This window comes from Lycorma delicatula, chromosome 3 (assembly GCF_047948215.1).
Source record: "Lycorma delicatula isolate Av1 chromosome 3, ASM4794821v1, whole genome shotgun sequence".
In the NCBI taxonomy this organism is placed as follows: Eukaryota; Metazoa; Arthropoda; class Insecta; order Hemiptera; family Fulgoridae; genus Lycorma; species Lycorma delicatula.
This window is the reverse complement of record NC_134457.1, coordinates 45,437,037-46,456,704: the sequence shown is the minus strand read 5'-3', so window position 1 is coordinate 46,456,704 and position 1,019,668 is coordinate 45,437,037. Positions and strand designations below refer to the sequence as shown.

At 30.2% G+C, this 1,019,668-nt stretch overlaps 11 protein-coding genes across 24 annotated transcripts; 6 read left to right on the top strand and 5 right to left on the bottom strand.

The window, feature by feature from the left end:
- Nucleotides 1-2,686: 2,686 nt before the first annotated feature.
- On the bottom strand, nucleotides 2,687-66,131 carry LOC142321563 (uncharacterized). 5 transcript variants are annotated; one of them, XM_075359745.1, is made up of 7 exons: nucleotides 65,553-66,131; nucleotides 34,874-35,012; nucleotides 30,360-30,583; nucleotides 22,678-22,825; nucleotides 15,567-15,713; nucleotides 12,784-14,576; nucleotides 3,889-5,226 (listed from the first exon to the last, which is right to left on the bottom strand). In XM_075359745.1, the coding sequence occupies exons 1-5, from the start codon at nucleotides 65,775-65,777 to the stop codon at nucleotides 15,643-15,645; spliced, it is 807 nt and encodes a 268-aa protein (XP_075215860.1). In that variant the 5' UTR covers nucleotides 65,778-66,131; the 3' UTR covers nucleotides 3,889-5,226; nucleotides 12,784-14,576; nucleotides 15,567-15,642. The 5 variants fall into 5 exon arrangements, with proteins under 5 accessions (XP_075215861.1, XP_075215863.1, XP_075215860.1 ...); XM_075359746.1 differs by lacking the exons at nucleotides 3,889-5,226; nucleotides 12,784-14,576 and adding an exon at nucleotides 2,687-3,276; XM_075359748.1 differs by lacking the exons at nucleotides 3,889-5,226; nucleotides 12,784-14,576 and adding an exon at nucleotides 2,687-3,249.
- A 21,545-nt stretch (nucleotides 66,132-87,676) lies between these two features.
- Nucleotides 87,677-109,333, bottom strand: LOC142321561 (mitochondrial import inner membrane translocase subunit Tim23-like). The gene is made up of 4 exons (XM_075359741.1): nucleotides 109,171-109,333; nucleotides 97,964-98,210; nucleotides 91,951-92,120; nucleotides 87,677-88,031 (listed from the first exon to the last, which is right to left on the bottom strand). The coding sequence occupies exons 1-4, from the start codon at nucleotides 109,208-109,210 to the stop codon at nucleotides 87,913-87,915; spliced, it is 576 nt and encodes a 191-aa protein (XP_075215856.1). The 5' UTR covers nucleotides 109,211-109,333; the 3' UTR covers nucleotides 87,677-87,912.
- Nucleotides 109,334-109,695: 362 nt separating this feature from the next.
- On the top strand, nucleotides 109,696-259,999 carry Nak (Numb-associated kinase). Its single transcript, XM_075359740.1, has 15 exons — nucleotides 109,696-110,216; nucleotides 123,950-124,068; nucleotides 150,391-150,524; nucleotides 155,749-155,860; nucleotides 158,381-158,584; nucleotides 160,707-160,839; nucleotides 165,704-165,807; nucleotides 172,571-172,913; nucleotides 177,874-178,081; nucleotides 190,797-190,950; nucleotides 192,679-192,850; nucleotides 196,230-196,334; nucleotides 198,270-198,368; nucleotides 246,383-246,634; nucleotides 258,068-259,999. The coding sequence occupies exons 1-15, from the start codon at nucleotides 110,060-110,062 to the stop codon at nucleotides 259,780-259,782; spliced, it is 4,011 nt and encodes a 1,336-aa protein (XP_075215855.1). The 5' UTR covers nucleotides 109,696-110,059; the 3' UTR covers nucleotides 259,783-259,999.
- Nucleotides 260,000-299,091: 39,092 nt separating this feature from the next.
- Nucleotides 299,092-361,196, top strand: LOC142321559 (putative pyruvate dehydrogenase E1 component subunit alpha, mitochondrial). Of its 5 annotated transcripts, XM_075359734.1 has the most exons (9): nucleotides 299,094-299,278; nucleotides 322,646-322,809; nucleotides 325,010-325,122; nucleotides 333,815-333,892; nucleotides 337,117-337,290; nucleotides 344,499-344,717; nucleotides 346,482-346,730; nucleotides 357,338-357,583; nucleotides 360,815-361,196. In XM_075359734.1, exons 3-9 carry the CDS (start codon nucleotides 325,063-325,065, stop codon nucleotides 361,001-361,003), a joined length of 1,215 nt encoding a protein of 404 aa, XP_075215849.1. In that variant the 5' UTR covers nucleotides 299,094-299,278; nucleotides 322,646-322,809; nucleotides 325,010-325,062; the 3' UTR covers nucleotides 361,004-361,196. The 5 variants fall into 5 exon arrangements, with proteins under 5 accessions (XP_075215854.1, XP_075215849.1, XP_075215851.1 ...); XM_075359739.1 differs by lacking the exon at nucleotides 344,499-344,717 and having other exon boundaries at nucleotides 299,092-299,278; XM_075359736.1 differs by lacking the exon at nucleotides 322,646-322,809.
- A 7,130-nt stretch (nucleotides 361,197-368,326) lies between these two features.
- Nucleotides 368,327-372,021, bottom strand: Pfdn1 (prefoldin subunit 1). The gene is made up of 4 exons (XM_075359733.1): nucleotides 371,864-372,021; nucleotides 371,614-371,736; nucleotides 370,214-370,342; nucleotides 368,327-368,882 (listed from the first exon to the last, which is right to left on the bottom strand). The coding sequence occupies exons 1-4, from the start codon at nucleotides 371,897-371,899 to the stop codon at nucleotides 368,784-368,786; spliced, it is 387 nt and encodes a 128-aa protein (XP_075215848.1). The 5' UTR covers nucleotides 371,900-372,021; the 3' UTR covers nucleotides 368,327-368,783.
- An 11,995-nt stretch (nucleotides 372,022-384,016) lies between these two features.
- Nucleotides 384,017-553,665, top strand: spz (Spaetzle domain-containing protein). 5 transcript variants are annotated; one of them, XM_075359728.1, is made up of 9 exons: nucleotides 384,017-384,243; nucleotides 507,226-507,392; nucleotides 514,770-514,825; nucleotides 517,589-517,739; nucleotides 520,371-520,437; nucleotides 532,152-532,187; nucleotides 543,011-543,076; nucleotides 546,564-546,667; nucleotides 547,647-553,665. In XM_075359728.1, exons 1-9 carry the CDS (start codon nucleotides 384,187-384,189, stop codon nucleotides 547,963-547,965), a joined length of 1,023 nt encoding a protein of 340 aa, XP_075215843.1. In that variant the 5' UTR covers nucleotides 384,017-384,186; the 3' UTR covers nucleotides 547,966-553,665. The 5 variants fall into 5 exon arrangements, with proteins under 5 accessions (XP_075215843.1, XP_075215846.1, XP_075215845.1 ...); XM_075359731.1 differs by having other exon boundaries at nucleotides 384,018-384,243; nucleotides 507,226-507,380; nucleotides 514,773-514,825; XM_075359730.1 differs by having other exon boundaries at nucleotides 384,018-384,243; nucleotides 507,226-507,380.
- A 5,296-nt stretch (nucleotides 553,666-558,961) lies between these two features.
- Nucleotides 558,962-624,323, top strand: LOC142321556 (dnaJ homolog subfamily B member 12). Its single transcript, XM_075359727.1, has 9 exons — nucleotides 558,962-559,278; nucleotides 568,378-568,464; nucleotides 575,113-575,179; nucleotides 585,460-585,605; nucleotides 589,334-589,474; nucleotides 596,114-596,247; nucleotides 602,258-602,370; nucleotides 614,667-614,830; nucleotides 623,205-624,323. Exons 1-9 carry the CDS (start codon nucleotides 559,146-559,148, stop codon nucleotides 623,321-623,323), a joined length of 1,104 nt encoding a protein of 367 aa, XP_075215842.1. The 5' UTR covers nucleotides 558,962-559,145; the 3' UTR covers nucleotides 623,324-624,323.
- Nucleotides 624,324-633,158: 8,835 nt separating this feature from the next.
- On the bottom strand, nucleotides 633,159-665,223 carry LOC142321123 (putative pyruvate dehydrogenase E1 component subunit alpha, mitochondrial). The gene is made up of 6 exons (XM_075359114.1): nucleotides 665,161-665,223; nucleotides 652,509-652,682; nucleotides 648,135-648,353; nucleotides 644,146-644,394; nucleotides 641,671-641,916; nucleotides 633,159-633,350 (listed from the first exon to the last, which is right to left on the bottom strand). Exons 2-6 carry the CDS (start codon nucleotides 652,596-652,598, stop codon nucleotides 633,159-633,161), a joined length of 996 nt encoding a protein of 331 aa, XP_075215229.1. The 5' UTR covers nucleotides 652,599-652,682; nucleotides 665,161-665,223.
- A 5,901-nt stretch (nucleotides 665,224-671,124) lies between these two features.
- Cks30A (Cyclin-dependent kinase subunit 30A) lies at nucleotides 671,125-685,927 on the top strand. The gene is made up of 3 exons (XM_075359725.1): nucleotides 671,125-671,317; nucleotides 672,433-672,560; nucleotides 679,803-685,927. Exons 1-3 carry the CDS (start codon nucleotides 671,250-671,252, stop codon nucleotides 679,856-679,858), a joined length of 252 nt encoding a protein of 83 aa, XP_075215840.1. The 5' UTR covers nucleotides 671,125-671,249; the 3' UTR covers nucleotides 679,859-685,927.
- A 4,285-nt stretch (nucleotides 685,928-690,212) lies between these two features.
- Tsp (Thrombospondin) lies at nucleotides 690,213-885,205 on the bottom strand. Its single transcript, XM_075359724.1, has 23 exons — nucleotides 885,071-885,205; nucleotides 852,137-852,307; nucleotides 805,886-806,109; nucleotides 798,716-798,878; nucleotides 791,518-791,547; nucleotides 788,126-788,199; nucleotides 782,922-782,979; nucleotides 779,141-779,317; nucleotides 774,769-774,888; nucleotides 766,721-766,821; nucleotides 763,819-764,040; nucleotides 759,494-759,643; nucleotides 736,356-736,460; nucleotides 730,214-730,321; nucleotides 728,939-729,107; nucleotides 724,578-724,755; nucleotides 717,690-717,865; nucleotides 716,580-716,685; nucleotides 712,376-712,497; nucleotides 704,255-704,342; nucleotides 701,317-701,500; nucleotides 697,605-697,842; nucleotides 690,213-690,517 (listed from the first exon to the last, which is right to left on the bottom strand). Exons 1-23 carry the CDS (start codon nucleotides 885,132-885,134, stop codon nucleotides 690,420-690,422), a joined length of 3,126 nt encoding a protein of 1,041 aa, XP_075215839.1. The 5' UTR covers nucleotides 885,135-885,205; the 3' UTR covers nucleotides 690,213-690,419.
- Nucleotides 885,206-921,950: 36,745 nt separating this feature from the next.
- Nucleotides 921,951-1,018,871, top strand: LOC142321552 (uncharacterized). Of its 2 annotated transcripts, XM_075359723.1 has the most exons (6): nucleotides 921,951-922,055; nucleotides 923,025-924,112; nucleotides 968,228-968,344; nucleotides 996,800-996,916; nucleotides 1,012,137-1,012,503; nucleotides 1,018,575-1,018,871. In XM_075359723.1, exons 2-6 carry the CDS (start codon nucleotides 923,030-923,032, stop codon nucleotides 1,018,727-1,018,729), a joined length of 1,839 nt encoding a protein of 612 aa, XP_075215838.1. In that variant the 5' UTR covers nucleotides 921,951-922,055; nucleotides 923,025-923,029; the 3' UTR covers nucleotides 1,018,730-1,018,871. The 2 variants fall into 2 exon arrangements, with proteins under 2 accessions (XP_075215838.1, XP_075215837.1); XM_075359722.1 differs by lacking the exon at nucleotides 921,951-922,055 and having other exon boundaries at nucleotides 922,527-924,112.
- The last annotated feature ends 797 nt before the right edge of the window (nucleotides 1,018,872-1,019,668 follow it).

Here is a 1,019,668-nt window from a genome sequence, read left to right as displayed (position 1 = left end):
AAGTTAGGGTACACCACTGTATGTTTTGATTTTGACATAATCCCTTTAATGTCTGTTAAGCAGAAATAACAGTCAGACCTTGACCTTTGGGTTCCCTCCAAATCATAGGGATAGCAAATGGCATGTGCCATTTTTCCATACAGTGAGAAGCCAAGAACACTATAAACAACAGATATGAGGGGCTAAGGCCCTGTTTGGACCCCGACTTTACACCCAAAATAAAGTTCATAATACTTTTTTACTATTGGAGTAAGGTCTCATTTCACTGTCAGAACTTGAGTGTCACTTCACCACATACATAACAAAAATTGTTAGGATGATTTAAACAAACTCCTAGGCACTTTGTAACTAACGACTAGTTAAAAGAAATAAAGTTGTAGATATGTAATACAGAATAATTCAGACACAAAAAGCATTCACAATGACATGTTTACTGGTTCACTACTATCTCACAACTGGTATCATTCAGATGAATGTGTGCTACACTAGATCACCTTTATACATGTTTGAAACTGCAGAACAGTTCCAATGCTACCCTTTGAGTTAGCTCATTTGGTTCCATCACATTTACAATGCTCCAGGAGTTTTTACTTGACAATGGACAAAAATACATATAAAACATTATTAAAAATTAAAATAAAAAACTGGAGTGATGGAGAAATTCTGAAAACATATTTGAAAACAGGATAAAAAACCAACTTAAGTACACCTCATGAGACAAAAATAATACTGACCTGTGTTATTAACGCAATTATAAGCACATTACTTATTTGACACTATGTTGTTCCTCAAACTACATGATCACAGTCAGCATTACCCTGTTATATTTTCTATTTGTAAATATTGACACATTTATTCTGACAAAACTTCATTTGGACCTCCAATAACCCACAGGACACACTAGTAAGTTAGACGCACAAATCAAATGTAAACAATTCTTCTAATTGACAATTGTATTATGATTGAGACAAAGTTCTTTTTCACAGAATTTAATGATTGTCAGTTCAGAGGATTATGTATAAATTTTAAAATGATTTAAAACAACAATCCAGATTTTTGTAATGATGAATTTGAATGCAATTGCACGTCAAAATGACACATATGTTTATGATATCTCCAGTGCTTCTCTCTAACTCTAGCATTAAGGTCATTTCATAGCATTCGTTTATTTGTAATTAGATACTGAACTGTAACAGAAATCTTACAGAATGGTTTAACCAGAGTATAAATCATCGAATGGAAAAATGTTGGCAGTAGAGCCATTTCTGTAATCTAACAGTAACATTACAACTTCTACATAGTATGCAATTTACTTATTTATCTGAGTAAAGTAGCCTCTTTAAATTTATTATAATTAAATAGATAATATGGTTTTTAAACGGTAAAAACCCTTTAAAAAATCCTGTTTGTTACTTGAAATGATCTGTCTGATACTTATATGGGAGAAGTTTTCAAGGCGAGGGACAATTAAGGGAAGTACTAAAAGTACAGTTACTGCTCAGTAATATGATTTCAAAAGATAAACTGAAGCCTATAATTTATTTCATGACAGTCGCTCAGTTTTCTGCTTATTTTCTCCAGAGAATGCTTGTTTTCAAACTGCAACTTTAAATGTCTTTTTATCATCTTTATATGCTTTTAAATTTTGACTCCAGCACTTAACTACCTGATTAAGGAATTTGTAGAAGAGAAGAAATCCAACTTGAATGAGGCCATGAAGCATCAACATGGAACAAGTGCACTACAATGGCAGACTATAAAAAAATAATGAATAAGTAAGCTTATCCATTCAAAGTAAATAAATCATAAGAATAAATTCCTGTTAACATTTGTATGCCAACTTAGGTAGGCAAATCCTAATAAAACAAAATTTCAGGGTTTCTTATAAGTCTATTAAATAAAAAAAAAAAAAATAGTAATTATAATTACAGCCAAAGAGAAATACTAAATTGAAAGTATAATAAATAATGTGTTTTTATGATAATGGTGTCACAATATGACATCCAAGATTGTGTTACAAGCGAAAATAGAAAAAAAAATTATTAAATTTCAATTCATTAATTTAATAATTTTGAGAAACATGCATTTCCACTTAGAGGTAGCATAACAATTACTTAGGGCATATATTCATACAACAATAGTACTGAAGCATTTTGTGCTGAGCAAGTATGAAGTCATCAAACCAGCTTGAAAAACAGAAAGTCACATATTTTATCCTGCAAATATTCAGAAGCAATTCAATAAATTTAGATGGGTTTGGTTAAATATGCACCTATTCTGTAGTTTCCATCTAAAAATCTATAATTCACTGATAAGGATTATATAATGCTCAAAAGTTTGGATTAAATTGTTGACTTTCAGTCAAAACAGGTTCCAAAATAATGAAACTTTTAAACATACATTATGTACTAGCCAGATATGCCACAATTTGTAATATAAATAAGTACCTGGCAATTCATTTTCAGATTGTATGCAACAAAATAAACAAAAAAAAAGCTCTTGTGTACTTCTGTACGTATGTAATAAGTTACACTTCTTTGGCGAGAATAAAAAAAAAGAATTTTTTACGCATTCAAATAAATTTGAATTGAGTCAAACGATAGATAGATGACATTAAATACCATGAATAAGTTTGAATAAATAACAAATTAAATTAAAAGTAATATTTATTTTATACAATTTAAAAAGTATTGAAGTGTTCATTGTCATATAAAACAAAGTTCATTGAATGCATTTACATTAGTTAAGTTCCATTAATTCTTTAGATGTTAATTGAATAAGCATGAGGGTTATCAGTGGCTTGTGATATGAAAAATTTGATACAAATAGTTTTATTCTACAATAGTGTATTTATCAAAAATTTTGTTTTTAGGTAAATTTAAAATTATTTATGCAAAATCAAGAATTTATCTGATATTTGCCATTTTCTGTGTCATTAAAAAATATAATTCTACTCATAAAAAATAATACTTATATAAATATAATTTCAAATCTTGATACACAATTTTCACAAAAAAAAAATTAACACTACAATATAAATAAAGTTTTATGAATATGAACAACATTCACAGTTTAAAATATCCATCTTCAGAAATCTGTGTATATGTTTACAACACGTGCTAATCACTTAATTGCACTGAACGACTGACTGAATTAGACACTACACATATGTGCGTGCAAACTGATCCACTTGGGCATACGCAAATCTTCATGGTGTGTTACATTGGCGCGCTCAACTTCCGTAACTTGCTGAAAATACACTCTGATCAGTTTCTCCTATGCACCAAAAAAGTATAACTTCAAAATTTCTATGAAATAAATGCCAATTTCTTTTATTTTTCTTCTATTCGTTATTTTCTTTTTAAAAGAAATTTACATCTTAAGATTACATTTCATAATAATATTTGGTACACTTGTTCAAACAAACTTTCTCTAATAAATGTTTAGGATTAAACATGTTTAGTAATTTAAAAATGGTGGCCCCATAAATTTTAAAATCTTTTATAACTCAAAATATTAAGTTTTTCATTGTAAACAAATAGACTCCTCATTTTTGAAAATTGTCAAAAGCCATCATAGTTATTGCAGAAAATTTATGATAATTTTTCAGCAGAATTAAATTTCCACAACAATAAAATTAATTTGAATAAGCTTGAATTTTACATTTGAAAATTAGTAATGACTGATGTAAATAACTTGTGAAACATTATTTACACTGCAAAATGGATAGCTAACTACTAATTAGTAATACCATTACTAATAATGTAGTAGTACATTACTAATTAGTACTTGTTCCACCATTTTACAAGATCTGCTCTTAACAATGACTGAACGAAGATGCTTTGTCATTATATGAAAACAATAGGAGTTAATAAATTTTACACAATATAATAAGCAGCAGATTTATTAAAATATGAACAATATTAAACAGGTATAAATAACTGTAACAAATTTTACTTTCAAGCCCAGGATTAAACAACTGTCTCGCTTTTAAAAATCCCTACTGCAGCTCTGATATGTCAAAAAAGTACTCCAATTCTCTGCTGAAAATCTTCTACACCAAGCATTAGTGTACTGTAAACCTAATTTTTAAGTAATCCAAAGATATGAATTTACTGGGTTTATATCAGGTGATTTTGTGGCCAAACTACTGGTCCCCCACAATTGACTCACCTTTTAGGAAAGTAATAGTCCAAACATTGGCAGACATTGATACTGACGTATGGTGAGGCACCATCATGCATGAGGATGTTCTTTGGTACCAGAGTAACTTTATCCAAATAATTTGATCAGAAGTTTTCTAGGAAATAGTATAATTATCATTGTTCAATCATGAAGGAAACATGGGTGGTTGATGTTCTGCCTGTCTGGGTTCAGTGCGCTCTACTGCGAGCGACTGGCAAGTTAGACACTCGGCAGGAGGAGGTTGAAGGGTACGGATCATATAGTGTACGCATCAGATGGACGTCAGCTCAGCCCCTTTTACGGGTCACATCAAAATTGTCGTAATGCATACTTATAATTAGTTTTCTGTTTTCATTAGCTTTCAGTTTAATGCATATTAATAGTGTATTGTTTGTAATAAAATATAACTAGTTCACACATCCAGTGATGATTTACCACACTTTACAGTCCACTTAGACTTTAGAGTAATTACCTTGCATATCCAATGGGCCAATAGTGAATCATTGATGATACAAGCTCAAATGTTTATTAAAATTAATTGCTGAAACTGACTGCATTACCTCATGAGCATTTCAATGGTTTTTATGAAGAATGACAATTCCATTTTGGCTGAACATTGCAGATTAGCTGTCAGTTTTTATAGAATTACTTCGCAAAATGCTTTTTAGCAATGATTATTTTCATTAATCAATTGCACTTCTTGAACAAGATACAGATGGAACTGTTAGCTTTGAAGAATTCTCCCATCATCAACTTGTTAATCTAAAGCAACCCTTCTTGTATTGTCCTTTGACTCTCCTCGATATAGTTCAATATCCATTCTTCCAATTCCAGAATTATTTTGCTTCATTGCCTTCTTCAATCACGAGCTTCTTTAATCACAGATCTGGTTTCTTTTAACCTTTCATGCAGAATTACATTCTACATACAGACAATATATATCAGCTCGACTGCAATCTACCAGTCATACATATGATGATTGCCATTTCAATGAGAAAATAAACTTTCATTTTCAAAATGTAAATTATAAGTAAAGAAAACCTGTGAAAAGAAAAAATGTAAAGTAACAATGAAAATAAAAATAAAATAAATTAGTAGAATAGAAATAACTGATTATTGTTTCTCTCATTACAACACTGTTTTCAGTATGACTATTATGTTACTGCTCTAATTAAATTTAATTCTATTTATTAAATAATAAAAAGTTATTAAGTAATTGTATTATTTCAAATTATTTTCATTATTTCAGTTCAGTTAATTTTTAATAGTGATGATTAAATCTGGCTGAAAATGATAAAATCTGTCAAAAAAAATCATTTTTTTTCATAGAACATTTTTTGTTCATTTTAATATGTTGATTCTAAAAATGAACTGCCAGGTACATTTTTTGTCACATTTGTATTAAAATGTAACATTTTCCTGTGACTTATTTTGTGATTTTTTTTTTTCTTCAGTCATTTGACTGGTTTGATGCAGCTCTCCAAGATTCCCTATCTAGTGCTAGTCGTTTCATTTCAGTATACCCTCTACATCCTACATCCCTAACAATTTGTTTTACATATTCCAAACGTGGTCTGCCTCACATTTTTTCCCTTCTACCTGTCCTTCCAATATTAAAGCGACTATTCCAGGATGCCTTAGTATGTGGCCTATAAGTCTGTCTCTTCTTTTAACTATATTTTTCCAAATGCTTCTTTCTTCATCTATTTGCCGCAATACCTCTTCATTTGTCACTTTATCCACCCATCTGATTTTTAACATTCTGCTATAGCACCACATTTCAAAAGCTTCTAACCTTTTCTTCTCAGATACTCCGATTGTCCAAGTTTCACTTCCATATAAAGCGACACTCCACACATACACTTTCAAAAATCTTTTCCTGACATTTAAATTAATTTTTGATGTAAACAAATTATATTTCTTACTGAAGGCTCGTTTAGCTTGTGCTATTCGGCATTTTATATCGCTCCTGCTTCGTCCATCTTTAGTAATTCTACTTCCCAAATAACAAAATTCTTCTACCTCCATAATCTTTTCTCCTCCTATTTTCATATTCAGTGGTCCATCTTTGTTATTTCTACTACATTTCATTACTTTTGTTTTGTTCTTGTTTATTTTCATGCGATAGTTCTTGCGTAGGACTTCATCTATGCCGTTCATTGTTTCTTCTAAATCCTTTTTACTCTCAGCTAGAATTACTATATCATCAGCAAATCGTAGCATCTTTATCTTTTCACCTTGTACTGTTACTCCGAATCTAAATTGTTCTTTAACATCATTAACTACTAGTTCCATGTAAAGATTAAAAAGTAACGGAGACAGGGAATACCCTTGTCGGACTCCCTTTCTTATTACGGCTTCTTTCTTATGTTCTTCAATTGTTACTGTTGCTGTTTGGTTCCTGTACATGTTAGCAATTGTTCTTCTATCTCTGTATTTGAACCCTAATTTTTTTTAAATGCTGAACATTTTATTCCAGTCTACGTTATCGTATGCCTTTTCTAGGTCTATAAACGCCAAGTATGTTGGTTTGTTTTTCTTTAATCTTCCTTCTACTATTAATCTGAGGCCTGAAATTGCTTCCCTTGTCCCTATACTTTTCCTGAAACCAAATTGGTCTTCTCCTAACACTTCCTCCACTCTGCTCTCAATTCTTCTGTATAGAATTCTAGTTAAGATTTTTGATGCACGACTAGTTAAACTAATTGTTCTGTATTCTTCACATTTATCTGCCCCTGCTTTCTTTGGTATCATTACTATAACACTTTTTTTGAAGTCTGACGGAAATTCCCCTTTTTCATAGATATTACACACCAGTTTGTATAATCTATCAATCGCTTCCTCACCTGCACTGCGCAGTAATTCTACAGGTATTCCGTCTATTCCGGGAGCCTTTCTACCATTTAAATCTTTTAATGCTCTCTTAAATTCAGATCTCAGTATTGTTTCTCCCATTTCATCCTCCTCAACTTCCTCTTCTTCTATAACACCATTTTCTAATTCATTTCCTCTGTATAACTCTTCAACATATTCCACCCATCTATCGACTTTACCTTTCGTATTATATATTGGTGTACCATCTTTGTTTAACACATTATTAGATTTTAATTTATATACCCCAAAATTTTCCTTAACTTTCCTGTATGCTCCGTCTATTTTACCAATGTTCATTTCTCTTTCCACTTCTGAACACTTTTCTTTAATCCACTCTTCTTTTGCCAATTTGCACTTCCTGTTTATAGCATTTCTTAATTGCCGATAGTTCCTTTTACTTTCTTCATCACTAGCATTCTTATATTTTCTACGTTCATCCATCAGCTGCAATATATCATCTCAACCCCAAGGTTTTCTACCAGTTCTCTTTATTCCGCCTAAGTTTGCTTCTGCTGATTTAAGAATTTCCTTTTTAACATTCTTCCATTCTTTTTCTACAATTTCTACCTTATCTTTTTTACTCAGACCTCTTGCGATGTCCTCAAAAATCTTCTTTACCTCCTCTTCCTCAAGCTTCTCTAAATTCCACCGATTCATCTGACACCTTTTCTTCAGGTTTTTAAACCCCAATCTACATTTCATTATCACCAAATTATGGTCGCTATCAATGTGTGCTCCAGGGTAAGTTTTGCAGTCAACAAGTTGATTTCTAAATCTTTGCTTAACCATGATATAATCTATCTGATACCTTGCAGTATCGCCTGGCTTTTTCCAAGTGTATATTCTTCTATTATGATTTTTAAATTGGGTGTTGGCAATTACTAAATTATACTTCATGCAAAACTCTATAAGTAGGTCCCCTCTTTCATTCCTTTTGCCCAGCCCGTATTCACCCACTATATTTCCTTCCTTGCCTTTTCCAATGCTTGCATTCCAATCTCCAACTATTATTAAATTTTCATCTCCTCTTATGTGTTTAATTGCTTCATCAATCTCTTTGTATACATACACACTCTACCTCATCATCATCATGGGCGCTTGTAGGCATATAGATGTTAACAATCGTTGTCGGTTTAGGTTTTGATTTTATCCTTATTTCAATGACTCTATCGCTATGCGTCTTGAAATACTCCACTCTTCTCCCTATCTTCTTGTTCATCACAAAACCTACTCCTGCCTGCCCATTATTTGATACTGAGTTAATTACTCTAAATTCCCTTGTCCCTGTCCAAAAGTCGCCTTCCTCTTCCCACCGAACCTCACTAATTCCTACTATATCCACCTTTACCCTATCCATTTCCCTTTTTAAATTTTCTACCCTACCAACCTTTTTTAAGCTTCTAACATTCCACGCTCCGACTCGTAGAATGCTATTTTTTACTTTTCTGGTGACCCCCTCCTTAGTAGTCCCCACCCGGAGATCCGAACGTGGGGCTATTTTACCTCCGGAATATTTTACCAAGGAAGGCGCCTCCATTATTATTATTATTATGTGAAAATGCAGAGACCCACATTTTCTTGGAAAAAAAAACAGCTGTAGTTTTCATTGCTTTCAGCTGCGCAGTACTCAGAGGACTGAGTGATGTTGATATGATATGTTTAAGTCATTGTGACTCACGCCCCTAACAACTACTGAAAGAGCTGCTGCCCTCTTTCAGGAATGATTCCTTAGTCTGGCTCTCAACAGATACCTCTCCGATATGGTTGCACCTTCGGTCCAGCTACTCTGTATCCCTGAGCACTCAAGCCCCCTCACCAACGGCAAGGTCTCATGATTCATAGAGGAGTTTTTTTTGTGATTAAAATCACAAAAAAAAACAACAAAAAACCGATGAATATTTGGTCAGTTAAAAGAAACTGAATTAAATAAAAGGTGCATTGCATTTTTCCTTGAACAATATGTGTATTTACAACATATTAATATCATACTTTATTTTAAATAAGAACAAAAATGTATGATAGTAATTCAAACTAATTACATCAACTACACCAAAGCATTCATTACTACTTTTGTAATTTATGGGAAACAGTTTATCAGACAAAGAAAAATTTATATATCACTATAGATATTTAACATTTATAAAAATTGATTTACATCTCTATAAGAAGATTTAATTTAAAAGAAAGTATCTTAAGTGTAAAAAAACCATTTATCAAACTTTCCAGAAGAGAATAAATATGTTTGAGTGCTTTGAAGCATAACTGTCAAAATAACAAAAGATAATATCTGAATCCTCATGTATTTAAAAAAAATAGTAACAAGGTACTTTTTACACTTGCATGTTACTAGTATTACATCAATCAGGCTGAGAGGGCTTATGCAAATTGAACTGACTTTTACAAGACAATGGAATATGATATGAATTGAATATATATGAGGCACGGTTCAAAAGTACGGCCAATTAGTTATAAATAGTGATTGACAACACTGAACGGTTCGTGCATGCGCAACAGCTTTAAATGGTCTGTTGGGCATGTAACTAGCACATTGCCATCATTGTTCATTGTTGTCTGCCTTTGCGAGACAGTATGTTAAAATGAGTGTAGTAAAAACAACAAATCCTGTCAGTTGTGAAGTTCAATCAGTGATTAGATTTTTAAACAGAAGAGAACATAATGCTGTTGAAATTCACCGTCAATTGTGTGAAACATATGGACCTTCTGCAATGATGAACAGAGAAATGGCAGGCCTAGTGTTCGAACTGGCAATCTCACTGAACGAGTGAAAAGAAATTGTTGCTTTGCAATTAGCAATCTTATTCAAAATTTACAGAAGTTTCAAAGACAATTAATTTTTTTTTTATCCTATGTTGAGAATCATGACTGACACTCAAGGGCAGACTTTTTCAACCTTGGTGTTACCTGGATGATATGAAAGGGAGGTTGTGAAATTAACCAGCAACTTTGCACGTAAACAATAATGAAATCACTTTATGAGAAAAAAAACATTTATTATAAACACTTAAGTACACAAGTCAAGAAAATAAATTGATGAGATGGTTGCTTTTGTTTTGCATTTAACAGTTTCTCCATATATGGATCTATGTTAAAAACACACAAATGCAAATTGTTTTCAAGTGATAAAAGATGATTCCTAGATAGCTTTTGGTGCAACCACAGACAAAAAACCCTTTTCACAAATGTGATATGGCAGAAGGAATTCATATTTTCAATGCTTCTTGACAAAATTTCCTTAATCACTTTGACCAAAACATATTTAAATCTTCAGATGTGAACTGCAATTGTAACATTTTATCGGCAGACATTTTGATGAGCTGGTCGTGAAACTCACTGCTTGAATTCAAGATTTAAAATTCTAATGAGTTCAATGTAATACATCAAATAAGACCGTATTTCTATGGTGCACTTTCACCATAACTTTCATTTATGAAGATTTATGCACAAACAAATCTAACAATGTAAACCTTTTTCACAAATAATTCTAATGTTTAAAAATTAGTTCGTGAAATCCTTATGTATGGAAGCTCATAAGAGCAAACGATTTTAATAAATTAAAATACAAAATTTATTCAATATACAATACAGGATTTTGTAGTATCTCATTTTGGTTGCCTTTTCCTGTTCATTTTTTAAAAATTATTATAATTTTATTTTTATTTTGATTTTATTTCAATATTTTAACCTTCGATGATGAAGAATAAATCTTATTTTCTTGAACAAAATTAGGTTCAAATACTTATTTGTTTTTATTTAAAAGTTTAAATACTTCCTACTCCTCAATCCAATTTTAAAAATTCAAGATAGTTAACTTTTTGTCATGAGGTAGTGTATTTGCTGATCACAGGGTTTCCTGTTTCCAATTTTGTGATCTCTTAAAGAGTTTTCAAAAAAGAAAGAAAAGAATTGATTCATTTAATCACTACATTTCCATGTCATAAATATTTCTCTCTCTCTCTCTCTCTCTCTATATATATATATATATATAAAAGGGCTATTAATATAATTAAAATTTTCAAATCTAAAGATTTTAATAAATATCTGACTGATAATCATCATTCAAATTAATTGGTTTTTAGAATTTTCTGTAGATTGATTTAGTCTTCATTTTTTCTACATTCAACTTACCCTTTTCATATAAAATAATAAGGAAAAGAAAATTATTTTAATGAGATAAAAATATTATTAATTAAATACTTTAATATTGCATAAATATTTAGGTCATTATCAGATGCATTACCCAAATGGTTCTATTCTAAATCATCTATACATCTTAAATTTTATACTTTACAATTATTATTATTGAAATAAAGCATTATCTTGGATCACCTTCAGCATATTGGTTAATTTAAGAAGGAATTTTTCTATTACCTCAGTAAATTTATTTTTCCCTTATTTCTAAGTTTGCAATGTAATTTTTTTCAAATATAATATCTATATATTCTCTATTTATATATTCCTTCAATAAGTTTCTTAGAGTTTTACCAAAACCGCTATGCCTCAGTTGTGACGTACGAAGGAAGGTATGTCAATCAAACCTCACCATAATTCACAAATTATACTCTAGCTTTCACATAAGTAAGAAAACTACCACTTATTGTGAAAAATAAATTTATGGAACTTCTACAAAAATTCCCTATAAAATTTTAAATCTATAGATGACTCAGAATAGGACCTTATGGCTAATGCCTCTGGTAATGACCTAAACATTGATATGATATTAAAATATTTAATTAATATTTTTATCAGATTAAAACAATTTTTTTTTCCAATAACAAATAAAACAAATAATTGCCGCTCCTGACTTCAGGTGTACTATACAAAAATTGTTGGATGGTGATCACATATTTTTGGCAGCTTTATATTGATATTTATGTAGAAAATGGCACCAATGTAAAAATCTTTTTCTACCTTCTAATAACTGAAAATAATTAATTCAGATGTTTTATAAAACGTTTTGATGTTAAATAAATTATTTTATTATAATAAAAAAAAAATGATTTACCTTATTCCTATTTTTGGCAGCATCTTTTCGCCACGACTTTAAATTTCTTTCCCAATTTTAAACACAAAAACTAATTTTACCCTGTATTTTTTTAACACTTAGAATAAGTGAATGTGTGAATAAAATACAGATAAATAGGCTGTTACAAAGACAATACAAAAGATGCATATAAGTTAGATGTGTGCCTAATCAGCTGTAACAGCAAACATTTCAAACATCTTTAGGCAAACTGAAACAGTGTCACTATTGATGCTTTACTTATGTCTTATGTCAAAAAGAAATTATTTTCTAAATTACATGAGAACATTTTCATTCAAAAATTTTAAGTCAAATTCAAAATGGCAGTGACCAGTTGATATACACAAAGATGGCTGCCCCTGGGTGTAACATGTTTGTGTCACATCCAATTTTGTCCAACATTAAGGAAATTTATTTTCACATGGTTGTAAAACAATTAATGCCAGTGTATTAACATAGACTAAATGAGACACAATAATAATACATTAAAATCATATATCACTGAGTGGAAGATGACCCCAAATCCAAGATGATTCCTCTTTTTTTAACAAGGGATTACAGAAAAATGTGTACACCACATATCAAGTATATTTTCAAAACTTACAAATAGTTACCTTATTACAGGATACAATAAAAGTAAAAGTTCTACTACTGGTATGCATAACATAACATCAGATACAGACCTCCCTTACTCAGATGATCCCACTAAATCATCCTCGCTATGATGGTTCACAGAATATGCAGTGTCACTGTCAACGTGATCTTGCTTTTCTTTCTGTAGCAGGTTGTTTTCACTCCCATCTAATGCATTTGTTACAGAGCACTTCTTAAAGCCGTTCACAACTGATGCTCTGAATATGCGTGTCCAACCAGCCTGGATCCATCTTGCAATTAGAGATAATGAAGGCTTCTTCAACTTCCCAGTAGGGATCAGGGTTTGATCACCTTAAAGCAACAAATTGTTGTACAACTGCTTCAAATGGTCTTTAAATAGCTTATTCACCACCACACCTGACACTTGCAGTTGTAGTCATCTCTCTTGGAATGACAAAATCAATGTTTAATTTCAGGATAAGTTCCTTTGTTTTGGTGTCAGATGCCTCTTAAAAGCATCAAGGATCAACATCCAATGTTTCTTTAGAAGAGCACCAGAACTCCTGCTCTGAATGTGCTGAGCCAATCTATAATCAGCTCGTAAGTCATCCACCCTTTTCTGTCACAACAAAATATGAACCAGGAAGCAGCTTTTCCTTTGGTATGATTTTACGACTGAGGATGATGTGAGTCATATCTTTGTTCATTTATTCATCTGGTCGCATCTTTGTTCATTGGCAAGCACACATATCACAGCAATTCATGGTTTCTTGTTGCCTGCAAGGCAAACCAATACACTTTTGACGCCTTTCTCTTCAAATGTTGTACTGGATGGCATGGAAAAGTAAACAGGAGTCTCTTCAACACTCCTAATTTGCCCTAAGAGGTAACCATGTTCTTTTCCCAGTATTGTAACATGTTGCTGATACTGTACCAACTTCTCACACAATGCTGGAAGAGGCTGGGCAAGAGATTTTTATGTTGCAGCACAAGTCCATTGCACTGCATTATCCCTATACATGACTGAACATTTTTTAATGTCCTTTGTTCTTTCACCACCTAACATTAGCTTCTGCGACTATACTTCCTCAATGCCAAACAATTGTTTGTGGCTTTTACATGCTAAACAACCATGAATTTGAAATTTGCATCATAGTAATGCCTGCACCCTGTTGTAAAGTATGATGCTGAATCACTTGTTCAACACTACAATCAATTACATATGGTATTACCGTAAAATCCGTAAAGTCAAGAAGATAACATATATGTACAACCTTTGTATAGAACAATATATCATACTTCACTACGAAGTTTAGAAGCAGAATCTAAATGTTTCACAATTGATAAAATGTTTGCCAAACATTCACTACATGCTACTGCTCAAAGTGCATACAAATGTTCAAGGCCAAAGTGGTAAACGTGGCACAGGGTACAGTTAGAGATTAATGGAAGTTTGCATAGAAAAGAAAAACTCGCACATCATATGCCACGAAAGCAAGACGACCCCGTAATTCTGGGCACGAAACTGCAGCAAAAAAGTGCGTCTTGGATTCAGAAACACACAGTATATATAAATACAAGTAATCCACAACTGCAGTTTAAATCTAAGTATAATCATAGAAATCGACTGAGATTTATCAACTGATATTGCTTGTGACAAACCCGTAACACAATGCCACTGAGAATTGGTAATCCTAATAATTAAAATGGGAGTAGTTTTCACTGATTATGTTACAATTACTTCTTTTCTTTTTTTTTAATTAATGTATTCATAATTCATACATCAGATTTTAAATTAATATTTATTGTTCATAATCATTTAGTACAGAGATTAGCCTTTACACTCATTCCTTTTCAGTTAATTTGTAATTCCTTTTTCAACCTGAAAAAATTTTTAAATGTAAAAAAATAAATCATTAAATAAATAAAGCAGTTATCAGAGTTAACTGTTAAAAAAATATACATACAGGAGAACCTAAATTAGGTATATAAGAATAATCTTTTTTACTTGGTTGCTGTGAATGGTGAGTGAAGGAACTTAAGGTAAGGTGTTGCGATACAACCGAGAAGTTGGTTTGCATTAATCAATAGCAAACAAGCATCGATACTAACAGTAGTGTAAAGAAAAAAAAGAAAAAGACAACAATAAAAAAAAAAAATACATGCAAGATATATGAGTTCTTGTTTGAGTTATTAAAATTACTTTTAAGAAATAAACTGTTGGTCATCAATGTGTATATTTATTTAAAGCAATATGCAACAAATTATGGGCCGAGACATATAACTGAAAACACAGGTACGGAGGTCGTGAAAATTTTGTTTAGTTGTGACCACCTGGATAAATATATTTAACAGCAATTTATGAAGTTAAAGAAAAATAACTGGAACATCTGGAAATTCCAGATGAGAGTAGTATTGATAGCTAAAGATCTGTTTGACATTACCGATGAATATACAAAAACCAGATCCTTTGAAAGCTGCGGAATTGAAAAAGAATGAAATTTATAATGCATGTGGACAAGAAGTGTTAGTAAAATGCATAGAATCCAGCAGGCCTTTGTCACATATTTTATTGTGCAAGACTGCAAATAAAATGTGGACCAAAGTGAAAACAATATATGAGCATCAATCAAATATGACAGAATAATATAACTATAATGCAATATCACAAAAATTAATTCTAAAAATCATTTGATTTTCTGGATGACAGTTACCTGATAGTGTTTTGCAACAAATACATGCTGGGTTTGTGAATACAAACAAGCCTAGTACTCACAATTTGTAACTGCAAATGGAAAATTTTTTTTGCTAATATTTTGTATTATTTGTAATCCTGAGATAACAAAATACTAATTTAAACAGCTTTACATACCTCAAATGATTTTCTCTTTAGAGATGAACAGTTCAAAACTTCTATAGTTAAAACAATTCCAATATTAATTTAATTATCAAGAACTTTTTGCCATGTATTCCCCTTCATCCATCACAGATAATAAATAGTTTTCAATTACTGCTAGAACTAGAACAGAAGAATAACGATTTTAAAAGGAACATATGAAAAGAAAACGCAAATCACTTATTTATACAATAAAGATTTGTTATACTTTACAGGCTGGTATCACTACATCAGCGATTCTCAACCTTTTAACTCCACAACCTCCAAAAAGTGAAAAATATATCATGAATATTTTGTGAACCCCCAACCCCAACTCAATGAAACCTAGTTAAAGCTATTTAGCTGCGTTGATAGCAACAAGTATGAACATGCATGTATGACTTGTACAAACATGAGCAATTTACAGGTTCCTAATTGTGTATGTGCCCCTTGTAATTTGGTTTGCTAGTATAATATTTGCTGTGAGAGTGTCCAGTTCAAACATACATATGATATGTTCAAACACGTCATGTTCTCAGCAGTATAAAAGAGACTGCAAAACATCAGTTTAATTTTGAATGTGAAGTGTGCATCTGATGACTTTAAGCTTTTAAAAGTGTAGTTTCATTGAAAATAATAATAATTATTGAGGTTTCAGTTTATTAAAGTGTGGTATAACAGTTTTTTTTAAATTAGATTCTTAAGCAAAATGATTTATAAAAAATGAACTGAGCCATATACATTCAGTGAACGATTGGTAAAAAGACAAGATTGTACAATGACAGTTATTTAAATTATGGTTTTACCTCATTCAACACTTGGAAACCAAACAACCAGATCATACAAGCACACCATTGGAATTTTCTGAAAGAAAATTATGTAATGATAAATGCAATTGAAGTATCATATCTCATAGCATTAAGAGTAGCTAAGATATCCAAATCCCAAACAATCACAGATAAACTAGTATTGCCTGTTGCACTTGATATGGTCTGTTTTAATACAGGTGGAAGAAGCAAAAAAAACTGAAAAAATTCCACTTTCTAACGACACAGGATCAAGGGAAATCGATGACATGGCTGCCAATGTTCGAGAACAAATAATTAAGCAAGTGAATTTTTTAGTATTCAGTGTGATGATAAACAGATGTGACAAACATTTCTCAGTTCTTATGTTTTGCGAGATAAGAATGCGATAGGGACAGATGAATGAAAGAAAATATGTTGTTTTTTAACCTGGTTAAAACCAGGTCATCATGAATATTTTGTGAACCCCCAACCCCAACCCAATGAAACCTAGTTAAAGCTATTTAGCTGCGTTGATAGCAACGAGTATGAACATTCATGTATGACTTGTACAAACATGAGCAAGCACGTACAAACATTGGCAAACATGGTTTAACCTGGTCATGCAGTAGGACAATGTCTTTTTGACGAAAATTTTTCTTTATGAAGCTACTTAAACCTACAACATAGATTGGACAAAAGGTATTGCAGTATGTAGTGATGGTGTAATGTTGATAACAGGAAAGAACAGAGGATTTCTGAAAAAATTAAAGATCATCTTATATCAAGGGAGGAATGTATGTATTGCTTCTTTATCAGACATGCTCTTGTCACATAAAAGATGCCGGAAAATCTCAAACAAATTCTTTGTACAGCTATAAAAATGGTTAATTTTATTAATTAAACCCATTACAGAATAGGTTGTTTGCTAAACTATGCAATGAAATTGACAAAAAGAAAAAAATCTCTTCTTTTTCATCAGAAGTTAGATTGTTATAGAGGGGGAAAGTGTTATACCAATTATTGGAATTGCGGGATGAATTAATAGTATTTTCCCAGGATAAACAAACACCATTCTCAATGGATTTACCGAATAATGAGTATATGTTGTTGTTGGATTAATTATATCTTATTCAGTTATAGACTTTAAATAAACAAACTGCGGTTACGAGTTTTCAGGCAGCTGATTCACAAGCATCTCCTTTAAATCCTGATGCATATTAAGGAAAATACATAACATTAACAATCAGTAACTACATGCTATTATACTTTAAACTTATATATAAATAATAAAAATAAAGACATTTTATTTGAGTTTTTTAGAATTATGAAATTGTCAATTGTCCACAGAGAATAAAATTTCACTAATATCTTAAGACTAAATATCTATGATAATAAGCAAATAATAAATTCAATTCAGTTTTCGTCATCTGATTACGGGAAACCCATAGTGCTGTCAGTATTAAGAGATACAACAGAAAGCTCAATTTTGTTTTTTATTATATTATCCAATTCCCAATAATTTGGTTCAATAGTAACCATTCATGTTTTATACAGTTTTTCCATTCCTGCTGGCCTGTTTTATCGATGGCTTAAAAGCATAAATTTAAGTTTAACATCAGATATTTTAAAAGCAGTATTTTCTAACGCTGCGTAACTATTGATTTGTCTACAAATTAACTCATTTGGATTGAGTACACAGTGATAGGGAGGTTATCGAAGCACTGTTTTGCCACTGAATCTAGTTAACTCATAAACTTAATACACATTAAAATTACTTTTAATATGTAAAACCCTTTATAATAATTGTACAAGACGTTATCTCTAAGTAAAAAAAATCCATTGTAAAAAAAAACCATTGTAAAAAAATCAATTCTGAAAACTTTATAAATATATTTTTATTTCTCTTAAACTATATACAGTATACTACTTCTCTATATAATCGCGGCATGAATTAAGACATTTATCGTAGTGATACACCAGCTTCAATACACCTTGTCATATTCTCTGCCACCATTCATTTAGCCACTGATTAACAGAATTTTTTAATTCATTGTTACCTGCGAATTGCTTACCACTCAAAAATTCTTTCAATTTCTCAAACAAATTGTAAACAGAAGGAGCTAAGTCTGAACTATATGGTGCATGATCGTAAATTTTTAATCCAAATGTTCTCAGTAAATCACATGTCAGACCTGCAAGATGTGGACATGCATTATTGTGCAGCAGAACGATGCCGTTGGTCAGCTGCCCATGTCACCAATTTGGAATGGCACACCGTAACTTACGTAGAGTTTCACAGTAGGCTTCTGCAATTATAGTCGTTCCAAGTGGCATGAAATCAATCAGCAGTATGCCAAACTGATCCCAAAAGAATGTTTGGGATCACTTTGCATCCAAATGACTGTGGCTTGATCTTTGTTGGTCTGGCTGATGATTGAGGATGATGCCTTCACTTGACTGCTGTTTTCTCTCTGGCGTGTAATACAAAACCCATGTTTCATCACCGGTAACAATTAAATTATAGAACTCATCACTTTTTTTTTTGATGCGCTTCTGTGTAGTGCATCAAAAATTACAAAGCAGATCCCATTCAGAATTTTTTGTGACATTCCATTAAGACGTGCGGCACCCAACCTGCACAAACCTTTCTGAAGCCTAAATGGTCATGAACAATGTGACCAATAACAGTTCTTGAAACACCATGAAAAAGAAGGGCCAGGTTGGAAATCGTTAAATGACGATCTTTTCTGACTTCATCATCTACGCATTTCAACAAGAACTCTGTGATTATCAAGGGCCTCCCCAAACGTTTTTCATCATGCACATTAATTCTGTTATTTCTATACCTTTCATACCATTTTCAGACATTTCCTTCAATCATTATCAGTGTACACAGGAACCAACTGCCTATGAATTTCAGCCGGCTTAATGTTTTGATAGTTTAGAAAACCATTTTACAACGATTTTCCTATTCTTTTTACAACGCAATAATTCACATGTTATCAAAGTTACAACAATATAGTATGTTACATTACTAGCATGGCCATGAATGACACAGGTTCACCAACCTTAAGGAGAGAAATTTCCCAGTGGTCTTTACTTTAGATATTCCTCGTACTTTAAATTCATCCTCTTCAAAAATCACTCCTTTTGAATTAAGCCACATTAGTTTGATACCATTTTTTTTCCAAGTCATGGCTGGAATTCTTCCCTTTTTACATGAATGATAAAGGGTGTTGTCCAAGACAATAACTGAATTATCTTTCAGAGGAGGTAACACATAGCTAAACCATTTCTCAATAAATAAAATTTGTGTACTTTTTTGCAAATCGTGTTATCAAAATTGTCAACTTTTTCTTCAACTAATCAGCGAGGTTTTGTTTTTTTGAAACCGTAATTCATTAGAAGATTCATACTCCCGAATCTCACTGTACACTGAAGCAGCACAGCTTCCACTTATATTAGCAGTATATTAATGACATCCAAAATCAATGCCGTTAGATTACTCTGTAATTTGCTTTTATAAGAAGCATTTAAATTGATGTGTTTTTCCATATAACTTAAGGGCTTTTTTCAGAGAGGATATCAGTAATTATGCACTATTATTAACTGAATCGGTATCAGAAATGGTGTCAAAATAATGGTATAACTGAAGTCACACAAACACAAATATAGGAATACACTACACTTACATTCCAATACATCTAAAAAAAAATTGCATTATATTAACTTTAAATAACATTAGAGCAAATAAATAACAGAAACACAAAAACTGAACATGAAAACAAAAAAAAATGATCATATGAAAAGATCAAGGGTTTTAACAAAACTGAAAGGCATAATATTATAAATTTATGAATGTTTGATTATAGGAGTACTATATGACTAATTAATTATATGGCAACTAATAGGAGTAATGATTATTGTTTTGTATAAAGATATGGCCGTGTTGTGAATTGGCACTGATGCAAGGGACGTATTGACATCATGTAGATAACTATAAAAAATGAATGAGGTAAACTTTGAAATGGCAGGTCTATTAACTAATCATCCAATATGTTAACATATTATCATGGTAACAACTTCACTTCATTTGGAAGAACTGAATCATCTTCATAATGAAGTTCTGCAAACGAGACCAGACCTCTGGGAATCACATAAGTGGCAGCTTAGGCACATTAGGATACTGCCATTTTTCCATGTCTAATTCAAGATTTCTTGATGTAACACTGCACTTCCAGGTTCACGATACTCATCAGTGATGCTCTTATGACTTTTGGTTGTTCCAGAGTTGAAGAAGCTGCTGAAAAGATCCTGATTTGAGAGGTAAAAAACATAGTAAATACCAGTACATCTTTGGTATACTATGACCTTTCTTTTTCCGTTTAGTCTCCAGAACCACCATAATTCAGAGGATGAATGAGGATGATATGTACGAATGTAAATGCAGTCTTGTACAGCCTCAGGTCGACCATTCCTGAGATGTGTGGTTAATTGAAATCCAACCACCAAAGAACACCGGTATCCACGATCTAGTATTCAAATCCGTGTAAAAATAACTGGCTTTAATAGGACTTGAAAGCTGGAACACTCGACTTCCAAATCAGCTGATTTGGGAAGACGCGTCCACCACTAGACCAACCCGGTGGGTTGGTATATTATGACCTCAAAGTATTTAATTAAAAATTCCAAAATTATTCAGAGTTTCAAACTGCATATATACATATATTTTTTTTCTTCAGTCATTTGACTGGTTTGATGCAGCTCTCCAAGATTCCCTAACTAGTGCTACTTGTTTCATTTCGGTACATCCTACATCCTACATCCCTAACAATTTGTTTTACATACTCCAAACGTTGCCTGCCTGCACAATTTTTTCCTTCTACCTGTCCCTCCAATATATACATATATATATATATATATAAATTATTAATAACTAAATTCATGTAAATATTATTCTCTATGCAGTTAATTAATTACATCTTTCTTGTGAAAAGTTTTTAAAAGCAGCTGAATAAATTTCCATTACGTTAGAAATACATATGATCCAAAACTAAAAATTTTTCAATATATTTGCATAGGTCTAATAATATTAATAATAATAAAAATAACAATCTACACAAAAAAAAAAAATTATCAAAAAATGGTAACAAAATTTCAAAATGTGAAATTAACAACAAACTTTTCATATGTACCTGTTGCTATATTATAATGTAAACTTTTCCCTACAAATTATTTTTTAAATGTTATTACATACGTAAATAAAATAATTCATTGAACTACTGATATAATTGAAATAAAATTTTGGTAAATAGTTGCTGCAATGTTCATAGCACATTGTTGAGGTCATTTGTAGTTTCCTGCATCTCCACAAAGCACATATACTGAGTATCAAGCAGATATATTCATAATTGTGTTGTTAACAGTCACTTGAGGCTTTCAAGTACTTGAATCATGAAAAAAGGCAAAAGAGAATTTTGTGGAGATCAAACATTACTCTTTGAAAGGCAAAACAGAACAGGAAATTAAAGCTGATTAAATATTACAATGAATCAGCTCCATAAATTAAGACAGTTTACAAACAATTTGGCTATTTTCAGAACATTCATATTAGCACAAATGATGCTGAATGTTTTGGATAACCTGTTGAGATTACAATAGGAAAGAATTTTTTTTAAATCTGCGTTTGATATTGGAGGATTTAAAGTACACAAATCGCTAAGATATTAGGAATCTCAAGCAATGAGTGCATCACATTTTACACAAATATTTACGTATGTGAAAACTATTTGTAACGAAAGTGCTGCATTCTGTCACAATTAACAACAGTATGAATGTGTAAACCATTTCTAAGATTTTTGAAGCTGTTTCAATGTAATTAACAGGAATTTTTCCACAGCTTCAAAACAGGTGATGAAAATTGGATACATTATTACTGATCAGAAACCAATAACAGTCAAACAAGGGATAGTAATAAAAAAAATTACTCCCTGGAAAAAGAAAATAGTTTTATCAGCAGAAAAATGATAAAATGATAAAAAAAATTACTCCCTGGAAAAAGAAAATAGTTTTATCAGCAGAAAAATGATAGCCAGTGTCTTTTGGGATGCTTACATGGATTCTTTGTATAGTACAACTTTTCATTTAAACAAGCTAGTCACTGTCCAAACAACACTGGATTATATAAGCACTAGTATACTTTAAACAAACGTACATTAAAAAGAAAATAAATAATTCCCAGATTAATATTGCAGTTTTAACCTAATTGTATAATTATATTTACTTTACCATTACAAAATAAATAAACACAAAATAGTTACCTAGTCTGTTATTTTTTTTAACCGCCAATCCATATGCTGAATCTCCAGCATTATTTTTCATCATCAGATCAGCACCATTTAGTAACAATTCATGAACACAGTGATGGTGATTATTAAACGAAGCATATATCAATGCAGTATTTCCTTTCTAAAATTAAAAAACATAAGATTCTTAATAAACTGAGACTAGTTATATCAAGGACAAGATGGTCATTAAAAATACATTTAATGATAAGTTTAATCTTTATTATAATTATACCAATAAATATTAAGAAATGTGTTTAATAGGGCTATACAAAAGTAAAAGACACAATTTTTCAAGATAACCTTTTTTATTTCTCAACCAAGTATAGGAGATATAATCTCCTATCACGACTTTACTCTTAATTTAATCACATTCAAGTGTTTTGTTTCCATCCTTACAGAATGATCTATTCAAGCTTTCAAATTAAATGGAATTCTGTATCAAACAAATATAAACAAAATATATTATTAGATTTTCACAAAATTCATTTAAAAAAAATCACAACAGTTGTTTCGATATACAGCATTTTCCTCAGCTGTTACTAAAGCTAAGCTTCTTTAGTATTCTGTTCGTAACAACTGAGAAAAATATCTTAAAAGAACAGATTTACTAAAACTAACCTTTAGAAAAATGAGCAAGTGCATTATGTTGGAGAAAACAACCACATTATTTCTACCAAATGTGGTTGTTTTTTCTTTATTTTCTCTTTTATATAACCTATCAAATATGCATAATATTGTCTGGTTATCATTTTAGCTTTCTCCAGAAAGTAGATGAAGATTGCATCCCAAAAGACAGTAACCTTTCCTGCTGATAGAATAGTTTTCACCTTCCTTCAAGTGATTTTCCTGACTGCAACCCACCATAATGGCAATTCTCGGTTTCAGGTCAGTGGTAATGTATCTGAGTTTCATCAACTTTTATGAAACAGCACAAAAATTCCTCTGTATTGGGGTAGGAAATATTTATTCGTTCATAGTCTTGATTGACTGGGCAAACATAAAAAGTATTTGTGTAAAATATGACACATCCACTCATTTGAGATACCGGTTATCTTAGTGACTAACATACTTTCAATCTTCTATCCTCTAACACCATACACAGATTTTTTTTAAATATTCTCAGCAATTAAAATTTTAAAAAATTGTTTGGAACATTCGCCATCATTTGTGCTCATATGACTGTTCTGAAAATAACCAAACTACTAGTAAATTGATCTAATCGAAGGAGCTGACTTGCTATAATATTTGTCCAGCTAGGCTTTAGTTTGCTGCGCAGTTTTGTCTTTAAAAGTAATGCTCATCAATACATGAAATTCTCTTTCATCCATTTTTCACAAATCACAAATACTGATGGACTAAAACGAACATCAACAACAGTCTGATAAAACAGAGTGTATGCTCATAGTGGAACTGCAGGAAAGTAAGAATATCAACAATGTATTACAAGTGCTACCCATGATTTTTCACAGATTTGTAACAAAATTAATAATTAGAATTAATTAAATTCAATATCTTTAAAATTCTTTCTAATTAAAATAATTGAATTGTAAACAGTGCATATTGCACATGACTTATTTACTAATAAGTAAATTATTTAATATAAGAACTACAAATAAATTTTTTTTAAATATACTTCTTACATAAATTAATATATAGCGTACATAATGCATCTGCATTTAAAAGTTAAATTACTTTTAAACTGGCAAAAATAAAAATGTTATAATTCTTACTGGCATAAAAAAAATAACTTTTATACAACATCAGGGAAAAAAGGTTGAATCCATTGTATATTCTGAACATTAATTTAAATTGAATAGTAGAAATTACTCACTGATCAATGGTTGGTGACATGAGTTTGCTTGTACAATTTAAAAAGATTCAACCAACTGTATTCCAACAATAACTGCTTACATTTACTTACTTGAGTATTTCCTTTATTTAAATAAATTTTCCACCAATTAGCACAAATAATTTTAGAAATTAATTTATGCATTCTCTTTTGATTCATACATATATTGAGTGACTTATTTGAACAAAAAAAAAACTGTGTTAAGCTTGGCAAACATTTTACCAAAATACAGAAAATGATTCAAGAAGCTAGTGGGGAGGACTCTGAGCTGCATTTAATGCTATTAGTGATTCAGGCAGTCAAAAATTTTCAAGACTCAACCACAGACTTTTTCCAAATAACCATTGACATCAAAGGACACATCCCATATTGCCTAAGTAAAAAATCTTGTTGGTAAAATTGACATTTAACAATATACAAGATAACAAAGATTTTTGTGGGTTCTTGTAATGAAATCTTAACTAAAAATAAGGAATGCGTTGTATCATTGTAAAGTTTATTGCAAAACTCTTGATGCAAGAGCAGATAAACAATCATATAATGATCTTTAAAGAAGTTTTGACTATGTGATTCAAACAGAATTTTTTACAATAAATTAAAATATATAAATAGCTTTTCTCCAACATCCACAGCTTTTTATTTTATATATAGGTAAACACTGTAAGAAATATAAGAATTTATATGCATGCAGGGAACTATTCAACTTAGTTAAAATGTGTTTTTTCCTTTTATGTTTGGCATCTGAAATATTGCTCTTTAGTAGTGTCCAATAACAATTTGTGATTCTTGCACTCTACTGTTGCTGGTACTGTTTTCCATGACAGATTTGCTGATGGAAACATTCCCTGTGATTTTCACTGTCAGCACTAAGATTGGCTAGCAAGAAATACAATCTGAATTCAAGAAATACGTAATTAGGGACGATATACTCTATATGTTTGTATAAGTAATACAATTCACATAAAATGTCTGTAGTTGGGGGTTTATGATTTCCTAAAAAGTTAAACACAAAACTTTTAAAATGACCTACCTCCACAATGATTTTTCGACTTAGCCTAACAGTTCTTCAAATTGTCCATCTCTAATCAGTTCTTTTTTTGCTGATCCACAAACATTCCTTCCTTGATTTTAAGTGTCATTAACACACAAAGTTTTTTCTAAAGAAACCCAGCACCATTTTTATCCATCATCAAACAGTTTTTGAAAAGCCCTAACTTTATGTGGAGTGGAGGTAGAAGAATAATTTCTGAGTTATCTAGTGGAAGTTATACAACATTTTTTTGTTCAGGCTTAAGCACTTCAAGCTTTGACCAATGTTTTCTAATATGATTTTTTTTTGTCCCTGCTGTCCCTTTCACACAGAAATCAACAAAATTAAGTGTAGCTGAATTGCAAATCAATTAATAATGTAATAACTTTAAAATTGCAACATACCATCCAAAATTTAAGTGAAATTTTTCTAAAAGGATTTTCATATTGTCATATGTTTGTTTCTTTTACATTAGTCACATAAGTACAGACAGAAGGAAATTTATTACCACTGTGTACAAGGACAGCCTTTAAACTAGTTTTTTGAAGAATCAATAACTCTACAGAATGGTCTCCACTCTGTCAGGAGTTATACTCATGATAAAATACATCAATGACAGCACAAATATTGTTGTGATACACTAGATTACTTTCATCAGAATATAAATCTTGAAACTCTTCCTGACAGTAACAAAAGAAATACACTTCAGTGTCAGAATGTTAAAGATTCCAACCTTTCAGCCTAGATATCAAAAGCTTGGTTTGCTTCTTGGACAAGTTCAAATCCTAAACAAGATAATTTAATTCACCTTGAGTTATCAGGCAAGTTTCACAGGAAGAGGATCTTGCTTCAAAAGCAGGATCATTTTGCTCGTCATGTTAAACTTCAGTGGCTACCTCATATCCCAATTCATCTTCTAAAATCAGATGTGTTTGAGGATGCGGTGCCGGTTAAGTCCTCACAATGAGGCACTGGCCTTAGAGCATATGGTAAATCCAGGTACTACACTGCATATCTGAATTTACTATTCCTACCTTTGTAATTCAGAAACAACAGACTGACAAACATTGTGGTTCATGCCTCACTATTGGTATGGCAAAGCTCACATGCTAATTATCCCTAGCCCAGTCTGCAAGATGTTTCACACAGGTCAGAGATATAAGGACAAACATTTCTTATCTTGATCTCCAAATTTACACCAAAATATAGCTCATAACATTTTTTAACTGGTGTAGTTATTCTTCAAATATCAAATCCCTACACACACACACACAACAGAAGTTAGCCAAATTATTTACGTACTTCCTTCGCATATTTATTCACTAACAAAACACACTTCCCAGAGTAACTGCAAATCACAAAATAGAATAAAACCACAGTACATGCATACATGCCAAACATTTAAGAAATACTCGTAAGTTGATTATATAACTAAGAAGAATGCTTTGTTCTAACATATCAGAACCTAAAGTAAATGAATAAAATATGTAAAATTCTGCAAAAGCAATACTTTAAAAATATTATCTACAAAAACTCTGGGTGATGAAAAAATTCTGATTATATTTTGAAATCACTATAAAAGGTTACATTAGGTGCACAATAAAACTTTCATCATGTATCAAAAACTGTTTATTAGTGTAAAATAATGATGTAAAATATGTAAAAATAGTGTAAAATATGAAATATAATAAGACATATTTTACTTAAAAATATTATCTTTATTTATCTCTTGGGTTAACCAATCAAATTCACTATGTTTCACTTAGAATTCTCTAAGCTTCCTCAGGCAACAATACACATTCATATACACACAACATACTAAGAAATTAATTCATTCTTACACACTAAGAAATTAACTGGTTTACCCATCCTAGATAATATTTTATCCTCACCCTGCTTGTATTAGATCCCCCTACTCATATATGACTAATCTTATATTTAGATATAATTATATGTATCTCTTTATATAACCTGACTGCTATTTCCTGTGTATTGAAACCTTTACAATGCACAAATATTTTTCTCAAAAATTACAAACATTAAACATTATTTTCCTTAAAACTAAACTTACAATATAAATATGATTTTTTAAATTAAATTAACATATATGTTGCTTAATCCGGCTACATCCGTACTATTGTTGACAGCGTTTGTAGTTTTCTTGATGTACATCATTTCTAGAGTGGTCTTTTTATATATGCATGAGGATCATTCAATAATAAACAGACAAATATTTTTAGTGAAGGAAATGCTTAATGCAAGCAATTGAAACTTTTTTAAGTCTTGGTTGGCAACCTTGTGAAGAGCGTTAGTCAGCAGTTCAATTAATATTTACGTAAACATAACATCTAAAGTCTTAGTTGCGATGGCAATACTTTTGAAGAACAGTGTTCTATGATCCTATTTTTATTTTCATGATGCGTACAACCATCAGAAATATTCTATCAGATGAACAAACAATACTGCAGTAGTTGCATGAACCGTGTGAGTTTTTATGCGTGGGTGGAAATTTTAAAAGTGGCCACAAAAATGTGACTGACAAGCACCACTCTGGGCCAAGTGGTGACCTTGGCATTAGATTCTCATATTGATTCACTTATCCAAGAAGACTGAGGGCTTGCAGTTAAACAAATTGTTCAAAAATGTCAAGTAAGTGTTGGCACAACTCATTCCATCATTCAAAACAAACTGAACTACCATAAGACTTGTGCAAGGTGGCTTCCTAGAAACCTTAACGTTCATCACAAAGCCAAGAGATTTCACGTTTGCACCGAACTCAAAAATCGTTTCAATAACGAAGGTGAAGCATTTCTGGACAGGATTTTAACCTGTGATGAAACTTGAGTACATCATTTTGAGCCAATGTCCAAGCATCAAAGCATGCACTGGAAATACTCTGAATCGCCTGTCCGTAAGAATTCAAAACCCAACCATCGAAGGTAAGATCATGTTAACCATCTTTTGAACTGCCTGTGGTCTTATTTTCTGTGATTATTTGGAGGAGCAATGCACTATCAACAGTCTATACTACTCAGCCACGATTGAGAACAAAGTCATGCCTGCATTGAAGAGAAAATGTCCAGGATGGCAGAGGAAAGGCGTGCTTCTTCTTCAATACAGCACTCGACCTCATACAGCACAACTGATGCTGGAAACCATTGGCAAAGTGGGTTGGGAGCTCCTACCTCATCCTCCTTACAACCCTGACCTTGCCCCTTAGGATTTTTATCCATTTGGTCTGATGAAAGAAGCTTTGCGTGGCATCAAGTTCAATGGCAATGAGGAGGTAAAGAAAAAAGTACAAAACTGGCTTCAAGATAAAGGTAAAGAATTCTTTACCTGAGGAATAAGAGCTCTTTAAGCTGAGGGAATAAGAGGACATGTAAAAAGACGGGACAAGAGTAGAAAAGTTGTTGGGGATTACATGGAAAAGTGGACAAAAACAATTGTACTTATTTAATACACCATTTTTGCTCTGTAGTTATTTGTCTGTTTAATTACTGAATCACCCTCATATATACTGACCACTGTGTAAATAATATTTAATATTATATGAAATATAAACCACCAAAACACAGTAATTAGATTAGTTAAACTTACCATATTAATTTCTAATAACTAATTTTCACAGTACTTCCTTCATTTGGTATTAAATTCTACATCTATTGCATTAAAACATATTCTTTTAATTATTTGTCATTTTATCAAAATTATGTTTTATATTTTGAAATTTTGAATAATATTATGAACATAGATGTAAATTTTGCTATCCAGTACTGGTTTGATTTAATCTTTACAAAATTTACATGTATACTCATAATATTATTCAAAATATAAAATATAATTTTGAATAAAATTAAATAAATCTGTTTTAATGTATAAATATAGAATATAAATCATCAGCTGAAGATGCGTGCTATCATGAAAACTAGTAATTGGAAATAACATAGTAAGTTTAACTTATCTAATTACTGTGGTTTATATTTCATATAATATTAAATATATATATATATATATACATATATATATATATATATATATATATATATATATATGATTTTCATGTCAAAATTCAATAAGTATTGTTGGAAAATTTATGATAAAAAGTGATATTATATTACTCTCTTGCCTTAGTGCATGCATAGTAGCCATCTTTACCTGACACTTCCAAGCACTTACTCATCTTTCATCATTTTTATGCATCCAAATCACCACATTTTATTTCTTTCTATTATTCTTCTTACACTTTTTGCTTTTAACTGTTAATCTATCATGTTCACTCAAGAACTTGACTTCAGTATTTCAGACTCTTTCAGTAACAACTGAAATCTTAAACACATAAGTGTCTATGAGTAAGTAACACAATTTGTATAATAATAGATTTATTTTTCTGTAGCTCTTTACTATACCAAAGAAGGTAGAGATATTTTGAAATAACCTTTCCTTAATATTTATTCTTTACCAGTGACTAGAAAAAAAAATCCCAAATTCACAACAAGTTTAACTAATACTACGCTGTGCTAACCCCTACGCCTCCCAAATTAATATACACATTCCTTGCCCACGACTGCAGTTTATGTTATTTATTGGTCATAGTATAGCGAGATGAATTATAAATACATTGCATAATGTACTGAATTCAACAAAAAAAAGTTAATTATTCTACACCATTATATTGAAAAACATTTAAGAAGAAAAAAATATGTAAAACAGAAAACATGTTATACACTTGTAAAATAAAAACATTAGAGTAAAAGAAATACACTATGTGAATACCTTGTCAGTATGATTAACATTTGCTCCATTAGAAATTAAAATTCGTACTACATCTAAATGACCCTCGGATGTAGCTAACAATAATGGTGTTTCATTTTTACAACCAACAGCATTTACTGATGCACCACTCTTTATAAGTAACTGGACCGATGAATACTGACCATAGGCTGAAGCCCACATCAATGCCGTTAAACCTTGAGAATCTATTTTGTCAACAGTATTATCTAATAAAAAAATAAAAAATGAATAGATGAGAGATAGTTAAACTATATTATACATAATGTATATAACAGAAATTAATATCATAACACTAAACTATAGTTCCTGCAAAACTAAAGCATGTACTCTGTTAAGTGCAAAATCACAACAATTGTAGACGACTTAAAATGGACAACTGTCATTGGTAAAACTGACACAACAAGAACAACAAACAACCTGTCTGTGCTAACTTATTCAGTGAAGTGTTTCACATTCACTTCTTCACTGAACCAAATATACTGTTCCATATCAGCTTACCAACCCAACTGAAATAGACCAAATATTCCACTCCATAAGTAACATCACTCAGTTTACCACAAAAGAAGCTGGTTGTATGATAAATAACACTATACAGAAATAGCTACTCTGAATAGGCCACTTATACGTCAAATGCTTTACATGCATCACAGTTGAAAGAAAATCTGGAATAAACAATATAAAGCAACAAATTAATATATTCCTTTATGTAAAAAAACAACACATTGTCTCCACTCAGTACAGGGTTAAAATTAGAAATTAGTATAGAAGCAAATGAGTTACATTCACTTTTATAAAAAAAATCTGATGTGGACACTACATGACTTCCTTGTACACCTATTAAATTGCATATACACATTTTTTTTAAATGAAAACTATATATAATTTTATTTCATTAATAACCTCTGATATTTTTTATTTATTTTTTTTTTATTATTATTGAATTATTATTTATCCTCATTTTCATCTTGCCTCTGCCTCTAACCACTAAGGCCAGGGACACTGGGCCCAGCTATACTTGTTTGCAGGCCCTGCCCCAGCAGCCGGGTCTCAGTCTTCTTAAAGTAACTCCTCCCACTTCTTGTAATCTACTTCCTTTGCTCATATAACCTCAGCCATGAATCTTTCTATTGTCAGCCATTTCTCTTTACCTATCAACATATACTTAGTTGTAGTTTACGGGGTAATCTCTTTTATATTATATCTTTTTGAGTTATGTGAGACACATATGAATGTACAGACGTCATGCTGAGATTAGACAAAATGGATTCAGGGATAGTCAAAATGGATATTTCTGTTACAATCTGAAAACGGAAATTTTTCACGATCTCTATAGTTCCTTTACTTTGTACAAGGAAGTAAAAACAGCTTGACAAAAAAAAATAAATTTCCTTCATAAACCCAACCATAGTAATCCAATAAAAAAATTAAAAAATGTTTGACTGTTTAGAATTACAGAATGCGTGATTCAAAGCTTTACTTTAGTACAGAATTCAGTGAAATTTATAAGTTATGTATTAAATACAGTAATTGTTAACAGTGTCAAAGATTAAAATTATTTGATATTATTGTAAATTATAAACTACCATTTACTTCATTTTGCTTTATTTATCTAAAATAATACTGAATTATATAGAGCTCTCCTGGAAGCTTGAGGGGTGGTGGTTTTGAACTGAAAATTAGTTTGTTTCAAGGTAAAAGCAGTTGCTAAGTTTTATTTTTTTAATTTAATTTTAGAAAAGTTACTTATAGGTTTCAACATTTTAACAATATAAATATTTAGGGAACCCCAACAGTTCCCTGAAGGGGAAAAACACAAAAAAATTTTAATGGAAAGGATAAGTTTGAGATATACCATCCTTAAAGTGCATAGAGAAACAAAGATTTGGTGGAAAAAACTTTGAGGTGTAACAATTTAAATGGCGTTATTTAATATTTTTCACTTCTAGTTTCAGATGTGGCCTACAGTAATCTCCAAGCAAGTGGTTTCAAATTGAAAAATAAATTGCTTCAAGCTAGGTCATTAACTTAATTTTATTTTTGTAGTGTTTCACTATTGTACAATAATTTAATAAGTATTGTAGACAACTTTTAAAACTAGCTGTATAAAACATTAAATGGCTGCAATTTTAGCTTCTAGTTTTTATGTTTTTTTAATTTTTGTTTTTCAATGCATTTTAAAAGATGTGTCAACCTACCCTTCCAATTAAAATTTTTGAGTGTTCTCTTAAGGGAACCCCTGGAAATTTGGGGGTGTGGTAGTGTCATACTGAAAATAGATCAACTCAAGGTAGAAGTATTTGCTAAATTTCATGTTTAACGATTAAAAAGTTGTGTAAAAGATCCATAATTTATAAACATTATAATTATCAAACTTCTTATAAGCAGGCATGCATTAATCTTTACTGTAAAGATATGATGGTAATTTTTTTAGAAAAGAGAATGTAAGTATGGTTATAATTTATCAAATGTAAAACTCAAGAATGTCCTAAGACTGATCCCATCCAATGTGACTTGTGTCGTGAATAAAATTTAAGAAACTACTATGAGCAAAACTTAACAAGAGCCTATTGTATTCACTCATGGAAAACGACTAAATTATCTGAGTAAACGAATCACAATGCTATGAAATTGTAAATCAATAGATATCTTGAATCACATCATCAATTTTTTTAATAGATTTATCATTCAGATTTGCTCAGTCACTTCTCTTTTCATCATGAATATCAGTCTACTTCTACGTATGTTACACCACTGTCTCACACCACCCTCACTCAAACTCTACCTACAAACTTTACAAAATGATAATGGATTTTAATTACTTTAAAGCTTTTTTGTCAACAGGAGTCCTATTACTGAAAGTACTTTTCATCAGATGCATTCTCACATTTTAAACAGTAGTTATTTACTGGCCCTCAACAACATGTATTTTTCTTGCACTGTGCATTGTTATGTCAATGCACTAACACAGCATCAATAACTCATTCACTTGCATTGTTTCAAGAATAAGTTAGTTTTCGGAAAACCTCATATAAGTTAAAGGAAGGAATATATGTAGAATAACTTCTGCATTACAGGATAAGCAACTTTAACCTATCCACACAGTCAATCACATGATTTTATGAATAAACTAAAAAAATTAAAAGAGAAAAAACAAAAATACTTATATTTATTTGTGAAAGTTTATGTATTTATTTTTATATTAACACTCACTTCCTACAAATTTTGTAATTTGTAGGAAGTGAGCACCCTCCTCAGCAATACATTTTTTTTCTCGAGTACTAATGCTGAAAGACACCATTCCAAAATGTCTCAAACAATGGCATCAACAGCATTGAATACTCACCTTCAGTTATTTCAAAGTGTAGAGATTTGTTATATAAACTTTATTCTTCAAGTAGTTCACAGATAGACAAATTTTTGGGAACATGGAGGCCACAGAACTTTGTTAACTGTTCATTTTTCTGTAAAAGCTATATGAACATTAGTCAAAAAGGACTGTGCCATGTTGCACCATCTTACTGAAAGAAGCAGTAACACAGTTCACCATCAATTAATTGAAAGTAAAATTCTTTGAAAAATTTTGAGGTACATTTCTCTATCGTCAGTTATATTAAAAATTATTGAACCCATGATATGATTGCCAGATACACACACGTCATACAATAATTTTTCCATCATGAAGAGAATTTTAAACGATTAGGAGGGTTCTCAATTTGCAGACCCAATACCTGTAGTTTTTGTGAATTGACTTGCCCAGAAAAATACAACCATGCTTAATCAATCATAAGATATACTATCGGATCTAATTCACTAAGCAATTTTATTGAGAACCCAGAAGCACGTATCAGTTTTTCTGCTTCCTTAAATTATTATATGACGTGTACTTTTACCACCTGTTATGAAAATTTTTGCATTGATTTTTTTGATGGCCAAAATACTTTCTTGAATATCAGCTGTAGCTTCTGGAGTCCTAACAGAAGATAGATAATTCACTTTGTATTTCCAACTGATCCTGTTTTTTTAAGAAAATCTTTGTAACTCCTTGCTGGCATCACTCAGAACATCCTAAACACATATGAGCATCAACTCTTAACAACCTCTTTCTATACAGAATAAGGCATTTTGTAAAAATACATCTACAAGACAAAATGTAACAACCTGAAGCACATCAGTGTTCAACTGACAACAGAAAAGATTGGTAACAAAAGAGCTAACAATGATAATTGTGTTTCAATCACAACACGGGTGGTAATAATCAGAAATGGCAATTTGGGACTAGTTTTAATTTACAGCTTTTCTTACCTTATATGCTAAAAAAGTTAACTTTCCTTTTCTGAACAAAATATTTTTGGGCTAAATATGTTTATGCAATAAACCACACAAAGAAGTAGTCCGTAATCATACCCAGAGCTATAACTTCCAAAATTACATTTAGCTTTCATTATAGAATTGACAAAAAAAAATAAGCTAAAAAATAAGATATACTTATTACACACCTGGTGGAATATCATGAGATGTTACATCCCCACGACCAGCTTTCTGATGCCAAGTAAACTGAGAAAAATCTTGTTTCAAAGTCTGAGTTTCAGTATTTCCTCTTTGTAAATTAGTTAACACAGTAGTACATAAACTTGGCTGAAATTATTAAAGTAAAATGTAAATTATAAATTTAAATTATTAGTAAAAAAGTGAATTAATTTTAGCATAAAATAATCAGAAATATGGTACAATAAAAAACATATACACCAGTATAAAATTCGTTAAGAAATTGCACAAAATATTTGAATTCCTAATCAATTTTTGAAAAATTATATTCAAGTAGTAAACCTGTTCATACGTAAAAATTTCTTCCGATAATTATTATTGATTTCATCGTGACTTAAAATTTAACCAATAAGATACTTTCATTTAATTGTACCAAGACAAACACATCAATTTAAAAATAAATCCTATGCATAATCGTTCTGCCCGAAGTAAAATCATTACCAGCAGATATAAGTGTTCACTCCATGATCCAATTCTTGACAATAAGAGAAGTTTTTTCACATGTTTTACTATAGTATTATTTTTTTAAAAACTGATGATGAATTCAAGAAACTTAAAATCATTTAGTTAATATCATATTTAGTATGAATGTGGTTTAGTGTTCTTTAATCGAATCATATCAAGTGAAAAGGTTTAAAAACAAAAATATTTTTTTTTATTAATTATTTATTCTACATTAAAATTATATGCCATAGCTGCAATAGTCTTGCGCATAACCCTTAGCAAAGTTTTGACATTTTTTAATCATTTCAAACTTATCATATTAAAAATAATCTGTGAAACTGGGTGTATGAGTGTTAAGGGAATAAATAAACATTAAATAGAAACTGTTAAAATCTTTAACTACAGTTTTAGATAGAGACTACAGGTTTGAGATCTTAAAAGAGAGAAAAAAACATTAGGTAGTATTTCTACACTTAAATTAAATACATATGTTAATCTAGAAATAAACATTTTTTCTATAAAGATTTCTTAAGAATAGTTACTAAAAAAAAAAATATAGCTATCATGTAAGGCCTATATTACCTATTAGGTTTAACAGTTAATTTAATGGTGTCTCAAATGTAAATGTGTAACTACACAAAAGAAATTGAATCTTGATCAATAATAAAATACAATTAACAGTACTGAATGCTGAATCAACTGGACTGATCTTTGCAAGGCCGAATCCAAGTAATTGTAAAATTAAAAAATGTTTATCACATGTACTGAATAAATTAATCATATCATTGTGATGTCTAGTGGGTATTATACTTATTAAAAATATATAAATATAAAAAAATAAATGTAGTTCACTAAAAATAAAAAATACTCACTACATGTACAATGTAATCAACAACAGGTACACTAATACAACACAAAAATTCCATTGGGTAGAAACATACTAATAAAAGATTGGAAATTATAAAAATTATCTAAAAGAAATTACAATTTATTACTTTTTAATTGTTACTATTCGAAAATCTTATTCCACATTTGCGGCATTCCATTTTAATTCAACAAATAATCAGTACATCACTATTTTTGATTTTGATTCACTGCATCAAAACATTTTTATGATGCATTTTAATCCAACTTGTAGTGGCTGAAAAATATTTCTCTTGAGTAATAGACTATTTTCTAACCCGCCAACAGGTAAAAAAGTCATTTAAGTCACTTTTTCCATGAGCTGCAGCATTTTACAGGGGGTCAAAAAATGCTTTTTGGAAAGAGTAAAGATGGAACTTCATCATAGGGTACTCAAAATTCAGTTTGTTAAATAACCAAATCTTGTAATGTTTACTGATGTTATGTTTACATATTGTTGTTTTTTCAAATTTTGGAACCAAAATGAATAATGAATGGCTTAGAGTAAGAGGCCTGTTTATCACCTTTTAACTCTTAGGTACTAGTAGTACTAAGAAAAAAAAATTGGACTGTTACCAAGAGTCCTTTATAAAAAAAATATATGGCCGCCAAATCGTAAGATTATGAAAGTTTCTAATTTTTGGGGCCCACAAAGCAAGTGAGACAGCTGACAAAAATCTGACATTTTTACAGCAGTATTTTTTTTGTACTTTAAAACCATATAAAATTTATTTTGTTACTTAAAAAGGTTGACAAGTAATGAAGCCAACAAAGCAGCTAAAAACACTGTTCCTTCTAACAATCACAATGTATCTATAAATAATGATGTTATGTATTTTTTTCACATTATAAAAATTACAACTAAACTCATTAGAATGAATAAAATGATAATTAATAATTATTCAATTACTGAATGATAAATAATGATTATAAAATGGTAAACAATTTAAGTATGTTTACAAGTGTTTAATTCATTTTTCCTTATTTTATTGCTGCTAATGGAAGTTATGAATAAATCTTGGACTTTTTGTTAACAAACTAAAGATGACAAAAACTTTCATGTCCATGCATATCTATTCACCTTCATGTTTAAACATGAGATTATGTGAATGAGTCGTACATTAAATGACAAATTATATGGAATATATGCTATCTCATAATAGATATATCAAAATGTTTTGTATCGTAGGGCTACATTGTTATCTAAAAAAAATACATGCTGTGAAGTATGGATACATTGTTCACAGTTAGAAGGAATGGCGTTCTTAGCGGTTTTGATAGCTTCATTACCCATCAACACCTTTAAGAAACAAAACAAATATTATATGGGTTTAAAGCAAATATGTACTTACTGCTGTAAAAATTTCAGATTTTTGCCAACTGTCCCACATGTGGTTTTTGGACTCCAAACATGAGACATTTTTAAAATCTTAAGAAACTGCGGCAATTTTTTTTAATGAAAGACTCAGTAACAGTCCATTTTTTTTTAGAAGTACTGCAAGAACCTCAGAATTAAAAGGTAAAAAAAAGAGGCCTGTTACTTTAAGCTGTTCATAAATATGAAAAAACAACAATTTATAAACGTAATTTCAGTAAACATTACACGATTTGGTTATGTAACAAAATAAAATACACATACATGCAGTTCTATTTTTCTTCTTTTTAGAAAGCTCATTTTGATTTCTGTAGGACATAAGATATGAATGCTACAGCTCAATGAAAAAGTGACCAAATCGGCTGTTTTTATCTGTTGGCAAGTAAGAAAATAGTCTCTTACAAAAAAGATTTTTTACAAATATAAAAAAATATCATTTGGCAACTACAAGGCGAGTAGTTATCACATACAAAATATAAAAATCAAAAATAGTGACAGAATAAAATTTTTCAAAATTTGTTGAATTAAAATGTGATAATCCTCATCGCTCTCAAAGATTACTTCCGTAACTATCTAAACAGAACTGGAAAATAAACCAATGACCACACAAATTCACTCATTAATACCGCAGACTACTCTTAACATTCAGTGCCCTCACAGATTACTTCCGTAACTATCTAATCAGTATAGGAATACATTAAAAACAAAACGAATGACAACACACTCACGCTTCAAGACCAGAGATTATTCTTAAAGATCACCACCCTCACAGATTACTTCTGTAACTATCTAAACAGAACAGGAAAGCTGATAAAAACAAAACCAATGACAACACGCATTCACTCTTCAATACCACAGATTACTCTTATCGTTCATCGCCCTCACAGATTACTTTCGTAACTCTAATTAGAATCGAAAAATAAACCACTGACAGCACGCATTCACTCTTAAATACTGCAGATTACTCTTAACATTCATTGGCCTCACAGATTACTTTCGTAACTATCTAAGCAGTATAGGAAAATTAACCAATGACAATGCGTGGTATTCCATTTTAATTCAACAAATGATCAGTGCAACACTATTTTTGATTTTGATGATATTTGGTATGTGATAACTACCCACCTTATAGTGGTTAAAAAGTATTTTTTTCTTGAGTAAGTTTCTAACTCGCCAACAGGTAAAAAACACCATTTTCATCACTTTTATCCATGAGCTGCAGCATTTATATTTTACATCGTACAGAAGATGAAAAAAAGCTATTTGGAAAGAGTAAAGATGGAACATCATCAAAATGTACTCAAAATTCAGTTTGTTACTTAAACTGGAACATTGTTTTTAGCGGTTTTGTTGGCTTCATTACTTGTCAAGGCCTTTGAGTAACAAAATAAATCTTATATGGTTTTAAGTGACATAAAAAGTACTTACTGTTGTAAAAATTTCAGATTGATGCTAACTGTCCTGCTTGTGGTTTTTGGGCCCCAAAAATTAGAAATTTTCAAAATCTTACGATTAGATGGCCATTTTTTTTTTTTAATGAAGGACACTCAGTAACAATCAAATTTTTTTTAGAAGTACTGCAAGGACCTCAGAGTTAAAAGGTAAATAAAAGAAGCCTGTTACTTTACACCGTTCATTATTTATTTTGGGCCATAAATATGAAATAACAACAATTTGTAAAAGTAATTTCAGTAAACATAACACGATTTGGTTATGTAACAAAATGAAATTTGACTAGACTTAGATGAAGCCCATTTTCCTCTTTTAAGAAAGCCTGTTTTGACTTCTGTATGATGTAAGATAAGAATGCTACAGCTCAAGGAAAAAGTGACAAAAATGGCATTTTTTATACCTGTTGGCATGTTAGAAACTAGTCTATTACGAAAAAGATTTTTTATAAATATAAAATATTTTTTGGCCACTACAAGGTCAGTAGTTATACAAAATATCATCAAAATCAAAAATAGTGATGCAATAAAATTTTTCAAAATTTGTTAAATTAAAATGGAATACTCTGTTTTTGCCAATGTAATGCATTTGAAAGAATTCCATGCATCGACCACCATATAACAGCAGTCATTCAAATTAATGTCATTGATTGCCTTAATCATGACTTATATCTTCATTATTAACATAACTCGTACTTTGCAGTAAAAGTGTATTGTTCAGAAATTTTGAGGTAGGTACAGAACTTTGGATTTTCCGTTTTCTCTTTTTAAGTAGCCTGCTGAAGCATGAATATGTGCATTATCTAATATCAAAAGAACATTCCCATTTTTACCTGTAATCTGCTGGTATTTTTAACTGCCAGTATAAAATAACTATCATATCAGACTGACAAAATATTGTAAATCATCCATGCTTTCTTTTAGTTTATGTGTATAACTGAAAGATTTTTGACACTAAAAGCATGATGCTGTCTTTTTGATTTGCCAATCAGCATAAGATTTAATCGTTTACCTCCAGTTGCAATGCCATCAATCAACAATGTCACACAATCTTCAAATTTTGCAGCCTGGAGTTGATTCTTCTTTGCGGGAAACTAAAGTTTTATTAAGAAGAGCTTTCCATTTAAGACTCACTTCATCATCATAATAAACAAAATATTCATCATAATTTTTTTTAAAAATCATAAAATTGTTAAATAAATTCATTTGTTCATGGGACATTTGCTAATAATTCTTTCCTTTTACTTCAAGTAGCTAAATTTCATTATTCAATTTAATAATTTTGAAGCTATCCCACGAGATAAGGGACTCACAGAGCTAACTAAGGTATCACTTATAAACAAACATCAAAAAGAGCCCGATCTATTTCTTTGTTTTATATTTTATTCATTGTCTCCTGGAAAAACTTTGTTCTTTTTCAGGTTGCAACACAAAATTCATAATGGTGTTACCATTTTTCTTAATGTCTGAAATAATCTATGTTCTTACAGAGTATTTATCTGCTGACTATTTACCTGATATTTCATTTTTCAATTTTTTAAAAATCAATACTTTTTCTTTCATTAATAAAACAACTTGTTATAATTTTGTTGCAGAAATGTTGTTAATTAACCCTAATGATATAGACAAATATGTTAACACCACTAGATTTAAATTAGGTATACATATGGGTCTCCACATTTTTTTTAGTTGAAAATGTATTTTGTTATGTTAGTGCGTACACATGAAAGAAACGTTTCATCAATGAGTTTTCCAACATCGATGTTCCAAATAGCAATGCTTTGTGGAACTTGACTGATGCGGAAAACTGGATCTGTCAAAGAAGCACCTACTGGAAAAAAGTTTATCCTTTCAGAGAAGTGAAAGGATATTGTGATATTTTGATTGCAGAGCTTTTAGAGACTAAACTAATTGAGGAAGAAATTACTGAATTATACTTCTATCAAAATGGAGTAGTGGCACCCACTGCCTACATTTTGCCAAATTTATTGTATAAAGTTTGAGGTTATGCTCATCTCAAAAGCACAACTGGCCACCAAGATACCCTACATCTTACACCTACAGATTTTATTTACACACAGTAATGAAAAAATCTGGTTACAAGAACAATCCTCATGTCCTGGATGAACAGAAAAATAACAACTCAATTTTTAAGTGCATTCACACCTTTTGTACTTCAGCATATTTCAATATGCTGAAGGTCATACTACCTTCTACGCATGCATGCTTGGAGTTTGAATGACCGCGGTCAAATGCGCTAAATTTGATCCCGATCATGTCATTTGCTTTCCTACTATTACAGTGTTAACATATCCACTCCGCAACCAGTTTGTACTATTAACAAACAGTGATCCAATTTCTCTAGTCAAAGGGTGTGAAAGGGACTGAAATTAATTGTAGACTTACTGGAAATTCATTACAATATTGGAATAATGCTTTATCATGTAAGAGGTTTTTTTGTGTATTGAGAAGTTTAAAATTGGCAGGATGAGTGTGATATACAAAGAGGAAGTAGGATGCCTGTCAAACTCCACCACAGACGACAAGATTTAACAAACTCAAGATATGGTTCTAGTGAATAGGCAAGTTACCATAAATAGTGTCTTCTTTGAACAACAGTCATGGCTCTGACCATCAAATCATAAACGATGAGCTCAGCTTTCATAAAGTCTACTGCCAAAGAAAGTGTTATTGCAGCAAGACAATACCCGCTCGCTTCGAATCACCAAGTTGAATTTTGCAACACCCTTCCCTGCAGCCCAGATCTTGTTCCCATAGACTTTCATCTGTTTGGGTCAATCAAGGATGCTTTGTGAGGTCGTCAATTTTCCATGGACTGATTTTCAAAAATTTTTCACAGGAAGCAATGCAAAACTGGTTTCACATACAACCAAAAACCTTCTTCTTGGAAGTAAATACGCAAGCTTGTGGACCACTGGACCATGTGCATTGACAAGAGAGGTGACTATGTAGAAAAATGTTGTACATGTTGAACCTCTACCTTTGTGTAAATAAATTGTAGAACGAAAAGTGTAGAAAAGTTTTGACTAGCCCTCATAATAAACAACTTAGAATAAAAAAATATTAAAACTGTAAGCAATATTTTAAAGAACTACAATTAATGACAGTTCCTTCATTTATTTATTTCATTATTTGCAAATTATACATAAAGCTGACATCGCTCATCAAATAAATATAAAAATTGTATACACAAAAAATGTATAAATACCTTTAGAGATTAATACATTCATAATTGCAATAATTAACTAACTGTAAGATAATTATTATTTTATATCGGTATTTTATTATCAGTAGTCATAAAACACATTTAAAATAATCCTAAGCTTTATTAATTCAATTCATGCATAGTTGAAAAATTTACAACTAAATTTATTACAGAAGTCATGAACAGTTTTTATAGTGATATGATTTAAGTGTTCTTTAAAGAATTAAAATAATTAATTTTAGTTTGCATTTTTTAGTAAATATTTAAAATGTGACGGGCTATAAAAATGCTGCCCAAATGAAAAAAAAACATCATTGACAAAAACACAAAGGCGAGGAATCTGAATATTTTATAGATCATAAGCTAAGGATCTGTGGAATCCATAATAGTATACATATATTTATACCCAAAATTTTCTACCTAATTTTCTAACATTTTCACTGAAAAATATTTTGAATAGCATTATGTTATATTAATCCATATTAAGAATGATGACAAAAAAAGCTTATAAATTATGTTAAGATTTTCTATGTATAAAATATAATTTTTTATTTACAATATTTTTAATTTATCTACATAAAACCAGATTTCCTTTATGATGTAATCAATCAGTTTTCAAATTTATTCCATTTGGTGAAGAGTAAGGCTAGAAGAGACATTCTTTATTTTTCTGTTTAGTCTCTGTAACCACTGTAAGGTACAACTTCAGAGGTATTATAATACTCGTATCTCTCAGAAGAGATATTAAAAAATAATAAGCACATTCCAGTCAAACTGAAAGCCTCCTCCTTTTCTTAAGTTTATTTAGTTACAAACAAAATAAAAATAAATAACAGCTGGTAAAAAAAAAAATACATAAATAAAAATAAAACAAGTCATTTTTATCATCTGTAATATAAAAATAAAACTGTAGACGTTATGTAAACAAAAACAATAAATTGAAAAATTATAATTGTCTATGATGAAATGTATTATAAGAAACAACAAAATTTTTAATTGCTATAAATTAAAGACAACTTAATTTGTAATGTTTTTAAACCGAGTAAATAATTATATGATCAAGTATTTTCAATAATTAGAAGATAAAATGATTGTAAAAGCATGGATAATAATTAACATAATTAACCAATATATTATGGAATTTCTCTGCACTAATACCACAAGTAAATGTAAGTGCATTATTTTTTTTACATGACTATTTTATAAGGCATTACAAAAATAAAATGATTACAAATAAAGAATGATGTTAAATTTAACAATTCATACTACAAACAAAAAAATGAAATACTTATTCTAATAAATTTTTTAAATATATATAATTGCAGATAAAATATGATATTAAAAAGAAAAAAAACATGCAAAGCTTTTACAATAAAAAAGTAGTATAATAAAATAAAGGTAAAAAAATATACCTGTCAGATTAAATTGAGGAGACATCATTCAAAATCTGTAATATCTGTACAGCAAATACTACAAAGGTTAAAACCTGAATATGGACGTTTTTTAAAATAAACTGAAAAAGGTAGGCCACAGGGAAATACAACCATAAACAGTAAATTATTAAAAAACTAATATATAAGTGAAGCAGAAAAACCTGACGAATTTTAATTCCTTATTGCACGCATGGGGAGAATCGTGAGATCTCCACGATTGGGGTGATCGTGGTGGGCTAGTGGAGACTCCAATACTCATTAGCAGTCGTTCAATCACGATGGACCAATAGAATTCTATGTTCCACGCCGTTGTGGAAAACGTTTTTCAAAAATCAAAATTTCGATGTCGGCCGCCACGGTACTGCGCCTTCTCGTAACACGATCATGTTGCAGGTGGAAAATTTCAGAAAGCAGCCATCAGCATCAAAATGGAAACCATCGGAAGGCCGAGATCCGTACAAACACCGCACAATATTGAACAGGAAAGGCAAACTATTAAAGTTAGCGTTCGGCCCATCAACATTCATCTGCTACGAACATTGTCACGTCAGAAAAATACTGGAATCTGACTTCAATTTCCACTCCTACTATCGACGGTTTGTTCAAGAATTGATTCCCGTGATCGGTAACACCGCTGAGATTTAGATGATGTTGAAAATTATGACGGAAAACACACTAATCATCACAAGCGATGAACCTATTTCTTCCACTTGCCGGGTAGATCTTCCCTTGTTGAATTAATAAACAGAACTTCCGGGATTGAGCCGATACAAATCCAAAAACGCTAGATGTGCGTTCACTTCATACGTAACAGGTCACACTGTGGTGTGCTGATGAAGTTTGGGAATGTTCAGCTTATTTCTTTGAAGATTGTGGTCAGATAGTTTTGATGAATGCATAACTACACACTCTGACGCTGCGAACATCACAAAAGGTGCGTAAACCGAGCCGAACTAAGTGTGGTTCCAGCAGGATGCAACGGCTAACCTCGAGCTAGGGTTTCGATGAGGGTTAAGGAGGTTGTTTCCGGAGTGTTTAATTTCCCTACGTGAAGACGTAGGATCATCCCGTTCATCCTAACTTTCGGATGCAATTTCTTTTAACGGGTTTAATTAAAATCCAAATTGTACGCCCGAAAACCACGCTCACTGCCTGAACTAAAAGCGATACAACGCAAGATGGCCGCCAAACCGGGATGCATGCCACGAAATGTAATGAAAAGTTTCGGCAACAATACCCAGTAGTGTGTGGACCAAAATAGATGACAATTGCTAGATGTTATTTTCCGCACTTAATGCTAGTATAAATCAAACGGTTGGTTTTTTAACAATAATTGTACACGTGTAGCTTTAAGTCTAGCACACGAATAAAACCAGCTCTTTAAAATTACTGTCCTATTATCCTAAAAATCGTTAATTTTTCTGTCCCACCATGTACGTAAAAAATCTTTCTTTTTTTTAAATTATGTCCTAAATTTAAGAATTTGTTTTTAATAAAGAGGCTAGAGAGCGTGTAAAGTATGTAGTATGACCTCTTCAGTATCATTACGGGTTTAACTTCTTCACGTAGATAAGACACATTTTGATACTGGTTTACGATATCAATTTAATTCTTCACAATTTCAGAAGCTCAAGGGATTAGGGCACTCAGGGATCAAACTCTACGACACCCCTAAATTACATCCTCTTCAACCACAAACATCACTTTTTGTTGAACCGTAGGTTGAAATTCCATTAGTTTTTGATACAGTTGATATAATTCTATTTTCAGTAAGCCACCAGCTTATCTGCATCGAATCGGATTCAATGTATTTTTGTATCAACTCATGGCTTTTTGTGTTGTAACAAAGAGCTTTGTCATTCACAAATGAAACTAACTTACCAAAAACATTTCCATTACATATATAATTTATAAATAATACCGGGCTTAATACCGATTCCTGTGATGCTCTACGCTTAACAGATCTTTTAAGAACATAAAAATACTTTTAAATGTTCTTACACTTAAAACTTTTCCACTAATTCTAACCATCGAATTCTAGAATTTAGTAGAATTGAAACTAATCATATACAATTATTTTATCTCCATTTCTTCCATTTTAAATTATTTATGTTAACTCAAGTCAAAAACCTTTTGCAGACCTAGACAGAGAGCTGCAACTTTCCCAATTTTATTTATTCCCATACTAATAGATATAAGCAACCTTATAATTGCCTTTTAGTATCAAATCCATTAGAAAAACTAAATTGATTTTTACTAAAGATTACTTTGAGATAAAATCAAATTTAACCCACCGGGTGGTCTACTGGTAAACTCGTTGCAAATCAGCTGATTTCAAGTCGAGAGTTCTAAGGTCCTTGAACCTTAGAGTTTTTATATGGATGCGATACTAGATCGTGGATACCGGCGTTCTTTAGTGGTTGGGTTTCAATTAACAGCACGACTCAGGACTGGTCGGTCTGAGTCTGTTTAAGACTATACGTTTCCCGGTACATTCACACAGATCTTAACGAATCGCTAATGACTTTTTTGATGCGACTATAAATAAAAATATTTTTTAAATTAATTATTTCGTTTTTTATTATCCTTTCAGTAACTTTTGATATAGAAAGAGTTACAGGCTTATAGCTGGAAATAGCGTCAAAATCTCCATTTAAAAAAGTGGGAACTACAACAGCTTGTATTCATAAGTCTGGATAAGCTCAGTTTTAGAAGGATTTTTTTTTTATAGAAGGAATCTTATTTGCTTATTAGTAAGCCAAATGAAATATACTGCTATCACACACATATGCCTAATGTAACATCGGCGGACGCAACGCGCTAGCAGCTCAGATGTTAGCAGGAGTACAGTATACGTACGCGCTTGCACGCGTCTTCAATCACGTAATTGATCACGCACGTAATTGATCTGACCACACCGGGGCTGCCCTCCCTCCACTCAAAGGCTTCAATAAGAGAGCATACACCAGAGGGAATTTTCATTTCATCGTCGACCACCGCCTGAAGAAGACCAAGAAGAAGAAGAAGTTGGAAAAAGACAGAAGAAGGTTCCTGGTCGCCTAAACGTGGTACCTGCCGGCGGATGCCAACATCCCCGCCGGAGCAGCAGGTCTGGTCGGCCCACCGAGAGAACATTTCTGAAAGCGAAGGGCGCAGATCTGGCAGTTCTGCTCCGCTGGTCAAGGCAGTCCAAGAAAATCTGGACTACCTGGTTAAGTTTTTGTCTCCACAAAAGCGTTGGCTCAAGCGAAGAAAACCATCTTTCCCAGGTTGGAAAAAATTCGCGAGGTCCTTTCTTCTGTGGTGGAAGAGTATGAGAATTTAGCCTCCAAGCCCAAGGAAGCGAAAGTACTTCCTAAAGTTGTGGTTCAGGCCCCAGTACAGCCCAGGCGCTATGCTGATGTGTTAAAATCTAAGCGGGAAGCCAGCAAGACGGCCAAGAAGCCGTAGGTGATCTTTTTGAATAAGACGGAGGGCCTCAAAGACCACGAGCCAAGAACTAAAGCTAGACTTCCAGGTTGCCCTTCGTGACAACCGGAAGCAGCTGAAGATAAGGGATATCAAGGAGACCAGCAAAGGGCAGGAAGTTGTTGCCGAGAACAAGGAAAGTCTTTCTTGATCACGGAGTCTTCCGCAGTCAAAAAACTTGAGATCAAAGTCGATCCCAAGCGAATGCGTAGCCCCCGAGTCGTAGTTCATAACGTAGATCGGAGCCTCTCTAACGAGAACGCCTGTCTCTCATTTGAGAGCATAACATCGAATTAGAAGAGGCCCCGTTCAAGAACCAGTGTAGGTTAGTTTTCAAAACCGGTAGGCGTGATACCTCACGGTATTACGGTGTTTTTGAGTCAGGTGCTGGTCTCCACCAGAAGTCTGTGTCCGAGGGAAGGATCTTCGTGGATTTCACATTCTGTCGCGTCAAGGAGTACCTTAACATGCAGCGATGCTTTAAGTGTTGTCGTTTCAGCCACAGGGCCAAATTCTGCAAGTATGCGTCGGTCTGCGCGCATTGTGGTGAGGAGGGCCACAAGCGACTGTTCGCAAAAGAAGGAGGCTCCACCTTGCATGAACTATAAAAGGTTGCGCAAAAGTCATAGGCACTCGGTTAATAGTAAGGAGTGCGGTTGAGATGTATTTCAACTCTCTTGATGGTTAGGTTCGGTCAACTAAATGCTCAAGGTGCCCATGTAGTCCAAGTTTAGTTAGGTGAAAATAAGTTTTGTCGAAAAACGGAACCTCGATATTCTGCAACACGCGTACGTGGTTAATGGTGATCTGCCAGATTTTCCAGGTTGAAAGAAGTTTTTCGTTGGCGACAGCAAATCCGCCGTTCTGTGCAGGAAGTCTTTAAATACAGTCGTCATACAGAAAGCCTCTGATACGGATACTGTTGTTGTCAAGCTAGCTGTGATTGGTCTGGTCCTAGTTGTTGTTAGTTCGTACTTTCAGTACAGGAATCCCACTGAACAGCATTTGAAAAGAGGGCATAGGATTGTTAGGCTGATAGCAGATTGTCCGATTCTTATAGGTGTTGATGCGAACGCCACATCGCCTCAGTGGCACAGTGAGATGACGATGGCGGCAAACTGATAGAAGGCTTCATCGCACAGCATCAATTGATGTTTTTAATGTAATTGTTGAATTGTCTACTTTCGCCGGTGCAGTCGAAGGGCGGAGGACCTTCCGTGGTACTAGCATTGATGTTACCACTGGTAAGGATATCGCTAGTAAAATTCAGAACTGGTCTGTAGTCGATGATTGCGTGAGTGATCATCGACTAATAGTTTTTGATTTGGTAGGCGGGCTGCGCCTACCAAATACAAGGCCTATAGGGGTGCGTCCCTGTTCAGCAGGCGGGCTGAAACGAGTTTTTGGTCGAAGACTGGACCAACTCCCATTCGAAGTCCTGGCAGAGAATTTTTCTTCTACGGTAGTTGAAGCCGCTGATCAGTCGATTCCCAGAGGTACGGATCGAGAGAGAGTAGCTGGATGGTGGACTCCGGACTTGACCGCGATGAAGCAGACTGTGGGCCGGCTCAGGAGAGCCGCACAGCGTGAGGATGATCCTGATCGGCGTGCAGCCTTGCTTGCGGACTATCGTCGGAAAAGGACTGAGTATTTTCAAAAGATTAGGTCTTCTAAGCATGATTCCTGGCACTCTTTTGTGCAAGAGCAGGGAAATAAGGACCCATGGGGTGTTTATGGAGTTCTTGGTCATAAGAAAAAAACATTCTTCTATCGGCTCTCTCGACCCAGGAAGGTGTTGTAATTGACATAGATCGTTTCCTCACTCTTCTGATTAACAATCTGCTTCCAGATGATACTTCTTTCTTTTTCCTGTTTAGCCTCCGGTAACTACCGTTTAGATAATTCTTCAGAGGATGAATGAGGATGATATGTATGAGTGTAAATGAAGTGTATAGTCTTGTACATTCTCAGTTCGACCATTCCTGAGATGTGTGGTTAATTAAAACCCAACCACCAAAGAACAACGGTATCCACAATCTAGTATTCAAATCCGTGTAAAAATAACTGGCTTTACTAGGACTTAAACGCTGGAACTCTCGGCTTCCAAATCAGCTGATTTGGGAAGACGCGTTCACCACTAGACCAACCCGGCGGGTTTTCCAGATGATACTGAGATTGGTGAAACTCCTTATCATCGACGAGTCCGAAGGGAAGTTGTAGGTAATCGCCCTGAGATTTTGTCTTCTGAGATTTGTCTTACTGAGGCGAAGGTCCGCCAAGTAATTTGTAGCCGGCTAGGAATAAAGCCCCCCGGATATGACTGTATCACAGTGGAACTCCTTGTTCGCACGTTGCCAGCAATTCTTGGTCCCCTGACTAGGGATTTTAATAGGATGCTATTTGCTGCACATTTCCCAGCGTATTGGAAACGTGGCGAGTTGAAACAGCTTTTCAAAGGTGGCGACAAGAACCCCACTGTAAGTTCTTCTTACCGACCTCTGACGCTCTTGCCTATAGTAGGTAAGATTTTCGAGAAGGTCTTGTACCTCCGCATCAGTAGCAGGTTGACTTCTAACCATACGCTGATGGACGGCCAGTACGGTTTCCGCCCTGGCAAGGGCACAGAGAACGCTATTCTTAGGTAATGGATTTAGCTTCGACAAGCGAGTGCAAATATATACTCGGCGTCACTTTGGATACATCCGGAGCCTTAATAATAAAACAAGGCAGAGGCCTTGTTTCAGTTGCAGCGTGGTTGCAAGCAAAATGAGATTGACTCTCTTGAGCTATTTCAGCAACAGAACCGTCGTCCTTCGTGACAGCGGCTCGGAAGTAGAAAATTCCCTGTCAAAAGGTTGTCCACAGGGCAGTGCTTTAGGTCCACTCGCCTGGGGGATCGTTGAGTTCGACTCTCTAATGCGGTTGCGGATGCCCAGTGGTTGCCGCATCCTGGCTTATACCGACGATGGATTGCTGCTGGTCGAGGGCAACTCGCTTGCTGAGATAGAACTCAGAGCGACACAGGCATGCAAGGTACTAAGTTGTGGAGTCTTTAGCGTAAGATGGGTTTCAATGTGGAGAAAACCATTATGATGTTTCTTAAAGATCGTCTAGCCGTGACCCGTCACCCGCGGGTCGTGATGGACAGCCTTCCGATTAGGTATGTCACCGTTCAGAAATATCTGGGTATCATCCTTGATGAGAGACTTCAATTCTGGGAGCAACTTCAGTTTGTCGTCAGGAAGACTATAGATGCTTTCTTTGGTGTCCGTATAGTCATCCATCCCGATTGGGAGTTTAATTATCGTACCATGCGTATTCTTTATAAATTATCTGCGAGGCCATAATGTTGTACGCTGCGCCCGTCTGGGCTCATCGTTAATAATTCCAATGTTATAGGGGTATTTTATTCCGAGCCCAGCGTCTTCTGTTGTTAGCTGGAACGATTCTTCTACTAGTCGATACACGTATGGTGTTTTTCCAGATGTTAGGGAGCTGCGTGCAGTTAAGTGGGTCTCCCGCAATCGGTACACAACTCAATTCCTTTTGGAAGATGGTGCATTTAGGAAGAGTTTGGCTGATTCGGGCTTGTGCCCGGACTGTAGGGACGATGACACTATGGACCATGTCCTTTAAGTTTGTCCCCTGTACGAGGCTGAACTACCATAGCCGTTACGGAACTTGAGAGTAAATTCCTTTCTTGATCTCCGAGTCAACTGGAAGACTCGCAGAGAATGGACTATCCTCAGTTATCCACTGTGGACAACTGTGAACTGAGGAAGTGACTGGCTTCCTCAGTTTCCTCGCCCTGAAGAGAATGTCTGAAGGGGTATAAGTAGAGTAGTACCCCGGGTGGCTAGAGACCGCCTGGACAGTTGATTGGCCGAAGGTAGGCGTGTTGGCATCGAACCACGGTTAGTCAGAATTTTGTGGTGATAATTATTAATGTTTGCTGTCGGCGAAACGACGACTGCACTGCGGTTAGAGCTAGTTCAGAGGACAATGGTGTAGGACATTCAAGATGTCCGGATGAGGCCTGCAGCGAAGGCAAGAGCTGGGTTATAAATCACTGATGTAAATGTCTACCGAGACATTTACATCGGTGTGGCATCCCAACAGGCCTGGCTTATTACTATGAGATGAAGAAAATTAGAGGGCGAAAGACGACTCCCGTTAAAGCCCATCAGGGTTAGAATCGGGACGGGGTGGTGTGGCGAACGGAACGTCACAAGGCGGGTGTCTTCGTCTACGGAGTTGGGATCATCACACAATCTCCCACCATAGCGGTGGGCCCCGGCACTCACAGGCTCCAATTAAACTGTAGTGAATTTTCAATTCATCGTATACTATCACCTGGAGAAGACCAAAAGGAATAAGATGGAAGAAGACAGAAGTTCCCTGGCCGCCTCATCGTGGGACCTCCCGGCGGATGCCAACATCCCCGCCGGAGCAGCAGACCTGGCCGGCCCGCCGAGGGAACCGCTAGACGCGGATGCTACCTTCCCGCTCCAGCTCGCCGGTCTTCAATCCCCCTGGCCGGCTGACTCAGCAGCAGGAGCAGGTCCAGCGTGGATCGCTCGGGGAGAACCGCCTCGGCCGCGCCGGCGAGACGACCGACGACGAGACCGACCCGTCACTGCGGGACTCTGGAGACCACAACTGCCACGCTGTAGTGGGGACCCAACTGCCGCTGAGGGGAAGCCCAGTCTGATTTTAATTATAGAGCCGCAACTCCCCGCTAACGCAAAAATGGCCCCTTTCAGGGCTACCACTCCAGAAATCTCAGTGCCCTTCTCAGGGCTACGGGGATAAGGTTTTAAGGTACCACGTGCCGTCGAAGCCATTCGGCGACAATCAAAAGTGATATTTAAGAGTGGAAACAGCTTTATAGTGCATATCTAATAGGTATTTGGAGGCAGAAAGAAACGGGGTTCTATAGTTAAAAAAAAAAATCTGCATTATGGTGGGTTTTTAATTTTTTTTCTGTCATATTGGATCCGCCACATTGAACCAAACTTAATTTTTTTAAATAGGAAGGTAGGCATATGACACATGATTTCAGATCTAAACTTTTACAAGAAAAACAATGTTTTCCTGTTAATGTCTTCGTTATCGAGTTATAAGCATTCAAATTTGCAATGACGTAAAAATCGTGTTAAGAATAAAACAAAATAAAACACGCTGCATGAATAATCTGATTACATTTTACATTCATAGTGCGTACAATAACGAACTTTAAACAGAGCTATAATACTGATAATAATTAACAACACAAAAGAATTAAAAAGCTGCATGAACAGATATTTATTATTTTAATATTATTTTATAAATAAAAGTTGACTTCCAGTGTTAATATCAACTGATATTTATTACTTATCGTAAATGAAATAGATTAGCTAGAAATATTTAAAAAATGTATTATAAATTTAGTTGAGTACATCAGCTCTTAATTTACAACAATGCAGTTTGTATTACGTTAAAAATTGCAATTTATTAACGTCTTGTTTCACCCTTTTACTTCAACATACTAGTAATGGTAAAATTTGATAGTGCCAATAAAAATCAAGTTGTAGGCCTAGTAGTTCAAAATTGTTTTTTGGTGAAGTTTTACTATTAGTTTCGTTTATTTTGTTTTATTAAACATTAAAACATTTAAATGTATGTGCGCGTACGCGTACATACATATTACATATTACTGTACAATATTAATGATTGTTCTATTGTTCATTTATATTTGAAATTAGGATTTTTCTTTCAGATGATAATTTTCCTTTAATATATAATGAAAATGTTTCCATGCCGAATAACAATTTAGAATTTCAGAGAAAAAAACATGTGTTAGGCATTTTTAGAAATAATAACAATAATATAAAACAGAATGTATTAATATCAAAAGCAAGAGTTATAAGAGAACAAGATACAAATATTAATTTACAAAACCCAAATAAAGAACAAAAAAATTATGTTAGAAAAAAGAAAAAATCCACTATATACAATAAAATTAGAAACACAGAAACAAAAAATTTTTCAAATTTTCAAAGGCAATTTAATCGGTTGAAAAAGAACAATTTACTTCAAGAACTAAGTGACAATAATAAAATTCATTACATAGTAAGGCCAAAAATAATTAATTCAGAAGAAAGTATTTCTTTATATAAAGATACTGATAAAAATGAGAATAAAAGTATGGAGATAAAAAACCTTTTTAAAAATTATTTACTTTTCACTAAAGACATATTTGCAGGAAAAACTGATCATTTAATAAATCATAACGAACTATTAACTAACAGTGAAACTATAACAGACAATAAATTATTGGAAAATATGAAAGAAGTTAATTATTTTAATCATAATCCACCTAAGTTGTGGTCAAATAAAAACACTATTAAAGATGACGACTCAGAAAATCATGAAAACAATTTGTTCTACGTTTCAAATCTGTGTAAGAAACAAAAACCACCACAAAAAAGTATATACAATTTTAATTTATATAAATGTAATATAAATCGCTTAGAAATATATACGGACCGAAAGAAAAATTGTTCTGACACTGAAAATGATGGCAGTGATACAAACTGTAATATCAGTAACTTTAACATACACACTACCATATGTGAAAAACAAAAAACAAACAGTACTTGTACAACAACTGGAAGATATTGTATCGATATTAAAAATAACAAAAAAATAACAAATTGTGCACATCCTTCACATAATAAATCCTTAAATAACCCTTGTTTTTTTCAAACATTTTCTACGAAATGGATGACACTTCGACCTAATCAATGGAAGAAAAATAAAAATTTAAATAGCATTAATAATGATACAGACTACTTAACAGAAGAAATAACGACTCAACAATCCGTCGATGAGCACTGTAATCAAGACAATATTCCACAATACAAAAATACTTTTTACACACAAGTAACTGAGGACAAAGATTATCAAACAGACATTTATAAAATTCAAGAAACTCTACAAAATGACAACAACAATCACAATGAGATACTCTTTAGAAGTAATCATATAAATGACAAAACAAATAATAATAGTGAACGGCAAGATACAGCTGAAGTAACACAACCTTATAACAATCTTAACCAAAAAAGCAAACTAAGAAAAAACTTTTTTTTACCCATACATTTAATAAATAAAAAATACTGTCCAGAAAAAAACACAAAATATGAAAAAGATTTACAAGAAAAAATTTATTTTTTTAATATAACTTGTGATGAAGGTGAAATAAAAGAAATTGCAAATACTATTCCGCTTAAAAAATATTTAATGAAATACAAATCAGAAGATATGACAACAGCATACCAAATAAATAAAATTCTTGATACAGATTATAAAATTGTAAATCATTATAATAACAGTTTAAATAATCTTTTTAAATATAAAAATGAGGTATCGATTATTAATAAGGACAACATTTCAAATGAAATGCAGGTAGAAAAATCTAACAGCCGATCTGATAAGAGTGGATTTTTTTTTTTTAACTATGATAAAAAAAATGAAGAAAATCAATCAAATAATAACAATTTTTTAAATTCAGTGAATAAAGAAGAAAAAACCAGTGTTATAGACTTCAATAAACAAATAAATAACCCAAAAAATGAAATAACTAAAATAAAAAATTACAAAATACATAGTTCATATTTACTGAAATTACCATCAAAAAATGAATCAAACAAAAATCAAAACCCTGTGATAATTCAATACAGTAATATTCTGCCGCTTCAGGATATTCAAATAAAGAAAGTAATCTATAATAAACCAAGAATTTATACGACAAAAAACAGCATGTTTATCTCAGAAAAACCTAACTCTATAATGCAAACAGGAATACAATCGTATCATAAAGACAGTCCAAAAAATAATGAGCTTATAAAAGAAAAAAATGGTAAATTTTATGAAAATAAATTTCATGAAGAACCAAACTGTGCAACTACCCAAAATCATAATCTCATACAAGACGGCACAGATAGTTATCAAATGCCACTTTGTTCCGGTATTCAATGGATATAGTCTCACTTCACTGGTATTATCACTTCACTATTAACTGGTATAGTCTTCCGGTTATTCACTTTTCATTTCATGAATAAAAAATAAGATAAAGGCTACACAATAATTGTAAAATGTTAAAAATATTAATGCAGATAAAATATAATCATAAACAAAAATTGTGAGATGATTAAATTTCAATGAAAAAAAATTATAAGAAAAAGTGTAGGATAAAACAACCACTTTCCTATAAGATAACCAGATGTATCAAAAAGAAAGAATTTATGTAACTTCATAAAATCTTTTTAAAATGTGGAATAGGCAACAAAAAATAAATACTTGTAAATATTAATGATACTTTAATTCAAATCTAAAATGATCAGAAAAACTTTTAGCTCTTGCACCGGGGAATTTATTAAAAATAAAAATTGAACCTTAACAAAAAACAACAGGTAGTTTTTGAATAAAACTGTTATTTAAATAAAATGATCCTATTTATTAGGCTATATAACAGCATGATCTTTTTTAAAATACTTTCTCACAGGCCAAAGTATTACGTTATGAAACACAAAAATAGTTCCGTTATCTGGTTAGATACAAATGAATATTATTTTTAGGAATAATCATTTGTTAATATTAGATTTTCAACTTTCTAAAAATCTTGGTACCTTATGGTGCTTTATGGACCCTGAAAATTTATTGAAGTTTTTTCAAGTAATCTGAAGATAAATTATTTTAAAAACAAGTACAAATTGTATAATAAATATTTTTGAGTCTTCACAACTTTTAAATAATTAGCATCACTGACCATCAGGGGTAAAAATATTTTACATAGCAAACTTACAGACTGAGTAAGATGTCAAACGAAAAAAATATGGTGATCTTCGTTCAAATGAAATCAATTTGGTCAACCCATAAAATACTTATCCACATCATGCCAAAAAATTATAAGGGGGCATCAGACACACTTCATAGAAATATTAACCTATATCCAATGGATTGATATTTGAACTTCAGGCACAGAATTTTCTAACCTCTGAAAGAGTAGTAAAGAGGATAATGGTAGAGGATTATAGAAAGAGTTATGTATTTACAAAATTGTTTATATACTTACAAGGAATGAGCTTCAAAACTGTGAAGGATTTTTTTTCAGCAGTTGTTAAGATTATCAAAAACACACAAAATCTGTTTATTTATAGAAAATATATAGATTATCACATGCATCTTTTTAAATTATGAATAACTTTCAAATAGATTTTTTCTAATTTTTCAATTAATTTTGGAACATTGACTCTTTGGAAGGATAACTTAATTTAGTGCAACATTATAATTACTCTAATACATGCAAATTTTTTTGTACAAAAAATGTTTCTTTCTCACTAAATGATAAGCTAAACTGAAGACTAATTACTCATAAAAAATAAATTATTATTATTGTTGTAGACAAATTACTCATAATAATTATTCTTTTTGCAATCAATTTCTGTTAACATTTAAAATTTTTTTATTGAAACTTTATTGAACTTTTTATAAGTTCAAAAGAAATCATTATCGTTACTTTTTATTTATGATACTTCAAAATTTTGATAGTTCTGACGTAAAGATAATAACATACACAAAAATACAAAGAATTATCTTTATATAAAAATATCATTAATAAATACTCCTATTTATTGTATAGAGTGGGCCAAAATAACGCCGGTTTTAAAAATTTAACCAAACAAATAATTTATTTGAAAATCAACAATATTTTTATATACACTCATAGCACATGTTTTCAGATTATGATAGAATATAATGTCAGACAAATGTTCCTTAACGTTCTGCTGGCATTTGTCATTCTTTTCCTGAAGTTTTTCATCATTTTCAAATAGGTCTACCTTGACTTCTGCAGTCACTTGAATCTCCCGCTTAACTCAGGAATTGTTCGTGGAAAGTTTTCATAAACCTTCAGACTTCAAAAATCTCCAGACAGTAATCACACAACGACAGATTGCACACTCTTGGTAGCCACCTTTGGCCAGCATGGTTTGAAATTATGTGGCCTGAGAATTTCTCATGTAACAAATTGTGTTTCTCCTGCAGTGACTTTCAAACAATTACTTTCAGCAGATGCAACTGAAGCTACATGAAGAGCTAGAAGATTCTCTGTCTGTGTTCTCTGCTTGGGGATTCTCTCCCAAAATTCAAAAATTTTGCATAACGTTCAAATCAAGATGGAAGTGTGCTGCTTCATCACTAAAGATTACCTTGTTTGCAAAATTAGCAAATTCTTGGCGCTTAAGATGATTCTTCGGGTTAAGTTGTTGTGTTAACTGTTTTGTATAATGCATATACAGATAAATCTTTTGTTTGAATTTTGCTTAAATGTGTTTGATTATAAATTCCAAATTCTTGCAAAACACTTACCATATTTGTAAAGAGTTTTAATAACAATGCAATTCTGTTTTATATGCGATCCATGTCTACTAATCAGAACTAATGCAGACAAGATAAGCAAAACAGTCAAGGTTCACAATCCCTCCAATAATGGTAAGCAATTTAAAACTGGTATTAGTTTTTGGTTTGGTAATAGAAATAATTAGCCCTGCTAGATCAAAATGAGTTCTTACAATGGAAATGTCTACAAATTTAACACAAAATACTAGCCATATCGTACTACACATTAAATTTACTTGGAATTCTGCTGAGAGTTTTTGATAGTTTACAAAAGCCAGATGTATAAACAATTCCACTACAATCAAATTTAAATTAGGGCACTGAACAGTACATCACTCAAATTACATTTCACTGATGAATTCAAAGTAACATTAAACTTTATCAGAATATGAGTCTTTAACAAAGTTTGATATTTCATAGTGTTCTATAACTGTACAATTAGATAAATGTTTTTAGGTGTACTTTCATAATTTTGAATAAAACTTATCAAATAGAATGTGTAACCTTTTCTTTAAGGGATAAATATTCTATATGGAAGGATGTATTCATATGTGGTATGTATTTGAGAGAATTGGAAAGTTTCGAGAGGAAGGGACACTCCAAGTTATCACTGATGCAATCCTTTTGATAAAATTATTCCTGAATGAAACCTCTTTAGACTGATTTTATTTTTCCCTCAAAATATTTTAGGATTTTCGAGTTACAGCAATTATTATAAAATAAGCAACACAGAAATTTTTTGATAAATCTGTTAAAAGTCATAAAATAATTCATATTACCATATACTCTTATATTGTGTGAGTTAATATATAGAGCATAATAACAAAAAGAGTATGGGAGCAATTCATTTCACACTCCAAATATTTAAAGCTTTATTTGAATAATTCTTAAGAGCCAGGGACAAGCAACACCCCTGTCTCAGGCCTTTATGTACTTTAAAACCTTCTGAAAAATTTCAACCTGTTTTAGTATGCTCATTGTGCTTTTATACAAACTTTAATTTCATTTACTTAGATAATTTATTTACATTAATCATCTGATACTGGCCAGATTTATCACCTTCCATCAAAACCCATTTACACAGGGACACTATCATATAATTTCCTTAGGTCAATATGTAACTCCTTTCTATATTAAATAAACTTTTCTGCCAGTGATTTTAAACAAAGAATATTATTAATGCATGTCCTTCCTGCCCTGAAACCAGTTTGTTCTTCTTTCTTAACCAACTCCCTCTAATCTAAATTTTGATAACACTTGAGAGCTGAATTTAGGATACAATCCTAAAATTATGTCATACAAGCAATTAAAGATATTAAGAATGGAAACTTTTAGGGATAGATGGACAATAAAAATTTCTTAATGAAAAAGCATATAGAAGGTAGTGAAATATAAATTATTATCTATAATGGAGTGAAGTGGCCGGAGAATTTTTTTTTTAAATCCTGATTCTAATTCCAAAATAATCATGGTCTAGTAAAGTGTCAAGAGCATAGATCAATTAGTTCAATTCCACATTCACTTAAGATTCTTCTGAACAGAACAATGAGTAAAAAGAAGAGCAATTTTTTTGGAAAAAGGAAAGGAAACAGGAATAGCTAATAAGAACTATTTGAGAGAAATATAAAGAAAAAGGTACAAAGATAGATATATATATTTTGTAAATATATTAAAAGCATTCAACTGTGTAAAATGGAATAAATTTAATAGAAATATTAACAAGCCAAAGTATAGATTAGAAGGATAAAAGATTAATTAAGTAGTGAACCTGAATCAATAGTTATGAAAACAGGGGCTGTACAAACTGAGTGATTTGGTTTGACCAAAAAAAAGGAGCAAGGCAAGGTGTTGCTTATCTGCAACCTCGTTTAATATATATGTTGAAGAAACAATCAAATATGCTCAAAAATATGAAGCACAGGAGGAAGTAAAATAAACTGCATAAGGTTCACAGGTGACATGTATTTTAGAAAATGAAGCACAGCATATTCAACAATGATTTCAAAATTAAACAATTTGCTGGAATGCGGAATAAAAATTAATGTTACGAAAACAAAAGTACGAGGATATCGGAACAATCAAAGAAAGAACTGAACAACTAAGACATATACTTGGGTAGCACGTCGAGAAAATTACAAAAGGAGAAAATAAAAAATCGGCAATGGCTAAGGAAGCAACTGCTAGAAAGAAAAAATTATATATTAAGGTGCAATTAAACTTAAAGCAGTGTCTTTACATGTCTGCCACATGTTGTAGAACGACTAACAGAATCTTTTCGAAAAGCCCGGGTAAATCGACTCGTCGTGCGAGTTTAGAATCGAGAATACCGCAATCGACAATTGTGAAGGTTCTACAAAAGAGCCTAAAACTTCATGCGCACAAATTCAATCGGTGCATCCAATTTAAGATGACTGTAAACCACGACGTTACAATTCTGCCGTCAACAATCTTGATAAAGTGAACGAAGATAATGCGTTTTTCGAAAAAATAATCTTAATCTTTTCTGACGAAGCTACGTCCCATATTTCGTCACTTTAACCGTCATAATCGTCAGATTTGGGGTAGTAGCGAGAACCTTCATGCTGACGTGAGATAGCCCGAAAATTAACGTTTGGTACGTGTTGACTGCTTATGAAGTGATCAGAACATTCTTTTTCATCAAGCCAACGGTTATAGCGGACGGCGAATAGCTGTGCACATTGCGTGCGAGAGAGATAAGAACGATAGGACGGGTGGAACAGTTAGTCATTTCTTTACGAAAACATCTCATACAGCTCTGTATACTTATATAGTATGCAGTACATTGTCAGAGTTGTTCAGGATAGTTAATAGCGCAGTAGTTATCTATACATGTTATACGAATATGCAGTATGACACATTGAACATCGGCAAACCAACGTTTACTTCAAACAAGACATCGCACCACCACACCGGGCATTATAAGTTAGGGACTACCTACATCGTTGAATTGGCACGATGGACCAATCATGTGGAATTTGTCTTAAGTTAATAAGTGTTGTAAACAAAACTGTTTGAAATGCCCTGTTCTACAATAAAACATGCATATAACTGCTTTGTTATCACGTGATTTTTTTTAACTTAGAATGGTTCAACCATGTCCTCAATCTTGCAACCTTAATTAAACTCATTTCCCGTCATAAAATAGTGAAATTTTACACAGCGACTTAAGTCGGGTACATTTATATATAAGTTGGCGATACACGACGGACATCTTCAGGAAGGGGGGCTGAATCGATAAGCTGTAGCAATCAATCGATTGATTTTGACTGTCGATTCAATATGATCAGATGACTGTTGAAGCGGATATTAGACATAATTTTTAATTAATATAATTGGTGTAAATTTAACTTCTAAAATTCATTTGCGCTAATCATGATTTAGTTGTATAAATAATTGGTATCATTTATAATAATGAAAATTAATTCTCCAGGTTATAGTACAAAAAAAATAATAAATAAAACTCCTTACATATATTTTTCTGTTTGCTAAAGAATTAAAACAACTAAAAGTAAAAACTTGTCAGTTTAAATACTCACAGAAATAAAAAAAAAATAGTGAACAGATTTTATAACTTAAGAGAATTTAATTTGTGAAGGAAATAAAAGTAATGAATTATATAATTCCTCAGAAATTATTTTAAAAGGAGTGTCGAGACACCGCATCTCTGCAAGCTTGTAAGAGAGGTAAACAAAATTTTACAACGACGGAAAAAGACAGCAACTGTGCGGAAAAGACAAACCAAAAAGTTAATCGGCGAAAAAAAAAAGTTAGTCAGCGAAAAAGTTAGTTAAACGCGTCAGAAGAACCGAGAATAGAAAACCAAAGTAAAGAAATAAGCCAAGCGGGCAAGTCTGAATATTCATCACCAATAAAAAACACAATCAAGAGCTAACGTAACAACAGAACTGAGTGAATTTCTAACTAATGTAAAATTTGATATTTAATTTATTTACTAGATTAAACTAGTAAATAAATAACAAAAACAATTCGTACTAAAAAGTAATTTTGTTTTCAAGAAAATTAATTTAAAAAAAATTTCTATTTTTGCATGACTCCAAATATAAAATCTTGTAGAAAGTAATTTTCTTGACAAACGAGCATGATTCCGAGAATAAAATAATGAAATATTCTTCGAGTAATTTTGGGTCTACCAGTACTGAAGTAAATGAAGAAGAATGGCCTCGAGTGTCATTTGCTCGAAAATGTTGGCAGCAGTCAGCATGAAACCTAATAAACTTAACATTTGGAAACGCTTTATAGTGAGTACGTTAGCAAACCCTGAGAATTCTTTGAATTAAATTTAAAATAATATGAAAAGCAAACATCATTTTAAAAAAATAGTCTTAAACTTTAAACTCGATAGAATCAATGTGGCGACAAGTTAAAGGCTACAATGGGAGTAATAACACAACATTTAAATTAGGTGATGTAAAAAATCTATTGATAGAAGGTGTTACCAGAGTAAATGCAAATGTTTTCAATTAACCACACATCTCAGGAATGGTCGACCTGAGACTGTACAAGACTGCACTTTATTTACACTCTTACACATCATCCTCACTTATCCTTTGAAGTAATACCTTAAGGTGTTCCGGAAGCTAAAACGAAAAAAGTATATGCAAATGCTTGGAAAAATTATATTCAACTGTAATTAAAGAAGAAAAAAGCATTGGAAGCAGATAGATTGTGTGAAACTATTGAAGAAATTGTGATAAATTTGGGAAACTATGACAACAGTAGCTTATCAGGTATTTAAAAAATACATTGAGATAACAAATATTTTTTGCTGTTTTACTTAACAGAACTTTAATATAGCGGTAATGTCCTTTCTTAAAATTTTTATTTTTTTGATAAATATATCATTTTATCACAAATTTTTAATTTTTGTATTACAAGTTATTTGGTACTTGTTTGTTATCGCACCACCACTGTGCAAGATGAATTGTACATATATCAACACAACCTAAGCTCGATATTTTTGCTAAACTTGCCTTATTAATGTTAAATGTATATAATATGCATATTTAACAATAATTAGACGAGGTTAGCAAGCAAAGTTAGCGTAGATTATGTTGTGGTTATGGTTATGGTTATGTTGTTTATTGGTGCTTTTGCTTTTATTATTATTTTTCATTAAAAAATGTACTTTTTCTATCTTAAATAAACATTATTATTCATTTTCTTATGATATCTGAAGAAGTAGCATCAAAAAAGTGAAAAAAGAGGGTGGCAATAACAAACATGTACTATTATTTTTACTTCATTTTTATGTTAGCGGTAAAGGAAGTTTTTTTTCTTGGATGGATTGCACTAAATTAAATTATAATCATCATGCTGTTGTTCTGATTTGCTGCATGCTTTTGTGAAACAAATTATAAGTCTCAGGACTATTTCTTGACAGACTAGTTTTTATTGCACCAATCTTTGAAAAAGAATGGAGTGAACATCTTAATTTTTTTTCAATTTTTAATTAAAGGGGCTAGAAGGCCTTTGGAAGCAAATGGCCTAAATCTTTATATATACCTTTCACAACCTCTGTGGCAGAGTGCTGGTATCTCTGCTATATTAATCCTGGTCAGGTTTGGCATTTCTACATGCTAAAAAATTAATATTTTTCATAAAAGCTACAAATTTGTTTAAAGATTAAATTAAAGCTACAAAAATTGATGTATTCAATTTTATAAAAATTGTATTATTATTATTACATTCTATATAAAACTGAAGAAGGGGTCAGCTAATAAGACACATTAAGATGGTGAAAGGGCAGATGAAGGGAGAAATTGTAGGGGAAGGCCTCAGTTGAAGTTCATAAAACAGACAATGGACGATATGAACTGTGATTCTTACTGGGAACTAAAGAGAAAGGCTGATAAGCTAGAAGAATGGACGGCTGCTGCCAACCAGCCTAAGTGCTGTTAACCAAAGAAGAAGATAAAACTGAAAAACTAAGAACCAAATTTACATTTTGATTTTTGTATTAAAAAGCAGATAAAAGTCTTGGGGATATTTAACTGTTTTAAAATATAATTGATATTATGAATCAGTAATATTTTTTGTTTAAAACAATAGAACATTTAATTAAAAGAAGTACTGTCAATTCACTGGGAAATAGCTTCACTTTTATTACTTTCTAAATAATCAAAAATTAATTTATAGAAAATATGGTATTAATATAGCAGGCGATCTACCTCTGTAGTTAGTTCTTAGATGGTGCCACTGAAACAATGTATTGAAATAAGAAAATAAATTCAAAACAGAATGAATAAATGCCTTAATTTAAGAATAAATTGAATTATTTTTATTTAATTAATACCAAAATTATAAAAATAATCTAACCAAACATAACCTACGCTCACTAGTCAAGATTAGCGAGCGAAGCGAACATAGGTTAAGTTGGAACATAGGTTGGATTATATTTATAATTGTAGCATGAGCAGGGTTAATTTATTCTTACATTAGTCCATTTATTCATTCTTTTTTATATTTATTTTTTTATTTCAATATAGCATTTCAGTGGCGCCATCGAAGAACTAACTACAACAGAGGTATATCACCAGAACATTAATACCGAAAATTTCTATTAAATTACTCGATTCAAAAATGAAAATGTTGTAACTCTTACATATAATAAACAAACTATCAAATTATTTTAATGATATAATAAACTATATTTTATTGCCTTACAATGGGAAAACTTTGCCAAATCACCTCCTCATATTTGTATGTTTACTCTCCCATATTGAAATTTATTTTCCCTCTCAGTACTGCAGCTTTTTCTGCTGTTTTACATTAACTCTCACTGAATTTTTTTTACTAGACTTTTTGGCATACTTATTTGAAATCTGAATGATTTGATAATGTCTGCATATTTAGCTTCTTACCCTTGTGCTTTCCAAAATAAAACCAATTTTTTCCTTTACTCTAATTTAAATTCATCTTAATTAATTAATTAAGCTTAAAAATAAAAAATAACCCCAAAAAATAGTACACATCTGAAAACTGATATTTAAACTTTACAATTTTATTAATTAAATAATTATAAAAAAATTGAAAAAATTACATAAGATAACTAATTACTTAATGATAAAAATTAACAGGATAACAGCTTAAATATTCAAAAAATGGTAAATATCATTGCTAAAGAAAAGTAAAAACTGCATAAGGTTTATTGATGGTAGTCATGTCATCAAAATGATTAACTGATCAGTTTTTCTATTTAGTACAGACCAGCTGCTAAAACCAAAACTTCCTAAACTAACAATCGATTTGTAAGACACTGTTAAATGTCATTCTGACAACTGGGATTTGATAGAATAAATCACATCCCATTTCATAAATTCCATTCTAACTACTCTGCTGACACAGGTTGCAAACTCAACCAATTTCTACTAGAACTACTGAGCTATTCTCACAAAGATTGGCATTGCAGCTAATTTGGTTTGTCAAAACGCTTGATCCAAAAACTGATTTACATCAGAAATGTCAAACCCCCAGTACTGAGCAGTAAAAATTATCCTTCATGTACACCCAAGCAACTAAATTAATTTGAATGTTAATAATTAATTAATGTTATTAATTTGAAACTATTACTAGGGAGTGAAAAAGAACCTTCTAGGAAACAGAAATACCTTTAATTACAAAATCTACAGGTTCTTTAAAAAATTACATACCATTACAAATTTTATGTATTATCATGGTTCTATTATAATAAAGGTGGACGACCCCTCAATCTATTCAAATGACACACGTCATTCAAATCATTTGTTTGAAAAATACTACACTACAACATTAAAATGGTATATCAACCGTTCTCGTGTCATAATTTATTTTATTTTCTTACTAATAAATATCTTTTATACGTGAACTAACCCGATATGGCTGAAAAGCACTGCGACGAGTTCCATCGATCCATGAAGATGACGGCCAAGATATTCCTTTAAACGGTATATTTAATGTATTTACAGCTGAACTAGAAACTAAATCTGAATCACTTCTCACAATTTTTAATAACTGCGGTTCTGCGTCCATTACATCACAAAATTCAGGAGTAGTACTTTCCTCTGAAATGTAATCAACCTCAACCCTAACAGCCATTACTTTCCAAAGTTAATACCTTTAACTCACAGACTCACCCAAATTTAAATACAAAGGATATATTAATAAAAATGATGTATTACGAATAATACATGCGCAGAATCTATTTTGTAATAGATTTCAGAATCTTTTACAAAAACAAGCAAACCATAACCTAATACCGAACACAGACACTGATAACGTAAATTGACATAATGTCACTTGCTTGTTCTCTGTACAAGAACTTCAACCGGTAATCAGCACACACTAGCTAGCAGCTATTTACAAAATTTTTAATAATTAGAAATAAAGATATTTAGAGTTTTGACAAATATATTATAATCTTCAGCTAAATCATTATATTATCGTGTTCAGTAATGATATTTTTTACACAACTGCACTTAATAAATTTAAAAAACTATTACAGACTATAAATCCACATGAAAAATAATAACTTACTATTCAATTTCGATTTTTAGAAATCATTGCCAAATTATTCAACTATTTTTCAATTATTTTATTTTTAATTATTCAATTATTTTTAAATTAGTTTATAAATTTATAAAACTGATTTTCAAAATAATTATAGTAGACACTAAAGATAATAGTTTTTCAGTTCTTTAAATTTAAAATTTTAGAAGTCAGTGATAAAGTCAGATAAATAATAAATAATAAGACCGATTTGCTAGTTTAATTTGGGGCGCCAACTTAAAAAATTCGAATAACACGAAGTTTAAAAAATATTTTTTTGTTTTATTTAAAAATATTTTTGAAGGCAGTTCTGGTAATAGGGCTGCTTATAATTAGTTAATATATTATACTTTATCCACTGTTAACAAGTAGTTGAAATTTTATCTTTTGATAGGACATTAGATACTCACTTCAAAATGTATAATATGAAGACCCCCAGAGAAGTATTTTCAGTACCTTGTTTTTTTTATATTCTTTATTAATGATATGCCTCAAAATCTTGAACTATTCATTGTAACCTTTTTACAGATGACACAATTTTATCTATATCTGAATTTAATTATTTAAAAAGAATTGAAAAATACAGGTAAAAAAATTAAAATAAAGCAGCTCAGAAATTATCTGTGATTTTGTTAGATGATTTCATTGGTAACAAAATCAAGTTGTATTATTTTTTTCTGAAAGCACCTTAATAAAACAGTAAGCTTGTCATCATTAAATATTTATTATGCCTACATATATTCTCATATAAAGTGCAATATCATTTCTTGGCACTACAAAAAGTCAGAAAAAGGTTTTATAAGATACAAAAATGGACTGTGAAATCATTATCTGGTGCTCATTAGTATAAATTGTGTAGACCTAAATTTTTTCCCCATTTAGCCTCGGGAATCACCGTCAGGTATTACATCAGAGGATGATACGTATGAGTGCAAGTGAAGTGTAGTCTCTGGTCAACCATTTCTGAGACATGTGGTTAATTAAAACCCAACCACCAAAGAACACCAGTATCCACGATCTAATATTCAAATCTGTATAAAAGTAATTGCTTTTACTAGGCCTTGGAACGCTGGAACTCTTGAAATCATTTGATTTGCGAAGACGCATTCCCCACTAGACCAACCCAGTGGGTAGAGCTACATTTAGAATATTTAATCTCTTAATTTATCCTTGCATTTTTATCTATGAATGTGTGCACTCTTGCGAAAAAGAATAGTCTCTTATTTAAAAAAAAAAATATTCTACTCTATAATCTAGAAAACAGGACTCTTTTCGTAAAACTCAACACAATACTTTGGCTCATGAGAAAAGGCCTTATGCTTTCATTGCATTTTTAATAAATTGCCCAACCATTTGAACAATCTTACCACAGATTTAAAAACATTTAAAAGATTTTTTTAATGGAAATAAATATTTCTCTGTTAACCAATTTTTAAATAATACTAAAAAAAAAACCATGATTTATCTGGATCTTGTTCATAATATAATTAATTTTTTTTTTTCTATAGGCTTCTGAATTACTTCTATTAATTTGTTATATTTAATATATTTTTTTAACATAATTTCATGTGTTTGTATTAAAATAATTAATATGGAATTAAAACATATCTATCTTTTATTTCTAATTTGTTTTTAAAATAATCTGAACATTAGAGGATAGGAGAATAGAGTCGAGGTCGGCAATAAAGCACCTCGGCATATGGATAGATACCAGGTTAAGATTTAGCACACAAGCAGCAGAGGCAGCTGAAAGGACTGTGAGATTAATAGCCAGCCTCCAACTTAATACTGGTGAACAACTATACATCGGAGGAGATTATTAGTGAGAATAAATACAGCCTGGACCACATGATTGCGATGAGGAAGAGAATCCTGACCACGTGCATTTCTTTTGCCCGTGCTTTGATGAAGAACGCAGGGAGATGTTAAATATATTAGGCTTGGAAGATATGTTCCGTCCAGAGGACACACAAAACATAATGCTAAAAGGAGTTAAAGAATGGAAAGCGGTTGAGAGCTATGTTAAGAAGGTAATGGATAAGCTACATATTTATATAGAGTCCCACCAGGAAATGAGATGTCAGAGGGTGCTGGGGTGGATAGGTCCGTGGCTGAGTGCTTAGGGGGCCCCATGTGGGGGTCACCACTGCATAATGAGGCAGTGGGCATTTCACATTTCGGTGCCTGACAGCATGACACTCCCCTTTACCAGACGTAGTGCTCTCCATGAGCGGTCCCAAGAAGGGGAGAAGAAAAAAAATAGTCTCATAAGTAGGGAGAACAGTTATCTGATTTTTGGCACAAAACTGATGAATTGACACAGTTGAGTGTGCAGGAGCATTGTCGTGGTGAAGGAGCCATGAGTTGTCTTGCCACAACTCTGGTCTCTTTTTGCGAATTTTTTCATTTAACCATTGTAAAATGCCTTGATAGAATGCCCAGTTCATTGTTTCACCATGAGGAAAGAATTCAAAATGCACAATTCCATTAAAATTGAAAAAAGAGAGAGCATCTCTTTGACACTAGATGAAGACTGACGAGCTTTCTTGAGACATGGAGATCCGTTGTTGAACCATTGTGATGATTGAACTTTTGTCTCAATGTCGCAGCCATAAACCCAGCTTTTGTCCCCTATTATGTTCCTTTGAATAAATGTTTTATCGTCATTGGCTTGTTCAAGAAATTGCCAAAAAATGTCATTAGATGTTCTTTTTGGTGTTCGGTCATAAAACGAAGAACAAATTTTTGCTGCAACCCAATGCATGTTCATTTTTTCAGTCAAAATGTCATGGCATGATCGAATTGAGATGCTAATCTCTTCTGCAAGTTCTCTGACAGTCAATTGGTGATTTGCATGCACCAGATGATTTTCTGAATGTGGGTGTCATCCGTTGAAGTTGAAGGCCTTCCTAGTCAAGGGTCACCTTCGGTTGACTAAAGACCACTTCTAAATCGTAAAAACCATTCGTAACATTGCATACAACCCAGAGCATCATCTCTGTAAGATTGTTTAAAATGTTAAAATGTTTCTGTGAAAATTTTCCCCAGTTTCACATTAAATTTTATGTTGTATCATTGCTCCTGAAAGTAGCACATTACAAAAATTGCTCCTAACATGTTTCATTCAAATAACAATAACACAAAAACTAAATGAGATGTTAACAACTGAAGAACATATAGTTTCAGAGGAGGTTATCAGGTATACAATGCTTCCAACTGCACGTTACTAAATATCTCCATTGGCGCAAAATACATTAAAAATGTTTGGTTATTTTCTGAACAGACCACGTACATATAGTGCTGTAATTTTATTTACTCTTTTGATATTGTTTCAAAATAGCATTCTATTTTCATAATACTTTAATTTTTTGGCTAACTTTTAATAATTTCACATTTTTCATCAACAAGTTATATGATAGATTAAATTAGGTGTCCAAATTCTGCGTAAACTCATTCATTATTCTAGTTAATAAATGCAAAAAAAAAAACAATTGAGAAAATTTCATTTTCTAAAAAGTAATTTATTAATCTCTTAAATTAATAAGTTACTTTTATACAATTCACGTATTCATTATCTCAACTTGATATCATTGTAACATTAGAAGTAATTTTAAATAAAAATTCAATAAATCAACTAGAAAACTTAGGGTAAAAAATAGAGTTGATTAATTACTTATAAAATGTAGGATTAGTTCATCTACATTTTAGTTGGCTTGCCATAAATAAATACATAACTTGCTCCGACTTGTACTTAGATATGTAGAACACATAAAAAATAAAAATCTTTATTCTGATTGCATAATAATATATTACATAATAATATCACATCAATGTAAGATAAATTAAAATTTTAAAAACAAATTAGAAATAAAAAATAGATATTTAATTCCCTATTAATTATTTTAATGCAAACACATGAAATCATGTTTAAAAACTATATCAAATATAACAAATTACTAAAAAGTAATTTAGAATTCAGAAGCCTATTGAAAAAAAAATTAATTACGTTATGAACAAGATCCATATAAATCATGATTTTTTTTTACTATTATTTAAAAATTGATTAAAAGAAAAATATTTCCATTAAAAAAATCTTTTGTTTTTAAATTTGTGGTAAGATTGTTCAAATGGTTGGGCAATTAATTAAAAATGCAAAGAAAGCATAAGGCCTTTTTTCTTGGGCCAAATTATTATGTCGAGTTTTATGAAATCAGTCCCGTTTTCTGGGTTATAGAGAATATTTTTTTTATATAAGGGACTATTCTTTTTAGCAAGAGTGCACATTCATAAATAAAAATGCAAAGATAAATTTCTTATTTCTGAAATTAGAATCAATGATGACATGACACCGTTTTAAGACTATTGATGATATTAAAGCAAATTCATCATTGACCTTAAAATTGTATCTGATCTCGAAGTTCAACTGGAGATGAGGTGTAGCTCCTGCATGGTGGTGTTTAGGGGAAAACACAACACTTTCATGCCCTTATCGTCTGGTACACTGTCCAACATCGGCTTCTTATGCTCACACAGATTTCGCCCCAAACACTTAAGTAATTTTAAATAAAAATTCAAGAAATCAACTAGAAAACGTAGGGTAAAAACTAGAGTCAATTAATTATTTATAAAATGTAGGATTAATTCATCTACATTTTAGTTGGCTTGCCATAAATAAACACGTTACTTGCTCCGAGTAGTACTTAGATATGTAGAACATACATAAAATAATACTCTTCTATTATATTTTTCTAATTCCATTGTAACTTTTATTATAAAAAGAAAAATTATACAAAATTGAGAGATTTAAAATTAAAAGATTTCTAAAATAATAGCAGTAAGTTTCTTAACAATATTAATGCTACCAGTACCAGTTTTTAAACAAAGAATTTATTTTTTGATTAGTAATTCCTGTAAATAAATAAAGAAAATATTTTATTCTGATTGATATATGACAGTATCAGTCAATTTTTTATGAGCAGTAGATTAAAAGTGCTACTCTCAGTACCTCAAGTGTTAAAAGTTTAACACTTTTAATCTTGGATTTAAGAATAAGGACTTAAATCCAAGAATAAAAGTGTTTTTGAAATAAATGGTATATCCAAAAAATGTTATAAAAATTTGGGATTTCTGTTTAAAAAAACTGAAGTTGCTGCCATAATGGAAAAATGATGATTTAAACATGCCATCTGAATTTACTCAAAATTTCTTAAAAATTCCCCATTTAATATTCTTTATAACATTTTTTGCTTATAAGATTGGTGATGATACACTAATCAACAATGTATAATGAAAAAATAAACAAAATGCATAAGGGTTGAATTGAACCTTTTTCTTTTATTTATCTCAATATCTTTTTATTTTATCAATTCATTCAATTCAATATCTTAATAACCACCAAAACAAAGAGGACACCAATTTTAAAAAAAAAAACAAATTAAAGGAAATTTGAAAAATCTTTACTTTTTAGTTAAATGTTTTTGAAATTGAATTTATTCTTTAAAAACAAATTATTATATTTATAATATTTGATTTACTGTTATTTAAAATATGGATAGGCATTCTCCATATAAGGAAAAAATTCTATTTACAAGAAATAATAAGATGTGGCTGGGCTTACTTATTAAGGAAAGGATGTAGGAAAGCAATAAAAAGAATCTGCCACTGAGTTTGACCCAAGCCTCCTGAATTGTGTTAATTTTTATCTTTTAACCTTAAGTTTTCCTTGAATTTTTATATTAAATTACTCTGAAATCAGAATGACAGTGAGTTGCTTACAATTACAATAAAAATCCAATACTTACCCATCATGAAGGCAAAACGGAAAAAAATGTCTTCAGATCACTTACACAAAGTAATTTTTTATTAAAAAGCTTTGTCTTAGCTACAAAAGGCTACAAACAATTAAAGCATCAAAATAAGTTCTTTAAAATGAAAAAGGATGAAAATCAACCCATTTGATTAGACAATGGCTTGATCACATTTAAAAAAATTGGGAGTACTGATGAGAATCATCTTTTTGTTTGAAATTTTACGTACCTGATATTTAGCTAATATATATCATAAGTTTTCCATTTACTTTATTACTAGTCTCTTTTTCTGCTTAGCCTCCAGAATCCCCATAAGGTATTACTTCAGAGGATGATATGTGTGAATTTAAATGAAGTATATTCTTATGCAGTCTCAGGTCGACCATTCCTAAGATGTGTGGTTAATTGAAACCCAACCACCACAGAAAACTGGTATCCATGATCTAGATTCAAATCCACTTAAAAGTAACTGCCTCTACTATGATTTGAACCTTAGAACTCTCTACTTTGAAATCAGCTGATTTGCGATGATGCGTTAATCACTAGACCAGCCCAGTGGGGTACATTAATATTAGTCTGGTAAATAAATATTAGCTCAGGAATAAAATTATATTTGTCTAATTCCACTGTAACTTTTATTACAAAAAGAAAAATTATACATTTAAGATTAAAAGTTTTCTGAAGTAATAGCATTAAGATTCTAACAACATTATGCTACCAGTACCAGTTTTTAAACAAAGAATTTATTTTTGATTAGTAATTTCTGTAAATAAATAAAGTAAATTTTTTATTCTGATTGCTACATGACAGTACATTATAGAGGTAATGTTACTAATGAGTAGAAAATTTGACAATATTTTTCAAAAACTTTTCATTAGTATTATTTTAAAATTCAACAACAGAGTAATATTGTTTCTGCAAAAAAGTCTTTTAATTTCATGTAATTAATTGATGGGAAGATTTTTTAAGTGGTTTGGTACTTTATTAAAAATTTCAAATTAAAAAATATTTGCTCAAAAAAAGTTTCTTCTAATCTAAAAACAATAGAAATAAAAATAATGAGATAAAAATTGCTCAAAAATAATTTTCTTCCATTCTAAAAAAATATAAAAATAAAAATAACTAACTCTAGGAATACTGAAACAAAGGATTTTAACAGGTACAATAAATTGATGAATATTTTACATAGGTTTCTGCCCTGAGACAGCAGATGATCGCTGTTCGTAAGGAGAATGTTGCCCTTAAAAATGAGGTACAGCGCCTGACGAAAGCTATGTCTTTGTCACTTTCTAATAGTGACGTCGGTCATGGTGATTGCCGTCAAGTTAGCCGACGACACAGCGGTAGAGGAAAGGGACCTGAGCCGGTTGTGCCCAGGGTTCCTGCAGTGATTACAAAGAATCCTACGCAGAAGATTGTTAATGTTCCTGAGGTCACACAGTTGGTTGAGGCTGAGAGTGTTCCTCTCTCACAGGTGGTTGCCTCTTCCAAAGTTGACGATGAGGAGACTTGGAGCAAGGTTGTCAGGAAAAGATCAAGGGTTCATAAAGACAAGCCCGATGGAATAAAACAGAAAACTTCAGCGCCTAGGAAGTCATCCAAAAAGGTTATCTTTGGCAAAAATGGAGCTAAACCTGATCTTGTTGCGGCAAAGAAGAAGGCATTGTTCGTTTCCCGCTTCCATACCTCGGTGACGCCGGATGTAGTGCGTGGTATTGTTGAAGGATTTGGTCTTAGATCGGTTGAAGTTAGGCAGCTAAAGACGAAGCATCCTTCTTACAACTCTTTCTATGTGCTGGTCAATAAAATTGACTTTGGCACTGTGAACTCCGCAGACTCTTGGCCCGATGGAGTGATTATTTCTCCGTTCTATGGTTCTCCGAAAGACCTCCTATTGGATACCAACAAAGCATCCGGGGATGGTGCATCATCTATTAAAAATGGGGCTTAAGGTATACTACCAGAATGTTCGTGGCCTTAGAACCAAGATGGAGGATTGTTTTGAGGCGGTAGCAGATAACTATTATGACGTCGTTGCCTTTTCTGAGACCTGGCTTGGAGATACACATTTGGACAGGGACCTGTTTCCACAGGAATACTTTGTCTTCAGGGCAGACAGGAAATATTTTCCTGGCGTTGTTGAGCGCGGCGGTGGAGTGTTACTGGCAGTAAAACGTACCTTCCAGGTGGTACGTAGATACGACCTTGAATTAACCAGCGAGTGTGTTTGGGTCGAAATACGTCAAAAAGGTAGACCTTCTATGTTAATAGGAACTCACTACTTTCCTCCCCAGTTTCCTGCTATCTTGTTTAGGTCCTCCTTGGAGGAACTTCAGAGTAAGGTTGAAGCGTTATCTAACAACTTTTTAATGATTGGCGATTTCAACTTGGCGGGTGTTAGTTGGCTGGATAGGTGCACCTCCAACGCCACATTCTATGGGAAGCTAAAGGCTGCTGCTCTATTTGAATTTTTAGATTTGATGTATTTGGAGCAAATTCGACAATGTGATGGTAACACTTTAGACTTAGTCATCACGAATCTCCAGCGTCGTATCCTCGATGAACATTGTCTAGAGATACTAAATAAAGATAGATTTCACCCTCCGTTCTCGTTGTCTATTGATAATATACCATATTGTAGACAAGAGGTTAAGCCCTTTTTCTATTTTCCTGCAGGGGACTTTTTGGGTCTCTACCACCAGTTCCGTTCGGAAAATTTTAACATAGATAATTTCGATAATATTGACGATGCTGGTGATGGACTGAATGAGACTTTAATGGAGTGTATTCAAGACAATATTCCACAAAGGCGACCGCAATTGAGGGGTTACCCAACTTGGTTCTCTAGAGATTTAATCTCAACACTTCGTGAGAAACGAAAGGCCCATGCATCTCACAAAAAATATGGTCTTTCCATCTATTACGACGAATTTAAAAGGTTGAGAGCCAAATCGAAACGGTTGTTAAAACGCGACAGGCAAAGACACGGCATTTTGATTGCAAGTTATTTAAGGTATCAACCTAAAAGATTCTGGAAGTACGTTCGTAACAATAGGACACCGGAAAATTCTGTTGCGGCTGTGATGGTGGATGATCGTTTATGTACTGATCCTCAAATTATCAGTCGAAAGATTGGTGAATACTTCCAGTCTGTTTGTCAACCTGCTGTTGCTGGGCAATATGTCGTCTCAGATGTTGGTATGATGGAGCCACCCATTCCTGTTTTTTCGGCTGATGACGTCTCCAGAGCCATTAATCGTCTTAATGGAAAATCAGTAGCTGGGATCGATAACATACCACCTTTTATTATAAAAGGATTATCTGTTATTTTGTCTCCCATACTGGCCGATTTATTGAATTTAAGTTTGAGGATTGGGTATTTTCCCAGAACATGGAAAAAAGCTAGGGTTACCCCTATACCTAAAAAGGAGAATGACTCCAATATAAAGAACTTTCGTCCCATTTCTGTGTTAGGAGTGTTGCTGAAGGTATTTGAGATTTTGCTCTGTGAGGTCTTCCGATCATACATAGAACCTAATGTTGCTGTGGAGCAGCATGGATTTTTATTGGGTAGGTCAACTACCTCGAACCTTTGTACCCTTCTGAATACCGTAGGTCCAGCAGTAGATGGCCAGGGACAGATAGATGTAGTATATCTGGATTTTCAGAAAGCTTTCGATACGGTTCCACATAATCTTCTATAGAATAAAATGGGTTTTCCCGCTTCGCTGGTTAAGTGGACCGCTTCTTACCTTACGGACCGTTGCTTCAGAGTGCATTTTGGTGGCTCCACGTCTGGTGAATTTCAAATTGGTTCTGGTGTTCCTCAAGGTTCGAACTTGGAGGTCGAAAAAGGAGGTCCACTCCTTTTTTTGATTTTCATCAATGACATTATGGAGCGTATTAGTTGTCCTGTTCTAATGTTTGCTGATGACATAAAGATCTATAGGAGGATTTCTTCGGATGCAGATCATCTGCTACTGCAGAAAGCGTTGAACGAGGCTTGGTTGTGGTCTGTTGAGAACAGTCTTCCTTTGAATCTTGAAAAGACGAAGGTGATGACTTTCACAAGAAAGACGAATTGGTCTCGTCATGTCTATTTCTTAGACAACTCTCGAATTGAGCGAGTTGAGGAGATAAAGGACCTAGGGGTTCTTTTTGACACGAAGCTTTCCTTTATACGTCATATTGAGGCCATCACCTCATTGACAAGAAGAAATTTGGGTGTTGTGAGATGGCTTTGTCGTCGTTTTATATTAATAAGCACATGGCTATTGCTGTATAAAACACTTGTTCGTCCTCTTGCTGAGTATTGTACGGTTATTTGGAACAGGGATCGTGGTTTCACTAACGATATGATTGAAAGCGTCCAGAAGAAACTGCTTTGGGCGTTGAGATGCAGGTTTCCTGGTCAATTTGATACCACTTCCTACGCTACTCAATGCGGAAATCTGAAGCTATTGAAACTGGAAGATCGGTGAACTGCTTTCGATTTGAAGTTTGTTGCAGATCTCCTCCATGGTACCATGCCGGAATGTCGTGAATTACAACTGCGGGTGCCATTTCGGAACATCAGGAGCTTTAGGCCCTACTTCATTAGAAGAGTTTCTCAGTGTTCTCCAGCATTAAGATGCTTTGGTCTGGCAAATAGTTTCGCTGAGCTATTAGATCTTTTTTCTCGTCCATCTATTGATGACATACATCGAGCAATAGTTGGTAACACTGACTAGGTTATGCTAGATGGTGTATATGCATATATATATATATGTGTGTGTATTTGTATCCATTTTCATTCTTATTTCAGTGTCTAACTATTAACCTTTTCCTTTTAATTCACCTTCTGAAATAATATTTTAACTTTATACTGGTAAAATAGTCTTATTCAGAATTAGTTTCTGCTTATAGAAATTATTTACTGCTCTGGTTTTATTCTTTTGTATTACTTTGTAATTCTTACTGTTTCAAATATATTATTATTAAATTATGTTCTGATTATGTATATTATAAATTCCGAATTGTATAAATACTAAATGGTTATTCTTTCTAATTGTAGTTATTATTACTGGATAATGTCATAGATATCGGTTATTGTTATTAAAATTGTTTTGGGCCATTCTATTAATATTATTTTATAATTATGCACAGACTCATAACTTGCATTTATCAACATATATATATATGTAAATTTGCTATTCCTTTATAAGATGGTAAAGGCGATGGTCTGATTTTCTTGCCGCAAGTTCGTTTCTTGAACGAAATTAATGTATTTTGTAAACTTTTGTAAATTGTGAATTAAACTTTAATTATTATTTCCATTGTTGTAAATTTATAATTTATTTTTATTATTGTATACTGATATTTATGTATTTAAATATTGTATTTTCAACTTATATATGAATTGTTACTTATAACTGTTTATAGATATTGTAACTATTGTATATATTTTCATGTAATACTGTGCAACATATGAAGGCTTTGTAAAGCTGTTCTGTTGCACAAAAAACAAAAGAAATCAATAAATAAATATTTATGATCATCTTTAATTTGTAATTTATATCGACAAATATACAGTATTTATGTTTGCTTTGTATGCAATTAATTTCTAACCAAAAATATCTCAATTGTGTTGTATGAATGTATTAAGAGTACCATTTAATTCTTCAGTAGTTAATGTACCAATGAATTTAATTTAACATTATGAATAAATCTAAAGCAATAACTAAAGATATTACTCTAGGAAGGGACGAAAATTTTTCAGCAATATCCTTGGATAATGTAATAAATGAGAGTAGAATTTCTTAACATTTTCAATATCACATTTAGGTGAGGGAGTAAACTCATTAGATAAAAAATTATTATTATTATTGGTACAAAGTATTGAAGGTCTATACTACCATAGATTAATTAAAATTTCACCATCTTGATTGTGAAATCTGTTTTGAGTGGTGATACTCTAGAATTTGAATAGTGTAAGTTGGGTGAAATTTCTTACTAGAATAAATGATTAACATACATATAACTAACATGCCCCTTTAGTGATGCAACCGCAAACCCGTGTGTTTGAAAGGAATCGATAGAAATATTTTACTTAATTGCTCTATGAATAGAAATGTTATTAACTGAACTCAAATGAATGTATAGAGAGAGCCAATAAATCAGGTAAGATGTCATACCACTGATATTTAATTTGCCACAACTGTTGAATAAAGTGATTACATAAAAAATCTACTGGCCTGACCAAGCCTAAAGGATCATAAATACCAGCAATGATAGACAGAATATTCCTTTTAGTCAGAACGTTATTCTTGTGTTTGGTAAATTCAAATTTACAATGTCTGAATGATTGTTCCACGACATACCTAATGTATGTAATTTTCATCTTTGTTTAGCGAAAGATTACAATTACTGTGTAATGAAATTATATTTAAATCATTAGTAAACCATTTAAGTACTGTGAACTCATATTCATTTAATAAATAACTTGTTTGACTTTAATATGTTTAAATTGTCACATTCTGTTATAAAATCATCTACATTAAAGTCATTTATTATAGTTTGATAAGCCAGAATTTGATTCATGATATTCTTAGCAGTTTTAATAAGGCATCTATCTAGTGATCAGGAAAAATGCACTATTCATATCATAAAGTATCCTAGTGCATAATATTTTTAATTCCTTGTCAGTAAAATCTCACCATAGAATCCTTTGTAGATAACAATGTACTGTTGTGGCCAAAATTTGTCTTTTCATTTTTTTCGGCATTAAAAACATAGTTATGTAGTCTAGATCTAAGGGTTATTGAAACGAGATTTTGCTGAACAATAGAACCAACCAATAATGTGTTTGAGGATTTAGCGGAGCCATCAAAAACAATTTACAATTTAGTCATTACGTTTTCTTTGAATACAGGATGATGCAAGTAAAATACATTTGATTCTGACATTAACCAATTTTGTGAGTTCATTCAAACATATGACCTAATATTAAATATTCAAAGATAAAGTTGATACCACCTTCCAATTAAAGTTAAATTATATTAGCAAATTCAGATGGTAAACTGCTGTATACTTTGTAATACTGCACATTGTATATCACAACTGTAGTTCTTTAATGCAAGATTAAAACGGAATTTTAATGCAAGATTAATGCTATATATAGATTGACAAGACGAATTGTTAATATCTGATGTTGGAAGATTATTTTTTATAATTCCCATTCAATTTGCAAATTCAGTTGTGCAAAAATTTACTTGACTACCAGAGTCTAAAAGTGACACATTACCAAAATTATCCTCTACACTACATAAAGTAATAGATATAAGAATATTTCTATTTGTTTGCAATTTCAGAAAGCAATGTGTATTATCAATTTCAGGTTCAATTGATTTGTGGATTGATGATGTACAAAGTCTACAAACATATTTGCTAAGGACAATCCTTAATACAATCAGGACATAGGCAGTTGAAACAATAATTATTATTGATTATAAATTACCAGCGCTTACTAATATTTAGTTTTAAAAACCTTTCACATTTGTATGAAGGATGACTTCTGTAAGGATGGATCTGAAGGATGAATCTGTAATGTTACAGGGCATAAATCTGATATAATATTTAACTTACTTGTTTTTTTTATGATTTATTATAACATTGTTGTAGGTTGTCTTGATTACTCATTGTTGTGACATTAAAATTATGCAAGTTGTTGGGAGATGAATGAGATGTAAGTTTGAAATTGAGTAATGGATGATTTTTCCTACCATAACCTAGATGTAGCAGGATCTAATTTAGAAGCTTGAAATAATACATTGAGTGGTAGATTCATTGCTTTGAGAGAATCTGCAGATGAACAAATTACACTCATAAAATAAGAGATAGTGGAAATGTACTCTTTTTGAATTGAATCAATGTGTAGTATATTTTTTACTTGGTGAGTGGCTATGGATAGTTACTATACCTGTTTTTTAAGAAATCAATTGCTACTAAATAATTCCCACTTATAATGGGCAGATTCTTCATCATTTCAAATGCAGAACCTTTAAAGGAGAATAGATAGTGGAAAGTTTTTTTGTGTGTGGTAGAGATCACTCCTATCATGATTCTAAACATTACACATGGTAAAATATTATTGTTGAGAACATTTCTGCTGAACTCTGGCAATTGAATGTGATTAACTGAAGTGCAAGTGGAGAAATAACTATTGATAAATGTCCTTAATCGACATTCTACAGAACATAAATAGCTCTCTATCTGAATTCTGTCAGACATTTTCATCAGAATCTAACTGTACAGTCCCACATTTTTTCAACAGTTCTTGTAGGTGCCTCAACTTGATTTCTAAAGAGTATCTGTCATTAGTATTAGGGTCAAAATTGTTAATAAATGTTAGTATTGTAGTTATGGAAGTCTGTTTGTGTATCACCTGAGTCGTTAATCATTTTGTAGAACAATGAATAACGGTAGTTATCTTAATGAATGATGAATATATTTAACTTAATAGTTACATGTTAGTTGCAGTAGATGTGGTGTTTATCAATAACAGCACTATATCTTTAATTATTATTTGGCCTGGAGGACCAATTTTCTATGTATGAATTTTACTTCATAATACACTATAAGTATATGTAATCTTACTTCACAATATAGTGATCAGTTAATGTATCATACTTTAAGGTGCCATATAATTAATAAAGAGACATTGTTTGTAGGTCAGATACTAGTTTATTTGATTTAGATTATATATATATGTTTATCATTAATTCATAATTTACATAAATTATACAATATTTACATTGAACACTTTATAATTATTTACATTTTAAATTAGAATAAGCTATTTTATGTTACGTAGTTTGCTTAAATATGTTTAATGTTCACTCAAGTAATTTAGAAAAACTAGATTATTACCATATGTTCTTTAATAATTGTATTTTTTTGAATAAGGAGTGGCAATGGGATTTATGCAACTATTAGCATAATAAAAACTAAGTACACTTGACATTATGTCTGAAAAAAAATTCAATAAAAAGGGTAATAGAAGCCACAGTTAGAGTACTAGTTCAGCTGGATGAACAGTTACTAAAATATGACAACTTAGAGCTAAACCTGAATATTTATTTGTGAACTATCAATTTCATACTGCTATGAGTGTTAAAATACATATATGAGTGCTAATACAGTTAAAATTTTATCTTGACTGGTCAAGCCATTTCTGAGATACTGCTATGACAAACATATATCTAGCCAAAATTCTAGAAATTTTTATTATTTTTAATAATAAAAATTTCCTTTCTGGTAAGTTAAGTATTTTATCGAGTCATATGAAAATAATTATGTTGTCTGGTTGGTAAAGGTGGAAATTATTTTTTTCAAAATAAGTTACTACTCTTTTCAGTAAAGATTGCACATTCATAAATATAAACACAAGAATAAGTTAATGTAATTAACAATAAGTCAATATCCTAAATATCAGTTTACACAATTTTAAACAACACTTTAAATTTTACACGATTTACTTTCTAAAACTGGAAATATACTTTAAGATCTTTTATAAACTATGATCTAGTAGTATTGCAAACAGTGTTCAACTAGAATTGGCCAGAAAACTCATTAATGTATGGCCAAATTCTACATATGATATGTATTAAATTTTTTATAAATGTTTCACAAACAATAAATTTTATAAAAACAACAAATTGAATTAAGAAATACAATACTGATGATGCCTCATTTTGGTACCTTATAAATTAATTTTACTAATGGCTTTAAGAAAATCACCATCTAGAATATCAATAGGGCATAATTTACTGCATCAAAACTAGGAAATTATTTTGTGAAAATTAATTTCCAGTAGTTTAAAAAAGGAATAATTTGTATTAATAAATGAATCCAATACATTACATAGATCACAGTGAAGTAAACTATATAATCTATCAAAACAGAAATTGGGATGGCACTCATCTTCTAAACAAGTACAGGCCAATCAATTTGACAAAATTTTAGAGGCAATAAAAAACCTTTTTTTGTAAACAAAAATGATACTTAAGTACAGTGTCAAATATACACAATATTGTTTCGTTAAGTACAAATAACAGTATGTTTTTGCAGAAAAAATGTATGTTACCCATTCTTTAAACAATTAACCTATTGGCTACTTGAAATGTGGGAATAATTTTTTTTCACACTATTCCCAGGTGTTTTACTTGAGGGCAGTTGAGCTAGATGTTTAACTTCAGTTTAATCCAAAGCCTATAACTATCTCAACTGTTTACAAATAGAAAAAGAATGAATTCTTTAAGGTAATAAAAATATTTCTTGATTTTAATCTGGTTTAGCATTTTCTTTTTCTTTAATTACTGTTTATCGCATCTACCAATGTTGCGTGTTGATTTCTGCATGAACTTTGACCCTATATAAAGTAGCTTATCTTAAAATAATAGTTCCATTGATTTCCAAAAAGGTATGTGTAATATATAATTACGAATGCCTACATTCTTTTTTTTAATGTCTACTTACAGTTGATATTTGCTTAATACATAATATGATAAAAAAATGACAATTTTAATTTTTACAAAAAAAAAAAAAAATTACTTATTCTTTCATACTGATGTTGTCCCCTTCAAAGTAGTACCACAGAGATGAGATGCGCTTATATACTGTTTCTTCCAATTCTCAAAATCATTTTTTGTTATAGCCTTAAATTTACTGAGCAAATTTTTCTTTATTTCATCTATTGTCTCAAATCATTACACTTCAAATATATATATTACAGTTACTCCAGACTGGTACATACAAGTTTATAGGACAAACAAACATCAATTCTTGTACTAAGTGAGTGGTTTGCTCCTGACTTCATCAACTGAACTGTCGGCTGGCTTCGGGAGGTCAGGTTGAGTAGGGTTTCTTGTTAATACCTAACCAGATGACATCATCCGATTACTAATAATAGTGATGCATTTATATATAAAATGCTAAAACATTAAGAATCTTGTTGGTAACAGTTTAATTGTGAAGAAGTGTGTGCTGCATAAAATTAATTTGTTTATACTAATTTGTATTTTAGTTTTTCATATGTTGAGTGCATTATCCTGTGTTAATATTAGTAAATATTTATTTTCTTGCATATTTTTATTGTTCTCTGAATAATTATGAAGGATTTTACATCAAAACTTAAGAAATGTTTTCATGAAACTCAGGACAATATTTGATATATGCCAAAAGGGTTCTTTATGTTTCTACTGCATTTTTCATAATTAGTGACACATTTAAAAAAAATCATTTCATCAATTTGTTTTTAATCTAATTAAAATATTATGTTTAATACAGGGTGTTCAACTGGAAAGCAGCCTCATCCCTCAGTAGTTTGTACTAAATGCTACATTGGTGTGAGTTGGGTGAAATATGTTGAAATGAATGAAGCTGGACTGAGAAGCACTTTATGCCAGCACATTTGAATAATCCCAGTCTGTGTCAACCACTGGCTTTTGAATAAGGTTGCATAATTGTGTTGTAGTTTGTTAAAATGCGGTTAATTGATGAAGAATGTGTATTCTTGAAGGAAACTTATTTAGATGAGATGAACTTGATCAAGATGAGATTTCGTTATACGAAATCTCATCTTGTTGGTGAAAGTACAGGGGAAATTTGAAAAGGACCAGTGAAAAATGTTATTCAGAAGTTAGTTAAAACATTTCATGAAACAGATTTGTTGTTAGACCTGAAACTTACCCTGCACAAATCAGTTCTAATGATGCAGGTCGTACAGGACATTAAAGTAGCAGTTACAAGATCTCCTCGTAAATCTTTGCAGTGATTAAGCCGGAAAAAATATTTCACAAGGTACAGCCCAACTGCAGTGAAAAGAATGCTGAAATGTTATCTGTATTGAATGCAGGTTTTCCATGAGCTAACTAATACTGATTATGCTAAAGGGGTTCACTACTGTCATTGGTTCAAGAATTTCATTAGAGGCAACATTGGCATTTTAGATCAAATGTTTTTCACAGATAAAGTGTGGTTTCATCTTGGTGGGTATGTTAAACATCAACTACCACATCTGAGGTACTAAAAACCTACAAATTTTCTTTGAATCTCCATACATCTGTAAACAAATACCTATTTGTTTACAGATGTAACACACATACACCTGTATGGTGTGTAGTTTCAACGTGACAAATAATACGACCCTTGTTTTTTTAAGAAACTGTGGATGCTGCTACCTGCAAAGAAATTATCCAACAGTTCAGAGACTTACTGCAAGCTGATGAGCATGACTGCTGGTTGCAAACAGGACAGCACTCTTTGTCACTCAGTTTACTCTACTATGGAAATGCTACAGCATCTTTTTGGTGGAAGGATTATTTGTAAAGGATTCTGGGCACCAAGATCCGCTGATCTGACTAGTCCAAACTTCTTTCTGTAGGGTTAGTAAACAGTAATTGTTTATAGGAGCAACCATGCACCCTGCAGGAATTAAAAGTGAACATTAACAATGGCCATCTAGGAAATAGACAGGGTACAGATAAGAGTAGCCAGGAACATTGTCAAACATGTTGAAAAGTGCATAGAAATCACTTTCAACATCTGTAAATTATTATTTAAGTGTTTGTCAATAAACTAATATCTATAGACTAAACCAGGTGATGGCCTCTTTAAGGCTGAACTTCCTACACAACTAACTAATGTTACTTTATGTTTTTAAATAATAACTTAAGAAGCTGGGAATTTTTATGTTTTTCTTTATATAAATAATGTGTCTTCAAATAAAATTATCTACACTGTTTTTATATAAATTAAAAACAATAAGTGTTAATACCTAAGTTGTTATTTATTTGATATATTTAGTATCTACATATATTTTCTACTTTGTTACTTTTCCATGTACATATAATGTACAGCTACATTGTTAAAACTCTATGTAGTTATGCGGGTGATTAAAAAAAGACTTCACAACTTTAAAAGCATATAAAAAATTTATTTAGGTAACTTATAGATTTGGGTAAGGTCTTACTTCATAGCAAAACCCATCAAGTTTGGACTCATGTAGTTCATTAGTACCAAATTCGGTCACCACTGTCGTTAAAAATGGAAAATTTACTGGTGCATAATGTGAACCAGTAAATAATGCATCGCACTGTGTTTTGGTTTTACAGTCAACAACTGCAGTTCAACATAATTTTCATAGAAAGTACGATAGGGAGCCTCCTAAGTAGGCATACAATTTACCCTTGGCACCAAACCTTCGTTGAGACAAGTTGTTCTGTTAAACATACAGAATCATCAGGACATATGTGCTGGGAAGGTGCTGTGGAACAATTCAGAGAAAGCTTTATATGTAGTCAGAAGAAATCAACTTGACATGCGTCAAGTGAGACTGGCATTCCACAAATGACTGTTTAGCATGTGTTACATAAATGACTGCACTTGAAGCCATACAAATTAACTAACTATGGTTCAATACATTATAGATGACGACAAAGTTGCTTGGCTGCAGTTTTGTGTGGAAATGATTGATAGAATTGCATATGATTTTAAACAATGTAATTTTTAGTTATGAGACAACATTTCACATCACTGTCAAGGTGAACACCCATATCTGCTGAATGTGGGGTAGCAAAAATCCTCATGAAACTTTGCACATTCATGATAATCCTAAGGTCAATGTTTTTGTGCCCTAAGCAAACAAAGACTGTACAGCCCATTATTCTTTGGTACAAAAAATTCTTCTGGACATTTTTTTTTCTAATTCGTCAGTTAGAAGATGATGACCACGACGGATGCCATTACCATCAGCAAGATAATGCACCACTCAATACCTAGAAGTACAAAATTTTCTTGATACTCGAATCCCGGATTGGTAGAGGTGCAATTGCATGGTAACCTTGCTCCCCAGGTTTGACTCTGCTAGATTTTTTCTTGTGAGATTTCATTAAAGATTGGGTTTATGTACCACCTTTGCCTGCTGGCTGCAGTCTGGAATGAAATTGACTTCAGACGGGATGTTTATTGGAATACAAATGGAAGCCATATTGAACCAAAGTAAATGTTAGGTTGTTTGAGACCTCAAACATAAGTTACTTCAATAAATTTTTATATACTTTTAAAGTTGTGAAGTCCTTTTTGAATCGCCCGGTATTGTACAGCTATTGTACTCTGCAAGAGAAAGTATGCCAATTAGCTCAAAATTGCACACCAGGATTTATTGCAGATCTTGATGTTTCATTACTCTCTCTAACAAAAAAAAAAATGAAGAATTTTCACACATGAAAAATTCTGGAAGAAAGTATGTTGGCTTTATTTTGCTTGATCTCTACACTGGAAGGATTGATATTCTGGATGAAATTTGGTATGATAATTTCTGTATAAGGGGCACTAATGCCATTCAATTTGGTCACAATAAATGAAGGGGACAGAAAGGTAAGGACATTTTTAACATAATTTTAATTACTTTTAGGTAATTCTCTCTCGAATGGTGTTTAGTCCAAAAGTTCATAAAAAAAGTGGTGGCAAACCTTTTTTCCTTGTTTCTGGACTCAAAAACACATTCATGTATAAATTAGATGATTCCATTACACAAGTATGCCCCTTGACTTTGTATTTAGGTGACGTCATTTGGAGATACAGGATAATAGGTCAGACAACACAGATAATACAATAATAATACAGATAATACAGGATACAGATAAACACTACTCCTCTTTTTTCAGTCAGTTATCATGTTGCTGTTTTCAGACTAGATTAATGGATTTTTAATTTTTTAATATGGGTCACAGATGCGATTTACTTCTAGTTATAATTAGGCAAGGGGATGAGGAGTTGTAATTGGTCTTGCATCTCATAACTTTACTCAGAATAGAAAAATAATTTTTTTACAATGTATACTTACGATATTTTAGTATAATTTTTAAACAAGATTTAAAAGTATATAGATCAAATGCTAAAGAGATTAATTCTTCAACCAATCCCTCTTAAATATAGCATTCATCAAATGTGTCTCTGCTAAGGGTTCTCCTACTAGGTCATCTCTTTTGTGGCTTGTGCTAGGACCAGTCACTAATTAAGTTTGATTTATAACAATTCCAATTACTAGAACTAGCTGTACATAATTTATGAGAGAGATAATAACAAAACATGAGTACATCTTATCATACTTCCATTTGCAAAAGTAATGGCTTAAGATAAATACTGGAACCTAGTTCAGTCATAGAGATTTTTAATTAATTCTAAAATAATGGCTGCAGCAAGGACACATTGAAACATCAGCTGCTTGACCCTCGAACATAGTAGTAAAGAAAAGCGGTACAACGGCAGTAAAAACCTTTTTTTTCTAATAGCGGTATAAGAAAAATTTTAAGATCATTCATTATCATTTATTAAATTTTTTAATGTGTATGAGGAACACTAAAAACATAAAAAAATTAAGCTTTAGCTTAGAAAAATCAGCAACAAGAAACCAAGGAAGAGGGAATAACCAGAATTTTTAATGTAGGTTGTCGAGCAATGGGAATATTACATAAATTTTCTAATAAAGGTAGATTCAAGCTTAAATTGAAAGATAAAATAAATTAATTATCATAAGTTGGTTTTAATATATTTAGAAGATAAAACATATAAAAAAAGTGTGATGAACTGACAGTTAAAATATTCATTTAACCAAAGTATTTTATTTTCAAAAAAAAAAAAAAAATTGAGTTACATGTCCAACATATATAAATCTGAATATTAACGTAACTGGATGTAATTTAAGACACTACTTTCTTTTTTTGGTACAGCTAAACATGTATTAAAAGTAACATGGTAATAACAATAAGTTAGCTGGTACTAAAAATAAATTAATCTAAACGCTACATCACAAGGGAGGACTGCAGAAAAATAAATCCTTATGCTGGAGCATAATGTCGTTGCATGCTTGATAACTTGTCACGAGATGTCCATAGGCAGTAAACTGATGCTAAACCTAAACCGACTGCTCCACCTAAGCCACATTTACGTAAACCGCCTGAAAAATTTATTTAAAAAAAAGAAAAATAAGATACAAGTAATTACTTTAAAAAAATTTAATAATAATAAAAATAGGATAAAATTAAGGATATATTTTAAGTTTTACAATATGTTAACCTAACAAGACTTTTTTTTAAATTAAGTCGCTAATACAAAGTAATACATTTTAAGCATTGTCATTAAAATTGACCTTTCTTCATGAGCTTACTAATGCTGATTATGCTAAAGGGGTTTACTACTGTCAATGGTTCAAGAATTTCATTAGAGGCAATATTGGCATTTTAGATCAAATGTTTTTCACAGATAAAGTGTGGTTTCATCTTGGTGGGTATGTTAAACATCAACTACCACATTTGAAATACTAAAAATGCACATTTTCTTTGAATCTCCCTACATCTGCAAGAAATAGGCATATGGTATGCAATTTCAAGGCCAATAATTCATAGGCATATGGTATGCAATTTCAAGGCCAATAATTCATAGACTTACTGCAAGAGGATAAGCACGACTGCTGGAAACAACAGGACAGTGCCACCTACCACACAGCTCACTCTACTAAGGAGATGCTACAGAATTTATTCAGTGGAAGAATCATTTCTAAAGGATTGTAATCGCAACATCCCCTGATCAGACTAGTCCAGTTTCCAGAGTTCTTTCTGTTGGGTTTCTTAAAAGAAATTGTTTATACAAGCAGTCCACACGCCCTGCAGGAAAACAAACATTACCAATGCCATCCAGGAAACAGACAGATTACAGCTAACAAGAGTATCCACGAACATGGTCAAACCTGTTGACAAATGCATATAAGTGGATTGACATCATTTTTAATATCTGTAAGTTATTATTTACAGATATTAATAAACTATTACTTATAGACTAAACTAAGTGATGAAGCCTCTTTTAAGTTGGAACACCTCATAGTAGGATCATTTGAAAAGTGCTTGGCTTTACAAGGAGATGGCACAAGTACGACAAAATGATTATGATATTTATTAATTATGATCCCTTAGATGATGGTGCTGCAAAGTTTAGTTGCCTTTTGTTACAATTTAGTAAAGTAAACAAGTTTTTATATTTTCTGAAAAATGAATAAAATTGAGTTGTTAAAAATGCTTTGTTTAAATGGTTTAACTCGTCATCAAAAAAGTTAATTTAGAGTTAAATTACAATTTAAAGAGATTCATTCTCTTTTCAACAGTAAGAAAATTAGCTAGTGACTTTAAAAGTAGAGTACTTCCATTCAAGAAGATGAATGCTTAGGTAGCTTGCTCCAAAAACCCCTACAACCAACGAAATCATTACAAAAATCCCATCACGATTGTCATCACAAAGGTGTAGAGGCCACGGATGATTACCACGATGTTCCATGAGATATCAGTGAGGAGGGATTTGTTGACGCAGTAAGAGTTCAAAATACAGATAAGTGTGTGGAAGAATTTGTATTTTTTTAAGGTTGTATTCTGGGCTGGCTGCAGAGAATCTAATGTGGTGCATCATGTAGTTGAATGCGTGAAGCAATTGTGAACAAATTTCCTAGAAATCTAAAGACTGTTTATATACCATCAGTCATGTAAAATTAAAGATTATTTAAATGTTAGTCAATGTTTTCGATGTCAGGGCCTTAGCCACGTAGTCAGGGTTTGGAAGAAAAACTTTGTTCTTTCTGTGGGAAGGATGGGCATCTAGTGAAGGATTGTCATGTTAGAAAGGATGATGGTCCCCTACCCGCATAAACTGCTCTTGAGCCCGGAAGCTGGCGAATCATGATTGCCGTTCTGAGGAATGTCCCACGTGCAAATGTGCGTGAGAACTTTTGAACGGTAGATGATAGTAGGTGGTTAGTAGTAACCACCGGGTTGGTCTAGTGGTGAACGCGTCTTCCCAAATCAGCTGATTTGGAAGCCGAGAGTTCCAGCGTTCAAGTCCTACTAATGCCAGTTATTTTTACATGGTTTTGAATGCTAGATCGTGGATACCGGTGTTCTTTGGTGGTTGGGTTTCAATTAACCACACATCTCAGGATTGGTCGAACTGAGAATGTACAAGACTACACTTCATTTACACTCATACATATCATCCTCATTCATCCTCTGAAGTATTATCTAAACGGTAGTTACCGGAGGCTAAACAGGAAAAAGAAAGAAAAAAGGTGGTTAGTAGTAAAAGGTGGAAGTAGTTAAATGATTTCCTGGCATCGGGGTATTCATTTTGTTTTGTTGATTTATACTTTGTGTTTTGTTTAAGTTTTCAGTTTTATGTTTTACAAATTATGTTATTTTTGATGCTATGATTATTCTGCGATATTTGCTATCTTGATTTTGTTTTGCTTACGTTTTAGGGTTATGATTTGTTGATTTCAATGATAGGAGTTAGTGTAGCTTTCTTATGTTGTATATTCTTGTTTTGTTTAATATTGCGTCTATTATTTTGTTATAAGTTTATTGTAAATTTTTAGTTATTTCTAAGTTTTTTTTAGTTTTTATAAGATGTATTTAGTTTGTGTTTATTAGAGTTTGCTTATAACCATCCACACTTCTTTGTGATTTATTGTTTTATGTTTAGGTTTTGTGTAGATGTCTTATGTTGTTTACTCTTGTTGTGGTTAGTTTAATTTTGCGTTTAGTGTTTTGTTATAAGTTTATTGTAAGTTTTTAATAATTTGTGGGTATTTTGTTAGTTTTTATGTGATTTGTTTAGTTTATATTTATGACTGTCCAATTTGTGATCTCTCATTTGTTTCTCATTTGTGATTTATTAGGTTTAACTTTAGGTTTTGTTTATTAGGGTTAACAGGTTTGTTTTTCTAGAGTATTTTTATTATTAGTTTTTATATTTTGTGTTTATAGAGTTCTTATTTTGCTTTTTTTGTGTTATTTTGGTTTGGTATTTATTGTGTTTATTCAGTTAATGTTTTATATTATGGATAGTTTGATTTTTATTTATATTTTCAGTTTATTTAGTTTGTTGTTAATTATTTTATGGGTAAGTTGGATGCCTGAGTTACGTGTTGAATTCATCCCTAACACTGGGTAGGATAGTGGTTGTATCAGTTAGGGTGGTCCTGTTTGGGACATGATAAAATTATTTGATTGTAGATTCTGAGCTAGGTATGGTACACCAGTGTGAATGACAAGTTGCTTGTGACATTCGCATCAGTGGTATCTTGACAGCAGCCAGGTGAGATATGTCTTGAGGCCATGAAGATGACTTCTGGTAAAGCCCTTAATGGCTAGGTATGGAGGGGATGGCGTGACAGTTGGACCTGCACATGGTGGGTGTCTTCCCCTTGGGGTCAAGATGGGGAGTATTACATTTCACAACTGGACCAATCAAAGGGGGTGCTACTCAGGCTGAATGCCCACATCTGGCCAAAAAGAGAGTGCTCTTTCACTGCAATAATGTGCCAAGACATACGTCTTTGGTTGTTGCTGTAAAATTCCATGACCTATGCTTTGAAGTTCTTCTTCACGTGGCATATTGGGCTCCCAGCTATTACTTCTTCTCCTCAAACCTGAAGAAACAGCTTTCTGGATGAAGATTTGCTTCATATGATGAGCTTAAACCTGGAACAACTGCTTATTTTGTAGAGATGGAGAAATTGCATTATACTGACTGTATTAAAAAGTTAGAATAAACATCTTGAATTACAAGGTGACTCCATTGAAAAATAAAATTTCTGAAAAATCTTGTTTTCTCTTGTCAGACAGAGAACATTCCAAATGGCCCTTGTACATAGTGGAGTAGATGAAAAGAGTAGAAAATGAAGACAATTAATTTTAACAAAATTATAAAAAAAGTATAGATGAGCTGGGAACATTATTTTCTTACAACTTATTCACTTAAATATGTGAAAAATTTATAGGTTCTCCTATATGATCCAGCATAAGAAACGAACAACAAACATTATATAAACACACCTGTTGATCTGTATAACATTCCAGTTGATGTTGCAGCAATTAGGGTATTTAAATCATCATCAGATCCACGAGCCCATGAAAGAATTACACCTATACCACTATACATAAGAGCGATGATCCCTAATGTATTTGACGTCGCTGCACCCTGTTTCATTATGTGGTTCAGCATTCTGTAATAAGAATATTTATTTATATTACACTAAAAAATAAACTTATATAGTAAAAAAGTTCCTTTTGGCATGCTGGAAGGCGGAGGTAAATTTCACCGGTCCTAAGTAGGTTATAAAAAAAATGTCCACCTTAAAGTTAAGAAAAATATCAATTTACTCAATATGACAATAGTTACATGGGAAAAAAGTTTCACATGTTTAGCATATGAAAAGCCCCATCTTACAATTCCAGCAACATTTTGGTCAACCCTGCCATAAGGGTTGATCATATCAAAAACTGTTTCAGACAAAAGTTTTAAGTAATGTTTAGAGAACTAATGACCACTTTAAACCAATTCGATACTGTGCCCATTACGGAAGGTATGATTTTTCTTCAAAACTCCATTTCTTCCACCTCCTGGGCAAATGGTTGGTAATATCAAAAAACATTACTTACATAAGTTTCAAGCCCTTATCCAAAGAATAGTAGGAACTTTAAACAAATTTGATATTTTACTTAATAAAAAAGTTATAGCAATATTTTGTTTTTCTGAAAAAGCCATCCCATTTCCACCCCCATGATCCAATTTTAGCTGTTAACAAACTTGACCGAGATTTTCGGTCGAGTTATTTTTAGGCACAATTTGAAAGTGATTGGCAAAAAAATTATGGCAGTTATCGTGTCCACAAAAAAGGGGAAAAAAAAAAAAAAATATATATATATATATATATAAGCTTTTGAGCTGACAGTGGTTTTGGGGGTCTGCGGGATTTGAAACGTGAAGATATGTCAAACTTTTTCAGAAGTCGACTCTTTGGTACCTATTACAAAAGGTAGCTTTCTTATGAAATCTACCAAAAATACCATTAATCACATTAAACATCTCATCACAATTTTTTTTTTTTGATGAATTGATATGTACTGTTACTTTTTTTAAAGAATTATAATTCTGATGATGTTTTTAAAACTGTAACTTTTCTTTTTTTTACAACGTTAAACCTAAAACTAAGCATTACTTTGTATTCATAGCATAGTGTTTTATTAAGACATATAGATATATTTATCATTTATATCATATCAATATTACATACTTACTATGCTTACAGATAATCCCAAAGTATAATATCATCTATTAGGATGACCAGAATGAGTTATAAATATTATTTTTTTAATAATAAAAGATCAGAATAAGTTTTTTCAAGATACAAAAATAGACTGCAAGAAAATTTTTTGGTGCCCATAAATATGTGAATCATGTAAACTAATACTTAGAAAATTAAATTACTTATCTTTATGAATGTGCAATCTTTGCTAAAAAGAAGTCACGTGTTTTTAAACAATATCTGCCTCAATCAAACCAGATATCAGAACAGTTTTTGTGTAACTTGACACAATAATCTGATGTATGAAAAAGGCCTTATTATGCTTTTGTTGCAATTTTTTTTTATAAATTACTGAATCTTTTCAAAAATCTTCCACAAATTTATTTAAAATACAATTAAAAAAAATTTCTTTAACATCAACAATAATACTCAGTTGCTGAATCTTTTTAAATGATACCAATTTAAAAATTCCCTTAATTTTTTGCAACTGTTCAACATTAGTATAGATTATGCGCTCAAATAATTTACATTAATGCCTTCTAAATTGTGATTCATTTTGTAATTATTTTTTAAATACAATATTCATGTATTATCTTAACATTATTTCTTGTATTTTAAATAATTATTCTGAACTTCAATCATGTCAATTTTTTATTATACAATTAATTGTGTATTCTATGTTGCAGGTCTAATTTATTTATTTATTATCAAATTTCTTTAAGCTTTTACATATACAAAAAGGACCTATAGGGGGCACAAATACCAGTTCATAGGTTAGTCCTACAATTAAAAAAATTTATTTATTTTACACAAATTGTGATGTATCCCTCACTCAATTAAAACAGTACATAAATAAACTATACTAAAAATTTAAAAAATTAATGTTTTAGTATATAAAAATATCATAACAAACTAAAAAGTATAGAATCCATTTCTAGAAGATAATCATAAGTACTTACAATGATTACCTATACAATATCAATGTTTTTGATTTGCTCTTTCAATATTTGTTTTAACATTTTTTTACTAACATCGAGATTCTTAAATTTATTTAGTAATTCATTAAAATATTTTTTGGAATAGTAAACATAGCTTCTTTGTTCAATTGTTAACAGGTGTTTTGGTAACTTAATACTTTTAAAATGAGTGTTATTTGGATTCTGATTAAATTCAAAAAATGAGTTTATTCAGAATAGTTTATTCATAAATAGTTCATTATATACGTACACAATAGAATTCACAACAAAAACACGCCTGATGTCCAATAGTCTGTTTGGATCCTGTTCACTATTTCCAATTATTTTAAAAATACTTTTTTTGTAGCCAGTTCAAAGGATCAAACAAAAACCATAAAGACCACCCCATCCGATACCATACTGTGAAAAACACCATAGCATACTTGCAACATCTGCCTTCTCGATAATACTTCTTTCAACCTGTAGAAAACATAAACTAGGTATTTGTTTTTTTCTAACTATGTTGTTCATGTGCACATCCCACTTTACATACAGTCATATGTCACTCCTAGATATTTATTAGTTTCAACTCTCTTAAGCTGCTGACCATTCATCATGATATCTATGTTATTAGATATAGAATCTCTGTAATTGTCAAAATTAATGAACATTGATTTATTTATATTAAGTATAAGGTTTTTTTTTTATATAACCATGAGAAAATAAAATCAAACTTAGTAGACATTGAATCTGCTAGTTTAGTTCATGTATGTCCACTCATTGATATGGCCATGTCACCAGCATAAGTAATTAGATCCTTCTGTAGAATTAACAAGTTGTTTATAGAGAATGAATAATAACGGCCCTAAAATTGAGCCCTGCGGCACTCCAAAATTCATCTTAACTGGCTGATTTCTAGTACCATTAATCTTAACAACTTGAGTTCTATCTTGCAAGTAACTTTTTTAAGAGATAGGCATATACACCTCTTATTCCCATATTGTGCAGTTTGGATAGGAGAATCATATGATTAACTGTATCAAAAGCTTTACAGTAGTCCAGAAAAGTAACCACCATTGGCCTGCCACAGCATAAGCTATCATATATGAATTTGCTTAGGTGAGCTGTAGCATCATTGGTGCCGTTATTCCTCTGAAAACCAAACTGTTTGTCATTAATTAAGTTGTGTTTCATAGCAAACTTGTACAATCTAGAGAATGTTATTCTTTCAAATACCTTTTTATGGTTGGATATCAAAGCTATAGGTTGATAACTGTTGACCAGAGTTTTTGGTCCATCCTTATGGATTAGGCATATAACTGCCATCTTAAATTGCAGTGGACATTTACCTTGCACAATAACATTGTTTACAAAATGCGTAAGAAGAGGTGAAATGTAAAGTGCTGCCAACTTAATAGTGAATGCATGGATCTCATCGCTGCTTCCAGCTTTATTTCAGAGTTCATGTATAGTCTTCGTAATTCTGAAGAAAAGATTTATCTATTTATCAAAATAAATAATTTTATATGTGTATGTATATATATATATATTGATAATGGTGGTGATAGTTGTATAGTTTGCGTTTTGTTTACAGCATAATTGTAATTATTTTTTTCTTCAAAATGAACAACAGTAAACGAGTAAACTTATTTATTTTTATTTGTCATTATGACTCAAGTAAGATTCATATTGAAATGATATTAGATTCAGTCACTGCATGCTACATGAATAATGATCGGTTACTAATTAATCTGTTAGCTATTAAAACTGATATCGTCTGAGCAAGAAATCTACAAGAACGATAGATAAGATTATGTTACATTAAAGAGCAAAAAAATGTTAACTAAAAGATGTTTGTAATACTCATAGGACATACCCAGAGTATGAGGTTATGGCCCTCGATAAGCTGTGTGCTGTGTATATGATGTTGGTGCAAATCTGTTTATTAGAATAAAATGGTATTCAAAATACTCTGTAATGTATTTTATCATTTAACCAACAAAAAACAGTGCAAATTTTACAGTTTTAAATTCTATAGACAGGCTGTGAAGTAGAAGTATTTGAAAAGGAGATTTCAAAAATATACATACACAAGCTGAACTGTCTGGCAGTCATCCATGTTCCAGATTTTATTTACTACCAAGAAAAGAACTCCAGCAATTCCACAAGATGGAACTCCTGATCGAAATTTAAAATAAAAATAAAAGGTTACATACAACTTCATTTATTTTCATTTTCATTGTTGACATTCTTTTTATTGAAATGTATCCTGAGGGTATAAATTAAAAACAGATTTACCTAACAGGGAGAAAGTTTAACTGGGTGTAGTGGACTGAAAAATAGATTATTTTGTAACATGAGTATTTTCTTAATTCCATTTTTTTTTATGTTTAAAACTGTTGAGTTATTTAAAAGAACCCATACTTTATTAACAACCTGTATAAATGTAAATATTAATATTTCAAAGAAATATAAATACACAAGATTCTGAAGTAATGATAAACATGACAAAATTTGAACAGAATTGTATTATATTTACACAGTAGTTTGGTTTTTAAAAAATATTTGAATGAAAAGTATATATAAAATAAGTACACATTTAACTCACAAGATTGTGAAAAAGGCTGACTGATACAGACAAATGGGTTTTTAAACAGTTTGGAAAAAATGACTGTAAGGGATGTTTATGAAATAGAAAGAGGAGAAGACAGGTATTATTTGAACAAAACATTGCCAGTTAACTTTTCTTATTTCTTACATCAAGAATTGTTTAGATATGTTAAAATAATTTTTAATACAAGACTAAATTGGCAAGAATAGTACAAAATCTGTGGCAGCCAAATCATAACATACTAACGCAGATTAAACTGAAAGGTAATAAAGTGTTTAGAAATTTTACTCCCTTACAACTCCAATTATGCGAGTTGAGGATTTTAATTTATTTTTAAAATGTATAATCAAATTCTTGTTCTAAGGATTCAAACGATGTCACACTCCAAAAACCAATCTTAAAAATTCCAAATGGGTTATTAAAAAAAAAAAAAAAGTACTCAAGATAATATAAAATTCTCTGCCATGATACAAATGAATGATGCAATGATGAACAAGATTACAATTAAACATGATATTAACCTTCACTGGTTTTCAATGTAAAAAACTGATAAAAAGTTTTTTTTTATCAGTGAAAATTAAACAATAAGTAAGAATAGTCTTTTTTTATGTTATTTCTACTTATAATAATACTACTCACCATAACATTAAATACTAAAACAGAATGATAAAATAGTTTTGTATTACTCACTTCACTTAACTCAGCAGAGTTTTAAAGTGTATCATCATCAACTGCTAACATTTAAAATACACATAAAAGGAATGTAAACTATTATGAATATCAATGAAGTGTGCAGTCAGGCAATCAACAAATTGAGTATTCAAACATACAGAAGAATATCTGAACTTTATCTTGTAATTATCTGAGGGCACACTTTACTCAAAATACTGAACAATATTTTATGTGAACTTTATAATTTCACTGTAATTTATCTTTTTTTACACAAAAATTATTACAGATTTTAATATTTTTCCAGCACTTAAATACACCCATCTTCTACCATGATATATATGATAAACATAGCAATATTACAGAAAATCTAAAATAAAAGAAAGTGTAACAAAAGTCACAATTAGGAGTGATCACTAACATGATAATACATTAAAATAATAATAGTAATACTAGTTAGTATTGATAGTTATTTTAGTATTTGATACATTAGTCGGGGAAGTATTGAGTATAAAAGCACTAACCGCGTTCTCATCACTTTTCCTGTCTGTCCTGCCAATGTTGTACTTTTGAGTCCATTATAAAATCCAGTAGAACCACCGACCGTGGCTCCTAGAATACATGCAGCTCCTATCTGTGAAAATGCTAATTCAAAGCGACCTCTCTGCTTTGATGCACCTTCAGGGAATATATATTCTGGCTGTGATGGTAAATATGATGGATCAAAATTAAGATATGGAGAAAGTGGAGCTAAGTTACTTCGTTGAGTAGCTGAAACATCAAATTACAGTAATTGAAAAATAAATATGATAAAAAAATCATTTTCTAACAGAAATATTACTTCTGTTTACAACATTAAAAATAAATAATAAAAAAGTGACATTCCTCTACAAGTAGTTATAATATTACTGCAAATTAAAATACTACTGAAATAAATCAATACTACCATCAACAAAAACCTGATGTAATATTAGATAGGACTGACCCATCTGACATCATGGCAAGATTTCACCGAGGTATTATCACACTTTGTTGTAATGGGAGGGACTGCTATTATGTTGATACACAGATGGAATCATCCAGATTTTCAACATAATGTTATTCCTGTAGACTCACCAAAGAAAAGTAGCCTTTAAACTTTGAAACAACACAAAACATGTTTCCTTTGGGAAGTTTTACATGTGTAAAATAGCCACATGGGGGGGTTTTTGCTCCCCAAATTTACCCTTTTTTGGGGATTTGATTCACAGGTCCATACTCAATGAAAGCTTGCTTCATTAATGAACATGAGGGATTCTGTAAAGCCCCTAAACTTTTTTCCAGCATTTGATGCTGAATGAAAACATAATTCTTTACCACCAATATTTAAAAAGCCTGCACCAGTTTGTAAGATTTGACCTTTAAAATCTCATATTCTTCATTTTCCAGACAGTAGTTTGTTGTAAGATGATATGATGTACATTGCTAGCAAGATCGTATATAACTTATGTAACATGATATGCAGTCTTTCCACTTGGTCCTTAACATCCTGGCTGAGGAGCAGTATGCAGCCTTCATCTCGAATATTTTTTTTTAACCACTTCATGATATTAATGTAAACTGGCAGATTCTTCTAAATTCTAATCAAAATTGTCACTGTACTGTCACAAAAATCTATTTTTATTTTCCCCCCTATGTATCAGCTATAGTTATATAGAAGGGAAAGTATGGTGATTGGTCAAAATTGGGCGTATCAGGTTTTTACCCAATCTTAATGAATTGACCCCAAAAACCAAAAAATGGCATTGGTCAAAATTGGGCATATCCAGTTTTCACTGAATCTTGATGAACTGACCCCGAAGGACCCACGAAAACCGAAAAATGGCATCAAAATTTCTGCAACAAAATGTGTATATATAAGTATGTATGTTGGCATGAAAATCGCCCTTTATCTTAAGAACTATTAGACCGATTTTCACCAAACTTGGCTATAATATTTCTACAGTAGGGGCATTGATGATGTTAAATTTTCAATTTAAAATGTCGGTGGGGGAGAATAAAGGGGGAAAAACGAAATCGTCTCCAGATTTTGCATAATTAGTTATATTTTTTTTTATTGATAATCTTGTGAATATTAATAAACAACTTTTGTAAAAAAAAATTTGCTAAATTTCACCCTCACTCTTAAAAATGGTTTTTGGTGTTTGTCTATACATCACCTACAGAACCACTTGACCGATTTTGACCAAACTTAGTTAGATTACTTCTATACATGGGGCATTGATGGTACTAAATTTTTAGTTCAAAAGGTCAGGAGGTGGGGGATACAGGGCGGAAAAAATGAAATCGTCTCCCGATTTTGCATAATTAAGGCTATAAATATGTTTTTTATAATTTTGTAAATATTAATAAAGTAACTAAGTTTTGTAAAAAATTGTTCTGCTAAATTTCATCCCACCCCTAAATATGGTTTTAATTTTGAAGAGTTACAGAAGGCAGTACAAGGGGTGATTTTAGTTGCATTTTTTTAAAAATACTTTTGTGAACAATTATAAAAAAATCTTTAAAGATTTTTTTGCTAATTGCACCCCCAATCCAAAAAAATTGTAAAAATTTTGAAACTTTGTAGAAGGCAGTGCAGTGGGTGCTTTCCGTTTCAATTTTTTCTATTAGCAGCTCGCTGGATCCACAAATTTGTTCCCCATCAAAGTGGGTTCTTAATCCAGCCAAAACCTCCCCCCACACACCCCGTTTAGTGGCCGGACGACTGCTGAGTCTTCAGCTATGTTGTGACGTCACAGGTGAGCATTATAAATGAATAATATTTAAAGTGGCCGCTAGTACTGCCACACCCGCGCGAATGAAATACGATATGCGCGCGCACGTTAGTTAGAATAATTGATTTAAATAACACTATTGTATTTAAATAAAATTATAAATATCTCAAATTATATTGTGTGTGTGTGCGTGTGCGCGCGCGCACGTGAGCCGGTGCATCAGAGGAGCCGCGTGACGTAAATGCCCTACAAATGTGTTATCAGTTTTTTATTGTAATATAGAATACCTTTCCATGGTGACATTTTTGCTAGCTACAATTTACATGGCAATTATTTATCTACATATAATAAAAATTTGAAGAATTTATCTTCACTTGCTGAGGAATATACTAGTAAATTAAAATTTAATTATAATTTGGAAATTGTATTATTTAAAACGTTTCACTGATTTATGAATAACCTAATATATTATCCAAACATCGTACGTACTGTAAAGTTTGATGAAATCAATTTAGTGCCTGTTTAACCTTTAGACGCGTTTTGCCGTAGTAGTACGCTTCGTGTATTGCTCTCAGCCGCTGCTGTGTAAAATGACAGACTCAATTTATTTAGTAATATAGAGGAATAGTATCGTTAGGCTATAAAATGTTACTCGTAGCCCTAATTTCTCTAACAGTTGCCAAGATAAACAGCTGTTTTGAACGTTCATTACTGTAGTCTATTCCTCCCACCATGCTGCCGTCATTCCGACTTCCACCGCGTCATTCAAATTTGTTATTCAGTTTACACTACGTTTTCGCAATTTTTGTTATAAAAACATCGTATTTACATTATGTTTTCTTTACATAATGTAACTCATCTTGTTTTATAATAATATTCTGTTTATGTAACGTTTTCTTTTTCCAAATGTAATTATAAAAACATTCTGTTTATAATACGAGTTTTCTTTCTTTACCGTATTTCTTTTTTGAATTTGTATACACTTTATTTGTTGTTTTCAATTTCTGTATTAGGGATATTTTTTTGAGGAAAGGGAACAGTACAAACATGAGAGAAATTAGTGCTTACGTGATTGATAATGAAGTAGGAAGGTTATTAAGACTTAGCACCAGACTATGATTTCTCTTATGCTGAACATTTTAGATATTGTTACATTAAATGAGACTGATGAGGATGAATTTGGAAGTATAATGCGTAATGGTTCTGGTGATACAGTAGACATACAAGATAAAATGTTTAATAGAATGACCGATTTATTTTCTGCGTATGCATTACAAGTCACTGATAGTAATAACTTGGGGTTTAAGTTTGATGGCTTGTACATAGATCTATATTTTGAGATCTATCACACTAACAAATCCTTTTAACCTACCTGTATACCTACTTTTTCATACTAAAATATTTATTAATCAGTATTCTAGAATGTTTACTATTTACGTTTGAAATATTATATACATATTTTAAGCAGAAGTTAAAATAAAGTAAATTCAACTAGCATGCTTGTTTCTGAACTTTTATTTTAAAAAAAACCTATGGATAGGGGTCACAGTTACCTGCATAACTAACATGTTAAAGGGTTAATGAAAGAACACTCATATTTTTTCCTTGATGATACTGCCATGTAAGCTTGAAGCTTGTATGTGGGATATGGAAAATGGTAGCATATGAAAAATACTATTCCTGATCGGGATTCGAACTCAGGACCTCAAATGAAAGGGTGAGACACTATCACTCCAACACAGAGATCGGCAAAGTGGTACATATCATGTTATATGTAGTCTTAATAATTATATATACAGACCACTTCTTTCTTAATGCACCTATCAATTTTCTGATTAAATGGATAATATTTGGTTTTATTTGTTGGTTTTTATTAATTTTTTTTTTTATATACAAAGATTTGATTTAATTGTAAAATGCGAAAAGGGGAATAAATTATATAAATGTTTATTTTTTCTACAAACAAAATATATCAGATATATAATAGATATTCTAATTTTGACTAACTTAGCAAGGCACTTGCTCTTAATAATTCCCCATTTATTAAGAAACAAAAGTATATGAACCAAAGTCTCTACTGTTAATTTATATTGAAGTTGGGGATAAAGTTTTTTCATATTCTACCAGTAGAGGGCTTTAAGATTACATAATTTGTAATATTAATTAAATCTGGTAACACTTCCTTATTTTTGAAAGGTGACATTCAAGGTGTGGCTATTAAATAACGAGACTAATTCTATAAAATATTTTATTTTAAATTTATACATATTTAGTTATTATCCCCTTCAATATACATCCCTCCTCTATCCCTACAATGCTCCATGCGAATTTCCCATTGTTTGAAACAGTGCTGGTAGTCTTTTTCTGTGAGCTCTTTCATGACGCATGCTACGTTTTCCTTTAACAGCTTCAATGGTCTGAAATCTTGTTCCTTTTAATGCAAATTTGACCTTGGGGAACAGATAAAATCACTTGGTGCCAGGTCAGGTGAATAGGCTAGATGGTCTAACACAGGGATGTTATATTTGGCTAGAAACATCTTGACAGACAATACAGTGTGAGCCAATGCGTAGTCCTGATGAAGAACCCATGACTTGTTCTTCCACAATTCACGTTGTTTTTTTCTTATTTTTTCACAGAGTTGAGCAAGGACCTCAAGGTAGTAATGCTGATTAATAGTTTGACCTTAAGGAACCCAATGAAGGTAACAAACCCATGAATATTGAAAAAACATTCATTATCGTTTTGAATTTTGATTTGCTCATTCAAACATTTTTAGCTCTCTGTGCAGTTGGGGCCTTCCAATGCATGGATTGACGCTTAGTTTCTCAATCTTGAAATTCTGGAAGTGAAAAACCAAGATTCATTACATGTTATCACTCTTTCCAAGAAGAATGGGTTATTTTCAGTGAAATTCAAAGTGTCAAAACAAACATTTTCACGCTTCTTTTTGTTCGATTGTGAGAATTTTAGGAACCATTTTTGTGCATGGAACCACTTTTTGCATGTTAAAACTGTATGTAAAATTTGCCTACGCATTCTTTGTCAATTCCTACAGTTTCAGCAATTGCACTGACGGTCAGATTGGATCAGGTTACCAATTTTTTCAATATTTTTATCTGCTTTTGACGTAGAAAGGGTAACCATCATCTTCAACATCTTCTTGGCCATCTTGGAAATGCTTAAACTACTCAAAAACCCGCACATGTGATTAACATTCATTGGCATACAGTTTTTTTTAATAAAAGATAAGTTTCAGTAGTGGTTTTTCCAAGTTTCATATGAAATTTCACGACAATTCTTTGCTCTAATAAAACTCTTATTTTTTTCAGCAAAATGACAAAACAGATGTTATTCAATCAAAGGCCATGGCCAGACTAATATGTCTACAGAAACTGGAGTAGCAACAACCGAGAGAATGCTTCATTTTACACAGCTGTTGGTCATACAAATTTGGCGTATGCGCAGTTCTTCTGTAGCAGCATTAGTCTTGTTATCTAATAGCAACACTTCAAATCATTAAGAGTTTTTAGAAAGGTTATGATTATATATTTCAATTTATTTAAAAGGTACTGCGTCCGTCCTGAAAATTAGTTAAAATAAGGGGGAAATTTGATACATTTTGAATTATTATTAGTACAAAAAAAGGAAGGAATGTGACTAGCTGCTAAAAAAATGTGTGATATTTATGAATATGATGTGGTATCAATATATTTGGCACACAGCTGGTTCAAGCATTCTCAAACTGAAAATTTTGATGTCAATTTTACATCTTGCACTGGTGGGCCAATGACTGAAAAATTCGATGAAATCATGAAAAAAATGAGCAAACCACATATTAGTGGTTATGATATCAGTAATCAACTATACATCGATCATAAAGCAGTTTTAAAGCATTTGCAAAAGGTGGATTAAAAAAATTAATGTTTGGGCATTACAGTGAAAGATTTAATGGATCGAATTTCCATTTGTGAATTTTTGCTAAAATGGAATGAAATCAACCATTTTTGAAATGGCTCATTATAGGGGATGAAAATTGGATCACATACAATAATTATTTTAGGAAAAGACTGTGGTCAAAACAAAATGAGGCTCTGCAAATAGTGGTTAAGCCAGGATTGACACTAAGAAAAGTTATGTGTAAGTGGTGAGCTCATAGTTTTTTACAACAAGCTGCTGCTGCTGCTGCTACCCAGTCAAATGATTGATTTTAATTTCTATTGTCAGTAACTTTAAACATTACATGAAGCAATCAAGATACTCGTAAAGCCTTTTTTGCTATGACCAGCAAGAAAGGTGTAATCTTCAATCATGACAATGCCAAATTGGATCACATATGACAATTATGCATGGAAAAGATCATCATCAATGATCTTACATGTGGCAAGACCAGGAATGATGCTAAGAAAAGTGACGCTGTATGTATGGTAAGCTCATAGTTCACTATGAGCTCTTGCTGCCCAGTCAAACGATTGATTCTAATTTCTACTTACAGCAACTGGAATGATTACTCCCTGCAATTATGATAAAGCGTCCAGAATTAATCAGTAAAAAAGGGGTCATCTTCCATCATGACAACACCAGATTTCACACATCTTTGGTGACCCATAGAAAATTGGCTGGGAAAATATATCCACAATACAGTTTGGATCTTGCACTAACGGACTACCATTTGTTTTGATCTCTAAAGAACCTTTTTAATGGTATAAAGTTGGCTCAAACGTGATATGCGAAAATCACTTATCACAGTTTTTCATCTAGAAAACACAGAAATCTTACAATGAGGTATTATGATGATGTTACCTAAAAAAATGGCGAAAGGTGGGCCATAAAAGTCTACTTATTTGGTTTAATAAAATTTATTTGAAATATAAAAAAAAACTTTTTTACTTCTGCATTAAAATATGAATAAACTTTATCATGTACTCTATCTTTAATCACAATATAATAATTTAAAAGTGTACTTATAAATTATTGATTAATAGACTATTTTATCAAAATGCATCTACAGTAGAATTAAAAATTTATTATCTTATAACACGCGCGCGCGCGCACACACACACACAAAAAGTGTAGTTGAGCATACAACTTAAAAATGCAATTTTTATAAAAATAAAAAAAATTAAATATATGAGGGTAAGTCAAATTATCTGCAATTTAGTTATATTTTTGTTTATGTTGGTAGTACTTTTGTGTTGCATAGATGACGCATGCATGGTTTAATTGTTATGTCTGTGCAGGTTTTATGCTGCTAGGTTAGTTTCATTATCACTGCCCTGCCGTTAACCATGGCTGCTCCGCTTTCTGTTTGCACCAAGGAAGAGCAACGTTCAGTGATCTGTTTTTTGTGGTCGAAAAGTGTATCAGGGGCCGAATTTCATCAAAGACTTTCGGTACAGTGTGTTGCCGCAATGGAGTGTTTACGAATGGATTGAAAAATTCAAAAATGATTGCCCAAGTGTTACGCACGACGCAGGAGCCGGACGACAGTTTACCGCCACAAATGAGAAAAACATTGAACATGCACGTGATGTGATTTTCTTAGACAGATGAGTAACTATTGATGAAGTGGCACATTGTCTGCAAATCAGTCACGGTTCTTCATCCACAAAAGACTTGGGTTTCATAAAGTCTGTGCAAGATGGGTCCCAAAACAACTCGCACAACTGCATAAACAAACGCGCTTGGACATCTGCCAAAAACATTTGGATAGCTATGGTAACGAACAGGACATCTTAGACAGAATTATCACTGGTGACGAAACATGGATCCATCATTACCAGCCGCAGAGTATGGAATGGAAACATCCAAATTCGCCCTGCAAAAAAAAGTTCAAGACCCAACCACCGCAGGAAAACTGATGCTTATGGTTTTTTGGGACTCACAAGGCTCAGCACTGGAACATTATGAGGAAAGGGGCACGACAATAAACAATATGCGTTAGTGAGATGCTTACTGCCAAGTTGAAGCCTGCAATTCGAAGAAAATGCCAAGGACTGCTGTTGAAATGTGTTGTGTTGCTGCACAACAATGCCCATCCACACTGTGAAACGCTCCAGAAACTCAACTTTGAACTATACTGGCTCATCCTTCGTATAGTCTTGATCTTGCTCCTTCTGACTACCACTTGTTTGGTCCACTCAAGGAGGCATTAAGGAGCTGTCGATTTACCTCGGATGAAACAGTGAAAGAAGCGGTGCATTCCTGGCTCACAGCTCAACCAAAAACCTTCTTTTATGAGGGCATCAGGAAGCTTGTGCAATGATGGACCAAGTGCGTTGAAATGCAAGGGGACTATGTAGAAAAAAATGATGTACATGTAAGTTTTCTATTTGTATGGCAATAAAATTTATAACTACATTGCGGATAATAATTGACTTACCCTTGTATAATGAAGACAACTTTAGTCATTCACTGAGTTTTCAAATTAATCTATTAAAAATAAGTAAAAAAAAAAAGAGTTATTTTTTACCTAAAAAAGGTATAATCTTTTCATTAGATGAAGAAATGAGGTTTAAACCTTTGTAAAATAATTAATTGCAACTCACTTTTTAAATATCTGGAAATATGCTACTTATAATGCTATTTTATTTATTTTTAAATAATAATAGTTACTACTTCAGTAGTGAAGTTAGCAATATTATGTTATCAGATCTAATCATTCCATACAAACACAGTTTTTTTTACAAAAAAAGCTAAGTTACATCATCCAGTCCAAGTTAGCTGACAACTGCATTGAAGAACTTAGCACAATAAAATACCTAGTAAATGTTAACAGCTACATACCTGCATCCATGTAATACAAACACACTACCAAAAAAGTTTTAATTATAAAAAATAAATGATTTTAATATACAGGGCACATCAGTGAAAATGGGAAATTCAAAAGCCTGGTAATTCATTTGACGTTTGGCACTCTCCCAGTGTTGTTGTCAGTAATTTAATGGTGTATAGAAGAAAACAAGAAACAATGGTTAAATATACACTGTGCTTTATGTTAAATTGTTTGATAAAGAGTGAATCTGCAACAACTGTATGAAGGTTATTTTGCAATCAGTTCAATATTCTGTCTCATAGGCAGATACAAACTATTCCTTCAATTAATAAGTAGATTGAAAAGTTTGAGGAAATTAAGTTTGCATTAAATTTAAAACAAAAATGAGGAACAAAAAGTAAAATTCCTTAAAATCTTGATAAGAGTTCGAACTGCTATAACACACAGTCCAAAATCTTCTGTGATTAAACATGCATTAGTATTGAATATCAAGTGAATTATTGTTCTGTCAAATCTTACTTAAGGATTTAAGTTTTCACTCCTATAAAATTCAAATTATTCAGGAATTAAAAGATACTTATTATTTAGTTGCAAGGCTGAATCTTTTTCAAGAAATGTAGCAGTTTGGATAGTGATGAAAACTTAATTTCTGCAACTTTTTTCTTTGAAATTAGCTCAAGACAAGGTTTATATTGAGTAACCATAAATTTCAGTACAACTAAAACTGAAAAATTCAAAGCGTTACATGCATTACACCAGCCATGTTAAGACGAGTAATGGAAAATCTTTGATTAAGACAAGAGTGTGTAGATGGTAATGATAACCAACTGGGTTGGTCTAGTGGTGAATGCGTCTTCCCAAATCAGCTGATTTGGAAGTCGAGAGTTCCAGAGTTCAAGTCCTAGTAAAGGCAGTTTTATTTTTACACGGATTTGAATACTAGATCGCAGATACCAGTGTTCTTTGGTGGTTGGGTTTCAATTAACCACACATCTCAGGAATGGTCGAACTAAGACTGTACAAGGGTACACTTCATTTACATTCATATATATCATCCTCACTCATCCTTCTTAAGTAGTATCCTGAACGGTAGTTACCGGAGGTTAAAACAGGTAAAAGAAAAAAAGATTGTAATGGTACCACACTTAACAAGTGTGGTACCATTACAATCTTGTTACTTGTCAAGTAACAAGTAACATAGTTTAACATCCATGTAAACATGGATGTTAACCGATTGCCCACAATTTTAGTTGTTTTCAAAATCACAAACAAAATAAATTAATAAAATGCACATCAACAACGTAATGACCACAAGTGAACAAATTAAACTGTAGTGACTGTTTGCTATACTGAGTAAACCTAACATAAATTCACAATTAAATAGGAAGTAAGATTTACAAATCAACTGTATAACTGTGATACAAATAATAACCATGACAAGATTTAGAAACAGCAGATAAAAACGAAGATCTCAAAAAATTCGAATAAATACAAACTTACAACCAGACATACTATCTCTGATCAAAATATACTAGAAATCAAGCATTACAAATGAACATGTACTTAATAGGTGTTCGAATTACTAAAAAATGTTGGCCATTGAACAACACTGATAGTTATAAACAGGAAGATCTTTATTTCTAGAAGAAAATCATATTTCTAAATATTTAAAAAGCGAGTCATACAAATTTTTTACTTTATACACATTCAACAATATGTAAACATTTATTGAACATTTATCTGTGATGATGGGGGTCATTGGATAACCTTCATTCAACCAGACTGACTAGATACATTTTGAATACAAAGAATAATTAAAGAACATGTTAAACATATTAATAACCATTTATCAATAACAAGCAACGGTTTTTTTTTAACAATATCATCTAATCTTTAACTACAAGACTGAATTTAATGTACGCAAAAGTTAAAAACAGAAGCCGTATAAGAGAAAAATTGGAGAAGCAATTATTTAACTCAAAAATTAAACTGTAAAAAAAAATCAATAACAATTTTGTTCTGTTATGTGTACATTCATGGTCAAACATAAATTCTATGCAATCACAAATAAATGATTTTAAGTTGGTAGAGTTCATTTAAAGCTTGAAATGAGAAAATAATTTTGGAGTCACGTCATAACCCAACCACAGAAATATTTGATCACGTAATCAAGCAGGATAAAAAAAATCAATAAACTTACATGTTCCAGTAATGTCATTGTTATCCGAATATGCGCTCATTTTTGATAATCACAGAATTATTAGTAAATATACTACATTAAAAAATAAGATACGGTTAAAAATTCATTGAACTATAACCTCACTACAATATTCTTAGACACAAATCGGAAAGGGCAATTACAGCCATCTGAATCAAAGGTTTTCAAAGTTGGTAAAACTTGACATAAAATTAAATCTCTAATTTTGCTTAACTAATTTCTTTAACAAGGTATACGAATTATTGAATTAACATTATTTGTAACGTAAAGATTAAATCAATTATTTTTATTTTTACAGGAATATTCGGAAATATATTTTATCGGTTTACTTTTAGAACGTATAAGTAAATTGTAATTAAAGAGTTGTTGACATATTTTTTACTAAAATATCATAGATATTGAATTGTATCTCTGGTAGTAAATTCTTATTTTACAACAAAATAAAAATCTAATTAATTGGAAATATATTGGTTTGGGTTAGGTTTGGTCATATGTTTGGTGGTTTTATGGGATTGAAGAAATATCAAAATGGAAGTTGAGTGTCTGCTGTGACTGTCTAGTGGGTGAAGTGATTAGTTGCGTTAATTAAATATAAAATAACATTTCTCATTCTTGTAAATTTTGTATTACTTCTGGGCAAATGTAAATTTATGTACCAGTTCACAGTTTGTTAAGTCTTTTGCTGAAAAATGAATAAGGAGGACGTGTCAAGGAAAGAAGGAAGGGATAAATTGTAGGCCTACCGCTCAACTCAGTTGTTAAACGGTTAATTATGTAGAGTAGAGTAATTTTGCTATTCTAATTGGCCTAAACATTTCTCATCATCAAATCGTTCAGATTTTGTCATTAACAGTTGTTGCGCCTTCTTCTCATGTTATTTGCAAGGCACAGCACTCCCAAAATGAAGAAACTGTTGTCCAAGATTGAAACAAAAATTGATAACACAGCCAAAGAACCGAACAGTTATGTTGGGAAGGCATTCACTGTAGGAAGGATGACCGTTACTGTTGAAGATGTTTTAGCAGAAGGTTAGTTATTGATTTTTAATTTTGGATGTTTTTACTGATTACAAATTGTTTCATGCATCGCTCACTCGATCTTTCCTGTCTGTGTCTTGCGTCTGTCATTTAAATTTGTTCTAATGAGTAGCTACTATTTACTGTAACTATCAGGGAGAGTTGTATGCTGCGAGATTTACCCCTTTTTAGTAATTTGAATCTATTTTTTTTTATTTCTAAAATTTCCAGTTCGATTAAATTTGTATTTGGTATTTTATATTGTTCTCTAGAAATGATTGTCATTTGTTATTAAGTTTTAAATATTTGTAATGATTTACATTAATATTATCTGATAGAAATATGCCTAACTAGCTTAAAAAGTATTTGTTGGTTACATTATGTGAAGTGTAATAAATAATATTAACATCCATTATTTTTATAGTTTTAAAGTTATATATCTTCTGACTATTGAAAGTTATTTCTGTTAACAGCATAAAACAATATTTGTTGCAGTTCACTGTGCATTAATTTAGACTGATTTTAAATGATCCATCAGTCTAGTTAAATTCATTTAAATTTGCTCATTTTGACAATTTAACTATTTTCTTCAATACATGCAATCAACACTTATCCGTAATTACTCGTCAATCCTTATTTTAACCTAGTGAGCAAACGTTATTCTTGTTATTACATAGAAACATTATTCAAGTAATTAAATGATTTTATTGAATCTAAATGTAAGTTAGTAAATGGGTTTGACTGTTTTCTGTAAGCTTTCTATTGAGATATGAGAAGTTACTTTTTTTGTTTTTTATTTCTATTTTTAGTGGTAAGTGTTTATTTTTGTGATACATGCAAAATTCTATTACTGTGTCACAGCTATAGCAGTATGTTTTTGGTATACTGATGTACAGTTTGTTTAGTTAGCATAATTTGAATTGACAAGAACATATCTTGCTATTTTATGTCAAAAAATAATTAATATTAGAATTTCATTCATTCAAAAAAAGAATAGTGCATTTTTTTAATGGTATGGATTTTCTTGATGGGTTTGAATTTATGTCTGAATTGTTTTGCTAGAATTTCTTTGATTGGGTTTTGCTAATAACATTTTTGTTATATATTTATACTCTGAGCAACTGTATGCTTAAAATAAAATTAATTATTTCTACTTGTAATGTACTAAGACATTAATATCACCCAGATTATCGTATTTTATATTGAAAAAATGTGCAGTTTTAAGTATAACAGCAAGAAAGTCAAAGTAGTTTTATATTATCTTTATGAAATATTTTTGAGTCACTGCTTCATCATCGTCCTTCTTCATAATTATTAACCTTTTAGCCTCTAATTATGAAATCAAGTAGTGTCATTGTTGCTAGCCCGGTTGGCTAGTAATTAAATTTATGGTTACTTACTTTATGTATATGGTAAAATTACATAAAAAAAGTTTTTTTTTACAAAAACCTTCATTTATTCAAAAAAATAAGACTTTCATGTGAATTACAATAATTTTTTTTTCACTGTGGTATTTCATGAAAAAATTTTCTGAGTGTAAATCCAGGTCTTTGGGACATGTTTCACGCCAAAATACAGTCTCTCTTCTACCACCTTTAACTAAACAACTAGAACATATGGCACAATCGTTGTGTTTGTTATCAGGCATTTTATTTATAATATGAAACTTGCCATTCAATTGTTCTTTGTAATCTTTTGATGAAGGTTGACCTTGCTTTTTGTTTATGTTCCTGATGTTGCTAACTAGACCAATAATCAATATTTTTTGTGTTGTTGTTTGTGATTAGTGAGATACTCATTATACAAAATAAAATTATGGACAACTGATACCTCTAAAGACCAAAAATAAAGTTTCCACCACCATTTCAAACTTTTTGCAGCAAAACTATTACTCAAAATATAGTGATTGGCTCGGTTATCTCTATCTATATGCGATACATAGTCTAAAATTACCTTTTGCTTTTCAGTATCTATTAGTTTTTTTTCTTTTACAATGGTAGTACTGGCATTATGAAAAGTACTTCACATTATTACATACCTCTTATCTTTCCATGCAAGAATCATTACTGTAATCATCAGATTCATGGACAGTAAGTTTTCCCTTCAGATTCATTTTGTTTACTTCTTTAGGCATTTCTTGTCCGCATGGTTTGACAGTACTAGTTAAATGGACTCTCATTGCTAATAATTACTGGGCTTAAATTTACTGAATTATAAAATCTGTTCGTAAATAAATAGCAACAACCAGATTTTTGAGTGACATTAGTCATGTTCATGACCAACTGTAGATTAATCTCTTCAGTGAATGAAGTTCAGACCTCATTAATGAATCTGTTGCTACAGAACCGTAATACAGAGTAATTGAACAAATATAATCATTTTTTGAATCAAATATAACATAGATTCTTAGACCCTCCCCTGTAGGTTTATCTTTATTATACATTTTAAAAAGAAAGTGTTCCTGAAATATAGTCTACTTAAACAGTAGATTCGTCTGTGGATAAACATTGACTTGGTGAATAATAATCTAAAAGTATGATGTGTAATCTATCTTATCTGTGTAATCTAAAACATATTTTACTTTACTTAACCTTGATCTAACTTGTTTACTTATCCTCAATTTGCTGCTGAAGTAGGAGGTGATGCATGTAGAACCCAAAAAGTTTGGAGAAATGTCGTATGAGAAAATACATTTGAAAAAATTCAGATGCATCAAGCCAGGATCCTCATTATTATCATTAAACTCATTTTCAATTTCAGAATCAGTTAAAAATCTACTAAAATGACTGGTAGATGCCATGTGGCCTTAGAGAATACATAACCTCACATCGAGAACGTAATTAAGCATAAAATGATCTATTTTAGATTCTGTCAATATTACGCAGGTTTTACTATATTACAAATAGATGCCAGTTCATGTTTGAATCTGTGCATAGCCACGGTTAGTTTAAAAATGTCAGCCATACTTGACTAAGGAATGCTACACGTAAATTTCATTGTCACGTTATAAAGTAGTGGTACTGGTAAATTATGTGACATCGAACTGTGACTGCAAAGGGTTATGCTTGTAAAAATTTACTAGTGCTTTAAAATTATCAATAATAATAATAATTATTACCAAAGTCAAATCTAATAGTACTTATGTTTATATTAGATCAGTATTGAAGTTTGTGTCTAACATTATAATTGACTATTGTGTAAAGATTCTTTCTTTTCAAAAATATTTGATAATTTGTCAGATTGTATTCATTTAAAAATGTGTACTCAAGTTTTAGGTGTTATTCTGTTAATTGTTATTCAGTTTTGATATTTTTCCCTTGTAATGAAATATGTAGTTTTTTGAATAAATCTCAAAAGTGAATTCGGTAATTGTTTCATGATATACTATGAATTGCATCCATTCAAACTGATGGTTTCACATATACTTGGAATGTATCAGAATGTAGCATGGACAATGTTAGCATGTTTCCAGAATATATTACAAACGGTATTCTTTCAGTCTTTTAGTTCTACACTGAGTTAGAATAGAGACTGATCAGAATAGAGCATGAAAATTTTTAAAGGGTGTAGTATAAGGAATGCCAGTGATTGAACTTGTGTTTAAAGACTGGTAAACCAGTGTAAACTACATTAATAATTAAATGTGGACTATGTTTTTATTGAATGCATTTGGATGGTATGCTTTTTAAATTTTTAACGGCTATTATAATAGCAGTTAATATCTTAAAAAATACATTATTTATAAGTAGGAACATTATTGTTTCTTGAAAGATTTTACTTTTTTAAAATTAAAATACTAATCTAAATTAAGTTGTAAGTTCAGAAAAATTATTACACTTTAGTCCCTTAAGCTAACAATTATCCATATTTCAGCCATACTTTCAATTTATTGAGTTTGCGTGTGTTTAAATGATATGGTTGTCATAAAAATAACATTAACTTATCAACCAACATATTTGTGAGATATTGTTGGTAAACAGTTAAAAGAAGAAGTAAATAATCTTGTCCAGTACATAGAAGTGTAATGAAAATTTAAATAATATAGGATTAGATTGCCATAATAGGAGAAGGAAGGAAAGAATGAAAAGTTTCTATTAATTAGATTGAAGAAGAAAAAGACCTATACTGTCACAGTTTAGTTTAAAGTATAAACTAGTTTGCTGTAAAGACTTAAAAATACCATAAAAGAAGATTTCAGGTGTAAGATCTGGAGATCTGTGTAACTATAAAACTATGTAATGGTTAAGCAGAGATTTCAAATTATATGTTGTAAAAAATATCTAGGAGTAGACATGGATTATGATTGCATTTTAGTGTTGTTGAAACATAGGCTGGTTTTAAGGAACTAACAGTAAACAGAATTGAGGAATATAGATCAACTAAAATAGAAGGATGTGAATGTAGAATTTCAATAAATTATAGATGGGATAGGAGACGATTTTTGTAAAACATTGGATGATGAGAGGTTTGTTGAAATTGATAGATGAATTCAGAAAGTATGAATACATGAGAGGATCTTGGAAAGATTTATTACATTTCCCCTTACCACCATGGTTCTGAAACATTTCAGGGAATACTTCTTGGAGATTAAATGGTAAAAGTAACATAGTATGCTGGCCAAATCAAAGTTCAATGAATAGATATGTGTAATATACTAAAGTTAAGACTGCTGGGTCAATTATGGGCGAGTGCTAATGATGCTCTTAAATAGCTGACACCAATGCATCTAATAGTGATTAAAGAATATAAATGAGATGATGGAAGAAGACTACACGTCTTAACACATTAAAGAAATTGCAAAATACAGTTGATTGAATGAGAGTTATTATGTAGCAAAGAAAATAATTGCACATAATAAAAAAAATGATCCAGTTTGAACAAATTTTGGCAAAATGAAGCCAAAGTGCAATAACATTGTAGGTCCATACAAAAAATTGCTGTTAATGGAGAGGGGAGTGGAGAGAACTAATTGGTTATATATACAATAGAGTATATAGGGGAAAGTTATCTGGTGGCCAGGAAAGAAAACTCTGTATACAGTCACTTAAGAGGAAATTTTGCCTGATAAAACTCTAATGACTATAAAAAAAAAAATGGAAAACTTTTTTTAATTTGGTTTAGTGGCAGTCTTAGCATTAGCATATTGATTTTACAAAATTGCCTTTCCTGAATAGTTTCTACTTTCTTTGGCTTATTTTTAAATAAATTTTTTATCTAAAAGGATTTAAAAAGAACTAGGTGTAGTAAATTTGGAAAAGTTTGTAATGTAATTTATAGTATTGAAACTGAAATATTTTCAAATTGAGTTGTTTTCCAGTAAACTTTTACTTGAGTGTTTACAGTTGAGATTTTTTACAATGAATTTAAAAAAGAGCAAAAGTGAAATGTAAAACACTATTTTAACATTTTATAATATAATTTGTCACTTTATTTACCATTTTTAGAAAGAACAGAATCAGTTTTTTGGTAAAATATGATTAAAACAAGGGTGAAGAATAAGTTTCATATTTTACTCTGATTTTTGAATAAATGTATTACTGTAACCATATTTTTGTTAATGTAGCATTGACGTTTGAATGACATTGATTACATACATGTTAATGGCATCTTGGATACAATTTCTTTGGCATGTAAAGGCATCCTATGCTTCCATAACAATGATTGGTTTATACAAGACTCAGATAATAGGCTTGAAAAGCAAGAAAATGAAGTGGAAAATGTTATAAATAAAGCCCAGTACATTTATAGGAAAAAACGGGTTATTAGAGAAACATTTTTTGGCTATAAATAAAATTGAACAAATATTCTAAAGAAAGTAATAGTGCCTATAGGAGCTTGAAAAAGCACTTGATAATGTAGTTTTTGGAAAAGCTAATGTCTTAAGAAAAGTAGAATTGAAAATAAAGAAAACAGTTATCTACAGTTTTTATTGGAATCAAGTACCTGTAATAAATAAATAAATAAAATGAATTTTTTATTTTTACAGATAAATAATATGTATTATAAAGATTACATTAGGAATGTGTAGATATGTTACTTGGAGAAAAAAAAGAAACTGCTCCAGTGTTTACCTGATTGGATCAAGGGAAACTGCAAAAACCTTGATTAGACCAGAATTGTTGAATACATATAACAATAAAATAAAAAAATTGATGCAATTAAAGTCCATATTTATGTTTTTTGAGTATAAATTTATGAGATAATGTTCAGGTAAATATATGAAGATCAATATAAAAATAACTACAAAATAATTCATTACAAATTCAGAAGAAGTAAGTGAAAATTATTTAAGCACAATAATATATGTATACATTGAACAGATACTGAAAGTTCAGGATTATTTAATCAATATAATTTAAAAATTCATCGATAGAGTAATATTGTTAATGTAAAAGATTTTTTAAATAGTTCAACAATTTATTAAAAATGGCAACGAGCATAATAATCCATCTCCCATACTATATGTCGGAAGTATTGCGTTGAGTTATAAAAAACAGCTATGTTGTCTGATTTGATAGTCAGAATATTGTTATTTTTTTAAGATAAGTGACTATTCCTTTACCAGAGATAGAAAATCCATAAATATAAACATATAGGTAAGTTAACAAATTTAATTTTCAAAATATAGGTTGGTTACACAATTCATACGTAAAGGTACCAGATGATCTGACAGCTCATTTTTGTAACCTGAAAACTTGTTCTGACTTTTTGAGGGAGTCCTAAGAAATGATATACAGGGTCATTGAAAAGGTTGCAACAGTTTAAAAAAATCATATCTCAGAAACTACTAAATATAATCAAACGAGTATTTTTTTAAAAATTCAACAATCCAAAAAGTTTTTTTATTTAAAATGTTTCAATATAAGCTCCTTTTGTTGTTCTGCAAACATCCAGCCATAATCCACTTCTTCTTTTTTTTCTTGTAACTTCTGGGACCACCATTAGGTATTGCTCCATTAGGTATTAGGTTCAGAGGATGAGATGAATGACATATAGCGTGTGAAAATGCCATGCCCGACCGGGATTCAAAGCCGGGACCTCCAGATGAAAGGCCGAGATGCCACGAAGGCTGGCAGTAATTGACTTCTGCCCAGGTCAACTGGAACATTGTAGGTGTAACTGTAGCAATAGCAGCCGTGACTGTTGTCTTAAATATCCCCATAGAAAAAATCTAGGGATGTCAAATCTGGGCTTCTCAGAGGCCAAAGCACAGGATCGGTCCTACCAATCCAACAGTTAGGGAATCTTTCATTGAGACCGTGTTGGAACGCCTACTAAATTTTGGGGGTGTACCATCTTGTTGAAACATTATAACAATGTTACTTTCTTTGTCAACTTGTGGGAAAACGTACAGTTGCAGAATGTCTTAATAAACATTTCGTGATAGTAGGCTCATGAAAAAAGAATGGTCCAATCACACGATTGGACATCAAACTGTACCACACATTTATTTTTGGGGAATCTCTGACATACTCAATAATTTCATTGGGTTGCTGAGATCCTCATGTCCTACAATTGTCAATTGACACAACCACTGGCATGGAAAGTCATTTCATCCGTAAACATAACTTATTTTAAGAATGTTTTGCCATCGTCCATGTAATTAAGCATTTTACTTGTGAATTTAACAACACTTTAGGTTGATCTGTAGGTTTAATTTGATGTTTTAGCTGAATTTTTTAAGTGTAAACACATATACAACACATTTTGAATGTTGTCTTTTTTTTATGGCTGCAACTTTTTCGATGATTTTGTACTATAAACAGGTTTTTATGTTAGAATAAGAAATATTTAATAATGATGTTAAGTCTAGCATTTTAGTAAGTTGCTTCAAAGCATCTTAGAATGTAGTAATAAAAAACGTGTAGTATAGAAATGAGTGAGATAATTATATACTTATTTATTATCATTGCTTTCTAATTTTTATGTGGAAAGAAGAAAACAGGACTAAAAGGAAAATTTGAGGCTGGTATTAACAAAAGAATAATAAGTAATATTCTTATTTTGGCTAAAACTAAGTAAAAATAGGTCATGTGATGAATTGTATAGATTCATTGCTATGGGAAGAATTCAGTTTAAAAGAAAATAGGTATGAAAAAATAAAGGAATGTGTAACCCAATAGAAAGGAGAAAGATAGTAAGTGTTAAATAGTAATATAAGAACACAATTTAGTAGAATTTTGTTATTTAGGTACCAAAATTATAGATTAGAACACAATTTAGTAGAATTTTGTTATTTAGGTACCAAAATTATAGATTATTTTCCAAATACTGAAAATGGTCAAGTGGTTGATACAAGTCAAACATTTCTTATTTAGGAAACTGCTGATGTCAAATATACGACATGGTGTTTAATGTAACTAAAGTATAGACATTAGGAAAATCTGAGAATAGTGTTTTTGATGAAATGATGTAAAAAAAAAAACATTTTTTAAATCTTGTGTTTCATAAATATCTTTTTTCTATTACTTAACTTCTTAATTTTTATTATATACTTTTAAAGGTTTAATCTCTGGTTGTGTGAAAGTATTGTTAGAAAGCCTAAAGTGTTTCTTTAATTGATAACCTATCAGTTCTTGTGTGGTGATTGTGTCATTTCTAAATTTATATGAATATAGACTGATCAACAAGTGTTATATAACTACTTGGTCAGACAATCATTCAACTTTTCATATCTGTTGTACATACATATTACACAGAAGCACTGAACCTATTATATTATTAATCTCCATTAGGAGATTAATCCGTATTAGGAGAAAATAAAGACTGCTCATCACATTGATCATTGGTATTTTATCTTAGCTGTTTACTAATTTCTTTTTTGTAACTAAAAGGATTGCAGCAGTTCTACCAAATAAATATTTATGTTTCATAGCATACTTTTAATAATAGGCTAGTTGACTGTTTTTGAGAAACCGATTTATATTATGCCTCACGGCCTTATTTTATTAAATTATAAGCATTATAACACATACAATCATTTACACGATGTATTTTGCATTTTTATAAACCAAATAAATCTTTCCCGCTAAAACGATCCAAACTGTCATGGCCTCTCGTATGACGTCACGCCTTTCAGAACAATCATGTTTAGTGGAGTGTTTCGAAAATTATTAAGTCTAAAATCAATTCCAAGTTTTACAAGTACTGTGTAGTGGCTCAGTATGAAAGTGCTACCATTAGAACACCAAACAAATTGTTTGTGTAACTGTATACATCTTTATTTATCAAACTGTATATAATTTCGCACGAACTTTATGATCCGGGTATATTTTACCAACACGCTTTAGCTGCACGTTGCTTATAGCATCATCTCCATCTCTTGAGGACCTAAAATCAAATTTAGCCATTATTATAACTAATTAATTATGAGAAACGTTTTTCTTCTGACAACTAACCTCAAAAACAATACGGTCAAAATCCGTTATATGCCCATTTAATTGCTGTCCGCTTAATACCCTGTGGACCAATGATTAGTTAAGTTTGTTCTTAATTGGCGCCACTGAAACGCTATATTGAAGTAAGAAAAATATAATTATAATCTAACCAAACTTAACCTTTTTTTAACTTCCCGGGCCACCGTTAGGTATTGCTTCAGAGGATGAGATGAATGACATTTTTTGTAGCGTGTGAAAATGCCATACCTGACCGGGATTTGAACCTGGGACTTTGGAATAAAAGGCCGAGACGCTACCACTCGCCTCACGGAGGCCGGCAAACTTAACCTACGCTCGCTAGTCATTCACAGCATAACCGCATCCATTTTGGGCAAGTTACTGCTGTTGGCTTTTGTGAAGCCTGCTTCCATTACAAAGACTTGTTGTAGTCGTACTATTATAGAAAATCGTATAACACGCGAAAAATTCTGTTGCAGAGCAAAAAATCAACATAACATAGACCGCCATAAACAACAATCTGACCTTTTTGTAAGACATGACGTCATTTGCTCTGATTGGTGTTTTGTGTAATGTGACCAAAGGGCTTTATTTTTTCTTATTTATTTATAAAAAGTATTAAATAATACTAAATAAATTAACAAATTAGGTTCATTTTCAATATTTTGAAGACCAGTTGTAGAAAAAAAAATTCTTTCATGTTTTCCCTTACTGTCATCTAGCCTATTGTGCTAGGGTGGATCAAATATAGAGAGACTTATCTTTTTGAGCGTGTAAGTGTGAAGGGAGCGAGCTGCCACTTGGTGGGGATGTCAAGAGTGGAGAGACCAGGTGGTGTCCAGTTCAGTCCATTTGACAGTAGTGTTCATGATAACAGAGTAACAGGTGCATCCTTCCACTGCACAACGTATTATCATTAAATTTGTCACTCATGAAGGCGTAAAACCAGTGGGAATTCTGCAAAGATTTACTGCACAGTTTGGTGATCAAACAATTTTCAAGGGCTAGCATGTTTGCCTGGCATAAGGAGTTCAAGGAAGGACATCAACTGATTGAAAATGAGGAACATGATCGCCGTCCTCAGACCAGCATTATGGAGGAGAACATTCACACGATTCGTGACTTTATTGAAAGCGATCGACATCTGACAGTTCCCAAAATTGCATCACAGGTTGGAATAAGTTATGGAAGCTGCCAAACAATCATGACAAAAGACCTAGGAATTCGTAAAGCCTTTTGACAGCAGAACACAAGTTGAGACGCTAGCAGGTCTGTCAGGAGCTTTCAGCACAGTTTGCAGAAGAAGGGAATGCATTTTTGAATCGAATTGTCCCTTGTGATGAAACTTGGGTCCATCATTACAAGCTCAAATCCAAACAAACCAGCATCGAATGGCAGTGGAAGAGGGAGGCAGCCTCTGTGAAAGCCAAGACTTTGCTGACCGCTGCAAGGTGCTTGAACTGTTTTTTCAACTGGCAAGTTGTTTTGCACATTGATTTCTTGCATGAGTGTTGTACAATAAATGCTGCTTATTACTGTGCGCTTTTGATTGAGGTAAAGGTTGCTTATCATTCCAAAATATGTGACCAATAAATTTGAGACTTATTCCCCTCGATGACAATGCTTGGCTCCATACTGTAGCTCTAACCTGCAGAAAATTACAGGAATGAGATGGACTCTACTTGATCATCCTCCCTACAGTCCTGACCTATTGCCCTGTGATTTTCATACCTTTGGGCCCTTAAAGAAGCACTATGAGGACAACAATTCCAAGACGTGGCGTCAGTGGAGGTCTTTATGCCAATTGGTTTCTGACACAACCGTCTTTATTTTACGATGCCAGGATCAAAAATCTCCCAATCCACTGGGAAAAATGTATTTCCTAAGCAGGAGTCTACACTGAAAAGTAGTACTACATGCGTGGCTATTTGATTACACCAAATAAAACTTTTTAAAAAATAAAGTCATTTATGTTTGATGTAAGTAACGTCAACAGTTTAATACGAGGTTCTTGACATTTTTCTGCATGTTGGAACCTAACATTCTGTGAGAATTATTGTTACATAGTAAAAGAAAAAAAACCCAAAAGAATTAGTTATAAATGAAGAAAGAAAAAAAAACCTAAAAGAATTAGTCATAAATGAAGAAAGTTGTTTTATGTTTTCTTTCCCCTTTTTTTGTTTACAATCCTAAATGCATGTTGGCTGGCTGTGAAGGTACTCATATGGTGTTTTTTAATATAAAGTCATTAATAGCTAGTGTTGTAAACATAGGTGGTTATAAAATTGTGATTTCCAAAATGGATTTACAATATGGAAAACCTAAAATGTATGTTTGGAAACTGCAAAGATTGTCTTTTTGTAAAAAGCGTGAGAGCTAAATCTAGTATTGAGATCAAAACTTCACATTTTTCTGTAGGTTTAAGTTTTAAAGTACAATAACAATTATTATGATAGAATTTTTCAAAATATATTACCAGAAGAGCAATGAGTTATGATATTTTTGTGTTATTAAAAGTTTTATATTGTTATTAATGTGATTATGTTGTTCTGTAACTTAAGATCTGTTTTTTGAAAGCTTGGATGGAAGTCTTCTTGAAGTAAAAGAAACATACTTTATTTACTAAAAAATTACCAAGAATCTTGCAAACACTAACTTTCAGCCGATAGTGTGGTTGAAATTAAATTTAAATCTAATTAAGAGAGAGAATTTTTTTTTTCTTTATGAATTCATCTTCTAATGAATGCTAAAAACTACATTAATTATACAAAAGTAAACAAAAATGAAAGATCTACCAATGACTAATTTTAGAATTAGTTGATATGTTGTGAAATGAGCCAGAGAACCAGTTCTGAAAGGTTTGTAAGAAGTAGTATCTTCCCATCATTTTGATGCCCATCAGGTTTCCTGTGTTTATTTTCCAAATATGAATATATTACTTTTGACTATTGCTCAGTTTATGCCCCAATTTTTTTTTCTTGAATATATCTCTTGACAGCTGTGATGACAGTTATTAAATTGTTTTAACCAAACTGTATTTTGATATTTCCGTTTAGTGTTGCCCTTAAATTCTATTCAATTTTTATCATGAGGTTTGTCAATATTTCAGTTAGTTTACTGTGTTTAGTCTAATTGACCTGTGAATTTTGATGGTAAGGTTGCTATTGTGGTGGTTTCTAGTATGCTGAAGTTTCTGTCAAGATTTTTCACAAGTGTGTGTGTAAATTTACAAATACTGAAAAGAGTGTGAGAAAAAGATTTTATGCACATAACATGCAGAACTAAATTATTTCTACTGCAATTCCAGCTTTTGCGACCCTTGTTGAAATCTACATTATGGTAATCCAGTCATTTATTTTTCCATCCATGAATTCTTTGTTGGTTTCAAAGTGGTGAGTAGCCAATCAAATCTTAATGTTGAAAAGAGATATTAAAAAATTTGTTTCAAATCCCTTGCTTGAGTAGTGCCTTTGTAGGATTGCAGAGTTTAGTTGTGAATCATGCATTGTTGTACAGAAAAGCAACTTCATCAAATCTGGTAAGATTAATGATGCATTACTGCATTGTATTTAGCAACTTTCCACCACATTTTGTGTGTACATTTCCTTGGTTTATAAATTAATTTATGAGTGTGTGTGTGCATCAGAGGACTCTGATGCTGGGTAGTGAGGGATATAACAAAGGGACAATAATAAAATTAGTTTGATTGATTAAAAAATAATCCCCCCAACAAAAGTTATTGTAGTTATTTATTATTCAGTTAGTGGTAATTTTAAACATATTTGCAAAATATTTATATAAAAACATTTCACTTAAAATCCTACCTGGTCACAAAATACCCTGTTAAGTAAAAATTTTATTTAGAACAAGGGGTTTGTTTTCCGCTTCTTGTGTAAATTTTGTAATTTGATTATTTTATCTTTAGTGTCTCTCAGCCAATAATAATCCCTCTGATTGTTTGTCTTGAAAAAAGTGTTAGCAAGTTACTAGTGATTAGTAGAAACTGTAAAATTTTTATAATTTTAGAAAATCATTGTGTGGATGTGGTTTAAAAATATTTCCTTTTTAGCAATTAAATAAATATGTTTTTGCATTGTAAATTTTTTTAATTGTGTTACTATATAAAAAAATATTTAAGGAAGTTATTGCAGTGTTATATTTATGATTTATATTTTACTAGACTTTGTAATTAGAAAATAATTATATATTTACACATTTAAATTCATTACTAACTATAATTATTATTTAATCTATGTGCAACATTGCTAATTTGTAGATAATTTTTTTAAATTATTATTTATTATTACCGTATTATTTTCTTTTTCTTAATTCTCAGTATATTATTTTCAGGAGGATTTGCTGTAGTATTTCTTGTTAAAGGAAGTAATAATAAAAGGTTTGCTTTGAAACGGATGTATGTGAATAATGAACATGATTTGAGTATAGCAAGACGAGAAATTCAAATAGCTGTAAGTAATATACTATTGTACTTGCTCAATTTTTTATAAACTGGTAATTTTATATAAGCTTTGTATTTTGGTATATGTAAGGTGATTTTTATTTTTAGATATTACATACGAAGTGAATCAAAAGTGTGGAACTCCTCAACTTAAGACAGTTTCAGATAGAATACTGTAACTTTCAGGATGAAGTATCGATCAACTTCTTCACCTTTTGATGAGAAATAGAATTTCAGCCCTTTCTTGGGAAGTGGTCCAGGGATTGTAACTCAAGTATTTTAAATGGTGTAACACCTTGTGTTTTTGTCTCATTTTAAAGGTTTCTTTAAGACAATAAAAATGGTATAAATAAAAAGTTTGTATGATTTTTGTACCCAAAATGGCGGCAGGGATAAAGTTTGGGTTTTGAAAATTAATAAATTTAGTAAGTTCAGATAATAAAATTAAAGAAATCTGAGGTGAAAATCAATAAATTGTGGTAAATTGGCATAAAAACCAATAAATTGTTTATGTGTGATGTATAATAACTTTGTGAAATGGGTAATAAATACACAAAACTTATCAAAAAAAACTTCTCTTAAATAATTTAATTCTAAACAAAATAATGTAAGATAAGTTGAATAAAACAAAAGAAACGATAGAAAAATTCAAATTTTATTTAAAATTGTACACTACTATGTTTGTCAGAAAAATACTTGGATGTAAAAAGAAATTCATTTTAGATGTTGAAAAATTTATAAAAACAAAATTTACTGTTAAAATGTTTTAAAAAGCTGGAAACTACATTATAACAACAATTATAAAATAAAAATTACTTAGATAATAATTTTTTAATAATGACAAATACAATAAATGATTTGAAAAATTATTATTTCAAAGTTGACAATAGAAAATAGCTAGTCAAGAAATGTGCAACAGTATATTAGTGTTTAAATCATTCTATAAGGTACATTACAGTATATCGGGTTCTGTGAACTGTGCAGTAGTAAGCGAAGATCTTCTTTGAAGTTTAGTTTGAATGTCATCAGTTTTTCATTGAAGTAATGCCGTATTTATTTACAACTGAGGAATATGGTGATGTAGTATTCATTTTGGGCATGTGTAATGTTAATCTACAGCTGCTGCAGTAGAATATGAAACATATTTTCTGAATCACAGAATTTCTGATCCCAAAACAGTTACTGTGATTTTTTCCAGTCTTTGGGAAACAGGTCCACCACCTAGTATTCGTACCAGCCATGAATGATCTGTTCAACATGGCACTGTCATTGATGAAATTATTACTGATGCAGTCCAGGCGTCTGTACACGATGTCTTTCTAAGTGGATTGGAGTTTCGAATTCATTGGTTTGGAAGACACTTAATAAAAAAACAAGTTTTATCCTTACTATAAACCGCCAATTCAACACCTATGTCTAGAAGACATTCCACTTCAATTGGACTTCTGCAACTAGTAGAATACAAATCGACTACTCTACAAGTATGTCTTGTTTACAGACTAGGCAAATTCACTTGAGGGTGGCGTCAATAACGTATGCAGTGAGCATACATGGCAAGAAGCAAATCCTCATAAAACAGTGGAAGATAATTTTAAACACCAATTTAGCGCTAATGTATGATGCGGCCTTCTTCAGATTCATCTGTTTGGTCATTTTACCTGACCGCTTAAATACTGAGGTCTGTTTGCTATTTTTTCAAGAAAAATTGTCGCATCTGCTTAAAGATATATAAAACAAAAATACATTCTCGCAAGAGATTATTTGTTTGCATTATGGATGCGGCTGAGCAACTTAAGGACAGCCCTGAAGAACTAAAAAGAGCAACAAAAACAGTACAGAAGCATGCCAAGAAATATGTTGAAAATGGTAGGCTCATATTAGAACATTTATTATAAATTGGGGTGTATAATGCACTTTGGTCTAGTGTACTCTTTCTAAATAAAATTCAAATTATTTTAATGTTTCTTTGTTTTATTTAACTTATCGTATACCATTTTGTTTAGAATTGAATTCTCTATAAGTTTTGTTTAAACATTTTGTGTTTTTTTTTTCCCATTTAACAAAGTTACTGTATGTCAAACATAAAAAAAAACGGCTTTTTACCCAATTTATTAGTTTTCACCCCAGATTTCTCAAGAACTACTGAAAATATGGTTCTGGAACTTTTTTCGATCTTTCAGGTCAAAAACCGTAAGAAATTATTAATTTTGTTCCTTAATTAAAATTCTAGAAATTCCAGTACAACCTCATTTCACCAGGGTAACTGAAATCAGAGCAAAATCTTTCACTAGCTGTAACTCACCAAAAGATAATTTTTGGTCATATATTTATGCAAACTTTTTCCATTATTTTCATGAGTAGAAAAGGTTTTAAAAGTCCTGGGAGTATATATCATAGGAGGAAAAGTTCCACACACACACATATATATATATATATTTGTCAAATGGATTCGATGGCATGTTGTAATTTATAACCTTGTGGTAGCCCTGAAATGGGCAATTTTTGTTGTCGATTGGCTTTGACAGCTCTTTGTAATTTATAACCTTATGGTAGCCCTGAGAAGGGCTGTTGTCGTCTAATCGCTTCGATGGTTCATTGTAATGTATAACCTTGTGGTAGCCCTGAAAAAGTCCGTTTTTTGTGTTAGCTCTGAGAAGAGCTGTTGGGTCCAGAAGCTGGTCTCTGGTGAAGTTGGGGAATTGCGGTTCGTCCATTGAAATTAGACTGGGCTTCCCCTTAGCCGTCTGGATTTTTTATGTTGTGTAAAACATAAATTTGATTGGTATGAGTGTAGCACTGATTTGACTTGCAAATCGTTCGTTTTCTGAGGCATTGACAGTCATGAACGGTGTTGCCAAATTTATACTAGGCACAGGGTGTGCAGTCTCGGTTAGTTAGTTTGAGGGAATCATGTTAGGTTGGATGTGAAGATGTCTGTTTGAGGCCTAAGTGAAGGCAAAAATTTGATTTGTATTTTACTGATGTAAATATCTGCCGAGGCATTTACATCAGTTTCATCTCGACCGAGGCCTGGCTGATGACTGTGAGATGTAATCAGAGGGTCTAAAGATAACCTCCAGTGAAGCTCCTCAAGGCTTTGAATGGAGGGGGTAGTATGGTAACATCACAAGTGGGTGTCTTCCTCTACGGGGTTGGGATGTGGTAGCCCTGAAAAGGGCCATTTTATGCGTTAGCTCTGAGAAGAGCTGTTGGGTCTGGAAGCTGACCTCCAGCGAAGTTGGGAAGTTGTGGCTTATCAATTGAAATCAGATCGGGCTTCCCCTCAGTGGCAGTGGGTCCCCAGAGCCATGGCTGGTGGCCCCCCAGAGCCCTGCAGTGTCGGGTCGGTCGTATTTTGTCGGTGCAGCCGAGGCGGTTCTCCCCAAGCAATCCCATGCTGTGCTGGCTCCTGCTGGTGAGTCCGCTGGCCAGGGCGATTGAAGCTTGGCGAATGGGAAGGTAGCGTCCATGTTCAGCAGCTTTCTCAGTGGGCCGCTGCTCCTGCGGGATTGTTGGCATCCGTCGGGAGGTCCCATGTTGAGGCGGCCAGGGAACTTCTGTCTTCTTTCATCTTCTTCTTCTTCTTGGTCTTCTTCAGGTGATTGTCAATGATGAATTGAAAATTCACTCTCGTTCACACTTTTATTGGAGCCTGACAGTGGTCGGGTCGCAGCACCACTATGGTGGGAGAACTACGCGGTGGGAGTGACGCATGTATCAGCGCGTACATATACTGTGCTCCTGCTGACATGACATCTGAGCTGCTACCGTTGTCGTCCACTAATACTAAGTTAGATACATACATACATTTGGTAAAAGTATATACACATCTGTGTGGTTTCTTTTTAAGTTGAATCTTTTGCAACATGAACATATCTTTTTAGAAATAATTTTCTTTTCTATTAGATCAATGTGGTTCAATCTTTGTAGTTCCACCAATCTAGAGAATACGTTTTAGTGAGTCATACTTTAAGAAAGAGTGTTAATTACTTTCGTCTTTGACGATCAATTGCTTAGTTACATTATACATTTTTCATCATTACTTAAAATATTATTTTAAATAAACAAGCTCAAAAAGACATATGATCTACAGACTAAAGATGACTCAAGTACAGTCTCTGATTGAGTACATGGGATTCAGATATACATTACAAATTTTAAAATACCTACTTGTGTAAAATTTTTAATTCATAGTTTTCTTACATTTTAAATGTTTCCAGTTGACATTCTTTTACTATTTTTCTTTAAATAAGGTGTTTTCTGTGAGGAAACATTTCCCAATTTTAATAATAAGCAGTAAGTGAAATTTTTATTGGTAATTATTGTATACTGCTTGGATGCTGAATTACAAATTCATAATCATTTCTCAACATTACGATAACCCACTCCTAAAATTAGGAGTTTAATAAATTTTCTTCCACTCTCTCCCCATTCTCTTTTAACACCTTGTGATTAATTTTATATGTGTTTTTCCGGTTTTATTCTTAATATTTATTAAAATAGAAGGCAGGACTTCATTTTGAAATTTTTCTTTTACAAGCTGTCTGTAATTTTTGTTATAAATTATTGATGTGATTATATTATTATTCAAAAGAGTAAATGATTTTTTTTTTACCAAGCAATGCAGGACAGGAAGATTACCTTATTGATTCATTCTTTATTTTACAATGAATGACTGTTCTTGAGAATCTGGAGGTATCTCTATCAACAGTTCTTTTGTAAATTACACTAAATCATAACAGGATTATTATAAAATATATAAAAGCCTAATAATAATTATATAAGTTGATAAATGATAATAAATTGAAAAGTAAATCGGGTGGAGTTGATGAGAATACATACTTCTGTGATAAAGGTTTTAAGCAATGATATTAAATTTATCGATGCTGTATACTATTTATACAATTTAAGCTACTATACAGGTACATGCCCAGATTAATTGAAAATGGCTGAGCTTATACCAAATTTTAAAGTTAGTGATAAAACTAATCCAGGGAATTATAGACCTATTTCTCTTGTCTCTGTTTTTGCAAAAATTAATGAAAAACTGTTACATAATAAGATTTTGAATCTCCTGAATAAATACAACATACTTTAACTCACAGTATGGTTTTAGATGAGGTATTGGAACTAAAGATGTAATTGCTGACTTATCTGACATCATTTACTAAAAGTTTGACAAAAGTAAACCTACAGCTGCTATATTTTTGGATCTGGCCAAAGCCTTCAGTAGTGTATACCATAAAATTTTAATTGAAAAGCTTGAAAAAATTGGTTTCTGAGGTTTACTTCTTTAGTTACTTCAAAATTATTTGCTGAATAGTAGACAGTATGTTGAAATTAATGGAATAAAAGGCAGCCAACAAGATTTGAATACTGGTGCTCCTTAGGGAACTATTCTTGGGCTTTTATTATTTATATTTATGGTATATTTGAATTATAAAATCCTGATTGTAAAATTCTGTCTTATGCTGATGACAACAGTTACAATATGTTACGGAAATTCTTGGTTTGAAATTTATACTAAATTGGAGAATCAACTTGCTGAATTGAAAGTATGGTTAGATTCTAATAAGTTAGCTCTAAATGTAAGTAAAACTGTTGTTTAATTTTTAATAATCATTATGATATTTTATTCTTACTAATTTTAATGTTATTATCGGTAATGAATTTGATCTAAGAAAATGTTACAAAACTATCTAGTTAATATCATTGATCAACGTTTCAGATGGGATTTTGAAATTTCAAATAAAATTAATAAAATAAAATGTACCATTTTCATATTTTCTAGGGTGAACAAATTTCTTACTGTTCAAAATTTATTTACTACTGTGTATGGAATTTATTACAGTATTGTTAGATACAATATAATTGGATGGGGGGATCAGCTAATAAAGATAAATCTCTTTGAGTCATCATTAAGGTGAAATAGCCCTAAACTATAAAAATACTCATTTTTGTTTAATATGACATATAAATTCATTCAATTATTGAGAATCTAGAAAGAGATTTGAAGAATCCTAAATATACTGTTGTGTTTTATTTTAATAAACTGCCTCTTGAAACAAGTCAACATAAGAAAATTAAAAAAAAAATTGCAAGACTATAAGACAGATGAACTTGAATTAAGGCTGTTTCAGATTGATGAATACTTATTTAAGTGACTGTATCGGATGATATCCGAAAGGTGTGAGTGGCAGGCAGCCTTTTGAGCATAACTACCTGCCATTTGGTAATCATGGACCAGTGGCTCGGTACACAATGTGCATTTGCCATGTACAAGAATGGTGACAATGTGGATGCTGCTCAACAGGAATTCCAATGCCATTACATTTTAGGACATCATGGTTGGATTCCATGTTGCCACACCATCAAGATGGGTTGAGAATTTTGAGGAGACTTGTTCAGCCCTAAAAAAGAATCCTCCAGGAGGTCAACGAACTCAATGTATCCCAGAAAGTATTGAAGCAGTTCAGTCTTCAATTGGAAGGAGCCCATAACAGTCAGCAAGGAAACACATAGCAGCAATGAACTTTAAACTTTCACTCTTACAAAATTCAAGTTGTACAGGAACTGAAAGCGTGAAATCATTAGACTATGTGGTGCTACAACAATTCTGTGATAAAATAATTGAAAAGATTGACAACCCCAATTTTGTTGACAAACTTTTCATGCTGGATGAGGCTCATTTCCATATTAGTGTGTATGTAAACAAGCAGAATTTAGATATTGGGCAGCTGAAAATCCTCTTTAACTGCATGAAAAACCATTACACAGCCAAAAGGTTACAGTTTGGTGTGCTATATCAATGAGAGGTGAGATTGGGTCTTATTTCTTTGAAGATGATAAAGGGAATGAAATTATAGTAACGTCTAAACCATATGTTGCTATACTTGAAACTTGGAAAGATGGAGCCAGAGCATCAATGGCAGCTATTTGACAGCCATTTTGTAACCACCACATAATTTCACAACATTCATTTTTAGATTTTTTTTAGGTTTTGGTGACATTCATTGTCACCAAAACCGACCCAAGATCACCAGATTTGTTGGTGAGCGATTTTTTTTTTTTCTTGTGGGGCCACCACCTCAAAAGTACTAACATTAATTGATCAACAAGCAATCATCAATGATTGACCAATGGTCAATCGACCAACGTAGCTCACCTGTCAGTCAATGAGTTGAAAACGAGGATTCAAGAAGAAATCGCTGCAATTTCCATGGAATTGTCGTAAAGTGCCATGCAAAATCTCAGCATTCGCTTCCAGGAATGCATATGTTCAAATGACCATCATCTTATGCACATTGTTTTTAGAAATTGAAATTTTTTGTGTTGGTACACTTAATGACAAGTCATTTACTTTTTATTTTCAACAATAAAAGTTCTAAATTCATTTTTTTTTATTTTTATGAGAGTTACTTTCAAATTTCCTGTTTCCATGTGCCACACTGTATAATTCATTAATCACAAGGACAATTTTGACTTCTTTTGAAATTATAATTTAATTTTAATTTTATGATAGGTTTCTTTTTTCAACATATTCAGTGGTTTTTTATTTAAAAAAAAAAATGTAGTTGAGATATTTCCAAAAAACCTGTTAAAACATGAATTGTAAAGTAAAAAGGTTAAGCTAAGAATATTTTTTTTTGTATTTTACTATTCAGATGAATTCGTTACTTTGCATAATACTGCATTTTTAAATTAAAGAAACAAGGTGTTTGTAACACTTGTATTAAAAATCAAAGTATATTATTTTTAATTTTTTGTTGTAGAATAATTTTTATTATTTTAGAATAAAACTAAAATAATATTTTTTTCTCATAGTAATTTACTTATTTGCTTCTGTTTATTATGTAAATGTTATCCTGGTAAAATATAATAGACAGCATAATTGAAAGATAAGATATGGAAAAAAGTATAATTATTTTGACAGTGACACCTACCACATACTGTGATAAACTGATAAAAATAGTTCTGGCTTTTTATACATAATGTCTAACACATGTGTATCATTTTACATAGATTTATGGCTTTCATGTTGTTTATTTCTTTTAAATAATATGCACTAAAACCCAATAATATTTTTACTTGGATTCAAGATAAAAAAGGGAGTCAAAAAAACAATTAAAATTTAAAAATAGGAAAATACCAACTAATTTATAAAAATTAGGTTAATTTTTACTTTTACAATCACAATTAGTCAGTTTGATCTCATCATTATTTTACCATTTTCTTTGTTTCTAAAAAGAAAAGTTTATTAATAATGTGGTTCAAATTTTCTAATTTGAATGTTTACTCTCCATCTAATAACTGGACCATCTGATTTCAACTGAGGGTTGATCATGAGCTATGTCCACTTGTAGAAACTAAATATTTTTCCCAGAAAAAATATGTAATCCCAAATGTATAATGTATTATAATCCTTCATATAATTTTCATAACTTATATGTATGAGAGATCATTTGTGTCATTTGAGTATTCTTGCTTAAATATTTCATATTGAGACATGGAATATATTTCATTGTAGATTATGTAAATAACTATAAAATAATATTAATTTTTCATGCAAATGGTATTAATCTGATAGGGCTGCTATATGATTGAAAAAGAGTTCAACCAGTAGAAATAATACAAAATGTGATGGTTGGGTATGTTTTTAGTTTATGTTTTTTAAATTGCTATTTGTTAAAAGACTTTTGTCAGTGAAAGTGTGTACACAAATGTTTAATTGTATTTATGTATATTTCAACAACTGTTAATCTTCTATCAAATATTAATTTTATTCTATTACTAAGCCTGCCAGATTTTCGTAATTGAAGAGTTTGAGCCAAGGAGGTTCCATTTATTATTGGTGTGATTGACTTTTTTTACTTGCTTTAAAAATAGATATTCTAAAATAAGAAAGATTAGAAGATGAAAATATTTTTTATTATTACATTTTGATTGTAGGAAATGATATCATTTTGATTAAATGAGAACTTGAATTTCCAAGGGTGTTTTTGACATCGCTTAAGATGTGTCCATGAAGAATGATAAAAGTTCTTATATTAAAAAAAAATATTTCTTTATTAAGGTCACACGGTACCATGTAACTTGATAATGTTAATTTCTCAAATATTTCATGTTCCTTTTTCTCAATGCCCAGAAGGCCTACAAAAATGAGCTTTTACATTGACTTTTCTGAGCTCTTTATAAAGCTACTGAGTTTTTTGAAACAAATGTCTTGGAAACTTATTTTCAAAAAAAAATGTCTTCCCTAACATCTGTTTTCAATTGCCATATTTTGCTGAAATATATTTTTAATTTATTTTCTAAATGAATTTCTTGCTATAAAAAACTCAGTACCTACATCTACACCCTATAAAACTACTGTAAAAATTTCATTCACCTTCCTTCAACCGTTTTTTAAAAAAAGGAACTTAGTAGAGAATTTCTGAATTTTTGGAAAAATGCATTTAAATTAAAACATGATACTTTTTCACTTACCACAATACTAGAACATTTCTGGACCATAGAAAGGATCATCAGGATTTTCTTCTTCATCAGCAGCTTTTTTTTCATCCTTTTCTTATACAAATCTTCTGCTTTGTAAGCATCTTTCAGACATCGGTCACTAAATCCTGTACAGGCCCTTACCATGTTTAATCCAAATGCTTCTATAATTTTAATACACCCAGCATTCCCATCATTAAAACCTGATCTTATAAGGTTTACTCACATGACAATGCTTTTATCATATACTCCACATTCAGTGCTGTCAAGACAACAAAATACTGTCTTGGGTATGCGTGATCACACAGTATGATTGAAGGCCTTGTTTGGATTTTGTATAAGTCCATGCAAACATTTTAGTAATTAATCTGGATCAGCTAAAATTTTGAATGTTGGTTTAATTACTTCACCTATTACCTTTGATAAAGGGCTTTTATGAACGTAGTTTTCATTATTAATTTTACATTTATTATACTTGCTAGTTACAGTTATTATACTTGCTTATATTAGTTGTATCTTCAGTGGGACAGAGGTTATTTGCTCTTTCAATTGATGGTAAAAACAAAAAATTGAAAAAAAATTATTTTTCGTATCACATGACCTTAATGAAGGGACTCTGAATTGTTGGCCCTTGGGGCCAATAATAAGATTCTTAATGTTCTGAGAAGATAAAATAAATTTTTCTAATTAATGGTCTGAGTTTTGTAATATTTAAATGCATTTTTTATTTGAGGAAGGTTAGGACTGATGTATGTTTAGCACTTTGGAGGTTAAGAAGATACAAAAATCTGCTCCTGTGTGATTTTTAATTTTTTTTCTAGCTATTAAAACATCGTGGAATATTGTTCAACTTTAAAATTCCTTAAATTTGTACTTAAATTTTGGCTAATTTGGAAGACTGGGGAGGGAAGAGGACCATGGTAGAAAAGGAACTAAACTCCATAGTTTAGTTTAGTGATGGTATTATGATTTTGTCACGTAGAAGAATCAAGATTTCAAAATTGGTGAATTTGTGAAAGGATTTTCACTATCAGATGATATTTCTTATTTATATATTATTAGTCATTACCATGAAGGGATAAATGGGGACTGGTTACTTAATTACTTTCATAGTGTTCGACACTTAAGAAGGAATAAGCTTTAAAATAGTGTACAAATTTTTCTACATCTGTTCAAGAAGTAGTTGGTCATTATATAATAGTGTAGATTTTAATCCTGTAATATTTTAGAATTTATTAGTACATCAGTGTGAAAATCTGACGTAAATAAAGCTACTCTTTTTCAGTAAGGACCATCGATAATTTTTATGTTTAAGTTTGAATTTCTGTTCAAGAGCAAGATTAGTTCACTTCATTGACTTCATGAAAAGTATTAGTGTTTATTAAGGTTAGCCTCTGATCAAAAACCTGTTGCCTTATCTTGAATTGTTCTTGCTAGAATTCTTGTAATTTATGAATAAAATCAAAGTTTGAAAGTTGATTAAAATGAGTAAAATATAGCATCACGTAATATTTATTTATACATAAACATTGTGTGCAAGTGATTTAGTGTTTATATAACAAGTGATTAGAAGTAGAAACAGTAATTTTATAACAAATATTAACATCATCATAAGATTATCTGCTTTGGAACTCTACCATTATTTTATTTACAAATAGGGTCAGTTTGCATGAAATCAATCTGTGACTTTTGTTTATCCATGGAAAAAGAAAATCTTTTTTATGAGAATGGGCTGGCATAAAAGAAGAATCTGTTAAATTTTAATTTTATTACATTTAAAGTTATGAGTACTTCATATAGGAGAGGAGTGAGACGACAGTTCCTTTTCTTTAAAGAGTTTTTTCCTTTGTTTTGACATAAACTGAAAAATCTCTGAAATAATTGGAATTTCTGCTTAGTTGATGTATTTTTGACATTTCCTAGAGTTTTAAATACTTTGATATAAATACATGACAAACCATACAGCAAGGACATTTTCCTTAATCCTCTTAACCATCAACTTACATAGATTTCACTCACAGTTTGTATATAGTTTTATGAGGATCTTACATCTCTTCCTGATGGTTTAATATTTGGTGTTTGATTCATCCTTGCAAAGTCAAGAGATCGCATTCATAGTGCGTTGCTAAGGTCATTTTTAGTTTTCTGCATCTCATCTAGTACTATATTCCAAATTTCAGTGAAGTACACATATAACTTTGTTGTTGGCAATTGTTTTGAGTCTGTCAAGTACTGACTTATGAAAAATGGACTAAGGAGAATTTCATCCATTTCAGGGTGATCAAAGATTGTGTTTTGAAAGGCAAAACAGCCCAAGTAACTAGCCATGCCAGATAAATATTATAGAGTCAGTTCTGTCAATTAGAACAGTTTCAAGTAGTTCAATATTTTCAGAGTGGTCATGCGAGCATAATTGACACTGTTCCAGACAGCTTGTTAAAGATACAAATATTGAAAAAAAATCAGTGATATGATGATGGAAGATTGAAAGTGTGTGAGGTCGCTAACATAGCAGACATTTCACTCAAATAAATTGATGGAATATATTTAGGTGAATATTTATATTTATAAAAATTGTTACCAAAGTTGGGTGCTTCATTTGCTCATTTTCAATCAAAAAATGAATGAGTAGTAGATAGTTCTTAGCATAGTTAGGGGCTGTTTTAGTATACTGGAGGGAATTTTTGCATCATCTTCATGAAACTTTGATACGTTACTATTCACATGAAACCAAAGAACAAACAAAATAGTGGGTTGAAATCAGATAACTCTCTTCAAAGAAGACAAAACTATTCTATCAACATAATGGCCATTGTTGTTTGAAATGCTCAAAGTATAGTCTTCATTGACTTTGTGTAGAAAAGTAAAACAATAACCGGTTAAAAAAAGCAACCTTATTTAATGAAAAACCAAGTTTTTTTTTCACCAAGACAATGCACCAGCTCACTCTTCTGCAATTGTGATAGCAAAATTATTAAAATTAGCTATGAAACTCTTCTGCACTCCTTATTCCAGATTTATCACTTCCAGACTTTTACCTGTTATCAAGTTTGAAGAAGTGGCTTACTGGAAAGACATTTATGTGAAATGTTGAAGATACTGCAGAAAAATTTGCCAACTTTGAAGACTTAGATCGATCATATCATAAGGAAGGGGTTGAAAAGCTTGAGTATCTTTGGACTAAGTATAAAGATTTGAAAGGGAATTATATTGAAAAATAAAAACAAAATTTACCCAAAAATTTGTGTTTTCTTTATTTCTACAAAAAAAAAAACTTATCAAACCCATTCTATCTTATTGTAGCTTTTTTTTTAGAGACAATGTTTTTCTTTATGCTGAACTCATTCATTCATACATGTAACAAAAACTGTCAACATCATTTATGAAGTTTTCCTCATTACAGCCATTATTCAAATTTAATGAACAAACTGTATCTAAAAGTAAAAGCAAATAGGGTTTGTAAACGAAAAATATATTTATCATTGAGCATTTAAATAAAATGCAAGAAAAATGTCTAATGAGCATGTAAAAAAAATTGATAATATTAAATTATTTACAACAGTATATATACCAACAGTCTAAATTGGCTCAAATCAAACTTTTAAATTAAATTAAAAAAAAAATGAAGGGCATTAGGTCTGACTTCTATTCATTCTCTTCAGTAATAAAAAGATTCAGGCAACACTGGCTAATAAAAAAACACTTTATCAGTGTTATTTAAATGGAAATATTATTTTAATTATATTTTTATGATTTATAATCTTAGCCTCTGATTAATTAAATTAGATTTTTGTTGTTACATAAGTATCCAAAACCTGCTTTATAATCTCCAATGCTGAACAGGAGGTCATAATACTAAAATAAATTCATAAAGTTATGAAGATATTAACTATATCTACATTCTTATGTAGATTTTAACTATATTTACTCGCGAATGAATCTTTTATCTTTTCTGTTTCCTGTCTGTGAATCTTAGTCATTTAAAGTTTTTAGAAGGCTGCGTTTTATTTATCTTGCAGTGAACCACGTCATTATTTTACATAAAAACTTAACTAGCATTAGTGTTCAGCAAATTTCCTTTTATTTAGATAATTCTTTAAATTCAACCCTTTTCTCTGTTGATGAGATTGAAAATTAACTCTAAAGTTTTACCTATTTTATTATTTATTTATTCTCTTATAAAAAAAAAGTAACTAATAAATTTTTTTTTTTTTTTTTTGTCTTCAGTCACTTGACTGGTTTGATGCAGCTCTCCAAGATTCCCTATCTAGTGCTAGTCGTTTCATTTCAGTATACCCTCTACATCCTACATCCCCAACAATTTGTTTTACATATTCCAAACGTGGCCTGCCTACACAATTTTTCCCTTCTACCTGTCCTTCCAAAATTAAAGCGACTATTCCAGGATGCCTTAGTATGTGGCCTATAAGTCTGTCTCTTCTTTTAACTATATTTTTCCAAATGCTTCTTTCTTCATCTATTTGCCGCAATACCTCCTCATTTGTCACTTTATCCACCCATCTGATTTTTAACATTCTCCTATAGCACCACATTTCAAAAGCTTCTAACCTTTTCTTCTCAGATACTCCGATTGTCCAAGTTTCACTTCCATATAAAGCGACACTCCAAACATACACTTTCAAAAATCTTTTCCTGACATTTAAATTAATTTTTGATGTAAACAACTTATATTTCTTACTGAAGGCTCGTTTAGCTTGTGCTATTCGGCATTTTATATCGCTCCTGCTTCGTCCATCTTTAGTAATTCTACTTCCCAAATAACAAAATTCTTCTACCTCCATAATCTTTTCTCCTCCTATTTTCACATTCAGTGGTCCATCTTTGTTATTTCTACTACATTTCATTACTTTTGTTTTGTTCTTGTTTATTTTCATGCCATAGTTCTTGCGTAGGACTTCATCTATGCCGTTCATTGTTTCTTCTAAATCCTTTTTATTCTCGGCTAGAATTACTATATCATCAGCAAATCGTAGCATCTTTATCTTTTCACCTTGTACTGTTACTCCGAATCTAAATTGTTCTTTAACATCATTAACTGCTAGTTCCATGTAAAGATTAAAAAGTAACGGAGATAGAGAACATCCTTGTCGGACTCCCTTTCTTATTATGGCTTCTTTCTTATGTTCTTCAATTGCTACTGTTGCTGTTTGGTTCCTGTACATGTTAGCAATTGTTCTTCTATCTCTGTATTTGAACCCTAATTTTTTTAAAATGCTGAACATTTTATTCCAGTCTACGTTATCGAATGCCTTTTCTAGGTCTATAAACGCCAAGTATGTTGGTTTGTTTTTCTTTAATCTTCCTTCTACTATTAATCTGAGGCCTAAAATTGCTTCCCGTGTCCCTATACTTTTCCTGAAACCAAATTGGTCTTCTCCTAACACTTCCTCCACTCTCCTCTCAATTCTTCTGTATAGAATTCTAGTTAAGATTTTTGATGCATGACTAGTTAAACTAATTGTTCTGTATTCTTCACATTTATCTGCCCCTGATTTCTTTGGTATCATTACTATAACACTTTTTTTGAAGTCTGACGGAAATTCCCCTTTTTCATAAATATTACACACCAGTTGGTATAATCTATCAATCGCCTCCTCCCCTGCACTGCGCAGTAATTCTACAGGTATTCCGTCTATTCCAGGAGCCTTTCTGCCATTTAAATCTTTTAATGCTCTCTTAAATTCAGATCTCAGTATTGTTTCTCCCATTTCATCCTCCTCAACTTCCTCTTCTTCCTCTATAAAACCATTTTCTAATTCATTTCCTCCGTATAACTCTTCAATATATTCCACCCATCTATCGACTTTACCTTTCGTATTATATATAGGTGTACCATCTTTGTTTAACACATTATTAGATTTTAATTTATGTACCCCAAAATTTTCTTTAACTTTCCTGTATGCTCCGTCTATTTTACCAATGTTCATTTCTCTTTCCACTTCTGAACACTTTTCTTTAATCCACTCTTCTTTCGCCAGTTTGCACTTCCTGTTTATAGCATTTCTTAATTGCCGATAGTTCCTTTTACTTTCTTCATCACTAGCATTCTTATATTTTCTACGTTCATCCATCAGCTGCAATATATCGTCTGAAACCCAAGGTTTTCTACCAGTTCTCTTTATTCCGCCTAAGTTCGCTTCTGCTGATTTAAGAATTTCCTTTTTAACATTCTCCCATTCTTCTTCTACATTTTCTATCTTATCTTTTTTACTCAGACCTCTAGCGATGTCCTCCTCAAAAATCTTCTTTACCTCCTCTTCCTCAAGCTTCTCTAAATTCCACCGATTCATCTGACACCTTTTCTTCAGGTTTTTAAACCCCAATCTACATTTCATTATCACCAAATTATGGTCGCTATCAATGTCTGCTCCAGGGTAAGTTTTGCAGTCAACGAGTTGATTTCTAAATCTTTGCTTAACCATGATATAATCTATCTGATACCTTGCAGTATCGCCTGGCTTTTTCCAAGTAATCAATTAAATAATAATCAATAAATAATAATAATAATCAATAATAATAATCAATTAAATTTGTAAAAGTTAAAAAATGTCTACCTGATATTATTACTCTAAGGTGTCATAAAATAGTTAGATCTCAACTTGTAGTTTGAAAAAAAAATTATCAAAATAAATTTTAAACGTATTAATTACCTGCCTCTTTCCTCTTGCTAATTAAATATCTTATCTAACAATAAAATATTAATGTTTTCAATTATCAAATGTATTCTTTTTGAATAATCTAAATCGGAATTTAACTGGAGTAATCTTACTCTGATAACACTTCATTTAGCAAACAATTGTAGAACTATTCTAACCTTGTTTAGTAAACAGTAAAAAATTTAATTTGGTTGGGGTGGATGAAATAGCAAAAAAAGTAATTTGAGCTACAATGCACTTACAAGGTCTGTAATTTCTGGCAATCGTTCATCAGAAAAAAATGTACAAGTTCAAATACACCAATATAGTTTTTAAAAATGTACAAGTTTAAAACGAATATATTTTCCTTTAAAAATGCTGTAATTTTACATAATTAAATCAGCATTGAGTTAGAAGTTATCAAAGGATATTATTTAGGTAAATGTGAAGAAACAGTATTTCTTACTTCAAAATAAAATTTTGAAACCAATTACTAAAAATAAATCAATGTATTACATTACGTAAGTGGATGTTGTATAGTCTTGACTTAATAGTACTTACAGTGTAATTGTCAGTACTATCTTATTTGTAGGTAAAAAATTAATGTTTTCAATCATTAAATGTACGAGGTTTGTTTTTAATTACACACCGTTGATATTTTTTAGTCACGTGTGGTTGGGCAGCATTGTGTTCCGCATAACCTCCTCTATATCACCTGTGTTCTTAGATTTTGATATTTCATTTAGTTTTCATGTTATTGTTACTCGAGTGTAACGTGTTTTAGCGATTTTTGTAATGTGCATTTTTCAGGAGCGACGATTCAATGATTTTTATGATTTAAAAGTGGTCGTCAGTCAATTGACGATAGCTTTCGACTTCAACTGATGACACACACGTTCAGCAAATCAACAATCTGGTGCAAATCGCCCAAGAGAATTTGCAGAAAGAGTTAGCATCTTGATTGAATCATGCCATGACATTTTGACTGAAAAATTAAACGTGCATAGAGTTGCATCAAAGTTTGTGAACAAGCCGATGACGATGAAACATTGATGTATATGATCGTAACTGGAGACAAAAGCTAGGTTTGTGGCTACGACATTGAGACAAAAGTTTAATCATCAAAAAGTATTACATTACCAAAATTGCTAACACTTAAACATGTATTCAAATAATAATAACAAAAACTAAACAAGATATCAACACCCTAGGAACATGTTGCAGAGGAGGTTATACGGAACACAATACTGCCAACCGCACGTCACTAAATATCTCCGTTGGTGAGTAATTTTAAAGTTCGGTTACTTTTTGAAAAGACCTCGTATTCTTTTTGAATAATCTAAATTTGAATTCAACTAAATTAAACTGGGCTAAACATTGATGATTGCTAGAAATTTTTTTTTATAAATACAAGGAAAGGAGCCAGGATTAAGTATTAAAAAATGATTAGTTGTTATGAAAGGTCTGAAATGGCATCGAACAATACAATTAATCAGAACTGCTGGATGATGCAAATCTAAAATGAGTCAGAAGATGGGTTTCTTAAAAATCTTTCTTTTTCATTGTAGCCTCCAGAACCACAGTAAGGTTTTGTTTACTTCACAGGATGAATGGGGATAAAACGTATGGATTTAAATGAAGTGTAGTCTTGTACAGTCTCAGGTCGACCATTACTGAGATGCGTCGTTAATTGAAACCCAACATATATAAAACACCCAGGCCTAAAATGTTGTGGCCAAATTCTAGGAAGTGATTTTACTTATACTGAAGAAAATATTTGATAATCACCGTTCACAAATTTCAAAATGGCTGCATTGTAAAATATTTAATATCTGACGAATTACTAGATTTATCACATTATCTTGTACAGTAAAATTTTCGAGGCATTTTTTTGGTGAAAAAAACGACACCTTAATAGAAAAAACCTGACGACAAAGTTATTAAAAAAATAAGCCTCAACCGATATGGGGGCCATCTTGTTTTTTTTAATTATCGTGACATACTTTATAACTAAATCAAACTTTCTGATTAAAATTGCTAAAAATGCCCACACTTTAATACTAGAATAATCTGTCTTTTTAAGCTAGATTATCAATAAAACAAAATAATTTTTATAAATTGAGTAATTTTTATTAATGAAAAATACATCTAAAAAAAATTTTATTTTAATAATTTTTATCATTGAAACAAAATTAGCATAAATGAATCATTACATCTTTATGTAAGTTAGGTCTGTTTTTTGTCTTCAGTCATTTGACTGGTTTGATGCAGCTCTCCAAGATTCCCTATCTAGTGCTAGTCGTTAGGTCTGTATAAAATAGAAAAGGTTAAATTCTGAACTGAAAAAATAAAAAAAACAGAATTTTATCTGTATTATTTTTTAACTACATGTTTGGCAAAAAACAGCCAATGCAACAAAAAAAAAAAAATTACTTTCAGTGCACTTCAAACGCGTTTTCTTTGAATATGATTGGTAATATTTTCTGGCAAACTGATGCGTACACAATTGGCAACAAGGTGCACAGTGACTCCGTCCAGCTGTATGAATTTCACGATTCACAGAGAGCACAAGATTTTTCACTATTATATTTTCATCCTGTAATAATTCTCAACGAAGGCTCTTCTGTAATCTGCTATGAAATGTGTTTCCTGTTTGTTGCTTTAGTAAATAAATAATGTGAATTTATAACTGCTAAATTACAGATACGATCGAAAACAAAATTTACCATTTCAAAGATTTTCTTAGTGATGAATTGTAGGGTGACATTTGATCAAGTAAATCAATAGCCGATTTACTTTTGTTATAATTAAGTATAACATTTGGCTTTAACATCACCTCATTTCGTTTAATCACTTCAGACATTCCAGAAATGTCAACAGTGTTCATCAATAGTACGTCATTGTCTTTCTATTTATATACCGTAACTTTATTGGAGCTTCTCACAGACAAATTCACCTTTCTGACGCTTTTAAATAACCGTCTTGATAATTTGTTCCTGTTGGCATGAAAAGTGCCAACGAAATGAGTTTTTCTTTTGATAAGTTCATGGGTCAACTAAATACGTGTATAAAAATTATCTGTTGATCTCGCAAAATCTATATAAAGTTCAACTAAATTTTTCGCAACCTTTTTGGTGAGCTTTTTACTATTCCATGCTTGCGTACCCCGATAAACACGCACGTATTCCTAAGTTGTAAGAAGGAGGAGCGCAAAATTTTGAAAACTTTCACTCGATATCGGTGTTCTTTATTCTTTATAAATTGTTTGAAAATGAGCCTTCCGGTAAAAGGAATGACCAGTTCATCTATGCAAAAATGTTTTTGAAATGTGTAACAAAAATTGAATTTTTCAACCATATGATTCAACAATATTTACTTTTAACATATCTAATTTTATCATCGATTTCTTCACAGAAGTTTTCAGTAGTAATACGAAACCGGTTATGGTAACATATATGTTCTCATACAATTTGACCAGAAATATAATTTTTTTTTACAAAGACAACTTTATCAGAGTTTCCCTGTATGTTTCCGATCAGTTGTGTTGTGTGAATTTTCTTAAGTCACAAATTGTTGAATAGATTGAGCAGAAGGGAATAATGTTTAAAACTTTTTTCCATTCCTGTATTTGCTTCAATGCTACAGACATCGATCAATATTTTGCTGATACACCGCTATTGAAATTAACAATTTACAAAAAAGTTATAATAAACATAAAAATTAAAAAACACGCAAATTTGTTGAAAATATTAAAATTTTTTCGTATTATTTGGATGGGCCTGACTAAATTACCACCAATTGTCAGCTGAAATATATTCAAAACGTATACAAAGGCAGCACAAATTTCTTTCATATAAAATTTAATGTCAAAAGTGGTCACTGCACAGAATAATATGAACTGTTCTTTTTAAGTTACTGGCGATTCATGAATTGAATTACACTGATATTTAATAGTAATGCTGAGTTAGATCATTCAATCTTCAGAAAAATCGGGCAATGAATTGCATATTTTATGGGTTTCCATAGTCAATGGAAGCCCCCGCTTAAACCCCCCTCCTATTTGTGTCACGACCACTATGTGTAAATGCGTGTTAATATACGTATAAACCTTATATTATAAATATTCTGCAATAAATTTATACTATAAAACTGTGTACAACTACCACTACCACATATGCGCGAATGTGTAATTATGCTAAGTATAAATTTGGAGATTTCTGATTATGTACCACCACCAGCACCACTTTGTGTGAATGCGCGTAAACTGATTTGCATAAAAAACGTACTACATCACTTTGCGTGAATGTGTGATTTTGTTAAGTCTAAATCGTGTGTGAGTACCACCACTGTGTGAATATGCGCGGGTATGTAAATCTATCAAAATCTAAATGTAATCCAAAATCGAAGGTCGATTTTGGTTGGGAATTCGTTTTCGAGGGAGTCACAATCGGCAATTCGTAATCGGGGTATTAACAATCGGGAATTCGTTATTGGGAGAGTCACAATCGGGAATTCGTTATTGGGAGAGTCACAATCGGGAATTCGTTACCGGAGAAGTTACAATCCGGAAGTCGAAATCGCTAAGTCGCAATCGGAAAGTCTATATCTGAAACATAAAATATCGCATGAAAAATTTTTATATTTTTTTTATCTACATTATATAATTTATCGATATATATCCTTAGCTGATGTAAATAATATCCTTCGAAATAAAGTGACTATATAAAAAAAAAATATTTTGTTTATTAAATACCATAAATTTTATTTTAATATTTAATAACAAAATTCTTTTTTTAAAAAAGTCTTTAAAAGTGGATTTTTTGAACGAACCCCCACTATGAAAACTAATTTGTACTGTTTATCAAAATTAACCTTTTTTATGGAACGATGAAAGTTGTTTTACTGAAAAAATCATTTTTTAAAAATTTATTTCAAAGTTGCATTTTATGAATCGAATTTATATTTGATTAAAATATATTGTTAACAAATATTTTTTTTTGTTGCAAAGTTTCTCTGAAAAGTTTTTTTTTTTAAGGAAAATGAATAGTTATATTTTTGGCATTTTTTGCATAAAAACATTGAATATGTCTAAGATTTTTAAAATATTTTTGATTAATTTAAATAACTTGTAAATTAATTATTTTTGTTTAGATTTGCATGCAATACTACTACATATGTGTTTTCATAATAGATTTAAAAAAATTTAGTTTATTTATAATAATATAAGAAATTGTTTTTACTTGCTTAACAACGTACCACTCCACTGAATTGGTTTTGAAATAATGTTTGTTTTGTTTTAAATTAAATGTTATGTATTTTAATGTTGCTTGGCAACAGTCGTACTGTATGTCAACAATAAAAAATTTATTTAATTATTTATTTATTATATTTCAGAAACATCTCTTTTGAATTTTGACTATAATGCAGAAAATTTGCGACCAAACTTTCATCTACTTTCTGTTATAAAAAACCCTTCTTACATATTTGAAATCAGCATTAAAACACAAGATTCAGCTATTAATACATACAAGAACAATACCATTTATTTAATAAAAGAAATCTGAACAGAAAAATCCAAAACTAAAACCAAAATTGTATTAATCTGATTTTAATCATGCTATATTTAGGCTTAATTTTGAAAACGAAAGCCAGATGATTCACTATGTTCAAATTCAATTTGGCAGGAAAGGGAGCGGAGCATAATTTAATTTCAACATTCTAAAACTTAGTAATATGTAATGAACATTGATTGTATTGTCGTCTCGTAACGACTCCGGTCCACTTTTCCTGTAGATTTATCCTCAAATTCAGTACAAAATGTTATTACTTTGCAACAATATAAAAAGAAGAATATAACTGAATAGTCTTCAGTTTCGCCTGAAGTGATGTTTAACCATGAATATCTAAACGTGTAAGGGTAGACGCTGAAGTGGGAGGAGGTATTTCATAGACAGTTTGATGTAACTTGTTATAAAGTGAGCTTACCGAACTGTGTGTTCATTCTAGCACCTGAAAGGAAACCTGTTATTATAGTTTACTAGAAGTGCTCAAATATATTTTTTGTAATTTTCTCTATTTGTTTAAAACAACTTATTGCCTGCAAGCACTAAGCGTCAATGATCAACTAAATCTGAAGTGTACCACCATCCCAGGAGAAAGCCTAACAACTAGTAAAAAGAATTTAACAAGACAAAAATCTTCATCAAAGGAGACCAGTTGATAATATGCTGGCTAAAACATCGACCTTTAAAATATGATAGAATTTTAATAAAAATCTTTACAACTAGTGTATAGACAAAAATATTGTCGCAATTTATATATTAAATTGAAGGATTATTTACAAATTTCAAATCACATAACTATAAAAAGTTAAACACTAACAGTAAATACAACATGGTTTTATTTTGTATGAAACTATGGTTTTATTTATTTAATATGAATTCTTAATAAATTGATAACCAGATTGTACAAAATGTTATGTATATAACGTTACAAAAAAGAAACCTTAAAAATGATAATACTTTAATAACGCTAGTATACAATATTTTGATCAAGAGCACCCAGAAGTGGTTACTATTATGTATTTTCCCTTGAATGGAAAAATGTTAACAGAATTTTTCTATCACCTTTAGATTTCAAATTACACACTGTTCAGTGTTATATATATTATGCAACTTATGCAATTATGTTATGGTATTACGCATTTATAGTACATAAATGAACAGAAATATTATATTCATTAAGCTGTAAATATTTATTGAAATAAATTTGAACTTGGAAATATTCAAAATGTTTTCCCAGATTCAGCTCTAATTGTTTAGCACTAAAAAATATAATCTTTTCGGTCTTCAAATTTTTTTCTAATAGTATATTAATCATAAATTTGAAACTAGTCCTTTTAGTTGCAAGTTTATTTAAATAATAATAAGATAACTATTTTTGTACTGTATTTATTTTTTTATATATTAAATATTTGTAAAATGTATTATATATAGGGGCGTGGTATTTTTTTTGTAATATTAGTTAAACAATCTTTTTTGTATAGATTAAGTTTTATTAAAGATTTGCTAATAAGTTTGTTTATTTACCATTTATTTCTGTAAGAGAGAATAAAGTAGTTAATTGCTTAGTACACTACATAATTTATTATGATTTTTTCTTCTATGGTTTCTTCATTGTATCTAAATTGTTGTGAATTGAATTGAAAAATGTTACTGTACATAATAAGAACTCTTGACAGAATAATCAATTTCATCGCTGTACTAATTTAAACAAATACTCCCAATTTAAAAGAAAAAGAATTTGTAGATCAAATAAATTATTGTTAATTTCATTATTTATATCTATATTAGACTTTATTACTTCTGTAATTTCCAATAACTTAGAATATAATTGTAATATTTCGCTTTTCTTCACATTCATTGATTTGTTTTTATAGTAGTTCTCTTACTATATTAGAGAATAGGAAGCCGCTAACACGGATGTTGGCTTTGAGTTTGGAATGGTATTAAGCATGTCTACAAGAATATGTGTGTATGTGGTTCATGTGCCACATACTTGAAGCATTTTATTTCTGAGATACTCTGAGTACAAACTTTGAATTACAGTTAATCAGTACAAGTTCCATGCTTTTAGGCACATGCTCTTATTTTATTTATTTATTTTTTTAATGTTTCATTATTTTATGGTTGAACTTGTACTTAAAATACTTTTTTTTTTATGTTTTATAGAGCAACTTTATTATAAATAATTTCAGTATTTATTTTATATTTAATTTATTATTTTATAATACATTTAATAATGTTAATTTTTATAATGCAAATTTTTATATATATATAATTTCAATATGGATATGTGATACTGGATTAAAGTAAAGATGTGATAGACTTTATGGAACCCTACGCATGGTATCTATGTTTCTGAGAAGTGGAGAGTAAAGATTACGTAACCGTAATTTAAAAATGACAATGTACAAAGAATTGAATGAGAAGTGTAAAAAAAGTATATAAACAAATATTTTGTTGTGAAAAAAATTCAGGAAATACATGGAAGTTTTCGAAAAAAATTAAAACAAAAAAAAGTTGAACAATTATTGTCTGAATTGGGTGTTTGAAATATTTCTTTTTTGTTTTAAAAATGGTTCAAAAAAATTTAATGAACCATCAAAAACAATTTATTCTCAAGTTATTTTTAAAATCTTTAGGACTATTTTAATAAAGTAATAGTTTATAGCTTATTTAAGCATTTCTTTTGATTTACATGTTTTTGTTGTTCATCATCTGATTGTAAAAATGCCATAGCAAATGATTTTTTTTTTTACTGTTTAATAAGATACTGCTTAACATTTTCTACTATACAACCAAACCTACTGCAAGCAGCAAAAATCATAGTTAATAAAAATACTGCATACCAAACATTTAGTATTGTAAACTGGGCAGAATTCTTAGCATGCGTACTTAAAAGGTGTAAATTTCAAAGTTTTTGCCCGTAAATGAATGTGCAAATACAGGGTCATCGAAAATCGTTGCCGCAATTTATAAAATATTGTATCTCAGAAATTACTAGAGATAATCAAACAAGTATTTTTTTTTTAAATTTACAACTAAAATTTTTTTTACTTACCTAAGAATATTTCAATATGAGCTTCATTGGTCACTCTGCCAACATCCAGCTGATATTTGACTTCTGTCCAAGTTCACTGGATCATCATAGGCGTAACTGGCAATTGCAATGATGATGTGTTGTCTTAAATGTTGTATATTGCTGATTTTTTCACTGTAGACAATGTTTTTAATGTATCTCCATAGAAAAAAGTCTAGGAATGTCAAATCTGGGCTTTTCAGAGGCCAAAATAGAGGACTGGGGCCCTACTAATCCAACGATTAGGAAATCTTTCATTGAGGGCACGTCGAATGCCTAGGCTAAACTGTGGCGGCGCCATCTTGTTACAGAAACGTTAGTTTCTTGTTCAATTTGGTCAGCTTGCTGGAAAATGTGTAGTTTTAGCATGTCTAAATAATCATTCCCTGTGATAATAGGCTCATGAAAAAGGAATGGCATAGTCTCAAAATTGGACATCAAACTGCACCGCATATTTATTTTTGGGGAATCTCTGATGTACTCAATAATTTCGTAGGGTTGCTGAGATCCCCACATCCTAAAATTATGCTGGTTCATACAACCACTGACATGGAAAGTCTCTTTATCCTTAAACATAACACATTTTGTCATTGTCAATGTTGTTAAGCATTTTTCTTGCGAATTCAACAGATTTAGGACACTCCATAGGTTTAATTTGATTTATTAGCTGAATTGTGTAAGTGTGAAGGCATAAACGCTAGTGCAACACATTTTGAATAGTTGTCTTTTGAGTTCCTAACTGTTAACTTCACCTAGAAATTTATTTTTTATGGCCTCTTAAACAACTTTGGCTTATATCCTAACAGCTTTGTCACTCATTTTGGGGTGTCCAGGAGACTTTTTCACTTCCATGTTGCCAGATTCCTTAAACTGCTCACACCATTGTCTAATGCTGTTTGTATGAGGAGGATCATTGTCATAAATATACCAGAAAGTCCATTGAACAGTTGCAAATGATTTATACTTCACTAACCACAAAATGCATTCTGCTTTCTGCTAAACTGTCACCATTGCACTGACTGGCAGGGGCATTGTGCCATTGTGCACATCAGGTCAAGGTCATAGCTTGTCACCTCTAAAAAAAAACTTGATAATATCTCAATTATTTTGCAATTCCAATAAATAATTTATCTCAATTAGTTATGATTTTTTTTTTTTTTTTGTTGCTGGAACCTTTTCCAATGACCCTGTATTGCCTGTTGCAAGTATGTGAGTTTAGAATGTTTATTTTAAGCTAGGTTTGTTGGTGACAAATTACTTAGAAAACTGTATTTCAAATTCTGCAACATTGTATTTTAAGTACATGGCATTTCAAGAACTTGTTCCAAATATCTGTTAATGGCCAGCGAATGGTTACATAGGTACTTCAAACCTTTTCAATAAGAATAGTAAATAAAATTTTTCATCATTAAACGTTACTAACATCTATTAATTAATTTATTTATTAGTACTTAATTACAAAATGTATTATTTTTAATGAGAATAGCTAATATTAAAGCTAAATTTTATTATAATCCAGTAATTAATTTTTGTATTTGTTTTAGAGCAATTTAAGTGGCCATAAGAATATTATTGGCTACGTTGATTCAAGCATTACACATACAGGTAATGGCGTGTATGAAGTGTTACTATTGATGCCTTATTGCCGGTTTCATGTTCTACAAATGATGAATTCTAGGTGAGGTGATTTATTTTTATTGTTTTGTGTGTGGGTATGGGGTTGTGGGAGTATGAAACTTAAAAGAGTATAGTACTGTATGTGTGGGTAGCCACATATAAAAAATATTTAATCTTTTTAACTTTTATGAATACATATTTTTATATGTTTAGAATTATAAGTTTAAAATTTTTAATGTGTGATTTTTAAAAAAAGAATGTTTTATTAACTGATGATGAGGGAAACCATTGAAAGCGCTTTTATATAATAACAATAAGAATAAGGTAAGAAGCATTATTGAATTCTGTACTCTTGGTGGTCAACTTTTTATACTTTTGTCTTTGACATAATTAGTACAGAGGGGAATATGGGCAAATACAATAACAAGAAAAAGAATTTTTTTTTTTTTGTCTTCAGTCAAAAATTCAGTTACTAAATTATACTTCGTGCAAAACTCTATAAGTCGGTCCCCTCTTTCATTCCTTTTGCCCAGCCCGTATTCACCCACTATATTTCCTTCCTTGCCTTCTCCAATGCTTGCATTCCAATCTCCAACTATTATTAAATTTTCATCTCCTTTTACGTGTTTAATTGCTTCATCAATCTCTTCGTATACACACTCTACCTCATCATCATCATGGGCGCTTGTAGGCATATAGACGTTAACAATCGTTGTCGGTTTAGGTTTTGATTTTATCCTTATTACAATGATTCTATCGCTATGCGTTTTGAAATACTCCACTCTCCTCCCTATCTTCTTGTTCATCACGAAACCTACTCCTGCCTGCCCATTATTTGACGCTGAGTTAATTACTCTAAAATCACCTGACCAAAAGTCGCCTTCCTCTTCCCACCGAACCTCACTAATTCCTACTATATCCACATTTGTCCTACCCATTTCCCTTTTTAAATTTTCTAGCCTACCAACCTTTTTTAAGCTTCTAACATTCCACGCTCCGACTCGTAGAATGTTATTTTTTAATTTTCTGGTGACCCCTTCCTTAGTAGTCCCCACCCGGAGATCCGAACGGGGGACTATTTTACCTCCGGAATATTTTACCAAGGAAGGCACCTCCATTATTGTTATGTGAAAATGCAGAGAGCCACATTTTCTTGGAAAAAAAGCAGCTGTAGTTTTCCATTGCTTTCAGCTGCGCAGTACTCAGAGGACTGAGTGATGTTGATACGGCCGTTTAAGTCGTCCTGACTCACGCCCCTAACAACTACTGAAAGAGCTGCTGCCCTCTTTCAGGAATCATTCCTTAGTCTGGCTCTCAACAGATACCTCTCCGATATGGTTGCACCTTCGGTCCAGCTACTCTGTATCCCTGAGCACTCAAGCCCCCTCACCAACGGCAAGGTCTCATGATTCATAGAGGAGGAAGAAAAAGAATATATATATATATATATTTTTTTTTTTTAAAGCAATTCTTTTAATAACCATACTTCTCTGTACTGTACCAATACAAATTAATTTATATTTAATAAAATATTTATATGTATTTAATAAAAATTTTTTAACATAAAATTATAAGTGAATTAGTTAGATAAGTTATCATGGATTGGAAGTTTATGAGATTTTTGTAAGCTGATGATGCGAATCAAGTTCCCGCTTCTGTTTGTGTAATGAAATAAGGTAGGTCATCCTATTTCAATTGTTTTGTGCGTAGGGTTGATCTATTAAATATATATATAAATATTTACACATATCCTTACGCGTGTGTGAAATCATGTATGAAGTATTTATGATAGACTGACATACATAATTTAGTTTTAATGGGTTTTTTATGTATGTATAAAAATCCTTCTAATATTTTTAAATTTGTACAACCCTATCGTAAGTGTAGTACTAATATTTATAGGAATAACATTTTTTTTAATGTATACAGACTGACATGAAGCTTTTTAATATGAAAAGTTTTTTTTATTAATCTTCTGAAAATTGCCTCTGGTACTGAAGATATGAAAAATTAGTGCAGTTTACATAATTATTATAATTTTATTGCTTTCAAGAAATTGATCTATACATTTTATTAAATGTTTATCACATCCCCATCTTGCAAAAGTAGCAGCAGCTTTAGCATTTGGTTTTGGCTTTTTTTTGTGTGTCTTTTTATGTAGTAAAATTTAGATTCTTTGCCAACAAATTGCTTTGATCTCATGTAAAAACTTAAAATGTTTGTGGTTATGTGAAAACATGTGCAAATATAATGGTAATCTTTATTACCCCTTTTTTATCTTTAAATTCCTTCTATCTTAATATTTATGTTTACTTAACTGAATTCTCCAAATGACTGATTCTTTTTACAGCTGTGATTTGGTTATTATTTCGGGTGAGCCTGATACCTCCAACTATTATTAACCCATTTGAATCATGTGACACCTAGAGGTTGTCACACGAGTTATTGACACAAGTAATATAACGATCTCAGGTCGCAGTGCTGCAGTGCTTCATATACATATATATATATATATTTTACTTTGTTTTTTATGTATCACAGTACGTACATGCTTAGAAGGTGTGTTATCATTATTATCATCACTTTCATCACTAGACTCACTAACTAGAACTATTAGTACAACTTTCTTCAGATTTTGATTCTTCATCATAAAAATCATTATATTCATTATCACTGTTTAGAATGCTTTCTAAACACTTTGTCAATTCTACCTCATCATCACCATGAAACCTTTTCTCTGCCATGATGGCTACTGAGGTCATAAAAAAAAATACGAACAAAGAGGTTATTTTATTTCGATAAGAAGCAGTGAGTGAGGCTAGAAAGGGGGATTTATGAAAATCACATGTCAACACTTCACTTCAGAATACATTACAATTCCATCTATGAGGTACAAACTGAAATATGTATAATATATATATATGTATCATAGATGGAATTGTAATGTATTCTTAATTGTAAAGTAGTTACAGTGCTTGCATGAAAAAAATTGTGAATTTTGTTTCTTGATTTTTAAGTAAATCAAGAAACAAAATTCACAAATTTTTTCATTGTTGTGATTAACACTTGTTTTTTTGTATGAGAATAGTATTTTTGTTTTTTAAAAGACTCACTCTAGTAATGATCTGTGTGCTTAGCCTGATTGAAGTTAGATATGGGAAGAGTTTGAATTTTAGAGGAAGGTGAGGAATCGAACTTCGATGAATTGGTTAATTTGAGAGTTGTAAGTTATGGTAGGTGGTTGTGGTTGGAAGAAGCCGTATGAAGGAGAGAGTAAGTTATGTAAATGTGCTGATAGAAATGTCTGCTAAGGCATTTGCTGCCTAACATGCGCTACGTATCAGAGCTCAACGCCTTATCTCAGCTCTAAATATACAATTACCTCCAGTCCTTATTGGTGCTTCATGTTATTATCCTCTTTGGCAGCTTTCTCTCGTTAATTACTGCTTTGATCTTTGTCAGTATATTAAACAGAACACAAATTCAGTTATCTTGCAAAACAAATTTTTGTGGTATTTTAAATAGCATGAATCCTGATATTACAGTTTATATGAATGGCCTAGAAACATTAATTCTGTTAGTTGTGGTTTTGTGATTGGCAACAGAACATACATGTTTGGCTTTCCCAGCATCACCAGTATTTTATTGCAAAACTGTATGCCATTAATAAGGCCTTACATTTGGATAGCCCAAAATTTCAACATGTTCTTTGTTGCTCAGATTCCATCAGTGCCTTACAGATAATTAGTGATGTATACTTCAGATATCCTGTTGTTTGTGAGATTTACTGTCTCATTTTGCAAATGACAAGACATAATACAACAGTGAGATTCTGCTGGATCCCCAGCCATACAGGAGTTTCAGGCAATGAGCGCACAGATAGTGTGGCAAAAGAGGCTTGTTTTCAGCCTTCTTTTACCAGATGTGTTTCTTCTAATGATATTGTCTGTTTCCTGAAGAGGGTAGTTCGTGATAAATGGCAAAGTGAGTGGGATGCTACCGTAAATAATAAACTTTTCCCAATTAAGAACAGTGTTTCACAGTGTAGCTCCTCTTGCAGAAATAACCATCGGGAGGAAATTATTATTTGCTGTTTGCAAATGGGACATACTAGGCTTATTCATGGATATCTGATGACTCAACAGATGCACTAGTTTTTACTCATTGTGATTGCCAACTAACACTGCACGTGCACCATATCCTTGTGGAATGTATCTGTTATGCGGCATTGCGCCACAAATTTAAACTAGGGACAAGATGTGAACTATGCTAGGGGGTAATGAAACACAGTTATCTTATGTTTTACAATTCTTTAGGACTGTCCGTTTATATTCCAATATTTGAATTACTGTGTTTCAGCTATTTATGCCATTTGTCGTAAATCAGATGGTAATTTTATTATCTTAATTAGATATATAGCGTGTTATGTCTTTGTGTTCTTTTTGACAGATTTTTTCATTTTAAGATGTATTTTAATTGTTTTTAAATATGTTTTTTTTAAATTAATGTTAAATTTTGAATTTTTAACATTTAGTTTTTTAATACACATACATCATGTTCAGGCGATAACACCGAAGTGTTTTTTGCATAGAAATAAAATATTTGCATCGATGGCATCCAGAAAGAGGCCAAACTGATAACTGTGATGTGTAATCAGGTTTAGAAGGTCTAAAGTTGACCTCTGGTAAAGCCCATCAGGGCTAGGAATGGAAGGGGTGGTGTGGCAACCAGAATCATCACAAGGTGTGTGGTGTCTTCTCCTATTGGGGGTCAGGATGTGTAAAAAATGAAACAAAATACAAATGTACATAGACATTCTATTTATGTATAAGCTTACAGAACTGAAAATTTGTTTTAATGAACATCTGTTACTAGTAAATGGGTATGTTAAATACTATTTCTGAATGCTTGAGAAGATTGATTAATCATTCTACTTCACTTCTTTTTATCTATTAGGGGAGTGATCTTCCAGAAAAATGTAGAATGTGGTAAGCAAGTCAAATGATGGTTGATGATTTATAAAGTTGGAAGAAAGAAAATGCAGTAGCAGATATAAAAACTTCAAGGTGCTACTTAGCATAAGTTTAGAGAATGATTAGGCAGTATGATTTTTTACTTAATATGTCCTTCCTTGTAACCCATTTGTCTAAAAAATATGACATGGTAGTTGACAATTATTAATGAATGTTAATAAAGTTAAATATTAATAATGTTACTTTAAATCTTTTCAGTCACTATTGTAGGATATAAGTGTAGAATAACATAATGTGTTATTTTTCTTGCAGGCTTCAAGCAGGTTTCAATGAGACAGAGGTGTTACAAATATTCTGTGATATTTGTGAAGCTGTATCCAGATTACATCATTGTCAAACGCCAATAATACATAGAGATCTAAAGGTAATTAAATATTGTTTTCAGTACAGGCTCTCTGTTGTCTAAAATTCTAACATAGTTATGACAGTTTTTATTAGGCTGGTAGTGTATTATAATATTCTAGTAATTGATTAAATTTACTGTTCTTTGTTTCTTTTATGTTCGATTAGTAGATTTAATATAACTATGAGATGAGTTTTTTTTTTAATCTTAACCTTTGGAATGTGATAGTTTTAGAGAGAAGCATGTCCTGGTGTATTTTGAATGTAAATTATCTTCACGATTATTGAATATTTTTTTAAAGCAGTTTTGATGGAAATTTTTTGAAAAAATGATATTTTTTTTTTTAAATTATTTAAGCAGTATTAGTATTAATTAAGGTAAGCAGTTAGAATCTGTTTGTATTTGAACACCTAACAGTTTCATAAGTTCAGGTAAATTATGTTAGTGGTCTAGTGGTGGACTCATCATAGAAAATCATCTGATTTTGAAATCATGAGTGCTAAGGTTCAAGGTCATAGAAAAGACTTTTATACAGATTTGAATACTAAATCACATGGATACTGATTCTTCGATGGTTGGGTTTCAGTTGACTATACTTCATTTATATTCATACATATCATCCTCATTCATCTTCTGAAGTAATATCTTACAGTGGTTCCGGAGGCTAAACAAGAAAAAGGTTTGTGTTGAAATAAATCCTGGCAATTGCACCACGATAATGCACCTGCCACACTTCACTGTTTGTCCATGAATTTTTGGCCAAAAACAACACCGTTATGATGCCTCAGCCTCTGAATCTGCTGGAGATGGCCCTCTGTGACTTCTTCCTATTCTCCAGGTTGAAAAGAACCATGAAAGGACGAAATTTTGCTAACATTGAAGATGTAAAGACAATTGCTGAAGAAGATAAATGTCATACTGAAAATTGTGTTCCAGAGGTGCTTCAAAGACTGGAAAAAGTGCTAGAGCAATGTATTGTATCTGAAGGGGAGTACTTTAAAGGTGATAAATTCAGTATTGATGAATAAATAAAGATTTTTGAGAAAAACTAAAATTCAGTGTATTTTTTTTATCAAACCTTGTACGTATAAATGCAACTGATGATTTCATACTTTTTAAGCCTGCCTTCTAAAGTTAATTTGAGGGTCAGCATGGAAGCATGGTACCTCTGACCCTACATTATTGTTTATCTAATACACCGTGAATCATATGTTCTATTCTGTTAACTATTCTACTGATGCATGAGATTTTAGACTGATTGTGCAGACGTTCTCGCATTCATCTGCTCCTGCTTTTGGTATGATAGCAATTACACCCCTTTTTAAAATCTGAAGGTAATTTTGTCTTCTAATGTATAAATCTTATTCACTGCTATTGTTAATTCTTGTTTAAGTATTTCAGATGCTTATCAAATTCAGAACTAATAGAGCCATCTCTTCGGAAACATCAGTTTCTTCCTCTTCCTCAGATAATTTTTCTTTTATGTGCAGTCCTCAATACCTGGCCTTTTAATATTTTCTTCTCTCTGTAACAAAGATTTTCCATTTTCGCCTTTGATGATAATTTTTGTTTCATTTCCATAAAGTTTTCTCTCCCAACATGTTACATCCTCCTTCAAACATTTTTCCTTTGCTACTTATATTTCTTATTGATTCCATTTCTAATGTCGATGCAAATTTCTGATGTTATAGTTTTTTGCATTTTCATTTTTTCAGTTTTAGTTTACTTTTGTTATACATTGTTTTTCTACCTACCAGAGTTTTTTTTGTTTCTCATGCCTTATTCTGTTTTTTACTTTTATGCATTCATCTGCAACTGAACTTTCTGTCATAAAAAAAACATCAAAAAATGTACATTTATCTAAATTTTTTCCATACTAGGTTCATTTGGAAAGTTCTCGTCCTGCACATAGGTGGTGTAAATTATGACCAAATGACTGTGATATTATCAAGAGTGGTTCTGTAAATGGCAAGCTGCAAAGTTTCCAGAGTGTAGTTGCTCATCTGTGACAATTGATTAAAGCAAACAAGTTTGACATAATAATCTGAAAAATTGAAGTTTGAGTTGAATTATGAAAAGAATCTTGTCTTACATAAAGTATTTTATTTTAGACAGTTTGACCCCATCATACACATGAAAAGTTAAATACTATTTTAAAGGATTCTTCTCCTTCATTTTTTGAGTAAAAAAGCAGGCTACTGAATTTAAACACCTTACTGATTCAGTGGGAATTGAATTCACATTCAAAGAAGTAAAAAGTGGGGTACATCAGTTCAAGATAATTATGAAGAATGATGGTGTAATGCAAATCAGTTTAATAATATAAAACCTCTACAACAACAAAATTGTCAAAAAATCAACAATACTATATCAAATGATTGCTAAGTGACGTTACTTGCTCTTGAATGATATCCATTACCGTTAACCATGGGTAATGATTGCTTTTTTTTTTAATTTGTGTCAATTATATTTTAAGTATTGGTTCATGTTTGTTGTTATCAAAATGTTTATTTAATTGAACATTTTTGTAAATTTTTATAGGTAGAAAATATTTTAAAAAGTGAAGCAGGACAGTATGTACTTTGTGATTTTGGTTCGGCTACAGCCAAAGTTCTTAGTGTTAATGCACAGGGTGCTTCTGCAGTAGAAGAAGAAATCCAGAAATATACGACTTTGTCTTACAGAGCTCCAGAGATGGTCGATATTTACTCGGGAAGGCAAATTACTACTAAGGCTGATATTTGGGTAAGCCTTTAATTTTTATATTTAGTTGCAGCTTTTTTGTGGTATTGAGTTAATTCTTCATATATATATTTATACATATGTACAGTTTTAACTTTTTTCAGCCGATCGTAAAATTATAATTACATAATCCCAGCTTCATTCTGTGATTGATAATACTATGGATAATTTTTTTCTGTTTAATTAATGAACAAGATTTTTCTTTATAGTAATCCTTTTTACTTTATGAATAATTACCAACCTAAATTCTGGAATATTTGCATTACTCGGATCATTTGGAATGTTTTTGGCCTTACACAGAGATAGTACAAGTATCATTAAATGACTGACTGATATTTGTCGAATATAACGATGCTTTATATGATGTGATGCAAAATTTCAGACTGATGTATTAAGGTTTTTGGCAATCGATTAAAGGAAATAAGTTTTGAAATTTTCTGAAAAATGAATAAAATTGAAGTTTTGAGTTGTAAAATACTTTGTTTTAAAAGATTTAAACCTGATAGACATGTAATATAAAAAGAGTTAGATCCGATTTTAAAGGATTCTTTCCTTAATTTTTGAATGTAAAAAAGTGGGCTGCTGAATCAAAATGATTAATCCCTGAGACGAGCAACAAAACTGTCACAATAACCCACAATGCTGTATTAAATGATCACTGACTAAAGGTATGCAAACTTAATGAATGACATTGTAAAGATTTCAAATCATATTACAACATTTTACACAGTATTTTGGTGTGATTCAATTGTAAGGGTATCATTAAAGGTTTTTACTGTTAACCTTTCTTCCTTTTTTGCAAATCAATCTTGATCATCTGGAACAGATTTTACTCATGTAAAATCTGTTTGCATGATCCTAAGGATCCTCTGCATGGAAGAGTATTCCTTGAAAGATTAAAATATATTGTGGTGTACAAGAGTTAAAATTACGATCCCAAATTTGTTTCTTTAGTAGACGTGTTTCAAAACTTTAAAATTTTAAAATTATTTCTAAAGGAAACTCATACATTGTTTAATTGTTTTATTCTTCATTTTATAAATACAGTTATTATAATTCATGCATTACACTAAATTACACTTTTTTATGCAATGCATTAATCTTAATTAGCTTCTGGTAGGGGTTTTCTGAAATGCTTTATTGTCTTGAGGACTCCACAGGTGTCTTTGTAATATCTGGAGGAAAGATAATCTGATAGCTTATTAATATAAATTGTGGATCAGTAATGGCTGCTCCACTCTAAGTAAAGATGTCCTGATACATAGGAATTATGGACACTCTTGGACGGGGTTGTTTTGTCTCATTCTGTGGTAGATTGTCCCTTCTCACTTATTTGATTCTTTTCTTGCTTTTGGAGATGATTTTTGAGTTGTTGGGTACCCGCTAGAACTATTGCATACTTACTTTTTTATGGAAATGGACTAACTTTTAAATCTATCCTGCGGGGGTTCTGTTTTTCTTTTTATACAGTGATTGAACAGAAAGCTTAATCTGGGGTTGAGGTGCTTGGATGAAGTCGGGCCCCCAAATCCCTGACTGATAGATACATAATTATGTTACGTGTAATTAGATTTATGTTAAATTTACTTAGATTATGTTAGATTTATTTAGATTCTTGCATATTTCCTTCTCTTTAATTAAGTGTTCAACTTTTCTAATTATTCCATATTGTACAGTTAAACATATAAACTACAGTATTATGTAACTAACATTTTTCAGGACAGAAAGCTGAACAGTTTGTTAATCAGAACCATATTTGATTTCAGATGTTATAACTGTTGTTCTGATGAATTATTGCAATTCCCTTCTTTATTATCATTGATGATGCTGTTTTCTTGCAATTGTTACTTATTCCCCTTTTTCATACTTAAATCTTGCAACATTTTTAATTGTTGTTCAGGTAAATTTAAAAAAAATTGTATGTTAGCTTTCATTCAATTGTTCTGTTGCTCACAATTTTGTTAGAAAAAAATTTAGTAAATTTATTTGTTATGGATAACAGAGGTTGTGTTTTGTTATGAATAGAATATGAAAATAATAGCTTACATTTATTACTTTTCATTTCAGCAGAAGTTTATTATGGTTCTTTTATATAACAACTGTGTTTTGGTATTCTTTTTTTCAGGCTCTGGGTTGTCTTTTATATAAACTGTGCTTCTTTTCTTTGCCTTTTGGTGAGAGTACACTAGCAATACAAAGTGGTCATTTCACCATACCTGATAACTCAAAATATTCACGAAATATGCACTGTTTAATTAGTGAGTAAAAATATTATATTTATTTCATCAATTCAGTGTAAATTTGTGTGTGTGTGTGTGCATGAAATACAAACCACCAGAACACAGTAATTAGATAAGTTAATCTTATCATATTAATTTCCAAGTACTAGTTTTTGCGGTATCCTGCATTTCAGTTGGTATTGAATTCTATAACTACATTAAAAGAAATTCATTCTACAATTTGTTGAAATTGATTTGTTTTAAACAATTTTTGAAATTTAATAATGAATGTATATGCAAATTCTGGTGTTCAGTACTGGAATGATGCAATATTTAAAATGTAATATTCTTTGTTCTATTGTCATTATTGCCAACTGTTAGGTTGATTTTTATTATGGTTTTAATTAAATTGTCATCTTTGATGTGATCTGGTGGTTCATCATTTTATATTTTTGTTTATAAATGTAATATTTTTCAAGATATTCATTTTTTTTATCATTATTATAAACTTCCAAAATCTCTAAACTATTTTTGCAATCAGTAATACTATGTTTGTATTCTAAAGAATGGTCAGCAACATTAGATGTAACTGTTTGTTTTTGTATGTTTTATGCTGTGTAACCTTCTGTAAATCTTTTTTTAAATGATCTGTTGTATAAATATTACTGTACTGGAATTGTGAGTGTGCCTCTGCAAGGAATGTGTTGTGCGAGAGAGAGTGTTAGATGTTTGTACTCATACTACCAAAACGCAAACAAGAAGCCAGTTTATGAACGATCACTGCACTTACTACATTATACAAATGATTAGTGCCAAATTTTTCAACTAGAGTAGCACTAATAAGCATTGTTATGATGAGATATGCACTAGCTACTGGCATGACAGCCACATTGTTTCATCTCTCACACCACCCCCTCCCGAGACATATTTACCTGACCCCCATCCGTATTACATTTTTTGCATTTAAGTTTTATATTTTTCTTAATTCCGCTCTATTATTTTTATTATTGTTTTCTTTTAAATATTTTTTAATATATAAAATATATATTTATAAAAATATATTTAATGTTTTATAAATTATTATTAATCTTGTTATTTTTCTGCTGTTGCTTTTTAGAACAATTATTATGATATTTTTTATTGTTTTTTATAATTTTTTTTCTTTAATTCTTCCTTCAAAACCAGTAAATATTGCTATTTATTTTATTTCATCTATCTCTTTTTTGGTTTATTTCTATTGTTTTTTGTATAATTAATAGCTCTAAATATTATGTTTTTATATATATTAATTTTTTGTGACCATGAATGGTTAGAATTTAAATATATTGTATTATTATTTGCTGTGGGTTTTCTTTAAACTAATGTTTCTATTATATGTGTTTATTTTGATATCAATATCAAAAAAATAGGATTTTTCTGTTATTTTCTATTTCATATGTAAATTTTAAATTCTTATAATTGTTAGGTTTATTTAAAATGATCAAATGCTATGAATAACATTTATTTTCAAATACAATGTAATTTTGAAGACAAATATTTCTTATTATAGTGATAAATGCACTGGTGTGTTTTGTTATTTCATGTTATCTATTTTTTATTATTTCTATTGGTTGCATGTTGTGATATAACTTAACATTTTTATATTAAAATTAAATTTAATAGTACGTCATAACCATTTTTTATAGCCAAGATTCATTTTATTCTAAGTATTTTAGCTATCAAATATGCAGGTGCATGTTTAAAATTTATTAAATGTCCTATAGGATTATTTATTATTTTATGTAATTTTGGAGTCCAGTGAGTTTTGGGGGTGATGGTATATAGGGATAATCTTAGATGGTAATTTAATTTATCATAATTAATCATCAGTTTATATTTAGATATTAAATCTTTTATAATTCTTAATTAAATATTTGTTGGGTCTTCTATTTTTTAAAAATTTATTTCCTTCAATGTATTTGTCTTTGTGCCTAATAATTTTTTGTTATTAGTCTTGTCTGATTTTAATAATATTATATCATTATCATTAAATTTTTTTTTTAGTTTGATAACCTCATATTTTGTAATTATCTATTATTTATATTTTGATTTTTACTTTTACCAACCATAATACAAAAATTAGTCAACTTTTGATATCTTAACATGTAAAGATGTTTATTCAGTTATGGGTTGCTTATTAGCAGCCACTGCTACTAAGAGAGCTCTAATAGAATATTGGTAATAGGAATGCACATGCCCATTATGGTAATGACATTCATTTTTTCTAACTGTATTGGGATTGGTATGTTTTATTAAAATCACTTAACATTGTGTAATGATCAAAGTTCAATAATGTTTTGGTCCAACCAGTCCAAAACATTTTAATGATAATGGGTTCTTGATACTGTACCTGGCTATCAGTCTGTTTTGTTGAATTGATAAGCTTTTTGGTTTAATTATTGTACTGTAATGCCTGATTTTGGCTTTTACTGAGATGTTCTGTTTGATATTTTTTAAGTTTTTTTTGGTTAGTTGGTAGGCAAATTCAGTTTTTCTTGTTATTTGGTTGTGGCTTCTTCATCTAAACCATTAATTTGGATTATTTCTCTTAGATATTTTAAACTTAATCACTTTGTTGATTTTTCCATGTTTCATTTTTAGGAACCTGGGTAATCTTAGTTGTTGGTTATGAATTTTGTTTGTGTAAGAAATTTTTAGCTATACTTTCTCTATGATTTCTTTTAAGTGGTTTACTGGTTTTGCTGCCATTTTTTTTTAGATATTCTCAGATAAAATTGCAATGTTGTCAGCAAAGGCTAGACAGCTAATTGTAATTTTTGAATTTATGACAAATTTTATTTGGTGGTGTGTTCAAATTTCTTTCATCTTTTCCCATTCTTATTATTTTTTCCAGAACAGAGTTAAAATAAGTTTATGATAAACCATTTCGTTGTTTTACTTCTGTTTTAATTTCAAATTCTTCTATGAGTTCGTCCATGAATTTTACATTGGATATTGTGTTTGTCTTGTTTAGTAAAATTATTGTTTTGAGATTCAGATTGAATTTTTATAGGATGTTAAATAAGGAAGTTCATATGCCTTTTTGAAATCTACAAAGATGAATCCGTAGTTTTTTTGCCCGTATAATTGTTTTAAGGTTCTAGATTTGTTCTGTATATGATGCTCGTTTTCTGAATCCTCTTTGGTATTCTCTCATTTGTTTGTCTATGGTTAGAATCCATTTTGAAGTACTTTTGGGAGGACTTTGGTATGTCACATGTGTAGAGGGAAGTCCCTCTATAGTTATTTACATCTGTTTGTCTTTTCAATCTTGGAATTTTTTCAGTTCTCCATATCTCTTCTAAAATGTACTTCAGTTCTTCTCTTGGTTGTTTTATTAATTGTTTCCATCTCTCTGCTACGGTCAACTGAGCACATCAATTAACAACCAGATGAACACAGACTGATCATTCCTTCATCATCATTTGAGAAGATTATATTGTGCAGCAGTTGGGTGAACTGCTACATATCTCAAAAAGCAGTGCACACATTATTCTGAGCGAGTGAATGCATATGAAACAATCAAAAGACATAATAGAATTTTGAAAAAAAAATTGGTTAAATTATGTAGGATCACTAACCAAGGTAATAACACATTTTGTTGAAAAAGTTATAAGAAGTGACAAAGAAATCTCATTACTTATCTTGATGGATTTTCATTATAATCAGAGTATAACATAGTCACCAAATCGAAACATACTGTCACACTAACTCATGTATTCAAAATAGTAACAGTTACTTTACCAACCTTACAAAGCATTAAAATTGTATTTTAATGCAGTGCTTCCAAAGATAAGGCTCATAGGAAACAAAGAATTACGGGTACTGTTTGAAACCCCTGGGTATTATCAGGTTAATTGAATCATGTGAGTACTGGTTAATTAATAATTTTTGCTTCCACATGTTATTGTTACAATAACATTATTGTTATTGTTATTGTTATTGTTGTCATCTTTCAACATTGAAAGATGAAAAAACCTGACTGTCTAATATTTTCTTGTTGATTATAAAGACTGTTTCTAAATGTGGCATATTCTTCATTATTTTTTTCCAGTTTCTCTTTGAAAAATTTGTCATTTTCTGATTATTGTGTTTTCATTTGTGATTTTTGTTTAATGAAGTACAAGTATTAAGATTTTTTGTTTGTCTATTTTTTTTTTTTTGTTTAACCTCTGGGACCACCTTTAGGTATTGCTTCAGAGGATGAGATTTGTAGCATGTTTGAAAATGCCATGCCTGACTGGGATTTGAACCCAGGACCACCAGATGAAAGGCCGAGACGCTAACACTCGCGCCGTCACGTAGGCTGGCGTTTTGTTTGTCTAAAAGTTTGATTGGTTAACTTTAAATTTTGTGATTTTTAACTGAGAGTTTATGTTTAATGTTCTAAAGAGATATTTGTGTTTGGTCTTAATTTTGACTGTGGGTTTCCAGGATAAGGCTTTGATACCTTCTTGCATATTGGTTTGGACTTTCCAGAATCAGATGGTCCAAATGCATGGCACGTGTTGGTGATGCATTCTTGTATCTGTTTATCACCTGGATTAATATCTTTTCCGAAAATTTCATCATGAAATTTTTTTTGGGAAAGTCAAATCTTTCCACCAGTGTTATTGTGTTGTAAAATTGTCATATTATATATATTAAAAGAAGCTGTAGTTTACTTTGCGAAAGATAACCTATACAGTTTTAAAAGGGTAGACAAATTGTGTATTGCACCAAATTATTAATTAATATGCTAATTATTAAAGGTAGTAGTTATTTTTATTATTAGTAGTTATTAGCACATTTCATTCATTTGTTAAATTTTGTCATTGTTGCTGCTATTTTTTCACGGTACTAAGTATTAGTTTGTTTTATTTAGGATATATGCTGGAACCAGATCCGGATAAAAGGCCTGATATTTTTCAAGTATCCCATGTTGCATTTACAATGCAAGGAAAAGAATGTCCGGTTCAAAACCTTCATGTAAGTCCTTATTATTACAGTATGGATTTTAAGTTATATAGTTATACAGTACAGATTATACATTAATTATAGTAATAGCTTTAAATTAAAACTAAATTAATTGTTTACTTTTGTTTAAAGTAATTTAACTAAATAAAAGTTTGAAGCTAATTTTTTAAAGAAACTGTATTTGAATAGAATTTTAAAACTAATGATAACTAAGATTAAATAAAATACGTTATAATTAATTACTACTGATATCTTTGTAACAATCTATAACAGTTTGTCGTAATAGTTAAGTGTATTCTTAAAATTGCTGATTGCATTGTAATATGATATGCACTGTTTTTAGGAGATTAGTAATCTTGTTATTCTAAAATTAATGTATCTAAAACATTTTTTTTTTTTAAACTTGATGCGATTGAATTATTAATAAAATTATATAATTTTATTAAACATCTTATAATTCATTAATATCAAGAAGTTCGTTAGAACTTCATCAGTAAGAGTTCGCAGAAATGGACGGCATGGCGAAGTAAGTGAACTACATTTACAGTTATAAACATGACTTAAGCTAAAAGTGAAATGAAAATGGGGGAAAAAATTGAAAAATAAGCATGAAAACTATCATTTCAGTTCAATTAGATTTGTAATAAAGGATACTTTTAAAAAAAACCTCAAATTTTGTTAGTCAATGTTTCTTTCTTCCATTTGATGAACCACAGTACATGAATATGTTATTTTTTCCTCAAAAAGGTGGGTTTACGAATCGCATCGCTGGGTAACAGTACTTAACAGTGCCTTTTTATGAATGATCTCGTACAAAAACTTAATGTAGTTGAAATTATAAAATTTAAAAAAATGTTTAATATTTTTTTAAATGTTTTTCCTCCCGAAAAACAAAAATTGCTGTAATATAAATAAAGTTGTTTTTATTTATAACAAAATCATACTGATATCAAAAAAGGTAAAACACTACATTTCTATCATCAAAATCTGTTACTAATTTACAATTTTGCTTAAAAAAATTACATGTTAAATGCAAAGACAAAGACAAGTTACATACACATGACAAAAAGCATCTTGCAAATTAGCCCATTAAATTATTTCAAAACATATTTTTAACACATCCATGAGAATACAGTAAAACCTCATTAATCCAGACTTTCAGTATGAAGCTTTCATAATCCTGGGACTCGAGGTTGTCAGGATTACCTAAAGTCTGGATAACACGAATATTTGAGAATTATGGATTTAAAACACAAAAATTCGAACTTTATTTTAAAATACACTTATTTATTGTCTATATGCAGTTACATGAGATTTCACTCATGAGCATATCTGGTAAGTATATTATACTTTGTTTTGCTAATTCTCATAGAATTAATTTGGTAAGCCTGAATCCAGTAATCAAGCAAGCTAAAAACCCTTCAGTGTGATGCAGTTTCTAAAGACACTGTAATAAAGGCTATCAATTGTTGGCTTGTAGCACATTGCATTTAATTTTTCAAGCATGGCACCATTGGTAAATAAGATTATTTATATACGAGGGTAACTCAATTATTATCCGCAATGTAATTATAAATTTTATTGCAATGCAAATATGAAACTTACATGTACATCATTTTTCAACATAGTCCCCTTGCATTTCAACGCAGTTGGTCCATCGTTGCACAAGCTTCCTGATGCCCTCATAAAAGAAGGTTTTCGGTTGAGCTGCGAGCCAGGAATGCACCGCTTGTTTCACTGTTTCGTCCGAGGTAAATCGACAGCTCCTTAATACCTCTTTGAGTGGACCAAACAAGTGGTAGTCAGAAGGGGCAAGATCAAGACTATACGGAGGATGAGCCAGTACTTCAAAGTTGAGTTTCTGAAGCGTTTCAGGAGTGTGGGGAGCAGTATGTGGACGGGCATTGTCGAGCAACAACACAACATGTTTTGACAGCAGTCCTCGGCGTTTGCTTCGAATTGCAAGCTTCAGCTTGGCAGTAAGCATCTCACTGTAACGTGCACAGTTTATTGTCGTGCCCTTTCCTCATAATGTTCTAGTACTGGGCCTTGTGAGTCCCAGAAAACCGTAAGAATCACTTTTCCTGTGGATGGTTGGGTCTTGAACTTTTTTTTGCAGGGCGAATTTGGATGTTTCCATTCCATACTATGCCGTTTACGCTCCGGCTCGTAATGATGGATCCATGTTTCGTTATCAGTGATGATTCTTTCTATGAAGATGCCCTGTTCGTTACCATAGCGATCCAAATGTTTTTGGCAGGTGTCCAAGCGCGTTTGTTTATGCAACCTGTGAGTTGTTTTGGGACCCATCTTGCATAGACTATGAATTCCAAGTCTGTTGCGGATGATTTTGTAGGCAGAACCATGACTGATTTGCAGTTGATGTGCACTTCATCAATAGTTACTCGTCTGTCTAAAAAAACCATGTCACGTGCACGCTCAATACTTTCCTCATTTGTGGCGGTAAACGGTCGTCTGGCTTCTTCGTCGTGCGTAACACTTGTGCGACCATTTTTGAATTTTTCAATCCATTTGTAGACACTCTGTTGCTGCAACACACTGTTCCTGTAATGTATCAAAAGTCTTCGATGAATTTCGGCCTCTGATACACCTTCCGACCACAAAAAATGGATCACTGAACTTTCCTCTTCTTTGGTGCAAACAGAAAGCGGAGCAGCCGTGGTTAACGGCAGGGCAGCGATAATGGAACTAACCTAGCAGCATCAAACCTGCACAGACATAACAACAATAAACCACGTATACGTCATCTATGTAACACGACAGTACTACCAACATAAACTAAAATATAACTAAATTGCGGATAATAATTGACTTACCCTAATATAAATAAAATAAATTAAAATTCAACCTTACCAACAATCATCAGTAAAAGTTTACTTTCAATTTAAAAGCATTAAAATTAAAACTAACATAAGTAGATAGAAAAATTAAAATATTGAAATCATAACAACCGGTCATCATAGTGTAAAAGTAATTATGTTTATTATGTAGGAAAGTCGCAGTTGTTATGCGATAAATAAATACATACATGGTATTTATTGGAAGCAAGTGTACTTAATCAGTTTTGTTGGTTATTTGATAAAATTGATGATAAGTTTCTAATGTTCATCAAAATTAATATATCTTTACAGAGTATGAAGTCCATATTGCAATTTCTTGAAATTGCCAGCCAACACTTCTTGTTTAAAGCAATCCTTTTTTTCAAACCTAAAGAGATTTTCATGCTACTTAGATGAAAGGGTGTAGGTAAGATGACATATATAATAACTCTTTTTTACAATACTCTAATGCTTGTCTCTTTCAACATAGTCCCAATTTAGTTTTGCACACCGATACAGTCTTGTTTTTCTATGGTTAAAGACATTGAGCAGATCAGTTTCTTCAGTTCCATTTATAAATATATTTGAAAAAAAATTATTTAGAAATTAGTAAATATTAAATTTGTATTTAATCTTGGTCAAATACAAAATAAAAATAAACCTACGTAGGAAGTGGCACAGTAATATTGTTACATTAATAATTTTGTTTATATAATTTTATTTGATGTCTCAGGAAAGGTTGTCCTGAGTCTGTACAAGACTATGCCTCATTTACATGTTATACATATCATCCGTATTACATATTGTATTTTTGAAGGGGGGGGGGGGTGTATTGTCTACTAGTTGAACAGATTGCAGTGTACACATTGGAAAATAAAAATAATTTTATTTCTATAAATATAAACAAATAACAGAATAATTTTAGAATAAACATTTTAACTTTATATTATAAAAACATTATTTTTCATCTGTTATAAAAACATTATTTTTCATCTGTATGCAATTATGGCTGAACAGTCTTTTATTAATAGTGGAATTTCATCTTCACTGTTTTTAAATTTAACTGTATTTAACAAGTAAAAACTACTTGTTAAATAATAACGTTGAACAGACATTGATATTTATTTTTAACATTCTTAGCCATAAAATTCAATAATATATATATTTAAATATCTTGAAGGGAAACAGCACCATCCAGTATTGCATAACTTTTGTGATCTGGAAGAATCAAGAATTAGGCTTGGTTAGCATTTTATCATTACTATGATTCTTTTTGTTGATGCTGTTACTTGCTGATATGTCATAGTTGTGATGAATCCATTATAGAACAGATGATTTACCTTACTGTCTTGATAGGACCATTTAGTCTGTTGGTACTCTGTATATCCTAATTCCTTTTTCTTTTATGATTTTCACTCTAAGGAATAATTAAATGATTAATTTGCTATAATTTCTAATTTTTTAGTTGATTATACATAATATTGTTTTTTATTTAGGAATTACTTTATTATTTATAAAGAATTAATAATTAATTTAGAAATTTTACTATACACCTAATCAGTTTTTAGTTTAATAGTGAAGTGGTATTTCTATGACTGTTATTAAACTTTTATTTTGTACTAGTTTTAAAATGTTTAAAGCTGGCTTTGTACATAGGTTTTTTTTTTACTGTCACTAAGCTGAATTTAGATTAACTTTTTTATATGTTTTCGAACGTTTAGTTTTCATTTTAAAAAAACTTGACAAACCTACATTAAAAGACTGATATGTATGAGTATAAAAAGTTAAAAAATTAATAGTTGATTTTTTTTGCCAAAAACATATATCATTATTGTGATACAGATTTTTAGGAACTGCTATATCTTTTATATCTTATTTCTGGCAGAATATTTGTATATATTTTATCTATAATGTACCTTTACTGAATAATTTGTTACAACTTTTGTTGGTATTATAAAATTCTTTAAATAATACACATAATTAAATTGCATAATGATCTGTGTTGCATCAGTATTTTTATTTTTTTCTTGAAAATTAACCAATCAAAAATGTGTCTTAAAGCTACTCAACACTTTAACATTTTACAAGTATATCTAAATAAGTTTGTTGTTGCTGTTGCAAGTATGTTGGATTAGCAGTGTGGTTTTTTGGTTCAGCTGTCTGTTAATCATTGCATGGTCTTTTATTTAAAATAATAAATATGTATATTTAAATTATAATAAAAAGAAAATCAAATTACATTAGAGACCAATAAAACAAGGGGAGTAGCAATACACCAAACAGTTTAGTTTTAATAGAAAAATACTGCTTTTGATTATATAGTTTAGACTCATGTCAACATAAAAACAGGTCAGTGAAATATTTTAATATATTTATTTTCTACAACTATGTCCTATATTTTCCACATAGTAACGCTTAATTGAAGTATAAGTAGTGTTAATAACTAGTTCATATAGAGAATATTGAGATGTACTTTAAATGTACTTTAAATGTTATTGATGACAACAGACACCTGTCTGTTGTCATCAATAACTTTTCAGGATGAATTTGAAGCACAAAAAAATCATTAAAAAAAATTAAAATAAAATTTAGTTATATTTCAGTTTTCTCCATCTGAGTAGGGGCAGTATATATATATATATATAATGACAGTTTTTCACTAAAAAATTACAATGATTATGTAAATGCTGATCTGTGAGATAAAAAATTTCTCCGATAATTTAATTTTTGAATTCAGCATGTAGTTTAAAAGGGAATTATTTTAATTTAAATTAATTATCTGTTAATTAAGCTGACATTTATTCTTTTTTGTTTTTGATATTTAATTATTTTTCTGAAATTTTTTTGCAAAATTAAAACTAAAAGTTAATTAAAGCTTAATATTTAATCTAAAATGAATGAAATAGAAAGTGTCTTTTGTGAGAGTGATATAAAGTTTTTCAAAGGCCTCTTGACTTAATATTGCAGAATGTTTTGGTACTATTTTAAAGGATATAATGTATATGTTTAATATTAAAAAAATAATCATTTTAATCAGTTTGATAGTTTTATCTATTAAATTTTAAGCGATATTTCATCCTGAAGGTTAAGGCCATTTTTATTTTATTGTTTGTTCTTGTGGTTATAAATATTTAACTATAAACAGCTTTTTAAAATAATATAAATATTCTTAGATTGATTATGTGTTGAGGATATTATTTTTGTTACTGCATCACTGCCCCTGATTAACTAACATACTGCATTAGAGGCAGTGTATATGATGAATTGTTTCCTGTGGAAATTAATATTATTTTTTGCATTACACTCTCTCTTCCAGTCTTTATAATTACAGTGACACATGTAAAGCACGTAAAGTATAAGCTACGTCTATGATAGTTACTTTCTCAATTGTATTCACTATTTGGTCAGTACCTCTGATGAAATAAGTAAAAATGTTGTCATGGGTAGGCTGAATATTAACTGAATTTCAGTGGGTTTGACATGCCAGTGTGCAGTTGTATTTTTGGCTCTGTGAAGAGGGCAATAGTAATTTATTTAATAATTTACTTTTCCTGGTAAGCCTGGTATAGAATGCTTTTTAGTTTTGAGAACAGTTTACTGATTGCAGGAATGAGTTGTATTTCATTTGTTTCATCTGTTACGGAGCTGTGGTAAGACTCTGTTAGGTACAGAGTCTAATGGTATCTTATATGCATATAACTTCTGGACAAAAACATTTATGGTTCTGAAATATTGTACACTGCTGATTTATAATCAGTGGAAGATTTTGCTATAAAAATTCTGTATTCTTTGATAATGATAAAAGTTTTTAATACAGATAATTTTGTCTATCCATTTATTTATTTTGTATTTATCTCTCTCTATCACTAATTTACATATGCATTATTTTAGTCACCTAATTTATCTACTTCATCCCGGTATTTAATTTCTAACAGAAAGTACCTCTGCCAGTGGTCGATCAGCTGCCTCAGCCGTTAATGGAAAGTGAAGCTGCAAAACGTGCACCAGTCAAGTCAGTTGTGAAGCAGACTGTTTCTGCACCAGTTGTCGTCGAAGGAACGAGTGTCACTCCAAGACAGCGACCAAAGCCATTAATGTCTGGTGGTCTTCCTCCTCCAATTGGATCTTCCCCTACACCCAAACGGCCGCCTCCTGTTTCTCCTCCTCCTCCTCCTTCAAACCCTACGATCCAATTGGCTATTCAGCCCCCTGGTCGAACTTCTCAGGTCACCAAAAACAATAGTATCGATTCATCTGAAGCTCTTTTTCCACCCTCAGGTGAGTTTTTACCAATACTAAAAAGAAATTGTTTATTAATCATCCTAAAATCCAGTCTTAGAATGTCTAGTTATTTTTAAGTAGTTAATGATTCAGTTGCGTTATTATTCTTTCAAATATCTGTAAAAATCATTTTTTGGGGTTAGCATGTGCAGACTAATTTCTTATTTCTTAAACTGGTCATTTATAATAAAGTTAATAGTCAACATTCATAAGCTACATTTATATTAGAGTAAGTATAGAAGATAGATGAGAGGCACAGTTTTATTGTAAAGCATGAGAAGATACTTGTAATTTTGAGTCATTACTAATCTGCTTTTCAACTGCAGTTGTAAGTTGGGTGTGAGAAAAGTTACACTAATAATCTGCTTAGAATTTATTTTGTGATTTTACAGCACTAATTAAAAAAAAATATTCAGTCAGTTTTTGAATCAAAATTATTTTTTCTAAATTTCTGTTTGTTTATAGAAAAATCAATACAGATACTTCCATTGGTAATATGGAATGGCAATTTCAAAAATACAAAAGTGACTACAAAATTTGATTAAAAACATGGGAATAATTTGTTAACTGCAGGACAGTAATTAAGGAACGATAGAAAATCAATAAATCTCAGCTGTATAATTGATTTCAAATTAATTTAAATAAAGGTGTAGCATTTTGCAAAAAAGTAACAGAAAATTGGTAAAATTAAAATTGAAGATTTCAAAATTTATTTTAAAATCTAATTTATGATAATTATATTGTAGATAATATCATATTCTAGATAATTTATTTCTAGATAAAGTGGTCTTTTTTCATACCTTTTATATTTACAGTAATTTAGGGAATCCTAATGCACGTCTGTTTGGTTACAAATATTATTTTTTACCTATTTTAAAGTTTTGGCCACCATCTTATTTCTGCCTTATTGGATTAAAATAATTTTTTTCAATGGCACTATAGTCACATGACATATAATTTTCAAATAAGATTTGATGAAATAATTGATGGAAAAAATCTGTGCATTGATATCTATGTTTTCAAGATATTGGCTATTAAAAAATGTACTAACTAATAGTGCTTATTTATTAATTTTCATTATGTAGATTTTTATTAACAATAAATTAATCATGTAAAAATAGAAACATTCCTGTAAAGTCCTGAAATAGAAACATTTTTTATTAATTTTTGAAGCTAATGTTAGTTAAAAAATTGAACATTTTTATTATTTCTTTGTTATTATTATTATTAGGAGTGCAGGCCCAAACTGTAATCTGCCTCTATCCATTATTGTATCTGCCTCTATCGATTTTTGGAATACTGCTTTTTGGCAATAATTTATTCTATCCCCCTCTACTCTTCTAACATGTGCAACCATATCAGAAATAAGGGATTGACACAGGTCAGTTATTCTGTTCTTCAGCTCTGAAGAGTATCTATTAGGGCTTTGTAAACAGTGAACTTTAAATTATCCTCTCAAGTAAAACTCCAATGGATTTTTGTGTGGAACGTCTGGAGAAAATTCTGGCCATTCCACTGATCCCCTTCAACCTATTCATTTTTCTGGAAATTCAGCATTTACAGATTCTTTTACTTATTTATTAGTGAGGTAAGGTAACATCTTTCTGGAAAATGGTTTTACCTTGGAGAAATTCTTTGTGGGTTATCAATTGTAATGTTTCTAATCGTTGTTACAATTTCCTCCCTTAACATCTACAAATACACAGCTCCTGTAAGATTGCCATTAATGAATAAAGGCTTAATTGCATAATTACCTAGAATGGCAATCAAAACTTTAACTTTTTTTGGGAAGTTAACTGTTGGTTTCAAGAAATAAATTTGGATTATTGTCATCATGGTATCTAGAATTGTGTTCATTAATAAACCCATTTTTATACAAAGTGAATTCATCACAGAAGCAAGTATTGTGGGCAAATCGTTATTTGCCCACTATACTTTTCTATCTTGGTTTTCTATCATAATATTGACCATTTTTTCACAAAATTAACTTCAGCATTGAGATTCATTTTCAATAAGTTGTTGATTGTAGTTACATTTTGTAAGAATGGAGTTCTGTTTTAAAATGTTTCTTATACATTTATGACATATTTCATACTTATTACCAATATTTCTAATGGACTGTTTAGGATTTTCCAAAAACTCAGAAAAAGTACCAATTTTTTTAACATCAAATAGTAGAAGTTGAGGTATTTTCTTTTTATTGTTAGCACATTCATTTGTACTGGACTTATCTATTAGCTTTTTAAGGTAGCTTCTGGAAACAAAATTATTGGAAGATTGTTGGTTTCTTTTAAGTGTACTTGCCGTTGTGATATTTCAGTAGGAAATCAATACAAAGTGGTAAACAAACCAAATAATCACAGGCAAAAATGAAAAAAATGTGCTAAATAAAAAAATAAATTTTAAACAGTATTGCAGTTTACACCATTACTTTGAACATATTATTACTTTTTATAGTACTTACTACAGAATTTTTTTACTTTTTTCTAAATAAAAAAGAAACAATTAAATTGTAACTTAAAAATACAGTATTGTACCAACTACTGCCGTGGTATTTACAATATCGCCTATTAAATCAAAACGGATAGTTTTAATGAAAGAATTTTTAAGAGAAAAATTTCAAGAGAGAATTTTTAAGAGAATAAATTGTGATCGTGAAAAATTTCGGTTTTCAGATTTCAGTGAAAATATCCATTTTGACCATTTCCCTGAATCCATTTTGACCAGTTTCGGTGTGACATCTGTAAATACGTGTCTTGCATAACTCAAAAACAATTAGCCATAGGATGTTGAAATTTTGGATTTAGCACAGTTGTAACATCTAGGTGGATCTCCCATTTTGATTCCAGTGGAAATTAAAATTAAAATTTTAATTAATGAAATATTTGGATCTTAAAGGAAGGCCACATTGGTTCAAATCAGATTTCACCTCCTTTAGTTTTTTTTAACTTTTTTTTATTTATTTTTTAACCTTTTATTTTTTTTAATTTAAATATATTGATTTAATAATTATTAACCCGTGATTGTAAAAAAAAAACAATTTACAGTAATAATAGTTCAATGATAAATAAAATGATTAGTGAAATAACATTTTATGTACCTTGAAAAAAAAATGTGTAAATGTAATTTAAGAGGCATTACATATGTGTGTATGTAATAGATTTTGGTGAAACATCAGACTATTTAATATTAATTGAAAAGTTTAATTCAGCAATAGTATTATTTTTTAATTTTCTAGTTTAATTTCTGTTTAATTTAATCTACATTAAAGTTAACTACAAAGTGACTGAAAATAAAATACGTAAAATTAAAATACATTTTTGAGTTGCATTAAATTTAAGGTGATTGTTGAAGATTTTTTTTCACGTGTGTGTAATGTTCTTCTTGTAACAGTTGTTATACAATATACTATTCTAGATCAGTATTATTTGTATATTCGTGACTTTCTGATTAACAAAAGTTTCAGAATTCTGGTGTGTGTAGTAAATTATTCCGTTTAGTGAACTCCTTTATACTTGCTACAAATGTTAATTTTGACTTTACAGAGTTAAATAATCAGTTTTTATTATTGGATTATTTGGTAAACAATCAAAAATGAAAAAGAAACAATCATACAGGAAAAAGAAAGATAACATAAAGAATTATGTCTCAAAAAAACGACAAGAAAATGAATGTAGAGAAAGAAAGTGTTAAGAACAAGGGAAGAATAAAAAAATTAAGAAATGATGATAAATATAAATAGGAAGAAATTGTTAAAACCAAAGAAAGTATGAAAACATTAATAAAAGATTATAAATATAAAGAGGAAGAAAATGTTGTAAACAAAGATTAAAAAGATTTAGAGAAGATGTTAAATATAAATAGGAAGAAAATGTTGCAAACAAAGAAGGAATAAAAAAAATAAGAGAAGATGATAAATATAAAGAGGTAGAAAATGTTATGACCAAGGATAGAATAAAAACATTAAGAGATGATAATGAATATAAAGAGAGAGAAAATTTGAAAACCAGAGAACATGTACACAAATTAAGATAAGAAGACTTATGTCAAACAAAAAGTGATTGAATGATTTGCAACAAAAATCAAATGAAGTGATGATCAACTCCAACTTGGGGAGAATATTGTCTGACAATATTCTGGAGTAATGAACTAAAAGATAGAAATTTTTGCAATTTATTAAAGATCGAGCATTATGCCTTAGTGTATACATTGTTCTTGTGAGGGTCTATATTTCAGTCACTCTGTAGTTAACTTTAAGGTAGATATAATTAAACAGACTGTTTCTGAAGATTTTTCAAAAGTTACAATTATAGTTCAAAATTTATTTATAAAACTTGTAACTCTCATAAAAGTAAGGTAAGGTAAAATACCGAATTTATCTACTAGTAATGGATGGAAATTTGTTAATATACCGTATGATAGAATGCAATGCAGCTGCATCTTGTACCAAGTGTACAGAATAATTAATCAATTCTGAATAGACTCTCGTCAAGTAAAGTTCTATTGCAGTACTCATTCTATGCACTTCATCGTCCTATTTATTTCATCATTAACATGTACGAAAAATGATGTTAAAAGTTAATTATTTATAGTTAATGTATACCAATTGTAATAATGTTAATTGTATAAATAAAGTTCACGTGTTTCTAAAAACAGACCTACTTGAGTTTCAATTGCATATACATTAAAATGTGTATGTGTAATTTAATAGGCATACAAGGAAGTCATGTGGTGTCCACATCAGAACTTTATAGCTAATAAACGCGATTAAACAAAACTTAGAAGTAAATGCATGAAAACTCAAAATATTATAACTTGTCTGTACACTGAACTTTTATAATTTTTATATTAATATTATTGTTTTTAAACGGATTTTCTTTACTGTATGTGTGTTCTATTAGATTTAATCTGTTTACTGTTTTTCCCTGAAATCATTTAAGATTTATTTTTTTAAAAGGATATCCTGATCCATTTCGAGAAGAAGCCAATTTAGCTGTTGCTGGTACAGCAGCTACAATCACAGGAGAATCTGCTACTGCTAAACCACAATCTGTGTCACATTGTGCTATACCTCCAGGAGCTGAAACACCCCCTTCTTCACCAACATTATCAACACCAAAGTCATCCCATAGAAGAAATGTTAGCGATACATCTGCCTTTAACAAGTTAGTATATTTGTTTTGTTTACTTTATGATAAATAATAAGTGATGTATTGTGTATCACAACAACTGATAAAATACTGATTTATTTATAAATAATGAATGTAAATGTATTGGTGTTTAAATTGAATTTGATTTTAAAAACTGGAAAGTATTATTTTTTTTTAGAAGCTGATTTTTCTATTACTACATTTTATTTTGATTATTATATTATTAACAACAACTGTGTTAAAATTATTTATTGTTAATGGGTAAATGAAAACCTTGTCCAGTATTTTGAAATACTGTTAGGTAGTGTTTTTTATGGGAATAAAGAAAAATAATAAGGAAAATGTTATGTTTCATGCATAACATGATTACGTTAATGCGAAACATAAACATCCAGTAAATTACAGAATCTCATCTTATAATTTTTACATTTCTGAACTATTTATTAATGATGTAGAATATTGAAATAAAATGGTCTAAATTTGATTTAATGAGAAATGGCCTTGCTTTTAAACCATTTAAAAAATCTTCCTCACTAATCTATTTAAAATAAGACATTTTTTTTTATAAAAAGAATATTAATTCTTCTAGAAAAAATTTTAAATACACTGAAATCTCCTTATTCGCACTTACTGTATTTGCAATTTCGTTATTCGCAAGGGAATATTTTGCTATGTTTTTTCTATATTCATGGCTAAGATTTTCTGTGTTGATGTACATTACATTATGTAGTGACATAAAAAAATAAAAATATTATCACACATTAAAAACATAATAATTTAATACAGTACGAATATACTCTGCAATAGTGTATGTACTGTACTGCACAGTACAGTATTGGTTTTTAAAGATAAAGTAGAGAAATTTCTCCATTATATTTGTTTTTCAATGATGGATAGGATATTAATCACCTATGTAAATAAACAAATTGTCAACATTGAACATGTAGAGTTTCAGATTATGGCAGTACATTACGTACTGTGAAGTAAATCATTTGACCATAAGTATTGGTCGTCTAACGATTATTACTGTGTGCTTGTTGTAAACACGTAGGAAGTGTTTTTATTCATACAATATTGTTGATCTTTCCGAGTGTGATTGTTAATCTATTTTACTTTACTTTCAGAATAGTAGGCATACTTTGTATTTTTGCATGGTTTTTGTTTTTAAACTTGTATAAAATTTATTTTTTAATTTAATTTATTTTTTACAGTATAAAGGTGAGTTACTGTAAAAATGTCTTCAACTGGTAGCAATGAAAGAAAGAGGGTAAAAAAAGTAAAGCCGTTGTATAAAAAAGTTGAAATACTGAATAGGCTTATCTATATTTATATACAATGTATTATTTATTTTTATTATTTTTAATTTATTATTTATATACAAGAAGGTAAACCGATAGCTTCTGTTGCTTGAAGGTTTGCAGTAAATGAATCAACCATTTGGTGCATTAATTAAAAACCTAAAACAACAAATTGGGATCTCAGCTGCCTCTTCATCATCTCAAAGCATTAAAATAGTTAGGGATCCTGCTATTGACAAGATGGATACTGCACCAAGTATTTGGATCATCATAAGACGAGAATCAAAAACAGGTTCCAATAAGTGAACTTATTATTCGTGAAAAAGCTGAGACTTTGCAATCATTTTAATCAAGGGCCAAGTCAAAGTGATGCTGTTACCCTGTTACAAGCTCCAGTGAGCTGGCTTAATAAATTTAAAGTCAGGCAGTCTTTACACAACATAAAAATTATAGGGAAAGCTGCATCAGCAGATAGTCACTGCAGAAACCTACCCAGCAAAATTTTAAAAAGTCATTGATAATAAATATAAGCCAGAGCAGATAATTAACGCGGATGTGACAGGCCTGTTTTGGAAACAAATGCCCGATAGGACCATCATCTCAAAAAATGAACAATCAGCAATGTGGTTCGAGGTAGCAAAAGACAGAGTAACAATTTTGCTTTTTGCAAGTGCAGTTGTTGATTGTTTAATTAAACCACTAATGATTTACAGGTCACAAAACCTGCACAAATAAAAGTAAGACACTGTTGCCAGTTTTTTGGCAATCCAATAAAAAAGCATGGATTACAACTTCACTTTTCATGAATTGGTTCAATGACTGTTTTGTACTCGAAGTTGAAAAATATTTAAGATCAGAAAACCTTGATTTTTAAACTTTTTTTAGTTTTGGACATTGCTTCAGATTATCCTCAGGAAATCCAAACAGATCATCCCAAAATAAAAGTAGTTTTTCTGGTGCCAAACACTACCTCTTTATTACAACCTATGGATCAGGGAATTATTTAGTTATTTAAATTATATTACATCAAAAGAACATTTAAAATTATTTTAGACGCGATGGATTCTGATTCTGAGCTGAATGTTACAACATGTTGGAAGAATGTTGTATGTGTATCAAGTCTTCATTAGCTGAACTGAAACTCATCTGGAAGTTATGCTGGAAGAAGCTGCTTCAAACAGATACACTGGAAGGTACTGGTGACATCGAGACCCCAGGAAATATAGCAGAAAGCATGAAAGCGATAACTCATTCAATAGGGAAAAATGGGTTCAACGAAGTAGATGACACAGATATTGAAAATCACATAAACACACAAGAAGAACTTAATGAACAAGATCTTGAAGATTTAATGGCGCAGGCAGAGTACGAAGGCTAAGAAGTAGAAGTTACTAACCCTGGAAAACAGTAATGTCAAAAGACTTACCGAAGGCATTAAACTATCTGTGATCTTAGATCTTTGAATAGAAGCTTAATCTTAAAGCGCAAAATTGAAGATGCCATGCAAGAATACACAGAACTTCACACAGATTTAGCAAGAGCGAGATAAGGAAAAATTACAAATTTTTTTTTAATGGAATCAGTACTGTAGGTTATTTTTATAAATTTCCTTTACAATAATTTTAGTGTGTACGTAGTACTAAGTGCTGTTGTCTTGACTTTTTAAGGTGATTACCAAGTACAATTTGAACATGTAATACTGTTTTCTAATACAGTGTATACTGTATGTACCGTAGTGAGTTTTTAAATCAAACAGTTGGGTAAGTGCTTATGAGTAAATTAAGAAATATACTTATTTTGTTAAATATTTTTTGTATAGTGTACCTGTGTACTCTAATAGATCATTGCTTATAATTAATGTTACCATTTGTATTTCATTAGTATTATCATCTCCCTAAATAAATACGCATGATTTTTTTCCTTTTGCATAGAACCTAACCATTCTTCCTTAAATAGTATTAATTTCGTTCTATATTCACTGCATTTTTACTGTCTCTAACCCCTGCAAAAAAGGAGATTTTACTGTAATACTAATTAAAAAAGAAGTATATAAATAATATGTGCTCAAATAATTCTTATTGGTTGTGATTCATTTTGTAATTATTTTTATATTTGCTATCATCATGTATTTACCTTATTTCATATTTTATTTAATTAATATGGACTTAAATGTATATGTTTCACTTGTTCACATTACTTACTACTTTGTGTAACTTGCATTAACCAGCTGATTGTGAAAAAATTAAATATTTTATTCAAAATACACATTTTATATACACAAATATACATATTTTAATAATTATTTAATATATTTATGTAATTTAAATTGTATATTTTTACTACTTAATTACATCAACATTTGTAGTTGTTTTTATTTTGATATTTTTGAGTGTATTGAACCAAGTAAATCCAAAATTAGATTTTTCTCAGCAGATATCATTGATTTCACAAATCTTTTGCAAATTGCAGTATTTTTTCTTTTTTTGGGAATAAGGTTAGATCATTGAATTTGCTCTTCAGTTATTATTTATGAGGTTAGGGCTACTGAGATGAACACTGAGTCCTCTGATTACACTGATAAACATAATTTTTGTTTCCTAACATGTGATACGTGATTTTAATCTGTTTTTTGATACTGAAAACGATTATGAACTCGGAATCTTTCTATCAGCCACCATTTTTGAAAAATTTTTTAATTTTAATTAAAGGATTTTTCATTTTTCAATGTATAGTTTGAATTTTAAGCTCCTATATATAGTATTTTGTGAGCTCATTTTTTATTGTCTAACTTTGTTAACATAATTTGTAAGCTATAAATAAACAATACTATACAAAGAATTAAATCATATCATAGTTGTATATTATGACATCATATCTAATACTAAAGAGTGAGCCTTCATGGACAAGATTAATCATGTCTGTGCAAGTCAAAACATGTAGCTGAAAACACAGCTGTGTTGTTAGTATTAAGCACTGGATTTAGGAATGAATTAATTTTGTTCAGTTTTATTGCTGTCTTAAGTTTGTTAACAGTGCAGTCATAATGCCTTGAAATTGTGTAAATGATGTGGATGTCTTTTGTTAGTGGTGAGTTTACCGTAAAATCAAATAGAAAAAACATTACACCTTTAATTAAAAATGCATATCATTTGTACTTTCAGTGTAAAATTGATGATCAGGATAAGATGTGGACTCGTCATATAGTATGCATTAATTGTTCTGTATATTTAAGAGGATGGCTGCAAGGTACACGGAAGGCTTTGCCATATTGTTTACCTATGGTTTGGTGTGAACCAAAGGATCATGTGTGTCTGGAATTTCTAAAAAATCTAAACATACTGTAAAGTATTCTTCATTGCAATCTGCACTCAGGACTGTACCTTACAGTGAAATTATTCCAGTTCTTGAGCTATCTGTGAATGTATGTTTTGAAAGCAGCCATGAAGAATCAGGCAGTACTGAAGAAGACTACAATGATTTTAATATTGAAGTAATCTTTCAATAAGCCACATATTATATCACAAGGTGAATTAAATAACTTGGTTAGGGATTTAAATTTATCAAAAAAATTAAGCTGAACTGTTAGGATCAAGACTGCAAGGTTGGAATTTACTTTAAAAAAATACAAAAATTTTGGGCTTTCGTAACCAACAAAAAGAACTTTCTCATTACTTTATTGATTAAAATAATTTGGTTTATTGCACAAATATTGACGAGCTTATGTTGCATTTTGGACAAGCTCATAAACCTGAGAACTGGTATCTTTTCATAAATTCGTCCAAGTATAGATTAAAAGTGGTTTTACTTCACAACACTAACAAATATCCTTCAATACCAATTGCTTATGGTATTAATTTTAAAAAACATATGATGTAATGAAAGATGTTCTTGAAAAAATAAATTATAAAAAACACAGCTGGAACATATGTGTTGATTTGAAAGTTATAGATATTTTGTTAGGCATGCAGTTAGGCTATACTAAGTACATGTGTTTTCTTTCCGAATGGGACAGCTGAGCTAGGGATAAGCATTTTTTACCAAAGAGTGGAAGAAACGAGACAACTCCAAATGGAAAAAAATATTCAAGAGCTCTTAGTTGAACCCAAAAAATATTTTTACCCTCTCCATGTCATAGTCCATAGGACTAATGAAAAATTTTGTAAAAGCAATGAAGGATAGTCCCGGATTGTTGCATATCAGGCAGAAATTTTTGAATGTAAGTGAAGGAAAAATTAAAGAAGGAATATTTATTGGTCCTCAAATAACAGAGTTGGTCAAAGATGATGTATTTAACTCGATGTTAAATAATTTAGAAAGTTCAGCTTGAGCTTCATTTAAAGACATTTGTAAAAATTTTCTCGGCTAACAAAAATTAGACAGTTACCACGATATTGTTAATCAACTTCTTCATGCAGAGCTATGGGATGTAACATGTCTTTGAAAATACATTTTCTCCACTCCACATCTGGAGTTTTTTCTGGAGAACCTCGGAGATGTTAGTGATGAACACTGTGAACGTTTCTACCAAGACATTTCGATGATGGAAAGCCGCTATAAAGGGAAATGGAATATTAATATGCTAGCCGATTACTGATTGACATTAATTCGGGATGTGCCTGAGGCTATTTATAAAAGAAAAACGTCAGTGAAATTATTCTAACATAGGTATGGTCATGCAAAATTATAAATTTTACAGATTTTTAACTATATTTTCCCTTAATTTTTTTTTAAGCTTAATTTATTTAAAACTTAAGGGTGATAGAAAAATTGTATTTACAGATCTGTAATGTATGCAAAAAAACAATTCAAGAAATGGTATCTCACTTAGAAAAACATTAAAAAAATGTTTTTTGTCTGTCAGTGTTATAGACCGATTCTGTTGTTTGATTACAATTATTAGAACACAAGTCTTACAAATAATTAGAATTTACAGATATTAATAAATTAGTTTTGGAAGTTATTTACAATAAGTGTAAATTAATACTTTATGGTAAAACAATGTAAAAAAAAAAAATTGTTTTCTGAAACTCATTATTAACATTGTTAATGGTATCAAGCATTGCTGTGTAATTTTTAACTTGTACAAAAAAGTAAATTTTTTTTATTTTTAATTGTACGAGGCATATTCATAAAGTAAGTGCCGTTTGATCATTAAAAAAAATTAACCCGTGAGAAAAGGTTTTTATTTACAGTTTTAGTTTACTACAAATCTTCTTCACTTTTCCACATAATCGTAATTCAGTTCCAAGTACTTTTCATAACGCTGCACAGTTTCTTTAACAACTCTGCATAGAAGTTTGCTGCCTGGGAATAGAACCAGTCGACAATGGCAGTCTTGAGTTTGTCATCGTTTCAAATTGTTGTCCACCAAGCCACTTTTTCTATTGCAAGAAAAGGAAGTAGGTGAAGTAGAGAAGTAGGTGCAAGGTCGGGACTATATGGTGGGTGGTCAAAAACGTTCCCAACAAAAATCTTGAATCTTCTTTGTTAAGGCAATGGTGTGAGGACAGGCATTATCATGAAGGATGATTATGCTGAACAACAGTTTCCCATGTCATTGATTTTAGATCGCATGTCTCAGTTTGGTGAGCATTTCACAGTGTACACCTCAGCTGTAATTGTTGATCCACGTTCCATGAAATTAACCAAACTGATGACACCCTTTTTGTCCGAAAAAACCGTAGCCAATATTTTTCAACTTGAGTATGGAGATTGCTTAAATCTTTTCAGTTTTGGAGAACTTGAATGGTGCTACTGCATTAACTACTGTTTTGATTCTGCGTTGATGTAGGATATCCACATCTCATGCTTGTAACAATGTGGGAAAGCAAATAATCTCCAACTTGTCGATAGTGGTCCAAAAACGCTTGTGCACTGCACTTTCTTTACTCTTTGTGTTGGTTGATGAGCATTTTCGATACCCACCTTGCACGTAATTTGTGATATTCGAGCTTTTCTGTGACAGTCATGTAGATAAAGGGGCGTTCGACATATGGAAATTCATCAGTCATAGCATTAATCGTCAATCACCGATCAAATTGCAGTTTTCGGTTCACTTAATCAATGATTTCGTCGGTCTGAATACTGTGCCTGCCACTCTGCTCTTTGTCATGCACATTTGTGTGGCCATGTTTAAAGTCTCGACATCATTGTTTAACCTTTTCTTCATTCAATACTGTGTCCATACATAAGGCACAATTCCCAATGAATCCTTGAAGGTCCTAAGCTGCTAAGGAGCTGAAGATCCTTTTGCATACAAAAATCGAATCACAGCGTGCACTTCACAAGTGGCAGGAGAAATGATTGTCAATGACATTGCGATTTGCATTCACCAGAAGGCAAACGACTAGTGAATCAAAACAACTTCGGTGGTTTTGTAAATAGCCAATAGATAGTTCTGCATGCATGAAACTGTGTTCACGCTTGCCACTCTGCTCTTTGTCATGCACATTTGTGTGGCCATGTTTAAAGTCTCGACATCATTGTCTAACCTTTTCTTCATTCAATACTGTGTCCATACATAAGGCACAATTCCCAATGAATCCTTGAAGGTCCTAAGCTGCTAAGGAGCTGAAGATCCTTTTGCATACAAAAATCGAATCACAGCGTGCACTTCACAAGTGGCAGGAGAAATGATTGTCAATGACATTGCGATTTGCATTCACCAGAAGGCAAACGACTAGTGAATCAAAACAACTTCGGTGGTTTTGTAAATAGCCAATAGATAGTTCTGCATGCGTGAAACTGTGTTCAGACCCACTAATATGTAAATATAAGCCGACAACCCTTACTTTATGAATATTCCTCATACAAAAAAAATTGAAAGAAAAATGATATAATTGAATGATTCATTTAATTTGTTTAAAAAAAAAAATCATCATTAATTTAAAGAAGACCTGATAAAGTTGTAATACTTTCCTGGCATTCATTATTTATTCTTATATAGTGTAAAAATAATTATACATGAAAAAAGTTATCTGAGATTTCTTTTTTTTGGGTGGGGTAATTTACAATAATTTATTGCAAAATTTTCATTATATGTTTAAATAAACCAAAAAAACTTTTAAAAATTAAAAAAAATTCCATTTCCAGAATCATCTTTCAAGAGAATCTTTTGATTTTTCTATGTTTACCGTGTTTAAATGGAAGAAACTAAATAAAAATTTCTACTAACAAATGTACAACCAATAAAAAGTTACCTAAGATTTCTTTTTTGCTGGAGTTGGTGATTTTAATAATATTTAATAATAATATTTGATTACTTTTAATAATGATTAAAAGTTTAAATAAACTAAAAATGTATGAAAAGTAAAAAAAATTGATTTTTTGAATGTTTAAAAACTATGCAATAGATGGAATCAAAAAATTAACAATTTGCAATACACATGCAGACTACTGCAATAGTCTGTTTGCTATTACATACTCTTCTCCACCTATAAATATATTTTCCCCATTTGAAATTATTTATACATAGAAAGACTAACTGTATTGGAGGTTATTTAATTGATATAATTATGAATGATGTCCTTTGTTCTTCCAGTATAGAAGTATTATTAAACATTGATACTAAAGCAAGTTAGTGTATTTGTTAACTGCAATGTACAAAAAATTAATGTTGCAAAAGTGTTTAAGATATGGGTTTGCATAAGACAGTAAAATGTATTTATAAGGATGACTTAATTTTATCTGTGTGGATTATTTTTCTTATTAATATTTTGAAGAGATTTTTATTAATATTTGAAGGTGATATGAAAAACTTGTAGTACTTGAAGTAATACTTTCCTGGCATTCATTATTTATTCTTATATAGTGTAAAAATAATTATACATGAAAAAAGTTATCTGAGATTTCTTTTTTTTGGGTGGGGGTAATTTACAATAATTTATTGCAAAATTTTCATTATATGTTTAAATAAACCAAAAAAAGTTTTAAAAATTCAAAAAATTTCCATTTCCAGAATCATCTTTCAAGAGAATCTTTTGATTTTTCTATGTTTACCATGTTTAAATGGAAGAAACTAAAAAAAATTTCTATTAACAAATGTACAACCAATAAAAAGTTACCTAAGTACCTAAGTTACCTTGTAGTACTTTAGTATGTGTTTGCATATATTCTTAATCCATCTCTTATGACCTGCCGAACTTCCACAGTTTTTCTTCATAAATAAGTAAATAAAACATTATTACATACAAAAATCAGTTTGATATTTTTAATCAAATGATTTCTTTGATTTTCACCACAAGATCTTAAGGTATTAATTGCAAGGAAGTTCAGGAATCCTACCATAATAAATTACATGCTTTCTTTTTTCATAGTCTATCATATGTCTATTGAGATTTTTTTTGTAGTGTATTTTTAAAAATGAATTGTGCCTTATACCGCTGCTGCACATTTAACAGAACCAAGGCTGGAACATGAAATAAAATAATTAAATGAAAATAATGATATTGTAATGAAAATGTTTGCATTAAAAATATATCATATCGAGGGAAGATCCTTAGGATCTTGAACCTTTGGCTATAGTTGGCTTCACTGTGTATAAATCTTTGGATGAAAGTAAGTTAATTTGGTAAGGCAGGGTGTGCTGGCTATTTTGTAATGCAGTATTATGAACAAAACACTAAGTGCTTTGATTCCTGGAATCAAAGCAATTAGTGTTGCTTACTGCTGCATTGCTTCTTAAAATAAATAAATCTTTAACTCTGGTTGGTATGTAAAAATTATATACATGACATCTTGGATAGATATGCTGTTACGTAGATAAAAAAGGAACTTACTCAGCATTTGATTACTCAGATAAAGGGAAATCATTGTAAACCCTTAATCAGATCAGAATCACAAAATACACAGTTAATAGGTAAATAAAAAATTAATGTAATTATAGCCCACATTAATTATATAAATAAAAAAAATGAAATAATATTAAATACATGGAGATGCTAATATTAAAAAAAAAACTATAAAATTCAAAAAGTTAATGTAAATTATTTATGTACACTTTGAACAAGATACAGAAAATAAATGAGTTTTTTAGATTTTTAGTGTTATTTATTCATTGCTACCTGCCTCTGTAAAAAAATCATTTAGTTGTATTTTAAATAAATTGGTGGAAAGGTTTTTTTAAATTGTTGGTAATTAAAAATGTAAGTGGTATAATAATGCATTTTCTTGTAAGTCAAATTATTGTGTTAAGATGTATGAAAACAATTCTGTTGTCTGCTTTTATAAAAGTTCGGTTTTGAGGTAGATATTGTTTAAGAATAATTGACTTTTTTTATAGCAAAGATTGTACATTCATATTCATGTAAAAACAAGGATGAATTAACCAATATGATTTTCAAAATATTCGACTTGTACTTGTAGGTGCCAAACAGTGATCTGACAGCACATTTTTGTATCTTGAAAACTTGCTCTGACTTAATGAGAGAACCCGTAGACGTGATATTATACTTCACACAGATATATTTGTAAACATATACCTCTTTTTTTAGTCAGCTAAAAAAAAAGAGGTTGACTTTTTTATTACTGCTGATAAAAGCAATAAATTAAATCTTATTTTGGTAACTTCTAATTTTTTTTGCTCTGAATTTGTGGGATATGGTTAAATTTTATTTTTAATAGAAGTGTTCAACATATACGGACCCAACACATTCATATTAAGACATTTGCAAAGATGAAAGAGCATAAAACCATCAGAGGCAGATTTATATTTTCAGTCATTAATTTTTCAAAAACATATTCATTTTTAATGTCAGTTTTATATAAAATCGTAATTAAAAAAAAAAAAAAAAATCTGGAGTTGACTATGCTGGTGAAACCTTTACTACACCTTATAATAATTACAGGTGAATTTTGTTTAGAATAGAATAGATTCCAAATATTTGTGATTGTATCCAAATAAAAATATCTGTATAAAAAGAGGTTAATTACATAGAGGTTTAAAAAAAAAGAAAGTCACTTTAATAACGAGTGTAAAAATTATCTAGAACTTTATTAACGAATGTAAAAGTTGAATAGAAGTATCTAAGGACAAAAAGGTCATTCTAATAGTAGGTGGAAACATTACTGTTTTGCAGCCATTCTCATTTATGTTTATGTAAAAATAAACTTAATTGTAGGAAATTAAGCACTGAATATTCATCAGTCAATTTCAAATTGATTTGGAGTTGGCTTTGTGAAGTATTATGTTTGGAGTGTACTTTGGGAGAGAAATGTAGATGCTAAAGAATAATTAAACAAAGGAGGCTAGAAGTGTTTGAAATATAGTCATAGAGAAAATTAAATGGACAGATGGTGAAAAAATTAAGAAGTAAATGAGAAGAGTGAATGAGACTAGAAGGTTATTAATAACTCAATATAGGAAGGCTAGGATAAGGAGAGGAATAGGGTTAATTATAACAGTTTTAGAAGGATCAGTGTGAAGTGCAAAATAGAGTGGGCAGAAAAAGATAAAAAATTATAGGTAACACATGAAAGGAAACAGAAGCTGTCAGAAACTCAGAAATTTAATTGGAAATAGTGAAGAATAGTGAGGCATGGCACGAGGTACTGGATCAGGGTAGATCATATAATGACGAACTGGTTATTAAATTTATGATTTTCTGGCCTGTATATTCCAGATGTCACTTTAAAATTCTTTAGCAGCAGTTTGTTGACGGTGTGGAACAATGCAAAAGGTTTGCATTATTGCGTATCTTGCTAGTTCTTCATATGGCAGTCATTTGATATCGCATATTTTGCCTCTGAAAACAGTAATTGAAGGAAATTGAAGAAATAAGCTTCTAATTAAAAAAAAAAAAATTAATTGGACTATTTTGGTCGTTTCAGACTTGATTGGTTGTTGTTTTGTGTAGTTACAATCCAACTAGTTTTCTCAGATTTCTTAGGAAAAATAATTATATTAATTTTTTATATATTTGTTATTGAAGTGACTTGATATAGACAATGTTTGAAGGTTTTGAGTTGATGTCAATTGAAAGTGTTCGTACAATCGAGCAGTGAATTTAAGTATGTTAAATTTTTTCCTCTTTTTTATACTAGTAAGTGAACACATTATAATTTTCAATTTTTCTTAGTTTAAAAGTTATTTACATTAGTTGGTTGTAAAAAAATTCAGATACTATGCTTACATGTAGTTTATTCTTATCGCCTTATTATTTTTTAAGTTTGTTTATCCTTTCAAGCAAGAAAAAAGTATGACTTTGATTACTAATTATCCAATAAGATGTTTTGTTATTTTATTGCTTAACGACAGATGTATAACCTATTACAATTTATCAGTTGCTCTTATGGTTGATTCTTTAATCAAATGAATTATGTGTACTAATAATTCAGGCAATTAAGATTTAAATGAAAGCAACCATATCAGTGATTGCATATTAAAGAAGCTGTGTAGTTACATAACAGCAGTATTTATTTTTTTTTTTTTTCAGAGTGTTTGCTACTGAAACCAGTCAGTTTCTTGCACCTTATGAAGCATCAGTCAAATCTAGGTCCGGTTCTAGTTCACCTCCTGAGTCAAATGTTGATGGTAACAGTGTTTCAACTGATCAGTCTAATCGATTACTCGGAGTCTCTGCATCTCATGTCAGTTTTTATCCATTTATGTGTTAAAAGTTTCTATAATTTATGATTAGTCATATTAGTTTAGTTGCTGAATGTAATTTCTTGTGTGTGCAAATTTTTACTATGTTTACATTTTAAATTGTTTGTTGTTGAGGGAATAGTAACCTAAAGTAGATGCTTCTTCTAAATTTTTAATTTTCTTGTTTAGCATTTTTTTTTTATCAATTAAAATTGATAATCATACTTTTAATATGTGCTTCAGCAACTGCTTACAATTAGTTAAATATTTTTAGGGCTTTCATACAACACCAACTGAATGGTTCATCAAGTTCTTCTTAGGTCTCTGGCTGACTTTAATGTCGGAATAGACTCGTAGATTAGTGAGGTTTTTAAATATTTTTTCATTGTGCAGTAATCCCTTGCTATTTGCAGGTTTGGCATTCGCAGTTGCCTCATTCAATTTTGTAAAGAGTAAACTATACTAGTATAACTGCAGATAAACTAAAAAATTAACATTTAGTACAGTACTAACAAGTTTTTTGTTATTGCTATACTACTGTTATCATTTGAAAACAATATTTTCATCCGTATTTTGGAAGAGGTTATCAGCATATCAGGATAATTTATTAAATAATAAATATAACATTATTTAATAATAGTTAAACATAGTAAATTTAATGGTATATTTTTGTAGAAATGTAACTGTAACCTAATTATGGGTGATAAAGAAAATATGGGTGCCACCAGCCTCTGCTCTGTCACTGTTAATGATGTTGGCACCAGTGCTGGCTGGCTCATCTGCAAACCACAGTAGTTGGCACGTGGACTACTTATGTCATTTTCAGAACTTCAGTATGAACAGAAAAACAACCAACTAGCAAGTTGCATTTGTAATATTGAGCAGATACATTCAGTTTGTGCATGGTTTTAGTAAGTTCTGAGACACTTGTCATGGATATTGTTTTTTTGTTGTTACAAAGTCTCTGGTCTTTATTAAACAAAAATGTCCAAAGTGAACAACAAGAATATAAAAAACCAGAAAAGATATGCCTCTAATTAGGAAAGTTGACCTTCTTGATTAACTGATTATTATTATTATTGTTAAGTTGAATTTAAGACAACTGTTCTTAGTAATGTATAAAGCACATTATTGTATTTATCTTCAAACTGCAATTTATAAAATTACAGTTCCTTTGTAAAGTTATTATGGGTTTGCAGAGACAAGGAAATCAGTTTCAAAGGAAAACTTAATTATGGATTTGTACATTTGTATTAGTTTTTCAGTTTACAACTGTGAAAAAGTTGACAGACTGCATATTTATTTCGTTTCTTTAAATTACATCCATCTACAACACCTGGATTTTATATGGATTTAAATAACTAACTCTTATGAACATTTTCACTTGATTTCCATTAAAATTTTAAATATATTATTCAATTCCATATTATGTTAGTACTTCCTTGAGATCTAGAAACACTATGTAGATATCTTTATTCTTGTAAAATTTGAGACTGAGAATAGCCTCATTTGTACCACTTATCTTAAACTAAATTGATGTTCATGTATACTATATTTCCACAATCTTTGTTATTAAAATATCTCTGTCTGTATTTTCAGTCCATAAGACAGATGCCTGATAAAACAAATGAAAACAGATGTCTGATGACAGTTATGTGGTAGTTGTTCATAACATTTATTTGTTCCTGTGTTAAGTTTTTATATACAATTCAACAACTACATTTTTTCAGAATGAGCTTGCTGTTGGTGGAGGGATAACTTCTGAAGGTCGAAGTCTGTCTGCAGCTGGTCCTGCAGGATGGAATCCATTTGAAGAGCCTCCAACTACTCCGTTCACTCCAATGACTGAGGATCATTTATTTGGTGCTGAATTTGATAAAATAAAGAGAGGAAGCCAAAGCAGTAAGCAAACATTTCCTCGTTTCTCTATTATGATGCCCCACAAGATTATCTTACCCTGTTGTCTACAATATCGGTAACAAGTGCCAAAGTTTTTCTGGTCAGATTAGATGCTGGTTCCTGCAGGTCTGGTCCATACCTTAACCCCCTGGGTGGGCCTAGTGGTGAACATGTCTTCGGAAATCAGCTGATTTTGAAGTTGAGAGTTCCAACGTTCCAAATTCTAGTAAAGGCAGTTAATGTTTATATGGATTTGAATACCAGATTGTGGATACCGGTTTTCTGTGGGGTTTCAATTAACTACACGTCTCAGTAATGGTCAACCTGAAACAGTACAAGACCACTTCATGTACACTCATACATATAATCCTCATTTATCCTCTGAAGTAATAACCTGATGGTGATTCCCAGAGGCTAAACAGGAAAAAAAAGGTCTGGTCCATACCTGCAGGAATTAAGCTTACAAAATATGGAATGTGGATACTAAATGATATCATATTCATGAAGTTTTTTGCAGACTGTAGGGACTGAAAATAGTCGTTAACAGAGAGAATCCCATACTATAAAGATGTCTCTGAAGTAGTAATGTTTAGTAATGAAACCATCCCCCACCTAATCAGATGAAATATCTGAGAGGAGGAGCTTACTAAAATTATAAAGTTGTGTCTTATGCAGACTTTGGACAGTCTGATTTAATTATTACAGCGTATTTATCCCTATTACTTTTGACAGCAGTTGATTAAATTTACACTAAAAAAGGTCATTCATATATACATATATAAATATTTCCCAGAATTGAAGTAATTTAAACTTATTACTTTAAGGTCAAGTGTCTGATTATATTATCATTGTAAATAAAGGTAGACATTATTGTCTCTGCAGTCTCTCTCACTAAACTGAGTAGTGCGCTTCAAATTTGTATAAATTTTGTCCTAGAAACTTGCAGCACACTTACACAGGGAATATTCTTGTAATCATTGTATACTACATGCCCCTGATCATTATTTCTCAGATTAAGAAATAATGATCAGGGATCGTAAGAAACAAAGAACTGCTGCTACCTATTCTGAGTGTAACATTTTCTTACTCCTTTCTTTTGGGTGTGAATGGATGAAGCAATGACATACAGATCATCATTTCAAAGAAGTATTCTTAATAATAGATTCATTGCACTTTTTATTTTAATGATGCAGTTCTAGTCTCGTTATGCTGTCCCTTATACTTTATCATTTAATTGCATGTTGCCATTATGTTGGTTAAAAAAATTATCTATTTATATGAATGCATTTGATTCTTTTTATAACACTCAATAAAATCATTTAATTGATGAGACTGAGATTTAGAATAAATTGTTGTATGGTTAAAACATATGTATTGTTTTATGAGTTTAAAGGTACAATTAAACATCAAGAAGAGTGTAAGGTAGTTTGTTAAAATTTTAAGATACAGATGTTGACTTACTAAATTTTGAAAGCTACTTTCTAATTTGTCAAACATGATTTTCTAGTATTAAAGTGAATGTTAAAACCATTGTATTAAATATTTATTTATTTAATTTTTTTAGTGAATGCCAAATATTATAATTTTTTCATCATATTATGTTTAATTAACTACATAGTTATCATAAACCATGTTATTATCATGTCAGCTATAGATAAAATTACATTTTTCCGATTTTATAATTTACGTGCATAAGGATAATTAAATTACAATAATGAGAAAAACCTTTGCATGATAACATTGCGTAAAAAAACTGGTTGGTTAGCTTGCATTCCTATATACTGTATGTCTTTGAATTGAAGACTTATCCTGGATTTAGAAAATATTAGGAAATTAATTTGATATGAGTGATAACAATAGCAGATCCATTTTAAATTGAAGTTTAGATGCTTTATGAGTAACTGAGAAAAATAAACGTAAATCTTATTCATTAAGCAAAACTAATAGTACAATGATAAATAATTAAATTAGTACTACCAAAAAATCAATTATTTGAAATAATGAATTCATAGTTTAGCATCCTAGCAGTATATAATGATTATTATCAATAATAATAAAATAAAAATATCACTTGCTGCTTATTTTTTCAAAAATTCACATAATGCTTTCACAGTGTATTCCATCAAATTGCCATTTAACAAATTGACGAGGAAGAAGTAACATCCTTCTTTTACAATTTTTAAATTTAAAAAAAAGAATTTAATTTATCTGATGAAATGGTGAGCTCTGTGAAAGTGTCAATGTGAAAAAAAGTATTTGAAATAAATATAGAAAACAATGAAAATTATGTTAAGTTGGGGAATGTATATTTTTTCATATTGTTATGCTTTAACTGCAATCACATTTATTCTCATTTTCATAAAAATTATTTATTCTGTTATTTTTTGAAAATATTTCACTAACCACGCCTGAATCTCGAAATATTACACTGTCATGAATAACTTCAGGAAGGTTTCTCACTGCGTGAAAAGGGTATTCCTTTTCACTTAGTATACCCTTTCTTTCTTTCTTTTTCCTGTTTAGCCTCCGGTAACTACCGTTTAGATAATTCTTCAGAGGATGAATGAGGATGATATGTATGAGTGTAAATGAAGTGTAGTCTTGTACATTCTCAGTTCGACCATTCCTGAGATGTGTGGTTAATTGAAACCCAACCACCAAAGAACACCGGTAATCCACGATCTAGTATTCAAATCCATGTAAAAATATCTGGCTTTACTAGGACTTGAACGCTGTAACTCTCGACTTCCAAATCAGCTGATTTGGGAAGACGCATTAACCAATAGACCAACCCGGTGGGTTCACTTAGTATACCCTACACAAGACATACAATATGAAAAATAATTTTTTTTATATTCTTTCCTGGAAACTGGTCAGTGTTTTGACTGTTTTTTACTGGTTGTGTTTTGAAAGATTCTTTACAGTTACAAACCATAGTAACTGATTGTTGTTAGCACCAGATGTGTTATCCCAGTATCTTCTGCTATTTTATATACTAGGAAATGTTGATTTGACTCACTAAATTATTCACTCTGAGCAATATGGGATATGTCTATTGATGACAATAACCTTCCTGGATGAGCATCATTTTTTATAGATTCTTGACCAATTTTAAAATGAATGACCCACTCATACCATTGTGCAGGGCTCAGAGAGTCTTCCCTGATAAAAGTCTCTTAAATGATTTTGTGAGATTGATAAAATTTTTGTCTAGCTTAACAGATAATTTCACTGCATGTGTCAAGCAGCCAACTCTAGTGAAGCATCCTTTTTTATCTGCTTACAGAACAATTACTTGTTAATAATAAGTGCTTCTGAGTAGGGAAGGAAAAAAACTGTTGAGTTTTGGTATTATACATTTTTTTGTGATTTTTTTTTATAGGTATTTCAAATGTAAAAAGTCAAGAGAGTTTAGTAATGCAGTTTTCAGAACTAACAACCACTGCAGCAGATGACCCGTTTATTTCAGCACCATTTTCTCTTCCTGGTGAGACCATTATTTATTAAGTTTTTTCATGTGTTTTATGAATTTATTGGTTTTCATTATTTATTACTAAAAAATAATTAAATAATTGAGTTAATAGAAATTACTGTTTAAATCCTGGGATAATAGTTATTTGAAATAGTGAAATGGGTTTTATAATGACCTAACCCTTACAAGTTTTATAAAAAAAGTTTTTGTTGGTCCTTTAGGCATTTAAAAAATATTTAATTTGGTAGCCTGTAAATTGGGTTAATTAAAATTAAAATGGTTTCTGAGTTTATTAATGTATTTAGAAACTGCACAATTTCAAATATAATTTCATATATAGAAAGATAATGATCCCCTGTAGGCAGTAGTTTATCATAACAGTAAAGTGATGTAATTATACAAATTTTGTTAAAAAAAAATAACAAAATTAAAAAAAAAGTTTATTGAATATTTACAGCAATATACAATTAATTTCCTTCAAAGTAGTACTCTCTTTCTCATTGTAAGACTTTTTCCAACATCTGTCCACTTTGAGAAGCATTTCTAGAGTACACTTTTCAAACAGCTTTCAGTTTGTTTTTTTGGATTTTATTGTATCAGATATTTTGTACGTTTAATGGCAATTTTAATTTTGAAAATAAAAAAGAGTCTATGAGTACAGTAGGTGAGAGATGGCACTAAGTGAAATTTTTTGTATAAAACTCTAATTAGTAAATTGTGTAACTTGGCTGGTGGATTGTCACGCCTAAGTTCTGATCTTTGCTTCCTTAAATTATCACCAAGATGATGATTGCTAGCCAGTAATAGTGGTCAACTCTGTCCTCCAGGTAGAAAGTCATTCAGAACAGTGCCTTTGATGTCAAAAAGGATTGTCAACATTACCTTTATGTTTTTGAATAATCTTTGCTTTTTTTATCATTGGCAATCTTCTAATCCACTGTAATGACTGAGACTTTGTTTCCAACTTACTCATACACCTATGTCTTACTTGTCTTATCATTGAAAAGAAGGTTTCATCAACATTGCCTGATTTAAAATTTCTTGATTGAACACTATCTTAATTGCCTTTCTGCTCTTATGTCGAGAGTTTCTGAACAGGCTTGGTGGTGATATGATCCACCGAAATCCCAGTCTTGTCTGCTATTTTGTATTCTGGGGAGACTTGATTTGACCTCGCTAAATTATTCATGTGGAGCAATGTGGGATATGTTTGTTGATGACTATGACCTTCCTGGATGAGCATAATTTTTGATAGATTCATGACCACTTTTAAAATGCATTACCCACTCATAGCATTGTGTGAGGCTCAGACAGTCTTCCCTGATAAAAGTCTCTGAAATGATTTTGTCAGCTTTGATAAAATATTTGTCTAGCTTAACACAATTTCACTGCAACTCTGTTAATTCATCGTAAAAATCATTGAATGAAGACTATGCAAAATTAATGTTGGTTAAGTGGATTGTATAATAAAATAACACAGTTTGAATGCAACTAAGAATTATGATGACATCTTTATTGTGTTAGGTTGACACTGATCGTAATTGAATACTGCGGTACACTAACAGAAAACTTGTAATAAAACATAACCGACCGATGTCATGTCCACTTCGCTAACCCAAATGAACGAGCATACAGAAAAATATCCAACAGATGTAAAGAGTAATTTACATATTTATTTGATTAAAAATAAGTTTACAATTATTGTGACTGGTTCAAATTAATGCTGATATTTAATTTTCAGTGATTTATTTAGTGTGACACCAATAAAACTAAATTTTTTTCTAGGGAAATCTAGTTATTGGATTATTTTGTTTATTGGAATAATTATACCCTAAATAATTATACTCAGGATTAGTCCTGTGTTTTATTTTTAGTTAATGCTAAAAATATTATGTAAAGTAGATTAAGTGGGGTTTACTATAGAGTTATTTTTGTTTTATTTTTTCTTAGTATCAAGACAGAATTCAAAATCTGGTAAACAGTTTACAAAAAATAATTCGTTACCCTCAAGTGGAGCTGTTGGTGGGGGTGGAGGAAATAATGGAGGAGGTAAGACTTAATTTTCAACTTAATAATAATAAGAAAATCTATTTTACAATAATTATTAAATTTTAAAATTATAATTATAACCTGATTATTATTCTCATTAATGGAAAATACTTATTTTAGTGTAAATCATTTTTTTTTATGTAATATATTGTGTTTATTGTGGCCATTTTAAAACAGACAGTGATATTTATCTTTTGTATTTAAATGAAAATTGTTGGTTTAATTAGCTTAGTCATGATAAACGAATCTTCTTGTGATTTGTGTTTTCTTTTTTGTAAGGAATTTTTTGTATATTTTACAAATTTCCCGAAAAGCACAAAAATTACAGAATTTGCTTTATTGATTAAAATTTAATTTAAATTAACTGTTAATATAATTATCAACAGATATGTTTGTATATTGTTTCACATTTCTAATAAATATAACTATGTTTCCATTTTAAGACATAGACTGAGTAGGTAATTTAATTAATGAAACATTGGAAAATAATAAATAGTTAAGTTAAAATGTATTTAAATTATTAGTTTTATAGAAAAATGAATAATTACTGTATGAATTAAATGTAAGATTATTCAAAGTTAAAAATACTTAAATATATAAAGCATTTATAATATATTAAATGAAATGAATTTACAGATTTCATATTTAAGTTAGTGTGAATTTTGTAAGTCAGCAGCAGTATAATAAATAATTATATTATTTAATTGTAGCAGTAATTATATTTATCAGGTTTCCCTTATCAGGAAAGTTTTAAGTATTTATATGTATTATAATTCATAATTTTTTCTTTTTTTTCACAATATGTGAAATTAAATAGATTAATTACAGAACCCCGCCTGGGGCCTCATTGTAGGACTTGGTTAGAGGCAGGCAACTGTTATGACCAAGACTCACCTGGGTCATCTTCGTTAGGTTGGGTTGATGATGACACCTCCCGTAGCTAAATTATGCTTAATTGCGGATCTGGCTCTAGGAGGGGTGTACATAAAACCAAAGGAAAAAATTATGGAATCCTATTTAAATCTTTTAACAATTGTTTAGAGTTGATTTGTTTTTGTTAATATTGGACAACTATTTATTATGAATTAACTCATCACAAGCTCTTTGGAAAATAATCTCTTTGCTTGTAATTGCTACATATTTTTTTAAGCATATGCTGCATAATGCTATAAATTTCAGTAATTACCACATATTTTACAATTATTGTCATATTTTAATAGATACAGTAATATAATTTGCAAATTTATTGGTTTATTTTACATTATTATTATTTTTTTATATTTTTTATGAATACTTTTATTATTGAGTTTTATTTTGGTTGTAATGAATTTGTAAAGATGATGAGAAATAAATATGTTCACAATCTTCAGTAAATTTTAAGGATTTTTTTTTTTTTTGAAAATAAAAGATAAAGTAGATGATAAACATTTGATTCAGATTGTAACTAATACTGTTTGTTGTCTAGGTATAACGGGATTCAGGATTTGGTAGTTTTTACCATTCGTTAGAACAAATAAGTCATAAGCTGTAAAATTAATCTTCTTAGAAAAAAAAGATATATACATATATATATATATATATAATATATATATATATATATATATATATATATATAAATAAAATTAAACAAAAAATATATATTTTAGGTTATTTAATTACTTATTACTTTAATCACCTTTTCATTTAACAAATACATCTAGGAATGAAAAAAACATTGAAAGAATAACACTAATAAAATTTTGTATAAAAAAAATAATTTTTTTTTTTTTGTTTAAAATTTTGATGTCCTTAATGTAATTGTTTATTGGTTGATGAAGTTGATAAGTGCTCAGAAATAGAACATTATTTGGTTAATAATTTTTATTAAATAGGTCTTTATGTACTTATTGAAAAATTAATACATGAGATTTGAAAAATTAATGTATATAAGTTTGTTTATTGGAATAAAAAATTACTAACAAGTTTTTATTATATAAAAGGTTGTATTTTTGCAAAAGTTTAAAGGTGTTATTTAATTGAAAGTAGGTTAAATACATAGCAGTTCCACTGCAAACTAATAATAAACTATGTTTAAAATGTTGTGTTCCAAAGCTGGATAGAAGCAGGATGTATTAATGATTAATATTTTCAAGAACACAACTCTTTTTTTTTTGTGTTGGCTGGCTTAGACTTAAATATATTTATTTGTTGTCAGTACTTCTACTTTATTTAATAAATAAAAATATAATTATTTGTAACTTTTTAGTACTATTATTTGTTAACGTTGGTTATTACTTTTATTTTTTATAAATTATTTTATTTTTATGTAGAATACAAAACTGCTTTAAAAAATTTTGTGAAATTAGAATTATTAAATAAAACACCTGCAAGTGACAAGTTTCTTCCAAAATATATTGTTTACTTTTTGTGCATCGTATATGCATATATATATTTTTTTTTCTCAAGGGTCATTCTATGAACAAACATTTATAAATTTATTATTATGTAATAATAAAATACTAATGTTAGTATTTACATTATTTTTCAGAGAAACTTTTGACAAGCATTTATCACTTTTCCTTGTGAGATTTTGTATTCCATCAACAGAATTCTTTGAACTGATCTTTGAATGCCATCTCAATATCTGAATTGTTTATTGTGACTTTAATTCTTCATTATCATCAAATTTTCTTCCATGTTAAGCAGATTTTAACAGGCCAAAAGGCAGTAGTCTGATCATGCCAAATCGAGACCATAGCTGGAAGTAGTAATAGTAACTAACCTAATTTGGTGTTTGTGTCTTGTGTTAGTTTGGCAGTATGATGCAGGCATTGACATATTGAAGAATCATTTCATTATTTAACAATACACATTGTTTGGTGCAAAAAAATTTCAAATTGGTATCAACAGGTTTCAAATTGTTTTTCAGCATTTCTAAATAAATTAAACTTCCAAGTATGTTGAACTTCCAAGTAGTCGCAAAGAATAGCACCTGTTATGTTCCAAAAGACAGTGAGCATCACTTTGTTGGCATAAGACTGTATTTTTAATTTCTTCATTACTCTAAATCCAGCTTGTTTTTACTTTTTACTCTGTTATTCAATTTCTGGTTCATATTGGTGCATCCATATCTCATCACAGATATTAGTTAAAAAAATACCTCGTTCTGTAGATCAAAATGAGTTTTCAGTTCTGTAAAGATATGTAATCTTGATGTTTTGTGCACTTCAGTAAACATTTTCAGTATTCGATGAGCAGCATACATCTCTTAAAAAATTTCAAGTTACCGTGAATAATCTTATGCAGTGTATCAACAATTACACTGTATTCATGACCTATTTTTCCACAGTGATGAAAACCATTTGTTCAACTTTTTTTCCAAAATTTCTAACACCATTACTCAGCATCCAGAATGTACTTCAACAGCAAAACGTTTTTGATCAGTTTTAAATTTATCTATTCATATATAAAAACTTCCCTTGTTCATGCAGTTTACACTATAACTTTCGTTTGGTGAAAAATATCACTGGTTTTACTCTTCAGGTAACAAAAAATGAATAACTGCAGCTTGTGAAGTTGATAATTTTATATTCATGTTTATATGTGTATTGAGAAAAAAAAATGTATTTGGTTTGCAATCAACTACTTGCTTTGTACCACAGACTTGCATTAGCGTTGTTGATCTTCACATAGATGAACAGTAAAACTAGTTCCCACTCCTCATGAATTTGTCTGGTTAGTTATCTAATGATTCTAACGTATTTTACTATTATTAATAAGATGAAAATTTAAAAAAAAATACCCAATATGTTAAATAAGCATGATAAAAACATATATTTAGTTGCATGTTATATAAATTAATTATGTTATGTGCATGTGAAGAATGTATGTGTGTGTTTTATAATAAAAATGATTTATGATTATTTATATGCATGAGTTCAAGGATTAAAAATGTATAATTTTGTATATATTATTACTTCAATATTATATGGTATGTTTATTTTGAAAGTTACATTTCTTCCGGAGTAGTGTTTGATATTTTGCTAAAAATAAGATTACTTGTTATAAATAGCATTATTATAGTAAAATGAGATTTTGTATAATTGTTTAGTATAAGTGAGTCATATAATGCTGCTGAACAAAGTATATTTTTTGTGTAGAATGTGTTGTTATATAATCTTTGGTTAAATGTAATAATAAATCTAAACAGTATTTTTTAAGATTATTTTTTTATTACATAATGCATAGAAATAAAATATTGGCACCAAAATAGATAATACTTGCGTTCAAGGTCAAAACTTTATTATGATTTATTTATGTTAAAAATTTCAGTTTGTAATATACTCCACCGATCTCTGTGTAGAGTGGTAGAGTCTTGGCCTTTCATCTGAAGGTCCCGGGTTCGAATCCCTATTAGGCATGGCATTTTTCATATGCTTAAAAATCCCATTTCGATATCCAATGCACAAGCTTCAAGCTTATGTGGTAATATCAAGAAAAAAAAATTTCAAAATTTATTTATGAATTGTGACAACTTTATCAATATATTGTTTTTTTTTATTAATTTTATATAAAAGTTTTTATCTCTTATACTATATTAAAAAAATAATTTTTGTGTATATTTTATAATTCATGTAAAATTATCTAACTGAATATGTTTATGTTTAGCTTAAACCATTATGGATTCAGCCCTCATTGGTTATTTAAAGGGTGAAGGTATTGTTATATCAAATAAATGAACTGACCATATTCCACAGTGTTTTTTTTAAACATTTTGTCACAAGTATTAGGCAAGTCATTTAACAGTCAATTGATGATAATTTATGTTGAGGTTTTGTTTTCATTTTGTTTGAAAACACAATTTCATTAGTTTTAAGATTTTTTTTAATATGAAAGTATTTAATATTGTATATATAAAAAATGTTTTAAAAAAATAAAATCATTCCAGTACTGGATAGAAAAATTTACATGTATGTTCATAATACAATTCAAAATTTCAAAACAGAAAACAATTTAGAATAAAATGACAATTAAAATATTATGTTTTAAAGTAGTTATAGAATTTAATTCCAACTGAAGAGCAGAATACCGTTGAAATTAATATGATTGTTATAAATTAATACATATACACGTATGTGTGTGTGTGTATATAAAATGTTGAACGAACACTGTAATTAGATAAGTTAAACTTACCATTTTAATCTCCAGTAACTAGTTTTTGTGGTATCCTGTATGTTCAGTTGGTATTAAATTCTATATCTATTACATTAAAACATTCTTTTAATTTTTATCATTTTATTTGAAATTTTGTTTATATATATATATATAGTTCAACCAATAAATCAGTCATTAATGCTTATATTAAATTATATTCATACTATAATGTGAAATCAGCCAATTGTAAAATATTCTTAAATAAAAGTTAATTATTCAACTGTTACGTGATACTCATCATCCACACCCATTTCGTGTTTTACAGCATGATATTTATGTTATTTTAGAATTTGTTTTGAATTAGCAATAATTATGAAAAATAAAAGACTGGTAAAATAAGTTTTCTTATTGCATATTTTTTATATATTTTTGCAACCTTAATAAAAAACAGTCTTACATGTGGTCTGTAATTCTGTTCCATGTATGCTTCACTTCATTGAGTATGTGTGAATAGAAATTAATTAATAAAAATTAAACATTTTAATATCACTTTGTCTTATTAAAAAACATGATTATAGTCTTATACCATATATTGGTCAATTACTCTACAAGAGAACAAATTAAATATATATATTTTTAGGCAGTAGATTATTAACTCATTGTTGTGGTATCGATTACATATGTCCTGTTTGAGTATTTGTGGTGAAGCGTAATGTTCTCCTCTCGAGTTTCCTTTCGTGCGGAATGGTTTCCAAGTAGCCTGTAAAAAAAGTAAAATTAACATTTTAGTACAGTACCAGACTACAGGATTGGTATGGTCGGAGCATTAACTAGATAGGCATTTGTACAGCTCATATCACTGCTAAATAACAAATCTTTCTATGAGTGACTTGTAGATAGCATTAGAAGAGACAAAAGCGACAAGGTGCAGGTGTCATATAACTCGCTAGTGGAAACAGGAATACTGGGCAATGGGGGATTTGTAATGCACAAAAATTACATGCATTAATCAATGTTGCAGTTAAAATAATTTGTATCTAATTATTCTATATGTGTGGCTATAAGCAGCCCAAACTCATGTATGGGGCTGTAAGCCTCATAGATCTACAAAATTAATAAAAAAAGTAGCTATATAATTGAAACCTTTTCATTGTAGGGGAAAGAACAGTGGATAACATCAGTTTGTCAATACTTTGCATTTAATAATGTGGCATTTTATATTCTCCCTGGCAATTTTTCATTTTTTAACTCTTGGTTTCCTTTTCTTTTTGAATTACATATTCTACAACTGCTTATTTTGAGAGTAAATAGACATTAAGCCGGCTTGATACGATCAAAAATTTCCTGAAAAAATGATTCTTTCTTTATATAATTTTTTCTTAGTATAGCACTAAACGTATACATTTTATCTTCTTCAGCTTCAAGTAAAAGACATAATAAAACATTTTCTATAAATAGACCAATATATCCAAAATGCAACTTTGAATCTTATATGTGGGAAACCACAATGACAAAAATTGACTGTAGTGAGACGGTTGTTAGTAAACATTTTGTTTTTATTTTATAAATGATAATTACCATTTAATAGTTAAAGTCAGATGATAAAATTTTTAAACATAATTCAGTTATGTAGATAATTGAAAACTTTTATTATTTCAGTTAGATGTATGCTTATTGTAAATTATATGATAGCAATCACTCTAATATTAATATTATTTAAATCACTCTAATAACAAAAAAGAAAACAGAACAGCAAAAAATTAAATAAATTTATTTTAAATCAGCTGTTGTCATTCATTGGCTTTGTCTATTAGGATATTAATTGTGTCTTGAATTTCCATATTACATTTTTAACATAAATGTTTCCCTACTTGAAACTGAAGAGATTTGAAATATTAAGTTCCTTTCTTCCAATATTTTTTAAATCAGTTATACTATACTGTCTGTATTTACACTGTATTTATTTAGTTTTAGAAAAGTGTTTGGTAAATGTAGTAAATATAAAGTCATATAAAAAACACAAACCTGAAATTAGTATAATGGACCAAAATTCAACCATTTTATGGTTAACCCGGCTAGTTACATAATAACTGTGTGCTGTTCTGAAGTTTCTGTTGAAATACAATAATTAATCACATGAAGGAGAAAACTTCAAACAAAACACAAATAGTAAGTTAGCCAATTTTTCTTTGATTTTATTTGCATAACATCTTTTTTACAGCTTCAGCATTTATCTTTTTTTGTTAGAAGCTTAACCCTTTTGCTGGCAGAAATGGTTTTACAGGCATATCTGAAAAGTCTCAGGTTTTGGTATGTGCCAGAAATCCCAGCCCAATTTTTACAAATTTGCAGAACATTCCTTAACAACTCATAGCTTATTTATTTATGAACTAAATTAGTTTTTTTTTTGTTTTGTAGGTAATAAATTACTCTAAAATATACTGAAAACAAAATTTTAATAAGCATGCACAAGAAAAAAACTTTATATTAAAAAACTGATTTACCAAAAATATTATTTAATTTTTATTTTTCTTCAAAATTTAAAAATAATTCTTTGGAGTCAATTCATACACACTAGAAGAAAGTACACATAAAATTGAACACTTCCACAAGGTTTCATGACTTTATTGCAGTAAAAACAAAGTTATAAATTTTCAAAGTTTTTTGGCAAAATCAAGTAATTCAAATCACATTCAAATTACTATAAAGCATTGAACATTAACTGAAAACTAATAAAAATATGGCTTAATTATCATAACTTAGCTGTCACTCGTTGCTTCTTGAACAATTTTTGTTAGAAAATACTTATAGAAAAACATATTTACAAAAAAAAAAAACAAAGTGAGATTTGTGAACAAAAGGAGTTTAGCATGTATGTTCTGGAATGCAAATAGGTAGAAATCCCTTCTTATTCTTTACACAAATAAAAGTACTTTTTTATTTTTCCTCCTTCCTTAGTACTACATGCACTGCATACAGTAGTCTCTTTCTCTTTTTTTTTTGGTAATTTTTCCACAAATTATTTCAGCTTACCCGTGTCCCTGCCTCCCAACATTCAATTCAATATCTGATATAAAACCACTCATTAGCTACAGTGAATTTTAATCTACTCTGGTTTATTTGGTATTGTATTTATATAAAATATAAATATTTAGTACCATCCTTGACAGAAAGTCAAATGTTATTTTTTCCAGAACTTTATGCTTTTTCTGTCATATTCGTAACTTTGTTTCCCCCCTCTTCTTTTACCCTTCGCTCATTTCCAGCAACAGAATTTGTTGACAACTATATGACAGGTTTTTTTGGGGCTTTTTTGTTTGTAGCCTAGTAACAGTAACTCTTTTTTCCTCCTATATCTTCTTTCACCATTAGAGTAGTACTTTGCTTTTACATCAATAGGAATATTAGATCTCAGTGTGCTTGTCAAAAATGTTAGTTTTCTACATAATTCCTTTGCTAATTTATTGAAGTAAAGAAATTATTGACAAAAATGTGATGACTGTTTTATTACAACCATATGGCCTAGTCCCTTTTTCTTTACCTGTTTTCCATTGGAGCCTTTTGCCCCCCCCCCCCCTCAGTACATAAAAATATACAAACAATAGTGTATGACAGCATCACAGAGAGCCCATAATTTGACACCAAACCTGTGATGTTTGTTGGGCATATATTGCATTAAAGTATTTTTAGATTTAGTGGATATCATGCTCTATTGATAGGCACTTGCCAGGAGTAATGTTTTGATACATGGTTCATATGCTCTGTCAGTGGAAGGAACATGCACATGGGTCATAATTTTGTTCTCTTAGTTTTGGCGTGTGAGTTGTGTCTACCAAATGGAAAAAAGTATATATTTTTGGTGAACATTCACCCACACCAACTACACAACTGACTAGGACCTGTCCACCAATAGCTACCTATTGTGGGTTTATGTTTGTACACATGAATGCTTGCATTTCTAAAGTAGGCATTAACTGTTGAATCTCAGGGTGGACAATACTTGATTCCAGTTTATTCTTGGAAAGAAAATGTGTTAGTAGAAGTGGGATCACTGGTTTCATTAACATTTTTCCAATCAATAACACTGTCGTCACAAAAATCATTTTGGTTGTCATTACTTACATCTCTATAACTAGCTTCCTTAGGCCTACTCCTAGACCTGTGTATTGGTAGAGTTTGTTCAGTTGAAATGCCATTGCTATCATTAAACGATAGTAAATGGTTGTTAGGCCTACTTATGTCCAGTGGGAACCTGATACCTGAAGGTTCAAGATCGTTCGATGGGTCGTAATCTGTATTATTCACAAACGAAGAAGACTCATCCTCATTCTCAATTTCTGAATAATCACTGGAAGGTTCTTTACTTAAAAAAACACACTGCTCAATAACAATAGTTCTCACATAGAGGGAAACAAGCCCTTTTCATTTTATAAAACTAAAACAGTCATAGAACACTTGCCAGTGTAAACAAACAAGTAAACAAACACTAACCTTAGCACAGACACAGCCTAACCAAACAAAGTTCACTACCGCTATATCAGCTGACAGCCAACTTCCACAGCCATTAGATTTCATTTACATTACAAACAATGCATACTATATTAAACGCAAATAATGGCATAATCAAAAAAATTGTTTCCTTCAAATATTTTGATGTTAATATAGTACTAGTTTAAGTTTGTTTTGATATTGAAAAAAAGCTTTTTTGAAATGTCTATTTATATATATATATATATATATATATATAATATATTAGGGACATATATGCTGGGATTTTTGTGTCATATTTTGCACATAAGTAAATTCTTCGGAAGTTGGGATTTTTAAGATATATTTCAACGCCCATATACAAGAACACTGGGAATGACAGTATTAGCTGTAATTATAATATCAAGTACAATTAATTTAAATAGGTATTTATTTTTGTGTGTATTTACTTACTGGTAAATTGTTTTTTCTTAGATTATACTTAAAAGTCTTAATTTCCACAAGTGTTAGTAATAGTTACAATGCCCTTTATTTTGACAATATTTTCATTGATGTTGAAGTGTTAGAACGTCCAACCCTTTTATCGTCTTTGCGAATCTTCTTGAAACTGTACCATTCATAAACAAACTCATGGTATTGACATAAAATCTTTAACATAACATTTAATTCAAATCCTTTACTTTTGACATTTTCAAACAAAATAAATTGCAACTCATAATAAAATAATATGTCCTAATTATTTGACTGCCAGAATAGAACTATGCATCAATATGGCAGAAAATGTTTCTATACATTATAGCAAAAGTGACAGTGCTGCCATTATATGGGTAAAAGACGAACTCTGTTGAAAAGACATATTGTGCAGAATTAAAAAATTCTTGTTTAATTTTTTTAACACCGCTCATATTTAGAGAACTGATAGGCAGATTTCTTTTTAGAAAAGTAATAGAATTATATCAGACATTGATTTGACTCTCATCTATTAGAAGGAGGGTCGTATCAAATTTGTCTGTATGTAGATAAATTTTCTGCTAAGATTTAAGTAAACGTTGAGGATTCAAATTCTTTTATTCAACAAATAAAATGGGTATTATGGTGGTGGAAAATGGCAAAAGCTAGGTTTTCTGAGAAATGCGATAAAACATTGGCCAGCTTTCATGTTTTAACCCGTATATCCATATGAAAATAATAAGTGGCATGTTTGATATTTATATACCTGGAGGATATGTTGAAACAGTTTTCAGTTAGATAAATTAAAGGTATTATATATGTAGCTAGAGAAATTTTAAGCTATTGTGTTGTAGTTTTTACACTTTTCTGTATCATATCTTTCATTGTAATTAGTGATTTATATGCTTGTGACAATATCATCAGTCATTAGCCAGTATGCATGGTACTGTGACAGATATTATTTATAAGTGAAAAATTAAATTTAAATCATCACTATTGTTAAACATAATTGTAATATTGTAGATAAAAATTGTTTGAATAGCTGTATTACGGAAACTTGTTGCTGTCATGTAAATTTAAATAATATTGCATTTTAAATAATTTTTACTATAAGTAGTTTTTTTTAGCAGTAAGCCAAAGAGATTGTTTTATGTGTTTCTATTGAATTTTTGAATGGGACCATGGGTAGATCATTAATTAATAATTAATATTTTTTATTTTTGTAAGTATATTTTGTAACTAAGTTTTAATAAATAGTATTATTTTTTCAAGTGTTATATATTTTAATGAATTTTAAGATCATAATAAAAAGCATTGTAGGAATTGTAAATAGTATACAAAAATAATAATCTTTAAGTTACCACTTTTTCACTGGCATTACTTTTTTGTGTAATTAGACTGCATTATAAAATTTTAATTTGTTCTAAAGTTTTGAATCGTGTAGCTTTATTTAATATAATCATGTTTATTTTTAATTAATTATTATTGTATTAATTTTTAAATAATATAACTATATCATTAATAGTTTAATGGTGTAGTTTTTCTGCTTGTAATCTTAATTTCTGCTTAACCAATTCATTTTATACTTTACATAAGGTAATTTTTACTTACAAACCTGGTTACAATGTATGTATTTTTCTTCAATACATATTTTTCAGTAAAAATGATTTTCTCTTCATGATTACATTAATGGCTGAACCAGTAATGAAGAAAATATGAAAATTTGCTGTTAACACAATCATAGGCTTTTTTTATCAGAGATGATACATTTCTTTCCAGAGATAGATACGATTTCAAGAGGGTGACATCAAATTTTTTTCTTTAATGGTCAGCTCTCTTTTCCTCATTTACATTTTGCTAATGAAAGCCATACGGTATATTACAATCTTTTACAGTTGTATGTGTTTAGATTCAGTTCAGTCCCATTTTCTTTTTACAGTCATTAGAGAAATTTTGGCAAAAAAAATTATATCCAAGCTCTCAGCATTTGAACAATGTTGTAGAACCTTCATACCTGCAGTATTTTTTTAACACTTTACGCACCATGTGTATATATTTGATACACATTAAAACTTTTATCCAGCCTGTGTGTATCAATTTGACCTATAGGAATATTTCTATGGAGCCCGGGCCTAATTTTATCAGCCCAAAACATTTTTTTTATAAAATAAGTTTTAATGGTTATGAAATAACACAATAAATATGTAAATTTCATGTTTCTGACAATTGGGCAATTTTTAACAATGAGTAGTGTGTGTGTGTGTGTGTGTGTGTGTGTGTGTGTGTGTGTGTGTGTGTGTGTGTGTGTGTGTGTGTGTGTGTGTGTGTGTGTGCGTGCGCAGGCTGCAGTAAAAATCTGATCATTTTTATGTAACAATTTTTATGAACTAAGTTCTGGTTACTATTCTCTATAACTGAATAAATTTGCTAACAATTTTTATTTTGTCTGTTCTCAAGTTGTCTACCCAAACTAGAAAAAATTTTCAAATACTTCTCCATTACACTTTTTTTAATACAATCTCTTTATCCTAAATTTATAAAAAGAACTATTTTTCATTTCTAAATTTAAAATAATGACAATTATAAAAAAAATTGTAAACAAGCAAAATCTTGATAATTATACAGTAGATTGTATAATAATACAAATATCAATTCAGAATGATTTATTAACACAATAAAAATAAAAATATATTGTTTTTATTTTAATTTCGTTTAGTTAACTTATACATTTTGAAAAAAAGTCCATGCACATAAAACTTTTCACCACAACCTGAACAATGTAACCGCACTTGAGGTGTTCTTCGTACAGCAAACTTTCAGTCCTGGGATTTTGAAAGAAGGGTGTAGCAAGCAAAGCAGTTCATCTTCCTTGTGAGAGTTCAATCAGTTCATGAACCTAATACTATTAACTGAAATATTAAATACTGATTTATTAACTTCTGTAGCATTGTCAGAGTTTATTTCATGTTCTGCTAACATCTCTCCAAACCTAACTGCACTAACTTTATAATTTACATACTGTTTGTAAATGATATGGAAATTCATAATAGTCGAATTCAGCAGTTTTCTATACTTAACTCCTCGTCTCAGGGTACTAGAATATGATCCTATCTGGTTCGATATGTCTATAGAAGTTTTGGCTCCATTGTAATCGAGTACAGTTGATTGCTTTTTAATTACTTCCTTTTGGCGTTGATGGCTTTTTGGTCTTTTTGATTATACTATAACAATTTCTGGTGGGCTTTTAGTAGTGAGAAACATAACTTCCCTCTTGTTCTCCATTTAGCAACTATAACTTTTGTATTGCTCTTCTGTGCTATAATTTCACCTTTTCAGTTTTGACCACTCTACTGAAGAAGTTGTATGTTTTCTTTTATGCCTGAGAGTTCCAACTTAATATAATGTTCGTCCTTCATCAAGCAAAGGAATTTTCACTGTTTTTGTTTTCCTTACCAGCATATACTTTTAGGTTCCACGTATACCCACCTTTCAAACATAATTTAAATACATTTATGCCATATTTATGTTTTTTATTAGGTAAATACTGGCGAATGGAAGTTTGTCCCCTAAAGGGGATGATACTTTCATCAATACACATAAATAACTTCATCTGCATTTATGGCATTGTGAAAGTTTTTCTGTAATATTTTAAATAAGGGGCATGATTTTTAAAAGGCGGTCTTCTTTATTCATCTTTTCATTATCTGATACATGAAACATGCTCAAGAGAGCCTCAAGTCTATTCCTTGACATCACTTTTGACACTATAGAATGTTTTTTGACCAACAGCCCTGCGATTCAGGGCTAACATGTAAACCCATCCAAATAATTAAACCTAACAAGTTAATAATTTCATTTGTATTAGTATCAATCCAATTAGCTACAACAGAATTAGGTTTATCAATTTCTTGTACAATGGTTGACATTATGTCAACCATTGTACAAGAAAGGATTATATGTAAGAAAGGATTATATGTAAGGATTAGAAAAATTGAGTAGCAGTCAAAAGTAGTATTATTGCCTGACTATAAACTCTGTAATGTATTTCTGGATTAATTTTCGGTCTAAAGTCAAATTTATATGAGTTGTCATTTACTGATCCCCAAACTAAGTTATCTGCAGTTACCTCAGCATTAGCAGCTGGCACGTTGAAAAATAATTGCCGAGCACGGGCACGTCATGAGGATGAACTTCATCATTTCATGTATTCAAGCTCAGTATCTCATTTCTTTATTGGTGTGTAAGGAGGATGAATTTCATTACTTAAAATTGCATCGTCAAATTCAATATTATTATAAACATCATCGTTGGATTGAAGAGCTGCTTCAACCTTTGCAAAATTGAAATCTGGATCGTCAGAAACACTAATATCTTCAAAAATACTTAAATCAGAATCATTACTTTCCAATGTATGACGAATTTCCTCAAAATTCATTTTTAAATTATTAAAACTGAAAAACGCTATTAAAAACAATATCAAATGCAAGGTACAACAACCATAACCTGAAAACATGCATTACAATAAAATCTGTAGTGCTGCCCCCACTGTAGGTCTTTGCAAAACAATTTTATAGAAACTTTACTACAGCCCAGTTCAAAGATAATCAATGTAGAAGTTACGTGATACTGGGTATATTATTGCTACACAGTGGATAAGAACATTGAAAAACATGAGAATCAAATTGATACACACAGCCTAATTGTAAAATACAATGTATCATATTGATATGTATAGGGTGTGACATAACTACAAGACAATTTATTTGGTCCTTAGGGAAAAACAGCTATTTTATTCCTGGGGCTTAGTGTTAAAATGCATGCCGTTGTATAACCATTTAGCAAAAATAACACGTACAGCTTGTTACATATTTCATGGGCTGCTGTTAACAACTTGTGCAATTTTTTTATTCTTGAAGGTTGATTTTATTAATTCTTAACCTTTTTGGTACTGCTGTGGTGCTTATGGGACTGTAGTAAATTGTTCACACAGACTACAGTCACGTAAACTCGTTTCAGAATTTTATTGTTTGAGTACTATCATCGTGTTAACACAACTGTAACTCTTTCACTGTTATGTCTCTGTTGGCCTTAAAAAAAAAACTATTTGCACTATTGATAGCTCATTTTATTCAATAAAATTATGTTACATGTGTTCTAAAAAGCTTAGGTTATCTTGAGATACACATTTTTATTTTTTGGGTGGATCTGTTTCACTTGAAATTGTAATTGGGGTTTCAGATTCAATTTCTGTTTGTTGTTGATTATTAGAAGTTGATGTAGTTTCATTACCAATAAATACGCTAAAACTAACCTCATTCACAGACCTGTTATTATCATCATGAAAAGTATTACTAGAACATTTACTTTCACATTCATCTGATTCTTCATTTACCAAAATTTTAATTATTTCACTTATTTTATATAAAATTCTATGATTTGTCCATACAAGAAGAAGTAACAAATCCTGGAGACAAATATGACACATCTACTTTGTTTATTAACAAAGTTTTTAACCTAGTCTGTGCATGAATTAGGATTTATTATCGTTAGTCCCGAAAAGCCTAAAGGTTTCTCAACTAACTGCAGTTTTTTATATAGATTATCTGCTGAGAGGGAGAATTAGTATTTATTTTTATTAAATAGTATGAGGTGTATCAAGAAATTAAGTCTATTTTATTAAAAAGTTCACATAACTTTCAACAGAATAGTTTTATTATTACATAAAAGAACAAACGAGAGAACTACTTTTCTACATAGTTTTCAAACATCAGCTCCACCAGTGAAGATAACCACTGTTGTACAACATTTTTCAAGTTGGCATCATTGTCTCTTGCTTGTGCTGACAAGCAAGAGATCACTTGATGGAGAAACAATTTTTTATTAAAAACCGGTTTGTAAGTTATATTTTCTGATATACAAATCTGTTTTTAATAAAAAATTAATTTACAGTCTGATTAGTATTATTTTACAATCATATAAATGCAATTCACCTGTCATCATGTATTCTGAAAAATATGAAAATTTGATGCAACAATTAAAGAAATAAATAACCCCACTAAAAATTTTTTAAGAATAACCAAAAATTTAATAACAAAATACCGCAATATTTTAGATTACAATAATAATTTAACATGTCACTCTAGATTATATCCTTTTGAACCAAGTGCACCTATATTAACTGGACTTCCGAAAATACATAAACTGGTATACCTATGCGACCTTTAATTAATTTTATAACCTCTCCTTCTTACATTATCTCCAAAATAATAGATAAAACACTTGGATGAAAATGAATTTAGATTACAAATATAATTTAAAGAATGGATAAAAGTTTGTAAATAAATTAAAAGGCTTAAAAGTTGGGGATAACACAGAATGGTTAGCTATGATGTTAGTAATGTGTACCCTAGCATACCCATAGATAAAACAATTAACATAATAAAAAATAAATTAATACATATTCACAAAGACCCTTTATTTATTGATAATACTATTGTTATTAGAAATATATGCCAACAGAATTATTTCAAATTTGATGATAAATATTATACTCAAGAAAATGCCTTGCCTATGGATAGTTTGAAAACAAAATTGTTTATGGCATTACTAATGTTTATAATATTTTACTATGGACTAGGTATAATATTTTACTTTTACTAGGTATGTTGATATTTTTGTGGTCTATAATCCTGTTACATATAATGAACATTAATAATTTTGAACAAATTAAACTTTTGCTATAATGAATTGAAATAAATTACTTAAATGTTAGTATCAAAATCAACAATAAAAATAAAAATACTCATTTCATAACTTCAGTATATAGAAACCCACAACCAACAAAACTACTGTACATAGATATTCAAATCATCTGTGGTCACAAATTAATACATATACAAACATGGTTATTAGAGCAATTAATTTCACAAAGTATATTGAAAATTAAATAAAGAAATAGCTATTACAAAACAAAATGGTTATAATGAATCTTTAGTTGGTAATATATACAAAAAACAAATGTCAAAAATTAACAGTAATACATATTTAATTACAATAGAAAACACACAAAAAATTGATAAATATATGTACTAAAATATATTTAAAATATGTATATACTCATAACATTGTTGAAAATATAACAAATGTTTGTGATAAAAATATATTTAAACCTGCACACCAGACAAATAACCATTTAATAAAACATTTGAAAAATAATAAACTTATTCATATGGTTTATACAATCTGAGTGGAATTTATAAAATAAAATGCAACGGGGACCATATTTATATAGGAAAAACCACAAGGTCTTTTAAAACTAGATTCTATAAACATTTTAGATATTATAAAAACTAGTTTTCTGTAGTAAGTAAATTTAATTTGATCAGCCTTCAGAGTATGAGGATGACACAATTATAAAAGCTGCTGTAGATAGCAGCACTTTTTCAGACATTGTTAATTTCTAATATTTAAACTGTACAGTTATGTGCAGCATTAGCTAGTTACACTACATACATTTTTATTTTATTTTAATTTTAAATATAATATAAAAATAATTTTTAATTTTAATCTGTAATTCGATCTGAATATATATATATATATATATATATATTGATATAATAAATACATACAATAATACGTATAATAAATACAATAAATATATATATAAATGTATTTATTATATCAAATTCTTAATAACCATTTTTCAAGCATTGACAAACCTTAAAAAAAATAGTATCTACACTCGGTAAATCTCAAAAATAGACATTATAATGCAGTAATAGAATGCAGAATTTATATGCAGTAGAGTATTAAGCTTTAATAAAAAATTTCATCAGTAAACTAGAAAAGAAAGAAAAATATTAAGAAAAATCCTACAACCCAAGAAAGTAAACAATAAATTTGAATTTCATATTAGATTGAACAAAGAAAAATTTGATAAACTGCAAACCATCTCAAAATAATAAACTAAAATTGTATGGTCTTATCTATAAATTAATATAGAATTGCAAAAACCCTGCCCTTGATGTTTTGTGAAAATTGGAGAATACAAACAAATTGCTCTAAAGAAATTGAGAAAGGTGTCCGTAAACTATAAATTAAAAAAGAAGAAATACACAGTCCAGTCCCGTCTGAAAAAACCACTGAAATATAGAAATACTGGAATGGGCACTAGCGATAGAAATCCGTGCCAACAAAGCTAGCTGATTTAGAGGTATACCTCTCTTTGTCTACAGTCCGTTCAAAAAGTTTGTGACGATCTCTCTCATCACAAATCACAAGTTATCTTTCATAATTCAAGTTATTGTAGAAAGATTTTATAAAAACATTTATATGATACAATGATTAACTCAACATTTATTTAATATTCATAAGCATTGAAATTTTTCTATTAATTAAATAGAATTATGAGATTTTATCACTATATATTAACTTCTAAATAAGCAACCAATAAATAGTGATTTAAGAGTAAATTTTATAAAAATTATTGACTGATATTTTTAATACGATTATTTTATAACATAAACAAACAAACAAACAAACAGAGTCAATGAGTAAGTGCTGTATTTACATACACAATCATGTTGCTATGATAGTAAATGTTTCATTCACTGTAAAAATAAAAATGATTAAAATCGTGAACAATACAATTAAGTTTTATGGAATCACTTTCTGAATGGACGGTACGTTAGGTACAATGCGCATGTGCTGCACTGTGCGACAATGACAACTACACCTCTAAATAAATCTATCTGTATCACGTTCATTTTCTGCTCACGTTGGACATAGACAGTGCCCATTCCAGTATTTCTATATTTCAGTGGAAAAAACAGTCCAAAGTGAAATAGTTCTGTTTGTGCAGCCCACAGTGACTTATAAAAAAAAAGCTGTTATCATCCAGTGATCTGTTCTACATGATTCATTCCTGAATTTGGGAAAAGGAAATTTCTTATTGGGTTGAAGAATTAAAGGGAACTTGGAAGCTGAAGGTTGGAAATTTTTGATCCCTATTGTATAGACAAAATTAAAAGAAAAAAAAGAATATTGCCATATGAGAATTGACAACTTTTGCTACTAGGATTGTAAAAGTATTAAGTGCAAAATTGATCGAGTAGAAGTTACCAGAATCTCAAGCTTGACATTGTCATAAAAATATGCTTGTATTGAATGTTAAAACCACTTATTTTTATTTATAGATAAAGATAATATATTTTTACAGAAACTATAATTTTTTTTTATATTTGCCTAATTGATTTTTTTTTTTGTGAAAGATAAAATTAGTAAAGAATAAAATTAGTTTATTTTCCTAAGAGTTAGTCTTTCTTTCATTGAAAAATATTTCCTTAACCTTTGTTACATATGATTTTAAAATTCTTTACAAAGATATTTATGTTGCTGTATGTTCATTTATAGGAGAAAGTGTTTTTTAAAGTCTAATGATTGCAATTTATAAAATAAATTAAGGTTAAATTAAGGTTTTTCCAGTTTAAGTATCTGACTTAAAAATAAGCCTTGGGGTTTACCTAGTATATCTGTTTGGTCTTAAAATATTAATCTGATATCGGAGAATACTGTAATTATTATTTACACAAACTCTTAATGAATTAATTCATCCTCCATCTGCAAATCTTAGGAAAAATGTTGTTTATTATTTCATGAATATTACCAGCATATTCTAGTACAAAAGTGATTTAAGGAATTTTAGTTGCCCCTATTGTTTGCCATTGAATTTCCTATATTTTCTTTGATTTAGAAATGATTGGTTTGAAAAAATTTGATTTATATATTTTTAAATCTAATTAAAATCTTTTATGATTTAAGTTCTTTTAGTGAATTGTATTTCTGAGTTATAGAAAACAGACAGTGACCTTTTAATTTTTATTTTTAAAAGTCAAGATGTCTTCCTATGTGACGTAATAAGTAAATTGGTGTAATCATATTAGTAGTTTTGAATTGTAAATTAAATATTTTTTGTATTATGCTCTGCATGTTAATAGATATTGAGTTTTGGATAAATTGATAAATTTATCTATATATGTTATGAGTACTTAATTAACATATATTGACATACCTAAAATAATTATAAAATTCAGTTATAATGTTTATTAATTAGTAATGAACATCAATCGATCATTTGTATTCATAGATATAATAAAATAATAGTCATTATAGCTTTTTCAATTATATTTTTAAAATCTAGTCTTAGTTTTCCTTTTTAATTAATTGTATTATTTGTTAGACATGATTTTTCCATTAACTTTTGTGATAAATTGAATAACCTAATGCAACATTTCCTTTTTTTTAAGGAAAATGGTAAACATTTTAAGTTATTCATAATTAATTGGTGCCATTTTTATTTTTTTCATTTTATGTTTTTAAGGTAATTTCAAAAGAAGGTATATTGTTAAGGAATTAAAATAAGTTATGACATTTTTCTCATGTAAACAGAATTCTTTTACATTCTAATCCATACTACTGTGTTTTATTATAGGATCTTTTTCATGAGTTTTTTTTTTACAAAATTTTGATAAAAAATAAAATAAATTTAATCTTATGTTTTTAAAACTTCCTAGTCTGAAAGCTGTCAAAATTTGTTTTCTGTATAGGTTTTAGAGGTTATTCATTAATAACTTCCTTTCTTGTCTGCTTTTCAGTAGACAAGAATTATGCAATTTTTTAAAAGTAAAGTTTATAAAAAGTAAGATAATTATTGGGCCCAAGAATTATTTAGAACGGTGAATTTTTTATATGAATTTTGATTTGGATTTTGTTACTACTTAAGTACTACTGTTTGTTGTTATTTTTCTATTGAAATTTGCTGTATTATTCTTTTTTTTAGGTGGATGTAGAAACTTTTTTAAATTTAATATTAAATTTAAGTAGTTTTGCAGTTTTTGTCTACTCTGACCATATACAGTTTGCTATATTGTTTGCGACATTAATTTATTATGTACATTTTTTTAATTGTTAAAATATCATGAAAATTCAAAACTTAAATTAGACTCTCTTAATTTATGACCTTTAAAGTTAGCAAATGTTTTTTTATTAAAATGCACAATCTAGCAGTAGAATGATTTTGGTATGTTAAATTTTTCTCACTTTTTCATTGCTTTTTTTTATTTTCATAACCACATTTTCTTAGGGAACACTACACCTTAACCGGACAGTTGATAAATTGTTAATTCTCGCTACTTGCATGTATTTTCATCTTCTACTTTGATAGTTTTTAAAATAAACATCATTGATAATTTTGATCATAACTAAACAGAAAACATTATAGAACCTTCTGCTTCAACAGGTTCAGAGAGTCTAAAAAGACAACCTCCCGTAAAGCCCATCAGGGCTAGGAAGGTGGTGTGGCAACTGGGATTGTCACAACGCAGGTAGGTAGGTGTCTTCCCATATTGGGGTCAGAATGAACCTCCTGTTTTTCATGGATTTAGTATTTGCAGTTTAGAATTTGCATTAATTGCTCATTGTTGCTCTAAAATCAAAAAATTAAAAAAAAGTTAAAAAAAGTTAAAAAAAATTAAAGAAGGTGACAATGTTGCTCTGAATAAAATTCACCATAATAATGAAGGAAAGGATTATTCTGAAAATTATGTTTTCTGGGTAGATTATGCACAACAGATAAAAACTTATTTTTCTTAGTGTTTATTTGAAAGCGACTAAAAAAATTAAAAGATTATAAAAGTTCCTGCTATAAGAAATTATAATATTGCTTAACAAAAAATTTGCAATAAGAAAAAATGATATAGGTACTGTAAGTAAATTCTGTTACGGTTCTGAATAGGTATAGTTTTTATGGCATTGAAATCAATAAGTAGTGTAGAAAATTAATATATTTGTTTAATAAAAATTATTTATTTTATTGAGAATTACAAAAATTTTCTTATTGAACATAAAAACAAATGGTTTGTGAAATAAAGTAAAGAAAACTTACAATATTTAAATAGTATATCACTATTTTAATTAGCCTAACTGAACTTAATATCTGTTATTTTATATATGTTATTTTATTGTTAATTAAAGACCTGTTCATTGGAAAAAATTAAAAATACATCTTTAATTTTTCTCTCATGATTATATTATAAATTAGATCCTTAATATATAAACCTGATGAATGTATACATTAGTTTTAGAAAACGTATATTAGCCATATCAAACCTTTTTATTAGAATTTTGAAGTCAGATATTGGTTTACCCTTTACTGGTTTTTTCTTTGAATGTATTATAATAAATCATTAATATTTTAAAATTGTGTTACCATTTTATTAATGATTTTCATTTTGAATTTGAGGGTAAGAACCATATCATTAATTATATTTAATTTTTAAGTATTTCCTTTATTTATTTTAATGTTCAATTAAATTACTATATTTATTTGAAAACTTAATTTGATAAAGAATTAAACTAATTTTTTTAATATTAAATATCTTTATTTTATTTTGCATTTTATGATGTAGCAGTCAAATTATTCTTTGTATTTATTTGATTAGTTTGTCATTCAGTGCTTCATAATTGTTTTTGATTATACAAATAATCGTGATGAAGGATTATGTGTTTGATGTACTTATTACTGTACAGATGTGAATTAATTACTTAAATTTTTTTGTGATTATTTCTAGTCAGTTAGTTTAGAAATGCCAAAAAAAAACTTCAGCTCAAAGGGATTGTTTATGTCTATTTATATGTTGTGTAATATACTCGTCTTATAGCTGTCTTTTGAACTTGAGTGTTATTTATTATTTGAGTGTAATTTATTTTTTGTTGTATTGATACTTCAAAATTGATATTGTGTAATTTTATATGTATAGCACTTACTTATGTATCCCTTTCTGGTCTGTATATATTTATGGATAAGTACTTGATTTTATTTTTTAAGAATTAGTATTTAGGATTCAATTATTTTAGAGAGTTACATTTAAATCGTAAAATATTTAAGAGCTTGATTTATGTGCGAGAAAAAATGAGTTTTCTACCTTAAAAATTGATTTTCATGCAAAATACAGTAGAACTCTAAATTTTTTGCCACCTTTGGAGCCCAAAGGGTTACAAAGAAGGGAAAATAATGAATTATGAAATTCATGAATGAAACTATTACATTACATTATTAAATTATTGCACTTGAAAAACCACTTATTTTCAAATTGTAACCTAAATATAATTTTACAGAATAGTAAACAAAATTATATAACTCTTTACACTAATGTATAAAGAAATCGGTGTGATGCATAATTTTTTTCTTACTGAAGATCATAGAAATTTTACTATAAGGAATCAATGAAAAGGTACTATGTTCCAAGAATGGAAAAAGATTTTTTTTTTCTATGACACCACAATGAATGCCACAATTTGATGAGTTTAGCTTCTTTTTTACTGTTATAATAATGCAGTGCATTGTGTGGCTATTTCATTTACTTTCCTGTCAAAAGAGAAATGGAAAAATTTGCAATATCCAAAGTGAATCTGTTTTTAATAGAAGATAGGTGTTTCTTAATGATAATTACTGATAACAAAAAAAAATGCATTTCATCTAGTAATTTTGATGTTAAGAAAATAATAACTAAAAACTATCATTTTAGTTACTGCTAGAAAATTTTTCATGTAATGCTACTTTCACTAACTGAACATCATGTACTTATTCCCTCCAGGTGAGATGTGGGATATGTGAACATACATTAGGTAATCTTGTTTTTTTTTTTTTTTTTTTGAGATGAAAGCATTAAAGGAAAATTTTAGGAACTAAGTTCAGAAAGACAACAAAATTTTTACTTCTCTTTGCAGATCTTCATGAAACATCAATTTCTGGCAATAAATCCTCTTCCATAAGATGCTGTGTGTGGTCCTGAAATTTTTTAGTTAAGATATTGTACTGAAGATGTTTTGTATGAGTATTGTGAACAGGATATTTCATTTGATCATAAATTCAGTTAGTGCTTAACAAAATTGTGATTCTGGTAACCTAATTAGGCATTTCCAACTGGACTTTATACCGTACTGCCAATTTCAGATTTAACTAAATTATATGTTTATCAGATAGAAGAAAATTTTGGCAACTATATGAATGCCAAGAGTCACTAATTATTGTGGTGCCAATGTCAATATGAACCCTGATAATCTCAGTTATTACATTCTCAAATGTATTAATTGAAATTAGCATTAAAAATCAATTTGTTATTAGCAATAAAAAAAATAATAATTTGTGTTTGTTGTTAACTTCCTTCAACACATTTAACCTGAATTATTGTCCAAAAATTATTCTTTCTTCTTCAATTTTTGCCTCGCAGATTTAATTTATCTCACCAAAGGTTAAATTTTACACTATTTTGCATGGTGCTATAGATGCAAACTTCACATAGGTAAGCTTCAACTTTACACGCATCTGCTTTGGTATTTTTACTTTACACACACCCGCTCTGATATTTTTAATACACTGCATAGAATTCCAATTAAGTGGTTGAAACGAGATCCAAAATGGTACTATTTGATTTATTTTTCATGTGGTAAGTGTGGTTTTCAAACTACACTCATATGTATTTTTAAATCGTAAACTTGTGAAATCATAATGTTTTGAAATTTTTGTTTGAATTGTAAGTTGATAGATTTTCAATTTTATTGATCAGTTTTAAGCTTATGAACTATAACTGAACATTTCTTCTTTGGTGAAATAACAGATCAAAATTCTCAAAAAGCCTTCCCAATAATGAAGATGTCTTAGCTCTATTAACTTAAATCTAGATATTTAAAAACATCTTTTGTTAATCTGGTGTTAGATACCGGACAGTAAAATTGTTAATGTCTGCCTTAAATAATAAGTAGTTTGATCATTAATATTTGGCAAGGACATAATTTTTTGGAAGTTTTAACCATAGGTTATATTATCTTTGAAAATTATTATGCTTAGTTACATCTAAAAAGCTTCCAGCTCTCATGAAGTGTAGGTTTAATCATGTTTTTCACTTTTTTTCTGTTTCCATGACCCATTTAATTTTTTCATGTTGTAGACAAGTTTAACAACTTGTTATAGCAGTTGTATTAAAAGTTGTTCAGTATTATTGTACAATAATGTGGCAGTTCACATTTAAAGGACCAAACTTGAATTTTTATTCTGTATGATACAAGATAATTTTTAATTATTATAAAATAAATACTTGAATCAATTGGTAATTTTTTGACTTCAAGTCTGGCTGGACTCACCGTGCTTTGGAATAAATTCATCTTGAATGTTTGTATGTTTTACCTTATATAAATGGTTATGAAAATATTTGTCTTTTAAGGTCAGATGCAGCAGCGTACAGTTTGGGGATATAACTTACCACCATAGCACATTTATGGAATATTATACAGAGTGGTTCAGGATGAGTATATAGCTTTGAAGGATGTAGAAACTTTATCAAAACTTACAAAATCAGTTGAGGGTTAATTTATAGGAAAATTTATAGGTCAAGTTTTTCGTAGATAGAACAGCCCTTTGATTTGTTGTGATCACTATTGGTAATTACATGAACCCATCCCACCTGAAAACTATATTTGATAAGTTTAGCTAGCCTATCCAATGTCATCTCAGAAATTGCTGTAGTAATATGAGCAATTCTAAATGAACACTCAATTTTGAACGAAAACCTATAGAAAGAATGTTAAGCTGGCATCAAATCCAAGAAGTGAGGAACGAGTATTATTGGGCCAGCTCAAACAGTTCATGGACATGGAAAATGGTTATTAAGCAAATCCTGGATTTCAGTGTGGTATTGTGATGATGCCCTTCTAGCTGGAAGTGAAAGCAACTATCTTGTCCATGTGAGTCTAATTATGGAACAAGAAAATTTTCAACCATAACCATAAATACTATTGCGTTTATGGTGTTGTCATTGAAAAAGAATGGGAATCTTTATATTGTTAAGAACACAAAAGATGTTCATCTTTGGGTTCCAGAAATTCATGTATATGAATTTCTTTCCCAGTAGCTGCCATTTGGGTGTTCATCATATCACTGACATGAAATGTAAACTCATAACTTAAGATCATATCTTCCTGAGAAGTCTCATTTGTTTTTAATCAACTTTATATTTCATTGCATAATTTGTAATGATCTACTTTAGCTCAATGAGTAATTTATTAATACTGGTATAATCGTATGGTTTCAAGTTCATATATATATATATATATATATATATATATATATATATATAACACAAGCTAAATAATAGAGTTTGTGAAAATTTGTCTAATGAGAAGCACATCACATGCTTTTGAGGACTATATACAAAACTCTTCCTAAGCTGTTCCACAGCCGTATCAGAAACTTGTTTTTTTTTGTTGTGACATCAGTACAATCAGATATTTCATGTCTGATGACAAGCATAAATTCAAAGTCTTATCAGGAGACTTATCATACTGGGTGCAAAAATACATTAAACTGCAGTTCCAGATTTTATTTCGTAGAACCAAACCATACTGGTGTATGCCTATTCACCACTGACAGTAGCCATTTTGGCAGCTGAACTTAATAGACACTGCTAGTACTCACATTGAAGGAATTTCTACTACAGTACTGTGTAAATCAATAGTTGATTGCTTTGCTTGCTACAATATACACCTCAACCAATTCTTTTAAGTATTTTCAATAAATTTTCATATGCCTTCAAAGTATCCTTTTTTTGAATAATCTGTTGTATGTGTTACAAAAGTAAATGCTTGTCTCTGAAGAGTTATGACTTTTAAAGAGCATGGATGAGATAAATTAACTTTTATATATATTAAATTCTTCTCTTCGTTATCTTTACAAGTTTTTAAAAAACCTGTAGGAATTGGACATGTATGTTTTGCCTCCTGTAGTGCAATTTTAGTGTTCCATAATTTTGAAGAAGGGATGTTAATAATCAGTATTTATCTATACTTGAGAATAGTCTTATGTATTTTGTAAGTATTTTTTTTTCTTCTGTTGTCTCAATACGATGACTATATATTTTTTAAATTGTTATTTTAGTTTACTTTATTTAGGAATGAACTTGTATATTTTAACAACACTATTATGGTAAGTATTTAGTTTTATAATTTCAGATAACAGGATGGTAAAAGGAATGTGAAAAAGAGAATTTCTATTAAAACTGGTGAAAATTTTGGTTTTCTGCTGGTGAAAAATACAATCACTTATATTGTTTCATAGTAAAACAGGTGTACAGATGATTGTAAGGTTTGTACAGTGATCTACATACACACAATGGGACTAACTCTTTTCTAATAAATCACCAGAAAAATGTTAAAAGATATCTAAATGAAACAAAGCTTTATTGTTTAATACTTTTCATCCCATACCTGTGCTACGTTTGAGCACACTGAAGTAGTCTAATTTACCATACTCGTTCATAGTCGGGCATCTGTATTTGAAGCCAGTATTACTGGGTTATATTGAGCACAGGCTTTAAGAACACAAACAATGCTGTTTTCGTTAGTGTTTTTTGCACTCTCGTGCAATTTGTATGAACAATTATTGAGCAGGTAACAATTCAGTTTAACTATGTACGGACATGGTATTTACGAACATTTGTTTGTGTTCTTATGACAGCTACAGTTCTATTTGTGGCATTATACCTGCTTGCTGTTTGTTGTATGAAATGCTGCTTATTGTTATTTATTAAGCAAAATGTTTATGTGAAATATTTTCAAAGCAATGTCAACACTAAAAGTGAAATTTTCAAGTATTTAAAAAATGCATGGTAGATGATGCCAGTGAAGACCTCATTACAAAGTCAAAATTCAGCAAGATTTATTCTGACAGGGAAAAGTAAGAACAAGGAAAAAGAAAAAACATGACTATTATTTCCCTGATTGTGATGTTGAATTTTCTACGTTAAGACACTTCAAAATTTTATTTTACTAAGGTTAATTGTTTCATTTTTAACACAAACATTTATGAATCGCATTATGTATATTAGTTATAAATTTTCAAGAATAATCTTTTTATTCAATGTGTTTCTGGTTTCTTTTTTCATAAAAAGTTACATGTCTAAGTCCTGACTTTTTATTTTCTCAAAGAACTTTGTTTCTTGTTTACTTTTCATAAAAAAGTCATAAAATATGAAAAAATAAGATCATAAGTTTTATAAGCATAGTTGGGTAATGCACAATAGTTTGTCTTATTTGCTTTTTTTTGTTGTTGGTGTTTGTAAACAGTGTAGGATAGAGAAGGGAATGCAGACAGCTCCTGGTGCTTTAAAAAATATACAGGTGAGCATATGTGTATGTTTCATCCTACTCTGGTACTGCATGAAGTATAGTTCCCTTACCCACATCTAAAATACTTTCAATCTGCGTGTAAACTATGCTTATAAGATTTTGATTTAATGTAATTAATTTTATACTTGTTAAGCAAGTACTGCAAATAATTGCTAGGATTCTAGCCATCTAGCCATGTTAACAGTGTGGGTTGGGAAGTGTTAACTATATTTAATTAAATGTAATTTTCTTAATAATTTCAACTACATTTTGGAATTGATACTAAACTACTAGGAAAATGGCAAAAAATTAGTATTTTTTTAATGTAATTTGTCATAATTCCTACCAGTTCCTTTCAAATAAATTGAAATACTTAATGATACTGCTGGAAAAAACAAGATTTAATACAGTACAAGATGCAATTTTTTCATCAACTAAGTAAGATAAAAAAAGTCAAGCTTATTCTTGCCATGTTAAATATTAAATGTTAAATCTTATGTATTAGATAGTTAACTGAAGTAAATACATAGTAACAATCACCTATTTGCTTACAAAAACGCTTTATATGATATGAGATTATAGGTTATGTTGAAAATCCAATGTTAAGAGTCTCAAATTCACAGAGTTGCATAGTTTTGCAGGTACATACTAATAAGGTTTCTTTACAATTAAAGTTTAATGTAAAATGTACTGTAAAAAATATTATAGATTGTGTTGTAAAGAAGGAAAGTTGATTAATTAACCCATTTATGTACCGATAAGATTTATGTATCTTTAGATTAATAAACCGATACTGTCATCTCTCAACATTTCAGCCAGAATTTATGCAGTTTGTTTTGTTTTAAATTATTATTTTAAACAATAAACAAACATATTTGTTGTAAATTGAAAGATATTTTTGGTGCTATTTTTCTCTTTAAAATTTCTTTATTTAATGGTTTTGTCTTGAACATTTTTCAGAAAATTGTGCTTTAGAATGTCATAAATTTAAGTTATAGAATTTTCTTCACCTCTGTGTTTTTTATTCTTTACTGGTATTACATGTCGCTGTTATTTCAGACTATAAATATTTTTATACCAGTGCTCTCTATAACCTGTGATTTATTATTTTTTTTTTTTTACTGTGCCCAACCAATTATATAGGTGCTTTATGGTAAAAGCTAAAGGCAAATAAAAACCAGTATTAGAAAAAACAGTTAAATATATTTTTTAATTAATTAGACTGATATTTTATATGTAGTTGCAATGCCTTATCTTGTAAATGTATTTTTTAATATTAATAGTTTGCATAAAGGCAACTTGTATAAACAAATTTAGGAGCTGTTTAAGATAGTTGTATAAGATTGAATTCTTAAAATGCTGAAAGATTAGGGAGAAAATTAATTGATGGCAGTTTACCCTGCTGGAGATTTAGAAATTAAAGTTTTTGTGAAAATAATTAATCTATTTTTGCTGCTTTTGAATTAAGAAAATAAATTGTATAATCTTTGTTAAAATGTAATAAAATATTTACTATATTAATGTAGAATAGTAGTTTCATAATCATAGTCTATAATATTTGGTTAAGACTTTTAATCTTGAGCTTAAAATTTGTACTTAAAATTAAACCGTTATATAAGTTTTGTAAAATTGCACTTCATTTTTTGTCGTAAGACTGTTATTAGAGTCATATTTGATTTCTAATTAAACTAAATGTAATATATTTACAAAACTTCATTCAAATAAAGCAGTTAAAAAAAATAATTTCATGAACACATCTTAACACAAGAAAAGACTATGTAACAAGAACTGAGGGATTTTGTTACAAAGAAGAATGGAATATCTGAAAATTTCTTTTTCTTCAAATGACACATTAACCAAAGAATTATTCCTAAGAGGCTGCTGATATAAACATATCTGCATTCATTTGCATCTAACATTCATTCAGTCATTCATTTTATAAATTTATAAAAAAAAATAACAGTAAATAAGTCTTATTTAAAAAGTAATGTATGGGCATTTTTATCTGGCTTCATATGAAAAAAGTTGAAGGTTCAGAGCTGTTAATTTATAGTGTAGCCTGCAATCAAGTAAGAATGATACCACTCTTTTTTAATAGATTTTCGGGCGTGTGTGTGTGCGTATGTGTAAACAAAGTAATATATATGAAAATTAATTAGTGAATGTTTGTATGGTATAATGTAAAGCGAAGGTAAAGATGCTATATCGAATAATGCTCACAAAACAATGGTGTTTTCCTTTTTATTGAAAACCTGCAAATAGATGTGTATGTTTGCGTTATCTATAATTTTATTTCGTATGTGTAAACCTTTTTAGAGATTTTTGTCATCTCTAAATTTTTTTTAAAGTTACATTTATTTTGTTGTAATCGGATATTTGTTTGTCTGTTGGAAATAGTTTTTGTAAAGTTGTAGAGAATAAGCACAAAGTAAATGAATAACTTTAGGAAAAAATGTATTAAAATAAAACAGTTATTTATTTATTATTATTTAATATTATTATAACAATTTATAAAAGAAGTCAATATTTATGTTTAAGTTTATTGATATACTTAAAACAGATTAGCTTACCTGTTAGTAAATTCTATGTGATTACTTATGAAATGAATTTTCAAGGTACTTTGCAGCTTTTGGATTGGTACTGATAATTTTTTATCTTGGAATTTTTTACTATGTTATTATCTCCTCTGACCTCCTGGATGGAGTGGTAGCATCTCTGCCTTTCATCCGGAGGTTCTAGATTCAAGTTGAGGTCCGGCATAGCATTTTTCACACGCAACAGAATTCATTGTCATTGTCACATATTGTTATGTAAATAAATAAATATGTTTAAAAATTTTATATTTAGTCTAGATATATTCTTTATAAATCTGTAGTTAAAAATAAATAGTCTCAATCTGAGGTACTAGTTGGTAACACTACCTAAAATTTTATAAGATCCTTCAAATAAGTTTTAGGTGTAAGAAATACTTAAAAAGTGCTTGGTGGTAATAATTTTGCCTCATCTAATTTTTCTTGATATGAATTTTAAAAAAGTAATGTGGAATAACATGTATGAAAAATTAATTATTGTATATGTGGTAACAAAATATAAAGGAGTAAATAAAGATGCTATTCATTAATGGTGCTGGTACGAGTGATACTCGTAAATAGTAGTTGAATTGATTATTTTTAACTTTATGTAATAACTCTATTTTTAATTTTTTTAGTACTTTAAAACCCTTATAATTATAAAGAAAATTATTTCAAAGCATGAAATATTTGCATTTATTTCTTTAAGTCAACTATTTATGATGTAATTTAATTAGCACTTAAAAAGAAATAGAACCTCTTTTTATTTTGTATGTATATTTTTTGCATTGATTGTATTTTTAATTAAAAGTGTATTTTTTAAAAAAAATCTATAATTTATGTTAGCAGTTGATATATTTATTTTCAGTTATAAAAATGAATCTTGTATTGCATATTATGTTTTTCTTTTAATTATATATTCTCTGCTTATGTATAATACTTTAACACTCAATATTATTAACTATATAAAAAATGAATTTTCTAATATGCCAGATTTTATTATTGAATGTGTAAATAAAAATGCAGTTCATTTTTTTTTTTTTGTATTTACTTGTGTATATATATAATGATATTATGTAAATATAATTTTGTTTGTTGTATAATGTGTAAAAATGAAATTTTAACCTATGTACATATGATATATATGATTTGCATTTTATCTTTTTTAATACTTGTATTAATTTTAATCTGGAACAACCTTCAAAACTAATTTTTTTTTTGCGTTTATTATTATTTTATTTGATAACTAATTTTTCTCCTCTTAAATAATTAACTTTTAAATTCTTATTCATAAATGTTTTTTTTTTTTTTTAATTTTTTGGGCTGAAGTTTTTTGATTATATTATTTTTTTCTTTCCATTTGTGTCATTCTGTGACAGTTATTTACTTTTAACAATAAAAGATTAAATAATGGTATAAGTACTAATTAATGTAAAATAGATTATAAACTGTGAAACCTGTTAGAAAAAATGAATTTAGTTATTTAAAAAAAAGGGTTATTCAAATTGGTTTTTATTCAGTCTATTAAAGTATATTTTTCAGAATTAAAAAAAAATATATATTCAAATATTTAAGTTTTTATTCTATGAAAATAATTAGTTGCTCACTTTTCATTATTATCAGTTTTACATATATTTACATGACAGTAAAGTTTTATTTTTTTTTTTTCAATTTAATTGGTACTTTTTATTATTTTTAGAAAAAAATTCTGGTAGGTAAACTATTGTTGATTTGGGATTTTTGAAAATAAAATTATAAATGTAGTCTTCATGATTGCAAGCAGTGATATCACTTGAATTTGTAAAATGGGTGCCTGCCTATGTTAATGTTAGAAAACCTATACAATAACTGGCTTCTTATATAACAAATAGTTTAACCTTTTATGCCAGCACAGTGATTAATTATGAAAGTGAAATGATTATAATTCCAAAATAATATCTTCAATATTTTTTGGACAATTTATATTTCATTAGAGTTCTGTATTACAACTTGGTTGCATTACACTGTGTAAATATACTAGGTTGGGAGTAATAAATAACCGAAAGTAATTTAAGTCATGCTGAATGAAAATGAGAAGCTTCCTTTGATGAATTCAAAATGTGTAATGTGGATAGAGAAGCTATGTCATCATGTAGAGAGCTAAGATTTTGTGTTTTATACAGAAATTTTGTGGTCTATGTTATCTTACTTGCTGCAGGTAGGACATTTAATTAGTGAAAAATGTCCATGAAGTTTTGGTTTCGCCCTTCATTAAAATTATTCTGTATGGAAGTAGATTTTCCATTCATTCAGTTTACATATAGTTAATTGAAGCTTTTGGTATTATAAAGTAAATTTTTTAAGCCTAATAAAATTTCCACTTCTCTTGTAGCGTGCTAGAGTATTAGTAATTTGTTACCATTCACTTTTATTTATCTGTTTTGAAACTAATAACTGGAAAAAAGTAATATGGTAAAATTATTTTCAAAATAAGCATTTATTTTAATGCAAATAATCAGGATATTTAATTGCTTATTAAGTAAATAATATAATGGTATTATAGTTAGATATAATGTGTTGATATAAAAGAGTTAATTTGTTAGTATATAAAAGAAAAAGACTTTTAAACATAAAAAAGTTCTCATAAAAGTCATAATTATTACATAACCTTTTAAAAAATAATAAAGTTTTAAAAAATAATAAACTTCTTGAACATTGTAGTCCATGTAAAGTTCAGTTGTAAAACAGTTAAGTGATATTTTGGAACTTTTTTTAATTGAATTAAATTTATTATAAAAATTTTAATGCTATAAATAATTTGAGAAATTTTAAAAATCATATTGCTACTTAATTGAGTTTTAGTTAGTTATTAATTAAGTTAACGACAATCAATAATAATATATGATAGGTTCTTTAATTTAGTTCACTGAGTAGGAGGGACTGACTAGATAGATGTAGATTGTTTTATAAAAAAAACTTACAACTTTTGTGTCATAGATTTTAAAAACATAACTGACTTTGATTACCTTTATACGTGTGATATATTAAAAATATTTAACTAGTCTTTTTTTTTTTACAGGATAATTTAGAAGAAAACCAATTTTTTTTTACACAAGTTTATTTTGATTTTTGAGACTGTCCGTACTTAAGTAAAATAAATAAGATTAGATGAGTTATAAAGATTTTTTTTTACCTTTTGGTTTTTTTTTAATTTACTTGAATAAAATTACCTTTTTTTCTCTTATTTTGCAAATGATATATTTATATCCTTTTGTTTGAAAAGGATTTTTATGTACAGGTTTCACTGGTATACATATAGAATGTTGCCGTGTGTTACAATGCTGTTACATTATTATATTAAAATTTAACATATGAGGACAAACTTTTTGTCCAACGAGATATATATAAAATATAATTATTTATATATGTATACATTTATAGGAATAATAATATATTATAAAATACATTATATATTTATTTATGTATAATTATCATATAGAACAAATTTTATGTTAATTTTGTTGTTGAAGAATAAATCTAAAACGTGTATTGTATATTTCCCATTGTGCTCTCTATGTAAATGGATACAGCAATAAAGGGAATTGTTTAAGTCAAGATATGATGTCATTATTTTACTCTTTTCCTATCTTTTATTATCATCCTTTTGAGGGTTGTTCCAGTATTATTACCTTAGGTAATAATGTTTTCCTGAATATACTTTTTAATGATATTAATTTTTTTTAATAGTTGAAAAGTTTAGCTATATATTACTGTTTATGATTTTTTTATTTTCATTTTATTCATAGTTTTGTACCTGATATGCATTTCTGTTTAAAAATTTGTTTGGTATGTGACAAAGAAAGAATGTATATACATATTCTTTTTAGCGGTATAAAATTCTGTGTAAAATAGCAGTGAAATATTTGGTAACTATTTTAAAAGTTGTTATTGTATGTTTCTCCATGAGTTGATACTTGAGTGATGCATTATTAAAAGTTAATAATTCATCATAACCAGTGTTAGAAAAATTAACCAATTATATAAGAATTTATAAAAATACTGTATTCAAATTAAAATTTTATTTTGTTTGCATGCATAGCTGAACATGATATCAAAATTATACAAATTTTCAAAGGATACAATGTAACTTTTTTTTAGTAGTGCATAGATGTGATTAAATAAAGATCAATTTTTTTTTGTCAGAGTTAAAGTAAAAATCAATTTATTGTAGTAGAGAAGTCGCATGTTTTCATGTACTTTACACAGACTTGCACTAATGTTAACATTTTGGATAGGGCAAGTTATTTATTATCCATAATTTACTTTTCTAAGCCATTGACCTACCTGTCAGAGTAATCTAAACTACTATTGTTTTCTTTGCACAATGTAGTTATAGTTAATTTACTTATGCAATTTACTAATTTTCACTATTAACATCAAACTGCTTTAATGGCAACATCAGTGTTAAACAAAATTTGAGAAATCTGAATTCTATAATTTTTTATTTCTTCCATACAATTGTACGTAACAAACAGAAACATACTCTTATGTAGATACATACATAATTGTACGTAACAAACAGAAAGGTTGGCACTTATATTACAAAAAGACTACTATATTAATCTAAACTGCAACTTTTAAAAATACAAAAAAAATAATGAAAAAAGCAGGTCACAATGGTTCAGTATAAACTGAAAACACTGTTGCATTATTTCTTACAAATTTTTATTATACATTGCACAATAAACCCTGCACATGGAAAGGGCTATTTAGAAATTTTTCAATGTAGACGCCTAGCAATTTGATACATTTAGACTAATAACTTTCCAAATTTTTAATATCTTCATTATAATGGGATATGTCCAACCCTACAAAATTAGTTCTCTCAGCTTTTAGCTCATCGAAGTGAATCTTCATCCAGCAAGACATTTCTTCAGGTTTGGGAAGAGAAATGTGTGATGTTTGCATTCAGGTTTCAAGTTATTTGTGATGTCAGCAAGCTCATGTACCTTCAGTTGGCATTGTGGATTTCTGTGATGATTTTGTTGGTCATAGCGGTTTTTGGGAATTTTGAATGCTCATAACTTGAATAGATGTATGGCCACATTTAAATTCAGCAGCCTACGTTTTATCATCGAAAATGAAGAGAAAGAATCCTTTAAAATGAAATCTAACTCTTTTTGTACTCAGTAGGGGCTAAATCTTTTAAAACAGAGTACTTTATAAATCTAACTTCAATTTTATTAATTTCCAAAAATATCAAATTTTGTATACTTTATTTGATCCCACAAATAGAAAATTACAAACATATGAAACTTTGCAGCATACCATTTAAAGGATCATATTTGATAAATATCATATTCATTTGGTCATAATTGTTCTATCTCAATTCAAGGCTGATACATTTCCAAACACCCCCTTAAGCATACTTACACAGAGAGCTTTTAAAATAAATCTTGCTAACTTCATTGTATTAGATTTATTAATTAAGTTTCTTACCACACATTCTGCTGTAAACATTACTTAATGTACTTCAAGTAACAGTAACTAACATGTTACTAATCATGGAACCTTACTACTAGAAATTTAATAAGTAATGTTTATAATTATCGTTCATTTGTGTTCAAATTGTTCCTTCTGTATCAACTTCACATATTTAAGACTTCTTTCACATATTTGAAAATATTATTCAACTTGAGTACATCTCTAAAATCTATAATATTTGCTGAAACATTCTCATCTTAATCATCTATTATATATTTTGCAAACCATGCATTTCTAAGATCTATATAAAGTGAACATTTCAATAAAAAATTTACTTTTCGATACAAATTGCACATGTTGCTGTTGTTATTGGTTTCTAATATATATTTCCTCCTTTTAAAATAGAAAGTTGTGATTTTTCTTATGCTACTCGATGAGCTATAATTGGTATTCTTATAGTGATAAGATGATGTTCTCTTTTTAGATTTCACTTATGCTGTCAATATTTATCAACTGCATAAAATATTCTTCATGGACTGATTAAGCATCATATTTTATAATGATTCTACATCAATTTAGTATCAATATAATATTTAGAATTTTTAATAAGTGAAGAAATCAGTCTTTTTTCAGATTTATTTTCTTAGCAATTGAGAAACATTATCAATCAGAAGGTTATTTTCATTGTAGGATACAGATGTTTATCATAAAAAATTTGATCATTCACTCCCATTAGAATAATTCCACCTCAGTAGAGAAAGAGTTTTGCTTTGCTGTGGTGAATTTTAATATAATCAACAGGTTGATGATATTTAGTTAAAATTGTTCCTTATTAATAGTTGATGTCTAACTTTAGAAATTGACTATCACATCAAAAGTCAATAAACACTCTCGATTTATTACGATAGATTTACAGTTTCTTTACACAAATAAAATCTGTAACACTAACTGTATCACTAACATCACATCAAAAACTGATAGCATTTTAATAAATTTTCAGATACAATAAAACATAGCTAGTGATTCTAATGCTGGTAAACCGACCCAAAAATCTGAATTTATACTGGCTTAATACTATCTATTTATATTAAATAAAATAGTTAATTGATCTGTTTAAATATTTCTCTGCACTTACTTTTTTATTTTTTAATATATAAATCCTTTTTTTTTCTTTGTAAGCGGTCAGCAGTTGAAAAAGTTAACATTACATTATTTTGTCTCTCATCGACTGTTTAGAATACTTTTTTCAGTTGTTGCAGCAGAAGGTGATCAGGAAATGGTAGTAATTTCTTAATTGCTGTATCTTTGTAAATAAATTCAAATTACAATAAACAAGCAGTAGAAACACAGCAAAAGAACTTGCAAATATAAGAAAATCAGTTGGAATTTTTATATTTTTGCAGAATGAAAATTTATGGTTTACATTGTTAATTTGAATTTTATTCTGTAAATTCAAATTTATCTTACAATTATCATCTTGTAAACTTTTATAGGAATTTAAGCTGTGTGTGGATAATCAGGAGTGGATTGTTATTTATTTCTGTCACTGCTTATGCTTACTTCTTCAATTGCATTTTGCTGTTGACAGTATAAAGGCAGGTATATTAATTCCATCACTAAAAATTTTGATGGTTTATGTTTAATAATAACCCATAATTTATTGTTTTAGCTTCCTGATAATTTATTAAAATGTTACTTTATAATTGTGCCTTTTTTTTTAATTGGGCAAAAGTATTTTGAATTTATTGGTAGGAAAAATTTGCTATGCAAAAATTTAAGAATTTGAACATAAAAACAAAAAGAATAAGGAAGAGTTAATCAAACAGTTAAGAAACTAAATTAAATGTGATGATGTAATTCAGCTAAATCATATATGTATATATAAGATGATATTTTTGTATTTTTAGTTCCATGCACACATATTTTTAGGCCTTTGCGGTGATGTGGGTATTCACACTTTTATTTTGTATACGCTTTAATAAAAATAAATTTATATTTGGTTAAAATCTTGTGTTTGATTAAAATATTAAAATGAGAAATTGTCAGTTGTACAACTTGTATCACTATATCATGGTAGTCTGCTTTTTTCTGATTAATTTCTTCTTTTATTTTATGTAGTACTGTTAGGTTGCAGCATCTTAAGGAATAAATAATTTATAGCTTAATCAATTATCTTTGAATAGCTTCAATCACCCCTTTACTTTGTTCAACATTTCTCCAAATTTTCTTGTAATTTATGCATGTTTTAATGCCACCTTTATTGCCACTAGATTTTTAAATTATTTTTTTTTTACTCTTTTGATAGATCGGTTAATTTGTATATAAGTGAAGTATAAATGTAAGTAATGTATAATTACTAACTGTTACTTAGTAATGGGATCTTACATTCAGAAGTAGAGCGTAAAACATACCATTGATTTCTTGTGACAATTAAAATTTAACTGTTGTGTTAGATAAGTTGCTCCAATTAATGAAACTTAATGGAATTTACATGCTTTTGTTATATAATAGAGTTTTGTCAGCTTTAAATTTCATGAATTTTTGATTATATTATGTTCATCTCTTATTAATTAATAAATTATTAATTAACTCTTATTAGTTAATTGTCCGTAACTTTCTAATCTGTTCCTTAACAACAAAAAAATCTGCTCCTTATTTAAATACATATTTCATTATACATGAGGGTCTTCATCAGCAATTAAAGAGGCCAATAACTGCAAAAATATTACTCTTTATTCATTGACAATGAAGCTAATATTATTTCTCAACAAAAAACCATTGGTCCCACCTTTCTATTTTTGGTTCATATTTTGGAATAGGAAAAGTTTGTTACCAACTTTCTTATGCCAGTAATAAAGAATTGTTCACTGTGAGCTATTCTTGACCTACTTTTTCTTACTGAACTCAATGCCACATAAAATCCTGAGAGGACCAACAAAAAAAAAATGATGATGCGGCCTCCTGACCCAACTTTTTCCTATCTCTTTTGTGAGTATTGCAACAGGCATTGTCAATGACAAGATCTATGCCTTGTGAAAGAGAACCTTTTCACTTTATTTTCTAGCATGTCACTTTGTTTATGTGTGTAGCACACACAGTCAGTTGTTGATTGTTCATTGTTAGGCTAAATAATTATATCTTTAAAGCCCCAAAACAAAGTTAGCATCATTCTGCCAGCTGACGCGTAAGAAAACTAGGAAATTATTCAATAACTCTGATGTTTGAGTACTGGCTCAAAAGAATGAATCCCAAGTTTCCTCAACTTTAACCACTGTTTAAAGTTCTGTACAAATGTAATTTAAGGTCTCTTGGTGATTTTGAGTTGATAGTCTTAGATTGTATTATCACAACATGTTTTAGGATAATGCAGTTTATCATGGATAATGGAATGGACAGTGCCAATGCTCGCCCTAAACATTTCAGCAATTTACCAACTCTTTATGAGTGTCATTATGAATAAGATTATTAATTTGATTTTGAAAAGCGTTAATTGAAACTTAACACTGATTTCCAATGAAATCAGTGACAGTAATGCCAGATTTAAAATGTTCGTTCAACATATAAAAATTTGCACAATTAATACAATTTTTATCATACTGTTTTAATGTTATCATGAATTTTCGGTTTTACATCTTCAGAAAATAAAAATATTATCAAAGCACGCTGTTCTTCCATGGTACATGTTTCAACTGGAACCAACATTTTGAAATAACAAAAGTGGTTATAAAAATGGAAAACATTTTTGAAGAGCTAGTATTTTCTATACCTGGGGGCCAGCTTGAGTGTCACAGTTTCAGTTTACTGTACTTGACAGTATTTCTCCTGTTGCTTTTTGCCTCTAATTATTGAATGATCTTTGTAAATATGCCTTTATAGGTATAAAGAAACTCCTACTTATGTTCTAAAAAATAATAATATGAGTAAGACTAATATTCTAATATCTTAAATATTTTGTTAATTAATAATCAAGTTAAAAGAGACAGATATGTTTCCTTGTGATTAAAGAGAATGAAAAATTCCACTGCTGAAAGTTATATGTAGATTAATTCTCTTGTAATCTAAAGTTTGTACAATATTACACAAACAATAAGATAAAAAATATTTTTTTCACCAAGAAAGGGATGATTCCCCCTGTATTAAATGAAAGTTTTATCACTTTCCTTTTTTTAAATTATGTTTTCAATGTGGATGTAGTAAATAATTTCTATTTGATGACTGATCAGTTACACATTTCTGCTTTTATTGAATTTGTATTTGGTGCTAGTTTAGAAATGAATACATAGTTTTCTCAAGCATAATTGCAGAGTTAGATAGTAATGTAAAAATCTATTATAATTATATCTGAGGCAGTGAAAAATATAAACAATAAATAACTGATTTATCTTATTTGAGTTTATTTACTTTTTCAAGTATCATGTAACTTTTCAAGTAGTCACTATGATCAACTTAGCCAAGTCATTGTTTGTTTATGTTAAGGTGTTATGAGAATTAAGGAAATAAGATTTTCCTTTTTTTAATTATAAATATTGCAGATAAAACAATAAATTAACTTTTTGCGCGTTTTTGCACTTTTTTTTACGCTTGGAACAATTTTATTGATTATCTAACCAAATTTCTAAAATACAATTTTTTGTGATTATGTTTGGTACTGAAAATATGTATGTAAATTTAAGGTTTAAAATTTGGTGGGAAGTGTGCCAAAGCAAAGGAAAAATCTTCAATTGTTTGCTTACTAAACAAGCTGTTTGCATCTTTCTGCTAAGCTATTTCATTACCGTCTGTCAATTTTAAGAATCCATAAATTAAATAAACTTAAGAGTAATCAAAGTGATTACTCTTATTGGTGTTGGTTTTTCTTTTTAAAGGCAAAAAACGCTTTCGCGTTATCATTGCCCGGATCAAACATAATGTGATCGGTACATGTTTCAATACATCAATATGTTGCCAGTAAGATAAGCTATTTTTGTAAATAATAAATAAATCCGTAATCCTCATAGCAGTTATAATACACAAGTCACACACAAAAGCACATTTCTGAGAAAAAAATGATCATATAAACCAACATATAAATAAAACATTTTACATTGTATAAACGTCGTTCAAATTGTGTAATAAAACTGATTCACTTGTGAATATAAAAAAAAATAACCGACTTAGATGCCATATAAAATGATTTTGTAACAGCATTTTAAAACTGACGCCGTACATAACCAGTTCCAAGGCTACATGATCTGAAAAGGTTAAGGGTGCTTAGATATCAAAGAAGTAGTGAGAAGGTGCTGGTAGAGTAGGAAATTGTTTTGAATAGCTGTTTCCAATGACACTAATTGGTCAGTGGAAGATTATCCTTGTTGGAGACTACACTGTTCTGGAGATAAAAGGCCATTTCTCTCCAAATACCATGTAAATCTGTAGTTCACATTCTTTCTATTATTTTGCATAAAATGCTTGTCAAGGAGATAGGGCGGTAGCTTGAGGGGCTTGCTTTGTCTTTACCAGGTTTAAGTACTGGTACGACAATGGCTTCTGACCAGAATGAAGGGAAGATTTGGGAGGAGAATACACTATTATAAATACACAATATGTTGTAGTACTGAATTAGGAAGGTGTGAGAGCATGCTGAAATGAATGTTGTCAGGTCGAGGGGAGGTATCATGTGAGTTTTTAAGTACGTGTGACAACTCATTGTATGAAAATGAGCAATGATGTAGCACTGGCAAAAGACACATCTGGTTTAACCAAGTTCTGTGAGTTAATTATCTCTTTGTATTCTCTGTGTGCAGCTGGAAAAGGTAGCTTCTGCTTGGTAGTGATTCTGAGAATTGCCTTTTCTTCTTTAAAAGTTGGGCATTCTTGTGAGCGGGCTGTATGTGAACCACTGCAGTTCGCACAGTTTTCATCTTCTTGGCAGTTAGTGTCTTTGTGGCCTTCCTTAGCACATTAAGCACAGATCTCTGTTTTCGAGCAAGATGTAGTGTGACCATATCCTTGGCATCTGAAACATCTCCGTGGGTTGGGTATGATTGTACCCAAACCGACAGGTTTATAATAATGGTACCTGAATAATAATAATAATAATACATAAAAATAAACCGAGTACATAATATGTAATACATAATACATAAAAATAAACTGAATACATAGTAATAAACCTGAATAAATTATCAGGTTTTTCTGCCTAATACCAGTGGCCAATCAAAGAAACTATAAACTATTAATACCTACAAAGATATTCTAAGAGAGAAGTTTATATTCTGAGATAGTGATTTTGTTTCAGAAGTATTATGAAAATATACTTATGAAGTAGGTATTTCAACAGTTAGAAAAGGAATTGAACATTTGTAAGAAGTAACATTAAATTTCAAAATTGGTTTCTCAAAAAAAACTGTCCAACATTAGTCATCATTTTAAACAATAATTTTTAAATCTTGTAATTGTATGTGATTTCTCATTTAAGATGTATATAATTATGGTTATTATTGTGACCTATACAGCAGAATTGTAGCACCTTTGTCATTCATATAGAAAATTCAAATTCCCATCAGGCTTGGTTTTTTCATACGTTACAAAAATTTCATATCTTATTCCCATGCGTAAGCCTTGAGCCTTGAGCTTGGTGAATTAATCATTTAACAAAAATAAAATAATAGTGTATAAGAAAAAAGCTGGTCGCATAACTTTACCAGCTTTGTCCGTGACAGATTTTTATTTCAAATGAAGTGTGTGTAGGATTTCTAATGTTAATATAATCTTTTTTAAATTACTGTTATAATTATTTTAAATCTATCAAATCAAAATACAAAATTGAGAACAATTTTGGATACCGGTTTTAGAAAACAACTTCAAAATTAATTTTTTGGAAAATGTTTCTAAATGTGATATTTTACTTGGTGATAATGGGTGCTGAATGTAGCGATGTTTACCTTGTGTAATTTTTGTTTCGGCCTTGATTTCAAAGGATGCACAAAATACTTTAAGCCAAAAATACAAACACTGATTTCTCAGGAACAACAAAATGAAATTGAATCGGTTATTTTTTCAATCGCAGAATAAATGAATGCAACTCTTCTTTAGGAATAATCAGGAGCGATGATCTAATTGTTTTTCCTTTATGGATGATTGTTTAGCCTTAGCTAAATGGTTTAATTTAAAATCTCTTTAATGACATTAGGAGAAAATATGAAATCAGGCACCCCGTTACCAGCTTGTCTACAGCCCCCTACAACATAAGTAAAATCTCTTGTACAGAAATACTTTGGGCTAATTTGATGCATAATGGTTTGACTGGTTTAGAAATATTAAGTAAAATTAAAAAAAAAAAACAATATTTTAGGTATGACTGTACCCTATTGTTGGATGAGACCAAAAGTAAAACAAATATTTTTTCTAAGTTTTAAGAGTTTTTAAAATTGTTTAGGGTAATTGGTTATCCCTTTTGTAGATATATAACAAAACTAAAACAATTAATCTAATTATATTTTCACCCCTGTATGATTGATTTAAATTTGTCTTGTCGCAGATGAATAATCTGATCCATTTTTCATACAGGTCACTGCAAACAAGACATGTGCAGTACTTACTGCATTGCAATTTACTTTGTGTTTTCTTTCAAAATAGTGATATTGTTTTTAAGTACCTGTTTTTTCAGTTTACTTGAGTTTAATATTTTTTTTACTGTTAAAAACATTTTTGTTTATGTAGTGCAGAATATATTGGTAGTGAAAAAGTAATTGTGCAAGTGCAAAGTCATCATACGATATTAAATGTGAGTATTATAAAAATCATAATAAAGTACTATTGTGTCAGATTGGGGGAAAAAGTAATTTGTAACCCTTAGGAAACAAAAACTGGTGAAGTTATGCAATTATAACAGCTGGATAAGCATAAAGATTAGATTAAGAAGTATAGGCATCTTCTGGTACGTCACTGTACTTTCCAAATTATACTTTACCACCTCAGCAGTCTTTGTTAAATTCAACTTCAAATCTACTCAAAAGAGTGACTGTTAATGAGAAATTTCTATAGGCCATCTTTTTTTTTGTAATGTATAAGTTAATATTTTTTAATTTAAACATATATTTAATATTTGGTATTATAATTTATATTCAATTTATTATTTGTTAACTGGTTTTATACTGGTTGTACAGCTTTTTTTTGGTGTTTTACTTACCTTCAATTAATACTTTTTCTTCTATACTTGTGTCTTCCTGTGTAACAGTATTTGATTTTTGCATCTTGAATAACTGAGAGGAAGTGATTGAAAGATTTAATTGAGATTCGACAGTACTAAACAAAACTTTTCTGGTTACTTGCTTGCTTGTAATGCACATAAAAAAAAAAGTTTCTCTGTTATATTTAAATAATAATAGGTGTATCCATCCTGTAGACTTTCTTTTGCAGCATAATCTGTATCAGCAACATAAAAAGACCTGCTTTTTTGGATGTAATATTTAATATTATTACTACATTAATAGTGATTGTGATTGAACTGTTTCTGAAAAGCAGTTTGGTCTTTGGCTGACTGTTAATTAGAAGAAATATTATGTTTATATATACAGTAATTACTGCATGTGTAACCACACACAAAATATAGGTGCACTAATCAGCATGAAAATCCATTAGGACTATTTGAAGTGGAAGTGTTGGTCATCTTCCATATTCTAATGTCCTTCATTGAATCTTTTGTGCTTTAAGACACCTGGGCACAAGATTGCAGGGTCATCGTACACATGTAAGCATTTGAAAGTATTTCATTGGTATTTTGATCAGTTTTATTAAAAACCTCAAATTGACTCATTGCTCGACTTTTAAACTTAACATTATTCCTCTACAACCACACTACAAGATAACTCAAAATCATCTGATTGGCTAAGAGTGTTAATATTTTTGTCATGTCTATTCAGATACATGTCAAAGAGCTCACTGTTTTCTCACACATTCTCTTATTTAATAGACACATCTTATTTGCTGTCTTAAGAAGAAAAATGTTTTATCCTAAATAGAATGCATACAGTGTCAAATTAGCTACCAAATACTATTTGGTATTTCAAGCAATATATATATGTTCTTTAATTTTAAAGAAATATGTATTAAAATTTCTACAAATTATTTTATTAATTATTCAAAAGTCAGAAGAACTAATGTTTTAAAAATGTTAAGAAATAAGGTTATGAAATTTAAAATAATTTTAAGTCTTATCTTTCAAATGTTCCTCATCTAAACTGTCATACTGAAAGTAGATATGTAAATTATTTTTTGAAACTGTATTATGTGATTGTAAATTATATTTTTTTATAATTATATTTTTTTATGAATCATTTTAAGTGCACTACCATTAGGATCTCATAAACCAGAAAAGCTGTAAAAACCTTTAAAAGGGGAGCTTTTCCCAATTTTTGAGAGCATTAAAATACCCTGTTGGCATGTTTGAAATCTCTACCATTTTTTCAATTCGGTGGCCAACTTCATTTATTAAAATGGAAATCCACAATTTTTATAATATTTTCTGATACACAGTTTTAAGATGTTTTTTATTCTTGAACATTTTCTGCTAAACAAACTGTTCAGAAGAAACACCTTATCTCCAGTTATACCTGTTGTCAGTGTCTTCCCTCTAATTTGAATTTACAAACACAGTGTTGCAATTCATTTTATATTGCTTCAATGGAGTTGTATTTTAGTAATATTTCATTATTTTCATTAAACTTTATAAACTACACTTTTTTCATCTTAACAGTTTTATAACGCTGGTCAGAATTCGAAACTAAGCTTATTATTCTAGTAAATAAATAAAAAAACAACCACCAACAAAATAGTTATGCTTTTCTTTAATTTATGAAAATAAAATTAATTTAATGTAATTGACAAATTGTCAAATTTGGATTTAGGTTTAACTTGTAGGGTATATATTGTCAATTGGTACTGCTCATGGTAATATGTAGCTTCTGAATGCTTGTGTTTAGGAGAAAAATGTTCAAGAATAAAGATGTATTAGATTTATATGGTGTATCCAATAATGTTATAAAGGTTGGGGATTCCATTAAAAACGGCTACCATATTGGAAAATGGTGAAGATTTCAAACATGCAGATAGATATATTTTAAATGCACACAAAAATTGAGGGAAAGTTCCCCACTTAAATCAGTTGAATCCTCTGAATATCCATTTGAAGCAATTCAAAAATATGCCGAGTATTTTTTGTAAAAAAATTTAGTTCACCTAATTTGTGATTGCTAGATCTATAAAAAAGCTAAACAATAAAAAAGGATCAACTTTGTAATGATTCTTTTTTAATGATTAGGTATAGAACGTTTATAGATAAATTGGATCACGGTAGATTGGATACGTTTTTATTATTAAAAATAATAATAATGTTGTTAACAGTTGCTGTTTGTCATCAGCATTCTGTTATCAGACACTGATTAATACCATCCTGGTCTGGTAATCCATGATTTTAACAAGCTAAAATTACACATGCTTCAAAAACAAGAACAGTAAGGTTTCATAAGACATCTAGGAACTTCCAAAACATCGTAAAAACCAATCTGTAATAATAATAAATATTTTCTAGTCTTTACTTTATGTTTTTGGCTACTGTTTCTCATTTAGTGTTTTCCTTTTACCTTAAAATTTACTACAAGTATTTTTTGTCATCAGAGATAAATAAATTAAAATAATTGTAAATATATATAATGCAGATTTAAAAATGATGAGTCTTCAATTCTCTTAAATACTTTAGATATCATTTAAATTTATTGGAATACTGAAATTATTAAAAATATTGTGTATTTATATAGTAATAATTAATTTTCCCTACCTTCTTCTTTGTTACATATTGATAGAGTTTTACCATTGATTCTACCAGTTTTTTATGTATGTTTCTCAGTTCATTGTTCTTAAACCATAGCTTAATCAATAAAGTAGTTAAAGCTATTTTTTTCTGAAAATCTTGGTTTGAAAGTCTTTACTTTTTATATTGATACTCAGTAAAGTTTGAATGTCGTAAATTCTAAGGCTATGGAAGTTACTTCATTATTGATAAAAAAACTTTACCAAGGTGCAAGATTTTCTTGGTAAAAATCCCATTTCCAACTACTGGAAACTTCTCTTGAAGGAGTGGAACCAATTCTTCTCTGGAGTAAATCTATGTATTTGTCATATGTCATCATCCCTTTTACTTTTACCAAAGGTATGCTGATCCGTATGAACTCATACAGACAGCACAACTTTTTTTTTTAGGTAGTTTGTTTAATGTGAGTAGATGAAGTAATCTTGTTTAGACTTATGCAAATAAATTTCAGATTCATTGTATGGCAATGATTTTTATCAGAAAAAAATTACCACTTCCATTGTTCAACTGCCCAGCCCTTAAAAGTTTTGATTCTATAGATATTTCTTATTGTTATTTCTTGCTATTATTGATGTAAACAATTGCTTTTTTATTGGCATAGATGCTCTCTGGCTAATATCCAAGAGGCATCTTTTAACAGTACTAATTTGAATTCTAGTCTATACCAGGTAACATTGTTTTCATTTTACTTCTCTTAATCAATAGATGATCCATTTGAGGTATGGTTTTTCTTTTGTGGCTTTTTAAAAAAAAAATTAAATTGTACAATACAAATGTAATAAAATTTATTTACTGATATTAAAATTTTTTTGTCAAATTCATATAGACCATGTTTTTACTTTTAGGCATTGATATCGGAATGGTAGAATATACAAAGGCTGATGATTGGAGGCACTATTTATCGAGTAATGGTTTTTGTATTAAGAAGAAAGAGACAGAAGATGATTGTGAAGGCAGTGTAACTGAAGTTCCATTAATTGATGGTAATGGCTCACCTCCATTTGTTAAAGCACCTCTTGAAGATCGATCCAAATATGAGAAGCTCACATACAATGTAGAAGATATTTCTTCTGATGAAAGTGATTTAAATAACTTTGGTAAGTGATTTTCTTTGCTTTTAGTATTTAGTGAATATATGATACCTTGGAAAAATAATTTTTATAGAATATTTTTCATATTCACAAATGATGTAATAAAATAAGAAAAAAGTATTAATTTGGTAAATCAATAAGTACAACATGTTTATATTAAATTCTAAGTTGCATTTTTTTGTTTGACTTAATACGAAAACAGTTTCATTTTAATTAATTCATGAACAATGACATATGTTATGTTAAAAATATTAAACTATTGATTGGTAAAAACAAGATAGATCAAAACTGTCTATAAGGTCATCTCTTAATAAATTATTATCAATTTCTTCTTTAATTCTCCTTTTTTTAGTATAATTTCAGTTAAAAAACCCTGAATTAAAAAATTCTTTACTTCCTTGTACAAAGTAAAGTAATTATTGTGATTGTAAAAAAATTCAGTTTTCAGATTTCAACGGAAATATCCATTTTAACCATCCCTGAATCCATTTTGACTAGTTTCAGTGTGATGTCTATAGGTACATATGTATTTTGCTTAACTCAAAAATAATTAGTCATAGGATGTTGAAATTTTGAATTTAGGACTGTTATAACATCTAGTTGTTCACCTCCCCTTTGATTGCAATTGACTGGAACAAAAGTGTCCAAAAAGCCCAAAATCCAACAAAATTGGGATTTTTTATTTTTTCTTAAGCGCAGTAATAAGCCCACACATACAATCGGTCACCGTAACCACAACAGGAAACACCCAAACAAACATGCACTCACCACAAAACAAAACACAAAAGTCACACAGACATCAAATTAAGCCAAACGATCAACAACTATACACACAAACACCAAACATGCCAACAGATCAAGGAACAACCAAAACACACATCATACAGAAAAAACTCACGAAACACAATAAAGCTACAAGTAACACCCAACAATACTGTCAAAACACAGTACTTACCATACAGAGACTATCTGTCTGCAATGTAACATCTCGATCCCCCCCCCCGAGGGGTGAAGATCCCACCTCGTAGCGTGTCCGGTCGCTACACCACCCCCTCCGTTCCTAGCCAGTAGTGGCTTTAACGGAGGACATCTTCTCGCCCTCAAACTGATTGTGCCACACAGCTTTCAGTCCAGGCCCCGCAGAGATGCCACCGATGCAGATGCCCCGAGGGACATCTACATCGGTAAAAATTCACGCCGAGATAGATTTACGTGTTTATGCCTTCAGAATGAAGACAACGGATACCTGCAGCTACCACGTCGCCCTCAAGAACTGAGCTAGGAAACCTAACCGCGGAAAGAAGACCCCGCGCCTAGATCCAACTATTAAAGAGCCACTTTCTGAATGTCTCAGATCCGTACTAACAGCCTCAACAATAAACTTTCCCACTAAAGTTTGTAGATCGAAATTTACACCTAGTTCCCTTAAGAACCCCGCTTAATACTCAAAATGAGTTCTATCTGACTCCGCTTCGGTCTGCCCGGGAGAGGAGAATTAACGCCTTCTTTGAAATATACCGCTGGCTACGCTCTGTAGCCGAAATGTCCACTGGTTTGATGCCAGCGATCACAGTTACTGCCTCTCGCGAGACAGTCCTGTAACCGCCGACAACCGCTAATAATAGAAAACGCTGGGCTCGTAACAGGATGTCCCTATAGCACTGAAACCGCAAACGATGAGCCCAGACGGGCGCAGCGTACAACAATATGGCCTCACAAACGCCTTTATAAAGAATACGCATGGTACGGTAATTCAACCCCCAATCGGGATGGATCACCCTACGGACGCCGAAGAAGCATCTATAGCCCTCTTCGCCACAAACTGGAGGTGCTCCTTGAAGAGAAGTCTCTCATCAAGGATAACACCCAGATACTTTTGAATTGTCACATACCTAATTGGAAGGCCGCCCATCACAACCCGCGGATGATGGGTTGCAGCGAGTGGGCTCTTCAAGAACATCATAGTGGTCTTCTCAGTGCTGAAGACCATCTTATGTTGAAGACTCCACAACCGCAATACCCTACATGCTTGTGTCGCCTTGAGCTCGATCTCGGCACGCGAGTTGCCCTCGACCAGCAGCAGCCCATCGTCGGCATAAGCCACGATACGACAGCCGCCGGGCATCCGCAACTGCATGAAAGAATCGAACTCGACGACCCAAACGAGTGGACCTAACACACTGCCCTGTGGACATCCTTTAGACACGGTCTTTCCTACTTCAGAACTGCCGTCACGAAGAACGACCGTTCTGTTGCTGAAATAACTCGAGAGAGTTCTAATTTCATCTCGCGTGCAACCACGCTTTTGCAGCTGTAACAAGGCTGAGGGCCACTACAAGTTGTTGAACGCCCCGGATATATCCAAGAAGACACCGAGTACATATTTGCACTCGCTGCCTGACGCCAAATTCATTACCCTAATTATCGCGTCCTCTGTGCCCTTGCCGGGACGGAACCCATACTGATCGTCCATCAGCATATGGTTAGAAGTTAACCTAGCATTTATGCGGAGGTACAGGACCTTCTCGAAAACTTTACCAACTACAGGCAAGAGCGCCAGAGGACGGTAGGAGGAGCTGACAGTGGGCTCCTTGTCGCCACCCTTGAAAAGCAGATTCAGAATTCCTCGTTTCCAGCACGCTGGGAAGTGCCCAGCAAACAGCAACCTATTATAGACCCTAGTCAACACACCTACAATGACAGGCAGGGTGCGAACAAGGAGTTCCACCGTGATACTATCATATCCGGGGGCCTTATTCCTAGCTAGGCTGCAGATCACTTGGCGGACCTCCGCTTCGGTGATCTCAGCCGATGCAACCTCAGAATTAAAACCAACAACTTCCTTTCGGACTCGCCGATGATACGAGGTCTCACCAGCCTCAGTATCATCTGGAAGAAGATCGTCCATTAGATGAGTTAGGACCCGATCTTTGTCTATTACAACGCCGTCTTGGGTCGAGAGAGCCGACAGAAGAATGTCCTTTTTCCGCTTGTGTCCGAGAACCCTATAAACAACACCCCAGGGGTCTCTATTCCTTTGCTCTTGGACAAAAGAGCGCCAGGAATTCCGCTTGGAAGACCTAATACTATGGAAGTACTCGGTCCTCCGCAAACAGGACTGCACGCCGATCAGGATCACGCACACGCTGTGTGGCTCTCCTGAGCCGGCCCACAGCCAGTTTTACAGCAGTTAAGTCACGAGTCCACCAACCAGCTACTCTCTCTCGACCCGTGCTCCGGGGGATAGAAAGCTCGGCGGCTTCAACCACCGCCGAGGAAAAAGACTCTGCCAGGTCGTCTAAGGGTACATCGTCCAAGGTGCGGGTGTAAGCCCGCATCTTGGCCGCAAGGGTATGAGAAAACTTGGGCCAATCCGCCCGCCTGTGCAGGAAGCGTCCCTGCTGAAGAGGAACGTCCGCCCTGTAGACATTGCGCAGCCTACCCAGCCAATCAAAAACTATCAGTCGATGATCGCTTTCGCAATCATCGACTACTGACCAGTTAAGAACCCTACCAGGGATGTCCTTACCCATGGTCACATCGATATTGGTGCCACCAAAGGCCCCCCGCAATCCAACTGCACCGGCGAAGGTTGGCAACTCGCCGGCTGCATTAAAAACATCAAAGTGATGCTGCGCAATGAAGCCTTCCAGAAGTTCACCGCTGTTATCCGAGATCCCACTGTGCCAAAGAAGCGATTTGGCGTTCGCATCAACTCCTATAAGAATAGGATAGCCCGCTACCAGCCTAATTATATTATCCCATCTTTCCAAATGAAGTTCAGTGGGATCCCTGTACTGAAAGTACGAACTAATAACAACCAAGTCTACACCATCCACAGCAAGCTTGACAACGACATGATGCGTGTCAGAGGCCTGCCGTATGAAGACACTGTCTAATGACTTCCTGCACAGCACGGCGGATTTACTGTTACCAACATAGAACTTGTTCCAGCCCGAAAAACCTGGCAGATCACCCTTAATCACGTAAGGGTGCTGAAGAAGGACTACATCGAGGCTCCAGTGTTCGACAACTTCACCTAACTCTACTTGGACCGCGTAGGCACCCTGGGCATTAAGCTGACCGAATCTAACCATCAAGAGAGTTGAAATAAATCTCAACTGCTCTCAAATAACAACCGCACTCCCTGCTGGAAACTGAGTGCCTACTGTTCTTGCGCAACCTTTTACAGTTGACACAACTCGGAGCCTCTTTCTTAAGCGGACAGTCGTCGCGTTTGTGGCCCTCATCACCACAGTGCGCGCAGACCGACGCGTATCTACAGAACTTGGCCATATGGCCATAGCGACAACACTTTAAGCAACGCTGCACGTCAAGGTATTCCTTGACGCGGCAGGATGCGAATCCAGAAAAATTCGTCCCTCGGACACGAACCTCTGGAAGAGACCAGCCCCTAACTCGAATACCCCATGATACCTTGGGGCATCACGCTTCCCGGTCTTGAAGACCAACCTACACTCACTTTTGAACGTCGCCTCGTCCAAGTTGGTATTCTGCTCTCAAATGAGAGACAGAACCTCCTGGTCCGGCAGGCTACGCTCAATGTCATATATTATGACACGGGGCCTTCTCAGTCGCTTGGGGTCTACCTTGGCCTCAAGCTTCTTTACCGCGGGAGACTCCGTGATGACTCGGACAGTCTCCTTGTTGTCAGCAACCACAACTAAACCTTTGCTGGTCTCTTTAATATCCCTGATACGCAGCTCCTTCCGGTCACTGCGAAGAGCGACCTGGAAGTCGCGTTTCAACTCCGTGCTCGTGGTCTTCGAGCCCTCAGCCTTGTTAATAAAGATCACCTCGGGTTTCCTAGCCACCTTGCTAGCTTCCCGCTTATTCTTCAACACATCGGCGTACACATCGGGGCCTGCACTATTTTTGGGGCAGGAGCCTTGACCTCCTTGGGCCTGGAGGCCAGGGACTCGAACCCCTCGGACAAAGCTGCTACCGCGGACTTCACTATCCGCGGCAGCATGTTTTTCTTAGCTCCATGGCTGACGGCACCCGGGAGTGTCAAGAACTCAATAAGGTGATCCAGATCATCCTGGACCCCCTTAGCTAACTGGGCAGAACTGCCGGGTCTGCCCCTTGCCTTACGGAAACCATCTACTGCCGGCGGTGTCTTAGCTCGGACGGGTGCTCCCGTGTCCATCGCGCTCGACTCGTCGCTGGACGAGGAGGAGGACGGCACGGGTTCCGGCTTACGCTTCCGCCTGGACTTCTTAACCTCCTGAAAACCTGTCATGACCGAAGATCCCCTATCGGCCTGACTCACTAAAGATCTCGCTGTCTTACTATCCATACTTTGGGCAAGCCCACTGTGTGACGACTGCCCGCAGCGAGTACGGGCAGTTGGAGACCCTTACGTTCTCCTGTCACTCTTTGTGCCTCTTGGCTGCTGCTGGATCGATTGATCGCAATACGATTCGTACGACGAAAAACCACAAATTACTGCCCTCGCTCTGAAAAGAGCGCAGAAGGACTAAAGGCTCGGCCTGTTCTGTTACGGGGGTTAACGACCAGCAGTCGTTGCCACCTTTCAGCCCCGATGAGGCGGACACGCGTCGCAGAAAACTTTCTCCTTTCACTCCCGCAACAAAGCGAAAAAAGATGAGTCTAATATACCTCGTGCTAACTGTGGCAGCAATCCTCAATCGGCTGACTTGATACCACTGGAAGGTCCACACTCGACCAGCAGTCAAAACACCAAATGTAGACAAAACCACAGTACTCTGGACGCACTAAAGGAGACCAGAGTATTTATTCTGCAATGTAACAGCAAGAGACATCATTAGGCACCATTAACGGAGTGCCCATGGCTTTGTCGCACCAAGGTGACTCCCAGATGCTCAGAAGGCACTCAGCCACGAGCCTATCTGACCCGGCGGCACCCTCCAACATCTCCTTCCCTTATGAGACTCTTCTGCAGCATACAACAGTTTTGCCACTGCCTTCCTAGTGAAATTTTTCACAGCTCTCCAGTCCATCTCACCTTCCAACAGGATCCCTTTGTTTCATTTGGCGTAAACATATGGTCACGACCCAGCACATCTAACATTTCCAAGTGATCCTGCATGAAAGGTGGGCACCAGAAATATACATGCTATGGGGTTTCTTCTTCCTTGCACTCTCGACAAATGTCTGAGAAGTTCAAGTTGAACCTATACAGATATGATCTATAGCCGCCATGACCTGCCAGGAACTGTATCCCAGCAAGCCATGCACCCTCTCACACTATCCCTTCAAATCACCAATGAGGTGATGTGTCCACCGACCCCTCACGCTTTGGTCCCATCTCTCTTGCCATAATACCATGAGCTCACCTGTTGCTGTTTTAATTGCCAGTTTCCTGTCTACAGGCTGCAAATCCCCCAGTTCACTTACTCTTCCGTTGCAGCAATACCAAGTATATTGGGTATACATCCAGCCAGCACTTTTGCCACAGCTGATACAGTTCTGTACGCTGATAAAACCCACATACAGTACCTCCTGTGGAGGGACTTCAGTTTCCCACTGTATTTTTGGTATCTAGCTACTCTCAACCACAACTTGACTCCATACAGGAGAGAGGAATAAACAACTTTGACCAGCAACCTCCTTCTGTGTTGCTGAGGTTCACCTCTATTTGGCAAAAGGCTCACAGTCACCAGCAGCACCCTATCAGCCTTATCACTTGCCGCAATGGCATGAACTCCAAAACAGAGTCTGGTGTATATCCAGACTCCAAGATACTTAAGAGCAGATCTCATAGCAATCTTCTTACTTCCTAGTGCAAATGTCAAAGTAGGCCTTTTAGCAGTGGTGATTAGCACCACCACAGTTTTCTCCAGTGCTAACTCCAGCCCAGCATCCTCCATCCATGCCCTAATCACCAAATAAGAGTCATGTATCTTAGTGACAGCCTCCCTCCATGTGAGGGCATCAGTCTCCATTGCCAGGTCATCAGCATATTCATAAAGTTTGACTCCCTTGGGACGAGCAACCCGAACATGCCGTTGTTTGACAGGTTCCAGAGGGTCGGTCCAAGGACTGACCCCTGCCCCCCTGAGCCCATTCTGTATCTGGCATACCATCTTACATCCTGTAAGGTATAACTGGACTATCCTACACAGATATTCCAGGACACCATGAATCTCCAAGAAGTGCATAATGATAATGTGAGGAATGCTGTTAAATGCATCCTCACATCCAGTCACACCAGAACACAGATCCTGCCACCACGAGTTTTAATAATCCACCACCAGTTTAATAAGACAGTGAAGAACGTCTTGCACACTACAGCCACGGCATCCAGGACAGACCTTCCCTGCCAAATTGGCCTGCAGAGAGCCCCTCCTTGCCTCTTCCACCACCACCAAAATCTGCTGCTGGCTCATTTGTTCGTTTGGCTAACAAACTGATCATGGCAAGCTACCAGTATGAAGAGGGTAGTGCCAGTTCTCTCCCCGGCTTACGGAGCAGTACTAGCTGTTGCTTCTTCCCTAGTGTTGGAAAAATCTGTTCAGAAAGGCTTGTATTAAAAACTACCAAAAATATATATATGAATGTGTAGATCGCTGGAAATATTAACCAGTATTTCCTTGTAGGTCTCCATATTCATGTTAGGCAAGAGGTAGCATGGAAGGAAGTACACCTCGCCCACTCTCACACTCACATATCCAGTGCTCCTATGAACTTCTTGTATAGGCACCCAACCATAGTGCCACCCCACCATCTTCAGACACAATCCAGTCCACTCCAAGGCAAGAGATGTACGGCTCAAAGACAATACCCACTCCATATCCACTCCCGTGATGTGAAGTCCATATCCACTCCCGTGATGTGGACGTTTAGTAAGTTCCTTGCCAATCCAGAATGATTCACGTTAAGTATATTAACTCTCATTATTGGGTCAGGGGCTGCCTGGTCCTCCCCTGGCTTGTTTTATCGTTTTCCTTAATGTGCACAGTGCTGTCGCATGCTAAACACTTGGGGTCAGCCTACAATCAACTACACGATGTCCTTCCCTGCCACAGTTGAAGCAGGTGCCCACTTGATTCTCGCCCTTGCAATTTCTGGCAAGGTGCCCAGTCTCCAGACAGTGGAAGCATTGTTGTGGGGGATCAACAAGATCCTCTCTGCAGAATACCATAGCAAACCGTGTTCTACCCTTCTGTACTATGGAAGCAGCACACGGCGCCGGAAGGCGACATATTGCCACTCCTGTCCGTCCATAGCCTGACAACTCCTGCCCAGAGGCCGCAGACAGTCCCCATATAATGTCTTCGTGGAATATATCCTGTTCCAAGTCTCTTATATGGAGAGGAATGGTCCTAGTTTTCATGAGTAGTTTTCACACTACCTTCTTCAATTGTCGTGGAAATAGCCTGTCTGAAGGCTCCAGAGGTATCTTTTTCCTCCTTCACTCTCATCTCCATTTTATCCCCTTCCTTCCTAATGGATAAGATTTCAGTAGCTGCAGAGACAACCACCTCCGACCTGACTGTCTTAAGCAGGTCTGCATATGTTGAGCCTGTCTTAATCATGATAGTCTCTGTCTTATGCATGGATGCGTAGCAGCTAGTGTTTGCAGCACCTTACTTTCCTTCATGGCATAATATCAATGACTGCCATTGTATTAATGCCTCCTACACTTCTTTCTGGTATTCCAACTTGTGAATTACAGAATACCTTCTTCGGCCAGTTGTTTTTTATCAGTTCCGCTACCTGAGGACCCCATTGTCCAAGGCATCCACAAAAGGTAACCAGTAGCAACCACTGTCTGAGTAGCAGCCTCAGACATCTGTCTATTACAAGCACAAAGGGCGGTGTTCTTAGCCCAATTCCTCAGCTCTTTCACTGCAGTGCTAAGATCCACCTCAACATCCCTTATCGTCCTCTTGACATTCTTATCCATGTTTCTCCTAAGCTCTTTGAGCAGCTGCTCAAACCTCCTGACCAACTCCTCTACTTCCAGTGGAATCTCCTCTTCCTCCATACAGGACTGCCTGCATTGCATTTCAGCCTTTTACCCTTCCTGGTATTCGAAAAGGGTGTATGGGGATTACACTCGACCAAAGCTTCTGGAGTAGCTGCATTGGTGTTAGCCTGCATGGCCAGGGCCCCATTGTTTTCCTGCCATGAAATCAACGGCTCCATAGTAGTTTCCAACTCTTTCTCTGGAGTTTTCTCCATTATGGTGGGCAGGACTGGAATAATTTCACTGAATCTGTGATGTACATCTCTTCCTGCATCCAACAATACTCCACAAGCTAACTTTAAGGGAGGTCGGTGGGGTTAGGAAAATGTATCAGATTTGAGGGGTAAAAAAAAAATTTGGGAAGGTCCAGATTGTTGGAGAACTAGAAGGGGAAGGATAAGTAAGGAACGGTGTAGGAAATAAGAGGAAGGAAGTTTCCCCTTATAAACTAGTGCAGCACTTAGAATAATAAATGCTCACTCATCTGGTAAGTCTTTGTTTACGACCTAGAATATGAAGTAATGATGTCATACAAACTTCTCTAATGATTTAAAAAAATCTGATTTACATTTATAGGTTATAAATGCCTATATTACAATGTCTCTGAAGAGAAACACATACTAGAAAAAACGAAATTACAGGTGAATCTGTAATCTAAAACTCATAAAACTTTATAGGATGTTCACTAACTTTCCGCCAACAATCCATGATACTCAAAACAAAAATAATACACCAAAAACCTGAACAAAAAACAATATGAACGCAGAGCGAAAACATGTCTACTCACTATGAAATCCTCAACTTGACTTGGATTCAAAAGCCTGTGACAACTATAAACTGTGTGGATGTATATATTTTTCCTTACAATATTCCATACTGTCATCATCAGCATTTACTAGTTCATGGCCAGCCTACAAATTGTTTAGGATTTTGTAAGAAAGACTCCTGACATTTTCTTCAGACAGCCTCAGTCATCCTGTACTGTTCCCTTTGCAGGATTACAGTTACTTTTCTACAGAATACATGTCTAATTGTAACTATAAATTCATATTTAGCAACTGTTAAGTGGCAAAATGGGTATCAATTTGTGATCATACATGCAACTAAAGTTGTCTTTTTTCTTCAAATATTATAACAAACTAAAACCCTAATTTTTTTTTTTTTTTGTTAACCCAGTATTAATACAATTACTCTGATCACATAAAAAATAAATGTAAGTATTTAATTAAATGTAAAATTTAATTAATATTACAGTACTAGAGATTAATAAAAAGAAAAATAGAATGTGTATACCCAAAAAATTACTTATTTGAATATAATAATAGATCTCATTTCCAGTAATAAAATAAAGTTATTGCTTTGATAGTGTCGGAAAAATGTTTGAGCCAGTGCTAACTATTGCTTCTTATGATAGCCAGCTGCTCATTCAACTATCATAAATTTATGAAACAGGAAAATTAGAAAAGTTTAACTATAATGCAACAGTTTTCACAGATCCTTTAATTTGCTTTTTACACATGATCATCTGTTATTTACAATGGAATGTAAAAACAGGTTGTAAAGGTTTCTTGTAAATTTCCTCAGTGGTTAAAACCTTCTGCCATTTAGAAATAAATTAAAACCTAAACTTCACGTTTTAAAAATCTAACATTTATATTTATGATTGTACTAGTATGCCGATCAGCTTAATTGCTGTATGTAATAAAATATTAATTTTATATGCCATTTCGACCCTGTGAGTAAATTGGAAGTAATTTTAAAACTGGCCATACGCAAGAAATACTGGTAGAATAATAAGATTGTTTAGTACTTGTATATACCTCATAATATTTTATTTTATTTAATTTTAACATAATCTTTAATGGATATAGTCTTCCAGTATTTCAATTTGTTTTTGCTTAGCAAAGTGGAGAACTATGTGATAATTTTGATATCTTGTCACTTTTTTTCATCTCCTGTGTGTTTTTTCAAGTAATAAACTTTTCATCAGTTAAATAAATTTTAACAATCATTTCCAGAATTTTTCCCTAAGTTAATTTTTGAAGAAAATCGTTTTTTCATTCATGAGAAGGCATTCCTGGAACCTGAGTAGCATCTATAAAAATTCCTTAGTTGCTTTTACTATGGAGTGATATATATATATATATATATATATATATATATACATTAATCAGTAAGTGATTTTGTTCTTTTCCAAAAATTTTATTTTTAGTTTTAGTTTCAAAAATGTTAAAAACTCCACATTCCAAAACCATATCCTTTGTAGACCCTCTTATAGATCTTGAAGACTTCTTCCAGACCACAAAAAGTCCTGCTTTCCAAGTAAGCTAGCTAGCCTCCTCCTTTGTGAAATGATTGGTCATCTGTTGCATTTTTTACCATTTCATGAGGTTGGCAATCATTTGACTTGATTACTATAATAATGCCTACTGTTTGTTAATTTTTTTTTACTTTCATTTCAGGAGATGGACATAAAGAATCACTGAGACACAAAAAACTGTCTAAATGCAAAAAAAGTATGTTAAAGGCTGCTGCTCGTCATAAACCTATTAGAAGAAGAAAATCTTCAAAAAATAAAATAGATGAGGTAAGTGGTGAACTGTCTGATGATTCTATCGGTTCAGCAAGCGATCTTCGAGCTCGTGAGGATGAGGAAGAAGAGGAAGAAGATAGAAGAGATCGTGATGAAACAGAGACGATAAATGATAGTGTTCAGACTTGTGGATCTTCAGCATATCATGCTGAAACTGAAAGTATGGCAAGAGAAGAATCATTTATGAAGGTTCCAAAGATACCTGAAGTCCCAGAACGAGATGATTTACTTTTTGTTGGTCATTCTTATGGAGAAAAACCCTTGTTGGCCGATGATGAATTGGATACAGAAGAAGAAAATCCTTCATCACCTCCTTTGTTAATAAATATGGATGATAATGTTCTTTCAAAAGATGTCTTTGCTATGGCTCCATTTCAAAGACCAGAACATCGAAGAAAGCATAAAAAAGAACATATAGTACAGCCTGTTCAGCATTCTGATTCTCTTTTACAGATGTCTACTCCATCCCCTCCTCTTTTGGTCGCAATTTCCCCAGTTTTAGAAGGTTCATTGGTTGATTTAAGTCAGGAGAACACAAAACTAGAAATATTAACTGAATCTGTTGATGCAACATTTACAGACTTTGAATCCGAAAAACAGCACCCATTTCAGTCGTCTTATCATCAACAGAATGAACACATACCTGAAGTCAAAGATTTATTTGGTTCATCACCGTTCGATCGTGTTCCTAATTCTAACCCGTTCTCTCCAAGTTCTAGTGAAATTATTTCAACAAACGATGGGTTTTTTCATAGAACATCAATAGTTATCGGTTCTGATAAAAATAGTATTCCAGAAACGTCGACTTCTTCATCTGTATATAATTTCTGCGTGTCACCTTCGAATTGCAATAATGTATTTATATTGAATAGTTATTCAAACTTACCTTCAACCCAAACTAATTATGAAAATCAAGATTTATTTGGTTCTGTTCCTTTTACAATGCTACCTCAATCACAAGTTACTGTCGACATTCAACAGTTAAGTAATGTTGAGCCTTCATTTTTTCCTAGACCTACCAGTCTACCCGTTAGCAGTATTAATACTATAACTATGTCAACAACCATTATTACTAGCAGCAGTTCTACTTCTGCTATTACTACTTGTGTTTCTAAAATTCAAGATAGTCGTCAGGAAATTTCATCTACTACACAACTGACGGATACTCATTCGGATTGCTATGTTCAACCCGATTGTTCATCACCAGAGGCATTAATACTACCAACAACAGAATCTGATGATGCTTCTTCTAAACCTAAAAAAGAGCATTTTAAATCGCATAATTTATCCGATAAAAATAAATATACATTAATCGATGAAACACGACCTACAATTTTATCGACAAAACATAAATCGAGTAAAACATCTGGATCAAAGAAAATTGGGAAAGTATCAAAAAAAGTTGGAAAAATATCAGCTGCTGGATTTAGTAATATGAGTTTTGAAGATTTTCCTAGTGATCCTGATGATGGACAGGAACAAGGTAGCTTTGTTCCTTTTGAAGTGTTAAGAGATGAAAAATCAAGCACAGATAGCGAAAGAAAGTTTGGCTCTCTTAAACGTCGGAGTAACCCGTTTTCTTGAGTAAACAGCTCATTATATAAAGCTCTTTGATGAATCATTAATAAAAATAATTCAACTGTGCTTATATTTTTATTACGGATCTGTTTTTAAAATATATTTTAATATTTATTATATATTTAATACGATTAATTATATATAACAATTAGATCAGTCTGTATCAACTGTAGCGACAATATATAAGAAATGCCTACCTTTAATTGTATAAAATATATTATTTATATATGTATAGGGCAGCTTTTGTATTATAATTCAAAAACGTATAACTCTTAAAATGATATATTTTGTTACTTTAACCTCACTGTAACAAAATAAGATACTCTAAATTTGAAAAACCTATGAAATGATGTTATACGTTTAATTATTTTCATGTTATATTTTCTTCTTCTTTTTCATTCCAGTGTTAATCTATTGCCAAGTATTTATTTGTATAGTATTGTTAATATTAGTGTGTTAATTCTAATTTAGTGACTATTAATTTAGTCATTATAGCATAAGTATTAATTTATGTATTTATTATTTATATTAAAATTATTGCTATTTATTTTTATAATCTAATATACTTTTTATAAGCTTAGTTTGTGTACAACATAAAAAATTTTTAATCTGATGTTATATCACATTGATTTAATTTATTCTTATTTGGTCATTTTGTCTACAACATAAAAAAATTTTAATCTGATGTTACATTACTTTAATTTATATTTATTTGGTGGATGTTGCATGAAAGTTCAGTTATATGTACTGAAGGGGCAGTCGTTTTTTTTTGTTTTTTTTTTAGTAAACAGAAGAAGGAAGAAATTATTTGTGTATTATAAATATTTATTGCTTAAATTTTTATTTTTTGACAAACTGGTTTTTTTTTATAGAATTTTGACCAGTAAAATTCATATGTTATTGTACATTATACATTTTATTAACACTAAATTTTTACTTGTTTGTATGAAGTAAAGGAAGTATTGCAATCACGAAAAATGTCATATTTTAACAGAAATATTCATTTTGATCGTCCCTGAATCCATTTTGACTAGTTTCAGTGTGACATCTGTACGTACGTAATGTTTCTCGCATAACTTAAAAATGATTAGCTGTAGAATGTTGAAATTTTGGACTGTTGTGCATCTTTCCCTTTGTTTGAAATCGACTATTACTGCAGTTGAGAAAAAGTCCATAATCCAATGTTTCAAAATTGAAACCCCGTTTTATTTAGTGGTCTAACTATATACACATTTTTGGCCCAGTCGATTAGCCCAAAAATGTGTATATAGTTAGACCATTAAATAAAACGGGGTTTCAATTTTGAAACATTGGATTTTGGACTTTTCTTAACTGCAGTAATAAGCGCTCATTGAGAGTTTTTCAACAATGTAACATAAGTGGTACTTGTTTTCATTGGTTCCAGAGTTATAGTGGAATAAAATTTTAATTAATGAAATAATTGAATCTTACAAGGGGCAGGCACATCAGTTTGAATCCAACTTCATATATATATATATATATATATATATACACCTTCTTTTTTTTTAATATTAATAATTAATTATTAATCTTTGATTGTAAACAATTTTAACAATAAATAATAATTCAATAATAGCAATAAAAAAAATAAAATATATATATATATATATATATATATATATATATATATATATGAAAAAAGAAACAGAGTTATTAGTGAAATTAAATTTTTGTACTTTTCATTTTAATTCAAACATTTTTACAATCATAGGTTTATAATAAATCAATATATTTAAAAAAAAAAAATATATATATATATATATTGTCATTTTTCTGTGTAACTGTCCACTTTAAAAAATTGGAGGATCATATCTCACTTTCAAATGAAATAAGTGTATATGTAATTTAACAGGTGTACAAAGAAGTCATGTGGTATCCACTTCAGATTTTTAATTTTATTGTTGTTGCTCAAAAATTATTTCATTAAGAATAATAATAAATGAATGAATAATTTTAGTCATTACACAGATTATCATAAAAATTATTAGTGAGTTTTGTATATAATTACTATTTTTAATTAAATAGTTTTTCATCAGTAGCAGTATATTAAGCTATGTCCTTCATCAGTAGAATTTTTTATTTTATACAATACAAGGTAATTTTTGGTATCTGTTAATAATTTTTGGTATCTATTCTCTTTTAGCACTGATAAAGACTGATTAAATTTATATTAATCTTTGTCCAATATATTTTCACAAGTTTTTAGCACGAGCGGTGATTTTTTTATTTATTTGACCCTAATTTTTAAGGTATTGTATTATTGGAAGTAATAAACACATTTCATGTGAAGACAGATATAAAATACCCATGTCAGATAAATACATATATGTTGTGTTTACTTATATAAATAACTCAGTTATAAGAACATAATATAAAAGTATATAGACATAATAAGTTTTATATAAACTGTTTTTCAGTAAATATCTTGTTAATCTGTTCTTTCTCTTATTAAACATTTCAGTTATATGGTCTGGTACAGTTAGGTATACACCTCTAGTATTGTTTAGGGTATCACTTTTAGTCTTTTTAAATGTTTTTTTGACTTAAAGACTTCAGAAACTGACGTTTGAGAATTAATAATTATAGAAAATTAAGACATATTTTCCACAGCCAGTCTTGCAAAACATCAGTCATCAGTTTTTTAGATGTTTTAAAATTGCTCAGTGATACTCTCTACCTAATATCACTTTTTCTCTTTGTTTTACCATAATTTCCCTTTTTTAATTACATTTTTTCAAACATTCTATAAACCTATAATGAATGATGTAATTAAAAGCCAGTTTTTAATCAAAACAAATCTGAATTAGAATAATAAAAATAAAACATAAGCGGGAAAAAAAATTATAAAATTTTATCTTTACTGAAAATCTTAGTCAAAATTATTTAACAATTTTTTCATTGGCATTTCAAAAATAAGAATTGATTTTCAATTTGTCATTTTCTGAAGTAGAGAAACTGTAATTAGTCATATATCAGTTCTGATATAATTTGTCACCATAATTTTTATGTTATTAAGTGATAAAAAAATTTGTGAAACAAACTAAGAATAACAATATAATCTTAATAAAAGAAATTCAAGTTCTTTAGTGTCTAGGATTTTTATTTTTTCCAGTTAAAGAATCTTCTAGACATCAGCAAAAAGTATACTGTTTTGCTATTCACAATTTTACAATTCTATACAATATTGGTGAGCAAGTTGAAATTATTTTAAATGATGGTATTAATCAGATATTTTGTTTCTATGTATTTTAGGGTTCATTTTTTACAGCTTATTTTACAGCCTGGTTGCTGACAACTTCTTCTTATTTTGGAGATAATTCAACTTACTACTACTCTATCAGTAATAGGTTTTTCATAACATTTCAGTTTATTTATATTTTCTCTTAACCACTTACAAACATTTTTTTGCTTACAATTAAAGTACATCTTTGAAAATAGAAATAGCGTTGATGTAAACATTTCATTTGGCATGAGAGAGTTGAGACCTAGGCAAATACTTATTATGCTAGTCCCCACTCACCACGTGGTAAGCGAATTGCCTGTATCAGTACTGGAGTATTAAATGTTTGTCTGTATATTAATTGTTTTAAACAAACAGTCATGGTTTTGAATAAAAGGATGAAAGAGACATAAAGAAAACATCAAAATGTAGAGAAATTCTCTGACAATCCTACTGTTCAGTAAATTTTGATATGCTCTGCAGATTGAAGACAATATTCTATCTCTTGACATACATAACAGAAAACATCAATGTAGTATATGAAACAGGTTTAGTAATCTGTTGTTTTAAATTGTCTGTATTTCTTATTTTAATAGAAGACAATGTGTCTTTACGTAACTATATATATAGTTATATATATATATATATATATATATATATATATATATATATATACTATATATAGTTATTATATATTATATATAATATATAATATATATAATATAATATATATGTTATATATATATTATAGTATATAGTAAATGTATAGTAATATATATATATATATATATATATGTATATATATACTATATACTATAATATATATATAACATATATATTATATTATATATATTATATATTATATATAATATATAATAACTATATATAGTATATATATATATATATATATATAGTATATATATATATATATATATATAGTTATATATATATATATATATCCAATAAATATCCATAGGGGTAAAATCTGGAGACTGTAGAGGTCAGGCTAGCCACCCTTCTTGTCTCACTCATCACTGAGGAAATGTTTTGTTCAAGTAATTCCATATGAATATGAAAAATGTAGAGCAGCTGCATGTAGCTGGAGAATGAAATTCTCTGATATTTGAGGCACTGCATACCCTTCTACCACATCCAGGAAGTTATTTTCCATTATAGTTTTTTCAGCAAAAAGAATGGGTCAATTAACTCTTACCTCATCTGATCATGCATGACATTTTAACTTTTGTATTGTCACATTGATGTTCCATAATGACATGTAGAGGTTCAGTACCTTGTATTTGAACATTATGCTCATTTATTAATCCTGAAACGAAAACGTAGCTTTATCACTGAAAAAGTTTGTTTAAAAATTCCTTTTCGTGATTCAGAATGTCTGCAGTGAATTCAAATTGTCTAATTCCTCTTGTAGATAGTTATGTAACACCTTAATTTTGAACTGGTAAAACATTTTTTTTTTAATGCCTAATTATACATAACACTTATGCATTTATTTTTTTTGGGCTACCCAGATAACTTTTACACAGCTTTAGTGGTCTCATCAGATGTGATGTTTGTCCTGGATGTGACTACTTCAGTTGACTGTCTATTTTTGAGTCATTTGTCTATCAGTGCAAGGAATTTTCATGTGGGGGTTCTTCAGTGAACACACAATGCTATTCATGCCTAAATATATAATTGATTCAAAATTAGCAAGGGCAGCAAAACATTACGAATATTAGTCTGCACCATAATTATGGTGACTGATGAGCTTCATGTGGCTATTGACCTTGAAATACAGTGCAAATGAGTTGGTGCTAGAACTTGTTTGTGTATTGAAAACTTTGATGTTTCTCTTCTCTTTAATCTCGTATACTTCATCTCTCTGTCATGCCTTGTTCTAAATCTATGATTGTTTGAAACCCCTGCCATTATTTTATGGTACAGATACATAATACTATAATTCTATTATCATTTAATTAAGATTTATTAACCATTTGGTCAACACAGCGATTTTGTTTTAGAGATATTATTTTTGTATGATTTTTTTTCATTTTTTGTGTTGGATTAACTTTTTTTATTCTTATAAAAAATTATTTAGTTTTTTAAAAAAGTTTCCGATAAAATTACAGACTTTTTCTTACAATTACAATTTTTCTTATGGTTATAAAATCATTGTATCTTATTTTGTAAACTAATTTGTGAAAGTTAAAGAATGTGAGAATATTTTGATTATTAAAATAATGTTTGCTCATTTTAAAAAGTGCCTTTTCAGTAGTCTTATTACATTATGAATGTATTTATTAGAATTATTAAATATCATTAAACCAGTTTGTGAAAATAATTTAAATTAACAAATTTCCGATTGTTAATTTCTAAACTTTTTAATACTGCTTCTCAGCAGGCTACTTTTAGCCCAAACTCAATTAGGCAGTATTGTTATTTATAATATTACAGCGTTAGCTTTCTTAGTAAGAATTTGAGAGCTCCTTTTGTAATCTTATGATTGATTCTTTAAGTTGAAGTGATGACCCTTTTATTCTGACTAATATTAATATTATTGGTTGTGAGTATTTTAATTTTTTAATGTAGTTTATTTATTTAATAATAGTAAATTAAAGTATAAAATGCTAATGAAATTACAAATTTTTATGTTTTAAGTGACTTTACATATGAACCATCAAATAGTTCTTAGGAAGATTTCCCACCAATTTTAGTTGTGTTATGTGTTCAATAAAAATTATATCTTGTAGAAGATCACAATACATCACAATAAATTTAGAAAATATGAACTGTACATAGTTCACACTGATGAACATGTGAAATCATCATGTGGCAGCATCACTCATAACTAATTGTTATCTGTCATAAGCAGATAAGTGAAACAGTGGACTACAGATGTTCCATTTGAAGTAATCATGGGGATTGATATCGGGTGGTCTAGGAAGCAAGCTAAAAAATTACAATAATTATCCTTCATTCTTCATGTTACTTAATTTGGTGTTTCATGACTTACTGAACATGCGGTATCTTAATTGATGAGTAGATATCATTTAGTAAGTTTGATATCCAAGTTGTTAATACAAAAGTTTGTTAATAATAAAATATGTTTTTTTAGTAAACCCTTTACCGATTACTTTTTTTTTTCTTGCATAACATTATTGCTAAGTATTCTTAATCAATTAAAAAAATAAAATAAATTAAAATGAACTCCCTCTCTATGCATAATAGTACTTCAGTGATATTTTTTGAGCTTTACTTAATTGTCCATTTTCATACTATTCTGTTATCTCTTAACTTGGCAAAAATTATGTTATTAATTATATTTTTAATTTTTTGTCCCATGATTACAAGTGAAGGGAAAAATGATTAAAAAATTTTTCTTTTACTTACCCATGTTATAAGCCCTTTAAAATTTTGTATCTTTTTGAATGCATTGCCAGGGATGGTAGCTTTCCTCATTAATGTGAGACTGCATCCAAAAGTGCACATTGCCAGAGATATTGATTAAAGATAAAGGACAAAGCACATACACAATCAGATAATTTACAGAGAATTTACATATGATTTAAATAATTTTAAATTATTTTTAAATTAATTATAATAAATATTTTAATAATTAAACAATTAATAATGCGTACAGAATTAAAGATTTATTCATAAAATATTACTGTTAAAAGGTTAAAAAACAAAGAAAAATAGGCTTCTCTTTGTATTCATGAATACAATATTGTTTTTAACAATTTTTCTTTTATCAATGACATTTCTCAAAACCTGTAACAGTAAAAGGACCTCTAATTGAAAACTATGAATTATTTTCTGTATGTAAACAAACGGAAATTAGAATTAAAGATTAGGTTATTACAAAACAATAAATTTGTAATCTTTGTTTAGGAAAAAAACCACTAATATAATGTACTTACTCACTGAAGTAACACTTGAAATTACTGATCTTTTTTGTAATAAAGAAAAACCTTGCTATTTTTTTTCTCCATGTAATTAAATAATTCATAATCTTATTTTGTTTAAATTTTTCCTTTGAACTGCCTGCTTCTATCAAATTGTATTAAAATTTCTTCTTAGAAATTGTTGGAAGTTTTTTCCACATTATTTGAAAGGTGACAAATCTACAGGTACTGTTGCCAAAAAAAAAAAAAAACTGAATTCTTGTCACTTTTATATTGAAATTCTTTCACTTGTCAATCACATCAAAGTGTAAATTGCTTATGAAATTGCATAAAGACAAAAATTTCCATTGCATATTTCCTTGCACAAGTTGCAAGCTTGTGTTGTAAATTATTCATGAAAAAACACCATTGTTTTTCCACTTTTAATATATATCTGCAGAATTGAAACCGGGTATTATTGCTAAACAGTCTTTCATAATTTTGTGACCACTGAGAGGAGTTTTTCTCTGATTGCAGGACATGATGATGTAAGTAAGGATTTCTAGTTGATTTCTTTTTCATCCAGATTATATATTTGATTTAGCTGTTTACAGTGAATAAAATCTAGGAATTAATGTTTAAAATTTTCAGTAGCTTCACCATCTGTATTTGGTTGCTCTAATTGAATAGCTAGCTCATGAGTTTTTCTATAATGGCCTTTAATTTTGTACAATTTTTAATTCCTAGGCTTTGTAAACATCATCTTATGTGTGGTAGACATAGAATCAAAAAAGTTCTATTACTCTGAATCTTTTTTTTACATATTTCCTGTTTGAAAGTAAATGTTTACTTTACAATCCAAAGTGTTGTTACTGATTTGTCTTTCTTAATATATCTTGATCGTTTTTCTCAGATTCAGTCTTTACTAAAAAATTTTTTTTATTTTATTAAAAATTTTTCATTGACCAATAATTGTTTACAATTTTTTTTCATTTTACATTCATTTTAAAGGTGCATTAGACTACAATCATTAATTCTAAATACTTTGTAAATGGTGAACAAGTAACGTATAATTTGCCTCACGAAACCGTGTAGCAAACCAAAACATAACAGTATGATGATTTTAATTAAATTTAATTTGGCATAGTACATCCAAAAAAATAAAATCACTTTCCATTGCTTGTAACATAAAAATAATTTGTAATATAAAAATTGGAAGATTGTGATAAAGTAATGTATTTAGCTTAAAAATAAAAATTTTAAAAAAGTATGTTACTGCTATATTAAAATTTCAAGTAAAACAGAAAAAAATATGTTACCTAAATGTATTTCTTTAATACCAGATAAACTGTTTGCTGTCTTTTTTCTTCTTTAATTACATGTTGAATACAATTTTTCTAAGCATATGCACCTACTCTGTTAACAATGGTGTTAGTAAATTTTTTACTTTCTTATCTTAAATTTTGTGTTATTATTCCCAATCTAGCCTTTGACTTGGGCTCACATCAATTCTGTCAGGTTAAAATTGCAATGGTATGTAGGAAGACAATCACAATTTTTTGATTTTGTGATTTCATCTACTTGATAATGAATATATTTTTGTTTAACAGATTTTACTATTTTTAAAGTTCTACTTTTAGCATATCGTTGGTGTATGTGATATCTTCAATTTCAACCATTTGGCAATTTCTAATTTTCAGGTTAAAGCGCTTGGAATCTTTTCAATTTTCAACCAATTGGATGGCACATTATCCATCCTTCAGCAACAGTTTGGATAATTTTTTTAAGCCACTGCATAAAATTGTCACCATTCATTTCATCATGTACTCTTGGGAAGATCTAGATTCAAATACCTATGAACCACCATTCAAAAGCTCATTTTCACTTCCTAAATGTGTTACTATTAATTGTTTGCCTTTTTTAGCTGGGATTTTCACCCCAGTTGACAAACATTTCGTAAAAGGATTTTTTGCACTCTTATTTTTTTATCCATCCATACTTTTACCCATACATGTCTTGCATTAACCCAAGTTAATCTAAATTTTGTCTAAGTTATTAAAGTTTTACTAAGTTATTAAAGTTTTACTAAGTTTTACCCAAGTTAATCCCAAGTTTTATCTAGATAATGAATAGTCTTACTCTTTTTGTAAAATTACTCAACTTCTCTTCAATATTCCCTACCAATATTTCTTCAGTATTCCAAAAGCCTATGTCAATATTCTTAAATATTGAAATAATATGTGTTCAATCAATAAAGAATTATTTTTCTGGACACAAAAATTCATTGATTTTAAAATAAGTAAGTCTAGAAAAATTTGGCAGTTCAGAATCAGTATTCATGCCATTTAATAATTTGTTCAAGTTAGGAAGCTCATAACTGAAATAAAATAAATGAATTTTTTTCTGATAGCAGTTTTAGTAAAATGGTTCAACATTTCAATCATTTTATACACTTTTGAGCCTTTTTGGGGCTAACATGTTTACCATAAATTTTGTCATTCTTTATTATATTAAGTATTGTTCTTTTGTTAAAGCCTATTGCAGTACTTGCTTCCCAAGCAAGGTCTGTGACTGCAGTTTCAGGGTTATCTTGTTTTAAGGTTATATATACATTACTGATTTTTTTCAGAGCTACTGAAGGTTTTTCCCAGTTTATGCTTCACAAAAGAATCACTCATCCTTAAAACCTGATTGGCTCAATAACATAAATGAAAATAAAACTGTTATAAAAATGAACTATAAACTGTATCATACTATATAGAGTAACACAATATCTTAGACTGAAATACTTTCTTTCACTGATCTGAATCAGTTTATAAAATTGTATGAAGCATTACGAATGATGTGTTAAACACCAATAACAAATACTCTAATAAAATTTATAATTGCTTATCATCCGCTTGTCACGGTATAAGACAAGTAGTAGCTACAATACATTTTACGCATAAAGCAATAATTGCACTTGCACATGAGACTTACAGAATGATAGCCTAAACTATTGAGATATTATCATACATACTGAATACATATTTATATCTGCTGCACGGTTACACAACACAAGGATCAGTTAAATTTGAGCAGTAGACTAGCTAAAATGTAGACAAAATATGTTGTCTCTACACAAATAAGTGGAATTTTTGTAATCTGCAGTCTTGATAAAAAGTTTTACTCCAATCCATATTAATCTATAATGATACTATAAGATAATGAGAGCTTGTAAATAATCTGCACTTTCATTTTTATAATTATATGACAAGTTTCTATCATATTAAGACAATACAGTATTTATCATTATGTTTGTCAATATTTACAGAAAAATGTAATAATACAAATTATGACACAGTGAATTATATGCTTTTTCCAGTATTATATTTTACAGCTACTTTGGGATAATAACATCTCTTAATATTACCCTCTTACTAACTGTAACTGTCTGATAACTTTTGAAATCTAAGAAAATTTTTGGTAAACAGCATTCATTTCATAAAAGGAAACATTATTTATCGCTTATGATTTGTATTTCTGACAATTAATTATACTGCTTCACATTATTTTCATCTGTTATTTTAAAATTGCATTATATCTTAAATTTGTATAGGAAGAAAAGTATTAAAAAGAAAACAGTTCAAAATAATATTACTGTTAAATAAAACTATTTAAAATAAATTGAAATTGCAGCAATGGTGGTAGGATTCCCTAAAGGCTCTGCAGATAGTGTTGCTTCTGTTGGCTCTAAACAAGTGAGAGAACATTGTAATGTCATCATCCAAGCCGTATTTTCAAAATGTTGATTTAAAATAAAAAATAATATTTAATTAAAAATAAGCTGAAATTGATTAATTAAAATTAAGCTGGAGTTTTTAATGCTTATTGCCTTTATTTTCTTCTGTTAGTATTCAAATAAATTGTTCAGGTAGAAAGTACAGAGTAAAAATTTCCCCTACTGTATGGCAGGATGTGCAATGTACTGTTTCTTGACATACTGGATATGTTAATTTTATGCTTTATACTATACATTAGATTTCTTAAATATGGTTGTGATTTATGTACAACATCTGAAGTAGAGGACACATCCCACTACCTATTACAGTTGCTTTCTCTGAATGTATTGATATTCACTATAGTAGACCAGTCTCATTAGTAGATGTTTCTTGAAGGACTGAATATCACCTGCGTTTCGATAGGCCTAATATGCTGATGCACAATATCTTATTAGAACCGGTAAAGAAGGCAACAGGAAACCAAATAGCATTTAACTTTCCCAGTATCATATGTGTTTTTATTGTTGTACTATTTTCAGAAGTGATTAGTCAGATTGCAATGACCAGTCAGGTATGGCACCTAATGAACGAAAAGTATAATTATTTGACATACAGTTAAAAACAACATTTTTACATTCATAACTTAAGTTATCTTTGATCATTAACATTTACTAATATATTTTTTTCTTTATAAAAAGGAAACATTTTTTCTTAATTCTTATAAAGTATTATAACACACACTTCGATGTTTCAGCTTGTATTAGACAAATAGCGTTTCTTTTTTTCTTTTAAAAATTCTAGAAACTTCATTTAAATAGGAAGAATCAACTAGTATTAAAGGATGAGTATTTATTTTGAAGATTGATAAGATTTTAATTTAATTTTTTAATACTAATTTAAAAAATATATATATATAGTTGTGCAGGCCCTTCTTTCTGGGGCGTTTGCCTTTACATCTCTGTAGTCACCCGTTTGTTACACCACTGTATTGTTATATTCAAAACATCTAAGATTTAATTACCGATAAAATCACTTTACCGTGAAATATTTCCCTGGGATTAATATGCTTCAACCCGCTATCAAAATCAGTTTAAATAAAAAATAATCATTTGCTAATGTAAATTCTTTTTTGTAGTGTTGAGTTATTTATTCGTCTTCTGTCTAATCTTCTTAACTTTACCTATCGTAATAGTTATGAAATTAGTATGTATATTATTCTGGTATTAAATATATTTAATTAATTATTATAAACATATTATCTTATAAATTATTCTACTACTTATTCTTGGTAATTCTGATAATTTTATCTATACAAGTGATTCTACCAGTTACTCTGCATTGTATTTGTAAGTTACCTGTACATTTTTTAAATTTTATCTAGATAATAGTTTTTATCGTTTATTATCTTTATCTATTTGTGATTAATAATTTTAAATTAAATAACTTTTTTTTTAGTTTTAATTAAATATTGTTATTTGTTCTTCATGTGTAATTATAAAGAACTACTTGTTAAATTTTATATCCTATGGTATGACATGTTTATTTTTTATTTTTACCCCAGTATTAATACAATAAATGGTCTAAATACAATAAAAAAGTATTACATTTTTAAAGGTTTACTTTCGCATATACAGTTCTGCAAATATTTGGCTGGAATTTCATTCATAGAATAATTTTGTAGTGTAAAATTTTGTGTAATTTATAGACAAAGAATAACATATGTTATGTTTGCCTAACTTTAATTAGATAAATTTATGCATTATTTAAATCTATTTATAATGCCAATCATCATTTTATAGTATTATTTGAAATGGATAATTCTGGCCACTCTTCAATTGTAATTATGTATTTTATTAATTTTTAAATTTGTTAATTATAATAAAATACAATTTTTTTGTATGAAAGCAGGGGTAGTACCATTTTAATTAACTACAATTAGGATTGATCATTAATGGTTATATAATTTTTTAAGAAATATTGTTTTATTTTTTTGCAAAAAGGTAAAAGATATATTTATATATTTTTGAGCATATAAGGAAATGTCCGTGTTAATTATTAATAATAGTATTTACTGTTTGTAAATATATAAAATTAACTATTTAAATGATGTGATATCAGTTTGTTTTGTACATATATTATATGTTAATGTTTTATAAATGTATGTAAATTTATAATTTTTAAAAGAAGTTGCAAGTAGTATATAGTTTTGAATTAAGTCGTGGTGATATTATGGCTTGGTGATATTAAGACTCAAAATAAATAGTTTGTGTGTTTCATCGAGTATGTGAATATCTAATATTTAATGAGAAGTATAAAACATATTTATTTTTGTTATTTTTTAAATGAAGTAAGAATAATAATAAAAAAAAAAACTTGCAGTCTTACAATTAATTACTTGCAAGACTGATGGGAAAAAATGTACATGTAGATATTTTTTTTATGCATCATATCAACAGATTTTTTCATGTTTAAATTGTTAAAAATTATTTTTGCATTTATCATGATTTCACTAAATTTTTTCAGTAATAATGAATTTTATCACTTTATTTATTTGAAAGTTGTATTTTTATTTACTTCACTCGATAAAAATTGCACCTTATTTTGAATTGAATTATCATTGTCTTCTTATTAAGATATAACTATATTCTGTTATTCCAGTTTAAAAAATTACTTAATAGTTTGTATCCTTTTTAGCAGTAATTTTAATTTTATAGTTGTTTATAAAATTTATTCGATTTTTATAGTTTATAAAAATTTCTGTCTTTCTGTTGGGTTGCCTATTAAATATTTTCACAATTGCTGTGTTTCAAAATTCTACTACAGATCTTCAAAAACAAGACAAAATTATATAGATAACATTAGCTCTATAATAAAAAATAAAAGTAAAAATTTTTCCTTTAATCTTTTAATGTTTAGTTTTGTAAAGCCTCCTTTTTTGAGCTTGAAATTACTTTTTTTGAGCATCATTAGTGAATAGTGTTATTAAAATTTTATATTTTTAATGAAAAAATTCAATAAAACAAGATCATGCCACTTAGCATTTCCATTGTCTGTTAAATAAATTATTATTATTATTATTATTAAGTGTACTCTGCTAACTTAGAGAAACTGATAAATAGTTTTGTCTTTTTTTCACTTTTTTAAGTGAAGTAATTTTAACTTCTTTCTTCAAAAATATTCTCTTATGATTTTTATGCCTGTAACAATAAAAAAACCAATTTCTTTACGTTTAGTTAAATAAACAGTTCTTAATCTGGATTTAAAAAAAAATATTACAGTTCAGTATGAAAATAAAACAACAATTTTCTGTCGTAAGATTATTTTCTTTAATATTCTTCTGATTGAATAATATTGTTAGTACTACATCAAATGTTTTTTACTCAATTTATAACATTTTAATGCCATATAAATACAGCTAGGTAACTAATATCCATTGTAAGGGAAAGTAATCTGTCATAATCTCCTTTCATCCAGTGAATAAATTGCTTATTGTATTAGATTTTTATTCCTAGCTACTTGTGTTATGCAACAATTGATTTGATAAAATAGAATGTCAAATTTCATGCATATAACTAACTGTTCCAGTCATTACTTGTGTTTTTATTCATATTTAATTGGCATTCTCACCAGATATGAATGTAAGTTCATTGGTCCACCAATAAATAAACGAGCAGTTGCCATAAGTAAAATTCTAGAGGCTTCCATCTTATTTCCTTCCTCAAACCAATTCTCAGCTTAAAAATCTTAATGTGATACAAAAAAATATCCATTATACATATATATTTTAGTATGGCCACTGTGACATTATATAATCACAAAAATATTTAACTCATTTAAATTAAAGAAACAATACAGCAGCCTCTTCAATTTCAGGCATAGTTGTTTTAATATTTACATTTTTCAAAATTAGTATATGCTTAGAAGTACAACAATTTGAGCACTTTGAGCTTAGAAAAGCTATGAATACTATAGTTGTATGATTGAATTCATGTTAAATAATAAAACTGGTTATCTTTCAGACCCACTAACACAGATGTTTACGTGCAATTCTGGAATGGCACATGTCTTGGTGCGGGAACTTTGTGTGTCAGTTAATCAGTACAAGTTCCATGTTTTAGTAGTAAACATGATTTGTTTTATTTCATAATTTTATATTTGAACTAATATTTATTTTATGTTTTATTCAATGACTAATCTTTTATAATTGCAATAATTTATTACTTTTATTACATCTATTATTTTGTAATATATTTAATTTATTATTTTATATATATATAAAACTTCAATTATGAATATGTGATACTGGTTTAAAGAATCTATAATGGATCGTATAAAACTTTACAGATCCCATCCACGTTTAAGGAAAATGACAATAAAGATTAAGCGATTCATAATGTAAAAATGAAAATGTTCAAAGAATTGGTGAAATTACACAAAAAAAGTAGATAAAAGTTTCATCATGAAAAATATTCCAGCAATAAGTGCTGGAATAAAAGTAGTATACCTTACCTGGAATAGTATTATACCTTATACTACTCTCTTTTTTATTTTTCATACTTTATACTACTTTTCTATGTAATCGTCATATGAATTAAGACATTTATTGTAGCGATACACCAGTTTAAGAGAAATAAAAAAATATTTATAAAGTTTTCAGAATAAATTTTTTTACAATGAAACTGTCTTTACTTTAGAGATTACCTCTTGTACATTATATATTAATTATTGTTAATGCCTTGCATAATATTCATATTAAATGAAAATTTAATAATTATCTAAATTATCTATTGATAAAATAACTTGTCAAACAAAATTATTAACGATGTGAAAAAGACTTTTTAATAAATTTATGAATTTTATTACAGGCTTAAATTTTTATCCTCAACAGCTGATCTTAGCAGTTACTTGCATGAGGATATGTTTGTCTTTAAACTGGTTATCTGTTCCTCAGTAAATTTATTGGATGGATCAGTTTGAACATATTTTTATAAAATGATACTTTTCCGGGAAAAGTCTTTTTTAGGATATTAAAGTTTACTTTGTAATAAATATTACCAGTAATTTCAAGTTTAGAGAATATTGTCATCAGAAATTATACAGTTTCCTTTTCCTCTTCTTTCACAGTATTTTTTTTTTACTTTTTCTTTTTTTTGTGTTTTTTTGTGTGTGTGATATCTAAGATATCTCCAATACTGCCTTGCAGCTGACTGTATGATGCTGAATTCCTAATTACATTTACAGTAAGACCACACATTTCTGTAAATTTGTGATTACAAAATGTTTCAAAATGAAGGACCTTGAAGCAAAATACACTGATAATATGAGCTTTCAAATCGGTTAAAAGTAGCTGTAATTAACTGAATTCAGACCTTGGACTGATTAGTACATTAATAAGGTGAGTTCACATGAAAAAAGTTCACAGTGTTTATAAATACTTCGAGAAAAATAATGCAGAATGCTGTCAACCTTTGATTGAAATTATTCAAATAACAGCTAAAAATTTTTTTTGCGATGTGTAGGCATGATGTCTGATTTTCTTGTTGTTCATTACTTACCGTAATTATAATTTTTTTAATTAAGAAATACATAGTTTATTCAAATCATATTAACTATTAATAATTTACATCACTTTAGCTTTAAAGTGTTCAGTGTTAATTAGCAGATAAATTTTAAAACAGTATGGTTATGCGACTTAAAAATTTAGAATAAAATTTAATTAATATCCATTTCTTTTTAATAATTTACATCACATATTTATTTTTATTTTTTGGAGCTTTAACATCAAACCGATGATATGGTGTGCCATGCATGGGTCATTTTATTCACTCTGATTTAGGGTCATCAAAATTTTATTCCAGTATATCCCTAAAAATTAATGATATTTTGAAAATTTATAAAACTGTCTTTTCCTAAACAAAGATTCAAAAGTATGCATATTTTACGTTAAGATTATGTGTTTTCAAGAATTAGTTATCTTTTTTTTAAAGAAAAACTCAGAAAACTTCAAGTACTAAGAATAGTAGAAAAATAAGCAACTTTCATCCATTTTCCATTTATTGTTGGTATTTATTATTTCAGTATTAAGTATATTATATTTAAATATTTAATTGTTCAGTATTATACCATTTCACCCCTTTATTTAATTAAAATAAAAAGTTGATACAATTTATTAATATAAACTCAGGTATAATGAAAGAGAATAAATTTTGTTTCAAAATTGTATTAGATATTTTTAATTTATTTTTAAGTAAATTGTGTTACTGGATGGTGTAAATATTATAATTAATGGTATTTTGAAATCCTACTAGTAGACTTACAGTGAGTAATACTACTTACTGAAATCAGTATTTTGTGGTTGTATTTATTTCATTTTATAATTAATTTATTTTTTATTAGCAAAAAGAATCTTATATTTTTTAATTATTTTAAAAGTATTATTTTTAAATTAATAAATGTTTCTGGATACAAAACATTTTGACTGCTTCTATAAAAGTCATTATTTTATTTTAATTGGGTTGTGGTTGATTTAATTTATTCCTTTGTTTGTCAAAATCTTTACTTTTAAATTGATTTATTGTAATATGATTTTTTAATAAAGCATTGTAATAGCATGACTCAAGTAATAAATGTTACTTAAACAAATGATTTTTTAATAAAGCATTGTAATAGCATGACTCGAGTAATAAATGTTACTTAAACAAAAATGAATTAATTTAGAACAATTTTCAACTACATTTAAGTTCATTATATTATTGTATTTTACTTTAAGTGAATGCATTTGGAAATTCTTTATTTTAGGCAAATTTTCACATGTTTAATATGATGTTTTTATATGTAATAACTTTTTATTGTTGTAAAATATTATTTAAGGTATTTTGTTTTTTCCTTCAGTTATGTTTATTTGAATATTAGTTATAATCTGTGTTATTTGTATTTATACCTAATGTGTATGAACTTATTTTTGAGCATTTATTATGTAGCATTACAAATAATGTTTGTTTTTTGTTTCATTGTAAGTTTTATTAATTTACCTTATCCTCTAGATCCTTCAATGATCTTTTTATTATTATTATTATTATTATTATTATTATTATTATTCTGTTATTGTTACAGGTATGTGCTATAAAAATTATGTACTTTATAAGTATGTTTACATTTTTTTGGGGAATATCACATATAATAGGAATAATATTAATGTGATCTTAATCATATTATTTATAAAGTAAAAAATATTTACAAGTACTAAAATAAAGGATTAATAATAAAGGTGTAAAAGTAAAGAAGTCTTTTCTACCGATTGAATGTACCTTTGAAGTCCCTCAATTGCATTGACTCTTCCTCAGTTTCAGGTCGGTAGTGATGTATCTTAAGTTTTATCAACTTGATGCAAAAATTCCTTTTGATTATATTGAAACATCTGCAATCTGTGCTAAGAAATGTTTTCTCATTCACACTTTTGATTGATGGTAAGCAAATGCAGACCCATCTTACGGAAGATTTTGTAAATGTAAATGTTAAATCGAAATATCTGTGATTGAGCTACTGTAATTTTATAACACTTGTATAACATATACCAAATTAAACAATATTCCTTCCTGCCCTTTTGTATCAGTTTTGTAACAGTTTTTATGCCACATAATTTATAACTGATAAAATGGTTCCAGAGAGTATGTAGTGAGAATATATTAAAATATTAACTTTATTTTTACCCTCAGGAAATCTCAGCAGTGGGTAGGCTTAAGTAAATTTGTTTTAAAAATCCGTTCTCAGGTATTATGTACCTAAACCATGTTTCCTCAGTTATAAATTGTTTTATTGTATAAATCTAAATAACGCAGTCATTCTAAAAATCATACCACAATCTTTTTTTTTCATGGAGTATAAATTTACGTGCTAGTGTGCAGAAGAGAAATATATATATATATATATATAAATATGAGTCTCATTTATCTGAAATAATGTGGAACACAGGCACTTGGATTATTGGAAATGTAAAAAATTAAGTAAGCTACCAATATTACAAAGGATGGGTTTAATTTATGTAGAACAAAATTAAACTTTTAATATGTTTGACAATAGTAGTTTATATAAATTACATAAATAATATTTTTATTCAAGTGTTACTTAGTTATTTATTAAATAATCCATAATGTTTGTTTGGTGTTTGGAAGAATACAGTTTTTTTACTACAAGTTTTTGTTAGAAAGCATTCTGAAATTCAGATCCCATCATAATTGTAAATTTGGTCTAGGAAGTACTCTTCTTTGTCAACCACATTTTTTTATAAATTAACCAGCACTTTCACTATCACCAGAAAAAATTTGTCACCTCTAACTCTAACTATAATTGTTAAACTTCCATATATTTGTTCCATTCATCTAAGAAATTGATGCTGGTCAAGAAACTTTTCACCTTTGTAGAGTTGGCATTGAAAATACAGCACTTTTCCTGTAATAATTGACCAGAAATTAGTCAGCATTTTATACATATGGAAGAAAATAAATATAGTATTCGATTGAAAATAATTACAGAATTTGTGGCAAATTCATTTCCATTTATATGAGATCTAGGTGTAACACCTCTTTTAAAAACTGCCTCCTAGAATTGAACAATTCTAATTTTATTCGATTGTGTCTCCAGGTCCCTACAGTTATGACGTTGCAGATCTTGGGTGGTAGCAACTGGTGTTTTGATTTTATCTATGTATTTAAGTATGTCCAATTTTACACTTGATGGTAACAAAATTTATTTTTCTGCTTGAACTCATTTTACATTATATTAAATGTAGACAAACAAAATAAAAAAAGGGCTTAATTTAAGTTGACTAATTCAGTAAGTACAGTAAACTAATTCAGTTTCATATCACTGATCAGAAACAAGATTTCTTGTTCCAATATTGAGGTAAACTCTATTGAACAACAGCATATTCTGTCATACCCATACAATAAAATTAAATTTTAGTTAGCTCTATAGACCAAAAAAAGAAAAATCAAAAGTTTATTAAATATATTTTATGATATTGAAAAATGTAATTTGTTAATTACTTTTGTAATTTTTAAGAAATTTGGCTTACCAGAAATTTGATTATAATTTAAGCTTATAACTGCGAAAAAAATAGTTTAAAAGTTGTGTTTTTCAGTGATTCTTCTGAAAATGTTAGTGATATACTTTTATAGTTCTTAATAGCTTAAAAAAGAACTTTCTTTAATTTGGTAAATAATTTTCTTATACGCAATGGTGTTCAACAAAATTGTGATAACAGAAACTAAGGTGTTTCTTTAATTACTTGTGAAATATTCATGAACTATTACAATTTAGTATTTACTGACATAATCTGTGTAAAAGTTTATTTTTAACAAAAGATGTTCATTTTATGAGATGTTTAGAGCAGTTGTGATTGCCAGTTTCTTCACTTCATTAAACGCATCACAACCGAACAGTTATTAGAAGAATATTTTGAAAGTAATTTTATCTATTTAAGTAACTTTTAAGTACAATTTTACTTACGTATTTTATGAACAATGTAGTTGTAACTGATTATTAATTATAATAAATTATTAAATTAAAAAATAGATTTTACTATGTCCAGAGGGGTTGTATGACAATTAGGTTGTTACCAGACAGTTTAAATGTTTATGTTCTTGCTATATATGTAGTTTTTTCATTAGAAAAGAGATTTTTTGTGGTAAAAATATTTTACACTTTAATAGTTGTAATACTTGAACTTCCATTTAATTACTATAATTTTATATAGATAGCAGTGCCTGTCTTAAGTAATATACAATATTCTAAATTTATGTGGTGTAGCATGTAATGACTTCAATTAATTATATTCTGCATGTTTTTCTGTAAATTAGAGATACTAATCCCATGGCCTGTTATTATTAATCAGCTTGACAAAAAAACAGAGTTAGAGAAATAGTTTTTTAAAGTTTTTGTTTTATAAAATTACACTTTAAATCACTATAATTGTTAGAGCTTTTACAAAACATGAAGTTGAAAAACTATTTACTTTTATATATATATGTGTAATTTTACTGGTGTATGAAAAATTTATATTTGTAGTTTTCTTATCGTATACAGTGTAAAAAATGCTTGATTTTTCAAATTAAATATAATTACAATTTCATATTCATTAAAATACAGACCAAAATAGTCACATTAATTCAGTATATTTTAAAAATTATAGTATAGTTTGCAAATCTATATTATTTACAAATAATTGCTTTATAAACAGTTATATAGTATTTTTAATATATTTATGTATATAAATTCCACGTGTTCGTTAAATAAACAAAATATATTTGTGTACTTTATTGTATCTACCGTGTAGGCAATGCATTAGGTGCCTTTGTTAAAACAGTAGTAAACAGTAATGTAATATATAGTAATAATGTTGAGTTTAGTTCTCTATATAAACTCTTACATACTTTAATAACAATTATTTTGGTTATAATTTGGAATTTATTCCATAATTCTTTTTTTTTTAAATTTGATAAATTCTTCTAAAATACATTTTTAGCATTTTGGTAACTTAATAATTTATTTAATTCTTTTTTTTCCTTATGATTTGCTTTTAATAATGTCATTTAAAAAAAAGCAAAATTAGCTGTGTGATGTTACAAAAATATGAATTAATTTCAAATATTACTCATTATCATGATTTCTTTTTCTTGGATAGTAAGATGGGACAGCTGTGTACAACTGTTCTTATCTTGTTTATAAAATTAATTTTCTGTATGTAAAACATCTAATAAAATGATACAGAAAGCTTCTATAACTGTTATAATTTGATTTAAACAAACAAAAGAATGATGTAAATTATTTTTAAATATAATTTACACCATTCTTTTGTTTATCAAATAGACTAAAAAATAAAATTAATGTAATTTAAAATTAGATTTGATAATGATCTGTTTTTATGAAAATCCGTTTACCAAGTGAAATCCACATTTTATCAGTTCATTTATTAAATTATTGAACATTATTAGTGACATGCGAGTTGTAGTGACATGCCAAGGGGTTGTTTCCAAAAAAAAATGTTTGAGAAAAATGAAATCCATCTTGATTGTGCTGGAGTGCAAACCCAAAATCCAAAGATGGATTCATTGTACTAATTTATTACCCTAAAAAGCAAATCTGTATCAAAGGCCAGATTCCAAGTAGCTTAGTAATAAAGTCTGTGGCTCTGCAGTATCTCTCATTGTAAACCAATACAGTATATGGAATCCTATAAAAGTGAATGTCTGCAATGGCATTAAATTTGATGGAATCATTAAATTTACTCTGGAATTTGTTACTGATTCCAGTGTGCTATAAACTGCTGCCTTGTCTGTTCTCTCATCATACATGAAATCCAATTAATTGTTGTTGAGATTGAGATGAGATGAACAATGTTCTCTCAGCCTTAACTGCTTATCATACCCGGCTTAAATTTATTGTTAAGTAGGAAAAATATTATCTCCAGTATAATAAAATAACCATTATTTTTGTATTGAAAGGAATGAAGAGTTTAAATATAATTGATTATGACTGTTTGGAAATGCAGTATTCATATATGATGTTTGATGTCAAAAATTATATATATACTTAATTGAACTGTTGAATTAATATATAGCAAATTATGTACAATAAATCTGCCCACATATCTGTAGATTACTTTGCATCAATTTTATTTTTAATTGATTAATAGTTTTAAGTATTTGCAGGTTAATATTAATAGTATGACAGCATGTTATAAAGCATCAACTCTCTTCCTTGTAACAGAATATTTTAAGAAATAAATTACATAACAGATCCTATACGTAAAAAGAGAATAGTGATTACTGGAACCAAATTGGAAAAACCAATTACTTAATAATTGTTTACAGGGTGTTAAACTTTGTTAATATTATCTTTCTTTTCTCTTTAAAACTTAAAATATTATTACTGGTTTATAAAAACTGGTTTACAAACTGGTTTTCTTGGTGTATTTAACTTTTTATTAAGTTGGGGTATAATTATTAGATGTATTTGAAAATTAATGTATAATAATGACAATTTAATTAGTTTCTAAATTATCCATGTAAATGCATTGTTTTTTAAAATGGTTAAAATTTGATTTCTTTAAAAGGATTTGGTTATGTATGTTTTGTCTTAAAATATGCTCCATAGTTAATATTTTTGTCTTTTTCTTAAACAGGATATGTTGTGGAGAAATGTTTAAAAAAAATAAATAAAATTTGCAACTGATTTAATGGTTTTTTTTTTAATTTTAAGTTTTGTCCTATTCACATTTGATGAATAAGTATTTTTTTTTTTTATCGACTGTTTGAAGAAAAGTACAGTATTACTTTTGGTCCCATAGTAGGAATGGGGAGTGAAAATTGATTTTTTTATATTTTGAAGTATGAGGAGTATGAAATACCATTTACTTAATTTGGTTTTCCTATATATATATATATATATATAGGCATATGTACAAACTTTTGTGGCTTGAAAATTTCCGAGATATATGCTGAATTTAAGGTCAAAAAAATTTGAAGTTGAGTAATATATCAATAAATAAAACATGTTTTCTTTTACTGAATTTGCATTCTGTTTCAACTAGTCCAGTACATTAATGGCTGTTTTATAAAAAGGTATATAACAACTAAATCTTTTTTGTTGGCTTTGTAGTGGTGTATATATTCATACATGCTTATGCAGTGAGCGAGTTGAAAATTGTCTTTTTTTAATTTATTTTTTTATTGTGCTGCTTTTTTTGAAGTGTAACTTTTTATGGATAATTTTTTTTTTTTTTAATTTAAATTGAATGAGTTGATACTTTTTCAAAAGGAAACAAAACAAAATAATTGAAAGTCAATCTTTTTTTATTTTATTTTTTTGGATAGTTTCATTGTAACTAGCATCTTTAATCTTAAAAAAATGTTAAACTAGTTTGGGGTTCTTGTGCAGCTGAAAGATGATTCTTGATAATAACTACATAATTAATAAATAGAACACAAATTCCAAAATGTAATTATCAAGAATCATCTTTCAGCTGTATACAAAATGTATTTTATTATCACTAATTGTTGGTTTTTATATTATTGTTGGTTTTTGTATTATATCAGGGTTTTTCCTATCATGTGATAATAAAGTTATTTCAATCTGAATACACATGCACTCAGAATGTTTAAAAGTGTTATGAAGAAATTTAAGCATAATTCGTAAAGCGCATGTGGTGAAGTGGAAGAAGGGAGCTAACGCAACTGGTTTCAACAAATCTTACATTTTTCATCTTCAAATCTAAAAACAATTTATTTTGCTAAACAATTTAATACTCAAGAATGAGTTGATACTTTTTCAAAAGGAAACAAAACAAAATAATTGAAAGTCAATCTTTTTTTATTTTATTTTTTCGGATAGTTTCATTGTAACTAGCATCTTTAATCTTAAAAAAATGTTAAACTAGTTTGGGGTTCTTGTGCAGCTGAAAGATGATTCTTGATAATAACTACATAATTAATAAATAGAACACAAATTCCAAAATGTAATTATCAAGAATCATCTTTCAGCTGTATACAAAATGTATTTTATTATCACTAATTGTTGGTTTTTATATTATTGTTGGTTTTTGTATTATATCAGGGTTTTTCCTATCATGTGATAATAAAGTTATTTCAATCTGAATACACATGCACTCAGAATGTTTAAAAGTGTTATGAAGAAATTTAAGCATAATTCGTAAAGCGCATGTGGTGAAGTGGAAGAAGGGAGCTAACGCAACTGGTTTCAACAAATCTTACATTTTTCATCTTCAAATCTAAAAACAATTTATTTTGCTAAACAATTTAATACTCAAGTCGTTTCTTTATTTTATTGTATTAAATTTATTTTATTTTGTGGATTCACCTAGGTGAATGCACACCGTAGTGAAATTCATTCAGGATGTATTGATATCAAAAACTTTTGTAACATCACAGCTACCAGTATCGTACAGTAATTTCTCCATGAAACCCATGTAACCCCCCAAACCTATTCATTTAGTTTTTTGTATTAAAATTGAGCAAATAACATACTTTTTTAAAGTAACAAGATTAAAAAAAAGACTAAAATTGATAAATACTATGTCAAATTTGTTATACAACACATTGTTTAAGATACAACTGGGAAAGAAAGAGATTAACTCATGAACGGTTGCATTTAGGAAAAAGCGTATAAGAATAAAAGTGTTTTAGAATTGTTATATCAAAAAATTTGTAAAAATTGAGTTGGTCATGATATTAGAAAAAATAATGGAGATTTCAAATATGCTAATAAATACTCTTTAAATTGAAAAAAAAAAACAGTTTTCCATGTAAATTCTTTGTAGCTTTTCTAGTTTACAAAATCCCAAAGGTGGCACACTTCAAATGAATGTTCTGTACACTTATAAAGAAATTATAAAGTGACTTGTTTGATTTATTTATGGATTATATTTATCAAATTAATATTATTGATTTATATTTATATTATCAAATTTTACTTCACATTTTTTCAAAAAATAAATCCCATTAGCCCCAACAAATAAAAAATACTCTTTTGGAAATATATACTACATTATTTTATTTTCATCGTAAATCATATTGCAAGTTTTGTTGAATTAAAGTTTTATCAAAGATTTGTGAGGTGAGCACACAGAATTTTTTAAAGTATGATAAGCTAACAAAAGTTAGCTATGCTTATTCTTAATTTTGCTTTATAATTTATTTTTGCTTTAAAATTTATGCTTGAATGATTTAATTTACTTCAGAAATTAGACTGAATGATACTGATGTTACTTGTTGATAATTTCCATACAACCTGTTTAGCTAGAGTTCTACATACAGGTTTTAATGCTTCTAAGAATAGGTTTTTACTACTACAAAACAGACAAACTGATATTGATAAGAATGGCTACATGTGCTGTAATTAGTTGTGTCATTCTTATGGTCTTAACTGCCTGAGAATGTGGTAAATTGATTCTATTTTTCAAGCAGTTAGCACCATTCTTCTCTGGTTTAACATACATTGTTTATTGCCCTCAGTCAGAGTACTTACAGTCCTGTTGCTACCCAAATTACAATCCTATAACAATATTTCCAATATCTGTCTCCAATGAATTTTCTCCAGTACCTTGAGCCACTATGATGTTTATGACCTCGCAGAAGAAAATTGTACCATTTTTTTTTTTTATTATTAAATAAATATTAATTATAGACTGTTATCAATAATTATATCATTTAAAATAAAATTAATTATAACAGTACATTAACATTACCGAGAGCCTTTTTTCTGCTTTTATAGCATGAGTCTTTTTTTTCCCAAAGTTATTGTTTAAAATAATGAAAAGTTAAAAGAACTTTCTGCTATGCAGTAGATCTCAAAAAAATTATTTTCTAAGTTTTTAATGAGGTAACAAATAAAACTTCTTCAATTTTTCTGTCACTTATCATCAAACCCATATATTGTTAACATCAATAATAAACACACAAAATATTTATTAAATTGATAATTAAATAGAAATTAATATTCATGAATTCATATATATTCATAAACTGTTTTTGGTTATTAATTCTTTTAATTATAGAAATTAAAGCTATATTAGTGCAAATTAAAAACTAAAGAAATATGTTATTTACTAAAGAAAACTGAAGGCAGATTATAAGAACTAATAAAAGTAAAGCCACCTTCATTTGAAATTTTTTTCTGTTATCTAAAACTTTGCAGTAAATGAAACCATTGTAGCAACATAGGTAGCATACATTACTTGTATTTTCCCACTTGACTTAAGAAAAAATAGTTTTTATTGCTTGTATATGCTATTAGAAATAGTAAAATCCCTTTAGGTTAAACCTACCCTTAATTTTATGATTTTCCCTTTTAATTATGACTATTCTATTTTAACTATAACTGCAATGCATAGTTTCTGGTTATTTTTAACATTCTTGGTTTTTCTTATATACAATGTTATTTTTAAAAATGTGAAAGAACATTTTATATTTTAAGGGTTTGAATAAGTGTAAACAGTATAGATGGTATGTGTTATTACAATATTTTAATAAATTTTTATTAATTAAAATTAATTGAAGTGGTGCAATTAGATTGCCTCTGAAAAAATGACTTAAGCATGAATTCTATTTAAGTTCTTATAATCATTATACCCTGCCATCAGTCAGGTCTATGTGACATCTTTACATTTTATATTTTCCTTCCTTTATTGCATCTATCAACCCACAACTCCTAATTATTTTTATCTTTCTTCTTACTCCAGTTCCTTTCCTTTATTTTAATTATCTGTAAAGTTTTTTTTTTTTACAAGTCTTATCATCTGATTTCTCACTGATTCCACCAGATTAACCTCTTTCTAGTCTCCTCCATCTCAAAAACCCCATCGTCATTTTAATTTCATCCATCTTCCTTTCATCCATCTTTTTAGCTGAGAATTTTTTACTTTATTTTCTTGTTAACAGGTTTTTTAATTATTTATGTCCTAATTATAACATTTAAACTGTATAACATAACCTATGTTCTTTCCTTTAATCTAGTTTCTGAGATACTTTGTTGTCTCATTTAATAAGTTCTTATTGAAAATATTTACCACAACTCCAGCTAGGTTTTATTTTAAAGTAACTTTTTTAAAACCAAACATTTTATAAGTTATTCTCTTCTGTTAAAAAAATATACTTTTTAATTTTTTTTTTTGTTTTTTTTTTTTGTCTTCAGTCATTTTACTGGTTTGATGCAGCTCTCCAAGATTCCCTATCTAGTGCTAGTCGTTTCATTTCAGTATACCCTCTACATCCTACATCCCTAACAATTTTTACATATTCCAAACGTGGCCTGCCTACACAATTTTTTCCTTCTACCTGTCCTTCCAATTGTAAGCGACTATTCCAGGATGCCTTAGTATGTGGCCTTTTTAATAAATGTACATTTATTTTCTAAAGAATGCATTAAAAATTAATGCTATTTAGTTGTTTGTAATAATTGTAAAGAAACAAAATAATTATTCAGTTCATTTAATTTTAAAAAAACTTGTATGACAGTGAGATACATTTACTTTTTGCATCACTTTTTGGTAAAATCCTGATGATTATACATACATAGAGAAAGAATAAAGATTTATGTATTTATTATAATAAATAATATTTATATAAAAATAACATGTGTAAATGGAATATCTAATGTGTGTGTGTGTGTGTGTATATATATATATATATATATATATATATACTAAGTAATTATAATAATGCAGTATACATTTTTTATAGTCTCATTTATAAAATCACAGAAACATTTGTTGCAAATGCCATTTGATATTTCAACAACAAAGAAAAGTTTATACATAACTTTATATATAAGTAATAAATTAAAACAATAAGAATGAATATTCTGTATAATTCACTTTCATAATTAGAAATAAATCAGACCAAAATATTACCAGCAACAATATAACAGAAAATTTAAAAGAAAGGGGAATTAAGTAAATATAGCCAAATCAATATAAATTTATTAAAAAATAAAGAAAAGTATTTTTTAAATCGCTTAGTAGTTAAAACACTTAGGGGTGGTCCCACTACTAATTATACAACTAATGACACCCAGGTACAGAAAGTCAACAATCTGGTGCATGCAAATCACCGATTGAGTGTGAGAGAACTTGCAGAAGAGGTTAACATCTCAATTGGATGGTGCCATGACATTTTGATTAAAAAATTGAACATGTATAGAGTTACAGCAAAGTTTGTTCCTTGTTTGATGACCGCAGAAAGAACATCAAGTGGATGTTTGTTGGCAACTTCTTGAACAAGCCAATTACAATGAAACATTCATGTAAAGCATCATAACAGGAGATGACAGCTGGATTTACAGCTATGATTTTGAGACAACGTTCAATCATCACAATGTATTTGATCCCCATGCCCCAAGAAAGCACATCAGTCTTGATCCAACATCAAAGTGATGGTCTCTGTTTTTTACAATTTTAGTGGAACTGTGAATTTTGAATTCTTTCCTCAAGGTGAAACAGTGAACCGTGTGTACTATCAAGGCATTTACAACAGTTCATGAAAAGAAAAAACGAGACCAATTCGTCAGTTTTGTGCCAAAACTGTCCTCCCTACTCGCCTATTTTTTCTTATTTCTGAAATTTAAATCAGTGATGAAAGGATGCAGTTTTGAGACTTTTGATAACATTAAAGGAAATTCATCAGAGACTTAAAGGCATTTCAAATGAAGCTATCCAAGACTGCTTCATGAAGAATGTGTGAATAGGGGAGGGGAGTAAGGGGAAAAGTACCAACAATCTGTAAAATTAATAATAAAGATTAAAAAAATAAAGTTCAGTTATTTTCTAAACAGATCTCACATATTCAAGGTTTCCTCCTTCTTCCAAACCTCAAAAAACTATCAGCATTACACTCTTGTTAAGTTCTTTATGACTTGCTTAATTTTATTTCTCAATCTCTGGTATTCGATTCTGTTTGGTTGTTGCCAATCAATTTTTAGATTTTAATGACATTATCTTATTATCACCTCTTTTTTCCAATTTTTGTTGAGCAGCAATTTCAATACATATCACTCATATATTATATTCACATTATATCACAAATATTACAATATCTGTTCTCAGATATGACCTCTGTATTAATCCTATGTTCAGTTGCTTCTTTAAACTTTAACTCAGCTTGAATATCTACCTCGCTTTAATGTGTTTCAAGTTCCACTTGCTTCCAAGTTAAATCTTGCTGGATTTTATTTGGTTTGTATAGTGCCCTTTATATAATCTTAGTTGGAATTACAAGCAAGTACTGTAAAACTCAGCGACTTATCTCATCTCTCGTTCCTTAACCCAATGCCAAAATCTCCACTCTCTAATTAACCATTTCTCTAATTGCATCAATTTATAAAATAATATAAATAACAAAATTTGTAATAAAACATATATTTATTTTGTTAGATTCCCAGAATTACATGTAGGTTGAAGCTACATTTTTAATATCTAAATAGTAAACATCTCATTAAAAACAAAAAGATCAACATCATAAAGAAAGAAATCCTGTAAAAGAAGTGTCATAAATTGTGAATTTTCCATAGTTTATCCAACAATGAGGAATATTAAAAATATTGAAACCTGCTGAAATTCATAGAACATACAGCAGAATTCTTCTCTTAACCATATAAAGTATTGGACCAAGAATGTTTTTGTTACTAAACTTTACAGCACAATAATCTGTGAAGAAGAATAATTGTATATGAGAAAAAATAAATCTAAATTATTCCACAATATAGGTTTCAGGCAATAAACAAATTACTCTAGACTTAGCTTTTATCACATTAAAATGATTACTGTAGCATTTTATGATCAACCAACAATGAAAATTTTTATTCTAGATTCAAATTATTTTATAATATAATCTTTTATTTTTTCAGCAAGATAAGCATTTTTCTTCTGGTCATTGAAACATTTGTCAATAGTCTGGTCCATTGGTTGCATATACTTCTGCAATGGTGTAAAATTTTCGTTCCTGCTGAAGTAGAAGTCAAATTACAACAAATATAAACTTGCTGAAATATAAACTCAAATATAAAGTAAAACTCATAATACTAATTATTTAATAATATTACATGCAGGAAGGATTTGTTACTGGTGTCAAACTGGTATATAAATCAGGAACAACTAGCAGAAACTCATGGGTATGAATTATAACAACTTTGAGAAATGGTTGAGTGAAAAATTGTAACAAAATATTACTGATCATTGTAATGGTTAACATCCTGTTTAAATTAGAAATAGAAAACTGTCAGGAGGAATGGCTCAATCAGTTACTAGAGCTACACAAACGAAAGTCACAAAAATCAATGCATATTTGTCTATTTCTATATTTATGTGAACTTAAATTGGTTTGGATGTCTCATATAAGTTTATTACATCCACTGGCGTGAAGACAGAAGATTCTTGCTGATAGACAATCTTAACATTGTTCAAAAAATAATATTAAAGAAAACTTATATTGTCATTACGTTTGTAAGTAGATCAATAAAATATAAATAATTAATTTGTAGTTAAGATAGTAGGTACTAAGTAGATAGTAGATGGTAACAGTCTGTATTTGTAACAGTAGTACAGTTTGCATTTTGGTAGGCGTATCACCTTCTAGTGCTCTCTCTCGCACAACACATTCCTTACACAGAGACACTTATAATTCCAGTAAGTAAAGGTAATTAAAATTGTTTCTATTCAATCGTCATTAACCCTCAAAAAGAGTCACACCCATCAATTTAAAAGTAGTCATGGATTCAAATTTTTCAGTCATTACAGAGAGCTTCAATATTCATTTTATTTTTCATAATATGCTAAAATACAACAATTAGAACAGGAATTATGAAAAAAACAACAGTCCTTGTAATAGCGAAATTATGAAGGGCTCCAAAACAACTCATAATTTTAAAATCACACATGGCTGAATCAAAATATACGTACATAAAACTGTATATTTTTTGGTGCAATGAGTATTTTTACTCCATAAAATATAACGTTAAGGTATATTAATTTTTAGTAAATCTTTTTATTTCAATTATGGTTAAAATTTCACCCAAAATTAACTTTATCAAAATTAAAGTTAACAGAAATATTTAAGACTGCAATATAGCATGTATAAGAAAAGCAGAAGCTATCCTAATCACAGGTATGCGTACAGATATATCGGTGAACAATAATGTGTAATCACAAAAATTACAATAATGTTGGAAAGAACAGCATTTCTTAGTAGGTAATAATTGTTATTGTTATTTATGATATTTTTAATAATGTCTATACATTGAAAATAGTTTTTAATGAAATTTAAGCCATTTTTATGAAACTATCAAATGATGAAAATGATAAAATTAATGATAGATCATTAATGGTAAAACTGAGTAAGAGTTAATAAGACAATTAACAACTTTGAATAAACAACAAAATATGTTGTTGAATTTTGTTGTTCAATTATAAAACTCTTAAATGGTTATCACAATTAAATAAAGATACTTTCAAAATATACTTGCCAAAAATATAAAAATAACTTAATTTTGTCTAGAATTAACACTTTCATACACAAAATTAATGAAAGACAGAATTTTAATATACATAATTTACTTATTAACTGATTATAAAAAAATTGACTTCCATCATTGATTTCAGGTTTTTATTCATCAAAACACATTTAATATAAAATGCCAACATGTCATTAAACATTTTTTATAAGAGTAACTTACGGATTTACCTATCAGGCATTGTATATAAAGAAAATACATCATTAAGAAAAATTTGGGTAAAGATGAGCTTGTTCTTCAGTCACCTGTAGAAACCAAAATAAAAAAAAATAAAAAAACTGAAAGATACAATAAATAACCAAATAGATATTTCTTTCATTAGCATTATGTTAAAACTAATCATATTGCTTTTATTTCTTGTCTTAAAACTAATTAATAAAAATTATTAACGAAGAACATCTTGTGCAGTTGTAACAAATATAATAAAAATAAGCTAAAAAATAATCTAAATTTTTTTATCCTTTAAAAATACCTAATAGAAAAATAATAATAATAGTAAAATAATAAATTATTGAACACAGGACTAATAATTATGGTTAACCATAAAAATATATTTTGTTAACATTCAAAATATATTATATTGATTTCAATATTAATAGAATACATTATTTAATAAGTATTAACTGAATTAAACATATATACACCATTCAGTCAATGATAAAATAAAAAAATATTCATTTAGACCTCAGCATCAAGTAGAATAGTAATTATTTATTAAGCTTAGCTTTATGAAGCTTAGGATAAGCTTTATGAAGCTTAGGAGCCCCACAGCTTCATCATCGCCGCCCACCCGCACAAGCACGGACAGACGACGATTCCATGGAGAGCTGTTCCTCACATGCCCACTTTCCGACTCTTGACAGCTGAATCACAATCCATGACTACTTCTTCTTGGACTGCTAAACTTCTTATTTTAACTGACTGATTGTAATTTACTAGTGGACTAGATAACACAATGACTAACTACTGCACTCACCTTGACTTGTTCTCACTTTCACCTCGCTGGCAAGCTTCATTTAGGACACTGATACCACGCAACGCTCAGTCAGGGATTACCTGATTCCCCCCGCTTCAACATTGCAGTCTATCCATGTAAACACAAACGAACTGTGACTCCACGAGGGTCTATCTTTCATCCCCTCGCCACCGCTTCTTTTCCTTTTTAAGATTCTCGTCTTAAAACGAATACACACTCTAGGCTTTCTGCTCTCTTCCTCGCATGGATATTCAGGGATATTCACAAATCATTATTGGAAAAACTCATCTAGCAGGAACATTATGTCCTGTAGGAAATTTAACCCTACACCTGTCAAAGAAAAAATTAAGATGAAATACATGCACAAACTATAATAATATATATATAGTTGGAAAATGGTGTGACAAGAGAGACATCTTGATCCTAACTACCAAACTCATTCCAGAACTTACTTCTGTCCTAATTAGAAAAGGTCCTGCTATGAAGCCAAATGTCATTATTTACTACAATGCAGCAAAAACATTTATTGATATCTTGGATCAAATAAAAACTTATGTGTCACCAGTAAAGATAAATATTAAGTGGTACGGGAAAGTTGCTGTTGAGCTGCTCTGAAATACAAGTTGTTAAATTGTATTTTGTTGCAAAAGATTTGTTGCAGATCGACTTTACTGTTAACTGCATAAATTCCTATTTCTGTTCACAAGTTGATTGAAATGTAATTGTCAATATCTTTGATCAGCAACATGAAATTAAAAACAGCAAACAATTGACACTCAGATGCAGAGGATGTGATAAAGGATATATGTGTACAGAGTGTTTTTTCCACTTACACATATCAGTAAAACTCTAAAAAATCTTCTAAAGTAGTATTTGCTGTAAAGCACGGCCTATTTTATTTCGACTTATTCATACAATTTCATAAAACCTAAGATTAATTACTGTAGCGACTCTTATTTTGCTTTCCGGGGTAGGCCTACTCAAAAAACATACTAATTTTTATTATATTATTAATGTCATCAGTATATTGTATTCTCTAATTGTTTGATCGTTTTTTACACATCCTCAGTTAATTATTGTCTATATTTATCCTTTTTTTAATATTTTATTTATATAAATTTTACATTATCTTGCAATTTTACTATTATGGTATTTTTTTCATTTTACTGATCATTTTTGGGTTTTTATTTATTATACATAGCATTAATTAAATTTTAAACTATAGTTAAATGTTTTCATAAGTAGGCAATGATAAGAACTTTGTTTTCTTACATAATATGAATAAAAAATAAACACTGAACAAAAGAAAAATAGCCTTGCGTTGAATCTGATGCACGTGATCCTGTTTAAAAAAATTTTCAAAATTTGCTTCATGTAAATCACGTGCAACACATACGATCACGATTTTTTTTGTAAAAAAAAAAGAAAAAGAATATTTCCTATCCATAATTATGTTAAAGAATACTAGGTGAATTCAGTTTTAAAAAAATGATCAGGTCCGAACACGAAAGTATATATTGAAAAACTGCCTGGCAGTTTTACAATAGGTTATCACAAACTTGTACCGAAACAATAAGAGCAAATAACGTAAAGAGCAAACAAAACACTTGATATATAAAGTCAAAATGTTATCTCATTCCCAGCAATTTGTAAACAATGAATATAATGTAGTCGGTATAACACGCCATTGTCAGTATAACAAAACAATCTTACAATCTAATCTATAATCAATCAATTTCAAATTATCAGAACATTATGATGTTTCAGTAAATTAATTCATTAAATACTTCTCTGAAATACAGCACAAATAAAGACCTACCAGCTGTTACGGTTAGTAAGAGAACTAAAACAACCCTGTATTAAAACTTGTTTGCTTAAACAAATGTACATTATCTTAGTGACTTTTTTCTTTTTTTTAAAATAACAAACCAAAGTGAATTTAATACAACGCTTTTACTTGCCTTTTGTGATCAATTTCAGTGACTTTTGCGAGTACTTCCTAATCTCTTATTAATATTATTTCTGGAAGTTTTAACGAGATTATAAGATTCGCATTTATGTCGAATGATTTCAGTTTAGAGTTCTTTCAATGATAATCTGTTAACTCTTGAAAAATATATAATTTATCACATCAATTCATAAGGGGTTAAAAAGTGTTTTTACGGTTGTATCAATTACGTAGGTTGTTAATGAAGGTGGATTTGTAATATAATAATATATGCCTTAAGCATAAATTATTATATTACAATTATTATTATTAATAATAAGCTTTTGCACTACGCACCTACTATAAATATGCGGGCTGTTTATTCTGAGTCTGTCCATGCATGTTAGTATTATATGTATTGTTTTTTTTGCGTACAAATGCATCATTAAATGCGTGATTCCACTACAATTTCTAGTAAGGTTTTTATCAAAGTCTAGTTCACTCATTTTTTGTACTATAAAATAGGAAAACATTAGTAAAAATATTTTTTCTAATCTATACATTTTCTTTAAAAATCTTGAAAACCCTTTTTAACATGAATTTAAAAATATTACATTATTGAAATTATAAATGACTCATTTTCAATCACTTTTTTTAAACAACAATAACTAGATGTGTTGAATGTCGACAATTGACTTGGAGAGAAAATCCAAGAGTAGTTAACTCCTCTAAATTCAGTTTTATTTTGGTTGGCACCTTGATACTAATGGTGATAATGAAATTAGCTTTGTGAAAATTTATCATGCCTGACAGAAATAAAATCCAGAACCTCCAGAAGAAAGGTGAAGACGCTACCATTCGTCACAGAGATTAGCATTTACAAATTATTATTGTAGATTATTATTATTATTATTATTATTGTAGATTAGCATTTACAACAGACTTTTAGAGCTAATAAATCAGCCTCTTCTTCAATAGTATCTGATGGAAAAATTTTCAGAAATAAATAATGGGGAAGATGCTTTTTATTAACTGCAAGTTGCTTTAAATTGGAAACAATTGTATAACTGGACTAACACAATGTAAAAAAATATATTACACAAAGTAGTTTTAATAACCAAAATACCCTTATAAATTTAAGGCTACCTTCCTATTGCAACTAGTATTTATCTCCTTGTAGGGGGAAGAATAAAAAAAGTTGCGTTTGGTTAGTGATTTCTTCATGTTTCTGCTGAGTCACGTCCATTGTATCAATGCCAATCACGACGCGGCTCTATATATATATATCTAAAATTAGATAATCATTATTCATATCAGTCACCATATAATTTATTTTTTAAATTAAAAATGTATGTATAATTTTTGTAAAATTTAATAGCGCTTGATTACTGAATATTAACGTCGCGTAGTTTCTTTTGTATGCATCAGGACATACAAGAGATGCTTGTGAGTCGGTCGCTGGAACACTCGTACGCGCAGTTATACTTCAACTCTACAAGCTAACTGATATATAATTAGATGGTATGTAGCTAATGATATAGCGTTATAGTTGTCAGTTTACTAAAACGGGCGTTTTTAGTAAACTTTCATATTTAATCACTAGACTGTACACTGTTTTTTATTCGGTTTACTAAAACTGGATGTTTTTGTACAGTTAACATGCACAATACCTCATTTGTGGATTATTATTTATTACTTCATTTGTAAAAAAAAAAACATTGTTTTAAGAATACAAGTAATAAAAATTACACTTTTTTTCTTCAATAATTAAAGCAATAGTCATGCAAATAAGTAGTGCAACTACATTAAACATTGATTAATATTCAGTGGAAAAAGATATTGATGCAGATGATGGTCCAATGTCAGGTTATACATATAAGAAAGTAAGTCTTATTAATTTAATTTTGGTAATATGTTTTTTTGTGATTTCGTGGCGAGGTGCCTTGCCACGAAATCACAAAAAAAACATATCAAATTCATTCAAAATTAATATTTATTCATTTAATGATGTATTTTGGGTGTCGGAAAACAGAAAATTAGTAAACATTTACGTAGTGATACTAATAACACAACACAATGAAAATCGAAAAAAATACTTATATCATAGTGAAACACTATATTTAAAGATATAAACAAGAAAATAAATAATATAATCTAACAAAATTTAACCTCCGCTCGCTAACCTTGACTGATCAGCAGTAATGTTTTGATTATTTAAGTAATAAATAATTAATTAGGTTAGGTTCAGCTCTTGATGATTGCGGTTGCGTTTTTCTTGCTCCGAGTATTCGTGGTTATTAATGCAGTTTTCGTTAATAGTTCTGTTATTTTTTCGTTTTGTTGTTTAATGATGTTTTTAGTAATTCTGTTGCGTTTTTGTTTTTTTTTTATTTTTGTATCATAATGTAAATTTTTACTAATTTTCTATTTTCCACACCCAAAATACATCATTAATTGAATAAATATTAATTTTGAGTGAATTTGATAATGTTTTTTTGTGATTTCGGGATGAGGCACCTCAACTAAATAATTACCTTAATTTATTTTAGGGACATAGTTGTCAGATTTGGTTAAATTATAGACAAAATTAAGCTTAAATTTTAGAAAAACAAGAAAATGGAACGATTCTTTATTTCTTTAAGGAATAGAAATATTAAGAAAAAAGCAACAATTCATTTTTTATCATGAGGCAGTAAATAAACTTAATTCATGTTAATTTTTTATCATTAGGATAAACCTAAAAAAGAAAACGATTACGATGTACGTACTTTATTTAAGTATGTCAGATTAATAGGCATTTGTAGATTAATATCTACAAATTTTCCTTGATGTTTATGTAAAATATACCCTCTTATTTTGTCTGCTTCTTAAAAAGACTTTGCAAATGATGAATTTATTTTTTATTTATAATGCGCACTTATCTATCTCCTATTTTTTATACCATTCTATTGAGGAAGATGATTTTTTTTTGTTCTGAATAAACAAAAGACCGATTAATAGCAACCAAATTTTTACTCATGTTTCTTGGCAAAACTGAGAAGGTTTTTGGATATATTATTATTCTCGAAAAAAATATGTATGTAGTAGTGGACATTTGCCGGTTGAAGTAAAAATATTAATGAATTGAATTAATGAACTGTGAACTGCGAGACACTATCACTGAGTGAGCTGGGTTTGAACCGATTGATATGAATTTAAACACTTTCTGCTTAGCAACAATGAACTTCACAAATGGCAAATGGCTTCACAAATTGCTTCACGAATGGCGAAGAAAGTGAGCTCTGCTGCCATTGGGTAAGCCGGTTGGCTCCGGGATTTGTCTGGGCTGATCTGAGCCTGTAGGGTCCAGGTTCTGGCTACATGGGCCAGCTAGTGTTAATACAAGATTAAAATGTATAACATACGCGCGCGCGCACACTCACACATACGCCCCCCACACACACATACACACACTCACTCACTCACTTACTCAAACCAAATAATTAGAATTACTATATCATAAACTTTACAGAAATTTTTTTTCGAATTCATTAACCAAATTTCGTTTGCTCATTTATCAAATTTTTATTATTTAAGTATATATAATATTTTTCTATAATATTTGTTTTATGAAGATTATTGGAATATTCAAGAATATTAATAAAATTATCTGGGTTGTAATTATGATTATTTATGTTTACCAAATTGGATCGTTTTTTATGTCTCTTATTTACACAATCAATGTGTTCATTAATTCTAATCGAAAAAGATCGGTTTGTTATCCCGATATATTCCAGGTCGCAATTTGTGCATTTTAAACTATATACTCCCTGTTTATCTAAATTAAATTAATTGTTATGTTTTACTATTCTAATAGGATCTCTGATATTTATATTGTTAATTATTTTATTATTGGTTGTATATGAAGTTTTTAATTCAAAAGATTTAAATATTTTATTGAATTTTTTGTAATTTATATTGTATTTAGTTTTAACATAACGAATAATGAAATAATTAACTACATAAACAACAGAGATCCTATTAGAATAATAAAACATAACAGTAAATTTGATTTAGATAAAAAAGGAGTATATAGTTTAAAATGCGCAAATTGCGATCTGGAATATATCGGGAAGACAAACCGATCTTTTTCGATTAGAATTAATGAACACATTAATTGTGTAAATAAAGAAAATAAAGAACGATCCAATTTGGTAAACATATCTTAGAAAATAATCATAATTACAACCCAGATAATTTTATTAATATTCTTGAATATTTCAATAACCTTCATTAAACAAATATTACAGAAAAATATTATATACTCAAATAATAAAAATTTGATAAAAGAGCAAACGAAATTGAAAATGATTTATTATTCAAACAGATATTAAACAATAATTTTGATTCTTAGGTTGGTTATACTGCTTCATGCTAATGAATATAATAACTGAGACCTTCATACTGACATAACGGATAACATTTGCATTATTTTACCTTTTGACGATCAATTGTTACATTTATAATTTTTATTTTTAAAATTCAAGTTAGTGTAATTAATGATATCTGAAGTAAATAATTATAATAAACACATCAATGTGCCTGAGGATGGATTAATAATCCGAAAGCGCTCGAACATACTATTAAAGATTGCTGGTAAGTGGAAACTATTATATAAATAAATTATATATCAATACCAACGGGCCATGATTAATAAGATGATAAGATTTACCTGTTAGTAAATGCTATGTGATTACTTATGAAATGAATTTTCAAGGTACTTTGCAGCTTTTGGATTCGTATTGATAATTTCTTATCTTGGAATTTTTGACTACCTTATCTCCACCGACCTCCTGGATGGAGTGGTAGCATCTCTGCCTTTCATCCGGAGGTTCTGGATTAAGTCGTGGTCCGGCATAGCATTTTTTACACGCTACAAAATTCGTTAACATTATCACATCAAAACATATTGTTATGTAAATAAATAAATAAACATGTTTAAAAATGTTTATATCTAGATATATTCTTTATAAATCTGTAGTTAAAAATAAATAGTCTTAGTCTGAGGTACTAGTTGGTAATACTACATAAAATTTTATTTCTCTAGATCCTTAAAATAAATTTTAGGTGTAAGAAATACTTAAAAAGTACTAATTAGTTGGTAATAATTTTGTCTCTTCTAATTTTGCTTGATATGAATTTTAAAAAAATAACGTGGAGTAACATGTATGAAAAATTAATTATTTTGTGTGTGATAACAAAATATAAAGAAGTAAATAAAGATGCTATTTACTATTAGTAAATAGTAAGTTGAATTGATTATTATTAACCTTAATGTAACCTTAATGTAATAACTCTATTTTTAATTTTTTAGTATTTTAAAACACTTTTATAATTATAAAAAGTATTTCAATGCATAAAATATTTGCATTTATTTCTTTAAGATTTGACTATCTATGATATAATTTAAATTAGCAGATAAAAAGAAATACAACCTTGTATGTATATTTTTTGCATTGATTGTATTTTTTTAACAAAAATTTAAGATTTATGTTAGCAGTTCATACATTTATTTTCAATTATAAAAATGAATCTTGAATCGCGTGTTATGTAATAACACGTGTAATATACATAACACGCGATTCAAGATTCATTTTTATAATTGAAAATAAATGTATGAACTGCTAACATAAATCATAAATTTTTGTTAAATTCTCTGCTTCTGTATAATACTTTTAACAGTCAATATTATAGTTCATTTAACTATATAAAAAAATGAATTTTCTAATATACCAGATTTTATTAAATGTGAAAATAAAAATGTAGTTCACCATTGTTTTTTGTATATGAAATGATAGTAATAAAATATAATTCTGTTTGTTGTATGTTGTGTAAAAATGAAATTTTAACCTAGGTACATATGATATATGTATATATATATATATATATATATGATTTGCATTTAATCTTTTTTAATACTTGTATTAATCTTAACGTGGAACAATCTTCAAAACTAATGTTTTTGTGTTTATATTCTTTTATTTGATAATTAAGTATTTTCTATTAAATAATTAACCTTTAAATTCTTATACATAATTGTGTTTTTTTTATTTTTTTATTTTTTGGGCTGAAGTTTTTTGACTATATTATTTTTGTTTTTCCATTTATGTCATTCTGTGACAGTTGTTTACTTTAACAATTAAAGATTAAATGAGCTATGTTTACTAATTAATGTAAAATAGATTATAAACTGTGAAACCTGTTAAAAAAATTAATTTAATTATTTAAAAAAACAAAGGTTATTCAAACTGGTTTTTATTTTATCTGCTAAAGTATATTTAATTTTTCAGAATTAAAAAAATAATTATTCAAATATTTTTATTTTTTTAAATACAATTTTTTTCTTCTATAAAAATAATTGCTCACTTTTCAGTATTATCAGTTTTAGATATATTTACATAACAGTAAAATTTTAGTATTTTTTCTTTTTAATTTGCGATTTTTAATTTTTTTAGAAAAAAAATCTGATAGGTAAACTATTGTTAATTTGGAATTTCTGAAAACTAATGAAATAAGTAATAAAATAATGTAATCCTCATGATTGATTATAAGCAGTGTTAACAAGTTGAATTTATAAATGTTAGAAAATCTATACAGCAATTGGCTTCCTATATAATAAATAGTTTAACCTTTTATACCGGCACAATGATTAATTACCAAATCTTTGTGGGTTTTTATTTAATTTTTTATATTTTTAATAAATTGTTTTCCAGCTTTCCTATGCAATCATAACGTCTCAAAAATTATGGAAAATATAAATGAGAATAAAGTGATTATAATTCCAAAGGAATATCTTCAATATTTTTTTGGACAAGCTATATTTCAGTAGAGTTCTATATTACAAGTTGCTTGCCTTACACTGTGTAAATATAGTAGATTGGAAATTATAGATAACTGAAAGTAATTTAAATCAAATAAAAATGAAAAGCTTCCTTTGATGAATTCAAAATGTGCTGTTTTTTTCCTGCTGCCCATAAAAAATGAAGCGTGTAATATGGATAGAGAAGGTCTACTGTCATAATGTAGACAGCATTTATGACAGTAATGTAATAAGCATTATATTTTATACCGAAATTTTGTGGTCTATGTTATCTTGTTGCAGGTAGGACATTAATTAGTGAAAAATTTCCATATAGTTTTGGTTTAGCGCTTCATTAAAATCATTCTGTATAGAAGTAGATTTTTCATTCATTCGGTTTACAGATAGTTAATTAAAGCATTTGGTATTACAAAGTAAATTTTTTAATTTGTGTAAACATATTTCCACTTAACAACAATTTTTTTTAACGTATTATCCAAGCACTTTCAAAGTCATTTCTTCATCATCAGGGATTATTTAAAACTATGAATTTGTATCCGTTCATATAGTGTTATATGTATGATTATAATTAAAACTGTAATTTTCATAACAGTCGGTCGTCAATAATTAAAATAAGTTATACGTTAAGTAAAATACAATGTCATGTCACTAGGATGTTTACGACTTTTATAAAATATGAAAACCTAATAATTATTCTATAATTTGTTTTAAGAGAATATCATTATCAAATCTGATTTAATCGTTCATTAATTTATTTTTATTCATATATATATATGTATGTAATTTCAACTTTATGATAGTTTTATGATAATTGTTAATGTATTCTAATATTTTTAAAAATTCGGTTATAATTATGTCCATTCTTTGGAATGTGTTAAGCGAAGTTACATTGTTCTTTATTATTTTTAGTTATGCATCTAATATGCTCTTTAATTCTGATTGAAAATGAGCGATTTGTCATTCCAATATATTTAAGTTCGTAGTTTTCGCAACTAAGACTATACACTCCTTGTCTTTGTAAATTATATTTATCATATTTTATTGAAGGATCCTCGTTATTTATATATTTTATTATTTTGTCGGTTGTATATACTGTTTTTAATTTAAATGTTTCAGATATTTTATTAAATTTACGTTGTATTATGTTTATTTTATGTTTATGTTGTATTCAATCTTGGCGTATTTATTTATTGTGTTATTTATTAGTTTTATTTTCTCCTTTATGTATATTTTATTTTTTATTCTGGTATATAATTAATTTATTTATAGTATCATATACATTATTTAGGACAATATATTTAATGTTATTTATTTCGCTATATAATTTTATACTAATGTATTTTAAGTATTTTTTTATTCCTCTGTAGATTAATGAGTTGCCATTTTTTGATTCGAAGGATAAAAATAGTTGAAGTGAATTGTGGTATCCAGTTTGGTTGGCTTTCTACATATGTCTATATCGATTTTATTATTAATAAATTTTTTGTTGAATTTTATGTCTAAATAGTCAGTGCTATTATTATTTTCTCTGTTTAAAGTAAATTTAATATCATTATTTAAAGAATTCATTTCTTCAATTTTTTTGTTTTCTTCATTATCAACTTGTTTATATATTATTAAAATGTCGTCTACATACCTTTTACAAAAAATAATTTGATGTTTATTGATTATATCGGGTAGAAGTGTATTCTCTAGACATTCATAAATATATTAGCTAAAATAGCGTTGAGTGGAGATCACTTACTTAGACCCTTTTCTTTTTATAATATTTATTATTATATCTTTAAATAGTTATATTTAATACATAATTCTAGTAAGTATATTATTTCATGTATTATATTATTATCTATTTTCAATTTGTTGAGAGTATTATTAATTATAATTATGGTTTTATTGTTGTCAATATTTGTGTACATAACCTTTATATGTAGTGTTATAAGTATATAATAGTGTATATGTTACGGTAAAACCCCGAATACCGGTAAATATTAAGTGTTACCGGTAAATTCTAACATTTACCAAGTCACTTGGTAAAAGTCCGAAAAAATCTTGAAAACACATTTATTTCGGACTTTTACCAAATAGTTTTGGTCATTATCGACATTTACCATAAACTGTTGGTAAAAGTTGACAATTCTGTATTATCTATATTTATTAATAATTAAAAATTATTAATTTATTTAATGATAAAATTATTTATATTATTAATTATATTTATTAGTTCGTAACTATTTTTTAAACTATATTTGTTTTCAATTTTAATGTATTCTTTTAATTTATTAGATAAAAATTTTTTCTTAATTGATACGTAGGTGTGTTAATATACTTTATAAGAGGTCTCATGGGTATGTTATCTTTATGGATTTTAGATAATGCTTTTAGTATTGGAGCATTGGTATTAGTTATTTTAAAATATATTTGGTGTATTCATCCTTGAATATGTATTTACTTTTTTTAATATTAGATGTAATTTCTTATTTAATTTTCTTAGTGGGATCTTTTATTCCTTTAAATTTATTGTCTTCTATAAATTTGTTTGTGTATCTATATAAACATTATCATTGATGATAACGTGAGTGTTGGTTTTGTTTGTCTGATTTGACTATAACTGCATTATTATTTTTTAATTTGTTTTTTATACTTCTATAAATGTTATAGTTTTTATTGGAATGTTTATTTTTGTCATTTAAATTTTTATTGTTTTTAATATTATCTATTACATTTATAAAATTATTTCTTAGTTTGTTTATATTATCTATGTTATCAATGTTGAATAAATTATTTTCTACATCGATAATCGTATTTTTGATAACCTTATTCTTCTTTAAGGTTTATTTTTTCGTCTGTAATCATCCCGCCTCCCGGAGCCGGATCCGCAATTACGCATAAACTCAGCTCCGAGGAGTGCCTTCGCCTCAAACTACCTCGGTAGGTCGCTAGGCCCCACCCAGGTAGCCGGGACTCCGTCTTGTGTTACATGCCATGCCTCTAGCGGGGGAACCCCAAGGGATTCCCCCGCTGGGACTCCGGTCTTAACGCCTAGCCTCTAATGAAGAACCCCCAGAGTGATCCCCACCGGGACTACGGTCTTGCATTTCCTCTCCCCAATGACGTCTGCAAGGGAGTCCCCATCCGATCATTAGTGGTGAGACGCCGGAACCTCCCACCCCTCCCGGATGGGGCTGAACCCTACAGACTCCGCAGCTTCGTTGTGCAAACTCCAGCTGATTCATGACGTGGGCGAAGTCGCTTTACATCCACGGCCTCCAGGCGCATGTCCATGCAATTTGCATGTGAAATACCGAGGCTGCTGCATACAGTCTTTTCGCAAGTGGCCAGGCTCGCCTGAGGTAAAGCAATGGTCTCTGCGATCCGGTCCAAGACACAATTTGGCCCTGTAGCCTGGCTTCCAGCACCGAAAACATAAGTCATCAAAGGTGCGCCTTATCATCCGGCAGGCCACCCACTCAATTCGAATTCGTCCATCGGACAGAAGCTTGTTCGCCAAGAGGGCGGCACTGCCATGGTGACCACTTGCGTCGCTCCAAATTCCGGCCGCATGGATAGTATATTTAGTGAGACCGACTCTCCTGTAACCTGACGAAGTTCCTTTAGGAACTCGTTCTTTGTATTTAAGGTTCGTAAATTAAATAAAAACGCGTGTTTAATAATATTAATCTTTTCCTTATTAAATTCGATGTCTGTAGTATTTACTATATCATCTCCAAATCTGTGTTAATGATTAATAGTATCGTTTGATATTATTATGTTTTATCTGTTTATTTATTAATTATTTATTTTATTATTTAATTTAATATTCATTAATTTTTTCATTTTAACCACTTCGTAAAAAATTACATTACCCAACTCAAATATCAGGTCTGCGTGCAATATGTATAATTCTAAATTTAAATTTTGTTTTATTATACATCCATTTTTAGATAAATTAGCTGCTTTAGTATTAATTTAATTGTTTTACTAGTACAATTAGGTATTATTTTATGATTTAAACATTTTTTATTAAATTTTATATTTGAAATTGTTTTGTGTAATTTAAATTAGAAAATTTAATTGCCATTTTATGTTGTTTATGGTTTAGATTTAATTTTCTTAACGTCTGGCACCGTTGGTATTGATATAATTTGTATGAACAATATATTTTCACTTACTAACAATTTTTTAATGTATTATCCAAGCGCTTTCAGAGTCATTTCTCCATCATCAGGGATTATTTATAATTATTTATAATTGTATCCGTGCATATAGTATTATATGTATGATTGTAATTAAAATTAAATTGTAATTTTCATAAGTAATTAAAATAAGTTATACGTTAAGTAAAATAAAACGTCATGTCAGTAGGATGTTTATGAAGTTTACGAAAACAAGGAGTCTTAGTTGCAAAACTGCGAACTTAAATATATTGGAATGATAAATCGCTCATTTTCAATCAGAATTAAAGAGCATATTAGATGCATAGCTAAAAATAATAAAGAACAATGTAACTTCGCTAAACACATTCTAGAGAATGGACGTAATTATAACCCAAATGAATATTTTTAAATATTAGAATACACTAACAATTATCATAAAACTAGCATGATGTTGAAATTACATATATATTCGAATAATATATATGTAATTAAATAATATATAGTTCGTTCATTAATCTAAATTAATGAACGAACAAATCAGATTTAATAATGATATTCTCTTAAAACAAATTATACAATAATTATTAGGTTGGTAATACTTCATTTCATATTCCATAAAAGTCGTAAACGTCCTACTGACATGACATTGTATTTTACTTAACATATAACTTATTTCAATTATTGACGACCGACTGTTATGAAAATAACAATTTTAATTTCATTTTAATTTTATTCATGCATATAATTTTAGTTTATAAAAGAAAAAGACTTTTAAACATAAAGTAGTTTTTTTTACAGAATAATTTAGAAAAACAATTTTTTACATAAATTTTATTTTAATTTTTAAAACTGTCCGTATTTAAGTAAAATGAATAAGATTGGATAAGTTATAAATATATATATTTTTTTATTTTTTTATTTACTTGAATAAAGTTACCATTTTGTTTCTCTTAATTTGCAAATTATATAAATATCCTTTTGTTTGAAAAGGATTTTTATCTATAGGTTAAACTGGTATACATTTAGAATATTCCCACGTGTTATAATGCTCTTTCATTATTATATTAAAATTTAAAATATGAAGACAAACGTTTTGTCCAAGAATATATATATATATATATATATATATATATATAAAATATAATTATTTATATACGTATACATTTATAGGAATAATAATGTATTATAAAATGTATTATATATTTATTTATGTATAATTATTATCAAGCAGAAGAAATTAATGTTAAGTTTGTTGTTGAAGAATTAAAACATGTATTGTATATCTTCCATTGTGCTCTCTATATAAATAGATACAGCAATAAAGGGAATTGTTTAACTTATATTATTATCTCTTATTATCATCCTTTTGAGGGTTGTTCCAGTATTATTGCCTTAGGTAATACATTTTCCTGAATATAGTTTTTAAAGATATTAATTTTTTTAATAGTTAAAAACCTTTTATTCATAGCTTTGTACCTGATATGCATTTCTATTTAAAAATTTGTTTGGTATATAACAAAGAACGTATGCCTTTTAAGATGTCACATATTACCACATATTCTTAGATGCCACACATATTCTTCTTAGCGGTATAAAATTCGGTGTAAAATAGATGTAAAAGTCTTCTCAACTATTTTAAATGTTGTTATTGTGTGTTTCTACATGAGTTTATACATTGAACGATGCGTTATTAAAAGTTAATAATTCATCGTAATCAGTGATTAACAATTATATAGAATTGATAAAAATAATTGTATTCAAATTAAAATTTTGTTTGCATGCATAGCTGAGCAAGATATGACAATTATGAAAATTTTTAAAGAGTACAATGCAACATTTTTTTAGTAGTGCATAGATGTGATTAAATAAAGATCAACTTTTTTTGTCAGAGTCAAAATAAAAATTAATTTATTATAGTAAAGAAGTTGCATGTTTTCATGTACTTTACACAGACTTGCACTACTGTAAACATTTTACTAAACATTTTGTGGATAGAGCGAGTTATATATATATCCATCATTTACTTTTCTGAGCCATTGACCTCCCTGTCAGAGTGATCCATTACCACCTAAGTTTCTAACTACTATTGTTTTCTTTGCAAATTGTAGATTTAGTTAATTTACTTCGGTAATTTACTAATTTTCACTATTAACATCAAACTGCTTTACTGGCAACATCAGAGTTACGCAAAATTTGAGAAATCTGAATTTTATCATTTTTTATTTCTTCCATACAATTGTTCATAACAAACAGAAAGGTTGGCACTTATACTGTAAAAGATTACTGCTATATTAAGCTAAAATTTACTCTTAAAAATACAAAAAAAAAAAAAAAAGAAAAATGCAGGTCAGTATGGTTTAGTATAAACTGAAAACACTGTCACATTAGAGAACATTATTTCTACAGTTCATTATTTCTTACAGATTAAGAACGATTTACAAATTTTTATTACACATTACACAATAAAACCTGTATACGAAGAGGCTGTTCAGAAATTTTCCAACCTGATAAAAAAACCAAATTATCAGAATTTTTATTTTTCAACATAGATACCTTGCAATTCAATACATGTAGGCTAATGACTTACCAACATTTTAATATCCTCAGTATAATGGGATATGCTCAAGTTTACAAAATAAGCGGTTGTCTCAGCTTTTATCTCATCGTTTGAAGTGAATCTTCATCCAGCAAGACATTTCTTGCTATGTCAGCAAGCTCATTTACCTTCAGTTGACATTGTGGATTTTTATGATGATTTTGTTGGTCGTAGCGGTTTTTGGGCATTTCAAGTGTTCATAATCTTGAATGGATGTATGGCCACATTTAAATTCAACAGCCCACCTTTTTACCATCAAAAATGAGGGAAATAATCCTTTAAAGTGGAATCTAACTCTTTTTGTATTGAGTTGGGGTTAAATCTTTCAAAACAAAATACTTTATAACACTTTTTTTTGTTTCTGATGACTCGGAGGCACCTCATTTATGGGCAGAGTGCCGGACTCGCTACAGGTTCCACAAGATCATGTTAAAATGCGTATGTGTACCTGTGAACTACCTACTAAACCTCCTACCTCACCAACTCTCCTCCTGCGGCCAGACCTGCAATTAAGCATTACACAGCCCGGAAGGTGCCTTCAAGCTTGGGAGATCCTGAGTCCCCGTGCTTCTTCACCATTGCCCATCCACAGAAGCGCGGACGATTGACAGTTCCACAGGGGGCTGTCCGTCACCCCATCGCCCTTAAGTCTCCTACTCTTCGCCTCCGTCTTAGAGACCTTCTCTTTAGCAATAAATCCCGTTCAACAGCCCTCTTCTGATGAGCGTTCTATTAGGCTTTGCTTAGTTGTGGCCCCAGATTTTACATTCAGCTTCTTTTGTACTTAGGTCCGTCTTCTCGAAGGAGTCCCATTCATTTTGTCTGGGGTCAACCACTACAGGTTGGTTCTTCTCCTGACCTCAGCCCATCTCGTACAAACGAAGACTGCATGCTCCGGGGTGTCATCGGAATCACAGTACATACACACCGGAGACCCTTTCCTGTGGAAGCGGTGTAAGCAAGCAGCGTAATCGCTGTGGACCAAAAGGAACTGGCCGAGATAGTAATCCACCTCGCCATGCCCTCTCCGGACCCACGGTCCTACGCTTGGAATCAGACGCCTTGTACACGCTGATAAATGCGGTTGGTCACCATCCCAGTCCTCCTGCATTCTTCTGTTTCTTTTTTCCATTGGTTTGCTTGTCATTTCTCCCGCCACCAACACATTCGGTCGTCTTAAACATAAGACCGAACGTTTGTGCCACAAACGGCTATTGAGCCTCGAAACAGTTTAGCGATCAATGTCCTACAACAAAAATGGCGGCTCATAGCTACGCTCACACGCAGAGACGAATCACACGACTGACGACACGGGTACGCATGACGCCCGATGGTGCCGGAGTTGGGATAATAAAGGGAAAGCAACTCATCGAGTAACCGTTCTCACGCTCTTACAGTGTTGCCAGACGTACGATAATTATAGTGTTATAACAATAATCGTGTGTTCCAGTACAACGTACATAAAACTACGATAATTTTGAAAATATACATGCGGCCACAAAACTGAGTAAATTACATTTTTATTTTTTTAAATACAACACACCTCCCTTGAAATTATTCTACGCCCCCCAGGTTGACAACCACAGATTTAAAGGATCATATTTGACGAATATTATATTCATTTGTTCATACTTGTTCTATCTCAATGCCAGGAACACTCCCTACCCACGCATAGATAGTTTTTAAAATAAATGTTGCTAACTTCATGCTATTAGATTGATTAATTCAATTCCTTACCACACATTCAACATATTCTGCTGTAAACATTACTAAATATACTTCAAGTAACAGTAACTAAATAAACATGTTACTAATCATGGAAGCTTACTACTAAAAATCTAATAACTAATGTTTATAATTATTGTGCGTTTGTGTTCAATCGTTCATTCTATATCAACTTCACATTTTTAAGACTTCTTTCACATATTTGAAAACATTATTCAACTTAAGTACATCTCTAATATCTGTAATTTTTTCCTAAGCATTCTCATCTAAATCATGTTTTATGTATCTTACAATCCATGTATTTCTAAGATCTGTTTAAAGTGGACATTTCAACAAAAAATCATATTTAATGATTGATGCAAATTGCATATGTTGCTGTTGTAATTTTTTCTAATCTATATTTCTTCCTTTTAAAGTACAAAGTTGTGATTTTTCTTACGCTAGTCGATGAGCTATAATCGGTATTCTTATATTGATAAGAATCTTGATGTTCAAAGGCTCCAAAAGCAGTCCTTTGAGATTTCACTTATCAAATTGTCAATATTTATCAATTGCATAAAATATTCTTCATGGACTGATTAAGTATCATATTCTATAATGATTCTACATCAGTTCAGTATCAATATAATATTTAATAATATCCAATAAGTGAAGAAATCAGTCTTTTTTCAGATTTATTTGCTTAGTAATTGAGAAACATTATCGATCAGAAGATTATTTCCATTGTAGGTTACAAAAGTTTATCATAAAAAATTTTATCACTCACTCTCATTAAAATAATTCCAATTCAACAGAGAAAGAGGTTTGTTCTGCTGTGGTGATTCTAATAAAACTCATTGGGTTGATGATATTCAGTTAAAAGTTTCTTATTAATAGGTGATGTCAGGTTACGAAACTGACTATCACATTAAAAGTCAATAAATACTCCTGACTTATTGCAATAGATTTACAATTTCTTTACACAAATAAAATCAGTAACACTAGATGTATCATTAACATCAAAAAGTGATAGTATTTTTAAAATTTACCTAACACTTTAATAAATTTTCAGGTATAATTTAAACATAGCCAGTGATTCTAACTCTGGTATACTGACCCAAAAATCGGAATTTATACTGGCTTAATATTAAACTCACTTCATATTAAATAATAAAGTTAATTGATCTCTTAAAATATACCTCTGCACTTAGTTTTTTCTTTTTTATTTATTTATTAATTTTATATAAATCCTTATTTTCTTTTTTCTTTGTAAATCATTAGCAGTTTAAAAGTTTAACATTATATTACTTGTCTGCCCATTGACTGTTTAGAATACTTTTTATCAGTTGTTGTGCAGAAGGTGATCAGGAAGTTATAGTAATTTCTTAAATACTGTAATGATATTTGATAAATAAATTCAAATTACAATAAACAAGCAGTAGAAACACAGCAAAAGAAATTCGCATAACCTTGTAAAATCAGTTAGTAAAAACTATTACTATTATTATGTTATAAGAAGGCATTGATATGTACTTATTAATAGTTTTAGAAATTAAATTCCTGAACTAAATAAACATCTAGTAGTAGTATAATAGAAATATGTACTAGACAGAATTTGTTTTTAAAAAGTTGCGCATTTAAGGGTTAAACCAGTATTTAAGTTTATTTGAGGGTTCTTGTGTAGATAAAAGATGATTCTTGATAATTACATTTTGAAATTTTTATTCTATTTATTAAGTATACAAAATGTATTTTATTCTCACTAATTGTTGGTTTTTATAGTATTTCATGATTTTTCCTATCTTTTGATATTAAAGTTACTTCATTTGGACTGAAAATCACTCACAACACTTGTTTAAAAGTGTATGTAGAAATTTAAGTATAATTTGTAAAGCCCATATGGAGAAGTGGAGGAATGGGAACTATGCAACTGGTTTCACACAAATCTTACATTTTCATTTTTAAATCTAAAAACAATTTATTTTGCCAAAGTTTAAATTTACAGCTCAAGTCTATCTTTATTTTATTGTATTAACATTTTGTGCATTCACCTTCACCGTTGTGAAATTCATTCAGGATATATTTACATTAAAAATTTTTGTAACATCACAGGTACCAGTATCGTATGGTAATTTCTCCATGAACTTCAGCCCATGTAACCCCCCACAAACCTATTCAATTAGTTTTTTATATTAATATTTAGCAAAAATAAATAATATACTTTTATAAAATAACAACATTAAAAAAAGACTAAAATTGATAAATACTTCAAAATTAAAATTCACAACAATTCATGAAAACAGTTGTGAATATTGTATATTTATAATGTCACTATTATGTCTCGCTTCTCAAAAATGTATTATAAAACACATTGTTTAAGGTACAACTGGGGAAGAGGTTAACTCATGAATGGTTGCATTTAGGAAAAAGCGTACAAGAATAAAAAGTGTTATAGCCAAAAATGTTATAAAGTTGAGTTGGTCGCGATATTGGAAAAATAATGAACATTTTAAATATGCCAATAAATACTCTTTAAATTGAAAAAAAAAAGGTTTCCATTTAAATTCTTTGTAGATTTTCTAGTTTACAAGATCCCAAAGGTGGCACATTTCAAATGAATGTCTTGTACATTTATAAAGAGATTATAAACCGACTTGTTTGATTTATTAATGGAGTTGTTTAAATTTACTAAATGGTATTATCAAATTTTATTTTATTATTATTTTCATTATTTAATTTCATTGTAAATCTTATTGCGATAGGAGTTTCATTGGATTGAAGTTTTATTGAATTTATCAAATATTTAATCTGATTTGTGAGTACACACAAATTTTTTAAAGTACGATAGATTATTGAACAAAAGCATAGTTAGCTCTTTTAGCTATGCTTATTCATAATTTTGCTTTATAATTTATGCTTGAATGATTTAATTTATTTCAGAAATTAGACTATACCAAATAAATGATATTGATGTTATTTGTTGATAATTTCCATACAACCATTTCTAGGTAAGACAATCCCTCCATTATTTAGCTTGAGTTCTACATACAGGTTTTAATGCTTCTAAGAGTAGGTCTTTACTGCTACAAAACAGACAAACTGATATTCAGAGAAATCGCTATATGCACTGTAATTACTTGTGTCAGTCTTATGGGCTTACTGCCTGAGAATAGAGTAAACTGATTCTATTTTTCAAGCAGTTAGTCATCATTCTTCTCTGGTTTAACATACATTGTTTATTGCCCTCGTCAAGAGTACTTTACAGTTCTGTTGCTACCCAAATTACAATTCTATAAGAATATTTCCAATATATGTCTCCAATGAATTGTCTCCAGTACTTGAGCCAGTATGGTGTTTATGACCCCTCAGAAGAAAAGTGTACTATTTTTCTTGATAATTAAGTAAATATTAATAATAGGTTGTTATCAGTAATTATATCATTTAAAATAAAAGCAATTATAACAGTACTTACCTTTACATTACCTTTTTCTGCTTTTATAGCATGAGTCTTTTTTTTCCCAAAGTTATTGTTTAAAATAATGAAAAGGTAGTTAGTTAAAAGAACTTTCTGCTATGCAGTAGATCTCAAAAAAATTATTTTCTAAGTTTTTAATGAGGTTACAAATAAAACTTGTCTTCAATTTTTCTGTCACTTATTATTAAACCTATATACTGTTAACATCAATAATAAACACACAAAATATTACTTTTCTTAGAAAGTTTACCAACATTTTGAAAATATATCTTTATTAGGTATTAAATTGATAATTAAATAAAAATAATTAATAATAAATAATTAATATTCATGAATTCATTTATTCATAAACTGGTTGTGGTTATTAATTCTTTTAGTTATAAAAATTAAAGCTATATTAATGCAAATTAAAACTAAACAAATAAGTTATTTATTAAAGAAAACTGAAGGCAGATTATAAGAATTAATAAAAGTAAAGCCACCTTCTTTTGACTATCGGTTCTAAACCGATATGGCGGCCATATTGTTTTTTTATTATCTTGGTTTCTGATTAAAATTGCAAATTTTAGCAATTTTAATCAGAAAATTTGATTTAGTTATCAAGTGAGTCAACTCAATAAAAAAACATGGTTTTCCGATCCGGAGTTAATCAAAATAAAAGCCAACACGCTTTTATACTTTCATTTTCCGGAAATTTCTGTGAAAATATTTTTCTTTGAATTAAGGAGTGGGTTCTTGAAACGTCGGTATTTGCAAAATCATTGATAACCAAAATTTTGGCCTCCGTTATCTCCCCCCAACCCCCCATTTATTTTGTCCGTATTTCTGGCGGAAAATTGCACTAGTATTTCGGATAAAATACTTGTAAAATTCTTAGATTGTTACTTTACATTATTTAAAAATTAATAAAAATTATGAAAAAGAATTCCAATTTTTTTTAAATATAAAAAAAAAATTCCAAATTGAAGTGACTAAATACAAATTAAGGAAAGCTGAAATAATAACATTTGAGACATTAATACTTTATGAACACAACTATTTATTGCTTAGGTCAAAAGGCAGCATTATCTTACAGAATGGCTTGAAACACATTGCTATCATACGTTTTCACTTTTTTCCGTCATAATAATTCACATAAATGAAGTAGTTGTTCAGAAATGCTCTTGCTATGTCTGATTTACGACGCACTTTTTTTTTGGGTGCCTCTCATAGACGTTCTATTTTTGAGTATGCGCCGTTTTAACCGGATCGCTGAGATTCTGCAAACGTTTCTCATTATTGTGTACATAATTCCGATTCAAATTAGATTTACAATTGTACGCACCCACCGATTAGAAATTATGATTGAACCCGTTGTAATGTGCTCATTTATAATCTGCAATCTGCAGATCGATTATCTACTTTGCACATGAAACATTCCCCCTTTTTACGAGAAAGCCCTCCGAACACCCATCGCTTCTGAGGGACTCGGCCGTCGTTGTTCTTATGAATAAAGACAGAATCGTCGATCTCTACTGTCAGACCCGGGGTCCCGATTAGACGATTTGATTCTAAAAGCTTCTCGATGCACACTTCCCGTAGGTAACTTCTCGATTCGACAGCTGTGTTGCGGTCAATTTTTAATTCGCGTTCACAAAAGGCCTCAGCCGCCATTTCATAGCTCCATGAATAAATAAATAGTAAAGTTTTATCAAATTTGGTTTAGAACCCTTCAACCGATCTCATCCGATTTCTCAACCGATTTCATCGCAAAAAAGAGCATTCGAAATATTTAACGCCATGTTGTCTCCCTGATTACACCGATTACATTCTGGTAAACTACCAAAACGTTGAAAGAAATGAACACAATTCATTTTATTTCTTGATAAAACAGACGATTCAAACGCATTCGCAGGAAGATCTTGACGATGCTTAATTTTAAATACAACAACTTTAATAATAATACACTGCACGAATAATTACGATGTACTGATGTAATTTTAAAAATAATTATCGACGATCCGAATAACAGTACCCGCAGTACAATAATGTAATCGGACAAATATGTATGTGATTGCTAAAGTGTAACGTAATAATAATAAGACCGATCTCTTGGTGGGGTGTTTGTTAAACTTGCAACAGACAGGAATGAACATGCAATTGAATTATAAATTTCGTTAATACTGTTGACTGTACGTGCAGCAATAAATGTAATATAAATCGTGGTATAATGAAGTTCGAGAAATTACGGGGAGGATAACGGAGAACGACCAAAATGATACAAGTACAATTTTATTATAACTGCCTTTCAGAGCTTTAAAATTCGTATAAATAATGAAAAAAATTGCAGTTTGAAATATATTTCAATTTGAAAAGAATCAGATGTGGGTACATAATAACAGATAATTCCTTTTTTTTTTAGTTTTTACGTTGAAATGTTTTATTAGATTTAATATAATGTCCGTTATATCTATTATGATGATTAAATGTGATAAGAATTTTAAGAAATTAAAATGATTTGTTTATCAATTAAATGGAATTGTGGTTTCAAAAGATTGAATTGATTAGAAAATATTCTTCCGATGAGATTTAATTGCATAATTTATCTGTTGTATTGTGTTTTTTTCTGTAATCCATTACACAATTTTTAAGTTAGTATGATTCTTACCATTCAAATTTGTTGAGTTCATAATTATTTTAAGTTTATGTCAAATTTTCATGTGTGTGTTTAAATATCTATGTACGTTTGTCGGTTTGTTTTTTTCATAACTGATAAAATCAATCGGTTTCATTTAATAACAATAAAAATATAAAATATGACGCTATGCTAAACAATTATTGAAATAAATTTCAAAATTAGATTGATCTTAAAAACTGTTTATAAAAATTTACTTAAATTCAAAAGTAAATGACCATTGCGTTTGCTAAACGATCATCACAGCAGATTGAGGAAAAAAGTATACAGAGAGCGTTCATTTTGAAGTGTATAATAAGGATTTTTTAAGCAAACCAAAAAAGTTGCAAACAACTTTAAATATTTAATTTGTCCTCTATTTTTAATCTTTATTAAAAAAATGCAGGATACATGCAGAATTACTGCTGCGCAGTGCAGGCGAGGAAGTGATAGATAGATTATACAAACTGGTGTGTAGTATTTACAAAAAATGGGAAGTTCCGTCAGACTTGTCATGATACCAAAGAGAGCAGGAGCAGATAAATGTGAAGAATACAGAACAATTAGCTTAACTACTCGTGCATAAAAAATCTAACTAGAATTCTGTACAGAAGAATTAAGAAGAGCGTGGAAGAAGAGTTAGGAGAAGACGAATTTAGTTTCAGGAAAAGTATAGGGACAAGGGAAGCAATTTTAGCACTCAGATTAATAGTAGAAGGAAGATTAAAGAAAAAACCAACATACTTGGTATTTATAGAGTTAGTAAAGACATTTGATAACGTAGATTGGAATAAAATGTTCAGGATTTTAAAAAATTTAGGGTTCAAGTACAGAGATAGAACAATTGCTAACATTACCAGGAACCAAACTGCGACAGAAATAATTGAAGAACGTAAGAAAGAAACAGTAATAAAAAAGTAAGTCCGATAAGGATGTTCCCTATCCATGTTACTTTTTAATCTTTACATAGAACTAGCAATTATTGATGTAAAAGAACAATTTAGTTCCGGAGTAACAGTGCAAAGTGAAAACATTAAGATTCTACGATTTGTAATTAACAATTCTAGCCAAGAGTAAGAAAGATTTAGAAGAAACAATGAATGGCATGGATGAAGTCCTTCGCAAGAACTACCGTATGAAAATAAACAAGAACAAAACGAAAGTAATGAAATACAGTAGAAATAAAGTAGATGGACCACTGAATATAAATATAGGACGAGAAAAGACTAGGGAGGTAGAAGAATTTTGTTATTTGGGAAGTAGAATTACTAATGATGGACGAAGCAGGAGCAACATAAAATGCCGTATAGCACAGACGAAACGAGCTTCTAATCAAAAATATAATTTGTTTACATCAAAAAATAATTTAAACGTCAGGAAAAGATTTTTGAAAGTATATGTTTAGAGCGGAGCTTTCTATGGAAGTGAAACTTGGACGATCGGAGTACTTCACAAGAAAAGATTAGAAGCTTTTCAAATGTGGTGTTATAGGAGAATGTTAAAAGCAGATGGGTGGATAAAGTGACAAATGAAGAGGTGTTGCGGCAAATTGATGAAGACAGAAGCATTTGGAAAAATATAGTTAAAAGAAGAGACAGATTTATAGGCCACATATTAAGACATCCTGGAATAGTCGCTTTAATATGGAGCGACACGTAGATGGGAAAAATTGTGCAGGTAGACAACGTTAGGAATATGTAAAACAAATTGTTTTAGATGTAGGATGTAGGGGGTATACCGAAATGAAAGGACTGATACTAGATAGAGCATCTAGGAGAGCTGCATCAAACCAGTAAAGTGACTGAAAACAAAAAAAAACTAAAAATACGCTATTTAAATGTTTGAAATTTCCGCGTATTTTTTGCATACTGGAAAAATAGCGGATTTTTTTTTTAAACAAGCAGACCCTGCGAAAATTTAGCAATTTAAATTTCATGAAAATAAAAACAAATCAGGTTAATTGCAGCAATAATTTATTACTGCTGACCTCCGTGGCTGAGTAGGTAGCGTCCGGCATTTCGTGCGGAGATCCCGGGTTCGAATGCCGTCAGGCATGGCATTTTTTCATTTGCTACCAATTTCCAACGAGCTAATCACCTGTAGCTGTTGATGCTCACTCTTTTATAACAAAAAGATATTTCTAAACAGAACAGAAGTAAGTACAATGATTGAAATGTTACAGTAACAAAATGTACAAAACAAAAGAAAACATGAAAAATGCAGCTGCTTCAAAATTCATTAGGACTGATTCTAGTTGTATTACAGCGGACGGTGGCGATTGGACGTCAATGGTCCAGTGAAAGAAATTTGAATTTTAACTAAACTTTTGCACTTTCTTTTTCTAAATTTTTTATTTTTTTAAAAATCTGTTTGATGCACACCCGCGGGGGGGGGGTTAATCTCCTATCCAGCAATATCACATTTATGAGGGTTTGTGCTTATGATGTCTTATAAACTGTGAACAACCGTCGTTTTTGCTTAGCGTATTACATGTATGGAGAAAGTAATCCCCAATCTTTTTTTACCATTTTTAGATACAACATTTAATTGTAAGACATTTTTATTCTTGTACATTTTCCCTCGAAACGCATCCACTCGGAAGTTACGCCTCTTCTCCAGATGTACTTAACGACAATACAGAATGAATCTAAAACCGCGGCGTTGTAATTTGATTTTTTTATTGTTTCAATGGAGCTATTCAAAATGGTATTGTGTAAAAGAAATTGTTTGATACATATGAAAGACGAAATTTTAAACGAGAAAAATGACACTCATATACTTGAGATGGAAAATTAGAATCCTTTGAACATTTGATTTGTTCAACTACTTCGTTCTACTTGTAAAAAATGAAAAAAGTCATAGTATAATTTACTTTTCGAAGAGTAAGACTTGCCTAAATTTTCACGAATGGTTGTGAATTTATTTTCATAAATTTCAGTTGTGTAATATTTAAATTATTTGTCAATATTTTCCAATACATATTTTTTTGTACTGTATAAAATAATATTTGTTTTTCGAAGAAAAGCAGATATAAACAAACTGTATTGAAAAATTGTCAGTTTCATTAATAATTTATTTTCACAAATTGAAATAATACTTAAATATTCTATTCCTTTTGTGTAGATTTTTCCATGTATTTACTAGAATAACTTAGATTAGTACAGAATATGTACCTCTAATCTAAAGTGTAGAAAAAAACTATTAAGAACGAAATGAACGGAAGGTGAAAAGTCCTGAATTTCAAACATATCAATAGGATACTTTTAATGCATCCAAAAATCGGGGAAATGTTTCCTATTTAAAGTTCCTTATAGCTTTTCTAGTTTACGAGATCCCAAGGTGGCTCACTAAAATGGCAGTGTAAAAATTAACAAAAGAAATAAATGAAAAAAGAAGATAAAACATATTACTATGCTGAAAGACTGTAAAAGGAGTACTTTTAACAGTATATTTAGAATAAAAGTAAAAAACACGAACAACTTCTGCCCGTTTTAAGATATTCCTGTATAAAGTGCAAATCTAGTTTTAAATTTCTAAATCACTGAACCTCCAGTTCAGAGAACTCTCCACGCTTTGTACGCCTACTAAGATCGTTCGAAAAGTTTTCGGCCTGACAGAGAGATGGCGTAGTTGTGAACAAATGATTATGATATTTCTCAGGAGGGATTCGTTAGAAGGTGAGCTGCAAAGTTTCAGACGGGTGCATTTAGTTTCTTGACTGTGGCGATCCAGAAAAGCAAACAAATTTTGGTAAATCTGAAAAATGGATAAAACTGAATTTCAAACTGTTAAAAGTACTTCGTTTTAAAGATATAATCCGATGGAGATAAAAAAAAAGAGTTAGATTCCAGTTTAAAGAATTCGTCCCCTTTATTTGCAACGGTAAAAAAGTGGGCTGCTGAATTTAAACGTGGTCGTACACCCATTCAAGATGAATGCTCGGTACGCCCAAAAACCGCTACGACCAAATATATCGTCACAAAAATCTACAATTCATATTAAATGATCGCCGACTGAAGGTACGCGCGCTTTCTGACATCTCGAGATAACCTCTCTATAGATCGTGTCGACTACGTTTACACTGTTTTGGGTATGAAAAGTGTTTTGGGTGTTTACACGGGTTTAGTTTCCGCTCGATGGGTGCCGCGTTTTATAATATTCGATTGAACAATCCTTAAGGGTGTTTAGACTTATTTAAACGCGATTCAGCTGAATATCTTAAGTTTTATAACACCAACAGTTGAAACGTGAATTCACTACTAACAAAAATGAAACGTACTCAGAAACTAAACAGCAGTCACATCAAACATAGGATATCGCTTCGATTGGTTTAACGTTCATGTTGTCTTTATCTTTTTTGAGGTAAGTTTTATCTATCCAATAAATATAAACGTGATTTAAATAATAGTAAAAAAGCTGAATCGGGTAACTTCATTTTAATTCTTCTATATACAACGGTCGATAAGTTATTTAAGGATTCCCATACTTTATTAATACTTGATGCAGAGTACATATATGTACTTCAGAGATACATATATTTATCTGTGATGCCCGGGAATAAAGGGTTAGCAAAATTTCTCGAGTTGTATATGTTACTTTAAGTTACAAGTTTTGCACATGAAGTGATAATCATTGTTTTTTTATAATTTACAAGTCTAAATATTTGATTGTGAAACTATACTTATTTAGTAAGTATAGTTTTATGTTTGTTTAAAAAAAAAGAATAAGTTAATTTAACTTTTTTTTTCGATTAATAAAAAATACAATCGACATTTATTTCAGAATTTGAGCAACTTGCGTGTATTATAGTAGACGTAAGTATTTTTTTTTTAATTTCTTAATAATCTCAATAAAGGATACTGAATACAATATTTTTATAACATCATTACAATTATACAAATACAATAATACAACTTTATGACTCATATCCTGTTTTTGCTTTATTTTTTTTGCAAATTAAGATAACGTTTTATAGATTGTCTATAACCTGTCTTTTGTATTGTATTTTGCATAGAATATATGTTCTTTAACTTGGTTTTAAGTTAAGATCAGTTAAAAATTCGACTAGAGTCTGTCGTATATTACAGTAGGTAATTTTGGTTAATAAATGTTCTGTTTTTGTTATTATTATACTGTAGAAAGTATTTTGATATTATTGGATAATAAAAAAACAAAGTTGTCTAGTTATAAATTTTTCATAAGTTTTACATTCTAAAATGAAATAAATTTTTTGATCTTTAGAACTTAGAAAGGCTAACCAGTAACGATAAGTTTTACTTTTGCATCATGTGAGTAATAGATCCTTTCAAATATTTCATATGCCTTCCTATAGGATACCACATAATTAGATTCTAAATAAATTTTTCTTTATAATTCTAGGAATGCTTTTGCTTGTGTATGATTTTTTAATACATTATCAAAATTGTATATTAAATTATTATAACACTAGATTTTGCACTAAACATTTAGTTTTTGATTTGAACATTTTTATACCTTTATTCAGTAGCGGCTTGTAGATAAAATTAGTGGGGGTGCTGTTCCAAAAAAATTTTTTCTGGGCCTTTTCAAGGCCATAGTTAAAGTTTTTGTAAAATAAAAGAACCGAAAAAATGAATCAGATAGAATAGCTAAAAGCAGAATCTAATTCTACACTTTATTACATTCAAGAATATGGTACACGGTTTTTAAGCACAATCCAGTTTAACCGAATAAATAATAAAATGTCAATACATATATTTTTTAGTATTATTAGATAATAACTTAATAAAATGTCCGCTTAAAAACATTATAATCCAATGGTGCTTAATTTAAATTTCTGTATACACAAAAACAAATACACAATTATTTTTTATTAATTACCTTCTGTTTCGCACTTCTAGCGCGTTTTTAGACAGATTTGGCAATCAAAGAGCCCTTGCTTTCCGTCATCTTCTAATCACTACTGAAAAGTCAATTAAACCACTTTATTATTCATTCCACAGACTAAACTAGAAAAGGGAACGAACAAGGGCCATTCCATACATTGGAGGAGTAAAAAAAATCTACCTTCCACCAGCACGCCAGGGTCGGAACTGCGGGTTCGACAGTGCTCTCCCCCTCGCGTGCAGATTCCTATGTGTGCATGCGCACAGCAGCCAAACACCACGCCGCTGGAACTGTTAAGCGCATAGTTCCACATAACGATTTTTGTATCTTTTTCATAAACTGGGGGATGGCTACTGAGATTAAGCTTAAGGATTATATACCGTACAAGTATAAAGAAAGAATTGTATAAAGAACTTATGGTATAAAAAACTCATTATATTAAATGTTATCGATAATATCAAGTGGAAATAGGGGGTGCTGCAGTTCCACAGTGCCTATACGTGAGCCGCCACTACCTTTATTGATTTTCTCTTAAAGTCCTTTGAACCATTTTAAACTAAATTATCTTCATTCATATAATCCAATAATTTAACGTTGAATTTAGTTTCATATAAAAAAATGTTTGACTCCTTTAGTATATCTTTGACATTAATACCGTTCAGCAATTAACGTTACAGTACAGTTCTTGTGTTTTAGGGTTACGATCTTGAAGCCGGCTCAAAGCGTTTGTTAAAGATCGTCGAAGGCACGAGCGAATGTCACCGATAATTGATTCCGTGTAGCATCAATGGGTGCAACAGTTCACTGCGTTCAAGCTTCACAATATCTTGTATGACAACGACGTCCAAATTCGATGAGAGGTTTGTTGAGAACAATTAATGAGTTTCATTTGCTTACTCGATTAGTGAATATTAACCCTTTTCAATGATAGAAGCACATCTTTATAAATCCGTTCTGTAAATAGTTTTGTTTCGGATTTTTTAGAGCGATACAAACCAATCCCTGAGATAAATATTGTATGTTGTTGCCAATTTCACAATAAATTATCAAGGGAAGAAGAATTTCTCCCGTTCTGTACTCATTCCAAGTAAGCTTCATTTTGATATAAAAAACTTTCAGGACACGTTCTGCTAGTGAAAATAAAAAAGAGAATTTATATAAACTTAGGTTGGGAAACGCTTCGTTGCGAGTGACAGCTGGCGAAAAATTTCGCCAGCTGTCACTCGCAACGAAGCGTTGCGAATCCACTCGCAACGAAGCGTTTGGGTCGGTTTGGCATATTGCTGATTGATTTCCTGCCACGTGGAACGACTTTAAATGCAGAAGCCTGCTGCGAGCTGTACGTAAGTTACGGCGTGCCATTCAAAATCGGCGACGTGGGCGGCTGACCGACGGGGTCGTCCTGCTGCACGATAATGCACGTCTACATGTTGCGGGTCCTACACGTAATTTACTGAGAATATTTTGATGGGAAATTTACGATCACTCACCATATAGTCCGGATTTAGTTCCTTCTGATTACCATTTGTTTGCGAAATTGAAAGAATTTTTGAGTGGTAAGCAATTCGCGGGTGACGATGAACTTAAAAATGCTGTTAATCAGTGGTAGCTAAATGCACCGGCGGCAAAAGAATACGACGAGCGTGTGTTGAAGCTAGTGTACAGCTACGATAAATGTCTTAATTCATGTGGCGATTAGATAGTGAAGTAGTAATAAGTTATGAAGTTTAAGAGAAATAAAAAATATTTATAAAGTTTTCAGAATAATTTTTTTTTATAATGAAACTGTCTTTACTTTAGAGATAACCTCTCGTATATACACTTCCACGTGAACAGGAAAATGAGAAAGAGAACTTACGAAAGACGATGTGAGAATTTTTTTATAAACTGAAAATCTAAATAAATCTTATTTTAAAGTTTTTTCGAGGATTGCTGACAAAGTTCTCGAGCTGTCAAAGAAAAGATTATTCAGAATCAAAAGTCTAAACACCCTAGAAATGTGTTGAATCGAATGTGTGTCTCAGTGTTGCTAGTCTGTAACCAAACGTGGTACCCATCGTTTTTTTAGTACCCAAAATGTGGAAAGCTGTTTCATACCCAAAAAATCTTGCAAACTGTACTGGACTTGGCTTATCGAAATTTTTGTACTGTCAGTAAGCTGGTGTACTTTGAGTCGTCGATCGTTTAATACAGCATTGTGTATTTCTGTGACCATTTCGCCGGTCGTACATTTTTTGGGTGTCCTGAGCGTTCATCATTTTGATGGAATGTACGACCAAATCTAAATTTAGTACCTACTTTTTTTACCGTCGAAAACGAAGGGGGAAATCCTTTAAATCATTAACTAATTTTTTTGTTGTATATCCGTTGGTGTTAAACCTTTACTGCTCCTTTCGAGCTGCTAAAAGTACAAAGTACTTTATCATTATGAGATTCGGTAACAGTTGCGCCATCTCTGTATCAGGACAAGAACTTTCCGAACAACCCTGGTATACTGATAAGAACGAAGAGGATAAAGATATGAAAAAGTTACAGATAAGCTATAAAATATTCTGCTGTCATAATTATTAATTACAACTGTTTTAATCTATATTACTATTATTAAAACTCCTCATTATAAATTATAATTTATAATATAAATTTCCTATAATTTTTTTTTTTAAATTACGGATTTTTAGCCAGGACTATTTTTTTATTTATTTATTATTTTTTTTATTCAACAATCAGAAATGTTAAAACTGTAGTACTATTATGTATGTATTACAAATGGTTTTAGTTGTTATCATTTTAATTTTAGATAAATGTCTATCCTATCTGAAATGAAAAAAGCCGTTAACGATTAATAATCTTAATGATGTGACAATTTAATTTTTTTTATATTTGTTAAAAAATTATTTCAAGTTTAAATTTTTAAATAATTTATCGTTATTTATTATTATTATATTCATTAGTTTAATAATTTGTTATAAGTAAAATTAAATAACATTAATAATATCTGTTAAGTTGGCTATAAGAATTATAAGTTTGGAAAATTTAGACAGTAACTTATTTTCGTTTTAGAGTTTGGTTTGTCGCCAAGTGTTTAATTGTAATTGAAGGTTGTACTACGCGAAATGCTTTCCAGAACTTTGTTTTTAAAAACTAATTTTATTAGCTCTACTTTAAATGATAAGGTAAGCTTTTTAAAAATTAAATTAATTTTGTAATCAGTTTAATTTATCTTATATTTCATTTTTGTTTTTATTTGTGTTCACTGTTACAGAAGTTAATATAAGTTATCTAAAGTAAGAATGATAAACATCGTACTAATAAATATACATGTCATATAAAATTAAGTAAATTTTAATTTGTATGAATTGAATTTACTTTAAAAAATGGTAATTATGATAAATAGACGCTAACAAAAATTTAATAAAATTTAACACACCACAAAATTCATATCTCGTAAATAAAGTTAGTCTGAAACGATTAGGCGTTAGTCTAAAGCGGTTAAAATAAAATAAATCGATAAAAATGCCTGTTTACCCTCAATTATTTTATTTGGCACAAAAAAGAGCTATTTACTCGTATTATCACTAAGGTTACATTACTAACGCACTGTCATTGATATTTTATGTGTAACATTTTCACAAAGGATATCTTTCAGATATGAGTCTATTTTTATTTGAAGGGTATATGCAGGACGTTTTCATTAACGCAAAGTTAACTGAAATAAAAAAAACAAATTGTGGAGTTGTCTTTTTTTTAACATTTCCTTCTATATATTTATACTGTGTCGAATAATAAAATAATAAATAACACTTTTCCTGATCCCCGCTATAAAATAAAAAAATTAACACTGAAATATTCTGGAAGATTGAACTAGTATGTATGTTGGGCTATCTTTTCTTGATATTTGGAAACTGGATGGATCGGTTTGGATGAAATATAACAAGATAATCTTTGTGTGTGGTATTGATGCATATTTAATTTTGGGCAAATCGGTCAATGGGGCACGAAATACAAATTTTACGGGTACTATACTTCAAAATTTTATTCAAAGGATAAGTAAAATTACACATAATTTTTTTAGCTAGTTAAAATATTTACTGATGGTGTTTGGTCTTATTCAAGTCCCCGTAAAGGAATGGGGTAAAAACCACTTTTCTATTTTTTATCATTTCTGGACTCAGAGTCACATTCTTATATTAATAGATGATTCCATTACATTAGTAAGTGATATGGATTAAATATATGAGCAAATAATTTCGCGGATAAGCCTACTATTTTCCTTTTTAACATTTTTTTATCGTTTTGCATGATATCATTAGAATGGATTAACAGATTTTTATGAAATTGTCCGATGACTTCTGAATACGAGCTATTGGTGGCATCGAGTTTGGTTAAAATTTGTTAGGTGATTAAGGATATTTTTTTTTAACCAAACTTGATGCCACTAATAGCTCGTATTCAGAAGTCATCGGACAATTTCATAAAAATCTGTTAATCCATTCTAATGATATCATGCAAAACGATAAAATTGTTAAAAAGGAAAATAGTAGGCTTATCCGCGAAATTATTTGCTCATATATTTAATCCATATCACTTATTGTTAGGTTATTAAGGATAGTCGAGTGGAAGCTTGTGTTGCGGTCGGGTGTATTGTTGTGCGCTCTGTCTTACACTGTTTTTTCGGATCAACGATTTTTATATCTGATTTTTGGAATTGGGAATCGACGGTGGAAAATTTTCGGAAGTGTTTTAATATAATTTGGTGATTTTTGGTTGCGGACTGACCTTTTTATTGAATTTTTTATCTGAGTAGCCTTATTGCTATTGGCAATAAGGTTCATAGTTTACTGCTGGTCGCAGTGGTTAGTGTGAGTTAGTATGGTGTACCTTGAGTTGTTTTCAATTCGAGTGTAGCTTATCTGTAATGGATGGCAGAGACAATTGTAACTGGCATCGACTGTGGATAATATTGATTATTATTCTTCAAATGATAAACTTTTGATATTGGAATTAATGTAATTAATTTCGGTTGTTGTTATCGCTTGATAAGATAGACTGATGTAGCTTAGTTTATCAAGCTATCATTTTAAAAAAAAATATATATATATATTTTTTTTTTTTTTTTTTTTTTTTGGACGCGGAATTGTCCCCGTAGTCTGATAGTGCAAGTATGAGGCGCAGAGGTTCGCTCCCTTTAGAGACAACAGCCGCTCAAAGTAGTAGCCAATAGAGGGTGGTGCCTATCAAGAAATTAGAGGGCAAATGCAAGAAGAGACCACGCAAAGGGTCATCAGAAGAAGAGGAGGATACTTTGGGTAGCCTAATTTATCAACTGGGACACACGCTGGCTTCCCTAAAACAACATATGCGGGCTGAACTTAACAAATACATTGGTACGCATGAGCAGGAGCTCAGAGCAATTTGTGAAGGCCTGAACGCGCTGGCTGAAACGCCATCCACGGCAAACATGGTGACGCAAGCCACACAAACGGATCTGCCGATAACTGAAGATAGCATGGAACATATTCTTTCTAAGGATTTAGAAGATGGGGAGCTGTTAGAACTCCTACACAGAAGGTGGCCCGATTCCTTGAGGAGTAAGCTAAATTTGGTGACAGAACTCCCTCCTGATAGGGAAATTACATGCAGTCTAAAAGCTTAAAGAAGATGGGAGAACAAGAACAAGGCCCCAAATTAGTAGCAGGAGACATTATAAAAGATGAAGTTTCAGTCATTGGAAACAGCACTACAGAAAAAAAGAGAAGTAAATATAAGATATGCTACAACTCTGGCGTACCTGAGAGGGAAATCCTTGCTACATTGTTAAGAGCGGTCAGGAGGGTTATATCTCAAGTACCAGATGCTGCGTATATTTTGCCGGCAGGGAATATTGGAAATTACATGAAGAAGATCCTGTCCTATTTGTTAAGGAATAAGGAAACGCCAGTATACATATTGACGGTTCAAGGAGATTCAAGTGTAAGGTATGTGGGAGTGAATCATATACCCATAAAGAAAGCTATACCACCAGCGGATCAAAGTCGTACAGTAATCGTCAAGGCTGAGGGTAAGACGTATGCGGAGCTCCTTAGATCGATGAAGGATGCGGTGACAAGTGAGGAGGCAAACAACGTAATAGCACTGCGCAAGGGCCGTAACGAAGAGTTACATGTAAGGATCGAGGGTGCAAAAAATGCAGAGGACTTTACCACATTACTTAGGGATAAGACGGCGGATTTGCACGTTGATCTTAAGAGTAGAGCCACCAGAAGAGCTGTTGTCCACATCAGAGATGTAGAGTTTGAAACATCAGAACAGGAGGTGATGGCTGCAATAGCAAACAGGGTTGGTCCAAACGAAGAGTTTGATATCATCAATCAGAAGAGGCTTTGGCGAGACCAGGAACGTCACGGTTATAACCTCCTATAGAGCAGCGTGCAAACTCGTAGAGCAAAGGCTCAGGATAGGCTGGATAAGTTGCCGAGCCTATATACGCGAGGACGAAGACAGGTGCTATCGTTACTGGGGGACAGGACATAGACGTCAGGACTGTAAGGGCCAGATAGGTTGGAACTCTGTTTCAATTGCGGCGGTTGAGGTCATAAGATTGCTGACTGTCGAGAACCGAAGCAGTGCCTCGACTGCAGAAGAAGAGAACATAGGACTGGAGCTTGGCAATACAAGAAAGACCAACATGTATAAAACATTATTTGCTAATGTGAACAGGAGTATCCTCGCTCATGATCTAATTGCACGAGTCGTCGTCGAGAGAGGAGTTGATTTCCTTGCAGTTGCCGAGCCGAATAGATACGAGGCAGCCAAGTCATGCTGGATCGCTGATACTCAGGGGGATGTTGCTATTATGGCCATAAATCATAATATTCACTGGAGACTCAGGTTTAAGGGTAGGGGCGTGGTGGCATTGGAGAATGAGACCGTCATGATAGTGGGTGTGTATGTGTCACCCAACATAGAGCTTGCGGAATTTACTCGCTTCGTAGATATCCTACAGGGATTAATTACTAATTCACCGAAGAGATTAGTTATGTTGGCTGACTTTAATAGTAAAATGGTGATGGCTGGTAGTAGTTACACGAACAGGAGAGAACAGATCCTGGCGGATCTGCTTGAGACTACTGGCTGTCATTTTATAAACGACGGCACACCCACTTATGTTGCAAGAGGCCACCAGTCGGTGCTGGATTTGACCATCCTGGATAATAGATGGAAAAGTGAACAATATGACTGGATGGTCCTCCTTGACGATATAGCTAGTGATCACCGCGCAACGATACTAGACCTGAGAGATGCGAATTTTGAGCGAGTGGAGTATCCTCCCCTACCAAATTTTTCAGCGGAACAAATTGAACTAATAGTCAATAGCACAGCTGCTAGACTAAAAGATAGGCAGCAGCAGACCCCTGAAGCTTTATCAAATATAATTAAACAAGAGATAGATAGAGTGGCAAGTAATGCTGCAAGGAGACGTAATGTATATTGGTGGACGACCGAGATCGGGAATATGAGACAAGAGCTCCAGTTCCTTAGGAGAAGAAAACAGAGACTTCTCAGAAATGGTAGGGAAGATTACCAGGATATAGCAAGACTTATATTAAAATGGCGTAACATTAAATTTTACTTTTTTTTAATTTCTCTGTAACAAATGATGACATCAACCAGATTTTTGGATTGTATAATCTTCATCTAATTATGTAAAAACGAATTTATACATTTTTCAAAATTCGACCTTCAAAGAGGCGAAGAAAAGAATAAAATTTTAAAGAATGATTGCAAATTTCCGCATTTCCGATTATATAAACGAGATATTCACTCGATTTGGACTTGCAAATTTTTTTTTTTGTCTTCAGTCATTTGACTGGTCGCCAAGATTTCCTATCTAGTGCCAGTCGTTGGGCTTGCAAATACGAGGTGTGTGAGAAAAGTAATGAGACTGACTTTTTACTTACCAAAGTTTTTATTTTTTCAAACAAAGTAGTTCCTTGGGCAGCTATACACGGTGGAATCGTTGTTCCCACTCCTGGTAGGAGCGCTGGAAGGCTTCAAAACTGGTAGAGGTTTTAAGTGGTCGATCACAGTCTTTTGAATGTTCTTCAGAGTTCTAAAATAACGTCCTTTTAAGATATGTTTCAATTTCGGTAAAAGGAAAAAGGCACAAGGACAAATCAGGTGAATAGGAAGGTTGAGAATCCGTAGGAATACGTTTTGAGGTCAAAAATTCCCTGATGGAAATGGCCGTGTGACAAGGGGCATTGTCATGATGAAGCATCCATTTGTTTGCAATGTCTGGTCTCACGCCAATCACTCTTTTCCTGAGCCTTTCAAGGACACCATTATAAAACACTGGTTGACAGTTTGTTCTGGAGGAACAAATTCTTTATGTACGATACCCCTACTGTTAAAAAAGCAAATCAGCATGATTTTTGATCTTTGATTTGCTCATTCGACATTTTTTCAATCGTGGAGATGAAGGAGTGTGCCACTCTTCGCTTTGCCGCTTTGTTTCAGGATCGTACTCAAATACCCAGGATTCATCATCTGTGATCACACGATTGAAGAATTCTTGGCCATTGTCAATCCTCTCAAGAAGATCAACGTACACGTTTTTTTGTTCGATTGTCCTTCTATTCCGTTGTGAGGTTTTTCGGCACCAATTTTGCACAAACCTTTCGCATGTCCAAATTGTCTGTCAAAATCTGATGTACGGTGGAAGTGTTTAAATTTAACTGTTCGCTCATTATCTTTATTGTTAAACGACGGTCTGATCTCACTAGAACCCTCACATGCTCAACGTTTGCGTCAGATTTTGAAGTTGAAGATCTCCCTGAGCGAAGCTGGTCTTCAACGTGTTTTCGGTCTTCCTAAAAGGATTTGTGCCAGTGGAAAACTTGTGCTCTTGATAAGCAATGTTCCCCATAGGCTTGTTTCAACTTTTCAAAGGTTACACTCGCGGATTCCCCAAGTTTAACACAAAACTTGATTGCACAACGTTGCTCTAAATTCCGATGTTCCATTTTCGTAACACAACTTTACTGATGGCGCTCTCAAAAATAATGTGTTGGCTAAACGGAGTTGAAACTCGTACTGAGCATGTGGAAGGTATGAACAAACCGGTCTAGCACAGACCGGCAGACAGAGCGTTGCCAAATCGCTCGCAGTGTTACCAATCTCGTTACTTTTCTCACACACCTCGTATGCTTCAGATAAATACAGTATGTAAAAACCATTTTCGGGTTTTTTGAATTTCTTTTTTTTAAGGGTTTAATCAACTCAGCACTGCCACTATTACTATATTTGCAATGTGATTCAAGTAACCTGTGGCAGGTGCAGCTGCCTGCCTCCGATTACTTGATGGAAAAACATAAAATTTAAAAAAAAAATGAGAAACGAAGTACGTCATCTCCTATGGTATTTGTCGGGTAACGCTAAAAACCGGGCGAAATATATTTTTACCCGCACGAAGAACGAGTAACCAGCTATAATTACTATTTTTAAGATAAATGCTGACTATTTTGAAACTCGCATTCTTCAGATCAGTCAAAGTTCTATGCTGATCAAACTCTTGCTCTGAAAAAAGTACAGTACACTGATACTTTTTTAAATTGTAGAGGCTTTAATTTTTTATGAATTTAATGAATACAGAAGATACAGGGGGCAGAGCTCCCTGGCTAGACGGAAAAACGAGCGAAGCGTGCCCTGACCGACTATTTAAAAAATATTTACCGTAACATACAAATTTTAAATTAAACATATAAAAACCAATTTCTCAACACAATTAGGCATTATTGCTTTACAAAAAAATTGAGAGAAAAAAATGTTCATATTAAAAATACACACTACACAAATCAAATATCCATATCATTCTACTTCATAGCTATTTTCTATACTTTTTTGAATGAGCGCCATTAACAGTGCTTTCAGCCATTTTTCAAAGTCTTTAATTAGTTCTGAAATCTATAATTTCCACATAACTTTAAAACTTAATTGTTTAGTCATTTTTTATATTTTTCAAAAATTTAAATTTTATTTATAACGATAGGCTTTTGTTAAATGTACCAGTATTTTCATGAAGGCGGACTTTTCTCTTATAAATATCTGAGCGATTTTAAAGTCTAGGCATACACACAGAGATTTTACGGAGATTTTACAAAGATTGTGCGAATTATGTATGGCTATGAGAATGGGATAAATTTCATGCAGATTTGAACTTATCGATATTGCTTCTATGTAATGTTACACTGACATATTTATTAGTAGCAGACAAACACGTTGCAGTATATAAAATACTTTTCAGTTCCTGTAATAATAATTTGTTTTCCGTAATTAATTTTGTTTTGTGTTAGTTGAGTAAGTTAGAATTTAAAATAAAGAGAAAATGATTATACAACTACAGGTGGCGAAAGAAATCTCCGCCAGAATTTCGGCTAATTTTTCAAGCAACCGCTTTTCTTTTTCTCACTCTTTGGACTTGGGATCGTGACACCCTCACGCAGCTGCTCTTTTTTTTCATATTTTTTAATGCGAATCAGATGTTTTACCTTCCTTTTCCGACTTCGGAAATCACACTATTTATTATTTCCCGGGTCTGCTGTATTAGTTTATTGTTTTTTACGGTAGACTTAAGTCATTCATAATTATAAAACACTAAAAATACATAACCAATTTTAAAACGTGACTACTTTTTCTCAATCAAAACACGAATAAAAAGAAACGGAATTTGCGCAAATACTCTTACAGGATCAATAAATAAAAGACAACTAGTTAATTTCATTATACTCAAGGGTGATTATTTATTTTTACATTGGGCTGGCTGTATTTGAAAATTATGAGCACATAGCAAACAATATGGCAATATTGTTTCTTGGTACAATTCTAATCACTGTCATGAATTACGTCAGAGGATGAATGAGTTTGATATGTATGAGTGTAAGTGAAGTGTAGTCTTGTACAGTCTCAGGTCGTCCATTTCTGAGATGTATAGTTAATTGAAACCCAACCACCAAATAACACTGGTATCCGCGATCTAGTATTAAAATCTGTATAAAAGTAACTAGGATTTGAATGTTGGAACTCTCCACTTTGAAAAATGCAGCTGATTTGCAAAGATGCATTTACCACTAGACAAACCTAGTGGGTTAAGGTATGGTCCATACCTTAACCCTGGTACTGGTTTTTGCAGGTCTGGTCCAGACCTGCAAAAATCAGTACTAAACTGACCAGAAAAGCTTTGGCACTTGTTACCGATATTGTAGACAAAAGGGTAAGATAATCTTGTGGGAGATCATAATAGAGGAGAAATTAGGAAAATATTTGGCTTGCCCATGTTTATCTTTACGATAAATAAATCACAGTAGATTATAAACGATGTTTACATATGTCAGACAGTTATAAGTTTAGTAAATTCATCATTTAGCATTTGTCTATGATGTAATCATGCTTGTTGAGAATAGGTGTACATTTTTATAACATTTAAAAATATACATCATTACGTTCCTTTTTATGTTAAAATACTTTATAAACAACTATAAACTATGAACAACAGAATTTGAAAATATTTAAAGTTATCCATACAACCCAGTAATAAAAAATAATAAGTTGTATTTAAATGAAAGCGATTTATTTCTGCACATGAAAATTAAACTGAATGTTTTCTGTTTGGATAATTGGATACTGTCATAGTCAAAGCTTCAAAATGCATTGTGGCACCTGTAATGTATACCTTGCAAAAGCAGTATAATAAAACAAGCTGGTATCAAGCTTGTAAGCTTGTCATCATTATTAAATATTTATTACACTTACATTGTAGATACCTTTACATAGTACTATGTTACAATAACAAAACAATTTATTTTATAGGGTGGAATTCTTCAAACCTTATCAGCATTACAAAATTTGATGAACAATTATGCTACTGAAGTTACATTTGAAACAAAGGTAAGTTCATCAAAAATTTACTAATGTCTTCTGTTGCATCAAAGTATACAGCAATGTTTTTACTGAAGTTAAAATGCTCAGCACAAATAGGAAAAACCAACAGAAAAAATAGATTAAAAAAATTGACTATTAATATTAAGGGTAACAAAATACATTTTTATTTTGAAAAGTTAATTTTAATCCTATAATTAAGAATTATGAAGTAAATCCCAAAAAATCTGCAGTCCTTCTGAAACCCTAATGTCATATAGGCTGAGTAATTTGTACTTTGTAACACGTAACATATATAAATACAAATTCTAGGAGATTTTTTTATTTTATTTTGTGAGAGCAGATGCAGGGGCGATTGTAAATTAAATTAATAAAAAAAGTATAAACTGAATAATTTTATACAAAAAGTAATTTCTTGTTACTTGACCTTTTTTTTAACCTCTGGGTCTGCAGTCAAGCAATTCTTTCCACAGAGGATGAAATGAGTGTTTTGTAGTATGTGTGAAAAATGCCATGCCTGACCAGGATTCGAACTCAGGACCTCCGTGAAAGATCGAGATGCTACCACTCGTGCCACGGAGGTCGACTTGTTATTTGACCTGTCATCATAGAAACTTATTTGTGATTTCATGAATCGTGATTATCACCATTCAGAAGAGATATAGAGCCAATTGTCTCAAAAAAACTCTTTCAAAGATCTGCTATAACATCATTTAGTTTTGCTATAACTTCATCATAAAATTGTTTTCTTTGAAATTGACAGTAGAAAACACATAAGCCCCTAAGTCAGCTGAAATCTTCAACTACATATGAGATGATTAATGAAGTACAATAAACATAAGTAAATAATTTTTTTTTTTACATTGACTAAATCTGTCAGCTTAATACTATATGCTAATCATGCAGGTAATCCGTACTTTCGTTTTTATTAACAATTTTTGTTGGTTAAGATTTATTCAAGCAACAACACACGTATACACACATGCTTTTCTGTTTCTTAATAGCTCAGACTTTCTTATGAATGAATTACAGTACCAGTTTAAATAATTTAGTAAAAAATTTTAACTGATAATCTACTGAATAAATAAAAGAAATGAAAAAGAGTTAACTGTAACAATTATTATTTTTTTTTAAATATTTTTTCAATATCGCCTAATTGGGTATGAACTCTGATGAGTCTCATCAATAATATGGGAAGTGACAGCCATTAAACATGAGCTGATTGTAGCCTAACTTATTAAGTAATTTTTTAAGTATATGCTACGTACCACTTCCACAACACTACTACTATTATTACACTGTATTTGATACATCAACATTAAAAATTTCTTTTTCTTTTTTCTGTACCTCCCACTGAGACTCTGAACTAAATATAATATGAGCCAGAAGTAAAATTTAATTTCATCTTAAACATAGAGCTATCTTACTTATTACTTAGTTACAACTTGTTGTTTGGGTAAAGGAATTTTTCAATGGAGTAAATAATTTTTATCTAAAACCTGATTTAGCCTTTTTATAAAAAATCTCTTCTGTCACAGCTAACATGATAATTCTCTATTAAAATTTTGTTCAGATGACAATGGCCAAAACAGTATATTGAGTGTTACGTAGAAAATATTATCAATCTATGATAAAAGTCCTCTCATTAATTTATCAAGAATAGATGAAACTTAGGAAAAATATTTAATTTAATCTTTTTTTACGAGTTTTATAACAAAATCATTCCAAGAGAGGCTATGATGAATCATTATTTGTAAAATCTTAATTAACATTGATTGTTTTACTACATTATTATTTTTTGCCAAGCTTTACATAATGTAAACATATAAGATGTTCAATAGTTTTACCTGGTATATCAGTAAGTGTGTTAGCACTGCTAATAGTACAGTGGAGGTGATAATGTACAACAACAGGACATTGCAGGTAACTAGAAACCATTCATCGGTTCAATAATCCATCCCCACCCTACATATCAACTGAGCTTTATAAACTTTGACAAGAAATATTATTCTCATTATTTTCCAAGACATTTTCATTATTCTCAAGCATCACATTTTAACATTACCATGTGAATAAATATTTCTTTGGTACAGTGTATCTTCTTGAATACAATGGTACCAGTATAATAACTGAGTATGGTAAATTTTGTTTCTTTTTGTTACTTAATTCATTTTCACTAACCTTTTCCTAAGTGTTCGTAAAATTCAGGAATTTTATGAAAGAACAGTAATGAGGAATGAGAGAAAGTTTTTTTATTTTGATAAGTTTATAGAAGAAAATTGATCCAGAAATTTGAACATTTTACAGATTTTATTAAAAATAGTAAAATGTTTTATTGAAATCTATAAAATTTAAGTTATAATAACATTTTCATTGAATTTACATAAGTTTAAAAAATCACAATGTATACCTCTTTTACAAGATATTTTGGAATTAAATACATTTAATGCTCTTCAAATTATGAATTATAGGAAATGTTCGCTGATTGTATAAATTCCAAAACTGACTCAGCTGCTTTTAAAAGTTCAGCTCTTGTATCAGTAGTTATATTCAGTTCTATCAATATTTCATAAATTCTATTTATTTATTTGCAATTATGTGTAATTAAAATTAAAAATGATACTGAAAAACTAAAACCAGACCCCCATTTGTGGAGTGGTAGCATCTCAGCCAATGATCTGAAAGGTACTGGATTCAAATCTTGGTTAGGTATTACATTTTTGCATATGCTACAAAATTTCTTTTCCTTAATCTCACATACAGTGTTTAAGCATATGAATTAATCAGAATTAAATCAGCCAAAAAAAGGCGCATTTAGAAAGATTAAATTTAATTATTAACAGAAACATCATGCAATTAATAAAACTACCATAGGTTATTGCTAACAAAAAATTATAATTAATAAAAAAATGTTATTTTAATTAGTATAGAAAACAGAAATTCTCAATTATTTTCTTTTTTGAGGTAGGGTGCACACAGTTTGTTCCTTTGATTATTGGTATTGGATGTTGATTATTTGTATTTCTAACGCTATGCTTTTCCTATAATTTTCTTAACTCTTCATCATCATCTTTTACAATTACTGTTTAATCCTGTCATTGTCATTTATTACATTAATATTAAGAGTTATTGTTATTAAAATAGTATGTTTTTTTTTTCTATGTATACTAACAGCATATTCTTTTAATTTTTTTTCTCATTATGAAAATAAAGAATAATTAATTCTGTTTCAGCCTTTTAAGTTACACAAATTAGAATCAGGCCCATCAACTACTGTTACAGTTACAAAAAAAGATGCTATGAAATATATAAAACATCTCTTATTAATAAGAAGATTAGAAACAGCTGCTGGGAATCTTTATAAAGAAAAAGTTATACGAGGTTTCTGTCACCTTTATTCAGGACAGGTAAAGTAATGCGGTATAGACTTTAAATGTTACATTGTATTATATTATGATACAACCACAAACAAGTCTTTCATGGGAAATTGCATATCTCTGCATGTAATCCTTCCACCTCTACAATGATTTCACATTTTGAACATTTTTCAATCTAACAAATGACATTTTTATAAAAATGTTAAAATCTAACATTTCAGTATTAACAAGCTTAATGTATTACAATATGAGATATTATGTTTATAATGTATTAATTGCTCTATAACAGCAGGATTAAAACCACCTAATTTGCATCTGAGTTCAGAAAGTAAGTTTGAAAACCTGCAGTACACAGGTAATATTTAAGAATCAGTGTTAGAAATAACATTATGCATATAGCCAAATACTGTTAGAACCTCTGCCATCACAGTAAGTTTTTTTATAGCAATGAAGTCTTCAGTACTGTGTAGTTGCAGTACAAGCATACTAAGAGGGTTGATATTGCTCTAAATTCAATTTGCAAAACTATAAGATGCCTAAAAAACATCAACAACAGAACTATATTTTGTGATGGGAATCACATATATGAAGTTTCATTACAACAAATAATATAGAGAAGATAAAACCTGCACCAGTATTATATATAAACTTAAACTACTGCAACCAAGACTTAAATAAAAAAAAATGTTTTCTGTTGACAGAAATCCAGTTGAGAACAGAATAAATAAATAAATGTCCTGGACAACCAGTTATTTGTCTTGAAGATTGTTTTACTGAATATCACAGTTTTATCTTTTTCAATTTTAGTTCTGTAATTATTAAAGTATTTCATTTAGAATAAATAAAATACTTGCTTTTGTCTAATTTTTTAATAAAAGTATTGCACTTTGATTCAAATAATAATCATTACAAAACACGCAACTAGATGAAATCAAATTTTAATATATTGTATAACTAGTTAAAATAATAGTATATGTATAATAAGGTAGGACAAATCTTTGAAGTATGATTATAATTTAATTCACTGAGAAAATAAATTTTAATAATTTTTTTTTCAGTAAATAAATATTTTTTATTTGTATATAAAGAAAGAAAATAATATAATGTTTTGGTAAATAATATTTTAATCATTAGTACATAAGAAATTTTGAAATTTCTTGTACCAAATGGCTCAACAGCCAAGGGCAGGTGTTGGCTAGTAAGCAAGTAAGTAAATTTTGAAATTTGGATAATTGTACAGATAGACTCCCATGATAAAAAATTAAGGATCATTAGTATATCCTATCAAAATATGGATGGAAAGATTCTACGTTCCTAATAAGCAGACAAAACATACATAGGATTTAACCTTTAAATGTCCTTGGCTTACACCATGACAGCAGTGAATGCAAAAGAGGCAGTGAATCATGAAAATCACATTTAAGTGGAGTTGTAGAAAATTTAAATCAATTTAATTTAATCAGTGAGACTAAGTAGTCAAAAGGAAATTTCTAGACAAAGGCTTCTAGTTGGTGAATATTTTGAACAGTCCTAATTAATTTTGTGTAAAAAAATAAATTTAAAAATTTAGCTAACTTCTGAATCTTGAAAATATAAATTCAAAGTCATACAAATATTTTTTTAATTTTATTTGTATATATTAATACATTAAAAAAAGAAAAAAGGAAGATTACTTTATTGGGGTACCTTAAAGTAGAAGATTTCTGAGTCCTTCTTGAAACCGAAATGGACCAAATCCCTCAACAGGATGTTAAGATTCTAATAGTAGAGTTCAAAGCCCTAATTGGCAGACAAAATTAGAGAACCTGAAATGGAAAATATACAGCCCTCAAACAAACCAACAGAAATAGAGAAAGATATATCTCTTTGAAAAACAGAAACTCTCAAAATAATGATCATACACTTAAAAAGACTGCTGAAGAAGATGAAGGTATGAATAACATTCTATAAGAAACTAGGTGAGTTTCAAATTAATCATTTTGCTATTTCCAAATGAAACATCAGAAAAATGATGAATGTCAAAGTCAAGAAAGGTCTTAATGTTTATTTAAATCACTCATTACCTGACCACAGACAAGATGAAATTCTTCCAACAAAGAAAAAAAGTACTCAACCCAAGATGCTAAGAATAAATACCAAAAACTCCTTGGTAATAAACAAAAATTTTAAACAAGACTGAAAGATTTCAAAACTGGCAAGAGTTACAGAAAACTCTAATAGAAACAGTCCAGGAGATTGCCCACAGTACCAAAAAATATAAGCACAGACGATGGAATAAACAGTGCGACGAAGCAGTCTACGAAAGATTACTAGCATGGAACAAGTGGTATGTAAAGATGATGAAGAAAACAAAATAAAAATTCAACACACAAAGTAAACAGATTAACAAAATTTTTCAAAAAAGAAAGACAAAAATTTGAAAACAATCTTCTAGACCATATAGATTCAGAATTTCAGAAGAACTCCGAGAATACTACTGAGCATTTAAAAAGAAATTAACCAAATACATCCCACCAAGGTTAGCTTAGAACAATAAAACAGAAGGGATATAGTGACCAACAACATAGAGAATTGTGGAATCTTAAAAGATATTTTATTTGAATAACTAACTGCTTTGGTGTAACACCTCAGTTAGGTATAATTACTCTAACTCTATATTCTACTCTAACTTTGCTGGTTCATATTTTGTAATAAATAAAAGACATTGTCCAGTTAATGATTAAATATTAATTTTAATAAGTTATAATGATCAATACATGTTAACATTTAAATATAATATTTACATTACATTGTTAAAAAGATATATGTTAATGAATTTGTATTTTGACATTAAGAACTCTAAATTTATACTGAACAATGCATTATTAATAAATTACTAATATAAAATATCAACTGATAAAATAGACTAGCTAAATATACAAGTTTATTTAATTTTACAAAGAGTAAGAAGAACAAGTCAGTTTTTGTATTTATAAATTAATAAGAAGAAAAAGAGAGTAAGTCTTAACAATTTTGTGAACCTACCAACAGTGAAAAATCCAAAAATAGATTCCATGAAGTCAATGACAACAAACATAAACCTAACTCAGATACACCAAGCCTAGAAGAGATCAAAAGTTCAATCAGAGAACTCAGAAACAGCATGTGGAGACGACTCAGTAGCGGCTTCAAATATTGACGTCAAGAAGTGTGGAAATCTGCAGATGATACCATAAAACAAGAACAATGCAGGGAAAGTCATAAGGATATTAGAAACAGAAAAACTCTTGGAAGTGGAAACTAGCCCTAATTCATCCACTAAATAAAAGAGATGACAAAAAAGATGTAAATAACTAACTACAAGGCATTTTTCTGTTACCAGTAACATACAAGATCTTGAACAAATTAATCTTAAAGCAAATTGATTCTAAGCCACTTAGAAAAAAAATTAAACTTGCAAGTAGGCGAATATGAAAATGGCTTTAGAAAATGTAGGTCATGCACAGAACAAATTTAATCTAAAAACAATCCTCTGATTGATGGCACCAGCAATCAAATAAAAATATTACAGTAACCTTCATGGATATCAAGAAAGCATATGACTTAATATACAGAAAAACCTTTTTCAACACCCTTGCAGAATTTGGAGTTGAATACATAAAATAATTAATCTCATAAAACAAACACTAATAGACATGACATTCAAAATAACATTGAAAGAGGAACTGTCAAAAAAGTTCAAAATCCAATCAGAAATAAGACAAGGAGATGGATTATCGCTCATCTTTTTCTTTAATTTAGTATTACAGTATGCAGTAATTAGAGAATGATGAAAAGAGTGCAAAGAAAATAAAACTGAAAAAGTAAGATTAGGATGCAAAAGGCTTCGTGAAAGACTGATTAACAAATCAGAAAACAAATTAACACAGTGAATAGCTGAAAAACAAGCCTACAAATGTCCTTTTGAAAAAACAGAGCTCATAACAAACATAAAAAATGTATCCAAACATCTTAGCACAAGATGACAGAAATTCAAGAGATTAAAGATTAAAATCAAGAGAGCTGACAACTTCAGTTACTTTGGAGAAGTAATAAAGTTCAATGGTCTAATCAAACAAGACAATAAAACCAGGATCACAAAACTCACAAAAGCCCAAGAATATAGCAAAGAATGACCAAGAATATATGTGACAAAAAATGAGTCTCAAGAATGGGAAAACTGATGCATTATACAACATTGGTAAAACCCAAGGTACTGTACACAGCCGAATGCAAAACCTTAGAAAATGGAGAAATAAACAAACTTGAAAATGTAGAATGGAAAATACTAGGACCTAGAAAATCAGAAGATGGTTGGAAACTACAAGAAACAATGAACTTTACCAGAAGGTAGACAAATTATCAGATGTGATTATGAAACACAGACTTGCTTGCTACAAACACTTGATGAGAATGGACAAAAGCAGACTAAAAAAAACTTCAACCATGGAAACAACAAAAAGACCAAGTGGTTCAAATGAGTCAATAAAGATCTAAAAATAGCAAAAATAGAAACATACCCAAATCACAGGAAGACGCACATACAGACAGATATCAAAACATGTGAAGGATTCCAGAAGAAAAACACAAAAACCGAATGGACTCAGTAAGGACAAGAAGAACACTCACACAAAATGAAAAAGTACTTGGAACAAAAGAAAAGAGAAGGCATTAAGTGAAACTGTATATTGTGGTCCTACAAAGACAGGTGTTCATTAAAAAATAAAAAACCATTAAATTGATCACATCAGAAATGGTAGATGTGGTACACCATGGATTAAAAAGGAAACAGTTACAGTATTGTTTGGATATGGATCAAGGGAAATCGTGGTAAACCTTGATCAGAGCAGCACTACACTATACACAATTAATTATAAAATTAATGGATAAAATGTGATCAAAGTCCATGTTAATTATTTTTAATGTAAACATATGAAACAAATCAAGGTAAATACATGAAGATACAAAATATAAAAAATAACTACAAAGTAGATCACAATTCAGAAGGTATTATGGGAATTATTTATACACATATTTATGCACTTTTTGGGCAAAGATACAGAAAATTCAGGATTTAAGAAAAAATGATTTTAGTATTATTTAAAATTGAATCAAAGGGTAATATTGTTTCAGTAAAAGAAAATATTTTAATCATATTTTTTGGTGAGAAGAATTTTTAAATGATTCAGCAATTTACTAAAAAAATATCAATGGAAGCATGATAAAACCTTTTCTCTTTTGGTGAATTAGTATACTGAATTACATGAAAACAGTTATGTTGACTGATTTGATGGAAGTAGAAATTATTTTTTAAGATTAAGTAACTATTATGTTTAGCAAATATTGCACATTCACATTTACAAGCAAAAGATAAGTTAAAAATGTTTAATTTTCTAAATATTGGTTGCACAATTTTATGCCGGATAATGATCTGACAATCCATTTTTCTATCTTGAAGATTCATGTTGACTTCTGAGTATGCTAAATGATGTTATTCTTTAGGTGGGAATGTACATCAGTATTTTAAATATTTAATAATGGTGAAAACTTAGCATTTTTAAGCAAAATAGTTCTAAGAGCAGTAGGCCTTCAGTTATTTTGTACTAAATTCAATAAAATGAACATTGAAATAAAATTTAATTAACAAAAGTGAAAAAGAGAAAGTAGTAAGGTATTAAAAGGCAATACTAGTCACAATATGACAGTGCTACCTAGATTACAGCACAGGGGTTAAAGCTTGAAACAATCCTATGTAGTAAATGAGGAATGTCATACTTCCCAAGGAAGAGTGTGTTGTAGTTTACTTCATCATGTTGAAAGTAGATGAGAAACTTCTTATTCAGTCTATCAGCAATGATGGGTTGGTGAAGGATAGTTCTCTTCCACCACTCATTGCTGTCCACTTGTCTAATTATGATAGCAGCCAAGCGATTAATCCAGTAAAAGTTTTAAGCATATATTCAGGCTATAGAATTAAATGTCATGTAAAATGATAAAATTAATTGTCCCTTATTTCTGTAAAAAAAAAAAAAATAAAAAAAATAGCAAACCTTGAGAGGTGCAGAATTACCAGTAAAAAGGATTTCAAAATCTGATGAAAACAATCTTCCAGCCATTATCTTTCAAATTACAAGGATTACAGCATAACTGGCTGCCATTATAAAACAAATAAATTTATGATAAATCATTTCCCACATTTTTTCTTTCCTTCTAATAGTAAGGAACCTTCGTATAAAATTGTATAACAATTAGAAATACCTTTGGCTATTACTGTGTCACAAATTATCAAAAAGTTAAATTGAAGCAACATCACACTGCTGACTCAAAAATCTGTTGTGGTATTAATAACATGTAGTATTATTTAATTGAAATACTTTCAGTATTTAATTGAACTATTTTACATAAAAGTTGAGAAATTCATAACATCGGATAATAACAATAAATAATATAATTTATATAAAATAACATTGTATGTAGAGTTAATTTTTTTTATTTGAGACTGCTCAGTAATTGTGAAGTTTTATTGGGAATTAACTTATTTGATTTGTATAAAACTATTACATTACTTTGAATACTCTGTGTTTTACCGGAACATTTAATATAAAGAAAATTGCTTATGAAATTGTAATTTTAATTTGTTTTATTTCATTATTCTTCTTAATTGAAATATTGGCAACATCAGTGCCTAATCAGGTAAGAATAGAATTTTAATACTGATTATTTTGTAATCAATAATAAAATTAATAAGCAATAACTTTGTGTAAAATATCTATATAAAAAGAAACATATATATATGTTATATATTATTTTACTGAAAATATTTTTTTTAAATTTATATTATTCCTCTGTACTGTTAAATTACATTTAAATTCTACTAAATAAACCACCACCTAGTACAGAATATTGAGATAAGACCTACCTTACCTTAATTTTTCATTAAAGTACTTTCATAATTTTTTTAATAACATTTTTATTATGCCATAACAGAATTATTTCAATCATGACTGAATATGCAGGATCCCACGAAAGTACTATCATGAAAAATTAAGATTAGATATGTCTTACCTCAATGTTCTGTACTAGGTAGTTTATTTAAAAAAATTTTAATAAAATTTTATACTTATATATTTGACAAATTATGATATATATATATATATTTCATTTTCTATTATACTTTAAGTGGTTAATTTTAATAATAAAATAACTTTATTAATAATTAGGAAGCAATTGGTGTTGGGATTAATGCAGCAATGAGGCCACAAGATTCTATAATATCAGGATACCGTGTTCATGGCTGGAGTTATCTGATGGGAGCTTCACCTCAACAAGTTTTAGCTGAGTTATGTGGAGTCAAATCTGGTGTTGTTAGAGGAAAAGGAGGTTCCATGCATATGTATACCAAAAATTTTTATGGAGGAAATGGCATTGTTGGTGCACAAGTTAGTTCTTCTGTTTACATCCTGTTATTTAATTTTACATTCTGTACAGTTTTTATTTTTAAATTTATTTAACTTTATGAAGTAATTATTTTAAATTACAATTTCTGTAAAATATTATTTAACGTACTTAACTGTTGTTTGGCATTTTGATTTTTTTAACCTTTCTGTCAGACAATGGCAACTTGTGTATAGGCACTGTGGAACTGCAGCACTCCCTATTTCCACTTGATATTGATAAAATTTAATATGAGTCCTTTTTTCTTTAATTCTTTCTTTATATGAGAGAGTTTATATGAGAGTCCTCTCACCAATGTCTAAAATATCTCTTCCAAACTGTACAATAATTAAAACTTAGGCTTACAGTACAAAGTCCAAATATGTATGTTGTCTTGTTTTTGGTTGATATCTCCAGACTGGATGAACCAATTTAGATGAAGTTTGGTATGATCACTTCTGTATATGAGGAAATGATGGTCACAATTCAATTTTGCTCACAATTAATCAAGGGAGCAGGGAATCCCTGCTCCCTTTTTATTGACCCTACAGTTCCTGTACTTCAAAATTTTGTTTAAAGGGTTGGTCAATTTTTTCACATGACTTAATGCTCTTTAGGTAGCTAAAATACTTTCTGATGGAGTTTGGCCTTGTTCAAACCCTAAAAAGGGAAAGGCCAATATAAACCTCTTTTTCTTTTTTAATGTTTCTGGACTTGAAGTTAGATTTCTCTACTAATTAGATGATTCCATTATGTTCCCTATGTACTTTGATTATATGTTAGAGCGATTTCATTCAGGGATGGGGGATATCTTCCGACAGAATTAACCAATTTTTATGAAATTTTTTACAATGATTTCTGAGTATGGCCATTCATGCTATTTAAATTTTGTTACAAATGGTCAAACATGTGGAGAGATGCAATCACCATGGGTTCTGTATCTCAAAATTTTAACCAGAGTAGAATAATTTTCTTATATGCATATAATTCTTACGTGCATGCTTACACACTTAATTTTTCTTCTAAGTACCTTCTGTAGTAATCTGTTGTGGGCAAATCCCTCGATAACCGAAATAGTCAACTCTTTGCCAGCTTTTTTTATGTTATGATAGCTGAAGTAAATGAAATATTAATATTAATGTTGGAACTTCAGTTAAAGCTTCTCACATTAAATAAAATTAAATTAAATGTAAGAGAAAAACCAATCAATATTTAAGATATTTTGCAAAACCTTTGTTGTTTAGTATGGTAATAAAATAAATTGGCAAGATTTCATAAATAAGTTGTGAGTCTCACCAAACCATCAGAAAATAACTGGAAGTAATAATAAATCTATAAAATTAAATTATCTTGTGTAATATTTTATGTGTTATTATCTGTGTAATATTTTATTTCTTATCTGTTAATTTTGTCTGATGACATCATTGTTGACCTTCATGGTGGAGTGGGGTAGGGTCTGAAGGTTTTGGGTTTGAATCCCAGTCAGACTTGGTATGCTACAAAATTCATTTCTTATCTAAAAAAAAAGGAGTACGGTACCTGTAATTAGGCATTTACCTAAATAGTTACCAGAGAAAGAACAAAAAATAAACAAATAAAATTAAGGAATGGAACTTCCTTTTTTTTTTACACTGAAGGTTTTACTATATGCTGTAAATTTTTGAAACATAGCAGACTTAATAAAAGCAAGGCTTTATTGTACTTTTAACACTGTCAATTTTTTTTTTTAAATTGGTTGGACTTTAGATAAATAAATTTGTCTACTTTAGGTTCCTTTAGGTGCTGGAGTGGCCTTTGCTGCAAAATATTTAGGTTCAGATGGAGTATGTTTTTCACTTTATGGTGATGGTGCTTCAAATCAAGGTCAGGTATTTGAAGCATTTAATATTTCAAAGCTGTGGGACATTCCATGTGTTTTTGTCTGTGAAAATAATGGATATGGTATGGGTACAAGTGCTGAACGTTCCTCTGCAAGTACAAATTATTACTCAAGGGGTGATTATATTCCTGGTATTTGGGTAAGTTTAAAACAAATAACATAAAAAAAATTATTATTATTAATACATTCTTAATTTAACTATTTACTCTATTCATAATTAATTAATAGAACGACTTGTCACTTTATTAGTGTTTTTATTACTACATTATAAATAATTAAATTTTCAATCTACATTAAATTTATTGTGATTTATTTATGTTGAAGAGATAAAAATGTAGATTACTTTCTTGCTTCATATAATGCTAGTTAATTAATTAACTGCGCTTTATCTGTAAATGATTAAAATACTTTTAATATATAAAAATGTTTCTAGTAAAGAAAAAATGATTTGAAGATGGAATAATTTTATGTAGCTTGTATTAGCACATTTTATAAGAAGGACTTTATATTGGATTTTTCTGTAAATCTGCTTTTTCAGTGTTAACACGTTCTTTACGGTTCTTGGTCCTGAGGTCAAGAAAATTTTATTTACTAGTTTTTTTTTTTGTCTTCAGTCATTTGACTGGTTTGATGCAGCTCTCCAAGATTCCCTATCTAGTGCTAGTCGTTTCATTTCAGTATACCCTCTACATCCTACATCCCCAACAATTTGTTTTACATACTCCAAACGTGGCCTGCCTACACAATTTTTCCCTTCTACCTGTCCTTCCAATATTAAAGCGACTATTCCAGGATGCCTTAGTATGTGGCCTATAAGTCTATCTCTTCTTTTAACTATATTTCTCCAAATGCTTCTTTCTTCATCTATTTGCCGCAATACCTCTTCATTTTCACTTTATCCACCCATCTGATTTTTAACATTCTCCTATAGCACCACATTTCAAAAGCTTCTAATCTTTTTTTCTTAGATACTCCGATTGTCCAAGTTTCACTTCCATATAAAGCGACACTCCAAACATACACTTTCAAAAATCTTTTCCTGACATTTAAATTAATTTTTGATGTAAACAAACTATATTTCTTACTGAAGGCTCGTTTAGCTTGTGCTATTCGGCATTTTATATCGCTCCTGCTTCGTCCATCTTTAGTAATTTTACTTCCCAAATAACAAAATTCTTCTACCTCCATAATCTTTTCTCCTCCTATTTTCACATTCAGTGGTCCTTCTTTGTTGTTTCTACTACATTTCATTACTTTTGTTTTGTTCTTGTTTATTTTCATGCGATAGTTCTTGCGTAGGACTTCATCTATGCCATTCATTGTTTCTTCTAAATCCTTTTTACTCTTGGCTAGAATTACTATATCATCAGCAAATCGTAGCATCTTTATCTTTTCACATTGTACTGTTACTCCGAATCTAAATTGTTCTTTAACATCATTAACTGCTAGTTCCATGTAAAGATTAAAAAGTAACGGAGATAGGGAACATCCTTGTCGGACTCCCTTTCGTATTACGGCTTCTTTCTTATGTTCTTCAATTGTTACTGTTGCTGTTTGGTTCCTGTACATGTTAGCAATTGTTCTTCTATCTCTGTATTTGAACCCTAATTTTTTTAAAATGCTGAACATTTTATTCCAGTCTACGTTATCGAATGCCTTTTCTAGGTCTATAAAAGCCAAGTATGTTGGTTTGTTTTTCTTTAATCTTCCTTCTACTATTAATCTGAGGCCTAAAATTACTTCCCTTGTCCCTATACTTTTCCAGAAACCAAATTGGTCTTCTCCTAACACTTCTTCCACTCTCCTCTCAATTATTCTGTATAAAATTCTAGTTAAGATTTTTGATGCATGACTAGTTAAACTAATAGTTCTGTATTCTTCACATTTATCTGCCCCTGCTTTCTTTGGTATCATGACTATAACACTTTTTTTGAAGTCTGACGGAAATTCCCCTTTTTCATAAATATTACACACCAGTTTGTATAATCTATCAATTGCTTCCTCACCTGCACTGCACAGTAATTCTACAGGTATTCTGTCTATTCCAGGAGCCTTTCTGCCATTTAAATCTTTTAATGCTCTCTTAAATTCAGATCTCAGTATTGTTTCTCCCATTTCATCCTCCTCAACTTCCTCGTCTTCCTCTATAACACCATTTTCTAATTCATTTCCTCCGTATAACTCTTCAATATATTCCACCCATCTATCGACTTTACCTTTCGTATTATATATTGGTGTACCATCTTTGTTTAACACATTATTAGATTTTAATCTATGTACCCCAAAATTTCCCTTAACTTTCCTGTATGCTCCGTCTATTTTACTAATGTTCATTTCTCTTTCCACTTCTGTACACTTTTCTTTAATCCACTCTTCTTTCGCCAGTTTGCACTTCCTGTTTATAGCATTTCTTAATTGCCGATAGTTCCTTTTACTTTCTTCATCACTAGCATTCTTATATTTTCTACGTTCATACATCAGCTGCAAAATATCGTCTGAAACCCAAGGTTTTCTACCAGTTCTATTTATTCCGCCTAAGTTTGCTTCCGCTGATTTAAGAATTTCCTTTTTAACATTCTCCCATTCTTCTTCTACATTTTCTACCTTATCTTTTTTACTCAGACCTCTTGCAATGTCCTCCTCAAAAATCTTCTTTACCTCCTGTTCCTCAAGCTTCTCTAAATTCCACCGATTCATCTGATACCTTTTCTTCAGGTTTTTAAACCCCAATCTACACTTCATTATCACCAAATTATGATCGCTATCAATGTCTGCTCCAGGGTAAGTTTTGCAGTCAATGAGTTGATTCTAAATCTTTGCTTAACCATGATATAATCTATATGATACCTTGCAGTATCGCCTGGCTTTTTCCAAGTGTATATTCTTCTATTATGATTTTTAAATTGGGTGTTGGCAATTACTAAATTATACTTCGTGCAAAACTCTATAAATCGGTCCCCTCTTTCATTCCTTTTGCCCAGCCCGTATTCACCCACTATATTTCCTTCCTTGCCTTTTCCAATGCTTGCATTCCAATCTCCAACTATTATTAAATTTTCATCTCCTTTTACGTGTTTAATTGCTTCATCAATCTCTTCGTATACACACTCTACCTCATCATCATCATGGGCGCTTGTAGGCATATAGACGTTAACAATCGTTGTCGGTTTAGGTTTTGATTTTATCCTTATTACAATGATTCTATCGCTATGCGTTTTGAAATACTCCACTCTCCTCCCTATCTTCTTGTTCATCACGAAACCTACTCCTGCCTGCCCATTATTTGACGCTGAGTTAATTACTCTAAAATCACCTGACCAAAAGTCGCCTTCCTCTTCCCACCGAACCTTACTAATTCCTACTATATCCATATTTGTCCTACCCATTTCCCTTTTTAAATTTTCTAGCCTACCAACCTTTTTTAAGCTTCTAACATTCCACGCTCCGACTCGTAGAATGTTATTTTTTAATTTTCTGGTGACCCCTTCCTTAGTAGTCCCCACCCGGAGATCCGAACGGGGGACTATTTTACCTCCGGAATATTTTACCAAGGAAGGCGCCTCCATTATTGCTATGTGAAAATGCAGAGAGCCACATTTTCTTGGAAAAAAAGCAGCTGTAGTTTTCCATTGCTTTCAGTTGCGCAGTACTCAGAGGACTGAGTGATGTTGATACGGCCGTTTAAGTCATTGTGACTCACGCCCCTAACAACTACTGAAAGAGCTGCTGCCCTCTTTCAGGAATCATTCCTTAGTCTGGCTCTCAACAGATACCTCTCCGATATGGTTGCACCTTCGGTCCAGCTACTCTGTATCCCTGAGCACTCAAGCCCCCTCACCAATGGCAAGGTCTCATGATTCATAGAGGAGGATTCATATTTACTAGTAACGGGTGTAATTCTTGGTATAACTTAATCAAAAGCGGGGTTGTTATATTTGTTTTTTCTTACTTATTATATGTATTCCAAAAGAATAATAGGCATATAGTGTTAATTTTTTCTTAATTTTATTGACTATTGTGTTCTTGACCCTGTGGTCAATAGCCGTTTCTTTGAATAACATATTCTTGTGCATAGCGCAAAGACCCGATTTTATGTTATGAAGTTATATGTTTATAGCGACTCTTGCTCTCAGAGTTAATAATGAAAACATGCAAATATGATCATTCATGCACATTAGAAGACTATATTTTATGGCACTTACGTCTTGTGTCATATAGGGTCATTGAATACAGCCATGTTGATTCTTATCAGATCGTTCAATCAATAATTTTAGTGTTGCAGTGCTGCTCCTCAGTTTGTGTACAACCATTGATCTAGTTCGTTAGTGTTGTTTTGTTCTTTAGATAAAATAAGATTATGTCTCCATGAGGAAAGAAGTTACTTGCATTAGCTTTGATGCAACCTGACTCTGAAAGTGAAAGTGAACCATTTAGTAGTGATGATAGTGATTATGACCAGAATTATGAACCTAAAAGTGAATTTAGCAGTGACAGTAGTGATACAAGTGACTGCAAGGAAAGAGATGAAATTGTCAAAATTATAATAATATTTTGAAATCAAAACCATCAAGGAGTAGTTCGCATTAATCAACAGAGCTACATCAGGAGGAGCCAAAGACGGATGTGTTGCCATTAGTAAGGTACTTATTCGCAGCTGTCAACAAGTTACCAGCAGCAGCCGGACGATTTACCGTCAGTAAGTACTGAATCACAAAATAATTGGCAGCAGATAGTTGTATCACATCCTGACTTTCTCGATTTTCCTTTAGGCGGACAATATAACATGGAATCAATTAAAGTTGATAATCCACTCCAAATTTATAATTTGCTCGTAGATAGCGATATTTTTCAATTAATAGTTGAGGAAACAAACCGATACGCTGCAGAAAACTAACCGGGAAATGTAGTCCTAAGTTACACGTAAAAAACTGGACGGATACTAATGAAGTTGAATTAAACAGGGTTTTGTCTGTTATTTTTGTAATGGGATTAGTTCCTCTCCCTTCGGTAGATTTATATTGAAGTAAAGATAAAATGTTTAGAAATGAAGTTATAGTGAAAATCATGGATCCAGGGATCGATTTTACTACTACTCAGATTTATTAATTTTTCAAATAATGCAAAGCAGTCGTAAAACAGACTACATAAAATCGAGAGTATTTTATTTATTGTTAAAAAATTTCCAGAATGTGAAAATAACCCCGGACTGTGCTGTGTTTCAATGACTATCATAAAAATCTGAATTAATGTTTTGTGTTTTATGTATTTTTATTTTTTTAATTTCTTTCATAATGTATAATAATTTTATATAAAAGTATAAATTTTATACTAAGTTAAAATTTAAACTTTGAATTTTTTCTCGAGTTTTAGGTACGTTTTTAAAAATTATATTGTTTTACAAATTAAATTCATTTTTGATGCTTTATTATGATAACATATTTACAAGTATTTTTCTTAGCTACCGCAATTTAACTTTCACATTTTGATCTTATAATGAATGATGTAGGCCTACTTATTTTAATGAAAATTGTGTAATAATGATTTTGGTTTGTGACACTATTGCGATGACATATCGCAAAATTTCTATTTTTTGTATTGTTATTTTTTATGTTTAAGCGCTATTAATAATAATGCCAAACAAATAATCTACAAATATATTTTAGTGCTACACAGTTTTATATATATGATATAATTGTTTACTAGAATAAATTATTCAAGTTAATTTCCAAAAAGAGTCGTTTCTTTATAAAATGCAATTGACTGTAAGACGCATTAGTCAGATTATTTTCATCCAAATAATATTTTCAACAAAATGTAATTATAAGTGTTTTAAGTTTTAATTGTATTAACAATATTACATTTAAAGTTTGTTTTATTATATATAATACATTTATAAAAAATATAAAAATAAAAGTTTACGCTTTATATGTTTTAAGCTTAAAAAAATTAGTTCAAAAATCTTTTAGGGTTTCTGAAATTGTTTCTATGAATAAAAAAATAATGATTATTATTGAAATTTTTCTAATTTGATTTTTAAATGTATTTACCGGTTTATTCTTAATAAAAGTATGTTGTCAAAAAAAACAAAAAAACACTAATGATGATTACTAAAAAAACTAATGACGATTTTTTGTTTATTGATAAAAGTATTGTATAATGACAAAACGTTTTTACAAGAATATGTCATAATTTGATTTTTTTTGGAAAAAATAATAGGAAAATATTTCAACAACGTTTTATTGCCTTTAACTATAGTTTTTTTTTGTCTGTTTTGTTTGTTTTTAAGAGATCCGCGGATCTCTTAAAAACAGTGAAACTACAGCTGACATGTTTTTCCCGGCGCCTGTACTACCACAGTCTTACTCTCCGTAACCGGCGGAGTTCCTCTTCTATTCGAGGCAGATCTAGATCTCGCTCTTCCATGCTCACTTAAATTGGGGAGAACCATTCTCGGTAGGGTCTTCCCTTTTCTCATGAGGTATATCACAATTTTCTTAATTATAATACCCGATGGACCGTTGGACACCACAAAGACTGGCGACTCTGATTTTCCCACTACTCTTAGAGCTTTTATTACGTGGGCTGCCATGGCCTTTTCCCCATTGCTGGAATCAAATATAACCGTGTATTTGGTACCGCACGTTGTTATTTTTCCGTCCTCAAGAATTGTTGAATCCTGTAGAACCATAACACCTGGTATAGCCCCAGCGTAGTAGCTGCTAGGCCTCAGTCCATTAGGGTCAAAAGGTCGGGAAGTTTTTGATTCGTGGCAGTAGATTTTAATGCCAAACATGCTTACTGAATAGTTTTTTTTGTAGCCTTCATTCATTCTTATCCTTAAATGTCAGTCTTTCAATTTCAACAAAATTATTATGTTCTCCATCCTCAGTTATGATTTATAAATTACAATTTTTGTCTTTTTCTACAGTTTTTATTTTCTACAAAGAATAAAAACTTGCTTTTCTTCTATTCATGTTAAAAACTTCATTTCAGATTTTATCAGTCCTCTAATCTTCAAAACTTCTCTGTAACCTCACATTTCAAAGGCCTCTGTTCTTTACCTTATTATTAATATGGAGGCTTTTCGGAAAGTAACTTCTGACTCATTATTAAAAAAAACACTAGTTGATAAAAATTATTATGTAGATCATATAGCTACTATTCTACATAATTGTCATCCAAATTAAGGCACTTGTCATAGGTGTAAATAAGTTTTTGAAAACTCTCGTCATAAAACTCTGCCACTTGTGAATTAGGCCAGGTAGTTACACATTGTCATTTTCAAAACGCTGCATTGCTAACCATTTATTCATTTTCGGCAAAAGGTGATAATCAATGGAAGCCAAATTAGGGCTGTATCGAGGATGGTTAAACAACTTCTATTTGAAACTGTCAATTTGACATTGAGTGCTTACTAACATATGCGGACAAGCATTGTCATGAAGAAAAACGATGCCTGAATTTAGCATGTCGCGTTGTTTGTTTTGTGTGTACCTTTCTCAATTTCTTCAACGTCTCGCAGTAAGTTTCAGCATTAATTGTATGCCTCTTTCCAGAAAATCAACCAAGATGACACCTTTACGGTCTAAAAAACTGATGCCATCACCTTTTTTGAAGAAAATGTTTGATGGGCCTGTATGGGTTTTCGAGAACTGGTGTGCTCCCACTGCATTGATTGAGCTTTTATTTCCACATTAACAAATTTAACCCACGTCTTATTGCCTGTTACGATGGTCAAGGAATTCATCCTTGCCGTTATATTAACCGTAAAGTAAGGTTAGGGCTGCCCCATTCTCTTTTTTCTGTGTTCATCAGAAAGCTTAGGCATACAACGAGCCAAAAATTTGTGAAAGCCTGACTTATCGGTTACGATTTCATACAAATTAATCGCCGTATATGAGGAAAAAATTCGCTTATTTTAGTTATCGTGAATCAATGATTTTCTCGAATTTACACATCGATACTTGCAACAAGTTCATTTGTGACAATTGAGGATCGACTACTTTCATCTCAAATTCATTGTGAATGTTTGTTTGACCTTCTCGAAACATACGGCACCACTGTCTTACCGAACTGTTACTCTTGATATTCCCTCCATGTACTGCACAAAGTTCATGATGAATTTAACAGCTGACAAGTTTTTTGAAGGAAACGGATGACGGTTCACTTCCAATTGGCGGGATTTTCTATGACAGCAGCCACTTTGAACGAAAGTTTTACAGGAATAAACAAACAAGCGATGTATAGAAGAACACTACTAGAACCTGAACTATACTGACTGACTATACTATACTGACTGAACCTGGCTATTCAACTAGGCAAAGATAGAATCGCTACCCCACTCCTTCGCGCAATACCGAGGATCGGAAGTTAATTTTCGAATAGTCCTCGCATTTTGTTACCATTAGTAGTTGCAAACCACTGAAATATCTTTTTTTAAATTTTCCGATTCTTAGATCTAAGTTAAATAATAGCAGACTTCATTTCTACATAGTGTTACTTCCTTGCTGTAGCTTGCTTTTGATATGTTGTACCTAACTTCATCCATCATTTATTATTTTACCCCTAAATCAAATCTTTTGATATTATACAGGGGGTTTCAAATTGCACGGCAATCACTCGGGAGATGATTCTGTATAAGAAAAAAAGTTCATATAAACATAAGTCAGAAAAAGGTTTGTTAGCGAGTTTCAGCTCGCGAAACAATTAGCCCTGCTTCTGCTCCCTCTGTGAAATTAAGCCGTACTAGAATTCTTAGAGCACAAATCGAGGGATAAATTTGGTGCTTCCTTATTTTTTGATTTAAGAAATTGAATAAAAGTGGTCCCAGACCTCTATCTCACTTAGATTTTAAGAAAAACGGGATAAAACACGAAAAAGGTTTTGTCGGAAAATACATATTTTTAGGTTTGAAATAAAATTACTGTATTAATTTACCAATAAAGAAATAAGAATTTCTAGTTAACTTTGTAGAGAATTTAATTATGAGATAATTGATGTAAATAAGGTCTATTAGAATTAACACAAATTTGTGAAGTTCAACTTTAATTAAAAACGAAACACAAGAACTAGGTCGGAAAAGTGACACGATTTTAAACAGAACGATTTACAAACAAATGTTAAAAATTATAAAAATAATTTTGAAAGATATCCTTCTCAAACATATTAAAAATTGTTATTTTTTCATAGGTTGGCAATAACAGCTGATCAACAATTAAGTTTAGTGTCCAGCGTTTGAACATTCATTTGGGCGGTTTTTGTGCTATTATTGTTAGGTCAGCCATTTCATGGATGATACTACAAATTTTATTTTCATTTGGAGAGTTGACGGACATGTTATTAATTTGTAGTGACGTAAATAAAAATGGACTGGCAGCTGCGTGAATATCTGGAAAATTATCCAGATCCAAGAGTACCGGATCGCAATCAAGTATGTGGCAAACGTTATGAGAGCAACAATTATCCATTCCATACAACACGTATACAAGAGTTATTACCACCAGGACTTTGATAAACGAATGAAAATCTGTTGATTGTTAATTAAAAAATCTGGATATCATCCCGATTTTCTAAATACGTAATATTCTAATTGCTGATGAATGCTGTTTTACAAGAAATGACTGCTACAAGCCATTTCCAAGCACACTATGTTTAATTTGTGGAAAGATCTTCTTGGTGATAATCTAATGATGCTATTAGACGTGCCCAGCTACCATGGATTCGTCGAGCATCTATGCATTGAACAGAATGGCGGTCACATTGAGCAACTGCTTTGAAGAAATGTTTGCTGCTTTATTAACCATTTTGATATTTAATAATTTTTAAAGATTTGATTTTTATTTAAAAAATTTATTTTTTTCTGTTATTGTTAAGTTTTCTATTAGATTTCATTTACATTATGTTGTTCAAACATTGGTAAAAATTGTTGTGTTTAAAATCATATCACTTTTCCGATAAAGTTTGTAAGTAAAATTGAACTTCACAAATTTGTGTTTAATTTTAATAAACCCTATTTATATCAATTTTATCATAATTACGTTCTTTACAAAGTTGACTACAAATTTTTATTGCTTTATTAGTAAATTAACAAAGTTATTTTATTTCAAACCTAGAAAAGTGAATTTTTCGACAAAATGTTTTAGTGTTTTACACCATTTTTATTAAAATCTAAATGTGACAGAAGTTGGGAATTAATTTTATTCAATTTTTTTGATCAAAAACCATAAGGAAGCATCAAATTTACCCCTTGATTTGTATCCTAAGAATTTTAATACCACTTAATTGTATATGTTAGAACCAATATTACAAACCTGAATTGCAAGTTCACAAACACACCATAAAACATATTATGCTTTTTTGCTGCAGTTGTGCAAAATGTTTATCTTTAGGTTTTATCAAATTTAAAATTATATTATTAGAAAACTCAATTCTGACAATAAATCATGCAGTATGATTAAGTTAAGTTCATCCTGTAATATCTACAATTGACAAATATGTTAGTCATTAGCAAGTGATGAATTTGAGAAAACACCTTTTAATCCAGTATTCTTATTGTAAAATACATCTCTAGCTGCTTGGAATAACAGTTGATGGCAGTATTGAAAAGACAAGAATCTGGGTTGATATAGTCATAAACATATGTATGAGTATGTCAAACTGCAGATAAACTTAGTGATGAATTGCTTAAAATCTGAAGTAAATCCAATAAATAGATTAACATTATTAATTTCTTTTGTGATTTTTCAGGTAGATGGAATGGATGTTTTAGCAGTAAGAGAAGCAGCAGAATTTGCAATTAAACATTGTGCAGAAAAAGGTCCGATAATTTTAGAAATGGTTACTTATAGATACAGTGGGCATTCTATGTCAGATCCTGGTACAAGTTATAGAACTCGTGATGAAATCCAGGTTGTCAGACAAACTAGAGATCCCATAACTTCATTCAAAGAGAGATTAACTGGTTCAGAACTATTAACAAATGAAGAAATAAAGGTCAAAACTTTTTAATAATAGAAAAAACCTGTTATATATAAAGTTAAATTCACTGTAGAAAATATAACTAAATCTTATGCATCAATATTTAAATGTAAATACTTTTGTATGTTTAAATTCTCCTAAGAGTAGAAACAATGAATATAATCTATCAGAAAATTTAGCAGCTATAATCTAACATTCCCTGCTTTGCTTAATAAGCCTGACATAGGATGCTTGTTATTTCTAAGAATAACAAAGTCATCCTTCCTGTAATCTATCATATACCTCAGATGTTAGATTAAATCTACCAGTACACATTTAAATACTTTAGACAATGAAAAGTAACCCTGTAAAAATGCAGCTACCAAATTACATATTTTTTAACACGACACTTCTGCGAATGTGTGAAAACCTACATTTTTTTTTTATGTAAGAGTTATCCATCATGCTTGCTTGCAGGAATTATTAATATAGCAGTGTTTGATTATGTTTACATATGAGTATATAAGTACTAGATGGTTCAGTATGTTTATAATATTTCTGCTTAACTGTTGTAATTAGCAAGTTTAATATATATAAAAATCTAACTTATGTGTTAAATTAAAACATTAGTTTATCATTTACTGATATTAGATAATGATACATTATATTCAAGGTTGCTTGTATTACACAATAGCAATTGCTTACAACATTTTATCTGTAATCATGGATACAGTATAGTATTCAGCTTAATTTATATTTACAACACAGCCGAATAGTACTGAACATGGGTTTGCTTAGATTAAAAATAAATACATTTCAAATTTCCCACTTTTTAATAGCCAGTCTATTCTTTTAATTTTGAGTCTGTACAACTATCCAAGAACTTCAGTTTCCAATTCATAGGTCACATAAAAAGTTGCTAGTTTAGAAGGAATTACTTATTAGTACCTCAGCTGCTGGTTTTGGTACAATTCCTAGATAGGAAACAAAATCCTTAGGCAATTTCATAAGTACTGAGGGTAGCTAACTCACAGATTCACTGCCCTGCCATCTGAAGGTGCCAAAGTAATACTACAAATGGAACTAGGGCAAGGGCTAATCTAACTTCCATAGCACTCACCAAGGAAGAAGGAATATAGGATAAGGAAAGAGGAAGAGATGAAGAAAGGGATAATCAGAGAGAACTGCCTGAGAGGCAGTTCCTGCCTGATTGGAGAGGAACTGCCTGTAATTGGGGTAGTTTATTGCATGTCCAAGTTACAATATAAAGTAGAATAAGTTTTATATTACTGATATCTTTTAATCAAAAAGAATGGAAAAAGTAAATTTATTCTTTGCTTTAAACATGTTTCTTTAAATTTTACTTTTAATACTTAGTATTAATTTGAGTTATTTTGTTTTACACTGTTTAAATATTTTATTTATACATATTAAATTATAAATTCCCCAAAAAACCATATAAAACAACAATAGAATATTCTCAAATGTGTAAGACTACTCTAGAAAGCAGATAATTTTAAAGAATGTATACTCATTAAAAAAAGTTAAGATAAATGATTTAATTTTGTTGTCTTTAAAAAATAGAAACTTAGAAATAAATAAATTTATTTATCAATCTATTCATATTAGTTTACTCTGTTAGGTAACTGAAGTTAAGTTTTTAATATAAACAAATTTTTATTTAGAAATGATTCTGAATGCACCAGATTTAAATCGAAAATGTTTTTTAGAAATTGTTTTACTAAGTGTAATAAAGTAGAATTTTGTTGATTAAATGAAAATTATTTGTAATAATTATCATAATTATTACAAATAATTAATTATTAAATAATGGGATTACGTTTATACCGCTCAGAGAGAACAGTAAGAAGTCACTGTGATTTCATGTTCGAGTGTGCATTAAAACATTAACAATCTCACCCATTCAGTTGATTGTGAGTCATCATTTAGTGCATCTGTGTACCAGAATAATGTTAAGTTTAAGAGTTAAGTGATGTATCTATTTGAAATTTTTAATAAGATTGAACTACACAGTAATGGAATATTTTCAAATGCTTACCAAGGCTTATGAGAAGACTGTATGTCTTGCTGAATGCTCTAGGGTTTCCATCTTCAAGTGGAAGGTAGTCTAGATTACCTTCCATTTCAAGTATCAAAGATAATGTAGAACAGATTAACCTTGTTATTTGAGAAGACTGCTTCTTGGCATCATCTGAATGCCGTGAACATTAACAAAGGCACTATGTGGAAAATTTTGTGTAAGAATCTCAATATGAAAAATTTTTTTCTGAGATAGTCTCTAGGGTTCTCACATCAAAGCAAAAAAAAAATACTGTCAAACAAATCCAAATTCAATGCCATGCTCATTGTGTTTTTTAATAAAAGATTATGTAAAAATGGGTTCCAGAAGGTACAAAGTTGAATTAGCATTATTATAAAGGAGCTTTGACAAAGCTGAGAGAAAATAGAAAACCAGAAGTGTGGAAAACAGTTTTATTCTTCAAGACCTTATATACTCTACAAGCCTGCTAATATAGCACTTTCTGTGAAGCAGTATTTAGCTGACAAACACATTACTACACTGGAAATCCTTCATATACACCAGTTTTTAAGCAATGTGACTTTTTTCTTTTTCCTTAACTGAAATTATCATTAAAGGAGCTCTTTTAAGTCAGTTGATGCAATTAAGAAGGAAACGACAGCTGCATTAAAACAGATGACAAACCTTAGAATTGTAATATACAAAAATAAGGTGAGTAAGTTATTATATCAGTTTTGTTATTAAATATACACCTTGTAAATACAAGATAATAATTATAGGTAAAAGACATTTGCTTGTAATAAAAATGTTATGACAGTTAATTTCATAGTTACTCTAAGTGTTGTGTTAAAAAAAACAATTAATTTAACTATGTCATAACCAGAAATTTTTTTTTTAATTTAAACTTTTGTAATGATAAACCAAATTTACAATAAGCTTTTTAAATATTTTCAGTTGTCTTCACGACCAAGCTCAGAAACTTCTGCAACTATTTTTAAACTGGTGTTAGCTTATGTTATTGGCAGTGAATTAAGCAGACAAATATTAAAATGTGGTTGAAAACACATTATTATTCACTAGTTAAGTAATGATTAAATTTTAACTAGTGAAATTTGAATTGTGTTCATTCATTTTAATTTATCACTGCATACTAAATAGTTTAAAAAATCTACTAAAATATTTCAACCATACAAAATAATTACAATATTTTTCTGTTTATATTACAGGAAATTGAAACAGATGTAAAAAAGGTTATTGATGAAGCAATAAAACAAGCTAAATCTGACAAAGAAATTGGTTTAGATGAACTGACAGCAGATATTTGTTATAATTTTCTTGAAAAAAACATAAGAAATGTCTTACCATGGAATCATTTAACACATAAAAGGGTTGGTAAGACATTAAATGAAAACTAAATGCACACAAAATCCAAATTTATATGAAATTACCAGTTATAGATACTCGAGCTGAGTTAAATATTTTGTTTATTATAATAAATAGTTATTTATGTATTAGTTAAGTCAGATTTTATTACAAAATGTAAATAAATAGTAATTTATTATGTATATAAATTTATGGATGTTAATAAAGTTTTATTTAAAAATTTTTCATTATCTTGCCATATCAATGTCATATAGTGCCAGTGTTTTCATCTTCAGAGACATTCTTTTTGTATTTTTCATTTAATACTTCTTATTTTTAAAGAAACAATATTAGTCGGTCAAAGAATTCTTAAATAGTACAAGTATTTTTTAGAGTCTTTAACATTTTGTATCTCCGATCAACATGTCCAAAAATAATTTTCATTAATATCTTTTAACTAGTGAATAATTTTTTATATTAAGTATTTTCGTTCATTTACTTTTTACATGACCACCCAAAATGAAGTCTAATGTATTTAGGGTGTATGTATGTTTGTTCCACTATAGCAGCTCAACCGCTGAACCAATTTAGATGTATAACCATACGTTGGAATCCTTATGTTACCAGGAGTGTTATAGACTATGTAAAAATGTATGTATATCTAATTATCCTATATTAAAGAGCAATATTTGTCAGGAATTTTTTTTTTGGCAGTTGTGTTTTTTAATTTTCAATATTTATCTCTTGTTTAATTTTTGCTCCTTGAACTTTTGAATACAGAATTGTTATGTTTAACTGTTTTCGTTAATTGTTATGTTATTTTTATATTGAAAGTGATTGTTTATTTTCCTTAGTATGACCAGAGTAATTAATGTTTGTTTGTAGCATGAATATAGTGGCAAATATTCCCAAAAATGGTTCTTAAAGTTTCTATTTGAATCTAAAGTTCCTAACTGAATTTTTACAATTTTCCTCACTAAACAAAATGTTATAAACTCCTTTGTTTTACAAATAAAAGATAAAAACAATTATTTTATTATATTTATTACTTTTTTTATTAAGGTCCCAAAATAAAAAAAAATTATTTGAAATTTCCAAATTTTAATGCTTAAATCTCATTTTGGTAATTTTGTTGGTTTGACATTCTGATTTGCAACAGAATTGTCTCAGTGAAGAAGGTAACTGGGAACAACTGCATTTCTGACTCTCTTTAGTTAGCTTTAGTAAAGCTTGGATATTTGATATTTTTGTGAAATGATTGATTCATGTCAGGTTGTCTACAAACATTGTAGTTGCAGTACGTATATTTATAATTTGCCTGATAAATAAGTGTTTTGACAAAAGTCCAGAACTGTCATACATTATTACTGAAAGAGCTTTTTAAACAATTGTAGAAATTTTTTACTTTGATAATATTATGAGAAAATTTGAAAAAATGAATTAACATAGTTCTATAACTATAATATAATTTAATGGGTAGAAAGAGGGTTTTCTGGTATACTGTAATGTGTAATCAGTAATTGGTTTACATAATTTTTATAAATTAATTGTTTTACATATTATTTTTATTTTATCTTTTTAGTGGCTATAAATACAAACAATACACTAAAAAAGATTTTTAATAGTAATATAGAAGAAAACGATATTTATAACAGTCGGTACGAGTATATACAAAATAAAATGTAAATGCAATGCAACATACATTGGACAAACGTGAAGAAAATTAAAACTAAAAAATACACAAGATCTTTTAAAAATCAAAACAAGATTCTAATTATGCAATGCATTTAATAAAAAAAGGACATATCTCCAATGAAAATGATAGAATCAGTAAGATTACTTCACAAGTGTATTTATTAAAGGAAGAGTAATGAACACTTTGGAAAATTTAGAAATCTTCAAATTAAAAAGTAACAATAAAATGATCATTAATGAACAAATCAACAATCAAGCATATGTCCTTTTCAAGAACTTCAATTTACTCAAAACAGGAAATAGATAAATAAAGTCTAGTATAAAAGATAAGTATAATGCTTAATAAAAAATTAACAAGGCCACATAAGGCATGACATCAAAGATGTCAACCAGATAAGGGCCAACACCCTTCCCTTTATTAATGAATAATGTTTAGTCAACACTGAACATTACATAAAGACTAACAGAAATTTAAAAGTTCTAGTACAATAAATTTTGACAATGGAGTTATTCCATAACACAACAACATATAATAAATGAGTGAAGCTAAGAGGTAAACAGTACTCAATACAGAAAAAATAGTACAATCTACATTTTCAGTTATTTTTTGTCCATACCAATCTCTGTATCTCCCTACAGTTTTTACTTTCTATATATTACTCAATTAAAGAATAACTTATGAATAAGCATCATAGCAGTAGAATTATTACAACTATTAAAAAAAACAGTAAATGTTCTAGTTTATTTGATTGATAATTATAATTCCTTAATTATAATTATTAACTATACCTGGATGTCTTTGTACTCAAACTCAGATTTTCAGATTCTACCACAGATTTCTCTCCTGTAAGATCCTTTTAAGACCTATCTTTCACTGTAAATTTTATAAACCCTTACAGGAAGATAATCTTCATTATCTTTCTGTAACATCAGTATTGGACTATAGCCTTTTTTGTCTTTTTCTGATAGTCTGTGTTTTACTACCATAAATATCTACACTCCACATAATATTTTTAAGAATTCTGTTTTAATTCTGAGATTTATTTATGATTAAAATAACATATTGTTTGAATAAAAGCTCTCTATTTGTGTGGTAGTCTGCTTTAGACATCAAATATAAAAACAGTGTTTTTACTTTCTAACTGTTTATAACATTTCTTACTTTTTACTTTAAAGATTTTTTTATATATTTTTTCATCATTTTAACTAACGTGTAATAAATAATGATTATTTTCTGTTTGCTATGATGTTTCTATTATTTTTTGTGATTTTTATATAGAGAAAATAGTAAATTAACTGTCTCAATTTTTGAAAATTCTCAAATGTTTTGAAAACATTAACACCAAAAATTAATCTTGGCAACCTATAGAGAATCAAGAAATGTTTCTGATGGGGTGAGAATAGTACAAAGTCTCTTCCTAATCTATTTTAGAGGAAAACCAGCTTGTACTAAATTGATCACACTTGATGAGGCAACATTAGTACAACAAATATAAAAATAAGTAAATGTAATAAAAAAAATAAAATATTAATAAAAAATAAATAAAACTATATGCATCCATTTAGAGCCTTGCCCTGTAGATTAACATGTTTGCTGTGATACAGTGCATATATGTGACACAATGGGAAATTGCTGTGTGCTTGTCTTTGTTTGCATAATTCCAGTACAGTGCAGATCAGTAAGTTACTTAATTTAGCTCTTGTGCAGTATGGGCCTAATTGCTGCCATATTGTACTTGATGACTGTGCGTTACGGCACATAATGTGCCATATGTAATGAATATTTTATTTTTCTTTATAACTAACATTATTTTTTAAAACAATTTTATAGACTATGATATCTCTAGTTATGATATACTACTCTCATAGCTATGATAGACTAACTCTAGTTAAAACAGTTCTTTTATACATATTCTTATTTAATGTCTACTCATAATCAAGTCAAAAATAAATTTTATTAATTATTTAATAATTTGGATGATGTTTACAAGCCAGCATATATATTTTATGTGGAGTGATATAGGACACAATTAACTGGAAATAAATTTGTTTCATTTAGTGATTATTAAAATATACATTTGAATAGATATTTTTTTTAAAGAATAATATTTCAACATATGTTTCATTTAGGATTAATTAGATGACAAATCAAAACAGTGAGTAATGGATTAGTTGATGTAATATAATTAATTTATTAATAAAAACCAGCATTTATAAGATTAAGTAATATTACAAATGTTCTATTGAATAATTTATTTAACAACTTGTGATAAAATTACATGAAAAGGAAATAAAATTTCCTTTATAAAAAAACAATGTTATGCAGTACAAATGTGTACCAGTTGAAAATTCATGATCAAACAGTTCAGCACGTAGATTAAATCTGTATAAACACTGCACACACAGTACAAAACCTCAGGACGGGCCAATATGCGCTGTAATGCAAAGTGGGTAATTACTGTACGGTATCATAGTTCCCCATACATAAAGATGGTTAAGTTTTCCCTATGTTATCCACCACAGTGAATGTGTTAATTAGGATTGAAGCTTTCTTAAAAAAATCAAAATTGGCTCAGGAATAAACATACTTTTCAGCAGGCATAAAAATATGTCAAAAGTGCACTAAACTGGCCCCATTTTAGAGTGTATTTATTTCTTTATTTGAAAACTAACTTTTCACAGTGAGGCTTTATTAGTTTTAATTTTGTTTTTTTTTTTTATAATTTCTGTATAAAGAGATGATGTACGTAATGAACTTTCAGAAATGATAAAGATGTAACTTTATAAAAACACACTGAAACCAATAGTTTGGAGAAAGGCAAAACACTAGTTCAACACATTATACAATCTACATTACTGATACTTTTAATCCTTCAAATAGTGCAAATATCTATTGACAGAAATATTAACACAGAATTAAAAATTGTTTCTGTAACAACAGTGCTTGGAATATTATAGTCAGTAATTATAAAAGCTTGAATAAGGTGATACCCAGCTTGTACTAAATTGATCACACTTGATTAGGCAACTTAAAAGCTTTTTTTTTATATTGCCTATACTGGACATTTTTAAAAAAACATCTTAAAACAGCAGACAGTTTTCTAATCTTAATTTATCTAAAAAAAACAGACTTCCCTGTGAAAAGACCTTAAGTGAAATAGCAAAGAATTATTGTAATCTTTTTCAACAACCTTCCCTTCAAAACTAGTCATTAAGAAACAAATTAATTTATTCAATTAAAAAATTATAAGAAAAAAAAAATTAAATTACTATTTTATTTCACTACTAAAATTATTTAATAATACTTTATAAAAACAATTACAAATTTTTCAAACACTTTAACTAATATAATTAATTATATTATATTATCAATTTGATAAAGAAAAAAATTATACATCAACAAAATTAAACAAAAAAAGAATCATTTTTTGACTTTTCAGTATTTTAAAAATAATTACAAAAATTATAAAATACTGGAAAGGTGTGGGAAGTTTATGAAGTAATACTTTTGAAATATTTAATAAATCCGGTTGTTAACCTTAATTAAATTACCTGAACAATACATTGTACATATGTAACAAAAACAATTACCATTTGTAATTAACAGAAAAAAAGTAATTTTTTTAAAAGTAATGATTTATTTATTCCTGTAATTTAAAAGCACTTTTTATCAGGTAAAGATTATCGAGCACACATGTTTGATATTAATTGAATTACACTCAATTTAACGTATTTACTTAAATTTCAGTTTGTATTATATGGAAACTGAATTAGTTAAAAGCTGAAGTACTCATATAAAACTTACTATTTTAATGTTGTCAATGCAGGAGGCAGAGGTTCAGCAACACATCTGCTACACTATGTGTCCTATAACTCGATGATCGACTTCACTGTGCTACCATGTCATAAAAAAAATTATAATTATTATACTATTATATACATCAATTTTTTTGTGTAAAATATATAAAACACTATTTACATCATTTTCTGTTTTCTTTTTATTGGAATGAAAAAAGTAAAATATGAGGTTTTGGAAAAGTAGACTACAAAAAAAAATAAACCAATGGCAATGAAATTTTGATATTCTAACGCGTTCTTCATCCATCCCTTCCTTATTTATAACTAACCAGAACGAGTTTAATTAAATTATTTTTAAAACAGCTGATGACAATTTTTTCAAAGTGCATTTAGAGATCTGACAGGTATTTCGCAAAAAAATTGGGATTATTAGAAACATTAGTGCAACACGAATTCGACTATAACAATTTGAAATCAAAGTACAATTATGAAGAGAAATTGGAAACAATTTATTTATTTAGCATATGACACCACGACAACACAAATTACAAACAAATATCTAACAAATTAATATAAGCTATTGATTCTGTAGTCACCATCAGTAAATCTTCAGGAGTCACTTCATAAGCTGTCCTAGGGCAAACTTCTGTGATATGTTTAACAGTTTGATTTTCACCACACTCGCAAAGGGGCATCAGTATTTTACCCCATTTATACAGGAAATATACCTACCATGCTGAGTTCATTTTCTGTTTAACATTGACCATGTCTTATGCAGCAAGTCAAAACCCGGTGGCTTTTGAGTAATACATGGAATTTGTTATTCTGCTTTGTGGTCCATTATTGACACTAGGTGTGTCAGTTAGGTTGAATCCTTCCTCTGTGGCAGCAATTGCCGATTTGATAGATGGCTTTCTAGATCGAAGGTGACCATGATTGGCATCCTCAATATCCTCATGTATTAGTAGGTTTTGATTGTCCATAATCTTCTTGCACTCTCTTATAAGAGCGTTCATACAGTGCAGATTTGAAGGTGGTATGTGGCTCAATACTGGGATCCATTCCACAGGAGTAGAGCTGATAACCCCAGCAATCATTCTCATAGTGTTATTAAGTTGAGCATCAATTCTATGAACATAAGGGCTGTTAAGCCAAACTGGTGCACAATATTCTGCAGCCGAGAAGATGAGATTCAGAGCCGATGCACGCAAAGTGAAAACCGATGCTCCCCATGTTGTTCCACAGAGCTTATGTATAATGATGTTTGTCGTTTTCAATTTCTCTCCAGTTTTCATTAGATGTTTCGTAAATGAAAGCGTTCTATCAAGTTTCACGCCTAGGTATTTTGATGTCTTATTGTGAAAGAGCTACATATTCTCGAATAGAGTTTAAGCTCCCTATTAGTGAACTTTTTACATAAATGGAAGCACGACACCTCAGTTTTACTAGCATTTGGCTGGAGGTGCCATCTTTGGAAGTATCTTCTTAGTTTCAAACTATTTTATGAATTAAAAAGGGCCATTTAAAAATCGTTAAACTGAACTGGTTTTCAGCAGAATAAGAAATTAGGGTTAGTGAAGAACATATTAAAACATTACATTTTTTTGGCTTTTTTTTTAATAGCTGTCTAAATTTTATTTTTCTGAAAATTTCCTAAAGAAAGCTATCATTTTCTGTTTTTTCTACAATAATATAAAACAAATTGGAAAACAACACACAAGAGTTATTTTACACATTTTATGCAGAAAATATTAATAATTCTAATGGTATAATTAAATTTTTTCTATTAAATATTAACATAGTAAAGTCACTCGTCAAGTTATACATGGCACTTAGTATAACAATGAAAGTAAATAGGTTATACAGAAATCCAAATTTTCAAATAGGATTAATAAATACTCGTTTATTTATTATACTTATTTCACAAGCATAATATGAATTTAAGTAAATTTAGGAAGTGCATCTGTTTTAATAAAAATGAAAGAACTAAGTTATATAAAAAAAAAAAAAAACTAAAAATAACTTATATATTTTTATTTTCATAAGCTTTAAATATGTTAATTTAAAAATGCATCTTAGTTAAAAAGGCAAATAAACAATAACAGAAATAGACTGATATAAAACATTATGTTGAACACAAAAATCTTAAAAAGTTATTTAAAAATTTTTCAGTTTTAGAAAATTGCAATTTCAGTAAAGATAAATTTATGTTATAAGTTTTGTTAATAATTTATTTTAAAAAAATACATAAATATACAACAATAAATATAGTGTAAGTAGTAATGTCTGTTTTCACTGGCGATAATTAAATTGTTAAAATTAAATTTTTCAAATAAAAAGTTATGTGGTCTCCTGTGATGATTCTTTACGCTGTTGAACCATTTCTCTCAGATTATTTTCACTGTCTTTCAAACTGCGTTCAAGGTATCCTTTATTACCCTGTAAAAAAAGAAAAAACCACTAAAGGTGACAGATTCCACTCAGAGTGATTAATATACTACACAAATAATGAATACAATTAAAAATGTTATTATTTAATTTCCCTAACTTTTTAATATGTGATATCTTTGTTCAGTAAAGCGGCGTCCTGATGAGTGAAGACATGTTTTCAGTTCTCAGCAAATTACTGACATTGTAAAATGGATGAAAAAAACAAAATGAGTTTATCAAATTTTGTTTGAAAACTGAGAAATCAGCTTTGATGTCTTATGAATGAATTCTTAAAAACGGTTTCTGGAAATAAAATATCTGAGCCAGTCAAATGTTTTTATCTGGTTCAACAGATGGCCATAAATCATTCGAAACTGACTCAAGTCCGGCCAGCCTTTCTCCTCAAACACCAAAAAAAATATTGTGAAAGTTCATATTTAATGTGCTCTGACCATAGACTTACAATTAGGGAGATGGTTGATAAGCTGAATTTAAGTTTCTACGCATTTCAATCAATTTTAACATGTGTTGACTGTTTGCGAAATTCATTATGAGATTATTATGAGACTAGCAGAAACAACACCAAATTAATGTGTCCAAAGAACTGATTAATCAGGCTAAAACTTACCCAGATTTGTTAAATAGAGTAATTATAGGTGACAAATGGGTTTATGGGTATGACCCAGAATCAAAGGCACAATCATGCAGTCGAAGGGTCCAACTTTGCCACGACTGAAAAAAGCAAAACAGATTCTGTCAAATATGAAGACAGTGTTGATGGTTTTCCACAATTCTACGATTATCATAATCACAATTTGCTCTTATGGAGCAGACAGTCAACCAGGAATATTATAAAAGTTTTCTTCAGCGTTTGTGTGAAAATGTGCGGAAGAAAAGGCCTGCACTCTGGCGAGACATGAATTGGGTTCTCCACCACAACTCACTGGCTCATCATGCATTCTCAATTGCAGAATTATTGGCCAAATCCCAAACTCCTGTGCTTCCACAAATCCCCTTTACCCCTGATTTAGCTCCTGCCGACTTGTATCTGTTTCCTAAATTGAGATTTCTACTGAAAGGGAACTGATTTGACTCAACTGAAGGCATCCTGGTAAATATGGAGGATTCTTAACAGACTTAAGAAAGAAAATTTCCAGGAATGCTTCCAAACATGAAAGAAACACCTTTGAAGTCTGTGTGTTCAGTCAGAAGGAGACTACTTTGAAGGAAATCAGTTACAATAGCCTGTAAATATTTTGAAATTACATGCCCTATCTTAAAACTTTCCAATTACACCTCATATAATGTGTCTAAAATGCTTTATTAATAATTCTGCTTACCTCTAATGTTTTAATTTTTTCATCGCAAGTTGTAATACGACTGGAAAGATTTTTGCATACCTGAGGAATTTCAGTAAGTACAAACATTCGACCAACACTTTCATATGTCTTTGTATCAGGAGACAATGCCTATAACAAAAAACAAATAGGACACAACTGAGAACATAATTCATTAGAAACAAAATAGAAAAAAATATTTGTAACAAAAGAATGTTACTGAAGATAACAGAAACAGTGACTAAAAACATTAGGGGAAAAAATAACTTAAAAATAAATTTGATTTGGTTCTAATTAAAAACTAACAGATGTAGAAAATATCTTTTTCTTTTCAAATTAACACAATATTAAGGACATAGGTTACTATTTACTATATCACGGAATTAAAGTTTATCATAATCTTTTTTTTTATGGGATTATCTAGATTAAACACGTGAAAGTCTAGATATCCTGTCACAACAAGTAAATCTGAGAAACCTTTTCCTTTTGTTTGTTTCATGTCAAAAAAAATTTGTTTGTACCTTTTACAACATTAAATTGAAAATTAAAACCCCATGAATACTAACATCATCAAATTATTCACAAGACCAATGAGAAAAGGAATTGCATTGTACTTCTTAAAATAGATTCCATTAAGCACTTTGCCATATAATAAAAAAATAAGCAATTTATTTTCACAAAGAATATGGCTATACCTTTTTAATATTGGTAGTTAATAAAAATTTAATATTTACGTCAAAACATTTTATGCATTGTCAACTATAATTTATATATGCAATTAACCTAGACACTGGTTTATTACTTGGACCTGAGCCAAGACAGATTTGGAGTTAGGATTGATATAGATCAATTTATATTTTACTTTTGTAGCACAGATTACAACTGCTTTTTAACCTTTTTATGATCAATATTTTTCAACCTAATATAATCAAATTATTAAATTACCAAACACTGGCTGAGAATTCTTTAAGTAGAAAGCTTCAGGGCACTAGATAAACTTAACTCTTTATCTTTTAAAGTGGCATAGAATGCTATAGTTGCTAGCTTCTCGAATTGTCAACTAAAAGCACAGCATAGTACTCAAGACTGTACAATTTCATTTAAAATGTTGTACAGGAACTGGGTTTTTTGTTTAATATGGCTTTTATCATTATTACTTAAACTTACTTCGCATTCTTCGACTCCCAGCAGTCTACTCATTATTCCAAGTGTTGAGAACCTAAGCAGTAATGGATGCAACAGATCTTAACGTGATATAGTATTTATTAATCTTGGTACGATGTTAACCGTAAATAGAGCTCTGAACGTTACAGTCATTATAACACACATTATAAAATATGAATAGGATGTCATAGGTTATTAAAGAAATAATACCGAATACAATATACAACTAAATGTCGTACCTTTATTTCCCTAGTAGTGAGTTCAGCATGCTGACGAGATCTTTTAAGTCCTTCAATTTGAATGTCGGCAAGCTTTAGTTTTTGTGTGGTTTCGATCAATTTCAGCTGTAATTCGGCAAATGCCTACAACAATACAGATAAATATAAGAGAATACTCAAATGTAACCAAATTAAAGTATACAGAAAACAATAGAAATGAACGAAGAGGTTAGTAAAACTAATTAAACATAGAGAAACATATCAGACTAACCTTCTTTAATTCCATATCTACTGGCTTAGTAGACATTTTTAATGACAATAAGAATTATACTAAGAACTAAACTGTTGAGGTTAGTTCGGCTACTATACCGATGTCGCCAATTTTAAAGACAGCCCCTAATGAGTGTAAGACTACGTGATCCATTTTCAATCCCATAGGAAATATTCTCATGCGTATCGAAAAAAAAATGTGCAAGATGCATGTACCATCTGATAGAAAGGTATTTTCCACCATTATATATAAATAATAATAATTATTATTTGATTTCATGGATGTTAATATCAATATTATTTTTGACTCAAAGTTTTTCGCATCGTAAATTGAGAATCAGAATTGGCGTATGAGTAGCTTAATTTACTTTTAAATAATTTACAAGCTGTAACACGATATATTTTTTTATACTGAATGATTTCTAAAGCCTAAGCTTAACAATTATAATTTATTTTCTCATGAATTTCCCGATCTTTTGATGCAAGAAATAAGTCCTTATAAGGGTTTGCATAAAAGTAATTACTGGGACAATATTAAAGTTGTACGATTGTCATGATAAATTATATAAACATCTGTAAAAAAGAAATGTAAATGGAATACTTACTTTATAAATAACTTAAATAGACTTAAAACTTATTATTTATATTTTAGGCAACAATATTCATGTAATTTATAGCATTTAAAAGTATTAGTTATTTAAGAATGCTGTCAAAAGATAGCTAGATCATACACAAGAGCCTTCAATCATAAACCACACACATAAATCTTTGCTCAGTTTTTAAGCAACAGCAATCAAGGTTATAAATTTAAAGATTACACTTATAACATTTGCCAATGATGTAGATAGTTTATAATATGGCAGTGCTTTTTGAAGGTCAAATTTAAAAACAAAATTTTTATCATACCTTTCTTTATCAATTTCTACGTCAGTAAGATGGAGACTTTTTTGTTCTCTATTATTTTCTTTTCGTCTTCATTTTTAAGATAACTCTAGCATTCTTTGATAATTATCACAAACCTGGCAAATATCTTTGGCAGGAGGATTGAAGTGGAGATTGAATTTCATAGAAAACACATGATAATATGCTTTTACCTTCACAGGAATTGCATTTTCACCTTTACATTTCCTTTGTATAAATTATACATCTTTTTGATTGTTAACGCTGGATTTAAATATTTACAGTTAGGATTGTGAACCCTTGTATAGTGGCAAGCTGGAAAGAATTGGAACTACACCAGAATTATCTATTTTGTTGACAGGAACACATTTCCCTTGACAATCAACAACAGTGGAAATGTTACATTTTGAACAAACATTGCAAAATCTGTCACTAACTAGGGATGTATCTCTGAAGTATTTGTTATACAATTTTTCATTATCAATGACAAATAAAAAAAAATAAAATTTATTTAGTTCTAGCAGGCTCTGTTCCCAATGCTGGACATCGCCTGATTATATTTTTAGTTTGACATAATCCTCATAAAAATATATTCTGTTCAGCAAAATCAAAAAGCTTGTAAAACTTAGTAAATTATTTTTCCCTTGTTTGACTGAAATTCAAACAACAATTGAATTTGAATTCAATTTTTATTTACAGTTGCAGGATATAACTTTACTTTTACCTCTATGAAAGTTTTCTGAACAACTTACTTGGTTGTTATTTTCCTTTTTTTCATTCAAAATGGTTTCTAGCCATTTTCTCCCTCTAATGTGTTGTTGATTCTTTTCAAGCAATAAACTGATAGATAGCTTAGCAACATCATTTTGATACTCAGGTCCACTACCTGAAGTTGTCACTACTGGTAACAGCAGCTACTTCAACTTTTTCAGATAACTCTCCACCTGATATTATAAAATAAGGTTCTTGATCAATCAAGTACTGTTATCATTTATTCACTCAGTTGTTCTAAATATTATTATTAATAAAATGTGCTAAGTAACTATTTACTTTATAAAGCTTACAAAACTTAAACTTTTCTAACCAGTTAGTCATAAACACTTTTTAACACCTTGAAAAGGTTACTTGCTTGTAGCAAGTAACAATCAGTAACAGTCAGCAACGAAACAAGATGCAAGTGAATGAGTCTTACCAGCAATGATGTTTATAAATAATTATATAGAAATATTTAAAATAACGAAGTTAATATTTTAAAAACAAAAATAATGTTTTCATCATTAAAATAAATCATTGTTTTACTGCCTTTAATTATAGAAAAAACTTCATCTGTTTACATTTTGTTTGGAGTTAATCAGAATGATGAATGAAAACTTTCATAATACAAGTATGTTAAGATGAAAAGAAACTACTGAGTCTTTGACTAAGTCTTTTCACTTTTTTACATCAGTCTCTAAAATGAAATCTTTTGCTTCTTAAATTGTTTTGAACAATTCCTCAAGCTTTTTGACTGTAATTTTTTTGGATGTGTTTTGTGTCTTCTGCTTTCTTTCATCTTCTTCCTCATGTGCCTGTTGATGCTCAGTTTCAAGATCATCATTGCTAAGTTCTGTTGAATGCAGTTTCTATAATTCTTTAATGTTTTACAAATTTACTTCTTCAAAACCAAGGTCTCTTCCTAATATAGCAGTTTCATCAATGACTTCACTGATTGGAATACTGAAACCACCAGCCATTGGTGCTTTCAGGCAAAAGATTCTGCCAGACTGCTCTCATGTAGCTGTCTGTTACTTCTTCCCAAGACTCGTGATGTTTTTTAACTGCTCGTTTAATATAAAATTTTTTCCAAAATTCTTCTAGAGTGATTGAACTATCTCCATTTATCATTTTAACTGCTTGGACGAGAGTTCTTCAAATATAATATGCTTTGAATGTAGATAATACCTTGGTTCACTGGTTGCAGTAAAGCAGTTGTAGTGGTAGAAATATAATTTTTACATTACTATTTAAATCATTAAGTGAAGTAGGATGCCCAGGGGCATTATGTAGAATCAAAAGAACTTTAAAGTCTAAATTACTTTCCTTGGAATATTTCTCAACTGTGGGACAAAATGCATATTGAACCATTCTTCAAACAATTGCTTTGTTAACCAAGCTTTTTTATTTGATTTTCAGATTACTGAAAGGGATTGCTTGTTACAGCCTTAAAATCCCCATGGGTTCATTGTACAATAAGTTAGCATCTTTTTAATTTGAAGTCATCTTCAGTATTACCTCCGAGTAGAATGTTAATCAGCACTCCTCTGCTTCCCCTGTAAGTTTAACATTTTTTAAGCTTGATCAAGCTTTAAAATTTTCTAACCAGCCCTTACTTGCTTTAAGTGTTGCAGTATCCCCTTGATATTTATTTTCTTTAAGTGAAGAAAAAACACTCAAAGTTTTGATCTTGATATTCTTTTCATCAACAGGAATGAGTGTTTGATTATAATCTTCTAGCTGGGGGTGAAGTTGATCGCCTGCTTGTGGTGCCTCCTGCATAAGAGCTCTGACAATGGCCTCTGCATTATTTATTGGAATGTAGGAGGAGGCCTGAATGACAGCAAATTTTTAAAATTCAAAGGAAACGTTTCCCAGGCAGATGTGGATGTATATTTTATTGCTGAAGCAGGGGTTGCTACAGAAACCCCGGAATATTACCAGACTAACAGTTATGCTGTGACTACACTTAAAAGATTCTGCCAAATAGTATCAGGAATTATCGTAGGAGTATGGAGCAGTCTGTTTGCAAAATGCAGTATGATGCACGAGATGGAGGAAAATGACACACTAGAGCTAGTCATGGTGGACATATGGAAAAATCGGCAACACTTCACAGTTTTTAGCTTGTACAACCCTCCAGGAAATTGTCCTTACTATGAATCCCTGGAGAGAAACATTCAACCAAATACCGTTCTTGTTGGAGACTTTAACAGCTGTCTCCAAGGTGGGGTTACTCAAGACTGATGCCGTCTGGAAAGTACCTTTAGGAGATGATTGATAATAACTTTCTGGGAGTTGTGGATACACCTCCTACCTTCCTCTCATATTCAAGACAACTATCATGACCTTCTTTTCTTTCTTTTCCTGTTTAGCCTCCAGTAACTACCGTTTAGATAATATTCAGAGGATGAATGAGGATGATATGTATGAGTGTGAATGAAGTGTAGTCTTGTACATTCTCAGTTCGACCATACCTGAGATGTGTGGTTAATTGGAACCCAACCACCAAAGAACACTGGTATCCACGATCTAGTATTCAAATCCGTGTAAAAATAGCTGGCTTTACTAGGACTTGAACGCTGGAACTCTTGACTTCCAAATCAGCTGAACTATCATGACCTGATTTAGTTGTTGTCCACCCATACTTATCTGAAAAGATCAATGCCCTCTTGCTCAACGATGCCGGTGGTTGTGGTTACAGAGCGCTTCTAGTCACGTTGGCCATGATAAAAGTGCCATACAATGAAAACTGAGTTCATGTTAGAACTTTGAAAAGGCAGACTGGAGTGAATATAAAAGCTTACTGACTCTGTTCTTCAGGATTCTGTGATAACCATTGCAGTCTCTCCTGAAATAACCATTGTGGCTTTAAACTCAGCCATCCTTTTGGTGTGCTGGTGAGTGTATACTCCGGGGTCTAAAAAAGAAATTCAAACCTTTTTGGACTTAAGAGCTTACTGATCTCAAGAAAACAGGAGACAAAAGCTGTCATAAAGAGGAAAGAACAAAGACTAGTGAAGACCTTATAACCCTTAGAAGTGACCAAGCAAGAATACAGAAAGAAATAATAAGCACCAAGCGGTCTGCTTTTAGGAGCTTCTTATCCACACTAGACTATCAAAAAGACAGAATAAAAGTGCATCGATACATGTCATGTCTAAATAATGTTAATATTCAGAAAGTACAACCATTAAAATGTGGTATGAAATCCCACAGTGATCCCAGAGATGTTGCTAATGCTTTAGGAAGGCAGTATGTCAATATTAGCCATATAAAAGGAGACAAATTTGTAGCAAAATCACTTCTGAAGCATCTAAAGAGTTTATGTCATGATAAGAAAACCATGGAACGTTTTGAAGCTGATTTTACTATCTAGGAATTGGACAATGCTTTGTCTGTAACCAAGCCAAACAAAGCAGTGGAATCTGACAAAGTATTCCCAGAACTATTAGTCCATCTTGGGGAAAAAGCTAGGGAAACCCTACTTGTCACTATAAACTTGACATGACATGACATATTCTGCAGCAATGGTGAAGGGCAGAAATTTTTCCCGTATTAAAAAATGGTAGACACCAATCTAGCTGAAAGCTACTGGCCTATATCCCTAACAAGCTCTTGTTGTAAAAGGGAAGAGAAGATGGTTATCAGTCATCTAAACTAGTTTATCGAAACACATGGAAAATCATAGACAATGCTCAATCAGGTTTCCACAGACATCGAAACACTATGGATCATATTGTTTACTTTACACAACAAGTTAAAGATGGATATCTCAGAAAGATGTCTAAACTAGAGGTTTTAGTTGACCTAAAAGCAGCCAGCATATGATACTGTCTGGTGACTCATGCTCAATCACAAGTTATGTACACTTATTCAAATGGATCAAGTCTTTTCTTTGCCAAAAATTAATCACATTGCACCACAACCACAGTACTTCCAAGTTCCACCTTCAAATGGAAGGCCTGGGACAGGGTACTGTTCTGAGTTGTACACTATTCAACATTATGATCAATGACATCTTAGATCCAATCAGAGAAGTACAACGAGTCAAAGCCCTCCTGTACACATATGAACACCTCATCTGGGCTAGCAGTATTGTAAATGCATTGGAAGAATGCCTCAATAAGGCATTGCTAAATCTTGAAATCTGGGCAACATGCAACGCTGTGACTGTTAATACCACAAAAACTACATTCCATCTGTTCATGCTTTCCACAAAAGCAACGGTAATAAGTCTCTCCTACAAAGGTCAAACACTGGAAGAGAGCACTGTTTCTAAATACTTGGGACTTACCCTGGACCGATGACACCTGGAAACCACATGTTGAACAATGCGTGGGAATAGCAATGAAAAGTACTCATCTATTAAAAAGGCTCATTGCTAAAAAATGGGGAGCTAACCAGGAAGTGTTAATGACAATATATAAAACAAATATTAGACCAGTCCTGGAATACAGAAGCGAAGTGACAGTCACCGCTGGTTTTAAAACTGCATATAAGATGAACCTTGTCTAGAACACTGCTCTGAAACTAATAACTGATGCTGCTAAATCCACCTCGGTGGCAGCTATTGAGGCTCAAACACAAATGGAGCCTCTTCATGTCCATCATGAAAGAAGTGCAGTGTACTTCTGGGAACATTCAAGAAGAGTGTATAAGCAACAGTGGGACAGTTACCAGCAACTAACAAGCAGGCTCAAAACCCAAATTGCACCACTCATTGCATATAAGAACCTAAATGAGAAGTATGGCCTGACACCTGTAGATGTAACACCACTTAAAATCTATCAAGATTCTTTCAACCATCTGCCACAAGCCAAATATAACTTAAAATATCATCAACTGTGAAAACACGCCTCTTATAAAGCAGAATTGAAACAGGCTACACTCCAAACCATTCATGAAGATAATCCAGAACAGGAATGGTTACATATTTATACAGACAGATCATCAATACCAGGAACAGGAGAAACAGGAGCCCGCATACTTCTGCTACCACTTCCAGAGGCATCTTGCAATTGGCGCTCGCAAAGCAATTATGACAGAGAGATTGTTGCAATTCAAGCAGCTGCCACCCGACTTGAAATCCTTTCCACACAGGAGGCAATTTTCTTGTTAATTTGCAAGCAGCCATAACGGAACTTGTCATGCAATACTATAACTGACTGCACAAGAACTTTGGAGTAGAGAAGACTTTAAACAAACTGGGACGTCAAGGCTGGGAGTTGAAATTCCAGTGGGTTCCCAGCCATGCTAACATATATGGCAATGAAATGGCTGATAAATTTGCAAAGATGGGAATCTCTCTTTCCAGCTCTCCTTCTCTTGACTCAGCCAAAGCACAAATAAACTCTGCAGGCAATAAATGGATTGGCAAAACCGCGAAGAATCACCGGCGGGCAAGAAGTGGGAGAACCTTGTCACACATGGTCATATAAGCTATAGCCTCCCTCGAGCAGTCACAATTGCTGCATTTAGATTAAAAACTGGACAAGACTATCTGGTCTCACAACTACATCCCATATGAGTTCTGAACTCTACAACATGCCAATTTTGCAACCACGAAACTATGGATGCAGACCATCTAAGTATATGCAGAGCTCTGGACCACTCACAGAAAGATGATGAAGGCCACGTTTACATAGAAGCCCGTCTGTACTGGTCAGCACATCACAAGATGGCTTAACAGCCAAGAGTGGGCATTGGCTGGTCAGTAACTAAGTACAATCTTCTAACCAAATAAATATCAAATCTTCTATTACAATCATTAATGGACTTCTATTTCCAGTGTATTGCATACCTGCAGAAGTAAGAGTGAATATGTCCTTAGAAATCGAGTACTGGAGAGAAAATGAAGGCAATGCTGGCTATATGTAGAGTAAAAAAAAAAAATAATACTGTAAATAAAAAAATAGTTATGAAATTTAAAAGAAGAATGTCAAAAAAAATTTTTATAATAATAATAATAATAGTAATAAATATATTGTTTTTAAACTAGTAATAAATACACAAGCTGTGTCTAATTTTAAATGAAAATAAAATTATTGCTAATTATGTAACAATAAAAAATAGAGTCTCTCTTCCACTGATTATTATTATTTATAGACATCATTATTATTATTTTTTTTGTTAATGACATATTGCAGATACAGTAATAAATTATTATCTACTGTATTGAGTTGTGTCTTCTTTTTTTATTGTTAAAATTATTACCTTAACTTTTTTCTTTATTTAAAATGTTGTTTTCAATAATGCATTTAATATTTTCATAGAGTATAATTTAACTTGATTTAAAATAATAAGAAATTACTAAATTATGTGAAATCCTACATTTTCATTATTTTTTTTATTTTTTAAACTTGTTAGCTTTTGAAGTGACACCAGCTTCCCGACATTTAATTAAAAAACAAAAAACTATACATTTAGAAAAAAAAAAAAAATTAAAAATTGACTATGCTCAATAGAAGAGATTACTATTAGAGATTTCCTTGAAACTACAGTTTTTCATCTTATAAGAGGCCTCATCACTCAGTAGTTTATATTAAATGTACATTTTTGATAAAATCCATATATTGGTGTGAGATGGGTAAAATAATGTCAAAGATGTTTGTACAGCTGGGGCTGAAGTGAGGAGGACTGTTTATTGCCTGCACATTTGAATATTGGCAGTCTGTATCAAGCATTGAACAAGGTTGTGTAATCTTGTGTTCTTATTTGTTAAAATGCGGTTAACTGTTGAAGAACATGTAGTTCTTCAACAGAACATGTAAGTTCTAATGATGCAGGTCATACTGGACATTAAAGTGGTAGTTACAAGACCTCTTCATAAATCTCTAATCTCTAACCATTAATTCAGGCTAGAAGTGGGTTAAGTTATTAGTTTAGTAAACTGAAAACAGAAAAATGTATAGAAAATGCTTCTGTGCCATTACTTTTATTGATAATAAGACAATAAACTTGTAAACCTTGGTGTGATTTTTTCATGCATGAAACAGTCATTATTTTCATTTCAGTTTATTTATTTACTCTACAGCTTTCATTGGTAGTGTTCTTTACTATGGAAGTAATGTCTTGTTGCAGTGATCTAGCGTGGTGGTTGATAGGCAACCACAATGTTTTCATCGATATCAAAATAAACAACCTAAATAACAAAAGTACATTTAATATAACTAATGAAATTATTATTTATTAACAAAAACAGTTAAAAAAAAAACAAACAGGAGAGCTTGTGTTGTGCACCTTTAATAAAAATGTTATTTTCATCTTCTTAGACTTAGATCTAATGCCTTTGATCTAAAACTGGCCAAGATGTCTGCCAATCATTTTGAGGTAAATTGTTTGTTAAAAAATTATTAGTTTGCTGTAAGTTAAAAATCACACAAAACATTACAGGGTCAGGACATATAGGATTTGGTTCAGTTTGGGTGTTTTCCCAAACCAACCAAAATGTTTGCCAATTTGGTTCTCATAAAATATGCTTTTACATTATTTAGAAATGTCTTTTCATTCTCACTGAGAATGAGATTTGAAATCGCTTTGTTAGTTCTTCCATCTCTGATAATGATTTTGGATTCAGTGGTAGATCTTGACAATGTAGTGTTATGATCAATTTCTGATAGCATCATATAATGTACATTTCAATCAGACATGTTTTTACTGCTGAAAGAGAATATTATAGAATCAGATTCACTGCAAAACATTGTTAGCTGTACCTTTAATTTATATTTGGTACATAATAATACATTTTATAGGTATTAATATACCTATTCAGAATTCTGTAAATAGGCTACTCAAAAGATAAAAAAGGAATTGTGCCTTGCTGGATCAAAAAAACAAAGATCAGTGTGATCTTGATCAGGGCAGTACATAAAATATGCAATCGTTTATAAAATAAAACATATATAAGATTAAAGACCATATTAATTATTTAAAATACAAATTAATGAAATGATATATCAAGGTAAATACATGAATATATTAAATATAAAAAATAACTACAAAATAATTCACAATTCAGAAGGTGAAAGAAAATTATTTGAGCTCATATTTATGTACATGTACATAAACAGAAAAAGACACAGGGTACAGAAAAGTTAGTTCTTTAATTAGTATTATCTAAAAATTTAATCAACACAGTAATATATAACACATTATAAATATAATATATAATAACACATTTCTGTAAAAATATTTTTTAATTGTACCTGTATCTTAAATAAACTGGTGGAAAGTTTTTTTTAAAATTTTCTGTTTTATTGAAAATGGCAGTGGAAATACAATAAGGCTCTTTCTTGGAAGCCAAAGTAATGTGTTGAGTTACACAAAAACAATTTCGTTGTCTGATTTAGTAGTGATGAAATGATGAATATTATCTTTTATGAATAAGTAAACATTTTTAGCAAAGATTGTTCATTTATAAATATGGATGTCTTAAAAGTAATGCACTGTTTATCAGGATTCAAGAAAATCTATTTTGTACAGCAAGTCAAGTTTGTAGCCCTTAAATATAATGCTCCTACATGTATAATTCAGGCTTGGCAAAGGTCTGGCAGCTTTTGGATTGTTGTCAGGGGATGATCATTGTTGAGGTGTTGAATTTCCTGGGTCATGGCAGCTGCTAAAACAAACTACAAACTGCTAAAACATATTCCTCGAAGTTGCTCTTTCAGCTTTGGAAGGAGCATTAATCCAAATCAATCAGTGCTGTATGTTGGATGACAAGGCATTTCCCAAGCATAATCGATGAAAGTATCAATGACAGAACTCACAATACATGAACATGCATTGTCATACAAAATTTTCTTACCACTGTCTTTTTTTCTTAAGGCAATTCAAATTTTCAATTGCAAAACCTTCCGAATAAAGTTTCTGTTGTAAGTAGCAGTTGTACTAACATTATGTGGCACTCTGGCTATAGCATATAACACCGTCTTTATCTAACAAAATAAAAATCATTATTTTTAAAAGTTGCCTGAAACAATATTTCTTTGGTCACAGAATTTGTTGACTTTTCCAGACTCTGCTTGTGACTAGTTTAGGTTCAAAATAACATATATCTATGTTTCATCAATGGCAATTATTCAATTCAAGAACTTCTCACCTTCCCTTTCATAACCAACACCCCTTCCCCTTGTTTACATGCAGTCTTGAGACACATTGATTTTGCAACTCATTCAGTAGATATGGTACCTATCTCACTGCGACCCTTTTTTGGGCAAGTGTTCCATTAAAATGCAGTGTACTGTAGTTTTTGGTGTTCCACTTTCATTTTTGATATCGCTCACTGTCATGCGACGTCAATCATCTTGGTAACAGCAGCAATGCTTTTGTTGTTGGCAACAGTAGACTGCCGGTCAGAAGCAGTCTGATGTGCTGTACACCACCCTATGGAAAATTTTTCTGCAATCTACAAATAATCACCAAATTATTGGCTAAGTATTTTGCCTCTTAAAGTTTCGATTTTTACGCATGTGTGTTGCTCGAAATTTGTTATGTGACACAAGTTCATTTCTGCCTCGTCTTGACTGTATTGACCTCATTATGGACTTAATAAACCCCAAACATCTTTTATAGTCTGCTTTATGACACTAGGCTACACACGGACGGTTTCCACGAGTAGTTCCGTGTCTTCGTTTAGCGCGTACGTGCAATATAACTACTTTAGGGATAACCCTCATTTAAACAAAGGATAAGTTAAAATTTGAAATTTTTTAAGTATAATATATTTGGTTTATTCTTACGGGTGCCAAATAATGATACATAAAGTTTTCCTTAGAGCATTAATAAAAATTCTCTAAAAAAAATCTTTTGTAAACCTTTAATGGCAGAGAAAAATTGTTTAAAAAATTATTAATAGATAAAGAAGATTCTAAAATTCATTTCACTATTTAGAAAAAAGTATGTACTGTGATTAATTAACCAGAGTTTCTATACTGTTGGCGAGTTTTAGGTCGCAAAGCCTAGTTTTTGTGATCTTTTCAGTATTAGCTTTATTACTCCAGATTTTGTTATTAATTTAATAAGATAAAACGATTGTTAGGTTTAAAATTTATGTTGTTTAATGTGTAACTTCTTTCTGTAATACTGACAACTTATGTATCTCTTGATCGTGAAGTATAATTAATAAATAAATGAATGTTTATCTTCTCTTATTTTTATAGAAACTCATTTGAGTTAGGTACGTTTTTAGAGAAAAGATAGCGTAATATTTTTATTTCTTAAGTATATTTCAATTATATTTTATTAAAAATTACTTAAATGAAACAATCATTTTATTGTCTGCCAGACGTATTAAATTATTATAAAACCCGATTATTTTTAATGAAAAAACAAATGAACCAATCTGTTAAACTCAAACGAATTTGTAGCGACTCACGATCAAACTGGTTGTCGTTCAAATATAGCAGTTCACTTGAAATCTCGATCTTCCCCCTAAGCTAATTATGCCCACTATCGGAAAGTAGATTAGTACGGTCGATTACGAACAGATGGCAGTGTATATAAAGTTTCAAATCCGTTTGCAGTTTATCGCACAACTTACAGTTCAGCGAAGAAAGTCAGCTTTCTTGTTTAGTGTTGTGCGTTCGTTCAGTGATTTCGTTGTTGACATTTATATCTATTGCAGCCAAACCTTGTTTGTTTACTTTTAAGTAAACAGCGGTCACCGTAATGGACACTATTATTTTAAATTACTTTATCAGTGTCTTAACCGCTAGTGTATTTTTGGTGAGTTATCAATTTTTTCAATTATGATTTATTTAATAAATACGAGACCTAATTTAAATTTTAATGTACTCTTTATTAATGACAATTATTTTATGTGTTTAAGAACCGTCGAGTTGTTTTTACGATTTAATATTATTTCTGTCTGCAGTTTTTGCTTATTTTATGCGTCCTGTATGAAATTAATTTTTTATAACTAATCGGTACCTAATTTTTTATCGTTATTTCCAAACTGATGAATATTCGGTTTCAAAATTTTGTTTTGTTTGATATTTCTTGGAAGATTATTTGATTACTATGTAATAATATATTTTGTTATTTTTTTAAAAATATGTTTTATAATTTGTTTATATTTTTGATAAGATATGTTTCTTTTTCTAACAGAAGTAAGTCAGCTAACATGCTATTCTATTTGTTTCGTGCCAGTTAAATTAATGTTTGAGTAAACCACTTGAAAAAAGGTAATCCATTTACCCTATTTAAAAATTTGTTAGTTTGGAATCATGCATTATGAACACAAATTAATCTATGTTTAGGTCTATTCTACTTTTCTAAAACGTACGACTTTTTTATTACATAATCTATGATCATCAACCTAGCCCAGTTTTGGAGATATATAATATTTCCACCAGCTACTTTAAGTAAACTGTCGGTATAGTCAAATAAAAATTTAGATTATGTCAATCTAATAATCCATATCTTATTTTATGCAAAATCTACTGCTCAGTTGCACATCAAACCTTTCATAATTAGGTTAGATGATTTTATTTTTAAATAATCAAAGGTAAGTTTGCGTATAGGTAAGTTAGAATATTCGTAAGTTAGCGTGTTTTAGATCAATTATGAAATTACATTCTGTAATTTTTAATCTTTATTTACACTCTATAAGAAGGTCTGTCCTTAATTCGATTTTTTTTTGTTGGAGAATATAGAGTTGACAAATTTTAATTTTTGACCAAAGAAAAACAAGACAAACCTTTGGCGTAATTCGTACTGTACTTTGATTCGGAAGATTTTTTTATCAGCCAAGTAGGATGAGCTGTGCGGGAAAATAACGATTTATAAAAATGTAATGGGAATTATTTAAAGTATTTAAATAATTCGCGTTAATCACCTGAATAGAATTTCCATTAATGATAACGATAATATTTCCGTGCCCATAATGTGAAATTTCTGGGTGTTTTATTAGCTAATAAATTCTCTTGACACGATCAAATTAATTTCGTTTGCAACAAAATCAAACCATACTGTGTTTTTTTTATAGCGCCTTAATAAACTTTTCATCATTGTTAAATATTTATTATGCTTACGTTCCTATTCCCGTTTAAATTATATCACCTAAAAAGTCTCCCCTAAAAAATCAGAACAGTTTGCAAATTACGAAAATGGGGTGCAGTGTCAGATCGTTGTTTGGCGCCCCAAGTACGAATCAACTTGACCGATATTTAGAAACACAAAAATGTTAACATTTATGAATGCGCAGTCTTTGTTAAAAAGAATTGTGAAATACTTAACAAATCACAATATCCATCTCTATCAAACCAAATAACAGAACCGTTTTCTTGTAATTCAACACAATACTTCGGCTTATAAGAAAGGGATAATATACGTTATTAAATTCCGAATCATTTGAAAAATCTTCCCTCAGTTTATTTAAAATACAATTAAATATTTTTTTTTTTTTTACCGAAACAATATTACTCTGTCGATGAATTATTAGGTAATACTAATTTAAAAGTTATAAAAAAACTAATTTTTATGAAACTCTTTTTAACATAAACATAAAAAAAAGTCTCAAAAATTTTTATGAAGCTTCTGAATTGCCAGTTATTTTGTAGTTTTTTTTTTGTCTTTAATATCCTCAAGTACTACTGAAACGTTTATATTTCTTATCTCGGTTTCCCTTGGTCCACCCAGGCAAATGCTGGGGAATTTTCTTTTTATTATACCCGTCCCTTCTTTTTGTTATGCCCGTCTTTTTAGCCTATATACCTGTCCCTGACCTGATCTATATAATGTATTTTTATGTACTATTTAAAAGTGATATTTGTATTTTTGTATTCTTTTTAAGAAAAACCTTTATGTTTAATTTCGGGTATTAAAATCTATTTACTTTTCACACGACTCCGTTTGTCCAAAACATACAAAAAAATTGTAGAATTTTCCGGAAGATGTATACTTGTGTTGGTATGCATTTTCATTTATATCTCCGGACTGGCTCAACATAAATTCCTCGAAATGGCTCAAAAAACTGTCTTTATGTGTATATGTATGTGATATGGGACATTTAGTTTTGGAAAAAATTTAAAAAATCCCTTTCGGCACGCCGGAAGGAGGCGGTAGATTTCACCGGTGCTAAGTAGGGGATAAAAAAAATTTCCACCTTAAGAAAAACTTCATATTTACTCAATACGACAATGGTTCCATGTGAAAAAGTTTCACATGTTTAGCATACGATAAGCTCCATCTTCTTACAATTTCAGCAACATTAAGTTATATCTTGCCGTAAGGGTTGGTCATATCAAAAGTTGTTCAGGACAAAAGTTTTAGGCAATGTCTAAAGGACTAACAACCACTTTAAACCAATTTAATACTGTGCCTATTAAGGGAGGTATGTTTTTTTGTCTTCAAAACCCATTTTTTCCACCCACTGGGCCAGTGGTTGGTGATAACAAAAAACTTTACTTATATAAGTTTTAGATCCTTATTTAAAGAATAGTAGAAACTTTAAATGGATTTGATATTTTACTTAATAAGAAAGTTATAGCGATATTTTGTTTTTTCGAAAAAGCCCTCTCATTTCAACCCCCATGGTCCGATTTTTCCCATTAACGAACTCGACCGAAATTTTGGGTCGTCATATTTTATGAATCAATTTGAAAGTGATTGGCGCAAAATTACGGCAGTTATCGTGTCTACAAGAAAGTGAAATATATATATATATATATATATATATATAAACATTTGAACTGACGGTGGTTTTGGGGTCTGGGGGATGTGAAGCGCGAAGATAAGTCAAAATTTTCCGGAAATCGAATCATGGTACCATTAAAATAGGTAGATTTCTTATGAAATCTACCTAAACGGAGGAGGAGTAACTTTTGTCATTTTAATTTATGAGTTTTTGTAGAACGGTCATAAAAAATTGTGTTTTAGTATAATAAAAGTACTTATTAAGTTATTTAAAATTCCAAAGTTTTAAGTCAGTCTTATGTATATGTGGGGAAAATTCAACATTAATTCGCGATTATTTTTGATCTCGGCCATACTAGAGACACTGCGCAACACATATGCCTAAAGGGTCATTTGATTTTTGCGCTGGTTTTTATTTCGCGACCGATCGGACCTTGAAAAAAATAACCCTCGTATTTTCGATTTTTTCTACTTTACGACCTCGTTCCAGTTCCTTCATTTCTTTGCACTTCATTTTTTTGTCTCTTCTCGGTACCTCTTCATTTTTTCGTATATTGTTCTTTGTGATTTTCTCACCAATTAATTTTCGAATTTCATTCCTGACCTGTTTTTCTTGGAAATCCAGCACATCATAATTTTGATTTTAATGGTGCAGAAATATATTTTTCTGTTATGTTTTTAAATGTTAGGTTTTCTAAAATTTTTTAATTCAGTTTATTTCCTTTTTCTGTTACATAAGAAATCAGAGATTTGCTAAGTCATCCTGTTTTTACTCATTCTGACAAAGTGACCAAAGAACATTAATCAACGCTTTTTCACTGCCTTTGTTATTTGTTCTACATTTTGATATATTTCATTGTTTCTTCTAGGTTAAATCTGCCTCTCCCCTTCACAAGATTAATATTTCTCTTATTATTCTTCTTTCCTTTTCTTCTATATTTTCCATATTTGTGTTCATGTTTAAACACTCGCACATATATAACCCTTTTCGTTATATTACTATATTACGTCTCATTTTCAGATTTTTTTATAAGCGTTTTTTATTGTATATATTAATTATTTCTTTATTTGTTTTAAATATTTTTTTAATCTACTTTAATGTTTACATTTTATTTTTTATTTTTTGTTAACAGGATTTTAGCGGATTTTGTTTAAGCATTTATTTTAATAATCAAGTTAGCTTATCTCTTTTGATTGAAATAATTAAAGTAAATATCTGTATAAAATAAACAAATAAAAAAAGAGCATTAATAGTTAATGTAAAATGGATTTAAATTTTATGACTGGAAATCTTTAAAAAATAATTTTTTCATAAATTATATTTAAAACCTTTTTTTTAAAAAAAAAACATATAACTTAACGTTTTAAATTGAAATTAAAAAAGCTGGCAACACAGTTGTAGCACTTTCCCACCACATGGTATTTTTATGATGTACGGCTTACACACACAATTTAATTTAAAATATTTATAGTTTTATTTAAATACAATAATGTTTTTTGTACAGCGTATGTCAGCGCCATACTAGCGCTCCTTGTGGTAACGAGGGCACTATTGAGGCAGTAACTTAGCCATTAGTTTAGAGCATTTTTTCGGGTGGGGGTGCGATTTTGCAAAAGCTTTTTTTTGTAAATTATTATTTTCTAATTGTTAACAAATGTGCCTAAGAAAAATAAGACCTTAATTAGGCAAAATCTCCAGATACTGAGGGTGACCTTGCGCTGTAGCCTCATCCCCTTGACTTTTTAAGTTTAAAATTTAATGGGATCAATGTCCCATACACAGAAATAATCTGACCAGATTTGGTCAAAATCAGCCAGTGGTTCTGGAAATATAAGGTGTGAGACACCTTATATTTATATTAGGTGTGAACACACGCACGTACATACGAATATCCGAAAAATTTCCATCGGGGTTTTTGGCTTCCTTAGGTGTCAAAACGTCAAGATTCGGTGAAAACGGCATATGCCCAAACTGGATCGATTACAATACTTCTCTTCTGCAGATATAGCTCTGCTAAAGCACTAGACGGAAAAGTAATAAGATAGAAAAAGTGTTAAAAAATTGTAACAAAAAAGCCGATAATATTATTATTTTAATAAATAAAATTGTGTTAATAACTTTGCAAATGCGGTTTAAATATGACTTTGATCTATTAAAAATATTTGAACTTTTGCTAGCAAATACCACATTTGTCCCGTAACTGAGAATTAAAAATAACAATTGTAGACAACTTAGCATAAAATACAAGTGGCCGATAAAAATTACGCAGGCTATTTTTAATAATAAAATACATACTATGCCAAGCTTAGTAAGGAAAGTGAAGGATGAAATGGTTTCCTGTTGTCTTCTTAAAGAGCCGAATAACTAGGAAGATCAACACACCGAATTTCTAAAATGTAGTTTGTATTCAGTTCTGCATGCGACAACTTCACTCTATTTATCGTGGAATCTGGCTCAAAATTAACATTATCACTCTCAGAAATAGCAATGCTGACTCATACTACTTGTACCTGAGAGGCTTTACATGCGTCATAGCGTTAGAAAGAATACGACAGATAGTGTAAAGCAACAAAATCACTCTCAAATTACATACGATTATTATTTATCGCTAATAGGTCGCTTATTATTAACGACAATTATACATTTATTATTAGCGTATATTAAAAAGCTGGCAAAGGGTTGCATTATTTTCTTACATTTGCCCTTTTGAGTTTTTATTTCAAACACGAATTAGGGTTTTTTTTAATATTAATAACTTAATTATGCAATATTTACAGTAAAAAAATATCAAAATCTTCAGTTAGCAGATTTGGGTCTGATTTGACTCCATTAATCAAATTACGTTTTTATTTTAAAAATTATGCATTATAATTGAAAAAAAAAAAACAAAATCTTTGGTAAAACATTTGGGTCCCAGTTTACCCCCTTGACCTAATTATGTTTTTATCAATTTCTGTCATGTTTTATCATCAAAATTATAATGTATTGAAAGAGCATCTTGTTTGCTAAAGAAATCAACATTTTTAAGAAAACGTTCTAATCCCATTTTCAGTTTTAATCCATTTTAAAGAATTTCAGAAATTATAAAAAAATGTAATTTTTGTCGGTCCTATGGGACTCTTTTATATATATATATATATATATATATATATATATATGTGTGTTCTCATATCGCTTACAGAAATACTAGATACATTTTCAAACTTGAAAATTATAGTTAAAAAAAAAAGTATTATAAGTACGAGTCCCATTTAGTCCCTTTGTTTTATGGGACTTAAAAGTTTATTTATTGGAGTAATTATTTATTTTAATAAGTTGGCCCGATTTGGTACAATTTTTTTCAACAGGCTGAAATAATTATACTGCATAAAAAAATACAGGTACCGTAATGCTCCTTATCTGATGAGATCGAAAATTAGGCCATATCTGGAATATATATAATCAAAATTTCAAATTTTTCGGTCAACGAGTTTAGTATTCATGGAACGTGGCACTACCATCACTGCAGCCTCATACTGCGTGACTCTTCAACGTCTACGAAGGGCAATTCAGAATAAGCGGAGAGGAATGTTGTCATCAGGCATTGTCTTTTTCTAAACAATGCTCGGCCGCACACTACAGCTGTAACAAAGAAGCTCCTGCAGCGTTTTCGTTGGGAAGTGTTTGATCACCCACCATACAGCCCGGATTTGGCTCCATCCGATTTTTACCTCTTTGCTCACATGAAACGCTGGCTAGGAGGACACAGACATCGAGCTGCAGACCAGCGAAGAAACATGGCTGAAAACACAGGCGGCTCCGTTCTATGACGAGGGTATTGGAAAGTTGGTACCACGCTACGACAAATGTCTAAATCGGAGTGGCGACTATGTAAAGAAATAGCGTAACTATGTAAGTACTTGTTACAAATAAAAAAAATTTATTTTCACTGGTTTTAATTTCGTGACCGATCGGACCTTGAAAAAAAATTGACATTGAAACCAACTCCCTCTCTGTATCTAATGATGATGATCGTTTGCAAATTGAAATGCATTACTATTTTTTAACCGTTTTAATAATTTAGCAAATGCTCTTGCCAGTATAAGAGCATTACAAGCCTCCCCATTAGGGATCAACACAATTATTTTAAAGTAAAGATATAGCATTCTGTTTTCAAGGACATTGAAAAACAAAATTTTTCACATAAAAAGCATCGGGCAATGACAACTCTAACCAAAATAGCTATCATTTAATATTTTCCACAGCTAGTGTTAAAAGTGGCCTACTATTAAGTAGATAAAAGAGTAAAATTAAGAGTAAAAGTATACTCTTAAATAGTGATCTGGTAAAGAAAGAAAAGATCGTTTTGAGGTAGGAGTTCTTGTTAATGTAAAACAATTTTTTAATTAATTTATTGTTATTGTTTCCCTTTTGAGCGGTTTTTAAAAATCTGACACCACTTTTGAGATATAAAATGGATGCAGTTTTGGTCAGGGTTACCGTATATTGTTTTTTAACATACATTTTTATTTTCCAGTGCTCTTTAAAATGACCTGTAATAAGTCTATTCTTTCATTTTAAATATTTGAATTGATTCCCAATAGGGAATTGGGGATGTGGTGGCTTGATACTGAAAAATAGATCGTTTTGAGGTAGAAAGATTTACTAAATTTAATTTTTCTATGTTTATAAACATCAAATCATTTGCTATAAATTGTATTCAAAAGTTATTTAAGGGTTGCCATATTTTGTTAACCTTCCTGTGTGTGTGTGTGCGCGCGCATGTAAAAACAAGTTTCTGGGAACCAAATTAGAAAAAAATTGTTACATTATTTGATTGGTTTCAAATAATTTTGGGTTGTTTTCATCTTTGAGAAGAATACATTTAACGTCTGCTATTTTGTTTTTTTATGGTGTTAACTACTAGAATCAATTCCCGAATTTAGACTAATTGTTTTAATACCTATTTCTTGAAAATCGGTTTGGTTGTTTTAGATCTTAGGGAGACAATTTTAATAGATAAATTAAAATTAAAATTAATTTCTTCCTGCAGTAATCTGATGAAAATTAAAAAAAGATCTTTGCGTTCCTGTTCCTCACTTTTAAAATTTATATATACATTAGAAAGAAGGCGAAATATGTTTTTAATAAAGTTTTGATTTACAAGTGGTATAACTTTTTTCTCTTTAAACCGCTTTACGAGAAAACATTTAAAAGTAAAATTTCATTTTCTTGCCCTACTAAACCTTATATTTTCGTTTAACTGTTGCGTAATATACTATAAGAAACTATAGTTATATAGCGTGCGGCGTGTAGTTGTGCACATTGCGTACGAGAGAGAGATGATTAGTGGGACGGGTGGAACTGTTGGATAGTCATTCCTTTACGAAAACATCTCGTATAGCTCCGTATACTTACATAGAATGCAGTACATTGTAAATATTTTCAGAATAGTTAATAGCAAGGTAAGCCAGCCGTAAGCCTGTGTGCACAGCAATACGTCGGCCGCTACACAACGTGAAATGCCTGTGTAGTGGAGTGGAAGCTGCATTATCATATTAACGCTTCGGGCTATACATAACCTCTTCGCCAAATATGACAGCATTGCAATTAATGTTGAATTGCTTATACTATTTGTCTTTTCTACTTTGAAGCTAAATTGTTATTGTAAATTTTATAAGTAAACATCCTTTTTTTTATTTATCTGCATACTATTATTACTCTTCATTAATTTTTAATGATATTAAAAATTCCATTATCTCAAATAATAAATGAAGGTGAAATAAATATTTCTAATAATACTAATAAATATTTTTGCAATATTAATGAATATTTAACGCTTAAGAACTGTTTATAAATGAATTTAAAATTAAAAAAAAAACATGAGAATTTCGATCGTTAAACAGTGATCTTTAGTATTTTTAAGGGAATTAAAAAAACTAAAAAAACATCCATTAAATAAAAATAAAACACGCATGCGTACACACACACACACACACACACACACACACACATAATATATATATAATGATTAAAGATAACTATTGGAGATAATGTAAACATTATAGTGCATTATTTCCTATAAAAAGGTGTTCATTAAATTGTTTCTTTACACTATCTCAGTCCTATACGACTGTCGCGTATATAAAGTGAGGTATATAGTGAGGCATTAGTCAGTCTGATTTCTGATATTAATGATGCTGTCAGCCTCTTGTACTGTTATATTCTTTCGATGGACTTATTGTTAGCATACTGTATGGTATTCTATATAAGAAAACGTATGCTGGTCTGGTCAAATTTTGAATTTCGGGTTTTATGGAGATCTTGACGTTTCATAACCCTCTCTAACAAAAAGATCTAATTTTCCTATTAAAAATCTCGAATGGATGAGTATACGTTTATCTATTCTTTGGCTGATAACCAAAGACTGGGTGGATTGGAGCGGATGAAATTTGTTGCGAAGATCTCTGTATACGGGGAATTGATGCAGTTTTTATTTGATCAGAAGAAGCAGGAAAAAATGAATCTCACGGTTTGCGTATTTGAAAGTTTTACTCAATGGGTACGTAAACTTTTCCCATAGTTTATTACCCCACAGGTAGCAAAGTTACTTTCTGTTGGGGTTCGTTCTTACTCAAACTCCCATAAAGGGGTGAGAACAAAAAAGAATCTTTTTTCTTCGTCGTTTCTGGACTAAAAGTCACATCTTTGTGCTAATTGCGTGATTCCATTCCGTTAGTACGTTACTTTGGGTTATATATTTGGACAATTTCATTCAGCAGTGGGGGAAATTAAGCCAGTCTGTATATATATGTATGTATGCATACATTTACATACACACGAGTATATATACACAGAGTGTATCACGAATTTCTACCAGAACTTCCATAACCTATTGTACTCGTGAAAATAATGAAAGAGTTCATATAAACATATGTTCTAAAATGCTTCGTTTGCGAGTTTCACCTAATGAAAAATTTCGCTTGGATTTCAGCTACCCCGGTGAAATGAGGTCGTATTGGAATTTTTAAGACGTTAATTAAGGACTAGAATTAGTGATTTCTTATGGTTTATGACCTGAAAAATCTAATAAAATCTAATATTGAATTTAAAGGTCCCAGAAGCTATCTGCAGTAGTTTTTTTTTTAGAAATCTGGGATGAAAGCCATTAAATTGGGGTTAAAAAGCCTGTTTTTTATATTTGATGTACATTAACTTTGTTAAATGGGCTATAAACACATAAAACTTTAAAACAAAACTTGTAGACAATTTAATTCTGAATAAACAGTGTAAGATATGTTGATAAAACAAAGAAAAGTTAGAGTAATTTGAATTTTATTTAGAAACAGTACATTACTTCGTTACCAGACTTCGTACTTCGTACCAGAAAAGGTACTTATTTAATGTGAACAAAAACCAAATTCTTTTATGCTAACGTGAAGAATTTGTAAAAACAAAATTTACTGTTAAAATATTAAAAAAAAAATGGACATTACACAACAATTGTAAAACAAGATAAATAAATAAAAATTAATTAGATAATAATTTTTTTATTAATAAAAAAAAAAATACAATAAATTATTTGAAAAATTATTATTTCAAAGTTAGCAATTGAATAACAACAGCTGATCAATACACAACACTGTATTAGTGTTTACCGTAAATCATTCTGTAAGGTACATTAAGTATATCGGGTACTTTGCAATGTGCTGTCGCTAGCGAAGGTTTTCTGTGAATTTTAGTGTAAATGTAATCGGTTTACCATTGAAGTAATGCCGTACTTATTTACAACGAAGGAATACGCTGATGGTATTCATTTAGGGTATCTGTAACGGTAGTGCTGCAATGGAATATGAAATACTTTCTTCGAATCGCAGGATTCTAGTACAAAACATTTAGCGCTACTTTTTGCAATCTTTGGGAAACAGGTTCACTACCTAGTATTCGTACCAGCACGATATGTCTAACACGACGCTGTTATTAATGAAATTATTATCGATGCAGTTCAGCGCAGTCCAGGCGTCAGACATGACGTCTTTCTAAGCAGATCGGAGTTTCGCATTCTATGGTTTGGAGGACATCCAAACAAAACAAGTTTTATCCTTATCGTAAGCATCCAGTTCAACATCTATACCCAAGAGACGGTCCGCTTTGCTTGGAGTTCTGCAACTGGTTGAATAAAAATCGTCAACTCTGCAAGTATGTTTTATTTACCGACGAGGTAAATTTAACTTGAGATGGAATCAACAAATTACACAATGAGCATACATGGGCAGAAGTAAATCCTATGAAACGGTGGAAGGCGATTTTAAACACCGATTTAGAGTCAATGTATGGTGCGGCCTTTTTCAAAATCAGCTGTTTGGACCATTAATTTTTCCTGCCCACTTAAATGGAAGATGTTCCTCTAGCGCTGAGACGCAGAGTATACTTCCAGCACGATAGCACGCCTACCCACTTCTGTTGTGCCGTTTCCATTTGCTTAAATCATCATTTCCCTGAGAAATAGATCGGTCGTGGTAGTTCACATTCCTGGCCACCATGATCGCCTGATCTAACATCTTCAGATTTTTTCGTCTGGGGATGGATGAAAAATATTGTATATAAAACAAATATACATTTCGGTCGCTCCATAGCGACCGAAACTGCGTAGTAGTTTGAGCTATCCACCAGAGGTCGTCGAAGGTCAAAACTCGCCGCTAAGTACTAGAGGTTTAAAAAATATTTTTTCTCTGCTCCACTCTATATATATATATATATATATATATATATATACATATATATATACACACACACAGAGAGAGAGAGAGAGAGAGTTATTTACGAAGAATGTAACACACTTTCAGGATATGTTTACTGGTGAAAATAAAGAACTAAAGAAGAAAGTTCATATAAACTTAGGTTCGGAAACGCTTCATTAGTGAATGTCGGCTGGCGAAAAATCTCGCCTTAATTTCCAATCCTTCGGTAAAATTAAGCAAGACCATATGTAATTCTTGGGATCCAAATTAAGGGCTGAATGTAATGGTTTTATATGAAATCTGACTTGAAAAATGAAAAAAGTCTCTTAGAACTGTATTTTCAATATTTTTCGAAAAATGTGGAGTAAAAGACAAAATTAATAAATTTCGAAATTCTTATGCGTTAGTTTTTGTGGAGTTTATTCATACCATTTTACTCATAATGAAATTCTCTATAAGTTTATTTTAAAACTTATATGAGTTTATTACTTATTTAACAGTTATTTTACGCCAAATAAAAAAACAGTGTGTTTTCGACGCCGGTCTATTGTCTTTTACCCCAGATTTCTCCAGTTTTTCTTCCAGATTTATTGAGTTTGTCTGGCATTTTCAGAGAGACGGACATTTATTAAATTTTGTACGATGACTTGTGAATAAGAATCATTGATGGCATTTAATTTTTATAATTGGTCAAGGATAATGGAACATAAGGTATGTTCCACTATGAATCCCGTATCTCAAAGGTTTTTTCCGGCTTCATGGTGAGAATTATGAAATTCTTTTCCGTCTTTTTAATAAATGCAACCTCAGTGGAGGAGTGGTATATTTCAACCTTACATTCAAAAGGTCCAAGGTTCGACTCCAGATGAGACATTGTACCGCTTCATTTTTCATATGCTAAAAAACGTCCATTCCATATTCTCACGCACAAGCATCGAGGTTATGTGGTGAATTAATCATTAAAAAAACCAATAGTTGCCTCTGATAACGCCATATCCTGATTGCATATGTGATTAATAACAAAAGTAAATAAATTTATTTAGTGTATCCAAATGCAGAAATTAATTGATGAAAATTTATCATTTAATTTTAATTGTGGTTTTTTCAAAAAGCGGTGTCGGAAGTATGTCAAATTAAAAGCCACATTTATGATTAGATATGTAACAATTTCAATATGGTTAAGTTATAACTGTAATCAGTTAACAAATAGTTTTATTATTAAAATCCAGTTTACACTAAAGAACTTAACTCTGAATAAAACCACTTCCGGTGGCGGTCTATTAGGCCCTAAGTGTATGTACATGTAAATGTATATCTTATGTTGTGGTTAAAAAAAAAAAATTCACTAAAATCGTAAATCTTATTAATATTTACTTCATTTTAAATTCATAAACAATACATTTTATCATTATTAGTACTTTTTACCATTATCAAAAAAAAAAATTTTTTTAATGTATATACAGGAAAAACATAAAGATACGTAACTTAAAAGTGCATATTATTACAGATATTTTAATAATAAAAACCATTTATTATTAAAGCGATAATAGAAATATTTGCAATATTTTTAGATAAAAAACTAACATGCAAACATTATTTTTTTATAACTGATTAGGAATAAATAAAAGCTAGTTTTACGAATAAATATAAAAAATAATAAATAAATATATTTATAACTGGTTAAAAATAAGTTTTTTTTTTATAATTTATTAAAACATTCAATTTTTTGAATAAAAGATTTTAATTTACAGAAACGGTGATGTTATTAACACCAAAAATTTTTGTTTTTCTTTTTTTTTTAACGAAAAATTTTATTAAATGATTTTTAACCACCAGAAAGTATGATCAGTAAGAAAAATGTTGAAAAAATCTTTTTGTAACCAAAAACAAGATCGTCAGCATGGCTTCCGTATCTCAAAATTTTATTCAAAGAGTAGAATTACTTTTTTTTAAATTTAATTCTTTATTTGCATATTTACATATTTAAATATTTCACTTAATTTTCCTCTAAGTAGTAGCCAGGTAACCAGAGTAACTTTTCCCGCAAAAATTTATTTTTGTTTTCTTTTTTGGCGTACGAAAATGATGAAGTAAGAACAATAGGTTATTTTTTTAGCAATTTCATATTACTGTGATTATTTCATCAGATTTCAAAAGAAAACCGATGTACCTTTAAAATACGTAGTTAATAAATAATGCTGCTTAGATCACAGTTAATGTTTATTACAAATGGAAATAATATTTTCATCTTAATATTGCACTACTAGAGTTCTAAATTTTAATATTTTATAAGCCGGTTCTCGAGCATCGTTTTAATTACTAATATCGCTCCATGTAGAAGTTTGTAAAGTAATTTAAATACGGATATTAGTTAACTAATTCGGTCGAAGTAACAAGTATTTTACTTTGTGTGTTAACTATTAAATTGAAGTGATAAAAATTCCTAGCGTATTAAGAATTGAATTTTTTTAATCGAAAATTACGAATAGAGTTAATTGAATTAAAAGCTTGACTAATAAGTTATTCCATTATAAGAATTCTTACCAGAGGTGGACGAGCCGGAACGAGAGTATTGCAACTCCTACTTACTTTTTTACACTTGTCATTGAAAAAATGTTATGAATTGATTCTAAAGAATTTGATAGAAAAGAACCGAGAAGTTCGTAAGCGGTGTTTCAGGATCAGTTTTGGTAGTTTTTTTGTATTTGTATCTTTCTAAGTATATTTCATGATTCTAATAAATTAAGCCGAATTTTGTCCAAATCTTAAACTCTGCCACAAAAAAATGAAATATTTTCTAGTTATGGTGGGGGGGGGGGGGAAACACGATTTGTGAACGGAATGTTATCGCGAGATCATCTTGGTTGTTGAACTTAAGGTTCCAGTTTTACTCCTGGCTTCGGTTTGAATTTTTTTCATTTTTATATCGTATAGCCATTAAAAAAGATTGAAAGTAACATTTTAAGGAAGATAGATGAACCAGTGCTAGCTATCAGTCCATCAGCGAAATATAAGAAAAGATTCATGAAAGATCAGAAACTTTATAAAATGTCGGAAATTTCTGAAACCAACTTCCGCGTGGTAGCGTTTTTATTCGCTAAAAATTTTATATATATACATCCTGAGAACTGAAGCACAATCAGGATAATCGATATAAGTTCTTGTATCTGGATTGTAAGCTAAACGTTTGTATGACTAATTCGCTCAATTATCTAAATGCGTATGTGTGGGAATTATATTGAAACTTTTTCGTATATGATGACAAGCCTTACTGGAGGTCGAACCTGATACTTTTATGATGTAGACGAGTGAAATGAAATACAGTATTAGAATATAAAAGTTTCATAAAAAAATTGTTAAATATAAAAACTTATTAAATGTTGGTACACCTTGATGTAATAGTTTTTTATTAGACTAAATAAATGAAGCAATATTATGATAACGGAATGAACTGGTGGAGTAGAATGCATACAATTACGGACTTATTCCATATAACCTTTAAAACTACCTAGACATGGTCATAAATGTATTACCGTACTCCAACACATGCTTATAAGTGAAGCCAAGAAATATTATATTATTTTAGTATACATATTTTCTTCATATATCGTACATTTAGTTCATATTTTTAATATGAATTTATACTCGCAGTATATTCTAATATCTATTATATCTTCGCTAATGAGTTTAAAATTTAATAATTTACTTCATAATAACGATAAAAAAATTGCAGGTCGTCTTATTTTATTATGTTTTTTTACCAATTCGGTATTTTAATTAAATGATTATTTTCTAAAATTAAAAAAAGAACAAAATGGTGTGGTAGTTGTGGAATAGATTTTTAAAAATGTTTTTAAAAAATGTGAAAAACGGGAAGTTGCTGAGAATCCACCTTCATCGATGTTGGATTTATTGAAAATTTTATTCCAGCATGATTATTAATAATTTGTCGGTTGTTCATTAAGTGAACCACAACTGGGATCTCGTAAACTACAAAGACTACAAGAAAATTTAAATGGGGAACTTTTCCTCGCTTTTTGAGTACATTAATAATGTTCTATTGGAATTTTTGAAATCTCAGCTGTTTTTCCAATATGGTAGCAAACATAATTTTTACTTCCTTGAACGAAGTAAAGGAAGTATTGTGATCACGAAAAATTTCGATTTTGAAATTTCAACGGAAATATTAATTTTGACCATCCCTCAATTCGTTTTGACTAATTTCGGCGTGATGTCTGTACGTACGTATATATCTCACAGAACTCAAAAACGATTACCTGTAGGATGTTGAAATTTTGGATTCTGTAGTTAACTTTAATGTAGATAAAACTAAACAGCAATTCCAGAATAATTAAATAAAATTAAACTAGAAAATCCAAAAATAATACGATTCTAAATTATAATTTCCGTTAATATGAAATAATCAGATGTTTCACCAAATCTATTATGTATACAAGTATGTAAAAATGCTTGTTAAATTATATATAAACATTTTTAAAAGTACATAAAATGTTATTTCACTAATAACTTCTGATTTTTTCCTTATTTTTATTATTATTATTATTATTATTACTGAATAATTATTATTTAATGTAATAATTTTTTTACAATCAAGGGTTACTAATTATTAATAAATTAATATATTTAAATTAAAAAAAAAAAACAGTTAAAAAATTTAAATTAAAAAAAAGTTTAAAAAAAGAAAAGGAGATAAGTCTGATTCGAACCGTTGTGCTTTCCCTTGCAAGATCCAAGTGTTTCATTTATTAAAATTTTATTTGGCTATAACTCTGGAACCAATAAAAATAAGTACCACTTATGATATATCGTTGATAAACTAACTAATGAGGGCTTATTTGTGCAGTTAAAAAAAGTTCAAAATCCAAATGATTTGGGATTTGGGCTTTTTTTGGACACTTTTGGTTCGGTTGATTACAATCAGAAGGGGAGATGCACAACTAGATGTTATAACAGTCCTAAATCCAAAATTTCAACATCTTACAGCTAATCGTTTTTGAGTTATGCAAGATACGTACGTACAGACGTCACGCCGAAACTAGTCAAAATGGATTCAGGGATGGCCAAAATGGATAATTCCGTTGAAATCTGAGAACCGAAATTTTTCGCGATTACAATATTTCGTACAAGGAAATAAAAAGGAAAACATTGACCACCTCTATCAAAGCAGACAATAAAACTGTTTTCCTGCGACTCAACACAATACTTCCGCTTACGAGAAACGGTCTTAGTATGCTTCTATTGCAATGTTTAATAAATTGTAGAAAAATTAAAAAAATTTTCTCCTCAAATTTTAAATTAAATTAAAAGATTTTATTTGAAAAAAAGTATTACTCTGTCGATAAATGTCCAAATAATACTAATCAAAAAGAAAAAATAAACAGATTTTTTTCATCCCGTTCGTAATGTCCATAAATATGTGCTCAATTAATTGTTACTAACGCTTTCGGGATTATGAATTATTTCTAAATTATCTTTTTATTAATATTTTCATCTATTTACCTTAACATTAATTCACGTGTTTATATTGTCGCTTGTTCGCGGCTTGATCAGGATATTGAGTGATTGACAGATGAAAATGTTTATATAATTACAATCTGTTAGTTTAAAAACATAAGTAAAACAAGAGAAATCAATAAAAACAATAGTAATAATAATAAAAAAACAACTCACAATCATAATCAGAATAATAACAATAACGTCAACAGCAAACAATAAATGTCAATAATAAACAAATAATAATCATAGTAATAACAACCACAATAACAACAATAATAATGATAATAAACGTCAGTAATAATAATAATAATAATAATAATAATAATAATAATAAGCAGTGTTTACATACAAAAGAGAATATAAAGTAATCGTCAGTATTTATTTACAGGTAGTTAAATATTGAAAGCCAGAATTCTGTCCCATTGACAAAAGACATTAGCATGACCGATAATCTTAACACTTTTAACCACTAGTTTCGAATTAACAGTAATAGTGAAATAGATAAGATATGTATAAAGTTTTTTTAGTGCAAATAGCTTTGATATTCACAAATAAAACTACCCTAACAATTTACGAATGAAATTTAGTACATTATCTCTTTCGCTTATAATCTGACAGTATCTCACCGAAACAGTGTTCTATTTTATTTGTTTTCATGTACTGTCCACATTGGAATTACTTGTAACGTTACCTTAATCGCGTCGAACGTGTACGCACTAGAATTCGCTCTATATCTGACTCGCATAATAACTCCTCGCTGGATACTCTCGCCTCAAACTCACATAATCACTCCTCGCGTAGGACGCTCTTGCAGAACTCACATAATCCCTCGCTTAGAACTCGCATCTCGCAGAACCCTATCGTAGCCCTCTTTCCCAGACTGACGGTCAACTGGTCTTCCCCGGAGTATTTATACTCCTAACCTCTTGACCTGTAGGACCGTACCCAACTCGAAGCGTGAGAATTATCACCCGCTCTCACATTTTTCCATTAAATACCTACCCTGGTCCGACAACCCCTTTTCATTGAACAACATCTGTTTAGGTGTGCCAGCGAGCAGTATTACAAAGTCGATTGTAAAACGGACCTGTTAGCTTTACTAAAAACCTATTTTAGACCCTTTATGGATTCTCCCATTATTATATTTTCTACTACTTTCTCTTTAATTAGCAGGAACCTGTTGCTGAGGTTCGTTATTCCGGTCTTGTTACAATATTTTAATATTTGGACCTAAATTTCTCTGGAACAGATTGCTCTAAAACGGTTATTTAATCAGTGTGAATTTTTTTTTCACTTTTTAACATAATTTTCAGCAACGTTAATACACTTATCTCATCTATGAATCAACTTATTTATGCCTGCTGCATAGAAATCCTTGTCTTGATGTCTGAACCAATTTAGCACATTTTCTTTGACGTTCTCATTGTCATGAAACTTCTTACTAGATAGCGCCTCCTTGAGTTGACCAAACAAATGGAAATCCGATGATGCCAAGTCAGGACTGTACGGATGATGTAGTACTTCTTGATGCAATTTGTCGATGGTTTCTCGAGTTGCCTGAGTCGTGTGAGGAGGAGCGTCATCGTGAAACAGAATGGTACCTTTGCGCTGAGATCCAGGGCGTTTTTTCAATCCTGCCGACTTAACTTTTTTGTCAAAATAGTATGCGCTGTTTATTTTTCACTGATTGTCTAAAAAATTGTCATAAACGGGGCTCTTCTGCATTCCAAAAGATTGTCATTATGATTTTTCCTCCTGATGGTCGGGGTTTGGAATTTTTTTGACAGGTGAATTCGTGTGTTTCCTTCCACTCTCTGATATTTTGATTCCGGTTCATAATGATGAATCCATGAGCCATCACAGCTTAGAATACTGTACAAAAATGCATCATCTTCATCCTGAAACCGTTGTTTCAACTGTATGCACGTGCGTTGTTTTGTTCTCTTTTGGTGATCTGTCGACTCTCTTGGAACCCGTCTTACTTTTCTTTTACTCTACTTCAGCTTGTTGGTGATAATTTTATGAACTGTACCGACGCTTACTTATAATTTTTTAGCTATAATCTTAACTGCAATCCATCTGTCTTCTGGGGTGAGAGAGTCTATGCGAATTTCAAGAGCTGGAGTTGGAACTTCAGTTGAATGTCCAGCCGGTGCTCGTTGGTCACTGAAGTTCGACCGTCATTAAATTTTTCTACTCACTTGTAAAACTTTCTGCTCGGTTCATACAACTTTGTCTGTTACCAACTTATTCTGAAAGTATCATAGCCCTTTTACCAACTAGTTCGCCTCCACAGCTATTTGTGTATTTCATTATCAAATGACACTCGTAATTATATGGACTTTTAATTACATTTAATTTTTATTTTATAATTCTTTCTATATTTTGTGTTGCTGCTCTGATCAAGGTTTTACTTTTATACAGTTTTGAATAGTAGATCGTGGATACCGGTGTTCTTTGGTGGTTGGGTTTCAATTTACCACACTTCTCAAGAATGGTCGACCTGAGACTGTTAAAGACTACACTTCATTTACATTCATACATATCATGCTCATTCATTCTCTGAAGTGATACGTTACGATGGTTCCGGAGGCTAAACAGAAAAAAAAAGGTTTTACCATTGTTTCCCTTGATTCAGCCAAGCAAATGCCCGGCTAATCAGGCATAAAGGAATAGTTCTTTATGCCTTTAGTCCTTATAAAGGAATAGTCCTTTTTCTATTCATGGAGTAGTCAGGAATCGGTAGGTATACCCTAAGATTCCTGACGTGATCTATAGATATATTTTTAATTACCATTCAGGATAAAAAAAATATGTTTTTGCATTTTTTTAGTTTTTTTAAGTAACCTCTGAATACTACTTTTACCTTACTAAGCTTTCAACCGTTTCAAATTTTGAGGAAGTTTAACACCTAAAAAAAATACCTTACAGTTTATGTTATATGAATTCTGTCAGCTGAATAATAAATAAAATTAATCTAAATGTACGATTTCAAGGCTGTTTAGAAAATGAGAGATTTATATTATTACTTTTATCTGCAATAAGTCATTTTTTGCATAATCATTACTTTTATCTTTTGGAAAGATCATATTTCTTACAAAAGGTATCCTAAAGTATGACTATGTATTAAAATTACAAAGTTTCAATAATATATGGCTATTGGTTTAAGAGGTATACAGAAATAAATATCTGATTTCTTTATCCCATGAACGAATCAGTAATTAATTCCGTATTTATGTTATTTTTTTAAAGCTATATATCACATATCGATTTCGTAGTCTATTATTCGAGGTCAGGTTATGAACGAGGTCAGTACAATACATTTTTCCACTAGACTTTATAAAATATAATATATATATATATACATACACTCACCCTAAATGTTTAATTATCTTGTTTATAATTTGTAGCATCTGTACACATAATTAGTCACAGCACGTGTCATGTTTGTAATTTTCTTAATAATTAATTACATATGTAGTTGATTCTACAATACCGTCTTGAATTCTTGTTATAAATAGGCTTCACAGGAAGGATTTATTAAAGGATAACAATAGAATTTGCAACTAGATCAACATTCTTGGTTTAATTAAATATTTTAACCTCGTACTTGTTAGTGACAAGTTGTATTATTGTATCTAAAAGGAAAGAGAAGATTATTTATACATTTTGCTTAACTGATATTACAGAATGGTAATTCTTCATTGACAATTTTTTTGTTAATCCATTTTGTTAATATTGAGCTACGGCTGGCTACGATATCGTTAAATTTTCTTGTTTTTTATTTAAACTTAACATTTAAGCTTTCTTTAGTAATTAAGTTTTTTTTGTGTTTGTTAGTTCTCCACCTCCCTTGGGCCGGCTCAACAATCAAGTATTACTCAATCCAGGGGAGTGTCCTTGTGACTCACCGGTTCCGCATCTTTTCCTTATTTTTGCCTCTAACCGCTAAGGCCAGGGACACCGGGCTCGGCTATGCTGTTCCTGGGCCCTGCCCCAGCACCCGGGTCTCGAGTAACTCCTTCCACTTCTTGTAATCCACTTCCTTTGGTCGTATAACCTCAGCCACGAACGACAAGATTTCACTTCCTCTAACTATATATTTCAATCGATTTCATTTTCTTTTTTGTATTTACTGTATAACTGCTCTTTCTTCTTAAATCCTGTTCATTACCTCCTCATTCCTCGCTTTAACTGTCCATCTTATTTTCTCCATCCTTATTTATAACCACAAGAGCCTCAATCCAGTTTCTTTCCCTCTTCGTCATCCCCCATGTTTATTTCTGATATAACAAGGCACTCCATATATAACATTTTGCTAATCTCTTTTTTAACTCAAAATCTCGACATTTACTACATAGAAATTCCCTCTTCTTGCTGAAGACTTCCTTTGTCATCGCTGCCCTCCGTTTTATCTCCATTGTGTCCTTCCAGTCCTCTGTCCCCATAGTCCCCAAATATCTGTAAACCTTTTTATTTTCTACTCTTCTTTCATTTGTCCTTACCATAAAATCCTCGTTTTTGATTAATTTCGCTTTTTAGGTTTTGTTATAGTTATTTTAATTTCATGTTCTTTCATTCCTTTCTTAAGAGTTGTTGACAGTATTTAAAGCGTACTTGTGCCAACTAGAATTATCATACCAGCCAACCGTATACGTCTTATTTTTCGTCCTCCTGTAGTTAATTATTCTCATCTTTCTTTTAATATATTGCTTTTCATAGCTTTAATGTAAACGTTGAACAGTGCCGGAGAAACAGCATTCTTACCTAAAATCTCGACCTACACCCACATGGTGGTGTAGTGATCTACATATTTATTTTCATTGCTGCTGTTTGTTTCATGTATAGTTTTTTAATTAACCTTCTTTCCGTTGTACATTTTTCTCTTTAAGAATCTCTCTTCCCCCTCTCTCACTCCCTCTTTCTCTCTCTCTCTCTCTCTATCTCTCTCTCTCTCTGTGTGTGTGTGTGTGTGTGTGTGTGTGTGTATGTATGTATGTATGTTTGTTTCTTTTAATAAAGTATCGGTACTCTTAATAAACTTTTGTAATCAACTTCCTTTGGTCGTATAACCTCAGCCACGAATGACAAGATTTCACTTCCTCTAACTATATATTTCAATCGTTTTCATTTTTGTATTTACTGTATAAGTGCTCTTCCTTCATAAATTCCCTTTAAAAAACTTTTCAACAGTTGATCATGAAAAAATGAATTTTAAGTAAACTCTCCTACCTCATAACGATTTATTTTTCAGTTTGACTACCACACCCCAAGCTCATGGGGGGGGGGCAGTTCAAAAATTTTAAGTTGAAAGGTTTAGGGCTGTTGCACATCATTTTAAAGAGCGTTGAAAAATAAATATTTTAACCTAAAAATCTCTGGCTACGATAACGTAAATTAAAATCATACTTCATTAATGCACACACACACACACACACACACACACAACTACTCTGTAGATATTTAAGTATCATTACATATTACAGTTTATAGTTACGTGTATTAAGCATGTTAAATTAAATATTTTACATACGTGCATGCATGTATGGTTATCTAGTTAGTAAATAATATTTTGTTAATTGCACTGTGTACAAAGAAAGATAAAATTCGATTTTATAACCTCATACCATATCCGTATAATGTTCTACTCTGAAGTAAGAATTCAACAATCCGGTTTATAGAAGTTATTTTGGAACTGCACAGATAATACGTCGAAAAGAAAAATTACCTGATTTATTCCATTCATATAATTTACAAGTTCTGTCCAATTTTCTTTCTTATTGCTGAGACGTGTATAAAGTACCTAATGTATAGGAGAAAGAAGTTGAGAAAGGGTTGTTACTTTGAAATTAGTTGGGTTCACTGTAAATATTCTTTGGGAAGTCGAGTGAAGATATCACTTGTAGGACTAAATAAGATCTGCATATCGGTAGCTGGCATACCGATACGCGACAATGTATTTGGTTCAATAAAAAAACAACTGGAAATCGATATTCTTCCCTTAATAAGCTTGGGATGTTATGTTTATTTATAAGGATGGCTATATTATTATATAGAGATTCATGTCGGATGTTTAGAATTCCACGAACGATTATAATACTTAATGTACATAGCATACAAGCTTAATAATGTTTGATTATGGCATAATTTTGCCTATATAAAACTTTATTTCGGTCTGGTATTAAAAGCATTTTTGCACCATTCCAAAAAATGCGATGCGATGGCGGCATACATCATTTCCTAGACCGAAGAAGCTAAAACGGGAATGTTCGGTAAAGAAGCTTAAGGCTGCCATTTTAGAGGACAAAAAAGATTTCTTGTTTGTCAAATTTAGTAACCACAGAAATATTGTGAATGCCAATGTTAAAAAATTTTTTAAAAGCTATAAAAAAAAAAAAACAACTTGGGATGTTATCCCGTGGGATTTGGTTTTGCATGATGATGTCTGGCAACACACGACAACCCCGACGGGGAGTCTTATTCTTTAAGACTTTGGGGGTTGGCGTCCCCACGGACCTAGCCTCTGCAGCTATTCTTCCCACTATACAGTGAGCTGCAGAACACTTTACATTATACACATATACTACACCAAGAACACTACATAAATTACAACATACACACTTACACAATTACACAACAACATCCTACACTGATATTTCTTACATTAACACTCGGTGGTGTTGCGACATCTTACGAAACGCAACCGTAACCCAAGGTGGGAACAAATCGTGCCGATGGGTGAATGGCTCTACGTAGTGAGTCCCGAACGATGTCCTCTGGGCACCAGGGCGAACCCAGTTGTATTTAGCTCTAACTCCAGTACGCGTGCGCTCTGCTGGAGTGGTCCATTTTTCGCCGGTACTCGTGGGACCAAAATTTCAGTTCCAATAATAAACACTATGATGGTTGGTGGTCCATCTGAAAAAACCACCAATTTAAGTCTTGCGAAGAGACCTCGATCAGCTTCGTCTGACGAGGATAAAAGTCCTACTGAACAGAATTTCTTAAAATCAAAATATAAAAATATCAGATTCATTGTACTCAGAAACAGTCAGGAAGGTGGCTCCCTTCAAAAGGTCTCACCGTTTTTAATAAACAAAACCATAACAGGTGCAAGTGGCTCCCCGAAGAATATCAGGAAATTACGCGACGGATCGATTCTGGTTGAAACATTCAACGATGAGCAGAGTCGATCTATCTTACGTCTCCGTAATATGGGTGGCATAAATATAAGCGCAGAATGCCACAAAACGCTAAATACGAGCCGGGGTGTAATTTTTTGTAGAGACCTTCTGGATATAGATATCTCTGAAATAGTTGACGAGCTGTGCCACCAAGATGTTGTTGAGGTGAAACGTATAATGAAACGGCAGAACGGAACAGAAGAACCGACACCGTCTCTTATATTAACATTCAGTCTCCCTGTTCCACCAGAAAAGATCAAAGTGGGTTACCTCTCGGTTCGGGTACGACCATTCATACCCAACCCACGGCGATGTTTCAGATGCCAAGGTTTTGGTCATACTACAACATCTTGCACGAAAACTGAGATCTGTGCTCGATGTGGTAAAGAAGGTCACAACGACACTAACTGCGAAGAAAGTGAAAAATGTGCAAACTGCAGTGGTCCACATACAGCCCGCTCCCGAGATTGCCCAACTTTTAAAGAAGAAAAGGCAATTCTCAAAATCTGTACGGAGCAAAAACTATCTTTTCCGGCTGCACGTAGAGAATATAAAAAGATAAACAACTCACGGAACCTGGTTAAACCAGACGTATCTTTTGCCACCGCTACAACTAAACAAATTCCTACAAATGCTAATAATCAGCAGTGCGGATCCTGCAATGAGCTTAAAAAACTTGTTCAGATGCTATCTGATCAAGTAGCTTCACTTACAGCCACTATCTCAGAGCTGACAAAAATGAATAAAAAGTCCTCCGTCGCAGCTAGTGAATCAAACAGTATGATACACACGAAAGTTCCTATTCCCAAAATCGTACCGCCACGAATAGCGACTATCACAGCTGGCAGTAAGCCACCTAATAAGCTCCCCATAAAGGGAACCCACGTAACTATCTCTTCTGGGATGTCAACTACAGCATCCCATTCAAATAAATCTCCTCCACCATCTCCTCATATACTGGAGGATATGGTTGAAGAACCACCCGACCCTAGGGCATCGGAGTTCTTTAAAATAAAAAATTCAAAAAAGAAAAACCGAATCACGTACAACTAATTTTTATATAGTTTCCGAAATTTATTTTTTTATTTGCTTTTTACACTTATGAACATTATTCAGTGGAATGTTAGAGGTATTCGGTCCCGCATTGAAGATATTAGAGTACTGGCGCACACACATGATCCACTAATCATGTGTTTCCAGGAAACTCACCTTTTACAACATGACCGAATTACTCTTAGAGGATACTTCTGCGAGAGATACGACTGCCTAGTAGACAGTAGGGAGAGTGGTGGAGTAGCGATTTTCATGAAGAATGGGGTGTCAGCTACAAGAATTCAACTAACCACTGTCATTCCTGCTATTGCAGTAAAGGTCACTATTCCCTTCAAATTGCATATCTGCAATCTGTATCTCTCACCGAACACTGTGTTCAGTGCTTTAGATGTCTCAAATCTCCTTACACAAATACCATCTCCATCGTTAATAGTAGGAGACTTCAATGCCCATCATATTTCCTGGGGCTCAACCTTCTGCTCCACTCGAGGAAATATGATAAACAGATTGAGACAAGATTTTGACCTTTGCCTACTGAATAATGGATCACACACATTTATGTCCTTATCAACTGGTGCTGTATCTAACCTTGATCTTTCCATATGCTCACCGAATGTACTCCCTCATTTTGATTGGTCGATTTGTGATGACTATCACGGCAGTGATCATAGACCAATTATTATTAGTTTCGGTGTAGACTGCGAGATTAAAAGAATGCCACGGAGATGGATTGTTGAAAAGGCAGATTGGAACGGATACTGTAAAGCATTCCAATCTCAGTATGACGATGGAGCGAACATCCTCGACCAATATTCTTCTTTTACGTCCATGATACTTAAGAATGCCAACAGATATATCCCACAAACATCGGGTAATCCTAGACGTCCTTTCGTTCCATGGTGGAACGATGAATGCAAAATTGCTATTAGGAATCGACGGCAGGCACTACGTAAATTTAATCGTAGGCCCACAACAGAACATCTAAATTTATACCGCAGGGCTAGAGCGGTGTGCCGTCGAGTATTCTTGGACGCTAAGAGGAATTCATGGACGAAATACGTGAGCACTATCTCACGCACTACTTCCACGTCTACTGTATGGAAGAAAATTCGTGCAATCTTCGGATCACCGAAACAATCTATTCTTGGTCTTATTGATGAAGGAGAACTCCTTTCATCATCCTCGGAAGTGGCAAATAGTCTAGCAAAATCTTTCCGCTCGGTGTCTCTCACCTCATCATATAATAACGATTTTCAACGGTACAAGATACAAATGGAGGTGTTGTCGTTAAACATTGGTGATTCGGTTGGTGAATTAAACACTCCATTCGTATTTAAAGAATTGTTACATGCACTTAAAAATTCACGGGACACTTCCCCTGGACCGGACAACATTCGCCTTTCCATGCTTTCACACCTTCCTAATTCGGCACTACAACAACTTTTGAATATTTTCAATGGTATATTCTCCGAACAAGTCTTCCCACCTGGCTGGTCAGAAGCATTTATTATACCAGTACTAAAACCTGGTAAAGACCAAACGAACCCCTCAAGCTATCGCCCTATTTCATTAACAAGCGTGTTGTGTAAAATAATGGAGAGAATGGTAAACCGCAGACTTACATGGTACTTGGAGAAACATGGCTTTCTATCTCCAGAACAGTGTGGTTTTCGACAAGGACGATCTTCCATTGACCATTTAGTGTCACTAGAAACAGCCATACAAAACGCTTTCCTCAATCGGCAACACCTCGTCGCTATCTTCTTTGATATAAAAAAGGCGTATGATACAGCCTGGCGACGTGGTATTCTTAACACTCTCCAAAAATGGGGAATCAAGGGCAATATGCTTGCTTTTATCCGGGGATTCATAAATCACCGAACGGCTCGTGTTCGTGTAGATGATTCGCTCTCAGATAGTGTCATCTTGGAGAATGGAGTGCCCCAAGGTAGTGTATTAAGTGCCACCTTATTTTCTGTAGCCATAAATGATATTACCAAATGTGTTCAGGCTCCTGTCTCATGCTCTCTATTCGCTGACGACTTTGCTATCTACATTGCAAGCCGTTCGGCACCTACAGCAGAGAGACTACTGCAGAACACTATATATCACCTTGAAGCTTGGTCCAGGATTACTGGTTTCACATTTTCATCCGAAAAAACAAAATGTGTAGTTTTTTCTCGGCTGCGAAACCCTTCTATTCCGCAAATTTTTCTGAACGGTGAGACTATTACTATCTCTAATTACGTTAAGTTTTTAGGTTTAATTTTTGATAGTCGTCTTACTTGGGTCAAACATTTAAAAGAATTGAAAACAAAATGTTCCAAAATTTTAGATATGATGCGAGTCCTTACTAACACCAAGTGGGGAGCCGATAGATCATGTATGATACATTTTTACTATTCCTTTGTTCGCTCCCGTTTAGATTACGGTTGTGTGGCCTACTCATCAGCTCGTCAAACCGTGCTTAAAATGCTGGATAGTGTACATCATGCTTTCCTTCGGCTCGCTACAGGCGCGTTTAGATCAAGTCCTGTCGCAAGCTTACTTGTAGACTGTGGTGAACCATCACTTTGGGATAGACGAGACCAGCTCTTATTATCTTATTTTGCTCGTCTCAGAGGACAGCCAAATCACCCGGTTCTTGAGTCAGTCCTTAAAAATCCTAATCTAGGAAAGTATGAGGATCATCCACGTCGTACTGCACCTGTAGGTATCCGTACCTGGCGTCTGCTGCAGCATATAAATGTTGACACACCGTCACTCTTTCCTATGTACCCTTGCTCATATCCTCCATGGGGAATAAACCTCATAAATTTTAATTTTGACCTGACTACATGTAATAAACAATCAACACCATCTATCGTCTTTCAGCAGATGTTTCAGTGTGTTCTCTCCAAGGCGAAACCAGACGCGGTTGTATACACTGATGGATCGAAACAAAACGATACGGTTGGGTGTGCTTTTGTTGTCAATGAGAGAACTTATATGTTTGGTCTCCCCAGTATTACGAGTGTGTTTACCGCTGAACTATATGCTATAAATAAGGCTCTAAACATCATTAACCCTAAATATAGAAAAATTCTTATTTGCAGTGACTCGTGTAGTGCTCTCCAAGCCTTAACAAACTTTTACTCCAAACATCCTATCGTCATTGAAATTTACAACGCAATCGCTGAGTTGAATAATCGCAACACAGAATTAAGTTTTTGCTGGGTCCCTAGCCACGTAGGGATTCCAGGTAATGAACATGCGGATTCCGCTGCCAAAGAAGCATGTAACCAGCCTCCTTTCACCACCCGAGTTGCTACTTCTGATTTCATTAACTATGTAAAACAATTATTAAGAACAAGGTGGCAAGGTGATTGGACAGCTACTGTTGATAATAAACTCCGTCAGATTAAAGATTCTGTGTTACCATGGAACTCCTCATACAGAAAACCCCGGCGTGAGGAAGTAGTACTCTGTCGATTGCGGATAGGACACACGAGAGTCACACACGAGTACCTGTTTACAAGAGGACAACCACCTGTATGCGCAAGATGCAACTGCCGCGTGACTGTGCGCCACATACTCGTGGACTGCATATGTTATGCGGCATTGCGTCGTAAATTTAAAATTCCTAGTAACATCAGTGGTATCTTGCGTGACGATAAGGAGGTTTTAAACCGCATGTTTATATTTTTACGTAGTATAGGGTTAATGCAAAAAATTTAATAAGTATGTATTCTTTAGTAATTGTATGTATTGTCCTATGTATTGTTTTGTTATCCGAGTAGGGAGCCTTTTACACTCCCTATCGGATTTTTTTTGTTTTTTTTGTATGTTTTTTAAATTCGTCTGTGATATTAGTTATAAGATTTTTGTGATATTAGTTTTAAGTTTTATCTCCTTTTTTAGTTTTAAGTTTTATTTATTTTTAATGATAGTTTTTAACATAGTTTTAAGTTTTATTTATTTTTAATATGATAGTTTTTAACATAGCTTTAAGTTTTATTTATTTTTAATGTGATAGTTTTTAATAGAGTTTTAAGTTACATATTAGTGTTTTTGTTATCCGAGAATGGGCCTTTTACACCCATTCCGGATTTTGTTTCTGTGATAGTAGTTTTAAGTTTTAATTTTATCTAAAAAACTAAAATTATTTTTATTTATTTATTTATGTATTTATTTATCTTTTTATTTATTTTCCGGGCGATGATAACGTTCAACCGTTTTTCGCCCTTAAAAAAAAAAAAAAAAAAAAAAAAAAAAAAAAAAAAAACACACGACAAATTAGACAGTGAAACGATCCGAAAAATTTAGTTTGAAATACCTCAATCGTCCATCTTATAGCCTTGATTTAGCTACCAGAGATTTTTTTCTTCACATTAAATGGTTGCTAATCTTTAAAAACTTCGACAATGACAACGAATTGAGAAATGGGGTTACTGTGTGGTTTAACTCACTGGCGGCGGAATTTCTTCAAGAGGAAATGAAGAAACTAATGAAACGTTACGACAAATATGTTGAATTTGACGGTAACTTTGTAGAAATGTAATAAGTAAGTAAATGTAGTTTTTATACATAAACTATAAAGTTTGTTGTTTTTTTTAGTTTTGTTTCTATTTCAAAACTGATGTTATTTTTTAAAAAAAGCCCCTCGTATAACGTTAAAATTTATGAGGAATTTACACGAAATAATCAGAGTAATATTTACTCTAAGTTCAACTATTTCCTTTTATATGCGATCTAACGGGGATAAAGTCTTAATTTTCTAATTACCATAAGTTTTTGCTACACGTGATATTCAGCACTGATTATAATTCCAAAATTCTATGAAAACTCATTACGGGTTTTCAATCCAACCGGATCTTAAAAGGGTTATAACTGGACTATTATGGATTTCATTCTCTCCATATATTTAACGATTAAGTTGCGATAGAAGGTAAAAACATATTTCAAAAAATATTTTTAAAAAATTAAGTTTTCCTTTTAACAGTCCCCGAAAGGGTAAAATAGGATAAACCTTACATTCCGGTCGACGTTTGTGATACATCGAGTTGAAAATAAAATTTTGGAACTGATGCTAATTCATAATTCTATGAATTATGGGGATTCATCTTTAAATTATTCGTAAGAGAATTAAACTAGGGAAAGGAGATTAGCCCTTTTTGAATACAAATAAAGGGATTTACTAAATTTAATGCTTCTAAAAATAAATAAGAAAAAAAATTACGTTCCAAAAAACCCGTTTACTTAAAATGTTACTTAAAATCTAAACCTACGTACTCTTATTCGATTGTTAAACGATCATTAACAGAAGCTTCGAAACCCCCGTATAAAAAAATATTAAAAACGTAAAAAAAAAATAAAAACATATAAATAAATAATATAATTTACAAATAATCAGTACTTACCGAACACTACAAAACAAATATTTTATCCGGGATTTTTTTGATTAGAATGAGTAGAATTTATTAAAATTCAAGTGAATGTTGCTCTAGATAATTCCAATAGAAATCATAAATTATTTTACAAATTATTTAAATCATTTAAATTTATATCACGATTCCTCATCGTGACTTTGTGTACTGATTTTTTTTATGTCGGGTAGATAAAACTTATGAAAGATAAAGACCGCATGAACCTTAAACAGATCTAACAGATATCTACCATTGCACCAGCAGCTCCAAAAAAACCCACAAAGACAAACATCAGGATTCGTTAAGCATCGTTATTCCAGTGAAAAAATAAAAAAAGGATGTTTTGTGTTTCACCTGTGCGGTGTATGTTCACGATTTTCTCGGTACGTATTACAACTGTCGACTTGGTTCTTTCACAGAATAAATTTATGTTCTCATTATTTTATATATATCCGATGTATTAGAAAGTATAACTAAAATTAAACAAATAATTTATAAAAACTTAAGAAACGATAAAAGTAACGATTACCGAGCTATAAAGATTAAAAGGTCAAGGTTGCCGCCATTTTGAAATTCGTGACCATGTCATTTTTTATTTATAAGGTTGATTTTTGGTTTTTTAAATAATAATTGATTTTCTTTTCAACAAACGAACAGTTCGTTCGTTTCATATATGTGTATGTGTGTCAACACTTTTTACCTCGGATTGGGATTAAGCATATCTTTTAAGTGGTATGATTTCTCCCTATGAAACAATTTTAAGGATGGGAATAACAGTTTAATGTTCTTTCAAAGCTCATTTCTGAAAATAAAATTTCATTTTTTATACAGTCAAGTTCATTAGTTTTAATAAAAATATTACAGAAAAATAATTTCACTTCAGAATAATAGAAAATCACGATCGGAGAAAACACGCATAAAAATAGCATGCTGCCCTCCGAATACGCCATATTTTTGAAAATCGGTCGATAAACAATCGAGTTATTATAGAAAATTCATAACATAATTTTCAGATGTATTTTATTTTGTTGCTATTAAGTTAATTTAAATAAGCTTGATTATGTTTTTGTTAGGATTTAAAAATAATTAAAATATTAATTATTTAAAAGAAGTGTTATAGTCATGATACCAAAGAAAGCAGGAGCAGATAAATGTGAAGAATACAGAACAATTAGCTTAACTAGCCATGATTCAAAAATCTTAACTAAAATTCTGTACAGAATTGAGAGGAGATTGGAAGAAGTGTTAGAAGAGCAATTTGGTTTCAGGAAAAGTATAGGAACAAGGGAACCAATTTTAGCACTCAGATTAATAGTTGAAGGAAGATTAAAGAAAAACAAACCAACATATTTGGAATTATCCTAGAAAAGGCATTCGATAACGTAGACTGGAATAAAATGTTCAGGATTTTAAAAAAATTAGGGTTCAAAGAACGATTGCTAACATTTACAGGAACCAAACAACAACAGTAATAATTGAAGAACATAAGAAAGAAGCCGTAATAAGAAAGGGAGACTGACGAGGATGTTCCATATCCCCGTTACTTATTAATCTTTACACAGAATTAGCATCCGGAGTAACAGTACAAGGTGAAAAGATAAAGATTCTACGATTTGCTGATGATGTAGTAATTCTAGCTGAGAGTAAAAAGGATTTAGAAGGAATAGTGAACGGCATGAATGAAGTCCTACGCAAGAACTACCGTATGAAAATAAACAAGAACAAAACGAAACTAATGAAATGTAGTAGAAATAACGAAGATGGACCACTGAATGTAAAAATAGGAAGAGAAAAGGGTATGGAGGTAGAAGAACTTTGTTATTTGGGAAGTAGAATTACTAAAGGTGGACGAAGTAGGAGCGATATAAAATGCCGAATAGCATAGGCGAGACGAGCCTTCAGTCAGAAATATAATTTGTTTACATCAAAAATTAATTTAAACGTCAGGAAAACATTTTTGAAAGTATATGTTTGAAGCGTAGCTTTATATGGAAGTGAAACTTGGACGGTTGGAGTGTCTGAGATGAAAATATTAGAAGCTTTTGAAATGTGGTGTTATAGGAGAATGTTAAAAATCAGATGGGTGGATAAAGCGACAAATGAAGATGTGTTGCGGCAAATCGACGAAGAAAGAAGCATTTGGAAAAATATAGTTAAAAGAAGAGACAGACTTATAGGCCACATATTAAGGCATCTTGGAATAGTCGTTTTAATATTGGAGGGACAGGTAGAAGGAAAAAATTGTGCAGGCAGGTATCGTATGGATTATGTAAAACAAATTTTTAGGGATGTAGGATATAGGGGGTATACCGCAATGAACCGACTAGCACTATATAGGGAATATTAGAGAGCTGCATCAAACCAGTCAAATGACTCAAGACAAAAAAAAATTTACTTTATGTAAATAATACTTTACAAGCTCCTTTAGACCATCGAGCGCAGCGAGGCGAAAAAAGGGAGATTATGTGGTTCACCTGTTATGTGTTACACTTTTGTAGTGTACATTCACGATTTTCTCGGTCTCTAATGCAGCTATCGACTTGATTCTTTCAGAGAATTATTTGTCAGGTTCCCCGAAAGATTTGAGACGTAAATGTCATAAAATTTTAAAATGTTTAATTTTTTACTTCATTTTACTTCCTTGTACAAAGTAAAGTAAGTATTGTGAACGTGAAAAATTTCAGTTTTCATATTTTAACAGAAATATCCATTTTGACCATCCCTAAATCCATTTTGACTAGTTTCGGCATGACTTCTGTACATACTTACGTATGTATATCGCATAATTCAAAAATGATTAGGATGTTGAAATTTTGGATATAGGATTGTTGTAATATCTTGCTGTGCACCTCCCCTTCTGATTGCAATCGACTGAACCAAAATTGTCCAAAAAAGCCCAAAATCCAAAAAGAGTTGGATTTTGGACTTTTTCTTAACTGTCCGAATAAGCCCTAATTGAGAGCTTTTCAACGATGTATCATAAATGGTAGGTATTTTCATTGGTTTCAGAGTTATAGCCAAATGAAATTTTAATTAATGAAATATTCGGATTTTTAAAATGGGAAGACGCATCGGTTCGAATCAGACCATCTCCTTTTTTTTAATTTAAATATATTGATTTATTAATAATTAATTATTAACCTCTAATTGTAAAAAAAAAGGTTTGCGATAAATAATAATTCAATAATAATAAAAAAAAAAAAAATATATCGAAAGTTATAATGAAATAAAATTTGTTGTACTTTTAATTTAAAAAAATGTGTATATGTAATTTAATAGGCGTACAAGGAAGTCATATGTTGCCCATATCAGATTTTTTTAACATCTGGGGTTTTTAAAGATGTATAATTTTACATTTGTATTTACAGTTGATAGCTTAATTAACCATTATTTAATTAAGACATAGAGAAATCGGAAGTTTTAAATCAAAACGGGTAAATACCGGTCGTCAACGAAACGTGAGAAACCATAATAATGAGTATAAAATGCTGTACAATTATCGCCAACTATAAGCACCAGACGCGTATCACGGTATTTAAATATTTCACAGTCAAGCGTATGCCTGGCACTTCATGAAGCACAGTTGTACCCGTTCCACCTAACGCGGGTACAAGACTTATTACCGCAAGATCATAATAAACGGAAGATGTTCTGCCGATGGTTAACTAGAGAATAGGTAGAAATCGCAATTTTGTTTGTTGTATAATGGTAACTGTTAAATCTTGCTTCAGAAGAAACTGAATAGTAAATTTTCGTAACACCCATATTTGGGCGGATGAAAAAACACATGACACTGCTACATGAAAAATTAATGTATGGTTTGGTGTTCTAGGTGATAATTTGGTTAGTTCAGTTTTCTTACCTGATCCTTTTTAATTAAGAATTTTGTGTTGATTTTGTGTCCAATGGGACGAAACACGAAATAAAAGTGAATAAAATTTGTAATTGAATTGAATTATAGTAATAAAGTAATAAAATTGAATTATATCACATATCGACCATTTTATAATATTAACCCAACAAATTTCAGAAAAGTATATGTTCGTACGTACGCGTATAGGTTTTTGTATGTTGATCTGTTTTTTTGCTGATATTTTCAGACTTAAAGAATTGATTCGGCTGAAATTTAGCTCGATGATTTTATATATATATATATATATATGACATTGATTCGTTTAATTTTCATCGCATTCCATCATGGGGAAAGAGATTTACGAACGTTTTAGGTTCCGTATCTTAAATTTTACACGGAAAATTAAATTTATTTAGGTAAATAAATTTTTCTGAATAACCCCCCTTAGATAGCCAAGTTAATTAATTTTGGCGTTTTCTCTTATTTAACCCCCCATAAACGGACGATAGCAAAACTTTTTTTTTCTTTTTTGTAGACTGGAGTCGTATTCTTGTACTAATTGCATTAGTAAGCCTTTTTAACAGACATCATTGGGTATATATTCAAGAAATTTCATTCCAGACTAAGAGACAATAAGAGTAATTTTTTTTGCTTGATATCTTCAGTTTAAGTTAACCGATTTTTATGAAATTTTTTATGATTTCTGAATATGAATTATCGATAGCATTTAATTTTAAACACAATCGGTCAAGTATATGAGAAGATACAGCCTCTATGAGCCTTGTACCTCAAAAGTTTAATCATAAAATAGAATATTTTTTTAGTTGCATATTTACATATATTAATGTTCTACGTAATCTTCCTCCTGTGTAGTAATCTATCGAAGACGAAGACCTGGATAGTCAGACCGTAAATTTTCACGGAATTTTTTTCTTTAATTTTAGAATTACTTTTTACGTAGTTTTATTTTTATTATTTAAAAAATAATAATAAATTACTTACCGAAATGGAAAGATGTGTTTAAAAATATAATAAAATTAAATATGGAGGAAGTCTAATCGATTAAATTTTATAAGAAATGAGAATGTTGGTTGGAGTTTAAGAACGGTTATAAGAATAAATATTGAAAACGCATTGAGATAATTAAGGCTAGAAATTTAGTGATAGAAGCGAGTATTTAATTACATAACAACTGACAGTGAGATAAAAAAAGGATCATGAAGCGGTTGTGATGATGGAAAGAGAAAACTGGTCGGTTACAGAGATGTAATTGAATAGGATGTATAGATTGAAATGGGAGGATGCTAGACGTAAAAATAAAGTTAATAAATTTAGTCAAGGTTAAAGAATATTTTCTGTTGTGGAAAAGAAATACTTAAGATTGAGAGAATTGAAGATATTTGTCTATCGGTAAACTTAACTTGGAGCTGTTAAAGTAATAATCTATAATATTAAGATCGTGTGAGATAATTATTATTTATCTGATGATCAGATTCAAAAGAAATTTATATGAAAAATTTTATTCTGTAACTTATACGATACCTTCAGAATTTTATATTTCTGATTAAAATAAAAACAAGCTCAATTTTTTTTGTAAATATAGTATTATCTGATTGCGGTTTTTAACTAGTTATTAAATAAATGTGTATTGTGCAGTTGCTACCTATAAGTCTGCAGTACTGTTGAGATGAGAAACACCTTAACTTTTTCAATCGACTTCAAAAAAGAGGAGGTTTTCAATTCGATGCGTATACTTTTTTACGTATCTACATTGATTACTCTTGAATGGCTGGACATATTTTAACGTAAGGTCTCATTTGAAAGGGTATGATCTCTAGTAGGCCTATCTAAGCTTGGTTTACATAAATGAGTGTTTCTTTACTACTGAAGACATTCAAAATTCAAGCGTGTAAGTGTACTTGTTTGTTTAAAAATAATGATTATTAGAAAATCAATTCAATCCATCACAATTATTTTATTATATATCAGTAAATTAATTTTAATTATTGGTAAGTGTTAAAAAACAATTTTCCATCGTACAGCGCACGTACTCGCTTTCGCACAAATCTTTTACTTCTGTATGTAGACATTAAAAATTTGTACAAGGACAAGAATCTTTGCAATATATAATTAAACAAAACAATGTATAGTACAACTGATAATAATAGTTATATATGAATGTTATCTGTAGGTTCCCAGAAAAACAGCACAAGTTCTTTTTTTTTTTTTTTTAATTTAAGTAAGATTAAATTTTTCCTAATGTGAGGGTGCTCTTTCACCTGTTGTTCTACAAGTGAAATTAAAAATGTTTATATGAAACAATTCGGGAGCGCTTCGTTTACAACTTATAGATTGCAGAAAAATTCGCCCTAATCTGCTCAGAAGGTAAAATGAAGCTACATTGAAATTCTTGGAAGGGCGTAGATTTGATTTACATAGTTTTTGACCTGAAAAATTGAATTAAGCAAGTTTCACAGCTGGGTCGCTACTAATTTTGTAAAAAAAAAAATACAGGAAAACACTAAAATTTATGTCAAAAAGTACAAATTTTTTAGGTTTTGAATTCCAAAACTTCTTTAATTGGCCAATAAACAAATAAAATTTGTAGAGAATCTAATTCTGAGAAAATCTGTGTTATTAACGCCGACAGGACATGAATAGTTTAATAAATTCGAGTTTTATTAAAAAACAGAACAAACCGAATCGTAGCAGAAAAATACTCTGTTACAATTTTAAACAGAAACAAAAAACAACTTCAATTTTGGAAAATATCAACAACAAAATTTTTTTCCGTTTTCTCATAAGACACTCTGTATAAACGCAACGAAGTTTTCTAAGAATTAATTTTTTTTCTTAAATTTATTTCTTGGAAGTCAGCATAAAAATACTAACTATAATTTTATAATACAAAAAAAACTATCTTGCTAATGATATTTTATGGAGCTCATTAAGTATAAAAGAGTGTAACCAATCGATTACATCCATTATTAATCGATTTTGCTAATGATATATTATGGAGCTCATTAAGTATAAAAGAGTGTAACCAATCGATTAATCCAATATTAATCGATTTTGCTAACGATATATTATGGAGTTCATTAAGTATAAAACAGTGTAACCAATCGATTACATCAAATATTAATCGATTACCAATAACCAATCGATTACATCTATCTGACTGTTATTACGTCTAATATAATTAATTAAGTTCTTCTTTACTTAAATTTTAGGACAGTAATAAAAACACCAAATGATTAATGGTATAGTGCATAAAATTTGTTAGGATGTGATATATTTTTCTTTCCTTTTTATTTATAAAAAGGAAAAATACTTTATTTAAACGACTTAGGTGTAATGATTCCGTATGTGTATTGTCGCGTGTTCGCTGTTCGACAAGTTTATTGAGAGACTAACAAACGTAAATATTCCTTCTAAATACAATTTATTACCCTAAAAACATATTAAAAAAAAAAAATAATAATGGCAATACGTACCATATATATAACATACAAAATAGTAATTCAAATAAAAAGGAATAGAGATTTGTTTAATGACAGTTAAATTTTAAAAACCAGAATGCAATCCAATTTACTAAAATCGTCATAATGATCGCTAGAAACTAATATTACATTAACTACAAGATAACACTAGGAAAGTATTATCTTGTGTTATCTTATCACGAATGTGCCGAACACGGCCTCACAAAACTATTGACTGTTATTGCTTGTTATCACAAATGCGCTGAACATTGCCTCCTCGAACTGCTGACTGTTATCGCTTGTTATCACGACTACGCCGAGCCACTGACTCTGTTCGCTGTTCTCTGACAGTATTTATATCCCTGTTCTGCAGAACCAGTACCCGACTCGTCCCTTTAATTGTTGAAACGTAATGAGTTTCGTTGTCCGCGCTCTTACATTTTTTATAGTTCTTATTCTGGTTCGGTAACTCTTCTCGTTGAAAAACAGTTTTTGGAGGTGTCATTCAGATCGTTAAAGGGACCTGTTATTCTAAGAAAAGAACTCCTTTATTTATTACCTTCTAGATTCTTCTTTTCATTTTCTCTTTCTTTCTTCTTAATCGGAAGAAATCCGTTACGCTGGTCCGTTATACTGGTCCTGTTGCAGTAAAAAATAAAATATACTGGCATTAACCATTTTTATTAATTTTGACGCATACTGATACATTGTTATACTACAGCTCACGGTCTAAATTTTTCTTTGACAACGCCGGAAGTTAACAGAGTATGACAACTGTTAAATAAACTTTCAGCAGTTAAAATAGAAAAATTAAATTTAGCAAATGCTTATTTTTCAAAACAATCTATCTTTTTGTATGAAACCATTACATCCCCAAGCCACCATAGAGGAGGTACTTAAAAAAGGTTTTCAGAATGAGTAGATGACACATCATTTTAAAGCGTATGAAAATCAAAAAGTTGACATAAAAAATCCTAATCAAAGTGACAGCCATTAATATTTTTCTCCGCTAGTTTTAAAAGTGTCAACAGTGCATGGCAATTAGTGGTTTTATACCGAAAAATAGGTAGTTTTGAGCTAGGAATAATTGATAAATTTTATAATTTTTTTTTAGTGATTTTACTTTTGAGTAGTTCTTTAGGAAATATTGTAGATCACTTTTGAAACTAGCTGTGAAAAACACAGTAGCTGTTTTGAAAAACATTAAATGACCGCTATTTTAGATAGAGTTATCGTTGAAGCGCGATGATTTTTAGTAAAAATATTTGGTTTTCAGCGTCCTTTAAATGATGTGTCACAATCCAACTCTTTTCTATTTAATATTATACAACTGCTCCTCCGTGTGGTGTTTAGGGGTGTCGTGGTCTCAAACCGAAAAAAATAATAAATCGTTTCGAAGTAGAAACATTTGCTAAATTTAATTTTCTATGTTAGCTGTTGAAAATTTATTTAAGGGTTGCCCCACTTCATAAAAACTGTGTGGGTTTGTGTGTGTATATGTGCTACGGCTTCGTTCGCGTAGATTTTTAATTTGAACTTAGAACAAGATTTCAAAAGAAACGTCGGATTTTTTCTAATACTACCTTCATGGAAGAGCAGGTCTCGGTGATAATATTCTGTGTTACTCGGATGAATGGATAGTGCACTCTTCCCAATGTGTAGTCCTTCTTTACTTTGAGTCAACCTTGAGATTATTTCCTTATTTCCTCCTTTCAAAACCGTTATACGTTCACACAAAATAAATAGGAACTTTAAGGTACATCCTGATCTCCGTAGAGGAAGACGCCTTGTGACGATCCCGGTCACTATACCACCCCCTCCGTTCCTAGCCCTGATGTGGTTTACCGGAGATCGTCTTTTAGATCCTCTAAATCTGATTACATATTACAGTCATCAGTTTGGTCTCGGTCAGGACCGTTGCAAATGCCTCGACAGGCATTTCCATTATAGTGTTTACTCAATTTTACTGTTGCTTCGTATTAGAGTTCTTCCAATCTCGCTCGTCTACTTTAATTTATGGCCCTCTCAGTTGAGAGGGAAACAAATTAAAATAGTTAATCAGTTAAATTATTCACTACTTGAATTTTTCATCAGTTAGTTGACTGATTTATTATTTCGCGAAAGTGTGATCCCCGAGCCTATCTCTAACACCGAAGGAGACAAAATAATCGTTTCTATACTTCCCATAATTCAATTTCAAACTAATCTGTACTATTAAATATTATTTTTGTATCTATTATAAACATCTAAACTCTATTCTCATACCACTTAAATAAGTGTTAATCGCAACAACGACAACTTTGTTCTGTAGATACCCAAATTCATTTCTTAATTTGTCAAAGACAATCAAGAAATTCAATGAAATTCTAACAAAAAGCATTCACTAACTCTCTCTGATCTGGTCCGCAATGGGGAGCGAGGTCAGTTCGTTCACCCTCCTACACACCAGCTCCATCACAGAGTTCCTAACACAGCCTACCTCCTCCCTAATCTAAACAAAGATTACAGTCCTCGCTCTGAAAAAAGCGCAGGCAAGACTAGGATGGACACAGGGAGCTTACAATCAGCAATCGTTGCCACTTCGTCACCACGTGTCTTGTAGAACACAAATACACAACTGTTTTACAAAACACTCTTTGAGGAGGATGCACATGCAAGTCTATCGCCTAGTACAAGGAAAAACCTCGGCGAAAACTGACAAATGATCAGTGCTCAAAACACTTGATAAAGATGCTGCAAAAGCTTTAATCGGTAAAAAATTTAACATCAAGGGAAGGTACACTCTCGACTACCGGTTCAAATAAACACAAAGGCAGACTCTTTGCAAAGCTAACACTTTTTGGATAGATCGAAGAAAGCTAATAGAATGGTTTTAGATGGATTCTTTACTTTATCCACAGAGTTATTCGAGTTGAAATAAACCAGTTTCCTGATGGAAAATTTTCCCCAAAATTCTCCATACTGTCTTTGAAGTGCAAATGCACTTTCATAAACCTTTATTTTCTCATTTTCAAGAGCTCAATTCACCTGCTCACTTGGTCGTTCTCCTTGTTCACGTACATACAAATTACTTTATAAACGGTTAGGAAAGCATCGCCTTATTTAAACCAGCTTGATTATTAAATTTATGTTAAACTATAACGTAACAGTATTTCACATAGTATTATAAAATGTTGTATTTCGTATTTGAAGTAAAATTCTGTCAAGGGCCGAAGCCGGGAAAGTTATTTAATCCTTTTCCGGGGTTTTTTATTGCTAAAATTATTTAAATTTACGAAAAATTTTACGTATGCACTTGTTAGATTATATCTCTATTATTGCGTTGTAATTTCAAATTTAGCTATTATCATTCAACTGAAATCTTATCATTGGGCGTCTGGTTTCATCAGTAACACAATATGATAATCATACACGTGTTTTTTTTTATTTTTTAATATTGTTGAACATATTCAAAGATTGTAGCAAACAATAAAAAAAATGTTTCTTCTTCGAAACATATTACATATAATTTTATAGGCATTTGTTAGTATATTGTGGACTGTTTTCGTATTCCGATAACGTGTAATATTTTATTTATTTCAGTATTATCCTATTTATTATGAATAATTATTTATATTTATTTAAAAGCCTATCAGCTCAATCAATAACCAAAAAATCAAAATCCCAACCAATGTGTATCCCTGTGTATCAGTAGATACAGAGAAATCATCGTATCCAGTTTTCTTTCAAATCGTCCATCCAATCTAAATATATTATGCAAAAAATAACCGAAAATGCATATAAATATGTACGTATTTTACATTCTACGAATTATTAATGGTTAGTGTTTTTTTGGTTAGCATGGGTAGTAAAATTCCAAGATCTGTAAAACCCTGACATGCAAAGTTTGACCCGGTTAGCGTACTTTCTTTTATATCAAAAATTGTATAGCGATACATATAACAATATATAGCCGGGGGGGGGGGGGAAATTCATTAATTTAAATGTGAATTATTACGTAAATATAATTTATATTATTTAATAAAAAATGTAATAATATTAAGCCAATTAAGTGCTGTAAAAAAAAGAAATCTTTCCAAATAAACATCGCCGTAGTTTAGTTTTCACAAAGAGTAGTCCTAGACTTTCAATATACTTTAATTGAATACATTTAGATTATATTGAATCAAATATTGAAAAAAGTATGCATCTAATAAATTCAACTATTACGAGAAAATTATGCTGTTGTACATCGTATTGAACAGTTACATTTGTATGCTGTAATAAGTGTTAATTGCTTTTCCTGATAATTAATATATATATATATATATATATTAATAAAGGAAACAACCAGTAAATGAGTTTTTAATGATAGAAGTTATAATAAAAATAGATTGACGCTTTTGTGTTTTTTCTTTTCATTTATATGTTAAATAATGCAATTTGAACGCCTTCAGGAATAAATTTTTCCACTCATCATTTATACTACTTAATTGGTAAATTCTACAACTTTACGTAAAAATAATAATGGAAAATTTTATGACATATTGTAAAAGTAATAATGTTTTTTTAACCGCAATCATTATGTAAACTGATTACAGATAAGCTCAGTTTACGCTTCCATATATGATCGACTGGATACCATCCAGTTCTCAATCCCAGAAATGAAATCATGGATTTTTTAAAATATTAATCACATACAAGATTTTTTCATTGAAATAATAATGGTATAAATGACAGTTTATAAATAACAATAGTATTTATCTGTTTATTGAATGAAATAATAATAAAAAAAACCTCAACATCTGTTGAGAAAAAATTCTATAATAATTAAATGCTTATTTTAATAATTAGATGATCAGCATTGATCATCATGATTATTTTATCAGAATTATAGTTTTATTATAATGTATTACAGCTGTACTATGAAACAGAAAGTATATTAATCGGATCAGATTTGGCACAAGGAGGTTTTTGTTGTTCTTGACCTGTCTAAAAAACGCAATTTTAGAATTGAAAAATCCCGAAAGAATATATGTACATAAGTATGTTAGACCTGTTTTTTCCTATCTCCAGACTGGATAGACCGTTTCGGACGAAACTTGTTACGATGATTTTTTTTACATGAGACTATTAGTCAAGGAGGCCGAATGCAAAGTTTACGTCTTAAAATCTTACTCAAACGGTAGGCAAATTTTTTGATTTGATTTAATGTCTCTTAAGTAACTAAGACTTGTTCTGATTGTATTCGTTCTTGTACAACTCTCATATAAGGGTTAGTACAAAATATTTCTTTTCTTTTTTGTCGTTTCCGGACTCAAAGTCACATTCTTGTGTTAGATGATTTTATTACATTATTATGTCGCTTCGGTTATATATTTGGATCGATTCTTTGAGGATGGGGGATAATAAGTGTAATTTAATTTTCATCGCCGGTCTCTATGGTGCGAGTGGTAGCGTCTCGGCCTTTCATCCGGAGGTCCCGGGAACCTCCGGATGAAAGGGATTCCTGATCGAATCCCGATCAGGCACGGTATTTTCACACACGCTACAAATCATTCATCTCATTCTCTAAAGCAATGCCTAACGGTGATTCTAGAGTTAAAAAAAAAGAAAAAAAAATTTCATAAGTTACTGTTTCATTTGACATCTCAGACTGGATTAACCGGTTTTTTCGAATTTTTTTACGATTAAATACTAATATAAATGCTGTTTATATATTTAGTTATTAATTTAGAATTTTTTTAGTTATAAATAGTTATATTTATATCATTTAATTATGTTTATAATTGGTCAAAGCAGTCACCAAGGGTCCAGTATTCCAGAATTTTATACAGAGTAAAATAATGTATTTCTTTTACGTCTTTTAAGTTATTCTTTGCTTGCATACCACTTAATTTCCTAAGTATGTAGAGGTCGAAGCCCTCGCCACCCAGACACAACGTTCAAGGTAAAGCTGGGAAAATTGGATGCCTTCTTTTGCCAAATTGTTTTCAATAAACTAATATACGAATAAATAAAATAAAATAAACATTTTTAATTCGATAAATATTTAAGTTGAAAAAGTATCGTTGTAAGTAATGTATGAAACAGTACAGAATTCTCCTGTGGCACAAAAGGTTATCAATAAAACTTTATTACGTGATGTTGCTAGTTAGAGTAACAAGGAAACAGCAAAGCGGTGTAATTTAGCTAATATACCAATTAAATGCTAAGATGGTAGGAAAAATGATGAGAAAAATAAAGGCTTATTTTAATACATGTTCAAAATTATGTCGCTTTTGTACGCAAATTTAAATATACGAGGATCATTCAATAATTAAAGACACAAATTTTTCTAGGCTTAAAACGGTTTATTTAATCAATGTGACTTTTTTTAAATTTTCATCATAATCTCCAGAAACAATAATACACCTGTCCCATTTCTGATTCGGCTTATTTATATCTGCTGTAAAGAAATCCTTCTCTTGATTTCGGAGCCAATTAAGCATATTTTATTTGATTTCGACATTGTCATTAAACTTCTTACTACGTGGCACCTCCTTGAGGAGTGGACTAGACAAATAGAAATCCGTTGGGGCCGAGTCGGGACTGTATGGAGGGTGAGGTAGTACTTCCCGATGCGATTTGTTTCTCGATTTACCTAGCTGTGTGAGGCCGGGCGTTATCGTAAAACAGAATGGTGTCTTTGTGCTGAGATTGAGATCCAGGGGGGTTTTCAACGCTGCTGGTTCACTTTGTCGATAAGCATGTCATAGTAGTATATTATACCATGTTTATTGTTCGCTGATATAGAAAATCGATAAAAACCGGAGTTTTTTCATTCTTAAAGATTGTCATTGTGATTTTTCCAACTGATGGTCGGATTTGGAATTTTTATTTACAGATGAACTCGTATGCTTCTACTCCATGTTCTGTCTTTCTGATTCCGGTTCATAATAGTGAATCCACTCTCATCAAAGGTTGGAATATTGTGACAAAAGCATCACCTTGCTGGTGATACTGTTGTTTCAACTCTGTGCTCTCTGATCTCCCAATGGTAATCTGTCAACTTTCTTGGAACCCATCTTGCGCTTCTTTTACGTTACTTGAGTGTTAGTAATGTTATGAATTGTATCAACACTTACCTGGAAAGCTATAATATCCTTGTTGATTTCCGTGGCGAAGTGATGGCGTTCGGCCTTTGATCCGGAAGTTCTGTGTTCAAATCCAGCTCAGACATAGCATTTTTCATATGCTACAAGTTTTTCATTCTGTATTCCCATGCACACGCTTACTGCTTATATGGTGAATCAATTATAGAAAAAGTTTCAACTGTAATTCGCCGGTCTTCTTGGATGAGAGGGTCTGTACGAGTTTCAAGCAGTGGAGTTGAAACTTCAATTAGACGCCCAGAACGATGCTCGTCAGTCATTAAAATTCAACCGTCTTTAAAATTTTCTATCCGCTTATAAAATTTTCCGGTTCATACAAATTTTTCCTCATTTTTTGATTATAGGAGAGTAAATGTTAACCGGTTTTTTACCTTCGGAAAGCAAAAAACGGGTCATTGCGCCTTGTTGAACTAATTCGCAAACCTCAAGAGGACTCGCCATCGTTAAATGAATTTTTAATTTTTAAGTTTTTTGAATAAAAACAATTTTATTCAAACAGCTGATGAAAATTCATCACAGGGTTATCAACTTACTGTTCTGTAAGTATCGTTATCTTCTTACCAACTGCTTTGCCTCAACAGCTGTTGGTGTCTTTAATTATTCACTGACTCTCGTATATGTTTTATAGTAGGTGGAATTTTAAAATTTTCCAGGCTGTATAAGTCCGAGCTACCGGGTTGGTCTAGTGGTGAACGCGTCTTCCCAAATCAGCTGATTTGGAAGTCGAGAGTTCCAGCGTTCAAGTCCTAGTAAAGCCAGTTATTTTTACACGGTCTTGAATACTAGATCGTGGATACCGGTGTTCTTTGGTTGTTGGGTTTCAATTAACCACTCATCTCAGAAATGGTCGAACTGAGACTGTACAAGACTACACTTCATTTACACTCATACATATCATCCTCATTCATCCTCTGAAGTATTATCTGAACGGTAGTTACCGGAGGCTGAACAGGAAAAGAAAAAAAAGGCTGTATAAGTCCAATTTTCACAATTTTTCTTGTTGTGTTAGTACACTTGTTCGTAACGTATGTTTTACGGACAAGTAAAACATAATTTTATGGTGAATTTTTGGCTAAAAACAACACCATTATGATGCCTCAGCATTCGAATTCGTCAGACATATCCCCCTGCCACTTCTTAGTATTCACATAGCTGAAAAGAACCATGAAAGATGATGTTTTGCCAACATTGAAGAGATAGACAGAATCGCTGCAGGAGCTGAACGACATACCGGAAATTCCGTCCCAGAGATTCTTCGAATATTGGAAAAAACGATGAAACAAATGAATTATATCTGAAAAGGAATACTTTAAAGAATACAAAATCAGCATTGATGAATAAATAAATTTTTTTGTGAAAAACCAAAATTCCGCATATTTTTTTATTAAATCTTTGACGTGTTTGAAATCTCAGATTTTTCCAATATGGCGGCCAACTTAATTCTTTAAATGGAATGCTTGTAATTTCTGTATCATTTTTGGATACAACACATAATTCTAATACATTTATTTTGGATATTTTCACCTTCCTATGTTTTTACTCTCTATTGTTTTATTACAATTTACGAAAATAAATATTATTGCTTCAGGCAATACAAAAAAAAATTGGTAAATAATTTTTTTACAGATTAGAAAAAATAATTGTTATTTAAAAAAAAAAACTATCAATTTATTATTGACACGAAAATTATTACTTCAGAATTAAAATTTTGAAAATAAATTCACAACCATCTAAAAATCTGGGCAAGTCGTCTTTTCAAAAAAAATATGCTATAACAATATTATATATAATACGAGTAAGAATATATTTATATTATAATGCTATAACAATATTACACATTATCAGTAGGTACAACCGGTAAAGAGGTATAACTCTTTTCGTTATATTAAAGCGAAAATATCCAAAAATAAAAATATCTTATAGCTATGTATTGTATAAGAAAATGGTTTAGAAATCTGGGCATTTCCATTTAAACAATGAAGTTGGCCGCTTTATTGAAAAAAGTGGACATTTCAAACCCGCCAACAGGGTATTTTTAATGCGCACAAAAATCAAGGGAAAGTTTCCCGTTTAAAGAACTTTATAACTTTTCCATTTTACAAGAAACTAATGGAAGCACACTTAAGAATCAGTTTTTATATATACTCGTAAATATTAATGCGTGTACTATTGCGATATAATTTTCAACAATATCTACGCAAGATATTCTTTACCACCCAAAAATGTTATAAAAATGTTCCATTTACCTAGAAAATGTTTTGTTTCAATGTTATTCAAGAAAATGATGTTTCCATTTGATAAATGAAGTGGCCGCCATATTGGAAAATGGCGAAAATTTAAACGCGCTAATAAAGTATTTTTATTGCACACAAAAATTGGGGGAAAGTTTCCCATTTAAAGTAGTTAATAGCTCTTCTAGTTTAAAAGACACCAATGATCGCTCTTTTACGAGTAAAATTACTACATTGTTTATTGGGAAGCCCAGCTGATAAGAATGTTATATATAGGCTTTTAGAATAACCACTAAGTAAGATAAAGTACTTTGATAGCTTCATAGACAGAGCTTCCCACAGCCAAACAAAACGAATAACTAACTAGAATGCAGCAACTCAAACTTTACCAACGGATACAGTGTGCTTCTGGTTAAAAATCACAGATTACAACCTTGAAAGACGGATCAAGGATAATGGAAAGTGTGTAAAATGAGAAATGAACTGTGTACTACAGAGCACCATGGAACGATACTAACTTGATTTGGTTACACTGAGATTTTTGAAATATGTTAAATGAATTTACTTTAACCAATTAAATGTATTTATTTATTTACTCGTACCTTATATTTATTCATGAAACAGTAAATTTTTATTCCGGTAAGTTATGAAAAAACAAAATCTTTACAGTTCATTTTTTTTTTTAAATATTGAAATATTTATAATAATAAATGGTTTTTATTATTATAACATTTTTAATAAAATGAATTTTTAAATTACGTATCTCTCTATTTTCCTGTACATATTTTTTTTTGACAATGATAAAAACAATTAAAAAAAACGTATTTCTATGAACTTTGGGTATAAAATATTAGTAATAAACAATAAATTATGATTGTGGTGAAAAATTTTTTCCACAAAATTAGATATATATTTATATGTGCAGAAGTACGGTATAATGTATTGCTTCCGGAAGTGGTTTTGTTAGTGGCTGCGTGTGCAGTCGATAATAAATTATTTTTATAATTGATAAATATATTTTTGTAAATTATAAATTGGACCATTACAACTATAATTAATTATAGTTATGCAGTATTTTAAACCATTTTTATATAAATGTGGTTTTTAGTACAAAAAAGTCTTCCGGACTTGTTTTTGAAAAACCACAATTTAAATTAAATGATAAATTGCGATCAATTAATCTTTGTTTGTATGTGCATATAATAGATAAGTTTATTACCAACGTATGCAGTTACTGTTTGGCGTTACCAGAAAAAGCTATTGATTTTTTATATTATTAATCCACCACATAAGGGGAAAGCTTGATTGTAAAAAAACTTTACGATAAATAATAATTCAATAATAACAATAAAAAATATAAGAAAAAATATCAGAAGTTATTAATGAAATGAACTTTCATGTACTTTACATTTTTTTAAATTGCGTATATGTAATTTAATAAGCGTAAAAGGAAGTCATGTGGTTCCCACATCATTTTTTTTTTAATTATGATTTTTTTTGTAATGTTTGTATCTTCACATGTTTATTTTAGTATTATTTCGTGTGTTTGTATTTTAAATAATTAATATGGATTTTGATCTCATTTTTTTTTTACTAGTAATTGTGTAATTTATGATGGTGTTCTGATCAAGGCTTTACTATGGTTTCCTATGATCCATTCAGGCAAATACTGGCAGGTTCCATGGATAAAAAATCCATGTTGTAGCAATGGATATAAGTAGCTATTCATATCTACCTATTCCTGATATGATCTGCATAATGTATTATGTTCCGATCAGAATAAAAGATTTATTTATATTTCTGAGTGGAGTAAAGGAATTACCTCAGTACCTCCAACTTGGATCTCCTATACCTCTATTATTTTCTAGGCTATATGAAGAGGTATCTGGGTGATAGTCAGAGTGTCTGGACGGTTTTTAGGCAGCTCCGTTATTTGCGTCTCTGTTGGCGGAATCTTAAGTTTTTTTGGCTTTTTAGTTACACGGTTGTGTTTGTCTGTTTGAGTTAGTGCGTGTGTTAAAATTTCCTGCATGTAGGTTGAGTGGTTTTTTTATTTTTAGGAGTTTTTTGTGTTTTATTTTAGTTTATAATTTAATTATATTTTTCATACGGTCGAGTTTTGCCTGCGCTGGCATTATTTGTTAGTGGAGGTGGCCGGTTATATTATCGGGAAAGATAATTTTATTTTAATTTAATTTTAAATATAATTTTGTCCTTGTTTATTGTTAATATATATTGGTAAACATGTATATGTAGAATACTTTTATTGTATGCTTGTATACGTTTATAGATACTTGTTATTGTGTTTATTATACAAACTAGGGTGGTAGTAACTTTATCTACAAAGTGTTCCTTGCGTAGCTTTTTGTTTCAAACTATTATCTGGGGTGCGACTTGTGATGTGCGTCCAACATGCCTAGGAAGAAAATTAAGCGCGCTGTTAACACAAACTCTGTGAGGAGGCTTTCTTATCTCCGACTCATTCTGCTTTGATTTCGTTGTCAGATGCTGTGGACGAATTATTGCAGAAGATTGCTGAATATCCTAATACCCAGATGGATATTAAGGTGTTATCCAGACTTGTGCGCAAGAGATCTGATTTGACCACTGAGTTTGTTGAGGAGTTGGCTCCTGCACTTACTGACGTCGCGAGTACCCAGACCGATGGGGTTTTTATAGAAGGGAAGGATGGGAGTTCCCATACCTAGTCCAAATATTTAATGGAGGTGAGTAAGGAGGTCGGAACTCAGACTGAGGCTCGCGGATGTGTCCAATGAAGAGGTAAGGCAAAGGTTGGAGGAGGGTGTTGATCAGGAAGACATACCTGCTCTTATCTCTATGAGGTGGGCTGAGTACCTCTATCACAATGTGGAGGTGAACTGGGGGCTGCCGGGCCCGGGAAATCGGTGGTCATGATTTTAGACCTCAAAGGGAACAAGAATAGTCCGTTTTCCAGGTGAATGTACGATGGTGCTCCTCCCATATGTCGTATGCTCAGTGATGGGAGAATCAAATCAAATAAACGTTTTAAAAATTAAAATTTCACTGAAGAAGAAACAGTACAAAAAATAAATGAAATCACTTATTCTGGAAATCTTTGCACTCCATTCATTTGTTGTTTGTTTGAGAAAGACAGTTTATAATAGATAAATACAGTACAGTATTTAGTTAATTACTTACAAAACAGTTTTAAAACATTCTACAAAATCAGGATTTCAAGATTACTGTATTAATTGAAGTTCTTTAAGTTTATTGAAAACCTAAATTTGGCAGGCAACACAGCTCTTTTCAGAAACAAAATTTGAATCAAAGTTATTGTACAGCTGTTCAACAATCAATTTATTATTAATCATAACTGACTAGTTATGATTCATAATTGTGATTTGTGTAGTGTACGTGCGCTTTTTAAGATTTGTGTAAAGTGCTCGTGCTTTTTAAAAACGTGAGATACCATTCAAATTTTAAAATTATGACTATGCAGATATTATTTTCGTTTACAGTTTAACTAGTAGAAATAGCCGGGCTGCAAAATGTGAATATGAACGAAGATTTCCGCATAGAAAAATACTTTGTCACGAAATATTTTCTTTCGTTTTCAATAACTTGCGAACTAACAGATCTTTTGCAGCTGTTGCTTTTCCAACTGGTTGCTGGCTATCCAACGATTAGAAATAAAATAGATTGTCTGAAAAATTATTATTTTTAAATTGACAGTAAAATAACGTTGATCAATAATGAGATTGCATTAATGTTTATATGTGTAATTGCATTCTGTAAGGTATATAAAGTATATCTTAATATACCCGATATACTAGAATATATAGGGTATTGTGACAAAACAAATTTTATCCTTTTCTTAAACAACTAGTTCATCATCTACACTCAGGAGACGGTCTGCTTTGCTTGAAGTTTTACGACTGATGGAATACAAACCAACAACTCTAGAAGTATGCTTTGTTCACCGCTCAGGTAATTTTACTCGAGATGGCGTCAACAACGTAGCTGAAATGTGAGCGAAATCTTTCACTAGCCGTAACCCCCAAACGAAGCATTTTAGGAAATATGTTTATACGTTATCCATTATTTTCTTATATTATTTTATATTTTATTATTTTTAAAGTCTTGTGAGAATTTCATGATACATTCTGTATATATCATGTAAATATTACATGGAGTTGTTTTTATTCTATTCTACACCGAGAGATACCAGTAGAAACTTAGTTTTTCTTAAGACAGACTAAACGATTTAGATTTAAACCTATAATTTATAATTTTAGTTATTTCAAACGATTTAAGAGTATACATTTGTCGAATTTCGTTTTAGTTGTAAGTTGTTTGTCCTCAAGTTTCTACTTGCGCTAAAAAGAGCATTGTCCGATGGTAAATAGCGGAAGACCAATTACCTTTGACCAAACTACCCTTGGTACCCATGAAAAGTCTGTACTTTTTAATCAATAAAATGAATTCCCAAAATGGGTATTTTCCCAAACATTTTAATAAAAGAAAAAAAATTGAATACGATATAAGGAACGACAAAAATCTCCACTATGAACAACTATTGGTGAACCCTGATTTCAGTTGGGCTTATGTACGGGAAGTTTTAGTTAAGAACGTATAGACTCTGCTCTGTGTGTGTGTGTGTGTGTGTGTGTGTGTGTGTGTGTCTGCGCGCGCGCGCGCTTGTTTGCTTGCTTGCGTGATGCTCAGTAATTAAATAAGCATAAATTTATCATAAATGCCGATTTTATACGAATGTTTTTAGTTTAATTATACACCGATCGATTTATTTAATTTTTTTAGCAGTTTCATAAAATACATGACATATTTATGTGTAGAATATATAGGATTATACAGTGCAGTGAAATCGACCTGCAAACTTGTTGCTTCTCTTATTAATAAGAAAACATCCATCGACCCACTGGGCCACTGGCCATTGTGTTATTAAAAAGTAGTGCTCTAGATACAATTTATTTAACTACATATGACCTTTTTGTAATAGCATTTGGTAAATACATTTATAATTATTTTCAATTGTCTTGTGTTATTATTCAGTTACTGTTAAAGTTTGTAACGGTTGAAAAAATTAAAACATTACATATTGAAAGATTTAATTACGTAAGTCTATTTACATGTTAAATTTATTTAAATTTGAAAATCCTTACGTCGATATTTTTTTATATATTGACTTTAATGTCACTATATAGCACTCTAGCGGCGTGAAATCTTACTAATACGTCTATAATATTTCACCTTAATTGTACAAATTAACTAAATATAAAACTATACATTTTTAGACTTCTCACCATGCCGGCCTCCGTGGCGCGAGTGGTAACGTCTATGCCTTTCATCTGGAGGTCCCGGGTTCGAATCCCGGTCAGGCATGGAATTTTTACAACCTACATTGTCATCCATCTTATTCTCTGAAGCAATACCTAACGGTGGTCCCGGAGGTTCAAAAAAAACTGCTCACCAGACTTGAAATTACCTCAGGTTTTAGAAAAACATCTTTAACTACTTTAACATTTCTAATTTATTATATATAAATAAATATATATATATATAAATTTACTAGCATCACCGTCGCGATATCGCCCCCGCTATGTGGTTACTTGCGATTCCCTTCGAGGTCAGGGGATGTTTAGTCGATCAGGGGTAGAGTCTCCCTGGACTCGCCTGAGTTCATTTAACTCATCCTTTTGAGAGTAATAATGATAAAAATTAAAGCCTGTTCAATCAATAAAAACTATCAGTGTATTATTGTAATCTCTTCAGAACAGTTTGGTCAGTTCAGGATCCACTAATTGTTTTTTAGACTTCCCGTCACGGCTTCGTTCGCGAAATACATAATCAGAATTATAAACATAAATTACCATCATAATATACAGAATCTCTTAAAGTTTGATGCAATAGCGATAGGCAAAAATATAAAAAAATTATTTATGCGTTTTTACCCCCTTAAAATATTAAAAATAAAAAAAAAACCCGAAAGTGCTTTTTAGATATTTATCTAAAGAGCATTTGAAAGCCCAAATAAAGTGAATAACTTTCGTTTTTTATAGTCGGAAATGGAGAAAATCTACTGGAGAAAATGATGAAGAAAATTGAGAAATTTTTTTACCTCTCTTATTCCCTTTCAAGGTCGAGTTTCAAAAAATCTAGAAATTGGTTTTTAGATATTTACATGAAGATTACACACACTAAAAATCAAGTTGATGTCTTCGTTACCGAGAAATTAAAAAAAAAAACAGTAATGTAGTTAAATAAAAACAAATTGTAAAAACTTAATGTTACCCTATTTTAACATTTTAAAGTCGGGATTTCAAAAAATCTAGAATTTGGTTTTTTGATATTCACATGAAGATTACACACACCATAAATCAAATTGATATCTTCATTTGTTGCCGATAAATTAAAGAAAGAGTAAATTTCATTGTTACTCCATTTTAACCTTTAAACTCTGAATATAAAAAAATCCTTTCTTAATTTGCACTTATACCGTAAGAAGAACATGTATGCAAATTTTCATCAATTTATCTTCAGTATTTTTTGGTGGGCGTTAATTATGAATCATTCACGACATCGCTTTTATATATATATATATAAAACTGTTATACCCAGTAGTTCAGTTTTTAATATGTTAAAAATGTAAAAATTTTCTATATTGACTTATTCTGTAAGTATATAATATAATAAGAATTGAGGAATTATTTTTTTCTTATCTAGTAAAATAGTAAAAGTAAACAAATTTCGTGCCAACATATTGGTAGAAATATCTTTGTATTTTTACATAAAAATCTAAAAAGTAAAATTTTCAAACAACATTACGCCGAACTCGTATGGATGTGTTAATTATTTTTAAACGATAAAAAATGAGAATTTCTTAAATGTTAAAAATATATTTACATAAAAATTTGTCAACATGTTTTATTTGGTTTTTAACAAAAATATTTCACAATAGAGAATAAGAATGTAGTTTTTTATGTTTTATTTCAGCGTTGCATACGAGGTTGAATATATCCTAGAATAATTTAAAAAATTGGAAATTAAATACATCATCTAATTTTTGTAGATAAATAAAAGCAAAGGAAATAATCTTTGAATAAAATTGACGCTATTTGACTTTTCTGCTACATTTTATCTACATGTAAATACGTATATGCTAGGGATTATTAAAGTACAGGAACCCTTAAACAATTTTCTACCATTAAATGTAGGAAAATAAAATTTATCAAATCCTCCCCTACCTCGAAACAATTTTTTTTCGGTATGAGACCATCACACTAAGAACCCAGGATGAGCTCCGTAGGAGGTAACTTTAAAACGTTAACCGAAAAGGGTAAAAATAAATCTACGAGATATTAGTTTAAAGGGCATAAAAAAACAACATTTGATTTAAAAATCTAACAATAACCCTAATCAAAATTTCGGCCTTTTAATGTTTTCCATAGCTAATTTCATTATCTGAACTAAAATAACTGCTCAAACGTGAAAGACAAAAAAAATTTTAGCAAATGTTCCTACCTCAAAACGATATATTTCTCGGCAAGAGAACTCTTTAAGTGTACTGTCGATCACTTTTGAAAGTACCTGTGATAAATATTAGAATTTTTGTTACGACCTGTCGTAGTCCGAAGTTATTTACTTCAAAATTTTTTTTTCGACGCTCTTTAAAAGATTTGTCACAATTCTACCCTTTCAATTTAAAATTTTTGAGTTTCTCCCCCATGTGTCCTGTTGATGCTTGGATTGTAGAGGTCTCATATCTCTAAAACTAAATCGTTTCAGGGTAGTAGCAATTAATAAATTTAATTTTTCTATGTTTAACCTGAAAAAGTTATTTAAGGATTGTTATACTTTTTTTAATCGTGTACATACATCGTAAACTCCCTATAATAGAGTTCCTAATAACGAAAATTTTCTTCCTTACTAATCAATTTATTTTAGATTACATAATAGAAAATCCAACATTTTCCTATAAGGGCCAAAATATATATATCCGTTATATTAATTTTAAATCAATAATTACAGTATTTTTCGAGGATTAATGATCTAATTATTTGAATTACATAAATAAAAACGACTAACACTAGGTTGTAAATACTGGTTTAGTCCTTTATATCAATTTTATAAATAACTTTTTTTACCTGCTATATTACAAGGACAGGCCGATAATCTAATAATACAGTCTACCTCTCTTTGTTTTGTAGTATAATATCTCATGGTGATGCGAATTGTCCGTACTGTTGTTCTCATTAAGAAATTCTTGGAATTAAAAATTCCAATTCCAATAACCTGTCTGACAACTTATTAAATAATCTGTGATTAAAAATAGTGTACCAGTGAATTTAAATTTCAACTACATGAAGTAGTTTTTTCGGTGGCTTCAGCAGCAACGATATATTTATTTTCCAGTTAAAAACAGTTTGATTTTAAAAACTAAAGCTGAATTTTTTGCTAAAAAAGCTGATTATAGAAACTTTTAAAGGTTCCAAGGACTGCTGGCTGCACAAAATTAATCGACCTCACAACTTAACCTGTAGTAAAAATTAATAGTGAAGCATAAAAGGTTAATGTTATTACTGCGTGGTCTAGAATATGTAAAACTTATTATAAGGAATAAGACATTTATAATTGTAATAAAACGGATATTTTTTAAATACTGTCAAATAAGATGCTAAAATTTACAGGTGAAAAGTATATAAGCGGAAAATTGTAAAAAGAATTTGTTAGATGTTTGTTTGTTATTTTTGACTGTAATTTGTGTTGTGTCTTGGTGCAATATACTAAATAAATGTAAAAAGAATAACGGTTCAAGTTTGTGCCTGTATGAGATGAACTGAGAAAGGACATTCATTAGATATGGAAAATAACAAAATAATAAATCTGCTTGGATGACGAGTCCTATATTCGAAGAAGCAACGAAAAAGTGGGATAGTGTATTAAAAAAAAAAAGTATTTTATTAATGGAAAACTTTGCTGTACATCCAGACATCTAAGGACTGGAATAAAAAACAAAATCTGTTTCTTTAGTTGAAAACATAAGTGTACTCCAATAGATGGATCAGAGTATAATCAATTGCCTTAAGTGTTGCTGCAGAAAAGAAAATGTGAAAATAAATTTAACCTTCATCATGGCTTCTACATTTAAACAAATGTTTGGAACCTGTTTACAATGTCTGGGATCTGTTTACAGTTGAAGCAATAAACACTCTTTTCGGCATGGTGTTCTTAGTAACTACGTAAAAAAAAAAGTAATTTCTGAAGATGATGAAAATGACGATTTACCGTTCAACAGATGAATTAAATAATTTAATGTGCTGTTTAATGTGAAGTACTTTTAAGCATATTTATTTGATATCGATTGATATCCAAAGATTGATTTGTTGAACAGTAATAAAATTTATTGGCGATAATGCCATTGAAAGCATCTTTGCCCGTGATAATAAAAAGTTTGAAGAAGACAAAGGAACTGAACCAGATATACATATTTTTAGTTCTTTAAATATTTCAAATTTTGGTATCTATATGTGAATGATTTTTTGGTTGTTTTACCGGTAACTTGAAACAATTAAGAATATTCTTCAGTTTTATTAATACATTACACAAAAATATAGCTTTTATTTTGGAGGTGGAACAAAATAATTCTATCGTCTTTTTAGATTTAAATATTACTAAAATTAATAACAAATTGGATTTTAGCTGACATCACACCCTCACATACCAATACTGGTATTCAAGTACATCACTACTTCCATTTACACATAAATTAGCGGCTTTTAATAGTTGTATTCATGGGTTGTTAAATGTTTCGATGTCAGATAATAATTTTGAGAAAGAAATTAATATTATAAGACAAATACCGGTGAATAACAGTTTCAAAACAAGTCTAACTGATCAACTGCTTCGGAATAAATTTACAAAATTGCAATTAGTAAAGTTTTCCTTTTTCAAGTAATTCATTCCAACAAAAAAGAATTTCACTCCCTCATTTATGTAGGTAACCCCATAGAGAAAATTAGTAAATTTTTCAGAAACAAAGATGTTGATATTGCTTTCAAACTTGATAATTTTCTAGGTAAATTTATTTACAGCAAAAATAAAATTGGTAAATTTAAAAAATCAGGAGTTCACAAACTTGAATAATCTTCTTTGATAAAATTTATATTAGACAGACTGATAGATATTTTTAAAAACGTTTAAGAGACCACAAATCTTGTTTGTTCACTAATAAGAGGGTTTCTAATTATGACTGTAATTTAATTGATGAACATTTTAATTGTAATAAAATGTTTTTAATGGTAATCTCAAATAACTTCATGTTGAGAAGAAAGAACTGAAATTTTTAGTCATTGGAAAAAAATAAACTTAAAAATTCTAATTTACTTTTAAATTATCAAGTAGACTTGATAGTGCCGTTGTTGAACTTATGAATGTTAGATGAGCTTCGTATCTTATTGTAAGTACCGCCCCATGTTTCTGAATTGACCAATAGGATTTACTGTTAAATTTATGTTACTGATATATGTGTACACTCCCTATTGTTGCTCTTTATCTTTTTGTATTTTATCTGTTTTGGTTTTTATATTTACCTTTTAGTAATATACTTTTAGCTTTAGTATTCTGTTCGTAACATCTCAGAAAGGTACTGTGCACCGAAACAGCTTTAAATATATTTTATGAAACTAAAATAACATTTTTTTCTTTTTTTTCTAGTTGAATTATGAAAGAATCTTCGTAAATAACATAAGCTGGACATGAATAAAAGATTCAAGACATTTGATATTTAGTAAAAATAAAACATGCCAAAATGCGGTAGAAAAATAGTGTTACAATTTTAAACCAAAACGAGAATGATTTCAGTAAGGGAAATATCTAAAAATAAAATTATTTCTAAAAATATAGTTTTGAAAATAGTTAAATATATTTAAATTGAATTATGTTACGTTAGAAACATTAAGAAATCAAAATATTTAGAATTGGTTTTGAAAAATTTTAATTTTGTAAGTTGCCAATATTAATAATCGAAATTTTTGTATTACATTTTAATAGGTTTCTGTAGTTTCAAAATTGAAGAATATTATAGTGTTTGAATATCGTTTAAAAAACTAAAAATACCTTTTTAGTTTTCGCATGATTCGGTAGACATAATTTTTGTTTACGAGTTATGTAATAGAATACACTAGCTGTACATTGTAAATGTGAACAAAGACTCCCAAGTAGGATTCCATCATTACCGTATTACTTTGAACGCCAAGAATAACTTAAACGTAAATGAAGAGCATAATGTAATTCGACAAGTTTAACGTAGCCCTTACTTTTTCAATAAATGGAATTAATAATTCGCAAAATAACCATTATTGGGGTTTCGAAAGTCCCCATGTAACAGCATAAAATAGTTTCCAATACAAATTGTATGCTAATGTTTTGTGGTTTTATTAACTAGCGTATTATTGGATTATTTATTTTTCCCGTCACGCAGCTAAAGCAGCTATCCGGAAAAGTCGTGCAACTGTGGGTTGTTTCTGATGCACCGCTTACATACACAACTTAATCTAAAATATTTATTTTATATAATTATAATATTTTTTTGTTTATTTAATTCAATGATAGGTGCATACCGTACTTATTCACGCAAGTGAGGCGGTAGTAGCGGCGACAATCGGCACTAACTAAACTGCTGTAATTTTATAACTTATATAGAACAAATTTCGCTTGTGGGGTGAGCAGACAGGTGTAGCCGCAAGGTTTAGTGTACCAGGTACCGAATCAACCAGGCGATCGAGTTCGAGACTTAGCAAACGAGTTAATTTTTTTCACTTTAAATCTTATTCATTTATTTAATTCTACCGCTCACCTGTGCATCACAACATAGCAGACGTCTACAATAGCTGTACGTCAGTGCTGCACTACCGCTTCTTGTGGTGACAAGAGGTACTATTGTCGTAGTATGCCCACTTAGCCACTATTTTATACTTGTTTTTCTGGCGGGAGTGCGATTTTGCAAAATATTGTTATTTTAATTAAACAAATTTGCCTAACAAAAATATGACCTTAATTAGGTGAAATCTCGAGATACTGAGGGTGACCTTGCTCTACAGCTTCACCCTCTTGACCTTTTAAGTTGAAAACTTAATGACATCGATGCCTCATATATATAAGCAATCTGACCAAGTTTGGTCAAAATCGGTTCAGTAGTTCTAGAGATATAAGGTGATTTATGGAGCGACACCGAACACACATACACGTGCATACTAACATTCGGAAAATTTCCATCCGGTTTTTTTTATTTCTTAGATGTCAAAACGTGAAACTGCATATGCTCGAACTGGGTCGATTACAGTACTTTCCCTTCTAGAGCTACAGATCTGCTACAGCGATAGACGGGAAAGTAAAAATAGAAATTAGGAATTATTGGTGTAAAATTTACGAACTAGTGAACGAGGCCAGACGGACCAATTAATCGATCTCCTAGGCCATCTGACCTTACGCTAATGGATTCCTATCTTTGGAAGTCGTATAAAATCGTTTGTACATGAACGAAAAATCACTAGAAAGAAAGAATTTAAGTGACAAGAATTTTCAAAATAGTTGTTCCTTTAGAAGATCCATCCAGGGAATTTTAAATCGGGAGAAATACTATGTAAGCAGTGAGGAAGGACATTTTTAAGTAATTATTATGTTTGTAAAAATGTTTGCAATTGTTATTATGTAAATTTGAAATACACTTTTATTTATTATTTTCTGTACTGATTTTGTTTTTAGATAATTTCTAGAATAAAAACGATTCTTGCATCAATTTAAAATGATAATATATTATTTTTCTATCACATTTAGTTCAGTTTTATTTTTAATAATAGTAAAGTTTCTTAAACTCTTTTTCGTGTTTAGTTACATTATTTAAATAAATTTTCTTATAATTAATTTCTCTACAAATTTCTTTTCTTAAGTTTTATTCGTTTACTGTCAATTTAACAAAATTATTATAGGTTCAACTTAAAAAAAATTTGGTTTTGTGATAAATTTTTTATCTTTTATAATTATTTTATCAAAAATGATCAGAGATAAAGTTTTGAGAACTATTTTAGTTAATTTTTCAGACCAAAAGTATATGAAACCGTCAAATTTACTCCTTAATTGAAGTTCCACGAATTTCATTACGGCTTCACTTTACTTTCGAAGCAAAAATCAGGATCAATATTTTCGCAAGCGAAAATAAGAAAACAAAACGTTCTTGAGTCTATGTTTATATGAATTTTTTTCAACTTTTACTTTTAAAACATATCTTGAAATTCTTTTCATTTGTCCATGAGACGCATTCTATATACAATAGATCAGATCGTTTGAATCACCGCAGTAGTTAAGGACGAAGGTCTCCTGTATACTGAAATTCGCAAGAGATACTTTACTTCCTATATCCTTGCGTCCCGTTTCGATTGAGTAAAACACAGTCGTGTAGACGGGCAAATAATAGGAATATTACTTCATCCTTATATTTATTCGTTGGGAACTGCACTATTGGCCATGTCTAGGACTACATTACTATAGTTGTTTACGCCATTCTGGCATAAAGTTTTTCCGTTATTTCTACGAATTCACAGCTAGGGTAGGTCCCGTTGTTTTGTTACAAGGAATGTTTGAATTCCACTTGGTTTCGTATTGCTGGGTCGGTAAAGTCCACCTGTCTCTATTATTGTTCTCGTGCGAACCTCCCCCCGTCATCCTTAGCGACCGCGCCCCTTATTCTATCGAGTTATTTCTGACCACCCTTTTCAAACACCCGTTATCTTTTCGTCCCCTTACTAATACAAACACACAATATCCTGTCCACTACCTGGTTCTGGTTACCCCCGCCTTTTTTCGCCATCTTTTCGGCAGAGTACCTCCAACATCTCACCACTGCAGTCGCCTCGGGCAATACTCTCCTGCAAAATCTGTGTTAACATTCACGCTCAAGCAGAATTTCAAACTCATCACAACACATTTGAGATTCCGCGCCTCACTCTACCACTAAACCACATCACGCCGCTGTATTCCTGATTCACCGTGCGGACTACGCCCAGGACTACAGAGGTATTCTTCCGTACTTGCTGTTACGAGGTCATCTCTGGCAAATATTTGTTGCTACAGGCAAGTTCAGGTTTTCTTTACTCATTACGTTAAACCTTTATGTTATCATTCAAATCTGTGGAACATTCCGTGCATCCTACCTATGCCGTTCAAGTTTCAATTTCACTTCAGTACAGTCACGACAGGTCACTTACAGAAGGCTGTCAATTCAGCTGCAACCCATTTCATGTGCTCAATTAAGTTCAGTGTGATTATATTGTAATTAATTCTTTTGTACTGTAGTATTATTGTGTATTTTTCTACGTCAACTAAAATTACATTTTACATTATTTAACGTTAAGTTTGTGGTTCATAAATCAGGAAAGGCCAATGCCAATCAAGATTTACTTTAATTTATTTTTCTAAGGTTATGACATTTGTTCATTGCTGGTTTTTCAATATTACAGCATTTGTCAGTAATGCAATAGTTTTCCAGTTATATTATGTCTATTGATGTTTTGTTTTTCTAAGTATATAATTGTAAATCTCATTTTAATAATATTATTACTGATATGCTGATTTCAGTTGATATTTCTTATGTGAAATTAAGTTATGTTTAGTTCATAATTTCATTCAATTTAAGGTTATGCTTTAACATAAGTTCAGTTGTTTTACATAATTAAAAGTCCAATTTCTTTTGGCAAATACTAGCTGTGTGTTTTTTTTATTTTTTAACTTTACCCAACATAGCTAGTTGTTTTTGGTCCTCCGGCTGCCGGATATCATTCCGGATTTACAGTTCATACTACATTTCTTAAAGTAAATTTTTGTCATAAAATCTCTTTCAAACATTTTTGATCTAAACTTTTTCTATTATATAAATACGTTAAATTGTTCTTTCAAATTTAGAATATCTTATATTGTATTGGTTTTAAGCATGTTACTGAAAGTAATGATGTCATGAAAGTTGTAAACAACTACTAATTACAGTAATTATATAATTAATTATTGCTTGTGATAATTTAATATAACGATTATCGTATGTATTAATTCTCTGATAAAAAATTCTTTCTGATTTTATATTATTATTGTTGTATAATTAAGTTGTTATTTTTAAGAGTGGTATTTCATATTGTATCTAATCTTACTATTTTAAATATTTATTGTAAACTTAATGCACAACATGACTCGTGCTCAGGCCACCATCATTTCAGCTAACGCTGCGCTGTTAGCCAAAGCGCAGCTTCGTGTTAACAAACTCAGGAGAATCGTCAACTTTCACGGAATTTCCGTATCTAGTAAACAATTTGATGATATCAAAGCCCTCGATCAACAGTTTTATGGCATCCTCGATGAAATTCTTGTCAATAACTCAGAAATAAAAAACCAGTCAGAAATTTGTGATATAAATTTAATCAGCACCGAATGGGATTCATTGTTTTGTCCCATTAAACGTGTAGAATCAGAAACTCCCGATTTAAAACAGAATATCAAACCAGTCTTTCATTCCTTATTAGAGACTCCGAAATTCAAAATTCCCATTTTTTCTGGAAATTTCCACGACTGGATAAATTTTCACAATCTGTTCAAAGGTTCCGTCCATGAAAATTCACAGTTATCTTCTGAACAAAAACTGCAAATTCTAAGGACACATTTATCTGGTAATGCGCTCCTATTAATTGAATCTCTGCCAATTTCTGCGGAAAATTATCAAGTCGCTTATGACATTTTGATTTCTAGATATGACAACAACCACTTAATTCGCGTTGGTGGACGTCAACAGTCGTCACTGGCCTATGATTCAAAACATCAGCTGTTACTGCCCAAAACTTCCAATTTATCCAAACTTCTCATCAGAAAACATCATCTCGATGGCATGCACTGTGGTCCTCGACACACCCAAGCACTCATCGCGCAACGTTTCTGGGTCATATCTGCACGCACTGTAATTCGTCAAGCCATTAAAAACTGTTTGACTTGTCAACGCTTCAGACCCTTCTCAACTCAACCAATCATGGCTGATCTTCCTGCTGATCGTGTCATTCCTCAACGGGCCTTCTCTGCTGTAGGCACTGACTTTGCCGGACCCTTCCTTTATAAATCTTCTAATTTACGAAACTGCAAGATCCAAAAGGGATATTTGTGTATCTTTATCTGTTTGTCCACCAAAGCTGTGCATTTGGAATTTGTTTCTGATCTATCCACTCAAGCCTTCCTCGCATCCTTCCAACGCTTTAGGCCGACCTCATACAGTGTACTCGGACAATGGTACAAATTTCGTCGGCGCTTCGAGGCATTTAAGGGAAGTTTCGAATCTCCTTGCCAATTCCCAAGATCAAATCTCAACCAATCTGTCGTCCCAAGGCGTCACTTGGCATTTTAATCCACCTTATGCTCCCAACTTCGGTGGTCTGTGGGAAGCCGCTGTCAAATCGGCCAAAACGTTACTACATCGAACCTTCGGTGACGCCCCCTTCACCTTTGAAGAATTTTGCACAATTTTTCGCCCGTATTGAGGCAATTATGAATAGCCGACCTCTAACTTCTCTTTCATCGGACCCTGCTGAAGAATCCTGCACGCTTTCCCCTGGACACTTCCTTATCGGATCTCCAATCCTTGGACTTCCCGAAAAACCCATTGGTGTCATCTCGGAAACATTTCCTGGTAAGGATGGTATCTTCCGTGTCATCCGTATCAAACTCTCTTCTGGTTTCATCACTCCTCCTGGAAACAAGATTCCTCCTCTGGTCTTCTCTTCATGATTCTGCTCGCTCGCCCCCCAGTATGTTTACGCCATTCTGGCATAAAGTTTTTCCGTTATTTCTACGAATTCACAGCTAGGGTAGGTCCCGTTGTTTTGTTACAAGGAATGTTTGAATTCCACTTGGTTTCGTATTGCTGGGTCGGTAAAGTCCACCTGTCTCTATTATTGTTCTCGTGCGAACCTCCCCCCGTCATCCTTAGCGACCGCGCCCCTTATTCTATCGAGTTATTTCTGACCACCCTTTTCAAACACCCGTTATCTTTTCGTCCCCTTACTAATACAAACACACAATATCCTGTCCACTACCTGGTTCTGGTTACCCCCGCCTTTTTTCGCCATCTTTTCGGCAGAGTACCTCCAACATCTCACCACTGCAGTCGCCTCGGGCAATACTCTCCTGCAAAATCTGTGTTAACATTCACGCTCAAGCAGAATTTCAAACTCATCACAACACATTTGAGATTCCGCGCCTCACTCTACCACTAAACCACATCACGCCGCTGTATTCCTGATTCACCGTGCGGACTACGCCCAGGACTACAGAGGTATTCTTCCGTACTTGCTGTTACGAGGTCATCTCTGGCAAATATTTGTTGCTACAGGCAAGTTCAGGTTTTCTTTACTCATTACGTTAAACCTTTATGTTATCATTCAAATCTGTGGAACATTCCGTGCATCCTACCTATGCCGTTCAAGTTTCAATTTCACTTCAGTACAGTCACGACAGGTCACTTACAGAAGGCTGTCAATTCAGCTGCAACCCATTTCATGTGCTCAATTAAGTTCAGTGTGATTATATTGTAATTAATTCTTTTGTACTGTAATATTATTGTGTATTTTTCTACGTCAACTAAAATTACATTTTACATTATTTAACGTTAAGTTTGTGGTTCATAAATCAGGAAAGGCCAATGCCAATCAAGATTTACTTTAATTTATTTTTCTAAGGTTATGACATTTGTTCATTACTAATTTTTCAATATTACAGCATTTGTCAGTAATGCAATAGTTTTCCAGTTATATTATGTCTATTGATGTTTTGTTTTTCTAAGTATATAATTGTAAATCTCATTTTAATAATATTATTACTGATATGCTGATTTCAGTTGATATTTCTTATGTGAAATTAAGTTATGTTTAGTTCATAATTTCATTCAATTTAAGGTTATGCTTTAACATAAGTTCAGTTGTTTTACATAATTAAAAGTCCAATTTCTTTTGGCAAATACTAGCTGTGTGTTTTTTTTATTTTTTAACTTTACCCAACAATAGTTAACGAAACAATTAACCTGTATTTGAGCTGTTATAATTTCTAAACGATAAATCTAAAATACCAAAATTTATAGCAAATTAAAATCTATCAGCTTTTATGTTATTAAGAATAGTTCTTCGAAACAAAAGTACATTTTTGGGACCCTGTTTAAAAGAAAATTTTTTCTTTATTTTCACTTACAGAAGGTGTCTTGAAATTCTGTTTTTTTTTTCTTCAGACATCTTGTACATCTACTTTTCAAGCTTAATTATCAAAATACTTTTTTAAAATCGGTTTATCCTTTTGGGAAAAATTGATAGTTTACTGTTTTATTTTTTCAAATTATACTATTGCTAATGTTACCACTAAGCGAAGTGAAAAAAAACCCTACCATCGTAACATGTCAAGTAAAAGTTACCAAAAAAAATTTTAAAAAAATTATCTTCTATTTAAATTCATTTTCCTTCTAAAAACCATTCCGGTTTGCATATATTTATTTATTTTTATATTATTTTCTAAACTTAATTTAAAAAGAAAAACTGAATAGATGTATAACAAATTCGTGGGTTAATTGTTATTAAGTATGGTCATAAAAGTGTAATAAATTAGGTTGTAATACTGGAAGAATATTACAAGGTCAATCGACCGATCAGCTTCCATTTGTTTATGTGGAAGGTCACAGTCATGATCATAAACAATTTTATTCCATCTCTGTTCCGTCATTTTTATTTATATTATTAATATTACAACTACTAGAGTGATCAAAATAGATAGGATATTAGTTATGTTTTTTTGATATTTTACGAAATATCTGTCGATAAATAACTGTAATATGACTATATTTCTTTTAGTTATTCTATTAATCTTATGTGAACATTAATTGTGATCATATTAATATTCTTCATACATTTATACATATACGTTTTTATAAAACCGGTTTACAAAACAATTACAGCAATTTTATAAAGCAAAACTTAGTAATTACGTATAACTCTATGTCTATTCATAACGAGTTTTTATTAAGGACTTCGATACGGTTTTATCAGAATAAAAACCGTAAGATATATATGTACCGTTCATTGTAATAAAAGGCAATCTGTCTATTAATTAATACGGGTTAATTTGAGGACCTATTAAACCTATTTTAGAATGTTTTATCATTGTTTTTAAAAGGTACATCTTCCCGAAATATCGGATGATCTATTAAGAGGTATCATTTTGTATTGCGCGATATTTTTCAAACATCACTTAACAGATGTTATCTATGAACAGCTGTTAAGTAAAAACAAAAAGTAATTTAAAAACAATAAAAAGTGAATGGTAACAAAGCAATGAATGGAATTATAAAAAATTATTACAAATATGCTGAAGAATTCGTAGTGTTCATGGTATTTTCGGTCGTAATGAAGCACCGCTTTCAACAGATATTGTAAAACTTACTGCTAGATTTAAGACAGCCCGACGAGTGTCTGTATGAACATCATTGTAGTACCTGGTCACCTGAAAACATTACTGTAGTTGCTGACAGTGTCAGTGATACCCATTTGTCAATTTTAAGACATTCACAAAAATTAGCCGTCTCAAAGACTAGTCTAAATCGTCTTTTTGTATAATATCTTGGACTACACGATAACAAAATACAGTTGACGCAACAATTGTAGTCACAAAATCGTGCTTTTGTCGATGGAAATGCAGACAGGTAAAAATTATTTTTTTAAAGAAAATTATCCTTAGTGACGTAGCCCACTTCCGACTGAATAAATTCATTTATTAATAATCAAAATTCCCAAGTTTGGGGCGCCGAATACCGTAGAATAATGTTCGGGTGATGATTTTATTTATGAGTGACTGTTGGAATAAAAAAAACATTAAAGTTTTTTTTTTCATTGCCCTTTAAAATGGTGTCACAATCCTGCCCTTTCTATTTCAAAGCTTTGAGTTGCCCTCCGCGAGAGATTTATATATGTTGTGTTCTCCTACCGAAAAATAAATCGTTTTTGTTTAGAAGCGTTTGCTAAATTTAATTTTTGTTATGGATCCCGTACTTTTTTAATATTATGTATATATATCATGAATGTACTGGGTGGGTAGTCTAGATCGAGGTGTTAGGCAAGGATGCTGCCTTTCACCGACACTGTTCAATATTCATATTGAAGGTATGATAAGGAATATATTAGAAGAAAGAGAAAAAGAGATAAGCAGCGGAGAAGGGAAAGCAAGACGAATAAGATGATAAGTTAATTCTACTTGTTGGCACACAAACCCTTCAAAGATTGTTAACAGCTCTAGAGGAAGGAATGAAAGGATATGGAATGAAAATAAATATAGGAAAAACTAAAGTAGTGGAGGTGAACAACAAAGAGAAATTAATAGTAAGGGCAAGTAAAGAAAGAATAGAAAAAGTAAAATTTACAGGTATTTCAGGACTATGGTGACAGAGGACTGGAAGAGCTCATCCCAACTCTCGTAGGGGAAGACACCCCCCTTGAGACGATTCGGGTCGCCACACCACCACCCCGTTCCTAGCCCTGATGGGCTTTAACGGGAGTCGATTTTTCCCCTGAACGTTTTACATCTCACAGTAATAAGCCAGGTCTCGTTGGGATGCCACCGATGTAAATGCCTCGGTAGACATTTGCATCAGTGAGTTAATGACTCAGCCTTCACCTTTGCTGTAGGCTTCTTTCGGACAATCTTGACTGTCCTACTTTGTTACCCTGTGAACTAGCTAACCGAGTTCGCGGAAGCATGAACCTCGCGCCTAGTTCTACACTTTTTAGAACCAATTTGTGTGTAAATGTCTCATAAAATTCGAGGCAATTTAATAAATAACATCCCACCAAAAATGTTGGAACGAAATTTATTTCTAGTTCCCTTAGTGAACTCAAACTACAAGATCTCAATAAAAATAAGATTAGCAATGGCAAGTAAAATCTGAAGAATAGGAAATTACATAGTAGAGTTAAGGTAAATGTCAACCAAACGCTACGTATGAAGTATCTTGTTGTGTGGAAGTGATATGTGAACGATAAAGAAGAGGGAGAGGAACTAGATGTGATTTTGAGATGTGGATTTGGAGAAAGGTGGAGAAAATAAGGTGGACGGATAATATGAATAATGAGTAAATAATGAACAGAATTAAAGAAGAAAGCTTTTTCATGCGAAAGGTAAACAAAAGAAAAGGAAACCGGTTAGGATCATGTGATTTGAGATAGTGGAATCTTAACCCACCGGGTTGGTCTAGTGGTTAACGCGTCTTCCCAAATCAGCTGATTTGGAAGTCGAAAGTTACAGCGTTCAAGTCCTAGTAAAGCCAGATATTTTTACATGGATTTGAATACTAGATCGTGGATACCGGTGTTCTTTGGTGGTTGGGTTTCAATTAACCACACATCTCAGGAATGGTCGAACTGAGAATGTACAAGACTAACACTTCATTTACACTCATACATATCATCCTCATTCATCCTCTGAAGAATTATCTAAACGGTAGTTACCGGAGGCTAAACAGGAAAAAGAAGAAGAAGAAGAAGAAGAGATAGTGGAATCTTGGAAACTGCATTGGAAGGACCGTATGAAAACATCATATTTACCTTTTTTATGTCAGTTCCAAGAATATCAGTACGGCCTTATTTTAACCTTGAAATAGGAAACAGGGAAAATTTTTTCCCAAATCATAATTCGAAGATGAAGCGTTTACGGGCCCATTCTTACGTGACATGTTTCTTCATTTTAACTTGTAGAAAATGTTCTAAATATCTTTTCGTTTCTTCAAGAAACACTCTGTGTAGGTGTATACTTCGTAAAAAGAGGGTTATATGTACATATAGTCAGGTAGATCATTAGGATCACCCAACAGCCAATAATTCATTTATTATATTATATCTATATTATATTCTTTAAAAACTGTACTACGGGCCTCTCTTAGCTACATCTTTATCGACATTAGTGTAACTAACGTAACGATAAACCTGAGTTTGAACTGTTATAATTTTGTAAACAGTAAATCAAAAATACCAAAATATGTAGACAATAAAACCTATTATGATTTTTGTTAATTTATTAAGAAAAATTCGTTAAACCTAAAAAATCGTGCTGTTTATATTTAAGAAAAACGCGGGAAATTATTATCTTTCACTTCTATTTTAAAAAATTTCTTACAACTAAAAATAAATTTCAAAACTCGTAAACTACTGGGCAACGGAAATATCTTCTTTTCTAAAAGTATTGTGAAGTCATTACCAAAAACAAGCAGAAATTTGATATTAGTAATTATAGTAATCGATATTTTAACGTATCGATATTTTCTAGACTTGTTTTTAGGAAGTTGTTGAACTCGGAAATTCCACATATGAAAAACCGTATTTTTCTTCTATTTTCTTAAACATAAACTATGCGGTTTTTTTTAATCATTTGAACGAGTTCTTTATAAAATAATCTAAAAGAGAACATGCTTTAATTTGGTGTATATTGTATTTATTATCTACTTCTTGTTTAAAAGATTATAATACCTCAAACTCAGGTGTCTTAATTCATATAGCAAGATATATTTTTATCTGGCTATAGAATTTTGTGAACTAAGGAATTACGGTGAATTTTACACGTGAGTCGTGTGGGAACTAAACGTATTGTTTGTTTGTATTGAATGTTTTAAAGTAACTGAAGAACGACTGCTTTGATTTTTACGAAATAGATATGAAATTACTCATATCAGTTTTATGAATGAAATTAGTAGCGTATATGGAAGCGGTTATAAAACACAAAATTGCAGATGGTTTATCAGATGGCATACGAACATTTTAACATAGATACATTTATTAAAGAGATATAATTTCACAACATTTTACAACAATTTCTTTTCATCTGATAAAATTTCCAATTATTAACTAAAGAAATTATCCTTTCTGGAGCTTTCAAAACAGTATTCGGATGTACCCATAATTTGCTATTTTTCTTCATATGTTCGCTTTTAATAAAGCCCAAAGTAATCTTCTTTCAACATATTTTTAACTGTTCAAGTAAAGAATAAGATAAACAAATTTAGTAAACACACAAAAAATGAATAAAAAATGGTACAGTAATCATAAAAAAATACAAAACTTACACCAAGAAACTATAAATTTACAAATTTATTACGGGAACTATCAAAGAACTGATTATTTAGGATAAATAGTAGATTACTGTGAGGTCTGAGTTATTGATGTTTCTGTAGTGTACGAACCAGATACCGGATTTCGACACCGATAGCTATAAGTGTACCGTACAACGGTATCCTGTCTGTTGTTAATTTAATATTTTACCTACCATTATAGAAAAAATAAAAAAAAAACATTATGACAAAATATTCGTGAATTAAACGAAACAATTAACTACTGATCGATTACTAACCCTTAGTAAAAAAATGTCTTATTTTAATAAAATTTTCATTAATTAATATCATTACAAGTGATGTTAATGGAAAAGAAGCGTGAAAACTGTTAAAAGATCTTTAAAAATTATCATTTTATTTTGCATACATACTCACGAAAATCGATAAAATTGGAAGATAATCAATTAAACTTACATCATTATATAAAATTATCAGATAGATCTCTTTCGTATTCTGCTAAATAAAAAGTATATAATAATCTTATTTTAACAAATAACAAAATAAAGCAACTAAGATTTTAAAAAAAATAGTAAGAGCAGGATTTGAGGGAGAAGTGAAAGAGTACAGAGATACACTGGGACTTATAACGAATTATTTCACATACATTTGAAATCTTGAATCATTAGTTTCAAACCGCAAAAACGAAAAAAAAAAATTTATTACTCACGAAGATGAGAATGAAAATGCAGTCAGTTAAGCTCAATTTGGAAAATACGTCTATTTTACTTTCCTTTCTGCAAAATTATAAGTACCTTTCACTTTAATTATGTATCAAAATTTTTATTTAATAACTAAAATTTATAATATTTAATATAAAGGCATTTTCAATTAAATATAAGAGCATGTAATTTCATATTTATCTTATAATATCCTAAATTACTTACAAAAGTGAAAGGTTTGGGTAAATTTCTAGACACGACTACAACGAAAGTCTTATAATTAATTATTTAAAAACTCCTTTGTAGAACGTTATAAGATTTTACAATTCTATTAATACATGTATGCAAATGATTATTCCAGTGAAATAAATGAAATAAAAAGTTTATAAGCAGGTTTAATCGTAAAAAATAAGTAATAGACAATCTTAAGTCGAATACAAAAGTAAAAAAAAGCTTCGATTCTACCATTTTAAAATTCAACATTTAAAAGTCAGATTTTACTGCTGATGATTTTCCACAGTTATCAGATCGAAATACAAATCCACATTATCACAGAAATTATTTCCTACATCAGATGAAAAGAAATTCTAAATAGAAAGGATAGGACTGTTTCACACCCTTTTAAAGATTTAAAACCAAAAATTAAACATTTTGGCATAAAAAATTTTCCACTACGACAATCCTAACTAAAATATGACTATTAGTATTATTTATCGCTAGTTTCAAAAGTGGACAACCCATTCATACCGAAAAATAAATCTTTTGGAGTAGGAGCATTTGCTAATTAAGTACAAGAAAGTATCGTGATCAAGAAAAATTTCGGTTTTCAGATTTCAACGGAAATATCCATTTTGACCATCCCTGAATCCATTTTCACTAGTTTCGGCGTGACGTCTGTACGTGTTAATGTATGTATGTACGGATCTCGCATAACTAAAAAACGTTTAGCCGTAGAATATTGAAATATTGAATTTAGAACTGTTATAACATCTAGTTGTGCACCTCGCCTTTTGATTGCAATCGACTGAACCAAAAGTGTTTAAAAAAGCCCAAAATATTTGGATTTATAAGAGGATGATGAATATAAAGAAAGAGAAAATTAGAAAACTAGAGAACATGTACACAAATTAAGATCAGAAGAATTATATCAAACCAAAGATCGATTAAATGATTAGTAACAAAAAACAAAGGTCGAGTCAGACTTCATTTCCTTTATTATTTTTTAACATTTTTTAAAAAAATTAAATATATTCAATAATTATTAACCTGTGATTGTTAGAAAAATTGTATAATAAATAATTATTCAATAATAACAATAAAAAAAATCAGACGTTTTTAGTGAAATAAAATTTCCATGTACTTTTAAAAATGTGTATATGTAATTTAATCGGGATTATTAGATATGTTTATATGTAATAGATTTGGGGAAACATCTGATTATTTAATATTAATTGAAAATTATAATTTAGAATCGTATTATTTTTTGGATTTTCTAGTTTATTTTCTGTTTAATTTTATTTAATTATTCTGGAATTACCGTTTAATTTTATATAGATTAAAGTTAACTACAGAGTAACTAAAAAATAAACCCTCAGAAAAACAACATATACATTAAGATATTCATGCCCGATCTTTAATAAATTGCAAAAAATTCCTGTCTTTTAGTTCATTACTCCTCTATTATTGTCGGAGTTGATCATTATTTCGTCTATTTGTTTTTTGTTACTAATCATTTAATCGATCTTTGGTTTGATATAATTCTTCTGATCTTAATTTGTGTACATGTTCTCTAATTTTCTAATTTTCTCTTTCTTTATATTCATCATCCTCTCTTCATCTTTTTATTCTTTCTTTGGTTTTAACATGTTCTTCCTCTTTACATTTATCATCTCCTCTTTATTCCTTTATTCTTCCCTTGTTCTTAACATTTTCTTCCTCATCATATTCATCTTCTTGTTGTTTTTTTTTGAAATATATTTCTTCATGTAATCTCTTTTTCTTTTATGATTGTTTCTTTTTCCTTTTTGATTATTCATCAAATAATCCAATAATAAAAACTGAATATTTTACACCGTTAAGTCGAAATTAACATTTGTAACCAGTATGCAGAAGTTCACTAAACGGAATAGTTTAATTATTATTAACTTTTATTTATACGACACACCAGAAATCTGAAACTTTTCTTAATCAGAAACTCACGAAGATACGAGTAATACTGATCTAGTAATACAAGTAATAAAGGGACTTTTACTTTATCCTAATATTTCATGTAAGATTGTTGAATGAATAATTGTATAAATATTTGATGTTAATAAAAACCAATGTTTCAGCAATTGTGTAAATGTCTACTTTATTAAAGAATTGGAGGATCAAATCTCACTTTCAAATGAAATAATTTTAATTGAAGTGCAGTAAAAAATATACGTATGTAATTTAATAAGAGTACAAGGAAGTCATGTGGTGACCACATTAAATTTGTTATTTCTATTATCTGCTTCTTTACAAAGTAATGACGTGAAGAATAACCTTCTCTGTCAATTTGCCTCTATTTATTTATTTATTTGTAGCATATCTAATAAAAATAATAATTATCGGCTGCAGGAAGTGAAATCATAGCTTTAACTCTCCCAGTTATGATGTGACGAAAAACGGGTTTTCCGATTTTCATTAAATTTTACAGTAAAGTTTCTTAATCAGGCGGAACGATATAATTATAAAAATGTTTCATAGAATTTTACTTTTCAGTATGGCGTTTATTAAATAGTATTACAGTTGTTAAAGAGGAGCGCCGATTATTAGACGTCATGCATTGCGTCATCACTTGACCGGTGCTCTTTCTACAAACTATTTTGTAAAATATTAACTGTGCATTTACCTATTCTATGAATTCTAGTTAAAACAGTTTTCAAATACCAAGGATATATTATTTTTAAATATTATTCATATTAATTTTTCCATCGCTAGGTTCTTGTAAAAAAGGAAAACCTTTAAATGTGGAAATTTTTTCGATTTCGAGGGCATTAAGAATACGCTATTGACATATCTGAAATCTTCGCAATTTTTCCAATAAGCCTACTTCATAGTTTTTTAATAGCGACAAGTTTTATAACATTTTCCAATACAGTACATAATTCTTAGAGATTTTTCTCTAAATGCAACTGTTCTAAAGCTACACTCTAGTTGTATTTATCAACATTATCTAATACTGAATAACGATTTTTGAAAATTGAGACTTACTTAGATTTTCACGAATGATTATGAATTTATTTTCCTAAATTTTAGTTGTGTAATAATTAAACTATTCGTTTATATTAAGATATTTTTATTTAATTTTATTATTTTTTAAAATTAATGTTATTTATTTTTCCTAAACTGCTATAAAATAGTATCTGCTAATATTTTTATTTTTATTTTTATTTTCGTAAACTGTAATGAAGAATAGTTTGTCAATTTCATTAAAATAATATGTTTGTTTCATAAATTGAAATAAACATTATTATTTTATTTTTTTCATTTGTTTACTTGAAAAACATCAGTATAGTATTTGGATTACTGATTTAACATTTTGTAAAACTGTTAAACGAAAAAACTGTACAGTTTTTAAAAGTTAACCAAAACAATGAAATATTTTGAAAATACGTCTCCATTTAAATAATAAAAAAAAGTAAAATTACAACACTGTGGATATAGGTACAAATTATTAGGTTACACATTTTCGATAGGAACAAACGAAGATAAGATGAGGCTTTTGAAAGATTGCGTTTGGAGGAAAATTTCAAAGAATACAAAATATATTAGAATTATGAGTTGTATCCAAAATTGTTATAAGAGGTAAGAGGATTTCTATTTTTTTAAAAATGGTGTTGGCTGCCATATTGAAAAAATAACTGAGATTTTAAATATTCCAATAGAATATTTTTAATGTATTCAAAAAGCGAGGAAAAGTTCCCCATTTAAAGTTCCTTATAGTTTTTGTAGTTTACGAGTTCTCAGTGGTGGTTCACTTAAAATGAACAACTGATATATTATTAACAAACATGTTCAAGTAAAAGTTTCAATAAATCCAACACCGTTCAAGATGTGGCTTCTCAATGACTTCCCATCTTTCATTATATTTAAAAAAAATAAATTCCTCAATATATGCAACTACCATTTTATTCCTTTTTTTAAATTAAAAAAATAATCATTCTATTAAAAATAACTACCAGTTACAAAAGAAACAATAACCGAAATCAGATTTAGTGGCGGAGGGATATTTAAACTCATTCCTAAATAATCTTTGCCTCATATTTCAAAAAACCGTTGACTAAAATAGTTGAGATTTGGCTGTTTATTTATTCCCTTTTTGATCCCATTGGAAAAGGGGACAAGTTCTCCATTTATTTATTTATTATTTTAACACACTATTATTTTTATCTTTGTAAAATAGCATTACACCACATCGGGCTACTTATTGAAGTAAATAATTGCTTCAATAAAAAACTTTTAAGCACCAAAACAAGGATGCTTAAAATATTAACCGCACTTAAAATAACAATATTTGTTTAGACTTTAGTTTTCAAATTGAAAATGCAACTGCATTTAGGTAGTATTAATGAAGATGGCATGAGAACTTTGTTTAAAAAAAGTATTTAAGAATATTTAGAAATTTGCGTAACTTTTGATATTTTATCTGTTTTTTTTTGTTTTTTTTTTAAGTTGCAGCTGTCACTTAAATGCTATAAGAGATATCTGTCGAGCAACGGTGACAAATAAAACCCAAATGTTTTTGCTAAAATTTTTTTTATTTTTTAGGAATTATATTCTAAATACACAATACAATTTTGATGATAAAAACTTAATTTGGTCAAGAAGCTCAACTTTGATCCAGAACTATTTACGAAGAATTTTGATTTTTTCTTAATTTTACTATTAATTCTGCATAACTCTTAAGGTAAACTTGTCATTTGATCAAAGAGGTCTAATCGGACGCAACATTTTTTTATTAAACATGTTGATCCTTTAAGTAATGGTGCTCTAAATTTTGAATTATAAAGTTATTAATATTTTAAAACTATGGTATATTTGAATTACAGATCTGCCAAGGGCAAAGTCGGGAAAAATATATAATCCTTTGTCGGGTTTTGTTAACAAATTTTTATAAGAAGAGGATATTCTCAATTCGACTTATAAGTCTTCTTTTTTTTTATATGTTCAATCCTTATTCTTTATCAAATGGGTATCAATTTCGATTGTTTTTTTTTTTATTTTGTAAAGAAACTTCCTATGGCGGTTCAGTTGCATGATTTTTTCAATTAATTTAAAGTGGAAGATTATATTTTAACGAACAAATTTTTTTTTTTTATATAAACGATTTGAAAATATTCTTTTTCAAGTTAGTTATTACTTAATATTGGATTACTATAGTGTATAATGATGTACGCCGTTATAATTAAACTTTTATCACTAAAAAATTTTTATCTTAATTTTTCATCTAAAACTTGTAAAAAAGTTTACATTTCCGATTTCCAGAGACCCTTAGCTCATCCATTTTAGTAGTCGCTTTAGTCTCTTAGTTCTCTATATCTCTATTTTTTATATTTACTAAAAAGCGATTGAATAGATAATAATGAATGTTCCAACATTTCAGAGAACCTTGGCTCACTACTCGTAGTACTCTCGTTTCATAGTTTCTCTGCTTTACTTCTCTTATTTTTATTAAAACTTGTCTTTGATAAAGACTTATATTTTCCCCTTAAGTTTCTTATAATTTTTTTTTCAATAATGGAAGCAGTTTTTTTAGTTACATATCAGCTTTTAAAATAAAAAAATAAATGATTTAAAATAAAGTAATTAAAAAAAAAAAATGAATTTTAAAATACTGCATCTTAAATTAATAAAAAATAATTGTTCAATTCTTGTTAAATTTTCACATTTTGAAATCAGCTCCAAATTAACGGTTAGTAGATAATTTGTTGTTTTTAATTCGGTGCCGTCCCCTAAAAGTCAGGAGAGTTGAAAAATTATTTTTTAGTCTTTTTAAATTTTTTTTCTTAAGGCGGTTTTTAACGTATTATTAATCTTATTAATTAACGTATTGTTAATCTTTCCATATAATATACTAACAGACCCGGCAATGCTTTGCTATTGCTAGATTTTAGTATATATATATATATTGATTAAATGAACCAATTGAAAGGTTGATAAAACATTAAAAGCTGAACATTACGGAACCACAAAATTTAACCTTTCCCTTTTTTACTATTTCGCTATTTTCCCTTTTCCATTTTCCTATTCCCTTTCTCCTTCCCCTCTTCCTAACCCCCATTTTTCCCTTTTTACCTTTTCCATTTTTCTACTTTTCTCGTTTTTCATTTTTCCCCTTTTTTCATCCTCCCTTTTCCCTTTTTTCCCTTTTTCCCGCGCGTTAATTGGTCCAGTAGTTTTTTAATCTATAGCAGACACACATACGAACATTACCTTTTATATGTTAGATGAAGAAAGCCTGTTTGTGTATTTGTTTGTTTTTTTCGTAAATATCTCGACACCGGCGCCACCTAGCGAGTACAGTTTTTGTAAACATTTTTCTTTTTATATAATTAATATATGTTCTGAATATGAACGTAATCGGTCCACAAATACAATTTTTCTAAATACCTCAACCCCAGCGCCACCTAGCGGGTCCATTTTTCACAAAAAATATTTCTTTTCATGTATTTCATCGGAATATTAGCCAAATCGGACCATAAATACAATTTTTCGAAATATCTCGACCCCAGCGCCACCTAGCGGGTCTAAACTAATTTAGAAACCTTCGCGGGCGTGCGCACAACTCATCAAAGTTTCATTGCAATCGGATGAACGGTATAGGAACGCATACGGAACAAACATTCATTTATATATATATATATATACACTCAAAATCTAGCAATAGCGAAGCATATTATTGTTAGTATAGTGTATATATATATATATATATATATATATATATATATATATATATATGAGATTTAAGTTGACATAATTTATTATATTTGACTGTTACGTGTGGTTTCTCTTTTGTCGGGTTTTTCCAATTGTTAAAATCTTGTTTATTTTATTAAATAAATATGTTTTTATTTCTTTCAACTCCATTGATTTAACTTACTTTATATTCAAATAGGCACTACCACGTTGGTACGTTTGTTTGTTCGGTTGTTCCGCCGCTTACTCAATGAATCCTGAACGATTCAAATGATGGACATGAAATTTTCTACGCAGCATCGTTTGTCTGCACGAAGATAAACAAATCTGAACAAAATCTATTAGAAAGATAATTATATATGTAAAATACAGCGTGTATAAAAAAATGATCCGATTTCAAGACCATACTTCTAGGCAACCACGCACGGTAAATGAAATTTGTACCATTTGATTGTGCGGGTCATAGAGTTTCAAATACTGGCCGCCAGATTACAATACTATGTATTGTAATCTGGCTCAAATGTACGCTAACCATATTTGTAAACAACATGGCGTCTATGCAACAGAAGGCGTTTTACCTTCTACAATTTAACGAGATAGAGTCTGTAATTACGGTTCAGCTTGCGCTTCGACAATTTCATTACCGAGCCACAATCGCTAAGAACATTCGCCGCTGTTGTAAGCAATTTGAAAAGTCTGAGTGTTTATTTAAGCGTAAGAGTCCACGCACATCCCAGGATGACCATGTACTTCTCAGCAAAATGTACAACGATTCAAGAAGCCGAAAAAATCCACTTGTTGCGCTAGCCGAGAACTTGCGATCTCTCATATGACTGTTTGGCGTACCTTAAGACGATACTTCCATTTCAGACTGTACCGATAACGACTGGTACAAGCTTTTCGTGTTAATGACAAAAGAAAACGTAACGATTTCTGTGATATGCTGTTAGTCTATATGGAAGATGATAAGTTTCCAAACGCGGGTAATTTTCAGTGATGAAGCAATAATTCGTTTAAAGTTTTAAGTTACAATGTTCTCAAATATAGACTTGAGAATACGAACAAAATTCTATAGCAGGAGAGAGATTCACCAAAAATAAATGGTTTTTGTGCGGTTTGGTTTACAAAAATTTATGGGCCTTTCTTTTTTGAAGAAAACAGAGTAATGGGTCATTCTTATCATGAGATGCAGCAGAACTGGCTTTCTACATATCTAAATGAAGACTGAAGAATTTATTTTTCAGTGAGATGGGGCCCACCACATCATCACAACCGAGTTCGTCGTTTTCTAAATGAATACGCCGGTTAGGGCGTACGGAATCACAAGACTTGGAACTACACTCTTGGCTCTCAAGATGCCTAGACATTAAACCTGTGACTTAGTTTTGTGAGGATACGTGAAACAAAGTGTTTATGTTCCACCATTACCTGCCGATTTGTATGAACTGAAAACCAGGATTGTGTGCAATAACTTCTGTAAGAGAAGACTGTCTATAACTCGTTGCGGAAGAATTCAACCTTCTTGAGCAGTATGTAATTTGTCTTGTAATTGTAATACATTTTTATTATGATATATGTTTTTTGAAATCGTATCATTCTATTTCATACACGCTGTTCTCTTTTTCTAGTTTAATTTGAACGTTTTTATTCATTGCTAGTTATTAACTCACCAGCCGTTACAAAGGAGGCAGTTCAAGACGGCACTGTGTATATATATTAAACATTTTTTAAATGAAGTGCTAATTTTTATTTTCTAATAATCTTCAGAGACTATTTTTAATTAATAGTTTTTTATTCAGTTAAAATTAATAATTTTTTGAGATGCATTCGAAATTTGGTGTAAGTTTGAGGATAAGAAAATTATTTTACAATTACTCTTGTTCATCAATGTCTTTTCCCGATTTAATTAAGTTTCCAGAACTTTTCATCTGAGCGTCCACCTACCACAATCACTTCACTTTCATATCCTTACGCCGTCTCATTTCTTCATCTCTAAATTTTAAATTGTGAAGTCATTATGATGGAGTAGTCATTTTTCCTCAATTTCTTTAAATGCTCACAGTAAATGATTCTTGTTCATCCACAGAGATTGCGTGGATGGATCAAAAGAAACCGTGGTAAACTCATACTTCTAGAAGCAACACAGAATACGTAATTAATTTCAAAATAAAAAATAAATGTGATTAGGTTCATATTAATTATTATCTAATACAGAAACACGGAAATAACATTAAAGCAAATACACCGTAATCATCATCTTCAGTTCCCTTTAATCCAAGTTTCCTCATGTTGGGCGTTCTACAAAACTCCTCCACCTGCCTCGATCCATGTACCATCTCTTCCATTATTCTCCCCACATCCCCTTTTTTGCGCACTTCCTCTATCACCGTGTTTATTCGTTTCATTCTTGGTCTGCCCCTTGATCTTCTGCCTGTTTCCTCTGCGTGTAGCATCCACTTTGGTAATCTTTCCTTATCAATCCTTTTAATATGCCCAAATAATCTGAGCTTTATCTTCCAATTGACTCGACAAGGCTTCGCAATTTCAGTTCCAAGGCAAATACATGAAGATACTAAATATAAAAATACAAAATAAATCATTCGGAAGTCATAAATGAAAATTATTTGAGCACATATTAATTAACGTAGATTTTGAATGGAACGGAGAAGATTCAGTTTTTATTTTTTATTTTAAAATTTATCGAGAGAGTAATATTATTTCTATAAAAGAACATTTTTTAATGTATCTTAAATAAATTGGTAAGGTTTTTTAAATGGTTTGATAATTTATTAAAAACGGCATTGAAAGATACGGCATAGAATAAGATTCTTTCTCGTATGCCGATGTGTTGTATTACACAAAATCATTTCTATTGAATGGTTTGAGATGTGGATATTATTATTTTTTAAGTATAAGTAACATTCATCCACCCGTGCTTTTCATTGTTTCTTCTAAATCTTTTTTACTCTCTGTTAGAATTACTATATCATCAGCAAATCGTAGCATCTTTATATTTTCACCTTGCACTGTTACTCCGAATCTAGATTGTTCTTTAACATCATTAATTCTATGTAAAAATTAAAAACTAACGGGGATAGGGAACATCCTTGTCGGACTCCTTTTTTTATTAATGCTTCTTTCTTATACTCTTCGATTATTACTGTTGCAGTTTGGTTCCTGTAAACGTTAGCAATTGTTTTTTCTATCTCTATACTTGAACCCTAAACTTTTTAAAATGCTGAACATTTTATTCCAGTCTACGTTATCAAATGTCTTTGCTAAGTCTATAAATGCCATGTATGTTGGTTTGTGTGGTGGAACTGCACCTTTTTCGTAAATATTACACACCAGTTTTTATAACTTATTTATCGCTTCCTCACATACACTGCGCAGTAATTCTGCAGGTATCCTGTCTATCCCAGGAGCCTTTATGCCATTCAAATCCTTTAGTGCTCTATTAAATTCAGATCTCAGTATTGTATCTCCCTTTTCATCCTCTTCTTCCTTTATAACACCAGTTTCTAATTCATTTCCTCCGTATAACTCTTCAACTTATTCCACCTTCAACCTTTTCTTTCGTATTATAAATCGGTTTACCAACTTTATTTAACACATTATTAGATTTTTACTTATGGACCACAAAATTCTCCTTAACTTTCCTGTATGCTTCGTCTGTTTTACCAATGATCATTTCTCTTTCACTTCTGAAGACTTTCCTTTTATCCACTTTTCTTTCGCTAATTTGCCTTCCTGTTTATAATATTTCATAATTGTCGATAGTTCCTTTTACCATCTTCGTCACTAGCATTCTTATACTTTCTACGTTCATCTATCAGCTACAATATATCTTCTGATATCCAAGGTTTTCTACCAGTTCTCTTTGTTTCGCCTAAGTTCGCTTCTATTGATTTAAGAATTTCCTTAAATTATGGTCGCTATGAGCATATAGTAATGAAAATAATTTCAACTAAATACCTCGTCCGGTTAATAATTCAGTGAATATATTAGATGTGTATTTTATTTGCTGAGAGTGTGTACATATTCCGGCGAATAACATTCGGCACGCTACATTTTAATTTTTATTTTTTGTCTTAAATCGGTCTTCATCACATGCTTATTTTCATATCTTATTTTGATCTTAAAATGGTACAATTAAATTAGTGTTGTCTTAACGATTCAAATGATAACGCAGAATATCCGTCACATTTCGGAATGAATCTTTTAAAAAAACCGATATAGTCGTTTAAGAAAATCGTTTATAGAGAGGGACTTGGCAGTATCGCTAGAAGGTTAGATAAAGAACTCTTATAAATAATTTATCTTCTTCGATTATCAATTTTCAGACACTGAAACTTGAATTATTCGAAAAACCGCTCTAAGAAAATTGTTTTTTCCCTTCTTGCGCTAGTAAAACCTAGACGGCAAAATACGTATTTAAATTTATGCAGAATTTATTTTTACTTTAATGATATAATTTATTTTTTCTTTCCTAATTATAAAGCTATATAATATACTACTATATATGAAATATGTTAATCAGATAAAATCTTCTTGTCTGGTTTCTATAGATCTCAACATTTCATCATCCCCACCCTCTAAGCAAAACACAACTTTATCACTGAAAAATTCTGGAAAGATGTATTTTCATTGGCCTGGTTTTTGCTTGCTATCATCAGACTGGATGGACTACTTTGGATGAGATTTGGCACGATAATTTCTTTTCGGCCGGCATTAAATTTTTTATCACAATTGATCAAGGGGCGGGAGATACAGATTCCGTATCTCAAAATTTTACAGAGTCGATTTTTTTTTCAATTAATTTTATGCCCTTTAGTAGCTAAGATATTTTTTTATCGTATTTGGTCTTATTCAAACCCTTGTAAAAAGGTAGGGACAAAACATCCCTTTTTTTCTTTTTTTTATAATTAGTTTCTGAACTCAAAATTCATATTCTTATAGCACTAATTAGATTTTTTCATTAAATTATCTGAAATTAACATTACTATATTTTTTAAAAGATTTGGAAAAGAAAATAAAGAATCAATTTTTATCTTACGGGGAAAATTTTTTTTTAAGCGTGTATATTTTTATTTTTTTTTAATTTAAATAATTTGTATCTTTTATTTCTTGGTTAAATCTCTTGTAGGTATTTATCTTAAATTGATTATCATTTATTGATAAAATTGAGACAAAATTTTATGAAAATGTTTTAGCTAATCTTTCACAATTGAAATGATAAAGATTTTCGATCTAATTTTTGTTATCAGAACTGGATTGCAACTTAAAAAACGTTTTCGTAGAAATGATTTAATAAAAAATTATTATTATTACTTTTTTTATACTTTATTTGAATTTATATGAGTTAGTTAGGAGGGACATTGTGTGACATCTGTCTTAAAATATTTTTGTTTGCATATAACGGACATTGACTGTATTTTCCTGTTTCATTCATTAATATTTTTATTTAGATTATCTAATTATGATTATGGGATTATTTTTGATTTTTACATTTTAAAGATCACTTTAACTTGAAAATATAATTCACCATTCTGTTACAAAAACATAGATTGAATGTGCAGTGAGGTGTTGGCTAAACTGCCAGAGGTATTGATTCAGTCAAAATAAATAAAAAAGTCCGTTTAGGCAATGTCCTAATCCGCTTAACTTTTTTCCTTTGTTAGCCATTTTGTATTTTTTTAAATAAAAATGTTTATCTTACGAACGATTTGAGATATTTGAATGAAATTCTGAATCGATGTTTCCAGTAACATCTATTAAATAGGTAAGTTTGAAAATTTTATTTTAGAAAATTCCAAAATGGCAGTCATTTAACTTCTTTGAACATTAATAGTTAAGCTTTTTGTTGGGAACAAAATAACACCTCGTTTATTCAAATCGGTTGATAAAAAGCTGAATTATAGGTAAAATTGTTAAAATGGATCAGCGAAAATTATGTAGTCAGTCGTACAGTTTTGTCCCTAAAATTATTATAATATTAATAGTATAATTATTTTTAATTCATTTTGTGATGGAAGAGAAAACAGCATAAAACTCTCATACTGCATAACTTTTATGATCCTTTTTAATTATTTCAGCCATATCTCAGCTGTTTATCAACCAGTATGAACAAATGATATCTATTTTTTTCGCAATAAAATGGTTTAACATTTTATCCAAACATTATTCCATAAAAGTAATGTTTATGGAGCTGTTAACGATTAAACATTTTAAGAGCTGCCATTTTGGATTTTTCAAAAAATAAAGTTTTCAGTTTTATCTGTTCTATAGAAGATATTGTTGGGTCATGTACACCAAATTTCATTAAAATATTTTAATCCGTTTTTAAGATATAGACTTTTATTGAAAAACACAAAATGGTGGACAGAGGGGAAAATAATAGAACGTTTGTCCTATCTCCGGAATTTTGTCGATCTCCATGTTGCGAAAGGAAGCATCTCGGCCTTACATCCTTATATCCCGGGTTGATCCCGGTCAGGCATTTTTAAACGCTAGAAATTTGTCATTTCATCTCATCCTCTGAAGCAACACCTAACAGTGGTCCTGGAGGCTATAAAAAAGGGCATTTGTCCACATAAAAGTTTTTGTTTATTTTGAATACTGAATCTCCTTATGTTTGGCCAAAACCTCCCGGAACACGTTTCCTCAAACTCAATATCAATATATATATATTTTTTTTTTAATGAAATAATTATGAGTTATTAGTCAAAACAGCTTTTTTGAAATTTTGTTCTTTTTGTTCTTTTCACTACAACTTTCTCTGTGCGTCTACTGCTTCATTAGGTGAATAAAATAAATTTATCTGATTAAAGTTTTTTTAAATGTAGAAAAACAATTCCATTCTTTCTGTAGCCGCAAATTATCGTGTATTTTATTAATCTCATGAAAGCAAAGTGTCAGCTACTAAAACTCTTGTGGAAAGAAAAAGAAAAAATATTATAAAAAAATTAGCGATAAATACAAAATTTTACTAAAATCTATCCTCATTCTAGTACTGTGATAATATGTAAAAATTGACTGTTTATTAAAACTGAGAGGAAAAAATGGATTTTTTGATTCTGTTGACTAAGGATTATGTATTGAAACTTTTTCTTGTTTTTGCTTTTGATCTTGTGCCAATATTATATCATTCTTTCAGAACGTTTCCTCTCTTCTACCTTATGTTTTTCCTGTAGTTATATTTTTATTGTAATTGTATGTTTATGTTTTAGTGATTTATGTTTTATTAATTTTTTTTTACCTTTATAAATATGTAAGTAAATTTTTTGTAATAAGTTGTTGTTAAATTACAAAGGTCTAGTTAATGAAAGCTAAAAAAAAATACAATTTTATCTATTTTTTTTTTTTTTTTTTTATCGTCATCGATTATTATAAGACCACGTTTAATAGTTAATTTCTGGTTGATTTTCTATTCATCTAACTCATCTTCATTTTGAAGCTGTATTATTTTTATTTCTTATCACTTCTTAGTACTGCAATCTCTGTTTACTTTCAGGAACCCTTCAAAATCTTGCATTCTCTTCCTAAATATGTTTCTGTTCTCTATGTCTTGTGTTTAAACCTGCAATTCTGAGATCTTTTTTGATTTATTTTAATCGGCTGACGTTACTTTTGTCTCTATTATTTGTAAAAATCCTTTTTGTTAAATGTCAATAAAATTCTAGTCTTCGTTTTCGTATGATACCTGTGAGTGTCTTTTTCCTGTGAGTCTAGTTTCCTATGTGTGTCTGTGTTGTTACAATTCAAATTTCTCTTCTGTATTTTCCAAACCTCACATCCCAGGCATCTTTCTTAGTACCCCTTTGTTCCTGATTTCTATTTTGCCTACTTCCCCTTCATTTAATGTTCATTCATTCTGCACCGTATAAGACTTCAAGTCGTACTACTGTGGTATACTGTCTAATCTTACCCATCCTTTTTTTTTGAGATGGAGGAACCCCGTTTACGGGCGCCGTAGCAGTGTCGGTCTCGGTAACAGGTTCCGGAAGCTGTTACGGAAAATGCGTATAGATTCTTGCGCACTATCGACTAAACCTCCAGCCCTGGCGACCCCACCTCCTGGGAAACCGCTAATAAAGCATTACTTCAGGAAGGTGGTAAGCGCCCACATACGCATTCGGTCTCCACAAGCAAACATCATCCATACCAGACCACTACACACACACACACACGCGCGCGCGCCATAAATACCCAAAGGAGGAAACATCCAAAAAAATAGAACACCTAACAGGTATTAAGTATCACACACATTTATACATTCATACAATCAAGCCAACACAAGACAAGCGCACAACAATCATGAAGACATGGCCACAAGACATAACTTATCCACCAAAGTACACTCAAAAGTTAATTAAATTTCCACAATCTTATCCAGAGTACACAAAACACACATACACACACACACACAAACAACTCAACTACTTAGCAACTTTGGGAGTCCGAAATTACTGGATATCAATGGGCAGAGACCCAAACAAACTGGAAGTGATGTAAAAACCAATACTTGAAGTGTATTAGTGCATGTGTGTCTGAGGAAAACTTGTATCCAATAGAAATCTTACTCATCCTAGACATTCGTTTTCTTTTTTTATATAGTTTTTGTCAAGGCTAGGCTTTCTGTATTTTGCTGATCCTTACTTTATTTGCCTCTTTATCTAATTCAGTTACTTAAATTTCACCGTTAGTTGAATGTTTTACTTGAATATATTTATTTAAAAATAGATCAATGTTTTCTCCTTTTTAATCTGTACTATTTTGTATTAAAAAGTTGATTTCAAAAGTAAGTTGTTATTAAGGATCGGTGTCGTCATAGTACGGGATTTATATTCGGTAGGTTATTATATTTTATTATTACACGGAACGGGTGTTAACAACGTTCAAGTTAGTTCAGTTAACTCACGTCTAACTGGTATTATTAGGTTAGATGTACACATAAACAAACCTGTTGACCCAGGATCAGAAGTGACTATGTATTTGTATATTTTTTTTTCCTTTTTTTATCGACAAGAACCAGTTGAAGAAAGGAAAAGGATTCTGGGAATCCCTTTTAGTTTTTTTACTTTTATTAATGAATTTGTTTTTTATTATTAAATTTATAATCGACTTTCTTTACTTACACTTAAAAGGAGTAATATTTTCTTAAGTAACAAATTATACAACTTTTACTGCTTATGGTAAGGTTATATACGGTTCTTACAGTAATGATATTCTACTTAAACTGTTTATACAACTTTTGTGCTTGTCTGTATGAGTGAGGAGTGGGAGAAAAGGTATCCATAACTTCGTGCTTTCACAACTCATTGTTTGAATGTTATTTTTAGAATTACAGCTTGCATTTCTCAGAAATAAACCAGGTGCAGGTAGTAGTTGAATTTTTAATTTGTAATCTAATAAAAGTTATCATTCATAGAAATTGGGTTTATGAAGTCGAGACCGAGGGAATTGAAATAATTGCAACTAAGCCTGTTTTATTGTAATTTCCTTTTATGGATTGAATCCATTTTAATAAGAAATGAGAAGTTTATGGTTAAACTGATGGGAAGCAGGTACATTAATTTTACTGTAAAATGTTTTACTTAGATTCTAAAACTTTGTAAAAAAAGTTTTTTTAAAAAACAATTCATGTTTTTTTACCCCTTATAATATTAAAATTCAAAAATCGAAAAAGTGGTTTTTAGATATTTATCTAAAGAGTATTTGAAAGCCCAGAGCGAATATCTCGTTTAGAATAGTCGGAAATTTGCAAGTGTTCAAATTTTTTTTATCTTTCTTCACCCCTTTTAAGATCTAATTTGAAAAAAAATTAAAAATCGGTTTTTAGATATTTACATTAAGATTACACACAAAAAAAAACTCAAGTTTATATCTTCATTTGTTACCGAGAAATTAGAAAAATAGTACATTTCACTGTTTCTCCATTTTTATCCTTTAAAAATGGAATTTAAAAAAAATTCGTTCTTAGTGTGGACTTACACCGTAAGAAGAAGAACGAGTATACAAGTTTTCATCAATTTATCTTCTGTAGTTTTTTCTAGGCGATGATTATGAATTAGTCACGACGTTCTCATATATATATATATATATATATATATATATATATATATATATATATATCTAATTTTATAAACATAACGCGATGTTATCTTTTTCTAAGAATTTTGTTATTTATAGAGTGTCATCTCTTGACGTAGATTAACAATAAGGTAATTTCCCACGTTCAAACAAAAAGAAATTTATATTGTATAATGTTAAAGAATAATTTAAAGGTGATCGTTTAATCTGATGTTATATATATATATATATATATATATATATACAATATATGGTAACGTGAACTTATCTATTTGTGTGAAATGATTAATTCCCGTATTGTACATTTGTTTGTTTGCAATTAATGATCTTCATTTAAAATTTAAAGAAGTGAAATTTAAATGGTTTGAAAAGTAAATTTATCTATATAATTTTAGGAATTTTAGGGTTAATACTTAATATACTTCGAAAATCCAAAACTATGGATGAAAGATTAGTTTCATTAAAAAACCATGATACGATTTTCGAAAAATAACAATTTTTTTAAAAATTGTTATCAAAAGAAAAACAATTTTTTTTTCAATAACGGAATTAATATAATTAAAATTTAATTCACATTTTCTAAAAATAAAACTTTTCGTTCGATTACTAGCTTTATAAAATATGTAAATTATAATAAATTATCGATATATTATTATTCATTCACTCATACATAATCTTACCGAGAAAAAAAGCAAACAAAAAATAAAAATAAACAAAAATTCTTAATAATAACTATAAAAATGATTGAATTTTTAACACAAAATATTTTACGATAGATCTGAACATCGATTTTATCCAACTACTTTATTTTGTTAAACATTTTTTTAACAATTTTTTTTATCTTTCTTCACCCTCCTTTCAAGATCTAATTTGAAAAAAAATTAAAAATCGGTTTAATACCGATTTACTAACATTTTATTTACTGAAATATGTAAGAAATAAATAAGTATTTTATTCTGACATAATAATAAATGTTATAGATTATGTCAGAAATACATAAATATATTCTATGTACTTACTGAAAAAAGAACTGGCATAGTATTTACCTGGATGAATCAAGGAAAACCATTGTAAAACCTTGATCAGAGTAGCATTACAGAATACATAATTAATTATAAAATAAAATATAAATGTGATTAAGGGCCTTATTAATTATTTTAATTGTATACACGCGAAATAAAAGGCAAATAAACGAAGAAACGAAATATATTAAAATAAGTAATAATTTTAAGTAGATAATAGTAGAAGTATAATAAAAGAAGGTGTTAATGAAAATGATTTATTTATGTACAAGTTGAAAGGAAATTCAGAAACCTTTTTAAATCTGTCTATTACTGTTATTTAAAAATTTATAGACGAGTAATATTGTTTCTCTAGAAGAAAATCTTTTAATTGTATTTTAAACAAATTTGTGGAAAGATTTTTTATGGTTCGGTAATTTATGGAAAAAGGCAACGGAAGCATTATAAGCCTTTTTTCATAAGCCAAAGAGCATAATAATAGCCTTTTTTCATAAGTTAAAGTATTGCGTTGGTTACAAGGAAACAATCCCGTTGCCTGGTTTGATGTAGTTGGATATTATGGGTTTTTTTTTATAGAAATAAGAGACTATTCTTTTTAGCAAAGACAGTACATTTATTCATATAAAAATAAGGCTAATTTAACGTTTTTAATTTTCTAAATATTGATAGACATGACACAATATCTACACTTCATGAAAATAAGATGGTATAATGAGCGAGTGCATAATGTACTAACATTTTATATGAGATTATATGTTTATAAAACAGAAAAGACATCTTTATTTATATAATGGTATAAGAGGCAAGGATCAGTGAAAGTGACGCACAATTAACTAATATCCATCAATTGGTGGGAATCGGAACGGTACAGGTTCACTGACGTGTCTTATATCAGTGTTAATGTAGTACCTGTAAAGGCTTAATTGATTAAACAACCTTAACTGTTAAATTATTTCCACTCTTCTCTTAACAATAATTAAAACAAATAATTAATTTTATTCCATTATGAATTAATTTTTTTTATAATTATAATAATAACTAAATAACACTAAAGTATACATTATGTAAATTACACATCCGTATTATTATGTAGAGATGGAATATTAGACAACCGGAACAATATAAACAGCATTACGTATATATCCAACCGGATATGTTTTTTAACATACCTTTTAAGAACTGTTTTGTTTAATTATTAAATAAAATTCTTGTTAGATTTTTTTTTCAGTGAATGAATTTTTTTTTTGGATGCGTTTAAATTACGAATTTTATAGAACGTGAAGACTAATTCAGTAATTTCTAATCATCTTTGATAATATTATCCTGATATAAATTCATATGTAGACTGTTAACCCTTAAAAATCATTTACCCTTAATAAAACCCTCAAAAAGCTTTGCAACAGTTAAAAATATAAAAAAATGAAATTTTTTAGAAAATTCTCTTACCTTGAAAAGAAGATATTTTTCTTGTATGAAAACACCTTGTCCCGATCATTCAAGAGAGGGAGCAACCCAAAACTTTTAAATGAAAATGATAGGGTTGTGATACGTCAATTTAAAATTTATTGAAAAAAGTATTGACGTAAAAAACATCGGGTTACGAAAACTCTAACCCAAATCCAAACATTTTTAACACAAATCTCATTTAATTTTTTCTCAAATATTTTCAAAAATGGTATAAATGGCTGTGAAATAAAGGTTTAACTATGAAATATTTTTTAAAAAATTAGCAAATTCTCTTACCTCGAACCGATCTACTTTTCAATATGAGACGTTACAATGCTAGTCCCCTGTGAAAGGGCGTAACTAAAAACTTTTAAATGGAAAGAGTAGGATTATAAGACATCATTTTGAATGGTATTGGACAAAAAATGTTTGATCTAAAAAAAACTTGGAGTTAGAGACAACTCTAACCAAAATGGTTACAGTTTAAATTTTTCATCAGGTATTTTGATATGTGACCGACAATTCATTCCAAGCGCTGGATTCGTATCGAAAAGGAAATCGTTTCGTGGAGGATTTGATAAATTTTCATTTTTCTATGTTTAAAATAATTTCGTAAGGGTTCCCATATTCCCATCCTGTATGAACTTACGGTTTTACAAATACACATACACACATTTAGATGAGATGTAGTTAAAACTTGAGTAGCAACAATTTCCTTCCAAAATTATTTTGATTCGTTTTTTATGTACAAAAAAATAGATAATATATTTAATTTCTGCTTTATGTATATACCCATTTTATTTAGCAAATGCTATTATCTTGAAACGAGATCTTTTTTGATATGAAATCACCACACCTCCATCTATAAATGGTTCCAGTGGGAGAACAATCCAGAAAGTTTAAATAGAAAGGAAAGGTTATGACATATCATTTTAAAGAAAATTAAAAATCAAGATTTTGATGGCAAATCAAGATTTTGATTGGGCTACGTCAAACTTAACCAAAATGGCAGCCATATAATGCCATATAATTATATGGCTGTTATTTTGGTTAAGTCTTTTAATTTTTTTGTAATTAGTGTCAAAAGAGGCCTATAGTTCACCCTAAGTAAAATATCTACAAATACATTATTCTGATGTAGACTTATTTTTTAATTTCGTTTATTGAGCACTTATTTAAGAGGTACTGTAGACCACTTTTAATACTGTGTTTTTTTTTTCAATACTAAACCGCCAAACCCTTAAACACTACATGGGTGATCAACTGGAAATATTAAATAGAAAAGTATAATAGGATTGCGACACATCATTTGAAAAACAAAAATTATGATAAGAAAATATCGGACTACGATAAGTTTTAACCAAAATGACGGCTATTTAATATTTTTTACAGCTAGTTTCAAAAGTGATCTTACCTCTTTTTAAAAGAGATACAGTACCTCAACTACTCAAAAATATAACGCTAAAAAAAAATTAGCAAATGATCCTACCACAAAACGACGTAATTTAAGGCTTGAAACCTAAACCCATTGGTGTATGTTGTAGGCTTTTGAATTTAGATAAGAAAAATATTAAATGGCAGTATTTCAGTTAGGTTTTTTACGTTAAAATTCTTCGTTTTCAATATAAGATTTTTAGTTGCCCCCCTTGAGGCTATCTGGATACTTTTGTTGTAATTAAAAATAAATCGTTTCCAAGTTTGAGTGTGAAAATTTATCACTTCTCTTTCTATTCTGTTTAGCCTCTGAAACCACCGCAAGGTATTACTTCAGAGGATGAATGAGGATGACATGTATGAATGTAAATGAAGTATAGTCTTGTACAGTCTCAGGTCGACCGTTCCTGGGATGTGTGGTTAACTGAAAACTCAACCATTAAAGAACACCGGTATCCATGATCTAGTATTCAAATCCGTATAAAAATAACAGCCTTTACTAGGATTTGAACCTTACAACTCTTGACTTCGAAGTCAGCTGATTTGTGATGACGAGTTAACCACTAGACCAGTCCGGTGGGCGAAAATTGATCACTTTGTTTATTATTACTTAATTTTAGTTGTTACATTATCACTTTATACTTCGTAATTATGAAATATGCATTTCATAATTATGGTTTGTAATATACTTATTTATCTATTCAAACAATTTTGAGAAAAATGTCATGCTTGACCGAGATTCTTATCTGAAACCAACGGATGAAAGACACACATTACGAATCTTAGAGACATTCACTCTTAATCGAAAATGGTTTTTCCATTATCGAAAATCAGTTATTTCAGATGTAATAGTAATTAAAAAAATAAAAATAAATAAATATTTAGTTTAAATAAATAGTCTTTATATTTGAAAATTTTTACGCGTATTCCGTTTATGTGTGAAGGTACACCAAGTGCTGGGTATAATTATAAATATGTAAATATACACTTCGACTTGTTCTGTAAACCGTAGATCTCGTTCAGTATGAACGGACAGATAACCATCGCCAAGTTAAGTGTTGGCAGCTTAATGAGATAAACCTTTCTTTCACGGTATCTCTCCAATCCCCCTTTAAAAAAATTATCACAATTTTAAAGCGAGAAATTTTATGAAAAATTTTTACATATATTTCGTTCTGCTTAAAAACAAAAGATTCTATTGCAAAATTGTATAAAAAAATCTAAAAACTCATTTGGTCGTTACAACGTCATAAATATAAACAAATGGATGGGATATTAAAAGGTCAAAATAAAACAGAAATTCGCTTCGCTTGGTCAATTTTGAAATAAGTGATTCTGATGACAGGATCTTAGATAACTGATACTCGTATACGGGATAACAATATTTTTTTGAATTATTTAAATTTTTTTGGTATGGAATATGATACATACGGTTGAGAAAAAAGTTGATATCTAATTCACATAAATTTTACAGTTTTTCTAAATCAGTAATCCTTCAAACGAAATTTATTATTATTAAATATATATAGCTACTGTTTACCTAATATACTTTATACATATTCAGCGGTAATTTCTTTTTTTATTAGATATCGGGACCATTTTCAAGCTTTGGTTAAAAAAAGAAAAAATTTCAGTGATTTAATCTACATTTATTTAAATATAATAATTTAATTATACTTAATTACCATTATTAAAATAAATTGGATTACAAAAAAGTGTTCAAAAACCGTTCATAAAAAATTGCTTTAAATCCTAAACTAATGATTATTATTTTTTTACTCTAAAACAATCATCTGATTATTTACGAAGTAGTATATTAAAAGAAAATAAATAAAAAGTTGATAAAGAAGATATTTTAATAATTATAAGAATTATAATAACTATAATTATTATTAAAATTACATAATTATAACGGATTTACTAAACACTAGAAAATTTATAAAGAAAGAAAAACTTTGACCAAAAAATATAAGAAATTCATTTCAGGCAAACCGAGTCGAAAGCGTAAAGTTAGCTAGAAAAAACTATCCTACCAAGATTGGTCACCGTGCTGTAATACATATTTCTCATAAATGGTAGCAAACAATACAAATGTATCTCACAATAGATGTAGAAAGCATGAACCAATCAAAGAAATATTTTTTCCTACGAATAATATTTATATTAGGAATAAAAATTTACGTTCTTCTTATAGAAAACTTTCATCAAAAGATTTTTAATAAATTGTTGTTGTTCTTTTGAGGATCTATTTTTCAGTCACTCTGTAGTTAACTTTAATGTAGTTAAAATTAAACAGAATTAAACAAGAAAATCCAAAAGTAGAACGATTCTAAATTATATTTTTGAATTAATATTAAATCAGATGTTTCTCCAAATCTATTACATATACACATATTAATAATTGCTATTAAATTACATATACACAAAGTATACACAAAATAAACATAAAAGTTTATTTCACTAATAACTGCTGATTTATTTTTATTATTATTATTATTATTATTATTATTATTATTGAACTATTATTTATTGTAAAGATTTTTTTTTACAATCATGGGCTAATTATTATTAATAAATCAATATATTTAAATTTAAAAAAAAAGAAATGAAGTCTGATTCGAACCGATGTGACTCTCGTGTAAGATGCAAATATTTCATTAATAAAAATTTTATTTGGCTATAACTCTGGAACCAATAAAATAAGTACCACTTATGATGTATCTTTGAAAAGCTCTCAATGAGGGCTTATTGCTGCAGTTAAGAAACGTCCAAAATCCAAATTTTTGGGGAATTTGGTTTTTTCAGCTCTTTTTTGAGATATTTTGGTACGTACGTACAGACGTCAGGGAGAAATTAATCAAAATGGATTCAGGGATTTCCGTTGAAATCTGAAAACCGAAATTTTTCGCGATCACAATACTTCCTTTACATTGTAAAAGGAAGTAAAAATTGCGTACAACGGAGTCGGTCTCTAACACAAAACGAAGTAGGCAATCATTTTTTAGTACTTGAGAGACCATAACCGATATTAAAAGAAGAATTTCTTCCGGTCCGAAAAATCTGCGTTTATGTTATTACAACTAAACGATGTAAAATACAACTCATCTTGCGGTAAGATTCTTCATTATTAAAAATTGAAACAATAATTTAAGAAAACAAAACAAAACGTCTTAATTATTATGACTGACTTTGCAAAAAAAAAATTGTTGATAGACAATTTGATGCTGTATTTTATAACAGACAAGGCACAGTTTCATTTATCTGGCCATGTAATTCGTATAACACCAGATATCAGATGCCTAAAAATCCTAACCTAATATTTAAACGTCTACTTCACTTTGAGAAAATTAGTGTACGGTTACGTTACGAAGGATAAATTTTACGAATCAAATACCCACACTATAGATGTACTGAAAGTGAAAATTCAACAAGAAATCGACAGCATTGGCAACAACGTTTTGCGTCAGGTGATTCTCAGTAAGTTCACTCGAGCATATAAGTGTTTCGGTGCGCAAGGTGCTTATTTTGGAAAAATGTGGTAAATATGTTAACACTTGGTAATTTGAATACAGAATACATGTTTCAACAGTGTTTAGTCTGTAGAGGTTCGGTTTTATGTTGCTTACCCGCTGCAAAAACATGGAATTTTGCTAACAAATATGTCCAGGATCGATGAATATCTAATGTGCAGTATAATAGACAAAAGTTAAAATAAATTTTTTCTTAGTTTGATTTTACACTTCTTTCCGTTTAGCGAACGGAAATATGATTTTTTTTTTAATAGCAAAGTAAAAATTGTTTTCATATCCTCTCTATATGTGATATATGTCTGTTTTACATTATAAATAGACAAAGTAAGCTCTTTGGAATAATATTTGTTTAATTTTAGTAGTTAACTAATTTTATTAATATATTTTTTTAAAAAAAGTGGTAACTATAAATAGAATTTCTGCAAAAAAAAATATACAGTTGAAAGAGATGTCATATAATAATATAAATAATAAACGCTACACTTTATTAATAAATTACATACGTACGTCAGGTGTTACAAGACCTTGAGGATATCCCATGATGAGGAAGTTAAAAAATACTTTACAGTACGGCATATTATATATTATTACCAAATCATAGTCGCACGTAAATTACCACCATTATTATTACTACGCTGACTCACCAAAAGTTTTTGATTTAATATATATATATATATATATTTAAATATATATAATAGAATAATAAAAAAAATGAAATGATGTCAGAGACTGTCTTGGGAATATTAGTTTTGTGTTATAATAAAAATAATAGTAAAATACAAATATGATTTTATAAGCAGTAAGTACCATATGAGATTAATATTGGCAATTTTTTTTTTTTAATGAAATAAATCTTTATTGTGTATTAGAGAGTAAAAAAAATCTTGAAGACGAATGTAATGTCAATAAATATATAGGAATAACTATATAGGAAGAACTAAAGAACAAAATTCATTTAAAAAAAAAAAAATATAGAATATATTATGTATATATTTATGTATTTTTGTGTTAAAATTGCACCAGAAGAACTTGAAAAAGTTCAAAAGAAAATATTTATCTAAAAATGTTAAATTAAGACACTATAACACAATAGTAAAACCAGAAGTTCTTTATGGCTCAGAAATATTACTTTTAATGGGATATAAGGTAAGTAAAAAAAAAAGAAAGAAATTCTAAGAAAAATATTAAAGAAAATGCGAATTATGGGATAAAACCAGATTCTGAAGTGTAAAATCATTATCCAAAAGTAACACATGAATTAGAAAAAGAAGAGTTACTCTTTATGGTCACATTTAGAAAATGGCTAAAGTAAGATTAACTAAAAAAAAACTGTTTTGAAAATAGGAAATCTGACTAAAATAAACGTTTTGCAGGACAAACTAGAAATTATCTAGAAGAAATAGGAATCAAACAAGATTATTCATTTGATAGAAACAACTTCAGAACGAAAATAAAAGTATTTGAAAGGTGCCAGGCAGAAAAGCCCCAAAGGGAATAAAATAGTTAGAAAAAAAAGGTCCTTTCCGAAAGTATGGTAGTACACTGGAAAAAATAAAAGAAAACAAATAGAAAAATAAATATTTATATTTTCATAATCTACATCTGGTACGCAAAAAAAAAAAATGTTATTCTCATCGGTATATAACAATACATATATAAATAACATCAGGAATATGTAAATATGCTATTTTATAACAAACAAAACATACTGCAACACCATTTTCCTGGATAGTTAAAGGGAAACCATGATAAAAACTTGATCAGAGCAACTTCACAAAATACATCATTAATTTTAAAATAAAGTATAGAAATGATAAAGTAAAAAAAAACTGACAACACAGTTGTAGGACTTTTACGTCACGCGGCTTTTTTTGTAAAGCAGGGCTTACACACAAACTTAATTTAAAATATTTATCATTTTATTTAAATAAAATATCTTTCAACAACAATACGTTAGTGCTACACTAGCGCTCCTTGTGGTGGCAGGGAGTACTATTGACGCAGGGAGTACTATTGACTGGCTACCAACTTAGCCAGTAATTTAGAGGATTTTTTGGGATGGGGATGCGAGTTTGAAAAAATTTTTTTTGCTAATATTATTTTTTTTAATTGTTAACAAATGTCCGTAAGAAAAATAAGATCTTAGGCGAAATATCGAAATATTTCGGGTGACCTTGCTGTACAGCCTCACCCCTTGACCTTTTAATTTGAAAATTTAGTGGCATCAATATTCCATACACAGAAGTAATCTGACCAAATTTGGTCAAAATCAGTCCAGTAGTTCTTGAGGTATAAGGTGATTTAAAGGCGAACACCGAACACACACACGTACATACGAACATTAATATCCGGAAAATTTCCATCTGGTTTTTTGGGTTCCTTAGGTGAGAAAACGTCAAGATCCGATGAAAACCGCATATGCCCAAATTGGATCGATTAAATTATTTTCCCTTACACAGCTGTAGCTCTGCTATAGCGCAAGACAGAAAAGTAAAAGAAGGATCTAAAATAAGAACCAATGGACTGAAAACAGAAGATAGAGAATGAAATAATACGGGTAACCAGATATACCAAACTTAAAAGAAAAGAAGTTGTTAATTGCGGTCCTTAGATGTTCGTTAAGCAAAAACAAAAAAAATGTTTTTATTTAAAATATGTTGACATCCGGATAATTCCGATATATGGATGAACGGGATCCGGTTAAGTGGGATTAAAATATATGTTTATGTTTTTTAGTTGTGTTATTTTTCATGACCTGTAGCTAATGTAGTTTTAACAATCGAAAGAAATTATTTGGCTTAATTAACCTTTACCGGAGCAAGGTCATAGAATATAAAACAATGTAAACTAATTACACAGTAGGATGATTGATCTTATGCGCTTATTATTCTTAGCAGTAAAATCAGTAATATGTTCCTGTAGTTTACTTTTTGTATTAACTGTAATAAAAGATAATAATAAACAAATATGTGTATATATTGAGAGAGAGATTTTATCATCGGCTTAATACATGAATTTCTTTTTTTATAATATACGAGTAGTTTTCCGCTAAATAAATTTTAGGAGGCGTATACTCTGTATTTTATACATGTTTATACGTTCTATTAATACAAAAGTAGTATTTGTATAATTTAACCTTGAACTTCCTCTTCTTTTTTTTCTTCATATTTATAAAATGCGTCTGGTTCAAAAATTTAAAGTTTTTAAGTTTAAAAATTTGCTAATATTAAAAATTTACATTTTTAAATTGATAATAGCAGTTTGTAAATTTCGCCTCTTATTTCTTAGTGTAAAAAAAATAATAAAGAATTAATCTATGCTAATGTCGAGGTCCACATTTTAAAATAGTTTGACTCCTCTGGGGAAAATATTAATCACGTTTAATAGAAGTATTTCTTAATAGAATTTATTAAATTTTATTTAATTAATAAACTTTTTATCGATATAAGTATTTCTTATTATTTTGTTTTGTTTTTTAATCACATATTGCTATTTCGTACAATAATTGAGTAAAAGTAGCGTCAAATTTACGAAAATATTAGACATACATAATGACAACTTTTAAAGATTATATTATGGTTGTGGTATAACAACAATTCCTTTAATAAGTATAAGAATAATTGTAATTTTTGGAATCTTCTTTAGCGATAAAAGTTAATGTATACCGCCGAATAAACGCTACATTGTACATATTACGTCTGTAGTAGGTAGATATGTTACTACATGAATAAAAAAGTGTCCTAGCACTTGTTTAAATCGATCACGGGAACCGAGGTAAAACCTTGATCAAAACAGCATCAAAAAATACAAAACTAGTCATTATTAAATAAAAAATAGATTTTTAAAGTTAATTATTTAAAATTTAAACATGAAATAATGTTAATATATTATATATTTGAAAATATTAAATATAAATCGTAATTACAAAATAATTGAAAATTTAGAAGGCGTTAATGAAAATTGAGTATTTATTTACGTACATGTTGAACGGAATTCAGGTCTTTTTAAATGCTTTTCTTTAATTCACCTTCGTTCCACGCTTCTACGGTTTCGGTATGTTTCGCTTTTGCATATGTTACTGTTTATTTTAATATATTAATAATGTTTATTAACTTTTTATTCATAGATTACGTAAGTTTTTTATATTGAATATACAAATTGATTCTATAACAGTTATACTAAATTATACTAAAAATATTGTAATTATATAATAAGTAAAATTTAAATGTAATTAGTTAAATAAATTTTTAAAAACTCATTTTTAAGAAAAACGGAAAACTTGTGAAATCGCTGTTTTATGCGACCATAATGTATTTATGTTTACGCAATACCTATACATTTTACATTTATCCATTCACCAAACTAGTATCAATCTTAGAGTGCAATTTTTAGTGCAGTGTGGTTAATTAGTTGATATTTAAGTATATAATAGAAAATTACTGTGACAAAAAAAATAAATACATTTTTAAAAACGTGCTTTTCTATATCTAAACATCGTACTAAAAGTAAAAACATAATATTTTTAAAAGTAAAATATTACGGAAAAATTAAATTTAGCATACGAAATAATTCAATTCAATTCGAAGAAAAAAATTATCGAAACATTGGATTATCCGGTAAACATAAATAGAATCTTTTTCAACAAAAGATTTGTATAAAGTTTTCTATTTTTGCAAGACGACAATGAAAAGCATGGGGCGAACTTTCATATTTAGTATCTACATAGATTCTTAAATACGACAAAGGTTTTGATGAAAAATGGAAATGATAGCTTCAATCTACAATATCTAGTGAATCTCTTAACTTAAGTTAAGGTGCAAAACAGAACTGAGGTCAAGTCCCATGCTTTCATTGTAGTCTTGCAAAAATTGACAACTCTATACATATTATTTTGTGCAAAACAAAATAAAGTCATTTCTTGTAACTTGAAAAATTGTGTGCAGAAAAGCGTTTCGTTGTCCGGTTTGGTAAAGGTGGATGTTGTTATTTTTTAAGAATAAGTGAACGACTATTCTTTTTTATCCAAAGATACCACATTGATAAATACTTAATAATAATAATTAAAGAAGCAAATTGCTCTGTAACTAAAACTGTTTATTTAATCAATGTGACATCTTTTTCATTCTCAACATAATCTCCAGCATCATTAACACATTTATCCCATCTCTGAATCAATTTATTTACACCTGGTGCAAAGAAATTTTTGTGTGATATCGAAGACAATTTAATACATTTTCTTTGACGTCGTCATACTAAACTTCTTATCATTTAGCGTTTCTTTGAACTAGCCAAACAAGTGGAAATCCAATGGGGCCAAGTCTGGACTGTATGGGGGTGAGGTAGTGTTACTGATGGAATTCGTCCGCAGTTTCTCGAGTCACTTGAATTGTATGAGGCCGGGCGTTATTGCGATACATAAAGATGCCTTTGCTGTGAGATCCAGAGCGTTTTTTCAATACTGCTGGCTTCACTTTGTTGATATGCATATCACAGTAGTCAGCGTTGTTTACTGTTCGCTGATTTTCTAAAAATCGACAAAAAACGGGCCTTTGCATCTCAAAAGATTATCAAACAGATTTTTTCTGTCGATGGTCAAATTTTTTTCTTGTCAAGTGAACACGTGTGCTTCCACTCCATGCTCTATCTTTTTGATTCCGGTTAATAATGGTGAATTCATGTCTCATCACAATACCGTGAAAAAAGCATCGCCTTACTGCTGATACCGTTGTTTCTACTCTGTACACATGCGAAGTCTCTTTATGTCGGGCGATCTGTCAACTCACTTGGAACCAATCTTGGGCTTGTTTTACGGTATTGAGCTCGTTGGTAATATTGTTATGAACTACTTATACATTTTTAATCTCAACTGTAATCCGTTGGTCGTCTTGGATGAAAGAGTCTATGAGAGTTTCGACCTCTGAATTTGAAACTTAATCGGACGTTCAGAACGGTGCTCGTCAGTCACTGAAGTTCGATCGTCTTAAAATTTGTCTACCCTCTTGTAAACATTTCGGATCTTTATCGGAATTCCTCTCTTAACGAAAACAATTAATTTTTTAACCAATCGGCCGAAAATCGATGTATTTTTAATATCCAATAAGAATTAGGCGGGAATATGAACGTTTCAAAATAGCAGAAAATAACTCAAAATAGCCGGAAATATTGATATTAACAATAACGAGGTTGGAGAAATAACCCCTATAACACACTAACATGCTCTTTTATACCGGCCATTTTAAACATTCTCCCATTTTACATAACAAAAGTATAAGCATTATTGCTTATAATTACAGATATAAATTATAAATATAATCAACCAAACTTAACCTATGCTCGTTTCGATCGCTAATCTCGATTAACAGTAATGGTTTGATTTTTTAAATAATAAATAATAGCGATAATTACTGAATTTATTACTTAAATATTCAAAACATTACTGTTAATTAGTAAGGTTAGCGAGCGAAGCAGGCGTAGGTTAAGTTTTGTTAGATTATATATTTAAAATAAATAAATATAAATGGTTATAAGAATGGCAGTATAAATGGTTATATCTGTTTACTTGGTTATTTCTCCAACCTGGTTATTGTTAATATCTCTATTTCTTGCTATTTTCAGTTATCTTCCGGTGAAAAACTTGCTAACATTTGGGGGAAGAGGAACGAAAAAGTATCAATTTTGATTTTATATTTTGAAACTTACATATTCCCACCTAATTCGTATTGAGTATTAAAAATACATCGATTTTTGGCCAACTGGTTAAAAAGTTGTTTTTTTTTTGCGGGGGAGGGAATTCCGAAAAAGATCCAACATTTCTACGGTTCATATAATTTTGTCCGTATTATTTGGTCATACGACAGTAAATAAAACCGATTTTTTTTTATGTTAATCTATACAGTTTCTTTTAATTATTCTAATTTTTCTTTAAAAAAAATTGAGGGAAACTCAAAATTAACTCGTTTTGACTATTTTTTTAGACCATTCACCACCGTATGCCTGTATGATACATGGAAACAAATTCTATAAGTACATTGTATTACCTGCCTAATGACTAATATTTTCTCATTGTCAAAAAAAATATTATTGCATTCGCGTACAAATCGATATTTTTTAATAAAAGTTTAATTAAATATTTCGGGATAGTGCGGATAATGTAAAGTAACTCTAGTAAATAATTATTACCTAAGTACTATTTAACACAGTTTAGAAAGCATAAACTTATAAATGCGCAATATTTTCTTCTCGGGATGTTTGAAATAGTGTTGACACTGCTAATAATATAATGGATGAGATAGATATATTTTGACAGAAGGTAGTAGGTAGCAAGAATCCAGTAACCGGTCCAGCAATCCATCTACACTCTGCGCATCAACTAAACTTTCTAAACGGAATCATAACTATTAGCCAGCACATTACCCAATAAACAGCGTTCAACACCAGGAGCTTCTCTAATAAATATTATGATGTAACCATTACGTACCTTTTCAAACACGCAAAACTCATGCAGTAATTATTTTAATACCAAACCAAAATCATCTAATTACGCTGTTGCTGTACAGAATGTTTGATAAATCGGTGCAAAATTAAAAAAGGCTTAATTTTTTGGAAGAAATATTTTTTTTATTTTGTTAACACAATCTTCTTTAAAGTCTATACATTAATACTAGTTAACTTGTAATTAACTCGTTGTTAACTCGTGTCTTTCAACAGGTAAGGTTTGAAAGTACATGAAATTGTCTTTACAAACCAAAATACTTGACCGACTCAAATGACTTCCAATAACGGAATTATGAACGTGCCGTACTTAAACTTGGTTTGTGCCCTAGTGGAGATGCGGAAAACCAACAGTGCACTATAAGCACTATCTTTTGGCTTTTCACAGGCTTTCAAACAGTCGCTGTACTTTACACTTAATTACTCTGCTTATCAAAATAAACGTACCAGTTTTCCTTTTAATTTTTAAAATAACAAATCTTAAGTGAAATTAGCTATTAAGTTATTAATTAATTAGTTAGTAATTAGTTAACTAGAATTTAGGCACATACTGGAAAACTGTTTGATCCATACATGTTCAAAAGAGGCGAAGACGATGAGAAAAGGGTTGCTGTTATACACTTAACTGGGATATATTTTATGAATATGTTTGGAACGTTTCACGTTGGTGTAAAATAAGTTTAAAAATATTGTTTTTTTTTTAGTTTTTATAAAACTTTTTTTGGTTTATTTAGATTTTTACTATTATTATTGCAACAAAATTTCATCATAATACACTCCCTAAGGCTAAAAAAGAAACCTTTGGTAAATATTTATTGGTTGAACACTTTTTAGGGCATTTTGTTTTTTTTTAGTTCCTTCCATTTAATATATTAAACGTAGAAAAATCAAAAAAATGTTCCTTGGAAGCTGATTGTGGGGGTGGAGAGCGTAAAAAAATTAAAAAATACCGTTTTTTAAATTTAAAGATTGTTTTGATTTATTAAACATATAATGAACACAATTATATAATGACAAATAATTTATCATTATTTGTCCACTGCATAAGAAGAAATAACCAATGCCAGTATAGTATTAAAATCTTGTTGTCAGATTTTTTTCATACTAGTTTCAAAAATAGCACAGTACACTACCAATACTGGTCTCATATCAGAAAAAAATTGATCGTTTTGAGGTAAAAGCGTTTGCTAAATTAGTTTTCATGCTAATGAAAACCACGGCTAGTGTTTTACTAAATTTACCACAGCTAAATGTCTCTTTTAGGAAAATGGGGTTTAGCAAGTGCTTCTATCTAAAAACGATCTATTTTTCGGTATGTGACTACTACTTAAGGAGTACATAAGCGCAATTTTGAAACTAACTGTGAAAATATTAAATAACCGCCATTTTTGTTAGGGTTGTCGTAATCATCTTTTTTTCAGTACTCTTTAAAAATTGTGTCAAAACTCTAATTTTTTCATTTAAAATATTTCAATTGCTCATCTTTAAGGTTCCCTGAATGTTTGGGATGTTGGTCTCATAAGTAAATATAGATAATTTTTAATAAATGGATTTTTCTATGTTTAACGGATATCATATTTTATTAATATTCTGTATATACTAGTTCAGTATGAACTTTTTTTATATAATATCCTCTACAGTAATTATTACTCTAATATTTTAACTAATTGGCTTCAACAAAGATAATTTCTATGGTTTCAAAGTTGTTACTTTAATCTTCTTTACATACATAACTGTCGGTCATCGGTCCCTTATTGATATATATATATATCTAAATGTGTAATTTATTTGTGTGTCTATCACACAGGAGAACTATATTTAAAAAAGATAATTTGATGAATAATATAATACTCAACTACATGCAGATGTTTTCAAACAAAATCAAATGTAATAATTCACTCCGCTCGTAAGGAAGATGTTAAAAAAGGGGACTCTGATCATGAAGCATGACGTTATGATGCCTGTGTTATTTTTTGCTTGTGGAAGGTCACCAAGGACGAGCAGTTAGATTATTATTTTCTTCATGTCTGTAATTCCCATTTTATCAGCAGCATTACGGCTCACCTTAATCATTTCTTAAATATACTTCAATTACCGACCTACGTTGTATACAATTTTATAATGCATGTAAATTTTATCAACACGAATCCTGGTCATTAATTATTTAATATCATTAGCCCTACCGACGTAACATTTAAAAATATATTTAAATATTATCAGCTTTAAAATATATATACACACACACACACACACACACACACACACACACACACACACACACACACACACACACGTATATACTACTTTCTTTTTTATTATTGATTAGTTGACCAGTTTGACTGGCACCAATCGTTTTCTGTATCGGAATGAACTCTTTTATAACAGCCCATAAAGTTTTTTTGTCTTTAATTTGTGAGATATTACCGCATATTTTTTCTCATAAAAAGAAGAACTGGATCTCATGGGTTATACGACCACCACTATAAATATCTGTCCATGTTCAGTTATGAGATAACCAGATATATATATATATATATATAAATTTATATAATAAACAAATCTAAAAGTATATATATATATATATATATATATATATATATATATATATAATGTAACCAAACTTAACCTACGCTCGTTTCGCTTGCTAACCTTCGCTCGCTAGTCAAGGTTAGCGAGCGAAGCGAGCGTAGTTTAAGTTTGCTGGGTCTTATAATAAATATATATATATAAATATTTATTTATCTAATTATCTCATAACCGAACATGGACAGATATTTATTGTATAGTTATAGTGGTGGTCGTATAACCCATGAGACCCGAAAAACTATTTAAAACCGCAACAAAAATCAGGTAATTGTGATATTAGAAAACGAAGATATTTAAAAGATATCTGTCGCTATCAACGCAGCTAAAATAATTTTAACTATTTAACTAGATTTCATTGGTTTGGGCGTGGGGGGGGGGTCACAAAATATTCATTATATTTTTTTTTTACTTTTTGGGGGTTGTGGAGGTAAAACAATTGATAATCACTGATTAGAGGAAAGTTAATGATACTCACTCTTTCTTTTTTTTGGATACTCGAATTATAATCTTGGTGGATAAGAATTTTTTATTTATTCTTATATATTGGCGGCTTATTAACAAAGATAATAAACAAATAAAAATAGCTAGACAGAGATGTCAAAAAAACATTTTTTTAAATTAAATTTTAAGTTACAATTTGCTGATGACAATGATCTGTTAATAAAAACTAAAAATAAATTATAAAAACCGCTGAATGGCATGGATTTATTACTCGGAGAAAAATTTAATTTGAATAAAAAGAAAAACAATGAAATTAAATGTAGTGATAGATAAAAATCCCTTTCGGCACGCCGGAAGGCGGAGGTAGATTTCACCGGTGCTAAGTAGGGGATAAAAAAAATTTCCACCTTAAAATGAAGAAAAACTTCAAATTTACTCAAAACGACAATGGTTGCATGTGAAAAAAGTTTTACATGTTTAGCATACAAGCCCCATCTTCTTACAATTCCAGCAACATTTTGGTCATCCCTTGCCCGTAAGAGTTGGTTATATCAAATATTGTTACAGACAAAAGTTTTAGGTAATGTTTATAGGACTAACGATCACTTTAAACCTATTCGATACTGTGCCTATTAAGGGTGGTATGATTTTTTTTTGTCTTCGAAGCCCCATTTTTTGCATCCCTGAGCCAATGGTTGATGTTATCAAAAAACTTTACGTATATAAGTTTTAGGCCCTTATCCAAAAAATAGTAAAAACTTTAAACGAATTCGATATTTTACTTAATAAGAAAGTTTAGCGATATTTTGTTTTTTTCGAAAAAGTTCTCTCATTTCAACCCCTATGGTCCGATTTTTCCCATTAACGAACTCGACCGAGACTTTGGGTCGTTATATTTTATGTATCAATTTGAAAGTGAACGCGCAAAATTACGGTTATCGTGCCAAGAAAGTAAAATATATATATATATATACAAACTTTTGAACTGACGGTGGTTTTGGGGTCTGGGAAATGTGAAACGCGAAGATATACGAAATTTTCCGGAAGTCGAATCATGGTACCCATTACAATAGAAAGCTATTTTAAGAAATCTATCCAGAATAAATAAGGAATTAAACACAAGGGTGTTTAAGATAAGTTTGTACAAAAATAAAGACGATGCAATTTTGAACCTCTTTTCAAGTATGTATATCAAGTCTATACGACTGAGCAAAAATGCATAATACTGTCCGGTTATCATTTTTTCCCATCTCAGCCAAGATTGTGACGAGTATCCAAAAAAAATTTGATGTAGACAACACATGACTTCCTTGTATGCCTATTAAATTACATTTACACATTTTTTTAAAATAAAAAGTACATAAAATTTTATTTCATTAAAAACTTCTGGTATTTTTTCATTTTTTTTGTTATTGAATTATTAGTCATCGCAAATTTTTTTTTACAATCAGAGGTTAATAATTATTAATAAATCAATATATTTAAATTAAAATTAAAAAAAAGAGATGAAGTCTGATTCAAACTGATGTGCCTTTCCCTAAGATGCAAATATTTCATTAATTAAAGTTTTATTAGGCTATAACTCTGAAACCAATGAAAATAAGTACCATTTTGATATATCGTTGAAAAGCTCTCAATGATAGCCGCAATGATTCTGTAGTTAAGAAAAAATCCAAAATCCGATTTTTTTTTATTTTCGGCTTTTTGGACACTTTTGATTCAGTCAACTGCAATCAAAAGAGAAGGTGCACAATTGGATCTTACAATAGTCCTAAATCCAAAATGTCAACATCCTACGGCTAATCGTTTTTGAGTTATGCAAGTTTAAATACGTAAAGACGTCACACCCAAGCAAGTCAAAATGGGTTCAGGGATTGTCAAAATGGATATTTCCATGAAAATTGAAATTTTTCGCCATCAGAATACTTCCTTTACTTCGTACAAAGAAGTAAAAAACACAGTGAGCGTCACCAAATTTCCTGTAATCAGTGATTTTCAATCTTTTTAACTACAAGACCTCCAAAAACTAAAAAAAAAAATATATAATGAATATTTCGCGACCCCCAACCCCAAATAAATTAAACCTTGTTAAAACTATTTAGCTGCGTTGATAGCGACGAATATGAACATGCCTGTATGAAGTGTACAAACACGAGCAATTACTATTAATTTATAATAATTAGAGCGAATTATAATTAATTTTGAGATAGGAATATTTGCTAAATTTTACTTTTCACATATATAAATAAATAAATATATATACGAGTATATTATAATATTATAAGTATATATATATTGTATATAACAAAGTGTCATGACCGACTGATACATCAAGGAATAGCTCAGACCGTTTAATCTTGATATGGGAATTTTGGAGGGTATTGTTTTTATAAAGCAGGCACCCTAAGAAATTATTTTGGAAAATTATAATGTGATTAAAAGGAGGGGGAACATTTTTTAATGAAAAATTCTATATCTCAGGAAAAAGTTATGAAAATTGGTATTTATACTCTTCTTTAAAAACAAATTAATACGTGTTTCACCTTTTTCAAAAATCCAATTTGTGGGAGCAAGAATCTGACCAAACTTTTGTATAAAAATTTTAAATCTCAGGAATATGTTAATGAATAAATGACATTCTAGGATACGAGTACGGTCCACTTTCTTCTTAGTTTAATCGTTAAAATTCAGTGCGAAATTTTTATTTTGTCACAACTAAAATTTCGACCAATTTTAGGACCAGTAATATCCACTCCTAAAACATCAACCTTTTATGATCGAATTTTAGCAAAAATCTAATATTTCTTTTGAAAAATTATTCAATACAAATCCAAAATTCACGCAAACTGAGCAGCGACAATAGCGTGTGTGTGTGTGTGTATATATATATATATATATATGTGTGTGTGTGTGTGTGGGTGTGTGTGTGTGTAACACACAGACATGCGCGCGCGCGTGGGCGCACAGAGGATGAGTCATGGGAACCTGATGATTTTAAATAGAAAATACAAAAAAAAATTTATCGAAGTATGGTTTTAAATGTATTGTAAATTTTATATTTGTTAATATATAAATAATACGTTTTGAAATTCCGCCGCTGCTACGCTGCGGTCGGCATTCCACACATACACACTGTGTACTCGCATCTGTTGGCAAGCCACAGACCCATTACGGAAATATTCGACTGTGCTTACGTTTGTTTGTGAGTATTTAAAATGCCGCCGCTGATCAAGAATCCCGCCGACTGTGAAATACGTGGTGTGATTCGTTTTCTTAGTGCTAAAAGCGTGAAAGCGGCTGAAATTCATCGTCGGATCACTAAAGTGTATGAAGAAAACATTATGAGCGATGGAAAGGTACGAAAATGAGTTAGAGCTTTTAAAGATGGCCGCCAGAATGTTCATGATGAGGGACGGAATGGACGACCTTCTGTCATTACTGAAGATTTGGTGCAGAAAGTCCACGAAAAAGTGAGAGAGAACAGACGCTTTACGATTTATTCGCTATCTGAAGAGTTTCCTCAAGTTTCAAGAAGTGTTGTCTATCAAATTGTGACCGAACGCTTAAATTATCGAAAATTGTGCTTACGCTGGGTACCGAAAATGTTGACTGAGGGTGGGAACTTTTAGGCAGTACGTTGACTTTTCTTGAGCGGTACAGTGTAAAAAGTGATAATTTTTTAAGCCAAATTGTCACCGGCGATGATACATAGATGGCTTACGTTACACTACGAAGCAGCAATCCTTGGAATGGCGGCGACCGTGTTACAATGGTTATTAAGTCGGCGGCAGACTTCTTTGACGACCGTGTTTAAAAGCTCGTTGCACGATACAAGTGCCTTAATATTGGTGTTAATTATGTAGAAAAATAGATTAAAAAGTACAGGCTTTTACGTAAAAATAAAATTGTTAAGAATAGTGTACTTGTTTTTTTTTTAAATTTCAAAACGGTACTTAGTTTAAAAACATGCCTGTATATTGACGTAATTTCATATTTTAAATAGTCAAATATGAAATAGTATTAGTATTAATAAATAGTAATAATAATAATATTAGTAGAGTATAGTATTAGAAAGAGTATTAGTAAAATATGAAATAGTATTAGGCAAATTTGTTCCACAATTTCTATACACTGTTGTACTCTGTATTATAAATTTCACATCGCTACTTGCACCTTGTTGTCTGGGATTGCTCTGATTTCTTCTTTAATTAAGACTTTGAGTTCGTTAATGTTATTAGGTCTACTGATAAACATTTTAGACTTTAGATATCCCCCCTACGAAAATTGTCGCATATTGACAGGTCTGCAGAACGTGTTAACGAAGCAACATCTTCTTTGTAAATCACATAGCTGAAAACATCTCTCGAACCACCGCAGTGGATGCTCTGGCAATCTAGGCGTTGCTCCAACCTGCTAGAACCACGTTGCATTTTAAAGTAGACCCCACGACGAAGCGGTTGAAGATCGTATAAATCTTGTAACATCGTTGTGCACCGGTCAGAATTGACTATCACCTTCCTCTCCCAAGAAATAAGGTAACAATTCCAAAACTTGACCGAGCACGACAGTTAAAAATGGACTGTGAAAAGGAGGAAAATGAAGCCGCTTAGGATTCGTAGGTATCCGATCCGATCTGACGAAAATTTTGTTTCATCACTCTCTGATAAATGAAAATAATATATTTTGTCATTTATTAGCAGAACCATTTCATCCGTAAACAAGTAAAATTTACACAAAATATCAGCTGATTTACTTGGTCAAGCTCATTTAAATTTTTCTTCACGATAATTTTAAAAATTAAAGTTTAAATCCTTGTAGAGAATTTTTCTGAAAATACTGGGGGATGAATACAAGGGCTGCAGCGTGCTTTCTGGTTCATCGCTGAAGGCTTATCGTCATCGCCTGCTTCACTCTGTCAGTATTTTGAAAAGTTCTCGTGAAGTGTACAGGACATGGTGGTTTGTTTATTGTTGCAAAAGCAGTAATTCGGACATTTTTATCTACAACTTATCGTATTGCGGCTAAGAACGGCACCATGACGTGGAATACTGAAATGCCGACGGAATAATCGTGTAATCACAACCGAATCACCATTTTTAAATTACGTTTCCACTATAAACGCACTGTGTACTACTCCATTGTTACTGACATGGCATCTGGTATGGAGAGACACTGTCGAATACAATTTTATTCTTCCCTGACTGTATTTTTAAAGTACTCAATATTCTACACAATAATAAATGAATACTTGATATTACAGTATTATTAAATTCATGTACAATCTAGCATAATTAATCGTTAAAAAAATATTCAATAAATCAATAGTCTGCTTAATAAAAATAATTATATTATCAACACTTTATGTCGTAGAAAAAATAATGCAGTTGTTAAAAAACACCAGAATCTAGCACATGGATTCTTATTTATTGAAGAAAACGTAATTAATTCGCTTAATAATTGAATAATGAAAAATAATAATATTTAATTATGAAAGAAAAATAATAATAACAGTAGTAAATATATTATTATTGAATATTTCATAAAAGCAAAAATGTCAAATGTATAATTACATCCGCGGAAGGAAAACTCTACCACTTCACTTTATTTAAAAGGTAAACCGGTGTCTGTTGGTTACTCCCACTCTTCGATCATTGTAATTATAACAGACTGTACTAAATAGACAATCGGCGATATTGAACAATACGAATGGAAAGAAAATAATTATAATTAATATTTATTATGACAATCATATGTAATTACTAACATTCTGAATTACGAGTATACTACTACTAGTATATATTTATTTTCTAGTTTCTTGATGTTGTTTTAATTAATCGATAAATATTAAAATTCAGCCCGATGTATTAAATTCCTGAAGGTTATATTATATTGCATAATTATTACTTATAACTCTGTAAAAATAAAAATTAATTAACTGTATTGTAATTACACAGTTTTATGCCATTTTTACACAATAACTCATAGTTAACAATTATGTCGCTTTATTTTTTTATACATTTTTTTTCTAATCTAAATTTAAGTCGTAATACAGCAATAAAAATTTAAAAAAATTTATTTTGTTGATATCTCAATCGATTAGTCCAAAAAAAAATTACTGTTACTTAAATATTATGACTGTGAGGTACTTATTTAAACCGATTTACTATTCATGAAGATGGAAAACTTCTTTTATTTTCAAACTACTCTTGAATAGGAAGAAGTTATACATTATAATGTTAGTAACACAAAAAGAAGTTCATAAACATATTTATTCTAAAGAGTATTCAGATAGATAACAACTCTTAATTAAATTTAGCAAATCCTCCCACCTTGAAACAATCTATTGTTCAGTATGAGATCACTGCATTCCAAGCACCTAGGGGAGTACAATTCAAAAATTATAAATAAAAGGGCTAGGATTTACCAATAAATTTACTACCAACTGGTAAATTTACCAATAAACAAGTTTTTTTTTAATGAATGACACAATTAAATTTTTTGGGCAATTATAGAAAACACATCACTGACACTTGTGATCCAAGAACATCCAGTACTTAGGTTAATAAATTATTTATTTATTTCAAAGTAACAACAGGCTTACGCCCAATTACAATCACTTTATGATAGATGAATTTCTTTGTAGCATATGAAAATATTATAGGAATATTTTGTAGACCAACTTACCACTGGGCGCATAAAGGAGACAAACGACCATGGTTTCCATTTATGGCTGGTCAGGTGGACTGAATCACCTGATGGCCGTTACATGAATGGAATTTTTCCTGATGTGAGAAGTATGCAGGTAGATAGATGGATTTCCTTCAGTCTGCATATTACACAGTTTCTTTCTGGACGTGGTGCTTTTCGAAATAGCTTGGCCACATTTGGTTTGATTAATTCAGGCTTGTGTCCAGAAAGTAGGGTCACAGATGATGTGCAACATGTCTTATACGTCTGCCCCAGATAAGAAGCTTAACGTACCAAAGTAGCTAGAAAGCTTGCGAGGATCAATCATTATCTTTATCTCCAAGTTAATTGGAAAACTGAAAGGGAATGGAACATAACTGCTGGCTTCTTTAGATTCTTAGCTCTACAGAGGATGGCTGAGAGGGTCTGATGCTGTTATAGATAGATGTATAAATAGAATAGCAACCTGGGTGGCCAGGGACCCGCCTGCATGCTTACTTCACCAAGATAGGTGTTTTGGTATCGAGCCCTGGTTAGCTTACATATTCACTGTTAGGATGAGATGGATGTGTGGAGAACTCTGTGATGGTGCTGGAGTGTGGGAGAGTATAGGCATTGACCTCGTTCTCAAAAGCAGAGCAGAGAGAAATAAGAGTATGTTTTCATAAGAGGCTTATTAAATTTATGAATATGTTTCTTGATTTTTAAGTAAATCAAGAGGACTTTGATTAAACTGAATTTTAAGACAAAATTTTTGTTGTTGCAATCAACACTTGTTTTGTTGGTATGAGGATAATAGTATTTTTGATTTTTAAAGATTAAATTTCAAGTAATGATCTGAGTGCATAGTCTAATTGAAGTTAGACATAGGAAAAGTTTTTGTGTGAAACCTTTGGTGGTAGAGGAAGATGATCATGCTTCCACGAATCTGTTAATTTGATAGTTGAGGGTTACAAGTTATGGTAGCTGGTCATGGTTGGAAGAACCCATATGAAGACGATAGTAGGTTCTTGTGTAAATACAGATGAAAATATCGGCTGAGGCATTTGTTAAATCAATTTCTTTCTATTTTTTTAATGCCTTTTAAAATGTGTTACAACCCCCATACTTTTTTCATTTAAAATATTTGAGTTGACCGCCCCTTCTTCCAGGATGTTTGTACTACAATGGTCTAATATCAAGAAAAATATTGTTTTGAGATAGGAGCATATGCTAAATATAATTTTTCTATTTTTAATTGTTGTAAAGAGGTTATTTAAATATTCCCACACTACATTAAACACTTATATGATAATCAGTTATTGAAATAAACTGGAAAAGAATAAAACATCTAAAAAAAGAAGAATAAAAAAGGGTATGCCATTTACTAAACTAGATGACCATTTCCATGTGTTAAACAAATATTTTTTATATACAAAAATAAATCAGTAAATGAAAAATATTTAAAAAAATGAAGCTTAAAAAAACTAATGTATATAAATTATTAAATAAAAAATACTTATATATTTTTTTTAAATAAAAGTAAATTTTACAAAAAAAATCTGATGTGAACAGCCATGATCTTTCTTGTATGCCTGTTAAATTACATTTATACAATTTTTTAAAATGAAAATAAAATTTTATGTACTTTCATTTAAAACTTGTGATATTTTTTCATATTTCTTCTTTTTTTTGTTTGAATGAGGAAACAAATTTTTTTTTGTTATTAATAAATCAATATATTTAAATTGAAAAAAAGTTAAAAAATTATTTGGATTTTAGGCTTTTTGGACACTTTTAGTTCAATTGATTGCAATCGAAAGGGCAGGTGCACAACTAGGTGTTACAACAGTCCTAAATCCAAAATTTCAACATTCTACGACTAATTGTTTTTGAGTTGTGCGAAATACGTACATACATACATACATACGTACAGATGTCACACCGAAATTAGTCAAAATGGATTCGGAGTTGGTCAAATTGGATATTTCTGTTGAAATCTGAAAACCAAAATTTTTCATGATTTCAATACTTGAATTTTTTTCATCCTGGTTAAATGTCTATATAAATATGTACTCGAATAATTTTCATTAATGCCTTCTAAATTCTTCTTTGTTGTGATCATTTAATGGCTATACTGCTTTAATTTCATATAGATGTATTTGCCAGTCAGTCACAAAAAATTGAGTAATGACAAGTACACTATTTGGGGCTTCATAGCAGTGCAGCTGTTACAGTGTCTATGATGTTTTCAGATGTATATACAATTCCTTTGTTTCCCAAGAAGCTTCCTGTTCAATGCTGAACTAGATTTTCAGAATTCTGCAACTGGATTTTAACACCATTATTTGATGGTTCTGCATCATTCAAATGGGTTTAGGACAGCTTTTGAAAAAAACCGTTATACAATAGTAAAACTCTCTCCATCTTTTATAATACTTTAAGATTTAGACTTTGATTTAATATTTCATGTCTCACAGAGCAGTGAAATTCCACAAGTGACAAAAAATATCGTTGTTTTGTTTTGTGGTCTACATATTCAAAATGGTCTGAAACAGTACCATTCAGTGTTACAAAATGTGTGCATACACTTAAAATAAAATTAGTTGCTTACAAAATTTTTTGGTTTTCACTTCCATAAACTGAATGATCGTGTTATCTTTTTTTAAATTATGCATATTTTCCTAAATAATTTTATATTTTTTAAGTATTTTATTATTATCATCTACATTTATTATTCATTTTATTTATTTACTACATTCAAAATACTATTAATAAATATAAATGATGAACAGTTGATTGGACAAGTGCCTTGATATCCAGTAATCTTTAATCTAGGAAATAAAAAATAGATGATTGAAGTCATAAACAGTAAAATTTGAAATGAGATAAAATGAAAACTGATGGTTGTATGTGCATGCAGTGTTATTTCTTATTGCATCTAATTTATACCTGTACAAATTTATAAGATTATTTCACCAAGTAATTTATTCAAAGTAGCTTATAAATAATTTATCTTTAAACATGGCGTCCTTCCCACAATACACATCCAACATGTGAAGTAAAGTAAATTTTTTTAATTTCTTTGTCACGAAAAACATCTCGTGATAAATTACCCCCTGCAATGGAAAATTTTGAGAGTTACTTTTTGCTTTTTATTATTGTTTTTACCAGCCAGTGTTTCAGCTTGTCCGTTATTCTACTATATTTTATTTTATAAAATTATGTATAACACAAATTGCTAAAACTATATCGTTCAATTTTCTGGTTTTAATTGAATTCAATGGTTATAAATTCTGAATTTTTGCGTCATATTCCAAAAAACATTTTCAACTACTCTTCTGACACATTATAAACAATAATTAAATGTCCACTTGTCAATTAATTGTTAACCAGAGTACAGTCTCATCAAATGTGTTTTGAGTGAGCAATCTTTCACAACTTCAACCCAGCTATACTGATGTGTGTAATTAGTTGAATAAATTATCATTTGTTTCTGCAAGGATATGTCACTGTTGTTTTTAAATGTCCATTTAAATGGAAATGCTCGATCATAACTAAATAAATAGATAAAAATATCTATTTTAATTTAGGTTACCGGAGAAAAATAATGTTTATAAATTCCCATTTTACTCTAAGTATTTATAAACTCTCATAATATCTAAGGCAGTATATTAAATCAGTATATATATTTTTCTTCTATGTATGTTTAAATTTTTTGTATTTTAAAATGAAATGCAGTTAAACCTGTTTAAGTGGCCTTCTTTGGTTCTCCGTAAAAAGTTTTCTTACGGTGGCTACTTAAATCAGTCTATTTAAATCAAGAGTGCAGAATAATATCAACAAAAACAGAATAATAATTTCTATGCAGTATTTAATTATGTGTACAAATAACATAAGTCATAATATTACAGATATTATAACAATCTCCACAATTTAATCAAATATTTCCATATATAAAAGTCATAGTTAGAAGATGTGAACCCTAGATTTAATGTTGGCTTTATTTCAATTATGCTCAATTAAAAAGAGTATTTTAAGAAATCTCTCAAAAATAGTTCTTTTGTTCTCTATTTATTAGATCTATCTAAATCCTGATAGCATTTAGGTTTCAGATTTTTCTGTTCTCAATAAATCATTTGAATTGCTATGTATGATATCAGAGGAGTGCTTACAAATGGTTAAAGTCATACCTTACCAAACAAATAAAAAATCTCATCTTAGATAAGAATACACATGTAAAATTTAGGTTTTCACTTCATGACATGAACCTGGAGTGCTTTGGAAGATGTTGTCGGACCTTTGCTTTTTTTATTGTTTATTAAAGACTTGCCTCAAAATCTTGAGCTATTCATTGTACCATTTTCGCAGATGAGACAGCTGTATCTATTTCTGAAGATATAATTATTTAAAAGGAATTTGAAATTATTCAATAGTGACTCAAAAAATTATTAGCTGAATGGATTGTGGATAAAAATTGAAAATAAATATGGATAAAACCATTGCATTGTGCTTCTCAACTAGATATAATTTTACTGAATAAGTGAGTATTCAAAGATTGCATAATCATAAGCATAAAAACAAGGATAAGTTAAAATTTTTAATTTTCTAAATTTTGGTCTACATGATTCATATTTATGGACACCAAACAATGATCTGATTGTCCATTTTTGTACCTTGAAAACTTGTAACTTTTTAATTTAGCCTAAAAAACAAACATATAGTTAATCAATGTTTACTTAAAAAAAGATTAACCAAGTGAAATAGTTCAGGTACTTAGGAAAACAAAGTTAATAGAAGATTGCTAGAATGAAAATAAAATAAAACCTAGAATAGAAATGAAGAAGAAAACATTTAATAGAAAGAAATAGCTTTTATATAGTAAGATGAAGTTATAAAGGAAGAAGAATCTTGTGAAGTGTTATATTTTGTGTACTTTCATGTGGATGTGAACATGAATACAAAGAAAAAAGAAATGAAAAGCTGGGGGCACTTGAAGTGTGATCATGAACAGTTGGGCACAAATGAAATTGTGACTGATAGATTTAAAAACGAAGAACTCTGTTGAAAGTGAATGAAAATAGAAGTTTAAAAACAATTCAGAATAGAAAGTTATTTGGGACATATGAGAAGAGAAGGATTGATTAAAACAGTGGTAGAAGGATCATTGAAGGTTTGGAAAAGAGAGTAGAAAAAATTTTAATTTTTTCTACTTTAAAAATCTTTTCTATAATTTTAAAAAAATGAAAATTTTATTATTTGAATGAAATTATTTTTATTTGAAAATGAAATGAAAAAGAAATTTTAAAGTAAATCTCTTGATGATTTAAAAGAAAATGGGAGCTATCAACTACTCAAAGGTTTACCTTGAAATAGAAAAAACTGGAAATGGAAATGGTTAGCCAACCTATTCCTATGACACCTTAGGGTGTCTAACCTATGATATTATATATATATATATCTTATAATTATGCACGAGATGTGGCTGAAATATAATGCATGTAATTCGCAAATGAAAAGCAGTAGTCAAGTGAAGCAAATATACCATTGAAGTACATTTTATTTGCTACCAAAACTTATACTTATTTTTCCACATAGTTACCATTTACAGTTACACATGTCTCCCAGTAATGAATTGGTTTTCTCTTTCCATCAATGAAAAATGTGGTGATCTTCCCTTGATCCACTATCTCACTGCTTTCTTCATCATCCGTGGTGAAATGAATAATCTCAATATCTCTCTATAATTCTGGAAAGAAGTGAAAGTCACAGAGTACCAAACTTGTTGGGTACAAAAGGTATGAAGTAGGTTCAAATCTCAACTCACTTGAGCCTAGACAATGTGTGTGCATTATTGTGCTACAGAATTATAGGCTCTATGGATTGTCAAACACAACATACACATCACCTAAGGTGCTTAGATACATCTCTATATATCACACAGAATTTACAGTTGACCCAGGTTCCAGGTAGTCAGTCACGTATATATATTTGAAATCCCAGAACACCGTCTAGATAATTTTTTTTTTGCAGACATTTGTTTTGAATTTTTTTGGTTATGGTCAACCATAGTGCCAATATTCAGTGCTCTGTTGTTTTCTTCTGATTTATAGTGATGCACCCAATTTTCATCTCCTATAAGAAAGTTATCTCTCTTGTTACAATAATATTTCAGAACTGTTCGCAACATTCCTTTCATTGTTGTTTGTTATGTTCTATAAGTTTGAGAGGCACCCATTGCGAATAGATTTTGCGGTATTCCAGTCATACAATAATCTGTCCTACTCATTCTTTCTTATCTGGATGTCAGACCATGCATATAGTATACATTTGTGTAATGTGATGGTCATTTTTAATTGATTCATCCACCTCCTTCTCACTGGTCACAGAAAATGGTTGACCAGTGATCCAGAAGATAGATGGCACCACCTGTCGCTTTGTATGATATTTTGTTTTCCTTATATGTTTCAGTGTGCATAATATTTCAGCTGCCCTTCTCAGTAAAGGTGTTTTTTAGTCTTCTTAAGATGAATACTGTTAACACCATTGCATTACTCTTCTCAAAGAAAAAACTGCATAATTAATAACAAAATGTACTTTGTATTTTTTAAACAGTCATTTAATATTCAATAATGAGCTATTTTAATTATCATTTTTTTCAAGGAATAAATATTATTACTGATAAAGAACCCCTGCAGATGAAAATGGCCATGTTTTTTATAAGAACAAAAAACTATTTTCAGTTATTGAACATTAGCATCACGCATTCATACACATCTTGAAATGTTAGTAAACATAAATTAGAATTTTTCATTGGAGTTAAAGGGTTAGTCATTTTTTATAATGTAACTTGTGAATAAATAACCTGGTTCTTTACTACTCACAAATATTTTGTTACTCAGCAAAATATTTTGGTTTACTAAATAAAAAAGTAGAGCTTATTACGTTTTTACATTTTGAATAAATTACCAAAATATTTTTTAAAATCTTTCCATAACTTTAATTAAAATGAAATTAAATGACTTTTACAGAAAAAAAATACTACCCTTTTGATGAATTTTTAAACAATATTAATCAAAAAATATTAAAACTACTGAATTTGCCATCTTCATTCAACGTGAAGTAAATATACGCTCAAAACATTTTCATTAATGCCTTGTAAATTGTAAAATAATGTGAATTATTTTTTATATTTAATAATTTCATATATATTTTTACTTAAATGTTTGTTTTGTGTATTTATATTTTAAATAATTAAGTTGATCAAATCTACTTCTTATTTTAAAATAATTAATTTTGTATTTTTTATGCTGCTCTGATCTAAGTTTTTCACATTTTCCCTTGTACCACCCAGGCAAGTACTAGGGCAGCTCATTGTTTTTTCATGTAATACCATAGCAACCAATTCCTGATGTGATGTATGTAATATATTATTATATAATCTACTGATCAGAATAAAATATTTATTTATTTTAATCCCATCTATCAAAACATCTTAGATAGGGTATCAATATTTATTATTTTATTCTCAGTGAGGTAAAAGAATATTATTAATTCCTTTATCTGTGGTTACCTGTTAATGGCTCCAATCACCAAAAAAACTATTATTTTTTTGAATTAAAAATGTTTTTTCCATAGAGGCATAGCTTCCTTGAAATGACCATAATATATAAAAAATATACATAATACACTGTCAGTCATGTTTTTAAATAGAAAACACCAGAGATAACTAACTCTCTTCTGAAATCAAGCTGTATTGATATATGAGCAGAGATTATCAATAACACTGATCAACAATGATTTTGTTAAATGAGAGTGAATAACTGATTCTTAAAGTATTTTTCATGCAGATTTCAAATATGAAATCAGAATTCTTAGTTTTTTGGCTATCAGGCTTAGTTTTTTGTAACTACCATTCTTATTTTCAAACAGTGTCATGCATGAACTCCATAAGCATAGCATTTTGTGAAAAAATTTTTATTATATCATTTATCAAGTAAATTGCTTTTGTTTATTTATTACAGTCCCTTAATTGTTACATTGATTTGTTAGACGTTAGTCATTATGTTTATTATTTACACACAATTATAATGAACATGAATGTGACTATTCTTCCTATTTTCATCTTGCTATAAACACATCATCCACTCATTAGTTATTTCTGTCATTATTATATTTAACTATAAACTGTTGTTATTATATTTATTTATAAACTGTCGTGCAGACTAGAAAAATATTCTTAATTCTCATTCAAGTGCAAGTTCTCATGTGTGTAACATTCACTTTTGTAGCTGGCTTTCGTATTTGTAGGTATATGTTATTCAGTAAAGTGAGTGTGTGTTTATAAAGCGTTTCTTTTTAAACAGTATTAGTTACTGTAATGTATTAGCAATGCCTTGCAGTTGCATTCATCCAAACAATCTCTGCTACAGTTGTGGTGAGGTAATGTTGAAGTCTCAGAAAAGAAATATAACTCCACTGATAAAAAAAGTTGTATGAACTGGATTTTGGAGGTAAATTAGGTGATCAGGACAAATTTTGGCCTCCTCATATTTGCTGAGCTTCTTGTGTAACATTGTTGACTGGTTGGCTAAATGGATCTTGTACATGCCATTTGCAATTCCAGTAATTTGGATAGAACCGAAGGATCACATCATAGACTGTTATTATTGTGTAATAAAGATATCTGGGATAACAGCAAAAACTAGATGTACTGTTAAGTACCCTGATATTCCCTCTGCCGTGCGACCAGTGCCACATAGCCAAGAGCTTCCAATTCCAGTACCACCAGAAACATGGAACTTAGATGAAGATGAAAATTTCAAATCTTGTGCTGACTTATCAGGCAATGAAGAAAGAGATCCAAAGTTTTTAGAAAATAGATATACCGAACTCTGTTTAATTAATCACTCAGAATTAAATGATCTGGTTCATGATCTAAATTTATCAAAGAATCAAGAAAAAAACCAGCATCATGACTGAAAAGATGGCATCTTTTACAATGAAACACTAAAATAAGTGCTTTCCATGATAGACAGTGAGAATTTGAACATTTCTTCTCTCAGTATGAAAACTTAGTATACTGTAATGATGTGGACTCTTTACTGGAAGCTTTGGAACATATGTACCATCCTGATGAATGGTGACATTTTATTGACTCGTCAAAGTTTAGTTTGAAAGTTGTTGTACTTTGCATTGGAAATAAATACCCATCAAAACCATTAGCATACGCTATTCACATGAAAGAGTCTTATGAAAATATGAAACTTGTATTGAGCAGGATTCAGTATGAGAAATATTTATGGCATATTTGTGAAGATCTGAAAGTAATAGCGCTTTTAATTGGACTGCAACTTGGATACACTAAGTTCTGTTGCTTTTGTGCAAGTGAGAGAGCAGGGATAGGAAAAATCATTACATAAAAGAGCAGTGGTCAAAGAGAGGTACAGACTGTAGGAAGGAAGAATGTTATTGGTCAGGCATTAGTAAAATCAAAAAAAGTTTATCTTCCGCCACTGCACATTAAGCTAGGTCTATTCAAAAATTTTGTTAAAGCAATAGGTCATAACGGTGCAGGGTTTCAGTATCTAAAATAAACAAACATTACAGGATTACAGGATTGTAACTAAAATAATTGTAAAGAAAATTAAAGATGTCTTTATTAGAATTTAGTGTTCCATGTATAATTTTATTTTTATAATCTATATAAATCTTCGTTTTGTGTTTACCCTAATAACTCAAAAATCACTTAACTGATTTCGCTGAAAATTTCACAATTTATATTATTTTCCCAGGAGTGTTTACATGTTATTAGTTCCATAATATTTAATCACTTAAATTTCATTCCATTCAACTGAAATTATATTTTTCAATGAAGAATCAACTGTGTTTGTAATATATATTTTTTTTTTAACTTTGGTTGACCAGTTCTGAGAGAGTACTATTTTATAATTCAACTCTTTTATTTTGTTGCAGGTATCTTCTAAAAATTGTTTAGCTCAATATAATCAAAACTATGGTGTTGATAACCAAAGAAATGTAAAATTCCCTGATCCTTTTAATTTTGGTGGTCAACATTTTAGAACATATGCTGAAGACAGACTTGATTCACTAGGAAATAAGGTTATAAGGTCAGTTACAATGTATGTACAAGAAAAGAAAGATTGTTTATTTAATATATTTTAGATAATAAGGTCATGTCATAATATAAAACCTATACTGTATGTAGTTAGTGATGAACTGATAAAAACTTAACACTAAAAAAACTTGTTATCATGACTTTTTCTGAATGCATTATTATCAATTCATTGTTTGGTGAATAACAGCACAAGTCACACACTCTGTTTTTTATAGTTTTGATATAGTCTTTTCCTTCTATCTAAAGTCTATCCTTCAATGTCTGTTTTGTATCCATTTTCTGCAGTTTTATTCTTCTGCTCTTGTAATTATGGGTCATTATAAACAGTTAATTATTTTTATTGTTATTTTTATTTTTATAAACAGTTAATTATTTTATTTTATAGTGTGTGTGGGGGGGGGGGATTTGCGTGCGCGCGCGCGCGCGTTTTTGAGAATATTGATAAAATAATTATTGTAAAAGTGAAAGTTTTTACTTGAATATTTAGAAATATTGATCTACATTACCAAACACTTTTATCTTCAAATAGTTTGTTTATGTTATGTTATTGAGTCCAATGAACTGTATTTTACTTTCATTAAAATTCCATTTATGCTTTCCTACATAAATACTAATATAACGATTACATATGTATTTTATACTTAAGTGTGCGGTTCTACTTTTCTTCTTTTTTTCTTTACCTTTGTTAAATTATTTTAGTGATAATTTTTTATATAATACATGCTCTGTTTAATACTCTATTAACATTATACAACACTTATGTCAAAGTAAGGGCTTGTTGATAATAAAAGCTATTAACTAGTGTTTAACAACATATGTATTATCAGCAGGTTTATTAGGTAGGTACCATATAAATTGCTATCATTAAGTAAACCATCTTGTCAGCGGTTCATTTCTATGTACTTATTTTCTTTAACAATAAGTTAAACTGGTTGTTACAACAAAACAATGTCCAATCTGTGATTTAACTTCTCAATGTCAACATCTAGTGTTATTGCTGGCAGCAAGTCCCTTACACCATCTCTCTGTCTCCATCCATTTCTATCCCAAGCCTTCTCCTTTGTCCCCTTGTAGTTTCCAATATTTACCTTATCTATTAACTTCATCCTTCTGCTGATCCTTCTGAAAGAGTTGTCAAGAATTCATTTCCTCTAACCACATACCCTAACCAGTTTCCTTTTCTTTTTTGTACTTCCCACTTAAGTATTCCTTCTTCTTTAATTCTTTCACTACTTCCTCATTTCTCACTTTATCTGTTCTCCATCTTATTTTCTCCATCATTTTCCATATCCACATTTCAAAATCTTCAATCTAGTCCCTCTCTCTCTTCGTAAGGTCCATGCTTCACTTCCATACAACAAGACATTCCATATAGCATTTGATTAACCTCTTTCTTAACTCTAGTTTCAGACTTTTACAGCATAGTAATTTGCTCATCCTACTGAAGATTTTCTTTAAGATTGTTATCCTTCCTTTTATTTCCATTGCACTCTTTCAGTCCTCTGACACCAATAGTCTACAAATATCTATTATTCTTATTACTCTTTCTATTCTTCCTTCAATTGTCCTTTTTTTCACTGTTCTTCTTAGTGTAAAAAAAAAGTTTAAATTCTATCAAAATTAATCATGTACTGTGCAAACAAGTGAAAAAAAGAAAGTAACATCATGAGTTTCTCATGATGTTACATAATTGTTCATATAACTGTGAACATAACTATCTTTTCTTCTTTTCATGAAAAGAGGCTTAGGAGGTATAGTGTTCAAATAAATGACTTAGTTAAAAAAAAAGTGTATGCCTGATTTCAAAAAGTCTAAAACTTCTTGTTTATTCTTGAATGGAATTTTTTGGCATTTCATAGAGAATAGTATATAAAATTGTTTCTGAAAAGTTATGCTACTGGGAACTATAGTGAAAGTAGTCATACTAAAGTGAAAATGCAGAATCAGTTTCAAAGGTTTTAATTAAAGTATACAATAATTTATCAAAGGATTCCATAAGCATTGTATTTTTTTACTGCTGCATGAAAGATTGAGATAAATATTTTTTCTATGTTGGCAATACTGATGAAATGTGGGATTTTTGTTTGAATGTTAAGTCATTTTAAGAAGTCCTGAATTCAAATTTACCCAAAGGCTAAAAAAAAAATAGCAAATACTGCCACTGTTTTCTGGGATGAAAAAGTGCCTTCATGATGAATTTTATGAAACTGGAAACAACAATTAAATATCTTGGGTCAGATAGTAAACTGCATTTACTTGTAACCTAATGATTCTGAAACATCTGAAAAGTCTTGATGAGTTGTATCCCTAAAAAAACTGAAAAATTGTGAAGCAAGATAAAATTCCAATAGTAAAACCCATATTTAATGAACTACTTTTGATAGATCATGGGTCTTCAACTCGCCTAAAAGTTTTATGTGACTTGCAGACTCAAAAAAATTAATTATATTGATTTTTCTTATTTTATCATATATTTATTATTTATAAATAACTTCGAAATAATTAAAATATATAACCCTGGATATCAATCTTATTTTAATTTCATTCATTATTTGTTGAGTTTTTAATAAATAAACTGCAGTAGTAAACATCACAGGACTGAATTTAATGAATACATAGCAACTTAAGAATTACCTGAGCCAAATAAATTTATCTCTAACTTTTTCTCTAATAAAACAATTAAAAACCTAACTTTTTAAGTAAATAATATAACTATTAATTAAAAAATTATTACATAAGAAAGGATTGCAATATAATCACTTAACAAATGCTACAAAAAATTTAGAAAATTTTCTGCAACTCAAAAGTCGTGTTTAATAAATATGTCCTTTTGGTTTAGGATGGCAGTAAAGACTTATAAAGGCAGAATAAATATTTTTATATTCGATTAAAATATTGTTTATACTCTATTGTGGACCTTGAGCCAACACAGAAATATTAGCCCAAAGGTGAAAAAATGTTGAAGACCCCTGCTGTAGTTGAAAGTAGCAATGTTATACCAGCTGAAAACCCAATTGATGGTTTTTTATTCACAAAGTCTAAATACTTCAGTACAAAAAGCATTATGAAAACATAATGAATATATGTAGTAAAATAAAGTTGACATGAAAAGATTATTGATTATTGCTGATAGTTTTTCTCTTAATTTGTTTTGTCGACTAACCTGTCATTAGTTTTTAAACATGTCTCATACTACAAACATACAATTATTAAAAAAGTAATACTCTTTGTAAACTTAAGATTATACTTATTTTTAAACCAGTTAATTGGGCATTTCTAGAAATTAAGAATGGGTTTGGTTTTTAAATTAAGAATTTTATTTTATTTTTATTTTTGCTACAGTAAATGGACAGGTGTCTAAAGAAAAAAAAAAATTAACAATTAAAAAGTACTACTAATATTGCATTAAAAATAAAAACTTAAAAATACACAATAATTTAATTAATACAGTTTTACCTTGATTAATATTAATGCTGCAACAAATAAATGAGATTAATAGAAGACAGAATATTACAAGTTTAGATTAGATGTTAAAAGGTTTTTTGAATGAGTATATTAAAAATAGAAAAATTCACAGAGAAATCAGTCAGTGACTACATCAATACAAAATATTATTAAATTAGTTTTAAATATCTCAATATTATGTAACGTAATATGGTTTACATTAAAGTTCTATACAATTAAAATATACAGCCAGATTAAGCTAATGATTAGGTAAAAAAGTTATGAAGCACTAATAAGAACTTATAAATTTGTGTTTTATTTTGGAATCATTAAGGTTGTTTGAGCTCACCAAGTTTTTTTATTTATAAAAACTCAGTTTCTATCAGATTGTAATTTAGCAGCAATGGATTGTAACTGTAATTGTTTTTTACAGTATAGTAAAAAGAAATTTTAGAATTTTCTACTATTCAATCTGCACGCTAAAAAAGAAATGCAATTTAACAGATTTTTGAGTTGTAAACTGAATTGACTATTTTGTACAGATGAACTAATTTTTTTCTTTTTCTGTAGTTGCCCAGGATCACTTTGTAATCAATATCATATGGTTAAATGTATCCTTGGCTATTGATAAATTTGCATGCTGTTATTCTTAAAAACCTTCTTCTATAGTTTCCAGACTAACTTCATGGATTTTATAAAATGGATTCCAAGCACATTATACAAAATATTAAAATACACATTATGCAATATTAGACATATCACTTCCTATGTGTCTAATATTTGCATACTATTTTTAATGTAAATGGTGACATAAAGTTTTTAGTATTTCTATCTATAAAATCCAGCTTTTTATTTCTCCATGTGGGAAACAAAATTTAATTTGTTATTGATAATAACACCCAAATATTTAATTTTCTTTACTTTAGAAAGAATTACATTATTTACAGAATAGCTCTGAAAGAAAGAAATTTAGTTTATAATTATATGAAATAACTGCACACTTCTTAGGATTAAGTTTGAGGTTGATTGTAGCTAATCAGTAGTTAATTTATTTTTATTAAGCTGTAGGTCAAGCATGTCTGTAATGCAAATTACATTTTTTTAGAATGTTTAAATAATCTGCCAATTACTCTTATATTTAGGTTCCAGTACTGAGTATAAGCAACAGAATGTAATCCATGGTTTCTCTGTAAAAGGGATACATTAATTATTACTTTGGATTATTTTGTAATGACCAAAGTGAAGTTACTATATAAAGTGCTGAACATCTACATTGTGCAAGCATTTCGTTTTTTACTTTCTCCAATAAGCCTGACATGGAATGCCTGTTATCTTGAAATCACTATGCACATTTCAGATGTGAATTGTATCTAATGTCAGGTCTACTATAATATTTTTGGTAATTTATTAATTCATAATTGTTATTACAATCTGATGTGCAATTACAGCTGCCTTATTCTTTTTTTTTGAAATTGAGAACTGAATCTAATAGATTACATAAAATATCAAGCCTGACCAAGATGTGAAACCAGAAGCTTTCAGATGATAGGCACAGATTCTATCATTCCATCACAGATGTCACTATCACTATCATTTTAACATATGAATGGTTAGTTAATGATATGTAATGTAATGCATTTTGCCCATTACATTTGCATCAATTACCATCATACAAAACTGAAAGAATTTGAGAGAATATGACAGTAACAGACCTTTCAGCTATCATACATCTGGATTTTTTTTCTATAATTATACATTAAATATTTATTTGAGAGTATCTCTAAAAAAAAAAAAAACTTGAGAAAAATTTATGATTCATTATTGTTTTAGAATTTTAATATATTCTAGTAACTATAAATTATTAACAATAAATGTAAGTGTAATATAATAATGTTAATGTTATTATAGTTAATAAAACAGATGGAAAATGATTGTCATTTGGAAGATTCTTAAATGTAATAACTTATTATATTTTTATTTATTTATTACAATTCACATGAGTCTGCATACATAAAAAGTTGATAAATATTTTGTTAAATTACATTGTAGAATAATTTGGTAAATAAACAAAAAATATATCTATGTAGTAAATATTTTCTTCTCTTGCTAAGAGGAAAATTTACTGAGAGAAAACAGTCTTTCTTTTTCTGTTTAACCTCTGGAACCACTGTAAGGTATTACTTCATAGGATGAATGAGGATAATATGTATGAATGTAAATGAAGTGTAGTCTTGTACAGTCTCAGGTCGACCATTCCTGAGATTAGTGGTTAATTGAAACCCAACCACCAAAGAACACTGGTATCCACGATCTAGTATTCAAATTCGTATAAAAGTAACTGAGAGAAAACATTCAAGAAAAAACTGAACAAAAATTTCAAGCATTTTACAAAATTGTTACCAGTTAAAGTATTATACAGATCAAAGAAATGAAATAAATCTTAGACTAAAATTGTAAAGAAAAACAAAAATAAGATGTAAAAATATGAGAAATTATTATTAAAATAATTCTAAGAATTTGTTTAACAAGAATTAACTGATTTATTTATTACACAGCTGTTAAACTAAATAGAATCTCCTTTTCAAGTTGATAGATGAAATATTGCACAGTAATAGTTTACTGTAGAAAAACAAATGTAATAAATTATTTATTTATTCTTAAAGCAGCAGCAGCCTTATGCCCACTTACAGTCACTTTGTGAGAGATGAATCATAGTGTGTGAAAAACACCAAACTTGACAGTGTTTTAACTCAGATGAAAGACAGGAACCTATTACTCCTCATCTATTATAAATGAAAATAATAAAAAAATTAAGTTTCCTCTTATTTTTTCTACAATTATTATGTTATTTAGAAAATCTTGATTGATAGATTATCTATTTTGGATATAAATATTATTTTTTAACCTATACTAACATTTTGACTCATCTTATTTCTCTCATATTGGATTCAATAATTTACCTCTTACATACAAGTATGCTTGCAAATGTAAGTTAAACACTTCAAGATAGAATATAATATACTATTGACTATGGCTAGATAATTCCATTTTAAGTACGTGGATTCCTAATAATATTAACAAAACAAACTAATGAAAATTTATAATTTTTTAATTAATGTTAGCTTTAAAGTTTATAAAGATGGTTTCAATTTCAGGAAAGGAAATGTATTTTTTTTCAATTTATTTTTAGTTAAATTCTAGGTATTGAAAATTAATAAATAATCTCAGTCAACAGGTTTTTAATCGGTAATATCTTGAAAACAGAAAGAGATATCTATGCACAGTTTTCAGAATCAACTTTTTCAACACATTTTACATGGAAATGATACGTCATATGACTGTAGTGCCATTAAAAAAATAAACTTGAATCCAATATGGCAGAAACAAGGTGGCAGTCAACATTTTTAGAATAAGTTCTTGTTAAGTGCAATATTAAACAACAAATCATTCCACTGTGTGAACAAATTGCTTAATATTAGGCTGTTTGACAAGTCTGTACAAAAATAAAGAAGAAACAATTTTTTGAGCAAACATTTTTTTGTATCTTAATGTAATTTACTTTCTAGTCCACACTGTTAGTATAATAATGTCCAGTTTGTTCAATCATATGATTTGTCCAAGTCATCAAAATAGGCAATTTAAAAAATAAACTTGAATCCAATATGGCAAAAACAAGGTGGCAGTCAACATTTTTAGAATAAGTTAAAAAATAGCATGTCCAAAAGAGATATGACATTGGTCAGGAATCTCTAAATTAACAATTTCAGAAAAAATATAGGAGACTTACTTTTTACACTCTAGATTTTGACTGATAAAGAGTTAAAAAGTTTATTTACACATTAATTGTCAGAAATTGTTTAGTTCACTGGTTGTACTCAGATAAGAGATTAATGCATGATTTTTTTTTTATGTTTTAATCTTTAATTTTTTGATGAAGCAGATCTCCTACTGGTAGTGGATGGTCAGCAGAAACTCAGCAAAGTAAACCAAAAGGTATTATTTTTAAATTATGATAACAAATAACATAGTGTTAATATAAATTATTTATTAGTGTGCAGCCTGTGTGTCATATGTGTTTGGGTGGAACTAGATGGCTGTAGTTAGGTTGTGTAGTTAATGTGATAAATATTTTTAAAAATATGCTCCTAGCTATAAAATCTGGCATTTTAGCTATAATTCTGGCTCCATTACACTAATCCAGCTATTCTTTTCTACATTCTTCTGTTTACTCCTCAATAATTGTATTAATTGAAATCCATTGACCAAGGTGCACTTAGTAACAGTCTTCAAATCTACAGACCAGGAGAATTAAGTTTATATGTGAAGAACTGTAACAGATTTTTTTTTAAATATCGCAGACTGCAGAATACTATAAGAAACAATATTACAGAGATCTGGGACATTAAAAAGTAGAGCCAAAAAAATTATGAAAAAAAGTAAGAAATAAGGCAAAAATGCACAGTTTTCTGAAATACCTAAACAAATGTTGGAGTTATCAGCATACTTCAGAGGAACAAAATTTGTTTGTTATGAAATTTCCTTCAAGACAGCATTGGAAATTGAAAATTCAATTGTAGATATTGATTATAGGGAAAAATCACTAAAAAAATCTGATGTGGACATCACATAACTTCCTTGTACACCTTTTAAATTACATATACACATTTTTTTAAAAGGAAAAGTACATAAAATTTCATTTCATTAATAACTTCTGATATTTTTTTTCTTTTTAATTATTATTCGTCGTAAAACTTTTTTTACAATGAGAGGTTAATAATTATTAATAAATCAATACATTTAAATTAAAAAAAGAGATGTTTGATTCAAACCGATGTGTTTTCCCCTAAGATCCAAATATTTTATTAACATTTTATTTGGCTATAACTCTGAAACCAATGAAAGTACCACTTGTGATATATGTTGTTGACAAGCTCTCAATGAGGACTTACTACTGCAGTTAAAAAAAAGTTCAAAATCCAAATTTGTTTGGAGTTTGGACTTTTTTGGACACTTTTGGTTCAGTCAATTGCAATCAAAAGGGGAGGTGCACAACTAGATGTTACAACAGTCCTAAATCCAAAATTTTAACATTCTATGGTTAATCATTTTTGAGTTATGCGAGATACGTATGTACGTACAGACGTCATGCCAAAACTAGTCAAAATGGATTCAGGGATGGTGAAAATGGATATTTCCATTGAAATTTGAAAACTGAAATTTTTCATGATTACAATACTGCTTTATACTTTACAAGGAAATAAAAAAATTGATGAAAATTAATGTTAATTTGAGGTGTCTATAATATATAATTATAGCAGTTGTGTTTTGAAATTGTTTCTGTCATAATGCCGTAACCAAGTTTTGTCTCCTGTCACAATATTGAAAAGAAAGTAATTTCCCTTGTCAAAATAAAATGTTAAGACATATCAACATAGCAAGTGTACTTTACTCTATAATAGTGGTAAATAATAAAAAATAAGAAGGCATGGATCCACAAGGTTTGTAATGTTAGTAGTAGAGAAATGAAACTATAAGATTGAAACGATAAAAAAAGCATCTTTGTCTGATATTTCTGTTCTCTCTTTATGTTCGAGTTTGTGTTACATTTCAGCCACTCATCATAATTTTCATTAACGCCTTCTAAATTATGATTTATTTCATAGTTACATTTTATGTTTAGTTTTTGCGTATATTTCATAGTATCTTTAACATTATTTCCTGTCTCTTATAAATTTTAATCTCATTTATTCTTTATTTTATAGTTAATTGTGTATTTTATGATACTGTTCTGATCAAGGTATTAGGTGAGATGGTCTTCCCTTGATAAAGGCAACTGTGAGGTAGAGTTCCTTTTTTATCTACGGAATAGCATATTTCTTCACTCCTGATGTGATTTATGCAATGTATTATGTATCAATGTATATTATTTATCGATCACAGTAAAGGATTTATTTATTTTATTAATTTACTAACTGTAGCCAAGTTTTACCTTCTAAATAGTGATTACTCATAAATATTATAAGAATAGTTTGTAGAAAGCACCTTGTAAATCAGTTGAAAATAAGATATTTATTTTAATTAAAATATTTATTACCTAACTGTAGTATGGTTAGCATTTTAACTCTAAATTTTAGGGTTTTGGGTTCATTCCCAAAATTAACTTCTCTGAAAAATTATTTTTGTAGAATTTTTTTGTAATATTTCAATAAAATTTTAATTAAATTTACAAATTGTACACAATCTAATTAATTATTTGAAATAATTATTAATATTTTTATTTCAACTTAAAATTTTTAACTCCCCAACTGAAAATGCTGGGCAAAGAATCTGTATAGAAAGAATATTGTGATTTTTTTATTTTAATACTGATATAAGATTTTATATAAAAAAAACTATAAGAATTTAAAAAATGTAATGTTAATATAATTAATTATTTTCCTAATGTGTACATTTCAATCTGTTCAACTAGTAAACAATAAGCAACTCCCCCCCCCCCCCCACCCGGCACACCATTGAGATGAGGATGATATGTATGACATATAAATGAGATTTAGTTTTGTTCACTCAGACCAACCATTCCTAAGACTTGTGGTTAATTGAACTCCTAACACCAAAGTACATTGATATCCATTATCTACTACTCAAATCTGTATAAAAACAACTAACTCTTATTAAGATTTGAACCTCAGAACATTCAACTTTGAAAATATATATAATTAATGAGATTCATAAAATATCAATTATATTATCTTCCAGATGGAAATGTTCCAGATGAAATTGTATTTCCAGATCAGTATGATAAATATCAAAAGAACAAAACTATTAATTATGTTCCTCATTTTATCGGTGATGGACCTCCTTGTGCTCAAGGAAAAACATTTTGTGTGGATGCTGATAACTATCCAAGGTAAGAAAATTGAAAAACAATTATAATAATCATAAATACAACTTGCCACAAGCCTAGGTAAAATTTTGTAATTTATTGATTTATATATGTGATGTGTGTATATATATATATATATATATATATATATATATATAAAATACACACACACACACTTGTTACATCTTCTTCTAAAATGAAAAAAATTATTTTCTGAATATAGTAGATTCACACACCTAGAAAGTTACATTGATTTCAACAGAAATCTGCTTACGCAATATATAGTTAAGTAATATGTTTGAGTAAAAAATGAAGAATGCAACATTTTACCTATCAGATAGTGGTGGTAATTAAATTATACTCTTGTTAAATGCAATATTAAACAACAAATCATTCCACTGTGTGAACAAATTGGTTAATATTAGGCTGTTTGACAAGTCTGTATAAAAATAAAGAAGAAACAATTTTTTGAGCAAACGTTTTTTTGTATCTTAATGTAATATACTTTCTAGTTCACACTCCTAGTATAATAATGTCCAGTTTGTTCAATCATATGATTTGTCCAAGTCATCAAAATAGGCAAATGTTTTGGAATAGCTTCATAATTTCACTCATAACAAGCTTCTTCTACATCTTTGGAATATGAAAGTCTGAAGATGCTGTCTGGCAAGCAGAGGAGGTATGTAAAAGAGTTCATCGACTGTAATGTAATTCAAACAGTTTTTCTGACACAATTGCAGAAGAGTGAGCTAGTGCATTGCCTCGAAGAGAAAGAACCTTCTTTTTTGTCAAACGTCTTTTTTCTTTATTTCCTTACTTATATGCAGTGGCGGCTTGCTTGTAGGCACTGTGGAACTGCAGCATCCTTCTATTTCCACTTGATATTATCAATAACATTTAATATAATGAGTCCTATTTTCTTTAATTCTTTCTTTATACTTGTACAATATATATAATCCTTAAGCTTAATGTCAGTAGCCAACCCCTAGTTTATGAAAAAAATACAAAAATCTTTGTATGGAACTGTGTACTTCACAGTTCCGGAGGCTTGCTGTTTGGCTGTTGTGCACATGCGCATGTATGAAGCTGCACATGAGCCTACAAGGGAGAGAGAGAGAGAGAGCACTGTCGCTTCCGCAGTGCCAACCCTGGCATGCTGGTGGAAGTTAGTTTTTTTTTACTCCATGTGAGTATGGAATGTTCCTTGTTCATTCCCTTTTCTAGTTTAGACAGTGGATGGAATATGAAAGTGCTTTAGTTGTTTTTTCAGTTGTGATCAGAAGATGGCAGAAAGCAAGGGTTCTTTGATTGCCAAATCTGTACAAAAGCACACTGGAAGGGTGAAAGAGAGGATAATTAGTAAAAATTAATTATGTATTTGTTTCTGTGTACACAGAAATTTAAATTAAGCATCATTGGACTAGTGTTTTTAAGCGGATATTTATTAAGTTATTATCTAATAATACCAAAAAAAATTATCAGTATTGACATTTTACTATTTATTCAGTTAAACCAAATACATTTTTCAAGTACAATGTGCTTAAAATTGTGTGTCATATTCTTGAATGTGATAAAGTATAGAATTAGATTATTATCCTGCTTCCAGCCATTTTATTTGATTACTTTTTTTTGGTTCTTTTATTTTAAAGAAAACTTTGATCATGGCCTTGAAAAGGCCAGAAAAAAATTTTCTGAAGCAGCACCCTCAATAATTTTAGCTACGAGCCACCACTGCTTCGATGATCCAACAAAGTTACATAATACTTCCCCAATTATTGTTTTACTCAACTCCAGAAAGCTAATGAAGATTATACCATGATTTCCCAAAAGTCCATGGCCATCACCTTTCCTGCTGATGAAATGGATTTGCCTCTCTTAAGGCAAGTTCCTCAACTGCAACCCACTATTTTGACTGTTCCTGATTTAAGATCTGAGCTTCATAGACTGTTATGAAACAGAAAAAAATTCCTCTTGATTGCGAATATTTTTTCAATATTCTCTGCAATTGTAACCTTAACAGATTATCTGGAATGTTCAGTAACATCTGTGCTCATATATGACCAGTAATAAAAATAACAAAACCGCTTGTAAATTCTTCTAATTGATGGAATTGGTTTTTTCATAATATTTAGCCAGCCTGGCTTTAGTCTCCTGTACAGTTTTACCTTTGAGAAAGTTTAATATCACTGCATGAAATCTATACATTTTTTTACAAATCACCAACGTATGTATATTTTTCATTAATCAACCATACTTGATTGACTTAAAACGCCAAAATTAAAATTATGAATATATCTGACTGAAACTTGATGTATGCTTCTAATCTAGATGAGGAAACTTATGAATGACCTCAATAATGTATTATCGATGCTATTGCAAAATTAATTATATACTTTTCATAATAATACAAACAACAAAGAAAAATACCATTAGATTAACTAAGTGATATTTCAGCATTTAAATTGTTAAAATTAGCCTATTGTGAGTTTGTATATGCTGTACTGATCAATGTTTTACCATTTTTAACTTTGATAACTTATAAAATGTATTACTGTGTTGTAAGATTTGAGTAAAATCTGTGTTTATTAACTGCATGAGTGTATATTGTGTTGTTAATTTTTTATTGATTATTAATTGTAAGCAATTAATTTGCAGATCACATTTGAGAAAAGTATTACAAAAAGATGAAATGATGTACCGTAGCTACTTTGGAAAAGATACTGTAAGTTTTTACTTTATTTTTTTACACAGTTTTTATATTTTCATTAATACCTTGTATGACCTTTTTAGCATGATTAGTATAAGCATGACACTGAAAACACTTATTTTTACACACATATATATATATATATATATATTAATATTTAAATTAAAATGCACTGATTATCAATTAACAAAAGGGAGCATTTTAATTTTGTTGGTGTGGTTAATATTAACTTCATGAAAATTTACTGTTTTAATATTTTTAATTATATAATAAATTATTTTCTTGGTTTTATATATTCATTAATAATATTTATAGTATAGTTTCTTTAAATTCAAAAATAACAGATATATAGCATGAAATCTTTAAAAAACATTTTGTGATATGGATCTCATGTAAAATTATGAAGTCTGTTCTGAAAATATATATGAATGTATTTTTTATTATGGGGAAGCAGATTGAGTCAAAAAATGAGAGTTTAACACAGTACTGTAATTAATTTTACAATCAATGAATGTTTTTTTTCATGTACTAGCTTTGTCATGAAATTTGTTATTTCAATGTAGTTTTTGTGTACCATTTCTGTAGTATTATCATTTATTATTATCAACTTATGCTTGATAACATGTTGAATAACCCTACTGAATAAAATTTTGCCATTAGTTCATTGACACCAAAAAATACAAAATGTAAAATTCAGCAAGCATTGATCAATGATACTTTTGGGATCAAATAAATTAAAACATGATGTAAAACATTTTAAAGTTGGCTCAACTTACACGAAAAGAGATCTATGTTGTAGTAGACATTAATGAACCAAAATTTTGATGTTGAACAATTTTTTAATTTAATTATAAAAGAATATCAATTTACCATCCAAGTAATTGCTGATGATTTCAGATCTGGGAAGGTTTCAACATATGTTACTTTAACAGATGATTTAGATATATACATAGTAGGTGTAAAATTTGAACCAAAGTGGCTAGGCTCTTAACAGCAAAAATAGTAGCTTTGTACTGTTGCCACACAGGAAGTGCTGGTTATATCACCATTGATTATGATTTTAATACAATCTAATAACTGTAATGAAATTTTGTTATATGCGAACAATTCTTAAACAAATTTTAATCTCAACCTCAATGGAAATCTTTTAACTCTCCTGTAATGAAGAAAACATGACGTATGGAACAGCAGAATTGGAGGGATGCAAATAGTTATTTTTACTACTGTGGAAATATACATCTCACACTTCAGAAGGTGAAAAGTTGATTAATATTATTCATAAGAAGTTCTAAATCAACTTTGTAATGTTTACATTTAAAGATCATAACTGTAGAAGTCACAAATTTAAAAACTTCATTGTGATATCCCTGCTTATTCCTTTACCTAATCCAGAATTTTTTAATTAAATATACAGTAACTCTTATTCACCAAGCACTGTACTTTCAAATATACTATCAGTGGTTTCTAGTTAAACTGATAATGCCACATAAAAGGTCATGATCTAAAAGCTGAGGGGACATATTGAGGGTACGACTGAATGTTCTAAATAAAACCACTAGAAATGTATAATAAAATAGTAAAAGCATTATGTTCAGTTTGTTTAAATAATAAGATTTAAATTTTGAAAAAAGTATAGCAGTGAATATTTAAGATATTTTGTGTTTTATCCGCTAAAGGCAGGAAACCTTATAGAAATGTACACAGTAGGTCTGAAAAATTCCCGAATTAAATTTCTGTGGTCAATACAAGTAACGCCATCTTTCGGACAACCAAGCAGCTATTTAGTACGAAGCTGACGAGGGTGTGTACAAAATTTCATCACGTTTCGTCACTCCAGTCTCGAGTTATATTCGGCCGCTTACGTTGTGTTCTTGTGATCTTGTGTGAGCTCGCGACATGAAACAAAGAAGCGCGATAAAATTTTGTGTTCGACTTCAAAAATCTTTCGTCGAAACTTATTCTAAGATACAGCAAGCATTCAGTGATGAAGCTACATCTCGTACTACAACATACACGTGGTAGAAGCGGTTTAAAGACGGTAGAGAGTCGTTGGATGACGAACGAAGCGAGAGGCTGTCAACAGCTATTCACGATGAAAACGTTGCGAAAGTGCGCGCGCTCCCACTCGAACAACCTCATCTTACCCTTCGGATCGTAGCAGAAGAGCTAAACATCGGTAAAGAGGCGGTACGTACATTTCTAACAGAAAAATATGAACCGCCGAAAAGCGTGCTCTCGTTTCGTTCCACACTTCTTGACCGAAGAACAAAAACAGGTGCGTCTTTCTTGCGCTCAAGACTTCGTTGAAAATACCGATAGCGACTTGCAAACGATTGTAACTGGGAATAAAGCTAGTGTTTCATGCATGATACGTAAACGAAGCGTCAATTCCTTTGCTTGGTTGAGTCCTGGAGCACAAAGACCGGCGAAAGTCAGGCAGCAAAATCAAGAGTGAAAACGATGTTGATGTTGATTGCATTCTTCAACTCAAAGGGTCTGATTCATCATGAATTTGTCCCAACTGGTCAAACCATGAATTCTAAATTCTGTTTGGAAGTAATGAAACGCCTGATGGGTCGCATTCGTCGAATCCGGCCCGAGTACCGGGATCCGGGCAGTTGGACTCTCTTGCATTACGATGCTCAGGCATACATGGCAACAGTTTTAACACGTTAGTACGTCGCAAATCAAATCATCGTCTTATCCCACACGTCCTATTCACCCAATTTGGCTCCAGCAGACTATTTTCTGTTCCCGAAATTCAAGTTGAAAATGAAAGGCCGCTTTTTCGACGACATTCCGGGCATCCAAAGGGCTTGCACCAAGCAGTTGAAGGTCATCATCCAAAGTGATTTCTCCAGAGCATTTGACGGGCTCTACCGGTGCTGCAACGAGTGTATAACTACAAAAAGGATTCTATGTAGCGGGCTGATGTGAGTAAATTCGTTTATCTTTAAATCTGTTAAAATAAAATATGATTTTATTTAATTTAGTTTGGGAACTTTTTAGACATACTGTGTATGTTTTGTAACCATTAAGAGCCCAATAAGAAATAATACATTGAAGTTTTTACAGTTTGAATTTACAAACGAGGCAATAAATAAGCTGAAGTAAACCACAATCAAAATTTTAATGATATTTATCATGAGTTACAGAGGTATAATTTTAAATGAAAGTAAGTAAGTTTTGGACAAATTATATGGAAATTGCCATTATTAAAGAAACTTAACATTGAATTTAATGACTATTCTATTACACGGTGTTAATAAATTAGTTAATCTTATTTAATTATGCAACAAATTTTTTTGAACGCAGTACATTCTCAGGTTTTCATGATGTCTAGTTTGTTAGTTCCTTATGAATCTTCTAGGTGGTGCACAAATGCCTAACTTACAACTGACTATTACTGATCAGAGGATCAGTTATCTCAAAGAAATACTTCAAAACTGACTATTAGGACATAAAATAAATAGAAATCCTATAGAAAAACTAATTTGAATATAATGTAAAAAATTTTTATAAATTTTAATTTTGACTGTGGGATTTCCATTATCAGCAGTGTTAACAGAAATGTATTTTTTAATATATATACTAGTAATATTGTATGTTCATAGACACAAAATTTCTTTAGGGAAGACAATTTTTTGATGTCATTTTTATCATTTATATAATAAAAACATAAAAAATACACCATATGTTATTGTTAATATTTGTATACTATAATAATACAACAGCAAAATTAAATTTATTCATGAAAAATAAATAAACCTTACTATCAATTATTTATAATAGATTTTTATTATACTATATATAAATATACCTATTTAATATTAAATGAAATATAAACCATCAAAACACAGTAAATAGATAAGTTAAACTTACCTTATTAATTCCAAGAATCGATTTCCGTGGGATCCCTCATCTTTAGTTATTAAATTCTATAATTATATTAAAACATATTTATTTATGATTTGTTAGTTTGTCAAAAATATTTTTGAAATAATGCTTTGAAAATAATTAAAGATGAAAATTATTATTTTCATTATTTATTTGACAATACGGGTTGTAAAATAGGTAAAAGAAAATATCAATATGACGGATGATAGCCTACCTTAATGTTGGACTCAAAACATTTTATTTGAAACACCAACAATAGCAAATAATCTTGACAAAAGAGTTTCAAAGATATCTAATAGTATCTCTAAATATATATGTAAAATACCAATTTTCATATTGAAAACATTACCTGAACAATTTCAGACTTATGAGAATTATTTACTTCATGACATAATAGGGTTGCTATGAAAGTACTCAGTCAGATGCAAATGTGACCAAATTACTCTCGTGTTTGTCAAGCATTATCCTTTAGATGGTATGGTGCAAAACTTAAGACACGTGCATTCAGTTAGCATCTTCTATTACTGTCAATGATCAATGCTACAAAATTGTCTTTCATGAGGCAGTCCTTGTTATTGCAGGTATTAGGCTGATTAATATAATTGCCACTGAGTGTCAGTTGAGCTATAATGCAAAAAAAGTAGGCCAGCTCACCACCCCTAGATGCATGTGAGAGATCAAAAATCAAGGTTTTCAGTTATGATAGGACATATGAAATGAATCTTCTGATACTTGTTAAGTACTTGATATTTTTCAATGTCAAAGGTTTATGAGTTGTTAGATGGGTTCTTCCAGTCAACATATTTTGCATTTTCTTTCTGGACATGGTGATTTCAGAGATAAGTTTGCTTGGTTTGGCATCATTGGCTCAAGTTTATACCCAAAATGTAGAGTCAATAATGATGAATACCATATCCTGTATGTTTGCTCATAGTTTGAAGCTGAATGTATAACAATAGTTGAGGAACTTGGGAGAAATAATTTTCTGTTATATTTGCAAGTCAATTGTAAAACCCAAAGAGAATGAAGTATAGATACTGACTTCCTTAGGTGTCTGGCCCTGCAGAGGGTGGCTGAATGGGTTTGATGTAATAGCTAGTGTAGCAATAGCAACCTGGGTGGCTAGGTACCTGCTTGGGTGCTTACTTCGCTAAGATAGTTGTTTCGGCAACTATCACTGGTTAGTTTAGCAGCTCGTTTCATTCCTCTTTGATGGAGCTGTATGTGGAAAAGTGAAGGTATTAAACCTTGCTTCCAAAAGCAGACCAGATCAGAGGTAGAATGTGTTAGGAACTCTGTGATTGAGCTGTATCTGGAAGGGTGAAGGATTGACCTAGTTTCTGAGAGCAGACTAGACTGCGGAGATAGAATATGATTGAAACTCTGTGATGGAGGAGCGGTGTGGGAGGGTGAAGGCATTGATCTCACTCTTGAGAGCGGACCAGATTGGAATAAGTTAGTATTTGCATCCTTGTGAAATTTTCTTAATTGATATTGGTAAATCAAAAAATTATCTGGGTATTTTTAGGACAAAATTGTCATTGTTGCGATAGGCAATTAAAAGATATGAGGATAACATTTTAGATATCTATAGTAGACTCAATTTATATGACTTGTCTAGTTTTGAATTTATTTGGTGAATAACTGTTTTGTGTTTGTCCTTCGGTATTAGAGTGAGGGCCAAGGATCGCACTTCTGTGAAAAGGTTACGTAGTTCAAAGAGTTACAAATTTGAATTAGAAAATATGAGTGAAAATGTTTTGCAAGAAGCCTACAGTGAAACAAGACTTGCAAAGACATAAGAGCTTAATTTCCAAAGTTAAACTAAAACACATCGATGGAAATATCTACTGAGGTAATTTCCATTGGTGACATCCAGAAGGAGGTTGAACTAATGACCGATATGTAATCAGATTACAGACAGAAGCCCATCAAGGCTAGAAACGCAGGATTTGGTGTGGCGATCGAAATCATCACAAGGTGGTGCCTTCCCCAACAGGGTTCAGGATGCTTGTTTGTGGCGCTCGAGTAAAACAAACAAGTTTAGGCACTTTGTGAAAAATGGATAAAATTTAAGTTTTCATTATTATAAAATATTTGTTTTAAAAAGTTCAACTCTGACAAACAAATAAAAATAGTTAATTTTTCTTTAAAGGATTCAGTTCCTTAATTTTAGACAGTAAAAAAATGGTACTGCTGACTAAACGTGGTCGTGCATCCATTCAATGATGAATGCTTGGGACACCCAAAACTGCTGTGGCCGACAAAATCATCACAAAAATTCACAATGCCGAATTAAATGCTCGCCAACTGAAGGTACGTGAGCTTGCTCGATAGATTGTGTTTATTACTTTTTAAATGATGTTTTGGGTGTGAAAAAGCTTACTGCTCTATGGTGTTCGTTAACAGCTGAACAAATATGCACTAGACTGAACACTTCTTGAGGGTAGATTAGTCTTATTTAAACACGATTTCTCTCTGAGTTTCTTTGACATTTTATAACAGTGGTGAAACATGGATTCACCATTATACGCCTGTGACCAAGTAGTGTGTGGAAGTGAATGAAATTACGCCACAGAAAGTGAAAACAGTTCCATCTGCAGGTAAAGTCACCGCACAGTTTTTTTTAGATTCTCGTGGTGTAGTAACTACCTGAAAAAAGGCAGGGCCATCTCCAGGGTATATTTCACTCATTATTGGACTTATTGAAGGGTGCTATACAGACTGAACGTCTTCATCTGGCCAAAAAATAGTACTTTTTCTCATGATAATGCATCTACACACACGTCACGAGTTGTTGCTACAAAATTCCATGACTTATGCTTCTAATGCTTCTACATGCGCCATATTTGCCTGATTGGCTTCCAGAGTTTTGTTTCTGAAACTGAAGAAATTACTCGCTTAATGGAGATTCACTCAAATGTTGTGGTCAAAGCTGAGACAGCTTATTTTGCATTGTGGACAAATAGCATTTTACTGAGAGTATCAAAAAGTTGGAAAGGCATTAGTTTAAATTTATCTTATTGCAAGATGACTACATTGAAATATTAAAATTATTAAAAAATTTTGTGTTTTCTTTGTCAGGCTGAGAACTTTCCTATTATGTCTACGTTACTGCGTAAGGCTTGATCTTGTCGGATAACATCTTGATGTCGGACAACATGTGCCTATAGGCAGACAAATGAGTAATCTCACAGGGGTCTTTATATTTTGAAACTAAGACGTAGGAAGTAAAGAAGTTAATTAACAAAAAAAAGTTATAAGCATTATCATAAAAAAAAAACTTTTTAAACATTCACCTAAAAACAATTATAAATAGTAACCTATATTTAATCTAACTACTTCCATCCACATACTCATATATATATTTTGACATTAGTATCACAAAAAGTTATTCTATTTATATTGAATCAGAATCGGAGACCATCACAATTTTAAGTCCATTTTGGAAGGGCCCAACTCCAGTTTAGTATAAATAAAATAGCAATTATTTTTAATACCAATATTAAAATACACATACGCTTTGTGCACGCAGGTACAGTAAATGTAACATTCTATAGATAATGTTTATCAGTATAAAACTTGTTTATTGCTTTTAGTCCAATCTACTATTTATAAATTAAGTATGAATGTAATTTTTGTTATAGCTTGTGTAGTAGAATTATACATTTTTGTATTAATCATCAGTTAAATTACATCTACTGAATAGCATGATAAAATGTGATTGTAATAAAATTATTTTATAATTTTTAACAACTTCCTGCTACTGGTTTTTATTTATTTATTTATTTTTTTTTAATACTGGTATATTATCTTTTTTGTTACAATTTTTTTAATTTATTATCAATTTATAATAGTTATCCATCTTGTATATTTGAAAATTTATGTTTATTATTTTTAATATATGAATAAAAATTAAATACATATAAAAAATTACACCCAAGAACCTAAACTGTAATTAAATACTAACAAATTCCATAATTCTCAATTGAATTTTCAAACTGAATAATTAGTAACAGTTTTAATCAGTTATCAATGTATGTCACACAAGATTGACAATTTTTTTATTTATTTTCTTTAAAAAAATAAGAGATTTATATCAGTTCAATTTTACGAGGTGTGTGAGAAAAGTAATGAGATTGGTTTCACTGCGAGCGATCTGGCAACGCTGTGTCTACCGGTCTGTGCTAGACCTTCCACATGTTCATCCCTTCCACATGCTCAGTACGAGTTTTAACTCCGTTCAGCCAACACATTATTTTTGACAGCACCATCAGTGAAGTTGTGTTTTTGTTGTTTGTTACGGAAATGGAGCTTCGGAATTTAGAGCGACATTGTGCGGTCAAGTTTTGTGATAAACTTGTGGAATCCGCGAGTGTGGCCTTTGAAAAGTTGAAACAGACCTATGGGGAACATTGCTTATCAAGAGCACAAGTATTCCACTGGCACAAATCATTTTTGGAAGACCGAGAACAAGTTGAAGATCAACCTCACTCAGGGAGACCTTCAACTTCAAAATCTGACGAAAACGTTGAGCGTGTGAGGGTTCTTGTGAGATCAGACCGTCGTTTAAGAATAAGGATGACGAGTGAACGCTTTCACCGTAATCAAATTTTGACGGACGATTTGCACATGCGAAAGGTTTGTGTGAAATCGGTGCCGAAAAACCTCACAACGGAACAGGACAATCGAAGAAACATGTGCGTTGATCTTCTTGAGAAGATTGACAATGGCCAAGAATTCTTCAATTGTGTGATCACAGGTGATGAATCCTGGATGTTTGAGTACGATCCTGAAACAAAGCGGCAAAGCAAAGAGTGAGACACTCTGTCATCTCCTCGAAAATGTCGAATGAGCAAATCAAAGATCAATACCGTGTTGATTTGCTTTTTTGACAGTAGGGGTATCGTGCGTAAAGAATTTGTCCCACCAGGACAGAGTGTCAACCAAGTGTTTTACAAAGGTGTCCTTGAAAGGCTCAGGAAAAGAGTGATTTGCGTGAGACCAGACATCGCAGACAAGTGGATGCTTCATCATGACAATGCCCTGTGTCACACGGCCATTCCATCAGGGAATTTTTGACCTCAAAACGCATTCCTACGGTTCCTCAATCCTATTTACCCGATTTGAGTTCTTGTGACTTTTTTCTTTTCCCGAAATTGAAACGTGTCTTAAAAGAAGAACATCATTTTGGAACTCTGGAAAACATTCTAAAGACTGTGACCGATTGGTTAAAAGTCCTACCAGTTGAAGCCTTCCAGCGCTGCTACCAGGAGTGGGAACAACAACTCTGCCGGTGTATGGCTGCCCAAGGGAACTACTTTGAAATATTGTTGTTTGAAAAAATAAAAACTTTGGTAAGTAAAAAGTAGGTCTTATTACTTTTCTCACATATCTTGTATCCCTTCTTTTTTTTTTACAAAAATGCTTTATAAACTTGTAAATGAACTTCTGATACTTCATTTTTACAAGTGCATCCCAAATGGAAAATTTATTAATTAAATGCCTAGAATTTTTGTTTCATCAAGAAGCATCATCATCTGGTGTTCTGCCTGGAAGCAAGTACCCTACACCATTGCTGTCTCCATCCATCTCTACCACAACCCTTCTCCTTTGTCCCCTTGTAGTACTTTCAGCTTTTTCATCATTGCAGAATCTATGATTCTTATTCTCAGCTTCTCATTCCGATTCTATTTATCCCATATAATATACTCTTAACCTTCTTATACATCACATCATATTACCCTTTTTTAGACACTCAGTATCATCAACGAAGACCCACCAATAAATATTACCAGATAAGAAGTAATACCTTATGGTCATTCCAGAGGCTAAACAGAAAAAGAAAAGAAGTAACAGACATTAGTAAGATTTGAACCGTAAAAATTTCTGTCTAATTGAGTTTAAATCTTGTTAAAACAGGTTACGACATTCATGAATTCCTTACAAATGAATGGTTGAGAACAGAAATTAATTGAGATAAAGACCAAATTAAAACAACAAAACAAAAATTGTTTAATATTTTAGTTTTGTATGGATTCTGAAGGTAACATGAAAATATGATGTACTGATGTACCTTGGAAATTATTTACAGACTTAACCTTCATTATACAGTGGTATTTAGGCAGTGCTTATTATGGAACTCAATCGCCTATTGATGAAAAAGTGGTATAATGAAATGTTATATAAAGCAATTGATACACAGTTTACAAGATAAAGAAATTTGTTAAAAATCAATCTTTTTTTTATAAATTTCACTGGGAATAACCATTAACTCTTATAACAGTTAGTTACATATAATTTTGTAGATAACACACAGGCAAAATGTATTTTATTCTGTTATGTTTTATGATTTCATTAGGTTTATAAATCAGATAATATTTATTTTTATCATTTATAATCTCTTACAATTAATTATTTCATTTTAGTATTTATACATTAATACCAATCTCCATGACAGAGTGGTAGTATCTCTGTTTTTTATCCCATAGATTCTGGGTTCAATTCCCATACAATTTTGGTATTCTATGCACGCTCCAAAAGGAAAAAAGTAACCTTTTCCACCTTACTTTCTCCTGTAGCCTCCGTGAATCACCATTCAGGTGTTACTTTAGAGGATGATATGTATGAGTGTAAATGAAGTGTAATCTTGTACAGTCTCATTTCAACCACTCCTGAGACGTGTGGTTAATTGAAACCCAACCACCAAAGAACACCGGTATCCATGATCTAGAATTCAAATCCGTATAAAAATAACTGACTTCACTAGGACTTGAACACTGGAACTCTTGGCTTCCAAATCAGCTGATTTGGGAAGACACGTTAACCACAAGACCAACCTTCGGTGGGTTAATCTTTTCCACCTGGTCAGTCCTCAATGTGAAACGATCTGACATTCTTCCATTGATTGAATATCTCTGATATTATTGAGTAATCTTATTTAAGATCACCTCTTAAATCAACCAGGAAAGGTATTCGGGGCTAAATATTACTCGTTTAACATTTCAGAAAATAATGAAAGAAGATCTTAGATTTAAATTTTTGACAACTCTCTTTGGGGCATAATCAAAGGAAAAATCTTTTATTTGTGACTAAGTAATCTTGATGAGCTGTAAGCTGCTGTTGGAGGCTATTTTTATGACTCTGATCCTTCAGTATGGAAGAGGATAATTAAAAATATTTGGCAATTCATAAAGCTGAGTGGACAATAAAAGAGATTATTAATTAGTATGGAAATATGAAAAGGGGCTTTGTAGAATTTTGTAGGCAAGTTTTTATTATAGATAGATATTTCTGCTACAGTATCAATGTGTTACATGGTTTATTAATAAAATTACTCTTATATATATATTCTGTTATACAATACTTTTATTAATAATAATTGGATGAAACATTCACAATCAATAGTGGCGCCAGTAGTAGCAGCAGCATTAAAGGTGACACTCAAATAACTGGAGTTGAGACAGCTTGTTTTGGTTCTAATTTGTTCACTTGGTATTTGCAATTGCAACCAATATTAGAGTAGATATAACTACTCATTTCTGAAATGATCATTGAAATCCTTTCATAGCATTTTGATTAATATTTAATTAGTAAAGAACAGTTAGTGCTATAAATGTAGTATTAATTTAGAGATATTATTACAAGAAGTTGTTGCTAAGATTGCCTTTCAGTATAGTATTTTATTTATTTGTAACATTGATTCATAATAAAGTAACAAAATAATATTTTTTAATTATTTTCATAATTTAAATAAGTTTAGAATTAGTGTTCAATAATAATTTTATAACATTTTCACATTTGATCATTTTTATTGTGATTATACTCTTCAGATCGATGACAGTTCAGAACTGGGGTTTCGAAGTCGAGTGAGTTAACATTATTCATTTTTATTATGAAATACCTTTTTATTATTTATATACCTGCTTTACAATTTTTAAAAGCAACATTACTTAAATGGCATTGCTATATTCTTTTATCTGCTTAATAGAGATAATAATGATTAAATTGTTTAATTTACAAGACTATCCAGTCTTGTGTTTTAAACGGTTTTCCAGTAAGAGCTATATGATGTCCCTAGGTTATGTTTTACATTTGTTGTTTGTATGAAGAATATGTGTACATATGTTGAAGGATAACATTGAAATGATTGTTCTGTGAAAAACACATTTTGTACACTATGTGATTTTTTTAGGTTCACAAAATTGATTCTTTCAGCTAAAACAACTAAAACAATCCCCAGTAACAATGAGAAAACTTGATCTATAAACGATATAAAAACTTTTGAACATGCTTGTTCAGTTGAAAACAATTTCACAATGTGGTTTGTGAAAGCATAGCATGAAATTCTACAAATGTTAATTGTATGGTGTTTGCAGTAATTAGCCATTACCAAGATTACTATATGGCAGTTTTAAGAAAATATCTGACTTTATTCTTATAAGAATCAGTTAAGTTATGATTGAGGCTAATAAGTCATAGGCACAATCGTACTTCTGTTGATTAGATGCTTGAAAACAAAGCGACAACTTCAAATGACAAGAGTCATATTCAGCAACAATCGTATTTTCTTCTTAATGAGTACATTAATAAGCAAAACTGTCTCATTTAAGACCATAAAAATCCAAGAGAAATCCTTAAACAGGCAAATATTCCCAATGTGTCATCATTTAGTATGGTTCATGGACTGGAGGTGTTATTTGGAATCTTTTCTTTTGTATGCTCTTACAAAACACTACCACATTTATCACTCGTTCATGAATAAAGTTATGGAGTTGTTATGAGTTACAACAAGATGGTACAACGTCCCTTACCGCCTAAAAAACAATGTTTTTATTACAATAAACCTCAGAACTGCAAATTCTTTCATGAAGCTGGTAACAGCTGGCCTTCAACATGGTAGGATCATTTTCTTTAAAGTTTCATAAATAATAATGTATACACCAACAATCTACAAACAGTAATTTATGAGCTCAAAAGTGAGATTCATCTTTAAGCTTGTGATTCAACCATAATTATGTTCAGATGCCATTGAAAGATCTATTAACACTGGCTATCTGTGAGGATGACCATTTACCCAATATTATTTTTTATACATAATATAATACTGTTAGTTTGAAGTGTTACGTTCAGTTTTCTAAATTTAATTTCAAAAAATTCAATAGCTCTTATTGGAAAACCCAATAATTTTAATGGGTGCTTAAAAATGGTGTATTTAAAGCTTGTTAAAATTTGTACAAAATATTTGTAGCCTATTGAAGAATAAATTTCAATTTTTACAAGTGTGTTTGGCATATTCTATAAAAAAATATATTTTTTATAAAACAAGTAGGAAATTTAAAGTGAACAAAATCCTCATTCATGAAACAGGTCCAAGTTATATTTGACAGTGTGAATAATGTTTTTTTTAATTATGAAAAAAAGAGTAAGAAAATAATTTAATTTAAGAGTAAGAAATAAACAGCTACAATATTTTTTCTTTTTTTTAATTATAAATTTCAAATTGTTCTTCAAAGAATTCCTGATGGGTCTTTAAAAAATTTGTTCTAAAACAAACCTTACTTTTAATTTACTTTATAATTTAATAAATTATTTTTATTATTATGATTATTTCTACAAAATCATATTTTTTTATTATTGTGATTATGTTTTAAATTTGTTTATTTTGAAACGATCTGAAAGCTTAGATCATGGCCATGTAGATGCTTACTTTTAAAAACTACTTCAACACCACTTTTAGGTTACCCATAGGAAAACCCCACTCTTGAAGAGCTGTTCTCTTACCTTGTTCATTATCATGGTAAAGTTCCGCACTACCTACCTGATGTGATTAATAAAAGATGGTAATTTGTTATCAAACCATATGCCTAGTTACTTATGAACTCTGAACACTAATTATGGTCCCTTTATGTTTATCGTAGGGTTTCAACTGATATTTAATTTTGACATATCTTTCAGATGCACAGTATTTTCTTAGGCATAAATATATTGAAATTTCGCTGTTCTATTCAGGCCTCCCAGACAGCCATAGCCATTTCACCATGTTCTCTAATTGTGGGCATGAGTTACTACTTATAAAAGCAAGCACTGTCAAAAAAAAAGTTGGGTGGCGTTGCCTTCTGGGAGCAGAAGCTCCATCAAGTTATCAGACAGAATAGAAAGTTCAATACAGAAATTTGTGATGGACTTTTTCACATTTAGGTGCATGGTTTTAAATATAGCCATTCTTTTAATCAAATAATTCCTGAGAAGGAACTTTGGGAACCCTGTGTAGTGAAATAATAAAAAAATGTAATTCCAACTTAAGGAATAAAACGCTGTCTCGATTTCAACAAAAACTTCCAAAAAAATACTCATGGTTCATTTTTGCCACTTAAAAAAAAATATACAATAATATAGTTTTCAATGTCGACCGCCTGGCTGAATTGATCTCAACTTTGAATGATACCCATATCAACATGTTCTTTAAGTCTTGCCTAAATTATTTACTCAAGCAGCTTGCCAAGTCCTGCAATAACTGTTAAGCTCACTTGGATCCCTTGTCATCTTTTATAACCATCTTAATTAGAACAGTCACCCAGCAATCTGAGAAGTAGCCCGGTCAAAGTACCTCTGGAATGGTCTCCCAATGGTTGCAATCAATGATAACCTACCTCAATGCAAGTACAATTTTCAGAGTTACCAGAACCATACTCGATGTCCTCATTAATGCCACCATGGAGATTTTATTTCATTGGAATTGGATCTAATCCCTTCTCTTTTACATAAAGAGATATGGTTGATCACTGGAGCTAAACTCATCTAGATAAACAGAGTTTCAAGGAGCACTTTCTTATTGTCCTACCATCATCTTTTATTGAATGCTGGAGGACTAATTTTAGTTTAGGTCAGTATAACAACTGAAGCATTTGCCATGGACTTTCTTCTGCAACTTTGCAAAGATCACATAATATGGAACCTCATTGATTTGAATATATTAAATAAAATTAGGAGTATTCATACTATAAGTATGTATTTAGTATCCTCTTTTCAAAAACACTTTTTATACCTTTTTAAATTTTAACCAATTTTTTGTTTTTCAGTATAAAAAGGTAACATATACTGAGTGTAATTATTTTTTTTTTCATTCTGTACACAGTATCACTTACATAATATAACAAATCAATAGCTTTTTTTCTAATGAAATCTACAACCCTTCAGGAATTATAGCAGTTACAGAACCTAAAATAAACAAATAAATATATTACCCATATGCTTTTACACATCAGTAGAGTAAAATTATCCACACCAACACCTCATCAAAGTCTTTGTGTTTGGTGTAATTAATTATACTATTTTCTTCCTTTTTTGTTTCTTGTAAAAAATGTTTATCAATTATCTAATAAAGTCTTTTATACTGTTCTAAAGTTGTTTCTTCCAGCAATATTTGTGGAGTGTATTAAATATTATAATACAGGATAATTATAATCTAACTAACTATTAGCATATCTTTTTATTTTAAATTAATTACATGTCTTGTTTTTTAAAATAGCCCACTAACGTAGGAATTTAATTTATTCATTAGGGGATCTGTATAGTAAAATGTCACTGCAACTCACTGTGCTTTTGCTTATTTGTTTATGCTTGTAATAACTTTATTTGTACAGTTTATATAATTTTTTGTTGATGTTATGGAGATTTCAGGTAAAATTCAGATAACCTCAAACATTGGTTCATCTCTTATTAGATGTTCTTCCTTTATTTTTGCATGCTTCATACCTTAAAGCTGATAAAACTTTGAAACAATTTTATTATTATTATTAATAGCTATTAGTATTAGTTTTTTTCTTTTTTTTATAACTTTATAATGAAAAATTTTCAATTAATAACACTGTTTACTTTAATTGCTGAAAATAATATTTATATTTTTAAACTTACAATATTAAAGCCCACTCTCTATCTCTCTCTTTCTCTCGCTGTGTGCAAGTGCATGTCAGTGTGCGTGTGCGCAAGTGTATATCATTTTATTTAGCCATATATATCTATATATATATATATATATATATATATATATATGCACAAACGTTTTTTTAGCAAAGAGTAATTTGTAATCAAGATAAATGTAATAGTCCTATTAAACTAACACACAAAAAAAAAATTTTAATGTTTCTCTAAGTGTGTTACCCTTATTTGAATTGCTTTTTTGCGTACATTACAGATCTGTAAATACAATTTTTCTATCAACCTTAGTTTTATATAAATTATGCTTCAAAAAAATTAAGGGAAAATATAGTTAAATTTAACTCATCTTGTGATATAAGATGTGGCATATTGGAAGACAATTCAAAATCAAAATCATGTTGTCTTCTTCAATACTGCCTGATTCTTCATCGCTGCTTTCGAAACATATATTCACAGGTGGCTCAGGAACTGGAATAATTTCACTGTGAGGTACAGACCTGATTGCAGATTGCAATGAAGGATATTTTACAGTTTGTTTAAATTTTTTAGAAATTTCAGACCCACTTGTTAAGCAATAGGAACAATCAGTTACATGATCCTTTGGTTCACGCCAAACCATAGGTATATCAAATGGTAAAGCCTTCCATGTACCTTTCAGCCATCCTCTTAAATATACAGAACAATTAGTGCATACTATATGAGGAGCCCACGTTTTATCCTGATCACCAATTTTACACTGAAAGTACAAATGATATGCTTTTTTAATTAAAGTTGTAATGTGTTTTCTCTTTGATTTTACTGTAAACTCACCACATACATAATAAAAGGCATCCACACCATTTAAACAATTTTGTGAGGCATTATGACACTGTACTGTTAACAAACTTAAGACAGCAATAAGACTGAACAAAATTAATTCATTCCTAAATCCAGTGCTTAATACAAACAACACAGCTGTGTTTTCAGTTACATTTTTTGACCTGTACAAAGACGATTAATCTTGTCCATGAAGGCTCACTTCAGTATTAGATATGATGTCATAATATGTGACTATGATATGATTTAATTTTTTATCTAGTATTGTTTATTTATAGCTTACAAATTATGTTAACAAAGTTAAACAATATAAAATGAGCTAACAAAAACAATATAGGAGCTTAAAATGCTAACTGTACATTGAAAAATGAAAAAATCCTTTAATTAAAATTTTACAAATTTTCATAAATGGCTGGTGATAGAAAGATTCTGACTTCTTCTCTTTCCAGCATCAAAAAACAGAGTAAAATCGTGTATCGCATATTAGGAAACAAAAATTATGTTTATCAACGTTATTAAGATTTAAGTACATCAATCTCTTTTGCCCTGCATTTCTCACCAAATTAATTATTTGAAATATCTATATATACAGTATGAGGATCAGGTCTGTATACCCTGTTGTATGGGTTTGTAGCTGAATATTCCACACAGAATTGTGGAGATGGATGAAGGTTTCCTTAGGGATGCTAGAGCCTTTTGTCCATGGTCATTCTTCAGTTTCTCTGAAAAAATATGGAAAATAATTTTTTTTACAATCTGTGATTGATGTGGTGGCACAAAATTGTTAGTCGGTAATCTGCTAGTGTTACCCTGGAATTGTGAGAATGTGTTTGTCTTATTTCATCCCTTATGGGATCCTTTCCCATAACATTTTCTCACTGTCCTCCCTTTTACTCTTTCTTGGTCTCTTCTTCCCTGGGTATTCTGTTGATTTTGAATAGGTGTCCAATTAGAACCACGTTATGGATGTAGAGAACTGCATCCATGTAATTTTTTATTTGGTAGTAATGTTATACTGACACTGCCATGTTGATGACATTATATTCCCATATAAAGCAAGGTGGAGAAAGTAAATCATTAAAAACATTATCAACTTAACATCTTAACAGAATATAAACAGAGAGTTTATCATAACACATATGTACCGTGATTTCAGACACACAGGAAATCAAAATGGGCAGGATGTGGAAACATTGAGTACCAGAACAGGCTGCATGGTGTAATCCTTGAAATGAGAAAGAAGATAATATTGCACAAGTCATGCCATATATTCCTTGCAACCACCAATAAACCCAAATCTACATGTTGAGTAGCCACCAACAGTCCACAATATATTCATGCCATTCTGCATAGCGGTGATAAAATAAACAATCAGTATAATATCAAGTCTATCATTATTACTACTGTAATTGTTAATGTCAGACATAGTTAGTTTTTTATAAGTGGAAGGACGAAGCATCATTGAGATCCATCAATAACTATGTTGTGTTCATTTAACAAGCCAAAGTCAAGTAGGCACTATCAAATTTAAAAATGGTGGCTACAAGTTTTGGAATTTGCAAAGGAATTTTCCAGACAAAATTCCTATTATAGACCTTCAGACCAAAATAATGTTTGACATTTATTGTTAAGTGCTCTTGAAGAATGGTGTTCTTCTTTGTTGCAGTGCATGACCCCACTTCACCAGATTGGACAAAAACTTTGTACAAGCAGTTTCAGTATAAGATTTTTTACTATTCCTTTTTCAGCCTAGATTTGGCTGATGATCAGTACTGATCAGTAATGATAGACGTATCATCTTTACTGATGTAAAGATGATACGCCTATCATCTTTACATTGATATAAAGTCTGGTGGTTATCCAACATTTTGAAACAAATTAGAATTTCTAGGCTGAGGTTAATTTAGTTTGTGGCCTACCCAATTAACTTTTCTTTGTATTGTCTTAATCATTCTTCTACTCTATATTTATCAAGACCTAATCATTATTATTCAGTTAAAAAATTAAAACAGAAAAGAAGTTTACTTCATCTTCTAGGTCAGTTAATTAAATGAATAATGAAAAATTATTGATAATTTTTTACTGCTATTATTATTATATAATTTTATATTAAATAAATTTTATTATTTGTTTAAATCATATATTATCTTCAAAATTTAATTGTTCATTTATAGTATTATTTTTTTTAATATTCTGCTGGTCATGCCTACATAAAATTTGTTACAAGTATCACTAACATAATTCACGTTATATACATCTGATTTATTGTAAATATTTTTATAATCTATCTCTGTAAATATTTTTCTATCTCTTCACATAGTCCATTCTTCCTTGAGCTTTTGTGATTCTCTCCTTATTTTATTGTTTAATCTCTTGTACATTTTTCTTCCTTCATTCTTATTAACACTTTTAAATTTACTTCTTTTATCTATTTTGTCTAGAATTTCATCTATTATCCATTCTATCCTTTCATTTTACCTTTACCTTCTCTTAATTCTTCATCAAGGCTTTCTTTTATGCACTGTTTTACAGAAGTTCTGACTTCCTGTTTAATTGTGGTCGCCACATTTTTCATCTTTTAATTTATCAGTATTCCACTTTGTGTTTATGTTTCATTTCTATTTTAGTGTTTTAGTTTAGTTTGTATGTCTGCAATCAGCAGATTATGATCTGTATTTGCATCAGCTCCAGGTAAGATTTTACAATTCTTGACACTATTTCTGAATTTCCGATTTAGTAAAATAAAGTCAATTTGGTATCTTTTTAGATCTCGTAACTTTTTTTATGATTTTTAAACTATGCATTATTTTTCCTCATCCTATTCTCCTCATAAAATTTGATCAATCTCTCTTCTTTTTCACTTCTTGCTCCTAGTCAGTATTTTCCAACCACATTTCCCCTATTCCCTTCTCCCACTATGACTGGTATTCCAGTCTCCCATCATAATTGTTATAACTTGCCCTTTACCTAATTCATCATACATTTGATTTATTTGGTCATATACTTTCATGTCATTCATGTCTTTCATTTGGTCATCAACTTTTGATGTCGATAAGTAAATCTGGATCATAACTGTGCCCACTATCTTCCCTTTAAGTCTTTTAGGCATTACTCTATCACTGATTATTTTGACTTTAGACGTATTGTTCTGTATTCTTCTTCATGACAATTCCCACATCATTTCTCCTTTTCTCTCCTATATATATCATTTTACATTCACCTAAAGTGAATTCACCTTCTTCTTTCCATCTTACTTCACGTAAACTGAATATGTTTTTATTGTTTTGTTCCATTTTTTCTTTGTTTTCCAGTTTCCCAGCAACATTCATCATTCTTACATTCAGTTTAACCATACCTTTTGTTGATTATTCTTGATCATGTTTTTACAAACTCCTGAGACAGTTTCCACTCAGAGATTCGATTGTGCAGATATTTTAAGTCTGGACAAAAAATTTTCTCTCAGATCTACACATCTTGGTTTTGCAATATCTGCAATTAGGGATACTCATTCTGGATCTTTAACGGAGAGGTTTCCCATTACCTTCTCCATTCTGTGCCATTAACCATATGATTCATCTACTTTTTGGGGTGATTTCTCACACTAAGGACAAGAGATTGTCCTAGACTTCTACATGCTCTTCTGCCCTTTTAAGAGGCTCTTGGCACTTATTAGAGGGGGTTCACTCAGTCATCAGGTTCATACTGGTGATCACTCAGTTGTCAGGATCTTTTCTGTGGTAACAGGGTGCACCGTGTAACAGTCCTTGGTTACAACTTGTGAAGGTGAGGTTGACATTTGTATTGGAGAGGCTGTAAGATATGAATCCAATACCTTACACCAGTAATCACCTAACACTCCAATCTTTATATGTAATCCTATTTACGTAAACAATAAAATCCTTTTCTCTAAAATTTTATTTAAGCTACCAAAGGGAAGTCAGTATCAAAATACTTCTCATACATTATAAAATTCATCATAAAAAATTACTTATAAACTTTAATAAATATATTTTCTTTCTTACCGAGATGTAACATAAAATACAGAACAAAAACAAATTAAAGATTTATGCATTGAAGGATTTTCATAATGCTAACTCACATCAACAAATATTCATACAAAATTGTCAAGAATCCTTTTCAAGAAAGACAGTTTTGTTGGTTTTAAAAACTGCAGACAAATTACTCAAGATCCCGAGGCATAATTACAAAGTTCAAAGTAAACCCAGGAGTATTTAAATTAGATTGCCTAAATAGTAAACTGGGCAAATCAGATGCGATTTATGGAAAGATAATAATGAACACATTATTATCTGTGTTACAAGTAACACCAAAATCAGTCTTTCCAAATCACCTGATGGAAATTGAACACATGTAAAACTTTTCTACCACAACATGCAAATTGTACACAAAGTTCGTAGAAGTAATGATCACAGTGAACAATATGAAATATAAAAACATACTAACTAATCTGATAAAAACAAGAACAATTAAATCAATCATATTGTTTGATCAATTACTAATTACTAAGCATGTTTATTAAACTTTTAAAGACAGCAGCATTTGAATTTATGGTCTCATAATAGAATAAGGTAAAAGATTTTTAATATTTATTTAGTTTATTTTTATTTTAACCACTTTTTTGTTCAATGTATTAATAATCAATTTTTGTGGTATGTAAGTCTATTCTGATATGCATTATTCTTCCTCAAATTTTACTGGATCCCATTAACTTTTCAGTTAGCTGTCATAGATGGCCTCTGATAATTGTCACCTCTTCTTAATTAGAGTTTTTCCCATGCAGATTAAGAGTACTGTCTAAAACGTTTTAACTGTATTTTTTCTTTTTATTTAGTAACCTTAAGTTGCTTCTTTTCTCAGAGAAAAAAAAGATTTTATTTTCAATGCAGTAAGTTTCAGACCCAAAAATTTATTGTGTTTTTCTCAGGAATAGATACTCAGAGAAGAATGCCTCACCATTACTGAAAGGTGCACTGAGTTGCAACAACATAATGGCCGTTTTCAAAAAAGGCTTTGTTACCAAATAAAAACTCCTCCTTCCAATTTTTTGTTTCTACTGAAACTTTACTATGTGAATTACAAAATTATATATTACCCACTCGTGTGCATATGACCTTACTACCATTAAATGCCTTTTAAAATTTCAGTTTTATATTGAAATTTGTTATTAGGAATAAGGATAATAAACAAGGTAGGTGACACTTAAGGGATTAGATAACATTAGTAACTGTGTATGAGAAAAAAACAAATTAGTGTAATTTAAAAAATTAAAAGAAATTAGTAAATTTTTGACAATACCAAGAACGGCATTCCTTACAAATTAATGATTCCTCAATACTTGGAACAATTTGAAAAGTATATTTTTGGAAAATTAAGAGTAAAAGGTAGGATTGTTACTGACCAAAGCCTTATCTAATAAACTGCTTTCCATAGATCACCTAAGTTAAATAATTGTGGAAATAGTTTCTTGTTGGCCAGAAAACTAGTATGTTTGTCCAACTTTAGTGGTCAAAACATGAGAAAGAAAAGTGGGTACAGATTAGTGGACATAAGAAGGAGGCTTTTAAAATAATACAGAAGAATGAAAGGTTGAACAGAAATAATTTACATACTACATGAACTACTAAAAGAAATACTGATAATTTTTTTTACAGTAATTGTTATAGACATGATTGGTGAAAGGAGTGATAGTGTCACATAGTTAAGTCTGATAGTTAAATCTTGGCAACTTTTATAGTTTGTACAGGATCTGTGTCAATGAAACATCTTTTTGAGTGGCAAACACTTTATGATAATGATTTTGGTGTTAACTATAATAATTTTAATGAACAAATTGATTAATTTCATTTATTTTTTAAAAATAATAATGATATTCATTGAAAACATTAATGTAGTTATGTTAATTAACATTTTACAGATACCAGATCAAGGGCTGACAAATCGGATTGATCAAGGTACTGAAAAATCATTGTGTGAAACAAAAGTAAGTGTCAAAATTACAATTTTATTATGAGGTTTTCACCTCTTGTTATAGAAGTTGTACTACTTTTATTTTATGTAGTGAATACTATAGCCTTTCAGAAAGTTCTCGGCTGACATAGTGATAGTGCAAGTATAACCAAATTATATTCGTTGTATATTATTATACAATATACAACATATAATTATACAATTGTTATATTACTCTGTATATTTGTCATGTATGATCCTTTAGATAGTGTGCTACAAAGTTTCAGACATATCCATTTAGATGCTTGTATGTGGCAATTGAGTTAAGCAAACAGGTTTTGAGATTTTCTGAAAAATATATAAGATTCAAGTTCAAGCTGTTATGAAATATTTTTTTTTTAAATGTGTAATCCTGATGGACGTACAAAAAAAAGTTAGATTTCACTTAAAGGATCTTTCCCCTTCATTTTTGACTGTATGAAAGTGGGCTGCTGAATTTAAACATGATTGTACATCCATTCAAGATAATGAATGCACAGGACACCCAAAAAAACTGCTACTACTGACAAAATCATCACAAAAATCCACAATGCCAAATTAAATGCTCCCAAACTGAAGGTTTATGAGCTTGTTGACATTGCAAACTTCTTGATAGGGCATTCCCATTACATTTTACAGGATGCTTTGGGTTAGAAAAAGCTTTCTGCTTGACAGGTGCCATATTTGTTAACTTTTCCGCCAAAAACACAATCAACTAAACACTTCTTTAGTTTTTAGACTTATTTAAATGCGATTCTATTGAGTTTCTTAGACATTTTATAATAGTACATAAATAATTCATCATTACACTCCAGAAACTAAACAGTGGATCCGAGTGGATGAAAGTGAACTGAAGAAAATAAAAATGGTTCCATGTGCAGAAAAGTCATGGCTACGGTTTTTTAGAATTCTTGTAGTGTACTGCTTATAGACTACCTGGAAAAGGCAGAAACCATCAACAGGAGTTATTATGCTTCACTGCTGAACCGATTGAAGGGTGTTGTTCAGGCTATCCAAATTTGGTTAAAAAGAAAATTCTCTTTCACCATAATAACATGCCTGCACACACATCTCAGATTGTTGCTGCAAAACTCCATGACCTACTACACTTTGAAGTGCTGCATTAGCTGGATTTGGTTCCTAAAGAGTACTTCCTCTTCCCAAAAATGAAGAAACAACTTGTTAGACAATACCATTTGTGAAAAATCTTGTACTTTCTGTGTCAGGCCAAGAACTCCCCAAATGGCCTTCATATATGTGAATATGTACAAAACAAATATAACATTCTGAGTTAAATTTAATGAACATTAAAGATCATTTAATAAAAATTATCAAAAAACAACTTATAATTTTTCTTAATATCTAAATAATCTGAAACATAATATTATTATTGTAGAAAAAATATTTTTTTTAAAAATAAGTATTAATATCTCTGTATATTAACTAGAAAGGTGTTTGCATTCAAATTCAGTAAAGTAATAAATTTAAACTTACAAACTACCCAGAACAGCTTCACAGGGACATATTACTTAATATGGTTGGTATTACTTTCCTTTAAAATGTATAACTGTAAATATTATAAACTTTATAAACCTTTAATGATTAAAAATTTATAACTGTTAACATTACTCTATAAAATAAATGATCATGTATATAAATTGATCAGTTTTTGTTTTGATTTAATAACTGATAATGATTGAAAATGTATTTTAAATTAAGCAAATGTGGTTTCAAAGTTTTTATTTAATTGATTTAGCGATTGAAGTGTTTTATTTAATATAGATAATAGATCATTCTGAAGCTGTCATTATATAACAAGTCTCATTCTAAATAATGAAAAATCTAAAGTTGTTTTCAGAAATGCCATGTCAAATTAAAATGTATAATAAATTTTGTCACAGTTTTTATAACTGCTTGAATTTGATTCAGAATTGACTTTTCATTTGTATTCACTGATATACAAGCAAGTTTTTTTTTCACCGATGTGTTTTCTACTCATTTTGACTCTGCGTCTATCATATATCTTACACTCTGTAAATGTTTACATTATATTTATTATATGTTTCATACATACTTAACCTTTTTTTTATACTTTACTGTTTATACCTTTTATACTTTAATCTAAAATTAAATTCATAAACCTTGACCCCCCCCCCCCCCCTATTTTCAGCTTTAATACACTGACCTGACCTAACCTTAACTAACGACTTTAAATGCCTAAAAGGTGCTCAAGAATAAAAACGTCCTAGAATTATGTCTAGTGTTCAAAAATATTATAAGAAATGGGGATTTCCATTTACAATAAAGTCCTCCACTATCACATTATAAAAAAAGTGTTAATTTCAAACGCATTAAAATCAAGAACTCACTTAAATATCAAGGGAAATTTCCCATTTAAATTATTTTTTTACCTTGTTTAGTTTATGAGATCCCAGTGGTGTCATGCTTAAAATTAATACCATACATATATTATTTTTTAATTATTTTCTATTTGTAATGTGTCCATTGCAAACTGTTCTATTTGTGAACAATAAGCATCCATATGGCCCAATGAAATGAGGGTGGTATGTATGACATGTACATGATATATAGTCTTATGTACTCAGGCCACCTTTCTCTTGGCTAGTTGAACCCTAACCACTAAAATACATTGATATCCACTGTCTAGTATTCAAATTATAGTATAGTATTCAAATTATATATTTGTAAAAGTTACTTATCTTTACTATGATTTAAACCTCAGAATCTTCAACTTCAAAAATCATCTGTTTAACAATTGATTTGCAATGACAGTTTCATCTCTAGGCCAACCTGGTGGGTTAGATGTATTATTTAATCAAGAAAATAATTTACAAAATTATTAAATTATGAATTTTCATGAAAAAGATATTAATGTTTCCACTTTCTTACAAATGATGCTTAACATATTTGCATTCAAAGAAGGCTTGAAAACATTTAAAAATATTGTTTAATATTCATGAAGCCTGTAGAAGATATCATTAAGTAAGTTCCAACATCAGTAATCTTATAGATTTCTAATCCTCTTATTCCTTACTTATAATGCAGTGTGGATGAGCGAGTGAGGTTGATACTTAAAGAATCATCTACTGGTTCTTATGTGAACTTTATTTCTGGAAGAAAAACAATTTTGTTGTAATATAATTAAACTGATGGTAAGAAATCATTGATCCCAACTGGGTAAAAACCCTGCTTAATTAATATTTTGAGACATTATGGGTAGACTGAACACATGTTTCTTGGAGGGAGCTTTGAGATTCCCTCTTAATAGGTTTGTTTTCCTTGCACTGCAATTTCTCTGAGAGTAAATCATTTTTTCTTACTACCCATCTCTTTATTATTGAGCTTAATGACTGAGGGAAAGTCTCTGTAAGGGACTCTAAAAGTCTATTTTATTATTATTGCACTAATTGAGGAAATAATTTATTTTTATCAACTCAAAAATGATCATATTATGCTTTTAGGAGTCCGTTATATTTCCTAAAATGGCACAAAACAAAGAAGGTAACTGGTTGTTCATTGCCAATGTTGACAATTACATCCAAGGAATAAGAGTTGAAGAATGTTCGTAAGTATATATATTTATTATTTTATGATATATTTTTTTAAACCAGTTTTTTTATAATTTTATCAAACTTCATTCATTTTAAACTTGATATAGATGACATTTCCATTGTTCTTACACAAAAACTTAAGTACAGCTCATGAAACTACATTCCAAGTCTATAATTTCTTTTTAAATATTCTTCCTTATTTATATACAAGACCTGAAACACAATACACACTGGAATGTAATGGGTGAACAAAATGTCGGGCAAAGTGACCTATGCTCCCATCTTGTATTTTATTCCCATACTACTAACTTTCCAAACTTGTTGAACCATACTTTCTCATTTTCTGTCAGTCACCATTCTTATTTTATTAGCCTTTTATCATTACTTTCTTAATATCTTTAATAAAATGGCAAAATAATTGGTAGACATTTATTATTACAATACTAATTTTGGGTTAATTTATCAATTCTCCTAATAAAAGTAGATTAGTTACAAATATTACAGATACTGTTCATATACTGAACAAAAACAGTGTATACAAGAGTGTATACTTCATAACATAAATGAGTACTTTTATTCTGTTCTATTTATTGACTCACTTGATGGCTGTGAATAAAGGCAGTATTTATTATTAATACATCAATAAAATCAGTGATGATACAAGGATAATTATGTTGTGTTATCTGAGTACTCCAATAACCAATGCCGATGCACTGGTCAGGGTTGATTTATCTGAAAGTAATGTTATTCACTATACAGCTCGCCCATATTGTTATAAAAATGTAGATGATCCTTGTATGATTGAATGTCATTCCTCTGTGCTTGGTATACTGATACTCAACAATAGTTTGCTTGATGGAGAAGGTAATGGAAAATCACTTTACTCCTCATTTTTATGTTCTACGCCTGACACTGGATGTCTATGTTTCTAGAATGTCTATATCATTTTTATGTTTATAACTTGGTAATAACACATTTTAAACCATTTTACAGGAAACCAAATGGTACGCCGTGTGATGCAGCAGCTTCTTTCCCCAATGGTTTTATAGCGACATGTAAACAAAAATATATTTATCGTAAACTGGTAGCTCTAAACCAGTCTGGTGGAACTGTATCTGATTCTTTCCGTATGCCATCATGCTGTGCTTGTCTATATCACTTTGAAGGAGTTAATGCAAGATCAGGAGGAGAAGCTGGAACAACATCCAACCTAGAACCTCTACCACTGACAGTAGCAACAGTCATGAAGCCGGTAACATCTGCTGCACTTCCAAGGAGACTGAATAGAAATGTAACTAAAAGTAATGGATAAATGAGAAAATAAAAAATGATTGTTTATCAGTTAATAAATAATTAATGATACTTACATTGTATAATATTTATTTTTGTACCATTGTAAATCAGTCCCCTTTCATTTGTTATTACTTTTTAATTTACTCTTATTATTATTGTCATATTGTAAAAAAATAATTTCAGTAATTAGAAATATTGTTATTATTTTTTTAATTTACTCTCATTATTATTATTGTCATATTGTAGAAAAATAATTTTAATAATTAGTAATATATTTTACTGATATTTTGTAATGCCATAAATCTTTTAAACTCCATTGTGTTTGTAGTAATGTTTAGGTATTATTGATTTTGTGAAATGGATATTTAGAATTTAAGTCTGTCAATCTGTGAAATTTTCTAAAGTAATGATTATAAGACTTTAATAAAATGATTTATCTATTTAATATCCAATGCTTCATCAGTAAATAGAAAATATTGCTTATTTATTCACAGAAAAATAATTATCAGAAACATTTTGGTTCTGTATAAATTAAAATTCCACTTACCAACAATTTATACATTATGGGTTTGTTAGTTATCACATTGGTATGTTTTACTTTCTTTTTAAAGCAATTTAAAACTATACAATAATAAATGAAAATTTAATTAAAAATACAACCCTATGTAAAAAAAACACACACTATTCAATAAATAAATTGTTCTTTCTCACACCATAACTTAACTAATGTATCACTATAACTATTGTAATAAGCATTAAAATATTACTAATGCTATAATTAATAAATAAAACTTGTTTTACACTTAGTGCCAAAAAAAGATAAAAATTAATCACCATTTAAGCAAATTGATTACTTCAATAAAAATATAAAATTTATGTTTTACTATTAAAGAGGGACATCTTTTTTTACATTTAATTCTTTAGTATATTTGAGAATTTTCTTGTAAAGAATTACAGCTAGTTGATATAAAGTGTTTAAATTCTAATTAATTTACAATAAACTAAAATGGATCATAGTTGCAGTTCTAGTTGAACAGTAGTTTGAATTCTTTTCACAGATGCATACATTTTTATGAATATATATGACATTATCAAGAAGATAAAGTGAAGGAACAGGAAAAATGATGAGTTTATCAAATAAAAACCTACTCCAAGATTTTCTGCTTACTTTCATAAAAATAATAAAAATGCTGAAAAATAATAAAAAAAAATAACAAATAAAAAAAATTATAATGTTTTCTTGCAAAATGGTAAGTTTCTGTTACTTATGATGCAATGTATTATAAACACTAATATGATATATTATTTTTTTTTAATTTTCTATTTTTCTTTTTTTAAATATATGAAAAAATCTCTAAATCAGATAAAATTGACTTACACAAAAAGGGATATGATAAATAGTTATTGAAATAAAATCATAAATAGAAAATGGTGAAAAATATGAACATTTGTTTTTTACTGTTATTTTCATTTCAAACTTCTACATTAAAATGTGTAAGTAGAAAAATAACATTTAATCATCTATGATTTTATTTTATGATACTAAGAATTAGAAAATGTGTTATTACTTTACAATTATGCCAATCTCTGTGGCGAAGTGCTTAGCACTTCTGCATTTTATCTGTTGGTTATGGGTTTATTTAGTTAGACACGGCCCTACACACTTTACAAAATCAATACTGTGTTACATGGTAATTTTTCACAGGAGTCCAAATTCATTATCATCTATTAACAATTGTTATTGAATGTCAGCCTGCTGTTGTTCTAGTAAAATTATTAAGTAAATAAATGAAAGATATTAAAATGTGCTATATATATTGGTAGTTCATTCAACAGACACCAACTAGTAATTACAGATACAATGTGCAATTTTTAGTTGCGACTTGTATTTATTATGATTAATGAATCTTAATTGAAATTTTATTTGAGTTTTTATGAATGTTTTATTTCTCACTGAAATATATCATGTATCAATCACTGAGACAGTAATAATAATAATAATAATGTATTCCCATTTCTATAAGCTTAGCATGCATAATAATAATTATAAACCATAATTTAATTTTTTAAATTTAGACAAACACATATACTGTAATCTCATATTTCACTATTTTATTTCTCTATTATAAGGCCTAGAGTTACCAGAAAAAAATAAATACTACACCATCATTGTTTTATGTTTACACGCTAAATTTTTTGTTAAATATAATGCATTATTCATCCAAGTAATGTAAGATATGTAAACTTTCTTTCTTTTTTGTTTAGCCTCCAGAACCACTGTAAGGTATTACTTTAGAAGTTGAATGAAGATTGATATATGAATGTAAATGAAGTGTAGTCTTTTACACTCTCAGGTTGACCATTCCTGAGATGTGTGGGGTTAATTGAAACCCAATCACCAAAGAACAAACACCGGTATCAATAATATAGTACTGAAATCCATATAAAAGTTGCCTTTACAAGGATTTGAACCTTAGAACTCTCAACTTTGAAATCAGCTGATTTGCGAAAATGAGTACACCAGTAGATCAAGCTGAAGATATTTAAACTTATTTTGGTTAATAAAATTATTTAAATAAAAGCCATATGTAATAACAACACAAAAAGTTTATAATAACGAAAGGTAACACAAGAAACCACTTCAGTCATCACTTTCTCTAACAAGCATAATATGGGATACTAGATTTTGGAGAACTGTTGTATCATTTTTAGAAATAAATTGTGATTCATATGAGGTCACCTCTAACTGTTATGATTACCAACCAAACAAATAAAAAACATATAAATCTAGTGAGTCTTTCCTTTTACTTTCTGAGAAAAGCAAATCATTTTATTAAAAAAAAAAAATTATAACAACATTGGTAATGCTTTTAGATACATTTTAACAAGGCAGATAGATAGATGAAAGAATAGGAGAAAAAATGCCAGCCTTTTCAGGAACCTGGGACTAGTTGATCAAGAAATCACTGTATCAACTAGCCAACTACTTTCTGTAAATTGTAAAGAAAATTTAGCTGAAATTTGATCATATAATATCCCAGAGATGATTTGTTAACATGGTAACTTAAATTATATGTTGAAATATGTTTATAAGTGACTAACAAGATCACCATGAAACATATTTATCAACAATTTCTTAACCCAAATTAGATTAACTTCAATTTGTAGTTAAGAGTAAAAATTATTTCAGAATTAATGTAATGTACCGATGTTATATAAATAATTCAACACACTTTAGAGTTAATGGGAGTAAATCTGTTTCAAATTCATTTAATGTTTATATATCATTGCAATATTTGTTCCAGTGATGTCACAAATGCTTTTGAAATTATTTATTATGCAGTTGTAGATAAAAATTGCTGAAGTGTAGCAAGTATGTTCACTCAGTTATGTTGACAAGACTCATTTTATTTGAGCAAGAAAAGACATTTTAAAAATATCTGATAGATCAATTATGTAGTTTCGGAAATATAAAATATGACATCATACGAGAAAAATAATATTAATTTTTTTGTCATCACTGTTACAAACAGTAAGAAAGCTTTAAGGAATTCTTTGACTAAAAAAATATTACTAACACAAGGTATACTTTATACACAATATATAAATATTTTTTTTTTGTTACATTAATAAATTTATAATTTTTTGTACGTAGCTAAATTGTATAAATTTATTCTAATCCAAATAACACTAAATTATTTGTGAAAGATATATAATAAAGAAAGTAATAAAATATATAATTCCATTTACATAAAACTGTAATTTTTAAGCACATTTTACACCAGTCAGTGGTGTCAGTGTAAAGACCAGTAATCAATCATATAATAATATGTATTTATTTATTTGCCAATAACACAGTTAAAAATTTCCTTACAGGATCATACATTTTATTATATAACCAGAGTAATATGTAGAATATTAAGTAATATTATGGCACCATTAGCAGAAGAAATCTTATATGCTGATGGCATTTGTGAAGTTTTCTAAATGATTTTTTATTTTTATTTTTGCTGTTGTAGATTAAAACCTTTCAATGAAGTTTAGTTCAAAAAAAGCTGAAACTTTATATAGGAAGCTCACATTTTTATGCATGTTTATATTTTTGGAATAAAAATCAGTGTTAACAATCAGAGTTACAAAGCTTTAATTTTTTATTATTTTATAAATTATCAAAAGGTTTCTTAACTGTTTTAATTATTTACTTACTTCAAAATCAAAAAAGCTCGAAAAATTAATTTCATTAGAATAATATGCAATAAAAGAAAAAAATTGAAAATATAATAATTTAAAATTACAAGAACTTATAGTTTTCATTATTAATGAAAATATAAAGAAATAGATTTAACACAATTTAATTTATAATACTTTTGGGAGGAAATTGAGGTTGTAATTAGAATATTACACAATCTGACTATCCATATTTTTGTAGCTACATATAATTAAAATGTCTGTAGGAATAATATTAATTAATTTGGCTCTAATATAGCTTAATTGTCTATGGAGTAATGTTATGTTTCTATGATAAAAAAATTAGACTGCATTTTTTTTAAACCTATAGATTTCATTTTGGACAAGCACAAAACTAGAAAAATTCTTTATTATAAATATAAGTTATTATGTAGTTGCCTTTCATAGCCCACCGGCTGGTCTAGTAAATTTGTCATAATAATTTGCCAATAACACAGTTAAAAATTTACTTACAGGATCATACATTTTATTATATAACCAGAGTAATATGTAGAATATTAAGTAATATTATGGCACCATTAGCAGAAGAAATCTTATATGCTGATGGCAATTGTGAAGTTTTCTAAATGATTTTTTATTTTTATTTTCACAAATAAAATCAGCTGATTTTGAAATCGAGAGTTCTAAGGTTCAAATCCTAGTAAAGGCAGTTACTTTTATATGGATTTGAATACTAGATTGTGGATACTAGTGTTCTTTGACAGTTGGGTTTCAATTAACCACACATCAGAAATGATCAACCTGTACAAGACTGACTGTACAAGACTAGACTTCATTTACAATCATACATATCACATTCATTCATGCTCTCTAGTAATTCCTTATGCTAGTTCTGGAGGCTAAACAGAAAAAGAGTTGTCTTATCATAAGATTAGACATCAAAGATTTAAAAATTTGGTATAATATGGGTACTTCAATATTTATTTTTATTATTTGCTTTTGCTGAGTAAACAACTTAATCTGAATGATATTCAAGCATACTATCCTGATTTATGATACCACATTGCAGAATAGATTGAGCCATATAAACATTTTTAGATTATTTATCTTCAGAATTTTACTCAGCTTATAGAGTTTGTACAAAACAAATGTAAACAGGTCTGGTATACACTAAAAGTATATCACAATATACTGTTCAATAGTTATTTTGGCATAGATCAGTAGTTAAATAAGGAAATTATAATTATAGTTGTATTAGTTATTTACACACTCATTACTAATATAAGGTTTACATTTATAAAAATTTGTATGATAAATCATTTTATTTGAATGTTTGTATATAGTATATGTATGTATGTATGGACGGATGTTGGTATACCTTTTATAGAAACTGATGAATGATAAAATAATTTATTGTATATTATGTAAATAGTGTAAATTGAATGTTAGTTTATTTAAACATATATTTAACTGATAATAAATATTGTAATTAGCAAATGAAATGTGTTATTAAAGTATAATTTTTTTGTTATATGTTTATTAGTCATTTTATAATTTAATTGAATATGTTAATTCCATTTTAAGATTTTATTATTACAGTGGCACTATGATTAAAATTACCTTGATTGTACTACCACTTAATTATATACAGTACCATATATATACAGTATTACTTTGTAACATGGAAGGAAAATGTGCTCTCTATTTGATTCATTATTGATGGTAATGATCTATCAATACATTCTTTAAATATTACCACTTAAAAAGAAAAATAAATCACTATACCTACTTCAGCATTTCTTGTCTTGTACCCTAACAGTTTGAACTTCTATTATATGTAAACATATGTAGTCAATTACTCAACTAATACAGCTACGATTGTTTCACATGAAAGGATCACTGGTTTTACTTATATCTAATTACTTTATTGATATTTTTATATATAAATAAAAAAAGTGTCTTGACTGACTCATCAATGCACAACGCAAACCAATTAACCTAGGTAGGTGAATTTTTAGAGGGTAGATTATTTTACAACATATGTACCACTAAGTAAGAATTTTGGAAAATTCTGTTGAAAAGGAAGGAAAATTTTTTTTATGAAAAATCTTTATATCAGAAACCAAAGGGGTTATCAAAATAGGTTCTAAACAATCTTCTAAAAATAAAAATTACATATATCACCACTTTCCAAAAATCCAATTTTGGGTTGATAAAGGGTAGGGGCAAAGTTTTTCATGAAACTACATGAAGCTGAAGGTGTTTCAGTTATAAAAATGTCTATTTAGACTTTTCTTTGAAAAAAGAAAGCATATTTCACTATTTTTCAAAAACCCAATTGGGGGCAGGAGGCAGACTAAAATTTTGTATGAAAATTTTAAATCTCAACTATGTCTAATAAATAATGATTCTACAATATGGATTTATTTGCTCAATGTTTTTCTGTTTGGTAATGTTTTCAGTTTCTATGTAAATTCTACAATGAGATTGAAAATCATAAATCTTTACTAACGTGTACAAAGACAAATTATATTCACTACATTACATGCTATTCCATCTGTTGATGAGTTCAGAAAATTGTACAGTCAACACCAACTAACAGTGGGCTTGTAGTGGCGACGATTGTTATCCAACATAAGTTGCATCATGTTTATGCTACTAAGAGATGACTAATAATGGTGTGCAATGTTTCAGAGAACAATAGTATAGCAGGGATGAGCAGGCTGATCATCCAAGCTTGCCATTACATGGTGGCTCTGTAATATCATGCAATAAAAGATAATTTGTAGTAAAGTTAACTTTTTATATATAATTAAAATTTTGCCTCGTCATTCTCACATCTGATGAGAAAAGTGCTAGTGTAATTTGGGAAGAGTGCTCATCGTTGTTTTCTGTTTGCCTAAAAGAACACATTGTTGCGATTGTTAAATACCAATAATCAACAAAGTCATCAGTGTGCGAACATTACCAGGTTAAAACCAACCTCTAAAAACAATATGACAAGACCAAAACCTGGCCGAAGTAAATTGACCATTTTGCCAACATTCCCATTAAAACTTCAACTTTTAAAATTAAGTAGAATTTTAACTAAGATCTAATGATTCTGAAAAATTATTCTACATGCAAATCCAAAAGCCACATGAGCAAAGCTGCAGGCAACAGCTAGTATATTACATTTATATAAGTCTATTTCTTCCTATTCTTAATGATATATAAATACAATTTGTTAACAAAGTTTAATTATTTAATTAGAAGTAATCAATACAAGAAGTAAAAATAAAAAAACAGTGGAGTGATTAAAATTGGTTTGCATGATCATTTTTACCTAATATTTCAGGAATCAATGAAGCTATAATACAATTGATAGTAAGTACATTACCAGGAGAGAATTTAAAAAAAATCTGAAAATATATCTAAAGATTATTTAAAATAACCTTTCTAGAACTTAAAAAATTTCCTTTGATTTATTGTTTGTTTGATTGGTACCCAATAAAAATTAATTGAGATACATTCTGAAATATCCCTGTTTACTGTGAGACTAATGAGGGGAGTATCTGTACATGTAAATGTACACCTTTCCTGACCAATGGGTAGGATGAAGAGAAAATGCTTTGGAGTTACTGGCTCAATCACCAACAGACTTCTTCTTTCAGGGTGTTTAAAAGGCATTGTGTATGCTACAAATGCTACAAGGACAGTGCAGCAGCAGAGACAGCAAGTTGAAAATGAAGTTAACATAATATTTTAAACTACAGTACAGTTAACATGCTGCTGATAGTTACAACTATCGCTGTAGGTATATTGATGTTAACAGTGGTCATTTTGGACATTTAAGTTTAAGCTAAAAAACAACACAAGCATCATGTAACTGTTTTCTTTAATAAAATTTAACTAACAGTTAAAAGTATACAATTTTTTGGAGATCTTGTTTATAAATATATAAATCATAAAAAAGATGATGTAAGAATAAGTGTATAAAAAAAAAATTGACAAAGATTTACAAAAAGAGTTTGTTACCAAGGGCCTTGCTGTTGACAGACTGCTACTTAGGAGGAAAATTAAGTAGAACATTAAAGTATATAAACTAGAATAAAAATAAAGAATTGTGCAAAAAGAATTATTCTACTCTTTGTGTAAGATTTTGAGATATAGGAGCCATGGTGATCGTATCTCCTCACCCCCTTGATGAATTGAAACCAAAATTAAATAGTGTCAATGAGCTATATTCAAAATCATTACACAAAATTTCATAAAAATTGGTTAATCCAGGCTAAAAATATCAAGCAGAATAATAACTGACAAAAAAAGAAAAAGTAAGCTTATTAATCACTATCCCTGAATGAAATTGCAGAAATACATGAACAAATGACATAGTGATGTAATGGGATCTTCTAATTATTACAAGAATATGAGTTTGTGTCTAGAAACGGCCAAAAAGAAAAATAGGTTTTTTGCACTTCCTCCTCTATGGTAATTTTAATAAGACCAAACACCATTAGAAACAATCTTAGTTATTTAAGGGGCATTAAATTACATGAAAAAAATGTATCTACCTTTTGAGTAAAATTTTGAGATATAGCCCAGCAATAATTTTTTTGTCTCCATGCCCCCCTTGATCACATAATTAAATAGCATGGATACCTCATATATATAAATCATTGTGCTAAATTTCTTAATAAATTAGTTTTTCCAGTCAGGAGATATCAGGCAAAAGACAAACCAACAATGTATATAGACACTTACAGAATTCTAGAATGGTAAAATTGTGTTTTCTGATTAAAGAAGGTCATGCAACATAAAGATCTGCAAAAAACCCAGACTTGCAAATTTTGACCAGATTAGCGTACTTTCTCTTGTATACTGACTATATTATATGTACAATATAAGTTTATTACTTAACTTGCTGTGCTACTAGTTAAGTAATAGTAATGTTTAGGTTCAGGTTAGACTCATTTACAAGTACAGATACTCCCCTCATTATTCACACATTAAACATGGGCTAAAAAACCTGACTGCAAAATGTGGCTGATTATCATATTTCCCATATATTATACACTCAGTAGCTGTACATTATAATTATACACCTGGAAAAGTAAAAAATAAAATACATGATTGGAATGTCAGAGTCTGGTTTTGAGTTGCTTTTAGACTAATTAAATTCTACAGTAGCATTTCAAATGCTCTAGTAAGGCATGTGGTATGTTATGGTTTTTTAAACGTTGGTGTTGATGGTGAATGATGCATTTAAGCTGACAGTTTTTGAAAAAAAGTTAATGAGAAGAATCAGTGGACTGGTCTGTGAGAATGGAGGAAAAGAAATAATGTTAAAAATTAATGACTTACTGTAAAATTAAGATATTGTAAGGTTCATAAAATTGGGAAGAATTAGATGGATGGGTCAAGTAGCAATAATGGAAGAGTAGAGATGGCAAAGGGCATATGGTGGGAAACAATGTACAATAGAAGAAGAAAAGAAAGAATGTGTTGCGTGACTTGAGGATATTTTGTGTTTTCAAATGGAGAAAACAGGCAGAGGATCAAGATAGGTGGGGGGAATACATTCAGGAGACCAGGACATACCATCGATCTGTAGCATCTAGGCATAAGTAAGCATTTCAGATTGCAACCATTACCATTGTTGCAGTAAACTGGTTAGGAAACCTGTTAAATTTTTGGTCAAATAGAACATACGTTTATATGTATTGTGGTTGTTCATTAGTACATGGTTTTCCACATTTAATTCAATTATTACTTTTGTTTGACTGGACTGGATAATGCACTTTGGTAAAAATGTCATGTTGAACAAATATCAGTTTAAATATACCATTTTACGATGTTCTAAATGGATTTCCTTATCACTTTAGGATTAGCATAAATTGTATTAATACTCATGAAGAGACTTAAAAATTGATTCATGTTTTGCATTATTTTATTAAAGTGTATACTTCATTTCATCATGCTGATTACTGAATACATCCTTTGGATTAGTACAGATTTAAAAAAATTAGATTCGTGATTTTTTAAGGAAGGTTTTAACTAAAAAATCTATCCAAATAATGAGTTCATTTGCTAAGTAGGTGACTTACACGCACTGTTTGGAGATGTATTGTCACAATTCTGATGTCAAATCTCAGAAAAAAGTAATTTGTAGGATGAAAACCTTACATTTAAACTGACTACGGGTTAGATAATGTAGAGTAGTAAAGCAATATAAAAGTAAGTATAAAATCCTTACAAAAAGTACATAATTAACGTTTATTTTTTACATTAATTTTTAACACGACGTTGCATATCGTTTACGAATTTGAATTTGTAAACCACACTTCCGCATGTTGCCATACTTCATTATTGAATAAAGGAAAAATTTTGCAATAGAAAAGCAAGCGTAAACTTTACTACAAATTTCTCAAATAATTTCCACAGCTGATTGTACTTTTAAAGATATCAACTTCTAAAGTTTGATGCTGCTCCTAAAATTGATCTTCCGAATAGTAATTATAAAATCATATCGACATTTTTCATAGCATGTCCTTTTATTTATAGAAAACTCATGGTAAAAAGCATAATATTTTAAATAAAATAAAAAAATTATTATAAGTTGCCTTTCGCGAGAATTAAAAATATTGTATATGTTACATATGTAGATTTACTTCCATGGTTGTTAAAACTGCACTGCAGAAATAAAACGAAATTGTATTTATTACTAATTCTGTCTTATATCTTATTACTGTTTGTTACAACTGTATTACTGGAGATTTTTAAAAATTGAGAACGCCTAACAACAGTTATCGTTTTGTATAAAGATCGTATTTTTGAGAATTTAACTTTATTTAATGTTGCATAGTAATTTATCCTTAAAACTATAACCTAACGTCATAGACATGACGTCATGAAGCCTTGAGGTCACATCTAGTCTCAGCTGGAAAATGTGATGTGATGACATTTTTAAGTAGTTTGTAATCAGGTGATTTTTGTCATTATCCAAAATTTTATTAGTTGTGAGTAATTGCAATGGAAGTCAATAAAGATGAAGCTGAAAGGTGTGTGGAAATTGCTGAACGGTTTTTATCTGAGGGAAACAGAGATAAGGCAGAAAAGTTCTTAATGAAAGCCGAGAAATTGTATTCAACTCAAAGAGCTAAAGGTAGGAAGCTGTGCCAATAATTTCATTAAGAAAGCAGTATATATTTATAATTAATCATCTTGCATGTTTTTAAGACTTGTTATTTTAGTTTTAACATCCATACTTTCATTTTTTCTGAATTGGATCCCGTGAGTGTCTGATGTAATCCGAGACATTTTGAAATGTTCAAGGAATCCCCTATATGATATAACAAAAATTAAATTAATTTCATTTGCTGTTTTCCGTTGTTCAGAGTTTTTAGAGGAATATCTGAACAAATTTTATAACTATTAATCTTGCGACACGTGTTCATACTGGTTAAAATAATGCGATTTATAAATCGCACATTTATTTAGCATATTTTTTATCTTTTTAATATAATATTATTCCACATAGTCATTGCTTACCGCTTTTAATAATAAATTCCTACAATTTTGAGGTCTGTAACTGAATGTATTAAGTGTATACACATTTAAATTCAGGATGTTAGGTTAAATGTTTCATGGTTATTTTCTTTGTTAAATATCCACTGCTTTAACTTCAAGTAGTATTCTAATGAATTACTTTTTACTATAGTTTTCATGTTGGCTCAATTTTTTTTCTAACTCAGCCGTGCTTTAACTAATTTTATTGTTGTTTTGCTTTTATCTTGTTATAAAATGACAGGTCATGTTGGTGGTCATGTGATGCAAATTACTGATTAGTTTCTTAAGCTGTTACTATACCTACTATAATATATGGCAGCTGAAGCCATTATCTCTACCAGTAATGAACATAAATTGTGTGCTCATATTTTGATTGTTTTACTTTTAAGATTGTTTAGTTTAAGATATAATTTTGTTGTAGTAAATTTGTGTAAAGAAAAATTTATAAAAGTAGAATTTTTTTTATGATTAGGTTAATATTAATGCTGACTCTGAACTTATGATGTGTATTTTGTTTCAATATATGTTACTTTTTCTGATTTAAATTTTTTTATAATGAAATTTCAAAATCATATTACATAAGCACTATCAGAAGTAGGCATCAGTTTAATTTTAAAATTATAGAGTATTTTAAAATAAGTTTGCTTGCATATATATAAAAAAAATATATATCACACACATATGCATTTGTTTTTTTTATTAAACTTCATACACCATTATTTCCAGTTAACTTTAAACAAATAGAAATGAATGTGTATTTTTAATTTATAAGTGATATTTAAAATTGTCTTACAATCAGTATATTGATTCAGTAGTTAGGCTAATTTTTTTTTTTTACTCTGATGTTATTGATTGTTTCTTTTATTTAGCCATGTTAAATATATAATCAAAAGAGATTCTAGTTTTGTTTATTTTTCTGAAGTGGCCATTGTATCCAGATTTTTTAAATTTATGAACTGTTTTCTTTGAATTTACTTATATCAGCATTTTAGGGTAATGTATTTTTTCTTTAAGCTTTTTTTTATTTATTTTGTATTGGAGTAAACAGTTATATCTGTTCATGTGTGTTTGTATTTTCTGTGGTCTTTAGGCAACATGGTTGTGTTGAGCAGCCTTATGGTGTTTTTTGCATTAGACAGCACTACACCAGTAATATCAAATCAATAGTGTTATATGTTAAGTGACATGATAGAGATAAAATCTTTGAATCTTTGTTAGAATAATCTACAAGTGATATCTTGTTGACAAAATGTTTGTCCTCATTTTGTGAGACACTGTACAGTGAACTGCTTTCTGTTTGAAACATACAAGTTGAAAAAACTCATCTCTGTTGTTGAAAGATTGTACTTACTATATCTTCTGTATTTATTTTGAAAAATATTAAAAATAACTGAAGGTTCTGCTTACATATAGTAATCGCCTGGAAGTACATTTTACATTTTATTTGAAAAATTTGAAGAAGATTCAGTAAAATTTTTCAGTTATTTTAAAATGAGTCAGAAACATTTAATTACGTATTAACTCATTTGACAGAATATATTATGAAGTAAAATATACACCTAAAATTGGCTATACCACTGTAAAATTTTTTATAATAACATTAAAGTAAGTTGGTGTTTATATATAAATTATAAAATTATTTGTTGAAGTCTTTATATAGGCCTAAATTATAACTGTGTAACATGTTTTGAAATTTTAAATTGAAGTCAATATGATTTTATAATGAAAACAAATTTCAAGAAATTCGTTAATAAAAATTACAAGCTAATTTTAGTTATCAGTAAAATTGTACATTAAGATTCACATCATTTTATTTTAGGAATTCACATACATCAATTTGTTTTCGGCTGGTAATTTTTAATAGGTCTGTTTACTAGATTTTGAATTACAATTGTAAATGTTTGTTCACTTCTGACTAGGTAGTTGTAGTCCAATGAAATACTTACCAGGTGATGAAAATATAAAACCATTAAATGGTGGCTGTGTTTTTCTTCTTTTTAATTACTGTAAATACATTTATTATCTTTGGTTGTAATACTGACCTCTCTTCCTTTATATGTCTTTTATATAAGGTATAAAAGAAGTAAAAAGATTTTTTCATTGCTCTTGTTTGAAGAAAATTATTACCAAGATCTGTGGTAATAATTTTAAGCGTTTATGTTTTGTTTTTAATTTTGATAAAGTTTCATTTTTAGTATAACCAGTTTGCTTCTGCCCGTATTAATTTTTTATTGGAACAAGGCTTATGTGTGTTTTCGTCAGTCAGAAAAGATGTCTCATTTTTCAAAAGTAGATGCTCTTCTTTGTTTTCTTGTCATAATTTGACTTAAAAACAGCTTAAGTAATTAATATTGGTGGAGTAGTAGTGTCTCTGCCTTTCATCCAAAGGTCCGAGGTTCAAATCCCAGTCAGACACAACATTTTCATGCTACAGAATTCATTTATCTTAAAGTGACTAATTGGGCATAAGCCTGTTGTTGCTTTAAAATAAATAAATATTTGTGATCATCATTATACATTATGACTGTGATTGCTTAATCAGGTCAAAATCTGTTATATGCGTACAATGCTTAAACATTTTTCTACAGACTTTTACTGTTAAGGGACAGTTTCAAAAGGTTTTAAATGACTAAAATGAACAGTTTTGGTTAGTTTTTATATTTTTACATTATAAAAATTGTACGAAAAAACATATGTACAATATTAGACTATTCAGGTGGACAATAACCAGCTATATCCTGAAGGATTATCTCAAATAGATCTGCTCCTGCTGGAAGTCATTTACGTCACATAAATTCACACAGATAACTATCCAGCATCTGTGAATGATTACCAAAATGGCGCCTAAAACTTGATTTAGCCATACCTCATATCTATATACCTCCTCCACTATATTGGTGTGTACACCTGTTACCAGATCAATCAAATTTTGATTATGGTTGACTGTTTGGTAGGCAAATCCATGGTTAACACAACAAGCACTAAGATAGAACTGAGTAATAGGCGTAAGACTGAATCGTTATCATTATTAAGGTTGACAAGTTACAACACGCGGCGATGTGTAACATACTGTTATCAGTGAATGACTAAGATCATTTATCGTTTATACATCAAATCATTCTCCACACTTAGTACTAATAGTTCTATAACAAAAAACTGAACAAAACTAACCTTTTACCACTAAATTTAATGAAAAACTCAAAGAACCAAAAGCATTGTCTACCATCAGGTATTACTTCAGAGGATGAATGAGGATGATATTTATGAGGGTAACTGAAGTGTAGTCTTGTACAGTCTCAGGTCAACAGTTTCTGAGATATGTGGTTAATTGAAACCCAACCCACCAAAGAGCCAGCCTCCGTGGCACAAGTGGTAATGTCTCAGCCTTTCATCCAGAGGTCCTGGGTTCAAATCCTGGTCAGGCATGGCATTTTCACATGCTGCAAATCATTTCATCTTGTCCTCTGATGCAATACCTAACAGTGGCCCCAGAAGTTAAATAAAAAAAACCCACTAAAGAATACTAGTATCCACAATCTAGTATTTAAATCCGTATAAAAGTAACTGCCTTTACTAGGATTTGAACATTGGAACTCTCAACTTCAAAATCAGATGATTTGTGAAGATGCGTTCACCACTAGACCAACCCGGTGGGTTATTCACACCCAACCTAACCTAACAAATTATCCATTCTGTAGAAAAATGTTTAAGCATTGTAAGCTTATAACGGATTTTGAGTGCTTAGTAAAAACTGAATTTTCCATGGACAGACATTTATTTTTGGTAGCTTGGCCAGTTTTGTTATTTGAATTCTAAAAAAAAGCACCACTAACATTTGACTTTTTTGTTGAATGTAAAAATGTATTTAAATAAGCTATACTTATTTTGTTAAAAATTATATTAATGCTTGTACCCTACATAATGTAAGATTTGTAGGGAATAATTTACGGTGAAAAGAAAATTTCAGTCAACCAATAAATAGATCTGAGAGTTTACCTTACTTTTATTTCAGGTTCTTGGGTGTCAGTATTTTATTTATAGAAGTGTATTACACCAAAAAAATTGGAATTTTGACAATAAGCAACATTTATTTGCTATTGCTTATAAATTTAGATTTATTTGCATTAAAGTATGGATTTTACTCTATAAAAAGTCTCTGAAGCCAATACAGCTGAAAAGAAATTACTGCAAATTTTAAGAAAATAGTTAACATGCCTGTGTGTTGGTGCAATAAATAGGAAACACATTCCTGTTAAAAAATTTTCACATAGTGATTAATTTTACTACAATTATAAAAAAATATTTCTCATTAGTTCTATTGGTGATAACAAATTTTGTGTAAGTAGGTATAGGAGCCTATGGAAAAGACTGTATAGTTTATATTGCTTCATGCTTTTTTGGAAACAGTTTAATGAAGGAATAAATTTACTGATGCTGGAAGTTTACCACCAGAGTCAATTTAAGTTCCTCTTGTATTTGTTCCTGATGATGCTTTTCCATTTAACATTTTTTTAAAGAATTTTCAGATCATAATATGACTGTTAACCAGCGAGTTTTTAATTGTTGCTTGTGTCAATCAAGATACCCTGTTAAATGTGTTTTTGCAATGTTAAATTGAGAATTTTACGCATACCATTCAATGATTCTGAGAATTTTCAAAAAATATTGTGAAGGTTTGTGTTGTTTTACATAATATTGCCCATGTCAAAGATTGGTATCACGAAGATGACTTTGCTGGTTCTTTTGATTGCTTTGTTAAAAAAGTAACATAGTCCATAAATGAAACTGGTCAGGGGTTATGCACTATATTATGATTTACAAATTATTTTTAAGTCAAAAAAGTGCCTTGTCTTAGCAATTATCAAAAATATAAAAAATAATAAATTGTTAATTCATTTATTTTTCAAAATATAATCCTTATCAGATTGTGTATAATAAAATATAAGTATAAGTAATTACATGTTCTTTTCTTATATTGTTTTATCTTCAAAATTGTCATCAGGAAGTTGAAATGTCCATCTAATTTTTTTCTCTGTATTTTATTTTTATACTCTTCACAGATATTATTCCAGGTACATGACTTTTAGTGCAATTAAAATATACTTGAAATTTGTCATGGTGTTCAATAAATAACCATGTCAGGTTAAAACTATTGGCTGATAACAATAGGGAAACTATACTGAAACTGACATGTCAGTCGACTATATTGATACGTCATTAATAAAATAAAACTTATATGTGTTGACAAATATAAAAGCATATTATACAGTTCCACATGTTTTCCATGTCCTGATATCTGTTTCGTATCATCAGTAGATAGTTTATGTGTGGATGATTGATTTGACTGTTGTGAATGAAATTAAGGCAAGAAAATTTCTTTCTTTATTTATTTATTTACAAATGTGAAGTTAGTCTGTGGTTTACCATACTTAGGATGTTTTGTAATACGATTATTTTTTTATTTTGCATTGTTTTATGTTTTATTAATTTGGAAATTTTCTATGGATTTTATCATAATTATAAGGACTGTGCTACAGGAGTATAGACATTGGTTTTGGGATCAGCAGTCTCTGCAGGAGTTTGTTTTAGGAAATATTTTTGTATGTTAGGTATTGACATGACAACAATCATGATATGCTATTCAAATACAAAAAAAGACCATATTTTAACACCTGAACATTACAAAATTCATAAGCACATGATGATGTACTAATGAGTTTGCAATTTAACTCCAACATGTATTTGACTCTGTTCTTAAATATGGTAAACTCAAAATCACCAGCAATAGTACCAGCTGAACCAAATTGTAAATTGATAATATCAGGGACCGGTCACTGAATATGGCCAAGAGTAATCAATTATTCGAGTTTTAAAAATGTTATATTTATAAAATTAGCTACTGTCCATTTAAAATGTTAATTTTAAACAGTTTTCAATCACAGCCATCATGGACAAAATGTATTGGTGATTTTGTTTCCTTATTACTTTGACTTACAAGTAAAGGTCTATTTTTAGTTTTTAATAAATTACCAAACCACATAAAAAATCTTATTTTTTAGGATATGATACAACACAGTTCTAGAATTAGTTATAGAAGATGAAAGATTTGATAGTACAAGACGATTTATTACTTCTTACTAATATGATTTTTTGGATTTAAGTTGAGTTATTTTAAATTATTATCATTATGTCTTCTCCAAATATCCTACTTCTCTTTTACGGTCACTATTTTTACAAAGTGCTAATCTATTGTAACATTTTTTATTTATACTTTATCCTGTTTTAATTTAATTGTAAACACGTAATATTTTAATGTTCTGTTTGTTCTTTATTCTGTGTTCATTTTATTATCAAATCTTGCTTATTCACAAATTGACCAGTATCAAAGATCAATAAGTCTGTCAGCTCACAGTGTCTTAAGAATAAAAAGAGATTTTTGTTGACTACTGAGTATACTGTAATTTGTTTATGGTTTTTTGATTCAGAAAATTGTTCGATTATATAGAGCACTCTTTTAGTTGAGGTTTATTTTAAAATAAAAAGAACTAATGTAATTACCACCAACTAAAATCATAATCAATTGACTTATAAACATTTTTCATATCTGTCAACTTTTGTGGGGTGGCTTCTCTGCTTTTTAACTGAAAGGGCATTTTTTCAAATTATCAGGCTTGGCAATTTTTACATAGCAAAAATTCTTCTGTTTTTAAGAAATTAACCAGTCATCAACCAGCCTTTTTTCTTTCCTAAAGGAAATTAGTATCATCTCACTAACTTTTATTCAATCTTTTGTTCAAAATCTTCTGCCAGTGGTTTCATTTTTGACAAAGCATAGTTATTTGCTTTCAAGCGCCACAATAATGCACTAAGCTTCTTATTCTTATTAAATACTTATTGTGCTTACACATATTCTCATTTGAAATGTAACATCATCTTTTGGAGCTCCCTCAAAAAATCAGAATGAGTTTTCAAAATTAAAACAGTGGGCTAATAGATAGATCACTGTTTAGCATCCAAAAATATGAATTGTGTAAACTGATATTTATTAAATTAAAATGTTAACTTAGTCTTATGTTTATATTTATGAATATGCACTTTTCTGAAACGAAGTCACCTATTCTTAAAAAAATATCAATATATCCATCCTTTTCTAATTAGGCAAGAGAAGTATTTTCATACTACTACTACTCGGATATTACTTTGATTTGTTATAGTTCTATTCTCATTTTTAATAAATTACCAAACCATTTAAAAAAATCTTCCCACTGATATATTTAAAATAAAATTAGTTGGTTTACTTTTACTGAACCAGTATTACTTAATTGAAGGATTTTTAAATAATAGTATTAAAAAACTGAAAAACCCTGAATTTTCTGTATCTCCCATTTGTTAAGTCCATTCAAGCAAATGCTTGAATAATTCCATTTTTATTATGGAGTAGCATGTCTACTCATTCCTGTCCTGATTTGATCCACTCTATATAATGTATCATTATGAACCAGTCAGGATAAACAAATTATTTATTTATTTATTTTAACCATCTGTTAACAACAGATATTTTCTGTATGTGCTGATCATTTAACATTTTCAACAATCATCTGGCACATAACTTTCTATCACAGCTTTTTCAGTCAATGAATTTTAATTATCAGTCATTAAATGTTTGGTAAATTATTAAATAATTTTTATAATCTTTTTTTGTTTTGCAAGTTTTTGTTTTCCATCAAATTGATCATCTTTCAGTACAAAAGTTATTCCTTCTGGAAATTAGACGGAATTTTATCATTAGGAAAACTCAAGAAGTGAAAGGGTTAAGAAAGGCCTTGAAATACTTGGAGGCAGTGAGATTATGACTAGTGACAAAGAAATTTGAAGAGATGCAGTAGTGAATTTTGACTGGTTCAGCTAGATAAGTTAAAATATTATAGATTGATCATGTGTGCATCTAACATGATACTCCTGCAGTAATATGTCTCATATCTAATTATTAATTAAGACAGAACTTAAATATAGAACAATATTGATCCTGAGAATAAATTAATTGAAAATTTAAAACTGAATTTACTTAATAAATTTGTAACTTGTTTGTGTACAAAATACTTTTGGTAGAAACCTTTGGTAAGATTATAATGCGCCTACCACAGATTTACTTGTTTGTCTTGAACTTGAAACACAATTTTTTTGGGACTAGGTTTTTTAATCTAGTAAAATAAAAATTGTTTGTTTGAATTGTCATTGAAAACATTACTTCTTTTTCCAATTTTTTTTTTTTTTACATTATTTGTCTGCTTTCAGTTACCTTTTTTTCCACTTTCTTTTAGCCCTTTTGTGATATGTTTCGTGTTTTTGAACTTCCTGTATGAGCACTTTTTTAATACTTTATAACATCCTTTGCATGCAGCTTTTTTCTGTGCGGGTAAAGAAAAATTATTTAACAATCTGTTTTATACAGTGTTTAATGTTTTCTCTTCTTTGTTTTAATATACATATTTTTTATGCTGGAGGAGAAAAACAATTTATTATTAACCAAAAGCAATAATACAGTACTACTTTAAAGTAATTTGTAGAAATATTGCAATGCAGTATAATTTCAATGTTACTCAGTTGATAAACCTTTTGTATTAGTATTATTTACTTTTTAATTTAAAATATATTAAAAAAATCTTAGATGTTAATGATATTTCTTATATTTCAGATCTGTTAGAGCAATTACAGAGATTAAATAGTGCTTCCAAACCACCACCACCTGAAGAAACTGCACCAAGGAAGCGTAAACCTGCAGGTCAGTAATCTTTTTTTATGTAACGATAAAATCTTTCTGCTAACTTTACATTTTTATAATTTAATAATTTTTTTATTAGTTTTAGAATTGCTTAAATTGTTCTTCAACTTTTCAGATTATTGAAAAAGACTTGTGTTTGAATACAATAAAGAGAATTTATTCCTAAAACTGTAAACATGAAATTCTATTAATATATAATGTCAATTAGTAATGCTCTTAAAAACAGAGCATTTTGGTAATGCTCATATATATTTTGCCTCTGAATCTTGATGAAACAGTTACGATCTGTACTAGAAAGTCAGTATTAGTTAAATACCACTATATATACCACCATATTTCTTAGGTAGTAGCTATTCAGCTACTACCTAAGAAATATGACATGTGGTAACAACTTATACTCAGGCTTTGCCTTTGAGGTCAAGCCATTTACTTGTGGAACATGTATCAACATCTAAAGCATGAAGGAATGTCAGGCTACTTTCTGGGATAAGTCGAACTGTGCCAGCAAATTAATAACATCTGTCACCTCTATTGAACTACTGATAGATTAGTGTTGGAATATTGTTCAACAATCTCTAATTATGATAAAGAATTCACTCATTTGAATATTGAAGTTGTAAGAAAGAAATTCCTGTGAAATTTATGGCAGCAAGGCTTAATTCATATCAGTGTATTAAGGCTCAATTTTAATATATAGTAGTGTGCCATCAACTGGCCATTGCATTGTGGAATCAAGGAGAAAAATACAGAGTGTTATGTTCAATAAGAGAATACTTAGATATATTCTGTTGACAACTTTGATATAGAAATCCAGATGTTAATAATGGTGGAAGGAATAAACTATTTAAGAATTCAAAACGATCTGTCATATCTCCAATGGCCAGATGGATTTTAAGCTTTTGCTTGTTTAATAATATCAGAGTGGGTCTATTTAATGAAAATATAATTTAATTTAAAAGAAATGTTAGAGTTATTTTTTTCAAATGATGACTACTAAATTTTGAATAATGTGGATTTTGCTTATGTGGGTTAGATATTTGTTTTATTAGGGAATTTTAATTTATCTTAGGGATAATTGATCAAATATTTTATACTCTTATTTATATGTAGCTTCAAACGTGTGTCAAGAAATATGCTCAGAAATAACTCTTGCATCTCCATCGTAAATATTCATTTATTATTCTGAAATAAAAATGTACTCTAGCGAAGAACATATTTTAAATCAAAACAAACATTTAACTATTTATGTAACTAAAGAAAAATGAATGCTGGATTAAGAAAAAGTTGATGTTATGTTACAGCATAAAAGTAATTTCCCTATATATATGTACTGTAGGAAGGTACATTTTAAAATTCTGAATTGGTTGACTTTTGGATCATCTGTATTTATTTCTGATTTTCTCGGAAAATAAAACTTTTAAATATCAGTTAAGTTAAAAAATTAGCATTTTAAAAATATATTCAGTTTTAACAATAAAGTGTAAATTCATTTTCCGATTCTAAAACAAATTATTTATCAAAATGAATATAAAAAGGTTTATGAAAAATTGTCTTTCCTTCTGTCTGCTATTTTGTTTTCTTAAAGAAAATTTTTTCTCTCAAGATATGGTTGGGCAGTCATGATATTTTAAATAATAAATAAGATATTTTAAATAAATAAAAGTGTAAACATGCTTGCAAATTACATAATGGAGGACTCATAAATTTTTTAGTCTTTTATGTCTTTGCAGTCATTAGTTTTATTAAATAATTTTGTCTGATGAAATGTTAAGGTTTTCATTGCAGATAAAATGATACCTTATTTTTGAAAATATATTAACAAAAATCTGAGTAATGGCAGAAAATTGATGAAATATTCAACCAGATTTCATCTCCATCACTATTAGCATTAATCTCCTTCATTTTTTATTCTGCAAATGGCGACTAGGAAAATGCTCTGCATACAGGGAGCCATGCTTATGCTCAATTACAGTCTGCTATTCCATACATAAACTATGCAGTTAAGGTTTCAGCAATAATTTTTAATAAATGTTTGAGCTTATATCATTAATGATTCACTATTAGTTCATGTTTCATGCATGATTGAATTATAAGGATTATTTTTCTTTCCTGGAAAACCTGCAAATGTGGATGAAGTCCACATAGTTCCAGTGGTAACTAGGAATAACATGTGGTTCACATATGACAGTGTCCTAATTTATTTCATTATGTGTCTCTGCCAGTACGTTTATTATTACTTCTCTAAAAGATGGGTTGATTTTGCAGGACCAATAACTTGAGCCACAAAACCACTTAATCTGATCCCACTAGATTTTTATCTTTGGGGATGACACTTCAAAAAAGTATGTTTTACAGCTGCTCACCTTTGCTCTCAGTTAAAGATCCTCAACTGAGAATTGAAGTTCTTTTTGATGTATCAGAGCTGTACCTGGGATTTTTGCAAGTCAGACAATTGTTAAATGAGCTACTACAGTCTATTCCAAGCAATAAAGGCCATATCTAACATGTGCTTTCTGGAAATTAAAACTGTATGCAATCATTTATTGGGATTTTATGACATTTATTAAATCCTGCTGTTTTCTTATAATAAGAAACAATTGTCTCTTAATCATTGTGTAGTGTGAGTCATGTAAAATTGTTTATTGTTAATAATTTAGTATTAATTTATTTGTTTTAATTTAATTAAATTAATTCAAAAGTAATAATAATAATTAATTTTTATAATTTTTAATAATTAAATTATTTTTTTAAATTTAATTTGTTTTAATTTATTTGTTAATAATTTAGTATTTTAATTAATTTAATTTTTTTTAAATAAATAAAAAGGCTGCCATTTTGATATGTAAAATATTTCATAAATTATTATTTACAATGAGTTTAATTAGCCATTTATTAGCATCAAATATATGAAAAAAATCAAGCTAATTGAAATAATCAATTTAATAGTGAGGAGATGAAATCCAGCCTTTTTGTCATTAAATCTTTTATGTAATAAATTTTTTGCCATAACTTGGTTGTTCAATGACCAATTTAAAAAAATGAGATCTCTTATTTTCAATGAAAGGGTTAACATAGCTAACAAAGTGAATAACTACTAGTACAAAAAAAAAAAACAATTAAGATGTGGCCATCATTTTGAGATTTGTAAACATATTTATACCATCATTTTTTATTTATTACAATAAGTTGTTGCAAGCATGTGCCTAAAATATTGTAATGATTCTTCAATCCCATCTTGAGATTTAATTTTATTTTTAAAACATAAAGTTGAGGTCAGGAAGAAAACTAAAGGGAAATCACAATTTTTTTCACGTAACTTTTTTTTATATGTAAAACCTGAAAATGAATAGCTGGTACATTTTTCCATTAATATAAATAGAGTTAATGTAAATAAAATAAAAAATTACTACAGCTTTTAACATTTAAAAAAAAATATAGTACAGCCCCTCTATAACATGGCTTGATATACCACGGATATGGATATAATGTGGATTATAACCTGTATCCCAAAAAAAGTCTGAATATTTGAAAAAATAAAATTGGATGAAGAAATGCTAGTCACCCTACCACTGTATTCGATATCAGTGTAAAACCCACCATAAATCCTTTGAAATTATTAACAATATGCTTCTAATATAACATCTGTCAATTAGTCACGACCACTTTTAAAGCCTTGAAATTCCCAAGAACATGATTCAATAAAACTGAACTATGAATCTAATTCAGTAATAGGAGAAACTCTTATGATATACTGCACATGACCCATTTCCTGTAACAGCAATAAGACCATCAATGTCCTGCCTGTACAAGGCACAGTATACACTATCTGAATAAATAATTTATTCCAAGCTGCTTTTACTGTGTTTATCAGTGTCGTTAAGTTTTATTACATTGGTTAATTTATTAGATCTTGTAATGTTTGTTTTCATTTTTATTTGTCTAAATGAAAAACTTATTCTCTAAAGGAAAGATTAGAAATTATTGAAAAGGTTAAGGCAGGTCATTCGAAGCCAGTTTATCCCTGGAATTCAGTGTGCCTTAAGGTACTGTATGTGGTTGGGTGAAAGAAGAAGATAAATTGCATTCTTTTATTGATTCAGTAGATGAAACAGTCGAACTTGATCGCAAAAAAGGTTAAGACTTGGTGATGTTAATGTTGTAGATGAGAGTATGAACCTTTGGTTTTTGCAAAAATGGAGTAAAGGAGTGTCGCTATCAGGGCCAATACTTCAAGCTCAGGCACTAAATTTTCATGAACAAATTAACACTGGAAAAGAATTCAATGCTTCTAGTGGTTGATTATCGTGATGGAAAATCCGTCATGGCATAGGCGAAGTAAATATCAAAGGAGAATCTCATTCAGCAGATGCGACGGCAGCCAAAAATGTTTCACAAACAATATTACAATCGGTTATAGAAGAGAATAACTTCAGTGATGAACAGGTGTATAATTGTGATAAAACTGCTTTGTATTATAAATTGCCAATAAAAAGACTAGATGCGAAGCAAGCACCAAGTAAGTCTGGTATGAAAATGAACAAAGAAAGGGTAACTTTTCTGTTGTATGCCAGTAAGTCAGGAAATCATAAATTGAAGCTGTTGCTCATTGGCAAATATGCCAACCCACATTACTTCAAACACGTTAGTATGAATTCATTACTAGTTATTTTTAAAAGTAGTAAAAGTGCTTGGATGATATGTAATACATTTTTTAATGTAGTTTAATGATGAATTTGTGCCCTATGTTAAAAATTATTTATGAGTTCGAAAGTTGTAAAAATAGCTTTATTACTTGTTGACAATTGCCCTGCTCATCCGCCTACTGACATGCTGAAATCCAAAGTGGGAAAATAATGCAGTGTTTTTACCCAAGAACACCACATCTTTGGCCCAACCATTAGGCCGAGGAGTTATTTGGGTATTTAAAGCTTATTACTGACGAAAGCTACTGACTGCTATCGTTAACTCAAAATTTCTTAAAACTGTATCATTAAAAGTGTTGTATACAGTGCTGGAACAGCATGGAGTAACGTAAATTCTATTATAATTAAAAATTGTTGGTCAGTATTGTCACAGAGTAATACAGAAGACAATGAAACAGGAAATGTTCATATTTTTACCGACAAACGCGCACTGGAATTGTCAAATTCAACTGGGCAAGAATTTTCTGTAAGTGATCTCAGTGAGTGGGTTCAAGAAGACAATCAAACACCCGTTGCCCATTTACATCACCGACGAAGAAATTGTAAACTCCATTCTACAATTTAACAATAATTTCTTGGAGGAAGAAGGGGAAGGTGTTGCAGAGATTGCTGTTACGGAGAGGTCTACAACCTCAATAAAAGACATTCTGGAAAATATAAATAGTGTAATAACATGGATGGAGCAATAAAGTGATAGCGATGATCATCATTTACAAAGTGTAAAGTCATATATTATAAAGAAGAAATATACAAACGTGAAACAAACAATAACTTCTTATTTAAAAAAAAATAATTTACATTCAAAGAAAAAGTATTGTATCTTCAGCGCTTAACTTGTTTCTATGTAAGCACACATTGGCTTTTTCTATTAAACCATTAGTCTTGATTTTTGCCTATTTTTTTTTTATCCCCTTTGTAATTAAAATTTCACTGGTTAGCCTAAAACAAGGATGTAATGTAAGTCCCCCGATAACTGCGTTTTAGCGAGGTTACACTGTAGTTATACAATATAGGTTACAATTTTTTTTTTTAATTTTTTCATGCAGCCTTGACTCTTTAGTTTTGCCCTGTTTTGAGGTGCATATACAAATAATTTCCAAATGATAATTGCAGTTGTTGTATAAAGAGATAAATTATAAATAATTGTTGACAGATTTAAATTTTATCTTTATCTTTTCTGAAGACAGGGTTCTAGACACAGCCACAGGGTAATGTAAGGCTAATGTAATTTCTGAAAATATTTTTTATCTTCCTGCCTTATGATGTAGGGGTCCAATATTAAAGTTTTATCCATACTTTCTTCAGTCATCTGTTATTATTTTGAAGTAGGTTTGTTTTGCTGTATGTACTAAATTTTTTGTCAGTTCTTTTCTTTAAGTTGACTGTTTATGCTTAAAATCATTGAACTTAGCTATATCTATCATACATTGTTATTCAATGTTATTGATTCAGTAAATGAATTTTAAGCTCTCTCTCTCTCTTCTCCGTCTTGCACTCCCTTTACCACTCTCTGTCTGTCTCGCATCCTTTATCTTTTTCTTTCTTTATTGAGATAAAGTTTTATCTTATCCAACCTTTAATACTGTACACATCACACAATACTACGTAAAGACCAACACAGATGAATGACTGATATCAGTACTTACAACTAAAAAGTGTTGGCCCATCTATAAGGTCACAGCTGTATAACACTAAAACTTTTTATTATACTTTCATTACTACTTTTTATTATAGTATTCCATTTGCACAGCACAAAAGAATTCCCAGAATATTTTGAACTGATCATGTAATCATTTCACTTATTACCACAGAAATAGGATGGATAAGAATATCACTGCTAGTGTAAAGCGTCTCTGGGGTTGATTTAATTGAAGTTGTAAGAATTAATTGACTATATATTATGACTGTTATAAAGCTTTCCATTAACCCAGTAATTTGTTTGTAGCACCAAAGAAGGATGAAATGGCTGCTGAAGGTGATTATAGCAAAGAACAGTTGGAATCAGTAAAAAGGTAATTCTAACACTGTTATTAATAATAACTAGTTTGTACACTGGATTGTAAAAATTTGATTATTAATTCACAATCCTTATTATATTGTAAATTAAAATGGCAAATTTTTTTTTCTTTTTATTCTGTGGTCATTAGGATATATAACTACGCTTTTTATTACAAGCATACATCTTATGATGCATAAGTTCTAATTACCTGTTAAATATTCAATAATTTTCACTGTAAAACATTTCTATTAGGATTTAGAAAGGATAAAATTTTATATTGCTAAAATTTTAGTTTTTGTTCTGATAGCATCATACTAGACAGTGTCATTTTCATTAGTCTTATATAAGTTTATTGAAAATTAACATGATCTGTTGTTTTAACATCTCAGATTACACTCTATCCCTACTGACAAACTAATAATGAATCCAAAATGAGATAGCAACCTTGCATAAAAATCCAATAAGTGAAGTTGCTTTCCAAAAGGACGTATCATATTGAATAAACATAACCTTTTATTGATTATTGTAGGTGTATAATTAATTTCTGAACATTAAATTATTATACACAATTTAAAAAAAATAATAAAACAATAATAATAAAATACAAAAGAACAAAAATGAAAAGAGATTAGTTTCAAGTTTGTAAATTTCACTTATATAAAATTAATTGCTTGCTATTGTTCATGGGGATTCTGTTCCAGTATTTTCATGAATAAATAGATTTAATCCTAATGGAAAAAAAGGGATTTTGCATTCTTGAAAGAAAGAAATTAATTAGCATTCTTGAAAGAAGTGAAATTATTTTTCTTGAAGCATAAAATAAAGGATGATGAATGCATTTATGTAAAGTTCTTTTATATCATGCTTTTACCAAAGTTATGATTTCATAATAAAGGATGATGAATGTATTTATTTAAAGTTCTTTTTATATCATGCTTTTACCAAAGTTGTGATTTCATTTCACGATTTAAAATCTAACTCCAAAACTATTGGTTATGCAATTAAGTCATTGAAAATGCTTTTGAAGAATATGACCTGAAATACAGTTGCTGATAATTTAAGTATTTGTGTTATATTACAAAACAAAACTTGCTGTTAATCACAATCCTAAGCTTTTATAAACAATCATCTGATAATATTAAGACTCATTGTTCCTTGACCCTTTCTCAAGAAGTAGCATTATTGAAATTTAATATTAGCATAATAAGTATAAAACACTAACAGACATTATCTTTACATAAAGGAATTCATTTTAAATTTGTCACATTGGGTCACATTAAGAAAACCTATGAAGAACTTTACCTCAATTTTGTTTATATTAAAAATATTCCTCTGGCATGTTTGAATTCTCTGCCATTTTCTAATATGGGAGTTAATATTTTTTTTTTAGATTGAAATCCACAATTTTTATAACATTTTATGATGTGGTACATACAGTAAATATTGTTTATAGTGAGCTGCAAGGGACTGACGATTTTAGGTCATTATAACCAATGGTCACAATAACCAATGTTTAGGTAGGTTAGCGATACCACTTTAATATGCCATCTTGGGTATTATAATACTGTAATATTAATAATCGTTAAAAATAATAATTTATTTCCATAATAAAATAATATAAAAAAAGAAAGTATAATAATAAATACAAATACGCTAAGAGTAAAAGAAGTTAGAGAAAATTGTAAAAATTATTTTTTCTGCAAAAGGTAGGTTATTTTGCTTTGTTTCGAACATTTCTTGTTGTAATACAGTTTTTGAAGGTTCTTTTCTAGATCAAAACAAACACTCTTTGTTTATTCATTAGCAACTTCTGTAAAGCTGAGAAACTGGCAAACTGTTTTCATTGCCACTAAACTTCTGCAAGATTTGGCAGGTTGATGTCTTCATCATTTTTGCTATTGTTACCTTCCTTGTCATTAACCACATCCCCATCTATTTCTGCTAGTACTAAAGCCACTGTATCATCATCTGTTACAGTTTCATGTGTTTCTAAATCTTTTGATAATCTTCAAACAACACGATTTTGATGTCAACATGTTTTTGACGATTGGTTTTGCAGACTATTGCTCTATTCCAGTAAAGCTTCTTCTTTGCATGCAATATCAGTAACTTCGTCAGCCTGTGGTAAAAATCCTGTCAAAAGCAATTTTTTACAGTCAGCAGAGAACCGTTATTCCATGATGATCTTTCTAACATAATTGTAGCATCCAGAATAGTTATTTGTTTCCTTTTTTTATCTACCTGTATCATTTGTAAAATTAGGTGTTTTTTGTTGTGTACTTTTACACTTGATCACGCCTTGACCTAAGGGCTGTAAGACTGCTGTTGTTTTAGGTTGTAAGAACACTAACCATATACACAAAAGATTTTCGACTTGTGGATGAGCCGGACAGTTGTCAATGAGCAGCAGTATTTTGTCATCTTCAGTCTTTAATTCACAGTCCCATTTTCATGACCAAGACAAAAAAATATCACTTGTCATTTAAGCTTTCTTGTTACTTTTATATATAACAGGAAGCGATTTCAAATTGTAAAACAAGGGGTTTAGCACTTTTCCCTATAATCAGAAGTTTCTTTTGTCAGTTCCAGTTATATTTGTAGCAATTAGTACTGTTAGTCTTTCTTTTGATAATTTTCCACCCGATCACGTTTCATCTTAAGCGAAGGGAACTTTTTGGAGTCATTTTAAAAAAAAGACTGGATTCATCAGGATTATAATTTTTTTTGTCTGATCAGTCCTCTTTTAATTTTGGCCAAATGTTTTCTAGCCATTTTTCTGACACACCAGTTGAAGCTGTTGCGGCCTTGGAACTTACTCTCCTCGACACAATATCATAAGGCTGATGGAACCATTATATCCAAGCTGAAGTTATTTCATGTGGTTTACCAAATTTTTTTTAGAAAAATTGTTCACCTTAGCTTGTAATATAGGGTCGCTAGTAGGGATATTATTAGCCCTCTGATATTTAAATCAATTTAACTGTGCTTGGTCTATATCATTATGTTGACTTGGTCATAATTTTTTTTATTTCATAGAATTTCTTTCAAAATTTTTCTTAATTTTTTCACAGTTTTTCCATAACATCAATATTGTCAAATGACCTACACCTAATTCTTGGGCAATATCCTTATTAGTTTCACCATTCTTGAACCACCAGAATGTATGCTTTTCCTCTATTGTGGATATTTTTTGTGAAGTCATAATTAAATCACTATTGAATGAATTACACAGGATATGTAAAATAAACTGCTGTAGCGGTATGATATGATATCCTCGCAGCAAAAGGTTAATACAACTGACTGTGACTTGCTTCAGTTTAAAATAATATGTAGTACAAATGTAAAAAAAAAGGAAATTGTGACTCATTTGAACCGTTAAAATATTTCTGTAGCTACAGTGTTGATTATTACTACGTTACTGATGGGTCTCTTCCATCCGTCATTATAAGCAATAAAATGTTGCATTGCAGTAGGAAAAACAAGTTACAATAACCGATATGTCACTACAACCGATGTCATTATAAACAATGTACATACTGTATTTATGCATTAACAGCATACCAAACCAATCAAGAGACAAGTTTTTGTTCATTATATCTAATATTTCATTATATCTGATGTTGTTATAAACGATACTTAATGTAATTCTAAGACTTCTATTTTTGGAAATTTCCTCTAAACCTTACCATTCAGGAGCTGCACCTCATTTTTAATTGCATCTATCAATAGTTTGTATCCTATTATACATTGAACCTAAGTTCACATTCTTATAATTTTACCTGTGTTATTATTTTTTTTTTTGATTGAGTTTATTTTAGTAATATTTCTTTATTTTTTAAAAACTACACTTTTTTCTTCTTTATAGTTTTACATTTTAATCAGTAGCTCAAATTCTGTACTAATCTCATTAGCTTATTGTAGTTAATGAGTAAAAAAAAAAACATATATTGGGAAAATACTGTAGTTACGTTTTATTTCAATTTATGAAAATAAATGTATTAATTTAATGAAATTGACAAATTTATTTTTTTTATTCAAATTTAGCAAAAAATAAATATTTTTGCTTTACACAATACAACAATAAAAAATATTACAATTCAGGAAAAATAAATAATATCAATGTAAAAAAAAAAAACAAAATTAGAAAATTAGAAATTTCTTTATTACATAATTCAAACGTATGAAAACAAATTCACAACCGTTGTTGACAATCTAGGCAAGTTTTACTTTTCAAAAAATGTGTTATACACTGTTACATATTGTCAGTAAGGTTTTCCTTAACGGTTGCAATTAGAGAAGAATGTCCTTGAGTAGAAATGTCTTATAATTATGTGTTGTACCTGAAAATGTTACAAAAACTGGGATTTTTATTTTTAAACAGTGAAGTTGGCCATGATATTGGAAAAATAGTAGAGATTTCAAACATGCCAGTAGGTTATTTTTAATATGGATTTGAATACTAGATCTTGGATACCAGTATTGTTTGGTGGTTGGGTTTCAATTAACTACACATCTCAGAAATGGTCGAACTGAGCCTGTACAAGACTACACTTCATTTACACTCATAAATATCATCCTCATTCATTAGATAATAAGAGATTCAAAAACCCTGTTGTAATAAAACTTGTAAAATAAAGTCAATTTAACCTGTTATTATGAACTGAATTGAAATCTTAGTCATCTGTTAAACCTTCACTTAAAAAGTATTATATTTAATAGTATATTAGTGTATTTACCAGTAGACTGTTCCCTATTTATACCAAATACAGTTTGTTGTTTACTCACTTAGAATACATTTAATTACAAAAAATATAGCAGGAAAAAATTAAAATTCTCTCTTTTTTCATTTCCAGGATAGTTAACAAAAAAAAGCCGTCAAAGGATTGCAAACTATCCTGGCACGTTCAACATAATTCAAAATTGAAATAATGGAATAAAATTTGTTTAATTCAAATATTATTATTTGGCTGATGTAAATGTAAAAATCAAACAATATTTAATGCCACCAGTAATTAATAATTCTACAAAATAAAAATTGTGAATATTATTATCATATATAAATTATTTATCATAATCTTTATTATTTACTTATAACAACAGTAAAAATAGGGGTTTTATTGATTTGGCTGAATGTGTACAGGAAACAGATTTGATCCACAACTGTGAAAAGATCAAAATGTTCAGTAAACACGTTTGAATCCAATTTCTTCTCCTTGATCAAATTATATTTTTTACTTTGAAATTATGCAGGATTGAAATTATAGTAGAGAAAAAATCAAAGTTCGTAGTAAAAATATTTTTTCCCAATTTGACCCCCCTGCTCAACAGTTACCTTGTATAACATTTTAAATAACAACTACAACTTGAAAAAGAGATGAAGTATCAGAAATTATTTAAAAAAACAAACGATTATTTAAATCCTTAATTTGGGTCACATGGCACATACCTTCTTTTTTTAAAAAAAGTTCCATGTTATCTATATTAACATTTGGTACAGTTAGATTTTCATCCTTAAAAGTTTTAACAAAAGTTGATATTTTAAGTATGGTTCCATTTCAATCTTTGGGGGTTCCATTTCTCTCGTTTTTTGGGGGTTTAAAGTTTATTTATTGCAGTTATTACTTACTTTAATAAGTTGCTAATTTCAATTACTAGGTGTGTTTTTTAAGTAAGGGCTGTTTTCAATTTGCTGCCATTGGGTGCAGTGGAAATTGATAGTGCTAGTGTTTTTCTTTTTGTCTTCAGTCATTTGACAGGTTTGATGCAGCTCTCCAAGATAACACTTCCTCCACTCTCCTCTCAATTCTTCTGTATAGAATTCTAGTTAAGATTTTTGATACATGACTAGTTAAACTAATTGTTCTGTATTCTTCACATTTATCTGCCCCTGCTTTCTTTGGTATCATGACTATAACACTTTTTTTGAAGTCTGACGGAAATTCCCCTTTTTCATAAATATTACACACCAGTTTGTATAATCCTATCAATCACTTCCTCACCTGCACTGCGCAGTAATTCTACAGGTATTCTGTCTATTCCAGGAGCCTTTCTGCCATTTAAATCTTTTAACGCTCTCTTAAATTCAGATCTCAGTATTGTTTCTCCCATTTCATCCTCCTCAACTTCCTCTTCCTCTATAACACCATTTTCTAATTCATTTCCTCCGTATAACTCTTCAATATATTCCACCCATCTATCAACTTTACCTTTCGTATTACATATTGGTTTAACACATATCTTACATATCTTTACATATCTTTGTTTAACACATTATTAGATTTTAATTTATGTACCCCAAAATTTTCCTTAACTTTCCTGTATGCTCCGTCTATTTTACCAATGTTCATTTCTCTTTCCAATTCTGAACACTTTTCTTTAATCCACTCTTCTTTCGCTAGTTTGCACTTCCTGTTTATAGCATTTCTTAATTGTCAGTAGTTCCTTTTACTTTCTTCATCACTGGCATTCTTATATTTTCTACGTTCATCTATCAGCTGTAATATATCGTCTGAAACCCAAGGTTTTCTACCAGTTCTCTTTGTTCCGCCTAAGTTCGCTTCTGCTGATTTAATAATTTCCTTTTTAACATTCTCCCATTCTTCTTCTACATTTTCTACCTTATCTTTTTTACTCAGACCTCTTGCGATGTCCTCCTCAAAAATCTTCTTTACCTCCTCTTCCTCAAGCTTCTCTAAATTCCACTGATTCATCTGACACCTTTTCTTCAGGTTTTTAAACCCCAATCTACATTTCATTATCACCAAATTATGGTCACTATCAATGTCTGCTCCAGGGTAAGTTTTGCAGTCAACGAGTTGATTTCTAAATCTTTGCTTAACCATGATATAATCTATCTGATACCTTGCAGTATCGCCTGGCTTTTTCCAAGTGTATATTCTTCTATTATGATTTTTAAATTGGGTGTTGGCAATTACTAAATTATACTTCGTGCAAAACTCTATAAGTCGGGTCCCCTCTTTCATTCCTTTTGCCCAGCCCGTATTCACCCACTATATTTCCTTCCTTGCCTTTTCCAATGCTTGCATTCCAATCTCCAACTATTATTAAATTTTCATCCCCTTTTACGTGTTTAATTGCTTCATCAATCTCTTCGTATACACACTCTACCTCATCATCATCATTGTAGGCATATAGACGTTAACAATCGTTGTCGGTTTAGGTTTTGATTTTATCCTTATTACAATGATTCTATCGCTATGCGTCTTGAAATACTCCACTCTCCTCCCTATCTTCTTGTTCATCACGAAACCTACTCCTGCCTGCCCATTATTTGACCCTGAGTTAATTACTCTAAAATTACCTGTCCAAAAGTCGCCTTCCTCTTCCCACCGAACCTCACTAATTCCTACTATATCCACCTTCAATCCTACCCATTTCCCTTTTTAAATTTTCTAGCCTACCAACCTTTTTCAAGCTTCTAACATTCCACGCTCCGACTCGTAGAATGTTATTTTTTAGTTTTCTGGTGACCCCTTCCTTAGTAGTCCCCACCCGGAGATCCGAAAGGGGGACTATTTTACCTCCGGAATATTTTACCAAGGAAGGCGCCTCCATTATTGTTGTGTGAAAATGCAGAGAGCGACATTTTCTTGGAAAAAAAACAGCTGTAGTTTTCCATTGCTTTCAGCTGCGCAGTACTCAGAGGACTGAGTGATGTTGATATGGCCGTTTAAGTCATTGTGACTCACGCCCCTAACAACTACTGAAAGAGCTGCTGCCCTCTTTCAGGGGCTAGTGCTAGTGTAGCATGTTTATTTATATTTGTGATCATCAATTTACTACGATACATTATTGTTATTCATATTAGTTGCTGTGTATAGCTTGGCTGAAAAAAATAATCTTGAGTGCTGCAATAAATAATCCCAGTAGTTGTGAAGAGCAATCAGTAATTTGTTATCTATTGGCAGAAAACATATCTGCTGCTGATATTCGTAGAAAATCAGCTGATTTTGAAGTCGAGTGTTCTAAGATTCGAATCCTAGTGAAGGCAGTTACTTTTATATGAATTTGAATACTAGATCATGGATACTGGTGTTCTTGGGTGGTTGGGTTTCAATTAATCACACATCTTAGGAATGGTCGATCAGGGACTTTATAAGACTACAATTATTTACATTCATACATATCCTCATTCATCCTCTGAAGTAATACCTTATGGTGGTTTCAGAGGCTAAAGGGAAAAATAGAAAGATCTTCATAGAGAAATTGTCGATATTTACAAGCCCAGTGTTGTGTGCAAAGGTAAAGTTCACCGATGGTCCTGGAGGAAGAACAAACGAATGTTCACGACGAAGAACGTAGTGGTCACCCAATTATCTTCATAGAAGAATTGACTGAAAATGTGAATGCAAAAATATTTGAACAAAATAGGTTTACTGTTTCTCAGTTATCCATTGAATTTCCTTTTACTTGGTGATCAGTAATTTATGACATTTTAACTGAAAAACTGGGTCACAGATGGGTACTGGGTACCCATCTGTGTTCCAGATTGGTACCAAAAATGTTGAAAAAAGTACATAAAAAAACTTCTTGCTGCAGCTCAAAAATTTCTCAGACACTATGAAAATTAAGGTGATTTATGGAAACACGTTGTGACCAATGATGAAACGTAGATTCGAGTATCATATTCAAATGTTGAGAGAAAGCAGCAATCAATGAAATGGTGGCATTCATCAACCCTTAAGTCCAAGAAGTTAAAGCGAGAAAGTTCAATGAAAAAGCTTATGGCTGTTGTTTTTTGGGATGCCGAAGGGATATTGCTGGTTGAATTTCTTGAACGTAGAAGAGCTGTTAGTGCCGATATGTACTGTGAAACGTTTACAAAACTCAGACGTTCAGTTCAATACAAAAGGCACAGGTAGCTAACCTTAAGATGGGATTTTGTTTCTCTACAATAACGTAAGACCTCACACAAAACCACTGAACAATTGTGACAGTTTCATTGGGTAATCTTCCAATATCCGCCTTACAGTCAGAGTGTCAGTCTTGCACTGAGAAATTATTACTTTTTTCTCCATTTTAAACAATGGCTTGCTTCGCAGAAGTTTGGAGATAATGAGGAATTGCAAAATAGAGTAATTAATTAATTGGTTTAAATCACAGGCAGGAATATTCTTTAGTTAATGGAATTATGAAGCTGATAAGCTGAAATCAAAAATGTATTGCAGTGATTGGCGAATATGTAGAAAAATAGTATATATATGTATATATATAATGTCTATTTTGTTGTAAAATTTTTTTTCTATTTTGCTTATTTAATTTTTATATCAAAACGGCCCTTACTTAAAACACATGCTTCGTACTTTTGGATTAATGGGTTTTATGAGGCAATAACTGTTTAGAAATAGTGCTGAAAACCCCTACTCCTAAATCTGATTGTCTTAAAATTTTGTAATTTTAGGTAACAGTAAGTTCTATATCATTGTTGTAATTCTCACTTTTCTAGGGGCAATATACAAAAATTAAAAATAGCGAAAAGTACTCCTTCCCCCTTTTTTAATTTTTGTCAAAAGATTTAATGCCTCAATTCCCTGTTTATTGAAATTTTTTTTTTTCATTTTTAAATAATTTATGTTGAGCCAACTTGGAGATATTAATCAAAATATAGCCCAAACACATATGTACATCTTCTGGAAATTTTTTTTTTGACTAAGGGGATCTTGAAATACATTAGCAAAAATCCAGTTCCAAAATTTTTTCTGATCACTGTACTTTTTTTCTATAGGTATGCTGTCTCAGCATACGCAGGCCTATAACCTGGAAAGTAAATACAGTTTGAAAACAATATTTAAACATTTTACTTTTCATTTCAAGCATAGGATGGAAATTTCACTCTCATTTTGGTAAAAGTCTTTTGATTTAATAACTAAGGTTGCATTTTAGTAAAAGATTAATGTAAACTAAAGGAAATGAAATTTTAAACTATTTTCATAAAAAAATTTTTTTTAATATCAAGTAGTTAATGTAGTTGGTTCATTCCTTCAGGAATAGTTTTTTGTGCGATTTACTTTACTAGTGTTGTATTTTAGTAAAAAGTATAAGAGGACAAGAATTAAAAAAAAATTGAAACGCTTGTTATAAAGAACTTTTTTAGGGATTTGATGCGAGAGCTCTTTGTGTATAAAATTTAAGATTTTTTACACTAGGAGGAAATCAGGCAATTTAGTTTATATTACGTAAACTAACTTGGTTCTTGTAAGTCAGCAAGTTTTTAAATATTAACTGGTGGCTTTATACTTAAATTATAAATGACTGTTTGTTTATCTTATTCAGGATAAAAAAATGCAAGGATTACTATGAAGTACTTGGCATTGATAAAGAAGCCACTGATAGTGATATTAGAAAAGCTTACAAGAAGTTAGCTTTACAGTTGCATCCTGATAAAAATAAGGCTCCTGGTGCTGCTGAAGCATTCAAAGGTAAGAATTTTTTTTTTGACAGAAATTGTAATTCTGCCAAATAAGATCCATTTTGCTCGATCTTGCCAAAGATTATGATTTCATTGCAGATGCTCAAATTTCTTTTTTTTATTTTTATATTGTTTGCTGTATATAATTTGCCGATCAAAGTTAACGCATTATTCAGAGAACATAAAAAGTATATGTACATATTTTTATGTATGATTCATATACAGAAGGTAAAGGATGTAAAAGGTTGTAAGGGAATTATTTTTGGTCATTGTTGGCGACACTATATTTAGTAAGAGAATAGACTTTGCTTGAGTAATTTATGTATTACGTCTTAAAAATGATCATGTCTGCCTAAAATCACCAAATTCACTAATGTCCAAATTTTTTCAGTAATGAGTTTACAAAACAGAAGGTAAATGGCTAGAGGAAATTCAGTTAAATTACAACTGTTTATGAATTAATAAAATGTATTAAAAAAAGTATTCCTACTAGTTTTTGAATGGGATTGATGTTCATGATGAACAAAGGAGTAGTAGGTGAACTTTCTGATGACCTTCACAAGTTGTTGTATATCTGATTATGGTGTTTGAAGAAGGTACATCTAAGGCTTGCTACAGGTGCCTTTAGATCAAGACCTGTCATAAGCACACATGTGGACTGCAGTGAGTCTTCAGTTTGGGATAGATGGGACCAACTTTTACCATCTTACTTTGCCACCTTAAGGGACAACCAAATCATCTGGCTTTTGCTGCAAATTCTAATCTCCAAAGGTATGAGGATCATCTGCATTATACCTGCACCTGCACCTGCAGGTGTCTTTCAGCAAATGTTTCACCATATTCTTACAAAGATAAACTCAGACGCAGTAGTATACCCAGATGGATCAAAACAGAATGATACCGTTGGATGCAGATTTGTTAATGACAGAACCTACGTGTTTGGTTTACCTATTATTACAAGTGTCTTTACTGCTGAACTATACGCTATAAATTAGGCTTTGAATATCATTAACCTAAGTACCATCATATTCTTATTTTTAGCAACTCGGGTAGTGCTCTCCAAGCTTTAGAAGATTTGTATTCAAGACATTCATCATCATCGAATTCTATAATGCAATCGCTGAGTGTAGTCATTGCCGCACACAAGTGAGTTTTTGCTGGATCCCCAGCCATGTGGGAATTCCAGATAATGAACATGCAGATTCCGCTGCTTGTAGTCAACAGCCCTACATCACTCATGTCACTACATCAGACTCTATTAATTGTATAAAACACACTATTCGAGTAAAGTGGCAAGGTGACTGGACTGCCACAGTAGATAATAAACTCCAGCACATTAAAGATACTGGGTTGCTGTGGGATTTCTTATAAAAAAAAATTTGTCAAGAGGAAGTGTTCCTCTAGATAGAACATATGAGAACTGCTCATGGGTACCTGATGTCAGCAGAAAAAACACCAATGCATAACATGCAATTATCATTTAGCTATGCACCATATCCTTGTGGATTGCATGTGTTGTGTGTGGCCTTGCATCGTAAATTTAAATTGCCCATGAATTTGTCAAATCCTGGGCAGTAATAAAGAAGTTTTAGAGTGAGTGTTATATTTTCTACGATGTATTAATATTATTCACAAAATCTAATATTGTGATGTATATATTTTGTTCTGGTGTTGAAGAGTTATTTTTATGTGTAGTTGTTTTTTGTCTTTTTTCTTTTAACTGTTATGATTTTAGTTTTTTTTTTTTATTCTGTTATTCAAGAAGGGACCCTTTACACCCCTCTCAGACTTTGTTAAATTTTATTTATGTTTATTGAAACATAAACTTTATTTATGTTTATTTATATTTTTGTGTTTCTTTTTAAATAAATTTATATGTTTGTTAAGATTTTTACTGTGATATTGGTTTGTAGTGTTTAGTGATATTTTATCTGTGTTCGTAGTATTAAGTATTAATTTTTTAACCTAGTTTTAGTTTTTAATGTAGTTATGTTTTTATGTTCTTTAATCTTTGTTATCCAAGAAGGGGCTCTTTACACTCCTCTCGGACGTTGTTAAATTCTATTTATTTTTAGTTATTCTGTATATTTTTACTTTTATTCCTTACATATGCTTTATGTTTTCATCTGTGATATTAATTTTAAATGTCTTTTAAGAGATATTTTAGCTGTGATATTAGTTGTAATTTTTTTCTAGTTTTTAGCCTAGTTCTAGTTTTTTGTTATTTTTTTAATAAAATATTTTATTTCAGGTGATGATAATGCAAAAGCATTTTTCGCCCTCTAAAAGAATAAAAAAAAACTGTGTATAATGGAATGGACAATGCCATTATTTGCATTACATATTTCATCCATATTCAAAATTTTTATACTTGTGTTATTGTGAATAAGATCATTAATGCTACTTCACCAGTTGAAACTTTCATCAGTCTTCTGCTATGATGAAAATCAGTGACACTTGTTCTGCCTGATGTAAACTGTTTAGTTCATGTGTAAAATTTCGCACAATTAATACCCTTTACCATATTATTTTAAAAGTGAATTTTGGCTGGTTTTACACTTTCAGAAAATAATAATCTTATCACAGCATGCTGTTCTTTTACAGTGCATGTCAAGTAAAGCTAATATTTTGAAATAAAAAAAAAGATTGTAGTATTATAAATTCTTTTCAAACAGCTGATATTTTCTATGTCAGGGATGCTTCCTTGAACAGACATGTTTCAGTTAATTCAATTAATTAATTTTTCTGTTGTCATTTGACTTTTTAATTAATGAACAACCTTCAAAATTATTACTGATGCATATTATAAGATATTGCAATGTGTTTGATCAAAACACATTGCAATATTGAGAACAAAAGGAGAAACATGTTGACAGATAGTAACTATCTGCTCCTCAAAAATGATTATTCTCATATTGTACACATCACCTCCATACTGCTCAGCAGTTGAAAACGAGATCTTTTTGACATCATCCACTATTTAGCTCTGATCTTATGCATGATTTTTATTTTTTCTTTACCTTAAGAAACATTATACCAGGAAAACATTCAGTGACAATGATGAGGTTAAAGAAAAGGTCATGATGTGATTCAAAGAACTAACAGCAGATTTCTATGACTTAGAGATAGCAAGAAAATTATTCTGTTTAAATATATATTTTGGGCCCCCAGCAACAGTTTTTTTTACATATATTTAATAAGTCATTTAAGATTTTTAAAAAATTTTCCATCACATTTTTTTTTTGTTTTTGTTATTAAAAAAAAACTTTTTATAAACATTCCATTATTGGTGCAATAAGGTTTACAAACAGTTAAGCTTGTAAAAAAATTTAACCTTCTACCTTCCATATCTGCAGGTGAGAAGAGGAAAGTTTGTTTCCTTTAGATATTGGATATACAAAATATTCTTTATCTACCAGAACTGTTATGAATTTTCAGGCAAGTAGATGTTTAATGGAAAAGTTACTTTAAGTGATTATTTATTTAATCTGTTAAGGTTAAACCATTGTGCTGCTGTTTTCTTTTATTATCTTTACATGGTGTAAAAAACTTCTTTTTTTTTGCTACATGTATCAACTTAATTTAGTTATGATTATAGTATGGTGTGTGAAAAATAGAAAAGATTAAGTGTTTATCTCTATATTTTAAAGTTTAGTTTGTGTTTATTCCTGTTACTTATTTTAAATTTGCAAGTATATAATTTTACTTATTTATATGCATATGTATCTTTTGTTTTAGCTATTGGTAATGCTGTGGCTGTATTAACTGATCCAGAAAAACGAAAGCAGTATGATTTATATGGATCAGATGAAGAGCGAATCAGTACTAAAAGTTCACATTCCAACTACCATGAATTTAATTACACTAGGGGATTTGAATGTGAGTAAATTAAATAATTACTTAATAGTTTGTTACATGTTTTATTATGAATAGTACAACTGCTTTATTAATGTTCAAATCATGAATCCACTTTAAACCTTGAAATACAAGGAAGGTATTTATACATATATATTTATATATATATATATATACACACACACACACACACGAGTGCTGCAGAAAAAATGACCCATTTTAAATCGAGCACTCTTTTTAGGTTCACTGGTTCACACCCTGGACAACATTGCTACAGTAAGAGCTGCTTTAGAGCAAAGTCCAATACAATCAGTTGGTCGGTGTTTGCAAGCCCCTTAGATATATGGTAGAAGTGTGCAACAGATGTTTCATCCGAGTATTAAGTTACTTCCATACAAGGTGTAAATGGTACAAGAACTGTCCAAAGATGTAGAGGCATATCAGAATTTCTGTATACAGCTTCTGTAATGATAAAAGTTCAATTTTCTCAACAATTTGATTATGTCTGAGAAGGCCCATTTTCATTTACTGGGCTGTATAAACAAACAAAACTTTAGGTACTGGGTACCTTGCAATTCTTATCAGCTTCATAAACAACCACTTCATAGTGCAAAAGTTACTGTATGGTGTGGCTCAGGTTATTATTGGTCCCTCTTTTTTCTTTTTTTGAGAATGATGTAGATGACACTGTCATAGTCACAGCAGATTGATATGGTGTTATGATGGCAACAGTTTATAACACTGGATATGTGCTGTAAGAATGTCAGTATGCAATTAGGATAGTGCAAAGCCGGCCTCCGTGGCGCGAGTGGTAGCGTCTCGGCCTTTCATCCGGAGATCCCGGTCAGGCATGGCATTTTCACACACGCTACAAATCATTCATCTCATCCTCTGAAGAACGGTGTATCCGGAGGTTAAAAAAAAAGTGAAATTACGATAGTGCAACTGCTGTGCTCACACAGCTAGAATGTCTATGACACCTTATAAATATTTCCAGAGCACCTATTTCTTGGTTTGGCATGTCAATTGGCCACTTTGTTAGCCTGATTTATTGGTGTGTGACTTTTTTCTGTGGTGATTCATAGAATTCGAAGTGTATGTTAACAGGCCAGCAAATATTCAGGAATTATAAAACAATATTTACACCGAAATTGAGGTTATAACAAGAGACACTCTGCGTTAGGTTATGGAGAGTGTATGCTCGTTCCAATGATTGCATTACATTGCCAACAGTAGTGGTCACCTGAGGGACATGATTTACAAAAAGGGACATATATAAGAAATGGTATGAGTTTTCTTTCAAACTGTGTATACTGATAATATGTAGTTCTAATTCTTCATGCTTAAAAAAAATGTTTAAAATAGTTACTGTTTCTGCCACACCCACAGTATATATATTCAAGGTATGATGGAAAAGTATCCAACCTTGGCTTAGAAAAATAAAAATACTTAATCTATTTAGTTCAATGACTTGTTCCCTTCAAAGTAGACCCTTTTTGATATAACACTCTTATCCCAGTGATGTTTCTGTTGTTGGAAACATTTTTCAAAATTATTTTTAATAACCACCATAAGTGGTTGCATCTCTTTTGATCTCTTCTCTATCTTCAGATCTCTTTCCTTTAAGTTGAATTTTAAGCTTAGGAAAGAACCAAAAATCACAGGGAGCAATGTCTGGAGAGTAAGGAGCATGCTGTTGTTCGATCCCATTTTTTGTTAAGAATCTAAATAAATTGTGAAGCATAGTGATGAAATTTTCAGTTGATATTTTCCCAAAACTGTGTGGTCTCTTGTGTTGAACAGCATCTCTTAGCTGATGAAGAACAATTATGTAGTGTTCTATATTGAGACTTATTCTTAAGGAGCATACTCATGATGAACCTTTCTTTTATAATCAAAAAAGACTGTTTCTATAACCATCACATTGCTTTATAATTGTTTGGTTTACTTTAGCTGCAGAGAACTTAGGAGTTTTCCAATTGAGTGACTTGGCCTTTGCCTCAGGGTCATAACCATAGCCCATGTTTCATATGTTATTTTTTTTTTATAAAATGATCATTAGCACATTCCAACATGTCTTTTGCAACTTGCAGTCAGTTTTCCTTTTGCTCATGAATGAGAAGTTTTAGAACAAACTTTGCTGTTACATACTGCATGAGCAAAATAAAATTCCTGCCCCACCTTTAAGCTCTCTAATTGTTATTTGATGATCATTCATCACCATATGTCGAAGCAGTAACACTCTTTAGTTTGTGTAACATCCACAGCTTTATCACCAAAAGCTGTTAAGAATCTTCCTTATTATCTCTACTTGCATGTCGCCAAAAAATGTCATTTTTAATGTCAATGAAAACACAAGCACTACTCACACATTTTACTTTCACAACTGCTAAGCGGGATACTGGCTGCAGTGGCAGCAAAACAACGCAGTCAATATGAGTCAAGGTCATGTTTCACGATGGTCCACCTCGGTGCTTTTCATTTAATATTAAATGAAATTTAAACCACCAAAATGTAATAAATAGATAAGCTAAACTTATCTTATTAATTCCAAGAATTGATTTTCAATATTTCCTGTATCTTCAGTTGGTATTTAATTCTATAATTACATTAAAATAAATTGTTTTTATAATTTTTAAATTTTGAATTATCAAAATTGTTACTGTTTTTATCAATTTTGAAATTTATTGTAGATGAATACTCAAATTCTGCTGTCCAGTACTGGAATTGGTAGTATTAATATTGTAGATCATTTATCAGTAGCAGAACTTGTGCATTCTTCCATAATAAATTTCAAGATTTATAAAACAGTACCAATTTTTATAATTCAAAAATTCACAAATGATAAAAACAATTTATTTTAATGTTATTACAGAATAAATAATTCTGTAATAATAGATTCTAGTAATCGATTCTTGGAATTAATTTGGTAAGTTTAACTTATTTGTTTATTATGTTTTGGTGGTTTAAATTTAATATTAGATTTTATTACCACAGTGGTCAATATGTTAATGAGTTATTTAAATTCTCAGCAAAAAAAAAAAATATACAGTAATTATTCCAGCAATCTATAGCAAAATTTTGTATGTTCATAATATTATTTAAAATGTAAAACATAATTTCAAATAGAGGACAAACAATTTAAAGAACATGTTTTTAATGTAATTGACTTATACTTTAATGACAACTGAAGATGCAGGATATTGCAAAAATGCAGAATTTTATTGAAAATTAATATGGTAATTTTAGTTTATTTAATTATTGTTTTTTGGTGGTTTATATTTCATATAATAATAAATGTTATTAACACAGTGGTGTGGTCAGTATGTAAATATCTATTTGAATATAAAAAAAAAATGTATATACTTAAACAGTTGTATGTATATATATATATATATATATATGCATTTATTTATTTAGAAAGAATATAATTCATATCTTTCAAAAACTTATTATTTTGTACACAACAAATACTGTGTGTTTAAAAATGAATATTGGGGTTTTAAAGCTATGTAATATTTCTCAAGTTTCATCTAGATTATTAATTATACATGAAATGAAGTGTAATCTCTTATACAGTCTCATTTCGACCATTCCTGAGATGTGTGGTTCATTGAAACCCAACCACCAAAGAACACCAGTATCCACAATCTAGTATTCAAATCTGTATAAAAGTTAACTGCCTTTACTAGGACTTGAATGCTGGAACTCTCGACTTCCAGATCAGCTAATTTGTGAAGATGCATTCACCACTAGATCAACTCACTGGGTTAACTCAATTGCTCTACAGAAATTGTTAAAATCTTCACATATAACTTTGTGATAAGGTACACATCATCCTTAGGTGTTATAAAATAAATGACATATCACTTTTTAAAATTTAAATGTTTTCCCCTTCCTTATTGTGATAAGAGATGAATATTCTTCCCACACTGGTCAATATTGTTTTAGAACAAAACAAAAAACTTCCAGAAAGAAAGTAGTTAATAAAGTACTTCAAAAAATTACAAAATAGTTTAAAAAACGACTTATATATAAGATATATAAATATTTTTACCCAACAATATATATTCCTCATTTAATATCATTTGTTATATGCCTCATTTAATATCGGCGGGTGATAACAGTAGCAACACTGTGAGCTGGGCCCACAGTATACAGACGTGCTGATACAAGCATCACTCCCACCGCGGAGTTGACCGAGCAGTTCTCCCACCATAGCGGTGCTACATCCCATAGCAGCCCCACCACTCTCAAGCTCCAATAAAAGAGTGTGCATGAGAGTGAATTTTCAATTCATCATCGACCACACCTGGAGAAGACCAAGAAGAAGAAGAAGATGATGGAAGAAGACAGAAGAAGTTCCCTGGCCGGCTCAACGTGGGACCTCCCGGTGGATACCAGCATCTCCGCCGGAGCAACAGGCCTGGCCGACCCGCCGAGAGAGTCGCTGGATGCAGCGCTACCTTCCTGCTCCAGCTCCAGCTCGCCAAGCTTCAATCTCCCTGGCTAGCGGACTCGACAGCAGTAGCCGGCCCAGCGTGGGATCGCTTGGGGAAAACCGCCTCGGCCGCACTGGCGTAGGACGACCGACGCCGACCCGACACTACAGGGGCCGAGGGGGCCACCACTGAAATGTTATGGGGACCCAACTGTCGCTGAGGGAAAGCACGGTCGAATTTCGACGTACAAGCTGCAACTCCCCAACTTTGCTAGAGACCAGCTTCTGGACCCAACAGCTCTTCTCAGAGCTAATGCAAAAAACGGCCCTTTTCAGGGCCACCATAAGGTTATGGATTATGAGTTGTCGAAGCCATTCGACGACAACGGCCCTTCTCTGGGCTACCCTAAGGTTAGCAATTACAACGAGCTGTCTAAGCCAATCGACAACAAAGACGACCTTTTTCAGGGCCACCATAAGGTTATTAAATGCCACATGCCGTCAAAGCCATTCAATGACGTATATATACAAATGAGTGTTTTTTGTCCCGTATTCATTCATATACCATTCATCCGATTGCAATGAAACTTTCGTAAGTTGTGCGCATGCCTGCAAAAGTTTCTAAATTAGTTTGGACCGCTAGGTGATGCTGGGGTCGAGTTAATTTGAAAAATTGTATTCAAATTCGTATAAAATAACTGCCTTTACTAAGATTTGAACCTTAGAACTCTTGACTTCGAAATCAGCTGATCTGCGATGATGAGTTTAATCATTAGACCAACCCAGTGGTTGTGTCTTTTATGACTGGAAAGTATATTGCTCGTTGATATTCTCCACAACTATTGCACTGTGAATGCTGCATACTGTTGTCAGCCCTTAGACAAAGTGAAAGCCATCTAAGGAACAAAATCCGCAATCAGCCAGTCAGAAAGGTATTCTCCTTCATGATAATGCTAGGTCCCACACAGCCATTATCACTTGCGATAAAATGGAAAATAATTATTTAGAACATCTATACAGTGTACATTTATCCTTGGCTCTTGTCAAGAATAGTTTGTGTTTGTATACAGGTACAGTTTAAATTTATTGTCATTATTTTTAAAAAAACTTTTTTAAAAAATACTGTATCTTATACTACATACTGTATTATGTTAATATGCACTATATCACCAGTTTGTTATATAGAGGTGTGAATATGTTAAATAGAGGTAAATTTATATATAGTTTTATTAAAATGTAAAAATATTATTAACTGTAAATTCAGGTTCGTTATATAGAGGTTTGACTGTATAAACTAGCAGTCAATGTAAGATTTAGTGGTTTTTAAAGTTTATCTAAACTTTATTTTGTTACATGACTATTTGATGCAAACATCATCTGTTATATTGAGATCATCAGATGAATGGTAAAGATTAGTTTATTTCTCTGAATAATCTTATTTTATAATTATACAACTTTCTACTGCCCCCCTCATGTTTCTGCTTGCAAAGAATTCTTTGTATTGTCATCAAAGAGAATTCTACTCCTTAGTTTCTTCTCACCTGTTTTTTTTTTTTTTTTTGCTGCACTAATATTTCCCTACAGAGTTTCTTTGAATTGATTTAAGATTATAAAAAATCATATGATTATGATTCTATTGTACAGGCTGGTTGTGAAAGCACTACACTGATATAACAGTTACTTAGAACTTCTATAATTTGTATTTTAGACATCCATATAGTGTTTGGTGATTAAATTTTTTAATATCTACAACATTTGATGGTGAGTATTAGATTGTTATCCATTAACAAAAAAATTTGGCTTGATATGCTCTATCATTTAATAAAGTAAGCGGAGAGGGGAAATGTTAACTGGGTCTTCCAAATTGGTATTCATATTCAACTCTCACATATTCAAATGTTTTCCCTACTCTTTATCATTTCTTACAAGTCAACAAATTTCCTTATTATGCAAGCATGTCTTGTGATGAAACTCCTTCAGTCGACAGAAACTGTACTATGATCCTTACCAAAAGAAAAATCTATTAAATGACATACGTTTTGAATAAAAGAAGAAAAAATTTGTTAATTTTGATGCAGTTAACTTACATAATGCTCTCATCTTGAAAAGTAAAATTTACCATGTGTATTTAATCAATCATCTCATTTGTGTCTTTAATTATTGAGTGGTCCAAATAACATGTATATATCTTAATTGTAATATAATATTTTTAATTTTTGCAGCTGATGTTACTGCAGAGGAACTTTTTAACATGTTTTTTGGTGGAGGTTTTCATAGTGCTAATAATGTTTATGTTAGACGTGGGAATGGGCAATGGAGACGGCAACAAGATACTCATGCACAGCCACAGCGAGAGGTAAGTGAATCATTGTATCAGTGAAAATTTATATTTAATGAGAATTGTAAATTAATAGATGAAAATATTTTTCAGCTGATTTATATTGCATAACAATTAATTAACTGAGTTGATTAATTAAGCAAATTACCTGTTAACTCTCCAAGGAACCATTATAATGAATTACAAGTGATTTAGTCCTTTGTAATCCATTTCAAAACTGACTGCAGGTACCCAAAACCATAATGGTAAGAAGTTGTGTAAGCTTTTAAAATAACTCTTGAGTATGTTGTTTCTTGTTCATATTCACGTACATGATCTACTTTAAATGATGTGTGTTACATAAATCAAGACATTATCAACATTTAATCTTTTCAGTAGCATGTTTTTATTGAAAATGTGTACTTCATGAAATAGTTTTTTTTCTAGAAAAAAAATTATAACATTTGTCAGTGGTAAAAGATTACCAGTTAGCATTCGTCAATGAAGTTTTTCTTTTTCCACCATTGTTATAAAAAATAGATTAATGTATATTTTAAAACCATTAAAGGAAAAATATTACATAAAATATATAATTTCACAGCCTTCTTTCAAATAGTAATCTTAAACGATTAAACCATTATGTTATGATTTACATATGTTAATTTAAACTAAATATTTTATCAGCTTTAATATACACAGTGTTCTGGGACGTATTCCCCGAACTTCAGGTACTGATTCAGGACACCAAAATGAGCAAAAAAGTCTGTATTGAGATATGTCCTGTTTTGCTTTGTTTTCCTCCTGGATGCTATTTTGTGATTTTCAACAAAAAAATTATTTCTCAGGAACAGGTAAACCGACTTTAATTAAATTTGGCAAATCTAAGACTAGTTTCTTATTCTACAAAATAAAAATATTTGAAAACATTACTTTCAAAAATTTCAAAATGACAGCCATCTTAGTTTTTTAATCTTCAATATCTTTGTAATTGTTTGATCAGATTTTTACTTTTTACAAAATTTATTAAGCATTTTATTTTAAACAAAATGACACCTCATTTGTAAATCAAACTACTTCAGACAATTAATCCAGCAGTATGCACTGTAATGCAAGCTGATCATTTTTTGCTTGTTTTTATTTCCTCCACTAAATGTAATACAAATTATTAATAATAAATAATGGTAAATTAATGAATGAATATATTGTATGGTATATTTGTATATGTATGCCATATTATTCTAATCTATGTGTGGTGAACAAAATAAAAGTTGTAAGATAAATCTACACATCAAATGTAAAAAATTTCTTATTGCCAGATAATTATTTAATTATATATTAAAATATTTATTTTCAATAAAAATTAAGTTTCCACATAGTCTACATGCCTTTTGAAATTTTGATATGTTTATTTCTTTTTTTACTTGTCTTTGCAAGTCATTAAAGATATTATATCTCTCTTACACATCATATCTCTGGATACACGTTATATGAAGGGAGAAATGTAAGTTGCAAATGGAAAGAGATAGTCAAATGAAACACATGTAGCATAATAGTACAATTTATTTGCTATGAAAACTTCATTGATTTTTCCATTATTGGAACACCTTCTTCCAACAGTGAATTAGTTTTTTCATTGTCTCAATGAAGAATTCTGATGGCCTTTGCTTGATCCACTGCCTCTTTTAGTTCATCATCTGTGATGAAATTAATATCCTTAATATTCTTCTCTAATTGCAGAAAAAAGTAAAAATTGTAGGACACCAAATCTGGTGAGTATGAAGGGTGTGAGATAGGTTCAAATTTCAACTTCGCAAGAGCCTCCACAGTTGCATGTAATGTATGTGGCTGAGCATTATTATATTGAAAAATTATTGACTTGATGGATTATCGAACATGACATACATCTTGTCAGGTGTAAAAGGGGATGTATTGTACAAAATAGACACAGAAAGCAGACAACAGTCTACTTCCAGTTAGTAGTCAGTCACATATATATTTTGAAATCTCAGAATATTGTCAAGAGAATTTTTTTGCAGACTGTTGAGTATTGATTTTTTTTTGACAGTTGTATTCCATGCTTCTCATCACTTTTTAATATTGTTTCAGAAGCTTTTATCAATGTAACTGTCATTGTTTTGTTTTTTCTTTGAGTTTGCATAACCCATTCATAACAGATATTATGGTGGCCAAGTTGTGCAATAATTATGTTATACCCATTTATTCAGTATGTCTATCTGGGTGGTGATTTGTTGTGTGATATAATGGTCATTTTGAATCCAACTCATCTACCTTCTTTTTGTGCCAGCCATCAGTCACAAAAACTGTTCAACCACTGCTAGGTTCATTCAGTATTCACTTCTGATCACAATATTTTTTGTGCTTCTTTTTTTTCTCAGTACATAGATCAACAGTTGAATCACCATAAATGACTTTTAGAAGACTGTGAATGTCACTAGCGTTCACTTTTCAGCTATTAAAAATTAAGTCACTACATCTTATTTTAGAGCGTTGGCATAGCAGGTATCTTACATTGACTTCATAAAAATGTCAATGAAAGAAAATAAGAAGACCTGGGATAATAAGTCTTGAAATGTTAGTAATAAGGGAATGAAACTACAAAATGACAGCATCTGGCATTTGTGACATTTTTTCTACCATTATGTTCCAGTGTGCATTACATTTCAGTTATCCTTCATATTAATTCTTAATTTTATAAAAAATTTATAATTTTTATTTTATTATTAACCTCTCATTATAAAAAAAATTTACAATGAATAATAATTCAATAATAGCAACAAAAAAAATGAAAAAATATCAAAAGTTTTTAATAAAATAAAGTTTTAAGTAGTTATTATTAAAAAAAAAATGTGTAAATGTAATTTAATAGGCGTACAAGGAATCACAAGTTTCCTACATCAGATTTTTTTTTATATCTCATTTCTGCGGCCTGAATTATTTTTTTCCATTTGTTTTGTAAGACACCAGGTTTCTGCTCCATAGAGAAGTGCTGTGACTGATATTGTTTTTTAGAATTGTAGTAACTTTTCTTTTTGAATGTTATTTCTCAAAACGTTGTTTATGGTAACATTATAGTAATTAAATTTCTCTATTTTAGTTGGAACATGTGATTCACCCCCGACTTTATATCCTAAATAATTTACCTGTGACACTTGTTCTATCATTTCCCTGCTGTGTGTGATTTTTAATCTGATGAAATCTTTACCACAGAAAGCCATTACTTTAGTTTTTCTTGATGATAACTTTCATGTTTTATTCGTTTGCTGTTTAATTCAATTTAAAGAAGGCCTTCTGTAGTTGATCTTTGAAGTTGGCAATAATTACTAGATCATATACAAATAGCATGGATATAACAAATTGTTTAGAATTTAATTCATTATGTATAATCTGGCATGTCATCTATCCATTCCTGCAGTGAATATGTAAACCTGTAGTGTATGTACATGTTAAACAATATTGCGACATACTGCAATCTTATCAAACTCTTAAATTTATCCTCTATACATGGATGTCTCTAGGATGCCTCTATACATTTCTTGTATGATGCCTATGAGTTGGGAATTCCTCGCTTTTTTTTTTCGTAATGTTTCTCGTATTACTTTTTCTGATATTTTTTCCAAATCTGCATGTTATATATGTGTTTCCCTCCCAAATTCTTGATGTTTTCTATCAGCTGCTTCAATGCAAATATATTATCTGTACATTTTTACCCTTTCTAAAAACCAGTGTTTTCTTCCTCTCTTAGAATTGTTTCTACTATATTTTTAAGTCTTTATGTTATAATTCTTGAGAATATTTTTTATCCAGATGGTAACAGGCTTATTCTTCTATAGTTTTTGCATTCACTTCTTTCTCCTTTTTTAAAGATGGGATTGTACCCATTGTAGCCACTCTCCATTCATCTGGGATGACCTTCCTTACGTAGCACGTATTTAATAAATGTAAGTATCTGCTTCACGTCACTAAAAAGATATTTTAATAACTCTACCAGAATTCCATCATATCACCAGCACCCTTTCTATTTTTGCTGTCCTTCAAAGCCTTCTGCAATTCTGACAACCAGCCTGTTCACTTCTCCATATACTGTATTATCTCTCGCCTCCTCATCATTCTGTTGATTAATCACCCATAGTTGTTGAAAATATTCCAAGAATTTTCCTGGTTCTACAATTTCTATTTTTGCAAGATCCCTCTTCACTATTTAGAAATTTAATTACTTTTCTGCTATGTTTTGTCACCCATGGATGTCGTTTTCTAGTCTTGCTATAAAAGAGTCCCCTTTCTTATTTTTTTCTCGGCAAATCTTCTTAGTGATGTTTTCTTGTGTTATATTCTTCTCTGTCTTGTTCATCTTGTGTCATAAGCCACCTCATATATGTTTCTTTTTTCTTCGTAACAGCTTCTTACATCTCTTAAATTCAGAAATTAATCTGTTTCTTTTCCGATCATTTCTGATATCCAAGGACTTAATATGCTGCTCTATTTAATATTCCCTTAATGTTATTCCATTCTTTATTAATATCGTACCTTAATATAAATCTATTGTTATGGATATCTAATCTATTATAAGAGCAGTTTTACTGATTGTACTTCAAGGAGATGGTTCTTTATTGTAAGTATGTATTCTTCCTTTGTTGTGTCTTAATCCGACATGCTTTAATATTAATCTCTGCTCTTAAAAGGTAGTGATCTGTTCCTAGTTCAGCTCCTCTAAGAACTCTTGTGTCTTAAACAGTTCTGCTGTCTGCTGATTTGCAAAGTAGTCTTACAGATTCTTGACTTTTAGCTGCCCATGTTATTTTATGGATTCTCTTTTGCTTAAAGTATGAATTAATTAATATTATTAAACCCTTCAGAGTCTCTTAACTGTTTACAATTATGATTCACACTTCTTTTGCCACTCAAACCATCTATCCCTTTCAATGGTATATTTCCTACTTGGGCGTTAAGGTCTCCTCCTATTATTACACTGGTTTAATGTGTCCTGCAGCGTATCATAAAATAACTCCATTTCATCTGTTGTCCCTTGTTCCGGAGCATATGCACTTATAAAAGATATATATCTTCTCTGTATTCTGCATCTTAAGAGATGCAGCTTAAGAGATCTTAAGTAGATGGCAATGTCCCAGCCATCAACCTGGGTAGTACTCCATACCATGTCTAAGGATATGGTGATCAGGTTCCCTTAACCTAGTTATCCTTCTATCCTAAATTTTCCACGCTGATAGGGTCATGAATGGTCAACAATCCTAAAGGTGGAAGAGGATTTCCCAACAGTGAAGGGGGCAGAAAAGCTTAGAGCGTCATCTCGAAGAAACTACCCTGCACACTTGTAGGCAGCAAGGTAGCAGTCCTACCATCAATCTTAACCTGCGCAGTGCTTGCAACACAGCTAAGGGATTAATCAAATTACTAGCAAGCATACACAAGCCTTGGGGAAAAAGGGCAGAATCAATGATAAATAATCAGAAATGTCATAAAAATAAGAAAATTAGAATAATGGATGTGCTATGCCTAGGTACATGGAATGTTAGGGGAATAACTGATAAAATTGATTTATTGGATAGAGCTCTACTAGAAAACAGAATAGTTACAGTACTAATAATGGAAACAAAAAAGAAACTGGTAGATAGTAATGATTATGATAATTATATATTAATTTATAGCAGAGTTCTGCAAAATGAAAGGACTAAATCAGGAGTGGCAGTTATGGTTAATAAGAAGTGAAAAAGGCAAATGCATTTGTATAAATGGATAAATTAAAATAAAATTACATTTATTCAACACGGAAAAATTATATAATTTAATATTGCTGATCTCTGCGTGGCAAAGTGATCTTTGCTTTTCATTTAAAGATTCTGGTTTCAAATCCTGGTCAGGTATGGCAGTTTTCACATGCTACAAAGTTCTTTATGATCAATCATAGTTTCTGTTATTAGACATCAACCTATTTATACTACATTGTATGATAAGATTAATTTTTTTATATATATTTAATTTTTTATTCATAAATATTTTCTTTTTTTTACAGGCTAATGGTTATGCAGTGTTTTTACAAGTGGTTCCAGTTTTAGTATTAATAGCATTTTCAATGATGAGCTCTCTTCTTATGTCAGAATCTGTTTACAGTCTTGTACAAAATCAGTAAGTACTTACAAAAATTAATTCAGCTAGCAAATATTTTTATTTAGTTAAACAATATCTTTACATACCAAATAAAGTGAGTAATATCATAAAAAGTATAAGTAATTTGACTAACGTTGCAAAATATTTAAAAAAAGAAGATATATGGTTAAGAAGAAAGTAATAACATAACATGATTATAAAATTAATTAACATGATAGATAATTTGGTTGAATGTGATGTTCTGTTTTGACAAACTTATTTGACTAATGTGCAGAAATTATGTATTGAAGTCTTTCATACAGATCTTATCAGGATAACAAACAATAAGAAGTTTATAAAAATTATTCTCCCATGTGCTGTTATTTTTCATCTATTATGTACAAATATTTATTACACACTTCTACTCTTAGTGCAGTAAAGATAACATTAATATTTAATAAAAAGGAAAAGTAGAGGTGAAATGAGATTGATGTAAGACATTCATTGTTACTTTTTCAGGCATTAATTAGTCCATACAAAATTGATGGGGTTGGTAGTTTTATGTTAGGGAAAAATACCATTTTATTTAAAGATCTCCGAAAGGATTGTTTTTAATAAAGATACTTCAAGGTATCTTTATTGAAAGTTAAGAAATTTCCATTGGTTTTTTTCTTTTCAACAAAAATTTACCAAAAAAACAATGTTTGAAATTGTCATACTTTTTGATTCTCTTTTGAAAATCTTAATTAAAACGTTGTATTTTTGTGATTTATCAAAAACAGAGTCTCATATATAAAAAATTGTTTGTAAATAAGAAGGATAGATTTCTAAATAAATGAATTAGATTAGATTCCTTTATTTATTCATAAGAAAACTACTTTTTATTTATTTTTATAAATAAATAGAATATTTGAGATGTAAAGTATAAATTCATACTATACTAGGTCATAAATAAATCATGTATTGTGTGAAGTATTATTATGTGAATAGCTTCAATTACTAAGACATCAATCGTATTTCTGAAAAATTGTCTATGAAAAGTATACAAAGAGTAGTAAAAAAAAAAATGAGAATTTGAATTTTTATCAAAAAGAGAGTTGATGTATTCTTCTACATTGTTATTGTTCTCTTCAAAGTTGTCCTCCAGAGATGTGACACTTATGGCAGCTGTTTTTCTTCTTTAAATTTGTCAGAAGTAATTTTTCCTTTATTTCATCTATTATCACAGATCATTCTTATAATGTTCTCTTAATCAACAAGAAAAAGTCGCGCTATGTGCTGTATCTGAAGATTACAGAGTCAGCGACATCGTTAGCCACAGCATCTGGTTAAAAAAATCATGAATTAATAATGAAGTATGAGCTGGAGCAGTCATTTTCTTTGGATTAACTCACATACGCAGCATAAAACTGCTAAGTAATTCGGTTTTGGAAAAAACCGTCAATCCTCTTTATTTAGAAAACTCTGAAAAATATCACTACCTTCAATGAAGGTGGCGACTCATCAGCTCTGATGATGATATTTATCTGTTTTTACAAAATTTTTGTGATAACTAAAAGTATATCATTATCTTTTTTATTAAGACTTTTGAGAGTAGATTAATATCAAACTTGTAAAATAAGTCGATAAACCAATTACATTTATGTTACCAGACTTTTTTTTCAAAATAAGTACATGTTTTCCAGTAACTATAAAAATTTCCATATTTATTGAATACAACATTACAATTCAAATGATTTTATAAAAATATAATTTATTATATATCAGTTAATAGTCATTGTATAGAAAGCAAACAATAACTAAAGGGAAATTATAAGCTTTAAAAAACACTACCTTGACATTTTTTTTATAAAGTTCATATTTTTTTTTTAGAAATATTTGAAAAGTATTTCATTTTTCTCAATTACTGGCAGTCTCAACTGTGCTGTGAGCTTATTGATTTCCAGCAAAAGTGAGTAAATATAAACATATTAGTCAATTTTCATTGTTACACTTCTTATATACTTTTTTTTTTTAGTTTTAATTGGACTGCTTTTCTGTTGGTCACTCAATAATGAGCATTGTATGGTAATTTTATTTTGGCAATTAATGTATCTAAAATTTTTCTTTTTTTTTACATGTTTAATGCAAAAATGATAATAATAATGGAAAATATTTATTGTAATGAGTACCTTATCACTCACATTTTTCCAGTATAAAATGTCTATTACCATCAGTTTTAAGACTTTTGTTATTAAAATTGTGTAGTCCAATTTCATATGGAAAACTTAATTTAATAAAGTGGTTGTACCATGTTATTTTCTGTGGTTGCTGAACATGATTTTAGTCTAATTTTTCACCGCAGCAATTTTTCAAGATATTTATATAACATGCATTTCCCAATAAAGTGTTTTTCATTTAGATAAATATTTATTTTTAACTAGTGTGTTTATATAGAAGCTCATTTACACAGACAATTAACATTTACACCTACTTATATATTTGTGTCAGTGTACTGACATTCTTTTGTATCACATACATAATGCTGCATTGCAGCTTCAAAAGTAATAGATAAAAAAGTTCAAAATGATTTTGCAAGATATTTATCCGTGTTGAATTAGTTAAAATTTTGCCTTATTGATAATATTTAGTCTGATTTTTTTTTTATCTATTCCATTAATTTTTTATATCTTTCAAAAAAGAAAAGTATCAATATTATGTTAGTAATGTAATTAAGAGTTTATGGTTTCTTTTTTCATTCTCTTCTTGTACTTATCAATACTTCTCTTCTTGTACTTATATGGGATGTTGGCAATTTATGCTCTTGCTTCAACTTGTTGGTTGCTTTCAAGAAGAATTCAGTAGCTTTTTTCTTGGGTGCTTTATGCTTTTGTGGTGAGGTGCTGTACCTTTGTCTTTGATAAGTTTCACCAATGATTTTCAGTGTCTATATCAGGGTTGTTAGCAAGACTGGATTAACTAGAAAATTTAGATTATAATGGAATATTTTTGAAGATCTGGAAAAACATGGAATTTTTCTAAAGTTATGGAATTTTCAGGAACTGAGTATAGTTTTTTGTCATAAAATATACACATATACTGGCTGGAGTTTCTTTATTAAGCACCTATTACCTTTACATTATCTGATTTATATACTTAATCAAGAAACTCCAGCCATGTACAAAAGTACTGTATATTTGTATACTATACAAACACACACATATATATAAATATATACTGTCTGTTTCAAGAGGAATCTGCAATACTTTACAGGGGTATTCTGCTTATCAAAACAGGTTATATGAACAGGTTATCAAAACGGTTTATATGAAAAAAGTTCATATAAACATAGGTTTGGAAACACTTCATTAATGAGTTATAGCTAGCGAAAGATTTCGCTTGGAACTCAGCTCCTCCAGTGAAATGAGATCATACTGAAATTTTTTAGATTTTAATCTGGAGGCGAAATTAATGGTTTTCTATGGTTTTTGACATGAAAAATTCAATAAATAGGTCCCACAACTGTATCTCCTTTAGTTTTTAAGATATCTGACTTAAAACCTAAAATTAAGGGGCCAAAAAACAAATTTTTAATGTTTAGTTGAAAATAATTTTCTTAAATAAGAAATAAATGCATAAACATTTTCTACAAAACTTGTAAAGAATTTAAGTCTTAAAAAGGCGATATAATCAACGTTTATGAACATTGAACACAATTTTTTTCAAATTCGTTTTTATTGAAAACCAAACTCAACTAAACAGTTATTAAAACTGAACACTGCAAACGAAAATTTAAATTATAGTCCTATTTCTCTCAAAATAATTTTAACCATTTAAATCATTCCATCATTTAAATATTCCACAGTATTTTTCATTTAAATTATTTAATTTGTTAAACATATAGTAGTGTAATACATTAACTGTTCAAATTGCCCACCCCCATTGGCAATACACACTTCAGCATGACCATTTAAGGATGCCGCTTCCTCCTCCAACATTTGTGGGCTGTTTTTTTTATTTTTTGGGCGGTAACCATTATTCTTTGTAAACGTTTACGTTCGTTGTTGGATTTTTGAGCATACAGAAATGACTTCATGTGTCGCTATACAAAGAAATATAACAGGTTCATATCAAGGGATCTGGCTGGCCACGCTATTGGTCCTCAGCTAATCCATCTATTTGGGAATGTTTCATTAAGATGCTGAGATACATGGCAATCAAAATGTGCTGGGACTCCGTCATTTTGGAAATACATAACTCTTCGCATTACCAGTGGAACATTCTCTAAAAGTATAGGAAGTTCATTTTGAAGAAAATTTAGATAGGCCTCTTCACATAATCGTCGATTAAGAACATAAGGTCCCATCAGAATATTTCTTATTACACCGCACCACACATTTATAAAAAACAGACAGTGGTAGTTTGATGCCGAGATGGCATGCAAATTGGTTTCATTCAAAATATGATTGTTCCTTGAATTGTTTACACCAGCTAGTTATGTTTTGTTGTGTTTGGTTTTCAATAAAAACAAATTTGAAAACATCATGTACATTGGCACAGTTCAAACTTGTGTTCATTGACATAGATTACAATACTTTTTTAAGAATTAAATTCTCTACAAGTTTTGTAGAAAACATTTATGCATTTATTACTTATTTAAGAAGGTTTAAAAAATTTCAGTACGACCTCATTTCACTGGGGAGCTGAGTTCCAAGCGAAATCTTTTGCTAGCCATAACTCACTAATGAAACTTTTCCATACCTATATTTATATAAAATTTGTTCATTGTTTTGATAAGTGGAATACACCTGTGAAGTATTACAGATTCCTCATAAAACATTCTGTGTATATTTATACACACAAACTTATGGGGAATCCTCTCTCACATAAACATGTGGAATCGTGTTCTTATGTATATGACTATGCACGAAGTAGACGAGTAAGGTATATCTATACCTATTACATTCACCTATAAGTTTGTTTCTTGCTTATGCAGAGCAACTCGCAACATGTTCATACATATGAGTATTATGGTTGCTATCAGGACTCAGGACTGCTATGACTGCTATGTAGACGAAACTGTAATTGAGGTTACTTCCTTTATTCCTCTTTTTCAGTTTTGCTTGAGGTTTTATTTAATCTATAAAATCACTGCACAACAGTGGTATTTTAAGTTTGTGTGGCAATAAGCGAGAGTAACATTGTTTATATCAGGAGAAAGAATAGTTATTTATTTTGTTCAGTTTATTTTTTTTTTCATCACAATCCACTTTGCAATAGAAGAACTTTTTTCATTTGTAAGTATTGTGGTAAAATAAGGAATTTTATTTTTATTTACGTAAGCTACTTTTGATAATAATTTAAACAGTTAATGGTTTTTTGAGAGAACTTTGAAGTTAAGCACTAGATATTTAAAATATAGTTTCCTAGCGAGCATGATATGGTAAAAATCATGTTGACTCAGATGGCTGTTTTCAAGCAATTATTCACAAAAAAATATAAAGTACATTTCAACAGGTTCATTGTATTTCAGCATTTTATCAGTTTTCTAATAAAGAAAGTAATATATCAAATTTTTATTCTACTCCCATGTATTTTGTAATTGCTTTTAATATATGAATAAATCTATTTTTAAATTTGTAGAAATGCAAATCATAAATCATAATCTGTTACCTGAGTAACAGATTATGCTTTTTCTGATACATACGAGGTGTCAAAAAAGTAATGAGAATTTTGAAATTTCATGGGTTGTATTAGTCCAGTTCTCGGAGTTTTTTCATTGTATTGGTAAACATGTCTGAAAAGTATCTGTACATTTTTAGCCATATTAGATATTTAGTCTGTTGTCAGCTGTTAGAAGGATAACAAATGTTTTGGTACGATCTGTGATTTTTTTATTTGGATCAGAGAATTTGTATAAAATTTTGCTACAAGAATAAAGTGTAGCAATGTTTTAAAAATGTTAAGTATTACTTTTGGTGAATCTACTATGATTAAAGCAAGGGTTTACGAGGGGTGTAAGCGTTTCCAAGAAGGCTGTGAAGGTGACAAGCGCACCGGATGCCCAAGCACATCAACAAAATGTGGAAAAAGTGAAGGAAATGATGATAAAAGTGAAAGTCGCTGATGATGTTAGGATATCAGTTGCCTCATGCCATGAACTTTTTTCAGATGTTTTGGGTATGAAATGTATTACAGCAAAAATTGTTGAATTTCAAACAAAAACAGCAGCAAATGGAAGTTGCTCAGGAGTCGCTAAATGAAGTCAACAATGATGTAGAACTACTGAAATGTGTCATAAAAGGTGATGAAACATGGTTTTACAGATATAATGTCGAAACTAAGGTTCAATTGTCCCAGTGGAGGCATTCTGGATCACCAAGACCGAAAAAAGCTTGACAAGTACGGTCGAATGTGAAGATTATGCTCGTGTTCTTAGATTTTAAAGGCATAATGCATCATGAGTTCTTGCCACAAGGTCAAATGATCAAGAAGGAGTATTACCTAAAAGTTCAACGTCATTTGCGTGAAGCAATCTGAAAAAGCGCTCAGATTTGTGGCAAAACAATTCACGGCTTTTGCACCACGATAATGCTCCTGTTCACACTTTGTTGCTTGTTCGTCAATTTTTAGCCAAAAACAACACTGTAATGATACCCCAGTTGCCATATTTGCCAGACATGATCCCTTGTGACTTTTTTCTATTCCCAAAAATAAAGAGAACCTTAAAGGGCCGTCGTTATATTAGCATAGATGAGATTAAAAGCAAATAGCCGAAAGAGCTAAACACTATTCCAAAGATCACATTCCAGAAGTGTTTCGGGGATCGGAAAAAGTGCTGGGAAAAATGTATAATATCTAAATGAAGTTCTTTCCAAAAAACAAAAATTCTTGTTACCTTTTGAACACACCTCATGTTTCTAATATTGTTACAGATAAATAAATGATTTGTTCGCTGTGAGACCCTTATAATGTTTTTGTGACATAGCATGTTGTAATGCAGCAGCTTGGTAATGTGAAAAAAAAATTAAAATAGAAAAATTGCAAAAACTCATTCTTGTCATTTTTCAAAAAAATTCATTTTAATATGGACCTACCAACAGTAGTTAAAGATTCATAAAAAATCACTTTTATCACTTTCAGTCACATAATTTAGAACATACAATACAGAAATATTAGCAAACATTTGTGATGCATATCATTGCATAATAGTCAAGGTAATGTAATGGGTTCATATTAGGAACAGGTACATATTCAGGCATTCTAACATGTAATCTGTTCAGACATTCCTTAAAGTTGGTTATGGCAGTTTTACACACAAAAAATGGATTATTATACAGTCTACCAACAGAATTCTTTGTTTTTCTAAGAACCACTTTAAAATTAGCACATCAAGATAAATTGATTTTTTCAAATTAAAACCATTTAATGTAAATAAGACATCAATTTACACAAAACATAGTTAATTTTTTATTTATAGCTTGAAAAAGGCTGTGGCTCTGGAAAATTTTTATTTTTGCATCTGTAAAGTCTGGAAAAACCTGAAATATTGTTTTTTGAGAATATTGTAAGACCCCATGGTATATGCATTCTTCTGAAGTTTTCATTACATGTGATATGATGTATACAAGAAATATTTCCTTTCCTTTCCTTGCATAATTCTCATTTTTCATTAATGTTAAATAAAAACTAATCATTATCTCTTTTTATAACAAATGTTTATGAGTTAAGTTTTATTTAAAACTATTATCATAACTATTTTTTATATCAGAGGGATTATTCTAAAATTATGAATTTATCTTGCAGTTGTAATATATACTTGAGAATATTCATAGGACAAGTGAAATAAGACATATGTTTTTCATTTTATATTTTAAAACTATTTAATGTATACACTTGTGAATTAAAAGCAATTAAATTCTCAGTTCTTTTATTTTGAGGTTTACTGAAAGATATAAAGAGACAAAAAATTAACATAATGTACAGGCTTCTAGTATGTACAATTCTTTTATATTTGAAAACATTCAGGAGCATTTTATTTTATTCACTAGCAAAAGTAAGTAGCTGAATAAAATATTAGTTTCATAGTAATATTTTTTATTATTACACTTATCATTTATAATATTACCTGCTGACTATCAATTTTTTATATAGTAGAAAAATTATTTCTAAATTATGTAGATAAAGAATTAAATCTTACTGATGAGATTTTCTTTCTAAATTAAGTTGAATTGACCACAAATTCCAGATATTTTTCATGCTAATAACATAGTACCTTCTTCAGGGTGGATTGAACTAAGTGAAGCTGGGTAAACCAGTAACTTATATAAGTTGCTTTATTGTGTAGAGTTCAATGCATTTGAGCTATGTGTAATTATTAAACCATACCATAAGTGCATTAGTTGTAGTAGGTTTTCTGTGTGCATTTTAAGTCTACTTGTTAAGCTTTGTTAGTGCCCACTGAAGAAGTGCTGCATGATTAGCTCTAAAAGATCTTCCGAAAGAATATTCATCATTTCAAAACTAAATGAAAAATGTAAATTTCTCTTCCAAAATAAGTATTACCTTTTAAAATTTTTGCATTTCTGATCTCTCTGCCCCATAGGAAAGAGTGATATTTTGTTGCAATTTATCAGAGAACCAAGGATCAAATCCTTAAAAGATTTTAACAAAAGTTTTAGAAAAATTATTTACCTGTATGCTGAGTTTTACCATAAGAGTTATTCACAAAAATTTTTGTTTTGATGTTTTTCCTTGATTTCATATTTTAATCAATTTTGAAGGTACTTTAATAAATATAAAACCTAATGTGGAGAAAAAATGTTTATGTATTTTTTTATCCTTAGCTTTGTGTCAATTGCAAAATATGAACTCAAAGAGTGCTTTCTGGGAGAAGTAAAAAAATAACAAATTGAAAAAGTAACAAATTGGGTTTTTTAAATGCAATAGGTAAGAAAAAATCAAATTACAGAGGATTATATATCTTTCTAGTTTTTTTCTAAAATCAAGAGTATTTTAGATTTTATAGAAAACTTTTTACCCCTCTTTTATCCGCCTTCCAACCTTGCATAGACTCTCGTGTTTATTTTTATGATTTTCCAGAAATTTTAGGCGAGTATAACCACATCAATAAAAATAAAAAATAGGTGGCTCTTAATTATTTTCTTGTTATTTATTTTTGGCATATTTTGACTGTTCTATGTATATACATTTCAACTCTTTTATTTTAGTATAATTAAAACAACAAAAGCTTTTACTAAATTCACTAACTAATACATTTTAGAATGTAATAAAAACTAAATATAATCAGTGTAATTAAAATAAAGGAACAGTTGTAAATAATTTTAGTAAATTAAATTAGATTATTCTTCATTTAATTTAGATTATTCAACTATATTTAAAATACATATACAAATGATATTGCAAAAGCAATAGTTTCATTACCTTCCACTTTTCCACATAATAGCAGAGTTCATTTTATGTCTGTGATACAAAATTGTCTTTACAATTTTGTATATTTTAGCTGTTTTTAATTTAATTTCCACAAAATATTCTAATGAGGCAGAAATTTCTATAGAGTATTAAAGATTGAAGAAAAAATAAATAGAAAAATAATTGGAATGTAATGCAAAGTTGGCGGGAGTTATTTCTCCCTACTTATCGCAGAACCTGGACAGAGTCCCTTGCTGCTGGATGATTCTAATCGGGCGTGTTTTTTTAAAAGGTTTATTTTTAAATGGCGAGTCTAATTTTTCAAGTTTTGTTTATTATTATTTAGTATTTTAAAGACGGATTTAATTGCATTCCAATCCGTTGTTGAACCAGCGTTATCGAACCCATTTTATGGACCGACCGCGGAAGGCTAGGCTTATGAAGCCTGCCCTCCCGACGTGATTCCCCTTCAGACCGTCCACTGATGTCCTTTCGGTGCTAACGCTTCATAGGCTAGCAGGAATACGCCACAACGGGGCACTAACTATCAGGAGGGAGCAATGCGACCCCTACTCTGGAGGAGTCGCAATTGCTGGTTTATTTTATTTAACTTGTAAATTTTAAAGGAGAGGTGTGTAGAAGTTCTTCATCCACTTCTGTTATGGCTGCCTTCCAGGACGCATCTCTGCTGGGCAGAAAAATAATTTTTATAAAAGTGGAAAAATCCGTTTTAAAAAAAAAATTCTTTGTTGTTTGGTATCATTTTTTGGGATTTTTTTAAAATAATTTTCTGTTATTTAAGATGAGTAAATAAGAGGTGTTTGATAAGTCTGTGAAAAAAAAAAGATGCAATTTTTCTGGAAAAATCTTTTATTACTCAACATAATCTCTTTTCAAGTTTGTGTACTTCGTCCAACAATGCTGAAGTTTTTAATTGCATTCTTATAATATGATTAATCCAAGTTTTTATAATAAGCAAATGTTTCAGCAATAATCTGGTGAGTAGGGGGTTGTTGGAGAATTTGCACAATTTTGCAGTCACAATCAAAGAAAGTAAGCTAGTATATTGTCTTGCTGAAGAAGAACCTTATACATCAAATATGTTTCTTTTTTCTTTATTTTCTTGTTTTATCCTTTTCCAGAAAGTCAATGAATACTATGCCACATGCATCTCAAAAAACAATGGCCATCACATTTCCTGCTGATGAAACAGTTTTCCCCTTCTTTGAAGCAAGTTCCCTGATAGCAACCAACTGTTTTGACATTCCTCAGTTTTAGGTTGACGTTGTTGTATCAGAGTTTCATCGATTGATATGAAACTGCATAAAAATTCTTGTCAATTACATTGAAATGGCCACAAATCGTGCTTACAAATGTTTACTCATTTATCCTTTTGATCAGTTGAGAGCAAATGCAGTACCCATTTTCTGCACATGTAAATATTCTTGTAAAATATGATCCACCCATTCATTTATTTGAATTGACTACCATCTTTGTGATCTCACTAATAAGAGAGCTCTCAATCTTCTCTGCTATCATCATATTATAGGTTTTCTCAACATTCTCTGCAGATGTAACCTAAACAGACCATCTGGAATTCAGCATCATTTGTGCTTATATGACCATTCTGTGAAAATAATCAAATAACTTTTAAATTGTTCTAATTGATGGAGCTGACACCATATATTTATCAGGCTTGGCTTTACTCTCCTGTATGTTTTTACCTTTAAAAAGTAATATTTAATTTGAGTAGTAATACTTGAAGTAAACCAAAAAGTAATTTTTGATTTCTTTGCAAAATTCTCTTTCATCTAAAGAAATCTCAATACTTGATAAACTCAAATGACTGCCAATAACAGAATTATCAATGTATCTGACACAAACTCTTTCTAATAGATATGCCAGAAACTAAACTTTAACAGTGTACTATAAACATCATCTATTAACTTTAAACTTAACAAAAATCTCATGTACCTTCTGCAGCTGAAAGAAAGTGTATATGCGTTTTTCTTGTGTGTAAGTATGGTTGATGTATGACAGTATCTTTTTTTAATACATTATGAAATGATGCATTGGTTTATTTTTTTAATTTAATGAAAAAGGCATTTGAAATTTTTTTAGACAGAATATGGATTGCTTAGTTAAAAAAAAACATTTCTTATTGGCTTTATTTATTCATAATTTATTTAAATTGGTGAAAGATTATGTTACCAGTTCACAGTTGAAATAGCAATAGTTAATGTTCTGTGAAGTTTGCGTTCATTTAAAACTTATTAAAGAGTTGGTTCAAAAAATTGAAATGATGAATAAAAAAATTGTACCCTTGCACAGTTAGTTCTCAAAATAGTGTTCTTTGAAGTGTGTAATGTTATTTTATAGAATGAAAAACAATGTAATCCAAAGTGTGATCATTGTGACTAAATTAACGTTACTTAATTACATGCAAATTTTGATTTAAAAGTAAATTCTTTGCTGACATTTAATAAAAAAAAATTAAATATAATCTAAAATAATCATGTTACCATTGTTTTGTGTAATTATGTGACCATTATTTGTGATTTCTAAATTGTTTAGATCTTTAGTTTTAATAATGAAGATCTGTTTGGATAGTTGTTCTTGAAGAATATAGTGTTTGATGATGCAAGAAATTGACTGAAGATGTCGCAAAAGTATGGTGGAAGGCATTAAATGAAGACAGTAGGGAGAATAACAATTTTCCATCTTTTATTCCAACAAAATTGAAGTGGAGGACAAGGATGTGTTAAAAGAAGTGAATATTTGATGACTGCCAGTTGTTATTACATTGTGATTTATTTTCTGAAGTTATAACAGAATTGTGTTTCATTTTCTTTGAATTGATAACATTGTTACTGCATTTTTTAAAGCTTTTGTCTAATTACAGTGATTAATTTTCTTTTTCACAGAAAATTCTCTGTGATGCGTACAACTATGCATTTACGAGTACCTTATTATGTTAAAGAAAATTTTCATTTAGAATATCAGGGTAGTATGCGGCGTTTAGAAGCATCTGTCGAAGAGGAATATATGAACAACTTACGTCACTCTTGTTACCGGGAGAAAAATTACAGTAAGTTTTTTGAGTATTTGTGCTTAATTTAGCTGCAGTTTGTGATTTGTTTTGTCTGTATTCTGGCGATATAATTTTATTCTTAAAAATCTGAAAGTGAGTGTATGATTTTAATGAGATCAGCAGAATTATATGGTAATGGATAAAAAATCACACATTTATTGGGATTCAAAGACAGGATCTGTGTTTTATCACCCTTTGAAATGTTTCATGGAATACCTAACTAAATTATCCTAATATTTGATTTATAATTAATATAAGTTCAAGTTTCTTAATAATTAAACACTGCTCACTCTAATGGTGTTCGGCTGTTGGAATTTGTGATAATTAGTTAAAATTCATTTGTTGGAGCAATTATTTCTGTTATATATCCTCACTTTGTTCTTACTTGCATGGATCTTTGCTGCTTTCCTTTTCAAAAGATTAATTTATCATTTTAACCTTCATTATATTGTTTATAAAACTCCCAAGCTTTTTTCATGTGCATTTAATGAGCAATTATGTTAATATAGCTTATTGCTTTGTGTTATTTTATTTAAATTATTTTAAAGTGTGTTAAGTTTATACTTATTAACTTGTGTTTATTGTGCGGCTTGCTAATTTCTTTATTTTATGTGAATCTATAACAGTTTTTTTTAGTGATTATTTCTTTATAACTTCATGCTGTAGTTTCATCTTAAATTTCATTATTTGTGGATTATTATTTTAGTCTAACAACTTTCTTCATGGAAGAAACGTGAATAAAAAAAATTAGTATAAATTTTTATTTCAAGGATCCAGAAGACATAAATTTCATCATCTGGGTTTTTATTTATATTTATGCTTTTTGTTAGATTAATTTTTTAACTTAATTTAAAAAAAAAACACTTAGTCATCTCCATTCATACAAAATTCATGTAAAGAATGTTATTATAATTAATATTTTTGTACTTCTTACTATAATTAAAATTGTATAGTTAACAAAAATTTTATATTAAATTTTAGGAATAACAAAACTATATAATAAAAAAATGCAGCTGAACTAGTAACTTGAAGTAAACGAAGCAAATCTGATTGCAATATTTTGATCTTTTTTGTAAAATATTTTTCATCTGTACTTATTAATTACATTTTTTTACTACATGGTGAGGGGGGGGGGGTTGTGATTAAATTATTAAGAAGCATTGCTTATTTACACATCTTTAGACCTTGTGGCATTAGTAAAAAAAAAACTCATAGAAATCACTGATTGTTTTAGAGAGTCTGCTTGAAGTATTGGATTGTGCTCTGACTTGGTAATGTAGATGCTTAGTAATTATATAAAATTGTAGTTTTTATAAATTATATGTAGAATGTAATGACTGGTTTTTCTTATCTATATATAAAGCCAAAAGTATTTGTGTATTGGAATCTGTACTTGTATGATTACTGAAATTTAAGCAGTTCATCTACACTGCATCTATGTCATGTTTGATCATGTTGTTACTGAAAGTACAAAAAACATTTCTGATGTCATATCAGACATCTTAAATATTGACCAATTCTATTTTCTGTCAAAATATTTGCTTTTTTGATAAATACATGCAGTCAGTTTACTAGTCATCGATTCATATTGTTAATAAATAAGGCTGCAGTTACTTATGACAGCAGCTGACAACATTATAGAAGTATTGTTTTCTAACTACCAGCATGAAATTTTATATTTCTAGTTGTATTCAATATCAAAGAAAAAACTATTGAGAGAGAAGCTAGATATACAGTATTTCTACCACTATACAGTATTTCTCTGTATTAAATTGAAAACAGTGAAAAATTAAGCAAACGATTTTAATAAAAAGAAGTATTTAAAATATATAGGGCAGCATTGATTTCATTCCTTAAGTTGTAGTTGAAAAACAGTTGTGTTATTAAAAATAGAATAATTGTATGCTATTTCTTAAATCTCTACACAATGACCTTAATTTTTAAAATGGAGAAAATTCTATTGTCATATTTTAAAATCAGTGCTGATGATGTCAATAAAAAAATTACTAATTTACTAAACATTTTTCACTGAAGCTGTGTAAATAAATAAAATTAAATCTACATTTTTAAAGCTGATTGGACATTATCGTTGAGGGTAGAAGATGACCCTCATACAGGAAGATAGACCTTATACAGGTTACTTGCTAAAATTTGAAATTCATAATCTTGAAATATTTGTTTCAAATTTTGTGAGCACTTTTGTAAAACTTTATAATTTCACAAACTAAATTTTGTTGATATTGTTTTTTTAATGTTTTCAGTATAATATTATCCAGCTAGAATGTATTTTTAATATTTTAAGTAAATCTTCTTTATTTAAGATGATTTTAACAACTTAAAAAATTTATTTTTTTATATTTTAACATTTGATTTCTTTGAAAAAGTTATAATTTTTTTTTAAGCAAATCTATACTTTTATTTTAAGAAAATATTTCCTTAGAAAATTGGTTGGAAGCCATCTTAAAAACCTGTAGTTTTAGCATGAAAAATAATTTAAAGACCTGAAATTTCAGTTATGCAAGATTAATTTGTTTCAAAGTGACTAAAATACATACAACATTAGACAGCAGGAACATAATTTTTAAAAAGAGATCAAATTATAATTAAAATATTTACTTTTTGTTGTATCACATAAGGAAATATTGAGTACTTAACATCATTCAGCTCAATTATATTTTTAATTGTTCATCTGTCAAATAATTTACCCTAATCAAAACCATTTACTCTAGATTGATCGAGCAAATCATTTGTTTTCATTATATATTATTTAAATTTTATTAAATTATTATCTAAAGAAGTGATCTTTAATTAATCTCTCTCCCTCTATTTACTATTGTTCACTTTTGTCCTAACATTTAGATGTAAAGAAATTTGTCATACAGGTCCTATGACATTTGTCATCCTCTAGACCTATGACAGGTCTAGAGGATGTGCTGACCATGGAATATATTCACCCTCATCTACAAACCTTATGGCCTGGAAATGTTTGTTGAACACTTACAACAGCTGCCTTGGCAAAATGAGCTATTGTTAATCTCTCAGAAACTATACGTTTTTAAGATCAGTTCCATAATCATACAGTTTTAGATGAAAGAAAGTTGTTAACTCTGTGCAACAAACAAAATATGGTTTGAGTTTTGCCATTTTCCCATCAAAGAAGTAAAGGTCTGTGATTCCAAAACTTGCTAGAAGAATCTAAACAGTTACATATGAACTGTGAAGAGAGTGCATTTTGGCAGTTTTGTTTGTTTACTGTGCCTTCATCAAAATGGTGGTGTCATTAAAGGTCAGAAAGTTCTAATGGATGTTACACAAATTGTTACATCAGTTATAATAATTTAGCTCTTACACCGCTCACACTTTGTATTTATGAAAAGTTCAAATTCTTATGTAAAATTCTTCTTTCCTACAAGAGTAGTGGTTCTCAAACTGTGGTACGTGTACCACTGGTGGTATGCAGAGCTTCTCAAGGTCGTAAGCAGACACAACAATACAAAAAAAAATAATATAAAAAGCGCAAAAATTTTCTATTATATTTATTATAATACAAAATTATTAATCCAATAAATATTTATAATTAGTGTTTATTTATTATATGCACTAGTGGTTTTTAAACTTTTTTTTGGTATAAACAAATGTATTTCATCATGCATTTCCTTTTCCCTTAATGTGAGGAAATTATTTATGTATAACAACGAAAATAATATCAGTAATTTGGCTAGGAATAATTAACGTGCAACACAGGATTTTTATGTACCACAGCACACATGTAGCAACTTGTCTGCCCCATGCATGCACCGCATTGCACACATACGAACCACATGTAATGGCCATTATAAAAGGATTGCAATATTTTCCTCCAGCAATTAAGCGAGTTGGTCATGGTTATCCTACAAACCGATGGATACAGTTACTTCCAATGTTTTCATACTTTGTAATAATCTAATTTGAATATGTTGCTATTGTGTTACTTTTCATTTGATAGAATTGAAGTGCTAGTGTTGGCATATGTATCTCAAAAGAAATTTTTTTTCTAATATGCATGCTTATTTACATACTTTGCTTGATTTAGTTTGGTTTAGTTTAGTTGTTATAAAATAAAAATCAATATGGATGTTGATTTAGCTTAATAAAGCAAAGACAGTTAAAACTTTATCAGTTAAAATCTGCATCATCAAGCTCTACTTCAGAATTTGCTATGAATCAAGATCTTTTTCCTAATAAAACACGGAAAGTTATAAGAGAATATGATACTAAATACATTTGGATTAACTGTTAGCTGTAAACAATGAGCTATGACTTCAATGCGGAATTTGTTTTGAAATTCTTTCAAACAAAACCATGAAACTCTCTTTGTTAATACACCACCTTAGTTTTAAACATTTGAATTACGAAAATTGTTTAGTTTGTTAACAATTTATCAGAGACAAAATGCACTAAGAAAAATTGCCATCGTTTATAGGCAGTACTCAAAAAGCAGTTATGGCATTTTTCTTAGTGAGCTTAAGAATAGCAAAATGTAGAAAATATATAATCTATGAATTAACTGTTGCAAAAGATATGGTGACATATATTGGGCGAGTTGTCAGCTAACAGCTAGATATGATACCATGCACTGCAGAATTGAAAGCATGCCATTAAACATTAAAGAGAACTTAATAATATCTTATGTCAAAAATAGTGATTCATACAACTTGATGAGAGCGCAGTAATAAGAAAGTTTGCTCAACTAATGGTTTATGTGTGCTATGTATTATTTCAAAGTACAATTAAAAAATAATTTTAATTTTTTTATGAACTATCAACAAAACTACTGCCGATGAAATATTCAAAAAGCTGGATGACTACAGAAAGTGGACTAGACTGGAAGCACTGCATTGGCTTGTTTTCTGTTGGTGCTCAAGCTTATACAGAAAAATATGTTTCCATTTTGGTGGAAACACATTTAAAATTGGTTACAGAAAACTGTACCTTCACTAATTGCAACATCCATAGAGAAGCTTTATCAGTTAAATGAGTACCAGAACAATTTAAACATGTTCTCCAGGAGGCTGTCATGGTGATCAATTTTATTAAATCTCTGGCTTTAAACTAGAGCCGTTTTTTTAAGAAAAAATTCTAAGCAGGTATTTGAGCTAAAATTAGAGATGCAGGTGTTCCTAATGGATACCAATTTTGAACTGTATGATCAATTAACAGATTAGCTGTATATCATAACACTAACCTCTCAGATATCCTTATGACAAAGGCATTTATCAAAAAATATCAAACTATCAATTCTAGTGTTTTGAATAAAAACCTGCAATATTTTCCAAATTTGGAAACTTTTGTGACAGTACAAAAAATTGAAATAAAAGATAATCTCATCAGTAATATAAAATCCCATTGCTTAATCCTTGCTGAAATTTTTGTTATTTTAAAGAAAAACACAGGTTTTTGAATTCCTATGAAAACAAAACCTTTTCTTACTGGATGTCATTCCTGGAACCCTAATCAACACAGAATCTTTGCTACGGAGGTTTGAAAATGGAATTTACCAAATTAGAGTTATGTGAATTTTGGGTAATGGTTAAAAATAAATATCCATCGCTGTTCGCAATAGCACTGTTATTTTTAATTCCATTTTCTACCACATATCTTTGTGAAACAGGATTTTCTGCAATGGTAACAGAAAAAAAATAAATTTCATAGTAAACTAGATCTTGACTCTTAAAAATTTGGTCTTAAAGTTAAGTTCCAACTGAACCAGACATGTTTTCATTTGTTTCAAGCATGCAGCATCATCCTTTTCACAGAATTTTTAGTCTTTAAGAATATTGTAATTAGTAATTTAAGTAAATGCATAATGTAACATTTGTTTTTAAAGTAAATAAATTCTTTTGTAAAATATGATTAAAAAAAATCTAATACGTGATTTCTTTTTTATAAAGATAAATTCAAAAAAATATTGTAATTTTTTATTCCTTTACCACTTTGAGATATAACTCTTAGTTATAATGACATATTATATATTTATAAGTTTAGTGGTATGCTACTGATCTGTAATTCACATGATAGTTACCTAAAAAAAGTTTGAGAACCACTATACCCAAGGATGATCTAAGGTAGCATACTTTTTGGTTGAACTCTTGAGTATATAAGAACTGTTTGTTTCTTCTTGCTGCAGAAGTATCTTGATTGATACTTATTTACCAACAGATTTGTCATACTTAGTTCAGAACAGCAGTATGATATATATGTAGTGTTTAAATGCCATGATAAATGATGCATAATTTTCGCTTAGTCATCAATTCTAAATAAATTTTTCTCCACAAATCTACAATATTCAGTCATTCACTGCTTAATTCTTTTATAAAATAATATCTATTTTAAAGAAATGCTAAGAATCTGCTTGGCTGCTTGCCAAGCAGATTCTTAGCTTAAAAATCATCAAATTCTTCTGACATAAAATATTACTGAAGTATCATAAATTTGCTTGTAGTATGATGAATTATTATGGTTTAATAATTCTCAATTGGAGATCTGGTTAAACAGTTTGGTGCTTCTTCACACATGACATTTTTGGAGATTGGTTAATGACAAAATCTTTTGAATTGGACATTCTGTAGCAACAAAGATTTATTATTAACTAGTTTCAGAAGCCTGACCCTGTTCTGTTCTTAGGTACCTCTTTAGTATTCGAATGAAAAGTAATTTGTTGCAGGAGCCAGTTAACAAAAACTAAACCGTCTGGAGAAACCCTTGAAGGGCAATTTTAGGTAGAGTTGTTCATCTTATTTCATGAACCCTGCGAGTAGATCTTCCTTTTCTCGTAATCCATTTTCCCCCTTATTCTTTATTTTACCTTTCTGTTAGTTTTGGCAAAATGTTGTCTGGATCCTTAGTCAGGTCATTAGGACCTGTTTAAGTTACTGACTTATTGTAAGATAATAATTTATAATCATACCAGAGACAAAATGTGTCATTAGAGTAAAAGCATCAACTATAAATATAGTAATCATTTATCGTAATCAGTTTTTACTATTTAACTAGCATTTTAATTCTGACCCAAGCATAGCATACTAAAATAGCTGATTTCCTTTATGTACAACAAAAATAAATATCTTCCTTTATTAGTTCTGGCAGCCTCCTAGTCACTTAAGGTATAAGGTTTATTGTTCATTTCCAAAAAACGCAGCTAAGCCTGTTATTCTTTATATCTAGTGAGTCTGACCTCAAATTCAAAAATGATGGAATCTGTAATTTCTTAATACTAATACTAATTCTCCATAAGATATCACCACAGAGTAAAAATCCACTATATAGTTACATCTGAAGTAATTAATAACTAGTAATGAAAAATGACCATCCTTAATGAAGAATCTAACCTGGCTGAGCATCCCTTGGCAGAACAGATCACTGTGTCTGAGAGTGACTAATAGGTCTGTATATTGGCATGTTCTCCCTAACTTTCTCCATGCTTTGGCCACTTATTACTCTGCTTATTTCAGGTCCTTAAAAATGTTAATTCTGACTGCAGTTGTGTCTGCAAGATAACTGGTTCCTAACCTGTAGCTGCAAAAGTATATCATGTAGCAAGTATATCGATCTCATCACTTAAACTTGTGTCCAGATACGTGATTAAGCTTTCTTCATTACAATAAAGGAAAGTTATATTGTATGAAGGGGATAAGAAGAATTTGCAAAGCTTTCCCCTTCTAGCTCAGAATTAGATCAATAAGAGATTAGTACTTTTAAGGCTGGCTGGCTGTCTATAAGTTTAGATAAGTGAAATGTTTGGTTCTGCCATACTTCTCATCATGCCACTTTACATATTAAAATGGCATAGATTTCACTCTAGAAAAGTTTTGTGTGCATACCAAATTTTAACCACTATAAGCTCATCTGATAAATCCTCAAATACCCCAACCTGCTGATGATCGTTAATCTTATAATTTGTAAATAGTATATGACTTTCTATTCTGTTCTGCCATCAGTTGTACCATGAATGGATGAAAACATGTACAGAAAAAAAAAATCATAGGCTACAACAAATTTTATGATAATTTGAAGAAAGTTGCAGAGATCAATAGATATGATTGTATTCGGTAGATGTGTAATGTCTGTCTGATTTCATGTCAAGGTAATAAGAGTGATTAAATATATCAGTTGTTGATATTGAAGTGTCCTTCATTGGCCCTCTTTTATCCTGTACTAATTACCTGATATATTGCATATCTGGTGGTTCAGCGACTATGTCTGAGTTGAGTAATGCCAATCCTAGTAGGTATGTAGCATGTCAGGTAAAAGTTGCACAGCTACTCAGTGTAGTATAATCATATATTTTCTTTTTAAACAATTTATTTCTTGTTTGTTCATTTTTTTTTTTTAGAAGAAACAATGCTATGGAAAGCAAGAAATTTCGGTGACAGAGAATTATTTATGAAAGCACAAGCTATGAGGACACCTTCATGTGATGCACTACAGGAGCTAAGTTCACGGTCACATTAATGTTTTATGCTTGTTTAATTATTATTAAATTGAATATTTTTCACCAAAAAACTTATCATTATTTTGTTATGTCAATAAAATTGTGAAAATAATGAGAGAAAGAACACTGGATATTTTATGTTGCTATAAAACAATTATTTGTTGTTTAATATGTGGTGGTTAAAACATGTTTTTTCTAAGATTACATTTGCATACAGTTAGCGAGTTAATTTTCAATAAAAAGTAATGGAGTAGATTAGATATAACTGACCAATGTTTTATTACATGTGTGATTAAGAAATATTCCTTCAGTATTGTTTTTCGAAGTGTTTTAGTATTTAGGAATCGGTTTATATGACTGCACTTAAAATTTGAATTTTTTATGTGAGTTTAAAAAAATTTGATTTATTTATTTACTTTTATTTAAGTCTGAAAGATCAAAGTGTTGTTTAAGTTTTCTCTCTTAAGTTTATGGGACATTTTTTTAAATAATGAAAATTTGTAACAGTTTTGATAAATTAACTTATTGGTTTTCGTATAAATGATTAAAAACTTTTTTATCCTTTTGTTTTAATAATTCTTTAAAAAAATATTTTTTTATGTAAAATAATAGTTTTAAAATTAGAAGATTTAAAAAAAATAGGCATCCTGTTTATGTATATATGTATGCGCATATGCATTTATGCAAATGTGTATACATGTGCTCATGCGGATGAGTAATTTGCGTATAGAATTTTAAATTTTCTCTAGTTAAATATTACAAGACAATTCAGTTTTTTTTTAATACTGTAGTACAAATATATTAATTTTTTTCTTTTTCTTTTTACTATTTCATATTAATATGAGGTTATGTTGTGATTTTTTATTAAATCTGTTTATAGTATTGTCAAAGAGTATTTTCATTATAAGAATGTTTCTTATAAGGTAGCTATTAGTACTTGCTTCAGAGAAATAATATTGTTAAATTTGCCAAGATTACTGTATAAGTACTCGTATAAATGGATTGTTATGGCTGAATGAATTTAATCTCTTACGCTTAAATCGCATCACTTTTCCAGTAATTTGTTTTAGTGTAATTTTGTAATTGGTTCCTTTATTTTATTTACTTATTTTTTTAGTCTTTCTTTAGTTTTTAAAAGAAAATTACTTGTTGATTTTTGGTACCCTGGGATGGTTTTTTTTTTTATTAAATCGTTATTTAGTATACCTGGGGCATTATTTGCTTGAAACTCATTAGAATTATTACATCTTTGTAATAATTTTATAATAAAGATTATATGCTCTGTAAAACTTTATTTTGATAAAATCTGCTTTTTACATTTACAAAACCTTTTTGATTCCAAACAGCATAACATAGAAACATTTGATAAACACCAGAAAAGTTGATGTCATGATTGTATTTAATGGTTTTGGTCACATTTTAAAAACTCCACCCAATTTTATATAAAATTTATAAGCTATCATGTAGAAACATAAAAATAAATGCCAAAACTCTAGTCATGATATCCAAAGCATTCTTAATTCAATAATAGGAAAAAAATTAAATCCAGTTTAATTCTCTGTAATACCAGTAAATTTGATATCTTCCACATATCTCTTCCTTCAAAATGATCAGTTCATACAGTCTTCAGAATTTTGATAGACCTAAATGGACAGTAAAACACCAGTAATAATATTTAATAATAATTGCCATAAAACTGATAAAATTTTGATAATCTCAGTGGCAATAAAAAGTGTAATGCAAGAACAATTTTTAAAATTTGTATTGCTAATAAGAGTTGTTCAATTTTGAAATTGATGCAATAATTTTTATAAATTGGAAATTTATTAATTTTTAAAGAAGTGTTAAAGATAGTTTAATTCTTTGCCCCATCTTGAAAGGTTTCTCGTTGATGGCTAATAGTTTTTCATTAAAGATAATTGAAAAACTATATTTAATTTTTTCTTAGCAATTTTTTTTTTAAAATAGATAAGTACTTTAAAATATCTGCCAATTCTCTTTTCATTAATATTGCATAACAGGCTGCGAAAATTTTTACTAAATGGCTTTTAAAAGAATATGAAAACTATGACTGTTATTTCTAGGTTTTTATCTCTTAAGGATTTGAAAAAGCAAGTTTTAGTCAGAGGTATACTGTAATCATTCTGTTGTTATTTTTCCAACAGTGATCGGTTTTTGAGAAAGCAGTGCATTTATACCTGCATTAATTAATTATTGATTTAACATCCGTTTTGGCTGCATTTTTTTTAAATTATACAATCCTTGAAAACAGGAATGCTAACTTTTAAACAACCTATTGATTATTTATTTTTCTTTTGTTCCTCTCAGAAATATGTTGGAATTTTCTTTTACCACGTTAAAAGTAGGTTTACGTTTCTCTGCTTGATAAAAAATCCTTTTCAATATTTAAGTCCTAAATTTTAATCTATCTTGTATACCATTTTTTTTAATATTATGCAAAAAAAAAAACATTTCTTTTCATTATCCTTGAATCAGTTCTGTTAGAACAATATAATTACAACTTTTAATGGTCTTTTGTCTTTGTAATCTCAGTGGTTTTTGGTTAATTTATTTTTCTTTTGTTATTTATGAAGGTTAATAATTTTTACAAAATTACTAATTTCCTTTTATTCTTATAGATATTATAAACTTTATTTGTATTGAATATAATACACTACATGAATTTGATTTTTAATTGTTTTTATATTTCTAGTTTGATACCTCAGATTCTCAAGGCAGTGATCACAAAATATGTGTTCTTTTAAAGGATATTTTATAATTCTAAAATGTTCAGCTTTATGGCAGTCGGTAATCAGTTGTTAGAGTATTATAGTTAGTGCGCCCTTCATTTGAACAATATTTTTTTCAAAAATAGAATCTTTTTGTGGATAAATAGAAAAATACTTAGGACTTTTTTTTGTAGAATTTACTGTTTTATGATGGATTTTATCAACAGTAGACCATGTATGCCTTTAAATTGGCTCTGAATTTAACAAATCACCATTGACACACTTTGTTATACTTAAAATAAAAAAAGACTTGCCTCTTAATTTCAATAAAACTAAAATTAACGTAAAGTTCTTTATAAAAAAATTATACATTTAAAAATTACTAGAAGAAAATATCAATTACGTGACTATGTGAAAGTTGCTATTAAAATAATTTAGAAAAAATTAGTTCTGTTTTATGAACTGCAAATTTTGATAACTAGCAGAAAATAACCATTAACAATAAGATGTTTGCCAGTGATCGATCGTGTATTAAATATTCTGTGATTATTTTACATTTTTTCCCTTTCAATACTTGATGTTATGGAAGTAGTATTGTATTGTACAAAATAATTCCATGATATCTTGGAACAAATTTTGTCCAAGTCTGTGTTAGTAATTTCTGATAAAACACAGGTCAAATATTTGGTATGATATGGTTTTTATTATGAGTTTTTGTCATTTAAAAAATTCATAAATTCAGTTTGGATATTTATAACAAAAAAAAATTTATTCAAATTATTACCGTACATGATTTAAAAAATTGTAAAACTTGTAATTTAACAGTAATATCTGACAGTTTTAGGTAATACATTACAGTTTCAGGTATTTTATAGTTGGTTAGTAACTGTTTCAAAATGATGAATGATGGCATATGTTTAAAACTTCAGCCTGTTTTGATATCCAATATTATATTGAGATAAAACTTCTGAAATAATGTAATCAATTTTATATTGAGCATTAAAATCAGTTAACATTGTAATAAAAAGAAAATATTTTTTTCTTAAATGTTACAAAGTTGATTAATTATTGTTAGTTATATATATTAAATATAGTTTTTAATAATAAAAATTATTAAAAATTTTAACAAAAATTACAAGTGACAAGTAATTGGAGGTGCATAGACTCTAAATGAACAATGTTTATTATGTTTTATGATTTTTGGGTTACTTTCTGAAGAAATTTTCTCATTAATAATAAAATATTAAATATATTATTATAAAAATGCATTGTATTATTAAATATAATAATATTCTAATTATTAATAAAATTAAGTTCTTATAATAAGTCACTGGCTTTCATAATGCATTCAGAATTCTTTCAAATACGGCATGCATTTCCTTCTGTACAATAAAGTAAATTTTCATATGCATTGTTTGTTATTTTTATGTATAATTATCTGTATAGTAATAATTTATGCTTTTTAATTATTTTGTTATTACATGCTTCCATGTATTATGTATACCATTTTTTTGTAACTCTTAAAAGTGATCTTTATTTTGTGATTTTTACTATTTTTTTTAAATTCAAAAATTGATTCATTGTTTATAAAAAGTATATTACTTTAATGGATAAGAATTGTAATTAATGTTTGTTTAAATTATTCACTTAGTACATGAAAAAGTTCATATTAATTTTATAAAAATAAAGAATCTTTTTAAAAAATTTGATTTTATGTGCATCATAATATATTGCATTTCTCGTAAAAAAAAGTAGTCAAATTTGTTATGCTTATCATGTTTTTTATTTGTTATGCAGTAATATTACATATCTATTAATTTATGTGCAGTTGAAATTTTTATAAAAATTCCATTTGCATTATTTATTTAGTCACCAGATGTTACTACTGTTATGTTTATTTTTAAGAATTATTGTTAAAATACTTGATTGTTATTATTATTATTATTATCATCTAACTAGAATGAATAATATATATTGGAATATTTGATGAATAAATTATTTTTATTTATTTCTAATTAAATAAATATTATGAAACGGTTATGTATAAATTAACCTCCAGTCAAGTAATAAAAATATAAAAATTTACTATGTACTAGATGTACATGCTTTCATATATTACTTATCGACATAATTCTATCCCCTTTGTCATTCATTGCTTATCATTGCTTTTGAACTGTTGAGTAGTCTTAATTCTTCAGTTTTGTGAACAGATAAAAATCAGACGATGCCAAATGCAAGCGTATAAAGATGATGATAAAAAAATCCACTACTAAATTTATTTAGCTAAGGAAGGGAGGGTTGTGCATAGTTATGCAAAAAACAATTCCATTCGTTAACATATCATGCCATTTATTCTACATAGATCTCCTAGGTTTTGTCAATGTTTTTACAATATATGTCTGTTATTATCGTACCCAGCTTTATAAATTCTGCCAACAAAATTCCTTTATGATACCAAAACATGGTAGCCATATTTTTTTTTTTGAATTGATTTGTTTGTTTTTTTTTTGGTTTGTTAGACTAGTGTGTGTATGTGTCTCATTGCCAGTAACAGTATTGTCATGTAATTCACTTCTTTTATTCTGGTATCACTGAAGAAATGTCATTAGTATCACTGCCGCTCTTGTTCTCTTTGTTTTGTGGGCATCTGTAAGTTGTTTCAGTTCCCATTGTACACAGTATTTATGGAAACCCAGTATGTCTGAACAATTCCATAGAGTGGACCTTAAAATTTGAGAAAAGTTTCACCAAAGTTTAGTAATTGTGAAATAGCATTTATCTTGAATGGCAAGTTCATTACTCACAAAGGAATGTTGTCGCCCTCTTCTTCCCTGAATCTACTGCACCATTCTCTCACAGATCAATCACTAATTACATTATTATTGTAAACTACACACAGCCAATAGTATATCTCAGCAGCAGATGTTCCTTTTATTTGGATAAAAAAGTTGTGCTACATGCTGTGCAATTGGTAGGAGTTGCAACAGTCATCTGCATATTTCACTCTGTACTACAGAAGCAATACAAAACAAGTGATTGACTGTAAGTGTGACAATGTTTAAGCGTAGTTGATATCTGCTGTATTTGACCTATGTTTATATAGAAACCAGTTTTGTTAATTCTTACACATCCTAAAAAAAAAATTAATTTAAAGAAAGTATTGTTCTCAAACAATAAGTATTGAAAGAAATAAAGGGGAATTGATACCTTTTATATACATTAAAACAGCTAAACCTTTTAACATTCTTTACTTATAATGTAATGTAATAATGTATTACCATTAATTAGTTTTATTGTTTTTAATGAGATGGTGTGCTATACAAATCATGTTAAGAAAGGACCAAACTTGTGCCAACATTTCTTTAATGTGTTTTTGGAGATGGTACACTCAAACTCATTTATGATTTGAAAATTACATCCTTTCAAGGTTTTCGTCAATTCAGGAAATTGAAGGTAAATTCAATAGTCTAGTGAGTGAAGCACAGCAATTGTGATTTATGCTGTCTCATGAATCACACCAGCTGTCATCATGTGACATGTGAGCTGGTGTTACATCATAGTGCAACATCCATCCAGCCCCAGTTTTCCTCGCATCTCAGCTCTCTTCATTCTCACACACTATAAAACTTCCATGTAGGATCTCCTTGTTCACTATTCTGGCCACATGGAATGAATTCAATAGACTTAACAAAGTCTTTCCATTAAAAAAATATTGTTTTTTTGATTAGGACAATCCTTTCCCACTGCAATGATTGCATTGTGGTTTCTACATGACATCCATACATCCAAGGTCTCATCTTTATTATGTTTTTCAAAAAGCTTTCATTGGCATTGAAAACACAATCTTCTTTTTGATCATTGATCAAACAAAGTACAAATTTTACAGAGATGCAACACATGCTGTTTTTCGTTAAAATTGCTTCATGTCCCTCAGATGCCAATGCTACTTCCTCAGTAATGAACCTGATTGATATTATCGTTTGTTGGTGTATAATTTTATTGTTGATGCTCTGTGGTGTGTTTTGAATAGTCAATATTGAACAATTAAACCATCGCTGTATTCCAATCTACTCAGCCTTTTCCAAATGTTTGCTGGAGCATTTAAATGACCCCATGAAATTTTTACAGAGTTTGAAGCAAAATTTAACACATTGGCATCACTAGGCATTTATATCAGGGGCCATTGGTTCCATATGCATTTTACTTGGGCTGGCCATTTATTTTAGCTGTTAACCTTTAGCTTGTTAGTTGAATACTTAAGTGTTATAAAATTGATTGTATGTGGTCCCAAGGTTTTTCCATTATTTCTGTACTGGCTGATAGTGAAATCCCAATTTAATGTTAAAAAGAAATTATATGCAGTAAAACTAAAACATATTTTGGAAAATGAGAGTAGGAATAGTGAATTAAGTGCCAAAAGTTACTAAATATGAATATTTAGATGACAGAAATCAGGTAGTGAAAATACCTATACCAAAAACCACTCAACATACAACAAATATGAAAGTAGTGAGTAATGTCGTGAGTGACTGGTCTACCAGAATTTAAAAAAAATTGATTTTGTCTTTGTATATTCCCTTTCCAATTGATTTTAAGCCAATTAACTATTTTCAACTACTAGCTGGTAAGTTTTTTAACTTGACTGTGAATGAAATGAATAATTCTGCAGAAATATTAGAACATCCTAAATCTCATTTATCATGGAAACCTGTAACAACAGATGAATTTCACATTTCTGGGACTTGTTTTACACATGAGGAACATCAATTGAACAGAATAAAAGATAAGGCCATCATTTAATATACCAGCTTTCCATAATTATATGGCCATAATAGATTTACGATAATTATGAGAGCTTTTTATTTTTGTAATAATGAACGAGCAGTAGGTAATCATATTCATAAAGATAAAACCTTTAATTGATTTTTTTAAAAAGGAATTATGTATAGATGAGTCTATGGATTTATAGTGCAGGCACCTAATTTTTTGACAGTATATTAAGAATAAAAAACATAAATACAGGATAAAAATGTTTATATTCCATAAAATTAACATTGATTACTAAGAGAACCGTTAAAGCCACTCAGTGTACAAAACATGCATTCATTCAGAAGGCCAACAGCGCCAAGAGGCATCATTCACATATATGGCTTTAAAAGTGATATTAGAATAAAAATGTTAGTAAAACCCCTTGTTTTATCCAAATTATTGCTATCCAATTATTGCTGCTAAAAAAATTAAAGTTGGGATTTCAGAAAAATTTTGTCAGATCAAGTGTCACTCAACATGTTCAAGATGTTTCAATTTCTTTTGGTTAAAAATCAAAGAGGATAGTATGTGTATTTACTCATACTTCTGCAGCTGAAAAACTTAATTTAGTGTGTCATCAAATGGCATTGCATTTCCAAAAGTTTCCACTTATTTGAACACGTTTTGTGTTCAAAAACACTGGCTGGCACGCTATTGTAAATGTTAAATTTTTTTGTAAACGTTAAATTTTTTTTTGTCATATCAAACAAAATCAGGAAACTGACAAAAACATTTGAAAGCACCAATTAATCAGTCACTGATGTTTAATTTAGAATTAATTCAGGAACAAACTCTCATTCCAGGAAATGAAAGTTTTATAAATTGTTCTTTCTTTGTATTGTTTCAAGCCACTTTTCAAAGTGACACTTACTTAATACAATCCTAAACATGGGAGGAAAAGATTTTGTAAAACCAGTTTTACAAAATGTTAGTATTACAGAAAAATAAAATTGAAATCTTGATTTTCGTTTATGGTGAGATTAATGAAAAGCACTTTCATTCCCTAAATAAATATAGATAAATAGTACGTTAAATGAATAGTGTGCAAATATATTGCTTTCTTTAAAAAAAAAAAATATGAAAAAACCTAACTGTTTAATTCTGGGATTTAAATAATTAACATCACCTTTTCTGCTAAAAAAAACAAGATGTTAGGTAAGAAATTGTTTCAAAGTGATTTAAAAAGATTTGTATCTTTACAGAATAATATCTACATGTAAGTTTTATCTGGAAAAAAATTTTCTACAAATTATCAAAATGCACTTATGTTTATTCTATGAAATATTGCTAGATTTTGTATAATTTGCTTTACTTAAATAAAAACAGGCATTTAAAATTACTAACATGAGCTTCTTCTACAGACATAATGAAAAGCCTCGTATTGTCATAGGTTGTAGATTATGTTAGTGAAACATAATAATTATTAATTAACACATATGAAATAATTTAGTTTGAAAGGTTTAACCCCAACAGACATATAAAAAAAAGGTTATATTCTACACTTTTGTCTTTGATGGTATGGGCTACTGAATTTAAACCTTTGTTGTACACGTTCAAGATGATGAACACTTAGGATGCCACAAACACATGCTGCCATCATAATCATCTTGATAGACCATTTAACCTCATTTGACACAGTATTTTGGGTATGAAAGGTTTTGTATAAGATGTGTGCCAAATTTTGTTGTCAGGTTGAACATGAGTTTTGTTTCTTCACCTTTTTGTAACAAATATGAAATATGGTTTTATTATTATACCCCAGAACCAAACAGTGGCTGGGAGTAAGTGCAAGTGCACAAGAAAGCATAAATAGTTACTATTTGCAGGAAAAGTCATGGCTACAGTTTTCTAAGATCTCATGGTGTGGTCAGAGACTACCTGAAAGAGGCAGGTAGTTCACTGCTGGACCGAATGAAGGGTGCTTGCATCTGCACTTGGTGTGCAGATGCAACAAAAGGTTATTGCTGCAAAACTCCTTGTATTTTGGACAAAACTCTAACCAATTTTGGACAAAAATATTCAAAAGAATCTGAATAAATAGACAAACACATTAGAAAAACAATTTTTTTTTTTTTAATATTTTGTCAACATATTTTTAATACTAAGTATTTACAAAACCTAAGCTCATGCAAAAATGTAAACTTAATAATCAGTTAAATCTTTAAGAAATTGTATTATATTTTTTTTTATTTTTGTTTGATAAATTTCTTTGCAATGAGCTCAAATTCAAAAAAATATAATTGTAGTGAAACAGTTATTTTGTTTATAGGATGTAATCAGATTTATCAGTAATGTAAATTTTTATTATAAAAAATATTTATTTATCCAAGTTAAGTGTAGTACCAACACGTTTATGTTGAAATCTTTGCCAAGGATGTGTACCTCGTACATATTCTTCAATTGGTAATGAATATATGTCTGCTGTCATTTCATCTACACTAACCTCTGGATCTGATTTACATTTCTGAGCAGCAATATTTATTTCATCTTTAATTTGTTTATCAATTCCCTGAAAAGCAGTTAAAATTCTATTAAAAACAGAATACTGTTTGTTGATAAGAGTATATAAACTTTAGGTCAGGACTCCATGAGCAGTAATTTACACCAAGAAAATAGACACGTTGGTAAATGAAAGTGGCTTTGGATACTGTATGTTACAGCAGCAGTAAGAATCATTGCACAACTACCAGGGTTATATTGCCACTAAATGGAGCATGTTCCATTTTTTTTGCGACAGTTTGCTGCTGAGATCTTGCTTCGCTTGCTGTAAATTACTGCCGCTGCACTTTTGCCTACTAATCCAGTTTTCTATAAAATATTTTTTATGAATTATAATTATTTAACAATTAAATTAAAACAGTTAGTATTACTAATTAAATAATTAATTGTTATACACTGATATATTCAACACGCTATACACAATTTAGTAAATTATGCCTCTTTTGAGCCAAGCAATTCAGAATTCTAGAGCAAATTACCACAATTTCCAAAACCTGCAATAATAGCATTCTAGGATGTAGAGCTATTTCTTTCTCAATCAATCATTAAATGTAAAAATAAAGAAGAAATTTAATTTAAACATAGGTTCAGAAATGTTTCGTTGGCTAGTGAAAGATTTTGCCCTGATTTGTGCACCTTCAGTAAAATAGCCAAACTTGGGATTGAAGTTAAAGAGGTAAATTTAGTGGTTTTCTATGAAAAATTGAAATAAAAAATAGATCCACAACTGTATTTTTAATCGTTTTTGAGAAAGTCAGAAAACACACTATTCTACTCATATGTTTGGCGTGAAATAACTTTATTAAATGGATTATAAACAAACCTTCTAGAGAATTTGATTCTGAGTAAAGTGGTGAATAAAGTACACAGAAACTTAAATGCAAATGTAAGAATTTCAAAGTTTATTAAAAATAAAAACTCAAAATGTGGCAGATTTTAACTAGATATTAACCCTTGCATTACCAAGCAGGGTATTCTAACCACCCCAGGTTGATTTTTTTCCCTATAATAATTTTACCTGAAGAGATACATACTTGTGGTTTCATGACTGTCCTAAACTAAAATGATTGAAATTGTATCCACACTCATGACTGAACCTTTTTTTTTTTATAGTTATTGATGGGGTTGCGAGACTACCCCGCTTGGTATGAAATGACTTTTCTTCTTATTTGTCAAAAATGAAGGTTTTATGAAATATTTCTCTAATTTAATTTTTCCACTGGTTGGTACCCTGCATTCCAATAAGAAAGGGAAAAATTTTTTCCCCGAGAGAAATAAAGAAGTTCATTCTTCAATGTTTGGTTTCACAAACGTTTGGCAAGAGGAAGGTTAAAAGAAACAAAATATGCAGTATTACAAACCAAAAGAATTAAACACTAGAAAATAACAATTACAAACAGTTAAATTACTGAAAATATCCTCCACCACAGCAGATACAGTACTCTGGCCTAATGAACAATTTTTTCGTTGGCATTTGTGAATATTGTTAGTAAAAAACAAACATTTATTTACATTCAAACATCTCTTTTGTAATTTACCACAAGGTTCTGATGATACTTTTCAATCCATGCTGTATATTAATTATGAAACCATCATTTACTTTTAAAAGATGCATATTATATTCAACATTTGTAACATGGTATTTGTTTACATTTACTTACATGATTTTAAAATGAGATGTTCTGGATCTTATAAACCATTGATTCACACTGGTCTTTGGTCTCGATTGGTTACAATGGTGATATTTTTGTCATTATTTTTAAATGTTCTCTGTCATAACATAATCTGCCCTCAAGGAGTTCTCCCTTTCACCATGACCACCTCTATTCTCTTGTGTTTTCAGCTAAACATTATCAAGTTCTTGATAATTCTTCATTCTTTTAGATCTGTAATATTTTTCATCTTTGCACCTTGTAGTGATCCCTGAATTACTGTTTAGTCAAACCTGCTCTCATGATAGCTTACCCGTTCTTAATTTTTTCTTACTACTCTTCTATTCTCACTCACTCTCCTCATTACCTTTCTATCTTTTGCTGTGCCTGTCCATTTAATCCCCTCCAATTTCCTCCACACCCACATTTTAAATAATTTCAACCTTTCGAGTTCTCTTGGTGTCCATGTTTCATGTCTTACAAATATTACTTACATGTAATATTTATAGTCTTGATTCCACCTTAACTACTGATGTTCCAGTTTATTTCATTTTTATTGCTATCTTCTGTTATGTCATATTTATTACCTATATTATTTACTTGTTCATTTCTTGTCTATTGGGTAAACATTTATTTGCTTTTTGTTTCCTGTTTTCACTACTTTTGTTTTCTTAACAATCTTCATTCCACATTCTCTCAATATTTTGTTGTAAATCATTACATGTCTTATTTGTTCCACATAAATCATACCTAATACTATTATTTATATAATAATTATAATCCCGATCATTTCTTTTACATGCTAATTACAATTTCTGCTTATCAAATTTTTTTATTATTTTATTATGATGTTTTGTTATCGACTAACTTTTTAATATACTTTTAATAGCTATTTCTGTATGTATTTATTATTTAATTTTTTTAGTCATTTATAATCCTAAACATTTTCTGTTGTAATGTTTTTTATTATGTTTAATTCATTATTTAATCTTTTTTATTGTTTATTGTATACTTATTGCATTATTTATCATACACGAGTATAAAATTTGATTTAACAAAAAAATTATCCAATGTAGTGGAGTGCCATGTAAGAAATAAACATAATGTGAGGGTTGCTTAGTAGACAATACTGCTGAGAATTTTTAGTAACTAAAAAGAAATAAGAAACTAAGCTCTTTTAGTAAAAGAAGCAAATAAGTTAAAGTAGATTAACAAAATAAAATCATCAAAGAAACCAATATAAAAAAACAATGAAAAGAACCAACATTAAAAAAAAAACCAATACTCAAAATTAAAAATACTTCACAAACATGATTTATAAATATAAAATAATTAAACCAGAACAAAGAAAACTATTATTCTGTTAAAGAAAAATAGTTATTATTTATTCAATGATGATGAAACTAACATTACTTTTCAACACCCCTGGTTACATTTAAGCACTTTTCCCATCTTTATGCAGTGTCTGAGACATCCTTGTACCGCATTCTTGTCTTCTTTTAGAGGATCAAACACAAAAAATCTAATTGTGCAAAATTGGAACTGTAACAACACTTCCCAACCAACTTTTGAGCATATGTGGGTGAAATTTATCATACAGAGAAAAATGTGCCTTTTGAGAGAGAACCATGATATTTACTCATTATTGCAGGTTTCACTTTATTTTCTAGCATGTTATGATTGTACATTGTTCTAAATAAACTGGGCCTTTGTAGTACCAAAACACTGTTACTGCTTTATAGGTACTACCACTGATGCATAAGTTTTGAATTTTTTTTCTGCAGGTGAACTGGGATGTTTGTATTCAATACTTCTGACGTTTAAATTCTGGCTCAAAATGATGAATCCAACTTTCATCACACTTTACAAGTATTATTGGATCTAAAAAATCATTATCGTTCACTAAAAACAATCATTTATATTCCATACACATGTAAATTCAGGTAAATTTGTAATTTTGAGTTGCCTGTCTTGGAACCAATCTCAGACATATTTTGCAGTGATTCAGCTTACCATAGCTAGTGGGATGAACAATACTGACACTCGCCCTACAAATTTCAGAAATTTCTTGAATTTTTATTCATCTGTACTTGCAAATAAAATTATTAGTGTAATTTTGCAAACTTCCTGCGATCTTTTACAGTGATGAAATCGAAAAAACTTGTTCTGCTCAATTTTAACTTTTCAAGCAATTTTTTTTAATTTTCACAGTTAATACACTTTTTAGGTACTGTTTTAACAATTGGAAGTGAAATTTAAGCCGGTTTTACACCTTCAAAAAAAATTTTATCATAGCATGTTGTTCTTTCACGGTACACATTTTAAATGGAGGTATACATTTAGAAATAAACAAAAGCAGTTTACATTAATGGAAAATCGTTTAACAAGAGCTGATATTTTCCTTTTACATGTTTAAAACTAAAATAAAATTCATACATAACCATAAACAGTTTGAGAGGAACTTGCTGTTTAATGTAGTTGACAAGACTGATATTGCATTATTTATACCAACAAAAAATGAATCTCTTATTTACCACAGTGTTTAAGTACTTGCTAACAGTTTGAGAATCCGTAAATTCCCGTTTTGATTATATTTTACATGCAAAGACACAATACTTAATGATTGATCAAAAATATACTGAAATAAAAAAGGGCTCTCGAAGAGCAACCCTTAACATCTAATGGGTCATTTGTTAAAAACACATCTATAACTATTAATATTTGTAAGTACATTTCATTAAATTTTATAACACTGCAAGTGGCTGTTACTACTTAATGTTTTCATTCAGCATTCTTTTAAATGAATAAATCCCATTTTAAATATTATTCTATATTCATCTCTATACTTTTCTACTTATTTTGACAAGATAATCTCTTTGAAAATTTATGAATGAAATCTTACAAGAGAACCTTCAAATTTTATTCAAAAGATTCTTTTTTTAACTTTTTCAAGGGTAGGAAAAGACAGGTTATTTATTGCCCGGGAATCAAGGAAAATATCTCATTTAGTAAAAACTGTCCTATTTTATTTTTTTTTAGAACTGCAAAACAGAACAGAGAAAAACACACAAAAAAGTAGCTATTTTTGTTTGTAATGGCCACAATAAAATCTATTAAAAACTATAAACATTTCTGGTTAACCGAACCAGAAGTAATAAGTGAAATGTTTTCAAAATATATAAACTTTCCAGTTTTTCATGTGACTACCTTCAGTTACTGTTGCTGGTTTTCTCATCCTGATGATTAATGTTAAAGCTGATAGTTGAGTTAGGTATACAAGTATTTAAAATATCAAGCAGTTTGCTGAATTTGAATTGTGTCATTTAAGATATCATTTTTAATTTTTATGTACAGGCATATTAAGATTTGTAGAAAGACAGTTTTGTCAATCAGTTTGACAAATTTGTGATTTACATACACACAACGCCGGGGGGGGGGGGGGTTACAATGTTGAATCTGTGTTTCTATAGAGGGCTTTAAATGTTCATTGTATTTTTGTTAAAAACTTCATCCTGCTTGATCAGTGTAGAACATCATGCAACCAGAGTAATTCAGTTTATAACTTGTACTGAATAACAGTATTAACTTGTATTTTATAACAGTTTATAACTAGTATTGAATTTATATGGAGACTAATCTGTGTAGTTTCTTCACTTACTGTTGTCAAGGCCACATTGTATCCAGATTTTTAAATTTTATAAGCTTTTTTCTTTCAAATTCATCATACTTTTTATCATATACTAAATGCATATCTGCCTAACTCAAGAAATCCAGGTTAGAGGAGAGTACCAGTCACTGAAGATGGCGGGCAAGAGTGATAGAAAAAACAGGATGTTAAATTTTGTACTTATTAAATTTGATTTTGTTTTGTCATTTAGAAGGTGCATAATTTTAAATAATAAAAAGGATGTTTATTGTTTTCAAGTGGAATTGGATTATGGAAATTTACTTTTCTTTCAAAGTGAGAAAAAATTTTAAACCCAAGTTACAAACCAAGGTGTAAAAAAATACAGATGTTAAATATTAATTATTTCCTTATGACTTTTTTATAAGACAAAAAACATTCAAAAATAGACTGAATTCATTAAAAAAAAAATCAACTTAAAAATTCAAGTAAACAAGAACAAATCAGTTTATTGAAAAATATGATAGAATGTAGGAAGAATTTATTCTCAGTGGGGATCTGGTAAAGTGGTGTATTCACTGCTCACTTGAACTGTAATTCAGTTGGATATTTCTACAAATCACAAAATTCAAGCAATGAACAAAGATTCTCTTCAATGAATTTGTTCTCAGACAGTAGTAGCCTTTAATCTAATTCAGCATATTTGACCAATTTAATGTACTGTCATCAATCAATAATTGACTGCTCTTGTCCTGGGTAAAGGTATCCCAATCTCCCAAGGAATTACAGTTACGACGAGCAATCACTAAAGAGGGTTTAAAGTACTCCTATAGGTGGGTTCATTTCTCTCGCAGTTCTTCTGCAGTTAAATCATCTATTTATCACTATCCAGTCCTTTCTGTTACCATTGATCTCTTATCCCTCAAGGTGCTTTTCAAGTTTTTGCCAGTCACTCGTTTGAACCATTAGAATGAAGGACTTTTATTGTTACTATACCATTAATATTTTTTTATTTTGGTGGACAGCAGCTCAGCATATGAACTAATCCAGGTAGTCTTTCCTATTTAATGACAGTGAAAAAGCCTAGCTTTGGGTTCAGTGCTTACTGGGTAAAGTTAGGCCCCTCAATTCCTTTTAATATTCATGACGAGTTAAATACATTCAGATATAGAGAATGTAATATCTATAAAGTTATAGCATTTTGTTATTTTTGACTATATTGCTACAAAAGTGGACAAAGTGTGATTTAAAATTTTAATTTTATTCCATTTAATTTAAATTTAAAGTCAAAATAAGTCTGGCTGAAGAAAATTACTTGTATGGGTCATAACTTTCATGAATTATTGAGAAAAAAATGAACAGAGGTTTTTTTAAACATTGTGTTATAGGAGGGTTTTAAAGATATTCTGTGATATTATACCAAATTTTAATGTATTGAATGAAAAATTAAGAAGTACAGATAAAAAGCAAATATTGTAGCATAATAAAAAAAATTATAAAACTAAGTAATAGGCTATACAGATGTCCATAAAGTAATGCTGGGGTTTCAAGCAGTCATCATAATGTTGGAACAAAACATGACATAAGACATAAGTATACATATCAAAATAAAGAGAAACTCTCCAATAATTTTACCTGTGCAGGAGATTTCAATAAATGATCTGCTTAATATTCAAACATTTGCTGATTTACTTGCCCTGAAATATGAAATGTAGCTTCATCACTAAAACTAAATTTGTTTAGAAATTTGTTTCATGGTCTAACCTATCCACAATATTTGTAGCAAATTCAAATTGTTTAACTTTATCCTGTGAACAAATTTTATGTAACATTTGTAACTTTATAACCAGTAAAGTTTAATTGTTTTTAATGTTGTGAACAGTTGTTTTCAAAATTCCTAACTCTACAGAGTACTTTTGTACTGATGTTTTGGTTGATGTAAACAGTTGTTCACACAGTTTTTACAGTCTCATCAAACAGTGATTGTTGTCCTGGATAAGGCTGCCCATTTCTTTGCCCCATTGGCAAATACTATCTTGGTGGTGGTTCTTTATTCAACACCACAGTATTCACAACTATCAAGTGCAGCAGGCTCAAACTTAGCGATCACAAAACACATTTAACCTTCCTCTGAAATGTAATTTTGGTGCCTAACAAGCTTCTTACAACTATTGACCTAATGGAGCACACAAGCACTGATACTAAATCTTGTTTTACATATTGTAAACTTTAACACCTCTGCATCCCTCCTCAGACCACATTTCATCACTTTTATCTATAGACACATTTCAAAGATGGGTAATTTGATTTCTTTCTCTAGTAAATAATTTTCTAATTTCTCTTATCTTAATTATTCTTTCTTTTCATGTTCCATAGTTCATATCCATTTAACCAAACTCTTCATTAACCAATTTTTCAAGTGAATCTATATTTTTCTCACTGTTAACAATTCCTTGATCTTCCTTAATGATATCTTTCATTTCAAATCCTGCTTCTTATCTTCTCTATGCAACTTTTGTTTTTGCTGCTCTTACTTCCTAAACATTTAAATGCCCTTACCTGTTTCAATAACTTCCTTTCCTATCATCCTCTTTATCCATCTCCTCATATAACTTTTGCTTTCATTACATTTGATGTTCATTTCAAATTTTCTTCCTGCTTATTTAATCCATTCCATCATCACTCAGTAGTTGTATTCCAGCCTTCACTGCCACGTTATTTGGAATTTTAATTTGATTTTAAATTTTCTTTTCCTTTTACCTTTTCCAATGTTCTTCACATCAGCTTTTCTGCATTTATTTGAAACTGCATTGTTAACATGTAGCAATAGTAACATACTTATTTACATATTCTGCTTCCTGTTCTAAAACTCATCACTAAAAGTTAAGCATGAATAAAATATAAGGAAGAAAGTACCAAATCAGTCAAATGGTTGACATTAAAATAAGATTCTTAAGAACCTGTAGATTGTAAAAATTAGGTTATAAGAAATTTCAACCAGAGGATTGCTATGAAAAAGTATTTCTTGTTTCAAATCCTGATTAAATTTTTACCTTAATTTCTTCATTTGTTATAAGTCCAACTGCAAGTATTTTCTCCGTATATAACTTAATTGGATCCTGAGTTTCACGAACTTGTTGTATTTCTTCCCTAGTTCTGTATGAAGTTCCTGGATCAGATAGCGAATGCCCGTGGTAACGGTAAGTTTCTGTTTCCATAAGTATTGGACCATTGGACTTTGCATAATCTATTGCAAATTTTGTTGCTTCTCGTACTTCCAGAATATTCATACCATTAACCTGTAACAATTTGAATACAATGTACATAGAGCACTTACTTTTAGATCATAATTTTAGATATGATAATGTCTGACTTTTACCAAATAGGCATTGCGACCACTAGTTCTCAAATAGAAAATTTATTTCTCAGACAGATCCATACACACCCCACTAGCCAATAAAGAAGTGACTTCCCCGCCAGCGACTATAATTTACCCAACACAGGGTTTCAGATGGCGCCAGGGCAATTGTAAATTGGTTAAGGGTTGAGGAAAGGATGGGCCCACAGAAGAACTGATCAGGTAGTTTACTGTCTTGCCCAGGCCAACTTTTATGTATTTTATCAGTTTAATACTGCATTGCTTTTTATTGTAATCATCACCGATCAAGCCTAGGTGAAGGGAATAAATAATTAAATTTGTTATAATGCAATATGTCAGATGACTCCATATTTCAAAATATCAAAACGTCACACAGTTCCAAAACTGTTAATGGCTACTTAATTGAGTTCTTCTATCACAAAAATGACTGGAATAAAATCATGAGATAATCTGTTTATTGATTTTTTTTTATTTTTACTTCTACATGATTTCAGGATCAAAACAAATAAAAAAAGCCATCCAAGTACATTCATTGTAGATCATGCAGAGATTATAGATTCTAAAAAATTTCCATTGGGATACCACTGATAGAATTGGCAGAATGCACTCTTTATAATACAATTGATAAATATGTTATTTATACAAATGATAAATGTGTTACTTCTAACACATTTGTGATAGGATATATCACAAAAATAACTAAGCTTGAGGTGTGTCTAAAAAGTTACAACAAAGTGTTTCTACTGCTTGCACTGAGAACTGATTGTAAGCTCTTTGGTAGTCTTTACTCTAATTTTGGATGTGCTTCAACTTCAATGACAAACATATCATTTGATTGTGAGTCATTGTTTAGAGCAGTTGTATTTTTTGTTGTGCGCTGAAATAATAAGTTTAAATATTCAGCAACATGTAAATTTGAAATTTTTAGTAAAACTGACAATGGAATGTTTTCAAATGCTTGCTGAAGCTTACAGGAAGACTGCATGTCTCATGAATATTTGTTTGAATGGCAAAAAACATTCAATGAAGGATGTCAGAAACATGTATGATGATGAACGCCTGATGATCTTCCACTTCAAGAACTGAAAAAGACTACTTGTTCAAGGATCACAAACTCAGTATCCAAATGATAATAGAGACACTCCGTGGAAAATTTTGTTGGAAACGTTTGTGCCATAAAGGTCCCTAAGAATCTTATAACACAGCAAAAGAAGATTTGTGCTAACATGCTGTGCAACAATTCCAAACTAAAAAAAAAGAGTCATCACCAAGGATGAAAAAGCTCATAAAAGCAAGTACAATTTCAAAGCCATATTCATTGTTTTTTTTTTTTTTTTTTATGTCTAGGGTGTAATTTTGGAAAAATGGGTTCCACAAGAAACAGATATGAACTGGCATTATTATAAGGAAGTTTTGACAAATCTTAGGGTAACAGTGCAAAAAACTGTGTAAAAATGGATAAGGTGCAAAATAAGCACCTTCTCACATAGCACTGTCTGTAAAGCAGTTTATGGCCAACTAACAGATTACTAGATTGGAATATCTAGCATATTCACAAATTGAATTACGCAACTTTTATTTTTGCAAAAGCAAAATTTGTACTTAATAGGACACATTTTGAGTCAATGATGCAGAAAAGATGTGTTAAAACAGCTGACAGAAATAAATTTGCTCCATGCGTTTGACCAGAAAAAACAAGTCTGCTGTGTATGTAAACATGAATGAGGACTGTATTGAAGAAACAAGCATTAGAATTGTATTTATATGAATAAATAAATTGTATTCACATTCATATGAATAAAGTATTAAACAATGGTTCATCTAAAACTTATAATTTTGTAAAGCTAAAACATTTCAGATATAAATAACACCAAAAAATCAAGCTGTACATAATCAACTATGAAAAATTTAATGTTTTAATTTAAGTAACAAAAATAAATTAGGTACTTTTGAATAAATTCTCTTTTTTTAATAAATTTTTCTCTTTTTCAATTCTTTTTGTATTCAAAAAGTTATTATTACCTTGTACCTGCAATAACCTAATTCTTGATATTTTATTATACCACATTAAAATCAGGGATTGTTCAAATAACCTAATATACTAAAATAAGGTTTCTTATATGATAAATTTTAATTAGATATAACTCACCCATATTCCTGGTATGTAATCACCTCGTGTATAATATTTTATGCTAGCTGAACCTCTATCAGAAGCAGTACCCATTGCATAATGATTATTTTCGCACACAAATACAATAGGTAGATCCCATAGTTTAGCTAAGTTAAATGCTTCAAATACTTGTCCTTGATTAGCAGCACCATCTCCATAAAGAGAAAAGCATACTGCATCATTACCTTTATATTTATTTGCAAATGCCAAACCAGTACCTAAAGGTACCTGTTGAAAGATTATAAATTAAACATTTCTGTTAATAACTGGAATATCCCCTTTGTTTTAAAAAAATAAACACTAAATAATGTCTTGCTAAATTTATATATTAATATACTCGTATTTTTAAATACTAAGTAATCAATGTTGATAGGATGTGGAGTCCAACCTCTGAGATTCTGGTGTATGAAACGAGTAACTGCTAAATAAATTTAAAATTTACAAGTAAAATTTAGGTATATTTGATACTTATACTTATAAGAACAAATCATTTATTTTACAAAAAAAAAAAAATATCATTTAGAATAATTCTGATTTAATTAAAATAAATAATAAAAATAAAATAGCTAAAACTTATCTTGTATTTAGGTCTGACAACCCTTGTATAAAGAAAAACACTAATTTATTAAAAAAACACATAAGAAATGCTGTTAAAAGTTTAAATACAATTACGTATATAAAAACATAATCTTGACTGGTTTGTCCAACTTGAAAATGGTGGAAAAAATTAAAAATGAAAATTCATCTGTAAAAAATTTAAAGACTATATTTAAATGATGAAAGTCGGTTTAGTATTTACTGAGATACTGAGGTTTGAAATTTAAAAAAAATTATAATTAAAATATGTATGATTTTATAAACTTACATTCTATTACATACATAAAAATACATCTATAAACATACAAGTGCATTTATAGTATTCAAAGATACAAAAAATGAAAACCGTAAAAATTACAAGTTTTGAAATTTAATCCCATAATGAGCAAGTATATAAACATTATAATAAGGAGCAAATTTGAATTTTGAAAATCAGTTCACTGGTTCAGGAATTATAAGTCCTTAAAAATTTTAATAAAAATAAAGGATTTAATGAATAAAATAACATTGATTTATACTTCTTTTATGAAGGATAAAAAATTTAAATAAAATCAAAATAGAAGTATAATTATAAATAATTAATACAAAATAATGAAGAAGGAAGGCCAACCAAAATCAAGCACTACATCATCTGCTTGTCAGCATGTTCTTTATGCCACTGCTGTCTCCCATCAATTTCTGTTTCAAAACCTTTTCTAACTCCTTTAGTTTCTAGTCTTCATTTCATCCTTCTTTTTCCTTGCTTCCTTTATCCTTCTATTGATCCTTCCAGTGCAATTGTCAAGATTCCACTTCCTCTAAACACATGTTCTAACCGGTTTCCTTTGCTTTTGTGAACTTCCCTCATAAGTACTCTTTCTTCTTTAATCCTGTCCATTACTTCCTCATTCCTCACTTTTCCTATCCATCCTTCTTCATATCCATTTCTCAAAAGTCTAATTCATTCCCTATCCCTCTTCTTCATTTTCCATCCAAGTTTCACTTCCGTACAATAAGACAATTGGGTAATTTTTTTCTTAACTTTGGTCCAGACTTTAACACAGTTATTTCCTACTCTTACTGAAAGAGAAGATTGCCATCACTATTTTCCCATTGCACTCTTCCATACACTCTTTCCATGCTCACCACAGTCCCTAAATATTTATAATTGTTTTACTTGTTCTTACCATAACTAGATCCTCTTTGTTGTCTTTGTTCTTTACTTCCAATGCTTTAGTTTTCCTATCTTATTTTAATTCCATATTCTTTCAGTCCTTCCTCCAGGGCTGTTAATCTTTGAAATCCATGTGCACAATCATCTAGAATTACCATATCATCAGCAAACCTTATAAATCTTATTTTTCATGCTCCTATAGTTATTATTTCTTCTCTCTAAGGAATATACTGATAAGAGTATCAGTATATTCCTTATCAAATCTTCAATGTAAACATTGAACAGTGTCTGTGAGAACAGCATCCTTGCCTAACACTTCAACCTAGCTTCACCCAGTTAGTCACACTCTTATTTGCTTTCATTTTTGCTGTTGTGTCTCATGTATAGTTCTTTAATTAAACTTCTACCTTTCTATTCCACTTTTCAGGCATAAAATAATTGGCACTATAAAAGCATTATTGTTCCTAGTGTTCCCTTATAATGAACTAGTGTTCCTAGTTTCTAATGTAATTGAAAAACCCATCTATTTTTAATTTTTTCTATCATAATTTTAGGCAAACACCTCGAGTGGTTATCATCACTTGTAAATAAACACACAGCAACAGGTTATGCAATTTTAATATAAAGTCACAAAAGCAAGACTGCTGTAAACGGGTCTGTCTTCTTCGCAACGCGAATGATGAAAGGATGTATAGGATGGATCTCTTACCACAAATTGAAGCACAAAAAAATTACAGACAGAATGTCTAGAAAAGAATTCTGTAAACAATGAGTATTACAAAATATCATTCAATAATAATATTGATAATAATAATATGTCGGTCACATCTGTGGTCATAGGTAGCCACACGATCAGAAAAAAAATTGACATAAAAAATATTGAGTTACAACCCTAACCAAAATGGTCACCATTTAATATTTTTCATAGGTAGTTTCAAAAATAGCTCTTAAATAACTGATTAACAGCAAAACATTAAGTAAATGAAATTTAGTGAGTTCTTCTACATCAAAATATTCTTTGGTATGGTATTTCTATTTGTTCACATGAAACCACTGTTTAAGATGTCTGTAAACCATCTTCCAGTGAAAAATAATAAAATGGCTGCCATTTTAGTTTGTTGTTGTGGCCAAAGGTTTTCATGACAAATTTTTTTTTCAGTGCCCTTTAAAATGATTTGTCATAATCCTACCCCCTTTCTGTTTAAAAGTTTTTGAGTCGCCCGCTATATCATTTTGGGAAATAAGTATTTATTTAAATTTAATTTTTCCTATAGCTAATATTTGAGAAGATAATTAAGAGTTCCCATACGTACTTGTTAACACCTGCAAAATATATGTGTATATAAATATTCCTTTCTTTTATTTCTATCAATTACAAAATGGTTATTTCTTTTAGAATTTTTAAGATTTCAAATATTAAGCCTATCTTCTATACCAATGTGTATTTTATTCTTAATATTAGTCAATTTGAATTTTGCTGATGTCCAATATAAAAATAAATTCCCTTTACAAAGTTTTTTTTCTAAATCAAGCAGCAGTTACTCTTTTATAAAAGTAGATGCAGTTAAATTACATAAAAAATGTATTTACTGTAGAAATATAATATATTGTTGAACATAACTCAGAAATTACAGTGCTGAGATAAGAAATAATCAAACTTTAAATAATAAATAGATTTCAATATAACTGAAATTATCATTTTTCAGCTTATAATGGAAAGTCTCTGATTTTCAGTAACAAAATATTTATGTTTCTGTGTGATAACAATTATTGATAGATTTGTAGTAGGAGTTTATAGCTTGTGCTAAAATTTACAAGAATGGAAAAATTAAACATACAAAAATATTTCTTAGAACACTGACTGATATGGACAAAATCTTATTATTATGTTGACTAAGGAACACTTTTAAGGGATTGGTTCATTTATTAATTAAGAAATCTGAGAGTGGAGACAGAATATATGACTAATAACTGAAAATGTATGAAATATATTGAAGTTAAAATATTAGTACCAAAAAAAGTTAAAAAATAACAAAAAAGTTAAATAATCATTTTTGTTAAATTATCTTTATATTTAGATCGTTTTCAATTTATTTTGAGCTTAAATAAAAACACAACTGATGTTTTTTGCAATTTAATTTTTAACTTAATAGGACAGTGTTGCAGAACAGATGATTATTAACAGAAGTTTGGTAAAGTAGTAGTAGTAAACAGATACCTGTGTCCCGACAATTCCATTCCCACCATAGAAATTTTTAGCATACATGTGCATTGAGCCTCCTTTTCCTCTAACGCAGCCAGATTTACGGCCTGTTAATTCTGCCAAAACTCCCAGTACAGATATACCCATAACATATACTAAACCATGAACTCTATATGCTGCAATTATTTGATCATTTTCACGCATAGAAGCTTTCATTCCGACAGCACATGCTTCCTGTTAAACAACCAAATTCTTTTTGTTCAGTTTTATAAACATTACTTTAATAAAAATATCTAAATGTATAATATGGTCATATCTTATAAATTATTGTGGATAATTGTATATATATATATATATATAAAATAATGTTTGCAGTTTGTGAATAAAAAAATCTATTTTCATGTATATTATTTTTTGTTACTAAAAAATTGTAAGCCAAAACTAAATGTACTTCAAAAGAGTACATCACTTCAAAGAGATCCTTTTTGAATATTGTGGTAAGGTTATTATAGTGAATATGTCACTGGGAAACAGGTAATGAGAAGCAGGATTACTTGTGATTGGAATAAACTGTCAAAAGCTCAATTACTTGACAAGATTTGTTTTGCTAACTGCTTGGCTTAAAACCCTTCCATTGTTGAAAATCGAACAGAAAATGAATTTTTGGTTAAGATTTAAACACATGGTTGCAATCAAAAATTTCGGACCAGACCTACAAAAAAAGTAACGAATTTTAATTTGCTACCATAACCTTCGAAGTAGTCTTCTTTCGCAGCGATACGTGCTCCAAAGCTTCTCACACTGTTGGAATACTCAGAGGAAATCCCATCTTTAAATCCGTCAAGCATCTTCTGCGACTCAAACTCGTTCTCCTTTAACAGAGCCCTTTCAGCTTAAGTTCATCTTGGAGTGGAAAAATAACGCAAGAAACCAATCTGGCAACTACGAGGGATGCGGAGCGATAATCAAAAGACTCTTAAAACCTGTATTTTGACTTTTGTTCCAATTCAGGACGTTTGCTCGAATATACCGTAATGTATAATAGTGCCTCGAAAAGAAAGTTAAGTACTGTTTGTTATTAACAGTTTGATCATCGGGAACGAACTCCGGCAAATAACGAAGAAAACTGTAAGCATGCTGTCAACATTTATCACCGTTGATAATCAACATAGTAGAGATTTCCCGGCGATATCTGAAGACTACAACAGATATGATCTACGACATGGTTGAGGAGTCAGGTCTCTAGGGAGACATTCTGCTGGGTAATTAGGAACTCAGACTCAAACTTGACAGGGAGTTTAAAACATACCTGGGGATTCCTACATATTTTAAACGACACATTCATGATCTTAATTTTTTTATAATCAGACGATCCACACGTACAAACTGACTAATTTTGATCACATTTTCAGAAGGTCTGCTTGGTAATTTTAACGTCCTAGGTTTAATGGTAATTTTCTATTCTTCCTTGCAAACCATATTGAAATTATGCATACATAGTCATAAAAAGGCCTGTATGACTGCATGTAGTATAAAAACACGTGTAGGCACCGATTTATATAGAACGATGCCATATGTCATGCTGCTATACACTGTTGCTGTACGAAACAAATGTCCAAATCTTAATGCTACACTCAGTATTACGACCAATCTCGCGATATTTTGTTAGTTTCATAGAAAGCAACAAAAGAATGACAATACCAACAAGAATTTCGCCTATATTGGAAGGGACCCTCTTCAAAACTTAAAAAAAAAAACTAGTAAAATGAGATCTAATTTTTGTTCTATGATATTTTAAATTGAATATAAAAAAATTTGAGAAAATTACAAAAACATTATTCAGCAGTATTGTCACCTGACCGTTTTTCCTCCGGACAGTCCGGTTTTTCGATTAATAATCCAGTAACTGGTTCATCTGTCCGGTTTTCTTCGAAATTAAAAATTTACAAAAAACATTTTTATGAGAATAGAGAAACCTGTACTTAAATTTCAAGAGTTCTGTTAAACGATGATATTAATTCCAAATATCACCGCGCAAGGAGTGATTAGGAAAGCGAAAATATTTCTTAACCTAACACTTACTAAAATAACTTCTCAATCCTGTGACTCAATATCTCGTTAGAGTGCTGCTTGGCGATGAAAAGGCAAGATATGCTATACAACCTAGTGTCTAATGGGATGGCGTAAAAGCTAATATGGAAGCACTAGTCATAAAAAAAATGTAACTTCACTTTCTCGTACCTCCAGTTTGGAAAACGTTTTTAAACCAAAATGTTCAAAGTTTGAAGATCAAGCAGCATAATTATCACAAGTTTATCATGGTGTTAACTCGCATCACAGCTTTTTATCCATGACGTATTTTAACTAAAGTTAATGCTACAGAATATTTCCTCATTCTATGATTTGCAAAAACAAAAGACTTGGGCGGAGGAAAATAGTGTCTGTGGTACAAAATGTTCTGACTCCCTATGCACTTGAAATAATTTTAAAGGTTGTGAAACATTTATCATTCAGTATTGCTACTGATGCTTCGAATAAAGGCTGTAAAAAGTTTCCAATCGTGATTCGTTATTTTAATGTAAATGATTACGAGCAACCTATTGCTCATGCTGTCATCGAATTTAAACAGACTTGGGACAAAACTGCAGAAGATATTTCTAATATTACTTGGTCAACAATTAACCTCACAGAATTAGATAGTAAGAACATTACCTCATTTGGAGCTGTAATGCACCTGTTAACTTTGGATGCAATATTTAATTTTTACAAAATTACAAGCAAATAACAAAAATTTAATAAAAGCTAACTGTAATTGTCATATTTTCATAACACTGCTAAATACGCATTAAAACAATGAAACAGGGATGTGGAAACATTGGTCTTAAAAATTTACAGTGAATTTTCATCCAACACTTACCAAAGAACTAAAAGACTGTTTTGATTTTTTTGACCAGTTGTACTTTCATGTATTGAAACATGTTTCGACAAGGTGGTTGAGTCTGTACAAAGCCACTAATAGTCTACTTAAGAATTGGTGTGCTATGACATTTTATCTTTTAAATCAAGGAGAAGATGAATGCAATCTCACCATTTGAAATTTCATATACGAATATGAAAATGGTATTACTGATACAAAATCCCTACCAGAATTTATGGTTTATTTGTTCACTCTTTCTTACATATTTTTGAAAAATACATCCTAATTGTTGAAATTAATTAGAATGTATTGACGTTCAAAGAAGCAGATATGGTACGTTCAAAGAAGCACAAAAGCTTTAAAATATTTAGATGATTGGTATGATTTTAAAAACCCATTTTATGTTTCTGTTCAAAGATTTAATTTAAAAGATAATATTCCTTTCAAGATTAGTTGTGAAATAGATAATTATATAAACAAAATAAATTTAAAAGAAAATGGTAATGATATTTTTAATGAAATTTCCACTATTAAAGAAATAGTGGAACATTTGGAAGAGAACATTAAAAATGAGAAAAGTAACTAACAGTTATGGGCATATATAATACACAAAGGCAATTTTTCTAACGTACAAAAATTAATTGAATTTATACTTAGCATTCCAACATCCAATGCATTAACGAATTATGGTGGGATAAAAGTAATATATTAACAGCAGAAAAAGTAAAAACAAACCTGTGGGTGTTGGAGACACCATACATGTCATTGAGCCAGACTATGGTTTCAAGAAATGAATTGGATAGAAAGCTTTTGAAAATTGTCTGCAATTTATTTTTGTTCTTGTAAAGTTTTTTTATAGGCATCTTGTTGAATATGATCTCAAACTTACAGGAAAATGCAGTGGCGGATTTGTACATATGCTATGTTAGTCTATAGCTACAGTAGCAATTTTCGAAGGTGGTAATGGATCGCATGGTAGCTGCTCTCTGGCAGCACCGACCGGTCATTCAGCCTGTTGGCGGCACATTTGTAAATCTGCCTCTGGGAAGATGAGACTAAAATGAGACAATAGAGGTGTTTGGTATTGCTCATTGGAACAACAGGCTGTGTCCTAATTCTTGAAGAGAAGAAGAAAATTATTTTTTTGAACAATAAAATGGCAGTTTTTTCGGATAAGAAGTGGATATTATCTCAATCCTTTCAAGCTTCTTGTAGTGATGGTTTTATTCAAATTTTATCAATAGTTAGGTGATAAAAAATAACCAAAAGTTTAAATCTGATATTAATAGACAAACTAAACTTATAAAAATAAAACACCTTTAAGAGAGAAAAAAATTCATTGTGTAAAAAGATGTTAAAATTAAATTAATTTCTATTTTGTTTAGCATTTGTTTTTAAAACTGAAGTTGTTGAACTGCCTTTAAAACCTTAATAACTTTTAATCAGAGTTTATAATATTTTATTTAACTGACCTGCCCTGAATAAAGATGGCAAAACCCTCTAATGGCTTTTTCTCTGTATAAACGTGCAGCAACAGTTTCCATTTCACGAATAGTCTTCATTTGCGTATAGTAATGTAGTGCATCTTTCTTTTTTAATATGGTTTCACTTGCCGGCCCAGTGGGTAATCTATGAAGTTGAAATTCCTGTTACAAAAAAAAAGTTCATTAGAAATATCAGACTTGAAAATAAAATGAGGTTAAAGTAATTATACTCCCTGTCTTGCTTTTGGTAGTTATGTTTATAAGATTCCTGAGAAACACAAGATGACAATTGATCTCACTCTCCTTGAGAGTAATGATGTTTACTATATTACTACTTTAAAGCTGAATAACAGCTGAAATTTGGGGGTTTGATGAAGAAAGCAATAGCAAACTCTGTAAGGAATACCAGTTTATCTCTGGAAAAGAAAGAAATTCTGTTTGTATGGAAAAGTCATTTATAATTTTTATTACAGACACATATCTGATGTGAAATATTCATTAAAATATTTTTGGTTGTTCAATATTATATCTTTTTTCAGAGGAAATATACATTTCAGAGTTATTGAAAACTTATGTCACTGTTGGTGTGAAAATTTGTTGTTCATGTTGGCTGTAACAGAATATCTGGTTTGTATTTTTTTGTTCCTTGTGATTTTTTATTTTAAACTTTTTATATGTGTTTGTGAAATTGACACTGTTGGAAGTGTCTCAGATTTATAGTTTTTATTCTTTTTAGAAAATAATACAGCAATGAGAACACGATATTAATGGTATTTTTTAAAATTAACTATAATGATTGTTGATTAAATAAACATTGGTAGAACAAATAAATTATTTAAAACACGATTAAAAATCATTATAAAAGAATGGTTTATTAAAAATAAACATCAGAGTTATCAAATGTAATTAACATTTAATAAATTTGAAGCACATTTATATGTAAAACAATATTCCAATTTTAGAATATAATAATAATAGAATGAACAATATTCATTGGAAAAATATTTCATAAATTAAATTCTCAAATTAATTGTCAGACTGTCTAATGGAAAGTCAGCCTCCTTATGAGCCATCAGGTAATGTTTGACAGCTAAAAGAAAACAGAATAGTGTTATTTACAGTGAAAGGTGAGGCAATGTAGATAGTGCTATCTACAATAGAAAGAGTATAATTCTTGTATTTCTTATACAGACTTCATTCCAAAACTGTGACTGGTGCTATAATAAGCTACTACTATTATTTTATTTGATAATTTATAATTTTTTTAAATTAGTGTAATTTTATTTTTTAATTTATATAATCTAATTTGCTTGTAATGGCCAACTATGTGAAATACTACAAACACTCTAACCGAAGTGATTGATTCAGTGATTTGATAGTTAATGCATTATTTATTAGTTTATAAAATCAGTGGATTGATAATTTGTTTATCAAGCTTTAAAATACATTTTGACCACGGTTATAAAACAGTTGAATAAGCAAATAATATTTACAAGTTTGCATGTTATATGTTATCAATTATTTTAAACAAAATTTCCTTTCATATGGTAGAGACTTTTTAAATAGACATGATTTTTCAACTTTTCAATACACTGTCTTTAATTTCATAAAGCTACATTGCATTGCTTTGCCCTGCTAAAACTAACACATGCATTGCAATTATCAAAAACAAAAATATTTACATGAATGTCTGTAATCAATGGGTGTGCAATGCTTAAGAAGATGGTGCTTGAAGTCACAGTAAACTAGAATATAGCAGCAGTATTCTTTTTTTGTTAATATGATGGATCAGTACCAAGGAAGGAATTCAACTGATTAAAATAAATGTCTAAATTAAAAACCACTAGTCTTTTTATAAAGCTATTACCATACTTTATAAAAATATCAGACTGTTAAATATCAGTCTGATATTTAACAGACTGGCTATGAGGTTTCATTCCTTATTCCCACCATATACATGTATATCTAAATAGATTTTCTTCTAAGGCCTAAAAGCTTATTCTGAGTTTTGCTTAGATTTTGATCTTATAACAGTATCCTTCAAAGTTGGCCCCTTCTGATGTAACACACATCCCAGCACTGTTTTCATTGTTGGAAGCTTTTGCAAAGTCATCATATCTCCTTTTGTTGCTTTTCTTTTCATCTCTTCTCTGTCTTTAAATCTCTTACCTTTAGGCGTAAGTTTTAGATGAGCCAAAAATTATGGGGAGCGATATACATGAGACATCGCTCCTTATACATAAGGAGCCTGCTGAAATTGTTTGATTGTGCGCTTTGCCAAGAACCTCTGATAAGTTGTTATGGATGAGGAGAATAGCTTCTCCTTTCAGCCGATGAAGAACAATTAGATAGTAGTATTTATTAACAGTTTATTCTTGAGGAGCACACTCATGATGAACCAAGCATAATAATGATACTATTTTTGTTTTTATGAGTCAAGGTAAGATAAGATCAGATATTTTTTGATCACACCTTGTGATCAAAAAATATCTGAATAAGATATCTAAAATATGTGAAAAGTCTGAATTTACAATAAATTTAAAATAAAGTCCTATTTATAATAACAGTAGTATTTTGTTACCCGTAAAATGAGATTTCTGGGCATTTGATTGGATAACAAATTCTCTTGGGATGATCGAATTGATTTCATGTACAACAAAATAAAACTGTTTTGCTCTGAAGCACCTTAATAAAATTCTAAGCTTTTACTCATTATTAAAAAAATATGTATGCTTATGTATACTCCTGGCTAGGGTGTATTGGAAGCTCCCTCAAAAAATCAGAACCAAATTTTCAAGATACAACATGTGGGCTATCTGTGCCCACATATGTGTTTTGTGCCCTATATGTGAATTGTGTTGGTCGTTGTTTAGAAAATTAAAAAAAAATGTTAGCTTATATTTATGAATGTACAATCTCTGCAAAAAAATAATTATCACTTATTCTTAAAAAATGACAATATCCATCCTCTATCAAATCCAACAGAGGTGTTTTTATGTAACTTGACGCAATACTTTAACTTAAGAGAAAAAAACCTTATGCTTGCTTCCATTACCATTTTTAATAAATTACTGAACCATTTTAAAAAAATTTCCATTAATTAATTAATTAAAGATACAATTAAAAGATTTTTTTTTACAGAACCAGTATTATTTAATCAATATCATTGATTAAAATAAAACTGAATTTTTTATCTCTTACTACAACTTGACTTTTTTATCTCTGACAACTGCATTACATTTATAATAAATGTATAATTATTAAAAATAAATTTATTTATTATTCTAAAAATCAAATTTTATATATTGAAGAAATATCTATATTTTAAATTATAAGATGTTTATGCTTAAACATATTCTAAGCTGAATCCAACAAAGTCTGCTATGTCAAATTTCAAAATTGACAAACATTCTATGGAACCATCTTACTTACTATGATTGACCATTGACAGGAACCTCATAAACATACACTATACTATAACAAAAATACCTTCTAGTGTTGAACCTGATTTGAATACTGCCAGGATCATCTTCGAGCTGAGATTCCTCCACTTTTCTACACTGCTATTATTCAGTTGTACAATATTATTTTAATGTCTGGTGAACAGTTGTTATGCAAAAGTAATTGATGCTGAACATAACACTGCCATGAGGTTAATCACTCAAACTACAAAAACTCTCACCAGAACCCTGAAATCCCCACCAATACACAATAGCTTCTTGTGCTAGGGAATATACGATTACAAGATCTTTGGCAGAAACAAGAGATGCTGAAGATATATATTATATATATTGTAACAAGACCGGTATAGTGGACCTGAGTAATGGATTCCTGCCAATTAAGAAGAAAGTAGTAGAAAATGTAATAATGGAAGAAATCCAGGTAAAAGAAACTGTTTTAGTAAAGATAACAGGCCGTTTAACAATCATCTTTTGTAATACTGCCCACTGACACACAATAAACCAATGTTTGTTTTGTGAGAAGAGTTACTGGTCTAGGAATGCATGGAGGAAAGTCTGCAATGTGAGTTCTGTTAATCAATCTGCAAGACATCAGTCTACGAGAGTATTCTGTGAGGTCAGTGAAGGAGTGAATTAATTTGGTGCTATTAAGGTGATGTCAAAAGTAATTGTTCAGTGAGAGAGGGGTTAGTTAGAACTGTTAGGGTAGTTTTATTTGTGGACAGCAAAGGTATTTGCAGTGACAAGAATTTTATACTTGTCTTACCTATTGTAATATTGTTGTTAATACAAGACTAGTGGTTAAAAGTGTTAAGACTAGCGGTCATGTAATGGCTTTTGTCAGTAGGACTGAATTCTCATTTTCATTACTTATTTATCTGCCTGTAAATAAATCCTGATGATTACTTTAAATTCTGTTTTGTATGTAATCTCCGATTATTGACATTTATGATTGCTGTTATTATTGACATTTAATATTATTGTTTACTGTTGCCATTATTGTTATTATTCTAATTATTATTGTGAGATTTTTTTATTATTAGATTATTATTATTATTATTACTGCTACTATTATTCTGATTATTATTATGGTTTTGATTACTATACTTTTTTTTACAAGCTGTTTTATAGTTATTTACTATTATTGATTTGTCTTGTTTTACTTATGTTTTTAAACCAATAAATTGTAATTATATAAATATTTTCAATTATCAGTCTCTCTATATCCTGATCAAGTTGCGAACAAACAAATAAATAAATATATATATATATATATATATATGAAGAGACATATTCTTTAATTCAGTGATCCAACACTTCCCATTCTTGATGATTTGGCATTACTAATTCAGAATTGCAACTGTGATCTTGAAGCTGTCTGTAACAGACTTTTCTAATAATATAACTATTGTATAAAAAAAGCATTGCTCTCGAAAGTATGGCTCTACCTAGCTTTTACACCCATGTAAGCCTTAGACATCTTTAGACTGATTTTTAATCTTTAGCTATTGGGCTGAACTCATACAGAAATGGAGCAATGGGTACAGTCCAGATTGTCAATGTGACCTGGACAAATAGAATGTCTCACTTAGGACTCATGTAACTGAAACTTGTTTTGTTACACATATTACTTAAAGAACTAGTTGGAATAAACAAATCTAACAATCATATTGTTCAACTGACTAACAAACCCATTGAGATTTAATGTGAGAATTAACAAACATCTAAACCACTTGCTTCTGATGTAATTGGTTACTTTTTTTATAATTTAATTTACATAATGCAATTGAATTTGTAATTGATGTAATAATTAATTCATTCAGTTACACTGAATGTAACACCTAGTCATTCATTTGGCATATAATATTTCATTCATTCTGCAATTAATGTATTGTTTAATTGTTTAACAACTGAAAAAATTATCTAACATAATACCAATATGTTTGTTTTAAGCTTTATTATCTGGGCCTTGTTTTTATTTTTATTTATTTTGCATATGAGTGTACCAATGAGTATGCTGTTACATTAATTTGTGTAAGTTGGATATTTTATAGTTATTGAGTTATTTTATGGTCTTCATGTAATATGGGTAAGTAGAGTCTAGAGTGTTTGAGTCTATATATACCTACGTATATATAGATATACTAGCGGACCCGACAGACGTTGTCCTGACGTGGCATTGTTCTGTAATAAATGCACAACACATAAATATAAGTAACTTATTTAAGTTAAAATTAGCAGGAATGTGAACGAAATTTCATTAATATGACTATTAGTAGGGCAATTATCAGTTTTGTGATTGTTGTATTATTGTAATGGGTTTATTGATTAATTATGTGTAGTATGGTTAATATTTATTTTCACTAAATATTGAGATGTCTGACGAAAATTGAATTAAAGAATCGAAACGTCGTAAAATTAATAATTGTGTAATTAATAAATTTTCATCCACGTTACTTCTAATTTTCACTTAAGATTCATTTTAAAAAAGTACCTCCTGCATTTTTTTAAATTTAATAATTTTGAAGTTTCATAACCATGTGATAGCTTAATTAATCAATTAATAAAAAATCAAAGCACTGTAAAAAAAGCAACGTAGTTAAAATTTTAGTAGAAATTTTTATCATTTTTCTCATTCTTTATTTTAACATCTATTTTACAAAATTTTGGATAATTGTTAATTAAAAACAATTTTAGAAATTTTTTATAAAATTATCAGCTACAAAAATTATAACTTAAATTTTTTAAATATACTTTAAACTATAATTATTATGCGTAAATTATATTTTAATTTTATAAATGTTATAATTTGTTTTGCAAACTGACATTTTTATTTTCCAAGAGCCGTTCAATACTTCATAAGTTGCATAGAATCAAATGAGAACTGACAATTTAAATTTGTAGGTTAAGTTGATTGTTATTGAATACATCATTAAAATTCATGAAAAATTATGTAAAATACCCACTTCGATACTGCATCTTACAAATTTGCATAATGTATATTTTTTAATTACACTTTAAAACGTTATTTCAATAAATAATAATATAATATTCTCAATAAGCGCATAATTCTAGCAGACTCTGCAATGCTTCGTTATTGCTAGATTTGAGTATACATACAAATTAAATGAAGACAATTGTTCATAAGTTTCATAAAACCTTAAAAACAATGAACATTAGGAACTTCACAAAATTTAACCTTTCACTTTATAAAAGTCAGAATGTAAATAAATCCAAATGGCAAAACAACAGCACTACCTATCGGATTTAATTCACACCACTCCCTAATCACAGTATTCGGTGGGTAATAATTTTTTAACGAAAAGGGTTGTGGCTGCAAAATCATTACAATTAATACTGAACATTAAGAAACTTAGAAAAAAATTACGGACTTCATTAAATTTAACCTTTCACCTTATAAAAGTCAGAATGTAAATAAATCCAATTGTCAGAACAGCACTACCTATCGGATTTAATTCAAACTACTCTCTAAACACAGTAGACCGTTAAAAATAAGAATTTTAATGTAATAATAACATTAAGCTACGACGCAAGTAACTGAAAAACTTCAAAAAATTGAAAAACACGATCGCAGTGCTGCCTACCGGATTTAATCGTGAACCTTAACCATCCCAAGATCAACAACTACTTACAAATAAAAAATTAAAGAAACATTTTCCAGTGGGCCAAATTGTGAATCTAAACCATTCTCGAATCCCCTTGAACACACACAAAAAATTTCATCAAAATCGGTCCAGCCGTTTAGGAGGAGTTCAGTGACATACACACGCACACAAGAAATATATATATAAAGATATGAGTGTGTGTGTTTGGGTTTCCAGTGAAAAGCATTTTTTGTCCATAAGAATATTTTTATATATTTTGAAGTCCTGAATCATTTCCTTAAGTTTAGCCTGTACTTCCCAGGACATTCTGTATATAGAAAATAAGTGCTATCAAAATGAAGACAAACATGATATAACGCATACAGGAACCAAAGTAAGACAGTAAGTAAATCTAAGTCCTTAAAAGTTATATGGGGGCAATTAAAAAGTTTAAAGAGATAATAAGTGTAGATTAAAAATCATTGATTGTCAAATTGCAAGGAAAATATTGCAACTGTATTTTACTGAGAAATAAGAGAAAATTATAATAAGTTTTATAATCGGAGAGCTATTGAATATTTTACGTAGGTGTTTGAGGCTTCGTGAAAATTTGTGTAACACTTCTTTAGTAATGTCTGAATACAAAATCGAAGACCTGGCTAAAGGGCAATGGAGCCTAGCCAACCCTTGAATTTCTACTTTACGAAATTTTATTTGTAAAAAAAATCCTCAAGGAATTTTGAAATTTTAATACCTTCAAATTTATTATTTAATGAAATAAAATATATAAAAGCCAAATTATTCAGTCGGGATTAAAATTTTTTCAGACAGTTTCAAAATTGTATTTCAGAGATATCGGAAAAATATATCTGAGGCATGCTGAGTTTTAAAACAGAATAATATTTATACCCAGAGAATAGTATTTTTAAAAGGACAGGCCATTTTGGTGGGATTCTTTACCTGTCAGGTGATCGGGAATGTTATAAGTGAGTGCGAGTAAGTAACGCTATCGGTAGGTTGCAGTGTGAGACCCACCGAGTTGGTCCAGTGGTGAACGCGTCTTCCCAAATCAGCTGATTTGGAAGTCGAGAGTTCCAGCGTTCAAGTCCTAGTAAAGCCAGTTATTTTTACACGGATTTGAATACTAGATCGAGGAGACCGGTGTTCTTTGGTGGTTGGGTTTCAATTAACCACACATCTCAGGAATGGTTGAACTGAGAATGTACAAGACTACACTTCATTTACACTCATACATATCATCCTCAGAATTATTATCTGAACGGTAGTTACCAGAGGCTAAACAGGAAAAAGAAAGAAAAGGTTGCAGTGTGAGGGAGGACGTATATCGGCGGCCGGCTGAGTTGAAGCGTGCTGCGGTGCGATAGGCTCTCGCAAGACCACATGACAATATAGCAAACGTGCAATTATATTAGTGCTATTTTGTTTAATATATATCCTATATATATATATATATATATATATATGTCAGAAAGTAAAGGGAAATCTTAATTTCTCTCCCAGTCACATATATGGCAAGCAATGATTGTTCTGCCATAACTCAACCTCTTATCAGCTGTTAGCTATTTGTGATTGTGTTTAAAATGAGTGCTTTGTCTGACTACACCAAGGAAGAAATGCGAGCAGTGATACTTATCCACAGTTCAAAAGGGGGTGAAACTGGCGGAGATTATTCGTAGAATGCAGCAGCAATATGGATATATTCTTGTTTGAGTGGAAGCAAGATCTACGAATGGATTGATCGCTTTAAAAATGGTAGGATTTCTTTCTGTGATGAACAGCAGCAAGGTAGGCTTCCATTTCAAAAGACTAAAAACGAACAACAAAGTGAGACAAAGACTAACAACAAGTGAGTTGAATATAAGTCATGGCTCAGCATTTTCAATCATCCATGATTCTTTAAACTTTCGAAAAGTTGTGCTCCCTGGGTTCTACGTCAATTGACCAGTATCCACAAAAAGAATCGTTTGAAAATTTTCCAGAAGCTTTTGAAACGTTACGAAGATGAAGGAGACACTCTTCTTAAGTGAATAATAACCGTTGATGACACATCGGTCCATCACTTTGAACCAGAGAGTAAGTTTAGTATGGAAACATTCTTAATTTCCCACAGCAAAAAAGTTCAAAACTCAAGATGTCTGCAGGAAAGGTGATGATGACGATATTCTGGGATCTGGAAATTCACTTTTAGATTACATCACACCAAAGGTCAATCAGTAAACATGACACAACAGTGAGCTAATGCGTTTACTGAAGCAAAGCGTCAGATCCAAAAGAAGTGGTAAACTTATTAATGGTATGGTTTTGCTTCAGGATAACGTTGGACCTCATACGGCCAAAAAAACAGTCGTTTGCCTTCAAGACCTCGGTTTTGAGCTGCTGGATCACCCTCCATACCCTCCAGACCTGGCTCCAAGCGATTTTCATCTTTTTGACCCATTAAAAGAGTTGCGAGGGAATCATTAACGATCTGTTGAGGCCATAGAAACGGTGAAAAACTTTTCTGCACACCGAACCGAAAACTTTCTTCCAGGAAGGAATTCAAAAGCTCGTTAAAAGATGGACTAAGTGCATACAAGTAGGAAGGGATTATGTTGAAAAATAATGCATCTATCATTTATGTAAGTACAAATAAACATATTGATTTTCTGACTTTCACTTTTCTTTTTGATTTGCCCTCATATAAATAATACATATATATCATGAAAAGTGAAAAATTAGTTTGTGTTATTTGCACAAAAAGCGATGGAAAAATAATTGTTTTTAATGAAAAAAACTCTATACAAAAAAGTTATGGAGTGTTGGAAATTCAGCAAAAACATGGGTTAAAATATAAAGACCTTTTACCATCCAATGTAAGTCTAAAAGAGGGTTATCACACATTGGAAAAAAAATTTCTCGCATTAATGAAGAAATATGACGATAACACGCTTCAGGAAAATCCAATGTATCTTCATCATTAGGTATAGTATAATTTTACATTTTATTAAATATAATAAAATAATAATCACAAACAGCGTAAGATACTAAAAAAAGCTTGTCAGAACTACAAAAAGCAGCGTAAGAACTAAAAAAAATCTTGTCTATCGGATAGACTAAAACATTCACTATACTGACTATAGGGTATATTTATGTATATTATTGTTATTAGGTGTATCTTACCTGTATAGCTTAATGCAATAGCTGTAACATCTGCTCGTCTACGAATTTATTACCTGCTTGAATTTCTACTGTTGCCTCAATGAATGGAATAAAAAATTTTACAACAAAAGTACTTTTAACATTTTATAATTTTGGAAAATACAAAGAAAGTTTAATAAACATTCATGTTTCGTATTTTATTAAAAATTAGTTAACAGTTCTTATAACTAACATTTTATTTAAATTTTTCGAATTTTAATATTAGTTATTATTAGTTATAAGGCTTCAGTGACTAACTTAAAGTTAAATATTTTTTTTCTGTAATATAAATTTTATATTACAGATATTTCAATCATCCAACGAACGTGATTCCGGTCAACAAAGTATGTGTGAAGCATCAACATCTCGAGACATAGAATATATTGCTGATACATCGAGCACCCATTTAAAAGAAAATGTATTGTAGTCGTTTTTCTTTGTTGGGCTCAAGAAGTTGATGAACCGTCTGAATGCGATAAGGTCGTAATTGTAATTGTTTGGTCGCCCGATGAACAGTTGATTTAGACAAATTAATTTAAGCAGACAAACGTCTGATCGATTTATTTGGCGAGGCGAGTAATCGGTTTTTGATTTCAATGACTGTATCTGTATTCAACACTGACGCATATCTTTTGTGTTACTTGTAATTAACAGAACCAGTCACACTAAATTTTGCAACTACCCTTAATACTGATGTTTTGTTAGGAGCTGGTTTATCTGAGTACTTATGGCGAAACAAATCTTGCACTGCAAGCACTGATTTCGTACTGAAGTACGACTCAACAATGAAAACACGTTCATCTAGCGAAAACACCATCTTGTCTCTAGCAATACACTGAACGTTATGATTGCATTGTTGTTACTATCGGTAGTGTTCTACTGCGTCGCCGCGATGTTCAGATGTTGGACGAGTCCATTTCAGTAACGAGTAGGGAAGTAAGCTTGACTTTTGAAATTTCATGGATGAGTGATTGATGGGTTGCGTTTTATATTGGACACTCCGTAGAAAACTTATTCGGCTGAAAGGTTATGTTAATGATAACTTTTTTGCACTTATGACTAATAAAAAAAAAATCCAAAAGCAAAATTTATATTTTTATATCATATAATTAGTTCATCCAAATAAATTGTATTATGTAATTTTATTTTTGCATTCATTCATTTTTTCAGTCCTTTATATTTTATTATAATAAATACAAATACAATTTAATTAAAGTAAAGGGTAAATAAAAATATATTTTATTTGTTTATTATATGGCGTATCAATACATATACATTATATCTTTTTCATTTAATGTTAAATAATTGAAAATTTTATAAAAAAAAAAAAATTAATCAGGAATTAGAATCTTTTAACTACTCCATTTTTCCAACTACTGCACGCTTGCTCTAAGTAATGTGCTCTTGCGAGAGCCAATCTCACTGCAGCACGCTTCACTCAGCCGGCCGTCGATATACCCTCTCTCACACACTTTGACTTGCTGTTTAGCCTCCGGGAATCACAGTCAGGTATTACTTCAGAGAATGATATGTAATGAAGTGTAATCTTGTACAGTCTCAGGTCGACCATTTCTGAGGTGTGTGGTTAATTGAAACCCAACCACCAAAGAACACCGGTATCCGCGATTTAGTATTCAAATCCGTATAAAAATAACTGCCTTTATTAGTATCTTTGAACGTTGGAAATCACGACTTCGAAATCAGCTGATTTGCGAAGACGAGTTCACCACCAGACAAACCCAGTGGGTTTCACACTTCAATCTAGCCATAGCGTTACTTTCTCGCACTCTCGTAAAACATTCCCGATCACCTGGCAGGTAAAAAGTCTCACCAAAAATGCCTGTCCTTTTAAATATTTTTTTCTGGGAATAACTATTATTCTGTGTAAACATCAGCATGCCTCCAGATATATATTTCTTCGATATTTATGAAATAAAATTTTGAAACGGCCTGGCAAAATTTTAAACCCGACTTAATAATTTGGCTTTTTTATTTTTTATTTAATTAAATACTAAATTTGAAGGTATTAAAATTTTAAAATGCTTCAAAGATTTCAAAATGCTGCAAAGTTAAAAATTCAAGTGTTGGCTAGGCCGCACTACCCTTTAGCCAAGTCTTCGATTTTGTATTCGAACTTTACAAAAGTGTTACACAAATTTTCACGGTGCCTCAAATACATAAAATGTAATATATGTGGTGCCTCAAATAAAATGTTTTAACAGCTTTCCTACTATCAGCAGAAGGGCGTTGAAAATCTATTTCATACATCTGAGACAAAAAAAAAATATGTTGACTACAAAAAACTGTGGAGGGAATTAATCACTATTACATAAAATATAATCATTTTGAATAGATAATAAAAATAAATTGATTTACCTTCAGTGGTATTTTCGCTTCAGTTGCAAAATTATTCCACAAACTTGTAAATAGTGATGTTGCTTCTCTCTGAAATCCAAAGCCATAGACTTAATTTAATAATTTATGGTTTACATTAACTGATTACAATGGTCTACAGAAAAAAAATGGTTTTCAGTTAATACATTTAATAAGATGTCTCAGAATTTTTTGCATTTCAAATCTGCAAACCAAAATAAATGGAAGGCAGGGTATTTTTTAGTAACATGGAAACTTGATTTTTTTAAAAACAATTTGTACAGCTTGTAGCATGACATTATCATACTAATACCTTCTTTTTATTCATTGTTTCCTGTTTTTAACCTCTGGAATGTGCTTTTTCAGTCTCCAGCAGTAATTGGAAAGCATATTTGTGGTCCATTTTTCTTGGTAACTTGTTTCCTTCATTGAAATATCCTGGTGAAATTTTTCATCATGCTCATTACTTACATCATTCAGATTTGTCTAGATATTAATAACATCTGTATTTTTAGAGACATATTACTTCCCAATTTTTTTATACTTTTCAAGAAGTTCACTCAACATTTCTACAGCTTCTACATTTCTAGTTCTCAGCTTTCTTTTTGTCCAAAAATGATTTAATAATATTTTAAAATGATATCCATGTTGCTTTCTCAGATTTATTTCTCACAAGTTTGAATCCTTCATTAGTTTATATATCTTTGGTCTAACAAATTTCCTTTGATTTTTGCCCATTGATTCTGGAAAACTTTCTCTTTAGGTGAAGGAAACCTTGTTTTAATAAAATTTTTATCAAACAAATTTTTATGTGTAATGATGGAAGATATGTATTCTTTGGATCTACAAGAACTTGACAAATAACATTTTTATGCTCACCTATGAGTTCTTCTCCCTTCAATCAGTATTTTTTAATGTAGTGAATTTTCCTGTCTTTAGTCTTCCTTTAGTATAATAAAAAAACAGTACTAAGTATAACTGAGCTACAGCCCTAACAAAATGGCTTTCACTTTTAGGTCTCTACTTTGTATTTGCCATAGGATTGTGTTGCTATCCTAGTAAATCCAATAAAAATGTTAAAACATTGTAGTATACATTGTATTATTATCATCATAATTTTTTACATACAATTCTTGCTGTCTAACACAGAAAAAAAACATATTTTAGTATTTCTTTCACGAAGGTTCCAGCCTTTAACCTTGAACCCTAGTAACCCTAACTGCATTTTAGACAAATTAAGATCATGAACCAGATCATTAAGTTTTACTTGAGTAATTTTCTAAGATTCAGTGTGGCCGTGACAAATTTCTAATTCACAATTGCCTTCTTCATCATCACCATTTTCTTCTAAACTTCTCATTGCATGGAACTGGTTTTATGGCTAAAGTAAGAATAGAATATGCTACAGATTTCTTAAGTTTACTTCTGACACCTTTAATTTTTGTGATATAAAAGTAACAATCTGTTGAGTGTTCCTTAAGCTCTGTTACACCATAGTACAGCAAAAGGCATACATTGGGACTACCCTCTTAGCCAACTGCTTAGTAAAGTTACACAAGAATTACAGTAGATATGAGGGCCCAAGACCTGTCCTCCTTGAAGTAAGTGATTTTCTATTTTATACCCAAAATAGAGTTCTTATGATTTTTTAACCAAATAATACTTTTTTCTTTGAGATTTGAAATTAATTCACCACAAACACACCAAAAATTGTTAGGATGATACAACCAAGAGACATTTTTTATTTAAATTCCTATCAATAAACAAAATATCTAAAGCATGAGAAAAAACAGTACACATCTGTGTATCAGAAAAAAGTAGGAATAAAACACAAGACCAAACTTGTGATTGTATTTCCATGAAATCCAGAACAAAGTGATTTTATGGTCTGGGTTATTCCACAGCAAAAGTAATTAAAATGACTTATTAATAATGTTGTTATTAATAAAGACATAAGTCATTAATTAAATCATATTACTGTGATAAATTTATTTTTTCTAGAAGGAATGAGTCATATTGAACAATCACTATCGATTATATTTTATGGTGTAATACTGCATTCAGTCACACTGGTCATTCCTACAAATTATTCTCCTCTGAGCCGCTTATAAATATGATTAGTATAAATATTTTCATTTATTCATATTTCATTATTAATATAAAAAAATTATTCACAACAAATCTTTACAAGGGTTAAGTCTTAATAGAGAAAATAAACCTTTTTAAATATTTTCATATTTTAAGTGACAATTATAAAAAAATGAAACCTTTAGGACAAATTTTAAGTCATATTTGGATTCATTGTCAAAACATATATAAGAATATGCCAAAATTATCTTATTAACAAAACTCTTGGAAACTAGTGTTATAGTACTGCTTCATTTTTAATTATAGATCACATATTATACTGATGTACAAAATAAAACTTTTTTAACATTTTTCTAAGCATGACCTTTCTCTACAGCATTGTTTATTTTGCATAGATTATACAGATCTGAGAAATAGAATCTTTCTATCACTCTCATTTCAATGGAAACGGAACATTTAAGGTCTATAGAAGTTAATATAACTAATGTTATAGGATGTCATATACTTACATTAAAACTTCTAAGTAGATGCTCTCCTTTTGTGTATAGCCTCGGGTAGATCTCAATGTCAAACAGTAATCAGCTAGCATATGAACACTCTATTTGCCTTGTAATGGTTTTCTAACACTGAAATATCTCAATGAAAACGTTCACCACACTCATCACTTACTGCCCCAAGGTTAGGCAGAAAGAAATCCAGATATAGAAATGAACTTTTACTGACATATTAAATCCCATACTTCTGTATAAATTTATCAGTTTATCTACAATATCTTGGTAATTTTGTGATTTATGAACACCCAGAAAATTTTCACAAATATCTTTAAATGCTGTTCAAGCAGTGCGTTCTACATTGGTCATCATAGAGTTAAACATTTCATCTCTGTCCAATTCCCTTACTGGTGGGCCACAAAAAATCCTTGTTTAATTTTTGCTTCACTTACTTTTGAGAAATTCTGGCATATGTACAAGAATCCTTGACTGTCCTTCATAGTTTTTACAAAATGTTTTATTAATCCCAGTTTGACATGAAGTGCTGGTAAAAATATATTTTCTGGTTTAACTAGAGGCTCATGAGTAATTCTTTTTTTTCACCAGGAGTTAAATTTTAATCAGTAGCTTGACTGACCCATTCACAAATAAAACAGAATTTTGTATACCCTGACTGCATGGTTACCAAAAGAGCTATTACTTTTGCCTCTCGACAGATATTCCAACTACGGTTTTTATAATTTACTTTTTCAATAATAGTTTTCATAATATCATATTAATCTGTCTTTCATATTAATTCCAAAACAGATGTCAAAGACTACTGTGAAGCATAACTACTTTCAAGCTTTATTTGGAAAAATGAAAACCTGCCATTCTTCAGGTCATGAACTCACCCTAATTCTAACATAAGATCATCAATATTTTTATAGTAAATTAAGTAATTTTCTTGAGCAAAGAATTGAGAAATCTTTGCTGAAGACTTTGATAGCCTGAGATTTTATGTTGTTTAAGTAAATTCCAGCCTTGCTCTTTTGTGCCTAAACGTTCAGATTGAGATTTTTTGATAAATTTAAATTATTACAGAATCATTTAGTTCACCTTGTAATACATGATGTGTCTTACTGGATTGCAATTCAGAGAATGAATCATGATTGTCTTCTTCCTTAGTGATTGCTTCTTCATCACTATTTTCACAAAACAGGTTTTCAGGAACCTCAGGAACTGGAATTGATTCAATGTGAGGTACAGGTTTGAACACAGATGACAATGAAGGATAAAGTACAATGTGTACTTGTTAAATATTCTGGACACATTAGTAAAACAGAAATAACAATTCATTGAGTGATCTTTTGATTTATGCCAAACCATCGGAACACCAAATGGTGTGAACTTTCGGTTGCAACAATAAAAGTAAATAACTTTTTTTTGTTTCATTATTTCCCAGTTTATAGGTAATTCATATTTAATTTATGATGAAAAATGTTCAATTTATTTATGTGTTAATTTTGTATAACATAATTGTAGATTACTACAATGCCATCTGCATGTGTATAACCCATAACAGAACATAATGCGTATTATATACATGTATTATTGTTTTATCAAAGTTCTGAAAGTTTATACCAGATATTTATGCTAAAATTGGTGATCACATAGATACACTATGAAGTTGTATTCAATGTTTATTGTTAAAATTAAAATAACTTTTATTATAAATATTTCTGATTGTAGCAATTATGAAGTTAACAAGATTCATTTTTTTGTGATTATTCATTAAATATTTAATTTCTATTAAGTGTATGATTTGTGACTGGAATATTGCTATAGATGCTTTTTGTTATGTCATAGCTAATCATTCAAATTGTATTAATGACGATAAAATTAATGTCTAAAATTAGTAATTAATGATTTAAAATTAAGATCACTAATTAGTTAAGTAATATTTATGTCAAAAAATTAAGTATACTGCAATTTAATGATTTTAGGCATGTATACTGATTGAGTTGAGATAACAAGAATGAAGTACAAATTTCTTATTTTAAAAGTAAAATATATTTATAATTATTGTTTGAAATGAAAAGTAGAATTTGTTAATTTTTTAGCAGAAAAAAATGATCAAAAATTGTTTTACATTTACCTGTAAAAGAACATTATTGCCGTTAATTTTTAAAATATTCATCATTCGTTGTATTATTGAACTCTGCTGTCTTCTGTCAAACAAAATATTGCTAAAACAAAAATTAATGTAGTATTTAATTGATACGAATCTGTTTTACAATGTCAAATCAGTCTTTTTAGAATAACGTAGTATTTAATTTTACCAATTTAACATTACAAAATTATTGAAATTAATAAATTACTCATAGACAAAGTCCCTTAAACCACCGATGTTTTAAAGATGTTTCTTGTGTACATTATATGATTGTACAACGATCCTAGCGGAATGAGATGGAATCATTGCTTGCGTGAATTTATCGGAAATTTATGCTAGAACTTACAAGTAGTGTTGTTTTTTAATTGCTTAAACCGCTTTTAAATTATTATTTGCACATTTAACAATAAAATTGATTTTTTTTCATATCTAGACTTTTGATTCAAAGGAATTAGCACATTTTTTTTCAAATCAAAACGTAGAACCTACAATACTAAAACGATGATTCATTAAACTAAATTGTTTCTCAGAAAGCTCAGAACTGATTATAAACTTTCAGTAGAGTTTTTTGTAAGTCTCTTAATCAATTTTAACTTAACGTATTTCCATCTTGTGGCTTTTGACAAGTGTATAAGTTTAAATGCTCAATACACTGAACTATTCAAAGAAATTCTATAACACATTAATATCTATTTTTATTTTGAGATGTTACGCTAATCACAAAATTTTTCTTTGTTATTTCAAGCAAATTCTGGGGCAGTTCCTTTTTTCCGGGGTTAGTACACGAATTCATTCTTGACGTGATCTACTTAGAAAATATTCATAATTATCTAATGATTGAATAAAATGTTTATTTAATAAAAACATGAAATTAAGAATCATTGTATAATTTAAAATGCATTGCCGTATATGATATGAATAACATATTTATTTGCGTGCCAGGATTAAAATGTGTAGTACGATAATCCATTCTTTACCAGTAAGAGGTAGTATATGAGTTGGTTCATAAAGAATGGAAAATTTTGTTTTGAATATCTTATTTCGACGTTGTTAAGTTTACCAATTTTCTAGAAATTCTTTAAAACTCCTTGAACAAAATTTTTTACCATGAAGAAATGTTGTTTCTTTGTAGGAAAAAAATATTTTCATGTATTTAACGAATAGGGAAATTTTGCTAGTAAATACGCTAAATTTTTCATTATTCAAATTCATTGTGGCAGCATTGATGGAGTTAGCGGGAATTATCCTGTATTGTACGTTATACATTGTGTATGATCGAAGTAAAGACAAATTAAAAATCTGAATAGTCTGGTCCTTATTGGAGAAGTATTTTATTCGTACATCATTTTAATCTTTATGAAATGTCGACGTCTTTAGCAAAACACATCTATTATTCAGAAAAATATTATGATGATCAGTTTGAGTACAGGTATAGTGAAGTTGGCATATGTCTTTATTGTTGCAAATTAATTGATAAGTTGTCTAAATTTCAGTTAATTTTGTTATAATTCTTAACATATTGTGTTGTTCATGTTGTAGGTTTTAATTTGTTTTGGTTTTTGAAGCTATTCCTTGAATCGTGTTACTTCATGTTAGGTTAAGGATTGTAATCGTTTGTTTTCTTGTATTTAATTTCAAGATCTTCTTTTTTTCTGCTTGTTTAGTTGAACTTTTATTTATTATTACATATAATTTTCTAACAAAAACCTATTTAATTACTTGTTTTAATTTTTTAACCATTTTACTTTTAAGGTTTTAGTTGTGTGATTTTATTTTACTTTAGATTTGTAATAATTCGTTTATAACATATTTTGAAGTAAAACGTAGCTACATACATGTTTCTCTTTAAAGATTCAATTATTCAAAAAAAGCGACTTCGTTTATTCTGTTATAAAGAAGTCTACGTAGAAGTAATTAATCAATTTTGGTATTGTTAAGAAAAATCTCTAAGAGTGGCTTAATTTGTCCCAAACTTACTTTGTAATAATAGATTTTTACATCTTGTGTGAACCTGTAACTTATTTAGAGCTCTTTATCAGCATTTTTCATTTTACATTATTTTTTGAAAGAACTTGTTTTTGTAGTACTTGTACAATACTTCTGTGGAATATCTTAATATTCAATTTAATTATATTTCACTGGAGTCAAAGATGATTTTTAGTGGTTAAAAATAAAGCAGGAATTATTTTAAATTAGATTTTACTTGATGTTTAATGAGTGGCTTAAAAAATGAAAGATAAAATAAAAATATAGGGGAAATGTGTAAAAAAGCTGAAAATCATATTACACTTTATTAAGTATTATGGTGTTCAGTTGCTTTAGAAATGATTAGTAGTAGCTTTTATAGTAGTAATAAAGAAGTAGGTTTGTTTAGAATGATGTCAATCAAATCATGGTAAGTACCATGATGTTTTAGACATATCTGATTTCTCCTTAGGCCTTATTTGTAATTTTGTGATAATTTTTTCATCTATATTTAGTGTATTGTAGATTTAAAATAGTGTCAGAATAATATTAAACAATATTTTTGTGATAATTTTTTAGACATGTGGTACTTCCTAAAGAATTAGCAAAAAAAGTTCCCAAAACACATTTAATGACAGAAGAGGAATGGAGAGAACTTGGTGTTCAACAAAGTCCTGGTTGGATACATTATATGTTTCATAGACCTGGTAAGAAATTGTTAAAGTGTATTGGTTTAGCTTTGATTAGTTCTGTTAATTGTACCAATTATTTCTACCACAGTAGAACCCCTGTTTTTCATATTAATTTGGATAACAAAATTTTGTTATAATAACTGAATATTTTACATTCATTACATATTTTTGTAAAGTAATTTGTTGTATACTAAATCACTAGGATTAATGCATTTGAAGTGTCCCAAAAAAACGTAAGCTGGTTGGTTGACCAATTCAAAAAAATTGATTTGCCCACGTGTTCCCTACATGTTTCAGGACCGTAAAACTATTTTTTTTAATTTAAGTAATTTACCTGTGGTGGCCATTTTTGTTACCATGCGCATACCTATTTTTGTGATTGTAAGGGTTTACAAAAAAAATCAAAACTAAAGAACTATTGGTGCTGGAAGGATGAAACAAAAAGCAATTTAATCATATTTTCTTAAGGTAAAAGATTGGTAGAGTGGTTTATTTATCTATCTCTCTTCTGTCTATGAAAAAATTACCAATAATGTTAAGCATGAAAAACTGTGAAATTTCACTTTGGGTAATTTTTTTCAAGAAGCAAGGGTGGCATACATAGGGGTTTCAACAGTTTCAAAGTAGTCAATCGGATTTCGGTGAAAAATGGGTCGATATAGAGTTTAACATAGATTCAAAACGTCGCTTTATTAATTTTAATATATGGTTATAAATTTATTTATTTTATAAATATAATTTAACCAAACTTAACCTACGCTCGCTAACCTTGACTAATTAAAAGGAGAGTTTTGATTATTTAAATAAATAATTGCAATAATTACTGAATTTATTAAATAAATACTCAAAATATTACAGTGTTGATTAGTCAAGGTTAGCGAGCGTAGGTTAAGTTTGGTTAAATTATATTTATAATATAAATAACCATTTATTAAAATTAAGAGACTGTTCATTTTCCACCGAAATCCGATTGACTACTTTGTTTTTAAATAAAGCTGTAGCTGCGGTGGTGTTAATACGTAAGTACCCAAATAACTCTGATGGGGCGGGTGATAAAAATCTCAAATTTGCACAATTTACAGTGTTCTTGTAGGTGTTTATGGCAAATAAAAGTTTCTTATAACCTCTCAAAAATCATGAAAAACTTGTTAAAAGTGATTTGACTTTCTAAATAAGTGCTCCAAGGGAGTTTCTTGTCTTCTTTGCACTTTACATTTTTTATATTTAGCCCCTATATTGTTGAAGTTGACATTTGCAATATTTTTTAAATTATTAACGAAAGGTAGTAACTTAATGATAACTTAACCAACAGCGTAATCTAATACAATTTTGATTCAAAAATGCTTGTAAAACTTACCCAAACTGAAATTTCAATGAGTACTACATATTGATTTTTTGTAAACACTATCAAAGGAAAAGTAAATTTGAATTATTCTTCAATGAAATAGCCTGTTTTTGTTGCAGTGAAAGTTTATTATTTAGTGTGGTTAACCAACAGCTGTGATATCTCTTCTGATAGTTCTCTTGAAATTGTATGAGAATGACCTGTCACTGTAATTAGTTCAAGTATGTCAACTTTCTCAGGACTTTGCAGATCGGTACTCACATTTTGTCTTGTTGAGACTTTTGAAATGATGTAAATGGTCCAGCTGGGTGGAAAAAACGAACCTGCATGTCGTCATTTCTGCTGAGAAAAAATACTTTTTTAATGGTTAACACAAAGAGACTGCAAGAACTAAATTCAAATTTGGAAAAATGTGTTTTTTAAGAGCTTGCTCTAATGTTATTTGTCTTTAGTTTTTCTTAACTGTTTTTTTATGAGTTCTCAAAAGATCACAACAGAACTGTCCATACAGGTGACTGAATTTTGACAAAAACTTTTTTTCATGATATTTACAAACACTAATAACAAGTGAATTAACAAATATAAAAAAATAAGTTGTTGGTTTTAATCACTAAATTCACCATATATTGTTTTATGACTTTTCATTCACATATATTCTTATGGAACATTGTTTTATGTGAAATTACTTGAAAATAATGTAAAAATTTAACTTGATTTTAAAATTTGCGAATATAATATTATTAATTAAAACTTGTTTTACTTAATAAATACTATTATTAATATTAGTGTTTATTAAATAAACACTTCCAATTACTGGATTAAATTTGAGACAATCTGTAAAGATGTGAATAGGTCACTCATTGTCAGATTGACCAGTCTGTAACTGCAAAGCTAAATGATGCAGCAAGCATAAATGAGCTGTTGCAACATGAATTTTCTTGACGACTGGAAATAACTTCAAGCGCCTGTTAACATGAACACTGCAGTTGAATGGTTCAAACAAGTCTTTCAATTACATATAAGTATAAAAATATTAATATTATTTGCCAAGAAGACAAGAACCCCCTAGGAGCACTTATTTGGTGAGTCAAAATGGTGTTGCTTTTAACATGATTTTTGAGAGGTTATACATTTTTTATTATCATAATACACAAGAAACATTTTTATTTGCCATAAACATCTAAAAAAAACCACTGTAAGTTGTGCAAATTTGAGATTTTTATCACCAGCCCCATCAGAGTTATTTAAAGCCAAAATTTGAATTTAAAAAAAAAAATTGTTTTCAAAAATTCATAAAAATTTAGGGGTTCGTTGGGCAAATCGTTGAGAAATGGTCGTCTTTTGTCTTATTGACAAATCATTTCGTGCAAAAAATCATGTTATCCATCCATGGCTTAAAATCAACCTTATTCAATGATTTAGCGATTTCACCAGCATCTGATTTAACACATTTTTGTCATGACCGCATTTCCTTTTTTCCATAACAAAGTCATACAATTTTTTTTTCTGTGTCTGTGTATTTTGGTTATAAGACACAAAAAGCCCTTTTATTACCAGTACCTTTCACTAGAAGTTGTTTCTTCTTATGCCGGTCTCGAATGCAGCTTTCATCTACGTCAAATTTTCTTACTGCCGCCTGATTTCCAATTTTTTCAGCCTTCTATAACGCACAGTTTTTCATTAACTATAAAAGATTGTAGACTTTTGTACTCTTATTAATGCCGTAATTAAAATAAATCACACTCTTAAACTTCACAAGATAAACTAAACAGACAAAATGCACATAACCGTCCACATAAACAAACAGTACAATGACTATGCCGAATAGACAGGATGACGATGGGTAACTGTAGTGTCATTAGAACCGGATGCAGCCTGTACAGAATGAATCACTTTTATAAAAATACCATAACTTCGTTCCTATTGATAATATGAACAGGATGGTTATAATTAAGGATGTATTCTGTATAAACAGCATCCGGTATTGATAAACGAAAGCCCAATGTAACTATAATATTATTTATGTGATTGAATTTAGGTACTTCTAAAAAAATATTTACTTTACATAAATTATCCTGGTTAAAGGCTATGTTTCAAGTAAGCCCCGCACCCTTATTTTTTCTCTCCAATTCCAAGAAAAAAAGTGCAGGGGTACTCGAATAAATATGGTATTTATGGTAAAACTACTAACATATACCTACATATAAAAAAAATAATTCAAACTGTGGATGTCATCCCTGCCTCTTGAAAAAATTACCAAGATTGAAATTTCACTGATTTTCATGTTCAACTTTATTGGTAATTTTCTCATGAAAAGAGTCTGAAAGATCAACAGTTTTCTGTTAGTAGTGTAGATGGGCATTGTCTACAAGCTCATTCTAATCAGTTCTCCACCTGCTACTAATGCAATTTCCATTCTGTATCACAGTCATGACTTTGTGTGGTTATATTGTTGCTTTTGCTTACGGTGATTGCAAGCTTACATTTAGAACAAGTAAATTGCAATTAATTACATTGCAAGTAATTGCAATTAATTACATTGCAAGTAATTGCAATTATGTACATTTACATTGCAAGTAATTTTTAGAACTGTACAAAATGTGGTTACCAAATGGTAATAATAAATGTTGTGTTGAACTGTAAGAAAATAGCGATGAAGTAAAAAAATAAACAAATAGTAAATAAAGGTTTTAAAACACTTTGATTTTACACATTCATAATTTAGAACTAGATGGTTTGAAAGCCACATCTTACAATGCAGATAAAAATATCTAATATTTTGGATCTTTTTATGACTTTAAGTTGACAGGAACTTAAGTTAAAAATATTGAAGCAGGCATGTATAGACTGGGAGCTCTTTCCTTATGCAAAACAATATAAAATTGGGAGGCCCTGGTTATGTGGTTGAATTTGCAGGAAAACTTTGGCTAAAGGAAGTGTAATTGGAGATGAATAATTCAGAATGGATGAATTTTACGAGGAATTGAACACGCAGCATGACATCTTTTAGTGCTAGTACCAAATCGAGCCAATAAGGTATTACTTTTCAAGGAACACATTGATGATGGTACCCCAATAATTAGTGACTGTTACCGTTCATATAATTGCCTAAATATGATTGAAGGTTTAGTTTACCTGATAGTCCATCTCCTGCTCATAATTAGACTATTAAGATGTTATAGTGTGAAGTCTAGTAGAAATTGCCTCGATTTGATAACCAAAAACATTGTTTTGTGGAGCACCTCACCATATTTTATGCACAAAATGAAATATCCTGACTATGAAGGTGAAATTATAACATCTTCATTACATATTCTCTATTATACAATTCTGAAATTGCTACCATATAGTAGTCTCAAAGAAGATTTGTTGCCTGATACTATTTCAACAGGCTGATTATAATCTAAAATTTTATGTTGTTCTGTCAAAATTGTTTATAAATATGAAAAAATTGAAATTTTATAATATATTTTAATTTGAAAAGAATTGGTGGTAGATATATAATAATTGATCATTATTGATTATGTATATGTGATTGAAAGTTATTAATGTAGGCTTTTTGAGAATGAAAAATTATTACCTTATTCTGTATTAAAATATTTTGTGAAAAGAAATGCATATAAACAAATAGGACAAATTTTGGTGCTAAACAATATTCTTAAGAAAAATTGTTAAAAAATAAAACCTAGGAACAATTTCACACCTCCTCTAGCAGACAATGCTTGATCATTCTGCCTTCACTACCTCAAAATTGTTGTTGCATAAGACAGACAGACAAGGTTGAGCAGAACGTCAGCTGTCGCATGCCCTGCAATCCTGGAACTGTATATTTGAGAAGTTTTTCGCTCACTCTCAATCCATCAAAAATTCCTGGAATCTACTCTAGTTTCTCAAATCTTACCCCTGAATACAGGTGTTCAACTTATAAGAGGCCCTGTTACTCAGTAATTTATAATAAACGCATATTTTTGTTAAAAAATCGTATATTGGTGTGAGATGGGTAAAATAATGTGGAAGATGTTGGTACAACTGAGAGCTGTAGTGGAAAGAAATGACTCTTTATTGCCTGCACATTTGAGGATTGCCAGTTTGTCTCCAGCATTGGCTTGAAGATTGTGTTTTCCTAATAGAAACTTATTTCAAATTCAGGAAAAATTTGAAAAGAAATCCAGTGAAAAGTGTTATTCAGAAGTTAGTTAAAAGATGTGAAACAGCTGGTTAGGTGTTTAAACAGGTGTCTGGTACATATCTGCCAGACACAGATCAGTTTTAATGATGCACGTTGTACAGGATATAAAAGCGGCAGTTACAAGATCTTATAAGTCTTTGTGGAGATTAAGCCAGGTAAAAAACATTCACTAAGTTCAGCTCACTGCAGGGAAAAAAATGCTGAAATGTTATCCATATCGAATGCAGGTCTTCCATGAGCTAACTAATACTGATTATGATAAAAGCATTCACTACTGTCAATGGTTTAAGAATTTAATTTGAGGCAACATTAGCATTTTAGATCAAGTGTTTTTCATAGACGAAGTGTGCTTTCACTTTGTAGGTATGTTACTAGTTAGAACTACTGGACCTGTGGTACTGAAAACCTGCGCCATTTTCTTTGAAACTCCTGTACACCCACAAAAATAGGCATATGGTGTGCAGTTTCAAGGTGACGAATAATATAAAGCTCGTATTTAAAAAAATCTGGATGTTGTCGTCTGCTAAGAAATTGTCCAACAGTTTTGTAGCCTTACTGCTGGTTGCAACAGTACAGCACTTTACAGCTTCTTCTACTATGGAGATGCTCTAGGATTTTTTTGGTGGAAGAATCATTTCTAAAGTATTGTGGCTACCAAGATCCTCTGATCTGAGTAGTCCAGCCTTCTTTCTGTGAGGTTACTTAAAAACAATTGTTTGTAGGGGTAATCCACAAACAACCCTGCAGGAATTGAAGACTTGTTGTTGATTACATGTAATCACTAGCGTGATGTGGAACGCAACAAGCTGTGCTATGTGATCTATGACATGTCTTTTTTTTTTACGATTGTTTAAAATGTTTGCTGCTATAGAGAATCTTATCATTTATGGAGTGAGATTGTAGTTTTTTGACAAAAAAATCTAATAACCAAATATATTTGAGATTTATTGGGAATTATATTTGTTTACGGGAAAGATTTTCCTTTTTAAGTTTTTTGAACTCAATTTTGATAAAATTTCTAAGGGGCTGTGGATATTATTCTTATCCAACCTATCAAATCTGGACTAATTACAATCTTTTTTTTAAAGACAAATGTTACCAAAACTATCTTCATATCCTATACTAGATAAAGTCAAGAATTATTGTTGCAGTAATATCAGGACTAGTAGACAGGTCTAGTGATAAAGTAATCTGCAAATTGATAATTTCTCTCCTTTTTTCATATTTGTGATCTTTTCTAGTTTGGATAGATATTAAAGGGATTAATATCAGCTGCCATGTTAAAAAAAAATCTGGTAGAGAGGGGCCATTTGCTTAGTCAGGCAGGGTGAAATGACAGCTGTCTTGGGAACATCTCTTCTTATCCTTTAGTTGCATTTAAAATCCAACTAATGTCTGTTTTCCCAAGAAGATAAAACAGCTTTTTACTCCTACAACAGTGTAGACCATATTTGTTGAAAATTAATCATTGAAATTGAAAATCTAATCTTTTATATATATTTTTAAATTAATTATGGAAATTTGTTATTTACTCATTCATTCACTTTTGTAAGTACATTTACAATTTTGTGATTTAGATAAGAATTTAGTTTGTAATAACTTTTCCATCAGTGAGCAAACTTTCGTTTAGGATGATCTCTTTTTACAGAGTACAGAAGTTTTATCAGTTAATTTTTTTTTACCATTTCTCCATAAGCTATAATTTAATACATTTTTGTTTCAGAGCCACACATCCTATTGTTTAAGAGGCCGCTTAATTATTCGTCCAAAATTGCATAAATTTAAAATGTTTCCTGTTCGTTGAAGATTCGATATTTTATATTATATTTATGTAATGTGTATATTACTCTGTAGACTTAATAATTTTTTTCTTATGTATGTTATTTGTAATTGTTGATAATCTACTTAATTTCCTAATTCACTCTTTCTATTGTATTGTATCGAAGGTAATTTTAGCGATAATTGTTTAATTTTCATGTTTATACATTCTTTATTATTTCAGTAGGTTTAGCGAGGTTGTATGTAGTACCATTGGATTTATTATAATTATTAGTAACTATTTGTAATATTTATTTATGATTAATTGAAAGTGGCTAGTGATTGGTATTGTTTAATTGGCGTAAATTAATTAATTATGTGTGTAATAAACATTTTTAACATCACTAAGTTCAATATGTGATTTTTTTCTTTTGATCTGTGTAATAATTTTGTTAAATAAAAATAGGATTAAAAGCAGCAGTTAGTATTCAGATTTTATTGGCAGATATATTCTAAATGTTTTAGATTTTTGATAAAGATGTTTTTCTAAGAGTATCACTCCACAACTAAGAGGTAAATTTTTTATTTTATAATGCAGCATTCTCTAATTTGAGAACAATTTTCCTCTATAATTAATAAAAAAATTTAATTGTACAGTATTAAAAATTATCAATTTCTATTATGCGGAACAATTATGTAATAATAATAATAATAAACAAGCTGTTTATGGTATAGTTGCATTTTTTGATTGTAAAAAGACTTTTATTAAAAAAATATTCCATTAAAAAAATTGTAGAATTTTTTATAAAGCTTAAGTTATTAAAAAAGACTGATTATTGTAATAGTTATTTACATTTTTACTGCCATTATGTTCTGCGTACTTTTAAATTGCGTAGTTTTCGAGTGTTATTGTACGCATTCTTTCAAATCAAATTTGATTGTAATATTTCTGTTTGAGTGAAATGAGTTAAAGAGTTAGGTATGGTTATTAATCACACATTTAGTTCTATAAGTGTATTAACATATCCCATTCATGGGCAATGTGCTTAATTGTTTAGTAACTGTTGGCAAAAGCAAGAAGTACATGCCCAATTGTATAATTTTCCTTCATGCAGCGTAAGGGATGTTGCATAATGCTCTGTATAATTGAAATTATTTATTTAGGTGGTGTCTCCAAAATACAAATTTATATCATGTTATATACTTTTTTAATTATTTTTTAAAATAGATTTTTCATTTGGGTTGCCCACAACCAACCATCCTGATTGTGGTTGCTAAGAGACATATTCTTTTTGTTTTTAATACTTAAAACCCCTTTCCTACCTAGTTGGTTCAAGTGAAGTCCTTATCATTTCACAGTTATAGAGTAGAATAGTCAAATTATGTTTTTATAAATTTTCCGCTGCATTTTGGCCCTAAAACTGGGTTAAATTTTTATTTTTTAGCTCTACACAACATAACTTACTAGTAACTGTATCACCCATTTTTGTATCAAATCAGATGAATCTTTCCTTTCTTATGTTATTTTGGTTTCACTATAACAGATGAAACCTTTGCATTCATTTACTATTTTAATGTTATCTGAATCGCCTTCTAGGCAATCCACTCTTTCCAACACAAAGGTTTTGCTTTAATATCTGAAATGTTATCAATGCGAAATAGTTATAAAAAGATTGCATTTGGAAGTTAATTAATTCCAATAAAATTTGCTTTTACTTTCTGTACCAGACCTTTATAATCCTTATTTTCTTTGGTAGCATCAATTTAATATACTTACCCATAATTTTTTTTTCTAAATGGTTCTTTTAAATTTTAATCGCCTTTCTTGGATATTTTGAAATTACTGGTTTTTTAAAAATATTATATGCTTACAAAGATTAATTTACTATAAATATAAAATAATGTAAAACTACTGCACATCCATTAATACAAAACAAAAACAAGGTAACATGGTAAATCTTACACGTATGTCAACTGTGACTCTTTTGTAAATGCATACTATACAAACTTAATAAGAAATGCAAACGTAATAACAAATTTTGATTTTGCTATTATATTATTGCAAACAGTTTAAGAAAATTATTTTTTTTTTTACAAATACTGATAAGCCTAATCATCATAAGTCATGATTCAATTAAGTGTCTCACATTCATTAACACCCGCTTGTTACACTCATATGTAGAACATACTGTACATATTATTTAAATTTTTTTTTAAATTGTTGGTGAAATATTAGTTTTTGTTTAATGAATAATGTTTGTTCCCTCCCTCCTTTTTTCAATGAATATAAAAAATTGTTTGAATTACCTGGATGTTCATAGAATGTGAGAGTTAGTGAGTAGGCCTTGCTGATTGATTATATACTATTTATACATAGAACTGTTCATTCATTCAATAGATTACCAATTATTTTTTTTACTGTTAACTTTCTTGTAGGTTTATGTTTTTGGTAGTCCTTTTGAATTTTAATGTAATTTCTTTTAATCTTTTTTTATTGCCTACATTTTAAGAGGATCACTTTTGTTATGTTGTCCTGAAGAACAATACAGGACTAAAAAAAAGATAAACAAATCAAATGACAACTAAAGATCATTTAAAATTCTTTTCTTTTTTTTATGATAAAAATGAGAAAACAATTTCTCTTTTATTCTTATGAATTGCAATTTATCCAAAAGAAACTTAAACAAATATAACTAAATATCTATAAAAGTTAATCTCTTTCTTGTTTTAATAGAAACACATAGTAAAGTAGAAAAAGATTAGAATTTAAGAACAGTTGTAGTTTTTTAACTTTTAAAAGTACTGAAAATCAAGTTCAGTGTTGCTGCCTTTTTTCTTTATAAAACTGCTATTTCAGTTTTTTCTAGTATTTCTCCCCCAGTTAAAGAATTTGTTTTAAAAGCTTTAAAATATTTGAATAGTTAAATATAAATTCAATTAACTGGTTGGAAAAAGGGTTATGAAGAAAACAAAGAATAAAAATTGGTAGTTATCTACTACAAAATAGTAAAGTTGCTTTATAATTCTGTAGAGCAAAATACAAACACAGATATAATATTTGCTATATTTCAATTTTGAAGTATGGGACTGTACTGTTTACTAACAGATGGCTGAGATTTTAAGGAAAATCCTTCTTTTTTTCATTGTATGGTTAATTGTGAATATATGAAATATTGTATATACTGTAATAGTATTGAATACTTAATACTGTATAGTATTAAGTGTGAGGTTCAAAGAAAAAAAATTTCCTATTGTCATTGTGGCCCATAACAGTTAAAAAAACCTGCTATATTGAATCTCAGTAATACATAAAATAAATAATCTTAAACCTTAATGTTTTATAATCTTAAAAAATAATAGAAGTTAAAAATTGCAATAGTATTTAAAAAAACTAGTTCAGTTGAATTCATTTTAAAATATATTATTTTAGTAATTTCCATATATTAATTAAGAACTAACTAATGTTAACTGAAGTATTTATTCAGGGATTTGACTGACATACAATGAATAATTTAATTAAATTTTATTAATATTTTTATTTGCAGCATTTTCATATTGTGAACAAGCAGCCTGTTGAAAGTTATTGTAAATAATTAATTAAATTCAGAGGTTTCTTAAATAGTAAAAATTAATGCTGTTTATTTTTTGCTGTATGATGTTTCAGATTAACATTTTAATTAGCTGTTTATTGATGGTTCTATTAGGAAGTATAATTAATAGTTTTTTAACTTAAATAATCTATACATTCTATCTAAATAATTTATTTAAAAATAACAGTTATTCAGTATTTAAATTCCTTTCAGTATAAATAATATTCTGATAATACTTTTAATTAACTATGGTATTTATAATTCTATCAGGTAGCAATAATGATAAATATATGATCAAATCACACTGTGAATATGTGATTATGTTTATATATTTTGTATAATTTGTATTATAAAAATTAAGTTTATTTGTTACATATAAGTTATGTTTATTTTTATATATATTTTTTTTTTTAATTTTTATTACTTTTAAGTCTTCACACCATTCTCTTTATATATTGTAATATTCTTATACTTTCAAAATAAAATAAAAATAGCACTTATTCCTATTTTTAGTTGTTTAAATTTCTAGAAACACTTCCATAATTCTTATAGAATGAAGTAAATTTTAAATATTCTAGCAAAAATGCGTTATGTATAAAAATGAATTTTTTTCCTTCCATCATGCTTGCTTTCACAGGACCAATAATATCTGCGTCAGTAGCCCAGAATAGTTTTTTCTGGATGATTAATTCACCAGAGAAACTTGTATGTGGGAATATGAAAATAGAAATTTTGTAAAATATGAAAATGCTGTATCTGACTGGAATTTTAACCTGGGATCGTTGGATGAAAGACCAAGATGCTACCCTCTGCTACATAGATAGGTTTTATGTGGAATTTAGATTAAATATACAATGATATGTTTACAATCTCTGTCACTGACATAAAATGAGATTTATTCTGCTGCTATTACAATCTGTGATTGATAGTGAAACTATTATTTTTGGTACAATAATTTGAATATATATTTGTAATACAAGTTAAATAATAAATTGAATGTATACATTAAAATGACTAATAAAAAAATGCTTTATTCAGGTGTTTGTAGGTATTATTATGAATGGAAATTGGAATAAAGTTGCTTCAGTAAAGACAAATCTAAAGGTGTTCAGACATTGACCAATCCATAATACAATGATCATTAGCAATACATTGACCCATATACTACCATTCCAATCTCTGTGACAGAGTGATAGCATCGCGGTCTTTCATCCAGACGTACTGGGTTCGAATCCGGGTCAGACGTGGGATTTTTCATATTCTATAAATTTCCATTCTCATTATGCAAAATAGCCAAAGCAGAATATATTTTTACTTGAACAATATACTAGGGTGGTGATTTCGTCCTTTCAAAGAAAACTCAAGATTTTTCAGAAAATCCTATTTTTCAACTTAGTCACCTTGCAATTCAATACATTTAGATAAACATTTGATCTGATTAAGCACCCTTCAGTTAGTAAAGTAGTGAAGTGCAATTCTCCGTGGTAATGGTCCTGCCTTTTTCCAGATAATCTATGAGCATCTCACCAAGATAATTCCAAAAAACTGTAGTCATGATTACTTTTCTTGCAGATGGAACAATTTTTGCTTTCTTCAAAGCACTTTCACTGCTCCCATCCACTGTTTGGTCTCTAGTGTGTAATAGTGAATTCATGTTTAGCCTACATTTTACTGTCAAAAACAAAAGAGGAGGGATCCTTTAAAGTGAAATTTATGTCTTTTTATATGTCTATCAGGATTAAACATTTTAAAACAAAGTAATTTATAACAACTTTGAACTTAATTTCATCTTCTTTTTTATAGTGCCAAAACACGTGTCTGAAATTTTGTAGCACCATCTAGAGGATCATATAGTAATTTGGTCATATTTGCGCTACCTCATTGTTAGGCCAAGAACTTTCTCAAATAATTTTAATGCACAATGCAGAAATTTGGTGGAAAATAAATTACAGTCATATGCAAACAGAAAAGTAGGGATTCTATAGTTAAAAAGTTTAACTTTCTCCAATTATGGTATTTTAAGATTAAAAATGTAACAAAACATGCTATTTTGGATTAGTAAGTATTTTTATTTTTTTATTAGTCATATATTGTTGATAGAGAATTTATCAAAAAGGTTTGCATCCCAAGCTATTAGTAAGAGTCCTAAACCACCAGGTTGGTCTAGTGGTGAACATGTCTTCCCAAATCAGCTGATTTGGAAGTCAAGAGTTCTAGCGTTCAGTCTTATAAAAAAAATCACTGAATTGTGATTTTTTTTTATAAATATCTTATTTTGTATATTTAGTACCTTAAAATTGTTTCATGCTTTTATATTTTAAATAGTTAATATGGATTTTAATCTCATTATTTGTTTGTATCATTAATTGTATATTTTGCTAGTGTCAAGGGTTTACCATGGTTTCCCTTGATTACTTGAATTGGAGTTTATAGTGTAATAAAAATTAACTAATTAATAATAAAATATAATATTTGTTACATTAAGCATTAAAGTAATAAAAGTAAATTAAAAAAGAATTTTAATAATTTATTTTCTCTTTTAAGCTATTATAGGCCAACTGCCCAGTAGCTGCTAAGATTTTTTTTTGTAATGTTTGAATAATGCCAAACTTAACTGGAATTTAAACCCAGGAAATACTGGATGAAAGTCACAGTGCCATGGAGATCAACAATAAATATAAAATAAAGAAATTTAGTTATTACAATGGTCATTTTTTCAAAAAAGGGATTGTGACTCAATATCCCTACTTTGATAATGAAAAATGTCTTGCAGACATATTTCTACTCAAATTCCTGTATTTCAGAAAAATATGAAAGTTGGGTGATGAAATCTGTCTATATAAAGGATGGTCGAACACTTCTTCCATTGATAATTAGCAAGCCATGCTGTTTGTTCTATATAGAATGTCATTACTGAGTTTTTTACTTTTCCTCAAGGTATATAATTAAAATGATGTATTTTTGGTCTCAAAATATTAGTGATATTTTTGGTCTCAAAATATTAGTGATTACAGATAGAGATACTCATGTACTTTATTATGTAAGGTTGTTCTTCCTTATTTGAATAATCAACACCATTTCTGCTGGTTTTCTATTGTTCACCTCCATCATAGATAACATGATGAATTTAAACTGAGGAAAGATATTTGCATTTAAAAAAAAAATTATGCAGCATTTCACAATCTGCTTGACTGAAAATTGACATGGTTAATGAAGTGCTATTGGGAAAAGTCTGATGTATTCACTAGCTTAGATTGAACTCACAGTGTCAAAAAAGTTGTGCACATTCCCAGGTTGTGAGTGGGATAGACACGACTTGAATCAGATGACTCCTTATAACATTTGTCACACTATAATTACTTATTTATGAACAGAATATCATTAATTATCTATAGCACTGTAAGTTATGTAAATAAGAGTGAAACAGTAGTCCCTAATGCATTTAATGTTCAAAGAACATGCCAAGATAATGCTATTTGGTCCTTACACAACTGAGTTGTGGTATTAAGCCCATACCTCCATCTGCTATTAGATTTGACAGTGAGGAAAGCTAAAAACTAATAATATTTTTAATTTATTTAGGTAAGTCTTGATTCAAATGCATAAAACTTATTTTTTATGTGATTTGTGTGTTTTCAAAAAGATAGTGGGATAGCTCTACACATTTCTTTGTATAAAATTATTAATTCTTTGATCACTAAAAATCAGCTTGCTTTCTAATTACTACAAATGCAATAATAAAATATGAATGAATCTTTAAAGATTGTAGAATTACCCCAAAGCTATATTCTATTTTAAAAAACTTTATAAAGAAATAACTAGATTCCAAGATAAGATATGGCATAAGGTTCTAACAAATTATATACTTAATTTAAATACACATTAATTGAAATGTATGATTATATAAATAGCAAAAATGTTCTGCAACTCCATATCTAATGTGCAATACAATTTCTTGCTGTTATTAATTTAATTTTCCATAACAAAACTAAAGCATCTAATTAATAATTTAAATATGGGTATTTATTAATTAGCTTTTATGCTATTATTTTAGCAGATATTGAAGTGTTAGGCTTCTTTTGCAAGTCTGAACTTTAGAAAACATTTTATCAACACAAAAATATGCGTTTAAAATAACTGTCAATCCAATTTTATCTGTGAATGAAGTGTATGGATGGATACCTGATGTTAATTTTTATTTTTAACATGATGCTTTTGTTTAACATTTTAGCTTTTTATATATTTTTAGTTATGAACAGAGATGAATTCTAAAATCAAACACTGTAAAGTACCAGGTGAGCAACTTAAAACCAAACTGCTACAAATTAAATACAGTTGTGACATGTAAACAACATTTTATGAAAACATAAATTAAATTTTGTATTTACATTAGCAAAAGTATACATATTTTTACCAGAGATATATGAAGTGAGCACAGTGATGCACTTTTGTGCATGTAATCACATTGAGAGTTACTAAAACAGTGCTATAGATTTCTTGTTGAATCTTCGCCTTCAATTCACTGGGGATTTGATTCGTAACTCTATCCTTCAAATAGTCACAACAGTAAAACGTCGCTATTAGATAAATCTGGGGAACCCACAGGCCACTATCCTCTGCTGACAGTTATGTAAAAGCTTCATGATGACGTGCTAGTGAATTGTTATGTATTGCTTCATCCTGCTGGATGAAGAAGTAGTACTACTCTTTTTCACAATCTGAGCGTAGAATGCTTTGAAAGTTGTTTAGTACACTTCTGTATTCCGGTCAAAAAATATTGTCCTGCTATACAATTTCCATAAATAGCATACCACCTTTTTTAAATTGTGAAGTGACACTTAAACATCTGGTGAGAATTTTCAAAATCCAGTTCCTGGTGTTTCAGCAATATTTTTGACAAGCCAGTTGCAATAATTAAGATGTTTTTGATTTATCTGTTTAAGACAGTACACATTATGGTTTCAAATTTACGTCATGAAGAATCTTAGGGCAAGATCTGTATTTACATCACTTAGTTGTTATAACTTATGTATAGATATTTTCAGTGACAAAAATTTTCTTATGAGTATCGGCTACAGTCTTTTTTAATCCTGCAAAAGGTTACCTATTTCGTTTTGCACTTGAAACTGACCTGATTGTATGCTGTTTCTTTAACTGAATCCTGTATACTACTCTTTGCTGGGATACTAGAATTCAGAAATTTTTCCACAAATATTCAACATGTTTTTTTAAAGGTTCCAGAACTCCCCACATAAGTTTTCACTATATCAACCCTTTCCTTGATCAATTAAAGTGTTTTAGAAAAACACAAGTACAAAGAACGAAACTATACTGCACTGAAGCATGAACAGTTTACAAATGACAATAGACGAGAGCAGTAACATACACATCCAATAGTGGCGCTAGTAGTCGCAGCAGCATTAAAGCTGAACCTAAACTACTATATTTCAAGCCAGCTTGGTTCCGTTTTAAGTTGCTCACCTGATGTATAGGATTTTCCGATTTCCCAAAATCCAGGTAAATCTTTTTTGGTGTGGTTTAAAAAGAAATCCTGAATTGTGTTGTGTGTTTTTTATAAAATGTTGAAGGTTCTCATCTATGTTTAATTTTAAGTTTTTATCATCACTGATTCTAGAGATATACAAAGCAGACAATTTTAATTCAATTTATCTTTCACAAAATAAATTTTTAAACAAATATTCAGAAGTATTGGAAAGTAGTGATTATAAAGTGTTGCACTTCAAATGGAGTAAGATATACACTGGTTTTGAATAATTGGTTGTAATTTTTTCTTATAGTTGAACATGGAAAACATGTTTTTTTTTTTGGTTGTAGATTTCTATCAAAGAGAAACATACTTGTCAGATTTCAAGTTTCTTAACTTTGTACTCCTTTTTAATTTACTCTAGGGATAATCAAAATCATTTTTATGAACTTCTTAAAGAAGTATTAGTATACATGTCAAATTTAAGATTTCTATTGCTTGGGAAACTACTTAGGAAATTAGGAGAAAATCAGCGAGATCTTTTCCATGTAATTTTACGGATGTATTGGCTCAAACCAGTCACATGAATTTCTTGAAAGCATGCTGAAGCAGCTTCTACAGGACCCAGTTCTGCCATGGAACACCATACTTGAGATACTGGGTAAATCACTTTTCTGCTTTTCTATATAGCATTTGTCTCTTACATTTACGATGTAGACAAATAAATATATATGAACAAATTTAAAACTGGCCCTTTAATGTTATGGTATTGCAATTTACAATTAGAATACTGTGATGAACATGATCTTGGAAAGCTCAAACACACCATTATCATTAACTCTGAATTCTGGTACATCCATACTAAATCTTGTTTACAAAAGAAACCATCGCATCAAAACTATCTAAAGAAACATAATTTATGAGTCGTCTAGATTTTTCTGTTTACAAAATTTGGAAAATTAGTTTGTCAACTGAACCAGGCAGTGTAAATATTTTTAAAAAAATGTTAACCTTTTGATTCAAATAGCCCTACATAACACATTACATTCATAGAAGGAAGAAACATTGACTGGAAAATATTCTGAAGTCTTTCTAAATTTATTATACTTGGTTTTAATTATATTTAGTATATGAATATTAAACAGATTTCCCACTTCTGATTATATCTTGTTTTTTCACCATTATGTGAACAAAAAGAAGTCAAGAGTATGCGATTCAACTAAAATAATTTTTAAATGTGAAGAAAAAGAAAAAAACCCGTTGATAGATGACTTTTTAGTGAAAAATTAGTTTGTTTATAAAAAATATTTTTATTTTTAATAAAATCGGAGTGTTTTATACTACTTTTTGCAATACAACCTTTTAGAAATTCATTAGAGATATGTTTTACCTGTAAAAAATAAAATAAGGTTAACATTTAAATATCAGTTGGTGATTTTTTACAGATGTCTTCAATTATATATACAATAAAAATTAAATTAACGTAGTTAATATAAGGTTTTTTTTTTTAACTGTGACCATATTGAGCTGCTTTGCTAGTATCTATATAAACCTCATTTTGTAATCGAGGTGGTAATTCTCTGTATATAGCTTCTGGCACGTGATCTGTAAAAAAGAAGAAAATAAACAATAATATTAATTCTGACAGTAAAATAGAACATTTTTTCACCTGTTGAAAGCTAAAATATATTATTTTATTATATTTATTGAAAAAATAACTAATGTATATTGGAAATATTAAAAAATAAATAAATTAAAGAAAATGTAACTTCTGATGGTGGCATTTTCTCTCTCAGAAATGTTTTTAAGGAGATTATAAATGAATTTTTTTTAATAAGAACCCATAAGTATTTAAGTGTTTACCCAATGTAAATAAAGAGTTTATCATTTTATGAAAATTAAAAGTTTTTACGTGTTATAAAATCTGTACTCAGACCACGTTGTAGACCACAATTGTGTACTAGAATAACACTGTTGTTAAAGCACATAATTCAGATAAAAAGTTGCTATTTTTTAATGAGAATAGTACAAAAACAAAAAATGGCTATCATATTAACCTATCCAAAAAATAACATATAAAACTCATACTTAAATTTTTACATGATCTGTTAATGAAATTCTGCTACCCAGTGAACATTAAAATTATTAAGTATAATTTTCCAGCCATATATTCTGCAAGTTTTTTAAAAAAATAAATTGAAATTTAACAGAAATACAGAAAAAATTAAACTATATCTTTTCTTTAAATGATATATAACCCTTTCTTCAAGGACAAGTATTTTCTTTTATATTGCATATTATTGATGAATGGAGAGAAGCATTGTGAAATAGAAAGTGAAACAAAAAAGAGATGAAAGAAGACTATCAATTTAAAGAGAAAAATTATGAAACAATCACGAAGAAGCAAAAGAAACAGAGTAGAGTGGAAAATTTGAAATCAAGACAATCCTGAAGAAGATACATATTTGGAACAATAGATGTTTTGAAACCAATATGGTTGAGTGAACATCGACTTCTGTTACATCAAGAGAGCCTGTAGGCAAGGGATATAAATATTGTCAAGTGGCTCAGTGGCAGTGTCCCCAGCCACACCATGTGCACTTCTTACTGTAAAGAGTGCATAACCACTTACACATAGGTAGAGCTTCAATAGGTACAGTCCTGTTAGACCACATAAGATTCTGGCACCGAAACAGCTTTTAACAGATGATGGACCAAAAGTATATGGCATAGGGAGAATTAGGCAACTTGCCTTAGGATTCAACCTATTAATATATCTATCTATGAACCAGAAAAGGATTGGAATGCAACTGTGGCATCCATCCAGTTAAACTTTTTAAATACCAATCTTAATATTCCACAAAATAAGAATCGCTCAACAACGATACAAATGTCTAGTGCTGTGATACATAAGGGGCTAATGCACCCCTGATTCACTTGTTCCATTACAAGTGACTGTGTAGAATATCATTCAGAGCATACAAAGAGTGGATCATGAGTGATTATTCTGTTTTGCAATTAACTTATTTAGGATTCAGTTGTCCGATTACCCTGATGGAGAGTCTTATTCTTTAAGACTGGGGGTTGGCATCCTAGCCTCTGCAGCTTGTCTTCCCACTACACATAGAACTGCAGAACACTATACACACACTACACCAGTTACAACATATGCCCTTACACAACAACATCCTATACTGTTTCTTATTACATTTAAACTCTGTGGTGTTGCGATGCGTTATGAAATGCAACTGTAACCCAAGGTGGAAACTGTTGTACCATTGGGTGGATGGCTCTGCATAGTGAGTCTTGAATGATGTCCTCTGGGCACCTGGGTGAATCCAGTTGTATTTAGCTCTAGCCTCTGTATGCGTAGGCTGTGCAGAACTTGTCGCCTGCAGCAAAGGCAAAAGCTGAGTTTATAAATCACTGATGTAAATATCTACCAAGGCATTTACATCAGTAGCATCCCAATGAGGCCTGGCTTATTACTATGAGATGTAAAAGATGACTCCCGTTAAAGTTCATCAGGGCTAGGAACGGAGACGGTGGTGTGGCGACCGATAGCTTCACAATATGGGTGTCTTCCCCTACAGAGTTGGGATGTGCAGAGCTGATCCTGTATTTCCCCAATACTCATGGGACCAAAATTAGTACTCCACAGATAAACCCCATGATGGCTGGTGGCCCATCTGAAAAACACCAATACTAGTCTTGCGAAACAACCTTGATCAGCTTGTCTCATGACAATAATTGTCCTGAGGTAAATAATAATATAAACGATGACAAATCATACCTGCAATAAGCAAATGTCAGATTTGTAGTTCTATGTAATAATCACGTAGGTGGCTCCCTTCATAAGGTTTCACCTTTTCTGATCAATAAAGTAGTAACTGATTCAAGCGGCTCCCCCAAGAAGTAAGAAAACTGAGAGACGGATCAATACTAATAGAAACTTAAAATGATAACCAGAATCAATTACACTTATGTCTAATCATTATGGGCAATATAAATATTAGTGCGGTATATGTCATCAAACCTTGAATACTAGCCGAGTAGTTAAATATTTTGCTGGGATCTTCTTGAGGTGGATGTTAGTGAAATTACTGAAGAGCTTTGTACCCAAGTTGTTATAGAAATGAAAAGAATAATGAAACATCAGAGTGAGATGGAAGAACCTACTCACTCCCTTATTTTAACCTTCTATCTTCCCATATCACTGGATAACATAAAGTAGGATATTTATCAGTTAGAGTATGACCATTCATCCCTGTCCCACAGCGATGTTTCCAGTATCAAAGGTATACCACAACATCTTGCCCAAACACTAATACATGTGCAAAAGAAGGTCATAAAGATACTGACTATCAGGAGGACAAAGATATATTTACTGCTGAAGATTGCATTCTGCTCGCTTAAGAGATTGTTCAATTTTTAAAGAAGAAACAGCAATTCTCAAAATTTGTACAGAGCAGAAACTATCATTTCCAACCGCACAAAAAGACATTGAACTCCTGGGGCCTAACTAAGTCAGATGTCTCTTTTGCTACCGCTACATCAAGCTAAGCCCCTGCAAATGCAGGTAATACCTGCATTCACACTGCTGGTAATGCATTCCACACTGCAAATGCAGTGAATTAAACACCTCATGTAGAATTTGTCTGATCAATTTGCCTTGCTTGCAGCAACTATTTCAGAACTAAGTAAGAGTATAGGCAAGAAAAAAGATAATAATATATTTTTTTCTTTTGGAAATGACAATGGTTTACCAAAAACCCGTTTAATCGCTATATAAACCCTTCGCAAAGTAAAAAGATCCCTTTAAAGAAATCTATCAAAAAATCAACGCCTGGTACGATATCTTTGGCTTCACAGGCTTCCAAATCCTTACCACCATCTCAAGGATATGGTAGGGGATAAAGTGCCTGAAGAAGCCAAGCACTTCTTAAAAGTTATAAACACAAGAAAGAAAAACCAAATAATCCACACATTTTATTAACATTGAATCACAGTGTTATTAAATCAGAATCATCTATAAATAAATTTTATATATCTGTAATTCTATATCTACAGTTACTTCCATCTACAAACATTATCCACTGGAACATTTGAGGTCTTTGTTTCAAGATTGAAGATGTTTGGGTATTAATACATGCTCAAGAACCGTTAGTAATGTGCTTCCAGGAAATGCATCTTGTTGGTTACCCACAAGAGGCTATTTCTGTGAGAAATGACTGCCTCACTGATAGTAGAGAAAGTGGCAGGGTTGCTATCTTTATGTAGGATGGGGTATCAGCTACAAGGATACCAGTAGCTATCCACAGTTGCCATACAGATCTCTGTTCCCTTCAAATTATACATCTGCAATCTATACTTATCACTGAACTCTGAATTTGATACATTCGATATACAAAATCTCTGTCCAAATACCATCTCCATCGTTAATAGTAGGAGACTTTAATGCCCACCATATTTCACGGGGCTCAACAATCTGTTCCTCTTGAGAAAATATCATAAACAGAGTGAGACAGAACTTTGACCTCTGTCTACTGAATTACAGATCATGCACATTTACATCATCATCAACTGGTACTTTATCGATTATTGACTTTTCCTTATGCTCACCAAGTTTACTCTCTCGTATTAATTGGTTTGTTTGTGAGACTTACACAGCAAGGATCATAAATCAATCATTATTGCTTTTAGTGCTGACCGCACTGGAACCCTACAAATACTGAGTGGATATAAATTCCTCTAAAACAAATTCTTATTGTAAGCCCTGTAATTTTACCAGGTAGTCAAGTATCAATGTTGAAATTGATGATCCAAATGATGTGTTTAGTCTATTCAAGTTATTCATAACAGATGAAATTGTCCATCAAACTAATTCATATACAGAACAATTTCTAGCAAATAAATTTTTGAAGAGGTTTTCAAGGTTTCATAGCTGGAAACTGGCTGATAAAAATGAAATATTTCTGTTTATATCATGCGTAATCAAGATAATAAAATCTGACACACAAAAGACAGTGTTTCCATGGGACTCTTCATGCAGGAAAATTCACTGAGAGAAAGTCGTCCTGCGTCAATTGTGATTAGGACATACCAAAGCTGCTCATGGACACCTGATGTCAGCAAAGAGCACACTACTGTGCGTCTGATGCGACTGCCACTTGAATGTGCTCCACATCCTTGTGGACTGCATATGCTATGCAGTCTTATGTTGCAAATTAATTTGCTGAGAGACATATAGGGCATTCTAGGAAATGACAAGAATGTACTAGACCAGTTATTATTATTTCTAAAAAGAACTAATATACTTAATAAGATTTAACCCATCAAAATTTTGATATTATTTTGTTATACATTTATTATCATAATTGTTGCATTTCTTTACTGTTTCAATTTTATTCCTATTATTATTTATAGTTATAACAATATTTTAATATCCTAGAAGAAGCCTCTTCACTTACATTTATTCAAACCACTTTGAGTCAACTGAAGATGAATTTGTTTAATGAACTATATATTTATTTTTTACTTCCAAAATAAATATATATAGAAAGGGTTTTGAATGCTCTCATTTTTTGTTTAAGGACAGTTTCCATTCTATTAATAAGTTAACGAATTGAGGATCATAGTTCTGATCACCCCTTTTCAGTTTGATGCTGTTCATTTTTTATTATATTCATTATAAAATCAAATTGATATTTAATTTACTACAAATTGATAATTTGATGCAATTGAATTACAAGCACATCCTGTGATTTTATAGAGGCTGTAGGAACTGCCAGAGCAGCCGCAACTTGCACATACGATGCTGTTTTTGGTGTCCTGGCAAACACAGTTTTTCTTGCATTGAAGTAGCTCACTTTCTGTGCTGTCTTAATTTCCTGAATAGTAGAATAAGAATAAGTAGAATAAGAATAAGAATAAATCTGTTTATAAATAGGACAATTTCTAGAGCTTGCAGAATGGTGTCCACAGCAGTTGATACAGACAGGAGGATCCCTACAAGGGTCATCTGGGTTTAACAGCTCACCACATTAACGCATATCTGTTTTCTTGTGCACCTTGCCACCATACGTCTGAATCACTGATACCCATAGCAACGCAAGGATGTTGGGATAAATGGATGCACATCCAACCTGTGAAAACTAGCTTTAATCTTCTCAGGACACTTTGGTTTGTTGAAAGTATGGACATGTGATGCGGAGGGTTGAACTTCCCCATTCGGACGCATGTTTAAGTGACGGCATGCAACAACACCTTGATTATGAAGTTCATCAACAATTTCCTCTTCTGTGCCCTTTGAGGTGTTCAAAGTACTATGAGGCGATATCTATGTCCATGACTACAATTTTCTTCGCTTTTAGCAATCATAGAGATTGAACGTCATTGACAGTTTCTCCAAAGAGTCCCATTGCAGTTTTTCAGGTTTCCTTTACCGGTTCTCCAGCAGCTTTCGTGATGCCACGAGCTATCACGAAAACACTAGTTTTCATAAAATCACCGTCTTTCCTCTTGATAACCAAATATTTCGGTACTGAACCAATATTCTTTGGTCTAAACTTATATGTTTCCTTTTTCTTCTGTTCCAATTCTATGATCCCTTTCTTATCGCTGAGTTCAATACCCTTCCTTCGCTTTAGTTGTGAAGCCAAAGGCTCTCCAGAACGAGAGTTTTACATGGACCCTCTGCCACGTTAGGTGTGGATGGTAATTTGTCCGTAAACCTAAATTGTGCCAGTCATGATATAACATGGTGCGAGTGGAGAGACGGTTGGACATGCCCTAGATCACTGATCCTGCCTGGGTTCCCCCAGTCAGCCGCCTCCCACAAATTTAACCCAGGCCGGGGAGCCAAGTACTGCCTGACCCATGATACCGTCATCCCAGGACTCGCACGTAGCAGTAAGGGCTCTGATACCCTTACCCATAGGACAATCCCTGCCAAAGGTCAAAGTGACTGACTCATGCTGGACGGCGCTGCCGGTGCAAGCTCACGCTGTCGGCAGAGCAAGCTCACAGTATCCCACTCTCAACCCGGCCCCACAACTGAAAAGAGGATGGGCACTCCGACCAGCGTCGGCAAACAGTTCACGGTCATGCCTTCCACTACCACTGCAAGCAGCAAAACTGATAAGCACAACCGTAGCCAGCTCGGATGGCTCGGGACTGCCAATCCCGTACTTAAAAAGAGTTCCTGAGCAATACCATTTCCATCCGGTCTGGAAATATAAAAAAATAGACCTATATACATACATACATCTTTCCAGAAATTTCATTATTACAATAGTATTTTTAGATAAAGGGAAAACAAAATATAAGATCTGCAAAATTTGACCCAATTAGCACACTTTTCCTTACATAGAATACTGTATAACTACATACTTGTATAACTATTAACTACTGTACAGCCAGAAAAATAGGGAATTTAAAACATTTATTTTATTTTAGAAAAAATTATGAAGGAAAATATTTTAATAAAATGCAAACATTAACTTTGTAAACTACTTGACATAGATATGAAACATCAATGCTTAAGTAAAAATTCACTTTTTAAGTTCACAACATCTGAATGACAGGTATAAATTGCATACGTTAGTAATTAAGGTTAAGCAGGAGTAATATAATAAATTATTTTTTCAGTCAATAATAAATGATAATTATTCTACAAAATAGATTAACTTACCATTGCATCGATATACAAGATCAGACCAGATAATCATTTCTTGCGAAAAACAAAATACACCTAGACGACCACCTCTTAATGTATTATCATAAAGGTTTCCGGAATCAGCAACCATGTTCTCTCCTTCGAACACACGTAAACGAATAAGACCAATTTTTGGTCTATGTAATAACAGCCATCTGTATGCAGTTTTTTCTTTCCAACCTACATTTCGTGGGTCTTTCCACAGCAATTTTACCTGATTTCAAATAAAGATTCAGTAACAAATTTTTTATTAATATTATTTTTACACATATTTTAAGATTAAAAATAATTACAATATCTTAATAACTAGTTTTATCAGTTTTGTAAGTTTCTTCATTCCAATTACTAAACTTTTTGGGCAAATATTGCAGCATATTTTATATCAGCAAATAATTGCTAATGATGAGAATTATACTGACCATAACATCAAGTTAGCTTATATTAATTCATTAAATTAATATGAAGTAGTTTCAACAGTGAATAATTGAAAATGGATTTTAGTTTTGCTAGTCTTGTGATTTTTCAAGTTTATGATAATGTAATAAGTTTACTTTTATGTATTTTTTTTACATAAAATTGCAATTTGTTCAGAGGAATTACTCATTTAAAAAATATTTATTAGTTTTGCTTGATTGAGATAAATATCAAAGTTTTGTTTGTATGTGCTCATAATAATATTTGATTGATTTAAGCAAAAACAACATATTAATTTACAGAATTTCTTTGAAGACTGGTATGTTAGACCAGGGAAACATTGAAAAATATATCAGTTCAATTATGTAGATTAATGAGTCAACTAGTTTGATATCAAATTGGCACTATATATTCAAAAATAACTAGAATAGATAACACAGTTATCAAAAACTAACTTATTTAGAGTTTCTAATTTTTTTAATCTAAATTAATTTTATAAACCACAACTTTTAAAACAAAACTTTTTGGTCTGCCAATATCATGACACGTTAGCATCATTGATTTAATAGCTTGAATTAAAATGCACATCTTGAGGATTAATTCACTCCAAAATAAGCAATATTAACTCATTAATAAATCTTACAATTTATTTTCTAACCTACAACTCTTTTTTTTTATGAATGAAGGGTATTCAACATAACATCAAGGTCCTAAAAAGAGTAATACTTCTATTCTTAAAAAAAAATAAAAATACCCACTTCTATCAAACCAGACAACAGAACTGTTTTCATGAAACTCAACAGAATATTTTACTTTACAAGAAAGGGAGTTTTATTATGCTTCCAATAAATAAATTAAAAAATTACCAAACCATTTTAAAAATATTCTTCTCACAAATTTACTTAAAATAAAATTAAAATATTTTCTTTTATAGAAACAGTGTTACTTTGTAAATGAAGTTTTAAATAATACTAGTTAAAAATTTAAAAAAAAATCCAAAATTTCTCATTCCACTTTGATATATATATGCATACAATTTAGGTGATTAAGAACTGCCGTTATATGATTAAGTAAAATTAACTTTTGATCTTATAAATCACATTAGGCATTTTGGAAATACTCACTGAGAAATATTTTGAATAGTGTCATTAATGCACATTGAAATAATTTTTTTTTAAACTTTAGAAATTATTCTGATTAAGTAGTGACGTAATTTTCTTATTTTTTGTTCTTTCAGTTTTAAATACAATGTTATTGTTTTTTACATTTAATTAATTTTATTGAGTTAATTTACATAACTTTACTTAAAATAAAATCCTTTAAAATCTATTATTGTTTTTTTTATAGCAATTTAATAAAACTTTTGCCTTTTTTAATCTATATTTTTGAGGTTGGGACGAAAAGATTTGGTGAGACTTCTTCAGTTTGATGCCAACCTACTGGAGATGTGGTATGGAAAATTATAGTAGGTGAAAAATTCCAAGCCTGATTGTGATTCGAACCTATAACTTCTGGATTAAAGATAAAGATTTTGCAGGTGAACGTGTATTTATTCTTGAATTATTTAAAGTGCCAGGAAGACTTTGCTGAATCTTTTCATCAATCAAACTTGCCCAATAAAACAACATGATGGATAGTAACACATTTTTGAAAAACCGGTAGTGTAGATGAATGAAAACAGTCTGGCCAGCCAATAGTTTTAAATGCTGAATCTCAGAATGTATCTGTGCATCCTTTCAACAACCATCTCAAAAGAAAGCTACCTCAGCAGATTGGAATGTCAAATGGAAGTGTATGAAATGCCATAAATAAATTAAGATTATGTCCACACCTTATCACGTCATGCAGGAATTGTGAGAACCCAGTCATGGAAAAAGACTTCAATTATTGCAAATGGTTTTACGTTTTGTTCGTGTAATATTTGCATCTAGGATAACATTATCTTCTGTGACAAGCCATGTTTTCATGTAAGTGGTTTTACAAACAGCCAGAACAACCAATATTGGAATGCAGAAACTCTCATATTTTCCATGAGTTACAACGCATTTAGAAAATATCTGAGTTTGATGTGCAATTTGTCTGAAGAGAATAGTGGGTCCAATGTTTTTCACAGAAATAGCAACACCTGAACAATACCAGCAGATTATAACTGACTAAATAGTGCTGCTAGAATAAAATAAAATTGATTGCTAATTGCAGCAAGATGGTGCAACTGTGAATAACACAATATTGCTGTTATGGGAGTTCTTTGGGAGAAAGTTATTTCCTGTGATCTGCAACCACCTGGGTCACCAGATTTATCTACCCTGGATGTTTTTAGGGTTTCGAAAGAGGAAGTAACCACTGGGAGCCAAATCTGGTGATATGGTACATGTGGAAGGCCGTTATCATATAGAAAGAGCAATTTATTTTTAGCCAGATGTGCATATTTACCCTGAATAGAATTTTTCAATCACTCCAGTAGTTAAGTTCAATAGTCGCCAGTGATTGTTCTGCCTTTTACCAGGTACATTTGAGTACTACAACACGAGAATCCCAAAAAACCATAGCAGTGACATTACCTGCAGGTGAAACTATTCTTGCTTTCTTTGGTACACTTTCACCAGCTGTTTGATTTTGGGTGTGAAATGGTGAAACCATGTTTCTTCTACTACTATGAAATGTTGAAGAAACTCAGCAGAATCTTGTTTAAATAAGCTTAAATATTCTTGAGAAACGTTCAGTTGAATGTGTTTTTGCTTTACTGTTAATTAACACGGCATAAGTTGAGAAAAAACCTTTTTTAATATCCAAAACATCATGTAAAATGTAGTGGACACATTCTATCAAGATGTTTTTTTTTTTTTTTTTTACTTGAAATTCAATTTTATCTATTTTTCAGAAACTGTCAAAACTTGTTTGCTTTACTCAATTGCCAAAAACAAGCATCTAAACATATGCGTCTGAAACTTGCAGCATACCACTGAAGGGTCAAATTTGACAAACATCATAATCATTTGATCTTATTTCCACTATTTCTATGATAGGCCACAGAACTTTCCAAATGACCCTGGTATACATAATAATTCATATTATTAGCATATCTAATTTATTGATAATTGCACTTTCATTATAATGACTAGAAGCAGGCATATTCATATGTAATTAGATTATGACAGAATTAGAAAATCTTAAAAATTATTTTAATAATTACAGAAATAGAATTCATTCAAAGGTGCAAATTTTGCCTTCATATTCATATAACCCATTTTTATAAATTAAGAGCATGTTTTACCTGATCTTGTGTGTCTCCTGTATGCCAAAGAGAATTACGAAGCATTTGTCCAGGCCCTGTTCCAGATTGAACAAGTTTCAACTGTATTCCAGGTTCTGCTACTGCTCTAAATGGTGTAGCTTGCCAATATGTTTGAGTATTCTTTTTCCACATAACAGTATAAAATTTATGATTGTCTTGGTAACTGTCATAAACAAAGGAAGATATTTATATTTTAATGTGAGATTTCATTAAAGAATATTGTAAAGAGGATTAAAAAAATATAAAACAGTATGTAAAGAGGAAGCAAGAAAATATGCAGCATGTTTGGAAAGTAATAAATGATAGTAGTTTTTTGTCATGCAATAAAATAAAATTTAAAAAAGTCTTACGTGATTTTAAAGGTGAGTACTTAACAAAAAACAATAATAGTTTTTAAATTCTTATTAAATTTTTATATTAATACAAATTTAAAAATAAAAAAATAAAACAACCAAAAACACTGTTAATTTGGCATCAATTTTAAAAGACAAAATTTTATTTGTTAGGGAAGTATGTTTCATCTTATTTTATATTACACTAAATAAACAAAATTTCGCAAATGCTCTTATCTCAAAATGTTGTAATTTTTGGTATAAGAACACTGCTGGATATTATTCTGTAGGTTACTTTTGAAACTAGCAGCAGTAAAAAATATTAAGGTGCCATCATTTTAGTTAAGGTAATCATAACCTGATGTTTTTCAATGCTCTTTAAAATGATGTCACAGCCCTAGCCTTCCTTTTAAACTTTTATAGTTAACCCCCACAGATGCTTAGAAGAGTGGTGGTATTATATCAAAAACTAAATTGTTTTGAGATAGAAGCATTTGTTAAATTTTATTTTTCTGTTTAACAGTTAAAAAAATATTTAAGGGTTCCTCCTACTTATTAATACCTATAGAAGTTATGTACATCTAAAAATTAAAATGTGAACCCATTTCTTTTTATTTTGGTTAATTAAAAAATGGTTATTTCTTTTTAAATTTCAAATATTAACCCTTGATATAACCCTAAATGCACAGTGTTGTACTTCTGCAACATAGCGATTTTACACATATATTTTGTTTATTTTCAAGAAGTAGGCCTGGTTGCATGTTGTACTTTTACAACGTATGCGTTTGAACTTTGTTTCATAACATACTCACTAGATCACTCATGTATGTGTTTAGACATCCTTTCTTTATAAGATTTATAATTAAAAATTGTGTGGTTTGTTGTCTAGTTGAATTGGGTGCTGAATGTGAGTTATATTGTCAGTGATATTATAAATTCTGGTTTTTAAAAATTGATTACATATTTATTGCAGTTTAATTTAGACATTCAAGTGGTCCCCCTTAAATTAATTAATTATTTCTGTTGAGGAAAATCGTGTTTTCTGTTTGTTACAGTTCTGCAACATCATACGTGAAGTACTGTATATTTTCTAAACTTACACAATTTCCAAGTGTCACGTGTTAGACGTTTACTTTATTATTATTATTATTACATGTTTTTACAAATATTATTATTTGATATTTATATTTAATTTCTTTAAAATAGTTATTTGTTTCTTAAAATATCTGCTGACGACTTCAGAAACAGAATTTTTAAGATCTTTATATTTCAGACGAAAATTTAGAGAATGACCAAGATATTTTAGAACCTATAGATGATACTGAGTATCTTATTGGCTCTTAGATAGAGATAATACTGATCTCAATGATGACATTTTTGAACAGCAGAATGTAAAATTAGATAATGCAGGCCTTCCTTTTGCTCCTGCTCACCCCACCACTAATGCTGATTGTCACAGTCAGTTTCAAATACTGTCAGTGGCAAAAAAACAATTAGAATTTTAGTGTGGAAGAAAGAGCATTTAAATTACAATAAATCCCAGTTTTCACTTATACTATTACAACATATAGCTGAAATCTTGGAACTGGATAGTTCTTACAGATTTTTCAACAATTTTATAATTGACAGTTTTATAGAGGAGGTTGTCCATGAAACAAAAGTTTTTCTGTACCAAAGATCTAGTAAATGTTAGAAACTAGAAATTAAAAAAAAAATTGGACTACTGATATTTGTGTCAGTTTTATCATTATCGCAGAGTAATGGTGCAATAAATTTAGATTTTATCACATAAAACAGACTAAGACTGTGAACAGGTTTGAAAAAATAAGACAGTTCCTTCATTTTAATAGTAATGAGATGCATCCCCCATCACGTGACCTTAATCATGATTGCTTATATAAAATTGGCCTCTTGTAGAATATTTGAACACAGAGCATTTGGTACAATACTATTAGATCAAAGATTCTCTCTTGATGAGCAAATATGCTCTACCAAAATACAATTTTATATGAATCAGTATAATTCTAAGAAACCACACAAGTGGAGAATTAAGTTTTTTGTACTCGATAACACTGCAGGGTATGCATATAAATTTGAAATTTATTCAGGAGAGGGAAGTAGTACAAGACTACCAGAGGAAGTAGACATTGGTAACACAGTGGTAAGATTATGTCATATATTTCTGCAGAGTGCCAACCATATTTTATCCTTTGATAATTTTTATACTTCCATTCTTTTGGAAATTAGAGAAATATACTGTCTGGGCATTGTACTCCAAAATAAATGACCAAATTGTAAATTAGCGGATAAAAAAGAGTTCATTAAACCCATTATTACCTTGTGGTTCACATGAGGAGCAAGTTACAACACATGAAGGTTTTTATTTAACTGCAACATTGTAGAAGAATAAGAATTGTTATTTTCTTGTCCACAATAACTGAATGTTAGAGATATTTCTTCATAAAGAAAAATTTCTTAAAATTGGATATGCTTTGAGCAGATCTTGCATTAGCCAGTATTAATTAATTTAAAAAGAAAACCTAAAACATAATTTACTACAAAATAATTTTAATAAAACAATTTACCTGAAAATGAAACCAACATAATCATCATCGATTTCAGTGTCAACAAAAAATGTACCTTCAAAATCAACTCCTCCAAATGCATCAAAACCTGTAAAACAACTATAGTATAATATATTCTATTCAGTTAAATGAACAATTAATACTTTTTACATCAAAATGTTTGTTTTATTGTTTGCCAAGTGTTATACTGGTTGGCAAAAAATAACATTTTCAAAAATTAAAATAATTCTCATCCGGACACCACATGACTTCCTTGTATGCCTATTAAATTACATAAACATATTTTTTTAAATAAAAAGTACATAAAATTTTATTTCATTAATAACTTGTGATATTTTTTAATTTCCTTTTTTTGATTATCTGTCATAAATTTGTTTTACAATCAGAGGTTTATAACTATTAATAAATAAATATATTTAATTAAAAAAGGAAAGAGGATATAAAGTCTGATTCGAATCGATGTGCTTTCCGCTTGTAAGATTCAAAATATTTCATTAATTAAAATTTTATTTGGCTATAACTTTGGAACCAATGAAAATAAGTACCACTTATGATATATTGTTAAAAAGCTCTCATTGAGGGCTTATTATTGCAGTTAAGAAAAAGTCTAAATTCCAATTTTTTTTTTTGGAGGGGTTTTTTTGCACACTTCAGTTCAATAGACTGTAATTAAAAGGGGAGGTGCACAACTAGTTGTTACGGCAGTCCTAAATCCAAAATTTCAACATCCTACAGCTAATTGTTTTTGAGTTATGCGAGACGAAACTAGTCAAAATGATTTAGTGATGGTCAAATTGGATATTTCCTTTAAAATCTGAAAACCAAAATTTTTCACAATCACAATACTTCCTTTTCTTCGTGCAAGGAAGTAAAAATTGGAGACTTTTATTAAATTGATTAAGTGACATTCTGAATTAATAAAATTGTTCACTCCTTTAGCCTTTTGATATAATCATAGTTACTACAATCACCTATAACCTAGATTATTTGTAAATTGTTTTGTTATATGTTACATAACACATATTTTATTCTTACCTGAAACAAATAAAATAAAAAGGTGATGTCTTACTAAAATACAGTTATATGGTTATATAAATGACTTTTAATATCTCTTTGTCAGCTAACTGTAAGATAATTATTTTCATTACAAAAAAACTTATTTATATAAATTACATATAAATAAATAGAATTTCATAGAAAATATGTGATTATTTAATATTATTAACCTTATTAATATAGACTGTATAATTTGCAATTTCAATATTTAGCATAATTGTTTATTAGTGTATGATTTTTTATTATATTTTGGGACCTATTCAAAAACTATTCAAACATTTAGTTCAGCTAAATAATTTTTAAAATCAACTGAACTAAGATGTTATAACTGAATACTACAACTACTTATGCCATCAGCGTATACCATGCTTATTTTTTGTGAAACTGTATAAGTGATTTTACTATGCTATCATCACATCTGTTAAATAGATTTGGATGATGAAATTAATCAAATTTTGAAAATAATACGTAAGCTGAAAACACATCAAGAATGAAAATGAAAATGAAAACATCCTGGCAGATGAAAAAAAAGTAGTATGAATAATGGCTTAGAGACTAGTTTACAGTTTCTAACATTGTGGTGTAATGCATTTTAAAAAAGCTGGTGGCAAAGGTTTTGTATACATTTTTTGGCTTTGCCCTCGACAGATTTTTACTTAAAATATGCCATAGGGTTTTTAAATATTAATGTCTTAATTATGCAAATCCTTAGAATACAACTGCGAAAAAGGTCAAAATTTCATCAAAAGATTTGGGTCCGATTTGACCTCCTCAGTCAAATGACATTATTAACAAAACATTATGCATAACTAAAAGTTAATTGAGAAAAAAATGAAAACTACGTGAAAAATTTTGAGTGCCAGTTGATCATTTTGACCATATGACAGTGTTATCAAAATTATACTGTATTTAGAATGTAATTGTTAAAAAAAATTGGGTATCCTTTGCTCAACACAAAAGGTATGTAACATTTTAAATAACAACCCACGTTAAACAATAGATGAAATAAGAGAAATTACGAGAGATGTCCAGAATGTAACTTATGTTTTAAAATAAAAAACCAACCAAATAAAAAAAAAGAAATTTTATTATATACATTTGAAGGGACATTCTTAATCTATTTTTATATATAGTCGCCATTTAAATTGAGGTACTTATCATAACGATGCACAAGCTTTTCAATTCCTTTCTGTAGAAATATGCCGCCTTAGATTTTTGGCACAAAACTTGTGATTCCAATTTCATGTAGTAAACTTCGTGAAATTAGGAGAAAATGAAGCAACAGTTCCGTAATCGTAATGTAGAGATTTTTACTTATTTTGTTGTTGATTTTCATCGTCAGTTTATCAATCACAAGACTAGGCCGACCACTGCGGTTCTCATCATTAACATTGGTGCGACTATTTTTACATTGAATGCACCACTTTTTTTCTTTCTTTATCCTGTTTAGCCTCCGGTAATTACCGTTCAGATAATACTTCAGAGGATGAATGAGGATATGTATGAGTGTAAATGAAGTGTAGTCTTGTACAGTCTCAGGTTGACCATTTCTGAGATGTGTGGTTAATTGAAACCCAACCACCAAAGAACACCGGTATCCACGATCTAGTATTCGAATCCGTGTAAAAATAACTGACTTTACTAGGACTTGAATGCTGGAACTCTCGACTTCCAAATCAGCTGATTTGGGAAGACGCATTCACCACTAGACCAACCCGGTGGGTTAAACAGAATGCACCACTGCCTCACTCCACCATCACTCATTATTCCATTCCTGTACACTCAGAAAGTTGCCGATGAATTTCAATTGGTTTGAGGGTTTTTTGCAAGTAAACAACTAATCACTGAACGCACCTCACAACTCATGGGATTTTCTATTGAAGCACACATTTCAACAATTCACAACAAACAAAGTAGAAAAATCACAGTCCACACGCTACAACAGCTTGGTGCATAATGTGTGTAGAAACGTTTTGATGCCAAGATGCTGTTTTATCCCTATCCATCTCCACGCTAGGCACAAAAATGAGTTACTTTCTGGACCGCTCTTGTATAAACAAAATTTAAATTTTTATTCTTATTAAATTTCTATTCTTTTTAAATTCTTTCTGGTTCCATGGAACCTCCTTTTTTAAAAACGTTACCATGTCTTCTATGCTAATACTAGAACTGTATGATTTAATCTTAAAAATTAATGTAAAAAAAAGGTTCCATTCAAAGTTTGTTTTTTCAGACTTAAAAGTTTATTTATTGAAGAACTAATTTTCTTTAATAAGTTGGTCCGATTTGGTGTAATGTTATTTAACAAGGCTTTAACTGTAGAATTAACTACACATACTAATGCACGCACTATACATGTACGAACATTTTTAAGAAACCAAGTATCAGATAATCTGATGATGACTATTAAAAATGGAATAAATATTCATGAAACAATCAGTTATTTTCTGATGTTAAAAAAATCACATTTTTTCATAGATATCAATAAAAAAAGTACTTTTTATTTGAGTGTATTTACACCAAAAGTTATGTCGTTGTTAAGGACACATCATCCAAATTATTTTTTTAATTAATGTAAAATAAAAAAACTAACAATGGTGATAATTGTGCAATTGTTTCCAATGTTCTCCCTGATTGATTAAAAATTATAAAAGATTAAGAATTTATTAATATTTTGAATAAACATCATTATGTACAATCTACTGCCTGAATTCATATACAATAAAGTCATTTTAAACAATCACTTTATTTGGTAAACTGATGGTAGCAAAGAAAATTTTGGTGCAAAACTGTAATTGAGTGTGAGCAGTAATTAGGGAAGAAAATAACAATATGAAGAATGAAATATAAGAAAAATAGACAAGATGGTCAATAAGATAATAAAACTGCATCAGTGGGAGAGAAATTTCATTGAATTATTAGAGGAGTAGGAAAAAATATCCAAAATTGAAAGTACTGTAAGCAGCAATTCTTACAGTACTGATGAAACTACCAACTTAACTAATGAGCAATTAAAATGTAAATTGAATGTTTGGTTGTGATTGAATGGACTAAAATTTATAAGATTTCAAATGTAATGGGAAGAAATAAAAAGGTATGTGAGGCAGTAGGCATTCTGCCTATTTATTTATTTATACATATATAATAGGGTGTAAGTACATTTAATTCACAGCCAAAGGTGTCTGAGCTGGTTATGGAAGCTCTTTTGGGCTTGTACATAAGCTTGCTCATAATGATTTAATTATTGGCCTTAATTAATGTCTAAATAATTGATAATAGTCATTTCAATCATTATTTTTACTGTGGATAACCCAGATCAGAGAATCAGTTTTATTCTGGGTTTGTTGTAAACACTATCACAAGTTTGGTCTTTTGTTTTATTCCTATTTTTTTCTGATAAGACATGCATTGTTTTTGTTGTCTTTCTTAGACATTGTTTTTTATGTATTATTAGTAATTTATATAAAAATGCCTTGTAACTGTCTAAATCATCTAACAATTTTTGCTAGCAAAATCGACAATGGCTAAGGTTTCTTATACCTTAAGAGCAATTTTCCTAAGATCAGTGAGAAAAAATCAAAAAAGGAATATTTGTTGGACCATAGATAGAAGTAAATGAAGGATTCAGACTTTGAGATGTGTTTGAATGGATCTGAGGAAGAAGCATGGATGTCATTTCAAAATATTATTAAAACATTCCTGGGTAAGAAGGCTGAGAACTGTATAGAACTAGTGAATGAACTTGTTGAAAACTATATAAAACTGGGCTGTAATATGCTTCTGAAAATAGACAAGTTGCACTCACATTTGGACTTTTTTCCAACTAACCTTGATAGTGTAAGTGATGAGCATGTAAATGCCAGAATATATAAATGATGGAAACATTCTAGAGGTTAAGTACAAGAGAAAACTAAAGAAAACAAATATTTAGTAAGGTAATATCATATTACAATAAAGGCATAGCTGTAGTATGGTATTATATTATAGGAATCTTATTTTATTATACTATATTATTTAAAATCAGGTTTTTTCTAAATTCATGTAAATAAAAGATTCAGCTGCCATTCAATTTTGGTTTTCAAGATTTGAATTCAGCACAAAAAAACATGACATGCTATAAAATTATACTTTATATTACCATAAGAAACCTTATTAAAGTCACGTTACAGAAAAAACATTTTTTTTGTACATCAGGATAATTATTATTTTCCATATATAAAGATTACAAAAATGAAATAAATATTCCTATACTAGGGCAAACTATACTGTATTACTACAGTTATTAGTATAACCAAACTCTTTAGTAATTGTTTTGATTCCAAATTATTTGTTAGATAAAACTGACTACTTCATCACTCTCCACATTGTATACTACTTTTTCCATACAATTGACCTATCTCTTTTAAACATTTATTCATATAGTTCAAAATGTTCATGCTTTTCAGGACATAATGAGTCACGCAATTCTCTGATGACTGAGATGCCAAAATGAATTTTTATCTAACAGTCTCTTCAAGACTCTGGTAAGTTAATGATGTTGACAACACATGAATTCCACTTCACCCCTACAGTCATTATTCAATTCATACATTATTAGTAAATGCAATAAATTATTTTGTTTGGTTTTTTTATTTGGCTTTGGTTTTATGTGCTATATCAGGTAGCTGGTGTGATAATACACAGAGTCCTGTCTAATTAATTCTGTGTTGGTTTGACCAACACTGACCAAATTCAAGCAATCTTGGTTAGAAACTATCAACTGTCTATTTAAATCAATATGTCCAGTTACACTTCTGAGTCATCAGCTGTATTATTTATATGAGTAATTGCTTGGTTGTATCTTTAGAGCCTAATATTATGGAAAATAACGAGCTTTAAACCAAAATTTCTCAGCCCCCATTTTGTTTTGTAAGCACTAAAATACAGAATTCAAATATCGGTCTACGTGGTGTCAACAAAATTATTGGTGTCATTTTTCTCATATTTCTACAATACTAATCTGGTCCATCTTACTTTCATAAAAAGAATTCAAGGGCTGTCTTTATTTCTGTAGAAGCTTTGTAGCTTCTATAAAAAAAAAATACCAATATATAAAACTGCACAAGCAATTACAACTTTTGGCACTTTATCTAATTTTATCCTCAGGATTCCTAACAGTGGAAACACTTTCCTAAGCTGCCCAAAATCGTTCTATTATAACTCATTCTTTGGCATCCTGAGAGTTGTATATCTGTTCTTTGGCGTTTCCAGGGGTCCTGCATGGCTTAAGCAACCAATTCCATTGCCATTTTTCCAAAATAAGCAAAAAACACCATAAAATTTTAAAACAATTTGTAATGCACCTCTAATTTTGATTATCACGGGGTTTCCCTGACATGAAGCATCTACATTAGTAATTTTTTCTTCTGCATTGTAAGTAATTTGATAGTTCATAGTCACGTACTCTTTTCAATTTATATAGCAGTCATTAAACTGTGCCAGTTTTTAATTTCCAAATGGATAACGTCAACTACAGCACATTTTAAACCTAGCATTCCACTTTTGTTTGGTTACGTCAAGCTGAAATTGATTTTGATGAAAAGTAATCCAGTGTCTTACTTTCCTGTTAATCCTAATCAAAACATAATCAAACGTTATGCTCACTGACCAGTGCACTAACTGAGTGCACTCAGAAGTCTATTAATTAAAAACCACAGTCAGGCAGATAAAATAAAAAGATTTCAATACTTTGTTGCAGTGTTAATGTGTTTTCCCTTTTGTCATTGATTTATGATAAAAATGTTCTCTTCAGATATTCCAACTGATCTTTTTGAATCAAAGAAGCTCATCTACAATTCCTTATTAACTGTCTCTCGCTGTGTGTTATTTTTTAGAATGGATATCCATAAAAGCAACTATGACACAAAAAGTAAACAGCTACTGTTTAAGATTGGTCAGAGGTTACCTTACAAATGGACCAATATTCAATTATATATATTTGTAAAAAAGTAGCATTTATTCACACAATTTCAGTAATTATTTACACAGAATTAGTATTTGTTTGTAATTTTCAGTAAATACTTATAAATAAATCAATTGCTGAACAAATAAAACTAATACTAAATACTTTACTCACCTACTTGACAGTATTTATTTGAAGAATGACAAGTGTAAGCAATTACTGATTTATTCAATCACTCTTTCTCTTAAATTACCTTTACTTAATTTATCATTGAACAATTTGATCACAATCTTTTGTCTTGTTGACATAAATTTGTGTACAAACATGCAATCTCTTCAAGCAATGAAAACTTAAAAGAACAACTCACACATACCAATTGCATTAAAAGAAATATAAATTTGAATCAAGTTTATTTAAAACAACCAAGAACAATTAACATATTCTTTTTTCTACTAATAGTTATTAACTACTTATTACTTGCAATATATAACTCTAAAAACCACTGTTGGAACTATAGTGCAAAATAACAGCATTAGTGTCGACAAGGTTGCAAGAACAAATAATTAAAAGCATTTTGATTAAGTTAAAAAGTCTATAAAATATAAATGTGGTTCAGTTTGTCATTAATAATTATGTATAATCTTTGCAGCTGACAATCAGAGACAAATTCATTTACATTACAATTATTTAATTGTGATCAAATAAGCTGATTAGTTCAATTTTAAAGATTCTTAATTGGATATTTTTAATCTTCAACCATTGTCTTAGACAAGAGTTTCAGTGATAGTACGGCTGTGCTGTTCATCAAACTAGTAACTTAACTGCTTGAATATTGCCATTCTTGCCAATCTATTATACAGTAAAAATCGATACTGTATTCCAAATCAAACTTATCATTATTTATTTATTCTCAGTGCAGCAATAGAATTACATGCAATTATAGTTACTATACAACAGATGAATTTTGTACCATATGAAAAATTTTAAGCGTGACTGGGATTTGAACCCAGATTCTTCTGGATAAAAAACAGATTTGCTACTATTCCATCATGAAGATCGGTGTAGCGTACGTTATTACAGCCAGTAAATTGTGATTTTTTAATTTCTAATAAAAAATTCCTTACCTACTGCTAAACCAGGATCACTGTTCAATGTCTGGACTATTTCAGCACCTTTGTTGTAAATAACCCAATTTGGATCATTTTGAGAATCACCTTCAGGATCCAAAGCCACTGTTTGGTATGTTCTAAATGAAAAAAAAAAATTATATATATATATATATATATATGGCATCACGAATAAAATTGTACACTAATGTTAACGAGCATTTATTTTATTCAATTAACAATGATGAAACAGCAGAATATATACTATAATAAATTTTTATTTACAAGTGATTTTCAATATGGCCACAATTTGCCTCCAGCATGCCTCTGAACATGTTTCATCAATTTATTTGAAAAATAAACATGCAGAAACACCTATGTGTGGTTTATAAGTAAATATTAATATATTTGAAAATACAAATTCACTTATGTTATTTTTCATTTTATCCAGCATATTGGAACTGCTCATATAAACAGATCCTTTCATTGCCTCCCATAATTAGAAATCTGTAGGTGTAAGATCTAAGGATCTTGGTGGCCAGATAATGATTTACATTCCATTTATTGATTAATATAAAAAATTAATTAATCAAAAATGACAGTTTTAATAATTTTATTTAATGCATTCAATAACAAAATGAATCTTAAAGTTTCTTTTTAAGAGTCCTATAAAACGTAAAAGGAAAATTATTCAAATATTATTTGTAAAAAAATTATAATCAGGAATTCCTTAAGCTATATACCAATAACAGTACTGCTAAAACTATTTTGCATAAAAATGCTAAATACTAATAGAGCAGTAAGTATAAATAATTGATGTGATAAACATCTCAAGAGATAAGTAACAAAATATCCTATTGTCAGATGCAGGAGACTTATACAGTTTTAAGTGTATCAGTGTTCTATAACAGTAGGGCAGACAGCTCTGAGTAACAATTAAAATAGTACCCAACTTAATAATCAGATGATGTTGAAATTGACTAATGTGTACAAGGTCTATAATTCTCGTACCATACTACAAAGATCACCTACGTAGAACCTTGGGGACTTTTGATCTATATTACTAGGCATTTTCTAAAAAAAAGATGTAACGTCTTGCTAGAAGTTGTTTTTTAATACCTTATAAAATAATGTAGTTTTTGTAAATGTTATTGCTTATTTATTTATTTAAAAACTATTGAAATAAAACATTTCCTTTGAAGGGTTCTGTATTCTCAAGAAATATTTAATGAAGTCCCTTATTAGACTAAATTACAAAATAATTTGATAAACTGTAGTTAGTATTATGGAATTTGTATGCAGTATGTATAATTACATCCCGATTGCCACAACACCCCCTTTGTTTCTAGTCCTGATGGCTTTACCAGAGATCATGTTCTAAACTCTCAATACCTGATTAAATATTTTGTCATCGGGATGGCACTGATGCAAATGCCTTGAAAGACATTTCCATCAGTGTTGGAACCCATTAAGTAACAAAATATCTTTTTCAAACTCACCTAAACTGAACCAAAAAAAACTGATAGCTAATAGAAATTTTCAAATTGAGCTATAACAAAATATTAATCTCATAACACTCAAAAATTGTTTGTAACATCGCAATTGCATCCAAAAGCATCCAAAATTACCTATAAATCAAACCATGAATATACCAGACAAGAACCAGGCACAATTGCTGAATGCTCCTACTTTGGCGGAAAAGCACCCAAACGGGTCCTAGCCACCAAGGCTATTGTTCTACATTAAACACCCTCTGCAATCCTTTTGAACACCGAAAACCTTAAAAATCTTTATACAATGCACCACTCAAATCTAATTTTCCAGTTAGCCCACAGATGCAGACTCGAACCAATACCCTCAAGCTCCCTGACCACCTCTGCACGATTAAACTCATCTTTTGAGATGTACAGCACATGGTATGCACCATCCGATTCTAAGCATTGAGAACACTGACGAGACAGTCAAGCAAAATCAAATCAGCCTGCCCTGAAATGCCCCATGCCTAGAAAGGAACTGAGTCACAACCCCGTTCGGAGTGATCCATGAGGCGACCCAATATCCCTATGTTTGGAAAAAGAGTATGCATATACCGCCCATCTGCCACTTCATCCTACCTGTCCTGGCAAATACCAAAACCTTCCTCCTCTATTTCTCGAATACGCCGCGCAGTCAGTTCACCCGACTTCTTCGCAGTGTAACGTAGCTGACATTCCAACACAAGGATGTCAATTGGTTTAACACCTGCGATAACTAGAACTGTCTCACGTGAAAAAGTTCTACAGTTCCCCGTCACAATAAGTAACAGGAGATGCTGAGCTCTCCACAGAATATCACGGTAGCTTTTATACCTCATTTAGTTTACTCAAACACACCTTTATATAAACTTTTCATTGTTTTAAAATTTAGACCCCAATCGGGTTGAACAACACTATGAATGCTGAAGAAGGCATCATACGCCTTCTTAGCAACATTATGAAAGTGCTCCTTGAATCTAAAATTCTCATCAAGCAGTACACCCAAATACCATTGCAACGAAACATAACGAATAGGATGGCCTATCATCGAAAAACAGGCTCGCCGTGTAGAGGCCAAATAGTCCTTCAGCATCATGGTGGTGATGGTGCTGAGGGCTAAATACCATTTTGTGTTGATTCCTGCTCTAGTACTCTTCATGCTGACGTTAACAAAGAGTCTCCGCCGACCAGCAGAAACCCATCATTGACATAAGGGGCGACACGACATTTACTGGGCAACCTCAACTGCATAAAAGACTCAAACTCAACAACCCAAAGCAGAGGATCCAGCACACTGCCTTGGAGACACCCTTGGACAACATCTTACTCACCTCAGTGCCACCATCATATATGAGCACTATATAGAAGCACTATATATCGGTTACGAAAGTAACTTTGTTGCACCCCAATCTCATCACGCGTACACGCCCGTCGTTGTAATTGATATAAGGCAGAGGGCCATCTTAAGTTTTTAAATGGCCCTGGATATACCCAGGACATACACAGTCGGAGTTAGTAACGATGTCATGCACTTTTAAAATTCCATCCTTTGTGCCTTTTCCCGGCCGAAAACCATACTGGTCCTCCATCAAGAGATTTCGCGAGGCCAACTTCCATTAATCCGCAAATACAGCACCTTCTCAAACACCTTACCAAGCACTGGCAGAAGCGTCAGAGGCCTGTACAATGTAATCACAGTAGGATCCTTGTCACCACCTTTAAAAAGAGGCGCAATCACAGCTCTTTTCCAACAAAGCGGAAAATAGCCAGCAAAAAGTATTCTATTCCAAATCTTTGTTATTGCACCTACGCTTACGCCCAATGAGCGAACAAAGAGTTCCATAATGATTCCGTCATACCCAGGAGCCTTATGCCTTGCAAAACTACAATCAATCTGCCGCACCTCAATCTCGGTAATCTCCAAAGATGCTACACCCTAATGAAAAGAAGCGACTTCACGCCTAACACGCAGATGATACTCATCTGCCACATCATTATCTGGCAATAAATCATTCTACAAAGTGCACAATTGTTTCTCTCCTGTCAGTACACCTTGCCAAGACAGCAGACAGAACAGCCTCTTTCTTTCATCCTATAAATGACAATCCCCCAGTGATCCTTCACAAAAGTACGCCATGAATCCCTTTTTGCTGTTCGAATCATATGAAAGTACCGGGTCATCAAATCCCTATACTTGGAAGCGAGTTCCAATCGTCACTCAGAGTCAACCTCACGTTGAGATGTTCGCGTAAGCTACCCCGAGACCGCTTCAGATCAGAAAACTCTCTCGTCTACCTTTGAGAAATTCTCTCCCAACCAGAACTACGTGGGTAGAGTGTACTGCAGCATCCACATAAGAGAAAGCCTCTTCGCCAACTCCTCTAAATCCATAACTTCCAAACTCCGGCGCGAGACACGAAGTCTGGCCGATAATATATCGACAAATGTTTGCCAGTCTGCCCTCCTTTACAGGAACATTACACCACCGGTATATCTCACTGCATTCGCGATCTGAAAGAGAATCAAAACAGTGATCACTGGAACAGTCAACTACTGTCCATCAAAAAACAGTCCTGGGAATATTCCTTCCAACTGTTACACCTACATTTGTGCCAGCTAACTACCTTCTAACATTCACCACTCCTGTGAAGGTTGGTAGCTCAATCAAAACAATTATAATTTAATAGAAAAAAAACTATAAAATTTACCTGAAATCAGTTGAAAATATCTTTGAGTTGTTTGGGCAGTTGTCTAAATAATTTGGAACTTTATCATAGTCAAAATCATCCTGACATATATCTCCGACTCCATTTCCTTTAAAAAAAAAGAAAAAATTACATCATACGTACCCAATTATTTAAAAATGTCAGTCAATAATATAATATTTTTGGTTGTTCACTGAATAATGTGAATGTTAATTTTTTTTGTTAAGCATATTATATGCATTTCAGAATACAGAATGTGCACATTAGTAGTTCTTTAATTATTTGAAATTTTTATTTAATTAGAAATACTCACAAGAACTTAAATGAAAAGGCTTAAACTTAAAGGAAAGACTTAAATATAATATGAATAGTTTCTTATGAATATTCTGGTAGTCTTCAGATATACCATGCAACTTTCTGGATTTGGGACCTGTAGGCAGCCACGTTCCTTGTACATATTTGTGAATGAGATGTAGTGTTGAACAGACTCAGGCCAACTACATCTGAGATGTGAAACCTGACCACCAAAGAACCCAGTATCTATAATTTAGTACCGAAATCCAAATAAAAGCCTGAGATGTTGGTCTTAATAAAATATTCTCATTGAGATTCGAACCGGAGAACTTTCAACTGATTTACAATGAAGAATTTCCGACCAGAGAGGTTGCGTCAATGTAACAACTTATAAGATCAAGACTAAAACAGTATTTCTTCCTGTTCTTCTTTTAATAGGATTTCTCCAGTAATTTACATGGAGTGTTTTTTTTTTTGTAACTCATCCATCTTTTTCCAAATTAATAAATACAATATTTATTTATTTTTAACCATTATTACCATCCCTAAAATTATGAATTACACATATATGCATATTAATGAGGAAGAAATACAATGAAATGATTAATATCAACATATAGTACCTACCAATCATATGAATGTATGGATAGCACAAGTCATTGAAGTTCAATTAATGATACTCTCAAAAACAGAAAGCCTAATTGAGTATATTATCTGTTGTAATACTATTTTTGCTTGATCCCAAACAAGAAAAAAAAAACAGAAATTGATACACAAGAAACTAGTCAAATAAAAAAAAAAAAAAATATTAATACAAACCATCTTGATCCTCTTGATTTGGATTATAAACCAGTCGACAATTATCCAGATTATTTGCTATTCCATCATTATCTATGTCAGGATCACACTCATCACCCCGTCCATCTCCATCTGTATCAAGTTGATCACTATTTGGTACTTTTGGACAATTATCAGAATTATCTTGAATGCCATCTCTATAAACAGAGATAAACAGTGAAGTTAAGAAAGTTTAATATTTGTAATTAAATTTACTTCAATCCTTAAAACTATTACAAATTTTTATTTCCATTACCGTACTAGAAAAAAATACATATCAAGAAGTTCGTTAGAACTTCGCCGGTAAGAGTCCGCAGAACTGGACTGCACGGCAAGTCAGCACGGACTGGACAAGTCAGCAAACTATGCTGACTGTTCTAAGCATGACCTAACATAAATGTGAAATGAAAATGGGGAAAAAAGATTAAAAAATAAGCATGAAGACATTACATTTCAGTTCAATTAGATTTATAATAAACTTTCAAAAAATATCTCGATTTTTGTTATACAACGTTTTTTCTTTCATTTGATGAACCGCAGGACCCAAATATGTCACTTTTTCCTCAAAAAGGAGGGTTTACGAATCGCGCCGCTAGGTAGCAGTACCTAGTACTAGTGATAGTACTAGGTAGTACAAAAACTTGATAATGTAAATGAAAGAGAATATACTACAGCTTGTTTTAATAGTAAATGTTCTTATGTAAATGAAAGTACTGAAGATGAAACAATTTTTTTAATTCCCATCACTTCATTAAAAAAAATAAGTGTTAGTTTACAAGAAATTATAGCTGCTAATAAAACACAAAATCATGAACAGTAGGAAAGTGTTGCAAATGTGGCAACAAAGATTTGTTACACAAAACAAAAATTTCTGTAATATACGTGTTCCATATAAGAAAAAAAATAGAAAAATTTTTCCATCCTAATTTCATTTATTAAACAACGAATAATCATAAGAATTGTATAATTTCTAAGAAATGTATTACATATAAATGAAATTGAGCCGATAAGAGTTTTGTAACAATTTTTTTCTATTTTTTGCTTGTTATATGGAACGCTTAAACATTATTATCTGTTATTGTATATCTATTGTCTGTTACATATATTTAACATGTATTTTTTTTAAACAAAATTCTAAATTAATAACAGATTTTGATAATAGAAATGTAGTGTCTTATCTTTTTGATATCAGTATCATTTTGTTAAAAACATTTTTATTTATATTACAGAAATTTTTGTTTTTTGAGCATAAGAAATGGTATCCGCAAGACTCTTACCATACAGTTTACAATTTCATTGTAATTCTTTTGGATTAAATTAATATAATCGTATACAGTGATCATAAAATCTTAAACCAATGGCAGTATTGTTTTTTTTATTGTTAGGTGAACTGAGGAATTTATGAGATGCGATATATGAATTAAATGATACTTCTGTGATAGTTTCATGTGTTTTATGGGATTGAAATTTGGTTGAATTATTTTTCTTTAGATAAGCAGTCTATAGCGAAAATTATCTTCATATGTTACATGATGAAATAGTACAAGACTTGAATTTATTGGCAGCTGTACTAAATGGTTTATGCAAGTTGGATGCCACCTAATTATGAAAAAAATGTGTACCACTGGTTGAATGAAATATTTCATGGATACTGGTTTGGGAAAGGGGGCTTCGGATTATAGGTTGTATCAACACCAAATGTCAATCTCAAGGGTTTTGCATTACGGGGAATTTGGAGGTACATACTGTGAAAGTGCGGGATCTGGATCATCTACAGGAAGAATAACCACTGCAATGGCTGCTCTGAATCCTTATGTCAAACAAAATTTAAGGAGATGTTTAAGGAAATATATTGGAATTATTGGCAAACTTGTGAAGACATTTAGGATTTATGGAAATGGGCCTTTTATCAGCTCGCCCTCATTGAACTTCTCATAGAGTGTTTTATGTAGATAAATAAGATTGTATTAAACAAAATACCTTATGGTTACACTTACCATATTTTTTGGGTCCATCCCAGGTCATATTTTTGAAATTACTTAAAAGTCTTAACAGTTAACTGAAACATTAAATTTTATTTATTCAGTTGTATTTTTCACTACACATGACTTTTTTCAGAAATGGTTTGTTTGTTTTAATTACATCATAAAATTCACAACAAGAAAGTTCTGAATTAATTTTAACATTTAGCAGATGTTTAATAAAATAGATATGAAAGGCCAAATGTTCCCCATAATTGAAAAAAACTTTCTCAACTTGAGCAGATGTCGCAGGCAAAAACATCACAAACTCAACCATTTTAGAAATATTGCAACATGAAATATTAGTCTCTTGAAACACCTTAAAAATTGTTTTCCAGTTCTTTTCAATACTATGTGGTACTTTTTCAGAACTTGAACCACTACCTACCCTTTCGTTTTGAATTACCTGCTTCAACAATGAATGTTCATCACTTTGTCCCTGTTGTGTTGCCAAATGACTAAGTAAAACGTTGTGGCGAGACCGGTAGCCACAACTCCATCAAAATTGATATCAGCTCTTGCTGCAAGGTCAGCCGAGAGATACACGGCTGTAAGAGAATGTTTAAAAACATGATGTCGAACATATAGGTTTAAAATTAAAAAAAGTCATCGCCAGTCATAAAGTTCTCAAACCCTGGACATTTTTCAACCCCAGACAGCACTAAAAAACCAGGACTGTCCAAGCTAATCCCGGATGTATGGTAAGCCTACTTATGGCTAGAATTATGATACTATTTTTAAAAATCTGTTTCTGCAAAATACTTAACAGCATCCTTGTTACAGCTAACATTATTCTCGTGTTTAATAATTTTATTAACATATACTATTTCTTGCTATTTTTTTTGTTTTGCAATTTTTTTTCTGAGAACTATGTCTGAAACTGCTAAATTACTGTTGTACATGGTGGTGGAAGGAAATGGAAATATTGCGAATTGTGTAGGCAGGTCAAGGGATCTGGCGGGCCTGTTAGATGTGAGATTTAGACAGCCTTGCTATTTAGTAATAATGGAACAGTGGAGTGGAGCTGAACGTGTTTTTACTATTAATTTTTTTTTAAATGGGGAAAGTTTGACAAATATAAAGAGGGAATTTTGGCTCATTACCATTTTGTAAGCCATGTCCCATTTCTTCATGCAATTAGAATTGCATGAAGTAGTTGCGTGAATCACAAAATAGTTTTGAACAAATTGCTTTTTCTATGAAGAAGAAATCACTGAGTGATATACAAACTTCTTGTATATCAGAGTATGTCAAGGCAGTTCCAACAAGCAGTCACCAGAAGCCCTTGCTGCTCAGTCCAAAAACATATATAGTCTTTACACTTAAGCCATAGGAGTATACAATGAATACTGAATGCATGACTTGAACTTCCACTCTTACAAGCTGAAATGGTTCAAGAATTAAACCCAGAGGCCACTTGTTTCATTGACTGTTCTGGAACAAATGTTGGCAGTTTCTTAAAAACATATGGATGTCAGATTAAGCCCATTTCCACTTCAACAAATATGTAAACAAACAGAAATTCTGTTATTGGGCACAGGGAAATTCTTATTAATTACATCATCTTCCATTACACATTACAGTATGGTGTACTTGTAATCATGTGGTATCATAGGACTTCTGAAAATAAAGAAGTTATTACAATCAATATAATGTCTGATTCGTATGTTACCATGGGGTAAGTATTTCGGACTGCAAAACTTTCCAAAATTGAAACTGAAAATACTTCATCAACAGGATAAAGCTACATCATACATAGTCTGTCAGTCAATAAAGATTTTTACAGAGATTGTTTGGCAATCAGATAATTTCGAGACGGTACCATTGCATTACTCTGAGATCCACTGACCTGACAGTTTATGATTTTTTTTTTGTGGAGCATGTCAACAGTTTATAGTACCACACTTATTCTGTACCCAACACCATACTAAAAAATGATAATTAAAGAGGGAATCATCTCTGTTGATATGTTATGTCTTGCTGTGCAGAGTGGTAATATCTGTAGAAGGAAATGGTCTACATTTCAATGAAGTGGCTTTAAAAAAATAACAAACAAGTAATTTGTTAACATTCTTTTACAAATTTCCCACTTCCCTGTGCGATTGTATAGAATGAATTATAATTATAATTATAGAAGGTAATTTATCTCATAAAATTTTTATAATTTTTGTTTTACATCATAAGATTTTTATTTTATAAAAAAAAAAATAGTAAGTTATTGTCAATCCTTTAGTAAAAATGAAACATTATACATTAATATAGTAATTGAAACAACTATTCTTTTGAACTATATTTTATGAATAAAATAACTGATTTGCCAGTAAAATAATTAAAAACAGACTTTTTTTTGTTTCAAAACTTATAAATTAAATTTAATATATTTTAATAATATAATATTTTAATATTTTAATATAATTTAATATATTTTAATTAATAGAAGTTTGAAAATTTGGTCCCAAAATACTTAAAAATATGTTAAAATTGTACTCTGTTCGATCAGAAAATTTGGAAACAAAGTTACATGTTGAACTATTCTTAAAGACTTAAATGTTTGTCTAGATATATCCTTGAATTAAAAATATTTGATTGTTGAGATTGCATGAGAATTTTCATGATATGAATTTATTCAGGGCAATACAGCATGATGTGTGATAGCAATGACTGTATTAAGTGAGTACGACTGGTTTCTATGATCATTAGGACTGCTAGATGCCAATTGCATGCAGTCACTTATTTAACAGGAAACTGCTTCTTTGATAAACTAAAGAAAATTATTTATTGAAAATATAGAGATTTAATAGTTGGGATTTTATCCTTAGTACATACCCTTCAATTTTCTTGGATTATACTAACCAATATGTAAAGGTCCAGCATAATAATGAGGGGATTCCTGTCCCCTATATTTTCCTAGATACAGTTGAACACCTTAAATTCAGAAAATACAAATTTGTTTAGAAGGAACTTTTACCTTTATTTTACATTATACTTCGTGAAACGTCTCTCACTAAAGTAACTTCTATAGTTAAATGTTTAGGGAAGAGAATAACTGAAATAGTTATTTAATTTATTTTTAATAAATAATAATTTTTTTATTTTGATTGGAATATAATAAATAACTGTACAGATCATGTCAGGGAAATGGGTAGATATGCTACTTTATGGATAAAAAAGGAATTACACAGCTTTTGCCTTTACAGATCAAGGTAAACCATGGTAAAACCTTAATCAGAGCAGCACCACAAAATATATAATTAATTATAAAATAAATGTAATTAAAGCCCATATTAATTACTTACAAGACATAAACACATAAAATTATGTTAAGGCATTTAATACATTACTAAATACAAAAAAATAAATACAAAATAATTTACAATTTGTAAGATGTTAAAGAAAATTATTTGAGTACATATAGGTATGTACTGAACAATATGATACAGCAGGGGCAAAGATGCAGAAAATTCAGGTTTTTTTTTAAATCTTTAATTGTTGTTATTTATAAATTTAAAAACAAAATAATAAAAGGACATTTTTTAGTTCTATCTTAAATAAATTCATATAATTATGATAATTCATTAAAAATAACAATAGAAGCGTAATAAGAATCTTATTAAAAGCCAAAGTATTGTGTTGAATTACATGAAAACAGTTCTGTTATCTGGTTTGAGAGAGTTGTACATTGTTATTTTTTTAAAAATAAGTGTCTTTCCTTTTTAATAAGGATTCATAAATACAAGGATAAATTAAAAATTTCTATTGTTTAAATATCAGTCAACAAGATTCATATTTACTGGTACCTAACAATGATAGATACATACCATTTTTTTATCTTGAAACCCATTCTGACTTTTTGAGGGAGCGCCACGAGATGATATTTTATTTTTATGAGAATAGACATAAGCAATATAAATTACTGGTAAACAATAAAATATCTAGCATTTTATTAAGCCACTTCAGAGCAAAACTATATGGTTTGATTAGATAGTACAGCTTCATTGTGCTATTCTTTAATAGTTTTAATGGCTCATAATATTCAAGTTGAATAAATTCTTAATTTCAGTATCGTTATATTTACTTTTTTGAATTTTATATGAATCTGTCTTTGAAATATTATCCTTATTGCTAGGCTCTAAAAAAAATTAGATTCAAAGTTCAGGTCACAACTTAAAATTAAGTTCTGTAAATTTTGTTGCAATTCTGTATTTGGAAATTTATAAGAACAATATTTTATATATTAGTTTATACTTTATTTTCAATTCTGCTGTTTAAGAGAATTGGTTACTTTTTAATTACAGGGACAAAATCCCTGATTTACTGATATAAAATTAAATTTTAGATAACTTCATCAAAGATAATTCTTCATTTAAATTGGATTTTTGTTTTAAAAGGATTAATTGAAAATGTAAAACATCTGATTTGTCTTTTTAACATGAATTCTGCACACTGCACAATTTAACATAACTTAACTTTGTCACACAGACGAAGGATTTTAGCACATGTGTTAAACAATGCAAGCAACATCAAACCATCACTTTTTTATAAAGTTGAAAGAATATCTAATCGGAAAAATGTTTCATCAGGTTGAAGACATGGATAAGAGAGCAGCAGACTTCTATGACATTGGATCAACTCTTAATTTCCATATTCATTGGACATATTGAACTTCAATTTCAACAAATTTGTTGAGTAATTATACTGTAAAATAAACAGAGGTATTAAAATTTAAACCCCAAATATTCTTTTAAAATTATTTTCTTGTCTTTGAATTTTCTTTATCTTCCAGACATCTCTTTTATCTATAAAAAAGTCAAAAATCAAAATTGTAATATACTATTTATGAAATAATCACCTGTCTCTATCGATATCACTGTCACATGCATCACCTGTAAGGTCATTATCAGTATCAGTTTGGCTGGGATTGGAAACACGAGGACAGTTGTCACAGACATCACCTAATCCATCATTGTCTGTATCACGCTGATCTGAATTTGCTTTCCTTGGACAGTTATCCATTTTGTTTGGAACACCTGAATTTTAAAAATCACAATTAATTCAGTATTAAATTATATAAAATGCTTATAACAATATTGTTACCTCACATTGCTTTCTAAAAATATGTAGAATTATACCTCTGACCATTCATCCATTCCTTACTCTTTCTTGATGTAAAATTACAAGAAATTCTATTCTAGCATGTGTATTAATAATTACAGTAAATGATTTTAATGAACTACTATGATAAGAAGTACTTTTTCCTCCTATATATCATATCCCAGTTACAACTCCACCATTACACGACTAAAAGCAAATGTAATTATCAAGTTTAAAAAAAATTTATCCTAAATAATTCAAAAAAGGAAGTAATTTAGAAAATACAAATTTACTTTAATAAATAATTGTGCATACTTTTTTGGAATAATCTGTATAAATAAATGTTGGCAACTGTTATAAAAGTACTCAACAACAATGTTATTAAACTTTCTCAGGATTTACAAAAAATGTGTTAACTCAATTACTGTTCCTTTTTTCCAGTTTAACATCTGGGAGTTACCGTCAGGTATTACTTCAGAGGATGAATGAGGATGATATATTTGAGTGTAAATGAAGTGTAGTCTTGTGCGGTGTCAAGTCAATCATTTCTGAGATGTGTGGTTAATTGAAACCCAACCACCAAAGAACACTGGTATCCACGATCTAGTATTCAAATCTGTATAAAAGTAACTGCCTTTACTAGGACTTGAACGGTGGAACTCGACTTCTAAATCAGCTGATTTGCGAAGACACATTCACCACTAGACCAACCTGGTGGGTTAACTCAATTACTCTACAAAAATTGTTAACATTTTCACATATAATTTTGTGATGAGGTACATTTCATCCTGAGGTGTTATAAAATAACTCACCGGGTTGGTCTAGTGGTGAACGCGTTATATATATATATAAATGAGTGTTTGTTTGTCCCGTATGCGTTCCTATACCATTGATCCGATTGCGATGAAATTTGGTGAGTTGTGCGCACGCTCGCTAAAATTTCTAAATTAGTTTGGACCGCTAAGTGGCACTGAGGTCGAGATAATTCGAAAAATTGTATTTGTGATCTGATTTGGCTCATATTCAAAATATATATTAGTTACGTGAAAATAAATAATTTTGCAAAAAATCGACCTCTAGGTGGCGCTGGGGTCGAGATATTACGAAAAATTGTATTTACGTTTCGATTTCGCTCATATTCAGTGTATTAGGCTCGGCTGATAAAGTTTGCACACTAGCGTGCTACGCGGAGACAAAAGGTATTATCGAGTTGGGGGTGGCTGCACATGATAGCTAAAATCCCCCCCTCTACAAACCTACGGTAATACGTTGAGATCCTTTTACCGGTTTGTTTTCTATAGCACTTAAAATGGAGTCAAGTACGGCCAATATGATAACATGGTTAAAACAGCACCCAGTTCTAACAGCAGAAAATGTGAATCCTACGAATATTTTTCATCGTTTAAAAGCGGTTTATGGTAGTGAAACTTTTGACAGGAGTACTGTGAATAGGTGGGCGTTGAAATTTCGCGAATGTGAAGCTGGTAAAGCAACATTTGAGGACGCACCTCGCAGCGGACGACCAGTTTCTGTGACTGACGAGAAATATTGAAAGGAGGTGGACGATTTGCTTCAAAGTGATCGGCGAATCACCCAGCAACGCATCGCTATTCAGTTAGGTAAATCTAAAGAACGAGTAGGCCATATTATCGAGCAATTGGGTTATCATAAAATCTCATTGGGTTATCATAAAATGGGTACCGTGCGAAGTCTCTGATGGCTCTCCGTAAGCTGAAGTTTGAGCCTATTCCGTATCCGCAATACTCGCCGGTTTTGGCTCCGTGCGACTTCCACTTCTTCCCTCATCTCAAGAGGGATCTGAAAAGTAATCATTACACTACAGACGATGAGGTGAAGAAAGTTGTAGCCACTTGGATCCGAGAAAGACCACCAGAATGTTTCGGTGACGGAATGCAAAAACTTGACACACGTTGGGAAAAGTGTATCACTGTAAACGAGGATTATATTGAAATATAAATACTGCATTTTGCAGCTAAGGTATTTTAATTTTATTCATTTTTCATTTCATTCCAATATCTCTTTTCATTCCCATGCTACGCATATATGTACAAAATTTATTAACCGAGCCTCGTATATTAGTTACGTGAAAAGAAATATTTTTCCAAAAAATGGATCCGCTAGGTAGCGCCGGGGTTGAGATATTTCGAAAATTGTATTTATATTCCGATTTGGCTCATATTGAGAATATGTGTTACTTACCTGGAAAGAAATACCCCTGCAAAAAATGGACCCGCTAGATGGCGCTGGGGTTGAGATATTTAGAAAAATTGTATTTGGCTCATATTCAGAATACATACTAGTTACGTGAAAAGAAATATTTTTACAAAAAATGGAAAAATTGGCAATAAGAAGAAAGAGAAAAAGAGGAAAAGGGAAGAAGAGAAGAAGGGAAAAAGGAAAAGGTTAAATTTTGCGAAGTTCAGTAATGTTCAGTTTTTTAATGTTTTATCAAACTTTCATTTGTGTTCATTTAATCTATATAAATGAATATACTCAAATTAGCAATGGCGAAGCATTGCCGAGTCAGCTAGTATATATATATATATATATATATATATATATATATATATAAATGCATATTTGTTTGTTTACTTGTTGGTTTGTTTGTCCTGTATGTGTTCCTATACCATTCATCCGATTGCGATGAAACGATGAGTTGTGCGCACGCCTGCGCAGATTTCCGTATTAGTTTGGACCCGTCAGGTTTGAAATATTTCGAAAAATTGTATTTATTATCCGATTTGGCTCATATTCAGAATATATATTAGTTACGTGAAAAGGAATATTTTTGCAAAAATGGACCCGCTAGGTGGCGCTGGAGTTGAGATATTTATAAAAATTCTATCCATGGATCGATTTGGCTCATATTCAGAATATATATACTAGATACATGAAAAGAAAGTTTTTTTGCAAAAACTATACCCGCTAGGTGGCGCCGGTGTCGAAAAATTTACGAAACAAACAAAGAAATATACAAACAGACTTTCTTCTTCTATATATATATATATATAAAAGGCAATGTTCGTATGTGTGTCTGCTATTGACTCTACTACTGCACATTCACGCGCGGGTTTTTGGAAAATGTTCTGCGTTGTCCGGAGAAGATTTAAAGCTATTGAAATCCTCAATCTGAACAGCAGAAAGAAAGTTAGCGATATTTTGAACCGACTACTGTATTTAATTCAAACTATTCAGTTGAAAAATCCGATAGGTAGTGCTGTTGTTTTGCCAATTGCAGTGAGGCCGCGGTCTCTTCACACAGGCGCCGAGAATTACTGTAAAAGCTTCATAATTAATTGAACCAAGGTATTTATAATTATTAATTTAATGTTAATAAAGTACAAAAATAATGAAGATACGCCCATTTTATTTATTTTTATCTCTTATTTACAAGTAGTCTAGTATTTACAAGTAGTGGCCAACTAGATTTATTTACATTGTGACTTTTATAAAGTGAAATGTTAAATTTTGTGAAGTTCTGTAATATTCAGTTTTTAATGTTTTATAAAACTTTCAATCGTGTTCATTTAATATATATATTATATACTGAAACCTAGCAATAGCGAAACATTGCCCGGTCTGCTGATTCTGAATAGATAATGAAATGAAATTTCAACGACTACGCTAAAGAATTATTAAAAAGTAAAAATAAAAAAATTAGATGCCTATTTGGACTGTTAAATGTTATCATCAGTACAAGAGATCCTCAATATTACAATTAGTAAATTTGAGTATTCTGGAAATTGGGAAAAAATCACTATGATATTTCATTCCATTTTCAGCAACTAATTTTATGAGGCAGGCTCTGAGTAATTTATATCATAATTATATTTAATTATAGCTTCATAATAAATTAATTTTTGCCTGCATGTAAAATAGATTACTTGACTTTTCGTGATATTAGGGAATATATAAAAAGATTAAAAAGTATTTGATTTCAAATGAATTTGGCTTTGCTTAGTTTATTTTTAAAATGTGACACATTCATTGATTCTACCTTTTCTACCTAATAATAGCTATATTCACTAAATGTAATTAAACAAACAAACTTTGAAACAAAATATATTATTTTAATTTTGAAAAATAAAATTTAGTTACCATCATTATCCATATCCGAATCACAGGCATCTCCTATTCCGTCTTTGTCAACATCCTCTTGATCTGAGTTTGGAACAGTGGGACAGTTATCACATGCATCACCCTTTTTATCGGCACCATCTTGATCACTATCCAGCTGATCAGGATTATGTACTAATGGGCAATTATCCTAAGTTAAAAAAATATATTATTTATAAAAATTTTATAATTAATTATAGAATACTATTATCACTTTATTTTGAAAAAGTTTATGCAGTTAATGCACTTAATTATAATTGTAATTTTGGAGATTTTCATTAATTTAAAAGTTCCTTATTAAGAGTACAATTTTAAAGTTAATAAGTTCTCATTTATAGAGAGTTAGCTGGAAATACAATATCAAATTTCTAGTACTTCTATGCTTTCCCAAAACTTTCACTTTTAAGAGTGTTCCAAGAACAAAAAGTAATCTAAAATTTATTTTTTATAACAGAAAAGAAATTTGAGAAATATTGAGAAGATAATACACTGTTTCGTACACAACTGATTAATAAAAACCTTCTATTTATTGAAGTTTTGCATTTTAATCCAATTCACTAGGAATTCGATTATTGTACAACATATTGACAAATATTTAGCCATAAAGTAAACAATTCCTGATTTAAGAGAACTGAAAACTTTTGATCCTACTGCTGTATCTAATTTGATCTTCTTCTTCCTCTTATTCTTCTTCCTTCTTATTCCTCTTATTCCTGGATTAGGAAATGGGTCATAGGCGGCCATCTTGTTTAATCCTTCATCACTCCTCTTCCATAATAGCGACTTATACCAGCTCTACTCAAATCTTCCTTAATTTTATCTAGCTACCTTTTCTTTAGTTTTCTACTTGATATCTTTCAATTTACCTCATGATTCAGGAATTTTAGTATTGTTCTTTTTTCTTTCATACTCTTTAACATATTCAAACCATCTGAATCTTGTTCTCCACACATTTGTCCAACACATTTTGTATATTTAAAAAAAAATTTATTCTACATTTCTCACATTGTCCTTTACTAACTTTTTTGTCATGTAAAACTGTGCATTTGAATGTAGTCTAATGAAGAAGAGTTTCATTAAGTCCTAAACCACTGATTGATGGACTTTAAATGTTCACTGATATGCACAATTAAGGATGTGTGAAATGCAATTATTTTTTTTCCAAAGGAAAAAATATCAGATATTATATAAAAACTAGGAGATAAAAAAAACAATAAAGTTAAGCAAAAGCAGTATATATATTAAAATTTTACTTACAGGACTATTTAATATTCCATCATTATCAGCATCTCCATCACAAACATCTCCTTCACCATCACCATCTGCATCTTCTTGACCAGAGTTTGGAATATTAATACAATTATCCTAAAATAAAAAAAAATCTTATCCAGTCTTTTAAGGTGAAATTAATTTAAGAGAATGACATAAAAATGAGAATGATTAATAAAATCAAGATTAATTATCAAAAATAAAATAATTAAGTAACATTTTAGTCATTATTAAATAGTCAAATTAAATAGAACATTATTGTAAATAGAATTCTATCAAATTTTTAAGATAGCTCATCGGGCTAGTCTAGAAGTTAACTTGTCGCAAATCAATTGTTTAACAGTTGACTTTCAAAGTCAAAGTGCTGAACTTTAAATCCTATTAAAAGCTAGTTGCTTTTATATAGATTTGAATAGTAGACAGTACTTCGAATACTAGACTAGTGTTTGGTGGTTGGAATTCAATTAACCACATGTTTTATGAATGGTCGGCCTGAGTTTACATAAGACTACATCTCATTTATGTGTCCTTATTGCTTTGGGCCATGGGAGGGTTGCTTATTGTTCACTAGTCTAACAGATTGCTACAAATACATTTGGGAAAAAACTTAAGAGATGTAACTAACCAGATTAATAAGAAAATAAAGATTTTTTCAAATATCTCCTTTATATATTTTAGGTTATCATTGTTGCCAACATAAAAAGGTTATACTTTCAAATTCAGTTCAGATGTTCAATAATTTGCTTTTGTTTTTAAATAGTAACATTTTAAAAACTTTTTGAATTTTTCATTATTGTTACATTTTTTCAGGTATTACCCTAACTGATAATTATTTTCATACCTTATTATAATTTGCTGATTTTGCTAATCAGTATTTTGCCAAATTACAAGTTTTAAATGCATTCTTTTTTTTTTATTTATCACTCCACCAACCTCATAGATGGAGTAGTAGCTTCTCTACCTCTCATTCAGAAGGTTCTTGGTTTGAGTCCAGGTGCAGATTTATAGCTCCAGAAGGGAAAGTATTAAAATCAGTCCTTCTTGGGCAAATGCAGTTTTCACTGGATCTTGACGTTTTAACACTTAAGGATCTCAAAAAAACCTGATGGAAATTTTCCGGATGTTAATGTTAAGTTTTCTGGATGATCAGATTACTTCTATATGTGGGACATTGATGCCATTAAATTTTCAACTTAAAAGATCAAGGGGATGAGGCTGTAGAGCAAGTTCACCCTCAGTATCTCAAGATTTCTCCTAATTAAGGTCATATTTTTGTTAGGCACATTTGTTAACAATTAAAAAATAACAATATTTGAGAAAAAAGTTTTCAACCCCCTCCCAAAAAAGAATTCTCTAAACTACTGCTATGTTGTGATATCACAGATGAGTGATAGAATTAAATAAATGAATCATTTTTAAAGTGTAAAAAAGTAAGTCGATCTGGCTGGGTCTTCAATTTGATCACCCGATTGACTTGGTACCTGGTGCGTTAGGCCTTGCAGCTACACCAGTCTGCCGAAAATGCAAGCGAAATTTATTCTATGTAAGTTGTGAAATTACATTAGTAGTGTCGACCATCGCCGCTAATACTGCCTCAACCATGCAAATTAAATATGGTATGCGCACACGCTTTACTTAGAATCATTGAATTAAATAAATGAAAAAAATATTATAATTAAATAAAATGATAAATATTTTAAATTAAGTTGTGTTTGCAAGCCATGCATCAGAAACAACTGTGTTGTCAGATTTTTTATTTGAAGAAATAAAAAAACTTGGAAATAGTTTGCCATTGTCATTTATTTTAGAAGTTAAACTATAAATGTGATTATTTTTATTAAAAATTAAAATTTTTAAAAAATTCTCAAATCTTAATTCAACTTTTGTGATTTCATTGTGTTCCTCTTCCAGCGAAGGGCAGTTATAAACGTCTAATAAATTTTTAATAAATTAAAGTTTTATGTTTCCCACACTTTACTATAATGTTTCCTCAATAATTTTTTAATGTCTACAACTTTCTTTCTTGGTTGTAACACCTTTTAATAATGGAATCAGTGCAGTATCAATTATTAACATGAATTTCTTAAAAATTGCATTGTACTACAATTATGTCTTACGATTTACTGCTTATTACAATTTTATTTTTAGATCTTTCAATGTTTATCCTTTTGAAAGTTGAATTTTAAATAGTCAGTTGTTACCTTAACAGTTTAATTGGCATCTGATTTTCAATTGTATGAATTTCGGTCAATTTTACAAAATGGATTCAACAAGTCTTATTAAGAATTTTTAGAATCTGACAATTGAATAATTGTGGATCTATTTTTTTCTTATTTTCTTTTCAATTAGAGCAAATACTTTATCAAGTAACACAAAAGTCTGGTCTGTAGTCAGAAATATTAATTCTGTATATTTTATTTGCTGTACTACACTTTTCCAACTTTTTGAGGGGAAAACACTTACAGCGTTACAGGCCACAGACTTAAATAGAAAAATAGATAAATACACTATATTAATAAAATGAAAATTAACTAAAATAAAAATAAGCACATAGGATAAGTCAAGAAATGAATGATCAAAATGGTCAATTATACTTGATTGGATAAGTTAATATTTGAAAGATTTGGAAAAGCCAATATCTGGAGTAAATGTAACTATGTAGGTTTTGGAACAGACATCAGTTTTTAAAATCAAGAAAGTTATGTGATAAGATCTTTTCTGAAAAAAAACTATATGCTAAAGCACATGTAGCATGCATAAGAGAGAAAAAAAGTTTTTAGCGATTTTTGGAGCTATACAATTTACATTATTTTACAGTAAATTTTTATCCTGATATATAAAATCAACAAAATTTCAATTAACAGCATGAGGCAGTTTAGGTCATTTGGATTTGAAGAAAATATCATGTTTTTTATGATTCTCCAAAACAAAAAATCACAAATGTCAAATTACATCAATTGGTAATCCCACTATATGAATGCTGTTCTTTGATGGCCACCATTCGCAAAAACCTTGATCAAGGTAATTTCTAACTTTCAGAGCACAGAGAGGAGGTGCCAAGAGGAGTGGAGGAGAGGTGTTTGGCACCTTACTGCCAAACATAGGGAAGGCCAAATGTCAAACACGGATTATTTCTGAGTTTAATAACTTGGAAATAACAACATTTCATAAATTCTCAAGATATGAATTGCCTGTTACATTTTCATTGAGAAATAAGGTTCCGCAAATATTTTTGTGTGTTCTCACATGAATTATGAACTCCAGAATTTTAATATGAATTCTAACGATTTTTATCAGACCAGTATATGCAATTATGATGGTTTACTGGACTATTCAATATAAAGAATGCTTCATCAGATCATATCACTCATCTAAAGAAAGAAGGGGATCTGTTACATTATGTATAACAATTCCTTATAAAATTCCATCCTTCTATCAAAATCAACATTATGAAGAAATCTTGGTTTAAACACTTAAACTTCTATTACTCTAGAATATTCTATAAACTCATTTCCAGCCTAATAGAAGTCTTTCTGAATGATGTTTCAGGACACTTTACTAATTTCCCCATAAGTTCTTTGTTCATTAAAGTCCAACTAGTTCAAGGTCAACTTGAACGTGAAGCAACTCCAGTGCTTCCAATATTTTCAAATTTTATATTCATCTTATGAAACTGATGATGTTCAATTGTGGAAAATTAGAAACTCTTGCATGGAACTCTTCATAGACAACAACAGTTTATTTTTCCACTACATTGAATCATAAAAACTCTCTCCTTTTTTTAATGTTATTATTCTCAATAGAACAGAGAAATAAAATGAACAATTGATAAATAATTATATTACCTAATCAGGTAATATTTTTATATAAATCAAGAAATATTATTATATCAACTGAAAATCTCTGAACCAGTTATCAGAATTTAAATCTAAATATCAGGAAACTAAATTTTAACCCACCATGTATAATTTTCATAAATATATGGAGCAGATGCTAAAGGTACTTTTAAAATGCTCCAATATTAAATGAGGTAGGTAGGTTCAAACCTGATTTTGAAGGTTAATACTATTATTAATATATTAATTATAAACAGAGTTTAACAATGTTTAGGCAACTAATTTTTACACTCATCCTCTTAAGCTATTTCTCTGCTCTAGAATATCCCACATTGAGCCAGTAATAAAGAGTATTCGGAAAGTCACTGTGCAGTATACTTTAGAATTATCTGATGCATTCTGTACTTTTGGCGTGACGTTGGTTTCCCGTTGGATTTGTTCAGTTTGCTCAACAATAAACCAAGATGTCAGTTGTTGAATTGTGATTGAACATGCTTTGCTTCATTGGTCGGAATCAGTAGTTGCGAAAAATGTAATGAAAGGTTCTTTCGATAGAGGAATGCATTTTTCTTGTTGACCACATCTTTCATGAAGGTGACAAGTATACAGATTTAGTACAGCACAAGTTTTGTGAAAGTTTCCAAATACTCCTGTTCATCATTGCAATGCAATTTGAATCTTATCGAAAAATTTCAGGCAGTAGTCCAACATCTGTTGAAGATGTTGATCGAAATGGAAGACCATCTAAACTAAATGAACAGAAGCTGCTTGATGTTTTGGATGCTATAGTTAAAAGTACATCAAAGTCAATATGTAAGTTACCACAGCGGCAAGACATTGGATTTGCTATCTCACATAAAGCTGTAAGAAAAGAACTGAAACTTTTCCTCTATAAAGTAATGTGTGTTCAAGAACAGAAACCTACAGATCATGTCAAAAGACTAAATTATTGTCAATGATTTAAATGTTTTATTGGCCAAAATTCCATTGGTATCCTCAACATTATATTTTTTACAGATGAAGTGTGGTTTCATCTGGGAGGATATATTAATTCACAAAATTCATGACTGTGGATACCAGTGTTGTATTGATGTTGAAGGAGGTCTTTTTTAACATCTTTTATAAACTATTCCAGTTATTGTAATATTCTACTCTATAAAATAAAAAATAAAGTAATAATTAAGAAGGTTTCATCATTACACTTCACAACTCCACTGTACAGCAACACTTTGAACCCATTGTTTCATATTTCAGTTTCCCCTCTGATTCTTTAAAAATATTTTTTCAAGGACACACCTTCTCCCCACTTCCCCTTAGATCGAGTAAATTGATCTGATGTTTCTGTGGGTACCCATATATTTCAATACCAGTTTCCTTCTGTGGTAACAAAAAGAAACCTATGATATTTGTTCTTTGTCAATTCAATCTAGTTTCATCTTCCAGTAAACTACACATATCCTATTTCTCTCTGAGCTCTGTCATCTATAATTTTTTTTTTTGTCATAATAATATAGGTACTTTATTCTAATAGGCTTACATAATATATGACATAGGTAAAATCAGGAATTTGTGATATTAAAAAAAGGAATGTTGATCAGAGCAGCATCACTAAGTTAATTATAAAATATGAGATACATAAGAATAAACTCAATAATAATTGTTGTTTAAAGTATAAACATATAACAATGTTAAGATAAATACATGAAGATAGTAAGAATAAAAAAATAACTATAAAATAATTTACAATTCAGAAGATGTTAATGAAAATTATTGGAGCATACTTTATGTACACATTGAATGGAATGTAGAAATTTTAGGGATTTAAAACATTTCTTAATTAGTATTATTTTTAAATTTATAAAAAAGTAAAATTGTCTGTATAAAAGAAAATCTTTTAATTGTATTTTAGATAAATTCATGGACATTTTTAATGGTTCAGTAAATTATTAAAAATGGCAATGGAAGCATAATGGTCCTTTTTCATAAGCTGAAGTACTGTATTGAGTTACAAGAAAAGCTTTTGTCTGGTCTAATAGAGGTAATTATTTTTAAGAATACGTGGCTATTCTTTTTAGAAAATATTGCAAATTTATAAATAAATACAAGAATAAGTTGAAATAAATGAAGGTAAAACATATTGTATTGTCTTCTACTTTGATGAAGATCTACATTTTCAATTTTAACTAATACAATAATAAAATTGAAGTTGCAATAAATTAATTTAATAAATTAACTAGATACATTTATAAATATATTATATATATATATATATTTTAATATAAGAAATCCATTACCTTTTTACAGTGTGTAGTTTGGCATCCCAAGTCATGATCTGGCCAGCCATCCAGATCTCTATCAAGTCCACATATTTTACCATCTCCTGCATAGCCCACCTTGCACTATAAAAAATATATAAAATAATAAATTAATCAATGATTACATAAAAAAAAAACTAATCTCATTCTTTAAATTTTATTTTATTTTATTATTGATACTTTTAATCATTAAGTAGTATTTTTTTACACTGATATTGTTTTATTTTAATTATTACACAAAAAAAAGAATCTGATAGAATTTTTAGTATCTTTATTTTCCTGCTACATAATCATAAAATAACTATTTAAGGGAAAGTATGTTATCAGATAAAATTTTACACTAGGGTTTTGCAGATCTTTACACTTTTAACCAAAAGATAATTCTAGCATTGAAAAATTCTAGAAAGCTATATGTATGTTGGCCTGTTTGTTATTTTATAACTTCAGACTGGCTGGATTGATTTGGATGAAAATTGGCATAATATTTCTATACATGGGCCAATTAATTTTGGTCACAATCAATCAAGGGGGTAGGTAGATAGAGACCTTACTTCTCATACATAAGAATTTTACTCAAAGGTTAGGTAAATGTTTTACAGAATTTAATGCCCCTTAGAAACTTTCTGAAAATCTTTGGCCTTATTCAAACCTCCATAATGGGGTGGTAGAAAAATACTCTTTTCTTTGTTGTTGTTTCTGGACTCAGTCACATTCTTCTACTAATTAGAAGATTCCATCTCACTAGTATGTCTAAGGTTATGGAAACAGGTAAAATTCTAGAAAAAAAAACAAAAGAAGCAGTCAGTCAGTTGATGGCACTTCATTGATGGCACTATGGATCAAAATGTATATTTATATATTTTTAAATCAAAATTATTGTATACATTTAATAATATGCCATTGAAGGGAAACTAATATCATTTTTCAATAGGTTTCCAAAAGCGACACCCAAAGCTTTTTCTACATTGAAATCAGTTGAGAATTGACTCAATGATAAAAAATTTAGTATTTTAGATTTATAACCATAAGCCTGGATCTTAGCCCCATAGAAAATTTGAAATCCAATTAAAAAAAAATTCCTTATTTGAAGTCAACAATATGAATTAACATTCTTTGCGTGAAAATCAGCAATGACCGAAGCTCTCACCAGACTACTATAATAAACATTTGTAAAAGAAAAAAAATTATTAAAATTTTACTTTTTAAACAACAAGATAGTCATTTCTTTTTTTAAAAATAAATCCTAATTTTAGTTGAATAATGAATTTTATTGTACTTAAATATAACTGATATATGTGCTTCTACATATGTATTTTAATAAAGAAGATACGATGAATTATGATTAATCTAATAATTGATGTCAACTAAACTATTTATTCAAATTCCAAAGAATTCTCTTTCCTTAAGTTTCCCTTTGTATTGTAGGTAGTATTGACTCCTGTTATTATTATTATTATCATAAAATGACCAATTGATTTGTACAAGTTTTCAAAATGTCTTCAGGTATCATGTGCAGCTTTATTAATTTGATAAATGTATATAGCTTATTACTGCCATGGATTACCAAACTAGGATGTTACCAATCAGGATCCAACAACAGAAATGAGACAGTATCAACACTCTATCAGCAGTAAAAAGATAATTAATCCAACTTGGCATTATATTATATTAGACTCCCTGTAAACAAAGGCATTCACTGACTTTCTGTATCTACCTGACACTACAATCCAATAGCATTATTTTAATTTGGTGATCTGTAAGTAACAGTTAAAGCACCTTCATTTGATTCTGTATGGCATTTAATTTCCTGGATATTACTTGCTGAGATATTTTAAGAGCAGAATAATCATCTTGAACAAGATATAGTTTATTATCTTATCTAGTAGCTGTCCACAAATTACTTCCTTTTCAATTACCTCATTTTTATCTCAATATGACTGTATTCATTTCTATATACATATATATTTAAACAAGACATGGTTCAAAAGTAAGTGCCGATTGGTAAATGAAAGATTGAAAAATTTATCAATGGTTTCAAATACTTATATATTTACTTTATTTTTCTAAATAATCACCATTTTGTTCTAAACACTTTTGATATGTGATTCAGACTTCTTCAAACCCACTGCATAAAACTCTGCCGCCTGGGATTGTAGCCACTTTTACAACAAGATTTTCAACTCTTCACTTCCTCAAATCATTTTGATGCAAGACAATTTTTGAGGTGTAGAAAGGTTGACCAGTGACAATATGAGAAAAAAATTTGTCACCCTTGTGGTTAAAGTGGTCGACAAAATAACATGCAGATATCATTCTGTGACTTTTGTGAGCAGTTGTCAATGTTTTTGCTACCCATCATACAAACAGTTTATGATAGCCTAGAGTGTCAGTCATAATTCTGAACAATAATGTCTTTGAAACTTCTAGGATTCTAAAGAAAGATTGTTAATTTTAAAGCGACAATTTTTTCTCACTTCAAATGTTCAATGAGATTGTCAGTTCAGACACTAGGCCTGCCACTACTCTGTTCGTCATGAACATTTGAACGACCTCCTTAGACTCACAACACCATTGCCTCAATTTTCCTTCACTCATTGTTGTAGGCCTCATGTTCCACACAGCTGACGGTAAATTTCAGAAGCATTATTTTCTCTTGCATTTAGAAATTTAATCACTTGTCGAACTTCACAATTACTGCTTATTTTTCTTTGAAAAAATATTGATTTTAACAATCCAACTAAGAAGAAATAACATCTTTCTTTTTTAAATTTTTAAGTTTGTATCTGATGAAGTGATGTGCACCGTGAAAGCACTAGTGTGAATTTGTTTTAAAAGAAAAATAAGACGTAAGTGATATTTTTTATTTAATCTATTATTGATAATATATATATATATATATATATATCTTCTGTCCGTGTGTATGTGACTGAAATCCACCTAAACGGCTGGACTGATTTTGATAAATTTTTGTGTGTGTGTGATTAAGTTGATTCGAGAATGATTTAGATTCACAATTTTATCCGATAGAAAATATTTTTTTAAATTAATTTATTTATTTGTGTTGTTGTTTGATCTTGGGAAGATTAAGGTTCACAATTGAATCCAGTAGGCAGCGCTGCGATCGCGTTTAGAATTGCGCGCTCATTGAGAGTATTATATTATTATTTATTGAAATAACGTTTTAAAATGTAAATAAAAAATATACATTGTGCAAATTTGTAAGGTGCAGTATTGAAGTGAGTATTTTACATGATTTTTTATGAACTTATACACGTAAATGTATACACGTGCATTAAATAACAATAAACTTAACCTACAAATTTAAATTGTCAGTTCTCATTTGATTCAATGCAACTTTGAAGTATTGAACAGCCCTTTGAAAATAAAAATGTAAGTTTGTAAAATACATTATAACATTTATAAAATTAAAATGTAAGTTGCTTATAATAATTATAGTTTAAAGTATATTTAAAAAATTGAAGTTATAATTTTTGTAGCTGATTAATTTTATAAAAAAATTTTCTAAAATTGTTTTTAATTAACAATTATCCAAAATTTTGTAAAATAGATGTTAAAATAAAGAATGAGAAAAATTTATACTAAAATTTTAACTACGTTGCTTTTTTTTACTGTGCTTTAATTTTTTTATTAATTGATTAATTAAGCTATCACATGGTTATGAAACTTCAAAATTATTAAATTAAAAAAAAAAATGTAAGAGGTACTTTTTTAGATTAATCTTAAGTGAAAATTAGCAGTAATGTGGATGAAAATTAATAATTAGTGTAATTATTAATTTTACGACGTACACGGCATGCACAAATGGTCCATAACCGTCGGTTAAATAGAACGCCAGAAGATCAATTGACGGACAATGTAAATTTAAGAGACCAGATTGCAAACGAAAGTCGAGAGCATCACAATGAACGTCTTCGAGCTAATGCATTGAGACAAAGAGAGGCACGTCAACGAGTCACCGACGCACACGGAGCACATGGTCGACAGTGCGAGCAAAAACGTCGAGCATTGACACGTGCATCACTTCACCGCCTTGCGTTCGAATATGAGCTGGAAACGTATTTAGGAGAAACGTATAGAATGTGACTATTCGTGACATGCACTAATAGTCATGGGCAATATGGACAAAGAATGCCAACACTGTCATGCATTTAAATACAAAGGTGAATCGGCCGTCTTTGCTGCGCATCAGGAAAAGTTTCACTTCCACCACTGAATTCGCCGCCAGAACAACTGAAAACACTATTGGCTGGAGCCACATCTCAATCGAAATAGCTTCTGCGTAAAATTCATAAATTCAATTCTTGCTTCCAAATGAGAAAAATTGTTCAGAATGAGGATGATCGTAATTTTGAATCAACATTTAAGATTCAGCGCCAAGTGTATCATCAAACTGGTTTTTTGTTCTCAATGCCTGATGCCAATAAAAAATTTTTGCAAATCTACTTCATGGGCAATGAGGAGCAACAAATTAACACACGCTGCCAATACAACCACATCGAGCACATGGAGGAGCGAGAATTACTGGTAACTTTGGAAACGTTTTTGCATTGGAAATTGCTTCATCAGGCATTGCAGCGACCTTGCTTGATGATGGGCGGACTGTGCATTCAATACTCAAGTTGCCATTGAACATTCACACAAATCCATACGCAGTTTGTAACTTAAAGAAGCATTCAGGTATGGCTGAAGTTTTGAGAAAATGCAAAATTATTATCTGGGATGAATGCACTATGGCTAACAAGCATTCACTTAAAGCTCTCTATAGAATGTTGAAAGATCTCGTAGGTCGATATGTGATAACTGTACACATGGTGGCGTCAGATATTTTAAAAATAATTTTTTTTTTTACATATTTGTTCAACACAACGGTCCAAACAATTTTTTATAGTATATTTGAAAAATTACTTAATTTTTGGATTTACAACGTTTGAATAGGACGTCTGTCGGGTCCGCTAGTATATATACATATATATAATATATATATATATTTAATATTACAATTTATCTGTTTTTACAATTACCTTTTTTTAAACCTAAGAATTCCAGCTTTTTTCTTACTGGGCTTTTCAAGTACGTAAAAGAAGAAGAGAGGATGTGTTACTCCAAATGATATTTATAAATAATAAATAAAGTTAGATTGTCACTTATCAGTTTTGATGATTATCATTACTTTTTTACAGGTTCTAGTCTTGAAATCAGATCTTCTAGTAACACTTATTAAATTTTATTTTGACAACAGCTTGATAAAACTGGTTTGTTTGTCAGAAGTTCCATTGTTAGCACCATTGAACGTAAAATTTTATATCACTTAATTGCTTTCTGTTCCTTTTTAATGACTGAAGTAGTAACCACTTATCTGTGCAATTTTAAATTATGTATTTTATTATCATATTAAAAAAAAATTTCTGAAGAATTCACAATCTTTGCAAAAGTACTAGATTGAGACAAAAGAGAAAAAAAAACAGTAAGTGTTAGAATTTTAATTAATTTAAATAAATTTATGTATTTTGCTAGGATATAATTTTTAAAATTATTTATTATTCATTTATGGATAAAAAATTATGTTTCTGTATAAAAACTGTGATGTTCAACAAGAAACAGGTTTATTACATACATTTTTTAAATGTACCATGTTTTCATTAAATATTGATTCTACAACTAAAATAGGTAACTTTTTACAATTAAATAAACTTTACATAACATTATACACAGAGTGTATCACAAAGAAATGGAAAAATAATAAAGAAATGGACATCCACAAGTGAAAATATAGTTTATAAAACCATGGATTCAAAAACGTTTCATTTTCAAATTGTGGCTTTACAAAATCTTTTTCCCAAATTTCTACACTCTAAGTAAAATGAAGCCAGACTGAAGTTTTTGAAACTTAAATTAAAGGATAAATTTTATGGTTTCATAGATAATTGTAGTTTCTAGATGTTTTCCGTTAATAAAATTATTTTTGTTTTGGTTTAAAATTATAAACAGTATTTTTCTGCCATGTTTTAGACTATTTTTTTAAAAATAAAAATCATATTTCTTAAATGGTTCTCCATGCTTATGTTACACAGATTTTCTCATGATTTAATTATCTACAAGTTTTGTAGCAAAATTTTATTTTTTATCACTGAATTAACAAATCTATTGTATCAAATTTAAACAATTGTTTTGCAACCAATTTTTTATGCTTTACAATAATTTTCTCAATAACTACACTGATGGACAAAAAAAAATTTAATGTTTCTCTAAGTGAGATACCATTTCATGAATTGCTTTTTTGCACACATTACAGATCTGTAAATAAAATTTTTCTATCACCCTTAGTTTTAAATAAATTACACTTCAAAAAAAATTAAGCGAAAATATAGGTAAAATTAATGATTTTGCTGATGGTTTTATTTTATAAATAGCCTCAGGCACATCCCGAATTAATGTCCAACAGTAATCGGCTAGCATATTTATATTCCACTTCCCTTTATAGTGGCTTTCCATCACTGAAATGTCTAGGTGGAAATGTTACTTACGTCTCCGAGGCTTCCCAGGGAAAAATTCAGATGTGAGTGGAGGAAATGTATTTTCAAATACATATTATATCCCATAGCTCTGTATGAAGTAAGAAGTTGATCAACAATATCATGGTAATTGTTGGATTTTTGTTTGCTGAGAAAATTTTTGCAAAAGTCTCTAAATGAAGCCCAAGCTGCACTTTCTACATTATTTAGCATCAAGTTAAATAAATCATCTTTGACCAACTTTCTTATTTGAAAACCAACAAATATTCCTTCTTTAATTTTTCCTTCACTTACATTCAGAAATTTCTACCTGATGTACAAAAATCCGGGACTATCCTTCTTCAATGCTTTTACAAAATTTTTCATTAGTCTTAGCTTGATATGGGGAGGGGGTAAAAATATTTTTTTGGGTTCAACTAAGGGCTCATGAATAATATTTTTCCCATTTGGAGTTAAGTTGTCTCGTTTCTTCCACTCTTTGGTAACATAATGTTTATCCCTAGCTCAGCTGTCCCAGTTACAGAATGTTACAGCAGTTACAGCATAACTGCATGCCTAACAAAATAGCTATAACTTTCAAATCATCACATATGTTCCAGCTATGTTTTAAAATAATTTATTTTTATTTATTTTTTCAAGAATGTCTTTCATCACATGTATTTCAAGTTAATACCGTACGCGAATGGTATTGAAGGATATTTGTTACTGTTGTGTAGTAGAATCACATTTAAACAACACTTGGACAAATCTATGAAAAGGCGCCTATCCTCAGGTTTATGAACTTGTAAGTGTAACATAAGCTCATCAATATTTGTGCAAAAAAACAAATTATTTTCATCAATAAAGTACTAAGAAAGTTTTTTTGTTGGCTTTGAAAGCCCAAAATTTTTACTTTATTTTTTTAAAGTAAATTCCAACCTTGCAGTCTTGATCCTAACAGCTTGATTTTTTTATAAATTTAAATCCCTAACCAAGTCATTTAATTCACCTTTTGATATAATATGTGGCTTATTGGAAGATAATTCAAAATCAAAATCATTGTTGTCTTCTTCAGTACTGCCTGATTTTTCATCATTGCTTTTGAAACATACATTCACAGGTGGCTCAGGAACTGGAATAATTTTACTGTGATGTACAGGTCTGATTGCAGATTGCAATAAAGATATTTTACAGTATATTTAAATTTTTTAGAAATTCCAAACCCATTTGTTAAACAATAGTACAAATTGGTTACATGATCCTTTGGTTCACGTCAAACCATAGGTACATCAAATGGCCTTCCGTGTACGTTTCAGCCATCCTCTTAAATATACAGAACAATTAGTGCATACTATATGATGACCCCACTTCTTATCCTGATCACCAATTTTACACTGAAAGTACAAATGATATGCTTTTTTAATTTAAGGTGTAATGTTTTTTCTATCTGACTTTGCGGTAAATTCACCACATACATAACAAAAGGCATCCACATCACTTACACAATTTTGAGGCATTATGACACTGAACTGTTAACAAACTTAAGACAGCAATAAGACTGAACAAAATTAATTCATTCCTAAATCCAGTGCTTATTACTAACAACACAGCTGTGTTTTCAGCTACATGTTTTGACCTGCACAGACACGATTAATCTTGTCCATAGAGGCTCACTCTTCAGTATTAGATATAATGTCATAATATGTGACTACGATATGATTTAATTTTTTGTCTATATTGTTTATTTATAGCTTACAAATTATATTAACAAAGTTAAGCAATAAAAAATGAGCTAACAAAATAAAATATAGGAGCTTAAAATGCTAACTACATATTGAAAAATGAAAAAAATCCTTTAATTAAATTTAAAAATATTTCAAAAATGGTGGATGATAGAAAGATTCTGAGTTCATATTTGTTTTCTGCATCAAAAAACAGATTAAAAATCATGTATTGCGTGTTAGGAAACAAAAATTATGTTTTATTGGATATCAGTTTTCTGTACTTGTTTTATTCAATTTTTCAGGTCAAAAACCATCAAATTTACCTCTTTATTTAAGTTTTAATTATTTAAATGTGGCTTCATTTCAACCTAGGAGCAGAAATTAGGGTAAAATTTTTCACAAGCTATAATGTGAAAATGAAGTGTTTCCAGACCCTGATCATATGTACTTTTTTCTATTTTCACTTGTAAAAAATTCCAGAAGTTCTTTCAGCTTCTTCATGAGGCACTCTGCGTAATATGTATATTTTGTCATTATGTGAATATAGAATATTATGTGGATGTATTCATAAATAATTTCAAATATTTTTAACTCTTAAATATTATCATATTACTATCAACTATATTATATGGGAAGATAATATACACATCATTCTACGTAGAGTTTTATCTGTTTAGGCTTTATTTACATACCTATTTTTTTGTCCTAAATCTATGAATAAAATGTGTTTTAACTCTCTTTCACACGCACACACAAAATGTAAATAAAATTAACTTTTCAAATGTACATGATGTAAAAAAAAATTAGTAAACAAAATAGTATTTCTAAAAAAAATATAATTTTTAAAATATGAACCAAACCTAATTAATGCATTGTTTTTAAAATTCATTTTGTAAAGCTTTCAGTTGTTCTTCTAATGCTAGTTTCAGAGAATAGTGCTACTGTTTTCACCCTAGCAACAGCTGATACTGCTGGCAGTTTTTTTTGGTCAGAGATATTATGTATTAAAATGTAGACAAAAATTTATTGGATTTTAATTGTCTGTTTGTTTACTTTATCATCTTTCTGTGTTAGTATATTTTCTAATTAATGTATATTAAGTTGTAGGTGCTTTTTTTTTGTAAAGAACATCAAGGCTATTATTAATATTAATAATATGTTTCTATGAGATAGGCAGCAAATATTCACTCCATATTGCTATAGAGGGCTTTTAAAGTGCTCACCGAGTCTGTTTGAACTGTAGAGCTTGCTTTTGTTTGGAGTTACATCCTGTTTAATGAATGAACATTATGGCTGGAGTAAATCTCTTCTATATACATTGGTCAAACAGAATGCAGCTTCAAATGAAGATCCAATGAACACTTATAATCCCTACATAACAACATAGTAGTAACATTCACCAAATGTCTCAAAGATTGAGTCACAAATCTACCTGTATAATAACCTTGTTATTCTTCACACAGACAAAACAATCACATCTTAAATTTTTGAAGTTTAAGAAATATACATGCATAGAACAATATGCTAAGAGAACAGGCACAGGTCCAAATCACACATTTTATGATCATATTTGCCTTATTCAAAAAAAACTATTGACAATAACAACAGCTGATGTCAGGATTAGAACTGCATCACAGTCACTAACATGACTGTAATAGTGACCGAAAAAGTCATGAAATGAATTTAAAAATCTTGATAGTTTTAAATCATTTTCATCACTGATTGTGGGCAAAAATATATAAAATACAGTTATGTAATACTTCCATTCAGTCAGCATGAATGTCAACATATCTTTTCACATCTTTACAATTGCCATATTTTTCTGTTTAATAATACATGGATTACAATTTAGAAAAATATATTTTTCAGTTTCATGTGAGTCAAAATGAAAAAAATTCACAAGAGTTACAAATTTTTGAAGAGTAGGAACTTAATTCATTACTTTGGGTAATAATAGTAACAAAACTGTAAATAAATTATAGATCCTTAAGCCTGATTGGTTCATAACAATACATTATATAGGGCACATAGGAAAGTATGCGAAAGTATGCTAGTATATGGACAAACAAAAAATGAAGTAACTATCCCAGAACACTGGCCCAGATGGATAAAGGGAAATTAACAAGATCCTTGATCAGAGTTGGCACAAATATACAGTGAGTGAAAATTATGGAAGCCCCTTAACTTTAAAACAATTCCAGATAAAATACTGTAACCTTTAGAATAAGGTATCAGTCAACTACTTTACCTTTGGACAAGAGATAGAACTTCAACCCCTTCTTGGGGGACAACTCCAGGGGTAAATCAAATATTTTGACAACCTTTGTGTAATATATCACTTTAAATGTCTCTTTAAGACAAGAAAAATGGTGTAAATAAAAAGTTAGTATGATGTCTGTACCCAAAATGATGGCAAGATAAATTTTAGATTTTGAAAAAATATGTTTATAATTTAAGGAACTGTTATCGCAAATAAATAGAATAATAAAAAATTAGTTAAGTGGGTATTATAGAATAAATTTATTTTGAAAAAAATATTTATTAAGCATAACATTTGCTTATTTATTTATATTTTATTTTAATAAATGTTTGAAATGTATTCCTTCTTTTGCTGACAGTGTGCCAGTCAGTTGTAAAATGATGATAATGCATTATTCAATGATTCCCTGTGATATTTTGTACTGATAAATTCTATTTTGTAAATCATCAATATCTTGGGGCTTATTATGATAAACAATACTTTTTAAGTGGCCCTGTAGAAAGTAATCTAATGGTGACAAAGATGAAATATTATCTGCCTGATATGGTTTATAGAGTACGAGTATTACTTGAATTCTAATTGTTATCAGCTGTTTTGATACCATAGTAACTAAGTATGTTTCATTATTTAGTATGTACATACGTATATACGTACTATATGTAATATACATACATACTACATATGTATGTATCTCTCACATAACTCAAAAACAATTAGGCATAAGATGTTGAAAATTTAGATTTAGGACTGTTGTAATATGTAGGTGTGCATCTTCTTTTTTGATTGCAATCGACTGAATAAAAGGTGTCCAGAAAAGCCCAAAATTCCCAAAAATTTGGATTTTGAATTTTTTCTTAATTGCAGTAATAAGCCCTCATTGAGTGCTTTTCAATGATTTATCATAAGTAGTACTTATTTTCAGTGGTTCCAGAGTTATAGCCAAATAAAATTTTAATTAATGAAATATTTTGATCTTACCAGTGGAAGGCACATCAGTTCAAATCTGACTTCATTTCCATTTTTATTTAACGTTTTTTTAAATTTAAATATATTGATTTGTTAATAATTATTAACCTCTGATTGTAAAAAAGTTTTACAATAAATAATAATTCAATAATAACAATAAAAAAAATATTTTTTAAATGAAAAAATATCAGAAGTTATTAATGAAGTATAATTTCATGTACTTTTCATTTTTTTAAAAATGTTTACATGTAATTTAGACGTACAAGGAAGTTATGTGGTGTCCACATCAGGTTTCTTTTAATTTTCATAGGCTTCTTCTTCAAGTGGCATCTCCTTTCAGGAGGTATCATCATCACTACTTTGACCTTTGAGTAGGAAGCTCGGAACAGTTCAGTGGACATTGCGCTGAACCATTCCCTCAGATTGCGCAACTATGAAATTCTGCACCTCTCAACGTTATGCCTGTCCATTATCTTCCCCTGCATGATCAACCCGATTTTCTCTCCCCTTGTTATGTAACCTAGATACTGTAATTAACTTGCTTTTACTGTGGACATAATCTTGAGTTGTTTATTCATACTCTCTAATACCTTGATGTTTGACACCTTATCCTTCCAAGATATTCTTAGCATGAGTCTATAGCACCACATTTCAAAGGCCACCAGCTTTTCCATGTGTATTTTTTTTAATGTCCATGCCTCAATTCCATATAGCAGCACAGGAAACACATAACATTTTACCATTCTAGCCTGCAGATATAAACTGACCTGCCGATCACATAAGAAAGTATGCATTTTGAGAAATGCACTTCTAGCCAAGTTTTAATTTCCATTGCTGGTCCATGTTGTTGGTTATCCAAGTACCAAGGTATTTGTACTTAGTTGTACTTTCAGTTATCGCATTGTCGATGTATAACTCTGGGCCCACCATTTGTAATCTAAGTTATCACCACGTACTTTGTCTTCTTGAGGTTCATTCTAAGGCTGTGCAGTATACAAACATCTTTAATCTTTTGAACTACTCTCTGTAGATCACTCTAAATCTTCGTTATAATGACAGTGTCATCCGCATACCTCAAATTATTAATTGGCCATCCATTGACTATAACTTCAGCTTCATCTAGAGCCTCCTTGAATATTGCTTCAGAATACAGATTAAATAGCACGGGGGACAAAATGCATCCTTGCCTTACTCCCCATTGTATTTGTATTTCCTCTGCAATGTCATTATCTACTTGATAGTAGCTGTTTGATACCAGTATAACGATTCAATAATCTGTATATCTCATGAGTCGATATTCTGCTGTCTAAGTATGCTTATTAGAGTATCGTGGCGAACTTTATCGAAAGCCTTCTCGTAAACTATGAAACAAATGTGCATATCCTGGTTCATATCTAGGCACCTCTGAACTAATACATTATAACTAAATAGTACTTCTCTTGTACCAAAACTTTTCCAAAATTAAACTAGGTGTTACTAATATCTTCTTCCAGTTTATTGTATATTCTTCTGTTGATGACTCTCAAGAATGCTTTTGGTATATAACTCATCAAGCTAATAGTTGGGTAATCAATGCATTCTCTCGCATTTGATTTCTTTGGTAATACTATAAAAGTCAATTTTATCCATTGCTTTGGTATTATTCCAGTTCTGTACATATCATTAAAAAGGTCTACAACAACGTCGAGCTACTCTTCATCTATTTGTTTTAAGAGTTCACATGGAATTTCATCTGGCCCAACTGCTTTTCCACTTTTCAATGTTTTTTATAGAAAAAGAACTTTTTCATCCATGATGTTTGCCATAGGGGTACTTGATAACTTTTTTTATTATTATTATCTTTTTGTAATTTACTAGTTAATAGATCATTTTATTAAAATTTCACATGAAAAATTAACGTATATAAAATTTACAATTTTTAATAATTTTGACTGCAAGTTCCTCTGCAAGTAATACATCATACATTTGATAATTAAAATAATATTTTAGTTAGTAATTATACAGATTCTATTGTATTTAATGCAAAGAGATAAATGTTTAATGCACAACCGGGAATCTTCCATTGCAGTTAAAAAATTTCCAGTGATATCATACTAAATTATAAAAAGATAAAATTATACAGGTTGAAGCCATATTCAACTCTTCATCAGTGACACTCAAGCTCTCTTACAAAGTCAAATAACAAAAAAAGTTTAATAAAAATTGTTTGCTTCACAATCAAGCTGCAGTTTTATGGTTGTTTTGTCTTGGAATCTCAAGTGTACAATTTGATTATCTAGCCAAACAAATTGATAGACGGCTAGGTTGTGTAATTTTTTTAAATTTTGGTAATTGATTCCTATGTATTTTTTAGCATTCAAACATAACCTTCATTTTTTTTCATCTCATTAGGATTTTTCGCAAATTTCAAAATTAGTAAAAAGTTAAAAAATAGTAAAAATATCATACTGTAAAATAGACATAAAATGTTTATTTTTTTATTAAATTAATGTAATATATTCACTTTTTTGGCTTATACTGTACATTCTTATAGCTGAACAGTTGAGTGGTCTATTAAATGAGTGGTCTAAAGAGGAAGGCGGGTGGGGTTTTTTTTTGTAAGCAATATTTTTGCTTACAAAAATATTATGTAAGCATTTACTGATGGTAAATATCTTATAAATAACAAAAGAATTTTAAGAATATTTTTTTAAATTTATAATACATACTAAATATAAAAATTTAAAACAGAATTATATCAATAAAATACATTTTACTGATATAGAAAAATAAATATTTAAACCTATTTAAATTAAACCCATCTTTAAATGCGTTTCCTAACCATTTAAAAACGGGTCACAGTTAAGAGGATTATCTCTAAAAATTGCTGAAATAGGAACTAAACAAAACTCCAAAAAGACTGTGTGGAAGTATATCCATGTATTTACAAAGTGAGTCACTCTAAACTACTTTTTATAAACAATAAATTTATATCAAAGATAAACTCACTTGGAAAAATTATTATAATTTTGTGTTAATAATTTTCATATAAGATGTGGGTACCCTTAATTGACTTTTCAACTATTAAACATAAAAAAATGAGATTCAGCCAATGCTCCTACCTCAGAACAATCTGTTGTTTTGTATGAAATCCCTATGTAGGATACACTGTAGGTCCCTTTTGAAAAATATAAATATGAAAAATGTTTCTTTTAAATGTGAAAAATATTAAATGGACATAATTTTGATTAGGGCTGTCATACCCTGAGGTGTTTTACATCAATTTCTTTTTTGTTTTTCAATGCCCTTCAAAATTATGTCACACCAGTTTCATGTTTTACAATCAAATGTATGCAAACATTATGGGACAAACAATTACATTCATTTCATATAACACATGTGGAAGAGTTATTTCCACCTGATTTTGATAAAGAGATGAAATTCTATTGATGGTTAATTAAAAAATGTGATCATCCTAATTACCTAAGTAATATTCTAATTACTGTTTTACAAGAAATGGCTTGTAAATTATCAAAACACTCACACTTGGGCAGAAGAAAATCCCCATGAGTTGCTACAAGTTATTTCCAAGATACTTTTTCATTTAATTTGTGGTGTGGTTGTAGGCCTTTTTTTCTTTTTTCCAAGGCTTAATGAAGAGCAGTATTTGCATTTTTTGCAAACAAATCTGATGGAACTCTTGGAAAATACTCCACTTGCAGATAAAGTGCAGATGTGTTTTTCAGTGATTACATACTGCTTACTACTGTCCTGATGTGATGAATTATTTAAAGAAAACATTAGTAAGCAATGGATTGGTTAAAACCGAGCAGTAAAATGACCACCTTGATCTTCTGATCTCATGCTACCAATCTTTTTCCTTTCAGGTTGGATGAAGTTGTTGGTCTATTCTGCTGGTACTTGCACACAAGAAGAATTGGGACATCATATAATATAGAAGCTGGAGCTACTATTAGGAATAATAATGATGTTATTAAACGTGCATTGTTAGCATGGATTCACAGAGCTGAACTATGCATTGAAAAGAATTGTGGTCATACTGAGCAACTGCTTTAAAGAAATGATTGCAGCTTTATCAAGTAACAATTTTAGTAATTAATAATTTTTAGAAAAAGAATGAAACGTATATGATTTTTATTGTTTGAAATCTATTTTTTATTAATATTTTTCTGTTATTCATAAGTTTTCTATTTGTTTTCATTTAATTATGTTGTTCAAACATTGATGAAATTTATTCCGTTTCAGATTGTATCGCTTTAATAATCTAGTTTGGGTGTTTTGTTTCTAATTAAACTTGAACTTCTCAAATTTGAGTTTAATTTTAATAGACATTATTTAAACCAATTTTCTCAGAATTAAATTCTCTAGAAACTTAAATAGAAATTTTTATTTATTTATTTGTAAATTAACAAAGCTATTTTGTTCCAAACCTGAAGAAGTGTATTTTCTGACAAAACCTTTTCATGTTTTACCCTGTTTTTATTAAAACCTAAGTGAGATAGAGGTCCGGGACCACTTTTATTCAATTTTTTAGATAAAAAATCATAAGAAACCACCAAATTTACGCCTCTATTTATACCCCAAGAATTTTAGTATGGTTTAATTTCAAAGATGGAGCAGAAAAGAGAGGTAAATGTTTCATGAGCTGAAACTTGCCAACAAATCGTTTTCTGATCTGTGTTTATATGAACTTTTTTCTTATTTCGGGCTGTAGAATCATATCCTGGGAAATAGATTCCCTTGCTATTCACCTGTATATTAATGTGAACTTTACTTCATATTTACTGTATTCAATTCTCTATTACTTTTGGAATCAGTAAAGATTTAAGACATCAGATTCACTTATGTCTAGGCTTACCATATGTTCGGGATTAGCCTGGAGAGACCTGGCTTTTTAGTGCTGTACAGAGTAATCCAGGGTTGCAAAAATGTCCAGGATTTGAGAACTTTATGACTGGCAAGGATTTTTTTTAAATTTTAGACCTATATGTTCGACATCGTGTTTTCAAACATTCTCTTACGACCGTGCATCTCTCAGCCAACCATGGAGCAAGCGCTGATGTCGATTTTGACAGAGATGTGGCTACCAGTCTCACTACATTTTTTTACTTAGTCATTTGGCAACACAACAGGGACAAAGTGATGAATGTTCATTGTTGAAGCAGGTAATTCAAAACCAAAGGGTGGGTTGTGGTTCAAGTTCTGAAAAATTACCAGATAATATTGAAGAGAAGTGGAAAGCAATTTTTAAGGTGTTTCAAGAGACTGATATTTCATGTTGCAATTTTTCTAAAGTGGTTGAGTTTGTGATGTGTTTGCCTGGGACATCTGCTCAAGTTGAGAGAGTATTTTCAATTACGGGGAATATTTGGTCTGCAGAAAGGGGTAGACTTTCAGTATCTATTAAACATCAGCTAAATCTTTAAAATTAGTTCAGAACTTTCTTGTGAATTTTATGATGTAATTAAAATAACAAACTATTTCTGAAAAAAGTCATATCTAGTGAAAAATACAACTGAATAAATAAAGTTTAATGTTTCAGTAAACTGTTCAGACTTTCAAGTAATTTCAAAAATAGTTCCTGCCTTGGACCCAAAAAAGTATGGTAAGCTTATTTATGTCTATATTGATTTTAAAATTACTTACATATAAAGTACAGTTAAAGTCAAAATAGAATATTGAAATCGTTATTCATGCATTTGTTACTAACTTGAAAATCTGTATTTAAAATTTTATCTTTGCTAGCCTGACAGAAAAACACCACAAAAATTCACAGAATTAATTAACTTGTTTGTACTGACAGTTTTCTAAAATGAACTTACATTGGAAGACAGTTTTCCTTATGATTAGCTAATTAAATTACATGCTGTTAAAATAAAATTGTAAATCAACACATATAGAAAAAAATAAGTAATAATTAAAATATATTCAAAAAATATTTTATTCAAAACATGCATATTTAATAAAAAAATTAGCTGATAATCTTTATTAGTGATTTAAATAAAATTAAAAAACTTTACATAATGTGCCAGTTTGAAATATGTTTTTTTCATTTCTTCAATTCCTTTTACTATTTTATCAAATCGTAACATAAAATATTTCTACATACAAATCATCAATTTTTAAGCTTTTAGATATTTTTAGATATTATGCCGCACTAACATGCAACTCTTTTAACAAAGTTCTTGCTGTAATACACACATCTTTTATCAACTAACAATTACACTAAATAAATCAACACAGTAAATCATTTGAAACAGATAAATGTATATGCACCCAAACACATCCTGACCCCAAAAGAGAAGACACCCACCATGTGACATTTTCAGTCGCCACACCACCCCCTCCATACCTAACCTTGATGGGCTTTACTGGAGGTCATCTTCAAAAATCTCAGTGGTAGACATATTGCAGTCTTGCCTCGACCAGGATGCCACCAATGCAAATGTCGCAAGTGACATTCTAACAAATGTAAACATGTAGAAACAAAACACATCTCAGTTAGTCTTAAAGAAGACTGAATCCACAATCGTTGAATGAAGGAACTGAAATCACCTACACCTACCAGAGGAGGTAAAAATGAGTCCGACACACTACTTGAACTAAAACTAAAACATAAACCATAACCAACATAACTAGTAAAGAATTAACAAAAACAAAGAAACAAGAACAATAAAAACAAAAGAGACAAAGGGAACAAAGGAAGCCCAGCAGAGACTAAACCCCCTCCACAATCCTTTTTTTGCTAGATAAACCATGAATTTCTCAACTATATACCATTTGGCCTGGTTACCCAGTTCTGTTGCAAATTCAGCACTGACCCAAGAATCTCCAATCAACAAATGATCTCATTACGCTTCTTATTGCACGTGAAAAGTGTCACCTAACATCCCACACTGCAGGCATAAACCCATATCAACCAGGTTGAATCTGCATGCTTGCCCTGAAAAGCACTATTTCCTGAAAGAAACTGTGTAATATACTTATTTAAGGAAATCCAGGAAGTATACTGTAAGCACCTAATATCTGAGAAGAGATCATGTATATACCGCCCATCTTTGTCTAATCCCATTTAGCTTACCATAAATCAAATCCATGCTGCTCGATTTCCCAGATCTTTTTGGAAGTCAATTTACCCAACTTCCTAGCAGTATAATGTTCCTGCCTTTCTACCGCAAGAATACAATATTATTGATTGGTTTCACTCTTGCAATCACCAAGATCACCTCTTATGAAATAGTTCGGTAACCACATATTACCATCAGCAATATAAGTTGTTGGGTCCTCAATAAAATATTCCGGTAACTTTGAAATTTTAGCTTCCCCACCCAAACAGGCGTTGCATATAGCATAATAGTCTTGCACTTGCATTTGAATAGGATGTTCATGGTCTTAAAATTAAGACCCTAATCAGGATTGATCACACATTGAATTCTGAAGAAGGCACTACAGGCCTTCTTCACGATGTATTGAAGGTGCTTCTTGAATTGCACCTTCTCATCCTGAAACACCTCGAGGTACTTCTATGTCTAAACACATTTAATACATTGGCCTGCCATCGAAACACGAGCTTGCTGACTCACAGCCAAACGGCCTTTCCAAAAACAGACCATTTAAAATATTAAAAAATCAAACATACACTTAGTGACATAAAATGCATAATTAACATATATCAACGAACAACGATATTTCTAATACTTTCAGGAAATTATTGCTAATACTTTGCCATTTTCTAAACAACAAATAAAATTTATCATGCGGAATACTACAAAACATATGTAGAAAAACACAATTCAGGAATTAAAAAATTAAAATACCATAATTGCACTAAATACTTTATAGCATGGACCAGATGCACATTTACTGAGACACAAAGATTACATATAAGCACTACATACAACAGAATCAGATTTTGCAAAAATCATCTTATAGAAAATGAAATAAATACATAGATATTAACCACAACATGCATATTCTACTGTAAGCACATAAAAACCAAGATCTCAATGCACTTGAAATGATATGAAATTTATTAACAAGCAAAATTTGATAAAAACTATATTCTATATAAACAAAAAACACATAGATTAAATATATAGTGTGTCCATAAAATAATAGTGGGGTTTCATACGATCGTAGTTTTGGAACAAAGCATGACAGTCATGAAATATATATCAAAAAGTAGAAAAGCTCTCCAAGAACTGTTCAGTAGATTTTGAAATGGACTCGTTTATTTAGTTGCCATGTAGGCATCACATTAAATGTTATTCAACCACTTGCCATACATAACAGAGAACATCCAGTGTAGTGGTAGACAAAACAGCTTCAGTGATCCTTTTTTTTTAAATTGTTCTAATTTATTATTTGAAAAAAGAACATTTGTGTCTGTACATAACTCTACAAATAAAAATCAATAGTGATAAGATGCAGAGGCCATAAACTAGACTATCCAATGTTCTCATCCGATTCATCGCTGAGAATTTTTTCAGTTAGGTAATCAGCACAAATGCGGTAAAATATAGAGAAGCTCAGTCTAATTGAAGAATGCGAGTTCTCCATTATATTGAGCACAGTACCCTTCAAACAAATTCAGGAAGTTGTTTCTTTTTATAGTTATTTCAGTAAAACAATAGGGACCAAAAATTCTACCTCATCCAATTGTACAGTACACTAACTTTTGTATCATATTGATATTCCATAATGGTTCTTATAATTCAGTTCCCCATATTTGAATATTATATTGAGGTAGGTATACACCTAGAATTATGAAAGATATCTCCATCAATGAAAATAAGTTGTTTAAAAGCGCCCCACCATGTTCTAATCTATGCACAATTCTAAAGCAAATTAAAATTATTTATGTTGTAGTGTAGATAAATTTTATTTCCAGTAAAGAATAGATGATTTTTAAAACATTGCGAATAGTTTTTCTGCAAATGCTTAAATTTGATTTAATACTTAAATAATAATAATTTGATTCATAATAATAATACTTAAAAAACTGAAATAATAATACTTAAATAATAATAATTTAATTAATCAATAATTTGATTTAATACTTAAACAATGATTTTTTGGGGCTACACAAAAAACTTATTCCCACAGCTACAATGGTCTCATAGTCATCCTGGATGTAACTGTTTCAGCTGACTATTTCTTGTGAGTTGTTTGTCTTATCAGTCAATTTTATTTTTTTGTGGCATTGAATACACATTTCCACACAAGATTATTATTAATCAGTTACATACTTAAAAAGATTCTAACTGGATAATTGGCATTAACAACAGAATGAGGTCGTGCATTGTCATCCAGGAACAAAATTCCAGATGACAGTAGGCCACAATGCTTACTCTGTATGGGATGCCAAAGCTTCATCAAGGTCTTGCAATATGCAGCTGAGTTTATTGTTGTCCCTTTGCACACAAAATTGACTAACAGGACACCATGTCTATCCCAAAACACAATTGCCATAATCTTGCATGTTGACATTGTCTGTTTGGCTTACACTTTCGATATGTTGTGTGTCACCATTCCACTGACTGCCACTTTGACACTGGAGTGTTTGTGAAACCCTTGTTTTGTCCCCTGTAATAATGTGGGTCCAAAGGTTCATCTCCTTCCTCACTGTATCGGCTCAAAAATGTTAAAGCACTAACTATTCTCCTTTTTTGGTGTTCTTCAGAAATCAGCCTGGAAACCCATTACGAGCACAATTTTTTGAACTAAAAAATTTCAGAGACAATTTTGTATAGCACTGACCTTAAAACTTGTGGGAATATCAACAAAAAAGTGGATATCGTGTATTGTCAGTTTTCATGAATTTTAGCATCAACTTTGCACACCAAATTGTCTGTGATTACAGAAGGTCAGTCTGATTGTGGTTCATCATGGACATTGTCCTGCTCATCCTTGAATAGTCTTACCATTTACGCACTTTGCTGTCACTCGTTGAATTAGACCCATAACCTCACGTATCTGGTGATGAATGTCTGCTGCTGACATGTGCCTTGCAGTCAAGAATCTAATCACAGACCGTATTTCACAATTGGTGGGCTGCTCAATTATTTGAAACATTTCAACTTCACAATATAAACAGTACACAGTGATGCTATGACTGCAAATGGCGTCTGCATTTGTGCAAGGGATGCCAGGAGCCAGGGCGCACGTGTGTTTCAACAGCCACGTAAAATTTACATATCTACAGCCACTCAGACCTTACTTGAAAAATAGCCCTTACATAACTGACTCAAACTTAGCTGACTCAAAGAACGCATCAAACCTTTCTCTATGCTCTAGTCAAGGTAATATTGAGCTTCATGTGACTATCATACTTATAACACAACATATATTTGCTGGTATTAGAACTTGTTTAAGTATTGAAAAATTGTATAGTTTCTCATCATTTTGACATTTACATCATGTCTCTCATGCTTTATTCTAAAACTATGCCTGTTTGAAATTCCACTACTATTTAACAGACACACTACATTTTCAATCAGTTAATTTTTAAAAAGATTCTAACTACTTAAGATGAATGGCATTAAGAACAGCATTACTAATAATTCCACACCATAGAAGAAGATGAATAAACATCCAAAATTATAAATTGATAAATAATCTACAAGCAAATTTACAAATGTTTAGAAAAATATTTATTTTATTTACATTTGTTTTTACTAATAATATTTTTTAATTTTATTACAAGCAATAGAAGAATACAAAGATGACTTACCATATGAATTTATCCCTTTGTTCATTCAAAGCAGTTAGTATGAAGGTTATTTTAACAAGAAAACGAGTAACCATGTTTTAGAAGAAATAGTAAAAAATTTTAATTTATGTGAAATTGTAGAATACATAGCAAAATTAATTCATTTGTTATGAAGCCAAATAAAAACCATAGGACTGGAATTATAAATTAATTCTGGTTTAATATTTTCCCAAAAACTACAGTTTTGATTTTATTGTTTATAATCTTAAAACTACAATATATCTTTAAATAAACTGCAATAAATAATGTAACAATAATAATAATAAAATAAAGGAAAACTGATAACAGAAATGTAGTGCAAAAGTAGAAATTTATTTTTAGAAGTATACAATGGTTATAAAATAAAATATTTTTTTGTTAGAAACTCATTATCAATTAATAATTAATTTGAGGTAAATTGGTAAAGGCTTTGTTATATTTTACGGAGATTACCAATTACTCTTAGTAATATTATTAATTATTCTCTACTATATGAAAATGTTTTTAAATGTTCAAATGGTATTTTTTTTATCCACTATCCACAGTTGTTTTTCCATGAACCGTGTCCATTAGTAGTATTGGACTGGAATAGGCACATATGAATGTGATTACTGAAAGGAAGAAAAAGAAAAAAATATTAGACTTTTCAGGAAGTCTTTGTAAATTTCAGTGATACAGATTTATAAAATATTGTACTTTTTAATATATTTACTTTACTGTCTATAATAATAATAATATGTATAATAATATATGGTATGTTTGTATTAACAAATCATTTTTTTGTATAAATTAGAGTTAAGTATCGATAATAATAAAATTAAAAGGTTAGTGCTGTAGCTTTATTCTAAATTCAATTTTGCATATCTGCTATTAAAAATAATTATAAAAAATCTGAACCAACAAACCTTGCATTTGTAACTACGATGACCTGATCTAATGCACTCAGCATTGACATCACACTGTGTCCCATCTGGACAGAGACCTGGTTGATTTCGACAACCGGTTGTTTGATTGCCTATATAACCAGCACGACATGATCCACAACGAAAAGATCCCTGAAAATTCATAAGTTTATGATTATTAATAAATAATGATTCATTAGTGATTTTTAAGTATTTTCTAATTAATGTTTCGGCTATTTGAAAGTAAACATCACCCAATTTAAACAATTCTTTTATGAAAGTATTATAATAAAAAATGTTTTTACTAAACGTTCATACCTTAGCCTACAAATCACTGTCTACATTAAAATATTTGTTATAGTAGCCACAAACTACTCAAACACTTTCACAATTCTCCTTTACTATTAATTCATTTAATTTACTGTATTTGAAAGCTCATTCAATTCATCATCTACTTGCTAATCTGTATTTATCACATTTATTACCACATGAAATGTGGTAATGCTTCATTGTATGAAGCATGAATGAAAACAGTAACCAAATTATCCTGTCAAATGACATGTGTTTGTGTTGTACTGCTTTCTGGCAGCAACACAAGTTCTGACAATATGACCTCAGCTGCCCCATCACAGTTGGATGGAGCAGTGTGATTTTCAGAGAATTCTATAGCAGCTTATGTAGTAATTGTTTACTGTGATGTAAAGTCAATTGACAGGATTCTGATCTCAAAAGATCACAATCAACAAATTATGTGCAAATAGATTTACAGATCTGTACTTAACACTCACAAATATTGCACTCTATACATTTGTAGATGATTTTACAGATCAATAAATGGATTTTGATTGTTAAATGAACATCAGTAGATAATTAAAAAATTAGAAAGTAGAAAAACCTAAACACAAAAAATTAGAATAGTAATAACTAAATAAACAATAATTATGAAGAATCGTTCTAGACAATTTCTTCCTAACTTTTATCTCATTTAATTATTTTATTATTAATATTTGGTTTCTAAAGATGGCTGGATTATAATCAGCTTATTGTGGATTTAGAAATTTTTTGGAATGGTTTCCAAGCATTCTTGTTTACAAATGTGGTTCTTCAAGTTGTTAGTGGTAATTGAGGATTACCATGAATGCTTTCATTATTCATATTTGTTCCACTGTGTTAATACAACTTTGCACCATCTTTGTACATTTTTTTCACCCATTGCATTAACACCTTAAACAAGTAGTTGTCTTAAATTTCAGCTGGTATTATTTTTTGAAAGTCAAAAAGTGTACTACTGTCAGAATTTCACAGTTAGTTGGAATATCAATTAATTTTAAAACTTTGTACCTCATATAAAAATCACCATAAGCCCTTTTGGGAAGTGACTACACACAATACTGATAAATTGGTTGACCACAGGACCTGCAGAGCCTGTGGTCAACCCAGCTCCACCAAAAAATTATTTTCAAATAGCCCTTACTGGCAAATGAATGCTTCTGCAGTTTATTTATTTATTTTTTATTTTTAGTCCTATCCTCATGAAAACTGACACCATGTTAACTATCCATACTGAAAAATACTCATTCCCACTAACACTGAATAAGCACGTTGTTCATACTAAAGCTGTTCATATGACTGTGACGACAGTAGCACTAAACCTGGTACGTAAGTATACTGCACATATTGTGCATGCACTTATTCAAATGCTTTTGTTTGACATGAATTAATTAGAAAATGTTTGTAGATGTCATTTTATGATGATTTCACCAAATTACATTAAAAAATTTAAACACAATATATTATAATGTGCAGTATAATTAACGTCATTCCTACCTCTGGGAAACATTTAAAACAAAATTTTACATAAACGTGTATGTGTTCAAAATGGTTTGCTTTAAAGATGCAATTAGAGAAAAGTTTTGGACAAATTTTTTTTATTAAAGTTAAAATAATACTACACTAAATTGTTAGAATAAACAAATCATGGGGAAAATTTAGTGGTTTTTATGACATTCAAATTGACAAAATAGGAAAAATTAGAATTTCAGAACTGTTCTTTTTAACAGTTTCTGAGATAATGATAAGCTCAAAAATTGTAGTCAGAAACACTTTTTTCAGTTTGGCACAAATTAACTTAATTAAATTGTCAATAAAAAAAAATCTTTTCAACAACTTTCAAAATTTATAGAAAATTTAATTCTGAGAAAATTGATATATATAAAGTTTCCAAAACAAGAACCCACTTCTTAATAAAAAATGACATCTTCTTCAATATAAACATTCTTTTTTTTTCACTTTTTTCACTACATTAATAAAATAACTTTAATGTAGATAAAAAAAATAACAAAACTACTGAAAAAAAAACTAAAATAATTATTTAGTATGCCAAACTGGAGATACTAAAAGAAAATGAAAACAGCTATAAAATTAGTTTTAATTTCTGGATCATCATTGCTAAGATTATTGTTTCATTAACTGAAACCTCAGAAGCTATTCTTTATTTGGCTGGAAACTGAAATAAATAGTGTGAAAATATAGTAGGATGCTTATCCTTAATATGTAATTACTACTATTATTAAATTAAATAAATATTTTATTCTGGCCTGTACATAATAATACATAATATAGGTCACATTCAGAGTAGATACATTGATAGGTAGATATACAACTCCAAAGATAAAAAAAAAGTCTCACAATATTTGCTTGGATTTATCAAGGAAAACTGTTTGATAAAGTCTTAATCAGAGCAGCATCTCAAAATTCACAATTAATTATAAAATAGCATCTCAGCCTTTTATCTGGGGGTTGGTTTTCCCAGATTGGAATTCCAGCCAGGCATGGCACTTTTTATATGCTACAAAATTCTATTTCCACATTCTCACAAACAAGCTTCTCTGTAAGCTTCTATGGTGAATTATTTCAAGGTAAAAAATAACATAATAACAATTATTATTTAAAAATACAGGCAATTTGAAATAAAATTAAGATAAATGAGTGAAGATACTGAATACACAAAATACTCATATAAATAATAAAAAATTAACAAAATGTATTTCACAAATGTTCAAAATAAATCCTAAATTCAGAAGTCATTAATGAATATTATTTTAACATATTATATAAATATTAACAGGATGCAGAAAATTCAAGGTTTATTTTAAAATTGTTAATTAGTATTACTTAAAAATTCGTTAATAAAGTAATTATTGTTTTTGTAAAAGATAATATTTTTATTTATTTTAAATAAATTGGTGACAAACTATGACAAAATTGTACTCTTGTGTTCTGACACAGTTCTGTCAACAGTGGCAACTACAGAGAATTATCACTGTAATGATATTTGCATCTTAATGAAAATTATTTTAACACATTTATGTACATGTTGAATGGAATGCAGAATATTCAGGATTTTTTAAAAATTAGTGTTATTTTAAAAGATTCATAGACAAAATGGCAAGAGAAACACAATAAGGCCCTTTCTCATAAGCCGAAGTACTGTGTTGAATTACACGAAAACAGTTCTGTTGGCCAATTTACTGGATAATGCATCTTTAAGAATAAGTTAAAATTTTTAATTTTCTAAATTGTGGTCTATATGATTCACACTTATTGGTACAAACAAATCTGACAGCCCATTTCTATATCTTGAAAACCATTTTGAAAAAATTCATTTTTGAGGGAGCCCCAATTGATGAGATTATATTCCAGACAGAGAAAAGATAAATGATAAGCATAATAAATGTTTAATAACAATAACAAACTTAGCATTTTATTAAGAGACTTTAGTCCCAGGTTACAAAGGTTAAAGAAACTATTTGGTATGGCTTCCCCTCTAAAACGAATCTTCCAATAAAAAGTAAAGAAAACGAGTCATTGGAAATAAAACTTATTCATCTTCCAATTGATTACCTATTTTCATCAAAAACAAATAATGAATAAAGTTATATAACAAATCTTCATTTTCATTATTAAAGTAAAAGTTATAATATTCACCTTCTGGAAAAATGTGAAATGAAAAAAGGATGAGGTTGATGGACTACATATTGAAAGCACCTAGAATTAGTGAATTTGTTTGTAGAAGGAAGCATAGAGGATTAAAATAGTAAAGGAAACAATTATAATGTATAAAACAGATAACTGAGAATCTACAATGTAAAAAGAAGAAAGTTGATGCTAAGATGTGGGTACCAAAATAAAAATAACTGATAAAAAATAAAATAAAAGAATTAAATTTTCATATAAATTTCATAGTGTTAAATAAGCGTAAATCGGAAGATTTAAAATTATTTAATACAATAATAAAAATTAAATTTAAGAAATAATTATAAGTGTACCTCTGTATTGATGCAAACAGAGTTTGGTGCACAACCACCATTTCTACCATCAGCACATTCATCAATGTCATGACAACGTTGCCTGTTTCGAACTGCAAACTCAAGACCAACACCTTCTAAACCTGGAGAGCCAGTGAAACCTGGAGGACATGCTTCACAACGGAATCCTGGCACCAAATTTGTACACTTTACTCTAGGATCACAGGGTTCTGCTAAGTCACACTAGAAATAAATAAAAAACCTTTTTAATTCTGTAACTTACAGAACCAATTTTCTTAGAAAATTAAAATTAACCTGAATAATTTTAAAAGGGACCAGCCAGTAGAATCTCTAAACCAGGGTAAAATCATTGAAATTATAATGAGGTTGATGGCTCTTAATCATCATACAAGAGATGTAGCTCAGCAGTTTCAGTCTGTAATGGTATGTGTTCCACCCCAAGGAACATTATTAGGTAAAATGAATAAAAAATAGAAATTGTTATTTCTTTGTTTTCTATATAGTTCATTTCGTCTTTATAAAAGAGAATTTTTTTTTCTTTTTCCTGTTTAGCCTCCGGGAATTACTATTCAGGTATTACTCCAGAGGATGAATGAAGATGATATGTATGAGTGTAGTCTTGTACATTCTCAGTTCAACCATTCCTAAGATTGGTGGTTAATTGAAAACCAATCACCAAAGAACACCGGTATCCATAGTCTAGTATTCAAATCCGTATAAAAGTAACTGCCTTTACTAGGACTAGAACGCTGGAACTCTCAACTTCCAAATCAGCTGATTTGGGAAGACGCATTCACCACTAGACCAATCCACTGGGTCTTTGTAAAGAGAACTATTTTCTGTATTAGTAACTCAAATTTTTCAAATAGTATATTAATAAATTCATATTTGTTGTGAAAAAAGAGAAAATTCTGCTACTTGTCTGCAGTAACAACTTAATTATTTTGGAGTATGTAAGAGGACATGCCTTGTTTTTATCAGTTCAATGTTTGGTGAGTTCTTGAGTTCAGTTCTCACTGTTAATGATCATGCCTATTCAGAATTGAAAATGTTTGATCTGTGAAGAGTTATGACTAAATCTAAGTTTTTTTTTGATTTTATACTGAAAATGCATATTTTTTTTTAACAACGGAATTACCCATTGGCAATAAAATATGAAGAGAAGACCTGACTCGAGAAATTGGATGGAAATGAGATACTACTACATTATTTTGCTGATCCTACATTTTTTGAAGATACAATACAGTTGACTGATGAAGTTGTAAGTTTAATTTTTTGTAGCGATATCAAATTAATAACTATTTTCAGATACCTTAGCACTTACTGACATATTCTTGGTACTTTGTTAATAACTAGATTTTCTTATTGGGCTGTTAATGGCAAAAGATCTTTTTTTCCCCCCCATTCTTAATCAGCTTTTTTCCTCTTTATTTTAAATTAGTTTTCTTTTTAATTTTGGACTTTATATTGTTAAACATTTTATTTAACTATATTGTAGTTATTTCTTTTCAAACCATTTGAGAATACTACTGTGATACATGTTCCCACAAGTTTTGGTACTCTTGATTTTTATAATAAACACTAATTTCAGAAATAAAATTAAAAAATAAAGCTCTGTCCATACATTTCTTTTCAACATCAATTTTTTTTTACTTCATGACATGTTTAAATTAGTAGGCAATAAACAACAAAAAGTGAATGAACAAAAGTTAAAAGTTATAAACCACCGTGAATGAGCTGAAAAAAAGCGAATGAATGAAAACGTGTAAAGGTGTATGAGCAAATAGTACAAAGTATCGAACCAATAAACTAACACAGTGATCCAGAGAATGGAAGCAAACATATCACAAGATCCAGTTTTTAAAAATAATACTTCTCTCCATGAAATAATTATATACCTTATTATAAACGCATTAACGTTTGTTTATTCATTCACCTTAATTTCATTTGATTTTAAACTTCATTAAATGCAATTGAGGAGTGCTATGTTTTATTCACTTCACTGAATACTGCACACCTGGTGTACTGAATAGCATGTTAGTGAGTTAATAGAGGTTTTCTTCTTTTTTTAAATAGAAATATTTGAGTATTAGTGTTTGAAATTTAAATATTTTTTATTACTTCTAACCATAGAATGTACAATTAATATATCCATAGCGTTATAACTATAATTAAATCAATTATTTTGTTTTTCATAAGAATGTGTAGTGGAAAAATAATTAGTGAAGAGAATAGTTGCCAACAGATACTAACTATAAAATAAATTAGCCAGAGCTTGAAGATCATTTCCAGTTGTCAGTAATTATCCACACAACGCATATTATTGCTTAAATAAAAAGAAGTATGGCAGCAGAGGATGCAGCCAACAATGACAGTATGAAATCAAAATCCATATTTTCCGTAAGGACTGAAGTAACTCAAAACTGTAATTTTCATATACTATAATATAGTGTCAAATATACTATTTGACAAAGCTTATTCTTGACAATAGCCATAAATTAACTGCACCAGATCAATTTCTACCAGGGTTTTATGAAACTTACATACAATCAGAGTGGATTATACTCTGCATGAAGAATTCCTACATGGCTCTGAATCCAGCAGAAAGTGACACATTTATTACATCTATTGAGAACAGACAAATACACATCTTAAAATTATTAGAATGTGTCTAATGATCTTTGAAATGAACTTCCATAATCACTGTGTACAAGAACATAAGAACATGGTGGTACTTATCTGTGACATGATACAGTCATTAATGTAGCAGAATGTTTTGTTGTAATATGAATTTAGAGAATATATATATATGTTAAAATTTATTCAACAACACAAACATCAAATTTCTATCAATTTGTTTAGTTACAGATATTTAATAAAATTTTATTAATTAATAAATTACCTCATCAAGATCATGACAGTTTGTTCCATTTCCTGTCATACCAGGAGGACATGATCCACAGCGGTAGTAAGGTGGTTCAGGATAACTTACACATGATACACCTGTGAACAAGCAATCAGATTAATTTATTCTACAGCAGATTACCTAAGAACAGATAATATACCTCACCCAGTGTTTCTGATCATTTTATTTATTAAACATTTTACTTAAATATATCCCTAAACTTAACTCAAAATTTAAAGCTATTAAGAAATGAGATGGTTATTTTTAAATTGCCTATCAAGCATCATTAATTTTGAGCTTTGTATAGAATAGTTGAAAAACATCAAACCAGTCCTATTTCTTAAAATAATTTATTCTTAAAAAAATAAAAGGAACTGTAAAAAAAATTGCACCCACTAGAACAAAATAAACACTGAATATGTACCCTAAACCCTGTTTTTTGGCCCTAACTCCAGTTCCTGTGAACCAATTCACTTGAAAATTAATAGAGTTCTACTCCCAATAAGTTTGCATCCCCACCAAGTTTTGTCAAAATTGGTTAAGATTTGTGTGCGATGGAGCGGACAAATAAATTTTACATATATATACATATGTATATAAATATTACAGCACAGTAGCAATTTCCAAATTCTTTGGAAATCCGCTAATAATGAATAATAGATTTTACTATTATTAATAGACCAGGAAAAATACATTTTTATTGAAAAAGAAACCAAAACACAGACAGAAGGAAAATGAAGCAAGATAGTTTGTTTGCTCACTGTATTTATTTTGATGTACTGAACCAGTCCCTTAAGTTTGGCAAACACCTCTTGGTACACAGATACGAGGTCTGTAAATAAAGTAGACTAGTTCAGAAAAATCTTTCATTTACAATTCAATTATGCATGGACTCTATCACCTTCAAAATAGTTCCCTTGGGAACCATGCAACACTTCAAACAGTTTTCCCACTCTTCATAGCAGTGTTGGAACTCAAAAACCAGAATATCCTTCCGATGGTCAGTTACATTTTTTAAAAATGTTTTCTACTGTTCCAGTATGATGTCCTTTGAGATATTTTTTTAAAGTTGGGAACAGGAAAACGTTGCAGGGACTCAAGTCAGGTGAATAAGGTGTTTGAGGAAATACAGGAATGTTATTCTTTGCCAAAAACCCATTAATTGAGAATGCAGTGTGACAAGATGCATTGTCATGATACAGCATCCAGTTGTCTTTGATGGCTGGTCTCACATGAACAACTCTTTTCCGCAGTCTTTCAAGAATTTCTCGGTAAACATATTGATTTACAGTCTGTCCTGTAGGCTAAAACTCCTTATGGAATATGTCATTACTATCAAAGAAACAAATTAGCATGGTTTTGATTTCTGATTTATTAATTTTTGCTTGTGAAGTGTGCCACTCCTTGCTCTGATGTTTTGTTTATGGGTTGTACTTAAATATCTAAGATTCATCACCAGTAATAACATTTTTTTAGAAAATCAGGATCAGTTTCAATTCGCCCTAAAAGATCGCAGCACACTTCCACCCTGTTGTTTTTCTGTTCAACAGTGAGATTTTTGGGACCAATTTTGGACAAACTTTTTTCATGTCCAATTCGTTTGTCAAAATTTGATGGATTGTGGTGTGGTTCAAATTCAATTGTTCTGCAGTCATTCCGACAGTTAATCACCAGTCGCATCAAGACTGATTCGTTCAACATTGTCGTCACTTTTTGGCGTTAACGGTCTTCTAGAGCATGGATCGTCCGCAACTGCTTCCCGGCCATCTGAAAATGCTCTAAACCACCTAAAAACTTGGGTTCATGACAGAGTGTCGCCTCCAAGGATCCTTTTCAATTTTGAAAAAGTTTCAGTAGTATTCTCACAGAGTTTAACACAAAACTTGATTGCACAACGTTGCTCATAATTAGTTTCACTCATTTTTGTAACGCACAACAAAAACTCGTCTCATGAAAAGTTTGTTTATATCTCATGGGGCAACAATAGATTAAAAATAACAATACCTAATATAAAGCAGCTGTTCATATAACCATATGTTTACTAGTAATTTTACAGTGTTGCTACTTTTGTTGCAAAAAAAACTAGTCTCATTATTTTATTTACAGACTTCGTATATCTCACCAAAGTCATCAACCCCACACTGTTTGCCAACCATTATTGCTGTTGCTTATTGTCAAATGTTAAATAATTAATATTGAGATAAGATATTAATTTGTTTCAATAGCTTTGCATTTGAATTTTTAACTGGAAATGAAAAAAAAAGTGGTAAAGAATTGGAAGAGATGTAGCGGTTTTACGTAAAGTAGTTAACAATGACGTTATACATGTTGAATTACAGTTTGATATCTGACTTTTTAACAATGTACTTTTGAGTCTTTGACAAGGAAATATGTTAAAAACAAGAAAAATTTCCCATTTTAAAAAAAAATTGTTAATAACTGTTTTATTATTTTTTCATTTATTAGAATTTTACTTTAATTAGAATAAATTCATAAAAATTATGATATTAATTTGACGGTACTGAACATCAAATTAGATGATTTAACTTTTCATTTTAATTAATTATTAAACTAAATGATTGGTACTGAATTTTATTTAAAAGTTATTATTTACAGTTTAGTACCTGAAACTTGCATACTGGTTTCTAATTTTATGTTTTTCACACAAAAATACAAAAACAAAAGGAATCAATACTTTAAAAGTTTTTCAATACTTATAGTAAGCAATCTTTAAATGAGCCCAGAAATTGAAAGAAACCTTTTTTCTTGAACAAATATTTCAAAACAGTACCTACAGCCATCTACGTGATGAATTATCTTCCTATGTTGCTGCAATAAGTTCTTATAGTTTTTACACATTAACTGAAAATTTAACTCTAATCTAGCTACTGGCTGCATCAGAAACAAGAAAATATTCACAAATTTTGCTAACAGTGTAAACTTTGTAAATGGCATGTGAAAGTGATGTCCTCTTTGGGCAAACCCTTGACAATAGTCGAGTAAGGAAGCTCATAACTGAGAGGTTGTGTTTGCATTCTGCATTCTAGTGGCTTATTTGAACGGTTTTTTTTAAATTTTAAATTGGAAAAGTAGTGTGGTTTATTGAGATTTTTATTGTACCATAATTTCGATTTTCTGTGTGCATTAGTTTTTCATTTAGAGAAGAAATATTCTAAGTCGAGTAGACAGAGAAATACAAGTCAGTGACATCACTGCTAATAGCGTAAACAAGGACTTTGAAAATTTTTCAACAATTTTCACTGAGGTAAGCAAGAATTATTCTTAGTCCTCGCACGCTTTATAAGGGGAACAGCCTTTTCCGCTATTCCTCCGCCCCTATCCTTCTGATCCCAAAATCCCCCGGGAGCTTTGTGTCCCGGGTCCTTCCAGACCCCCTAACCCCCTTCCCACCCCAAATTTTTTAACATGTTTGGGGGATACATTTCCAATCCCCTCAAAAAATCTTTTGAACCCCCAAAAATTTTGAATCTATTTTCATGCAGATATATTTTACCTACCCGTCCCAAACACCCCTCGATTAACCTTTTTTGACCCCAAAACTAAGCTTGTGGGGTGTCAAAATACAAGCAATTTGACACAGAAGGCGATAAAAATATAAGATACAGCGCAGGTCAATTCCCATGGAGGAAGGGACCGACCAAAGTACTTCTGGAGCTCTTGAAGCCTTGCAACGGAAGGTTACAGACGTTAAAGGAAAGAAACGCATCTGGCAGGTGTCTTCCGAAGAGGAGGAGCCAGTGGAGGGCTTGTAGGAGCTAACGACTCGATTAGGATTAGCTACTTTGATGTTGAAACAGTATCATGGTTTAAGACTGGCGAAATATATTTCCAGTCATGAGAAGGAGTTGACTGCAATATACAACGGACTAAAACAGCTGTCGGAGGTGTCCCCGTCACTAACCGTGATGATACAAGCCACCCAGACGGACCCGCATAGGGAATCAGATGAGGAAATTTTGAGACGAGACCTGACCGATGAAGAACTTCTTGACTTACTCCCACGCAGGTGACCGTCTGAAATACTAAACAGAGTAAGACAATAAATATCTTGATGATGAATACAGGGATTTGTGTGAGTTTATTGACTTGGCAAACAAGCAGAGGGTGGAGGTTAACAATCCGAGGGCGCGAAGATTTAAAGCAGACGCGACATTACCAGAGATATTTCCTCTCTCATGGGGGAAGTTGTGGAATCAGCTCACCACAGCAAGTTCAGGATTTACTACAGTACCGAAGGCCACCATTCTGGGGTTATTAAGACGAGAATTGGAGAGATTGTTTGTTCTGCCTGGAGGACTTGTTGGCACGACTATTAGAAAGATGTCATCACCACCAGCGGTGGTGATTTCAAGATCAGCTAAGACATCCGGCCGTTTAAGGTCAAGGTCGGCCTTGGCTCGAAGGTCGATCCCTCCGGCTGAAGACAGCAGAGCAGTCGTAGTAAGAGCTCAGGGTAAGTCCTATGCGGACTTACTAAAGACGATGAAAACATCCGTAACCAAGGAAGACGCTGAGAAGGTCTTTTTCTTAAGGAAGGGACGCAATGAAGAGCTCCAAGTTAGGGTCAAGGGCTCGCAGAATGAGGAAACATTTACTACAGCTCTCCGAGATAAGACGGTGGAGCTGCAGTAGACATGCACACCAGAGCGACAGGGGAGCGGTTGTCCATGTTAGAGACGTGGAACTGGACACATTAGAGCAGGAGATAAACGAGGCAATTGCCGGCGTTGTCGGGAGTCACGAGGACTTTAGAATATCGTCAATAAGGAGAGGGTATGGAGACACACAGAACGTGACAGTCATCACAACACACAGGGATGCAAATAAACTCATAAAGAAGAGGATAGCAATCGGGTTGGATCTACTGCCCACCCGACTGAAATCCTCTTCACGGGCAGTGAAAACGTGGGCACTGCCGAGCTTATATCAGAGAAGAATCCATTCGTTGTTACAGATGTTGAGGTTGGGGACACAGGAACGCTGAGTGCCGGGGTCCCAACAGAACAGAGCTGTGCTACAACTGTGGTGACAAAGGCCACAGATTAGGTAATGCCGTGAAGGAAAAAGATGTTTGGATTGCAGTAACGTTGATCACTGCACCGGAGGCATGACGTGCGAATCAACCAGAAATGATTAAGTTGGCCCTACCTAATGCCGATAGAAGACACTCCCCCACGACTTAGTGGGAGAACTGATGAAGGGTCTCGGCGTGAACATCCTTATAACAACCGAACCCAACTGATATGCAGTTGCCAGTAGAGAATGGTACACAGATGCTGCGGGTAACGTCGCTATTCTGAATATTAGCGGACAGTGGGGCTGTCAGACATTCCACAGAGAAGAAGCATTGATAGCAGTGGAATTACTAGACGCACTGCTGATTGGAGCTTATGTCAGCCCCAATTGTGAATTTCATGATTTTGAGGTATTCATGGGTAGATTCAATGATGTCGTTATCAGATCACCCAGGAAGATCATTCTGATGGGCAACCTGAATTGCAAGGCTGTTGTCACCGGTAGTCCTTAAACAAACCGTCGCGGCGAGATTCATTCAGACATCATGACGGTGAATGTTCTTTACTGCTTAAATGACCACACACCTACCTATGCGGCGAGGGGACATACCTCGATTCTGAATTTAACCATAATGGACAGACGATGGGATCACTCCAGGTGTAACTGGAGAGTCCTGCAGGACGAAACGGCAAGTGATCACTTGGCCACAATGTTAGAAATCGAAAACCCGTCGTTTCGTTTGGTAGCCAGTCAGAAACCACCAAGACTGACACAAAGGCAAGTTGCAACTGTCGTTGAAAATGTTGCCAGACAGATTAGAAATATGTCGCCATCGTCTCTCCAGGATTTGATAGTTTATGAGATTTCAAAGATTCCTAAGAGTAGTAATAGGTTTCACCCGGTATATTGGTGGACCGAGCAAATAGTGCATATGCGAAGTGAACTTGACAGTCTACAACGCCGAAAACAGCGGTTAAGGGTTGCAGGAGGGGATGCATACGAGGAGGCTGCGCAAAGATACGTAGCTGCACGACGTTTACTGAATTATGAAATCAAGCAGTCTAAAAAAATAAATGGAGAGAACTCTGCGGAGAGCTCAATTAAAAAAGATCTGTGGGGGCGGGCTATCAGATCGGTATGAAGCGATTTGGTAGGTGGCTCCCCGTCCTCACGGAGGAGACCGTCTCGCGGTCTCCTCCGTGATCTCCGTGAGGTCTCCAACTGATTAGATTGTTTCCTTGCGAAGATCGAAGAAGGGTCTGGCTAGCGTAGGTCAGGAGTAAAATTAAGACCGAAACCCGGCCGACGTTCGGGGCCCGGGAACGACATAATCAGGCCTGGTTACCCCTTCCCAGGGATTAGAGGTAGGCAAAATAAAAATCAAAAGATCCAACCGGTGGCGCCGACCTGCCGTACTGGATTTACTGCCAGTGGGTGGGGAGGCACCCTTAGAGTAATAGGACACTTCACTGGGTTGAGCTTTACTTAATTGTATGTTCAGCCCAGTGTAGTAGTGTGAGAAAAACCTTTCTCAATGGATGAAAGAAAATTTTTGCGATTAGGAAATTTTTCATATTTTTTTTTTTTTGGATGGACAATGATGCACCAATTCTAACTTTTTCATCACTACTTCAATTTTGTTTACTTCAACTTTAAAAACTGTGAAATGTTGCACATATGAACATTTAAGGTATATTAAATAGCGAGTATATTAAAATGGGTGAAGATAGTATCTGATAGATGTGGTTACTTTACTAGATAAAAAATCAATCAAATGATTGCTCAAGCAAAACTGCTGCTCCACAAGAAATAAACTTATCTATCAGTTCCTAAATATGAGACAAAACTTTACTGCATTATAGGAAATATTCATACTGTTCATTAACTTTTTCTTTGAAAAGGTGTTCAAAGAGTCTTGAATTTTATGATTTCCTTAATTTCCATACAGATCAGTTAACTTTCCAGACAAACTCACACCCCGTTCCTATTAATTAATCTATTCACACTAATCCCATCCCATTTCTATTAATTTCAATTAATATGAGATGTTTAATGGAATGGTAATTCTGCAAGAAATTTAACATAACCAAAAACACAATACAAATTCACCAGCATTATCCAACAAATGTGGTTTAACTTTTGGGAAAAGAATTTGTGAAATCAATTCATTCACTTTCTAAATATCCTACAGATGTTTTCACAGATATTAGAAAGAAAAATTCTTCTTAGTCAATAATTCATGTTAATTAGTTTGAATAGCAAATCTCAGATTGTTTTCAGCAACTCCAGTCAAATGACACTGTTTACAATAATATGTTGAACTCTCAAATAATGACAACAAACAGATTTTTTAATGTTCCACAAGACAGTAGGCACCACTTTATTTACAGAAGGTAGCATTTTGAATGTTTTTGTTGAAGATGCACATCATCTCCATTCTTTACTATATTTTTTCGATTCTGATCCATAAATAAATAAATAAATACATTTTTCATTTCGGTACATGATAATACATTATATAGATCGTGTCAAGAATGGGTCAATATAATTACATGCTATTTCATAAATAAAAAAAGTAACTCCCCCAGCATTTACTGGATGAATCAAGGAAAACTGTGGTAAACTCTTGAGCTGAATAGTATCACAGAATACACAATCAATTATAAAATAAAATAATCACATGCATGAGAATTCTATATTGATATCCAATATATTAGAAAAAGTATAATGCAGAATATTTTGATCACTTGATAGTCTAGAAGTCTCTACTCAACTAATACAGCTTTTTATATCCTGGCCCAGTTGGCAGTTTATAATTCATTGGATAAATAAGAAGAAGAAAATATGAAAAAGGGATTTTTGGAAGTTTAAACTTTTAAGACTACTGGATATTACTAAGATTAATTGGACATGTGAAAGAGCTCTTTATTATTACTGAATCAGAATAGATTTCAACAGAAAACTGGCAAGATTTTTCTTAATTATCAAAATAATATGCTTCAACAAACCTGGTGAGCAAGGATTATTTTCACATCCAGATCGTGGTACACATCTTCTTCCATCTCCAGTATAACCTGCTGGGCATGGTCCACACTGAGCACCTTCAACTGTATCATAACACCTGACTCCTGTAATTAAAAATTACAAATTTTTATACTAAGTAATCACAAAACCTTAGTTTTTAACTTAAATATTATTATTTATAATTATGATTAAATATACTTTTCTAAAGTATGAAGATATTTTTATTACAATGGAAAAAAACATGTAAACCAAATTTTACATCAATTACTACAGGATACTTTAAGTTTCTTCAGAAAAGTTTTTATAACTCTCATTATAAATTAAAAATACTGAAATCTATTTTTAAAACGGTTTTATATTTTTTAACACGGTACTTCACCGATACCAACATCAAAAACTAGTAAATAAAAACTTTATTATGATCATAACATACACCAAGACTACCAAGTACAAAATTAATGAATAATAAAAACAACTATAAAAATTTAAAAAAATACAACTGCCAAAAAAAAAGAAATTAATAAATTGAATTAAAAAAATGACAATAATCAAACTAAAAAAAAGAAAACAAGGTATGGAAATAAAAGACTAAACATTGTTATTCAGTATTTAATTAAATAAAATAATGGGTGACCACTCAATACTTTCAAACAATTTTAATTTTTTTAATTATATTTTTCATGTTGTAGAAATAGCATGCATTTAAGGTTATCTAATGATTAGGTTCTCACCAGGTTTTACATTGATAAGAAAATTTTGTCCTTCTATGAGAATATTTAAATGCAGTCAGGGGGCTGTGAATAGTAATTGTCCTATATTAAAGAGCTCTGAATAGCAGTTACTCAGTTACTCTGAATAGTAATACAGAGCCCCAACAGCATTTAAATATTTTTGTTGAAGGATAAGATTTTCTTATCGATGTAAGGCCTGGTGAGAATTTAATCATTAAAAACCCTTAAATGCCTGCTATTTTTACATGAAAAATATAATTAAACAAATTAAAAATATCTGGAAGTGTTGAGTGGTCACCCAATATTTTATTTACTTAAATACTGAATAACGATATTTAATCCTTTATTTCCATACCTGGTTTTCTTTTTTAGTTCGATTTATTGTCGTTTTTTTTTTCAATTTTTAATTTTTTTTTGGCAGTCGTGCTTTTTAATTTTTATAATAATTTTTTATATTTAATATTTATAATTGTTTTTTTATTTAATACTTTTTTGTAACCAATGAGAAAAATTCATGATTCGAAAACTAATGGATATGACGTATTTAACGTACTCAGCCAAATGAGAGAACTGAAAACACCTACAGTTCTCTCATTTCTTGTATGAGAAAACAAATTGTCTTAATTTATTTAATTGTAGTTTACCAAACTAAAATTACAGTTTTCTCGAGCGATTGAGTTCCTGAGATATTTTGTTATTGTGTGGATCATACAGTAATTTTCTGGAATCCAAACAACTAATGCCTGAACTCTCAAATTGTCTCACGCCATTCAGTGCTACGTAGGCTTGTCCCTTGGCAAAAATATGAGTGATCATATCTACAACAGCTCTGTCTTAGGTAGTCCCTTGCAGTTTATGCACTGTCACAGCCCAACACAATATTAGGGGGAGCATACGCCGTTCCACTTAAACGTCCCCCTAAAACATCAAATTCGGTAATAGTGGGTTCGATCCTCAATCTGATGCCGACAGCATTACATCTAATCGTAGGCGTCAAACTCTACAAAGATCGTTTGTGGAAGCTCGCCGGGCGCAAGCTGGTTTCGGTGTAGCGCAGGCCACTCTTTTTTTTTAAGGTATAACAATATTTCGCATAACCATCATCTGTGACATCGAGAGTGTACCTGATGCATGCAAAAGTTAACCTACTAACAGATACCCAGCTTGAATTTTGAAAATCGGACAATTGTTTGCAGAGATATTATAAGAGGATCCCATTGCATCTCCAAAACAGCGCCCCAGGTACACTCCGTTTGTTACCAGTTGATGGTAATGATTAGTCTAGACTCACACGCAGTCCCACGGAAACCCCATGGGACTTTATATATTTCTATTTATTATTAAATAGAAATTTTTAGAAAACAGGAATTTTTTAATTTACTTAATATTATTTCATTTAATGTAAATTTAAATTATTATTTTTGTAGTATTATTCATTCGATTGATGTGAGTCGTTCAGTTCAAACTCAGCTAAGACACTGTTCTGGGTACTTGAGGCAGGGCAAGGATAATTAAAGATCCTCCTGCCTGTCATACCTATACTATTTTTATACCTTGTATGATAAGAACATCTTATTGCAAAATAATAATATTAATACAGCCGCTAGACGGGCGGGCTCGTTAGAGTAAAATCACTCCCTCTGACTGACGTTGATGCCTAACGGTGGTTCCAGCTTGCGGAGAAGTAAAAACAAAATAAAAAGCACAGTGATAGAGGCTCACAGTTCATAGTTCATTAATTCAATTCATTAAAATTTGTGCTTCAAATATTCACTACAACATTTATACGAATAGATAAATATGTATACATATTTATATAACCTATGAACTCCCGATAATGTAAGGATTTCAACGCGGGTCATACATCTGAATCGGTTCGGCCGTTGAGCTGCTACAGTGGAACAAAGGTACGTACATACATACACCTTAAATACATTACACTACTTTTTGAGCAGTCGTGTAAAAAGAGAATTGATTAGTGTCTTTATTAACAGATTAAAATAATTATTGATGAAATTATAGTTGTGCAATTATATAGAGCAAAAATGAAATTTGCACAGAAAAAAAGTTCTGATGTAATTAACTGGTGAGTGTTAAAGTGAACATTAAATCATTATAAAGAAAACGCATATCGAATTACTATTTGATATGCGTTTTATCAACTTATTGTTATTAAATTACAGTATAATTGTTTCTGTTAAAAAAAGATCTATTTGATTATAAATAAATTGTTCAGCCCTTTTATATCGTTAGTAAATTTATTCAAATCAAAAAACTGAAATAACTCTTCAACTTAGTAAAGTGAAAAACCAAAAAAAATAACTTTTGTCATAAGCTTAAGTAGTATGTAATGAACAACATGAAAATAGCAGTTTGGTTTAATAGTATTGAATATTGTTACAATTTTAGAACATTTTTTTTTTTTTTTTTAAATAAGAAACTTTTGTAAAATAACTGACTTTTTAATAAATAGCCTTTTGAAAGTACGCAGATCTTTGTCATTTTCAGATCTTGGTCTAAAAAAGCTAACAATGACAACAAACTTGGTGGTAATAAGATACTTCCAAGAGAAACAGTACTAGTTTTTTATGTTGTTGCAAATCAAATAGTCATGTCAACACTTATTATCAAACAACATGACCAAAATTGTTACACTACGGTCAGTAGAAATAATAAAATTAAAAAAAAAAGTAACTAGTTATATAAATAGGCTTAACACTAAGATTTAACACTACAAAATAATTACTATTTTGTTTGTTTAGAAATTAAAACTAAAACAAGTACCAACTAACTATATATAATTAATCTTTTGATGTCAGGTTTCGACGCATCATACCTATGAGCATTTCATGTATCGTATATTAATATTTTTATACCTTGTATGATAAGAACATCTTATTGCAAAATAATAATATTAATTAATTATTATAAAACAACACATATAGTTAAATAAGGTTATAATTAATAAATAAAAAATTATTCAGACAATTGTGTCAGACTTGGCATTTCAGAGTTGAAGAGTCAGCATGTTCATTTTTATGTTCAGTTTTACAAGAATAGCAATAGCAGTTGACCCGGACAGGGACTGACAAATCTAACTTTGAGGATGTATCTTATTTACGTGGTAGACTAGGACTTCTTTAATGATAAAATTCATGGTAAACAGGGAATAAATAGCATATATGTTTTCATTTTCAACATAGTGTATTACATTTAATAATAAAATATTTATTTATTTATAATAGCTTTGATTCACTAGCGAAATGTGTCATCAGGAAGAATAAGTTAGGTTGATTGATATTTTTGATGATAGAACTCTGGGTCATTCCATGTCAAGCAGACCAGGGGTTCCCAGTTGACCATCTCCAAACTTCATCAAATTTTATGTGGACATTCGCTGTTGTCATTTTATCAGATTTTAACTCTATATCTGCTACTATTGATTTTCTGTACTTTTCACACTAGCCTTATTAAATTTAATCGCCATTCCAAACCTAAATTATTCCTTCAACTCTGTGAAGAAAAGAAATTTTTTTACAATAATTTTTACATTCAGTTACTCATATTGTATTTTTAATGAATATGAATATTTTATGGAGAATAGTAGAATTCTCAATTTACTGACCTGGGTAACAGTGTCGTTCACTGCAGGTGTACCCTGGCTTGCAGTTTTTTCCATCGCCAACATAGCCTGATGGACAGCGCCCACATCTTGGTCCTTCAACTGTATCATGGCATTCAACTCCAGGGAAACAAGTTGGTGGATTGCTGCTGCATGACTGTCTTATCTGAGCTGCTGAAGCTATAGGATAACACATTATCCCACCCAGACCAAACTAAGTAAGCAACATTATTGTTATTTATATTTTTATTTTTATTCAGCTACAACTAATGTAAAAATGATCGTAGCATTTGATTTTATTATTGTGGGTTAAATAATCATTTTGATCACATTGCTTTAAATAATAAAATAGTTAATAAGTACAATGTGACTGTAAAGAAATGGTAGAGTTTTCAAACAGTCATAATTTTGGATCAAAGACATGAAATATTTGTTAGAATGAAGAGAATCCAGAAGTTTTTGATATGTAACAAGTTCTAGTGCCAGCAAAAGTATACTGCATTACTATTAGTCACATGAAGCCTGTTAATCACCATAATTATGATGTAGAGGAAGGTTCAATTTGTTCTGTGGCATGCTAAATTTGATTCAGTTACACTTGTTAAGGGTGAATATTACTGTGAGTTCAATGAAGAACTCTCACGCAATAATAACCTCGGCTGATGGGATCTAACAAACCCAGAGAATGAGCAGCCTATTGAAACAGTCACATCTAGCACGACCATCAGTGTCTGAGAAAACCATTGAAGCTTGAGAACAAGGTATTTGTGTAGCCCAAAAATATCAGTATGGAAGTGTTATGTAGAGTTAGGCATTCCAAAAACAACTGATCACAACTTTTTAAAAACCTGCTTTGTTTTACCACTTACAAAATTCTGATGTAACTAAAATTTATCTATAGAACAAAATTAAACAATTTTAATTATTTACAGACATTCTGGATATCTAGACCATGATGGAGAGTTTTTAAATAAGTCTATTTTCGGTTGGAAGTTGGTGATGAATAAGTTCATGCTCTTTTTATAAATTTATTATTAAAAGGTATTACTAAAATTTCTAGTTTGGTAGCTATATTTCATAATTTACTACACAGAGATTGAAACTTAAAACGCTATGTTTAACATTGAAAATGTTAGCGTTTTTTGTGTAAATAATGAAACATTTGGCTGTAAAAACGCTATTATTAGCAGAATAGCATACATGGTCATTTGTGTTAAAGAAATGAATAAGCATGTAATGTGATGTACAAAACTGGAAGCTTCACTTTATATTACTTAAAATTAATAATATAAATTAAGTTTCTGTGAACTTATAAACAAAAAAACTTGGTATATTTGTGATATTTCTAATTTAGATTTATCAGAACTTGTTATGCTTTAAGATATTAATCTAACATAAATCATGCATGTATAATTGTATTTGATTTCAAATACAAGTTTTCAGTGCTGAAAATTTTATCTAATAGGATTTTATTCTAAGTTATTAAAACTAAGTATTTACTTTCAAAATTTATACTCTATTTTTTTTTTTTTTTAAACAAAAAGTGTTATATGTAGAACTATTCGGTTATTAATTGTACTGAATATCAGCAGTCTGTATAACACATTTTTCTTTATTCTACATTTAATTGATGATTATAGAGATTGTAAATTTTAATTTCTAAAGTTAGAAGAGTACAATAAATTTTCTTTATTGTACTCTTCTATAGTTTTTTCATCCTAAGCATCTGTTATTGTACACTGATAATTGCAATTTTTTAATTATTTGTAGTATTGTATGATCTGTCTCCATTTTTTATTGAATTATCTTTTAAGTACTACATTGACCAAATAAAGTTAATTTAAATTGAAGTTAAAATTTTTATGATTTTACAGTCTTTGTTAGATATTAGTAGAGAAATTAATCAATCTGGAGAGGAATCTTGAGAGTGGAACTAAGAATTAATAAAGTTAAAATTAAATTTACGCAGGTAAATGTAAGAATTAAGGAAGATTTAAGGTTAATTAAACATGATGTAGAGGATATTGAGTAGTTCACTCACTTCTTAAATGTTGTAATTAGAAATGCTGTACTGAATGAAGATATACAGTGTAGAACAGCAAATACAGTGCTTCATAAATTCAGTATATCAGTATGAAAAGTACATGACGTTGCAAAGGGAACTAAATTAAAAAGTGTTGTAAAAAATGGAATGTAACCTAAATGAATATCAAAAAGCAAGTTTTTATAAATAACTGCTTCAGAAAAATACTAAAAATTAAATGGAATTATAAAAGAACAAATGAATTACTTCTCAGAACAGTGAAGATGGAAAGAAGTGAAAGCAAATTAGGCATCTGATGTGGAGGGGGATTGATTACAGCTTTTAAAAATAATCAAATATTGTTAAGATGTCTTTAGAATAGAATCTCCAGGATATAAGAAGAACTGACTGAATTCACAAGACGTGGAAAGAACAGTAGAAAAAGAGGCATTTGATGAGAGGATAGTTTAAGTTGCTGCCGTAGAACATACCAAGTGGTACTGCTAGGTGGAAGCCCTATGACCCAGATGGATATTCAAATACCATAATGTACTGAGGTAAAAGTGAACCATTTTCTGTTATACTGTTAACCTGTAAGATTTTTTCCTTTATTAAATTAGAGAATTTAAGATATTTTTCAATATATTATCTATGAAGCCTATTCTTTATTTTACAAGAATACTGTGTAGTGTTTTATCCGGTTGTACTATATAGAAATATAAGGAGTGTCTCAAGAAATTTCTGCCATAGTTTATTGACAAATTTTTCTCACCAAACATTCTATTCTGTTGTAATTGACATAAGTTACATTGATTTTCGCAGAACTAAATTCTCTACAAATCTTATCTTATAGTTTCATTTGGATATTGACAACTTAACAAAGTAAATTTTTGCCATACTTTAAAAAATGTGATTTTCAAGATGTAATTTTTTGGGTTTTATAAATATTTTTTTTAGGAAAACTACTGTAGATCAGTTCTGGGACCCATTTTTATCCAATTTTTCATGTAAGATTGCATATAAAATGACTAATTTTGGTCAGTAATTTGTGTTTGATCTTTAGAGTAGAAATCTCAGTGAAATCCTTTCCTAGTCATAACTTTGAAAACAAAGCTTTTCCAGAGTTATGTGGACTTAATTTTGATTTTTTTTTCACAATTCTAATGCCAAGAATATGCTTACAAAATGTGGCATAAATACTGATACACTCAGTAGATTGTCATTATTATTATTAGATTTTATTATTTATTATTTTTTATTAGTAAATTTTCATTACATTTTTAGTTTATCAGAATCTTTATGAAACTAAATTTATTCATTTTAAAAGATTAGATTACGTATATAGATGTTAATTTATTATTACTAATTATAGTTAATAGACTATTATGTATTTCTTATTTATTCTTTTCAAGTATTAGTTTCATATTATTTTCTAAAAATTTATAAATAAAATTTTCTTTCCTTTTATTTTTATTTTTTTTGGAAGGGATGCAGTATTAAGATTTATTGTATTTAAGTTTTAGTTTGTGTGACTTGATAATATTTCATATTATATGTATTAATAACTAATATTTAAATAAATATATGGCTACCAAGGCTGGATAAACAGGGTAAAAAATAAATTTTGACACTAAACACCTGTTGTTATTTAAAAAGACATATATTTCAGATAATATTTAACAACATTAGTGTGAGTTTAATTTATTGAAAATTATTTTTGGGAACTATCAGTGTAGTTTTCCAGCCTTGGCTATCCCTCACCTGGTTTGCAGATGTCACATCTTTCTATGTATTCTCTTAGTCTTCTTGTTTCTTGTCTCTGTGAAATAAGAGATAAAATTATATTTTGTTAACTACAAATATAATTTTTTTAAATTATATTCCTTAAATTATTTTCATTTAAAAAAAATTATTTACTGGATGTAAATTTATATTTCATTCTGTTCTTTTACTTAACAAAAGGTTATTAATTTTTTCAGAGGCTTGTGCATATTCCCAAAATTTGGTTCTTCACCAGTAACAACCCCTCTGATTAATATTTTATCTCATTAATTCATGTAGTTATAAATTTATATTTCTTAGCGATGATCTTAAACCATATTAACTTTCTCACCAATCTTGTCTTTTATTTAGATGCTTTTGTAAGTAAATAGTTTATTGTTGATTGAATTATTTATGCTGCAGATGAAATTTCAGTATTGTTAAAATTGGAAACTTTGTTATTAACTCATCTTCTTTTGGTACTATCTCCTCACTGAGGGTTGTCAGATATCACTTGGTACTCCTCTGTGTTCTGGGCTAGCCTCACAAAGGACTCTAAAATCAGAAATATTAGGAACTAATCTCTCATCTTCATTCAGTTTTCCCATCAACTGTTGAGACCCAATTTATTCCTAAAAATATGACCAGATTTTACTGTCTTTTTCTACTTTATAACAATAACTAATGCATTTTATCCATTCTTTGAGGATCAAAAAAAAATCTCTTTGTCTCTATTGCCCAAGAGATTCCAAGAGTATATATATATCTATAGAGCTTTTTTCAAAGACATCCAAACTTGATATATTTTTAGATCTTAATGAATAAAAAAAGTTTGTAATTATAGAATAAAGCTTTCATTTTAAAGAAAGCAGCTCTGGCTAACTCAATACAAACTTTTACCACATTATCACAGTCCCACTACTTATTAAACTAACAAATTTAATACTTAAAACACACAACTTCCTTAGTGTTTAGGTCTTCCAAAACAACTCAAAAATCATTATGTCTTATTTCACAAATAACCATCACTTGATTTTTTGTTACTTTTGTCTTATTGTTATTAATTACCGGGTTATTATATGAAAACTGGAGCTTTTTTTTATATTAAGCCTTCGCGGGTGGTGATGTTTTATAACTGTGGGCGGAAGACATTTTCAAAAAAAAAAGTTCATGCAAAAACCATTTAAAGTAGTTAAACATGCTTTCATGCATAAAAACAACATGTAACTTTTTTTGGTGAATTCTACCACTAATCTGGTTAAGAAGCACTGTTTAATTAACTTGCAAAACAAAGTTTACGTGAAAACGGCACATGTCTCACTGAGCGCACTAGAATTTGCAAACTATAGGTGTTGATTTTGGTTATGTTTTACATTGAGTTCTTTTCATGTAAAAGACACTGAATAATAATAGTAATATTGTTGTAATATAATAACAATATCAATTTTGAAGAAGTAATGTGCCTAGGCAGGGAATGTTATAATATGATTTTGTTATAATAATATAAATATTTCTATTCATTTCCTTCTCAATTTTTGTCTCAAAAATTTTGTTTGAATCAAACAAAACAAGCCAAAAATGAAGCTCTGGAAGTAACAGTTTGTAAACAAATTACTTAAAAAAGAGTGAAAAACACAAAAAAAAAAATAATGCACACGTCTTGTTACATATGCACAGTCATTGAACTCATCTGAAAATTGAAGTAAAATTGTTGTATCAGGAATTCCCACCTCAAAATGATTGAAAGAACATTTCCTGCCATCTCTTAGAATTTATATGTAACTATTTAAAGATAAATAGTCGGTCACATTCAGAGACTCATATATGGGTTTCCAACTCTCCAGTGTAAGTACAGGTAGCCCATATATGGGTATCCATTCACAAAGGGTTAAACCATAAATTAATATTTTTTTCATTAATCGAAAATATGGGAGGCCAATCGTTTATAACATTTTTATTATAAAAAATGTTTGGTTAAAAAACATTTTTTATAATACAACAAAAAAACATGTGTTATTGCAATGTTTATGTGCCTGTTGATAGTGATAATGTAATTTATATGAAAAGCCATAGTATTCATATACGATCATAGGTTAATTTCATACTGTTTTATGGTTATATACAGTCATTAATTTTATATATCCATGTTAATATAGACTGCAACCATTTCTGTTATTTATTTATTGATATTGTACTTTTAATTGTTCTGTGATTAGGGTTTTCCCATATTTTCTCTTGATCCATTCAGGGAAAAAACTAAATCAACTTTACATAACTTGAAATAGCACACCTAAATCAATCCTGACATCACCTATAAGTAAATAATTTTTTTTTTCTGATTGGTATATAGTAATATATTATATGTATCATACATATCAGGAATGGGTTGGTACCTCCTCAGTGTTTGCCTTAGTGGTTCAAGGAAAACATTGGTAAAACGTTTATTAGAGCAACATCATAAACTACACAGACAACTATAAAATAAAAAGTAGATGAGATTGAAATCTAAATTAATTATTTAAAATAAAAATACATGAAATAACATTAAATACCAGAAGATACTAAATATTAAAAAAATAAGTACAAAATAATTCTGAAGGTGTTATTAGCAATTATTTGAGCACATATTTATTTAGATAAAAAAAATTCATGTATTGATAATTCCTTATACGAACGTAAGGAAGTATTGTGATTGTGAAAAATTTCAGTTTTCAGACTTTAATAGAAATATCTATTTTGACCATCACTGAATCCATTTTGTCTAGTTTCGGCCTGACATCTGTAAGTACATGTGAATCTCACATCTTAAAAACAATTAGATGTAGGCTGTTGAAATTTTGGATTTTGGATTTAGGACTGTTGTAACATCTAGTTGTGTACCTCCCCTTTTGATTGCAATCGACTGGACCAAAAGTTCCCAAAAAACCTAAAATCCAAAAAGTTTAAATTTTTTATTTTTTCCTAACTGCAGTAATAAGTTCTCATTGAGAGCTTTTCTACAATTTATCATAAGTGGTACTTATTTTTATTGGTTCCAGAGTTATAGCCAAATAAAATTTTAATTAATGAAATATTTGATCTTACAAGAGGAAGGCACATTGGTTCAAATCTGATTTCACTCTTTTAATTTTTTTAAAATTTATGTATATTGATTTAATAATACTTTATTGATTTATAAATACTAATTTATTAACCTCTGATTGTAAAAAAAATACAATTAATAATTCAATAATAACATGAAAAAAAATGAAAAAATATCAGAAGTTATTAATGAAATAAAATTTTATGTAGTTTTCATTTAAAAAAAATGTGTTTATACAATTTAATAGGCGTACAAGGAAGTCATGTGGTTTCCCAATCAGAGTTTTTAATTTTTAATTAGCATTATTTAAAAATTCATTTGTTGAATAATATTGTTTCTGTAGAAGAAAATATTTTAATTATATTACTTTCCTGTTTAGCGTTAAAGCAGAGCTATACCTTTAGAAGGGAAAGTATTGTAACTGGTCCAATTTGGACGTATATGGTTTTCACTGGATCTTTACATTTTGACATCTAAGGAACCAAAAACCAGATAGAAATTTTGTGGGTGTTCATATGTACGTGCATATGTTCAGTGTTCCCTCTAAATCACCTTATACCTTCAGAACTACTCTACCAATTTTGACCAAACTTGGTCAGATTACTTCTGTATATGGGGCATTGATGCCATTAAATTTTCAACTTAAAAGGTCAAGTGGTGAGGCTGTAGAACAAGGTCACCCTAATTATCTCGAGATTTCGCCTAATTATGGTTATATTTTCGTTAGGCTCATTTGTTAACAATTAAAAAATAACAATATTTGCAAAAATGTTTTTACAAAATTCCATCCCCACTCCAAAAAATGCTTTAAATAAACTAGTGGCTAAGTGGGTATTACTACCCACTCTCGCCACACAAGGAGCACTAGTGTATCACTGACATACAGCTGCTGTAGTCATCGGCTATATTGTGACGTTACAAGTGAGCGGTAGAATTAAATAAATGAATAATATGTAAAGTGGCCACTAGTACTGCCACACCTGTAGGAATGAAATATGACGGTATGCACGCGCACTCTATTAGAATCATAAATTAAATAAACAAAAAATATTGTATTTAAATAAAATGATAAATATTTTTAATTAAGTTGTGTGTACAATCCATACATCAGAAAAAACCGTGTGACGGGAAAGTCCTACATCTGTGTTATCAGTATTTTTTCTAAATGTTAAGAAAATTTTTTAAATGATTTGGTAGTTTATTAAAAATGACAACAGAAGCACAATAAGGACTCACATAATCCAAAGTATTACACTGAGTTAGGTGAAAATGTTTCTGTTGTTTGGTTTGGTAAAGGTGGTTGTTTTATTTTTAAGAAGTGTCTATTCTTTTTCACAATGATTGCACATTCATATATATAAATACATTGATAAGTTAAAAGCTTTAATTTTCTAATTATTGGTTTACACAGTTTATACTTACAGGTGCCAAACGACCTAAGATAAGAGCTCATGTTTTTGTATCTTTAATACTCATTTTAATTTCTTGAGGGAGTCCCAAGAAATGAAATTATACTTTAGATTGGAAAATTTAAGCATAATAAATATTTAGTAATGACTTTGTTGCAAACAAAATCAATTTGATCATCTTAAGAAAATTTTTCACCTAATAAAATGGTCAGTAAATTCAGTTTATTGGGCAACAGAAAATACCATTGTTAATATTAATGCAAACAATTTACAATGTTACATCTACTAAAAAAGCATAATGTCATGATTCTATTCATATATAAAGTTAGATGATTTGCAATGCATCCAGTGAATAATTTTTTGACTCGCTAATTTCAGAATTTTTAAACTCTTTTTAAATAAGTTCAAAAACAGCAAAGAGTCAATTTAATAATGTAATCAGTCAGTATCCATTATTTTATTATTAATTATCTGTTTAAAAAATAACAAATCTGACAGTTTCCATGGGGGAATGATAGAATCTACCTTCTGAAATGTGTTCTAGGTTGGAATTCCAGTTGTGCTTAACATTTTTCATATTACAAAATATATATTTTAAAATACCGTCTCATATCATTTTGTGTAACTGTATTTGGACAACAACCTGTTAAAAAAATTAATAAGCAAATCTTAATAACTAAAAAGTATCCATTAATGTTAGAATTAGAAATTACCTGGATGTTTACTTCTTCTTTAAGTTGTTTTACGACATTTATGAGATCATTTATTGCTTTCACTAGTAGATTATCTAGAATATAAAAAAAAAATAATAATTATAATAATAATACAGTAATAAACACTAACACTAAGACTTTAACAGTCAATTTTGTAAAAATAAATAATTAAACATGTGATTTCTAAAACACTATATTTTTATTTTCTAAACAGTAATATATTAATTTATTTCCATGCACTGCTACAGTACAGTTTTAGAAATGTCAAATTAAGCAAAACCAACTTTTAGAAACAAAATGAATATCATTCATGAATATTAAAAACTAAAATACAACTACTGTTTAATAACATATGTATAAACTTTTTTATCAAATTAAAACTTCTTTTACTAGGGTAGTTTGGAAAGTTGTCTACATAACACAAAGATGGCGCAAGTGTGATTAAATGATAATAAAATTTTTCAAGTATGATTCTTTAGATTGTATGTTGCAAAGTTTCAGAAGCAGGTGTTAAGTCACTTGTTTGTGGCAATCGAGTAAAGCAAACAAATTTTTGACATTTTCTAAAAAATTGAAGTTATAAAATACTTTGTTTCAAAAGGTTTAACTCCAACAGACGTACAAAGAGTTAAATTGCACTTTGTTTCCTCTTCAAGTTAGAATCTTCCTTTCATTTTTTATGGTTAAAAAGTGGGTTGGTAACTTTAAATGTAGTCATACATCCATTTAAAATGATGAATGGATGATGTTCCAAAAACCGCTACCATTGATGAAATTATCATAATATCCACTATGGCATACTGAATGATCATTGACTGAAGGAACACAAGTTTGGCCACATCACAAACATCTCGATAGACTGTGAACACTACATTTTACAGAATGTTTTGGCTATGAAAAAGCTTTCCACTCCAATGGTAGCTGCATTTCTTAACAACCAACGAAAAACGGATTTGACTGAACACTTCCCAAGGGTGTTAAGGCTTATTAAAACATGATTCCACTGAGTTTCTCTGACATTTTATTACAGTAGATGATACATGGATTCACCATTAAACACCAGAGACCAAACAGCAGTCCAAACTGTGGGAAGTAGATGAGAGTGTGCCAGAGAAAGTAAAAAACAATTTTCTCTGCAGAAAAATCCAGGCTACAGTTTTTTTTGAATTTTCATGGTATGTTACCCAAAGACTACCTAGAAAAGGGCAGGACCTTCACCAGTTTCACTATTGGACTGATTGAAGGGTAGTATTCAGGTTAAACATCCACATCTGCCCAAAAAGAAAGTGTTCTCTTATGATGATAATGCTCTTGCACACATCTCATTGCAGCAAAATTCTATGACCTATGCTTTGAAGTGTTTCCACATGCACCATATTCTACAAATACTCTGAGTGATTACTTTCTCTTCCCAAATCTGAAGAAATCGCTTGCTGGATTAATATTCATTTCAAATGATTTGATCAAAGCTGACAATTGCTTGTTTTGCAGAGTTGGACAAATCATGTTTTACTGAGGGATTTGAAAAGTTAAACAGTTGTTGATCTAAATATATCAAATTGCAAGGTGAAAAATCATATTTTCTTTGACAGGGTGAGAACTTTTCAAACTGACCCATTAAGAGTAAGCAATTTTTTAGTTCTGAATATTTTCCAGTGACTGTCAGATTTCATTGCTGTGACTCCTTAATATTTTTTTGGAAATCCATTAATTATAAAAGGAAATTATACATATTATGGGTATTGGTTATCCATACCATATTTAACTAGTTGCTTTTATTAGTGTTTTGAAAATGCAGATGTAAGCTTTCAGTACTTCCTTGATTTAACAGTGATGGATTTTCTCCTGTCAGTATACATTAAAAACACAGAGTATTAAAAATAAACTCAACTGGCATTATTGATATTCCTGGGGACTGATGTTCAGAAAGATTGGGTGCTCTTAACTAAAATCTAAATTCATTGACAAATTTTTCCAGAAATTGGTGGGTCTTGCAGAATAATTTCCTTTTTACTTTCATACTAATAGATATTTTATTGGTTAAAATATCAATATGCTGTAAATTTACTGTTGAATATAGTTTCATATTGAAAAATATATTTCTTCAATTGGTATTAACAATTTTAAAATAATTTATTTACAAATAATATTTCTAAGAACATTTTTTGAAGTAGGAAATTACATGGAACGCTCAAGCATGAAAGGAGGTAGTAGGAAACTGAAGTGTACCCCACTTCAGCTAAAGTGCAGTGTGTCAGTTCGTATGTAAGATGCACATCTGCCATTTCAATACTAGAATATATTTCCATTTTCAAAAAGTAAAGTTCAAGTAAAGAAAGATTGCTATCAAAACAATTGAATTAATAATCTGTTTTCAAAAATAGAAAACAAAAACAATGAAAAAAAATACTATTATGTAATCAATTATTATATGAAAAAATATGATGTGGACAACACATGACTTCCTTGTATACCTGTTAAATTACATTTACATATTTTTTTAAAATGAAAAGTACATAAAATTTTATTTCATTAAAATATATATATTTTTTTTGTTAAAATTATTCGTAAAACTTTTTTTACAATGAGAGATTAATAATTATTAATAAATCAATTTTTTTAAATTAAAAAAAAATTAGAAGTCTGATTCAAACTGATGTGCCTTTTCCAAGATCGAAATATTTCATTAAAATTTTATTTGGCTATAACTGGAACCAATGAAAATAAGTACCACTTATGATATATTGTTGAAAAACTCTCAATGAGGGCTTATTACTGCAGTTAAAAAAATGTCAAAAATCCAAAGTTATTTTGGATTTTGGGTTTTTTTGGTCACTTGTGGGTCAGTTGATTGCAATCAAAAGGGGAAATACACAACTAGAAGTTACAACAGTCTTAAATCTGAAATTTCAGCATCCTACAGCTAATCGTTTTTGAGTTATGCGACATAATATACATATGTATATACAGAAGTCATGTCAAAACTAGTCAAAATGGATTCAGGGATGGTCAAAATGAATATGTCCGTTGAAATCTGAAAACCGAAATTTTTCACGATCACAGTACTTCCTTTACTTTGTACAAGGAAGTAAAAATACTATTTTTCATATGTCACTTTTAATCATCACATCATTGTGTTACATCCTTGTTGAATATTTTTAATTTTGTTTTTTATAAAACGTTTCCCACTGATGTAAAATTAAGGAAAACATTATTTTATGGAAATTTATAATAAAAACTAAATTTATGTTTATGTAGGAGTTATATACCACACTTAATAATTGTAACGTACATTTTTATCAAAAAATATTTCCATAATAAAACATAATATTAAATTAATAGTTTCTAAAACTAAATTATAATAAATATTATTTTGAAAGTTGCAAACTTACCATCACAGTCATGAATTATAGGAATATCTCCTGAAAATAAATAAAAATAGTTATTATAAAAAATTGCAAGAAAAAAATATGATTAAAATTAGAGGGGGAAACAAAAACATGAGCAGTGTGTATAATTTCTTATTTAATTTGTTGAATTTTTTTGGGGGAAAGGGAATTAGCAAATGTATATATGTATACATATATATATATATATATATATATGCTGTTTTGACCTTTTGATTAATACTATGGTATTTTTGTTCTGTACTTATTTTTAGTCCATAAAAATTATTCTTCACTTTCACATAAATGTGTTTAGGCAGTGTTTATATTTGAAAGGATGTAATACAGTGGAGTATGTAACAAAAAATTGTGTTTGCTTAAAATGAAACTTAGCCATTACCATCTACAATTTTAACAGAACGCATTCCCCAATTCCATAATAAAATCAGAATTTCAAAATTCCTTCTATTCTTCCAAAAATTAAAAGTACTAAAATGAAGTATTCTGAAAATATATTTCCTCCTACTTCTGGGGAGAGGCATTTTTAATTCTGAAAAAAGTTTGAGTTTGTTTCAGCCATTGTTCAAATTACTTATAGACTATAGTCACATCTACATGATATTTAATAATCACTTAATAAATTAATCATACCACATCAACACCTTTTTTTTCTTTTAAGCCTCAAGAACCACCATAAGGTATTACTTCAGAAGATGAATGAGGATGATATGTAATGAAATGTAGTCTTGTACAGTCTCAGGTCGACCATTTCTGAGATGTGGGGTTAATTAAAACCCAACGACAAGAAAGAACATGATCTAGTATCTACAACACTAGATCATGAATACAAGTGGCATCTAGACCAACCCAGTGGAATAACACAACAGCACTTAATAAAAGTTATTAAATTTAAAAATCATCCTCCTAGGACATCTTCCTTCTTTGAATGTGTTTAAAAACAATGCAGTGTTATATATATATATATATATATATATATATATATATATATATATATATATATATATGGTATTAATAAATTATGGCAACATGCAAATAACCTTTCAATAGTTAAATATCGAACAATGGAATTTAGCAAATTCTCCCACCCATCGACCTATTTTTCAGTATGAGACTGGCACTACACCCCCAAGTTCCCTTTGGGAGCAACTTAAAGAATGTAAAGATAGAATTCTGACAAATTATTTTAGGTCTTTAAAAAACTAAAATTTTAATGATATAAACTTCGTACTGTGACAGCTCTAACTAAAACAGTAGATTTTAATATTTTTCACAGTTATTTGAAATCATGTTGCTGGTGAAGGCCATATACTCTTTCCCCTCCCACTGCCTAAGATTTCTCCTAATTTCCCCTACACGATGGTAATAATGCAATACTGAATTGTTACTTTTCTCTTTACAGGCCAACATTTTGTCACTGATCTTATGTATTTATTAGAAAGATATTTGTTGCATTACTCTGGTATGCAAAAGAAGTTAATATTTCATATCTGAAATTTTTTTTTTTTTTTACATAAAATGTTTCTTTAATTTTCTCTCATATTCAGAAATTTGGAAATGTTATGCCTAAATTTAAATATGGACTTTAAAACTGAAAACTTTGTAAAACTACACACAGTTTAAATAAATTCTAATGTGTAAGTCAATATTACCTGAAATAAATTACAAGTATTCATCACTAGATAAATCTGTCGTATTTTCATAAGTGTCATCTTGTAAGTTCATTACAATGCGTTGTAAGTGGTTGTCCTGCAATTCTTTATGAAAATTTTCTAATTGAAAGTTTTCTGCATGTTTAACATGTTTTCTCCAGCCGTGCATTATTACGTGATTTATGGCATCTTCCAAAAACTTTTTTATGTAATTTATTTGAAATGTATTGTTTATGGCTGCCACTTCACGGTTTATTTTCATTCAAATTAGCTAAGTTGGGTTATACGGCAGTAATCAAACGACTTCATGCACCATTTCTGTTGCAGTTTCTTCAAGCTCATACTGTCTGTATTTTTCTCTGCGTTTATTTTTTATTAACAATAGTAATTTGGGTATTTGTTTTTCTTCTAACCATGAAACAATTTCCGCTAATTCCCTTTGGGAGCAACTTAAAGAATGTAAAGATAGAATTCTGACAAATTATTTTAGGTCTTTAAAAAACTAAAATTTTAATGATATAAACTTCGTACTGTGACAGCTCTAACTAAAACAGTAGATTTTAATATTTTTCACAGTTATTTGAAATCATGTTGCTGGTGAAGGCCATATACTCTTTCCCCTCCCACTGCCTAAGATTTCTCCTAATTTCCCCTACACGATGGTAATAATGCAATACTGAATTGTTACTTTTCTCTTTACAGGCCAACATTTTGTCACTGATCTTATGTATTTATTAGAAAGATATTTGTTGCATTACTCTGGTATGCAAAAGAAGTTAATATTTCATATCTGAAAATTTTTTTTTTTTTTACATAAAATGTTTCTTTAATTTTCTCTCATATTCAGAAATTTGGAAATGTTATGCCTAAATTTAAATATGGACTTTAAAACTGAAAACTTTGTAAAACTACACACAGTTTAAATAAATTCTAATGTGTAAGTCAATATTACCTGAAATAAATTACAAGTATTCATCACTAGATAAATCTGTCGTATTTTCATAAGGGTCATCTTGTAAGTTCATTACAATGCGTTGTAAGTGGTTGTCCCGCAATTCTTTATGAAAATTTTCTAATTGAAAGTTTTCTGCATGTTTAACATGTTTTCTCCAGCCGTGCATTATTACGTGATTTATGGCATCTTCCAAAAACTTTTTTATGTAATTTATTTGAAATGTATTGTTTATGGCTGCCACTTCACGGTTTATTTTCATTCAAATTAGCTAAGTTGGGTTATACGGCAGTAATCAAACGACTTCATGCACCATTTCTGTTGCAGTTTCTTCAAGCTCATACTGTCTGTATTTTTCTCTGCGTTTAATTTTTATTAACAATAGTAATTTGGGTATTTGTTTTTCTTCTAACCATGAAACAATTTCCGCTTATTTCGTGTTAGTCAATGGTACTTTCTCTTTAAGTGCAGAAAGAAGGTATTATCCATCACAATAATATAGCCTTCTTCCAAAGATCACAACAAATTTACAAAAACATTCTCGGAATACATCACTGTTCATTTCTTGATGAAGTCCTCTTATGATTCGACTGAAAAAGTCGAATCACAGCATGAGCACATTCTTTTACAAAACAAGTTAATAGCAACCAGCATAGTGTATAATTAAACAGAAGCCTTTCCCATCCAGAATTTTAAGGCCACCACCATTACTTGTTGAATTCTGCCAGATATATTTCCTGGCATGGTTCTGGTTTACCCAACTTCATGTAGGTAAATTATTGGTTAAGAATTATTTTGTCTAATTTCGTTTATTTTTCTTAAAAATTGTATTCGAGTAACACCAATGTCATACCTCTCCATCAAAACTTCTGCCATCATTACAGTTATGAAAGCAATTACAATTATGACAACTATTCTAATTGTCTTAACAATTTTCCACATGGAATACGTACTCCCAGTAAATTTTTTTTTCAAAATATCTAATTTAACTCCAGGATCGGATACCCTCCTCTACCGTAAAATTCTTGAATAGTATGACAAACTATATCTTTATTAAAATCATCCAGATCGGTTACCCACTTTTTTAAGAGAAATTTTTTCTGAGGTGATTCAAAGGAATGTTCGTATAATTAGTCTTGGGCTAATGCATTTTCAATACCTTCACGACAAAAAGTTTGTACAGCATGCACTGATACAGCACACATGGTTGCAGTCACTTCCTGCTTTGCATTAAAAACCTGCATTAGATTTTCTGCACAATTCTTTTAATTATTTATGTACCCTATACATTATTTTAGATTGTTTCTGAAGATGTGGCCTGTTTGCTGTCTTTTTAACTTTCAGAATTAAAATAACACATCTTTCAGAATTAAAGATCAGCTAAAGAAACTGCACATTCGATTGATATAACACCGTAACTTGAATTGGTCGAAATTATCTTACAAAACAAAAGTTGCATATGAAGTGACAAAGGATGATGTGGCAATGTCTTGAAATAGACTATTTAAAATAAAAATTAAACTAAATAATATAAATGATAATTATGCTAGTTTTTTATTTAACAAAAGATTTTCCTCTGTACCTGAGTTTCTTTTCTTTTTTCTGTTTAGCCTCTGGAATCACTGTAAGGTATTACTTCAGAGGATGAGTGAGGATATATATGAATGTAAATGAAATGTAGTCTTGTACAGTCTCAGGTCGACCATTCCTGAGATGAGCCAACCACCACCAAAAAACATCTATATCCACGATCTAGTATTCAAATCTGTATAAAAGTAACTGCCTTTACTGGATTTGAACCTTAGAACTCTCATGTTCGATATCAGCTGATTTGCAATGATGAGTTCGCCACTAGACCACCCTGGTGGGTTGGTCTTTGTACATGACTGTTATTCAATAACAACGCAAAAAAGAATGAAGTAGTTCAATTGTTAAATATGTGAGAAAACACTAACAATTTTTTAGAATGAGATAATCTTGTTCTGTACATAAAATACCTTAAGCGGGGTTTATAAAAAATATGAATTCAATTTTTGTGATTTAGTTATATATTTAAAATCTATATTTGTGTGGCTTATTAGATTTCTATAGTAGTAGCCATGTAAGATGGCATTTGTGTTAAAAAAAATCCCACAATAAAAATGAAGATATTGTTAGAAACTGCAATTATTTTTCCACTAACTGGATTCGGCCGATTTTAGTTACCATAATTCAGTTGAAAATTAGGGACGGGAAACTCACGATTCTTTGTACTTCTTTAAAACGTTAACTTTGAATTACTACAAAATCAAAACTGATAGAGATAAAAGTTTTCTAATTTGGAGATAGATTAAACAATTGTTTCTCAATAATGATTAGTTTCAATGAATATTTTATGCACAAAAACAATCCTTGAAACAATTTGAATAAGATGATAGTATTTTGAAAATAAAGTATTTAATATTAAGCTTTTAATTGAGGTGGGAAAGGTATGAAATTATTATTCAAAAAGTACAGTCGTTGTAATTCAAGTAGTTGAGTGTGCATTATGTTCGTTGTTATGCAGGCTAGTGAAACACGGGCATGGTATAATATTGTCTTTAACACAGATTTATCAGATTGCTTTATACTTCCCTCATTAATATTATAAATTATAATTTTTGTAAATACTGTTACAAAGTAAATATTATTATTATTACTGTTGGTGTTGTTATTTTCATATGTTTTTATTTTTACAAAAACTTTATTCACAATATTTCTATCAAAGACTCAACTGTATAAAAAAAAAAATAGATTACAAAAAGCCATAAAATTGTATCAGTAAATAAAATTTGTTGTTCAATTTTTTTGATACTATTTGATCAATATCTAAAGATGGTGAGTGTTTAAAATCAAAATAACCTAGTTTTATATTTGACTAATAATAGTTTGAGGATATGCTGATAACATTCAGATATTGGGAAAAGTTAATTCATGAAACATCAATCAGTGAGGTTTAGTTTTTTTCTAGTAAAGATTTTAAATATTGGATATAATTTTTATTATTCTGTATTTTCTGAAATTCTTGTAATTTGATGATTCTGCAGTACTTTGTACATCTTAGGAGTATCATCACTACCTTAAAAATTAAAGGATATGAAGTTAAAGAAAAATCTCAATGATCAAAGCTGTGTAATCCATTTTCTGTTTCTACAGAAATTAAAACAGTGCAGGTAATGCTTCTCTATTGCTTGTTAATTGACAACATACAGCTGACATTCAGTGATTAAGTGATTTGAAAAGTGTTTCTTTTTATACAAAGTAAGAGTTAATAATTGAATAATATAATATTGTATGCTATCTTTTTAGCTAGATTTCATAAGAAAGCTACCTAATGGGTACCATGATTCGACTTCCAGAAAATTTTGACATATCTTCGTGCTTCACATTCCCCAGACCCCAAAACCACTGTCAGCTCAAAAGTTTTTATATATATATTTCACTTTCTTGTGGAAATGATAACTGCCATAATTTTGCGCCAATCACTTTCAAATTGTTCCATAAAAATAACTCGTCCCAAAATCTCAGTTGAATTCATTAACGGCCAAAATATGACCATGGGGGTGGAAGTGGGGTGGCTTTTTCGAAAAAAAAACAATATCACTATAACTTTCTTATTTAGTAAAATATCGAATTTGTTAAAGTTCTTACTATTCTTTGGATAAGCGCTAAAACTTATGTAAGTAAAGTTTTTTGATATCACCAACCATTGGCCCAGGGGGTGGAAAAAATGGGGTTTCGAAGACAAAAAAACAAATACTTCCATTAATAGGCACAATATTGAATCTGTTTAAAGTGGACCTCTAAACATTAACTAAAACTTTGGTCTTATGTTTTATGTTTTGATATGACCAACCCTTATGACAAGAGATGACCATAATTTTGCTGAAATTGTAAGAAGATGGGGCTTGTCGTATGTGAAACTCTTTTCACATGTAACCATTGTCATATTGAGTAAATATGAAGTTTTTCTTAACTTAAAGGTGGAAATCTTTAGCACCAGTGAAATCTGCCTCCGCCTTTTGGCATGCCAAAAGGAATTTTTTTTTTAGAAATAAAGCTATTTTCTAGAGAGTGCTTACCGTTTGTATGAAATTATTTTTAATAACTACATTTTTAATTTAAGAAATAATATTATACTGAATTATTTGTATAGAAACGAAGAGTTAATAACTGTTATTTAGAAAAAAACAAATTAAGAAACACGGAAATCAGTTGATAATTAGGAATGAATAGTTGAAAAGGTAAAATTGAAATAGTCTATGGCAGTGATTAGGTAATATCAAGAGAATGAAGGATGAATGGGGTATAGCGAAGTACCTGATGGAAGGATATTGTTAAAAAAGAGGTGACATCTGGGAAGAAATGGATAGATAGAGATACCAAAGCAGCCTTCTAAACACCAACACGCAGTAAAATGCAACAAGAGCCAAATGCACATTGAAAGATTTACAATTTAATAAATTGACTATAAATAATTTGATAACTATAAATTACATCTTGGCAAATGTAATTAAATAATTTTTTAAATATGTATTTAATTTTAATATTGTTTTAAATTTACCTCGTATTTGATTTGTTATATCATTATTAACGCCACTCTGAGATGATGATGGTTGTATAGCTTGCATCATGTCAAGAAAACTGCTGGGACAATTATTCCTGTTCAGTACATTACTAATTCCAGAATCTGAATCAACTTCTACATCATATTTTCGTTCTCTGTACTGGAACAATACAAATAATAATGATAAAGTTGTGTTGTAGACCGATGAAGCTGTCAAAAACTGAGGATAAAAAATAAATTACTATTTTCATGAAATAGATTGTATGTTTTCGTTATTATTTATTTACTTATTTTTTTTTTGTAGAAACATGTAATTCAGCTGGTAATTGTGGTTATGTATATTTTAATGAAGAAGTATTTCTCATAGTTTTGTTAAACTCAACACTATCTATGGTTACTTTATTTTTAAAAATTGTTTTTACTTTTTTATTTACTTTTTGCTACTAAAATGGACAATCTCCATTGAAAAAACAAGTAATAATTATAAACTGTTCATTTTACATTAAAAATAATACAACAGAAGTATACAATGAAAAATGTAACAATTTTATCAAGTGAGTTATACATTAGTTAATACTGGGCTATATCATACAATGAGATTAATACTAAATCAGAAAAATTGCAAGTTAAATTTAAAAAGATAGATTTGTTTTAGAGACTAGTTTTTGAACTCATTAAGTTTTACATTAAGAAAATAAATTTTAATCAAATTGTAATCTAGGCAGCAATGAATTGTAACTGTAATTAATTTTATAGTATGGTTCAAAGATTTTCTAATATTCAATCTGGGCAATAAAAAAATTGCATTATAATAAATTATGACAGTCATTGATCAAACTGACAATTTTGTACTGAAGTACCAAATCACTAAGTTTTTTTCTTTTTTCTGTGGTTGTTAAATCAAGTTTCCTCAGAATTACCTTGTCATCAGAATCAAATGGGCTGAATGTATATAGATAAAGTTGTATGCTCTTATTCTTAAAAAATTTCTTGTGGATAGATTCCAGATTATTTACATGTATTTAATAAAATTGGTTCCAAATATCTAATATACTACTTGTACAACTTAATATTTATTTTTAATGTAAATTAGAACATAAAATACTTAATGTCTCTACCAATAACCTAGTATTTGAAGACTCTTTTTTTATATCTCCAGTGTAATGAACAATTCCAATTTTTCATCCAAGCACAATAACATCCAAACCTTGAACTTTCTTTATACTGGAAAGCAGTAGGTTACTTCTAAAATAGCTAAATGAAATAGGTTTGGTTTTATGATTATATGAGATATCTGCATGCTTACTAGGATTAGGTTTGAAGAAAATTGTATGAAGGTGATTGAAACATAATTTACAGTCTTTCATAACTTGTAAATAAACAAATATAAAAGAAAATTTTATTTACATAATAATTTACATTTATTTTTCCATTAACTCACCATTTACAGCTGCACGTTACTCCCAATGGTGAATCAGTTTTATCATTCAATTGTTGAAGAATGCTGGCATCCTTTAGTTCATCATTCATGGTAAAATGAATTCTCTCTATAATATTGAATCTATCCCTCTTTAACTGTGGAAGAATGAAAATTACTGGGCACCAAATCTGGTGATTAAGGGGGTATGAAATAGATAAAAATGTCTACTTCACTAGTTTTGGTAGTTGCACGTATCTGTATGACTGAGCATTATCTGTTGCAAAATTATTGGCTTTGTATATTGTTAAACATGACTTATGTCTGCAAAGGTGTTTAACATCTCTGTGTATTGTACAGATTTTACCATTTGACCAGCCTCCAGTTAGTTAATTATGTACATATGTTTGGAACTCCAGAACATTGTCAATAGAATTTTTTTTCACAGAATTATGTTTTGAATTTTTTTGAATGTGGCGACCCCTAATTCCAGTTGTCCATGGTCTGATGTTTTTCTTCTGGATCATAATGATGCACCTATGTTTCATCTCTTTTTACAATATTGAAAAGAAAGTCATCTCTTTCATCATGATAATGTTTCAGAAATATTCCTTTGTTGATGTTTGTTCTTTTCTGGGAGTTTGCATCGCACAGATTTTACAGTAACCCAGTTTTGCAGTATGTGTCGTACTCATTTTTTCATTATGGCTGCCTGCACAGCATCGTGATATGATGGTCATTTTGAATCAATTCATCCACCTTCGCTTGGTGCTTCTCATCAATCACAGAAACTGGTCGATACTGCGAGGATTATCCTCAATGTTTGCTTTACTAGCTTCTGATGTAATCTACTCATAGTACTTCAATCAATAGGTTCTTCTTTACAAATGACTTTTAGGTGATGATGATGAATATCACTGGCATTTATTTTTTCTGCTGTCAAAAATTCAATCGCTATACATTTTAGACACTATGACATAGCAGGCATACTTAACTCCATAACAATAGTGACTGACAGAAAATTAAAGGTTAACAAGATTAAAAATGTTAGTACTAGGGAATTGAAATTATAATATGGTAGCACCTGTCACTATGTGCAACATTTTGTGCTTCCATTACATACATTGTACATTACATTTTAGCCGATCCTCATAGTTAGCTTTTAAAATTCATTATCAATTTAACTTAAAAATTAAGAAAGGTCTTAGTAGTTTCTTAAATTATTAATTTTCTTTCTGTCTCTCTTATTTAATAAAGGTTCATTGTAGATGGAAGTTTTTTATTCAAGTCAATAAATTCAAATTCATACTTTATTAAAAGATTTCATCATGTGTTGGATGAGATTTATACACTCTTAATGTTTCAGGTAAATTTCTTTCATTGTTACAAATTCTATTATATTATTGTGTTCTTTAAATCAGTTTGAATTACTGTTAAGAAATAAATTATAGTATTAACGGTGGATGTAAAATTTCTGTTGATGGTAGATGGAATATTTGCCCTTGTGTAAAGTTGTATAAGTTTTTTATTTTATTATTATTAATTGTGCTGTTAATGTAACAGGATGTATTTAAAGTGAACAGAGAACTGAACAAATAGCTTTTGTGAGACCATTATATATTGTTTAATTATTAAACATAACTTGTATTGTAAAATTCATGGGGTAGTTTAAGGAATAAAAAGGAGTAGAATACTTCAATTTATGAGCTCTTGGATGATTCATTGAAAACATAGAAAATAAATATGTTAAGTGAATATATTCTCTGAGATCCTTTAAAGATTTGGGAAATTTAACACTGCCTCGTCTTATCTATAACAATTGGATAGAATAATCTAGGTTAATTATTCTTTTATCTTATGTAGATAAGGTAGCTAACATTAACTTTATTAGGAACCTACTCAGAAGATTGTGAGAAATATTACTAACAGTTATTTTATTTGCTATCTGTAATTTCTTCTTGTACTGATCTTTTATTTCCAGGTATGAAGAGATGAGCTTCTAAGCAGAGGTGCTGAGACAGGGGTATCAACTACCTACATCTTAAAAAGTTCTGCTTCTCTCATGATGTATAAGAATATGATACCTCAATACATTATATAATGTATTAATCTTATTCTATTTTTTATTTGGTAAGTGATATTTCATTAGAATTCTTTTTTTAATCAAGTGGCTTAAGTATTGCAATGTTTTACTAGTTCAATTAAATTATGAATTCTTTGATTTATAGATAAATCAAAGAGAAAAAATTCATTGTATGAAGCGATTCAGAAAATTTTAATTGATATAACTACAAAAAAAAGCCTTTCCAATATTTTTTCATAGTTTATATTACAGTTTTAAATAACCATTTCCCTGAAATTTAATTAAAAATCTTTTCCTAAAAGATTCACACTATACCTGTTTTTAATTAATGCTATTCCATTTTTTTTGCCGTATTCGTGTCCATAATAATCTGTATTGATTTTGATTAAAAAAATTAACTTTTTTAATGACAAATTGTATATTGAAATGCTTTGAAAAAGCTTACTTCAAAACCAATTTAGTTGCTTCTCTGATCATTGTTAATGACTGGTGCTGCTGTTTTCACATTGACATTGGCTCATGTTGCTGTTGGCAGTTTTTTTTTACTGATGTCAGGATGAAAACATCTCCACCAGACACTGAGAATGGACTCAAAGATGACTTAAAACATTTTGAAGTAAGTTTTTGAAAAATATTTTATTTCACAAAACCAATAAATAAAATTAATTGAAATTTATTTTATTTATTAGTTTTTGGCAAAAATGGGTATGCACAAAGTAGATGGTATATTAACTGTAAAAATAATGATTATGAAAGTAACTAAATAAAAATCTGTGGTTTCCTTCTTGTTTTTAAATTTTTTTATACTAATATAAAATGTAATGTAAATGTATCAGATGTAATCTTTGCACTATAAAAGACATTTATAAAAACATAATTTCCTCTTTAACATTAACAGTTGATGTTCCCCTGACAAGCAAATTAAATTTAAACTGGAAATTTTCTTTTCGGTGTTAAATTGCGATTGTTTGTCATCCAGTTTCCTATGCACCTCTTTTAAATGGCTGATTAATAAGGACATCAAGTAGTCGTAGGTTAGACACCATTCCTCCTTGTATGATAGTTACATCAATTTTACCATTTGCCAATTACCATTACCAAAGAATTTTTGTTTTTCTTCCAAAATTTTTCAAACATAAAAGACAGTTGAAGAAAGCACATCAAAAATACCATGAAAAGCGGCTAATGAAAGTGTAAAGGCAAAGCAGGCGAGAGTTGATTTTTTTAAAACAATGGCTTTCTTTTAAAATGAAATTGCTCTAAAAAGTAGAAAATAATTTTTCAGTGATTAAGATAATCAAAATAATTTTCAACATTTGTAAGAAGAAAATCATTGTGTGCTCATAAAATATTACTGAAAAATTTGAATAGGTGTTCTGTGAGAATCTATCAAGGTAAAAATTTGAACATAAATTAATATGATTAGATGAAGTAATATTTTATGAGCGTAGTGATTTTTTTTTTTTTACAAATATTGAAAATTATTTTGATTATCTTATAATCACTGTAAAATTATTTTCTACTTTTTAGAACAATTTCGTTTAAAAAAAAACATTGTTTTAAAGTTTTTTTAGATTTATTTATTTTTTCTATTCTTTTTTGCACCTTCATCTGATCTTCTGAATGGTTCCAATTACTCTTCTGTTCTTTCATTCATTCTGCTTATTACTTCATTTTTCACTCAGTCTATTCATTTAATCTTTTCCAATCTCCTTGCCCAAATATTATATGCTTGTAATTTTTTTTGTCTTTTTTTTAGTCTCCATGTTTCACATCCAAACAGAAGTATACTTCAAATGTAATACGTCACAACACACTGTTTTCTTCTGTTAAATACTTTCTTTGCCATGGTTATTATTATTTATATTTAATTTTCACATTTTACAATCTTCTGTTTACTGAATAATAATTTGCAGTTTTTGTGTATTTTTATCTCACAGTGAGGTTATAGAATTTAAATTTAAGGTAATCTGAAAAAATGTTATTTTATAAAATTATATATAAAGAATGCTATGTATAAATTAAAAGGAAAGAATCCGATGGGGTAAAATATCTTAATGATTAACTATTTGTAAACTTTTTATTTACTTCATCAGAAGTAATTAATTTTATTATTAAATCAGTACATTTAATAAATATAAACAAGTTAAAAGCTATGTGTTTCTTATTAGTTCTCAATTTCAGATTAAAAAAAACATATTTTTTTTGGTCCCAAAAGCTGTGTTGTTTGGTGCCATTTTCAATCAGATGTAGTTAATTTCACAATTGTGACTGTCACCATTAAAAAAGGTATATCATTCTTAAGAAAAATGATCAAATGCATGCTGAGGAGAATGTGAAATGAGATTTCTTGATATCACTGCACTAAGCAAAATACAATGTTTTACAAAAGTTTATTTGCAAAAACACAAGTAAGATTCAATCATGCATGTAAAACCTTGGATTTTTTTCAACACAGGGATTGTAATAAGCATCATTGTTCTTAGAGAAATCAACTGGTGACTGATTTCCTATATCTCAAGTGTTTTATATGCTTCATAGCTATAAACTCTGTTAAGTTAGATTTAAACTACAATTTTTATCTTGACATGAAACAATTCAGTTGCTTTCATTACTTCTATTCAGAATGGGAATGAATTTATTTATCATACACACCAGATGGTGAATATTATTAAAAAAATATATATATATACATATATGTATGTTTAGTTGTTTTATTCAGTTATTATTTTGCTGAAGAATGATTTTATTAAAGTTGAATGCAAAAATCAATAAATCAGAAGTGTATAAGATTTTAGATTATGTTCATCTAGAACTTTTTTTTTTTTTACCTTTGGGACCATCATTAGGTATTGCTTTAGAGGATGAGATGAATAATGATTTGTAACGTGTGTGAAAATGCCATGCCTGACCGGCATTCGAACCTGGGATTTCCGGATGAAAGGTCCCATCTAGAACTATTTTTTAATTAATATTTTTGTCATCAAGGAACAGCTTGTGAATATTTCTTAATGCCAATATGATATTTTTTTTATGTACATTTTTAATAGATATTTCAAAGTATATGTATATTATACACGTACTTTAGGTTAACATACATCATAGAGCATCCCCATCAGTAGTAGCAGGGTGTATTGTGTTGTTAGAACTCAAACAACAGAACAGTGACTGGGATCTACCTTCTAATCTTAAGGTACAGTTATTTGAACCATTTGACTTCTGCTGAAAGGAAGGAGTGAGCCTGTCTGACTCAATAGCATAATATTTATCTGATTCATACATAGAACTTATTGATCTTGGAAGTGATTGAAGAGACTGCAGGCCACTTATGATGTTTAATTTTTTACTAAAAAAATAAATATTGATTATTAGCATTCATTTACATCTTTTAAAGTAGACATAATACTTGCCCTAGTATTATGGATCTGCATGAATGTTTGAATGGATTTTTTTTGTGGACTGATGTCTATATAGCGACTTGTTTATTGTACTAATAATTAATATTCATTGTTTTTACAAAAATTATATGTTTATGTTGTCATCTGGTTATATCCATGGAAAATTAATGGAAACCTACAACAACATGACAAGAAAGTTATAAAAAAAAAATTAAATAAATATACATAAATGTAATTATTAGAATAATAAAACTTATTTCATTACTGACCACTTGTAATCTTGGATTTCTCATACTTTTAAACATGTCTTTTAATGATTTATGTGTTGGTATCATCCCTTGTGAAATACAGTCCACATACAGCTTGATGTGTGGGTTGGGTTGTCGTTGATCAAAAACAAAAATCATTGAACGTATTATAGCATTTTCTGTTACTGTATCTACTGAAAAATGTTGGGATCTTGGTCTGCCATCTTCCATTGATTCAACAACCACTGAAAATAAAAAACAAAATGTTAAATTTTTACTAATAACAATAATAATTATTTATTTATTTATTCTCAGAACAACAGTACATTTATCCCCAAGTACAGTTACTTTATGACAGATGAATGATGTTGTGTATGAATAATGGTAAATCTAGCTGGGATTTGAACCCAGGATTTAACCAGATGAAAGGCAGAGATGCTACCGCTCCACTACAGAGATTGGCAGATTAATAATATATTTATGTTACACTTTTCTTTATCTGTTTAGCTTCTGGAACCACCAATGGTATTATGTCAGAGGATAATATGTATGAATGTAAATGAAGTGTAGTCTTGTATGAATTCCTGAGATGTGCAGTTAATTGAAACCCAGCTGCCTGGGTGGTGCTGCTGGTAACGGCATACCAGGCCCAGTGTGGCCACTCAGGTGGTTAGAGGGAGTGACATCCCTCCCCCAGGGCTGAGTTATGCTGGAAAAGCAGGTCCGGCCTGCTTTTAGTAGAGTAGGAAACCCCACTAAATAGCACCAGTATCAAATCAGTATATGATCTAGTATTCAAATCAATATAAAAAGTAACCTGCCTTTACTAGGATTTAAACCTTAGAACTCTCAACTTCAAAATCAGCTGATTTGTGGTGACAAGTTGATTGTAACAAATATTGTATTTATCTTATAATACATATTTCATATAAAGCAACAAACAAATATTGTTTTTTTAAAACTTAGGTGTTTTAGTTTTTTTCAGTCGCTCTTGCAACCACTTTAATTAATTCATTCTGCTTTCTCATCCTGGCATCGATGAGCTTATTACTAGTATTTTTGTGTTTTTTTTTTATGCTTTACTTTTTTTGGGTATGAGTAGAATACCAAGATTGTTAGGTTGAGTTTATGATTTGGATAAACAAATTAATTGGTAAATGTTATTTCTGTGTTTTATACTGACGGTTTTTAACTGTTCGTTGTATCTTTGAAGCCAGATTCTGTTGATAATTGTACAGTTGTAGCAGTTCAGTTAATAAATACCAGGACACTGTATTTGTTTGTTAATGGTTTTGTGACTGTTTTTATGTATTTTGATTGAACAGTGTAATATAAATTTATGTGCATTAAGCATTTTGCAGTGTTGAGTTGTTGTATGCAATCTGCAGGTGATAAAGTAACTTTTCTTTAAAGATTTATTGAAATTATTTACTTGTAAAGGAGACAAAACTTATAAATATTTTTTATATCCAGTAAGATTTGATGTTTAAAAAACTGTCCAAAATTGCCTATATTCATCCATTTTAAAAGATTTTAATATTGGAGAAATTTGAATATTGGTACATTTTTTAAAAGAAAGTAGTACTTTCAAGAATTCATGAGAGTATTTAATTTAGTTACATTGCAATCTTCCTAAAAATTTACATGTAAAATATTTTTGATAAAAAATAGAGAAAGAATAAATGCCTTCGTCAGAAGAAAATATCGAGGGTTTCATCCTCATCCTCATCCTAGTTGAGTACCTATTTCATGTGATTTAACCAAAGAAGCTATTACAAGTGTGTATGTTTGCAAATCCATTAGTCTAATTATTATCCTTGTCTGGAAAATTGTTGGTCGCCAAGTTAAATAGTTATGAAAACAGAAAGGAGGACTAGGCTTATTTTCTTTAATAATTAAAAACAGTTAAACTTGTATTCACTTTAATAAAGACAGCAGCATTTATTGTCATTCAAAATGTGAGTACTTGTTTTGGGGCATCCTTATTTAGAACTTAAAAGCTTTAATAATTACTGGTAATGAAATTTAGATCTCTCTAATTAACATATGTTGATATTTTTCCCTGAAACAGAAAAAAAAAATTACTATTATATTATTACATTGTAATGAAATATGAAGGTTTATCGTATGAATTAGGAAGGTAATGAAATATGTATGAGGTTAGTGTTTATAGAGCTGCCATTTTAATTACGTGCCAATCCAATGATTTTTATGACAATATTTTTGTATCATCAAGATGATTAATATGATTTACAACTGGGAAAAAAATTAATGGCAATCATTTCACAGCTAGTTAACAACTGCTCAATGTGAAATACTTAAAAAAACAAGAAATTTACTTCAAAACGATCAATTTTAGACCACTAATTTGGTGGATTGTAACCCACCTCTCTTTAGCCTTTTGAAATTAGTTGTGAAAAATACTAAATGGCCACGATATTGGTTATATAGCCTGAAGTTTTTTACTTCAATTTTTTGTTTTTTAATACCATTTTAAAATAATTCTCTCTGCCATACCCTATTTATTTAACATTTCTCTGTTGCTGTCCTGTGAAGGCTTGAGAGTGGGATGGGGCTGCATTCTGAAAAATAGATCAGTTTAAGGTAGGAGCATTTGTTAAATTTAATTGTTCAATGTTTAAAGTTTCCCATACTTTATTTGTGTGTTTGAAATATATTTTTTTTTATAACGCGTACAAAGTTATAGAATTTCAAAGTCAAGTATCTTTTTTTTATAAGGTAGACTATAAAACAAGGTAAACCACGTTAATGTTTTTCACATGTTTTTACTATATTAAAAGTAAAAAGGAAAGGTCTTTATTAGGCCTGCTAGATATTCAGGAAGTTTTAGACATCAAACATGTTGACTATAAATGTACAAAATGACTTAGCAATTTCCAGAAACTCCCACGAGTAATGCTTGTTTCTAAATTTATAGCATTACTGTACTGCTAAAATGGAAATGAGTAACTCTTATTAAAACTATAAAGAATTGCCAATGTTGCACTGTAAATGTTCTTGCAGTGATATCATCATTTTGTTGTTCGTTGCCAATAAATTGTAATAATGAGTTATTGAATAACTTAACATCTGTTCTCTTAATTGTAATTAGTAAATTCGTTGGTGTTGTGTTCTTGTTTGTTTCCAAAACAAACTATTCAGATATAGTAATCCAGCTGATGGTTAATTTTATAAATTACATTTTTTTTTTAAATCCTTTGTCTTTCATTTGTAAAGAATGAAAAGCATCTCATAAAAAATTGTTTTATACAAACTAGTGTATTTGAAATAATTTAATTCTAGATTAAATTTTATTATTTTAAGAATAACGGTATGATTACGAAAAATTATACGTTTAAATTAGCCCGATACAGTTTATCGGCTGTTTTCCAGATAATTTAAAATCAGCCTTCCATAATTTTATTATAAGATTATATAAAATGTTAGTGTTTAATATTTTGTTTAAGTTATTTTTATTCTACTCCCCTCGTATAGTTAGTTATATATACTATATAAACGAATGTACGCTAATCGGATTTTGTATGTCGGAGTTTTACCAGATCTTTACGTTTCATGAGCCTCTCACCACAATTTTAGCATTAAAAAATTATAGAAGGATAGATACATGTTACATTTGTATGAATTCCGATGTAATTTTGCACGGTGACTTCTGAATATTGTTCATTAATGCCATTTAGTGTTTTGTTACAGTTGATTATGGAGCCACCATAAGTTTAGTATCTCGAAATTTCTACTAAAGTAGAATAACTTTTACTGTACGAAGTAAAGGAAATACTGTGATCGCGAAAGATTTCGGTTTTCAGATTTCAACGGAAATATCCATTTTGACTAGTTTCGGCTTGACGTATCTCGCATAACTCAAAAACGATTAGCCGCAGGATGTTGAAATTTTGGATTTAGGATTGTTGTAACGCCTAGTTGTGCACCTTCCCTTTTGTCTGAAATCGACTGGACCAAAAGTGTCCAAAAAAAACCCAAAATCCAAAAACGTTTGGGTTTTATTTTTTTGCTACGACTAGTTAACCGCTAGACCAGACCAAACCCCTGGGGTAAGTTAAAAAAAAAAAAATTATTTTCTTTTTTTATGAACGGCGGTATGAAGTAGAATTTAAAATAACGTTTAAAATAATCGCTACAATAATTTTCGTTGTGCCTGAATTGTAATACTATACCTGTTGAAAAACATTTTGATCACTAATGATAAGACGATAATCAGGTGATAATTAACAGTAACAATAGCCGGCACTTGAGCGAGTTATTTAATCACATTTTTATTTATAAATATCCGATGAAGTTGACTTGAGCGCAATTTCTAAATATCGGATCAAAAAAAATTGAATTGAGCCCCGTTTTTGACAGCAAATTCAACAATAATAATAAATTTCAAGATTTATTCTAAATTATAAATTAAATTCGTAATATATACATACATGTAGTTATGATGACCCCAAGTGCCAGCGACAATAGAAAATAAAGGACAGTTTAAAAAAAAAACTAATTTAAAACCCTTAAGAAAGAAGCTTGAATAAATTTATTAATACAGAAAAAAATCTGATGCGGACACCATATGACTTCCTTGTACGCCTATTAAATTACATATACACATTTTTTGCTGCACTCCATTTAAACTTATTTCATTTGAAAGTGAGATACGATCCTCCAATTCTTTAATAAAGTGAACAATTGCATTATGGTGGACACCACGTTGCATCACATTTTTCATGTGTCCGTATCAGCATTTTATATTAGTTTATATATTAATTTTGTTTCACATCGCTCAAGCGATTGTGTGGTGTAAGTGAAAACGTGTCGAATTCGTAGCCATACACACATCGGTTCGAATACGACTTCATATACTTATATTGTTTTTTTAACTTTTTTTTTTAATTTAAATATATTGATTTATTAATAATTATTATTAACCACCGTAAAAATCTTTGAATTAAAATGCAAAGTTCGTAAAATTTTATTTCACTAATAACTTCTGATTCTTTTCATATTCTTTTTTTATTGTTATTAAATTATCATTTATTGTAAAAGTTTTTTTTACAATCAGAGATTGATAATTATTGATAAATCAATATATTTAAATTAAAAAAAGGAGATGAAGTCTGATTCAAACCAATGTGCCTTGCAAGATCCAAATATTTCATTAATTAAAACTTTATTTGGCTATAACTCTGGAACCAATGGAAATAAGTACCACATATGATAATATCGTTTAAAAGCTCTCAATGAGGGCTTACTACTGTAGTTAAGTAAAAGTCCAAAATCCAAATCTTGTTGGATTTTGGGCTTTTTTTTTGATACTTTTAGTTGAATCAATTTCAATCAAAAGGGGAGGTGCACAACTAGATGTTATCACAATCCTAAATCCAAAATTTCAATATCCTACGACTAATCGATTTTGAGTTATGCGAGATACAGACGTCACGCTGGAACTTAAAATGGTTATTTCCGTTCAAATCTGAAATTTTTCAATACTTACTTTATTTCGTACAAGGAAGTAAAAATTAATAACTTATTCGATTAATTACAACGATAGCTCAGTGGAAGATGATCGATAACTTGAAAATCGTTTATAAAAAAAAATATAAGTGAACACAATAAATGAGTGAGGTTATAAGGGGTATGTTTAGAATTTTTTCGTGTATAGTAAGGCCGTAAATTCGATGTATTTAGGAGTTAATTAAGATCATTCGCGATCTTTTCTATCGTTATAAAACAAGTTATAAAGCTTTAAATCGAACAGCAAAGAAACGATATAATGCGACAAGTAAAGTATAAGTTTGCTTTGTACTTATTTATTGTTCATCATTTAATCACTCTTATTACTTTCATGTATATGTATATTTATATAATGTCAACACAACTATAATAATAAAGTGTACCAATAGTAAACGATAACAATCACTTAATAAATTTGCGTATTCATCACCGAATCGTCTGTTTAACAATCGCAACTGGGATTATAATGTCGCGTAGTGTAATTTATAAATGAAGTTTATATTAACATTGACCTTACTTATAATAAATTAAGCTGTTAAATAACAGCCTGAACGATTATTATTCGAAAAGCAATAATCATTTACTAGTCCTTGAAATATAAAAATTGACCCACATTATACAATATTACTACTATCTTATCAGCAATACAATTGGCGCATTGATTTTTTTTACACTTAATTTAATTCTAATATATTTGTTAAGTACCCTATTTTAATCTGTTGTAGTACTATTTAAAGATCTATATAAATTTAATTTCTTCTTTCCATTAAAACATATATTCTATACTCTATTCCAGCGTTTCTCAACCTGGTGTTCGCGAAATTAACCTACAGCTTTACACATAAACTATAATGAAATCATTTTATACGAAAAAAATTTATTATAAACATTTTATTTACAGTTTTAGTTCACTTGTAAAGAAAATAAATTAATGAAACGGTTGCGTTTGTTTTTCATTTAAAAGTTTCTCCGTACGTGAATCTGTGTTAGAAACACACAAAAACAAATTGTTTTCAACCTCAGCCTAAACCTATTGTAGTGCAACCTGAACTGGTAATTTAGCAGCTGCAACAGCGTTTTCACTAAATGGATTCGGTACCCATCCATCTCTTGCGGAGATAATTTTTATCTTCCGGGATATACTCCTCTAATTTTTAACACATGCAAATGCATTTTCATGCTACCCAAACTGTGATGAATTATAGTGTCTTCTTCAACCAAAGTTTTCTCAATATAATCGGAATTGTAAATTCACATTAAAGTCGTTTAAATCGGAAAATATATCAGCTAAGTAAGCCAACAGCAACACACACTCATTCTGTAAAAATATCGAGAATGGCGTTTGTTTATCCTGGAAAAATATTATTAATTCATCTCGCAATTCCAATAATCGGGTTAACATTTTCCCCCACAATAACCATCTGACTTATGTATGGAAAAGAAGAGGTGTTTTCTTTTCGCTCATTTCATCGCATAGTTTAGCAAACAGGCTATTTTGTATTGTTGACTTTTAATAAAAATAAATATTTTTACAGCTTTACAAAGGATTTTTTGAAGATTTTCTGGCACATTTTTTGTGGCAATAGCATGTCTGCGAAAGAAGCAGTGCGGCCATTCCGCCCTTGGCATAAAACGATCTTTTAATTTTTTCAGAAATCCACTATTCTTTCCTTTTATCGCTTTTGCACCATCACTACATACTGAAGTATATTTTGCCCAATCTATGTTTTAGTTTTTAGTAGTTTCATAATAAAAAAATCAAAAAGACATTGTCCTGTTGCATTACTAGGTTCTGTTTTGCAAAAGTAACGTATTTCCTTCGATCTATCCCAATCGCATTCATATCTCACAAAACGTAAGAACTGAAAAATGTTTGCTACATCTGTTGATTCATCAGAATGAATACTAAAAAATCCACCTGAACTCACTTGCTGAATTATGTGATCGTGAACATCAGCAGCCATAATATCAATTCGCCTTGATATTGTGTCGTTAGAAAGTGGAGCTTTTTTCAATTTTTTTACTTCTTCCACTCTTATTAAAACACTGACCATATCAACAGCAGCAGGCAGTACGAGGTTTTCTTCAGTTTTATGGTGTTTTGACAACTTAGCTTCTCTTAATGGAAGGAGATAAGATGCTTCAAGTGTACTTTTATCAGTTCGGCTTGATTTACAAATAGAAGCTTGTTGATTTATCAAAATGTGTAATTTTCTTTCGAAAAATTCCAAGGGTTTGTTTTTATGTGTCCAAGTTTCCAAGTGTCGAATTAATTTTGATGGCTTCTTGCTTTCATCGGAGAGAATTTGAAAGTATACTACGCACAGTGACTTTCCATCCAATGAGGTAAAACCATAATCTAAATAACTGTCATTGTACAATCTTGTCTTTTTATCAATCCGCTCACTGGATGTAGAGAGCTCACATCGTTTTTCACAAATTTATCAATTTTGCATAAGAATCTAATTGAAAAAAGACAATTAGACCGTTTAAAAGACAATTAAAGACAACGTTTGACCGCTCATTAAAAAACCGATACCTCAGTTACTATTATTTTCAGTGAAACTACTCTTAAAATTTAAATAAAACTTCGGATTCGAAACTGAACTGACGTTCTTCAATCCCGTTTACCTCTTTTATATTGCTGAGAGCACAACGTGTTTAAAAGTATCACATGCATGTTCGAATATGACACTTTCATAGCGAATATTATGCAAACAGAATCAGTTAGAAGGAGCACAGACACATCAATTTGAAACCTGTAAATTGCTCGTGTTTGTTCATACGTGCATGTTTATATTCGTCGCTATTAACGCAGCTAAATATTTTTTACTAGGTTTCATTGGATTCACGAAATATCAATTATATATTTATTTTTTTTACTTTTTGTGGGTCGTAGAGCTAAAAGGATTGAAAATCACTGCACTATTCTAAATAGATGACTGTCATTTGTGAGTGAGCCTAATCGAGATGGAAGAACCAAATCGTTTTCACGTTAATATTCAACGGTTGCATCTGTAGAATTGTGTGAGTACTATTTAGTCGTCGTTAAAGTGTGCCTTTTTTATAATTACAGAACCATTAAAAAAAATCTTCCCTTCAATTAATTTTAAATACAGTTAAAAGGATATCTTTTATAAAAACAATACTATCCTGTCAATGAATTTGTAAATAATACCAGTTAAAAATTTAAAAAAAAACCAAGAATTTTTTGCATCCCTTTCAAGGTGTATGAATTCATGTGCTCAAATAATATTCATTTACATCTCTTCAATCAAACTATTTTTTTATGTTTAGTATTGTCATCTTATTATTATCTTCGTCTTAACGTAACTCATTTTATTTGTTTTAATTTAAAATAATTATTATGAATTTTAATCACATTATTTTTTTTATTTTATAAGTAATTGCACATTTTGGGATGCTGCTGTGTTCACAGTTTCCATATCTATCGCCAGGCAAATAATAGGGCACTTCCTTTTTTATTCCTAAAATAGCATATTTACCCATTCCTTATGTTATGTATATAAGTTCCAGTCAAAATAAAAGAATAATTATTTATTTTCCCGCTTCATTATTAAGACTATTTTGCACGTTCAGGATGAATTTAAGTAAATCTAGTAACATTTTTAAAAAATTCGCGTGACACTATTTTTGACTGAGGGTTTTCTCCTAACCCACCAGGTTGGTCTAGCGGTGAACTTGTCATCGCAAATCACCTGATTTCGAAGTCGAAATATTTAAGGTTCAAATCCTAGTAAAGGCAGTTACTTTTATTTGGATTTGAATACTGTATCGTGGATATCAGTGTTGAGTGGTTGGGTTTCAATAAACCACACATCTCAGGAGTTGTCGACCTGAAACTGTACAAGCCTACACATCAGTTTCATTCATACATATCATCCTCTGAAGTGATACCTTACGGTGGTTCCGGAGGCTAAATAGAAAAAGAAAGAGGGTTTTCTTCTAATTATGAAATGAGATCTTTCGGAGTATCGCCGGCTACTTCACGTTTTATAAATATAGCGGATTTAGTTTTTTAAATTTCAACATAGCATTCATATTACGTTTTAAATCATTAATATCTCAATAAATATTAGTTTGTAAAATTATATTTTATTTGATAAAATATTAAACAATTTATTAACAAAATGATAACAAATTTGTTTAAGTACCATCGCAAACGACCGAGTTATAACGAAAATATTAAAAAAGTTATTTTATTTTCTCTTAACGTAAATAATTTATTATTAAAATTTTAATTTAAAAATAAACATTAATGTTTAAATGTAATGTTTTTTTCTGAAAATTAAAGAACAAACTATTAAAGTACGTTGTTAAAAAAAATGAAGAGAACATTTTTTACTTGAGATAATATTGATTCGAATTAATATCTCCCTCCAAAAAAAATACTATAAAATTTGTTATAATTATAACAAAATGATAACAGATGTCATGCCGAAACAAGTCAAAGTGGATTCAGGGATGGTCAAAATTGATATTTCTGTTAAAATCTGAAACCCGATTTTCATAATACTTTCTTTACTTCGTACAAGGAAGTAAAAATAGAACCAAAAAAATAAAGTAACACAAAATAATTGTATCCTCATATATAAATATTTTATATATATTATAATATATAAATATAAATATATAATATTATAAATATATAATATTTTAAAAAAATTTTATTATATTGTTGTTGATATTTTTCCTAGGAAATTAAAAAAAAAAATCAAATTGGGATTCCATTCCACATCTTTTAAAATGATTTTCTTGTTGAGGACAAATTTTTTATTTTCGAAAATTACATTCTTTTTAAATTTGAGGAATTAGGCGTTGGAACAACTTTTCCGTCGAATTACAAATTAAGTATCCATCGAACGGAAACTATTTTATTTTACTCAGTGGTGATGAAATTAAAAAAAATATTTCAGAGAATAAGGATTTAAAAAAATAAAAATTGACTTTTATATAAAAAATTGGACACGGGATTTCCTTTCAATTATTAGGGTAGAAATGGTATTCGGAGGGACGCTGGATAACTCGCCAGTAAGGTATATGTTTTTATCTTGATCGTTATATCGGTATTAAAACTTGACTTGGTTTTGAAAATTATATCTTTATTTAATTCATACATTGTCGGAAGTAGATTAATTCATTGTTTTTTCATATCGACTGTTCTTCGTGATTTGAAAGTTATTAAACTTCACAAAAAAAAAATAGATAAAAATGAAAAGATCTTTAGTAGAACCACTACTGATAAAATCAAAATCGGATATAAATATAATTACCATTTGTATAGTCGCGTATAGTTACAAACATCACGCAAATTTGCATGCGTTACGTTAAGCATTTTAATAATTAAAATGTGTTTATAATTTACTCTATCTCCTATGTTCTATCGTATTGTAAACCTTTACAGTATGTGAATACACGCATCTGATGTCCTTCAGTGAACTTGAACTTCTGTTTGGAATATTAATTCCGGTTCGAAAGAAAAAAATAAAATAGATGCAGTATTTATTTAGCGATCGATATTCATTCTGTATTCATAATAATATCCTCATATCGGTAACACGGATTATTAAAACTTGTTGATAGTTCCTGGAATTTTTTTCGTTGTTACTAGAATTTGGGTAGTAAATTGAATTTAATAAAATTTATTAAAAAAGAAACTCTTTGTCGGTTAATTTGTTAAGGACACGATTATTGATTATTTACTCTTGATAAAAAAAAAGTTTTATCTTTTAATTTTTCCTGAAAAAGGTTTATAAAGCGGATGGGCGATGGTATAGTCTACCAATTTAGACGAGCATATTTTTCAAAGCTTAACCCCCTCAGGAGGACCTCCCGATGTTGGTGTACTACTCAGTACATACATTAGATTAATCTTTTATTTTCCAATAAAATTAACATATTTTGATACCGAATATAGAGATTTTACTAAATTAGGTTTTTTGCAATTAGAATGGATAAAAATTACCTAATATAATCCTGTTAAAATTACACCCAAAAAATATTTAAGGCTGTATTCTAGTCAGATTAAAAACACAATTATAAATTCCTCAATTATTAATTTTAGAGGGATATATATATATATATATATCCTAGAACATGTGAGTAATTCGTAATCAACGCCCAGCAAATATACCGTAAACAGGAAAAAGAAAGAAAGCAAATATACCGAAGATAAATTAATGAAAATTGGACACACGTTCTTCTTACGGTGTAAGAAGTGGACCCTAAGAAAGAATTTTTTGAAATTTCGACTTTAAGGATTAAAACTGAGTAACAATGAAATTAACAATTTTTTAATTTCTTGTAACCAGTAAAAAATAAAGACATCAAGATTTTTTCACCTAGATTTTTTTTGAAATTCCGAGTTTAAAGGTTAAAATGGATTTTTGAGCTTTTTTTAATTTATCGGTAACAAATGAAGATATTCACTTCATTTTTGGTGTTTGTAATTTTTTATTTGAATATCTAAAATCCAGTTTCTAGATTTTTCGAAATCCGATCTTGAAATGGGTGAAGAAAAGTAAAAACTATTGGAGAATAATTGCAAATTTTCTCCATTTCTGACTATACTAAATGAAGATATTCACTAGATTTGGGGCTGGCAGATCAACTAACACAGCCACTGACACTGCTACTGTATGTGCGACCGAGTGGCTCACCTGCCTCCGGTTACTTAACAAAAGATAATGAGAAACGAAGTACGATCACCTCCTCTTTCTTTTTTTGTTTAGCCTCCGGGACCGCCGTAAGGTATTATTTCAGAGGATGAATGAGGATGAAATGTGTGAATGTAAATGAAGTGCAGTCTTGTACAGTCTCAGGTCGATCATTCCTGAGATGTATAGTTTGGACTGACCTCGCTTGGTGGTGTTCAACCGCTACCACTCGCTCAACACGGGGATCAAAGATTTTGTAGAATTTCTAAACAGTTTGGAGGAGGGGTTGACATGTGCTGGTAACGGAGGACTTGAAAGCAGTCTCCCGAATTCACCGGCACGACAACAACGATACGAGGCCTTCACCGTAGTGAAGCGCGGATGACCGCGCTGGGCCTAGGTTGTATTAACAGAGGTTTTTCGGAAGGAGTCGCGTTCAGCTATTGATCTGGAATTTGTCACCGAGGAAAATATCGCTGTGTATTGCAACTGGAGGGTATTGCAGGAGGAGTGCCTGTCGGACCATTTGATGATCAGATTTGATTCCCAAGCAAGGCATCGAATTGACCCTCCAGAGAGGTTGGTCACATCCAGGTTGGTCCTGGATGTGACCAACGTTCTACGTTCTCATAGAGGATTGGACGGCGTCTTGTCGGAGTCAAGATTCGTGATGGACGCAGGATTCGTGACGAGGTTTCTTCAGGAGAAGGTTCGGAGAGCACGGGGATGAGGGACAGCCCTCTGCGGAGCTGCCGTTCGGTCGTGTTTGCACGAATGTGGACGTAGCGATGAGGCACGGGAACTCTCGAACCCCCGAGCAAAAAAGACCGAGTCCCGGCGGGGATGCCCCTCTCGGGGTGTTCCCGTTAGGGGCGTTGGTTTAAAGATCGAGTCCCGGCTCCCGGAGTGGGGACCCAGGGACAGCATAGCCGGGCCTGGTGGATTCTACTCTGGGGGTTTAAGGCGGTCGTAAAGTGAGATTCGACTGACGGCCGAGACAGGGAGGCCCGTTATAGTATAGAACACTCCCCTGGGCTGGGTTATACTTAACTGCAGGATCGTGCCCAGGGGAGAAGGTGAAAAAAAAAACACCAAAGTAAACCGGATCTAGTATTCAAACTCATATAAAGTATGCGGATTATACCTATATTGTATCTATACTCCCGGTTAACGCTAAGAACCGGGCAAAATATATTTTTACTCGTGCGAAGGGCATGTAAAAATGGCTATAACTAATATTTTTAAGGTGGAAGCCGACTATTTCGAAGCATGCATTCTTCAGATCACTCAAAGTTTCGGGCCATGTTCTGACCAAATTGTTGCTGTGAAAAAATTACAATACACTGATAGTGTAAATTGAACAGGCTTTAATTTTTATTTTTCATTATTATTCTCACAAGCATGAATTTAATGAACGCAGTGGAGTCCAGGGGGCAGAGTTTCTTGGCTAGACAGAAAGTGAAGCGAAGCGAGCCCGGACCTGCTAAGCATCCCCTGATCGTGACGGGAAACGCAAGTAACCATATAGCTCGGCGAAGCCGCAACGGGATGCTAGTATATATATATATATATATATATATATCCCAGGATGTTAATAAAGTACGGCAATGCTTAAATAACTTTTCAGCCATTAATCATAGTTAAATTGAAATTTAGCAAATTCACCTACTTCAAAGCTATCTATTTTTCGGTATGAGACCACTACCCTTCTATTCCCCTATGCGAGCAATTTAAAAAAAATTAGTTTAAAGAGTAGAGCTATGACATATTTGAAAGGACACTGAAAAATAAAAATTTTAACGTAAAAAAACTTCAGGCTACAAAATCCTAACCAAGATGACTGGCCCGGTCCAGGGGAGACTGAATCTGGCCCAGCGGAGAAGGTGAAAAAAAAATTCTCCAAAGTATACCGGTATCCACGATCTAGTATTCAAATCTGTGTAAAAGTAACTAACTACCTTTACTCCTAGTAAAGGTAGGTCACCTCCTAGTGATATTCAATTCGAAAAATATATCGTTTTGAAGTAGGATTCGCTAAACTTTATTTTATTAGTGTTTCACTGTTGACTAGTTTCGGTAGGGTTATCAAACAATGAAATTTTTTATGAAAAATTTTTATTTTTCAATGATCTTTAAAATGATTCACAATTCTTCCATAAGGAAACTATTCAATCCTCAAAAACAATCAAAATGTTTACATGAATAACAACTGTCCTATATCTCGCTTCCTTTCACGACTATTCGAGCCACTCTGTTTTTTTTTTCAGAATAAAATTTATATCTCGAGAATGGATCAGATATTTGGACTAAATTTAGTATACATATTTTAAATAGTTATATGTTATAACAGAAAAAAATAAATTTGAAAATATTGTTCCAATTTTTTTAATAATTATTATGGATTATTATTTCAAAGTGTATAATTTTACAAATTTTAATTAAAAAAAAAAATATATTTTCACAATTTACTCGAAAACAAAAGAGTACTGCGTAAATAATCTTCCAACAAACGTGAAGGTTTTTTTTATTTGCTTACTATAAAATCTCTATATGACGTAAATAATCCAAGTTATGACCATAAATGTATAAAAATCCGTATACCCTTGAAATATCAATACTGTTAAGTAACTTGTTTAAAATGAACCAGTAAAAAAAAATGTTTTGAACTTTTTTATAAATTTTTATAGCTTTTGTGTCTCGTTGAGTCTTCTATATGTAAAGAAGTAAAAATTGTTTTTAACAAAATTAATTAAGCATTTTTAATTTGTTTATAAAACAATATTAATTTTTCAAGGGTGTGCAGATTTTTTTTACATTTATTGACACAATTTTCATAATTTCCGTTAAAAGTGCTTCTTCATTTTTTAACACATTTCTAGAATAAATCCGTAATTTTGTGAAGTTCCATTCTAACTGTTGTGCAAACTGATCGAATAAGTTACATCAGGACTTTTCGGGTAACTTAATTGTTATACAATATTTATAAATAACCTGTTTATTTTTATACCTGAAAGAAACTTTGGCAACTTTTTGAGCTCCCTTACTTTGAAGTCCTCCATTTAATAATAAATTTGTTAATATTTAACTTATATACCTAAAAGATAACAAAAGATGTATAACTTTAATGCAACTCTGGCTGCCGAGGATTTTAGTCCGCAGATTATTATTTAACAGTAATATTACTAATAATCTCTTAGCAATATTAACTTCATGGATTTTTCTCGGCATACTTTTGACCAATTTTATTACGTATTTTTGCTAATGGAATCTTACAGCTTGCTCATTTTGTTAGAAAAAATATTAATCGATGTCTTCACATAATCAGTAGCTGTTTTTTTTTGTATCGACCACAAATTTTGTACGGAATAAGATCCGAAATTATGACTGCCAATCTAAAATATACAATTCCTATCATTGAATTAAAAAATGATAATTCTACTCTGAGTAAAATTTTGATATTCAAAAGCCATGGTGACCGTATCTCCTGATCTCTTAACCGATTATGGCCAAACTTATGTGATGATCGACACCTCAGATACAGAAATCATATAAAAAATAAAATAAAACATCAAATTCTTATCACCGTCGGTTATTTTTTTATATCCGTCTGAATTTTAATTTTCCGAAAATATCCTGAAATCTCGTTTTTTCTATTTTCATGCCAATAAAAAGAAAATGGAAAATGTTAACAATTTTTTTTTTTTATAACGGTTGTCCTAAATGAAACTGTAACAATATTTACAGTACAAATATTAAATTTATTATATTCAAATAACAATGGTAGAAACAGAAATAATTATTACAATCTGTTTTATTTACAGGAGGTGCTCAATATGGCCACCACTTATTTCCAAGCATGCCTGATGTTAAAAAATATACGGTGAAGGAATGGTCACATTTATAAATTCGGTTACGTTGATTTTCAGTTCATTCGTGGTATGAAAATCGTTCTTATAAACAGGTCCTTCATTGCTTCTCATTAATAAAAATCTGTAGGTGTAAGATACTGGGATCTCGGTGTCCACACATGCTTTGAAATGAACCTATCTTAGCAGCAAATTTAGCGAATCATAGCGCTACTAGTCTTTTTTGAAGCACGCTCTAGCAATTTCTTTCTTATTTAGTCGGCCGATAAAAGGATAAATGATTTTATTCCGGCAAAGTTCTGAGTTTACCGGAATAGAATCACGAATCATTATCAGTATAAGTGATAAAACACACAAAACTCCTAATTTTTCTTTTGTATTGGTCGTTCTATGATCTCATGAGGATTAGGGGAGAATTTTTCAAAGACTACACCTGACTTTTCACGCTGTTGACCTGGCCCGATAAATGAAACCTTGTTTCCACTGGAAAAAATGTTACACCGAGAACGTCTTCTTTTTTCCTTTATAAAATTAAAAAACCGGTAATATGTAATGTCAGTAGGAAAATCATCTTGTGTAACCGATGCACTGCAGTTATTTTGCAAGGGTGTAGTTTTAAATGTTTAGTCAATGTTCTGTATATAAAATTCCTTGAGATATATGTTTATAGATTTTTGAACTTTGAATTTAAATGCGATCAGAAATATTATCCAACTTTTCTTCTGTCAGGACAGTTATTTCAGAAATCAGGTGCGTTTTTGACAGATCAAATTTCTCGGTTCTTATCCCAACAACACTGCGATATGGAAAATCGATTTCTGGAAATCTCTGAATAAACATTTTCAATCGCATTTACCCATATTTTCAACTAAGAAAAAAAATGCTAAGTTTCAAGTATTAAAACTGTTGTCAGATATTGAAAACAAAAGCTTGAATAGTTACAGAAATAAAAAAATATTGTCAGCAATGAAACATGGAAATCGGCTGTGAACAAAATGAGCTTTTAGCTGACAGTGTCGTAAAACAAGTCTAATCGTACTTTACTGATCGAGATCTAATTGCTTTTGTTTAGGTGCACAGTTACTTTTTGGACTCCCATTATAAAGAGAAAATTGGTGATTCTTATTTTATTATTTAATTTTACTTTCCCGCCTATTGCTATAGCAGAGCTATAGTTACAGAAGGTAAAGTATGGTAATCGATCCAGTTTGAGCATATGCAGTTTCCGCCGGATTTTTACGTTTTGACACCGAAGGAACCAAAAAACTGGATGGAAATTTTACGATTTTTCGTATGTACGTGTAATTGTGATCTGACCAAAATTGGTCAGATTACTTCTTGTATATTGATGCCATTCAATTTTCAACTTAAAAGGTCAAGGGGAGAGGCTATATAGCAAGGTCACCCTTAGTATCTCTAGATTTCGCCTAATTATGGTCTTATTTTTCTAAGGCACATTTGTTAATAATTAAAAAATAATGTTTCCAAAAAAAGTTGTGCAAAATCGCACCCCCATCCCAAAAATTATTTAAATAAACTAATGGCTAAGCGAGTACAGTGTGTCATTAGTACCCCCTCTCACCACAAGGAGCGTTAGTGTAGCACTGACGTACGTCTACTCTAGTCATCTTTTTTTTCTTTTTCTGTTCAGGCTCCGGCACCAGCTGGGCTGTAAGGTCACATGTGAGAGATAGAATTAAATAAATGAATAATACTTAAAGTGGCGCTAGTACCGCCACACCCGCGCGATTGAAATACTGTATGCGCGCTCGCTTTAGTTACAGTCATTAAATTAAATGTATAAAATAAATATTTTATTTAAATAAAATGATAAATATTTTTAATTAAGTTGTGTAAGCCGTGTATCAGAAAAAAGCCGCGTGGCGGGAAAGTCCTACAACTGTGTAGTCAGCTTTTTTTTACCATGCAGTAGCCCTCGAAAATTACCCGCCAAGTTATACGTGGACGATTTGACTCTGTTGGTTGTTGCAAATACAGAAGGCCTAGTTGAATAGATGGCCAACAAAGCTATAAGGAGGGTCAGTGGCTTGCTCAGAGAAAGGGGGATGGAGCCGGCTCCCAATAAGACGGCGGTGTTACCGATGGTTGGCTGACAGAAATTGAGGGATAGCTGTTGTAGTAGACGGACAAATAATAAAGAAGATTAGGGTAGTTAAATACTTAAGGATACACTTGGAAAGATCCAGGAAATTTACTACCCATGCTAGGAAGGCTGTTGCAGAAGCTGAGTGGACCATGATTGCTCTAAAGAAACTGATGCCGACAAAGTCTGGAGACAGAGCTGGTGTAAGGAAGCGTATTTTATTAGTAGGAACATCTGTACTGTTATATGCGGCCCCGGCTTGGAGGTCGTTCAAGAAATTAAAAGGAGCTGTGAACTTTAACAGTCATTCCAGCGTAGACTGGCGATCGTGTATACCGAACAGTATCCGGGAAAGCGGTCGGAGTAATAGCCGGTGTGCCACCGATCAGCCTCAGAATTAATTTGATTTCCAGAATTCACGATGGAGTTCCCAAGAAACAGGCATACCAAATACTGCTGGAAGAATGACGGGCGCCCTGGGAAGCCTCAATCAAAGGAGCGTGGACCAGGCGCCTGATTGCCAGACTTGAACCCTGGGTCTGGAGGATGTGTGGGGGGTGTCATACTTCCTCACACAGTTCCTTTCGGACCACGGGGGATTTGGTGTATACCTAAACAAGTTCAAAAGAAGATCCTCACCTGACTCTGTATATATTGTGGAGTGGAAGATACAACGAAACATGTGTTTTTTGTTTGTGACAAATGGAATCCTTTTAGGGTCTCGCCTGAACTAGCCAGCTTGACACCGGAAAATGTGATAAAATTTATGTTGAAGTAAATAGACAATGGAAACTGGTGTCAAGTATGGTAGCAAATATTCTCAGTACGAAGGAAATAGAAGAGAGAACTGGAATGCTGACTGACTGAGCTGGGTACTCGGTAGGATTTCTACAGTGCCGCCAGCGGAATGATAGTCTCTGGGAAAAGTTCTTTGAGAGAACCAGAAGAGCACGACTGGATGACGAAGGGGAAGGACAGCTCCTTGCTGAGATGTCGCTGATCCGCGCTTGCGTGGATCGGCGACGGTGATGACGCACGGGGACTCTGAATCCCCTGAGACCGAAGGCATCCGCCAGGGCCGTGGAAATGCTTCAATGCCGGTCTGAACCCGGACGGGGGGAGTTGGTGAGTTGGTGTAGGTTTAGTCGATAGGGCGCAGGAACACATATGCACTTTAATTATCATCTTGCGGAACCTGTGGCGAGTCCGACACTGCCCCTTATGGGGCGTACGTAACTGGTATTCCCCCTCACCAAAAAAAAAGTTGTATGTGGTAGTTATTATAACAGTAATGAAGATTTCTGTGATGTGTATAATCTATTTGTAATTTATCGTTATAAAATAATAATTTCTTTGTAATTGTAATTCTGTTTTACAATTTAATTTTTATTCACTTAATTTTTCAAATATACCTTTATTAAATTTATTATTATTTTTTTTTACTTAAAACTTACTTTCTTACGAGCAACATAGAAACTTTTCGGATTAATTATTACTAGATTACAGAACTTTTATGAAATGTTTGTAACATTTAAAAGTGAAATCGATGATATTAATTTTTTTTACGGTGATTTATTACATTTACTGTTTCCTGAAAAACCAGTTTTTAAAAGTTCTGGGATATTAGCAAATAAATTTGAAAATAAAGTATCTGAATGTATTTTGTATGTGTAGCTTAAAGATATACTGTTCTATATAAATGTTGTATACTATTAAAGATAAATTTTACAAAATAATTTGTTACACATATTAAACATTTATATTTATATATAAAATAAAAATGATGAAATTTGAACTCTGTCGTTTATTTCATAGTTATCGGGTAATATATGTCACATTTCTCGTATATTTATTAAGTAAGATTCAGTAGAATAAAATATAAACTCGTTTTTTTTTGTGTAACGCTTAGAAATACATAGCATTAGGAAATCAGATGTAGAATTAATTTATAGTTTTTAAATGTAATAAACGTATTTATAACATGGTTTATTATACTTACAAATAAATTAATTTGTTAATTAATTAATTAATTGCCTGCCTCCGTGGCGCGAGTGGTAGCGTCTTGGCCTTTCATCCGGAGGTCCCGGGGTCGAATACCGGTCAGGCATGGCATTCTTCGTACGCTACAAAAATTTTATTTCATATTCCTACGCCAAGCTTCGAGTTTCTGTGGATTTCATCAAGCGAAAAAAAAATATTTTGTTTAATGAGTAATAATCGGAAATTTACTAAACATACGAGTATTAAAAATTATAAATGATATTTAACGAGATATGTTCTTTTTATAAAATAATAAAAATTTTGATTTTTATAAAAAAAATTTACTTACTCTTCTATATTGATATTGTCCCCCTTCAAAGTAGTCTCCCAGAGATGTGAAACATTATGTCAGCGTCTTCCAATTCTTAAAACAGTTGAGAAAAGTTAAACCAAACATTTTTGGTATAGTCTTTTAAATTCACTTAGAGATACTTTTTCTTTATATTTTAAATAAATTTGTGGAAAGAATTTTTTAAATGACCCAGAAATTTATTTAAGAATGGTAATTGAAAAATAATAAGGTGTTGAATTACACGAAAACACTTCTGTTGCCGGTTTGGTAGAAATGGTTGTTTATTTTTTTAGAATAAGTAACTTACGAGTATTCAAAAAATATTGCCGGTTCATAAATATGAACACAACGAGGCTTAATTAACATTTTGAATTGAATTTTTTTTTTAATGAAAACTTCAATACAGAAATGAAATCGTATTAACAGAAAATTTATTGAAAAATAAATAAAATCATCCCGAGATTTTATTTTTCCCAAATTATGTAGCTTTTTTTTCTTTTTCTGTTTAGCCTCCGGAACCGCCGTAAGGTATTACTTCAGAGGATAAATGAAGATGATATGTATGAATATAAATATATATGTACAGTCTCAGGTCTACCATTCCTGAGATGTGTGGTTAATTGAAACCCAACCACTAAAGAACACCGGTATCCACGATATAGTATTGAAATCCGTATAAAAGTAACTGCCTTTACTAGGATTTGAACCTTAGAACTCTCGACTTCGAAATCAGCTGATTTGCTATGACGAGTTCATCACTATACCAACCCGGTGGATCCAAATTATGTAGCTAGTTTTTAAATAAAAAACTCATCGATAAGATACATTGCAACTGGTACAGATGAATTTATGTTAAATCGCCAAAAAATAAAATATAGTTATTACTTTTTTTTTATATAAGTTGTGAAGCCCCTACAAACAATTATGGTGTAAGGTATACGGAATAAGGAGTCGTAATATGGTTTCCCTATTTGTTTTCTTTCGTAATAAATATTGTATTTGTTCTTTATAAGGCATATTGACCTACTTAATCTCTTAATTTAATTAATTGTTTTCTTTTTTTATCAATCATTATTTATTTATTTGTCTTAATGCTACATAAATGTGATGCTCGTAGATTTATCCCTACTACTGAAACATTTTCCAGAAGAGTCATTTCAAACAAAAAGTTAAGATCGTAGTATTAGAAGTGTTAAAAAAATCGTTAAATAAGATCTTAGGGCTCATTTTTAATAGTTGCCAAGAAAATCATTGGTTACAAAAATGAGCTCGAAAATACAATCCTTTAGGCTTGACGTGAATTAAGAACGTTCAATTGTGAATAATTAAATAAAGTTTTAAAAGGAGTATTGTAAATAATTTTACTGCTTGTTTAAACAAATTCTAGTGTACTGTATAACATAGTTAGCCTAAATAATAATCAAATTTTTATAAATGATTCAATTGCCTAAAATTTGGTTGATTAACTATTCTGCCATTTTTTGGTTATAATTAGTTAATGTTTAATATTAGTAATTATTAATGAATATTAAAGCGATCAAAAGGTATATATTCAATTAGTCGGTAAAAGATTGCAAAAATTTCCCGGCTTCACTGTTGACAGATTTTTATTTCACATACACGTTGGGTATTTAAATATTAATAATTTTATTATTTTTACTTAATAGCCTAACGATTTTGGAAATTGTTTTCAGATAAAGAATTTAGTAAAAGATTTAAGAAATCGGTTTCTGCAAATTGTTCCCGGAGTTTCTGCCGATATTTCATTATTTGGTAGAGGGCACCGAATGTAGTATTGTTTACCTCATTTCAAAATTAATAACCCGATTCCTCTTATAAGAAAAAATTAAGTAAATTTTAGAGGGAAATATGTGGAATCAAGTACTGTCTTACACGTGTGTCAGTTGTGAGTAGACTGAAAATTATGAAGTCAGACAGTTCTGTGCCCGTTTTCACGTATAATTTTTGCGAATCCACTTAAACAGTTTCAGCCACTATTTGTCAACCGAGTTGAACAAATGAAGTGTAATTTTGTGCACAATTAAAAAGATTTAATATTTTATCCAATAAAATTCAATTGTATAAAACTACGAAGGATATCTCTAAATTAAAGACCGCTGGGAAATTTCATCCTTAAGGTTTGCGAACCTGTGTCGTTCATGCCCACGCACGCTAGTAATGTACACACTGCATTGTTGTCTGTAAGTTTTCGCTTTGTAGTATTTTGATTACGTGTGAGTTATTCCGTTATAAATCGAATAGGAAAATCGATGTTGCCGCCGACTGTGAAATACGTAGTCATACGTTTTTTTAAACCATCAAAACGTTAGGCCGGCTGAAATTCATAGTTAGTTGGTTGTTATGTACGGTGATAATGTAATGAATGAAAGAAATGCCTGAAAATGATGTGAAAGGTTTAGAAATAACAGAATTAATATGCATGATGAAGAACGTTTGGGGAGGCCATCGATAACCACTGAGGACTTGTTGAAACGCGTCGATGATAAAATCAAAAAAGATCATCGCTCAACGATTTCCGACCTTGCCCTTCTTTTACCTGATGTTTCAAGAGCCGTTATCGGTCGCATTGTTCATGACCATTCAGGCTTCAGAAAGATTGTGCACTTTGGGTTCCGCACGTCTTAACGGAACGTCAAAAAAAAATCCGAGTGGGATCTGCTTAGGAACTTTTTATGTGCTACTCAGAAAAAGGCCGATGAGTTTCTTAATTCAATTGTTACCGGCGATGATACATGGATTTCGTATTACACGTCAGAGAGAAAACGGCAGTCAAGTGAATGGCGTCATCTTCAATCACCAACCAGACCAAAAAAGGCCAAGCCACAGCCATTTGGACGCAAACTGATGGCCCTCAGACTTTTGGGATCGGTTTGACATACTGTTGATTGATTTCATGCCACGTGGAATGACTATAAATGCAGAAACCTACTGCAAAACTCTATGTAAGTTATGGCGCGCCATTCAAAATCGGTGAGGTGGGCAACTGACCGACGGCATCGTCCTGCTGCACGATAATGCACGTCCACATGTTGCGGGGCCGACACGGATTTACTGAGAACATTTAAATGGGAAATTACGATCACCCACCATATAGTCCGGACTTAGCTCCTTCTGATTACCATTTATTTGGGAAATTGTAGATAAATTAATTGTAGTTAAATTTATTTAAGAATTTTTTAGCGGTAAGCAATTCGCGGGTACGATGAACTTAAAAATGTTGTTAATCAGTGGCTAAATGGACTGGCGGTAGAAGAATACGACAAGGGTATATTGAAGCTGGTATATCTCTGCAATATTTTTCTTAATTCATGCGGCGATTATATAGAGTAGTATAATATATGTATTTTAAGAGAAATAAAAAATATTTTTAAAGTTTTCAGAATAGATTTTTTTACAATGAAACGGTCTTTAGATTAGAGATAACCTCTCGTAATATTTACGCAATTGCCGGCCAGCGCGAGTGGTAGCGTCTCAGCCTTTCATCCAGAGGCCCCGGATTCGAATCCCGGTCAGGCATGGCATTTTCACACGCTACAAAAATCATCTCATCCTCTGAAGCAATACCTAACAGTGGTCCCGGAGGTTAAAAAAATATTTACGTAGCTATTAATGATACAAAATATTAATGTTCTCCATTTTCTAATTTCCAAAATTAAAATGTTCAAATTTATTTATTTTTTGGAAGATATTGTGGGTACATATACATTGAATTTCATTATAATACCTTAATTCTTAATAAATTATTGAAAAAAAAAACACAAAATTGCGGACAAACGGAAAAAGAAGCAAGATACGTACTATTTTCGTTTATTTTGATGTCCTGAGTCAGTTCTTGAGTTTGGCTAAATATCTTTTTAATTTTAAAATACATATCGCTTTTTTATATTTTCTTATTTTTATTTAGTGTGAAACACATTAAACATTAGATTGATGTGTCTAGTAAGTATGAAAAACCTTTTTAATTCTTCAAGTATTCGAATTCGACTTGCAAAGATCAGTCCGGGTAATCGACGTTCCACCTATTAACGGTTAAAACTCTTCTGTTGCACTTTCTCCCTGTTTAAGTTAGTATAACTTTCCAGATTTTAATTTTTAGTAGGTGGTTGTGACTAAAAAGGAAGATAAGGAAGTTATAAAAAAAATTATTATTATTATTATTACTATATTTTATGCCTTCGGAGCAAAAGACATAGCGAAGTATTTTTCTTATTAACTTAAAACTTAACTTTTCAGTGCCTCTTTTCAGGAGAATCAGGAATCCTCTCCCGGAATGAATATCCTGGAATCTTCTACCGGAATTTTTACCTGAATTATAGAGGGAAAACGTTGTGAATAATTCTTTATCAAAATTATTGTGGTTTATTGTAGTAATCGAACAATAATAATATAAATATAATTTTTTATATTGTTTTGTAATAGTTTTTTATTTATTTTTTTATTATAAAAAAATGTTTAATGTGTTGTTTGCATGTTCCCACGGTAAGAATAATTAAAAAAGTGTACTTTTTTCTAATAAATAATTATTAATTAACCGCAATTATGATTTTTTAAGAATGTTACAGTAATTACAAGGATGATGAAAAGTTGTAGTGTCAGGGAATTCTTTCAGTATGTAACAAACAAAGAGAATACAGTAGCTTTCTTGCAATCACTGGCACCGAAGACAATGGACGAACCATCGTCTGCTGTTGTTGCCCTTACTGTTAAGAGAATACCGTGTATGGAAAAACAACTACCGCGTTCTTTTAAACCGTTCGTGTCATGAAACGTACAGACTGTTGCCATTTAATAGTACACATATATTCCCATGCGTTCGTGTGTGTGTTATCATGTGTTTACATATGCAATATATAATTTATATATTAAACATGTAGAAAATAGCATATCTAACTAAAGAAAAAAATTCCTTTTTTTAATTATTTTTTAACTTACATTACTCACGTAAAACCGATTCTAAAAATAAACTTTATTAACTGTGTAATAATTTAATTTTTTCTTATTGTTCTCGCCCAGTTTGGACGGTTTTGGATAAATAGTTTTCCAGTTAACAGTCATTATTTGATTAATTACTATTCAGTAAGGAATTATTATTTTAAATATTAAAAATAGGAAAAATAAAAACTTGGTTCTTTATTACGATAAGCTGATTAAGAAAATGTAAATAATAATCAACCACTGTTACGTCACTAGTACTGTAGAATTGCACAAAATAGTTGTGTAATATAAAATTAATTAGAGCCACAATGAAACTTAAAAGTTTTTTTGGCACATGAAATTTAAGAAAATGAAATGTTCCGAGTGTTAGATAAGCGTGGTTTTCTTTTATTAAGGGTTAAGGAGTAAAAAGATTGGGCTTTACGGGAATAACCAAAATCCATAAATCCTAAGTAATGTACTCGTAAATCTTTGTTTTTCTTAAAACTAGATCATATTCAAGACATAACATTTTTTGGAGCAAATTTCTACAACCAAACTTTAACGAGTTATAGCCCTTTAGAGTATTACTTTCTCCTTTCTAACACTTTTGAAAAAATGTGTACATTCACGCTCGTTTAATTTTTTAACAAAGTTTCGGATAAAAAATGTTTCAAATAAAAGTTACAGGCTTTCAATTCTTTTGAGAATTTAAATTCTTACAAAATATTTGTTGAAAATTAATTATTTTAATAAAAGATGTAATACAACTATGTAGTTAATTATTATTTTCAGTTTAAAGGTGGAAAGTAAAATTAAAAAATAAATATCTTGAAAAGATATTTATTCTTGAGAAGAACAAAATTATGACCAGTTCGAAGATAATGTTAGTAAATTTTAATTCAACAAATAATAATACATTTTTTGTTATATAAAGATCTTAAAATTATAGTTTTGAAATAAAGTCGTTTATTATACCTACCTATCGAACATATGTGGAAAGCGTTACGACATTATTTCTAAAAAAAAGGAGCCCTTGATTTTTTAATATCAAAATATCTTTAATTATAAAAAATATCGAAGGACACAAACTCTTCATAGAATGTTTTCTGATTTATTAAATAAAGGCGGTCATTTAATAGTTGTTACAATTAAAATTATTCCTTTTTACTTCCTTGAACGAAGTAAAGGAAGTATTGTGATCGCGAAAAATGTCGGTTTTCTGATTTCGACAGAAATATCCATTTTGACCATCCCTAAATCCATTTTGACTAGTTTCGGTGTGACGTCTGTATGTATGTATGTATCTCGCATAACTCAAAAAATATTAGCCGTAGAGTGTTTAATTTTTGGATTTAGGACTGTTGTGACATCTAGTTGTGCACCTGTCCTTTTGATTTCAGTCGACTAGACCAAAAGTGTCCAAAAAATCTCAAAATCCAAAAATATTTGAATTTTGAACGTTTTCTTAACTGTAGTAGTAAGCTCTCATTGAGAGCTTTTCAACGATATATCATAAGTGGTACTTATTTTCATTGGTATTAGAGTTATAGCCAAATAAAGTTTAATTAATGAAATAGTTGGATCTTACAAGGGCTCGTCGGTTCAATCCGACTCATCTCCTTTTTTTAACTATTTTTTTTAAATTTAAATATGTTGATTTATTAATAATTATTTACCTCTGATTGTAAAAAAGACTTTTACAATAAATAATAATTCAATCATAACGTAAAAAAAATATGAAAAAATATTAGAAGTTATTAATGGTATAAAATTTTACGTGCTTTTCATTTTATAACAAAATGTGTATATGTAATTTAACAGGCGTACAAGGAAGTCATGGTTCAGATCAGATATTTTATGAAAAATATAATTTTTTTCAATTTTAAATTGTTGCAGTCTTTTCTATTTCATTGTAGAGAGGCCACTCAAACAAAGTAAATATTAATAACTTTATTATCTACACTTTCTGTTCTAGAAGTTTCTTTGGCTTCTTTAGAAAAAAACTAGAAATAAAGTCGATTGTTTCCCCAAAATAGCGAAAATTGGCTGAGTTTGATCAATATATTGAAAAACAGATCCTCATTCACAGAAATTTTATGTATCATTACGTTTATTAAAGAAATAAAAAAGTGGTGCTTGAATTTTTTATATCCAACCTTTTGATTTGTTTAAATACTAATAAAAGAAAATTCAAATTCAATTTTCAGTACTTATCCATACGCATATAATATATATAAATATAATACATTTGCACACACACACACACACACACACACACACACACACACACACACACTCACACACACACACACACACACACACATATATATATATATATATATATATATATATATATATATATATATACTCACACATAAATTGTGATCTAACCAATGAATTATTTTATTTATTAAATGTTACTGCTGCTCCGGCTGTAAGCTCTGGAGAGAAAATTGGACAGCAATTTTAACCCTTTTTTTTAAAGCAGTCTGCTGTTTTCCTACCTCAGATAAATAGATTCAATATATTTTTTGTAATCGTTTATTACTTTTTTATCTGACTAAATTTAACCGGTTTTGAATGAATACGTTAATGAATTAATAACATGTAAAACAGTAGATTATCAACGGATATGTTTTATTTATACAACATATTGTGAAAGTAAATATATAATATTATATAAATAAATGAGGTTATAAACTTAAAAGCAGTGACAGTGGCAGTGTCAGTACCACCTTGTTTTTCTGTGGAGTCTTATTTCCTATCCACATGGTATTATGTGCTCTGTGTGGGACAGGTGACCTGTTTTTATGACCTTCACAAAGCGTTTTGTTTTCTGGTCGGATGCATGTAAAACCCACTCGGTAGGGTTATATGTTAAAAACCATATGTGCTTTCAGTAACTTTATGTTTTTTTCTCTTTTAATTACTTCATGTTTAAGAAAGAAAGGTTTTTCGACCACCGTAATAAATATTGAAATAATTTTTTTAATAGATCATAATTAATCTTCTTTTTTCAATTAAGTAAATCTACGATAAAAAATTTAATTTTTTACCTGTACCCATCAAATATGGTATTTAAAAAAACCCGATACGATAGTTAAGTTAATTTTCACCAAATTATCAACTTATCTTGCTAATAGTGAATCGATTCACAACACAGTTACTTAGTTTCTGTTCGGTATTTAGTTTCTTAATAACAAAGAGTGGAAAATGATTGAAAATTAAATATGAATTTTCTTCTAGATTTTGATATGACTTAAACAAGGAAAATCAGAACGTATTTTCATGTATAGGAGCCGGAAATTTTCAAAAAAGCTGGCAAATAATTGTAAAATTTTCTATTTTTATAAATATTATTAAATTATTATGATTAAAGTTAATTTTTATTGTTGGATGTAATAGAAGTCACAAAATTATCAGACTGCAAATTTTTTCGATCCACTTTTAACAATTTCAGTCGTATCAGCTGTTTTATCAACAAATTTGAACAGATGAGAATTTATTTGACAAATGGATGATTTATTTTTAACAAAATCTTGTTAAAAATAAAAGGCGTAACCTTTTATATAATAATATATAATTCGATAAAATAATAATTACTCTATTAATGATTATAAACTTTTAATGCCCTCCATTTTGGAAATTTTAAGGTTCAATTGTCAAATTTGTTTATTCTGTAGAGTTGTTGGGTATATATATAAAATAAATATCATTAAAATACTCGATCCATTCTTAAGGTTTTATTGAAAAAAACAAAATGTGGTCAGAAAGTAAATGAAGCAAGATAAGGCATTTGTCCGCATAATTTTTCTTATTTTGTGCGTTGAATCAGTCCCTTAACTGCAGTCAACAAATATTGACTGCAATATCAGTCAATAAATATTGAAATAATTTTTTTAATAGATCATAACTAATCTTTTTTAAATTAAGTAAATCTACGATAAAAAATTTAATTTTTTACCTGTACCCATCAAATATGAATTTTAATTGTATTTTTAGCGGAACACCTTCCGCGATATTCTGCATGGAATAAAGGATATATAACTGTATGTAGATATATATAATTTTTTTCAAAAGTTTTTTCCGGATTTCGACGTTTCATTGTTCCAAAGACAAACATTTCTGAAACATGATCACTACTTTCCTTCTAAATCCTATAATATTGGGGCGGGAGAGGAAAACCGCGAATGCTCCCTAAGATGTTACGTAATACTTGAACGCCTCCTTTAATGATAATTTTCATGTACAAAATTATTACCGAATAATTATTCTTCCTCCTGTAACAACAGGAATACGCCCAGTTATAATTATTCCACTCCTATTTTTAGAAGATAAATGAACTTTTACAGCACGTGCTAAGCCCGACCTCAAATCGAACCCAGAATATTCCATATGAAAGGCAGAGATGCTAGCACTCTACCATGGAGGTAAGCTGAATTGTTATAGTTATTTTTTTGTTGTATTTCCATCCGCCATTTTTTATTCTATAAAATCATCATAAATAATGTTCAGTCGTAAAATTTAATTCTACATCGGTTAACACTCGCTACTGAATTCCTGAATAGAGAACCACAACCATAGTATGTTATTCTTGGTAATAGCTATACCAGTTTTTAGAGTAGATTCTCTTACGTGTCAGATCGCCTACAATCGTTCTAGTTGTGGTACCGATATACAAGCATCAGTTAATAAAAGTCGATACAATCTTATTACCACTCATATTAACTCTCTCTTGGACTATGTTTGTAAGATTCATGGTACGGAACCTTTCAGTCGAATTTTGAAACACTTCCGCTTATCCATTCGCTCTGAAATTTTGCACGCAGGTTTGTTTCTGATGACAACACATTTTAGCAACATTTTAAAGTCGCTAAGATACCCGTAAGTTGCTAAGAAAAAAATGTCCTTGACATAATGCAATCTCGTTTACATGCATATTTTCATAAGAAAGATAACCTCGCCTGTTTCGGTAGGTTTGGATCTAACATTTTTGTACACGTTTGAAATATATGATTTTACCAATAGGTAGGGCTCTACCTACTAAATAATAACGTAGGGCTGGAGCTAAATAATAACACGCTGTTAGTTTTATAAACAAGTGAGGTATATATTAGAGTATACAGTTACCACTAGAAATTTTGTACAGTAGCGACCAAAGTTTTGGGAAAATTTAGTACTTTTTAACCGGACCCGAATTTTCAGATGAAAATCGCAAATATCTCGAAAACGGTTGGTCCTAGCACTCTGAAAATTGTTTTTACCCTATCTATTCTACCCTATCCGTTCTCAATGGTATCCACCGGATGATAATATTTTCATCAAGTGCCCCCGGGATGCCGTTCGGAAATTTCGGGAGGGGTGCGATGAGGTGCCACCGTAATAACTCGGCAACCGCTCGTCCGATTTTCACGATTCAAACAGCGTATATATCAACAGGTCGAACACTAACTGTTTAACGCCTTTTACACGCTTGATCGACCGGATCTTGGTTATCCGAAAGTTAAATCGTTTAGCCCTATGTTTTGATTGTACTCGCCAACTCTAAAACGTACCGACCTAATATTTTGAAAATACCCTCAAACCTGTGCACTAGTACAGTTGTAAAGTATAAACTTATTCAGAATAAAAAGTAGAAAATGAGAAATATAAAAAAAAATTTTTTAAATCACTTTTATATTAAATGAACTAAAAAGTAGAAAATAAAATATACGTAAAAAAAAATTAAAACACCACTCTTAAATTAAACGCACTAAAATGTAAAAAATAATTTTAGGGGTGCAAACATGAGCACCCTACTCTTTAGGACATTCATCACGCATATGAAAAAATTGGAAAAAACATCAAATGTTTAATTCGCAGCTATGACGTTCACATAATCTTACATATCACCATCGAAGCTTGCTGTCAAATCCATTCAGAGATACCGTTCTAAAATTATTTTTTTACCTTTTAGTGCGTTTAATTTAAGAGTATGTTTTGAAAATTTTTATTACATATATTTTATTTTCTGCTTTTAGTGCATTTAATATAAGAGTGGTTTTTAAAAAGATTTGTTAATATATTTATTTTATGTATGCTTTTGCCCTAACGAAGAAAACCAAGATTTTTCAGAAGCTTTTATTTTTAAAGGTAGAATCACTTTGCAGTTCGATTCATTTAGACGAATGACTTTCCAAGTAGTTTTAATAGACTCAGTATAATGCGATTTGTCTATCTGTCTAAAAAGGCGGTTGTCTCAGGTTTGGCCTTATCATCTGAAGTGAATCTTTGTCCAGCGAGCCATTTCTTCAGGTTTGGGAAGAGGAAGTAATCGCAGGAAGCCAAATTCACGAATATGGCGCATATGGAAGCATTTCGAAGCGTAGGTCACTGAGGCTTGTAGCAATAACCGAAGACGTATACTCAGACGCCTTATCGTGGTGAAAGAGCACTTTTTTTTTATAGATGTGGACGTGTAACCAACCTTCAGTCGATCCAGTAGTGAAGCATAATACTCTCCGGTGATGATCCTGTTTTTTTCGAGGTAATCTAAGACCACTACAACACGAGATTTCCAAAAAAACCGTAACATTGACTTTTCCTGCAAATAGAACCGTTTTCACTTTCTTTGAACCACTTTCACCTGCTTACACCCACTGTTTAGTCTCTAGTGTGTAATGATGAAACCATATTTCATCTGCTATTATAAAATATCGAAGAAACTCGGCGAATATCGTTTATATAAGCCTACATATTCTTGAGAAGTTTTCAGTAGAATACATTTTTGACTGACTGTTAACGAACGCGGCACCCGACGAGCGGAAATTTCTCATGCTCAAAACGTCGCGTAAATGTCGTGGACATGGTCTGTCGAGATGTTTGAGATGTAAGCAAGCTCGCTTCAATCGGCAATAATTTAATGTGGCACTGTGGATTTTTGTGACTATTTCGTCATTTGTAGCGGTTTTTGAGTGTCCTAATCATCATGAGTGGATGTACGACCGCGTGTAAATTTAGCTGTCTATCTTTTACACTTGAAAACAAAAGGAAAGAGTCTTTTAAAGCGGATTTACCCCTTTTTGTTTGTTTGTCGAGATTAAATCTTTTAAAACAAAATATTTTATAACGGCTTGAACTTTAATTTTTCAAAAAATGTCAAAATGTTTTTTTGCTTCACTGTATCACCTCAAACAAGCGCAACTGAACGCTCGCGTCTGATATTTTTGAGAATACCATTTAATCTAAAGAATCATACTTAACAAATCTCATAGTCATTTGGTCATACTTGCATTAATTGAGTGTCAAATTGAGAACTTTCCGAACGACCTCTGGTAGTTATGATTGCACATCTGATGTAGATTTATTAACTTACAACATTTTAAAACGTTACAGAAAGATATGTATAATATATGTGTGTAAAAACCTTTACAAGATTAGTATTAACCGAGAATATATTTTAAGATAGAAAAAAAATTTTTTGTAGTATTCTCTTTCGTAAGCGTACTAACATATAAACATATCACGTTATTCTCTTGGAATAATTATTACGTTCTAACAGTTTCTTACTAACTACTCGTATATTTTATTGAAAAAGTAGTTAGTTACCTGCAATCCTTCATATATATATGTATATGTATATATATTATATACTTACATACGCACATACAAGCTTTTTTATTTATATACAAGTTTGTATATAAAATTGTGTTTTAAACTATGGGTAATTTTTATCATTAATGCTAGAATAAAAGAACTATTTTTGTTTTTATTAAAAAAAGTGAATCTATGGCTAAAATCATTATTGCATTTTAAAAATATATCAGTTAAGCTATTTTAATTTCAATATACTGGAATTTTAACAATTTAATCAGACGTTTATTAAACAAAACTTATTCAATGTTTTTTTGTTTTTTTTTTAACAGAAACTTCAATATCGCTAGCATTAAAGTATATTATTTTTATATTACCTCATTACTGAATGCCCTTAAATATTTTTAAACAATATACAAATTTCATAATCTGATACGATTAAATTCTTGGTCTATACTTATCTTGAAACGGTTTTCCTGGAATACACACTTCAGGAATAAAGGAATGGTAATTTAACTGCTAGTATAAGTTGATTTTCTCATCACAACGCTGTGACGTAGTCGCTGTGCAATTAACAACCCATTCTATATACTGGTACTGCAGGAAATACAACTTGACTTATCGGGTGAATTTCTTTAGTGTTACTTAGTTAAAAAAAAAACAAATACTTTTTCAGAAAAGTGAAATTTAAAAAGTTATAAAAGTATAACCGAGGGTTATAAAAATGTGATTGTCTAACATGTCAGTTAAACCTTATTTTTTCGCTCTGCCGAGTACCGGTTTCATTAAACGATTTTAAAAATATCATTAAACGATTTTTAAACGTTTTTATTTGCAAAAGAAGCCCAGTACAAGATTTGACGGGCGCTTTGTGATAAATTTCGTATTTTTGAAATCGTCAGTGCAACACTAATTCGATTATTCATATTTGAAATCGTAATAAAATGATGAAGTAGATAAGAAAGTTATTAAAACTGCAATTTTTTCCTTCAAGTTTCACCTAAACAATATCATAAAGTCAAGTCGTGACACATTTGTAATAATAAATTGTGGCTACATTATCATTACAACCAGACTAATCCTGTTGACGGGGGTTGGTTTAGTGGTGAACTTTTCATCGCAAATCATATATGTTGTACCTACGTACGTATATATCTCGTATAACTCAAAAACGATTAGCCGTAGGATGTTAAAAATTTGGATTAGGACTATTATGACATCTAGTTGTGCACCTCTTTTGATTTTAATCGACTGGACCAAAAATATCGAAAAAGCTCAAAATCAAAAACAAAAAATTGTGTTTTTTATTAACTGCAGTAATAAGCCCTCATTGAGAGCTTTTCAACGATGTATCGTAAGTGGTACATATTTTCATCGGTTCCAGAGTTATAGCGAAATAAAATTTTAATTAATGAAATATTTGGATATTTGGGAAGACATCGGTTCGAATCACACTTCATCTCCTTTTTTTAACTTTTTTGTTTTAATTTAAATATACTGATTTATTAATAATTATTAACTTCTGATTGTAAAAAAAAAGATAAATAATAAATCAATAATAATTAATAAATCAATAAATAAAAAATTATCAGAAGTTATTAATGAAATAAAACTTTACGTAATTTTCATTTAAAAAAAAAAAAGTGTATATGTAATTTAATAGGCGTAAAGGAAGTAATGTGTTGTTCACATCAGATATTTATTTAAAAATTCGTCGACAGAATAATATTGTTCCCTAAAAGAAAATTGTTTAATTGAATTTTAAATAAATTAATAAGAAAATGTATTAAATACTTCCGTAATTTATTAAAATAAGCAGCAGTTGCATAATAAGGCCCTTTCTCATAAACCGAAGTATTTTGTTGATTTATAAGAAAACAGTTCTGTTGAGGTGAAAAAAACCTCAACAGGTGTTGAGGGAAAACAGTTTGATAGAGGTGGATACTGTTACTTTTTTTAAGAATAAGTGACTTATTGTAAACGATGATTGTACATTTATAAATATAAACATTTTTAATTTTTCGGTATCAGTCTACATAATTCATACTTAAGAAGTTCCAAACTGTGAGCTGAAACCTCATTTATCTATTCTGACTTATGACACCGAAGAGATGATTAATAATCATTAATGATTTAAAAGTGCGTATACACAGGATGTTATTTACTTTTTGTAAATGATTTTTATTACAAATTAATAAAAATATAAACAATAAAAGTTTGGCACGTGTGTATAAATTTTAACTATACTTGGTAGAAAAGAAAGATATAATGACGTGATAACATTAAAGGCTAAAGTTGAAAGCGTGATGCTGCATTCCATACCGCGTTTTATTAGTAGAACAAGTTATATTGTAGTTGGGAAATAGACTTGTAGGCCTGTATAGTGAACTATTGCAACGGTACATTATTGCAGCTTTTAAAACATTCAGATATATTTATAAAATGTATGTGTGTAATTCTGTGAATAGTGTAGCAGGTCTATTCCAATCTTCAATTTTTTTTCAAAATCTCTTAATGGAACTATCTCTTATCCCAAAAATCCGTGACCACTTTTTTTAATGTGCTTCGGTCCATTAAATGATAACTGAAGATTGCTTATTAAACATCATCTAATATTCCCAAGGCAATGTATTTATTATTCCATGTCTCTCTTCAAGTATCGTTTTCTTATCATGATGAAACTAAAATTTCTTTATTATTTGCTTTTTACAAGATTTTTAGTCTTAACAGCTCTTTTTATCTGGTTGTAATTTACAGCTACACTTTCAGTCTTTCTTTCGATCATCTTTTGCATAATATCGTATCTAATACATGTGTAATCTTGTAGTTTAAAGTAAATCCTTTTATCTTTGTGATATAATTAATTACCTTCATCTATATTGTAATCGTACTCATTTTTATTTGTTGAAACAAACTCAATTGTACCATCATCTTTCCCGAGTTTATCTGTCCATTCGCCTAACGTAAGAGTACATCTGTTTCTACAGTGTTATTTATGTGCATCGTCAATATACGAGTAAATCATTTAATTCGTACATAATACAAGATAACTTTCACCTAGTCTGTTTATCATATATCATATAGAAAAAGATTGCAGCAATAAAAAAAAATCATATCTCTATGTAATTCAGATAAGTATTTTAATTGGAACTGCAAAATAATCGCGATATCAAGTTTCTTTTTTTGACGTGACCGGCCCAGCCGATGCGCAGAACTCTGCGCGTTCTTTTTTACTTCCTTGTACGAAGTAAAGGAAGTATTGTGATCGCGAAAAATTTCGGTTTTCAGATTTTAACGGAAATATCCATTTTGACCATTCCTGAATCCATTTTGACTAGTCTCGGTGTGACGTCTGTATGTATGTATGTATCTCGCATAACTCAAAAACTATTAGCCGTAGAATGTTTAATTTTTGGATTTAGGACTGTTGTAACATCTAGTTTTACACCTTCCCTTTTGATTGCAATCTACTGAACCAAAAGTGTGAAAAAAAAGCCCAAAATCTAGAAAAATTGAATTTTGGAATTTTTCTTATCTGCAGTAAACAGCCCTCATTGAGAGCTTTTCAACGATCATAAGTGGTACTTATTTTCAATGGTTCCAGAGTTATAGTGAAATAAAATTTTAATTAATGAAATATTTGGATCTTATAAGGGGAAGGCACATCGGTTCGAATGCGACTTCATTTCCCTTTGTTTTTACCTTTTTTTTTTTTAATTTAAATATATGGTTTATTTATAATTATTAACCTCTGATTGTGAAAAAAAATTACAATAAATAATAATTCAGTAACAATAAAAAAAAAATATGAAAAAAATCAGTAGTTATTAGAGAAATAAAATTTTATATACTTTTAAAAATGTGATATGTAATTTAATAGGCGTACAAGGAAGTAATATGGTGTCTACATCAGATTTGGTGAAACATCTCATTATTTAATATTAATTGAAAATTATAATTTTGTACAATTAATTAATTTTATATTATAATTTAGTATTATTTTTGGATTTTCTTAGTAAAATTTTCTAAAAATGTTATATTTATTTTTAAAAAAATTATCTTATTTAATTATTTCACAGAAAAATAAAATACACTTTTGAATTATATTCTATTTAAAGTAATTGTTAAAAAGTTTTTAAAGTCATGTTTTATTTAAAATAAATAAAATTCATGTTTTTTTTAAAAACAGACCTCGTTGAGTTTGAAACTTAAATTATTCGTGAATAGGTATCACTTGAATTATATGCACACTAAAATGTGTATATCTAATTTGATAGGCGTACAAGGAAGTCATGTGGTATAAACATCTGATTTTTATTTTTTCATGAGCCGTATTACGATAGCGAAAATGAAAATTAACTTATTTTGTAGGAAAATTTTTTAAATGTAAAACAACTAGTCAAGAAATTAAAAGATAATATATTTAAAATTCTTGTAGAAGAGAAGAGATATTTATTTCAAGAGTTAAAAACACAATATTTTGATACAAAATTGGAATTCTAAATTTAGTGGAGTACATTATTTTATAAAGAAAATAATTTAATATTTCGTTCAGTTAAATTTAAATGACATTACTTTTCTCTGTTTAGCATATACGTTACCTTACTTTATACATTCTAATTAAAATCATAAAAAAAAAAAAATGTTTTTTTATTTAATATTGTTATGTTAATTATATCTATACGTGTGTTATTAATAGTTATAGTTGTTATTAATAGTATGTATATGTTACTAATATTGTTATTTTCTTATATCTTCACTAATTCATAATTTATTAAGATTTTTTCTAGCTAGCCTAGTACGATAAGAGTGTAATGGGGAAATTTTTGTGGACGATTGCTGTAAATGAGGAAAAACAAAAATCCGTTACGATCGTGAAATATCGAATGTGCTTTTATTTTTTTTTTATTTTTACTTTTCTGGGTATACAGTTATCCCGTATAAAAATTGCAATGTTTAATTAATAATTCATAATTAAATGAATAAATTTAGTTATAAATAAGTAACTTAATTTTGTTTAGCCATAATTATTCTATTACTGTAAATTTATTTTCTTGGCTATATAGTATACTACACAAGGAAAAGAGAGCTAATCTGTTCTTTTTTCAGATTTTTATGGCTTCATGACGCTTACTAACAAAAAAAAAATGCAATTTTAGCATTGAACAATTCCGCATATATGAATGTATGTTGGCTAGTTTTTTGCTTGATATTTCTAGACTTGATCTGAATGAAATTTGACACGATAATTTCTGTACATGCGGCATTGATTCCATTTAATTTTGGCCACAATCGATCAAGGCAACTGTGTTATACGGACCTCATGGACCTCGTATTTCAAAATTTTATTCAGGGGATAATAACATTTTTCGCATGATTTAATATCTCTTAGGTAGCTAATATACTCTCTTATCTGTTACGAGGTTTTTACATTTTTGGGTCGTATAATCCCCTAACAGACCTTAAATTATCAGAACAAATGCAAAAAGATTTTCTACGTTTTATTTTCATGTATTATACAAGTTCCTTATTTAATTGTGAGGCTAAAGTAGGACACATATAAAAGGTGATTTTTTTTTTTTTGAAGTTAAGGAGGTGGTGTAGTACATATTTAGAACTAATTTTATTCTTAGATAACATTTGTCGTACAATGTTGAAATTTCGACTAGTGAAATGAATGTCAGAAATGGAAATTTATACAACTCTTTCGTCTTTTTTTTACTGTGATGATTTTAAAGTAAATTTTGATTTTCCTACGTACTTTTATTTAAAAATCGCTTTTTGTATGTAATGTGAACACATTTTTTTACGTATATACACCTATGTACAAAAAGTTCCAGGATAGAGGCTCTAAAAACGGAACTAGCGGTGCAATCACGTGGTCGAGGTATTAACTTCTCCAGAAAAGCCTTGTGAACAGCATAACCTAAGTTAATTTTGTGTCTACGGTTTCGAGTTGCATATCTCCCTTTTTGAGACAGTATTTTTGTGCCTGTTGTCGGATTTTTAAAAGTGGAACAACGTGCGAAGATAGAATTTTGTTTTTTCTCGGAAAAAGTGCTACAGAAACGTTTGAAATGATAAAATAAGCACATGGCGATGAAGCTACGACTCTTTCAAACGTTTTACTTATTTTAGAATGTCAGTAGAAGAGGATGAGAGAGGGGGACCAGCTGTAGCTAATAAAACGTCCAATGTGTGCGTGAATTACTGCTGTTGCCTATCAAAATGTCCTGAAACGTTTACTGGACCTAATTCAAGTACGACAGCATTTTCATAAAACCAAGAATTGGTTGCTGCTTCAAGACGATGCGGCAACTCTCAGTCACCATTGTAAGGCAGTTTTTAACCAAACGACAGGTGACAGTGTCGGACCATTCTGCATACTTGCCAGTTAATCCCCCTGCAAAATATCTTCTATTTCCTAATGTCATGGTACTCATGAAAGTGGAACAGTTTGAGTCGATAGATATCATAGAAAAAGTGTTACGAGCATACTAAAGGCTATTCCAAAAGAAGACTCCTCTAGGGCTTTTGATGACTTTTGTAATCTATCTAAAATAAATATTTTTTCCGACTTTTTTGATTTTACAGCCTCAATCAAACTTATTGAAACGTTTTGTGTATATATATTTTATTCTACTCTTATCTAACTATGGAGGCTTTTTTAGAATAATATTGGGGAAATTATTTATAGGTCCTCAAAAAAGTTTCTAATTTTACATAACAATTAACATATTAAAAACTTAATAGAAATTGTTTGAAGTAGTTTTTAAAAAATCTGTTTTAAAATTTTAGAAAATGGTAATCGCGCCTATCACTTAAAAGATAATTTCAATATCTACATCCGGCTTAGGCTTGTATAGATCTAAATTGAATATTCATTAAAATTTTATCGATTATTTAGATCAAGTTAAATGCAGATAGCAATTGTTCGATTATGAAAACTAAACAGCTACAGATTAAAATGAGTGTTTTTATTACAAGAGTTTTATTGTAAATTTAATTGGTATATAATTTCTTTTAGATTAATCGATCAGCAGATAAAATTAAAATCAGGGCGTTATTTATAGATTTCAATGAAAAATATATCTTAATGTGGGTAGGAAGTTGGTTATGTTAGTTCTGTGATCGATTAAAAGGTGGGTGCGTAAATAATGCGTGGGTGAACAATGACGGACGTATAAGCTCTTCATTTCCAAGTGTTATATTATATTGTTATTGTATATATCAGTATTAAATTTGACAGGCGTTTAGTTTCTTCATCATATTTTTTATAATAATAAATTTTTATGAACTTATTAATATTGTAGTCCGTGTATATTAATTTACATTGTTTAACATATACATTAACAATATTTCTAACAGAAGGACACTTAGTACGCTTTGTCGGTAAATTAAAAGCTTAATAAAGTCTCTTCATATTCAAATGAAAAATTCAAGAATAGACATATTTTAATGCCCATCGGCTTTCTGGAACCATTTTAATTTCCTAATTGAAATTTCCATTTAAAAACTGGGGTAAAACTATCTTTTTTTGATTGCTTTTCAATCTAATTCGATTTTATAGGTATGAAACTCGAAAAAATTCTAAAATTATGCCGCATTAACTACCTAAAGATTGGAAGGCCAGAAGATATGGAGATCAGGGTGCGTTCCCTGACTGAGGATAAGGAAATAGCCACCAGATTTGAGAATTAGCTGAAAATAGAAATATTCTGAATAAGCAGTCGCGGATAAACGCAGTCTGAAGTATGATATTTCTAAAAAAGTATATTGTGACTAAGTGAGTATCCTTCATTTAGTAAATATGCGACAGTTCCTCCCGTGAAACGGCAGCAGCAGACTAATCAAGACTAGGCAGCAATTTTATTTCCCACGAAAACATCATTAATGAATGTGGTCGTGAACTTTCGTTAATAAGTTCACATACAAGAAAAAACCGAGAAAGGGTTGCACATGATTTAACCCGCTTTCCTCTTGACAGATGTATATTCTAAATACGCCTTACGTTTTTAATTATATATATATATATGTATACATTTTTAAGATTAATTCATCATGTAAGCTAAAAGCGTATGCGTGGTAATATGGAATATAAATGTTGTGGCTATGAAAAATGCCATACTTAACTGGGATTCGAACCCTTGACCTTGTGAATGAAAGGTTTCTATTTATTCTGTTTTATTTACCGGGTATTAATTATTTATTCCATGTATATTTAATTAGTTTCCTATTTTGTTATTGTCACGGAAGTAAAACTAATAATAATTGCAAGATTACTTATCATACTAATTTTGTTTATTAAAAACAAAACAGAATGCAGTAAAGGACATCTGATTGTCATTTATATATTCCGCTCATACTGCGAATTGACTACAGATAATGTACTGTGCGCTTGACGATTATGCATGTTTGGCAAGTACTTGCTGCATATGTTTTATACTATCATTTTTTGTTGCATTATATTTCTATAGCAACCGTGTAATTAAGTGTGTAATTAATTTTACTAACAAATAAATATAAAAAAAAGGTTTAGACACAAATTAATTTTTTCTGTTACTTATTCTATAATTTAAGCGTAAGAAATTTTATATCAATTTTATTGTATATTTATTTTATATATATATATATATATATATATATACACAGTATCCGAAAAGCCGTTGAGCCCATCGACAAATATACGTTGTGGACTTTAGCGTATTGTGAACTTTTATATATATTTGTTCTTAAAAATGATTTACCCAATACATTTATTATTGCACGACGAGACAATTATTACTTATATTTCTTTAAAAAAAAGTTATCGATAAAAATTTAATTAGAAATTTGAAAAGGTTTTCGTATTGCGTTTCAGAAGGCTTTCTTTCAAGCTTCCCCTTAAAAAATAAAAGGTTTAAATGATTGAAATTCTGTTTCAATAAAATAGCCACATAACGAATGGCTGTTTAAATTGCTTATATAACAAAAAAATTAATTTTAAATTTTTTCGATCTCGGTAAAGAATGGATGAAAAAACTTAATACCTATGGTTTCAGAGGAGCTGCTTACATAAAGTCGTACCTTACCAACAGCAAATAAGTAGTTGAAATTTCATCTTCTGATAAGAAAACAAATGTAAAGTTTAGGTATTCAGGTATTCACTTCAAGATGTGGACTCGGAGTGCCACAGGAAACTATTCTCGATCCCTTATTTTTTTTACTGTTTATTAATGGTCTACCTGAAAATCTTGAACCTTACATTCTTAACTTCTTTTCAATGACTGGCTGTATCTATATCTGAAGATAATTATTTAAAAGGAATTGAAAATATCAGCTCAAAAATTTATTCACTGGACGTAACCATCTAACTTTAAATATGAATAAAATCATTATACTGTACTTCTCAGATAGACGTATCATTACTGATCACTTAGATAGAATTCAAACGAATTCTGTCCTTCAGTGATAACGATAATATTTCTGTTGCCTATAAAGAGAAATTCCCAAGTGTTTAATTTAGATAACAAATTCTCGTAGGATGTTCAAACTGTTTCGTTTGAATTAAAATCCAGCCGTATTGTTTAACTCTGAAACGCCTTAATAAAACGATAAGCTTATCTTCATTATTAAATATTTATCACACTTATGCATATTCTCAACTAAAGTATAATGTCAGTCTCTTGGAGTTCCCTAAAAAAGTCGGAACTAGTTTATAAAATACAAAAACCTGTCAGATCATTATCTAGCCCATAAGTATGAATCGTGTAAACCGATATTTGGAAAATTAATTCTGTTAATTTATTTTTGTGTTTTACTTTAAGAATGATGCAGTCTTTGTTAAAAATAACTAAAACATTCTTAAAAATTAATAACCTACCAAATTTGACAACGAAATTGTTTTCATATAACAACACAATACTTCGGCTTACGAGAAAGGGCATTTTGCTTCCAATGCCATTTTTAATAAACGACCAAAGGATTGAAAGCTATTCCCATCAATTTATTTAAAATACAATTGAACAATTTTTTCGACAGAATGTTTTTTACAGGAACAATTTTATTCTGTCGATGAATTTTTAAATAACGCTGATTAAAAGATAATAATAAAAAACCTATAATTTTTTCAGATCCCGTTAAACGTATATCCTACGTAATTGTGTTCAAAAAAAATTTTTTCAAAAGCACCATTTAAATAGTAAATTATTTTATAATATTTTTAAATTTTATTGTATTTACCTTAACATTCCATGTGGCTATTTAAATAACTAAAGTGGACTTTAATCATCACATCAATTTTTTTATCTTATAATCTCTTTTTAATTTTATGATTTTAATTTTATAAAGACATCTATAAAATAAATAATAAATAAACCGAGTATTTACTTGTATGCACCATCGAGCTGAACCCACAGAGATCTGCATTTTCCTACTCTTCTTGAAATATTTTAAAACATTTCCGGAGCTTTTCAGTTCGAAAAGCTTCTTCTGCAGTGCTTCATTTGTTATGTACCTACGTTGAGATACATAAAACTTGATTATTCCTACAAAACTTCTTCGGATGCGTTAAGGTCTTCGTGATGGCCATTGAAATAGAGTCGGTGAGCGGTGAAGCTTATGAATCATAGCCGATCTAGCTGTCTGAAAATCGCTCAGTTAGAAAGGAAAAGTTCATTCGAAGAATAAAATGAACTGGACCCGTATCTTGTTATATCCAGCCACATTCATTATACCCTTTCCTTGAAATCGAGGTGTTTGCAGATTAATTTTATAACTAATCAAATTTAATTAAATTAAATTATCAAATTTTTAATTTGATAATTTCCATTTCCCAGTGTTTGCAGATAAGAATCACTATTTATGTACTCTTCAAGAAAATATGGTTCAAACAAATATCGCGATGTTATTCCCCATCCCATATCATACGTGTCGATCCCTTTTCGACTTGCTCGCAAATTTAGGATTTCCCTTAGCCCAGAAAACCAAATTCCTGGCACGTGAACTGAATTAATTTGCACATTCATCAGAAATACCACTTTTGTACGGGACACCGCATTTAGAATCCGTATTAATAAAACAAAGCAGTTTCATATCCTCATCCGGGAATTCATTTAAAAATGAACTTCAAAATAATTTTTACATTCAAGTCTTTTCAGTGTGATATATATCGTTGACCTCTGTGAATTAAGTTCTGGCCCTCGTTTATGTATAGATTTAATTAGAGAATTACAAATTAATTTAATTTGCATCATTTTAATTGCACATAGATCTCAAACAAATTGTGTGTGCATATATTTTTATATATATATATATGTTGTGAATGGCAGTTATCAAAAGCGTCTATTTTAAAATGTGTAGTTGTAAAAGCAATTTTTACATTGACTCATGCTTATAAATAGTAGATGTATTTAAATTTAGATTTATGTTTTCTGACAAGCAGTACTTTCGAATCAGTGGAATTAACCACAATGTTTGTGTTACATTGGAGCCTCCTCGAATGTTAAAAGTAAATTTAACATTTTTTGTGAAAAGACATTTAGATAATCGTAGAAATATTTTTGAATACCATTTCTTTAGAAATTTTTATTTTCTATTCCTAATGTGTACGTTAAAATTTGTTAAAAAATCAGCTGTTAAACTGTTGATCTGCGACGAATGATTTTACCACTAGGAAAACCCCTTGGATCAGAAATTAATTGGTCATAACATCAGTTCAATGACTAAGTATTTGGGAAACATTATAACGAGAAAAATGTTTAAACTTGAACCATTAATAATTGAAATGACAGAACAATTTTTATGGCATAGTCTGTGTAACTGTGACTATTTTCATGGTGTAGGTAGTGTAATTGACTGTTACAATGAATGAAGATTTAAATGCAGAACGAAAATGAATTATGTTTTCTGATTAACCCCTCTACCGGTAAAGTTACATTTAATGTAATAAAAAAATGTAGTATAAAATAGCAGTTAAAATAATCAAGAAACTTTTTTTTTAAATTTATTGTTTCTGATTAAAATCAATTTTTAAGTTAAATAATCTAGGAAAGCTTTACATTGAGGCATGTAATTTATTACTAGAATATTGTTGCTTTTATTATATTGGTAGATAAGAGTGTTATTACTTGCTTTTCTTTAACTCACAATGTTTTTTTTTTCATGTTTGTCCTCAAATCTTTCATCCTTGATTTAACATACTTCCTGACATTGCCGACTGATGAAATATTGCACAGTTACTAAGATCGGGTGGCAATATAATATTCCACCATTACTTTTCCAAACATCCCCCCGTACAGAGGTAAATTAAGGGTTAAAATTAATAATTCTTTTAATGCAATTAATTATGCATCAATAATGATGCATTATCAGAAATGGTTCGAATTAGAAATCTTTCATAAAAACGTTTCTCTAAAATTATGGTAGTTAATTAAGTAAATGAAATAAAAACTTCACTATGCAAAAACTTCACTATTTCGTTAGTTTGTATAGTAAATGTTGATTGAAAATTTGTTTGATATTTTATAAATGTATTAGAAATTTCAATATATGATGTTATCTTTTGAAATCCAAATTAACCTACTAATTAAACTCATGCAGTGTATGATAATAATTTGATTAAAGTATGACTAAAAAGTATAAAGCAAGTTTTTAAAAATTTCAAAACGTTTTTGTAATATTATTCTTCAATCAGTCGCGCAGTCATGTTTTTAGATCGAATAGTAAGTTGTTTTCGATCTATTTTTCATCATAAGCAATATATATGACCTGGATATTGATCTACAATTACAAAATGTTTTCTTGAACTCGAAATGATAATGATTTCTGGAAGAAAATCTTTAAAACTTTCATTATTTGCTGTGAAACAATGAGTAACTATTTAAAACAAGTTATCTTGTATCGGTATGAAATGTTTGATAAATAAAACTTATTTTAATTTTAGTATTTCTTTATAGATTTTATGGTACGTACAAATATAAATTTTAAACAACTTAACTAGTTTTTATAGCTTAGAAAATAAATAATTTATTTACTAACATTCTTTATATACTCATATATATATCGATTGTTATTTTATTTAAAGCTATCGATTTTACAAGTGTACGCTATTAAAAATTTACTAATTGCTTTTAATCATGTTATCAGCTTCAGAAATATAATAATCAATAATCGTTAGAAGAATTATTTTTTGTTATGAAATAAGTTATAAATTGTATTGTACACAATTTTAAAATTCATTACTTATACATAAGTAAATAATTTAAAAAAATTTACCTCTTTTTGCTCTTCGATCGAGTTGTAATTGTAATTTATGTTGAGAACCAGGATAATCTATAGCAAACAATGTTTCTATGCTGCCTCGTAGTCTTCGCCTTGGTTTTATATGTTTTAGTGTTAAAACGAATTCATCTTCTTGTATCGATTCTTCAACTGATTTGCTCAATTCTGAAACAAAAAAAAAAAGAAATTGCTTTACTAGAGAAGCTGGGAATATAATATTTTTACTAATTATCGATACAAATAAGTACATATAATAGTGTATCATAGTATCTACTTACAAGCGGACCCGTGCGAAAATTTTGTAATTAAGATTTTTATAAAAATAAAAACAAATCACGTAAACTGCAGTAATAATTTATTTCTAAACAGAGGAAAAGTAAGAACAATGATTGAGAAGTTACAGTAACAAACTGTACAGAATATTAGAATACATGAAAAATAAAACTGCTACAAAATATTAGTACATAATGCTGATTGTAGTTGTATCATAGTGTCCAGACGGTAGCGATTGAACTCATCAGTGGGCCAGTGAAACAAATTTAAAGTTTAACTAACTTTTTGCACAGCACTTTTCACTTTCTTTTTCATCTTGTTTGGAGCACATCCGAAGTAGTTATTCCCTAGCCAGTAATTCCGCATTTATGAAAGGGGTTTGTGCAAATGTCATCTAATAAATGATGCAAAATCGTCTTTCCTTAGCGTATTAATGTAGAAAGATGTACAATATAAATGCTAAATTTATACTCTTTTTTAAGTCTGTATAAGATTTTTGTTATAAATCAGGTATATCAGAAGTATACCTGACGTATATGGCAGCAGAATTATGTAACCCATAGCCGGGTTTTAGTAAGCCGGCTACGAATTTCATAATTCTGCTGCCATTGCTCGTGACAAATCTTTATTTAAAATTCGCTATAACGTTTTTAAATATTAATGACTTAGTTTTGCAATATTTAGAATATAAATGTGAAACATTAAAATGTCAGTAAGAACTTTTCCGTCCGATTTGATCCACTTGATAAAATATCATTTTACCTTAAAATTTATGGTATATTAAAAATGTCATTGAGAAAAAATTAAAAGTTTTAATAAAAAAATTAGGTTCCAGTTGAACACATTAGCCAAATGACGTTTTTATCCTTAAAATTATACTCTGTTTAGAATATAGGTAGTTAATTGTTGAAAAAAAATCATTTTTAATAAAAATATTTTAGCCTTATTTGACTCCCCTCCCATTCAACAGCTAACTAACATTTTTTAAAACAGCTACAACTTGAATATCAGATGAAGTATCAGAAAATATAAAAAAAAGTTAAAAAAGATGTAAACAATTCCCTTATCTACATTAATACTACATACAATTGGATTTTCAATCTTAAAATGTAGAATACTTCATATTTTAAACATTCCAGCCCTTTCGATTTTTGGGGCTTAAAAGATACTTTATTGGCGTAATATTTACTTCCCATTTTTTTTTTTAGATCAATTCACCGCATAAGTCTAAGCTTGTGACGTAGTAATACGAAATTGATATGTTTTAGCGTATGAAAAATGCCATGCCTGACCCCAGTTCGTGTCGAGGACTATCAAATGAAATGCCGAGACGCTACCACTCCATCAAAGAGATGGGCAGTTTTGTTCAATCTTTTTCATTAAGACCAAAAAAATTATACTTTACTAAGAAAATTTGGATTTCGGATATTCCCTTGATCGGTGTTGAAAATCAGGCTAAAGCTGGGATATATGTAGCCAAATTTCAACTTTTCTGGTCAACGAGTTTTTGAGATGCGAGTCAAAAATTGTTTACAAATAATGTTGAATATTCCTAACCCCTAAGTCCAATCAATTTATTCAAAACTTTTGAGTTTTAAGTAATTATTTCATCGCACTAAAAGCTACTAAAAATAAATTGTCTATGACCACTATACAAGAAAACCAAATATTACAAATGGGAAATCTTACCCTTTCCCTTGTTTAATTTTATCCAAAAATTTAATTTCATCAATGGCTCATACATAAAAGATTTTTAGTCATTTTCGAAGAATCTATGTTGAACCAGTCCCTCCGGACTGGTTTTAACATAAAGGTATATTAACGAAAATAAAGGCCTACACACATATATTTATTTTACATAAATACATATATTTATTTTTGAGGGTTTTGAAACGCCCAAAAAAAAGACCTTTAAGAGGGTATTGAAACATCGATATTTACAAAAACCTTTATACTCAAAGCTTCTTCATATCGCTATATTTCTCCTTTATATGTTTTATCTCTTAGGCACAAATCGTGCATTTTGATCGATTTTGTACAAGAATCAGCTATGGCCATCGATCTGCCAAATACCGTGCCCTCATCCAATCATTTCAAACTTTTTCAGTCGATATCGTGTTGAACTGACGATTCCAAAATAACTGATTTTTAGCCAAAACATTTGTCGGATCCCGGAATGCATTTCTTTTGCAAAAAATAAAATTTCAGGGGTATTTTAAAAATTATTAAAACGAGTTGGTACTCGGCAGTGTGATAAAAACAAGGGTTAGATGAATATGTTAAAATATCAGATTTTATCGTACTCGTTTTTTTTTTATAGCCTCTAAATTTTATTTTTCCGAAAATTCGTAAAAAACTGTTTTGTTTTATAACTACGTAGAAAAGATTGATAAATCTAATGATGTAATTAAACTAGACCTAAATTATTTTTCTTACAATACCACGGAAATGTACTCGCTAAGTAGTATTGTTCTTAGTATAATTCGAGGAAATACCACTAGAACATTTTTTTAACATTAAAAATAATTTATAAAAGGTGAGTTAAAAACAGCCAGAAGAGTTTCACAAATAAAATTGCAAAATTTCCAACGTTGCAATCGTCTTATGCTTGTTTTTCTACCGTAGCTATTGAAAGAGATATATTCACTCGTTTTCAGTAAATAATTAAACTGAATACTGGTATATGTATTTACGTAACTCGATCGTGTTAAGGTTATAACCCAATTAATTAAAGCAACATCTTACTAGTAAAAAAAGTTAGCAAAAAAAAAGAATGAAAAAAAAATGAAAGTGGTATAGCTGACCGAATAGCACATATGCATGCATATATAAATTAAAACTGTTTTAATTTATAATTGTATAATTTATATTATCTGGGAAATAGTTTATCCCCGATTAATTTTATTTATGACTGCTCAAGATTGATAGTAATGAGACATCAATAAAATTTCACTAGACATATTTTAACACAATTGGAATAATAATTTAATTTTTTTTCGTAATTTGATACTTTTTCATTTTAGTGGCATATTTTATATTATTAGTAATATGAGCGTTTACTTGACTGATTTACTAATGACAAGTCGTAAAGATAACTTAATCTTAATCCCACTTGGAAGAATATTATTGAATAAAATGGGAATTTATCGAATATATAAAGTAACTTTTAAAACTTTATGGCTATCCAAAGGTATCCATTTGTATCTTTTCAGCGTATCATAATACAACAATACAGTTTTCGAAAGTATTTGAACCGTACCTTATTAAATTATTATAAATACCGTGTGACACTTCTCACAGTGCACCGGGTTGGCGTACTGTGGCGTACTATCATTTCGACGTGAACTCCGTAATAGATGATAGTATCGCATTGTAAATTTGATTTAAATTTTACATTCCCGGCTATATAAACTCAACTCAAGTGATGACCGGTGATCAACTCAAGATGCCTATCATTGGGATCACAGAAAATAAGTTTTTTTGAGAAACTTTAAATAGTGAACCTTCCCTAGATTTTTTCCTACATTAAAAATACAGTATTACCATTTTTTTAAATCTTCACCCTTTTTCCAGTATGGCGGCCAAATTCATTATTTTTAATGTAAAATGATGTTGTTTTCTGGGTTTTTTTCCATTTTTGGGTATTTATTTAAGACATTTATATTTTTGGGGTATTTTACTCTAAACGCAGCCATTACAGAACTACAATTGTAAAATCAAATATGGCGGCCAACTTCATTAATTCAAATGGAAACCTCGTGGTTTTATTTCATTTTTGGATAGAAAATAGTATTTTAAAACATTTTAATTCTTTGGTATTTTTTCTCTAAATCCGGCCATTATGAAGCTGTACAAAATGTTTCAATAATGCAAAAATCGGCTGAAATTATTTATTACTTAATTTGTATTGTTTTAAAGTTTACAATTGTCAGCCCGCAGCTCCGTAACGGCTGCGTATAGAGAGAAATACCCAAGAATAAAAATATCTTAAAATAACATTTTCTACTAGAAAATGTTAAAAATATGAGGTTTCCATTTGAAATAATAAAATAATAAACTTGACCGCCATATTGGAAAAAGTGCAAAGATTTAAAAAATGTTAATACTGTATTTTGAAAAAAATTTGGGTAAGGTATCTCGTTTAAAGTTTATCATAAAATTTATAGTTTCTGAGATCCCAGTGGTGGGTATCTTGAATTGATCATTCTGTATAGTTGCATTGTGCAGCTATACAGTGTCCTATTATATAAGAGAAAGTATGCTAATCGTTACAAATTTTTGCACGTTTTATAATCCCCTCTACACAAAAAATATAATTTTAGCATTGAAAAATTTTGAAAGGATGTAGTATGTAAGTACGTCATTGGATAAAGTTGGAGCAAAATATGACTAGATTTTGCTTAGGTTCGTATCTATATTTTATTTTTTACTTTTCCGGCTATTAGTTATACTATACCAACCATAACACAGTAAGTATTACAATACTTTTTTTCGCAGAAGGAGGAAAAATCTGCGCCCAGACGCTCAGCAGGCCGCACTACTGGGTGTGTGAGATTCCCGTCAGAGACGGGGACTCACTAAAAAAACTTCCCCTATTAAACAACATGTCCCAATACCCGCCTCGATGGCATTAACCTGGGACGCGTTGTTGAGCACACGGGTCACCTGAAAACCGGGTCAGGAGTCTCGCATACCTCATCAACGGCAGCCGTCTGAGAACCCCTGCCACCTCCGCATACAAGCTGTCCCTTCTCGGCCTTCCCCATGTATACTTGATCCTCCTGCTGGACAGGATCTTTATCTTCTGATCTTTACATACAGCGCACTCTGGGAGGCGTAGAAGACAGGCCGCTCTACCGCACTCTCATACCAATAAGTGATGCCAAACAACGTGCTCATCAAAGATCCAGGAAGTGGGTTGATCGAGAAGTACCAAACTCTTCATCAGTGGTGGCGACCCGAAGGCCCCCACCACCTCCATGCACGATCTATCCCGTCACCACCTCCCAGCTACCATTCACTCCTCCAAGGCCTTTTGTTTGAGAGCTTTCTCAAACCATTCCTGGCATTTTCTCCACCCGCGCTCGCCTTGCAGTATAAACCGAACGACTGCTTCCGGTGAGTCAAGACCCTCGTTAGTCGGTCAAAACCTCTCCCAAATAATATATAACTAGGTATATATATATATATATATACTAGTACTGAATATAAGAGAAATATGTATAATATAAGAGAAAGAACGCTATTCGGATCAAATTTTACATGTCGGGGCTTTTGCAACTCTTGACATTTCTTACCCCTCTAAAAAAATCATCCGGAAGGATGGTACATATGTATGATGCCATTTATCTTTGGTCGCGATTGGTAAAGAGGGCAGCGAGAGATACCTCATGGGTTTCCGTATTTTAAAATTTAACTCAAAAGATTAGGCAAATGTTTTTACATAATTTAATGTTCCTTAGGTAGTTAAGATAGTTTCTGACAGTGTTTGGTCTTATTCAAATCTTCATACACAGGGGCAGAAAATCACTTTTTATTTTCTATCGTTTCTAGACTCAGAGTCATATTTGTTAACTAATTAGATTATTCTATTTTATTATTATGTCATTTTGACTATTTATTCGGTGATAATATGCCAATTTTTGGGTTTTCCGTAGTTTATCGTTTTACTTGTTGCTTCAGATAGCATTAACTGATTTTTATGAAATTTTTTAGGATGAATCTTATTACGAGTTATTGATACCATTTTGATTATAATCGGTTAAAGGGGTGGGGAGATACGGTCACTATAGATTCCGTATCTCAAAATTTTACTCTGAGTAGAATAATTCTTTTACGTAATTCAATGTCTACCTCTTAGGAGATCTACACAGTTTTGGTTCATGTTGGATCCAATAGGTTGTTTACAGACTCAGCAGAATAAATATCCGCCCAAGCCGGGAATCTTGTGTATCTCTTTCGTGGTTTTTTTTCTGCTCATAAAATAAATTGCAGCAAATATAAATTAAATTTATTTTGTGAAAAACATACCGAGCAGATACGTCTCAGTATAACTTTCTGTAACGCTGAATTAATCATATATTATCATAGGGCCGTCCATAAATTGAGTGAAGCTCTGAGAGAAAGGAAATTCGGAATTTATCACTTTTATTACGAACTAATCGGAGGGTCTGAACTTGTTTCACGTGTAAAGAAAAAAGTTTAAGAATACATTTTTAAACATTTTTCTAACGTTGTATTCGTTGATTGAAGAATTTTTCCAAGATTCATTGGTAGAACTAAAAGAAAACGGGAAACATTATTATTGCTTACTGTCATTATAATTAAAATAATATTATTATTATTTGGCCAAGCGGTAGCGACCTTGCATTACGTGCGGAGGTTTCGGGTTTGTATCCCGATCCGGCATAACATTTTTCACACGCTACAAAATATATTAAATTCATCCACAAGTTACTTTTTATTGGACATTATTGAATGTTGCTTTATAAATGAGTAAACAATTAATTATCAAGTAATATATTTAAAAAATTCTTAGATTTTGTAGTGGACTTCGTAATCAACATAATGGGTATATAAAAAATATCCTCCGATAGCTTTTTGTAATAAATACATTTAAATAAACCTGCGATATTAATTTATTAATACAGAGTGTATTTCTAAAATATCAGGCAAGATTTTAACTGTTCTGATGAATGGAAAAATAAATAGTCCTGTACAATTGTTGACTACTCTCTCTCTCGCTCTCTCTCTCTCTCTCTCTCTCTCTCTCTCTGTGCGAGCGCGCGCGTGTGGGTGTATATTACATACATACACACTATATATATATATACATATGTATACAGTTTAAAAGTTATACGTTTTATTTCACAAAAGAAAGCGTATTTATTGATTAATTCACAAATATTACAATATGCAATTATAAAAATTATTTTTTATGAATATTTTTTAAATATTCAATAAAAATCATAAACGTGTATAAAATAATATAAAACATTACCGATTTATTCTCTGTAGACAAGCTTGCCAACAATATCGAATATCGGAGAATATCGACACATACCAAATACATCGGTGAAAGACTGAAATATTTGCTTATTCGGACCTTCGCCGGTATATGTTATATATTAATCGTCTCCAGTGTGAGAGAATAACTTATATAATTTATACATTTAACATTAAGTTAAATTTATACATCGTTTTTTTAATTTCTAGTTATCGTTTTGACCCCCACCAGAACTTACTTGTGTTTTTCGACATATAACGGCGAAGGTCCGAATAAACAAATATTTCGGTCTTTCACCGACGTATTTTTTATGTCGACATTCACCGGAGAATATTGACATTCTGTAATTTAGTTCTTTCATGGTAACATATATATGTATTTATAAAATATATCTTGTAATAAATAATAACGATTATCATAAAAATAAATTATCCTGCTGCTTTTAATTTGTTACTTTTGGATACTCGTTAAATAAATTATATGACAATCAATACATTGGAACGTCTTATAGTAAAATTCTTATAATCGGATCCAATAAATTGATTTTAGTTTATATATTTAATATTAAGTGAACACTAATGAACTGTTTTATATTATTCATGATGGAATGAGCTAAATATATGATGGTACTATTAAAGGTATAGAGAAACGTTACGGTTTTTCACCGGAGTTGAAAGGGTCAAAAACTAATAAAAATAGCAGCACGCTATTTCTGAATTGTATACTTATTAAATTCGAGTATAAGTATAAACAGAGTGTTAATCTACAAAGTTTTGTGTTCATAATATTTTCTTTCTGCTACAATTTATTACGATTCTGACAATTAATAGTACTTATATAGAGTACTTATGTAAGTTATTTACAAGTATTTATATACAAGTAATTTATACACAAAATTATTTTATTTAAATCGACAAACCGTATCGTTTTCCTGTTGAGGCGCCAAAATTAATTCTGTTTACGTTATCAGGGAAAAATAGTCTTATAAAATGTGGTACAGACACTTTAACTGAATGTATACGAGTAAATTGTATCTTAATCTTTATTATACAATGTCTCACGAAGAAATTGAAAGAATTTTAAAACGTGTTATACAAGAGAAAATAAAGAAAAAATTCATTCAGTCCAAAAACGCTTCATTTCCAAACTATAACTGCCGAAAACATTTGCCCTGATTTCTGCTGTAGGAAGTTAATGAATCCGTACTTAAATTCTTGGAAGGGGTAAATATTACTTTTTTCCTAAAAAATTGAATAAAAAGTTTTAATAACTGTATCTCTAGTAAGTTTTGAGAAGATTGTAAAATTCAAAAAACTGGTGACGCGAAATAATTTTTTTTAGGGTTGACTTTGTTTTATGATAATTTATTTTTAAATTGGCTATTTAACCGATTAAATTTTGCAACAAAATTTGTAGAGAATATAATTTTAAGAAAATCTAAGTAAACAGGTATAAATTGAACATGAAGAGTTTAATAGATTTGACTTATTACAAATATAATTGACCGAAACGTGGCAGAAAAATAAGGAGGTAATATAATATTTTTTTTATAAATTAAGTTTCTTCGTGAAATACCTGTATACTAAAGATTACAAAAATTTATTGCAATAAATAATATATATATTTATTCTATAAGTTTTTTTTAAAAATTGAATTGATCAACGTTTAATTTGAAAACATGACTATAAAGAATCAAAAGATAACGTATTAAAAAAAAAAAAGAAAGAAGAAAAAATCAACTTTGTGCAAAGTAATTAATATGTTTTTTCCATAAAAATAATTATTAGTAATTAAAAAAATTAATAGATGAATAAGTAGTACTGAAAGTTATATCTTGCTCAAAATTAGACTCATATAAACAAGTTTAGTTCACCAAAATGCCGGTTTTTCAATTGACTTTGCCACCTGCCGCTGTACAAATGGTAGTCACTAAAGTAAGAAGAACTAAATATTAGGAAGCCTTCCGGGTTACCATTTTCGACAATCATTCACTCTTAACGAAATTATTTTAACGCCACAAACAACCTAATATTACACAACATTTTATTTCGCTCGTTATATATGGTTACTATTTGACGTTTTGGGTGAATAATGTCGTAAGGTTTTTTAAATGTAATATTTGTTTTTTTGTGCGCGCGCGCGTGTCTGTAATGAAAATACATTGATTTTTGTAACGTAGAAAGTACAGTTGATATATATATATATATATATATTACTTATGAATATTCTGGAAGATTCAATATATCCCATGCAGCTTTCTGGATTCGGGGTCCGTAGGCAGCCGCGTCCCATATTCGTGACGTGTGAGTGAGATGTACTCATGTACAGACTCTTCTTTCTTTCTTTATCCTGTTTAGCCTCCGGTAATTACCGTTCAGATAATGCTTCAGAGGATGAATGAGGATGATACGTATGAGTGTAAATGAAGTGTAGTCTTGTACATTCTCAGTTCGACGATACCTGAGATGTGTGGTTAATTAAAGCCCAACCACCAAAGAACACCGGTATCCACGACCTAGTATTCAAATCCGTGTAAAAATAACTGGCTTTACTAGGACTTGAACGCTGGAACTCTCGACTTCCAAATCAGCTGATTTGGGAAGACGCGTTCACCACTAGACCAACCCGGTGGCTTTCATGTACAGACTCACGTCAACCATACCACACGTCTCAAGAATAGTCGACCTGAGACTGTATAAAACTACACTTCATTAATATTCATACATATTATCCTCATTCATCTTGTGAAGTAATTCCTTACGGTGGTTCCGGGAGCTAAACGGAAATGAGAGAGCGAGGTCGACCGTATGAGACATGTGGTTAATTGAAATCCAACCACCAAAAAATACCGGTATTCAAATCCAAATAAAAAAAACTCACTACCTTTATTAGGATTTGAAGTTGGGAACTCTCGACTTCGAAATCAGTTGATTTACGATGGCGTATTTAACCACTAGACCAACCCGGCGGGTTAGTAGAGTTGATAATTGAAAAAGTACGTAGAAAAAACTTAATTCTGTAAAAGGTAAAGCTTTTAGGTAGATTTCATAAGAAAGCTACCTATTGTAATGGGTACCATGATTCGACTTCCGGAAAATTTCGACATATCTTCGCGTTTCACATCCCCCAAACCCCAAAACCACTGTCAGTTCAGAAGTTTACATATATATTGTGGACACGATAACTGCCGTAATTTTGTGTCAATCACTTTCAAATTTATACATAAAATATAACGATCTTGGTTGAGTCCGGAAATGGGCAAAATCAGACCATGGGGTTAGAAATGGGAGGATATTTCGAAAAAAAGAAAATATTGTTATATAACTTTCTTACTAAGTAAAATATCGAATTCGTTTAAAGTTCCTACTATTCTTTGGATAAAGGCCTAAAACTTACATAAGTAAATTTTTTTGATATCACCAACCATTGGCCCAGGAGGAGGAAAAAATGAGGTTTCGAAGACAAAAAAAAATCATACCTCCCTTAACAGGCACAGTATCGAATCGGTTTAAAGGGATCGTTAGTCCTATAAACATTACCTAAAACTTTTGTCTGAAACAATTCTTGATATGACTAATACTTACGGCCAGGGATGACAAATATATTGCTGGAATTGTAAGAATAAGGGCCTTGTATGCTAAACATGTGAAACCTTTTTCACATGCAACCATTGTCGTATTGAGTAAATTTGAAGTTTTTCCTAACTTTAAGGTGGAAATATTTTATCCCTTACTTAGCACCGTTGAAACCTACCTCCGCCTTCCGGCGTGCCGAAAGAGATTTTTTAAGTTCTATTGTAAAAAAAATCCGGGAAAGTTATTTAACTTTGACTACAGAAAACTTAGAAGGAAAATTAATAATAAGTTAAATTAGTAATAATCTTAGCTTTAATAATTTTGTGGATTCACGTCGGTATACTTTTGATTAATTTTATGGAATCCCACTGCTCGCGATTATCTTACAAAGAATTTTAATCGGTGTCAGTGGCTGCATGTAAGCAATGCCATTTTTTAATAGGTCAACAAATTCTCTATGGAATTAAAGATCTGGGCTTTGTTTTGTCAAACTAAATTACTAAATTCCCTACTAAAATACTAAATTTCCAACCATTGAACCAATTCACGACCGATTTCGCTGTATACTTTGAATCTAGTTTCTATTGAAAGTGATAACGGTTTCCTCCAATTTCATATTATTAACTGTGTATAATAATTTTGTTTTTAAAACTGTTCAAAATTGATTTTAAAAGGTGTCTGAATTTTATTTTGATTTATAAACACAACGAAAAAGTATTTAACCTTATTCTTACAGTTAATTGACTATGCTTCTTCTGTTTTACCCGTTTCCGTAATCGATAACGCTTCACTTATCATTATTAGATAAGCAAGTGTTTGTTTAACTTGAAGTGATAATTTACTCTTTAGTCCAAATTCGGGTTTTGAATTTTTTTACATATTTTTTATAAGGTATTTTTTTACTGTGTATAAGCCTCCTACTAGATACTGAAATATGTAAAAAAAAAGTATTCTACTCTTTCCATAAAATTTTGAGATACGGGACCCGTAGTGAACTATCGTGGAAATATCCCTACCGCCTTAACCAATTGTAAGCAAGATTAAAAATGGCATCAGAAGAGTTGTACTTCATATTTTGAGATCGTAGTACAAAATTTCATAAAATTCGGTCATTCCAGTCTGGAGGTATCAAGCAAAAAGTACCAAGTAATGTATAACCGACGAAAAAAAGTTTGATTAAAATCAAGTACCATCAAAATGTATGTATCTCAGCTCCCTAAGGGGCATTAAATTATATGAAAAAATTTACCTATTCTTTTAGTAAAATTTTCGAAACGGGATCCATGAGGTTGTCTCTCTCTTCTGACCAGTTGAGAACAAAATTAAATTTTATACAAAATTTTAATATTATAGATTATTTTATCATGAGATAACAGTATATTATCACAATAAATAACAATTGCGGTACTCATAAAACTGACCTAGTTACTTTAACTTTGACTTTAACATTACAAAATGACGACCAGTTGTTATGTATTTAATTTTATTACGTAAATTTTACATTTTTATATATTTTAATTATAAATTCCTTCTGAAGATGGCAGAATAGCTAAAAGCGCTTGAAGAAAGTCAAATGGAATTTTGGTAAGCTGTTCTTAAAATTATGTATAATAGTTATTTTACCAACGGTCCCATGTTCGAAAAACTTAACTTAAAATTAAATGGCATCGATGCACAATCTACAAAAATCATCGTGTTACGTTTTATCCAAATCGACCTACTTTTAGAGGTCTGAAGATGTCAAGCAAAAGATCAAGCAGCATATATGTACGTCAATACATACAGACTTTCAGAATTTTTCACTACAATAGTACGTTTTGATTAGAGATTCATCAAACATGATTATGTGGAAAAATGTCTACATGCAAAATTTGACTCGATTATTTTACACATTTGCACATTTTATTTTATACAGTACAACTTTACAACCGGGAAAGTAAAACGGATCACCAACTAACAAACATTTTAACAAAAAAATTATAATTATTGTAAAAAAAGAAGTGTAATTTTCTGTTCGATAAGTTTCTGAAAGTTACACAAAAACTGTAATTATTATAGTTTTGACATTAATGTTGTTTAAACCAATCTTTCTAAATACTCTATGTTTATTTGGTAAATTAAATTTTTCGGTTTTGATAATTAAATAAAATTTACTGATATGAATTTAAAAATAACTTTTTCAAATTCAATATTTTCTTTTATTTTTTCAATGTAGTCTCTTTACAATTAACATTTATTATTTCTACTTCCTTGTTCGAAGTAAAGGAAGGAAGTATTGTGATCGCAAAAAATTTCGGTTTCCAGATTTCAACGGAAATATTCATTTTGACCATCCCTGAATCCATTTTGACTAGTTTCAGTGTGAGTTCTGTACGTACAATGTATCTCACATATCTCAAAAACGATTAGCCGTAGGATGCTGAAATTTTGGATTTAGGACTGTTGTAACATCTAGTTGTGCACTTCCCCTTTTGATTACAATCGACTGGGCCAAAAGTGTGCAAAAAACGCCCAAAATCCCAAGAAATTTGTCTTTTAGGCTTTCTCTTAACTGTAGTAATAAGCTTTCATTGAGAGCTTTTCAACAATATATCATCATAAGTGGTACTTATTTTTATTGGTTCCAAAGTTATAGCCAAATAAAATTTTAATTAATGAAATATTTGGATCGTACAAGGGGAAGGCACATCGTTTCCAATCAGACTTCATTTCCTTTTTTATTTACTTTTTTTAAATTTATATATATTTATTTATTAATAATTATTTATCTCTAATCATAAAAAAATGTGTATACGTAATTTATTACGCGTACAAAGAAGTCACGCGCTGTCCACATTTTTTTAATGATGATATTTACAAAGTAATTTTGAATTTTTCTACATAACTTTTTTTTTTTGTTGTAAAATAGCTATTTATTTCTATTGAAACATGATATGTAATTTATTTTGTTATTCAAAAGTTGATATTTTAGTTGTATAAATGGTAGGACCTCTCTTCTTTGAAAAGAATTACATTTTAAAATTAATTATATTATTATTAAAATTTGATTATGAATTATTTTATTTTTTTTTAGAAACCATCTTTCTCTACTTTAATTTAATTTTATTTTCAATTTTTTTTTTTAAATAACAGAGCATGAAAATTGTGACGTCAGTTTAAATATATTCCTAATAAAATTTATTATCATCTAAATGTATTATCGGTTCCTATTATTAATTGTATATTTTTTCTATATCTGATTTTTTTTCTATCCATCAGTATCATTAGTGTAATAACTTAGAAAAGATAGAGAGACATAGTAATAATTATAATAAAACAGAGTAATAATTTCAGAGACATAAAGATTTTGTTTATTTTACACGAAAAATTACAAATTACGTGGTCACTTGGACAATTTGAAGATATTTTATTTTGTATTTGTCAGTCATTAATGGTTAGTTGTATTATAATAATTTAAAACCTTAAATTGATTTGCTATTTAAAAGTATATTCAAGCGAAAAATCACCAAAGTATTGAATAAATTAAATTAAAAAATCCGGATAAAGAGTGCATAACTTTTCCGACTTGTTTTTGACAGATTTTTACTTCAATTTTCATCATAAGATTGTTAAATATTAATGATATAGTTATCCAGTAGAGTACAATTGCGAAAAACATAAAAAAGCTCGGTCAAAAAATATTTGAATCCAATTTGACCTTGATCAAATGGTATTTTTACTTTAAAAAGCTGAGAAGCCCACGGTTCTCAGCTTTTTTATATTAAAAATTATTTTTTCAGTGTCCTTTAAAATTATTTATTTACCCCCCTGGGGCTACCTGGATGCATTTTGTTGTGGTAATCATGCACTGAAAATAAATCGTTTTGAGATTGGAGCATTGTTTAAAATTCATTTTTATACATTTAACTGTTGCAAAGTTATTTAACGGCTTTCATATACCTTATTAAAACTAAACTACGTTTTAGCATACAATTATAATATTAGCAGTAGTGTTTAAACATATTTTTTGACTTGCAATCAGGTAGACAGGATGAATTAGTTGGAGTTAGTTAAATTAAATCATGTTTACTATGTAGGTATAAAAAAATTATTTTTTATTATTATTTTTTTTTTTTTATGTAATTGTTTAATTCTACGAGTTGATGAATTTATTTGATGAATAATAATTTTAACGGTTATCTCGTGTAATTGTGAGAAGTAGTCGTTGAAGTTAGTGGATGAAAGAAAGTTTAGAGTTTTTGAGAAAAAGTTTCTGAGAATATTATTTGGTACTGTTAATGATAAAACGTACTGAACAGTAGGGGAAGATTTACAACTTTGAGTAACATAGATTATATTTAAACCCAAGTTATAAATATAATGATTAAGTCATAGGTTACGCTGAACGGGAAACTTCGCTCTAATGAGGAAGGAAGGAGTAGCTCTAAATGTAACGAGACCTTTGGGTAGACCCAGATCACGTTGGAAAGATAATATTTGGTTTCATCTGAGGGAAATCGGGTGCAGGAACCGTGTTGGCTCAAGGAAGGAAGAATTTGTGGTCTTTTGTTAGTGTGGGTATGAATCTTTGAATTCCTATGACCATGGTGTAAGCACGTAATTCTATGTACCTTTTAAGTAGTATGCGAAATTTAAACTTGTTAGATTTTAGAATTTTCCAATTATAAGATAAAAAAATATATATAAAATCTTGTAATATATTAAGGCTTATTGCGTTCATCTTTATAAATGTAGATCATAATGTAACGTTACCTTATTATTTTTATTATTTAATAATAGCAGGTAGTTTATTAATAATGGAGTATAAGAACAAACGTAAAAATCATCTGTTGATACCAATCGATGATAAAAGTAGCCGTTAAAAAGAGGCCAACATTGTTTGGTAGGTTAATGACCTGTCTTATCGATATTGTAAAAGGTTTGTTTCTGAATTATTATGTAATTCATGAACTTGCCTTAAGACAATCAGGTCTGTATTAGGAGTTCAAAATATAGATAATTCGCTTCTTATTTGTTGCAACATTAATCTTTTCCCGCACTATATCCGAAAAACCACCAAGTGTAAATCTATTTATTTTTTTTAACACATTTCAATAGAATTTTTGTTTTTCTTTTTTTTTAAATTAAAACTTATTAATTGTTATCTTGTTAATTTATAAATTAAAAAAAAATAATAATTTTGAAAATTCAGGTTGTTATTAAGTTGTTGGTTGAGGGTATTATAAAATTACTTGTAACATAGTGAAAGTTCACTAATATAGAGTATTGTGAAAGAAAAAATTAATAAATAAATACTTTTTATCGATAATTTGATTACTTATACATCGTAAAAAACTAACATCTTATCTTCTTTTATTGACTTTTGCGTTTTAAATGTTTACTTGCTTTCTAGACATATTTAACCTTAAGTGTATAGAAATATACAATCAGTTTATTGAACTGTTACCTGTAGATATATTAATTTCTAGGCACAATGTTTTTTTTTAATTTTCTGGCAGTTAGAGAATTTAATCAGGTAAATGCATTTTTATATGGAGAAAATGATTGAGATTTAAAGAGAAAAAAGTAGAATAGAAAGGCAGAAGGTTAATTAAAGAATTATATAGTAAATAAACAACAGCAATGAAAGTAAGAATACGACTGACTGGGTGGGTCTAAGTCAAGGTGTAAGGCAAAGATGCTGCCTCTCATTGAAACTGTTCGGTATTTACATTGAAGTTATGTTAAGTAATATATTAGAAGAAAGAGAACAAGGAATAAGTATAGCGGGACGAAAAATAAGATTCATGCGGTTTTTTGATGATATGGTAATTCTATCTGTTGGCACTTGTTCCCTTCAAAGAATGCTAACAGCCTGAAAAAAAACGAATGAGAAAAAGTCAGAAGTTATTAGTGAAATTAAATTTTATGTATTTAAAAAAATGTGTATATGTAATTTAATAGGCGTACAAGGAAGTCATGTGGCGTCTACGTCAGATTTTTTTTATTGTTATTATTGAATTATTATTTATTGTAATTTTTTTTTACAGTCAGATGTTAATAATTATTAATAGTTCAAAATATTTAATTAAAAAAAGGAGATGAACTCGAATTCGTAAGAATTCGAGTTCATCTCGTAAGAATTACTCGAATAAGTAAGATCTTAATATTTCATTAATTAATATTTTATTTGGCTATAACTCCGGAACCAATGAAAATAAGTACCACTTATGATACATCGTTGAAAAGCTCTCAATGAGGCAGCTTATAAATCTTTTATTACTGCAGTTAAGAATAAGTCCAAAATCCTATTTTTTTTTATTTTGGGATTTTTGGAACTTTGGTCTAGTCGATTGCAATCAAAAGGGGAAGTACACAACAAGATGTTACAACAGTCCTAAATACAAAATTTCAACATTCTACAGCTAATCGTTTTTGAGTTATGCGAGATACATACATACGTACGTACAGACGTCACGTCGAAACTAGTAAAAATGGTTTCAGAGTTGGTCAAAATGGATATTTCCGTTGAAATATGAAAACTAAAATTTTTCGCAATCACAATAATTCATTTACTTCGTACAAAGAAGTAAAATTACAGATATTTCGGGATAGAGGACTGGAAGGACACAATGAGAATAAAAGAAAAGATAGCGATGGTAAAGGAAGCCTTTAGTAAGAAGAGGAAATTATTATGTAGTAAAAGGAATTACTTTGCAAAGTTAAGGAAAAGGTTAGCAGAATGCTCGTATGGAATTGAAGCATGGACGATGAGGAAGAGTGTGAGGGACTGGATCAAGACTTTTGAGATTTGGATTTTGAGAAAGTAAGATGGATAAAGTGAGACATGAGGAAGTAATGAACAGGATTAAAGACGAAAAGGAGCACTTGTGCGGGAAGTACACAAAAGAAAAGAAAGCCGGTTTGGATATGTGGTTACAGGAAGTGGAATCTTGACAACTTCATCGGAAGGGTCAAAAGAAAAAGAGAGGAAGCGAGAAAGAAGAAGGATAAAGTTAATAAAGGTGAAGATTGGAAACTAGAAGGGAACGAAGGAGAAGGCTTGGAACAGAAATGGATGGAGATAGCAGTAATGTAAGGAACCTAACGCCAGGCAGAACATCAAATGTTGATGAAATGAATTTTTGTTAACTTTATATATCCCTAAAAGTACAATCTATAAATATTAAATTTGATATGGTAGCTTTTATGTTCGAAGAATGAATATATTTAAAAAAAGATAGACCAAAGACGACGGGGTTGGAGTTGGAAAACTAGAACAATGCATCGTGGACACCAAGGATAATGCTTAAAAAAAGGAGAATTATAATTTATGAATATACATTTTGGTGCTTTTTTTTATTGATAAAAAAAACTACCGATTTTTTAAAAATCTTTTAATATACTAAAAATTTCAGAAATTTAATTTTTTCCAATTTTTTATTTTTATTTTATATGTTTTAAATGTTTATAAACAGTTTTATACAAATAGGAACAATTCACCCACACCCCCAAAATTTCTAAATAATCATTAATTTTTTTTACTTTTCTGGCTATATAGTTATACTGTATAACTATAAAATAAAAGGAAAAGTATGCTGTAATCTTGTCAAATTTTGCATTATCAGGGTTTTTACTTCCTTGTACGAAGTAAAGGAAAAATTTCGAAAAAGTAAAGTAACCGAAAAATTTCGGTTTGCAGATTTCAACAGAAATATCCATTTTGACCTTCCCTGAATCCGTTTTGACTTGTTTCAGCATGACGTCTGTACGTAAGTATGTATGTATCTCGTATAACTCAAAAACATATCGTGACGTATAATTTCATATCGTGACGTTAAATGTTACCCCCGTCATTGATTAAAATTATTTATAAGATAATCAACTAGCAACGGGATTCCTCTATGTAATAATTTGTTGTTTTTTTTGGATGTGGCCTTCTTTAGGAGAATATATTTTTATGTGTGATGACAAATTGTACTTCGAGAATAAAAAATTATGAGAAAAAAAATTTGTTTAAACTTATAAGACAACGCATTTCAAAAAGGGTTCATCCTTAATGATTTTATTTTATGTTTTGTTCAGTCTGGGTAGATGTATTTTTAAATCATTTCAAAGAACAAAATAAAATTGAGTTGTAACCGGTTTTACTAATTTTTTTTTTTTGAAAAGGATTATTTCTTCTCTGAGTAAATTTTTGTTGTTTTATTATTAAATACTCATGCATGGAAATAAAATTAATCTGAAGATGTAGATATCAAATTTTAAGCATGAGTTATTTATTTATTTTTATTTCTAACAAGGTCTTAAGCGATTAAATTTTGTGTAAATTATTAGATTAAGATACATTTTAGAAAATGTTTCAGAAAACTAAAAAAAACATTAAAATAACTTACAGAAATCATTTAAGTAAACATTTTCTCTCGGTAAAATTATCCCTTTTATCTAACAGATACAAGAACTGGAATCCGGAAACGTACCGGATAATTTAATTGAAGTGTATATCAAAAAGAAAAAATGGAATACTGAACAGATACTTTGAAACAAATTCTTTTAAATCCAGTTTTAAAAGCTCATTGCATGTACGTATGTAGGTTTACGAAAGACATACGTATGTTGCTGTAAAGGAGTATTTATTTAACCTACCATTAGGTTCATGCGTTCGTCGTTAATAGTCTGAAGGCAAGATTTCCTGATGCGGTAGTCGAATGACAACTTCCTTAAAAAGAAGAGGTATATTACTGTACACAATAAACGTTCAAACTCGTTTGACAGACGTAGTATAGTAGCCTATGGCGTAGTCTACACTTTCAAACAAGCAATACGTCACCCCAACATGACAGACGTTCAGTTTTTTGTTTACTTTTAACCTTAACCTTATATTTTATTGTTAGTCACAAATATGATTATTGTGTATACAATTTTTTGCTTTAAAAATGATTTATATTTGAACATTCGTTATCGTTTAATTGTATGATATTGCCGTTTTTATCGAATATAAGTTTTATGAAAGTATAGAATACACGAGTATATGACATTTTTTATTTAACTTTAAACACGATAAATATAGAGAAAACACAAATTATTTGAGTGTTATAATATTAAAATTGTTTTCCTGTTACTCAACAAAATTTTCAACTTACGAGAAAGAGTCTTATGCTTTCATTGCCATTTTTATTAAATTACTCGATCATTTACAAAATCTTCCCTGGATTTAATTATTTAAGATACGATTAAAAACTTTTTTACGGCTGTATTATAACGATTGAATTACGCAGCTGGAACTCGGGCTACCGTTATGTATTGCTTCAGAGGATTAGATGAATGATATGTAGCGTGTGTGAAAATGCCATGCCTGACCGGGATTCGAACCCGGGCCCTCCGGATGAAAGGCCGAGACGCTACCACTCGCGCCACGGTGGCCGGTACGCGGCTGGAACCTGTGTCATAATAAGGGTCATTATGAAACAGATTTTCATTATGATACAGGTGTTCAACCAATTAAAAGTCTACTCGTTTTAACTACTGATCGATAAGAAAAGGATATTGTTTAATGTATCAGCTGTTTTTTTGTTTTTTTTTTTACTTTGATATTAATCCGCTTGCTAACTACTATTAGGTGCTTGCTTGCACCTAATAATACCAAATTTATATAACCAAATTTCTATATTACAGTGTTTTTCCTTTTGTTAATCTCTTCGGATTCCGAGGAAGAAATGTCTTTAACATCGATCGATGTTAACGAAAAAGCAGACCTGTTCCCACAGAAACGTATTTTTTGAAAAATTAAAAAACATCCGTGATCAATGTATTTTATCATTAATTTAAATTAATAATATCAATTTCTCAACCGTATAAAAAATATGGTATACAACTCTCTTTGATGCCCATTAACGTACTCTTGCGAAGTTTACGATACTCGTCAAGGCTCATGTCGTAACTTACTTTGCACTCGTGCATTAATTGCTGTTATTATAGGCTCGTTGCTCGTATTATTAATCTACATAAACAGTATTCAGTTTATCCATAATTTTTTAATAATATTAATTAAAAGTTTTTTTTTTAATGAATTTTTGGCATTTCCGTTAAAACTACGTAAATATGTGCTCTCAAATAAATTTTAATAACGCCTTTCCGAATTGTAAATTATTCTGTAGTTTTTTTTAATATTTAGTACCTTCTTATTTAGTTCCTTAACGGTGTTTCTTGTGTTTATATTTTAAGTAATTAATATTAACTTTAATCATATGTATTTCTTATTTTATAATTTTGTTTTATTTTGTGATGCTGCTCTGATCAAGGTTTAGATCATTTAGAATATTACTATGAATAGATCATTTAGTTTATTACTATGGTTTTTCTTGATCCATCCAGACAAATGGCAAAGCGGTTCCTTTTCTTATCCTGGTAGTAAGTAGCATATCTATCCATCCCTGACGTGTTGTAAAGCATTATTATGTACCGATCAAAATAAAGTTATGAATTTTTTTCTTTTACTGTCATTTTTATCCTTATGTATTTATTTGTTATTGCAGTATTACTGGTGCTCGTAAGTCGATCGCATGACCACAGATCTTTTGTTTCATTTTCAGTTAAGAAGTCGTCAAAATCTTTATCGGAGATGCTATCGGATGGGATTAGTTTGCATTACTATCGTTCCAAAGAATATATAATACTCAAAGCTATTTTATGAATTAGATTAATAATACTTCAAAATTGATTTTTAAAAAATAATTTTTCGAGATAACTCCGAAATTCATAAAACTCGAAATTCATTCTACGATCTTTCCTGTTGATGTTTTTCTTTATTTTGCCGTTAGGTGTAAACAGACGATAGTTAATTACGTCCAGCTGGATCGTAACCTTTAAATGATCCAGTCATAATTTGAATTTTCCAGTCTCTACTTTACATGGTTGGACAGATGACGATGAGTTTCCATCACTAGCATACTTTTTCCTACAATTTCTAGGTCTTTTCCTCGACATACATTGAAACCGATATTGTATTAATTCTACTGTAATCCATGCAACCTTTTGTTCCTGGACAATTACACCACAACAGAAATTTTCTTTTAGAAATATCTTTCCATTTAGAATAAAAAAAAAAGAGCTGTGTAAATTTATTGGCAAAGCCGAGACTGGTTTCGCTGTCAGCAGACTACTTATTAGGAGAAAAATTAGTTTTAACACCGAATTCAGTGCGAAATTCCGATGTTGTATGACAAATCATTTTCGAGATATTTAATTATTTCTAAGTATAAACAACCCCATCCACTAAAATTGAAATGAAATCACGTAAACCTTTTAAAATATGTGAACTTTTTAGCCGATAAATATATTTATAACGATACTTGAGTATACGTGGGATACTTTGGTTATCTATGGAATTTTAAATATTTTCTAAAAACTGGAAAATATAGTATACTGTTTAACTGTAACGGATAAGCCTAGTATGTAACTGGGGAAAAAAATACGGCAATTTATTAAATCCTTATTAATGTTTACTGCTACGCTAACTCTTAATATATCGTAATCTTTTGTTTTATTCATAATTTTTTTAACCCTTTTTATTTATTAATAATTACAAAGCATATTTAATTAAACAGTAACTTCATCAGCGTTGTCGATTTGCTGAGACAGAATTTTTTCTGCTGCGTAGATTTAATTTATGTCAAATTAATCAAATTAATTTATCTTCGTAATCAGAAGGTAATTTTTTTACATACTGTTGTTATAAATAATCTAAATTTTTGTAAATTTAAAAACCTATTCAGGTACGATACCGAAACCATTAGTTTCATTACCTGCCAGCAGATTGCAATAGCAGCATTTTACTTCAATAATCGGCATTGTTAACTTGTACCTCTACAGTTTTTAATGTTTATAATTATTTTTCATATAAATACTTTACATGTTTTGTATGTTGCAAAGATTTATAATAAAATGCTGTACGGGAATAAGAAAAAACAAAAACTAATACATTTTTACAAAGCAATTACATTTGATAACCAATCGATCGAGTTTCAAACAGTTGTGATACGTTGAAAATGGCTCTAAAATTTCATCGTTCTATTTTCTTCAAATTTCAATTTTTTTCTGATACTACCTGTTATAGAGGTAAAAATATAGAGCTCTAACAAAATAATATCTTCTTAGTTTAATCGGATTGAAAAAACGTTAAAAAAAATATATATCCTAAAACATATCCTAAAAGCATAATTTTGATATTGTTTTTTTAAATTGTCTCTTCGGTAACAACAGGCCTCCTCCAAATTACAGTTAACTTGTTCTCGTTTTCTTTAGTTTTTTGAATGATAAGAAATGAATTTTATTGTGTCTGAAAAAATGCTGAGTCTCACCCGGATTGTGGGTGAGACCCGGCATTTTTACATTTCCGGAACCACAACCTTCCGGTTGAAAGGCAGAACTGCTACCGTTCCGTCCTGGAGATCCGATTAGGTTTTGTTAAGTTTTATACGTGAATAATTATAAAAGCTATATAAAATAAATGAAGAATTAAAAAAAAATGATTAAAACATAATGTAGTTAGATTTAATATTAAAATTAGTATGGATTGGCGATCTGTTAAAAGAGACAGATGCGATAGATTAAATAAAATTGGACGTGTAAACAGGCACAAAATAGTCAGACTATAATTTTTGCTATCAACTTTAACAATTTTAACTATATCAAAGGTAACGATTTAAACAAGTGAGTGTCATCTTTTTCAAAATAAAGTGGTTAATATTTTATTTAAAAATATAATTCGATAAAATTAATAATTTCGAAACTACTAACAATTAAGAAATCTATGTCTACCACGTTTGAATTTTCAATGGTAAAATTAATTTTTAAACTTATTTATTTTATAGAAATTGTTGAAATGGGTAGATGTGAACCAAATTTCATTCAAATATTTTAATCTGTTCTTAACACGTACATGATTTTATGGAAAAAAATAAAAAATGGCGGATGGAGGGAAAATAAAGTGAGATAGTGAATTTGTGTACATGAAATTTTTATTTATTTTGATATCCTAAATCAGGCAATGAGTTTAGTGACAATTCCCCGGCTACTATGTATAATATATCAAATATATGAGTTGTCGTTGCTCTATTGATCAAAAAAGGAGTTTTAAAAAATAAATACATAAAATCATAATTTAATCTTTAACAAATTTCGATCAAACCTTTATTAATAAATAATAAATGAATCCGATGATGGACGATTTCGATGATTTTTTTATTCATACCAAAGAAATATTATTTCAGATAACATAAATTAATGATATTTTAAACAAAAAATTGCATTACCTGTATTTTGCAGACACGAAAATATTTTTAATTTTTGTTTTTTTGAAGTCAAACTCGGTATCACTGATGTATACTGAACGTCAATAAAGTATAACAATCCTCAAATAATTTTTCAACAGTTAAAGATAGAAAAATTTAATTTAACAAATGCCCTACCTCAAAACGACATATTTTTCGGTTTGCGACACCCACAGAACCCCCCCCCCAACCCCCCGTACAATGGTGAAAGGCAATTAAAACCTTTTAAATGATAATGATATGATTGTGCCACATAATTTTGGAGGGCTTGAATAACAAAAATTTTAATTAAAAAAAAGATTTTGGACTTTGATGACCTTAACCAAAATCATTTAATCTCTTTTTACATTCATTTTCAAATAACCTTCGGTACTTCTTAAATAATTACTGACAGTGAAACACTATAAAAAAAAAATCTGATGTGGACACCACCTGACTCTCTTATATGCCTATTAAATTACATATACACATTTTTTTTTAAAGGAAAGTACATAAAATTTTATTTCATTAATATCTTCTGATATTTTTGAATACATTTTTTTTATTGTTGTTATTGAATTATTATTTATTGTAATTTTTTTTTAATCGGAGATTAATAATTGATAATAAATCAATATATTTAAATATTTAATATTTCATTTAAATATTAAATATTTCTTTAATTAAAATTTTATTTGGCTATAGCTCTGGAAACGATGAAAATAAGTACCACTTATGACATATCGTTGAAAAGCTCTCTATGAGGGCTTATTACTGCAGTTAAGAAAAATTCCAAAATCCAAATGTTTTGGATTTTGGGCTTTTTTGAACACTTTTGGTCCAGTCGATTGCAATCAAACGAGGAGGTGCACAACTAAATGTTACAACAGTACTAAATCCAAACTTTCAACATCCTGCGTCTAATAATCGTTTTTGAATTGTGCGAGATACATACGTACAAAAATCCAAATGTTTTGGATTATGGGCTTTTTTGAACACTTTTGGTTCAGTCGATTCCAATCAAAAGAGGAGGTGCACAACTAGATGTTACAACAGTCCTAAATTCAAACTTTCAACATCCTACGGCTAATTGTGTTTGAATTGTACGAGATACATACGTACAGACGTCACCCGAAACTAGTTAAAATGGATTCAGGGATGGTCAAGATGAATATTTCCGTTGAAATCTAAAAACCGAAATTTTTCGCGATCACGATACTTCCTTGTACTTAATTAGCAAATGCTCCTACTCCGAAAGATTTATTTTTCGGTATGAATTGTCCACTTTTGAAACTAGCGATAAATTATACAAATAGTCATATATTAGTTAGGATTGTCGTAGTGGAAAACTTTTTATGCCAAAATGTTTAATTTTTGGTTTTAAATCTTCTAAAAAGGTGTGAAACAGTCCTATCCTTTCTATTTAGAATTTTTTAGTTATGCTTTCATGTGAGATTGTGAGTGTGTTGATATCATACCAAAAAAAATACATCATTTTGAGATAGGAGCATTTACTAAATTTCATTTTCTTATTAATTGATGAAAAATTATTTAAGGATTCTATACTTTTTAACACTTTACATAGTGTCTTTTTGTGAAAAAAAAAATTAAAAACTTAGGATATAATAACAGTAAAAAAATATTCTCATATTATAGAATTTTAGCTTACATCAGTGAATGTTTTTTACATCTTTTTTATTTATTATCAAGATATAAGTCTCTCGGTTTGGATTTCTAGTGAGCGGTTTTTTCTTCATACGGTTAGCGTTATTTGTTTTTTGTAGGCTTACCCGTATTTTAGAAAGAATTAAAAATTTAAAACATACGAGTAAAATAATATTTTTTTTTAACTAACTAAATAAATTTTTATTCCGATCGGTACATATATATTAAAATCAAGTAATAAAAGATATATTACAAACATAAAAGGAAATTATTAGATAACCTAAAACACATGTTTTAGGTTGACATTAATTATTTAAATAATCACATGAAAAGTTAAGGTAAATACACTAAATATAAAATATTACTATAAAATATTAATTCACAATTCAGTAGCCGTAATTGAAAATTATTTTGACCATACAGATGTAAAAGTTGAACAGGACTCAGATACAGTGAGATGTTTGTTTTGTTTTTAATTAGAATTTAAAAAAAAAATTCATTACAGAATTATATTGTTCACATAAAAGAAGATCTTTTCATTGTATTATAAATAAGTTAGTAGAAAGATGATACAAATGGTTAGGCAATTTATTAAAAATGGAAACTGTGGCATAATTAGGTCCTTTCTCAAAAACCCTTTCATATATACTCGTGTTTACACGAAAGATTCCGTGCTCTGGTTTTGTAAAAATGGGTATCGTTATTTTTTAAGAAAAAGTGACTATTCTTTTAAGCAAAGATTATATATATATATATATATATATATATATATATATATATATATATATATATATATATATATAAGCTGACAACACAGTTGTAGGACTTTTCCTTCACACGGCTTTTTTCTGATGGTCGACTTATACACACACACAACTTAATTTAAAATATTTATCATTTTATTTAAATACGAGTATAATATTTTTTGTTTATTTAATTCAATGATTCTAACTAAAGCGCGCGCTTACCGTATTTCATTCGCGCGGATGTGGCGGTACTAGCGGCCATTTTAAATACTTTTATACCCTTTAAATATTATTCATTTATTAATTCTACCGCTCACCTGTGACGTCACAACGTAGCAGACGATTACAGCAGCTGTACGTCGGTGCTACACTAGCGTTTCTTGTGGTAAGAGGGGGTAATATTGACGCAGTATACCCACTTAGCCACTAGTTTATTTACAGCATTTTTTTAGGGTGGGGATGCGATTTTTCAAAACTTTTTTTGGAAGTATTGTTATATTTTAATTAAGAAATGTGCCTAAGAAAAATAAGACCTTAATCTGGCAAAATCTCAAGATATTGAGGGTGACCTTGCTCTACAGCTCCACCCCCTTGACCTTTTAAGTTAGAATTTAATGGCATGAATTTCCCATACATAGAACTAATATGACCAAGTTTGGTCAAAATCGGTCGATTAGTTCTGGAGGTATAAGGTGATTTAAAGGACCACACCGAACATACACACGTACATTCGAACATCCGAAAAATTTCCATCCGATTTTTGGGTTTTTATTGAGTTCCTTAGGTGTCAAAACGTAAAGATCCGGTGAAAACCGAATATATCCAAATTGGACTTACTACAATACTTTCCCTTCCAATGTTATAGCTCCGCTATAGCGCTAGACGGGAAAATAATAAGTAAATAAATATATATGTATATATAAACACAAAAATAAGTTAAAAAACGAAATTTTCTTAATACAGGTCTATGTGATTGATACTTGGTTGCCAAATCTGACAGCCCATTTTTGTATTTTATAAACACGTTCTGATATTTTTAGAAAGCCCCAACAGATGACATTACATGATATCATAATAAATATTTAATATTGATGAATCAAAACAGCTTTAAAAAAATCGCCTCAAAAAGTTGAAATATATACATTCAAATTTTTAAAACTTTTGTAGTAAATTTAATAAGTTGTTCATTGTTATAAATTTAAAAGTTTTAAAAGTCAAAATTTAAAAAAGTATCGAAAACAAAATTATTTATTGGCATACCGGTCAGGCACGACATTTTTTCATGCATTACCAATTTCCAACAGACCATAGCTGTTTATGGAAAAAAAAATTATTTATTAGTATAATTTTTTAGTCGTAAAAAATCATCATTTTTTACGTCATTTCACTAGTATAAAGATATAATCTACGGTATAATCTGTTTTGAATAACTTATTCTTTTCAAATTGTAAACTAAAATTATTTAAAAATAACAATGTAATAGTTATTAATTTTATGTGAAGTTATTTAAACCATATTTAATACTGAATTTTAATGAAACCTTTTCCAAGAAGACTTTTATTGTTGATATATGATTCGTCAAACCTATAATTTTTTTGTAGGATACATATTCATGTATTGAATTTGTTTTTAATTGTTACTGGAACATCTGTTTCAGTTAGTAATAATAAAAAGATTCTCCTAATACATTTAAAAATTACAAAAAGGGTAAAAAATAGAAAGCTGTGAACTTGTAAGTAAACATAACAGGATCTCCAGATATGGATGGATTGGACGACTGTGGACAACTGACTGTAGGCTAGAAGATGTTTGGCAATACATGCGTAGGCAGTACGTGGGTTATGCTTATGCGTTTTAATGCGTGAGGAAATCAGAACGAAGTTCATCTTTATATATATATATATATATATATATATATATATATATATATATATATATATATTAAATAATTTTTAATTTAAGTAAAGGTGTGTCTAAAAATATATTATCAGATCACAACGTTATTAGATGATTGTTAAATTTTTAAAGAATTTAACAGTTCTATAACATGTTTTAATTTGTTTTAGTAATAATTATTGAAAGTAAACTTATTCGCAGTATTTGTATTTATATTTATTTTGTATTTTTTTTAAATATATTTATTTTAATGAACAATAATTCTGTTGAAAGTCATTTGCTTGTAAAATATGTAGTTTGATTTGGCCATTAACCTTCTTCTCATTCATCCACGTGTCTTTTTATATTTATTTTAATATCAAAACTATATTTATATTGTATATATTAAAATCTATTTAATGAAATTCATTCTGTTTTTTCCTACAACGATAAAAAAATTTACTGTAAGGAAAAATGTGTCACATCCCAAAAATGCTTTTCGTTTCAATTAAAAAAAGGAACTTGGTAAAATTCTTTAAATCGAAGTGATCTATTTCGGTAAATTGTAATGAATGTTTAAATTAACTTTCTTTCCTGATGTGCACGTTTCAATCTGTTCCACGAGTGAATATCCCAACACCCTTAGAGGAAAACGGGGAAGACACCATCCTTGTCACGATTCCCGGTTGCAACCCCACCCCCCGTTCATAGCCTTGAAGCTTTTAACGGAGGTCGTCTTTTCACCCTCTAACTTTTTACATCTCACAGTAATAAGCCAGACCTCGTTGGGATACCACCGACATTTTTTTTTTTTTTTTTTTTTTTAACCTCCGGGGCCGCAGTTAAGCATTACTGTACAGAGGATGAGATGAATGATTTGTAGCGTATGTGAAAAATGCCATGCCTGACCGGGATTCAAACCCGGGACCTCCGGGTGAAAGGCCGAGACGCTACCACTCGCGCCACGGAGGCCACGGAGTTACGACTTTGCCATACCTCCAAAGTCGTAACTTAACGCAATTGGACCAGTCTAAATCATCGTGCAAATAAAAGGTAACGTTACAAATTATAAAACAAATCAGGCATCAGAAGAAAAATGATATCAGATGATTTAAAAATGAAAAAGAATATGGAAACTTTTATCCAGGGAAGGCTTTATTTATAAATAACCCTCGTGAATAATTACTCTTTAAAATCCAAAGAAATTCCTCATCATTCGCTATTAATGAAGATATCACAGATAAAAATAAAATATTTTACAAAACCTCTCATTCATCTATCGAAGCTTATTACCAAGGTAATAAAATTATATGTATCGAATTCAGTAATTTATAAAAGACCTACCTGATGGCAGACAGACAGATCGATATGAGGTACGCCAAATTATTCAGTTATTTGAGGTATCAGATTGTAGGGTACATTCTAGGGATAAAATTACCTTTATTTCTATATAATTGCATTATTTGTTTAATTTTTTACTATTTTATCACCAAAGTCAGCCGCCGAATATTATAAGGACATAGTTTGGTCCAATCGTAAGTTATATCTGTCGTTTTAGTAACGATTTAGTAAGATCATAAGTCTGCGAGTAATTAAAAACTTTTAATAGATTCTTCAGTACTGCAACGATGCTACTTTCGTTTTGAATAACAATAAGTATATATTTACCCCTATTACAATTATCATTGATGGGTTAAGGTAATTTAGGAATTAGTCGGAGGCACAAATTGCATTGTGCCCCTAATTAATTCCTTGTTAAATTCCATTTTTCCAATAATAATTCCTTAGAAGTCCATCTTTGAAAATATCTCATTTTATCGTTCGTTTGTTTCACAGATGGTTTTTTCTGAAAAATCCTAATTTTTAAAAATCGACTAAATAAATTTAATAAAATTTTATTATACACGACATAATTTATTTAATAACATGGTAGTATTTGTTTTTAGATTTTGAAAATTCTTCGTAGTTAGGATGAAAATGTATAAGAGAAAAACTGATGCTGTCATGTTTACACTTTTTAAATAACAATAATTTAGTTGAACGAGTTTACAAACTAGATAGCCGGTAGGTTTCTCAGTACTTTGACTCTTCTTCAATCATTTACAACTACTATATTCTTCTTCTGTGGATAATATTTGGAAGTAATATGTCTAATTTTATGATAAAACTTTAACGTTTGACTTTAATTGGAGAACGAAATTAATTTTTGATTTTATGTAAGCTATTAGTGATTTTTCTTTCAAAGACTGAACGAATCTGGTGAAAAATATAATTTCACTTATCAAAGAATGGAGACTGACAACCAATTTGTCTTAGCAGAAAGGTTAAGAAATAGAAATTTTTAAATGTACTGAGCCACAAGAGAGACAAAGAATTGTGTTTTATTAATTACTAGCAGCCCGGTAATGCTTCGCTATTGCTAGATTTGAGTACATATAATATGTATATTAAATTAACACAATTGGAAATTTGATAAAACGTTAAAAACTGAGCATTACGGAACATAAATAATTTAACCTTTTCTTTTTCCCCTCTTTCCTTCTTCCAATTTTCACTCCTTCCCCTTTTTCTCTCATTCCCTTTTTCCTTTTTCCCTTCTTCCCTTTTTCGTTAAAATATTTCTTTTCACGTAAATAATATAGTACAGGCAATTTGTCATCAAAATAGGCTGTGTTTGAAAATCCTTACCTACCGATTGATCTTTTGTCCATGCGTTAGGGGTGATGAGGGAAGCTTAACTCCAGATTTTTAACATCCCCCTCCCATAGATTTTTGAAAAACTCAAAAAGTTTTTGAAATGCATTTTTCTCTGAATCTATGCATTTTAGAGAAAAGTTTTTCAAACAAAAAATGTAGAGGACATTATCCTCTACAATTAATGTCTTTGAAGTTATGCCGTATAATTTGAAATTGAAATACTAGGTGGCGCTGAAATTGTAAAAAACGTGTTTTTTCGGTTTTTTCACGGGAAAAAATCGTTTTTCGTCTGTATTGCATTTGGAAAAGTTGTTTATCTCAAAAAAAACAGACAAAAGACAAACAGACATATTATATTATATTAATATAATATAATATGTATTATATTATATTAATTGAGTTAAGGTTGTCTAAGAAATAATTTTTAATAGATTTAGAGCTCGGAATATTTTTTATTCAGAATGAAGTGTAGATTGGTCAAATACTAAAAATGAATTTAAACCGATAATCAGAAATGAAAACCAGACAATAACATTTGATCATTAATAAACAGGATTTTTAAAAGTAATTCGATAACTAAAATTTTTAAAAAGATACGGAAAAATTAGTTTTATTAATTAGTAATATAAACCTATCTCCATGGTGTAGTTGTAGCGTCAATGCCTTTCACTCGAAGATCCTAGATTTGAGTATTTGTCCGGCATGGCATTTTTCACACGGTACAAAAAATTAATTTCATTTCATACGTAGGCTGTTGTTACAAAGTGCCGATAAGCAGTTAATTACTTTTAGGCTTTCTCTTTTTCAGGAATCAATTTTACATAGACATTCAATACATCTATTCATTGTTCCAAGGGGGGCAGATTGTAGATATTTAGTTTAAAAAAAAATGTAAAAAAAAAAATCTGATGTGGACACCACATGACTTCCTTGTACGCCTATTAAAGTGCATATACACATTTTTTTTAATGAAAAGTACATAAAATTTTATTTCATTAATATCTTCTGATATTTTTTAATCTATTTTTTTATATTATTATTTATTGGTAATATATACTGGATGGATCAAGGAAAAACGTAGCAAAACCTTCATCAAAGCACCACCATATAATTAACTAAAAATGAATTACTAAATAAAAAATACATTTGACTAATTTCAATAATAATTATTAAAAATATAAGTAATGAAATAATATTAAAGTATATATAAAAATCCTAAATAAAAAATAATTCACATTTCAGAAAGTGTTGATAACCGTATCTTTATGTACACGTTGAACAAGTGTAGAAAATTCAGAAGCTTTTTTTTAATTTTTAATTACCCCTAAAGTTTTTTTTGTAAAAGAAAATCTTTTAATTGTATTTTAAGTAGATTGGTAGGAAGATTTGTTTGATGGTTCGGTGATTTATAAAAGATGATTATAGAATCATAATAAGGGTCTTTTCTCGTAAGGTGAAGTATCTGAACGAAAACAGTTTTAATAATAGTTTAATAGAGGTGTATAATGTTATTATTTTTTTAAATAATTGACTATTCATTTGATTAAAAATTAAATATTAATAAATACAAAAACAAGGATAAATTAACATTTTTAATTTGCTTCTTGTTCTATTTGTGAATTTATTCTGTTTATTTTTTGATCGTGATTAAATACATTAAGAATTATCTATATTAATTGAACTATCAATTATTTATTTGTTACCTCAAAGACGCTTACATCATAAAAATAAAACGTTAAAAAATAATTTGTAGGAATTAATAAAAATTACACAACGCGTCTTATGTTATTCAGACTCGTTACCTGTATCAGGAGCCAGCCCAGCAGCCGCTGCTAGTAGTCCGAGAAAAAGGATTACGCTCCGCATCACGCCCGAAGTAACACAATTGCCTTGAATGGACCTGTTAAATACTATAATATTATCCGACCCCACTCTATCTGTCCAGCAACTTCCCTCACCACTTATTAGAGGTGTTAACATAAAATATTATCTTAACGAAACAAATATATTTATTTATAAGTCTGTTTGTGTGTTGTGTTGTTAACATTAAAAAAAACGACACAAGTAATTAATTGCCAATAATATATACATTTAGATTATGGATTCATTATTACTTCCTTCTTGTCAGTTTAATTCAAATAAGTATTTAAATAATCGATATATAATATTTAATGCTTGTTATCACACTGCAATAAAAATTAATTTGTTATTTATTATGCTATTTAATTCTATATAAAACAAATAAATTGAAAATAAATTATTTATATAAAATACTTTTTTGGAAAAAATATTTTATTAATTTTTCAGCAAAAAAAATCATTAAATTTAACTAAAATTTTTGGAGTTAGTTGAAGAATATAACTAAAATATTAATTTAAAATTAACTTAAAAGTTAGCTATTTTTTTAAATTTCAACTTTTGATGTAGACATAAATTTAAAACAAGCAACTTCTAAGAAATTACAAACCTGTAACTTGTAACTGACTTTGAAAAAGAGTCGAGATTGAAAGAAACATTGTAAATATTTAGTATCTTGGAAATAGGTTTAAATTTTAGGCCTACGAAAAAAAATCCGCCGCCTGTACGAAAAACCCATTAAAAAACCGTAAAATCTGATTGTCATACACACACGTGCATGCACATATAGACTTTCTCTCACTCTCTCTCACTGTATATATACATATATAAACGAAAACGTGTTTTAAATTAATAGATAAAAATGGGTTGTGTATTATTGGTTATTTGTTGGTTTTAGTATTTTTTATTTTTTTTTTTTTTTGTAGTTTAGGTTTTTAATTCAGGATTAGTATTTTTTGTTTGGGTTGTAACTTAATGTTACCATTGGAATGGTGGTGGGAGTATCTATGAAACTGATAACATTTTTAGTAGTGGGGGTTTTGGTTTTTATTAGATTAGGTGTGGGGGGGTTGTTTGCTGGTGTTGCTTTTTGTCATTTGTAGTTTGTCTTGATAAAGTCCTACATCATGGACGAAATGTGAGAGGTTTGCTGCTTTGTTTTTGTAATGTAATGAATTACATTAGAGAATTTTCTATTAATTTGGATAATTTTTTAACTTATTTAGTTTATATATATATATATATATATATATATATATATATATATATATCGAAAGTTTGTGGCGGTTCTGTCCATTTGCAATAGCAACACTCAAGATCCAACCGACCGATCGCTTTCAAATTTTCAGAATACATTAATGTTAACTTAGGGAAGGTTTTAAGGTATACATCAAGGCCCTAAACTTCTTGGGAATGAAGTTGAGAATTTTTTCTCTTGGACGACGACTTAATACTGTTTTTGATTTCGTTTTTCGTTGTAAAAATAATAGACTATGTGTTTTAAAATATTCGATTTTCAGCTCCTTTACCCCTTCCTGAGATATGAGTTATTCTAGGGCAATGGAAAGGGAAATCAAAAGGGATATGTTTGTCTACAAGGGGAACTTCTATGTCAAGAACAAGGGAAACGTTGGAGGAAAAAGAGAGTTTCAGGCTTTAATTGTTACTTATCAGTATTATTCTCACAACCATGAGGATAATAAACACAGTGGGGGTTCCAGTGGGAAGAGAACCCTGGCTAGACGGGAAGGGCTCGCTGACCGGCTAATATATATATATAAAGATATTACACCCTTATATAAGATATAAGGGTGTTAATAAAATTATGGAAATTTTTAAATAATAGTTAACCACAGAACAGTTAAATTTAGCAAATTCTCCTATCTCAAAATCATCTATTTTGTGATATGAGACTAACACATCTCAAGCATCTAGGGAGTTCTCATGGTGGACAATTCAAAACTTTTAAATGGAAAGTGTAGGATAATAACTAATTATTTTTTTTAAAGGACACTAAAAAACAAAGATTTTGACCTAAAACTACTCGAGCTACACAGTCTTATAATCAAAATGGGCCCTATTTAATATTTTGTCAGTTTCAGAAGGATTAATTTAGATACAATATTTCTTAAATACTCTTTCAGTAGTTAACTTAAAAAAATACAGTTCAGCAAATACCCCTACCTCAAAACGATGTATCTATCGATATGAGACAACGTGAGAGCGTACTGTTTGTTACTTTTGAAACAAGCCGTGAGTAATATTAAACCCACAGGGTTTTTCTAGTGGTGAACGCCTCTTCACAAATCAATTGATTTCGAAGTCGAGAGTTCCAACGTTCAAATCCTAGTAAAGGCAGTTACTTTTACGCGGATTTGAATACTAGATCGTGGATACCGATGTTCTTTGCTGGTTGGGTTTTAATTAAACACACACCTCAGAAACGGTCGACCTGAGACTGTGCAAGACTACACCTTACTTACACTCATACATATCATCCTCATTCATCCTCTGACGTAATACCTGACGGTGATTTCCGGCGGCTAAACAGGAAGAAAAAAGAAAAGAAAAGTGAGAAATATTAAATACCTCTGATAGTTAGAGTTATCATAGCCCGATGCTAAATGTTGTGTGACTACCCTATGCTTTCCACTTAAACATTTTGAGTTATGTTATCCAAAATGGGGACAAACGAAAATATATCGTTTCAAACGAGTAGCATTTGCTAAATTTATTTTTCTGTGTTTAACCGTTGAAAAGTTATTAAAGAGTTGGCATATTTTGTTTACATTCCGGTTATATGTAGCTTGTATTTTACAACTTTTAAGTGATAAATATAAAGTGAAATTTAGTATCGTTCCTTGAATGAAGAAATCTTTTTTTGTTAAACCGATTTGCTTTTTAAATACCTGGAATTGTAGTTATTGTATACCTCCTTCATATGCAGTAGGTTTGAAAGTTTTACTGTTGATAACATAATTCAATACAATTTTTGGAACTCGAGTAGAATTAGATCTATCATATAGTATTATTCTTCGTAATCAGAATATGCATTTTAAAATTCTCTTATTGGGTTACGTTTTCAAATTATCACTCGCTAAAAGTTAGCTGGTCTCTCATTATATTTTTAGTTCTAAAAAAAGACATGGTAACTTGTTAATTTTGTTTTAGTAAACATGATTATTCATATCTGATTTCCTATATGACTAATATCTAAATGCTTCTATAAAAATGCAATTGCAATTGTCGATTCAAACGTGAGTATACTAATTAAATCAAGCATGTATCTAAACGTGCATTGTGTTTGGCTAAATAACACTCTTAGATTCCGAGTTGAATTTCTTAACAGACAAATAAAATATCATTGTACTGAAACAGAAACCAAATTTTAAAATAATTTACTATAGGTGACTTAATTTGTTCCTGCTGTGAAATTAGTCAACTGAAGTTTGACCCGGATATTACAATCGATGTTGATGATCGGCGGTTTTTTTAATGCGAGCAGACCAATTTAGGACCACGCAAATATCAATTCTTTCCTCTTATTCTATGCGTTTTTTATTTATTCAGCATGCTTTGTTTTTTCACATCTGTCCATTTTGTTTTTGTTCTTCTTTAGTCTGTCAAAAACCTTCTTTTTTTTTTTTTTGTCTGCAGTCATTTGACTGGTTTGATGCAGCTCTCCAAGATTCCCTATCTAGTGCTAGTCGTTTCATTTCAGTATACCCTCTACATCCTACATCCCTAACAATTTGTTTTACATATTCCAAACGTGGCCTACCTACACAATTTTTTCCTTCTACCTGTCCTTCCAATATTAAAGCAACTACTCCAGGATGCCTTAGTATGTGGCCTATAAGTCTGTCTCTTCTTTTAACTATATTTTTCCAAATGCTTCTTTCTTCATCTATTTGCCGCAATACCTCTTCATTTGTCACTTTATCCACCCACCTGATTTTTAACATTCTCCTATAGCACCACATTTCAAAAGCTTCTAATCTTTTCTTCTCAGATACTCCGATTGTCCAAGTTTCACTTCCATATAAAGCGACACTCCAAACATACACTTTCAAAAATCTTTTCCTGACATTTAAATTAATTTTTGATGTAAAAAAATTATATTTCTTACTGAAGGCTCGTTTAGCTTGTGCTATTCGGCATTTTATATCGCTCCTACTTCGTCCATCTTTAGTAATTCTACTTCCCAAATAACAAAATTCTTCTACCTCCATAATCTTTTCTCCTCCTATTTTCACATTCAGTGGTCCATCTTTGTTATTTCTACTACATTTCATTACTTTTGTTTTGTTCTTGTTTATTCTCATGCGATAGTTCTTGCGTAGGACTTCATCTATGCCGTTCATTGTTTCTTCTAAATCCTTTTTACTCTCGGCTAGAATTACTATATCATCAGCAAATCGTAGCATCTTTATCTTTTCACCTTGTACTGTTACTCCGAATTTAAATTGTTCTTTAACATCATTAGCTGCTAGTTCCATGTAAAGATTAAAAAGTAACGGAGATAGGGAACATCCTTGTCGGACTCCCTTTCTTATTACGACCTCTTTCTTATGTTCTTCAATTGTTACTGTTGCTGTTTGGTTCCAGTACATGTTAGCAATTGTTCTTCTATCTCTGTATTTGAACCCAATTTGTTTAGAATGTTGAACATTTTATTCCAGTCTACGTTATCGAATGCCTTTTCTAGGTCTATAAACGCCAAGTGTGTTGGTTTGTTTTTCTTTAATCTTCCTTCTACTATTAATCTGAGTCCTAAAATTGCTTCCCTTGTACCTCTATACTTTTCCTGAAACCAAATTGGTCTTCTCCTAACACTTCTCTTCCACTCTCCTCTCAATTCTTCTGTATAGAATTCTAGTTAAGATTTTTGATGCATGACTTGTTAAATTAATTGTTCTGTATTCTTCACATTTATCTGCCCCTGCTTTCTTTGGTATTATGACTATAACACTTTTTTGAAGTCTGACGGAAATTCCCCTTTTTCATAAATATTACACACCAGTTTGTATAATCTATCAATCGCTTCCTCACCTGCACTGCGCAGTAATTCTACAGGTATTCCGTCTATTCCAGGAGCCTTTCTGCCATTTAAATCTTTTAATGCTCTCTTAAATTCAGATCTCAGTATTGTTTCTCCCATTTCATCCTCCTCAACTTCCTCTTCTTCCTCTATAACATCATTTTCTAATTCATTTCCTCCGTATAACTCTTCAATATATTCCACCCATCTATCGACTTTACAGAAACCTTTATATTGTAAATTATTCTTCGGAAGTTATTTCTATCAAAATAGTCCTCCTCATTCAAGCCTATCCTTTTTATATCTTTTTCCATTTGTTTCCATTTGTTTCCATCTATTTTATTTTATTTCCATCTTCCACAACTCGTCAAAGATTTTTTATTCCACCTGATCATATGCCCCAAGAAATTTAACACTCTTTTCCTTATTACTATTTCTATATCTTGATTTCGATAGATCTCCTTATTAGATCTCAGTCTTTATCCTCCCTCTTTTACTTTTGGACCATGGATTTTTCTTAGAAAGCTTCTTTCAGTGTTGTGCAATTTTTCAACATTGGTTAACTATAAAGTTTCAGTGGCAATAAAATTACCGATCTTGCTGCAGTTATATAACGTCTTATTTTGGCAATCTTGGAGAGATTCTTGTTATTGTAGATGTCTTTGATCATAAATCTAAGCTTTTATTGTTTTAATATTTTCAACTGACGCTTTATCTATTCCTGTTCTGCGTATAATCTCACCTAGGTACTTAAAGTAGTCGGTGACATTTATCTTTCCGTATTCAGCCCCTATTGCCCTTTGTATGAATGATGATGTTCATCACGATTTCCGTTTTGGTAAAGCATAACTGTTGGCCTGCTTTTTGAGTTGTTCCTTTGAACGTTTGACGTTTCGGTTTTTGGATGCGATCTTCGCATCCCTATCATTTATCTGCCAAAAAGTTTTCATTACTTTGTCCAAAACCAAGTTGAATAAGATCGGTGACAGTCCATCACATTGTTTGGTCGGTGTTTTTTTATACACTCATGAAAAAAAGTTTAAAGACTTTTGCATAAAGAATTATGCTTGTTGCATAATTCAAATAAACTTCCATTATACTAGTAGGAATTAAAAAAAAAAAACAAATGGAAATATGTGCCTTTTTTTTTAAAAAAAAGAAGATACTAGGTGTTCATACTTAACAGTTACTATACACCATTACCACACATACAGTTATATACATACGTAACACTGAAGTGTTCATACTATGGTAACCCATAATTTACTGAACTTCTTTTCGATAAACAAGTGGCTTTATAAAATACTTGTTTTTTCTCGTGTTTATGAAACAGTCATACTACCGATCAAATATTATTACCTGGTTAAAGACTGGCCAAAAAGAGATAATTCCATTAAAGAACAGAAAAATATTAAAAAACGTTCCGTGTTGAGCTTCACCGGGTTATTTTACTACCTTTACGTATAAAATAAGGACTAATAAAGAATTTTTTGAATGATGGAGAAGGCTTTAAATATTTAAACGGGTTATCTACAATTAAATAATGGTAAATTGAAAGAGGGATTTCAATACTTCACCATTTATTTGATGCCAAACTGAATCCTAAGGCTCTAGTAGTACGGAAATCATTCAAAAACGTCGTTCAAGATTTCCTTGGAGACAACAAAATGAAAGGATTAATCTATTACTAGAGAAACTCCTAGTGAACTGCAAAAATTTACGCTGTAGAATGTCACTGAAAGTACATATTTTACATTTTTATTATGACTTCTTCCCTCCAAATTTTGTTATGCGAATAAAAAAAGAAGAAAATTTCCATCAAGATATGTTTCAAATAGAATAATGGCGTTCTCAAAGGAGATAGAATAAATTTATGATGATTAACTACTGCCGGTTAAAAAAAACCAAGCGGACTGAATAAAATATCAAACTTTTTTAAGACTGTAAATTCTCATTTATCTAGCATTTATCTAGTTTCTATGTCGTCGATTATGTCGACGACATAGAAACTTTCTAAATAGGGGTGGGTCCCATGTAATCCAACTTTGGAATTTAAAAATGTTTTCGACGTCTATATAATTTCTGATACTTAATCTGTTTTTCAAGTTGTGGTTGTTATTAAAAGTATTATATGAGGTAGCTGTCAAGCAAGAAGGTTGGTTGAAGGAATTTTTTACTAAAAACTTGATTTTTTTAGAATTTGACCCATAAGATCAATTTTGATGAGAAAACGTCATTTCGGAATGAGAATCAACTCATCATTTTTTAATAAATTTTGATTTTTTTTTCAATTATACATTTAATATCTCATCATTTTTAAGGAAAAAGTTAATTTGATCAAGACGGTCAAATCGGACCCTAATTTTTTATTAAACATTTTGATATCTTTTCACAATTTTTAATCAAATAAAGGAGTACAAATTGTTTGTACTCCTGTAAAGTTACTTTTCCTGAAGAATTGCAAAATTAATTGCATAAATATTGCAAAATAAAGTTATTAATACTTTAAAACCCTATTACATATTTGAAATAAAAGTCTGTCAAGGGAAAAAGCCGGGAAAGGCACAGGATTTTTTTTATGTTTTTAAATATTATGTGACATCAGCTGTTTTTTTTTTCTAATTTTAATTATATCGATGTTAGATTATCAGAACTACATCATTTTATAAAATATAAGATATTTATTTAACATGAAAAAATATAAAAATAAGTAAAATATATTCATATTTAAAATTATTTAATGATCTTCAAAAATGTTTCATCACTTTTAACTCCATTTTTCTTTTATTTTCTTATTACAAACTTTTTTTTGATAAATTAAATTCAAAAACAATAAATATATCCCTTCATTTTTTTTTGTTTTTTTTTTTTAGGAAAAATTATTTGTAATTCTTCAAACACGGTTTTAAAATTTGGTTTTTTTGGTTTTTTTTTAGGAAAAATTATTTGTAATTCTTCAAACACGGTTTTAAAATAAACTTATTCTAAATTAATTAAGAAAGATGTAATTTTTTTGAAGGTCATCGAACTGTGTTGTCTGTCTTGTTGACATTTTAAAATCGTTGTTTTTGTTTACTTTTTAGTCGATGTTAGTGTTACATGACGTTAATGAAGTTTATCAATTTGATTTAAAATGTAGATTAATTTTATGTTTTTGTGCACAGTTGAAAATTTTTATAATTCGTTAATTTTAAAAATATACCTGAATAATAAAAAATATAAACTTTAATAGTAATAATAGAAGAGTGGTAAAAATATTAAAATTTTTAAATTGCTAAAAAAATATATTTTGTAAAAAATTTACGTGATTATTTGAATTATTATGGGTCAGAAGTCTGCTAAAGTTAAAAAGGTTAGTATAAAGTGTTGCTACGAAATTTTAATGTTACTATTGAGTAAGCCAGCGAAGCTTGCTCAAGCTAACATTCTACTATCCTTTTAGTATAATATATGGTTCCATTATTTTTGTAGTCGTATATACTACTTCACTAACGTATAGTACAGTAATTGTATGCAGTAGTAGTAAATGTATGTATATGGTAATTTTACAAGTAAAGTAGTATTAGAAAATAAATTATTAATTATAATTGAATTAATTAAATAATTTAATTAAACATATTGCCCTGGAACTTGAATTAGAATTTCACATACATATTTCTTTATCATGTATTTATTACTTTATTATTATTTTATTATGCATTTACGGCCAACATGGGACCACTTAAGTCAATTTTAGTTGGATATTTTCTGAGAAAAGCGTGTTATTTTACTCTTTCGAGCTGCCCAGTATTTCTTCATCCGTTCAGATCTTGCTTTCTTTTCTTCATCCGTAAACACCCTCTTCGTTGTATTTTGTCGTTTTCTGTCTTTTGTTTAAATCTAATGCTTTTATCTTTTAGCTTTGTAATTTTTCCAGTTTTATTCTGTAGGTCAGTCAGGGAAATTCCCAATTCTTTCATATTTTCTCTAATTTCTTTGATCCATCCTACTTCTAGCTTTTGGAATCAGAGCTTTTCAATGATATTTCTTGACAGTCTTGTTTCCGGTGTCCTTATGAGATGACCGAAGAAAGAGATTCTTTTTTTCCGCATAGTATCAGTAACAGGCTCTATTTCTCGATACACCACCTCATTTGGCACAATCCACCATTGGCCTTCTTTTTGGTGTTTTTTATTGATACACGTTCTGACAATTCTCCTCTCTATTTTCAGAATTTTTTCAATTCGGTTTTTCTGAGTGATTTTGAAAAGGGTCTCGCTTCCCTAGGTGACTTCTGGCTGTACTACAGTTTTATAATGTTTAAGTTTTGTTTTAGCAGAAAGGCATTTTTTGTTATATGTTGACCAAGTTAATTTTTGGGATTTAATCATTTTTTTTGTCCTGTTTTGCCATGTCACTTTTTCATTTAAATTATAAGTTATTATTTCCCCTAGATAGATATTTAAATTGTTTTACTATTTTAATTTTCTGATTGTTTACCGTAATGTGCTCTATTACCAGAGGATCTATGGCCATTAGTTCAGTTTTTTCGAAAGAGATATAAAGAGATATTTTGTGCTAGGTTTTGAAGGCTCATGATTTGTGTTTTGGCTTCTTGAATATTATTTGCTAAAAGAGCGAGGTCATCTGCAAATCCTAGGCAATTTAGTGTGATGGAGTTTTTCTTAGTACCCATTTTTATATTTTTGGGATTTATTTCATACCATTTTCCCATGACAAATTCGAGGGCGCAGTTAAAAAGGAGTGGTGAGAGGCCGTCTCCTTGCCTCAATCCAGTTTTTATGTAGAAGGGTTGAGAGAGTTCACCTCTGAATTTCACTCTGGACTGGGTATTGGTTAAAGTTAATTTTATCATGTTTACGAGTTTAGGGTGAAGGCCCAGGTTTCTCAGAATATTCAGCATGGATGGTCGGTGTATACAATCATAGGCCCTTTTAAAGTCGACGAAGGTGATTATTAGTTGTTTTTTCCGTCTTTTATATAAGTCCATCATAAGTTTTAGGGATATTATTTGCTCCGGGCAACCTCTCCATGGCCTAAATCCCCCTTGGTATTCCCAAGTTCCAGTTCAAGTTGGTCTTTGCATCAGTTGTAAATGATTCTCGACAGGATTTTGTATGTGCAATCCAGGAGAGATATGCCTCTATAGTTTTCCGGATTAGTTTTATCCCCTTTTTTATGTAATGGATGGATGAGGGCTGTGGTCCAGTGTTCTGGAAGTTTTTCTTCGTTCCATATTTTCACGAGGCATAGATGTAGGGAAGTTTTGACTGAATAAACTGATGAGTGTTTCCAGAGTTCTGCGAAAAGCTGGTCTTCTCCGCTTGCTTTGTAGTTTTTTATTTCATTTAAGGCTGCGAGAACTTCTTGAATTGTTGGCGGGTTGATATTTACTGGTGAAGTTTTAACTGGAGTTTCAATGTCAATCTCAAAAAGCTCTGGGGGGTCATCACAGTTGAGGAGTCTATTGAAGGTTTCTGCCAAAATTTCAGCATTTCTTTATTGGTGTGGGCCATATTTCCTTTTTTTCCTCTCAGCATAAGGGTGGGTGGTTCATATCTTTGAAGAGCCTGACCAAAAATTTTATAATAGTCTCGGAAATTAGTTTTCTTGGAACTTTCTTCTATTTGCTGAATCAAGTTTTTTTGGGCTTGTCGTTTGGTTCCTCTTATAATTTTCTGAGTTATTTTCCTTTGTTTGGTGAATTCATGGTTAGATTCTTCAGTTTTCTGGGTTTGGTGGTTGATCCAAGCCCGGTGTCGGTCTTTGACTGCTTTGTCACATTCTTCATTCCACCATTGGTATTTTTTTCTTGGGTTTATAGGGGCTAGTTCTTCAGCTATTTCTTTCAGTTGGGATGTCAGTTCTTTTAAATTATTAGTTAATTTAATTTTTTTTGTTGTTTCTTCAAAGATGGCATTGTTTATTAATTTATGTGGATCATAAGCTCTTTTGTTTTTAGGTTGGGATTTTTTCTTTTTATGCGGGGTGAATTTTATTTTAACTTTAATTAAGTAATGGTCCGATCCAGTATCTGTTCCTCTCAAGACTTTTACATTATAAATCTCCTTGTGATAATTCCGGTCCATGCAAACATGATCCAGTTGCCATTCTCCTTTTTTCCAATCTGGGTGTTTCCAAGTCTTCAATTTGTTTGGTTTTCTCATAAAATAGGTGGATTTTGAGATCATATTATGGTTTCTGCAAAATTCGACAAGTCTTTGGCCGTTCTTGTTAGTTTTCATTTGGGCAGGCCATTTTCCGATAATATCACGATATCTTCGTTCTTTACCAAGTTGGGCATTAAAGTCCCCTATTAAAATCTTCGTGTGGGTCTTATTTATGTTGTTTGCAGTTTGGTCAAGAAGTTCCCAGAATTTGTCCATCTCTTCTCTATCTTTTTTAAGATTGTTTTTGTCATTGGTGGGAGCATGGACATTTATTATGGTGTAGAATTTATTGGCTGATTTTAGGGTTAAGGTTGAAATCCTGGGGGAGTAAGACTTAAATTCTACGACTGAGTCAATTATTTTAAGATTGATTGCAAATCCTGTTCCGAACTGTGGGCAATTCTTCATCACACGTTTCCCGGGGATTCCTTTGAAAATTCTGTAACCCTGAGATTCAAACGGCTCTCGATCGGTGTTTCTCATTTTTTGAAGTCCTGCGATTAGGATATTTTGTTTGTCCATTATGTCTGTTAGAGTTTTTAGTTTGCCGGGTTGAGTTAGAGAATTAATGTTGTGAGTGGCAATGTAGTTTATTTGCTTGTGTCTTATCCTCAATTTTGAAGTTGTGTTGTTTTTGGGTGTTTCCAAACGCTCCGATTCATTGTTATCTTTTAAGCAGCTGCCCACCGGATCCGAGTGCAGCCTTCTCTGGTATTTACCAGACTGTGGATTTTTTCTCAAAAGATCTTCCATATTTGACTTTCAAAGGCAAGTCAGCCTTGGGTGGGAATAAATTCCCGAGTTACAACTCTGGATGTGATCCAGAGAGGTGATTCCGATTTAGTTCACCAGTAGAAATCTCCACGTTTCTAACTGGTTATCCAGACGAACCAACGTGGAGGCGCAAACCGATTTTTTTTAATTGAGATTTTAAGTATGGAGAAAGTTTAAATCGGTTCCGGAATCATTTCGTCCTTATTACTTTATATATGTACAAAGTTTGTTATGAAATTAATTTACGGTCCTTCTCACTGCCCGTACCAAAAGCCCCATCTATGAGCAGCTCTATGGCAAGTTTTTTTACGATTTGTATACTTTCTGGGTGTATTGAAAGAATAGGAAGCCTCCGGTTTTCGTTATTCTCCAAACTCGCGATCGGGATACTTCTACACGCTTTTGAATCAAAATAATATTCCGATCGTCTTTTCCCGATTTACCAGATTTATGTTTTTTTTTTCATGAAATTGTACTCATTATCTCTCGAGCTTGCCGATTAAATTATTTATGTTTCAGTGTGGATTTAAGTTTGAATACTGGTTTTGCATTAAATTAAAATAAAAGTAATACACGTAAATGAACTCTTACTATAACTTATTCTATACACGATATACTATCAGAAATCGAGAAAAGCGAAAAACGGCACCAGCGTAGACGCACTCTACGGACAAGCAACAACTAAAAAAGTTATTATTTTGTACCCGTCGACTTACATTTTTTTTAAGATGATCTTTATTTATTTTTTACATATGCCTACTGCTTTCCAAGTCATTTAAAGAAATCGTAATTGATTTATTATGACTAACTTGTTCACTCGACAGGAAATGTTCGCAGATTTTAGAGTTTCTTGTTTATTACATCTTAAAATAATATATTTTGCCTAGATTTGCGGCGTTTGATGGTTTTTTAATAATATTATAATATTATTGGTTTCTAAATAAATTATATACTATATATTTTTATAGTATCCAATATATAATACAAGAAATCAATTTAAAGTCCCGTAAACGAGCTAAGTAAAAAAAATATATACATACACGAGTGTCTGGTATACATACCAGGTGTCTGAAAAAGAACTCCGAGGTTTTAAGAGCGAATAAATATTTATTTTGTAGCACTCAGTAGTATTTTATGCGTAATAGTAAAGCGACAACGATTAAGTTTTAGTTTACACATTTTCTGATAACAACTGCGTTAAACTATTGCACAGACCAAGATGTTGCGAGACTGGGGTTCAGTACCGTGCCCTCGCCACAAGACAAAGCACAATATTTATACTAGTTCGCAAAAACAGAATCAGTGAATGTCGTACAAAGAAATTATAGACGTGAATCTTTGTAGAAATTCTCCGAGTGACAAAAGCAGGTGTAATTTGATGTGTTTTGGAAACAGTTTTCGGTTTCCAACAGTTTTGGAAACCGAAAGAGTTCCAGTAAGCCTAAAACAAGTGCTGAAAACAAAGAATTCAATTATGTTTTCAGGAAAGTTCAAAACGTTCAGTTCGTAGTATTAGTAGTCAATTAAAAATTCCTAAAAGCCCTGTCCATGATATTGTTAGCAAGCGATTGAACTTCGTGCTTATAAATTGTAGCTTCTCAATGAAATTAAATCTAACGATTATCCACAGACAGTCCAATACTTATGCTGCTAGGTTTCGCATTGGGCTTTTGATTCAGTACGGCATAAATTTGTATATGATGCCTTAGCGGATCAACATATACGTAGAAAGTATATTAGAATTACAAAAAATATTTATTCAAGTTGTTAATCAAGAATAATTAATTATAAAGCGAAACTCTTCGTGTATTAGAAATTGTAAACGAGTTTGACAGAGTGATCCACTGCCACCTGCATTATTCAACAGTTTATAATCCTTGAAGCGATTTTTAGGGAATTAATACGGAAAGATACCGATTACAGAATAAATATTAATTTTAAGAAAGTGACACATTTAAGGTTCGCTGATGATTTGGTGTTTCTATTTTTAAATACTGGGTTATAAATTTCTATAATAATAATTAATTAATAAACTATTTTCCAAGAAATTAAAATTACTGGTGCAAGGATATTAGTCAGATTGTAATGGAATAATACTATTGATATTTTAATTAACATTACAGTTAATATCTGTTCGCGATAATAATTTCTGCGAAGAACTGTAAAAAGTAAAGAAAAGTGGACTCTGTCTCGGCACGTGTCACTTTCTAACCTTATGGCAGTCATGAAAAGGGCCGTTTTTGTTGTCGATTGGCTTCGAAAGCTCTTTCTAATTGCTAACCTTATGATAGCCTTGAGAAGGGCTATTGTCGTTGAATGGTTTTGACGGTTCGTAATTCACAACCTTGTGATGGCCCTGAAAAGGGCCGTTAGTACGTTAGCTCTGAGAAGATCTGTTGGTTCCGGAAGCTGGTCTCCGGTGAAGTCGGGAAGTTGCGGCTCGTCCATTGAAGTCCGACCGGGCTTTCCCTCAGCGGCAGTTGGGTTCCCACTACAGCGTGGCACTGGTGGCTTCCAGAGCCCCGCAGTGTCGGGTCGGCGTCGGTCGTCCTTCGCCGGCACGGCCGAGACGGTTCTCCCCGAGCAATCCCACGCTGGGCCGGCTCCTGCTGCTGAGTCCGCCGGCCAGGGCGATTGAAGCCCGGCGAACTGGAGCTGGAGCGGGAAGGTAGCGTCCGCGTCCAGCGGCTTCCTAGGCGGGCCGGGCAGGCCTGCTGCTCTGGTGGAGATGTTGGCATCCGCCGGGAAGTCCCACGTTGAGCCGGCCAGGGAACTTCTTCTGTCTTCTTCTTCTTGGTCTTCTCCAGGTGGAGGTCGACAATGAATTGAAAATTCATTCTCGTGCACGCTCTTTTATTGGAGCCGGAGAGTTGTGGTGCTGCAGCGCCGCTATGGTGGGAGGTCTGCGCGGTCACCTGCGCAGTGGAAGTGATGCTTGTATTTGCGCGTCCGTATACTGTGCGCCAGCTTACATTGTTGCTACCTTTATCGTCCGCTGATATTAAATTAGGCATATATGTGGTAACAACTTATATTAAATTAGTTGGACCATCGTTTTGGGGACGGAAAGAAATTGAAGGGATGAAATACTTAATTATTAATTAAATACACGTATAACAGTCTATTATAGTTACTGATACTGATGAGAGGTGAAATTTTTAGTTTCTCTAATCTAGAACCTTTCGTATGACGGACATAAATTATAAGGGGTTATAATTAAAAACATAATGTAGAAGGGATGGTGTTAGAATTTATGAAATTGTTATCCTGCCTTTTTATAACGAACTTAAAAAATAGAGGATTTTTTTACTCAATCTCTGTGTTTCTGTTTTACGATCAAGGATTATTCTTTACCAGATGGACCTATTTTGACGATTCTATTTTTATTTTACAAAGGAAAACTCTTGTTGCTTTTTTTGTACAAGGATCGTCCGGAAAGTTCTCGATCTGACACAAAGATGCGCAAGTATGACCAAATGACTATGATGATTTGTCTAGGATGATCCTTTAGATTTCGTGTTATAAAGATTCCGGTTCGAGCGTTTAGTTCCATGTTTGCGTCGATCGATTGAAGCAAACATGTTTTGACATTTTCTGAAAAATAGATAAATTGAAGCTCGAATTGTTACAACAGAACGGACGCAAGAATATCGGAGAAGACTTTTCCCTTTACTATTTTGCTGAGCTTGGACGTTAGTCCCCCGCTGCTAGATCTTTTTTATTAGGTGGCGGATACTTTATTTCAATTGATGGGTTCATATTAGGTTTGTTTATTTTAAGTTTTCTTCGGGGATTTTTTAACAACGTGCTACATGATGAAAAAATTTGATGTGGACACCACATGACTTTTTGTTAGCCTATTAAATTGCATATACACATTTTTTTTTTAATGAAATTTACATAAAATTTCTGATATTTTTTAATTTTTTTTTATTGTTATGAATTATTATTTATCGTAAAATTTTTTTTACACAGCTTAATAATTATTAATTAATAAATCAATATATTTAAATTAAAAAAGGAGATGAAATCTGAATCGAACCGATGTACCTTCCCCTTGTAAGATCCAAATATTTCATTAATTAAAATTTATTTTGCTATAATTCTGGAACCAATAAAAATAAGTACCACTTATGATATATCGTTGAAAAGCTCTAAATGAGAGTTTATTACTGCAGTTACCAAGGGGAGGTGCACAAAATAGTGCACAATTTTTTTTTATTTTAAAAAACGATTAGAAACTATAATATTCCCTTTAAACTACTGAAAAATTATTATTCATTTAAGAAATATTCAAGAAAAATGCCAAACTTTCAAATTTATTTTTTTTAATTAAAAAAAATATAATGTTTATTTTCGTAAAAAAACAGCAAACTTTAGGCAACAGACAGTCATTTATTTTTAATTGTCACGTGAATATTTTACATTTGGACTGAAATTTTAGAAAGGTGTATATTTTTTACCTTGCCCCAATAAGAAACACAAAAAGAATTCTGAGAAATGATGTAAAAGACTACTATTGAGCGCGAGTAATGGCTCTGTGGAATACGAAAATATATACTATTCTTTTATTGCCAGTTTCCCCTACTAATTATATTGATTTTTCGTGAGAAGATGCTTTAAATATCAGAATGACATCATCATTCAGCACGGAATAAAAGTCCAAAACTAAATAATTGTGATGAAAAAGAAGAAAAAATATATTTTGTTAAAAACTTCTAAGTAAATAAATAAATGTTTTCTTATGATCAGTACAATAATATATTGATAGATCACATCAATATAAGGTAAATTATAAATACAGAAACACATTAAAAGATAATTGTATGTAAGACCACATTAAATGTTATGGTAAATATATTACATTAAAAAAAAGTTACTACAAAATAAGTCACAATTCAGAAACCGCTACTGAAAATTTTTTTGAGCATATCTTTCACATTGAAAGGAAGCGGAAAACAGGGTGTTTTTACGCGTTATTCGTATCATTTAAAAATGTATCATAAAAATAATATTTTTTCCGTAAAAGAAATTTTTTTAATTGTATTTTTTTAAATAAATTGGTGGAAAGATTTTTCAAATAGTTCTGTAATCTATTAAACGTACCGTAATAAAACATTTTTTTTCAAAAGCCAAATTATTGTGTTGAGTTACACAAAAGATAAGTTAAATATTTAATTTTCTAAATATCGGTCTATACGATTCATACTTATGGGTGCAAAACTCTACTCTGAATTTTTATATCTTAAAAATCCGTTTTGACTTTTTGAGGAAGCCCAAGAAATGACATATATTATACGAGAATTTATACAGTCATAATAACTATTTAATAATGAAGACAAGCGTAGTGTTTTATTAAGGCACTTCACAGAGTTAAGTTATCCGAAAAAGAGCCTTACTTACAGATCTACCAGTAAGATCTTGCTTTAAAAAATGAAAATGAAACATAAAAATCGGTCTATTTTTTGAAGGATAAGTGATAAAAAATTTTCTATAAAATTATGAACCATCTCTTTTTTAAGACTAAAAAAATAAAATTTATTAGCATTTGTTCCAGTTTTATTCCTCGCTTATTTTTTTATTTGTATCAAGCTATTTCATTTTCCAAAAACTACAATTTAAAGAAAGATTATTTCCTTTTCCAAGCTTTTAAATTTAGTGAGGATTGAGATATTCTTTTTAACCGTTGATTCTAGTTTTAAAGATTCCTTAACATATTAAAAAATAAACGAAAAAATAAAACCTGCTAACCCACATTTACGTACGTGGCACAATTTAAACTTTGCGCTTTAAAAAAAAAATAATACATACAATCATTAAATAATGTTACAACCATCTGACTAATAAGTATAAAAGAAAAACAGACTTAAAAGGTAGACAACCATATCAAGGTCAACAAAAGAATATTCTGGGCGTAGGGGTCCAGCCTACGAAAGAAATCCTTCAGTTTACACAAGCAGTACAACCCCCTCATACATATGGTAAAGAAATTCAGTTATGCTTATAATAAAGATTATATACAAAAATTAAATTGATATAACTTTATTTCTTGATTGAAAATATTGTTTTCACATCTACAATTTTATTAGTAACGCACTTGATTATAACATTCCAAATGTTATAGTCAAGTGCGTTTCTGAATGTGGTTTTTTTTCAATAATGATAACACTAACATTATTTTATAACAAATATATATATATATATATTATTAAATAATTAATATTTAATAACAATAATACCTAAAATAGATTTAGTTTTATATATTTGATACGTGCATTTACATATCGGTTCACAAATCGATTAATACATATCGGTTTAATAGTGCTACCTTTAGATTTAACGCTACTGGTTTCTTTCGTAGTAATCAACGAAAATATAATCTTTTTGGTACTTGTTTATTAATTGGGGAAGAGGCAATTGTTTTTCTTAGCCACTGTGTAGTTTTTCGCATTATAATAACAGCGATATCGGTTTTATTATCTCCATTACGTTTACAATGCACAATTCTTTATCTGCTTTTAAACTTTAGCTTATGGCAAATTAAAACAAAACAACGATAATAAAACTGATTGCAATATCATCATTGAGAGAACGTTAAAGATTATTATTTCAATTGCAAAGTGGAACATGCGTTTTTCATTCCGTTTCATTCTAATATTGGAACTGGAGCTAACAGTGAATAAATGTTGATAAGACAGAAAATAACCAGTCAAATGAGATAAATAGAATAAATATTTATCAAAGAAAATAATTATTCCTTCTTATCCGAAATTATATTTTTATTTCAAGAAATGAAATATTCTTAATAGCGCATCATTTATTTTTTAATAATAAACAAAATGTTTCAGGAAGTTTCTGTCATAATTCATAGGTGTGTTTCTCTCATAAAAATAATAAAAATTTCATATATAAACTATATGAAACGCATTATTTTCGAAACGACTAGAGAAATACCCACTTTAATATTTCGTATTATTTGATTTTTTTTTCTCTAAAAATCAAATAATACTATAATAAAACTTACGGACATAAACTGTTCAGCAAATTAGTAGTTTTATCATAAAATTATAAAAATTAAAAGTAAAATGTCGTAACATAGCTAAATCTTATATGAAGAAAATGGGTCTAGTATTATATCTCCATTAGATTTAGAAAAGAATATTGTAAAACCCAAAAAATTGGAGTCGAAAAGAAGGTTTTTTTAAGTTTTGCGTAAACTTTAGTTTGCTAAATTGCCAATAACAAAATTAAAATTTAAAATAAAATAATAATTTTCTCTAAAAATTTAAGAGATAATTTAATTCTGATAAATTGATATAATTTAAGTTTCAATAAAATCTAAATAAAATATTTAAAGTAATAAAATAATTTGTTTTAAAAGATTTAGCCCCGACGGACATAGAAAAAAAGTTATACTATACTTTAAGGGATTCTACTACTTCGCCTTTGATGGTAGTAAAGTGGGCTGTTGAATTTAAACGTTGTTGTACATCCATTCAAGATGATGAACGCTCGGGAAGCCCTGAAATCGTTGCAAAAATCCATAATATCCCATTAAATAATTTTATTAAATGAATACTGATTGATGATGATACGCGAGCTTGCTGACATCGTATAAAATCTTGATAGACACTATCCACTACATTTTACAAACTTTTTTTGGGTATGAGGAAGCTTTCCGCTTGATGGTTCCCACGTTTGTTAACAGTCGTCAAAAAATTAATTTGACAACTCTTCTCGAGACAGTCTAGGGTTTCTTTAAATAGGATTCCATTGAGTTTCTTCGACGTTTTACATCAGCAAATGAAGTATGCATTCACTATTACACATCAGAGACCAAATAATGGGTGGTAAGCAAATGAAAAATCGTCTAGGAAAGCAAAAAAGGTTCTATCTTCTGAAAAATTTACAGTCACTAAATTGATAAACTAAAAGAATATTCCTTAAAAATTTAATATTTTATTTGCAAGGCCGAGAACTTTTCGAACAACCTTCGAATGTCAATTTTCTTTGTATTAGAAATTAATTAACAAAAAAATTTAATCTACTTAAAAATGTAATAGATTTTTTCTGTTATTTTTGTTTTTTACTGTACCTCGGAAGAAAATGTTTTACAAAAAGAAAAACTAGAGAAACTAATTACTAGCCAGAAATAAGTCGCCTTTGAGAAAACAGACATTTTTTCAAATACTGATCTTCAAGGACCACCTACATAACAGCACACAAACTAAAAACAGGAGGTAACATCTCCCACGAACTAGCAAGCACTAGTAAAAACTTCTTTATTACACAATTCGAACCTCTGAAATTTCAGTCGTTTACAGTCGGTCTTAGTAAACTAAGACCGACTTATCACTTGTGTAATTGAATCTTACTCGGCATTAATGGATAATAAGTTCAGGAGCGCAGTTAATAAATCTTTATTTGATCAGTAAATAATAATATTTTTTATACATTACTGAGGAATAAATAGATATGACACTCCACAGATAAAAAAGGTACTGGAGCAGTACTGCTCCAACTAAAGGGTACTTGTTCCAGCTCTTTCCTTTCTTTTTCTGTTTAGCCTCCGAAACTACCGTAAGGTATTACTTTAGACGTGTAGTCTTCCAATGACAATGTAGTCTACCAATGACGTGTAGTCTTGTACAGTCTAAGGTGGACCGTTGAAACACAACCACCAAAAAACACCGGTATCCACGATCCAGTATTCAAACCCGCATAAAAGTAACTGCCTTTACGAGGATTTGAACCTTAGAACTCTTGACTTCGAAATCAGCTGATTTGCGATGACGAGTTAACCACTAGACCAGCCCGGTGGACTTCCAGCTTTTTCCTGGATGGACCAAGAAAACCGTGGTAAGATCTTGATCAAAGTAGCAGGTCAACAAAATATTCAATTAATTTTAAAATACAAATAAATGTGATAAAAGGTAATATTAATTATTTAAAATATAAAGATATGAAATAATATTAAGGTAAGTACATGAAGTTACGGTACGGGAAATATCCTAAATAAGTTCAAAAAATAAAATCACAATTCAAAAGGAGTTAAAATAAATTGATTACATATTTACTAATGCTTGAAGGGATCCAGAATAATCAGTTTTTTGTCTGAAAGTAAATATTAGACATTGTCTGGCAATATGATTCAAATATTGTCTAAAATAGATATTAGACAGCTATATGAGCTAAGAAAAAAATTTTACAATGTGTCCGGTAAACTAGACATTAAATCTTATTGTCTGTTATAAAACTAATTTTCACCTGAGAATTTGACAAAAACCAAGCATGCCTTGTTTTTGAACAAGGTGCTTGAATGGACTAATGTCGGTTATCATACATCTAGTAAGCAATAGGTTGTATTATTTTCATAATATTTCCTTATTGAATGATTTGAAAATATTTTTTCGCAAGTTATTTGAAATATTTTTTAATACATTATTTTAATAACAACAAATAAAGAGCAAAAACATTTGCTCAGAAAAAAATTACTTCTAATCTAAAACAATGTCTCGGTACTGTTTGTTAACATTCGACCGACTGTTGATTTCCCGGAGTGCAAAGATTTAGTTCCATAACGTACCAAATATACGCGTTCCTATACGTCAAAATAGTTAGAGCGCCGAATATTTTACGATGAATAATATTGCATATACATTGTCAATATTTACATTCATTCAAATTTGATTAATGTTTTTAATAAAATAAAGGTAGTTAGAATTTCAGCTCATATTACTCTTTACTAAAATATTCCAATTTAATCGTAAATCTAAACCTTAATCTGAATATTCATTTGCAATCTAGCTATTTAACATCGTTGTGGGCAGTAAAAGCTACAGTTAAATTTCAGCTCTATTAGTCGAACCGTTTCTGAGATTCGCTGCGACACATACAAACAACCAACCAGAATGATAGAAAAGTTTTTTTAAGGTAATGAAGAATCGATATAGTGTCTCGGTTATCAAACCGAGACATGGTTATTTATAGAGTAACACGAAAATATATATTACAAGTACATAAAAACTTCGTTTAATTTCCTTTAATAGTTAAGTTATGCAATACTTCTTACATGTATATTATGGTTTTGTATGTATTCCAGGATTAGTAAAATTACCTCTAAAGAGATTTTTGCAATTAATTTACTTTAAGTCATAAAATTTGTATGTTTAAGATTTTTTTTAATTATAATGTAATAAACTTTTATTCTCAGTGTAATGAATTTTGAAAAAAAAATTTTATTATTTTTTATGTATAAAATAAAATAAATACAAATTAGATGTATTTTTAAAAAAAACAAATACAAAATACAAATTTATATTTCAATTGAGGGCTTTACCCATAACATTCTACTACTTAGCAGAAAAATTCAGTGGAACGTTAGAGTATATAATTAAAAAGTTATGTAAAAAGGTTATTCTACTTACTAAATAAAATTTTAGATATGGAACCTATGGTAAACCATATCTTCCTACTCCCTTAACCAGTTGTAACAAAAGTTAATTAGAATCAATGACCCATATTCACAAGTCTCACACCAAAGTTAATAAATATCAATTCAGTTCTAAAAATTATGGAAAAAAGCAAAAAAAATAGGCTTATAATTACCATCCTTGAAAGTGATCTTCAAAATACATAAACAAAATGACATAATTTAATAGAATCATCTACTTAGTAGAAGAATGTGAATTTAGTCCAGAAATGATGAAAAAAAAAGTTATTTTTGCTCCAGTCCCTTTATGGATGTTAGAATAAAGCGAAACACTATCAGAACATATCTTAGCAATCTAATGGGCAATAAATTATGTGAAAAAGTGACATATTTTTTGAGTAAAATTTTGAGATGCAATACATTTGCATTCCCTAAGATCTGTATTTCCTTGCCCCTCAGCTGATTGTGACCAAGATTTAATGGCATCAATGCTCCATGTTCAGAAATCATCATACAAAATTTCATTCAAATTGGTCTGTCTGTTTTAGAGATATCAAGCAAAAACCATGCCTACATGCATTCCTTACAGAATTTTTCAAACCTAAATTGTGGTTGTTGTTTAGAGGAGTTCTTGGAATGTAAAGATCTGAGAAAAGCCCAACATTGAAAATTTTATCTGATTAGCATACTTTCCCTTATATAGTATAACTATATACTATATATACCCATATCCTGTACCCTATAGTTATAGTATGTAGGGTATATACTACATATCCTATATGACTAAACCATATAATTATATAGACAGAAAGTAAAAACAACTCCAAAAATAAATTAAAATTAATAGTACTGTATATACAAGATAAAACTCTGTTTTTCAAACAACTCTTGTTTGTCCAAACAGCTTCATAATTCAGATTTTAATGTCATTAATTCCTTCGTTTTCTTCTTGTCTCAGTCATTAAGAGCCTTATGTAATAGTATATCATAGTATAGAGTCTTATTTAAAATCATTCATTTCCTTTCTTCCCTTGACTTTAACAGGTAATTTTTTTCCCTCTAAAATTGAATTACTACAAAATACTACTTTATGTGAAGTCCTTTTATGTTTATGTACCTTATATTTATGTTTTACACTTATGTAAAACAATAAATATAGCCTAACCATATCATAATTTGTTAAAACAATAACATGTTAACATGTTTGAACGTTATTGTTTATCAAACCTATGTGATAAGTTATGTATAACCTATCACATAGGTTTCCCCTTAAATGCTACAAAAAATTTATGTATATTGATTCAAGGAGGTTTTGGTATATAAGCTAGAATGAAAGTTTATTGTTACCATCAGTTTGTTTTTCATGGGTTTTTTTTTTAATATTTTTTGGTGAATGTGTTTATTGTACTGCAGTATTGTTTACTTCATCCTGATTCCTATCACATTTTCACCTTTTTGAACTGATTTATTTTGCAAGTTATTAATAAAATATATATACTAAGAATGTTAGTAAGGTATGCATTATTATATAAACAGTTACCTTGGTAAGTCATTCAAGGTCAGATAAGATACTGCATAAAATACATCACATTGCTATATTATACAGAATTATTATTGAAGTTTAATTCCATGATCTGGTCTGAAAATGAGTAATTATCAAATTATCTGTTGAAGTTATAAAATTGTTGTTATCTGTTTTGATTTTCTTTTATTGATTATATTGAGCTATCATTATTCTATTGAATATCCAAATGTAACTGTGCACCTAAACAAAAGCATCCAGATCTCAATCAATAAAATACAATTAAACTTGTTTTTTGATATTGTTAGCATTGAAACGTAATAAACTTGGAACATTATTGTGATGAAATCATTTATCCTTACACTACCTGACTAAGTGAGAAAAAAATTGTTGGAGCATCCTACAAGATGATCCAGTATTGCACAATCCCAAAAAATTAATGAGTAATGATTAAATTAAAAAGTAATGAAAAATTAGTGTTTTTATTTTTTGAAAAATTGTAATTACAATAAAACATCTTTATGACAAGGTGACTATTTATAATGAAATTTATGGTGCAGTAACAAATGAGATTAACTAAAAGAGTCCTTCAAAGAGAAAATCTTTATTTGCTTTGGCTCTTGTCGTTTATATGGGATATTGTACAATTCTTTAGAAAACACGTAGCAATACATGTTAGTGTTTTATTGAAATAGATGTCCTAATGCTATTGTGTACTGATGATATTGTGATTTTGATGTATTCATGGAAAGTAATATTAATAAAAAAAAGGTTTTACCTTTTTAAAAGATAAAACTTAAGGTGAGATTTTAGGAAGGCAGAAAAGTTGTTTTATAATGAAGAAGAATTATAAATTTAAAACAGTTTAAACACTTTGGTATTGTATTTATAACTAATTATAAGTTTAAGAAAGTGAATAGGATAGGGTATTAGAAATTGAAATTCTAGAGAAATCAAACAAATATCTAAGGGAAAGACATTGAGGAAATTTCATTTTGAGTTTTTGATAGGAAATTTTTTTTAATTCAATCATAAGTAGAGCGAACTCTAGATGAGCAAACCTCACAATACTTTAGTATTGTGAGGTTTGCTCTTCTTATTTTGGAAATATAATAGACATAGTACAAATAAATTCTAAACTCTTCATCTTCCTAGAACAGCATCTGATTATTGAGGTTTGGAGTCAGGAGAGTTCATATTGACTATTGGTTTTTAAAAGAGTAGTTTACATAATTTATAATAATACTCAAGTCGGTGATGAGCAAATTCCAGAATTGTGTTAAACAGATTTTGTAGTTAATTAATTTTCAACGCATGCTTTTTAATCGGTATTCTTTCTTCAAGTTGTCCATGGAAAAAATTAACAGACTGAATCTTTGGAGTCTTAATGATTTTAATGATGTGATAAAGCGTTAAAATTATAATCAGTTCTTACAAATCATGTCATTTTAATTCAGATATAATTAAAATTTATATCACAAAATATGAGTACAATAAGTATTTTAGATTTAATAGTTCTTTTAATGGTGAGGAAACTTATCTTAATTCTGCTGTACCTTATGAATTTGTTCAAGTGCCGACTAAGGTTTGAGTAGCTATTAAAATATTTCCTAAAGTTATAATAATTAACATGAGGTACAATTTTAAACCAGAAAGAAGTTGTGTTTATTGTGCACATGTGGTGATAAAATCATTATATTATGTTATGATGATTTATCATATTACGCATGTTGTTGAATGCAATTGTATATTTCTTATTAGACAATATTTTTTTTGTTTAGTAATTAATTTTTAATTTTTTGATGCGCCTTGATCAATGTTTTACCATGATTTCCTTTGATCCATCATGGTTAATGTTCAGATGGTTCTTTTATTATCCTTGAATAACAGCATACCTTATCCTACCCATTCCGAAGTGATCTTTATAATGTATTATTGTGTATCAGTTAGAGAATATTAGCTTTATTTATGTTAAAATTGTGCTTTGAAGAAATATGCTTTTGTAATTTCAAACTTAAGATTCTTCCCCCTTTTTGCAGGGAGGGTTTATTTTTATTCATACGAATGTGGGTGAATTATAATATAGAATTAAAGCTGATTTGAAATACTTTTTTAAATATTTTTTTTTAATTTTAAAAGAGGGGGTTCTTTCCTGGTCATAAAATCTATTAACCAAAGGAATAGCAGGTGAACTATTTTATTAAATCTATCGACAATAAACTGCACAATTAACTGCACATTATTTAATTTTTTCTCTGCAGAAATACATTTTTTCTATTAATTTTTCTATTCCTACTATTGATTCATGCATGTAAGTAATATATAATTTTTTGATAATATGGTAATATGACAAAGTTACCCGCCAAGTTTTATAAAATTTATTATAGATATGTCAGAAATGATATTGTAAAAAAGTTGAACCTGAGTAGAACTCTGAGGAATACTTAGGTAGAAGGGGATTAGGGAAATATGCTATTAAAAATATAAAAGTCTCTTTTCTTTATTTTCAGAAGACGATTTCTGGGTCAGCATTTATTGGACCTAGCTCTAGAATGCCTTGTTTTTTTGTGTGCTATATATGTGAAAAAGAATTCATGGATGCTTCTTTACGTTTGCACGAAAAACAATGTTATAAGGTAAATATGAACTACAGATTATGATTTTAAATTACACATTCATTTATTTAAATTTATATTTAATGTTACATTTCCCTAATATTTAAAATTATTTTTTTTTAGTTTTTCTTTTACCTGAAACATTATTTTAAATTATATATATTTTATCTTTACTTTTATCACTTCCCGCATACATTTTCAACCTCCAACCTTAGCTCCTTACTTGTTACAAATCCTTTCACTTCATTTTATATTTAATTTTGTCCTTAAGTTGTTGTATTTCATACTTGGCAACTTAATACCTGAACCTGGCATTAAATTATAATTGTTCTTTGTTCCAGTTTCTTCCAAAGCCATTTCATTACAACATGAGTTTGAATGAATTTTTTTCTGTTTCTCTTTAGCATCTGGGTAACTCAAGTAAATAATTCTAAGAAACTGATGTCAACTAGATGAAATTTTTTAAACTCACAATAAAAAATAGATTTTTAATTTGAGAATATACCAAAATCATTTGTTCCCTAGGGTTTTTTTTTATTAGATATATAGTAATTTTCTTTTTTAATAAGGTATAATATGTCTTTTATTTCTGAAATACGTTTTTCTGGTGCTTTTTTGTATATGATTTGTTTTTAAGAATGGAAAGTGTTTCCAGTTCAGGATTGTTTGTAAGAAGTTTGTTATGCAAAACAGCGTAATTTAGAGTCTAGTTATTTGTTATTTACATTTAAATATAAATATTGCACATAATCTTTGCATAAATCTTATTTTAACACAGAATAAATATGCATACTCAAAAACAATGTCTGTACTCATAAAGAATCAGGTATCCCGAATAAATTTATGCTCCAATGTTTTACAAACATTTAATTAATTATATTTAAATATTAATGATGGAAACAGAGATAATATGAGTATTACTACCATGAATTCTTATTTACAGTAGATGCATAATATGGCTACCATTTGCTTCCAGACATGTCTAAACATGTTTGCAAATACATGCGAAGTACCAAAGGGGTGACTGTATTTACAAATTCAGATATGTTATTTTTCAGTTCATCCAAGGTCTGAGAATTGTTCTTATAAAGAGTTCCTTTCATTGCTTTCCATTAACAAAAATCTGTAGGTATAAGATCTGGGGATCTTGATGCTCAAATGTGCTTCTTCTGAAAACCTCATATAACAGATTTATTGAAACATCATGACTGTATGGGCTGTTGCTTTATCTTGGATTTATGTTCCTGCAATTTCTTTCTCATTCAATCCGACAGTAAAAGGATGAATGATTTCATTACAAAATGTTCTGAGTGTATTGTGTTCTGGAAAAAACTGAAAGGTTATTCGTTTACTTTATGTAGCACACTAAACACCAATTTTTTCGTCATGAAATGGTCATTCCAAGTTCTCAAGAAAATTATTCACAGAACAACTGTTCTGATTGTTGATGTAGCCATGATTCATTTGAAAAACTATAACATGAAGAATGTTTTCTCCTTTTTCATTTATTAGAACTCGAAACCATTGGCAAATACAACATAACATTCAACATGTTTAAGAAAGTCAGTATTGTGTAACTGATACACTGCAATTATTTTATATGGGTGTGGTTAGAAATGTTTTGACAGCACTCTGTGCATACTACTTCTTAAGAATTCTGTTTTTTGTCCAATTTTTATCAAGTTTTCTATTATATTTTATGAAATATATTTCTTTTACAATCAGAAATATCATCCAGTTTTTCTTTTGTCAGAGTAGATGTTCTTATGCATTCAGGTGCATATTTAACAGATTGGTTTTCTTGAAACTTATCGAACAATTTTCGCACAGCATTGCGAAATGAAAAATCGATGTTCAGAGACCTTATGAGAAACATTTCCTTCACATATCCTGTCTACTTACCACCAAATGAAATAGATCTTCAACCAATAAAATGCGAGCTTCAAGTGTTAAGTGGTTGTCACATACTGGAAACAAAAGAATAAATAAGAACTTCAATAGTCATGGAAATTAAATGTATTGTCAACAATGGAAAGTGAGAATCAGTTGTGAGCAAAGTAATTATTTCTCTTTAGTTTCACTGCTGACCATATCAAAAAACAAGTTAAATCATATTTTATTGGTTGAGATCCAGATGCTCTTTCTCAGGTTTACAGTTAAATTTAGGACATCTGATATTATACTAGAACAGATAGACTGACTTGATCTTATTATACCAAGATGATGAGAACATTTTAGTAACACAAAGTACACCATAAATTAAACATTGTAGGTGAATACTAACAATTAAAAATTGGATTTTTTGACAGAGCACATAAATTGACAAACAGAAGCTCAGTTTTAAAATAAACAGAGATGATGAATTTTTTAACAATCGTCAGGAACCCGACCTTTCATAAACACCTTTTGCGAGAGGTGGATCAAAAAGTAAGTTACCCCGTTGCCGTGTTCTTGAACTGAAAGGGATACATTAATGTCTTGTGGTGGCAGCACTGGTTACGTTGTTGTCTTTACGCTTCCCCAGCAACAATTCTGTGCGACATTCAGTACGTGTGTAGTAGTATCGTTGTCCGTATGGCGTGTCCTCTAGAGGTTTCGTCCAGCATAGAAGTGCGTTCAGCAGTCCGATTCTTGTGGGCAAAAAATTACAATGGTTGTGAAATTCATCGCCAAATTGTTGAGGTATACGGTAAGAATGCAATGTCACGCCTGATCACAAAATGGTGCCAAACGTTCAGAAACGGAATAACAAATATGATTGACGAACTGCGTGCTGGGCGTCCTTCAACTGCAAACATGACGGATAACGTGGAACGCGTGAATGAAATGATCTTGAGTAACCGGCTCATTAAAATTAGAGAGATTGCAAGTGATCTTAACATTAGTTACGGTAGTATGTTTGCAATTATTTACTATCAGCTTGATTACCATAAGATGTGTGCACGATGGGTGCCACATCTGTTCAACCATAAACATCAAAGTTTTGCGTCTGCTCTTTCTTTTCTTCAACGTTATTCCAGGACTGGTTCACAGTTTTTGAAACAAATCATTACAGGGGATGAGAGCTGGGTGCTTCATTACATTCTTGAGAGTAATGAGCACCATATGAATGAAGATATAAAAATTCGCCGCAGCCAAAAAAAATGAAAACATCCCGACCTGTTGGAAAGGTTATGCTGACAGTCTTTTTCAATTCCGAGGGAGTTGTTTACAGTGAATTTATGCCCCGAGGAGCAACAATGCAAATCTTACTTTGAGACTTTAAAATAATTGCATAAAGCCATTAAAGATAGAAGACCCGGAAGATTGAGCGATGAGGTCGTTTTTCTTCGCAACAACGCTACTCATGTGACAAAGGAGTTACTACAAAAATTCAAGTGGTAAGTGTGGTCTCATCCGCCTTACAGGTCTGACCTAGCACCCTGCGACTACCCCCTGTTTGGTCTTTTCAAGCGAGATCTGGAAGGGGAGCGTTTCGCTAATGATGATGAACTTAAGGAAGCGGTCCTTAAATGGTAGAAGAAAATTGGGTGAAATTTTTACGATAGTGGAATTGAAAAACTTGTCACAAGATATGAAAAGTGTTTAGAAAAACTTGGTTATCATGTCGAAAAATAGGTAAATTATGTAGTTTTTGTTCAGTAAAAAAAAAAAAAAAAAAATTGTCTTATAAATATGTGTTTGTTTCATAGAGGGGGTGTAACTTTCTTTCTGGTGGAAGTATTCGCGTTGCTTTTCGGAAGCGAAACCTGAGTGCAAGTAATAAAGAACTTAATTGAGTTTCAGTTGTCGAAATAAAATTTTTACTTGTAGTTAAAAGTTGCTCAAGAAAGGACGGGATGAATAATGAGTCCATCAGAAACAAATTAAATATTAAGATTATGCAACGCATGATTTATCATTACAAAAATCAATGGCGACAGCATCTGAATAAAATGAATATACATTTTCCGATGATGGCCGTGCTTTGTAATTCTGGTGGTTGACGAAGTGTGGGTAGATCTCTGAAACGTTGTTGAACTTTATATTGTACAATTTTCTGGAATCTGAATAGGTGAATCGTCTAAACCGTTAATGAATACGCTAATACGAATATTTTTTATTTGTCGGGGAGAATTTCCGAAAAACCCTCGTAATTTTCAAAATTTGTAATAAATAAGAAAAAATAGTAGAAAAAATACAATTATACAATTAGGTATAATATTTCTAGTCTGAGCCCTCTTAGTGACATTGGGAACAGGACAGTTTGAAAAAAATTCTTTTTTTTAGATAATTTGTTTTCTTCTACGTAAGATAAAAATAAGCGGTTTGATTATGAATTATATATAAAACCTTAATATAAACCTGTAGGTCACCCGGCATCTCACTTCAGTAATAAAAATTGAGAATTTAAAAAAAGTTGTAACTCTTTCAACAGTTTATTCTACTTTTATCGTATTAGAGGAATTTCAGTTCATAGGCTACGGCTCCACGTATGATACTCTACCGGATTATTTTGCGATAAAATGAAAGATTTAATAGTATCGTATAGCCCGGCTCCATTATCGTATGTAAATCGTACTTAAAACGCAACAACCTGGTTCCTGATAAATATTCTGATTCGCTCAGTTTTGCACACAGTTGTCTTTTGATGAGTATACGAGTAATAACAAAAGTAGTGATATTTGTACGCGATCATGATGAAATTGAATTATAATCCTGTAGTACCTTTATAATTGTTAGTTGTACACCGAACATCGACAACGAGATCGGAAAAATAAGAAAAAAAGGTGGAACTGTTCAAATATAAAACTAAGTTCAACACAAGGGAGGTTTGCAAATTCTTTATGAAAAGCTGAAACAGCGAGCGGATTAATTTTTTGATTAATAAATAATATGGATTCATTTCACCTCCTTTTGTAGTTAATGACATAATTCAACGTACAAATACATAGGATTGCATAGGGTAAAAGAAAAAGTATCGGTCATTTTATCGGACGTGTGATTTTTTGATCATAAGTGTTACAAAAAGTACAATACCACTGTATATTCTAGTATACTTAAAATAAATACTAAACAATAAAGTAAACCGTATAATAAAAATTCTAACACATTTCATATTTCAAAAAATTCAAAGGAAAAAGTCTTCAGATTCTGCCGTCGACAAAAGTCAAGCGTCTTCCTAAATCAGCTGATTTGGAAGTCGAGAGTTCCAGCGTTCAAGTCCTAGTAAAATCAGTTGTTTTTACACGGATTTGAATACTACATCGTGGATATCGGTGTTCTTTGGTGGTTGGGTTTCAATTAACCACACATCTCAAGAACAGTCGAACTGAAACTGTACATGACTACATTCATGCATATCATCCTCTGAAGTAATACCTGAACGGTAATTACCGGAGACTAAACAAGAAAAGAAAGAAAGGATAATTTAACGAATTGCAAATGGAAAGTGGAGCCGGTCGGTATGACATTGATATGGTAATTTATCAAATTGCAATTGGAAAAAAAAACTCTGGTCAAGTGCCTTATGTCCTTGAAGACATAGTTTTAAAAGGGCAGGTGACCAACTTCCAATGGAATTTATTATGTCTTTTTCTAAAATGGCAGCTTCTAAGTTGGCTCCGTTGTGGAGTAAATTCTATTTAAATATTTTCAATCGGTTCAAATAGATTGTTTGTATACTTTGTATTTTTAGAGTCAGAGTAGCGGGAGTAATTTTTTTTAACTTTTCCTTTTTTTATGTGCACATTTATGCAGGTGATTTATTGTTTTAGTCGTATATTGTATTTAAAATAATATTTATAAGAATCAACAGACTATATAAATTTTAAACAGACTATATGAATTTTATATTTACGAATTATTATTTTATTTGAATATAATAATCATTAACCTAAAAATCTTTATGAACTAATAAATAGGAGTCACACGGGGCATGAAGGATTACCAAAGAGATTTTACTTTATAATAATTGGAAAAATTAAAATAAAAAATAATTATTTTAAATTTTAAATACACTTTTAAATAATTCAAAGACGGTAATTATTTTCGTATGAAGAAATAATTATACATGTTATCAGATTGTTACAGGAAAGGTAATTGAAATAAATTTATTTATTTTATTTGAAATTCATAGTTTTTTCGAAATTCTTATAAATATTATTATCATAAATTCTATATAATGAAATGGACAGAAGAAGAAATACGGCTGCACTCCGAGAAAACAAAGGAAAGATAGAAAAAAATAAAAAATAAATTGTATTGACGTGGTACCTAGTAATCCAATAGGCCGCTTCGAAATAAAAAAAAATCGTCTGCACTAGTATATGTGTAAGAAAAAAATGAAGTTAAAGAAACGACACGTAAACTTGACCGCGAACCCTTTCAATTTAAAGATTGAAGCGCTCACCACTCGACTCCGCTGCAACTCTGACTGTAGAAATACAATTAAGCTACTTGAACCACTGAAAAAACTTAAATCCCATTTTTAAAAGCTTCCAAACTTGGCTCGAAAATAGAATCAAGTTTGGAAGCTGTCATTTTGGATTTAGAGTAAAACCCCCTATTCTACCGCCCTGAAAAATGGCATCAATAAATATTGCCATAAGCTGACCGCCCGCCCTTGTTAGTACAGTACGTTATCGGACGTGGAGTCATTTAAATTAATGTTAATTAAATTAATCACCCAATAATTTTTGGAGCCGGATCCTTTTCTTTATTCCTGTTTAGCCTCCTGAATTACCGTATTACTTCAAAGGATGAATGAGGATGATGCGTATGAGTGTAAATGAAGTGTAGTCTTGTACAGTCTCAGTTCGACCATTCCTGAGATGTTTGGTTAATTGAAACCCAACCACCAAAGAACACCGGTATCCACGATGTAGTATTCAAATCCGTATAAAAACAACTGACTTTACTAGGACTTGAACGCTGGAACTCTCGACTTCCAAATTAGCTGATTTGGTAAGACTTTCGACTTTAGCCCACAGCCTAAATTCTTGTTAATCTTTGTTTAATCTTTGTTTCTAAATTCTTGTTAATTCTTTTAAAGTCATCTTGTTTTGTGGCTTTATTTAACTACAGATGTAGTTCACAATCCTTTCATCCTTAGGTCCAGCGTTTGAATCTCGGTCAGGCATGGCATTTTCACACGTTAAAAAAATTGGTATTTATCTCATCCTCTGAAGCAAAAAAAAAATCTAGTTCACAAAAATAGCCACATTATTAAATCTCTCGAATGTGCTGCCACGTTGTGATAGTTTAATGAAATATAACATTGTCTGATCAATCAGCTGTTCGCAGTCACATTGTGTTTTTCTTAGTTTATTATATCATACAGTGATGATTATTGTTTGTATTTAGTGTAAAAAAAATTGAGTTCCTAGTTTAAAATGTAAATAAATATTTTAAGACGTGTTAATTTAATCTTTATATGTAGGAATTAGTGTTATTTTTGTAGGCTTTTATTTGTTTTAGTGTGCGTGTTAAATGTTTTTTTTTTTATTGTAACTGTTCCCTTTTTAATAATTACTTGCTTACTTTGACATATTTTTTGTATTAAACATAATTTGAAAAGTGAAAAATAAATAAAAAATAATCGTTAATTTTTGGATGCAGCTGCTCGTTTGACTGTTAGTCAAACGGTAATTTCGAATAATTTGTAAACAAAAACCTGTCCAGTATTTAGGTAAAATAAACACAGTCGTATGCTTCTGATAATAAGAAGTTTTGTACGCTTTTTTTGCCAATAATACTATCAGTACGGAAGGGTCAAAAATTGTTTAGTAAAATATAAAAAATTTAGTGTTTTTCTGACGTTTTGGACCTGGAGAACTGTTTAATCATATGTTTCTTTTTGAAAAATAATCCATCTGTTCAGTTGTTAGAAAAATAAAATGTTGTAAACCGTATAAGTAAAAATTTAGAACAAATCTTGTAAAGTTAATTATAAAAAAAAGTAGAACTGATAAGTCTATATTATTTGAAACACAAACACGTGAAGTAACATTAAGATAAAATTAATAATACTAAATAAAAAATTTTCTATAAAATAATTCACAATTCAGATAGGTTATTGGTTTTTAACATCTAAACAAATTTTAACATCTGAACACGATTTCGATTATTTTTAGAGAAACAATTTTTTCAAACTGCGGTACCACCTAAAGTGCACAAGTGCCCCGAAAAGTACCAATATTTTAGTTGTATTTTATATAAATTAGTTGGTTAATTTAAAAGCCAATAATCTTGATATATTATGCTCATTGTGTTAATCATGAATAAACAAGAAAAAAAGTTTCGCTCTACCGTAGTTTTTAATTTTTTAACATTTTTTTGTTGCAATTATAATGATGGATTTTTTTACTTTGTTTCTTAACGAATGAGAAGGGAGTAAAAGTCAATTATAACACAATTATTAATATTTTAGTACGTATATTTTTATATACTCTATTATAATGGGAATGACTCAGATGTAGCAGCAAAAAAGCTTCAATACGACGCCTTTCACTAGAGTTTTTCCCTGGTAAGTTAATCAGTCCTTCACCAAAAATTTCGTAATTCAGTACCGTACAAGTTTAATATACATTATTTTCGGACTAAGTAACTGATTATTGTACACCATCGGCCATTTTAATATAAACGGTTGATTAGACGAGGTTAGCGAGCTAAGCGAGGATTAGGTTATGTTCGCTGATATCGTACGAAGTTAATCGCTTTAACGTTTCATTTCAATTTATCAGTTACTGAAATCAGTCGACGCACACCTCAATGAAGTATATTTAAGAACGAATAAGAACATTATATAAGATTTATTCAAAAAAAAGAAAAAATGTAAACACCAGAGTACTGATACAAATTCAAAACATTACTCTCGCCGCTACGGGAATAAGTAATTTTTGATATTTCATTTTAAAATGTTTATAAATCAAACACTACAGTAAAGCGACAATTTTTGTATATTTACAATCAGCGGGGTGAACACAACAATGACAAGATTCTAAATAATTACCGAAAATAGTTCTTTTGTCTAGTTTTGATAGAGTTGAAGTGAATTGTTATTTTTTAAGAATAAATTGCTTTATCTTTTTAGCAAAGATTGCACATTAATGAACATAAACACAAGGATACGTTAACATATTTAATTTTTTTTAATATCGGTCTACATAATATATATTTATGAGCGCAAACAATGATCTGATCGTCCATTTTTGTATCTTGAAATCTCGTTGTGACTGTGAGGGAACCCCGAGAGATGATGTTAAATTTCAGAAGAAATATACGTAAGCATAACAAATATTTAATAATGATGACAATTTTAGCGTTTTATATTAAGACGCTAAGAATATTTTATTAACATTGAACAAATTTTCGAAATTAATTTCTTCTCGCTTAATTTTAAATTATGTATAATCGACAGACGCTTCATTTTCCTGCCAGAGACATGCAATTTTCATTTTCCCGATCAGTTATGTTGTACAGGTGTACATTATAATAAATTTTGAAGATCTGTTAATCGGGTCAGATTTTACAGGTCAGGTTTTTTGCAGCTTTTGACGTTCCACGACTCCCTCTAACCAAAAACAATCACAATTTTACTATTGAACTCTAGAAGGATATATTGGCCTGTTTTTTAGACTTTATATCTCCGTACTCGTTGAGTAGATTTGGATGAAATCTGACATGGTGATTTGACATTGATGCCATTTAAATTTAAATTTTAGTCACAGTCGATCACGGGGGCAGGGATGTCGACATTTTACAAATGGGGTAGGTAAATGTTTTTTATGCAATTTAATCCCCCTTAGCCAAGGTACTTTGGCGATTGATCTTATTGAAACCGCATAAAAAGGTGGGGCAAAAAGACTTTTTACCTCACCTTTTTATTGTTCTGAACTCAAAGTAGAATACTTGAATTAATTAGATGATTTCATTACGAATTTTTTTCATAAGCAATTATGCGGGGCCTCCACGCTAGTTGTATTTATTTATTTTTGTTAACTGATTTAAATTTCGATTTTTTAAAGTTCTTAAATTAATTATTATTAACTTCAAATATAATTAAGAAGAAGAACTTAATGAAAATAGTATTTCATATTAATGAATCATCTGATGTAAATAATATTGTTGTATTGAATATTAATTGTAGTGATGTTTTATGTGATAAAAGTTTACGTGAGTTGTGGCAATCATTTTTTTCTATAGTTTGCAGGGAATTTTTACTTGATAAAGGGAAAATTATTTACCTGCTTCCTCCTGTTGCCACCGTACTAACTCTCAAATGTATTCGCGCATTCGTGTAAATCGGTGTATTGACAAAATTAAACAATCAGCTGTTCTTGTTTGTTTTTGTTTTGCTTTTATTTTCGAATGACTTAGCTGTGTTATTAAAAAGTGTAACGTATATTTTTTTTTATAAACATTTTTTTTGAGTAAAAAATTAACATTCTATTGTAATGTGCCAAACATATAGTATAATTAAATTATCGGTACATAATTAATTTTAATTTTATACCTATATGTTATATCGTTTAGTGAAAATACTTTAATTATTTTTAAATTAAATTAATCAACCTTATTTAAAACTGTTAATTTACATTTTTATTAAATTATTACTATCGTTTTCCAAAACATATTTTAATGATTTTGATTAAAATTAAAATTATAAAATAATAATCCGTATGGTCGAAATATTATATTCATCTAAAATTAATTAAACATTAGTTAAAACAAAAGTGAAACATTTTTATACTTTTTATAAATTTTTTCTATTTATTCGTAAGCCTCATGAAATTGCGTAGCCTTTTAAGGTTAAAAATATTAATATTTAAATCTGTTAGCTCTTGTCGATATTAAAGTTATTTACAATTTTTTTAATTCAGCTTTTTTGGTGGTTGGTAAAAATATAAATTTTAGTACCTTTATTAATAATTAAAATTATAATAAATATCATTTTTAATACAAAAAAAATGTTTTTTACATATTAATTAAGCGACTGCTTTTATAAGTCAGATTGCTTACACAATTATTAAAATACAGACTTATTTAATAACATGAAATTACATTAAAAAATATTCCAAAAATAAACCCGTTAAATTCTAAATAATTTTAATACAAAGTTAAAAATTATTCTGTTTTATGTTTGTATTTGTAGATTTAAATTACGCGAAACTCAATCGATTTATTAATCTTGGTTTGTTGTTTTTATATCGATTACGTAATTATACGCTTACAAAAAATTTTTTCGTCAATAGATTAAATTGCAATTATATCGATCTTAACGATGTAATTGAATCTATTTAATAAAAAATCTATAAAATGAAATAAATTTAAGCGGTATTTTATTGTAATGTCTACACGAATAGGAAAGATGCCGGTTCAAACAACTACTTGGTCCAAAGGGAGTAAACTTTACGTAAAAATGACCAAAAAGACAGAGCCTTCTCCGCGTCGACCGGAGACTGCGATTTTAGAGAAACCTCTCGTTCTAGACCCGAAGTTGCTTCGGAAATTAGATATGACCACTTTATCGAAAGAAAAACTTATGTCTATTCAAAATTTAATACTAACACCGAAAGTACGATCAAAAAATTCATTGGGACAAAGCAGTCTGGAAGATGAAGATAGTTGTGCCGTCGATGAACCGAAAGTGAAAAGATTTTCTAAAGGTTTAAATACGACATATCGTATCCGTTCTAACGTAAGAAAAGGATTATCGGAATTATTTCCACCGTCGATTCCTTCATCGTTAAGCAGTAATCGATTAAAATTACCGGAGAAAGTAAAAAAAGAATTATCGAATAAAACTAATGACAAAAATAAAAATATTTCAAAACCGACCAAGCCCGTTTCACAGAAAGAAATTCTTGAGGAAGTTTCCCGAGACGTAATACCGCCCCCTTGTTGTACATGCGGGCGTTCCGAACAACCGGAAAGACTTCACAGCCATCCCGATAAATGGGACGGACGTAAAGCAAAAGCTCCGCGATCCAGTAGCGAACAAGAAAATAGAATCGTACCGCAACCTAAGAGCTCGGTTCGTAAACCGAATCCGATAAAATATCGCAGCGGACGTGTACCGGCTGTAAATCAAGAACAAAAACCTAATCCGATCGTAAGAAAAGAAACGTTTAAAATCGATGTGAAAAAATCAGAAGATATTCAAGTTCCGCCGAAGCGTAAGATATCTCATATCCCGGTTATACGTCGTTCGCCTAATCCGAGTGCTGCACCTTCACCGACTAAATCGGCATCCCATGTTCAAACTACTCCGGTCAAGAGAAGTCCTATTTCTAGTGCGATAAAAGATGAGAGATCACATTCTGCCGGTTCTGCTTCTTCATCATCATCATCATCGTTGTCGCCACGGCGTCCTCGTACCGTTGTTTGTTACATATGTATGAGAGATTTTGGAACCGCTTCGTTACCGTTGCATGAGCCTCATTGTTTACAGGTAATATGTTGTTTTTTATGTTAATCTTACGAATGTAATTTAGTTTATTATTATTTTTTTTTTTTTTTTAGCTGAGTGACATTGTATAATAAATGTCACTCGGCTAAAAAAACCCGTATTCTTTTTTTTAGAATAAGTTGATGCTGAACTTATCAGGGCAGTATACATATTTAAAGTGTGTAAAAACACTCGCTGAAATAGATCACATTATTTTTCTAAAATAAATAAATGCTATTTGATTTTTAGGCAGCCTTGGGGAATGGGAAAAAAGCAGGCCTACACTACTATTTGAACTAAACGTTTATCGTATAATTCAACTAAAAATTTATTATTATATAGAAACAGTAATGCTGCATGTCTTATTTTGTTCAGTAAACCGTTAATGTAATTTGGTTTAAAATTTATTTTAAAAATTCGATTTTGGTTAAAAAAAACCGAAAATATATAGAATTTCGTAAGTACACTCTGGATATCACACAAAGGATAGTTAAAATTAATTAAAAAGTGCAATTATCGTTTATACATTCCTTTTATTTTACTTAGCATCATATAACTTGGCGGGTGACTTTGCCGTGTTATTACGTGGTGAAAAAGAAAATCGTACAGAGTTTATTTACACCATTTCAGTTATTAGTCGTTTCAAGTAAGATGTGTATAAAACAACATTTTCGGACAACTATAAAAAAATTTTAATTGTGATAAATATTTATTATTGTAATATGTTGTTCATCTAATCTTTATAATTTTGCCGAACCCAGCTCGATTAAATTTTCATTTTTAAAATAAATAATAGGTAGAAGGATCATATAGTTCTTAGCAACTGCTCATCCTCTCTGTTTCAATTGAATAATGCGTAGGCTTATCATATATTAAATAATCGATTAAAATATATTAGATTAGTAAATTTAAATTTAAAAATATCAATAAATGTAATAAAGTAAATAAACAAGTATCTTCATCGCTTAACTATAAATACGGTTTATTTTCTAAGCTATGTAGGTCACTTTAACAGATAGAAACTGTGTTTACATGAAAGAGAGAACTGCCATTTCAGGCGTGCCCTTTTTAATTCATTAAATTATTTCAAATCCACCGGCTTAATTTTATTTTGATTTCAAATCGTTATAGTCGAATTTGTGATGCACTAAATTGTACCAAATTTATTACAAAACGCCTAAATTAAGAAATACTTTTTAAAAAAAACCAGGCGTTTTAAAAATAGTTTAATCGATCAGGTAGAGTGATAAATAAATGTTAGACAAAGTGTTCTGATAGTAAATTCTATTAATATTTATTAATTTCGGTTTTTTTAATAGTTATCTAAACTTTACTTTTCAAAGCATCTCCTGAAAACTCTGTTTTTATATCTTCATTCAAAAAAAAAAACCAAAAAACAGGAAATGACACCCAACTACCACAGAAAAGACTAATAATTCTAATGTATATTAGAATTATAGATTGTTTTTACCGGCGTTTTGAAGAAAATTGTAGTACTAATTTCTTCACATGGTACCATTAGAGGGGATGAAAATTAATTTTTACGTTTTGAGGTATAAGTACTACGAAAATACCGTACACCTAAATTCAGGTTTCCTTATATATAGGTTTATGTATTGAATTTTGTGGCTCGAAAATCTCCAAAATTACTAGATGAACTTCACTGAAATTTGGATACACTGTTTTAGTGTATCTGAAGTTGTGCATTTAAAAATTTGATGAAGATTGAGATCGAGTCATTTTTGAATTAGGCTCAATTTAAGGTCGACAACAGACAACATTATCTAAATTTGAGGTTATGTTGACTCTGTAGTTGTGTATTTTTCATACACGTTTATGCTTCGAGTAACTGTTGTGAGCGAGCTAAAACTTTATACTTGTGTGTAGAGTCTACGCGTTAATTGAACATACTTTGAAAATCAACGCGTTGTACTCTGAAAATCAGTGCGTTTCTGACGTTTTTTTTTTGTTGAAAATAATACGACAAAGTCACTAAGTTATGTGGCACCATAAAGTATAGTTTTCATTATTATTCCCCGAAATTTCAGCACACAAGATATTTCCCAAGTATTTTTTTTACAGCTGTTGTGTAAACAGATGTAAAATATTTAATGTTACTTTTATGAAGAAAAAACTAGTTGTGATTATAAAACACGTTTAGATTACTTTCTAAATAACTTCGTATTAAAATATAATTTCGTTTAAAAGTGCTAATGATTTATGCAAATAGGATGAATTATTTATCATCAGCTTGAAGTTATTTTATAATTTAAGTCATTGAAAACTACAGGTAACCTTGTTTCATGTTCCATATCTTATAACCAAAATTATACAAAATCATTGAACAATTATAAATCATCAGTTATAATTAGACATGATTAATTATTATTAAATCGTCAATTTGTGTTGGGGAAACACGTAATAGGATAAGATAAACTAAAGGCAGATATATTCTTGATAGATGGAAATTAATAATGGAGATTACTTAGCTAAACTTGTCATCATAATTAAACAGTCATTATCCCTGTTTGTAATATCTCTTATAGTACATTTTTTCTCTTAAAACGTTATAACAGGATTTAAAGGATTAAAAATGGCTGTAGGGTCACTGTTTGGCATTATTTATAAGTATAAATTGGATCGATAGATGTTTAGAAAATTAAAATTATTAGCTTATTCTTGTGTTTATATTTATGAATGTGCAGTCTTTGCTAAAATGAATAGTCAATTACTAAAATAATAATATCCACCTCTATCAAACCAGACAATGGAAATATTTTCGTTTAAATTACCCCTCTTATTGTGCTTTCATTGCCATTTTTAATAAATTACCGAACCATTCAAATAAATTTTCCTACCAATTTATTTAAAATAGAATAAAAAGATTCTCTTTTACAGAAACAATATTATTCTGTCCGTGAATTTTTAAATAATACCAATTAAAAGGTTTAAAAAACGCTGAATTTTCTGTATACCGTTCAGCTAATAAGAAAATACAAGCTCAAATAATTGTTATTATCGTTTTTTGAATTGTGATTTATTTTTTATGTTTAGTATCTTTGTGTGTTTATATTTTAATAAATAATTAATAAGAATTTAAATAAACGAATATTTTTTACTTCCTTGTACGAAGTAAAGGAACATCAGGAATATTGTGATCGCGAAAAATTTCGGTTTTCAGATTTCAGCGGGAATATCCATTTTGACCATCCCTGAGCAAAACGATCCATTTTCTGAGCAAAAACGATTAGCCGTAGAATGTTGAAATTTTGTATTTAGAACTGTTTTAATATTTAATTGTGCACTTCCCCTTTTGATTGCAATCGACTCGGCCTAAAATGTGTATATAGTCCACCTCTAAATAAAGCGAAGTTTCAATTTTGAAACACAATTACATTTTGTACTTTTTCTTAACCGCAGTAATAAGTCCTCGTTGAAAAATGTTCAACGATATATCATAACTGATACTTATTTTCTTTGGTTCCAGAGTTATAGCCAATTAAAATTTTAATTAATGAAATATTTGGAACTTACAAGGGGAAGGCACATCGGTTCGAATCCGACTTCATACACGTTTATACATATTTTTTTTTAAATTTCTTTTATTTTAATTTAAATATATTGATTTATGAATAATTATTAACCTTTGATTGTATAAAAACCTTTAACAATAAATAATAATTCAATAATAATAAGAAAATAAAAATATGAAAAAAATCAGAAATTATAGTGAAATAAAATTTTATGTAATTTTTCATTTTAACTGAAAACATTTTACAGAGGTAAATAATTACTTATAAATCACAATATATTTAAATTAAAAAAAAAGTTATGAAGCCTGATTTCAACCTATGTGTGCATGGTTACGGATCTGACACGTTCTCACTTACTACATATCTACTCGAGCGACGTGAAACAAAATTAATATATAAACTAATATGAAATACCAAGGAGATTTTTAGAGCCATTTTTCTTGATTATAATTGAATATTGCTTGGTATTATTTTGTGATGAAGACACGTAAACAGTGTACTATTCACACACGCAATATGATTCAAATCGGTGTCCTGAAGTCCGTGCCTTCCCGTTGTTAGCTACAGTAATATGGATCTTAGATGCCTTATACTGGATTTAACTTAACTTAGGCGTACAAGAAAGTCATGTAGTGTCCACATCTGATTTTTTATTTTATAATTATTTCTGTATTTTACGATGCTGCTCTGATAAAGGTTTTTTCACGGTTTCGCTTAATCCATCCAGGTAAATGCTGGACAGTTCCTTTTCCTTTTTTTATTTTGTCCGTGGAGTAGCATATCTACTTATTCTTGATATGACTTTTGTAATGCGTTAATATGTATTAATTAGAATAAAAGATTTATTTATTTAATGACTTACCTGATTTGAGAGGATTATTAATGAATTTTTTAGCAATAAAATAATTTATTTGAGCAGTAGCATCGTTGTATTTTTTTACGTTGAACTATTAAGCCGGGACTCTATCCAACTATTTTTTTTATTACTAAATAAAAAATGTTTTTAAAAATCTTGAATTTGCTACATCTCATTCTCCGTAAAAAATTAATATGAGCTAAAATAATTTTTATTAATGGATCTTCTGAATTGGGAACTATTTAAATCATTTTTAATGAACTATTTTTCATGAATTTAAATTTTATAAATAATTAATGTCGATATTAAATCCTATCTATTTTTCCGCCCATGCAATCCTAGGGCACTTCTTTTCTTTGTTCGTAGAATAGCATAGCTATCCATTTCTTACTCTATTTACATAATGTATTATGTACTGTTAAAATAAAGGATTATATATATATATATATATATATATATATATATATATATATATATTTATAGATGCCCAAGAGAGATCTCGTGGGGAACAATTCAAAAATATTTAATGGAAAGGCTAGGTCTCTAACGTTTCATTTTAAAAGGCATTGAAAAAACAGGAATCTTGACTAGTTTCAGAAGTGGTCTTATATCGGCTTAATAGTGGTACACTGGACGAATAAAATTAAAGTTCCTACATGAAAACGAACTACTTTTTCGGTATGAAACAGTACCTGGGGATGTACTGTGTGCTACTTTGTGAAAATATTAAGTGGTTGCTATTTTGGTTAGTATTATTATCTTAGCCTCATATTTTTTACATTAAATGTTTTGTTTTCAATGCTCTGCTAAATAATATATCCCACCCTTTCCTTTTTCATTTAATATTTGAATTGCCTTCCATTAAGAGCTTGATGGTACGGCGATTTCGTACTGAAAAATATAGCGTTTTGTAGTAGAAGCATGTACTAAATTTGATTTTTCTATATTTAACAGTTGAAAAATTATTTTAGGATTCTTCTATTTAATTAATGTGTTAATTATTAATTTTTAATGAGAAGGAAATACGAAGGTACCTTATATAAGTTTTATAATTAGAAACAATGATCGTTATAATTCTTAATATATTGTAACTTATGCAGTGTTTAATTTAAAAAATATGTTATGGAATTAAAAGAACTTTAAATATATGTTAAAAGTACATATGATTTATGTCAATAATTATTACTGCTGTGAAAAAAGAAATAAAGCAAGGTTACTTACAATGTTGCATGGTTTATATTGCCAAGATCATGGAAAATCATTGGAGGGGAAACTAATGAGCACGGCTTTCTTTTTTAATACGTGCAATCGTTAAACTGTGTGGATAGCGAAGCACTAGCCAAAATATTCATAGAATATTACCTCTTGTACTATAAAACGCTTGTATTAAAAAATTGATCAAGTGATATGAATAGAAATTTAATTTTTAAATTATTTCAGATTCCCCTTTAACCTTTGTAAATTTTTAATCTATTGAATAAACGAAGTTTGACCTTTAAAGCACGCATACTGATTTTATTATAACTTAAGTAATTTTATCTACAAGCTGGTTTTAACAACCAGTAATTCAGTACAACGCGAGTTAGTTGCTCTATAAATAACATACAATTAACCGCTATTTCAACGTTGAACTTTATTATTTTGTTGTTTATTATTAAACAGAAGAAAACTGTCTGAAAAAGTCATAAAATTATTTCATTCGGAAGTTTTAAATTTTTATTCAAGTCTACAGATCTATTTTGTTAAGCCTATGGATATTAGTAGATAGTAGTACATTCGCTCTTATTATTGATTCTGTTGTACAAAGTGTTTCTAAAAGATAATGCAATTTCAAAAGGTTTTATCTCTGCAACCGGTCACTACCAACGAACGAACACTATATGGATTATAAGAGAGGGGATTTCGGAGTTTCATTTAGTTGCCGGCAGACGTGCTCCTTTCAGTCTCTATCAAGATGGCGACCCCCGCAACAGTAAGCATTCTGCATTCTCCGATTCAACTGTTGTCAGTTCGTGACAACTGTACAGCGTGATTTTGTTAGACAATAACAAAATCACAGTGGGAGATGCTGGTACTGCACCTCCCACTGCTCACAATACTAACATTCGATGTTGGTACCAAATGCTTCAAGAAGCAGGATGTTTGTGTAAAGGGAAATCCGCAGTTCGACCCGTGGGTCGGACGAAGACGTTGAATGCATCCGACAAACTTTTGTATGTAGCCCAGAAAAGTTCATTCGTCGAGCCAGCCGAGAGCTAGCCTTTCCTCAAATGATTCTTGTTACTCAAACCACACAGGGATTTAAATAGTATACGTTTTCCTCAGAGATGATAAACAACGACGTGAGGAGTTTTATAAATTTATCCTCGAGAAGCAGAAGATGGTGCTTTTCAAGCTTAATATTCAGTGGTGAAAAGGTGAACTGCCACATAGGTGAGAACCGTCACGTGCAACAACCAGCGTAAGAGATATTCACCAAAATTCAACATCTTCTACGCCGTTTCCTAAGAAAAGATTTTCGGCCGTAATATATTTTTGATAAGTGTTAACTGAATCTCATAACTTAAAATGTTGCAGACCTTGCTTTACCCTCGGTTACAAGCAGATTTTTATTAATCTATTTTCCATCAGGAGGGGACACCATCACATTGACATCTGTTAGTTCGTCGAGCATTTCTTAACAATGATCTTCCACAATTCCGTCAATGAAGAATGTCTTTCCTTGGTCCACGACGTGATTGCATTCTTCAATTGATCAATTGATCATCGGTAATGAAATGAGTACAACTTATTTATATCCTTATATTCCTCTTTAAATTACAAAAGAAATGAAACTCGCAGGTGGCCAAATCTGGTGAGTAAAGAGGATGTGGATTAGATCCAAATTTCAACTTCAGAAAAGCCTCGGCTCGGCATCAACCTCCTAAGATGTTTTTTAACGTCTCAGAACGTGTATTGCACAGAAGTTACAGTCGACCCACCTTCCACGTAGTCAGTCACGTACAAGTGTTTTTAATCCCAGAACATTACCAAGAAATTTATGGTTTTTTTTTTCAGAGAATTGTGTTTTGAATTTTTTTTTATTTTGCCGAACCATAGTGCCCGTATTCCATGCTCTGCCGTTTTTCTTCTCAGTCGTAATGATGCATCTACGTTTCGTCTGCTGTCACAATAAAGAAAATTAAATCATCTCTCTAGTCACGATAACGTTTCAGAAGATATTCACAACATTCATTTCGTTGTTTGTTCTCAAATCTGAGTTTGTATGATTTTGCGATGGTCACTTCAAATTGATTCATCCACCTTCTTTGGGTGCTTCTCATTAGTTATAGGAACCTGTCGATCGCTGTGAGATTTATTCAGTATTCGCTTGATGCACAAAATTTTATTGCCCCCTACTCACAATACTTGGAATAACAATTTTATTACCATAATTAACTTATAGACGACGATGAAGCTACACTGGGGTAGTTTCATGTTAGGGTAATTACACTAGAGTAGACTATATCACTAGGGTTCACTATTTCTGTTGTTAAAAATTTAATCGCAACAACGTTGTTTTAGACGCTTTGACATACCAGACATATTCGACTTGATAATAACGGCGACTGATATAGAATGAGAGGGCGTAGATAAATGAGTTCTGGATTGTTGTTAGTAGTAGAGAAATGAAACTATAAGATAACAGCATCTGTAGTTTTGTGGAAAATTTTGTTTTTCCATTACGTTCAGTGTGCATTACATTTCAGCCTTCCCTCATGTAATAAAAAAAATAATAAATCTGTTCAGTCCCTATTACTTTCGTAGAGAGTGCGAAAAATCCCTTTACAAAAGAAAGGGACCATTAATGTGCTGCTTTATACAATCGTTCAGAGTCCTTTTTATGACTACGATCCATTTAAAGTATCTGAGGTACAAATTACAGAAATAAAAGTTGTTTTCTGTGAAGTAATGATGTTTATCATACAGTCAATCACTGTAGTGAAAAAAATGATGGTATAACTTGGAGTACTGAATATTACCTCGCACTTAAATCCTGATATGCAACAGTATATTCGGCTTAGTGCAGAATGCAACGGAAAACAGTTTAATTCTTCATCCACCGTAGTAAGCCTGGCACGAGATGCTTTGTTATTCTTATGAATAGCTATGCCATTTTTGTAGTAAATATTTTTTTTCTAAATTCTCAATTAAATGTGTGGATTTTTCTTTTCATACCATCCAAAGTATTTACTATAGGCATATCGTTAATTAAGCGATATGAGATGAATGATTAACTCACTTATGACATTTATATTTTATAAGAACCCGTATAATTACTTTATACGAGATTAATGACATTGTTTGTGTATCATCAGCGAGACAATTTAAGTTGTTCACGGATCATATACGCTTCCTGTTCTCTAAAGCTCATTTCGTGCCGATAATTGACTAATAAACTATTCAATCTTCGTTTCGCTTGAACTATTACTGCTTTCTCTTGTGTTTTATTGATAAAAATAAAGAAAAACAAGGAAAAAGAAGTTATGTTATTAATTTTTCAATAATTATTGAAGTAGATAAATAATATCTTACAAAGTGAATACAGTATAGTTCGACAATAGTAGTAATATTATTAAAACAGAAAGTTTGCATTGTATGACGGGACTTGTTTGTGAAAAGTAATAAACGATATAAGAATGAAAGAACTTCACAAACCCAAAAACAGATCTATTTTATAAGCTTAATTTTAAAATAAAATTTAATTTAAAATAATATACATGTATATTCTAATATATATATATATAAAACTATTTTTTTTTTTTATATTAACTTAAATTCACCTTAAAATAAACTGAAGGGTTTGAAAATCTCTCTTCTGTAAGAGAGATTTTCAAACCCTTTTTGGCTAGAAAATGTTTAATGTTTTAGCTTTTCATTAAAGTTCAATTTTGTTAAAAAAAGGTGAAAATTATTTTTCTTTAATCATGATTAAAACTAAACCGATTATGTAAAGTGAAGATAATTTTTTACGTATGTTTCTAAATTAACGACAACATAATGGCGTAAATTAGGTAATATAAAGTGCGGTAAAGTTGCATAAATTTCCTGACAAGCCGGAAATGTTATGTACTATCAACAGTAACATAAAATATTTAAAATAGAAATATAAAATTTCAACCAAAAGTGTTTAAATTTCGTAAGATATATTTTAAAAATTTATTCAACTTTTTGAGTAAATTTTGGGATACCGGGGTTACAGTGACCACCCTCCTGACCGATTGTAACCAAAATTAAAGGGCATCCATTCACCTGGTATTCACAAGTCATCCTATGAAATTTCATAAAAATTGGTTAATCCATTCTGAAAATATAATTTTTTTCTCTATGTATTTATTGGTTTTTAAATAAAATAATATACTGTATATTGTAGTATTCAATTCACAATAATTTCACATAAATAAATCAATTTTATGTTCCCTTAAATAAGCTAAATTATATATATATATTAAAAGAAAATCAATGAAACCAGACTCGATTACCGTGAGCTTAGGCCTCTCTTATCTCTACCCAGTTCTTTCTATGATGTGTTTCCTTATACTATTCTTTATTATCTACTTCTTATCTTCCTCTTGCCACAGTAAGGAACTCATACAGTGGCGTGTCTGGTCCATCTTTCATCATTACATCCCATTACTTCTCCCATCCCTCCTGAATATCTTTATTACTTCCTCTGTGTCCCTCACTTCTGTCTCTTTTCTGGTTACCAGTCCTCTAATTTTATCTCTTCTTGTTAGATCCTTTATACTTCCTTCCATCGCTCTTGGTGTTTCCTTTAACTTATTGATAATTTTCTCAGTGAGAATCCAGGTTTGCGGTCCATGTATTGAGCACGGCATTACGCATAATGTAATATTTCCCCCTTCTCCGTCATTGGGAATCTATTCTTCTTCATTAATATGTTTTTAAGTTATAGTAGCACTCTTATTTCTATTACCTTTTCAGTTCTGTCCTTAAATCCCATTAATTGTTTTAAATATATAAATACATAATAATGTAATGTAATCATCTAATAAGTATAATGACATGACAAGTCTAAAAATGACAAACAAAATGTTTGAATAACATCAAACACCATCAGAAAATGTTTTAATTACTTAAGATACATTAAATGAGGTGAAAAGAGTTACTTACCTTTGAGATACGGGATCCATAAGATCTGTTAGTCCCTGTTCCCTTGACTAATTGTGGTCACAATTAAACGGGATCAACGCCGCCCCATATACAAAAATAATCGTGTGAAATTTCATCATATCTGTCCATCCACTCTGGAGATGTAAAAAAAATACAGCCCAGCACATACATACGTACGTATATCCTTCCGGAATTTTTCAATCTTAAGATAATGTTTAATTTTTCAAAATCTGAAAAATCACGTTATGACCCGATTAGTATACTTCCCCTTATAATACGAGGATAGTGTACAGCCAGGAAAATAAAAATTATTCTCTTTTTATAAATTTTAGGGAAATAATATAAAACTAGGGAAATTATATTCAGCATAATTTTAAATAAATCAGGAAAATTAAGAGGATAGTTTTATTTACGGTTTCTAAACAACAAAGGCGTTTGTTTTCCAGAATTTTGCTTATGTTTGAGACAGTGACAAATGCTTTGCTAGAATTTTTACGGCCGTAAGTTTCCTTATAAATGCATTAGGTGAAATATAGCTAAAAAAATAATAGATGTTTTACTGTAAAATCGTAATTCAATTCTGGCAATCGATCTGTTTAAAGACGGCTAGGTTATGAATGTCGGCGTTGGAAAACTTGCACTAATTAATTTTTACCCTGTGAAGTACCTGCATTATTCACATGCAATGAGTTTTAATATATTTCTTTCATTAACAAAATAAAAAATGAATTTATTGTTTTTTGCACCGTACATGCAATGAGTTTTAATATATTTCTTTCATTAACAAAATAAAAAATGAATTTATTGTTTTTTGCACCGTACCCCTCCCCTCCACCCCCAGGAGTCGGATAAGCATTTAGTCACTTACTCAGCTCCGGGGTCCTGCCTCTAACCACCAAGGAGGAGCCACACCAGGCCCGGATATGCCGTTCCCAACCGCCCCAACCAGCAGCCGGGTCTCGGTCTTTTCCGCCTAAGGGGTCGGGAGTCCCACCGCTTCATCGCCGCCGCATCCAGGCAAGCCCAGACGAACAAATACTCCACGGATGGCTGTCTCAACTCCCCTCACTCCTTTCTCTTTTATCTATATTTGGTGTTAATTTTCACCCCAGTTTCTAGCTTCATCTTCCTTGGTGTTTAGTATGTCAGCGGTTATCTTAGACATCTCATCCCACTGAGCTCGTCCTCTTAGCATATATTCAACGGTATTATCTGGTGAGGCTCTCTTTATGGGCTCGAGTGAACCACTCCAGCCCATAAAGATGCCTATTCTTATCCCACCTATGATAGTTGTAAAAGTTTTGGATTTTGGATCATAAGTGGTACTCATTTTCATTGGTTCCAGAGTTATAATCAAATAAAATTTTAATTAATATTTTGATTACAAGGGGAATGCACATTGATTCAAATCTGACTTCATCTCCTTTTTTTAAATTTAATTTAATAATTTTGTTGTAGGATTAACGTTTACAAATAAAGCAACTTAACTTTCTTCGAAGGAAACTAACAGTTACAGTAATTCACAATTTCATTTCCATAACTTTATATAATAAAGTGAGAAGTCATGACATGTCATTTTTATATTTTTTTATTATATCATATCGCGTAATAAATAATTAAATAAATTATAAATTATTTAATACTATTAAAAGAAATAACGTAGAACAAAATTTTACTGTCTAACACGATTTTGGTGGCTTCTCGTGAAGGGAAAACTGCTAATTTGGTATTTACAAAATAAGTGCTCAAAAAAATGTTATATAGTATTTTCTTTACTCCTAAAAGAAAACATCGTCCGGGATCGCTAAATATTGTTGATCATAAAAATCTGGAATTTACAAAAATTCACACCATAAACCTAACCACAAGAAACAACTTGACAAGATCAAAATTTCCGGAAAAATAAAAAGACCAGTTTGTCAATATGACCACTAAAACATCAATCTTTAAATTTGGTAATATTTTAACAAAAATCTAATGTTTCTTTTAAAATCATAGTCTAGATATAAATCCAAAATTTATGTGAACGAAACTGCGAGCAACAGCTAATAAATAATACAACATTAAATCGACATCAATATATTATTACCAAAGTATCCGAAAATTTCTTTAAATTTATATTGAATAAATAAAATAAAATTATTAAATTTAAGTATTCTAGGTTAAAAAATGTTTAATTGTTCAAAAAACGAGGATTTAAACGATTTTCTATTACCTTGTTTGAGATTATGTTTATTAATTTAGAACTTTAAATCTAGTCATGTTTGAAATTTATTATTTTTTTAATTATTTCAAATTTGTGAAAATATTTAATTCTGAAGTTATCTTATATCTCATCTTTTAAACTAATTTTGAGGTTAGCTACGTGTATTCGAAGGAAATATATAAATTATTATTCTCAAACACTCAAGTCTTATCGTCAACTAGTTTGAAACTTTGAAAAATTCTATCCTCTGGTATAATTAACCAACGTTAATTATTTTTGTATAATCATAATTTGCATTGTAAGTTTTCCGTAGTGTAGTTTACGATGCAAATATTAGTCAAACGTTCCACTTCATATATCGATTCATATCGTAGTGCAGGAATAACAAAAGAAACTATAACATCATTAGTTGATTTAGTAGGTCAATCAAATATAAGTACGGAATAAAAATAAAAAAGCGTGCTTAATATTTTGCTACGTAGTCCTCCTCTAAATTTCTGTACACTTTTACCAACATGTGTGGGATCTTGTGAATCCCTTCTTCATAAAAAGCTTGAAACATATCGTAAACAATTGGGCACGAACTCTCTTCTACTTTATCACTCTGAAATCGATGTCCACCTTCTTTCTTTCAATGGCTCGAACAAAAAAGAAAACCGCAGAATAAATCTGGACTGTACAACGGATGTTCTAAGGTTTTCTAGTAAATTTCATCCAGCTTATTCCAAGTGTTACGGCTGCGTGAGATGTTAACGTTGTTGTAAGGAGAATTACATCTCAACTTTCACTTTGTTCAAGAGTTGGCAGTAAGTAGTATGCGGCATTCACAGTGTGTCACTCGTGAAAAAATCTACTCTAAAAGACGGTTGCAGGGGAGTTTTCCATTTGACGAACGGGTTTTCACATTTTCAGGGCAAGGCTCTCCATTCCTACATAATTCCATTATCACAGACTTCGATTTGGTAGAGTAGTGATGGGCCCATGATTCATCACATGTTATTTTTATTCGATGCAATAAAATATTTCCCTCTCGTCTAAATTGATTTAGAAGTTTTGGAAAATTTCCTGTTTGAACCTTTTTCTGATTTTCAATCAAAAGTCTTGGAACCCACCTTGCACAGCTTTGCGGAATCCAAATTGCTTTGTGATAATGGAAGGTGTCGATCGTTTTCATTTAGATCACAGATCGATCGAATGTTGTCATCTATCACATTTTTACTTTAATGCTTATCGTAATCCTCATTTTCTACAGCTTCAAGCCCTCCTTTAAATTTACTGGCTCAGTCGTAGACTAGGATATGTGACAATGTCATACCCCGATCTGCGGACGCAGACTTTTCAAAATTTTTAAGGGTGTGATGTAAGGGTTTGTCGTAATATCCTCATACTGAGGAACTTCATGACAATCCGTTATTCAACCGAAAATTATTGAAAATGCATTGTTCTGACTAGAATGCCTGAGGCCATTAGAGGGTTCATCTCCTTCCTTCATCAATACCGTCGATATGTTTCCGCATCAGTCCACTCACGTTTGTATGCGAGCCGTGAAAGAAAAAACTCTTTTTATATTTGACGAGCCTCTTAACTGAAAAATGTTGGGTTCTTTTTAAAAAGTATACGAAATATATCATAATTTTTTTTAAATATTATTTATTTGGTCTGTCCATTGCAAATTTTCGTCTGCTATGACATGATTTGTGTTTATTATTTTATTTAGTGGTACAGAAGTCATATATTGTTAATTTGCAATTTGAGTGTAATATCAAGGTCTTACCGATCGAAGGTTGAACGGATAAGTTCAGTGAGAACTGTAGAAAATTAATATTTGTTTTTTTTTAGTTAAGGCTTAATGTATTGACATCTGTAACTAATTTTTCACTTAGTGGGAATTCATAAAAAGAAAAGCATTAGCGTACATAGATAAATAAGAAACAATTTTCTGTTGAAAACATGTAAGTTTTTTCTAAGTGGATGTGATCTGTTGTATATAAAAAAATAATAAATACAATATATTAATCTCAAGTGTTAATTTCGATGAATTATTTTTGTTTTTTTGTTAGTGTAAATGTAGCGTATTCGTTCCTATTAGACGTCTTTCCATGCTTTGAAATGTAAATTTAGTTGAGAATAAAGCGATCAATATTTAATTTGCATAATATTATAACATCTACTAGGGTATTGCAGTAACAGTCATGAATATTTCATTGTTATTATAATTACAAGTATAATAAAGAATGTGTTTCTTTATTTTATGTAAATAAAATTATAAATAAGTTTGCTGATGTTTATTGTTCTATACTGATATATTTTCGCATTTATCTCTTAAAATACAAAATCTTTACTGTAATAATTTTTAAATTAATGTAAATATAATATTTACATGGTTATGATTAATTATTTTTCTTTTCAAAAAATTCACCTAATTTTTTAAAACGATTTAAAAAAGAAGATTCTAAATTCGACGTAAACGTTTAGCTAGGATGACATATTTTTATTGTTTTTAACATTTCTTTGTTGGATTGAAAATTTAATATATGTGAAAGTGTCGTATTAACTAACTTGATTGATCAACGCACAGCTCAACCGCTTAACAGACGTAGACAAATTTAGCAGGATAAATTATTTTTATTCAGAAAGCTGTCACTAAGGAAGTATTTTAGAAACAGTGTTTGTAAGGAGATGAAAAGGGGCAAATTCTTTTATGAAAAATATCTATATCTCATATTATAGTGTTGAACATTTTTACTGTTGAAAATTGACTCCTTAAAAACAACGTGACAGAATTTCACAGTTTTTCAATTACAACTTTGTGATGGCAAAGTTTTTTATGATACTACTGACGTTACATTCGTGAAAACTGGAATTTTGTTCTCTTTAAAAAAAAAGGCGTACATTTCACCGTTTTTCAAAAATTCAATTTAAGGGTCAAGGAAGTGATCAAAATTTTGTATAAAAATTTTAAATCTCAACAATAAGTAATTAATAATGATAATATTCTATTCGAGACAACTTTCCACTTTCTCAATCAAAATTGATGCGAATATTTTTACTTTGACGCTCATCATATTTTTCCATACATGCTAGTTTTTGTCTGTTGTTTGCTCGATGTCTTTCCGTTTTGTAATGTTTTCAGTGTCTGTATAATTCCATGGTGCAAATTAATGTCTTTATGTTTATGTACACGTACGAAAACAGATTATATTCGATAAGTTACGTGCGGTGACGTCTGTTGACGAATTCAAAAATTATAAATAAAAGCGGTATGATTAAAGAAAATTTAGATTTAAAATCTGAATAGTAGTTTTTTGAAATAGAATTATTTTTTTCTTTCCGTTCCGATCACGGAACATTTACATAGTTTTGACTTCTTTTCTCAAAAGGTTTTCATTCTTTTGCTCTGTTGTCGCCTTTCCTTTATCCATCTTTTCAGGTTTATACCTTCCTTTTTCTTAGATTCTGGAATTACTTTTCTAAATTTATTCGTCTTTACATAGATCCTTAAAAAAGTTTGTTTTTAGATCTGTTTCTATTTCATTAAACCGGTTGGTCTTTGTGGCTCTGTTTATGTAGAAATTAAATATTTGTTTTTCAATCACTGGTTGGTCATTTTGCATAAATGTCCATAAAATTGTAGTCTTCTTTTCCGGATTAAGTCCCCTATTTTTTCTGTATGTAAATTCCTTTTTCACTCTTCAGTTTGTAAATTCAATCTTCATATTTTGGTCCATAAATTTTTCTTTAAAACCCTTTTTTTCTACTTCTGCTATTTCTTGTTGTGAAAAAAATTGCAGACATTCTACCCCATACATTGCTTTTGGTTGGACTATAGTATTATAGTCCCTCAATTTGGAGATTATATGACAGGGATATTTTATTTAACTTCGTGAGGTGACAGATAATTTCCGTTTTTCGTACTCTATTCTTCATCTCATTTTTTCCAATTACATTCGGTATTATGATTTCTTCCAAATATTTAAATTTTTGAACTCTACTTGTTATTGCTATTATGTAAAATTTTATTATTAATCCTTGAAGTCGATTTTCAAAAACAAATTTAAATAAAGATATATAAGTGAGGAGTATCATAATTAATCTTGGATCATTTCTATTTACACAACTCTTTTTATTGATACTCCATCAAATATTAAAAAAAAAATACTGAGCTTATTAGTGCAGTTCAGTGTAAGATGTTCATATGTATGTACATATAAAATTATTCACTGTGATTTTAATCAATTTATTAAACCTTTGCATTGTGCTTCTCAGGTGCACGTAACATTGCTAATAGCGTAGATTGAATTCCCATTAATGTTAATAATAACATTTCTGTTTCCCATAAAGAACGAAATTTTTATTTTTTATTACGTGACAAATTCTGTTGGGATGATCAATTTGATTTTGTGTTGGACTAAATCAGACCGTACGTTTTTTCTTTCGTTTTACGTCGGAAGTTTGAAAATTTGCCTCAACCAAACGCCGAGTAGCCCGTACATATTGGATGTGTGGGGTTCACCGCCTACTGCAGTGGGACCCACTCTCTTTTTTCTTTCCTGTTTATCCTCCGGTAACTACCGTTTAGATAATTCTTCAGAGGATGAATGAGGATGATATGTATGAGTGTAAATGAAGTGTAGTCTTGTACATTCTCAGTTCGACCATTCCTGAGATGTGTGGTTAATTGAAACCCAACCACCAAAAAACACCGGTATCCACGATAGTATTCAAATCCGTGTAAAAATAACTGGCTTTACTAGGACTTGAACGCTGTAACTCTCGACTTTCCAAATCAGCTGATTTGGGGAGCCGCGTTAACCACTAGACCAACCCGATGGGTTCAGTGGGACCCACTAAATAACCACTTTCTCACGCAACGTGATGCTGGAATTGTCGTCGATGGCATAACCACAGCATCACGGGCACACCTCACATTCATACAAATGTTTACACCTCTCATTCACACTCTATTTACAAATATATATACATTGGTGACGACAATGCTGAGGCATTCCCGCCACCCACTCCCGAAGACTGGCGCCCATCGCTGCGCTGAACCGATATCTCTGGGATCTTTGTTGTCCGCCTCGCGATCCTCCTCTATCAGTTTCCGCTGTAACACCCTTTTAAACCACCGGACACACGCATTCCATCCCTCACCGGAAAAGACCATCACGCGCATGACTTCCCCCGGCGAGTTCAAATCGTCACGCAGTATCTCCTGTCTCCATCTGGGGCATACAAAGAAGTTGTGCTCCACCGTATCCACTTCATCAGAATTCTGGCACAGTTCTCTGCGCCTCTTTCCGATCCTGCAGAGGTAGACCCCGAACGACCCATGACCCGACAACCTCTGAGCCGTCCAGAAGTCCATCTCTCCATGCAGTCTATTGATCCAGGCAGCCACCTCTGGGATCAGGGTGTAGATCCAGTGTCCTTCTTCGCATTCCGCCACTTCTCCTGCCAGTCAGTCAGCAAGCGACCCCTCGCCACCACTCTACCATCTGTGGCTCTATCTCTTCTTTCTTTGGTAAGCAAGTCCAACGGCGGCATATCAGCCACCAACAGTGAGGCATCCAATGATGATACCGTCCGGTATACCCGCGCAACTCTTATCGCCAACTTCCTATATATGCCATTCAATCTCCGTGCATTTCTCACCACTCCAAAGGCCTCCCAACGGTGCTGCAAACAAAATCATCGATACCACGGTAGACGCCAGCATTCTGTGCTTTACTGTTTTAGGACCCCCGTCACTGGCCATAAGCCTCAGTAATGCCGAGGACATTTTTTCCGCCTTCATGGCCACTTGCTGCACGTGAATTGAGAAACCTCTTGACCTTTGCCGCCACACTCCCAAGTATTTTGCCACTTCCTTTGGAGTGATCATTTCTCCATCCACTTGGACACCAAAAGGGAGTATTCGCCGCCTCCCCGTCATTACTACAATTTCAGTTTTCTTATCTGACAGTTGCAGCCCCTGCGTCTGAAGCCATGATTTGATCTTCTTAACGGTCCTCGCAGCTATCCCCACTACCTTTTCCAGCTCCTTCGCCGCCACTACTACCGCTAAATCATCGGCATATGCCACTAAATGTACTTCCGGCGGCCACTCCTGCCGAAGGAGGTCGTCTACACCACATTCCACAAGATGGGCCCCAAGATTGATCCCTGCGGCACCCCACGCTGCATGGGTACGTCGTCGACCTCCTCCCCCTTCTCAGACATGATACTAAGTTCCTTCTACTGAGGTACAACTGCATCATCCTCAACAAGTAAGGTGAAATGCCTCGCTTCTCAAACTGCCGCAATATGGCCTCCCACCTCACCGCATTGAATGCATTAGTGACATCCAGTAAAACGACCAGGGGAACCTTTCTCACATTCCTAGACACCCTGGCCGTCGCCTTCCCCACCTCTGTTACTTTTTTAACAGCATTCACTGCACTTCTTCTTTTCCGGAAGCTGTATTTCTTGTATTGCTTGTGAGAACTGGGAGCTGTATTGCCTCCAGTTCTCTCTAACTGCTCTTGCAGCCTGTTTTCCAGAATAACTTCAAAAACTTTCCCCAGGCCACCAATTAGACAAATCGGTCTGTAACTCATTAGGCCGTCCTCTCCGCCACCTCCCTTAGGGAAGAAAACTACTCTCGCCATCTTCCGTGGTGTTGGAAATCTCTCCTTAAACAGACATTCATTAAATACTTCCAAAAAAGTGATCGGAGAGGTCTCTACCAACGCCCTGATCGCCTCCGCAGGCACTCCATCAGTCCCTGGGCACTCCATCATCCATCAGACCGTACTGGGTCTGCTTAGATGCAACTTAATAAAGGCTAATCATTATTACATATTTATTACGTCTACATATTTTCCCATTTAAAATAATTTGGTTCTTATAGTCCTCTCAAGAAGTCAGAATGAGTTTCTAAAATACAAAAATGGGTTTTATATCATTCTTTGACACCCATAAATATATGAATCATACAGATCAAGATTTATAAAATTGAAAATGTTAACTTATTCTTGTGTTTAATGTTTATAAAGTGCAATCTTTGTTTAAAAATAATTATCACTTATTCTTTAAAAAAAAATATCAAACTAGGCAACAGAATTAGTTCTCGTGTAACTCAACACAATACTTTGACTTAGAAGATAGGGCCTTATTATGCTTCCATTGTCATATTTAATAGATTACCGCACCATTAAAAATATATTCTCGCCAATTTATTAAGAATACAATTAAAATATTCTCTTTTATAGGAATTATATTACTGTGTCAATGAAGTTTTAAATAATACATAAATAATTAAAAAAAAAAAAAAAATGGCGCGCTGTTCATGCGGTAAAAGAGTCCTGTTTGCATCACCCTTTCACCTGTCGCGTTGTTTCGAACGATTTTATCTGTTTTCTGAAGAGTGTGGTTCATGATAAATGGCCAAGTGAATGGAATGCTACTATCAACAACAAACTTCGTCCAGTTAAAAACATTGTATCACCGTGAAGCTCTTAGTTATTTAGGAATAACTGTCGTGAGAACGTTATTATTTGCCATTTGCGAATAGGTCACTAGACTCACTCATGGTAACCCACCGGGTTGGTGTAGTGGCGAACTTGTCATCGCAAATCAGCTGATGTCGAAGTCAGGAGTTCTAAGGTTTAATTTCTAGTAAAGGTATTTACTTTTATACGGATTTCAATACTAGATCGTGGATACCGTCTTCTTTGATGGTTGGGTTTCAATTAACAACACATCTCAGGAACGGTCAGCTTGAGACTGTCCAAGATTATACTTCATTTACATTTATACATATCATCCTCTGAAGTAATAACTTACGGTGGTTCCGGAGGCTAGACAGAAAATTAAAGTCTCGCCTACGGATATCTGATGACTCAGACTGATGTACCAGTTTGTATTGGATGCGTTTGCCAACTAACGGTGCACCACATCCTTGTGGATTGTGTCTGTTATGCGACATTGCATAGGAAGTTTAAGCTTGGGCCTAACATGCGAAATATCTTAGGCAACAGTGTGTCGATGTTGTTTAATGTAATACGATTTCTGAAGGCCGTGCATCTGGATTCACATATTTTATTAAAACGTATCATGTTTCTGCGCCTGTTTACGTTGGTAATTTTGTTCTTTTATGTTAGATTATTAACACAGTTTTTATTTTCGTTTTACTTCGAACCTAGCATTCCACATAGGCGTTTTATAACATCATAATTTTTAAGATAAATTTTAATTGTTAATTTTTAATCATTTACTATGGTAATTTTGTGTCAGGGCGCTGGTAAGAAACCTCGTTGTGCGCCCAGAAAAAAAAATTATTTTTATAATCTATTGTGACGACTGCTCTGATCTAAATTTTATCACGGTATTCTTTGATTCTATCCAGGGCAATTTCTTTTTTTTATCAGTGGTGTAGTTTGTGACGAAATCTGTATAATGTGTTATTAGGTAACGATTAGAATGAAAGTTCTATATTTATCTAAAACTGAAAAATAATAGGTTTTTTTATTAAATTACTCTGAGTGAATTAGTTTCAAAGTGAAACTTCTCTACGGATATTTAGTAACGGTTAAATTTGATTTTACATGCTAATTCTTTTACGTTATTGTTTAAGGAAGTATGATGATTTGCTGTGGTTGCACGTTTTCACTTTTATTTACAAGCTTTATTACTTAGTTGTGTAATGCTAATTTTTATTTTATATTTTCATCAATTGTTTAAAAAATTATTAACAATCAATGATTATAAGCAAAAATAAAATAATAACCTTTTTTATTCGATTATAGAAAAAAATTGTATAAACATGTACAAAAAAAATAAATAAATGATATTTTATTTCGATAAATGGTTCTATGATATTCGTACCGCTATTAGATGCTTTCGTAACAGCTTTTATTACAATAACGTACAGTTATATCAGAGACATTTTATTTAATCTTATTTTTATTAAAAAATATTTTCAATAGAAAAATAATTTAAGCCTGATTTTCCGGTTCACAAATCTTTTATGATGTATAGAAATTTATTTCTATTTAACGCCCTGTTTAATAATACGATTTATTCCTTGACCGGCATAAAATCCGGAATTGAATGCGTCGTTATATACATTTGCATGCTATAATGTATATAATGATGTATATCTTTTAAAACCAAGCAAGTTTTTACTTTCCGCTTATAGCTCGATTGCTGCTGCTCAGCTTCGCTATAAAGGGAAATTACCAATAGCGATCGGCCAAAATTTTGGATATCAGAGTTTTTGAAATGTCGACGTTTCAAGGTTAATAGAAATTCCCGGAAGATACGTATATGTGTAAACACGTTGAACACGTATGGGTTGAACTGTAATTTGTTTAATATCTCCACACTGACTCGACGTAAATTTTTTCCAAAATAGTTGAAAATATTTTAATATATGAGCCATTGATGGCAGTAGATTTCGGTCAAAATTAAAAAAAAGGGAGCAAATTAAATAAATTCCAAAATGGTTAAGTCGTCGGTTTTGGGGATGGAAGATATTCAACATTTTATCGAAGTACTTTTTGTCTGTCTCGAAAACCACGTTGATCTGAAAAGTTTTTCGGACAATATTTGGCTATACAATGTCTATAAATAAAGTAATGAGACTAGTTTTTTTTTGGCAGCCAAAGTAGCAGCCTTCGAAGAGATTTCATGTATAATTGAATTCTAAATAAAAAAATTTTCTAAACTAGTCTCAATACTTTATATACAGACCGCATATTCATCCTCCAATTTCGCAGATTACACGTCTCATTAGCCGCCCTGACAGATAACTTCAATAACTATCTTATCAGAATAGGAAAGCCGATAAAAATTATACCAATGAAAACACATATTCATCCTGCAATATCGCAGATTACACTTATCATTAACCCCCTGCACAGATTACTTCAGTAACTATCTAATCATAACAGGAAAGCCGATAAAAATTAATTATATGTGTATATATATATATATATATATATATATATACTCGCTTCATTCTCCTCTACCTGCCATTTTTGTTCTTCTGATATAAATTTATATCTTAAGAATGGATATATATATTACAATGAAATTTTGTGTTCGCTTATCCAACTACATTTTTCTATAAAAAATTTTTACGTTCGATCATTCTAAAATGACGGCTATTTAAACGTTTTAATCATTAATAGTTTTGCAAATATTAATCTTATTATAAAGTAATCCTATATTAGTTAAAAAGTCAGGCCTTTTATTGTGAACAGAATTAGTTGTTCAAATCGGTTGATAAAGAGCCGTTTATCAACAGTTTGAACATTTGTTCAAAACTGTTAATAAAACGTATGGATAAAATTTTTAAATTAGATCGATAAAATTATCCGTGAAAACTGACACAAAATTGTCACTGCATAATTTTTCAACCACTTAATTTATCTCGGCCACATCTTAGTTTTTCATAGAAACTTAAAATTTTATACAATGTTCATACTACATACTCAGTACTGATGTTTTAAGTCGATTGGACTTAAGGGGTTAGGGTATAATTAGCATAATTGTTATGTATTGACCTACCGAGTAAGTCTAGTGATGAACACGTCTTCGCAAATCGGCTGATTTCGAAGTCGAGAGTTCCAACGTTCAAATCCTTTTATAGTTCATATCCTTTTATATCCTTTTAATTATAAACTTTTATAGAATTTGAATATTAAATCGTGGATACCGATGTTCTTTGGTGGTTGAGTTTCAATTAACCACACATCTCAGGTATCGTCGAACTGAGAATGTACAAGACTACACTTCATTTACACTCATACGTATCATCCTCATTCATCCTCCGAAGTAATACCTGACGATAATTCCCGGAGGCTAATCAGGGGAAAAATTCCTTATGTATTTCCAAAATAGTTTACTTAAAACTTAGAAAACTACATAAATTTTAACCAGTGTTAAATTTTACCCCCGATCCGACAAAAGATAAAGCCGTATCAAAAATAATTATTATTTAGATTTTGCTTGATATTTCTAAAACGCCTAAACTATGAAGCACCAAATTAGGCCAATTTATTTTTGTGTATGAGTTCTTAATTGTAGTAAGTTTTGTGCTCCAGACAAGTGAGTAAGGCGATACCTGATTTCACATTTTATTCATTTTCTTCATTAAAATGTATTATCATTAAACAAAGTTTATATTAAAATTTTAATTAAAATAGTTATTTATTAGGTAAACGTATAACGGGATATTAATTTTTATGAGGTAGATATATTGCTATATTCGTTGTTGACAACCAACGAGTGAAATTTCACTTGAACGTGAAGGAACTCTGTTGTAGATTTCTAAAATTTTTTACTAAAATTGTTATCCAATATTGTTTACCACATTGTAATCTATTGTTAATTTTGATAGTCGATTTTAAGTAAATATAGTTGTCATTAATATTAAAAATCCAGTGGAATAATTTGAATAAAAATCTTGTCAAGTGTGAAACCGGGCAAGTTTTGAAACTCTAAGCCGGTTTTAGGTAGATTCATAAGAAAGCAATGGGTACCATGATTCGACTTCCGGAAAATTTTGTTATCTTCTCGTTTCACACACACACACACACCCGCCTAGGTCAAAAGTTTATATTTACATTTATATATAATTTCAATTTCTTTTGGAAACAGCCATAATTTTGCGCCAATCGCTTTCAAATTGATACATAAAATATAACGACCCAAAATCTCGGTCGAGTTTATTAACGGCCAAAATCGGACCATGGGAATGGAAATGGGGGGAGCTTTTTCGAAAAAACGAAATCACTATAACTTTCTTATTAAGTAAAATATCGAATTCGTTAAAATTTCTACTATTCCTTAGATAAGGGCCTAAACATTATGTAAGTAAAGTTTTTGGATATCACCAACCATTGGCCCAGGGGGTGGAAAAATGAAGTTTTGAAGACAAAAATTCATATCTCCCTTAGCAGGCACAGTATCGAATCGGTTTAAAGTGGTCGTTAGTCCTCTAAACATTACCTAAAACCTTTGTCTGAAACAACTTTTGATATGACCAACCCTTATGGCAAGGGATGACCAAAGTTTTGCTGGAATTGTAAGAAGATAGGGCTTGTCGTATGTTAAACAAGTGAAACTTTTTTCAAATGCAACCATTGTCGTATTGAGTAAATTTGAAGTTTTTCTTAACTTTAAGGTGGAAATCTTTTTTCTCTCCTACTTAGCACCGGTGAAATCTAACTCTGCCTTCCGGCGTGCCGAAAGGGATTTTTTTAATTACAGAGTATGTACGACAGCCAAAATTTAATGTACTAGTTATTCACATATAAAAAAATAAAAATTTTGTTACTATATTAAAATAATATAAATTTTGTTTCGGTTAAAAAGACCACATTTAGAAATCAAGATCCTTTAACCTATTCCTGTAATAAATTGTTTTCGCACTAATTAGTTGCTACACTTTTGATTTAAACTATATTTTCTCTCGTGTAAATACATTAGATAAGGTAGTATAACTCGTCATAATTCGTAATTCCTTAAAAGGAGTTCTGTAAGACTCTGCGATTCATGAAGATAATTTGTTTTCTTTGGAGTAAAAATTTATATCTTTATTTGCATACATATGTTATGTATTATGTAAATCTACATATGTTATGTAGTTAATATGTAATACAATTCCGAAAATAGATAGATGGAAAGGAATCTTAATCCTTTTCAGTAGAAGAATGGATTTCCATAAATAACAAAAATTACCCTAAATACATGTGATTTGATGTTCGGCGTAGTAGTTAACGATATTGCATATAGATTAAAGATTATTTTTCTTACTGATTAAGCCTTTTACAACCAATTTATTGTTTACAATTCTGTTATAATTTAGTTTTTAGTTTGTCAAATTCTAAACAAAGTGAATAAGTTTTATTAAACAGAACTATTTTACTAAGCGTCAAAAAACTTCGTGATTGAATTTACCGTGTTACTGTGTCGTAAAAAGAATTGTACAAGAACACGTTATTACTCCATTAAAATCATCAATCTTTTCTTCGTAAAATGTATAAACAAACACGTTCTTGTCGTTCTCAGTTTTCATTTTATTTGCTTTATTGACATTTGTTCCTTTATTGACGTTTGGGTTGCAGCTACATGTCACAAACAATGTCACAGATAATTGATGTGAAGTAAAACTAATAGCTGGTTATATTATTAGATTAATTAATTAAAATTTTGTTAGATTATATTTTTATTTTCAAGGAACATAACTTATCAGTAGTACATAATACATTATGTCCATTCTTTTATTATTATTTTCTTTTTTAATTTTGACTTATGATTCCTACTTCACTTTCATTCGTAAAAAAAGGTATTAATAAACAGTTGTAGGAATGATTAAAGTATTCTTTATTGATTTTAATAAAGGATATGATTCTGTAGGCAGATAAACCATAGTAAACGTATTAAAAGAATTTGGAATACTTAGAAAACTGTAAAACTTTATGCTTGCTGTAGTGGAGCCTCTCTAAATGAAAAACCCGAGAATCAGATGGGGATGACCCATCATGTGTACTCTTATAACTATATCTTGGAAAAAATAATTAGAATATGGAACATAGAACTAGAATCTTGGAAAGAAAATTGAATAAAATAAATTTTTTAGCTTTCGCAAATGACCTTACAATCCTCTCGGAAGATCTGAATTCGGCAAGAGTACACATCACCATTAGAGATAATAGCTGTAAAACGGAAAAATATCAGATAGAAGACAAAATTAATGGCAAACATTAAAAACGCGCTAACATGTATACAAACCAGAATAGGAAAAGTAGAAAAGTAGTCAAAGAGTTCAGATATCTAGTTGAACTTATACAGAAATATGGATTAGAAAACTCAACGATACAAAAAAGAGTTTCAAAAATACAAAAAGCTTACAAAAAGCGGAACAATAAAAAATACGTACCAAACAACCTGAAAATTAATATTATAATGTGTTAATAAAACCAAAATGTTTTATATATGTCAGAGGGCTCAAACGAGAATAAAAATACTGAAGAATATAGAAGAAAAAGAAAGGAGAAACTCATGTAAATATAGAAGAAACAATTAAATGTACCATAAAGTTAGAAAATAAATCTGATTCAATAAAAAATCGGAGATGTTCTTTGATCACCTTGGCAGAATTAGCAAGAACAAGTTAATTAAGAAAAGTTGTTTTAATCTAAAACAGGAATAAAGAAGATTACAGAAATTAAAAAAAATTGTTAAAAAAGACATATATCAGAACAAAAATATTATTAATAGACAACCTAAATTATGATGTTAAAGGATTTCCAAGAACGAAGGACCGAGAAAGCAAATCCAAGAATGAAACGGTCAGAGGATGATAAAGAATAATATGCTAAGGCAATAAACTGGTTACTGGGAAGAATGAAAAAAGGAGTAAAGAAGATTGGAACGTGGTCCTAAAGTAACCAAAATCGAAAGAAAAGAAAAGTAACATATTGTAAGAAAAGAACATACCCATCAGATTTCGTTACTGACATGAATATTGGGATCTTACGTGTTCTTATATTTGTTTGTCTATTTCTGTCTATAAATATGTATACAGTATATATAATCTGTGCGAAAAGCAATCAATATTAGACTTGATTGAAAGCTGGCAAAGTTAAGTGAAGGCCATATCTTTTCTTTTTTTATTGATGAATTTGCATTTTTTATTCGATTGAAGTGCGATGATCTTATTTAAAGTTCAAAGGGCAACAAAACGATTTATATGAGGTCATGAACACCCATAATAATTAAGAAACAATTTTTTTTTTTTCACCTTTAATAAATTGGATATGCATCCTTACAGAAACGTATTGTTACATTTCGAATTTAATTTATGTATTTAACGGTAAATAGAGCTTTTAATAATGTGATAGCCATGTTAATATATAACTAACTCTGATGTATATTAAAGCATTATTTATTCATGTGTCATTGTACAATAATTTCTAGTAAAAATCTTGTTGAATTTTTCATTTGTTAACAAATCTTATAACCTTAGTTTAAAAACCTTGTACTAATAAACTACATCAAATTGATATTACTATATCTTCCAATTATGTTTGAAAAAATGGTCTAGGGTTTGGTTGTCAGCAAACTAAAAATCCATTATTTAAATGTACAAAAAGTTAATAAAGTACGGCAATTCTTATATCACCACACCCCTAAGCCCCAAAGTCCCAGCCTGAGTTAAGTTAGTCGAAGGTAATTAAAGGGGGTAAGCCCCTTTAGTACTTGAAAATTAACTGAAAATTTTTAAATTGAGGGTATGATTGTGACTCATGAATTAAAAGAATATTTTTTAAAAATCGAAATAAAACTAATCTTGCTACCCCTCCTCAGCCAAAATTAAGATTGTTTAATATTTTTCCTATCTAAAAGGTAGCTTACAGTACGCTCTGAGTACTTATTTTTTGGTCTCATACCGAAAAATAGATCGTAGGAGGTAGTTAAGAGTTTAGTGAGGTAGAAGTTTAGTTTTGTAATTTTTTTAAAAATATTTTCCTGTTGAACAGTTATTTAAGAGATGAATTTTGTTAAATGGCAATCATTTTTATTGGGAGGGGGTTGTCATAATTCAAAATTTTCTTCATTTTTAGTTTTAAATACCTCTTTTTGATCTCAACCTTATTCTTTCCTTTTAAAATATTTGAGTTACTCATGTGGGGACCTGTAAAACAATAATGATTTCATAGTAACAGCATTTGTTAAATTTTATTTAATTAATAATATTTAATTATTGAAAAGTCATTTAGATATTCCTGTATGTTATTAATACTGATTATAGTATACAATGTACATATAAGGTAAATAATCCCTCCCCAGTGTTTTCAATATTTTTTAATTTAGATCACATATATTTATATTTATCACATATTTATATCACTATTTTTATAGACTGTCCAAAAAAGAGGTAATGTATCTGGGGTGTATGTATGTATGTTCCATCGTAACAGCCCAACAGTCGAACCGACTTAGATGTATGATTCTGAATTGGAATCCTTACACATTACCGGGAGTGTCGTAGGCTCTTTGAATATATATATATATAATTTATATAAAGTTTATGTTGGTATACGCCAGTTAAATAAATTGGAATGTTTACAGTTTCCTCATTTGGCTCAGTACGTTAAATATGATATATCCATAAGTTTTTTGAATTGTGAATTTTTCTCAATGATCACTAAAAGGTATTAAATAATTTAAAAAATTAAAAAACACGATTTTCCCCAAAAAATAAATTGAACTAATAAAACGACAATTAATTGAACTAAAAAAAAGAAAACAAAGAATGGAAATAAAGGACTTAACATCGTTATGCAATATTTAATTAAAATAATGGGTGACCGATCAACTTTGAGACAGTTTTAATTTGTTTAAATATATTTTTCATGTTGTAGAAATAGCAGGCATTTAAGGTTATCTAATGATTAAGTTTTCACCAGTTCTTACATCAATAAGAAGATTTTGTCCAACGAAAATACTTAAATGCAGTCAGGATACTCTGAATAGTAATTGTTCTACATTAAAGAGAGAAGATACTCAATTTTAAACAACTAATCCTGTCTCAATATCGTTGAAAAATTTATTTTTTTCTTTGGATTAGGGGAACGTTTTATTAGTTATTTAGAATTTTTCAAGTAATAGTTTTGCAGTCTTGAGAAATTTACTTAATAACTATAAAATTGTGTTGCTCTTCATGATTAACTGTTTAAGAAAATGTGTATAACAATTAAAAATAATTATCATTACGTCATGGAGGGAGTAGTATTTACAAGTTAAAATATTTCCTCGTCGCTTTAGTTAGGACGATGTCCAGTTACTGTCGCGTGAAACGGAGATTGCCGCGACCTCATCATAGGTAAAAAATACTACAACTTTTTTTCCAGTTAAGGTAAAATTTGTGCATTTTAATTAACATTAAACGGATATGTGATATTTTCCGGTAATTTTTTAATTACATTATTACCAATTATTACTTTCCCTGCAATAGCAATGGAGCAGCTATGTTTATAGCAATTATTTTATATAATTGTCGTGATTTATGGCCACATGACAAAGGGACAATTTGTTTCGCGGCAATAGTTATTTAGGGTGTCCCAGAAGGTGTTTGCCAAACTTACAGGACTATTTCAGGACATTAAAATAATTTTTATTTATAATAAATAATAATATTTTAATGAAATTTGATATATACATACCCATCAGCATTTTTTACAAAATAAATAATTAGAAAGTTTTACCTTGGGAAATTTAAAAATGGCGACCAGTAAAATATGTTAATCATTAATAATTGTATAAAAAATATTAGTTTTATCGAATTGTGTTTTATAAGATAAAATGTTAAGTTTTTTTTGTGGTGAACAAAATGACATTTCATTTCTTCAAATCGGTTGACAAAGATTTGAGATATGGATGAAATTGTTGAATAGATCTTAAAAATTGTATATGAAAAGAGGAACGGTCAGACTGCATAATTTCTAGTCCACACCCATACCGATAAGTGGATAAGGCGATACTCTTTTAGCAGTTATACTCTAAATATAATAATTTTGATGATTAAAACGTAAATACTGTCACTGGGGTCAATTGGAACTAAAATATTTTACTTGGAATTTTGATTTACTTCTCAATTATACTACTCCATAATTTCTTATATGAAAACGTCCTTTGATCATGAGAGTTAAATCAGACCCAAAAAATTTTTAATGAACAGTTTGATCTTTTTCGCATAATTAAGTCATCAATCTGAATTTTAAGTCATTAATATCTAATAACCACATAGCGTATTTGAAATCTGTCAAGAGTAAAGCCCGAGGAAAGTTATGCAATCCTTGCCCGCTTTTTTTAACTGAAACCGTTTATGTCTGAATCACATTAAATTTCTTTTCACAAAATTACGATGGTGGGGTGAGAGTGCGTAATTATAAAAATGTGAACTAACAAACATTTAATAATTGTGTTATGTAAACAATAAACAATTAAAAAACATTATTAAACAACATTAAAACATTTATATTAAAAAATAAACAATGATTCTATTTTTATATCAAATATCAGGATAAAGTATAATTATTAGTTCTTGGATGTTAACTTACGCATGCGCTTAAAACGCGCGCACATACACAAACATACGTATCTTATGAGAAGTCACTGTTAAACCCCTACAAGCAATTTACATATTGCTACTGATTTGAAAATTGCTCGGGATTCGGTTCAAAAGAAATTATTTTTTTATGTTCAACAATGCATGATCATATAAAAAAATTTGAATTTGAAACCACTTCGACCAAATTTTGTGAATGAATTATCAGATAGTGATATGGAATAGCGTACTGTAGCCTGCACGATTTTCAAATGCGGTGACCGGCACAAGAGTTGTTTTCTGATGAATGTGCAATTTATTCCAGTCCACAAGCCAGAAATATGGTTTTCTGGACGAAGTATAATTCTCATGTTTTGCGTGAGTTTGAAACACCACATGTCATATTGGCTGGGATAAAATAGTTATACTTGTTCGGGTTATATTTTTTTAAGAGTATGCGAATGGTGATTCACGAAAATTTTGTAAAGAAGTTAATACTCTGACTCAACTGACATCGTGAAATGTTGTTTGGATACAGCGTGACGGAGGTCCAGCTCATTTTTGATTTTTTGAGTGTGTAGTTTCCTAAATGAACAATTTCCAGGCAGCTGAATCAGACATGGTTCACGAACACAATTGCCAATGGTGGGCCAGTAGGTGGGCCACCACGAAGCTCCGACTTTACCTGTCAACTCAGTTTAGAGAATAATTAATTCCGGTGTAACTCAGTCTATACGAAACAAATATGAAGATCAGTGTGGTAATGAGAAGGAAGTTTTTTGAACCATCTCGGGAGATGCTTCGCAACATGAAAGAAGGACGTGGAAATGTATAGCTCCGTGCGTCTCACGTAAAAACAAAAATAGTGTTTTAAGCTGTTGATCAAATTCTTATTTATCATTTTTCCGAGTATCTGATTGACTATACGATTTTTAAGACACCCATGACAGTATTTAGCAAAAGAAGGTCATTCCGGGATCTTGTGGGTTTTTTAAGACAACTTTGTATCGTCTGTGTCACACGAATTTTTGACAATATCAATTTCAAATAGAGTGACACTGATGCGTTAAAGACGTAAATATGAAGATATTTTACGAGTTAAAAAGGCGCCTGTAAAACGGCAGTTCACTCATTCAAGTATTTCTGAGATACTCGTTAGTCCTATTTGACACAGTGACAATAATTTGGATAAAATTTATTATGAATAAGCGTCAATGATTTACAAATTTTAATTCGTGCTTAGGTTACTCCTAATTGTTACTTATTATTATTATGAATTACGTTTATCCGGTAAACAATTTACATCGTATCGGCTTTAATTTAAGCTACAATTTAACTTCATATAAAATGCACGAAGAACAATAAAACTGAAAGCATTTTAATATTTTGACGTTTGTACTGAAAGTTTTTATTATAAGATTTGAGATAGAAGCGTTATCCCTATTCGAAAAACTGACTTATACTGACACTTCGAATTCCTGAATTGAAGACTTACTTTCAAACTGTTCTAAATAGGGAGTTATCGTTTTATATGAACCAAGCCATAACTTACATAAGTACTTAACGACCCATAATGTAGGTTTGTTGTCAAAGATAGCATTGTGATTAGGTTCATTACAATTATCATGTGCCTTTCTCCTCGTCCCATATCTATAAATTCGCTCCGTTCTAAACGTTCCCTGCTTAGTCCAGTACGAAACTCTAGTACATAACAGGTTGACACAGTTTAATATTTTATTGTTTTTAAAAGTTTGTCTTTAGTTGCTTCTCATCACAGTCCTTCTGTGTTGCTAACCGCTCCATTTTGCCACCGTAGGACACGCACAACCGTTAGCTTGCCACCCTCGCATTTAGCGCAATACTGCTCCATGAGCAACTTAAAACCGAACCGTTATAGAAAAACTCAATTTATGAACCGAAAATGTTACATTTTATGAGATAAATAAAAACTTAAATTTAATTTTTTTCGGAGTCAGCGTCCTGTACTTTTGTGCTGAAGCATCATATTGAGAGTCGCCTTACGCAAAACATTGCTGTCAATCCTGTCGAGTACTTGTTGAATATTTGCTTTTAATTTATCGTCGCAGAGGGATTTGATTCAGAAACTCTATTCTTCAAATAGCTCTGAATGAAAGAATAGCAACTAGACAAACTTGGGAACATGGAATCCACCGCCCCCAGCCAACCCTCCTGTAATTCATCTTCCTGGAAAAGCCGCATGAACGCGTGCTAGTGACCCTTTCGATTTGTGACGGTTTATTCCATCTTGTTTGAGGAATCCGTTCTTTTTTTCATGATCTGTTAACTGGAGCTAGATTTCTTCGAAAACTGTAAAACTACACTTCTGTATTGGCAGTAAAAAATTGGCCCTACTATACGATTACCAGAAACATTACACCATTCAGATATTTTCTCATCGTGAAGTGGACCGCTCATAAATCCAGTGAGGATTTTCAGTCATTTTTTTGCAAATTCACATTTCTAAATAAATTAAACTTGTTTATCTGTCCATCCACAATTTTTTTTGAGAAGCCGATTAAAATATAAGACCTTTCGGTTTCTCCATTCTATTAAGTTGTAAATAATACGGTTTCAAATTTAAATAATAAGACGTCACCTCCTCATCATTCAAGAGTGAGGTTACAAAGATTTTGGAAGCAAGAAAGAAAGGTTTGAGAATAGTTAGCGTGCGGGATAATCCGAAGGATGTAACAATCGTAATTAACGACAGTGAGACGGAGAAAGGCATAAGAAGTAATGTGGCGGTCAATAAATATCCGATCACGACTGTCACCACGAAAACTCTTGCGGTCAAGGATGATCGTATACGATGTCAGGGTGCAGAACACAGATAAGTCGGTGGAAGACACTGTTATTTGTTCAAGGTGGTATTCCGGAATGGCCGTAGAGATAGTAACGTGGTTCATTATGTAGTGGAGTGCGAGAGCATCTGCGTGCAAAGGTTTTGGAAAATGGCAGATTGTTCATCGACTACCTGTCGTTAAAATAAAGAACTACTTAAACGTTAGTTGATGTTTTCGGTGTCTGAGCCTAGGCCCTGTGGTAAAAATTTGTAAAGAGAAGTAACTTTGTTCGTTCTGCGGCAAGGCTGAATATCACGCCAAGGATTGGCCAGGTTAGGAAAGAAGTCTTTCTTGAGTTTAGTGTTTTGGTTATTGTTTGCAATTTTTTTATTTATTAGGTTTGGAATTTTAGGTTCTGTTTTATTAGTCTTTTAATAGGTTTGTTTTATTTCGGTTTAGTTTTATTTTGTATTTTTGAGTTTTGATTATTACTTTGATACTTTGTTATTTATTGTTACTTTTTCATATTTATTGTTAGTTTGGTATTTATTGATTTATGTAGTTGATTAGTTTTTGAATTAGTGTATGGTGCCTGATTTGCGTCTTGAGCTTACCTAACACCGGGTAAGATTGTAGTTTAGATCTGCTCAATCGGATGGTCTTATTCGGGACTTACTAAGACTTGTTACAGGTTCCGAATTAGGCGTAATACACCGACGTAAATGTCGCTTGTGGCATTCACATTGGTGGCATCTTGACAGCGGCTAGACTGAGGCTGTTGAAGATGATCTCAGGTAAAGACCCTAAAGGCTAGATACGGAGGAGCTGGCGTGACGGTCTGACCGGTCACATGGTGGGTGTATTCCTCTCGGTTTCAAGATGCTCTTTGTTGGGATACTGGAATTCTGAAAATTTTACGTGTAAGGACCCAAAACACAGATAAATTTGCGGCATAAATGCGGATAAATATAGCAGCTTTTTCCTAGATCGATTTAGGCATTTTAGAAAAATAAAACTGCAAAGAACGAAACTTTCCTGCACTGATGTATGAACAGTTCATAACAACAAATTACAATATATGAGAGTAGTAATATACATGAAAAATAGTGGCGCTAGTAATACTAGCGATAGTAGAAGCGTTTAAGTGACACTCAAATAACTGCAGTTTGAAACGGCTCGGTTCGGTTTTAAATTACTCACCTAATGTATGTTAAATGAGAATGTACGAACGCATAGTGAGCGGATTTAAGGAGGCTTTTAACTTTACACCCCTTCTACAACCCTATTGAAACCCCTTTTGAAATTTTTTTATAACTCTTTTTAATTCAAATTCTGCCACGAAAGACATTTATTTCTTTATCATAATACTAAAGAATTTCAGTTCTTAACTTTATCAGCTCCGTACATAGATCTTAGAAGCTAAAAAAAGAAAAAATCTATAAGCTAGCCCTAGTCGAGTTAAGAAGACCCACCGGGTTGGTCTAGAGAGGTTTACTCGTCATTGCAAATCAGCTGATTTCGAATTCGAGAGTTCTAAGGTTCAAATTCTGGTAAAGGCACTTTACCAGAACTTTTATACTGATTTGAATACTAGTTCGTGGATACCGGTGTTCTTTGGTGGGGTTGGGTTTCAATTAATCTAAATCTCAAGAATGGTCGATCTGAGACTGTACAAGATTATACTTCATTTACCTTCATACATATCATCCTCATTCATCATCTGAAGGTAAAACGTTGCGGTGGTTCCGGAGGCTAAACAGAAACGGAAAGAAGTCGAAGAAAGAAATGTATGTAATTTTCCCTCCGCCAATATTAATTAATCGGTAATTTATTATATATATATAGATATATAGATATATACATAGCCATATTATATATACATATATATATATATGTCTATGATACACCACTTTACAAAGTGTACATCTTCATTTTTATTGTCTTAAAATAAAGAAAGAATGTGCATAATTTTTGTGTAGAAAATATATTTACTTTTTGTTATGAAGTAATTAATTGTTAAATCATTAAATGACCTCTGGAATTAGACACCGAATCGCCTGTTTAAGAAAAATAACTGTTACTTGTCTCTTTTTATTAAAACAGCAATTAATTGAACATCTCTCTTGTTAAGAAGAAATGTATTATGGTCCAGAGGTACCAATTACACAATGTCCTTCCTTTAATTAATAGATAGGCTATATAATTCTTAAAACAACAACCGGTTTTCCTCTTTCATAGTGGAGGCTCATTATCTTTTTGTTTGTCTTTCACCATCCGGAATCACGGATAATGTTTAATACTAAGTATTATCCTAAGGAAATTGAGAAAATGTTTCTAAATATTTCTTTATATTTATTAATGAGTTTACTTGTTTATGAAAAAATAAATAAATATGAATATGCATATTATTTAACATATTAATGAAGCGCTGATTCATAACTAGTTTGTTGAAACGCACACTGACTTCTGTCGGTAAATGACGCGTCTCCATCGTCTTTTGACAGTAATACAATATTTTTCTGCCGCGTTTCAGTCTGTTTTATTTTTATTAAGCGTAAAATTTCAATCTACGTTAATTACATAGATTTTCTAAAAATTAAATTCTACAAATTTTATTGCAAAATGTTATTTGTTATTGACCTCTCATGTAGTACCTCGGAGGTGTCAGGCGATTTTAGAAACCAGTTGATAGATCCAATCCACTTGTTTTAAAAAGTCACATTTAAATGTTGTCTAACTGCTAGAGAAAAGTGTGATATTGTCCCATCGTGCTGAAAAGTTTGCCTTTTTCTTATCAGAGGTACGTCTTTCCGATAGATCTGGCAAATTATTCTGCAAAACATTTAAGAATGAACCACCCGAATAATTATCATTGAAAATAAATTATCCCAGTATTTTGTTGCTCGTAATACATCAGCGAATGTTTACTTGGAACCTATATGTTTGTATCCGGTGTTTCGACGGTGCCATGTGAATTTTCGTGATTTCAAATGTAATTGTTTTTTAATTAAAAATTCTACTTCTAGTAAATGTGACTTCATTGCCTTTACCTATTGTCCAGAATCCAGTAATAAACAATTAAACGTATAGGAAGATCTCTAGGAAGTAAATTTTGTACCTTTTGTAGATTAAAAAGTGAGATTTATCTTTTTGCTTATCGCCATACCTTACTTTCTGTTAATCCTTGCGGTAGTAAATTCTTCTGAAACTGATATCCAGGGTACGTATTCAATGTGCTAAATAACTTTTTCTTCTTCACCGACAGGATATTGTTCTTATCGTTCAGCTGTATATGAAGATGGTAGGTATGTAATCAACTGGTGCTACGTAAGCACTGAAATACCGAAGCAAAGCAAATGTTTTCTAGCCTGGAATCCTCCTAATTGTAAATCTTTGATTATATTCTCGCTGTGCAGCTCGTGCGTTTCCATTCCAGAGCCCATAAACAAAAATGATGTTTGTGTATTCTTCATTGGAAAATTTATACGGCATCGTTAGATAACGACATATACGCATTGTTTCATTCACTTATTTAAATGTTTATTGCTCCAGACGAGGCCGAACTGATGACTGTGATATGTGGCATCCTGACTGAGGCAAGAACAAGGCTGAGAGATGCCTTTTGCCGAGGTTCTGAAGATGATGTCCGGTAAAGCCCATAAGGGCTAGATACGGAGGGGGTGGCGTGGCGACCGAAACTACCACATGGAAGGGTATCTTCCCCTACGGAGTCAGAATATGTAATCATATTTAGAGGGTCTATAAGACGATCTGTGGTAAAGCCCACCAGGGCTTCAAACGGAGGGGGTGGTTTTGCGATCGGAATTGTCACAAAGTGGGGTATCTTCCCCTTTGGGGATCAGAATGTTCAAATGAATACAAAAACCTTAATTGTTAAAATCAGCTGTTAGTATTGCCAACTTATGAAATAAATTACATCAAATTTAGATAAAATTAAATGTTAATTAGTTCTAAAGATTTGTAATTAATTTTATTGATGTGGTGTTTTATTTCATTTTGATTTTTTAATTTTGAGTGTCTATTTTTCTAAAATATTGTTCTGTAATATCGGACGTTTTGTTTTGTTTAATACCTAGCTAAAATCTGCTACGTTTTGATATGTTTGATTTTTAATAAACTTAGAAATTCTTAGAGCGCGCGCGCACGTCTGTGATTTAATTTCTGTAGTCTTCATTCGAACTATTTTACTAAGAATCAGATTTTCTAAAAGTTTGTTTAAAGCGTTAATGTTTTATTACCCATTTAACAAAAATTTTACAATTTTACGCCAAACATAAAATAGTTTGGTTTTTGGCCCCAATTTTTTTTCTTTTACAAAGTTTTCACAAATTCTTTTCCCTAGCATCTATACACGAGTAAACAAAAGGAAATGTGGTTCAAACGTGTAAAATTCAACGCTTACTATCCATCCGGTACTGGTCTTTATAGACATCATATTGAAATTTAAATTTGTATCGATGGATATCATTAAATAAAAACTCGTAACATTTAAAAATGCCGGCATTGAAATTTTAATTCACTTTTATTATCGAATAAATTAAAAATTACAATAAACAAAAAGGTAAAACTACTGTTCGTTTAATTAATTTCATTTTAGTTTCTATTAAACCTGTTTGAATGATAAGCGAATTAATTATAACGGTAAGGAATATTGAACATTTAAATGTTGCATTAGATAAATTAATTCAATTACTTCTACTGATTTCTTTTCTTTTCTTTTTTTGAGCTAAAAAAAGTAAATTTCTAGTTAGTCAAGACCAGTCTTGCTTGGTTATTTGTTTATAATGTAAAGCATTGACTAATAAAAGAAATTAAATAAGAAAGTTAATAGATAAAGCTATAAATAAATAAATAAATATATATATATATATATATATATATATATATAAATATATATATATATTTAAAGAGAGAGAGAGAGGAAGAAATAAAATAGTGCACGAAGTAATGAACTGGAAAACTATGAAAGTAGAATTAATTAATGATTATTCTGTCATAACATGATGTTTCAATGTCAACGTGTTTTAGAAATCAATAAAAAGAGTTCTAGTAATGGAAATAGAGTACTGTATATAACACTGATTTTATCGCGTCTACTACTACACATTTATAGTGGAACACTATTACTGTTTTAGTATATTCCATGCATGCTATTTATTGCATACTGTTGCAGTCAGAAGTAAATCAAATTTTAACTAAAATGATACTAATAACAATCTTTTTTATTTTTAATTTGGCAACCGCAGGCTTACCATCCAGTTACAACTAACTACTTAAAAATTCATCATTTTTTAGCGTGTAAAAAATTTAAAGCATGATCAGAATTAGAACATAGAACCTTTCGATACCTATTATAACAATTGAAAACTTTTATAATAAAATATCTTGCGGCTTTCATAATTTCACCCTGCTTTCTTCGCCTTCGGTAAAATTAAGCCATCCTGTAATTTTTGGAACCCAAGTTAAGGGGGTAAATTTATGGTTTTATATGAAATCTGATCTGAGAAATTGAAAAGAAAAATAGATCCCAGAACTGTATTTATAATAGTTTAACCAGCAAAGTGGTTTAAAAAGTTAAAAAGTGGTTTAAATATTAATTCTCACAACTGCAACATCTTCGGTTTCTGAAATATAGAATTTTCATGAAAATATCTGCCCCCTCTTTGCCACCCCCAAATTAATTTTTTTTTAAATAGTGAATATGTGAAATCTGTTTTTAAAGAAGTTTAAAGAACTATCATCCCCCCTCCAATTTAAACGGAGTTTTCCTAAAACCTGCCTTAGTGGGTACGTTATTAAAACGATGTACCCTCCAAAATTCACACTTATCTAGAAAATGATGAGGTTTGAGCTTGTGTTGATGAGTCAGTCAGTCATCCAATAGGGCACTGATTTATCATAGATAGCAACTAAAGCATAATAAGGCCCTTTCTCACAAGGTGAAGTATTGTTTCGTGTTACACAAAAACATTTTTTTAGTAAAGGTTGCACATTGATGAATAAAAAATCATAAGGACAGTTAACATTTTTAATTATCTAAATATCGGATATATATATATATATATATATATATATATATATATATATATATATATATATATATATATATATATACACACACACACACACTCACATACGAGTCATACTTTCATATCTTTTACCTCAAAAAACATATAAAATCTCAAAAAAGATATCTGATTTTTTATATCAAAACCCCTTTCAGAAGGGTATGTATCTAAATATAATAAACATTTAATTATCATAATAAGCTTAGTATTTTATAAGAAGCTTCAAAGCGGAACGGTACGGTCCGATTTTGTTTCAAATAAAATCAGTTTTGTTATCACAAAATAATTTTTGCCATCTAATAAAACATCCTGAAATTTCGCTTTACGATCAACAGAAATACTATATTTAATATATATTAATAGGATTCCTATTCACATGATCAACAATGTTGCATCTACCTGAAAACTATTTACAATTAGTACAATTAATTAATAACAATAAATTACAATAATTTAATTAGATACATTAGTAGGTTGTCATATATTATTATATTGTTGTACTGGTCAGAGACCTGTAACAACCCATTTATTTTATTCTAGTCAATATAATCGATAAATTTCTTTAATAAATTATAATAATGATTCTGTTACCATTATATAAATTCATTGTGTTTTATATGTGTATTTAAATATATACATATATTTATACACATACAATACGACGAAAGTTATCCCCTATTCATTAATCTTTATACATTTATGAGGTCATCAAAACAACTGTTAAAGCTTTTGAAGACTATTTTATTCCAAGTACTTGGTAGATAAACCTAATAGTTTATCTAGGTAAGGTGTAAATAGACAAATACAAATTTAATTAATTTTCTCGTAAATGTAAAGAAAATTAGTGGAAATTAATTTATTTCCTTAAAAAATTATTCTAAGAGTAAATGAAAGCGTATTCTAGATTCTGTTGTACAAATTCAATCAGACGTTAGAATTTTATCGTCAGAAAATCAAATTTTTAGAATACAAACGCTAACTGTAGAAGTGGCCTAGTTATCCGAACGATTTCTGTTCGCTTCGTCAAGTTGTTTTTAGTTTTATTATTAAAGAGTGTAATTATTAAAGACATTAACTAAATAATTAAAACTGTTTTATTTTATTACAGTTACGTAAATTTTTATTATTTTGTGCCGGTTTTTGTTTTATTTTCGTTCCACTACTTTAAATCAAGTCGATAAAAAACAAAAAAAAAGTGAATTGATTTTGTTCGAGTGAAAAACAAAATACCTCGTGACATAGTGATCCATTTAGTTTTTTGTCAGGATACGGTGCACGGTTTTTATTGTCTTCTTTCTCTCTCTCACTCTGTCCCTTTTATCACAGTTAAGCTAATTCATAACAAATACCATAACATTAAAATATTAATATAGTTATATACGATTACTCTTTGTTTTATTGTAATGTAGTATAAATCGTATACAATAACCAAGTACTATGTTTTTAATTTGATAATTAGAGCGAAAATTGTAATTCCAGAACCGTGACGATGATGAGAGTCGTTAACTCATCGTGCAACTATTGTTTTATTGTAATTTTAATATTCATTTAAGTTTTCGTGTAGGTTACACTGTGTATACAAAAGGCCCCCGTCATAATTCTTTTTTAATTACAAATTACATTTTATTTGTGTTTGCAGAAAAATTTATAATGTAACAGAATAATTATGAACTTTGAATATATTTTATATTACATAAATTTTATATAACCCCTCATCAGGAGTACGAAGAGTACTCCTGAATTTTTATTAGAAATTCGAATTATAAATAATTTTTTTATTCTGATCGGTACATTATAATATCAGGAATAGGTAAATATGCTGTTGCACGGATAAAAAAACGTAACTACCTCCCGAAAGAACAAAATGTAGCACAATATAACAGGTGCTACCATCTTGTAGTTTAATAAGCTTATTATCAACATTCAAGAGTTGTTCATTTTCTAACAAAAACCCTTCCATCCATGCCCTTTCATTTTCTAACTGTCACCATTGTTATGGAGTAAACTACGCCTGCTATGTTAACGCGTCTAAAATAACGTACAGTGAGATTCATCGTTATCTAAAAGCCTTTTATGATGATGATTTCTGATCGAAGTACTGTGAGTGCATTAGAAGGGAATTAGAGGGCAGTAGAACTTCGTGCATGAGAAGCAGTTAACCACTGCAAGGTACATCCTCAATATTCGCTTTATCTGCTTTCTGTAAGTGATAAGAAACACCAAAAGAAGGTGGGTGAATCAACAAATCATTGCCACCTAGATAGGCCTATCGAAAGAACGAGTAGGATACATTATTTTACAACTGGAATATGGTAAAATCTGTTTGCGGTGGATGCTATTCAAAGTTAAAAAAAAAATTAACAAAATGAATGCTGTGAACAGCTTCTGAAACGTTATCGTGACGAGATAGAAAACTTCCTTTTCAATATATGAACGGAAAACGAAACTAGGCTACAAAAGACATTTTCTGACACAGTTCTGGGATTCCAAATACGTGTACTTGACTGACTACCCGGAAATAGGATCGACTGTAAATTCTGTGCGATACACAAAGACTGTTAAACACCCGTTGTTGACAATCCACGGAACCGATAATTCTGCAACACGATAATGCTCGGTCACACACATCGCGTACAACTGCCGAGGCTCTCAGGAAGTTGAAATTTGAACTTTTAACTCATTTTCTATCTATACTCACCAGAATTAACGACCGCAAATTTCATTTCTTTACACAATTAAAGAGAAATCTTAATAGAGTATTCTTTTCACCAAAGAACACAGTGTGAGGTCTTGGATTAGGAATGAACTGCCAACATTGTTCATTGACGAAATGAAAAAACCGGTTCAAAGTTAGGAGAAATGTAACTGTAAATGGTGACTGTGGAAAATAAAGGTTATTTTTTTGTAGCAGGTAAAATGTTCTTTTATGACGTATTTGTTTCATTTAAAATTTATTTTTATTAGTGAATAATGAGGGGCTGTATTGCATTTCAGCCATCCCTCGTCTTTATTAGTATCAAGGAGAAAATTGAAGTAATTCTATTGAGAAATTTAGGTTAAACAAAAATAATAATAAAACTCATTCAGGAATTCTAGAGGAACTTTGCTTACAGCTAGGTAGTTGTGAGTTTATTGATTCCTTCTGGTTCCGTTTTTAAACTTTTTCAAGATACAGGTTTCTCATGCACCGCTTTATTTAACGAGCAGCTTTTTATTTCAAATCGACAAACTTTTTTTTAAAATGAAAAACAAAAACAGGATTAAAACATAAAAATAAGAAACTCAAAGTTTAAACCAACCTTAAGATAGTATTCAATTCTAGTTTAAATTTTGAATTTTCGCACCAAATTTTACACTCTTTAAGTAGTCTTTAATTCGGCAACGTTATCAAAAAGTCTAAATTTAAGGAAGAATAAATTTTAACAATATCTAAGGAATAATATTTTAATAAAATATATTGTCATATATCTACTTTCATTTTATCACTTAAAATTGGTTTATTTATTACGAAATAATTTCGTTTTTTATATTTTTCATATCTCTATTAATAATGCGGGCTGCCATCATGAATTTCAGTATTGGAGCAGTTTAAATCTTTTAACACAAGATATTATTAATAAAATATTTATTACTATTATTATTAGAAGAAGAAAGTTTTTGTCAAAAATGCTAAGTTTGTTTTCATCATATAATATTTATTATGCTTACTATCACCTTTTGGGGCTTCCTCAAAATTCAGAACGACTCTTTAAGATACAACAAATGGTCTGCTGTTATATGTCAGACTGATTCATACTTATAAGTATTATCTGGTGCCTATAAAGTATTAACCATGTAGACCTATATTTATGAAATTAAATACTTGGTGAAATCTTTGCTAAAAAGAATCCATTCTTTTTATAATTGTTTAACCAAACTCTCTTATAACTCATCAAAATACTTCGGTTTACGAGAAAGGTTTTTATTAATTTTATAGTAATTTTTTTTACATTTAATGTAATTTACCTTAAAATTTTGTCATGTGTTATATTTAAATAATTAATGGGCTTTCATCACATATATTTTTTATTTTATAATTTGTTTTTATATTTATAATTTATCTTATAAAAACATGTTCTACATAATGTATTATTATGTACCGATCAGCATAAAAGGTTTATTTATTTGCAAGAAAAAGTTAACGGATTAGAATTTTTTTTCATATCAATTAAAAGATTTTAATTTTTCTCGTCTACTTACTTTTTACTTCTTAAAAGAAAAACTTCTCTTTGCAGCAGTTTTATGTAACAATTAAGTCTTATCTCCGTAATTGTCATTTTTTTTTTACTGTGAGATAATATTTTATTGTTACAGCGCTGGGAAAGAGAAAACGCTTCGTTACCGCCTAACTTACGACGACGTCCACCTAAGAAGCCAGATCGCCCACTTACTTCTGATGAATGGAACGAGTTCGCCTACGCCACCGCTCAGGTAACATAATACTACTTTAAGGAGATAATAATCGTCTATGACAACATTGGAAAAAAAGATTTATTCCTTTTTTTCGTATTTTTGCACTCGTGAGCGATTGTGTTTTATGCGATCGAAAAACCTGTTAATAAAACGTTGTTGCTTAAGTCTATTTCATTATATTTATAAATAATACCGACTGGTTGAGTCATTCGTGGATTTTATTTTGTTTTAGTCTAAATAATTTTTATCTTTTAAAATGATGTATGTTTTCTTTTAATTTTTATGCTCGTATATTACATATTTTTACTGCTCGTGTAAACTTGTGTAATATGTAGGTAAAAGTCATACATACGTGGGTACAGTTACGAATATATTACAATGCTTAATTTCATCAGTATACATACAAAAGGCAAGCAAAACCAGCATGCAATTATGACCTACTAACAATTACCATTCTGCATTTGCAAACTGCTCCATACCTAACACCCCCGCTCTTTATAAATTAAAATTAGTTATTTGTAATCACATCGTTACGTTATTTATTTATACATTTAATAAATTCTGTTGCGTAAACTGCATTTATAAGATTTGTATTAGTAAGTGACGTAAGAGTTAATATTGGTAAACACATTTTGTCAAGAAAACTTTTAAGTACATAAATTATAATTTTTACCCGAAATTATTCTTTGTAAGACGAAAGAAATGATATTAATAAATTTAAATTTAAAAATGTATCTATTAAACTGACTTTAATAAAATAATAAAAAATCTGACGTGTACAACACATTACTTTCTTTACGCCTATTAAATTATACATACACATTTAGTTAACAAAATAAGCTTACTCTCGAATTCAAAGATTCTGAGGTTCTGATCATAGTAAAATCTGTTTTTTTTACGGATTTGAGTACTAGTTAGTGAATGCCTGCCGGTGTACTTTGGTAGTTGGAATTCAATAAACCATACATCTCGGGATTGTTTGGCGTGAATCTGTACAAGACCACACCTCATTTACCTGTCGTAGATATCATCATCATCATCACATTGGCCCATAGGGCAAGTTGCTTATTATACACTAAACAGATTGCAACGTACATATTAGGAAAATAAAATTTTAAAAAATAATTTTAAAAAGACCATCAAGAGTTATCTAAGACTTCGCTCCTTGACAGACTGTTAGCAGGAAAATTAAGTAGAACGTCAAATTATGTATAAATGCAAGCAAATAATTATTTATTCTGCTCTTTTGAGTAAACCTTTTGAGATACGGGGCCGTATTTAAATGTAAAACGCTGGCTGCAGTATCTGTTACGTATTTTGAGTACGAGCATTTACCGTGAGGCATATCAGGTTCACCAGTCGGTTTCCCTTCTCTGCACCAGGTGTATTTTTCGTCTCTCAATCATTTTTTTTATATCATTTGAATCATTTTAAAAATTAAATTCGAACCTGAGCTGGTCACAAAGACCGCACCGTTTGAATATAAAATTTATAGTGCCGTACAGGGGTTTTTATGTCTGTTACGTAAATAAATACTTTAATTGACCATATCATAATTACACATTGAATAGATTATGAATTAATAGGAATTACTTTATTTAGAGCTGCGATCGTAATTTTTGGATCTATACATACATACATGAGTATTTTAAAGAACTTGGAAGACAATCAGGACATTGCATTTCTTGTTTCGAATCCTATCACGCAAATTAAAATTTAATTTATTTGACAATAAATGTCTTGCAATAACTTCTTATAATATATTTTAAGAATTTATTGCATATTTATTTTATTTTTATATATTTAAAATTTTTCAAATTATTATCTTTATATTAAATGCTAAAAAAATTGGATGGTCTGTATTTTAAATATTAAGCATTTGATAGTACAAAATGCATTGTCAATTTCATAATTCATTTTTCATATTATTGTAATTTTTTTACAAATTTAATAATAATTCAAAAATTACTTATTTTTGCAACTTTTTCGTTTTATTGTGTAAAATAGTGTATCATTTAGTAATACTACTATTCCAGTATTTTCAAAGTATGTTTTCGTAAAAAAAAAAATGAATAAATACTGTTACAGTAGTTGATGCTTAACAATTGATTTCCTTTTGTTTTAGTTAACGTAATCTATGAACGTTTTTATTATAATATTGAGAATCTAGGATTTTATTTTTCCTGAATTAATAAAATTATTTTGTTTCGTTAGTATGATACAGATTAATATTGTAAAATGTTAAAATGTTGCGTATTTTACTTATTTAAAGTTTGCTGATGGTATTTTTTGTTTTTTATTTCTTGAATTTTTAAGTATATTTTTGTACGTAAAATTCCCGTTCATTCTTTATTTCAAATTAATTTTCTATAAAAGTAAGATTTTTTTTCAAAGGGATTACATGAAATAGAAGTAACGATTTTTTTTTATGTACAGGACCCAGAGTACTGGAAGAAAATAGAAAAAAAAGTCCCAAATACGATAAAGATGATAGGTAAAATTTGCCGTCATTTAGGACGGTAAAGGACGTATAGAATTGGTACGGTTGGACCCTAAACAAGTTAGATACTTGTAACACAAATAAGTGTATCAATGACTGACAGGTAACGTTAGAAAAGGTAAAAGCTTACAAGATACGATTGTCAGGAACCCACCAGTGAAAACGCGAATACTGGACAATGGGAGCATGTATCACACAAAAATTACATGCCTTAAAAATAATTCCTTCGGCATGCCGGAAGGCGGAGGTAAATTTCACCGGGGCAAAATAGGGGTAGGCGACCTCGGGATTGTACGAGTTCGTATCAAACATTACTTTCCATGTTTTACGGACACTACGTTTTCTCATTAGAATACAAGCTATTGCTAAATTTATCAATACTTCCTTATGATTCCTGTGCCTATTAAGGAGACTATGATTTTTTTTATCCTTGAAACCCAATTTTTTCCACCCCTTGGCCCTTATCCAAAGAATAGTAGGAACTTAAACGAATTCGATATTTTACTTAATAAGAAAGTTATAGCGATATTTTGTTTTTACTATTTTATTTTGGTTTTGATCATCCCTTGCCGTAAGGTTGGTCATATCAAAAATTTCATCAAATTTTTAGGTAATGTTTACAGGACTAAAGACTTATTTAAACAGATTCGATATTGTGCCTATCAAATGAAGTATGATGTTTTTTGCCTTCGAAACCCCATCTTTCCCACCCACTGAGCCAATGATTGATTGGTGATATCCAAAAACTTTAGTTAGATAAGTTTTAGGCCCTTATCCAAAGAATAGTAGGAACTTTAAACGAATTCGATATTTTACTTAAGTTATAGCGATATTTTGTTTTTTTTCGAAGTAAGCCCCCCCATTTCCTTCCTCATGATCAGATTTTGCCCATCGGGCTCGACCGAGATTTTTGGTCGTTATATTTTATGTATCAATTTGAAAGGGATTGGCGCAAAATTATGGCAGTCCACAAAAAAGTGAAATATATTTATGTAAATATATTTAAAAAATTTATGGACTGACAGTGGTTTTGAGATTTGGAGGATACAAAACGCGAAGATATGTCGTAATTTTCCGGAAGTCGAATCATGGTATCCATTACAACAGGAAATTTACCTAATTAAGAAATCTTAAACAATAAGTCTACCATTATGAAATCTACCTAAATACGGCAACCAACGTGTTGGTTAAATAATTTAATAAATTATGTCCGCATATTAGCAGCTGTTTTATTTAGTGATTATAAATAATAATATTATGCTGGTTATTCTAGGTAATAAAAATAGTGATGATTTTATAAAATCATAAATAAGAAAACGTATGACGTAACCGATGCTGTTTCCTTTTCAATATATATATCCTTTTCAATGTCGTTAATAATATTTATAATATTTTTTCTTTCTCTTTAAAGTAATTTGTGCCTTTTAAACGATTCTTGAAAACAATTTACTCGTATTTGTATTCAATATATTGATTTTCCACGACCTTGGAGTTTGTATTTTTACGAATCATCTTCGTAAGTTATTATTGTTAGCTAAATTATTTCCTGAATTTTTTTTTTATAAATAAATTGTTAGTATTCTTTTCATGCAATCATAAAGAAAATTGCGCATTATATAAAAATATCGGTAAAAAACGGGAAATTACGTAACAAATTAATTTTATTTTTACTGTTCGTTATTACTTATTTTCTCTTTCTCTCATTCTTTTTCTCTCTAGTTATTATGTGTCAAATTACTCTATAGTATAATGTTTGTTCATCATTCACAAGTCATAACGAGCTCTGTTTTATTTTTAGGTGCTAATAATGTCTAAAAATAAATTTAAAAATGCTTTTTTTATTATTCATTAGCTACAAACTCCTGTCCAAAATGAAATGATTTTTTATACTATTTATTACGGAATATATAATTATTTCATATAATTTTTATAACGTCCCCTTTTTCCAACAAATTTTTACTCTATTGCTTATACTCTTATTATAGCTCTATTGCTGCTGCAGAATAGCTATGAAAGGAAAGTTTCGGCCAAAATTTTGGTTACCGAGATTTTGGAAAATGTCGACCTTTTAAGATCACTTGGTCCAAAAATCGAAAAAAAAAATTCCAGAAGATGTATGTGCATCATGTTTTGGCCTGTATTTTAATTAATATCTTCAGACTGGCTCAACATAAATTCTTCGAACACAGATCAAAAAATTTTATTTTTGGAACATTGATAGCATTAAACTTTCGGCAAAATTAAAAAAGGGAGAGGGGTAGATTTTGGCATATAATTTTTTACTTTTGTATAGTGATTGTATAAAATTTAGATTTAGTACGATGAAAGTACTTTAAAATCAGTTATTTTAAAATTCTAAGTTATTTAAAATCAAATAGATCGATGGAGATTTAATTAAGTGCTGCGGATTTTCAGTATTATTTCTAAACAGTTTAAGTTGACCAAAAGAAACTCTTAAAGCTCGTTGACCAAAAGAATTGAAATTTGACACAAATATTGGACTAAGTATATATGTATATATATATCCTTCAAAAAATAAAAAAATATATATATTTATTTATATCCCGCCTTTAACCTAATTTTTCGACCTCATCGGGCAAAGGTCATCATGGTACCCACATTTCTTTTTAGAAATTATAATCTTTGTTTAGCCTTATTAATTAATATTGTACCAAATCGAGCGAAGTTATTCAAGGTAATAATTACTCCAATAAACTTTTAAGCCTCAAAAAACAGATGGACTGAATGGGACCCGTCCTTAAAATATTATTTTTTTTAACTTTAATCTTCAAAACTGAAAATCCAATTGTATCTAATATTAATGTCCACGACTTGGGAAATTTTTTTCTTAAATCATGATTCATGGAGTCCGACTTAAGAATTATCTATTAAGAATTATATTTTATCTATTTCTTCAGGTTGTGATGAAATTGCTGTATGAAACCCCGTAGAGCAAGGGGTGTCAAATGAGACCCAAATGTTTTTACTAAAAATTCTGATTTCCTTTTTACAAGGAAATCATTATAAAATCATTTTTAAGGTTAATGTCTTCTTTTAACCTAGAAGGTCAATTCGGAGCCAGATATTTTATTGAATATTTTTATCTTTTCCGTAATTGTTTTGAAAACATTTATATTATTTAATAGCGATATTTGCCGACTAAATACAAAATTTTTTTCAATACAGCTATTTTTTTATTTCCAAACTCGTATTTTGTTTTTAATTTCTTGTATTAATAAACTTCATTGTATTACGGTATTATTACTTCGCCGACCTTGATGGACCAGTAGCGTCTGTGCCTTTAATCCGAAGGTTCTGGTTTCGAATCCCGGTCAGACGTGGCATTTTTTTACAAGCTAAAAAATTCATTACAATCCGGTCGGCAGCTGTTATTGAAGTTGAAGTTGAAGATGTAAATAAATATATAAATAACTGATGTAAGCCTTATTAAACTGGGGTAATAAAGTTATATGCCCAAATAATCATATTTTTCTGAAGAGATTCGTTAAATTATTTTTCCTGAAGACCCCAGTACTTTGCCACCATTTGTCTTAACCCAATAAGATTGATCGTGCTTATACATCGATGCCGTAACCAAAAGGAAGTACTCTATTGCTTGTATTTAATGTGATTTATTCACTTCCCATTAAAAAAAAAATATTTAAGTGACCTCCAGTGGTTTTTTAAATGTATTTTATAAAATTTAGTTTCGTTTTAAATTAAGTTTTAGTTAATAAGTCTGATGTAACATATTAAATTTTTAACGGATATAAATTACAACCATCCTTAAATGAAATTAATTATTTCCTTGCAATTATTTTATTTCTTTTTTAAATTAATTAATTACGAGTATGTATATTGGGTATTAATTAATTTTCTTTTTAAATTAAATGAAGAACGAAGGCTTATACAGTTAGCTACGGTCAGTTAAAGTTAATTTAGCCTCTCATTAATTGTACATCTGCGCGCACGCTCATTTAAATAGCAGGTGCAACCACACCACAAACTGATTGTACCGAATCTATGAATGCAGGACTTCATTTCCTTACAGGAAAAAGGAAACGTAAAAAATCGGATAATATGTCGGTTGTGATTTTGGTCTAAGATGATAATCAATTTTATGCATAATAGTATTTATTCGAGTACTTTATAGTTAATACAGAAAGCAGAGATTAAAAGAAAATCAGCTCTTTAAAATGAAGCTTTGTTTTGCTTTTGCCACTAACTGAAATTAAAATAAAATAATGAAGTTTAGATTGGATTTATACGACTGGACCCCGGATCACATAATTTTACTTATAGATATCTCTTACTTATTTTACTTATTAATATCTCTGCTTCTAGATGGATTTTTTTTAATAGCCATCAAATACTAGAGTAAGCAACTTAAAAGCGAGCCGCTATAGACGAAACACAGTTGTGACATGTAGCACTTTATGAATGAGATTTAAAAAAAAGGTAAATTAAATTGAAGTACTATATTTACATTAGCAAAAGTTTACATATTTACCGTATTTTTTTACAAAGTACGTTCGAAGTAAGCGCTATGTCTTTTAAATAGCCCCAAAGGAAAAAAATCACAAATAAACAAACCTGGTAAAGGCGGAGGTCACCGCCCTCTGCTGACAGTTCGTTCTACTATAAAAGCCGCATAACTGCGTGTTAGTGATCTTTTAACTGAGCATAGAATTCTTCGTAAAGTGTACGACAGTATACTTCTGTATCGACCGTCTGGTGAAAAAATATTGATCCTACTATACGATCACCAGAAACGTCACACCATAAACCGGTTTTCTCAACATAAAGTGGATGCTTATAAATCCGGTAAGGATTTAGTCATCTAATACCTGGTTTTGTGCAAATTAACACGATAGAAAAATGAAACCGTGTCTCATCTGATAAAAAGTACAGTACGGGGTCTATCAGTCTATCGGCAATGTTTTCGACAAGCCGGTCGCAATTATTAAAACGTTTTGGTTTGTGTATTTTCTTAAGTTGTTGAATATTTTTTTACGCGATGCAGTTTCAAATTTCTATCATGAAGAATCTTATAGCAAAATGTGTATCTTTCACTTCCTTGATGTGATTTCTTACACATAGATATTTTCTTACGGTCAGAATTTCTTATCTAAATATCGGCTACGACCTCTGGAGTTCTAACAGGAAGTCGCGTATTTTGTTCTTCGTTTGAATCCGACCCCTTTTAAAACAATTTTTTGACCAAATCTTATGGACTACTGTTTGCTGGGAACTGGCATATGGAAATTTTTCCTCGAATATTTTTTTTTTTAAATCATCCGGAACGCACACAAGTTTCCATTACAGCAACTCTTTCCTTCAAAGAAGGCGTTTTAGAAAAACACAACTGCACTGAAAGACATGCGAAACAAGATACTGAAAGATAACAGTTCACAATTAACAATAATAGACGAGAGGAGTCATACGCAGAACCAATAGTGGCGCTAGTAGTAGCAGCATTATAGACGACCTCAAACAACTGCAATTTGTTTTTAAGTTGCTCACCCGGTAAAAAACTGACTGATTCATAGGCAAAGGTGCACAAATACAAAGCTAGTTATGTTGGTATTAAAATTACTTGAATCCACATCGCATATTTTCAGCGATCACATAATAAAAATCCCCGGAAGAGTTCTTAAGAGGACTAAATCATGGGTAATGAAAGTATAGATTGTAATACAAATGCTACAGAGGACCCTGAAATGATAAAAGTAAACCAGCCCAAAGAGTGCTTTAAAGTAGTTAGCATTCATTCATCCCTTTCAAAAGTCCTTGGAAAATCTTTACTTAAGATGGGAGCAGCATATCGGTGATTATTGATTTTGTGTTGACTAGCTAAGATATATTTTTTCCTAGGATCCAAAATAGCCATTTGGCTATTTTTTCCTCGATTGGAGATTGTTTGTTCCTCAAGGAACAAACAATCTTTCTTTAGTAAATCTTCAACGTGGTACCATGAAAGTCATGAAAAGATTGAAGTTAATCTTTAATCATGGAACCCATTACAATAGGTAGCTTTCTTATGAAATCGACCTAAAATCTGATGTGGGCTTCACATGACTTCCTTCTACGCCGATTAAATTATATATTCACATTTCTTAAAATGAAAAGTGCATAAAATTTTATTTTATTAGTAACTTCTGTTACTAATTTTTTTCATATAAATTTTTTTTTTGTTGTTAATATTATTAATTATTTTAGATAAACTGATTAATTTTAAACTGGTAAATTAGATTATTTTCAGTTAAACTAATTATTAAAAAATCAATACATTTAAATTAAAAGTAAAAAGTTCCAAAAAAAAAACGGAAATGAAGTCTGATTCAAACCGATGTGCCCTTCTAAGATCCAAATATTATTTCATTAACTAAAATGTTATTTGTCTATAACTCTGGAACTAATGAAAATTACCACCCATGATATATCGTTGAAAAGTTCTCAATGATGGCTTATTACTGCACTTAAAGTCCAAAATTCAAATTTTTTTGGATTTTGTGCATTTTTGGACACTTTTGGTTCAGTCGATTGCAGTCAAAAGGAGAGGTGCACAACTAGATGTTACAACAGTCCTAGATTAAAAATTCCTTTACTTCGTAAAAGGAAGTAAAAAACTTAATTTTTTAATTGTAGAAACAACAAAGGTTAACAAGCGTGTAATGCATACTAAAATTGTATTAAAAATTTAAAAAATTGGACGTTCATGATTTTATAAAATCTACTTATAGTATATTGAGTTTAAAAAATAATTTAAGAACACAATAGAAAGGATAATTATATAGCCGCTAATAAAGAAAAGATATTTTTGGGATATTTTTTTTATTAAGTGTTCCGTAAGTAGGTTGCGGTTACTAGATCAGTAGTGGTTCTGGACCGGCTAGACTTTTCTTTCTTTACCTATTATTATACTACATAGTGTTAGTCCCTATTGTTATGGCCATTAAACATAATCGATTTTTTACTCGTTTTTCTCATTTAAAGTATAGATTACTGGTGATAGTTAAAAAAAAAAAAAATTATTAATACTGTTGAAAATTGAACAAATTTCTTTCTGAAAGAAAAAATATTGCTTTTTTAATTTAAAATTATCAATTATAGCTGCTATCACACTTAAAATAATAGTATCTTTTAATATTGGTGACACCAAAATAGTAGTTAAGCATGAATACGTGTAGCCATCCACTTTAACAAGAGTTTTGTTCAACCAACTTTTAACGATTTTTTACAATTATTGTTGCAATTAAGCTATTTCGGTTGTATAATAAACCTCTTCAAAAATTGTTCTATTCTGTATTAATCTTTCTACTTTGACATAATAACTATAGTTGTTGTAGTATATAGTCTTGGAGTATTATTCTTGAATAAAAGTTGTTTTTCTCACTTTAATCACAGAAAATCTTTCTTATGCAATTGAAATACATAAAACTAATTTTAAACAATTTTTTTACGGATAATAATTTAATTAAAATAAAATCTTGACCTCTCCGAAAAAAAAAAGATTTCTTATTTGGTATGATTATGTTTTCATTTAAACGGAAATTACAATAAAATCAATACAAACAACATATACGTTTATCAACAGACGGTCACGACTATCATTTATCCAAATATTACTAATATTTAAATTTTTCCTCCGAGCTACCTGAATGCATGTATGCCAAAAATATGGCTTTGCAAAACCTAATGTAACGAACCTAAAATTCCAGTAAAAAATTAAGTATATTAGTACAAGGTACTTGAATTATGCACCTTGGTATTTAGAAAATGACACTACCTTAAATATTTGAAAACTCTCACATGTGAATATAACGCTTTTTGAGATTACAAAGAAATTTATACAAAATATTTATCCATTTGTGTGTGTGTGTGTGTGTGTGTGTGTGTGTGTGTGTGTGTGTGTGTGTGTGTGTGTGTGTGTGTGTGTGTGTGTGTGTGTGTGTGTGTGTGTGTGTGTGTGTGTGTGTGTGTGTGTGTGTGTGTGTGTGTGTGTGTGTGTGTGTGTGTGTGTGTGTGTGTGTGTGTGTGTGTGTGTGTGTGTGTGTGTGTGTGTGTGTGTGTGTGTGTGTGTGTGTGTGTGTGTGTGTGTGAATTTTTATTCAAATCACTTTTTCTTTTCAATTTTACTTTCATCGCATTTTTTCTGTGCCGTTGGATTAGCAATGCTAAATAATAATAATAATTATTATTATTTCGTCATTAATTATGATACTCTTTCATAATTACTGAGATGTTAAAATTTTTAAGCCAATTAGCATCGCTCATTTAGGTCAATTTTGTTATATTAGAATTAGTTGTGCTGAAATCTACTTATTAATTTATTTATTTATTTTGTTTAGATTCATTTTTATTGTATAAACAGTATATGGATGTATATTGTAATTTGTTTTTAAGAGGGTGCAACTGAAGTAAATAAATAATAATCTTTATGATTAACAATATGATACGTTTACTTAATTCCTATGTTTTTATCCGTATTTAATCCTATTAGTATTTTATTTATCACTCAATAAAACCGTGTCATGGTCGAAGCACACTAGTCTATTATTATGGCAAAAGCAAACAATAAGGGCATTGTTCAAAATCCGCGATTTTTATTTTATTATAATAGCGGTTGAAGCTTTCAAATAAATAATCTTTGTTTACATTGTATTTTTGTAGATTATTTTCTTTTTATTTCTTTCTGTTTTTTACCTTAAATTATAATTGTATCAATTATTATGTCGGTGTGTTTGTAGAGGTATATAAAATCCCTAAAACGTTTGTAATCCCTAAAAAACACGATGCAGAAAATTATTAAGATTACAAGACAATTTATTTAATTTTACATTAAGCAGAAAAATTCTTCTGCAGAAGTTTTTTAAATTAACAGAAAAAACGAGAAAATGATTACAAAAGAACTATGGATTGAAGGCAGGAAGACGAGAATGCAACTGGAGTAATAAGAATTAATTATTGGTGAGAGATATACTAAGGAAGAAATAAAATCATGCTTTATAGATATGGAAAAAATATCCCATCGTGCCAAATGGGATAAACTAATTTAAATATTAAAAAAGCCAGATAACATGTCAATATTGAAAAAATAAATATCAATCGAAGAATTGTACCAGCTTCAGAAAATGTTTGTCCAAATAAAGGACGCTCAAACCAAATTGTTTGATCAAGGAAGAAAAGTAAGGTAAATGTTCGGTCTTTTACCAGCTTTTCTAATATGTATATTGAAGATAAAATAATGAGGAGAATTAATTAGAACAGAAACTTAATCAAAACAGGAAAAGTAATAAGCTACAAGTCATGAGAGAAAAATAATTGATTAAAACAATGATGAAAGGATAATAAAATGTTCAAAGAAAGGAGACTAGAGAAATTTAGAGATTATAGACGATCTAAAAGGAAGTGGAAACTATCAGGTTCTTAAAAATTAAGATTAGAATGGAAACTGATATGAGGCAAAGGACTTACCTCAAGGCAGATAACTTGATCGTAAAACATAATGTTCCATATTTAACAGTGGTCTGTTTAGGCGATTGATTTTTTGTTATTATTAAAAATTATTTATTATTATGACACTTTTTTTACTTACCGAAATACCACACTGGTAATTGGAAAAAAGTGGACAGAATTTTATTATAACATTTTTCGAATCTTATACCACAAGAAAGATCCATTAGAGTAATACTTGTCCAAAATCTCATACAAAAATATATATATATATATACATCCGTACTTATAAACTGTTGGTTGTGCTTTTGTGGTTGGCAATAAAACATACATGTTTGATCTACCCAGCATCACCAGTATTTTCGTTGTGGAATTGTATGCCGTTAATAAGATCTTACATATAATTAGCTCAAAATTTCGACATGTTGTTTGCTCAGATTCCGCAAGTGCCTTACAGGCGATTAACAAAGACGTGTATTCCAGATACCCTGTTGTCTGCGAGATTCATTGTGTTATTTCGTAAATGAATCACCGTAATAAACAGTGAGCTTCTGTTGGATCCCCAGCCATATTAAAATTTCAGGCAATGAGCGTGCTGATGGTGCGGCAAAGGAGGCTTGTTTCCAGACTCTTTTCACAAATTTCATCGCTTCGAACGATCTTGTCTGTTTTTTTAAAGTAAGGTGGTTCATTATGAAAGACAAAAGTGAATAGGATGCTAATATTAACAATAAATTTCATCCAATTAAGAATACTGTGTTACCGTGGAGTTCCTCATGCAGAAATAACCGTCGAGAGGAGGTTATTATTTACAGTTTGCGAATAGGGCACATTAGGCTAAGTCAATGATATCTGATGACGCAAAAGATGCACCCGTTTGTACTCGCTGCGACTGCCAATTAAGCATCACATCCTTGTGGATTGTATCTGTTATGCGGCACTGCGTCGCAAGTTTAACATGCGAACTATTCTAGGGGATAATAAAATGATATCTTATATTTTACGATTTCTTAGGGCCGCCCGTTTATATTAAAGTATTTGGATTACTGTAGTGTGTTTCCGCAATTCCTTTTTTCGAAAAAAAAAACCTGTTTTCAAAGGTAGAAAAATTTGAACATGATTGTAAAATTTCCAATTATAGTAAACAAAATATTCAGTAGACGGAGGCAGATAATTTTTCAGATAAGTATCTACAAACCATTTTTGAATTTAAATTTTTTAAGATTGCAACGATGTCTGCGGTTCAACGTACACAACGACTATTATTATATGTGCGACGCGACTGGCTGTACTTGCCTCCGATTACTTAAAAACAAAATTAAAAAATTGAGAAACGGAGTACGTTCACCTCCTAATAGTGTTTGTCGTGTAACGCCAAGAACCAGGAATAATACATTTTTACCTTGTTTGTACGGGAAACCAGTTATAACTAATTTTTTTTTTTTTTTTTTTTTTTTTTTTTTTTTTTTTTTTTACCCACCGAGTTGGTCTAGTAGCGAACGCGTCTTCGCAAATCAGCTGATTTCGAAGTCGAGAGTTCCAACGTTCAAATCCTTGTAAAGGCTGCCTTTACAAGGATTTGAACTTTTATACGGATTTGAATGCTAGATCGTGGATACCGGTGTTCTTTGATGGTTGGGCTTCAACTAACCACACATCTCAGAAATGGTCGACCTGAGACTACACTTCACTTACACGCATACATACCATCCTCATTCATCCTCTGAAGTAACACCTGATGGTGATTCCCGGAAGCTAAACAGGAAAAAACTAATATTTTTAAGATGAAGGCAAACTGTTTTGAAATCCACATTCTTAAATCACTCAAAGTTTCGGGTCCTGTACTGACCCTTTGCTTTGAAGAAATTCCAATATACTAATTTTTTTTAATAATTTAAGCAAGCTTTAATTTTTATCTATCATTAATTCTGTTATTCTCACAAACATGAGTTTAATGAACACAACGGGGTCCAAGGGGTCGAACGGGGTCTGGTTGGATGGGAAGGGAGAGCGAAGTGGGCCATGATCGGTTAAATAACCCCTCACTGCAACGGGAAACGCTAGTAGCCATATAGATCGGGGAAAACCGCGATGGGAGCTCTATTTTTTAGCGCGCAAATATTCTTTAGATATATATACTGTATTTTAAAACCATTTTCAATTTTTATTGAATTTCGATTTTTAAGGGGTGCGACGGTGAACGGCGAGGCGGCTCTTCAGCCTCTTCCAATGTTGCACTGTTACAATAACAGTGCATAACGTCGCACAAACAATTTGTGCGACGCGACTGACTGGACCTGTCTCCGGTTACTTGACTAAAAAAAAAAAAAATTGACCGCTTCAAGAAACGCAAATGAGAGGATGCTAGTATATATAATATACATATATTCTTATTTGGATTTTATACTGATGTTGATGTAATCATTAAACATATATATATTAATCCATTCATACATAATTATAATATAAATTGCTTTGTTTTGACTACGAACCTACATTCAGTTAGATAAAATAAAATAATTTGTTAGAAGTAATTATCGGTATAAGAAAATTAATCTCATATCTACGACGTAGCGTCAGACTTATCGCAAGCTGTCTTTTCCGTTTTTCTCACACTTAGGCTATTCTTGTTTCATACTAAAATATTTTTATCGACCGTTTTGTAGTCGTTTTATGATCAGTATTCTTTGTAACAATTGTAACAACGTCTGTTAAGTACATAAATCTTTCGTGTACTGTAGAACTACAAAATGAGTGAAGAAAAGAGATTGCGTACATTCACTGTAGTAAAAAATTTACAAGTTTCTGCTTTCTCAGAAAAGTTTGAAAATTGGTGCTGCATGTAGAAAATTTGATGTAGCACACACTTCTGCATTCGCGAGTGGAAAAAGAAAGAAAACTCATTTTTCATAGCCGATAATAACAAGAGAATATTTCGGCGAAAAAACACGATATATCTGGAAATAGAAGAAAAACGTGCAGCGCATATATACGTACGTACGCACGCGATTTCCACAGATATTTAACGGATGAAAGTTCTGAAACCTCCGATGTATTAAATAATGGTACGGATTAATTTACAGCTAGTCTTACCTGTTAACGAAAAATAACGTCGCTCGGTAATTTTGTTTTAAAAATCGGGTGAAACATTTCCACTGATATTGTCCTACGAGAAAAGGGATGGATGAATACTGAATCAGTACTGGACTGGATTAATAGCGCCTGGGAATATCGACCATGCGCTTTATTACGGAAGTCTCCTATACTAGTATCGGACAGTTTTAGTTCATTTTTATCGTCTGATCTTTGCGCACACATAGATATCTAAAGGATTCAAATCGGGGTTTCTGATTGCTAAACCTGGCTTGCTGATACGTAATGCAGTGTTATACTATATTTGAAATTGGTACAGTCAAGTACAAAGCAGCGCTACAAAAAAAAAAGGGGCAAAGAATTTCCCGACTTCGCTCCTAAGCAAATTTTATATTAAAAATAATAAACTATTAAATCAAAATCACATAACATAATTTGTGATAACTCTTTTATTATTTAATGTTTTTCATAAATGGAAGTAATCTTACAAAATTTCAGATTTTTATGGAAACGCTGTTCTAATGTAGACGATAAAAAAAATTCGTTACGCTCTGCATAATTTTTTAAAATATTTATCAAAATAAAATTTAGCATTCCTAAAACTTATTTTATACTAACAATTAAAAATGAAATTATCATCGTAAAAAAATACCATCTTTCATTCTTCTTCTTCTTTTTTGATCCCTTAACGAACGTATGGGCGAGGCTGAGCTCGGAACCAGTACGTTGTTGTGGGTGCCGATGGAAAACGAGCATTGTGTACGAAACTAGCATTTTATAACAATTTAGTATCGTTGGCCAGTATCACACTGTACGCCAGCACCCTGTCCTCGGTTGTCCTCGGATGTGCCAGCGCATCTACTATAATCCCGGATGCGGTAGCATTATCTCGTACATTTGACTAGTTTTCCATTGGGTTCATGCCTACATTGGCCTGTCAGCAGCAGACCAACCTTCCTCCCCTACTAGTTTTCACCAGGGTCCCGGGCTTAGGATATTCCAAATATAAGTCGAAGAAAAAAATTTCATTGTCAGTGTTCAAGTATAACATAAAATCATCCTTCCATTGTAAATCAGTCTATAACAAATCAAATTAAATATAAATAAACATAAACAAATCATTACGAATTGTAAACAACATCTGGGTAAACAAACCCTAGCTATATCACAAAATGTTTTCCAAAACATAAATATAAAAATATGTTAGCCGCTCAAATGTAGCATAAAAATATCCGTCAAACATAAAGTCACCTTTTATTAAACATCTTTCATTAAATTTGCACTTTCTTATCGCTCTTCCGTAAACGGATTTTTTTTTTAAACTATTGCCAACAACGCTCCATACCTAATATTAGAAGTCATCCTAAAAAATACGTCAACCTCATCTGGGAATAAGCGAAACGGAGATTAACTAATACACAACCACGCATGAAGAGTTTTTTACTCTTTTGCGGTACAAGTTTGAGAATTTTTATTTTGTTTGGTTTTCAGTAAAATGTATTTTTATTCGGTTTTTATTGACTTTTAATTATACAGATTTTATCAGATTTAAATTTTCTACAAATTTTGCCTTGAAAAACCGGTGCTTTTCGACTTAAATTTGTTGGGATTTACAACAGTTTTCTTCTCGGAAATTGCTAGAGATAAATTTTTAGGAGAAAATTTTTAAGTTTTTGTCTAAGATTACGTATAGAACCGCTAATTTTGCACAATAATTCGTGTCAGTAGAGTTTTAGTTTGCATTATTTTGACCTTTACAGAACAGAACTCTGTTTGAAATTCTTTACTAGTCGTAACTCGAAACAAACAGTTTCCAGATGTATGGTTACATGATATAGAGGAATACATCTATAAAGTGTGGCAGAAAGTTCCTGAAACATTTTGTATATTTGCAAATTTAAATTTCAGAAATTGCTTAAGCACTGGATTTCAACGATTGTCTAATAATTCAAAAAGCTCTGCTTTCTGTTTTTATAACAAACTTTGATAATAAATCTAATATCTTTTCGAATTGTATTAAATTGATTAGCTATAAAATCGGTAATATTCTAAGTGTTTTGATTTTACTTTTACCATTTCTGACGATGATAAATAACTTCGGAAACGTTTAGGTAACTGGTAAAGTATCAAAATCAACAGTTTTCTTCCTACAAGCAGTAGTTAAGAAAAAATAAAGATGACCAAATATCCATTTTTAATTTAACGCGCTCGCGTGTGTATGTGTGTGATTACAATCGATACTGGCACTGCAGCATGTCGAACAATATTTTACTTTGTTGTGCAATTATTCTATTTTTCCTTTCCGGTATTACAATATGACGTAAAAAAAAGTAAAATCAGTTCTAGTATACGCCCACCAAACGTTTTTTTTCTTTTGTATCGGTAAAATATTAAGTGAGATGACGCAGGAGAACAAATAAACATGGAGGTAGATAATCGAATCTATTATAGAAGACATTGCCGTCTGGACATGATTCAACCATGGGCGTAAACGTCACGGTTTTCTACCCACAACCGCTGTTAACAATGATGTCGACTTCATCTTTATGCATTTACTTTTGAGAAAACTTCACATCATAAAAGGAAGATATTGTTAAGCTAATAATTTCAGTAAACAAAATACTTTTTACTAAATGTACAATAATGATTGTTACAATGTTTTACATTGGGAACAATTGAGAGAAATTTATTTTAGAAATTACAATTTTTAATTATTTAATTGACAAGCTTACAGTGACTAATTATATTAAAAAAATTCTTTGATCTTTCTACGTTGCAGAAAGTAATTAACCGATGTGAAATTAATTATTAAAGAGGTATTCTCTTTTATTTAATGAATAAAAGTGTACACATATTCTTCAGGGCAGCGATTCTCAATTATTGTTTACGTACCACACGTGTGATTACAGATCACTGAACTATTAAATATGTAATATGTCATTAGGATGGCGATTGAGTTATATCGCCATCCTAATAATATATTATCATCCCAGAATGGTAATGTAATAAAAATTACAACACTTTGTGAAAATTACTATTTATTTTATTAAAAAAAAAAAAAAAAATAGAAAAAGATAAAAATATTTATTACAAATTTTTTTATTTATATTTTTTAGTCATTTTTTGCATAAACATGTATTTACAAAGAAATGTTACATTATACATTTGCGTACATTAATTATTACAATATTCCTAAAGCTTAAAAATTCAGAGAGAAGGTTGGTGTTCCACGCTTGTAGGAAAGATATCTGGTGTTGAACTTAATTTTAAGCAAATTTGAGTCAAGGTTCAGTTTATTACGAAATTTATGTTCTACTGTCACTATAGCAAAAAATCCCGTTTCACAGAAATATGCGATAGAAAATTAAATTAAAAATAATGCGTCTCTGAACAGCAATGCATATTCATTTTTACCAGTTAGCCAAAATTCACTTAACTCTAATTTAGTGTATCCATTTCCAAACTTCCATCGCAAGATAATTCTGTTAAAAAATTTTGTTTCGTTGCTAGTTAGGATTCCAGGAGTGGCATCCAGTATGAATATTTAATCGGCGGTAGTTCGTGTATGTTTTGATTTAATTACAAAATAAATTACCCTCTTTAATTATACTTTGAAATACATACCGCAAGTAAACAATAAGTTGAATATAGTTTCTTAAATCAGTGTTCTCATCGAGTTGTATGGAGAAAAATATTATTGTTTTTGACTTTACCTATTAAGTTCTCTAACCTTTAATTCTATGCTTTCAATTCGACGGTCCACGGTACCATTTGACAGCAGTATCGTATGTTTGGCTAAAAATTCACCTATTGTACAAGCCACCATATCTTTCGCAACGGGTTACAACAGCTTTTCACCGATTGTGTGGCCTTTTCCACTCTTCTGCTTTTCTTAAGCTCATTAAGAAAGATGTCTCAATTGCTTTCTGAGTATTGTCTGTAAAAGACAGACGTAATTTTCTTTGTGCATTTTTTTCTCTGGCAATTTTCGAACAAAATAATCTTTAGAATTGTTTTCTAACGTTGAATATTTAGTAGTATGTTGCAGTTTCAATAATGAGGGGTTGTCATTCTTTGTTTTGAAAGGATTTCAAGTCTATAACACATTTAGATCGTAGCTCATTGTTTACATCCGTGACAGTAAATCCAGCATTAATGTACTCAAGATCATATTTTCTTACAACTTCTCCTATTTTAGTAGGAAAAAGATCTTGACTTGCCGAAAATTCTGACAAAAAGAGCTCGATGGTATAAGGGATTTTTGATTGCCGATGATGTTTTGTCTGCCATTTATCTATTAAGGCACTTATTCATGTTGATTTATGTTTTATGTTGACTAAACTAATTAAACTATACCAAATTTATTCAAGGAAAGTACTTAAATAAATATGTATATAAGAAAAATGTCGGATTCCGAAAAGTACTTTTATTTTTTGTCGAAAGTTAAAACTGTACATTCAGAATGTATAGAAGAGTATGAACTTTAAAATAAAACAAATCGCAAGTTTCTATCTTTATTTATTCCTGAGAAAAACGGCTATCATTCGTTTACCTATCACGCCCAATTTTTACCTAACTTTACTACTGATATATGATTTTTAATCTATTAATACCGTTAAGTGTTGTAAAATATCTTTATCCTACTATTGGCTGATTTTCTTATCCGTCATGACATCACTACAGAAAATAACTATATACGTGGGTTCAACTGTAATTATCTATTTTTTTCCCAGTCACAAGGTTGTTTTCACTATTTTTTTCATAAATAGGAATTACACTGGTCGGATAATAAATTAATTATTGTGAAATTATAATCTGCCTTCACAATAACTCAATTTCACGACTAAAGGAAAAGTATATGTAAATTATATAATTATTCTATTTTATCAACGTGTCTAATACATTCTGTATAATCAGTTAGATTAGTTACATTAGAAAACGCCACATAAAATCATACGAGTAGAAAGATAAGCATGTGATATTGTAAAATGGTTTGAATGCATGTGTTAGTTGTTCCAAATGTTAACAAAATTTTCTATTTTAAATATTATCGACCACCGTACGTTGAGTTTCTCCTTCATTTAGTTATCCTAAAATAGTATGTATCATCATCAGATCTTTCTGGTGAAACTTAGCTGAAATTTAAGTTGCCACTGAGTTCTATAAAGAAAAAACATAACGCAGTTTCAAACAAAGATTAAATAAAGTCGTAAATTCTCTTTTTAACAATACATTTTCAAAATTTTCCTAGAGTCTTATAACGGGTTGTTAATAGATAACTATACCTCTAACGGGTAATAAGAGATAAATAATTATCTGAACTAATAATTATTATTAATAATTATTTTTCAACTATTACATATGTTATTTATGAACAACTGTTGTTAGAAACAAAACAATTAAATTTAAAAAACGAACACATTTAATAAAGTAAAAAATGGAACATATTCTTCAACAAGGCAAAGAAATTGTAATAATTCGTTACGAATTTGGTGAAAATTTCGCGGTGACAATTCATAAAGTTAGTGGTGGTCGTAATTAAGCATCATCTTGTAGAGCGAATGAAAAACTAATTTCTAAATTTAAGAAATTTGTTCAAATTGCTGATATGAAGATGAAATTCCGTCAACATAGTAACAGATCGGCTGAAAACATTATCGCTGTTGCTTTAAGTGTCTGTGAAAACCCAGGTTTGTCGATTCCAAGATGTAATTTAATATTACTGTTTACTTCCTTGTATGAAATAAAGGAAATATTGTAACCGCGAAAAATTTAGGTTTTCAGATTTGAACGGAAATGTCAATTTTGACCATCCCTGAATCCATTTTGACTAGTTTCGGCGTGACCACTGTACGTACGTGTGTATCTCGCATAACTCAAAAACGATTAGCCATAGAACGTTGAAATTTTGGCTTCAGGACTGTAGTAACATATAGCTGCGCACCTCCCCTGTAATCGAATGATCCAAAAGAGTCCAAAAAAAGCCCAAAATTAAAAACAAATTGAATTTTGGACTTTTCCTTAACTGCAGTAATAAGCCCTCATTGAGAGCTTTTCAACGACATATCATAAGCAATACTTATTTTCATTGGTTCCAGAGTTATAGAGAAATAAGTTTAATTAATGAAATATTTGGACCTTAAAAGGGGAAGGCACATCGGTCGAATCAGGCTTCATCTTCTTTTTCTTTCTTTTTCTTAATTTAAATATATTGATTTATTAATAATTATTAAAATATATATTAAATTATAATATATTATAATAATTATCAGATTAGTTATTAATGAAATAAAATTTTATGTACTTTTCATTTTAAAAAATTGTGTAAATGTAATTTAATAGACGTACAAGGAAGACATGTGGTGTCCACATCCGATTTTTTTTTTTTTTTTTTGTTAAGGGACTTACATTAAGAAGTGTTATTTTAAATTAATAATAAAACATATTATTTTGAGAAACGTGTCTCTTTTCTTTAATTTAATCTGAGGTAAAAGACTTAGGATAAAACAAATTGAAACAGTATATAATATTCTATCGCTTCGGTTTCTTTTGTTAAAAAGTCATTAATAAAAAAAACAAACTAGTATAATAAGTTGGATTTATTAGTTAATTGTTGTAAACGTCTTAGGAATCGTTTTGTAAAGAAAACGTTCTACACCGATAATCTACATATACTGGGAGTACTTAAAGAGAATATTTAAACTGTTGTTTCCAGAACAATAACACGGTAATTATATGAAAAAGAAATACAGAGCTTCTTTTACAGCATTAACCTTTAAAAAGTTAATTAAACCGCTTATTAAAGTTAAATTTAAGTAATAAAACCTAATTTATATTGTATAAAAGTTTTTTTTTTTTTTTAATTTAAGATTTCTTTAATAGAGAAACCGAAGCGATAATTTATTAGATATTTTCTATCGTGGCTTCGCCCGCTCTAGATAGTTACTTGCGTTTCTCGTCGTGGTTTTTTTTTTATTATGTTTTTTAGTCAAGTATCCTGAGGCGGCTGGTGTAACTAGTTGGACGTATATACAGTAACAACGGCAGTGGGCAATGGCTATGCTCTGTTGGTTGAGCCGCCACACTGTCCATGCTGTCCACGCAAAATCGAAATTCAAAAAACCTAAAAATAACTTTTAGTTATTTATCTGAAGAGTATTTTAAAGACAAAATCTACTGAATATCTCATTTAATATAGTCGGAAATTTGCAATCGTTGTTAAAACCTTTTTAATTTTCTTCACCCCTTTCAAGATCGAATTTCAGAAAATCTAGAAATTGGATTTTAGATATTCACATGAAGATTACACACACCAAAAATCAGAATGATATCTTCGTTTTTCACAGAGAAATTAAAAAATATATACAGTTAATTTCATTGTTATTCCATTGTAACATTTTCAACTCAGAATTTCAAAAACTCTTTTCTTAGTCTACTAAACTACAAATGTGTCTGCCGGTGTATTAGAGTGTTTCTCGGTTCCGTTAGGAGAAAAACAAATTTTAGAATTGATTCCAGTTTTCTCTTGGGTGTCACAAGAGGTATATTTTACGTCAAAAAATTGTATATTTTTAAGTGATAAAGAGTGGTTCATAAGTTAAAAATATGAGTATATCTTTTTAAAAAAACCTATTCTAAAAATAATATTTATATCATTAATTTTTTCATGATGATTTGTTGATTTTTTAATTGTAGGCTACAGTAGACACAGAGTGTACGTAATTCTCTATCGCGTATGATCAAGTCTAGGAACCTATTAATTTTGCCTTTTCCAGTTTTTAAAGAAACATTTTTCTACCTTTAAGAACAGCTTTATTATTCAATTTCTGTTGTAATAGTGTTTATTAACGGGAAAAAAGGTTTTGCAATAGTATGTGAAGATTGTAATATATTTTTTTGAAGTCCCACGATCGCCAAAATATTGGAAGAAACAACATGAAACTTAATGAGTGTCAAGATAGAGATTCATAGTCTAATATATATGTAAACCGTACATTCTACAAAACTGTTTTGTCAAGTTTTAGAGGCTGGAAATAGGTATAAAAAAGGCCGAGAATATACAAAAATCACGTTTCCCGTTTTTTCTTGTTCGAAAATGTAAACGTTCTTAACTAATATAGAAAGGAACAAGCTTTGGTTCGGTATACGAGTATAATGCATTCTTTTATGATGCTTTAATGAGAAATTACTTAATTTAGGTGCATTCTTTAATTTGCAGATTATAAAAAAATGTCATGATAAGAGTTCCAAAATTGTTTTAAGGTTAAATTATGGCTTTATGTATCCCCCCCACCGCTAAAATGATACTCAAAACAGTAAAATGACAAGAAATTTTTTAACGATGGAAGTTCAAATCCCTAGAATATTTTTGAAATGTTTTATATCCTAATTTTTAATCAGACAAAATAAACGTGAAAATTTTACTGAAACCGTTTGAAGGCGTTCAGACATATTCATATACATGTATAGACTCTATTTTGTAATAAATGATTAAAAATATTTTTCCGAGAAGCACATTGTGTGATTGTGATTAGAGGTACTGTTTTATATTAGGAACTTCAATAATCGTATTAGAACTGTAAGTTAATAAAATGATTGTGGTCGTTTGTGTAAGTTGGCGTGTTATAAACTTACCGGTTATAATCTTGTATTACAATCGGACGTTAAATCTTTAGCTATACTGAGTTCATTGACCTCAGCTTTAAGTTAGGTCAGCCTACCATGCATAAAACAGTAACCGGAAGAAAATTCCTAGAAATAAATTGTGGGTTTAATTCAATTTTCTTTATTTCAAGTAATAAAAACAGCAGTTCTCTTTATGACAGGTAAAAGAAACCAAACTGTAATAATAAAAATAATTATTATAATGATTTTATTCGTTTAAAAAAGGTTAATTTTTGTTAGAGTAGGTTAATGACTTTCTAATTTGTACTAACATTGTTTTTCAGTTTAAAAAAACTTTTTTTTAAAATAAATTAACAAAATACTCTTTCGTATGTAACAGTATTTAATCTGAAATAGTTTATTTTTACTTCCCCGTCTATTGTTTTATAAAACATAGAGGACATATTCCTAGTTTTAATAAAATGTCCCTCTCCTGGATTTTTGTAAAATTTTGAGGACCTTAATGCAGAAAACAATTAAAAGTTTCGGTTATAAAATTCTGTGTACTTATTAGTGGAATTATATTAACTTTTTAACAACAAAGATGTAAACTTAAAAATTTCACATTAAAAGTAAAAAATTATATTTGTTTTTTTTTTTTAATTTCGATTTTTACTTTACCGGCTGTGCGATTACATCGTGTAGATATTCAATATAACAGAAAGTATACGTGATGGGGTCAAATTTTGCACGTCAGGGTTTTACCATCTTGAAGTTTTCGCTGTAATCGAAAGGCGGCACAATTTTGGTATTAAATATTTCCTAAAGGATGCATGTTTGTTTGTTGGTCTGTTTTTTGCACGATAATTCCAGACTGGTTGAAACTATTTGGAGACTATTTAGGCGAAATTTGCCATTATGATATCTGAATATGGGACCCTGAAGCAAGTTAATTTTGGTCACAATCGGTCAAGGGAACGGGAGATATGAACATCATGGGTTCCGTATCTCAAAATTTATTGAAAGGGTAGGTCAAATTTCTTGTCATAATTTAATACCCCTTAGGCTAAAATACTTTAGGTCTTATTTGAACCCCATAAAGGGATGGAGATCCCTTTTTACTTCCATGTACAAAGTAAAGGAAGTATTATGATAGCGAAAAATTTCGGTTTTCAGATTTGGACGGAAATATTCATTTTAACCATCCCTGAATCCATTTTGATTAGTTTCGACGTGACTCCTTTTCTTTTTTTTTAACTTTTTTCTTTTTATTTATTTACTTTTTTAATTTAAATATGAATAATTTTATTAATAATTTATTAACCCGTAATTGTAACAAAAAATTTCAATAAATAATTAATCGATAATAACATTAAAAAAAATATGAAAAAAAATTCAAAAGTTAATTTATGTTCTTTTAAAAATGTGTTTGTAATTAAATAAACATTATTACGTATATGTATATGTAATAGATTTGATAAAACATCTGACTATTTAATATTAATTGAAGATTATAATTTAGAATTGTATTATTTTTGGATTTTCTAAATTTTATTTCTGTTTAATTTTAATTAATTATTCTGGAATTTCTGTTTAATTTTATTTACATTAAAGTTAACTGCAGAGTGACTGAAAAATAGACCCTCAGAAGAACATCATGTACACTGAAGCATACATGCCCGATCTTTGATACATTGCAAAAAATTCCTTTTTTCTAACTTTTTTTTAATTTAAATATATTGATTTGTTAATAATTATTAACCTGTGATTGTAAAAATTGTTTACAATACATAATAATTCAATAATAACAATTTAAAAAAATTATTAAAAAAATTAGAAGTTATTAGTGTAATAAACATTTTATGTACTTTTAAAAATGTTTATATGTTACTTAATAGACGTACAAGGAAATCATGTGGTGTCCACAGATTTTTTTCTTTTCTTGTACTTATTGCGTGTTCAGTTCTGTTTGTCGCTTTGGCTTTTATTTCAATCAGGGGTGCAGGATAATTTATTTTTTATCGTTTTAGTTGATATCTCCAAACTTCGGTATTTCTTCAGAGGATGAGATGAATGACAAGTAGCATGTGAAAATGCCATGCCTGATCGGGATTCGAATCCGGGACCTCCGGATGGAAGGCCGAGACGCTACCACTCGCGCTACGGAGACCGGAAATATCTCCAGACTGGATTAACCGATAGCTAACGAAATTTTGCGCTACTAATTCTGAGAAAATGGTCATTTGTACCATTTAAGTTTGGTTACAATACAAAAATACAGTCACCATGCGTCTCACATCTCAAAGAAGAGAATAATTTTTTTTATTAAATTCTTTTCTTAGATACTTGCATACGTTAATGTTGCACTTAATTTTCTAGTCTGACGCGAACGTAGCCCTTGGAGGTTACTCAACTTTTCAGTTTTCCCAGGGAAAGTTATGCAAGTCTTTGCCAGTTTTTATTTTTTTTTTAGAAATCGACTCAAAATTAAAAACAACCTTTAATCCTCAGTTGAAAGTTTGACATTGAGATTTAAAAAAAAAAAATTATAAAAGATATATTAATTTTTATTTAATATTTTAATTAAATCGTTTTTACATCATTTTTTAGTTTATTTTTATTTAAAATATCGATTTACCGTATGAAAACAAAGACATTTGCATGAAATGAAAGGCGAGAAACCTGTTTCGTGATAAAAATTACGAAAGGTGCAATGAGAAAATACGTAAGATTACTTACTGTTATCTAGTTTCAGCATAGAGTCTCAAATATTATAATCCAAACATATTAAAGAATAAGGGATTAAGTATTAATAACGCAAAACTACTTTCTTTGTTGGCCCGATCCCCAAAAAAAGTGTAACAAAAATAAACTATGAAAATATCTTAACGAAAAATAGAAATGAATAAATTTATGAGACACTACTAAGCCACCTAAAGTTTTCAAAGTTGCCTTCTTCAGTGTAGTAGATTTTATAGTCTTCAGTAAATATTTGTCTTATTTAATTTATTTACAAAGTTTACTTAAAAATTAACCAAATTATTTTACTTGCCTTATTAAGATTTCAAACGGTACGTAGTATACTAGGCGTGCAACTTAAAAAGATGGAATTTCTTTTTATTTAGTTAAATAATTTATTTAATTTTCTGAAAATTTGTAAAAAGTTTAAAAAATAAAAAAGTTTAAAAATATTATTTTTAAATTTTATTATCGCCGAGGAATCACCGTAGGAAATTGAACGTATAATAGTGTTTGCATATTGTCAGTAAATCCAAGTCTATACTGTAAATATTTTATTAAAACTACAAAAATTATAGTACGTATTTACCTTTACTGTCATCAGTGCTCCAGTTTCCGTCTTAAGTAGAATTGTAATTATCGTCGTAATCACTTAACCACATATAAGCGGCCTACCTTGTTGTATCGACAGCGTTCGAAAAACAATATTTCTTGAACGATTTTTTTTTCAAATCAATCTGTATTTCTGATTAAGCCGCAAAACTCCACTCATAAATCTGTATCAAGACGGTTCCTTAATTTTACCAGATTTAATCGTCTCGGGTGTCGTGCTAGCCATCCATTTTGTGTAGTGCTTACAAAGTTTGGTTTTAAACGGCCGGTTTATGCAGATATCTAGAGGTTGAAGAGTAAATGTCATTCCACCAGGAATAATATCCTGATCTCACTTTTCTGCGATAAGTCTTTGCTTTACATTATTTCTGTCTTGATACATCAGAAATAGTACTTTCATTCTTGCCGATATTAAATTCATAGGCGATTTCCTGGGCTTTCATCTGATACATTTCTGTGTATGAAAGGGAAAAGCACAAACCGAATCTTGTTGGCTATGAGAAATTCGTTTACTTTCTTTTCGCCCCTCACGAATGCACGACTTCTGTGCTATATCAAATTTTCGAAGTAGTAACACGTAACATTTCTGCAATTGTCTTAACAATGAACATCTTTTTTTCACTCATTCTTTAGCGTTAGTATACATGAAACTTTTACGAACTCAATGTCGTTCTTACAATGAAAACATCATAAAATGGTCAACAATGGTGTCCGTGTGATATTCACGTTATATATAAACTATTTAATATGAAACTGAATAACTTTACCATGTTTTTATAGATGTACGAGAACGTATTATTTTTTGTTCATACAGAGCACTAAATGTACTCTTTATTAATGAAGTTAGGTGTGAGGTTTTATTTTCATATTTTCTTTTCGTCCCATACTAAACTGAAACAAAAATCGTTTGGTTTGAAACAAAAATAGTTTTGTTTTTTTCTTTTTTCAACTTTTGCACATCACAATTGTATCGATTGTACTCTTTATAAGATAATAAGAATTCAACAACGTAATCTGTTTTAATCTGTTTTAATGAAAATTATAGACAGCAAGAAACGTCCCCTCCATTTCAAGCTTATAATATCAAAAATGTATTAATAACGCCTTCAGAGTTTTTTATTTTATTCTATACCGATTTTGTTTGTGCCGCTATTTTTTTATATTATTATCCGTTTTTTTTATTTATTGATTAATTTTCTCTTTTTAATGCTGCTCTGATCAAGTTCTTTATATAGTTTTTTCTTTATCTTAACTGGTAAATGCTTATGCAGCACACCGTAAAACTTAATAGACTTTTTTTAAGTCCAGCAAGAACTAAATTTCATAAATTAGTTCAGTTTTTCTGCATTTCTCTCGGGTATCGTAATGGGTTATGAGTTATCATGGTAGTATTATAGTTAGATTATAAGAAAGTTCTTTTTTATTTGATACAATTAATATGTACAAACTTGTATTTGTTTCTTTTTAAGGCATCATTAGTTCCATGCGATAAATGTGGAAGAAAGTTTCAACCAGACAGATTACCAATACATACGAAAGCATGTCTTGGTAGCAAAAAACACAGCGCTTCTTCTGAAGAACCGAAGGTACATTTTACTTATTTATTATATATATATTTTTCTTATTATTCTTTTTAATTAATTTATTTAGTTTAGTTTAAATAGATTATAAATAAAATATAAATATAAATATTAAATGTGTTTAATTTAGTTTACTTCGTATCAACCTATTCATCATACATATTTAGAGCTGATAAGGATTTTCCATTAGCGAAAACAACTTAAATTTTTTGAAGCCGATTTTGCATCGAAAAGCTTCCTAATTAGCCAGTATAAGAAACATACCTATATTTATAAAATAAAAGTATGGAATTTCGATACGAGCAGTCAAAGACAAAGCTTATTATAAAATAGTCCATACCGCCTGTACTACACCTGAACCCGTCAAAATTGTTTTTTTTTCTATTACTTTATAATTGATAATTATTTACAAAATGAAATTCGCATTTAGTTGATATATTTTTATCTGAATAATTTTTGAAGGTTTTTTTTAGTTATATTTCTTTTTATAATTTTTTTTTTAATAGATTATGCTTTGTCTTTTGTTTTATATAAAGAAAAGTTCAAAATATTTTGATTTTAATTCACAATAAAAATCCATAATTGAAGGGGAAAAAGTCAGAAAAATAATATTTACTCAACAACAAATACTCATTCTTGAGCAGAACTGTGTGTCACTAGGTTGTTAAGTCCATCAGGCAATCAATAAGTTTACAGGGTGAAAGAACTTTATGAATTTTTAAACTTAAAAAAAGAAAAGAAATCCATTCTTTAAATGAAATTATATTTTTACACGAAAAAATGTTATACTTAATAGATTATATCTCTCTTTTTTATGGATCGTTTTAGTGAAACGTATGTCGTTTTACTCGTATATTGAAAGCGTATGGAAATTATTTAATTAAATTACTCTATATATATATATATATATATATATATATATACATATATGTGTGTGTGTGTGTGTGTGTGTGTGTGTGTGTGTGTGTGTGTGTGTGTGTGTGTGTGTGTGTGTGTGCGTGTGTGTGTGTGCGTGTGTGTGTGTGTGTGTGTGTGTGTGTGTGTGTGTGTGTGTGTGTGTGTGTAATTTTGTTTAGCGTACATTAGTTTTTCATTAATAGTAAACGTTTATAGGCGATCTGACTGAAACATCGATTACTTTGAAGAATAGTATAAACATTCCCAGTTATAAAAAGGAGATAGGTGGTGAAGTAAGTCGTGAAGTGGTTTCTTGTTGAATTCTTCAGCTTCACTGAGCCGATATATTGTTGTACATCTGCATATCACACGCTTTACGAGTAATGATAATCAACCCTATAAATATATCTCGGACTGTTCACCACAGAGACTGGCTATAAATTGAACATTATTACTCTAAGAGAAAGTTTCTCAGGCAGGATTTACTTGTATTTCTGATGATTTAAATGAGTCATAACCATGACGAAGTCTGAAACAAATAGTACAAAGCTACTGGGTGGTTTGTAATTATCTAACTTTAAATATGAATATAATCGTTACACGGTGCTTCTCAGGTTGATGTGTGGCTAAAATTCCCATAAACTGTAAAGATGGTATTACTGTTACCCACATAACAAAATTTCTGGGTGTTTTTCTAATTAGGTGGAAGTTCTCTTGGAATGATCGAATTGATTTCGTATGCAATAAAATTAAACAGTAATATTTTTCTTTGAAGCGCCCTAAGAAAGTACTTAAGCTTGTAAGTACATCATCTCTTATTATACTGTATGTATATATAATATTTTTTATCGCGTTAACCAGTTGTAGCGGAAGGGGGAAATTCATGGAAAGTGACCTTATCACCTTCCACGAATCGGTTGCTATGGTTTTGCTATTTTGCTACCATTCTGTTGCTGCTTGTCTTTTATTCTGATCGGTACATAATAATTTATAGATCACGTCAGGACTGGATAGATGATGTACTTACTATACATAATTTAGAAAAAACTGCCCTCACATTTGCCTGGCTAGGTCAAAGGAAATCTTGGTAAAACCTTGATCACAGCAGCATCACAAAATATAAAGTAATAGTTATGAGATAAAAATAGATTTGATCGAAGACACCATATTAATTATTTTAAATATAAACACATGAAAGTAAGTCTTGAAAATAAAACGTATGAGTTGCCCTTTTTTTGTTATCGTTAAAAATGACTAACGGATTCAGCAGAGAATCTGCATAAAATTTTGTCAGAAAATTGGTGACATGCAATAGAGACAATAAGAAAGGCACAAACAGCTTTTGGTGAACAACCGCAAATTAAAGAATTGTATCGTCGTTTTAAAAATGGCCGAACCAAAATTAGAGAGCTTGAAGATGACGTCAGAATTTTATTTGGTTCAGTGCAATCAATTTCAATGGAAGATCTCGGAATGCAAAACAATTAACATTGTTGTTAATGCATAACAATTTATTACATAGCAATAAATTTTTTTCCATAATTTCTTTCTCATGAACAAACTGAATAAAAGTTGAGCAAAACATGCTAAGATGTCTAATAGAGACTTGATTTTATAAAAAAAATAACCGGAGAAGAAGTGTGGGTCTACGGCTATGATCCTGAGACAAAACCACAGTCATTCCACTGGAAAACTCCAAGTTCTCCGTGGTAAAAAAGCCAGGCAGTCACGAAGCAATGAGATAGTCATGCTGATAGTTCTTTTTAGATTATCAAGGCATGGTTCATTACGAGTATGCTTCTCAAGGACAAACTGTTAATAAAGAGCACTACATAACTCTTCTTGGTCTGCTAAGAGATACTGTTCGACACAAAAAACCATTTCAGCATGCTCCTTACTCATCACCTGTGTTTTTTGTCTCTTTCCTAAGCTTAAAGGAAAGTGATTTGACGAGAGAGAAGGGATCAAAAGAAATGCGACAAGAGGATTAACGGTGTTCACTAAAAATGACTTTGAAAAATTGTTCCATTGAACAATACAATTGTTCAATGGAGCAATGCTTATCACTGAGATAAATGTATTGTATCAGAAGGGGCCTACTTTGAAGGAGACAAATTATTGAATAAATAGGTCAAGTATTATTATTTTTATGAGCCTAAGTTGAATACTTTTGATCACACCTCTGTATGTAATTTTGTCATACCTCGGTATGTAGCCTATATGATCAAAATTATCCAAAACCACATTAAAAAAAAAAGAAAAGACCTGTCTAATCATACAGTCAAAGAGTTTAAAATTTAAATAAGTTTTCATTTTTTCTCTTACAGCTTATAACAAAGTTGAAAATTAACAGCTCTCTCGCAACTTCTCTGATAGTTGCAAGAATTTCTTGAAGTCTGTGATTTTTTTCAGTTAAACTTCAAATAAAAATTCGGGAATGAGAGGTCTCGGACCCGTGACATGGAGATCAAAACATAAGAAAAAGTTATTAGGATCACCAAATAATACAGTCGTTATACTCTTGCTCGATATCAGTTTTAACATGAATGCTATGTTCATAATAATTTATTGTTTAAAAATAACAGTTGAAGTTCAGCAGATAAAAATGTCTAAGAGGAAAATGGATCTTCTCCGCACTTTGTCGAAAAATTGTTTAGACATATCAATTTTTGAATAAAACAAAGATTTATCGTGAAATATGTGGGAAATACCACTAAAGCTTCATACTCTACTTGTTTTTTTATTGTGTTTGGAAAGAATATGCTCATTTGTCTCCGAAAAAAGTCAGAATATGCTCACAATCTGGAAGGGAATATCTGAACTCTATCCTCTGCATTGAAGTCGTCTGCTTTGAAATCAGCTTTTTCAGGTCGACTATTTGAAATCCTATATTGTCTTTTTACTAGTTTTTTTAATATTCTTGTCAACAAGATTGAAAGAAAGCCGATAACCCATACACTGAGAAAATTTGTTGAGTGACGTTTACGGAAAACACTAACAAACAAAACTTTATTGTTAATATTAATAAAGTAGGTGAAATATTTTATGATAACACAACAGTCTTTACAAATTTAAAAACTGCTTTAAAATCATTCAATAAATAAAAGGTTCGTCATGCTCTAAATTTTATCGGGTGTATCATAAAGTACGGCGACCATTAAATAACTATTTAGCAGTTAAACATAGAAAAATGAAATTTAGAAAATGCTCCCATCTCAAAACGATCTATTTTTCTCGGTATTTGACCACTAACTTCAAGAAACTAGTACGGGGAGACTCAAGAAATTGTAATGGAAAGGGACTGAATATGGCACATCATTTTTTAAGTGCATTAAAAAACAAAAAAAGAAATGAAGTAAAGAATCTTTGGGTTACTACAACCATAACCAAAATGGCGGCCATTTAATATTTTCTACAGTTAGTTTTTTTAGAAGTGGTCTTCTCTTAAGTAACTGCTTAAACAATGAAACACTAAAAAAATTAAAATTTAGTAAATGTTCCTTCTTCAAAACGAAGGAATGACACCACTACATCGGATGTACTGTAAACCATTTTTAAAAGCTGTTAAAAATATTAAATGGTACTACCATTTTGGTTAGAGTTGATATTTAGTTCGATATTTCTCACTTCAGAATTTTTATTTTCAATATCATTTAAAATGATTTGTCGCAATCGTAGATTCTACCCGTTTAAAGTTTGTATTGCTTTAAGTGGTATGGCTCTTTGGGGGCTTATTTTGTAATAGTCTGCCGAAAAGAATTGATCGTTTTGAAATTTTTCTTTTTTCGTGTTAACTTCTGAAGAAAAGGATTTTGTTAACACTCGGTATATGACAAACGAAAAAGTCAGTTTCAGATGCTTGTTTAAATGTAGTGTTATATTCTATATTCACCGCATAAAAAATTTAAAATAGATTTTGTAACCTTTAATTTTGACTTCAATTTTTTTGGCTGTACAACAATTTTCTCGGCAACTACTCAAGAAATATTTCTGGAATTCACTCCTCCTCCCGATCAAAAATACATAAACCGTCAGTTTGTGTTGTAAGAGTTTCAGTGTAACCGTATTTTATCGTTTGAATATAAACCATGGTGGAATTTTTCGTTATCCGTAATTAAAAAATGAAGCGTTTTCTATTGAATGTTTGTATGATTTTTTCGTTATTTTTATTTACAAAATATATTCTGATATTATTTCCGTTTCTTTGTTGAAAAATTCTGTAATATATGACCCGTATTTCAGTTTTATTCTTGAGTAGAAAATATTATATTATTAATAGAAAGATTAATAATTAACAATATAACTACAATTTCGTTTAAATTTTTATGAGAGATTAAGGGCGAGAGAGAGTGAGAGAAAAGCCTTGACCCTTTCCTCTGTGTACATGATACGATGCGCCTTGTATTTCTTCTTTTTTTGCAACCGATTGAAGTTCCACACGAAACAAGTAGCCTTTGGTTCTCGTGCATTTACTGCCTTGACCCGGGTTTTTACTTAGTTGTGAATGTAATCGTTTCTTTTTTCTTATTTTTTTAAGTTTTTTTTTTTTTTTTTTTTAATAGGGTTTCCATAAAGATATTCTCTATGCAGATATCTTTAATGAATTATTTTTCTCATTACTTTTTTATATTTGTATGCGATGCCGTACTGTAAATAATATATACTTGTAGAAAATTACGGAGTGTTTTAAAACTAGTATTATTACAAAATATCTATTTATTATCATGAATGAAATGCTCTATTTATATTTTAACATACGAATGATACAGAAAAAAGTTAATCTAAAATTGCTTTTTATGTTACTAAAATCATCCCATCTATATAAATAATATACGTAATGAGAAATCCTCTGAATTAAAGATGAACAGTTATAAGTTTGTGTTTATATGTATAATCATTAAAATTAATTTTGGCCGTCAGTAATTAATGAGATAATTTGCTAATTTCAGGACTCTTATAATACCTCTCTGTTTTTATAAAATTTTACGAAGTTTAGTATTGCATCATTTTTTTTATTATTCGATAAATAAATGTTTTATTCTGGTCAATAATACGCTATGTAGATCACTTCAGTATAAGATAATTAATAAAATATAAAAGCATAAATTGTAAAATAAAACAATAGACGTAAAGTCGATATTAATTATTTAAATAAAACACATAAAATAATGTTTAATATTAAACATAAAAAATTACTACAAAATAATTAATAATTCAGAAGTCGCTATTGAAAGAAGCTACAGCTCATATTTATCTACACATGAATTTACGAAAATTTTTAGTACGAAAATTCAGGGAATTTTTAATATATCTCTTAATTAATATTATTTAAAAATTCATGGATGGAAAAATATTGTTTTTATAAAAGAAGCCTTTTTAATTGTATTTTAAATAAATTTGTGAGATTTTTCAAATGATTTGGCAGTTTTTTTAAAAATAGCAACAAAAATATGAGATCATTTCTTGTAAACCAATGTATTGTGCCGAGTTATACAACAGTTCCGTTGTTTAAAGGTGGACAACCTTTATGTAAAAGTGGATATGGTACGATGTTGTAGTTATTTTTTAATACTCACTATTCTTATTAGCAAAGATTGTACATTCATAAATACAAGGATAAGTTAACATTTTTCATTTTGTAAACACCGGCCTTATATTATTCATACTCGTGGAGCGTCACGATGTGATAATAATGATGTGATAATCCATTTTGTTGTATTTTAAAAACTTGTTCTGACACTATGAGAGAGCCAAAGAGATGAAATTATTCTTCTTTGTACGGGAATATACGTAACCGTAGTAATATTTAATAAAGATTACAAGCTTAGCATTTTATTATTATTAAGGTAACTCAGAACAAAAGAGTACGGTTTCATTTTGTTACAAAATAAATCAATTTCATCATCCCATAAGAACATGTCTCTAATAAAATGCGCAGAAATCTCTCATTAGGACTATTGTTGAATATTATTTTTTATTTGAAAATAAACGGTAATATTACAATATGTCTGGATTTAGGTTCATTTTTTTCCTATAATAATTTATTTTTTACTTCAGAAACAGCAGACTGATACCCAGTTATATTTTCATTTTATATATATATATATTGTAACGTATGAAAAAAGTCAACCTTGAACGAGATTTGAACCCAGAATCTTCTGGTTCTCGATTTAGAGGTAGAGAGGGACCACTCTGTCAGGAAGATCGGCAATAATAATAAATATTAATGTAACAGATAGGGGTCTGAAAAGACGCGAAATCATAGTATTCGTTTAATATATCCTCCGTCGATACCAAAAAGAACTGCCGGAAGAATCGCACGTTGTTTAATATCCTGCGGTCATAATGATTGTCTGAGGTATGGCATTCGTTCTCAATCATGGTGCGTAGATGGAACAAATCGCAAATCTTCCCACTGTACACCCGTGGTTTCAAATACTCCCGGAATGAAAAGTCCATTAGATTCAAATCTGTTGACCGTGGACCTCAATCAGCAGGTTCTCTGCGACCGATTCAGTGTTTAGGAAAGATTTCATTTAAAAAAACGGGCCGATGATATACAATCATTCCAGATGCCATACCACACCATTTAAAAAACCGATCAGATCCTTGCTGTATGAAGCGCCCGTACCGATTGGGGTTCTGCTACGAGCAATGACGTAGATTTTGTCTGTTAACTTCACATTTCACGTAAAAATTAGTCTCATCGGAAAACATCATCGGAGAGTCTCATCGGAGAGGATAGGAAATCCGGATTCTCAATTCCTCAATCCTGTCCAAAAACCACTCGCTTATTTCTACACTACGATCCGATTACAGATAGGCGTTGCAGGAGATTGAGATGAAACTGGTGAAATCTTTCCTTCCTCAGGATATCGTGAACGATGGTCCAGGAACGTTCAGTTCCAGGCCGATTCACCGGATCGATTTCTTTGGATTGCGGTAGACCTCAGCAATCACAGCATCAGTTCGTGGCCTTCCCGATCATGGCAAATCGACAACATAACTCGTCCTCTTAAACTTCAAGTAATCTTCCCGCACTACTCTGTAACAACGGTTAGCATTCGGGATGACGTCCATTAAACTCATTAATACATCACGATGTGAATAATCTTCACGGTCACACAAAATGACGATTTCCACACGGTTCTTTTGCAACCTGCAAACCAGAAAAAACAAAACAGAAGTATTACAATTTCGCCTACAGTGCAGGGCTTTTAGGGACACTACATTATAATATATTGGGAGTTACAAAGTGTGGCAACCCTTAAATAATTTTTCAACAGTTAAACATAGAAAAATTTAGCAAATGTGTACCTACTTCGAAACGATCTATTTTTTCGGTATAAGATCACACACCCTAAGCACGTTGAAGGGCAACTCAAAAGTTGCCCTTCGTACTTCAGTAAAACGTGTTACGCTATGTAGAACACAGCCCAATGTGAGGCCATGTGTGACATCTTATTTCTTAACGTAGGAATCATCTTCCAGAAAACAAACCGTATTCTATAAAAAAACAAGCATATAGTAACTACCAAAAAAAGGAACATTTTAGTTACAGTTTTCTTCATGTAATTTAACACATGTTATGTACTAATGTTGTCAAATGTATCATGTATTTTCAAAAACATCAATTAGTGCTACGTTAATAAATCCTGCCTTTCGTAATATCGGTATGTAAATAACTTTATTTTTTTTACATTTCCAGTAATCCAAGTTATTCTTTTGCGGGATGTAATTTAAATCGGATTAACAAGACTGCTATATTTATTTAGATATAAATAATATAGTTATATTTATAACTAAACGTATAAACAAACTTTATAATATATCTATATTAATTAATATACTTATATTTATTTATATGCTATATTTATTTAATTACACTGTTACATCCGTCTATTCGATTACCTCTGAGACCATTAGCACATTGTAATTTCTTAATGCTGTAAATAATTCTCTTCTGACATAGATACAGTTGTATCATCTGCAAAAATGATAATTTTCAATTGTCACATATTTCGGGGAAGATTATTTACCAATTTTAAGAATACTACAACAAAATCATTAAACCAAGGAAAAAGGGATCAAGGTCATTCTGTGGTATCGCGTTCGAAATGAACTTAGAGACTATATTTTTTTATAGGTTCTCTTACTAATATAATAAATTTCATACGTCTTTTTACGATCAGTAAGGCTACAACAGATGGAATACTGTGTAGTACGGTACATTAGAATTGTTCGTAACACTGACTATACTAAGAAATAAATTGATGTCAACAGACGGACATTCCGAGTACCGCGTTACTCTTATTGAGACTACGGTGGCTCCCCCATCAGAAGTTGAAAAGTACAGGAATTCCGCAAGGCAATTAGATCCGGCAGACAATACATTTATACCGCGCCATAACCTCATTTTTTAATTAGATTTATCGTTTTATATGTAATTACTCTTACTTAATATTTATTCACAACTTACGTAGTGTCAGTTTCATTTAGTATTTATATTATTTTGTACATAATATTGTGTATATTTTTACAATTTTAAGTCAATTTTTTTAAATGGCTCGAAAATTTCGACGTGAAAGAGATTCTCTACAGAATAATAGTCTATAATTAAAAAAATATTTTCACCCGATAAAAGTTCCAGAAAAGCACTCCTTTCTGGAATCTGCAGTCAGAAATTGGATATATTGATATTATCGTATTTTTCTTCATATATTCCTGTATTATATAACGCAAGGAGAAATAATTTCTTTTCGTTCCAATATATTTTTTAAACCCACGAAAAATTGAAATCACAAAAAAAAAATAAAGTAAGAAACGATAGATTGTCAAATTCAGATCGGGAACCATCAAAGAAGAGTGTTCGAGGATAAATAGAAGGTAGGCGTGACGTAAGAAATGGTGGTAGGTTTTGAAGTGTACGAGGCGGTTACCGGAATACGACACTGACCGCAGTGTATCGTACACCGCGGAGTCTACATATAATTTATTTTAAATATTTCTAAAACTTGAAAATTACCTAATTGTCCGCAGTAACAGCAGATTTTTTTGTTAAAGGTTTGTTCTATTTTTTCAATAACTGTTTTAAAAATTTACTTTGAATCATATATTCTTATATTGTATTTATACGTTGCTTCTAAAATTATAGACAAATTTTAACTAAATAATACTTTACTTACTGTTGTAAAAAAAGTAGGCACATATGTATATAAATGAGTTACCATTAAAAATTTCAAAAATATTTTTGCAGAAAATGAAACAGAATTATGTAGAAAGTTTCTGCGAACGGTTAAAACTTAAATAAAAGCTTTTGATTAAAAAAAAGAAATTGTATTTACAATAAGGAAACCTATTTATTTTTAAATATGTATAGAGTTGTGCCTATTAATAAAAGCTGTAGAGGGAGATTTCAGTTAAGTTCGTTTAACTTATTTCTGTAAATCTTTGTGTACCTTTGTTTGTTATTTTAACAGTTCACAGTTTATTGTTTTATCTTTTATAACCTAGTCTGAAGTTATACATGTACTGTTTTGTGAACAGTTTTTTCTACATATTGTATAATATTTTTTTTTTTATCGCAGTCATTCGATTTAATTTTTTAGATGGATCTAACACAAAAAAATGAGCTACATTTATAACACCATAAATATATTTTAATGTCTCAACATCAAATTACAGCACAACGTTGAATGAGAGTAATAACTGTCAATATTATTATATTATCTGTTTGAAAAAAGACCGGTTCTGTCAAATCACAAAGAAAAGGAAAGTGTGGTAGAAAGAAAGATTATTAAAAAAAAGGTCTTGCTAGGTAGGTAATCTAAAGTTGATTCTCAAAAATCAAATCATTATCTTCAAAGGGAAATGTCTGGTTTTGGTATTAAAATGCACGATTCAACTTCGCGATGAAGGTCGCTTAACCTTCAACACAACGTCGGAAAGCACGACATCCATTAAAAAGACAACTTCGAACATAGAGTATGAAGAAAAAGCGGCATCAGTGGTCTAAGAATATGTAAATTGCATTTTTAAAGATCCGTTGAAAGTGATTTTTTTCCAACAGTGTGTTTGAAGGGAAGATAGGACCAAACAAATGACGAGCTGTCATTCCAGCCCATACCATGACGTGCAGGGGATTTCTTTCCAACACTGTCGCGTAATAAGGATTTTCTTTCGCCCAAAATAACAAAATTTTGGCACGCGAACTGCGATAGATTGCACATTCGTCAGTAAAAAGCATCTTTACGGTGTAAAGGTAAAGGTGCTTTACAGTAAAGCCCAGCAGGATGCAGCACGAAGTTCCATGTCTGCATCTGAAAGTTCATTGATTAACATCGGACGAAATGGCCTAACTTTCAAGTACTTTTTTATAATTCTTGAATTGTCATCCGCGGTATACGAAGTTCAGCTGACCGCTTACGAGTTGATTTCATTGGAGATTGTTCAATAGAAACTGCAACAGCAGCATGTGTTTCTAACCGCATTAACTTTCGTCCACTCCTCGGCCTAATTTTAACACTGCCTAATTCAAACGCACGTTTTACCCAAGCCAACATTGTTGCTTTTTGTGGTGGCGGCTTATTAAAGCATTGCCGAAACATATCACCAATTAGCTTCATTGTTTGATTGGTATGTTATCGTTCATGAACACATATTTGTCCTAAGCGTTCCTTGACGCTCGAACTACTCGTATCTGCCATTTTAGCACAACTGTCTTTTACTCAGTGTGTGAGTAAAAAAAAAACAGTATAAACAGTAAAAAATAGTTTATGCCATAATCTTTTTTATTGATGTTTGTTTTATTCCTAAAATTGGTCTTATAATTATGGATATTATTACTGGAATTATCAATTTTATTCTAGTTAATTGTGCCGAGAATTTTATGTTTTAGTTCTTCATTGTTTTACTATTTTTTTAATAATATTTGAATTGTATTTTTTTAATTTTTGCTTATTTATTTTAATTTAAAATTTTGATTTGCGATATCAAAGATCCTTTAAACAAAAGAATGATTTTTTCGTTAGGGTCGGTTGGCAACAATTTTTTTACAAGTCATTATAGAAAAACTGTTGCCAACCGACTCGAATTTCTTTTATCTTCTATTAGAAAATTAAATTAGGGATTATTTTTGCTAGAATTTCTTGAACGATTTTCCTAACAATACGTAAAATCGTATGCTGAAATAATTCTTACTTGTTTATATAATAATGTACTACAAATAAAAGATTGCATGCAGCGCTACGCGGTTATGTACTGCTATCACGTGACTATCGAATATTAGCGTGAAACTATTTTGCCAAGCAAAACCACCTGTGGCAACAAAAATTCAAAATAAATCTCCTGCACACGTTTATTATTCTGTCTAATAAATAACATGCATAAATGACATCGATCTTAAAAATCGTTTTATCGTTTAATTTATTATAAGTTGCTGGTAGTTACACTTTTGAAATATATTATGCAGTATAAAGAAATTACTTTGAGTACTATCATACACTGAAAAAACTTTTTTTTTTTTAGAATAGTGATGTGTTCATTGTACAACCAGTCTTAGTGAGAAGAATACCTTTATTCTGAGAAGAATAAAGGTATCGTTAAATGTCATCTACATTTAAATAGGCTTACAATACAGATGTGAAACAATTTATTTAATACAAAAAGCCAACCAGAAATCACTGCACTCCTCATAAACTAATAATCAGAAATTAATTTTTCTTTGTTGTGTATTCAAGGTATTATTTTTCTTTTTAGAATACGAAAATTATTGAGTCAAAAATATTTAAAAAAAAACCTTTGATAGTAAAATATAGTATTTTTGTAGTAGATTTCAATAGTACTTTTGAATATAAAAAGAACTTTAATTAAATGTTGTGATCATATTGGTGGCTCAGTACCAAAGAAACATATCTTTGACCCTTTCACCTTATTGAAAGACATATGACCCAATATGTTTGTTTGATCCTCAACAAAATAAATTATTTACAAATGAGTAACTACAAAAAAAGGATAAGTAAAAATATTAAAAAACCGCATTTTTTAAAATTATGAGGATAAAATTATGTATAAATATTGAAAATAAATAAAGCCGGCAAAGAATAACTCTGACCAATGGGGATTCATACTTGACCATTGAAGTATTCAAGTAAAGAATTATGTAAAACTATTTTACTCTCTGGGTAAAATTGTGAGATATGGGATCCATTGTGAGAGTAATCTTCCCTTTCACTTCAATTGTAAGTAAAATTAAATGATATCACTGGCCCGTATTAGAAAGTCATCAAACAAAATTCAATAAAAATTAGTTAATTTAGTCAAAGATAACAAGCAAAACAATAGCTAATGAAAGAACAAACAAAAAAAATTGGTTTATTATCTCTCCCACCTTTTAATGAAATCCATTTCCATCTCCATATTCCCATGTACAAGATTTAAAACTTCTGTGCTGAATTAAATCAAGCAAAAAAATTAAAAAATTGCCCAAACACATAACCAAAGTGACTTACTAATGTGTTGGAATCATCTAATTATTACAAGACTGTGTAGTCCTGAGACTACAGAGGACTACACTACTCTAGATTCATTTCTGAGGTCAGAAATTATAAAAAATTAAAAGTGTTTTCTGCCCACGGTGGTTTGAATATGAAATTAGACCAAACACACAATATCTTAGGCATTAAATTTTGTGAAAAATTTATCTACCTTCCGAGTTAAATTTTGAGATATGGGATCCATGAGGTTTATATCTCTGTGCCTCCTTCACTGATTGTGACCAAAACTAAACAGCATCAATATACCAAATACAGAAATCATTATGTCAAATTCAACCAAATCTGTCCACCCAGCCTGAAGTTAGCAAGCAGAAAATGCTCCAACATAATATATACATACTGCCTGAAATTTTCCAGTGCTGAAATTGTATTTTTTGGTTAGAAGAAGTCATGAAACATCAAGATTTGTAAAACTCCCAATATGCAAATATGACCCAATTTTGCATACTTTCCCTTTTATAATATACTGTATACTATACAGTTTGTAGAGCAAGAAAGTAAAATTCCAAATTTATAAAAGAATTATAAAAATATTTTTAGTTTTATTTTTTGAGTTAGTCTCTATTTTTTGAAAAGTTAATTAATTTCACTCACATTATTTATATTGAAAGTTTTGTAATAAGATTTTTAATTATTTTCTGCAATAACTCAAAAATTTTGAGAATTAAAAAACCCAAGGGGAAATTTTTTGAAAGCTAAGTAAATGAAATCTAAAAGAAACAATTGGATATTATTTATTGAATATTTATTTGATATTGAATATTATTTATTTTTTTGTGCATTGTTATTTTTGTGAAAGAAAAATATGTACGTAATAAGTACCACAATTAGCTGGCCATACAAAGTAAATGATGTTTAATATACTGCTCCAAAATTTGACAAAACCTTAATCCTATAAGGATTGGGCAGGACTGATGGCTGCTGCCTGAGAGAGGCCTTGGGTCATTTTCAGGTGAAATTTATATGAACTGCAAAATTAATTTTGCAGTTTATAGAAATTAAAGCTTATAGAAGTTTATATGAACTGCAAAATTATACTTTGCAGTTCATGTAAATTATATTTTGTATTAATATATAATTATATTTTTGGATAATATAATTTATTTTTTAAACTAATGTTATTACTTTTATTCAAATTCATTTTTCAGTTAGAAATTTAGTTTTAGAACTAAAGTTTTTAATTAATTAAATTAATCAATTTGCAGTTTTTTAGAAACTGTAATTGATTCAGGTGACATGTGCAAGTTCACTCCTGAAAATTATGATAGGCTTGTACCCCTCGCAGAGCTATGTTCATGTGGAAGAATAAACTAATCTACAAATCATCCAACAGTAATTAAAGCACATGCTTATTTGTTCAAATAAACAACTGAGATAGGCCAAAATTGTTTTAATGAATCACAAAAATTAAGCAATCTGACAATTTTATTTCATTTCTTTCACTTATTGAATTAAAAATAATTTTTTCAGTATATTTTTTTGTTTATTTCAATGACCTAAATCAGTCCTTAAGTTTGGCCAATATCCCATGGGACATTCTATACATGTGTATGTATGCACTCATACACACACACACACACACACACACACACACACACACACACACACACACACACACACACACACACACACACTCATGGATGCATGCATGCAATTAAAATTTATAACATTCTCTGTTGGCTTATAGACAGAAGAGCTTTTAAATATAATTTTATGCAATTTTGATTCCATGAATAAACTTGTAAGCATGATTAATTTTGTATTTCTTTTTTCAGGAATATGTAAATATAGTTGGGAAGGAACCATGCTATCTCTGTGGTTGGATGATTCCTTCTGAGTTGCTTGCTAACCATGAGGAAGCTTGCCTTGCAAAATGGCAAAGTGATAATGATAAGCTTCCACCGGAGCTTCAGAAACCTCTACCTTTGAAACCAGGTCAGGAAAAAACTTCCATAACATCACAACATGCACCACCACGTAGACGCATGGCAATCTGTTACATTTGTGGACGAGAATTCGGTTCAGCTTCCATTCGCATCCATGAACCACAATGTATGAAGAAATGGAAAGTTGAAAATGAGAAACTTCCACCAGAACAAAGAAGATCTGAGCCAAAAAAACCTAAAGTTATCTACACAACAGGTCACAGTCACTTAAAACATATCACTACTTTAAATTTTCTTGTCCTTTTTATTTACAGATTTAAATTTGTACATAATTTTATTTTATACCAAAACATCACATCTTACATTTTCTAAACAACAAATTTTCTTTTGTACGATGTTGTTTTGGATGCAGTTTTACTGAAATTATTTTATACATTACATTTACAAAAATTTATAATTAAGCTTTAAACATGTTAAAATCCTTTATTTAATAATCCATCTAAATTATAACTTAAAGTTATCATGTAATAAAATCCCCTGTTACTGTTTGTCTTCTTGATTTATTAAGTAATGAACTAAAAAAATAGTATCCCAAACTTACACTGTAAAACATTTATTCATACAATGTTATGATAAAAAATAATGCAGGGAAACAAGCGTAATTTTGCTATGATCTATATATATATATGTGTGTGTGTGTGTGTGTGTGTGTGTGTGTGTGTATATAATTTTGAAAAACTTACATCGTAGAGTTTTAAAATATATATCACTTAATGTAGTGAGCTCTGTATGTCTAGGTTAGTTGTAGCATTGAGATGTACTTTTCTTGTGTAAACATTTTTATTGAGATGTTAATCCTTTTAGCTGCACCTAACAGTTATTTCTGTTTATTATATTTATTTTTATTGTATATATATATATATTTTAATATTCACTGCCTTATTAATTTTATTTTTCACTGTTGAAATACTTTTGTAATGCACATAACTTTACCTGTAATATGATACACCTTTTGGTAATTATAATTTTGCTTACCATTATAATTATAATGATAAGCTTCCACTGGAGCTTCAGAAAACTCTACCTTTGAAACCAGGTCAGGAAAAAGTATAAGTAAAGTGGTCTTATAAATAACATATGTAAAGTCAAATAGTAGAGAACAGCATAAAATTCAAGTTTTTTAAATAACTTTGTTTCCAGTAACCTTATTTGAAAATTAAAAGGAGATTAATATTCCCCAAGATTAAGATGTGATGCATAAAGCAATAAAACATTAAACATAATTGAGCTCTGACTCAAGATTAATTTTCAAATTATACTGCAGCCAAAAGTTGTTTTGAATTATGTTGGCTTTAATTTTTCTGTTAAGTTTTAAGTTTCTGAGAATAGAATAATTTAAAAAATAATAAATCACAATAAAATATTAGTGCATGATTTCAAAAACATTCTTTTTGTCAAAGGTTGTTGCAAATTGCATGTGTTAATTTTCATTTCTCTGGCTACAGCTCTATTGCTACTACAGTAGCATGGCTATAAAGGGAAACTGCAGCAATCGCCCATAATTTTGGGTGTAAGTGTTTTTACATAGGTTGATATTTCAAATACTCTTAGTTAAAAAGAAACAAAAAAAAAGTTGTAGAAAGGCATTAAATTTTGAACAAAATTAGAAGAAAACGAGAAGAGTAGTTTTCACCATTTTGAATTTTTTTCTTATTGAATTTTTTCACCCTATATATAGGGTGAAAAAATTGCCTACATAGGCAATCAGATTTAGGCAGAGGAAAACGTTGAGAAACTTGAAAACCCTTTGACTTGAAAATTGACAAAAAAATTTGGCTTTATAAGTATAGCTGAGCTTCAACATGATTTTCAATTCCATTGAATAAGAGGGCATCACAATATTCATATTTTTATTGTAAATTATATATTTTTTAATCTCATTTAATAATATTGCACCAATTCAGACCAACTTTATGAAGCAAAAATTTTTTAAGCAAAAAACACGGGATTTGAATGGGACCTGTACTTCAAAATATCTATTCGTTTTTAACTTTAATATTCAAGATTGTTGTTTTTTCAACTAATTTTCCAGCTACTGCCGGGTCTGGGTGTAAGTATATAGGCAAATACAATTACTGCTACCGGTTTGCCAGACCTGTTGTAGCAGCAGATGTAGTGCAGTGTAATTGTAAATGTGCCAGTAAAATGTAATCTGGAACAGACTCAGGTTGAGCACTCCTGAGATATGTGGTTAATTGAAATCCAACCACCAAAGAATACCAGTATCCCCAGTCTAACATTCAAATTTGCATAAAAGCAGCTGCCTTTACAAGGACTCAAGCCTTGAAAATCTCAACTTCAAAAATCAGCTGATTTTGCGATGATAAGTCTAATTACTAGACTAATCTGGCAGGTCAAATTAATATTAATATAACAATAAAATATAACATTGAAAAATACTCGTGTAATACAATATTCAAGATTAAACATTTTAAATTTTACAAGATGATAAATGTTACTAAGTAAAAAATGTTGAGTCCCAATTGACTCCTTTGACCCATTGACGTTTTTATCATGAAAACTATTCTGTATTTAGAATACAGTTATTAAAATGCTGCCTCATACAACTAGGAATTATAAAAACTTTTAAATATTTTTTAAATTCTTAAATTGAATCTTACTACTGTTCTGTATAGTACTATAGTAACATTTATCTAGTATTAATATGGATAATTAGTATCGTTTTAAAAAAAGGAATACCCCATGGGACCCAACTTAAGAGTTTAAAAAATATTTTTAATTTTTTATAATTTCTTATACTTTATCATTTTTTCAAGTAGTGGCTACTATTAAAAATGTTATATGAGGTAGCTTTTTAGCAATTATACTCTGATTACAGTATAATTTTCATTATAAAATCATTGCCCAAGGGAGTAAACTGGGACCAAACATTTTTTACTAAGAGTTTTGATTTTTTTCTCAATTGCACTTGCATAATTTATAAAGTAAAAACATAATTTGAATAAGGTAAAAACATAGTAAAACAACCTTCCAATTTCAAATTTACAGTCACTTTAATTTTTTTTATATTATCATTAACATGCTGTTGTATGTCAATGTGCACGCATGAGTTTATTTATGTCCATATAAATATATTTATGATTCTATGTACATGATTCTTTTATATTTAAATCATCTCTTTATAAATTGAAAAATGTTTCCATCATATTTGCATACAAACAAATTACCATAATATATTCATATTTATTTATAAGATGATATTGCTTAGTTCTTAATAATAAATCAACAACGCCTACTAGTTCCGGTTTAAAATTTGATTTTTTATCATTACTGTACAATTTTATGGCAAAATCTCATGATTAAAATTTAAATTTTCTTTCATATAAAGTTGTAATTTTTGTTATATATTTAAATTTAAAAATATAGTCAAATTGTTGCAGTTGATTGTATATTATGTAATCCTACTGAGTTATTCTTATTTAAACCTTATTACAGTTCTATAAAATTCTGATTTCAAAGTTATCTCCAAAGATATAAATTTAGACATAAATCAAGAAATTAAAAAATTTAGACATAAATTTTGTTTATATAAATTTCAATATCTCAATGATAATTTTAACCCTGTGTTAACTATGATATATATATATATGTGTGTGTGTGTGTGTGTGTGTGTGTGTGTGTGTTTGTGTTTGTGTGTTTGCACCACGTCTGTTAAGAAAATAACCAAATATTTTGAATTATGCTCCAATGGAGATATTTAGTGATGTATGGTTGGCAGCATTGTGTTGTGCATAATCTCCTATTTAATCACATTGTGATCAAACAATTTTCATTAACCTTTTTCTGAATTATGAATTACTTATTATATCCATTATCTTCATGTAACTTACATTAACACTCATTTCATATGTCTGTATTTTAAATAATTAATTATATTTATTATTTATAATATATAATGTTTATTTTTATGCCCTCTGATGAAGCAGATTTCCTAGATCCACGGACTCCCTTGTTCAATCTATTCATCCAAATGCTGGGATGCATGCTCTATATTTTTTGACCGTAGAGTAGCATATATACTTATTCCTGAAAATAACTGGATAATTTTTGTTATGTACAGATCAGAATTATAGATAAAGGACATGTTTATGATTCATAAATTATATCTGGAACTACATGATGATTAGAAAATTTAAAAACTCTTGATAATAATTTCTTTGTACAAAACTCATAAACTTGTAAAAACTCATATAATTCCTTTGTAAAATAGTCAAAGAAACTACACACTAAGTGCATGTTTTGTTTATGTGACCCAATACACACTGTACTTTCTCTTGAGGTGATACCATGCATAGAACTGAAGTCCAGGCTCATAACAACTTAACCTGTGCAGCAGTCTTAACACAGAGCTGGTATCTGATGGAGAATATGCAAACTAAAAGTTACTTTATTCCGCTTTAGGATTACAAATAAAATACTATTGAGTACTGCAAAATAAAAACTACATTTGTTCTTGAAACCCTCGACTTCTTTTTCAGACTTAAATTACTTATTTTACTGTTACATTATTTGTATAATGTATTATTATTTTCCAGTCAGAATAAAGATTTACTAATACTTAATTGTATAAACTTTTGGGTCAACAAATTGAAACAAATTTTATAAATAGAATGTTTTTAATAACTTAAACCAAAATGTTTTCAGTCACTTTTGAGGTCATCTTTAGTGATTTGTTCTGCTGTTGTAGGCATGTGATCAGAATGTGGTCAGAAAGATTTGAATTGTGTATTTATGTAGTATATCATTGTTACGTGTTTTATAATATTAAAGTGTGTTAAGAATGTGGTACTTTTTTGTCTTAAATGCAGAATAACAACAAGGCTCGGCTGATTAATTTTGCACATTAGTGTGCTGCACAAAGATAAAAGGTACTATTGAGTTGGGCAAGGCAGTACATGAAAGCCAAAATCCCCCTCTACAAATCTGTGATAATGTGTTGAAATCTGTGTACTAGCTTGTTTTCAGTAGCAGGTAAAATGGAGTCAAGTATGACAACACGGTTAAAATAGTGCGTGATTGAATTTTAACAGCAGAAAATGTGAATCCTACAAATATTTTTCATAGTTTAAAAACGATTTATGGTAAGTGAAACTGTTGACAGGAGTACTGTGAATAGGTGGGCGTTGAAATTTTGCAAATGTGAAGCTGGTAAAGTGAGGACACAAATCACAGTGGATGACCAGTTTCTGTGACTGACAAGAAACATCAAAAGGAGGTGGACAATTTGCTTCAAAGTGACTGGTGAATGACCCATCAATACATCGCTATTCAGTTAGGCATACCTAAAGAACGAGTAAGCTATATTGATGGGCAATTGGGTTACCGTAAAATCTGTGCACGATGGGTACTGCACAAACTCTCTGATGGCTCTCCACAAGCAGAAGTTTGAGCATTTTCTGCATCCACCATACTCATAAGATTTGACTCCATGCAACTTCCACTTCTTCGCTCATCTCAAGAGGGATCTCAAAGTTAATCATTACACCACCGATAATGAGGTGAACGAAGCTGTGGCCACTTGGATCCAAGAAAGACCGCCAGAATTTTTTAGTGACGGAATGCAAAAACTTGTCACATATACACGAAAAAGTGTATCAGTGTAAATGGGGATTATATTGAAAAATAAATACTTCATTTTGTAGCTAAGGTATTATACTTTTATTCATTTTTTATTTCATTCCAATGCTAAGCATATATGTGCAAAATTTATCAGCTGAGTTGTTTTTGATGTTAAATGTGTAGTGGGATACTGTGTTTAAATTTTTTATTTACATGCTTTCCAAATTTATACATGTAATAACATATATGTATATGTGTGTGTGTGTGTGTGTGTGTGTGTGTGTGTGTGTGTGTGTGTGTGTGTGTGTGTGTGTGTGTGTGTGTGTGTGTGTGTGTGTGTATGTGTGTGTGCATGTGTGCATGCATGCATGCCTGCGCATGCACGAAGCTGCGTGGATGTGCATGTGTTTGTATTTATATAAGTGTACATAAATTGCTTAAAGAGAAAAAATAAATTTATATAATACAGTTTGTATTAAATAACTTAATTCTGCAACAGTTTCAGAAAAAACAAAATATTTTAAATTTTTACAGCTGGTCCACAACAGAAGTTAACAAATGTTAGTTGTCTTGGAGTTGATACCTAACGTAATTCAATCCAATTAAGTATTAATCATGGAATGTACGTTAATAAAATGTGTTATGATTATAGTTTTGTACATTATCTAATTTTTTATATTTTTTCAGATGGGCAAGTTGATATTGAAGCAACAGATGAAGCTTTCTGGCAGTCACATTTAGTACAATTAGTTCCATGCGGGAAATGTGGACGTACATTTAATCCAGATCGGGTCGGAGTGCATGAAAAAGCTTGCAAAGGTCCGCAGCCTCAAAAACATTAAGTGAATGGTTATTAAGTAAATAAATAAATAAAAATATTTTTATACTATAAATAATTATTGTAATATACAAGCATATTATTGGATCTTGCATATTTGTAATGTAAATTACATGTTCCTGAAATAAAATTTTATTTATTTTTTATGCGATTACAATTTTTTATGGATTTTTTTGTTTAATAATTATAATAGTAACAGATCTTTATTTACAATAACTCTTATAAAAAACTAACCAAAAAAAATTAAACAAAAAACAGATTACTATAAAAACACATTTGATCAAGAAAAGCAAAAATCTTTACTAAATGTTTTCAACTTAACACTGATAATGCTACTGATCTGAGCTGACTGTTGGAGAATTTACTAGTTAGTAGCTAAACTCTTGAACCAAACTTTAGCAATATTTCCAAGCCAGCTTGCAGTACGCATTTAATGTTGATTAATTTTCACCCTCCAAATACCATTTCAGTTTACTACTGCTTAGAATGTCGTTCCAAAATCTTCTCCACAGAACTCATTTAACATTGGACATACTGCAATTTAATGCAGCATATCTTCCTCCACTTTCATATTACATAATGAACATATTTTAACTTTTGATTCAAAGTTATATTTATTCAAATAAATTAATTCTACTCTAGTCTTTAACAGAGTGATTATTACTAAGTTATAATCTGTTTTAAAACTCAGTTCCTTGTACAATAATTTTGAATGACAGTTTAGGATCATACTTGTAAAAATATTCCTTAGTCTATCTTTAATATAATTTACAATCTCATCAATCTTAAAACTATCTAAACTAAAGCAAGAAAAACATATCATGTAACTCGCACAACCGCTTCCACTCTTTTAAACCAAAAATGTGTTTTTCTACCACTTCTATCAAAATATTTTGGGATACTTACTCATTGACAACTTGTAGCATAAACAACATATTTGAGA

Excerpts from the sequence above, each read along its gene's own strand:
- LOC142321563 (XM_075359746.1), bottom strand. The coding sequence starts at position 65,777 with ATGGCTGTTAGGGTTGAGGTTGATTACATTTCAGAGGAAAGTACTACT. Across the intron at positions 35,013-65,552 it reads GTGCTTTTCAGCCATATCGG|CCAAGTTTATGTACTACTGT; the intron begins GTTAGTTCACGT and ends TAATAATTTCAG. Across the intron at positions 22,826-30,359 it reads ATGTTAATCATACTGACAAG|AAAGGAAATACTGCATTGAT; the intron begins GTATTCACATAG and ends TTTTAATTTTAG.
- LOC142321561 (XM_075359741.1), bottom strand. The coding sequence starts at position 109,210 with ATGAGCGCATATTCGGATAACAATGACATTACTGGAACAT. Across the intron at positions 92,121-97,963 it reads GGAAAAGTGATGAGAACGCG|AATGCTGAACCACATAATGA; the intron begins GTTAGTGCTTTT and ends TTCTTATTACAG. Across the intron at positions 88,032-91,950 it reads AATGTTATACAGATCAACAG|GCGGTTTACGTAAATGTGGC; the intron begins GTGTGTTTATAT and ends TAAATTTTTCAG.
- Nak (XM_075359740.1), top strand. The coding sequence starts at position 110,060 with ATGTTATTTGCAAGGCACAGCACTCCCAAAATGAAGAAACTGTTGTCC. Across the intron at positions 160,840-165,703 it reads AAATATGCACTGTTTAATTA|GATATATGCTGGAACCAGAT; the intron begins GTGAGTAAAAAT and ends TGTTTTATTTAG. Across the intron at positions 178,082-190,796 it reads GATACATCTGCCTTTAACAA|AGTGTTTGCTACTGAAACCA; the intron begins GTTAGTATATTT and ends TTTTTTTTTCAG.
- LOC142321559 (XM_075359736.1), top strand. The coding sequence starts at position 325,063 with ATGCTTTCCAGAACTTTGTTTTTAAAAACTAATTTTATTAGCTCTACT. Across the intron at positions 344,718-346,481 it reads ATGGCATTGTTGGTGCACAA|GTTCCTTTAGGTGCTGGAGT; the intron begins GTTAGTTCTTCT and ends TGTCTACTTTAG. Across the intron at positions 357,584-360,814 it reads TAACAAATGAAGAAATAAAG|GAAATTGAAACAGATGTAAA; the intron begins GTCAAAACTTTT and ends TTTATATTACAG.
- Pfdn1 (XM_075359733.1), bottom strand. The coding sequence starts at position 371,899 with ATGTCTACTAAGCCAGTAGATATGGAATTAAAGAAG. Across the intron at positions 371,737-371,863 it reads TAGATATGGAATTAAAGAAG|GCATTTGCCGAATTACAGCT; the intron begins GTTAGTCTGATA and ends GTATTGTTGTAG. Across the intron at positions 370,343-371,613 it reads TCACTACTAGGGAAATAAAG|GCATTGTCTCCTGATACAAA; the intron begins GTACGACATTTA and ends TTTTTGTTATAG.
- spz (XM_075359728.1), top strand. The coding sequence starts at position 384,187 with ATGGACACTATTATTTTAAATTACTTTATCAGTGTCTTAACCGCTAGT. Across the intron at positions 514,826-517,588 it reads TCAGCAAAGTAAACCAAAAG|ATGGAAATGTTCCAGATGAA; the intron begins GTATTATTTTTA and ends ATTATCTTCCAG. Across the intron at positions 517,740-520,370 it reads GATGCTGATAACTATCCAAG|ATCACATTTGAGAAAAGTAT; the intron begins GTAAGAAAATTG and ends ATTAATTTGCAG.
- LOC142321556 (XM_075359727.1), top strand. The coding sequence starts at position 559,146 with ATGGAAGTCAATAAAGATGAAGCTGAAAGGTGTGTGGAAATTGCTGAA. Across the intron at positions 585,606-589,333 it reads TGCTGCTGAAGCATTCAAAG|CTATTGGTAATGCTGTGGCT; the intron begins GTAAGAATTTTT and ends CTTTTGTTTTAG. Across the intron at positions 589,475-596,113 it reads TTACACTAGGGGATTTGAAT|CTGATGTTACTGCAGAGGAA; the intron begins GTGAGTAAATTA and ends TAATTTTTGCAG.
- LOC142321123 (XM_075359114.1), bottom strand. The coding sequence starts at position 652,598 with ATGAAGACTATTCGTGAAATGGAAACTGTTGCTGCACGTTTATACAGA. Across the intron at positions 641,917-644,145 it reads ATTACATACCAGGAATATGG|GTTAATGGTATGAATATTCT; the intron begins GTGAGTTATATC and ends AAATTGTTACAG. Across the intron at positions 633,351-641,670 it reads TAACAAATGAAGAAATTAAG|GGAATTGATAAACAAATTAA; the intron begins GTAAAAATTTAA and ends ACTGCTTTTCAG.
- Cks30A (XM_075359725.1), top strand. The coding sequence starts at position 671,250 with ATGTCGACGTCTTTAGCAAAACACATCTATTATTCAGAAAAATATTAT. Across the intron at positions 671,318-672,432 it reads GATGATCAGTTTGAGTACAG|ACATGTGGTACTTCCTAAAG; the intron begins GTATAGTGAAGT and ends ATAATTTTTTAG. Across the intron at positions 672,561-679,802 it reads TTATATGTTTCATAGACCTG|AGCCACACATCCTATTGTTT; the intron begins GTAAGAAATTGT and ends TTTTTGTTTCAG.
- Tsp (XM_075359724.1), bottom strand. The coding sequence starts at position 885,134 with ATGCGGAGCGTAATCCTTTTTCTCGGACTACTAGCAGCGGCTGCTGGG. Across the intron at positions 736,461-759,493 it reads ATCGTAGTTACAAATGCAAG|TGCAAGGTGGGCTATGCAGG; the intron begins GTTTGTTGGTTC and ends TATTTTTTATAG. Across the intron at positions 716,686-717,689 it reads AAATCAAGAGGATCAAGATG|GAAATGGAGTCGGAGATATA; the intron begins GTTTGTATTAAT and ends TTTTTTTTAAAG.
- LOC142321552 (XM_075359722.1), top strand. The coding sequence starts at position 923,009 with ATGTCTACACGAATAGGAAAGATGCCGGTTCAAACAACTACTTGGTCC. Across the intron at positions 968,345-996,799 it reads TCGCCTACGCCACCGCTCAG|GCATCATTAGTTCCATGCGA; the intron begins GTAACATAATAC and ends TTTCTTTTTAAG. Across the intron at positions 1,012,504-1,018,574 it reads TAAAGTTATCTACACAACAG|ATGGGCAAGTTGATATTGAA; the intron begins GTCACAGTCACT and ends ATATTTTTTCAG.